The 1,153,433-nt window shown below is 41.5% G+C and overlaps 4 protein-coding genes, 1 long non-coding RNA gene, 2 other non-coding genes and 2 pseudogenes across 20 annotated transcripts; 6 read left to right on the top strand and 3 right to left on the bottom strand.

The window, feature by feature from the left end:
* The first annotated feature begins 130,060 nt into the window (after window positions 1-130,060).
* UBR5 (ubiquitin protein ligase E3 component n-recognin 5) lies at window positions 130,061-271,945 on the top strand. 6 transcript variants are annotated; one of them, XM_066379261.1, is made up of 59 exons: window positions 130,061-130,654; window positions 174,283-174,327; window positions 174,663-174,744; window positions 175,190-175,266; window positions 176,415-176,534; window positions 189,113-189,302; window positions 190,185-190,344; window positions 191,139-191,288; window positions 192,857-193,050; window positions 201,994-202,110; window positions 202,268-202,378; window positions 202,874-203,028; window positions 203,807-203,924; window positions 208,082-208,266; window positions 212,367-212,476; window positions 213,262-213,374; window positions 215,396-215,539; window positions 215,635-215,746; window positions 215,983-216,137; window positions 216,406-216,603; window positions 220,325-220,535; window positions 221,795-221,921; window positions 225,836-225,987; window positions 226,426-226,521; window positions 226,890-227,013; window positions 228,856-228,953; window positions 229,646-229,794; window positions 230,269-230,360; window positions 231,540-231,686; window positions 231,775-231,893; window positions 231,974-232,100; window positions 232,193-232,322; window positions 233,415-233,575; window positions 233,699-233,938; window positions 238,364-238,487; window positions 239,061-239,172; window positions 240,296-240,427; window positions 240,822-241,079; window positions 241,961-242,229; window positions 242,568-242,779; window positions 246,014-246,244; window positions 246,813-246,886; window positions 248,853-249,025; window positions 249,121-249,234; window positions 250,180-250,400; window positions 251,816-251,936; window positions 252,020-252,124; window positions 255,569-255,812; window positions 257,682-257,793; window positions 258,428-258,572; window positions 259,511-259,641; window positions 261,194-261,254; window positions 263,712-263,887; window positions 264,110-264,194; window positions 264,992-265,147; window positions 265,476-265,589; window positions 267,038-267,182; window positions 268,528-268,613; window positions 271,321-271,945. In XM_066379261.1, exons 1-59 carry the CDS (start codon window positions 130,593-130,595, stop codon window positions 271,531-271,533), a joined length of 8,385 nt encoding a protein of 2,794 aa, XP_066235358.1. In that variant the 5' UTR covers window positions 130,061-130,592; the 3' UTR covers window positions 271,534-271,945. The 6 variants fall into 6 exon arrangements, with proteins under 6 accessions (XP_066235358.1, XP_066235357.1, XP_066235354.1 ...); XM_066379260.1 differs by having other exon boundaries at window positions 192,839-193,050; window positions 261,194-261,248; XM_066379257.1 differs by having other exon boundaries at window positions 192,839-193,050.
* Window positions 271,946-284,927: 12,982 nt separating this feature from the next.
* Window positions 284,928-327,741, top strand: RRM2B (ribonucleotide reductase regulatory TP53 inducible subunit M2B). Of its 3 annotated transcripts, XM_066379255.1 has the most exons (10): window positions 284,928-285,074; window positions 291,210-291,365; window positions 296,723-296,839; window positions 297,619-297,752; window positions 298,193-298,287; window positions 312,710-312,843; window positions 318,264-318,368; window positions 319,550-319,663; window positions 323,237-323,418; window positions 327,246-327,741. In XM_066379255.1, the coding sequence occupies exons 1-9, from the start codon at window positions 285,027-285,029 to the stop codon at window positions 323,387-323,389; spliced, it is 1,056 nt and encodes a 351-aa protein (XP_066235352.1). In that variant the 5' UTR covers window positions 284,928-285,026; the 3' UTR covers window positions 323,390-323,418; window positions 327,246-327,741. The 3 variants fall into 3 exon arrangements, with proteins under 3 accessions (XP_066235352.1, XP_066235351.1, XP_066235353.1); XM_066379254.1 differs by lacking the exon at window positions 327,246-327,741 and having other exon boundaries at window positions 323,237-325,407; XM_066379256.1 differs by lacking the exons at window positions 284,928-285,074; window positions 327,246-327,741 and adding an exon at window positions 285,119-285,330 and having other exon boundaries at window positions 323,237-325,407.
* Window positions 327,742-398,867: 71,126 nt separating this feature from the next.
* TRNAP-GGG (transfer RNA proline (anticodon GGG)) lies at window positions 398,868-398,943 on the bottom strand. The gene has a single exon. It is a non-coding gene; the product is annotated as a tRNA-Pro (tRNA).
* Window positions 398,944-417,240: 18,297 nt separating this feature from the next.
* NCALD (neurocalcin delta) lies at window positions 417,241-870,714 on the top strand. Of its 5 annotated transcripts, none has more exons than XM_066379265.1 (6): window positions 417,241-417,270; window positions 549,937-549,988; window positions 679,843-679,920; window positions 848,918-849,314; window positions 865,117-865,222; window positions 868,087-870,714. In XM_066379265.1, the coding sequence occupies exons 4-6, from the start codon at window positions 848,937-848,939 to the stop codon at window positions 868,182-868,184; spliced, it is 582 nt and encodes a 193-aa protein (XP_066235362.1). In that variant the 5' UTR covers window positions 417,241-417,270; window positions 549,937-549,988; window positions 679,843-679,920; window positions 848,918-848,936; the 3' UTR covers window positions 868,185-870,714. The 5 variants fall into 5 exon arrangements, with proteins under 5 accessions (XP_066235362.1, XP_066235363.1, XP_066235364.1 ...); XM_066379266.1 differs by lacking the exon at window positions 417,241-417,270 and adding an exon at window positions 417,273-417,333; XM_066379267.1 differs by lacking the exon at window positions 417,241-417,270 and adding an exon at window positions 424,374-424,391.
* Window positions 443,702-444,447, top strand: LOC136398568 (claudin-6-like; annotated as a pseudogene).
* Window positions 825,870-826,002, top strand: LOC136401580 (small nucleolar RNA SNORA41). Its single transcript, XR_010750605.1, has one exon. It is a non-coding gene; the product is annotated as a small nucleolar RNA SNORA41 (small nucleolar RNA).
* Window positions 870,715-876,527: 5,813 nt separating the features above from the next.
* On the bottom strand, window positions 876,528-1,048,256 carry GRHL2 (grainyhead like transcription factor 2). Of its 3 annotated transcripts, none has more exons than XM_066379250.1 (16): window positions 1,047,852-1,048,256; window positions 999,266-999,461; window positions 989,143-989,210; window positions 983,231-983,624; window positions 977,549-977,604; window positions 974,005-974,161; window positions 970,484-970,595; window positions 946,385-946,479; window positions 925,908-926,066; window positions 917,186-917,273; window positions 916,245-916,384; window positions 910,706-910,737; window positions 896,930-897,021; window positions 891,177-891,262; window positions 881,724-881,788; window positions 876,528-877,899 (listed from the first exon to the last, which is right to left on the bottom strand). In XM_066379250.1, the coding sequence occupies exons 1-16, from the start codon at window positions 1,047,869-1,047,871 to the stop codon at window positions 877,785-877,787; spliced, it is 1,875 nt and encodes a 624-aa protein (XP_066235347.1). In that variant the 5' UTR covers window positions 1,047,872-1,048,256; the 3' UTR covers window positions 876,528-877,784. The 3 variants fall into 3 exon arrangements, with proteins under 3 accessions (XP_066235347.1, XP_066235348.1, XP_066235349.1); XM_066379251.1 differs by having other exon boundaries at window positions 1,048,055-1,048,256; XM_066379252.1 differs by having other exon boundaries at window positions 1,047,795-1,047,869.
* Window positions 975,117-979,233, top strand: LOC136401286 (uncharacterized). Its single transcript, XR_010750493.1, has 3 exons — window positions 975,117-975,192; window positions 976,263-976,476; window positions 978,751-979,233. It is a non-coding gene; the product is annotated as an uncharacterized lncRNA (long non-coding RNA).
* A 52,285-nt stretch (window positions 1,048,257-1,100,541) lies between the features above and the next one.
* On the bottom strand, window positions 1,100,542-1,101,356 carry LOC136398567 (N-alpha-acetyltransferase 10 pseudogene; annotated as a pseudogene).
* Between the last annotated feature and the right edge of the window lie 52,077 nt (window positions 1,101,357-1,153,433).

Here is a 1,153,433-nt window from a genome sequence, read left to right as displayed (position 1 = left end):
AGACAGAGAGGAAGGAGGGGGGGGTGTGGAGAAGCAAATGGGAGCTTCTCCTATGTGCCCTGGCCAGGAATCGAACCCGGGTCCCCCGCACGCCAGGCCGATGCTCTACCGCTGAGCCAACCGGCCAGGACCCCATAGAGCATTTTTAAAAAGTACTTGAAATTTCTAATTGAGCATCATGGTTCCTTAGACACAAATTCGGGTGATTTATTGTATATTTTTCATTCCCCTCCAATTCAGGTTGTGTAGAATGTGTTATACCAAGCTCCCCCCTCTTCCTTGGGCTGCAGCTCATGTTGAAGAAGCCATTTGTCCATACACCAGGGCTGTAGGCAATATCTCCATTGCCTTTTTTGGAACTCTTGGTCTTTATTGAGTATTTACTAGCAGAATTCAGAAGAACCCTCTCCCCCCACCTAAAGTTCTTAGTTCCTGCTTCCTCGGCAGGTCCCCACTCCCGTAGGAAACTGGGCTCGCCTGAGGCAGGCTTCTGGCTTGTGGTTCCGGCAGTGTGCACTGGGCCACTGCGCAAGTGGTCCTGGCGTGGCCCCAGCTGATCACCGCACAGTGTGCCCTCTGCCTGTCCCTTTCCCATGAGATTTCAGTATGGCCGTATTTTGGTGATGTGGCCGCAGATCCTGCTGTATTTTGTTCAGGAAGATGTCCTTTGAATTAGGGAGGTATCCCAAGGTGGGCTGGAGCAGGCGCATACCAGCACAAAGAGCCAATTGTGTGCCTCTTCCCAGCCTCACGCTTGGTGACATCACATTGGTGGCTTAAAACTGACCACGGAGGGAGAATTTACTAGAGCGAAATCATCAAACATTACAAATCAGGACCTTTTCCCCCTTTTTTTCAGCAAGCACTCCCTCACGGAACACCACTGGAAATATCCCTTTAAAAAAATAAAGAAAGGAAGAAAAGAAAAGAAAACCCCTCCCAGAGCCAGCAGCCTGTGACATCCCAATCTCCACCCCTCCCTCAAGCATTCCAGGAGCCCCTGGTGCTAAATGGGAGCAAAACAAGTGTGAACTACACAACCTCCTTTGCAGGGACGTCTTTCTTTTCAGCCTCATTGACTGCCGTCCCCTTTTAGGACCTGTGGCGGACTCCAGGGCTGCAGGATCACTCACAGAATCCCTGCCATCTGATGGCCCTTTCTGATCTTTCCATCCACTTCTCTGTGGGTTTATTTCTAATCACCTCCCGATCCAGCAAACAGTGGTTGGGGAGGGAGGACTGCTGTGAATACAGATTTCAGGGCCCAGCTTCCAGGACACTCCGTCAAGGACTCCGGGCTGAGGCCCAGGAATCCGTATTTGCAATAAACCAGCCAAATCCAGAGCCTGGGTTGGGCTGATTTTTGGAAACCACCACACAGACATCTGCAGATGTGTTGGGCTTCTTTCTCTTCAGCAGCGTCTGAGAGTTCAAACCCAGCCAGGGTGAGGGGGCAGACTCACTCAGCCTGTTGTGTTTTCCTGGTTGACAGGAAACATTTCTGAGGGCTGCAACTCAATCATCCTGCAGCCCACACATGGGGAGTGTAAAGCCAGTAGCCGTGGCCAGGGCCACTATCACAGCAGCCTTCTGGCCCATGCAGGTTCGCATTGGATTCGGACAGTTGGTAAAGAAACCATGGAGCCAAAAACTGATGGGCCATAGCCTTTAATCCTACCTTGCACCCGGCGGGCAAGTAAAAATACACACTGGGCTCCAAAACCCAGTCACACTCAGTGCTCACAAAGCCACTGACTTATCCGAGTTTTCTAGAATCAAAGGTTTCTAGCTCACCAGCCTTCTTCTCCTCAGTTCCCCATCTCCTTCCTTATCCCAGATACAAACTCTACACAAACTGGCGTCTCACTCAGCACTCCACCATCTTGGCTGCTTCTCCTGGCCTCCTCCACGTGGCCTCCTTTAGCTGCTGGCTCTACTCTCTCCGCTCTCTCATGCTAACCTCAGGAACCAAGAGCCAAACTCCCGCTCCGTTCCCATTTTATAGTGTAGAAATCCAAAACCTTAATCCAATATACATAATAGGGAAGTCTCTTAATACAAAGTCACTTCTCTGAGGCATGATAGGATTGTACCACCTTACACCAAAAAGGGTAGGAAAGGCTTAATCCCAAAACCAAGCCCCAGGCTACAAGGATTCTGCCTGCCTTTAGCCCACCCCAACACACATTAATACCACCTGGGCAACGGCCTCCACGTGGGCAGCGGCACCATCTTTAACAAAGTGAGCATAATACATTTTATCCGCCCAACAGGGAGTCTTGGTGACATTCTTGATTACCTAGGGACACAGACTGACTCTGAGGCACAAGAGGGGGTGAACTGATTAACTGCCTTGTGAAAGCCTTAATTGCACATCATTTTCTAATTTGTCATTTCCAAATAAAGCACAGGTGAGCTCAGCTGCATCCAAGCAAAGGTCAGGCACTCATTCCAGAGTGACTCACGATTACACCCTAACACCGCCACCCCATCCCCGCACGGATAATGAGTGGGCGTCCTCCTCTCAGTGACCCCAAACTTTAGGATGCAAATGAATCACTGGTGAGCAGGCCGGGGGGGGGGGACAGGGGAGGACAATCACGGGATGGATGGGGGACGGGGGACTGGAGACTGGGGGTGGAGCTTGTGAAGAAGCCCCGTTGCCAGGCCCCTGTGCAGGTTTCTGTAGGTCCAGGGTGGGTCTGGGCGTCCCCTTTGTTAAGAGGCTCCTCAGGTGAGTTTATTTGATATAGGCAGTTTCACCGAAGCCAAGTTTTTCATGAAATGTCTGGTCTTAAGGGTTATTATCTTCCCTTAAGAAATTCCTTGGAGTAACAATGAATCAGCTTTTTCCTTTACTCTTTTTTAAAAATAAATACAGTAGTACTGGGTTTTGGAAAACAAAGCATGCATTTCAGCAGAGGCACACATGTAATGCTGAGGCCATTGGGCCAGCCACACTTCCACTCACAGACTGGTATATGGTGACAAGGGAACGTCCCCAAACAGGTGGGCTGTTCCCTCAGAGGAAGGAGGGAGTGGATGGAATGTTCCCCCACCAGAGTTAATTCAAATGATTTCTTTTTGTGAGGGTAATCACCAAATTAAATGTTTTAATTACCGAAATTATATGTGCATTTCTTCTGAGAAAAGAGGGAAATCAGAAGACAGTTTCCACTCCCCAGAGGGCAAAGCTGCTTTGCTTGCAGGGTAGAGAGTGTCTGGAGGAGTCCATTTTAATTGCACGAGGAAACCAGCCTGAGAAATAAAGGCATGGATTGGCGAATATTCCCAGCCAGCTGTGGCTTAACAAATACAATTCAAAGCTTGGAACCTGCGAGTCACATCCATATTAATATGTCTGTGGAAAAAAAAATAACAACAGGGGAAACAGCCCGCTATTCCTAGTATTTGAGATGAATATTAAATTACTGTGAAAATGGCTAATCGCTGGTGAGCATCACTGTGAAGCAGCCATCAGCCTCCCTGCCTATCCAGATGCCCCTTGCAGCAGGGGCAGGAAGGCACTGTTTGCACACTGACCAGCAGACCCCGAGTCCTGGGGACAGGTCAGCAGGTTCAGCAGCAGAGGTCAGCTGCTAGGCTCCTGGTTCTGAGCTGTATCCATCCCCACCACCCCGAGTCACGAGCCACGAGCCACGCACCCCACTCCGCAAGGCTGTTATTTTGAATTGCTTGTTGCATAACCATCCAAGTCATCATGATCATAAGAGTCTTTGTGATTCTGATTTCCCCAGTTGAGAGCACATGAAAATAATAAAAATGTCTTGTTCCAACATTCTGAGGTCCTAAAAATAAAAAGTGCTGGGTAAGCCTGCAGTGTTCATCAGTACCAGGCAAGAGGGTGGGTGTGGGTGGGGGGGAGACAAGGAAATGCGGCATGAAGAGAAACCTCAGACTCTGTATTTTGACATTCAACTCGAAATAGCCACCTGGTCAGGCCAGGGGAGAGGCCCCCAGGCAGATGAGCCGGTTTCTGGACGTACCCAGTGGGTGGGGGCAGGGCCCCTTCTGGTTGTGGAGAGCAGGGTGTCAACACTCTCACGGTGAAGGTCTTTGCATTCCCCTGAACTTGAACTCTGCTGAGTGTTTGCTGGTGACGGTGGTGGGGGTGGGGGTGGTTGAGGTGTGGTGTATGTATGCCTGTGTGTGTGCGTGCGTGTGCATGTGTGTGTGCATGTGCACACGCATAGCGGGAGGGCCATCATAACTCAGAGCATGGACTTTCAAATCAAACTAAACCCCTGGGACTCCATTTCTTTCCTCTGGAAATTAAAATAAAAGACCCGTCTCATTGGGCATTATCTGATGGTTAAACGAGAAAATGTATGTATGCGCTTAGACTCAGGGCCTGGCACAGGTTGAAGCTTTTTGATACGATCTCTGACACGTGTCTCAGTGGCATGGAGTTGCAGGTTATTCTTCAATTAAAAACATCTTCCAACATGTTGGCCACTGAGAAGTCAGCATTTCAATTCAATGCCTACTCATAAAACTCTCACAGTTGTGACACCTTTGTGAAAAGGGGCAAAATATTTCACTTCTGCTTTCATATGATGCTTGTGGTTAAATCCAGGTGAAAGATGCAGCCCAAGTGAGTCATGTCTAAAACGAGGAGAGTGGCTTGACTGTCCAACTAGATTCTAAACCCACCAACAGCCCAGGGATGAAGTGGGAATGGAGGTGACATGGTCACCAGCATAAGCAGCAGACGCCACTTGCCCTAGGAGCCCACAGCTAGAATCCCAAACTGATCGTGTCCTCACCTATTGATCTGATCTGACCCAGCGTCACCTTCCTCATCTGTGAAATGGTCACCGTAACACCTGCATCGCAGGTGGATTTAACAGGTGGTGTCTGCACCGTGCACATGCCGGCACTCAGCACGCGCTGGTTCCCCTCTCCAGCGGGTGCGTCACTCACCCTCCCACAGCCCTGCAGCCTGTCCGGCTCCTTGGGCCACCTAGGTTGTTTAGCAGTCTTTTAAACCCTAGCAGACTAGACACTCTTCATTGCCATCTGTTATGGGTTGAATTTGTCTCCCTGAAAAGATAAGTAGAAGTCCCTCCCCTAGTACCTCAGAATATAACCTTATGTGGAAATAGGGTTTTTACAGAGGTAATCGAGGTGAAATGAGGTCATTAGGGTTGGCTCTAATCCGATCTTACTGGTATTCATATAAAAAGGGGACATTTGGACACACAAGATGATTTGAAGATAGACAGGAGAATTCCACGTCGAGACAGGTGCCCGTACAAGCCAAGGAATGACAGAGGTCGCAGGTGAATCACCAGAGCTAGGAAGAGGCAAGGAGAGAGTCCCCACAGGTTTCAGAGGGAGCCTGTCTGCAATGCTTGCTCTCAGACTCCTGGCCTCCAGAACTGTGAGAGAAGTGTCTCTTGTTACAAGTCACCCAGTTTGTACTGATTTGTTAGGGCAGACCTAGGAAACTATTACACCATACTTCTTCCAGCAAAAACTTGATTATGCAGAGAACAGAAATGAAGACTTTGGAATTAGGTCAAAGCAGGGGTGTGGACACCCACCAGAGGGTTCCTCTGGGATAAATTGAGCAACCAAACCAAAAGGAGGAGGTCATTTGGCTTTGGGATGAACAAACATACTCATTTACTCTTGAACCACTGTTTTTCAAGCTACCATTGACCTTTGAACAACCTGAGTTTAAACTGCATGGGTCCACTTATGCAGATTTTTTTCAGTAAAACACTATAAACATATATTCTCTTCCTTGTGATTTTTTTTTTTCAGAGAGAGTCAGAGAGAGGAATAGATAGGGACAGACAGACAGAAACAGAGAGAGATGAGAAGTATCAATCATCAGTTTTTCGTTGCGACACCTTAGTTGTTCATTGATTGCTTTCTCATATGTGCCTTGACCGAGGAGCTACAGCAGATGGAGTGACCCCTTGCTCGAGCCAGCGACCTTGAGTCCAAGCTGGTGAGCTTTGCTCAAACCAGATGAGCCTGCGCTCAAGCTGGCGACCTTGGAGTCTCAAACCTGGGTCCTCCACATCCCAGTCCGATGCTCTATCCACTGCGCCACCACCTGGCCAGGCCCCTATGATTTTTTTTTAATTTTTTATTTTTTTACAGGGACAGAGAGAGAGGGATAGATAGGAACAGACAGACAGGAACAGAGAGAGATGAGAAGCATCAATCATCAGTTTTTCATTGCGACACCTTAGTTGTTCATTGACTGCTTTCTCATATGTGCCTTGACCGCGGGCCTTCAGCAGATGGAGTAATCCCTTGCTGGGGCCAGCAACCTTGGGTCCAAGCTGGTGAGCTTTTTGCTCAAGCCAGATGAGCCCGCGCTCAAGCTGGTGACCTCGGGGTCTTGAACCTGGGTCCTTCCGCATCCCAGACCGACACTCTATCCACTGTGCCACCACCTGGTCAGGCCCCTATGATTTTTTAATAACATATTTTCCCTAGCTTACTTTATTGTAAAAATACAGTGTGTAATACATATATTAAACCAGACATGTGTTAATAACAATAGCATATTAGTAGTTGAGTTTGGGGGGAGTGAAAATTTATATGCTGGTTTTTGATCATGAGGGGCATTGGTGCCCATAAGCTCTGTGTTGGTGAAGGTTCAATTGTATAATCCCTGGAATCTTGGGGTTCCTTGGAGAATTCTGTAAACATTTGCTTTTGATTTATATTTCTTTAGTATATTCTAGTTATTTTACTGACTTTAAATTATAAACCTTTATCAAGTTCTTTACATGATTTTAATCTTCATGACTGCCCGCTGAAGTGGGTGCTGCTATTAACCTCATTTTATAGATGAGAAAACTAGGGCACAAAGAAGTTAAGCAGTTTTTCCAAGGCCATGTGGCAACTGAATGATGGAGTTGTAATTCAAACACAGGGACTCTAACTCCAGAGCCTTCATTTGCAATTATATATGACTCTGAACAATGTGGGTTTGAACTGTGAAGGTCTACTTATTCACAGATTGTTTTTTCTATTGACCTCTGTTCAGTTGACCTGAGCAGTTCAAACCTATGTTATTCGAGGGTCAACTGCATGGTTGGGAATCAGCATTGTAGTTAGCTCGGAGTTTTTGACTGTGAGGTAGGCCAGCACATCTAACCCCAGAGCTCTTCAAGGGTCCGCTGTAGAGTTGGCCATCTGTCCACGGTTCTGCATCCCAAGATTCAACCAACCACCGGCCATCAAACAGATGCTAAAAAGTTACATTGTTGCTGATGTGTACTATGTAGCTAGGTCTATGACAGTTGAGTGTGTAATGAAAATATACAGACATTTTTTCTTGTCATTATTCCCTAAAAAATTCAGTATAACAACTATTTACATAGTGTTTACATTGTATTAAATAATATAAGTATCTAGAGATGATTGAAAGTACAGGGTTGGGCAAAAGTAGGTTTATAGTTGTTCATATGGAAAATAATACAATAATAATTAATTCAAGAATAAACTCTGCTTTGGATACTCACACCTGTAAACCTATTTTGCCCTATCCTATATACAGGAGTGTGTGCATAGGTTACATGCCAATGCTATACAATTTTATATAAGGGACTTGAGCATCTGAGGATTTCAGTATCCATGAAAGATCCTAGAATCATTATATGGTCTTTAGAAACTATAATAAACACATATAAACACATACACTTAGATATTCTCTCTTTCCGTTTTTTTGTGGGGGTTTTTTTGAGAGGAGGGGAGATAGAGAGACAGACTCCTACATGCGCCCCCACTAGAATCCCCCCAGCAACCCCCATCTGAGGATGATGCTTGAATCAGTCGAGCTAACCTCAGTGCCTGAGGCCGACACTTGAACCAATAGAACCCACTGACTGCGAGTGGGGAAGAGAGAGAGAAGGGGGAAAGGGAGGAAAAGAGAAACAGATGGTTGCTTCTCATGTGTGCCCTGACCAGGGATTGAACCTCGGATGTCGGCATGCCAGACCGTTGCTCTATCCACTGAGCCAACTGGCTAAGGTTTCAGATGATCTATATCATATTTTAACATGGTGGAGACCACCACAGCACAAACTTGTGCTGCCAGACTAATTGTTTTGTAGAGAAAACCTCATTCATTAATTCAATTAATAAATGTTTATTGAAAATGTATTATAATATATCCTTCTATGATCGTCCTGTAACTATGTTGGTTAGAAAGATCATAGCTCTCCTCTCACTTCTTAAAAATAGTCAGATCTGTGCATACCCGTTCACTTCAACCAGACCCCACATGACAGTGAGCTGTGCAATAATTGGCACTTCAGGTGGTAAACATACCATATTAACTGTATATTTTAATGTTTACAATATTTTTGGATGATACTTGATTGACTTTTGCATTCATGGGAAGAAATATTGGCAGTTGGAAGAGAATGCAAGTGATTCCATCTTTGAAGCAAAAATTTTCTACTACTCTTTTTTTTAAACTTTTAGATCAGTTGAACTGACGGAGATCCCAGGCTTGCAAAACAAACAGTTAAACGCTACTATCTTTTGTAATCCCATGCATGCAAGAATCAGGATTTTATTGAGTCCATGCAACAGAAACATAATGTAGAAGGACAAACTTGACCTGAGGCCAATCTTAATCTAAGTTTTTAATTTTTATCTGAACAGCCTCATTTCCTTTGTTGTTTGGTTATTATAAACAGTAAATATTGCCATTTAAAACTATAAAACAAATGTATACAGATAAAAAAACAAATTTATATATATATATAGTAATTTAGTGTAAAATTTCTTTTGAAAACAGATACAAAGTTTGTGAACCATCACACCAGACCACCATGGCACAAACTGTTACTACTGAGCAAAATGGACTGAGATCAATTTTCATTCCCTTTCAGCTGCCCCAACCTCCTCTAACCTGTGGTCATGGGTCAGGCCTGAAATACTTTCTTGCAATTAAATGTGCAATCTGCGATAGAGCCCTATCAAGTGGCAGGATGTTAGTTAGATACTGTAACTGGAGGTCTCCTCCTAGGCCACCCATTCAGCCCGCTGAGCTGGGCTTCTGAAAAGTCTGATTCAACCTTGTGGCAGATGAAAATGTCCTCCTGGAAATTCTCTGTTCTGATGTAGTTCTGAGCAAAACTCATAGGAAGTCTTCAGTTTAAATGCGATGTTCCACTCCAGATGAGAAAGACAATGACTTTCATAGAAGTGAGCCTATTCAGCCACCAGGAATGGAACAGAGTATTTCTGCTAGTGACGCACTTATCAACTTGATTGAAGGAATAATTTCTCTTTGTAGAACTGACTATATAGGTAACTTATTTTCTTTGTTGCATAGTTAATGTATGTTCATTGCCAATAAGTACAAAAATACAAATAGCAAGAATAAAAAGTAAATTAAAATATTTATAATCTAAATACTTGAGAAAAACCACTGTTAACATTTTGATGTATATCTTCTATATCTAAGGTCAGCAAACTTTTCTGTTAAGGACTAGCTAGTAAATGTAAGCTCTGTAGACCAGAAGTAAAACTGAGATATTACGTAGGCATATATGCAACAAGAACATTACCATAAAAGTCTTTTTTTTTTCTTTAAAGATTTTATTTATTGATTTTACAGAGAGAGGAGAGATGGGGAGTGAGAAGTACCAACTCATAGTTGTTTCACTTTGGTTGTTCATTGATTGTTTGTTGCATGTGCCTTGACCGGGCAAACCCAGAGTTTTGAACCAGCAACCCCAGCATTCCAGGTTGATGCTTTATCTACTGCATCACCATAGGCCAGTAAAAATTCTTACTGACAGATTCAAAATATAATAACAAAAAACCCAATAATAATTGAATATATTTTTTGTTGTTGTTGTTATATGGGTCTATTAATTGTAAGAATGGAATTCTTTTCTGGGAGAAGATAACAGTTTCTTTAATTGGAGTTCAAAGTTAATGTTCCCAGTCTTCACCAAAATTTATTGCAAATGTTCATCTTTTTTAAATTTAAATTTCTTTTATAGAGAAAGAGGGAGAGAGACAGAGACAGAGAAACACCAACCTACTGCTCCACCCATTTATACTGTCATACTGTCATTGGTTGATTCTTGTATGTGCCCTGACTGGGGATCGAACCCTCAAACTTGACATGCTGGGACAATACTCTAACCAACTGCAAATGTTCATCTTTTAATACTAATCTGTAATGAAATCTTATATATTTCACTTTTGAAAATGTCTTTTCTCACAGCTAGGTACTACCAAGTACTGATAGCAATCCACAAGCATATAATTTTAATTGAGCATTTTCATTTTTTGGAAGGTATTATTAGAATTCTATTACACTGCTCCCAAAAATTAGGAGATATTTTATCGCTTCGTATTCACTTAAAAATATCCCCTAAAGCCTGACCCGGCAGTGGCACAGTGGATAGAGCATTGGACTGGGATGCATAGGACCCAGGTTCAAACCCCGAGGTTGCAGGCTTGAGCATGGGGTTAACCCGAATTGAGTGGTGGGTTGCTGGCTTGAGCATGGGATCATAGACATGACCCCATAGTTGCTGGCTTGAGCCCAAGGTTTCTGGCTTGAAGTCCAAGGTCGCTGGCTTGAGCCCAAGGTCGCTGGCTTGAGCAAGGGGTGACTTGCTCTGCTGGAGGCCCCCACCCCCCACCCCCATCAAGGCACATATGAGAAAGCAATCAATAAACAACTATGGAACTACAATGAAGAATTGATGCTTCTCATCTCTCTCCCTTCCTGCCTGTCTGTTCCTCTCTCTGTCTCTGACACACACACACACACACACACACACACACACACACTCCTCTAATTCTGCTCACAAAAATTAGGGAATATTTTATTATTTTATATTTATTTTGAAATATCTTCTAATTTTTGTGAGCAGTATAGGTGCTTCTTACTTTCCTTTTAGTATGCCATTACAATGCAGATTAATTACTTCCCCTTGAAGATTTTTGGAAGCTCCTCTATTGCAATTAAACAGATTTTGAAACATGGGAATCTTCTTTACAGTTGCATGGAGGTTCAAACAAATGCTGTTGGAACTATAGTTTGAGCTCTGAAAATAAGTCTACTAAAACTTTGCAAATGAGAACTCACTTATCATTTTAACTTTTGTTGTTTTTTTTTGGGGGGGCTTGTTTTTGTTTTTGTTTTCAGAGACGGAGATAGAGTCAGAGAGAGGGATAGACAGTGACAGACAGACAGGAACAAAGAGATAAGAAGCATCAATCATTAGTTTTTCGTTGCACGTTGCAACACCTTAATTGTTCATTGATTGCTTTCTCATATGTGCCTTGACCGTGGGCTTTCACAGACTGAGTAACCCCTTGCTCAAGCCAGTGACCTTGGGCTCAAGCTGGTGAGCTTTTGCTCAAACCAGATGAGCCCGTGCTCAAGCTGGCGACCTCGGAGTCTCAAACCTGGGTCTTCTGCATCCCAGTCAGACGCTCTATCCACTGCGCCACTGCCTGGTCAGGCTCATTTTAACTTTTGAAAGAATAGAAAATGTAATGAGTAGCTTGACATCACTTGTGATTCAAATAGAGTTAGTTGTCATCAAAATGACTTTATTGCAATATATAAGTTTGCATATAAACAACTGTTTTGTCTTTTAATTTTAGGTTGAATTCATTAAGAAGCATTATTCAGTCTGCAACAGAAGTTAGTTTTCAAAGCCATTCAGTGTTCAAGAATAATAATTGCGGCCCTGGCCGGTTGGCTCAGCGGTAGAGTGTCGGGGGTTCGATTCCCGGCCAGGGCACATAGGAGAAGCGCCCATTTGCTTCTCCACCCCCCCCTTCCTCTCTGTCTCTTCTCTTCTCCTCCCGCAGCCAAGGCTCCATTGGAGCAAAGATGGCCCGGGCGCTGGGGATGGCTCCTTGGCCTCTGCCCCAGGCGCTAGAGTGGTTCTGGTCCGGCAAAGCGACGCCCCGGAGGGGCAGAGCATCGCCCCCTGGTGGGCAGAGCGTCACCCCTGGTGGGCGTGCTGGGTGGATCCCAGTCGGGCGCATGCGGGAGTCTGTCTGACTGTCTCTCCCCGTTTCCAGCTTAAAGAAAAAAAAAAAAGAATAATGATTGCTTAATAAATAAATGAATGAATAAATAAAAATAATAAAGAGAAGTTCTTCTCATTAAGAAAAATTTCAGGGCCCTGGCCAGTTGGCTCAGTGGTAGAGCGTTGGCCTGGCATGTGGATGTCCCAAGTTCAATTCCCAGCCAGGGCACACAGGAGAAGCACCCATCTGCTTTTCCACCCTTCCCCTCCTTTATCTCTATTTCTCTCTTCCCCTCCAGCAGCCAGGGCTCCACTGGAGCAGAGTTGGCCGGGCGCTGAGGATGGTCCCATGGCTTCCACCTCAGGTGCTAGAATGGCTCTGGTTGCAGAGGAGCAACACCTCAGATAGGCAGAGCATTGTCCCCTAGTGGGCCTGCTGGGTGGATCCCGGTTGGGTGCATGCAAAAGTCTGTCTCTCTGCCTCCCACTTCTCACTTCAGAGAGACATAAAAAAAAGAATAAGAAAATTTTCAATCTCAGGCTCAAGTTAAAGAATTGCAATAAAACACTGCTAAGCCACAGAACTTTGTGTAGTAGTGAAAATCAGCATATTAGCTTTCATTTTTGTCAAAAATTCATGGAACTATGTTTAAGTCCACAGTAACAAATGACACCACTGGGTCAGTAACACATGATAGATTCAAGTATTTCCTCCATGCGCCAGCTGATGAACAATATAATGCATAATATAAGTTTTAATACCTTATATTTTCAGAAGATTTGTAAATTTTTCCAACCAATTATTTTTCTGCTCCACACATATATTTCCTCCCACCATCATTTGTACCACATCTTGGCAGATTCCTCTTCAGGTGGTATGAATTAATTTTCTCAGCTTCTTTGAAAATATTCTCACTTTTAGTTGTTCCATACAGACTATTCGTAGAGGCCAATTCTTTAGCCACTTCAAACTTGGCACTGACTTCTCAAATTAACAAGTTGAGCACTATCTATAACATCTTTCAACTGATCATAGGCCAAAGAAAACCACTTAAACTCATTTGCTTTGTTTTTTAATTGACTACCAATGTTGCTCCAAAAGTTCTCAAATCTTTAAGTAATTTTAAAAAATTTAATAGTTTTAAGTGTTCATTTTCTCTGGACATATTTCCTTGGCTGTTATAATCATATATGATTTAATTAACTCACCATTGATAAATGGCATTCCTTGCTTGGCTAACAATGGGCTCCTCAAAAATAAACCACTTTGGTTGCAGCCTACTTTTTATTTTTGTGAAGAAATTCTGTTGTCATGAGATATGCCATTTTTAATTCTCTAATTTTTCTAATTATTGCTTTTCAGTGAGTTGGGAATATTGTGATGAGTACTTAATCAAGTGATGTCGATGTGTCCTGTATTCTTTTAGCATAACTATAGGATCACTACATACTTTGCCATCAGATTTAATGGCAAAATAATCCACACGTGCCTGGCCTGTGGTTGCGCAGTGGATAGAGCACTGACGTGGAATGCTGAGTTTACTGGTTTGAAACTGTGAGCTTGCGAGGGCAAGGCACATACAACAATTGAGGAACACCTAAAATGAGGCAACTATGAGTTGATACTTCTTGTTTGCTTCCACCTTTCTCGCTCTCTTTGTAAAATCAGTAAATAAAATCGTTTAAAAAAATCCCCACTGTGCCTAAAAATGTGACATTCAAAGTTCATTTTTCTCTTTTTGTTTTGATATGACAGGTATACCCATATTATATATATATATAATATATATATTACATATAATGCCACTACATAGTGATAACGTTGACTCTCAAAATACTGTCCAGTTATAACTGCACCACTGCAATTTGTGGTGTACCATTGCAATGCAACTCTGATGCTACCGGGAGTTAGGTCAAATTTCACAGGTCAATTCTCCACAAGACTCCATTCACTTCAGACATCAGTTTCAATCGCTGGGGTTTTTAGGCCATCTATACTCTGACAAACTGGCTACAAATTTGGGGGTTCCCACTACCTCCTGAAGTTCAATAATTAACTGAAATGACACAGAATTCAGGGAAGTGCCATATTTCCAATTACAGTTTTATTATAAAGGATACAAATTCAGAGAGCCAAATGAAGAGAAGCATAGGGAGAAATTTGGGGGGTGAGAAACATGAAGCTTTCCACGTCCTCAGGATGTGTCACTCTCTCAGCACATTGATACATTTCAACAACCAGGAAGTGTACCCAAGGTTTCTGTTTAAAGCTTTCATTGGAGTTTCATTTCATAGACGTGATTCATTGACTCAGTGGCCAAGAGAATGAAGTCACTCTCCAGCCCCGCCCCTACTCCCCAGAGGTTATACAGATATTAGCCCCAAATGGTTCTAATCACATGGTTGGTCTTCCTGGTGTGGCCTGTCCCCATTCTGCATCACCTCATCAACATAAACTGTCCAACATAAACTCTCCATCAGTCACTTCATTAGCATAAATCATCAGGACCCATCCTGAATAGCAAAGACATTCCTATCACCTGGGAAAATCCAAGAACTTAGATGATACTTCCCAGGAACAAGGAACAAAGGCCAACCAAATTCTTTATTATAAAACAGGCACTGGGAAACATTGTAGATCAAAGAGGGTGCCACGTACAGTCTCTGTTACAACTATTCAACTCTGCCATTGCAGCATGCATGGGAGCAGCCACAGCCCATACATAAACAAACGAGTGCGTTCCAATAAAACTGTAACTTGGATTTTATATAATTTTCACATGTCATATATCTTTTTTGTTTCTCAACCATTTTTTAATGGAAAAATCATCTTTAGCTCACAAGCTACAAAAACAGGAAGCAAGCCAGATTTGGCCCATGGGCTATATTTGCTGACATTTCTGACGTCTAAATCAAGGACTGGCAAACTATAGCCTGTGAGTCAAATCCTGCACACCAACTGGTTTTGTAAATAAAGTTTTACTAACATAGCCATGCTTTTTCATTAATGTATTGCCTATGACTACTCTGGAGCTGCAACAACAAAGTCAAGTAGTTGCAAGAGAGACTGCATGCCTTACAGAGACTAAAATATTTACAACTTGGCCCTTTATAGAAATACCTGCTGACTCTTGCTAGATTAATGAAGAAGGATTTGGTTATATTGGCTTTATTATTTCATCTATGCCTGTTAATACAATTGGGTAGGCTATATTACCATTACTTTACAAAGCTTCTACAAAGCTTAGAGAGAAGAAGTAACTCGCCCAAGGTCACATAGCTTATAAATGTTGTAATTAGGATCAAACCCAGACTTCTGGTGGCTGTTGGTATTTCTTGGGTTGTGGCCATAGGACTCTAATCTATCTGCTTTGTGTCACATTGTTTTCTCTTCTTCTGGGTCATATCTCCCTCTGCCTCTCTCTTCTTAGAACACTTTGTGGTTGCACAAAGCCCGCTTGGATAATCTCCTCATTGCAAGATCCTTAACTTAATCACACCTGCAAAGACCCTTCTTTAATATAAGGTAATACTTAGAGGTTCCAGGGATTACAGACCTGATATTGTTGAGAGCCATTATTCAGCTTCCCCTAAGTGGTACTGCCCAGTATCTGTGTGGGTATTACAGAGAAATAGGTGCTCTTGTACACTGCTATTAAGTGTGAAAAAATTAACATATTTCTTCATGGTGCAATCAAGTCAGTTTACTTCTCCAGATCCACTGTCTATCTTCCCCATCCTTCTGTGCCCCTGGGGGCTGACTTGTGTAGACCGGCCACTGGTTTCTGGCTGGGCCCTGCTAATGAGAGTCATGGGAAGACACTGTTTCCCTGGCTTCCTCTGCTGCCTGGGTTCACTGAGTCTCCAAAGGCCACAGCTCCTATCAGGTGACCTTCCCCATATGCCACCACCACCTGCTGCCTCCCTGTCCCCTCCAGTCTAGAGGTGGTAGTATCCCTAGCACTGCACCATCTCTGGCTGGTTTCATACCTTTGTACACTGTCCTTTTATTAGATGTCTCTTAATTAGCCAGTTTTAGTGTGCCACCTGTTTCCTGTCAGGCTTTATGTGTCAAATCAGAGATCTATTTATAAGAAAGTGTATTAGCAGCATTTTTTATAATAACAAATATTCAAATCAGCCCAAATAACCACAATAGGAGAATGGTTAAGCAAATTATGATGTCTTCATATAGAATATAAAAATATATTAACAATAATATTGTAAAAGAATATTACTAAAACAATGAAACAGTCACAGTATATTCCGAAGTAAAAACTCCACAAAATTGTATATATAATAATGTCCTATTTTTGCAAAACAAAACTTAATGGTAAAGATTAAAACTATATGCAATATTATATCCAATATGTACTTGTATACCTTATATATAAAATGTGTATATTTTGTTGTGCATGTATGCCATATAATATATATTATATATGCTATATAATATAATCACATATGACACATTTATATAATATACACTGTATACTATTTACAAAGATTTATTATTATATGACAATGCCACCTTTTCTACAGAATTATTTACATATCTACTAGAACATGTTTATATCACACATGATAATATATAATGTATAGCACATCCAGGCTATAGAGAACATGTATATGCATATATGTATCTCTCTTCCAGGTATGTCATTCAGCCCTTTAGGCTTCAAATAAAATTGGTTCTATCCTCTATTCCATGTTTGTGGAAAATATAATGGTCAAGGTCCTGCCCAAGATTAGTCGAGATTCCCCGGGGCTCACTGCTGCCTCAAAACTCTCTCAGCCCACCCCCTCCCCGGGCTTCTCCTTTGCTGCTCAAGCTCAGATGGGGGATCTAGCCACTTCCTTGAATTTCTCCACAGTCACCTACACAGGGCCAATGTGTGTGTGGTACACTTTTCCTTAGGGGTCAGAGTACCACGTGACTACCTTTCCTGCAGTAAATATCTCAAGGATTCTCGGCTCTGACTACAGTGAGTGCAGGTGTGGTCTTAACCGTGGGTGGGCGTGGTCACGTTGGGGAGGCCATCAGATAGGCATGGGCGTGGCCTTTGCCAAGTACTTAAAGCTGGAGGCAGGGCAAGGCAGGTACACTCTATTGATTCTTCCCACTTCAGTCCCCCTCATGGCCTTTTTATCTCCTGCTCTCCATCTCAAGATTACAAACCATGACTCCCTGCTGACTCTGACAGAGGTCAGTGTGGGACAGAAGAGACCAACAAGGAGAAACTCTGAACCGTCCATCCCTCCCACCTCCACCAGTCTCTACCAGGGGTCCCCAAACTACGACCAGTGGGCCGCATGCGGCCCCCTGAGGCCATTTATCCGCCCCCTGCCGCACTTCCGGAAGGGGCACGTCTTTTATTGGTGGTCAGTGAGAGGAGCATAGTTCCCATTGAAATACTGGTCAGTTTGTTGATTTAAATTTACTTGTTCTTTATTTTAAATATTGTATTTGTTCCCGTTTTGTTTTTTTACTTTAAAATAAGATATGTGCAGTGTGCATAGGGATTTGTTCATAGTTTTTTTTATAGTCCGGCCCTCCAACGGTCTGAGGGACAGTGAACTAGCCCCCTGTATAAAAAGTTTGGGGACCCCTGCAAGCGGAAGTAGTGCAAACGCAGGCACAGCCCACCACGTGCTTCTTCCGTAAACTAATAAACCTCTGCTTCCCTGCTCGTTGGCTGTATGCTCTGAGGCCTAGCTCTTCACGTGACTCAGTTTCCTTATCTGTGAAATGGGGATGGCACTAACATTTAATAAGTTTTCTGAGAATTAAATGAATTAAATTCAGAAGAGTATCTTTGGACTTGGGGGTAGGAGAAAGTTCTTAAGAGTTAACATATGAAGTGTGTGGAATAATGTTTGGCACAAAGTAAATACTATTGAATATTAGCTATTTTATTTTTTTCTTCATAATATAAATTATGCACTCACCTCATCCCTCCCACGAACATCCACAAGTAGCTACGGTCAGTTTTTTTGTTGTTGTTTTTTTTTAAGTGAGAGGAGAGGAGATAGAGAGACAGACTACCGATGCTTGAATTAACTGAGCCGTCCTCAGCGCCTGGGGCTGATGCTCAAACTGATCGGCTGCGAGAGAGGGAGAAAGAGAGAAGGTGGAGAGGGAGGCGAAGAGAAGCAGATGGTCCCTTCTCCAGTGTGCCTTGACCAGGAACCGAACCCAGGGAGTCCCCATGCCGGGCCAGCGCTCTATGCACTGAGTTAACAGGCCAGGGCCATCAGTGTGACTAGTGTGATTTTGAATTATGTATTTCTACCTATAGTTGTATATAAAATACTGGGAAAAAAATTTTAATGTTTATTGTATTGATTTTAGAGAGAGAGGAAGGGAGAAAGGGAGAGAGAAATGGTAACATCAATTTGTTTCTGTATGTGCCCTGATCTGGGATTGAACAGGCAACTTCTGTGCTTCTCAATGATGCTCTAACCAGCTGAGCTAACCAGCCAGGGTGGGAGAAAATATTTTAATATGTTGGAGGTGAGATTATGGTGTTTATTTTTTCCTTTTATTTTAGTTGTATTTTTTCAAGTTTTCCAAGTTTTGTACATTGAGCATTTGTTATTTTTGCAACTATGGAAAAATTTAGATTTTTTTTTTCCAAAAGAAAGACACGAGAATCCTCATGGTATGATAATGGTATAGGTTAGGAGAAATCTTTCCCTTGCGTCTAAGTGGATTAAACCCTCAAGTCCAGGCACGGCTCCTTGGCTTCTTGGGAAATGGGTGGACCTTAAAAATTAATGATACACAACTGTTTGCATCGCAGAAGAAAAACGTGATTATTTATTGCTCTTCAGACTTGCCATTTCGGCATCTTAAAAAGAAACCAAAGGAAAATTGAAGTACAACAACACTCGATTTGTTCCTACAGACAGCATTGTTCTCCAGATTTCCCCTTTGATTCCTAGATTTTAAGAGGCTGCGCCTGCTTCCTGCCCCTAACCGCTCTATTAACCTAGTCTGCTCAAAGTCTCCCTGGAGTGTAAGTCATGGGTCTTCAGGGCTGATTCTAGCTGGTTAGGGATCTTCCATAGAGTTGCGCTGAGCTGTTTTACGTGTTACCCTGAGTTCAATTTTGCTAGCCTTTTCCTTCCACCAGGGTTTCTCTGACCTAATTAAAAGAGCTCTGATATTTGCACAAAGTTGCACATTCAGTGAAAGGACCAGGACTCAATCTTCTTTTCACCAGGAGAGACCTGGAGCTACACCTTTGTCCTAATTTTCCCATTTCAGTCCCCGATCATTTCTCTTAAGGACACTCAGCAGCTTTGTGTTTATCAAGCATAAATCAGTTCTTTGCATAAAAAGAGAACCCTCGCAAGTTAGTTCAATTTCATTTCCTTATCTGTAAAGTGGGGATAAAAACATAATATTAGTTTCCTTGGGCTGCTGTATGTAACAAATGGTCATACACTTGGCTTAAGACAATAGAAATTGATTCTCCCCATTAGTCTAGAGGCTGGAAGTCCAGAATTGAGGTGTCAGCAAGGCCATGCTTCTTCCATGGGCTCTGGGGGAGAATCCTTTCCGCCCTGGTCTTCCTTGGTTTATGGCAACATCACTCCATCCTGTCTCCATCTTCACATGGCCTTCTTTACTGTGTCTTTCTGCCATCCCCTTCTAAAGATACCGTTGAATTCAGGGTCTACTCTACATTCAGGGTGATGTTATCACCAGACCCTTAATTACATCTGAAAGATGCTATTTCCAGATAAGGTCACATTCACAGGTACCTGGGATTATGATTCAGACATATCTTTTAGGGGGACATTATACAACCACTACAATGTACCAACCTTGTTGAGTTGCTCTCTGAGTATTACAAATAATATGATAATGTATGCAATTCAGCTACCACAGAGCCTGATACTCGGGTAGGCACTCAACTAATAATAATCATAGTGATTATTACTGTAAGGTATTTTCCCCGCCGAAGAAGAAAGAAGGGCATAGCCATGAAGTGTGGAATAGCAAAAGCTTTATTTAGTAGAGCGCTTCCTGGACGAGGTTCTCTGGTCCGCAAAACGGGCCAGAGAAGTTGCAAGGATTCTTCCACTGGGGGGTAATGTATAGGTCAGGTGGTTGGGTTGATATGACCTGAAATTTCATTGGCTGACAGACAGTCGTTCTTTTTCAAAGGGCTCCTGGGAAGTTTCTTTTGGCGGGCATGGGTGTGGGCGGTTCCAGCCCAAGTTCCCGGGCCTGGTTCCTCAAGTGACCTTCCCCCATTGCCAGCTGACCTCACAATTATCATCAAGTGAGTGCTTGCCTTGGGCCAGCGGACACCAGACCTACCCATGCCTCGGCCCACTCACTGCTTACAGTGTCTCTGAGGGTGGTGAACACACAGTCACAGAAGCTCAGTGGGGCGGGAGAGGGACTATGCTGGGACTCCCACCCTGTGCCCTTCTCCACTGCACTCAGCTGCTTGGTGCTGCTTGTTCTCTGCCCTCTGCTGTGACCCAGCAGCTCCCGCTTCTCCCTTCCACACTTTGCACTCTGACCCAGAACCATGTTTGGTGGGAAAAATTATCAATGGAGAAAGAAGAGAGAATTATTCTGGGTTTCCTAACCTGCTTGAGTAGCCTCGTGACATCCTTTTTTGTGCTCACCTGGGAAGTCTCAAGTCACTTCTGCCAAGGGATGAATTTATTCCTTGAAACTGAGTTCAGCCCACACTAACGGGGCAGGGGCACTAGGTGCCACCCTTTGAAGGAAAGTATCAGAGAATCTGGGGGCATGTTTAAAAACAGCCACACTACATACTGTGTGGGAGGAAGATGGTCTTTGTCTAAGAACTTAATCTGAGTATTTTAACCAAATGCTTAGCTCTGCAAAGCAACGCCTAGTGCTGAGTATAGGGGCACGAGCTGAGGTGAACTAAATTGTTCCACATCAACAAATGGAAAGACTTTGGGCTTTATGTCAGCAAAAGGGGGGAAGGAAAGAAGGGAAGTGAGGAGAGAGGAGAGGGAGCATGAGCCTGGCAGGGTGCCTGAAAGACTTGTGAGAAGAACAGGTCACGGTGATATTATGTTTGATACTGGGTGCTGAGGTGCAAGACTGTTCTTTTACACACACACACACACACACACACACACACACACACACCCCTGTGGGAGAGGCTTTTAATGGTGATTATGGAAAGGAGCCAAGTCTGAGGTCTAGTTGATGGAGTCCAAGCAGGGGCCACACCTGAGGGCAGCAGCCGATCCACAAACTTACCGGATGTTACAGAAGCCGATGCGTTAGGTCACGAGGTCCCTGGGAAGTCTCAGAAACCTTGGGAAAGGCAGTGGCGTTTCAACGAGCTGGGAAAGGGAGGCGATGTGCAGAAGCAGCCCTGCGCAGTGAGAGGTCTCTGGAGTCACTCCCGAGCACAAGACAAAGGAGGGCGTTCCAGCGGGGAGGGGCAGAGACCGCCCTAATTGCCAAAGGCAGCCTCCAGGCAGGCGGAAACCCTCATCAGCTGCTCTGCCTCCAAAGAGGGATGGATATTATTAGCTCTTTGGGGTTAATTTTGCTACTAACTGCCATGTAGGATTCAATGTTTCTGACCAAATCCTAAACTGCCATTTTGCGATTTTTGTTATTTCAAGTCATTTGCTCTCCTCTTCTACAATACATGGCAGTTTGGGGATAAGGGATGCATGGGCTTCCTTATCCCCAGTCAATTTCATGTCACTCAACTTCAGGCACGCCGTCAGCAATGTGGTGCCCATCTCTCTGTCCCATGTGGTTACTGGATCGTACATCTCTCTCTCTTCTTTTGAGAAACATACTGCCTTACTGAAGGCTCTCTTAAGAGTAAGAACATCCCTAATATTTTTAATATTTAACAAAAACCCTTTTGACAAGGAAAGGCACCAAGAGGAAAAGACCTCTGATTGGCTAGCTCATTACATATTTAAAAGCCTTCTCTGGGTTCTTGTTAGTCACTGCGCCCATCAAGGGTGTGTCTGTGTCTCAGCTGTTCTTGGAACCCTCTTGTCTGACATGGTTCATGAGCTGGAAACATTTGTTGACTTGGGCATTCAGAAAAGACCGTTAACACTGAGAGATTAGGTAGGATCTAGTTCCAGAACATTCCTAAAGGTAAAAATATTTTGGAATAATAAAGCCCCTGATCAAAAGGTTCTGAATTTCCTTACTAATTTTGATCAAGATTCAAGGAGGCAGAAGGGGCAGTTCCCAGGGTGGGATTCGGGGGGAATGGAGGGGAAGATGGCTGACACCTGGTGTATTTGGTTTTTGTTTGTTTGTTTGTTTGTTTGTTTTTTGTATTTTTCTGAAGCTGGAAACGGGGAGAGACAGTCAGACAGACTCCCGCATGCGCCCGACCGGGATCCACCCGGCACGCCCACCAGGCGGTGACGCTCTGCCCACCAGGGGGTGATGCTCTGCCCCTCCGGGGCGTCGCTCTGTTGTGATCAGAACCACTCTAGCGCCTGGGGCAGAGGCCAAGGAGCCATCCCCAGCGCCTGGGCCATCTTTGCTCCAATGGAGCCTCGGCTGCGGGAGGGGAAGAGAGAGACAGAGAGGAAGGAGAGGGGGAGGGGTGGAGAAGCAGATGGGCGCCTCTCCTGTGTGCCCTGGCCGGGAATCGAACCTGGGACTTCTGCACGCCAGGCCGACGCTCTACCACTGAGCCAACCGGCCAGGGCCCAGCTGGTGTATTTGTTCATGCTACATCTGCACATTAAGCTAGTGTTTTGAAACATTCTTCTACCTATTTTCAAAAGATCCACTACCAGAGGTCATTGAAAGTAACCAAGTCTATATGGAGAGTAGACTTTGAAAGGGATTCACTGACCGCTGAATTAGATAGTCCATTACTCTCCCCCAAGTTTACCTGTATTTGTACAGTTTGAGTCCCCATAGAGATGTTGAATTCCATGCGAATGGGGGCTGTATCTTTCGCATCTCGACCTCCCACAGCAGCTCACTGTGCCCACTCTCCAGCCGCCCCTCACTACTGGCCTTGGCCAGCCACAGCTCACACCACTTGCCTCCAGCCTCACTTGCCCAGTTCCTTAAATAATGGAAGCGTCAGCTGGAGCCTTTTTGTCCTTTAAGGTCCGGACAGGATTGTGTCAAATGCCCCATTCCGTAGACTTTGGCAAACCTGGGGCAGGGGGAGCCTGAGTTCTGGGTTAGCTCTTGTCTGACCTGCTTCTGTGGATTAATTCAGTTTAGGGCTCATCTGGCCATTTTGTATAAACGTGAGACTCAGCCATTTCCTCATTTTCTATAAATTCACACTGACACAACTTTGTGTGTATGGCAGACTTTATTTTTATCAAAATTTCAGAACAGTGAAGGAATTTGCATCACAGAAAATCAGACAAGTGAAAAGTAAACATTAGCTATCCTTGACGACCTTGGTCACATTCTGGAAAGCATCTCGCTGCTGTTTCTGCAGCCTCCGCCAGGTGACGCTGCTCCTCTCCACCTCTCCTCTCTTCTTGTTTCTTTTCTTTTCTCTCAGGAGAAAACAAAAATGACACAAAACCACCCCACAACCCACATACACACACAGTCTTCCCATTTCCCAGGCCTCCCTTGTATATTCAAGTTTGATTTTAAAACACCAAAGTTTTTAAATGACCATTTCTAAAAGAAAAGGGGTTCTCCTTAAATTCTTAAATTCGAAGACAAACCCACCCCCAGGCCTAGTTTTCGCCTGGCTATTAATTACTAGGGGGAGTCAGAGTAAGATGGGACTCCCACTTACTCTGACTCCCAGCTTCCCCATCTATAAAATGAGGGTATTATAGTACTCGCTTCATAGAAGTGATGTGAGAATGAGTAAGTTAGTGTGTCAAGTTCTTGACACTACAGTACCCGGCACATAACTCCCGGATTATGTTGCTCCCTCTCTTCCTGCCCATTGGAGGTCCTGTTCAGTCATCTGGGCCTGAGTCAAGTGCCAGCACCCCCACAGACACTTCTGTGACCTCTCCCAGCCAGAGCGAACCCCTCCTTCCAACTGCTCCCTCCTGGCATTCTTGTGGCCCTGGGTTTGCCCTTCCCTCCAGGCAAGGAGGAATGAATGCAAAGATGCACAGGACAGGCCCCTGAGCGAGTTTTCCACCTGGAGGGAAGACAGACATGGGCATGTAGAAGGAACGATCCAGAGGAGCTAGGAATGAGATAAGGGAAGGACAAGCCAAGAGGTAAATTCATCAGCTCCAAGGTCTTCAATTCAAAATCAGTAACATGGCCACGTGGCCCATGTTGTCAGCCCAGAGCACCCCTCTGCAGTTCCTCAGTGAGTTTCATCTGCTGCACATGTTACTGCTGAGCTCCTTTAGGGCTTGTCACTGTTACATTGTGTTGATGATTTCAACATGGGAGGGTCAGTCAGGGCTCCACCAGGGAGGCAGAACCACACTATGAGTTACAGGATAAGGAATTCGTTATAGGAAATGGACCCTACATAATTTGGGAAAGAGCTGGGGAAGTAAAGGTCTGGAAAGAGTAGGTGAGGAATCGAAGTGAAGTTACTAGACAGCCCTGAGGGGCAGGAAAATCTGGGACTCAGGCCTGTTCACCTGCTGGGGTAGGATTGGGAGCAGCCGGGGCAGAAGTCTAGGAAGGATTACTGGCTCTTCATGATGATGACTGAGCTTTGCAGCACAGTATCTGCTAGCAGCCTGGGCTGCTGTTGCTGGCAGAGCAGGCAGACAGGAAGAAAGAGGGCAAACCAGAACCTGCTGGCATGTCTGTGTTTATCTCGCCACCTCTTTCCAACAACAACCTTGACTGTGGTGCCTGCTTCGTTTCTGCTTCCTAAATCTCACACAGCTTCGCTGTTGGCCAACTCAACCCAGAATCATGCAGAGAAAGGAATTCTAGGAAACAGAGTTCCCAGTCGAATCATTCAACACAGCGTTCATTGTGAATCTCAGCATTCACTGCGAACTGGATAAATGACTGATTACCAACATCTACTTCTTGGAAGAAAGAAAACAAAATATTAAGAGAAAAGTTATAGGATCTGGGTATATGGCAGAGTCAAAAATTTAGAACAGACGATTCATAATCAGACTCCCACAAATACAGATACATAATATCAGACAGATGGCTCTGCAGAAAGAACAGTAATTTTAAATGGTGCTTGGCCAATTGGATGTCCAAATGGAATACACATTAATCTTGACCCCCTACCTCACAACATATGTAAACATCAACTCCAAGATGTAGATCTAAAGGTGAAAGATAAAGCAATAAATCTGCTAGCACCTCCACGATTTTGAAGCCTGGTAAGATTTGATGCATGGAACACAAAAAGCACTACTACTGTTTCTTGGAGAAAATGCAGAACAATTGTAAAGTACAGTTGTTGGATGGAGTATAAATAAATTCAAACACTTTGAAAAACTGTTTGATGGTGAGGGAAAGCAGAGCTTGTAACCCTAAAGTATGCCTTTTGAGATATTGATTGGGGTTTTTTCTTTCTTTTATTTAGAAATTAAATTTAATGGGGTGACATTGATCAATAGGTTTTTGGCCCTGGCCGGTTGGCTCAGCGGTAGAGCGTCGGCCTGGCGTGCGGGGGACCCGGGTTTGATTCCCAGCCAGAGCACATAGGAGAAGCGCCCATTTGCTTCTCCACCACCTCCCCTTCCTCTCTGTCTCTCTCTTCCCCTCCCACAGCCAAGGCTCCATTGGAGCAAAGATGGCCCGGGCGCTGGGGATGGCTCCTTGACCTCTGCCCCAGGTGCTAGAGTGGCTCTGGTCCACACAGAGCGATGCCCTGGAGGGGCAGAGCATCGCTCCCTGGTGGGCAGAGCTTCGCCCCTGGTGGGCGTGCCGGGTGGATCCCGGTTGGGCGCATGCGGGAGTCTGTCTGACTGTCTCTCCCCGTTTCCAGCTTCAGAAAAATACAAAAAAAAAAAAAAGAGTACATAGGTTTTCGGTGAACATCTCTATGGCATTTAAACTGTGATTATGTTGTATACCCATCACCCAAAGTCACATCATTTTCTGTCACCATGTATTTGTCCATCTTTATTACCCTCCCACCCTATCACCCTTCCCCTGGTAAGCACTTCACTTTTATCTATGTGAGAGATTGTTTTAAGCCGGTTCTTTTTGAGAAACCAAAGACTCAAGGAAAAATCTTTGACCTTTCCTCCAACTGCCTGAAAGAATTCGGACGGAGGCCCTGCCGCAGGAAGGGAGATACCATCAGAGCTAACTATAGTTTAAAATGAACTAGCTGTGATAGGCAGGGAGGGGCCTGGCAAAGCCCATTTGATCCAAGTCCTCTCTCTCTGTATCCCATTGTTAAAAATGGCCCAGCAAACATTTATTTACCAAACATCTGCTTTTTCATCTCCTGTAAATTGCCTTCCTGCCCTTTAAAGTCCCAGACCACAACCCCCATTTTCTCCCTAACTTAAGGTGGCACCTGAGCCTCAATTGCCTGATTTGTCCTGTCTCATATTCTTATGGAACCCCATTTGTGCATGAGTAATAAATTTAGTCCTTTTCTCCAGCTAATCTGTCTCATGTTAATTTTATTATTAGGCCAGCCGAAAGAACTTAAAGTGGTAGGAAGAAATTTACTTTTTCCTTCCCCACAATGGTGTTTACTAAAATTTAATATAGTCATACCTTATATTCTAGCGATTTCATTTCTACTTATGTATGCAATATAAATGTATTATGTAGGCATACAAAAAAGATTTATGTAATAGTATGTATAGCTGTTTTGCTAATAGTCAAAATCAGGAAACAAGCTTAATGTCCATCAATAGGTGAGCATATAAATACATTTTGGTGGAGTCAGTCGCACTGTGAAAAACTACACAGCAATGATGTGAACAAACTGCTACATGCAACAACAAGGATGAATTTCCAAAAATAATTTTGAACAAGAGAAGCTGGACACAACTGAATATACAGCGCTTGACTCAAAAAGTTTCACTCAAACATGGGCAAAAATAATCTATGATGTTAGAAGACAGGATAGTGATTTCCTTTAGGTACTAGAGATTAATGTCTGAGGGATTATGAGGGAGGCTTTGCATATGCTGGGAATATTCTGGTGTTTGACCTGAAAGGTGGTTCCAATCTATGATAATTCATTAAGCTATGCATGTATGATATGTGCTTTCTGTTGATATGTTTTTTTTCTTTTTTTGTATTTTTCTGAAGTGAGAAGTGGGGAGGCAAACTCCCACATGTGCCCAACCAGAATCCACCCGGCATGCCCACTAGGCGGCGATGCTCTGCCTATCTGGGGTGTTGCTCCACTGTAATCAGAGCCATTCTAGCACCTGAGGTAGAGGCCTTGGAGCCATCCTCAGCACCTGGGCCAACTTTTGCTCCAATGGAGCCTTAGCTGCGGGAGAGGAACAGAGAGACAGAGAAAAAGGAGAGGGGGAGGAGTGGAGAAGCAGGTGGGTGTCTTTCCTGTGTGCCCTGGCCAGGAATTGAACCCGGGACTTCTACACGCCAGGCCAATGCTCTACCACTGACTGAGCCAAGCAGCCAGGGCTGTAGATATGTTTTACTTAATTTTTTTAAAGCACTTAAAAAAAAAAACAACATCCTGTTTTATCCATCCATGGATAAAAATATCTGTCAGTCTTTTTACTTCTCAACCTCTTTTATCCCTCCTCTGTTATTTCTTTTCTTCTTGCTCTAAAAATATATTCCTTTCATAATTCTTCTTGTACCTTGAGCCCCCCCCCTTTGTCAGTCACTGAATATTTTTTGGGTATCCACAATCTTCCCAGCACTGAGCCAGGCTCAGTTCATGATGGTGAATAAGCGAGCAAGGACCCTGACCTCAGGGGCTCGAGCTTCTAGTTGAAAGAGGCTTCCAAACAGGTAATTGCATCATAAGTGACTTCTTTCCACCTCCCAAAATTCGGGTCTTCCCCAAAGTTCTAGATTAAAGCCAGCTTCTCAAAGCCTACTATCTGTGTCTATCAATGACCCATCCCTCCCACGCATCACTGTGTAAGACCTCAGCTTGCACTGTGACAAGGTCCTCCATCTAACACCCTACGGTCTACCACATCCTGCTCATTTCTGCATCTACGGCGTGTGTGCCCACTCCTCCTTCCTTCCAGCTCTGTGGCTTTCGTTCCAAGGTGGACTCCTTACTCCTCATGTAGGGTTCCTTTGCAGAAAAAAAGCCAGTCAAGCTACTTTGAGCAGAACTCAGTGTAGATAGCTAACAAATTGTTGAAAAATCTGGAGAAGACATTTGAAACAGAGCTTCCAAGAACAACACCAACTCTTCGAATCCTGTTACCTCTGTCAAAAATGAGAAAGTGACTCCTGTCACTATTGGAGTACTTGATCTAGGAAGCGAGTGACCCTGGCACCATGTTGTCTCTGTGTCACTCATGTCAGCCAAGTGGATCCTTGTCCAGAAGTCTAGCTACAAAGAAGTGTGTGAGTTATAGTTTCCAGTTTTCCAATTTATTGGTATAGGTTAGAATGGATGTTGGGTCTGCCAGTGCCAATGTCTCCCTTACCTCCTAGCAGGTCTCCCTGCTTTCCTGCTCTGCCCCATAATTCCATTCTCTTTAATAGTTCCTGCTCTGATCATATCTCTCTGCAGCTCAAAAGCCTGCGATGACTCATCCTCTCCACTGAATTAGGTTAAAGTGCCCTCATCTGTCATTCAGGCCCAACTTGTTTTCCTGGTTTATGTCCGACTGCACTCCAACAATTTTCTACATATTCTGTTCTGTCCCACCTCGTGCCTTTGCACAGCCTCTAAATTTCCCATTATCATGTCCCATTAAAATATGTAACAGGCGTCTAATATGTAACCCATTCCTAATGTCACTTCCTTTCTACATTCTCCTCTGATTCCCTTAGTAAACCAAAGTGACCCCTCCATCCAGCTCTACAGGGAGCTCCCCTTACTTCATGGAGACATGGTATCTGGAGGTGATGCGGGCTGGAATCCTGCCTTTGCCTGGGCAAATGAGATCATCCTGGACTCAAAGCCAGAGTTTCCTGCCTTTTCAAAAGGAGATAATGATTGTACCTACTTCATAGGCACGTTGGAAGGACTAGTCAAGATAAGAACCTAGACTGCTAGTGTACGCCCGCTACAGAGGACAGTTACTACCCTGTCCGGTTTATCTTTGCACCCCTCACCCAGGTGCCTAATACACTCTCGTGTAATGAATGGACAGACCAAGCCAAGAGGCAATATTGACCTTAGGTTACCGGGTGATCAGTGTCAGGGCCCTGGGTAGATGAAGAGTTTCCATTAGGTCAGGAGGAACAAATGCTGAGTCTTAACAGCTGGACTCGGCACAACCCCATGGTGTGGACCACAGCAAGTTACTTGTGCCTCATGGATCGAAAACAGTTTGGGACAGATTTCCCCCCAAAAACCTATACTTGGAGGTCTCTCATCTCTGTGCTTGAGGATGTAGCTGTCTGAACAGAGAAAGGTGAGAGGTGGCAGGAGGCTTCGGTCAGGTGCCTCCGTGAAAAATGTTATTCATGACATCTCAGATGCTGCTGGAGGAGTGAAAACAGATATGCTACACTTTGGAGACCTCATTGGCAGTAGTTATTGAAGATGAAGATGCACATATTGTGTGGTCCAGCAGTTCCACTTCTAGGCATCCACCTAGGAAAACACTCACCCCAGGAGACTCACTCAAGGAGATGCATTGCTGCATTGTTTGTAAGATCAAGAAATAAAAAAACAACCTGAGTACCTATCTATGATCAGTAAATAAAACATGGTGCATTTAAATGTTAAAATGCAAAATAACAAGTGCAAAGGCATGAACTGGATTTTTGTATCAATATATCAATATGGATAGCTTTCAAAAGTATAGTTTTGAGTGAAGAAAACAAGTTGCAGAATGATACCATTAAAAGATATAAAACTGATACTAACTAGTGTTCAGGGCTACATATATGTACTAGCTTTAAAGAATGGGCTAAAAGGATACATGCTAAATTCATCATTGTAGTTACTTTTGGAGAGAGAAATTAGAATAGGAACTATGGGGTCTTAACTTTTTTCTGTAATGCTTTTTTCTCTTTTATTTTAAAAAAATCCTTAAAGCCTTCAAGGACAAATATTAACAACTGAACTTAGGATGACAGTTGGGGTATAAGAACACTATTCTATGTTGAAAAGATTTTTTTTTTCTCAGAAACAAAAATATGGCTATGAGTCTGATTTGGGGTACATGTGCTGAATTGTGTTACGTCGGGCAGGGATGCATTGGTGAATGACCTTGATCATGAACCTTCAGGAGTATCTATTTGTAGGCACCTGAAATTAATTATTGCCATGACATTTAAATTTGACCAACTTGCTGAGGTTTTTAAACACATTCAGACCTTTTTGACACTCGAATGCAAATTCTAACCTCTTGACCGACTCTAAAGGGGAAAATGTTCATACACACAATTTGGTATATATATAATTTGGGGGGATTTGTAGCCCTCAGGTTAACAGTCTGCAGTACTGCAGGGTATCCAGAGGTTGGCTTTTTTTTTTTTTTTTTTTTTACCTCCAGAACAGCTGTTTGAAATGCGTGGCAAAAAGATAAGGGAGACTTGTTAAACTGTAATATATATATATATATATAAACACAGTGCTCTCTTTGCAGAAGAACGGTTTGGAGTGTGTGTGCGCGCGCACGCGTTTCTGTGTAAAACTGCTGAAATCTTTTATAAGGTAAATAAGCACAGAATTTCAAGAGCTTTCAGTTTGCATCTTGAAGTAATGCCATTCAGTCAGACCATTCTGGAAAAACTTGAGACTTAGCAAGCCCAGTGTCTGCCAGTGTAAATGCCAGCGAACCAGTCCTCAGAATCAGTTGCTCTCAGCCCAGAGCAAGAAATTTAGAGAAACTCGTTTGGTCCTGGGAAAGACTGCAACGCCTGTTCTTGCTACAGGGACCACGTGGTGTCCGGCTTGCTGCACGGCCAGCCTCTGTCGCCCCTTGCTGGAAGGCCTCGGGGTTTCACCTAACAGCCCTGAGGGGGCAGAGCCTTTCCAGTCAGGGCCCATGCTGCCCTTTTATTTTTATTTTTTTTGCTCCAATCTTGGGCTGAGACTAAGATGGCTTTTTAAACTAAGTATCTTTTTAAACAATCATTTTGGTAATTGGAATTTTTGAATTTGACATCTAGCAAAAGAAGACTAATAGAGGGAATATAATTTTTAAAATAATTATGCAAATGTTAGTCTGCTGCGTCTTTTCCAGCCTGTGCACAGGTGTGTTGGGGGTGGTGGTGAGCTGTTGGCACCCCAGCTGCACAGTTTACCATCAGTAGCATTCCCATTGGCAGCGTGGTGGCCAAAACCCTAGAGGAGGCGTTAGACATTTACAGGAAACTTAATCTCTTCCAAATACCCAAAGTCAGATAGAGCCTTAAAATAATTTTGTAGGAAAATATTTACAAAAAATGTGAATTGGCAATAAGATGACATGCTGACAGAGACAGCTGATGTAATGATCCAGGCCCAGAATTATTTTGGAGCCATGAGAAATCTATCAAGATATCCATGTGTGTCTACAGGGTGGGGCCAAAGTAGATTTACAGTTGTTGGTATGGAAAATAATACCATAATTAATAAATAATGATACAAGAATAAACTCTGTGTTTTGCATACTCGCTTTGCGAAGGTGCACTGTTTTGGGGTCAGGTGAAAAGCAAAGCTCATGCAGAGCCCTCACTCGACTTATGCTGACACAGGAATTAGCCTCCGTCCTTGCTGCAAGGCAGCTGTCCTTAAACATCCCACCTGTGCAGATGGAGCAGATCTGTGAGAAGCCCTTGCCTGCAGACAAGCTGTGGTTCCCTGGAGCCTCCCCTAGAACCTCCCGCTGGTTCTGGTTTAGAGACCCAGCTGGGAAATGCACACAGCACTCTGGTGCCAGCTCTCTGGGGAAAACATTTATTCCCAACAAACACTCACTCGGCAGTTCTAGGGTCCAGGCGGCAGCTGTGCACCGTGATCCTCTACCACAGAGGGCATATCCTGAGCGCACCTCCTACCCTGGGGTGATGCTAAGGCAGATGTCAGTGGCTCCTATGGAGAGCAGTGATTCTCAAACCTTAACTTCAGAGTAACCTGGAGGGCTTGTTAGACAGAATCTGGTCCCGTCAGTGTTTCTGGTTCCGTAGGTCCAGGTGGTGGGGAGCCAGAATTTGCATTTCTTTTTTTTTTTTTTTTGTATTTTTCTGAAGCTGGAAACGGGGAGAGACAGTCAGACTCCCGCATGCACCCGACCGGGATCCACCGGCACGCCCACCAGGGGTGACGCTCTGCCCACCAGGGAGCGATGCTCTGCCCCTCCGGGGCGTCGCTCTGCTCCCGAGCCACTCTAGCGCCTGGGGCAGAGGTCAAGGAGCCATCCCCAGCGCCCGGGGCCATCTTTGCTCCAATGGAGCCTTGGCTGCGGGAGAGGAAGAGAGAGACAGGGAGGAAGGAGGGGGGGGGGGGTGGAGAATCAAATGGGCGTTTCTCCTATGTGCCCTGGCCGGGAATTTGCATTTCTAATGAGTTCTCAGGTCACTCTGAGGCTGCGGATCCTAGGACCATGTTTTCAGAATCACCGCTCCATGCTTTTCATCTAAGATGCCCCTAATTACTCAACTTGGGTCCTATCCCAGAATGAAGCCCTAAATACACAGCCCTCCTCTACACAAACATCTCAGAGGGGAGAGGGGTGGTACGGATATAGTTAGCCAGACACAGAGTCCAAAGTCATGTATAAAACCACCCTTTCATCTTAGTTCAGCAGAACATTCCAATCCCTTTTAGAGACCTCAAAGGGGCGGGGCGTCTGGGGTGGGTCCTCTGCCCCTCCCACCAGCTTGCCCTTCAAGGGGTTCTCTCATGTGTGAGCCTCATTGTGACCTGCAGGCACCCTGGTGGCAGCTCTGTTTTATCCTGGACATCCTGTCCTGTTCCCCTTCTCCATAAGGTTCTCTTTTGGTTTCTTGCTTCTGCTGGGCTGTGCATTGTTCATTTCCATTTTCATATGACACAGCTTCAGGACCCGGGGAGTGGAAGATGGAAAAGGGAAGAAGAGGTATTCCATTGTGTTGGTCCTCAGGATGTGTTATGTACAAGATAAGCAGAATTTATATGCTACCCGATTAACCATGCCAGGGCTGTGTCCTCTATTATGCTAAAAGAGTCTATGTTATCCTAGTATGAATTGTATACAATTCAACGGGTGTGTGTGTGGGGGGGGGGGGGGGTGAGGGGGTAGGGGCAGCCTTTCTCCTGCATAATAATGGGTCAGTGTGCTGCTGATCTCCCTGGTAACCGCTGTCTTACACCTCAAAGGGTAGGTTTAATTCTGGGAATCTCTACTCTCAGTAGCTGAAATGATTTCAGACCCATGATTTTCCCTCAGACCACACCTGGTAGGCAGCAGTTACCTTTGCCTATGAATACAGTGGCCCACACATGGAACATATTAAGCCTGATTAATATACAATTCCCCAGCAGTGGTTCTCCAACCTGGCTGTTATCAGAGTCACAGGGAACCTTTAAAAAATCATGTATTCTGAAAAAATATATACAACACAGAAAGCAAAGGTATACTTGTTTTCTTAATATACAAAGAGCTCTTACAAACCAATAAAAATACTGAAAATCCAGTAGAAAAAAAGGATAAAAGTCACGAATAGGGAGTTCATACACATACAAAATTTCAGATACTTATGAATATATGAAAATACAATGATGTCACTCAAAGTTGTGGATATTTTAACATGGAGGTACCATTTCTCACCTAACAGACTGGCAAAATAAAAAAGGTTGACAATACACTTCATTGTCAAGAATGTGGAGAAATTATATTCTCATACATTTTTGTGGGAGTATATGTTGCCTTAACCTTTTTGGGTGGCAATTTGTCAATAACTATAGAAATATTACAGGCATACACCCTTTGGCTCAATTATTTCACTGCTATTAGTTCAGCAAAGTGATATCTTAACACATCTATGAAAACGTATATACATGAAGTCCATAGCAACATTGCTTATAATGACAAAACCCAGAGACAATAAATGTTTATCAATAAATGGTGGGTTAAATAAAGTATGCCATGGCCATTCCCTGAAGTTCTCTGCCACTGTAGAAAAAAGATGTTTTCAATATACATGTAACAATCTACAAGACATATTAAATGAAAACATCAAGAGGCAACAGTGTTGTATTGACCTGTTATTTCTGTAAAAATATGGGTGATACAAGTGTACGTTGATGTATATTCAGAAATACTTGTAGATTATTTTGGAAAAGATTTATAAGAAACTGGCAAAAGGTTTCACATCTATGAAAACGTATATACATGAAGTCCATAGCAACATTGCTTATAATGACAAAACCCAGAGACAATAAATGTTTATCAATAAATGGTGGGTTAAATAAAGTATGCCATGGCCATTCCCTGAAGTTCTCTGCCACTGTAGAAAAAAGATGTTTTCAATATACATGTAACAATCTACAAGACATATTAAATGAAAACATCAAGAGGCAACAGTGTTGTATTGACCTGTTATTTCTGTAAAAATATGGGTGATACAAGTGTACGTTGATGTATATTCAGAAATACTTGTAGATTATTTTGGAAAAGATTTATAAGAAACTGGCAAAAGGTTGCCCTTAGGTAGAAAAACTGATAGGCTCTCTCATTTAATATATATATTCCCTTTGTATTGTTTGAATTGATTTTTACTATAAGTATTTTTTATTTTATTAAAAAATAAAACATATTCTTGGGCCTCCTCCCTAGATCAACTGGATTTTAGTCTCTGAGGTTGGGAGGGTGGGATTTAAGTTTTCAAAAAGGACTTTCTGGGAGAAATGGCTGATTGTAAGGCTGGGACAGGGGATACAAACGTGAGCTTGAAGCATCTTGCAGTGTCAAAGTCATGACGTGCTCAAAATACAAAAGAATGGGGCATGTCAAAAGGATACAGCAGTCAGTCTGAAAAAGCTTCCAATGGTAAAGCTGGAAAATCGGAAAAATAAGTTAAATAACATAGTATTGGATTATAACCCAGAGTATAAAATAAATACTTGGCCCTGTGCGATTGGCTCAGTGGATAAAGAATTGGCCTAGTATGCGGACGTTCCAGGTTTGATCCCCAGTCAGGGCACACAGAAGAAGTGATCATCTGCTTCTCTTCCTCTTCCTGTTCCTCTTCTTTCCCTCTTCCCCACCTGCAGCCAGTGGCTCCATTGGTTTCAGTGTTGGTCCTGGGTGCTGAGGGTGGCTCAGCTGGTCCAAGCATCAGCCTCACATGAGGGTTGCCAAGTTGATCCCAGTTGGGGCACTTGCAGGAGTCTGTCTCACTATCTCCCTTCCTTTCACTTAAAAATAAATAAATACAAGCTCTGGCCAGTTGGCTCAGTGGTACAGCGTCGTCCTGGTGTGCAGGTGTCCCGGGTTCGATTCCCGGCCAGGGCACACAGGAGAAGCGCTCATCTGCTTCTCCACCCCTCCCCCTCTCCTTCCTCTTTGTCTCTCTCTTCCCCTCCCGCAGCCAAGGCTCCATTGGAGCAAAGTTGGCCCGGGCACTGAGGATGGCTCTGTAAAAAGATTGACAATACACTTCATTGTCAAAAATGTGGAGAAATTATATTCTCATACATTTTTGTGGGAGTATATGTTGCCATAACCTTTTTGGGTGGCAATTTGTCAATACCTATCGAAATATTACAGGCATACTCCCTTTGGCTCAACTCTGTGGCCTCTGCCTCAGGCGCTAGAATGGCTCTGGTTGCAACAGAGCAACGCCCCAGATGGACAGAGCATCGCCCCCTGGTGGGCATGCCTGGTGGATCCCGGTTGGGCGCATGCGGAAGTCTGTCTGACTGCCTCCCCATTTCCAACTTCAGAAAAATACAAAAAAATAATAATAATAAATAAATAAATACATTTAAAAATATAATAAATAAACAAATACCTATGAGTATTTACCTGAAGAAACTCAAAACACTAATTCAGAAGAATATATGCACCCGTATATTCATTGCAGTGCTATTAACAACAGCCAAGATATGGAAGGAACCCAAGTGCCCATCAATAGATGAGTGGATAAAAAAGCTTGGTGTGTAAATACAATGGAATATTACTTGGACATAGAAAAGAATGAAATCTTACCTTTTGTGACATTGTGGATGGACCTAGAGGGCATTATGCTCAGTGAAATAAGTCATTCAAACAAGTACTAGATGCTTTCGCTTATATGTGGAATCTAAGGAACAAAATAAAGAAACAAACAAAACTGAAACAGACTCATAGACACAGAGAGTGGACTGGTTGTTGCCAGAGGGGCAAGGGTTTGGAAGACGGGGTGAAAGAGGTGAAGGGATTAAGAAATACAAGTTGGAAATTACAAAGTAGTCACGGGATGTAAGGTACAGCATAGGAAATAAAGTCAGTAATATTGTGATAACACTGCAATAACTATGTATGGTGCCAGGTTGGTAATGTAAGTATTAGAGGGATCACTTTGCAGAGTATATGATTGTCTACCCACTATGCTATACACCTGAAACTTATACAAAATAATATTGAAAGGAAACTGAAATGAAAAATAAAATAAATAAATACCCCTGAGTCCATATTGGTATCCATAAATAATTAAATAAAGAAGTAAACAAATAAATGGGAACAATGAGACACCTCTCCCTTACAAAAGAATGCCAAGAATTCCAAATAATTTATGTAGATACTCCCCACTCCAGGAAATGAAGCTTAATTCTCACCTCTGCCTTGAGAGTGGGCTGTACCTCCCGACTCCAAAGAGCACAGTGTTGGGCAGGAGAGTAATTTAAGAGTGCAGAAACCTGGCCAACACTACCTTAGCCAGGTGATCAACGTTAGCGTCAACAATAACTCTAGTTGAGAGTATGGACCTTTGATATGATGTGATAAGAATGATATATTCGGCCCTCTGTATCCATGGGATTTAAAACTGTGGATTCAACCAGTTGCGGATTGAAAATACTTTTTTAAGTGTTACGTTGTTGCTGATGTGTACTATGTAGTTGGGCCTATCATGGCTGCACCTGTACTGAACATGTAAAGACTTTTTTTCTTGTCATTATTTCCTAACAATACAGTAGAACAGGGGTCCCCAAACTTTTTACACAGGGGGCCAGTTCACTGTCCCTCAGACCATTGGAGGGCCGGACTATAAAAAAAAACTATGAACAAATCCCTATGCACACTGCACATATCTTATTTTAAAGTAAAAAAACAAAATGGGAACAAATATAACATTTAAAATAAAGAACAAGTAAATTTAAATCAACAAACTGACCAGTATTTCAATGGGAACTATGCTCCTCTCACTGACCACCAATGAAAGAGGTGCCCCTTCCGGAAGTGCGGTGGGGGCCAGATAAATGGCCTCAGGGGGCCGCATGTGGCCCGCAGGCCTAGTTTGGGGACCCCTGCAGTAGAACAACCACTTACATAGTGTTTACATTGTATTAGATATTTTAAGGAATCTAGAGGTGATTTAAAGTATACAGGAGGATGTGCATAGGTTATATGCAAATACTAAGTCATTTTATATCAGGAACTTGAGCATGCTTAGATGTTGGTATCCAAGGAGGTCCTGGCCGCAGTCCCCCTTGGATACTGAAGGATGACTGTATTCCATTTCTATAATATTCTTTCCCAAAACCCAGAACCTCAGTATAACCATAAGAAAAACATGAGACAAACCCAAACTGAAGGACATTTTACAAGATACATGGCCTTCAAAGCTATCAAGGTCATAAAAAAACGAGGAAACGCTAAGAAACTATCACAGAACAGAGGCGACTAAAACACGATGAATAAATATCATGTGGTGTCTTAGACGGGATCCGGGAGCAGGAAAAGGCTGCTGGTGGAAATCCAGATGAAGTATAGGGTGAGGTCCATAATCAGAAAGGGAGGCAAAACGCCAGGCAGGTCTCAGGCGCTTGGCTCCGGGCTGCACTAAGCACTTTAAAATCATGTCAACAGAGCGGAAGTTCTCAAACCTGGGTGTACAGCAGAGTCACCCAGGGAGGTGGTCAGCCCTGTCCATCCCACCATAAAACTTCTGACCCAGTAGATTCGTGGGATTTGGGCATATTTGTAGTTTATTAAAACAAGAGCCATGTTTTTCATTGGTTCATTTTTTTGAAGTATAGCTCATTTGAAGTATAGTCCAGTGACATCTTTGAGCTTCTTTGCTGTCTTTGTCTCTTAGTGCCACAAATCTGCAGCAACCACGCAGCAGGGCATCCCCTTTCTGTCAACTTTACAGCGGCCTGCCCATCACCCCAGTTCCTTATTGTCAAGAACTTTAATTAGGTTGATTTGTTGTTCAGCACAAAGGGCTCCCACCAACTTGACAAACACAGACTCATGACAATTGGGTGCAAGCACATAAAGATGAGTTTGGCGCCAAGACTGGCGGCTTTGCAAGTTCCACCTGCTTGGCCGAGTGAAAGAGGGAAGCCTTCAGCACCTCGTGTAAAGCAGTATTGATGCCCATTACTCCTCCAGCCGCAATGCATGGCAGTGGGTTATGCGTGGAGCCAAATCTGGGATGCACCCGAGACTCTGCCTCCTCCCTGCTCGTTGGTGTCAGGGAACAGGGGAATGTGCATTTAAAAAAATTTTTAATTGATTCTTATTAGAGAGAGAAGAAGGGGGGGGGGAGAGAGAGAAATATCAATTTGTTGCTCCACCCATTAATGCACTCATTGGCTGCTCCTTATGTGCCCTGATCAGAGATCGAACTCACAACCTTGCCATGTCAGGATGACACTCCCACCAACCGCCCACCAGGGGCGATGCTCTGCCCACCAGGGGGCGATGCTCTGCCCCTTCGGGGCGTCGCTCTGCCGCGACCAGAGCCACTCTAGTGCCTGGGGCAGAGGCCAAGGAGCCATCCCCAGCGCCCGGGCCATCTTTGCTCCAATGGAGCCTTGGCTGCGGGAGGGGAAGAGAGCAACAGAGAGGAAGGAAGGGGTGGGGGGTGGAGAAGCAAGTGGGCGCTTCTCCTATGTGCCCTGGCCGGGAATTGAACCTGGGTCCCCTGCACGCCAGGCCGACGCTCTACCGCTGAGCCAACCGGCCAGGGCTAAAAAAATGTTTATTTTTTAATTTTAACTAGAAAGGAAGGGAGAGAGAGGAGAGAAAGGGAGAGAGCGAGAGAAAGAGAAACATCAATCTGTTCCTGTATGGAGAAAGAGAAACATCAATCTGTTCCTGTATGTGCCCCAACCAGGGATTGAACAGGCAACCTTTACACTTCAAGATGGTGCTCTAACCACTCAAGTTACCTGGCGAGTCTGAAATAAGCACTTTAAAAAAAGCATTTCAAGAGCTTCTGAAATATATTTTGGAGACACCACACTGGAAACCAAATTCTGATATTCTACTCATTATTACTACGTCCATCAATATAATGTGAATTCAATTGGAACACAAATTTTCTGAAGATAAAAAGATTATGAACTTCCATTCATTTTATAACATCTCCAGTCTATTTGAGGCAGTCAATTAGTTTTTTAATAGAATTCTTACCACCATTTGACCTGTGATACATGTGAAGTGAACAAATACTGAAAAGACGGAATCAATAGGAACCCTCCTGACACATCGCCCCTTCTGATCATCCTCACCTGCTATAACCAGAAGAGTTTACTTCCTACAGCACTGAAGTCACACTTAGGTCATTTTCTTTTATTTTCAAGATGGGCACAATGTGAACTAGGAATCTGTTTGCAGACTCAGTGCCCGATAGGTATATTGTTCTTCTTTCAAAGACCTCCTGGACCCTCTCTCTTAGGGTCCTCCCTGTCCACCGTTCCCTCTCCCTGGAACCGTGTTTCCAAACCAATCTACAGCACCCCCCACACGTTCCTGGTTCATCCCTGCTCAGGTCTGAGTTTAAAGATCATTTCCTTGTCCGGCCTCCCACTCTGTGCTGGCCCCTTCCAACAAGTTCCCAGAGCAGGTCATTCCAGCAACACCACCATTACTTAATTAGCAAACAAAGCCAGAATTCCTCCCTTTGTGTTTCGTTATTGTTTTAATCCACTGCTTGTGTTTTTACAAGTTTCAGTGCTGTCCAACAGAATATTCCATAATAGTGGGAATGTTCTTTATCTGTGCTCCAGTTTCAGGCCAAGAAATCTGTTGCCTGAGCCTGTGCCATAAGCCTCCATGGAAAACTGCCTCCCGGGACCAAATCCTTCATAGCTCCAGTCGTGACTAACCTTTTCTGTTAGGTTGGGTATTTTTTTCCGAAATCATCCACTTGGCTGAGGAGTCAGGGAAGGTTAGCAGAAACTCTTACACGAAAGAGGTGATACTGGAGACCACGGAGAATAGCGAAGAGGTGTTTCCCTGCGGAAAAGCAGAGAAAGGCCCTGCAGGCGGACGGAACGTCAGGACAAAGGTTCAGGGTATGAAACAGCCAGACCAATACAGGAGGCTCACAGCCAAAGACAGTCATGCCTACGGAAGACATAAAGGGAATCAGACAAAACATTTTATATAAGATATGGGAAAATTGATTAGAATTTGATCTTGGAAAGTGTAATTTAAAATAATAACAATAATCTATATTATTATATATTTTAAACAAAAGTTAGGTGGTTATTGTCAGTCTGCCCTAATTTTTAGAATAAAAACTAGTGTTGATTTAAGGTTTCAGCGTATTGGAGGAGAGGGGAATTTTCCCCTTCCCTATTCTTATGGTCTTGTGGCTGGACTAATAATAAAATTGACACAAGACATTAACAGGAGGAAAAACAATTTAATTTCATGCGCATGTGAAATCATAAAATTGATGCTCAGAGAGTGATTTAAAAGCAGGCAGCTTTTCTATCTTTTTATGCAAAGAAAGAATAAATTTGTGAGGATTTGACTGGACAGAGACACTTAGGTTTAAGTGCTCATTAGTGAGGAATCTAAGCAAAGTGTGGGGTTGGGTAGTAAATTAGTGAAAAAGTACCAGGTTTATTTATACAGGCTCTGGCCTCGAGTTCTCTGACTCTGGTGATAAGGAGGTCTCTCTCAGTCCTCAGGTTCGGGGGGGGGGGGCACACAAATCTCCACAGCGGAGATTTATTTCCCACATTCAGAGACAAAGGAGGGTGAAGGCATCCTTCTTACAGCAACTGTTTGTTTGTTTTTTTTCCAGAGGAGGGGAGAGACTGAGAAGGAAAGAGACAGACAAGAAGGGAGAGAGACGAGAAGTACCAACTCGCAGATACATAGTCCAGATGCTCAACGATCACCCCCACAAGTGTTCCAACCGGGGGCTCAAGCCAAGCCGGTGATTCCCCTGCCCAACCAGCAACCTTTGCTTAAGCCAGCGACCATGGGATCATTTCGGTGATTGCAGGCTCAAGCCAGCGACCCCGCGCTCAAGCTGGCGAGCCTGTGCTGAATCCCACAACCTCAGGGTCCCGATCCTGGGATCTCAACATCCCAAGTCAATATGCTCTATCCACTGCACCACTACTGGTCAAGCACAACAGCTGCTTTTTAAGTAACTTTAATTCAAAGTACTCAATATGCTAAAGTGACATTTTGGGCAGCCTACTCTGGGCCCCTAAAGAAGTCTGCTATTTTAAAAATCGTGTCTAGTAGCACATTTGACAAATACGTTGAAGTTTGTTTTTTTTTTCCAGCTCCCTCCCTTAATCTATGACTTTCAAATGTTTCTCTTCTGAAGATCCTATTATATCCGTTTTTCCCTCATTAGTTGTTAACTGGTCTAACTGCAAGACTTTTACTGACCAGTGTTTGCCTGTGATTCTACCATATCTCCAACATTACTTCCATCAATTTCAAGAAACGGTACTAAGGGGGAGTTCATATTATGGTGATTTTTGTGTCCCAAACTAACCAGAGACATTTGGATAATGATTATCAGCTTAAGAAGAACTGCCTCGTAGGATAGCATTGTAAAAAAGAAGAAAACCCCACCTTTTGTAACAGCATGGATGAGGAGTATTAGGCTAAGTGAAATAATCAGAGAAAAACAAGTACCATATGATTTCATTCACATGTGGACTATAATGAACAAAAGAAATTAGCAAACAAACTAGGAACAAACACATAGCTACAGAGACCATGCTGACAGCTGTCAGAGGGGATAGGCGTTGGGGGCTGGGTGAAATGGGTGAGGGGATTCAGCAAAGCAAAATCTCATAGACACAGAGAAGAGTGTGGGAGCTGCAGGAGGGGGAGGGGAGGGAGAGGTGGAGGGAGGTACACGGAGGTGAATGGTGATGGAGGAACTTGACCTGGGTGGTGTGTGCACAGTGCAGGGTATGGATGATGTGATGATATATTCTGGAGTTGTACACCCAAAACCTATATCATTTTATTAGCAATGTCACCCCAATAAATTTTGAAAAATTGTAAAGAAGAAAAAAAAAAAGAAGAACTGCCCACTGTTTGTATGGCCAGAGTACTGGTTATGAGATCGGGAGCAGTGGGAACACTTCCCGACAAGCACCAGCTGGAGGCCTTCAGCAAGTAACTCTGGCTCTCTGACTCTGATTTTCAGATTTCTCATCTACCTCGCGGAATTTGTTGCAAGATTTCAATAAAAGTTACACAAATGAAAACACCTCCCATTGTGCCAGGAACATGACCATCCTCGCCAAACACTCCCCCTCTTCTCCACGATGCTCCGGGTGCCCTGGGCTGCGCCTGCTTGATTCACTGATTTGTGCACTGGTCAGATTTTTGTCTTGTCACCCTGTCAAATAAGCACAACACCTGACAGAAGAACTTTTGTGCTGCAGAGGGACAAAAAAGTAAACATTTTTCAATTTTTAAGACAGGGGTTCCCAAGAATCAAGTTTCCCGTTGAATAGAGCAGTGTTTTTCAACCAGTGTGCCGCGGCACACTAGTGTGCCATGAGACATGGTCAGGTGTGCCGTGGGGAAATTAAACATGGGTCCCCAAACTACAACCCGCGTGCCAGATACGGCCGGCGGAGGCTACTTATCTGGCCGCCGCCAACTGCCTCCATCCGAACATAAACATTCCCCTCACAATCCCTCCAGCTATCAGCGACAGGAAGAGTGGAGGCACAGGGAATGCTCACTGACCAATCACCTTCTAGAATTCATCCCGACCACTAGTGATGAACCAATAGTAGGCCGCCTCTCATCCACACCCAGGAAGGTCCCCGCTCGAGCTGCCCTGCACTTGTCATTGTGTGGCCACAGCGAGTAGTTGAAGCTGCTACTCCTCCCCATGGTCCCGATTTCTAATCCTGGTCAGGACTGGAGGTAAATGTTGCCACCACTAGAGGAAGCCTCAGCCTCAGCTGGTTATATCTATCCTGATGGTGTATATAGATATTTGACCTTTTTCTTTTTAAAAGAGGCCCCTGCAGAGGGTGATATACAATGCATCACAATGTTATCTATATTGTATATGGCCTCCTGAAGGGTCATCTTCTTAAAGAGCTCAAATCTTTATGTACACCATCAAAACAGACAGAACCAAGGTCCCTGCACCCAGCTGACCATGGGATTTGAACTCACAACCTCAGGGAGAACTCTAGTATTTATCAGAATCCTTACCTAGAAAGCAAACTTCTCAATCTGACAGTAGAGATGCTCTGAGGACTTATGATGTTACACAAGGACCCAATATTTTCTAAAATTGACTTTGTCCAGTCTCTATATAGAGAGAGTATTTGCCAAATTGATTTGAACCCACAACCTTGATGAGAGCTCCAGTATCTATTAGAGGGATTGTATATATGAGAAGATACATGGGACTGTATATATGAGGGGTTACATGGAACTGTATATATGAGGTTACATGGGACTGTATATATGAGGTTACATGGGACTGTATATGAGGGGATGTTACATGGGACTGTATTTATAAGGGGATGTTACATGGGACTGTATCTATAAGAGATGTTACGTGGGACTGTATATATGAGGGGATACATGGGACTCTATATATGAGGTTACGTGGGACTGTATTTATAAGGGGATGTTACGTGGGACTGTATATGAGGGGATGATACGTGGGACTGTATTTATAAGGGGATGTTACATGGGACTGTATATATGAGAGATGTTACGTGGGACTGTATATATGAGGGGTTATCCTTTTTTATTTAACTTTTTTTTTAATAAATGTAATTTATTTAAAGGACCTCTGCCAGGCATATTTCACTCTTGTGACAGTTTGGGATCTCAGCAAGACGAGCAAGTGACAGTGATGGAGAAGTTTTTGAGAAGGGAAAATGCAAATGCTGAACAGGGCCCTGGACAAAATTCTGACCCAGATGAAGGCCCTAGTATGAGTGGTCGACAAAAGAAAAAAGACAAGACGGTGAGCTCGAGGCAATACAGCGAAAGCTATCTTTCATTTGGATTTACTTTCACCGGGGATGAGACAGCACCGACTCCACTGTGCTTGGTGTGTGGTGAGAAGCTATCCAATAGCGCCATGGTGCCAAGCAAGCTTAAACACCATCTCCAAACAAAACACCCTTCCGTTCAAAACAAGCCGATGGACTATTTTGTACACTTACGTACAATGAGAAACGGGCAATTTTTTTGAGAAAAAACACAAAGGTAAACGAGAGAGCCCTCAAAGCTAGCTACCTTGTTGCTGAACTCGTAGCTAAATCAAAAAAGTCCCACACTGTGGCAGAAACATTAATACTGCCAGCTTGTAAAGCCATTGTAAATGAGATGCTTGGCCCTACCACGGCCAAAGAGATAGCTAAAGTGCCTCTCTCAGATAACACAATTGCCAGACGTATTAATGACATGTCTGCGGACATTGAAACTGTTGTTTTGGAAAAGGTGCGCATCAGTAAGAAATTTGCCTTGCAACTTGATAAGTCGACGGATATTAGTGGACATTGTCAGCTCTTGGCCAACGTGCGTTTTGTGGATGGAGAAGCCATTAGAGAAAACTTCCTATTTTGCAAGGCACTGCCAGAAAAATCAACAGGAGAGGAAATATTTTGGGTCACGTCGGAATATCTTGATAAAAGCAGGCTTACCTGGGAAAACTGCACAGGTGTCTTCACTGATGGAGCCACAGCTATGGTCGGGCGCATCAAAGGCTTCGTAAGTAGGGTCAAAGAAAGAAACCCAGATGTTATTGTTATGCACTGTTTTTTGCACCGTGAGGCCCTCCGTTGCAAAGACCTTACCAGCAGATCTAGCTCCTGTGTTGGATGATGTTGTGAGCATAGTGAACTTTGTGAAGACGGACCTTTGAGATGTCGCTTATTTGTGTCTTTGTGTAAAGAAATGAGAGTGGAACATAAAATCTTATTGCTCCACATGGAGGTCCAGTGGCTGTTGCATGGCAAAGTGCTGGCCCATGTGTATGAGTTGTGAGAGGAACTTAAAGCATTTCTGACAAACGAGAGGTCCGATTACTCAAAGCTGCTTGCAAGTGATGAGTGGTGTGCAAAGCTGGCATACCTGGCTGATATATTTCATTATCTTGAATGAACTGAACACACGGATGCAAGGCTGAAATGAAAACCTGCTTACAAGCACTGATAAAATGAATGGATTCCGTTTAAAGGTGCAGCTCTGGCAACAACATGTGCAGTGTGGCAACCTTGAGATGTTCCCGCTCACCGAGAAACAGCATGATGGCAACACTGCTGCAATGTGCGAGGTGATTGGCAGACATTTGAAAACTCTTGAGAAGATGTTGTCATTTTATTTCTCTTCAGCCTTCACAGAATGCCTTGACTGGGTTAGGGACCCATACAGCTCAGTATCCGTTGCTGGAAAGGACATAACTTTAAAGGAGCAAGAGGAACTCATTGAACTGAAACAAGATCATGGTTTAAAGCTAAAGTTTGCTGATCTTCCTTTGGACAGTTTTTGGTTATCTGTTGCCAAGGAGTTCCCCATTCTGGCCAACAAAGCTATTTTGACATTGCTCCCGTTTCAACCACATATCTATGTGAGCTGAGCTTCTCAAGCTTGACTGAGATAAAAACTAAAAACAGAGAGAGACTGAGAACTGTTGAGGAAGAGCTTCGTGTGTGTCTTTCTCCCATTCCTGCCAGGATATCCCTTTTGTGTTCATCGAAACAGGCCCAGGTTTCACACTAAGTGAGTATAAATACATTTAGAAACTATATTATTAACTATATGTATAATATGTACTGTGTTAGAGTGTCATTTTGTGTCATTTTGGTAGATGGTGTGCCCCAGGATTTTGTAAATGTAAAAAATGTGCTGCGGCTCAAAAAAGGTTGACAATCACTGGAATAGAGAGATGAGAGCAGAACAGGAATGAGGAACACAACATATGCTGAGATGATGTTGCTCAGACAAACCAGAGTTGGCATCTGTAAGACATGCAAAGATTTCTTATTCAGGAGGGCAAGGGATTCTGGGATCCAGCCTTCCTAGATATCATTCACTGTGGAGAAATTAATAAATAAGGCAGTAAAACAGAATCACCATGCCTCATTGCAGTCTTAAAATTGAATTTATAGACAAAAATAAGAAAATGGAGAAACCTCCTGGGTTCTTCTAAGGAATTACTGACAAGTGTGGGACTCTACTGACAGCCAATCCAAAATGCAATTTTTCTGTCTAGTGTTCTCTAAAGTTGTTTTTTGAATTCATATTTCAGGATATTTGTTTTTGGATTGTGTCCCCCCCCCCCCCCAAGAACAAAGGGATTCCTTGAAAAGAATTACGTGTGAAAATTAGCTGAGTAGTTTGCAGGCATTTACATTGGGAATTTATATGCAGTGGCAGTAGTCTAAAATGTCACATTTACCTTATCATACAATTCCCATTACTTCAGAGATAACTCAGAGTTGAAACTCACCAGGCAGTTAAGGAGTAAGGTCTTGATTTTATAATGAGGAACTGAAAATAATAATGAGATTTGCTATCAGATTAGAATAATAAAATCAGAGAAAGGAACACATTTGAGATTTTAATCTTTATGTTCTGTGTTCCAACCACATAGTAATAATATCACAAGAGAAATTTCTCATGATTTCTATGAGGTGAAATTTGCAGTTGTTTTCCTGATGTGGGTTAATTTCATAGAAATACTTCCCAAGAATGAATGATTATATCTAAAGGAGAAAAATGCGAATAGTCTGTCCTACTCTTACACACCCTCTGTTGGACATTTTAACTGAGAATCGAGCATGTAAGAGTTAAAGGAATATTTAAAGAAACTACTGATTTGGGCCCTGGCTGATTGGCTCAGTGGTAGAGCATCAGCCGGGCATGTGGATGTTCCAGGCTGGATTCCCAGTCACGGCACACAGGAAAAGTGACCATCTGTCTCTCCACACACACACACCCCGTCCCCCTTCTTTCTCTCTCTCTCTCTCTCTCTCTCTCTCTTCTCCTCTCGCAGCCAGTGGCTCGATTGGTTCAAACATGGCCCCAGGTGCTGAGGATAGTTTGATTGGTCTGAACCCCATCAGCCTCAGGTGTTAAAAATAGCTTGATACTTGAGCATGGCCCCAGATAGGGTTGCCAGGAGGATCCCAGCCAGGGCGCATGTGAAAGTCTGTCTCACTGTTTCCCCTCCTCTCACTTACACACACACAAAAAAATTAACAACCGGGCACAGATAAAATCTAAGCTTCCTAACACGAATGTCAGAAAAAAATCTGCATGTCCTGTGTTACTTTGCCACTCCAATTTCCAATTCCCCATTGAAGGGTGTTCTTTTAGGTTAATTTTCTTAATGTTTAGGTAAACTTTTATAAATTAGTAAGAGAAAACTCCACCCCACAGACGACGTCAAGGCAGTTCATCAAGAAAGGACACAAATGGCTTTTAAACATGGGAACGACTATATCTGGGCAGGTCTTAACTCAAAGATAAAATAGCAAGTTGTACAGGAAATGCAATCTTAGTTCACACCTCGGCTCAGCAACAAGTAATATAAACATGTACCTAGAAATCATAACCTGAATGCTGAACCGAATCTAACTGTAAGTAGCTTATTGAACAAGATGGATGTGGAAGGTTCCAGCTGCCAACCTCTCTGTGGTTTCTCTTTCTCAGCCCCATGGGTGAACTATCAGAAAGTTTCTATAACTTTTGTCAGTACTTTAGGTTATTAATGAATTGTCTCAATTCTTTTCAGGTTACCCAGAGTCCAGTGTAGTCAGATAGGCAAACACCAAGCTCTTACCCAATTTACACTCCTCCTGTCCCAGCGCTTGGGCCCGACCCAGGCTTGAAGTTGCAGTGGGCAAGAAGTACGGGTCGGGTTGCCAAATAAAATACTGGACGCCCAGCTAAATGTGAATTCCAGAAAGCAACAAATATAATACTTTTAGTAGAATTATGTCCCAGATATGGCATAGGATGTACTTATGCTTTAAAAAGCCCGGGATCACACTCAAACCAATCAAGCCACTGGCTACCTGAGGGGAAGAGGGAGAGAAGGGGGAGAGGGAGGGGGGAGAAGCAGATGGTCACTTCTCCTGTGTGCTTGTTCTGGGAATCAAACTTGGGACGTCCACATGCTGAGCCAACTCTATATCCACTGAGCCACCGGCCAGGACCTAATATTATTTTGGTGGTGGTGGTGGTTTAGTTTTTTGTTATTAGAACCCCACCTTATGCAATGGCATTGGCAGGTCAGGGATTACTCAGAACAAAAGAAGCCAAATTTTTTTGCAAGTCCACAAGATAGTGACAGTTGGAAAGAAAGACGTAACTACATTGATACACTAAATATCAGGAGGTAAAATGCTTCAGTGCGGTAACTTTCTACCAAGTAACTTTCTAGGAAAAATGTGATCTTTTAGATTAATGAACTTCAAAGAAGTGTATGAAGGTCATAATGAAACAAGCACTTCTTTATAAAATGCCTTTATAACATAGGCCACAGGCCATCTGCAACAACTCAGTCTGTTTCTTCAACACAGACTTTTAAAGTAAGAATCTGGGAGGAATAGAGGCAGAGTGGTTCATATTTATATTAATCTTGGGTTTTTATTTGCAGTAGGGATCTCTGCCTGGCTTGTGTATGTTGTGAAAGGCCCAGGGAGCTGAGAGTTTATAGATGTCCACCAGTACACGGCCCCACGTCTGCTCGTGGGTGACAGCATGCAGCCTAACCCTGAAATGCTTGCTCTGAATCTCCCCTTACTTCAATTTCTGGCACAGCTGCCTGTGGCTCCTGCATTCTGGTGATGAGGCACCTTGACTTGAATTCCTGGTCCGATCTTTCATCTGATGACCACTGACAGAGGATGTGGCAGCAAAGGTCTGTCATCATTCAAACTGATTTGAACTGGAGACCCAGGTTTAGAAACTAGTGTATGTCTTTTATCATCACCAGTGATCAACTCCTGAACAATGCCGCCTGCTAATTACGGATGTACAGCAACAAAGATCCATTATTATTTTACTTAGAGGAATTCTGTGCTTAAAATTCCACAGTAAATATAAGCACTTTTCACTGGCAATTTCATGGCTGACGAGAGGAATAATTGTCAGCAGCACAGATAATATTTATGAACCCAGCCCCAAGAAGGGCATTCGTACATATTTCTAAGCAGATGAATTGCTTTGTCACCTGATGTCACCCCATGACAAAAGTAAGACATCAGAGCCACTGGTAGGAAACAGACAAATGCAGATTCTTCAAAAGGGGGAATAAAAAACAGTTTTCATATACATATATCAGTGCTTATAAAATAAAGACTAAATATAAATATTTTGAAGTAACAACCAGCTTAGCGGCCTGCATGTGCAGGCTTAATGTTATGTTATTTTGTTTATTTACACCACACTGAGTGTAGAAGTGATTATCTAGAAAACAGTTTGGGACCTGGTCTAGTATAAATCACGGGGGAAAGCCCCAAGCTTCCAAACCCATAGAAACACAGAAATTATTTTGACTTTGAAGAGTTTTAGAACAGTTATACCAATGACCATTTGGGTCAATAAAAAAAAAAAAAATCTTTATTGATTTGAGCCACAGAGCTTCTTGAGGTGGTTTCTAAGATAAACAAGTTGCAAAATATTTTCATGTCAGTATTTGTAGGCTACTGAGCTGAATCTCAAGAGCTTGGAATAAGATGGTCTTTTGAGCTAAACTATAAAATCAAAACATAATGGATTGCAACAGAAATAGTCAAAATCTCTTTAAAGAAAGAGAATGTTGTCCAAGCACATCTTGGCTACCTTGAGAAAGCATGGACAGAAATATGGGCAGTGCCCAGCCAAAAGGCACTGCCTGGGGGAGCAGAAATCTTATATGATAGCTTTTTAATCTTTACTTTTTTTTTTGCCTGGAAAGGTCACTCCCCATCTGTGGGTAAAAGCAGGAGATTGTGACCAAGTGGCCATAAACGTTCAGATTCCTAGGCAAGAACCTCCCTAAAATGAGCTGGATGTATCACACTGTGTGTGTGATATCATTAAACATTCCGAGGATCCCACTTCTCTTGTTCTCATTCCATGCTTATAAGCAATCTTACCTAGCTTCTCATAGCAGTGTCCCCACGGAGAAATTCTGTCTGGAGGGTATGAACACCGTGTGTTCCTGTCGCGAACCAGCGCGACTAGTAATTCCAGGTCCTGAGTGGGAACAGGCGCGGAATTAAGAAAATACGCTTAAAGAATTAAAGAACGGGTTCGGAGGGCTCTGCAAAGCTGATAGCAGAAACAGAGCGCCCCCAAAAACCCCATCCTGCTTTATTTATAGGGCAAAGTGGGCTATTAGCCAATCAATGAGATCTCTGATCAAGTTTCCAAGGCAACTCAAGAATTTTTACCAAGTGCAGAAAACCCCCAACATACATAACATCTTAACTTTACACAAAACAGGATAGAAGAAACTTGCCTCCCGTCTTCCAGGGAACATGGGGGTAGGATGAGTGTCAGCTAACATGGAGGTGTGGCGAAGGGCTTAGCCTTTTGCAACTTAATCAGGCAATTGAGGTGGAGGGTTGGGCAGACTGTCAGCTTACAGCCAGTTCCCCACACCTCTGTCCCCCCAAAATCTAAACTGCAAAAGCCCTGTTGGCTTTTTGGTCCCCATCATGTTCCCATCATAACAATTCTCTTTGACACTGTAAGTGAATTTAATTGTATTTTAGTTTATGATTTTGCTTCCCATACAACTTGACAAGAGGGAGAAAAAGGGTTTTTTGTAGCTTAAATATCAGTGGGCACCCTTATTTGCTGGTTCTTAAAAGACTACCTTCTTTGTAGCCTCAAAGCATTCATTGAAGCTCGTAAGGAGCACACCTCTGAACAAATTAACGCCTGGTTTTATATCTAATCCCACATGCCTGGTTAAGGTGAGTGTAATAGACACAACTAGGTTTCTAAACCCAGAAGACCAAGGACTGCCCAGCACACCGTGGAAAATTGTCAAAGGTGACAGGTGTCCCCTGAGGCCTCCTGAGAAGCAGTCAGATCACCGTCCCTGGAAGAGCACACCCCCACGTCTCTCGGTGGGCAGAGCACACCCCTCCTCCTTTTCTACGTAAATCTTGGATCATAAATGAGCTTACTAGTTTTATGGGATTATTTGAGACAAACTAGTAAGAAATTGAGGGATATCTACCCAAAACAATGAATTTGGCTCCTGAATAATTGACCGAAAGCTCTTCTTTCTGGCAATAATTAGCCATTAGGACTAAATGTTAAGTCTACGCTTAGATCATGGTAACAAATCCACATGTGCAGTCTGCGTAGAAGAGAGTGTTTGTCTTTCTTTTCTCTGTAAGAAGAACTTATGCATCCAGCTGACCTAAAAGTAGTAAATATGCCTGACCTGTGGTGGTGCAGTGGATTAAGCGTCGACCTGGAAATGCTGAGGTCGCCGGTTCAAAACCCTGGGCTTGCCTGGTCAAGGCACATATGGGGGTTGATGCTTCCAGCTCCTCCCCCCCTTCTCTCTCTCTGTCTCTCCTCTCTCTCTCTCTCTCTCTCTCTCTCTCTGTCTCTCCCTCTCCTCTCTAAAATGAATAAATAAAAAATTTTTTAAAAAAATTAGTAAATATAATAATCTAAGTCTAAGTCTAAAGGAAGAAAAGCCAAAGAAATTCCAGTTTTATCTCATTAGAGATTAATAACTGATCTGTCAAGAGACCTTTCCTACTCTGACACTCAAGGTGTTTTATGATATAAGTTTTTATGAGCGCCCCTGGGCAGGCAGGGATCATGTAACTTAGCCTGAACCTAGTTGAGGTCCACAAAGTCACAACCAAGGAAAAGCCCAGAAGAACCCCATTTATGTTGTTATGGCCAGATTTCTTTTCCAGGTAGCAAAGAATCTAATAGTATACAATAGAATAGTTATACCTGAGAACCCTGGCTCTTCATGTTAAGTACTGGCCTGAAACTCCCAAATTTATATTTATAAAGCTAAAACTGGCCATCCTTTTTGTGAATAAGTAAATAATAAATTAATAGGTCTGTAATCATACAAAGAAAAGAGGTTTCTGTTTATTTTAAATCAAATGTTTTGTTCTGAGATAGCTGTAGATGAAGCTATACAATTGAAATAAAAAACATGGAAAGATCCTATGCCCTTTTCCTGGTTTCCTCCAATGGTAACATACTGTACAAGTATTACAAGATCACAGCCCTGCCTGACCAAGCGGTAGTGCACTGGGTAGAGTGTTGGACTGGGATGCGGAAGATCTAGGTTCAAAACCCCGAGGTCACTGGCTTGACCACGGGCTCACCAGCTTGAGTGTGGGGTCTCTGGCTTGAGCATGGGATCATAGACATGACTTCATGGTTACTGGCTTAAGCCCAAGGTCACTGGCTTGAGCAAGGGGTCACTCACTCTGCTGTAGTCCGCCCCCCCCCCCCAGTCAAGGCACATATGAGAAAGCAATCAATGAACAACTAAGAAGTTGCTATGAAGAATTGATGCTTCTCATTTCTCTTCCTTCCTGTCTGTCTGTCCCTCTCTCTGACTCTGTCTTTCTGTCTCTTTCAAAAAAAAAAAAAAAAAGATCATAGCCCAGATACAGTCAACATCCAAAACATCTCCATCACCACAAGGATTTCCATGAAGCCTTTTATAGCTGCATCTGCTTCCCTCCCACTTCCATCACTCCTTAGCCCCTGGCAACCACTAATCTATTCCCCATTTCTATATTTTTGTCATTTCAAGAATGTTATGTAACTAAATAGTATAGTACGTAACCTTTGGGGACTGGCTTTTTTCACTCAACATAATCCTGTGGAGATTCATCTAGGTTGCTATATCTGTCTAGTTGGTTCTTTTTTATTTCTGACTAGCATTCCGTGGTACAGATTAACCACAATTTGTTTTCCCATTTATCTGTTGAAGAATGAATGGGTTGTTTCCAGTTTTGGACTATAATGACTAGAGGGGCTACAAATATTTGTGTAAAGGTTTTTGTGTGAACATAAGTTTTCAATTCTCTGGGCTCAGGAATTTAGTTGCTGAGTCTAATGGTACTTGCATGTTTAGTTTTAAAATAAAAACCTGCCAAACTATTTTCTAGGATGGTTGTACCATTTTGCATTTTTACCAGCAATATATGAGTAACCCAGTTTCTCCACATCCTTGCCAGCATCTGGTATGGTCACTATTTCTTATTAGACATTTTGATAGGTATTAATTGTAGTTCATTGTGGTTTTAATTTTCATTTTCCTAATGGATAATGATGTTAAATATCCTTTTGGGTAATTATTTGCCCATTTCTATATCCTCTTTGGTGAACTGCCTCGTCATATCGTTAGCCCATTTGGTTGTTTGTTTGTTTGTTTTTTTGTAGAAATATGCTATGAAAATATGCAGAGTTAGGACAACAGTTAAAGACAGTGAGGCGCCCTAGGGCAAAAACTCTGAATGGACAAGAGGCCACGGGCCTCTCTGACCCATGCTGGAAACATGGAAACAGCAGGATAAGATTCAGCAAGAAGAAATGTTTAGGCTCTCAGAACAGAGATTAGGAGTCAGCATGCTTCTTGTCCTTTACTTCAACCCCTAAAAACTTCTACTGTCTGCTTCCTTGAGTTATTTGTACTGGCTAATAAATATCTGAGTAAGGCTGGGGACAGGGCTTCAGTCCTTCAGTCTGCTGACCAGGGCTGTTGCCTCCCCTCGGCGCCTAGGAGCATGTCATCTAGTCTCTGGCAGTTCATTGTCACTATGACATTTCTTAGTGTGGAGTTTTGAGAGCTCTTTATATATTCTGGATACTAGTCCTTTGTGAAATATGTGCCTTACAAATATTTTCTTTTAGTTTATAGTTTGTCTTTTCATTCTTGTCACAGGAAACAAAATGTTTAATTTTAATGAAATCCAATTTGTTAATTTTTTAATGGATCATACTTTTGGGGTCAAGGCTAAATATTTTTATTTAGTTACCTTCCTGTGTGCGCCCTGACCAGAAATTGAACCCACGGCCTTGGTATATTGAGGACAACACTCCAACTAACTGAGTGACCCACCCAGGGTAAGTGAGTAATTTTAAATGATACTGTATTTCCTTTTTTTCTCCGACTAATGTATACAATAGTATATATTAGTTTCAGGGGTACAACATAGTGATTCAGCATTTATATACCTTACAAAGTGATCATTGTAAGCCTAGCACCATCTGTCACCATACACAGTTGTATTATTGATCTTATTCTTTATGCTCTACATTACATCTTCATAAATTATTTTATAACTGGAAGTTTGTACTTCTTGATCCTATTCCAGATGGTTTTGTATTTTTAAATTTTGGTGTTCATAAGTTTATTGCTGATATATAGACCTACAATTGATTTTCATATGCTTCTTTTGCATCTGGCAAACTTCATGAACTCATTTTTTTATTTCTAGGAGTTTTAGGATTTGGGAGATTTTCTATATAGACAATCATATCATCTGAAACTAGGGACAATTTTATTTCTTTTTTAAAAATCTGTATGCTTTTAATTTGCTTTTCTTGCTTTATTGCACTGGCTAGAATTTTCAGCATTATGTTGAATAAGAGTGGTGAAATAGCCTTGCTCACTATCTTAGGGGGAAAGATTCAGTCCTTTACAATTAAGTAGAATGTTAGCTATAGGACAGGGGTCAGGAACCTTTTTGGCTGAGAGAGCCATGAACACCACATATTTTAAAATGTAATTCCGTGAGAGCCATACAATACGTTTAACACTAAATACAAGTAAATGTGTGCATTTTATGTAAGACCAACACTTTAAAGTACAATTAGTCTCTGAATTCTTTTTAATAACATTGTTATGCTGTTGATAACCAATGATGAATAAAGTATTTCTTACCATTAATGCAACTTCTGGTGCTGCATGGTTTTGCTGATGGCTTTGTAGTCTGGTTGATACATGGTGAGGTTAAACTTCATGCAGGCGTTGAGACTTCCATGCTTTAAATGTGATCGTAGGTTGGTCTTAACATTCTTTAGATGTGAGAAAGACTGCTCACATGCATATGTAGAGCCAAACATTGTCAGTACAGCAATACTCACACGCTGCAGTGTGTGGTATGTGACAGAAAGTGCTTTGCAAGTTTTGACAATCAGCTGGTCCGCGGGTTGAAGTTTTTTTCATTTCTCCCCACTTGTGTTTGCTCACCAACTCTGCTTGCTGACGTGCAAGTCTTTCCAAATCTTCATTCAGTGACTTGAACTTATTCACCCACATGTCTGAGGCCTTCAGGTCAGCAGCTTGTAGCTCCAAATCTCTGACAGAGACACCAGGGATGTAACTCAGGTCAGCACTGTCCACTGCACTCGTTTGGATGGGTGATGAACTTAAAAAGACAAGTGCGCTCATGAAATTCTCCAAAGTGTGCTTTGAATGACTGCAGGAGATTAGATGTGAAGCCCACTAGCTGCTGGAGATCAAGATGTTGAGCAGGGTCACTTGCTGTGCATGCATCTTTAAACTCTCTCAGTTTTTCAAAGTGTAGTAAATGACCTGTTTCAATGTCAGCAATGAAGAGTTTCATCTTGTTTTCAAATAAAAACACTGGGCCCTGGCCAGTTGGCTCAATGGTAGAGCGTTGGCCTGGCGTGAGGGGGACCGGGGTTCGATTCCCGGCCAGGGCACATAGGAGAAGCACCCATTTGTGTGCTCCACCCCACCCCCTCCTTCCTCTCTGTCTCTCTCTTCCCCTCCCGCAGCCGAGGCTCCATTGGAGCAAAGATGGCCCGGGCGCTGGGGATGGCTCCTTGGCCGCTGCCCCAGGCGCTAGAGTGGCTCTGGTCATGGCAGAGCGACGCCCCAGAGGGGAAAAGCATCGCCCTCTGGTGGGCAGAGCATCGCCCCTGGTGGGCGTGCCAGGTGGATCCCGGTCAGGCTCATGCGGGAGTCTGTCTGACTGTCTCTCCCCGTTTCCAGCCTCAGAAAAATACAAAAAACAAAAAACAAACAAACAAAAAAACACTGCTTGTCGAAAAGATAAGACTGTATTTCCAATGCCTTGCATTTTCACATTGAGCTGGTTCAGATGTTCAGTCATGTCCACGAGATAGTAGAACTTCAGGAGCCACTCAATGTTAGCTAACTCAGGATGCTTGACGTTTTTCATTTCAAGAAAAGTACGGATTTCACTCAGACAAGCCACGAAACAACTGAGCACCTTCCCTCTTGACAACCAATGCACATTGCTGTGCAGAAGCAGACCAGGATAATTATTCCCAGCTTCATCCAGCAGTGTTTTAAACTGTTGATCATTTAAAGCTCGGGCAACAATAAAGTTGACCACTGAAGGACCAGCAACATCACCTCACCAAGCTGCTCGCCACACATCTGAGCACAAAGTGCCTCCTGATGTAGGATGCAGTGAAAACTTAGGATGGGTCTCTTTTCATGTTCACGATAAAGCGCTACAAATCCTCTGTTTTTCCCCACCATGCACGGAGCACCATCAGTACACACTGAAATAAGTTTATCCATTGGTAGATTTTTTTCTTTAGCGAACTCAGTGAAAGACTTGAATAAATCCTCCCCTCTTGTTGTCTCTTTCATAGGCAAAACAGCAAGACGTTCCTCATGTAGTGTGTCACCAACAGCATACCTTGCAATCACGCTGAACTGGGATAAATGACTTATGTCTGTTGACTCATTCAAAGCGAGAGAAAAGAATGGTGCTGCATTTATGTCCTTCCCTTGTGTTGCCTCAATTTGATTTGCCATCATAATGGTAGGATCGTGAACAGTTCTTGCCTACAGAGGCATGTCTTTTATTCGTTTGATTATCTTGTCTTTATCCGAAAAGTCGTCAAAAAGTTCATTGGCAACATCAAGCATGAATGTTTTGGCATACTCCCCATCTGTGAATGGTTTTCTGTTTCTCACAATTGCTTAAGCACCAGCAAAGCTAGCCGAATTCGAGTCACCTTGTTGGGTCCAAACATGGAGTTGCTGCTAACTAGCTTGCACTCTGCACGGTAGCTCTTGACATACTTTCTTCCTGCTGTCCCCCACTGGATATTTTGATGCAAATGTAGTTGGCGTGTGTCGAAGTGCCACTTTATATCCGACCATTTCATCAATGCAATTTTATCATTGCATATTAGACACTGCAGAACCTTCTCTCTCCACAAAGGCAAATTCCTCTGTCCATTCCTGCTGAAAAGTATGATACTCCTCATCTTTTTTTCTTTTAGCCATCTTCTTCATCAAAAGGGTTTCTGCAATTAGCTAGCTGACTACTTGATTAAAAGGAGGGAAGTTTACTGCCTGACCTCACAACGATCCGTGTATGTTACGCATTATCCAATAAAAATTTGGTATTGTCCCGGAGGACAGCTGTGATTGGCTCCAGCCACCCGCAACCATGAACATGAGCAGTAGGAAATGAATGGATTGTAATACATGAGAATGTTTTATATTTTTAACGTTATTGTTGTCTTTATTGAAGATTTGTCTGTGAGCCAGATGCAGCCATCAAAAGAGCCACATTGTCTCATGAGCCATAGGTTCCTGACCCCTGCTGTAGAATTTTATTGATGTTCTTTATCAGTTTGAGAAAATTCCCCTCTATTCCTATTTTGTTCTGAGAACTTTTGCTATAAATGGGTCTTGAGATTTGTCAAATGCGTTTTCTGCATGCACTAATATATAATTTTTCTCTTTTAGACCATTAATATGGTGGGTCACACTGATTGACCTTTGAATATTGAATCACCCTTTCATTCCTGGCATAACCCCATATGATCATGACATATCTCTATCTAGATATACATATAGATATGTAGCTGGATTTTCTTTGCTAATATTTTGCTAAGAACTTTTGTGTCTATATTCATGAAGAATATTGTACTGTACTTCTTCTTGTACTATCTTTGTCTAGTTTTATACTGTTATATAAATGAGTCAAAGAAGTCCTCCCTATGTTGGCCCCTAGGTTGTTTATTTCTTCACTATAGGCTGAGACTCAAAAGCCCGCCAGTACCAAACTCAAACTCGAAATTCTTACACCTCCAACATCCAATTATTTTAAAAATAGCCTCAACAAGCAAATGTTTAATCACTTAAAGTCTACCTTCTCTGCATATCCCATGAGAGCTCCTCTGGCATGTGCTGGCCATTGATAAGATAGAGCCTTATGGTTATAAGACCCCCAGCTGCTGTTGCATTTATGAGTCCTCTGATCCAGAGACTCCACACCATGCTGCTGAGTAGCATCCCCTGGATGCATGATCCCCCTCTCTGATTCCCCTCTCCTCTGTGACTTCCCTTGTCCTCCACTTCTGGGTAGTGGCTCTCTGGCCATAAGCCTCTGGAAGTCTCCTCTGCACATGCACCCTGTCCAAGCACAGCCCTATACAGCTTGTGTGCTACTTCTCTGGTGGTTCTTATCTTTTCCTTTGATTATTCACCTCCAACCCTTTATTTATTTATTTATTTATTTATTTATTTTTATTTATTTATTTATTTATTTATTTATTTTTTGTATTTTTCTGAAGCTGGAAACGGGAGGCAGTCAGACAGACTCCTGCATGCGCCTCACCGGGATCCACCCAGCATGCCCACCAGGGGGTGACGCTCCACCCATCTGGGGCACAGCTCTGTTGCAACCAGAGCCACCCTAGCGCCTGAGGCAGAGGCCACAGGGCTATCCCCAGTGCCTGGGCCAACCCCACTCCAATGGAGCCTTGGCTGTGGGAGGGGAAGAGAGAGACAGAGAGGAAGGAGAGGGGGAAGGGTGGAGAAGCAGATGGGCGCCTCTCCTGTGTGCCCTGGCCGGGAATCGAACCCAGGACTCCTGCATGCCAGGCTGATGCTCTACCACTGAGCCAACCGGCCAGGGCCCACCTCCAACCCTTTAAAGGCCCTACAGGCATCAGGATAATACTAGCTTCATAATATGAATTGAGAAGTATTCTATATTCAGGAAGAGATAAAGTAGAATTGATGTTAATTTTTTCTTAAGTGTTTGGTAGAATTTTCCAGTGAAATTTTATCTGAGCCTGGAAATTTCTTTTTGGGACCATTTATTTAAAAATTCAATTTCCTTAATAGTTATAAAGCTATTCAAATGATCTATTTCATACTGGGTGTGCTGAAGTTGTTTTTCTTTTTCAAAAAATCCAATATCTTTTTATTGTTGTCTTCTTTCTCCTCTCCCAGGAATTTGATGATACAAATTCTAGATTATTGTTATAGTCCCACAGGTCCCTAAGGTTCTATTTATTGTCTTTCTTCATACTTTCTCTCTGTTGTTCAGATTGAGTAATTGCTATTGTTCTAACTTCAAGTTCACTGATTTGTTCCTCTATCCCCTTCATTTTGCTGTTAAACCCATCCATTGAGTTTTTAATTTCTGTTACTATATATTTTTGTATGTGTGTGACAGAAACAAGGAGAAGGACAGACACACAGGAAGCGGGAGGGATGAGAAGCATCAATTCTTCATTGTGGCACCTTAGTTATCCATTGATTGCTTTCTCATATGTGCCTTGACTGAGGGACTACAGCAGAGTGAGTGACCCCTTGCTCAAACCAGCAACTTAGGCTTAAGCCAATGACCTTGGACTGTAAGCCAGTGACCTTTGGGCTCAAGCCAGTGACCATGGAGTCATGTCTATGATCCCAGGCTCAAGCCAGCAACCCCATGCTCAAGCTGGTGAGCCTATGCTGAAGCCACTTAAGCCCTGCCAGTGACCTCGGGGTTTCGAACCTGGGTCCTCTACATCTCAGTTCAACACTCTATCCACTGTGCCACTGCCTGATCAGGTTGTTACTGTATTTTTTAATCCTAAAGCTTCTCTCTGATTCTTCCTTATGTCTTCTATTTCTTTGCTGACACTGTGTTTCTTTGCTCAGTCTATGTTTGTTTTGTTTCAAGCCTGTTCATAATTGCTCACTGAAGCATTTGTATGATAGCTGCTTTAAAGTCTGTGTCAGGTGATTCTAACATCTCTGTCATCTTGATACTGGCGCCTAGTGACTGTCTTTTTTCTTTCAGTTTGTGATCTTCATGAGTTTGGGTATGGCGAATGATTTTTTAACTTCAGTGTGGAATTTGGGGGCATTATGAGACTTTGGATGTATTTAAAACCTTTGTTTTAACTGGCTTTCCCTGACTTTGTTCTGGCAGGGCTGGGGAAGGTTCTGCCTCATCACGGCCAAGTGGGGGTGGAAGTCCAGATTTCCCACTCAGCTTGCTGACACTTGATGGGGGCAGGCAGTGCTCCTCATTACTGCTGGGCGGGGGCGGGATTTCCAGCTTCCTACTAAGCCTGCACCGATTCCTATCTTGCTGGGAGAGGCAGGAGTACCTCCATACTGCTCCTCAAGTGGCCTCCACTGACACCACAGAGTGGCAAGTGGCCTTGTTACTGCCGGGCATGGTGAAAGTCCTGACTGTCCGCTAGGTCTCCGCGGACATCACTCCAGAGGAAGGAAAGGGTGCTTCGTTACTGCGGCAGTGGGACATTTCTCTCTCTGTGCTCTCTCTGCACTGAGTCCGTGAAGGGGAGCTCGTTACCTCTTCTGGGGATAAAATTCTTGCCCCCCTATTCTGCCCTCCCTCACCCCACCCTGACAATGGGTTTTACATTTTACGTTTCTACATTTGCGATTTACATTATAGTCTCATGAAGAGCTGTCTAGGCTCTCTACTTGCATGGTGGGGGAGGGGCTACAGTTTTTTCTGTGGTATTTGGCTACAGGAAAGCGGTTTTCAGCTAAAAGTTTTCTGTTCCTGCCAGGCTGCCCCTTTTCTGGTTCTTTGGCTGGAGAGAGCAGGCTTTTGTTGGGGCTTTTTTGTTTTTCTTAGCTTGTTGGCAGCACTGGGTAGTTGGCTTCTTTAACTCCAAGTCTAAGACAGACAAGGTAAGCGGAGAGCCCAGAGAACTCACACTGCGTTCTTCCTTGGGCCTCAACGTCCCTAGCTGATCGGCCACCTTTTCTCCTCCTCCTCAGAGTCTCCTTAGGTTTGTTTTATATATTAACATTCTGGGTTTTTCATTGTACTTAGTGGGAAGAATATGGGAAAGTACCCCTATTCTATCTTCTGGAAGTCCTTAATTGGTCATTTTGAAAAATAGACAAAACCCCCATTCTGGGTCAGACCAGAGAGCAGCGTTTCCATGGGATTCATGAAAGTGATCAGATTGATAATCACACAAGCCGACTGTCCTGAGTGGTCCTCCGAGGAACTTGGGGACTGGGAGACTCCTCCAGGCATTTATTCAGCTTGAAGTTTTTGATCAACTATAGAAAACGAGGCATAATTACCAGTTCTTAGTCAGAGAAAGATCTGAGCAGTTGACCTTGTTTTGTGAATCAGTGGGAGTCAGCCATATCTCAAGCGGGAGCTTTGCCTCCAGGACCACAGTCATCGACTTTATGTCTTTGCTGTCTGTCCCCAGAATCCACCCTCACCATTGTCTCTGACAGCCAGACTCACACCCTCCACTAAGATTTATAATTCCTCCTAGAAACCTCAAGTCTGATTATACTTTAATCACATGTATGGCCAACGCAGATTGTTGGAGAGTGTCTCCCAGGTTTGCCAGGACACTCTGTAGGTAGAAATGATTTGGGGTTATTAAAAATTAACTGCTGAGTGGTAGGAGAAAAAATTTTACCCTAAAGAGAAGGTTTTAAATAGATCTCAGACAGACAGTAGTAGGTCACCAATTGCATTGAGAAGTCTTGGTCTAAACTCCCCATTTCTCTCATGTGCACCCAGACTCTGCATTAGAAAGAGCGAGAAAAGATCACTTCCTGCCTGATACAGAATATTCATTCTAAAGATGGGGACTTTATCAGGATTAGACTCAGTGACAAGTGACAGAAAAATCATGGTGACAGTGGCTTATAAGATAGTAGTTAAGCCTGACTGGTGGTGGCAGTGGATAGAGTGTTGACTTGGAATGCTGAGGTCCCAGGTTCAAAACCCCAAGGTCGCAGGCTTGAGCGCAGGCTCACCAGCTTGGGAGCAGGGTCACTGGCGTGAGCGTTGGATCATCAAAATGATTCCAAGGTCTCTGGCTTGAAATCCAAGATCCCTGGCTTGAGTAAACTATCACTGGCTTGGCTAGATCTCCCTGGTCAAGGCATATACGAGAAAGCAATCAATGAACAACTAAGGTATGACAATTATGAGTTGATGCTTCTCATCTCTCTCTTTTCCTGTCTGTCCATCCCTGTCTTTTCCTTTATGTCTGTCTGTCTCTCTCTCTCTCTCTCAAAAATAAATAAATAAATAAATAAAATCATGATCACCCCTTTAAGTCATAGAGTACAGTCAGTTGGCAGGAAGGCTGTATAAGGTAGTGAGTGCTTCTTCTGAGTGGCCAAGTGCCCATATGACCATTTGTCCTATTACTGATAAATGAAGGGAGAATAAATATTGGGGGCAAATAACAATTTCTGTCACTGGGACTAACAATGATCAAAATCTACAATGTGAACTTTGGGTGACTACCCCAACTCCTGAGGTACTTTCACATGTTGTCATTTCTAAGCATTTGAGGATTTTTTCATCTAGTGGCTGCATCTGTCTTTTGAGAGAACGGCTCATGAGGAAGCAGCCCTCCTCTTCTCCAGCAGCTTCAAATGAGTGGGTTCTGACTCACCAGCAGCTCAGTGTTCCAGTTCCAAGAATGATTAATTCTGCCATGGAGTCTGTGGAATAATACAGAATAAATATTATGGAAAAGTGATCACAAGACCAAGCAAATAGCATGCCCTTGGCAGGGAAAACATAAATGTTAAAAACAAATCACATCCAATTTGCCAGAGAGCCAGATCGAAACTGTAGGAAGCTTTAGTCTCTCTGCTGCTAGCAGAGATACACGTGAGCAATCCACCCTTCTCTTCATTTCCCATAATATAGAGAAAGAAATAACACAAAGTGAGGAGATTCATTTTAAAGTCTGGCTCGATTGTACGCATATAATGTGAAAACTCACCTGCAAAGCTAATGTTAAAGGTTTATAATCTTAGGGTACTCCCTTGCTGTGGCACCCTGGGAATCAGAACTAAGTAATTGTGTCTGAAATTTACCAAAAGCATGTGCTGACACTGCTCTACTTTAAAATAAAAACCTGTTTATAACCTCTCACTTCTCTAGAGCTCAGCAGTCTGCAGCCTCTTGGGAATACAGTTAAGAAACTCATGTCTATGAGAAAATAAAACAGATAATATAAGAACTCACATATTTTTTCCCCAGGGAAGTCAAGGCTATTCATTGGTTCCAGACTGATGGACCTGTAGTCCTGCATTACACACAACACACAGCTCTAATTAGCCTGTACCTGGCTCCCCGCTTACAAGCATATTGGAACTGTAGCAACAGGAAGAGGGTTGTGCAGACTGGCATGTGAACAGCAGCAGGAAGTGATGATTGTCTGCCTGCAAGAGAAGGGATAGATTCTACAAAAGATGGACAGGAACTCCCATAAATCTGGCTTCCACAGGCATTTAAGGGGTACACAAAGAGCCGTGTACCTTAGCAAGCACTGGTTAAAGTACCATGTCTTCACCCAACAAACACTGGTGGAATACCTACTCTGTTACCCTGGCATCAGGACACGGAAATGAATTCTAGCCAATGGAATTTGCCATGGCATTTAGGTATGGTCTTTCAAATTTCTTGTAAAATACTTCAAACCCTCTCTCTTTACTTTGTGTTCCAAAATGCAGAGGGTTCAGGGACAGACTCTGAGGCCCTAGAAGATATTGGAGCCCCAAATAAAAGAATTCTGGCTCCTGAATGACATGACGTGGCACCACACGCTTCTGCGGTCCCACATCCCACTATCTGGTCAGCTAGAAATATTTTGTTGGGTTAAGCCATTGAGTTTTGGGGAGTGGTTTGTTACCGTAACCAGAATTTCTCATGCCAGGTAATAGAGGAATTAGTACTAAATATTCTGTAAGAAACAAACAGAAAAACAAACAAACAAAAAATAAAATAACTTGTGGCATCATATAGTAAGCAGCAAGGAAACAGAGCAGGCTGTCCTCTAGAAATCCATGTAATACTGTGGTTGAACTTGGATAAAATCATCATCTGTGATATCTTGGAGGAAGACCATAGGCCTGTTGAACTTGTAGCTTTGTGGGAAAAAATTAGAAAGCCACATGTCAGTACTTATTGGCTGCATTTGGCAGACTATTAAACGAAAGATGAGCACAGGAAAAAAAGTGGCCAACTTGTAAGCAAGAGTGAAAAGAAACAGAGAAAATCCAAATATTCAGGGTCTCAAAAAAGTTGGAAAACCTGACTAGTTTAAGGACAGTTTCTCAGCTGAACACGTGGCTCAGCCTTGCATTTTTAAATCAGATTGAGGGTGTGGCCTTCCAATCCAGGTCTGATTGTTAGAAGGAAGACAACGGGCAGTTGAAAGAGACCTGGGGGAGAGGGCAGATTGAGAACAACAACAACAAAAATAAAGCAGCCTTGAAAATTATGTCTTATGTCTAGGAAGGAATTTTGGGTAAGGTTACTGGCACATAAGATACTTAACCAAGGTTTTGAATCCAGCAACCCAGACGAAAAACATTTTGACTATTTAAGCTTTGAGCCTCTAATCTTGCTTCCAAGGAGGGCATTCTCCCAAATGTACATTTCAGTTGTAGCCAAAGAAAATGATGCACAGTGCAGACCATGCCAAAGAGTAGGTGCAGAGCCACCGAAAACTGGCCAGTTCCTCCCAGAGCACAGAATTAGGGCTTAAGCAAGGTTATAAATGCCTAGAGGACTTCAAATTTCTCTGGATCAGCGACTGCCATGTGTTTTCTATTTTTTCTTCCAAACAGGAGTGATTAATGCAGTAATTCTGCGTGTTACCATTTTATTAAAATGTACAGAAAGCAGGGCCAGGATTGAGGTGAGGCAAGTGAGATGCCCATGGTGCAAAACTGAAGCAAGTGCTCAGTCTCGGTGGGGTGCACATGCTGACTTTGCACACAGGGAGCCATATTCAGACCTGATGGAGAGGCCTGCACATCAGTGCCTTATATGAAATTCCTGCCCTTTGAGCTGAATGTAGTCACTAATTGAGACTCGGCATTGTTCCTCTTTGCAAGGTGAAGGGCAGTGCTCTATGTGTGGAAGAAAGAAGGAAAGAGACATTTGGTTACCAGAAGCATGGATGTCAGCAGAGACTGACAAGGCATTCCGCAGTACCTGTGCACTCTCTTCCTTGGCACACTGGAAAGCCAGTTTCTTATGCCTTTGCATCCAGGTGGGCCGTACTGCCCAATACAATGGTATGCAACTTGAAGCCTAAAAATTTAGGTATTTAGCTTCCTAAAAACCTCTGGTGCAATTATCCCCTGCCATCACATGCAAACAACTGCAGTGGAAGGCTCCTAGGACCTAGAAGGTGGCAGAACCACGGATGGAAAGAACCTTACAATTTCCCTTGTCAGCAGAACACACATTTTTCTCAAGCTCACACGAAACACTTACCAAGATAGACCATATTCTGGGCCATAAAACACACCTTAACAAATTTCAAAAAATAGATATCATACAATGTCTGTTCTTAGACCTCAGTGGAATTAAATTAAAAATCAACAACAGAAAGATAACTGGAAAATTTCAAAATCCCTGAAGATTGAACAACACACACTTCTAAGTAACACATGAGCAAAGAAGAAATTTCAAGAGAAATTAAAAATGTTCCACTAAATGAAAATGAAAATACAACTTAAAAAAATCTGTGGTATACAGTAAAAGCAGTGATTAGAGGGAAATTTATAGCATTAAAGGCATATTTGTAGAAAAGAAGAAAGATCCAAAATCAATCATCTAAGTTTCCACCATAAGAAACTATAAAAACATGAGCAAATTAAATTCAAAGTAAACAAAAGAGAAGAAATAAGAATTAGAGCAGAAATCAATGAAATCTAAAACTTAAAATTTAGATAATCAATCAAGAAAATCAATTTCAAAAGCAGAATAGACAAATAGATCAATATAACAGATTAGAAAGCCCAGAAATAGACCCCCAGAAATACAGTCACTGATCTTTGACAAAGGAGCAAAGTCAACATACTGTAACAAAGACAATCTCCTCAGCAAATGGTGCTGGAACAGCTGGACACTCATGAGCAAAAGAGAAAAGAAAAAAAGAATCTAGACACACACCTTACTTACACCCTCTACAAAAAGTAATTTGAAATGTATCATGGACCGAAATGTAAAATGCAAAACTATAAAATTTTTAGAAGATAACATAGGAAAAATCTTAGATGACCTTGAATATTGCTGATGACTTTTTAGATACAACACTAAAGGCACCATTCACAAAAGAAATAATTGATAAGCTTGACTTATTAAAATTAAAATTTTCTGCTTTACAAAAGATACTATCAAGAGGGCCCTGGTTGGTTGTCTCAGTGGATAGAGAGTTGGCCTGGCATATGGACATCCGGGTTAGATCCCTGATCAAGGCACATGTGAGAAGCAACCATCTGTTTCTCCCCCCTGCCATCTCCTCCTCTCCCTCTTCTCCTCTTGCTGCCAGTAGCTCGACTGATTTGAGCATGGCCCCAGGCACTGAGGATAGCTTGGTGATTCAAACATTGTCAGGTGGTCCCCAGTGGAGATGCATGCGGGAGTCTGTCTCTCTATCTCCCTCCTCTCACTAAAAAAAAAAAAAAAAAAGATATCACGAGAATAAAAAGATGAGGTTGAGGAGAAGAGAGTAAAGAGGGACAAATATATGGTGATAAAAAATGATTTGACTTTAGGTGATGAGTACACAGCACAATCAACAGTTCAAATGCTATAGAGATGTTCACCTGAAACCTATGTACTCTTATGGATCAATGTCACCTCATTAAATTTAATTTTCTGAATAAATTTTTTTAAAAAGAGAATGAAAGGACAAGTCACAGACTTGGAAAAAAATATTTGCAAAAAACATATCTGATAAAGGAATATTATCCAAAATATACACAGAACTCCTAAAACTCAACAATAAGAAAAAAAACAGCCAAATGAAAAATGGGCCCAAGACCTTAACAGTCACTTCACCAAAGAAAATATATGGATGGCAAATAAGCATATGAAAAGATGTTCCACACCAAACATAAGGAGATACCACTAAATGTCTAGACAAATGACCAAAATCCAGAATGCTGACAACACCAAATGCTGACAAGGATGTGGAACAACATTTGCTGGTGAGAATGCAAATGGTACAGCCAGTCTGAAAAAGTTTTTTTTTTTCAAATTCTAAATATATTCTCTTTTTTTTATATATATATTTAAGTCTGAACAATGTTTTATTTTTTAAAAATGACCAGATTCCCTCTGTTATATCCATCTAACACTTTTTTTAAATAAATTTTTATTAATTTTAATGCAGTGACATCAATAAATCAGGGTACATATATTCAAAGAAAACATATCCAGGTTATCTTGTCATTCAATTCTGTTGCATACCCATCACCCAAAGAGAGATTGTCCTCCGTCACCCTCTATCTAGTTTTCTTTGTGCCCCTCCCCCTCCCCCTCTCCCTTCTTCCCTCCCCCCACCCCCGGTAACCACCACACTCTTGTCCATGTCTCTTAGTCTTGTTTTTATGTCCCACCAATGTATGGAATCCTGCAGTTCTTGTTTTTTTCTGATTTACTTATTTCACTCCATATAATGTTATCAAGATCCCACCATTTTGTTGTAAGTGATCCAATGTCATCATTTCTTATGGCTGAATAGTATACCATGGTGTATATATGCCACATCTTCTTTATCTAGTATATATATATATATACTAGATATATATATTTTATTATATATATTAATAAAATATATATATTTTATTTATTTTTATTTTTTTACAGTGATTAAAGCCTTTAAGCAAACTCTTGGCCAATACAGCAAGAATCCATAAAAGAGTAATGTCCTTAACATGTTCACCAAGTCCAAATCCAAGTTGGTCCCAACACCATGCCAAATCTCTGAAAACTGCAACCCAACCCCAGTTCAGTCTGTTAGGAGCTGTCACAAGGAGCAGGAGTCCAGGAAAAGTCCACATCCAAGAAAAGTCCACATGGCACTGGAATTGTCACAATTCTATACTTTGCAGCTCACGTCCAAGCCCAATGACCGCTGCTTCTAGCTGGTAATGATTCAGGTAGACTCGAAAAGCCATCTGCAGCATGTGTGGAGATGGAGCTTCTGTTCTCCTCTGCCTGGAGAGATGAGACCAGGGTGCTTTTCTGTGGAGCTCTGTGACTGTGGCTTGGTAAAGAGAACCTTGGGATACACTAAGCTGGGTGGCAAAGGTAGATTCATAATAGAAGTTGGTAAAGGGGGAAAGAGAGCTCTAAATTAGGAGTAGGTCCCAGCCTGAAATATGAATGGGGCATTGAGGTAGGAGGAATAAAGGAAACACTATATATTAAACAAAGCAACAGAAAATAGGACTATCAACACCCACAACAGAGATCTTCGAGGGAAGAATAAAAAAACCTGACTATTCAGGCAAGACATAGTTAAGTGGCCCTTGTGCAAATGAGATCAGTTTACCTGCTTCTTGGAAGAAATACCCTAGGCTCGTCCATAGTGTCATAGATGGGGCTGATGGCCCTGGGCACCTTCAGCCTTCAGTGGCAAACCCCAGCATTCTGGGCAAGGTTAGGTCATAGGTGGCTGGAGCAGGGCTGGAAGAGACTGAACCCTCCCTTAGAGGAGCAAGGGGGAAGCCTACCTTCCAGTGTCCCTGTTTCCTCACAGCAGAGGCATGTAAGTCTGGCAGGCTTTAGCTCAATGACCTTCCTTCCCACTATTGAAGCAGGACCCAGATGGCATCCTATGAGACCCCTTTGGGGCGTTGGAGCCTTTAAGGGCATATCCTGAAAGCTGATAGTTCCCCTGATCTCTATTGGGCTTTTTCTGCCTCTAGGTATCTTAAAAGCCATGCTCAGAAGATCTCGCTGAGGAGTTTGAGGATCCCCATCCGCCTATATAAATCTTTTCCATATATCAGGAGCTATTTGGAAAAACACAAAACAGTGTTATTAGCTGGATCAAATAAAGAAGGTAGTAGTTTGCAGGCAAAAAAGATTTGGCGTCTCCTGTTCATCAGCATTTAAAAGAAATTAAAAAAATTTTTTAAGTAAAAAGCATGATATGGTAGACCCATAGGAGTTCCAGGATATGACTACCCCCTTTTAAATTTTTTTTTAAATTGACCTTAAAATATTTGCTGGGTACACTTTAATAATACCTTAACTTTAAAGATTGTAAGAATGACAAAATACAGTAAATGCTTTTGCTCCATATGCAGGAGCATTGTCAGTTTAACCAGTTTAGGAAATCCAATAATAGAACAATGCATACAGACAATCAGACAATGAGCTATAACATGCTTAGCAGCCTCTCCTGTTCTGACAGAGGTTACTATAAATCCAGAATATGTATCCACTGTAACGTGGACATAGGACTGTTTGCCAAATGAAGGTATATGAGTAACATCCATTTGCCAAAGTTGTCCTGGTAGGGGTCCTTGAGGGTTAACTCCAAATGAAGGGGCAGATTGTAGTATAGGACCCCTTGGACAGGATTTCCCAATCTGCCATGCTGCTTCTCGAGAAAGTTGAAACTGTTTACACAGAGCTGCAGAATTCTGGTGATGAATAGTATGAGACTGAATTGCTCGATCTGTCACGGTTGCTCCAAATAATTTTCTTTTGGGTAGCTTGATCAACAAGGGCATTCCTAGGCCTTGGCCGGTTGGCTCAGTGGTAGAGCATCGGCCTGGTTTGCAGGATTTCCGGGTTCGATTCCTGGCCAGAGCACACCTAAGAAGCGCCCATCTGCCTCTCCATCCCTCCCCCTCTCCTTCCTCTCTGTCTCTCTTTTCCCCTCCCGCAGCCAAGGCTCCACCTGAGCAAAGCCATGGGCAGAGCATTCCCCCCTGGTAGGCGTGCTGGGTGGATCCTGGTCGGGTGCATGCGGGAGTCTGTCTGACTGCCTCCCCATTTCCAACTTCAGAAAAATACAAAAAATAAAAATAAAAATAAAAGAAAAGAAAGAAGAAAAAGAAAAGAAAAGAAAAGAAAAGAAAAGGGCATTGCCTTGTGCTAAAGCTCCAGGGAGCATGGAGTGAGCTCGAGTATGTCCTATGAAACATGGAGCTCTATGTTGACATAAAAGTCTTTGAAGAAGGAGAAACTGCTGAAATAGTTCATCAGCATTTGTCCCTAAGACAGCAGTCTTTATAGTGGAAACACCATAAGTAAATATTTGCTGTCTGTATATAGATTAAAGGGGGAATATGGCAAATGCTGAAAAGCCATGATAGTGGCATATAATTCTAGACTTTGAGCTGATTTTAAGTTGACAGTTTCAGTATAAAGTTGCCCATTGATTTGCAAGAGCAATTTGCCATTTAGTGGAAGTTTCCCAGAGCCATTGTTGTTGATCCTTTGAAAAAAGGAACAAAAATAATTTTGAGGCTCAAAACCTGTAAGCTGTAAGGGGCACCTATGCCCCTTGATAATCCAGGAGGCAACAAGATCAAAATATGGAAGTGTATTCCATGGGCTATTAGATGGTTCAATGTGCCCAAGCTGTAGCCGCTCTTGTACCAATTGAGCAGCTGCCCTAAGTTTCTCCTGAGAAAGGGGCCATTGGTCTACCCATACAGGACTATCTGATTTCCAAGTAATTGGGTCTGCACAATGCATTATTGAGGTAGCAGGAGCTACCAAGGCCCCTATGTTAAATTTTGATATCCTAATCCACACCTTCTGGTATTGGGTGCCACTTCTATGGGGGTGAGAATTCCTCGCTGTTCTTTCCCTAGACCCTTGGTGGGCAAAAATCCCCGATCAAGCATCTGAGTACTGACTAAACCATTAGGACTGACAAGCAACGCTCCCATATTTTTCAAAACATCTCTACCTCACAAATTAACTGGCTATCCAGGGAGCACATAAGGCTTAAAAAATCCAGAATGACTTTCTTAATCTTCCCAATGTAGAAAACTAGAACTTTGTTGAGGGGATTTACTCTGCCCTATACCTTGTAATTCTGTGGCTGCTGCATGAGTGGGCCAGGAAGGAGGCCAATGTAGCTTAGCAATAACAGATACATCAGCTCCAGTATCTAAAAGTCCTTTAAATTTATGCTCATGAATTGTTAGTTCCATTTCAGGGCATTCCTGACCTACTTTTTTTTTAAAAATCCAATTGGCAAAATTAGAGGATTTTGCTTGAGGCCCCTTTTGCAGGATGTGGCCTGAGAAGCAGAATTAACATCCTTATACTATTCTTCTAACTGTCTGAATTAGCCGTGAGATACATTCTTTTTATTATTATTATTAATTTTGATGGGGTGACATTGATAAAATTGTCTTCTGTCACCTTCTAACTGGTTTTCTTGTGCCCCTCCCCTCCCCCAACCCCCTCCCTCTCCTCCCCCCCACCCTGTAACCCCAACACTGTTTGTTGTCTGTGTCTCTGAGTCTCATCTTTATGTCCCATCTATGTATGGAATCATATAGTTCTTAGTTTTTTCTGATTTACTTCTTTCGCTCAGTATAATGTTATCAAGGCCCATCCATGTTGTTGTAAAAAATCCGATGTCATCATTTCTTATAGCTGAGTAGTATTCCATTGTATATATATACCAAAGCTTTTTAATCCACTCGTCCTCTGGTGGATACTTGGGCTGTTTCCAGATCTTTGCTATTGTGAACAATGCTGCCATAAGCATGGGGGTGCATTTCTTCTTTTCAAACAGTGCTATGGTGTTCTTGGGGTATATTCCTAACCGTGGTATAGCTGGGTCAAAAGGCAGTTCGATTTTTAATTTCTTGAGGAATCTCCATACTGTTTTCCACAGAGGCTGCACCAGTCTGCATTCCCACCAGCAGTGCAGGAGGGATCCCTTTTCTCCACATCCTCGCCAGCACTTATTCTGTGTTGTTTTATTGATGAGCACCATTCTGACTGGTGTGAGGTGATATCTCATTGTGGTTTTAATTTGCATTTCTCTAATCATTAGTGATGTTGAGCATTTTTTCATATGCTTATTGGCCATCTGTATGTCCTCTTTGGAGAAGTGTCTATTCATTTCTTTTGCCCATTTTTGGATTGGATTGTTTGTCTTCCTGGTATTAAGTTTTACAAGTTCTTTATAAATTTTGGTTATTAACCCCTATCAGACGCATTGTCAAATATATTCTCCCATTGTGTAGTTTGTCTTTTTATTCTGTTCTTATTGTCTTTAGCTGTGCAAAAGCTTTTTAGTTATATAAAGTCCCATTTGTTTATCCTGTCTTTTATTTCACTTGCCTGTGGAGACAAATCAGCAAATATATTGCTGTGAGAGATGACAGAGAGCTTATTGTCTATGTTTTCTTCTAAGATGCTTATGGTTTCACAGCTTACATTTAAGTCTTTTATCCATTTTGAGTTTATTTTTGTGAGTGGTGTAAGTTGGTGGTCTAGTTTCATTTTTTTGCAGGTAGCTGTCCAATTTTCCCAACACCATTTGTTGAAGAGGCTGTCTTTACTCCAATGTATGCTCTTATCTCCTTTGTCAAATATCAGTTGTTGATAAAAGTGTGGGTTTATTTCTGGGTTCTCAGTTCTGTTCCATTGATCTATATGCCTGTTCTTATGCCTGTACCAGGCTGTTTTGAGTACAATGGCCTTATAATATAACTTGATATCTGGAAGTGTGATACCTCCCGCTTTATTCTTCCTTTTCAAGATTGCTGAGGCTATTCATGTCCTCTTTTGGTTCCATATAAATTTTTGGAATATGTGTTCTATATCTTTGAAGTATGTCATTGGTATTTTAATCGGTATTGCATTGAATTTCTAAATTGCTTTGGGTAATATAGACATTTTAATGATGTTTATTATTCCTAACCATGAGCACAGTATATGCCTCCACTTGTTTGTATCTTCCCTGATTTCTTTTATCAATGTTTTATAATTTTCTGAGTTCAAGTCTTTAATCTCCCTGGTTAAATTTATTCCTAAGTACTTTATTTTTTTGGTTGCAATGGAAAAGGGGATTGATTCCTTGATTTCTCTTTCTGACAGTTCATTGTTAGTGTATAAAAATGCCTCTGATTTCTGAGTATTGATTTTATATCCTGCCACCTTGCCGAATTCATTTATCAGGTCTAGTAGTTTTTTGACTGAGACTTTAGGGTAAATATATTCTTATCATATAACCCAGCAGTCACACTGTTTGGTATTTACCCAAAGGAATTGAAAGCATATACACACAAAAACCTACACATCAATGTATATAGCAGTTCTATTTATACTTGCCAGAACTTTGAAGCAACCAAGATGTCCTTCAGTACGTGAATGCATAAACCGGTGTCCATCCAGACGATGGAATATTATTCAGCTCTACAAAGAAATGAGCTATAAGCCTAACCAGGCGGTGATGCCGTAGGTAGGGCATTGGCCTGGAATGCTGAAGACCCAGGTTCAAAACCCCCAAGGTGGCTGGCTTGAGCACGGGCTCATCTGACTTGAGTATGGGCTCACCAGCTTGAGCATGTGGTTGCTGGCTTGAGCGTGGGATCATAGATGTGACCCTATGGTCACAGGCTTGAGACCAAAGGTTGCTGGCTTGAAGCCCAAGTTGCTGGTTTGAGCCCAATATCACTGACTTGAGCAAGGGGTCACTGGCTCTGCTGGAGCCTCCTGGTCAAAGCATATATGAGAAAGCAATCAGTGAACAACTAAGGTGCCACAATTATGATTTGATGCATCTCTCTCCTTTCCTGTCTGTCTGTCCCTGTCTGTCTCTCTCTCTGTCTCTCTCCCTCTCACTCTTTTGCAACAAAAAAAAAAGAAAAAAAAGAAAAAGAAAAAAAAAGAACTATGAAGCCATGAAAAGACATGGAAGAACTATCTGTATATTACTAAGTGAAAAGACCATCTGAAAAGGCTACACATTTTATGATTCCAACTCTATGACATTCTGGGAAAAGAAAAACTATGAAGACAGTAAAAAGATCAGTGGTTGCCAGGGGTCTGGAGGGGGAAAGGATGAATGGGCAGAGCACAGAGGATTTTTAGGGCAGTGAAAATACTCTGTATGATAGTGTAAAGATGGACATGTGTGATTATATATTTTGTCCAAACCTATAGACTGTACAGCACCAAGAGAGAACTCTAATGTAACTCTTTACTTTGGGTGATTATGATGTATCGATATACGTTCATCCTTGGTAACTACTGTACCACTCTGGTGAGTGATATTCATAATGGAACAAGCTATGCATGTGTGTGGACAGAGGGTATATAGAAAAATTTCTATACCTTTCTCTCAGTTTTGTTTGGACCATAAAGTACTCTAAAATATGAAGTCCTTTAAAGCAACTACCTTGTTGGAAGTCATATGTTTGTGAAGGCTATGTCGTAAAAATGGTGACTCAGTTTGGCTGCTGGGGGTAGACAGCTAAGGAAATTGGAGAACTAAGAAAAATTAAATCTTATCATTGTCACAAATAGTAGTTTCTAATTTGTCCTTTCAATTGAGCAGGGCTATGTTAATGATGCTGTGATCATGAAAGAAATCTTGGAATGGTTGGTTACTTCATTCTGGGCCTGTGCACATCATAGACTGATAACTGTTGATAGATCAACACTGAATGGTCTCTCCCACTATTAAAATAATATCTCAGAGCATACATACTGTTGATGGGATGTGGGAAGTGGTGCTTTCATGTGTAAAAGACTGTTTTGTATAATAAAGTTTTTCTGAGTGAGCAATAGATGAATCAAAGAAGTTGACTTTTTATTGAACTTAGTTTAATAATATCTAAATGGGAAGTGTATGGTTGTTTGATTCCTAGTCAAGGCACATAGGAGAAGTGACCATTTGCTTCTCTCTCCCTCCCTCTTCCCGTTTTCTACCTCTTCCCCTCCTGTAGCCAGTGGCTTGGTTGTTCTGAGCATGGTTAGCCTCAGGTGTTAAAAATAGCTTGGTACTCAAGCATTGGTCCTAGACAGGGTTGCTTGGTGGATCCCGGTTGGAGCTCATTTGGGAGTCTGTCTCTCTATCTCTCCTCTTCTCACTTAAAAAAAAAAAAAATTATGCTTTCCTGATTTGGTTTTTCAAGCAAACACTAATGACTACTTCTTATTAAAATTACTATAAATAAGAGTGCATATAGAACAAGAAATGAATAATTTGGTTCCAAAGTAATTTTAATGAAAAAAATGCTGTTCCTTTGGTTTATTTCATTTCTTTTCCCCCACAAAACAACACCTATTTATTATTTAAGTTTTCTGTCATCAGAAGTCTGAGCACAGGAAACTGAGAACCCTGCAGTTGTCATGGAAAGCTTGGGGTACCCTTCATGGCCCATTCAGACTGTTGACAAGATTTCAATGTAGGATTGAGGTCCCCACTTTCTTGCTAACTGTATAGGCTGGCGACCACTCTCAGCTCCTGCATGCTGTCTTCAATTCCTTGCCACATGGACTCCACAGGCAGTTCCTAACATGGATATTTCCTCGCTTCCAGGAAGTAGATGGAGTGTGTCTCTTCCACTTCTTGAAGGGCTCAGGCCCTTTAAGAACTCACCAGATTAGGTCTGGCCCGCCTGGATCATCTACCTTTGGTTTAACAACTGATTCAAAACCTAATCAGAAGAGTACTATCCATCATGTTCACAGATTCTGCCTGCACTCAAGGAGCAGAGATTATACAAACAGGGTGCACAAGAGAGTGGGATCCTTGGGGATCATCTTAGAATTCTGCCCGCCACCACTACTTTCTCACACTCACAGGCTCCTTGGGTTTAATAAGAAGTTATGTGGGCCCTGGCCGGTTGGCTCAGCGGTAGAGCGTCGGCCTGGCGTGCGGGGGACCCGGGTTCGATTCCTGGCCAGGGCACATAGGAGAAGCGCCCATTTGCTTCTCCACCCCCCCCCCCCCTCCTTCCTCTCTGTCTCTCTCTTCCCCTCCCGCAGCCAAGGCTCCATTGGAGCAAAGATGGCCCGGGCGCTGAGGATGGCTCCTTGGCCTCTGCCCCGGGCGCTAGAGTGGCTCTGGTTGCGGCAGAGCGACGCCCCAGAGGGGCAGAGATCGCCCCCTGGTGGGCAGAGCGTTGCCCCTGGTGGGCATGCTGAGTGGATCCTGGTCGGGCGCACGCGGGAGTCTGTCTGACTGTCTCTCCCTGTTATCGGCTTCAGAGAAATACAAAAAAAAAAAAAAAAAAAGAAGTTATGTGGTTGCCTGACCTGTGGTGGCACAGTGGATAAAGCATCAACCTGGAATGCTGAGGTTGCTGGTTTGAAGCCCCGGGCTTGCCAGGTCAAGTTACATATGAGAGTTGATGCTTCCTGCTCCTCCCCCACTTCTTTCTCTCCCTCTCTCCTCTCTCTCTAAAAAATGAGTAAAATCTTAAAAATTTATTTTAAAAACACTAAAAAAAAAGAGCTATGTGGTTTCTGAAAAGATGAGACAAACATTATCATTCAACTGACTTGAACTCGCTTTGATGGAACTGTAGATTAAAACCCTGACACGCTAGAGTCTGTGGTAGTGACTGGAATCGTGGCCAGCTAAGGACGGGCGTGGATCAGGAACACCAGGATTCTGTATGGCTCTTCAAGTTGAAGTCCTGTTACTTCATTTCCTTTGTTCTCAACTCAATGAAGTCATCTTTGGCAAGGCTGGCTTCACTGCTACCATCTATGTCAACAAGGAAAGGATTACAGAAGCACTTTCCACTTGATCGTTTGAGCAGAAGTGCACTCCAAAGATTTCTGAGGGTCTCGGAGCCACTGCAGTTTTCTGGCTGCAGAGAACCAAGAAAGCTTCCTTGTCACTCTCGATTCTAGCTTGCGGAAGCCCTTCCTCAGTGATGGTAAGTTTGAAGCTGCCTTCTTCCAAGTGCATAGGGTTGGCCATAAGAGTTTATCGTTTTGTTTTGTTTTGTTTTGAGCAGATTGGAGACTAGATTGGAGACTCTAGTACCGTGGTCTGAAAGATTGACCTCATTTAGTATGACTGAAACCATCTGCCTAGTACACCGAGCTGTGAGCAAACCATCCCCAGTAGAATTCTTAAGAGAACTCACTTTTCTTTTTCTCAGAAGCACACACACAAACTACTGCTTCAGATCCAATAAGCGCTTCATGACCTGTCTGATTCTATCTGCTTGATAATACTCTGACAAAAATCTCATGAAAAGATGGCTATTTAAGGCCCTGGCTTGGGGAAAGATGAAGCTATCCCGGCTTAGGCAAGGCAGTGGCAGGGTCTTTGGCACTCATGCCTGTTGGCCGGCAGGCAGGGCAGCTTTCTTCTCAGAGGCAGTGAGACCAATGGGCAGCCGGGTTCTCAGGAGTGCCTCCTAGAACCTGAGCTGGAGTTTTCTATGCTTTAAAGTCTGTGTGGCTGTTGTAGACTGCAAGTGGCAAAAAGATTTTGTAAATTCCAGGCTTAGCAAAAGGCTAAGTTCTCCCCCCCTCCACCTCCATATTGGCTATGATGCTGAGTATTTGCACCCACTTCACTTGCTTCCTTAAGTTGCTGGAAGCAATTTACATGCCCTTCCTCTTACTCTTTGTTCAGATGTTGGTTGATTTCACTTATGCATGGTGAGGGGATTCCTGTTTATGCCTTGGGTGAGTTCCTGTTTTTGCCTCAGATGTGTAACTTTGTATCAAGGACTTCCTTGATTTGCATATGGCTGTATAATAAAGCAAACTGGGGCTATGGGGCGCTCGGATATTGCCATCAGCATTGAAGAGGCCTCCTGATCCCATCCTTTTTTCTTAACTCCACACCATTCTCACTCAAGACCCAGAATTATAAGCCATGCTGGTCTGTGGCATGTGGCAAAGACTTTTGACCATTTTAGAGAAGTTAGTGGCATATATATTTTGAAAATGGGCTCAGAAAACATGTTGATTTTATTGGTAGCACCAGTCAGTAATAATAAACAAAACCAGAGATCACAGAGAAATGTTTCTCTTTTCATTCTTTTTTTTTTTTTAATTTTTATTTTTATTTTTTTCTGAAGCTGGAAACGGGGAGAGACAGTCAGACAGACTCCCGCATGCGCCCGACCGGGATCCACTCGGCACGCCCACCAGGGGTGACGCTCTGCCCACCAGGGGGCGATGCTCTGCCCCTCCGGGGCGTCGCTTTGCCGCGACCAGAGCCACTCTAGCGCCTGGGGCAGAGGCCAAGGAGCCATCCCCAGCGCCCGGGCCATCTTTGCTCTAATGGAGCCTCGGCTGCGGGAGGGGAAGAGAGAGACAGAGAGGAAGGGGGGGGAGGGGTGGAGAAGCAGATGGGCGCTTCTCCTGTGTGCCCTGGCCGGGAATCGAACTTGGGTCCCCCGCACGCCAGGCCGACGCTCTACCGCTGAGCCAACCGGCCAGGGTCTCTCTTTTCATTCTTTTCCATGCTAAAAAGAAATGTTACCACTTCTTTTTTTATTATTATGATTTATTGATTGATTTTTATAGAGAGATGAAGGGAGAGAAGACAGAGAGAGATAAAAAGATTAATTCATTTTCTATTTATTTATACATTCATTGGTTGATTCTTGTATGTGCCCTGACCGGAGATTGAACCTGCAACCTTGGTGTATCAGGATGATGCTCTAACTCAGTGATTTTCAACCTTTTTGGAGCCGCAGCACATTTTTTACATTTACAAAATCCTGGGGCACACCACCTACCAAAATGACACTCTAACACAGTACATATTATACATATAGTTAATAATATAGTTTCTAAATGTATTTATACTCACTTAGGGTGAAACCTGGGCCTGTTTCGATGAACACAAAAGGGATATCCTGGCAGGAATGGTAGAAAGACACACACGAAGCTCTTCCTCAACAGTTCTCAGTCTCTCTCTGTTTTTAGTTTTTATCTCAGTCAAGCTTGAGAAGCTCAGCTCACATAGATATGTGGTTGAAACGGGAGCAATGTCAAAATAGCTTTGTTGGCCAGAATGGGGAACTCCTTGGCAACAGATAACCAAAAACTGTCCAAAGGAAGATCAGCAAACTTTAGCTTTAAAGTTAGATAACATTCTGATGCATTGTATATCACCCTCTGGGGGGGCTTCTTTTAAAAAGAAAAAGGTCAAATATCTATATACATCATCAGGATAGACATAACCAGCTGAGGCTGAGGCTTCCTCTAGTGGTGGCAACATTTACCTCCAGTCCTGACCAGGATTAGAAATCGGGACCATGGGGAGGAGTAGCAGCTCCAACTACTTGCCGCGGCCACACAATGACAAGTGCGCGGCAGCCCGAGCGGGGACCTTCCTGGGTGTGGATGAGAGGCAGCCTACTATTGGTTCATTGCTAGTGGTCAGGATGAATCCTAGAAGGTGATTGGTCAGTGGTGTTCCCTGTGCCTCCACTCTTCCTGTCGCTGATAGCTGGAAGGATTGTGAGGGGAATGTTTATGTTCAGATGGAGGCAGCTGGCGGCAGGCCAGATAAATAGCCTCCGTGGGCCGTATCTGGCATGCGGGCTGTAGTTTGGGGACCCATGTTTAATTTCCCCACGGCACACCTGACCATGTCTCACGGCACACTAGTGTGCTGTGGCACACTGGTTGAAAAACACTGCTCTAACTAACTGAGCTACCCAGCCAGGGCTGTTATCACTTTTAATTATTTGAAGATCTAATTCAAATTATGAGAAAGGACTGTTACACATATTGGCATGGATGACATCAACTGAAATATTCCTCCTCAATTTCAAGCCTCCAGTAGACCAATGCCGGGCATGTGGCTTTGCCAAGGTCTCTACCACCACTTGGGGATTCTTTTGCTTGGCCACCGGAGTGAGCAGTCTTGCAGGATGCATCAACATAAGGCTTTTAATTTGAGATAAATCCATTTGATAAGATTCTAGTATTTCCAAAACAGGGTCCTCCTCATGAGTCTACACTGTCTGAGTTAGTTGTGTTTTAGGATGTACAAGTGTTTTTGCAAGGCAGAACCAAGACTTGGTATGTGATTGCATTCGGCAATGAATGTAGACCACAAAGCACAAAAATTTGATCATACTGTACTTTTTTCTTTCAACATTTTCTAATTTAGGCTACACTTAACAGATGCAAAGGCAGATGTTTATATTCAAATGATAGAGTACATTTTATTTAATTCTTGCCAATGGTTAACTGTTTTGGAAATCTTAAAATGGCAAGATTGACAACTGTATATTACCCACCCACATATTATACTTAGTATGTGATAAAAACGATTTAATTAAGCAGAAGTCAAATTTGGGAAGTTATACCAGCAAACCGTTCCATTCACTGGTTTTCCATGTAATTAAAGAGGCAACTGCAAAAGCTTAGAGCTGATAATAAACTATGATGTCCAGTTCTGTAGGTTTAAAAAGAATCAAATAGCTTCCAGGGCATTACACTGCATTTATAAATGTTTTCATATTGTCAATATTTTCACAGACATATGCTAGTAGAAAACAAAGGATTGACAGCACCAAGAGAATTGTAGTCTCCATTTCCCCCGAGACCTCATATAACTAATCGAGCGGAATGGTCATGACATATGCGCATGGGGAAACGGTCTTGGTTTTTCTTACATTTCACTGCAACTCTGTTACTTCCATTCATGTAAGCAGCGGTATCATAAGCATAACCATGCATTTTGTTTATATGGACTGTGATTTGCTGCAAATAATTTTATACCATGATGGCGAGTCTTGGCCATGTCTTCATCATCAATGAATCACTCTTTTTGAAAATTATTTTATTTAGAAAATTAAAGTTAACAGGGTGACATTGATCAATAAGAGTACATAGGTTTCAGGTAAATGTTTCTATAGCATTTGAACTGTTGATTATGTTGTATACCCATCATCCAAAGTCAAATCATTTTCTGCCACCTTTAATTGCTCTTTTAAGTGTAGGCTTTGATGTTTTCTGTGATTATCTTGCATAAATCAATAGTTGTTTTTTCTTTGCACTATTGGTTTTCTTGTAAAGCAGTATTGTGTAAACTGAAATTTTTTTTTATCATATCCTGCAACTATCCAGTCTTCATCATATGAATTTATGTATTTATAAGAATCAATTCTTAAATGATAAGAAAAATTGCTTTATATAGCGATGAAATAAACTCTGAAAAGCAAATGCTATTTTTCAAGACAAAGAAAATATTTCCACCTAAGAATGTCAGGAATATTCTATTCTATTCTACTTGTCTTGAAAGAATGAAAGTAATCTATCATCAATGGCTTTATCACAAAAATCAATATTTACTCTTGGGTTGCAGTATTTTCAAATGTATTTCAACTTTTTCATGCTTTCTGAAAATTTTTAATGATTCTTAGAAATATCCAAAGCTACTTGCCATCAGAAAATTTTCATGATTTTTTTTAGTGGGGGACACCAGTAAGTATCAGTAACAGAATATCGGATTCTTTGTCAACACTATATGTCAAACATTGAAACAATTTCCTTAAAGCTTTAGATCTTACCTGGGATGTCTAGTAATTTTCAGTAAGTTTGTGTGGATACTGTCTATCATGTAGTTCTATGAACTTCAAACTATTGCAAGATACCAAGTGAAAGTTGAGTCCTCCTCTGGCCAGTAGATATCTCTGATTAATTATTGGTGATAATAAAGCCTTTATTACATGTTATCATCATTGACATCATTCTTCACCTTGCAATGGAATATTAGCACATTTTGTAAGAGATAATAACTGACTTCTGTTATGACAATGTTTTAAAAACAACCACAAATCCCAACAAACAAAACTCATGCAGCCATACACAACTGACCATGATTGAAATTTCATACTGATAAACAACAACTACAAAATGTGCATACCAAGCCTTGCAAACTCTACAATTGTTGGCAGCAAGAAATACGTCCACTTGAGGAGAAAGACAAAACCCCAACTTCAGAACAATGCCAGGACTCACCGTTGTTTTAGGTGAGATACTCAGTAATGTCCTGTCTTTGTCTTTTCAGACTGCGATAACAAACATAGCATAGACTAGATAGATGGCTTATAAAAAACAGAAATTTGCCCTGGCCGGTTGGCTCAGCGGTAGAGCGTCGGCCTAGTGTGCGGAGGACCCGGGTTCGATTCCCGGCCAGGGCACATAGGAGAAGCGCCCATTTGCTTCTCCACCCCTCCGCCGCGCTTTCCTCTCTGTCTCTCTCTTCCCCTCCCGCAGCCAAGGCTCCATTGGAGCAAAGATGGCCCAGGCGCTGGGGATGGCTCTGTGGCCTCTGCCTCAGGCGCTAGAGTGGCTCTGGTTGCAATATGACGGCGCCCAGGATGGGCAGAGCACCGCCCCTGGTGGGCGTGCCGGGTGGATCCCGGTCGGGCGCATGCGGGAGTCTGTCTGACTGTCTCTCCCTGTTTCCAGCTTCAGAAAAATGAAAAAAAAAAAACAAAAAAAAAACAGAAATTTACTTCTAAAGGCTGGGAAGTCCAAGATCAAGGCACTGGTAGCTTCAGTGTCTGGTGAGAACACCTTCCTGCCCCATAGACAGCCAACTGCTCCTTGTTTCTTCACATGGTAGAGAGCAGAGAGGGGAGCAAGGTCTCTCCTGAGTCTCTGAGTCTAATCCCATTCATGAGGTCACCCTGATGACCTCATCTAATTCTGATTACCTCCCAAAGGCCCCACCCCTAATACCATCACATTGAAAGGTAGAGTTTCAACATGTGAATTCAGAGTAGACACAAACATTTAGTTTGTACATGTTATCAGTTTTTCTTTGTTTTTACCCATATGAAAAAAAATGAAATTTATGTTTTCACCAGACAAACAGAACCATGACTTACATTTTATAATTTACATAGCTGGTTTGAGAGGTATAATTATTGTTCCCTGTAGAATGTTGAGTAGACCCACACCCACTGTAACCTTACTTTCACTATCACCCTAACCTCACTCTATCTTGACATTATATTTAAGCATTTCTTTCATAAACCAAATACAGTAAGTCCTCATTTAACATTGACTATAAGTAAGATGACACATAATGAAACTGATTTTACAATAGGCTAATTGATACAAACAAGAGTTAAGTTCCTATAGCATCTCATCTGTGTTATAACAAAATGACATTAAACAAAACGAAATTAATCGAGGACCTTCTGTAATAACCACTTGGGCATAAAATTGGTTTTTAGTATATTTAAGTTTTTTTCATTCTATAGTTAAGAAAGAGAGGCCGTGCCCTGGCCAGGTGGCTCAGTGGATGAAGCATCAACCCTGCACTCTGAGGTCACAGGTTCGATTTCTGGACAGGACATATACAAAAAGCAATCAACGAGTGCAAAACTAAGTGAAATGGCGAGTTGACACTTCTCTCCCCCTCCCCACTCTCTTTCCCCTTCCCCCCCCCCCCCCTCTCTATCAATGGGAAAAAAAATTTTTTTAAAGGGAGGTCGTGGTCTTCTCCTCTCAGGTGATTAATCAATAAGATTTTAAAGTGTGTTTTCTGGTGCATTTGACAATGATTTCAGAGAATAGATGACAGGATTACAAAAAGAACTAGAAAAGCTTAGTAGCAAAATAGCAAGTGTTTTTATTTGCCACAGATCTGCAACTAAGTAACAGGGATCTTAAGTGGGTCCAGAAAATGGTTTCACAAGCAACTAAAACAGTTGCTGTTAAGAACTTTCCAAGATGAGCTTGAGACAGCATGAATCATTTTCCATGCAATTCAAGGGCTCAAAGTTAATGAAATTGACAGTGTGTTGCAGCTTATAGAAAAACTGAGGAGATGACAATGTGGCCAGCTTAAATGACCACTGTTGTTTGCTGATGACACCTCTTTCTAAAACACCATACCAGTGACTAAAGACTGGAAATACAGTGACATCCACTAACACATACGTTTCCAGGTCCAGAGGAGAAGCTCCATGCCAAATGGTATTTCTTGCTTCATAAAGTCAAAACGGCCCTTTGGGTCTGGGCATCCATCCATTCCTTGCACAAAGGTTGTGCTATGAGTCTAACCAATAGCTAAGTTACATAGTAACTAAAATGAAAAGCAAAGATCTCAAATGCATGTAGACTGGGGATTCATGAGAAAAAGGAAGATAAATAAAACAAACTTTTTAAAACAATGAAAAAAATTAAAAAACTAAGTTGTGAAAGAACACTGTATCTGTATGGTGAAAATGTATAACATATACAGATACAGTATATATGTGTTATTGTACATCTCTTCCCAGCTCTGGATGCAGTGCTAGCATGTTGGTAGCTTGAAATGGGTCATGGTGGCCCATTTCATTTGCACCACAGAAACTGACAAAGGCTACAAATCAGGGCTTGAGTTTGTTGATTTTCTAGATTTGTAGATTTAGGAAACAATGGAGGAAATGTTAATAATGCATATTAAACTTAAAAGTATGTCGCATCTGTTGCTGTTATATTGTAAAAAGCACAGAAAACTGAGGAAATATTCTTCCAATATTTAAAAACTGTTATCCAATTCAACAAAGAAGTGGTTAGCATCCTTGACAAATGAGTGAAGTTCAGACATACCTCTTCATCATTTCACTTTTGTCTTAATACCGTAAAGAAAAATATTAATAAAAATTCATGTTAGAACTATACTTATTACTTGCAACCTTAGATTGTCTGCAGATAGAAGAATTCAGTGAAAATCGATTCTTTTCCATGGTTGCTTTATTTCTACCCCTTTGTTTCTATTCTTTTTCTGTAATTCTAATTAATGAGATATTGACCTTATTACTTTTATGTTTTCCTTTTCTCTGTTTATTTGTTCTACTTTCTTAGCGATTTTTTCAACTTTATTGTCCAAGGCTTCTAATCAGTTTTTAAAATTTGGCAATCATTTTAAATCTCCGAGATTTTGTTAAATAAGGGAAGGGTCTCAAGGTCTGGACAGTTCTAAATGTTATTACTAAATGTTATAATGTAGCCTAGAGTTTTGCAGATGCAGCTGTAAGCAGGATGAGCTGACAGGAACCCAAAGGATAAATGTAGCAAACTGCAAATCAGAGAAAGACAAATACGGTATGATTTCACTGCTATGTGGAATATAAACCACAAAAACAAATAAACAAACAAAATTGAAACAGACCCATAGACACATAAAGCAGACTGGTGGTTACCAAAGGAGGGGGGGGGGAAGGACTGGATGAATGTGGGGAAGGGATTGAGAGGTATTAATTGACAGTTACAAAATAGTCACGGGATGTAAAGTACAACATAGGGAATATAGTCAATAAGACTATAATAACTATGTATGGTGCCAGAGGGGTACTGAAAATACTAGGGGAAGCACTTTGTAAAGTATATGACTGTCTAACCACTACGCTGTATACCTGAAACCAATACAAAAGAATATTAAAAATAAATGGTAATTAAAAAATAAAAGAAATCAACATGTAATTGACTAAATACTGTATACTGTATAAGCAATAGGTGACAGAGCCTTAGATATGAATCCCATCTTCTTTACTTGCTGTGAGAAAAACTTCCTTGCGACAGCCACATCTTGTTCTTGAACAGAGCCAAAGAGAGCACCCCAAGTGGAGAACCCCTTGAGTTCAATAAGAATCTCTTTCTTGTTCTCCCACTGTATCATTTGTACAGGCCTCCCTTTCTTGTTTTCCCACTGTATCATTTGTACAGGCCTCCCTTTCTTGTTTTAAAGGTGCAATTTTTATTGCTCAATGATTTCTGAATATACAAAAGGATTTTTAAAAAGTTATCCACTGTTTTCTGAATTATTTGTCATAAGATTGATTTCCCTGTTTAATTTGGTCATTCTGTTTCTTGTTGCAGCCTTTTCTCTAATGTCTAGTGATCCATGGTCGCTCATATATACTTCAAAATGAAGCAATAGGAAAGCTCATTTATTAGGAGTTGGCTGTGTGGATGAGCTTGTTGAATTGCCCCTGTGAGTGAACTTGATCAAATTTGATGAAGGACCCCAATATAAAAAGGCTCATCTCCCAACAAGTGAGAGGCAATTTCCTCCTGCTTGACTGTTTTGAGTCAGGATGTTGTTTTTTTCTTGCCTTTGGGCTTGAACTGAAACAACAGTTCTTCCTGGGTCTCATAGCTACTGGCCTTTGGATTAGAACTGCATTATCAGCTCTCTTGAGTCCCCAGCTTGCTGACTGCAAATCTAGGGACTTGTCAGCCTCTAGAATCATATGAGCCAATTCCTTTCTCTAAATTATCTAATTATCTATCTACTCTATTGGTTCTGCTTCTCAGGAGAACTCCGACTAATATAGTAACTTTGCCATTTACATTTATTTTAATGAATACAATATTAGAATTTATTTTTTACTTGACATTTATTTTTTTTCTTCTTTCCTGCTTTCATTCTGGTAGAACACATTTTCTTCTCAAGAAGAAAGCATATCCTACAGAAAACCTTTCTCATCAATGTTTTATCAATCAATTGCTTCTTTATTTTTAATACCCAAATGTCATAGTGCATAAGTATACTACAACACGAGATTTTTTTTTTTTTTGGTTGATGTTTATACACTCCCCAAACTCAGTACAATATTTCTTAACAATACAATGAGAAGTATCAAGTGACATTCCCAATAAAATTGGTACAATGTCCAAATCATGTGTAGACAGTCTGAAAAGTGAACTAAGGGCAAAGTAAGGGAATGTATGTTTCAGAGGTTGTGGAAAAGGAGACAAAGCTATAAAGCATCCAGTTGTATGGTAAGACTTGGCAGAGAGGAGACAGCTGAAACCTACATAATTTCAGGCAGGAAACACAGCATGAACCAGTAGACCTCAAGAAACTGGCAGCATCAGGTCATTCTGAACACAAGGGTCAAGGATAAGCTGAAAACAATGACACCAAAAATGAAACATCTACATTCTAAACCGCTGGCCCCGTCCCCAAATTTGGCCCTCGTAACACTGGAGGTTGTGCTTATTCCTATCAGCACCTCCACTACACTGCCAGTTCTAGAGGATGGCTCTCCAGAGAAAATGACCAGCCACAGAGAAGAAATTTCAAATACTTTAATCTGGGAGGGTTGCCAAAGAGAGGCTGGGACCCCATCCAATTACACTTCAGAAAATGCCATCAGAACAATTCCCAACCACTCAGAGCTTCTAATTGGCATCTATCAAAATGATCATATGCCTTTAATCCTTTCATTTGTTGCAATAGAACTCTCTTAATCGACCTACCATCTCTAGGGAAAGCATACTGATAAATGTTTATGGTATAAGTGACCGTTGAACAATGTGGAGGTTGGGGTGCTAATCCCTGTATGGTAAAAAATCTACATATAACTTTTGACTCCTAAAAATTCAACTATTATCATCCCTCAGTATCCTTGTGGATTGTTTTCAAGACCCCTACAGATACAAAAATTTCAGAGGCTCAAGTGCTTTATGTAAATGGCATAGATCAATGCATACAGTTGCCCTTACCTATGCCCACATCCATGAGTTCCCACCTTAGATACAAAAGCTAAAGATACTGAGGTCCAACTGTATTTAGTAAAAAAAAAAAAAATCCATGTAAGGCCGCACTTCCTACCTTCTCTCATGTCTGACTGGTATCTTCCCCTCTTCTGACTCCCAGTAGCCCCACCTGCTGAGATAGAGCTCTTGGCAGACTTTGGGACAGATTGAATGGTGTGGCTCAAAGATAGAAGAAACTTTTCTCTCACACACACGACCAATGCAGAGCCTTCCCTTCACATGGCCAAATCTTGGTCTGTTAAGGCCTGATAAATTCTACTGGCCTCACTCTGATTGCTACCTGAGACCCTACTGTACAACAAAGATATGTGAGCATCCAATGGGTGGAAGCTAGACTTAGTATACCTTAGGGTATTTGCTGAATGGTCCCAGACCCAGTATCTGAAACCAAGTTTGAACCTGTATCAGTGTTGTAAACATCACTCATCCCTACCTTGTTACTCACTGAGAAGCTATCTCGTGCAACTCAAGTATTATCAGAGGCTCTTTCAGTCACTGAGCCTAATAGGCAGCCAGAGGCAGAGACAGGCAGAGGCAGATCTCAGGGTTCCTTGGGACTTTTGCTGACCTGCCCCCAGGCCTGGTGCTGGTAAAAGCCAACCTTGGTGCACCACTTTGTCCCTCCCACACACACCCAGGCCCAGAGGGAATTACAAATTGTGGATCTCTTTGTAGTTCCAACCAAGTTTCCCAGGGCCAGTCACAGGCAACATCTGACATTGGCCTGTACCAGTGTACCTCTCAAAAGGCCCCAGAACAGCCTGACCTGTGGTGGCGCAGTGGATAAAGTGTCAACCTGGAAATGCTGAGGTCGCCGGTTCGAAACTCTGGGCTTGCCTGGTCAAGGAACATGTGGGAGTTGATGCTTCCAGCTCCTCCCCCCCTTCTCTCTCTCTGTCTCTCCCTCTCCTCTCTAAAATGAATAAATTTTAAAAAAAAAATTAAAAAAAAAAAAGGCCCCAGAACCAACACATCCAGAGCCAAGATCCATACAACATCATAACAGGACCCAATTAGCTTCATAAGTGGCATATTCAAAGGGAAATCTCAGCAGGCAACAGACCCTGCTGAGGTAAATTCCATTCCATGTGGTCAGCACCTGCACAGCAGCTCATACACTGTGGCCATGTTTGATTTTCACTGTCAACCAGCCTGAGGGTTGACCCCACACATTAAAGGGCTGATAGCAATCAAGACTCAATTATAACAGGAAGACCAACATAACCCACACAAGGTCGTTCCTAGAGCATCCAGTACAGGTGGTCAAGAAGACTGTGCCATAAGGTTCCACAGGACACCTTCTACATAAGGCCTCCATACCAATACTGGCTGTCATAGCAGATCTGCTTAATAGTTAGAAAAGAAACACACAAATAGGCATCCAAAATGAGGAGACAAAAAAAACAAAGTCATGCCCCTAGTGAAACAATAGGAGAAATCTGTAGAAAAAGAGCTAAATTAAGTGGAGACAAGCAATTTACCATATATAGAGTTCAAAAAAATGATTATAAGGATGCTCGAGGACCATGCTGAGAACTACAAGGAACTTAGTGAGAACTACAACATAAGAAAGGAAATAGAAAGCACAAAACGAACCAGTCAGAAATGAAAAATATAATATCTGAAATGAAGAATACAATAGAAGAAATAAATGGTAGGTTGAATGAAGGAGAGGACTGAATCAGTAATTTAGAAGACAAGGTAGCAGAGCACACCCAATCAGAGCAACAACAAAAATGAAATTATAAAGAATGAGGACAGTTTAAGTGTTCTTCGGGACAACATGAAGCAAACCAACATACGCATCATAGGGATACCAGAAGGTAAAGAGAGCAAGCAAAGGATCAAGAAACTATTAGAAGAAATAATGACTGAAAACTTTTCTAACATGGTAAAGGAAAAAGACACACAAGTCCAGGAAGCACAGAAAGTCTCCAACAAAATAAGCTAAAAAGGCCCACAAAAAGACACATTATATTAAAATGGAAAAGTTTAAAGACAAAGAAAGAATCTTAAAAACAGCAAGAGAAAAGCAGTTAGTTGTGACTACAACGGAGCTCCTATAAGATTGTCAACTGATTTCTCAAGAGACACATTTTAGGCCAGAAGGGATTGGATGAAATATTCAAAGTGAGAAAAAGCAAGAACCTACAACCAAGACTACTTTATCCAACAAAGCTATCATTTATTTCTCTTCTTTTCCAAGTGAGAGGAGGAGAGGTAGAGAGACAGACTTCCACATGTGCCCCAGCTGGGATCCACCCAGAAACACAAATAGGCATCCAAAATGAGGAGACAAAAAGAAAAATCATGCCCCTAGTGAAACAACAGAAGAAATCTGTAGAAAAAGCTGGGGCCATGCTCACAACTCAGCTATTTTTAGTGCTTGAGATGGAGGCTCCAAGGAGCCATCCTCATACCTGGGGCCAATTGAGCCATGGCTGAGGGAGGGGGAGAGAGATAAAGAGAAGGGGAAGGGGGAGTGGGGAAGAAGCAAATGGTCACCTCTCCTATGTGTACAGACTGGGAATCAAACCCAGGACATGCACATGCTGGGTCAATGTTTTGTCACCAAGCCAACCAGCCAGGGTCTCATTTTTTTAATGTTTATTTTATTTTATTAATTTTAGAGAGAGAAGAAGGGAGAGAGAGAGAGAGAGAGACAGGAACATCAATCTGTTCCTGTATGTGCCCTAAGGATTGAACTGGTAACCTCCGCACTTTGATACAATCAATGCTCTAACCAATTGAGATCTCTGGTCAGAGCTGCTATCATTTAAAATTGAAGGAAAAATAACAAGCCTCCCCAACAAGAAAAAGCTAAACGAGTTTGTTGCCACCAAACCAGTATTATAAGAAATGTTAAAAGGCCTTCTTTAAGAAGAAGGAATTAAAAAAGAGAAACAAAAGAATAAAATGGTAATAATATGTACCTTTCAATAATCACTTTAAATATAAATGGCTTAAATACTACAATAAAAAAACACAGTAGCTGAATGAATAAGGAAAAAAGACCCATATATATGCTGTCTGAAAGAGACCCATCTCAAAATGAAAGATACACACAGACTAAAAGTAAAAGAATGAAAAAAGATATTTCGTGCAAATGGAAATTTTTAAAAAGCTGGAGTAGCAATGCTTAAAGCTGAAAAAAATAGACTTAAAACAAATACTAGGCTCTTCCCGATTGGCTCAGTGGTAGAGCATTGGCCAGGTGTGTGGATGTCTTGGGTTTAATTCTTGGTTAGACACACAGGAGAAGTAACCATCTGCTTCTCCATACCTCCCCCTTCTCTCTCTCTCTAACCTTCTTCCAGAGCCATGGCTCAGTTCAAGCAAGTTGGCCCTGGGCACTGAGAATGGCTTCATGGCCTTGCCTCAGGTGCTAAAATAGCTCAGTTGCTGAGCAATGGAGCAACAGTCCCAGATGGGTAGAGTATCGCCTGGTAAGGGGCTTTCCAGATGGATCCCAGTTGGAGTGCATACAGGAGTCTATTTCTCTGCCTCCCTACTTCTCACTTAAGAAAATAATAATAATAAAAAATAAAACAAATGCCATAGTAAGAGAAGAAGAAGGGCACTACATAATGATAAGAGGATATAACCCTTATAAACAAGCTGGCAAGAGGATATAACCTTTATAAACATTTATGCACCCAACATAGGATTATCTGAATAGATAAAGCAAATCTTGATGGCCATAAAGGAAGAGATTAAAAGTAATACATAGTAGGGGATTTAACACCCCATTAACATTAATGTATAGATTTTCCAGACAGAAAACCAACAAGAAAATGGTGGCCTTAAATGATACACTAAATTAGATGGATTTAATTGATATCATCAGAACATTTCACCCCAAAGGAGCTGTATATACATTCTTTTTAAGTATACTGGAATATTTTCTAGGATAAAACATATTAGGACACAAAACAAGTTTCAATAAATTTAAGAAGATTGAAATCATATAAAGCATCTCCTCTGACCATAATGGTGTAAAAATAGAAATGAATCACAGGAAAAAAAACTAAAAAATACACAAAAATGTGGAAGCTAAATAGCATGTTACTAAAAAATGTATGGGTTAACAATGAGATCAAGGAAGAAATAAAAATACCTTGAAACAAATGAAAACAAGAACACAATAACCCAAAATCTTTGGGACACAGCAAAAGCAGTCCTAAGAGGGAAATTCATAGCATTATAGGCCTGTCTCAAAAAACAAGAAAAATCACAAATAAAAAAATTATTTTTTTATTTAGAAATTAAATTTATTGGGGTGACATTGATCAATAAGAGTTAATAGATTCCAGGTGAATATCTCCATGGCATTTGAATTGTTGGTTGTGTTATGTGCCCATCACCCCAAATCAACTCATTTTCTGTCACCATATATCAAATAAACCATTTAACTTTACACTTTTATTTATTTATTTTTAGCAAGAGAGATAGACAGACAGACAGGGACAGACAGACAAGAAGGGAGAGAGATAATAAGAATCAACTCATAGTTGCGGAACCTTAGTTGTTCATTGATTGCTTTCTCATATGTTCCTTGATCTGGGAGCTCCTTGCTCAAGCCAGTGACCTTGGGCTCAAGCCAGCAACTATGGAGTCATGTTTATGATCCCATGCTCTAGCTGGCAACCTTGGGGTTTTGATCCTGGGTCCTCAGCATTCCAGGTCAATGTTCTATCCACTGTGCCACCACTTGGTCAGGCAATTTTACACTTGAAAGAGCTAGAAAAAGATCAACAAACAATCACAAAGTGAGTAGAAGAAAAAGAATAAAGATAAGAGCAGAAATAAACAAAATAGAGTCTGAAAAAAACAATACAAAAGATCAGGCAAACCAAGAGCTTGTTCTTTTTTTTTTCTTTTTCTTTTTCTTTTTTTTTTTTTTTTTTACAGAGACAGAGAGAGGGATAGATAGGGACAGAGAGATGAGAAGCATCAATCATTAGTTTTTTGTTGCGCATTGCAACACCTTAATTGTTCATTGATTGCTTTCTCATACGTGCCTTAACCGCGGGCCTTCAACAGACCAAGTAACCCCTTGCTCGAGCCAGCGACCCTGGGCTCAAGCTGGTGAGCTTTTGCTCAAACCAGATGAGCCCTCGCTCAAGCTGACGACCTAGGGGTCTCAAACCTGGGTCTTCTGCATCCCAGTCCGGTGCTCTATCCACTGTGCCACCGCCCAGTCAGGAAGAGCTTGTTCTTTGAAAAGATAAACAAGACTGACAAATCTTTAACTGAACTAACCAGAAAAGAGAGAGAGAGAGAGATAAGACCCAAATAAATAAAACCAGAAATAGAAGAAGTAAAAACTCCACAGAAATACAAGTATATGCCAACATATTGGAAAATCTGGATGAAATGGATAAGTTCCTGGAAACATACAGTCTTCTAAAACTGAATCTGAGAATCAGAGAATCTGAACAAAGAAATTACAACTAGTGAAACTGAAGCAGTTATCAAAAACTCTCAACAAGCAAAAGTCCTGGTCCAGATAGTTTCACAGGAAAATTTTACTAGACATTCAAAGAAGACCTAATAGCTATCCTTCTCAAACTTTTCCAAAACATTCAGGAGGAGGAAAGACTCCCAAGGTCACTTTATGAATGAAGCCAGCATTATCTTAATTCCAAAACCATACAAAGCTACTACAAAAAAAGAAAATTATAAGCCAATATCCCTGATGAACATAGATGCAAAAATTCTCAACAAAATATTAGGAAACTAGATTCAGCAATACATTAAGAAATCATATACCATGATCACATTGGCAGCACATATACAAAAGATCATACACCAAGTTGCAAGGTTGGTACAATATCCACAAGTCAATAAATGTGATACACCACATAGACAAAAGGAAGGCTAAAAATCACATGATCATATCAATAGATGTAGAAAAAGCATTTGATAAAAAACTAGCACCCATTTGTGATAAAAACTCTGGCCTGGCCTGTGGTGGCACAGGGGATGGGGTGTCAATCTGGAATGCTCTGGACTTGCCCAATCAAGGCACATATGAGAAGCATCTACTGCAAGTTGATGCTTCCTGCTCCTCTTCCCTTTCTCTCTCTCTCTCTCTCTTCTCTCTAAAATCAATAAATAAAATCTTCAAAAATTTCTCAGCAAAGTGGGAATAGAGGGAATATACCTCAATATAATAAAGCCATAAATGCCAAACCCATAGCCAATATCATACTCAATGGGCAAAAACTAAAAGTATGTTCCTTAAGATCAGGAACAAGATAGGATGTCTGCTTTCACCACTCTTATTCAACATAGTGCTGGAAGTCCTATCCACAGTAATCAGACAAGAAGAAGAAATAAAAAACATTCAAACTGGAAAAAAGAAGTAAAACTGTCATTATTTGCAAATGACATAAAACTATAGAGAACCCTAAAGATTCCACCAGAAAACTACTAGAACAGATAAATTCAGTAAAGTAGCAGGATACAAAACGAATATCTAGAAATCAGTTGCACTTTTATACACCAATAATGAAACTAAGAAAATAATCCAATTTACAACTGCATCAAAAACTATAAAATATCTAGGAATAAATTTAACCAAGAATATAAAAGACATGTACTCAGAAAATTATAAGACACTGAAGAAATAAATTGAAGAAGATCCATATAAGTGGAAGCATATACAGTGTTCATAAATAGGGAGAATTAACATAATTAAAATGTCCATACTACATAAAGCAACACAATTTCTATCAAGATACCAATGGTGTATTCCATAGAAACTAGAACAAATATTCCAAAAATGTATATAGAACCACAAAATATCCTGAATGGCCTCAGCAATCTTGAGAAATATGAACAAACTATACTACATGGCCACAGTAAACAAAACAGCATGGTATTGGCATAAAAACAGAGATATAGATTAATAGGACAGAATAGAGAGCCCAGAAATAAGCTAATGCCTTTATGGTCCATTAATATTTGACAAAGGAGGCAAGAACATAACAAAGGGGCAAAGATAGTCTAGTTAATAAATAGTGTTGGGAAAATTGGACAGAGAGATGCAAAAAAATGGAACTAGACCACTTTCTTACACAAGAATAAACTCCAAATGGATTAAAGAGTTAACAGACTCAAAACCATAAAAATCCTAGAAGGAAACATAGGCAGTAAAATCTCCAACAGTTTTCGTAGCAATATTTTTTCTGATATATCTCCTCAGGCAAGGGAAACAAAAAAGAAAAAATAAATGGGACTATATCAAACTAAAAAGTTTCTGCACAGCAAAGGAAACCATTAACAAAATGAAAAGATAACCCACTGAATAGAACATATTCCTCAATGATAAATCTGATAAGGGGTTAATATCCAAAATTTATAGAGAATATATACAACTTAACACCAAAAACATACACATACACACAAACAATCCAATTAAAAATGGGCAAAGGACCAGAATCAACACTTATTCAAAGATGCCATATAGATGGCCAATAGACATATGAAAAGATGCTCAATGTCACTAATCATCAGAACAATGCGAATTAAAATCATAATGAGATATTACCTTCCTTAAGAGTCTTATCTCCTGGCTACTCAAACACTAACCTAGGTACTGTTTTGTAAGGACTTTGCAGATGAAATTAAGATTATTACTCATCGGACCTTAAAATAAGGGAGATTATCCTGGATAGGTCCTTAGTACTCACACAAGCCCCGAAAAATAGGAGAGACAGATGAGATGAGGAATAATGGAAATCAGAAAGATTAGAAAACAGTGTAAGAACACATTTCACCATTGCTGGCTTTGAGAATTGAGAAAGAATGCCAAGAGCCAGGGAATGTGGGCAGCCTTTAGAAGGTGATAATGACCTTGGCCCACCGGGAAACAGGGATCTCAGTCCTACACCCTCACAGAACTAAATTCTGTCAACAACTCAAATGATCGTGGAAGTGATTCTTCCTTAAGAGCCTCTGGTAAGGAATGGAGCTCTTATGGCCTTGTGGGACCATAGCAGAGCTCACTGATGTTCTAACTTATAGACCAACGAGATAAGAAATGGGTATTGTTTTGACCAGTGAAGGTTGTGGTAATTTGTCACATGGGAAACTAATACACTCTTGGAGCCTAAATTTATGATGTGAACACAACAATTATAAAAGACTGGAAAGAAGATTGTGAAAATCTTGCAGGAAATACATTCCATTTCCTTCAAATATGCCCTTATATTATTTCTCTACTTAAATGGCACCTAAACTGGAGTTGAAGACAATACATAATGGGCATGGCTTATGCATGAAAGGAAAGACAATTTCGAATCCCATTGATCCATACTAAAAGAAGATAACTTAGTTCTACATTTGAAGGCTGGTGTTTATATGTTTTAAGTTAAAATAAAGTATATATGGTGGGAATGCAGACTGGTGCAGCCTCTGTGGAAAACAGTATGGAGATTCCTCAAAAAATTGAAAATAGAACTGCCTTTTGACCCAGCCATCCCACTTTTAGGAATATACCCCAAGAACACCATAGAACGGTTCCAGAAGGAAAAATGCACCCCCATGTTTATAGCAGCATTGTTCACAATAGCGAAGATCTGGAAACAGCCCAAGTGTCCATCAGAGGATGAGTGGATTAAAAAGCTTTGGTACATATATACTATGGAATACTTCTCAGCCATAAGAAATGATGACATCAGATCATTTACAATAACATGGATAGACCTTGATAACATTTTACGGAGTGAAATAAGTAAATCAGAAAAAACTAAGAACTATATGAACCCATGCATAGATGGGACATAAAAATGAGACTCAGAGACATGGACAAGAATGTGATGGTAACAGGGAGTGGGGTGGAGGGGTGGGGAGGGGGCGAGGAAGGAGAGGGAGGGGGTAGGGGTAGGGGAGGGGCACAAAGAAAACCAGATAGAAGGTGACAGAAGACAATTTGACTTTGGGTGAGGGGTATGCAGCATAATCAAAGGTCAAAATAATCTGGAGATGTTTTCTCAGAACATATGTACCCTGATTTATCAATGTCACTGCATTAAAATTAATAAAAATAAGATAAAAAATAAAATAAAAAATAAACTATATAAGGTATCTATGTCATTTTAAAAAGGATTCTGTGCTCCTAGCAAGTTTTTTGATTAGTAGACAAATTATTAGTCCTGGTTGCCGCTGATAAGAGAGCTTCTGCTGTAAAGTAGTAAATCATGAACTGCTTTCCTAAAGTCCTGCGCTGCTGTCTTTACTGGCTATCCTGGGTTTGTGCAGTGCTGTCTTTCTCTGCAAGCCCTCTGCAGAATGGTGCTTGGTATCTTGGGGGTGAGGTGAGGCTGGGAGTCTTGCTTTCTGGGCTGAACTGTCTGTGGTTCTCCCTCTGCAGCTATCTGGGTAGTAAATGTGAGACAGTTTCATTGGATACCATGAATTTTCATTTTCCAAGTCGGGTAGGACCTGCAGCCGTCTCCCTACTGCACAGAGGCTCCGGTACTGCTGAGATGACACATTCCTGGCTTCAGCAGTTCAAGTTTTTACTGCCTTGGGGGCTGCCAGCTGAATCTGAATGAGAAAGAGAGTACTGAAACCTGAAGGAAGTAACAGGGAGTGGGAAGTCCAGTGACAAACCAGAGAGCTTGCCAAAATAACAATAGAGTGCCCGCTACCAGCTGTGTTTTAGAGCTCTTCTATTTTCTTTTTTCAAAACTTCGTTTATTCATTTTTAGAGAGAGGAGAGAGAGAGAGAAAGAGGGAGTGAGAGAGAGAAGGGGGGAGGAGCAGGAAGCATCAACTCCCGTATGTGCCTTGACCAGGCAAGCCCAGGGTTTCGAACCGGTGACCTCAGCATTCCAAGTTGATGCTTTATTCACTGCGCCACCACAGGTCAGGCCTATTTTCATTTTTTAATGGCCATGTTACCTGACAAAATTATATGCAATTTTATGAATAGGTTAAAGGTATATCAATTGCAAGTAGTTACCTAGATTTGTATTTTAAAACACAGCAACACATTTCTCTCCACATTTCAGTGAATAACCAATGCAGTTTTGTATGGTACTGTCAAACAATAAGAAGGAACCAGAAGGTCTGAGAGGACCAGTCTGCTTTTCATGGGAAGAAAGTTGAGAAAAGAAAAGACAAGGGGAAGTTGAAGAAGGTAAAAATGAAAAATTATGAAAGCACAAAATAAGAATTTTGAGAGACAGTAGGAAAAGGTCTGAAATTTTTAATCACTCAGAAAACCCCGTTTTCTGGATTGTAGGTATACTGCCTCCTTAAAAGTAAGTTCAAATTACATCAACGGCTCTTTAAGTACTGTTTTATACCCTACAGAGGGTCACGGAAATTTTCCTTGTGCTTTTGAGGTTTTCTTCTTGAGATATTCTTCTCTAATCATTGGTGGGAAGTTGATTTTAATGATTTCTGAATCCCTTTTAGAGAAAGTCGTGTATATTCTTTCCCACAGCTCAGTTGCATGAGCACATGAGTGTGGAGAGTCCTGGCACAGCAAAGAACTTGTGGATTTTGACTATTTGTGTTAAAAGTTTTAGGGCGAGGTTTCATTTTGTTCTACAAAGTCTGCCAAACTTGGACTAAAACAAAGCAAAGAGGTCAGCAGTATAAAATTAGACACTAGTCACATGTCTTTTTTTTATCTCTTTTCATGAAACCTATTGTAAGTAGATAATTGTATGAAAAAAATTACAATTATAATGGTGATAGGACATTAAAAACTAACCACTAACTAGCTTTCTGAAATGCATCAGAACCCAAAAGCCTAGGAAGAACTCTGCTTCATGCTTCAAGCAAACGGTAACCAAAAGATAGAAAAGTTAGTTCCCTTAGCACATTATGTTTTAGGGTTATTGAAGTTACTGAAGATGAAGGATGTTGAGACAATGATAATTTTAGAGGCTGTCCTGTGATTTTATGCAGTTTGAAGCAGAATGTGATCAGGAGGGAATTTTTTACTAATAGGAAACAGAGGGAGGACTACCTAGAAAGAAAATGTAGGATAATTGCAAACAGTTGGCAACTAGTTGAAAAATTAAATGTGACCTGTAATAGGGGATTTTAGGGGTTTTTTTTGGTTTTTTGCTTTGTTTTTATTAGGGGATTTTAGTTTTTGATATTTCGTGACTTCTGTGCACTTAAATCAAAATGTTTTACCATAAATACTGAGTTGTTGAGTGTAAAGCCAGGAGGCACGGCCAGGGCCATCAGGGCTGCCATCACAGCCGCCCAGCCCGTGCAGGTTCGCACTGGATTCGGACAGTCGGTAAAGAAACAGCGGAGCCAAAAACTGGTGGGCCATAGCCTTTAATCCTACCTTGCACCCGGCGGGCAAGTAAAAACATACACTGGGCTCCAAAACCCAGTCACACTCAGTGCTCACAAAGCCACTGACTTATCCGAGTTTCCTAGAATCAAAGGTTTCTAGCTCACCAACCTTATTCTCCTCAGTTCCCCATCTCCTTCCTTATCCCAGATACAAACTCTACACAGACTGGCATCTCACTCAGTACTCCGCCATCTTGGCTGCTTCCCCTGGCCTACTCCACGTGGCCTCCTTCTGCTCTCCTCTGCTCTCTCTTGCTAATCTCAGGAACCAAGCGCACAAACTCCCGCTCCGTCCCTATTTTATAGTGTAGAAATCCAAACCCTTAATCCAATATACAAAATAGGGAAGTTTCTAATACAAAGTCACTTCTCTGAGGCATGATTGGATTGTACCGCCCTACATCAAAAAAGGGTAGGAAAGGCTTAATCCCAAAACCAAGCCCCAGGCTACAATGATTCTGCCTGCCTTTAGCCCACCCCCAACACACATTAATATCACCTGGGCTACGGCCTCCTCGTGTCATCTTTAACAAAGTGAGCATAATACATTTTATCTGCCCAACATTGAGGAATTCTTAAGAGGCCATAAGCCAGAACAGGAAATAAATGATGAGAGCAGTGTCAAAGTCAAACGCCTACAGGGACCAGGCGAAGGACATAGAAAATGAGGGTGGCCCTGTGTGAGTAGAGACAGGAACCAACTAGAAGAGGGCATCGCATCTGGAGGAGCAGCTGTTGACAAGTGAGAATGTGCGTGATGAGATCTTCAAAAAAAAAAAATCTTATTTGGATTTTATGTAACATCTCTTGATATTTAATTCAGAAAATCAATTTTTAAAAACCCTCTGAGTCAAATAAAACTCATACACTGTCTGGAAGCAGCTTCAGGCCATCTCTAGATTACCAAAAGAGGGTAATTAATATTAACTGAGCACCTATTAAGCGCTTGAAGCTTTGCAAATCACAGTAGAATAATACACTGAAGCCACAATATCACATGGGGGTAAGCCATGGGGAGAAATGATCAGCTCTGATTCTTTTACCCTCACCCAAGAGCTGGGCTGAAACAGACAGACTGCCTTGTGGTCTCCCCACACTGATGGGTGGATATTTTCTAGTTTTTACCTTCCCCAAGGACCTAACCCTTCAAGGGTTGTAGTTCCAGGCAGGGCTCTCAGTTCCAACTTTCTCCTCCTCTACTGTCCCCTGTTGGCCATGAAATCCCAAGTGCCCTGATTACCTAGCTGGAGCAGATACTCTCAGCAAGCTGCGGTAGCAGCAACCATGGCCCTACTCTCTATTTCACTACTCTCAGCAAGCTGCGGTAGCAGCAACCATGGCCCTACTCTCTATTTCACTTCCATCTTTCATTTGGGCCTTTGGATTTCTCTTGCTTTCTCAGTTCAGTTACACCTCTAAAAGGACATTTGTTGAGTTTGTGGAGGGACAGGTTTTATATTCTCTAACCCCCAGTAGTTTTGGAAATGGAAGCCCACGCAGTTCCTCAACGCTCCCTTCTGTTTTCTTTCTCCATTGAATCTTTTCAGACCAAAGACTCCTGCATTTAGAACAGGGGTCCCCAAACTTTTTACACAGGGAGCCAGTTCACTGTCCCTCAGACCGTTGGAGGGTCGGACTATAAAAAAAACTATGAACAAATCCCTGTGCACACTGCACATATCTTATTTTAAAGTAAAAAGAATAAAACGGAAACAAATACAATATTTAAAATAAAGAACAAGTAAATTTAAATCAACAAACTGATCAGTATTTCAATGGGAACTATAGGCCTGCTTTTGGCTAATGAGATGGTCAATGTGCTCCTTTCACTGACCACCAATGAAAGAGGTGCGCCTTCCAGAAGTGTGGCGGGGGCCAGATAAATGGCCTCAGGGGACCCCTGATCTAGAATATAGAAGGAGCTCCAAACTTGGTTTGTTATCCTTCTAACACACTAAATCCCACTCCCAATCTGGATGAAATCTTCCATTCCAACTACAGGTAATTGTAGAGCCAGCACAAGAAGTCTCCCCAGGGGATAGATTCCAGGGACAAGACCCCAAGTCTTCTCCCTTTATTCTAATTTTTGCAGGTTAATTTAGAATTAAAAAGAATTTAATTGAAATTACTCCTATTAAGGTTAAATCTCATTCACATTTTAGAGATTCCCAGGAGTTAGGAAGAAAACACCTTTTGTTGGGCATAATAAAATGCCTAGTCCACAAAGTTGCTTTGATTTGTTTTACATTTACTTTGAATCAAATTTACTGTAAAAGAGAGCTTCTAACCCCCAACCCCAGCTGCCAGGATCCATTCAGACATGAGCTCCCCCAACGATGATGAGGCGCTGACTTCACCCGACCCGCCACCCTCAGACTTGGAGCCCTCTGACCTGTCATCAGATGAGCTCCCTGGGACATAGCTCATGCGAGTGGGCATTTTCCTCAAAGAAGGAAGTTAAGTCAAGTCCAATGGCTTGAATGATACTGGAGACATGTCCAGACAGGGTGTCCTTGGTGAGCCGGATGCTTTCCTGTCCTCAGTTCCTGGCACATTAGCTGTAACCATGCAAAGGGAATTTTGCTGGAGAATTGGATATCTCTTGTCCCAGTAATCATCAGCTAAGAAAATGCCAAACATGGTCAGTGGGAAGAGAGTGGACAGGCCCAGTAACCTGCCTTGGGCCACACCTAAGAAGAAGGTGCCTCAGAAGGACAAATCTCTAGCTGGCAGTGTCTCCAAAGTTGTCCTGGGGAGAAAAGGCCAGGCCTGTATCTCAGGAGGTCTGACGGCACCAGCAACTTCCCCCCAGTCTCTTGCTCTCCAGTGCGTGGAATTGCTGAGTCATAGTCTGGTCCCTCCAAGGCCCAAAGAGTCCAAACACAACTCTAGGTGGAAACCAGTGGTGAATGAGGCAAGGGCGTCTGACCTGGTGGCCCAGAAGATACCAACCCAAATAAAGAGCCAACCCTAACGGGTCGACTTCAGCAAACAGGCCAGGCCCATCTCGCCTATCCATGCATTTTGGAGCATACAACAGTAGAGACCTCAAGGTCAAGCCCCTTTAAGTTTCCAGACATTTACAGCTTTTGGCCATGGCCCAGGAAGGTGTCGGCCCAGAGTGCCCTCACTCTCAAGTGACCAGGGGCCACTTCTCCATCCACCATCATAGAAAAAGCAGCACAGGACTGCCCTCCATGTCCGGTGCTGCAGAGAGAAATCAGCCACCTTAAAAATCAACTTGTGGCCATGCAGTGCCTCGTCAACAAATTCCAGGTCCTTTGAGGTTGAACTCAGCAACCCCCGCCCCCGACACACGCGCACACAGGCACAGCTGTACCTTGGCAGCCAGGGCCTGCAGCGGCACGGGGTCTCCTGCCCAACCTTGCCCATTTCTCACTGGAGTCCCCAATGTGCTGCCCTGCCAGGGCTTCCTTCTTTCCTGAACTTTAGCACAGCTTTTGTCCCTAAATTAAAGTACGTCTCAGAGAAAAACAAGAGAGGGAGAGAGACCGAGAGCACCAGTCTGACAAGCCTGTTGGTTAGTGGACTTTTTTTTTTACAGGGTGGGGGAGAGGACGGGAAATTTTTAAGGTCAAGAAGCAGTACCTTAGGGTGTGTTACTTTTACGTAGCTTAATTAAAATGAACCCAGATGAGCACTAAAGAAACTGGCAGAGAAAAAGATGAGAGGCTTTGAATTTATAGCGTGATGAACGGAGGGAAGAGGAGGGAAATGAGAGAGCGTCTCAGTGAAGGGCGGTGGGAAGTGGGCACAGACAGGTTGAAACTACTGTAGGAGGAGCGAGATTGAGATGGTTATAATCGTTAGGGGCCTGCCTGAAAGTCGATGGTGCTCTCAAAAGAGACAACTGAATAAAATTTAATGAAGGGGCTATTTGGAAAAATCAAGAGTGAGTAAAGCACAGTGGGGCGGTGGGGGGAAGGGTGAACAACCCCCAGTTTAATGCCCCTTGAAGAGGGAAAAGGAGAAGGAATGGTGACTGGAACCTGGGGAGAGCCACAGCCGTAGGAGACAGCTGTGGCCTTCAGTCAGCAAGCCCTGCAAAACCTTGGCCCAGGAGAAAGGGATCTGGAGGGTGTGGGCAGAAGGCAAGGGAGCCCCCTGGCGCAGTCAGCAGGGGCTGCCCACCTCTGGGAGCAGGAGCGAGCGGGAGCGTGCCTTGGGGGCGACCGGAGAGGCAGGCTGCCCAGCACAGAAGGCCGGCACATTGTTTGGAGGAGGGCACGTGGGATAATGTGGGTACGAAGCAAGCACAGAGCTGCCTTCTCTTCACTGTTCACAGTCTTGCTTTCATGCTGCTTCTGCTGCTTCTTCATGTCAAAATATAGTTACCTAAATGATTGTTGGAAAGGCACTAGTTTTTATTTTATTATTTTATAATTTATTTATTTTAGAGAGAGGGGATGGGAGAGAGAAAGAGAGAAACATAATTTTGTGTTCCACTTATTTACACACTCACTGGTTGATTCTTGTATGTGCCCTGACCAGGGATCGAACCCACAACCTTGGCATATCAGAACAGGATGATGCTCTAACCAGCTGAGCTACCTGGCAAGGGCCAAGGCACTGGTTTTGAAGCTTGTCTTTAGGGGTTGTAGATGCTTTCCTTATTCCCCATTTGCTCCTCGCAGCTGCACTTCTCATGGAAAGGTGACAAAAAAAATCAAGCCATATCACCTGGCAAATTGTTCAGCTCCTTGGTGGCAATCAGAGTGGCACTGAACAATCAGATCAGTGGTGAGTTGCCCTCATATGGATTAAAATATCACGGCAACTTGAGAACTCCATTAACCTTGTTGTTTCCTCAGTGGAATCCAATCTCCTCGGGCCACCGAGGTCTAATACACCCTTTCCAATTTAGTCTGCGTCTCTGTTTAATCACTGACCTTTCTTCATTGGGTAACTAGAGAGAAAAGAGAGAAAACGAGGAGAAGGAAGAAGTGAAGAAAAGACAGTGCACGGCTTTTCCTTTTCCTCTCAGTCGCTGAAATAATGCACTACTGATTTTCCTCTGCATGGGGCCTCGGGCACTTGAACAGGGACAAGGGAGGGCTCCAGAGCCAACCTTTAATCACTTGACAATTCAATAACCATGACCTGTAATATTATTCTCAGCATTTCACGAGGACATTACTCATAATGATTGGTATCTTTGTGTGTGGACAGAGCTCATACACCAAGGCTAGGCTAATGTTCCCTTTTAGGCTGCGCATATAAGATCTATTTTGTAGTCTGTGGAAATAGCCACTAATTGAAGCAACTGATAAAATTTGTAAGCCTGCTTTCTCTGCCCTGTGGTGGGTCACTTCCCTTCTGTAAAACTAGTCACCTCATTTCTTTTTCTTTTTTTTAAGTGAAAGGAGGGGAGATAGAGAGACAGACTCCTGCATGCACCCCAACCAGGGTCTACTTCGCAACCCCCATCTGGGGGCCGATGCTCTGCCCATCTGGGGCCAATGCTCGCAACTGAGCTATTTTTAGCACCTGCAACAGAGGCTTGATGGAGCCATCCTCAGTGCGTGGGCCAACATGCTTGAACCAATCAAGCCATGGCTGTGGGAAAGGAAGAGAGAGAGAAAAAGAGAGAGAGGGAAGGGTGGGAGTGGGGAAGATGGGAGAAGCAGATGGTTGCCTTTTCTGTGTGTCCTGACTAGGAATTGAACCCAGGACTTCCACACGTCGGGTTGACACTCTACCACTGAGTTAAGTGGCCAGGGAAGTCTCTCCATTTCTGATTGCAAAATACTAGGTTGGTCTACCTGCCTCTGTCATTTCTCAGCTAATCTCAAATACTATGTCCCAATTCTGGTAACAATGTACCAGGAGAGCAGGAGTGCAGAAAACATAGGGTCTGACCACAGCAACAAGTACAGCATCTTATGCATTGGTGCTCAACAATATCTTTTCAATGAATAAATAAATGTTTTTGAGAGTTGCACTTACTAATCCAAGGTGAAAGAGTACAATGATAATATGGCTAAAAATTTACAAGTACTATTGGGATCATTAATAACAGTATCAACCTGCAGGCATTGTTGAAGATTAAACGAACTATATGTGAAAATGCCTGGTAAAACTTTAAAGCACTATACACATGTTAATTATTATCATTACAGATAGATATTGTTCATAACCAGTCTTTCTGGAAAGAGCATAAGATTTGGAGTCAGAAAAGACTTTTCCCTTCTAAGCCTCCAATAGTGTGACCTCGCAAAGTTGCTCAGAGTTGCACTCGGAGCCTTATCCTTCTCATCTGTAAGGTGGAGGTCTTAATATTGTTACTTTCCTCCCACATGGAGCCCAGAGGGTTATGGAATACTCTGAAGGTTGTAAAGCACAAGTAGACATTGATTTTTGTTAGTTTCTTCAGGTGATTCAAACCTTGTGATTCAGTGGACAGAATTCAATGGGAGAGACACTATTACCCACAGAAGTGACAATAAATTTGAAAATATACACTTCTCAAAAAGTGTATCCTTTTGGGGCCAAGGCTATATGGTTGTCAAAGCTGTGGACCACTCAAGGGTGAATGCCACAGCCTTGCTACCACAATGGAGTGTTTGGGCCAATGAAGCCGACAGAATTAAATCCGTGGATTACTCCTAATCATAGTATCAGGAAACCCCTCTCCCATCCAACTCTTCCCATAGGATATTAGCATTCTCTGATGGGGTTAACAGTAACAACCCTGGACAGAGAATTGGAAGCTGGGTTCAAGACCCAATTATTGTACTTTCTGAATGTGTGATTTCAGACAAGTCATTTGTCATTGCTTAGCAGGAGAAAGAGAATCATGAAATCTACTCTGCAGGACTGTTAAGAAGCTAAGTTTGTATATGTAACGCTATTTTGTAGACTGCAAAGCACTAAATAAATATTAGTGTTAGTATTCTTCCTAGACACTGAGGGAGATGCTACTGAGCAATAAAATTTCCTCACACTTGAATAGCAGAAGCAAAGAAAAAAAAATAAGCAAGAGGCCTGAAAAATTCATAAACTAGAACAACCAGCTCCTAAATCCTATAGACATGGCAAAGGATATCCAATATGGAGCCCTGGTGGCAACTTCAGTGGCTGGAAATCTGAGCCTACAAGCAAAAGCTGAAGGACTATGTCCTCTACAGAGAAGACAGATGGGACGAAACCTAATGATGTCCAAGTAGACACAAGGCAACTGTGGGAAATGTGGCAAGCACCTGCAGCATTTCCACACAAAATGGAACCTGCGGGTGGCCAGGAGGAGGATCTGCTGGGGTCAGAGGGCGGGGAGACAGAGCAGTGGGGCAGGCCAGAGCTGCTGTGACCTGATTCTGCACTCAGTCCGACTCCCCTTCCAAGACAGCCTGGGGGACAGACACTGTTATGGAGTTTAGTCATGTTGAGCAAGCTTGGGCTGACCCCTAACATTGAAAGGTTTACCTTTGTGAGGTAGAGCTTAAAGGTGCTCATGGGACAGGGACCTTACTTTGGCAGGTAGCTCACCCCAGCACTAAACTGTACTTTAATCCCTAAATCAGTTACTTGCGAAAATTTATTAGAGCCTTACATAACCTCAAATACAAAACAAAATTTGGAGGTAGTCACCATTCATTCATTCATTTTTTTATCTATTGGTCTAGTGTGCTGACAGTTACCCACTAGCAGAAAACCAGGGTTGACACGACACAGTCCCTTCTGCAAGGAAGTGCCCTGAGGAAATCCCTGAAGTATGCTGTAGATGGAGGGTGAGTGGTGGAGGTTCGGGGGAGAAAGAATGTCACCTGACATGGAGATAACAGGTAACAGTATAGAGAAAGTGCCATTTGGATCAAGGACTCAGAAAGGGCAGCTTTTGAAAGGGTATTTGCAAAAATGTGTAAGATTCAATAGCATGAATCTTTGTGTGGAAGTGTGTATTTGAGTTTTTTATTATTTGCGGTTTGTATTGGCAGTATCTTTAATCAAAGTATAAATAACTTTGTTAATAATAGTGATTGTGGCCCTGGCTGGTTGGCTCAGTGGTAGAGCGTCGGCTTGGTGTGCAGGAGTCCCAGGTTCGATTCTCGGCCAGGACACACAGGAGAAGCGCCCATCTGCTTCTTCACCCCTCCCCCTCTCCTTCCTCTCTGTCTCTCTCTTCCCCTCCCGCAGCCAAGGCTCCATTGGAGCAGTTTCCCCGGGCACTGAGGATGGCCCTGTGGCCTCTGCCTCAGGCGCTAGAATGGCTCTGATTGCGGCAGAGCGAAGCCCCAAGATGGGCAGAGCATCGCCCCTTGGTGGGCATGCTGGGTGGATCCCGGTCGGGTGCATGCAGGAGTCTGTCTGACTGCCTCCCGGTTTCCAACTTTGGAAAAATACAAAAAAATAAATAAAAATAGTGATTGTGCATTTCACTTCTGTGGCTGCGAGGCTTTTACATGTTGTTCCATACATTTCTGCAGAGAATGGCCCTTCTGGCTAGCTTCCACAATTTCTCTGCAGAGACTCTGCTCTAACAAAACCCTTTCTCTAGGCTTTTTTCTGTCATTCTCCTGTTCAAATCATCCCCATCTTGTGAGGCCACTTTCCCTTTTTGTCTCGGGGAGAAAGGACTCAACTTCTCTCTAACTCCTATTTATAAAGTTGAACCACATCGAATTGTTGTTTCTGTAGATCAAAAATGGTCAAACAGCCTGACCAGGTGGTGGCTCAGTGGATAGAGCATTAGACTGGGATGTGGAAGACCCAGGTTTGAGACCTCGAGGTCGCCAGCTTGAGCACAGGCTTATCTGGTTTGAGCAAGGCTCACCAGCTTGAGCCCAAGATCGCTGGCTTGAGCAAGGGGTCACTCGGTCTGCTATAGCCCCCCCCCCCCCTCCGTCAAGGCACATATGAGAAACTAATCAATGAACAACTAAGGAATCGCAATGAAGAATTGATATTTCTCATCTCTCTCCCTTCCTGTCTGTCTGTCTGTCTCTATCTGTCCCTCTCTCTGTCTCTCCCGCAATAAATAAATAAATAAATAAATAAATACAATACAATACAATACAATACAATACAATACAATACACAACAGATTCTAAAAAAAAAAAAGGTCAAACATCGACAATTTTACATGGTTCAACCTAATGGATTCTCTTCCACTGATTTGGTGTGCACTAGCTCTTATTTTGTATTCTTCCCATTTGTGAGAGTTAAAAATATCTTGTTTCTTCCTTTCTTGGCTTTCTCCCTGTTCATACCCTTACATGCACCAAATATAAGCGCCATGAAAATAAGAAAGATACAGTCTTATCTTTACTGTATCCTTCACTCCTAGCAAGCTAGCATACTGCACACAGTAGGTGCCCAGTATTTGTTTAATGATTTTGAATAAATGCTTTGCCTTCCTGATTCTGTGTAGGGTTTCAGCACGTGTGCACGTGAGCACACACATGCACACGCACGCACACACTCACACACACACACACAGCTATTACTAGGTTTGGGCATTAAACCATTAAACAGATTTTATCTAATTGTGGGGTTGGGTGCGTCTTTCTGAATCTTGCTTATCTCAGCTCTAAAAGCCAAGTTGTGGGTACACTAGGTGAGTGGTTCCCAAACCTGGCTGCTTAGCAAAGTTGTCTTAGGGAAGCATTAAAAATACAGATTCCAAGGCTCACTCCAGACCAATGGAATCACAGCGGGGGGGGGGGGCAGTTATCTGTAAATACCTTCATCTCCCAAGATAACTCTTAGGTAGCCACTGAAGTAGTTGTCAACCTGCAGCTGGGAGCTGCCAGACTCCAGGAAGTCGTGGAGAAAGGACTGCATCTGTCGTGCTCACTGCCAGATTCCCAGTACATGATACAATGCCTAGCACGGGGCGAAAAGCAATGAATAGCTGTCAACTGTATGTTGGAGGACTTTTTCATTTCTTAGGGGCTTCTTAAGCTGAAAGAGATCTTACATGGATTGACCTTGAGAGTTTCTAGGTTTCCCTGGGGCTCCCATGCTCGAGATGCTAGTATATTTGTGAGAGTGTGTTACAAGCCATGCGTCACTGGGTAGTTTAACCTCTCTGAGCCTCAGATACTTCTGAGAAATGAGGACTTCGGGTTTAATGACCACTAGGGTCCTATCGAACTTGATCTTGCTTTCTGTAATGATTCCTCTAGGTAATAACTGTGTGATTTGGGGCACATGACTTACCTTTTGTTAACGTATCTGTAACTCCATTTTCTCATCCCTCTCCACTAGATGATAAGCCCCATGAGGACAGAAACCTTGCCTATCTCATTGCAACTATCTGCAATAAATACTTAGTGCTAGACATATAGTCGTCACTCAATAACTCATTCTTTGGATGAAGAGTATTGATGCAATTTTTAAAAAATGCAATGAGAAGATAGAAACTTGCTTAGTTAATAAAAAATTGTATATATCAACCTGAACTCACTGTACTGCTAGAGGAAGTATAATGTCATACAACCACTTATATTTCCTCTTTTGAATAACAAAGTTATTAAGATATAATTAGAAAAATCACAAAATTAAGCATTTTACAGTTATAATCTAGTGGTTTGTAGTGTATTCACAGAGCTGTGCAACCATCATCACTAATTCAGTAACATTTTCATCACTCAGCCCAAAAACACTTCATGCCCACTAGCAGTCACTGCCCATTTCCTCTTCCGCCCAGCCCCTGGCAACTACCTATCTGCTTTGTCTTAGTGGATTTGCTAATTCTGCGCAGACCATATAAATGAAAACACACAACATTTGGCCTTTTATGACTGGCTTCGTTCACATATCATAATGTTTTAAGGTTTATTTATGCTGTAGCATGAATTAGTACTTCATTCTTCTTTACAACCAAGAGTATTCCATTGATGGCTATACCACATTTAATTTGTCCATTTATTGGCTGATAGACATTTGGGTTAGTTGCACTATTTCTCTATTATTAATAATGCTACTATGAACATTTGTGTACAAGTTTTTGTGTGGATGAAAGTTTTCAATTTTCTTGGCGGTGTGCCTACGAATGGTCTTATTGTAACGCTATGTTTGACTTTTAATTTTTTTTAGATTTTATTTATTCATTTTAAAGATGGGAGAGAGAGAGAGAAAGAGAGAGAGAGAAAGGAGGGAGAGGGGGAGAAGTAGGAAGCATCAACTCCCATATGTGCCTTGACCAGGCATGCCTGGAGTTTTGAATCTGCAAGCACAGCTTTCCAGGCTGACGCTTTATCCATTGTGCCACCACAGGTCAGGGGCTATGTTTGACTTTTTGAAGAATTGTTAAAAACTATCAAACTGTTTTCAAAAATGGCTGCTCCATTTTACAATTCCATCAACAATGTATGAGGGTTTCAATCTCCACATCCTCTCCAACTTTTGTTATTGTCTTTTTTATTTTCACCATCCTAGTAAATAAGTAATATCTCATTGTAGGTATGATTTGCATTTCTCTAATTACGAATCATGTTGAGTATCTTTTCATGTGCTTATTTGGCCCTTTGTATATATTTTTTGGAGAAATGTCATTTAAATCCTTTGCCCATTTTTTCCCCCAAGATTTTTTTTTAGGTGAGAGGAGCAGAGATAGAGAGACAAATTCCTTTATGTGCCTCCACCAGGATCCACCCAGCAACATCATTTGGGGCTGATACTCAAGTACTGAGCTATTTTTAGTGCATGAGGCTGTTGTGCTCAGATCAACTGAGCTATCCTCAGCGACTGGGGCCATGTTTGAACCAACTGAGTCACTGGTTGTGAGAGGAGAAGAGGGAGAGAAGCAGATAGTTGCTTCTCCTGTGTGCCCTGACTGGGAATTGAACCTGGGACATGCATACTCAGGTCAACAATTCATCCACTGAGCCACCGACCAGGGCCTCCCCAAGATTTAAAAAATTTTATTTGGCAGTATTGCATCATCTGGGTCTGGAGACTTGACTTCAGTTAAGACATCTCAATGTTCTCTGATAGTCTTTCTTCTAATATGAGCTTTAATTGTTCAGCTTCAGATATTTTCTTGCATTTTCTAGGCTGCACTCTTTGATAGAGTAGTCAGGAGTAAAACATTCTGCCTTCTCTTTTAGCATTACTACTTCACAAACCAGTGCTTTAGCCATTCTTACTCATCTTCTTTCATAAACTTTAGCTCATCCTCAGCTTCCTCTTTCCCCTTTGCCCATTTCTAAATTGGAATATTTGTTTCTTTATTGTTGAGTTGTAAGGTTTTCAAATATATTCCAGATGCTAGTAGTCTCATATCAGATATATATCTTGTAAATATTATATTCCATTCCATGGGTTGCCTTTCTCCTTTCTTGATCTTGTCCTTTGAAACACATAAGTGTTAAATTTTCATTAACTCCAATTATGTTTTTTAGTTGTGTGCTTGTGTATCTAATAAACTATCATCTTCTCTGAGGTCACAAAGATTTGCTCTTATCTTCTAAGTTTTGAACCTTTAGCTTTTACATTTAAGCCTATGATTCATTTTGAAGGATCTAGTTGGTGTGAGGTAGAGCCACATTTCTTTAAAAAATCTTTTTCTATAGTGAAATTTAGCATACATATAGAAAAATACACAAAGTAAAAATGCATAGATAAATGGATTATTAAAGAATGAACATCCTATAACCAACACCCATACCAGGAAATAGGACACTGTCAGTATCCAGAAGATCTCTTTGTGCTACTTTTAAATTGATACCCCTTCCTGCCCTGGCCAGATAGCTCCATTGGTTGGAGCATCATCCTGACATACAAAGGTTGTGGGTTCAATCCCTGGTCAGGGCACATACAGGAACAGATTGATGTTTCTGTCTCTCTGTCTCTATCCCTTCTTCTGTTTCTCCAAAATGCATAAATATAAAAAATTTTAAAATACCCCCTTTTCCCCCCATGAAGTCCCTATTGGGGGACTTAAATACTATTAAACATGTATCCCCAACAATACATTTCACTTTGCCAGTTTTTGAAGCTCCTATCAATAGAATTGTACCATCTCTGGCTTCTTTCACTCAACATTATTATTATTATTATTATTATTATTATTATTATTATTGAGATTCACTTAGGTTTTTCAAGTAGCTGTAGCTCATTATTGCTGTATGGTATTACTTTGTATGAACATACCATGATATTCTATTTTTGATGGTCATTTGAATTGTTTACAGTTTGGAGCTTTTACAAATAGTGCTGCTATAAACTTACTTTTCCTTGTCCCTTGGTGTATTTATGCACATCTGTTTGGTATATACCTTGGAGTTGAATTTTTGGACATATGTATGTTTCACTTCAGTAGAAAGTGAAAAACTGTTTTCCAAGATTATTTTATCAGTTTAAGCTCTCACTGGCTGTAAAAAAAAAAAGTTATTGGCCCTGGCTGGTGGCTAAGTGGATAGAACATCGGCACAGCATATGGATATCCCAAGGCAGGGCACACAGAAGAAGCAACCATCTGCTTCTCCCCCCTTCTTCTCACCCTTTTCTCCCTTTTCCCCTTCCACAGCCAGTGGCTCGACTGGTTCGAGCATAGCCCCAGGCACCGAGGATAGCTCTGTTGGAGTGCATCAGCCTCAGGCATTAAAAATAGCTTGGTACTCATGCATTGGCCCCAGACAGGGTTGCCAGGTGGATCCTGGTTGGGGGAACATGTGGGAGTCTGCCTTACTATCTCTCCTCGTCTCACCTAAAAAAAATTAAATAAAAGGAAAAATAAAGAGTTCTTATTTCACACTATCACCAATACTTTTAATTGTCAGTCTGTTTGATTATAGCCATCCTGGAAGGTGTGTAGTAGCATCTCATTGGCACTTTAATTTGCTTTTCCTGATGAGAATGAGGTTGAGAACCTTTTCATATGTTTGTTAGTCACTTGTGTATTTCTTTGGTGGAATGGCTATTCTAGTCTTTTGTTCATTTTTTAAAATGTTGTTCTTTCTTTTCCCTTAATGTATAATTTCTAAGAATTTAAAAATACATTCTGGATATGAGCCCTTTGTCATTAATGTGTATTGCAAATATCTTCTTCCATTCAGTACCTCGTTTTTTCAAATGCTTATTGTAGTCTTTTTGATGAACAGAAATTCCTATTTATAATATACTCCAACATAATGATCCTTTTTATAATTAGAGCTTTTATACCCAGTTGAGGAAGTTCTCCCCTATTCTAATATATAAATATCTTTCAATAATATATTCTTAGAGATTTTATTATTTGCCTTTTACATTTAGGCCTATAGTCCACCAGGATCTTTGTGTATGATGTGGGTAGGGGTTAAGGTTAACTTTAAAAAAATAATTATGTACAATCATCCCAGCACAATTTATGGCACTTTCTTTTCCAAACTGCCCTGAAGTGCCTATGTTGTCTTAGTTTTTGTATTCATTAACCTTTGGTCTGTGTCTGAGATCATTATTCTATCTCATTGTCACTGGGGTGAAGGAGAAGTGTTGAAATTTTGATTAAGATTTCACTAAACCTATAGATCATTTTAGGGGACTAGACAACTTCACAGTATTGGGCATACTAGCCCATGAACATGGTACATTCCTCCACTTATTCAGACCATCTTTGATTTCTCTCAAGATGTTCTAAAGTCCTCTGTGTAGAAGTTTCCAACATATTTTATTAAATTTGTTCTTAGATATTAGACATCTTACAATTTTTACATTTACAATTTTTCTATTTTATTATATAAAAACAATTGATTTTGTTGGATATTATACTTATTTCTACTATTTTGATAAAGTTGCTTCTTTTTTTAAAATTAATTTTAATAGGGTGACATTGATCAATCAGGGTACATAGATTTAGAGAAAATATCTACAGGTTATTTTGACATTTGATTATGTTGCATACCCATCACCCAAAGTCATATAGTCTTCCGTCACCTTCTATCTGGTTTTCTTTGTGCCCCTCCCCTCCCTCCAGCCCCTCCCTCTCTTCTCCTCCCCACCCCATAACCACCACACTCTTGTCCATGTCCCTGAGTCTCATTTTTATGTCCCACCTATGTATGGAATCATATAGTTCTTCGTTTTTTCTGATTTACTTATTTCACTCAGTATAATGTTATCGAGGTCCATCCATGTTGTTGTAAATGATCCGATGTCATCATTTCTTATGGCTGAGTAGTATTCCATAGTATATATGTACCACATCTTCTTTATCCAATCATCTATTGAGGGCTTTTTGGTTGTTTCCATGTCTTGGCCACTGTGAACAATGCTGCAATGAACATGGGGTTGCATGTGTCTTTATGTACCAGTGTTTTCGAGTTTGGGAGGTATATACCCAGTAGAGGAATTGCTGGGTTATATGGTAGTTCTATTTTTAACTTTTTGAGGAGAAAAGTTATTCACCTGGGAGAAGTGTCTATTCATGTCCTCTTTCCCATTTTTTTTATTGAATTGTTTGCTTGTTTGTTGTTGAGTTTTATGAGTTCTTTGTATATTTTGGATATTAGGCCCTTATGTGTGCTGTTGTTTGAAAATATCAACTCCCATTTAGTTGGCTGTCTGTTTATTTTGTTGTCAGATTCTCTTGCTGTGCAAAAGCTCCTTAGTCTGATGTGGTCCCATTCATTTATCTTTGTCTTCACTTCCCTTGCCTTTGGAGTCAAATTCATAAAGTGCTCTTTATAACCAAGGTCCATGAGTCTAGTACCTATGTTTTCTTCTATGTAATTTATTGTTTCAGGTCTTATATTTAGGTCTTTGATCCATTTTGAATTAATTTTAGTACAAGGGGACAAACTGTAGTCGAGTTTCATTCTTTTGCATGTGGCTTTCCAGTTTTCCCAGCACCATTTGTTGAAGAGGCTTTCTTTACTCTATTGTGTGTTGTTGGCCCCTTTATCAAAGATGATTTGCCCATATACATGTGGTTTTATTTCTGGGCTTTCTATTCTGTTCCATTGGTCTGAGTGTCTATTTTTCTGCCAATATCATGCTGTTTTGATTATCGTGGCTCTATAATATAATTTGAAGTCAGGTATTGTAATACCCCCAGCTTCATTCTTTTTCCTTAGGATTGCTTTGGCTATTCGGGGTTTTTTATAGTTCCATGTAAACCTGATGATTTTTTGTTCCATTTCTTTAAAAAATGACATTGGAATTTTGATGGGAATTGCATTAAATTTGTATATCGCTTTGGGTAATATGGCCATTTTGATTATATTTATTCTTCCTATCCACAAACAAGAAATATTTTTCCATTTCATTATATTGTTTTCGATTTCCCTTAACGATGCTTTATAGTTTTCATTATATAGGTCCTTTACATTCTTTGTTATGTTTATTCCTAGTTATTTTTGTTGTTGTTGCTGCAACCATGAAGGGGATTATTTTTTTTGAGCTCATTTTCTGATGTTTCATTGTTGGCATATAGGAAGGCAATGGACTTTTGTATTATATATTAATTTTGTATCCTGCGATTTACTGTATTGGATTGTTGTTTCTAGTAGTCTTTTTGTGGAGTCTTTGGGGTTTTTGATGTATAGGATCATATCATCTGCAAAAAGTGAAATCTTTACTTCTTTCCCAATGTGAATGCCTTTTATTTCTTTCTCTTGTCTGATTGCTCTGGCTAGAACTTCCAGCACTTGTTGAATAAGAGTGGAAAGAGTGTACAACCTTGTCTTGTTTCTGATTTTAGGAGAAAAGTCCTCCGTTTTATGCCATTTAATATGATGTTAGCTGATGGTTTATCATAAATTGCCTTTATTATGTTGAGATATTTTCCTTCTATCCCCATTTTGTTGGGTGTTTTAAACATAAAATGATGTATTTTATTGAATGCCTTTTCTGCATCTATTGATAAGATCATATGGTTTTTGTTCTTTGTTTTGTTGATATGATATATTACGTTAACCATTTTACGTATGCTGAACCATCCTTGTGATTCTGGGATGAATCCCACTTGATCATGATGAATTATTTTTTTAATGTGTTGTTGTATTCGATTTGCTAGTATTTTGTTTAGTATTTTAGCATCTGTATTCATTAGAGATATTGGTCTGTAGTTTTCTTTTTTTGTGTTGTCCTTGCCAGGTTTTGGTATGAGGGTTATGTTGGCCTCATAAAATGTGTTTGGTAGTATTCCTTCTTTAATTTTTTGGAAAACTTTGAGTAGAAAAGAAACCAAGTCTTCTTTGAATGTTTGATAAAATTCACTAGTATAGCTGTCTGGCCCTGGACTTTTATTTCTGGGGAGGTTTTTGATAGTTGTTTCTATTTCCTCCCTGCTTATAGGTCTGTTTAAGCTTTCTGTTTCTTCATGACTCAGTCTAGGAAGATTGTATTGTTCTAGGAATTTACCTGTTTCTTCTAGATTGTTAAATTTGGTGGCATAGAGTTTCTCATAGTATTCTATAATAATTCTTTGTATATCTATGCTATCTGTGGTGATTTCTCCTCTTTCACTTTGGACTTTATTTATATGAATCCTTTCTCTTTTTTCCTTAGTGAGTTTTGCCAAAGGTTTTCCAATTTTGTTGATTTTATCAAAGAACCAGCTCCTTGTTTTGTCAATTTTTTTCTATATTTTTTCTGTTCTTTATTTTGTTTATTTCTGCTCTGATTTTTATTATTTCCTTTCTCCTGCTAGTTTTGGGTTGTCTTTGTTCTTCTTCTTCTAGTTCCTTAAGATGTAAAGTTAAGTGGTTTACTTGAGCTCTCTCTTGTTTGTTCATATAGGCCTGTAGAGATATGAACTTCCCTCTTATTACTGCTTTTGCTGCATCCAGAGATTCTGATATGTAGTTTTGTTATTTTTGTTTGTCTTTATGTATCTTTTGATCTCTGTTTTTATTTCTCCTTTGACCCACTCATTTTTTAGAAGAATGTTGTTTAGTTTCCACATTTTTGTGGGTTGTTTACCTCTTTTTTGCAGTTGAATACTAGTTTCAAGGCTTTATGGTCAGAAAATATGCTTGGTATCATTTCAATCTTTCTGAACTTGTTGATATTATTTTTGTGGCCCAACATATGGTCGATTTTTGAGAATGTTCCATGAACACTAGAGAAGAATGTATACTCTGGCACTTTGGGATGAAATGTCCTGTAAATGTCTATCATATCCAATTGTTCTAGTGTTTCATTAAAGGCTAATATTTCTTTATTAATTTTCTGTTTGGATGAACGATCTAAAGCCGTCAACGGTGTATTGAGGTCTCCAAGTATGATTGTATTTTTGTCGGTTTTTGTTTTTAGGTCAGTCAGTAGCTGTCTTACATATTTTGGTGCTCCTTGGTTTGGTGCATATATATTAAGAAGTGTTATGTCTTCTTGGTTCAATGTCTCCTTTATTATTATGAAATGACCGTTTTTGTCTGATTACCTTTGCCGTCTTATAGTCAGCATTGTTAGATATGAGTACTGCTACACCTGCTTTTTTTGGATGTTATTTGCTTGAAGTATTGTTTTCCAACCTTTCACTTTGAATTTGTTTTTATCCTTGTAGCTTAGATGTGTTTCTTGTAGGCAGCATACAGTTGGATTTTCTTTTTTAATTCATTCTGCTACTGTGTCTTTTTATTGGTCAGTTCAATCCATTTACACTTAGTGTAATTATTGACACTTGAAGGTTTCCTATTGCCATTTTATATATTGCTTTCTGATAGTTTTGTATCTTGTTTGGTTCTTCTCTTTTTTTCCCTATCATTTGGGGTTTTTTTTGTTTGTAATCCATACTTCTTTCCTCTGTTACTTCTTTTTTCAAGCCATATGCTTCTGTGGTGGTTTTTTCAGGGTGGTTATCATTAAGTAATGGGGAGGATACATATGATGTTTATTGTTGTACATTAGCTCATGAGTGCTTCTGCACACCATCCTCCTTTGCTACTGTTAATCTTTGTCTTCTCCTCTTTTTTTGTTTTTGTTGTCACAAATTAATCTTGTTTTTATTGTGATCTTTTTTTTTTTTTTTTCTGAAGCTGGAAATGGGGAGAGACAGTCAGACAGACTCCTGCATGCACCCAACCGGGATCCACCCGGCACGCCCACCAGGGGCGATGCTCTGCCCACCAGAAGGCGATGCTCTGCCCCTCTGGGGCGTCGCTCTGCGGTGACCAGAGCCACTCTAGCGCCTGGGGCAGAGGCCAAGGAGCCATCCCCAGCGCCCGGGCCATCCTTGCTCCAATGGAGCCTTGGCTGCAGGAGGGGAAGAGAGAGACAGAGAGGAAGGAAGGGTTGGGGGTGGAGAAGCAAATGGGCACTTCTCCTATGTGCCCTGGCTGGGAATCGAACCTGGGTCCCCCGCACGCCAGGCCGACGCTTTACCGCTGAGCCAACCGGCCAGGGCCTTTATTGTGATCTTGATGGAACTTTTACTTGTAGTTTTGTTTTGTTTTGTTCTCTGTATCTGGTTGGAAAACCCCCTTTAGTATTTCCTGAGTGGGGGTTTTCCAGTGATAAATTCCCTCATCTTTTCTGTATCTGTGAATGTTTTTATTTCTCCTTTGTATTTGAAGAATAGCTTTGATGGGTATAGTTTTCTTGGCTGGAAGTTCCTCTCTCTCAGAACTTTAAATATTGGGGTCCACTCTCTTCTAGCTTGTAGAGTTTCTGCTGAGAAATCTGTAAATAATCTAATGGGCCTTCCTTTATATGTTGTATTCTTCTTTTCCCTGGCTGCCTTGAGAATTTTTTCTTTGTCATTGGTTTGTGCCAATTTCATTATGATGTGTCTTGGAGTATGTTTGTTAGGGTTAAGATAACTTGGTGTTCTGTCTGCTTCTTGAATTGAAGGCTTTAGTTCTTTCCACAGGCTTGGAAAGTTCTCATCTACTATTTGTTTGAATATGTTCTCCATTTTCTCTCCCTTCTCCTTCTGATATACCCATTATTCTTATGTTGCTCTTTCTGATGGAGTCAGACAATTCCTGTAGGGCTTTCTCTTTTCTTTTTAATTTGTGAGTCTCTCTCCTCTTGTTTCTGTAGTGCTTCCAGTTACCTGTCTTCTATGTCACTAATTCTCTTCTCTATCTGGCCTATTCTATTGGCTAAGCTTGTTATCTCGTTTTTCAGTTCATGTATTGAGTTTTTCATCTCTGTTTGATTCATTTTCATAGTTTCAATTTCCTTGGTGATGTATTCTTTCTGTTCATTGAATTGTTTTTTGAGCTCCCCAAGTTGCCTTTCTGTGCTTTCGTGTATATCCCTGAGTATTTTTAGGACTTCAATTTTAAATTCTCTGTCATTTAACTCCAAGGTTTCCAAGCTATTGAAACTTTCTTCTGTAGATTTTTCCTCATCTATCTGAGCTACATTTCTGTCTTTTGAAACCATGATATTCTATTTCTTTTTCCTTAGTGGCATTTGAGAGTGGTATTGTTAATAACACTAATAAGAGTTGATAAAAAAAGAAAAATAATTTTGAGAAAATGCAGTGAAAACTGAAAATTCTAATGTGCTAAGTGAAACAAAAATACATAGAACGGTCCCTGGCTGGTTGGCTCAGCGGTAGAGCGTCGGCCTGGTGTGCAGGGGACCCGGGTTTGATTCCCGGCCAGGGCACATAGGAGAAGCGCCCATTTGCTTCTCCATCCCCCCCTTCCTCTCTGTCTCTCTCTTCTCCTCCCGCAGCCAAGGCTCCATTGGAGCAAAGATGGCCCGGGCGCTGGAGATGGCTCCTTGGCCTCTGCCCCAGGCACTAGAGTGGCTCTGGTCGTGGCAGAGCGATGCCCCAGAGGGGCAGAGCATCGCCCCCTGGTGGGCAGAGCATCACCCCTGGTGGGCGTGCTGGGTAGATCCCGGTCGGGCGCGTGCGAGAGTCTGTCTGACTGTCTCTCCCCATTTCCAGCTTCAGAAAAATACAAAAAAAAAATACATAGAACGAAGGGCCTGAGTTGGGGGGAAGTGACAAAGAGGCAAAAAAACAAGACAAGAATCCACAAAATGCCACAAGGAAAAAATTTGGATCAAGAATAATTTGTTTGTAAATGATGGTCGAATGAGAGAAATAGTGAAAGAGAAGAGAAGAAAAAAGAGAAAAAAGAAAAAATACAGTGAAAAATGAAAATTCTATTGTGTTAAGTGGAACAAAAAATACATAGAATGGCCTGACCTGTGGTGGCGCAGCGGGTAAAGCGTCAACCTGGAAACGCTGAGGTTGCCGGTTCAAAGCCCTGGGTTTGCCTGGTCAAGGCACATATGGGAGTTGATGCTTCCAGCTCCTCCCCCCTTCTCTCTCTCTGTCTCTCTCTCCTCTCTAAAAATGAATAAATAAAAAAAAATACATAGAACGGAGAGCTGGAGTTGGGGGAAATGCTAAAGAGATAAAAAGTGAAGCAAAAAGCACACAAAATACCACAAAGAAAAAATTTGAATCCAAAATAAAATAATTTGTTTGTGGGTGAGATTCAAATGAGAGAAAAAGTGAAAAAGAAAAAAAGAAACAAAAAGAAAGAGAGAGAGAGAGAGAGAGAGAATTGAGTTGTTTTTTGGAATGTAACACTTATAGAAAAAAAAAAGAATAGAAAATGTAACACCTATGGGTAATAAAGTTCAAATTGAAAAGAAAAGAATAAAACAAAAAGGATAAAATGACCAAGGTGGAAGAAAAAATAATACAAGAAAAAAATGGAAAAAGTTATAAAGACTGTAGATTTTTCCTGGTTTTGAGAGGTTATCTTCTTCCTTTTTCTTTCTTCTCTCTCTTTTTGGCCAGTGGTGCTGTACCCCAGGTTCTGCCCCTGTGGCACTTTTAAGTAGAGATTTACAGTTGATGTGTCACTATGGTGATGACATAAACTAGGCCTTGGTCCCGTTGGTAGGCGGGGCTTGTCAGCATTTGCAGGCTCCAACAATGGGAGAGTCTGTTTTCCCTGAGCCTCTTTCTAAATCTCTCCTTCCTGAACCAGCAGCCTGGGGATCCAGCTGTGAAGTTTCCCCAGCCACTGCCTGGACAGGAGGAGGCTCTAAGAGCTGCCAAATACCCCCTCTATCCCTGATCAAAGCAGGGTTCTGGGTAAGGCTTTGCCAGCCAGAGCCGCCAGGGTAATCAGGCAGGGCTGGGAGCCGACTGCTTTTCAGGTGTCTTTCTATGAGCCTCTGGGCATGTCTAGTATGCCCCAGCACTCTGCAGGTCTACTCTCCTCAGGCTTTTTGAACTTTGCAACCTGTATCAGCTGGCAGGAAGACGCAATGCCCCAGTCACTGCCTGCAGAGCAAGAGGTTCTAAAAGCTGCCAAGTCCCTCCTCCAAGTTCATTCAAAGCACAGCTCTGTGTATGAAAGCTTTGTCAACCAGAGACACCAGCTCAAGCAGGCAGGGGAGTGAGCTGATTTCTGGTTCTAGTTGAATTTGCCTCAGCGCTCCAAGGGTCTGCTCTCCACAGGCTTCTCCCTTGTTGGGAAGCCTACAGCCTACCCTGCCCGATTTCTGCAATGTTCTCTGAGGTCTGTCCCATGGGACTGTACTTTCTAACCTGTATTGGCTGACTGGAAGTTGTCCTAGCCACTAACTGCAGAGCAAGAGGCCCTGAGAACTATCAAGTCCCTCCTCTGGCTCCACTTAAATCACAGGCCTGGGAAAGAAGGCTTTGTCAGCCAGAGCCACCAGCATAAACCCGCCAGGCAGTGAGCAGCTGTGGATTAGGCTTTTAGTATTCCACAAGTCTGCTCTCCAGAGGCTGTCTGCACGCCCTTCCTCCCACCACTTCCACAGTTCTTTTCCCCAGGAATGTGATTTGTTCACCTGTATGGCTGGCGGAGGTGCTGTGCCCATAGGGAAGCTGGCTCTCCACACACTTTCTGCATGCTGCCGTTTGGGGCACTGGGATTATACAGAGACTCTGGTCACAGCCCATGCAGAGAGCCACTACTGACAGTTACCAACCCAGCCCCTCCATCCGGGAATGTGGGCGCCCATGCCCAAAGCGCCAGGTGGATCCACTCGCATACTGCCCATGCTTGTGGACTGGGAGACTGGGAGTGAACAAGACAACTGCTCACCCACCTCTGCCGGGTGTGCTGCTGGCATTAGCTCCATGTGGGCTGAGCTGCAGGCACACTCTCTCCTCGGCTTGAACGTCTCCGCCCTAGTCCAGCTTTTTCCATGCCCCTAGCCCTCCCTTCCTCTCAGTTCCAAGTGAAAGCAGCCCTTGCTCAGGTCAGTGAGGAAAGCAGAATACTCCGTTCTCTGTCTTATTTCCTTCAGAGTGGATTATATATTCAGCCACCTTTTCGCCCAATTGTACCTTTGTTTGATGTATGTGTATTTCAGATGTTCCTGTAATTGTTTTTCTGTCTCTAATTGTTGAATTTGTTGAAATTTCAGGGAGAGGTTTCAGGAGCACCCCTCATGGCGCCATTTCTCTGACATCACTCTAAAGTTGTTTCTTAATTATAATTTTTATATATTAAAATATGTCCTGGCCCTGGCTGGTTGGCTCAGCGGTAGAGCGTCGGCCTGGCGTGTGGGGGACCTGGGTTCGATTCCCAGACAGGGCACATAGGAGAAGCACCCATTTGCTTCTCTACCCCCCCTCCTTCCTCTCTGTCTCTCTCTTCCCCTCCCTCAGCCAAGGCTCCATTGGAGCAAAGATGGCCCAGGCACTGGGAATGGCTCCTTGGCCTCTGCCCCAGGCACTAGAGTGGCTCTGGTCGCGGCAGAGCGATGCCCCGGAGGGGCAGAGCATCGCCCCCTGGTGGGCAGAGCGTCGCCCCTGGTGGGCGTGCCGGGTGGATCCCGGTTGGGCGCATGTGGGAGTCTGTCTGACTGTCTCTCCCCATTTCCAGCTTCAGAAAGATAAAAAAAAAATATGTCCTGTTGAAATTATGTTTTATATCTTCCTTTATAAAACATATGTATGTGTGTGTGTGTGTGTGTGTGTGTGTGTGTGTGTGTACAGTGTGTCCATAAAGTCATGGTGCACTTCTGACTTGTCACAGGAAAGCAACAAAAGATGATAGAAATGTGAAATATGCACCAAATAAAAGGAAAACTATCCCAGTTTCATACCTATTCAGTGCAGTTCAATGTGGGCTCATGCATAGATTTTTTTAGGGCTCCTTAGGTAGCTATCCGTATAGCCTCTACAGCAGGGGTCCCCAAACTACAGCCCACATGCAGCCCCCTGAGGCCATTTATCTGGCCCCCACCGCACTTCCGGAAGGGGCACCTCTTTCATTGGTGGTCCTGGAATACTGAATGTGGCGGCACCACAAAGCGCAGCGTCATTTTCGTACAATACTACTTCTGGTGACACGGGATGCACATGTCACGGCTCTGGAAGCGCAGTCATATCACTTGTTACGGCTAGCAGTGACAAATATGGAACCGGACATTGACCATCTCATTAGCCAAAAGTAGACTCATAGTTCCCATTGAAATACTGGCCAGTTTGTTGATTTAAATTTACTTGTTCTTTATTTTAAATATTGTACTTGTTCCCGTTTTGTTTTTTTACTTTAAAATAAGATATGTGCAGTGTGCATAGGGATTTGCTCATAGTTTTTTTTTATAGTTTGGCCCTCCAACGGTCTGAGGGACAGTGAACTGGCCCCCTGTGTAAAAAGTTTGGGGACCCCTGCTCTACAGATTCGTCACTGACTGATGGCCTACCAGAACAGGGTTTCTCCACCAAACTGCCGGTTTCCTTCAACTGCTTATCCCACGGAGTAATGTTATTCCTATGTGGTGGCACTTCGTTATAAGCGCACTGATATTCACGTTGCACTTTGGTCATGGATTCAAATTTAGCGAGCCACAGAACACACTGAACTTTTCTCTGTACCGTCCACATCTCGACTGGCATGGCCGTGGGCTGTATACACGGTGTTACGTCATCATCTGCGCACGTGCACATGCTGCCACATCATCCTTCAGAAACTGGGAGGGTTTCCTTTTATTTGGTGCAGATTTCACATTTCTATCGTCTTTTGTTGCTTTCCTGTGACCGGTCAAAAGTGCACCATGACTTTACGGACACACTGTATATTGAGGTATAAATGGTTTTTATTGGGTTTAAATTTGGAGTCTAAGGGTCTTGAGCACCTCTGTTTATTTGTTGGTTTTCTTCCCTATGTTTTTCTTGGCTTGTTTGAACTATTTCTTCCTGTAGTGATTCTTGGCCTCATCCTACCTCTTCTTCTCCAGGATAGCTGTCACTACCTGGTACTTCCAGCCAACCTCATAAATCAGGTACTTCAGATAAACAGAGTTATGTGTGGGCTTCAGACACAGAAATCTGAGCAAAAATGATCATCTGCTTTTTCTGTCACACACCTAAGGTGCTCTAAAGTGAGCGAGCCATGGTCTTGTAGGGCAGCATACATTACATAGCCTGTCTGAGGATGTGCTTGAAGATCCAGAAGTGATAGGGACCATGGGAAGAGTTGATGTCTATGTACTTATGGAAGAAGACCAAGGCCTTGGACCTCCACTTAATATTGTAGAAGTTGCTGGAAATGTTAATGGCTTCATAGTGCATGACCACTATTTTTCAGTCCAGCATTAACTACCTAGCCACCCTGGCTTCCAGGTGGTCCTGGAAGTGGTTTCAACCATTGATTACCACAATTTGTCCCTCTGTTAACTTTGGCAACTGCCTTGGGAAAATTAACCCTTGTACTTGAAGTTTTTTCTTGTCTTATTGCACTAGCTGGGATCCTACTGCTATGTTGAATGGTAAGAGTAAAAACAGATATTTTTATTTCCAATCCTAGAGGTAAAGTTTTTAACAGTTTGTCTTTATAAAAGATGTTTCTCATAAGGTTTTTAGAAAAACCTTTTCAAATTAAAGGAGTTTCCTATTCATTGCTTGCTAAGATTTTCTTCATGAATGATTATAAAATTTTATAACATCCTTTTCTTACCCTACTGAAGTGATTTAATGATTTTCTTTTATTATGTTAATATGGTGAATTACATTTGCTGATTTCCAAATATCAAATCACTGAGCTTGTTTAAAAGCTACTATCTTTTTGAATGTTTTGCTATTACTTGGTTAAATTTTAAAAAGTAGACTTTATATTTTAGAGTAGTTTCAGATTCACAGCAAAATTGATAAGGTACAGCAATTTCCCATATATTCCTGTCTCCACACATGCATAGCCTTGCCCATTATCAACATCCCTCACCAAAGTGGTCCACTTGTTAAAACTGATGAACATACATTGAAACATCATCCCTGAGTCCATAGTTTACATTAGGGACAAATATATAATGACATATATTCATCATTACAGTGTCATACAAAGTAGTTTTACTGCCCTAAAAATCCTCTGTGCTCTGCTTATTCACCCTTCTCTCTTCATTAACCTCTGGAAAACACTGAACTTTTTACTGTCTCCATAGTTTTACCTTTTCCAGAATATCATATAGTTGAAATCAGATCATATAACCTTTCAGATTGGTTTACTTCATTTAGCAATATGCCTTTCAAGTTCCTCCATATCTTTTCACGCTTGATAACGTAAGGTTTTTAGTGCTGAATAATTTTCCACTGTCTGGATGTACCATTGTTTATTTATGCATTCACCTACTGAAGGACATATTGGTTGCTACCAAGTTTTGACAATCATGAATAAAACTGCTTATAAACATCTGTGTGCAGGTTTTTGCATAGACTTAAGTTTTTAAATTCTTTAGATAAATACCAAAGAGTGTAATTGCTGGGTCATGGGTTAAAAGTATGTTTAATTTTGTTAAGAAGCCATCAAACTATCCTCTAAAATGGCTGTACCACTTTGCATGCCCACCAACAATGGAAGGTGGGTTTTATTGCTGTGCATTTGGTGTTGTCATCAGTGTTTTGAATTTTTAGGTCCATTGTTTTATTCAGTCAGCAATTATATATCTACATATTTGCTATTTTCATTTTTCTTTATTCTTCTAGGCCTCTTTGGGTTACATTGGGTAATCATTTTCCTTTTGCTTGAAGAATACCTTCTACTGTGGGTTGACTGCTAAAAATTTCTCACATTTTTTTTTCTTTCTCTCTTTTTGGAATGTCTTTTTCTTTCATTATTGAGGCTATTCTTTGGTAGTGTGCTTTGCTCACAGTGCAGAAAGCTTGAAATGTCAGGGAGTTAACAACCCAGGATCACTCCTCAACTACTGAGGGATGGAGCAGGTGGATAAATACCCACAACTTCCTCTGTCCTCAATGGGATAATTCTGAGGTGTGTCCCACACAGTCCTTCAGATGGTCCCCAGTCGGACTGAATTCCAGTTGCCCACAATGGTAAAACATTCACCAGCTCATCTTTTACTATTATTATTTCTCCTTCCCTGTCTAATTTCTTCATTCCCATAGTGCTTCCTGCAATCACTTCCTAAATAAACTATTTTTAGCTAAATTCTTGTCGTAAAGTCTGCTTTTGGGGAAACCAAAAATAAGACATGACCTATTTCAGAGGCATAGCCCTCCAGGATTCAACACAAGTGTGAGGCGCTCATTAGCACTCACTACTGCACTGGGGGACCTTGGACATCAGTCCCTGTTGTTTTAGCCCTGAGTGCTTGTCAGAACTGCTCAGCCTCTTGGCTTCTACGCTGTCTTTCTGGAATTGGCATTCATCCCAGAGGAAAAAGTGGCTCCAAACACAAGACTTGCTTCCTTGGGTCTTATTCATCCCTTGGATCCTAGTTTGGTAATTCATCATTATTTTAACTTTTCCTTTAAGCAGATTTAAAGAAATATTTCGCCAACATTTCTAGTCTTCAAGGGAGGAAAAGTTCCAATTATTGGGAAAAAGTTCCCCCTCTCACTTTTCTAGGCTTGTATTACATTTTGATTCTTCAAAATGCTTCTGGTTGAACCCTACTTATCTCCATTCCCTACTTGTATTCCCTCCTCCCTTGTCCATGCAACAGGCTTGCACAACTCCATGCCTTTATTCTCATTTTTCTCTCTTCTAAGTGTGACCCATCAAAGTGTTAGGGCCCTGGGAGACTAAACTTCTCATCTACATTTGGAACAACAAAAAAGGTTGCTATGTTAAGCTGGTTGTCAGTCAAAGCCTAACTGGAGAGTTTGAACGGGCTGCCTAGAGTGAAGCAATGGGCCTCAGCCAGGCTAGAAAGTCTCAGTTCTAGGAAACTGGGAGTGGGTAAATCAAGTTGGAAGCAGGGCAGAAGCATGAGGATGAAGAAAGGTAGATTTGGAAGAGTCAGGAGGCAAAGTCTGGGTATGGGGTGGAGTTTGTTCAGGGGCAAATCTAATATGATTAAGGTTAAGCTAGATATTCTACTTGCCCAGAATATTCTTCAAAGCTCAGCTTAAATGACTTTCTTTAATTTTCTTTTTGTTTTGTTTTGTTACAGTGAGAGAGTCAGAGAGAGGGACAGACAAGAAGGGAGAAAGATGAGAAGCATCAATTTTTCGTTGCAGCTCCTTAGTTGTTCATTGATTGCTTTCTCATATGTACCTTGACTAGGGGGCTCCAGCAGAGTGACACCATACTCCAGCCAGCGACCATGGGGTCATGTCTATGATCCCATGCTCAAACCAACGACACAGCGCTCAAGACAGATGAGCCCATGTTCAAGCCAGTGACCTTGGGGTTTTGAACCTGGGTCCTCTGCGTCCACTGCACCACCGCCTGGTCAGGTTTCTTAATATTGACTGGAACCACATCCTTCTTTAACTTCCATAGAACTCTTACTGCATTTATCATATCACATTTTTTCCTATTGCCTTTGAATTTTCTGTTCCTTCTAAATTAACTAGATGGCAGCTGTAGAAAGAGCAATGGAATCAAAATTAGATGACCTGGGTTTCATTCTCAGCTTTAGTAGTTACCTAATGTGTTTGAAGCTCAGGGTCCTCATATATAATAGGGATTATATCGTATACTATATACCTCACAGTGTGGGTTAAATATTAAAAGACATAAGTGTATAAAGTGGGATATAGCAAGCACTAAAATAATAAAAGCTCCCATTTGCAGAGCTTCCTAAGTGTCAGAAGGTGCCCTTGGTGCTTGATATAAGTTATCTTACTCATACCTCACCACAACTCTATGTAGATCTATTATTACCGGAAATATTTTATAAATTAGAAAAAAAGACACTATAATAGGTTAAGTAATTTAAAAAAATATTGATTTTAGAGAGAGAAAGAAACATCAATTTATTGTTTCACTTATGCATGCATTGGTTGATTCTTATATGTGCGCTCTACCCGGGCAACCTTAACATATAGGGACAATGCTCTAAACCATTGGTCCCCAACCCCCGGGCCGCAGACCGGTACTGGTCCGTGGGCCATTTGGTACCGGTCCTCAGAGAAAGAATAAATAACTTACATTATTTCCGTTTTATTTATATTTAAGTCTGAACGATGTTTTATTTTTTAAAAATGACCAGATTCCCTCTGTTACATCCGTCTAAGACTCACTCTTGATGCTTGTCTCGTAAATTCGACAATTATATTTAAAAATACCAGTTTTTATGCCGGCCGCATAATTTTATTTTGTGCATTTATCCACCCCACTCTAAAGGCTGATCCGTGAAAATATTTTCTGACATTAAACCTGTCCGTGGCCCAAAAAGGTTGGGGACCACTGCTCTAAACAACTGAGCAACCTGGCCAGGACAGATAGGTTAATTTAATCAATGTCACATAGTTAAGTAACAGCAACAAAACATGAATCCAGGTCTGTCTGGGTCTAAACCTAGCAATATCCATTGGTTCACCCTACTTCCCCATGGCTCATATGGAATTCTAATAAATACTAGCCTTTAAATCACTTTTAGTCAATACTACTCTGGGCCAATTTTGTAGCGGGTGATCTATTATACAAAAGTGTGCTACTGTCTCAAGGGATACTACTCTATACTGACTTAAAAGTTTTTCATATATTTTGATAAAAAAAACGTTCTAAGCAAGTGTGTATGTAATGCATTAATATATGAAACGTATCATTTAACATTAGGAACTTTTCACATCCACAGAATGAAAAAGTGGCTTCATAGTTTTACTTCTGCCCTGAGAGAGGTACTTGGTTTTTTGATGGGGCCATAGAAGCCTCTAAAAGAAAGGTAGGAACTGGCTCCCTAGAAATAAGCAACTACTAAATTCATTCACCAGTTTGCCGTTATGATTCCGCTGATAAGTTGAAGAGCGCCTTTGTAGAATAGATAGACCATCTATCACTTAAAAATCGTAAAAAAAAAATCATGAACCACTTAAATCAGGATATTAGGGGAAATTTCCACATTTTTTCTTTGTGCGGGAGTACGATGGTGGCGGTGTTGCAGAAATTGAGGAGACTAGGGATAAAAGTAGTTGCTCCAAGTCAGCTCTATGATCCTACAGTAGGACCTTATGGAAAGGTTCTTACATAATTTCTCCAATTAAAGGCGGTGCAATTCTTAGCCCTTAACTGATTTTACATTCCCACTTTCAATGTAAATGCAGAGAAAGGACTAGAAACGAAAACAAAAAAAAATTCCTACGGCCCACAAATAACTAGGGCAGCGCCAGGGATGTCAAAAAGTGACAACGCAGGAGTTCCTCTATCTTACTACCTCCCGGGGGGACACACGCGCTCTCACCGGACGGCCTCCCCGCCCCGGCAGACTCACCCCACCGCCTCCTCATCCCCTAACACGTGCTCTCCGGGACACACACTCGCGAGCTATCCTACCCCCCACCGGGGGCTGGGCTCGAGGCCGAACGGACCAATCCGCGCGCGCCTTACAGCACCGTGGCCCGACAACGTTGAGCCGCCCAATCCAAAGGGCTTTATCGTCCGTTTCCCGGAGCTCCGCCCCTCGCAGCCGGATCCCCCCCCACTGCCGCCCGCCGGTCTCCTCCCTCCTTCTCCTCCTCCCTCCGTTCGCCCCTCCCCCGCCGCTCGGGAGCGGAGCCTGCGAGACCGAGAAACTGGGGCAGAAGTGAAGATGGCGGCGGCGGTGCTGGCGGCGGCTTCTCGCCAGTGACGCGCGGTGCGGGCTCATTCCCCTCCCCACCCTCCCAGTCCGGACCCTGTCCGCCGCCGGGACCACACCGTCTCCGCAAGCCCGCCCCACACCTCCCTTCCCAGGCGGCCCCTCTCCGGACGGCCAGCTGCCGCTGGCGGCGGGGGCGCGCCCCGAGCCCCGGCCGCCGGCCTCGCAGTCCTGCGCGCTGTCGCCCGGGGAGCGGGTGGCGTGTAGATTTGTCCTCCAGCCCGCTCCGGCGGACTGCCGGGCGGCGGACACACACCCGGCAGGGAGCGGCGGCCCCTGCGCATTCGCTTCCCTCTATTTGGGGACTGGGAGGCGGCGGCGGCGGCGGCAGTGGGATTTGGGGAGGGGAAGTGGGTTGGGGGGGGCGGGCGAGAGCGGGAGGGGGCCGTCCTCGGGAGGAGGACGAGAAGGAAGCACCATGACGTCCATCCATTTCGTGGTTCACCCGCTGCCGGGCACCGAGGACCAGCTCAATGACAGGTAATAGGGCTGGCGGACGGGGGGAGGGGCGTCTCCCCGCCCTGCCCTCCCCCACGGGGCCACGCCGGGGCGGGCGCCAGTGTTTACGCGCCGCGCCGGCTGGAGGGGAGGCGGCGGCGGGTGGGGGGGGGGGCGCGTTGGCGTTCTCATTGCCCCGGGCTAGGCCTTTCCGGGGCAAACTTCTGCTCCCGGGGGTCGGGGCAGCGGGGGCAGCGCAGTGTAGGTGGGAAGGCGCGCTGCATACCACCCCCACCCCTTCCCGAGGAGCCGCGTTGAACTCGGCGGAGATGGAGGGGGGGGGGTAATCTGGCTCCCGGGAGGGGGGACGGGTTGTAATTACCGCCGGGCCCAGGCCGAAGGAATCCATATTAGTCAAAGTTGAATTGAGACAGACAATGCGGATGGGGGATGGTGGAGGTAAAAAGAGAGGGAAGAAAAGCGGGGCGGAGGGGCCCCGGGGTAGGCTGGGTTCTCCCGGGTCTCTGGGAGTTGTGTCCCAGAGGTGATCTGGACCTGCTAAGCCAGGACTTCACGGGGGAGGGGACGGGGACAGGGACGGGACGCAGATTCCCGGCAGATCGCTGTGGGGGGCGGGGAGGAAGCGCCATTATTATTATTATTATTATTAAATTTGAGCCCCTGCAGTGGGCTTTGCCTGCTCGGGGTTGGGATGAATTCAGGCGGGGGTGAGGAAGTGGATTGGATTCCCTTTGCTCTCTTGGTGAAACAGTGTTGGCCGCTCCTGCTCTGTCCGCTGTGGTTGCGGGCTTTTTTGTTTCCTTTTTTATTCTAATGATAGTGTTTCCCTGAGTTGTAATTTGACAGCTGAAAACCGTGCGTAGAGTCAAAGAAAAACTCTTACGTTTGCAGTTCGCAATGCTGCTTTTCTTAACGCGCTGTAAATTTCTGGGATGGGTTTGCTATGGGCGGAGGAGGGATGATGATATATATATTTTTTGTCTTTCGTAAGAAAGGTGTCTTGGCTGTGGGTCCCTCTCATTCCTCTCCCTGCCAGTTTAGGATAATAAATTGCAGGGCCGCATGTTCTCAGGGAACTGAGATAAAGCAGGAAAAGTTCCTTCACTGTTGCAAAACAGAGACCGAGGAAGTTGAGGGAGGCCTCCATTAAACAAGGCTTAAAATCTAGGACTCGGATCTGATGATGGGCTAAATGTTTACGGGGTCACAAAGTGGGGCATTTTAAGCCACCTTCTCCCCAATGCTTTTGCTGCTCTTTCATTTGAGGGTAGGAGACCGTATGAATCCAAGTTTTGAAGTTAGATAGAATTTTTGCTAAGTGACCAGGTGACAAGTTGCATGACGCCCTGTTTGTCATGTGCTTCCCGGAGGGAGGAAGAGGCCTAACTTGCTTGTAAGGTACTGGCCTCCTCTCGGAGGAGCTAAACCGCCTCAGGTGGGACAGTTTTTCAATCCGAAGCAGGCGGCTTAGTTTCTGGTGTAGGATTCCGGTTCCTCTAATCTTTACTGTAGCTGTAGTTTAACGTGTTTTGAAACTTTTGGAATACTTTCTGAAAATATTGACCATTTGGAGTTATCAAATAGTTACTGTAAATACTGAGAAGTTTTAAATCATTTAAGGTTTTGTTAATGGAATCCTTAACTCTGATTTTATTTCATTAGCGATAAAGATTTTTTTAAAGACTTCCAACAGATTTATTTTGGTAAATTTTCAAATTAGGCTAATAGTGAGGATAGCTCTGCTGTCATTCATAGAACCCAAATTAGTAGTGTATGGAGCTTAACGTCTTGTAACTTAGAAAATTGCACCAGGGAGGAGAGAAGTAGGGCTGTTTTCAGTGTCTTACTTTAGATATTCCAAGAATCCTGACTAGTTTACTCAAGGACCTTGCATGCCAAAACCTATTTTGCAGTGGTGTTGGGCAATTTGCTTCAATTTTGAGCATTTCTTTTGCTTTACCGCTTAGTCTGAGAAATTGACAAATAATACAGCTTTTTAAAAGCTGCCTTTTCTTTTTTCATTTGTATTGTAAACAAGTAATCAGCTTTGTTACTGATTCCTGTAGTGTCATTATACAATATTAAGAATATTTAGATCACTTTAAATTTTCATTTCATGAAATTAAAGACAAGTGGATTTAATTCAGATCATATCTTCTACATCAAGCGTGCAGATTATTTTGAAAAAAATAGTAAAGTCCTGTAGGTAAAATTTTCGGGGCCTAAAGTTGTATCTAGTAGCAGTAAAAAATGTCTGGTTTGTTGTGATTTGTGAAGCTAGCATATGCGACAGTCCTGCACCCCAAGTTTTGAAGCTTAGTAGTTAACTTGTGGTGGAGCTGTTCTGTCTGTGTCTGCCCACTGAAAGGAAGGGGCTGATCAACCTACTGCTACAGTGCATGAGAAAAATCTGTTTTCAAAAGATACTGGTTTTCTGGAATCTTAACATCTAGAACAAGATGCCTGGAATATTTTCATCTTCAGACAAAAACCAAGGTTTAGTAAGTTTTGGTAATAGAAAAGAGTGAGCTACTATAGCTTGATTTTTATATGAGAAATATGCCTTTGATAGCCACAAATGAAGTGATAACTGATGGTTTGGGTGAAGGTGGGTATAAATAGGTAGACTTTATTCTTTACATAGAAAGTAAGATTAGACAGGCAATGTCGTGCTGCAAGTAAATTGCTCAGTTAAAGAAAACTTAGGGGACTCAAAATACCAGTATTTTCTTCAAATAGGTTTTTTAAATAGTCACATCCAGTTAAAAATTAAATATTTTGTTCAGTGTAATCGTGTGATGTCTCAAACATGTAAAACATACTCAGATTTAAAAAAAGGTATATTGTTTTTTTCTCTTGTGTCTTCAGCAATTTTTTTTCCTTGTGTCTTCCAAGTTGCTAATTCTAGGGTAGTCTTTGTATATTTTTGTATATTAGTCTTTAGTTATTGGTCCTGGAGACCAATAATGAATGCAGCTGATGACTATGATGAATATAGGTGGAAATGACTAGAGCAGAGAAGAGGAATTCAGAGGGCCTGAAATGCTGGTTGGTTGTGGTTTCCCTGATTGATTACAAGGACCCTGGTGCTGAGTGGCTGGCCTTTTGCAAATATTCATTGTATTGAACTGAAACCATTCCATGCCCCAGATACTTTTGTGACCTTTTGATTTTCTTCCTAGTGAATTTCTTGAGTTAGTTTTATGTTGCTGCTTAAAACATTGTCTTAGCGAAATAGAAAATACCAAGAACATGGTTCTGCCTGTTGAGGTTGAGGGAAGAGCTGGAAAGTGCCCAAGAAGCCAGGTACCAGTCTTTTCACTGTTGAGTTGAAAAAACAGGCCTAGAGATGTACAGAATTTACTCAGGCATGCAGTGAGCTACTGACAGATGAGGTACACATGATGGGTCTTCTAATTTTTCCCCCCACCATCCAGGGCTTTTGCCACTCCACATGGCCTGTATTCTGTGACCTTTTTGCTTTGAGCAGCCACCTACCTGTCTTAGAATTTTTTTATTTTTTTAAATTTTATTTATTTATTTATTTTACAGAGACAGAGTCAGAGAAAGGGATAGACAGGGACAGACAGACAGGAACAGAGAGAGATGAGAAGCATCAATCATCAGTTTTTCGTTGTGCGTTGCGACACCTTAGTTGTTCGTTTATTGCTTTCTCATATGTGCCTTGACCATGGGCCTTCAGCAGACCAAGTAACCCCTTGCTGGAGCCAGCGACCTTGGGTCCAAGCTGGTGAGTTTTTGCTCAAACCAGATGAGCCCGCGCTCAAGCTGGTGAGCTTGGGCCTGGGTCCTTCCGCATCCCAGTACGACGCTTTATCCACTGCGCCACCGCCTGGTCAGGCCTGTCTTAGAGTTTTGATTTCCTCTTCGTGTCAGCTCCCTCCAGGGCTTCAAGCTGACTTTCTGCGTTTTGTTAGGGTGCTGACCCTCTCAACCCTTTCCTAGAACTAGGTTAGGGGAGGAGAGGTCTTTTTAAGGTGGTGTGGGTATGGCTTGACTTGACACTGCCCTGAATTATGCCTTGGAATGCAGGTTGTTAACAATACCCTGGCTGGGTAACTCAGTTGATTGGAACTTTGTCCTGATTACCCTAAGGTTGCAGGTTTGAATGCCTGGTCAGGGCACATACAAGAATCAACCAATGAATGCATAAATGGTTGGAAGAACAAACGGATGTGTCTCTGTATCTCCCTTACCCTCTTCCTCTCTCTTTCTATAATCAATTTAAAAAATACAAATCAGTTCTCATTGTTTTTTCTATATGTGTAATTTTCCTGTGAGCTTTGCTTTTTGACATTATCACATGTGTAGTCATAAACAGCCTTGGCTGAGATTGTCATATCTAAAGGTTTTTTCTCTAAGGAGCTTCCCCTTTTAGATGCTGTAAGACTACAGGGTAAGATGATATAGGTAGGAGTTTGAAAATTGGAATTCCTAAATCTGGGTTTGTCTTAGTCCTGTTGTTAACTATCTTGTGGTAGGCGAGTCATTTAACAACTTAGAACCTCACTCCCTGTCTTCCTTCCAACCCCCACACCTCAGTCTCTTAAATCAGGCAGAATACCTATCTCAAGGTCAGTGAGGAAGAGTTGAGATGATGAGAAAACAAGAATATAATGTGGATTCTGCGGAAAATGTTATGAAGAGATGGTTACTTTTAATTGCTTTTAAGTGTAGTCTGGTTTCCAAATAGAAAAACAGGACTGCCCCCAAAATTGTCCTGAACTATATTCTTAGCACTTAGTGCAGAAACCAGACTTAATCTTAGATCACTGGTTTTCAGCTAAGGGTGGGATTTTGTCCTCCAGGGGATATTTGACAGTGTTTGAAGATTTTTTCCCCCCTCTCCTATTTAATTAATTAATTAATTAATTGAGAGATGAGAAGCATTGACTTATAGTTGCTGCACTTTAGTTGTTCATTGATTGCTTGCTTCTCATAAGTGCCTTGACGGGAGTGGGGGGTTGGGGGGTAGGGGGTGGTTTCATGCCAGCGACCTTTGCACTCAAACCAGCAACTTTGGGATCATGTTGATGATCTTGCGCTCCAGCAGGCAACCCTACTCTCAAACTGATGAGCCTGTTCTCAAGCTGGTGACCCAGGGGTTTTGAACCCAGAACCTCAGTGTTCTGGGTCAATCCACTGCGCCACCACTGGTCAGGCATGGAGACATTTTTTGATGGTCACAGCTGGGACATTACTACTGGCCTCTACCCATACATGCTGCTGAACATCCTACAGTGCTCAGACCAGCCCCCCCACCCCCCCCAATGAATAATATCCTGTCCAAATGTCAGTGTTGATTGAGAAACTGTCCCAGATTATTTTTAATGTATATAAATGTAAAACTAAATGGAAATGATCTTCATGAAGAAAAATTCAAGCGAGTATGTCAGTCTCAAAATGTGACTATTTAAATTGAAATTACTTAAAATGAAATAAAATTAAAAAGTCAGTTCTCTTGCCTGACCTGTGGTGGCCCAGTGGATAAAGCGTCGACCTGGAAATGCTGAGGTCGCCGGTTCAAAGCCCTGGGCTTGCCTGGTCAAGGCACATATGGGAGTTGATGCTTCCTGCTCCTCCACCCCTCACCTCGCCTCTCTAAAAAAAAAAAAAAAAAAAAAAAAAGTCAGTTCTTCAGTAACAGTAGCCGCAGGTCGAGTTTCCTGTAGCCAGGTGGAACTGGTGGCCACCACACGGGACAGTGCAGCTGTACAACAGCGCCCTCAACACTGAAAATTCTGAACTGCATTGGCAGAGAAAGTGGCTTTGTTGTTTGGTTTTTTGGGTTTTTTTTTTACACACAGGTCATGACATGTAAGTGTTCCTTATTTTTATTTGGAACTGTTGAGTTTTAAGACTCAAGCATATCCTTGCCCTCTCCATAGGAGCCAGAAAATGTACCAGGGATTTCATGGAGCTGAACAAAGGTTCTGGTGGGTAGTCGAAAACAGCCTAAAATTTCAGTGTGGTACACCAAAAAACACAAGTATTAGTCTGTGTGAGATAGAGCATCAATCACATCACCAAACCAGTGGGAAATCTCACTGTTTGATTATTGAGATTGTTACTAGCACTAATAATATGGAGCAGCTGTTGTGGGCAAGTATAGGTGAGCGTAACTAAAATGATTAAATGATGTTGATTAAGGAAGGTAAGATTAAAGACAAAGTATGAAATAGCCAAACAAAATATTGAAAATCAAAGCAAAGAAGGGGAGATCAATTTTTCAAATCAAGAAACGAGTGACTATGTTGTAGGCTTAGTGAGCAGGCACGTGTTAAGAAGCCACGGTACCTAGGGGTACAACTGGAAATAATGGGACGAACTCTAAGAAAGGTCAGGCTTGTTCCTTAACAGGTTACTTAGGAAATAGCCTCTAAAGGAAAGTGTAATTACTGGAGACTGACTGTCAAATCACGCTTTCGTAGATCTCATAGGGTATATTGAAGGGAGCAGTGTTATGCTGCAGCAGGATGGACTTAAGTCTTCCTTCTTTCCCCCATTTTTATCCTGCCTACTTCAGGGAAAACAAACTCTGTAGTTTGTTTTTGTCATTCTGACATCTTGGCATTTTGAACAATGAATCACTGTGATTATGAATTGTTATTTGTTTTTATAATTGATTTTTAAGTTTTTCTCTGAAAATTATTTTTAAACTTTTTATTATGGAAAATTTTAAGCAAATACAAAAGTAGAAGAGTATAATGAATACACACGTACATTACCCAGTCTCAACAGTTACCATCTTAGGGCCAGTCTGGTTTCAAGCCTTTTCCTTATTTATTGCCTTCCATTAGATAATTGAATCAGTATACTTTCAAGATGTTTCACAAAGATGAAGACTTAAAAAAAATGCAGTTTCTTTAGATTTCCCTACTGCAACATAAATACTTATAATTGATTGATAATTCTACCTGATAAACTAATTAGTTCCTAATGTGTTACAAAATTTGACATTCTTAAGAATAAGAGAAAGTTTGGATTGTAGACTTAGGAAGGGGCAGCATCACACTGGAAATCCTAAGGTTCCCTGCAGCTTGATATTGTTACTTCTTAACCTCCAATGTGATAACATTTTTATCAGCAATCACTTGTAATGAATATGTGCTGATAGTAAGGTGGAATTTTGAAATTAAGTCATTTTCTGTGGAACACATTGAGGAATAAGATTGCCATGTGAAAAGTTTGCAACATTCTTCTAAGTTAATATATAGAAGTAAGACTACTGGTAAATTGAACTTGGCTAGTAGAAATTATTCTCTAATGAGGTCATATTTTCTAATAATTTCTGGATAGAATTAGTGGTAATCAACTCTTTAAAATGAGAAATATGACAAATTCTTAGATAACTGTTTTGTGACATTCTCATTTTTGTTGGCTTATTAAATAAAGCTTTAGAAATCAGTGTTCTTTCATGTGTATTCATGTCTTTAAGACAGTTTATCTTACTTACATAGCAAAAGTAATGTTTAATTTCTGATAGAATCATTCACCTTAAAGTGTTTTCAACTTCTCTACTCTTGTTTTATTGAAGTATAATTTACATTCAATAAAATTCACTGATTTAAATGTACAGTTTGATGAATTTTGTCAAGTGTATACAGAATTTGTGTGCCCACCACCACAAGTAAGATACAGAACATTTTCACCACCCCAAAAGTATTTGTGTGACAGCCCGCTTGCTACCATGTGAGACGTGGAGAATGATGGGTTTTGTTAGCCTTAAGAAAAAGCCAATTTTGAGATTATGAAGTTTAATTAATTTGATGAGAAAGTCAAATCAGAGACAATATGGTAGGGTTATTTTAATGTGCAGTTCATCACCTGATTTCTTGTGTTGATGGGGTGGCTTTATTTCCTGTCCAGAGAACTAGTGCAATCATGGCTCTCTGTTATCATCCTCATATGGAAACCCTGCTTTGTCTTTAAAGGAAACATCAATCAAGTGATTTTTTTTAAATTGCATGCAAATCTAATTTAAACATTTGTACCTAGTATGCTTAGATTTCCAGTGGTGTTTAAACTGAACTCTTCCTCTCCTAGAAACTCCTTGATGTTTTCCCTAAGTGATTGCATTTTTCTGCTTACCAGATGTGATCTCTATAGAGAGAGTAATGAGGGAGTGGGACTACTTACATGCTCTGGACAGTGTGACCTTTTGTTTCTGTGGTGGTTCTTTGGGGAGGTATAGGAAGTACTTTTTCTTTGCCTCTTGCAGTTGCTAGCAAGGATGAGTACACATTACTGCCACCTGTTCCTTCTGCTTCCCTGTTAGGTTTCTGTCACTGCTGAGAGATGCAGAACCTGGGATGGGTGTCTTCTGGAGGGGAGGTTGGCAGCCTGTGGTCTGTAAGTCAGAGATGACACGTGGCCTGCTTCTGTTGGCAGCTGCTCATCTTTCTGCCACTTCTGAGAGCAGAAAGCTACTGAAAAATGCATACAATACCCACATCCAGAGGGCAGGAATCAGTATGCTGTTGGCAGCCAGCCCAGGACATCCCAGAATGTTTCTGGTTTCACAGGATTGAGTGGCTGGGACTTGAGGGCAGGTGGTCTTTTGCCTTTCTTCTCCAAAGCCTCTGGACCCCTCAGAAGACTGTTTGGAAATGTAAAAAGTCTCTTCAGTTGACACAAAGATTTAATCTTTCTTTGGTAGATTCTAGGACATTCTGGAGGGGTGATAGCATTTGTTTTTGGGTATGATATATTCAACCCCTCCCCCCCTTGAATGCAGAGTCTTTCTGGCAATAATGTGGAAGTTTAAGAGTAACATAAGCTAATCAAATTGTAAAAAACCATTTATTATGGTGGCTTTTCCTGGTTAAGAGTTTTTCGTAGTGTCTAAATGGACCGCCATTGCCAGGAGCTCAACAGCTGGAGGACTGCTGTATAAAAGGCTCTTACCTGTTTCCTTTTTAAAAACGAATTGATGACAGCAAATAGGGTCAGGCTGCCAGTTCCTCACTGCCCCCAGCCATCTATTTCCCCTCAGACTATGGGATCTCTAGCTGTCTGAGAACAGGACATTTTTCTGCACTTTGAGGCTAGAGTAATTTTTTTTTAGAGTAATCTTTTTTTTTTTTTTTTTGCTTTTTTGTTTCTACAAATGACATTTAAAATTTTTGAGTTAAGTTACATGAATATTAGGTCCTCCCCAGAGCTCTAGGACACTGGGAGGCTAGCTTGTTAGAAACCGATGGCAGTGCTCACATGCTACAGCCTGCTGGAGGAAGTGCAGCTGATGCACCGACCAGTAGCAAACAGAAAGCCTGGGGGGAGAGTTCGGCCTGTGTCAATATTTGCTCTGTGATGCCTGCACAGAGTTTGAGAACGGGGTTATATTAATTTTCCTTGGTCAGTAAATTTTCCTTGCGGGCTTCTCAGACATTGTGCTAGGCCAGGGTGCTGCACGGCTGGGGTGCCGCATGGCCAGGGGTGCTGGGCCGGGATGCTGCACGGCTGGGGTGCCTCATGGCCAGAGGTGCTGGGTCGGGATGCTGCACGGCTGGGGTGCCTCATGGCCAGGGGTGCTGGGTCGGGATGCTGCACGGCTGGGGTGCCTCATGGCCAGGGGTGCTGGGCCGGGATGCTGCACGGCTGGGGTGCCTCATGGCCAGGGGTGCTGGGTCGGGATGCTGCACGGCTGGGGTGCCTCATGGCCAGGGGTGCTGGGCCGGGATGCTGCACGGCTGGGGTGCCTCATGGCCAGGGGTGCTGGGCCGGGATGCTGCACGGCTGGGGTGCCTCATGGCCAGGGGTGCTGGGTCGGGATGCTGCATGGCTGGGGTGCCTCATGGCCAGGGGTGCTGGGTCGGGATGCTGCACGGCTGGGGTGCCGCATGGCCAGGGGTGCTGGGCCGGGATGCTGCACGGCTGGGGTGCCGCATGGCCAGGGGTGCTGGGTCGGGATGCTGCATGGCCGGGGGTGCCACGGCCAGGGGTGCTGGGCTGGGGGTGCCGGGCTGGGGGTGCCGCAGCAGGCGTACTACATACAAATTTCTGAGAAATATGTTAGAGTAATTAAGTCAAATATAAAAGAAAAAATTATAAAGTCCAAGTGTGCTTTTATTGTAATTAAGCAAAAAAAATACAATTAAATTCTGACATTAAAAAACATTTTTATGTTACATTTTTTGAGTTATGTTTTTTAAAATTCGTAAAAAAGGGGTTAAAAAATTTAAAAATGACAAAAAAGTTATCTTTTTATATATATAGATACATTCTTAGTAAGATTTAGTAAATTCAGCAGGTCCCGGTGTGAATATATTAAGTTTTTTCATTCTTGTGTTTATGAGAAACATGAACCTGATGTGTCCTAGTGATTTCTTCAATGTTTGGGCATGTAATTGAAAGACAAACTCTCATTTCCTCATCAATACATTGAAGAATTCCTCTTTTTACTCTTGTGTTGAGGGTATAAAATCCTAATTCACATAAATAGGATGTTGAAAATTGTAGTAAAATGTTCAAAGCTTTTTTCAATATGCCACATATTCTTCTTTTATAGAAATCCAAAAGGCTTCATTTGACAATTCCTTATGTTTAATCATCAATCCAAAACCCCCACCATACATATCATCTTAACTTTACACCAAACAAAAGATAGAAGAAACTTGCCTCTAGTCTTTCCAGGGAACATGGTGGGTAGTGTAAACAATTCAGCACCACAGCTTAACAGCCTTTTGTAACCTAATCAGGCAAGTGAGGTCAGGGTTGGGCAGACTGTCAGTTTACAGCCAGTTCCCCACACGTCTGTCCCCCAAAAATCTAAACTCCAAAAACTCTGTTGGATTTTGGTCCCCAACAGGCACATATTTCTCTGGAATACCATAGGGCACACCTGGAAATCTAGGGTGCACACTTTGAGAACAACTGGCCTAGGGAGTGGCAGTAGGCACGTGTGCCTTGCGGCATTTTATTATTTAAAAAGATTTTTTTTTTACTTTAAAACAATTCTAGATTGACAAGAAGTTGCAAAACTAATACAGAGAGGTTCCCTGTACCCATAACCCAGCTTCCCCCAATGGTAACATCTTGATTTGCCAAGTACTTTTTACATCCTTGTCAAAATACTGGAGATGAAGAGGAACATTTTCCTCATATGCATTTTTGAAAATTATTTCTCTGCTAAGATAACAGATGAGAAGACAGATTTATAGAAAACTTGGTATTCTTAGTTGATTTTAAATTGATTATATACTAGTCAGTCTGTCTTTGATATGATGATGAATAGAATATAAATGGGAGGAAAGCAGAGGTCAGAGATTTGTTCTTTTTATAGCTGACACTAATAACTGCCATGTGACCATGAGTAACCATGTGACTCTCATTTGTAAAATGAGAGCACTGGGCCAAATCCTTTAGGTTTTTCCTGCTCCGTTTTCTGTGTTTTAGGATTGTGGTTGAGGAAAGGGTTTTTGTATTGTCAGATGGCTCGGGGGAGAAAGAACTGAGTCTGTGGTTGTTCATGGCTTTTCTTTTGTTGATGAATGGAAAAAGTGAAATAGGGAAACTAAATTTTACTCTTTTGATCAATTCAATGAGTACTTTGCCAACTAAATTATATACATTGGGATACAAAGATGATGACCCCTGCTTCATGGAGCTTTTAGTTTAATAGGGAGACAGACATATACCGTAAATAAAGAATTAAGTGTGAATAGATAGTATAAGTCACAGGGAAGAAGGATCTGAGGATTAAACCTGGTGCTTATGAAGGGCTTTGAAGACAAGGTTTCATTGTGGGGACTGGTTCATTTTCTTCCATAATGAGAGTCCAGAAGTATTGAGCTGTGTGAGAACAGTTTATATGTAGTCTGTTTTTTTTGTTCTTTGTTTTTTATTTGCAAGAGATACTATCCAGGGATAAGAAGACAAGAAGATAATTGGCCTATCAGATGTGAAAACAGTTTGCTTCATCTTTATGCTTAGATTATACTGGGAGTTGGCCAGAAGGGGAGAGGGGATACTTGAAGAGTTTATGTGGGGAGTCTGCTCCTTTCTGTCACTTGTATACAGGTTGGGACTTGATCCTGTGGTCACCTTGAATACTCCCGGGAGAACGGTGTAATAGCACAGACACACTTAAAAATGAGACCAAGTGTCCTCTGACTCTTTCACTGTTATTATTTATGTTTAAAATACTTAAATTCATCTGGTGTACTGCCAATAAATTTGAAGATTATGATTATAGATAGTCATGTGATAGAACTGTTTTAATGGATTTAGAATTTTATACTAGCTTTAAGACCTCAAGCTGAGATGAAGTAATCAAAAATACATTTCTGAATTTAGATGTACTTGCTTAATCTTTTAACTTTCGTAATACATTTTTATCTTCAGGTTTGTTTTATGATACTGATATTTATTATCAAGTATTAAAATTCTTACAGAATTGGGGAGTGTTACTGTGTATCCAGAGGTTTTGTGTACTACAGACAGGTCCTGATGGGGAGCAAGCTCTGAGAAGCGGAAAGACACTGGATTTGGAGTTGAGGCTTGGTCTATGTATTAACCAGTTGTGGGACCTTGAACAAGTCATTACCTGCAGTGAATCTTAAGTTGACTCGTTTATAAGATGAGCGGGGTATATTTGATGTCTGAAAGTTCATTTCAGCATTGACTCAGTTGTTACTTGGGGGCCTTTAGATTACGGGTCGGGAACCTTTTTGGCTGAGAGAGGCATGAACGCCACATATTTTAAAATTAATTCCGTGAGAGCCATACAACGACCCATGTACCTTACACATTATCTAATAAAAATTTGGTGTTGTCCCGGAGGACAGCTGTGATTGGCTCCAGCCACCCGCAACCATGAACATGAGCGGTAGGAAATGAGTGGATTGTAATACATGAGAATGTTTTATATTTTTAACATTATTTTTTTTATTAAAGATTGTCTGCGAGCCAGATGGAGCCATCAAAAGAGCTGTAGGTTCCTGACCCCCGCTTTAGATACTTGTTTGATGAGTCACAGTTGATATATATTGGTCAGCTTTGCCATTTTAAGATTTGATTTTTGTTTCCTGCCTCAGACCTGCTTTTCTACTCTTTTGCATGTTTTCTAATGGGTATTTAGAATCATGGATATTCTAAACTTCACTTGTTTAATTGAAGGGGCTCTCTTAAAAACTACCCAGCTATTCTGTTTTTTTGTTTTTTTAAATTTTAAACTGCTAGGGCTGATGTATTTGACATGGATGAGTTTAGTACATTTGTATTATCTTTTAATTATACTTTCCATATAAATTTAATTGGGGAAGGCTGAATGTAACAAAAGCTCATTTGAAATTATGTGTGATAAAGCAAAGTCACATTGACTAGGTTTCACCTCCTGGGGGTGTGAGTGTTTGCTCACCTTTGATTTCTGGTGTGTGGAGACTGGAGACTGTTTTCTCTCAGAAGGCTGTTTAGGAGGTCTTGGTGCAGGCAAGTACTCAATGGGAATTGAACTATTATCATTCTTTATGTTGGGCTGTAATAATTGATTCTACCTTCTGACTTAAATAGACTTGAAGTCTGCTTGACCTTGATTGCTGAGTAGGAAATAATTGAGATATTCAGAATTTTAACAAAAAGTAGGATTTTTGTATTTTACAGCTGAGAAAATTGAGGCTGAAATGCCCAAAATGATTATTTCAGTGGCAAAGACTAAACTGTATTAACAGCTTTATTGCTTTTTCTTTTCTTTTTGTAATGGCTTTGGGAAATTACCTGTTTTTCGGATATACACATATACATAAATGCAATTAAATATTAGTATGGGTACACACTGTGCATGTGTGTGTATATATATATGCCAATAAAGTAATACCTCATTTAATGCAGTAAATTTTGAGGGGCTTCTGCTACAGGTCGGAGCTAGTCTTGGTGTATGGTGGCAGAGCTCAGGCTATGGGAAAGTATAGGGCACTATGATGAGAGCAGTGAAAGAGGAAGTTTCAGATTCGTTACTAGAGACAGAGGAGGAAAAAAAGCTTACTGGAAGAAGAAATGTTTAAAGGGAGGATCAGGATTCTGAAAAGCAGGGAGACTGAGGGGCTAGTTAGGTTTGTTGTGTGATGCAGGGCAGAGTGTTGAGGACTGGAAGAGCTTTCTACATGGAAGGAACAGCATGTGTGAAGACCCTAAATTGAGAGAGGACAGCACATTTGAAGACCTGAAGCCCAGAATGCTTAGAGTAATGAGTACATAGGGTTTCAAAACATTTGAACAGTTTTATTTATGTTTTAGAAAAAGATATCCTGTTAATAGTTTTTTGTAGTGAGCTTTGTATTACTGTGATAAAATAAATCTGATGTGTTAGGTCACATATTAGCTGTGACTGGTTAATTCAATGGCTTAGATGTAGAGTAACTGAACCAGTTCAGTAAAGGGTGTGAATTCCATTCCATTTAGTAAGGCCAGTTGCGTGATTTAATGACAACATATATGATATAATAGCATCCTTCACCTCTGTCCCGCCAGGTTGTGGGTGCTTGCTATTGTTAATGAGGACGACCAAGCTTGAATGGATGGTTTGGATCAAATGCCTCATTGCCATTGGGGAAAACACTGCAAATTCTGCAGATGAGGCAGTATCACCCAGATAAAAGTCTTAAGAGACAAAAGTTTCATGAAGCGCTGAAAGAAAATGACAACTTTATGAATGATTACTTTTGACGTCTTTTCATATGTGTTAGTATTTTATATATTTCTATATGAACACGTATTTTTTTTTTAAGATTTTGCTTACTGATTTTATAGAGTGAGAGAGGTGAGGAGAACGAGAAGTATCAACTTATAGTTGCTTCACTTAATTGTTAATGGATTGTTGCATGTACCTTGACCGGACAAGCTTAGGATTTTGAACCAGTGACCTCAGCATTCTAGTCAGTGCTCTATCCACTGTGCAACCACAGGCCAGGCTGTATTATTTTTAATAATTGAAAAAGAATGACTTCATAGGAAAGTGTTTTGGTTTAGTTAGATATCCACCTAAAATAATAACATGAAAAGCATCAAATGAAAGATACTGATTTAATTTCATTAAAATTATTTTTCTCTAGGAAAGTCTTAAGGGAAATATAATTCTTTGCATAAAACTAATTGAGGGATGATTCTACAAATAGATTTATTTTCTTATTTTAGATTTATCACTTAAAAATATATTTTGAGTTTTGATATTGAACAAAGCCCATTAGAATCAGATATGGACATAATTTCTGACTTGAACTTGCAGAATATTTGTTCACAGGCCTGCTGCAAAGGAATGGTATGTAATAAAAGTCTTTTGGATTTTGGACCAGAATTTTTCATTTCTATTTTACATTCAGAGTTCACCCAGGGAGAAGACAGCTTGTAAAAAACATGTGGTGGCCTGACCAGGTGGTGGCGCCCAGATAGAGCGTTGGACTGGGATGTGGAGGACCCAGGTTTGAGACCCTGAGCTCACCAACTTGAGCGCAGGTTCATCTGGTTTGAGCAAGGCTCACCAGCTTGAGCCCAAGGTCGTTGGCTTGAGCAAGGGGTCACTTGGTTTGCTGTAGCCCCATGCTCAAGGCACATATGAGAAAGCAATCAATGAACAACTAGTGCCACAACAAAAAATTAATGCTTCTCGTCTCTCTCCCTTCCTGTCTGTCCGTCCCTATCTAGTGTCCGTCACTAGAATTACACAAGGGCAGGACTCCCTCTCTGTCTCTGTAAAAAACAAAACAAAACAAAAACAAAAAAACAATGTAGTGCCCTGGCTGGTTGCCAGTGTATGGACGTCCTGTGTTTAATCCCTGTCGGCACACGTGAGAAGCAGCCATCTCCTTCTCTCTCTCCCTCTTTTTCCTCCTCCTCTCTTTTCCCTCTCACAGCCAATGATTCAGTTGGTTCGAGCATTGGCCCTGGGTGCTGAGGATATCTTGGTTGGACCAAGCTTTGGCCTCAGGGACTGAGAATAGCTCTGCTGATTTGGGCATTGGCCTCAGATGGGGTTGCTGGGTGGATCCCCATCGGGGCACATGCAGTAAGTAGTCTGTCTCTATCTCTTCTCCTCTCACTTAAAAAGACAAAAAACAAAAAAGCATTGTGGTAAAAAGCCCTAGTGAATTGACTAGAATTTTCTTTCTAACATTATATACTTGCTCTTAACCAAAAGGCTGAGAAGCAATCTAACGTATTATAAATAAACATTTTGAGAAAGCATTTTTTAAAAATTTGACTTAAGGTTCTTTTATTCATTCATTGTTAGTCAACACACTTGTCGAGGGCTTGGTTTGGGCTACTTAGGGGCAAAAATTCCTGCCCTTGTGTAATTCTAGTGATGTACTTTTTACGTGTTAATAATTATGAAACACTTCTTTTAAAATATGTGGTGTTTAACTTCCACAGGTTACTTCTATTTGAAATGTAATCTTGTTAAAATGTTATAAGTTAGAAATAATGGGAAAGCCCATTGAAGTAACTGTTCTTTACAATATCACTAAATAGTTTAGATATAGTCACTGTCCTGCAGGGCCATCTTTAAATCTACCCTTCCTTCCGTTTGAGCCTGTGAGTACCAGTATGACAGCTGAGAGGTGACCTCTTTGAAGACAGGCTCATGGTGGTCTTTGCATACCTAATGTATGTTAGTACATCATTTTTTTCAAAAAGAAAATTATTTTAGAGAGAGAGAAACATTAGCTTGTTGTTCCACTTATTCATGTATTCACTGGTTGGTTCTTGTATGTGCCCTGACTGGGGATCAAACCCACAACCTTGGTGTATCCAGACAATGCTCTAACCAACTGAGCTACCCACCCAGAGCTTAGTACATCTTTTTATTAAATTAATTTGAATTTCAAAAATAAGCAAAATAAAGTCACTTATTTTAATAAAAATTCTAACAACTATATTCCAGTCTTTAGAATAAGGAATAAAATAAGTGTATGGATTTTTTTGGGGGGTGGGGAGGTATGTACTAATCTTATCACATTGAAAGATATAACAGTGAAACTTCACTTGATTATTTTTTTTGGAGGGGTCTTATGTCTCTTCTATTTATTATTGATTTTTAGAGAGAGGAAAGGAGCGAAAGAAAGAAACATCAATTTGTTGTTCCACTTATTTATGTACTCATTGGTTGATTCTTGTATGTGCCCTGACAGATTGAACCTGCAACCTTGGTGTATCGGTATGGTGCTTTAACCAACTGATTTTCTTTTTCCCTCCAGCATTCTATTGTAAGCATATTCAGGTAGATGGCAAAATTGAGAAAAATGAACAATGAATATTTGGTTATCCAACTTCTAGATTCAGTAATTAAGATTTTTTCAAATTTTCAAAGTATACCTTTGTAAATAAATAATTTTGTTGAGCTGTTTGGAAGTAGTAGTCATCATATTGCTTTATCTTGAAATATTTAAATTAATTAAATTTAACATGTGGTTGCATCTCTAAGAATACGGACCTCCTATTCAACCAGCATTCTGTTATCACATCTTAGAAAATTAACAACAATTCCTTAATATTATCCAATAGCCAGTCATATACTCACTTTTCTCCACTTGTCCTCAAAATCTCTGTATATAATAGCTGGGTTTTTCAAACCAGAATTCAGTCATTTAGCTTAATTTGAATTTTGAAATGGAGTTATTTTCACCAAAATATTTGCAAGTTTTCTAAGGGCCACACTAAATTATTGGAATATTAAAATAATTTTTTCAAAGTACAGTGGTGTCATTGTTTTAAATTTTCATGAGTTTTTTCGCTGTTCTTAGTACAGTATAGAATTTTCATTTGTCAGTGGTGTGTGTGTGTTTTGACAAATTTTCCAATGTTTCTTTTTGTAGACCTCATGAAGTCTTGGGTCTTTTGCAAGATTTGCAGTTTCATTTTGCACTTATTTTGTGCTGGATTATATTTATTTTCAGATCACACCTATGATCAGCAACAGCTTGACGAGAGAAGATGTGCAAGCGATAGGCCAGCCTGTGCACTTGTTAACCTTAGTTACGTTTGAAGACCGTTTGAATAAGAGATCTGTGGCTTGCGAAGGTTTTGGCCTTGTCAGCTTTTGTTTCCTTATGCAGTCTCCTGACTGTGGGGATGAGTAAATCCAAGCGTTCTATCAGTATGTGTTACCTGGGTGACTGACAGGAGCGTGGGCCTGTCAGTGCTCTATTAGTTACTAGGGCATAGAGAAGTGTGGGGTGTTTTGTTTATGTTTACATAAAGATTGGCTTTTACTTTAAGCAAGATTTTTACTATTCGGGTGAATGAATCTAAGATTAAATAGATTTGTAAATAAGATACTTGAAATAAATGTTTATGGAAGTCCACAGGTTTAGGTAATAAAAAGTTTTGGTTTTTAAACTTGGCACAGTTCAAGGAAACGGGTAAGGAACATATGTATCAGTGTGAAGCATGAATGAGGCTTTATTCAAATACCACTAGAACTAGGACCAAAGAAAATGTTGAGGTTTTTCTTTGATCATTCTGTTTTTTTTAATTGCTGTGTAATAAGCCACTCTAAAATTAATGTGAAACAATCATTATTATTGTTAGACACTACTCAGCTAGTGCACTTCTTACTTTAGGTTGCTTCTGTAGTTGCAGTCAGATGGTAGCTTGAGTCATCTGACTCAGTCTGGTTCCTTGGGCATCTCTTCCTCTGTGTGTGTGTCCTCTGCAGAATGCAGGCTTCCAAGTAGCCAGACTTCCTATGTGTCAACTCAGAGTTTCAAAGACGTGTGTCCTAAGAAAGAGAGTCAGGCTATAATGCTTTTTTATGATGTAGCCTTAGAAGTCATACAGAGTCACTTTGTCTCATTCTTTTCTCAAGCAAGTCATAGGCCCATTCAAGGGGGAATAATTAGACTCCACCTCTTGATGGGAGGAGTGTCAAAGAATTTATAGATTTATTTTTCTAAAACCACCACAACCATTAAAAAATATGACAAACTAATAGTATTATTCAGAAGGAGATTTGGGAACCATGAAAGTATTAGACAAGATTGATATCATGTATTTGATTTTGTATTACCTTAATTATGCTTTCTTTAGGTAGTTGATATGTACCTTGGGTAGATGTAATTCTAAATGTAATTTGAAGAAGGTGAGATAATCAGGATTTTAATAAATGGCATGGCCTCACATTGTTTTTACAGTATATATGACCTAAGAAGTGCAGTTTTGAGACTAAGAGACATGGACAAGAGTGTGGTGGTTACCGGGAGTGGGGGGAGGGGAGGCGCGGGGGCACGGGAGGGAAGGAGGGAGAGGGGATGGGGGAGGGGGAGGGGCACAAAGAAAACTAGATAGAAGGTGACGGAGGACAATCTGACTTTGTGTGATGGGCATGCAACATAATTGAATGACAAGATAACCTGGACATGTTTTCTTTGAATATATGTACCCTGATTTATTGATGTCACCCCATTAACATTAATAAAAAGTCAAAAGTAAAAAAAAAATGCAGTTTTATCCATGAACTTCAATTCAGTTACATCTAATTGGTATTATGTGTTAGTTGTGAGTTTTATTTCAGATTTCTTTCAGATTTTTTTTCACTAGTTTTCATTTAGCAGTTGACTTGCTTTCATCCAGTCTGTAGTGGTAATGACTGTAGCAGCAGGAACAGCCAATATTTTGTATGAGGCTCTCTATTAAACATATTATATACTATAAAATTCTGTTGGTTCAAATGTGTAAGTAAACTTTGCTACAATAGGAGTGAATTTATATATTGCTCACAAAAATTTGGGGATATTTCAAGATGAATATGAAGTGATAAAAAAAAGCATTTGATTTTTTTAATTAAACAAGAACAGAAAAGCAAATGACAAAGAAAGTTGTTTGATTATGCAAATGAGATGCAAAACTAACTTATTTCATTGGTGAAAATGCACTATACAAAAGGCTGAAAGTACTGGAGTATCTGCACATTCCCTCATCCCCTAATTTTTGTGAGCAGTGTAGTTTAAATTATTTCTTGGAGGTGTTGAGGGGCTCAACAACCAACCCTTTCCTAGAGTATTTCAGATCAAAACTCTTGATTTAGTTTAATGATCAGGCTTTTAAGAAGTCTTGATAGTTGTGGTTAGAGTTTTTCTGGCTTGTTTACTTTGTGGATGGACTCTGGTCAAGGCAGTACTTTGAGGAACTGGTAAGAGAGTTTAAAGCTGTAGGGTCAAGGTGCTTTAGGCTTAGTGATTTCAGGAATAGCCTGCAAGGAGTTCCTTAAGATTTTTTTTTTTTTTTTTTTCATTTTTCTGAAGCTGGAAACGGGGAGAGACAGTCAGACAGACTCCCGCATGCGCCCGACCGGGATCCACCCGGCACGCCCACCAGGGGCTACGCTCTGCCCACCAGGGGGCTATGCTCTGCCCATCCTGGGCGTCGCCATATTGCGACCAGAGCCACTCTAGCGCCTGAGGCAGAGGCCACAGAGCCATCCCCAGCGCCCGGGCCATCTTTGCTCCAGTGGAGCCTTGGCTGCGGGAGGGGAAGAGAGAGACAGAGAGGAAAGCGCGGCGGAGGGGTGGAGAAGCAAATGGGCGCTTCTCCTGTGTGCCCTGGCCGGGAATCGAACCCGGGTCCTTCGCACGCTAGGCCGATGCTCTACCGCTGAGCCAACCGGCCAGGGCTCCTTAAGATTTTTAAAGAGTTTTTGTTCCCAGGGTGTCTTTGGTTTTGTTTGATTTTGGCCTGTATTCTGTTCTTGCTCTTCCCCCTTACCAAGCTCCTAGCTTTGTGGATGTATAGTATGTTCACAATATTTAAAGGTGTTTAAAGTTGCACGTACACATTTTAAACACAAATAGTACTTTTACTTTTCTATCACTTTTACATAAGACCACAGTCATTTCTCTGACATTGGTTGGACAAGTGAATCTATGTGTTTTATGGAGAGAGACAGGAGGGTGGTCCTCTTTTTTGTTTTTGTCAGTTAACTGTTTTAGTAACATTTTAAAGAATTTTAGATCTAGTTTTGATTGTTTTAAAACTTTGTTTCTACTTTGTTATTGGAGTACCATTTTGTTACTTTATTTAGATGAAAGCAAATTTATTTTTTTTTCTTATGCATTGTTAATGGTTTAGGATTGTAATTTCTGATTGGGAGTAATTTTTCCTCAAAATGATAGCTTCTAGTATTTCTTTTGAGGACTTAAGTGTCATTTTGACTCCTGATCCTTTCTGCTTGACCTCCCCCAACCCCAAAAGTCTTAGGGTCTTCCCTCAATCCCTGATGCTGATGAGAAATTTCCTGTTGTGCCTTTGCGGCAGGGCCTTTTCTCATTCTGTGTATACTGGGCCCCAGTCACTTGCTAGGTCCCTTTATTCTGGAAGCTTTCGTATCATTCCGTTCCAGGAAACTTTGTATATTATTTCTTCAATACTTTTTTTTCCTGTTCATTTTCTCTCTCTCCTTTTGGAACTCCTGGTATTTAGATGTTTGATACCTCCATTGCTACTCTGAATTAGTCATTTTTTTCCCTCTTATTTTCCATTGCTTTGACATTTTATGTTACATTGAACATTTCTTTCTCAACTGTTGGGCCCGTTTCCCCAGAGAGGGAGATCCTGGAAGGAAGCGTGGCTGCAGGCATTCTGGTTTGGGCTGGTAGACTTCTCATTTCAGTGAACGGCTTTCATACCTTACCGTGTGCCCATCCCTGCCCACTAGGTATCCCAGGCTTTTATTTGGGAGAAATTTCCATAAATAGGGAACAGTTCAGTCAGTCTGGGAGGGGCATCTCCTGCCTACGGGATGGGAATCTTAACTGCTCCTTTGCAAACTTCCAATGGTCTGGTCTTCCTTTTTGGCGTTACCCCAGACTTGAGAGCTACCTGGTGCCTTCAGACCGTGGGAATGGGTCTGTTTAGTTTTGGCTCCCCTCCTGCAGATTTTAGGCTTCAGTTTTCCCTTGTCTATTATTTGCCACTTCTCTGCTTTCCAGTTTCCAAAATTTTGGCATCACGTGCTCGAATGCTGTAGCCTTCTCTTCTTTGTCCTTATAACTTGAAAATTCAGTTGTCCTTTTAGTGGGGTTGCAGGAGGTAGTGAAGATAAACACGTTTAATGAGAAGTCCTGTGCTAGGAAATGATGATTGTTTACTCTAAATACACTAGTTCTCCATACCCAGTGTCTGCTCCAGCTGCTGTAACAAAATACCGTAAACGAGATAGCTTAAACGACAAGCCTGTTCCTCACAGCTCTGGAGGCTGAAAGTCTGAGATCAGAGTGCTCTAATGGCCAGGCTCTGGTGAAGACCTCCTTCTTGGCTTGCAGATGACTGGCTTCTCGTGGCCTCACCTGGCCACGAGCAGAGAAAGAGAAAGCAAGTCCTTTCCGGTCTCTTATTATATATAAAGGCTCCAGTGTCATTATAAACCTAATTACCTCCCTAAAGATCCGGTCCCTCTTCAGACAACATCACAATCTATGAATGGAGGAGGGGGCAATTCAGTCTGTAGCACCCAGAGTAATTTTGATGTGATTCTCTCTTTAGTCTGTCTACTTTTTCTTTAATCTCTGCTCTTGTATCTGTGGTTTTTGGTCAGGGCCCTTTTGGCTCATAGAAGAGGCTTGAAGCTTGTTATAAGGCTTCATAGTAACTCCATTTTCCTTCTGAAAATGAGCATTCCACAGAGTGCAGGTTTAATAACTTTTCAAAATGTATTCAAGGCTGACTGACATTTTAATTTTAGGTGGCCTTCATTGGTCTTCATGCATGAGACATTATTCATCAAAATTTACTATACTCCGGGTTTGTGCTTTATTACCTTTTGGAAAAGTTTTCCTCCTTATTTTCTTCTACATCTGGTGGGGGGCCAGAAGAAAGGTTTCCCTTTACTTTGTTTTTTCATTAAGGTTTTGTTCAGAGCATGGAAGTTCTTCTGTACAACCTTCATTTTGTATGATTTCTTGTCCACATCAGGTAGCGAAGTGGAAGGGTTGGGTCCGTGTCCCTTTTATCTGCTGTCTGTTTACACTACACTTCCCTTTTTTTGATAACAAAAAAAAAATAATTATTTGATCACTGGAAAGTGGTCTATAGTTTGTCTCTGTTTTTTGTGTATTTTGATTTAGACTGCTCTAGTATTATCCACTGTTTAGATGACTTGTAAGAAAAATAAAATAATTTAAATTTTAGAATTATCTTTTTGGCTTCCTCAAGTGTTTTGGAGAATTTTAACTTTTAGATAGAAAAGAGCTGAGTATTTTTTGGTTTAATAGATAAATCATCATAAATATTTTTACTCGAATACACCCCTTTTACTGAAACAGAATTCCAACACCTGTCAAGGCCCGTTTCTAAATCCTGACTCTGTGCAGCCCTGGTCCTTATTGAAGCTGCTAACCAGGAGGAGTTCTGCCTTTGCGTAGTAATTTTTGCTTGGTATCTGATTTACTATTTTATTTTTTATTTGTTTTTGTAGATATTTTGTTTTTACAAGTAGATTGTGAACTACCGTACTTAAGATGTGTGGATCGACTCAGTGTTTCTCAATTTTACTTTTTTCCTCAGGCTTCCCATGTGGTAGTGCACACTGTCCTGTCTTCGTAGCTACTGCTCGCTAGGGGCTGTAACCCTAAGTGTGTAGCGACCCCTAGGTGGTCTGTTAGTCTCCTCCTCTCCGCAGGGTATTGTACAGTGCAGTTTACTTCCTGTAATACTTAGTGCTTGCATTCGGGGAGTATATGCTGATTGACTGGACCTTTGGCAGGTGTGCTGTGGTGGCAGGACCTGGGAAGGTCTTGCCTTGCACTCTCTCTCCTGCTTCTTAATTGAGTAATTACTGGTCAGCCACTTAACCTCTATGGTCTTCTGTTTTCTCAAATGGAAAATAAGAATACTATTATATCAAGGACTCCATAGGAATAAAAAAAAAACTGTGTTTGTTTCCCTGAGATCAAAAAAGTTTGGAAATGCTGAATTAAGTACAATTCTGTGCTGGCGCCAGTTTCTTTTTCTTTTTTTCTTCTTTTCCAAGTAAGAGGATGGGAAATAGATTCCTGCATGCACCCTAACCGGGATCCACCCAGCAACCTCCATGTCTGGGGCCGATGCTCTGCCCATCTGGGGCCATGCTAAGCACCTGGGCAGAGGCTTCATGGAACCATCCTCAGTGTCCTTCTTAGTGCCCGGGGCCAATGCATTTGATTGAATCAGTTGAGCCATGGCTGCTGGAGGGGATGAGAGAGAGAAGGAGAAGAGGCAGGAGGTGAGAAGCAGATGGTTGCTTCTCCTGTGTGCCCTGACTGGGAATCAAACCCAGAACATCCAAATGCCAGGCTGATGCTCTTAACACTGAGCAAACCGACCAGGGCCTGCGCTGGTGCAGTTTTCACAGTTTGTAGTTAGTGAGAAATTTTTTATTTTAGATTGTCTTTTCTACTTTAAAAATTTTAAAGTTTATTTTTATGAAATATTGGTAATAATAGTGTTTGGTTATTCTTGGCAAAGTGAAAAATTGGCAACATTATGGTTGTCCTTAAAATTTGAAGAATATTTTGTTAATCTGTTAAATCCAGTAGTCAGAGATAACATGCTTTATAGCTTTCAAGAGGGGTGTTAGTGAACGCCCTGGTTTGGAGACAGGTCTCTGCATATTTGTTAGATCAAGCTTGTTAATATTCCTCTTCAAAGTTTTTATCTTTACTAACATTTTGTATGTTTGAACTTTCAGTTTCTGATAGAAGTGTATTAAATTTCTCATTGGAGTTGACATTTTTCTCAAGTGATCAGTTTTTATTAAGTATATTTTTGAGGTTATGGTATTAGCAGCGTTCAAATTCATGTGTGTTAAATGTTCTTCTGGTGTATTATTCTGTTCTGTAGTGTCTCTTTACTCCTGTTAGAACTTTCTTTCCCTTCACTCTGATAAATTTTTACTTTTAATATGAAATATGAACATTTGAATAAGCAGATTTATTTCTACTATCTAAATTTCATATTTTCTGATTTTTTTACTACTTTTTTTTTGTTAGAGCTCTGGTTTTCTGCATTCTTTTCTTTCTTTCTTTTGATTTGGAAACCATAGATTGTATTTCTGGTTTTTTTTGGTGGTTAGTCTTAAAATTCTCATCAGTTACAGTGTTTTCTAACAAAACTGGGAGCCTACCCTAGCTTCCAGGATGAACCTGGTTCTGGTACCCAGTCTATCACTTAGGAACATTTTTAGCTTCATTTCCCTTCTGTGGAGATGTTTATCTTATATTTGATCTTAGCTTTGTCTTTTTCTTTTCTCTTGTTTTACAGTTGTCTTTTATAACTGTGTGTTTAGGAGAGGTTTTCTTAGAGTGAACTCATTGCGCCATTTCTACTCAAACTAATCTATCCTGCTGGTTTGCATACCTGTATATAATATTAAATAAACACTTGTTAATTGATGTGTCTTATACATTTTAATCCTTCTCTTTGTTTTGAGTTTTATTCACTTTTTTCAACTTTAGACAGAAAGGAGAGAAAGTGGAAGAAATAGGACCACTCAAACCTATGGAAGGGCTTTTTCACTGACTCTTCACATCAGGCTTGGTGGGGTGCTCAGTGATGGGAGAAGGAAGGATAGAAAATTTAGTCTGCTTCAAGCAACTGTAGGATCCTAGTGGAAATTGACAAGAATTATCAATAGTGCTCTCTTGTAGGCTGGCTTCATTTTAGGTTTTTAAACTGTTTTGCTCTCTAAACAATAAAGCATTGTATAGATGCCACTTATTTTTTGTGGTAAACAGGAGGGCTACCCTGTATGTTGTAGCTATGATGATGATGACTGAGTTTTGCAAAGCATTGCTATATTAAGTGCGAGGAGGGGAGACAGATTCCCACATGCACCCCAACGGGGATCCACCTGGCAAGTTCCCTACTGGGTGCTAGGCTCTGCCTATCTGGGGCCAATGCTTGGGCAACAGAGCTATTTTTAGCACCTCAGGCTGCAGAGTCATCCTCAGCACCTGGGTCCAACTCGCTTGAACCAGTTGAGCCATAGCTACAGGAGGCAGAGGGAGAGAGAGAGAGAAAGAGAGAAGGGAGAGGAGAAGGGGTGGAGAAGCAGATGGTCATTTTTCCTGTATACCATGACTGAGAATCATACCCACGACTTCCACACAGAACTTTCGCATGCCTGGCTGATGCTCTACAACTTAGCCAATGGGCCAGGGCAAGCATTCCTATTTTAACCTAGTGATTATTACCAGGACAGGTCTGAGATGGTGGCAATTACTGAGAGCACCAGGCTAGATCAGTGTAGTGTTAGGGCCTACCTCACTACTCCACCATCTCCCTCTTTCAGGAAGTTGAAGTTAATTATGAAAAGAGGTTAAGCCAATAAACTTGTTAGTGTGTGGTGATGCAAGATTAAGAACATAGTATCTCTAATTAGTAAGTGATTTTCAGGCATTAAGAAAAAACATGGAGAAAACTAGTAGTTACTGCCAATAATTGGTGATTGGCAGACAGGCGTAGATAGGCAGATCTTCATAATGTCTCCTGGGGTTAGCTCTCTGTCATGTTCACACACTATTTAAAACATTAAGGTTTTTTGTTTGTTTTAAGTGGTTGGGAGACAGAGAGAGTGGGGGTAGACTGAGTTGGAATGAGAGCCTCTCAGTCAGAAATGTTACTCTGTAATGGAGCCTGCCTGTTGAGTCAATGTGTTGCAAGAGGAAGAGTTGAGAGGATTAGTGATGGAGCCTTGAGGCCGATGGCCAGGGCCAGGCCTTGGTACGGTAGCTGTGTTCCAGAGAGGAGAAGTTTTGTTCATTTGTGGTTCATAGTGATAAAACCAAAGAGATCTGGTAGAGGCCTAAATTTGACTGGTGCTTTATATAGAGTTTTGATGACATTTGTTTGACTTCTTTGGTTTAGTTGTCTGAATTACACCTGTAAGACTGCTGTCCGGAGTAGAGGTCAGAGTGTTAAGAGCCCTAGTATGGGCACGTTTCAGAGAAGCCACTGTGCAGCTTTCAGCGGTCCTCAGGGTTTACCCATGAGCGTGCTTTCAGGAGAAGACGAGGTTGTCAGCCGGTTTGATTGTAAAGCTCATTTGATCAATCTGGCTTTATGGTAATAGAGATGCCTGGTAAGGTCTGCTTATACTGGAGAAGAAAAACGATACTGAAATTTATTGCTCTCCCTAAAAGTAGGTGATTTTGAATCATAGTTAAAAGTCTTTTATTTTTCTACTTAAAGGCATAAAAATGCCCGTTGCCATTTTATTTGGATTTAAAAAATTATCTGCTGAAGGTAGTTAGTATTTTTTTTTTTTTTCCTGAAGGTGGAAACGGGGAGGCAGTCAGTCAGACTCCTGACTCCCGCATGCGCCCGACCGGAATCCACCCGGCATGCCTGCCAGGGGGTGATGCTCTGCCCATCTGGGGCATTGCTCTGTTGTGACCAGAGCCATTCTAGCGCCTGAGGCAGAGGCCACAGAGCCATCCTCAGCGCCTGGGCTATCTTTGTTCCAGTGGAGCCTTGGCTGTGGGAGGGGAAGAGAGAGAGAGAGAGGAAGGAGAGGGGAAGGGGTAGAGAAGCAGATGGGCGCTTCTCCTGTGTGTCCTGGCCGGGAATCGAACCCGGGACTCCTGCACGCCAGGCCGACGCTTTACCACTGAGCCAACTGGCCAGGGCCTAGTTAGTATTTTTTAACAATGTAATTTTAGGCAGAATGGGATTGTTTATGCTGTTTAACTTTTTATCCTTTAAGTTGATTAAACAGTAAGGAAATTGGGAAATACTTTTTATTTAGATAAGGAGGGAAGACAGGAAAAAGGTAGTTTGTCACTCTTGAGCTCTAGGTTTTGTAGAGACTTTCTCTGGGCCAGGCACTCTCCTGGGTTCTGGGGCAGAGGGATAAGTAGGACATGATCCTGCCTCGGTAGCCAGGATCTCAAACCACTGTCTTCCGGTTCCGAGATCTTCCCAGACAGAATTCTATGTCCAACTTAAATTTGGGGAACATAAGATTAAGTATAGTTAAAGAGCTTTCTTTACTGTAGGATTTATCAGAGTCTTTAATGGGGGATTATGAATTGTGAATTTCTAAGGGGGGGTACTATTCTGAGCATTAATAAAACTTGAAACAGTAGGGTTATTAATATGTCCCTAAATGAACTATTCATCTTATGATTATTTTTAGCAATCCTTATGTGTACCTGTGGTAATTTCAGAGAAGTGCTTTGCATACCTAGTTGATCATCAGAGTCACGTTGGGCGCTTAGAAATGATTTTTATTTTTATTTATTTATTTTTACTTTTTATTAAGTGAGAGGCAGGGAGGCAGATAAAGACTCCTGCATACGCCCCAGGATCCACCCAGCAAGCCCCTACCAGGCTATACTCTGCCTGGCTGGGTCTGAGCTCTGTTGCTTGGCAACTAAGCTACTTTAGTGCCTGAGGCCGAGGCCATGGAGCCATCTGAAGTGCCTAGGGCCAATTTTGCTCCACTCATTCAACCCATGGTTGCAGAAGGGGAACTGGGTGGGGTGGAGAGGAGATGATTGCTTCTCCTGTGTGCCCTGACTGGGAAATGAAGATAATTATTTTAAATTTTGAGCTGATAATACATTTACATGTTTTAAAATTTAAAAAGTATACATAGGCACACAGGAAACGTTTCCCTCACTAATTTTTTTGTTGTTGTTGTATTTTTCTGAAGTGAGAAGCAGGGAGGCAGAGGGACAGACTCACACATGCGCCGGACTGGGATCCACCTGGCATGCCCACCAGGGGGCGATGCTCTGCCTATCTGGGACATTGCTCTGTTGCTACCAGAGCCATTCTAGCGCCTGAGGCAGAGGCCATGGAGCCATCCTCAGCCCCGGGGCCAACTTTGCTTCAATGGAGCCTTGGCTGCGGGAGGGGAAGAGAGAGAGAGAAAGAGAGGAAGAAGTGTGGAGAAGCAGATGGGCACTTCTCCCGTGTGCCCTGGCTGGGAGTCGATCCTGAGACTTCCACACGCTGGCTGATGCTCTACCATTGAGCCAAACAGCCAGGACCCTTCCCTGTTTTGTTCCCTGCTTGCCTACTTTCTTTCCTCAGAGGGGACTAATGTCACTCTTTCCAGAGGTATTTTATGCATGTGTCATAATTTTTTTAACCAGAATACAAATTACTGAGCCTATATTTGGAGATTTATGATACAGTAGGTTTGGGTGGGGCCTGGAAATATGTTTTTTAGATTGTTTCCTAGAGATAGTCATGATTAGACAAATTTATGGCACTATTATTTTAAATGGTACATACTATTTTGTATGTGAAAATTTTTCCAGTTCTTAAAACAACTCTGAAGCAGATATGGTAACAACCGTTTTGGCCAGGAGGTGAAAACATGAGAGCAGGGAATGTTAAATGACCCGCTCAAGGTCATATTCCAGCTTTTAATGGTGGAACTGGGGCTCAGTGCCCCAGGCTGCTTTCGGTTTTCTAGTTCTGACCAGGTCAGCACTAATCCTGCCCTTTCATGGCTACAGCGCTGATGACTGGACAACAACAATAAACGAAACCCAAACAAATGAAAAATTAATATAGGTGTTTATATCCAGTTCTTCCTATTTTGGTACAGTGTTAAATGGTAGACTGTTTTACTGCATTATTTGTCAGTAGAAGATGTCCCATGATTAGACTTTCTCTAGTTTGCATTTGAAGTCATTTAACCAGATAGGTTTGTCATGTCAGTTTCGGGCCCTTAAAGAGGCAGGCTGCACATAGACTTGTAGCTGTAATTTTGCTTCCTGATGAGCTCTTCTTTCCTCTCTTTGCTTCCATCTTCCTTTGGTCCCTTTAGCACATTTCCTTAACACCAGCCCAGATTACATCACAGAGGAGAGAGGTGGGAGGGAGGGAGAAAGAATGGAGACCGTTCTCTGAGTGGCAGAGACTGGGGGTGTCTCCCAGGACTGTAAAGGACTGTGTGATTTTCTTGTCTGTCTGGTAAACTCTTGGAATAATTCTCAAATAAAGCATTTCAAAAATTTCTCACAGCATTGCAGACCATTTGAACTAGGGTATAGTCCCCAGGTGGGTTATTTTGTAGGACAATATTTCTTTGGTGTGTTTAAAAAAACTAGTCTTGTAATATTGGTCATACAGCAGAACATATAAAAAAAACTCTTAGGTTACTTTGGAAAGAATAAAAAAGTTGTAAATCCACCATTCTGAGGCAGTGTATGAATGCTCATTTATTTGTTTAGCTATCCCACTATTGGCAGACAGTTCCTAAGGATTTACTGGGTGTCAGGTATGAGGGATTAAGAAATTAGGAAAACATGGTTATTGCCTGCATAGAGATTCTCTGGTAGTGAAAGACAGATATTTCATCAAGCAAATAGTTATAGTATAAGAAGTACAGTGAATGAAATATGCCAAGGTATAATTGGGACTCAAATGCCTAGGCCTGGAGTGAAAGGTGAGTTAAGGTTTCTCACAGTTTTTTCAGCCCAGCCTTGAGGGACTAGCAGCTAGATATGTAGAAGGCAGTGAGGATATGTTTATTCCAGGCTGAGGGAATAGACATGTACAAAAAAAAAATAGAGTATTTTGGGTATATAATTTAAGTAAGGCTTTAATGAGAGTCTAGTGATGTTTGGAGTATAGAGCCCTCAGAAGAGTGAGAGATGAGATTAGAGAGGTAGGGGCCAGAAGAGAAGGAATCTTTCATTCTTTGTGAAATAAATAACCCATGCACAAGAAACAAAGAATTATAGTGTGTCTACAGATTTCTAGTTCCAAGAATTCCCAGACTTAGCTGTCATTCCCTGCATCCTCAAGTTCCTACCAGATCTCAAGATTCAAATTGGGCCCTATTTAGTTTGGCAACCAGTTTAAGCCAGACTTGGCAGATTTGAAGCAGCAATACATATACTTTCCAAGCTTTCCAAGGATGAAAAATACAGTTTAGTAATAATGATAATGGCTGCCATTTTTTGAGAATTTAAATGTTTGGCTCTTACCAAGGCACATTACAGAATTGCCTTTAATCCTTATAGCAGCACTACTAGACAAGTGCTTTTACTCTATTTAACAGACCAAGCAACCTTCCAGGCTCTGGGAAGTTCAAGTAAGCCTTGCTCAAGGTTACAGAGCCAGGGAATGGTAGGGATGCAGTCAAACCCAGGTTTGTTTGCCTGACACCACAGCTCATTCTTTCCCTTCCACTGCTGCCCTTAACAGGACTGCAGGTGTTCCTGGGGCCCACGGAAAGGGAGCTCAGGAATGCAAAACGACCATTTGTAAGGCAGTAAAACTGTTATTTCATCTTTATGTTGAAAGGGCAACAAGAAGGAATCCCAGTAGCTCCAGATTTTAAAGAAGCTCTGCTAAATCTGATGGCATCAAGGTCCTTGGTCAGTAATATAACCCTCTAATTGTCTTGTTTCTGTGGAAAAATCAGATTTCATTACAGGCATTTTATATCAGTTTGCAGTTCTATCTTAAGGACTGGAGAATTTGCCAAATGGCACTGTTATTCTATGAAGTGTATCAGTTACCTCATGAGGCATTTGATTTGTATGTAGAGTTATAAATTGGGTTTGTAATGATTTAAATACATTATTTGCATTTGGCAGATACTTTATTTTTTATTAAGTGGAAGGCGGGGAGGCAGAGAGACAGACGCTTACATGCACCCTGACTGGGATCCACTGGGCCAGCCCTCTATGGGGTGATGCTTTGTCTATCTGGGACTTGCTCTGTTGCTTAGCAACCTAGCTATTTTAGCCCCTAAAGCAAGGCTGTGGAGTCATCCTCAGCACCTGAGGCCAACTTGCTGAAACGGAGCCATGGTTGCTGGAGAGGGAGAGGGAGAGAGAAAGAGAAGTGGGAAGGGTAGAGAAGCAGATGGTTGCTTCTCATGTGTGCCCTGACTCAGAATTGAACCCGGGACTGCCACATGTAGGGCTGAAGCTCTACTGCTGAGCCAACCAGCCAGAGCCATGGCAGGTACTTTTAATGAGTGATGTTGCAGATACTCAGAATGTGGATGTGGCCTAAGGGTGAAGAAAACCAAGAATTTTCTCTTGAAATTTGGGCTGCTGCTGAACTTTTTGAATGGGAGCTCTAAAGAAGTCTTCTCATCCTATCTGTTAGCACAGTTTATTCTTGTATGCATTTATAGTCTCACGTTAAGAATATGAAACTGATAACACAGAAAGGCTTATGAAATTTTCAGAAGAATTAACTTTTCCTACCAAATTCCTTCTTGTCCATTTGGCTTGTGTATTTCCCTTACTCTGTTTGAGCTGAAAATAACATGGTTAGTTTCTTTGAGATGTGTTTATCTTTCAAATGGCACAGTAGTTTGGAATTTTGATATCTATTTTATTAAAATGTTATTAATGACACTATATAGGAATTCCTAACCAGAAAAATTTTCCAGGTAGAGGAAAATTATAAGAATAATGTAATTTCTTTTTCGATCATAGTAGTCTATAGCATGAATTTTGTTATCTTAGGTTTGTTTTTTGTTTTTTTTAAAGATTTTATTGATTTTAGAGAGAGGAGAGGGAGAGAGAAAAAGAAAGGCAGGGGGAGGGAGGAGTCTTGACCTGGCAAGCCCAGGTCTAACCGTAGACCTAGCATTCTAGGCTGAAGTCTTACCCTCTGCGCCATCATAGGTCTGGCTTATAGAATTCTTTTAACGGTTTCAACTGAAACCATTTCATGAGGAAAAGTTAAAAAAATTGCCCACTTACAAAAATTGTTATTTTATGAATGTATAGTGTTTATTTAGAAGCTTCTTTTCTTTTTGGTCTTGAATGCATCTTGAAGGCTAATGTCCTGTATCAGTTGTTTAGAGTAAAGTGAACACATTATATAAACTGTCATTTTCATGAGCATAAAGTATGTCTAAGTCCTACCTATAATTGTTATTCACAGAGCTGACAGATGATTTTTTCCTCCACAAAAGCTGTCATTTGTGTGAATTGGGATCTTTAAGAGTAAAGTCAGATGTTTGCTACTTGGCAGTTTTCTTTGGCTAGGCAAAAAGTAAGAAAAGTCAGGCAGCAGTTAGAAATTGTCAAGTCAAATTTAAAGAAATAAAATATAGTTAGGATATATAGCTGAGCAAAGGTAAATTAGGGAGTAATGTAGAGGCTGAGATTTGAATTATAAGACTGTGATCAGATTATTCTTCACCAAGAAAATGCTCTTTTTCGGGGACATGTGAGCAGTTACAATCCTTCTGTGTCCATGGGTATCAAACCTAGGTGTCTACAGGTGCTAGGTAGGTAAGGACACTTCTAGGCACCACAGGGGAATCTAAGCTCATTTTACAGGGAAAGCTAGAAATCTGAAATTCTGTGTGAAATATTTTGATTTGAAAAGTTAGCCAAGAATCTATAAAAAGCTTGTCAAAATAGCCTGACCAGGCGGTGGCACAGTGGATAGAGCGTCAGACTGGGATGCAGAGAACCCAGGTTCGAGACCCCGAGGCTGCCAGCTTGAGCGCGGGCTCATCTGGTTTGAGCAAAGCTCACCAGCTTGGACCCAAGGTCGCTGGCTCTAGCAAGGGCTTACTCGGTCTGCTGAAGGCCCACAGTCAAGGCACATATGAGAAAGCAATCAATGAACAACTAAGGTGTCTCAATGAAAAACATGATTGATGCTTCTCATCTTTCTCCGTTCCTGTCTTTCTGTCCCTGTCTATCCCTCTCTCTAACTCTCTGTTTCTGTAAAAACAAACGAACAAAAAAAACCTTGTCAATTTAAAATATATTTGATTTAATATTATGGATCCATGTGTAGGCTGGCAGTTTGTTAAATTTCTTTGTATGTTTCCATAGTGTCCCCACCTACTTTTAGTAATTGTTTTCAGTCTTTGCATTTAAATCTTAAAGAAAGAAGATCTTTTATATCCCTACCCTTACTGTCTCCTTCTCCCCTATTGAAAGTCACTGGCAGGTGAATGCTAGACACCTTACCTCATGCTAAGACACTTAGTACCTCATGGGAGTTTAGTATTATCAGGGGAGGCAGTATTAAAAAATGTTTTTTCCTTTCTTTTCCAAGTGAGAGGAGGCGAGATAGAGAGACAGACTCCCACATGCGCCCTGACTGGGATCCATCCACCTGGCAACCTGCATCTGGGGCCAGTGCTCTCTGCTCATCTTAGGCCACGATCCCAACCGAGCTATTTTTAGCACCTGAGGCAGAGGCTCCATGGAGCCATCAGGCGATGCACTCAAACCAATCGAGCAATGGCTGCAGGAGGGGAAGAGAGGGAGGGGGAGGGGGAGGGGGGGGAGAGGTAGAGAAGCAGATGGTTCCTTCTCCTGTGTGCCCTGACTTGGAATCAAACCTGTGATAGCCACATGCTGGGCTGACGCTCGACCATTGAGTCAACCGGCCAGGGCCAGAAATTTTAATATGCTTTGTAGTACTTTTCTGTGTCCTTTCATATATAAACAGATTCATGCATGGCTAAATGATATATTCACAGTGCAAGACAGACCAGTGGATTTTAGTATAACAGCATAAAAAGTTCATTGATTGGGTTCCAGATTCTACATTGCAACCAACTTTTAAGAAACTGTCACTTGTTTGGTTTTGGTGTAGTGTCAAAGAATATCCTTTATTTAGAAAGCATTTTAAAGGTACATAGCTAAGAGGTTATTTTAGTTGACCTTTGTGGCTGTTTTAGTAAGAAAACAATTATTTTTTTCAACATCTAGTAATGGTGACTTGAATGGCACTGGTATTTTAAATTGCAGCAGTCTCAGAGTGTGGTCTGTGGACCCTGGGGGACCCTTAAGACCCTTTCATGGGCTCTGAGGTCAAAACTGTCTTCACAATAATACTGAGATTTATTTGTCCTTTTCACTATTTTGACATTTGTGCTATTGTTCAAAAGCATTGGTGGAGAAAAGAACAGCTTCTTAGCACGATGTATTGGCACCAATCAATGTATACTGAAAATTACTGTATTCTTCATGTTTTTTGCACCTGCAAAGGGGAAAATGCCAGTTCCACTTATGGGGGTCTTTGTTGAAGCAGTAAAATGATTAATTTTATTAAATCTTAACCTTTGAGTGCATGTCATTTTAATATTCAGTGTTACAAAATGAGAAGACCATCGGTTTCGTTAAGGAAACACGCTTTCCGTTGTTTTAGTTGCAAGTTGAACTATCTGTTTTCTTCATGGAATATCATTTTTATTGGAAAGAGTGACTGACAAACTATGGTTGTTCATACTTGGGTATTTGACAGACATTTCCTTGAATGTGAAGAAAGTGAGCTTGTTCCAGGAAAACAGCTGAAGCTATTTGTTGCCAATGATAAAATTGAGCTTTCAAGCAAAAATTAGAATTTTGGGAAATTTGTATCCATCACTGTGAGTTTGACACTGTAAATTAATAGTGACTTGAGCAGATGTGGTTTCGAAGACCTGCATAAGTCAGTAAACCAGTATTTCCTAAATGACCAATTCATGCTGATATAGACTCATGCGTGGGCAAAAGATTTTTTAAAAGTTTATTGATAGGTTTTAGATTCCACAGTACTCCTAGTCTTTAAGAAACTCACTTGTTGAGTTTTGGTGTAATATCAGAGAAGAGTATCTACAATATTCTGTTTTCTGTAACAACTTATCTATAAAGGGCCAGCTTTTCTTCACATACTTCAACCAAAACTGTGCTATGTGGCATAACGAATGCAGAAGCAGATCTGACAATCTATGTTATATTAGGCCTGATAATAAAGAGGCCCTCAAAAATGTAAAAACAGTCCCCCGTCACAAATATTTTTCAGAAAGTGGTTATTTTTCATAAGGTAATTTATGTCAATATCTAATGTGTTTGTTACTAAAATAAGTACTCAAAAATTTTCTCAGCTTTTATTTTAATGTTATAAATATTAGTGGATATAACCCACACAAAAGCTTTTTGGGGTCTTCAATAATTTTTAAGAGTAAAGTGATCCTGAGATCAAAAAGTTTGAGAATCATTAAAGTATGATGTGAGCAGTTGGGAATGGAGACTGTTGAGAAGACTTAAAGAATATTTGGGGAGGTGAAAAATAGGCAGCCAGAGATTCTGATTTTTTTTTTTTTTTTTTTTTTTTTTACAGAGAGAGAGTCAGAGAGAGGGATAGACAGGGACAGACAGACAGGAATGGAGAGAGATGAGAAGCATCAATCATCAGTTTTTCGTTGCGACACCTTAGTTGTTCATTGATTACTTTCTCATATGTGCCTTGACCGTGGAACTACAGTAGACCCCCTTGTTCGAACCAGTGACCTTGGGTCCAAGCCAGTGAGCTTTTGCTCAAACCAGATGAGCTCACACTCAAGCTGGCGACCTCGGGGTCTTGAACCTGGGTCCTCTGCATCCCAGTCCTACGCTCTATCCACTGCGCCACCGCATGGTCAGGCCTGATTTACTTTTAAAGAATTCCCTCCAAGGCATGATACAAGAAATAAACTTACGGTCTTTGCTTTCTTGAAGCCTAAAATCTTTTGTTTATGGTAAGATATTTAGTTCCTGTTTTGGTCATTAATCTTACTCCTCACTTTATTATTGTTAAATTTGAAAGTTTTCTCTGGTCAGCTATGATATCAGAAAAATTAAGGAAAAAATAGGGAGTTTTTAATATAACTAAATTTGGTTAATTTATATTCTAAGATTATTGCCTTCTTACATTTTTGGTATGAAAATGGGGCATAGTAATTTTTTTTCTAGGTGTAAGTTGTCAGTATAGCTGTATTCTCTCATTATCACCCATCCCCACTGCCATTTACTGTATGATGAAGTCCCAAAGTTGGAGAACCTATAATAAGAATTAAATTCAGGTACATGCAGTATGTAGGGCCAGTGGCTGCCACTATCATGGCCAAATAGGTTCTCGTTGGATTCGGGCAGACAGTAAAGAAACAGTGGAGTCAAAAATGGTGGGCCATTCCGTTTATTAAAGTCTTGCACGGGGCGACAAGCAAACAGGCAGGGAAAACACTTCCATTTCCTTCAGGCTCCCAAAGCCCTGATGTATTCTCCTGTTCCACAACCAGGAGAATCTTCTCCGGTTCCTCCTAGAATCAAAGGCCCCCAACAAGCCTCAGTAGGACTTCCAAGGCCTCTCAGCACTTTGCATCTGCACTCTTTCTTCTCTTCTCTGCAAACAGCTGCAAAACAATGGCCCCTCCCAAGCAGGAATGCAATCTGCAATTTGCAGTCAACAGCCCTGTTCAGAGGGCAAGTACACATGTGGCTGCCCAGCACCATTTTTTATAAAAGTGAGCAAACTCAAAAAATACAACTTTTACAAACTCATTTGCCCAACACAGTACAAAATGGCTGTCAAAAAATATCTGAAATTGAATATCCTGAAGTCCAGTTTCAGACATATAGTGAGAGAGTCATAAAGAGATGAAGAGAATCATCCTTAATGTTCTGGTGCTTCTTGCTTGGGCCAAGGCAACCTCGATCCTTCCAGACTCTTCCCTGCCATCCTCAGCCCTGTGGATAAAGGTAGCTCCTAATACTAAAGTCACAACAGGAGTGGGTAGGTAGGATGGAGCCCTTCACACAAAAACAAATTCACAGTGCAGCCTGAGGAGAAGACTGAGTTGATCCCTCCACCTTAGATCCTAAGGCCACCTGAAGGAGCTCCCCTGTGAGCATGCCGTAGGTGGTTTGCCATTAGCTTCCTCAGGACTGTGTGAAAAGGAATTTCGGGTTGGATGCCTGTTGGACTGGATTGAAGAAGCTAGCCGATGCTGGCACACGTGATGACCGTCTCAGCTTTGCTGGAAGGAAGCACAGATTTTTCCTCCAGTTACTGTGGCTGGCAGGTGGGACCACTATGTCACAGCTTGAATTTATTGATATCGGTGATAATGTGAACAGTTGGCAGCAGAGAAGCATTTCAGAGGTAGCAGTGTGCATAATATGGTTCAATAGTTGTGTAGAATAAATGATGTGTGAAAGACAAGGACTTACTTTCTGCATATAGTTAGGAAGGTAGGTGATGAGGTAGTGGAAAAGAACATGATCTCTGGTTACATATGGATTTGACTCTTAGCCTTACCAACTGTCTAGTATATAGTAGTCCCCCTCCCCCCCCCCCCCAAAAAAAAGTGCGATTTTCTTGCTTCTTGAGTTTTAGGCTTTAAGATTTCAAGGGTTTGCTTTTAGAGAAATGTAATCAATATTCCTACAGTGTGTCTTTTTCTACAAGACAATATCTGGGCAGAGATTTTTAATGTACTGCATTTGATTTTGGCAATAAGTGCCGCCTTTAACATGGATGACACGAGCTTTAAGACATTTTCTGCAGAAGTCTATGATTTAGTGTATGTAATCTTTACTGACTGTTGGCTGTTGTTCTTTATATGAGTTACTAAGCCATCACTCCAAAATAAAATTATATGGAAAACCTGGGGAGTTAATTTTGTTGAGCTGATCAGAAACTAATTCTGCCTCTGAAATGGATTGTATACAAGTATTATTGCACCATTTCCCACTATTGGAACTATATCTATTGAAGGGGTAGAGTAGGAAAAGACTTGGTAAATTTTATCCTGTCTTTGGAGTCTGAAGCTAGTTCAGACAGAAACACAAATGACTAAAATGTGTGTTACATTTTAGTAGACCATGAAGGCCCTATTGGAGGAGAGAATGAGGGCCACCAGGAAAAGTCTAGGGAAGAGATCGGGTTTGAGTTGGGGCTGAAATAACTAGGGGATTGGAGGAAACGTACATGGCAGATTATGCCACTTTCCACGATGAGGGTGATTATTGCTGATAAACATGAAATAAGTACTTTGTTTTTACAATTGCAGGTAAATGAAAGCAATTTTCTTGTAGAAGGTGGGTTATCAGGAATATCTTTCTTTCTTAGAAGATTGAAGCCTTTTAAGGATCTAGAAATACCTTTTTTTAGTTTTAGAAATTCAGCTAGAAATACATCTTCAGTACTTAGGGGTATGTGTGTCTGAACATGCGAGTGCGTCATGTGGCAGGGAGGGACAGGCGGAGGAGTATAAACTGAAGAGCGCTGTTGCCAGTTGAGTAGTAGCAGTGAGGAGATGAATTAATTGTCTTTGAAATTGTAATATTAAATGTGGAAACATTGTAGGGGATTTCAAGGGTAGCAATGAAATGCTAGGTTATATTGATTTCCTGCTTCTCTATTAATATCAGTTTGCTGTTACTTTACCTTAGTGCTTTAGAAAAAAAAATCGAGTCTCTAGATCTGTAAAATGTCTAAATTTAAAGGAATAAAATAGGTTATTGAATTAGAATATTGAATACGTCATTTTTTTCAGCCTAAAGGGGTAGGGGTAGTTTTTAGTAGTTAAATCAAAGAGCAGGACACCCCTGCATTTTGATGGTGGCCTTCATCTAGGGCAGTTTTAAAATGTCTTTCTATTATGAATAGTGAGAGATTTTTTTCTTTGACAGTCTTTCGTGAAGATACAAACATTAGAACTATTCATTAAAAAGAAACACCCCAGGTTGTAATAATGCTCATTCTGGCCTGGGTGGTGTCTGGAGGTGACCCATGGCATTGTGTCCGAGTTGGCAGGAAGGCGAGTATTGCAGGCATCTCACAAAGGCTCTCCGGTGTTCCTGAATGAGATTAAATACTGAATTATGAGGTTATTTCATGATGTTATACGGTACTCTTAAAATTGTTTTCTGTCACAACCACCTGTAAATATTTATTCTGAAATGGAATTAGCTGAGCTGTAGGGTGGTTTTCCTTTTATTTTAAAAATGGGGAAAACTTTTGTCAATATTGCTGTGAGAGGAAATATAGTTAATAACTTTAAGCATTGTAGCTTTTGGAGGAAGGCCTTTCAAAGTAAACGAGGGCCTCGCCCTGGTTGGTAGCTCAGTAGAGCATTGTCCCGATATGCCAAGGTTGTGGGGTCCATCCTGTATAAATAAGTGGAACAAATCACTGTTTTTCTCTCTCCCTTTCTGTCTTTCTCTCTCTAAAAATCTAAATAAAAATTAAGAATAAAAAACAAAGTCAATGAGGGCCTCATAATTTTGTAGAGACAGTCAGGATTTAGTAAATTTAAGTGATAGAGGCTTGGCTTGCAGTGATTCTGTGATTTGCATGTCTGCTGAGGAAATGCAAAAGCGAACTAAATACACATTTATAGTTTATTTCTTTTTTTTGCTTGAAGGTTTCTTTGTCACTATTAGCTGGGATTCATGTGAATTAATATGTAGGTGGCCAATTTAGTCATAACTGTTTTGAGATTTGGAAGGATGATACATTTTATATGAATTTTGGGATTGAATATAAGAAAAGTAAAAAATTTAATATTTGAGGAAACATACTAAATAAGTGTTCATGTAAAATCAATTTATATATGGAAGTTTCAGATAGGTAAGATGAAATTCAGTATGACAATAATAAGTGCTATTTCCATAAAAACATTGCTTATATGTCCTCTCCTGAGACATTTGCTTTCACACATTCTAAAGAATTTTAGGACTGAAAAGAACCAGAGATGACAATCTTTCTTCACATAGGTGAGAATTTGAGACCTGCTGGGTTTAAACCAGCTGTTTAATAACAGATGAGGTGGGAGAAATCCCCAGATTACTTGCTATCCAGTGGGTATTAGTTCCAGTACAAGTGGGTGTACATCTCAGATGTGGTTAGGAGTCTGCCATGATTTTTAAGATTAGAAAATTTATTTGATGGCAGTAACCATTTCCTGTGTCCTCTTATAATTCTGAAATTTGCTGAGTTCTTTTGTTATTAAATATTTTCTAGCATTTTGATATCTTCAAAGCCTATTTTAGTTTTATAAATATTATCTACTTAGCATGATATTTGGAACCATGAAAGGAGCATTCATTCTTAATTTTAGTTATTTACTAGCTCAGAAAAGCTTTAGACAAATTTATCCCCCCCAATACTGTATACTTTGTGAAAACTCTAGAGATGGTGGTGAGCTAAGAAAAAATAAATGGAAATGAATGGGTTAAGTTGTAAGCCAGTGAATAAGTACCTTCTGAAAGTGTCACTACTATGGTTTCTGGGATGTAAAACCTTTCTTAGGCCTTTCTCATACTGTGGCCCTAGTTGGGTGAGAAGTTTTGTATTACTTCCAGTAAATGCGGGCGGAGGCCAGTGGATGCCCCTCCCTCTGCTCGGGGACTTCTGAAGGCTGTGACTGCTCAGAATGGAGCTGGGCAGTTTCACGCCTTCCAGTTTTTCTCCCCGATTTTTAGTCAGCCTTCTCTCAGAGCCCATGAGTTCCACAGAGCATGATGACTCTTAGGGTTTTGTCTCAGGTGTGTGCCTTGTAAAAATGAGGAAATGAGTTTGGTGAAAAAGGACCAGTGAAATTCCAGGACCAATGAAAAAAAACACATTTTTGTTAATGAAAATATACTCCTCACTAAAACTAGGGGATTTTTCAAAATGAATATGAAGTGATTAAAAAAAAGCATTTGATTTTTTTTATTATTAAATTACATCAAAAAAGCAAATGACAAGTCAAAGAAAATTGTTCTATTAAGCAAATGAGATGCAAAACCAACTTTTATTTCATCGGTGTATATGCACTATACAAAAGGCTGAGAGTACTGGAGTATCTGCACCTTCCCTGATCCCCTGATTTTTGTGAGCAGTGTAAATTTAACACCACACTGCAAAAAGGGAAAAAATGTGTTTTGGGGGGGGGCCAGTGTCACATGTGATCGTGCTATCCTTTGGGAGCGAGAATAGTCACTAGTGAGTACCTACTTTTTGGGAAAGGTTTAGGAGGATGATTCCGTTTTGGGCAGTGACTGTACATATTTTAGTGTTTGAAAGATGCTCCTCAGCATTGAACAGAGAAGTACAGGCTAAAGTGAAGTTGAGGGTCAACTGGCTGTTACTAGAATCTCTTACTGAAATAGAGTATTTGCCGGTATATTGTGTGATTCATGGCAGCTTTTCGGTCCTAAAACTGACTGTAAGGTGTGATTTTTGATCATGTATTCTACTTTTATCTGTTAGTACAAATGATTGAAATTTGATTTCAAGTATTTTTGCCACTTTTTAGAGAGCATAGTTTATGGATTTTCATGTTGATTTACTGTTCTAATTTTTCCCCATGGCTTTCTAAAATTGAAAGTTTCCTTTTAACAGATTTATTTTGGACAAAGTTTGGAAAGAGTAGGCAGTTGTTTTAGTGACTTCATAGAATTAAACTCTTAAAATCTTTATATTTGATTATATCTTTATAAAATTCCTTAGTTTGACAAATGTTTAAATGGGTGTTACATTATTTTATGTTCAAAACTTTCTTTGAGAGGAACAGCAAAATCATAATAGGTAATATGAGTTAATATTTTAAAATGCAGCTCTGAGATTTTTCTAGGAATATTTAGTACACTTAAAAATGGGAGGGGTTATCCTTGTTTTATACATATAGACAAGGAGGTTTTAATTTGTGCAGTTTTGTGTTATTATAAGGCCCTTTAAGAATTTGAGACTATGCCTTAAGGCTTCTGGGCTTTTTCTGCTTCATTGTATTAAATTCTTAATAGATTTGTGCTTCCCATGTATTTTTATTTCATGATATACATTTACATTCAAGAATCTCTTGACAGCCCTGGCCGGTTGGCTCAGTGGTAGAGCGTCGGCCTGGCGTGCAGAAGTCCCGGGTTCGATTCCCGGCCAGGGCACACAGGAGAAGTGCCCATCTGCTTCTCCACCCCTCCCCTTCTCCTTCCTCTCTGTCTCTCTCTTCCCCTCCCGCAGCCGAGGCTCCATTGGAGCAAAGATGGCCCGGGCACTGGGGATGGCTCCTTGGCCTCTGCCCCAGGCGCTAGAGTGGCTCTGGTCGCAACAGAGCGATGCCCCGGAGGGGCAGAGCATCGCCCCCTGGTGGGCAGAGCGTCGCCCCATGGTTGGCGTGCCGGGTGGATCCCGGTCGGGCGCATGCGGGAGTCGGTCTGACTGTCTCTCCCCATTTCCAGCTTCAGAAAAATACAAAAAAAAAAAAAAAAAGAATCTCTTGACATATATAGCATAGTATTTAAAAATTGGGTTTTCCATTGGGTGTTGATTCATATTCCAGCTCTACTATCACATTTTGTTATATAAAGTATAGACAGGGTTTGGGAACCTATGGCTCGCGAGCCAGATGTGGCTCTTTTGATGGCTGCATCTGGCTCACAGACAGATCTGTAATAAAAGAAATAATGTTAAAAATATAAAACATTCTAATGTATTACAATCCATTCATTTCCTACTGCTCATGTCATGGTTGCGGGTGGCTGGAGCCAATCACAGCTGTCCTCTGGGACACCACCAAATTTTTATTGGATAGTGCATAACGTATACGGGTCGTTGTATGGCTCTCATGGAATTACATTTTAAAATATGTGGCGTTCATGGCTCTCTCAGCCAAAAAGGCTCCCGACCTCTGGTATAGAAGCTTTAGTCTCCTTGTGTATAAAATGGGGTTAATATTATTATTATTGATGTTGTTAATGGGATGGTGATGGAAGGAAATTGCAGAGTCGACTTGTGATTTTATGTGTGTGTGTGGGGGGAACAAAAATCAAAGAAAATATAAAAACATTCTTACCATAGTAAATATTATGTATGCTACTGTTAGAAGTCACCGAAATAATGGTGTAAGTTCTTATCAAAATAGCATTGTTTTGTTTACAAAGGATCTGTACATTTGGTTTATTCATGTTTCATTTTTAAAGGTTACGGGAAGTTTCGGAGAAACTGAACAAATATAATTTAAACAGGTAAGAGTTGTAAGATATTGAAAACTTTCTGAAAAGGATGTTTATAAGGAAAAAGAACTCATTTAGGTAGCATCTGTTAGAAATATTTTAATCTAACTATGAACTTGTTACGGGTTGGGTTCTTTTAAAAATTTGGCATACCAAGGAGCTATAATGACTATGAGGATAAAATTATTCTTCAGTTATTACTTTAAAATATGTAAATATTAAATGTTTAAAACAGGTTTTGTCAGCTTTCTTCCCTTTTATTAATTGAATAAAATAAGAAAACAACTCTGCAATGTATTTACCATTGACAAAGTAATTTTACTTACTTTTTTTTTTTTTTTAACCAGCCATCCCCCTTTGAATGTATTGGAACAGGCTACTATTAAACAGTGTGTGGTGGGACCAAATCATGCTGCCTTTCTTCTTGAGGTACATTGTTGTTTGCTCTGAGATACACAGTTACAATACAACTGCATCATCAGGGTTCTTTCTTTTTAACCATGGAAAATAGCAGTTTCTTGCAAGAGTTATTTTAGAGATTACCCAGTTCCAGTTCCCTATTGTGTAAATTCTCTGGCTCAGAAGAAGCTTAAATGATTTACTAGAGCTTGAAACTAATTAGTAACCGAATGGAGAAGTTCCTGATACCCAGTCATTTCCTTACTCTGATTCTATTAAATTGAGATATTTAAAATTATTTTTACTGGTTTCTTGGTAATGTGTATAAAACATATTTCCCCAGCTTAGGAGTGAGCACTTTCTGGATGGGAGCTTTATTTGTTGTCTTTAAAAAATTCAAATTTTAACACACATTTTTACTTTGGAAATTTCATTCATTCATTCATTCATTCATCCATTCATTTATTGCTTTTAGGATGGTAGAGTTTGCAGGATCGGTTTCTCAGTACAGCCAGACAGATTGGAATTGGGTAAACCTGATAATAATGATGGGTAAGATATGTCCTTTCTATTTAATATTTAGTACATAAAGCAGGGGTTGGGAACCTATGGCTCGCAAGCCAGATGTGGCTCTTTTAATGGCTGCGTCTGGCTTTCAGACAAATCTTTAATAAAAAAAAATAATGTTAAAAATATAAAACATTCTCATGTATTACAATCCATTCATTTCCTACCGCTCATGTTCATGGTTGCTGGTGGCTGGAGCCAATCACAGCTGTCCTCTGGGACAACTCCAAATTTTTATTGGATAATAAGTAACATACACGGTTGTTGTATGGCTCTCATGGAATTACATTTTAAAATAAGTGGTGTACATGGCTCAGCCAAAATGGTTCCCAACCCCTGACATAAAAGGTATTATTTTAAACCTGTATTTTGATTTTGGTCACTCTCAAGTTAAAAAAAAAAAGCATTGTAGAAAATAAGACACTTAAAGTAGAGTAAAATGGTTACTTTGTAGTTTGATTTTAATTTATATGCAAGCAGTGATTTATAGCTAAAAATATTATCATTAAAAGTGACAGCAGAATCCTGATCACTTCACAGAAATAGGTTGCCAGGAGAATGATATGTATTTGGTAAGTCCCAAGTCAGATTTGCTTTTTGATTGAAATTAACTTGTTAGACCACGTTTCTTTCTTTGTTTTTTTCTTTTTAATGTTTCAAATCAAGTAACTGAGTTTGAAAATTTTGGTCTTTAAAAATGATGGCATATAAAACTAATTGCTAGACAATGTGTGATGAATTTCAATTTACTTCTAAGGAAAGCATGATTACTTTAAGAAATCTAAAGAATAATTCGTCTGTAGTTAAACCTTGAACATAGTTTCAACCAGTAGAGAACCCAATTTACTTCTAAGGAAAGCATGATTACTTTAAGAAATCTAAAGAAAATTCGTCTGTAGTTAAACCTTGAACATAGTTTCAACCAGTAGAGAACCCTAGATTGTTATGAGGTTACAAGTTGTTAGACTTGCCCTTTGATGTGAAGTATACATTTTAGTAGGATTAATCAGAGAATACTTGGGTTGGTATTTTACTACAGGAAGTCCCAGAGTAGCAAGACCTGGAAATCCAGGCTTGTTCCTAAGGCAGTTGGGGACTATTCTGTGATTGTTCTATGTTATGTTATTTCCCAGGTCAAAGTTGAACAGCAACTCAGGGGCAGGGAGGACCTCGAGGCCTGGTCGGACAAGTGACTCCCCATGGTTTCTCTCAGGTTCCGAGACTCTGGGCAGGCTGGCAGGCAACACCCTGGGGTAAGTTGTGGCCAGATGATGGCAGCCATTGGTCTGGGCCAGTGCTCTGAGTACTCTCACCCTGAGTGCTTGTCTTCAGTATTATCTAGTGAAGGAAGGAGGAAACTCTCCTGAACACTGGACAGGAGCTCATGTTGCTCATGAAGAGCCACCATAATTAACATGATCATACAGGCTAATTACAGTTAACCCAGGTTCTTGATCTTTTAAAAATTTAAAATGTTAACATGTATTTCTAATGTCATTTATGTCATTTAACAATTTCAGTGATACTGTCTTTGGTTTTGTGACTCATTCTTGGGTAAAAAAACAAGGTTCTTTTTCTTTCTGGTATCCAAATCTGATAGTTGTTTCTGAATTAATTTAGAGAGGTGTGAAATTCATGTAACTAAACCTTAAAGCCTTTTATAAAGTTATTTTTGCCTTTTTTTTAAAAAAAAAATTGAGGTATAAGTGACATATAACTTCATGTGTACAATATAATCATTTTATACACTGCTCACAAAAATTAGGGGATATTTCAAAATTAATGTGAAGCGATAAAATATGCCCTAATTTTTGTGAGCAGTATATTTGTATAGGTACTATAACTCAGAGTAAATTGTTGGTTTGGTTCCAGACCCTTGCTATAAAGCAAATATTGCAATAAAGCGAGTCACATAAATTTATTGGTTTCCCAATGGATGTAATAGTTCTGTTTACATTATTTTTAGTCTGTTAATTGCAATAACATTATGTCTGAAAGAACAATTAATTAAAAATACTTGCTAAAAAATGCTAACCATCATCTGAGCCTTCAGGAAGTCGTCATCTTTTTACTGGTGGAGGGTCTTGCCTTGTTGATGGCTGCTGACTGATTAGGGTGCTGGTTGCTGAAGGTTGGGGTGAATGTGTTAATTTCACTGAATTTTGCCACATTGATTGACTCCTTTCATGAATGATTTCTCTGCAGCATGTGATTCCTTCTTTTCCAAGTGAGAGTAGGGGAGATAGATAGACTCCTGAGTGCTCCCTGACCAGGATCTACCTGGCAACCCCTGTCTGGGGCCATGCTTGCAACTGAGCTATTTTTAGCACCAGAGGTGGAGGCCATCCTCAGCACCTGGGGCTGATCTGCTCAAACCAATCAAGCCATGGCTGTGGGGGGGGGGGGGCGGGCGGTGGAAGAGACGCGGGGGAAGTGAGAGGGGGAGAGGTGGAGAAGCAGATGGGTGCTTCTCCTGTGTGCCCTGACTGGAATCAAACGCAGGACATCCACATGCCAGGCTGGTGCTCTACCACTGAGCCAACCAGCCAGGACCATGCGATGCTCTTTGATAGCATTTTATCCACAGTAGAACTTCTTTCAGAATTGGAATCAATTTTCTCAAACCTTGATGCTTCTTTATCAACTAAGTTTATGTAAAAGTCTCAAGTTTTCTTATTTCAGTAATTTTCATGGCGTCTTCAGGCTCCACTTCTAATTCTAGTTCTCTTGCTGTTTCCACTACATCTGCAGTTAGTTCCTCCACTAAAGTCATGAACCCTTCAACCCTCAGTGAGAGTTGGAATCACATTCCAAATTCCCGTTAATGTTGATATGTTGACCTCTTCACATGAATCACAATTGTTCCTAATAGCATCTAGGATGGTGAATTCTTTCCCAGATCCACTAGGAGGAATCAGTATAACAACTATAGCCTTAAGGAGTAAGGCTTATATAACAAGGCCTTCTTAAATAACAAGACCTGAAGGTTGAAATTACCCCTTGATCCATAGGCTGCAGAATGGAAGTTGTGTTAGCAGGCACAAAAACAACATTAATCTTATACATCTCCATCAGAACGCTTGGGTGACCAGGTGCATTGGTAATGAACCAGTAATATTTTGAAAGGAATCTTATTTTCTGAGCATTAGGTTTCAACAGTAGGCTTAAAATATTCAGTAAAAAAGGCATGTTATAAACAGATGTTCTATCATCCATGCTTTGTCATTCCATTTTGAAGCACAGGCAGAATAGATTTAACATAATTCTTAATGGCTGTAGGCTTTTGGAATGGTAAATGAACATTTGCTTTAACTTAAAGTCACCAGCTGCATTAGCCTCTAATAAGAGAGTTAATAAGTGAGTCAGCCTGTCCTTTGAAGTCAAGCATTTACTTCTTTTAGCTGTGAAAGTCCTAGATGGCATCTTCCAATATAAGGAAGGCTGCTATGTCCGCATTGAAAATCTGTTGTTTAGGGTGGCGACCTTCATTAATTAGTTTAAATAATCTTTTGGACAACTGTGGCATCTACACCAGCACTTGCTCCTTCACTTGCACTTTTATGTTATAGAGTTGGCTTTTTTCCTTAAACTTCGTGAACCATCTCTGCAGGCTTCTTACGTTTCCTTTCGCAGCTTCCTCACTTCTCAGCCTTCATAGAATTGAAGGGAGTTATGGCCTTGCTCTGGATTAGCTTTTGCTTACGGGAATGTTGTGGCTACTTTGATGTTCTATTCAGACCACTAACACTCAGCTTCACGTTAGCATTAAGAGTTTTCCACTTTCTTATGATTCTACCCTGTTCATTGCAGTAGCACTTTTACTTTATTACCTTCAAGAACTTTTCTTTTGCATTCCCAATTTAGCTAATTGCTTGGTGGAAGAGACTTTCAGTTCATCTTGGCTTTCAACATACCTTCCTCACTAAAGCTTAATCACTTCTAGCTTTTGATTTAAAGTGAAAAACATGCAACTCTTCTTTACCCTTGAACATTTAGAGGCCATTTTAATAATTGGCCCAGTTTCAATATTGTTGTGTCTCAGGGAATAGGGAAGCCTGAGTAGAAGGGAGAGAGGTGGGGCTAGGTGGATCAGTGAAGAAATCAGAACATACATTTTTTTTTATTAAGTTCATTTATATATATAGTTGAGTGAATCCTTTAGCTCCTTCTGCGCTAGCAGTAGTAATAGGAAACATTCCTCTCTGGTCTTTATTAAAATATTATATATCTTCTTTTAATATTATGTACACAACTAACATAAGAACCAGGTATGATAAAGAATTCTGAAAATGATATGTAGTAACAAATGAAATTTTTATTTCATTTGAAAAACCTGAAAAATGTTGGATTATATTTATTTATGAAAGAATAGCTTTTATGTATCATTTTATGCCAAACTATACCTTCTTTAAAGTTAAAAATTCCCCCCCTTTTTTTTTTTCTGAAGCTGGAAACGGGGAGGCAGACAGACTCCCGCACGCACCCGACCGGGATCCACCCTGCACGCCCACCAGGGGGCGATGCTCTGCCCATCCGGGGACCAGAGCCACTCTAGCGCCTGGGGCAGAGGCCAAGGAGCCATCCCCAGCGCCCGGGCCATCCTTTGCTCCAGTGGAGCCTCGGCTGCGGGAGGGGAAGAGAGAGACAGAGAGGAAGGAGAGGGGGAGGGGTGGAGAAGCAGATGGGTGCCTCTCCTATGTGCCCTGGCCAGGAATCGAACCTGGGACTTCTGCACGCCAGGCCGACGCTCTACCACTGAGCCAACTGGCCAGGGCAAAATTCTCTTTTTTAGTTGAAGGGTTGGCATAAGCTAAATCTGGCCCCTCCTGCTTTTATTGAAACAGCCATGCTTGATATTTTATTTATTGTTTGTGACTGCTTTTGTGCTGGGATGGCAGAGATGAATAGTTGCAACAAAGACTATTAGCCCTCAAAGCCTAATAAACTATTTACTATTTTTTTCTGGTTTATAGTTAATCTGTTTATATGGTGGCATTTGTTTCTAATCCTGTACTCTATTTTTTTTATTTATTTATTTTTTAAGAAAGACAAGAATGCAGGAGCGGGGAGAGATGAGAAGCATAAACTTCTAGTTGCTTCACTTTAGGTGTTTACTTTTTTGTTTTGTTTTTGTGTTTGTTTTTTGATTGCTTCTCATGTGCCTTGACTAGGGGGCTCAAGTTGAGCCAATGACCCCTTGTTCAAGTAAGCAACCTTGGGCTTCAGGCCATCAGCAGCCTTGGGATCGTGTGGATGATCCTGTGCTCAAGCTGCTAAGCCCTTGCTCAAGCTGATGAGCCCGCGTTCTAGCCAACGACCTCAGGGTTTCAAACCTGGGTACTCTGCATCCCAGGTTGGTGCTCTATCCCCTGCAATACCACTGGCCAGGCTCCTGTACTCTTATTTTTAAATTTAACTTTTCATTTTGAAATAATTTGATGTTTAAAAAGTTGAGAAAACTAACCCAGTCTCTCCAAATGCTAACATTTTACATAACCATAGTACTATTATCAAAACCAGGAAATTAACACTTTTCAGTGCATTAATCTACATTATGCAAATTTCACCATTTGTCCCACTGATAACCCTGTCTTTGGTCTAGGATTCAATTCATGATCCCATGTTGCATTTAGTTGCTATGCTTCTGTAGTTTCCTCTAATCTAGAAGGGTTTCTCACTCTTTATCTTTCCAGACCCTGATGAGTTTGAAAAATGGCTGATTATTTTATGGAATGTTTAAGTATTTGTATGTTTTTATATGATTAAACCAAGGTGATGCATTTTTAAAAGTTTTTATTCTTTTTTAGAGCAGTTTTTATATTCACAGCATAAATAAGAGGGAAGATACAGAAATTTCCCATATATTCCTTGTTCCCTACTGATGTATAGACTCGTTCATTACCAGCACCGCCCCGCCCACCAGAGTGATCCATTTGGTATAATTGATGAACCTATATGGATATATCATCAGCCAGCGTCTAGCATTCTATGGGTTTGGACACATTTATAATATAGTATCTATTATATAGTATATAGAATAGTTTCTTTGCTGCCCTAAAATCCTTTGTGCTCTGCCTATTTATCATACCTTCCCATCATTAACCCCTATGCAACCACTGAACTTTTCACTGTTCCATAGTTTGTCTTTTCCAGAATGTAACATAGTTGGAATCATATACTATGTAACCTTTCCAGATTGGCTCTTTCATTTAGTAATATATGTTTCAAGTTCCTTCCCATGTCTTTTCATGTCTTGAGAGCTCATTTCTTTTTTGTCTTGATGACAGTTTATTTTCTGGATATAACACAGTTTATCCATTCATCTGCTGAAGGACATTTTGGTTGCTTCCAAGTTTTTGCAATTATGAAAAACTACTAATATGTGTGTGTGTTTTTGTGTGGGCCTAAGTTTTCAACTCCTTTGGATAAATACCAAGGACCAAAATTACTAGATTGTTTATGTTGAATATATTTACTTTTGTAAGAGCTCAGCAAACTTTTCCATAGTAGCTATATCATTTGTATTCCCACTAGCAATGGGTTGAGAGTCCCTGTTTTTCCACATCCTCATCAGCATTTGGTGTTGTCAGTGTTCTGGATTTGGGCCATTCTAATAGGTGTGTACTGGTATCTTGTTTTAATTTGCATTTCCTTGATGTTATATGATGTAGTAGAGCATCTTTTCATGTGATCATATGTACTTTGGGGAGGTGTCTGTTAAGGTCTTTGGTCCATTTTGTAACCAAATTGTTTTTTTTTACTGTTTAAGAGTTCTTTGTGTATTTTGGATAAAACTCCTTTATTAGATTTATCTTTTGCAAATATTTTCTCTCAGTATGTGGCTTGTCTTTTCATTCTCCTGACAGTGTTTTTTATGGAGCAGAAAATTTTAATGTTAATGTCCATTTATCAATTATTTCTTTGATTGTATCTGGTATCATATCTAATAAGTCATTGCCAAACCCATGGTCATCTAGATTTTCTTCTGTGTAATCTTCCAGGAATTTTATAGTTTTGTAATTTACTTTTAGGTCTATGATCTATTTTGAGTTAAAAGTTTGTAAAAGGTGTGAAGTGTGTTTACAGATTTATTTGTTTATTTATTTATTTGCATTTGAATGTCGAGTTGTTCTAGCACTATTTCTTTGTACTGTTTTTTGCTAAAGATCAGTTGACTATATTTATGGGATCTATTCTACTCTGTTGGGTTTTTGTTTTTTTTTTGTTTTTTGGTCTATTTTTTCACAAGTAGCGTACTGTCTTGATTACTGTACCTTCGTAATAAGTATTGAAGTTGGGTAGCATCGAGTCCTTCAACTTTGTTCTTTAATATTGTGTTGCCTGTTCTTTGTCTTTCTCTTCTTCCTATGAAGTTTAGAACTAGATTCCTGGTATCCACAAAATTAACTTGCTGGGAATTTGGCTTTTATGCTGGATTTTAGTTTATTGCTGATTTTTTGCCATAACTGTTTTTGTGATGTTGGACAAATACTGATTAAAAAGAAATTCACCCTTTTTTTTTACATTTATTAATTGGAATTCACTGTAAGGAAGAACTTTCCTTCCCCACACATTTCTCTTTTATTTTATTTTAGTCTGTTTTCATTTGGTTATTTCTATCATTATGGTCTCATGGATATTTGTTTTATTTTATAGTTCATAATCCATTCCTATTATTTATTGTGTTGCTCAAATTGTGCTAGATTTAAATCCTTTTGATAAATGAAACTTGGTGTATAACTAATTATAATAGACTGTGTGACAGAATGACTCAAACAGAGCAGTGGAATTTAATTACTTGGCTAATAAAATATGCAACAAATATAATATAGTACATTTGAGCTTGAATTAAACTGTTATAGACCTACTCAAAAGAAAATTAGGGCTAATTTTAAGTCTCTGAAGTGCAGAAACAGTCAATAATTTTTGAGTCCCTCTTACCCATGTTTGGCCTATACATATTTCTTTTTCCTCCTTGTCCCCCCCCCCCCCCCCCATATTCCAGAACAGACTCTGTAAACTTTTTTTTGCATCGGGTTCATAAATTACAATATGAAAAATGTCATAGTGTCCACTAACAAGTCAGTGCTGGTCATTGTTTACCTCATTTGGTGGTGTAGATGTCTACAAAGTATACACACTAACAAGTCAGTGCTGGTCATTGTTTACCTCATTTGGTGGTGTAGATGTCTACAAAGTATACACACTAGCAAGTCAGTGCTGGTCATTGTTTACCTCATTTGGTGGTGTAGATGTCTACAAAGTATACACACTTAAAGGCTGATTGTTTCTCTTGACATCTATGAAAATTCTTCTCAGTTTGATGATGGTGAAATTTTAATCAAGTTAGCTTATAAATCAACAAATTAATATAGATTAAAAATATTTTATTTCACAATAAATTTTTTCCTTGAGTTGTATAGTGGTTTTATATTTTCTTTCTGTGTTGATCACAATAAACTTTGAAGAAGTTTACAATTTATAATATGTACTAGAGAACCTAAGACAGCTATATCTTGAGTCTCCAAAGGGGATTTTGGCCCACCAATTTATAAAAAGCAGTCACATATGGCCGAGACTGTCCCCACAGACTGTGGTCCCCACCCTGCACCTGCAGAGTCCTGGTTTGTTCCCTTTGGATCAGAGAGGTGTTATGAGTCAAGGAGTGAGTGGTCTCTGTATTTGAGAGCTGCATATGTGGTAAGGTTTGGGGTAATTGGTACTGTTTTTCTTTTCATTAATGGTGGATAGTTGAGAATTGATCATTTATTTTGACTGATCATTTTTAAGAATGCATAGCAATCAAAATAGATGGGACTTTTAACATTTTTCCTTTCAATATTTTTACTAATTGGCAGGTTTGTGTGCTAAAGATTTCTCGCTGCTGCTGTTTTCTTTTCATAATTACTCATATTTATCCTGGGAGATACTTCAAAAATCTAGATATTTTTGTTAAACTCATTTCAAACCAGGTTAAAGGTAAGAATGTCAAGTGTACTTGGGAAAGAGAGTGTATTTGTATGCAGTAGTAAGTTTAAAATGGAGATATTAGTATTTAAAGTATCTTTTTTCTGTTATTTATTGGACATAATAAACAATAGGTATAAACTGCTTTCATTGGCTTGGGCTATTGCATTCCTTTTGAAATTTAATCTGAGCTAATCATTAGTACAGGATGTGTAATATAGAAGCCAAGCAGGTCATTGTAATTGTAACTAGTTGAAGCTGACTAGGTTGGTAAGATCTTAGGTAGTGGGGCTCTGACATACTCAAGTGGATGCCTGTTTAAGAGGAAGTAGCTGATCAGCAGATTATTACTTTAGGGGAATTGTTGCCAAATGCAAACCTCTGTGCCCCTCCCTTCCTTTTTGTCCTTAGAAAAGATGCAAATCTGAATTTTTCTTATGTTAAATATCTTTTTCTTTTTTTTTTTAATTTTAATGGGGTGACATTAATCAACTAGGGTACATAGGTTCAGAGAAAACATCTCCAGGTATTTTTACATTTGATTATGTTGCATACCCATCACCCAAAATCATATAGTCTTCTGTCACCTTCTATCTGGTTTTCTTTATGCCCCTCCCCTCCCCCCACCCCTTCCTCCTGCAAAACTGAAACTTTATACCTGTTACAGGTCCCCTGTACTGCCTCTGCCTGGCCCCTGGCACCCACCATTCTACTTTCTGTTTCTGTGAATTTGACTGTTCTAGATACTTCATATGACTGAAGTCATCCAATATTTGTTTTTTTGTGGCTGGCTTATTTAGTATAATGTCTTTGCAGTTCATCCATGTTGTAGCGTGTGACAGGATTTCCTTCTTTCTAAAGGCCGAATAATATTACAGTGTTTGTTTTCTACCATATTTTGTTTCTTCATGCATCTTTGATGGACATTTCGGTTGCATCCATCACTTGGCTATTGTGAACAGTGCTCCTATGAGCATGGGTGTGCAGATACCTCTTCAAGACTCTGCTTTTAATTCTTTTGGATGTATCTCCAGAATTGGAAAACTGGGTCATATGATAGTTGTTTTTTAATTTTTGAAGAACCGCCATACTATTTTCCATAGCATTGCACCATTTACAATGCTACCAACAGTGTGAAATAGAAATTTCATTGGCTATTTTGGGTCTTTTGTGTAAGGGTTCCAACTTTTCATGTATTTGTCAACACATGCAATTTTTTTTTTTTTTTTTTTAGTAATCATTCTAATGATATAAGGTGATTGGTTGCCTATGGTAGTTTTGATTTACATTTCTTTGATGATTAGTGATGAACATTAAAAAAATATTTTGTTGATTGATTTCATGGGGTGGGGTGAGAGAAGTTGCTTCACTTTAGTTGTACACTCATTGCTTGTTATGTGTGTCTTGACCAGGCAAGCCCAGGGTTTCCAACTGGCGACCTCAGCCTTCCAGGTTGATGCTCTATCCACTGCACCACCACAGGCAGTGATGAACATTTTTTCATATGAATGGTAATTTTTGTGTTATCTTTGGAGAAATGTCTGTTCACATCCTATGCCCATTTTTAAATCGGTGTGTTGGATTTTTTTTGTTGTCAGGTGTTAGGAACTTTTTAAATATTTTTGATATTAACCCCATAGCAGATACATAATTTGCAAATATTTTCTCCCAGTCTGTACATTATCTTTTCACTCTCTGGATTATGTCCTTTGAGGCAAAGAAGTTTTTAGGTTTGATGTTGTTTTATCTATTCTTACTTTTATTATTGCCTGTGGTTTTGGTGTTATAGCTAAGAGATCATTGCCAAGTTGACTGTCATGAAGGGTTTTAAAAATGTTTTCTTCTAGGCACTTTATAGTTTTTAGGTCTTATGCTTATGTCTTTAATCTATTTTGAACTAATTTTTGTATGTGGTATAAGACAAGGGTCCCATTTTATTCTTTTACATGTGGATGTCCAGTTTTCCCAGCATCATTTGTTGAAGGTACTGTCCTTTCCCCATTGAGTGGTTTTGGCATCCTAGTTGAAGATAATTTATTTGACCACATACATGAGAGTTTATTTCTGGGCTCTGTATTCCATTGAAGTCTTTGTATTTGTCATTATGCCAGTACCATACTGTTTTAATTATAGTAGTTTTGTAATAATATTTTCAACTCATGAAGTGTGAGTCATCTGATTCTGTTTTTTTATCTTATTTTTTGAAATTTCATTGGCTATTTTGGGTCTTTTGAGATCCTGTATGACTTTAATGATTAATATTTCTATTTTTGTATAAAATGTCATTGGGATTTTGATAAGGATTGTGGTGAATCTGGGGATTGTTTTGATATTATTGACATTTTAACAATATTAAGTTTTACAATCTGTGGACACAGAATGTGTTTCTATTTGTGTCTTTATTTTCTTTCCAACTGTGTTTGGTAGTTTTTACCTCTTGGGTGAAGTTTATTCCTAAATATTCTTATTGATGCTACTATAAATGGAATTAAAAAATTTATTTGTTAAATGTAATGTACTTTTAATGTCCCTTTGTTTTTCTTTTGGTCTAAGATTGGTTATTTCATCTATAAAATGTGTTACATAGCTAAAATTAAGTGCTGTTTCATACTGCAGTTCTGAGAATGCACACAATACTGGTTTTTGTTTTTAGAGGGGGAAGGGAGAGAGATGAGAAGCATCAACTTTTGTTGTTCATGGATTGTTTTACATACGTAACTTGACCTGGGGGTGGGGTGAGTGGGCTCGAGCGGAGCCAGTGACCCCTTGCTCAAGTCAGCGACTTTGGGCTTTAAGAGAGAAACCTTTTGGGCTTACATTACCGATCATGGGCTCATGTGGATGATCCCATGCTCAAGCTAGTTATCCTGTGAAGCTGGATGAGCCCTCACTCAATCCAGTGACCTTGGGGTTTCAAACCTGGGACCTCAGTGTCCTAGGTTGATGCTCTGTATACACTGGTTCAACACCAGTGAGGCACAATATTGTTTACTCTAAAATTATCTTGGGCAGTTCTTGGGCTGTAGCTACAGACATTGCATAAGCATAAATTGATAGACTGCATTGACAAGTATAGAAAGCCTTCAAAAAGGATGACATCAAGTTTTCAGGAATGTGCCTCCCCATTTTACTGGGGAAACTGTTAATTTAAAAGTTTTTTTTGTGTAGACAGAGATCGGATTTTCCAATTAACTGAGCAGAGAGACCAAGAAGTTGTATATTGATTTGAGAAATTGTTACTGGTTAATGTAGTCACACATTTTTAAGAGGAAAAATGAAAGCCTTGGAAAATCAAGTATAATTCAGCCTTGGGTAAATGTAATGCAGAGGAGATGGGAGTGAAGTCCTTCTCTCTAGAATGAATGATCTCTAAGTATTACATTCATTTTATTTATTTTATTTATTTTTTTATTTTTTTTATTTTTTTACAGAGACAGAGAGAGAGAGTCAGAGTGAAGGATAGACAGGGACAAACAGGAACAGAGAGATGAGAAGCATCAATCATTAGTTTTTTCGTTGCGCATTGCGACACCTTAGTTGTTCATTGATTGCTTTCTCATATGTGCCTTGACCGCGGGCCTTCAGCAGACCGAGTAACCCCTTGCTGGAGCCAGCGACCTTGGGTCCAAGCTGGTGAATTTTTGCTCAAACCAGATGAGCCCACGCTCAAGCTGGCGACCTCGGGGTCTCAAACCTGGGTCTTCCGCATCCCAGTCCGACGCTCTATCCACTGCGCCACCGCTTGGTCAGGCAGTATTACATTCATTTTAAAAAGGACTGGCACTGTTGTAATATAAAGGCTAATGTGAGTTTTGTGGCCATTTCCTAAGATCTGAGTGAATGCAGAAAAGTAATTATTTATGGTTATCTAGCTTATTTACTTTTGATTGAAGATTCTTAATTCTCCTGTTTGGGGCAATAAGTGAAGATATAGATGTCATATACCCTTTCTAAGTTGTTTCTTATACTTAATAAAAAAATTAATGAATGTTTTATAGAATAGTTTACCCCTGGTCAAGTTAGTTAATAGTGCTAAATGTTAATGAACAAGATGTTATCTTTGCAAATGAATATTTTATTCCATGCAAAGCACTTTGAGTCCTAAACTCTGAATTTTACTTTTTGTGTAACAGAGTGCTAGTAGTTATGTCTGCTGGGTCTTTCAAGCAGAGGTGAGATATATACTATAACTCAGTGGTCCCCAACCTTTTTTGGGCCACGGACCGGTTTAACGTCAGAAAATAATTTCATGGACTGGCTTTTAGGGTGGGACGGATAAATGTATCACGTGACCGAGACAAGCATCAAGAGTGAGTCTTGGACGGATGTAACAGAGGGAATCTGGTCATTTTTAAAAAATAAAGCATCGTTCAGACTTACATTATTTCCGTTTTATTTATATTTAAGTTATTTATTCTTTCTCTGCGAACCGGTACCAAATGGCCCACGGACCAGTACCGGTCTGCGGCCCAGGGGTTGGGAACCACCACTGCTATAACTCATTTTAGAGTTGTGACTAGAAATACTTGGTATGCGGATCTTTAAAAAAAAAAAATAGATACAAAGTTGTGATATTTATCTTTCTAAAAAGTGATTTTATACATAAACATTAAAAATGTTTAAAGCTCAGTTCTGTTACTGTGTTCTGTCAAAATACTACTATATACACTGCTCACAAAAATTAGGGGATATTTTAGCGCTTCATAATTCATTTTGAAATATCCCCTAATTTTTGTGAGCAATATATATATATCAATTGGATAAATACATTTATTTTGGCTTAAGAAAATGAAAGTGAGATCTGAAGTGATATTTTCAGAATGATTATATAAAATGATAATCCTATAAATTCTCCAATATTTAGAAGTCGCTGGAGTTCTGGAGTAGGTGGAAGTGGAGGAGGATCCTCTGGTAGATCGTCAGCTGGAGCTCGAGATTCCCGTCGACAGACTCGAGTGATTCGAACAGGACGGGATCGAGGGTCTGGGCTTTTGGGCAGTCAGCCACAGCCAGTTATTCCAGCATCTGTAATCCCAGAGGAGCTGATTTCACAGGTATGGACCTTGTGGAACACTTAGTGTAAGACAGCAGGACACAGTGAGGTTTAACTAAATATAGGGCTGTAGTAATGACTCATATCATGAATTGTGAAACATGCTTTTCTCTACTGATCCAAGGAAGATGTCCTTCCTTCCTTCCTTCCTTCCTTCCTTCCTTCCTTCCTTCCTTCCTTCCTTCCTTCCTTCCTTCCTTCCTCCCTCCCTCCCTCCCTCCCTCCCTCCCTCCCTCCCTCCCCTCCCTCCCCTCCCTCCCCTCTCCTCCCTCTCCTCTCCTCCCTCTCCTCCCTCTCCTCCCTCTCCTTCCTCCCTCTCCTCCCTTCTCTTTCTTTCCTTTTCTCCCCTCCCCTCCCCTCCCCCTTTCCTTCCTTCCTTCCTTTCTCTTTTTTTTTCTCTCATTTTTTTTCCTTCTCCTTTCCAAGTGAGAAGGAGAGATAGACTTCCACATGTGCCCTGACCAGGATCCATCTGGCAACCCCCGTCTTGGGCCGATACTCTGCCCATCTGGGGCCATGCTCTGAAATGAGCTATTTTTAGAGCCTGAGGTGGAGGCTTCATGGAGCCATCCTCAACACCTGGGGCCAATACACTCAAACCAATCAAACCATGTCTGCAGGAAGGGAAAAGAGAGTGTGTGTGTGAGAGAGAGAGAGAGAGAGAGAGAGAGAGAGAGAGAGAAAGCAGGAATGGGAGAAGGGGAGAAGCAGGTGGTTGCTTCTCCTTTGTGCTCTGACTGGGAATTGAACCTGGGACATCCACACGCTGGGCTGATGCTCTGCCACTGAGCAAAATTGCCAGGGCCAGGAAGGTGACTTCAATAGAGAATTTAATCAAAAGAGAGTTAGAATAGTACCGCCCCCCTTTTTTTTTTTATTTCAGGCTCAAGTCGTTTTACAAGGCAAATCCAGAAGTGTTATTATTCGGGAACTTCAGCGAACAAATCTTGATGTAAACCTTGCTGTAAATAATTTACTTAGCCGGGATGATGAAGATGGAGATGATGGGGATGATACAGCCAGTGAATCTTACTTGCCTGGAGGTTGGTGGATCACCATCATGGTTTACTAATCTCTGGAGGGAGAGATATTTTTTAAACTGGGGAATGGAATTTTAAAGTACAATGAATATTCTGACTAATTTCTAGATGGTAGGTATTTCTCACTGTAGTGTTTTATTTATTATTTGTTAAATTGATTTTAGAGAGAGAGAGAGGAAGGGAGAGAGAAGAAAATATTCATTTGTTGTTCTACTTAGTTGTATGTTCATTGGTTGCTTCTTATATATGTCCTGATTGGGGATCAAACCTGCCACCTTGGTGTTTGGGGACAACTCTAGCCAACTGAGCTAACCAGCCAAAGCTCACTGGAGTGTTTTTTTATTATAAAATTCTTTTTAAGGGAAGATGGGGAAATGCCTTTGCTCTGTGTATATGTGTTTGGTCCCCAATAAACAAATGGATATCTTTGCATGGTTTTCTCACTGGCTGACAGATGACTCTGGGATGTTGGTTTTTGATGCCCTTATTACTGAATGTGTCTTAACTGAACTGTATTTAAATTTTGACTATTATTTTCTTGGTGTCACAAGTATCTTACATAGAGATCTTATTTTCCTGTGATTATTTAATAGTTAGCAGAAGCAGTAGACATGCATTTGATGCTCCTTCAAATCTTTGTTAAGAATGTGCACTTTATTTCCTAGGTGGTTACTGCTTTTTTCCCCTTCAGGCAATGTCAGTCACTCCTGATTTTAATCTGTTTTAATTTGTAGAAGTCTTTCAGTAGTCTGCAGATGTTTTCTCTATTTATGCTTTATTTTTGTTTCTCTTTGTAGAGGATCTTATGTCTCTTCTTGACGCTGATATTCATTCTGCCCACCCAAGTGTCATTATTGATGCGGATGCCATGTTTTCTGAAGACATTAGCTATTTTGGGTACCCTTCATTTCGTCGTTCATCCCTTTCCAGGCTAGGCTCATCTCGAGGTAATTTTGCATTTATTTTTTTGTGGTCATTGGCTGGCTGTATGGAGAGAGAGTGGTAAAACTTACCATATTTGACCTTTTAATATTACAGTAGATGAAGTTAATTACTTATTAGTGCTTTTGGATGCTTTGACATTAAAACTAGTTATTTTGATTTCAAAGAGCCACAAAATCTTTAGATACGGTCTTTATTTACATTGTGGAATATCATTAAGGTTTGTGACTTACTTAACTATTTTTAAATAGGATTATAGATTTTAAACTAAAAGCAGAATTCTACTTTATAGTGACATGCAGCATTCAGAAAACAGTCTCTAGTTTATTTGATTAAAATAAAGTGATTATTCTATTAATTTTAATTCCTGGTTAAGTGGAAGAGTGAAAAAACCTTATTATAATGGGATTGGCTAATAATAAATATACAGAAATGTTTAGCTTATTAAAATGCTATTTTAGAAGATATAGTAGAGGTTAGAAAGATTTTGAAATCATATAAGTATAAGACTTTCTCTGTCTATGTTGGTATAGTTTGCATTTTAATTTTATCAAGTCAATGTTTTTACTTTTCAGAATGTAAAACTGCTTATTCAGTAACAACCAGCTATATTATTTGCTGATCTTCACTAAACTGAAAAAGATGCCATGTTATATTAAGATCTTGTTGCAGATACCTAGTACTTAAAAAAGCTTTAAAACAAACCTGTGATCTTATAATACACTGAACCTACTATGTAATAGCTTAAAAATTTAAATAAGTGTATATTTTACTGCCTTAAATGCATCAAGTATTGCAATTTCAAGTGTTTAGTATCTAACACAAATAACTCCTGGTAAATTTTTCCCTTTTGCTTTTCCTTAGCTCATTCTATGAAGTAGGCATTACTTTTAGTTTGAACCATATGAAATTGCTGGTACTTGCTGATACCTTCACTGATGGCAGTTTTATATAGCTTAACTTAATAGTGTTTTTAAAAATATTTTTAAATGGAAAAAAAGTCTGGCTTCTCAAAAATTTTAAAATATGACTTACACAAAAAAATATCCAGCTTATAAAATTACTCTAAACAAGGGCTTGGGTTATCAAAAGTTTTATGGTTAATGTTAGTAGTTTAACCACTTCAAGTTTTTTCCTGTAGGGTTTTTATTTATTTTAACTAATAGAAGACATTCTGAGAAACACTTCTGGTTTACATATGTATCTAATGTGTTGGAATTCTAATTTATGCACATTTTCTAAAAGATAAAAAAAATTATGATAAGCGTTTTTAATGAAAGCCAAAAAATTTAAACTCCATTTAAAAAATTCAGAGTTTAGTTTAAAATAAAGTAATTCTGCTTTAAACACATGTAGTTGGAATTTCATAGTTCTAAATACTAGTTTATTATATATTTACTTGAAAGAGTTAATGTTTTGAATGTTGCATGTCAGACTTATTAGAAATACATTAAATTTTTGTGAGTAGATAAACTGCTGTTAGTTGCATCCCGAAGGGTCTTTACTAGAGAGTGGCTTACTTTTATCCCACTGGTGTGACCCAATTGCATACCAGTTCTCCTTCTTCCCTTAGAGAGAGACTCTGAGCTGTTGCGTGAACGTGAATCCGTTTTACGTTTACGTGAACGAAGGTGGCTTGATGGAGCCTCATTTGATAATGAGAGGGGCTCTACCAGCAAGGAAGGAGAGCCAAACTTGGATAAGAAGAATACGCCTGTTCAGAGTCCAGTATCTCTAGGAGAAGACTTGCAGTGGTGGCCTGATAAGGTATGTGGAAAAAATCCCCACCCTTTTCATTTAAATAGATTACCTGCAACCCCCTACCCCTCAAAGAAGGGTTTCTGTTATATTTCAGAGTTTTGTACTACTGTAAATAAAAAAAACAAAACAGCGACACAAAGTGACATTTTTGTTTTGTTTAAAATATAAGCAGAACCAATTTATTTGGCACTACATGAGTCCTGTTAGATGTGTTTCAGTGGTGCTATTTTCTTCTACTTGGTGAAGTAACTCAGAGATTGGAATAGTAGTTCCAGATAATACATCAGCATTCTGTTTTAGGACTTCTTCTCTGGTGATGATCAGACCAGTAACTGATGGTGTATCTCTGATAGGGTTTGTTTTGTAATGTCCCATGGACCCCAGTTTCAAGGACCCCAGTGCAAGGTTGTAGTCATTTAGACACAAGCATGCATGTCAGGGCAGGATTAGGGATGTGTGTTTTCTTTGATTAGTTAACTGTCCCTTTGTATGGCAGTGAATTCTGACAGGCTCTTTGCTCTGAATGCTGTGGGAGACAAAACAGGCTGACCAGGAACGGGTTGCGGGCATTCTGCTCTGCATCCTGAGAAGTCCAATGACTGACTCCTGGAAAGCATCCAGTTCAGATGATTTTAATCTTTAAGAATTCATCACTGCCACAAATGAAACAGAGTTGATGCATCCTGTTGATGGTGTGTAGGTTTCAGTGTCTTAAGTGAAGGGTAATTGATCTTCAGAGGGCCTTTTAGGAAGCCATATGTTCCTTACCTCTTTTTGGGAGTGCTTCTTTCTTCTTATTTCTGGAATCAGTTGGGCAGGAAATTTTCCTAAGTAGAAGTAAGGTAAATAGATAAAAACTTTAAGGTTAATCTCTTAACAGATAAGATTATCATAGGATTTCTTTCCTTTCTTTGAATTTGGGACAGTAAAAGAAAATATCTAACTTTCTGAATTTGCTTATTTTTTTATAGCTATTGTGAATCTTGACGTAGTTTCATTATTTTCTTCTATATTCAGCTCATGCAGAGAACTTGAATGCAAGAAGGAACATGAATTTTAATCAGCTTCTTTGTAAGCAAAAGGTTATTCTGGTTTCTTTGGCAGCTGACAGATTTTCCCTGAATGGAATTCTTTTACTTATTTCCTTAAAACTAGAAATTTCCAAAGTTTACTTTCATTTTATATGGTAGAAGGTGACTTAAACAACTGGGCTTTTTTTTGTTTGTTTAGTACATTTCCTGTTTCTCTTGCCTGGATCATGTTAGGGCTGTGCCTGCCCTATTGGCAGGCAGTCACAGAAGACTCACAAATCTTATTTTAATAGTGATATCACATATATATTAGTCTAGGCTTCTTTATCTGTTAATTTTGATTATTGAAAGGGTTTTGATAAGTACAAGTTTAGCAAGCTTTTCCCTTGGCCAGTGTACCACCCACTGCTAGATTTAGCCAGTGTGTTTGCCTTTACTCTGATAGGCACATTTTTAGGTACAAATTGTTTTCAGAGATAGTTATTGAGTGCATCATGAAATCTTGACACTGCACAAGACCTTGGTTTATTTGGACATTGACTGAGGGAGGAATAGAAGTATGTGAAATAGTGTATCCATGCTATACCTTTTTTCCCTATTAAATACCCAATTTAAAATATTGTCATTGAAAAAGAACCCCTTTTTATTCATTAATGATTGAGGTTTAAACATCAAAAAAATTAATGTAGGGAAAGAAAATAGCTTAAGCCTAATTAAACTATTAAACATCGTCAGTTATCAGCAAATTTCCACGGCTGCTACATTCAGAAAGAGAGTGTACAGTCAGTAAAGGGTAAAAAGAACTTGCCTTCAAGTAACTTTAGGACAATATGCAAAAATGTCTTACAGGGACATAAGATAAATACCATGTAAAGGAACAGAATATGCAGGACCATATAGGTCCTTCAAAATAGGCGGGCCTCCAAAATAGGGCAGTGATTCCTGAGGAGCAGAAGATTTGGGGGAAGGCTCCACAGGGGATGGGGAGTTAGGTGAGGAGTTCAGGGAGATGTCAGCATGTTCTCCATCAGAGTAATCTCTCTGTCTCTCTAAAAATATGCTTCCCAGCTTCATTTTGAAAATGACCTAACCTAATATTTTTAGATTGTAAATCTGGTTAATACCCATAGTTTTTTCATTCTAGCTTTGGTTACCGTGCAATTCCATTGGTATATTATCTGGATTAGTACCGACTTTCTCACCTCATGCAGAGGAACAATCACTTCTTCAAAATTCTACTGTTATGTAGGCTAGTAAACCCCCTTTTAATGGTGAAATGTTCTCTTTTCTTTAAGGCTTTGCAATATAATCTTAAATGGAAAATATTTCAGATAAACAAACTTTTAAGTATTTCTGTGAATTATTCCTTGAAAATGTCAAAACTGGTATAAAAGCATAGGAAGTTGAAAGCTCCATGAAGACAGGTGTGTAGGTAATTAAATCAGTGTTAATTTAGTAGCTTTGATTAAATGTGTATTATGTGCTAGGCTTTTTACTTAGGTGTTACAGTGAGAATTTTGTAGGAAGGCAGAAAAATGTTAATATTTTCAAGTAGGTACAGTAATTAGAATTAGGTAGAAGAAGCTTTGGGGGAGTCGCAGGAGGCTACACAGTAATTGCTGAGGGTGGGCCCTGGAGCCAGACTGCTGTCGTTTTTATATTATGGTTCTGCCACTTACTGGCTATTGGTCAAATTCTGTAACCTCCCTGGTCCTTTGGTTTTCCATCTATAAGATGAGGATAATAATGGATTTTGCCTTGTGTGTTGTCATGAGCACTAAATGAATTAGTATGTGTAAAGTGCGAAGAGCAGGTTCTTGCAGGGCCCTGTTCCACAGAGAGAACAGGAAGCTGCTGTAGGTCATAGAAGGTGAGAGAACCCAGTGGGTTTCGATACTCCAAGTAGTCTATGTGGCCGTAGTTTTGTGTGCCAGGTCTCTACGAGTAGAGAATAGGGCCTAAACTGAAAGAGATACAGACCATGCCCCTTTTCTGACTAGACTAGATTCAAGTAATGGAAACATTTTATTACAATAATAATTTACCATAATAGGAAATTAAAAGGCAGTCTCTATGTACCAAAGTTAAGAAGTGGAGGGACTGTTTAAATCTGTGCCTTTAAGTTCAGGTTCGTGATGTATAAACTAGCCAAGTTTATACTGGTTTCTGAATAGTATTACCAAAAATATCAACTTTCTTATTGTGCTGTCTCCCCTTTACCCCATTTAGCTCTCCCTCTCAATTAGCCCTCTCTTCCCCCCTCCTCCATTTCTCTCTCACCCATTCCTGTCTTTCCCTCTCTTTGCTTATTGTACTCGACATTTCTGGAAGGAGCTTTGATTAATTCAGTTACTTTTATAAGAAGATGAAATCTTTCAGTTAGGTGATTATCTAATATGGCTTCATTTTCACTTCTAATTTTTTTCACAATTTACTTTTCTCAGACTAGAAATTTAGCTTTGTGTTGTTGAATGTGTTCATGTAACTATATATGTGAATATGTAAATTGTAATTATTTTCAACAAGAATCCAAAGTGACATTTCTAATGGGAAAAATGCAATCATAGTAGTAACAAAGACTGTTAAAAGTGGAATGTCCCTGACCAGGCAGTGGAGCACTGGATAGAGAGTCAGCTTGGGATACAGAGGACCCAAGTTCAAAACCTTGGAGTTGCCAGCTTGAATGCGGGCTCATCCAGCTTGACCGTGGGATCATAAACATGACCCCATGGTTGCAGGCTTGAGCCCAAAGGTTGTTGGTTTGAGCCCAAGGTTGCTGGCCTGAACCCAAGGTTGCTGACTTGAGCCAAGGTTGCTGGTTTGAGCCTAAGGTCGCTGGCTTGAGCCCAAGGTCGCTGGCTTGAGCAAAGGGATTACTGGCTTGACTGGAGCCCTTCCCTCTCCCTGGTCAAGGCACATATGAAAAAGCAACCAGTGAACAACTAAGGTGCCTCAATGAAGACTTGATGTTTCTATCTCTCTCCCTTCTTGTCTGTCTCTCTTGCAGAGTAAATAAATAAATAAATAAAAATAAAAAGTAGAATGCAAAGATAAGAGTTGAATATAAGTGTTGAAGGGAGAGGAAGGAGAAAAATAACACAGAAACCCATGTGAAGTAAATCTGCTAGAGCTGAACATAAAAATGTCACTTTGTGCCCTATCCCAAAACAATCCGTTTCCATTTAAAGAATGCATGCATTCTTTTCAGGAAGCTCTCGAAGAGCTTGGTGAGAGGTGTATGGTGGGTGATGAAGAAAAAGAACTGGTTCAGCAAGTCTGCACTGTTAATTTACAGCTATATCCCTTACTTTTCTGAGTATTTTCATATAGTCTGAGGGAAGTAAGATTTAATCCTGCTAGCCTTTTGAATGACAGAGTGCATGTTATTCTTCTCAGTTTCTCTGAATGCTTTTGAGAGGAAATAGTTCCATGACGTTTGGCCCCTTAGCTGTTTGGAACAGCCTCATTGTTGGAACCAGTTGATCAAACTTGTTGGTCATACTGCTTCCCCTGCAGGGTTCCAGATGTGGGGATTGGGTGGGAGAGGACTTTGTTGTTTTTAATTGACACTGGGAAGTTTCCGGGAAGATCTGTTCAGAGTCAGCTAGGTGTGTAATTTAATAATGAAATAAGAGATAAAGGAGAAATGGTCTTAAAAAGGAGAAGACAGCAGGCACAAGGATAATATGGAAAAGTAGGCAAGGAGAAATAGTGTATAAGTACAGCTGACCAAATTGCAGTGTAACTAGTAGTTGTAGTCCATTCACTTGAACCATAACATATAGTACATTGAGTACATTGTTGTTGGAGCTGGTACTTAATGGGAAAACTATTATTTGCTGATAGTAGGCAAATTTACAAAAGTAAATAAGATGGAAACCAAGTTTTGTGGGAAGAAATTTAGGAATAGAAAGACTAATCTTTTCAAAATAATAATTACTGAATGTAGATGATGTAAGTAGTAGGAGTTCATGTTGCTGGGCTGGGTGACTTATTTTTAACCTTTGGCCACAAGCTAATTTCCATTATATTTTTAAGTTTTTCTCTCCCTTTGGGGAAGAGTTTCTAATTTGATTGATGACCCATTTACTGTTATTCAGACAGTTGCAAATTTACTAATTAGATTTAACCTCTAATGATTTTATTTTTGTTAGAGATAAACTACTGATCTTTCAGGAAACAACTTTCAAGTTGGGTTGAAGCAGGCCTTGGACTTGTTCAGAAGCAGCTGGTAGTCTTTCATTAAAAACAATGAAAGCATTGTTTTCTATGACATTGTGAAATGAGCGAGCTAAAAATACTGTTTTTTTGTGTCTATTTGGTGGTTTTGTGTTTCTCTACATACAAATCTAAAGCAGACAAGAAGCAGTAGGTGATTTTTCTGTTGTTTGTCTTTGGCTGGTGGTTGTGCCGTCCATCCACATTTGCCATAGTGGGTTTCCAAGGCCTTTAGGGTTCATTTGACCCCTTCAGAATTTCACTACCCTGGGGAGTGTTGGCTCGCCCTTGAAGGGTATAGACAAGTCAGTTCTAAGAGGACCTTATGCATCATGTTTTTGTCATCGAGATGGTTTGTTCAGGATCGTACTGCTGGCAAGATATTCACCTGAAGAAGTTGAAATGTAGATTCATTTGTTCATTAGTTATCAGTGGGCTCTCGCCATGTGCCATGTGCCATGTGCCAGGCTGGCCTTTGGGAATGTAGAGGTAATATGGTAGGGGCCCTCCCATAGGAAATTCAGCAGGGAAGACAAGCACTCACATACCTTGTAATACATTTACAGTGTGATCAGTGATAGACTAACAGTGAGAAGACAATGCTTAGGAGCTCAGAGTGGGGAATGACTAATACAACCTCATAGATTTGGCAAAGACTCATAGAGAGGATGACATTCAAGCAGCATTTTTAAGTGGGAGTTCACCCAGATATAAAGGTATTCCAAACATGTCAAGCATGGGCCTAGAGTCATGAAAGGTCCCCATGTGTTTGGGGAGCAATGGGAATTTAGAACTGCTGCTGTGTGGTAGGGAGTAGAAGAGCAAGATGGACCAGGACTACACTCGGACCTGGACAGCTTGCCAAAGAGGTAAGAGGCTGTTCTGCACTCACCAGAAGTGAAGCTCTTAGCGGAATCACATGAGATTGGTGGGGTTTTGTTTGGTTTGGTTTCAAGAGGCCGAACATTATTGGAATTGAGGAAAGAGATTGGTAGATTTGTAATAGAAAGGAACCGTGAGGCTCTCAACCAAAGCAGTGACAGTGGGGTCAGAGGAAGGGAAGAATTGGAGAGGGATCTGAGACAGGTGCACCACTGGTTCACTAGTCTCTAGACTGTGGAGAGAAAAGGAGGAGTTGAGAGTACCCAGGTTCCCATGTGTCTCTCTTACACAGTGACTGGTGGGTGGGGACTACAGGTGACAGGCTGGTTTAGAGGAGATGATGAATTTGTTTTGACAATGTTATGGGAGTTTAAAAGACAAGGACAGAATCTGGGGCAGGGAGTGCATGGTGGTGCAAAGGCAGTGGAGGAAATAGTCACGAAGATCGGAGGAATACCAACAGAGGGTAGTAACCTATAAACAAGGGAGAAAAGAGGTTCCAGAACTGATTGATGGTTCCAGAGTCAAATGGTTTGAATTGAAGTTTAAAGAGAAGCTGGATTGATTGAATGCATAGCACATTGATATGACTGTTTTAAGTGCAATTACAGTTATTAAATAAAGCTGGTAAGTGATTCAGCCAAGTGATAGTTCACTTTACTGTGAGTAGGGTTGAAGGAGAGGTTAGCTTGGATGGTTGTTGGGATACTAGAGAGGGTTGTATCCAGTGTGTGTTAGTGTCAGGGGTTATCTTTAAGTAGGAGAGAAGGACACTTCTTTTTCTGAGGTAGGGTATTTTTTCATTTAAATAAATTTAGAAGTACGAATATGCTGGAAGATTGTGCTTTCTGGGTGAGTAGGAGATGAAGCGGGGGGCAGAGTGATGATGATTGAATTGATTTGATCACTTACTTGTGCTGGGCTCTGTGCTGTGCACTTTATGTTACTTTGTTTGGCTTTTACCCTTCCCATCTCCTTATATGTTGTTACTATACCAGTTTTAGAGGTAAAGAAATAGGTTCAGAGAAATTACCTAAGTTACTTCAAGTCATATACTAAGTCAACGTTGCATCTGAGTTTTGGACTCACTTGCTGTGATTCCATCCTTTGAACCAGGGGATTGAGAAGGAAGTGTGGGGAAGGTGGAGGCTGGTGCCGCAGCCAGAGGGAAGGGCAGGCAGGGCTCTTCAGATACCCATGGGGAGGGGAAGAGGGGAACTGCTAATAACATAGAGGCTGAGATTCAGGCTGACTGGTCTGGTAAAATAGACTAAAATTATTATTCTTTTTGTACAACTTTAAAGTATAACCTTTTATTACATTTAAAATCTTGCCAGACTTCACAGGCTTTAGCTGGGCACTGTGGCCCATGTGACCAAATAGGATTGCAATATGACAGAAAACCATAAAGACTCCCTTAGTTTAGCATACCGTGGAGCCAGAATTCCAAAGAGAGAAGTGCATGGACCAGTAGCAAAAAGTATGAGCTAAAATCTGTTTTTAGCACAATTACAGTCATGACTCTGATCATATTGGTCTTATATTTGAAAAATTATCATTGAATTGTTTATTTACATTTATTATCCAAGCTTTGTGTACTTTAATTGCATTCTAAATCATTGCATGTGCATTGCCTTAAAACTAAATGAATTTTTACCTTAAGAACCAACACAGACATTTGTTTTAGGAGCTTGGAAGAGCTTACAGGGAGGGAAACTTCTGTTTTGACACTTGACTTTCTCTGCTTCACCTACTGTGTTCACTGTTCTAAGAATTGGGGATACAGTGGTGAACAAGACAAAGCTTATATCCGGTGAGATAGGCTATAAACGAGTTAATATGTCAAGTGTGAAATGCTATGAATTAAAAAGAGTAAGGCGGGCCCTGGCCGGTTGGCTCAGTGGTAGAGCGTCGGCCTGGCGTGCAGAAGTCCCGGGTTCGATTCCCGGCCAGGGCACACAGGAGAGGCGCCCATTTGCATCTCCAACCCCCCCCCCCCTCCTTCCTCTCTGTCTCTCTCTTCCCCTCCCGCAGCCAAGGCTCCATTCGAGCAAAGATGGCCTGGGCGCTGGGGATGGCTCCTTGGCCTCTGCCCCAGGCGCTGGAGTGGCTCTGGTCGCTGGAGTGGCTCTGGTCGCAGCAGAGCAACGCCCCAGATGGGCAGAGCACCGCCCCCTGGTGGGCAGAGCATCTCCCCTGGTGGGCGTGCCGGGTGGATCCCTGTCGGGCACATGCGGGAGTCTGTCTGTCTCTCCCCGTTTCCAGCTTCAGAAAAATACAAACAAACAAACAAACAAACAAAAAAAAAAGAGTAAGGCGATAAAATATGCACGTGGTGGTTTTGTACATAATATGGTCAGAGAAGATCTCATGTGAACAGGCTTGACTGAGGAGAGGGAATAAGTCACATAAGAAACAAGGGAGCCTGACCTGTGGTGGCACAGTGGGTAAAGCGTCAACCTGGAAACGCTGAGGTTGCCGGTTCAAGGTCCTGGGCTTGCCTGGTCAAGGCATATATGGGAGTTGATGCTTCCAGCTCCTCCCCCCTTATCTCTCTCTGTCTCTCTCTCCTCTCTAAAAATGAATAAATAAAAAAAATTAAAAAAAAAAAAAAAAAAAGGGAACAAGGACATGGTGGGATCCTGGTGGACATAATCCAGGAGCAGGAAGAAGGCCAGTGTGACTGGAGGGAGGGAGCTGGGTCACGACAGAGGGCCTTGCAGACTGTGCTAAAATAAACCCTTTTCATAGCTGTGGTTTATGTGTTCACATAATCCAGATTGTGTGAAGTGAGGATACATTGTATTTTTATTTATAGGATGGGACAAAATTCATCTGTATTGGGGCTCTATATTCTGAGCTTTTGGCTGTTAGCAGTAAAGGAGAACTTTATCAGTGGAAGTGGAGTGAATCTGAGCCTTACAGAAATGCACAGGTATGTTATATTAATCTTGTAAAGGAGAACTTTATCAGTGGAAGTGGAGTGAATCTGAGCCTTACAGAAATGCACCGGTATGTTATATTAATCTTGCGTTGTCCGGGTCTGCATATCAACATACACAATGGTGATCATTTTTCTTACGCTTTCAAAGAATCCTTCATTACATCATCCACGAGCAACGTTTCTGGGGCTAACCAATGAAAAGATAGTCCTCCTGTCTGCAAATAGCATAAGAGCAACTGTGGCTACAGAAAATAACAAGGTATGAAACACTTTGCATTGATCGAATATTTTATGCTTAAATTTTTGGTTTTCTTTTCCCTTTTCCATTTTCTTTCTTTTAAGAGAAGGAAAAAATATTCAAGGTAAGTGCTGAAAGATAGGAAAAGCATTGTAACTTGAGATTCCATTATAGATTGCAAAAGTATGAATGTTATACTTCACATTGTCAGTTTGGCTTTAAAAGAGTCATTAAATTCTTTTAAAAATGGTCGGAGCAGATGTTTACTTTTGATTTACTTTTGATTAATGCCTTACATGGCATCAGACATTCATTTCAGTAACTGCTATTTTGATTTATGTGTGTGAGGAAAGTATTTTACTATCTAGTCTTATTAAAAACCTTTCCTGAATTACTCATTTTTTTGTAGCATTTAGCTCAAACATTTTAGAATTCTAGTTCATAGTGCATTTTGACCACAATTCTTTTGAAAAGATTACGTGTTTCCGTTTAAACTTTTAATATTTTGATCTCTAGGTTGCTACATGGGTGGATGAAACTTTAAGTTCTGTGGCTTCTAAATTAGAGCACACTGCACAGACTTACTCAGAACTTCAAGGTGAAAGGATAGTTTCTTTACATTGCTGTGCCCTTTATACCTGCGCCCAGCTAGAAAACAATTTATATTGGTGGTGAGTATCACAGGGAGGGGGACTCGGTAAATGCTTTATGTGCATAAGCAGGCACTTTGAGTAGAGGAATACCAACACGAGAAGGTCAGCAGAAGGATATGCTCTGTAGAGAGGGAAATTTCACTGAGCAAAGTAACATTAAAAATACCTTAAAAGGAAAGCTTATAAAAATACATAGTGACTATAATTATGAAATTTTATAAAATTATAAAGCAGAAACAGAAGTCATCTATAATCCTATACCCCTAACTACTATTAACATTTGGGGGCATTTTAATCTTTCTTTCTTGTGCATAAATGAGCATCTTGCTTTTACATACTGAAAGCATAGGTTATAGGGTGCTTTTTCATTCAACAGCAATACTTAAAATGTAATTTTAAGGGTTATTAAAGTATTTCATTTTATGAATATTCTGTGCCTTACTATTAGAAAGACACTGTAAATGTATTCTCTGTTGTGTTTTGAGACATCAGTAGATTTGCATTGGCAGAAATAATATAAATATATAGGGAAATCTGATGAAATACAATTATTGGAACAAAATATCAGGTGATAAATTTTCTTGTAAACTTTAATTCTAAAGGCTTAATGAAAATGGATCCAGTTAAACCTCTTATCAACTTAAAATTAAGGATAAGTTGAACATGTTAATATTCTGAAGCAAAAAATACTAGAGAAGGAATATACCAGAAATGCTTAAATAATGTGTAATTTCAGATTTCTTTAATTTTTTTTTTTTTTCTGCTTATTTGACCAATATATGCTTTTTCTTTTCAGGGGTGTAGTCCCTTTTAGTCAAAGAAAAAAAATGTTAGAGAAAGCTAGAGCAAAAAATAAAAAGCCCAAATCTAGTGCTGGTATTTCTTCGATGCCGAATATCACTGTTGGTACCCAGGTATGTGACTGGAATTAAGCCTGTCCTAAGGGACATTGTTTCTCTTCAAAATCATTTTCTTTCCCTGTAGGTAATTCTGCTATAGGTAACTTTACAAATGAATGTCATTTAAAGGACCAGGTTCCAGTAGCATGTATGGGGCACATCACTCTTTATTCAGTAGTTGAGTAACGTACAGCGTCTGCCTCGCTGTCAGGAGGTTTCCTCTGAGGCAGGGTTGCCAGATTTGTCTGGCTTTAGGAATCACGTGGTACTTACAAGCAGAGTCGGGAGCCTCCTACTCGGAATGTTCCTTCACTCTGTCTGGGGGTAGGGCCCATGCATCATTGTGTTTAATGCACATTCCAGGTGATTCTTAAGACCAAGCTGTTTAAAACATGCTACTCTCTGGGAACATTATCAGCATGGGGCGGAAGTCTTCGTCAAATTATCCATATTTCCACCAGTTTCTGTTTTTTGACTCAGATGGTTTAGGTTCCTTTAGGTGTCTAATGGAAGGTGATTTTTCTGATACTCCCGCTGGCTTCTCAGCCCTCTCCAGGAGTCTGCAGAGTCCGTCCTTCTCCAGTTAGGAACCTGTGGGAGGCTGACTTGTCTTCATTGTTGACTCAGTAACATCACAACACATTGAGTGCAGAGGCAGACGTGTGAATCTAGCTGTGTTCTATTAAATCAGATACTAAAAGAGCTGCAGAAATACAAATAATGCCACTTTTCTCGCTGATTTTTTAAAAATGTAGTTATTCACGAAAATTGTTTATATTAACATGGGATTTATTACTGTTAAATGAATATTTTTAAATTTCTCAGTTTTATTTACTAATATTAAAAACCAACTAGATATGAGCCACATGAACAAAGATTTTTAGGTTCTCAGTAGTTTAATAGAGAAAAAGTGTTCTGATACCAAGAGTTTGAGGGCTATTGTTACATGTCTAATTCAGTAGACTCTCATAGAAGTTTATCTTCAGGATAAACTTGATGTTTGTATTTGTAGTCATTATAGCAAGTGCTGCAATGAATGTTTAAGGACTTTTTAATCCCCAGCTCTTAGACAAATGGTGGTTTTTCTTACATAATGTGCTCATTTCCTCATCTTGCACTTTCATTTTATTTTTTTTTTCTTCACTACACAATGTTACTATATTTTCTGTTTTAAAAAATTATTTTACCTGTTCCTTTTCTCCAAAACCCAGTTTAAATGGAGCAGTTTTTTTATTTGTGGCTATTTTTTGTCTTAACTCATCATTGTCTTGTTCTGATTCCTTTGTTGGCCTTCCAACAAGGAAGTTTTCAGCAATTTTCCACTATTTTGAATATTATTGTTTAGCGTATTATTGTATGGCAGTTTCTTTGGACAGATCTCTCTTGGAACGCCCCTTTTCCTAGTTAGTTCAAGTACTGCTTTCTGATGTTCTCAGAGATCCTTGTTCACTGGACTCACGTAAGAGAGGATGTGCTAGCAAGTGCCTTATTACCATGTAGGATGACACTAGTATAGACAGGCAGGCAGAACAAATACTTTAAAGACATACTGAAGAAAAGCTAATTTAGCTTGGCACTAAATTGCTGAAATACTAAAATACTTGGTGTAGACCTAAGGTTTTGTTTTGAAGCTATACAATTCTGGAAGTTTAAGACAGTCACAACCACAGAATAAGGAGAACATCCATGTGTTAATATCAGAAAGAATTGGTGATCATTTGGAGTTTTCTGTTACATCTACAGTTGAAGATCATAATTGTTGAGAGAAATGTACAGGCATACCTTGTTTTCTTGTACTTTGCAGATACTGTTTTTACAGTTGAAGGTTTGTGGCAACTCTGCATCAAGCAAGTCTGTCAGCACCATTTTTCCTATGGGATCACATGATGGTTAGCATTTTAGCAGTAAAGGATTATTATATTATAAAATGTATATTTTATTTAATAATTATTAATTATTAAATAAAATATTACATATATTAATATATATACTTTTTTTTAGAAACAACGCTATTGCACCAGATTTGTGGTGGTGCAGTGGATAAAGCGTCAACCTGGAACGTTGAGGTTGCTGGTTCAAAACCCTCCACTTACCTGGTCAAGGCACATACGGGAGTTGATGCTTCTTGTTCCTCCTCCCTTTCTCTCTCTCTCTCTCTCTCTCTCTCTCTCTCTCTCTTTCTTTCTCTCTCTCTCTCTCCTCTCTAAAATGAATAAAGAGCCTGACCGGGTGGTGGCACAGTGGATAGAGCATTGGACTGGGATGCGGAAGACCCAGGTTCGAGACCCCGAGATTGCCAGCTTGAGCGAGGGCTCGTCTGGTTTGAGCAAAAGCTCACCAGCTTGAGCCCAAGGTCGCTGGCTCGAGCAAGGAGTTACTCGGTCTGCTGAAGGCTTGCGGTCAAGGCACATATGAGAAAGCAATCAATGAACAATTAAGGTGTTGCAATGCGCAATGAAAAACTAATGATTGATGCTTCTCATCTCTCCATTCCTGTCTGTCCCTGTCTATCCCCATCTCTGACTCTCTTTCTGTCTGTAGAAAAAAAAAATACAATACAATATAATAAAATAAAATGAATAAAGAAAAAAAAGCAAAGCTACTGCACACTTACTAGACTACAATATGTATTATTGTGTTAAACATAAACAACTTTTATATGTGCTGGGAAACCCCAAAGTTAGTGTGACTCACTTTATTGTGATACTAGCTTTATTGTGGTATAGAACAGAACCTACAATATCTCTGAGGTATGCCTGTATTTTCAATGTATATCTTGTTTTATGCTGGACCCTGGGTACACACACCTCCTTGTCCATAAGGTGCATTTATTTTTATTAGGCATTATTAACTAACTTCTGTTATGTGTTGCCATATTTCTCTTTCAGTTATAGTCTTCTTTCTTATTGGTCCTTTTTTAGGCTTTATGCTTTCCACCAGATTTTTCTGAAAATGTGTGGATTAAACTTTCCTTTATGTCACATCAAAGCAAGACATAACCTTATTCAAGAAGTTAGCTTTTAGGAAATATTTGTTAGAGGTTATAGAACTACATTTAGTTATATGCAACTATTCTTTGATATAACTGTTGCCAATATTTCCAGTTCTCATACTTCTCAAATGTATACCTTCTTCTGTGTTACTTTAATTCTAAATCACCAGAAAACATGCTTCATATATGCCACTGTCAACCACAACATAATCATTAATTATTGGATGACTGAACAGAGTTTCAGTAAGATTGGGCTATTAGAGAAATCAAAAGTGATTTCCAGAAATGTTCATATCTCTTGGAACTATTGTTAGTGTGCTTGACAGGGCTGCCTTGTAGGGTATTGGTTTCAGGGTATTCCGTGGCAGTGAGAATATATAGATTGTTCACTCCTGAATTTAGTTAACTGCTAATACTAATGTCTACATACTCTTTTAATTTAAGAGAAAACTTATATTATCCAAGGAAGCTTTTGGCCTGGAAAAAATAAGTCTGCTGGGGAAAATAAACATCATAGATATGTCTGACCTGTGGAGGCGCAGTGGATATAGTGTCGACCTGGAATGCTGAGGTCTCTGGCTTGAGCCCAAAGGTCGCTGGCTTGAGCAAGGGGTACTCTGCTTGAGTACTCCACCCCACCCCCCATCAAGGCACGAGAAGCAATCAGTGAATAACTTAAAGCAGCTACAAGTTGATGCTTCTCACTTCTCACTCTCCTCCCCTTCCTTATCCCTCTCTTTAGGGGAAAAAAATTAATAGATATGAATGAAGTGCTAGAGCTTATATAGTGTCATGAATTAAGGAAGAAAATATTTCAAATTGTAAAAAACAGACAAAATGTGTAATGGTTTTGTTCACATTTCAGTTTTCTAATGACCTTGTTTGTTTCTACTCTGCTATTTCTATTATGTCCTTACAGCAGAACGTCAGAGTATTTGCTGCTTGAAATTTTAAAGTTAATTTTTAGCAAATGTGCTGAAATTATTCCTGTTTCTTACTTTGGAGAATATTTTTTTTAATGGAGACCTTTAAGTCAGTGCTTTATTGCCTCTTGATTGTGTAAGATTATATTTGTAAAAGCAAGGAAGCAGTGTACTTTTTATATATTGTATTTTTATACATTTTTGAAATTACTCTTCTAGTTTGTCATCCTGATGGTGATTTTTCTTTTGTTTGCCAGGTATGCTTGAGAAATAACCCTCTTTATCATGCTGGAGCAGTTGCATTTTCAATTAGTGCTGGGATTCCTAAAGTGGGTGTCTTAATGGAGTCAGTTTGGAATATGAATGATAGCTGCAGATTTCAACTTAGATCTCCGGAGAGCTTGAAAAGCATGGACAAAGCTAGCAAAACTACTGAAGCTAAGTAAGTACTACACCCTAACTAATCCTGGTTTTATACCACTTTCTATAGTTTGTGCTCTCCATGAGAGTGGTGAGCAAGGGACACTCAGGTATGGTGACACAGAAAAGTGCTAAGAGGATGGGGTCTTGTTAAGGTTCTCCGGAGTTTGGGAAGGAATTGGTAAAATACACTGTTTGCTCTTTGATTAATATTTGTATGTTTTAATTGTTTTTGATGTTTAATGGCCAGAATAAAAGTGGGTGTTTCTCTTGTTGTCTGGTTGTTAGAGAGTGTTTTTTGCAGGTGTTGTATAGCAGTAATAATGTATTCAGCCTACTATGGTAGGTCAACTTCCTCCCCCTTTCCCTCTTTGATCACCTTGGTTTCTAACTAACATCTTGCTTGCATCTTGATATTTGGTTTTTCAGGTCACTGTGCTGGGGAGGAAAATTCTGCATAGGGATTTATAAACTTATAGGTTAGAAATATATGTGAACAGAAATAGGACCTGGTCGGTTGTAGTAGAGCATTGCCCAGTGTGTGGAAGTCTCAGGTTTGATTCCCAGTCAGGGCACACAGGAGAAGTGACCATCTACTTTTCCACCTCTTCCCCTTCTTTTTCTCTCTTTCTCTCTCTCCTCTCCCCTTCTCTTCCCCCTCCCACAGCCATGGCTCAAATGGTTGGAGCAAAGTTGTTCCTGGGCACTGAGGATGGGTCCATGGCCTTGCTTCAGGCACTAAAATATATAGCTCAGTTGCCAAGCAACAGAGCAGTAGCCCCAGATAGGCAGATCATTGCCTCGGTAGAGGGCTTGTGGGTGGATCTCGCTTGGGGCTCATGCGGGGGTCTCTCTGCCTCCCTGCCTCTTACTTAAAAATAAAAACAAAAAACAAACAAAAAAAGAATCAGAAATACTACTGAATTGTGTATAGCCCACATTCTGGGGCCTGCTTATGGTTTGGGAGCCAAGTACACAGAGCTTAACACTTGTATTGTTAGAAACATCTCATCTTTAAAAATATTCATATGAATTATAATTTGGTTACTTGGTATATGAACTTAAAAACTTTAATAAAAGTTTTAAAATAATTTCTTTTAATCCTATAAAAATATGTGAATAGAAACATGAAAGACTAATGTCGCGTTCCTGAAATAACATTTTAAAATATTTTCTTGTACTTTTTTCTGAATATATGTGTGTGTTTATACACACATACACACACACTAAAAAGAAATGATTGGGACTTTACTATACATAGAGGTTTTTAAAGTTCTAAAATTTTTTAGTTTGCTCAAATAAATATAATGATTGTGAATTTACTACCTCTATTGCTGCTATTCCTCTTAATGTTAAAAATGCAAATCGAAATTCTGAAACTCAGGGATTATCATTAAATAAGTTAAAGAATCTTGAATAAGTCAAAGCTATAATTTATGCTCAATTAAAGTTTTTGTGTGTGTTGTTTTAGTGCTTCGTCTTGTTTTGAAAAAACAGGTTTATTGACTTCTTAATTACATTGATTATTTTTTAACCCTAAAAATAAAAGTATTACATTTTAATATTTTACAAAACTTTGTAAAGAACATTTGAAATATTTTTGGTGTGTATTAATAGTTTAAATGAGATTACAATAGAATATGCTTTTTGAATCTTGTACATACGAAGTTTTTTCAAGATCTTTCTTGAAATTTGTCATCTATATTATTCAATTTATTGAAACAGCTAAGTGAAATTAAATGTTAAGAAGTTAATCAGGCCCTGACTGGTTGACTCAGAGATAGAGCATCAACCTGATAATGTGGAAGTCCTGGGTTTGATTCCCAGTCAGGGCACATAGGAAAAGTGACCATCTGCTTCTCCACCCTTTGCCCCTCCTCTTTCTCTGTCTCTGTCTCTATCTCTATCTCTGTCTCTGTCTCTATTTCTATCTCTATCTCTATTTCTATTTCTATCTCTTTCTTCCTTTCCTGCTGCTATGGCTTGATTGATTTGAGCACATCTGCCCTGGGCACTGAGGATGACCCCAACAAGCCTCTATCTCAGGCACTAAAAAGTACTTGGTTGCCTGTGGCCCCAGATGGGCAGAGCATTGGCCCCAGACTGGGGGGAGGTTGCTGGGTGGATCCTGGTCGGTGCTCATGCTGGAGTCTGTCTCTGTATCTCTCCTCCTCTTGCTTTAAAGAAAAAAAATAAAAAAAGAAGAAAATAATTTTGCCCTGGCTGGATAACTCAGTTGGTTTAGAGCAGGGATCCCCAAACTTTTTACACAGGGGGCCAGTTCACTGTCCCTCAGACCGTTGGAGGGCCGCCACATACAGTGCTCCTCTCACTGACCACCAATGAAAGAGGTGCCCCTTCTGGAAGTGCGGTGGGGGCCGGATAAATGGCCTCAGGGGGCTGCAGTTTGGGGACGCCTGGTTTAGAGGTTGCTGATTCAATCCCTGGTCAGGACACATACAGGAACAGATGTTTCTATCTCCTGCTCTCTCTCTCCCTTAGTCTCTCTAAAATCAATAAAATAAACATTTTTTAAAAAAAATAATCATTTTCAATTCAAATTGACTTCTTTGTAACTCATTGAAATACATTCACCTGCTAGTGGATTAGTGAGGATCAGCTTGCTTCCACTGTTACGAGGTTTGCATGAGCAGCTGTTCATGTGTTCTTACACAGAGCACTTTGCTAAGATGCTAGTGAAAATAATACTGGTTTTCTGAGGACTGTTTCTAAACTCAGATGAAGTTCCAGGCGTGGGGTAAGGAGATGAGGGCTAGGTTAAGATGATGGCCCTGATGATAATATATACCAGGATGATCTATATACAACAATTTCTGAGTAATCGTGATTTTTTAGGCCAAAAATTGACATCTGCCCATTAATAAATAAATTAAAATGTTTGTTTTTAGCAGCCGTCAAATATTGTATAGTTGGTATAGTTATCTTAATTATGATTAATGAAATAACTAAATGAAGAAGGGTAGTTCATTACTCCTATAATTTCTCATTTTAGTTACAGCATGTGATAGTTCACCACCAATTGGTTCAAGAATATATTTTGGTAAACCATTGTGAGTGGAGTTTCTTCTTTGAACTCCAAGAAATTAGTGAACTCTAGTGGACTTTTTAATTTGCCTTTATTACCTCTTTTTTTTTTTCAGTTAAATTGCTATGTCCAAGTAAGTGTTCTCTGAAATGTGAAACTTATTTGCTCAAGAGGCTTATGATAAAGCTATGTTGATAAATTGAGTGTAGCTTTCATTGTTATTCCTTGATAAGGCTTATCTGAATGAAGAGTTGTTCCAAGTTGTTGATAACTTTATATGGTATATTTTTCTTTCCTATTTTAAAACAAGACTAAAAATTTAAAGTATGCATTGTGTATCTTTTTTCAGTACCATAAGTCCTAAAATTACCCCATGTATAAGATACACCTCCCCCCCATCTGGGGCCTAAAAACTGGGTGTGTCTTATACAGTGGTTATAGATTTTTTTACTTGCATTTCGCACTTTTTCGTGCTTGTTTTTGCACTCATTGTTGAAGACCATGATTTGTCATCAGGCACAGATGAGGACAAGCTAATGGATGGGAGTTTTGATAGTGATGAGGAGTTGTATGAATTTTATGATGAATAAAACTTGAGTTCAATAACTTTCTGTAACACACTTATTTTTCAAATTTTGGGCCCTGCAATTAAGGTGCGTCTTATACATGGGAGCGTCTTATACATGTGGAAATACAGTATACCATTTTGTATAAGTTTTTAATATACTGCTCACAAAAATTAGGGGATATTTCAAAATGAATATGAAACTAAAAAAAGAAGCACTTGATTTTTTTAATTAAACAAGAACATCAGAAAAGCAAATGACAAATCAAAGAAAGTTATTTGATTATGCAAATAAGATGCAAAACCAACTTTTATTTTATTGGTGAAAATGCACCATACAAAAGGCTGAAAGTACTGGAGTATCTCATGTTCCCTGATCCCCTAATTTTTGTGATCAGTGTATTTTATTCCCTTATATAAGAATAAACTTTAAGTCTTAAAAATAAACCACTTGACAAGTTTCTAATAATCATTTTCCTAATTATAAAGAGAATTCTATTTCTACTCTCAGACCTGAAAGTAAGCAGGAACCCGTGAAAACGGAAATGGGCCCTCCACCATCTCCAGCGTCCACCTGCAGCGATGCCTCCTCGATTGCCAGCAGTGCATCCATGCCGTATAGTAAGTTTTATGTGTGGTGCACGCTGGCCAGTTGCTTTCTGATTTGAGGCAACTCCTACCATTTGTGATATTTTTTTTATATAAATTGTGTTTCTGCTGGTTTGATTTTTTTGGTGCATGTATGGCTTTATTTAAATGAAGAAATATTGTTTACAGTGCTATTTCTCTTGTTTTTGAGCATTATAATTTTTTACAATATGTGAAACTCATTGCAGTAATAGCATTAAATAACTCCACTACCATGATATCTTCCCAGCTTTTTGAGAATGTTACTGTAAACTGGCTATGGCTCAGTCACAACTTTTGCTTAGAATTTGTAGAATTTATAAACCTAGACTTACTGTTGCACTTTAGATTTTAAGAGTTGGTTTTTTTAAACACCTCACCATAAATGTATTTTACAGTATAGTTGCTTTGCACTTGAAATTGAAAGTTAAACTTTAATAGCTATGTGATAGTTTTAAGAACAGCCCAACACATCTTTCTTTTTAAAAACCTTGTGTAGGTAGCCCTAATTTTGAGGGTCCAAAATGCTTTGCAATTCTTCCTTGCACTTGGTTGTAGTAGTGTTAATATTGTTAGACATTTAACTAATAAGGCTGTTTTTCACTATGAATTCATTAGGAGTGGAAGTTGATCATAAGACCTCAATTTAGAAATTTTAATTTATATATTTTAATTATGTATCCCTTTACAAATGATCTTTTTTTCATATATTTAGATGAAATCTATAAAGTCTCTTTTACATTTTCTTTTTGGTACTTACCATTTTGTTGTTGTCTAAGAACGACGACGGTCCACCCCTGCCCCAAAAGAGGAGGAAAAAGTGAATGAAGAGCAATGGTCTCTTCGGGAAGTCGTTTTTGTGGAAGATGTTAAGAATGTTCCTGTTGGCAAGGTGGGTTCAGAATATCTGAGAATTAATTACTAATAGAATTTAAATGGTATCGGTTATCTAAGAATTTATGGTTGGTGAGTGTTCATCATTCTTTCTTCAAAGCTCCTTTATTTCTCACCTTCAGTGATCTCTTTAAGTCCCATCTCTTAAACTGATGCAGGTGTCTCCTCGTATGTGTGACAGATAAACAGATAGTTATTATGTTTTTCCTTTGTTATTTATTTATTTAAGTTGCCAGAAGGGAGACAGAAGGATAGACTCCCGCATGAACCCCTACCAGGATCCACCTAGCAAGCCTCCTACAGGCTGATGCTCTGCCCATCTTGGGCTGTTGCTTGGCAACTGAGCTATTTTTAGCACCTGAGTCAGGAGGTTCCAGGGAGCCCTCTTCAGCACTGGGGCCACTGCTTGAATCAATTGAGTCATGGCTGTGGGAGAAAAAGAAAGAGAGAGAAGGGAGAGACAGGGGGGTGGTGGTATGTGGAGAAGCTGATGGTCACTTCCCCTGTGTTCCCTGACCAGGAATTGAACTCAGAAATCCACATACTATGGTTTTCCTTTAGCGTTTATACTATGATGCTTTTTAAAACTATGTTATTTTGTAATAATTTTAGATTTGCAGAAAAGTTGCAAAAGAGGTATATTAGGAGGTATATTACTTTATTTTTATTTTTTTTATTTATTTTTCTTTTTTTCTTTTACAGAGACAGAGAGTTAGAGAGAGGGATAGACAGGGACAGCCAGACAGGAACGGAGAGATGAGAAGCATCAATCATTAGTTTTCGTTGCTCATTGTAACACCTTAGTTGTTCATTGATTGCTTTCTCATATGTGCCTTGACCACGGGCCTCCAGCAGACCGAGTAACTCCTTGCTTGAGCCAGCGACCTTGGGCTCAAGCTGGTGAGCTTTCGCTCAAACCAGATGAGCCTGCGCTCAAGCTAGCGACCTTGGGGTCTTGAACCTGGGTCTTCTGCATCCCAGTTCAATGCTTTACCCACTGTGTCACCGCCTGGTCAGGCCGGTATATTACTTTTTGATATGCTTTATTCTTTGAAACTATTAAACAGTTCTAATGGAGATCATCTTCCATAACATTTTAAAATCTTACTATTCTGAGTCATGTTTTACTTTGTCTTTTGTTCTTCCTGGAGAATGTCTTCTAGGAAACCAAGTTAGTAGAATCTACCAGCTGGAATGCCATTAATTTCACTTCTCTCCACATAGACTTAAAACCAAAGTGAATATCTGCAAAGTAAAGTTTTTCCTGATTACTCATTAACTTCTGAAATATTATGGTCTTTCATTTGTACTTAAAGGAAATAGTAGATACACCGTGCTCTGCAATTTACAAAGACCTTTTTCATACTCTATTCCATTTGTCTCAGAGTAGAACTGTAGTTTGTGGACAGCTTTCTTCTCCTAAGATCTCACTGGCTCAAAATCAAAAGCAGTATGTAGTAGAGATGGGACTCAGTATTCTGGTTTCAAATCCTATACTTGTCTTCCTGTGCATTACACTATACACCTGTTTTTCCGATATCGTAGCCTCTAGCTGTATATGTGGCTAATTAATTTCAGTAAAATTAAATAACATTAAAATGAGCTCCTCAGTCACAGAAGCTCCATTTCAAGTGCTTAGTAGCTGCTAATGGCTATCCTGTTGGATAATGCAGGTAAAGACATTAGCATCATTGCAGAAGTTCTTTTGCATTACGGGGCACTAAACTATTAAAGAAGGATTTTGTGGATTATACTTAACTTTTTTATTTGGTTGCTAAATATCCACAGACTAATTACTGGCTATGTGGGTTAATTTTTCTTCAGAAAAAAAGCCTTGAATAATAACAACAACAAAACTTTGTTGAGTCTGTTCAGGTTAATTTTATAGCGTGGTGATTATTGAAGAAACATACTCATAAGGAATTAGATGCCTCAATGTTATATTGATTTAATGAATATCATTTGCATATTGATTTCATATAAATTATTAATACTTAGCATATTTACCTGTATTTTTAGGTTTTAAAAGTGGATGGTGCCTATGTTGCTGTGAAGTTTCCAGGAACGTCCAGTAACACGAACTGTCAGAGCAGCTCGGGCTCCGATGCGGACCCTTCCTCTCTCCTGCAGGACTGTCGGTTACTTAGAATCGATGAACTGCAGGTAAGTGTGGAGGGCTCCCTGAGCAGGTGAATATGGGGACTGACTCCTTGAGGATGTTACAGAATTTTAGAATAAGTTCCTTTTGTTTCATTTAGGTTGTCAAAACTGGTGGAACACCAAAAGTTCCTGATTGTTTCCAAAGGAGTCCTAAAAAGCTTTGTATACCTGAAAAAACAGAAATATTAGCAGTGAATGTAGATTCCAAAGGTAAAGATTCTGTAGATTTTTCAAATGGCATCATCAATGTTCCCTTAACACGTGGGCAGTAAATGAACAGAATGAAGTGGTTTGGGGCATTTGACAGCTGTTTTTCCCTGTGTATATTGTAATGGAATAAAGTGTGTCTTGTTGGAATTGATTTACAAATGTAGCCAGAGAGGTCAAAATTTGGAAGAGATTAAAGACATGTAACAATTTTCTTTTATATTTATATGTTTCTGAAGGTGTGCATGCTGTTTTGAAGACTGGAAATTGGGTACGGTACTGTATCTTTGATCTTGCTACAGGAAAAGCAGAACAGGAAAATAATTTCCCTACAAGCAGCATTGCTTTCCTTGGTCAGAATGAGAGAAATGTAGCCATTTTCACTGCTGGACAGGTACAGAGGCTTATTTTTGCTTTTGAAAAGTGACATGATGACAACATTGTTATTTTTTGTGGAGCTTAGAGTCTGACTCTTAATTTGCTTGTTAAACGATTGAAAAATTTAGAATTTTCAGCTCATTTGAATACTAGATTTCTTATTAGATCATTATTACTAGCATATCTATTACTAGTATAATTTAAAAAACAGATGTACCTATTGTAAAAATCAGATAATACATTTTTATTGGTAACCAAATTTTAGTATTTTTTCTCTGTTATAGGAGTCGCCTATTATTCTTCGAGATGGAAATGGTACTATCTACCCAATGGCCAAAGATTGCATGGGAGGGATAAGGGATCCAGATTGGCTTGATCTTCCACCTATCAGTAGTCTTGGAATGGGTGTACATTCTTTAATAAATCTTCCTGCCAATTCAACAATCAAAAAGAAAGCTGCTATTATCATCATGGCTGTAGAGGTAATGTGACTTGAAACTACTTGGTATTTGAACTCATAAGACTCTGCTAGTGGCCAGGGAAACAGTCTTGAATAGATTGTTCATTTTCCCTTCCCTACAGGAGCTAGTCTATTAGGAGAAGAGAGATGAGTAAATCAGTGATTACATGTATTTTAAGTGTTTTGAGAAAGCATGCACAATGGGGGAAATATGAAAATCAGACTGACTGTGGAGAAAGTTTCTCTTAGAAGGTGATGCTTGCACGAGCTCTGAATAATCAGATAGTGGTCTCCTAGATGTGAGATGAAGGTGGGAGGTGTTATCAGGGATTGGGGGAACAAGTATGTTCTTTTGATAGAACCAGGAGGTGGGCTCATAAAGGTCAGTGAGTGGTACTGATAAGTCTGGAGGAAGGCACTAGGGTGTCTTGTGTGCTAACCTAAGGGGTGTGAGAGTTCCCCCGGAAGCTAGGAGAAGGAATGTAAGCTGGCCTTTCCCAAGGAAGAGAGCAGCGGATGGAGAACAGAAGTTGAGAGGCCAGATAAAAAGGCTAATATAATTATCTGGGTAAGAAATGAAGTAAGCTTGAACTCTTGGAAATGAGAAAGAGGGGGTAGATTTGAGAGATATTAAGGAAACAGAAGCTATAAAGTATAATGACTGGATGCCAACAGTAAATGAAAGGAAGGATTTGAGAAGCTTATGATTTGGGTGTGGTTGATGTGGAGAGGAAACAGAAGGAGGAACAAATGGAATAAGGGGAGAGGATGAGTTTAATTTTAAACATGCTGCCGTTGAGGTATTAGATGTGGAGGTAACACCATTGGAAGTTATTGGAGCAATCTGAGCAGAAATTGACCTGATTTGACTTGGGGGATGATCATTGCTTACATGCTAAGAGTACTAGGGGACAGGGTAGAAGCAGGGAGACCAGATAGGAGTCTATTAAAGTAATCTAGGTGGGAGGTGGAGTTGGTTTGGCCCAGGAGGTACAGTTCTGAGTAAGAAGTGATTGGATTCTGGATTTATGTTTTAAGGTAGAGCCAACAAGATGTGCTTATGGCTAAATACAGGATGTCAAATAGAGGTAGCAAGAGGGCAAAAGGTACTTGAAGAATTAAATTGCCATTTTTAGAGATGAAGACTGTAGGGAAGGTGTTTGTTTTTTGATGTGTTAGATTTAAGATGCCTGTCAGATATCGAAGAGGAGATGATGCATAGACTTAGATGTGTAAGTCTGAAGACCAGGAGAGAAAGGACAACCTGGAGAAATATACTTAGGAGTTGCCAGTGATAGTTAAAGGAATTATAATGAATAATATAGTATTATGAAGCTTATGGAGAAGAGTAAAGGTCTAAGGACTCAGCCAAGAGATAGTCCCAGCATTTATTTATTTTTAAAATATGTATTGATTGATTTTAGAGAGAGATGGAGAGGGAGGAACATTGATTTGTTGTTCCACCCATCCATGCACGTGTTGCTTGACTCTGGTATGTACCCTGACCAGGGATCGAACCTGCAACCTTGGCAAATTGGGACGATACTCTAACTAACTGAACTCAACCTGGACAGGGCCAGTCCCAGTATTTAAATGCTAAGACGATAACAAAGAACCTGCATAAAAGACTGAAAACTAGAATGAGTACTGTCTTGGTCTCTAATTCATGGCCATTCTTGCCACTTAAAATTTACTGCTCTGTGACGGAATGTTGTTGCCATTTATTTATTATACAGTTTGTACTATCTTTTTTGCATTCAGCCTCCTCCACTCATTCTTACTACTTAAAATGCTGTTGTAGGCATTTGATTCTATGACCTGTATACTTACTTTGTCAGCATCCCAAGGGGAAATATAAAATGTGTCCTTAATTCCATGGGTAGGGATAAAGTGTGTCATTTATCTTTGTACCTCAGTGAGTAGGACTTGGTTCATAGTAGACATGCGAGAATTATTTTTAGTGAACTCTCCCTAAATTTTACTATAAGAATAAGTGATGAATACAACATACAGTGATACAAAATAAATTTTTTTGCTTGTAACACATTGAGTGTGGTATTAATACTCTCAGTGTGAGAGCCCGTATGTGTACAGTATTGCAGGTTGGAGATGGAATTTCCCTGTAGAGTAGCTGCTTCCAACCAAATGATTGGCTAATTGCTTGAAACATTCTGTGTCACAGCTGTGTGCAGCAGAATATTTTGATTTTTGTTTCTTTTAAAAGTACTGTGCTTCTTAATCTTTGGATAGACTTTTACATGTTTTCTCAACATACTGATTAATGCATTTATGTTGCCAGTCTTTGGTAAGGTCAGTCTTATGTGGCTCACCTCATATTCTTGAACTGAATAGAGATAGTAATTTATGGGGTCACCTCAGGGTCTTAGTTTTAGTTCCACAATCAAAATGACCTATCTCACAAGTGGCAGATAATGAAAATAGTTCGTTGTATTTTCTTGTACTCCTCACCGTTCCACATTCTCCTCCTTCCTGTGAGCTGGGGGAAGGGACGGGCTATTGAAGCAGTTTGGGAGGAGCTGGAAGTTGTTCAAATGCATCTTTCTTCCCTCTTCCCTTTGTATTTCCACATATTCTTTTCTCACCTGCTTTCTTCCGGCAGTTTTTAATTCTAGTTAAAATGAACAATATTACTTGTTTTCCAGAACTAATGCTTTATATTCATTCCATGTAATATTCTATAACTATAGTCTTACATTCTGAAAGAAGTCCATTTAATTCTTTGTTATTTTCATGCTGTGGCTTAGTCTGTTCAGACTGAGTAGCTTATAGACAACAGAAATTTATTTCTCACATTTCTGGAGGTTGGAAGTCCAAGATCAAGGCTTGGGCAGATTTGGAGTCTGGTGAGTGCCTGCTTACCCTCACATGGTGGAAGGGGAGACTCTGTTTCTTCAGCCTTTTTAAAGTGCATTGATCTCATTCATGAGAGCTCTACTGGATAATCTAATCACTTCCCAAAGGTCCAGCCTCCAAACACCGTCGCATTGGGGATTAGGTTTCAGCATTTGAATTTTGAGGATACACAAGTATTCAGTCTGTAGCATGCTGTTTCTCAGCTTATTAATGGTATGTTTTAATACTTTATCGGTATTACCATGTCTTTGACAATGAAGGATATTTTTGTCACTTTTGGGAATTGCATGAGTCATGACTTCAGAAGAGTTGAAGGTTTGGTTTTCATGTACCACAGTGTGATATAACCTTTAAGAAAAGGGTGTAAGTAGGCTTGAATAAAATGTATACCCTTTGCTTACTCGGGTAAATGAATTCTCCCTGCATTTTACTGTAAGAATAAGTGACAAAATAAACTTTTTTGCTAGTAACACATTAGGTGCGGTATATGATACACTCACTAATAACTAGGGTTCTAATTCGATAGTTATATATACAAAATATGGCCTGTAGGCCAAATCCAGCTGCTACCATTCAGTTGTGCCTTGTATATGACTGCTTTCCCACTGTAGCCACAGAGTTGAGTTTGTTGCAAAAGTTGAAACTACTCATCGGTTCTTTATAGAAAATTTACCCACCTTTTCCCATTCCTGTCAATTGTGTACTCTATTTAAAGGGTGCCCTTAAACAACTCCTTTTGCCAGGTTACCTAAAACTGTCTTTACTTATTTGCATAGCTGATTATAATCTTTTGTTGGCCATGAGAAATTTTTGACGTGTAATATTATTTAGGTTTATTGAAGTTTTCCCCCTAATTTTCCTGAGTACAGAAACAAACCTTAATGCAGCACATTCTACGCTGTGACTATGAAGCCTGCCGACAATATCTTCTGAATCTTGAGCAAGCGGTTGTTTTAGAGCAGAATCTACAGATGCTACAGACATTCATCAGCCACAGATGTGATGGAAATCGAAATATTTTGCATGCTTGTGTATCAGTTTGCTTTCCAACCAGCAATAAGGAAACCAAAGAAGAGGAGGGTAAGATTAAAAACTATATCAAAGTGTTTAAAGGAATTTTAGGCAATTTTGAAAATATAACAACTATTAAAGAAAAAAATCACTGTAAAGAATTTATAGTACTTCTTCTCTGTTTTGTAAAATCTAGGATTTTTGACATTGTCAGAAGGTAAAAATTCCTGTCCTGTTATTAGGATGACTGTGTGATGTAAGCAAAACAAATTTTATCAATGTGTTTTTGTTGCCTAGGGTTCTATTTTCTGTGATATATATACAACCTGTATGTGTAATACAGAGCTTTATTGATTTTTCTAACTGCAGGTGACTTTTTACCATGAGAATTATTTAGCAAATGAAGGCAAGTTATATTAAGACAACCTTTATCTCAATTTTTAGAATACAGAGGGGGGAAATAACTGAATGAGTTGTTAATTTTTTTTGGAAGAGTAAATAAGTATTTTTGCCTTCAATTTTTAAATTACTGAATGAAGGGGGAAACTGAAAACCTAAAATGCAAATGTATAATTTATATTGTTTTTTCCTTATTTTGAATTCTGCCAGTGACTCTTTAGGAACCATATTTTGAATAGTGGTTTGAATGAGTATATAAACTAAGGTTGAGGTACTGACTTGTGGGTTTTTATCTTCCTTGGTAGTGAATTCTGTATTTCATTCTGCTTGTGAGTAACTATTGTGTGTGTGTGTGTGTGTGTGTGTGTGTGTGTGTGTGTGTGTCAGAGTCAGAGAGATGGACAGATAGGGATAGACAGACAGGAAGGGAGAGATGAGAAGCATCAATTCGTTGTTGAAGTTCCTTACTTGTTCAGTGATTGCTTTTTCATATGTGCCTTGACTGGGGGGCTACAGCAGAGCGAGTGACCCCTTGCTCAGGCCAGCGACCTTGGGGTCATGTTTATGATCCCATTCTTAAGCCTGATGAGCCCACACTCAAGCCGGTGACCTTGGAGTTTTGAACCTGGGTCCTCTGCGTCCCAGTCGGATGTTCTCTCCACTGTGCGCCACCCCCTGGTCAGGCTATTTTTCACCTTTAGGGATTGAAAAGTAAAGCAGAATAAAGAAATAATTCCTATATTAAAGGTCATAGTTCAATCTATCTTAAGTATTTATTACTCTAGGGAGAAAATTTTAAGGTATTATCTCTAGTATATGAATTAGAGCACTAAAATACAAGGCAGTTAGCATTTAATGACCTGTACATACTTAATCTCTTAGTTATTTTTGAAGTTTAAGTTGATCCTAATATTTCTCTTGTGTTTCAGAAGCAGAGCGCTCTGAAAGAAACACATTTGCTGAAAGGCTTTCTGCTGTTGAGGCCATTGCAAATGCAATATCAGTTGTTTCAAGTAATGGCCCGGGTAATCGGGCTGGATCATCAAGTAGCCGAAGGTAATGTGATTTTTACCAGGAATGTTTAATTGGCAGAAACATAATCCAAGTACAGAAATAAATATATCTCTTTACCTATCATCTGCATGAATTGGTGGGTCCATTCGTTTTGTTTTTATTCCCCCCAGTAGCACCCTGGGAAAAATATAATATCTACTTAGAATGGAAGTGTAGAATAGGATCTAGGATGCTTAACAATTTTGAGATAATTTAGACAAACAGTTCAAACTTGATTCTGTGAATGTGTTTTAAATTTATCATTTTTGTTTCCTAGGAAGTTATTTTCTTAAGTTGGAGAACAACTAATAACAGTAATTGAAAGAACCTCAATCTTTTATTTTCAGATTGCTTATTTAGGTCAATTTCTCTGGGAAATTAATCTGGGAAGAAACAAAAGGCAGGTGGTGTATATATATTATGAATGTCTGATAGAAATTTCAGGCTTTGTGAGTTTTGGGATGGACAAAGCATAAAGCACATTGTGAATAGGTGACAAAGCTAAAGAATTTAGGATATAGTTGTTTTTCTGAAGAAAAAGCACATTTATATTAGACATGACAGCCAAAATTATTGGGTGCTTGACAGATCATTAAAGGAAGCACTGCTCACTGTGCTAATGTGATATAGTTATAAAGTCTACTCAAAATGAAGTCTCTTTGCTTATTTTCTGTTCCATATTTAACTTTCCCTTTAAAAATGATTCTTTTAAAATTGATACCAACTTGATAGCTTCCCACGTTCAAAAACATCCTGAAATGAGATTTATCAGAAACTATTTTTTGGGTGACCAAATTATAATTTCAAATAGCATAAAAACATTATGTAGATGATACAAAATGAAAATGATGGTCAGTTTATTTGTTTAGGATTACATTAAGTAGACAAAGTATTTGGTCTAAAATGGAGAACAACTTAAATTCTTCATGAATAAATTAGTGTCTGAATTATTTCAGGTATTTCATTTCCTCAGGGAAAATACAGGTGCAAATCAAGTTGGACTCTTGATATGGTTGGTCCAATGCCAGTGCTGCCATCTTTTTTTCATTTAAGGATTATTTTGAAGGCAAAGACTAAAAGGAGCTTCAAGAGTGGGTGATGTGTTGCTCACAGAAATAATTTGCAGAGTAAGCTCCTTTGAGGCATTTGCCGAAGATTTCACTGCAGTGCTCTTAACCATTTCAAACTCAGGGCTGCCGATTGAACAGATGAAAGCACAGGAGTCTTATTATCCACGCCGGGCAGTAGGAAGTCCACAGACTCTGCTTCATTGAAGTGAAACCCTCCTCTAGCCTACAATGGATTTTCTAGGCGATGTCCCTTGATGAGTATGCAGGCTGGGATTCATGAGCTGTAAGCTCAAAACTGATGCAGTTTCAATGTTGACTGGAGTACTGTTAACCTTCAGATGATGATTTGACTCAGAAGTTTTGTTATGTGACTCAATAGTTCCCGAGTACAAAGGGCAGATTTAGTGGAAAGCTTGTTGATGCATCTGATTGCAGGTGTATGTACTCTAGAGATTGTTAATCTGGAAGACACATGACCTTCGCTTTTTTGTCACAGTGGTATGTTTGAACATGACTGGATTCTAAGGCTTCTGTAGCATGGATATAACGTGCTTACAAAGAGGAAATTACATCATCCTTGAATTCTTCCATATTGTCAGAAAATACGATGACTTCCAGGCAAGCCTATACGAAGAAATGTCAAAACTCTGAATCTTAGCAGCCAAGGTGGTATCTCCTCAGTATTGTCCTCAGCCACTGAGGATACAGGTGAATCTTCATGAATTGTGTACAACATCTTGAAGAATAATTTTCTTTTTTTTGTTTTTAGTTTTTGTTTTTAAAGCATCTATATGAGGAGCTGGGCACTGTACTTAAAAATGTTCCCAAGACCTAATGAAGAAAAGAGGTTAAGGACAACTTTTTTAATGACAAGGAATGGTCCCCTCACTTAGTATTGAATTGACTACATCACAACAACAAAGTTGGGAGTTTGCAAGTTCAAGATGAGACTGTGGTCTCTATTTATCTTCACTTATTCTTAATCTAAGATAGGACTTGGAGAATAGCCCACATATGTTTTGTTTGGCCTGTGCAATGTTAAATTTTTTTTCTTTAAAATTTGAATGCCTTTAGATGAGCATGTGTACCTCTAGTTTGCGATCACCCTTATTTCTTACCCCTGACTGCCCTGTCCTCAGCTGATTTTATCTTCTGGGCCCAGTAGGCATTGAGTTTGTGACCTTGGTATAGCCTTCTTGGAAAGCCCAAAACAAGCATTTATTAACAGGTTATTTGCAGTGCCTCCCAATTATTGCTGATTTTCTCTCTCTCTTTCTCTCTCTGTTTTGAGTAAGACACATTAGGATACTATGTCTATGTTGAGCTTAATTGAAATTGTGTAGGAGTTCACACACCGTGTGCACAGTCACCCTGGTGTGTGATGTTACTGCTAAGGAGCCTGCCTTCTCTGTGGGTGATGTCTTTGGACAGGAACGTGACTTCAACTGAAATAATCACTCTGACCTGCTCCCATCCATATTATAAAACTCTTAAACTCAGATTTCTAAATTGGGAGAGAAGAGACATTGAAACCATAAAAGAATCAACTAGAGGTATTTTAAAATAGTGACTATTACAATAACTAAGATACTATTTGAGACACTAAAACTTACTGTAAAGTCTTCCAAAGAATGTTTCTGTTCCCAAAGGTGCATCATCATGCAAAGCCTGTAAAATAGACATGTTCTTGAAAATAGCATCTAAAAGAAATTTTCATAAATGCTTTAACTAGAAATTTCCTTATAAAATCGAAAATGTATTCCTCTGGAAAAACACATTTACTCTAGGATTAATTACTTATAATTAGAGATTCAAACATTAATAAAAATCTTTCTAAATTACTTGTAGACATAGTAATAATGCTCATGGTAAGGTGTTAGGTCTTTCAAATCAGGAAGATCATGTCTTTGGGATTAAGTCTGCAAGGGAGAATGAAACCCTTGATGTGTTGCCTGGCCCTGAAAATTTATTTTTTATTTTTTATTCATTTAGAAGCTCTAAAATTATGTCTGAGTTGAAGGGATTTGCCTCATGTGCTGTCTCTTAATCGCTATTTTGTTTTAGTTTTGTAGCCTTGTAAGCTTTTATTCAGAAGTATAGATTTTTGTATAGGTAGGTAGTTACCAGTTCCCCTAATGAGGTTTGTGTTTATGATTATTTCTTTTTAGTGACGTGCACATCTGTGCAGTATTTTTTTTATTTTTATAGCAGGAGCAAAAAAGATCATGCCCAGACATTAATCTAACAACACATTTTTACAAGCTCCAGTTTCGTTCATTAATTTCCTTGGGATGCAAGTTGTATGTTGGAAAAAAATACATTTTTTTGGTATAAAAAATCTAAATTGGTCTTTGATTTAATCAAACTACATGCTCTGTCAATACTAGTTCAATTGCTTTTGAGATCAGAAAAGGGATTAGTGGACTAAATCAGTCTACGCTAGTTTTGTGCTAATCAGTCTGTGTGCTGATGTCTATTATTAAACTTAATTCTTACTGATTATAAACGGGACAGAAAAATTTTTTGTTTTAATATTTAGTTCATTCGTCTTTACTGTATGAAAGATTATTTTCTAAACTTACTTCACCTCAACTTTTGTTCCCTGTGCTTAAGTTTGTGTGGGGGCTTAATATAGTGGATTTAATGCTGAACTGGGTACTAGGAGCCCCCAGTTTTATTTCTGTCCCTCACTGACTTACTCTGTGATTCCAGAATTGGCATTTGTACTTCACTGCCCTTGCCTGCAGTATTTGCTTTTAGAACAGACTTTGATCTCAGATGAGAAGTTCTGTGCACCTTTTTATTTAGTCATGGTTGTAAGTTTTGATTTTGTCCATATTCTTCTAGTTTGAGATTACGGGAAATGATGAGACGTTCGTTGAGAGCCGCTGGTTTGGGTAGACATGAAGCTGGAGCTTCATCCAGTGACCATCAGGATCCAGTGTCACCCCCCATAGCACCCCCTAGTTGGGTTCCTGACCCTCCTGCAATGGATCCTGGTAAGATCAGTTATTTTATTTAGTTTTACACAAAAGATAAGGTTATGAAAGAAAAGAAATTGAGTATTTTAATGGGATATTGAGAAATCTGAAATATTTAAAAGTAGACATATATATATATATATATATATATATATATTATAAAGATTAGTTTAAGAGCTTTGTAATTTAAAATAAAAAATTCTAGAAACTCCTGTCAGGTATACCTCTTTTATTGAAATATTTCCATACTGGTAAGAAGTCACCTATAATACATCAAGATAAGTCAAGAAATTTCCCAATGGATTCCTCCTTTTATAGTTAGGAAAAGAAGTTTAAACTCAAACCTCTGTCAGGTATGTTTGGCTTGCACAGAAGAGCTTTAAGGCCAGTTAAGAGAACATGTTAGGGATATGTTGCCTATAATGATATACATCCTGCTGTTCTGTTTACTGAAAGATGGTGACATTGATTTTATCCTGGCCCCTGCTGTGGGATCTCTTACCACAGCAGCCACTGGCACCAGTCAAGGACCCAGCACCTCCACCATTCCAGGTGAGAATCTGTACTACTTTATTTGCTTAGGCATTTGGAAGATAAGAGAATATACTTTGGAAATAAGTTTTATAGATCCACATTTTATCTCAAGGAGACTTTTCTTAGCTTGAAAAGCATTCAATTCTCTTAATTATCTTCCATATGTCAGTGAAATTGTGGTTTGTATATACATACATTTCATTAGTTGAGATTTGTAAATAGTGTTAATGTGTTTAGATTTTTTAAAATTAGTAACTTATTACTAATACTAGAATATTTTTCTGGTGGTTTTATTTAATAGATACTTGGTATATTATTCCAGAATAGTCTTTCACTCTGTTTTGTTTACTCTTGTTTTGTTACCAAATGGATCTGCTTAATTTCAGGTCCTTCCACAGAGCCATCTGTAGTAGAATCGAAGGATAGAAAGGCCAATGCTCATTTTATATTAAAATTGTTATGTGACAGTGTTGTTCTGCAGCCCTATCTACGAGAACTCCTCTCTGCCAAGTAAGAAGTTTAATATTGATATTTAAATTTTTGATGTGTGGGAGAGAGAGAGAAAGAGAAAGAGAGGCATCAACTCATTGTTTTACTTAGTTGTTCATTTAGCTGTGTACTTATTGATTGCTGATTGCTTTTCATACGTGCCCTGACTGGGGGTCACACCTGTAATGTCTGGCGTCCCAGGTCACTGCTTTATCCACTGTGCCATCCGGCCAGGGCTTAATATGCTTTTTTATTTAGAAATTAAGTTTAATGGGGTCACATTGATCAATAAGAGTACATAGATTTTGGGTGAACATCTCAATAGCTTTGAACTGTTGATTGCATTGTGTACCCATCACCCAAAGTCAAATTAATATACTTTTGATAAGAAGATTCAGCTTCACTCCTTTTAAATTAGGTTGATCTTCTTGCAATGCATGACAAGTTATTTTATGTGAATTTAAAATAATTTATCAGAATCCAACATTGTATTCTCTCTTATGGTGCTCTCTTCAGTGAAAGATGCCTTCTCCATAAAGTATAATGTACATTAAATGACTATAAAGTGACTTTATGTTAGCTTATGTTAGCTCACAGTGTTTCATTATTCTTAAATGTAAATCCATAAATTAGTTCTATCACTGTCACCTGGAGAACTTTAAGAACTATATAGATTATTTCCCAAGCTCCACTCTAGAAGTATGACTCAGTAGGTCTAGGATGAGGCCTGGAATCAATTTTAAAACTGCATGGATGAGTCTCATGGCTTATTTGTAAATCTTTTTGGCTGCAGAATGCACCATCATGAGATTATACAGTGTTTTAATAAGTATTCTGTAGTAGTGCCTGACCTGTGGTGGCGCAGTGGATAAAGCGTCGACCTGGAAATGCTGAGGTCGCCGGTTTGAAACCCTGGGCTTGCCTAGTCAAGGCACATATGGGAGTTGATGCTTCCAGCTCCTCCCCCCTTCTCTTTCTCTCTCCTCTCTCTCTCCTCTCTAAAAATGAATAAATAAAAAAAAAAATATTCTGTGGTAAATGCTCATTAACCATTAGTAGATTATATTCCTGCTTTCAGCATGATTATTTTTTCTTATAAACTTATAACAATAAACATTTTTATAAAAATTAGCCATTATTCGTGCCAGACTCTACTTCTTGTAGTAACTTTTTTTTTTTAATTAAGTGAGAGGTGGGGAGGCAGAGAGTCAGACTCCCACATGTGCCTGACTGAGATCCACCCTCCTAGCCTTCTACCAGGCAGTGCTCTGCCAGACTGGGCCAGTGCACCTGAGGCAAGGCCATGGAGTCATCCTCAGGGCCTGGGGCCACCTTTGCTTGTACCATTGGAGCCATGGCTATGGGATGGGAAGAGAGAAAGAGAGATTGGGGGGACGACGACGACAGATGAGCACTTCTGTGTGCCTTGACCAGGAATTGAACCCAGGATTTCTACACACCAAGCCGACACGCTGCCACTGAGCCAACCTGCCAGGGATGCTAAAAGCTTTTTAAGTAATAATTTATTTAATTCTCGTGATAATCATATGAGATAGAGCATATTCCTGTCCCCACATTTAAAAAATATTAAGTTTCAGAGCTCTTGCTGGTCTACAGTGTCACTAAAGGCTAAGAAAGGAAAAAAAGTGGTTCAGAGAGACAAGGATTCCACAGAGGTTGCCTTCTTTCTTAAATGAGATAATATGAGACCAGAAAATACCACCAGTGATTTTCTTTGGTGGGATGTGATTTAACAAAATATAACTAGCTTGTTGTTTCATCATTAACATGTATTTCTTTTATAATCACTAAGGGAAAGTAACTGATAATTTATATTTTTATGTACAATTTTTCTCATTTTAGGGATGCAAGAGGGATGACTCCATTTATGTCAGCTGTAAGTGGCCGAGCTTATCCTGCTGCAATTACCATCTTAGAAACAGCCCAGAAGATTGCAAAAGGTAATTTATTTCAACTCCTAAATGAGTTGCTTATTTTTTTAATTTGAATAGATTCTGTTCTATACACATAACACCATAATTATTCAAACCTGAGGTCTGTATATAGAAATGGAACAGTTGATTAGAAACTATCAAGATAATTATTTTATGTTTGTATGTGTATAAAATTCATTTTTATACATTTTTCAAGTGTGTTATATTTTCTAACTTTCCATCAAAAAGCAGCTGGTATAAATTTCTTAAATTTTCAGAAATTATAGGCCATATATCTTATTGTTCTTCCTTCTGACTTGGAATTCCTGCTTAGTAGAAAGCATGAAGTAATATTAGTTCCTGTCTTCTATCCTTTGAAAGACTAAAGTAGTATCCTCTTTAAAATATTGGCTATAGATAGCTGATGTGATTGTCGATGCTTTATTAAATAAAGCTAGGACTGGAATCCTAACTGCATAACCCTGAGCTCAGGACTCAGGTGGCTGATGTGTGGTCCATTTGCATTGTCCTCCATGTGGTTATGATATAATTACACTTGCTTTACTTTGCACCAGAAATAACTGGATTTGCTTGCCTGTTGACTTTGTCAATTTTTTATTAGTATTTAGTATTTTCTGGTTTATATTGCATAAATGTTAGAGTTTTTCCATTTGAGGAAAGTTGTGGATGGGTCTGATTAAGTCCTTTAATCTTTTTAGCAGAAGTATCTTCAAGTGAAAAAGAGGAAGATGTATTTATGGGAATGGTTTGCCCATCAGGTACCAATCCTGATGACTCTCCATTATATGTCTTATGTTGTAATGACACCTGCAGTTTCACTTGGACTGGAGCAGAGCACATTAACCAGGTAAGTTATTTTACGTTTTCCTATTTCTGCTTTCTTCAAGTTTTCTGTTTTTCCCTTTGACCATCACTAGAATTACAAGCCTAATATTTCCTATTACTTTGAATTATAAAGTTCTCCAAAGAAAATTTTTATTTTACTCCTAAATAAATGAGGCAGAGGAGTTGATTCTTAACTTAGTTATGGGATATTATAAAAAGGAGAACTCCTCCCTGGGTAGTATAATCTGATCCACAACTCTTGATAAAGATTTTATAACTATTAATTCTTTTTTTGGGGGGGTGATATAAATTAATTTTGCCCTCCTAGTAATATTTGATTTGCACTTGTCTAATATAAAATGTATATTCACTGTACCCATCTATGACTCTTTCCAGAACACATTAATTTTGGATTGAATTGTTTTAGAAAATACTGGATATAATTATTATGATGAGCAATAGATAAATATTTTTAAGTATATCTTTTTAATTTTAGGACATTTTTGAGTGTCGAACTTGTGGCTTGCTGGAATCACTCTGTTGTTGTACAGAATGTGCAAGGGTTTGTCATAAAGGTCATGATTGCAAGTGAGTACAGTCTAGTTTACTTTAAATATTATACACTACTTAGATTCATATTGCTGCATTAAAATAATTTATATACAAAGTCATGTTTTGTTTTATAATTCAGAAAGCGTGAGGTTTTATCAACTTGCCCTCTTTAAAACCAATTTATACATTAAAATGTGGTTCTTGATTTAAAGTGTACTTTGAAATAAATGTTTGTTTGCTCTTTAAATAAAAGTAATGTGCAAAGGAATATGTGTGGTCATACACTGAGACTTTAAGCTTTTGAGATAAAGCTACAGGATGTTTTTGTATTCTCCAGCCAACGTCATAGGTCCCCTTAGCAGGGTTTAGTGGCAGGAAATCACATTAAAGGCATCATTGTGAGTGTTTGGCCTTGTGCCTCATTTACATCTTGAACTAAATGTAATAATCTTTAAATTCAGCAGTAGTTACCATGGCTAGTTTGTCAGTTTTCAGATCTAAGAAGCAGTGAAATAACCAGCACTAACATTTGCAGTGCCCCAGAATCTTGTAGGGACATCAGCTGTAACTGTTACAGATGTGTAGATGCTATAGAGAGAATTGGTTTGTGAAAACCATTTATTCTGCTTTAAAATGAGTAATTATGTAGAACAAGTGGAAAATTTTTACAGATACTGTATTGATGCGTAGGATTTTTAAAAAAGGTTTTGGCTGTTTGTTTTTCTTATTTTAAACATCTAAAAGTGGTAATCTGTACTCATTGATTGCTTACTAAGTGCACTGTTTGCCCTAGAAGCTAGGTGGATAGTCCCTGTCCTCACAGGGTTTGACAGTTCTGTCAGAGGACACAAGCAAGAAATATCTGCCCATAAGGGTATTGGGGTTCATTAGAAGCAAATAGGAAGATCACTTAAATTGAATTGGGGCTGTGGGCAAATAGGGAAGACATTCCAGAGCAAGTGGCTATACCTGAGTCATTTATAAGATTCCTTTTCTCATGAGAGGTTTGTGTTGCTTTATAGACTTTGTACCACTAAGTAATCCTTCTTGTTATGTATATTTTAACAATTGAGGTTTACATTTAAAAGTCAAATGGGTTTAAAAATCAATGGGTTCTATTTGGTTTTAATGAGTTATGCCTCCATAATTTCAGTATTGACCTTTTGTCTTTTTAAAATTTTTGAGTTTTTGTACTTGTGTATGAATTCTTTCTAGACTCAAACGGACGTCACCGACAGCCTATTGTGATTGTTGGGAGAAATGTAAATGTAAAACTCTAATTGCTGGACAGAAATCTGCTCGTCTTGATCTACTTTATCGCCTGCTCACTGCTACTAATCTAGTCACTCTGCCAAACAGCAGGCAAGTGGGGTTTTTAGGACATAAATTAGGTTGAAAAAGCACAGCACACCCCCCCCCCCCCCCCTCACAACAGTGTTCTGCTTTGCAGGGGAGAGCACCTCTTACTCTTTTTAGTGCAAACAGTTGCAAGGCAGACAGTGGAGCATTGCCAGTACAGACCTCCTCGAATCAGGGAGGATCGTAACCGGAAAACAGCCAATCCTGAAGGTGAGTAAATTTTACTATTATGACACATATGAAAAGCAAATGTTTATTTTTTTCTTACCTATTATTTCTTTTTCTTTTAGATTCAGATATGCCTGATCATGATTTGGAGCCCCCAAGATTTGCCCAGCTTGCACTGGAGCGTGTTCTGCAGGACTGGAATGCTTTGAAATCTATGATTATGTTTGGGTCACAGGAGAATAAAGACCCGTATGTAGTCATTAAGTTCTTTTTTTAGATTTATGTATTCCCATGTTAGTGTGGGTGATTACAGTGCGTTCTGTCTCTCCTTCCCCATCAAGCCTCAGTGCCAGCAGTAGGATAGGCCATCTGCTGCCCGAAGAGCAAGTGTACCTCAACCAGCAAAGTGGCACGATTCGGCTGGACTGTTTCACTCACTGCCTTATAGTCAAGTGCACAGCAGATATCTTGGTGAGTGAGGCCTTTGAATGTTTATTTACAAGCACATGAAAAGGGTGCTTTTCTTACTTAGCTTCCCATAATAGTCATTAGTCCAAATTCCTAAACACATCCTAAGCTCTAATTAAGCAGAACAAGGGGGATGGAATTTATAGAGTGATTTAAATGTATCAGTTAACAGCAGTAGCTCCTTTCATTCTAAATAAATTCCTAAATTATGTTAAAAGTACAACAGTATAAAAAATGTATGGAGCAGTGTTCAAAATTAACAGTAACTTGGTGCACTTTTTAAAGTACACCCTTTTTGGTGAAATTAGAAAAGAATATGAACCACAGAACCCAGTGCTGTTGAGATGATGGTAAAAAGAACATACCCGGCGGGGTGGCATTGCACTTGGTACTTCACTTAGCAGTGTCGAGAGCTGTACAAATACTACCCTCAGAACATGTCATAAGGAAATAATGTATGAGAAAAAAAGTCATCACAGAATAATGGAAAATTAAAAATGGAAATACTTTATGGATCCAATAATAGTGGACTAATGAATCAAATTAGTTATATCAGTTATAACTAATAAAATGTAGTAATTTAAAAGTAAGGCTTATCTTAAGTAACATTTTCAAAAACAGAAAATAACATGAAATTTGGTATTCTCTGTAATTAATATCTATATGATAGACCATGCAGAGAAAGAAGACCAGAAAGTGTTAATAATGGTTAAGTGATGGAGACAGGATTATGAAATTATTAATATAAACAGTTGAACCTACTTTGCTGCTTCAGTAAGTACCCTATAACAAGTGGACTATATTCTTCTTGTGACTTGACATATTTGGCCCAGTTCTTCTAAATATTAATTGATACACAGAGGACTGTGAGACTGAAAACAAGAAATCAGACATTTGATACCTATAGGTCAAGCACAGTGATAGGCATGTGGCATAAATTAATCACTTACTTTGTAAATATTTTGGTTAAATTTATTTGGAGACTTTTATTATGAAAAATTAACATTGAAAATGTGTTAGAACTTTTTACTTTATGAATATATAAACATCTTTTGAGATGTCTTAATGTTAAAGAGCGGTATAATATTTTTAAAGCTTCTAGATACTCTACTAGGTACACTAGTGAAAGAACTCCAAAACAAATACACACCTGGACGTCGGGAAGAAGCAATTGCTGTGACAATGAGGTTTTTGCGTTCAGTAGCAAGAGTTTTTGTCATTCTTAGTGTGGAAATGGCTTCATCCAAAAAGAAGAAGTAAGACATCCTTTTTGCTTTTGACTTTTATATTATTTTTCACTACGTTTTTATAAAAATAATAACATCATGTATATGGAAGGATTCATAAAAGATTCCTGTATTTTTCTTTTTGCTCTATAGCAACTTTATTCCACAGCCAATTGGAAAATGCAAGCGTGTATTCCAGGCACTGCTACCTTATGCTGTGGAAGAATTGTGCAATGTAGCAGAGTCGCTGATTGTTCCTGTCAGAATGGGAATTGCTCGCCCAACAGCACCTTTTACTCTGGCTAGTACCAGCATAGATGCCATGCAAGGCAGTGAAGAATTATTTTCAGTGGAACCACTACCACCACGACCGTCATCTGATCAGTCCAGCAGGTAAACTTCTATCTGGTAAAAGATTCTGATTTAATTTTCTCTGGAAATGTCATGTTTGGCTTAACTAAAACCTTTGCATAAGCATTCAGGTAGTGTACATGATTATTTATATGATAAATGGTAAAGATTTTACTTTTTAACCTGTGAATGCACTTTAAAAATTATATTTACATGTGTGTCCATGTCTAATAGACATATAGTTTTGGGTTTTGCTTGGGCTTGCAAAGGCACAGTTTTTATTATGCCAATAAAAGAACCTGATAAGAAAGCTTACTTAATTAAAAAAAAGAAAGCTCACTTAAGACTTCTGTAGACATTACTGTTCTTCTTACCTTTAATTATTAGCCTGCTGGAAGGCCAAGTTGGAGAATGAAAAGATATTAGTTATGTCCAAAGGCTTGGGCTAGGGGGAAGCTTATGTGTAACCTAAACAACAATCAGAATGATAGAATTTTAAAATATTCTCTACAACAGCCATATTAACTAGGAGAGGACTAAAACAACGCTGTAATAAGAAGTTTCTAGTGACAAGGTTCTTTATTCTTAAATCTCGTCATCTTTTCCATTTATTTGATAGTTATCCTAACTAGACTGTGAGCTTGTTGAGTCAGAATGTTTAGAACCTAAAGCTAAACATGAAACATTCTAGTGTCTTTTATTTAGCACAGTGGTTCTCTTTAATATGCATGCAAATCACTTATTAAAATGGCAGAGGCTGGTTCTGGAGATCTGGGTGGAGCCTGAGAGTCTGTATTTCTTAGAAACTGTCAGATAATGCCAAAGCTACTGGTTTAGGGGCCACACTTCTGAGTTAGTTGCAAGGCTCTAGAGATCTTTAGCAAACAATTATTTTATTTGGTTTTCTCGAGTCTGATTTTATTACTGTGTGTATGTATGATAACATTTTAATAAGGAGTTTTAAGACTTAAAGATCTTTATTCCCCCTCTTTTTTTTTTTTTTTTTTAAAGATTTTATTTATTGACTTTACAGGGCCAGGGGAGAGGAACAATAAGTATCACCTCATAGTTGCTTCACTTTAGTTTTTCATTGGTTCCTTGTTGTATATGCCTTGACCAGGCAAGCCCAGGGTTTCGAACCGGTGACCTCAGCATTCCAGGTTGTTCTTCCTTTTTTCTGAACATCACTGTTTTAATAAGGATGGCCTGCTTTAGTATTTGGACAGTTCCCAAATCTTAACCCCTGAGTTTCATCTAAGTTGATGTTGAATATCTGCTCTCACTATTCTTATTCCTTCATATACCAGGGTATGTTTTCCAACTTTTCCTCTGTTGTCAGGTTTCATTGGGTACCTTGGAATCTAAATCCAGGTTTGTCTGTTAAAGCTCTTACGTGGTAGCCTTGTCACTGATATACTTGCAGGATTTGCTGAAAATTATTATAAATCAAGCTATATATTTTCAGACTTTCCAGATATCCCCTATTATCCAGAGGTTCTGCTAGTGAAATCTTCTTGGACTCCTGTGAAGCTCCTGATTCTTATCCCCTGTGAGGAACACCCAGTTACTCAAGTGGTGTTACCTTATGAAGTCTTGGTACCTTTCCCTTGGTTTTGTTTTAGACATAAATTTTTTTGTGCGTTTAGCAGATTTTGAGAGTATCTCTTCTCTAAAGTGTGTCCATGAACCTGTTCCTACTAATTTTTAAGATTTTATCATCTTGCCCTGCTTCTGAGGTTTCTTTGTTAAAGTGTTGGGCACTCTTTAGCTCTCCTCTTTACTTCATTACCCTTGGTGTGTTCTTGGGCCGATCTCTCATGTCTTTCTAGAAGGAGATCTCATTTGATAATCAACAGATAACAGTGCTAATGTTGTCTACTATTGTTGCTATAATATAGAAGCCCTTCATTATAATACAGTACACTCACTCCTTTGCATAGAGTGTATTCTAACCAGTGTTATAGGCATGTCTTAAAGAAAACAAACACTTGACCAGATACTGGGATATCTCTTGTGTTGGGTGGTAGATGGTGTTTATCACTCCATTGAGTATAAATTCTTAAGTTTAGTAGTTTTGCTTTTTCTATTGCCCACCTCTTTAAAACTCTTGTGTTCTTATTAATCTGTGTCTAGTGTGTCTCTATGCCGCATACAATAACTGTTGTTGAAATTTTATTGTGAAGTAAGAATTTTGCTAAGCATTATAGATGCATTGCCTGTTTTAATTTCCCCAACAACTGATAGTACCACTATCAATCTAACTTTAAAAGTGGGGAAACTTAGGTTCATAGAAGTTAGGTAACAGGTTTCACAGCTATTGAAGTTTAGATATATTTAGAAATATAGACAGTTATTTTCCTTCTCCCTAGGCAGAGTATTGGATGGCAGAATAGAGAGAGAAATTGCTGCTGGGTACATACTGATAGTGGTGAGGCATTGTATTAACCAACCCCGAAGCACACCCTCCCTCGTAGTGCAGATTGCAGCTCCAAACTCATGAGCACAGCCTTGTAGTTAGCAAGTCTTTGAAAAGATTTTTTTTTTTCCTGTCTTCACCCAGCCATGGCTGATATAGGGCAAGTCTCGTGAAGTCTGTTGCCCTTTCATGATTTTATGTATTTGAAGGGGATAGAAGAGAGGATTTTTATGATGTAACTTCTACTTTTGCTTAGACCCCAGACTGTCTTCTGTGAACACTATGGCTCCTTTAAACCTTTATAGCCTAAGAGACATATTTATTTGAAGGCAAATTGTCTCAGTTGACAACTTTTCTTTCTTTCTTTTATTTTTATTACAGAAACAGAGTCAGAGAGAGGGATAGATAGGGATAGATAGACAGGAACAGAGAGAAATGAGAAGTATCAATCATCAGTTTTTCATTGTGATACCTTAGTTGTTCATTGATTTATTTCTCATATGTGCCTTTACCATGGGCCTTCAGCAGACCAAGTAACCCCTTGCTGGAGCCAGTGACCTTGGGTCCAAGCTGGTGAGTTTTGCTCAGTCCAGATGAGCCCGCGCTCAAGCTGGCGACCTTGGGGTCTCAAACCTGGGTCCTCCACATCCCAGTCCGAGGCTCTATCTACTGCGCTACCGCCTGGTCAGGCCTCATTTGACGACTTTTCATGTGTAACTGGTTTGATATTGTTTCTCAGAGCAGCTAAGGTAAGGAAAGAACACTAACAGTGTAAACACTTAAAAGGTCTTTTTTGTGTGTGTGAGAGGAGGGGAGATAGTGAGACAGACTCCCACATGTACTCTGACTGGGATCCACCTGGCAACCCCATTTGGGGCCAGTGCTTGAGTACCAAGGTATTTTTATAGCACTTGAGACTTGACACTTGGTGGACCAATTGAGCATCCTGAGGGCCCGGGGCCACCTTTGAACCAGTTGAACCACTGGCTGTGGGAGGGGAAGCGAGAGAGAAGGAGGAGAAGGAGCAGGGGAGAAGCAGATGGTCACTTCTCTGTGTGCTCTGGGAATTGAACCTGGCACATCCATACACTGGGTCAACGCTCTATCCACGGAGCCACTGGCCAGGGCCACTTAAGGGTCTTTTAACTTCTTTTAAAATCTGTAGATAAAGGGTAATAGTTAGGTCACAGTGTAGTTTAGCAACCACCTGCATTTTAAGCTGCACTCTCTGGTTCTCCATTTTATTTTATATTTTTTAATATAACGGAGACATATGTCTTTTCCTGGCTATTTCTCTGTCTGATTTTTAGAGAAGTAAGAGTATTTTGCTACCCCACTTTTCTTTATGATTCTGTTTTAACATCACACTTTTGAATTGATGTGTTTTTCCACATACACACCTGGCAAGTCAAAGGTAATAAGCTGATGCAAGGTAGGTAATGTCAGGTCTCGTAAAGAGTAGATTTTTTATAGTAAGCACATTTTCATTACTGGATGAATGCTGCTGTTGGAGCCTTTGGAAGTTGAGGACTGCTGGTGTTAAAAGCAATGGAAAAGGGAAAACGTTCCCTTTAGAATATTTCAGTGGAAAGACTCATGAAAAGTATGTGTATTAACACAGATTTGAAATGACTTACTAAAAATAAAAACAGCCTGACGTGTGGTGGTGCAGTGGATAAGGCGTTGACTTGGAATGCTGAGGTTGCTGGTTCCAGACCCTGGGCTTGCCTGGTCAAGGGACATGCAAGAAGCAATTACTATGAGTTGATGCTTCCTGCTCCTCCCTCCCACCTTTCTCTTTTTCTCTCCTCCCTCTAAAATCAATAAATAAAATATTTAAAATAAAATTCTGAGATTTATAAGTTAATTCTTTATGATAAAATAATTTCTTTGGGGTTTATGTTTTTTGAGAGACTAAATTAATTATTACTAGTTTCCAAGAATTTTTAGGTTAGATTTAAAAAAGAATGCTAGCAAGTAAATCACATTGAACTACATACTGTATAGTCAGGTGCGGCAGCAGTGCACTCCTGACCTCTGACTTCCCGCAGCTCCAGTCAGTCTCAGTCATCCTACATCATCCGGAACCCACAGCAGAGGCGCATCAGCCAGTCACAGCCTGTTCGAGGCAGAGACGAGGAACAGGATGACATTGTTTCAGCAGATGTGGAAGAGGTAGTTCTAACTGTGGTAGATGAGAGGCTTTTATTTGGGAGGGAAGGAGGGGAAAGTAATCATTAGATACTTTATTAAATGCAATTGTTGCCAGCTTCTGGATTTTGGTTATAGGTTCTCATTTGTGGTTATACATCCTAAAAGTATTTTAATAGTACCTGACTCACTGGGTAGTAGGAAATTGGAAACATAAACTTGTTTTTACTTAAGGATTAATAGAAAAGATATTCTCAATGTTAAAAACAGTTTTATTAGTTTTGTGCAATGTATTTGAATTAGAATACTGTGTATTTTTTAGGTAAATTTTATCATTGCAGAAGTTTTAAAAAAAACTTCTGCTCCACACAATTGTTATACTTCTAATTTTGAGGTTCTGTGTATGGACAGGAATTATAAACTTTGAGATAGGTCAGCATAATTTTTGATAGCAAATTGTCACTAGCAAAATGAAGAGTCCAGTTCCCTGTATTAAGGGATCCTTGTGTTTTGTTTACTAATTGCCATAGAGGGACATTGGTGAGAAGTGCGTTTATTATATACTTTAATTGTTTACAAATAAGATTCTGGATTTAGGTTGAGGTGGTGGAGGGTGTGGCTGGAGAAGAAGATCATCATGATGAACAGGAAGAACATGGGGAAGAAAACGCTGAGGCTGAGGGACAGCACGATGAGCACGATGAAGACGGTATGCAGGTTATTGGAGAAATTATTCAGTACGAGTAAATCATGTACCTTAAAGAGAGAGAAAAGCCCCATTGGATGTAAAGTGAAATGCCAAGGGATTCTGTAACATCTGTTTCAAATTTTAGGAGGTTCTACATATATATATATGAACAGTTATTTATATGGGAAATAATGCAGTAATTAATAATAATACTTAAATAAACTTTGTCTACTCACAATTGTAAACCTACTTTTGCCCATGCTGTACATACATACATGTATATCTGGATGTACACATACATTACATAAACAAGCATATATATATATATATATACATATACATATATATATGTATAAATATTATTTAAATGTACAAAGTGATTTATCCTGTTCTCCCTCTTGACCTTTCAGTTTAAGTCATTTTAATTTTTTAGAAACTAAAATAATCATAACCATGTTATGAAACATTTGGGAATGAGACAGAAGGAAACAGATGATGCATAACACCACCCATATGCTAACAGTTTGTGTTTTACTTCAGTCCTGCCCGGTGCTGCCCATTCTCATGCATATCTTTTACATATTGTATATGAAGTTTTTGTGACTTTCTTTTTTACTTAAAATAATAATTTTCCCTCTTTGCTACATAAGAATGTTTATCAGTAGCCATAGGATAGACTTTTTTGGAATCAGCTTTATTGTGGTATAACAGACATTTAAAATTTACCATTTTGTATGTTTTGATTTGTGTATATACCATGAACTATGAAGAACAGACATTTTTAACTTCCTTCCCCTTTTGGAAGCCCAGTATGTAAAACAGATGAGAATGAAGCCAGGACCTAGCCCAGAGCTCTCCTTGCTAGCTTAAGTCCTCCTGCTCAACACTTGACATAAAGCTCTGTGGGACAGATTTTGAATTGCTGTGTAATGATCCCCCGGGTACCATCATTTATGTAGGCATTCTTTTCCTGCTAAGCAGGCATTATGCTTACGCTAGTGTAGTTATCCTTTCTCTCTGTCCTTTCTTCCCCCTCTTACTTTCTTAAGTTCCCTCCCTTACGCTTTTCTGGCTTATGAGACCCAGTCTGGATCCACAGTGAGTTTGTACTTCTTTTTTCGTCTTATTTAAATCTATTTACTAGGGAGTGACATGGAGCTGGATTTGTTAGCAGCAGCTGAAACAGAAAGTGACAGTGAAAGTAATCATAGCAACCAAGATAATGCTAGTGGGCGCAGAAGTGTTGTCACTGCAGCGACTGCTGGTTCAGAAGCAGGTATGCTACCATTCCCTAGCAACTTTCTTATGAATATAAGGCTGTTTGTGTATTTAGCATGAATTGGTTAAACTGTATTTTGTATGCTATATACAAGGGTGACTAAACCTTTTTATAACTTCATCCTGTTTCCTAACTATAGATGTTAGTAAAAAGGGTATTGTTTTAATGACTTTTGCTTTTGTTATTTTAAATAATGGATTAATTTTAAAGTTCATTTAAAAGAGTTCTTTCCTAATTAAACGTTTTTAATGATGTGTTTTGTGGATTGTTGAATACAGCCTGACACTCTGTTTAATATATATACTTTCCTGAATGGGGGCGGGGGGATGTGCTGTAGTTTCAAATATCAACAAACTCAAAATGGTTTCGGTTTTAAAAATTAAAAATTTAGGTGCAAGCAGTGTTCCTGCCTTCTTTTCTGAAGATGATTCACAGTCAAATGACTCAAGCGATTCTGACAGCAGCAGCAGTCAGAGTGACGACATAGAACAAGAGACCTTTATGCTTGATGAGCCTTTAGAGAGAACCACGAATAGCTCCCATGCCAATGGTGCTGCCCAAGCTCCCCGCTCCATGCAGTGGGCTGTTCGTAACACCCAGCATCAGCGGGCAGCCAGCACAGCCCCTTCCAGCACATCCACACCAGCAGGCAAGTCTGAAAACTTGGTTTCCTGAGTGCTTTTATTAATAGGTATTTTTGTAAAGTTATGATGTTCATCTAGAGCAGGGGTCCCCAAACTATGGCCCGCGGGCCACATGCGGCCCCCTCAGGCCATCTCCGGCCCCCGCCGCACTTCCTGAAGGGGCACCTCTTTCACTGGTGGTCAGTGAGAGGAGCATAGTTCCTATTGAAATACTGGTCAGTTTGTTGATTTAAATTTACTTGGTCTTTATTTTAAATATTGTATTTGTTCCCGTTTTGTTTTTTTACTTTAAAATAAGATATGTGCAGTATGCATAGGGATTTATTCATAGTTTTTTTTTATAGTCTGGCCCTCCAACGGTCTGAGGGACAGTGAACTGGCCCCCTGTGTAAAAAGTTTGGGGACCCCTGATCTAGAGAACAAGTTTCATAATAATTTTCTATTATTTTGCTGAGGTCAAATATAAAAATTAGTTAAGCTTATATTAGAGCAGGGTTCCTCGATCTCTGTGACAGTGCTACTTTGGGCTAAATTGTTTAATTGCAGTTGTGCACTGTAGGATGTTTAGCATCATCTGTGATGTCTACCCACTCACTAGAGGTCATTCCTTAGTAACCCCTCACCCTGGTGTGACAACCAAAATGTTTGCATACATTGCAAATGTTCCCCTTTTGTGGGGGCAGTGGCAGAATTGCCTCTGTTTAACAACATTGTAGTAATTCTTATCTCCCTCATCATTCCCCTTCCTAAATTAGTGTGGCTTGAAAAATTGCATATTTGAAATGCAACTGATCTTTTAGCTTTCTTATATAAATAGATACAGTGCTTGAGAAACACAGTTAGCAACTGACATTAGCTTATTGTGCTTATCCATTTTCCATTACAGCGAGTTCAGCAGGTTTGATTTATATCGATCCTTCAAACTTACGCCGGAGTGGTACCATCAGCACGAGTGCTGCAGCTGCAGCAGCTGCGTTGGAAGCTAGCAATGCCAGCAGCTACTTAACATCTGCAAGCAGTTTAGCCAGGGCTTACAGCATTGTCATCAGACAGATTTCAGACTTGATGGGCCTTATTCCTAAGTATAATCACCTAGTATACTCGCAGATTCCAGCAGCTGTGAAATTGACTTACCAGGATGCAGTAAACTTACAGGTATGAAGCCACGGAAAAGTCACTCATTCAGATATATATTTTGGCTGTGAATTATGAGAATTCCAATATAAGGGGCATTAAATGTTACAAATATTTAAATGTATAAAAATGCTATAGTAAGTCCTCACTTCATCAATAGGTTCTATGTCTTTGAGCAAAATGAAACCAGTTTTACCATAGGCTGATAGTTATAAACAAGAGTTAAGTTTCTATGGCATCACATCAATGAAACATTATTCAAGGACCTGCTGTATATCAAATTTAACTTTTTGGGAGTAGTTTTAACTGTTTTAGTTTGGTTTTCACAGTTTTTAACTATTTTAGTTTGGTCTTCATAGAACTATGTAGAAGAAAAGCTTATTCCCACTTGGAACTGGATGGTCAGTATTATGGATTCTACTGAGGCTCAATTACGTTATGGTTCTGCATTAGCGTCTGCTGGGGACCCGGGACATCCAAACCATCCTCTTCACGCTTCTCAGAACTCAGCGCGAAGAGAGAGGATGACTGCTCGAGAAGAGGCTAGTTTACGAACCCTTGAAGGCAGACGGTATGAAAGTCTTCAATTATGCTTGTATGTTTAGACAGAACCCTTGTATTCTAGAAAGTTTTTTACATAAGACCTCTGTTGTAAAGGAGGAAGTAAGAGCCTTGCATTACTTCTTTTAAAATTGTGTAACTGAAGCAAAACAAATTAGTTATAATCCAGGCTATTTTTTAAAACTTCATTTGTATGATAGGAATCTGATAGTAATTGCAATCACCGTTTTTGAAGGGGAGTGATCAACATCCTTGTCTTACTAACCCCAGGCTCCCTGCCCCTCCTCCTTCCCTTTTGAAAGGCATATATTCATGAAAGGCTTATTTTGACCATGGCTGAATATGAATGTACTTTGTACTCAGGAGAAGTTTTGTGTAGTTGCCAAAGCTGCTCTTTGGTTTTCTAAACATATTTTTCTACCTTCTCCAGCTTGCTGAATCACCTTCTTCTTCTTCTTCTTCTTTCTTCTTTCTTCTTCTCTTTCATTCAATTATAAAATGACCTTTTTCAGGTCTAGGAATTGGATCAAACATCTATCACTAGAGCGGAGGCAGTGCCATACAGTGAAAGTACCTGTACCTAAGGTCACAGGATTTGGTTCTAGCTTTGGCTCAGGCTAAACGACCTTGCTTCTTTGGGTGGATCATAAAGGAGGGAAAGACAAGGGTCTAGGAGATTGCTTAGGAAACTGAACAAGACTGTAGTTGGGAGTCTGCAAGAGAGGTAATAGTTACTAAAGTGGGACAGTAAAGATCAGGAAGGAGGAGCGAGAAGCTTTGAAATCATATAAACAGAATTTAGGGCCTATTGAGGGATAAAGCAAAATGAGAAAGAACTTACTGTTATACATTTAGACTTTGATTCAGAATAACTAATCGGAAAATAAAGAGAAATATGTGGAAGAGTGGAATGGACATACATATTTGCTTTTGAACTTGAGAACTGGGAGGGAATTTGATGGAAATGTCTAATATGCAGAAGTGAATGGTTGGCTGAGAGATCTGGACCAGAGATAAGATTTTGGAGGCATCAGCTTTCCTGCCCTAGGAAGCCTGCTCCACAAACAGGCACAAGCCTTGTTTTCATTAGGCTGATCTGCCCTGAAGCACAGAGTTCTGATGATACTCATTGCTGACAGGGTTCTCCCTTTCTCTCTCACTCTCATGCAAATATAACAGCTTTATTGAAATATAATTTACATACCATATAATTCACCCGTTTAAAGTATATAGTTCCATAGTTTTGATTGTATTCAGAGCTGTGCGCAACTATCAACATTAATTTTGGAATACTTTATCTCCACAAGAAACCCCATTCTTATTAGCAAGCACTCCCCATTTCCCCTACCTTCCAGCCCTAAGCAACCACTGATCTACTGTTTCTATAGATTTCCCTGGTTTGGACATTCCACATAAATGGAATCATATATTATGTGGTCTTTTGTGTCTGGCTTCTTTTACTTAGCATAATGGTTTTAAGATTCATTCACGCTTAGCATGTATTAGTACATTATTTCCTAGTAGTATTTATTCCCTTGTGTGGATATGCCACATTTTGTTTACCCATCCATACATTTACAGACACTTGAGTATTGTTTGGCTATTACGGCCAAAATATGTTTTTAGCCACCTTTTGATCGTTATGAACAATGCCACAACAAACGCTTGTGTACAGGTTTTGCATAGACATGTATTTTCAATTAGTTTAGGTATATACCTGGTTGTGGAATTGCTGGATCACAGTAACTCTTGTTTAACTTTTGAGGAACTGCCAGAGTGATTTGTAAAGTGGCTGCACCATTTTATATTCCCAGTACGAGCACATGGAGGGTTCCAGTTTCTCCACATCTGTGCTAACACTTGTTATTTTTCTTTTTGATAATAGCCATCCTAGTGGGTAGGAAGTGGTATCTCATTGTGGTTTTAAAAAATTTTGATTTTTTTTTTTCCATTGATTGAGGGGCACACTAAGAGGTGGGGGAGAGAGAGAGAGAGAGAGAGAGAGAGGGAGAGAGAGAGAGAGAGAGAGAGAGAAGTTGTTTCATTTAATTGTACACTCATTGGTTGCTTCTCGTATGTTCCCTGACCAGGGATTGAACTGGCAACCTCTGCGCACCGGTACGACACTGTTACCAGTTGAGCCACCTGGGAAGGGGTCATTGTGGTTTTGATTTACATTTCCCTAATGGCTAATGCTGTTGAGCATCTTTTCATGTGTTATTGGCCATTTGTACATATGTCTTCTTTGGAGAAATGTCTATTTAGATCCTTTACCCTTTTTTAAATTTGCATGTCATTGAATTGTGTGAATTCTTTATATACTCGGGATACAAGTTCCTTATCAAGTAGTTAACTGTAGAAATTTTGTCCTATTCTGTGGGTTGTTTTCCTTTTCTTGTTGGTATCCTTTGAAGGCCCAGTGCTATCTCTGTTTTCTTTTGTTGTTTGTGCTTTCAGTGTCAAAAATGTCCCCAAGAAAACAGCATCACTAACACCTGAGAGCTTGTTAGAAATGCAAATTTGGGGGCCCTACCCCAGGTCTACTTACTGAAACTTGGGGTGGGACCAGCTATCTGTTGCAACAAACCCTCCAGGTGATTTTGATGTAAGCTAAAGTTTGAGAACCATTGTCTTTAGGGAAGGCATTCCTTCTGCCATTCCAAAGGATATTGGAATTCCTTTTCTTTACGAAATATACAGTGGTTATATTTCTAACGCCTGAGCCACAAGATTAATGTTTTTATTTGTGGATAGTCTCAGTTCCTAATTTTGTATATTTATTTTAGTGGCCTCTCATTTGTGTTTATTTTTATTATTATATCTTCTATAAGTGAGAGGAGGGGTGGTAATGAGACTCCCACATGTGCCCCTACCTGATTCACCTGGCAGTACCGTCTTGGGCCGATGCTCGAGTACTGAGCTAGTTTTAGTGCTTGAGGCTGACACACTTAGACCAACTGAGCTATCCTCAGTGCCCAGGTCCATGCTTGAGCCAGTCGAGCTACTGGCTGTGGGAGGCAGAGTAGGCAGGGGAGAGAAGCAGATGGTTGCTTCTCCTGTGTGCCCTGACTGGGAATTGAACCCAGATGTCTGTACACCAGGCTGATGCTCTATCCACTGAGCCACTGGTCAGGGCCACTCATTTGGGGTTTTTATTTACTTATTTACTTATTTACAATTTTTGGTTTTTATTTACTTGTTTACTTATTTTTGTAAACAATTTCATTTCTTTTTATTCCTTCAGACGTGCCACATTGCTTAGTGCCCGCCAAGGAATGATGTCGGCTCGAGGGGACTTCCTAAATTATGCTCTGTCTCTAATGCGGTCTCATAATGATGAGCATTCTGATGTCCTTCCAGTTTTGGATGTTTGCTCACTGAAGCATGTAGCATATGTTTTTCAAGCCCTTATATATTGGATTAAAGCAATGAACCAGCAGACAACATTGGATACACCTCAACTGGAACGCAAAAGGTATCCATACTTGCCATGAGGTTGGTTTAAGAAATTCTTACTTGCTCAGTGTGGTCTTCATTAGTACATTGTCCAATTTTTGGAGTAAGGAGAACAGCACTGTGAAAGAGAAATAGTGCAGGAACATTTCCTGTGGGAAAATGGGCTTCAGTTATCCAATCTTTCACTGTAGCTACTCCTCACTCAAAGCAGGAACCCGAAGAATCCAGTCAAGCTTTATGTTTGAGATAGTTTGGCCTGGTTGATCATGTTTTTTATTAGACTTCGTGTGACCTCTGAGTTGGTGTGCTGATTTCCTATCACTCTTTCTTGGTGTGATTAGCTTTTTACTTCTGTTTAATTCTGTTTTGTAGTTGTAGTACTTTGGCTGGCTAGTCTACCATTCCCAGAGTCTGAAACTTGATTACAGTGTTCAAAATTGGTTAGATACTTAACAGACTTTTTCAAGTGTTTTTTTTTGGGGGGGGGGGGGGGTGAAAGGTTTTTTGCTTATAGTTCCCATAATCTTTGCTTCTATTTATATTACACAAATATTTCAGGTAAAAACAACTCATTTGTCTCTTTAAAGGACACGAGAACTCTTGGAACTGGGTATTGATAATGAAGATTCAGAACATGAAAATGATGATGACACCAATCAAAGTTAGTGTACAGAAAATCTGCTCATCTACTTCAAGAAATGGCTGCCTCAGTAGTTCCCCTTCAAGCTTTTTAACTTCATTATTTTCTGTCTGGGTGGGAATTTCTCTTTTCTTCTCTATGTCCCATTTCTTGCCTTTTCTGTCCACTTTCCCTTACACATTCTTGCATTATTTGCTTCATAAGGATGATTTTTAAAATGTTACAAATTTTTCAAAAATTTTTGTGCATAATTTTTATATTTCTCCTAGTTTTATGTTTACCTTTTACTCTTAAGTAAAGTGTGTAGGCATTACATTAAAATCTTAGCAGAAGCCCTGGCCGGTTGGCTCAGTGGTAGAGCGTCGGCCTGGCGTTCAGGGGTCCCGGGTTCGATTCCCGGCCAGGGCACACAGGAGAAGCGCCCATCTGCTTCTCCACCCCTCCCCCTCTCCTTCCTCTCTGTCTCTCTCTTCCCCTCCCACTTAGCAAGGCTCCATTGGAGCAAAGATGGCCCGGGCGCTGGGGATGGCTCCTTGGCCTCTGCCCCAGGCGCTAGAGTGGCTCTGGTCGCGGCAGAGCGACGCCCCGGAGGGGCAGAGCATCGCCCCCTGGTGGGCAGAGCGTCACCCCCTGGTGGGTGTGCCGGGTGGATCCTGGTCGGGCGCATGCGGGAGTCTGTCTGACTATCTCTCCCCGTTTCCAGCTTCAGAAAAATGCAAAAAAAAAAAAAATCTTAGCAGAACCTTTGTTAATACTGATGCAAAGTAGATTTAGTGAATAAAATGAGAAATACCAGTTTTAACTTCCAAATATCAAAATCTGTAACAGTTAACACAATAAAAAGAGAGACCATATTCCAAACTCAAGAGAATTTGGGATCTTCTGCAGTTTATTTGTAGTTATCAGCTATTATTTCAAATAGAAATAAAATTTTTTTAAATTGAGGTCAGATAGTGAGAGGAGGGGAGAGAGATTCCCACATGCATACAACCATATCCATCCAGCAACCCCTCTCTGGGGCCAGTGTTCTAATACTGAGCTATTTTTGGTGCCTGAGGCCAACACTTGGATCAACCAAGCATTCCTCGGACCCTGGGGCCAGTGCTTGGACCAGTCAAGCCACTGGCTGCAAGCAAGGAAGAGAGAGTAGGGGGAGGTGGAGGGGAAGAGAAGCAGATGGTTGCTTCCCATGTATGCCCTGACCAGGGATCAAACCTAGGACCTCTACACGTTAGGCCAATGCTCTATCTACTGAGCCAACTGGCTAGGGCCATTGACTCTTGATAATAATTATAAGATTTTGATACTAATTATCAGCTAGCACCTTTATTCAGCACAGAGAAAGACAGCTGACCTAACTACTAATTTTTGAGAAACCAGCCATCTCTTAACAACTGTTTTCACAACACATTTTAAACATTGCTCGAAGTTTAATTCCATTAAGGGGAGTTGGTGTGCTGACTTCCTATCATGATTCATGAGTACCCACAGATTTCTCTGTTTATCTTCTTGTACAGGAACAGAACTTATAAGTAAGCAAATGCTTAAATTTCAGCTCCTGACCATCACTTCTTTTTTGAAGCCATATGTGAGCCAGGTTCTTAGTGTGCTCAGGAATCTACCTTGTATTCAGGTCTGAATCCCCAGAGAGAGAGAAGAGGGTATGGGAAACTTCCATCTAAAACAAAATGGAGCAATATTTGTTACTGCTAATATTTAATGGCAACTTTATATTGTTATTTAAAATATATACAACATAAAATTTACTCTCATAACCCTTTTAAATTGCTAATATTTTTAATTATCACTTAAATTATTATCAAAAATATTATCAAAATTTTGGACTATTGACTTGTTTTTTGAGTGGCATGAAAATTCACAAAGAGGTAATGGGAATTTTGGATTGAGCAGATTAAGATTCTTTTACCCTTCCCCAATAATTAAAGAATTTTTCTAAAAACCAAACATTTTATCTCTTTATGTTTAGGTGCTGCATTGAATGATAAGGATGATGACTCTCTTCCTGCAGAAACTGGCCAAAACCATCCATTTTTTCGACGTTCAGATTCCATGACGTTCCTTGGGTGTATACCCCCCAATCCGTTTGAAGTGCCTCTTGCTGAAGCCATCCCCTTGGCTGATCAGCCACATCTGTTGCAGGTGATTTAAATGAACTGGTCTTAAGGTTTATTTTTAATTGATTTTATTTTTTTCAAGTGTTCAATGTAACTAAAATATTTCTGTTAAAATTCCAGCCAAATGCTAGAAAGGAGGATCTTTTTGGCCGTCCAAGTCAGGGTCTTTATTCTTCATCTGCCAGTAGTGGGAAATGCTTAATGGAGGTTACAATGGATAGAAATTGCCTTGAGGTAAGATGGTAAAAATCTTTGTGATATAATATTTGTGAGTGAGCACTTGTCCCAGCATCCAGATTATTGGAAATGTGTTACTTCAGAATATTGTATTTCCCCAAATAATAGAAGTATCAGAAATTCCTGTTTTATGACAGTAAAAGGATTTCCAACTGTTTCATTAGCCTGCTTTGAGACTAACTTGGCAGGTTACTTACTTCTGTAAAGTAGTAGTTTTGTTATGTGTTCTCCCTGTTTCACAGAGTTGATTGTTGTAATGCTTTTGGAAATTGATATGTACATGTAAATATACTTTTTATGCATTGAACGTGTATAATATTAGCTTGAAACTTTTCTTTTTGAGTCTAGAATGTGAATAAGGTAATAATAATTTGTTGAGTAATTCTGTTTCCTGGGCACTGTCTCAGTCTTTATAACCATGTTGGGTAGAAAACATTGTTATCTTGCTTTTATGGGTAATAAATTGGGGCTTGGAGAGTTTACATAAATTCCATGTGGGAATACCTATTGTTAAACAGCTAGTTAAGTGAAAGCTCTAGATCTTAGATAAAAGTCTGATTTGAGAGCTTAAAATAATACCATATTGTTTCTCCAATAAAAAGGTAATAACATGTTTAAGAGCAGGCATAGAAAAAATTTAGTTAAATAGAATTTTTTATTGTCTAAACGAGAAAGGAAAAGATTGAAAATACATAAGAGACTCAAGAACCCACAGATAATACAAAGATTCCTTTAGAAATCTTGGAAACTGCTCTGGTAAATGCACTGGAATTTGTGGTTACTGAGGGGAGTCAGATGGGAGAAACAGGCTGCATCTTTGTAGCTGAAGTGCCAAACTGGAATTACATCACTTTAGTATGATTTCTATGGAGTATTAGTAAGTTGAAAACGAAATCTAGTTAGTTCTTTCAATGTGTAACTTTTAAATGTAAAAATTCATAGGTTCTTCCAACTAAAATGTCTTATGCTGCCAATTTGAAAAATGTAATGAACATGCAAAATCGGCAAAAAAAGGAGGGGGAAGAACAGAATGTGGTGCCAGAAGAAGCCGAGAGTTCAAAACCTGGGCCATCTGCTCACGATCTTGCTGCACAGCTGAAAAGTAGTCTGCTGGCAGAAATAGGACTGACTGAGAGCGAGGGGCCACCACTTACGTCGTTCAGGTATTTGCTAAGTGAAGACAGTTTTTCTATTGTATTACTTTTTGGGCTATTAAATAATTGCTATAGGAATTTCAATTTAGAAATTTTATTTCATTTGTATGTAAATAATAGAGTTAAATGTGTTATTTTGTATTTTCATAGGTTATAAGCAGATATTTAAATATTAAGTTTCAGTTTTCTGGATTTTAGGGGTTTTGGTGATATATTGTCATTGATTAGCATTATGCTTTTCTCCTCACTTTATTGAAAAAATTCTGAGACTTTTTAATGTTTAGTACTGAATTAAAGTATATATATATCAATGTCAAATAGCCAATTATAGACTTATTACCAGCAGCTCAGCTAAGGGCGAAGATGTGAATAACTAGAAAGAAGTTTCTAGATTTGTGACTCTCACACTTGCATGGGCTCCTTTGCCAGGTCCACAGGTGGTCATTTCTTGCAAGAGGTAGGTTCTTTGCTTTCCCGATAAAAATTTGCCAGCATACACTGGCTCAGTATGGCTAATCGAATGATTTGTAGAGTAATTCTATGGTTTTTGCTTACATAATGTCAGGTAATATTTTTGCTTAGAAGGAATTTAGCTAGTTTATGAAACTATATATATACACTTCATGTACACAGATAGTCATAACAACTGTAAAAGGCAAGGAAGAATTGTGGACTGAGTGGCCCAAGCTTTCTAGAAACAGTACGGATTAAGCTGAATTGGTTAGGATATATAGAAGCAGTTAGTTTGATAAAGAGAAAAATTAGAGGCAGAGAGACAAGTTAGAAAGCTGTTATTCTGGCTAGTGGTAAAATAAAAAGGGGGCTGAAATAGGACATTGCCTTCTGGTATGGAAAGGAAGAGAAACTCATAAAGGACTTGATTAGTCTGAAGGAATAGGGCACAGAAGAATTACAATGTTTCACATCAGTGCAGTAGAGAAGTAGATGATACTACTGAAAGAAGTCAGGAGCCAATGTCATTATCCTGAAGGAGGTTCTCAGTTTCACCATTTTGAGTTTGAGTTGAGTATCACTGGAGTGAGTATATTTAACACAGTGGTAATTCAGGTCCATTGTTCAAGTTTGACCTGGAGAGGGGTCTGGGAACCGTCCTAGGCAGAGGAGATGGACATTGTACTTGAAGGAGAGGAGGAAAGGAGGTAAAGTGAAAGATGGAGATAGGAGGCAGCCTGGGTAAGTATCCTACATAAAGGACAGAGGGGAAAATGGAGTAAAAATGAGATGGTTCTGTGAGGAATGAGAAGCTTATAGAAAGAAAATTCCCCAATAGAGAAGATGTGGTTTGAAGGACTTAAAACCTCAGACTATTAAAAGACCAAGTAAATTACTGTCATTGGCCAAAAGTCAGGCAGTTTTTAGAATTGGCTAAATTATGTCCCCTTCTCCCCTTAAACTTCTTACAGGCCACAGTGTAGCTTCATGGGAATGGTTATTTCCCACGATATGCTGCTGGGACGTTGGCGCCTTTCACTAGAACTGTTCGGCAGGGTATTCATGGAAGATGTTGGAGCAGAACCTGGATCGGTATGTATTTTGAGCACTTGAAATTCTATTTTGTCTGTAAGAATGTATTTCAGAAAATAATTCTGTCGTGCATTTTTTTTAAGATCCTAACCGAATTGGGTGGTTTTGAGGTAAAAGAATCAAAGTTCCGTAGAGAAATGGAAAAACTGAGAAATCAGCAGTCAAGAGATTTATCACTAGAGGTAAAGGTATTTAGATTTTCTTATACTATATATAGATAGTATGTCATATAAAGTTTAAAAACAAAAATTAACAATCATGCTTAGGGCTATGTGCTGTATAAAGTCAAAGTTTAAAGAAAATAGATGATAATTACCACATTTAGAATAGTGGCCATCTCTGGCAGTAAGATTTCCTAGCATCCTCTAGTGATGATCAATGAGTTGCTTTTTTCTTTTTTAAGTATCATGAACACATGAATTTAAATGTTTTTGGTGTGTTTTCATTGAGGGTATTATTCCAACTGATGTTTAAATTGTCTTTCTCTGGCTAATGGGAGTGTGGTTCCTTTTTGGCTCCTGAGTTTTTGTTTTTTGGGTTTTTTTTGTATTTTTCCGAAGCTGGAAACAGGGAGGCAGTCAGACAGACTCCCGCATGCGCCCGACCGGATCCACCCGGCATGCCCACCAGGGGGCGATGCTCTGCCCATCCGGGGCATCGCTCTGTTGTGACCAGAGCCACTCTAGCGCCTGGGGCAGAGGCCAAAGAGCCATCCCCAGCGCCCGGGCCATCTTTTGCTCCAGTGGAGCCTCGGCTGCAGGAGGGGAAGAGAGAGACAGAGAGGAAGGAGAGGGGGAGGGGTGGAGAAGCAAATGGGCGCTTCTCCTATGTGCCCTGGCCGGGAATCGAACCCGGGACTCCTGCACGCCAGGCCGACGCTCTACCACTGAGCCAACCGGCCAGGGCGGCTCCTGAGTTTTTTTGACATGACTCCATTGTCTTTGATAACTTCCTTACTTTTAGTATTTCTCTCATTGTATATTTCCTGTCATAGACCTTACTTAAGTCAGCCATTTCATTAAGCCCTTGTTCGTTTTAGTAGGAAATTGTATTTTGAGATTATAATTTGGGCTCTAGGGTTGCTCATTGCCTCCTGGATTGGTCATTGTTTTTAGGTCTTTTTTTTTTTTTTTTTTTAAGTAATTCAGAAACTTTTATTGTCCTAAATGTCTTTTAAATTTTTACTTTAAATTTATTGTGTTTACATGGTTTCAAGTGTCCCACTCAATATAATATCTATACCCCCCCCACTGTACCCCCCCAATGTCCCATGCAAAGTCTCTTTCCATTCTCATTTTACCCTCTTCCCCCCCCCAACTCCATCCCCCTTCCCCTCTGGGAATTAATGCCCTGTTATCTGTATCTATGAATTATGTATATATAATTAGGCTAATCCCTTCGTTTTCTTTGATCCCTTTCCCTCTCCCCCTTCCCTCTGACAGCTGTCCTTCTGTTCCCTGTGACCCTGCCTGTGTTTGTTATGTTCCTAAGTTTATTGTGCTGTTAGATTCCATATGAGATCTAGGCCTTTTTAGTGGAGATAGCTAGGAAATGTTCCTTAACAAACAAAAAGAGAAGAAAGTTACATCATGAGTTCATCCCTTTCAAACTCAAGATTAAGGAGCACAAGCTTGTTTTATTTTCACCTTTTAGTCTTTTTCTTTTTTTGTGACAGAAATAGAGGGACAGATAGGGACAGAGAGGAAGGGAGAGAGATGAGAAGCATCAGTTCTTCATTATGACTCCTTAGTCTCCTTAGTTGTTCATTGATTGATTTCTCATGTGTCTCTTGAATGGGGGCTACAGTAGAGCAAGTGACCCCTTGCTCAAGCCAGTGACTTTAGGCTCAAGCCAGTGACCCTGCACTCAAGCCGGAGACCTCAGGGTTTTGAACCTGGGTCCTCTGCATCCCAGTCTGATGCTGTATCTACTGTGCCATCACCTGCTCAGGCTTCACCTTTTAGTTTTTATCTCCTTTTTTTCAAACTAAATATCCGAATTCCCAAACACTAATAAAATTACTCATTTGCTTTTATCCTATAGCGTACACACAGCAGTCTTAGAATCACAATGTCAACACTACCACAAAATGATATTGAAAATAGCTTAAGAATTTTTTGCATTTTTTTTTTTTTTTTTTTTGTCCTTAGAGCACAACTAGTTGGAGATTTATGGTCAAATTACTTTGTTTTAAAATTACTTGAATTAATTTATCTTTACATGGTTTTGCTACCATTTCTATAAATAGGGCCTTTTGTTTCATTTTGCTTTCAGGTTTTAGGGATTGCTTTTTCTTTTTAAAAAAATATTTTTCCTAAGTAATATAAAATATCTAGTGTTGCATGGTAAACTCTACAAAGAACATGTATTTGTTCAGAGATCTAGTTTCCATTCCAATTTCTGTCTCTTTTCGATGTCCCCCACCCTTCAAGTTTTTTATCAGTTTATTTCTCTCCCCCCTTTAAAACAATATAATTGTCTGTGTGTATTCATTACCTCTCTCTCCTCCACTCCCTACCCTGAGTGTGCTATACATTTTACTCCATCTTTCTGTTCCCAATAAAGAGAGAAAGTCTTAACTGTATATAGAGATATTCTGCTTCCTTTTGCAGCAGCTTTGTCTTAGTGTACTGCATTTTATGGTTGTATCAGTTTTTTCCGCTGTTCTCCTATTGGTAGACATTTGGGTTTGTTTCCAGTCTTTTGCTGTTATATTAGTGGTGATGAATAGCCTCATGTGTGCTTCTATTTTGGGTTAGTGTGTCTTTGAGATAGATTCCTAGACACGGAACCTGTGTCAAAGGACATGTGCATACATAATTTTGCCAAATATTGGCAAATACCTCTGCATAATGATTGTATATTTTTACACTTTCAATATTAATATGAGAGTACCTGATTCTCCATAGTCTTGCCAGCAGTTTTCAAATTTTTGCCAATCTGATAGATTAAAAAATGGTATCATAGTATAGTTTAAATGTGCATTTCTCTTATGAGCAAAGTTAAACATTGTTCTATATATTTAAGGATATTAAGGATATTTCTTTTTCTATAAGCTTTGTTGAAATACCTTGTTCCCTGCCAAAAAGAAAGCTCTTGTCTGTTTTTTTCTACTTAAGTTCTTTTCTTAGTTCTTTTGGTTTTTTTTTGTTTGTTTATTTTGAGAAGCACTTTATCTTTAGGTGATATGCATACTACTCATGAATGTGTATCTTTGTACTAGAAAGTACAAAAATGTCTCCCAGTTCGCCATTTTTCTGTTACTTTCCGTATGGTGTTCTGTCACCAAAGGAATATTCCATGTTCTAGTATTTGCTATTAAAATTAATTTACATTTCTGTCCACTTGTAGTTTATTCTAGTGCATTCCAAAATGGAATGAATTGCTATTTCTAGTAAATCTTTTAAGAAAGTTTTAGTATTGAATTAAATTCCATTATCCTGATTTAACACAAAACATTCTTACATACTTTAGAATGTTGTTTATTTGGAATGCATAAATTTCTGAGAACCCAGGTTACTTTGTAGTTACATATTTAAATTGTCAAGAAAAAGCTAAAAATAGATCTTACATAGAAAATTTCCGTTGGTTTCCGACACTGAATTTCTTTCTTTCTGATATGTTTTTAACAGGTCGATCGGGATCGGGATCTTCTTATTCAGCAGACCATGAGGCAGCTTAATAATCACTTTGGTCGAAGATGTGCTACTACACCAATGGCTGTACACAGAGTAAAAGTCACATTTAAGGATGAGCCAGGAGAGGGCAGTGGTGTAGCACGAAGTTTTTATACAGCCATTGCACAAGCATTTTTGTCAAATGAAAAATTGCCAAATCTAGATTGTATCCAAAATGCCAACAAAGGCACTCATACAAGTAAGTACTTGACAGATAACAAGCATCATAAAAATCTTTCCTTGTTTGATTGAAACAATGATAATCATGTGCATATGTATTTATTGTGGGAGAACTTCAATGTACATTTACATTTTTATATACTTTTATTCTAAATTAATGATTTAATCTTGCTTAAACTACTCTGATCGACAGTTCAGCAGTTTGCTCTTCTGCCACATTTGTCTTCCTTAATGTTATGTTTGAGTTTCTCCTCTCAGTTGTTATAGGTTGGGGGGTGGGAGGTGGTAAGATACATGGTGATATAAAAGTTCAGTGAGCAGACTGCAGTATTTCCCCCACCCTCTATTTAGGTGGTACAGATACCTGAGAAGAAAACACTATTCTCTACAGCAGTGCTAGAGAGAGTATGATTTGTAGAGTTGCTGCTGGTTCCCAATGAGATAATGAAGCCTGCAACCAAATATAAATTGGCTGACTGTGTCACTACTCTCATTGTTTTTTTTTTTTTTTTTTTTTTTTTTTTTTTTTTTTTTTTTTCGTTTTTCTGAAGCTGGAAACGGGGAGAGACAGTCAGACAGACTCCCGCATGCGCCCGACCGGGATCCACCCGGCACGCCCACCATGGGGCGACGCTCTGCCCACCAGGGGGCGATGCTCTGCCCATCCTGGGCGTCGCCATGTTGCGACCAGAGCCACTCTAGCGCCTGAGGCAGAGGCCACAGAGCCATCCCCAGCGCCCGGGCCATCTTTGCTCCAATGGAGCCTTGGCTGCGGGAGGGGAAGAGAGAGACAGAGAGGAAAGCGCGGCGGAGGGGTGGAGAAGCAAATGGGCGCTTCTCCTGTGTGCCCTGGCCGGGAATCAAACCCGGGTCCTCCGCACGCTAGGCCGATGCTCTACCGCTGAGCCAACCGGCCAGGGCTACTCTCATTGTTTAGTATAGTGTTTTATATGTTTTTTGGTAGTAAGATTTCTATTAATTTGCTGCTTTAGTGCAAGCTCTTTACCTCCTCGGGGGACCAGCATTTTGTGATTAGAACTCTTTCCTAATTTTTAAGATTACAGTTAGAAAATTAAGAAGTCTGCAAGTTATAAGAGCCTTAAGGTAGGTGATAATTGGAGATTCAGGTAAAGTAGGGGCACAACAATGTGTCAATATTATAGGTGGATGGATATAGTAATTGAGGGAGAGGGAGTTACTAAGAAAATCTTGTCTTTTACCTAGGCTATAGATATATTTTATTGGGGTTCTGTAAACTGCCACCATAGAGGCTGAAGGAGCTCTGGAAAGGATTGAGGCTGAAAAGATGGGAGCATACCCCAGGCTTTCATCATTAGTTTCACCATTTGACTCTGTAGTCTTTAGTAATAAGAAATTAGTAACTATAAATTAGGAAACCTGAAGAATCATAACAATTCAGAAATAACTTTTTGCATATTCTTAGGGACCCATACTCTAACTTATTTATGTTTATAGTTTTAATAATAATAGCTAATGTTCTGGGTGGCCTGCAATGCTTAAAAACAAATATTAATATTAGAGAAGATATTCAAATATGGTTCTAATCCTGTAAGAAATCTCAGCATGATTTATCGTGAAACTTAAAATAGCCCCAGTTGCTACATATTATTTCACAGCTTTGACATGACAAGGGGAAAATTCATTAAACAAATACTAAGTGAACATCTGTTACATGCTAGATACATTCAGCACAATCACCCCAACCCTCAAAACCCTAGGGGGAATGAGAAAGGCACTAACACAGATGGTAAGAAAGATGACCTAAAGCTGTAATGTCTTAACTATGTTTGGTCATGCCCTCACGTTGATTTTAAAGAGGCTGAATTGACGTTCATCTAAACAAAGTGTATTTTATATTTTCTTTCAGGTTTAATGCAGAGATTAAGGAACAGAGGAGAGCGGGATCGGGAGAGGGAAAGAGAAAGGGAAATGAGGAGAAGTAGCGGCTTACGAGCAGGTTCTCGGAGAGATCGGGATAGGTGAGATCCTTTTGTATCTTTTATTGAATTTGGGTGAATTGAAGGTAGGCCTGTAAATAAAAGAATCTATTATAAACTTTTTTTAGAAAATTAAAGTTAATATTTGTATATATACATAATTCAAATAGTCTAACCAACTGATATTAAAATGTTCTGGTTTAAAAACTCAAGGGCAGTTGAAATATTTGCTTCTTATTTATTCTCAAGTTATTTTTAAAACTTTTTTATAGATAAATTTTTATTTAATTTTTAAAACTTTTATTCATTGCATTCTTAAGTTTGTTTTAAAATTATAATTGTGGCAATTATTTCATTTAAACCTTTTAATTCTCCTTTTAGGGTGAATGGCATTTTACTTTCAGAAATTATGGGTGGGTTCTTGATTCTGGTGTTTTAGCGTCCTACTCCTTAGAATCAAATTTTACTATGCATTGTGAATTTATAGATTTTCAAGTGACAAAATCAAGATCATCTTTATTGCCCAGCCACCCTTTCTTTAGGCATTCCACTACCTTCCTGTCCCAGAACTTCAGCAATCTTTATGCTTTGGTTTTCAACTTCATCACCAGTTGTGCCGATATTTTCATTTTGCAGACAAAGGAAATGAAGTCATAATACCTTGTTCTTCTTTCAGAGACTTTAGAAGACAGCTTTCCATTGACACTAGACCCTTCAGACCAGCCTCTGAAGGGAATCCTAGTGATGATCCTGATCCTCTGCCAGCACATCGTCAGGCACTTGGAGAAAGGCTCTATCCACGTGTACAAGCAATGCAACCAGTATGTACACTGCACTTAGTTGTCACCCAACTGGCTGTGTGCCATTTTTATTTTTGAATTAAAGCTGGTATTTTAAAAATTGTCAGCTCCTGAAAAACCATGTGGTTTGAGGACTGTAGTAAGAAGGAAGCTTGGGAGGGAAAATGGTTGCTGGAGGGTGTAACTATATATTATATAGCTTGAAATTTGTTATTTCCTAATTATGCTACCTTGGCATTCTATCTAATAAGTTCCTGTGTGCTAAAGAATTCTCTGTGCGTTGTATGTTGTATTTATTTGTACCCTCATTTGCACAAGTTATCATTACATTTTAAAGCAAACTTTTTATCTGTTACCAACCTGTAGCTAGAACACATTATAAATATTGTACTTTAGTGCCAATAAGAATGGCAAGGATTTTATTTTGAATGTTCTGTCAGATGTCTCTTTCATAATATGAAACAAACTAGTTGTGTTTTTTGTCTTTATACATAACTATATGTACATGTTATAGCAATAGAAAAATAAAACAGAGAAACCCAATTTCTTTTAGTAAAGCCTGAGCCTTAAATATAAGCATCTTGATCTCTTTTCCTCCCTCTTCATTTCTTCCCTCCCTCTTTCTTTTTTCTACCCTAAGTGAAAGAATGTTTCTGGCTCTCTGATAGTAAATAGAGTATTTGCATGTTTACTCATGAATATCAAAAGCGTTACAGAAAGGCTAGCCATCCAGATATTAAACTAGCTTTAACAAGACTGTGCTAGTCCATGGACTATCCCTTCCTTACCAGAGTTCTCTATAATTAAGCTTCTAGTTTAATAAAATACCATGCTGGTTCAGAAATTTTGAATTGTTTTCTAAGTTTCTTGTATTCTCATATTTTTGGGGGGTAAGATTGCTGATTTAGACAAGAGGTTTCAGAGAATAGGGGCAATTAACATTTATTCATCATTTACAGGCTTTTGCAAGTAAAATCACTGGCATGTTGTTGGAATTATCTCCAGCTCAGCTGCTGCTTCTTCTGGCAAGTGAAGATTCTTTGAGAGCAAGAGTGGATGAGGCCATGGAACTTATTATTGCACATGGACGGTAATGTGTACAATTGGGAAAGCATTTCAGTTTAAACATCAGCTACTTTATTATTAGGATATAGTTGCCACCATATCTTAGAATTTATTCTACAAAGCACAGGACTTGAAATGGCTTTTTAAATGGGTTAAAATCCATGATTGAGACAGCTGAGTTTCAAATGTATTAGAAAGGTAGAGTTTTAGCAGTCTCTTAGCATACCTGATATTTAGAAACTATAAGACGTATATCTCAAATACTCCATAGAGGACCCCTCATGGCAGAAACCAAATACCTCAAGGAACTGGGGTATAATCCCTGAGTTCTTGCCATAAGCATGAAGTTTCTTTTAGGCCTCCTGATTTATCTTAATTCATGCAAGTTTTTGCTTTCCATTGTGTAATATATTTGTTTTAATATAAAAAATTTAAATATCTAACAGTTAACTTACCCTTTTCCATTGAGACGTTAGGAAGATATGTCATACCTATTCTATGCGTTCTATCCTGATGCTACTCTAATATCCAGTTTTAGGCTCTTTGAGGTGTTATTTTAGATGGAAATCTCTTTTTTTCCTAGTCATGATTTTGAATGAGGAACTTAGATATAGTTCTAGAGGTAGAAAGGTAGGGGTAGGTTAAGCACTGAAACTAAATAGCTACTTTCCCGGTTTCAGAGACGAATAGTGTAAGCCAAAGACTATTGCTAGAAATTTGTTTTCTTTGCTATTATTACTTTTCATCCCTAGACTTTGTGTGCTATATCTTTATTCCTTTTCTGTGTCTCTAGAGGTATCAGCATATGATACAGCTTAGCCTATGATAGAAAAAGTTGAGTTTTATAAATATATGTAAGGTTTGCTAATTTAGTTACTGGATTGCCAGTAACATAAAATATTGATTGATTTCTTTACCTGGTTTAACAGTGAAGGTATTAGTATCCTAGAATAATACCCTAAAGAATTAGATTCCACCTGACCAAGTGGTGGCACAGTGGATAGTGTTGACCTGGGATGCTGAGGACCCAGAGGTTGCGGGCTTGAGCATGTGCTCATCCAGCTTGAGCTTGGGATCATAGACATGACCCCATGGTCACTGGCTTGAGCAAGGGGTCACTGGCTCAGCTGGAGCCCCCCAGTCAAGGTACATATGAGAAAGCAATCAATGAACAACTAGTGACGCAATGATGAGTTGATGCTTCTCATCTCTCTCCTTTCCTGTCTGTCCCTCTCTTGCTTTAAAAAAAAAATTGATTCCTGCTGTGATTGTTTTCTGAACATTTTTCTGTTTACAGTGCTCCCTGGAGCTTAAGTTTCAGAATCCCTTTGAAGACCACATTTATTTTGTCTTAGCCTTTAGTTCATTATCATCAGTTATACACGAGCATCTATTGCTTTTTGTGTGTATGATTAGAGACTTCTCTGCAGTAAGACTGTAACTGTTCTGGATATTTGTTTACTTCAAAACTTAAATTTATAAATTCTTATAAGTTTAACTTCACATGTTTTCTCTACACTAAATTCTAGAAGTTTCAGTTATCTAGAATGTGAAAGACGTTTTTTGTTTGATTTTAGGGAAAACGGAGCTGATAGTATCCTGGATCTTGGATTATTAGACTCCTCAGAAAAGGTACAGGTAAGGGATATTTTGTACATGTGCTAATAATAAGCACTTGGAATTTGAATTACAGAAGGGAAGAAAAGACATTTATGAAGAAACTATGTTTCTAAATAAAACGCTTGATAACAGTAGGGAAAGAAACAAAGGTGTCATGTATGGAATCGAGTAATAAGATTGTCTTAATTTGCCTGACTTGTGGTGGCGCAGTGGATAAAGCGTTGACCTGGAACGTTGAGGTTGCCGGTTGAGGCCCAGTCAAGGCACATGGGAGTTGATGCTTCCTGCTCCTCCCTCTCCTCTCTCTCCCCCCTTCTTTAAAAAAAAAAAAAAAAAGATTGTCTTAATTAGGGTTCAGTGTAACCCCACTCACTGGAGCATAGCCTGAGTTAAGCTTTAAATTAGAGATACCATGAATTAATAGCAGAGGAAAGGCAATATGTAATTCTAGAGCACATTCCTCAAAGAAGCAGTGAGTGCCAAAGATGGAGACAAAATGTGACATGGTACAGCAGTAAGGAAGGCTTTTTAGTGCATGGTGCATTTCATTTTAAACTACCTGAGAACCTCATTGTCAGCCAAGGTGGAGCAAATCCAATCTAATTTTATCTCTTTCACTGCTTACAACTGAAAACTCTGGACATAATACAAAATGGAACTAACTGCCTGAGGATCATGAAAAGTAAACAGAAGCATACAGATTGTATTATTCTCTGCATTAAGCCTAGAGAGAGATATCAAAACTTGAAAAATGTTGGAATGGCAGTGTTTTAAGGAGGGGACAGTAAAGTTGATCACTGTCACTTCATCTTAGCTGGAAAGTAGAGCAAAGGCTTTGAGAACTAACCTACAGTAAACCACCATCCAAGTCCCACACTACAAATAGTGAATATGCAGGGCAGGCCCTGAACAGTGTAATAAAGGGCTTTGGAAACTGAATTGATATTGGAACCACTGCACACAGAAGGTGACACCTTCTGTGTCTGAAGCCTTCTGGGTTGATTGCCTACTAGAGCCAAAATGTCAACATTCTTCATACCATTTTAACAAGACCCTGACTTTCACAACTTAACATTCAAAGTCCAGGATACACTGACCAGTCTCCCAGGGAAAAAACCAATAGATGCTAACTAAAATTACCCACTTGTTGGAATTATCAAAGCCTTTATATTTCATGTTCTATGAGATAAAGGTAAACACTAAGGAATGACAAGATAGAGGTTCTAAGCAGAGAAATAGAAACCTAAGAAAATGAAAGGAAAAACTTAGAATTATAAATATAATGTCTGAAAGAAAAAATTCACTGGGTAGGTCAATAGCAGAATGAAGATGACAAAGGAAAGTGTCACTCAGTTTTAAAAGAGCTAGAAGTGATCCATTCTGAAAAACAGATTTCAAACAAATATTTCAAGGACCATTTACTATCAGACAGTCATGTCATTGGAATATTCAGAAAAGAAAAGAGCTTGCTACAGAAAAAATATTTGAGGAAATAATAGCTAAAGCTTCCCAAATATGACATAAAACACATTTATAGATTCAAGAAGGTCAGTGAACTTAACAGGATAAATGAAAAAAAACTATGTCCAGACACATTATAATCAAATGCTTTTGTAAAATGAAGCAGCCAAAGAACAGTGCCCTACAAAGAGGTAAACAACACTTGACTCATCAAAAATTGTGAAGATCAGAAGATAATGGAACATTATTCTTAAAGTGCTTTAAAAATCATCAATCCAGAATTCTATATCCAATGAAAATATCTTTAAGGAATTAAAGTGAAAGAAGCTACCAGAGTTTTATTAAGTGATTTTACTTAGATGAACAAGAAGTTAAAAGACTTAACATACATAAGCTTTGTATATCACAGTTCTGAAAGGATGAATTAAAAAGTTTACCATTCCCATTTTACCCCCTTTGCCCTCCCTTATCCTCTGGGACTTGCTACGGATAAGATAGATACTTTATCTGTATCTTTGTGTTATGTATATATAAATTGGTTAATCCCTTCAGTTTCTTTGATCCTATCCCCTTCTCCTGGGGCTTACTACAGATAAGATAGATACTTTATCTGTATCTTTGTGTTATGTATATAATTTGGATAATCCCTTCAGTTTCTTTGATCTGGTCCCCTCCTCCCCCGTCCCTCTGACAGCTGTCCATCTGTTCCCTGTGACCCTGCCTCTGTTTCTATTTTGTTAGTACTCAGTATACTGTGTTCATTAGATTCCACATATGGCACGATGTGGGGGGGGGGGGGTGTTGAGGTTGTTATGTTGAATTTGGACACTTGAAACCATGTCAACACACTAAAATAAAAATAAAAATAAAAGTTTACTTTCAGTATGTCACACACATACATTTAAATATGAATGTTGCCCTACCTACCTGACTTCACTTTGAGTGACTTTAGTTCATAGGTTTTGTTTTTAAAATTAATCTTGGGACTTAAAATTTGATAACTTTTGTTATTAGGAAAACCGAAAACGTCATGGTTCTAGTAGAAGTGTAGTAGATATGGATCTAGATGATACAGATGATGGTGATGACAATGCCCCTTTGTTTTACCAACCTGGAAAGAGAGGATTTTATACCCCAAGACCTGGCAAAAACACAGAAGCAAGGTTGAATTGTTTCAGAAACATTGGCAGGTAAAACACCTCACATCTTATATTTGAATTTTAAAAAAATTTCAGTTAATAAGACTTTGTAAAATACATTATTTTAAAATGTGTATATACTCTGATTCATACTGATTAGAAATGAAGCTATAGAAAATTTCTCAAAGTACTGTATATTTTTATGTATATGAGGGATTATACATGTTCTAGAATTATTTTTTAATTTAAATATTTCCCTGTTTGTATTTTTAGAATTCTTGGACTATGTCTGTTACAGAATGAACTATGTCCTATCACATTGAATAGACATGTGATTAAAGTGTTGCTTGGTAGAAAAGTAAGTGATTTTAATGAACCGAACTGCTCTTAAAATTGCAAAAATTTTCTTTTACGAAATAATTATACTACCATACTGTTCATGGCATCTAATATTAAATTTTAAAGCATTATATCTATTGTAAATAATTTTCAAGCATTTTCTTTAATCACACCCACTGTTGTTTCCTATCAATACAGCAACATCCCATTATGATTATATATATATATATATTTTTTTTTTTTTTTTTTAAACTCTGACCCTGTTTAATTCTTAAAAGCATTTTAGCTAAAATGTTCTTGTGCAAAGAAGAACTGGAGTTAAAGTTTAGCCTTTAACAAAGTTTATGGAAAAAATCATTGAATCAAATAGACTCAAGTTTAATCCAGTGACATGATCTTCAGCAAGTTACTGCATTCCTTTGAGCATCAGATTTATCTTCTGGAATTAATATACCATATTTTATAATTATTGTCAAGAGTAAATAGAATTCATATTTAGTTTAAGACCAGTTGTTCAGCATAATCATTGTTTAATAGTGCTGGTGTTTGCAAATCCATTATTTTGGAACTTAAAAGTACACTGTGGCTTCACAACATTTTTTCAGAATGCTATACTTTTCATACCTTAAAAATTAAATGTTTCATCTGAACCAAAGATTTATTAAATTTTACCTCCTTATATTAGTTGTTACATATTTAGTGGAAGATTATTCTTCATCAGTATATTTTCAAATTATTCTTTATCATAGATTTTAATTTACTAATGAATCCATTAAAGACGTTTCTTTCATAATTTTCATATAATTACTTTCTTAGGTCAATTGGCATGATTTTGCTTTTTTTGACCCTGTGATGTATGAGAGTTTGCGGCAACTTATCCTTGCTTCTCAAAGTTCAGATGCTGATGCTGTTTTCTCAGCAATGGATTTGGCATTTGCAATTGACCTGTGTAAAGAAGAAGGTGGAGGACAGGTAAAGCAATTATGTAGTTTTTTGGTTCTGGCAAGAGAATTTGGTGTGTTTTGCTTGTTTTATACAGAAACAATTTAGATAGGAGCCAAGAAAGAGACATACATACACAGAAAAGATGCAGGAGATTAACAGAGATAGGGAGAGACTGAGAGAGATTGAGAGGCAGAAGTTTTTTGTACTTATTGACCCCTAAAATGTTTGTATCTCTTAGATACTTGTCAGACACAGAACTGTTTTTAGATTAAAAATTTGGGATATTGTTTTAGAAGCTGTTAACTTTTTGCTTTGAAAAAACTTCTTTTAAATGGCACTGCTAACTTTTTCACAGGTTGAACTTATTCCTAATGGTGTAAATATACCAGTGACTCCCCAGAATGTGTATGAGTATGTGCGGAAATACGCAGAGCACAGAATGTTGGTAGTAGCAGAACAGCCATTACACGTAAGTGTTTCTAAAAAGTATTACTGTACTTGATCTAAGGAGGTTGTATGTGTCTTCCTGTGTGGTAAACTAGCTCAGTGTATATTCAGCTTGCCTATAAAAGGTCAACATTTTTAAACCAAAGTGAATTTATTCACAATGTAAATTACACCTGAATCCAGGCCTATTATTCACATTCTTGTAGATGGAACTACTTGGGAAAACCATGTAATTATCAGAAAGTTAATTTGATGGGTAAAGGTTGGAAAGGATGTTTGTGGGATTGAAATGACTACTATTTTGGGCTCCGATGACCACCCATTCTTTTGCTGACCCACGAGATGGACTCCTAGGACTCAGAAGCAGTTGTGCTCATAGTTATAGTTTATTATAGCAAAAGGCCTCTCAGCAAGGGGAAAAATTACATTTGGCAGTGTATGGAGGCATCCAGGTGCAGGCTTCCAAAGTTCTCAATGATCACACTTCTTCCTCCAGCAGGGAATTATAGCAACACATGTACAGTGTTTCTGCTTAGGGAAGCCTGCTTAAGAGTCAGCCTAGGGTTTTTTAAGTGGAGGCCAGTCCCGTAAGCATATTCCTGCCTGCACAACCTGTCATGATTACTGAAAAATCAGACTCCCAGAGGGGAAAGCACGTGTTTGTTGTAAATCACATTGTTTGCACAGTCTAGGCAAGCTGTATAGCAATTGTTCATTGCTCCAGACATTCAAAACAGCCACATCGGTTAGTAATATAGGGAATATTGCAGAAACCACATTCCCAGATGCCAGCCAGGGGCCAGTCAGGCCCTTCTAGGATATGTTTGTTTATGTAAATTTAGGATTGGTAGTATCAAGTGTTTCTGATCCTTAGGCTGGGAATAACTGTGCAGGATCTGGAATCGTACTGTCAAGGTTCAAATCAGGGCTGCAGCACCCTCAACCTGTGTGACATTAGCAAACGACTAAAGTCCTTTGTGCCTTGGTTCCCTCCTGCAAAATGAGGATAGGATTAAATAAATTTAATACAGTTGGCACATGATGATTTCTCAGTAAGCTTCTAGATTTGGGGTTTTGTTGGGGAAGTTTGTTTTGTCATTACCGAATCTATCCTAGTATGTTGACAGAATAGCACATTTGACAGATTGAAGCTATTCTTAATTATTTAATGACTATCCTGGATGTTACTAACAAGGTTTAAAAAACTATTACAGTTAATGGCTGGTATGTAATACTACTTCACGGTTGAAATGAAGCCTATTCATAATGCCTCTTCCCCCTCTTTGCCTCTGTTTTGAATCTAATATTAAGAAATTAAAAAGAGAACTTAAAGTTTTTCTCTATGTTTTAAGATGAGAAATAGTATTTTTAGAGAAATTGGCTGCTAAAATTAGATATTGGGCTTTAACAATAAATGCTACATGAAAAAGTACTGATAGTAATAAAAGGATAACTTTTGAAATTCTTTAGGCAATGAGGAAAGGTCTACTGGATGTGCTTCCGAAAAACTCGTTAGAAGATTTAACAGCAGAAGATTTTAGGCTTTTGGTAAATGGCTGTGGTGAAGTTAATGTGCAAATGCTGATCAGTTTTACCTCTTTCAATGATGAATCAGGTATGAAATTTTTGAAATGTTTATTTAAGGAATAAGCTACATAGATTGGTCAGTCAGCATTTTCTGAATTTCTAGTTTTTAGACATGTTTACCGGGCTTTGGAAATACTTTATTACTTAAATGCTTAAAAGGTGTTTTTACATTATTTTTTAAAATATGTGATTATGGCTTAGCATTAGGTTTTTTATTGCTTAATTTTCTAGATTTTTAAAGACTATATGGTTTGTAAAAAAGTAAAAATTCCTTGTGGTGAGCAACTGGATGAAAAGGATTTTGTATATTAAGAAAAAACAATCCATGTAACTATTTCATTGAACTTCCCTGATTCATGTCTCTTAAACTCTCTAATTAAAGAATTTGACTACGTGATGTTTGCTTTGTAGAACTAGACCCAAAGACATAGCAGCACACAAACACATGAAGAATCTAGTAAGGATAAAGAGAAGTGGTGATAATCCTCCTAGAATAACATTTACCTTCAGTGCTTGATATTCTGCAACTCATTCTTTTCAAAGTCCTGTAGTCTAGGAATAGACTTTTTAGCTGTGACTACACAATAAAACACTGGAAACTATGAACTTCATTATGTGAGGATTATACCTATAGTCCAGGATTATTGCATGCATTGAAGGTACCATTTTTCCCCCTTTATTTTTCATACTTTACAAATAGTTTCAGCAAATTATAGTAAGTTAAAGTTGGATTAATTTTGTTTCTCCTTCATGCTTGACAGTATAGGTCATTGTATAACAATTTTTATGCTACTTTTAAATATAGTTTTCAATACTTCTTAGATAAGAATGTGTCTCATTTACAAGTTAGAAACCTAGAAGGGGAAAGAATGTATCCAAAGATATTCTATGTATGATCCTCAGATCAGCAGCATCATTGAAGCTTTCTAGCAATGCAGAATTTCTGGTCCCTTTTCCTCTCTCTTCCCCCCAGACCTAGTGATAAGAATCTGCATTTTAGATCCCCAAGTGATTTGTAAACTTATTAAAATTGGAGAAGCACTGGCTTCAGATCATGAGCAGAATTGTGACTTCAGATCATGAGCAGAATTGTGACTTACAGATGGGATTAAAGTCATGTGATTATCAATTTTGAGACTGGTGGTTCCTTTTTCTTATCTTGGTCATCTTGAGTCATGGTTGACTAATAAAAAACTATAGAGGTTTTATATGATGCAAATTGTCCTGACTTCCTGTATTAGGAATTAGACATAAATAACATTTTAATTATATTTATATTTATATATAAGTATATATATTAAATATATATTTAGAGTAAAAATGCATTAAAATATAACTTGATATAATATTGAATTTATATTCTTCATTCTTAGGAGAAAATGCTGAGAAGCTCTTGCAGTTCAAGCGTTGGTTCTGGTCAATAGTAGAGAAGATGAGCATGACAGAACGACAAGATCTTGTAAGTTAAGCTCACAGAATTTGTAGAAGAAAATATAAAACTTTAAAATACTGTGTATGATAGCCTTTCATTTTAAGTTTGTAATGGTTAATTTTAGCTAAAGAAATTACAGAAGGTTAAAAATAACAGGTAATTTTGTTTTTCTGCTCACAACAGAACACTTTAAGTATTAATAAAGCTGTAAGTAAACTGAAATAAATACATCTTAGCTTTTTTTTTTTTTTTTTTTTAAGTAAGACAGGAAGGGAGAGAGATGAGAAGCATTGACTCATAGTTGCTTCATTTTAGTTGTTCATCGATTGCTTCTCATTTGTGCCTTGACTGGGGGGCTCTAACTGACCCAGTCAATGATCCCATGCTCAAGCCAGCAACCTCAGGGTTTCAAACCTGGGACCTCGGTGTCCCAGGTCAATGTTCTATCCACTGCACCACCACCAGTCAGGCTATCTTAGCTATTCATATGACATTGTTAGTTCCAGAAGATCATACTAGCTTGTTGTTGGGTAATGGCTTTTTTCCAGATAGTGCTTACATATGTTGGCTGCTCCTTTTATACATCCTTCATCCTTGTGGCCAGTAGCAAGCCTTCGCAAAACTTCTGAAAAGTATAGCATCTTGATTGCTATCTGTACACTAGAGTGTGATATATGGATGTTAAACCTATCCTTTTCACCCTCTTATTGCTTATTAATTTAGAAGCATAAATTAAATAATATTAACTTTGATCATAGTAAAGTCTATCCTAAAGCCAGTGGAATCTATGTCCAAGAATAACGATAGCCAAATCAACTTGTCCGTTACTCTGGAATAAAGGGAGGTCTCCACTAGACTTTCTTGTAGAAATTCGAGGGACATTTCCCCTGCTGAACCAACCTTAGTTCCCAGTAGTGTAGACTAGACTGCTCATGGATATACATATAAAAGTGATTCCATTTCTAGATATATACCCTAATTTTATTTGAGAGAGGGAAATGGTTACTTGGGCAGGGAATAACTTACTTGGGGAGAGGGTCCTGCTTTTAGATTGCTTAATCTTTATATGTACATACCCTCTGCCCAATCCTTCCATTATTTCTTCACCAATATTTCAGTTCAGCAGTCATAGCTGTCATCAGCTTCTGTTCTTGACTTAGCCATCCTAGTGATTTCCACTTAGATTGTTCCCTAGGTAAATTCTATATAATTGATTCCATATAATTTGACTTTTACTTGTGGACCCTAACATCTCTACCAGTGCTAATACCATAACTGTCTTTGTTGCTTTCAGGAGTGCCTCCATAGCTTGTTAGAGATATACCACTTGTAGTCAATCTTTAGATTTGGGGACTTTGTTTCTCTGTAACAGGCAACATATTAGTTCCGTAAGATTTACCAGAAACAGAAATAGAAATGATTGGCTATCTGGTATATTCTAGGGTATATATTATCTATTTCCTAGTTTTGATTTTCTGCTGTTTTTAAACCAATACACCCTCTGTCCAGTTAGTCAAATTAAATCTCATTGCAATTTCTTCTTTTCCTGGAAGACAAATATGCTAACTCTTCAGTCTTGAGAGAGAGAGAGACACATACAATTTCTATACATATAAGGACCGCAGTATTTCCTATCAACAGCTTTTACTTGCAAGCCTCACTATTTAAACGCCTATATAAAAATTCTTAGGGCTTATGCAGTACATCAAGGTGTCTTTTCCTTCTCCTCTAGCTTTATCCTGATGTGTCAGAGGGGAAGTGCTGACGGATATAAGAATATAACAGGGTCTCCCCAACTGTTCTGCCTTGAATTATTCCTGCAAATTATAGGCTTTGTAGAGTTACTGGACTTCTCATAAAACTATGCTTCAGGAAATGACAAATTAGTTCATTTAGGTTTCCTAGTCACTCTGGGATATTGGATATATTTGTCTGTTTAGCTGGTGCACTGTAAATGCATTAGATTTGAAAAGGTTTACCTTAAGAAATAGGCACTGTTTTATTATCACTGAAGGTATGGTGTGTGTGTGTGTGTGTGTGTGTGTGTGTGTGTGTGTCACACATACGAGTCAGTGAAGAATGGTGTGTATTAATAAAAATAAGTATTATAGGAAAACATATCCTTTGTTATCATATTTAAGTAAAGTAGAAGTTAACATTTATCTTATGTCACACAAAGTATTATAGATGTGTAGTAAAACTCAATGTTAATATGGTTTGTTGCATGGATTTTGATGTATGGTAGATGTTCCTGTTAATTACTGTTATAAAGTAATTCTGTATCACAATATAGCACTGAAAATACTGGGTTGTTTTGCTAGTAGATAAAATGCAAAATATCTTTTTTTTTATTACCTTTGAATTTTGAACCTTTTTTGGAGGGGAGGCTTTGTGCATTTTTCCATTAAGAGATATTCCATGAAAAAAAAAAAAAGATATTCCATACAATTTAGCCACTGGAAAGGCCCTTCGAGAACATTTAGTCCAACATCCTTTTGTAACAGATGAGAAACTGAGTGCCTGAAATATAGCCACTTTTCTATATATCTGACACTTTTTTCCTTTGACCCTGAACTTTTCCTTTCAGTTCAAGAAATAAATTTAAAACCTAGTCAGAAGAATAACTTTTTGTAAGTTTTAATACTGGAACGGGGCTCTATGTATAGTGCCAGAATTAAGGATTGAATGCTAATCTGTTAAAAGCCCAAATTACAATTATTATATTCCTGTTTAGGTTTACTTTTGGACATCGAGCCCATCATTACCAGCCAGTGAAGAAGGATTTCAGCCTATGCCCTCAATCACAATAAGACCACCAGATGACCAACATCTTCCTACTGCAAACACTTGCATTTCCCGGCTTTACGTCCCACTGTATTCCTCTAAACAGATTCTCAAACAGAAATTGCTACTTGCCATTAAGACCAAGAATTTTGGTTTTGTGTAGACTATAAAAAGTGTGTACTGCTGTGTAATATTCTAGCTAATTTTGTAGATTTTTTTCCATTTGTCTATAAAAGTTTATGGAAGTCAATGCTGTCACACCCCCTGGAGGTACCTTAAAGAGATTAAATGCAAACATTCCTTGCTGAGTTTGTAGTATAAAGACCTGAGGAGCACTAGCAACATTGACTGTAATGTTTGCTAGTCAACAACTTCTGGGTCTAACCCCAGCCAAAGATGACAGCAGAACAACATAATTTACACTGTGATTTATCTTTTTGCTGAGGGGAAAAATGTAAAATGTTCTGAAAATTCACTGCTGCCTTTGTGGAAAGTGTTTCAGCAAAGGTTCTTGTATAGAGGGAATAGGGAATTTCAAAATAAAAAATTAAGTATGTTCTGTGTTTTCATTTTAACTTTTTTATGGTGTTTAATTTGTGGTTGGCTGCAATTGTGTATCATGTATATGGAACTTGTAAAAAAGTTCTGGACATTCAGATCTTAGAGATAAAATCACTTTTACCTATAAAAAACCACTTATTGCGGTTTATTTTGGCTGCATTGAGCTCTAGGATATTAAATGATATCACTAATATTTTGCATGTAATTGTTCTTTTGAATGAGGGCACTTTTTGTACATATGATGGGGCCAATGCACAATACTTGATCACAATCAACTTTTTTCTTTGTATCCCTATTTCAATGAGCAGTCAGTCAGAAGGTTACTGCACTTCAGTTCTAACTAGACATTTGTACTAAGGTATTTTCAGTTATGTAAACTCAGCCTGGGCACTTTCTGATAACTGTAAAATGTTTTATAAGATCATGATTATTGAAGATACATTTTGGAAAATTTTAAATGTTCGTGAGCAGCTTAACTACTTTTGTATCTAGCCTTTTTTAAGTATCTTGTTACATTTACTTTTTTAAATAAAGAAATTACAGAAGAAATGTCAAGTAATATTGAAGAAACAATAGTTTTTATTTATATAGTTGTACATTTTTAAACTAAGGGCAATACACTGACACGGTTATGTGCATAAAAATTTTTTGATTTAGAGAACTGAAAGTTTATATACATATGGACTATATATAAGAAACAAGAAAATCAGTCCACATTTTACAGTTAGCAGAGAATCCTGAATGGCACTGGCCAGGCCACCTTTTCTTTTTACACATGGGGGAAGCAAACGGGACCCTTACTTAGCATAGGAAGTTACCTCGTTTACACTTAATAACCAAGAGACAGGTTCTTTTTTGATGACCCATTAATTATGTAGCCTAGAACCAATATCTCTAAATTCCTGTGGTTTTAGTAGATGTATTCAATGGCATAATAAGGAACATTGTTTTCTTTATGAAGTCTTCAATAAAGTGAATTAAACTAGCCACTTTACATACTGAAAATGAGGAGAGAAATTCTAGGGAATCTCCCACCTTTCAGTTCCTTCATAGGACTCCTGGCCTTCAGGATATTCTTTGTGTTCAAAGGCACTACACTTTTATTAGATTAAAACTTCCTTCAGAAGACTGAACCACATAATATTCTCAGCCCTGCTGATGTAATAAATATTAAAACCTAAAATGATAGTGAAACTCATTGTATTACACAAAACTTAAACAACATGCTATGTTAGAGTGCGTAAATTAACCAAAGGTTATTTCACAAAGTAAGACATTGGTTTTTATGTCTTAATGCTATTTCTGAGTAAATGAAATAGTTAGATAAAGAGGTCATGATCATTGATATGTCTGAAATAGATAAAATTTATATATCACCTTCTGTATGCACATTCTGGGATTGATAAAATATAAAATGAGAACAAACTAGATAATGATTAGGACATTTGAAACCCTAATTGTGAACTTATTTTTAATAATTACTGAGAGAATGATAATACTTAAAATAATGCTAAATGTCTTAAGTCTTCCTAAATCAAGATTTTGCTTAAAATGCTTTTAGGAATATTAAAAACAGAGTGAGTTTTTCTTTTTTTAAGTAAAGCATAAAATGGTTCTAAATGTAAAATAAAGTCATGTAAAATAAAGTTCTCTTTTGGTCTTGTTTAGTGATTAAATCTAATAGAATTTAAAATAAATTCAGGAAGGGAAGACCAAGAATGAACTTTACTGAGGGTTTTCAAAGGCTGTTACTTTTCTTTTTTCCCTAAATCGTCTGAATATCCAGACTCCAGCATAATGGCTTTCTGTGGCAGACTTGAGAGGGCTTTTTTTTTTTAAGATTTCACTTAGTATTTGTTCCTAAACGTTTCTCTCTTAAAGATACTAGTTTCATGTCTTTAAAAGTAATCCGCAATTTCTAGGTCTAAATTCAAACTGAGCTTTCCTCCCTTGAGGCAGTTGTTCACATATGACTGTAGGTATAAGATTCTAAAGTGAGGGACAGAAATCTTTATTCTTAAACAGCATTCCAGGTGGTTCTGCAACACTACCCAGAGTGTTTGTTACTTTTTATTTATAAATAAAAATTCCCCTGTTTGTAAGCTCCCAAGAGCCAAATCTTTCCTACTTATAATCTATGGAAAAGTGTTTCTAGTAATCACCTCGTCCTGAATTACGTTCTTCCTCCTGATAAAGGGCTGGTTAGAAGTGCCTTCAATAGGCCCTGGCTGGTTGGTTCAGTAGAAGAGCGTCGGCCTGGCATGTGGAAGTCCTGGGTTCGATTACCAGCCAGGGCACACAGGAGAAACGACCATCTGCTTCTCCACCCCTCCCCCTCTGCTTTCTCTCTCTCTCTCTTCCCTTCCTGCAGTCAAGGCTCCATTGGCCCGGGCACTGAGGATGGCTCCATGGCCTCCACCTCAGGCCCTAAAATAGCTCCGGCAGCAATGGAGCAACGCCCCAGATGGCCAGAGCATCGCCCCCTGGTGGGCATGCTGGGTGGTTTCTGGTCAGGCATGTAAGGGAGTCTGACTGCCTTCTGGCTTCTAACTTTGGAAAAAAAAAAAAGTGCCTTCAATAAACTGCCTGAACAGTGAACAGTGATTGAAAATAGTGTCAGTGTTTACATTAACCCAAGTAGGTAGGCACAAACATAAAGATTAATTCTTCTCTAAATTTATTTTTACTTTATTCATGTCAATCAAGGTACCTTAGATTAAATTTAAGGAAAGTATCTTACATTATCTCTTAAAATATATTACTGGATTGTTACTATTGTCACATGAAGTTTTTCTTAATTACTAACTTTTGTTAGTACTTATTATGTGCCAGGCACTTTGTTAGTGTTTTACATATATTTCATTTTATCCTAGGAGATTAAAGCCTATCGCCATCCTCAGACACAGCTTAAATAAATTGTTCAAGGTTACACAATAGATACAGGTTAAATAACTTGCTTTGGGTTATGCAGCTAATAAGTGTGAAGTGAGGTACATCTCCAGGAATTCTGGACCTTGCATTCCTAAATTGGGCTATTCTATTTTGTGGAAAGTATGACTTGTAAGCAAGTGAGTTGGTCACTCACTGGAAGTTCTGATCACCCAGTTCCAATATCTGGTGTGGGGAAGTGTTCTTCCACACCATCAATCAATGCTGTGATACCAGCTGGGTGTCCTACAATTCAACTTAATTCATGGAAACAGTATCAGTTTCAACAGATAAAGTTCTTAGCCCCACAAGACTATCCTCCAGATGCCAACTGCAAGCCCAGGTTGTTACCTGTACATCTGACTGACTATACGCCAATGGTTTCTATGACTTCTCCCTTGGGGTTGATTAGTTTGCTAGAGCAGCTCACAGGATTCAGAGAAACATTTTACTTATTAGGTCACTAGTTTATTATAAAAGGATATAACTCAAGAACAGCTAGATGAGAGATATGCATAGGGAAAGAAGGAGGAGTTTCCATGTTTTCTTCAAGTATGCCATTCCACCTGAATCTCCATGTGTTCACCAACCTGGAAGCTCTCCAAACTGTTTTTGGGTTTTTATGGAGGCGTCATTACATAAGCATTATTGATGAAGTAATTGGCCACTGGTCATTGATTCAACCTGTAGCCCCTCTTCCCTCCCTGGTATGGGAACCTTAAAGTTCCAACCCTCTTGTCACTTTGTGTCCTTGGCAACCAGCCACCATCCTTGGGTGCACACCAAAAGTCACCTCATTAACAACAAAAGATATCTTTATTGTTTTTATTACTCAGGAAAATCCAAGGCTTTTAGAAGCTCTGTGCCAGAAACAAAGACAAAGACCAAATATGTATCTATTATAAATAACAATATCACAGTCTAACCCCTGGTCTGAACATGAATACCTTACAGCAAAACAATCATAAAAGTCAAAAGATAATGGCACATTACTAGAATCCCATTCAATAACTGTCCAGTCCATCATCGTATCATGAAAATGTCTCCTAGGGCAAGGCCACTCAGGTTTACAGGCTTCCACTGGATTGTGTCAGGTTTTTTTGTTTTGTTTTGTTTTTTGTTTTTATTCAGTGAAGGGAGGGGAGGCAGAGAGAGACTCCCACATGCACCCCGGCCAGGATCCACCTGGCAAGCCCACTAGGGGATGATGTTTTGTCCATCTGGGGTGTTGCTCCATTGCTCAGCAACTGAGCTCTTAGCGCCTGAGGTGGAGGCCATGGAGCCATCCTCAGTGTTCGGGGCCAACTCACTCCAGTTGACCACAGCTGCAGAAGAAGAGAGAGAGAAAAGCGAGAGGTGGTGAAGCAGATGGTTCTTTCTCCTGTGTGCCCAGACCGAGAATTGGACCTGGGACATCCACATGCTGGGCCAATGCTCTACCACTGAGCCAATCGACCAGGGCCGGATTGTGTCAGGTTTCAAAAGCAGGAGAGGTATCAGCAATATATGGCTTTACCCTGCATCTGGTATAATCGAGCAAAGGAACTATATCATCTCTTGCTCTGAGCCTCTTGATTTAAGAAAAAATTTTAAGTTTATTATTTAAAGTTTATTTATTGATTAGAGATAAACTGATTTGTTATTCCATTTAGTTGTGCATTCACTGGTTGCTTCTTGTGTGTGCCCTGACCACAGATCGAACCCGCAACCGTGGTGTATTGGGATGATGCTCTAACCAACTCTGAGCTATTTGGCCAGGGCCTCTGAGCCACTTTCAATGTGTTAATGAAATATGGGATGTCCCTAATTATATAACCCATTTATTCATTCCTTTACCCATAGTTACTATATATTTTTCCTTCTCCCCATTTATACCCAAACCTTTCCACCTTTGGAAGGGATATTAGGTTCTACCACTGTGCTTGTCTACACTGCAGACAGAAATACTGGTCTAGCAAGTCCCTCCTACTTCCTCAGATAAGGTAAGGTTACACAGGTGCAGAACTAGTGGGCAATTTTTGCCACCAGGCAATATAGCTGAATTCACTGTTAGCCTCAACTTAGCAGACGGGGTGAAGGGACATCCTATCCCATCAGACCTTTTGGAACACAAAGTTTAAAAGCACAATTTCTGGCTTAGGAATCATCCCTGCCTCTAGCTCTTATAGTTGCAGCAGCAACTGTCCTATGACCACTGCATCAAGTAGAAGAATAAAAAGTTGAATTGATGTGGAGAAGAAAGAATAACAGCATCTTCCCCATCTTCTCTTCAGCGGATCCAACATAAAAACCTACCCAGTAGGGAGACTCCTTTAGCCTCATTCATACTCATGTGGAGTGAGCACATTAACAAACCAGTTCTGATTGCCCATTCTAGTTCTCTATCAAATTAACCACGGAGGAGAGACTCTCTGGCCATTGTTGGGCCTTACGGGCTATAAAGTATGTTTGCTCCTTGGTCTGAAGAAACGACCCATTAATTTCATTCAAATTGGTGCAATATCTTCTATTCTGGTTGTTTTTTGGATTTTTTTCATAATACAGTACTCAAGGATTTGCATCTACCTCTTGGCAAGCAAATTCACATCCAGAGTCAGTGTCTATTCCTGTTAACCCCATTTGTATTGTAGTACCCCTGGGTTACCAGCATCAGTCTGACTTGCCAGCTATGATCAGGGCCTTTCTACCACGGAATCTGTCACATGGCCATCTGCAATATGTCTCCCTTGCTGGCAGACAGAACAGCTCTTATTGGCATTTTTGTGCCTTAGAGGTTACAAGAGGGATATGTTTAGATTTAGCCCATATCTGTGTTGCCACAGTGCCCTCATATCATTCATTTCATGGACCCAGGTCACCATCTAAAGGGATAGTACGGCCCTGGCCGGTTGGCTCAGCGGTAGAGCGTCGGCTTGGCCTGCGGGGGACCTGGGTTCGATTCCCGGCCAGGGCACATAGGAGAAGCGCCCATTTGCTTCTCCACCCCCCCCTTCCTCTCTGTCTCTCTCTTCCCCTCCCGCAGCCAAGGCTCCATTGGAGCAAAGATGGCCCGGGCGCTGGGGATGGCTCCTTGGCCTCTGCGACGCCCCGGAGGGGCAGAGCATCGCCCCCTGGTGGGCAGAGCGTGGCCCCTGGCGGGCGTGCCGGGTGGATCCCGTCGGGCGCATGCGGGAGTCTGTCTGACTGTCTCTCCCCGTTTCCAGCTTCAGAAAAATACAAAAAAATAAAAAATAAAAAAAATAAAGGGAGAGCACATGGGGATATCAGCTTGTTGATTGCAGTCGCTTTCCAAACCTTCAAGGGAGTTCTGATGGGCACTGACATGTCTTTTAAGGTATCCCCTCAAATTTCCATAGGGCTGTGCCCCAAGACATCCCATTGGCCACTGCCCATGCATGAGTCAGTACAAATCAAAACACAAAGGCTTTTACCATAGTCCAATTCTTCCATCACTGCTGGGAAAACAGCTGCATTTCAAATCCAGCACTCCAGGCTGATTTGTTTTTACCATCTTGGATCAGAGTGGTAAACCTCCTCAAATAGGAGGTTGTTTATTCACCTTGGAACTGCTGTCCACAAACCTAGTAGCTCTTCATCGATCAGCTCAGCACTGTTTATAGGACACTGTACAAGTGACTACAGAATCCGGTAGCTTCTCATAATTTCAGAGTCAGCCCTAGAGGAAAAGAGGCTCCCTGCTTGTATCTTCTCTTTGCATTCGCCAGGCAGCATGGTCCTGTATGAACCATTTCCATTTTATTATGGAATGTTTTGGGACACTGCCATCCCCATCAGAATGTTTCTTAGATATCAGCCAAGATACGTATTTCAGGTTTCAAAATCATGTTACATCCTTCAGTCATAGGAGTAGCTTCAATAAATAATGTCAAGGTATTAACTGCCCCTCAAATGGAAGTTCTCTTGTCCAAAGTCCCAGTAGTTCTGTCTCCTTGCCATAACCCTAGCCTATGCTCTCCGTAGGGCTACCACACAGAATTTATCCTTACCAGCACTCCACTTGCTTCTATACTGTTGGGGACTCTGCAATCTTACCGATCTCCATTTAGTATGTCCAATTAACACTGCTTGAAGTGTATATTTACATACTCTATTTCCCTATGTATAAGATGCTCCCGTGTATAAGACGCACCTTAATTTCAGGGCCCAAAATTTGAAAAAAAAATGCATTACATAAAGTTATTGAACTCCAAGTTTTATTTATCATAAAATTCCTACAACTCATTACTGTCAAAACTCTCATCCATTAGCTTGTCTGATGATGAATCACGGTCAACAACGAGTGCAAAAACAACTGCAAAAAAGCAGGAAATGCAAGTAAAAAAATTTTACAATCACTGTATAAGATGCGCCCAGTTTTTAGACTCCAAACTTTTCAGAAAATGGTGCCTCTTTTACATGGGGAAATACAGTACTTTCTGTTTTACAGTACTAGGTAGGACAATGTCCATGCCCCAAATACAATCAGATAAAAAGAGACACAAGTACTTCACATAAAGCCATTCAACCATATCAGTTCTCATACCAACTTACTGTAATTCCATCAACTCTTATGTTCCTAACTGTAGCCTTCATTAGGACTTCATCAACAGGTTTTGATTTTACAATACTAGGTAGGAGAAGTATGGAGGAGAGACTGTTCCATGATGTGACTGATGCCAGACCCGCAAGCTGGACCTGGGTCAGAAGGTGGAGATTGCTTAATGTACCCCATCTCTATAGATGTCTGATTGTAACTGGTGTTCATTCTGACATAAATCAGCACCCCTATCCTGCCTCCCACTATGTGCTGGTTACTGGAACAAGCTGTTGTCCTGACCTGGTAAAACATATAAAGTAAATCCCTATACCTGGTAGCATTCGTGTATGAGTAGCTGTGACTAGTCTCTCTTCCTCCACTATTTGACCTCTATAATTCTCTGTCACCTGCCAAGCAGGTGTGGGGATCCATTTTGTCTTGCAGACATCCAAGACATGCCTGGTATAACTTCCCTTAATAAATGTATAAATCACCAGACTGGAGTGGCCAACCTGTTTCTTTTCCTTCCACTTATAGAGGTAGATTTTAAGTCTTGGGGTTTTTCTCTGGGTCTGCATGTACACACAGGAAATGTTCCCCAGCAAAACATGATATTTATTCCCCTAACATCCAGGTAAAGAAGACACTACTTCTTTACATATTATTGACCTTTTGTCAATCTTTAACTTGATTAACATGCCTAATCACTATCTCAAGTGATTGCTGGTAAGGTTTCTCATAATCATTGCTGCCTTCCAACTTTTAAAATTTCTTGAAACAGGAGTAGACAAAGTATATTTTTGGGGGACCCTTATTGTTGGGGACCCAAAAGGAGTCTCTTTGACCTGCTCAACTTGAGGTAGTTCTGTATTAAAAACCTTTGTTTTAACCCCATCAATGTCCATTTTATTAATCCTATTTCTATTTTGACAGAGAGAGGAAAAATGTTAGAGAGAAGGACAGATAGGGACAGATAGACAGGAAGTGAGAGAGATGAGAAGCATCAATTTTTCATTGTGGCACCTTAGTTGTTCATTGATTGCTCTCTCGTATATGTCCTGACTGGGGGGTTACAGCAGACGGAATGACCCCTTGCTCAAACCAGCGACCTTGGGTCCAAGCTGGTGAGCTTTGCTCAAACCAGATGAACCCACACTCAAGCTGGCAACCTCGGGGTCTCAAACCTGGGTCCTCCGCATCCCAGTCCGACGCTCTATCCACTGCGTCACCGCCTAGTCAGGCTCATCCTATTTCTTAAAACCATTTACAGATTTCAAAGCAATCTCTCAGCAAAATGGAAAGGCAACCTAGTGAATGGCAAATCATATACTTGATAAGGGGTCAATTTCCAAAACGTGTAAAGAACTCACCCAGCTCTGGTCAGATACTCAGTTAGAGCATCGTCTTGAAGTGCAAAGATTGCCAGTTTGATCTCTGGCCAGGGCACGTATAGGAACAGCTTGATGTTCCTGTCTCTCTCTCCCTTCCTCTCTCACTAAAATCAATTAAAAAAAAAAAAAAAAAAGAACTCACCCAATTCAATAGCAAATAAACAGTCCAATGTAAGGGCATTAAACCGATTCATGAATACTCCACTCTTCATGACCTAATCACCTCCCAAAGGCCACACCTCCTAATATCACCTTGGGCGTTACTTTTTCAACGTAGGAATTTTGTGGGACATAAACATACAGACCACAGCAGAAGGGAAGCTAGATTCTACCTTTTGATGGGAGGAGTATCAAAGTTTTGAAACAGTATGTGGGACCAGAAATACAGGGGTGGGCAAAAGTAGGTCAATAATAATAACAAATAATATAATAGTTAATAAATAATAATACAAGAATAAACTGTGTTTCACATACTCATTACTGTAAACCTACCCCTGTATTGTTGTGGTTACTTTTAGAAAATATAACATGCCACAAAAACTATATGAAGGTATAAAATCGTCTTACTCCCAAAGACCTTCCAATTACACATTTAATTTTTTACATTTGTTCTTCATATTAATTTTAAACACTTCGAGGAAACTAATACATACTGCCTACTATGTACCAAGCACTGTTTTAAGCAATGTAATGTGTTTTTGCTATATAAGATTACTCAATTCTGTCATAAAAGTGAGAATAAAAGTGGGAATAAAATAAATATGGGAGCAAATAGCTTGTAAGACAAAAGGAAATTCCTAAGATGGTGTGTTACATATAAGATGATATGATAAGTATAAATAGTAAATAAGTTATTATTTTGTGAGGCATGTTAAAGATAAAATAAATGGAACAAATCAGTGTTGAACTGAGATAAAAATAATAGAACAAACAGAATATCACAGATAGAAAGGGCTGGAAAGCCTGACCTGTGGTGGCACAGTGGATAAAGCATTGACCTGGGAATGCTGAGGTCACCTGTTCAAAACCCTGCACTTGTCCAGTCAAGGCACATGTGGGAGTTGATGCTTCCTGCTCCTCCCCCCTTTCTCTCTCTCTCTCTCCTCTCTAAAATGAATAAATTAAAAAAAAAAAGTTAAAATAGAAAAAATTAAAAAGAAATGTCTGGAAGGACCAAGTAAATCTTAAATATTCATAGGTGAGAATTAAGTCACTTCCAGATTGACAAATCGGTGACATCCAGTCTGGTCCCACATGTCCTCTTCCCAAGAAACGCAGGTAACACTCACAGCTCCTCAGCAGGTATATTCATGGTGAGTTACAGCTGTGACCAGGCCTACCTTCTCCGGCATCTCTCCAAAAGAACAATTGCGTGTTGTTCTACCTTCTGTCTGCCGAGACCACTTGCTCGTCCTCAGCTGTGGTCTTCACAACTACACCAGCCAGGAAGGCTGATGCAGTAAAGACAGGATATATGAACGCTGGGTAACATTAAGATTTGGCTAATATGGTCTTTCCACTCCTTCCCCTCCCCACACACATCTTAAGTGTGTTAGCTACCCCAATTGCTTTTCCCTTGATGTGTATTTTAGATTACTTAATAACCCATGAGATTCAAGCAACTCAATTTGATCTGAGCCTTTCTGTTCCATAGCCTCTATGATGGCCTGATTAATAGTGTACTTGGAAGCTTTCATACTAATTTCCTATCCCAATAAGTGCTTTACAAGTAATATATTATTAAATCTATACAACAATCTTATGAGGAAAGAGTTATTCTTGTTCTTATCCTACAAATAGGAAAGTCTCAGAGAGGCTAAGTAACTTGTCCAAGGTAATAATAAGGGAGCTAGAATTCGTGTTCATGATATGGGTATCCTAGGATCCACGTTCTTTTTCACTAAGCTCATTCATTTTTGTACCTTCAATACTGTATGTGCTATCTGACATGGTAGACATATTGTTTGATGATTTCCATTAAATGATAGAATTTTTGCTCTTATTTGCCATGTGGCCTATGGTAAACGAACTAATTTCTTTAAAACTCAAGTTTTCTCATAGAATTTATTATTTAGTGTTAATACATGTAAAAAAGTTTTACTCTGGCCTGACCAGGCGGTGGCACAGTGGATAGAGCGTCGGACTGGGATGCCGAACACCCAGGTTTGAGACCCCGAGGTCGCCAGCTTGAGTGCGGGCTCATCTGGTTTGAGCAAAAAGCTCACCAGCTTGGACCCAAGGTCCCTGGCTCAAGCGAGGGGTTACTCCGTCTGCTGAAGGCCCGCGGTCAGGCGCATATGAGAAAGCAATCAATAAACAACTAAGGTGTCGCAATGAAAAACTGATGATTGATGCTTCTCGTTTCTCCGTTCCTGTCTGTCTATCCCTCTCTCTAACTCTCTATCTCTGTTAAAAAAAAAAAAAAAAAAGTTTTACTCGGCACTTGACCCCTAGTAAGGGCCTCAAAATGGATAACTCTCTGGATAACTCTCACCCCCACCCCCACCCTGGGGCAGGGGCAGGTTTTAGAAAGAGTTTTCAGTCATTTTCTTTTTTTTTTTCTTTCTGAAGCTGGAAACGGGGAGAGACAGTCAGACAGACTCCCGCATGCGCCCAACCATCCGGGATCCACCCGGCACGCCCACCTGGGGCGTCGCTCTGTTGTGACCAGAGCCACTCTAGCGCCTGGGGCAGAGGCCAAGGAGCCATCCCCAGCGCCCGGGCCATCTTTGCTCCAATGGAGCCTTGGCTGCGGGAGGGGAAGAGAGAGACAGAGAGGAAGGAGGGGGTGGGGGATGGAGAAGCAAATGGGCGCTTCTCCTATGTGCCCTGGCCGGGAATCGAACCCGGGTCCCCCGCACGCCAAGCCGACGCTCTACCGCTGAGCCAACCGGCCAGGGCCTTTCAGTCATTTTCAAAGCTGAATACCCCACTTCACACAGCTATCCGCAAAACAGGTGCATGCTCTTCAAAGCTTAAGATTTCAGCTTCAAGCTACCTAAACAAATCTTTCACCTCATTTTTATTTCTGTAGATCAAACTATTTTTTTCTTTCTCTCGTAGTTTTCTTTAGCTAGTTCCCCTGAGAGACAGGTATTAGTAATTTAACCATATTGTTGTGACCATCAGTAGCCACCTGCCTACTGCTCTTTACAGGGGAGGATCTCCTGTCTCCACGACTTTAACTCTCGGCCTTGGAAAGAGCCAACTTGGCAGGGAGACCGCGCGGTCGACTACTTTCTAATCTAGGTGGATAATCTTATTTAACCTAAGATTGAGTTGCTTCGTCTGCAACACGCGGGACAGTTCTGTGGCTACCTCAACGGAGATGTCCTGAGAGGTAAGTGACTTAATTCACATACGGTCTGTAGCATGGCGCTTGCCACTTGGTAAGAGTTCCATCAACACGACTAAAATCTCAGCTTGTGAAACAGTTTCGGAGCTCTCAAAGCACCCCCCCATCTCAAGCCCTCCCCACCCCCCAAGCACGCGCACACCCCTCCCCGGACCGCTTCTTTTGGGGCGCTTAAATGCAAAACAAGGCAGCTTTTCCTCTTTGTTTATTTGTTAACGGTGCGGGTTTCCCCCCACCAAGAGTGTGGCTCCCCTCCGTCCCCCACCACCACTCAGACAACGGACAGCGCTTCCTCCTTATTACCTCCTCCCGCGTGTGGTCCCACCGGCACCTGGCAGTCTGGGGACTGGCCGAGTTCGCGCGACAGACCGTGTTCCTGAGGCACGGCGAGGGCTGCTGGGGAATCGCAACCTGGAGAGGTGACCCTGCACCGCGGGCACCGCCGGTACCAGGATAGTAGAGCCCGAAGTCGCCAAGGAAGGCGGGGTCGAGAGCCACAGGCGGAGCAGCTCAGGCCACAGGCAGGGAGCGAGAGGCGGGGCGGGCCCTGGACAGGCTCCTCGGCCAGGCCGGGGAGGCGGGGCCGGAGCAGGAGCGCGGGGCGGGGCCAGATGGGGAAGGCGGGTCCCTGAGGCCGGGAAGGAAGGACCAGGCCTGCGCAGGCAGAGTCCCTCTATGGGCAGGCGGGAGGCGGGGCCGCGGCAGCGGGGGGAGGCGGGGCCGCGGCGGCGGGGGAGGCGGGGCCTCCCGGTGTGGGCGGGGTCTCTGCAGCCGGGGGCGGGCGGACTCAGTAGCATAACGGGCAACCTGGGGCCAGTGCTTGTTGGAAGTGGCCTGGAGTGCCCGGTCGCCTCAGCTCCAGTAACTCTGGCGGAGTCTGCGCGATGGGCGACCCCGACGGGCCGGAAGCGGCCAGGCCCGAGCTGGAGGAGGTGAGTGTGGCTGCGGCTTTTCTCCCGTCCCACAGTCACCCTGGCCTCCAGACTGCAAGGTGCAGGACCGCTGTGGGAAATTGGACGCGCTGCTGTCGGAAACCCTGTGCAGCCTGGGCCTGGCGCCCTCGCGCAGCCTGGTTTCGTCTTCTCAAACGCCCAGGAGGCCGTCCTCGGGGAGCGGTGAGAGGGGAGCCGGGTTTCTGCTCCGCTGCTCTGCACCGGGCCAGTCAAGGGCAGCGCTCCGACGCTTCAGGTCGGGCGACGTGCACCCCCTTCTTCACTCTCCTCCCGTCTTTCCCTTTTCTGGACCCTGGCCGGGGAAACCGGAGCAAGGAGCTAGGGCGAGTGGGTCTCCTGGAGAAAGGCATGCCATCTCTGGGATGGTTAAAGGGAATTGGAGGACGCCTGTGGAAATGGACACGAGTCGATGGGCTGGAGATGACAGGTAGAAGGGCCATCCGAGGTGTCCATAACATCAAAATAATCAGTTCAGGAGGCCAGTTTTGCTCAGACCTGATACTTAACTAATTGTGAACTTTTGGAATGTGACTTTATTTATACAGAATTGATACTCCTCTCACAAAGCATTAAGTAAAAATGCTTTATGCAAAGTACTTCAGAAGATGTAGATACTATATACATACACCTAAATTAACATGTTCATCCTCTCTACGACTATATTAACTAAAGTACATAATAACAGTAAGGAAACCGAGATTTATTAGACTGTAGTGTCGTATGGTAGTTCAAATTGTTACTCTATAATTTTCATACTTGTTATTTTGCAAATACCTGTACTTCTAAACCATTTGTTTTGCTCGAAACTGTTACTGTGTGTGGTTTCTTTGATTTAATAGAGTTTCAGCTCCCAGGCAGAGAATTATGCTTAGCCTTACATTTCTTCAGAAAGTTGTAGATTCCAGATTTGGGATTTTATTTTATTTTGATTTTATAAATATTTAGTAACTAGTTAACAAATTGTAAATATTCTTTAAACTTTTTCTTCCCGTTTTGAAACAAATACATTTTGTACCAACTTCCCCACGTGAATGAGTCAACTCAGGTTTTTCCTTTGGTGCTAATGGCACCAGCAGTCATTCAGGCTAAAGACCTGGAAGTTAATTTTTATTTGTTATCCTCATTTAGTGACACACCCGCAAAGACAGAAGTCGAGTTCTAGGTCTAGAATGAATTTTAGTGAGCATCTGTTCTGTAGGTTTTACATTTGAGATGTAAGGATGCCTTAAGTACTTTGTTTCTCTAGATTTGATGGCGCATCAGGGGCCACTTGCATCAGAATCACCTGGAGTACTCTGTAAAAAATGTAAATTACTGGTCCTACACCCAGTGTTCAATTTTGATAGTGCATCAAAATCTTTTGGGCTGGGTCTGGGACTGCACCTTTAACAAGCATTTCAGGCCATCCTGGTGCACGTATTTTAAGAAAAATGCCTTAGCGGGTTTATAGATGAGCTTTGAAGGGGGTTGATGAGTCTCCCGAAGTTTGAAGATTTTGTATGTGTACACATGAATCTCCTAAGAAAGGGGTTCATAGCTTTCATTAATTTCTGAAAGTTAAATATCATTAATTTAATTGATAGTCTCTGTTTTCAAAGTAAGAAAGTTCAGGCCAGAAAAGATTAAGTGACATGGCCAGGACCACACCTCTCAGTAGTAGAGCTAGATTTAAAACCAAGTTCTTGCTCCTGGCCAGTATTGCATCTATTTTGTCAGATTTGGTGGTAACAGAAGAATGAAAGTGAAAGTGAAAACTACAAATAGTGTATGACTGTGACAGCATCCAAATATTCTACTCCACCTGAGGAGTAGAAGAGAAATGAAGGCAAATAAAAGAGGTGGAATTCGGGTAGATGGAAGGGAGGGGCCTTGTAGAATGCCATCTTAGGTCAGGGCTTGGTGAGTAATCTTGACTTAGATGGGTGCCCTAGCATGTCCAGGCACGTCTGAGGATCTGCTGACCAGAAATTGAGGCGGGTAGAAACTGGAGGCAGTGTTCTGGAAGAGACGGTGGACCAGAAATTGAGGCGGGTAGAAACTGGAGGCACTGTTCTGGAAGAGACGGTGGACCAGACATTGAGGCGGGTAGAAACTGGAGGCACTGTTCTGGAAGAGACAGTGGACCAGAAATTGAGGCGGGTAGAAACTGGAGGCACTGTTCTGGAAGAGACGGTGGACCAGAAATTGAGGCAGATAGAAACTGGAGGCACTGTTCTGGAAGAGACGGTGGACCAGAAATTGAGGCGGGTAGAAACTGGAGGCACTGTTCTGGAAGAGACGGTGGACCAGACATTGAGGCGGGTAGAAACTGGAGGCACTGTTCTGGAAGAGACGGTGGACCAGAAATTGAGGCGGGTAGAAACTGGAGGCACTGTTCTGGAAGAGACGGTGGACCAGAAATTGAGGCAGATAGAAACTGGAGGCACTGTTCTGGAAGAGACGGTGGACCAGAAATTGAGGCGGGTAGAAACTGGAGGCACTGTTCTGGAAGAGACGGTGGACCAGAAATTGAGGCGGGTAGAAACTGGAGGCACTGTTCTGGAAGAGACGGTGGACCAGACATTGAGGCAGATAGAAACTGGAGGCACTGTTCTGGAAGAGACGGTGGACCAGACATTGAGGCGGGTAGAAACTGGAGGCAGTGTTCTGGAAGAGACAGTGGACCAGACATTGAGGCGGGTAGAAACTGGAGGCACTGTTCTGGAAGAGACAGAGGAATGTTGCTAAGGAATGCCGCTGCAAAACTTTATTTCAGATTCTCATCACTTCGCACCTGTGCAGCTACAACAGCTTGTCTCTCTAGGACCAGTCTTACCTGCTCTCCGATCCAGTTCACCACTGCCAAGTTAATTCAGCATTAAACCAGTGCCTCTGTGTCACCCCCTCCAAATAAGAACTCCCAAAGGGGGTCTCAATTCCCACCAAAAAATGCCCAACTTCTCAGACTGGCAAAGTCCTGTTCAAGCAGGTTTTCCATGCTGAGTGCTGTGTCTTACCGCAGGTTGTCATTTCTGCCTCTGAACTTGACACCATAGTCACTAACAAAATCTATGGGTTTTTTTTTTTCTATTTCATGGATATCCAATTAATCCTCCTGATGCCGTCCCTATTCATGTTAATTGCTACTCAGGAACTTTTCATGGTTATCCATTGGAATGATTTTCAAATTTGCAGCACTTGGAGGTTGGGAACAAGTGAAGAAAATTAGAATATGAGTCCCCCCAGACCCCCCAGATATTTGAAAATGTTTGGCCCACAAGTTTTTTAGCCTCTTAAATTTTTAAAATTTATTTTAGAGAGAGAAAAAAGGAAAGAATGGATTTTGGTGCCCGTGTGTTGATTTTTACTCGTTGGCCAGTATGAGTCTAGAATAAAGGAAAATGGCCCACCAGTTCTTGGCTCTGTTGTTTCATTACTGTCTCTGTCTGGATCAAATGCGAACCTGCACAGGCCAGGCAGCTGTGATGGTGGCCGCAACTACTGGCCCTACACCTTCCTCCCTCCCTCCTTCCCTCCCTCCCTTCCTCCCTCCTTCCATCCCTCCCTCCTTCTCTCCTTCCCTCCATCCCTTTCTTTCTTTCTTTTTTTTTTTTCATTTTTCCAAAGTGAGAATTGGGGAGAGACAAATTCCCACATGTGCCTGACTGGGATCCACCCGGCATGCCCACCAGGGGGTGATGCTCTGCCCATCTGGGGCATTGCTCCACTGCAACCAGAACCATTGCAGTGCCTGAGGTGGAGGCCATGGAGCCATCCTCAGTGCCCAGGCCAACTTTGCTCCAGTGGAGCTTTGGCTACGGGAGGGGAAGAGAGATATAGAGAGAAAGGAGAGAGGGAGGGTGGAAAAGCAGGTGGGCGCTTCTCCTGTGTGCCCTGGCCAGGAGTCAAACCTGGGACTTCCACATGCTGGGCTGATTATCGCTGAGCCAACCGGCCAGGGCCCCCTTTTTTTTTTAACAAGCTTCAAATCACATTGGTTCTTTCAACTTTATTTACAAAGAAATTATTTTTCTTTACTAGATTCAAACTTGGTGGTTTTGTCCTTCATTGGTCACATCGCTACCATTTGTTGAAGGAGTTTTGCTTAGCAGAAGATAGTTATGTATACCCTCTTAGGCTTAGTTCATTCCACCACTTTGAATTCTGAATTTTAGATGTGAGCTGGCCCTACTCTAGCTGATATCTGTGCATACAGAGGTATACTTTAAGGCAAGGCTTTGATTCAGACATATCTCAGTTCTAATCTTATCTCTGCCATTTACTAGTTGTAGGATCCTAGGTATGCTATTTATATCCTTCAAGATTTAGTTTTCCCATCTGTAAAGTGGAAATAGTATTCTGCGTGTCAGAATTATTCTACAGATTAACTAGAATAATGTATATTAAAGCATCCATGTGGTGTTGGCTCATGAGCCTCAGTGCCAGACCCAGAAGACCCACTCTCATGCATACCTCCTGTTCTGGAACCTGGAACTGCAGTCTGTCAGTATCTTATGGTTCTTTCGAGATTGTATGTCCTCCATGGCAATACACATACACACAAAATCTTGACCACTTCCCTCTTAAAAATTTGCTCAAATGTTTCTGGAATGAACATCAACTAAGTGTCAGGTACTACTGTGCTAGGCTCTGGGGGATTCCACAAAAGTAAAGTTGGTTTTTATTCTCAAAAAGCATAGTCTAGAGGAGCCTATAGACAAATAACAGGGAATTAAATTGCAGTGAATGATGTGCTATGTTAGGGACCTAATCCAGTCCTTTAGGGTAACGGGGGGGGGGCACTCAGAGAAGGCTTGATTTAAGTGATCATTAGATTATTTCACTGATTTCTTCTGGCCTTGTGTTAAATTAGAAAGTTCTACCAATATCCAGTAATCTAAGCCTAGGATAAGGAGAAATTAGCCCATTCACTTGCTTAGCTAATGCTTATGTTTGACAATACTCCAGGAACATCACAATAAATGAAAACTAGTTTCTATACTCTGGGGCTTAAATGCTCTAGCTGGGGAGGCTTATACCTTCAAAATAAGTAGTGACCAAATAAGACAGTCTGTGCTACAATGGTGGCGTGTATGAAATGTGTAAATCCCACCAGTGTTTGTGTGGCCTCAGGCTTTGATTGTGGGCCGTTCTGTTGTCTGGCCTTGCCTCTTAGCCTGATCTGCTTTAGCACACTTGATTCGGAGAGGCATGAGGATTGGTGGAGGCTGTGGTAGGGATGCAGGAACACGATGGACAGGCCTGGCACAGAAGAGGGACAGTTTGAGTTAGGAGATCAAAATTGAAATGTATCCCTATAATCTTGATTTATAAATTTTGGTCTATTTGTATATGCTTTGTATATACTCATTCTCATGCACACACAACTCTTCTGATTTTCTTGCTGACTATTTAAAAAAAATATGGCACTGTCCCCTGTAAGAGTGCCATGATATTTCCAACCAGTATGTTACGTGTAGGTATCTGTTTCTTGATTCCACAAGCTTTGAGACAGCTCACAATGACACACACCATGCGCAATAATGTTAACATGTAAATAGCGATAACAAATTGGTGTATGGTCAGTTCAGACAAACAATCTGTTGGTACAAAGTGTTCAGATAAGTATTATTATATTTTGGTTAGGATTAGAAAAGAAACATTAAACTAAAAAAAAAAAAGCCTTAACAGTAGCTTATTTGTGCCAGCGTTCTATCTCTGAGAGAGGAACAAAAGGGACTTCTTGTTCACAAATTTCTAAATTTTCCCATTGTGACATTTATTGGTCTAGTTTTGTGCTTATTCTCAATTAGCATTGATGACAGTAACTTTGTTCAGTGTTTATTATGTGCCAGGTTCTGTATAAAGTGCTTTTAATAATCAAAATTATTTCATGGTCACTTATGAGGTAGGTATTATTTTACTGATGTGGAAACCAAGGCTCAGATAAGTCAAGCAACCACACAACTAACCAACCAAACACTATTAACCAGCTACCAGATGGCAGTAAGCCTTCAACCCAAACCTCGACTCCCAAACCTATGCTATTTCCCTAACTCTCCAAGATGTGTGTTTAGATATGAACGAGGAGGAAATGTCTATACAAAATGGATGTTTGCATTTTAATTTTCAAAGAGGTTATCTTCAGATACCAGCGAAAATGAAGCCAAGTCAGGTGAAGAACCACTCCTAAGAAAGAGTTCTCGCCGATTTGTCATCTTTCCAATCCAGTACCCCGATATCTGGAAAATGTATAAAAAGGCACAGGCGTCCTTCTGGACAGCGGAAGAGGTAAGTAGCATCCCTTTCATCAGCAATCATGTTCTGTGGTGCAGGGTACACATCTTCTGTTAAAGGACATTGAGAAATTTATATTGTAAAATACATTGACTAAGATCACTTATATAAGATAATGTTTGAAATTACTGAGATTAAATACGGTGTTTGCCAATGTTTGGTATTTAGATTAATGTCTATAAGCATGTTACCTACTGCAAATATGCCATCCCGGTCGGCCAGATTTTTACTTCCAATATGTTTTAGGACATATTCTTTTTTTTTTTTTTTTGTATTTTTCCGAAGTTGGAAATGGAGAGGCAGTCAGACAGACTCCCGCATGCGCCCGACCCGGATCCACCTGGCATGCCCACCAGGGGGCGATGCTCTGCCCATCTTGGGGCATCGCTCTGCCACAATCAGAACCATTCCAGCGCCTGAGGCAGAGGCCACAGAGCCATCCTCAGCGCCCGGGCAAACTTTGCTCCAGTGGAGCCTTGGCTGCGGGAGGGGAAGAGAGAGACAGAGGAAGGAGAGGGGGAGGGGTGGAGAAGCAGATGGGCGCTTCTCCTGTGTGCCCTGGCCGGGAATCGAACCCGGGACTTCTGCACGCCAGGCCGACGCTCTACCACTGAGCCAACCGGCCAAGGCTGACATTTTCTTTTCTTTCTTTTTTTTTTTTTTGTATTTTTCTGATGCTGGAAACGGGGAGACAGTCAGACAGACTCCCGCATGTGCCCGACCGGGATCCACCCGGCACGCCCACCAGGGGGCGATGCTCTGCCCATCCGGGTCATCGCTCTGTTGCGACCAGAGCCACTCTAGCGCCTGAGGCAGAGGCCATAGAGCCATCCCCAGCACCCGGGCCATCTTTGCTCCAATGGAGCCTCTGCTACGGGAGGGGAAGAGAGAGACAGAGAGGAAGGAGAGGGGGAGGGGTGGAGAAGCAGATGGGCGCTTCTCCTGTGTGCCCTGGCCGGGAATTGAACCCGGGTCCCCCGCACGCCAGGCCGACGCTCTACCACTGAGCCAACTGACCAGGGCCACATTTTCTATTTTTTAAACAGACTTGGGTTGCTGTGACCAAATGAAACTAGTCTTTGCTTATGGTCACAATGAGTAAAATTGCAGCTATAGCCATAAGTTGAAAATGAAAGTCGTGGGGACACTGCTCTCAATTGAGGACTTACCTGATCCTCCAGAAGCTGTCATATGAAGAATCTTACCGCCGGGCAGTGCACAGCGCTCTTCCCAGTCTGGCCCTTGCCTTCAGCCACATCAAACCCGGCACAGCTGTTCCAGCAGACAGGACAGCTGTAGAATGCTTTCTGTTACTGTGGCATTTTTCACCTAGGAAGTGAGTTGAACACAACAAATTAGAAAATACTTGCTGGTTTGGTAAGGACATTTGGTCATGCAAGAGATTGCTCTGTAGTCTAATTGAACACACAAATAGCCATCGTCTTCATCTTCGAATATGATGGATGATACCTGCATAGCACTCTTGCTCTCTGTGTATATGTGTGTATATTTATATGTGCATGTAAATGCATGCTGTTCAGAATGCAGGCTCTGGAGCCAGATTGCCTAGGCACAAGTCCTGGTCCTGCCACTTACTAGCTGTGGAACTGGAAAAGTTGCTTAACCTCTCTGTGAATCCTCACTGGTATATTGAGCTAGTAGTACCTGATTCATTGGGTTGTTATGAGGATTAATGAGCTAAATCTTAGTAATGAGATTGATGCCTTATTTAGAATGTTTCTTGGCACTTAGCACCAAATAAATGTAAGCTATTATTTTATACAGAATGGGGGAAATTTACACTAGAAATCAGAAGCACCAATTTTTGAAGCCAGATCTGTTATGAATTTTACCCACTCACTTAACTTTGTTATTGTTAACATCTTTGTTCTATTCAACATATAGAGCAAAAACAAAACAAAACCCCAGCATTTTCAAATTGGGTCATAGTGCTTGGCACACCTGACTGTCACTAACTGTATGTGGTTTGTAGAAAAATTTTGTTAGATATAATTGAGAGAACAAAGAGAGTATACAGGTGGCTTTTTCATTCATCCTGTGTCTTGAAATTCATTTGAAAATTATATGTATCTTTTAACAAATGTAACATATTGTTACTAAGAAATACTAATTTGAAAAATTGTACATGATTAGAGGTTGGTATGTATTTTGTAGGCATCTTATGGGAAGATTCAAATACATATTTTGAAGGGAAGTCAAACACATTTAGTTCCACATGATTTTCATTTTAAAAATTATGTAAGTTATGATTTAATCAACTTTAAGCTTTATTGTTTTATCAGTGGTTTAGCTTATCAGAAACCTTGATTCAAAAGACAAAGTTCTGGGATTTGCTTTTGTGTTTTTAAAAGCTACCCAGGGAGCCTGACCTGTGGTGGCGCAGTGGATAAAGCGTCAACCTGGAAATGCTGAGGTCGCCAGTTCAAGACCTTGGGCTTTCCTGGTCAAGGCACATATGGGAGTTGATGCTTCCTGCTCCTCCCTTCTCTCTCATCTGTCTAAAATGAATAAATAAAGTCTTTAAAAGCTACCCAGGGAGTTATGATAACTAGAAGTTTGGAATCAATATTTAGCTGGTAAATTGGAGAATTTACTCAAATAGGATAAAGCTGGACAGGAAGGTTTACGGTGAGGGTGAACAATGACCAATGTAGTATAAATAAAATTTATAGGACCTTTTGAAAGCTGAGTGTTTGAAGAGATAAGTTTATTATGTAAGAGAAGCATATTGTAATATTAAAATTTAATATCAGGAATATAATATGTAAAAACCAGGACAATGTCCTTTAGTTAAACCTCAGTTGAACTCTACGTAATATAGGAACTGATTTTGAGCTTGCATATTTTAAAACATCTGTAAAAATATTTTCCCCCTTCTTGTCCAGTTGTGTCTCCAGGTGCTTATTTAGCACACTGGCATGTAGGAGTTTTAGATAGGACAAGGGTCTCAAGTCTGGGCAGTTTTTACTAAATGCTATTCTTGCTAAATGTAAGGTGTAGCACAGTATTTTGCAGATGCAGCTGTAGAAGAGGATAAACTTGACAGGAACCAACAGGACAAGTGTAGCCAACTGCAAAGAAGAAATCATGTGTAACCAACCAAATAGTGTATGTAAGCAATAGCTAAGCCTCCCTTTTTGGAGTCAGAGCTTTGAATGTGAACCCCCTGCCTCCTTTACTTGCTGCAAGTAAATAGAAATACCTAACAAGAGCCACTTCTCATTCCTGAATAGAATACCCCAAGGGGTGAACCCCTTGAATTCAGGAATAGTAGCTGCTCAGTAAATATTGAAAGAATACAGTAATGAGGAAAAGGATTTTAGAAAAGAACACAAATGTTTAAAAGGATGAATGAGTCCTTTTTGGAATGGCCAAAGAGATTTTGTAGCATAAATAAAAGAGGAACAAAGGAAAATTACATATTTCAAATGTTTATGAGATTACTGTGAAATGTACTTAAAATATCTTCCTGAGCCTAACCATGCAGTGGCGCAGTGGATGGAGCGTCGGACTGGGATGCCAAAGACCCAGGTTTGAGATCCTGAGGTCGCCAACTTGAGTGCGGGCTCATCTGGTTTGAGCAAAGGCTCACCAGCTTGGACCCAAGGTTGCTGGCTCCAGCAAGGGGTTTCTCAGTCTGCTGAAGGCCGGCGGTCAAGGCACTTATGAGAAAGCAATCAGTGAACAACTAAGGTGTTGCAGTGTGCAACAAAAGAAAAACTAATGATTGATGCTTCTCATCTCTCTGTTCCTGTCTGTCTGTCCCTGTCTATCTCTCTCTCTGTCTCTGAAAAAAAAAAAAAATCTTCCTGAGATGAAATGGTATCCATAGGGTACATTTAAAGACTATTTTTGAATTTTAGATTCTACCAAACTCTAGAGTGCATCTCTCTATTAATTTTAAGAAGTAGTTCTAATAAACATTTTCAAAAACATTCTTATTCTCAGGGGAAGTCATGCCTATAAATGCTTTAAAACTCAGATTTGTTACCTGATTGGGATTATTTCTGCATATGGAAGTAGATTAGCCTGCAGTAAAGCAGCAGCATAACTGCTTAATAGGTGCCTAATTATCCATCTATACTATATAGTGTTATGTAATTTGTTATACATTATGTGAAATGTCAAAGCAATGGCTGCCGTAAGTTAGTTTATTTGCCTCAGTTTCTTCCTGACTCATTTCTAGACTCTCTCCTGCCTCTGCCCCTTTCTTCATTTGTTCCAGTTCCACTAGATTATGATTTTCTTCCCCAGCTTTACTGATAATTATAATTGACATGTAACATTGTTGTAAGTTTAAAGTATACAATTTATTGATTTTATAGTTTTATAAATATAGTGCAAAAAATGATTATCATCATATCCTTGGCTAACACCTGCATCTCAACACAAATTCTTTTTTTGTGGTGAAACTAGATTATATTAGTTTTAATATTTTGAAAATACATCCTGCCAGCTTCTCAATTAACCACAAGATAAATTTCTTTATAATGTTTTTATTTGATTGTGTTCCTTTGTAATTGTCTTGGTTCAGGCTGCTATAATATTACCATGGACTAGATGGCTTGTCAACAACAGGAATTTATTTCTCATAGTTCTGGAGACCGGGAATTTTAAGATCAAGGTGCCAGCAGATTTGATATTTGGTGACAGCTTGCTGCTGGTTTATAGACAGCTATCTTTGTGCTGTGTCCTCACCCAACAGAAAGGGCAGTGGGGCTCTCTGGGCCTGTTTTATAAGGGCACTAATCCCATTCCTGAGGGCTGTACACTAATGATCTAATCACCCCAAAGGCTCCGCCTCCAAACACCAGCACCTCGGAAATTAGTTTTCAACAGGAATTGGAAGGGAGTGGATAATACATTCAGTCTATAGCAGTGTTGTTAACTGTTTTTCCTTTTTAAACATTTTACTCTGATGAGATGTCTCTCTTTAACTTTAAGGTGGAAGTTAGTTTTCCAAACATTTTTTAAATTGATTTTAATTTATTGTGTTTACATAGATTCTAGTGTTGCCCTGAATGCATCCCCTCTCCCCCGTATTCCCCTCAACTTCTCCCTTGCCCCTCCAAACATTTTTTAAAAATTTAATTTATTGATTTTTTTAAAGAGAGGAGAGAAAGAGAGAGAAAGGGGTTAGGGGAGGAGCAAGAAGCATCAACTTGTAGTTGCTTCTCATGCGTGCCTTGACCAAGCAAGCCCAGGTTTCAAATCAGTGACCTCAACCTTCCAGGCAGAAGTTCATCCACTGTGCCACCACAGGTCAGGCACCAAATGTTTTAAGAAGAACTGAGCTTCAAGTTAAAATTTTGAAAATGTTTTTATTTTAGGTTGACTTATCAAAGGATCTTCCTCACTGGAACAAGCTTAAATCAGATGAGAAGTATTTTATCTCTCACATCTTAGCCTTCTTTGCAGCCAGTGATGGGATTGTAAATGAAAATTTGGTAAGATTTTTGTTTTATTTTACTTTTGTTTCCATTCAGCAGTTAAATGATGATAATGGCAATAAAGTAATTAGACTGAACCTTAAAAATTATGTCTAGAAAATGAACTAGCTGAAGCTTCTTTCTTAATGTTTTTCTGATGAAGTATCAGAGGAAAGGATAGATTTGTTATTTGACCAGCAAAATATCATTAAATCAAGCATACTGTACCAATCAAAACTACTTAAAATGCATAAACATGAGTTCGATGTTTACCTTTAGATATGAATGCTAATAAAGAACCTGCACCTTAATACCCTTTCTGGAGCTCTGTAATAGAGCTCTAAGTTCTGGCTCCCCATTTTTAAACTTGTATTATGGTTTGCCAGCAAGTATGCTTTCTTGTTAAAGAGAATAGGAAGATATGGACTTTCATCATGAACTGGAAGGAGCTTCAGTAGATAGATCTATTTATTGTAGGAAAAACAAAATGACTCAAGGTCAATTCTACCAAGGGAAATGATTATTTTTGGTAGGTGTGCTACAATTTATTTGGTCCTATAGTCAGTATCTCCATCTAATAGGTCAATTCATTTAATTGCTTAAGAATACATTTTGCAACTAGTTTATTGTGGAGGGTTGCTGAATAAACAGTAGTGTTTATAATCCATTAGGTCTTTCTGACCTGTTGTGGCATGACAGGCAGTTTTTAAGTGGTAATTTTGATGTCCAGATTCTAATTTACATTGTTTAATGAGAGCCCACAGAATTGGATATATTTGTTTCCCTTATTTTCATAGGTGGAGCGATTTAGTCAGGAGGTACAGGTTCCAGAAGCTCGCTGTTTCTATGGCTTTCAAATTCTCATCGAGAATGTTCACTCAGAGATGTACAGTTTGCTAATAGACACTTACATCAGAGATCCCAAGAAAAGGTATCGCTGCTGGGATTTTATTTACAAAGGCTTATCCTACTGCTTAGTTATGTTAAGAGCAGAATTTACTCCAAAACTAAATGTTAGGGTAATATTAGTCAAATATAGTAGTTTAGGAGTATAATGTTTTCTATTGCACAAAAATGTGTTCAGTTTAAAAAATAAAAAGAGCTTGTATAGAACTGTTCATCTGTGGAGCACATTCTGTTTAGCAATTAAATATTTGAATTTGGTCAATTTGTTTTAGACCAGATCCAAACCACTAATTTGAGATTTACTTCAATGTCTATATTTTATGAACAGGCAAAAATACAGAAAAATTATAGATTTGATAATAGACCATAGAGTTGCAAGTATTATCTCTGATTAGCCAGTGAAAATTTATTCTGTTTAAGAAAAATAAGTGAATAACTTTGTCATTAATTCTTTTGTTTTTACAGAGAATTTTTATTTAATGCAATAGAAACAATGCCATATGTGAAGAAGAAAGCAGATTGGGCCTTACGATGGATAGCAGATAGAAAATCTACTTTTGGTATGTAGCTTTAATTTATATATATCAAATTTGCCTTGGTAAGTAATACCATTTACTTGATAAAAAATAACACTATTTTACCTGGTGTGACTATCTCAAAGTCTCAACAATCATTCTTTCTAATAATAAACTAGAAACCAGGATTAAAACAATCTAAAATTATATTCTGTTTAATAAATTGCAAGCTGAAAGGTTAAGATGTCTTAACCTTAAGATGTATATAATACAGGTAAATAAGTAAGTCACATAGAATCTGACAAGAGTCTTAAAGCAATCCTCAATTTATAACTGCTTTCCAGAATGTGTCTTTTAGAAATTTAAAGTGAGTCAGTTTACATTTTTTCAGGGAACAAAGAGGTAGTTTTAGAAAAACTAAAGATTAGTGCACTCAAGTAGAGTAAGGAACAGTTTTCAAAAACAGGCTTATTTTTCACCCTCTGGATGAATTGAGATCCAATAAAGTTTTTAAGGAAGTGATTAATATTGTATCTTATACATAGTAGTTGTTCAGTAAATCTTTTTAAAACTTTTAATTAAAATATTCAGGTAATTTATTTAAATAGCTCTAAGTACTGTCTCCTTCTTATCTATTTCATAATTGGTGGTTGTATTCAAAATGTGGGGAAGCAGGTCACAGTAGTTTTGGTTTCAGGACTCCTTTGTACTCTTAAAAATGGTTGAGGACTCAGCCCTGGCAGGTTAGCTCTGTCCTGGCCTGACCAGGCGGTGGCACAGTGGATAGAGAGTCAGCCTGGGATGCAGAGAACCCAGGTTTGAAACCCCAAGGTCACCGGCTTAAGTGTGGGCTCATCTGGCTTGAGCACAGGCTCACAGCTTGAGCATGGGTCGCTAGGTTGAGCGTGGGATAATAGAAGCGACCCATGGTCAATAGCTTGAGCCGAAAGGTCACTGGCTTGAAGCCCAAGATCACTGGCTTAAGCCCAAGGTCTCTGGCTTGAGCAAGGGGTCACTGGCTGTGCGTTACCCCCGTGGTCAAGGCACATATGAGAAAGCAATCAGTGAACAACTAAGGTGCCGCAATGAAGAATTGATGCTTCTCGTCTCTCTCCCTTCCTGTCTGTCTGTTCCTATCTGTCCCTCTCTCTGATTCTCTCTCTCTCTCTCTCTCTCTCTCTCACACACACACACACAAAAAGAGCGTTGTTTCAAAATAACAAGGTTGCGGGTTTAATCCCTGGTCAGAGCACACACAAGAAGCAACCAGGGAATGTATGACTGAGTGGAACAACAAATACTTCCCTTCTCCCTTCCCTCTCTCTTCTTTCCTCTTTCTGTCTCTCAATAAAAATTAAGCCCTGACCAGATGGCTTGGTTGCTTGGAGCTTGTCCCAGAGTGTGGAGGTTGCTGGGTTTAATTCCCTGGTCAGGGCACATACAGGAGCAGCTTAGTGTTCCTGTCTGCCTCTCTTTCTCTCAAAAAAAAAAAAAATTTTTATATATATATTGAGTACTCTGACATGGGCTATTGATATTTCCATATTAGAAATTAAAACCAAGAAACTTTAAACATATCTAATAATGCATTTTTACATGAGAGCGACCTGTTAGATTTTAACATATATTTATGAAAAAAAATCCATATATTTTCTGAAAATAATTTAGTGAGAAGAATAGTATAGTTTTTAATTTTTGCAAATCTTTTTAATGTCTGAGCTGAATTATATCTACTTATGTATTCAATTTGTTGCAGAATGTTGTTTTAGTTGAATTATACAAAGAAAATCTACTCTCATTAGGATATGTATTTAGAAAAGGGAGGAGTATTGTACCAGGCTTTTCAGATTATTATGGAAATGCCGTATAGTGTCCGATAACACACTATACACTCATGAGAGAATGGTAGTAAGAAAATCAATAGTGCCTTAATACTATTATGAAAATAGTTCCGACCCCACAGACCTCATCGATCTGTGAATTTCCAGGGACCCTGGGACCACACATTGAGAACCAGTGATGAGTTGTAAGGTATGGCAAGTTTATAGTATATCAGGGAAGAAACAGGTATGTTTATGTTGCTATCAGTTCATTTTGAGACTGAGAAAAGGAGTGATTCTCAATGTGCATAAACATCACCCAAGAATTTGTAGAAAAACCCTGCAGAAGAATCCTGGTCCTCACAAGAGTGATGTAGGAGGCCCAGGTGAGACCGAGGAGTCTGCATTTCATACCTAGTTGATTTTCTCACAAGTGGTTTGAGAGGCACATTTTGAGAAATACTGGCTTTAGAGGAAAAAGAAGAGATATTCCAACATGTTCAGTATGCACTGAAAATATTAGGATGGATAGGTACTGATGGAAAGTGAAGAACAGGGTCATAGAAGGCATGTGTTTCATGACACCACCAAAGAGGACAACCTAGAAGTAGAGAAGATAGAGAGGGTGGCAGTCACCATGTGACATCGGGGGCTCCTTTTAAATGTTCCATATTGCTACTCTCAAGGCAAGCTCTGTTTAGGGTTCTGAGTCGGGGTCTCTAAGGAAAGAACATGGTCTAACCTGGTGCAGGGGAGTGGAATAGGAGGTGGGAAAAGGAAAGAGTGAAGAACACATTGGTGGCTCCCTGTTTGGGAGAGGAGCTAAAAGACAACAACATGAAAATGATGTCGCGCTTCACCAAACACCTGTACTTTCCGTTAACCAGCTGGGGAAGTGCAGTTTTGTGAGCTACTTGAGCCACCTGCACCGTTAGTGCCTTTAGGTTGATGAAGGCAGCTTTTTCATCTGGCTTGGGGCTTTGCTAGTACTTTAGGTGACCTTGATGACTTCTGCACCTAGTAGGACCCAGTAGAGCAACTGTTCTTTCCTCAAATTCAGACACTTCTAATCCTTTTCTAATGTAAAAACGTTAGCTTGTTTGAAAGTTACATTATAAGGAAATTCAATTCCTGTAAACCTAAAAATCCTTAATTTATCTGCTTATTTTTAAAAAAATTATGATATACTGCTTAATTAAAAAATTTAAATATCTTTAAAGAACTTAAAAACAGCCTGACCAGGCGGTGGTACAGTGGATAGAGTGTCATACTGGGACTCTCAGAACCCAAGTTTGAACCCAGAGGTCGCCAGCTTGAGCACGGGCTCACCAGCTTGAGTGTGGGATCATAGACATGACCCATGGTCATTGGCTTGAAGCCCAAGGTTGCTGGCTTGAGCAAGGGGTCACTGGCCAGTCCAGACACATAGGGGAAAGCAATCAATGAACAACTAAGGTGCTACAACTATGAGTTGATACTTCTTATGTTTTTCCCTTCCTGTCTGTCTATCCCTGTCTGCCCCCCACCCCGCCTTTCTCCTTTGCTTAAAAAAAAAAGACCTTTAAAACATTAAATATGTAGATTCAACCTTAATATATGTAATGAAATTTTATTTCAAACATCAAAAAAACATGTAGTTATACAGTCTTAATGCATTGCATCATAGAAGTCAGCTCCATCTTTACAATACAGTGTGTCCGTAAAGTCATGGTGCACTTTTGATCAGTTACAGGAAAGCAACAAAAGACGATAGAAATGTGAAATCTGCACCAAATAAAAGGAAAACTCTCCCAGTTTCATACCTATTCAGTGCAGTTCGATGTGGGCTCACACACAGATTTTTTAGGGGTCCTTAGGTAGCTATCCCGTATAGCCTCTACAGACTCATCACTGACTGATGGCCTACCAGAACGGGGTTTCTCCACCAAACTGCCAGTTTCCTTCAACTGCTTATCCCACCGAGTAATGTTATTCCTATGTGGTGGCGCTTCCTTATAAACGCGCCAATATTCACGTTGCACTTTGATCACGGATTCGAATTTAAAGATTTTTTTTTTTTTTTTTTTTTTTACGGAGACAGAGAGAGTCAGAGAGAGGGGCAGACAGAGACAGACAGACAGGAACAGTGAGGGAGATGAGAAGCATCAATCATCAGCCTATCGTTGCCACACCTTAGTTGTTCATTGATTGCTTTCTCATATGTGCCTTGACCGTGGGGCTGCAGAAGGCCGAGTAACCCCTTGCTCAAACCAGATGAGCCTATGCTCAAGCTGGCGACCTGAGGGTCTCGAACCTGGGTCCTTGGCATCCCAGTCCAACACTCTATCCACTGCGCCACCACCTGGTCAGGCCACGGATTCGAATTTAGCGAGCCACAGAACACACTGAACTTTCCTCTGTACCGTCCACATCTCGACTGGCATGGCCGTGGGCTGCTCCGTTGTATACACGGTGTTATGTCATCATCTGCGCATGCGCACATGCTGCCACATCATCCTACAGAAACTGGGAGGGTTTTCCTTTTATTTGGTGCAGATTTCACATTTCTATTGTCTTTTGTTGCTTTCCTGTGACCGGACAAAAGTGTACCATGACTTTACAGACACACTGTATATTCTCCTTTCCCATCTCTAAAACAAATCATGAGGCCTCCACATTCATTGTAGTTTTTACAAGAAATGTTTTGGAAATCTCTTTTTTTTTTTTAAGTGAGAGGAGGGAGAGATAGAGAGACAGACTCCTGCATACATCCTAACTAGGATCCATCCAGCAACCCCCATCTGGGCAGATGCTGAATCAACTGAGCTATCCTCAGTGCCTGAGGCTGACACTCAGACCAATCAAGCCCACTGACTGTGAGAGGGGAAGAGAGAGAGAAGGGGGAGAGGCAGGGGAGGGAAGAGAAACAGATGGTCGCTTCTCCTGTGTGCCCTGATCAGGGATTGAACCTGGGACGTCTACTTGCTGGGCTGATGCTCTGTCCACTGAGCCAACCAGCCAGGGGTGGAAATCTCTTTTTAGTATACATCTGTTCATGAAAATTTGTAAAATTTACCCCTTATAATCCTTTAATATTCTCCAAAAAATAAGAGCTTTCTATAACTATATCTGTTCTGATTTTCATTTTTTAGCATTCACATGAATGCACAGAATAGTTAAAATAACACTCTTCCTCTTATTCACAATGTTTGCATTAGATTACAATCTTTCAGCCCTGGCTGGTTGGCTCAGCGGTAGAGCATCGATCTGGCATGTGGAAATCCTAGGTTTAATTCCTGGTCAGGGCACACAGGAGAGGCAAACATCTGCTTCTTCCCCCCATCCCTTTCTTTCTCTCTCTCTCTCTCTCTTCTCCCGCAGCCATGGCTTGATTGGTTTGAGCACATTGGCCCCAGTCACTGAGGATGGCTCTGTTGAGCCTCTGCCTCAGGTGCTAAAAATAGCTTGGTTGCCAGTGCCCCAGGCAGAGCATTCTCCCAGACAGAAGTTGCTGGGTGAATCCCAGTTGGGATGTATTTGGAGTCTGTCTCTGTATCTCCCCTACTCTCACTTAAAAAAATATATATTACAGTCTTGTTTCCTTATAGATAAATGTCCATATGACATCATCTTTATGTCAATGAAAAAGTATCAACTATAACTATTCATTATCTTAATAGTAAAATGAAAGTACAGTAATCTATATCAGTGGTTTTCAACCTTTTTACACTTGGAGAGAGGTGAAAATAGGGTAATTATTTTAGGGACTGCTAAGATAGAAATCACCCTGAGCATGAGTGAATTCAACTAAGATCATTGGGTCTATATCTTCTATTTTTTTAATATAGAAATTAAATGTAATGGGGTGACATTGATCAATAAGAGTGCATAGGTTTCAGATAAACATCTCTATAGCAGTTGAACTGTTAATTTTGTTGAGTGCCCATCACCCAAAGTCAAATCATTTTCTGTCACTGTATATTTGTCCCTCTTTATTCCCCATTCCCCCCCACTCCCCTCCACCTAGAAACTGCTTCACTTTTATCTATGTCTATGAGTCTCAGTTTTATATTCCACCTATCTGTGAAATATAGTTCTTACCTTTTTCTGATTTACTTATTTCACTCAGTATAATATTCTCAAGGTCTATCCATGTTGTCGTAAATGGCAATATGTCATCATTTCTTATGGCCGAGTAACATTCCATTGTATATATGTACCACATCTTCTTTATCAAATACTCTATCGAGGGACACTGGTTTTTCCATGTCTTGGCCACTGTGAAAAATGCTGCGATGAACATGGGAATGAATGCGTCTTTGTGTACAGATGTTTTCAGGTTTTTTGGTAGGTACCCAGTAGAGGGATTGCTGGGTCATATGGTAATTTATAATTTTTTGAGGAACCACCATATTGTCTTCCATAATGGCTGTACCAGATTACATCCCCACCAACAGTGAATGAGGATTCCTTTTTCTCCACAGCCTCTCCAACACTTGTTATTACCTGTCTTGTTGATAACAGCCAATCTAACAGGTGTGAGGATATCTCATTGTAATTTTGATTTGCATTTCTCAAAAAGCTAGTGAAGATGAACATCTTTTCATATATCTATTTGTTGTTTGTATGTCTTAATGGGAGAAATGTCTATTCAGGTCCTCATTTTTTATTTTATTTATTTATTTTTTAAAGATTTTGTTTATCTATTTTAGAGAGGGAAGAGAGAGAGAAAGGGAGAGAAGGGAAGGAGGAGCAGGAAGCATCAACTCCCACATGTACCCTGACCAGGCAAGTCCAGGGTTTTGATGTTGCCACCTCAGCATTCCAGGTCAAGGCTCCACCTACCGCGCCACCACAGGCCAGGCCTCCATCTTTTTTTATTTGGATTGCTTGCTTGTTTGTTGCTGAGCTTTTTGAGTTCTTTATATATTATGGATATTAACCCCTTATGAGAGCTGTTGTTTGTGAATATCATCTCCCATTTGGTTGGATGCCTTTTTGTTTTGTTGTTGGTTTCTTTTGCTGTGCAGAAAGAAGCTTTTTAGTTTGATATATTCCCATTCATTTATGATTGCCTTTACTTCCCTTGCCTTTGTGGTCAAATTCATAAAATTTTCTCTGTGGCCAAGGTCTATAAGTTTAGTACCTATGTTTTCTTCTAGGTAATTTATTGTTTCAGTTCTTATATTTAGGTCTTTGATCCATTTTCAATTAATTTTTGTGCATGGGGACAAGGTATAGTCAAGTTTTATTCTTTTGCATGTGGCTTTCCAATTCCAATTTCCGCAGAACCTTTTTTTTTTTTTTTTGGTGGCAGAGACAGAGAGAGAGTCAGAGAGAGGGACAGACAGACAGGAAGGGAGAGAGACGAGAAACATCAATTCTTCATTGCAGTTCCTTTGTTGTTCATTGATTGATTTTTCATATGTGCTTTGATCAGGGGCTACAGCAGACTGAGTAGCCCCTTGCTTGAGCCAGCGACCTTGGGCTCAAGCTGGTGAGCCTTGCTCAAACCTGATGAGCCCGCGTTCAAGCTGGCGACCTCGGGGTCTTAAACCTGGGTTCTCCGTGTCCCAGTTTGACAGTCTATCCACTGCGCCCCAGCATCATTTTTTGAAGAGCCTTTCTTTTTTCCAGTGTATGGTTTTGGCTCCTTTGTCAAAGATAATTTGTCCATCTATATGTAGTTTTATCTCTGGGCTCTTGGTTTTGTTCCATTGGTCTGTATGTCTGTTTTTCTACCAATACCTTGTTGTTTTGATTATTGTGGCTCTGTAGTATAATTTGAAGTCAGGTAGTGTGATACCTCTGGCTCCATTCTTTTTTTTCTCAGAAGTGTTTTGGCTATTTCGGGTCTTATGGTTCCATACAAATCTGATGATTCTTTGTTCTATTTCTTTTAAAAATGACTTTGGGATTTTAATGGGGATTGTATTGAATTTGTATATTGCTTTGGGTTATATGGACATTTTAATTGTGTTGATTTTTCCAATCCATGAACATGGAATATTTTTTCATTTCATTTTGTCTTTTTCAATTTCTTTCAGTAATGCTTTGTAGTTTTCAATATATAGCTCCTTCACATCCTTAAGTTTATTCATAGGTGTTTTTCATTGTTGCAATTGTAAAAGGAATTTTTTAAAATTTAGTTTCTGAAGTTTTGTTGTTGGCATATGGGAAAGCAGGAGATTCTTGTATATTGATTTTGTATCCTGCAGCTTTATTGTATTTGTTTATTGTTTCTAATAGATTTTCGGTGGAGTCTTTGAGGTATTCTATATACAGGATCATGTCATCTGCAAAAAGTGATACCTTGACTTCTTCTTTCCCAGTATGAATGCCTTTTATTTTCTTCTTTTGACTAATTACTCTGGCTAAAACTTCCAGAACTATGTTGAATAAGAGTAGAGAGAGTGGACAGTCTTGTCCTGTTCCTGATTTTAGAGGAAAAGCTTTCATTTTTTCACCATTTAGTATATTAGCTGATGGTTTGTCATATATGGCCTTAGATTATGTTGAAGTATTTTCCTTCTATACTCATTTTATTGAGTGTTTTAAACATAAATGGATGTTGTATCTTATTGAATACCTTTTCTGCATCTATTTTTTTAAAAGATTTTATTTATTCATTATAGAGAGGGAAGAGAGAGAGAGATAGAAGGGATGAGGAGCAGGCACAACTCCCATATGTGCCTTGACCAGGCAAGCCCAGGGTTTTGAACTGGCAACTTCAGCATTTCCAGGTTGACTCTTTATCCACTGCGCCACCACAGGTCAGGCTCTGCATCTATTGATAGGATCATATGAATTTTGTCCTTTGTTTTGTTGTTGTGGTATATTATATTAATTGATTTGCATATGTTGAACCATTCTTGCTCCTGGAATGAATCCTACTTGCTCATGATATATTTGATTCGGTAGTATTTAGTTTCAGATTTTTGCTTCTGTATTCATTAGAGATAATTAGTAATTTTTCTTTTTTGAATTATCCTTGCCAGGTTTTGGTATCAGGGTGAGCCTCATAAAATGAGTTAGGGAGTATTGCTTCTTCTTTTGTTTTTGGAAGACTTTGAGAAGGATAGGTACCAAATCTTTTTTGAATGTATGGTGAATTCACCGGTGTAGCCATCTGGTCCTGGACTTATATTTTTGGGGAGGTTTTTGATAGTTGTTTCTATTTCATCCCTGCTTCGAGGTCTATTTATTTTTCACTTCTTTGTGAATCAGGCTAGGAAGATTGTATAGTTCTAGGACAGTGGTTGGCAAACTGCAGCTCGCGAGCCACATGTTGGCTCTTTGGCCCCTTGAGTGTGGCTCTTCCACAAAATACCACGTGAGGGCACAAAGCCCAGTTTAGGAGTACCCTAATTAAGTTAATAACAATGTACCTACCTATATAGTTTAAGTTTAAAAAATTTGGCTCTCAAAAGAAATTTCAATAGTTGTACTGTTGATATTTGGCTCTGTTGACTAATGAGTTTGACAACCACTGTTCTAGGAACTTATCCATTTCTAGATTGTTGAATTTAGTGGCATATAATCGTTCATAGTATGTATTCTAATATGATCCTTTGTATATCTATGATGTCTATGGTAATTTATCCTCTTTCATTTTGGATTTTGTTCATATGAGTCATTTTGTTATTGTTGTTGTTCCTTAGTGAGTCTCGTCAGGGGTTTGTCAATTTTATTGATCTTTTCAAAGAACCAGCTCTTTGTTGCATTATTTTAATTTTTGTAGGTATTTTGTCCTCTGTTTCATTTAATTCTGCTCTAATTTTTACTATTTTTTTCTGATTTTGGGTTGCCTTTGCTCTTCTTTTTCTAGTTTTTTAGATGTGATGTTAGGTTCTTTACTTGGTATCTCGCTTGTTTCTTGATGTAAGCCTGTAATGATAAAAGTTACCTCTTTTTACTGCTTCAGTGCATCCCAGAAGTTTTGATATGTTGTGTTGTCATTCTCATTTGTCTGTATATATCTTTTTATCTTTGCTTTTATTTCTTCTTTGACCCAGTCATGTTTTAGAATTATGTCATTTCATTTCTACATTTTTCTTTACTTCCTTTTTGCAGTTGAATGCTAATTTTTGAGCCTTATGGTTAGAGAATGTGCTTGGTATAATTTCAATCTTTTTGAATTTGTTGAGGTTAGTTTTCTGGCCCAACATATTCTATGCTTGAGAATGTTCCCATGCACACTGGAAAAGAATGTATAATCTGATATACTGGGATGAAATGTTCTGTAAATGTATATTATGTCCATTTGGTCAAGTGTGTCATTTAAGGCCAACCTTTTTTTCTCCCTCCCTCCCTCCCTCCGTCCCTCCCTTCCTTCTTTCCTTTTTCTTTCTTTCTTTTTTTTGAGATTTTTTTGTGTGTGTGTGACAGAGACAGAGAGAGGGACAGAAGATAGGGACAGACAGGCAGGATGGAAGAGAGATGAGAAGCATCAATTCTTTGTTGCAGCACCTTAGTTGTACATTGATTGCTTTCTCATATGTGCCTTGATTAGGGGGCTATACTAGAGCAGATTGACCCCTTGCTCAAACCAGTGACTTTGGACTTCAAGCCAGTGACCAGAGGGTAATGTCTATGATCCCACACTCAAGTTAGCTACCTTGCGCTCAAGCTGGTGAGCTCGCACTCAAGCCAGATGAGCCTGTGCTTAAGCCGGTTACCTTGGGGTTTCAAACCTGGGTCCTCTGCATACCAGTTCAACACTCTATCCACTGCGCCACCACCTGGTCAGGTGAGATTTTATTTATTGATTTTACAGAAAAGAGAGGGGGTGGGAAATGAGAAGTATCAATTGATAGTTGCTTTGCTTTAGGTGTTCATTAATTGCTTGTTTTATGTGCCTTGACCAGGCAAGCCCAGGGTTTTGAACTGGCAACCTCAGCATTCCAGGTTGATATAGGTGGTGCATCTACTGCACCACCACAGGCCAGGCCAATATTTCTTTATTGATTTTCTGTTTGGATAATCTATCTAAAGCTGTCAATGGTGTGTTAGGATCTCTAAGTATGATTATTTTGTCTGTTTCTCTTTTTTGTTCTGTTAGTAGGTATCATATATTGTGGTGCTCCCTGGTTTGGTGCATATATATTAAGTGTGATGTCTTCTTAATATTGTCTCTCCTTTGTAATTATGAAATCCATCTCTGTCTCTGGTTACCTTTGTTGTCTTGAAGTCAGCATTATCAGGTATTATTATGGCTATACCTGCTTTTCTTTGGATATTATTTGCTTGGAGAATTGTTTTTCAACCTTTCACTTTGAGTCTACTTTTGTCCTTCTAGCTTAGGTGTGTTCCCTGAAGGCAGCATATGGTTGTGTTTTGCTTTTTGATCCAATCTGCTACTCTGGGCCTCTTTATTGGTGAGTTCAGTCCATTTACATTTAGGGTAATTATTGATGCTTGAGAATTTCCTATAGTTATTTTATGTTTTGTTTTCTGGTAACTCTGAGTCTCTTTGGGTTATTTTCCATTGTGTTTCTATCAGTTTTTATTTGGTGGTATTCCATATTTCTTTCCTCAATTTCCTCTTTTGTTAAACTTTATGTTTCAGTATTGGTTTTTTTGTGGTGGTTACCATTAGGCTATTAAGAAAAAAATTTTCAGCCCTGGCCAGTTTGTTCAGTGGTAGAGCGTCGGCCTGTCATGTAGATGTCCTGGGTTCAATTCCCAGTCAGCACACAGGAGAAGTGCCCATCTGCTTTTCCACCACTCCCCCCTCACTTTTCTCTCTCTCTTCTCCTCTCTCTGGCAACCAAGGCTTGATTAGAGTGAGTTGGCCCTGGACGCTGAGGATGGCTCCATGGCCTCCACCTCAGGTGCTAAAAAATGGCTCTGGATACAACAAAGCAAGGGCCCCAGATGGGCAGATTATCGTCCCCTAGTGGACTTGCTGGGTGGATCTCAGTTGGGGTGCATGCGCGAGTCAGTCTCTGCCTCCTCTCCTCTCACTAAAAAAAAGAAAAAAGAAAACAATTTTTTCATATATATAAGAGTCCTTTGTCTTATGAGTGCTTGTGCACTTCATCCTCTTTTGCTACTTCAGATCTTTATTCTCTCCTCTTTTATGTTTTTGTTGTCACAGATTGTCCTTGTTTATATTGTAATCTTGTTGGAGCTTTTACTTATAGTTTTGTGTTGTTTTGTTCTTTGTTTCTGGTAGAATAACCCCCTTGAGTATTTCCTACAGTCGGGATTTTCTGGGGATAAATTCCCTCAGCTCTGTAAGTCTGGAAAAGTTTTTATTTATTCTTCATATTTAAAGGATAACTTTGATAGATATAGTGTTCTTGGCTCGTAATTCCTCTCTTTCAGTACTTTGAATATTTGGCTCCACTCTCTTCTGGCTTGTAAAGTCTCTCTTCTGGCTGAGAAGTCTGATGATAACCTGATAGGCTTTCCTTGATATGTCATGTTCTTCTCCTCCCTAGCTTCCTTGAAGATGCTTTCTTTGTCATTGATTTTTGACAATTTTATTACAGTGTGCCTTGGAGAAGGCCTGTTTGGGTTGAGGTAACTAGACATTCTGTTTGCTTCTTGGATTCGAGGATCTACCTCTTTCCATAGACTTGGGAAGTTCTCATTAGTTATTTGTTTGAATAGGCTCTCCATTCCCTTCTGTGTCTCCTCTTCTTCTGATATACCCATTATTCTTATATTGTTCTTTCTGATGAAGTTAGACAATTCTCTTGGAACTCCCTCATTTTTTAAAATTCTTTTTTTTTTAAGTTTTATTTTATTTTAGTGAGAGGAGAGGAGGCAGAGACAGACTCCCACATGTGCCCCAACTGGGATCCACTTGGCAAGCCTCCTCGGGGGCGATGCTCTGCCCATGTAGGGCCCGTGCTTCATTGCAACTGGAGTCATCTTTTAGCAACTGAGGCGGAAGCCATGGAGCCATTCTCAGTATCCAGGGCCAACTTGCTCTAATCGAGCTTGGCTGCAGGAGGAGAGGAGAAGAGGGAGAGAAAGAGAGAAAGAGAGAGAGAGAGAGAAAGAGAGAAAGAAAGAGAAAAGCAAGAGGGGGAGGGGTAGAGAAGCAGATCGGCACTTCTCCTGTGTGCCCTAACAGGGAGTCAAACCTGGGACTTCCACACACCAGGCCAACGCTCTATCACTGAGCCAACCAGCCAGGGCCTTAGTTATCTTTCTTTATGAAATTAAATATAATTACCTTTGTTTTGGAAGTTATAAGTATTGATTCAATTTCTGCATCAAGTTTTAGTAGATTCTATAATGTCTTTTATCATTTAGTGTTTATATACTTTGTTGATTCAGGTCAGGACACATTTATTAAGTGCCTGCTATTGTGTTTTTGGTTACAAAACAAGTACTGGGATACAAGCTATGATATCATCTATGAAACAGTGGTTCAAGTACTTAGCTGTGCTTATTTCACAGTCTTGTAGGTCAAACTTTTCTCCCTAGATAGACATATACATAAATATTCCTCCCGAGCATGCAGTGCAGTGGCATAAGGGGCTTGAGAATGATGTTATTTTGGGTTAGATCTATAACCCCTAGATACAGTGCTTGCCGATATAGTGCCACTATAGACATTTTAGGAGACAGGCTTCTGCAAAGTCCTTACTTCACAGTGAGTAAGTAACCTTTGAAATCGGGCTTCATATGTTTAGCAGAAGACAGTATTTTTCCTATGTGATGGGACATTTTATCTGATAGATATATTTATAATTTCCAGCTGGATTTATCTGTTTTTTTTTTAATTGCAGATGTAGGGCAGTGACTTTTGAAATGTTTACAACTGATCTTGAAGATACCTTAGGTTTCTAAAAATATAAACCTTAGTGATATCTCTTTCCCCAACCACAAAGGGAGACATTTGTCATACAAGCTACCTTCTACTCTCCACTCTGACACACACACTTACTTACTGTACTCACAGGCGTGTGTGGTATATAGATACATTTCTCTCTCTCGCTCTCTCTCTCTCTGTTTTATAGTATGAAAGGCTTTTCTTTGTCTACATACTAAGACCTGTAGGAGTTTAGTGTGTGAAATAGGATTTGAAGTAGACATAGCTTTCTTCTCTAATAGGTAGTGGTAGAGGTAGCAGATTTTCTCCTCTGAAGACCCTTGGCAATTGCATTAATTTGTTGATTTTGTTTCTTGGCAAAATAGTTGTGGAATTGTTATAAAAATATATAAAGGTATGTGTGTGTGTGTGTGTGTGTGTGTGTGTGTGTGTGTGTGTGTGAATAGCTTAAAAATGTCTGCAGTATAGCCTGACCAGGTGGTGGTGCAGTGGATAGAGTGTCAACCTGGAACTCAGAGGACCCATGTTCAAAACCCCAAGGTTGCTGGCTTGAGCGTGGGCTCATTCAGCTTCAGTGCAAGTTGCCAGCTTGAGCATGGGATCATAGACATAACTCTATGCTTGCTGGGTTGAAGCCCACCAGTGAGCACAAGGTCACTGGATTGAGCAAGGGTTTGCTGGCTTGGCTGAATCCCCTTGGTCAAGGCACATATGAGAAAGCAATCAATGAACAACTAAGGTGCCACAACTATGAGTTGATACTTCTCATCTCTTTACCATCCTGTCTCTCTGTCTCTGTCTCTCTCTCTCTCTCAAAAAAAGGTCTGCAATATATATATGCTATTTCAGAAAATGAAACTCTTCTTTTGTCTCCTAGGGGAAAGGGTGGTGGCCTTTGCTGCTGTAGAAGGAATTTTTTTCTCGGGATCTTTTGCTGCTATATTCTGGTTAAAGAAAAGAGGTCTTATGCCTGGACTCACCTTTTCCAATGAACTCATCAGTAGAGATGAAGTAAGTAATAAAGTATTTTTCTAGTTATATTTGTATTCATTCATATTTGGTGTTCATTTATTTTTCTTTCCCCTGGGAAATGCTTGTGGTGACACAAGGATACTGGTAATTAGAAATAAATAAATAATTTCCTTTTTTATTTTTTACAGAGACAGAGAGTGAGTAAGAGAGAGGGATAGACAGGGACAGACAGACAGGAACGGAGAGAGATGAGAAGCATCAATCATTAGTTTTTCATTGCGCGTTGCAACACCTTAGTTATTTCATTGATTGCTTTTTCATATGTGCCTTGACCGCGGGCCTTCAGCAGACTGAGTGACCCCTTGCTGGAGCCAGCGACCTTGGGTTCAAGCTGGTGGGATTTTGCTCAAACCAGATGAGTCTGCACTCAAGATGGTGACCTTGGGGTCTCGAACCTGGGTCCTCTGCATCCCAGTCCCACGCTCTATCCACTGCGCCACTGCCTGGTCAGGCAAGAAGTAATTTCTTCATTGGCTTTTAAAACACTGTGCTTTCCTCTTGCCTCTTACTGTTTCTCCTCAGTCTCCTCTGCTCATCCTTAAATATTTATTGCACTTTTCGTTCCCATCATGGCCTTTCTCACTGTACAGGACCACCTGGTCTTACTTTTCCCCATGGAATCAGCTACCATCCAGATACTCACACAACTAAAACTTTATCTACAGCCCATATATTCTTTCCTGTGTATTCGAGTGCACATTAGATGGTTTTTCCTGGAAGCCAAAGTCAAACTCGTCCTCCTTCTCCCAAGATTTATTCTTCCTTCTGTTTTCCCTATCTCATAGAGGTTTGCTAACTTCCATCCAATCATTTAATTTGAAGCCTAAGAGTCGTTTTAGATTTTTTCTTTTTCACACACACCCAAACAGTAACTAAATCTTGTCTCTTTCCTACCAATTACTTTTGTTTGTTGATTACCTTCCTACAAGTTGCAACTCAAAACTTTCCTGACCCAATTAGGTAAAATTGACCACTTTTTCTCTATGTATCTCTTTGAAACCAGAACTTGTATCTTATAGTTCATGACATATGTTGCATTTCTTTTCTTTCTCCTCTGCTGACTCTAAACTCCTTGAATGTAGAAACCTTGTCTTTGATCTTTCTGTTCTCACTATTAAGCCCATTGTAGCAATTCAGTTCACATCTATTGACTACACTAATCCTGGCTCCTCAGCTTATTTCTAAGTGACTGTGATAAATTACATAACTTCTTTGAGCCTCATGATCTTCAACTATAAACTGTAACAGGGTTTTGTTAAAATACAGTTAAACAGTATGTGAGAAAGTACTTTTTAGGTGCCATAAACTGCTTTAGATAATTATTTTTTATTTTATGTCTTTGAATTTCTAATAATTTTTTATCATAAATGTCAGATGTAATTATTATATAGAATTAAGAGAATAAAATCACTCAATCTTGGCACACAGAGCTAACTACTTTTGGTATTTCATTGTATTTCTTTCTAGATAGTTTTCTGTGTTTAAATCTATGTAGATATATACAGACATCATATTTTACAACTTGAGATGTTTTTTTAGTAGTTTTGTAAAGCTATTATTTTTTCACTTAGAATATTATGAGCATTTTTTGACATTAAAACATTTTTCATAAATAGTTTTGTTAGATATATAATATTCTAAAGAATAGTGTCATTGTTGGACTATTGTATAATTAGAAATTTAGGTTTTTTCCAGGTGTTTTTGTTTATATTTACTTTGCTATAATGCAAAATTCATATCTTTGGCCCTGGCTGGATAGCTGAGTTGGTTAGAGCATCGTCCTGATATGCCAAGTTTGCAGGTTCGATCTCTGGTCAGGGCACATATAGGAATAGATGTTTCTGTCTCTCCCTCTCTTCCTAATCAATAAATAAAAATTAAAAAAAATCATATCTTTATACATAAACTTTGTCCCAAATTCATATTATTTTCCAAAACAGATTCTCTAGAAATAGAATTACTAATTATAAAGTATGAACATTTTAAAAGGCCATTCATACTTGTTTGTAGATTTCTTCCCAGAAATTTTATAGCAATTTTCACTCCTACTTAACAATATATGAACATGCCTTTTCTTGCAGACTCTTACCAGAATTTGGATTTATGTGTTAAATATTTGACAGGTTTGATAGGGGTAATGGTATTTCATTATTGGCTTTATTTGCATTTGTTTGATTACTACTTAGATTGAACATTTTTAAAATAATGATATTAGCCACTTTTATTTTATTTATTTTATTTTTGTATTTTTATGAAGTGAAAAGCAGGGAGGCAGAGAGACAGACTCCCATGTACTCCTTACTGGGATCCACCCAGCAAGCCCACTAAGGGGCAATGCTCTGCCCATCTGAGGCATTGCTCCACTGCAACCAGAGCCATTCTAGAGCCTGAGGCGGAGGCCATGGAGCCATCCTCAGTGTCCGGGCCAACTTTACAACAATGGAGCCTTGGCTCTGGGAGGAGAAGAGAGAGATAGAGAGAAATGAGAGGGGGAAGGGTGGAGAAGTAGATGATTGCTTCTGCTGTGTGCCTTGGCCGAGAATTGAACCTGGAACATCTGCACACCGGGCCGACGCTCTACCACTGAGCCAGCTGGCCAGGGCTATGTCTTTTTTTCTGTATTTACTTATTCTTGTCTTTATTTCTGTTGGTATATATTCTCAATGCATAGTGACTGGGCTCTTTCAATAAATAATTTTTCATTTTAAAAAATATTTATTGCATGAGTATAATATAAAATATGGATTTTATTATTATTGTTTTTTTATTAAATGAGAAGCAGGGAGGCAGAGAGACAGACTCTCACATGCGCTCGACTGGAATCCACTTGGCAATCCCACTAGGGGACGATGCTCTGCCCCTCTAGGGCCATTGCTCCATTGCAACCAGAGCCATTTTAGTGCCTGAGGCCAGGCCATGGTGTCATCCTCAGTGCCCAGGCTAACTTACTCCATTGGAGCCTTGGCTGCGGGAGGGGAAGAGAGAGACAGAAGGGAGAGGAGGAAGGGTGGACAAGCAGATGGTCACTTCTCATGTGTACCCTGGCCGGAAATTGAATCTGAGACATCCACATGCTGGGCTGATGCTCTACCACTGAGCCAACAGGCTAGGGCAAGATTTCATTATATATATTTATTACAAATATTTTCCCAGTCCCTTGTTTTTTTATTTTGTTTGTTCTTTTATTATAAAAGCCTGAAATTTATTGATTTACTTCCAGAGATGTGTTAATCACAAATTTTTTTCTGGGCTTTTTAAAATTTAACTTTTTAATGTGATTGGAACTTATTTAGTATAAGTATTAAGCTTAGCATAGATATAGTATAGTATAGGATAAGTTAGAATTTAATTTTATTTTATTCTGTACACTCTTGGGAAGTTTTTAAATTTTCTTTGCTAAGTAATCCATCCTTCTGTAATGTCATTATATGTTAAAGTTTTAAGTATTCTAAAATTTGTTTCAGGGCACTTTTTTCTTTTTCATTAACCTATCTGTCAAATTTTATGCTATAATAAACTATTTTAATCATAGTATTTTGTTTTGCTAATTAATAGGATAAATCTTATAATTTTTCTATTAAAAGTTTTCTGATAAGATTCTGCTGATTTTTCCAAATTAAGTTTGTAAAATTGAAATATATTTGATATATAATATTGTGTAAATTTAAAATGTGTGTTGATATATTTGTATATTGTGATATGATTGTCATTGTAGCCATAATTAACATCTGTATCACCTTATATTCTTTAGTAGTTGGAATAATAAGTTCTAGTCTTAGATCTTTGTTTTTTTTATTTTTGACAGAGACAGAGAGAGATAGAGGGACACATAAAGACAGACAGGAAGGAGAGAGATGAGAAGTATCAATTCTTTGTTGCGGCGCCTTAGTTGTTCAGTGATTGCTTTCTCATATGTGCCTTGACCGGGGCCTGCAGCAGACTGAGTGACCCCTTGCTCAAGCCAGTCACCTTGGGCTCAAGTTGGTGAGCCTTGCTCAAACCAGATGAGCCTATACTCAAGCTGGCCACCTCGGGGTTTTGAACCTGGGTCCTCCGTGTCCCAGTTCAACGCTCTATCCACTGTGCCACCACCTGGTCATGCAGATTAGTTTTTTAATTAAAAAACAGTCTCATTAGGATTTGGGGTGGAATTTCTTTAAACCTCAAAATTAACTTGATTCATTTCTTGATTTAGCAATACTAGTGCCAACGTTTGATTTACTCATCTCTGTAATAGGTAGCTAGTTTCCAGTTCTAATCAACACTTCCTTTAACACCATTTAAATTTATTTGAAATTTAGTCTGGTAATTTGAAGTATCCTCTGGAATCAAGTCTGGGGAAAATGTTTCACTAGCAAATTTTCTAAGATAAGCTGTTCAAAGAGGTTTTTTCTGATGGTGGTTTCTTCTAGGAATGACAATTTACCTAGGTAAATAATCTTTGGAATGCAACCTTTGATATTAGTTTTTAGTACTTGTTGATTTATTTAGAAAAACCTAAGCTAACTCTGATTTGTAATCCTTTAAAGTTCATGTGTCTTCCTCTTCCTCATTCCTTGATGGTTTACAAAATTGTTTCGTTTTCTTTGTAGTTTAGAAATGTTAATTAACTCTGCCTTAGTGTCAGTCTCTGCTAATTTTACTTGGAAAGGCAACTTTCTATATCTGGCCTGTTTCTCTTTTTTGTTTTGAATTTTTTGAAATTTCTTCTGTTGTTTTCAGCTTTATACCATCTGTTCTGTGTTTATTGTGGGTTAAATTATTGTAGTTTGAATCTTTTTACTCTGTTCTTCAACTATATATTTAAGATTCTATACCATTTCTTATATTTGCATAAACATTTTGTTCTCAAGGCATTTTACAAGTTTTCTTTTTCTTCTTTGGTTGCACTATTTGCAGTGTCATTTCTGCTTCATACAGCTTCAAATAGAGTGCTTAATTCTTCAGTTTCCATTTTCATTGCACTGAATTCCTTTCTATCTTGAGCCATTCTTATTTAATATAAATGTCTTTTTGAAATCTCTGAGTTTCATCTGTTCTTTAAATACTTATTATTCAATCATTTCTTAACTTTTTTAGACATTAAAAATGAATAAACTTTTACTTGGGCTCTTCTTGTTTCATTTTCCTTTCCAAAATGCTTTTGGTTGTAGATTTCTGTCGTTCATTCTTTCTTGTTGATGAACTAAGATTTGCTGGCACTGAAAAATTTTCGTTATAGGTTATGGTATTTTAATGAGATTTGAAGAGATGAAGTTTGCAGCCCTCTCAGTCCTTCTTCTCTCTTCCAGGGCTTACGTGTTGCATTCCTAGAATCTACTCTATAGGATGCCTGAAACTCACTGTGTGAAAATAGCTGATTAAACATTTTTGTCATTGGTATTTTTATTCTGTTTTAGGGGCTTCACTGTGACTTTGCTTGCCTGATATTTCAATACTTAATAAATAAGCCTTCAGAAAAAAGGGTCAGGGAGATCATTGTTGATGCTGTTGAAATTGAGCAGGTAAGCCCGGAAGCTTGTGTGATTGTACATCTCTCTCTGAAGTTTTTACCATTATATTCCTGGTTGATTCATATGAAACGGCCATTTTGTAGGTCAAAATAAGTATCAGCAATTTTATATGGTCAATCTGGCAGAACCAATAGATAATGTATTACAATTATTACATCAGTTTATAATTTGGTTTATAAGTAAGTATTATATATTAAAGTTTTATGTATATAAAGTCTGTTTTTTCTGTCTCACTGATCTGTCAAATTTTATGCCCTAACAAACTATTTTAATTATTTTAGTTTTATATTTTTAGGTTGTTAGCTACTGGAGGGCAGTGATAGTTTCTTGTTTGTTTTGTATTCTCAAAAACCTAGGGAGGTATATCTAGCTTGAAGCATGCTTTTAAAATGAATAAATAAATGAATTAGTGAATAGTAAAACTTTATTTATAGCATGTAATGATCTATGACTAGAAAGATCTGGATGCTCCACTTAGGATGCAGTTTTATAATTTGAAAGAACTAGTTTAAAAGTAAAACAAATAAAGAAATTTAATATTGTATAGTTTAACAACTGTACTTTTTATATTGGGAGGAGGGAAAAGGCATAAAATACATTTTGGTATCTTTAATCATTTTAAGAACTAAATCCAGATGGTTGATGTTTTTATTTTTCCTCTATTAACGCTTGACCACTGTCTTTCAATATAGTTGGAGTTAAGTTGATCTCCCAACCTTCAGATCCAATCCTATTTCTTTCTCATTTTCTCTGTTCATTGTTTTCTCTCTTTTGTAACATTCTTCCATAATCATATTCCCCACAATGATCGTCTCTGATGACTCTTTTTCTAGATATTTCATAACAAAGTATCTCCTTTTTTCTATTGAGAAGGCATATGAATTCAGGTTCTACATGTGCTACTTTAAAAAATACCAGTAATTTAATAATTTATTCCCATTTATGTTGCCTATTTGAGAATGTGAGATAATATGAACGGAAAATACCCCAAACGTTTTAAAACAAATGGTCATTGTTTGCCATGGTGAAAGAATTTAACCTAGTGTACTTGCCTTGGATAAGATTAATGACTTAAAGGATTAATAAATCTAAAACCCTCTTTTTATGTGGAAGACACATACTTATTTCTTATTCTGTCTTTGTACTGTATTCTGTTTTTGTTTTTATCTCAGGAGTTTTTAACAGAAGCCTTGCCAGTTGGCCTCATTGGAATGAATTGTGTTTTGATGAAGCAGTATATTGAATTTGTGGCTGACAGATTATTTGTGGAACTTGGATTCTCAAAAGTAAGCTGTTTTAAAATGTATTACTACTAAGCTAAAATGTTCTTGTTAAGTAAGGCCACTAAAATATTATATTTCTAATTAGGGCATTTGTAACATACTAGCTTACTTTTAAAATGTCCATGACAGAGCCTTTTTTTGCATGAACAAATTGGCTTTGCAAAATCCTTGAAAACTTAAAAAAAAATTATTTAGAAAATTAAATTTAATAGGGTGACAATGATCAATAAGAGTACATAAGTTTCAAGTGAACGTTTCTATAGTATTTGAACTGTTGGTTATGATGTATGTCCATCACCCAAAGTCAGATCATTTTCCATCACCATATATTTGTCCCTTTTTATCCCCTTCCTTCCTGCCACCCCCAACCCCCGCCTTGAAACTTAAAATGGAATTCACCACAGAAGCAGGAAGCTAATAAGGAACCAATAACTCAATAAATTATTTTGTACTGCTATCTTTAAAAAGAGGATTACTTTTAAAGTAATTGTATTTAATATATATACATGTGTTTTACCCTCATATAAATCTCCATGTGTCTTTGTTATAATTTTTGGGTTGATGCTTTTAAATAAGAAAGTTATTATGAAGACGTTAACTGTCGTAACTTGACTGAACTCAGTTATCTCTAGCTTATTTCTGTCATAAATAAATAAATAAAATGAAAACCACATAAAACAAAGTTACTTCTGTCATTTTGTTTATCAGAGATAATGTGCCTGAGTTTCATAAAGAGGTGTGCTTTTCGTTTGACAGCAGAGGGAAGCTGCAGCCCGACTATCTGGGTTTGAATCCTAGTTCCACCACTTTCTAGCTATGTGACCGTAGGCGAGTTTCTTAACCTCTATCTCAGTTTCCTATCAGTTAAATGGAGATAATAATAATAATAATAATAATAATACTCACTAGAAAAGATTGTTGATGAGTTCCATACTTAAAGCACTTAAAATAGTGCCAGACATACAGTGAATGCATACTAAATGGTCATATTGTATTCAACATCAATGGAACGAACATTCACAGAACTTTACTATGTACTACACTATGGTAATTAAAAATTACAGGTTTTGATTTTTAGCATGGAAATCTAAGTTTAAATTGTATTTATTTAAAAGCCTGATGAAATGTATAATTCTAGGGTGTTACCTTTCTTGGTAATGCATTTATTTTCTGGTAACCACAGAAATACCGTAAAGAGTCAGATGAGAGAAAAGTTGTTTTTTTTTTTTTACAGAGACAGAGAGTCAGAGAGAGAGGGATAGATAGGGACAGACAGGAACGGAGAGAGATGAGAAGCATCAATCATTAGTTTTTTGTTGCAACACCTTAGTTGTTCATTGATTGCTTTCTCATATGTGCCTTGACTATGGTCCTTCAGCAGACCAAGTAACCCCTTGCTCAAGCCAGCAACCTTGGGTCCAAGTTGGTGAGCTTTGCTCAAACCAGATGAGCCTGCGCTCAAACTGGTGACCTCAGGTTCTTGAACCTGGGTTCTACGCATCCTAGTTTGATGCTCTATCCATTGTGCCACCGCCTGGTCAGGCGAGAGAAAGGATTTTTATAAGATTTTTTTATTTTAGTTGCAAGAGACTATATTTATCAATAATTAATGAGAGAAATCAAGATTATAATTATACTAATATGATCTCTTAAATTTATAAACTGTGTATTAAGATGTATATTTTGTTCCTAAGTTATACCAGTATGTTTGCTATAGGAAAATTAATTTGCTTAACTTAAACCTTAAAGCGAACTTGCTATCCTTTATCCCACCACCATATCCTCACACCCATCCATGTTTTCCTGCTTATTGGAAAACTGTGGACCCCTGGATCTAGTTTACCTTTGAGAACTTGCTAACTGTAGGTATACAGGGTGGGGCAAAAGTAGGTTTACAGTTGTTCATATAGAAAATAATACAATAATTAATAAACAATAATACAAGAGTAAAATGTTTTTGGCATACTCACATCTGTAAGCCTACTTTTGCCCTACCCTGTATAAAACATGCCTCCTACAGAAGAAAATCTAAACACAGTATGAAACATCATTTTTTTATGGCCTCCAACATATCTCAATGAATTCCCCCAATAAAAATGATAAAAACCTCTCTGATTTTAATGCATTAAAATTAGAAATTTACAATAAAAGATTGCCAAAAAGTTCCATCTACTTAGAAATTGAAAAGATATTCTTTAAAATGAGATTAAAAATGAAAGAATAAATTAACAAAGATATCAATTAAATGACAATAAGATTACATCAAAACTTGTAGAATCCAACCAAACAGAGCTTCATAGGAAAATTTATCACCCTGAATGTGTATATTAAGAAAACAAGATGATTTAAAATACATAAATTAAACTTTGAACTCAAGGAGCTATAAGAAAAACTATTTTTATATTGATAGTTTATGGTGAAATAAGAGATTATTTAAATGAGCAAGTAGTTATCATTTATACAGAATTCTAATTAGGAGCCACATTGATAATGTTTTCAACTTCTCTTTTAGTGTAGGATTAGTCAATATTTGAGTGCTTCAGTGTGTCAAAAACAAGCCACTTAATTTAGCTTGGTCTTAGTTACTACTTTGTTTATGCCACAAATGATTTGGATCAGATTTTTTGGATTGTTGCCCATTTTAAAATCCAGTGAATCTAGGACTATATAGTCCAGTGCTCTTTCCACTTACCCTGCTGTGTGATAGCTCAAATAGCCCCTCCCTCCTAATAGGATTTCTGACAGGAAAATTTCACAGAATTCTACCATGCAACCATATCAGGAAAGGAGATTTTTTTTGAATTAAACAAATAAAGAAACACAAACATGTAGATATATAAATATATAAATGCAATTCACCTATTAATAAATGCACAATTCAATGGTTTTTAGTATATTCACAGTTATTAAATTTCTCAAACTGTGAAAACATTTTAGTTGGTTGCTGTTAAATCTTTATTTCTTGAAATAATTTTTTTTCTCCTCTTTTCTACTTCTTAGAATACCAGAAATGCTAGTAAGGATGTTTACAGGTTATCTTAGTCATCTGAACACACATCAGCCTTGAGCGCCTCCACCACCTTAGGGAAGAGTGAGATCCTGTAGGTCAGTGGTCCCCAGCCCCCGAGCCGCAGACCGGTACTGGTCCGTGGGCCATTTGGTACCGGTCTGCAGAGAAAGAATAAATAACTTACATTATTTCCATTTTATTTATATTTAGGTCTGAACGATGTTTTATTTTTTAAAAATGACCAGATTCCCTCTGTTACATCCGTCTAAGACTCACCCTTGACACTTATCTCATAAGTTTGACAATTATATTTAAAAATACCACAGTTTTTACACCGGTCGCATAATTTTATATATTTTGTGCATTTATCCATCGCACCCTAAAGGCTGGTCCGTGAAAATATTTTCTGACATTAAACTGGTCTGTGGCCCAAAAAAGGTTGGGTGACTGCTGTAGGTGACTAGACAGCTGTTGGGAGACCTGAGCTCTGTGTTACCTATTGCTTTTCTTGTGGGATATAAGTTGGCTTCTTCAGAATGTAACATTTCTTTATTTTTTTCCCCCAGGTTTTTCAGGCAGAAAATCCCTTTGATTTTATGGAAAACATTTCTTTAGAAGGGAAAACAAATTTCTTTGAGAAACGAGTTTCAGAGTATCAGCGTTTTGCTGTGATGGCGGAAACCACAGATAATGTCTTCACCTTGGATGCAGATTTTTAAGACCCTCCCCGCATCTAAACCTGTCATTGGTAAATGCCGGTCTATTTTTCTCTGCTTAAAAACAGAACAAAAACCCCAACAACTTAAAGTATCTCCTTTAGGGAATAGGAGTTTGGTCAAAAGGAAATCCAAAATCAAATACCAGTCAATTTGGACTTATATGAATACACTCTGACTTTCCAGTTTAACAGCCAAAGTCTGACCTAAATGCTTTTGGTTTCGTACTAAAACAGAAGATGGCATTATGTAGTGATTAAGAGCTTGAGCTGAAGTATCAGATCAGTTTGAGATTCTGTCCTTACTATTTTGTGTGACAAGTCAGTTAATCTCGCTCAACCTCTGTGTACTTATCTTTAAAATGAGTGTATTGGTAGGCCCTAAATTCATAGAGGGGACATGAGGATTAAGGTACAAAATAGGTGCTCAGGCAGTACCACCACCACCACTGCTATTAGCACTGCTTAGTGGAGTTAACTGCAGTGATATTGTGATAAAATGCTCCCATCTTAATGTGATTCTAGATCCTAAAAACTACAGAGATTTCTATCTTTGTATTTTTAACATTTGAAGAAGGATATAAAGATTTCCTAAACATTATAATTCTCATTAATTTGAAAGTAACTTTTTAAAATTTCTCAGTATGTAGTAAAGGAAGTGCAGTTTTGTTATTTTGGGCAGAATACTTATGGAATAGAATCAGGAGGTTATCATGATTCTGCTCCTTCAAATTTTAAGAAGGGTAGCTTTTGCCAGATGTAACCCTGGATGTTTAAAGCCAGGCGAATTAGCTAGAACAGCATTCCCCAAAGAGTATTCTAAGAGCTATCAGCCCCTCTAGATGTTTTGTGGGGAAAAGGGATTCTGTGGTCAAATGAATTTGGGAAATGCTGTCTAGTCGATTCCTCTTTATGACTGTCAGTGCATTGAAGACGGAGAAATTCACAGTATGTGATCTTATTGCCCCCTGCATATCCCAAACTTAACGCAGATCTGTTCTTTATGTGTTAACATCTAACTTGACTGTGGTCCTCAGAACATGGGTTAGGAAAAGCTGGCCTAGAACCATTTTATACATAGAAGAAGGACTTGTGGACTAAGCCAGGGAGAACCTGGTGGGGGTAATGAAACCATTTCGGATTTGTGCCAAGCTGAGTAATGTACTGTGATTGGGCTCAGCTGTGTTTCTTTGATACTCTTCTAATTCTTTTATGCTGTTGAGCTGTAGTTTCTTTTAATGGAACACTTCCATACCACATGATAGCAGATGGTGAGGGACAGAGATCTCTGCAGAGGAGACTGAGGAAAGGCCAGGAGCCAGGGTCTCTGGGAAGTCTCCCTTCTTGTTGTAAGGAAGTGTCAAGCAGTAGCGTACCCCGCTCAAAGCATACTACTTTATAAAATTCTGGAAGCTCAAATTTAGAGATTTTTCTCTTTGTATAATTTTTGCTTCATTTGTGCCACAGCTTTCTAATTGATTAAAACGGAATTTTCAAGTGGCTACAGAAAGAAATGGCTTATAAGGAAATAACCTTATTTGCTAGAGACAATATCAGAAACTTGAGCTATTTGGCTCAGTAAGAGCATTTATCTGTTCGGGGCTTCATAGTTTGTGTGTCTTTGCACTGCCTCATCTGATTTTGCAACAGCCTGTGGACTTGACAGAGCAGCTAGTTTGAAATTTACCAATAAAGAGAGTGAGGCTCAGAGAAATTAAATTACTTGGCCAAGATCTGTTTGCAGTCACTATCCCTACAATATAACTTTTTTTAAAGGTTATTATTATATTCCTTGTATTTAGTCCTTGGTCAACCATCTTGATTTGATTTTGCCTGTTTCCCCATTAAGTGTCATATATGTTAATTAAGGTATCATGTACATTAATCTATCTAAAGTATCAAATATTTAATCTATATTCAGGTGATATGTTCAAAGATATTTATCTACTACCATATAAATACTTAACATTTAAAGTTGATAATATCTGTAATGACATTGAAATTAAATAGTTCATACTTACAGTTCGTATTTCCTTGTTTTGATTCCAAAATTTTCTCATAGGTAATGACAGGTACCTTATTATGAAGCTTATTTATAGCAATAAACCTAACTGTATTGAGATGAAGAAATTTTAATTCCAAAATACTGGATTTTTAATACACTGGTGTATTATAGTTATTACTCGATCCTTTTCCGTGCCTCCAGGTTACATATTTATTTATTATGTTGAGTATTTTGGTTGTTAGTTTTTACTTTCTTTCTCTCTCTCTTTCTTTTTCTCTCTCTCTCTTTCTTCTTTTTTTCTTTCCTTCCTCCCTCCCTCCCTCCCTCCCTCCCTCCCTCCCTCCCTCCCTCCCTCCCTCCCTCCCTCCCTCCCTCCCTCCCTCCTTCCTTCCTTCCTTCCTTCCTTCCTTCCTTCCTTCCTTCCTTCCTTCCTTCCTTCCTTCCTTCTTTTCTTCTTTTCCAATTGAGAGAGACAGACTCCTGCATGTACCCCAATGGGGATCCACCTGGCAACCCCTGTCTAAGACTGATGCTCTGCCCGTCTGCATCCATACTTGCAACTGAGCTATTTTTAGCATGTGAGGTGGAGGCTCCACAGAGCCATTCTCAGAGTCCGTGGTTGATGCACTTGAAGAGCTGTGGCTGCGAGAGAGGAAGAGAGAGAGAGAGAGAGAAGAGGGAAGAGGAGAGGTGGAGAAGCAGATGAGTGCTTCTCCTGTGTGCCCTGATGGGGAATGGAACCCGGGGCATCCACATGCCAGGCTGATGCTCTACCACTGAGCCAACTGGACTGGGCTGGTTCTTAGTTTTTAAGGAATCAAGAAATTGTGGAACTTTTTAGTATTATCTCACAAGTAAAGAAAAATATTCAGAGTGTGTTTACAATTTTTTAACAGTACGTGGATTTAAATCATTGCTCTAGTAGTTAAAGTTAAGTTTATTTAGGAATATCAAAACTGGTAGTTCTGTGCTAGATTGCATTTATTGAAAATGTTTTAATGTGGTATGTAGAATCATGCCTTGGAAGGATTTGGGAAGACAGGATTTGATCCAGTGCTTCAGACAGGGCTGTTATATATAATAATAAACAGTTATAATTACAGCATAAATTTACCTCAGTCATGTCTTTATATATGAAATTTTTGCAGTTGTCTCACTTTGGAACATTCAAAATTTTCTGCTTTTATTATTTTGTTTTTCATTTGTTCATTAAAAAAGATTATTGAGAAAGATCGCAGCTTGCATATTTAAAAATAAATTATCATAATCTTGTATTTCACATTTAAATATGCTAACATCACTGTCATAGAATTCCCAAATTACATTTGCGCAGATTGAGCTGAGGGCTAAATGTCACCGACTGATTTTCAGTATAAAGCTGCTGATGGGCTTTATGAGAGCCAGTTTAGCTCTCTAATCAGGTCTGATGTTTTTCCACTAAGTTGAGTGAATTGGTCGCCAACTTAAAAGCTCATCCCCAGTGGGATCTACATTATTGGTACAGAAGTGAAATCTGTTTTAAGTGGTCTGCTCCTTTTTAGACAGCTACAGGTTTGAAGGAGAATCTCATATTCCTGAGGCTTTAGCAAGAAAGAATTTAAACTTTCACATTTTAGGCTTAATTTTGTTAAAGAAAAATAAGGCTGGAAATGGAAGGCTGGAGAATGATTCTTTTTATTCAGATAAAAATATATCAACTTGGCCCTGGCCAGTTGACTCAGTGATAGAGCGTGGGCCTGGCGTGTGGATGTCCTGGGTTCGATATTCAGTCAGGGTACACAGGAGAAGCAACCATCTGCTTCTTGACCCTTCCCTCATTCTCTCTCTCTCTCTCTCTCTCTTCCCCTCCTTGTAGCCATGGCTTGATTGGTTAGAGCGTACTGGCCCAGGTGCTGAGGATTGCTCCGTGGAGCCTACACCTCAAGTGCTATAAGTAGCTCTGTTGCAAGCATGGCCCCAGATGGGCAGAGTGCTGGCCCCAGAAACGGGTTGCCAGGTGGATCCTGGTCAGCGCGCATGCGGGAGTCTGTCTCTTTATCTCACCTCCTCTCAACCTGGAAAAAGAAGAAGAAAAAAATATAACAACTCAGTCTTTTTCTAAGTTCACAAGATTCTTAACTATGCATTTGACTCTGTTTTACAACTGTGTTTTGATTTTTTATGAATGTCTGGTCATTGAGCACAGTTATTTGGTATCTACTGTGTGCAGAGAGCTTTATGAGGTGTGGTGTAACTAAATTTTTTTTGCTAAATATGTTATGGTCAATGAAAACAACCCTGCATATATAGAATTTTTCTCAAAGAAATAAGTTTTTAAAAAATTTGGTTTAGTATGTTGAAATAAACTGTATTATTGCTAAATCATTTGTGTATGTCCTTTTTGAGAAAGAGTGTTTCTTTTATAAAATGCAGGGGCTACCCTAATCAAGACACATATATATTTTCTATTTGCATCCCAGCAGCCAAATATTGCTGAAGAAAAAGTCACACAAGGCATACAAGACAAATTGAATCTACTGTAAATTCATGATTACCTGCTGTCTTAGTCCATTCAGGCTGTTATAACAAAAACTAGGTGGCTTAAACAAGACTGATTTTTTACAGTTCTATAGACTTGGAAGTCCAAGGTTAAGGTGCTGACAGATTTCACTGGTCAGCACCACTTCCTGGTTTGTGGACTTGCTGTGTCCTCACATGGAAGAAGGGGCAAGAGAGCTCCCTGAGGTCTTATTCATAAGAGTGCTATCCCCGTTCATGAGGGCTCTGCCTCTATGACCCAGTTACCTCTCAAAGGCTCCACCTCTAAATCCATCACATTAGGGATTAGGTTGTTTTCTTTTTCTTTTCTCTTTCTTTCTTTCTTTTCTTAATTATTATTATTAAGTGGGGGGGGGGGGGGAGGAAGAGAGACAGACTTCTGCAAGTGCAGTGACCAGGATCCACTCAGCAAGCCCCCTAGGGAGCAATGCTCTGCCCATCTGGGCCATTGTTCCATTGCTCAGCAACTGAGGTATTTTAGCCCCCAAGGCGAGGCCATGAAGCCATCCTCAGTGCTCAAGGCCAACTTGCTTGAATGAGCCATGGCTGCGGGATGGGGGGGGGGGGGAGAGAAGGGAAAGGGGGAGTAGTGGAGAAGCAGATGGTTGCTTCTCCTGTGTGCACTGACCAGAATCAAACCTGGGACTCCCACACATTGGGCTGATGCTCTACCACTGAGCCAACTGGCCAGGGCCTTTTTTTTTTTTTTAATGTTTCTTTTATTGATTTTAGAGAGGAAGGGAGAGAGAGAGAGAGACAAGAATCTGTTCCTGTATGTAATCTGACTGGAGATTGAGCTGGCAACCTTGGCTCTTTGGGACAATGCTCTAGCCAGCTGAGCTTTCCAGCCAGGGCGAGGATTAGGGTGTAACGTGAATTTTGGTGGACACAATCAGTTTATAGCACCTCCCTCAGCAATTACTTGCAGTCCTACCACAGTTCCCTGGTACACTCTATCTCTGTTCTCCACAATTGCTTTTTCGCACTGTCTCTACTCTGCTTCTACACTCACTCCTCAAAGAGGTGCCTTTCTCATTTGCTTTTTCTTTGTGGACTGTGGACAGCCAAGATATTGACAATACAGGAGAGTCAAATCTAGAGCCTTAGAATTCAAGATACAAATGTCTATGCATGGTTTCTGTTCTGTAGAGACATGAATCAGAGAGTGACTAAGGAGAATGTCTATTTTCCCCTCCCTTCTGGGAAGAATAGCCACTTAATTCTGGGAGCTGCTCCTCCCACTCCAGTCATGTGGTTCTTGCAGGGCTGCCAACACAGTACAAACGCCATCTTGTCTTGGCTTAGGTTTAGGCATGCGATCCAGGCAGGGCCAGGACCTGGGGTTTCTAGTTGAAATTAGAGAAGAGGATTGCTTTCATTCTAACGGCAAAGGGAGAGAGAGAGTCCTAGTCTGCCTCCCCCGAGGCCTGACTGTATTTCATTCTTTGCAACCTTTCACGGGATCAAGGCAATAAATGCCTACTTTGTGCCTAGATAGTTTAAGTTAGGTTTCTCGATTCACAACTTAAAGAACCCTACTTAAAACAGAGACTGGTTCTTGGAAACAAACAAAAACAAAAAAATAAGAAATAAGGATAGAACTAGGGTGTTTATGCGTGCATCAGTGAAAGAGCTGAGAGCCCAGAGTTTGCACCCACGGGGGCCCTGCGAGACAGGAGGTTTCAGGAAGAGGACTGTCTGGAGGCCCAGGTGAAGAGTGGAAGTGGGAGACAGCGCGGACGTGTGGGGCTCAGAAGAGCAGGACTGTTACAAATAAACGAAGGTGGTGCCCACGGCCTATGTCAGGGGTCCCCAAACTTTTTACATAGGGGGCCAGTTCACTGTCCCTCAGACCATTAGAGGGCCAGACTATAAAAAAAACTATGAACAAATCCCTATGCACACTGCACATATTTTATTTTAAAGTAAAAAGACAAAACGGGAACAAATACAATATTTAAAATAAAGAACAAGTAAATTTAAATCAACAACCACCAATGAAAGAGGTGCCCCTTCCAGAAGTGTGGCGGGGGCCAGATAAATGGCCTCAGGGGGCTGCATGCGGCCCGCAGGCCATAGTTTGGGGACCCCTGGCCTACGTGGTCCTCCTGCAGTGTAAAAGGAGCTGTCCTTGTTTTATGTAACGTTTCTGGGTGACTTACGCACCTGGGCTTTCTGCACCCTGTGCCAACTCCCACGTCCACATCTGCTCTGTGTTCATTTCTCCAGGGCAGCGTGTTTGCACCTCGCCGGCAACGAGGACGGTTGTGTAATAGTCAAGGAGAATGTGCTTGTTATTCCCTCATCATTGACGATGGTGTTCAAGTTCTGAGAGTAAGAGTGTGGGCTTCACTGCATCTTGAAAATTTAATTCCCAGTAAAATACCATATTTTTTGCTCCATAAGACGCACCTGACCATAAGACACATCAAGGGTTTTAAGGGGAAAATAAGAAAAAAATATTCTGAACCAAATGGTTTGTTAAAATATTTAATAAAATATCATATTTTTTACTCTGTAAGACGCACGAGCATTTCCCCCTCTACTTCTGGGGGGAAAAGGTGCATCTTATGGAGCGAAAAAAATACACTAATAGACATTTGTACATACTTCACAGTTTATAAGGTGATTTTGCAATCATGTCATTTCAATTATCCCATTAGTTCACTAATTTTAGGAGAAATTGCTATGTCACACTATTGATAAAAAGACCCAAAGCTCAGACAAGTTCCTTGCCGAAGGCCATACAACTAAAAAAAGCTAGAGGCAGGACTCCGACTCAGGTATCATGTCTTTAAACACCACATGTTTTCACTGAGTACACCCCCATTTTTATTCCTGCTGCTGGTGCTATTAAAAAAGACTTTTGTTGGGCCTGACCTGTGGTGGCGCATTGGATAAAGCGTCGACCTGGAAATGCTGAGGTCACCGGTTCGAAACCCTGGGCTTGCCTGGTCAAGGCACATATGGGAGTTGATGCTTCCAGCTCCTCCCCCCGTCTCTCTCTCCTCTCTCTCCTCTCTAAAATGAATAAATAAAATTAAAAAATTAAAAAAAAAAAAAGACTTTTGGTGGGATATGATTGCCTTGACTCTCACTCCCTTTCCAATTTAGAGCTTCATTTGTCCATCTTGGTTGAGGTTCTGCCCCAGAGCTTGCTGGGAATTGTGACTGAGCACATCATGAAAGGGGTTGAGAGGGCTTGTCTGCAGGGGCCTGTCTGGCGTAGCTATAACGTTTGAAGACATCAGAACTGCAAGGGCAATTGATACTTATTTGCTAACCATATATGGAAAATAAATCTTCAAAAATATTTCTTTAAGAAGTAATTTATTTTAAAGTATTAGGTAAAGTGGTAGTATAGGTGGAACTTAGAATGACATATCCTGACAGTGGTTGCATATAACAAACTTGGGAGACCTTAAACCATATCTCTACCTTCTGAAGCAGTGGGAGTCAACCCGGTCCCTACCGCCCCCTAGTGGGCGTTCCAGCTTTCATGGTGGGCGGTAGCGGAGCAACCAAAGTATAAATAAAAAGATAGGTTTCTTGACTCAGTGGTAGAACGTCAGCCTGGCGTGCAGGAGTCCTGGGTTCGATTCCCGGCCAGGGCACACAGAAGAAGTGCCCATCTGCTTCTCCACCCTTCCCTCTCTCCTTCCTCTCTGTCTCTCTCTTCCCCTCTGTCTCTCTCTTCCCCTCCTGCAGCCGAGGCTCCATTGGAGCAAAGATGGCCCGGGCGCTGAGGATGGCTCAGTGGCTTCTGCCTCAGGCGCTAGGATGGCTCTGGATGCAACAGAGCGACGCCCCAGAGGGGCAGAGCATTGCCCCCTGGTGGGCATGCCGGGTGGATCCTGGTCGGGTGCATGCGGGATTCTGTCTGACTGCCTCCCCGTATCCAGCTTTAGAAAAAAAAAAAAAAGATTTAACTATAGTAGTTGTTTTATAAAGATTTATTCTGCCAAACTTAGCAAAAATCCGACATAAAGTACTTGGTAAGTCATTATTATTATATGCTTTAACTTGCTGTAACTCTGCTTTATAAATTTTATAAAGTAAAGTTACTTCCCTACTTTATAAATCACCATTACTGTGGAACCGGTGGGCGGTTAGAAAATGTTACTACTAACAGAGATACAAAAGTGGGCGGAAGTATAAAAAGGTTACCCCTGCTCTAAAATGTCAAAAGCTGCCCAGGTTGGAACTTCCCAAGCCCTTCCCAGAACTCAGGGTAATACAGCGGGCCTCGACGTGTTTCGATTCCCTACCACAAGGCAGCACTTGCTTCCAGTTACTGCCATCTGGACGTCTGGGTCTCTAAGTTTGGAGCCTAAAATCTCAGAGGACTTGCACTGTCTTCACACAGTTCTCAGAGGCGGTCTAATTTGCTGAAGGCAACATCTGGGTACAGTCAGCTTTTACATTTCTTGAGAAAATAGGCAGGTAAACACCTGTTCTAAACATATCTCCTGTGTGTGACACAAGTTGTCACCTGCCCGTCTCCAGGGACTCAGCTTCATCAATGGACCATAGGATTTGACAGAGAAAGTTTCTTTCCCTTCCAGACTCCCCCCGCCCCCTCCCCCCTGCTCCTGCCTTCTTTACTGGCTAATCCCTAACCGTCCTTTGGGAAGGCCCATTCCTCTGTGTGCTCACAGATCTCTATGCTGTATACAGGGCCCACAAGGTAGTAAAATGATAACTGAGCCACTTTCATGTGAGCCCAGTGCTCTGCACATTTGTATTGTCCCGAGACACATGGTAGTTGCTCAGTAAGTATTTCCTCAGTGAACGAATGAATCAGTCATAATTAGTCGTATCAGGAGTCTTGTGTCATGTAATCAGAATAAGCTGATAGCCAGAAACTCATTTACAGAGCACATGAGACCCATGTGCGTTACATATGTCATTTCATTTAAGGCTCTTCACAATCCTGTCGGGAAGGAATTTTCCCCTTCCTTCCACAATTATTTGTTGAGTGTATCCTAAGTGCCAGGCACTGCGTTGGGTGCTGGAGACCAAATGATGAAAAGACATCATGTCTGCTTCAGGGAGCATAGCGGGATAGACACATAATAAACCAAGAAAATGTTTCCTCCACTTTTGAGGTGATGCTACAGAGGGGTCTACTACTTGTTTACTCCTTGCTTAAAGGGGGACAGATAGAGCCAGAATTTTGGCCCTTTTCTGCTTGATAGCCAAGCTCATGCTTTCCCCAGAGTCCCAAGGTAAAGGCGCTGCTGCATCTCTGATGGGCACCGAGTCCCGGGCCCCATCTCACTTGGGAGAGTTGCAGGGCCTGGGGCTGTGCTGAGAGCTGTCTGAGCAGCGCGGGCTCCAGAGGAGAAGGCGGTGGAGCTGAAGGCGGATCTCCGCTCTGTCCTGGCCGCAGTGGGGGATTTGGTGGGCGGGGCTAACGGACGAATTCAGCAAAGCTAATTTCATCTAATTCTCCGAAAGGGAAGAATAGTTTTAGCATCTTGCCAGCTGATCCCAGTGGAGAGCTCAGAGTTGCCGGCCCCCGTGGGTCCCTGCTGGAGCTGGAGAAAGTCAAAGGAGGCTGCTGTGGCCACGGCCTTCCCTGGGGCTTGGTGAAGCAGAAGTGGCTGGGGCGGGGTGGCGACACTGTGCCACACGGTGCTCCACAGCCCAGAACCATGGCCTGGCTGCTCCACTGGGCCCCTGTTCCCAACCTTGGGCTTCTTGTGGTTGGTACCTGCTCAGGGCGCTCTTCTAGGAAAGGTTTTGCTGGAGGGTTCTTCTCCTGAAGTCCACATGGTGGTGCCCTTGAGCCGCTGATGTGTCAGCTCAGGCTGCTCCTTCATTGCAGGAACTGAGGAGGTAGGTTGTACAAGAAGGAAGATTCTGTTTTCAGGTGAGTTTGGGCCGCTTAGCCTGAGCAAGGCCTCCGGGAACACTGAAGAAATTCGTGCTCAGCACTGACCCTTTAGAAAGGGCTAGCTCCCTGCAGGAGCCCTTGGGGAATCCAGGGCAGGCTGACTGCGTGGAGATGAAAGTCTCGGGCACAGTGCCACAGGGGAAGCCCTGAGTTTCAGTACCAACCCCGAGAGGAACAGCTTCTTTTCCTAAATGGATGTTGGGCAGTTAGGAAACACCATGCATCTCTGTGGGGCATCGGAAGGCCTGGACTAGTCGCAGAGTCACATGTGATGTTAGTATTTGCTTAGTGGGGAGGGGATGGTGCAGAGGGCACAGTCAGAAATGACAGACAGATGAAGATGGAGGGGAACAGACTAGCTCTTTTCTGTTGTTCCAGAATGGGTCACGTGAGTTCCTTTGACTCTAGACACCTGAAGCTCCCATCTACCTCTGTCTAGGAGGGTGATATCTATGGTAGGGGCAGGATGGGTGTAGTTTCAGAATTCAGGTCTAGGGCAAAGGTTTCCTGGGAGCTGGGGGTCATTTAGTGATGTTCTGTCCTATGAATCTACCCTGACCTAGTTAACTTGCTTGCAACCCATAGAAACCACCTCAGGGTGAGGGACGCTACTATTGTGTGGAGGAGCAGAGGGTTTAGAGCCAATCTACTTGCATTCAAATCTTGATTCTACCACTTACTGGCTGGATGACTTTAGTAAGTTATTATCTGTGACACTGGGAGGAATGACAGTATGGCCTTCCTGTGTTGTGTTATGTAAAACACTTAAAAATAGCACCCGGTGCTCAATAATTGAAGCTATTATCTCAAAGCTTATCCAGCTCTAAAATTCCAACTCTCCTCCTGGAATCTGCCTATTAGTTTAGAGGGACCTTATAGTCCAGGGGTCCCCAAACTTTTTACACAGGGGGCCAGTTCACTGTCCCTCAGACTGTTGGAGGGCCGGACTATAAAAAAAACTATGAACAAATTCCTATGCATACTGCACATATCTTATTTTAAAGTAAAAAAACAAAACGGGAACAAATACAATATTTAAAATAAAGAACAAGTAAATTTAAATCAACAAACTGACCAATATTTCAATGGGAACTATGCTCCTCTCACTGACCACGAATGAAAGAGGTACCCTTCCAGAAGTGCGGCGCGGATAAATGGCCTAAGGGGGCCGCATGTGGGGGACCCCTGTTATAGTCAATAGTCCTCTGAGGTTGAGCTATGAATTTCTTGCTATGTCCCCGTTAACAATTTCATTGTATACATTTCATTTCCACCTTACAGACTGGTTGTTCACATTTTTTGCATAAATTTCTAAATCGTCTTAGTATACTCAGCATATTAGTTGGCTGGGAAATATATTCTTGTGTTTCCTTAACAAATAGGATAGTTTACTCTGCCTACAGTATTAAGAGCAAGTGAAATTCAGTTCACCTTCGTTATATGCACAAGTTTAACATCCTTTGTTGCCGTTATCATGAACGTTCCCTTTTAAAGCTAATAAACAAATCACAGGTCTTGATACTGACTAATTGCTCTACAATTAGCAAAGATAGGTCTCAGGGGATCTCATCCTGCTGTTCCCTCGCCTGGATTGAGAGCTTGAAGGTGCAGACTTGCTGCTCCTCTGCCTGTCAAGCCCCTCCTTGCACCAGGGGATGCAGACGGGTTATCATTTGCAGTAGGGATCTGGGTTTGAGCATAGACCCGTGATGGCGAACCTGTGACACACGTGTCAGCACTGACATGTGTAGCCATTTTCGATGACATGTGGCCGCATACCAGAGAAGTATGGGACCTCATGCTGAAAAGGACATTTCATCCTCGGTTCCTGTATGGCCAGGTGCAGTAGCCAAGGATAAAACATTTGCTGTAGTGTAGACACTCTGTACCAGAGGTCTGTAGGCCAAAACAACAGAACTCCGGCACAGAGCGTCTAGTTCTGGGTCTTCTGGTTAGGCTGTTAGTGGATCTTTGACCTCACTTCGGGCCAGCGGAGCAGGGAGCAGCGGAATGCCACGGGGGATGCATCTCTGGGGGTCCTGTGATCACCACCATTACCAGCAACCACATAACCACAGCAACCATCATCCAATCTACTGTTCTGGGGTGTCGAGGATTTCTAATTGACCATCATTACTGAGATAAGTGAGGGGGAGGCTGGGAGAAGCAAGGGCCTGTGCTATGGGTGCTGTTTCCCGCCATTAGAAATAGCGGCAGCCATCTTAATTTACATAAGATGCAACTTGCAGAATTTCAAGACAGCATTTGGGCTCAGGTGTTTGTCGACTTGAGGTCAAAGCTTGAGAATCTGGAAAGGTGCCGCTTGGAGAATCAAGAGGAGTGCCACTACGAACAGGAAATTTGGAGTGCCTGGAACCGATTACCAGACACTTTTAGCACCCTGAAAAATATAGCAATGGCTTTACTCACAATTTTTCCCTCTATGTACTTTTGTGAGACCTTATTCTGTGTACAAAATACCAACCTTCAATTGAAGATTTAGCCAATAAAATTCAGCAACAAAAAAGTCACTAATAGGTAGGTTAGTTAAAGAATTCCCCTCCCCCTCACTTATCTTAGTTCACGGCACCCCACAGAAGTTAAATAATATCAAGACCAACAAAAGAAACCGACTGACAGATGAACAAAGAAGTCACTTAGTAGGTAAGTTAAATAATTAGTTTTTGGTTTATTAAATACAGTTATATATTATATTACAATTATACATTTTTGTTATTTAAACTATAAATATTGCAGAATTATGGTTTTTTTCTCAAAGTGACACACCACCCGAGTTATGCTCGGTTTTTTGGCGAATTTTGACACACCACACTCAAGATTGCCCATCGCTGGCCTAGACCCTAACACTGAGATCCAGGCATGGCTGGGTGTATTGGGAAAACTATGTCATAGCTCATCTGAAGTTTCTTTGCAAGGGGTCTCCTGGGAGAGAATTGACCCTGGGGCAAGGAGAAGGTAGATTTGTTGGGTTTGAGCCAAGTGATAAAATGGGGCAGAGATTCTGAACGTAGCAGGTAGATCATTACACAAACCTTCGCAGATGGAACAAAGGTGGAAACAGACCTGGAAGAAGTGGGCTCCCAGAGCCCCGCCCACGTTGGAACACAGACCACACCAAGGGTGACACTCCTTCCCAGGCCAACTTGTAATTGACTTTGGTACCTTGCAGAGCAGCACCAAGTGAGTGTGCTTGGTAATTACAACTTCCTTCCGTTATAAACACCAGGGATAACACCCGCATACACACTTATATATACATATACAATTTTATGCACATTCATGGTTTTCCTCTGGGATAAATTGGGTCAGAAGAAGTCAGAATTCTGAAGTTTTCCTACTATTTATTTTTAACTCTATGTGGAAGTAAAATATGCAGCCAAGCCTGGTTTTTATTTTTCTTTTATATAAGAGATGTTTGTGCAAAACTTTCTTTTTACTAAAACTGTAGATAGTTTCTAAAACCTTTTCTTTGGACTTAGGGGATACTTTTTAAAATTTAATTCTTACTTTTGGCCACACTTCTGTTTTTCTCTGTGGCAGATACTCTTAGCTGTCTACTCCAAAGACATTCCCAAGCCTTGCCCACTTCTAATGAGAGATGTGGGAGGAAGCCACTCACTGGCTTCCTCAGAGTCCCTGTGGCTAGAAGTGCTAAGTGGCTCTGTGTAGCTAATGAGACATAAAGAAAAGCCTGTTGGAGCCTCGTGGAAAAATACTTTTCCCTTTCTGCTAAGAGTAAGCCTAGTGAAAAGAAAATCTCTTCCAGGAATACTCCTCTGTGCTCTGCTTTCAAACAATTGTGTGAGGATGTAATCTTGGAACAGTGGCAGCCATCTTGTGATCTTGAGGCAACAGGCATGAGAAAGAATAAAACAAGACACTGATGATGAAAGAGGTAAAATGAAAAAAAATGCCCGGGTCTCAAAGCTACTATTACATGGCTGGATCAGCGTTGGAACGTCCTACCTCCCATTTTCTGTTCTGTGAGATGATAAATACGAAGATTACCTTAGCCATTCTTACTCAAGGCTTCTATTACTTACAACAAGTGCCTCTTAATTGAAACAGCCTCTTCTTCTTAAATTGTTGTTTTTCAACAATTCAAAATGAGATGAATACCCCTTCCCCCCTCATCCTGCATTCCTTAATCACAGGGTGGTTTTGATACTCCGCTCTGATTATGTTATTTCTAAACCACTTAAAATTGTTGGACACCCAGGTCCCTTTCTCAGCAATCCTGGCATCCTTGACAAACGTTCCTTCCCACTCAGTCCTGACTCAGCCTGGCTTTTCCAGGGTTTGGCAGAGGACACACTGTAGCCCTGAGCAGTCAGCTACCTTCCTCATGGTTTCACCCTGCTGCTCCCTGAGTGCCACCCCCCCTCCGCCACCATGGAGCAAGCTCCCAGGAGAAGGCATTCCTGAGTGCTGCTATTGGGCCGCCCTGCCTGTGTCTCATATCAAGACTGACCCAGCACCCTTCCTTCCTGAGTCAGGGTCAGAGTGGGTGGAGTCTCTTTCCTACTGCCTTTTAGTTGAGACCAAGTTAGAAATACTTAATGTTAAAACCAGAACTTTTGTCCTGAAAATAGTACATGAAGTGCTCATGCCTGGAGTACAAAAAACTCAGTGATTCCTTCAGATGCAAAGACAGCTGGAACTATTTTTTCTTCAGCAGGTATGTTTGGACTGAGTGACATGTTTGATTGCATTACTCCCAAATGGCTGGCTTCCTGTTGTGATTTAGTTAACATTCAACTTTCCTGTGACAGGAATAAATTACAGGGCTTATTACACCCTGTAGCCCAGGCCTTTCACAAACAGCCCAGTGAGAGACTGTGGGAGTGTGTGATCACACCGAGTGGCCAGGGTGGGAAGGGGCAGGCAAGTGAAGAATGCCCCCTTCCTGGTTTAGAGTTCGACAACTAAGGGGAGGGTGGAAGGAGGGGGAGAAACTCAGTGGACGTGTTGCAGGGGCACTGGCATGGACCAAGGTTCCCAGTGTGTGAAGTAGAGAAAATCTGAGTATTGGTGGGGAGTCCCAGAAAGCTGTAAAGTAGAAAGATGAAATACAAGACAGACAAGAAATACAAGGCAAGAAAAATCTTGGCTATGTGTTAGCCATGTGACTTGGGTGAGTGGCTTAAACCCTTCTGAACCTCAGTTTTCCTATCTATAAAATGGGAATGTAAAGAAGTTGTAGTATAATAGTTCACTGCAGTAATATATGAGGAACCTGAGCTATGTGTAGAAAGGGAAGACTGCTGGGAGAGAGAAGAGGGGGTCAAGGCCAAGTTGTGGCTGAGCTGGACCTGGTGGGTTTTAACTGTTAAATAGTTTAAAGTGATAGTTGATTCTCCTGTGGTTAGGCCAGGCCCCCTTAAAGCTGTGCTACTCTCAGAATAACTGAGAACCATTGGCAGGCTTAGTTTATTTTTATTTTATTTTTTCAGTTATTTTTAAAATTTTATTTAGAAAATTAACTTTAACAGGGTGACATTGATCAATAAGAGTACATAGGTTTCAGGTGAACATCTCTATAGCATTTGAACTGTTGATTATGTTGTGTACCCATCACTCAAAGTCAAATCATTTTCCGTCACCTTTTATTTGTCCCTCTTTACACCCTCCCCCCCATTCACTCAAGTTCCCCTCCCCCCCACATTCCCTTTCTCCCTGGTAACCACTTTACTTTTATCTAGGTTTGTAAGTCTCAGTTTTATATCCCACCTATATGTGAAATCATACAGTTCTTCGCTCTTTCTGATTTACTTGTTTCACTCAGTATAATGTTCTCAAGGTCCATCCATGTTGTCATAAAGGTCACTATGTCATCGCTTCTGATGGCTGAGCAGTAATCCATTGTATATATATGTACCACATCTTCTTTATCCAATCCTCTATCAAGGGACACTTTGGTTGTTTCCATGTCTTGGCCACTGTAAATAATTCTGCGACGAACATGGAGGTGCATGTGTCTTTATGTACCAATGTTTTTGAGTTTTTGGGGTAGATACCCAGTAGAGGGATTTCTGGGTCATATGGTAGTTCTATTCTTAATTTTTTGAGGAACCACCATATTTTCTTCCATAATGGCTGTACCAGTTTACATTCCCACCGGCAGTGAATGAGGGTTTCCTCCACAGCCTCTCCAACATTTGCTATTACCTGTCTTATTGATAATAGCTAATCTGACAGCTGTGAGGTGATATCTCAGTGCAGTTTTGATTTGCATTTCTCAAATAGCTAGTAAAGATAAATATCTTTTCATATACCTGTTGGATATTTGTATGTCCTCTTGGGAGAAGTGGCTGTACAGGTCCTCTCCCCATTTTTAATTGGATTGTTTGCTTGTTTGTTGCTGAGCTTTGTGAGTTCTTATATATTTTGGATGTTAACCCCTTATTAGAGCTGTTGTGAATATCATCTCCCATTTAGTTAGCTGCCTATTTGTTCTGTTTTCAGTTTTGGGGTGTTTTTTTTTTGCTCTGCAGAATTTTTTTTAGCTTGATATATTCCCATTCATTTTTTTTTCCCTTTACTTCCCTTGCCTTCGGGGTCAAATTCATAAATTGTCCTCTATAGCCAAGGTCCATGAGCTTAGTATCTATGTTTTCTTCTATGTAATTTATTGTTTCAGGTCTTATATTTAGGTCTTTGATCCATTTTGAATTAATTTTTGAGAAGGGGGAGAAATTGTAGTCAAGTTTTATTCTTTTACATGAGGTTTTCCAATTTCCCAGCACCATTTAATGAAGAGACTTTCTTTTCTCCGTTGTATGTTTTTGGCTCTTTGTCAAAGATGATTTGTCCATATATATGTGGTTTGATTTCTGGGCTCTAGATTCTGTTCCATTGGTCTGTATGTCTGTTTTTCTGCCAATATCATACTGTTTTGACTATCGTGGCTCTATGGTATAATTTGAAGTCAAGTAATATGATACCTCCAGTCTCATCTTTTTCCTCTTTTGGCTATTTGGGGTTTCTTTATAGTTTCATTCAAACCTGGTAATTTTTCATTTTACTTCTTTAAAAAATGACATTGGTATTTTGATGGGGATTGCATTAAATTTGTATATTGCTTTGGGTAAAATGGCCATTTTAACTATGTTGATTATTCCAATCCATGAACATGGAATATTTTTTCATTTCATTGTATCTATTTCAATTTCTTTCAGTAATGTTTTGTAGTTTTCAGTATATAAGTTCTTCAGATCCTTTGTTAAGTTTATTCCTAGGTACTTTATTTTTTTGCTGCAATTGTAAAAGGAATTTTTTTTGAGTTCATTTTCTAAAGTTTCATTGTTGGCATGTAGAAAAGCAGTAGACTTGTATATTGATTTTGTATCCTATGACTTTACTGTATTGGTTTATTGTTTCTAATAGTTTTTTTGTGGAGTCTTTGGGGTTTTCTATATACAGGATCATGTCATCTGCAAAAAGTGATACCTTTACTTCTTTTCCGATATGAATGCCTTTTATTTTTTTCCCTTGCCTGATTGCTCTGGCTAAAACTTACAGAACTATGTTGAATAAGAGTGGAGAGAATGGGCAGCCTTGTCTCATTCCTAATTTTAGAAGAAAAGCCTTTATTTTTTCATCATTTAGTATGATATTAGCTAATGGTTTGTCATATATGGCCTTTATGTTGAGGTACTTTCCTTCTATTCCTATTTTATTGAGTGTTTTAAACATAAAGGGATATTGTATCTTATCGAATGCATTTTCTGCATCTATTGATAAGATCATATGATTTTTTTTTTACAGAGACAGAGAGAGAGTCAGAGAGAGGGATAGACAGGGACAGACAGACAGGAACGGAGAGATGAGAAGCATCAATCATTAGTTTTTCGTTGCGTGTTGCGACTCCTTAGTTGTTCATTGATTGCTTTCTCATATGTGCCTTGACCGCGGGCCTTCAGCAGACCCAGTAAACCCTTGCTGGAGCCAGCGACTTTGGGCTGGTGAGCTTTGCTCAAACCAGATGAGCCTGCGTTCAAGCTGGCGACCTTGGGGTCTCAAACTTGGGTCCTTCCACATCCCAGTCAGAGGCTCTATCCACTGCGCCACCGCCTGGTCAGGCAAGATCATATGATTTTTGTTCTTTGTTTTGTTGATGTGGTGTATACATTGATCGATTTCTGTATTTCTGTATGTTGAACCATCCTTGTGCTCCTGGATTGTGATGTATTATTTTTTTTAATGTGTTGTTGTATTTAATTTGCTAGTATTCTGTTTAGGATTTTTGCATATGTATTCATTAGATATTGGTCTGTAGTTTTCTTTTTTTTGTGTTGTCTTTCCCAGGTTTTGGTATGAGGGTTATGTTGGCCTCATAAAATGTGTTGGGGAGTATTGCTTCTTCTTCCATTTTTTGGAAGACTTTAAGAAAGATAGGTACCAAATCTACTTTTAATGTTTGGTAGAACTCAATAGTGTAACCATCTGGTCCTGGACTTTTGTTTTTGGGGAGGGCTTTTTTTTTATGTAACTTTAGAATGCTTGACTATTTAAGTCTGTTTTTTTGTTTTGTTTTATAAATTTAATTTATTGTGTTTACATAGATTCTAGTGTCACCCTGATTACATCCCCCCTTTGGGGAGGTTTTTGATAGTTGTTTCTATTTCTTCCTTGCTTATAGGTCTATTTAGGTTTTCTGCTTCTTCATGGCTCAGTCTAGGAAGATTGTATAGTTCTAGGAATTTATCCATTTCCTCTAGGTTGTGGAATTTGGTGGCATATAATCTTTCATAATATTCTACTATGATCTTTTGTATGTCTAAGATGTCTGTGGTAATTTTCCCTCTTTCATTTAGGATTTTGTTTATATGAGTCCTTCCTCTTTTTTTCCTTAGTGAGTCTAGTCAGTGGTTTGTCAATTTTATCGATCTTTTCACAGAACCAGTTCTTTGTTATATTAATTTTTTATAGTTTTTTTTGTTCTCTATTTTATTTAGTTCTGCTCTAATTTTTACTATTTCCTTTTTTTCTACTGACTTTGGTTTGCCTTTGTTCTTCTTTTTCTAGTTCGTTAAGGTGTGATGTTAGGTTGTTTACTAGGGATCGCTCTTGTTTCTTGATATAAACCTATAATGATATAAACTTCCCTTTTATTACTGCTTTTTCTGCATCCCAGAAATTTTGATATGTTGTGTTGACGTTTTCATTTGTCTGTATATGCCCTTTGATCTCTGCTTTTATTTATTCTTTGACTCAGTCATTTTTTAGAAGTATGTTGTTTAATTTCCACATTTTTGTGTGTTTCTTTACTTCCTTTTTACAGTTAAATTTTAATTTCAAAGCCTTATGGTCAGAAAATATGCTTGGTATAATTTCAATCTTCTGGAATTTGTTGATGTTAGTTTTGTGGCCCAACATATGGTCTATCCTTAAGAATGTTCCATGCACACTGGAGAAGAATGTATAACTGACATTTTGGGATGAAATGTTCTATAATGTCCATTTGGTTCAGTGTCGTTTAAGGCTGATATTTCTTTTTTGATTTTTGTTTGGATGATCTATCTAAAGCCACCAATGGTATGTTGAAATCTCCAAGTATGATTGTGTATTTTTCTGCTTCTATTTTTAGATCAGTTAGTAGATGTCATATATTTTGGTGCTCCCTGGTTCTGTGCGTATATATTAAGAAGTGTTATGTCTTCTTGATACAATGTCCTTTATCATTATGAAATGCCCATGTTTGTTTCTATTTACCTTTGTTGTCTTGAAGTCAGCATTGTCAGATATGAGTATGGCTACCCCTACTTTTCTTTGGATATTATTGGCTTGGAGAATCATTTTCCAACCTTTCATTTTGCACCTACTTTTGTCCTTGAAGCTTAGATGTGTCTCTTGAAAGCAGCATATGGTTGGATTTTGCTTTTTGATCAGCTACTTTTGGCCTCTTTATTAGTGAGTTTAGTCCATTTACATTTAGGGTAATTATTGAAAATTGAGGATGTCCTACAGCCATTTTATGTTTTGTTTTCTGGTAGCTTTGTGTTTTGTTTGGTTCTTCTCTTTTTTTATTCTCTGTCATTTGTTTTTGTTTGGTGGTATCCCATACTTCTTTCCTCTGTTTCCTTTTTTTTTAAGCTGTGTGTTTCAGTAGTGGCTTTTTCATGAGTAGTTACCATTAGGGTAAGAAAAGAATGTTCATATGTACAAGCATCCTTTGTCATATGAATGCTTCTGCACTCCATCCTCCTTTCTTACAGCAGATATTTTATGTCATTGTTATCACAGATTATCTTTGTTTATTGTGACCTTGTTGGAGCTTTTACCTGTAGTTTTGATTGTTTTAATTTGTTTTGTTTTTTGTGTCTGGTCGAATAACCCCCTTGAGTATTTCTTGCAGTGGATGTTTTCTGATGATAAATTCCCTCAGTTTTTGTATGTCTGTAAAAGTTTTTATTTTTCCTTCATATTTGAAGGATAACTTTGATGGATATAGTATTCTTGGCTGTTAATTCCTCTCCTTCAGTGCTTTCACTGTTTGGGTCCACTCTCTTCTGTCTTGTAGAATTTTTGCTGAGAAGTCTGCAAAGTCTGATTATAAGTTAATGGGTTTTCCTTTATATGTTATGGTTTTATTTTCCCTAGCTGCCTTGAGGATTCTTTCTTTGTCATTGATTTTTGACAATTTTATTACAATGTACCTTGAAGTAGGTCTGTTTGGGGTGTGGTAACTTGGCATTCTGTTTGCTTCTTGCATTTGAGGCTCTAACTCTTTCCATAGGTTTGGGAAATTCTTATCAATTATTTGTTTGAATAGGCTCTCCATTCCCTTCTCCTTCTTTTCTTCTTCTGATATACCCATTATTCTTATATTGCTTTTTCTGATGGAGTCAAACAATTCTTGTAGAGCTCTGTCAGTTTTTTTAATTAGTAAGTCTCTCTCCTTTTCTCTCTGTAGCATCTCTAGTTGCCTGTCTTCAATGTCACTGATTCTTTCCTCTATCAGGCTTGGTCTGTTAGCTAAACTTGCTACCTCAGACTTCAATTTATGTATTGAGTTGTTCATCTCTGTTTTTAAAGTTTCAATCTCCTTGGTGAGGTATTCGTTTTGTTCATTAATTTGTTTTCTGAGCTCATTAAGTTGCCTATTGGTGTATTGTTGCATTTTGTTAAATATTTTCAGAACTTCAATTTTTTGATTTTCTATCATTTAACTCTGAGGCTTTCGTGTGATTGAGATTTTTTCCTGGAGATTTTTTATTTTCTTTGTAAAATATATCTGTGTCTTCTGTAGCCACAGTATTCAATTTCTTCTTCCTTGATGGCATTTGAGAGTGGTATTGTTAAGAACCCTAACAAAAAAAAACTAAAAAATTTAAAAAATTTTTAAAAATACTATAAATATTTAAAAAATTATAACAAGTAAAAAAAAAAAAACCTGCAGGAAAAAATATCAAAAGCAAAGAAAAAAGATATAAAACAAAACACCCACAAAAATTAAGAATAAAAATATAAAAATTAAAAATAAATGAAATTCAAAAATGAAAACAAGAAAAAGGAATAAGAAGAAAAAAGGAAAAAGGGAGAAGAAGAGGAAAAATAAATTTTGGTTTCGAGAGGCTTCTTCCAGTAGGTGTTGCTGTATTACAACTTTTAGCTCCGTGAAGTTCCTGGGTGGTCTGCTGAGATGTTGCTGTTGCAATGATGTAGGCAGGGCCACAGTCGCATTGGTGGGTGGAGTATGTTGTGAGGGCTTTATGACTTTGGCTTTCCTGCTTTACGGCTCTAACAGTGGTGTTCTCAGGCTTCCAGGCACTCCTTTCCATGTCTCAACAGACCTGGGGACTGGACATGGAGCACCTCTGTTCTTTAGGGGAGAGAGTAGCTCTGGAGAGCTAACTCTGGGGGTTGTCTTTGCCACTCTCTGTACTGCGAGGTAAAGGAGGTAAGATCTGGGAGGCTGGGGACTGCATTTTAGCTCTCTCTGTCTCTGCTGAGTACAGGCAGACTGCAGGAACACTGGCTGTGACCCCACACTCTGGCCACTTTGGTTTCTCTCTCCTTCTGCCCCTCTATCTTACCAATCCTCCCAGTAGAAGGAGACCTAGTCACTCCAAGTTTCCCTCTCCATACCCCTCAGACAAAATCCAGAGAGTCCAAGCTTTCTTCCTCCAGGTAGTCCAGCAGAGAGAAAAAAACAAAAAACAAAACCCAGTCACTCCAGGTTTGTCTCTTCTTCTCTCCAAACCCCACAGCAAATGCATTTTATCTTCAATCCCCCTTTTTACCCTGTCCTGCCTTTAGTCCATTTGGTGCATGGATCTTTCAGGCATGTCTGAGAGCCCAGCTGGGGTTCCTTCGCTGTGCTATAGTTCTTCAATTTGTTGACATTTTAAGGAGAGAGATCGGGAGTATCTCTCACACTTCCATTTACTCCAACATTATTTTGGCAGGCTTATTTTATAGTGAAGAAGACTAAAGTCCAGAAAAGTCAATAACCTTATCTAACATCCCACAGCTGTTGCAAGGTAGAGCAGTTATCAGAACTAGACCTAGGTCATTAGTCTTAACTCTGAGTTTTGTTTGGTAACTAGAATTTTAAAAATTTCAGCCTCAGGCTGGCCATGAGCAACATGAAGGTAAATGAATAAATTGCAAGCCATCTCACCGGTCATGTCCTTCTGCCTCTCCTCACCTACCGAACTTTCTCAGATATGAATTTCCCCACTGCTAACCTCAAACTCAGTAAAAAGTTTTCTCCAAGCTCAGAAACAAGACCAGGGTGCCCACTCTTGTCATTGCTATTCAACTTAGAGCTGCAAGTCCTAGCCAGAGCAGTAAGACAAGAGAAAGTAAAGTCTTCCAAATTGGAAAGGAAGAAATAAAACTATCTTTTTTTCAGATGACAATTTCCATATTGATATGCATTTAAAAACTTGTTCAGAGTAAAGTGTTAATGACTGATGTGGAGAAAACAGCTGTGTTAGGCTTGCTTGCTGATTTACTGGCTGCAAGCACATTGCTTATTAGTGCATCAGCACGTGGCAGTGCCACGTGTGTATAGATTATGCAAGGTTATGGGTGCTTGCACTCAGGGAGGATTGCAGATGGCAGATTGTGGATTGCCTGCCCACCACTGTGAAGGGCCATTTTTGTTGTTTGTTTGCTTGCTGCTGTGAGAAGAGGTTTCCCCCTGCCTATTTGCTCACCTGCCGTTTCAAGACTTCATTAAACTGTAATGATCCTATGCTTTCCACCTCCACATTTTTTCTACCATCTGTCGGAATCCAGTATGAACCTGCCTGGCCTCAGCCACCAGCACTACAACTGATAACCTCGAGGAGAATTATTTTTCTCTCAGAGATGTTTGCTTTCAAATCAGTGCAGTAAGTTCTGTGAAATTTATTGCATTGAGCAGTGGATACAAACTTAAAAAAAAAATCTTAAGTTTTCCATGGCTACTAAAATCACAGTATTATCAGTTTCCTGCCTACCTACACTGTCACTCATGGCCTCTTTAGGGCCCCTCTCCTCTTTCTTTCTCCAGCTTCCTCCCATCTTCTTTTTTACCTATTTGAGGGTAGGATGGACTATATCAGCAGTGCTTGAAGTGTGGTACCCAGACTAGCAGCATCATCACTTGGGAAATTGTGAGAAGGCAAATTCTCTGGCTGAGTCAAAAACCCTAGGTTGGGGCTCATTCATTTATGCTTTAATAAACCCTCTAGGTGATGCTGATGCATGTGAAAGCTTGGGAACTACTGGACTATGGAAAAGGAATAAAACCAGTAATACAATATATTCCTGTCAGAGGATGTTGGAATATTAGCTAAAATAGCAAGAAATGTTAACAGCAGAGCAATCAGACATAGAATGCCAACCCCCGCTTAGCGAGGTATATTGGCAAGGGCTGCCTGCTGGGCTCCTGCCTTATGTCGCCTACCCAGTCCTCTGGGTATTCCTTGGGCTCCACACGGCTCACTCTGCAGCCCTGCTTTCTCCTTCCTCTTCCCACCCCTCCGTGCGTTCTTTTTTTTTTTTTCCTCCGTGCATTCTGGCTCTTGCCCCAGCTGAGGCAGATACTTGTCCCTTCAGTTTGGTAACAGATTTCTGGATGGCTTCCTTTTTTGTCTATCACCTCCCATAACACCCCAGTTTTGGTTCTGAGCCCTGAAATCTTGGAGATGCAGCTTCTTGAACATTTAATCTTGTCTTACAAGCTCATGGGAACATTGCACTGAAGTTCCCACCACTGGTAATGATTCGTTGTTGCGCAACTTTAACACATTTTCTTCCTCCAACCCTCAGAGCAAAGCAATGGCACCTGCTTCTCTGCCTAATCCATGTGATTAAGGATCCTTTCCTGACTGAGCTCATTCTAATCAAAATGCAACTCTATGGGGAGTTGCAGGTGCCCTTGGATGAGACGTTTCTGCTTAAAAAGGACAGCTCTTCACCTGGCAGCCATGTGAAACTTCTGCCACTTTTGAGACTGGCAGCAGCAAATAAGCCCCCTCGTAAGTTCTCAGACCATAAATTCTTCAAGGAGCCAGATTCCAACTTTCAATCTAGCCTGAGCTGGGGCATCTGTGCTGGGACACCAAGTTTACTAGAGCCCTTCAAGGCAAGAACACGAAGACTTTGCCTTTAGGTTTGCCAGCCCATTGTCCCGTGGTGTGGTCAGGACTCCAGTAGCCATAGAAACTGCCCTCCTCCCTGTACATACTCCTGGCGATTAAGAATAGCTGGTAATTTTGCTCTGTGAATTCAGTTTCCCCTAAGTAGGTTGGCCATGGGGTTGTGAGCACAGAGGGCATCTTCAGAGGCCTTGCCTGCTGAAGTTCAGACCCCTAGAAGAGAGACACTTTTGGGGCATGGTTCTGTCGCTAGCAGGGAGTCTGAATGATATGTCTTAAAATGTTAAATAAAATATTTAAAAATGTAATTTTAAGAATTCACTATCATCTCCTAGCCAGATGCCTTTAGGGTATGCGTCTCTCATTCACAGGGTATTTTTTAACTTGTTGTATTTAACATTTGGTTTAAAGCTATGGTACAACTACCGAATTGATAGAACAAATCATGTAATCATAGACTGGACCAGAAGGTGCCTGCCCCTCGTGGCGCTGGTGTCTCGGAGAATCCCATGCTGAATCTCCGAAAGGGAAGGTCTGAAAGGAGAACTTAACTGCACAGTTATGTTTCTGGCAGCCACACAGTGAGATCACTGTGAGTTCTGGGTGTCTGACTAACCTAACTTAGGGGATTCCTTACATAAAACATCAAGCTAAAGACCAGGTAGTTGGTTGGGTTTGCCCAGGGCTCACGACCCAGGACTGGTTTACAATATCTGAAGACATTTTTTTAAAAAAGATTTTATTTGTTTATTTCAGAGCAAGTGGAGAGACAGAGAGAGAAAGAGAGTGAGAGAAAGGCAAAGGGGGAAGGAATGGGAAGCATCAATTCGTAGTTGCTTCTCCTATGTGTCTTGACGTGGCAAGCCTGGGGCTTTGAACCGGCAACCTCAGCATTCCAGGTTGATACCTTATGCACTGGGCCACCACAGGTCAGGCTGAAGACATTTTTTAATGCTTCCATTTTTGAAAACAACAAAAGTAGTTAGCTGAGAACACAAACATAACTATGGGTGAATGATACACAGTCTTCTAAAAATAAGGCATTCACATGCATGTCAATTCTGAATATAACATACCCTGCAGGAGTGTTCTTGCTTAAATTCCAATTCCTTTTCAAAATGTTGGGAAACTCTTCGAGCCATGAGTGGCTAACCTCAAATCTCAAATCTGGCCCCGTTTTTGGAATCCTGTGCTCTGCTCCTGGCCTGTGTCACTGCTAGAATTTCACATGGATCTTTACCTCTCAGACTCCTGAGTATCCTCAGTCCCATGTGACAGTGCGTTTGGCCTGCCTTTTGCGACCTTTGGGCTCTCCCATGCCGGGCTTGTTTCTGCTTGCATTTTCTTCCATGTTTTGCCCTCTGTGTGGCCTCTGGAGAATGTATCTTAGGCACTTACTTACCAAAGCCAAATCTTTAGCCTCTAGTCCTCTAAAGCACTATTCCCCAACCCTTTCACCATCCTGGCACACCAAGAAAATGATATTTTTATTTCCCACCGTGAAAAACTGGCTTGATTTGGAGCCTCAGTGGAGGCTGCAGGGGCTGGGGGCCCCAACCACTTGAAGATGAAGGGGTCAGCATCTGCAGGTACACTCGTAGTGATGCTGTGCTCTAGCAGAGCTGGCCTTGGCCACAACGCTGTGGGGTTAGTGTCTGCACTGGCTTCCTAATTCTTTCTGGTCCCTCTTACTTTCTTGACTATGCGGGTTCTGCTGTCCTACTCAGTTAAACCTAGTCTCCTAACCAGCTTTGGCCTCTCTCTGCTTCCATCCTTGTTATTCTGAGTGTGGTCCTCAGACCAGCACTGTAGACACCACCTGGGAGCTTGCTACTCATGCAGAATCTTAGATCACACGCAGACCTACTGACTAGGAATCTGCATTCTTGTTCCTACCCTTCTGGTCATATTCCCAAGTTTATTCTGAGTGCCTTTCTCCATCATCGGTCTGTTGGTATGTTTATCTCCTCTGAAAACAGAACAATACAAGTTTTCTTTTTTTTTTTTAAGTAATTTTTCATTTTTCAATTACAGTTGACATACAATATTATATTAGTTTCAGGAATACAGTTCAGTAATTACACATTTATATAACTTATGGCAGGATCACCCCAGTAAATCTAGCACTCATTTGACACCTTACATAGTTATTACAGTATTATTGACTATATTCCCTATGCTGTACTTTACATCCTGTGACTATTTTGTAACAAACACTGTGTACTTCTTAATTGCTTCCCCTTTTTCACCCAGACCCCCAACCTCCTTCCTCTCTGGCAACTGTCGCAATTTTCTCTCTATCTATGAGTCTGTTCTGTTCTGCTTGTTCATTTATTTTGTTTTTTAGATTCCACATATAAGGGAAATCATCTGGCATTTATCTTTCTCTGTCTGGCTTATTTCACTCAGCGCAATACCATTAAGGTCCGTCCATGTTGTTGCAGATGGCAAGATTTCATTCTTTGTTATAGCTGAGTCAGTTCCCATTGTATATATACACCATTTCTTCTTTATCCATTCATCTATCGGCAATAACTAAAATTGCTTCCATATCTTGACTATTTTAAATAATGCTGCAATGAACATATTGATGTGTATGTCTTTTGATTTTATGTTTTGGGTTTCCTTGGCAAAATACCTATAAGTAGAATTGCTGGGCCCTCCCTTGTCCATTGATTTACCTTTTGTTTTAAAGTCTATGTTGTCTGGTATAAGTATTGCTAAATTGCTCCCCCTGCTCCCCCTTCCCCCCATTTTTATGAAATATCTCTTTTCATATCTTTGCTTTCAGTTTGTGTGTCTTTCAATCTGAAGTGAGTCTCTTGTAGATAGCATATGTATGGGTATTGTTTTGTTATTCATTCAGCCACAATATGCTTTTTTTTTTTTCTTTTTCTTTTATTTTTCTGAAGCTGGAAACGGGGAGAGACAGACAGACTCCCGCATGCGCCCGACCGGGATCCACCCGGCACGCCCACCAGGGGGCGACACTCTGCCCACCAGGGGGCAATGCTCTGCCCCTCCGGGGTGTTGCTCTGCCACGACCAGAGCCACTCTAGCGCCTGGGGCAGAGGCCAAGGAGCCATCCCCAGCGCCCGGGCCATCTTTGCTCCAATGAAACCTCGGCTGCGGGAGGGGAAGAGAGAGACAGAGAGGAAGGAGAGAGGGAGGGGTGGAGAAGCAGATGGACGCTTCTCCTGTGTGCCCTGGCTGGGAATCGAACCGGGGACTTCTGCACGCCAGGCCGATGCTCTACCACTGAGCCAACCGGCCAGGGCCACAATATGCTTTTTATTGAAGCATTTAATTTATTTGCATTCAAAGTAATTGTTGATAGATAAATTTATTGTCGTTTTATTATTAATATTTTTAAATCTTTTTTTTCCTTCTACTTAAAAAAGACCTGTTAACAGTTCTTTTAATAATGGTTTGGTGGTAATGAACTCCTTTAGCTTTTTCCTTGGTCCAGAAAGCTCTTTATTTGTCTTTCCATTCTAAATGATAGCTTTGCTGGATAGAGTAATCTTGGTTGTAGGTCCTCACTTTTTCTCACTTTGAATATTGCTTGCCACTCTCTTCTGGCCTGCACAGTTTCTGTTGAGAAATCAGTTGACAGTCTAATGGGAGCTCCCTGATAGGGAACTAATTGCTTTTCTCTTGCTGCTTTTAAGGTTCTCTTTTTGTTTTTAAGCGTTTGCATTTTAATTGTGATGTGTCTTGGTGTGGCTTTGGGTTCATCTTGTTTAGGACTCTCTGCACTTCCTGAGCTTGTGTCTTCACTGGGTTAGAAAAGTTCTGTCATTATTTTTTCACATCGATTTTTAATTCCTTGCTCATTCCTCCTTTTGCCACCCCCATGATGAAGATGTTGGTATGCTTGAACTTGTCCCAGAGTCTCCTTAAACTATCCTCCGTTTTTTGGATTCTTTTTTCTTTTTGTTGTTTTGACTGGGTGTTTTCTGCTTTTTTATATTCAAATTGCTGATTTGATCCTCTGCTACATCTGCTTTATTGTTAATTTCCTATAATGTTTTCTTCATTTCAGTTACCATACTCCTCATTTCTGACTGGTTCTTTTATGTGTTTTCTATCTCCATATTTGTGTTTCCTATCTCTTTGTGAAATTCTCACAGAGATCATTGAGCATCTTTATAACCCATGTTTAGAACTTGGCAGCTGGTAGATGCCTTGTCTCTATTTGCTCAGTTACTTTTTTGGAGCTTTGTTCTGTTCTTTGATTTGGGAAATGTTTCTTCGTCTCCCTAGTTTGGCTGCCTCTCTGTGTTTGTATCTATGTATTAGGTAGGGCTGCCTTGTCTCCTGGTCTTGGTGAGGTGGCCTTAGGTAGTAAGTGTTTTGTAGAGCCCAGTGGCATAGCCTCCCCAGTCACCTTATTTGGGTGACCCCCCCCCCCTTGCCCTGGTGTGCACTCTGTACACTTTCTATTATGGTTGAGCCTTGATTGCTGTTGGTCCATCAATGGCAAGGCTTTATCCCTCCACAGTATCAGTTTCGAAGACTGGCAACAACTACTATGGAGGATTTGCTGGGCAGGGACCAACCCCACAAAGCACGATTTGCTTCAGCGGGCTCTGGAGGCCACTGAGCCTGCCCTTTGACTGTGTTGCTTGTGGAACTGGTTGAGTCATTTAAAAAAAATTTTTTTTTTTATTTTTGTATTTTTCTGAAGTTGGAAACGGGGAGGCAGTCAGACAGTCTCCCACATGCGCCCAACCGGGATCCACCCGGCATGCCCACCAGGGGGTGATGCTCTGCCCATCAGGGCATTGCTCTGTTGCAACCAGAGCCAATCTAGCGCCTGAGGCAGAGGCCATGGAGCCATCCTCAGCGCCCGGGCCGACTTTGCTCCAATGGAGCCTTAGCTGCGGGAGGGGAAGAGAGAGACAGAGAGGAAGGAGAGGGGGAGGGGTGGATAAGTAGATGGGTGCTTCTCCTGTGTGCCCTGGCCGGGAATTGAACCCGAGACTCCTGCATGCCAGGCCAACGCTCTACCACTGAGCCAACCGGCCAGGGCCTGATTGAGTCATGTTTTAACATGGTCAGAAATTGTCTATTGAGTGTGCTGGCTCTGGGGCCTCTTGAGAGGTGCAGACCAAGGTTAGCTGCTGCCTGAGTTTTGTTCAGGGCCTCCAGGCATGGACTAAAAAGTGATCTGTGGATGACCGTTACTTGTGCTGGGCTTGGTGGTGCCCAGGAGAGGCCAACCTGTGAACCAAGGCCAGCTGCCACAAGTACCAGGCCTGGGGCCACTTAGCAAGAGGTACAGGGCACACCACAGCCAGATGCTGCTTGTTTGAGAGATTTTAGGAAAGTCTGCAGCATAAGCCAAGACATGCTGTTAGTATGAAAAGCTACTGAAAATGGCTTGGGTGTACCAGGCAAGTTAGGTGGGGTGAGGTCTCAGGAAACCAGTAGGATGGTACTAACCATGTAAGCCAGGTTGATGGAGACTGAGATATGGTTCCCGCCTGCTGGTTCTGGGAGGAGGGGGCTACAGCAAAGGAAACGTGACCTTCGCCAACACTTCTGTCCGGGAGAAAGCTGTTCTTGCTGGACAATTCAGTTCCTCCCCTCATGTCCCTGGCACCTTTTGAGCTGCCGTAAGTCTGGGTAAGTCTGTATGTGGGCCTTAAGAACATTGCTTCGGGCTCCAGCAGCCTCCACCTCAGCCCCAATCCTGTCTGGTTTTTACAGCTAGAAGTCGTGGGGACTTCACTTCCTGGCATGGGAACTCTGGGCTGGGGGCATGGAATAGGGCTGGGACCCCTGGCTACTCAAGGGGGACCTCCAAAGCAGAAATGTTATCCCAATTTTTAACTGCCACGTGTGGGTGTGGGGCCAGCCATTCTGCATCTCTGCTCCACCGACCGGTCTCCATGTGGCTTCTTCTTTATATGCTTAGTTACAGGATTTCTGTTCAGATGGATTTTTAGGTGGTTCTGTAGTTTAGTTATAATTTTGATATGGTTGTGGGAGTTTTTAAGCACAGGGTTTACTGACACTGCTCTACTGAGCAAAAGCCTCAAGTTCTCTTTTTGAAGAAGAAAAATAGGAAATAAAAATACAAGTCTTCCTTAAAGCAGAAAATAACTTTTAATTGGGAATCTCTGGAGGAAACACTTGAACCATTTATTACAACACCACTTGTAATTATTTTTTTTCTATTTGCTGAATAAAAGCCAAGGGATTTAATATATTTTTGACCTTCAAGAACTAAATATTTACTCTTTAATCAGATGGAGAAAGGGTCTCAAATAAACTTGGCCGGTTTTAGATGGTAACGCTTTTTACTGTTCAGTGTGAAGGGGCATATTAAAAACTCTCTGGATGTCGAATCATTTTATCACAAGAATCTATTTTCTCCTGTCTGGTATGTAAACTTACCATGTGTTTGTTTTCCTCAACAACCATGAAGTATGTTTTAGATAATTATGAGAAGTCACAAAACATGGCCAGTACAAGAAGTAATAATGGTTCATAAACTATATTTGTTAGTCAATTCAAATATAACTGAACTTGAAATAAATCTTTTTGAGTTTTAATCTCTGTTCCTGACAAAAGCTAAGTTCGCTGTTCTAATGCTCTAAGAACCACGTTCTAGTGTCTGGTGTGTGAAACGCCAGTTCTCTCTCTTCCCTTCTATAATGGTTAAAACAAGGCCAAACCCCAAGACAGAGTGCTGTTTATTCTTTAGTCCTACGCTCTCAGCACACTGATGCTGTCATCTGCGGCAGGAAAAAATACTGCTAGGACGGAGCATTGTTAAGAAGACCGTCCCTCCTTTCACCAACCAGACCCTTAATTTATTATATTTTACTGTTTCCCTTTATAAACTTTCTTTTCTGGATGTCCAGAACCAGTGTTTTAGAGTCAAATTCTGCTTTCTATGACCGATAGAAATTATGTGTATGATTAAACAAATACTTTATACTATTTTTAAAAATTCTATGAATAAGCCTATCCTCCTAGGGTCAGATTACTTGTACTTCCTGTAGATATGTACCAGGTTACATTGAATGAGAAAGTTTGACCTTAAGACCAGCGTGGCCATTTAGAAGGAGACCAAATGTAGAGGCAGGGTCTGGATGGGACACACTCATGCTGAGTGCCTGCCCCTCATGGGGAGTCGCTGCCAGAAATCCTCCATCAAGTAGCTCTACCAGTATTTTTTTAAAAAATCCGGGATATCTGTTGCCCCTTTAGGTTTTAGATTCCACTGTGATTGGAGGCTGTGTGGTTATGGATACAGTGGTGCTTCTCTCCTACTTTCTTTGGAAGTAGCCCTGGATAGTGGGGAGAAGAGATAGTTTGAACTGCACATCTGGCTTGGGATCCCAGCTCTACCACCAACTATGTGACACTGAGGTTATTATTTAACCTCTGGGCCTCCTTTCCTCATTTGTCATGTAGGTAAAAGCAGGTGCCTGGCAGGGTTGCTGGGAGGATGACTCGAGATAATGTAGGTAAAGTGCTGAGAACAACGCCTGGCCTTACTGAGAGGCAGCCAAGACTTGTTCTTCCCTTCCCTTTCATCTGCTTCTCCCCTTCTACTTCTTGGCTCATGGACCTTTTAAGAAAGCAGGTGAAAATAAAGCCCAGCACAACTTTCCTTCTTGTATTTTCTAGCATTTGTGTTCTCCCATTCTGTCTCTTCCGTCACTACATGCTTTTGAAGAGTGATTTTTTTTCTTTAAAAACATTTTTAATGTATTGATTTTAGAGAGGAAGAGAAAGAGAGAGAGAGAGAGAGAGAGAGAGAGAGAAACACTAATTTGCTATTTCACTTATTCATGCATTCATTGATTGATTCTTGTATGTGCCCTGACCTGGGATCGAACCAGCAACCTTGGTATATTGGGACAATGTTCTAACCAACTGAATGACCTGACCAGGGCCTGCGAAGTGATTTCATGTGTTTCTATGATGTTAACTGCTCATCACATGTCAGTGACTCTCAGATCTTCTTTATGTTGTCCAAACTCCAGATGCATATTTCTATCTGCTCACTAGATACCCTACAGACCCACAGGTCATTCAAATCAAACTCGTTATCTTTCCTACCACGTACACCATTATTGTAAAGTTCTTATTATCAGTATATCTTTCTGATTAGGCTCCCTGATATTTTTGAGGGCAAGTATTGTTTTTTATTTATTTAATATTTATTTATTTGAGAGAGGCAGGGAGAGCTGCTCGTGTGTGTGCCCTGAGTGCCCTGACTGAGGAAAAGAACTGGCAACCTCTGCTCTCCGGGACCACGCTCCAGCCAACTGGGCATCTGGCCAGGGATTAATTTTTATTTTTTGAGAGACAGAGAGAAGAAGTGAGAGAGAGCATAAGGACAAAGAAGCATTTGTTGTTCTACTCAGTTGTGCTTTCTTTGGTTGCTTCCCGTGTGTGCCCTGACTGGGGATCGGACCCACAGCTTTGTTGTTTCTGGATGAGGCTCTTAACAGACTGGGCTTATACCAGCCAGGGCCTTTTTTATGTCTTTTTGAATCTCTAGTATTCAGACAGGTTTTACCTGAAAAAATGTTGTTACTTTATATCTATGGTTGAAAGATATTTTTGCTGGGTATAAAATTCTGGGTTGAGAGGCTCCCCCTCCCAGTATAGTTTCCTCCCCTTGCCCATGGAGTATACATTCCCAGACCCCCACTGGATGCCTGAAATCACAGCTAGTACAGAACATTATATACAGTTGACCCTTAAACAACATGGGTTTGAACTGCATGGCTCCACTTATATGCAGATGGCTTTTTCATTTGTTTGTGTTTTTTTAGTGAGAGGAGGGGAGATAGTGAGACAAACTCCTGCATGTGCCCAGACTGTGATCCACCTGGCAACCCTGTCTAGGGCCCAATGGTTGAATTAGCCCAGCTACTTTTAGCACCTGAGGCTGATGCGCTTGGATCAGCTGAGCTATCCTCAGCCCCTGGGGCCGATGCTGGAATCAACTGAGCCAGTGGCTGTGAGAGGGGAAGAGAGAGAGAAGGGAGAGAGGGAGGGGAAGAGAAGCAGATGATTGCTTCTCTTGTGTGTGCTGACCACGGATCAAACCCAAGATGTTCGTACTCCAGGCCAAGGCTGTATCTACTGAGCCAATTGGCCAGGGCCACAGATATTTTTCAACTGACTCATGAAGTTTAAACTCACATTGTTCAAGAATCAACTCCATGGTTGGGAATCTATATATGCAAGGGGCCTGCTGTAATTATACCTGAATTTTTTATTGCTCAGGGATTTGGTATCCCTAACCCAGCATTGTTTGAGGGTCAAGTGAATATTATGTTTTTTCCTTCTTTTTCAGTTAAAGGAAGCACTTTCTGGCTTCCCTTTGGCATATACAAATTGCCAGCATCACTACTCATGCACTTCGGGGTCATTATGCAAATAACATAGCTTGTTAGCAATTAACTTTAGAAGCCAACAATTTCTGATGGATTTAAATTTGTCTTTTCCCTTGAGGAAACCCTACCAAGTTATAAAGTTTTGAAAATTTATCCAAGTAAGAATTACAAAATGACTGATTTCGGTGGTAATTTTTCTACAACATTACTATTAGAGAGCAGATGCTTTTCTTTCTGAATAAGAACAAAGACATCATTTCAGTTCATGAAATCACAAATTTCAGAGACTTCTTAATGAGAAGGAAGTAGTTCAGTTATGGAGACACTCATTTTTGTGGTGCTGGGGTTGATGCTAAATTTAATGAGAAAAACAATTAGGATTGTAATATCCAAATTTTTCTAAACCTTTTAAAATAAAACATTCAGTCATTACTCTGTTAATTAATGCAATTTATCACAATGTTTTTAAAATCAGAAATCTAGCATGAGTAATTACAACATGAATATATTTGTGAAAACAAAACCTTACCTCCCCCGCCTGTGGAATGGTTCATGATTGAGCTGCATTTGTACGTCCCTGATTTTTTCTATAGATTGGCTCAACATGGTGAAGAAGAAGATGAGGCTGAGTATGATGCCGATTGATGGTAATAGCTGTGCCTTATTAAGGGCTTACCATGTTCCAGGAATATGATCTCACTTAATCTTCACCGAAACCATACGAGTAAGTGCTAACATTACCGCCATTTACAGATGAGGAATCCAAGGCTCTGAGAGCTTAGGTGGTTCAAGGTCACATGGCTGGTGAATGGCACAGATAGGATTCAGACTCAGGTATGCTTGACTCCAAAGACCACTAACTTTGTTAGAACAAGACATGCAATTCCACAAGCTTGGATTAGTTTTTGAGCTGCTTACAGGGTTGAATTTCACATCTTCGTTCCAGGGACACAGCCAAGATGGGATCACCGACAAAGACCTTTTTATTTTCCTTTGCCTGGTCAGTATCACCTTCCAGGCATGTCTCTGACAACTCAAGATACAGAGCTGTTTGTAACTCTGCCAAGATGCTTATGACTTGGAGATACTCTGTTTTTTTAAAAAAATTCATTTTTCAATTACAGTTTACATTCAGTATTATTTTGTATTACTTTCGGGTGTATAGCATAAGGTTAGACAAAATAGAAAGATACCCTGTTTTTTTCCCAAGTATTTTTGGATTATTAGATCCTGTGGGTAATTCACCATGACTCAAATGGTCTTCTTACTTAGAAAAATAATAAAACCTATTGTTTATTACAGAACTCCATACCTCTCAACAATTAGAAATATATGGCCACTTTCTGTGCAGCAGAGGCCCTCCGTGGGAACTGTCCATGGTGTTTCCTTATAGGACTAGCAAGTCATATTACAATAGGACCTTCTGGTGTTAGACATGGTGCTAAATTTCTAACTAGGTCTCTGTTTCCTTCTCCATCTCTCTGTATTTATGTCTCTCCCTCCTTTTTCCTTCTTCTCTTTTCCTCCCTCCTTTCATGTATTTATGAATTATAGAGATGTTATAAGAATATAGGAAAAGTATGTATACCTAACATCCCCTTACATTTTAGATTTCAAGATTCTAATATTCTGATGATTAGAAATAGAAATATGTTTATCGCATGCTAAAACAATAAAAGAATGTCCTTTAATGAGAAAGATCATAATATGTCTTCCACACATCCAAAATATTTGGATTGTTTTGTTAATCTTCAAGTACCATGGATATAAAATGCAAAGAATATTACAGTTACAGACCCACTTTGGTTAAATTTCTGAGTCTATGAACCACTTTTTAAGAGTGAAAGAAATCACCTCATTGTGGTAGGCTGTTTCCCATACTTTTAGTTCTTCTTTCTGTGGTGTCTCTGTTTATGGGAATATTATCCATCCCTGCCCAGGTGAACTCAGAAGTGGCCAGGTGACTTGCTTTGGCCAACACAATGTGGGTCACTTCTGAGCAGGTGCTATAAGAGCCAGCATATGTTGTTCAGTGTCACACTGTGACTTCTCCACTAGCCTGAGTCCCCAACTGAAATTAAATGGACCAGAGCAACAGCTGACCCTCACTGAACAGGTAGAATAAAGAAGGAACACATCTCTGTTGTATGTCAGGTGCTTAGAGCCATTTCTTACCACAATGTATATAACTTAGCCTAACATGAGTGATACTCATATCCACTCTCATTTACCCCTGCAAAGGCCTTTAGGAAAGAGGCAGCCACACAATAAATTTCTAGTGGTGATAAACAGTAGACTGTGAATTTATATAAATAAAATCCATGTGGATTATAAAATACCCAACCTTCTTTCTTCTCCTTTTGGCTAGAACTAAGCCCTGTTTTCCATGTGAGGAATTCCTGATAGCCCTTCAGACTAGTTCCTTGGGTCTCTATGTTAGTTTACATAGGCTGGTAAGTTGGGTGGCTTGAACAACACGTGTGGGTGCCTAACACACCGTGGTGGAACTGGTGGAGGTGGTAGCTGTGAGAATTCCAGTCGCTGTGTGTGTTTGCCTTTAAAAAACAATTAAGTTGTTTAAATTCAAAATGAAAGTGTAATTGCACCCAGTACTAACCTAACATTAAAGTAATTCCTTGCTTTCTTTTCCATTGTGTTTACTTTCTAGAATGAATGGAAGTTTTAGATTTTATATTGTGCTCCCTTGGAAACATTCTGAGATAGAGAGTTGTATGCAAAAGGATGTTTTGTGGGAGAGGTACTGGCTCATTTACTTGTAAAGACATGAGGAAGGCAGGATTGGTTAAAGTGAGAAGCTATCAAACAATGTGGTAGCAACTGAGGCTTCAGCTCTTTCTTTGAGGAACCCTAGAGGTAGGAGAGCCCTTTATAGTGACAACACACATGGAAGCAAAGAAGTCTGGCCTTTGTGACCCCGCATCAACCAGTGGTGGCTGTGGACTGCCCTCTGGGAAAGGACATAGCCTTGGGCAAGGCAAAGTTCTGTGGCCGAATGGGAGTTGTCGGCAGCTGATATTAACAGCCAGGGGAATGAGTGCATTAGCTCCAAAGAGGAGATCTGGGTGGACCCATTGCAGCCCACCTTTGCACCATTCAGATCGACTAGCTTCTTCTAGCGTGCTTGCCCTACCTTGGACCAGCTTTCACAAGATTCTTGTTGACCTTGTATTTTGATGAGTGAAAATCCCTTGTTCTCCTGAACCTATGTGTTCTACCAATTGGGACATAGGTCCGTGCAATGGTCGTTTGATTTAGATGGCACCCAGTCTTTTCAGTTTATCATCTCTGAACTGGTACCTCGGACATCTTGAAGAGACCACTGTGCTGCTATCAGGCTGATGGCTTCTAGGGGTGTGCAGTGTGACAGGGCCGATGACTGCCAGGGCCCTGTTCTCATCGCTCCACCTTCTTGCCTGGAGTGTGAGGCCCTCCTTCTGCGGCAGTGTTTGTGGTGTTCCGTGTAGGAGATCAGACACTCTGGAAGGCCCTGGCACGTGATTCTGGAACTGGGCCCTGAGGAAAGGAAAGGTAAACTTCTATCCAAAATATGCGTTGATCTCAGTTGAAATAAATTGCTGACTTTTTTGGGGTTAAAGATAGTGAGTTTCTATGAGAGATGGTGTCACATCCAGGAGTTTAGCGGTGCTGCTGGCTTGTGGGCCACTGGGCAGTGGCAGCAGCGAGGTCAGCTTTGGTGAGCAGAAGCCCACGCACTGGGCGGAACCTGCAGCCTGGCCCCTGTGGCTGCCATTCACGAGCCCAGTGAGCCGCAGTGAAACGGGCGAGGGAGAGGCCGCTGATGGCGACCTATCATTCTGTCTCCCTGGTTGTCTAGCCCCTCTTTCACTGTGGATGATCTCTGTCAGGTGTTAGCAGGGGATTCATTGATATTTTTTCCCACTACCATTAATTAATCAATCCATGTCTTTTTCTGAGATCTTTTTGACCCTGACATTCCAACCTTCCTCTTCCCAGTTTCCTGATCAACCAGCCAAGCTGTTGCTACTCCTATGAGTCCCTGTGTATTCTACCTCATGTCATCTTTTCCACATCCAGGGGGTGACTTGGGGCACTGCCTGGTGCTCTGCCCACCAGGAGGATTTCCTGTCTTTCAGAGCCATGGCTAAGTGATGTCGCAGTCAGCTGTGGGTTCACATCAACAGGCCACGCTGCACTAGTCTGCTTGGGCTGCCATAACAAATACCATAAACTGGTGGCTTGAGCAACGGGAATTTATTGTGGTTTTGGAGGCTTGAAGTTTGAGGCCAGTTTGCCAGTATGGTCAGGTTCTGATGAATGCTGTCTCCCAGGCTTGCAGAGAGCTACTTCTCACGGTGTCCTCTCACGTGGTGGAGAGACAGAGAGCAGAGAGGAAGCAAGCTGTCTTGTGTCTCTTCTTATAAAGGCACTGATTCCATGACGGGGACCCTACCCTCATGATCTCATCTAAATCAAATTATGCTCCAAAGATCTCATTTCTAAATATCATCACACTGGGAGTTAGGGCTTCAGCAAATGCTTTTGAGGGGAGCAAAATTCAGTCCATGCCACAAGCCAACTCATCCCTGAACAAAGATCAGCCTATTTTCTCCCTCTTTCAGCTGGTAATCAGCCCTGCCTCTCCCCTGTGGTGCCATAGTATGAATGGAAATAGAGGATTCTGGGCTTTCTGCTTCTTCTTCTGCTTACTCTCACCCTCTGGCCCTGCTGGAACCTGACCCTGGTTATAGCGCTTCCACCTTATGATGGGTCACTCATCTTTGCCAGAACCTATGTCATGATGGACAGCTTTAACTGCATGGTCATTTACTGTTCCATGCTCCATCTCTACTAAATGAGACACTTCATTTCTACGAAGGCCTAGTAGCATGCAAGTAGAGCTTTTGAATTATGCATACTGCATATATTATTCATAATGATGACAAATGACTTTTTAAAAATATAACCTAATGATTTAGGAAATGGCTTCCCATTAGCTTCAAGATAAAAATCTACACTCGCTCCTTACAGAGAATCCAAGTCCCCCAAGGACTCGGTTCCTGCCAGCTTTCTGTCCTCGTCCCTTCACCACACGCAGACATAACTGCCTAGCTCCAGCCCTGCAGTTCTCGCCTAATCTGCACTGAACACTAGAGGGGTCACTGAAGAGTTTAGCAGACTGTTTTACAGAGGGGTGGGCAGAGTTAAGGGAAACAAGAATGGAAGGTCATTACCACCTCTAGACCTGAAGGGGCAAGGTAAGTAAGAGGGCTGTTCCCAGGACCTCGAGAGAGAAGGGTCATCCTTGGGAGCTGGGGCTGTGGGCTCCCCGCTGACCATCAGGGAGGGAGCTGAGGGGATAATTAGCTAAACTTTGTCTTAAACTTCCCTCCATTCTCCACCTGAGGTGGCCCCTTGGCTGAAGCCAGTTCGAAGCTGGAAGGCAAGGGAGTCTCAGAAACACTGTGAAGAGGCCAGCTCAGACACGGAGAAGCCGGGCAGGTGTGGAGAGGCAAGCAGAACTTGGGACATGTGCACTGTGCTTCAACATCCTCGGCACGGGCTCTTCCCTCTGCCTGAAGCGCTCCCCTATCCCAGACCCCTGTCCCTTCTGCCTTGTGCAGCCATCAACACTCATGCGCAGCCTTTCAATTCAAATAGCGGCCCGTGTGTATCTCAGGTATAAAGTGGAGTGCAGTGCACTGTAATTGTTGATCTCTTTACCCACCTGTCTGCCTAACAGGGGAGCTCATCCAGAACAGGAGCGCGGCCCTTTGTGTCTTCTATTCCCAGAGCCCAGCACTGGGACTGTACCCGGTGGGGGCACAATAGCTCTTCATTGATGACTACCTTTATTTTCCTGAAGGCAGAAGCTCCTCTTTTTTGGGAGGGTGGGGTGGAGATCAGCTTTTTAAATGTAAACTGGAAAAGGCTAGTTACTTAAGAGGATTGATAGTCCCTTGATTTCCAAGTTGTTGTAAAGTTTAAAAAGTCCTTTCCTATTTAGGGAACAAAACTGCTTACCTGGCGTCCCATCACTAGAAATGATTGAGAAGTGGGTGGAAGTCAGGGCTCCGGCCTCCTAACCTGTTGCTTGTTCCACTTGTCACTAGACACCTCCTAATGCATCTAACTGCAGCATCTGGGTCTGTGGGGCTGGCTCACGCAATTTTAACACAGTGGCAATCTCAGAAGGAAAATTCCAATACATGATTTTAAATACTAGTTGAATAAAATGAACCACTTAAAAAAAAAAGGAAAAGAATTCTTACTTTAAGAACTTCACTGGGTCAGTAAGAGTTGAATTCCAAGAGAGAGACTATCCAGTTAGATGGACCAGCTTCTTTTCTTTCTTTCTTTTCCTAAAGTGAAAACATAAGTTTGTTGACTAAATTGTAGGCTGCTTGAGGTCAGGGACAAGTTTCCTGGACTCCTGGACATTTGTTTTCTGTGTGCTTTAGAGTGATGTGTTTGAGGAATGGCATGTTATGCAAAAGGACCAGATGAGGTCAACCCAGCAACGCTCAGAGTGACTCCTCAGATGCTTGCTTTGGTTACCTGCCCACAAAAAGTAGAGTGGCCACCAGTGGGTTAATGCCCACATCCATCTGTCCTGCTGATAAAAAGTTCCAAATTTCCTTTGGGGGAAATTACCTTTTCCATTCCCAGCTCTGTAGTGTGAATGGGATCGACATCAAAACCCAGGTCCAGAGGTGGCCTTCATTGGCTAATCAGCGTATCACATTTTCTTGGCCACAGTAATTCTTTCAGGAATGAAGCCAATGACACAATCACCAGAAATCCTGAGAAAGTGACTCTTCCTCTCTTCTCGTTGGACGTGAAAGACAGAGGAGGCAGTTGGAACTGCTGCAGCCACCTGTGACCGCATGGGGTCAGAGGCTGGGGCTAAACCAAAGGCAGTGGAGACAGAGAAATGGAGAGAATGGGAATCATGTCCGGGCGACATACTTTGAGTCCTAGATCAAGTTGCACCTGAAGACACACTTAAGGGAGCCACTACATTCCCTCGTTCTAAGTAGGTCTGAGTTGTGCTTACTGTCGTAAGCGGCTCATCCAGGAAAGTGGCATCTGGGGTGGGAAGGGAAGGAGAGCTTCCTGTGACTTTTCATGCTGAGCCAGAGAAATGGCTGGGTTGTGGATAAGGGCAGATAGCTCACCCAGGGAGCTTTTTAAACCTCTTTCTCTCCTTCTGGGAAGCCTGTGGAGCATCTATGATTCTCCAAGAAATCTGACAGCTTTTGTGGGCGGGAGGGGGCGGTGTACATCCACTGTCCCACTAGGGGGTCACTTTAGAGATTATTCTGAAGTCTTTCTTTCCAAAGAAGCTAAGAAAGGATTACCTGTAATCACTTCTCTCTGCTCTCTCTCTCAGTGCCCTCCTCTTACTTTCTTCAGCCAGCTAGTGACCCTGACCCCATGTGGTCACAGGTGGCTGCAGCAGTTCCAACTGTCTCCTCTGTCTTTCACGTCCAGCAAGACCCATTCTAAAACTACTTGGTGTGTTTAAAAGCCCTGCCCAGGTGCTTCTGAAGCAAACCAGCCCTATCCCAGGACTGATTCTGCCGCCCCTACCTTGACCCTGAACATATGTCTCATTAATTCCAAGGGACCAATGTGCACTTGAGACCCCAACAAAGGACCCCACCTGCTAACTTAATTCAGGACATTGAGCACTCAACCCTCGTTTGGGCCTTTCGTGGTGCTAAGTTGTCAGCTTCCCCTTTCTCGGGGAGAACTGCCCCATGGACTCCTACTTCCCATCCTCCCCCATCTCTGCTCTTAGACCGTATGCAGGCTGATCTTTTAGGTTCTGTGAGCTCACCTCGTCACAGAACTAAGGAATTTAATGTGTGAATTCACAATGCAATTCCTACTGACAGGAACTGATTACAAGGATGCAGAAACACAAAAGAATAGATATTTAAAGCGATGAGTGGGAAGTGAACAGTAGGAAATAGGGCCATTTAAACCTGAAGGTTTGGTCCCTTCCTATCCCTTCCCACAGCGTTGCCACACTTATTCTCTCTCCTTTTCTTTTTTCTACCAAATAATACTTAGTTGAGATTCTGTAATGTAGTTTCTCATGATGCATAACCAGTTAATTCTTGTATTTAGCTGACCCATCAGAACCAAAATACTGTTTAAAGGGACAGGGGAAGGGATCTGCTATTGTATGTTAAAAGTGAAAGCTGGGCCCTGGCCGGTTGGCTCAGCGGTAGAGCGTCGGCCTGGTGTGTGGGGGACCCGGGTTCGATTCCCGGCCAGGGCACATAGGAGAAGCGCCCATTTGCTTCTCCACCCCCCCCTCCTTCCTCTCTGTCTCTCTCTTCCCCTCCCGCAGCCAAGGCTCCACTGGAGCAAAGATGGCCCGGGCGCTGGGGATGGCTCCTTGGCCTCTGCCCCAGGCGCTAGAGTGGCTCTGGTCGCGGCAGAGTGACGCCCCGGAGGGGCAGAGCATCGCCCCCTGGTGGGCAGAGCTTCACCCCTGGTGGGCGTGCCGGGTGGATCCTGGTCGGGCGCATGCGGGAGTCTGTCTGACTGTCTCTCCCTGTTTCCAGCTTCAGAAAAATACAAAAAAAAAAAAAAGTGAAAGCTGGATGGATCAAAAAACCCCCAAAATTGTGAGCATAGCATCCCCAACTGAAAATGCACAATTGATGACCTGACCTGTGGTGGGGCAGTGGATAAAATATTGATCTAGAACACTGAGGTCGCTGGTTCGAAACCCTGGGCTTGCCTGGTCAAGGTACATATGGGAGCTGATGCTTCCTGCTCCTCCCTATTTCTTTCTCTCTCTCTCCTCTCTAAAATGAATAAATAAAATCTTAAAAAAAAAAAAGAAAAAGAAAATGCACAAGAAGTGATGATATAGGCTGTCTCCATTTGGCTTCCAGGCTGCCTCCCTCAGGTAGGCCTCCTGGTCGCTGCGGAGACAGCCGGTCACTAGCTGCTGAAGAGAGTCAGAGGAGGGCGCCGAGAGAGAGCAGAGAGGGGTGATCACAGGGAATCCTTTCTTAGCTTCCTTGGAAAGACAGACTTCAGAATAATTTCTTTTCTTTTTTTTTTTTTTTTTTTTTTTTTTTTTTGCGTTTTTCTGAAGCTGGAAACAGGGAGAGACAGTCAGACAGACTCCCGCATGCGCCCGACCGGGATCCACCCGGCACGCCCACCAGGGGGCGACGCTCTGCCCACCAGGGGGCGATGCTCTGCCCACCAGGGGGCGATGCTCTGTCCATCCTGGGCGTCGCCATGCTGCGACCAGAGCCACTCCAGCGCCTGAGGCAGAGGCCACAGAGCCATCCCCAGCGCCTGGGCCATCTTTGCTCCAATGGAGCCTTGGCTGCAGGAGGGAAAGAGAGAGACAGAGAGGAAGGAGAGGGGGGGGGTGGAGAAGCAAATGGGCGCCTCTCCTATGTGCCCTGGCCGGAATCGAACCTGGGTCCTCCGCACGCCAGGCCGACGCTCTACCGCTGAGCCAACCGGCCAGGGCCCAGAATAATTTCTAAAGTGACCCCCTAGCGGGACATTGGATGTGCCCCCCCCCCCCCATGAAAGCTGTCAGATTTCTTGGAGAATCATAGATGCTCCACAGGCTTCCCTAAAGCACCTTCAACCAGAAGGGCTGCTGGGTGGGGCACGATGGGCTGTGAACCTGGGAAGGGGGAGGGGCTCTGTCAAGCTGCACCCTCTGTTTTTCGGCCTTCTCCCAGAGGCTAAAGAGCGTGGAGAAGAGCCACAAGCATGAGTAATGAGGATTGCTGAGGACCATATGGTAAACTAACAAAAATGACAAAAGGTAAAGAGTTCTTAGCAAAGTCCTCTGACTAGAGCAGGGGTCCCCAAACTACTGCCCGCGGGCCGCATGCGGCCCCCTGAGGCCATTTATCCAGCCCCCGCCGCACTTCTGGAAGGGGCATCTCTTTCATTGGTGGTCAGTGAGAGGAGCACATTGACTATCTCATTAGCCAAAAGCAGGCCCATAGTTCCCATTGAAATACTGGTCAGTTTGTTGATTTAAATTTACTTGTTCTTTATTTTAAATATTGTATTTGTTCCCATTTTGTTTTTTTACTTTAAAATAAGATATGTGCAGTGTGCATAGGGATTTGTTCATAGTTTTTTTTATAGTCCAGCCCTCCAATGGTCTGAGGGACAGTGAACTGGCCCCCTGTGTAAAAAGTTTGGGGACCCCTGGACTAGAGTTAGCTTCATTGCTATTTCTTGCCTTAATCTTTTGCCTGATCACCTATAATTCAGCAATGACCTCAAGAACCAGCCTAAAGCATAGGCCTTTGCCAGAAAGGGAAGGGTGGAGCTGCTTGTTTTCCTGAGACAGTACCACTGTTGGAATCTTCTCTATTGATTATAATGGATGGCTGTGGGGTGGGGTGGCTGGCAGGCAGTTTATTCCCTCTGTGCACATCTTGGGAAAGACCATCCAGAAATATCTAATCCTTGAAGTATGCAGGTCATAGTTTGTTTGTTTTATTTAAATTAGAGGAGGGAAGATAGAGAGATAGACTCCCACATGCATGTGCCCTGACCCAAATCCACCTGGCAACCCCAGTCTGAGGCCAATGCTCTGCCCATCTGAGGCCATGCTCGACAACTGAGCTATTTTTAGCACCTGAGGCAGGGGCTCCACAGAGCCATCCTTAGCACCCAGGGCCAACATGCTTGAATCAATCAAGCTATGGCTGTGGGAGGAGAAAAGAGAGAAATAAAGAGAAGGGGAGGAGGAGGGGAGGAGAAGCAGATGGTCGCTTCTCCTGTGTGCCCTGACTGGGAATTGAAAACTGGGGCTTCCTCATGTCTGGCTAATGCTCTACCACTAGGCCAATCAGCCAGGGCTGCAGGTCATAGTTTTAATAGCACTTTTCATATCATGTTGCTTTTAGCTTGTATATTAAAATGTTAAATACTAAAATATAAGTTCCTTGAAAGTGAAATTGTGTCCCATTCTTCATCATTGTTTTTTTCAAGTGATTTCATTTTCTTTTTTGTGTTATTTGTACTTTCTAATTTTCTACAATGAGCCTATATTAAATACATCTTTTAATTCTAAAGGTAAAGACATTGTAAATTATTTATTTGTTTAATTACCTATAATTTCGTGCCATGCAGTTCATCCTATTAAAGTGCACAGTTTAGGAATGCTTAGTAGGTTGTTTTGCAATCACTTCCACTGTTTAATTAGACGAGATCAGGCGCGTTCAGGGTGGTATGGCCGTAGACCACTGTTTAATTAGAGAAACATTTTTGTTGATCCCTCAGAAGAGACCCTGAACTCATTAGTGGTCACGCTCCAGACCTCTCAACCTCTAACAACTACTAATCTGCTAAATGAGACCGCATGATCAACTAGTCTCTGTGAGTCAGACTATTCTGAAAAGTTCTTTGTCCATCATGGTAAGTGTGTCTACCTTGCCTTCGGTGACTGTTACCATTTTCTGCCAATACCCATTATCCTCAATAGTGAAAGGCCCTCAGAAGACTCGATTGCAGCACAAGCTGGATAGCAACATCTTTCAGGGCTGGGGAATGTCCTCCAGGTTTCTGTAGATGCTCTTTATCAGTGTCCAATATATGGGGCTATTTCTCCTAGAGCCAGGATTCGTGAGTCTAGGAATCAAAGGGTAGAAATGGGGGTGACTGGTGATCCACTAGCAAAATTTTTGCTTCTCATCCCTATGTCCTTAGGCTTTGCTTGTTTACAGATCTAAGTTCCAAAGCAAGGACAACATCTACCAAGAGACACCACAATGATTCCATTGACCTGGAAGTTGAGACTGTCACCTTTTCACTTTGGAGTCCTTATGCCTCCAAATCATCAGGAAAAGAGAGTAACTGTACCTGATAGGGTAATTAATCCTGATCACCAAGGAGAAATTGGGTATCCATCACACAACGGAGGTGAGGAAGAATATGTCTGGAATATAGGAGATCCTTTAAGGATGTCTCTTTTTATTACCGTGCTCTGTGATTAAGGTCAATGGAAAACTACAACAACCCAATTTAGGCTAGACTGCTAGTGCCCCAGGCTCTTTATGAATGAAAACTTGGTTAAAAACGATGACCAGCTGAGATGCTTGTTGGGGTCAAAGAGAATATGGAATGGGAAATAGAGGAATGCAGTTTTAAATCCTATTACCAAGTTACCAATTGCAGAAATAAAGACCAATTGTTATGAGTATTATTTCCTCCTTATTTTTAATGAATATATACGTATATATAGCAAGTAAACATTTTTGTTTTCTCCTTCCTCTTATCTCCTTATCATTAAGGTAAGATGTATTAGTAAAAGTTAACTTTATATTATAGGAATTAATTTACAGAACATCAAAGGAGAAGAGTGAACAATACCTAAGGAATTTTCTTCCTCTTCTGGAAAAGAGTTAGCAAGATTTCCGTTGTACACAAGATAGTTGTATCATGTTAAGTGGAAGTATGAGTTGTTATCGCCTTTATTTGGAGATTAAACATGATTTAGGGGGATGTGTATGGTTGCCAAGTTGACAAGTGGTAGACTGTGATGGTCTTTTTTTATTTTTATTTATTTTTTATTTTTTTATATTTTTAGAAGCTGGAAACGGGGAGAGACAGTCAGACAGATTCCTGCATGCGCCCGACCAGGATCCACCTGGCACGCCTACCAGGGGGCGATGCTCTGCCCCTCCTGGGCGTCGCTCTGCCGCGACCAGAGCCACTCTAGCGCCTGGGGCAGAGGCCAAGGAGCCATCCCCAGCGCCCGGGCCATCTTTGCTCCAATGGAGCCTTGGCTGCGGGAGGGGAAGAGAGAGATAGAGAGGAAGGAGGGGGGGGTGGAGAAGCAAAGGGCACTTCTCCTATGTGCCCTGGCCGGGAATCGAACCCGGGTCCCCCGCACGCCAGGCCACGCTCTACCGCTGAGCCAACCGGCCAGGGCTGTGATGGTCTTTTTGACGTGTCAAGTTAAGTAGGCTAAACTTTTCAATTATTTAATCAAACGCTAACCTAGGTATTGTTGTGATGGTAATTTTTAGGTTATAATTAAAATCAAGATCAGTTGGCTTTACGAAAGGGAGATTTTCTTTTCTTTCTTTTTTAAGTGAGAAGAGGGGAGATGGAGAGACAGACTCCTGCATGCTTCCTGACTGGGATCTGCAACCTCTGTCTGGGGCCAATGCTCGAATTAACCAAGCTATTCTCAGGGCCCAGCATTGACACTAGAACCAATTGAGCCGCTGGCTGTGGGAGGAGAAGAGAGAGAGAAGGGGGAGGAGCAGGAAGAGGGGAATTGCTTCTCCTTGTGCTCTGACCAGGGATCAATCCCTGGATGTTCACACTCCAGGCCAGTGTTCTATCCACTGAGAAAACTGGCCAGGGCTGAGATTTTCTTAGATAAGTTGGGTGGGCCTGATTCTATTGAATGGCAGAGCTGAGATTTCCCTGAGGAAAAAGGAATTCCATCTGCGTGCAGCTGCTTTGCTCATGTCCCAGGGTTCCATCCCGTAAGTCAGCCCTACAGCTGTGTGCTCTGGTTCCTTTAACTAAACCTATGAAAATGCATCTCCTACTGGTTATGCTTCTCTGGTTGAATCCTGACTAAATGAACTGGGCTAAAATGCTGTTTACACATGTTAACAATGATTATTTCTCAGGAATAAGATTGATGTGTTTTTTAACTTTCTTCATTCTTTCCCCCAGTGTTCAAGCGTTTTAAAAGAACATTTTAAAACAAAAACAATTATAGTTCAAAATCAACAGTTTCACAAAATGATCTAAAGCCTGATTCTATTTGCCAAATGCTCACAACTCTAGCAAGAGTTTGTAAAACTTAGAATATTGAAAAACAATTAAAAAAAACCTCGTTAGTCTGTTCTAAAGACTTAAACAAAAAAATTTTTATCTTAGTTATAATCTGTTGTGTCCTTTCTGTTTCTTGAATGTTTACTGAGCCCAGGAACCATATATTACTTGGCCTTTGTTCTATTTGCTGTGTCTAACTCAGGGCTGAGTACCAAGGAAGTCCCTGTGAATGTTTCTTAATTAATAATCGTGTCTCATACACATAAGTATATATGTTCTAATTTCTTTTTACTTTTTTATTTCTAGTAATTCCCAAAGTAGCCACTTCACTCTTTCAAACTAGGGTATTAAGCACTATAATTTAAAAACATACTCAATAATAAATTGTTACATGTACATTTTCTTTATTTTATTAAAAATAGATATAGACAGTATTTATATCTATGAAGTTGAAATAGCTTTGCACTTACCAAAAGTACTTTGCTCTCTTATTAATAATATTTCAAGTCAACATAACCTTGAGTCCACACAACCCATAAACTTGTCTCTTCAGTGCTTACAGAGCAGCTCGTCATGTACGTGTGATACAATCTGCTCATCCGTACCTCTATATTTAGACATTTGAGTCATTTCCAGTTTCTTATTATAAATAATGTGACTGTGAAGGATTGTTTAGACCAATAGCTTTTAAAATTATCTTTTTTGGGGGCCATTACCTTAGGTCAATAGCTCTAAAGATAGATTGCTTGAAAAAAAGACATGAACCTTTTGTTACCTATTCCTAGACTGCTTTCTAGAGAGACTGAAACAATTTTATAGCATTCTCAACAATAGGCTTCCCTGAGACCAAATTCACACTGGACAGTTAACCTTCTTGTTTATTTTATGCTAGTTTACTAGGTATGCAATGGCATCAAAGCTGCTTTAAGGTGCTGTGGGATAACATCGTTAATAGCCTTAGAAACTCTATTGTTGGGGGTGCTACTGTCATGCCTTTAAGAGTTTTAGAAGTATTTTTGTCTGGCTTAAGTGTCTCGAAGGCACCAACTTAAATCTTTTTTTTTTTTTTACAGAGACAGAGAGAGAGTCAGAGAGAGGGATAGACAGGGACAGACAGACAAGAATGGAGAGATGAGAAGCATCAATCATTAGTTTTTTGTTGCGCATTGCAACACCTTAGTTGTTCATTGATTGCCTTCTCATACATGCCTTGACCGTGGGCCTTCAGCAGACCGAGTAACCCCTTGCTCAAGCCAGCGACCTTGGGCTCAAGCTGGTGAGCTTTTGCTCAAACCAGATGGGCCCTCGCTCAAGCTGGTGACCTCGGGGCCTTGAACCTGGGTTCTCTGCATCCCAGTCCGATGCTCTATCCACTACGCCACCGCCTGGTCAGGCCCAACTTAAATCTTTTGAAGGTTTTTACAAAAAATAATAATTTGCACCTTTGATCTGAATTTGATATTGAAGCTATGTTTTCCCAGGAGTACCCTAGATTTGATCCTCGTCTTCAGGCCACTTCTGATGTTGAGAACATTTTGCTGCCTTGAAGACTTGCCTGACCCTTTGTATTTCCTCTAAATTCTCCTCAAACAGTTCTTTATTAAGTTCATTCTCTTCTTATATTTTATGATAGCGTACAATGCTAAAAGAAGTTTGTCAGTTTTATTTACCTGAAATCTTCTTACCGGATCCATAAATTCATGGACACCCTTTCTGTTTGTGATGTCAAGACAGGCAACAGTATTAGTACAATGTCTCCTGGTTCATAGATTGTGTCCCCTTTGCCTCACCGCACCGCCGGCCTTCTCACGCTTCTTTCTGAGGGTCCTCAGGCCCCCATCCACCTTCCGCTCTCACATCCAGTCCTTACAGGTTTTCCTTATAGCAGCATCGCCGGACTGGCTGCGTTTCTGCTTCAGTTATCTATCGCCGTGGATAAATCACCCCCAAATTTAGTGGCTTATGACAACCACCATTGTGCTATTTTTTTGTGATTTTGTTGGTTTGTCTTAGGTCGGAGGTTTTTTTGTTCCATGTGGTGTTTATCTGGGCTATAGGGGTGAGGCTGGGCTAGAATGTCCACGATGGCTCATTCAGATGACTGGCAGTTGGTGCCAGCTCTCAGCTGGGAGCTCAGCTGGCGCTGTCAGGTCCTGCTGTCCTTCACCAAGTGGCTTGTTTCTGTGGCATAGCAACTGAGTTCTAAAAGGAAGGAAATAGAAGCTTCTAGTCTTTTACTTATTTATTTACTTTTTAAGTGAGAGGAGGGGAGATAGAGAGACAGACTCTCACAATGTCCCCTGACTGGGATCCACCTGGCAGCCCCCATCTGAGGTGGATGCTCAAATCAACTGAGCTATCCTCAGTGCCTGGGGCTGACTCTTGGGCCAACTGAGATACTGACTGCAGGAGGGGAAGAGATAGAGAAGGAATAGAGGGAGGGGCAGAGAAGCGGTTGGTCACTTTTCCTGTGTGCCCTGACCAGGGATCGAACCCAAGATGTCCGCATGCCAGGCCAACACTCTATCCACTGTACCAACCGGCCAGGGCCGAAGCTCTGGGCTGAAAAGTCCCAGAATGTATTTCTGGTGCATCTTATTGATCAGCACAGTCCTAGGGTGTGCCTGTATTCAAAGGTAGGGAAAATAAACTCCACTTCTCACTGGAAGGAAGGCACAGGCATACAGGAGGGAAGAAAGTACAGGTACCAACTTTGGAGGCTATGTATCATGCCAAGGTCACGAGGTCATTTATTAGCTTTTCTCAGGAATACTGTGAAAGTAGAAAACACCCATTGCTCATGCATGCATTAATCCGTTCATTCATTTTCAGCTTTGTAGAGAGCATCTACTCTGTGTTGGCTTCTGTTCTAGCCATTGTTGATATAATGGTGGAAAAGACAAAGTTCCTGTTTTCATGGAGCTTATAGACTAGTTGGGGGAAAATAAAAATCAATAATTAAGAAAAATAGTAAATAGTTGTTGGAGGTTGAATAATTTTGTCTCCCAAATACCTGTTTACATATCCTATTCCCAATAAATGCGGAATTCCTCCAGAAACCTTTCATCTTCAATCTTGTAAAGATCTCCAACTCATTGACCCTCCACTATCACCCCATCATGACCACACTTCCTATCCAGCCGAGACATCAAGCCCCAGCATTTAAAACGTTCCTTCCATGGCTCTCTTCCTCCATCACCTGTCCTGGTGTATCCTAGATCTAATTAAATTCAACTAGATGCTGATTCCACACCTGAACCCAAGCATATAACTTGCTTTGGCCAATGAAAGTGATTGGAATTGATAAGTGTTATTCTAAATAGAAGCTTTAAAAATCAATGCAAAATTCATCATCCCTTCCTTTCTTCCTCCCTTCTTCCCCCCATCTCCCTCCTTCCCTCCCTCCCTCCCATTCTCCTTCCTCTGTCTTTCTCTTTCTTTCTTTTCTGCCCCAGTGCCCTACAACACTCCAAATGGGAACTGCTCTATACCCCTGGGTTCCGGAGTAAGGAAGAATCAGAGTAAGACCCCAAGCTGACTCATGACGGGCGTGTAGAGTAAGAGAAAAATAAGCTTTTAGTTTTATGTCAATGAGAGTTTATTGTTTATTTCTTAGCAGAACCTAACCTATCCTTACTTGTTCAGGTGAGTACAAGTCTACCAGATGGAAAAGACAGGTCAGAGTATCTCATGCAGCGGGAATATTATATAAAGAAACTCAGCAAAGTTTAGGGACACCATGGGAGTCTATAACGTAGGTTGAGTGGAGTAAAGCTACAAGAATGAGCCTGGAGGTTAGGATTTGTTCGTGAAGGGCACGTAATGTGATGGTATGGAGTTTAATTTTTGTAATGGAAGTAATTTGAAATTAGTGGAGGTTTTTTTTTAAAATTTTTATTTATTCATTTTTATTAGAGAGAGAGAGAGGGAGAGATAGAGAGAGAACAGGGGGAGGAGCAGGAAGCATCAACTCCCATATGTGCCTTGACCAGGCAAGCCAGGGTTTTGAACTGGTGACCTCAGCATTCCAGGTCAACTCTTTATCCACTGTGCCACCACAGGTCAGGCAAATTAGTGGAGGTTTTTAAAATAGGTTTAGGCTAATAGTAAAGTTAAGGAAGAGGTAGAGCAAGTTTCCATATAGCCCTGACCCTATACAATTACAGCCCCTTCCTCCCAATGCCACACCCCTCACAGAGTGGCACAGTTATTGCAATTGACAAATCTACACTGACACATCATAGTCACTTAAATTAGGGTTCACTCTTGGTGATGTACATTCTGTGGGTTACATATATCCAGCTTTATAGAGTCGTACAGAATAGTTTCACTGCCCTAAAGACCCTGTGTGCTCTGCCCATTCATCTGTCCCCCCACCTCCACCCCCAGCTCTTGGCAACACTGATCTTGTTACTCTTTCCATATTTTTGCTTTTTTCCAGAATGTTATATTATTGCAATCATATAGTATGTAGCTTATTACATTGAATTTTTTCACTTAGTAGTATGCATTTAAGGTTCTTTCATGTTTTGTTTTGTTTTTCATGGCTTGATAGCTTATTTCCTTTTGTTGCTGAGTAGTATTCCATTGGCTGTACTGCTGAGTCTGTATCCATTTACCTACCGAAAGACAGCTTTGTTTTTCCAAGTTTTGGCAATTATGAATAAAACTGTTATTATCATTCGAATGCAGGATTTTGTGTGGAGATAAGTTTTGAACACCTCTGGATAAATATCGAGGAGTATATTTGCTGTATCGCATGTAACTATTTTCCAAAGTGGCAGCATTAATTTGTATTTCCACTAGCGGTGAATGAGAGTTCCTATTGCTCCATATCTTAGCCAATGTTTGATGTCAGCCTTCTGGATTTTGATCATTTTAATAGGTGTGTAGTGATATCTCATTGTTGTTTTAATTTACATTTTTTTGATGACATACGATGGGAGCATCTTTTCATGTGCTTATTTGCCATCTGAGTATCTCCTTTGGAAAAGTGCTTATTAAGAAGTGCTTATTTTTTTTAAATAAGAAAGAACCAACTTTCATGAGCCCCAATTTCCTTACTACAAAATAGGGGCTTTGATGCTGGCACTGTCTTTATCACAGGGTGTTGAGAGGTTCAAGGTGGGATAAGGGATGTGGAAGCCTTTTGTCAAAGATAAGGCTCTACTTACATAGAAAGTATTATTTATCTAGTTTTCCCTTTGTTTCAACAGCATGTTCTATTCTCTTTTTTTCTTTTTTTCTTTTTTTTTTTTTTGAGAGAGGAGAGAAAGAGGAGAGGAGAAGCAGGAGGAAGCATTGACTCATAGTAGTTGCTTCTCGCATGTGCCTTGACCAGGCAAGCCCCGGGTTTTTTTTTTGTTTTGTATTGTTGTTTTTACGAGACAGAGCGTCAGAGAGAGGGATAGATAGGGACAGACAGACAGGAACGGAGAGAGATGAGAAACATCAATCATCAGTTTTTCGTTGTAACACCTTAGTTGTTCATTGATTGCTTTCTCATATGTGCCTTTAGCGCGGGCCTTCAGCAGGCTGAGTAACCCCTTGCTCGAGCCAGTGACCTTGGGTCCAAGCTGGTGAGCTTTGCTCAAATCAGATGAGCCTGCGCTCAAGCTGGCAACTTTGGGGTCTCGAACCTGGGTCCTCTGCATCCCAGTTCGACACTCTATCCACTGCGCCACCACCTGGCGCAGTGGATAGAGAAGGAAAAAACAAACAAACATCCTCCTGTCAGGCAACATGTTCTATTCTTGGTTATGTTGCTGCTGGTATGTCATTTAAGTTCTAAGACTACCAAATTAAAAAATTAAAAACAAATATAAAAAAAAATTACGACCAAAGAGAATAGTATTTAGCAAGCTCTGAATTCCTTAGCTCAACTAAGGTGTCACAACAAAAAACTGATGATTGATGCTTCTCCGTTCCTGTCTGTCTGGCACACCTCCCTTCACAGGGGCTGCGGGAAGCGGTCTCATCCCCGTCCAGATGAGGCCAGGGGACGTTGCTGCCTTGGAGAACCCAACAGGAAAGAGGATGAACAGAGGTTCTGCTGCCTGATGTGCCCGCAGCTGGTGTGCTACCCCAAGCTAACGGGAAGCATAGCTTTCAAAGAATAGACTTGTGTAATATCTGTTCCCTATATGTCGATTAAACTGAGGCTAGTTGAGAAAAACATTGTGCCAAATCCTCATTGTAATATTTGAGAATTTACTTCATATTAGCTACACCAGTAGTTGCTCACCAGGCTGGCTGCATAAGACTCACTTGGGGGAACTCATACACAATTTTGTTCACTTAAAAATATTTATTATGTCTCTAACATGTACTACTACTAACCAGAACTCTAGATATAAGGATATAGCAATGAACAAACAAAGTGTTGGCTCATGTGAGGGTTACATGGAGTGTGGGGAGATAAGTGATAAACACACAAACATATAATATAATATGTCAGATGGTCGCAAGTGCTATGAAGAAGAATAAAGCAGAGTAGGGTCACAGAGGTGAGGGGGCTGGGGATGTGTTATTACAGACGGGGTCAGAGAAGACCTCTCTGATAAGGGGGCATGTGAGCAGAGGCCGTAGGAGTGAGAGAGGAAGGCAAATGGACATCTGGACAAGTGCCTTCCTGCAGAAGGAATAGCAGGTGCAAAGGCTCTGAGGTAGGGGCATGGTGTTTTGTTTGTTTGTTTGTTTGTTTTTTTCTTCTTTAAGAAACAGCAATAAGGCCATTGATTGAGGATGAAAGTTGGGGTGGAAGGAGACTTAGGAGATCAGGACAGGAATGGGAGGCTGGACACAGATTATCAGGGACCTATAGGCCATTGAAAGGCTTTAAGATCCTACACTGGATAAGATAGGAAGCATTGGAGTTTTGAGTGGATGAGTGACAAGATCTGACTTTGGTTTTTAAAGGATCAGTCTGGCTGTCCTATAGAAGAGCACAGATTATGAGAGAAGGGACAAGAATGACGGTGAGAAACCGGAACGTCCCTGCGTATTTCAGGTAGGAGATGATGGTAGTCTGAACGCGGGGACTAGTGGTGGCAATGCTGTAAAGTCTATATTTCTACTGCCTCTCCCACCCCTCCACTTGTAATAGGAAGATTTAGCATGGGAACCAGAAATCCATATTTTTTGAAAAGTTTTTAGGTGTATCTGAGGCATGGCCAGGTGACTTGGATGAGATATCATACCCTCCTTCCCCGTGGAGTGTGGACCGTGGACCATGGACCGACCGCTCTGCCTGCCTCTGTTCTCCCACCCTCCCCTAGCTCCGGGCTCCCGCCTCAGGTCTCATTGGCATGGCTGTGCTGTCCTTGTTGTTTCCTGTTATCTGTCCTCCCTGGTTATTTTCTGCTATTCTTGACCTGCCAAGTCTCAGGCAGCTGCCCACTCATACCCTGGAGGTTAAACCCACACTGCAGCTTGATTTATCTTCCCCCAAAGCCCTTTCCTTTTATCTTGTCATTTCCCTGCCAAAATCTTTCCCATGGTTCTGCTCTGCCTCCTGGCTAAAGACCAATCCACCAGCTTCCCGCGGTCTGGTCCCAATCAATTGTCCTACCTGTGGGAACATCCCATTGTGCCTGCCCAAAGTCAGCCTCAGGGGGCCTATATGATCTATTTGCCTTGTTCCAGAAACAACGTGGGCGTTCCAGTTTCTGTCTTTTCATATAATTTATTTCATCAGCAGCTGGGATGATATCTTTCTTTTCTGCCTTACCAAATCCTGTGCACCCTGCAAAGGCAGTGCACAAATTCTTATTAAAAACAGAGTTTTAAAATGTTTGAATGGTTAGCACACACACATGGTTCAAATTACAAAGGATATGTATATTTGTGACAGACAGAGAGAGGGACAGAGAGAGGGACAGATAGAGACAGATAGGCAGGAAAGGAGAGAGATGAGAAGCATCAGTTCTTCCTTGCAGCTCCTTAGTTGTTCACTGATTGCTTTCTCATATGTGCCTTGACCAGAGGGGCTACAGCAGACCTAGTGACCCCTTGCTCAAGTCAGTGACCTTGGGCTCAAGCCAGCAACCTTGGGCTCAAGTCAGAGACTTTTGGGGCTCAAGCCAGCGACTTTTTGGGCTCCAGCCAGCGACCATGGGGTCATGTCTATGATCCCATTCTCAAGCCAGTGACCCCACGCTCAAGCTGGTGAGCCTGCTCTAAAGCCAGATGAGCCCACACTCAAGCTGGCAACCTCAGGGTTTTGAACCTGGGTCCTCTGCGTCCCAGTCTGATGCTCTATCCACTGTGCCACTGCCTGGTCAGGCGAAAGGATGTGTGTTTAAAAGTGACTTTCCTGAAACCCCAACTGCCAGCCGCAGTTCCGCACCGCAGAGACTTGGCTCTTTCAGCTGCCTGTAAGTCCTTTCACAAGGTCTCCGTCTCTGCAGTTGTGTGTGTGTTTACATCCTGTACTTATAAATAGCTTATATTTATGACACATGCACATGCAACAATATTCTTTTCTTTTTATTAATAGTTGTCATATTCCACATTGTTCTGCCCTCATTTATTTTTCATTTAAAATATTCACCACTGTTCCATACCAGTAATACAGAAATGACTTTTATTTTCTGTTTCTGAAACTAAGCTTTTATTTATTTTTGTTGCATCATCAAATGATTTTAATTTGTGGTAGTATTTTTTTGTGTGTGTGACAAAATATACATAACAAACTTTACCATTTAAACCATTTATAAGTGTACATTTCAGTGGCATTAAGTACATTCATGTTGTTGTGCAACTGTCACCATTATCCATCGCCAGACTTTCTCATCTTCCCAAACTAAACCTCCATACCCATTAAACACTGACTCCCCTTTCCCCTCCTAGCAACCCCTGGATGTCACCATTCTGCTTTCTGTCTCTGAGAATTTGACTACTCTATGTATCTCATGTAAGTGGAATTATATACAGTGTGTCCGTAAAGTCATGATGCACTTTTGACCAGTCACAGGAAAGCAACAAAAGATGATAGAAATGTGAAATTCTGCATCAAATAAAAGGAAAACCCTCCCAGTTTCTGTAGGATGATGTGGCAGCATGTGCGCATGCGCAGATGATGACGTAACACCGTGTATACAGCGGAGCAGCCCACGGCCATGCCAGTCGAGATGTGGAATAACATTACTCAGTGGAATAAGCAGTTGAAGGAAACCGGCAGTTTGGTGGAGAAACCCCATTCTGGTAGGTCATCATCAGTCAGTGATGAGTCTGAAGAGGCTATACGGGATAGCTACCTAAGAAGCCCTAAAAAATCTGTGTGTGAGCCCACATTGAACTGCACTGAATAGGTATGAAACTGGGAGAGTTTTCCTTTTATTTGGTGCAGATTTCACATTTCTATCGTTTTTTGTTGCTTTCCTGTGACCAGTCAAAAGTGCACCATGACTTTATGGACACACTGTAGTATTTGTCCTTTGGTGGCTGACTTATTTCACTTAGCATATTTCAAGGTTCATCTGTATTATAGCATGTATGATTATTTCCATCCTTTTAAATGCCGAATACTGTATCCTCCACTGTAGTACGTACATATCACATTTTGATTATTCATTCTTCTGGCCATGGACAATGGTTGCTTTCATTTTTTTGGCTACTGTGAATAATACTCCCATGAATATGAGTATACAAGTATTGATTTGAGTTCCTGCTTCAAATCTTCTGGGTATATACCCAGAAATGGAATTGCTGAACCACAAAATTCTATGTTTAATTTTTGAGGAGCTGCCATACTGTTTTCCATTATGCCTTATTCTTTTAAATGACTGCTTTATATTCTATTGTATGGAAATACCATAAATTACTTAACCAGACTTATATTGATGACTATTAAGAATGTTTCTAGGCTCTTGCTAGAAAAATACTATAATAAAATTCCTTGAAAATTTTCATTTGTCTACATGGAGAGATATATCTATGAGATAAAATTTTAATACAATTGTTATATCAAAATATATGTGAGGTTTTTAAAAATAGATCTTGTTTTTTAGAATAGTGTTAGGTTCACAGCAAAACTGAATGAACATACGAAGATTTCTCATGTACATGTGCACAGCCTCTCCCATTATCAGTATTCCCCACCAGAGTGGTACATTTGTTACAATGGTGAACCTGTATCAACACATCCTAGTACCCAAGGTCCATAGTTTGCCTTTGGTTTCTCTCTTGGTGTTGTACATTCTAGGGGTTTGGATAAATGTATAATGGCATGTATGTATTGTACAGAGCATTGTCATTGTCCCAAATCCCCTGTGTTCTGCCTATTCATCCTTCCTCCTGTTAACCCCTGGCAACACCAATCTTTTCACTGTTTCCATAGTTTGTCGTTCCAGAATGTCATGTGATCGGAATCATAGAGCATGTAGCCTTTTCAGATTGTTCTCTTTCACTTAGTAATATGCATTTAAGTTTCTTTCATGTGTTTTCATGGCTTGATAGCTCACTTCTTTTTAGTGCTGATTTAATATTCCATTGTTTGGACATACCAAAGTTTATCCATTCAGTTACTGAAGAACATCTAGGTTGATTCCAACTTTGGGAAATTATGAATGAAGCTGCTACAAACATCGATATACAAGTTTTTATATGGATATGTTTTCAGCTCTTTTGGTTAAATACCAAGTAAGATAAAGGTATGCTTAGTTATGTAAAACAAAACAATAACAACAACAACAACAACAAAAACCCCCAAACACACGTCAAGCTGTCTTCCAACATGGCTGTACCATTCTGCAGTCCCTGCAGCAATGTATGAGAGTTTTTATATATTAGAAAAGATGGCCTGACCTGTGGTGGTGCAGTGGATAAAGTGTCGACCTGGAAATGCTGAGGTCGCCGGTTCGAAACCCTGGGCTTGCCTGGTCAAGGCACATATGGGAGTTGATGCTTCCAGCTCCTCCCCCCTGTTTCTCTCTCCTTTCTCTCTCTCTCTCTCTCTCTCTCTCTCTCTCTTTCTCTCCTCTCTAAAATGAATAAATAAAAAAAATTAAAAAAAAAAGAAAAGATGAAAAATCTAGTTTCCTAAGGAGGAAACTATTTGTATCGATATTAAGTATTTTCTCTCTGTGTAGGGTTTACTTAATAAGCAAGATGCTGTAGCTGAGATCATATTTTCTGAGTCTGGCAATTCCCTGGGTGGTCAGTGAGAATCCTCTACCCTAGCTGGTCAGAGCTCTTGTGTTTCCACCATGTGAACTCTTGGACATTTTATTTACAACTTTCTGATTTTTTTTTTTGCCCCATCTTGTGAAATTTCACTCTAGACCTGTCTAACCTAACACTCATTGTAGAGTCAAGCAGACTCATGAATATTTGGATCTTGTCTGCATAACTCCCTCCAGTTCAGATCTTTGGCCCACAATTTTCAGCTGCCTTGATCTCCCCAAACTCTTACCTTTATATCTTCATTTCAGTGAGGTCCCCAGGCTCTGTTTGACCCCCCTTGTCTGTACCTGTGACCACAAAATTGCTTCCAGGCTAAAAGCTGGGGTAATTAGAGAGCTCCGTGGTACTACCTGTTGTCCAATGTCTGAAAACAGTTGTTTCATTTTTTTGATCAAGGAAGGTTAAGGTCTGTCCTTATTCCATCCTAATTGGAAGCAGAGCCTTTTGCTTTGGCTTTTGAACTATAGCTCCTTTTACTTATTATTATTATTATTATTATTATTATTAATTTTTGGTTGCTGCACAGATTACACTATGCATCTTAATTTATCACTATATTTTCAGACTTTGAAAAGTTGTAGAAACTTTGTACTAGTATAGTTGCATTTCTTTCATTCTCTTTGCTATTTTTATCATATATATTATATCTATACACATTTTTTTTTTTACAGGGACAGAGAGAGAGTTAGATAGAGGGATAGATAGGGACAGACAGACAGGAACGGAGAGAGATGAGAAGCATCAATCATCAGTTTTTCGTTGCGACACTGTAGTTGTTCATTGATTGCTTTCTCATATGTGCTATGACCGCGGGCCTTCAGCAGACTGAGTAACCCCTTGCTCGAGCCAGTAACCTTGGGACCATGCTAACAAGCTTTTTGCTCAAGCCAGATGAGCCCACGCTCAAGCTGGCAACCCCTGGGTCTCGAACCTGGGTCCTTCCGCATCCCAGTCCGACGCTCTATCCACTGCGCCACCGCCTGGTCAGGCTATACACATTTTTGAGATACAATTCACATACTGTAATATTCACCCTTTTAAATTATGCAATTCAGTGGTTTTTAAAAATTATATTTTAAAAGTTATACCCCCACCACTCTCTAATTCCAGAGCATTTTCATCACTTTAAAAGGAAACCCTGCACCCATTAGGAGACGCTCTCTGTTCCCCTCTCCCCAGCCCCTGACAGCCACGTAGCTACTTTTTGTCTTTATGAGTTTGATTATTCTATACATTTCTTATAAATGGAATCATATGATAGCTACGTACATTACAAACCTAGCATTACTGTGTTATAATTTTTGCTTTAAATAGTCCAATGACTTACACATAAATTAAGAGAAAAGAAGAGAATATATATTATTTTCATAGTTGCAGCCATTTCTGGTGTTCTCATTCTTTCCTGTAGATGAGTTACCATATGACTTCATTTCCTTATATTTGGAAGAGCTTCCTTTAGCATTTCTTGTGACTTTCCCGTCCCTGTTTACTATCTTGTGTCAAACAGGCATCAAGGAGGCTTCTGTCATGTACCAATCCCGCGACTTGATAGACTGAGTTTTTCAAGGAATTTTCCCATTTTATGTGTTTTTGATATTGGCATTAAGTTATTGATATTATTTCCTAGTGTGTTTTTAACGTCATGTTTTCTGTGTGTATGTGTGTGTGTGTGTGTGTGTGTGTGTTTGTGTGTGACAGAGACAGAGAGAGGGACAGATAGGGACAGACAGACAGGCAGTCAGGAGGGGAAAGAAATGAGAAGCATCAATTCTTTGTTGTGGCACCTCAGTTGTTCATTGACTACTTTCTCATATGTGCCTTGGCCAGGGGGCTACAGCAGACCAAGTGACCCCTTGCTCAAGCCAGTGACCTTGGGCTCAAGCAGGCAGCCTTGGGGTTTTGAACCTGGGTCCTCCGCGTCTCAGTCCGATGCTTTATCCACTGCACCACCCCTGGTTAGGCTTAATGTTATGTTTTCTGTAGTGATATCTCCTCTTTCAATTCTGATACCGTTAATTCACATTTTTTCTATTTTCTATTAGATTGCTAGTGGTTTATTGGTTATGATCTCGTCAAAGAATCAATGTTTGGCTTTATTAATTTTCTGTAGTCTGTTTTTCTATTTCATTGATTTCTGTTGTACCTTTATTATGTTCATCTTCCTACTTATGCTAAATTTAATTTGCCTACCTTTTTCTATCCTTTAGGTTTCAAGTTATGCCATTGATTTTAAACCTTTTTAATTCTTTCATATAAACATTTGAGGTTATAACTTTCCTTTTCATTATGGGAAAATACAATATGTTGTATTTTCATTATTATTCTATTTAAAATATTTTCTAATTGTGTGTGTGTGTGTATGTGTGTGTGTGTGTTTCCCATGGACTATTTACAACTATATTGTTTAATTTCTAAATTTTGGGGCTTTACTCGCTATCAGAGAGAGGTCTCTCCATTAGAGTGTTCCTGGCTGTCAGTCCCATAATATTCAATCTCTAAAGGGCCTTGTAGATCTTGTCTTGCACGTGTGCAGTCCAACTAATGCAGTCCATTAGTTGGACTGCAGGCCAACTTCTGAGATGGCCCTCAATGGTCCCCCATGGTCTACTTTTCATACCCTTATATAAACCTCTCCCCTGGATTGAGAGCTGGATCTTGTGACTTGCTTCTACCCAATAGAATATAGCAAAAGTAATGGCATATCCTTTTGTGATTAGGTTACAACATGTCATGATTTCTGTCTTGCTAACAGACTTGCTGACTTTGTTGAGCAAGTTGCCATATTGGAGAGGCCCATGTGACAAGGAACTGAGGGTAACCTCAGGCCAACCTCATATCATTCAGCCAACTGAATAAGACCTTGGTCCAACAACACTCAAAGGACTGAATCTTTTTTTTGTTTTTAGTTTTTATTTTATTATTTTAATCTTTCTTTTATAATTATTTTTAATGGGGTGACATTGATCAATCAGGGTACATAGGTTCAGAGAAAACATCTCCAGGTTATTTTGACATTTGATTATGCTGCACACCCATCACCCAAAGTCAAATTGTCTTCCATCACTTTAAATCTGGTTTTCTTTGTGCCCCTTCCCTCTCCCCAACCCTTCCCTCTCCACCCCCCATAACCACTACACTCTTGTCCATGTCCCTGAGTCTCATTTTTATGTCCCACCTATGTATGGAATCATATAGTTCTTAGTTTTTTCTGATTTACTTATTTCGCTTAGTATAATGTTATCAAGGTCCATCCATGTTGTTGTAAATGATCCGATGTCATAATTTCTTATGGCTGAGTAGTATTCCATAGTAAATATGTACCACATCTTCTTTATCCAGTCATCTATTGAAGGGCTTTTTGATTGTTTCCATGTCTTGGCCACTGTGAACAATACTGCAATGAACATGGGGCTGCATGTGTCTTTACGTACCAGTGTTTTTGAGTTTTGGGGGTATATACCCAATAGAGGGATTGCTGGGTCATATGGTACTTCTATTTTTAATTTTTTGAGGAACCACCATACTTTCTTCTATAATGGTCGTACTAGTTTACATTCCCACCAACAGTGGATGAGGGTTCCTTTTTCTCCACAGCCTCTCCAACACTTGTTATTACCTATCTTGTTGATAATAGCTAATCTAACAGGTGTGAGGTGGTATCTCATTGTAGTTTTGATTTGCATTTCTCTAATAACTAATGAAGATGAGCATCTTTTCATATATCTATTGGCCATTTGTATTTCTTCCTGGGAGAAGTGTCTGTTCATGTCCTCTTCCCATTTTTTTATTGGATTGTTTGTTTGTTGTTGAGTTTTTTAAGTTCTTTGTATATTTTATATATTAGGCCCTTATCTGAGCTGTTGTTTAAAAATATCATCTCCCATTTAGTTGGCTGTCTGTTTGTTTTGTTGTCAGTTTCTCTTGCTGAGCAAACACTTCTTAGTCTGATGTGGTTCCATTCATTTATCTTTGCCTTCACTTCCCTTGCCTTTGGGGTCAAATTCATAAAGTGCTCTCAAAGGACTGAATCTTACCAACAACCAGGTAAGTAAATTTGGAAAAGGATCCTCCCCAGTTGAGACCGCCACCCCTGGTTGATGCAGCCTTGTGAAAGTCCTAAAGGCACAGTAATGGTTTTCTGAGCCACAGAAACTGCAAGATGACAAATGTGTATTGATTTAAGTGGCTAAATTTTGGAGTTTAGCAGCAATAGATAACAGACACATTAACCCTAGGCCACGGAGGTGCAGTGACTCTGTCTGCACGCTTTGAGGCCTCTCCTCTGTGCAACTCCCTTTTCTTAGGTACTCTGCCCTGGAAATTCTAAGGTCCAGGACTGAGTTATAAACTTGTGTGCTGCTTCCACAAAGCCTAACTGAATGCTAAATTTCTAATGTGTTTTTCTATATTATTTATTTATTTGATATTTCTTTAGCATGCTTTCCAACTTGTACTGCCCCTTGTGCAGCCTTGACAAGGGCACATCTCAATGAGAATTAGTAAACCTGACTTGTGGTGTCCCAGTGGATAGAGTATCAACCTGGAATGTTGAGGTGGCCAGTTTGAAACCCCAGCTTAGCTGGTCAAAGCACATATGAGAAGCAATAAATGAACAACTAAAGTGAAGTAACTGTGATCTCACTCCCTCTCTCCTTCCTGCTTTCTCTCAAGTTAATAAATAAAAATTTTTAAAAAAATTAAAGAAAAAGAGAAGTAGTGAGAGTCTTTGCAGGGATCCCCAAGTTGAAGTCCCAGGCCTTCAAGGATGCCCTCCCTCCCACAGAACTCATCTGTACCCAGTCACTTTTAAAATTTATTCTATTTTATTTTATTTTTATTTTATTTATTTTTTCTTCTTTTTCAAGTGAGAAGAGGGTAGAGAAAGAGACAGACTCCTGCATGTGCCCTGACCTGGATCTACCCAGCAAACCCCATCTGGGGTCAATGCTCTGCCCATCTGGGGCCATGCTTGTAACCAAGCTATTTTTAGCACCTGAGGCAGGGCCTACATGGAGCCATCCTCAGTGCCTGGGACCAATGTGCTCAAATTGATCAAGCCATGGCTGTGGGAGAGGGAGAGAGAGAGAGAGAGAGAGAGAGAGAGAGAGAGAAGGGGGAGAATGAGGGATGGAGAAGCAGGTGGTTGCTTCTCTTCTGTGCCCTGACCAGAATCAAACCCAGGACATACATACACTGGGCTGATGCTTTACTACTGAGCCAACTGGCCAGGGCCAGCAGCTAGTCACTCTTTTCATTTCCAGACCTGGATGGAATGCCATCTTGCAGGTGTGGAATCCGGTTTTCCCAGTGCCACCAGGGGCTGGGAGACAGCCTGGCAGTGTAGGAAAATAAGCTCTCCATGGGGTAGACTTTAAGTAACAAGAAACGGGAGGTGGGAGTGAGCTGGGCAGATACATTCCATTTCCTCTCTTCCTTCCATGGACCTTGCTGAGGTACAGTTCCTCTGTGCAGCGTTTCTAAAAAAGTCCCATAGCCCCAAATGAACCTGCTGAATGATTGGCTACGTCTTTTTGTGACTCACTGTAAAGGGCTAGCCAGCACAATAATGACTCACCTAGCATTGCTTTCTATCTTTCCTTGTCTCACTTCTGTTTGTTCCTCACTCTCATCTTCTCCTGGCTTGCACCTCTCAAAGATACATTGGTACCTTGATTCTCGCCTCAGGCTGATCTCTCTAGAGACCTGGGCTGAGGGAGATGGCACTCAGAGTTTATCTTGGCTTTGAGTGTCCATCTCAATGAACCATTTCTGCATCTACTTTAGCATAAAAAATAGAACTATGACTCAGTTTTGATAATTCACAGTCAGTTCCACATATTTTCACATTTCCCCCACCCCCCACCTCCTGCTTCTCAAACTTTATGCTAATGGCAGTAAATGTTAATATTGGCAGATTGAGGAAAGACTCAATTTGAAAGAAACTTGACTGATTGGGGATTTGGTGGTTTGCTCCTAGGTTTCATTCTGACCTGCTGGAGGGAGCTAAAAAAATATATATTTTAAATGGACAACATAAAAGCTCACTTTTAAGGTCCAGGGAAAGATTTTGCTGGTGTTCCATCTTCTTGTCCTGCCATGACGTCTTGCATTTTGGGCCATAATTCTTTAGTCCAGTGACAATGTCTGTGTATTTGTTCAAAGAGCAGCCCATAGACAAAGAAACGCACACGCCCCTCCCCTCTCTGGTCAGTTCTGATTTTCAGCAGCATGCCAAGAAAAAGTAGGAACTCAGAAATGTTATCAGTTTTTTTCCCCCCTTAATTAAATGGGAGCTTAGAAGTAAAATAATTGCACGTACGTGCCTGTTTCTCTCCTTCTACAATACTGCGGGCAGTCAGATGACAGCGTGTCTTCCTAAGCCTCTAACTTCATGTATATTAAGTGCAATTTATTTTTCCTGTAGCCTCAAAGCTGCATAAGTGTAGCCAGACATAAAAAGCTGTTAATAAAAGCAGGCCCTAGACATTAAGAAAAAGTGATTCTTTTCTGATGCTTTTCATTATTTCAGAACAGAAAATGACAGACTCTTTCCTCAGCACAGGTGGAGCTGAAGACCGGGTTTCTGAGGGGGCAGCAGTTACCTCGTTTCTTCCCAGTTCCTACTTGCTGCATTTACTGTGCCTCCCTCATCGTTTAACGGGGCTCAGCTGAGTTGGGAGGTGCCCGCCTGGTGGTTCTGGCCATCAAAGACTACGTGATGGTTGTTAAAGGGGCTGTGAGTCCCATATGCAGGAGATGCTACTGGACATCAAAGAGAGGCCCCCTAATTTAGTTTGGGGTTGGTGAGGGTTGAAGAGAAAATTAAAGGGGGTGCCCTCCTAGAGTTTGACAGCAAGGAGCTAATGCTCGAAGGCTAAGGGAGCTAGCCACATGGGTAATGGGATGCGAGGTTTCTAGGAATCAAAAAGATGTTCAGGAAGGAGTTTTGCCTTCAGGAGTGACACATGATGCATAATCGTTCTTGGGATTATTGGGTTCTCACTTTGGGTTAGAAACAATCTCTTTGGATGGTAATAGGGATGTACATATAACAAGAATAAAATATAAGACAATATGTATTACTTCAGCTAAAAAAATATGTAAGATAAAGCTGTCTGTATTTACTCGCTTTTCTTAGGTTATTATCTTCTAGAAATTTTCTATTCATTTAGTCCCCTCTCAATTTCAAACTTGTTCGGGTCATCCCTATCCAGAGAGAGAGACCGTCTTATATCAGGTAGAAGTGGAGGTCGATCAGGAAACTCAACCCTAACTGACTGAACTGGAGAATTAATGAGGCTTGTTGAAGGGCTAGGGTTAATCTAGCCACAGGAGCAGCAGATTCAGTGGCTCAGACAATGTCCCCAAGACCTGGTTTCGTCCCATCTCATAGCTCTGACTCTACTGTGTTGGTTTCATTCTCTGTGAGGCTCTCTCCTTATAGGGGCAAGATGACTGCAGAGCCCAGAGCTGCTTCTAAGCCCTAGTCCCCCTCCCCTCCAAAAGAGAGAGCCTGCTTTCCCGAGAGTTCAGAGGAAAATCCCGGGATTGAGTCAACATGCCTTAGATTTTAAAGGACTTGGGTAATTTCCCCATTCATGCCAATTCCTGCATTCCTTACCCAAAAATGATAAGAAAGGACAATGCCAGAGATATGCGCTGTGTTGATTGAAGCCTGGGGCCATGTGGAGGAGATGGGATGAATGCATAGACAGTGCAATTTCCCCATAGCAATGTGAAAACTGTTACCAGAAGAAGGGTGGAGGTGTATTCTAAGTGCCCAGAATAAGTTGTCTCCTGTAGTGCCTATGTTGCTTTCTCATCAGGTTAGTGCCTTAGTGTACTAGTTGTGTGACTTTTAGCAAGTTTCTTACTCTTTCTAAGCCTCATTTTCTCTATCTATAAAGTGGGGACAATAATGCTCGACAAGGATGCTATGAGGAAGCAATAAAATAATGTGCATACAGAACCTAGCAAAGCTCTTAGCCTGTAGGAGACTCTGGGCAAAGGTTAGTGCCTTAGGTTTTCAACTTCTGTATCCTCTTCACGTTGCTGCTAACATCCTCCAAAGGTTAGTCCACACCCACTCTTCTTATTTTCTCATCTCTCATTTAATTCTTGATTTAATACAATCCAACTTCTTCCCTAACTGCTCCACTGGGAAGTCCCTGAACAAATGAGCTCTTCTTGGACCTCACCTCGTTTGATGTCTCTTTAGCATGTGAAGCTCCTGACTGTCTCTTTCTTTTCAAATCTCTCTCTTCCTCAGCATCTGTTGAACTCTTCTCTGCTGATTGTAAGCCTACCTCCATGGTGGGGCTGTTTCAGTATCACCCTTTCAGGATTCGTGTCCCCCAGATTCCAGTCTGGCTCACATATTTTCACTTGACATGTTCCCTCAAAAGTTTCTCATCTACGACCATGGTCATATCCATTGATTTATGCCATCCCCTAAATGCCACCTCACTTTTTCTCTAGAGCTGCTGATACAAGTATTCATTTGATGAATATTTGTTACCTGCTCACCATATGTCAGGCACTGTGCTAGGTTCTGAGGATACATTGGTCTGTAGGGTAAATTCAGCTCTTGTGTAGTCCCTACAGTGTGTGAGGGTTGGCTTGTGGACTCTCTGTGTTCTATAATAGATTTATGTTTAACATTTTAAGAAACCATATCAAACTGTTTTCCAAAGAGGTTGTGTCATTTATAGTACTGCCAGCAATGAATGAGAGTTCCAGTTCCTCTATATCCTTGTCAACATTTGGTATGTTCAACCCTTTCAATTTGAGCAATTTAAATGTTGTATCTTATGTGTGGTTTTGGTTTGTTTTTCTCTAATAACTAATGATATTGAGTATCTTATCATGTACTCATTTACCATATATTTTCTTTGGTGAAGTGCCCATCTAATTCTTTTGTCTAAATTTTTTATTGGATTTTCTTCTTATTGAAATGTAATACCGCCCTGGCCGGTTGGCTCAGTGGTAGAGCGTCGGCCTGGCGTGTGGGGGACCCGGGTTCGATTCCCGGCCAGGGCACATAGGGGAAGCACCCATTTGCTTCTCCACCCCGCCCCCTCCTTCCTCTCTGTCTCTCTCTTCCCCTCCCGCAGCCAAGGCTCCATTGGAGCAGGGATGGCCCGGGCGCTGGGGATGGCTCCTTGGCCTCTGCCCCAGGCGCTAGAGTGGCTCTGGTTGCAACATAGCGACGCCCAGGATGGGCAGAGCATCGCCCCCTGGTGGGCAGAGCGTCGCCCCTGGTGGGCGTGCCGGGTGGATCCCGGTTGGGCGCATGCAGGAGTCTGTCTGACTGTCTCTCCCCGTTTCCAGCTTCAGAAAAATACAAAAAAAAAAAAAAAAAAAAAAAAAAAAAAAAGAAATGTAATACTTTATTTGTTCTAGATACAAGCCCTTAAATATACATTTTACAAATATTTGCCCCATGGTACATACTTTATATGTATGTGTGTGTGTGGTATTGATATTATATATATATAAAAAATTCAGTTTTCCTTTACTTAAAAAATTTGTTTAAATTTATTGATTTTAGAAAGAGAAGAAGAAGAGAGAGAAACATTGATTTGTTGTTCCACTTACTTATGCATTCATTGGTTGATTCTTGTATGTGTCCTGACTGGGGATCAAACCCTCAACCTTGGTGTATTGAGACTATGTTCTAACCAATGTAGATAACCGGCCAGGACAAGACTTTACTTTTTTTAAAGAAGCTTTAGGCTTACAACAAAAATAAGAGAGAGATATAGAATTTGGCCATATACTCTTTGCCCCATACATACAAAGCCTCTCCCATTACCAACATCACTTACCAGAATGGTATGTTTTTAACCAGGGATGAACCTACGTGGATACATCATAATCACTCAAAGTCCATATTTTACCTTAAAGTTCACTCTTTGGTGAACTTTATTGTACATTCTATGGGTTTGGACAAAAGTATAATGATGCATAGTTGTCATATATGTAGTAAGAAAACTTAGTTAAGTTTCAAACTTTTTTATCATATATATAACCTTACTTAAATCATTAAAATTTTTTTTCAGATTTTATTTATTCATTTTTTGAGAGAGAGGAGAGAGAGAGAGAGAGAGAGAGAGAGAGAGAGAGAGAAGGGGGAGGAACAGGAAACATCAACTCCCATATGTGCCTTGAGTAGGCAAGCCCAAGGTTTCGAACTGGTGACCTCAGTGTTCCAGGCTGATGCTTTATCCAATGTGACACCACAGGTCAGGCCACTGTACTTAAATTATACAACCTAAAATTATTTTCTGTCTTTATTTGTTTCCTTCCTTCTTTCTTAGCTTTGTAAAATCACTGAGTTCATTCTGTCATTACTCAGAACTTCAACATTCCTGCTTCCTATTTCCTGCAACATTGAAACTAAACACTTCTTTCTTGAATGGCACTATTGTCAGGCATATAAATGGTATATTTTGAGTGCAATTTATGTCTTTCTCATTTAAAAATGCATAATCCCTTGAGCTAGCAATTCTAATTCTATAATTTATTCCACAAGTATTGTCATATATGTGCCCAAAGATCATGTGCAAAAATATTCATTATAACATTTATTTATTTTTTATTTTTTATTTTTTTTCTTCTTTTCCAAGTGAAAAAGGGGGAGATAGAGAGACAGACACCTGCACGTGCCCCAACAGGGCTCTACTCGGCAACCCCCATCTGGGGCCAATGCCCTGCCCATCTGGGGCCATTCTTACAACCAAGCTATTTTTCGTGCCTGAGGCAGAGGTTCCACAGAGTCATCCTCAGTGCCCAGAGCCAATGCACTCAAACCAAATGAGCTATGGATGCAGAAGGGGAAGAAACACAGAGAGAGAGAAAGAGGAGGGGAGTGAGGAAGGGGGAGAAGCAGATGGTTGCATCTCTTGTGTTCCCTGACCAGGAATTGAACCCCGGATATCCACACAACGAACTGACACTCTACCACTGAGCCAATTGGCTAAGGCCTATAACATTTCTTATAATAACAGAGGGCTGACAATTCACCTAAATACCCACTAATCAAGAAGAATTGATTAAATAAGCCCCCATGTTACATTCATATAATGAAAGATTCTGCAGCTATGAAAAAATAAGGAAGTAGAACTCTATATGTTAATGTAGAATGATCATTTAGATATGCTAGTAAACATAACAAGGCAGGGACTACAGAATCCTTTGCAAAGTACTCTCTCACACATATGCTAACAGATGGATAGGATATTTCTGAAACATTTATAAGAAAGTGATGTCACTGAATCTGAAAAAGGGGGTTGGTAATTTGAGACCACTAGTAGTATGTGGTATAGAGAAGACTTATTTTTCAACATATACTCTTTTGTATACTATGAATTTTTTTTACCACATGCAATTTTTTTTCAGTTTATAGTGGTAATCCAGACTGCCACTTCTGGCCATAGTTGAAAAAGAGAGACTGGAGTTATTCTCTTGCCTTAATCATCTAAAAAACAGGCAAAAATATATAAAACAACAGTTTTAAAGTGAAAAATGAAAGTGAAATAAAAACTTTTTAATACATACAAAATTTGAAAGAATTTATTAACAGCAGATTGTCACTACCAGAAATATTAACAGAAATCCTTCAGATAGAAAGCAAATAATACCAAATAGAAATAGAGATCTAAATGAATAGAGCATTAAAAATTAAAAACATTTGGATATAAATATAAAATACATTTTTCTTAATTTTTAAGTATATGAAACTATAATTGACTGTTTAAAACAAAAATAATAGAATTGGATTGTGAGGTATTAACACATGTAGAAATAGAATATATAAAAATAGGAGCACAAAATGGAAAATAGTCATATATTGTTGTAATCTTCTGTACTGTATGTAAAGTATAATTATAATATATGAGTGGTATATTATTACTTGAGCATATATTATTGTTATTACTTGAAGATATATTATTACTGTGATAAACATCACTAAAAATCAATCAATAAAATAATCACTTAAGCCACTATTAAAGCATTCAGTAAAATTACTAAAGCAATCATAAAAATAAATGATACACAAAAGGAGGTATAGCGAATGAGCCAACAAAGGAGACAAAATTAATCATGAAAAATACTCAAACAAAAATACAGAAAAAAAGAATAGTGGTCACAAGCAATAAAAAGATAACAAAATGGTAAATTTAAACCCAAGCATATAGGTAATGACATTAAATGTAAATGGTCTAAACACTCTAATCGAAAGGTAGAAGATAAAAAGGCAAAATTCAACTGTATCTCTGTATAACTTTAAATATAAAGAGTCAAATAGGTTAAAAGTAAAAAGATGAGAAAAATATATACCGTGATAATACTAATTAAAGAAAACTGGAGAGGCTACATTAATATTAGACAAAGTAGATACAGTAATGAGAATTATTTTATCATGATAAACTGATCAGTTAAGATGACATAAACATTCTAAATGTTTATGCACCTAATAACAGAGCTTCCAGATAAATGCAGCAAAAAAAATGAGAGAACTGTAAGGACAAATAGACAAATCCATAATTATAATCAGAGATACTAACATCCCTCTTTCAAAATAGTTTTAAATTTCCTTGATTTTCTTCTTTAACCAACAGATAATTCAGAAATATGTTATTTAATTTCCAAATATTTGGGGACTTAATTTACAAATACCCAGGGATTTTTCATGTATTTTCCCAGATATATTTATGCATTGATTTCTAGTTTAATTCTCTTATGGTCAGAGAACATACTTTGTATAATTTCAATTATTTTAAAGTTGCTAAAGTTTGTTTTATGCCCAAGAATATGGACTACCGGAACAGAACTGAGAACCCAGAAATAAACCTACACTTTTATGGACAACTGATATTTGACAAAGGAGGTAAGAGCATACATTGGAGTAAAGACAGCCTCTTCAACAAATGATGTTGGGAAAATTGGACAGCTACCTGCAAAAAATGAAACTAGACCACCAACTTACACCATTCACAAAAATAAACTCAAAATGGATAAAAGACTTAAATGTAAGTTGTAAAACCATAAGCATCTTAGAAGAAAACATAGGCAGTAAGCTCTCTGACATCTCTCGCAGCAATATATTTGCCGATTTGTCTCCACAGGCAAGTGAAATAAAAGACAGAATAAACAAATGGGACTTTATCAAACTAAAAAGCTTCTGCACAGCTAAAGACAATAAGAACAGAATAAAAAGACAAACTACACAATGGGAGAACATATTTGACAATGCGTCTGATAAGGGCTTAATAACCAAAATTTATAAAGAACTTGTAAAATTTAATACCAGGAAGACAAACAATCCAATTCAAAAATGGGCAAAAGAAATGAATAGACACTTCTCCAAAGAGGACACACAGATGGCCAATAGGCATATGAAAAAATGCTCAACATCATTAATCATTAGAGAAATGCAAATTAAAACCACAATGAGATATTACCTCACACCAGTCAGAATGGCGCTAATCAATAAAACAACACAGAATAAGTGCTGGCAAGGATGTGGAGAAAAGGGAACCCTCCTGCACTGCTGGTGGGAATGCAGACTGGTGCAGCCACTGTGGAAAACAGTATGGAGATTCCTCAAGAAATTAAAAATCGAACTGCCTTTTGACCCAGCTATACCACTGTTAGGAATATATCCCAAGAACACCATAGCACTGTTTGAAAAAAAGAAATGCACCCCCATGTTTATGGCAGCATTGTTCACAATAGCAAAGATCTGGAAACAGCCCAAGTGTCCATCAGAGGACGAGTGGATTAAAAAGCTTTGGTATATATATACTATGGAATACTACTCAGCCATAAGAAATGATGACATCGGATCTTTTACAACAACATGGATGGACCTTGATAACATTATACTGAGCGAAATAAGTAAATCAGAAAAAACTAAGAACTATATGATTCCATACATAGGTAGGACATAAAAATGAGACTCAGAGACATGGACAACAGTGTTGGGTTACAGGGTGAGGGGGAATGAGAGGGAAGGGATTGGGGGAGGGGAGGGGCACAAAGAAAACCAGTTAGAAGGTGACGGAAGACAATTTTATCAATGTCACCCCATCAAAATTAATCAAAAAAAAAAAAAAAAAAAAAAAGAAGAATGTGTCTCACAGCTAATTCAGGCAGTTAGAAGAATAGTATAAGGATGCTAATTCTGCTTCTCAGGCCACATCCTGCAAAAGGGGGCCCAAGAAAATTGGTGATTTGGCTCCTCTGATTTTGCCAATTGGATTTAAAAAAAAATAGGTCAGGAACTCCCTGAAATGGAACTAACAATACATGAGCATAAATTTAAAGGACTTTTAGATACTGGAGCTGATGTATCTGTTATTGCTAAGCTACATTGGCCTCCTTCCTGGCCCACTCATGCAGCAGCCACAGAATTACAAGGTATAGGGCAGAGTAAATCCCCTCAACAAAGTTCTAGTTTTCTACATTGGGAAGATTAAGAAAGTCATTCTGGATTGTTTAAGCCTTATGTGCTCCCTGGATGGCCAGTTAATTTGTGGGGTAGAGATGTTTTGAAAAATATGGGAGCGTTGCTTGTCAGTCCTAATGGTGATGCTTGATCGGGGATTTTTGCCCACCAAGGGACTAGGGAAAGAACAGCAAGGAATTCTCACCCCCATAGAAGTGGCACCCAATACCAGAAGGTGTGGATTAGGATATCAAAATTGAGCATAGGGGCCTTGGTAGCTCCTGCTACCTCAATAATGCATTGTGCAGACCCAATTACTTGGAAATCAGATAATCCTGTATGGGTAGACCAATGGCCCCTTTCTCAGGAGAAACTTAGGGCAGCTGCTCAATTGGTACAAGAGCAGCTACAGCCTGGGCACATTGAACCATCTAATAGCTCATGAAATACACTTCCATATTTTGATCTTGTTGCCTCCTGGATTATCAAGGGGCATAGGCAACCCTTACAGCTTATAGGTTTTGAGCCTCAAAATTGTTGTTGTTCCTTTTTTCAAAGGATCAACAACAATGGCTCTGGGAAACTTCCACTAAATGGCAAATCGCTCTTGCAAATCAATGGACAACTTTATACTGAAACTGTCAACTTAAAATCAGCTCAAAGTCTAGAATTATATGCCATTATCATGGCTTTTTAGCATTTGCCATATTCCCCCTTTAATCTATATACCGACACCATATTTACTTATGGTGTTTCCACTATAAAGACTGCTGTCTTAGGGACAAATGCTGATGAACTATTTCAGCAGTTCCTCCTTCTTCAAAGACTTGTATGTCAACATAGAGCTCCATGTTTTATAAGACATACTCGAACTCACTCCATGCTCCCTGGAGCTTTAGCACAAGGGAATGCCCTTTCTTTTTTTTTTTTTTTTGTATTTTTCTGAAGCTGGAAATGGGGAGAGATAGTCAGACAGACTCCCGCATGCGCCCGACCGGGATCCACCCGGCACACCCACCAGGGGCGACGCTCTGCCCACCAGGGGGCGATGCTCTGCCCCTCCGGGGTGTCGCTCTGCCGCGACCAGAGCCACTCCAGCGCCTGGGGCAGAGGCCAAGGAGCCATCCCCAGCGCCCGGGCCATCTTTGCTCCAATGGAGCCTTGGCTGCGGGAGGGGAAGAGAGAGACAGAGAGGAAGGAGGGGGTGGGGGTGGAGAAGCAAATGGGCGCTTCTCCTATGTGCCCTTGCCGGGAATCGAACCCGGGTCCCCCGCACGCCAGGCCAATGCTCTACCGCTGAGCCAACCGGCCAGGGCCTTTTTTTTTGTATTTTTCTGAAGTTGGAAATGGGGAGGCAGTCAGACAGACTCCTGCATGCGCCTGGCCGGGATCCACCCGGCACGCCTACTGGGGGGAATGCTCTGCCCATCTGGGGTGTTGCTCTGTTGCAACCAGAGCCATTCTAGCACCCGAGGCAGAGACCACAGAGCCATCCTCAGTGCCTGGGCCAACTTTGCTCCAATGGAGCCTTGGCTGCGGGAGGGGAAGAGAGAGACAGAGAGGAAGGAGAGGGAGAGGGGTAGAGAAGCAGATGGGCGCTTCTCCTGTGTGCCCTGGCTGAGAATCGAACCCAGGACTCCTGCACCCCAGGCTGACGCTCTACCACTGAGCCAACCAGCCAGGGCCTAAGAATGCCCTTGTTGATCAAGCTACCCAAAAGAAAATTATTTGGAGCAACCATGACAGATCGAGCAATTCAGTCTCATACTATTCATCACCAGGACGCTGCAGCCCTGTATAAACAGTTTCAACTTTCTCGAGAGGCAGCACGGCAGATTGGGAAATCCTGTCCAAGGAATTTTATACTACAATCTGCCCCTTCATTTGGAGTTAACCCTCAAGGACCCTACCAGGACAACTTTGGCAAATAGATGTTACTCATATACCTTCATTTGGCAAACAGTCCTATGTCCACTTTACAGTGGATACATATTCTGGATTTGTAGTAACCTCTGTCAGAACAGGAGAGGCTGCTAAGCATGTTATAGCTCATTGTCTGTATGCACTGTTCTATTATTGGATTTCCTAAACTAGTTAAACTGACAATGCTCCTGCATATGGAGCAAAAGCATTTACTGTATTTTATCATTCTTACAATCTTTAAAGTCAAGGTATTATTAAAGTGTACCCAGCAAATATTTTAAGGTCTATTTAAAAAATTTTAAAAGGGGGAGTCATATCCTGGAACTCCTATGGGTCTACCATATCATGCTTTTTACTTAAAAATTTTTTAAATATCTTTTGAATGCTGATGAACAGGAGACACCAAATCTTTTTCTCCTGCAAACTACTACCTTCTTTTATTTGATCCAGCTAATAACACTGTTTTGTCTTTTTCCAAATAGCTCCAGATATATGGAAAAGATTTATATAGGTGGATGGGGATCCTCAAACCCCTCAGCAAGATCTTCTGAGCATGGCTTTTAAGATACCAAGAGGCCGAAAAGCCCAATAGAGATCAGGGGAACTATCAGCTTTCAGGATATGCCCTTAAAGGCTCCAACGCCCCAAAGGGGTCTCATAGGATGCCATCTGGGTCCTGCTTCAATAGTGGAAAGGAAGGTCATTGAGCTAAAGCCTGCCAGACTTACATGCCTCTGCTGTGAGGAAACAGGGACACTGGAAGGTAGGCTTCTCCCTCGCTCCTCTAAGGGAGGGTTCAGTCTCTTCCAGCCCTGCTCCAGCCACCTATGACCTAACCTTGCCCAGAATGCTGGGGTTTGCCACTGAAGGCTGAAGGTGTCCAGGGCTGTCAGCCCCATCTACGACACTGTGGATGAGCCTAGGGTATTTCTTCCAAGAAACAGATAAACTGATCTCATTTGCACAAGGGCCACTTAACTATGTCTTGCCTGAATAGTCAGGTTTTTTATTCTTCCCTCGAAGATCTCTGTTGTGGGTGTTGATAGTCCTATTTTCTGCTGCTCTGTTTAATATATAGTGTTTCCTCTATTCCTCCTACCTCAATGCCCCACTCATATTTCAGGCTGGGACCTATTCCTAATTTAGAGCTCTCTTTCCCCCTTTTGCCAACTTCTATTATGAATCTACCTTTGCTACCCAGCTTAGTATATTCCAAGGTTCTCTTCACCAAGCCACAGTCGCAGAGCTCCAGGGAAAAGCAACCTGGTCTCATCTCTCCAGGCAGAGGATAACAGAAGCTCCATCTCCACACATGCTGCAGATGGCTTTTCCAGTCTACCTGAATCATTACCAGCTAGAAGCAGTGGTCATTGGGACTTGGACATGAGCTGCAAAGTATAGAATTGTGACAACAATTCCAGTGTCATGCAGACTTTTCCTGGATGTGAACTTTTCCTGGACTCCTGCTCCTTGTGACAGCTCCTAACCGACTGAACTGAGTTGTATTTTTCCGGGATTTGGCATGGTGTTGGGGCCAACTTGGACTTGGTGAACATGTTAAGGACATTACTCTTTTATGGATTCTTGCTGTATTGGCCAAGAGTTTTCTTAAAGGCTTTAATCACTGTAAAAAAAAAATAGAAGACCAGATAAAGAAGATGTGGCACATATACACCATGGTATACTATTCAGCCATAAGAAATGATGACATCGAATCACTTACAACAAAATGGTGGGATCTTGATAACATTATACAGAGTGAAATAAGTAAATCAGAAAAAAACAAGAACTGCAGGATTCCATACATTGGTGGGACATAAAAATGAGACTAAGAGACATGTGGTGGTTATGGGGGGCAGGGGGAGGGAGGGAGGGAGAGGGGAGGGGGAGGGGGAGGGGCACAAAGAAAACTAGATAGAAAGTGACAAAGGACAATCTGAGTTTGGGTGATGGATATGCAACAGAATTGAATGACAAGATAACCTGGACATGTTTTCTTTGAATATATGTACCCTGATTTATTGATGTCACCCCATTAAAATAAAAATATTTATTTATATAAAAAAAGAATATGGACTACCATGGTTAATATTTCATATATACTTAAAAAGAATGTGTGTTCTGCTGTTGTTGGGTGGAGTGTTCTAGAAGTGTCAATTAGGTCAAGTCAGTAGTATTATTTAAGATCTCTAAATCTTTGATGAACTTCTGCCTTCTTGTTTGTTCTATTAATTACAGGAGTGTTGAAGTCTCCAGCAGTAGAGTATAAAGAATAGGTTGAAATTTGGAGACAGTAGTTTACTAACTGACCCAGTTCATCCCTTTGGCTTCTCAGCATTCATAACTACCTTTCTACACGTTTACAATGACATACAATGACAAAAACTTCTTTGTGCTTCTGCCTAACAAAATGAAACTAATTTTTGTACAACTCAAAACAGTCCTTCACCCCGTCCCCTAAATTGAGAAATCAAAAGTTTCAAAAGTCATTGAAGATAATTTTATGAGACAATTATGGTAGATAGTTTTGTAGTATGTTAATTACTTCTCATATTTAGCCACAGTGCCATCTAAGTTTATAAACCTAAAGGTGAATTGTGAAGATAATCACCATCATCAATTCTTGTATACAATATTAAGGGAAAGAAGAACAGAGGGAATTATAAATATATATACAGTAAAGATCATAGAAGATATTGTATTAGTATTATCTATACACACATACATATACACATATATACTATATATCTATATCTATACATATACACAACACACACAATACACATACAAGCACGGAAGGAAATATGCCTCATTGTTAGAGCCCTCATACTTATAAATGGTCGCAAGAAGACTATTTCCATTACTGTTCTACATTTTCTTTGTCCTCAGCCATAGTTTTAGCTGGTCAGAGTTGTTTTTGTTTGTTTGTTGTTGTTTTTTACCTGATAGGGTGACTCAAACCATCACTTTGGAAGGGTCTGCATCTTTAGTAGCCCTGATTTTACTTTTTGGTAAATTTTCATTAACTTTTACTCTTAGCTATGGGAGTATTAAGAAGCACCTCAAAGCACTCCTTGGGTACCAGATGTAATTCTCCTGGCCCCCACTATGTCGCAGCAACCCGTTTACCTGTGGTAGTTGGAATAAATCATGCCAGCCAGAAGTGTAATCCTATTCTCTGCCTATTATTTCAGAAGCACAAGGCACCCAGAATGGCCAGGTAACATCTCTACTTCTAATTCAATGGAACTTTAATGTCTTCTGGTGGAAACATTTTCTCTCTTAAGAGCCAAAACCTCAAAACCAGCAGAGTTCAAAGATACAGGGAAGGGAGGCAAAAATTTTGTAAATGGATTCTTAGGTGATAGAAGCTATTCCCAGACCCTGGCCGGTTGGCTCAGTGGTAGAGCATCAACCTGGCATGTGGAAGTCCCAGGTTTAATTTCCGGCCAGGGCACACAGGAGAAGCGCCCATCTGCTTCTCCACCCTTCCCCCTCTCCTTCCTCTCTATTTCTCTCTTCCCTCCCACAGCCAAGGCTCCATTGGAGCAAGTTGGCCCTGGGCGCTGAGGATGGCTCCATGGTCTCTGCCTCAGGCACTAAAATGGCTCCAATTGCAGCGGAGCAATGCCCCAAATAGGCAGAGCATCGCCCCCTGGTGAGCATGCCAGGTGGATTCTGGTTGGGTACATGCGAGAGTCTGTCTGACTTCCTCCCCACTTCTAACTTTGGAAAAATACACACACACACACACACACACACACACACACACACACACACACACACACACACACACGAAGCTACTCCAATTTCCACTTCTTGTTTCCTGGACCTGTATTCTGCTCATTGAAGTAACATTGCTTTATCATGGTCATTGACTTGAAACACAATTGCATCTTGCCTTATTCATTGAGTGTCATCTCCCAGCTGGGGCTGTCATTGAGTCTTCAGCAGGCCACTCCGCCAATCTGTTAAGCCAGCTGCTCTGGGTGGTGTGTATAAATTTGATGGGCTGGAATCCACTGTGGCATGTCTTAGCATACTAGAACCAAAAACGAAGGCATTCTGATATGAATGGCAGCACCAGCAGTAGAGATGTGTAGATTGATGGGACAAGAGAATCCTGGAAATAGCATGATCTTTAATCCTAAATTTGTATCTCTATGTCAGATTACCAGTTTTCCTTCCATAACTTTTCACCAAGATATGAAAAATATTGACCAAGTCCCATTGTAAATGAACTCCAAATTATTTTATTTATCAGAAGTTCTTGAAATAAATGGGCTCCTAGATGGATAAGACTTATTGTCATACAATTTTAGTATCCTGAATTTGCAGTAGCTGGATGCAATATCTAATACCAGGTGACGATTAATCAATAGCAGTATTCCTGAATCTTTTTGGATGTAAAAGTTCTTAATACCAGTCAAGATAAATGAAATGTTTCTTGATCTATGTCAGATAGGGTTTGTGTAAGGATGTTTTTTAAATGGAAATATAAGATGTGATCTATGAAGACATTGGTATTTGAATCACAGGATGAGAATTATTGATTCCCATTTTGACTTGGAAAAAATAACTAACAGGACATCAGAGGCAGAATGTAATATAAAAATGTCAGAGTTGAAGAGTGCACTTTGAATTTTAATAATTCTCTTTTGAATGCAGTTCGGAATATTTTGGTTACTCCATTTATTTCAATTCACTCTGAAAGTTTAGCACACTGTCCTAGTACCCAGAAGGCCATTTTTTTCTACCTAGATATTTGCATACATTTTTCTCTATTTCTATTCCTTTAAGCATGTCTACGATATAGTCTTGTCTTTCAACATAATCATAAACATACTTTGTAAATATATCTATGTATGGCTCATAGAATCTATAGGAAAGAAAAGGAATTAATATTTCAAAGTATTATCTTCTTAAAAAAATGAGTCTTTACAGTGAAAAATCTACATATGGTATAGGTATCCAAATCCCTGAAAGTAAATTTTACTTAAGAAGGAGAAAAAGAGAATTGCATATTTTTTAAACACAAAAACTGAAGATACATAAAGAAATCTTTTCTCATAAAGAAAAGACCAAAAAAAAAAACCAACCAAACAAACAAAAAAACCCCCAAAAGACAGACGGGATCTTTCCCCCAAATCAAATCTTACTTAAAAGCACAAACAGGTAAAATAGATGAACGTAGAGTTGCTCTGGAGAGCTGGGGGTGAAAGAGGTAGAGGAGGTAAGTCCAAATAAGCACTCCCCCCTCCACGCCACCGCTAAGCTGTATGGGAAGCTGTATGGGAAGAGGATTGCATAGCTCGATATGGAAATCACTGCCTTCAGAAAAGAAAAATTACAAACTTTTCTCTTTTCAAAAATCACAGGTTCTGAGAGGATGGTTGAACTGATGGCAGTGGCTACCTGTCCCATCTTTTGGGGGCAATCTTGTTATGGCTTCCTCTGCTGCTTCCTGCTTCTGCCCTCACTCCTGCCTGCTGCTACTCACTCTGCATCTCCCGCCTCCCAAATCCTGCCCGTCCTTTAAGGGTCAGCTCAAAACCCACTTCTTTTATAAAAATTTTCCTACCCTTTCTGGTTGGATGTAACCACTTCTTCCTCTGAGGTCCAAGAGTTGCGCTTAGTTTATACTTTTATTACTTAATTAAACATTTATTGCTGAATGCACAGGCATAGCGGTAGGTATCAGTATTAGAGTGGTGAATGAGACAACCAAGGTCCCTCCCTTCCTGAGAGCTTTCTTACTGGCAGGTGGTAGCGGCAGAACAGACAGTGAGAAAGTGAATGAATAAATGGCCTGAGTGCATATTATGATAACTGCCATGGAAGGAATAAGTTGGATGATGTGATAAGGGTCCCTGGCCCTCTGTGTGCATATGTGTGTGGGGCTCCATTAGGGCACAGTGAAGAAGGCCTGTGCCAGGGGCTGGAGCCGTCGGAAGAGAAGGAGCATGGGAGGGCCGCGGGAGAGCACACTTGGACTTGGGATGAACAGTCCAGAGTCTGTGGAACAGAGAAGAGAAGCCAAGGAACGTGTCCCATTGGGGTGCCAAGAAACAGTAAAACTAAAGGTGGCAGATAGCAGCAGGGACCAAGGAAAATAAGCCTGGCACAACTGACAGCTCAGATGCCCAGGGTCCCCTTGAAGTTGCCAGCTCTTATAGAAGAGGGTCCACATTCAGATTCATCTTTGTGTCCCCACAGAACCTGGCCCAGGTTCTGCACGTAGGAGGTACTCAGTGATTATTAGTAAAATAAGAGATAGAGGCCCAACTAATTCCTTCATGAAAACTTTTCTGATTTTAACCAAATATCCTCTCTTTTCTCCAAACCCAGTGAGAGTTTCTGCACTACAACGTAACCCGGTAGATTTTTATGTCTATCATGTTATCGGTATTTAGTAACGGAACTCTTGCCGTCTTGAGGAGTTAAGGAATTACCAAGAGTTGGTACTTGAGCTCGGAAGTTATATTTTTCTTGGTGGTTGACTGTCCTTTCTTTTCTGTTCTCGTGACCAGCACACTGAATGGCAGGCTCATCTGGGGTGCTGGCTTTCAACAGCAAGGAAATTGACGTAAAGTCTTAAATGCCATTTACGTCTCAAATGACGTAAAGCCAGAGTGGCCCAGTGGTGGCCCAAGAAGCCAGCTGCAGAGCAGGAAGCGGAGGGTGAGAGATTTTGATTTGTAGCATTTATCCACTTCTGGTGTGTAAATACTTTCAGTGGATCACAAAACACCCGAGCATGTAACAATTAGCTCTCAAAGCTCCAGCATATCACTATGACCCCAAGGTTGGTGCTGGTCACCTTTGGCTGCCCGTTAGAGCAGTGGTTCCCACTGCCAGGCCGCAGACCGGTACTGGTCCATGGGCCATTTGATACCGGTCCACAGAGAAAGAATAAATAACTTACATTATTTCCATTTTTTTTTATATTTAAGTCTGAACGATGTTTTATTTTTAAAAAATGACCAGATTCCCTCTGTTATATCCACCTAAGACTCACTCTTGACGCTTGTCTTGGTCACATGATACATTTATTCATCCCACCCTAAAGGCCGGTCTGTGAAAATATTTTCTGACATTAAACCGGTCCGTGGCCCAAAAAAGGTTGGGGACCACTGCGTTAGAGGGATCTTCCTCGTTAATCGCACTTCACTGTGGGTGCTCCATGACAAGAGACCTAGAGGATGTGTCGAGATAAACTGTGAGGATGATGAATGAGCAGCCGCCGGGACCTGCGAAGTGGGCAGGAGAGAGCCTCCTTTTCCACTTGCTCTCCGTGTCTGTGCAGCTCTGCAGCTGACAGTGTGTAACCTAACAAGTGGGTTCAGTTGCCTGCTGCAACCAAAGCCAAATTTTTTTTTTAAATAATTTTACTTTTTTAATGGGGCAACATCAATAAATCAAGATACATATATTTAAAGATAACATGTCCAGGTTATCTTGTCATTCAATTATGTTGCATACCCATCACCCAAAGTCAGATTGTCCTCTGTCACCTTCTATCTAGTTTTCTTTGTGCCCCGCCCCCTCCCCCTTTCCTTCTCCCCCTCCCCCCTCCCCCCGTAACCACCACACTCTTATCAATGTCTCTTAGTCTCACCAAAGCCAAATTTTTGAGACGAGAGCTGGTATAAAAGGAAAAAAGTTTATTCAGGTGCTGTGACCTGGGAAAATGGTGAACTCCCATCTCAAAGACCATCTCCTCTTCCTGCTCAAGCCCATAGTTCTTACAGCAAAGGGATCGCTCCCACCCATCCAGTTATCTTGCTAGCTTTTGGTGTGGTGGAGTCCTATCCATTCATCTTTCTAGCTTTTGGCGCATTCAGGGTAAGATCCCTTCACCCACACGTCATCTTGGCCGATGGGAGAGACTCCCCGGCGCTCCTTGGCTCCATGGTAACAAGTGGACCAGCAGACATGGTCTCCTGTATCCTCATCACTAATTTTTGGGGAGTTCCAGGCCAGGCAGAGACACCTGAATAGGCAGGGAGACAGGCTATTTTCTTCCTCCCTTAAAGGAGACACAGGAAAGTTGGAGAGCTGGCGCTGCCTTCTACAGCAGATAAGCTAAGGGAGCCAAGGCCATGTGTTCCAAGTTATACATGCAAAAAATGCTGGCCTATAATTTCTATGTTAAAACTCAGGAAGAGGGTTCTGGGGTCAAGGCCCTGGGCTCTGCATTGCGAAAGACCTGGGCCTTTGTGTGAGTTTCCTGTGGCTGCTGTGACCAGTTGCCACAGACTTGGTGGCTTAAACCACACAGACTTATTGTCTTCCATTCTGGAGTGTAGAAGCCTGACGTGGGTCTCGCTGGGCTGACATCGGGTGCCTTCCCAGAGGAAAAGTGGCTTTCCTTTCTTTTCCAGCTCCTAGAGGCCACCCACATTCCTTACTTTTGGGACCCCTTCCTCCATCTTCAAGCCCCCTGTGCTGCCCGTCTCCACATTCTGTGGTTAACATCGCCTTCTGTCTCTTCTTCAGCCTCCGTCTTTTGCTTTTAAGAATCCCTGTGGTTACATTGGCCCACCTGGATAATCTAAAATAATCTCCTTATTTGAAGCCAGTAGATCAGCAATCTTAATTCTATCTGCCAGTTTAATTCTTCTTTGCCAGGTAGGGTAACCTATTCACAGGTTTTGGGACTAGAATGAGACATCTCCAAGGGGCCATCTTTCTGTGTAATGACCTTATTCTGGATTCCTGCTCAGCATCTTCAGGGCTGTGTGGCCTTGGGCAAGTCATTAGTCTTTTTAAAAAAACCTCACTGACAATGGGGTCATAGTTGTACTTTTTTCAGGGACTTTTGGTGAAATTAAATGTGCTAAATTTGTGCCATGTGCTTAAAGGAGTGCTCAGCATAGGGCAAGCGCTCAATGAATGTCAGCTACTTTTATTTTAGATTTTGAATATGCTTGCTGACATTGGTCTGGATTAGAGACCCCTCCTCTGAACTTCCACAAAAGACTGTTCTCTGACCATGGCACACCCTGCATTGCAATGTCACCATCTGTTTATGTGTCTCTTTCCTCTATTAAACAGCTTCCTGAGTAGGCGAACTAGTTTATATATCTTTGTAACTGCCACAGAAGAGGCTTCCCAATAAATGAGTGGGTTGAACTGTGTGACTATTAATAGTGAAAAATAAGTCTTTTCCTAACCATGAGAAAAACAAAAGTTAATGGACAGAGCTTTCTCAATTGCATCATTTTTTTCTTGTACTGTTGTCTTCAAACTTTGGGATGATCTACCATTTGTCTTCTATGAAACCTTTTCAGATTAAACAAAATTATTATTGTTAAATGTATTAGTTGATAAAAGTGATTAATTTTAGAAAATTATTATTAATAAAAAACATTTAGAAAATAACTGATCATTCAGCTACCACTTAAAAGTTACTGGTCTACTTCTCCATGTATGTACTTCGGCAATGAAGTGTTGGCAGCAGCAGTGAAAAACCCATTTTAGCACAAGTTTCCCTCACCCCAGTGATGTTGTTATTTTCGTGGGGTATGTCAATTTATCCTTAGCTAGTGGGCATGAGCTATAATTAAATGAACATATATTATTAGCTTACATGTAGGAGGAGAAAACATGATTTAGATGTAGGGTGTGAAGCTAAGATCATCGCTAATTGGAGATGAAAAAAGAGACATTTAAAAGAAATAAGACCCTTTTAGAGAGCTTGTAAGGTGAAGAGGAACAAAAGAGATCTGAGGAGAAATGAAAGAGTCCTAATTAAGATGATGGGCTCAAATTATCTCAAAGGGGGTCCACAAGTTCTGAGGCTCCATAAGCAAGAAAAAGACTCCGCGGTTGTGCAAAATCCAGACAAGGTTGGCTTTAGGTGGCTGTGAGGCTCTAAGGCACAGTGGCTTCAGTTAGAACTCAGTAGGCAAATGCTCATTCCTTCTTCAAGCATCTAGGAAATTAAGAGCAAGTAAAGCAAGTACCTGCTTCCATTAGGCATTTACACTGCATCATAACATAGGCTTATGTGTGATTCTCCCCTGTAAGACTTTAAGCTTAGTGAGGGCACATACCAAACTTTAATTTCTGTATAGAGGGCCTAAAACTGTGCCTGGCATAGAGAAAACATGAGTAAATATTTATTGAGTAGAGGCGCTTGTCTCACAGAATTTAAGCACCATAAGGGAGCAAAGAAATCCTATAGACTGGTGGTCTCTAAATCTATCCGGACATTGGAATCATCTGTGGAATGTTTGTTGCGGTACTTTTAAAAAATACTGATTTTAAAATACAGAGGGTACACCCCTTACTCCCTCCAAGAGAGACAACCCCAAATATCCTTCTGATCAGACTACATACTTTTCTCCTAAGGTTGGTAATTAGACAAGGATGTCTGCTCCTGCTACTTCCATTCAACATAGAACTGGAAGTTCTATTAAAAGCAATAAGACAAGGAAAAGAAAGAAAAGGCAAAAGAAGAAATACAATATAACTCTCCCTATTCACCAATGCTATGACTGTCTTCATAGAAAAGTCCAAAGAATCTACAAAAAAGTTTCTAGAATTGAGTTTATTAAGGCTACAGGATACATGATTAATATACAAAAGTCAATCATTTCTATGTATAAGTCATAAACAATTGGAAATGGAAATTTACATATTTAAGGTACACAGGAAAAGAAATACAAAGTTATAAAACTAACAAAAATATGTAAAATCTTCATGTTCAAAACTACAAAACATTGATAAAAGAAATCAAAAAAGACTTACATGGACACATTTATCATGTTTCATGAATTATAAAACTGAGTATTGTTAAGCTGCTAATTATCCTCAAATTGGTCTATAGAGTCAATGCAATTATAATATCAACAGGAATCTTGTAGATAATTGACAAAATATTTTAAAGTGTATGTGGAAAGGCAAAGGAATTAGAGTAGCCAAGACAATTTTGAAAAAAAAATTGGAGAACTTGTACCACTTGATTTCAGGGCTCATTTAAAATCTATAGGAAGTAAGACAGAGTGGAAATGACAGATGCATAGATCATTGGAGCAGAATGGTGAGTCTAGAAACAAATTCACATAAATAGGGTTAACTAATTACAAGATGATTAAATAGAGAAAAAATAGTTTTTAATAAATGGTGTTGGAATAACTGGATATCCATAAGCAAAAAGATGAACCTTGACCTAAGCCTTGTACCTTATGCAAAACTTAACTGAAAATAGAGTGTAGACCTAACTATAAATATAAAATTGTAAAACTTTTAAGAGAAAACCTTTTTGACATGGGTTTAGATAAAGAAATATAACACCAGAAAGATGACACATAAAATATTTATAAATTAGATTTCATCAAAAGTAAAACATTTACTTTGTGAAGGGCCATGGTAATAGAATGAAAAGACACAGCACATATTGGGATAAAAATAGTTGCAAGTCACATAACTGACAACGGGTTTGTATCCAGCATACACATAAGACACTTAAACTCATTAATAAGCATGCAAATGAACCAATTAAGAAATACAAAATATTTTATTTTTTAAATTTTTTTAAAGATTTATTCATTTTAGAGAGGAGAGAGAGAAGGAAGGGAGGAGCAGGAAGCATCAACTTCCATATGTATCTTGACCGAGCAAGTCCAGGGTTTTGAATAGGTGACCTCAGCATTCCAGGTCAATACTTTATCCACTGTGTCACCACAGGTCAGACCATAGAAAATGTTTTAGAAAGACATTTCCATGAAATTAAATAAGTGCCAAATAAAAACATGAAAAGATGGTTATTATTAATTATTACAGAAATGCAAATTAAAACCATTATCCACTATTTAAAGTGACTAAAAACAAAACAAAACAAAACAACAAAAACATAGCAATATCAAGTCCTGTAATGGATACAGAACAATTGGAATGTTCACATGGTACTCTTAGGAATGCAAATTCAAAGCAGTTTGGCAGTCTATTTTTTTATTATTTATTTTTATTTTTTATTGAAGTATAATTGACATAAAACATTATATTAGTTTCAGGTGTACAACATAATGGCAGTTTCTTATATTGGTAAATACACATTCACTGTGGAACCCAGTCTTATGTATTTACCCAAATGAAATGGTAACAGTATTCACACAAAATCCAGTAGGCCAATATTTACAGTAGCTCTATTCATAATTGCCCCAAACCGGAAATAACTTAAATTTCCTTCAACTAGTGAATGGATAAACAACCTGCAGTACATTCATACAATAAAAAGGAATAAACCAGTGATGCACTCAATAACACAGATGAAAGTGAAAGAAGCCAGACTTGAAAGGCTGCATACTATATGATTCCACTGATAGGACATTCTTGAAAAGATAAAATAAAACTATACAGGCAAAGAATATGTCCGTGGTTGCCAGGGTTAGGGCTTAAGGAGAAGGCATGGCTACAAGGGATAGCAACATTTTTGGAGTGATGGCAGTGTTTCACATCTTGATGGTGGTGATGGTTACACAACTATGCATTTATCAAAATATGCAGAGCTGTTCCTTTAAAAAGTGAATTTTATTGTACATAAATTTATAAAGAACCTTTCATGACCTTGTGTTGTTCTTAGAATAAATTCTAAACTAGAATAGATTTCATGTTCTTTATCCTGACTTGCAAAGCAGCTCATGGTCTGGCCCTGCCATTCTCTGGCCACATTTCACTCTCCCACTTGTCCACTGTACTGATGACAAAGCACCAATTTACTAGAAAAATCTAGCAATGTTTGTACTGTTACTGTGGTCATGGAGTCAGGTTGCTGCCACTTGTGTCACTGAGGCGCTCGCTGTGACTGCTGCTCCCAGTCTTTCATGTTGCTTTTGGGTACAGCCCAATGGTGCCTCATCTCCCACCATATGCCTTTTGTCTTTCACCTTGGGACTTCCCTAGCACTTCCCAGATACTTACTTGGAGACCACTCATATCCTGATGAGTGAACATTGACCGATGGGAGTAAGGAGCTTGCAAAGAGACTTTTCTCTTCCCACCTCACCAGAACTCTTTCCTCTCACCTCCACAGATGTTTGGAGCTTTGGGAGCACTACACTGCTTACCTGAAGACCAGAAATCAGCTCCTTTCTCTTGGATCCTTCTTCAACTGAGGCCTCCATTCTGCCTCATATAAACCCCCGATGCTTCCTGCAGATTCTGGTGACAAGAAGCAGCTGGTATCACACTTCCTTGGAGTTGCGCTACCTCTTTTCCTGACTAACCCCTCTCTTCTTTCAGTTTTTCTTGCCTGGGGTTTCACTTCCCCTATAAAGTCTTAGCACCTAACCTTTGGCTTGGACACTACTTTTTAGGGAGTTTAGCCACCGACACCCACTACACGCCAACCACATTAGATTTCTTTGTGTCTCCAGAATAAACTACATGATTCCCCTCCTAATTAGAGCCTTTGCACATGTCTCCTCTGCCCGGATCCTTCCCCAGTTGTCCCCGCGTGCTGCTCTAGGTGAATTTTTGATACAGAGCTCATTTGCCATGTATCTTGCTCTCGCCTCCTGCACCTCCACTGAGCTGGAAGTCTCATCAGAGCATGGATCTTGTCTGTCTTGTTTAGTGCTGTATCCTGAGAACCCAGAACAGTTTCAAGCACATAGGAAGCCCTCAGGAAATATTTGTGGAGTGGATGAATAAATAAACACTCTTGTTGGTCTTGTTAGTCCTAAATGTATACTCAATTGTTTTCTTGACTAAAACGTGAAATTCAGGGCCCAAAGTTGACCAAATGCTGTGGTGAGAGAGCTGTCCCAGAAAAACAGACCTGTGCGACTGGAGACTCCGACCACAAGCCTAAGGGCAGTGTGTCAGTGTTCATGTTTCTGCCATCACACAGCGAAGGGGCATGAAGAGTAGGGCCCAATATTCAGGCATAAATCTTTGTGACCTTGAATCAGGCAAAGTTTTTTAGGTAGAACACTAAAATTACAGACAACAAGAGAACACACAGATAATTGATGCTTCATTAAAATGGAAACTTTTGGGCCCTGGCCGGTTGGCTCAGCGGTAGAGCGTCGGCCTGGCATGCGGGGGACCCGGGTTCGATTCCCGGCCAGGGCACATAGGAGAAGCGCCCATTTGCTTCTCCACCCCCCCCCTCCTTCCTCTCTGTCTCTCTCTTCCCCCTCCCACAGCTAAGGCTCCATTGGAGCAAAGATGGCCCGGGCGCTGGGGATGGCTCCTTGGCCTCTGCCCCAGGCGCTAGAGTGGCTCTGGTCGTGGCAGAGCGATGCCCCGGAGGGGCAGAGCATTGCCCCCTGGTGGGCAGAGCATCTCCCCTGGTGGGTGTGCCGGGTGGATCCCGGTCGGGCGCATGCGGGAGTCTGTCTGACTGTCTTTCCCCGTTTCCAGCTTCAGAGAAGAAAGAAAAAGAAAAAAAAAAAAAGGAAACTTTTGTTTTTCAAGAGATACCACCAAGAAAATGAAAAGACAATCCACAGAATGGGTGGACATATTTGCAAATTATGTATCTGATAAGGAACTATATTCAGACTATTTAAAGAACTCTTTCACCTGAGTAATAAAAAGTCTAATGAAAAGACAAATAACCCAGTTAAAAAATGGACCAAGGATATAAAGACATTTTCTTAAGAAGATACTGTATTTCCCCATGTATAAGAGATACCCTTTAAAAAAAATTTGGGGTCTAAAAACTGGGTGCATCTTACACAGTGGTTGTAGATTTTTTTTACTTGCATTTCCCGCTTTCTTGTGCTTGTTTTTGCACTCATTGTTGAAGACTGTGATTTGTCATCAGACACAGAAAAGGACAAGCTAATGGATGAGAGTTTTGACAGTGATGAAGAGTTGTATGAATTTTATGATGAATAAAACTTGAGTTCAATAACTTTATGTAATACTTTTTTTTTTTCAAATTTTGGGCCCCCAAATTAAGGTGCATTTTATACATGGGAATGTCTTACACATGGGGAAATACAGTAAACACATGAAAAATGATCAACATACTTAGCCACCCAGAATATGCCAATCAAAACCACAATGAGATACTGCTTCACATTAGAATGGTATAACTGAAAAAAAAAAAAATAAAAGGCAAAAAACAGTGTTGGTGAGAATGTAGAGAAACTGGAACCCTTACATACTGCTGGTGAGAATGTAAAACAGTACAGTGCCTTTGGAAAACCGCCCTCAAAATGATAAACATAGAGTTGCCATGTGACCCAGCAATTCCACTCCTAGATATAATTCCACACCCAAGAAGAACGAAAAAATACGTCCACATAGACACCTACACACGAAGGTTTGTACAACATTATTCATCACAGCCAAAAAATGAAAACAATCCGAATGTCTATCAATTGATAAATGGATAAATGATATATCCCTGTCATGAGATAGTATTTGTTTATAAAAAGAAATAAAGAACTGATGACATGAATGAACATTGAAAGTGTTATGCTAAGTTAAAGAAACCAGTCACAAGTGACTTCCTGTGGTATGAAGACTTCATTTTATGAAATGTCCAGAACAGGCAAATCTACAGACATAGAAAGCAGGTCAGTGGACGCGAAAGGCCGGGGGTTGGGAGAAAGGAGGGAACGAGTGCGAACAGGGATAGCATTTCTTTTAGGAGTAATCAACATCAGTTCTAAAATTAATGGTGGTTATAGTCGCACAACTCTGTGAAGATGCTAAAAACATTAAGTTGTATACTCGGAATGAATTTTACACTATATAAATTATGTCTTAATAAAGTTTTATTTTAAATAGCAGAGATCATTAAAGCAAAATTTAAAAATAAAGTGGACTTTTAAATCACTCAGAGACACGACTGCCCCCAACCACTGCCCCCTTCCCGCCCTGCCTCTGAGCCACAGGGTTCTTCCCGCAGTGTCTGTAGGGCACACGGAGAGTCTACACTGCCCAGGGCACCGCTGACCACCTAATGACCCGGGGACCTATTGTGGCCCACGATTCTTCTTCCTTGGCCTATGGAACATTTAAGAGATTTTTAAAATTAATTACCAACATTTTAAAATGAAAATAGTTCACATTAAATGGGGACTTCTGGCTTCTCTGAAAAAAAAAAAAAAGGAAAATGAAAAACTAAAACCAAAAAATAAACAAAACTGCCCAGCTTGATGGCCACACCGGGCCCACATTTGCCATGTAGAAAAATGAGGCTGCCCTCTGTATGGCACAAGGCCTTTACCAGCTTGCCCCTGTGCGCCCAGCTTAAATCACTTCTTTGTTACTGCTTCTTAATCCCTTAGGGACATTTGAGTTAGCAATATCTGCTCAGACTTTTACCGCACAGAACTTCCTCCTTCTGCATCCATTGCCTTAGGTTCCATTTGATGATTGGCTAGTCCCAGCTTTCCTGGGTAGTCCCAACCCTGGCTGTACATCACAGTCTTCTGGGGCTCAAGGAAAACCCCCAGGTAAGGTGGCACCCCTGATCAGTTAAATTTGAACCTCTGGGGTTGAGGCCCAGGCCTAGCATTAAAAAACAAAACAAAAAACCAGGTCCCTGGTAATTCCAGTGTGTAGGTATGGAATCCATACAATATTTTAGTATCCAATAATGGTTTCTTGGCCTCTCAGACAACTTTGTTTTTCTTTTTTTTTGTATTGTTCTGAAGTGAGAAGCAAGAAGGCAGACAGATTCCCGCATGTTCCCGATCAGGCTCCGCCTGGCATGCCCACCAGGGGGCGATGCTCTGCCCTTCTGGGCTGTTGTTCTGTTGCAACTGAAGCCATTCTAGTGCCTGAGGTGGAGGCCATGGAGCCATTCTCAGCGCCCAGGGCCAACTTTGCTCCAATGGAGCCTTGGCCGGAGGAGGGGAAGAGAGAGATAGGGAGAAAGGAGAGGGGGAAGGGTAGAGAAGCAAATGGGTGCTTCTCCTGTGTGCCCTGAACAGGAATCGAACCAGGGACTTCCATTCTCTTGGTGGACGCTCTATGGCTAAGCCAACCGCCCAGGGCCAGCTTTATTTTTCAAGTCCTGCCAGAAGGAGTAAATGATATGGAAACTGAAAAGAACTGAGAGGATGGCTTTGGTCAGGTCAACCCTTTACTTGATTTTCAAATGAGAGTTGGCAGCTGTTTGGACCTAAATGTAACTGTCATTTCTAGTAAGAGTCATATTAAATGATTTTGTAATCATTATAACAAACATGGACAGGTCATGGTGACTCTACGGAGCTTTACACGGAGCCTGCTATATTTAACCAGCAATTTTTAAATCAGTGAATCTAAGTTGCTGTTGAGACCTGCTACAGGCTCTGGAAATGTCGCTGGAGTTGACAAATACAGAAATGTGTTACAGTGGCTTTTTGACAGGTCATGGGTGGCAACACAGCAAGACAAAAGCATGTGCTGGCAGCCACTCAATAACTATTGGTTGACTGAATCAATAAGACATTTACTTCGCCTTCGGGTGACATTCTGGTGTGGACCACGAACGAGGTGGTGATGGGGGTTAACGGGGGTCCCCTTAGATGTCCTCCTCTCAAGTTTTTGTTAAGCTATCCCTAGACAATTCACAGAAGGCTTTGAATAGAGAAAAACACTTGTTAGGCAAGAGCAGCACCCTCGCACCTTGTGAGCATGTCCTTCCTCTCAAATTTCACTGCAACCAGCAGGGACTCCAGCCGCCTCTACCAACCCCCGCCCCCCCCCCCCCCCCCCCCGTCTCCCACCCCCAAAATCAAAGCCTAGAAGAAGGTACTGTGGGTTGAATCTGACCTCCCACGACCCGAACGGGCAAATACATGGCACCCCTTGGAAAGTGCCAGCGCTGCCTGGCCGGAAACCTGGGTAGTGGGCCTGGACTAGGCGCGGGCAAGGGGGGGGGCATCCACCGCACCTGCAAACCCCGCGATTCAACTTGACCCCCCTGCCCCCCAGCAGAGGCTGACTGTGGGGCCGCGGTCGGGGGTTGGAGCGGGTGGGCGGCCGCGAGGAGGGAGGCGGTGAGCGAGGCTGGGGAGGGGGCGCGGCAGGCAGCGGAGCTGTCCAGGGGGGGCGGGCGGAGGGCAGGCACTGCCGCCGCCGCCGCCGCCGCCTCGCCCGCGGCGACAGAGACGCCGGGAGCAGCCGAGGCGGTGAGTCGCAGCGCCTGCCCTCCGCTTCTCCGGAGCCGGAGAGGAATCGGAGTTGCAGCCGGGGTGGGTGTGCGGAGGGCGTTGGCGCCGGGAGCGGCTGCAGTGAGGACGCGTGCACTTGGGGCGCAGCGAGCGCATTGGGTGGGCACGAGGAGCGCGCAGTCCTGGGGACCTGTCCCCACAGTCCTTCCCTGATCCAGTTCGCCTTGTCAAAGCCTCTGAGGGGAAAGAAAACAAAACCAAAGCCCCTGAGGGTGGACAGCAGAACAGGAGAGACAGCAACTTTGTCGAGGGACGCGCAGAGGCGCGAGGGGCGGCCGGATGGGGGCGCGCTGGGTCGGAAGGGGGCGTTCGTGCGCCTGGTGGCCCGGGGACCTCTGGAGCATCCCTCCAGGGCGGAGGTTGAGGTCGAGGTCGGGGACGCTCGCTGGTTCCCGGCCCTGCAGAGTCGGCCCTGAGAGGCCACAGAAAGCATGTGCGCGGGGCGGAGGCCTGGGAAGGGCGCTAGTTGAACACAGAGGAGGAAGAGGTCTGTATTTTGGACTCAGGACCTGAAAGATTTGTGTCTCTTGGCCTCGGGGACTCGGGAAGGGGTGTGCTGGGGAGATGTGTTTGAGTATTTTTCAGTGCATACCGGTTTATTTTTAGCTTCAGAGAAGCAGGATGTGCAGAGTGGGTTGTATCAGCCCGGGAGGGGCAAGAGGTCTCCCTGTCCGCAGGAAATACACAAGTTTCTTGCTGCAGATGCTCGCTTTGACTTTCATGCCCTGAGAAAGAAAGCCACTTGGCTGTCTAAATATCTCCCCTCCCGGGCCACTTTCTTCCTGCGGGTCTGTGTGAGGCTGCATGCCAGGCTGGCCAAGTGTGTTAAACGCTGGCCTCGAATGGTGATACACGTTCTGTTCGAGGAAAAACTAGTGTCAAAAACACAAGTCGGGTTGCCAAGGTCTCCCTCGCAGAGAAGGAAACCACACAAGCTTGCTCAAAGTTTTCCCAGCTCTGTCTGATTTGAAAATACCAGACTTAAATAGCTATCTTACCGAGAACAGGTTTCTTTGCTGTGCTTCCTCAGATTTAATGGGCAATGCTTGTGAGGGTTTTCTTTTTTGTGTGAAGTTGGAAACGGGCAGGCAGTCAGACTCCCGCATGCGCCCGACCGGGATCCACCTGGCATGCCCACCAGGGGGCGATGCTCTGCCCATCTGGGGAGTCGCTCTGTTGCAACCAGAGCCATTCTAGCACCTGAGGCAGAGGCCATGGAGCCATCCTCAGCACCCAGGCCAACTTTGCTCCAATGGAGCCTTGGCCGGGGGAGGGGAAGAGAGAGACAGAGAGGAAGCAGGGGGGGGGGGAGAGGGTGGAGAAGCAGATGGGCATTTCTCCTGTGTGCCCTGGCCGGGAATCGAACCCAGGACTCCTGCACGCCAGGCCGACGCTCTACCACTGAGCCAACCCGCCAGGGCTAGGCTTTTCACTTCAAATGAAAGATGCCTGTGTTTTAAGGTTAAATGCAGGATGAAAGAATTGCAAAGGAAAGGGGTGGTGGTAGGAAGGTGGGAGTATGGGTGGATAGGGGACACCATTGAAGGCTAAGTGCAGACTGGGAGAGGGGCTTTCTTCAGAGGGAGAGGCTCAAGAAGCTAAAACCCAAATGTTCAGGTCCCCACTACAGACCACTGGAAGTTGCCCTGGAGTCTGCCTCATTTCAACCACTCAGTGACCAGTCGTGAATACTGCTCTCAGGAACGGGCTGTGCAGCCTGACTGCTGGATCTGAGCTAAGAGTGGAGCTTGAATGGCTTCCCGGCCTTGGGCTCCTTACTGTACCTCTCTGTTTCCTGACCTATGGCATGAGGTTGATAACAGAACCAAACCTATCTCAGGCTTGTTGTAAAGCTAAAATGAGTTAGTGCACAGAAAGTACTTCAGTGCTTTGTCATTAGCAAGTGCTGCACAAATGTGAGCTCTTAGTATTTCTGTTGTTGGTGTCACCAGTGGATGTTCATGACCTCCTAACTTCTTGCCTAAATTGCTCCAATTCCTTCACATCGGGCTCCTGGCTCCAAATCAGGACACTCTTGTTCCAGTCTATTCTCTAAACTGCAACTAGAACACTCGTAAAAATCTAAGCCTGTCATTCTGCTTAAATTAACTTCCTTCAGAGGTTTTCTGTGGCTTTCAGGACAGAGTTTGGACTCCAGGGAATTTCATGACCCTACCCTGTTTGGTCACAAGCCTCATCTCCCATGCCTCCCCACGGTAGCCTCAGGCCAAGCCACTGAGCCTCAGCGCCTGCTGTCCTCCTGCCTGTCCTTGCTTGGTCGCTGCTATGTACTCTTCCTTACGCAGCGGCAGTGGCACTATTGTATAGCAGAGCTCTTGGCACCCCCTCCCCACGCTGACTGAGCTGCCCTTGCCTTATGCTGGCACGTTATCCTCCGCACACCTCTCACATCCCTCTCCATCATCATCTGCATGGGAATCTGGGTCCACTGCAGTGAAAGGAATACCATCAGATGTATAAAATGCTAGTTTATGCATAAAATAGAATCATTTTCAGATGTTGTATTTCCGTATGTCGAGGTTACAAGGACCCTACCTGCAAGTGCCTTGAGGATGGATTGTGAGTGTTGGCAAATGTTTGTTGAATGAATAAATGAACTTTAGTCAGGCAAAGTACAGTGCTTTTCCCTAAAGTCAGGAACAAACACGGAGAATGGCAGAGTGGAGGATCATACCCATCTTTGCATATACTACTCCACAATAAAAAACTTCGGGCAATATTAAGAAATCAAAGGTTGGTCAAAAGAAATGTGACATACTATCTTAGATCATTTCAGAGGGTTTTTTTGTTTGTTTGTTTTTAAGTGTAAGGAGTCAGACTGACAATGGGGAAATGTAGTGATCTGAACTCTTCCCTTAGTTCCCTCATAAAAAGGTTGGACATGTCCGATTTGGTTGTGGAGGATGGAGCTCCAGCTCCATGAGGTGAGTTGGCTCAGTGGATTTGGTTTTGGAGGCAGAGCTGAAGGTCACCATACACATGGGCTTTGTGCTCTTCCTTGGGTTGTGGCTTCCCCAGAGTGTGGATTTCAGCTTGCCCTGGGATTGCCCTGGGTATAATGAGAACAGGAACTCTCCCATCATCAAAGTTCCTCTGTTACTTTTCTGGGCAATCCAGTGTGTTCAGTGGGTACACCTCTGGCTGAGGCAGCATTTCCAAGTGCCCCATGACTTGGCTCCCAGGAGCCCTGCAGAGGGAGATAGGATGGTGCCTGGTGCTCTGGGAAAGCCTCTGAGTCTGGTTCAAGGCTCCAGAGCAGGGGTTGTATAGCCGAGAGAGCAAAAACGCCTTTTCCATTTTTAAAGGGCCGTAAACAAATCAAAACATGAATATGGGATAGAGACCATGCCTAAAATCTTACCTAGCTCTTTATAGGAAGACTTTGCCAACTGCTGTTCCGGAGCTGAGACAACTGGTTTCATTTTGCATGCAACCTCTGATTCAGTGCAGTGCTGTCTGGAGAGCTGCGTGGACGTGGCTGGGCCCGGGCTCAGCAGGGATGAGTGCTGTGGTCAATTAGTGATGTCTGTCAGGGTGTGGGATTAGGAGGTGGTGGCAGATAAGCTTTGTCCTCACTGTCCCTCTGTCTCTATCACCATGACAGAGCGTATCAGAGAGGCAGAATTTCAGGACAGAGCACATGCATTGCAACTGATGCCTAGAGAGGCCGGGAAATTTCTACCACAACAATAAACTATCCCCATAATATAATCAACATTAGTAACTTGCATTTATTGAGTGTGCAATCGGTATGTACATGAGAATCTCATCTAATCTTTGTAATATTTTTTTTCAGGAGATAATTTATTTTAATTAGGACTCAGTTCTGTTGTAATTGTCAAACTATTTTAAGTGGTAAAAGAAACATTATTTTGGCTCTGATAACTCCCTCGTCCAGAGGAAGACACTTGATGGCTCAAGTATCATTACCAGAACTTGATTGCTCACTCTCTATTTCTTGGTTTGCTTTCTGGAGTGGTCACCATTTATAGGACTCATTTTATTACAGGATGGCTGTAAGAGCTCCAGACTTTATGTAATCTGGGTTTTAAATCCAGCCAGAAAGTGGAAGTCTCTCTAGCCAGTATTGCTCACCATGCCTGGTCAATAGCTAGTAAGCTGTGGAGCTGGGATTTGAACCCAGGAACATTTTATTTTTCTGCAAATTTAGTTGGATCTGAAATGTTATGTTTCTCCCAAAACTATGTTTTGATTCTTTGGGAATAATCTGATTAGTATAAACTTAGTTTGGTTGTCAAAATGTATAAGTGACTCTCAGAATTTTCTTTTTTTTCTAAATACCAGGTATTTCAGAGGTATGTTTTCATACCTGTTTGATTACATTTAGATAAAAACTATTTTCTATATAATTGATGGGGGTGACAATATGTCCTTGATAAACATGTGAAAAAGAGAGAGGTTTGTTTTGTTTTACTTTCAGTTGAATGTTCCAAAGGAGTTGCCAGTGTACCGTGGCTGCTTAAACACTAATGAGACCTCGGGCTGTGGTGGAAGAAAAATGTTTAGAACAAGAGAGATAGTAGTTCCAATGGTGGGACTCAGCCGGTTCACACCGGTTCAGTAGAACCGGTACCTAATTTTTTGTTGAGTTTGGCAAACTGGTTGTTAAAATGGCACTTGTAATCAGGGTTCTCTCTAAGGTGGGCGCCTGGGCAGCTGCCCAATGTGGAAATCACAAATTGACATTCTGACTCTTTTTTAACCTTCATCTGCACAACAGCAAATTCTGAGCGCCCGTAGTAATGTTCATTCCGTCCATAGGTAAAAAAACTGCAAGTGATGATGCCAATGAAGAAGCAATATGGAAATATCTTCAATAACAGTTTTATTGCTTTTTGTCAGGTATTATTTAATATTTTTTCATTAATATTTTAAAACTATTTGTTTTAACTTAATCTAGTTTTGTGTACTTCTTTTATTCCTATTTAAGTATTAAATGCATGAAAAAATAAACTAACTTTTGGTATACGTGTCTTTTTTTTTATACTTAAAACAGTCATTCAGGCAGAGAACCGGTTGTTAAATTATTTGAATCCCACCACTGGGTAGTTCCCTCTCCTGTCCTGGGTGGAGGGCACGCAGAGGCTGTGTCCAGGGCCGAGGAGGGTGGTCCAGGGCCGGGGAGGGTGCCCGCCTCCCTTGCGGCATGGCTGAGGGGCTCTCTAGCTAGAAAGAGCTCAGTGGGAACTCGGTTATTATGGTGTCCAAATGCATGGAGGACAGCATTGGGTAAAAGCCCTCCTCTGGGGTCAGAACGAGGCCCACTGTGCAAACAGATTGTGCTGCTTCCACGGGCCTCATACTTTCCATTCTAGGAGGCTGTGAAATTGAGGCCTTGGGTGAGAGATGTGGCTGAGCACTTGTTTTTGTTTCCTGTGACCGCTGGAACAGATGACAACAAATTGGTGGCTTAAAAGAACAGAAATTAATTTTCTCACTGATCTGGAGGCTGAATGTCTGCAGTCAAGGTATCGGCAGGGCAAAGCTTCCTGCACAGGCTCTGGGGAGAGTTCTTCGCTTGCCTCTTCCAGCTCCTGGTGGCTTTGGCATTTTTCAGTTCGAGGCTACATCCCTCCTCTCTGCCTTTGTGGTCACATGGCCCCCTTTGCTCTGTATGTCTAGTCATTGGCTGTAGGGCCCATCTGGATAGTCCAGGTTGATCTTATTTCACAATCCTAATTATATCTGCAAAGGCCCCTTTTCCAAATAAGGTCATATTCACTTGTTCTGGGGTTTAGGATGTACAGTAGACATATCTTTTTTTTTTTTTTTTTTTTTTTTTTTTTGTATTTTTCTGAAGCTGGAAACGGGGAGAGACAGACTCCCGCATGTGCCCGACCGGGATCCACCCAGCACGCCCACCAGGGGGCGACGCTCTGCCCACCAGAGGGCGATGCTCTGCCCCTTTGGGGCATCGCTCTGCCGTGACCAGAGCCACTTTAGCGCCTGGGGCAGAGGCCAAGGAGCCATCCCCAGCGCCGGGGCCATCTCTGCTCCAATGGAGTCTCGCTGCGGGAGGGGAAGAGAGAGACAGAGAGGAAGGAGAGGGGGAGGGGTAGAGAAGCAGATGGGCGCTTCTCCTGTGTGCCCTGGCCGGAAATCGAACCCGAGACTTCTGCACACCAGGCCAACGCTCTACCACTGAGCCAACCGGCCAGGGCCGACATATCTTTTTTGGAGGGGAGTTACCATTCACCCTACTACAGGGCTCATAATTGTACACTGCTGTCCCGATCCTCTGATTCTGGCCTGATGCCCCTAGACTTGATTCCCCACCCGGATTCTAGGTTTCTTGACACAGTAGAAGTTTTGTAAATGCTTTTGATTTGCACTATTGAAATTTTATTCTAACTTTAAACTACAAAGCAAACAAAACACTTATAATCTACCATCCTTTGTTTCTGAAATGAAGGGGCGAGTGACAAAGGCTGTCAAAAACCAGTGTGATCCCTGCCTAGGCTGGAAGCTCTTTGTGCTTTGCTTTGCCCAGTGGCTTTTGGAGGAAATGGATGTGAGAAAGGGCAGCCGCTGGCCTGGTTTGGGCTCCTCTCCTGGGGCATTCCCAGCTTCTATTAAGACTGGAATTACTCAAATAAAGGCTAGATGTTGGAAACTTTCAGGGAAGCAAAGCTTAGGTTTCTGGGCTTTCAGAAGGCATTGGCTTAGAAATACAGTTCCTAAATGTTACTGGCCCATCAGAAGCCTTTTATATGTGTGCTTTCAATACTGAGTCCCAGTCGGGGGCTATGTATATGGGGCACATGAGCCAAGGCCAACGCTAACTGTCAATTACCTGGCTAATTTGATGGCTATAGCCCATCAAATGGGTACATCAAGTAAATCCACCCTACGGTATAAATTACTCTCTTTGGTTGTCCGCGTTGATCACATTAATTGGGTGAGAGCCCAAATCCATTCTCTGTACAGGGGAAAGGCAGTTGTAATTAAGGTGTTTTTCTCTCCAGGGGACAGCTAATTTTGGTTTCTCAGCCACTTTGCAATTTGACTTCAAAGGAGAAAGAGGAAGGAAAAAAAAGGTAAAATGTCCCTCGCCTTTATTATGTTATATATTCTGCTGCATCGTTGTCACTCTGGTTAATATTAACTCTGATCTGTCGGCTTTGAGTGATATACCTGGAATGCTGTGACGCTTACAGAATCAGTCTCACCAGCTGAAGAAAATGGTTTGCCTACAAGACCAGCTGCATAATTTTTGTGAGCCCCAGTGCAAAAAGGAAATGTGAAGTTCTTGTTAAAAAAAACGATTACGGTAATTTCTAGATGGTGTCAGCAGAGCATTAGACTGAGTGTGGTGCCCTTCAGGGCACGGGGCCTTGTGTAACCGCACAGGTCACTTGCCCATGAGCTGGCCCTGGCCTTGCATTTGTGCTGAGTATGGCATCTTCTTTCTTACCTTCCTGACCTCCAAGGAGTAACCAGGACAGCTTACTCTGCCTCAGCTGGAGCACACTCTTCTGTAGGGGCAAGGACACAGCAAGCAGCCGGGCATCTCTGGTCGGCTCCCCCATGTCCTTTTTCTTCCTTTATCTACCTGGCTCTGTGCTCTGAGGGACTGGTCTCTCCCGGCGGCATCAGTGGCCACCTTTGTCTTCTGATCTCTGGTATAATTGGACCACAGGTGGGGAGAGTGGGCGGGGAGGGAGGGAGGGTGTTTATTTTCTCCTTCCCTCCTGCTGGGTTGCATGTGGCAGGCTGGCTTCATCTCTGTGCAAAGGTCACAGTTCCTGCCAGACATCCTCTCCTTACAGCTGCCCTCCTTGGGCTCCGTTAGCCACTCCCTCCCCCGGTGCACTCAGGCCTGGGGATGTAATGACTTCCTGCTGCCTTAGTCCTGTATGATATTTCATTGCTTTCCTCAACTCTTTGTCACTGGCTTCTCAATAGCCTCTTCAATAAGACTCCTCAGTAGGACTAAATGTGGTGGAGGACATGTGCTTGGAAGTCAGGCGTTTGGATTCTCTGGTATAACTTTGGGAGAGTCATCTCATCTGTAAGATGAGGGTAATGATAGTACTCTGCTTCTAGGGCTGTTTTGAGCACGAAGTGAGATCACGTGGGCATCGCACTTAGCACAGTGTCTGGTATACAGCAGGCGCTCAAAGAGCATAGTTGCTTTTACCATCAGTTCTGTGGAGCATCCCAGTTGCGGGGAGACATGGTCTACATTGTCTCTGGTCTGAACTCAGGCCTTTGCAGCCTAGGCTACACCAATGATTATCAGTTTTTCACTATTTCGCTGTGGTTGGGATGTTATTTCTATCTTCTCAACTACACCGTACTGTTCTGGAGATTAAGGATTCTATCTTATAAGTTTTGGGGGTACTAATCTGAGTTTGCAACCTAGTAGCTAGCACTTTTTTTTTAAATAACTTTATTTTTAATGGAGCGACATAAATAAATCAGGATACATATATTCAAAGATAACAACTCCAGGTTATCTTGTCATTCACTTATGTTGCATACCCATCACCCAAAGTCAGATTGTCCTCTGTCACCTTCTATCTAGTTTTCTTTGTGCCCCTCCCCCTCCCCCTTTCCCTCTCCCTCTCCCCCCTCCCCCCGTAACCACCACACTCTTATCAATGTCTCTTAGTTTCACTTTTATGTCCCACCTATGTATGGAATAATGCAGTTCCTAGTTTTTTCTGATTTACTTATTTCACTTCGTATAATGTTATCAAGATCCCACCATTTTGCTGTAAATGATCCGATGTCATCATTTCTTATGGCTGAGTAGTATTCCATAGTGTATATGTGCCACATCTTCTTTATCCAGTCATCTATTGATGGGCTTTTTGGTTGTTTCCATGTCCTGGCCACTGTGAACAATGCTGCAATAAACATGGGGCTTCATGTGTCTTTACATATCAATGTTTCTGAGTTTTGGGGGTATTTACCCAGTAGAGGGATTGCTGGGTCATAAGGTAATTCTATTTTCAGTTTTTTGAGGAACCACCATACTTTCTTCCATAATGGTTGTACTACTTTACATTCCCACCAACAGTGTATGAGGGTTCCTTTTTCTCCACAGCCTCTCCAACATTTGTTATTACCTGTCTTGTTAATAATAGTAGCTAGCACTTTTAAGGAGTAAAGAAATATGCCTTGGCTAAATATAAGATGACTGTATAATTTATTGTTCACATGGGTACACTTGCGTAGTGAAAGAGGAGTGTTTTTTAAATAATTACACCTGAACAAGAGGCACAGATAGGGACTGTCCTAGGTTAACAGGGACATGTGTTCCCCCTAATTATGTGGGACTTAAGACAAATATATTTGTCCAAATATATTTAAAAATTTGCCAGGCTAACCTCTTTTGTATTAGTTTGCCTTTGGTGTATAAAATAAAAACATGAGATTTGAAGAACATATAAAAATATGTTTAACTTTCTTAATAGGATAGGGGCTTGATTTTGAGGCAATGAGTCAGGGCTTCTTACACAGAGAAAGACCTGCTTTTATACCTTCTCACCCCACTTTACTCCGGGTACCTAACTTACATAACTTTCTTCTCTACCTACCTTCCCCCCTCCTCTGTAGTATCCTGGTTACTGTCTTTGCAGTAGTGGTCATTTACGTTCAAAAAGTGGCAAAAATAGATTTATATACGTATATTTTTCTGAACATCTTTGTACGTATTTCTGGTTGCCTAGGTGACATATTCAAGAGAATGCATCCTAATCTGCTATTACTAAAGCAAAGATAAGATGGAAACTATTTTTAGACCCTTCTATACCTTTCTTCTTCCTCACCAGACCATTTAATTGGTTTATTTTTCTCGGTTTCTATTGTTGAAAGGCCATGTATAACTTCCTTCCTCTAGTTCTAATTTGGGGACTTGGTTAACTTTTTTAAAATTCACATAGTAATTCAGTTCCTACTTCATTCAGAATGACTACATCTATAGTGATAGTCTGTTTGGTTAGTTAATAATAGTTGTTTTACTTACAGGTTGTCCAAGTGAAATGTAGGCAAAGGTTATTTTGTTATAAGAAAAAAAGAATGCTACTTATTAGCTGTGCAACCTCCGGGAGCTTGTATCTTAAGGTGACAATTGGGCAATAAATCATACCTGCTTCGTGGGGTTGTTGTGAAGGTTGAGAAGGTTAAGTGGGCAAACGCGTGTCAGAATGAGGTACAACGTCTTGCCTATAGAAGGCATGTTGCTGCTGTGGCTGTTCTTTAATATCAAAGGTACAAGTGCATCATGTTTCAGACTATAATTCCATACAAGATATGAAAACAACTGTACTTGAATTTACTAAAGAGATAAATTAGGGGATCATTATTTTATTTTGTTTTTAAAAGTTTTTAATTTTTTATTCAGTGAGAGGAGGGGAGGCAAATTGACAGACTCCCGCATGCAACCCAGCCGGGATCCACCTGGCAAGCCCACTAGGGCTATGCTCTGCCCTTCTAGGGCTTTGCTCTGTTGCTCAGCAACCAAGCTCCTCAGTGCCTGGGGCCAACTTGCTCAAATGAAGCCATGGCTGCAGGAGGGGGGGGGAGAGAGAGAGAGAGAGAGAGAAACGAGAGGGGGAGGGGTAGAGAAGCAGATGGGTGCTTGTCCTGTGTGCCCTGACCGGAATTGAACCCAGTACATCCACATGCCTGACCGATGCTCTACCACTGAGCCCACCGGCTGGGGCCGAGGACCATTATTTTCTTAAAAACATTTCTTTAAAAAATTTATAAACATTTCAGGGAATGTTTTTCAATAGTGAATACCCTTGGGTGTATGCATAGTAGTATTAAACTTAAAAATCTCTATTGACCCCCACACTTTTAGGAACATAATTATAGTGTTATCACCCATAATTCAAAGGCAGTCAGGGTTAATATATGGGATATTTTCTTTCACTATTTTTTTTTCTTGTATTTTTCTGAAGCTGGAAATGGGGAGGCAGTCAGACAGACTCCCGCATGCGCCCGACCTGGGATCCACCCAGCACGCCCACCAGGGGGCGATGCTCTGCCCATCTGGGGCATCGCTCTGTTGCGACCAAAGCCAGTCTAGTGCCTGAGGCAGAGGCCATGGAGCCATCCCCAGCGCCTGGGCCATCTTTGCTCCAATGGAGCCTTGGCTGCGGGAGGGGAAGAGAGAGACAGAGAGGAAGGAGAGGGGGAGGGGTGAAGAAGCAGATGGGCGCTTCTCCTGTGTGCCCTGGCCGGGAATCGAACCCAGGACTTCCGCACGCCAGGCCGACACTCTACCACTGAGCCAATCGGCCAGGGCCTCTTTCACTATTTTTATGAGAGGATTTTTGTAAAGTTTAATGTAAAGATATGTGTGGCACATATCTCTGTAGTGTTATGTAAGGGTAAGGGATTTTGTGCATTTATCCGACCATTGTATGCACTTGAAGGAGAAATATGTAACCTAATTTAGTATTAAGGTAGGGCCCAGAAAACTGCAGGTAAGAATCTGAGATGATAAACTTAGATTATATGGCAAGTTTGAGAGAGGAGATGGTCTTTTCTCTGCTGTTATTTAAAATTGTTTAATATCGGGTTGTCATGCTTCCAGCATTCCTTCAATTCTCACTCTTTTGCATTGTTGCCATATTTTGATAAATAGATTAATCATTTATAATTTCGATTTATCAGTTGATAAATAAGGCAGATTGCTGCATCATTGTCCTGGAACTTGTCTCGCTGCCCTTAAAGATAGAGGAAGGCGGAGGAAGCAGACGGACAGTTAGACGTTGGCGCGCCTGCACGTACATATAAGTTTCTTTAGACACGTGATCTAAAATTTCTACTAGGACATTTAAAGTAAGAGCTCTTTGATGGATTTTGCTCTGTGACTTGTTGGAAGGGAAGATTGAGAAATGGGAAGTCTGTGATGCTGAGTTCTCACCAACTAACTCTTTGGAAAAAATGATGGCCGTTTCCATGTGACACTGAGGAAAGCAGTGAGAATCACAAGTCATTTCTGGCCTCTGAAGTTTGCTGGGAAAGCAGCAGGAAGACCATGCCGTGTGTTTTTCTAATCCAGTTATTTAAAGAATATGTTCCCCAGATCTTGGGCATTGTTTCCTCCGTATATTCACCCCACCATTATCATGAAATAAAAACTGTACAATATAGAAAATTATAAAAAGTCACTTATAATTCAAATATTTAGAGGCAACCAGAGTCAATATTTGAGACATTTCATTATTTTTATAGAGATTTTTTTCTTACCTTCACAATCATGTTTATATATAATTTTTTTTTAATTTTTTTACAGAGACAGAGAGAGAGAGTCAGAGAGAGAGATAGATAGGGACAGACAAACAGGAACGCAGAGAGATGAGAAGCATCAATCATCAGTTTTTCGTTATGACACCTTAGTTGTTCATTGATTGCTTTCTCATATGTGCCTTGACCGCGGGCCTGCAGCAGACCGAGTAACCCCTTGCTCAAGCCAGCGACCTTGGGTCCAAGCTGGTGAGCTTTTTGCTCAAGCCAGATGAGCCCACACTCAAGCTGGCGACCTCGGTGTCTCAAACCTGGTTCCTTCTGCATCCCAGTCGGACGCTCTATCTACTGCGCTACCGCCTGGTCACGCTGTTTATATATAATTTTAAAATTATTTTTTCATATAACCATGTGCCCCAAACAGTGATATTTTGATACAAGAAGAAATATATTATATATTTAATCTTGTCTCCAGTCACTAGCATAGAGCTCCTAAAACCCTTGACATTTCTGAGTGATAGGGATAAGAAGAACATCTTTTGTTACTTGTAATAAACCCCTTTTAACTGTATCTGTATTTACGCTAATGAGGTGACATTTGGTGGAATTTGGTTGCCGGAGGAACCAGCTGTGTGATTTGAGGGTTGGAATGTTTAGGTACCCTCCCTGCCTCTTCCCTGCCCCAGACCTCCAAAGAGGGAGAGGAGCTGGAGATTGGAATCAATCACCAGCCGCCAGTGAGTCAATCAGTCACGTCTACATAGTGAAACCTCCATAAAAAATTTAAACAATGGTGTTTGGAGAGCTTCCAGGTGGCTGAATATATCAAGGTGCTGGGAGGTTGATGAATATGCTCAGAAAGACCATGGATGCTCCATGCCCTTTCCCTCATACCTTGCCCTATGTATCTCTTCCACTTGGCTGTTTCTGAGTTTTATCCTTTTAGACTAGAGTAGTACCCCTTATCCACTATTTTACTTTCCACTGTTTTCAGTTACCCATGGTTAACAGTGGTCCTAAAATATTAAATAGAAAATTCCAAAAATAAACAATTCATATACTTTAAATTGTGCCCCATTCTGAGTAGCATGATGAAATCTCCCGATTCCCACTCAGTCCCGCTGAGGACGCGGAGTCATCCATTTGTCCAGTGTCTGCATGCCGTATATGCGCCTTGCCCATCACTTAGTAACCGTTTCAATTATTAGACTGTCGTGGAATCCCAGTGCTCCTGTTCAAGCAATCTTTATTTTACTTAACTATGGCCCCAAGCCCAAGAGTCGTGATGCTGGCAATTTGGATATACCAAAGAGAAGCCATGGAGTACTTCCTTTAAGTGAATGGTGAAAGTTCCCCACTTAGTAAGGAATGGAAAAAAAAATTGTATGCTGAGGTTGCTAAGATCTATGGTAAGCACGAATCTTATTATATATCTGTGAAATTGTGAAGGAGGGGGAAAATAATTTTGTGTTAGCTTTGCTGTCACACCTCAAACTGCAAACGCCTCTCATCGTGTAGGCAGTGTGTAGGCAATCTCACATCGCACAGGAAGGGTGAGTACAGCACAGTAAGATGTTTTGAGGGACAGACCACGTTCGCAAAACTTTTATTATAGTATGTTATTATGATTGTTCTGTTTTACTATTAGTTATTGTTAATTTCTTACTTTGCCTTGTTTTTAAACTTTATAGTAGGTATGTATGTATAGAAAAAATATAGTATATATAGAGTTTGGTACTATCAGCCATGGATAATGAGTGGAAGGCCACTATAAACTGGTAATCTAGCAAGTAAACTGTTTTCCTGGGTTCTGTGAGCCGTTTTAATAAATTACTGAACCTGAAACTGGTGTTTGAAGTGGGAAGCAGTCTTGTGGGACTGAGCACTTAAACTGGGGTCTGCATTAGTCAAAATTGAGTTATAAGACATACCCACTTGGTGTCCAGAGAATTGTAGAATTGGACAGTGTGGACAAAAAGCTTTACATTAGTGTCAAAAGTGAAATACTGAAAGTAAAAGAAGTTTTCACTTTTATAAGAATTTTACTGTGTATTATATATTCTTTGTAGACAATGTTTATTGGGCATATGATAGCCCATTGATTGGAGTTTCTTCCTTTTACTTAGCTCTTCCATTATTGGTCATTTTGTCAAAATTTTAAATAACTTTTTGGCTATTATAATTTTTGTACAATAACTTTTACTCTAGATAAGATTATATCCCAGATATATTTCACGTTGTGCAATTGTGTTGTTTTCATCTTCTCTTCCCTTGTCTTGGATATCATCACCTTATGAGACTTTTACTAATTTGGTGTATGTGCTGCTAAAGCGAGCACCACTTTTACTAATTTGGTAACCGAAAATACTTCATTTTCATTTATATTTCTTTGTTTGCTAGTGAGGCTGAACATTTCTTTTTCATAGTGTATACTAGTTGCTTTTCTTCTTTTCCTAACTTTCTGTTATAGATTCTTTGCCCTTAGCCGTTTTTCTCATCAGTTGAAATAAAAAATTTTCATTTTGTTTTTCTGAATTACACTTCAGGCTAAATGTACAGAAAGGAAAACCTTTTCTGGTCCGCCTCTACTGCCGTGTCTGCCAGGTAGCCAGTATGAAAGGCCCAGATGAGTCTCCTCATCCTCCTTCTTGTTTGTGCATACAAATATACATCTTTTTAAAGATACAAAGGAGGTTCATTTTAAATTTCAAGCTTGCTTTGTTTTTTTTTAAAATTTTTTATTTATTCATTTTAGAGAGGAGAGGGAGAGACAGAGAGAGAAGGGGGGAGGAGCTGGAAGCATCAACTCCCATATGTGCCTTGAGCAGGCAAGCCCAGGGTTTCGAACCAGCAACCTCAGCATTTCCAGGTTGACGCTTTATCCATTGCGCCACCACAGGTCTTGCTTTGTTTTTCACTTAAAATATAAATCATGGAGTCCTGGCTGATTGGCTCAGAGGCTGAGTGTCGACCCAGTGTGTAGAAGTCCCCAGGTTTGATTCCTGGTCAGGGCACACAGGAGAAGTAGCCATCTGCTTCTCTTCCCCTCCCCTTTCTCTCTCTCTCTTCTCCTCCTGCAGCCATGGCTTGATTAACTTGAGCATGTTGACCCTGGGTGCTGAGGATGGCTCTGTGGAGCCTCTGCCTCAGGTGCTAAATATAGCTCAATTGTGCACAGAGCCCCAGATGGGCAGAACATCAGCCCCAGACGAGGATTGCTAGGTGGATCCCAGTTGGGGAGCATGTAGGAGTCTGTCTTGCTATCTCCCCTTCTCTCACTTACATTTAAATATATATATATATTTATTTATTTATTTATTTATAAATTTATATATATAATATAAATTACATATATAGAGAGAAAAAGAGAAAGAGAGAGAGAGAGATCATGGGCATAAGGTCTTTAATAACAAAATATCTTTGGTCACATTTGTTATAGTTATTTCCCCATTGACATAAGTTTAGATTGTTAAGTGGGCAAATGTTCCACTATAATTTCTTCCACTGACAGGACAGTCTGCTCTCTTCTTTCACAGGATTTGATAAATACTGAGCTCTGTTTTCTACTGGCTTTGAAAAAAATTCTGAACTTAAAAAACCATATTATTATTTAATCCAACTATATTTTGGTGTGGAGTAAAGAGGAAATGAGTATCTAAACTGATTTTTTTTTCTTCTCTAACTAATCAATTGTCTCATCACCCTTTATTGAATGGTACTTAAAAAATATATATTCCATAGGCAAGTAACTTATCTGATTTATGCATTTCTCCCCAACTATAAAAAAGTGGTGTTACGATAAGAAAGGTTTTTTTTCTAAGAAAGAAAGATTGCATATTTACCTGCAATTAAGTTACAGCAAGAAATCTCCTACTGATTCCCTTTTATAGTGATAAATTTATCTTGAAATGTCAGATTTGGCTGGCTAGTTTGCTCACCATGTTGGGAATCTCAGAAAGGTCATAATGATAAGTAAGCTTTTTGATGATGATGAGAGCTTTTTCATTATTATTATTATTTTTATTTTTATTATTATTTATTATTATTTTTTCAACAAACATTTATTATGTCTGCTCTGTCTGAGGCACCATGCCAGATGCCGTGGGCAAGATAAGGTGAATAAAACATTTTTTTCTTTCTTTGATTGCCTTATGCTTATTCCCTTAACTTTGTTTTAGTGGCTTTTATTAAGTTGAGCCCTTCAGTAAAGGTTATCAACATTTTGTGTTGCACTCACGCCACTGTTTTGAAGCTTGAGGAGAGGGGATAATGTTTTCCATTGAGCAAGTCCTATGAGTAGAGTGCATTGGATGCTGCATCCTATTCAAAGCACTCCTGTGAGGTGCTGAAAATACCTGAAGACTCGACTGATGTATATTTTATAAGCCAACATGAGCTTGGAGATCTATAGTATCAATGTCTCCTGTTTCTAAATACACTTTTTGGCTTCGGCTTCTTTTCCTTGGGGCATTTAAGTTACTCATTTGGTCAACCAGGATCTAAAAATAAACTTAGAAACTTGGAGGGTTGTTTTTTCTTGGCTGATTAGTGTGTGTTTTGTTTTGCTGTGTAACTATTTACTTTTGCATTATGTATAGCTCTTAGCAACCAGCAGTGGAAATGAAAGCTAAGAGCACAGGCAATCTCCAGCTGAGCTGGGGGAACCGGCCAGCTGAAGCCTCAGAGAATTCTTCCCTCCCCCGTCCTGTACTCCGTGACCCTGGGGTCCGCCCTGCTGGCCTCAAGTTCCTGATTTTTGCCTTCTGCTGGTGGCCACGTCAGGACTAGAAGGAAGGACAGGAAGAACCCTTCCTACTCCTATCCTTACCCCTCTTGGTTCCCTTAATTGGACAGCATGGGTGGGGTGAGGGGAAGGAGGGCAGGCTTTGGCCACCACTGATGTTTTGGCACTGGTGACAGTCCTGTCGGGTCAGAAGCACCAAGATGCTATGTCTTATTTGGAACTCTGAATTCATTTCCATAAAGGAAGGTCACAAGTTGTATCTGGATTGTGCCGGACCCACAGGACAAACTTCGTGATTTCTCAAGAACTGGGTTTAGAATGGCTCTTTTAGGGTGACACAGTCAGTGCTTAGAACACTGTTCAGGGAGAATACGTTCTAGATTCTTAATATTCCAGGTTAGGAAGAACTTAAAATGTGATTAGCATGTACGTCAAGGGACTGACTAGAGTGAAAAAGTGGCTGAATCCACTTATGGTTATCTGGTCTTGCTTGAAACACTGGAGTGCATGCGTCCGATTGTCCAGCTTCGTTCCCCCAGCCCCTGCTCTAGATGTCAGAATACATCAGTTCCCGGGTTTTTAGAGTAGCAGCTGTACTAAAAAAACCTCACGTCCTGATTCTCCCAAAAAAAAAAAAAAAAAAAGGGAGAGAGAAAGACCTTCGGAATATAGATTTAATTCTTTAATTACGGCCTTTTAGTAAAAATGCAAAAGCAGATTCACTAGGATCTTTGTGAAAGGCCCTTATTTCTTTCCTTCAGAAACCAAACTTCTGTTCCTTTCTCAGGACTCCTGTATGCTTCTTCTCACTACATTTTGCAGAACACATATGAAGTATAGATCTGTGAATATTTTTTAATGTGGAAATAGAATATTTTTAAATAAAAAAGATCTTTGAAAGGTGGTTTATATCATCTTTAGCCAAAACAGGTTTTTTTTTTTCTTTTAAAGGCTGGAAAGCATAGATTAGTAGTTCAGAATAAATTATACTTATTAGAAAATGGACAAAGTCTGTACAGTTGAGTGTGTAATTTTCACAGAAGGGACAAATAATTAAAGGATAAAACCGCCAACCTCTAGGTGAATTTTTTTCCCAACCTCAGAAGGGATAGACCTGTTCAGAATGGGAAGTACTGTAATTACAGGACTGTGGTTTAAGTAATGAGAGAAGCCTTCTGGATTTGGCTTAGCCGTTTCCTTCATGCTGAAAGCCAGGACAGTCTACAGACACTCTCCCGCTTTATAGCAGCAGTATCTTCTGCAGGGCACATGCCCTGCACACACACTGCACCTGCTGTATGAGAACAAGAAACTGCAGAAATACAAGAGCTGTAGAAGCCACTGAAGAGCGGCTAAGCTACAAGTGGTTGGAGACAAAGAGAGAAGCCTTGGAATTCGGCATATCAGCCCCACTATATGGAATTAACTAGTCTTGATGGGTCAGTGAGAGACCCAAGAAAAACAGGGCCAAGACCCAAGAAATACAGAATGAGGACGGGAACAGCATGTCTCTTTCCTGTGCCACCAGATCAGCACTTCTGTGTACCACTCATGGCTTGAGTTTTCCCATTAAAAAGGATTTTACATTGTACTGATATCTACACATTGAGAATTTCATATATACCTTGTATATATGTATATATCCACACATTGAGAATTTCATATATATATATATATATATATGTTAGTAATTTAATAAATTGTTACTTTTTTACTTTTTTAGTTTGGGCTGTCTCAGTGGTCAAGTACTAGGACATCACTCAAACTAATCCTAGTACATGAGCTCGTTGTAACAATGATCTATTATCATTGAACTGTTCTGAGTATATTATCTCATGGGCTCTTCTCCTCTGTCCTGGGAGGGAGACTTATTCTCCCCATTCTACAGAGGAGAAGTGGCTTAGAGAATGTTGTCTATGGTGTGTGGGTAGTCAGCAGGAGTCAGGACTCGCCTGCAGGTAGGCCCGGGAACCATGCCCTTTATCCACTGTACTGCTTTGTTTCTTGAGAGGATTTAGCAAAATCAGTTTTTCCCCCTTTAAAGGCTGGAAATAAAGCACAGCTAGGTCTAGTGGTGGCCAAAACAAAGATTTCAAAAATTGGGAATGGAATCACTATCTTTCTCAGAGGTCATGTGGTCTCTGCTCCATTGGCCTCTCTCTTTTTCTCTCCGATCTTATTCTGTTACTTCACTTTACACATGGTCAACCCATATGGCTGTTGTCTGAGACCTCAGTATTTCCTGGTTCAAACTCCCATTAATCCAGCCCATCGAGCCAGGCACGCAGCCTTTGAGTTGGCTGCTCAACCCAGGTCTATTGGTGTCTCTTTGTGCACAGACCTCTCCAACACCATTTTCCCAAGCAGGGGGTTGTGAATAAGGCAGAGCATGCTGGAACGGTAAGTTCTTCACAGCAGCAATTTAACATCTTTTGTCCAAGTTCATTTTATACTTTAATACTTTTAAACTTAAAAACTAACACTTTTTCTATCATTATGAAATCTCAGAAGAATCTGTAAGACTCTTGAGGTTGCAAATGATAGAAACCTAATTCAAATGGGCTTAGAAAAAAATCTAACCAGTTAGTTCCTGTAACTATAAAGTCTTGATTGGATCCAGGTCTCAAACAGTATCATTAAAATCTGTCCCTTGCCATCTCTTGGCTCTGCATTCTTCCGGTTGGTTTCATCCTCAGGCAGGCCCTCCCTTCATGATATCAAACCCCACTGGAAGCTCCAGGCTTCTTTGCTAGGTGAGCTACCTTAATGGAGAACTTCTCTTTCCCTGTAGCTCCATCAAAATTTCCATGTTGGAATCTCATTACCCTGGTTTGGTTACACACCAATCTCTCAACCAAATGTGCTGACCATCCAGGCTAATTGATCAGGTTGGGGTCACTGCCAACCCCCTCATTTAAAACACATGTACTGGGTAGGGAGGAGTATGGTCTCCATTGACAACTGGGATGCTAGTATCCAAAGAAATGGGAACAGATGCTGTCCTGGCAAAAATAGCCCATGTGTACCATGGAACATTTTCAGAACATATGGGCATATTATAAATAAATGGACATCTATAATCAAGGTTTTAAAGCTCAGGGCAATTAGTCTGGGTCCCTGACTTTATCTTATATGTATATGACAAATTCAAAGATCTAAGTCACAGGGATCCCCAAACTTTTTACACAGAAGGCCAGTTCACTGTCCCTCGGACTGTTGGAGGGCTGCCACATACAGTGCTCCTCTCACTGACCACCAATGAAAGAGGTGCCCCTTCCGGAAATGCAGGGGGGGGGCCGGATAAATGGCCTCAGGGGGCTGCAAAACCAAACAAAGTTGTTATTAAAAATTGCATCTTTTTAAGAAAGCCAATTACAGGATGGTTTTGTCTTCAATTTTTTTTTTTTTTTTTTTTTTGTATTTTTCTGAAGCTGGAAACGAGGAGAGACAGTCAGACAGACTCCCCTGCATGCGCCCAAACGGGACCCACCTGGCACGCCCACCAGGGGCGATGCTCTGCCCACCAGGGGGCGATGCTCTGCCCCTCCAGGGCGTCGCTCTGCCGTGACCAGAGCCACTCTAGCGCCTGGGGCAGAGGCCAAGGAGCCATCCCCAGCGCCCGGGCCACCTTTGCTCCAATGGAGCCTTGGCTGAGGGAGGGGAAGAGAGAGACAGAGAGGAAGGAGGGGGGGGTGGAGAAGCAAATGGGCGCTTCTCCTATGTGCCCTGGCCGGGAATTGATCCCGGGTCCCCTGCACGCCAGGCCAATGCTCTACCACTGAGCCAACCGGCCAGGGCCTTGTCTTCAATTTTTGATCAAGTGTGAGGATAAGACTCGAAGGGCTCTCATTAGGTGCTCTCTATTTAAAGTCTAAAATGTTTTGGCATTGAAATGACTTTGGTAAATTATATAAAGGTTTTGTGTAAGCTTTTAGCAGTGCCTAGGATTTAATACCTAGTTTATCTAGGTAATGATTAAATTATCCTATTTATATATCAATGATCTTAATACACTAGAAAGTAATTGTTTGATTTTTAACTATCTCATAAATCAGCAATTTCAAGGCCAGGGGAGGTTAAACAAGCTTTCAGGTATAGGCTGAATCGATGCAACCTCAAACCGTGTGTATGTGTGTGTGTGTGTGTGTGTGTGTGTGTGTGTGTGTGCCTTTGTGCTAATGGATGCCACATTTCTTTGCTGACTGCCCCTATTGCAATGGTACCAGATATCTTTTGCAACAACTTATTTTTCTATCAGAGTTTTGAAGACACTTTGCCTCAATTTCTTTCACTTATTTACAATTTTGTATCTATGGGATTAAAAAAGCCCCCCCTCATAGGCCAAAATATGTTTCTGCTCTCTTGTTTTTCACTTAATGTGCAGCTGTTATTTGGTTTCATGCTGGTTTGAGGTTCTCAATCGCAAGCAACAGTGAACAAATACTCTGGCTAGTTCAACTACAAAGGGAGGTTTTAAAAGGATATTAAGGGGTTTACAGAATTTCTGGGAGGATCAGAGTCAGACTTGGGGGCCATGCAGCCGAGAACACTACACAAATTACAGCGCTGGTGGCTCTGGTGGGACAGGTCCCTCTGCTCACACCAGTGAGGGGGTCCTTTCTGGCGGGATCCCCTCACTGTTGCCTCCACAAACCGAGGGTCTCTGCTGTGCCCCTCCCACCCCCACCACAGTGAGTTCTACACGGTCCCTCTTTCTTGACCTTATTCTCTAAAATTTTTTTTCCATGGATGCTGCTGATTGGTAGAGCCCACGTCACATGCCTACACTCGAGCTGTAAGGTAGGCAGGCTGGGGAGGCAAATTCCTGACCTCCATCATGGGAAGGAGCAACGCATTGGTAGGGAGTTTCTGAAACAAAAGAGGAATATTAAAAAGAAATACCGTTTGACCACAAGATAGGACAAATGACTACACATGTCCAAGAAAGAGATCTTGTCTTACCTCTGGGTACCTTGTTATTTTAAAACAGTGGCTACCTTAGCAATAGGGCTGTTCCTTACTGAGAGTAATCTGAATGACCCCATGAAGGACCCCATGCCTGATGCCATGGGGGAGATTTATTTCTTTTCACTAACAGATATATAGTTACTTCTCACCACCCACCTCTTAACTGCTCTTGGTTGCTTCCTCAGTCTCAGCTTCCTCCTTTCCCAGCATCGAAGCAAGGGACTCATCTAGAAAGGAAAAGTTGGGCGTCTTATGTTCAGAGATAGTAACCCACTCGCCTAAACTTACACAGCCTTGTCAGTAACTAAAACCGAAGTCTGTCCCCAGAGCCAACTCCCCTAACTGCTTCACAGCACTGCCTTGGGAGCCAGGCATCTGATGTGAGGATTTTCCTCGTCAGGGTTGTGTGATAGGAGCCAGCTGGACCTCTGCCAAACCCTGACCCTGTCCCTCTGTCCCCTTCAAGGATGGATGAGCCCCTGATACAACTGGGAAATGAGTATTATTAGTTTTCAATGAAATCCTTAAAGACATTCACTGGGACTTTCAGTACCATGGCTTGCTTTATAGGATAATTCATTACTAGATGATGCCATGGACTGGATTGTGTCCCTATGCCCCAATTCATACAGTGAAGCCCTAACCCCCAATGTGCCTGTATTTGGAAATGGGGACTTTAAGAAGGTAATCAAGGTTAACTGAGGTCATAAATAAGGATGGCTTCCTAATCTGATAGGACTGTTGTCATTTTAAGAAAAGGAAGAGACACCAGAGAGATCTCGGTGCATGCACAGAGAATACGCCATCTGAGGGCACAGCAAAAGGTGACTTCTTGCAAGCCAGAATCAGTGCCTCATCAGAAACCTACTCTGTTGGATTCCGATCCTGGACTTCCAAACTCCAGAACTGTGAGGAACTACATACAGCACCTGTTGTTTAAGCTATCCACCCTGTGGTATTGTTATGGCCATCTGAGCAGACTCACAGGGATAGATTATAGATTTGCCTTAAATCCTGAATAGGGAGGTAGCGATGGTAGTTATACATGCAGCAACAGCTAGAATAGCAATGAGGCCTGAAAGAAGACATGAACACATGTGGTCATGGGGTCATTAAATGCTTCATCAGAGGTGGTATCACGTGAAATGGGCATCTGGGGAGTTGGAGTGCTTTGTAGGCAGGGTAGCTTAATGGTTAAGAGCCTGGGTTTTTGAGGTCTGACTTTCTTAATTTGAACCCCAGTGGTGGCTTGCTAGTTGTGTGACTATGAACAAGTTTACTCTTTTGAGCTTATGTATATATATTTTTTGTATTTTTCTGAAGCTGGAAACGGGGAGAGACAGTCAGACAGACTCTCGCATGCGCCCGACTGGGATCCACCCAGCACGCCCACCAGGGGCGACGCTGAGCTTATATTTTTTAAAGGAAGAATAATGACAGTATCTATCTCACAATATTGTGGAGATTAAATGAAATAATGCATGTGCAACTATTAGAGTTAAGCTTAGCCCATAGAAAGCATTCCATAAATTACTAATATTACTTAGTTATTATTATTTTAACTGGCAGAGAATGGGGTAGGGCGGATTTGAGGAGAAGAGAAGTGGTCTTCTTGTAGGCTGAAGACACATGTGAACAACAGAGGAAAGACTGGTCTGCATTTTGTGGGCAGTTGTGTTGTTGTCCAGAGCCCAGTTCACCAAGGCTCCATTTCTCTGAGTTTGCATTTTTTAAGGGGTCTCCTCTTGCAGGAGGTTTCCCAAAATAGGTTTCACAGCAAACTAGAAGCATATCCTGGCCCACCTACAAATATGTTTTTCATTGTACACGAGTACATTGGCCTTCTGGTTTATCAGTCAGTGTCTTGAGCATTTGGTTGGCGTGAGTCAGTCCCCCAGAGTCTCATCACCCCTGCTGGAACTGATCAAATCCAGTTCCTGAAGGTGCAGAGCTGAAGCCCAGGCCTTGGACCTGTGGCGAGCCCTCGGAGGTGTAGGCATTGTGAAGCCCAGCTGGAAATGGAGACCACGCCCACTTCTTTCTCTCTTCTCCCTTACTCTTGCCTTTAAACTTTCATAATGTGACCAACTGAGCTGCAAACATCTGGTGGGTTTGGGCAGAATTGCACACTGAAGGATGATGACCCTTAAATACTTCTTAAATGAATGAAGAGTGCTCGCTGCTGGTGATGCAATGGGCAGTAAACTGGGTCAGGAGGAATCATACCCCAGAAATAGGGGTCTGGTCCCTTCTCCCACTTATTATGTGCCTTTGGACAAGTCCCTTCACTTGGCCTCAGATGCCTTATCTGTGCAATGAAGATAAAATCTTTACTTACCGGAGTCAGACGATGGCTGAATGCCCTCTTGGCATTGTCTCTCTGACCCTAACATGCACGCTCCAATGAGATGACTCCCAACAAAGGTTGAGGATGTTATGGCAAAAAAATGTTTCTATCAAGTGGACTCCAAGGGGAGCTACGAGGTGGATTTTGCCCTCTCTTGCCCTCCAATTGTTTCATGTTTGTTTTCCTTGTTGCCCCATTTGAACATAAGCTAAGCTGTTTGGGTGGAGTATAATGGTGGGGAAAGTGGATGGGCACAATTCTTATGTATTACCCACTGTGCCTGTCACAATACCAAACATATAAAAGGTGCTTAATAAACACTTGTTAAGTTGGATTGACTATTTGCCTAGAAATCAATTAATTCAAATTGTATTCTTATACTAAAGACATAGTTTGCTCCATCTATATAATGATAATAATAATAGCACAAACAAATTAAAATTGGTTATTTTGAAGATCAGAGGAGGTGTTTTAAGGGCTATTAGTGTGTTCTAGGGTTGCACTTATCTAAGAAGGACTCATGTTAGTTTATTCTGTGATGTTTTGTTATTTTGAAATTATATATTATTAAAAATTATATGTATAATAAATTACATATTTAGAAAATTAAAACATTGATTTTATTTTAATATTCAGGCTCTCTTAGCCCCATTTTTAGGAGTTGGGGATGTTAATGCTGTTAAGTTGTCCTTCATGTGATTTGGATAAATGTTGCTCACATCTTTAGTTCACCCTTTCTTCAATGGAGCATTCATTTCTTGTCCGAGTCTAATGTGGGAATCTGTTAAACTGGCCAATGAATGGATAGCTTATTCTTAGATGTGCATGAATTCTAAAAGTTCTCATTTTAGATACACAGAGCCAAACTGAACACATATACAAACCACCCCATTTCCACTTGCTTGTTGCTTCCTAGCATGAGGTTATGTTTTTGATATACTCAATGTGTATACGTTCTTCGTGAATGTGTAGCCTGGCCACACAGGCCAGAAATAATTCCCCTGCACAAGCTGATGTGCTCAGTCCCTGGCTTGGTCCCAGATCCTGCAGCCTTTGCACAGAGAGAAGGCAGTTATTTTATAGTCTAAATGAAAAGGTGTAGGCTAAAGGCCTCAGACATGCTCTATTTGACCTATAGTGTTTTTCAAACTTTAAATATTTGATGTCAACTTGAAAATAGACGACATCTCACAAAACTGTGGATTTCAGGTTTCTCCTGAAAAAACATAAATCATAGTATCGAGGAGCTGTGTCCAGCTGCCACACAGCAGCAATGTCTGTCCTTTTCAGGGTGGACACATGCACACACCCGCATTGGAGTCTCTGTCCTTCCTCCTGTCACACCACCTGCTTCACTCACCCACACACTCGCTGCCCTTATAAGCATTCACATTTATCTTTTCTCTTCTTTTTTTGGCGGTAAAATATACAAAACATACACTTTACCATTTTAGCCATTTTAGCCAATTGAAACTGTACTCATTAAACAACTTCTCCTTCCCACTTCCCCCCGACCCTGGCAATCTCCATTATACTTTCTGTCTCTGTGAACTGGACTATCGTTGGTACCTTGAAGACTATACTTTCAGGGATCATTTCTATAGTTCGTTGGTACCTTGTGTAAATGGAGTCATACAATATTTGTCCTTTTATGACTGGCTTATTTCACTTAGCATAATATCTTCAAGGGTCATCCATACTGTAGCATGTGTCTTAATTTTTTTTTTTCTTTTAAGACTGAATCATAGCCCACTGTATTTTGTTTATGCACTCATTTGTCAGTAGACAAGGGGGTTGCTTCTATCTTTTGGCTCTTGCAAACAATGCTGCTGTGAACCCGGGTGTACAAATATATGTCTGAGTGCCTTGAGAAGCACTTTGTTTTCTGCAAGTTTCTTTACAGTTTCCTAGCTATGCTCTTGTGAGGAGGCTTTGCTTTCTTCCCCTGGTCTCCCAAAGGCAAAGCACTCCAGGACTGGCCTTCAGCTTAATGAACTTCTTTGGGAAGCATCGAAAAACCTTCTTCAAGACAGCTCATGAAAATGACTTAGAGTCTTTAAAATTGTAAAAACTAAGTTACCATGGGATTTTCAGAACTCAATATAACATTAATAAAAAATCCGGACTCACAGCTCTTACAACTCTCTGCGGATGCCTTCTCTCTCAGTGCAGTGCCTTTCCGCCTCGTCCTCGTCGTGGCCCCTGCTAGTCTGCAAATCCTGGGGGCTGTCCTGACGCTGCTTGGCTGGGGGAATGCCCTGGTGTCCTGTGCCCTGCCCCTGTGGAAGGTGACCATCTTTATTGGCAACAGCTCTGTGGTGGCCCAGGTGATATGGGAGGGGCTGTGGATGTCCTGCACGGCACGGAGCACGGGCCAGATGCACTGCAGGGTGTATGACTCAGTGCTGGAGCTGCCCCAGAACCAGCAGGTGCCCGGGCCCTCTGTGTCATCACCCTCCTCATCGCTCGGGTGGGTCTGGTGCTCTACCGTGGTGGGGGCAAGGGCACCACCCATGTGGAGGACAAGGACTCACCTCTGGGATCATCCTTGTCATCTCAGGAGTCCTGACTCTGGTCCCCATCTGTTGGAGGGCCCACACCATCATCGGGACTTCTACAACCCCCTGGTGGCAAAGGCCCAAGAGTGAGAGCTGGTTGGCTTCTAGCCTTTGTTGCTGGGTGGAGTCCACTGTGCTGCACCTGCCCCTCTGGTGTGTGTGTGGGGGGGTCCCTGGCTCCACCCATTACCTGGCCTGATACTCAGCATCCACCCTATGTGCCAACTCTCAGGGGGCCCTTTGAACTCTTCCCCAAGAATTACATCTGATGTAGGTAAGAGAATGGGGCTCTCTTGACAATGGAGCCTACCCTCTGAGCTGGAATCATCAAGATGCATGACAGCTCTGGGCTGCTTTTATCTTGTTTTTGCTTTTTATTGGAGGGAGGGTTAAACCATTTCATAAACACCAAACCAAGAAGAAACTCCATCTTTCACCTGGCCTTTGCTGCTGGTGTTTCTTACCTTAGATGATGAAACCAAGGGAGTGAGACTTCAGAGTTTCTGGATCTTTCTCCACCTTGGATGTTCCCATCTTGGAGGCCAGCCTGGAGCTGTGGCCCCTGGATGAAGGCTGCTTGCTGGCCAGGTGCTTTGTGATACCAAGATGCTTTGATGGTCTGTCCCCAAGAGTGCTTGCTGCTGTTGGGGCAGGGCCTCCCTGGGCTTGCAGGGACAAGCCCCTCCTTGCTAGTCAGGCCTCCAGAATCACAGGACTCTTGAGCCTCAAGTAGCCTTGAGAGGAGCAGATTGTAAGTTACCAAAAACCTCCTACTTCTAAAGATTAGGACCTCTGGCTGTCTGTTTTCAGCCCAGATCTGCTTCGGAGCCATGCTGTGGGCCCCGGCTCCTCCCCTCCAAGCCCGTCCCCTCCCCTCCCCTCCAAACCCTAAACCCCTCCTCTCCCTCCAAGCCCCGCCCTCCCCCAAGCCCCAAATACTTCTGCCATGCCCCACCCACACTCACCAGTTTTCAGTAAATAAACTGTGTTATGTGTTTTTAAACAAACAAGCAAAAATATCTGGAAGTAACAATTTGTGATTAATTCGATCTTGAATTTAGTTATAAAAAGCTCTTATTTGAGAAAGAAATCTTCAATGTATTTGGTTTTGTTGATCTGAATAGAGCTTGTTGGTCTTGCTTTGGTTTGCTGTGTATGCTAATGAGATCTTTTTCTGGTAGGTGTTGATAATGGGGAATATTAGAATAATTTAGGCTTTTATTTCTGAATTTTTAGGTTGCATTAAATTAGGAAAAATGTGATTTAAAAAAAATACTGAGTGATAAGTGAAAAAGTCAAAATAAGTTCTTGCTCTTCTATTTTACTGGTTGTTCTTTCTGATTTTTTGTTATTGTTGTTGCTGTTAATAACAATATCAAGCTAAATGGCCTTAACTGACATAGCCATATGGTTATTCCATTTTATTATCATGTGAACAAAATTTTGATGTCTACTTGAAATTTTGATTACTTGTGTAGACACAGCAATAAATAAATGCATTGCTGGTATTTATTTAGCATTTTAGACTAATACAATATGGACATAACTTTTTGAAATCAAGAGTTCAACTAACTGCAGAGAACATGAAACTCTAAGAAAACAATTTGTTTTCAAGTACTTACAGAAATTGCTCCAGTTTTAGTGTTTTCTTAAAAGCTTTATGATTGCATTTCTTTCAAGGTGTTTTCAATGTAGACTTTTAAACAAATGCAGCAAAGCCTTCATCTGAATTACTGAATTCCTGCTGTCGTTATTTTTTTTATTATTTTCAATATGCTTACAGTTTTAAGAGAACATGGCAATACTAATGTGTATGGACACATTTTTTTTATTTAAAAGAATGGCTTAATCATCAGCTCATATTTCTGTATTTGAATATAGACCTGCTGTCAAGGGGAAAGAAGAGAGAATGAGATGGGATGAAACTTTATTATGCCATAATTTCAAAATTGGAAATAATAATTTATGTACTGGTCAGAGCTGCAGACTCTGTTTTTTCCCGTTATTAGACAGATGCTTTTGGGCCAGGGAGCAGGCGGACTAATTTTCAATTGTAAAAATGATAGGATAAGTTGATGGGCATCCAGAATAAGGAGGTACGTTACAAAGAGGTTATTTATTATTGCCAGGGAGTGGGTGCTAACTAATATACTACATCCAGCCTCATGCAGGCATCCAGAGCTACTGAACTTGACTTTCATGACCCACTTGACTTCCAATAAGATAACATCTGAGGCCCTGGCTGGTTGGCTCAGTGGTAGAGCGTCGGCCTGGCGTGCAGAAGTCCCGGGTTTGATTCCCAGCCAGAGCACACAGGAGAGGCGCCCATCTGCTTCTCCACCCCTCCCTCTCTCTTTCCTCTCTGTTTCTCTCTTCCCCTCCGGCAGCTGAGGTTCCATTGGAGCAAAAGATGACCCGGGCGCTGGGGATGGCTCCTTGGCCTCTGCCCCAGGCGCTGGAATGGCTCTGGTTGCCACAGAGCAACGCCCGGATGGGCAGAGCATCGCCCCCTGGTGGGCATGCCGGGTGGATCCCGGTCAGGCGCATGCGGGAGTCTGTCTGACTGCCTCCCCATTTCCAGCTTCAGAAAAATACAAAAAAAAGAAAAAAAAAAAAAAGATAACATCTGTGTGTCAATCTTATCATGAATAAAGGATCAAGAATAAACATCTTGTGATGAGAGCCACAGAGAGCACAAACACAGCAGTAAGAAGTAATAAAATTATCTTGCACTTAAGCACCCTTGAGGTTGGAACTTTGTGTCTAAGCCCCTGGTTGTGACTAAGACTACTGGATCACAAGCTTATTGTGCAGATGAATGAATGAAAAAATAGATGGAAACTACTCAGACAATCAAGTGTGGTGTGACTGTTAGATGCATTGGATGAACCTTTTTTTTTTTTTTTAACCATTCTCCATTTTCTTACTCCTGCTCTACTTCCTTTTTGGTCCCTAACTCTCAGTCTTACCATTTGTAATATTTCAGACTATGAGGCTTAGGTAAGCTATGACTTTGGTAATCTAAAGCTATAGCTTAGTGATCTGAGAATTGTCAGTCGTTTTAGATCCCTGCACATCCGTGACTTCCTTCAGTGCCCATGTTTCCAGGGCTGTAATTGTATTTCTCAGAAGTCACTACAGAAGTAATCTTTATGTGTGGTCTGCCTTTTCCCTAAAATCACCCTGGAGAAAGGGTAGCCTTGGATGTGTAAATAATTTATTTCCATAGAAATAGCAAATATTTGCCAAGTACCCACTCTTTTAGGCTCTAGATATTTGGGGGTGCAATAAATAGGCATGTTTTCTACTCTCAAGAAAATAGAATTAAAGAATTAAATTAGAGCCAGTTGCTATTCAGTAGGTTTTAGCTGGTCCAAACTTAATAGATGCTCAAAATCTAAACAGATTTGGTTTATCTTTCATGACCCCCTTGGGTAAGTGGAAAAAATAAGGTTCTTCGGGTCTTCCGCTCTGGTCATGAGGGCTCCTCCTGCATTGCCGTCATGAGTATGGCATTTGTTCACTTCTCACTGGCCCGGCTTGGTTCCAAAACCCAAGCCACCCACCACACCCAGTTCTGCTTTCCTTGCTCCATCTGCCACACTCCATCACTCTCATTCTTTCCAGGGCCTTCCTGGACTGGACAGGAGGAAGAATTGGACGTATTTTCATCTCCATCTGACCAGCACACCACCCTCACAACACATGGCAGGAGCATAACTTTACACTCAAGCAAACATATGTTCTTGCTAAGGTTGAAAGAGTCCTAAGTCAAGGTTAACTTCTGTATTCGTTTTCTAGAACTACCATAACAAATCACCATGAACTAGACGAACCACCTAAAACAACAGAATTTTATTCTTTTATCATTCTGGAGTTAAAAAGTCTAAAATCCAGCTGTCAGCAGGATTGTGCTTCCTCTGGAGGCTCCAAGAAAGAATCTTTCCTTGTCTCTTCCCAGGTTCTAAAGGTTGCTGGCAGTCCTTCTCATTCTTGGCTTTTGGGCACATCATTCCAATCTCATTTTCCATCTGTATCTGATGTTCTCTACTCTGTCTCAGTGTCCAGTTTTCCTTCTCCTAAGGATATCAGTCATTAAGTGAAGGCTCTTCCTAGTCCAGTATGACCTGATCTTAACTTGATTATATCTACAAAAGTCCTATTTCCAAATAAAGTCACATGCACAGGTACTGGGGGCTAGGACTTCATATCTTCAAGTCTTTTGGGGGCATACAATTCAATCCAAAAGAACTTCTTACAGATAAATCCTGTGAAGAAAAGTATTTGCTCATTAAGAGGATTTTGGTAAAGTTAACCATATACTCAAGATAACAATAATAAACAATAATAATAAAAATAAATAAAATAATTAATAAATTAAATAAACTTAGACTTCAGTCCTGACACAAACTCCAATGTGTCTATTTTCTGACATCACCAAGTAATTACCAGAGATAGATTCTAATCCTATAGGTTAAGTACTCCATCCTAAAAGGTTGGCCTCTCCTTACTTTAGATGACAATCACTAGTAGATTGTCGTCTGTGCTTTTGACTGATGGGCTATCGATCAGAGATTTTCAACACCTCGTCCTTGAGTTTCATCAATTTGCTAGAGATGCTCACAGAACCCAGAGAAATATTTTACTGGCTAGATTACCTGTTTATTATAAAAGGATATAATTCACTAACAACCAAGGTATGTGAGAAGGGGCTCCAAACTTCCATGCCTTCTCCAGGCATACTACTATCCTCAAATTTTCACATGCTCACCAACCTGAAGCTTTCTGTGAACCCCATCATTTTGGGTTTCTTTTGAAGCTTCTTTCGTTTATAAGTGTGCTTGAATGAATCATTGACCATTAGCTACTGAACTCAACTTCCAGCCCCTCTCTCACCTTCCCAGAGGTCTGCAGTAGAACCGAAAGTTCTAACCCTCTAAATCACACGGTTGGTTCTCTGAACTAGCCCCCCTTTATAGGTGACATATGGGTTTTCCAAAAGTCACATCATTAACATAACAAAAGACACTTTATTGCTTTTATCACTTAAGAACTTAGAAGGGTTTTAGGAGTTCTGTGCTAGGAACTAGTACAAAGAACAAACATGTTATTTCTTCTTATAAAATCATAGTATCACAAGGCAGAATGAGGTAGTGGAAATAGTACAGGAGGGCGAGGCCGATGTGTTTAAATCACAACCTCACTACTTATTTGAAGCCCTGGGTAAGTCACTTACCTTTTCTGATCTTCTGTTTTATAAAATGAGTGCACTCTCTAACATACTGAGCTGCTGTGAGGGTCACAGATGATTTACATAGAGCATCTGGCATGGTGCCTGGCACAGACAAAGCATTCAACTAATGTTTTCTCTCACTTCCCTTTTAAATAGAGCTGTCTTCATGTAAATGGATTTGCAAATTTTTTTGTCACCTTTATAGTATTTAAAAGTAATAACTATATGACTAATGTTGAGATTATTAGCCAATCTGAGCATTACCCTAGTTTTGTATTTTAAGAGTGACTCTTTATGGGTGTGATTGATAATTTTGGAACTGCTTCAGAAAATGCATTTTTTTTTAAATCATAAAGGGTAGTGGAATGTCCATCGTTGGAAATTTTATGATCAAATATCCTGGCTCACTTAGAAACAACTGCCTTGGAGTTTTGTTGGAGTTAGTTAATCCTGATGATCCCCTGTAACAGTGGGCTCATCTATTTTATCCTTGGGAATTTGTAAGGTACTTACAGGCAGGATTTGTTTTTTTGCATTAACTGTCACATCAGTTAGGAGTTGTGTTTGGCTACTGGGAACAGAGCTGACTTCCGTGACTAAATAGCATAAAACATTAATTTTTTTTCTTACAAAAAATATCTAGAGGTAGTCAGTCCAAGGGAGGTGTGGCTGTGTTTTGGTTCTTGAGACACAGAACTCTTTTAGTTTTCTGTTTTATCCTTACTGCACAGTTCTGTTCTCAATATAGCCTTACATGTGAGAAAAAATATCCAAAATATATAAGGAACTCATACAACTCAATAGCAAAAAAATCTCAAATAATCTGATTAAAAAATGGGCAAAGAACCTAAATAGATATTTTTCCAAAGAAGACGTACAGATAGCCAACAGGCACATGAAGAGATGTTCAAAATCACTGATCATCAGGGAGATGCACATTAAGAACATAATAAATTAGCACCTCAGACCTGCTAACATGATTATCATAAAAAAGACAAGACACAATAAGTATTGGTGAAGATTTAGAGAAAAGGGAACCCTTGTGCACTATGGTAGGAATGTAAATTGGTATAGTCATTACGGAAAACAGTATAGAGGTTTCTCAAAAAATTAAAAATACAACTATCATATGATCCAGTGAGCCCATATATCTGAAGGAGATAAAGAGATATCTGTAGTTCTTTGTTCATTGATGTATTATTTACAATAGTCATGACGTGGAAACAACTATCTTGTCAACAGATGAACAAGTAAGGAATATGTTATATACGTATAATGGAGTTATTCAGCCATAAAAAAAAGAAGAGCGAGGCAAAGTCTATAACTTTTTTTCTCAGCTGAGTCAACCCTCTTAAGGATCTTGTTCAAAGCCCAGCCTTCTGTTTGCTTTTGTTTTGTTTTTTAAATCTCACAAGATACATGATCTGTAAAGAGGGCTGGGGAGATTAATTAAACACTTTGCTACCTGGTAATATAAATAGGAGAAAAAGGATATGTTAGCAGCTAGAAATCTCTGTCTCAGCTTCTTGAACTCATTTAATCACCCCCTTCATAATGAAAATGTATTTCCTATAATCCAACCCAAATTGTCAATGACATCGAAAAGAGTCACTCTTAAAGAACTAAAGAGTGGATCTTTCTAGAACACCTAGGATAGTTCTCTAATTCATGGGAATTTAAGGAAGTTACTCATTTATACAAATAGTAAGTTGTATCTTCTAAATGTGTGGCAAGATGTGAAGCTCTGAACATAGAGCCATGAATAATACAAGCCCAGTTCCTTCTCTCTTAATTACTGCCCAGTGGTGGATATAAAGAATTCCTGCTGTGATGACAAGGAATGTCTTAGGTACAATAAAGAGAGTCTGTTAGTCATAGAGTTAAGAAAAGCTCCTGACTGCGCTGCATAGATGAGTCAAAATTTGATGAATGAATGGGAAATACTTAGTTGAAGAGGATGTGTAGATAAATAGCATTCTAGAAATTCCAGGCATTCCAGAAAGAAGGAATGGTACAGATGAAGGCCAGTGGTGGGAGGAGCATGGGAGAAAGGCTAGTGTAGACTCCTTGCTTCACAAGGAGCAAGATAAAGCAAATTTAGAAAGGAGACAATAGAGGTGGGCAGGGACTAGCCATGTGGGGATGTGTTAATTGTGTTAAGGATCCCAATCTTCTTCCCAAAAGCAATGGAAGCCACTGAGTTTTAAGGTAAGGGTGGGGTTCAAGGGCATGTGAAATGATCATTTTTGCTCTTTGAAAGGATTTCTCTGATAAAGGATGGACTGGACTGAATTCAATAGTGGCAGACAGACCAGATAGGATTCCAGGCAAGAGATGATTGGTCCAGGATGATGGTAATTGTGGGTGTGGGGAGAAGTATATGGATTCAGGAGGACAGATGTAGTTCTTAGAGCCACTTGACTTTTGAGGGCTGATGATGATCCAAATGTGTCTTTCTGAGATACAGAATTTCATTTTTATATAGAAGAGAAAGTTACATTAGATTTATTGGTAGTAACAGGGTTCAGTTCTTGAGGTTTGTTTAATCTTAAAAAACCCCAGGCCTCACCAGATCTGGGCTGGGGTGAGATTTTGATGCTGGTAGGTCTTAGTATAGTATTTGTAATTTCATGCATTTTTCTAACCCTAAACTCTGAGGTTTTAAATAAAATATGCACCAAAGAACTGTATGCTCTTGTATACTCAATGAGATATGGTTTGGTGATGTTGTCCTTGCCTCTATGAATTTTATTAGCTTTCTTTTTTTTTTTTTTTTTCTTTTTTTTTTTAGCTTTCTTGATTTACCACAGTTTGAGAATTAAAGAATTGAGGTTAAACATGAGGCCCAAATGCAATATTTATTCTTGACTCTCCCTCATCCTTAACACCATGAAAGTGTCAGAAAACTGATTAAATAACATTAACCCACAAGAATAAAGAGAATAAGGAAAAGGAATGATTGTGTGTAAGACATGCCAAAAAAGTTTTGAGATATGGAAAGCAGACGGATAAGTGGAAACCAAGCTGGTTTGTGCCACAAAACCCCAGAAAGGCTCAGATATTGGTGGTACTAGATACCTCTCAACATGGGACTGATGGGAAGATTAGTTTAAAAGAATCCTCTCCTTCCACTCATGACTGTAGGCAAGAACTTTCCTCTCTTTTGCATAGTTTACTGTCTATACAGAGTAAACTGGGGATTTCCCAGACTGTAAGCCAAGTCAACAGATATTTGGCAATGATTAGAGACATTTTTTGTTGTCACAACTTGGCAGCAGTTTGCTACTGGCATCTAGTGAGTAGATGCCAGAGATTCTGCTAAATATTCCACAATATACGAGACAGACCCCACAAAAGAGAATTATCTGGCTCAACCTGTCAGTAGTGCTGAGGTTTAGAAGCTGAGTTGGGTAAAATCTGGCATTAGACTCCCTGCCTCCTCAACCAATACAGATATGTACATGCACAGCCACTGCTGGAAATGGAAGTTGACTAGGAAAGATAAAGATACTTATACTTTTAAATCCCCCAACCACACAACAGGTCCCTGCTGATCACCCACAGTGAGTTCCACCCACTCTCACAGAACTCCCATTTTTTTTAGATTCTTAAACAGAAACAGAGAACCAAGTCTTACCAGATAATTGAGGAGAGTCTCTTCATGAAAAATAGTGATTAAAAAGAAGGAAAAAGAGAAATTTAGAAGAAAAATAAAGAATACAAGCAGCAGAAGAAAACATTAAAATAACGATTATAATATCTCTAGAGAGATAAGAGGTGTTATTGCACTCCTTACACTAGAACAGTATGCTATTAACAACAAAGAGATATTGGGAAAACAAAGGAATTTATTGGAAATTAAAAATATGAGAGTATAAGCCTGGCCTGTAGTGGCGCAGCGGATAGAGCATTGACCTGGAATGCTGAGGTTGCTTGACCTGGGCTTGCCTGGTCAAGGCATATATGGGAGTTGATGCTTTCTGTTTCTCTCCTCTTCTCTCTCTCTCTCTCTCTCTCTCTCTTTCTCCTCTCTAAAATGAATAAATAAAATATTCTTTAAAAATATGAGAATACAAATAAAAATGAAGGGTGGAAAGTGAAGCTGAAGAACTCTTAGAAAGTAGAACAGAAAGACCAAAAGATAGGAAAATAGGAGAGAAAAAACAACAGTAAAGGAAAGTTTAATAGGTTGACATTCAACTAATAGGGATTCTAAAAAGCATGGAAGGAAGGAAATCAGAAGAGAAAATTTACAAGAAAATGTTCTCAAAGGGTTTCCAGATTAAAGGCTTGCTGAGTTCCCAGTACAAGAGATGCATATCATCATAAAATTTTAGACCAGGAATGAAGAAAATTCTTATGAGCTACCAGAGGGAAAAATAATCTGTTATCAGAGGGACACTAGACTTTTCAATAGAAACACTAGATGCTAGAAGATGATGGAGTGTTGCCCTAAACATTTTTGGGGAATATTATTCCCACTTAAAAATCTTTCTTTCTTTCTTTCTTTCTTTCTTTCTTTCTTTCTTTCTTTCTTTCTTTCTTTCTTTCTTTCTTTCTTTCTTTCTTTCTCTCTCTTTTATGTACCTATTTTTTGTCACACATTTAAATAACTGAGATATATAAAATTCATTTACCATAAATTCATTCAATTTCTTTATTTAAAAAGTTGTGCAATAATCACCACTAATTCCATATCTTTTCCATCATTTCAAACAGAAACCTCCTTTATAATCTATATTCTGCCTAACTTCAGGCAAATATTAAGGTAGAATAAAGGCATTTTCAAGTTACATGACTGAAGGAATTTACCTTCTATGGGCCTTGTCTTAGGAATATTCTAGGAGATGGGCTTTACCACAATGGCGGAGGGAGGAAGATACCGGGTACAGGATCAGGTCAAGAACCCAACAATAAAGAAAAGGAAATACTTCATTACAGTGTACATCCGGCCCACAGAGTTTGGGCAGATCTAACAGGAGGATGGAGCACTCCAAGAAGGCTGTCTTTAAGGAAAGCAGACAAATATGGTATAATGTAATATCTGCGATGAGAGAAATTTTAGTTTTGTGGAAATTTTCTGGAGACACTACTGAAAGTTATGTAGGAAATTCAGTAAATAAAAAATGAGGCAAAAAACAAAGGGAAGAAGATGAAGAAGAAAGGAAATCTATTCTGACTGTGCATTTAGAGAGCACTTTGTGCCTGGACTCTTGTGTTTGCATATATTTATTAATTTCACCCTCACTGCAACCTCACGAAGTAGGTGTGAATACTACTGACATTTAAAAAATATGAAAAGTGATGCATGAAGTCACATAGATGGTACCTATTGAGGCCAGATTTGAACCAAGGCAGTTTGGGTTCATAGTAATTTGTAAATAATATATTGCTTTATTCAAAATAGTGATATTACTATATAGAGGTGACAGTGGGGTAGGGAAATGGGAGGGAGTAATATAAATAGCTAAAGTCTAATATTTGATAGTAAGAAGTAGTAGATAATGTCAAAATGGAAAAAGGAAATAAGACAGAGGTTATGATGATAAGAAATAGCTAGAAAAGTTGTGGGGAATAAGAATGGAAGGTGGGGAGGGGAGCAGGTAACAGGCTGCTCTTTTTTCTTATTAGCTTTACAGTGTAATTTGACTTTTTAAAACAATACACAGCTGTTAGTTTTGTAGTTTGATTTAACAAACAAGGTAGGCCCTGGCTGGCTGGCTCAGTGAATAGAGTGTTGGCTCGATGTATGGACATCCCAGGTTCAATACCCAGTCATGGCACACAGGAGAAGTGACCACCTGCTTCTCTTCCCCTCTCTCTCCCTCTTCTCTCCCTCATCCTATGTTGCAGCCAATGGCTTGACTGGTTTGAATGTTGGCCCGGGCACTGAGGATAGCTTGGTTGATTTGAGAATTGGTCCCAGACGAAGGTTGCCAAGTGAATCCCAGTGGGGGCACATGTGGGAGTCTGTCTCATCTGTCTCACTATCGCCTCTCCTCTCACTTAAAAAACCCAAATAAAACAAAAAACAAAATAAAAAAAAACAAGGTAAAAAAAAGGGAACCCTTTAGCCTTACCACTGATCACTCAGTTGGAATCTCAGCTGGTACACAGGGAAGGGTGGCTGTCCCCATCCACAGAGGCACTGCACCTTGTGTATTCATGACTTCAGCCACCATGCTGTGACTCTTTATGGGAAGGCTTATAAGAGCTTCCAGAATGGTTTATTACCAAAGATAAGCCCAAATCATGCTGAGCATGTTTGAAATACAGGTCTGCTGTTCATGGATCATCTCAATCGAACAAAAGTATGTTCTTAGCTTGGGTTTACGGATTTAATTAGATAATATCAGAGTCAAAGTTTTGGGACCAGTTGCCATTTAAGGGCAGAATTATGAACGCTTTGGTGGGGAGAAACTCAGATTGTATATCTCTTTTCTAAGTGTTTTGTCCCACAGTAATTTTTGATAAATACAAGGAGTGCAATATGTTCACTTTTCTTTTGCCCTTTTACAAGTAGGAGGAGAAGATGTTCACATCTCAGTAGTGATTCTTGTTTATGTTCTGAGTTTTCTATTGCATTGTTCACCCAGGGACTGGAGAGTGAATTGAATCAGAACCATGGTAGGACCAGCCTCAGCCAGCCTTTGAAGGCATGCTGAATGCTAACATGAATTTGTACCACCATTATTACAAATGCTCCCTGCTGGGAGGGAGCACTCAGTTTCTATTGCCTGGAAGAATCTTTAGAACTAAATAGGCTTCTATTCAAACACTTGCTACCTTGAAGACCCCTCCCATTTTTTTTAAAGTTGGTGATTTCTTTACCTATGCTCCCAACATAAAGAAATATAAAAACCCTAGAAGAGAATGAGGAAGTGTTAAATAATGAACAATCAAATATTGAATAACCCATAGGGATAAATTTTTTTTGTGGGGCTTTACAAAGTTTGCATATTTAGACTATTTGGAATGGGAGTTGCAGGAGATATATATCCTATTTCTACTATTTCAGTTAGAGAGGAATTTGGGGAGAAGCTGCCATTTGAAGAGGCCTTTTAATTCATATCAGTTCTGGTAGGGACAGGGAGATCAGGTATTAATCATATCTCCAAAGAGAGCTGTATTTCTCAAGTAACTGTCCATCTAAAGTATTATTATTTGAAAATAATAAGCACCAAGAGAAGGTGTCTTAGGTCAAAAGCTGATACCTTTTAATTCCTTTTTGCACTCTTATGCGTAGAAAACAAGCAGCTAACTTGGCTATGGCAGCATTAGGGGAGAGTGGGGAGTGTTGGGTTATAAAGCCAAATTTAGGAAGGCAGTTTAAATACAGCACTCAACTCTGCTCCCTTCATCATGTGATTGTTATAAGGCAAAGGAATGTAACAAAATGCCATAGACTGGGTTACTAAAACAGCAGACGTTTATTTTTCACAGCCTGGAGGTTGGAAGTCCAATCAAGGTGCCAACAGATTTGGTTCCTAATGAGAACCCACTTCCTGGTTTGAGAGGGCCACCATTTTGCTGTGCACTTATGTCCTTTTGTCCTTGCATGCATGGTGCATGCCTGTGGAGGGAGATTTCTCTGTTTTCCTTTTCTTGTAAGGGGACTAATCCCATCATAGGGTCTCCACCCTCATGACCTTGTCTAAGCTTAATTACCACCCAAAGGCCCCACATCGAAATACCGTCACATTGTGTTTAGGGCTTCAATCTATGAATTTTGATGGAGACATAAACATTCAGTTTATAAGAATCTTTACTTCTTTTTTTATATTTTTATTTCTTTATTATTTTTATTTAGAAAATTAAGAGTGACATTGATTAAGACGAATACATAGGTTTCAGGTGAACATTTCTATAGCATTTGAACTGTTGATTATGTTGTATACCCATCTCCCAAAGTCAAATCATTTTCCGTCACCTTGTATTTGTCCCTCTTTATAGCCTTCCCCCCACATTCACTCAAGTCCCTTTCTCCCTCCCCCACAATAACCTGGTAACCATTTCACTTTTATCTGTGTCCATAAGTCTTAGTTTTATATCCCACCTATGTGTGAAATCATACAGTTCTTAGCTTTTTCTGATTTACTTGTTTCATCCAGTATAATGTTCTCAAGGTCCATCCATGTTGTTGTAAATGTCACTATGTCATCATTTCTTATGGCTGAGTAGTATTCCATTGTGTATATGTAACATATCTTCTTTATCCAATCTTGTATTGAGGGACACTTTGATTATTTCCATGTCTTGGCCACTGTGAATAATTCTATGATAAACATGGAGGTGCATGTGTCTTTACATACCAATGTTTTTCAAGTTTTTTGAGTAGTGACCCAGTAGAGGGATTGCTAGGTCATAAGGTAGTTCTATTCTTAATTTTTTGAGGAACTACCATACTTTCTTCCATAATGGTTGTACTAATTTGCATTCCCACCAGCAGTGAATGAGGGTTCCTTTATATCTGCAGCCTCTCCAACAATTGTTATCTGTCTTGTTGATAATAGCCAATCTAACTGTGTATGAGGTGATATCTCATTGTAGTTTTGATTTGCATTTCTTGAATACCTAGTGAATAAAAGTACCTTTTCATATACCTGTTGGTCATTTGTATGTCCTCTTGGGAGAATTGTCTGTTCAGGTCCTCTCCAAATTTTTAAATTAAATTGTTTGCTTGTGAGTTCTTTATATATTTTGGATGTGAACCCCTTATCAGAGCTGTTGTTTGTGAACAACATTTGTTTTGTTGTCAGTTTCTTTTGCTGTTCTTTAGTTTAATATAGTCCCATTCATTTATTTTTGCCTTTACTTCCCTTGCCTTTGGGGTCAAATCCATACATTATTCTCTATGGCCAAATTTATGAGCTTAGTACCTATGTTTTCCTCTATGCAATTTATAGTTTCAGGTCTTATATTTAGGTCTTTGATCCATTTTGAATTAATTTTTGTGCAGGGGGACAAACTGTAGTCAAGTTTCATTCTTTTGCTTGTGGTTTTCCAATTTTCCCAGCAACATGTATTGAAGAGGCTTTCTTTTCTTCATTGTGTGTTTTTGGCTCTTTTGTTGAAGATGATTTGTCCATATATATGTGGTTTTATTTCTGGGCTCTCAATTCTGTTCCATTGGTCTGTATGTCTGTTTTCTTGCCAATATGATGCTGTCTTGGTTATTGTGGTTCTGTAGTATAATTTGAAGTCAGGTAGTGTAATAGCTCTGGCTTCATTCTTTTTCCTCAAGATTGCTTTGGCTATTTGGGGTTTTTTATGGTCCATACAAACCTGGTAATTTTTTTTTCTATTTCTTTAAAAAATGACATTAGGATTTTGATGAGGATTGTATTAAATTTGTATATTTGTATATTGCTTTGGGTAAAATGGCCATTTTAAACTATGTTGATTCTTCCAATTTATTTCATTGTGTCTTTTTCAGTTTCTTTTCAATAATGTTTTATAGTTTTCAGTATATAGGTCATTCACATTCTTTGTTAAGTTTATTCCTAGGTACTTTACTTTTTTGTTGCAATTGTAAAAGGAATTGTTTTTTTGAGTTCATTTTTCAAAGTTTCATTATTGGCATATAGAAAAGCAGTAAACTTTTGTATATTGATTTTGTATCCTGCGACTTTACTGTATTGGCTTATTGTTTTTAATAGTTTTTAAAAGAAACACCTTTAAATATTAGAATGATATTTGGCTTAAAGTATGTGCACAGTACTTTAGCAGGCTGGATGAGTGAACCAATGGGAGAATTAATTGAAAAGGAGTGCTGATTTGGAAGAGGAGAGTGAGTGTGCATGTGTGGAAAATTTTCCATTATTTGAAGCTACTGAATGTTAAGTTAATAATAGGCATAAGTGGTCTAAAATATTTTGAAGTCCTAGGACTATTTGTGCCATAGAATAGACCTGTTTTTTTAATCAGTGTGACAGCAACAATGATAAGAACAATTTTCTATATAAAAGTGGCTTTTTTGAGACAATGGAAACCAAATGTCTCTTTAGAGATTTTTGATCTCAATAATAATGTGCTAATGAATTTGAATTCTAAGCAGACCTAGTTGTAGGCTGGTCATACTGTATTTGTGTGATTTATTGATATTGTGGTAACAGGTATCTCTTTTTTCTTGACAATATAGAACAAGGGAATGTGTTGTAAAAGAACCTCTTTATTGCTTTTTTTTTAGGTGAGTGGAGGGTAGATAGCAAGGCAGACTCCTGTATGTGCCCTGACCAGGATCTACCTAGCAACCCCATCTAGGGCTGATGCTTGAGTATCAAGCTATTTTTAGCATCTGAGGCTGTCAAGCTCCAATGGAGCTATCAGGAGCACCCAGGGCCACACTTGAACTAATGCAACCACTGGCTGTGGAATGGGAAGAGGGGGAGAAAGGGGAGAAGGAATGTGGAGAGAAGCAGATGGTGGCTTCTTCTGTGTGCCTTGACCAGGAATCTAATTCAGGATATCCATATGCTGGGCCAACTCTATCACTTCTGTTTTTTTTTTGTTGTTGTTGTTGTTTTTTTCATTTTTCTGAAGCTGGAAACAGGGAGAGACAGTCAGACAGACTCCCGCATGCACCCGACCCGGATCCACTCGGCATGCCCACCAGGGGCGACGCTCTGCCCACCAGGGGGTGATGCTCTGCCCATCCTGGGCGTCGCCATGTTGCGACCAGAGCCACTCTAGCGCCTGAGGCAGAGGCCACAGAGCCATCCCCAGCGCCCGGGCCATCTTTGCTCCAATGGAGCCTTGGCTGCCGGAGGGGAAGAGAGAGACAGAGAGGAAAGTGCGGCAGAGGGGTAGAGAAGCAAATGGGTGCTTCTCCTGTGTGCCCTGGCCGGGAATGGAACACGGGTCCTCCGCACGCTAGGCCGACGCTCTACCGCAGAGCCAACTGCCCCCCCCCCCAATATTTGGATTCAGAAGATAAGAAGAGATGCCTTTGAATATAAATATTTAACAAAGGCCACAGGTGATTGTGATGCAGGTGGTATAAGATTCAAACTTCAGAGGGAAAAATCAAGAAATACAGAAAAATACAGAAAAAGTTTTGTCCAAATCTTTTTTAGCATTAAACTTGTTCCTGCTTCAAACCGTTAGGCCCTTGCATGCTCTTTGAAGGTTTGCCTTCATGCCCAATGAGTAGGCTGGAAACTGAGACCAGCTGGAGCCCTTCGGAGCCCGCTGGTGGTATATTACTTGAGAACCACTGATCAGGTATGACACATGCCAGTTCTGATGTCTCCTTGCATTGCAGTTTCTGTGGGAGCCCCAAGCCCTTTACGCCCACCATGTGGAGTGGTCACAGAATATTGTGACCCTAGAGGTTCCCTAGAGCACAAGCTTTCCCTTTGATTAATGAGAGCGCCTGCTAAATTCTCCCTCCCTACCCAGCCTCTGACGAGAACACCTTAATCCAGCTGGGTTGGGGTTCCCTGGAGTTCCATGACCAGCTCTGACAGGAGCAGAATAATAATATAATCCGGAGCCAAACCTTAAAATCCTCAGTGAAACATTTCGCTCACCTCCCCCTATATTTGTGCTATTTGAAAGAACATGGTGTGACAGAGTATATTGTTTCTGGATAATTCTGCAGGCCAATCTTGAAATGAAAGCTTAGTATGTCAAGATGAGCTTCGTATTAGGTGATAAAGGTCAATTGAGGGTCTTTTAAATAAATGTTTTTGCTTGGGATTGTTCTGAATAATGGAACTCTTAAGTGAAAAGTCAACATAGCAAACACCTCTGCCTGCTGACAGCACGCGATGCCATTGACCTTTCATGTGAAGTCCTTGGGAGAGAGATGAATTATATCTACTGGCTGAATTTTTTAAAAGAAGGTGGGTGACAGCAGGGGGGTCTATTTGTATTAAAAAGACCTGGGAAGTCTAATGAAATGGCTGTGTTTTCTATCTGGTCTCTCCTTGCACGTGACTAGGCACGAATAACCGGAGGCAGAAGACCCGGGGGCTCTGCTTCCCTGCTGTGGCACTTTGCTGGATGTGGATGTGCTTTGCAATATTTAGGCAAGTTTGCCGTAATCTTGTGTCTGAATTTCCTTAAATATGATTTAACACCTTGTGGCATGATGGAATTTTCTTAAATGCTGGCAGATTGCCTTTATGTTCAGATGTTCAAAGGGAAAGTAATCCAATTTATTAATTATGCATTACAGTTAATACTCATTTAAAGCTGTCAAGTGATCAGCTGTGGGAGGTGTGTGAGAACAAGACTATTAAAACAGCAGCAGCTGTTGCTATAGATAGGGCTCATTGCCGTTACGCCCATAACCTTTTCAAGACATGCACAGTTGAAACGCCAAAGCCATATTTAATAAAAATCGGGTTCTAGGAGGCAGAGTTGTTTATATTCTCCCTTTTTTTTTTTTTTTAGAAAGTAAGGTTATCATGCCATGCTTCCAAAAAATTGGGTTCCATGTACTATGTACAGAGATCATGCTTTATATAAGGAAGAATTATCCTTCTATCTTCAAATTCTAAGTTTCCTTGGGATTGGCTGTTATGAGAAAGACACACACACCTCTGTGTCTCAGTTTCTCTCCCTGTAAAATGGAGAAATACTGTGGTTGTGCAGAGCCCTCTTCATCCTGCTCAAGTCCTCAGGATGGCTTAGATTTGTTAGGGTTGGAGAAGGAACACATAATAGGCAGCTGGTAGTTTTTCAGCCACTGCTCGAAGCTCCTGTTGAGTGCCATTTGCATGCATGAAACAAGCTTACTGAAGCTAGTTCAGGGGAAGGAGGGAGGGATACACAGGTACTGGTGTGCAGCCGGGCTCCATGGGAGTTGTGGCAAAAATGACTAGAAACTAAAGCCATGGTCTCTAGTCCTCAGGAACAGTCTGGCTTCTTTTACCTTTGCTTCTGTCTTCTCAGCTTCCTCCACTAGCTATGGCCTCCAGCTTTGAATGTTTATAACCTGTGCAGTTTAGAATTCACCAGTGACTGTTTATAGATTATAATGAATGCATAATTCATATGCATTCATTTAACAAGTAGTAATATGTGCCTACTGTGTGAATAAATGAGCAATATACTTTCAGATATTGATGAACAAGTAAAATAAAGTAATATGATGGATAGAGTGTGATAAAAATGGGAGGTATTGTGCCACTATTTTGGGGTTGGTTTTTTTTTTGAGAGAGAGAAGAGTGATCAGAAGCATCAACTGATAGTTGCTTCACTTTAGTTGTTCATTGATTGCTTATACAAGCTTTGACCAGTGGGCTCCAGCCAACCAAGTGACCTTGGGCTCATGCCAGCGACCTTGGGATCATGTTGATGATCCTGTACTCAAGCCAGCAACCCCATGTTCTAGCTGGTGATCTAGGAGTTTCGAACCGGGGACCTCAGTGTCCTGGGTTGACGCTCTATCCACTGCTTCACCACTGGTCAGGCAGTGTCACTTTTTAAAAAGTGGCCAAAGAAACATTTGAATGGACCTAAATGATGAGCTAGCAAAGTAGAGATCTAGAAACAGCAATGCCAGGAAAAGTGATGGGTTGAAGGAACAGCAAGAAGCCATTGTGGCTGAAGCATAATGAATGAGGGCGAGTGGTGGGAGATAAGGTCTGACACGTGAGGAGTGGGGCTACTCATTGAGGGACTTGGGCTTTTTCTAAGTGAAATGGAAAGCCATTGGAAGAATCTTAAGTTAGAAAGTTAGAAAATCGATTCACATTTTTAAAAGATCATTCTCATGACTATGTTAAAAATAGAAACAAAGGGGCAAGAATGGAGGCAAGGAGACCAGGAGGAGACTCCTGCAATAATCCCTATGAAAAAGGATGGTGGTTTGGATTCGGGCAGTGGCAGCGGAGCTGGTGAGAAGTGGCCATGTAGGGCTATGGCAGGGTTTATAGGCGAGTTGGATATGAGGTATTGAGGAAGAGATAAATCAAGGTTGATGACTAGGCTTTTTTTCTAGAGGATCTAGTTGTATGGAGTTGACATTTGTTGACATGGTAAGCCTGAGGAAGGGAGAGTTTTGGAAATATTACATTCTGAGATGCCTCCTAGATACCCCAAATGGGGATTGCAAGGGACTTCTTGGATATTTGAATCTGGAACATGAGACAGGTCAGGACTGGCAATTAGAATTTGGTAGCTAATTATTTTTCTTTTCTTTTCTTTTTTTTTAAGTGAAAGGAAAGGAGATAGTGAGACAGACTCCTGCATGAGTCCTGACTGGCATCCCCCAAGTAACCCCTGTCTGGGGACAATGCTCAAATTAACTGAGCTATTTTTAGTGCCCAGGGCTGATGCTTGAACCAGTTGAGCCACTGGCTGCAGGAGGGAAAGAGAGAGAGAAGGAGAGAGGGAGGGAAAGAGAAGCAAATGGTCACTTCTCTTGTGTGCCCTGATTGGTAATCAAACCCAGGACATCTATATGCCATGCTGACTCTATCCACTGAGCCAACCGGCCAAGGCCTGGGAACTAATTCTAATCAGGCTTTAGCTAAGATCACCTAGAGAGATTGTGTTTCTAGGGCAGAGGAGGCCCAGGATTGATCCCCAGACACTCTGATATCTAGCGGAGGGAAACCAGCAAAGAAGACTGAGGAAAAAGTCAAATTTCAGAGACATTGAATTCAACTGAAATCTGGGTCCACCAAGGTGTAGGTCTCCATCAAGTTTCCTAGGTACCCCTGGCCCAATCGGTGAGTGGGGTATGAGGCTTTCTGTCCATTGAGTTTTGTGAGCAGAATTTCATCAGATTTCAGAAGAGAAAAGGACAGGTTAGGAAGTCTAATACCTGCCTAAATATACCTGAAATTTTGTTGACAGACTCTTAAGGATATAACTTTTCACTCTCTCTCTTTTATCATAGGTTTCTTCTTATTTGTTTCATTTTTATGAACTTTTTACTGGTTCTATCTGATTTTTTATTTCCTAAAAGATCTTCAAGGTCCTTGGTTCCACCCGTATCTGGATTTCTTCATGCCTTTCTGTCTTCTTTCTTTACTTGGCCCTGCCTCATAAAAATTCCTTCCTATGTCCTCATTCATGGACACAATCCAATAACCACAACTCTGAATATTTTGTACCCTGTCAAGGGACTGTAGGATGAGGCCGCCATCATATTTAACTCTTCTTCAGTCAGTGGTGGGACGATCCTCTCAATCTCATACATGTTCTGTCAGAATAAATCTTTTACTGAAGCAGTCTAGATGAAAAGTTCCCCTCAGGGAGAGATGGGGAAGGAATAGAGAGCATTACTTAAGTTTGCAAACATTGTGAGCAGATGTTGATTAAGAGACTCCATGTGATTTCAAATTGGGTCTCTAAGGGAAGTGGGTCTTTGGGGAAGCTGGTTTAATATTGCTTCACTCCATTCCCTGTCCTCAGACTGAATTCTCCCTCCTGGCCAGCTGGTTGCTGTGCAGATGTGAGCTGTGGCTGGGCCAGAGGCACAGCAGGGTGAAGAGTGCAGGTGACCCTACAAATCCACCATCATTACCATTAGAAGAACAGCTCATAGTGCATATCCTTGAAAAAGAAGGCAAGGAATTCATTGTGTGTTAACTGGTTTACCAGTGTTAGAGATACAGAGACTATTCACTCAATCCAGAAGCCTCTTAGATGAACACAAGGTTATTCTGTGTTCATTCTCTCGATTCTTCTTGCTGTGAGAGGATGTATTCTCCCTGGCAAAGTGATAATAATAAGAATGAGGGAGAGGAAGAGATCTTGAAAATTAAATATTTCATGTGAAAAAAATAGAAAGGTTAGAAGATAAAGGTGAGAAGATAGCACAAGTAATTTTGAGCTTCTATTTCTCACATATCAACTGTGGATAATAGAGTTGACCTTTCTCGCTCAGACTATTGAGTTTAATGCCCTTGAAATGTGGCAAAAGTTACATGACTGCTAAAATCTTATTTCATTTCTCTGCTCCCAACGTCTTGGTCTCATTTTTAGGGAGGTATTTTGTTAGGTTCAGCAAAGTGATGATCTTGAAGGCACAGGTGGTTCAGTACCTTCTTGGGGATGACACTAATTTTTCATCTGCAAACCTCTATGGACACTCAGCTGAACTTGGTGACTAATGATAGCTCACCAGTATTCTCTTAGCAGAATATTACACAAAGACTATTAAGATATTTCAAAAGTTGAGGAGAGAGACCCTCTCAAATCTTTCCTAATTAAAACTATTTTCTTTTCTATTCCTTTTTTTTAGATTTTTATTTTTTAGCAAGAGAGAGAGAGAGACAGACAGACAAGGGTGGGGGGAGAGATGAGAAGCATCAATTCTTTGTTGCAGCTCCTTAGTTGTTTATTGATCGCTTCCTCATACGTGCCCTGACGAGGATGTGGGGGTGGGGTAGGGAGGCTCCTACTGAACCAGTGACTGTGGGCTTAAGCCAGTGACCTTGGGCTTCAAGCCAGCGACCATGGGGTCATGTCTATGATCCCACACTAAGCCGGCAACCCTGCTCTCAAGCTAGTAAGCCCACACTCAAGCTGATGACCTCAGGTTTTTAAATTTAAGGTCTTCAGCATCCCAGCATCTACTGCACCACCGCCTACTTAGACCTCTTATGAGTTTTCAAAAAAATTTACTTATGACTATTTTTAGAGTTTTAATTATATACAAAACTTGCATATTCTTCTATAATTTTTGTAGTGTAATAGTTTTATTTTTCTGTAGACTATTCCATGAATTGGAATGATCATTGTTTACTTACTGTTCTCTTCCTTGAGGGCTCTTTTCATTTCTTTTGTGTTATTTCTTTAGGATAAAGCCCCAGGGCAGTAATATGGATAGGGCTGCCGTATAAAATGTAGCACACCCTGTTAAATTTGAATTTCAGATAAACCATAAGTATTTTTTAGTGTAAGTACATCCCATGTATTATTTGGTACAAATTATACTAAAAAATGTTCATTTTTATTTGAAATTCAAATTTCACCGGGTCTTTTGTTTGCTAAATCTGGCAGTCCTAATTATGAGTCAAAATGTAAGAACATTTCATGAGCCAAAGATTCTATTATTGACATTTTCAGAAGGGAGAAACATAAAGGAGAAAAGGAGAACCCTGCGATGTTCTGTAAGTGATTATCTAGGTTCTTACACTTAATTTTTTAGCAGGTCACATAATCATATAGTGTTATATAAACATATATAAATATTTATAGGCAGACAATGAAACAGTTTTGGACCATTCAGACATCTACATGGTTGACTTTCCTCGATTTGGCTCTCACTGTTAGTTTCCTACTTGCTGTGTGCCGCCTTCTTTCTTACTAACAGAATCCCGATTTTGTTCAGGGCAGCAAGGGGCCCACTTACAAACTCAATTGCTCAGGCTACTTTACAGCAAAAGGTGGCCATGGGACTCAGTTCTGACAAAAAAGAGGTAAGGAGTCTTGGTGCAGTGTCTCCCCTTCGCCTGGAATGTAACTGCAGCGTAGGCAGCTGCAGTGACCGCATTGTTACCTGGAAAGAAAGCTGTAATACGAATGATGGACTAGTGAGAGGATGACAACAGAATGTAACCATAACTGATACATCCATCACTGATTTTAGAAAATCAAAATATTCAAGTTAATTGCATATATTTTTAGAAGTGTCTTCAAGTCCTTTGTAGAAAGAGGTAGGTATAAATCTATATACACTTAAATAATAAGTATGTCTGTGGAAGTCAGTGTACCCACAGGAAGGGGTTGAGGATTTCCTGAGGAACCCGTGTGACAGTTGCTGATACAAGTTCAGTCAGGGTTGAAGGCTGCGAAGCCCAGTTCCTGAGGCACAGAGACCAGTGAGGGTGGTTATAGATGTCCAGGCTGGCTTTGGGTACAAAGATTAAGATCTCAGAGGAAGAAAATGTGACACATAGGAAGTGAGGTCAGACTATTAGGAGTTCAGAGTCAGTTGTTACACCAAGGTCAGGAACTTCTGAAGTAAAAGTTAAAGACAGATTCTCAGATTAGAACAGAAATTTGTCCAGATATGTGGATTGACACTAGAGAAGCAGCCACTGATAGGTGTCCTCCTGGTACTGTTTCCTCCACTGTGTTGTGCTTAACTTATCCCCTGCCTCAGTTCCTCTGTGGTTCGTGATCCTGAGACACAAGGGCAGATGTCAGTGTGGACTGAACCTTCGCTACACCGTCACACCACTGGTGATTTGGAAGATATTTCCCATAGATTAATTTCTCGCTCCGTACACTTCAAAACTTATTTCTCCTCCAGTGCCCACACACTTCCAGTGCTGGGCACTTACCACCTGTTCACAGCCTCTGGCCTTGTCCCTTCATTAAATCACAGTGTGTGAGTCAACAACAGTGGGCGGCAGGAACGTTCCTGGAAGCCTTTTCTACTCCGGGACAGGCAGCAGCAACTTAACTGTTTGGGAAAGGGTCACAAACCTCAGTAACATGTCCTGTGACGCCTCAGACCAAATGAATTCCTGCTCAACTTCCTCTTATCTGGATCCCGAATATGTCGAGGGCAACTCGGATGCCACCTAATGTGATAAAGAGGGCAGTTTTAACCAACTGCTGTTGTATTTCAACAATTGCTTATTTATGCAAAATTACACAAACAAATGACCCTGTAGGTACACTATTAGGGAACTCCTCCTAGAGTTTGAAAAAGGTCCCTGGACCCTCATTAAGGGTCCTGAGGTTTTATCTTCTTCAGAGGTATGGTCACCCCAACTCTGTGTATTTCTTTAAAGAGATGTGCACAGGGCGCACACCCACCCTTTGCTGCCTGACAATTTGAGAACAACAATAATGAAGCAAAATAATGTTTATTTGAGTAATACAAGCTGTTGCTAAAAACAAAGATAAAAACATAAAGATTTGAAAAAATTTACTATTATCCTACTATGTCAGGGATTTGGGTGTATTTCTTCAGATGTTCTTTGCATTCACACACACACACACACACACACACACACACACACATAAAACTTCCATTTCCTCTACAGTAAAAAGGGCATAACTTCAAAATGTTATTTTAAAGATTAAATATATGGCAAATTTTCTTCTATATAATTAAATATTCTTGTACAAGGGTGATTTTTAAAAATACCTGTATAATATTTAAAAATTTCCTATTATTGGACATTTCGGTTTTTAATATATTTTATATTATAAATAAAGTGGTGGTGAACATCTTTCCACATATATCTCTGTGAATTCTTTATGACCATGCACGTAATAACTTTCTAGAAATGAAATTATTGAGTCACAAGATATGAAAAATTTAAAGAATTTTATACATACTAATAAATTGCTTTTTAGAAAGTCTATATGAATTTATATTTTTGAAAGAAATCTGTAAAAATGTTTTTGTAAGCCCTTGTCAGAAAATCTTTGAAATAATATTCCCTGGTTTTAATGATTATTTCTCTGGTGGTTGTGATGCTGAATATTTCTTACATGCATTTGGCTTTGTATATCTTCTGTAAATTGTCAGCTCATGTCCTTAGGTAAGAGTTTTTAATTAGATAATTTTTTTTAAATAAATTTTTATTAATGTTAACGGGGTGACATCAATAAATCAGGGTACATATATTCAAGGAAAACATGTCCAGGTTATCTTGTCATTCAATTATGTTGCATACCCATCACCCAAAGTCAGATTGTCCTCCGTCACCCTCTATCTAGTTTTCTTTGTGCCCCTCCCTCTCCCCCTTCCCCTCTCCCTCCTTCCCTCCCACACCCCTGGTAACCACCACACTCTTGTCCATGTCTCTTAGTCTCATTTTTATGTCCCACCAATGTATGGAATCATGTAGTTCTTGTTTTTTTCTGATTTACTTATTTCACTCCGTATAATGTTATCAAGATCCCACCATTTTGTTGAATTAGATAATTTTTAATTAAAGCAATACATTTTCCAAAATGCACAGAGCCCGTTATTATTATTATTATTATTATTATTATTATTATTATTGTTTTGCTCTTTCCCATCTGCTCTTTCTTTGGCTTTTCCTCTTCCTCTCCTTAAATAAAGGACTGCTCCAAGAGCTGCCCTTGACCCTTATTTTATTTTTACATATTAGAGCAAACTATAAGATACTGCAATTCTTAGAAGGTTGAAAATGATCAAGTACCAGCAATTTTATGTGATTACACCTGATATATTTCTTTTGACAATATGACTCAACCTACCTACCTTTATCTGTCTGTCCTTCATCTGTCCATCCATCCATCCAACAAATATTTATTAACCAATTGCACGTTACTCTCTGAGAATGACTCAGAGAGGTCTTCAGCTCTGACCTCTCTCCTGAGCTCTGGTGTCTGTATTTTATGGATTGGCTAATCAGGTATACTATGGCTCTATAATATTCTTCATATCTTCTGTTCCTATTTTATCTACCTCAGTGTAGATTCTCATTATTTAACGTGTGTCTTAATATCATATGTTTGGGCTGCTATAATAAAAATACTGTAAACTGGATGGCTTGGAAACAGCAAACATTTTGTGGTAAACACAATTCTGGAAGCTGGAAGTACAAGATTATGGCTCCACATAGAGCGTGGTCTCTGTTCACCAAAGTTGCGGGTTTGATCTGGCACCAATGAGTGTACAACTAAATGGAACAACTAAGTAGAATGAGTTGATGCTTTCTCTCCCCCACCCCCCTTAACACCCTGCTCTCTCTTTCTCTCTCCCTTCCTCTCTCTCTCTTCCAGATAAATGAAAAAAAAAAATATTATGGCACCAGTAGATTCAGTGTCTGATGAGGGCCTACTTCTTCATAGATGGCGTCTTCTCATCGTGCCTTCACATGATGGAGGGGGCAATCTAGCTCTCTAGTGTATTTTATAAGGGCACTAATCTTGTTCATAGGCTTCACTCTCATACCCAAGAACCTTCTGAAGGCCTCTCTTCCCAGTACTCACTTTGGGGTTAGGATTTCAGCGTATAAATTTTGGGGGAACATAAACACTCAGACCATAGCAGTGTGTAATGTTTTCTCTCCTGCAACATTTTCATCCGTCTCTCACCTTCACCCTACACCTCCTTAGATTCGAACTTTTTTCTCTTGTAAGGGTCATTTAACACATAACACTTTTACTGATCCCAGCCCCCTCCCTGTCCCTCACTACCACAGATAGACATTTCACCATCCGGTAGCTCTTTATATGCACATTTCTTTTCTGGAACTTTTCTCCTCCTACCATCTGGTTATTTCTGTACAGTACTTTATTTTATGTTGAGATATCATTTGCATATAATAAATGCAAACGTTTCAATTGTACAACTTGATGAATTTTTACATATGCATATTCCTGTACAACGACCACTCAGAGCAAGACACAGAACATTTCCATCACTCCAGAAGTTTCCCTTATGCTTTTTCCCAGCAAACAACCACTGCCAGCTACCAAAGATAATGACTGTTCTGATTTTTATCACCATAGATTAGTTTAGTTTTCATGTCCTTGAACTTCAAATAAATAGCATCAAAGATACTATTTTGTATCTGGCTACTTTTGTTAAACATTAATGCTTTTGAGTTTCATTTATGCTATTGTGTCTATCAATAGTTCTTTTTAAAAAATGGCTGTACAGAATTCTATTGTATAAATACATAACATTTGTTTATACATTTTCCTGTTGGTGGATACTTGGGTTGTTTTCAGTATTTCACAATTTTGAATAAAGATGCTAAAACATTCTTGAACAAATCCTTCTTTCTCTTGCACGTATATAATCGAACAGTGCAAATGCAGGTTCGGCTGCTCATCCTCACAACAAAAGCAAAACTGTGAAAGATAATAGTGCAAAAGGAAAGAGGTTTATTCAGGTGTTATGACCTGGGACAGTGGTGGACTCCTGTTTCAATGACCTCTTGTGTTTCTACTCAAGCCTATGGTTCTTTTAGGGATAGTGAATAGTGAGGAAGGCTTTTTTACCCTATCCAATTATCTTGCTAGCTTTTGGAGTACTGGGGCCCTGCCCATTCATATTTCTAGCTTTTGGCACACTCAGTGTAAGAACCTCCCCCTGTGCCATCTGGGTCAGTGGTGGAGACTCTTGGGTGCTTCCTGACTGCCTACGGTAACACATATATCTAGAAATGGGTTTCTGGGACATAGAGTAGGCATAGGTTGAACATTAATAGAAACCACAAGTTTTCCAAAGGGTTATTCCATTTTATATTCTCACCAGAAATATGTTAGAGTTTATTTATATCCTTGCCATCATCTGAGGGTATACATCTTTTTCATTCTATTTTACGCATAGTACTATCTCATTGTGATTTTAATGAGACATGTGGTCTCAGTTCCATGATGAATAATGATGCTGAGCACACTGTCATAGTCTTACTGTCTATCTCAATGATTTTCAACCTTTTTCATCTCATGGCACACATAAACTAATTAAAATTCTATAGCACACCAAAAAAGGTTATTATTATTATTTTTTTTTACCAAACTGACAAAAACATAGGTATAATTTTGATTGATTAATACTGATGGCTATTGTTGTGTTGGCTGTTGCCATTTTTTAACTTGACAATATTATCTGACAAAGGGAAAAGAGGTCAGTGCCCCTGACTACATAGTCAGCTTTTGCATGCTTTAAAAATTCTTGCGGCACATCAGTGTGCCGGCCGTAGCCCACCAGTTGAAAATTGTTGGTTTATTTGGATATCTTATCTCATAAAGTGCCTATTTAAGTGTTTTACCCATTGTCTTAATTACTGGAAGTTTTTTTTTTTTTTTTCTTTTTTTTTTCTGAAGCTGGAAATGGGGAGAGACAGTCAGACAGACTCCCGCATGCGCCTGACCAGGATCCACCCGGCACGCCCACCAGGGGGCGATGCTCTGCCCCTCTGGGGCGTCGCTCTCCCGCGACCAGAGCCACTCTAGCGCCTGGGGCAGAGGCCAAGGAGCCATCCCCAGCGCCCGGGCCATCTTTGCTCCAATGGAGCCTTGGCTGCGGGAGGGGAAGAGAGAGACAGAGAGGAAGGGGGTGGGTGGAGAAGCAAATGGGCGCTTCTCCTATGTGCCCTGGCCGGGAATCGAATTACTGGAAGTTTAAGTCCTCTAACTTTGTTTTTCTTTTTTAAAATTGCCTTGGCAATTTTAGGCCCTTTGAATTTCCATATAATTCTCAGAGTAAGCTTATTAAGTTCTATTTAATAAATGCCTGCTGGGATTTTGACCAGGACTTTGTTTAATCTATAGGTCAGTTTGGGTGAACTGATGTCTTAACAATCGTGTGTCTTTCTGTTTATTTAGGCCTTCTTTTATTGGATCAGCAATGTCTTCAGTGTAGGGGTTCTTGCACATCTTTCATTGAATTTATTCCTAAGCATCTGATTTTTTATGACATTGTAAATGGTATTTTTAAAATGTGTATTTCTGATTGTTGATTTTTAGTCTATAGAAATACAGCTGATTTTTGTACATTTTGTATCTTGTGTTTCTTCTTAATTCATGTGTTTGTTTTAATTGCTTATAGATGAATTCCTCTGGATTTTGTAGATACATAATGATGTCATTGGCTAATAAAATTTTACTACTTCCTTTCTAATATTTATCCCTTTTCTCTCCTATTCTTGTCTTATTACACAATTTCTGTACATTTCTTTCCTCCCCACCAGACTGAGGCGAAGCTCTTTCATGGTGCTTTTTTTTTTTTTTAAATAAATTTTTATTAATGGTAATGGGATGACATTAATAAATCAGGGTATATATATTCAAAGAAAACATGTCTAGGTTATTTTGTCATTAAATTATGTTGCATACCCCTCGCCCAAAGTCAGATTGTCCTTCGCCACCCTCTATCTAGTTCTCTGTGCCCCTCCCCCTCCCCCTAACTCTCCCCCTGTCCTCCCTCCCCCCACCCCTGGTAACCACCACACTCTTGTCCATGTCTCTTAGTCTCATTTTTATGTTCCACCAATGTATGGAATCATGTAGTTCTTGTTTTTTTCTGATTTACTTATTTCACTCCTTATAATGTTATCAAGATCCCACCATTTTGCTGTAAATGATCTGATGTCATCGTTTCTTATGGCTGAGTAGTATTCCATAGTGTATATGTGCCACATCTTCTTTATCCAGTCTTCTATTGAAGGGCTTTTTGGTTGTTTCCATGTCTTGGCCACTGTGAACAGTGCTGCAATGAACATGGGGCTACATGTGTCTTCACGTATCAATGTTTCTGAGGTTTTGGGGTATATACCCAGTAGAGGGATTGCTGGGTCATAAGGTAGTTCTATTTGCAGTTTTTTGAGGAACCACCATACTTTCCTCCATAATGGTTGTACTACTTTACAGTCCCACCAACAGTGAATGAGGGTTCCTTTTTCTCCACAGCCTCTCCAACATTTGCTATTACCCGTCTTGTTGATCATAGCTAATCTAACAGGGGTGAGGTGGTATCTCATTGTAGTTTTGATTTGCATTTCCCTAATAACTAATGAAGCTGAGCATTTTTTCATATATCTGTTGGCCATTTGTATCTCTTCCTGGGAGAAGTGTCTATTCATGTCTTCTTCCCATTTTTTTATTGGATTGTTTGTTTGTTTGTTGTTGAGTTTTATGAGTTCTTTGTAAATTTTGGAAATTAGGCCCTTATCTGAGCTGTTGTTTGAAAATATCATTTCCCATTTAGTTGGCTGTCTGTTTATTTTTATATCAGTTTCTCTTGCTGAGCAAAAACTTTTTATTCTGATGTAGTCCCATTCATTTATCTTTGCCTTCACTTCTCTTGCCATTGGAGTCAAGTTCATAAAATATTCTTTAAAACCCAGGTCCATGAGTTTAGTACCTATGTCTTCTTCTATGTACTTTATTGTTTCAGGTCTTATATTTAGGTCTTTGATCCATTTTGAATTAATTTTAGTACACGGGGACAGGCTGTAGTCGAGTTTCATTCTTTTGCATGTGGCTTTCCAGTTTTCCCAACACCATTTGTTGAAGAGGCTTTCTTTTCTCCATTGTGTGTTGTTGGCCCCTTTATCAAAGATTATTTGACCATATATATGTGGTTTTATTTCTGGGCTTTCTATTCTGTTCTATTGGTCTGAGTGTCTATTTTTCTGCCAATACCATGCTGTTTTGATTATTGTGGCCCTATAATATAGTTTAAAGTCAGGTATTGTAATGCCCCCAGCTTCATTCTTTTTCCTTAGGATTGTTTTGGCTATTCGGGGTTTTTTATAGTTCCATATAAATCTGATGATTTTTTGTTCCATTTCTTTAAAAAATCTCATAGGGATTTTGATGGGAATTGCATTAAATTTGTATATTGCTTTGGGTAATATGGCCATTTTGATTATATTTATTCTTCCTATCCAAGAACAAGGAATATTTTTCCATCTCATTGTATCTTTTTCGATTTCCCTTAACAATGCTTTGTAATTTTCATTATATAGGTCCTTTACATTCTTTGTTATGTTTATTCCTAGGTATTTTATTTTTTTTGTTGCAATCGTGAAGGGGATTATTTTTTTGAGTTCGTTTTCTAATATTTCATTGTTGGCATAGAGAAAGGCTATGGACTTCTGTATGTTAATTTTGTATCCTGCGACCTTACTGTATTGGTTTATTGTTTCTAATAATCTTTTTGTGGAGTCCTTCGGGTTTTCGATGTATAGGATCATATCATCAGCAAAAAGTGATACCTTTACTTCTTCTTTTCCAATATGGATGCCTTTTATTTCTTTGTCTTGTCTGATTGCTCTGGCCAGAACTTCTAGCACCACGTTAAATAAGAGTGGAGAGAGTGGACAACCCTGTCTTGTTCCTGATTTAAGGTAGAAAGTCCTCAGTTTTTTGCCGTTTAAAATGATGTTGGCTAATGGTTTATCATATATGGCCTTTATCATGTTGAGATATTTTCCTTCTATACCCATTTTGTTAAGAGTCTTAAACATAAAATTGTGTTGTATTTTATCAAAAGCCTTTTCTGCATCTATTGATAAGATCATGTGGTTTTTGTTCTTTGTTTTGTTGATATGGTGTATTACGTTAACCGTTTTGCATATGTTGAACCATCCTTGAGATTCTGGGATGAATCCCACTTGATCATGATGTATTATTTTTTTAATATGTTGTTGTATTCGGTTTGCCAGTATTTTGTTTAGAATTTTAGCATCTGTATTCATTAGAGATATTGGTCTGTAGTTTTCTTTCTTTGTGCCATCCTTGCCAGGTTTTGGTATGAGGGTTATGTTGGCCTCATAAAATGTGTTTGGAAGTATTGCTTCTTCTTCAATTTTTTGGAAGACTTTGAGTAGAATAGGAACCAAGTCTTCTTTGAATGTTTGATAGAATTCACTAGTATAACCGTCTGGGCCTGGACTTTTATTTTTGGGGAGGTTTTTAATAGTTTTTTCTATTTCCTCCCTGCTGATTGGTCTGTTTAGGCTTTCTGCTTCTTCATGACTCAGTCTAGGAAGGTTGTATTGTTCTAGGAATTTATCCATTTCTTCTAGATTGTTGTATTTGGTGGCATATAATTTTTCATAGTATTCTACAATAATTCTTTGTATATCTATGATGTCTGTGGTGATCTCTCCTCTTTCATTTTGGATTTTATTTATTTGAGTCCTGTGCCTTTTTTCCTTGGTGAGTCTTGCTAAGGGTTTGTCAATTTTGTTGATCTTTTCAAAGAACCAGCTCCTTGTTTTATTGATTTTTTTCTATAGTTTTTCTGTTCTCTATTTCATTTATTTCTGCTCTGATTTTTATTATCTCCTTTCTTCGGCTGGTTTTGGGTTGTCTTTGTTCTTCTTTTTCTAGTTCCTTAAGGTGTGAAGTTAAGTGGTTTATTTCGGCTCTCTCTTGTTTGTTCATATAGGCCTGAAGTGATATGAACTTTCCTCTTATTACTGCTTTTGCTGCATCCCAGAGATTCTGATATGTCGTATTTTCATTTTCATTTGTCTGTATGTATCTTTTGATCTCTGCGCTTATTTCTTCTTTGACCCATTCATTTTTTAGAAGTATGTTGTTTAGTTTCCACATTTTTGTGGGTTTTTCCCCCTCTTTTTTACAGTTGAATTCTAGTTTCAAGGCTTTATGATCAGAAAATATGCTTGGTACAATTTCAATTTTTCTAAATTTGCTGATATTGTCTTTGTGGCCCAACATATGGTCAATTCTTGAGAATGTTCCATGTACACTAGAGAAAAATGTATACTCTGTCGCTTTGGGATGAAGTGTCCTGTAGATGTCTATCATATCCAGGTGTTCTAGTATTTCATTCAAGGCCACTATATCTTTATTGATTCTCTGTTTGGATGACCGATCTAGAGCCGTCAGCGGAGTATTGAGGTCTCCAAGTATGATTGTATTTTTGTTAGTTTTTGTTTTAAGGTCAATAAGTAGCTGTCTTATATATTTTGGTGCTCCTTGGTTTGGTGCATATATATTAAGGATTGTTATGTCTTCTTGATTCAGTGTCCCCTTAATCATTATGAAGTGACCATTTTTGTCTTTGAGTACTTTTTCTGTCTTGTAGTCAGCATTATCAGATATGAGTATTGCTACACCTGCTTTTTTTTGGGTGTTGTTTGCTTGGAGTATTGTTTTCCAGCCTTTCACTTTGAATTTGTTTTTATCCTTGTTGCTTAGATGTGTTTCTTGTAGGCAGCATATAGTTGGATTTTCTTTTTTAATCCATTCTGCTACTCTGTGTCTTTTTATTGGTAAGTTTAATCCATTTACATTTAGTGTAATTATTGACACTTGTGGGTTCCCTACTGCCATTTTATAAATTGCTTTCTGTTAGTTTTGTATCTAGTTTGATTCTTCTCTTTTGTTTTTCTATCATTTGTTTCTGTTTGTTTGTGTTCCATACTTCTTTCCTCTGTTGCTACCTTTTTTAAGTCATGTGTTTTTGTGGTGGTTTTTTCTAGGGTGGTTACCATTAAGTAATGAAAAGGGTACCTACCATATTCATTGTAGTACCCTATCTTATAAGTATTTCTGCACTTCATCGTCCTTTGCTACTGTTAATCTCCATTCTCTCCCCCCCTTTTTTTTTTCTTTGTTGTCACAGTTTAAGTTTGGTTTTATTGTGTTCTTGGTGGAGCTGTTACTTGTGGTGTTGTTTTCTTTTGTTCTTTGAATCTGGTTGGAAAACCCCCTTTAGTATTTCCTGGAGTGGGGGCTTTCTCGTGATAAATTCTCTCATCTTTTCTGTATTTGTGAATGTTTTTATATCTCCTTCATACTTGAAGGATAGCTTTGATGGGTATAGTATTCTTGGCTGAAAGTTCCTCTCTTTCAGGGCTTTAAATATTGGGGTCCACTCTCTTCTAGCTTGTAGAGTTTCTGCTGAGAAATCTGATGATAATCTAATAGGCCTTCCTTTATATGTTGTACTCTTCTTTTCCCTGGCTGCCTTGAGAATTTTTTCTTTGTCATTGGTTTGTGTCATCTTTATTATGATGTGCCTTGGAGTGGGTTTGTTGGGGTTAAGAAAACTCGGTGTTCTGTTTGCTTCTTGAATTTGAGGCTTTAGTTCTTTCCACAGGCTTGGGAAGTTCTCGTCTATTATTTGTTTGAGTATATTCTCCATTCCATTTTCTTTCTCTTCTCCCTCTGATATACCTATTATTCTTATGTTATTCTTTCTGATGGAGTCAGATAATTCCTGTAGGGCTTTCTCGTTTTTTATTATTTTTGAGTCTCTTTCTTCTTCTCTCTGTTGTGCCTCAAGTTGTTTGTCTTCTATTTCACTAATCCTATCTTCAATCTGGGTTGTTCTGCTAGCTAAACTTGTTACCTCGTTTTTCAGCTCGTGAATTGAGTTTTTCATTTCTGTTTGATTTGTTTTTATAGTTTCAATTTCCTTAGTAATATATTCTTTGTGTTCATTGAGTTGTTTTCTGATCTCCCTATATTGCCTTTCCGTGTTTTCTTGTATATCTCTGAGTATTTTTAAGATTTCTATTTTAAATTCTCTGTCATTTAGCTCCAAGGCTTCCAATATGTTAAGTCTTTTCTCCATAGATTTTTCCACATCTATTTGTGTTACCTCTCTTTCTTTTGTATCCATAATATTCGATTTCCTCTTTCTTATTGGCATCTGAGGGTGGTCTTGTTGATAGCACTAATTAGAATTAATAAAGAGTAAAAAGTAAAAAACAAAAAAACAAAAAAACAAAAAAAAAACAAAAAAAAACCCCCCCCCCAAAAAACCAAAAAACAAAGTGTAAAACACCCCACAAAAAAAAGCAGTAATAATTTATTATTTCCCCCTTTTTTTTTTTCTTTTGTTCTCCTTCCCTCCTCTCCCCTCCTCAGGGAAATATCGTGTCTATAATGGAGGGCCTGGTTTGCGGTGTAGAGTTCAAGGGGGCAAAAAATAAAAAAATAAATAAAAAAAAAAAAAAAAAAAAAAAAAAGGAAGAAAATCTTAGACAAGCATAAGTTGATCTGCCTGCGGGTGACGGTCAACCAAGAGATATAATGAGAGGGACAAGAGGGAACCAGAAAAAAGGACAAAAAAAGGAATAATCAAGAAGAAAAAATAAAAAATAATAAGTAAAAATACGTTGTATTAAGTGGAGCAAAGACCAAATACAATGGAGACCTTGGGTTGGGAGGACCCAAAATGCCACAAAAACAAACCAACCAGAAAAAAACAAAAACAAAACTGAAAAAGAAAAACAAAGCCAAAAAAAACCTTGAGTCCCAAATTAACTAATTTGTTCGTGATTGAGGATTAAATGGGAGGAAAGTAAAACGAGAAAAGAAAAAACGAATAGAAAGGAAAAAATAAGAAAAAGAGAAAAACAAAGGAAGAAATAAAAAAGGAAGAGAAAAAAACAAAATAAGGCAAAAAAAAAACAAAAGAGGAGAGAGTGAGAATTAAGTGTCCTGGAGTATAACCCCAAAGGAGGGTGAGGATGAAGAAGAGAAATAAAATGTAACACTTATGGGTAGTGTAGTTCAAGAAAAGGGAAGCATAAGATGGGCAGAGAATAGAAGGACTGAGGTGGAGGAAATAAAGGCAATAAGATAGAAGGAACAAACAACAACAACAACAACAAAAAAAACAACAAAAAAAAAAAAAAAAAAAAAAAAAACAAACAGTGGAACAAGCTGCAAAGTCTGTGGATTTTTCCTGATTTTGAGATGTCAACCTCTTCCTCCTTCTCCTCTCTCCCTCTTCCCGGTCAGCGACTCTGCACCCCAGGCCCTGCCCCTGCGCCACACCCAGGCAGGGACTTGCAATTGATGGGGTTCTACGGCAATGTCACACAATTGGCTTTAGTCTTGCTGGTAGTCAAGGCCTGCCGGCGTCTGCAGGGTCTACCGACGAGAGAGTTCGCCTTCGTGGATTCTCTCTCCCAGTCCCCCCTTCCCGAACCAGCAGCCTGGCGATCCAGCCACAAGGCTGCCACTGCTTCTGCCTGGGGAGTAAGAGGCTCAAAGAGCTGGGAAATCCCCACTCTATCCCCACTCAGTGCAAGGCTCTGGGAAGGGCTCTGACAGTCAGGGCCTCCAGTGTAATCAGGCGGGGGTGGGAGTCAATTGTTGTTAAGGTGATTGTTCAGCGCCTAGCATTCCGTTGGACCTCTCAACCCAGGCTTTCCACACTTTGTAGCCTGTTTTGGCCGGTAAGAAGAGGCACTAGTCTCTGCTTGCGACTAGTGTGGTATAGATCTTATTATCTGCCAAGTCCTTCTTGTTAGCGTTTATCCCTGAATATGGAGGCTCTATCAATCAGAAGTTGCCCCCACCCCTTTAGCGAGAGGCACCAAAAAATATCACGCCTCTTGTCTTGGGTCGGTGAACTGAGAGAGATCTTATCAATTAGAACCGAGGGTGCGCAGATTTCACGGGTTAAGTTAATTTTAGTAATTGGGTCGCAGCTGTGCTCCCAAAGGTATTTCAGGCTGCCTGCGCGCGCCCCTCCCCCAACGCTTGATTGTTAGCTTGAATGGCTGGGTGAGGTGCCCCGCCCGCGGAGAGAATCTCCCAAGTAGGGAATACCGCCCTGGGGCCTCTCCCGCTCCCCGTGCGCGGGCCGCTGGGAACGTTAGCGGTGCTCGGTCTGCAATGCTCGGTCTGCAACCAGACCGGGAGCGCGCCAGCAGCTGCTCGCCGCTCGCCCTGCAACCGACCCGGGCTGGCGGCGGCAGCTGGCGGCTGGCGGCGGCGGCCGGCGGCGGCTTCCGAGTGCGGGATGACTTACCACAGGCGCACTTTCTCGCGGCTTGAATGAACGTCCCTGGGGTAGCTTCCTCCACACCCTCGTCTCTCAGATTCGAGTGATAACAGTCCTATTGCTTTCAGTTTGCTCCGAAGATAAATTTTCCTGTTTCTAGTTGATAAATTTGTTGTGATTTTGGGGAGATCTGTCGGACGCGCTGCTCACGGCGCCATTTCCGTGACGTCACTCCCATGGTGCTTTAAACATGGGAGATATTAAGAGAATTCTGGCTGACTGTGTCAGTGCTGATCGGGAAAGGGATGAAATTGAAGCTGTCATGTACTCTTCTGTATGATCAGTGAGCCACTGCCAGGATAAAGGCTGCTGGTTAAAACTCATTTTTGTGAGTTGATATGTATTGATTGGCAAAGGTTGCTACAGGTGCCTTGTAGACTTTCTGGGTCATTCTGCCTGGTTTGTTGTTCCCAGTTCATGGATGCTTCTCCGATCTTATGTTAGTGTTAATTGTGTTCTTTCATAAGACTCTTGCTGAGCGTTTTGAGACTTCCAAAATAGCATTGACTGCTTCTCCTTACAATAGCATGGACCAGATGGATCCCTGGACCTCACTGCCTTTAGTTTCAATTCCCTAAGCTTCTCTGGGTATAGAAAAAAAAATCTGCATTTTCAATATCACTAGAGTGAAGCCTGGGAAATGTTCAGTTTTGAGCCTTTAAATTCCAATGGGCACTGTTATTTTTAGATTTCTAGTATGCACTAGGATCCTGTGAGTGAGATTGTATTAAGGAATGAGGATGAGGGCTCATGTGAGTGGTCTTTTCCCAGAAAGCAGCTGCTCTTGCCTGTTCTGAAGATTCATGGGACTGAGAGCTGCAGATGGTACCCAGGGCAGGAGGGAAGTGCCGACTGGAATTTGATACCCATTTTTGCATTTTGGTTACAGTACTCATTTCTCTTTCAATAATTCCATTGTCCATGCGGTTGGAAGAGGATGCTTCTTCCACTGCATGATGAGTTTGTTTCTAAGGAGGTAATTCCATTGTTTCCTTGTTTCTTTGCAAATTTGGGTTGTCTAAACAGTAGATCGGTAAAGTATTTAAGGTAGTTTTGACTGAAGGCCACAGGGACTGCTCTCTGGTCCTCTCCTACTTTTTAGTTGACAGTTTCTACTACTTTAGGCTCACACATTGATGAAGAGCTAGCATATCAATGAGCTAATTATGCTTTTGCTATTGAATAAATATGATCACCCTGAAAAAAAAAAGTGACAGAAATACTAGAAAAGATAAAACCAAAATGCATGTTCTTGTAAATTTGGATTAAATAATATAAATGCAGGATGATTACTTTCTTTCAAATGCCCGGTTTTTTAAACTATTTTATACATTTGGTTCTCTTAAACATTAACAAAATGACATCAGAACAGGGTTCTATAAATATTTTTTTAAATGAGAGGAGGGGAGATAGTGAATTTGACTCCTGCATGTGCCCCAATCAGGATCCACCTTGCAACCCTCATATGGGGCTGATGTTCCTCCAATCAATGGAACTATTTTAAGCATCTGAGGCTGACACACTGGAACCAACTGAGCCATTCTCAGTGCCAGGGGCCAATGATCTAACCAATTGAACCACTGGCTACAGGAGGGGAAGAAGAAAAGAAGGGGGAGAGGGAGGGGAAGGGAAGCAGATGATTGCCTATCCTGTGTGCCCTGACTGGAGATCAAACCCAGGATGTCCATACACAGAGCCAATGCTCTATCCACTGACCAACTGTCCAAGACCCTATAAATATTTTTGTAGCCATTATTAATAGAACACTTCTCTTTGTACTAAGCAACTGGTACTTTGCCCAATAATCTGAATTCCTACAACTCAGAAATAATTACTCTCTGTAATGATTTGCTATAAAATAATTTTGTTTCCCAAACATTTTTTTCATGCTATAGCTGCTGTTTGTAAATCTGCTTTTGTCTTTTAACAACCTGTGATATGGGTATATTTCTGTGTCAAGAAGATATAGCTACATTATTTTAATAGCTATTTGCAATGGACATCCTTGTACATAAGTCTTGAGTATTATTTGATTAGTTCCTTAGGGTACATTTCTGGGAGTGGGATTTTATGACTCAAACTGTACATATTTTATCTTTTGACTCATTTTGCCAAACTGTCCTGCAGAAAATCTGAATTATATCTATATTCTTATCAACATCAAATTGAGGGTGTTTACTTACCTGCACCCATTGCCAACACTATTTGTTGTGAATCTTGACTTGCTTATATTTTTGAATTTTTATATATTTGTCTCTTCCTGGACATTGTAAACTAAATCATTTAGGATCCAGTTAGAAAACCCAAAACCATGGTAGGGATTGCAAACAGGAGATTTCATACAGGGAATTGGTTCCACTTGTGTTGGAAATCTGAACAAGCAAAACTGAAACGCGGAAGTCACCACAAGGTAGAAGCTGCAGAAAGCAGCAGGGAAGAGGGAGAGTAGGAGAAACCAGGAGCCCTGGGGAGGGGCCTGGCACGATGGGCCGGCCTGAGGGGAGCGCGTGCAGCCAGGCTGGGGAGGGGGGGGTGCAGCAGCTGGCAGGTGGCCGCCAGGCAGGTGTGGTGCAGCTGGCAGCGTATCAAAGGAGGAACGGGTGGATGGTGTCGCGGTGTACAGTGAAGCTGGGACCGAAGCCAGGCTGGTGCTGCTCTTGGTGTGATGCTGACAGAAACTGGAAACTGGAAGTCCCACTCTGTCCTCTCACCTTCCAGGCTTTCTCCAGTGCTTTGTGTTGGCAGAACCTTCCAGGCAGCCAGCTGACAAGGGAGTAAGTGATATCCGTTTTGCAGTTCCAACGTCACAGAGCAGAAAAGAGAAAGAGGAGGCGATGGGTAGCAACCAGTTGTTTAAGCTGAAAAAAACAAAGTTCCGTGAACTGGGTGGCTTCAAACAACAGAAATTTACTGCCTTGCAGTTCTGGAGCCTGGAAATCAGAGATTAAATGTTAATATGCAAAGCAGCTGGCCTGGTTTAGTTCAACAGCTAATTTTTGTGGCCTTGTGGGCTTCCTGCTGTAATTCATATCACCTGGATGCATATTATGCTAGTAACTCATTCCTAATGTATGGGTTAGAATTTCATTAAATTATGCAAAGTACATGGAACGTGGTGCTGTCTGAGCAAACGAGATAAACTTAGTTCCAGCAATCAGATCAGATCCAGCTCCTTTCCTCAGAAAACCTACCAGGGAGTGGGGAGCTGGGACAACCTGTTTGAAAATCCCTGTGCACATAGTCACACCTACCGTGGAGAAAGCTAGCGGTCAGTGTCCCGAGCCCTTTGGTTGGATGTGAAGCTATACAATTTGCTTTTTGACTGTTTCCTCTCCTCCTCCACTTCTTTCCTTTTGTGATGCCCCCTCTAACTTGGAATGGGAAGGAGGCATTTTGGGGGGCAGAGATGAAGAAGTCCCTACCCTTGAAGCCCGCTCAGGTAAGTGAGGTAGAGAAACAGGTATTCATTCTCAGTACGATTTGTGCAGGAGCAGCATTAGCTCAGCACTAGGGGACCCCGGGGCTGTGAGAGGGCCAGGTGTCTTACTGTCTCTGTTTCCTCAGGGCCAGGTGCAGTGCCCAGGCAATGTCTGTTTGCGGAAGGAGGCAGCACAGTTAGCCTTGGGAGCCTTCAGAGGATTAATTACCAGTACATTTGAACTTGGTGTTGGAGGACAGGGAGAAGTGGATGGCAGCGTGGGAAAAAAATTTTTTTTTACTGTGTTTTCTCTCCCTAAGGTCCCTTCTCTACCTGCCTCTAAAATTTGAGTTGTGGCAATGCGTGTGACCACGGTCCTCCACTCTGTCGGGTGTTTCTAGGTACTTCTGTCCCTTGGGCCTCAGCACAGTGCTGACTCACCCAGATGGAGGGTGCCCTGCCTGGGAAGAGAGTCTAGGAAACTGGGCTCCAGGCCCAGCTCCATCACTAACTCTAAGATCTTGAACAAGCCACTTGTCCCTTTTGTTTAGTATCTTTATAGATAATAAGCTAAACGATGTGGGTAATGCATTAAAAGTATTCAACGCCATCTGGTTACCAGGTGATATTGTGAGTTAGGACTTTGTGCACATGGATTACTTGCTTTTCAGTAGGTAGGCATCTCAGTGAGGGAGCAGACTCATGATCTGGGAGTATGTGGGTGGTGAGTGGTTCTGGATTAGTTTAGTAAAGATTTCCGAAGGGTCTGTTCACATTTATTCCTAATAGAGTGCTGAGGGTGGACTGCTGCCGTCATAAAGCATCAGGCTGGGCCAGGACCCGAGGGTAAGCCAGGAGAGGATCCTACAGAGTGTGAGCGATAAAGAAATTGTATATTCATTCATTCTTCAATTATCTGTCAAGTTCCAACAGACACAATCTCTTTCCCTTTGAAAGTTACTATCTGGTAGGGAAAACAAACAATAAACAAATAATTATACAGCTAATTATATTTGTTATAACAAGTGCTAGGAAAGATGAATGCAGTCGCAATGGCAGTGCGGCATGAGGACCTTGCCTGATGTGTGTGGAGAGAAGGCAGGGAGCTGAGACCTAGAAACAGGGAGGGGTGACCAGTCGGGAGAACGGCCAGACAGAGAGATCAGTGCAGCAGGAGCCTCATGTGTGAAGCCTGAGATGGAAAGAAAAATGGGCGCATTCTAGGACCCGAAGGAAGCCTGGGGCAGAGGATGGCGAAGCTAGCGGAGGATGGGGCAGTATAAACTTAGGGAAATGGTTTTGGACTTTGACCTTGGAGCCCTGGGAACCTGAGGTGCAGCTAGTGTTGAATAATTTTGGCCTCCATCGAATAAGTGTTGGCAGTGGAGATGAAGAGAAATGGACTGATGTTAAAGCAATTTCAGAAGAAGAATGATGTAAATTGGGGATTGATTTTGCATAAGTAGGAGTAGAAGAGAGAAGCGTCCAGGTTGACTCCAGGTTTCTGGGTAGTCAGTGAGGCCATTAACAAACAACTGAAGGAGGCACAGGCTTTGTGAGGGAAGGGGACGCCTCAGTCTTGGATGTTATAAAGACAGGGAGGGGCAAAGTAGGTTTACAGTTGTTTGTATGGAAAAGAATACAATGGATAAATAATAATACAAGAATAAACTGTTTGTCTTATACTCACAACCATAAACCTATTTTTGCTACACTCTATGTGTTGTTGTGAGATATCCAAATGGAGATATCAAGTAGACATTTGGAGGTATGGATTGAGCTCTTGGAATGGGGGTCTGGTCGGATTGTAGAGTTAGGAGTCTTTAACAGATGACAGATTGTAACTGTAAGCACCTGAGTGAATGAGAGTGAGGATAAAAGAGAGAAGAAAGAATAGGGGTCTATCTGATGGCAGTAGAAACAAGGGGCCTGGGTACAGTGGGCAGCCAGGCAGGGTTGAAACTGGGCGTGAGAGCTGTCTGGTCCCTCTCGGTCAGGCACCTGTCTGCCAGGGTCCAGCCTCTCGGTGAACCTGCTACACTTTTATGGGGTGCACCTGGCATATAAAAGCATGAAATGTTGTCTTTCCCTCCTTTAAACAGTTTGGACTTTGGATCATGGAAGAACACAAAATCGGTTTTCATGTGGGTTTGTGGGGGAAGCACCAGAAGATAAAGCCAATTGTGTAGAACAAGACTGATAAAGACAGAGGACTGGGAATGCAAATGCAGCTCAGCAGAAGGGAGCAAATGTAGAGCATGTGATGGAAGCGGTTCTGGCATTGTGAAGCCAGATGGAAATAGTCTGGTTAGGCTAGGGGGAGAGACAGGGCCCCGTGTAGTGTGAAAGGGGAAGTCTGGGTGCTAACTGGGATTCAGTTCGGGTCTATATTCTGTAATTCTGCTCCTTCTCTGGGCTGCTGCTTCCTGCTACAGGTTTGGGAGGTGTGTTAATGAAAACCAACTTTTTTTTTTTAAAGTGGGTTTTTGTTTGTTTTCTAGAGAGAGAGAGTGAGAAATGAGAGGAAGCATCAACTGAGTTGCAGCACCTTAGTTGTTTATTGATTGCTTTCTCATATGTGCCTTGATGAGAAAAGGGGGTGCTGCAGCTGCTGCAAACAGTGTATGTTTGACTTTTGAATCTGGTTTCCAGTGTTTCACCATTCAAAAATACCAGTGTTTCATGGTATCAGGAGGCAGTTGCCATTTAGAAAGATAACTCTTAGTGGTAGTTTACCAGATTATCTTCCTGGACAGTCTTTGTTTAAAGGAAATTATGGGCCCTGGCCGGTTGGCTCAGTGGTAGAGCGTCGGCCTGGCGTGCAGAAGTCCCGGGTTCGATTCCTGGCCAGGGCACACAGGAGAAGCGCCCATCTGCTTCTCCACCCCTCCCCCTCTCCTTCCTCTCTGTCTCTCTCTGCCCCTCCTGCAGCGAGGCTCCATTGGAGCAAAGATGGCCCGGGCGCTGGTGATGGCTCCTTGGCCTCTGCCCCAGGCGCTGGAGTGGCTCTGTTTGCAACAGAGCGACGCCCCGGAGGGGCAGAGCATCACCCCCTGGTGGGCAGAGCGCCGCCCCCTGGTGGGCATGCCGGGTAGATCCTGGTTGGGCGCATGCGGGAGTCTGTCTGACTGTCTCTCCCCGTTTCCAGCTTCAGAAAAATACAAAAAAAAAAAAAAAAAAAAAAAAAGGAAATTATGTCAAGGTCATATAAGAACAGGAGTGTGTGAGTGTGTGTGTGTGTGTGTGTGTGTGTGTGTGTGTGTGTGTGTAGGACAAGACTGATCCTTTATCACTTAAAAGTACATAGTCGAAGGATGAGAAAAAAGCAATAGCGGAGTTAAATGTTTGAGTAACATTTTTTTTTCAATGATGTCTGATCTGCGTTTTCTACCCTGACATGGGCTCCGGATTTAGAATCAGTCTTTGTTTTAAAAAGGCCTTCATATATTTGCCTGTGACATTAGGTGCTCCAGAGGCCAGTGTGCTTGAACTAACCACCAATAGAAATAAGGGGACTAGTCAGGGTTTGCACATATGAGATGGAGAAGTCATGGGGTGGACCCATTTCTCTTCATGAGCAACAGGTTGGGGGGGCTCTCTATCTAAGACAGCCTTTGATGGGTCAAGCAAACAACTTTTTTTTCATTTTGATTTCTAGAGTCTGAAAGATTTCTTTCAGTAGTATGAAATTCTTCTTTAAAATGCAAGTCATTCAAAGAACCAGGCCTTTATAACCCAACAACTATGTTGTTAGTTATTGTTTCTGCTGGGATTAGTAGAAATGAGCTTGGGCATAGGTATCTAGTGATAGATGGGGAGGGGTAGAGCTTGGAGGATGTCAGGGGGGTGGTGACACTAGGTGCTGACCCGCGTTATGGAAGGACACCATCCAAGACAAGCATCGGGCTAATGCCTCCTTCATAATTTGGGCTGTGCCCAGAAAGATTCTGTGAAATGTGTTTTGGTTGAAGACTTTTCCCCACTGTTTTAATTTAATATGAACTTGTGCATCTTGCACAGATGACTCTGGGTGCAGAGTTCATGTTGCTTTTTCAGAGCGCGAGGGTTAGGTGGAAGTTTCCTTTTCAGACATACCCCATGGCCAGGCATTCACTTGAGGGCACAAACCTGCCTCACTGCTGATTTTCCCTCTCCTCCCTGACCCACGCCGTGTTCTTTTAAAATTATGTCACAATGGTAACTAAATAGTTATTTGTGTAATTGATGGCTACCTCCCAGGCTGTGCCCCAAACCTCATTTAGGCAGAATCTGCTTTGTCTGGGGTGTGGCAGGCCAGCACCATCCACTCACAGAGTACGGCTCCATAAAGATTCTAGAACTACTAACAAAGCCCTACTTAACTGCAAGGTGGTGTTAGAGATGCAAACCTTCTCTCTCACCTTAGGCAAAGAGCGTAAACTCATCTTCATAACAAACAAATAAGGTCCTAGGAAACCAGAACCCAACGCATAAAATACATTTTAGGAAGATTGAGTGAGAAGGGAGTTAGTTAGTCTTCTTGGGACAAGAATTCTTTCTGGTTTAATGTCCTTGTGATAATTCTGGGACATGTGACTTGTGATGTTTCTTTTTCGACTTTCCTGGGCTGCCTGAATTTTGATCATTTCAGTATTTATTGGCCTCCTCATCAGGGGAAAGGGAGTGTGAAGAAAAGACTCATTTTACTACTTGGTAGCAACCGTGTGTTGGGTCCAGGAAGGTGAAACTAATAGTTTAAAAGAATCCTGGTGAGTTTTCTAAAGACATACTTGTCTTCCTGTGAATAATTGAGAGTCATGTGTAGTTATAAAATTGTATGTAGCTATAAAATTATTAAAAACTGAGTAATGTGGTGGGTGGAAATGTCCTGGATTTTTATTTTTGAGGGATAGCAGTGGTGATATTTATAATATTGGTGCTCCCTAATTAACTTCTATGGCCCCGGGGGATTTTAAAATTACAGACAAGGTCTGGGAGGGGGGAGACACGTGATGGGGCAAAAAGCTGCGTCCCAAAGGCTCAAGGCCCTTGCCCTCGTTGTTCCCCATTTGATGACACGAGAGCCTCAATTTTACATTTATGCATTTGAAAATGGAGGAATAACCTCCCAAAGGTCTGAAGCTGCCACTCCTTAGGGATCTGCCAGTGGCTGGGGCAGGGGCGTGAGTGATCCTTGGAGCTTTTCACAACCTCACCCCGCCCACTGTCACTCCGTCCCTGCCCCCTCATGTCCAGAGGTAACAGGCATCCGCAGATGGGATTCGTCAGGAGGTGGGGCCCGTGTGGGGGGCAGTGGAAGTAAATGCACGGAGATGAAGAAAGTGTCTCACTGGTTCCCATCAGGACAAAGCAATGTGACTTTTCAGATTAGCAGATTGAGATCTGCTGCAGATGCTCAGTGTTTCTATTTTGGGTCCGGAGAGCATCTCTCCAACTGTTTCTTTCTTTTCTTCCCCCTCCCTTCAGACCTCAGAGTCCCACCTGCTTTTTAGCTTTTGCATTTTGCCAGAGCTGTGGGGGTTTCTTGACTGTGTGCTGGGGTAATAAGGAGTTGTTGAGTCTATGCTTTTTTCATAGGCTGGATCCACAGATGACATCTTAAATGCAAGCAGGCCTGGGCCCCCATAAATCATAGCTAAATGAGCGAATACATGAGCAGATGAGAGCCCACACAGGAACAAAGATAACACGTGGACTTCTGTTAAGGGGCCACTTAGGAGGGGCACTTTGTAGGGACACTTCCTGCTGGGAGCACTGAACTTCGCACACTGGCTCAGACTTCCATAATGGAGAGTTTGTGTTTTTGTGAGCTGTGTAAAATTTGTGCATTTCATACCATCAGTATAGCAGACGTTCAGTGTAGTTGCTATAGACCAGTGACTTTCAATCAATGTGCTGCAAGAATTTTTAAAACATGCAATTCCTGACTAAACTAATACAGTCAGGGTTACTGTATTAGTTTATGTGTGCCCTGAGATGAAAAAGGTTGAAAATCACTGATATAGGCATGATTTGTTGGCTGAGGCATTTACATATGTACGTGTGTATCCCCTGCCTCCCAATCCACACACTGTACCTGGCTTTGAGCAGCTGTGCAGGTGTTTGGCCCTTTACTGGGAGGTGCAACTGAGAGATAAAACTCATAAGTTGGCCTGGCTGGTTGGCTCAGTGGTAAAACATTGGCCTAGTGTGTGGACATCCCGGGTTTGATTCCCATTCAGGGCACACAGGAGAAGTATCCATCTGCTTCTCTACCCTTCTCCCTCTTGCTTTTCTCTCTCTCTCTCTTCTTTTCTTGCAGCCATGACTCAATTGGAGCAAGTTGGCCCTGGGTGCTGAGGATGGCTCTATGGCCTCCACCTCAGGCGCTAAGAAGAGCTCAGTTGCTGAGCAATGGAGCACCACCCCAGATGGGCAGAATATCAATCCCTAGTGGGCTTGCTGGGTGGATCCCAATAGGGGCGCGTATGGGAGTCTGTTTCTCTGCCTCTCCTCCTCTCATTGAATAAAAAAACTCAAAAGTTGTTGAACTGAATTTCATGAACAGTAAAGTAAGGCTCCTTCTGGTGTTTCAAGCAGGGGATAAAGAAATAAGATCTTTAGAATTGTTTTAAATTTTGATATTTTATTTCTAGGAAACACTAATATTTCAAAAACTCTATCTTTACCTTTTATTTTGCTCTTAAGGGCCAACTTTGCTAAGTTGAAATAACCTAGGATTAATGTCTTAAATGTATCTAGCTATTATGTATACCGAGTACTTTTGATTTAGCTTTTCCTTTAATTGTTTAGCTCCCCTCTTCAGGATAGTAAGTGATGTTGCTATTTCTGTTTCAATTCCCATCTTTATCTATAATTTGTGAAAAGCCTTTTCTCAGAATCATCATCATCATCATCACCTCACAGGAGAGTGTATTTCTTCTTCCTTTTGTCTGTTTCTGGACGTAAAATCGAAATAATAAACATTTTCATGTCACCCAAAAATTAGTTGTTCCAAGAGCAACTTCAGCTTTGGCTTAATGTGTGTTACACTTCATTAAGTGTCTCCCAGTGGATGTGGCTAAGAGCTGCGGTAATTAATGGGTAGATACAGGGTAGGCACCTGAGGAATTCAGGATACAATATGTTTGAAATATACACATATCGCTGTTTCTTTCCTCCACTGTTTCTCAAGTCCCTTTGGGGCAGGTGCTGGAGGAACCAGAGCGAATCATGCGTGTCCTTCTTAAGCCAGTCTCGGCACCTGCTAGGTCAGGTGTCGTGGGGGATTAAGGCAGGATCTCTACCCCCCAGGCGTGGCGGTGGACTTGGTCTGGCATATTCTTGTCCTGTGAGAGGCAATACAGTGCAGTGGCTTTGAGCAGGGACTCTGGGTCCAGACTGCCCGGGTTTGCATCCCTACCCGGCCACTTACTACCTGGATGACCTTGGGCCAGTTACTTGACATCTGTCTACTGTTTCCTCGTTTGTAAAATTAGGATGATGGCAGTCACCACCTTCAGGGCTGTTATGAGGATTGAATGTTAATACTTGCAGAGTCTTAGAACAGTGCCTGGCACAGAGTAGGCGCCACATCAGTGTTTGCTGTTATTATAACGACAATGATGATGTCCCAGAAGTGCCTGTGTGTATTCTCGGATTGACCGACTCACTGACTCAGTCATCCAGCACGATGAACAGGTTCATTGAGCAGACACTGCATACAAGTACTGGGCTTGACCCCAAGGTTTTAGAGACTGATAAGATTTAGTCCCTATCCTCGAGGTACTCTCTGTCTTGTGAAATGCTCTTTGTTTCTCATCTGCATCAGTTGTAGAAGTAGAAAGGGCTGGGCAAATGTGCCAGGTAGGGGAGGAACAACGTTTACACAAAGACAGAAAGAATCTAAAGTCATTCAGCAGGTATTATCGGTACTTGGAAGACTTGACCCTGGTTGTGCCCTGGAGGGGTCAGGAGCCCTCTGTTGGTCCTCCCTCAGCCCTCCTTGCCCCAGTCTCACCCGATGGAAGGGCCTGGGCATGGCTGGAGGAGTACAAACCTGTCTTGCATGGGCATCCAGTGACCCTTGCCCCAGCCCCTGGCAGTGTGGCAGAGTGACTTTTGTCAGTGCTCTGCGTCTTCGGTGGGGGATTCCCAGAGCTCTGGAGCCGGAGGATGGAAGAGGAAGGGTTAACTCTGGGCTGCAGCAGCTGAGTACACAGCATAAACAGCATTTGAGGATGAGATCACTTCTGTTTTGGGAATCTAAAGGCAAACACAGTTGCATTTGTTCATGTAATCATTGCCTTGTTTGAGATTGTTTATGTTTAGAAATTCACGTTGGAATATTTATCAGTGGGGGTACAGAAACCAACCCTGGCTATTTAAACCGAAAAGATATCCACTGATGGCCGTGGGGTAGCTCTCAGAGGTGAAGGAAGGGCATGAATTGTATGTAACCTGGGCCCCGGAAGGAAACCGGGCAGTTCTGGGATTCTGAATCCTGGGGACTAAGGGATGTCTTTTCAGGGCTAACCTCAGGATGAATTGTAACAGCCATTTTCCATCCTGACACGTTTCCCCTGGAGATTTAAATTCCTGGAAGAACAAGTCGGCGGGGCCATTCTCTGGAGCAGCTGAGATGGGGAGTCCCAGTGGGTGCTGGCAGGGGGCCACCGGCAGGTGTCCACCCCCGACAGCGACATGTTGTATTTCTCAGGCCTCTTGCTTCCTACTCTTTCTGGCCTCTGAAAAAAAGCTTTTTGTCTGATGCTGAGGCCAGATAGTTTTAGATAGTCTATCAAGAGTACTTTTGATCTTTTCAGGCATGGCTTGGGGTTGTAGTGGGCGTGTTAGGAACCGTGAGTGAGCAACACGGAGGCAGCAGGAGGAGCTGCCGATCCCAGAAGGCGGGGCTGCTCTCAGAGTCTTTGTAAGGGACGACGGTCCAGAAGCCACACTCTGGAGAGGGTGGGCTAGCCCAGTGCTTCTCAAACTTTGAAGTTTCGTTTAAATAATGATCTTAAAAATACGTCCCTCTGGGCCCTGGCCGGTTGGCTCAGTGGTAGAGCGTCGGCCTGGCGTGCAGAAGTCCCAGGTTCAATTCCCGGCCAGGGCACACAAGAGAAGCGCCCATCTGCTTCTCCACCCCTCCCCCTCTCCTTCCTCTCTGTCTCTCTCTTCCCCTCCCGCAGCCGAGGCTCCATTGGAGCAAAGATGGCCCCGGCGCTGGGGATGGCTCCTTAGCCTCTGCCCCAGGCGCTGGAGTGGCTCTGGTCGCAACAGAGCGACGCCCCGGAGGGGCAGAGCATCGCCCCCTGGTGGGCAGAGCGTCGCCCCTGGTGGGCGTGCCAGGTGGATCCCTGTCGGGCGCATGCGGGAGTCTGTCTGACTGTCTCTCCCCGTTTCCAGCTTCAGAAAAAATACAAACAAACAAACAAACAAACAAAAAAACACGTCCCTCTGAGTTCCTATTGTGGGTCATCTGAAAACACGCGATAGCACAGCATTGATGTCTCTTCATTCATTTGGGTTTTCTGAAGCAATGGTACTGAGTGGAAATTCATTGTCACTGTCTACTGAGAAAAATGTCAAAGCAGACTTGATATAAAAACAATGCCTTTGCATCAGATGCAGACTAAATGATACCAGAGTGCTGTTTTTTGGAGACAGGAAAAATGTTTGAGAAATGGGGTCTTCGCGTAGCAGGTGGAGGCGAAGGCAGGATAAACGGAGGGGAAACTGGGCCGCAGCGGTCAGCGCCGCGGTCACACCGAGAGCAACAATCCGGGTCAGCGAACGGAGGGGAAACGAGGCTGCAGCAGTCAGCGCCACGGTCACACCGAGAGCAACAATTCCGGGTTAGCGAAAAGACGTAATCCTTTACGTGGCCCTAGTGATACTTTGTTTCATTGGCTTTGCAGTTTTGTCGGAGTTTAATTTGTACTTCTGTTTTTATAGTGTAGGACACTACCAGTACAAGATGCCTATAAGTCGCTTTGTATTTCTATAGCTAAGTGAATTATAATAAAAGATAACTTTGGTCAACCCCAGAAGTCCTTCAGGAATTTCTTTTTCTTTAAAAGGAAACTACTTTTATGTAAGTTTTAGAAATGCTGGTGTGTGGGCTCCCTCCTCACCGGCTTCCACAGGAGTGTGTTCCCCTGTCCCCAGGGGTGCTGGGTGTGGCCATGTGTTTTGCCAGTGAGATATTCACTGACACCAGAGCAGAGCCTTGAAAAGAGATCGTGGTTTGGCTTGGCCACTTGCATTCCTCCCTTTCCTAAGAGAAGACCAGGCTCAGGTGAGGTTGTCCAGAGAGAGCCCAACCTAGATATCCTGAACTCTAGCCAACCAACAGACTGTATGGGCGAGAAAAAAAGCTTTTTGTCTGATGCTGAGATCCTGTGGTTGTTTGCCACATGGCATCATTGTGGCAATAGCTCACTGATAGAAGTTAACACATTGATTCATTAACCATACAATTGAATGTGTAAACCTGTATTTTAGTGAGCAATTGCTATGTGCCTGTTATTACTTTAGCTGCTGCAGCTGCAGCAATCAACAGGACAGACCAAGGCTTAGCCCTTAAGGAGCATATCATTTTTTGCTTGACACTTTATGTATCTGACGAATACTTTTCCCCCTTTTTCCAAAAAACAAATAGCCTGCTCTGACATGTTTGGAGAGTGCTAGTTATCTGGATAGATGTGACCTTATCTACAAATGGATTTTATGTTGAACAGAAATGTTGGGAAGTAACTTGACTACTGATGTTGCTATCATTATCATTAAAACTGCCTTCGTGAAGGCATTTACTTCTCTTGACTCATGTCTAGAAATGTCTAGAAAAGAATATAAAAATAGAGAAAAAAACTAAGAACATCATCACTTTGTCTACCAATTCTGCTCTTGCTCGATTTTGCTTTATGTGAAGTTTTGACTGGGTTCCATAACTAAAAATAGTCTCCCTGCGTACGTGAAACTTCACCAGAGCGAGCGGCTGCGCGCGCCTGTATTTCTGCCTGTCTGAACACTGCCGGCTGCGGGCTCTGCGGCGGCCGGTCTGGAATGAAAACAGCACCCTGGGAAAGGAATTTGAATGTAATGTTGAATACATTTAAAAATATTATTCAAATGCCTAAAAAGTTCAGTTTTATGAATTTAGGACTATGGGGAATTAGTGGCAAAAATTCACATTTCTTGTTTCATGGAGAGCAGGACTGAAACACAGCTGTAAATAGTCAGTTCTCCAAGGCCTTAAAGCTGCAAGGCCCGTTTCTGTTCAACTCAGAGGAAGTCTGGCTTGCTTGTCCGGATTAGTGCTGGATCAGCCATAGCCAGTAGTGGGATGTTTGAAAAGTAATTCATTGTACTTTGGAATACAGTGAAGTTTGGAATTTTTTGCTTTGATGTCCAGTTCCCTTTTATTCTAGGCTTCAAAAATCTCAGGGATCTGGGATGGGAGGAGTGAGGTAACCCTACTGACACAGTCATCAAGTACTTGGATGTCCATCAAGAGCCATGAAAGGCCCTGGCCGGTTGGCTCAGTGGTGGAAGTCCCAGGTTCTATTCCCAATCAGGGCACATAGGAGAAGCGCCTATCTACTTCTCCACCCTTCCCCTTCTCCTTCCTCTCTGTCTCTCTCTTCCCCTCCCACAGCCAAGGCTCCATTGGAGCAAAGTTGGCCCTGGGGCACTGAAGATGGCTCTATGGCCTCCGCCTCAGGTGCTAGAATGGTTCTGGTTACAATGGAGCAACGCCCCAGATGGGTAGAGCATCACTCCCTAGTGGGCACGCCAGGTGGATCCCGGTCGGGTGCACGCAGCAGTCTGTCTCTCTGCCTCCCCGCTTCTCACAAAACACACACACACACACAAAAAGAAAGCCATAAAAGATTTTTACCCATTCACCATGGGGTCCCATTGGTAAGTGGAGGTCTGTAGTTCTCAGAGAGAGAGTCTGGCTTCCACCTCTGTCCATTATGAAGATGGTTATACTATGGCTAAATTTGACCCACCATAATTTTTGGGATGGTGTTCCTTGTTCATTCTGAGAGGCTCTGCTTTATCTCACAGAGTGTTCTTCTGGGGGAAAGTGAGGAGGGAATGGATGGAAGGCATGTGTTGTAAGGGGAGGAGTCTCGCCATCCTCGTTCTGCAGGAGCAAAGTCAAGCTAAATGGTTTGGAATGTGCGAAGACGGGCAATACTGCTTTGATTCCAGATGTACAGAGTACTTCCAGGCCATGCAGAATTGAGAGGGAAGTTTTAGGTATAATTCTGGAAAAGTTTCACCTATGTAGAGACAGTGTTTTATTTCCATGTTAAGAAGTCAATGGTTTTCTTGCTGGTTGAGTTAAGCCCAAAGTCCACAGGACTCAGGTGCCCAATTGTAATGTGATCTTGTTGGATCTGCTTTCGAAGCTGCTGGATTTCCCAGCTCTGGCAGCGCGCCGCTTCCTAGGGTCTGGATGCGGTGGCTGGTTTGTTTTACCCATCAGGCTCTGGGTTTCAGTCGAGGGAGAGGATTAGGTGCTGAGGAAAGTGAAGCTGAATTGAGGGTCTGGTTTCATAAGAAAGACCTCTGTGTGCTTGGGGCAAGGGAGGAGGGAAATCATTGTTTTCCCGGGGCCTGGGCCAATGGGTGCTGGCCAGTTCCTGGTCTCCCAAGTGAGGTCTCCTTAGACTGACTGTGCATTAGCCAGAAGTGCTGAGAACCACAGTCTGGGTGTGTTCTCTGACTAGCATCTTCCATATTCCTGGGAACGTGCTGGAAATGCAACCTCAAGGCCCTACTCCAGACCTACTCAATCAGATACTTTGCAAGTATCTGAAAAGTTGTTCTAACAAGCCCTCCAGGGACCTAGGTTGAAGAATCAGAGTCCTAAAGAGATCTAGAAGGCACCAGGGACCCCAAATATGTCACCCAGAACTGGAATGGATTACTACGGGAGAGTCCGAAGCTCATTGTGAAAATGAGAATGTTTTCTTCCCACCCAATAGTTAACAAGTTTAGCAGGATGGTAATTTTAAAGAGATCACTAAACACTCATTTATTCCCTCCCCCAAGTATCACACTAACAAAGCAGTGATTCATGGCATATTGTAAACTTAGAAAAATGGGTGTTTAGGTCACATTCAAATATTTTACTAATAGTTTTACATTTTTTATAGCTTGAGTTCTTTTATGTTTTCCCTGACTTATTTTAGAACTCAAGCCTGTGACTTCAGTTTTTAAATCTGTCTTTCTGCCACTCTGTCTCTCATCCTATGGAGTACGAATGTGTGTTATGCACCGGCCCCTGTGCCTTGATGAGAAGGTCTGGTTTCTGATGTCAAGGATGGTAGTGTGTGGGAAGACGATGATTTTTGTATCTAACAGTAATCACAATATGTTAAATTGCCATAAATATAAAGAGATTTGGGAGCAAAGAGGATGGGCTGACCCACAGAAACTGACAGGAGGGTGGCCCTTGGGAAGTCTTCATGGAGAAGGTGAAATTTGAGCAGAGTCCTAAAGGAATAAAACATTTACTAAGGAGTCAAGATAGAGAAGAAAGTTCTAGGTATAGGAAATGCATATCTGACTGTATTTACTGTAACAAATTACTACAAACTTGGTAGTTTAAACTACAAATTTACTTATTATTCAGTAGATTGGAAGATCGACTTGGGTCCCACTGGGCTGAATTCAAGGTGTCGGCAGGGTGCATTTCTCTCTGGAGGCTCTAGGGAGCAATGTGTTTCTGTATCTTTTTCAGCTGAAAGAGGCCGCCAGCATTCCTTGGGTAGTGCTTCCTTCCTCCATCTTCAAAGCCAGCAATGGTGGATGGTACCGTTTTTGCGTGGTGCCTATATGGTTGTCTGGACTCATGTGATCAGGCTGGATGTGCCTGAGAAATCTAGGATAATCTACCCATCTCAAGGTCATTAACCTTATTATATCTGCAAAGTCCCTTTGCCAAGGGAAGTAACAGTTGTATGTCCTGAGGGTTAGGGAATCTTCAGGGGTCATTCCCCTGCCTAGCACGGGGAGAGCATGGGTGCCTGAGAGCACGGAGACCGTTTCAGAAATCATAAGGAAGTCCAGTGTAGTTGCGCCATGGCCAGGAGTGAGGCAGAAAACACTGTTGAGAAACGGAGACGTATGCACGGCACAACAGAACAGTCCTACTTCAGCGGAGGCCCACGTTCTAAAAATTGTAGTGGCCCGAGTTAATTCAGTTGATTACTTTAGAAATGTAGTTCCTCTCTTTTGTAGGAGATAAAATGAATGTTGGCCACAGGGACAGGTGTAAGTGGGTAGAGAATTCCATTTCATCTTTTTCTAGTTTTTCTTAACTTCTCTTGCTCACTCACTGATGCAAAGATTTATTGGGTATGCCACTGTGAGTCACAGGAGTTTTGGTACCACAGATATGCTCTTCAGTAAAAACTAGCATTGCATTGCTGTAATAAAACACTTTATATTCACAGTGCCCTAGCCTCACAACCGGGGGAGACCCAGTATTCTCTGACACCGGAATAGCAGTAAAGCCCGCTCACCTTCCTTTTCAACAACATTGTTTGAGCCAAGTCCTCGTTCTTTTAGCCACTTTCCCAGTTAAAGATGGCATATCATTAAAGGTCACCTTGCTGGCTATCTTAAAGTCCCTAACATTTAAACCCCTTAGCTGGGGAATCATCTTCCTTAGTCTATTTTAGAACGCATTTTCAAATGGTCAGTAGATAATATATATTTATTGACTGCTTATCACAAACAATAATGTATTTTAAAATGGCCATAAACTGCATACTCTTTTCTGATCCAATCCTCACCAAATGTTCCATGCTGCAAACTCCCCTGACTGTAATTAGATTATCATCATTAAAAAATATTTTCTCCTTAATATTTCGTTGCTGGGAAGTGGTAAGAGAGAAGACAGACAGTGACTATTAGATGGATCTGATAAATAAGTTAGAGGGTGTAGAGTCAAAGGAAGTAATTTTACCCTCAACTGGGAAGTATACTAGATCAGGGTATGGAGAAGCTTATGGGTCATAGTAAGAGCCTGGGGTGGGAAGCATCCTCACTTGAATTTAAATTGCCTTATTAACACAAGGGACAATGTACAATGAAACAGTTACTTTTTATAACAAGTTTGAAAACTTTAGCGATACATGTTTTTAACAGGAAAACCATATAATATAGTCAGTTACACAGAGATAATGTCTATTAAATATCTAATTGTATATTCTTGTAAACCTTCTTCAGTATACTCACAGATGTTGAGGTCAGAAGTTGAGGGATTCTATTAATAATACTTCTTTCCTGCTTGAGTTTAGAACTAATTAAGAAAGAGCCATTGGAGCCAGAGAGATGAAAAAATTCCCGCCCCCACCAAAAAAGAAAATATATTTGCAGTTAACCTCACATCTAGAGCCACATTCTTTAATCTAGCTTTTATCGGGCCCGAATGGTGAGGTTAAGTGGGTGCAGATTCTTTCCCCTGTGTCAGCCTTAGGCAGTGCTAGAATGGGATGGGGCCACCCCACAGGCAGGGGAGGGGAGAAGATTGGAGCACCATACTGTCTGTGGAGAGGAGGAGGCAGAGCATGCTGGGCCACCAGCTAGCAATCAGATAATTCGCTGCTTCTTTCTGCCAAGAATAATCCACACCGCTGCTGTTCTCGGCATCGGCAGCCTGTCTGGCCTCATGCCACCCAGGAAGCTAGATTTAGCATTTCTTTGCATTCCCTCCACAGAATCCACTGAGATTTTATTAAAGATTTCCTAACGCACTTGGGGGATAGGGTCAAAAGTTATATTACATACCCTACAGGTTTTCATTTCCCACCCAAAAGAAATTCCCATTAGATATTTCACCTAAGTCTCCGATTTTAGCTTAACAGTGACGGGATCTCTTCCCATCCCTTCCACCATCCCTTCCTCCCCTTCCAGATCTTTCCATTTCTCACTCTTTCCTTTTTTTCTATGCAAACTGGGGTTGCTTAATCCAACCTCCTTGATGCTTCCAAACTCATGCCCTTTATCCTGTAATTAGATTATCAGCAGACAAGGGACCTTTTAGAAGTAAAGACTCACTGAAGATCATTTAAATGTAGTAGAAATTTATAAATGATTTTTTTTCAGATGTATAATTGTGTGATGTACATTTGAAAAGGAAAAACATAAAATTAAAGCTTCATAAGCTTATTCTTATTTTCTCATTTTGCTGTGGTTTAAATAAACCTTGTAAGTTAGTCACAAAGTTCTATAAACTCTAGAGTTACCTAGCTCCAGTTTCATGTTTTGTTTCATCTTCAACAAAAAAGGGTCTCTCCCAGGTCTTGACTTAGTGGCAGACATTACATCCCGGAGTGGCTTATGTATTGCCCAGGCTATGCCTCATGTCAGATGGTCCTTACTCACTTCTCATTTTAAGTGAAACAAGGAGGGCTAACCTACATATAATAAGTTTTGGAAGGGGAAATGGATATACCAGGGCTGACATGCTGTACCAGGAAGCCTAATGAGGCCTTTCCATTCACCAATGTTTTTTATTTTTATTTTTTAAATAATATTGACATATGACATTGTATTTTGAACCATGTTGTTCCTTCCTTTTGGAGGCTGGGAGATTCCTCCGACCCTCTGAGAGAGTGAAGGTCTCAGAGCTCTTTTTTTTTTTTTTTTTTTTCATTTTTCTGAAGCTGGAAACGGGGAGAGACAGTCCGACAGACTCCCGCATGCGCCCGACCGGGATCCACCCGGCACGCCCACCATGGGGCGACGCTCTGCCCACCAGGGGGCGATGCTCTGCCCATCCTGGGTGTCACCATATTGTGACCAGAGCCACTCTAGCGCCTGGGGCAGAGGCCACAGAGCCATCCCCAGTGCCCGGGCCATCTTTGCTCCAATGGAGCCTTGGCTGCGGGAGGGGAAGAGAGAGACAGAGAGGAAAGTGCGGCGGAGGGGTGGAGAAGCAAATGGGCGCTTCTCCTGTGTGCCCTGGCCGGGAATCGAACCCGGGTCCTCCGCACGCTAGGCCGACGCTCTACCGCTGAGCCAACCGGCCAGGGCTTTTTTTTTTTTTTTTTTTTTTTTTTTTTTTTAATTAAGTGAGAGCAGGGGAGGCAGAGAGACAGACTTCTGTATGTGCCCCCACTGGGATCCACCGTAGTGGCTGGCCCCCTAAGGGGCGATGTTCTGCCCATCTGGGGCATTGCTCCATTGAGCAACTGAGCTATTTTTAGCACCTGAAGTAAAGGAAAGGGAGCCATCCTCAGTGCTTGGGGCCAACTCACTCCAATCAATCAAGTCATGGCTATGGAGGAGAATAGAGAGAGGGGTGGGGGAGAGAGATAAGGAGAGGTGGAGAAGCAGATGGTCATTTCTCCTGTGTGCTCTGACTGAGAATCGAACCCAGGATATCTACACACTGGGCCCACACTCTACCACTGAGTCAACTGGCTAGGGCCTCGGAATTCTTACGTGCTATTCTTTCTCTCTCTCTCTCTCTTTTATTTTTATTTTTTGTGTTTTTCCGAAGTGAGAAGCAGGAGGGAGTCAGACAGACAGACTCCTGCATGTGCCTGACCGGGATCCACCCGGCATGCCCACCAGGGGGCGATGCTCAGCCCATCTGGGGCGTTGCTCTGCTGCAATTGGAGCCATTCTAGCACCTGAGGTGGAGGCCATGGAGCCATCCTCATCGCTCATGCCAACTTTGCTCGGATGGAGCCTTGGCTGCGGGAGGGGAATAGAGAGACAGAAAGGGTAGGGGGAAGGGTAGAGAAGCAGATGGGCAATTCTCCTGTGTGCCCTGATTGGGAATCAAACCTGGGCTTACACACACCGGGCAGACGCTCTACTGCTGAGCCAACCAGCCAGGGCTGTGTTGTTCTTTCTGTTGACCTATCCTAGCAGGTACCATTTATTCATTTCAGCAAGTATTTCACTTCAGTTAACTCTTACAGAGGGTTGACTCTATGCATGCATGATGCAAGCCTTTGGGGGGCCCACTGGAACAGGCTTTCATCACTTCTCAACTGGCTATTGCAACTGCCTCCTAATGATCTCCCCATCTTCACTTCAGCTTTCCTCCAAGCTATCCCCCACATTGCAGCTGGGGTGACTTCTTCAAACTACAAGTGTGACCTGGTCACCCTTGCAGCTGCACCCCTTGCCACTGCTCCATTGCGTCTAGGCGCTAGTTAAGCTCCTGAACACGGTCTGCATGGGGACAATGTGTGGTTGACCCCTTCTACTTCTGCCAGTCTCTTCTCCCCCCGGGCTCTTCTCCCTGGGCTTCTGTGATCTCTCCATTGGCCTCCTCTCAGCTGGCAAGCACGACTCTCTTCCTTCCTCTCAAGAACTTGGGATGTGCACCTTCCTCTGCTGGAGGGTTTCTGTTCCCCCTGCCCTGGATGACTGCTGCAGTGACCACTCCAGCTCATCCTAAGTGACTACCTCTCAGGATGTCTTCTTTGCCTTTCCTGGCTAAGTCAGGTGCTTCCCAGCCTCCCTGTGTGTGCAGTGCTTTGCAGTTGCAATTTGATATTTATTTGATGGATGCCTGTCTTCTCTACTAATCTGTAGGCTGTCCAAGGATAGAGTCTCATCTATTTATGTTTGCCATTGTATTCCCAGTGCCCGATACAGTGGAGGTTCCCAATAAACATTTGTCAAATGGATGAATGAACATAGACAGGTTCTTGCCCTGCAGGAATTTAGAGTCTAGTGTGAGGAAGAATGACTCTTAAGCAGAAAATTAAAATATGGCATGAGTACTCTCTATCATAGTATCTGGCACATAAACAATGCTCCAATCCTAGAGACTTGGATATGGTAAGGAGGAAGTGAAAACTGTATATACTGTGGTGGTTAAAAGTCAGTGGCTCTGGACTCAGGCACAGTTATGTTTAAATTCTGGTTTTACCCCTTCTTAGTTGAATAGCCCCTAGGAAAGACACTTAACCTCAGTATCATTATCTGTAAAATGGGTCCAGTAATAATGTACACTGAGGTATGAAGTCTTATTCTGCATAGGATGATATCTTTCATTATTTATGGCTGTATAGCCAATTACAACACGAGTTAGATGCTTAATACAGTGTACCTTTTCTATCTCACACAGTTTCCGAGGGCAGTGAATCCTAGAATGGCTTGGCTGAGTGGCTCTGACTCAGGCTCTTTCATGAGGTTGCAGGTGGGCTCTTGGCTGGGGCTGGAGGGTCCACTTTCAAGTTCACTCACTCACTAGTGACAGAAGCCCTGAGTTCCCTACCCAAGGAGCCCCTCTGGAGGGCTGCTCATGATAGGGCTTCCTCCAGAATGAGGGGTCTCAGAGGAGACAGCTTTAGAGAGAAGCTATAGTCCTTTGTAACCTAATCTCTGGAGGGACATATATCTCCCCTGTCACATCTTATTGGTCACAGGAACAAATGGCAAACAACCCTGGACTAACATGAGAAAAAATGACACAAAATTATGAATACTAGGAGAGAGGGGTCAGCAGGGGCCATCATGAATGCTGGTTCCCTAGATGGTCAAATCTCAAGGACACCTGAGATTGGCCTTTGACTCGATATGCGAGGTTGCTCTGAAATGTACTTGTCAGGCTCAGCTCCCACTGGTAAATATTTTCAAGACAGAATGTATGTACTCTGATGGTGTTGATTTAGTTTGCACTAGATCAGGGAATAGTGAGAACTGTTACAAAAGTACAAGGACCTCTTTTAAGAAAGCCCCAGGTAGAGAAACTGAAGGGACCAGATGGGCTCATTATTCTAGTCTGGTGGTATCCAGTGCAGGAGGGTGGCTTCATGGCCCTTGGTGGTCATGTGACACATTGCTGAGACCCCTGCTTTGCAAACCAAACCAACTCATACAGTTAAGTGATATGTTCTTTCCCTCACCAGTGGTGACTTGTATCTTCTGCCTGTGAATGATGTAGCTCTCTGTGAGTTTGATCTCTGCCAACCCCATGATAGCCATGTGCCACCTCCTAAGCTTGTTGCGAGGAGTTAATGGGTTAATGGGTAAAAAGAACTTGGCATACTGCCTACCACAGAGTAGTCCCCAGCAATCTCAATATTGATAACTGGAATAAGAAACTTAAGAACCAGGAGTAGTTAGGGCATGAAAGTAGAAACTAGCCAAATAGGAGGGAGAACATTCAGGAGAAGCATGTGCAAAGGCCCAGTGACAAGAGGGAGCAAGGAGGGATAGAAGAATCACTTTCTGGTGTGTCTGTACCATGAGTGAGGCCAAAGGAATAAACAAGGTAGATTACAAGAAGCTTTGTAGGTCATGCCAAGAGTTCACTTCATTCTAAGTGTGGTAGGGAGTCTTTGAAGGACAATTGTCAGAGTCCTTGGTGAAGATTAATATCACACTATTTTCTTCTCCACAAATTCAGAATTTGTGTGTGAAAAATAAAACAAGCCCTTGAAATGATGGCTCCATAATAGCCCTTGATGTTGTTTCTAAGCATGAATAGTTAATGACATGAGTCCATCTTCACCTAATGCTTAGGAAATAAAGTATTATTCCATGAGAGTCACATCAGTCTCATTGACTGAGGTTTACCTAACCCTTTGCCAAGTGCCTGGCACACAGTAGGTGTATAATATTAGTCTTCTTTCTTTAAAGAGTCTTTAAGTCGCACCAGCAGGGTGGGACAAGGAAACAGCTCTTCAGTATGATAAGGAGGGAAGGCAATGGAGCCATAGCTCCTTGGTGTTTTCCTTCGGACCAGGAATCTGTGGTCAAATGGAAGCTTCTAGTCCTTAGAAAAGCCTGATCTCACAACAACCAACCAGTCCCACATAGAGGCTCTGGGATCGTTTAATTATTCACTCATCCTTTCCTTTTTTCAAAAATATATTTAGTGCACTTATTGATAGTGAGATGTAGGTGTGCAAACTCTATAATGAATTCTGTCTCTTTGGACTGGTACAAAATCTTTTTTGAGGGATCTTTATATTATCCCCATTTCACAGATCTCAAAGCTGGCACTCAAAGAAGCCAGGTGACTTCCTCAAGGTCTTGCAGCTAGTAAGGGGGCAGACTTAGAGTTCTGACTCAGGATTGCTAGGTTGGTCATATGGTAGCTCTATTCTTAAAATTTTTAAGAATCTCCATACTGTTTTCCATAGTGGCTATATCAATTTCATTCCCACCAGCCATGTACAAGGCTTTCCTCTTCCTCCACATTCTCTTCAACACTTATTTCTTTTTTATTGATAATAGCCATCTAATGGGTATAAGGTGATATCTCATTGTGGCTACTAATGTTGAGTGTTTTTTCATATATCTTGTTGGCTATCTATCTGTATGTCTTTTTTGGAAAAGAGTCTGTTCAGGTGTTCTTTCCATTTTTGAAAAATTGGATTGTGTTGTTGAGTTGTATGAGTTCTTTATATATTCTGGATATTAACCCCTAATTAGAGGTAATGTTTGCAAATATGTATCCTCTCCCCTTTGATTAATTGGATTTTTGTTTTGATGATGGTTTCTTTTGCAGTATAGAAACCTTTTAATTTGTTGTAGTTTCACTTATTTATTCTTGCTTTTACTTCTCTTGTCTTTGGGGTCAAGTTCACAAAGACTCCTGTGAGACCAAGGTCCATAAGTTTAGTGCCTATGTTTTCTTCTATATATATCTCATTGTTTCAGGTCTTATATTCAAGTCTTTTATCCGCTGTGAGTTATTTTTTTGGATTTGGTGTCAGTAGTCTAGTTTCATTCCTTTGCATGTGGCTTTTCAGTTTTCCCTACATCATTTATTAAAGAGGCATTCTCTTCTCCATTGTATGTTTTTGGCTCCTTTGTAGAAAGTTAACTGCCCATATATGGGTGGGCTTATCTCTGGAATCTCAATTCTATTCCATTGATCTATTTTTCTGCCAATATCATACTATTTTGGTTACAGTGGCTTTGTGGTATAGTTTGAAATCAGGGAGTATGGTATCTCCAGCTTTGTTCTTTTCTTCTCAGGATTACTTTGTCTATTCAGGGTCATTTGTGGTTCCATAAAATTTGAAGATATTTTTGTCCTATCTTTCTGAAAAAATGCCATTGGGATTTTGATAAGGATTGTATTAAATCTATACATTGCTTTAAGTTATATGGTCATTTTAATAATGTTAATTCTTCCAATCCATAAGCATACAATATCTTTCAATTATTTATGTTGTCTTTAATTTCTTTCAACAATGTCTTAGAGTTTTCAGTATATAGGTCCTTCATCTCTTTTAAGGTTATTCCTATGAATTTTATTCTTTTTGTTGTGATTGTAAATGGAATTGTTTTCTTCATTTCTCATTCTAATATTTTGTTGTTAGCATTTAGAAATGCAACAGGCTTTAATATGTTGATTTTTGTATCCTGCGATTTATTGAATTTTTAAAATTAGTTTTAACAGTATTTTTGTGGAGTCCTTAGGGTTTCCTATATATGGAATCTAACATCTGAAAGTAGTGACAGTTTTACTGGGCCAGGGCTTTTAATTTCTTTTTCTAGCTTGATTGATCTGGTCAGAACTTTAAGTCCTATTAGCATGACTCTTTTACTAGCTGTGAAGAATAGAGATAATATTTTTAAATATCTCAGTGTTTAGTATTTAAAATGTTATATTCATATTTAATATTAGCATTTAAATATTTAATATTGTAACATTTCCCAGCTTTTGAGAGGATGTATATATTATGTTAAATTTTAAAGAAATCAAAATTCTTTCATTGTTTTTGCATTTCATAGCATGTACAAAATGAGTTTATAACACATATGATAACTTTTAAAAGATATATACCAAAAATTTCCTAGGCATATAATTCTTTATGTTTGTGAGTTAGAAACCTGTCTCCTTATATACTTCCACAGATCATTCTAATAGAAGGGTCGGACTCCTGTTTATATTATGTCTAAATATGGCCTCATGCTTGTTTTTTGTATAATCCTCAAGCTAAGAATGGATTTTATATACTTTTAAATGGCTGGAATATCAAAAAGGTAGTATTTCATACATGTGAACATTGTCTGAACTTCAAGTTTCAGTGCTCCTAGATCAGGTTTGGTTGGAACGCAGCCACGCTGATTCCTTTGTGTCTTGTCTGCGGAGGCGTTCACCCTGCCGCTGCAGAGCCGAGTGGTTGTTGCAGAGACTCATGACTCCCAAAGCCTGAAGTGTTAACCACCTGTCCCACTGCAGGAAGAGTTTGCCCACACCTGTTCAGTTTCAAATGCGATAATCCATTTGGTGAGAGACCCGGCTTTGTCCATTTGGGAACCAGTTAGCAGGCGAGGGCAGAGACAGCAGCCTTTAAATAAAATGAAGTTCCTGGATTACGTGTGGATTTAACCACTTCCAGTCTTCCTTCCCTTCCAAAGCGATGCCAGCGGAAACTCTTGCGGACAGTGGACAGCCAAGTGTGTGAGTGAAGGGTGATGCTTTCAAAGTTGCTACCAAAAGGTGTCGTGGCAGGTGGGCCCGCCACTTTAGGTCCAATTGCCTTAGATAAAAAAGGGCATAGCCCAGTGGGAGTGTTTTCTTTTTCCTTTCTGATATCCTTAGGGTGTAATCTTCTCAATCGCCTCACCAGGATTTATCTGCTGTAATTACTGAGGCCTGTGGTACATGTTATCAAGTCAGAAGAACTCAGAAACCTCTTTCTAAATAAATAAATAAATAATCTTAAGCTGCCAACCATGAAATGCTTAAAAATGATTCTTTATATAACTTCATAAAGTGCTTCTGAGAGCTTCTTCTGTTTATCCTGCCACTGATAAAAACCCGGAGCCTCATATGCAATTTCTTTCTAGCTGGAAAAGTTCTAGTGGATATAATTACCTGGCAAGTTGCAGTTTTGAAAATGTTCATTTTCTACCCATTTGAAGACCTACTTTATTGAAATTTTTGTGGATTTTTTTTTTTTTAACAAAAGTCTTCATTGTTTGGAGTGAAAGCCCTAGAGAAATGGTACCTTCCAGCATTCTCAGGTTTAAAAATATTGAAATGACCTGTGGTGGCGCAGTGGGTAAAGTGTCAACCTGGAAACACTGAGGTCGCCGGTTCAAAACCCTGGGCTTGCCTGGTCAAAGCACATATGGGAGTTGATGCTTCCTGCTCCTCCTTTCTGTCTGTCTGTCTCTGTCTCTCTCTCTCCTCTCTAAAATGAATAAATAAAAAATATTAAAAATATATTGAAATAATGGAATACTGTGTTCGCCTGACACACTGTAGTTTTTCTTCCTAATGGCACACATGGTATTGGATTTTTGCATTTTGGTGTCTTGGTTGTGAGCCGAGACTGTTCGGGGCTTTGTTGAGATGGATCCATATTTCTCCCAGTGGTCCTTTGCCTATTCCCCTTGGGACGGCAGTGCTGTTGAATGGAAGTGTTAGCCCAGATGTCAATGTAGAGCTCAACAGCACTGGAAAAGCAGCAGCAGTTGACTTAAGGTACCCTGTTAACAAAAGGAAGAAGAGAATTATAGACTAGAGAAGGCTTGGTGTTTTTAAAACAACAACAAAAATACTAGCATATGTGCTTAAAACTCTCAGCAATAAGGAAACAAACAATTTAAAAATGGGCAACAGATCTAACAGACACTTTGCCATACAGATGGCAAATGAGCATATGAAAATATGCTCACATGTCATTATGGATTGCAAGTGAAAACAACTAGGTACCATTACACTATTAAAATCCAAAACACTGATACCACCAAATGCTGGCAAGAATGTGGAGCAACAGGAACTCTTGTTCCTTGCTGGTGGGAACGCAAAATGGTACAGCCACTTCGGAAGACAGTTTGGCAGTTCCTTACAAAACTAAATATATTCTTATCATATAATCCAGCAATCACATTTCTTGATATTTACCAAAATAAATGGAAAACATGTGTTCACCCACAAACTTGCAAATGAATATTTATAGCAGCTTTATTTATAATTACCTAAACATAGAAGCGACCAAGATGTCCTTAAATAGGTGAATGGACTGACGGTGTACATGTACACACCTGGATATTATTCTGTGATAAAAAGAAATGAGCTATCAAGCTACAAAAATACAGAGGAGCCCTAAATGCATGTTGCTAAATGGAAAGAAGCCAATCTGAAAAAGGCTACTATATTCCAACTATATGACGTTCTGGAAAGGGCCAAACTATAGAGACAGGTGTTAGAGGAGAGGGAGGGACGGATAGGCGGAGCACAGGGGATTTTCAGGGCAGTGAGACTGTTCTGCATGGTACTGAAATGGTAGATCCATGTCGTTATGCATTTGTTTAAATCCTTAGAATGTACAACACAGAGAGAAAACCCTAATGGAAACTATGAGCTTTAAAATTAATTACTCAGTATTGGCTTATCAATGGTAGCAAATGTACCACACTATTAGTTGGTAATAGTAGGGGAGACTGTGTGTGGGGGGGGCATTGGGACATTGTACTTTCTGCTCAATTTTTCAGTGAACCAAAAACTGCTCTAGGAAATTATTAAATTATTAACCAAAAATGGGGTAATGGCAACAATTAGGTCTTCATCTATTTCCCTTCTTGTTAAGATTCACTCATTTTTGAAACTCCCAACCCCACTTATGAAAGAACAGTAACTCACCTACTCTTACATAACAATGAGACAGAGTTTTTAGAATGCCTGTTTCCACTGTTGCTCATGATGTGCTGTACATTTGTTGTGCTGAATGGATAAGAATGGGATGGAAGAATGACTGGAGCAGATCGATGAATCCCCTTCTGCTTAGAACAGAAGATGACTGTTGAGGTTTTGTAAGTGTTCTGAGGAAGGGAGTGATATTTTGGAAAAATTGGAAAGATTTTTTGATTTCTATTCCTTTCAAGTTTTCCAATTTAGAGCACAGTTGTAGTGTAACCAAAGAGGGCTGTGGGTAAAGAACACTCAGCCAGTCAGCTAATATTTGTTGAATGCTACTTTGTTCTAGGCCAGGTGCACAGCTACTCAATACAGGCATGGGTACTCCTGTGGAGGACTCACAGCCTCGTGACTTGATCATGAGATTTGGGGTAGGTAATCTTGATCTTGATTCTAGCTTTGACATAGGTGGACTGTGGAATCTTGGGCTATTTACTACAATGTTTTCCATCTTTAAAATGGAGATAAGGATCATACCTTCCATTGATCTGTGAAGATTAAATTAAGGTATATAAAGCACCTTGACGTGTTATAAGTATACAAATTAAGGATAAAATTTTCCTTTTATCTGCCTATAGAATTGGAGGCACATTAAGACAGTCAAGGGTGTTTTACTCCTTTATTCTCTCTCTCCACCACCAGAAAGAGTGGATCTGAGGCACTGTGTGCTGAAGGCTAACAAGCAACCAAGTCCTTTAACTCTCTGACTTGATAAGGACAGAGCATCGCTTCCTCGCAGGTCCCCATGAAAGTTGCTGTCTAAAAGTAGTAAAAGTCTGTGTGCGCATTTTTGTGATTATTTTTCTTCTCCAGAGAGGGAGGAGAAAGTACAAAAAAAGACAAAACCCACAAACAAGTTTTAAAAAAACGTAATGAAACCCCTGATACACACACACACACACACACACGAATGCACACGTGCCCATACACATGCACGTGCGCACACACAAATTCAGCTCAGTTGCAAGTAAATGGCCACACATGGTTCTCCATATATGAAGATTTCCCACATTGGAATGAGAGAGCATGCTCATAGAGTGAAGTGGTCACTTTTCGTATCTGCTCTTCTCTTCTGGTCGTGGAGGGACCACTAACCACCTCAGTGTCTGTTCTGGTCATGGAGGGGCCACTAACCCCCTCAGTCCCTGTTCTGGTCATGGAGTGGCCACTAACCCCCTCAGTCCCTGTTCTGGTCATGGAGTGGCCACTAACCGCCTCAGTCCCTGTTCTGGTCGTGGAGGGGCCACTAACCGCCTTGGTCCCTGTTCTGGTCGTGGAGGGGCCACTAACCGCCTTGGTCCCTGTTCTGGTCGTGGAGGGGCCACTAACCGCCTTGGTCCCTGTTCTGGTCGTGGAGGGGCCACTAACCGCCTTGGTCCCTGTTCTGGTCGTGGAGGGGCCACTAACTGTCTCCAGTGTCTGTTCTGGTCGTGGAGTGGCCACTAACCCCCTCAGTCCCTGTTCTGGTCACGGAGTGGCCACTAACCGCCTCAGTCCCTGTTCTGGTCGTGGAGGGGCCACTAACCGCCTTGGTTCCTGTTCTGGTTGTGGAGTGGCCACTAACCACCTTGGTCCCTGTTCTGGTCATGGAGGGACCACTAACCGCCTCAGTCCCTGTTCTGGTCATGGAGGGACCACTAACTGCCTTAGTGTCTGTTCTGGTCGTGGAGTGGCCACTAGCCGCCTCAGTCCCTGTTCTGGTTGTGGAGTGGCCACTAACCACCTTGGTCCCTGTTCTGGTCATGGAGGGACCACTAACCGCCTTGGTCCCTGTTCTGGTCGTGGAGGGGCCACTAACCACCTCAGTCCCTGTTCTGGTTGTGGAGTGGCCACTAACCACCTTGGTCCCTGTTCTGGTCATGGAGGGACCACTAACCATCTTGGTCCCTGTTCTGGTCATGGAGGGACCACTAACCACCTTGGTCCCTGTTCTGGTCGTGGAGTGGCCACTAACCGCCTTAGTCCCTGTTCTGGTCACGGAGGGGCCACTAGCCACCTCAGTCCCTGTTCTGGTCACGGAGTGGCCACTAGCCGCCTCAGTCCCTGTTCTGGTCATGGAGTGGCCACTAACCGCCTTGGTTCCTGTTCTGGTCGTGGAGTGGCCACTAACCCCCTTGGTCCCTGTTCTGGTCACGGAGGGGCCACTAACTGCCTCAGTCCAGCCTCTGAATGTTGAGCAGCAACGATGGAAAGAGGCAGCCATGAGGAGGGGCCAGGCGGGGAAACCACATCTGTTAGTGCTGGATGGCAGGACACTTCTCCCCTTAGAGAATTGCCTTCACTGAGTTATTTTTTGCTGCAATATTGTCTGCTTTTACGGGGGAGGAGAGCTGGAAATTTCTTGAGCAACCCGTATTTTTAGTGAAACCTGCACACCAACTTGATTGATTTCTTTGTCGAGGAAAACAAACAGAGAACAACAGTATGGCCTAATGCCCCCACATTTTTATTAATTAGTTTTATTATCATTATTATTTTGCCTTCGCTTAAAAGATTTAATCAATTCTCTATCTCAGAAATTGGGTGCTTAAAAGTTTTTTATTAATTAAAATCCTATTAAGTTTTGCCAAGTGATTTTTGCTCTTTATGACCCGTGAATGTCTTAATCTCTAAACCCCCTCAAGCCCCTCAGTAGCAGGTGGGAATAAATCTTAAGTAAATGTAGAAACAGCATCATATCTTCAAATGGGCAGAGATTCTCCCAACCATAAATACAATTTGAATTCCAGTTTACCTCTTGACCTCAAACCTTTTCTTTAAATCACAGAGACATTTATTTTTAGAATTTGAAGAATCCTCAGTCATAGATTTTTCTTTCCTTCAGAGGCCAGTCTTGGGCACTAAGTGAGGAGATTTTTTAAAGGGATAAATAAGAAGTCATTTATTCTCCTTTTCCTGTTCATTGAAATGAGAAACGGACACACATGCAGCTGCGGGTTCGTGTTGTTGTGGGGGGTGGGGGTGGGGGGAGTCCTGCCCTGTGCTTTAGGGACAGCGCTGGATTTGAACCTCAGTTCCAGGGCTTTTTGGCTGTGTGACCTCAGTTTCTTCAACTGAAAAATGGGAAGAATAATGATAGTACTTACCAAGAAAAGTAAATTACACAATGTGTGTAAAAGGGTTTAGGCTAATGCCTGGCCCTGTAAAATGTTCAATAAATGGCACCTTTTATTATCATTTTTTTAATCATCAGGATCATTCAGGATTATCAGCATGTTGTATGATAAATGCTCTAGATTTGCATCTATACAGTAGCTGCTAGCCATATGTGACTCTAAGTTTAAGTTAATTAAAATAAAAGTAAAAATTCAGGTCTTCAGTTGCATTAGCCACACGTCAAGGACTCAATACCACAGGTGGCTAGTGGCTACCACATGGGACAGCGCAGATATAAAACTGAAGAAAGTTCTATTGGACGGTGTTTCTGTGGAGGGTACTCACTGGCATATAAACTCATAAACCAGGAGTCATCTTTTAAATCTTAGCTAATTAATGATTTAATACTGCATCAGATAGGAGCTCTATCACATTAAAAAATATTCATTGTGAAATAAATTAGAATAAAGCTATAAAATAATAATAATGATGATAATATCTGGCCAAAAGATTGGATGTTTATTTACTTGGTAAAACTGATGGGGCAGCAGAACGCATTACAGTGGCTCATCTAGTTTGTAGACGTTGCCTGAGAACAGGTAAGAGAAGGCCATGATTCCGACAGAGAAGTTTAAGCTGCTGTGGAGAGGCCAGATACAGCAAAACAGAGACTGATACCATCTCGGTTACAGGCTGAGTTTATGTGTTTTAGAAGGTCCTTGAGGTTTTAAGAGGATTTATCTTACATTGTTCTTAGTTGGTAAAGTGGAATTTATGGATACTTGGTGCAGCATTAGGAAACAGCCCAATGCTGGATTATTTTAAAGTATTTAGTGGACAAAGTCTAAAGTAAACTATCACCTGTAAAGGCAAAATTAATAACAGCAGTGCTTATTTACAAGGTATCAGGAATAATTTTATCATACATGCTAAATTATTTGGAAGAATGCACTATAGAATTTGATAGTTATGTAAACACTCAGTTTCTAGCACAAAGCTTAGCATGTTATAGGCTCAGTGAACATTGGTGAATTGAACCAAATATCTGTGAGCTCCTAGAAATGGTTGTGGCAGAAACAGTGCAATTCAGCATTGTTTAAAACATGGGTGTGTAAACAACTGTTTAAACTGATTCATGATTATAGAATCAGTTTAGTGGTCATGACCAACATTTAAAAATTGAAATGGAATGAAATAGAATGGAAAATACCAGAGCATGTTGCTTGTATTAAGGGAAAATATTGAGTTATAAAATGTTTGCTTCCAATACACAAGTATGGGCATCTGGAGTCAAAATGAATTCTTTTCCCTTTAAGGGTTATGGTCAGAAGTGTTTAAAAGTCAGTGGTGTAGAGAAGATTCAAATATCAATTGGAGAGTTGAACCCTGTTGTTGGTGATGATGATGACAAGAACGGCTAAAATGCAGTAGTCCCTTCTTATCCTCTGTTTCACTTTCCACTCTCTGTGACCTACTGCAGTCCTAAAAATATTAAATGAAAAATTCCAGAAGTAAACAATTTCCGAGTTCTAAGTTGTGCACTGTTCTGAGTATCGTGATAAAATCTTACGTCATCCTGATGTGTCCCACGGAAACATGGCATCCTTTTGTTCAGTGTCTACATGCTGCCCAAGCTACCTACCTGTTCATTAGTCACTCTGCTGCAGTCTCAGTGGTCAGACTGTCGTGGTATCACAGTGCCTGGGTTCAGGTCGCCGTTATTTTACTCAATAATGGGCCCAAAGCACAAGAGCAGTGATGCTGGCAGTTTGGATATGCCCAAGTGAAAAGGCAAGTATAGTACAATAAGGTATGTTGAGAGAGAGAGAGAGAGACCACTTCACATAATTTTCATTACAGTATATTGCTATTATTGTTCTATTTTATTATTTATTATTGCTAATCTTTTACTGTGCTTTAAATTATAAATTAAATTTTATCATAAGTATGCGTGTATAAGAAAAAGCATAGTACATATAGGGTTTGGTACTTTCCGTGGTTTCAGGCAGCCCCTTGGAATTTTGGAAAGTATTTCACATGGATAAGGGGGGACTACTGTAGTTCAGTAACGTAATAAAGAATAGCATGTAAGAAGAGAATGTAAGGATTTTCTAATTTTATTGATAAAAGTGCCATTCTCAAGGTCACAGGGCTGTTGACGAAGTCGAGCTGAGAGTTGAACCAAGACTCTGCCTCCGGGGTCAGTGGACTAGAATCACCAGGTAACACTTTAAGACCCCTTTGAACAAGGCAGTTCTCAACACTTTGAGAGTTACTCAGTGACCCTGCCATCAGTGCAGTCCCAAGAAGGAGAAGGAGGTCAAACTAACCTTGATCCGTCTGAGTTATGGGCGCCTTGGTTTTCGGGCTGCAGTGTGGTAGGGTAGAGAGCCCTGAGTTTAGAAATAGAGCACTAGAGCCGAGTGTGATGTTGAACAGTTGATAACCTCTGAGCTTAAAATTTCTCCTCTGTTTCCTTCATTCTTTTTTGTAGAGCTGTTTTCTACTGAGGGGCCTGTGAACTTAAATTCATCTACTCTGCGCCAAGAGTCTTTCTAAGCACGCAGCATGTACTCGTACATTAAACCCACATCTCACAGAACCCTACCTAGCAGGTCCTGTTAGCCTTCTGGTGTCAAAACTAAAGCCCAGAGAGGAACTTGCTCAGGCTCACACAGCTACTAATTGGCACTGCTGGGATGCAGCCCGTGCACACCTGCTCCAGAACAATGCTATTAACCACGACGCTGAAGATCCTTCATCAGTGTCGAAGGAATCCTTAAATTCGATCCATTCAAGTGTTGGGACACCTTTCGAAGTCCCTTCTGATTGGCCAGGTATGTGCTTTCTAATTGATAGGAACATCCACTCAATAGGGTCACACCACCCATCAATCACTCTTCCCCCTGCTGAGTCCATCTGTAGGATGAAGTATGGCCCCTTCCTGCCCCGGGCCGGGCCGTGGAAGTCATGCTGCCTCTTCCTCAGCCAGAGGGGCAGTTTCCCAAATATTACTCCCTTCCTGGACCCATTTCTGTGCATCCTCAGATTCCCTAGCATGGATTAGCTATTTTTAATTGGTTTATTCATTAGTTGAAGTTGTAAATAACTTTATAGCTTCTCCAACTATTTTCTCAAACTCCTCTGTCTCTTCTAGTGTTTTATCAGACTTAACTGAACACACTTAAATTCTAGGAAAAGAATTATTTTTAAATAACTTATGTAGCAATTTTCTATATGTTGGTTAATGTGTTCTGCTTAAAAGAAAGGTCACAACTGGCTGCAAGTAGGTGAAAATATGTTGAAATTCCAAGTGTTGGGGTGCTCAGAGAGTCTGGTGACATTTTAATTTCAGTCGCATGAAGCAAACCAGAGTCTTGGAACAAATGTTTGGATTATTTTTCTTCCCAATAGCGAGGTGACGAGTTCTAGAGCTTAGGCGTAGCTACCAGATGTCTTCTCTCTGGCTTGGCCTTTACTTTAGGCAGGCAGAGGGAAGCAAAGAAAATGAATAGTTACGAAATGTTCTCCGCCAACCTTCTTCCTGACTCCAGGCTGACTTAGTACAACCCATACAGCTTATACTTTTCCTTTTTCCCCATTTTCTGTCTGTAATAGAGATGGGAAACAGCTGCTTGCTGACCTCTACCCGCCCCCACGCCCCCACTTGCCACCCTAATCAGGAGACCCTTTTACCTGAAGTTCTTGTAATGCTGGTGACATACTCTCTCTCCTCGGACTCTTCATTTATTCCTTCTTTGTCCCCAAGAGTCTGTTAGTCACTTTCAGCTTTCAATGACTGAGGTCTCATAAAGTATCTAGAAGACCCTAGAAGACAGGATCTAGAATGACCTCACACCAGCTCTCTTGTGAGGGGCTCTATTTCATCATGGGAAACATGCAATCGTCCTTTGTGCTGATGAGCCCTGGGAGTGGCAGCCCAGCCCGAGTCCCACGCAGCCAGCCACCTGGCCTTCAGCTCCTGTGCCCACTCAGGTCTGCCTCCCGCCCAGTGGGATTTCAGTCCGCTGAGACCTCCGTGATGCAGGAGTCACACGGTGGGCTCTCCGGCGTCCTCCTCACACAGTCTTTTCTCAGTTGCTCTTCTCTCATCTCTGACTTTGCTATTCTTACTAGACGTGTGCCACCTGAGTCTCCTAACTAATTCTGAAATTAACTTTGGACACTAACTTTGAAATTCTGCTTTGGGGTCTGTTATTTGTAAACTGAGAGAAATTTTCCATTTTGACATCCTGTTATACATGTAATAAATAGACGAACTCTTTGAGGACTGCGTGTACCCTTAGGTCTGGAGCAAGCTTGGCTGGAGCAAGCTTGGCTGGAGCAAAATGTGCTCTTGAGGGATTAGAGCAGGGAATTCCTCCCAGGGAGAAGCCACCCTACAAAGCTTCCACCCAATAATAATGCCCTGGTTAGTGGAGCTTGCTGCCAACGGGTGGAAAACCACCTATAGTAGGTGATTGGTTTTTTTTATTAGAAAGAGGAAACATTTTTTCTTTAATCAAAATATCAAGGGGAATGGGGTGCCAGCGACTGAAGCATTTCCTCTCGATTGCAGCCTTTTGTGTTTAGACCGGTAGGTTATTTCAGCCCTCCTTTGGAGAATTCTGAGCTTGCAAATCAGCTAGGCAGGCAATTTTCAGAAAGTTCAAGTGGCTTTGACTTTCTCTTTGAGCTCCTTTTGCCCCGGCCTGGGCACAGGGTGGTGGGTGGTGTGGGGGGTGGTGGGTGGTGTGGGGGGTGGTGGGTGGTGGGGGGTGTGGGGGGTGGGGGGTGGTGGTGATTCTGCATGCTCTCCATTAAATTGGCTTTTGAAAGAGCCTTGGAATCAAGGGTCATTTTTAGTGGTTCCAGGACATACAGGGCCCGTGGTTAGGATTCATTTTGCTGTTTTTGTAGGTCTGCATGACATTTTACAAAACATGTCATCTGTGCTTGTGTATTTTTTTTTGTTTTGTTTTGTTTTGAGAGAGATAGAGATAGACAGGGACAAATAGATAGGGACAGGAAGGGAGAGAGATGAGAAACATCAATTCTTTGTTGTGGCACCTTAGTTGTTCATTGATTGCTTTCTTATATGTGCCTTAACTGGGGACCTATACCAGAGCCAGTGACCCTTTGCTTAAGCTAGCAACCTTGGGCTCGAGTCAGCGACCTTTGGGCTCAAGCCAGTGACCACGGGGTCATGTCTATGATTCCACACTCAAGCCAGTGACCCTGAACTCAAGCTGGTGAGACTGCGCTCAAGCTGGTGACCCCGGGGCTTTGAACCTGGGTCCTCAGTGTCCCGGGCCGATGCTATATTCACTGCACCAGTGCTTGGTCAGGCTATTGTTTGTTTTAACTTAGATGACAGTCCTGAATGCTGACTGCACATACCCTGCTGGCATTGGAGCTATACTTCCTTCTCTTGGGTCTCATAGGACATCTTCTGGTGTGAATTAAGGCAAACTCTCCTAAACAAACCAATATGCCTTTGGGTAAATGGAAGACATAGTAATGTAGTTTTAATTATAGTTTTTCATTTTTTTTTTCCAATGATTGATTTGTTGTCGGGAAGGAGTGATGGAAAAATACCTAAAAGAAAGGGGACAGTGGGCATGTGTCTCTGTGTGGCACAAAGGCCGCACATGTGCGGGCTGGAGACAAAAAAGAGGCATTATTACACCAAAATAAACAAACAAAACAGATAAATAGAGGCACATATCTTTTTCCCCTACCAATAGCAGCTCTTTAAAACTTAAACTGAAAAATTAGTGAAACAGGGAAAGGATGACTAAGTAGGCCAATGTTATTTTAATGGGACAAATCACTACACTCGGAAACTACCTCTACCTACCTCTTGTACTTCTACTGGGCATAACCCCAGCCGTGCCCAAGAACCAAAACACCACCATCGGACCACAGCAGCCCTGACACACAAAACATTCCATCTGGCTTGGTGGGGTGCTCTTTTTATGAGTCTGTCTCTGTTATGAAGGTACACCAGGCAGCTCACCTTGAGCAGTCCCAGTGACAAGACCACTATTCTTGTTGTTACGTATGGATCTGGGAGCACCTCAGGGGACATTTCCAACCCTCCCTTGCTCACTGCAACCGATCAGAAGGATTTAGGAGAGATGCTTTTAATGGCTTTACATTGCCAAGGGTACCTGGAAGGAACACCTGTTGGAGCTGATCAACATGGTGTCAAACCATGGGTAGCCCATCTGCACTCCGGACTGTGGATTACTCAGGCATGTGAGTGCAATTATAGTGGCAGGAACCCATCCGTGCTGTGTTCTGATCTCCAGTCAGAATTCTATTGGAACCAGGGTTCTATTTACAAGGCCACTGAAGGAAGCCATCATAGTCCTGCTCACCCCTGGATCTGTGGTCCTTCCTGGGGTGTGCAGAAAGCTCATTCAGTCTTGCCTGTATCTCTCTCATTCTTCTCAAGACAACGGCTAGAGGGTGGAGCCACTTCCTTCCCCATTGCAGGTTTCCTTTCTTTAGGATAATGCACAAGCTCCCTGTTGCAGGGCCTGTTAAGACCTTAAGCTGCAATTCTTGCAGCATGATACAGTGGGAAGGGAGAAAAGCTAACTGCTTTCTTAGTGTGTTTAGATACTCCCAATGATAACAATAAAAACCTATCCAGTGCTCACTAGGAACTAGACTTTATGTAAAGTCATTTAATCCTCACAAATCCCTAGGAGGTAGGGATTATCACATCCCTGTTTTATTGGTGAGGAGACTGAGACACAAATAGGTCAAGGAACTGGCCTGAGCTCATCTAGTGAGTACTTGGCAGGAGAAGGAATCAAATCAGGCAGCCTGGCTCCTGGATCTTTTCCTAATCACCTGCCTGGACTTGCTGAGATGAATGATGTAAAATTCAAATGAGATTGTATTAATATTTGAAAGTTAAACTTTAAATATTATACAAAGATCAGTTATTGATCTCCGTTAGGTCCCTTAAGGATGAACATTATGGACAGGAGTTCCTTCTGAAGATCATGGAAGTGCAAGAAGGAGCAAGTCATGTGTTCTGATAATGCCACCAGCGTGGTCATTTTATTAGTTTTCTATTGTTTCTTTTAATCTTATTTTTATTAATTTTAATGTAGTGACATTGATAAATCAGGGTACATATGTTCAGAGAAAACATCTCCAGATTATTTTGACATTTGATTATGTTGCATACCCCTCACCCAAAGTCAAATTGTCTTCTGTCACCTTCTATTTGGTTTTCTTTGTGCCCCTCCCCTCCCCCACCCCCTCTCTCTCCTTCCTCACCCCCTCCCCAACCCACCCCCCTGTTACCATCACATTCTTGTTCATGTCTCTGAGTCTCATTTTTATGTCCCATCTATATATGGATTCATATAGTTCTTAGTTTTTTCTGATTTACTTATTTCACTCCGTATAATGTTATCAAGGTCCATCCATGTTATTGTAAATGATCCGATGTCATCATTTCTTATGGCTGAGTAGTATTCCATAGTATATATGTACCAAAGCTTTTTAATCCACTCATCCACTGATGGACACTTGGGCTGTTTCCATAGTTTTCTATTGTTGTGTAACAAATTACCACAGGGGCTTGTGCTTCAAACAACACTCATTTATTATCCTGGGGTCAGGAGTCCAGCAGTGTTTGGCTGGGTACTCTGGTCAGGGTCTCCCCAGGCCAAAGTCAAAGTGGTGGCAGGGGATGTGATCTAATCTGGGGTTCTGAGTCTTCTTCTCAGCTCACCAGTTGTTGGCAGGATTCATTTCCTTGAGGTTGTAGGACCGAAGTCTATTTTCTCACTAACATCGGCCCAGATCACTCTTAGCTCCTAGGGGTCACCTCTAGTTCCCTGCCAAGTGGCTCCTAAAGGCAGTTTGAAATTCCTTCAGGTTTTTCCTGCTTCCAGGACAGATGTTTGCTTTCTTCTGGGCCAATGGGAGTGTGTGTGTCCATCTGATTGTCCATCTCTCTAAAACTTGGCCAGGATGGAGTGACTATCTCACTATAACCTAATGGAGTGAGTGACATCCCATCATATTCACAGGTTCCACCCACACTCAAAGGGGAGGGTATTGTACAAGGCTGGTATACTTGAGGGTGGGAATTTTGGGCATCATCTTAGATTTTGCCCACTACAGTCACTGTGATTTTTGAGCCCATGGGAGTCTCAGCAACACTGCTAACATGAATTGTGAGAAAGTTGTGGAATGGGTTACTAATGAATATATGCTGCTCCCAAAAATTAGGGGATCAGGGAACGTGCAGATACTCTAGTACTTTCAGCCTTTTGTATAGTGCATTTTCACCAATGAAATAAAAGTTGGTTCAGCATCTCATTTGCATAATCAAACAACTTTCTTTGATTTACCGTTTGCTTTTCCGATATTCTTGTTTAATAAAATAAAATCAAAAGCTTCTTTTTTTTTTTTTTTTTTTTTTTTTTTAAATAAATTTTTATTAATGGTAATGGGATGACATTAATAAATCAGGGTACATATATTCAAAGAAAACATGTCTAGGTTATTTTGTCATTAAATTATGTTGCATACCCCTCGCCCAAAGTCAGATTGTCCTTCGCCACCCTCTATCTAGTTCTCTGTGCCCCTCCCCCTCCCCCTAACTCTCCCCCTGTCCTCCCTCCCCCCACCCCTGGTAACCACCACACTCTTGTCCATGTCTCTTAGTCTCATTTTTATGTTCCACCAATGTATGGAATCATGTAGTTCTTGTTTTTTTCTGATTTACTTATTTCACTCCTTATAATGTTATCAAGATCCCACCATTTTGCTGTAAATGATCTGATGTCATCGTTTCTTATGGCTGAGTAGTATTCCATAGTGTATATGTGCCACATCTTCTTTATCCAGTCTTCTATTGAAGGGCTTTTTGGTTGTTTCCATGTCTTGGCCACTGTGAACAGTGCTGCAATGAACATGGGGCTACATGTGTCTTCACGTATCAATGTTTCTGAGGTTTTGGGGTATATACCCAGTAGAGGGATTGCTGGGTCATAAGGTAGTTCTATTTGCAGTTTTTTGAGGAACCACCATACTTTCCTCCATAATGGTTGTACTACTTTACAGTCCCACCAACAGTGAATGAGGGTTCCTTTTTCTCCACAGCCTCTCCAACATTTGCTATTACCCGTCTTGTTGATCATAGCTAATCTAACAGGGGTGAGGTGGTATCTCATTGTAGTTTTGATTTGCATTTCCCTAATAACTAATGAAGCTGAGCATTTTTTCATATATCTGTTGGCCATTTGTATCTCTTCCTGGGAGAAGTGTCTATTCATGTCTTCTTCCCATTTTTTTATTGGATTGTTTGTTTGTTTGTTGTTGAGTTTTATGAGTTCTTTGTAAATTTTGGAAATTAGGCCCTTATCTGAGCTGTTGTTTGAAAATATCATTTCCCATTTAGTTGGCTGTCTGTTTATTTTTATATCAGTTTCTCTTGCTGAGCAAAAACTTTTTATTCTGATGTAGTCCCATTCATTTATCTTTGCCTTCACTTCTCTTGCCATTGGAGTCAAGTTCATAAAATGTTCTTTAAAACCCAGGTCCATGAGTTTAGTACCTATGTCTTCTTCTATGTACTTTATTGTTTCAGGTCTTATATTTAGGTCTTTGATCCATTTTGAATTAATTTTAGTACACGGGGACAGGCTGTAGTCAAGTTTCATTCTTTTGCATGTGGCTTTCCAGTTTTCCCAACACCATTTGTTGAAGAGGCTTTCTTTTCTCCATTGTGTGTTGTTGGCCCCTTTATCAAAGATTATTTGACCATATATATGTGGTTTTATTTCTGGGCTTTCTATTCTGTTCCATTGGTCTGAGTGTCTATTTTTCTGCCAATACCATGCTGTTTTGATTATTGTGGCCCTATAATATAGTTTAAAGTCAGGTATTGTAATGCCCCCAGCTTCATTCTTTTTCTTTAGGATTGTTTTGGCTATTCGGGGTTTTTTATAGTTCCATATAAATCTGATGATTTTTTGTTCCATTTCTTTAAAAAATCTCATAGGAATTTTGATGGGAATTGCATTAAATTTGTATATTGCTTTGGGTAATATGGCCATTTTGATTATATTTATTCTTCCTATCCAAGAACAAGGAATATTTTTCCATCTCATTGTATCTTTTTCGATTTCCCTTAATAATGCTTTGTAATTTTCATTATATAGGTCCTTTACATTCTTTGTTATGTTTATTCCTAGGTATTTTATTTTTTTTGTTGCAATCGTGAAGGGGATTATTTTTTTGAGTTCGTTTTCTAATATTTCATTGTTGGCATAGAGAAAGGCTATGGACTTCTGTATGTTAATTTTGTATCCTGCGACCTTACTGTATTGGTTTATTGTTTCTAATAATCTTTTTGTGGAGTCCTTCGGGTTTTCGATGTATAGGATCATATCATCAGCAAAAAGTGATACCTTTACTTCTTCTTTTCCAATATGGATGCCTTTTATTTCTTTGTCTTGTCTGATTGCTCTGGCCAGAACTTCTAGCACCACGTTAAATAAGAGTGGAGAGAGTGGACAACCCTGTCTTGTTCCTGATTTAAGGGGGAAAGCCTTCAGTTTAGTGCCATTTAATATGATGTTAGCTGATGGTTTATCATATATGGCCTTTATCATGTTGAGATATTTTCCTTCTATACCCATTTTGTTGAGAGTCTTAAACATAAAATTGTGTTGTATTTTATCAAAAGCCTTTTCTGCATCTATTGATAAGATCATGTGGTTTTTGTTCTTTGTTTTGTTGATATGGTGTATTACGTTAACCGTTTTGCGTATGTTGAACCATCCTTGAGATTCTGGGATGAATCCCACTTGATCATGATGTATTATTTTTTTAATATGTTGTTGTATTCGGTTTGCTAGTATTTTGTTTAGAATTTTAGCATCTGTATTCATTAGAGATATTGGTCTGTAGTTTTCTTTCTTTGTGCCATCCTTGCCAGGTTTTGGTATGAGGGTTATGTTGGCCTCATAAAATGTGTTTGGAAGTATTGCTTCTTCTTCAATTTTTTGGAAGACTTTGAGTAGAATAGGAACCAAGTCTTCTTTGAATGTTTGATAGAATTCACTAGTATAACCGTCTGGGCCTGGACTTTTATTTTTGGGGAGGTTTTTAATAGTTTTTTCTATTTCCTCCCTGCTGATTGGTCTGTTTAGGCTTTCTGCTTCTTCATGACTCAGTCTAGGAAGGTTGTATTGTTCTAGGAATTTATCCATTTCTTCTAGATTGTTGTATTTGGTGGCATATAATTTTTCATAGTATTCTACAATAATTCTTTGTATATCTATGATGTCTGTGGTGATCTCTCCTCTTTCATTTTGGATTTTATTTATTTGAGTCCTGTGCCTTTTTTCCTTGGTGAGTCTTGCCAAGGGTTTGTCAATTTTGTTGACCTTTTCAAAGAACCAGCTCCTTGTTTTATTGATTTTTTCTATAGTTTTTCTGTTCTCTATTTCATTTATTTCTGCTCTGATTTTTATTATCTCCTTTCTTCGGCTGGTTTTGGGTTGTCTTTGTTCTTCTTTTTCTAGTTCCTTAAGGTGTGAAGTTAAGTGGTTTACTTCGGCTCTCTCTTGTTTGTTCATATAGGCCTGAAGTGATATGAACTTTCCTCTTATTACTGCTTTTGCTGCATCCCAGAGATTCTGATATGTCGTATTTTCATTTTCATTTGTCTGTATGTATTTTTTGATCTCTGCGCTTATTTCTTCTTTGACCCATTCATTTTTTAGAAGTATGTTGTTTAGTTTCCACATTTTTGTGGGTTTTTCCCCCTCTTTTTTGCAGTTGAATTCTAGTTTCAAGGCTTTATGATCAGAAAATATGCTTGGTACAATTTAAATTTTTCTAAATTTGCTGATATTGTCTTTGTGGCCCAACATATGGTCAATTCTTGAGAATGTTCCATGTACACTAGAGAAAAATGTATACTCTGTCGCTTTGGGATGAAGTGTCCTGTAGATGTCTATCATATCCAGGTGTTCTAGTATTTCGTTCAAGTCCACTATATCTTTATTGATTCTCTGTTTGGATGACCGATCTAGAGCCGTCAGCGGAGTATTGAGGTCTCCAAGTATGATTGTATTTTTGTTAGTTTTTGTTTTAAGGTCAATAAGTAGCTGTCTTATATATTTTGGTGCTCCTTGGTTTGGTGCATATATATTAAGGATTGTTATGTCTTCTTGATTCAGTGCCCCCTTAATCATTATGAAGTGACCATTTTTGTCTCTGAGTACTTTTTCTGTCTTGTAGTCAGCATTATCAGATATGAGTATTGCTACACCTGCTTTTTTTTGGGTGTTGTTTGCTTGGAGTATTGTTTTCCAGCCTTTCACTTTGAATTTGTTTTTATCCTTGTTGCTTAGATGTGTTTCTTGTAGGCAGCATATAGTTGGATTTTCTTTTTTAATCCATTCTGCTACTCTGTGTCTTTTTATTGGTAAGTTTAATCCATTTACATTTAGTGTAATTATTGACACTTGTGGGTTCCCTACTGCCATTTTATAAATTGCTTTCTGTTAGTTTTGTATCTAGTTTGATTCTTCTCTTTTGTTTTTCTATCATTTGTTTCTGTTTGTTTGTGTTCCATACTTCTTTCGTCTGTTGCTACCTTTTTTAAGTCATGTGTTTTTGTGGTGGTTTTTTCTAGGGTGGTTACCATTAAGTAATGAAAAGGGTACCTACCTACAATATTCATTGTAGTACCCTATCTTATAAGTATTTCTGCACTTCATCGTCCTTTGCTACTGTTAATCTCCATTCTCTCCCCCCCTTTTTTTTTCCTTTGTTGTCACAGTTTAAGTTTGGTTTTATTGTGTTCTTGGTGGAGCTGTTACTTGTGGTGTTGTTTTCTTTTGTTCTTTGAATCTGGTTGGAAAACCCCCTTTAGTATTTCCTGGAGTGGGGGCTTTCTGGTGATAAATTCTCTCATCTTTTCTGTATTTGTGAATGTTTTTATATCTCCTTCATACTTGAAGGATAGCTTTGATGGGTATAGTATTCTTGGCTGAAAGTTCCTCTCTTTCAGGGCTTTAAATATTGGGGTCCACTCTCTTCTAGCTTGTAGAGTTTCTGCTGAGAAATCTGATGATAATCTAATAGGCCTTCCTTTATATGTTGTACTCTTCTTTTCCCTGGCTGCCTTGAGAATTTTTTCTTTGTCATTGGTTTGTGTCATCTTTATTATGATGTGCCTTGGAGTGGGTTTGTTGGGGTTAAGAAAACTCGGTGTTCTGTTTGCTTCTTGAATTTGAGGCTTTAGTTCTTTCCACAGGCTTGGGAAGTTCTCGTCTATTATTTGTTTGAGTATATTCTCCATTCCATTTTCTTTCTCTTCTCCCTCTGATATACCTATTATTCTTATGTTATTCTTTCTGATGGAGTCAGATAATTCCTGTAGGGCTTTCTCGTTTTTTATTATTTTTGAGTCTCTTTCTTCTTCTCTCTGTTGTGCCTCAAGTTGTTTGTCTTCTATTTCACTAATCCTATCTTCAATCTGGGTTGTTCTGCTAGCTAAGCTTGTTACCTCGTTTTTCAGTTCGTGAATTGAGTTTTTCATTTCTGTTTGATTTGTTTTTATAGTTTCAATTTCCTTGGTAATATATTCTTTGTGTTCATTGAGTTGTTTTCTGATCTCCCTATATTGCCTTTCCGTGTTTTCTTGTATATCTCTGAGTATTTTTAAGATTTCTATTTTAAATTCTCTGTCATTTAGCTCCAAGGCTTCCAATATGTTAAGTCTTTTCTCCATAGATTTTTCCACATCTATTTGTGTTACCTCTCTTTCTTTTGTATCCATAATATTCAATTTCCTCTTTCTTATTGGCATCTGAGGGTGGTCTTGTTGATAGCACTAATTAGAATTAATAAAGAGTAAAAAGTAAAAAACAAAAAAAACAACAAAACAAAAACAAAACAAAAAAAACCCAAAACAACAACAACAACAAAAAAAAAACAAAGGGTAAAACACCCCACAAAAAAAAGCAGTAATAATTTATTATTTCCCCCTTTTTTTTTCTTTGTTCTCCTTCCCTCCTCAGGGAAATATCGTGCCTATAATGGAGGGCCTGGTTTGCGGTGAAGAGTTCAAGGGGGCAAAAAATAAAAAAATAAATAAAAAAAAAAAATAAAAAAAAAAATTAAAAAAAAAAAAAAGGAAGAAAATCTTAGACAAGCATAAGTTGATCTGCCTGCGGGTGACGGTCAACCAAGAGATATAATGAGAGGGACAAGAGGGAACCAGAAAAAAGGACAAAAAAAGGAATAATCAAGAAGAAAAAATAAAAATAATAAGTAAAAATACGTTGTATTAAGTGGAGCAAAGACCAAATACAATGGAGACCTTGGGTTGGGAGGACCCAAAATGCCACAAAAACAAACCAACCAGAAAAAAACAAAAACAAAACCGAAAAAGAAAAACAAAGCCAAAAAAAATCTTGAGTCCCAAATTAACTAATTTGTTCGTGATTGAGGATTAAATGGGAGGAAAGTAAAACGAGAAAAGAAAAAACGAATAGAAAGGAAAAAATAAGAAAAAGAGAAAAACGAAGGAAGAAATAAAAAAGGAAGAGAAAAAGACAAAATAAGGCAAAAAAAAAACAAAAGAGGAGAGAGTGAGAATTAAGTATCCTGGAGTATAACCCCAAAGGAGGGTGAGGATGAAGAAGAGAAATAAAATGTAACACTTATGGGTAGTGTAGTTCAAGAAAAGGGAAGCATAAGATGGGCAGAGAATAGAAGGACTGAGGTGGAGGAAATAAAGGCAATAAGATAGAAGGAACAAACAACAACAACAACAACAACAACAAAAAAAAAACAAACCAACAAACAGTGGAACAAGCTGCAAAGTCTGTGGATTTTTCCTGATTTTGAGATGTCAACCTCTTCCTCCTTCTCCTCTCTCCCTCTTCCCGGTCGGCGACTCTGCACCCCAGGCCCTGCCCCTGCGCCACACCCAGGCAGGGACTTGCAGTTGATGGGGTTCTATGGCAATGTCACACAATTGGCTTTAGTCTTGTTGGTAGTCAAGGCCTGCCGGCGTCTGCAGGGTCTAACGACGAGAGAGTTCGCCTTCGTGGATTCTCTCTCCCAGTGCCCCCCTCCCGAACCAGCAGCCTGGCGATCCAGCCACAAGGCTGCCACTGCTTCTGCCTGGGGAGTAAGAGACTCAAAGAGCTGGGAAATCCCCACTCTATCCCCACTCAGTGCAAGGCTCTGGGAAGGGCTCTGACAGTCAGGGCCTCCAGTGTAATCAGGCGGGGGTGGGAGTCAATTGTTGTCAAGGTGATTGTTCAGCGCCTAGCATTCCGTTGGACCTCTCAACCCAGGCTTTCCACTCTTTGTAGCCTGTTTTGGCCGGTAAGAAGAGGCACTAGTCTCTGCTTGCGACTAGTGTGGTATAGATCTTATTATCTGCCAAGTCCTTCTTGTTAGCGTTTATCCCTGAATATGGAGGCTCTATCAATCAGAAGTTGCCCCCGCCCCTTTAGCAAGAGGCACCAAAAAAATATCACGCCTCTTGTCTTGGGTCGGTGAACTGAGAGAGATCTTATCAATTAGAACCGAGGGTGCGCAGATTTCACGGGTTAAGTTAATTTTAGTAATTGGGTCGCAGCTGTGCTCCCGAAGGTATTTCAGGCTGCCTGCGCGCGCCCCTCCCCCAACGCTTGATTGTTAGCTTGAATGGCTGGGTGAGGTGCCCCGCCCGCGGAGAGAATCTCCCAAGTAGGGAATACCGCCCTGGGGCCTCTCCCGCTCCCCATGCGCGGGCCGCTGGGAACGTTAGCGGTGCTCGGTCTGCAATGCTCGGTCTGCAACCAGACCGGGAGCGCGCCAGCGGCTGCTTGCCGCTCGCCCTGCAACCGACCCGGGCGCTGCTCACGGCGGCTGGCGGTGGCGGCCGGCGGCGGCGGCGGCCGGCGGCGGCTTCCGAGTGCGGGATGACTTACCACAGGCGCACTTTCTCGCGGCTTGAATGAACGTCCCTGCGGTAGCTTCCTCCACACCCTCGTCTCTCAGATTCGAGTGATAACAGTCCTTTTGCTTTCAGTTTGCTCCGAAGATAAATTTTCCTGTTTCTAGTTGATAAATTTGTTGTGATTTTGGGGAGATCTGTCGGACGCGCTGCTCACGGCGCCATTTCCGTGACGTCACCCCCAAAAGCTTCTTTTTTTTTATCGCTTCATATTCATTTTGAAATATCCCCTAATCTTCGTGAGCAGTGTAGATAGGCCACCAGACGTAGTTATGTGCTATTCTGGCTGATGCTGCAGAATCTGGAGCCCCTCTCCTCAGAGCTTCTCGGGCTTTGCTGATGGGGAACGATAATCAAGGCCACTGGATGGCCGGGGGTGAAAATTGCCCAGGCAGCTCCCTGGACTTGATCCTGATGACAGTTGATGCAGCCCCCTCTGGAGGCTCCTAGGCTCTCCCTGCTTCCTACAGACTGCAAGTCCCACACATGAGTACCGTTTCTTATCTGAGCAGGGATGGTTCTCTGAGAGAACAGTTATCGCCTCTGTCCGGCTGAGCCCGAGGCAATTGCGTTCTTTCTGTATGGTGTGGGCAGTCTGTGTGGGTAGGTGCTCCTTTTCATTTCTGTCACATCTCATTTTTCTTTTTCCTGGGGGCAATTGAAATCTCAGGATTGATTCAGTCGGGAATTACAGAGGAGGAGCCCCAGGGCAGAATGGCAAAGGCCGGCATGGGGCATAAGGTCTCACAAGAGGCAGCGCTATCCACACCAGCCTGTGGATTTTGTTTGTGAACTTAAATATCTGCACACTCAGATGACCTGAGGATAAAGGCATGGAATAAAGACACTATTTGGACACAGGTTGAGTTCTTTGAAACTTCAGATGTTGAAATGATAACCTTTTATTGAAGTTTTTATTTACAAAGTGCTATCCATTCAGGTCAGGATCCTTTGCTCTTTTGTTTTCATGAAGATTTAAAAACAACAACAGCTGTAGCTTATGGTCCACAGGGAGGAAACTGAGGTGAAGCACATTCAGTTGGTCCCATATGTTAAAAATTGGGTCCTCTCAAGTTCAAGGCTAAGGGCAGTGGCCTATCAGGAAGCTTACAGGACGCAGCAGAGCATTCTTGTATGCATATATTTTAATTATAAATGTAATACATGCTAATTGCAGAAGATAAAGTTGGAAAAATAGAAAAAAGAAGGTTAAAAAAGAAAGCAAAAAAAGTATTTCTTGAGCAAATTACTTCTATGACTTAGTTTTCTCTATTAAAAAATGGGTACATGGGCCTGACCTGTGGTGGCGCAGTGGATGGAGCGTCAACCTGGAAACACTGAGGTTGCTGGTTCAAAACCCTGGCTTGCCTGGTCAAGGCACATATGGGAGTTGAAGCTTCCTGCTTCTCCCCTTTCTTTCTCTCTCCCTCTCTCTTTCTCTCTCTCTCCCCCCCTAAAATGAATAAATAAATAAATAATAATAAAAAAGAAAGCAATCAATGAACAACTAAAGTGCCACAACAAAAAACTGATGATTGATGCTTCTCATCTCTCTTCGTTCCTGTGTGTCTGTCCCTATCTGTCCCTCTCTCTGACTCTCTCTCTGTCTCTGTAAAAAAAAAAAAAAAAAAATTAAAAAAAAAAATGGGTACATGTATAAATTGCTTAGAATAGAGCTTGCCACTGGGTAAGTAGTATATAATGTGTTTTTTTTGTTTGTTTTAATTTTTTATTTTTTTATGGTTGCATAGAATTCTATCTTCTGGTTGAGCCATAATTTATTTATTTTATCACTTGCTTGCTATTTGGATGTTTTCAGTCTTTTGTTACTACAAATTACGTATACACTTTTTAAAAAAAAATTTATTTAGAAAATGGAATTTAACAGGGTGACATTGATCAATAAGAGTACATAGGTTTCTGGTAAACATTTCTATAGCATTTGAACTGTTGATTGCATTGTGTGCCCATCACTCAAAGTCAAATCATTTTCTGTCACCATATATTTGTTCCTCTTTACACCTCCCCCCACCTCTTCTCCTATGTCCCCCTCCCCCCCCCAGTAACCACTTCACTTTTATCTATGTCTGTGGCTCTCAGTTTTATATCCCACCGATGGTCCACACTTTTTTTGTGTGCTCATTTTTGTCATCATTTCTTTAGGCTATATTCCAGGAAATAATGTTTCTGGACCAAATATATAAATATCTTTGAGGTTTCTGTTATTTATTGGCAAACTCACCTTCTGGAAGGTTGTACTAATGTACATGTCTGCCTACAGTGCTGAGAGTATGTTTCCTTGTATCCTCACTTGTTGAGACAGAAGTACTATGCTGTTTGGATTTGCGTTTCTTTGATTACAAGACAGACAGATATTTTCCCATATGTTTACTTGCAAATGACAATTATTGTTTATAAATTATTGCTTCTAGGCTTTTACTTATTTTTACATTTCTCTTTTAAAATGACATTGCTTCTTTTATATCAAAAACACATTGAGCACATTTAACAACGATAAAGAAGATGATAAAGACAGTTGCTCAAGGCAACGTCACATGCAACAGGGGCAGCAGCCTCATAGAGCTGAGTTCTCCTGCATGGCTCCTCCAGCCTCTGATCTTCCATTAAAGAGGTTTTGTCAGAGTCTCTGTGTTCTTCAAATGCTTTATTATTATTTTTGGCTATGTTTCTATAGCAACAGTATAAGTAACTTCATGCAATAATTTGGAGAAAGGGTTGCCGTGAATGCTGCTAGAAACACTGTAAGAAAAAGATGATCTCCTCCTGCCTCTGTAACTTCAGGAATCATTGCAAATCAACAGGCTTTTGCAAAATGAAATTTCATTAGCGGCAGTCTCTGTGGTAAATATTGTGACTACGTTGGAGAGAATCTTTTGGTTTATTAAAGAGCTAAATAGTCACCTAGTGTGGAACTGTCAGTAAGCTTGTGAACATGTGGTGGAATATTTATTTTTAAAGGCCTGCAACAGGCCTCCAGAGCAAGCGAAGCGGCACTGTTTTAATGAGTTCTCGAGTTCTGCTGGCTTTCCCTCGGTTATGGGGACTTCTGGCTACTTGCTATGCTGTTGCTGAGTGTTGAAGATCAAGAGCAGTTGATGTTCTTAATTTGTGTTCCTGATTTTCTTCATGCAAATCTTGCTGTCTCGTGGCAGGCTAAACCACATGTGATAAAAACTTGTTTTTAAAATAGCACAACACATGAAAATGTTGGAAGATGAAGGAATGTGTTCTATTCTGGAAATAGACCAGGATCAATGGGTAGAAGTTTAACATTTTAGATTAATGTGAGGAAGAGTGAAATTTAAAAAAAATTTTTTTTTTAAAAACACAAGATGTGTCTACCTGTTGCATGCCTCACCTTGTGAAGAAGTCATTGGGATTCTTCCAGCAGAGATCAGGTGATCAAAAACTGAACATAACATGAAAAAGGTGGAACTCATGCAGTGGACAAGAGCCTGGGCTAGATGATTCCTCAGACTTTTTTTCAACTCTGACCTTCTATTCTACCATTATGTAAAATTTTTTTTAAAAATCATGTGCTTACTTATCTGAAGTTGTCAAATTCTAGAAACAAAGTAGAATGATAGTTACTAGGAGCAGGGAAGTGGAAGAAATGGGAGTTGTTATTTAAAGGTATAGCATTTCAGGCTTGCAAGAAGAGAAAGTTCTGGAAATCTGTTTAACAATAATGTGAATATATTTAACACTACTGAACTATATACTTTATAAATAGATAAGACGGTAAATTTTATTTTGCAGCCATGTGTGTACCCTGAGTTCCCCCCTAGGCCGGGCACGTTAATATAAGACAACCCCCGCTTTTAGTTGGCTCACAGTCCACGTCTGCTATTAGAACCAAGGTGCCTGAGCATGAGCCACAGCCCACATCAGCCAGTCATGATGTCACTGCCGCTGCCACTACGGTCACTACCAGAGATAAAAAAAACAAACTTCTCCATTCTTTTTGTTTTCCAATCTTCTGCTAGTGCCCTAATTGATAGAATCCAATAGGGAGGCAGTGGGAGAGTTAGTCTGAGAAATGGGGTGTGTGGTCAGAGGAAGCTACTTAGAAGAGTGAATGTGGAATTGAGTGAGAATGGGCACTATTAGGGCCCACCCTTTTGTCTCTTCAGCATCCATACACAGCTTTCTACCCACAGAGCAACTTGATAAAACAACAAAAACATTATAATCAACTATCCCCTCATGAATGAAGGTGTTCTCACCATTTTCCCAATAAAGGAGATATAAACTTTCATCAGTCTAAGGCATTAATATCCAAAATTTATAAAGAACCTATAAAACTCAGCACCAAAAAAAGCAAATAATCCAATTAAAAAGTTAGCAAAGGACCCGAGTAGACACTTCTCAAAAGAGGATGTACAGATAGCCAATAGACATATGAAAAGATGCTTAATGTCACTAATCATCAGGGAAATACAAATTAAAACCATAACGAGATGTCACCTCACACCTGTCAGAATGGCAATCATCAATAAATCAACAAACAAGAAGTGTCGGCAAAGACGCGAACCATCGTGCACTGGTGGTGGGAATGTTGACTGGTGCAGCCATTGTGGAAAGCAGTATGTAGTTCCCTCAAAAAATTAAAAAATGGAACTGCTTTATGACTCAGTGATTCCACTTCTGGAAATATTTATATAACCGAAGAAACCCGAAACACCAATTGTAAAGAGTATATGCACTGCTGTGTTCATTGCAGTGTTATTTACAATACTCAAGATCTGGAAACAGCCCAAGTGCCCAACAGTAGATGAATGGATAAAAAAGCTGTGGTACATTTACACAATGAAATACTACTCATCTGTAAAAAAGAAGGAAATCGTACCTTTTGCAACAGCATGGATGGACCTGGAGAGTATTGTGCTAAGTGGAATAACCCAATCAGAGAAAGATAAGTAACATATGATCTTACTTATATGTGGAATCAAATGAACAAAAGAAACCAATAAGCAAAATAGAAACAGACTCAGATATGGAGAACAGATTGACAGCTGTATGTCAGTGGGGAGATGTTTAGGGGACTGGGTGAAAAAGTGAAAGGATTAAACAAACAAAACAAAAAACCCAAAACACATAGACATAGGAGAAAAAAGTTCCATCAGTCAATGCATCTATATTTGGATGATATTAATTCTGTTTATAGGTTAGTCATAATCCTATTTATTTTATAACCCAGAAGACTAAATTGTAAAGTTAACTATCAAGAAACACTCTTTACATGACGTATAAGGGAAAGGAAAAGGGGGGAAATAATTTCTATATTCAAATATGTACATAAAAAACAAGGAAGAAAATCACACATAGTTGTTACAGTCCTCATTTCTGTAACTGATCACAAGGCCATAACTGATCTCTGTCTATATCTATCTCCTCAATATCTATCTCTATTTCTATACTTAGCTATAGCTGTAGCTATAGATATAAATATAAATATACATATAGTATCTATATATAGATCTTCTGTTAAAGATTTTCTTCCCTTATCCACTTCCATGTTTCTTTCCCTTAACTAGCCCTTTGCTTTGTAAAGATACTTTTCTTGTGTTTGACACAAATCTTCATTCCTGAAGAGTCTGTCCTAGCTCATACCCCTTTATTGGTCTGGTAAAATCCTCTGTTAACTTTACCACTGAACATGGAAGTAATGGAAGCTCAGAGAAGCCTCTGGCTGACAAACATCCTCCTTCTTACCTCCACTGTTCAGCAGTGATCTTATTTCATGTTAATAACTAGTGTCTGTCACTTTAATATGTACAGTAAAACTTTTCTTTGCGCATATCGGTTCAAGGAGTCTGAAATAACCAAAGGTTAGTCTCAGATTTTGGTCCAGGGAAACCCTTTATGTGCCTACAATGAAAGTATTTTTCCTTGGGAACTAATAACTCTAAACAATCCGAAACTCAAATCTCAGGGACAGGATACAAAATTTTTGTGATTAGATTGTTAGGTGTAATAGTAATAGCGGACCCTTCAACTTTAACCCTTGGTTCCCAGTCCCATGTAGTCTAGTTATGGGAAAAATAGCGCTCTGTGTGGATTGTTCATTCAAAGCATATACTACATCCTGTACCATAGTGCTAGAAACTTTTAAGGTCTTATCTCCCAGTCAGTGACTTTCACCAGTAGGTGATGCCACTATCTGTCACCAGCCGCTTCTGGATGACAAAGTATGTGGCTGGACCAGAGAATTTCATGATCATAAGCCATGAAATGCACTGTTTTTGTTGTTGTTGTTGTTGAGAAATTAATGCCTTGGTCAGAAAAAATGTTGTGAGGGGTACTATGATGATAAATAAGGCATTGCCTAAGTTTGTGAATGGTGGCAAACCCATAACCAGAATGTATTTCAGTGAGGATAGATCTTTGCCCCTCCATGATGAAAGGAAACCAATGTAATAAACCCATCAACCCCCTCAGATAGCTAGCTTGTCCACTGGGGCTCATTATTGGCTCCTGCTATTGGAGGGTGAGCACTTAGTAATGGGGGTAGCCAGGCTTGCCTTGGTGAGTCTATATCCGGTGGTGAAGTTAAAGAAGATTTTGCCAGACCAATAAAAGAAGAACATTCAGTCATACATAAACTCCATGGGTTTTGCTAGTTACGTACTTATGATACATTTCACTGTATTCCTCTGTTTTCTGTACTCCCTGCATGTGGTAGCTGGATTTAGAGGTGTGATCAGACTCAGATACAACTCCACTGGTAATACTAGAAGAGTGTTCTTCTATCAGGAAGCACAAATTTGTCTGTACCTCTTTTTGTAATGTTAATTGTTGGTGCTCAGTGCTTAGATTTATTTATTTATTAGGGTTGATAAAATGGTGATATTTTAATTTAGACTTATTTTTTAAAATTTATCAGGTAGAATACTTTTATAAAAACCTGCTTCCCCTCATTCACTTTTTGGTCATCCAATGATACAGTTCATATAGGAGAGACAGATAAATATTTGATTTTTCTCCTTTATTTACCAGGTTTCAAAATAATGAATTGGTTCCCTTTCATTTTTCAAAGGTGTGAATACATGCATGACCTGTGGACTTAAACATATTCGATGGGTTCCATTTAATTGCAATGATCTTTTTTGAAAGCTCAAACTTCTTAAAGTTAGCTCTTGTTTATTTTTCCTGGATGTCCTTTGTAGATATAAAAATCCATGGACCAAAAACTCAAGAACGACTTTTCTAGATCAGCCTTTTCTCCCATTCATTTATGGCCTTAACTGACCAGGGACGATGTTTTGAAAAGCAGGACACACCCTCTGCACAAAGGGAATATGTGCTTTCTGTTTACAAATATTCCTGGCTTTGTATTTAGAGACCAGAGCACTGGCTTCCTGCTTCACCATCTTCCTCTGTCAGCGAGACTGCTTTGCCAGTGTTATCCACCTTTTCCGGGAAGAACTGATATTAATAGTTTTTTCTAGAATGACATTCTGACATTGTTCTGTCAGGCTTGTGCTCTTATCTAGTCAAGTATATGGGATAAAATTGAAGAGTTGAAATGTTTTCTTTTCAATTTCCCGCCTAAAATCCTCTGTGTAATCCATTAAAAGTCTGTAAATTAAGCTTTGTGAAAAATATCATTAACTTTATTAAATGTGAGAGTGCCTCGAGCTTTTGTGTGTGTGTGTGGGGGGGGGTAGAAAGACTTGAATTAACATGAGCTGAGCCCTCAAAATGTAATTTCCTATCTTCAAAGGAAATTTATCTCATCCCTTCCCTTTTGCTAACTTGCTTTTCCTTGACCTTCAAAGGCTGGTTTTTCCGTTTTTATCTTCTTGAGCTTGGACAGTTCTGAACATTTAATTCTATCATTTCTGTTTTGTGACAGCCACTTTCTAGCAATAGAACTCCAGTGAAAATGTTTATGGTGAAAAATGGACAGAAGTAGTAACACTTGACCCAGCACTTAAAACAGAACCACCCACTGGAGAGAATAAAGATAGGTTTGAGAAGCTTGCGACATCAATGTTCATCATGGTTTTCTCTTGGTTTTTATCATTCCCGTCTGCAGGCTGGCTGATGTGGTTTATATTTATGGGTGTTCTTGTTGTAGAAGACTTCTGTAAAAGTTATTTTGGATTTGTGGCCTACGTCTTTAGCCTGATTGCTATTCCACAGTCTTATCACTGTCCTTCCCCGAATCCTCAGTGATTCTGTTGCTTGTTAGGCTGAGTCTGCACTTCTCACTGTCGTTCCAATGAGCCCTCCAGGTTTGTCTCTGTGTTTTCCTGAAGGGCAGCCCTTCAGATCACTGTAATAGATCTGTTGCTTCCATTTCCCTGAAGTATCCCATGCTTTCCTACTTCGGCTTTTGCTCTCACAATTCCTTCTATTTGGAGCAACCTCCCCTCCCATATCTCCCTGCAGAAATCCCATTATTATTTTAAGACCAATTTGAAATTGCCCCTCCTCTGTGAATTTCTTCATGATTCCTCCACAGGAATCGCTTTATCCCTCCTTGGAGCTCCCAAACAATTGGCTTATGGCAGTTGCTTTGTATTGTTTTGTTGTATGGTTAATGATTATTGTTGCTATAATTTCAGCATTTGTCTAATACACCCACTCATGGGGGATAAATAGGGTGACCATATATCCAGATGTTCCTGAGACAATCCTAGTTTACATGTTTGTCCTAGCACCCTGTCTACTTAGCACCCCCTTTTATTCAAAAGTATCCTATTTTGAATAATGAATTAAGTGATCACCCTTGGAATATGGACTGGAAGATTAAGGCTGTGTCATACTCATATGGTGGGCAAAGACATTCACAATAAGGCCTGGGGTCAGGGACCACTTTGCTGAGGCCATAAGGAAATGCTAAAGAGATTAGTTAGTCCTCCTAATGGCTCTGCTTGAAGCTATTACTTTCCTATTAGAAAGTTGATTCCCTGAGGGTTTAATAAACAATCCCTCCCAGCGTGAACGGCTGTTGGCATTGTTTCCACACCCTCAGGTCAGCCAGTTAAAGCTTCAAAGGAAAATGTGAGGGCATTGTGTGGAATATTTAGTACACATATGAAGGAGACTCTATTTATTTATTGTTTATTGTTCATTCCTCTTTATTTTTAAAATTAACCCACAAAAAAAGTGGACAGAATAATTCATAGTCCCTTCATTTTGCTACATGTGCTTCCTCGTGTTCACTGCATATACATATATACACATTGGATTAAGTTTGTATTTAAGTAAGATTTATGGATAAATGTTCACATTTATTTTTCTGAACCACTTGAATATAGGTTGAGGACATGATGATACTTTACCACTAAATACTTCTAAGAATAGGGGCAGTCTTCTACATAAACACAATGTTATCATTACATCCAATACAATTAACAGTAATTCTACAAACTCATGTAATATATAGTTCATATTCAAATATCCTCAGTTTTTAGATCCAGAATCTGTTTGGTCCAGTATGCCTATTCCATCTCTTGTAATCTTGCACAGTCTCTCTGCCTGTTTTGGGTATGTGTGAGTGTATCTGTGTATCTGTGTGTATGTGTGTGTCTGTGTGTGCAACACATTATTGGCACACAATGTTTGACATTCTTCCCCATTACCCCATCAAAGAATTTTGCCTTTTTCCATTCAGCTTCCTCTTCTTCCCCTCTTCTCTAAAGAAAGTTCCATCTTTGCCAAATGTGCTCCCTGCTTTTTATAATTTGATGAGAAAGAATCTGGAGATAGGTTAACAAGCTGGTTTAATGGAGAGTTGTGTGCTTGGGAAGTTGGTGGTGGAGCTGTAGACAGGCCAGGGTCCCTCCCTCTGGCCCAGCCCACTGAGGAGCTCTGTGAGGTAGCCGTGCGGAGGAGTGGAAGGTGCTTTGAAGAATGTATGGCCAGTAGGCAGGGCCACTATCACAGCCGCCTTGCCCATGCAGGTTCGCATTGGATTCGGACAGACGGTGAAGAAACAGGAGCCAATAATTGATGGGCCATTATATTTATATAATTCTAGCTTGCACCTGGCAGGCAAGTAAAAACACACACTGGGCTCCAAAACCCACTCACATTCAGTGCTCACAAAGCTACTGACTTATCCGAGTTTCCTAGAATCAAAGGTTTCTAGCTCACCAGCCTTATTCACCTCTGTTCCCCATCTCCTTCCTTCTCCCTGCATAAACTCTGCACTAACTGGCTTCTCACTCGACACTCCGCCATCTTGGCTGCCTCTCCTGGCCACATGGCCTCTTTCTGCTCTCCTCTCTGCTCTCTCCTCTAATGATAATCTCAGGAACCAAGAGAGTAAGCTCCCATTCTGCCCCTATTTTATAGTGTAGAAATCCAAACCTTTAATCCAATATACAAAGTAGGGAAGTCTCTAATACAAAGTCACTTATCTGAGGCATGATGGGATTGTACCACCCCACATCAAAAAGGGTAGGAAAGGCTTAATCCCAAAACCAAGCCCCAGGCTACAAGGATTCTGCCTGCCCACAGCCTGCCCCCAACACACATTAATATCACCTGGGCGACAGCTTTCACGTGGGCAGCGCCGTCTTTAACAAAGTGAGCATAATATATTTTATCTGCCCAACAAAGAAGTATTGCTGTGAGTTATGTATTGGATTCTCTTTAGTATTCTTTAAGAACCAGTAGATATTATGCTTCTTTATTAGTTATTTTTGGACTTTGTTTCTCTAAATGTGACATTCCTCCAAGATGAGACCCCTTGGGAAGCCAATATTTATTATGATCATACATATCCTTTGCCTTCAAAGGAGAAAATATTAATGTTCATAGAGAAAACTTTCTTATAGCTATAATCTCAAGCCTGAGAATATATTAGAGGATTTTAGCATATCACAGAGTTTTATGATCCAATTTTAGGACATTTATGATAATGAACTATTTATAGCAAATAGGGATATAGTAGTAAAATAATTTCTAGAGCAATAGGCTTAACTCAAAATGGTGTTAGACAAACCAAAACATACACACACACCTATTGTTTGTACCAGAACTTATCTTATACAAATGGATAAAAATAATAAATTAGCACAATGAAAAGATGTATGTGCATACACTACTGCACACGAATATTAGATTAAACCATATGAAATTGTCCCCCCAAAGCAGTGATTTCATTTTGTGCAGCCTAATATGAGTTGCCTATAATAATTTCAAAGTTTTGATGTGTCTGCTATTTACTTATTTATTTACTTAAAATTTTTTTTTTTTAATTTATTGATTTTAGTGAGAGGAGAAGGGAGATAGCTAGGGAGAGAGAGAAAGAGAAAGAGAGAGAGAGACAGGAACATCAATCCGTTCCTGTGTGTGCCCTGACTGAGGATCAAACCGGTAACCTCTGCACTTTGGGATGATGCTTTACCCAACTGAGCTATCCTGCTAGGGCTTGCTGTTTATTTAGTAAATTCTTTGAAAATAAGAATCATTTATTTTGTTATTTATTTTTGTTCCTTTATTTAAACATTTATTGTACACCTACAATGATTAGGTGCTATGCTAGATGCTGGGGATAGGTCCGTGCACAGTGAGAGGACCTGGTACTTGTGAGCAGTGTATTTGTGCACTTGACCCCACTCTAACTAGAACTTGCCCATAAATAAATAAGCATAGCCAGGTTCACATTTGTCATTTGATGTTGACATGACTGCGCTGAGGAGGGAAGCGGACCGAGTGTGCAGAGAGCTGGCACAGCCAGAGCTGAGCAATGGGGAGGATGGAGCTGACATGTGAAGGGAGAGACAGGGACAAACCATCCAGGTCCCGGAGAACGAGTTTTCATCCTGAAGAGAACCCAAACCAGAATTGTTACATGGACTCTTTTGGAGGGGCGTGTGGAAGGTTTGGTTGGTGAAGACATGGAGACCTGAATATCATCACAATTGATGGAAAACTGGAAGTGATTAGACAAGGCGGGCACATGAGGTGTGAGGGAGGACGCCATGTTGAATTTTGAGTTCTTTCTATAAGTAACAGGGAGCCATTTAGGACTGGGTATGAGCAGGGAAATGGCATATCAGATGTGTATTTGAGAAAGATACATCTCAAGGATGGATGAATGAATTCAAAATGGCAAGGTCGTTTTAAAATGGCGAGGCTGGAAGACTTTGCCAGTAGGTAGAGGATGAGGCTTGGTCTAAGGCAGTGGTGGTAGGATGAAGAATTGGAGACAAGTGTGCTTGTTCGGCACATTCTCTAGGATTCGGTTATTGGTGGGAGGAGAAGAGGACGGCTATTCAGTGATGTTCAGGTTCCTGGCTTGTATGATAAGTGGGAGGGGCTAGCAAGAGGAGGGCACAGTTTTAGGAACAGGATCGTACCTGATCAGTGCTAACTACTTGTGAGAGATCTAGCCTGCTGTTACCTAAGCGATTAGTTAATGAAATTCCCTCTGAATATTTTTGATATGTTAACATGGTATTTATTGAGAGAGTTGGAAGCATTCAAACTACTCATAAAGGAGTACTTGCCTTTTACAACTGACAGATTGCTTTATTCTGGATTATTCATAACAGGCTTATTTTTTTGTGTGTGTTTGAGAGATATTTGACTTTGTCACAGTTCTGAAAATATGTTTTTTCTGATATGTTTAGATGGTGGGTTTTCAAAAACAGTTAAATATTACAACGAGGCTTGCTGCATTTTGTTCTTCCCATTCAGTTTCCCATTAAATATACAAGCATAACATCTGGCATTCTTCTCTTTAAGGACTCTGGAAAAAGAGCAACCAGGATTAGACTTAGCACTTGACAAATCATCCAGTTGTAATATTTTCATCTAGAGCTGAGTTTGTAGCGGACTGAACTGGCCGTGTCAGGAGCAGCCCTGTGTCATGTCACAGAGGGGCCATTAGAATTCCTAATATGGTGGATATTCTGAGATGCATGGCGCAGCCCGTATGTGTGGTGTCACTCCAGGTGGGGCCGCAGCTGTACCGCATCAAGGCACCAGGACGACAGGATCCACAGAGCACGTCTCTTCTGTTGTCAGACCACAGGCCCTGTTGGCTGATAACGGCAGCTCTTCCTTCTTTGCTTCATTTTTTAAATGGCACATCCTTTCCTGGCTTGACAGTCATATTTTTAGAGTCAGAAGGGACCTTGATGATTATCTTAATCCAAACCCCTGACATTTTTTTGATTTGGTCAAGGTCATCCAGCTAATCACCGAACCTTCCGGCCCAGTTAGACCCCTCCTTCAGAATGGGCTGAAGGGGAGCCTCCTTTCTCTTTCTAGCTTATTATTTGTCAGAAGTTAAAGGATCTTCCTTCACTTTCTAAAGCCTTTTGGAAATAACGGATTCCCCTTTGCAAGAAGAAATGACATGTTTTACTCAGAAAACTTATTTTTGTTTTTCTTCCAGACTGGTTTTTGTTCTAAGGCAGTGTGACTCCCCTCTGTTCTCAGAGAGCTTTCACAGCACAGTGTGACAACTCTCTAATGGCCAGTGCTACCCAGCTGGACGTCTGTGTAACAGTTGCAGCCAAACCCCATGTGCTTTGGAACACGGCACCACCTCTAAATTCTGGGAAGAACGGATGCTAGAAACTGGTCAGCCCGTTGCCTGGGTCTTTAGAGTGGGTGATCCTAGGAATTTCCTTAGACGCAACCATTTATCACAGTGAAACTTTCAAAAGAATCCTTGACTCTGGAGATTAAAAATCTCACACCTCTGTCCCCGGACTGAGCTCCCCTGTGACTCCTGAGCCCCTGTAGGGCCACACTGTCCCTGGAGGCTGGTGTGCAGTGGATGAGGTGGTCCTTGGAGCATGGCCCAGTCCAGGGAAATATGGGAGATTTGAAAATGACCTGTGAGTGAGGAGAAGAAAATAATTTCTGTGGTCCTTATCACTTACTGTGTCAGCTTGCTGGGGAAGGATTTGGGAGTCCTTTCTCAGGAACCACATGTCTATTCAGTTCTCGCTTCCTCTCCGTACTTTGCCCCAACACTAAGTCGTCTTGCGGGTCTGGTGTGGGGCAGCAGGGAGGACAAAGCATTGCTCTGCCTTGTCGGCTTGTCTGTGCTCTGAGGCTCTGAGAAGTGCTTGGGTTTAAAAGCCAATAAGCCTTTTCTCTGATCCTTCTGGAACACTTTATCCGTGAGGCTGTGGACACTGCAGGGTCCTCCTTCCAGAGAAGGAGGGGGTCTCGGGGGGGTAAGACGAGAAAGGAGAAACATCAATTTCAGGCTCAAAACTGAATCACACTACATTTGTGCGAGCTCGGTGAAAGGAAAACAGGAACTGTGTAGTGTGATATTCTCAGTCTGAGCTGTCTCCATGAGCAGCAAATGCATTTCACTATCTGAGCTAAGCTCACAGAATGATGAGAAACTTGTCCCGGTGGATTTTCCTCAAATCTTTGGAATAAATAGCTCTTTTTCTTGCTGTAGCGAAGCTTAATTTTGTACCAGAATGGTCATGGAATCTTAGAGCTCCGTGGTACTCAGAGAAGATCTGTGTGTGTATTCTTTGTCTTTCAAGATCCTTTCTGCCTCCTTCTCTGCACTGCCCCGGGTCCTGGGAGCTAGTCTCCACAGGCCACAGAAACAGGCTGATCTGCCCTCTGCCTTCAGTTTGAATTTGACCAATGAGAGGCACCCACTACCCCATCGTTCTGGTGGTTCCCTTAAAGCTGGTCCATGCTTTGTAATAATCCCCTTCACAAAAGCTCTCATTTAAGTACATACTCTCTTTCCTGCAGGGACCTTGAACTGATACATTGTCTAATCCAAAATGACCATTTCGTAGATGAGGAAACTGAGGCACAGAACAGCTCACTGGTTTTTCCAGTGGTGCCACTTTCCTCCTTTTCCCAGCCAGGGTTGAGTAGCCACAGACCGAGCCCTGTGGCCCTGGAATGCTTGCCTGGGGATGAGGACGCCTCAGGGACCAGGTCTGCTCTGCTCTGAGGTGATGACATGTTTCTAAAACACTTGCATTTATTTGAAAAATGGGTCCTTAAAACTGGTTTTATGTGGTATGTACATAGCATGGAATATTTTTCAGTCTTAAAAAAGGAAGATGATAACCCGGCCTGACCAGGCGGTGGCGCAGTGGATAGAGTCCACCTGGGGCGCTGAGGACCCAGGTTTGAAACCCCGAGGTTGCTGGTTTGAGCGCGGGCTCACCAGCTTGAGTGTAGGGTCAGAGACATGACCCCATGGCTGCTTGCTTTAAGCCCAAGGTCGCTGGCTTGAGCAAGGGGTCACTGGCTTGGTTGGAGCCTCTCAGTCAAGACACGTATGAGAAGCAATCAATGAACAACTAAGGTGCTACAATTATGAGTTGATGCTTCTCATCTCTCTCCTTTCCTGTTGTCTGTCCCTGTTTGTCTCTTTCTCTCTCTTTTTCTCTCTCTCTCTTTCTCAAAAAAAAGGTAATCCTGTTATATGTAACAGTGTGGATGAACCTTGAGGATATTATGCTCAGTGACATAAGCCCATATGCATGATTCCGCTTACATGAGGCATCTAAAGTAGTCAAACTCAGAGAAGCAGAGAAGGGTCACCAGGGCTGGGAGGAGGGGACAGACGGGAGTTGCTATTGACTGGGTATGAAGTTTCAGTTCTGCAGGGTGGACTAAGTCCTAGAGATCTGCTGTACCACCTGGACCGGTAGTTAACACCACTGTTTATACACTTAGAAGTTTGTTAGGAAGGCAGATTTTGTGTTACTTTTTAAACACACACACACACACACACACACACACACACACACAAAACATGTATTTTAATAGGTCACAGGAGTACTTGGGATTCTTCTCGGGGAGAACTGTGTACACAGGGGCATGGGCTACGGGAACGTCAGGAAATGCCTTCCTTCAGCGTGGAAGCACTTGGAGCCAGGGTTGGGCCAGAGGAGTGAGAGCTGAATTTACCCCCCACCCTTTCCCAGCAGGTGCCTGTGCACACATCTGCTTCTGACTACGTGTAAATGCATGAGTGTGTGCACCTGAGAGAGGCAGAGAATGAATTTACCTTCTTCCTTTTATTAACTTTCCTAAGTTTACGGAATAGTCTTTATTTCATTGCTATAAAATGTGCTTTGTTTTTTTCACATTCTATTTTATTATTATTTATTTATTTTTGTTTTAACTTCTTTTTAATAGCAGTACCTATTGTTCCTTACAAGTAACATTCAAGCACATACAATATTGGAACTATTATATATCAAATCTTTTAGTTGACATGAGATTAGAAACTGGGTTAATTATGGTAGTACAATTATTGATATATGATTGATAATAATTATTATAATTAAAGTAATTATTTATCTTTATAAAATACTATAGTCTCATTTTTCAAAGGTTTGCCAGATTCATTACCTCATTTTTTTGTCAATGACTCTTTGAGGCAATGTTAGACTATCATCACCTTCATTTTAGACATGAGGATTCTGCAGATCAGAGAGGTGGAGTGAATTTTTTAAGGTCATCTGGCCGGTGAGTAGCAGACCTGAGAATAGGGTTGGAAATTCTTTTAGAGCTCTGCTTAATACCAATAAACACCCAATGCATTTCTTAAGTGTCACAGAAATTAAAATACAAAAACAAAAAATAATCCCCCCCAAAAAAACCCGTCTGACCAGGGAGTGGCACAGTGGATAGAGTATTGGCCTGGGATGCAGAGCACCCAGATTTCATCAGCTTGAGTGTGGGTTCACCAGTTTGAGTGCAGGGTTGCTGGCTTGAGTGTGGGATCATAGACATGACCCCATGGTCGCTGGCTTAAGCCTAAGGTTGATGGCTTGAGCAAGGTTCACTCACTCAGCTGCAGCCCCCTGCCCCTGGCAAGGCACATACAAGAAAGCAATCAATGAACAACTGAGGTGCCACAACAAAGAATTGATGCTTCTCATCTCTCTCCCTTCCTGTCTGTCTTTTCCTATCTGTCCTTCTCTCTGTTTCTGTCTTTGTCTCTCTCACTAAAACAAACAAACAAAGCCCACCCCCCAAAAAACCTTTGAAGAGCAATAGAGAATGTTATTTAGACTTTCATATTCCAGTTGATGATTTAGTAGTCCTTCTGAAACACTAGAGGCAAAAGTGGAGAGAGCACAGAGTTCATGGTTTGCCCTTGGTCTAAGTTTCAACTGTGTTATTTAATGAGATTTGTGATCTTTGCCAAGTTACTTATTCTCTAATACTTAGTCTCAGCATTAAAAAAAGTGGAAACCAAATGTGTTTTAGGATTATAAGGAAACGAATAAATGAACATTTGTTGAGCAAGATTTATAGGTAAGTATTATTCTAGATTTATATCTAATATTTATTAAATAAGTTATTTTATGAAGGTTCTTTAGAAATTGTAAAGTACTATAAAAATGCTATCTATCTATCTATCTATCAACTATCTATTTATCTATCTATCTATCTATCTATCTATCTATCTATCTATCTATCTATCTATCATCATCATCTACCTGTTCATTCATTCAGTTACAAATGAAAAATTTCTTGCTCTGTGACCATTTCCTCAGGGCTTTACTAGGGCAAGGACTATATGATAAATTAAATCAGTAAAATATCAATAGAATATAATGATATAATATGGTATTCTTCATTGGGATAGTTTCATTTTCAAAGAATAGCTCTACAGATACATAGCTTTATTTCCAGAAGAATGACTCTGTAATGGAAGCACTTCAAATACTGTAACAAGCCGCTTGAAGAAACATTTTTGGACAATGGTTCCTCAGTGATGTCTTTCATATGATGCTTTTACAGAAACTGCCTGTTACATACAAATAGGTTCTGCTTAGCCTGGTAGAGGGAAGTATATATTAATACTGTCTCAACTGGGTTATTTCCTGGGGCAATGGTCAGGAACACAACTGAGAGCAGAAAAGAAAACAGAAAAGAATCTTAAAGTATAGAATAGACATCATAAAGCCCATGCACTTTTCTCATGTGTGAAGTCCTCAGGTGCATTATTGACTTATTTTAGACATAGCTCTTACAACTCTAATTGACTAGTTTCTCACTCCCTGTAATAGTTATTTATTGTTTCAAAATAATATTATTACTAAGTTAGTCCTTAAACGACACGCATTTTTTTTGTGTGTGTATTTTTTCCAAGTTTGAAGCGGGGAGGCAGTCAGACAAACTCCCGCATGCTCCTGACCGGGATCCACCCGGCATGCCCATCAGGGGGTGATGCTCTGCCCCTCTGAGGCATTGCTCTGCTGCAATCGGAGCCATTCTAGCACCTGAGGCAGAGGCCATGGAGCCATCCTCAGTGCCTGTGCCAACTTTGTTCCAATGGAGCCTTGGCTGTGGGAGGGGAAGAGAGAGATAGAGAAGAAGGAGAGGGGGAAGGATGGAGAAGCAGATGGGCGCTTTTCCTGTGTGCCTTGATGGGGAATTGAACCTGGCATGTTCACATGCCAGGCTGATGCTCACCACTGAGACAACTGGCCAGTGCCACATTTGTTTTTTTTTTTTTAAGTGAGAGATGGGGAGGCAGAGAGACAGACTCCTGCATGTGCCCAGAAGCCAGCAAGCCCCCTACTGGTGATGCTCTGCCCACCTGGGGCCATTGTTCCATTGCTTGGCAACTGAGCTATTTTTAGAGCCTGAGGCAAGGCCATGGAGCCATCCTCAGGGCCCAGGGCCAACTTTTTTGAGCCAATTGAGCCATGGCTGGAGGAGGGGAAGAGAGAGAGGCAAAGAAAGAGAGAGAGAAGAGGGAGGAAGAAGTGTGGAGAAGCAGATAATCATTTCTCCTCTATGCCCTGACTGGGAATCAAACCCATGACTTCCACATGCTGGGCTGATGCTCTACCACTGAGCCAACTGGCCAAGGCTTGACACAGATATTTTTTTTTTTACAGGGATAGAGAGAGAGTCAGAGAGAGGGATAGATAGGGACAAGACAGACAGGAATGGAGAGAGATGAGGAGCATCAATCATCAGTTTTTCATTGTGATACCATAGTTGTTCATTAATTGCTTTCTCATATATGCCCTGACCGTGGGGCTACAGCAGACCGAGTAATCCCTTGCTCCAGCCAGCGACCTTGGGTCCAAGCTGGTGAGTTTTTTGCTCAAGCCAGATGAACCCGCGCTCAAGCTGGTGACCTCAGGGTCTTGAACCTGAGTCCTCCGCATCCCAGTCCAACACTCTATCCACTGCACCACCGCCTGGTCAGGCACCAACACACATTTTTTATTATACAGTTTTTGTGGATTAAGTATCTGGGCATGATTTAGCTAAGTCTTCTGCTCAAAGTCTTATGAAGTTGCAATGAAGGTGTGGGCCGGGGCTGCAGTGTTATAGGAGGCCTTGACTGGGGAAAGTTCAACTTCCAAGTTCATTCATGTTATTGCATCATTCAATCCCTTGTGGTTAGAGCAATGAGGGCTTCAGTTTCATTTTGCTGTGGAGGAGAATCTATCCTCAGCTCCCATAGGTTGTGCACAAGTTCCTTGTCATGTGTAGCTCCCTGCCATGACTGATTTCCTGGCTCTGCTGAAGAGAGAGTGGAGTGAATGAGAGTCATGTGAGGAGACACTGGGCCCTGTGGCTCTGGGTCGAGAGCTGGAGGGACAGCGTCCAGGGTCCCCGCCCTGAGCTCCTCTTCTACACCAGAGATGCTGCCTCTTCTGGGTCGAGCACTCTTCTGTTTGCACATTTTAGTACTCTGATACCAGAGATAGGGTACAAGCAAAAGCATCTTTTACTGTAACTGGTCTGGTGTAGTTGTGCTGTAGTTGTATTGCCTATGCATGTATGAGCTTGATAGTTTATATAGGGAGGTCGGCAGCAAGACAACTGAGATCCCTTATTGTTTCAGTCAGAGATCCATTTGATGACCCTCTGAGGAGGGAATGTGAGTCCTAAGCTTTGACTGAAATCTCCTTTTAACACCTATTAGTAAGATTTTCTTGCCAACACCAAGACTAATGGAAAGGTATCAGAAGCTTAGAAGCGTGCTCAAGTGTTTTACTCGAGATTCTCTTCTAAGAGACTTGAGATCTAAGTCATGTTGCATCACTAAAATTTTTGGTGGCATAGTGGACAATATTGTATAGAAAAACATAGTAATTGAACCCTGTGTCAAAAGTGATTCAGAAGAGTGGGTCTGAATGTGATACATAAACCAAAGATAGAAATACCTAGCCATTTTCCCCCTATTTTTCTTTTTAACGAATGTAATAAAAACCCATGACTAGATAAGTCTACTAACATTATTTCAATTAATGTAAAATAAAAATTCTAAATCTTAGTGGTGTATGACAGTTTAATTTGCAGCCATTATTTTGTTTCTTCTTGTTATATAAAACAGCATTGTCTCTTACAATAAGTGAATCTGACAGTCATTGACATATGGCAGTCAAGTAGGAAGCCTATTAAATTATTAGTATAAATCAAAAGATGAGTTGAAGAGTGAAGGACTGGAGAATTACTTTACTAATTATTTTACTCTGTAAATATTTATTAGGCATCCACTGTGAGACCAGTGCTGGGCTAGGTATGAGGATACAGTTGTGAACAAAACCGACACGATGCCTGGGCTCATAGGGAGGACAAGGTCTATTCGTGTATGATGTGACAGAAGTTGTGCAGACTTCTGTTAACAGGGGGTCTTAAGGTGGACAAGGGAGCAGACAGCCTCAGTGAGGAAGTGATACTCAGAGGAAAATGGAAGGACAAATAGGAGTTGGTCAGGTGGAGGTGAGTGGGGAAGGGGGATGGTTGTTCATTCCCGGCAGAAGGAGCAGTGTGCATGAAAGCTGGGAGGGGGCGTGGAGTGATGAGCTGAGGTCCTGGGTAGCGGGACACAGATGTGGTGCAGAGAAGTTGGTGTATATCAGGTGATGAAGGCTTAGAAGTCGTAGCAAGGTTTGGTCTTTCTCCCAAGGAAAAGAGGACGTTGTAGAAAGGGTTTCAAGAGGCATATGGTGAGTCATGTTCATGCTCATATTTTAGAATTACCACTCCGGCCACTGTGCCGTAGAGCAAGCGCAGGCGAAGGGAGCATGGCAGTCATTATTCCCACTGGATTGGAGGGATGGAAGCTGGGACAGGCAGAAGATATCCAATGGTGCAAGGGAATTAATAGTCCCCATCTCTGATCGCATTCTTCCGATATGATGTCCTTAGTTTCTGATTACCTAAGATAATAACTTTCTTTATTTTTGACAGAGTGACTTCTTCTAACTTGAGCCTTCAAGTGTTCTGAGAGATCTACTATCAGGTAAATACAGAAAAATTTTTCCTCAGATTTATAAACACTGCTTTACTCCCAAACCTTGCTAAAACCTAAACTCAACATCTTATTTAATCCTTGCAATAGCCCTAGGAGGTACGTACCATTTTATTTCCATCTTATACATGAGAAAATTGAGACATAGAAAGGTTAGGCACCTTGATCAACGTGTGCAAAAATGTTAATCACAGCTAAAATTATAATAGCCAAACAAAACAAAGAAGAGAATCTAAATATTTAATGGTGGGCAAATTATATCATTGTTTGATGAGGGTACAGTTCACCTGATGTTAATTTTATTGAATGTTTTCTAATATCTTGATAAGATCAAATGATTTTTATCCTTTATCTGTCTATGGTAATTTACATTCCTTGATTTTCTAATGTTAAACTGCCTTTCATTTGCTGAAATAAAAATCTATTTGGTCACGATGCATCTTTTCAACACTTAGCTAGACTTAGTTTGCTAAATTTTAGTCCTGAAATTGTATAAAATTTTTCTTTCTGGTATTTTCATTGTCAAGGATGGTTTTCAAAATACTGGGATTACTTGCTGCTTAAATGTAGAGTGGATGAAAGTAAAACAGTTTGAGCCTGGTGTTTTTTTGAAGAAAGATTTTTTTTTTTTTACTGACTAATTTAATTTCTGATTTATTTAGGTTTTCTACACTGCTCACAAAAATTGGGGGATATTTTATAGTTTCATATTCTTTTGGAAATATCCCCTAATTTTGGTGAGCAGTGTATCTCTCCTTGAGTCAGTTTGGCAGATTTTACATTTTAGTTGTATAGACATATTTCTGCTGGGTATGTATGTTGGAGGGGAATTTCTGGGCAGTGTGATAGGTATATATGTCCAGCTTTAGCAGATACTTTCAAACAGTTTTCCAAAATGGTTGTTTTAATTTAAAAATTTCCATGCCAACCAGGAATGTATGAGGGTTCTGATTTCTCCATATCTTTCCCAATACAAGGCTTTTCTGTTTTTGTTTGTTTGATTTTTCATGTTAGCTCTAACGGTAGGTGTGCAGCAGTATCATATTGTAGTTTTAATTCGTATTTCCTGTAGACTAATAAAGTCAGGTAATTTTTCATATGATGTTAATTGACAATTTGCGTATCTTATTTTGTGAAAAGCCCTTTTAAGCCTTAAAAAAATATAAAATGTATGTTTAAGACTTTTGGAAAAATATTAGGCTGTCTTATTGAATTGTCTTTCTCAATGAGTTATACGCATTTTCAAATAATATGTATTTTGAATCTGAGGCCTTGTAGGATATATATATATATACATCTTCTTTCTATCCTGTGGTTTACTCTTTCACTCTGTTTTTATGAACGTAAATTCCTTTAAAATAGTGTAAATTATCTAGTTTTTCTTTTTTGGTTTAGCACTATGGTATCCTATTTAAGAAAACTTGGCCTTATTTCAAGATCACAAAGAAGTTTTATGTTTTCTCCTGAAAGCTTTATTATTTTACTGTTACATTTTGATCTACAATACACCTGGAATTGGTTTTATTGTGTATGATGTGAGGTAGAGGGTTAAGATTGATTTTTTCCCATGTGGATATACACTTGACCAATCACTCTCTTGTTGCCATAGCACTATTTGTCCATTTGTTTTATTTTGGTTAGGCTTACTGAGGTGTAACTAAGACTCAGTAAATTTTACTTTCTTGAAATTTGTAGTTTTGCCAAATGTATGCAGTCATGTAACTGCCACTCCATCAAGATGCAGACCATGTCTAACACCTGGGGGAGTACCCCTTTGTAGCAAATCTACTCCAGCCTCTAAACCTTGACAACCACTGATTAGACTTCTGTCTCTAAATTTTTTCATGTTCCAGAATATACAAATGGAGTCATGTAGTCTGTAGCCTTTTGTTTCAGACTTTTTTCATGTGAAGTTTTTGAGTAGTTCCTTCTTTTTTTTATTACTGAGTAGAATTCCATTGTGAGGATATAACATTCACTTTTCCTTTCGCCAATTGATGAGCATTTGGGTTATTTACAGTTTTGGGCTATTCAAAAATAAAGTTAATAGGTATTTGTATGAATGTATGTTTCATTTTCTTGGGTAAATTACTAAGAGCAGAATTATTGAGTCATATAGTAAGTGTAGCAAGTACGTATATTTTTAAGATTATTTTTAAAAAGTGCCCCGAATGTCCCCAAAGTGACTGTGCCATTTTGCATCCTAATTAGCAGTATATGGAATTTGAGTTGCTCCACAGCCTCACTAGCCCTTGGCATGATCAGTCTCTGTAATTTTAGCAATTTGAGTTGGTCTGTAGTATTATGTCATTTCAGCTTTAATTGCCATTTTTGTAATGATTAATGATGTTAAACAATTTTTGCTTCTTTGCCATCTGTATGTCTTTTTTTGGTATAATGTCTATTCAAATCATCCATCCATTTAAAAAATTATCGTCTTTCTATTGAGCTATCACAGAATATATTCTGGATAAAAACTCTTTCTCAAATGTATGCTTTGCAAATAGCTTTTCCCTGTGCAGCTTGTGTTTCTCATACTCTAAAAAGTATCATTCAAAGAGCAGAATTTTTAAATTTTCATGAAGTTCAATTTATCATTTTGTTTTTTTTTTCTTTTATGGATAGAAGTTTTGTGTCCTCAGAAATCTTTGCTAAAACCAAGAATGCAAAGATGTTCTTAATTTTTTTCTAAATATGTATGGCTTTAAGATTTACATTTAGTTATATATTTTGAGGTAATTTTTGTATCTGATGTGAGGTCAGGGTCAAGGTTCCATTTTTTATATGGGTGTCCAAATTTTCCAGCAGCATATGTTGAACAAACTAGCCTTTCTGCCATTTAATTACTTTGGCACCTTTCTCTCCCTCTCCTCCTTCTCATACTATAATTACATGCATGTTAGACTGTTTGATATCATTCTACAGCTCTTGGATACTTGATAATTTATCTTTGGATAATTTCTATAGGCCTATCTTTAAGTTTGCTGATATAGATTGTCTCTTCATCAGCCTATGAAAGAAATTATTTGTTTCTGATATTGCATTTTTATATCTAGAATTTCTGTTAATTCTTTCTTATAGTTTCCATGTCTTTACTGAAATTCTTCATTTTTTACTAAATTTAATTCTTTCTTTCCATGTGAGCCTTTTACATTTTAATCATAGCTATTTTAAAGTCTCTGATTGTTTCAATATCTGGGTCATCTCTCTGTCTAGTTCTGTTGGTTTCTTTATCTTAACAACGGGTTGTTCCTTGTTTATATTTTTTACATCTAATAATTTTGATTGAATGTTGGATATTGCTAGTAGAAGAGCCATAGATATATAATAAAATAAATAACATTGCTACCTAGAAACGGGCACACTTTTGCAAAGCTGTTGATATGAGAGGGGTTGAGTCTGTCTTGTTGGCAGGTAACAAATGAACAGTAGCGAGTTTGGGTGGAGTTGGGTCCCTCCTTACTGCAGTTGCCTCCAGCCCCTACACTCCGTGGTGACCTGTAGTTACCATATGCATAGTGTGGCCTGGTTGGCCATAAAGTTTTTCTCATTGTCCAAACTCCATCCACAGCTCTCAGCTGACCTTTCATGCCTATTCTATGAGAGGATCTCTCTCCATATCTGTGTTCCATTCCTAGCAGTAAGCCACTCCTCTTCACTGCTCAGTGCAAAGCTGTGGCAGTGGTGGTGGTGTGCTCAGTTCTCCGGGTCCGGCCTGAGTCTTGGGCAGGTCTTGTGGGTCTTGGCCTTGGAATTGGGCTTTGTCCATGTTTCTGCTCCTCTTCACAGCAGCTGATCTCTGCCTTGTATCTGTGAGTGTCTTGGGTGGAGAAGTGTTTCCCTCAGAGGTAATAGAGCTCTTCTTTGTGTCAGTGCAGGATTCTGGGCCTAAGAACTTCTTGTCCTTCCAACAGGGCAGACAGCTATTGTTTCTACCCTTCCCAAGAATCAGCAGGTCTTTGCTTGGACCTTGGGAGTGGCAAGGTTTACTGCTCCTGTCCCTGTGGTTTAAAGCTTTTGCTTAATATGAAACAATATTCTGGGAGTGGATTATTTCTTACCAGTCCCCACTAGAAGGAATACTCTTCAGTCCCTGACCCTGCTTGTTGTTCTTCTCACAGCACCTCTTGGACACACATGGAAGAAAAGCTTGGAAGCTTCCATGCTTGCCCATACTGGCCCTTTAAGAATTCATTAAAATTTCAACTATTTCCTTCTTACCTGCTTTTATGGTGGCCACCTCTTCTTACTGTGCTCAGTAAAGGTGACAGTTTGTCACCTGGTTCTCCTTGGAGGACCATGTCATCCTGTAAATTAGTTTACCGTTGTCTTGTAACTGTAGCTTTCTGAGGGGCTCAATACAAGTTATGATTTTGTTGATTATGCAGTCTTTCTCAGTATTAGGATGAAGGTGATATTCTCTGTGGGTTTTTATAGTTTACGTGGATGGCGCTCACCTAAAAATCGAGGAGGCAATAATTGAACAGAAAATATTTATTTGCATTCAAAGGAATTACAAATCGGGAAGTACAAATTCAGGAAGAAACTAGAATAAACCCCCCCCCCCCCATACTGCTGCAGGAGAAGGACTTGGGAGTTTTGGGGAGAAAAGAAAAGAGGAAGATGAGGTGAACTGTATTTAAAAGAGTTCATTGGTGCTAGGTGAGATAAGGTTAGATTCATACTCATAGACTGACTTGAGATTTGATCAAGCAAAAGGTTAGCTTTATACTTCATTGATTGGCTAGCAATTCGGTCATCAGCAATAGCTACAGTTGCCTTACAGTTGATACTGACAAATAGGATATTCTCATTCTTACAGATTTATTGGAATGTTGGTGCTTTGGTCCAGTTCAGAAGATAAAGAAAACAAGACGGTTAGGGCTTTCCTCTGAAATGGCTACTCTGCCCCATTTTAAAATGGCTCCGCTCATGTCATCTTTCACAATACAGAACTGTGTTGCAGCTTCTTAGGAGAAAATTTTAGTTGCAAATAAAAACGCTAGTCAGAAATAGATGAAAAGCTGAACCAAACAAAGGTAAAACCACAACCTAAAACTTAGTGGGTGAACTGAGAGGGTTTAAATTTTCTTCTCTTGCATTGGCTATACTTGGCATTTCTGGTTTTTTTTCTTCTCAGGAAATGCCTGCCTGCAGTGGCCAAAATAACAAATAGAATAGCTTGAATCTGGGGTCTAGGGTAAAGGAAAGAGGAAGACCACCTCTCCCTGCCTTAATTGCCAGGAGGAGGAGCTGAGAAAGGGACACCAATGAAAGAAGACAAGAAAGATATAGCATAGCAGGCACTCCAGAGGGTTGCAGCTTCTCAGAAAAGGGGTGTAAAATAAAACATCCTAAAGAACTCCAGATGACCACAGGGCGAGAAGCACATCATCACGGTTCCAGACATATCATTTTGGGGGAGGGGGTTGTTATCGTTATTTATTTATTTATTTATTTTTATTCAGTGAGAGGAAGGAAGGCAGAGACAGACTCCCATCTGTGCCCCAACTGGGATCCACCTGGCAAGCCCAATAGGGGGTGATGCTCTGTCCATCTGGAGCATTGCTTCATTGCTCAGTGTTGGGCATATGAGTTTATAAAATTTGTGTTTTTTTTTTGCTCACTTTCATTGTTAAAAAAGGCGCTGGGCAGCACCAGGTATGTGTCTGTGAAATTGCTAATTACCTTCCTGCTTAGGAAGGGCTATTGTTTTGCTAATGTTTGCTGGAAGGGGTTTTAATGACAAAAAGTTTTGAAAAGAGAAAGAGAACGGGAAAGAGAAAGAAGCCAGTTTTTGCAGAGTGAGTGTAGAGAGAAGGCAGACTGCTGAGGAGAAGCAGAAAAAAAGCCAAGATGGCAGGGAAAGTGAGAGAAGCCAGTTTTGCAGACTAAGAAGCCATGTTGGCAGATAGGGGACCAGAGGTGAGGGGCGAGGGGCTTTTGTGAGCTCTGCTGAGACTGGTGGGGCCTTTGATTCTAGGAAAAACTGGAGGAGATTCCCTGGTTGTGGAACCGGAGAATGTGTCAGCGGCTTTGGGAGCCCTGTGTGTTTGCTTGTCAGCCTGTACAAGTCTTAAAGAAAGGAATGGCCCACTAGTTTTTGGCCCCACTGTTTCTTTACCATCTGCTTGAATCTAATGGGAACCTGCACCTGCATGGCCACGATGGTGGCGGCCCCTGGCTTTACTCTCAGCAACTGAGCTCTTCTTAGCACCTAAGCGAAAGAGGAAAGGGTGGAGAAGCAGATGGGCACTTCTCCTATGTGCCCTGACTGGGAATAACCCTGGACATCACATGCCAGGCCAACGCTCTTTAGCTTTCAGCTTGTGTATATTTAACCTCTCCATTTTTGCCACTGCAAAAGTGATCAGGGGACCCGTGGCCACAGCTTCACCTGAGAGCTTGTTAGAAATGCAAAATCTCAGGTCCCACGGTCAGACCCAATGAATCAGCATCTGCATTGTAACAAGGTCCCAAAGGCAGTCTTCTGCACTTGCGTCTTTGAGAAGTGGTGTTTCACATCATCACTCTGTCTTTATTCTTTTTAGCCAACTGTGCTTTTAATAATGAGATAAAAATCCTTTAAAGTCAAAAGATGGTAAAGGTAACCAACCTTACTTTAAGAATGAACCAGAATATAGTGCACAAAATTAAAGCATTTACATGCATTTTGTTGGGCAGATAAAATGTGTTATGCTCACTTTGTTAAAGAGGCCGTTGCCCAGGTGATATTAATGTGTGTTGGGGTGGGCTAAAGGCAGGCAGAATCCTTGTAGCCTGAGGCTTGGTTTTGGGATTAAGCCTTTCCTACCCTTTTTGGTGTGAGGTGGTACAATCCTATCATGCCTCAGAGAAGTGACTTTGTATTAAGAGACTTCCCTATTATGTATATTGGATTAAGGGTTTGGATTTCTATACTATAAAATGGGAACGGAGCGGGAGTTTGCTGCTTGGTTCCTGAGGTTAGCATGAGAGAGAGGAGAGAGTAGAGCCAGCAGCGGAAGGAGGCCACGTGGAGGAGGCCAGGAGAAGCAGCCAAGATGGCGGAGTGCTGAGTGAGATGCCAGTTTGTGTAGAGTTTGTATCTGGGATAAGGATGCAGATGGGGAACTGAGGAGAAGAAGGCTGGTGAGCTAGAAACCTTTGATTCTAGGAAACTCGGATAAGTCAGTGGCTTTGTGAGCACTGAGTGTGACTGGGTTTTGGAGCCCAGTGTGTATTTTTACTTGCCCGCCGGGTGCAAGGTAGGATTAAAGGCTATGGCCCATCGGTTTTTGGCTCCGCTGTTTCTTTACCGACTGTCCGAATCCAATGCGAACCTGCATGGGCCGGGCTGCTGTGATAGTGGCCCTGGCCACGGCTGCTGGCTTTACACATTTTTAGTTACATTATTGAATGTAATTGAACAATTTTTACTGATGTGCATATTTAAAGCTTCTTATTTTTAAATTCTTCTTTGATTTCTGTGTTCTCAGTACTCAGAAACCTTAAGCTGTATTCTTTCCATTGCTTCCTCTTATAAAGGAATTTCTTAGACCTTGAAGTGGCTGGCTAGGGGCAGTTTTGTCTTCCTTTTCACTTGTTTTCAGTTCAAGCAGGAGGTTCCTGCAAGAAACTTTTATTGATGCTTCAAAACCTAGCTCAAAGGGTACCCATTCCTCTGTCAAGGTTCATGCCAAGAGCTCCTTCGCTTTGGAATCTTACCAACTTTAAGTATCTTGTGAGGCAATGATGAGACTGTCCTGCCAGAATTCTAGTTTTCTGTTTTTCTCAACTTTCTATTAAGGCTAATTTTACATTTCTCCCAATTCTTTTTATTATTATTATTTTATTTTAATGGTTTTTAAAAATTGATTTTAGGGAGAAGAAGGGAGAGAGGGAGAGAGAGACAGGAACATCGATCTGTTCCTCTGTGTGCCCTGACCGGGGATCAAACTGGCAACCTCTGTGATTTCAGACGATGCTCTAACCGACAGAGCTACCCAGCCAGGGCAGATTTCTCCCAATTCTTAACTTTTCCTCTTTCTTTTGATACCATAAAAAGTGCTGGCCATGACTGCTGGATTACAGAGCCTGCCTGCTTTCTTTTTGTCTTTCCTTTTGCTTTTGTGTCCAAGTATTTGATTCTCACTCAACCCACCCCCCTTAGTGAAAGCCATAAAACCGAGTTCTGGCAATATCATTACATTGTTTTAACATATCTTGTTCAACCTGGGAACTTCATGCTTGTGTTCCAAGCAGGTAGACAGAGAAGGGCACAAAGTCATGTCTCTCACCTGAGTCAGTCCAGGTAAAGAGTTGTCCTGGTTGTCTGCGGCCAGGGAATTCTGCCCCAATCTTAATGGCCACCATTAGCCATTAAGAGGCTGGGAAATGTATTTCTGAGTTGAACATATTGCTGCTGCAGAAGAAATCAGGGCTGGGCTTGCACTGGATGGAGAACTGAGTGCAGACACCAGACAGGCAGCCAAGCATCAGCTTTATTCCCAGTGATCCCGAAGTAGAGAATGAGCTCAGACTATGGACAGGATCAGCTGTAATCAGGCCTTCTATTATATTTATTGCTGAAACCTTCATTCATGGAAAAGAAAAATATATACTGCCAAAGCCAGAAATAGAGAGTACAGAGGGTTCCCAGACCTACCTTTGTGCACAGTCCCTTACGTGGTCTAAATAATTCGTGAAGTTACCCCCCCCCCCTGCCGTGAAGAATGAGGAGGAGTGAAGGGCTGTTGGGGAGGGTAGAAATCACCTTCCAATAGTTTTAAGAAGAGAAACAAGTTTTGTTTCATGTGCTCAGGAAGGAATGTTGTGAAGGAGGGAATTATGCTCCTCCCAATAATTGTTATACACACGTGTGTCACATGCACACATACAACAATCTTATTTTATATTATTATATATTGTGACAATTGTGTTATGTTTGTTTCTTAGTGTATTTTTCACAACTCTTGCTGTTAATGACCTTGTAGTATAGACGGTCATCTGTTCTGGGAGTTGAGGCAAGGGAGAATTCACGTGTGCTGAAGCTCTGAAGCCCTCAAAGAGGAAACGGAAGCAAACTGCTTCTAGATTTTATATTATTTATTTAATTTTTTAATTTTTTAAAATAAATAAATTTTTATTAATTTTAATGGGGTGACATCAATAAATCAGGGTACATATATTCAAAGAAAACATGTCCAGGTTATCTTGTCATTCAATTCTGTTGCATACCCATCACCCAAAGTCAGATTGTCCTCCGTCACCTTCTATCTAGTTTTCTTTGTGCCCCTCCCCCTCCCCCTCCCCCTCTCCCTTCTTCCCTCCCCCCACCCCTCATAACCACCACACTCTTGTCCATGTCTCTTAGTCTCGTTTTTATGTCCCACCAATGTATGGAATCCTGCAGTTCTTGTTTTTTTTTTTCTGATTTACTTATTTCACTCCATATAATGTTATCAAGATCCCACCATTTTGTTGTAAGTGATCCGATGTCATCATTTCTTATGGCTGAATAGTATACCATGTTGTATATGTGCCACATCTTCTTTATCCAGTCTTTTTTTTTTTTTTTTTACAGTGATTAAAACCTTTAAGCAAACTCTTGGCCAATACAGCAAGAATCCATAAAAGAGTAGTGTCCTTAACAAGTTCACCAAGTCCAAGTTGGCCCCAACACCATGCCATTTTTAATTTTTTAATTCAATGAGAGGAGGGGAGGCAGATAGACTCTTGCAGGATCCACCCAGCAAGCCCACTAGGGGGCAATGCTCTACCCATTTGGGGTATTGCTGTGTTGCTCAGCCACTGAGTTCTTCTTAACAGCTGAGGCAGAGCCCAAGGAGCCATCCTCAGTGCCTGGGGCCAACTCGTTCCAAAGAAGCCATGGCTGCAGGAGGGGAAGAGAGAGAAAGAGGGAGAGAGAGAGAGAGAGAAGCAAGAGTGGGAAGGGTGGAGAAGCAGGTGGGCACTTTTCTTGTGTGTCCTTACCAGGAATCAAACCCAGGACATCCACATGCCAGGCTGACTCTCTACCACTGAACCAACTGGCCAGGGCTGTAGATTTTAAACAGTGGGCAGTGCTATGTTCCAGGTGGGAAAGAAGGGTGACTAGGGAGAGTAAATAGCATGGGCTGCTGTCAGTAGACTTCCAGCTGCTTTGGAAGCTGTTGCAGGATTCTTCACAGGGTCCCCCTACATTTCTACACAGAAACAAACAAACAAACAAACGGGCTGCAGCTCTCTTCACCGTAGGGGGTTTGGTGCTATTGGGATGCAGTGGGCTCGGGCTTCCCTTCTCAGCTGGGCATCCTTGACTCCCGCTGTCACAGTGATTTGGAAACTGGTAACAACCAGCCCTGCTCCCTCCAAGGCTCATCTCAGGATTGAGTTGACAGCTAATTGTCACTGCTGATTGCTTTGCTGAAAGTGATTTGTGGCTATTTTGGTTTTCTCAGTGTTCCTCAATTAGAGGAAATGACATCATGTGCTGTCCAATCAGCCTTTTGTCAGATATTATTACATTTGTAGGAGACTCAGGTGGCATTTGAGTTTGTTCTGCCGTGTTGGTATGAGGATCGCAGCCTGAGCTGTAGCTCCCACTCAGCTCTGAGTCTGGTCTGGACTGGCATGAGCAAGAGCATTCTACATTTCCAGTGTGGGCTCCAGCTCCCCAAGGCCCTGTCAGGGTCCCTGGTCAGGCAACAATGTCCCAGTGAAACTTGACACCTCACAGTGGCCATTGCCCTTACAGGATGTTTTCTTCTCTCTGGAATTAGATGTTTCAGGATTCCTTTGCTATTTGCCTTTCTTGCTACATGGAGAGACCCTTTCATTTTCCCTTGGGAGAAAAACAGCTATGACCTGAAGCTGACTCCTGTTTCATGATGTTTTAGAGGTGGTTTGCCATATATTCACAGTATAGTAAGTGAGATCTTACAACGCTGCTTGAATGAACAGGAAGAATGATGTTAAATTATAACATATTCCGAATTATTAAATAAGTTTGAAGAGCTTTACAGCTCTGAAGTCCACAGAATAACTTTTGCTAGCTATTTTTTAAGGGGCACTTCTTTATAAGATTACTTTATTAAATGGTTTATTTAGAAGAGCTGTGATGATTTGCATATAAATAATATGTGAAAGTTTCATTTGTTCAATGACTATGGATCTTTCTTTTCTAACTTCTTGTTTCTGGTACTAATTAATTGCTAAAAGGATTTGTTGAGCCTGCTGGGGTGCCCTTTAGGCTTAACAAAGCAAAATTCCAGTCCTCAAGGGACTTACATTGGAATTAGGAAATCAACATTCTCCAGTGGTCCTTTTTTTATGGTCCTGCGCAGGCATCCACGTCTTTATGTGGTTTTTCTCCAGGAGTGTTCAGTGTTGGAGCAGAGAACGCAGAATGCAGGATTATCTAGGGTTCAAAAGACAAGAGAACAAAGATATTGAGAGTTATATGGAGAGGCTATAAATGTCTCGGATTGAGCACAGAAGGGAGACCAAGGCGTGTGCGTACGCGTGCGTGCCTGCATGCGTGCGTGCTTGGGAATCCTGAAGACGGAGAGAGTTCTTACTGGACATGGTGGGTAGGTGGGGGCCAAAGTTGGGAGATCTCCATGAGGTCAATTAAGAATTGGAGAGTGGGTAAGAGGCGACAGATCTAGAACGATGTTCTATATAGACGTTTCCTGCAGGTCTGTCTTCTCTCTTCCACCAAAGGGTAAAAAAGGAGCTGGGCATGACATTTCCTCCTTTGGCTTAGCACAGGCTTCCTAAATATTTTTTGAAGAAATTCAGCTCATGGTGGGCTTTGTGAAGATCATTCGGGGGTCAATGATCAGATATCACTCATGTAGAGACAAATAATTGAGGTGTTCATTGGTATATGATGAGCTCCAAAGTGATTCCTGGTACAATCTGGTGATGTCAACACACATGCGTGTGCATGCATGTATGCACACATGTGCACATGCATGCACACACACATATACGTACACATACACACACACTATGGTGGAAAGGAAGTCTCCACCATTTGATATTTGTTCATTACTTTCAGGTGAAGGGAGATTATTATCTCTAGGGAGAGAGCCTAGGGAGACAGTCTGGGGAGACTGAGAGTCCACATTCTATGTGGTTTAGGTTTACCAGTAAAACCGAAGTACTGTTCCTTCCCCGACCAACTGTTTCCCTTTCACTCTTCGCGATTTTTCAGGCTAAGTGCATTTGAAGGCCCAAATGAGCAAGTTAAACTTCTTTCTGATCCTACTACTTTTGTTCTGCTCAACATTCAGCGTTTCCTTATGTTTATATAGACCTAAAAAAAAAAATCTTCATAAAAGGCTTCCACAGTTGAAGTCACAGCAAAACTAGTTAATAAAATCTTAATTTTGGAATAAAAGCTAAAACTTTACAATATCATTTCTATATATTTTGTAATTAACTTGCCGCTGCTTGGGCACCACACCCACTGTGAGTTCTTTGCAATGGTGTCTTCAATTCTCTTGGTTATTCAAGTTCTGACCCACTGCTCGGACACAATAGAGGCTTATAAGCTTTTGTGCACCTGAAGTGAATGTGTTGTGTACGCTCAGTTCAAACACATCAGCAGTGTCACTAATGTGTATTTTCGTAGGTAACATCTCAAAGTTCCTTAAGCTGAGCCCCAGACACAACAGCTTGACCAAAATCATGCGGTTGCCATGGTATCCAAAGAGAGCCCTTAGAAGCTCATCGACATCTCCAGACAGAAATAGGGTAAACTGCTCTGATAGAACATTTTCTACCTTAGAAGCTGAGAATAGACACTACATTTATCTGAAAGAGTAAATGTGATTTTCAACACTTCTCTCAAGCAGTATCTTTTATAAGATACTCACTGAAAACTGCTCACAGGTTCACAGGCTCAAGCGCTGATTTGTAGCAGCTTTCCTTTCATCTCTGATCTGGGAGCTTCTTTTGGAGTAAAACAGAAATGGGAATGGCTCTAGCCAAGAAATTGGCTTTGCTTTTCATGGAAGAGTTGAAGTAACTGAGCTCTTCTGTATTCAGAGAGAGAGAGAGAGAGAGAGAGAGAGAAGCAAAAATGGGTCTGCCATGAATAAAATGGCAGGCCTGCTTTCTTCTCATGTGCAACGTCTCCCCAGTTCTTTGATGTTAATCTAATTCTCATCAATTGTTAACTCCAAAGCAACAGAGCTTAGATCTTTAAAGGATTGCTTTTTATAAAGCCTTATTGTCTGAAATTTCTGCTTAATGGCAAAGCCACTGAACCACTAACTTTTAGCTTTAGAGTTAGTAGGCAGGGACTATTTAAGTCATCAATTTCTAGTGCTTGACATGCGTACAGGGTGTGGCAAAAGTAGGTTTACAGTTGTGAGTATGCAAAACAGTTTATTCTTGGATTATTATTTATTATATTATCTTCCATACAAACAACTGTAAACCTACTTTTGCCCCAACCTGTATAACACTTTGTAATGTTCAAAGCACTTCTCATCTACTGTTGTAACAATTGCCTTAACGCCAAAAGACAAGTTTTATTTTTTTAATGAGGGGATTGAGGGTCAGAAAGATTATGCCTCCTTTATAACAGTTCTTATCAGGAGGCAGGCCTGGAATTAGAAGCTACTCTTCCTGTTTCTAACTAAGACTCGAGTTGCCTGTCATAATAGGCAAAGTGTGAGGATGGTAAGGGAGGAGAATCTATAGATTGCTTGGTACTTAGCTACTTAATTGTCTGTTTCTTCTGATTTGACTTAAAGCTTCTTGAAGGTGGAGATTATTTTATTTATTACTATAGCCCCAGGGCCTAGAATACTACCTGGCACATAATAGGTGCTCAATTAACATTTTTGTTAATAAACAAGTAACACTAATGCCAACACATTTACATACCCTCTTCTTCTGCATTCCATTGGCATAGAAAATGTCATAAGGATTATATCTAAAATAAAATAAATAGGCAAAAATATGCACATAGTGTGGAGTGAAGGTTGTTATCTACCCAAGTAATGGGTGAAGAACACCAAACTGAGCTGTAGAAAAATGCAGAAGAGATGGAATATAGAGCTCCTCCCTCTGGGAACTTAAATTCGACTGACAGAGACAGAATACCCCACCATGGAAAAGAGGAGGAAAATCACTATCCAGTCTGTTTGGTTGGCCCTGCCCTCTTGGAAACTCACCTTGGTTTCAGAAGGAGGAGGAAGTGGAAGAACTCTACTGTCTTGGTTTGGTTCTATAGCTACCTGTACCTCTTCAGGTGTTTTTATGCAAGAAACTAAATATAGTGACTGGTCTGGTCAGTGGATGGTCATTCTAATTAACTGGAATAGAAAGTAAACTTTGACAAAGCTTCAATTGGCTTATTTCTTTAAATAGTCAAGTAAATATGCTATAATTTAGCATCAATGAACAATTGTTTTCATCCTCATCTCAACCAGAACTAATACATAGTTTCCAAGTCCTTCAGGGATTTTCAAGGTTCAGTTCTCAAACCATCTGCCTAAGTATCCACTTAATGATGACATTCTGATTCAGAGAGGTCTTATGCAGGGTCTAAGACTCTGCTTCTTTTTAATAAACATTTTATTTTAGAATAATTTTATACTTACAAAAAAGTTGCCAAGATAGTATAGGAAGTTCCAATATTTCTTTCTCTAATCTTAGCTTTTTACATAACCAGAATGCTTTTCAAAGTTAGTAAATTAATATCAGTGCATAATACTAAGCTACATACTTTATTTGAATTTCGGTTTTTGCCTTAATGTTCTTTTCCTGCTTAATCCAGGATATCATATTACATTTTGTCATCATGATTCCTTAGTCTCCTTGGATCTATGACTTTCTTAGTCTTTCCTTGAATATCCCCAGGTGGTTCTCAGACAGTAGAATGCTATACTCATTCCTCTTCCAAAGGTAGGGACAGAGCCCTGGGCACATAGGCTAAGAAACATGTTCTGGAGGACCTTCTCTTGCCTGAACGGCACCTTGTGCATTCATCCCATGTCATGTTTCTATCAGTCAAGGACCCAGCAAGAAACAGAAGACACACTCTAGAGGAGTCTAGAGAGAATTTAGAAAAGAACAAATAAGGAATCTAAGGCAACCAGGAGCTTTCAGCAGTGAAAAGCTCACACTGTCTTTGGGGCAAGGCTGGAAGAGCAGGAGTCAGCCAGGTGGAGCAGCAGTCAGGGCTGTGTAGTCGGAGGTACAGCCACTGCTAGAATGACAGGACTCCCAAAGTGCTGAGGACATGGGGGAAGGCAGACTCGGGTCTTTATCTCTTCTTCCCTGAGTCTCCTGCTGGTGCCTCCCATTGGTGCAACTCCACAAGAAGGCAGAGGGCAGGAAATGGATGACAGTTTCTGAGCACAGAGAAGGGAGCAAAGAGTGGACAGTGGATCTAGAGAATAAGTTTAGAGAGGGATTGAGGTGAAAATAACCAGCATCATATCAAAGCAAAATGCAGCAGAGACAGCCCGGTTAGTTCATTGTACCTGGGTTAAAATGTGTGCTCTGCTTATTAATTCATAGCTACTATGTTATTAGGGGCCCATAGATTAATAAAAAAAGAAATGGGTGAATCCAATATAAACGTTACATTTAGCCTTGGAAACTGTTCAGTTTGTCAACTTGTTGCAAATTCAACAAATGCCTTTTGATGGGTTAATGGTATAAAAAGAACTGTAGTTTCCAGCTAAATAAATATTTATATCCAGATTGAAGAAAAAAAAGAGTACCATCTGAGATATAGTCTTAGAATGATAACGGATTTTAAGAGTGTCATATATCACTTTGTAGGATTTGGATAAAGCAGTGCTTTTATTTTTTCAAAGTAAGAGGACAGGAGATAGAGACTCCCATGTGCACCCTGACTAAGATTTACCCAGCAACCCCTGTCTGGGGCCGATGCTCGAATCAATGGAGCTATCCAAAGCACCCGGGGCTGATGCTCAAACCAATTGAGCCACTGGCTATGAGAGGGGAAGAGGGAGAGAAGGGGGAGAGGGAGGGGAAGAGAAGCAGATGGCCCCTTCTCACGTGTACCCTGACCTGAGATGGAACCCTCATCCGCACGCTGTGCCAACTCTCTATCCACTGAGCCAATCAGCCAGGTGCAGTGCTTTTTAAATTTGTTTTGTTACCTGACTCTAGTTTTTGAAAGATAATAGATATCTTTATACTTTTCTGCAGTATAGTGAATTAAATTCTTGGTGTCAAAGAAAAAAATTTAGAAAATGTTTCTTTTCGTAATTGCAAAAGAATAAGAGTGGTAAAAAGCTCATCTTTCTCAAGCATCCATGTGACTTATGGAGAATCGCTAATCTTTAGGACTGGGCTTTTCACATCAAAATTACAACTCACCTAAGAACAACCACCATGCAGAAACACCTGATATCTACCCGAACAGAAGTCTTGCAACTAGGGATTTACAGAAACCACGTGGAGAGTGGTAGGAGGGGCAGAGTTGTGGGAGGGGCTGGTCCTACACCCATGTGTGACGGATAAAAATTGGGAGGAATGTCTCCGCTGTGTATGTCCCCCCTGAGGAGTGAGCAGTCAGTCCCACGCCTGGCTCACAGCCCTGAGTTCCAGAGCCAGGAAATTACCAAGATTTCTGACTGTCAAAACCAGAGGGGATGTGGCTGAGGGAGACAGGGGGCTGCTGGAGTCCCAGTCAGTTCCTCTTAAAGGGTTTTCACACAGTTATTTGGACTCACTCCCTCTGAGCTCCAGTGTGGAGGCAGTAGCTTGAAACATACCAGAGACCTACGGGAAAAAACTGAGTTGCCCAGTGTAATGCTGGTGGCCGAGACCAGGCAGGTCCACATTGGATTCAGGCAGACGGTAGAGAAACTGCGGAGCTGGACAGCATTGGGACATTACCATTTAATAAAGTCTCACAATGGCAGATGAGAAAACAGGCAGGGGAAAACCTCTTTTCACAATAGCAAGTAAACAAACAGCAAAAATAACCCCTCAGAGTGGTAGGCAGGCAATCTGCCATCTGCCCAGAGTGCAAGCACCCGTAGCCTTACATAAACTGGACATACATGGCGCTGTCACGTGCTCACACGCTAACCAGGCAAAGTGCTTGCAGCCGGTAAACGAGCGAGCAAGCCTAGCACAGCTGTTTTCCCCACACCCAGCATCAGGACGAGAACAAGGGCACAGCTTTCTCCCAGAAAAAAGTACTAGTAGAGGCCATTGCTCCTTTGATGAGCCCTCCCCACACAAAGCCAGCAGGAGGGTGCCGTACCTGAGAGTCCATCACTAGGCTCACACAGTTTGCCCCACCTGGAGATTTTCCAAGACCCCATCCCAAGCTGTTTCCAGTGGCTTTTTCATAGGAATGGCCTGCTTGGCTCATGCTTTTCCTAAAATCTCTCAAATAACCAGCGTCTGCCTCAGTGTATCCTGTACCTCTTGCTAAGAAGCCTCAGGCCTGGCACTAGCGGCAGCTGATGTTCACAGATTGGCTTCTCCTGGGTATCTCCAAGCCCAGCATAAGTAGAAACCATCTACAAATTGCTTAGTAGCTCGTGCTGGGTGGCCCTGGGCAGAACACAAGTGGTGGCTAACTTTGGCCTGCATCTCCAGGGAGGCCAGTGCACTTGGTAGACAGCTTCAGACCTTGTCAAAGCACCATCAACCAACCAAGTCTACAAGTGATACACTCAAGGGGCAGATTCAGTGGGCACCAGAGCACTGCTGAGATAAATCGTGCTCTGTGAGGTGGGCCCCTGCACAGCTGATCCTATCTGGTGGTTAAAGTCAGTGGTCAGTGGTCATAGCCAGTCCTTGCAGCTGACTGGCCTGGGGATAAATCCCTTTCATTGTCATGCCAACAACAATCAAAGCTCAACTACAAGAGGAGGGTGTACACAGAGCACATGGGTGAGGGGATGCACCTTGAGTCCCCAGCTTAGGTGATTGGGGAAGCAGTACATTTGACCCTCCTGGACACCTACTACATTAGGCCACTCCAGCAGGTCTTGGAGATGTAGCACAGCAGCTCTATCTAATACATAGAAATGGGAAGGAAAGCAAACATGTTCAAAATGAAAGAACAACAAAAACACCAGAAAAAGAGCTAAACAAAGTGGAGACAAGCAAGCTACCAGATGCAGAGTTCAAAACACTGGTTGTAAAAGATGCTCAATGAACTTAATGAGAACTCCAATAACATAAAAAAGGACTAGTCAGAAATGAAGGCTACACTAACTGAAATGAAGAATAATTTATAGGGAATCAACAGTAGAGTGGATGAAACCAAGAATCAGACCAGTGGTTTGGAATATAAGGAGGCAAAAAATACTCAAACACTCAATCAGAATAGCAAAAAGAGGAAAAGAATCTAAAAAAATGAGGACAGTGTAAGGGGCCCCTGGGACAGCTTTGAGTACCAACATTTGCATCCTGGGAGTGTTGGAAGGAGAAGAGAGAGCAAGAAATTGAACACCTATTTGAAAAAATGACAGATAACATCCCTAACGTGGTGAAGGAAATAGAGATTCGAGGTCAGGAAGCATAGAGTCCCAAATAAGATGAACTCAAAGAGGCCCACACCAAGACACCCCATAATTAAAATGCAAGAAATCAAAGACAAAGGGAGGATCTTAAAAGCAGATAGAGAAAAGCAGTTACAAGGGAGCTCCCATAAGAGGTCAGCTGATTTCTCTACAGGAACTTTGCAGGCCAGAGGGGATTAGCAAGAAATATTCAAAGTGATGAAAAGCAAGGACCTACAACCAAGTTTACTCCATCCAGCAAAGCTATCATTTAGAGTTGAAAGACAAAGAAAGAGCTTCCCAGACAATAAAAACTAAATGAATTAATCACCGCTAAACCCGTATTATATGAAATGTTAAAAGTCTTCTTTAAGAAGAAAAAAAATGATTTAAAATATGAAAAAGCAGCAATAAATACATATCTATCAATAATTGAATCTAAAAAAACAAAATAAATGAAAAAACAGAACAGAAACAGAGTAATAGATTCAGAGAACATTTTGTCAGGTGCTATATAGGAGGGGCGTTCGGGCGGCAGGATTAAGAAGTACAAGTTGGCAGTTACAGAACAGTTAAGGGGATGTAAAGTACAGCATAGGGAATATAGTCAGTAATATTCTAACAGTTATATTTGGTGCCAGATGGGTGGGAGATTCATCAGGATGATCACTTAGTAAGTTATGTAATGTCTAATTACTGGGGTGTATACCTGAAACATAATAATGTGTGTCAACTATAATTAAAAAATACAAAATAATTTAAAAATAGAAGAAAAAACTGGGGCTTTCCTGGGCTTTATCCAAGGAGATATATATATATTTATATCTGATGGTGAGGGAGAAATGAGAGCGTTATTTTCTCCTTTCAAAAAAGAAGTAGATGTTAGAAAGGAGGAATATGAACCGCATTTTGCTGTTTTTGATATTAAGTTTGACATTAAATATGTTGTTTGCCAAAACAGAAAGCTTGCTGGAAGCATGTTTTTCATACTGGTCTTTTATGCTTGCTCACCACCCTGAGCCAGGAACAAGCACTCTATATTTATTTTGCAAAGTGGTTGCTTTGGGATCTCGGCAGGAAAAAGCATTGATCCCTGAAGGTTTGAATGAAGAGAATTTAACGAGGAGACTATTGCTGCACCTGTGAGCAGGGTTACAGGGACAAACAAGGGGTGGTCCAGTATGCAGGTCTAGCAGCAGGTGGAAGCCATTGCCATCCCCAGGCTAACGGGACAGAATAGCACATGGTGGAGTCCAGTGAGGGTTGTGATCGTGGAGGAAGGGCCACCTGACAGAAGCCAGAGCTGTGAAGAGACAACTATTTTCAACTCTGGGGCAAAACAGAGAGACAGTAGGGAAAACAACACCCCATTGCTCTCTCCCACCCCCCAATATTAGGTTGGGGGCCCTCATTAGTCAAAATCAGAGGGACAGAGTGTATGGATGACATGGGGACAGAGTGTATGGATGACATGGGGTCGGGAGAGGTGGAATATTTTCAACGGGGAATAATCAGTAAATGGTTCATTGCTGTTAAGCTCCCCAAATGATTACTTGTGACATTAGGTTTGGAGGAAATGCAAAATAGATGCATTAAATTAATAAGAAAATCCATTTTCTATAGGGCTGGTTTTATTGTTTTAAAAACTTACTACTGCCTTAGCCTGTTCTGAAGTTTTAGTGCATAAAGACCTCATCATCTTGAGTTTTTTTTTTTCTCTCACTGTATCATGAGAAAGGTATTCACCTTCAACATAATGCAAAGCCTGGGTCTGACCTCAGGGGTCCCCGTGGGAAGGGGACTAGCACAGCTTGTGTTATTGGCTGCCCCAGTTGCCATTTGCAGAGTTAAAAGTGGCCATCCCAATGTTCATGCTCTTCTTTTCTTAATGGGTTGTTTCTGTTGAAGCTGAATGTAATTACTACGTAATCATTTCCAGTTGTTCATTGATTAGTTGTGCATGAATTATTTAATGAAAATAGACCCAGATAACCTAGTGGTAGAAGGGAAACATTCACTCTAGTTCATATCCCCAGTTGCAAATTATTTGAAAAGCAAAACAACAAAAACAATCTTAAATGCTTCTGTCAGTTTTAGCCAAACCTGAGTCCAGGATCATTTAAAATTTTTGCTGGGAGGCTCAGAGATGGGAAGCTGAAAATAGACTGGCAATAGCAATTTCAGCCGAGGAATCTGCAAACGTTTTCTTTAGCCAGGAGTTTTTAGCAGGCGACAAAATGACTGCATTCTTTGGAAGAGAAATTCATATTCAATTTTCTTTTTCCTGGTGGACCCTTTCTCTCTGAAATACTTAACATCCAATCTTTAAGTATGATGCAGTTGAAGCTTGTCAGTCTCCTTTTCGCTGTGATGTTTTTGCCCTATTTAAGCCCACTCTCTATGACAGATCGATGGGCAAAAGCTTCTTTTATCTAAAGCACTCCAGAAAAAATGAAATAAAATCATGCTCTTTAAAAATATGACCTGTTTATTTATTTACATCTGTTAGTTAATTTACACCGTTATTAATCTTGACTGTGTTTCTTTTTTCCCCTGCTTAGAAAAATGTCTGTCCTGATTTGGTCTTCAGCCATATTGGCTGATCTTTTTATATAATGAAAAATGTTAAGTAAAAAGGTCAAAAATTGGTCGTAAACTGTTCATTCTAGTGCAGGGGTCCCCAAACTTTTTACACAGGGGGCCAGTTCACTGTCCCTCAGACTGTTGGAGGGACGGACTATAAAAAAAACTATGAACAAATCCCTATGCACACAGCACATATCTTATTTTAAAGTAAAAAAACAAAATGAGAACAAATACAATATTTAAAATAAAGAACAAGTAAATTTAAATCAACAAACTGACTAGTATTTCAATGGGAACTATGCTCCTCTCACTGACCACCAGTGAAAGAGGTGCCCCTTCTGGAAGTGCGGTGGGGGCCGGATAAATGGCCTCAGGGGGCCACATGCGGCCCGTGGGCCGTAGTTTGGGGACCCCTGTTCTAGTGGTTGACTGGTTTTGAGTTCAAGGTTCTTTGACTCTTGTAGCATAAATGAGTTTAATTGGAATTTTGAGCAAAGCTAAAGCAAAACAATCTGTCACTCATGTCTTTATGAAGAGAAAGTCATCTCTTTGGGTAGCTAGAATCAATAAGTTGCTGATAGTTACTCTAAGTAGATACAACCAGCCAGGGATGCCCCTAATATTTTTGAAACTCCTTTTTTAAAATTCTCTTTAGAACCCATATGTTACCAAAGCAAGAGTCTCTCTAATCCATTCTTTTGTTCAGACACAATTTAAAGAATGCCTACTTTGTATCAGGTGCTGTACCAGTTCCTTGAATTACTAAGATGTGTTTAAGCCCATTAAAGACTACCAGGGACCTTGGCCAGTTGGCTTAGTGGAAGAGCATTGGCCTGGTCTATGGATGTCCCGGGTTCGATTCCTGGTCAAGGGACATAGGAGAAGCACCCATCTGCTTCTCCACCCCTCCCCCTTTAACTTCTATCTCTCACTTCTCTTTCTTTTTTGTCCTCTCCTCCTGTAGCCATGGCTTGATTAGAGCAAGACGGCCCGAGCACTGAGGATGGCTCCATGGCCTTCGCCTCAGGTGCTAAAATATGGCTCCGGTTACAACAGAGCAATGCCCTAGATGAGTAGAACATCGTCCTCTGGTCAGCTTGCTGGGTGGATCCCGGTCGGGGTGCATGCTGGAGTCTGTCTCTGCCTCCCTTCCTCTCACTGAAAAAAAAAAAAAAGATACCAGGGATGTGCCATAGTCAAACAAACTTAGGTTTATTAACTTTCTGTACTAAGGGAGAGCACTACCAAGAAAAGTTGTAGGGCATTCAAAAGGTGGGAGTAAGTAAAGAATATCTATAAAGTTTCCAAGACTGGAGTTAGTCATTGGATGGTCTTGGCTAGAGATTGGTCATAATTTATCAAGAAGGAAGATGATGAAACCATCAGTGGTCTTATCATTAGGATACCACGTGACTTGGTGTTGGATCATTGTTAGATTAATTGGTTTGTGATCTTATTTTAAACATTATAAGTCTGAATGAGCTTGTGTAAAAAATCTGAACTTAGTTTGTCTTATATGTCATGATTTGGTACAATTTTTCTATTTTTGTGGGTCATGATACAGTTTTGTAAGTTGTGGTTTCTGTTTCAATTTTCAGTCCCCTGACCCCATCCTAGCTGCCATCTGAACTGTTTTTTCTTTTATCAGAAGAATAATGTCAAAGTTCCTGACCTCAAGGAGTTCCCAATCTAGACTATTATAATGTAATTTGATAAGTGCCGTAGTAGAAATATGCGTTATAGAGATTAGAAGAAACAACTTTTCAAACTACCATTTTGTTGAAATCCTACCATATACAAAGCTCTATGTACATTAGTGAAAGGCAGAAACCGCAGGCCGAACCAAAAACACAAGGCTAATGAGTTCCAAAGGGAACGTTTATTTTAAAAGTTCCTGCATGCAAGCAGGCTGAGACCACCACAGAGTGTCAGCCCTGAGCTGCGGGAGAGAGCAGTAGATACAGGGGTTACTGCAAGCGTTTGCTGGCACCGGGTTGCCTGCAACTAGACATGCCCAGGTGAGCATATCCTGGTTTGTGGCCTTGGTTATAGGCTGTCTCCCTTTCTCAACCTTCAGGTCCCTCATGATGGCCTCGTCCTAAGGACATTTCTCAGAACCTTCCCAGGGTGGGAAAGTTGCTTAAGGAGAGAGGAAGGTTGGGTGAGGGAGATGCTTACTGAAGAAGTTGCCCCAGTGGGAAGTTGGGTGAGGGGCATTTGAGTTTTAGAGGGACTCTGAGTTTAAAGGAGCCCTAAACCTAAACCTAACAATTATGTACTAGGCAAGTTACATTATTTTATTTAACCCCAACAATCATATAAAGTTGGTGCTATGTTTCATAACCTCACTTTAGAGTCAAGAAATTGAAATGCACAGAGGTTAAAAACACTACTCAAGGTTACCCAGCTAAGCGATGTAGACCTATGACTTTATTAAACACACATTTGCTAGGTACTGTTCTAGGTGCTTTATGTAATCTCCAAACTAGACCTTTGAAGTAGCTACTTCTCTTTATCCTATTTCATCACTGAGGAAACTGAGCCATGGGGACGTGAAGTAACTCATCTAAGATCACAGATTGTGTGACCATGTTGTAGAGGCAGCCTGGTTTCCCAGCCTGGCCTCCCATCACCACCTGTCTGCTGCTCTTAAACTCTTTCTTGTTGTGGGGTCCTCATGTGTCTGTTCTAACCATTGTGCCGTGGTGCCTCATTAGCAGAGGAGAAGCTCACAGGAGGGTGGTTCAGTCGGATTAGGGAGAAGAGGCTGTGCCACTGCATTCAGGAGTAGCCCTCGCAGAGCCCTGGGAGCAGGAACGGCTCTGCTCATCGGGGATGGTGAGGTTTGAGGAACTCTGAGTGTGCAGGATGGAATGTGGCGGAAGGTGATGGAGCTGGACATGTGCTGGGACCAGGTCGGGACTTCACAGTTGCCCCTCACTTTTGACCAAAAGGATGCTCCTCTCCTTAGTGCTGCACTGGGCTCGGCATGGCCATCCGGGCTATAATGCATCCCTAAAGGAAAGAGATTGGTCATCACTCATGCTGGAGACCATTCCAAAGGAGAAGTTCTAGAAATGTGTTAAACAAAGGAAGCTTTAGGGGGAAAAACTGCTGCCTAGAAATATTCTTAAGGTGATTGCTTTGAAAAGCATAATGCTTGTTTGTAAGTTAAAGATGAAATAAAATCACCACTTTCAAAAAATCTGGAATCCTGAATAAAAGCTTCTATTTATGGAGTTCTGGGAACAGGCATGTATTTAATCTTTATATCCACCCTATGAGGTAGGGACTACAGTTTTGCTTTCTTTGGTTGCAGTTACCTGCAGTCAATTATGGCCCAAAAATATTAAATGGAAAATTTCAGAAATAAACAATTCTCTGTAAGTTTAAAGTTGCATGCTGTCCTGAGTAGTGTGATGAAATCCTGCACTGTCCTATCTGGGATGTAAACCCTCCCTCCGCCCAGCATCTCCAGGCTGTGCACGCCCCCACCCATTAGTCACTTGGTAGCCATCTGGGTTATTAGATCGACTGTCCTGGTATTAGAGTGCTTGTGTTCAGGTCACCCTTCTTTTACTTAATGGTGGCTCCACAGCACAAGGGCAGTAATGCTGGCAATTCCAGTATGCCAGAGAGAAGCCGTAAAGTGCTTCCTTTAAGTGAAAAGGTGAAAGTTCTCAACTTAATAAGGAAAAAAAAAATTGTATGCTGACATTGCTAAGATCTATGGGAGGAATGACTTATTTATCTGTGAAATTGTGAAGAAAGAAAAAGAAATTTATATTAGTTTTAATGTTGCATTTTAAGCTGCAAAAGTTATGACCACAGTTCTAAGTGCTTAGTAATGATGGAAGGGGCCCTGGCCAGGTAGCTCAGTTGGTTAGAATGTCATCCTGATAACACCAAGGTTGCTGGTTGAGTCCCTGATCAGGGAACATAGAATAATCAACCAATAAATGCACAAATAAGTGGAACAACAAATAGATGTTTCTCTCTCTCTCTTTCCCTCTTCCTTTTTCTCTAAAATTAATAATAAAAAAAATAATAAAATGATGGAAATGGCAACTGATTCCTGGGTGGAAGACAGGGACAGAGAATGTGGTTCCAATGACAGCAATGTGTTTCACCAGAAAGTGCTGAGCCTATAAAAGAGTTAAGCAAGGGATCCCCTGAAATCTGTAATTGCATTACAATATATTGTTATAATTGTTCTATTTTATTATTAGTTATTGTTCTTAACCTCTTTTAAACTTTATCAAAGATATGTATGTGTAGTAAGATTTGGTAATATCTGTGGTTTCAGACATCCACTGGGGGGTCTTGGAACATATCCCCATTGGATAAGGGGACAGTATTGTATTTATATTCCAACTATCCTATATATACAGTGTGTCCGTAAAGTCATGGTGCACTTTAGACTGGTCACAGGAAAGCAATAAAAGACGATAGAAATGTGAAATCTGCACCAAATAAAAGGAAAACTCTCCCAGTTTCATACCTATTCAGTGCAGTTCGATGTGGGCTCACGCACAGATTTTTTAGGGCTCCTTAGGTAGCTATACTGTATAGCCTCTACAGACTCGTCACTGACTGATGGCCTACCAGAATGGGGTTTCTCCACCAAACTGCCGGTTTCCTTCAACTGCTTATCCCACCGAGTAATGCTATTCCTATGTGGTGGCGCTTCGTTATATATAAACACGCCAATATTCACGTTGCACTTTGGTCATGGATTCGAATTTAATGAGCCACAGAACACAATGAACTTTTCTCTGTACCGTCCACATCTCGACTGGCATGGCCGTGGGCTGCTCCGCTGTATACACAGTGTTACGTCATCATCTGCGCATGCGCACATGCTGCCACATCATCCTACAGAAATTGGGAGGGTTTTCCTTTTATTTGGCGCAGATTTCACATTTCTATCATCTTTTGTTGCTTTCCTGTGACTGATCAAAAGTGCACCATGACTTTACGGACACTGTATATAGAGATGAGGAAGGTGGGGTGTGGAGGACTCATAGGATTTTTACAAGCCACAAAGGGAGGTTGTGGAGCTATGATTTCAACCCAGTTTATTGGCTTCCAGAGCGGTTCTGCCCTACAGCCTCAAGTATTCTATAAAAGAGCAGAGCATCCAAACACAGCAGGGAGTCTAAGGCCAGAAGAGCTAGTAGCTGTGAGAGGCAAGGGCAGTGGTGGGTCCAAGACTGGTCAGAGCTTCAGCCACCCCCATTCTGTTCAGATGCACCCCTTTATGCAGACATCATTAGGATTTACTAGCTTTAAGTAGTATCCTTACCCAGGTTTACTCCTTGGACAGTAAGAGATAGTTCCAAAAACTGAGTCCCCAAATTCTGATCCCCTTGGGCAATGAAGCTACGAGGTTTGCTAGAATAAGTGTTCGTCAGCCAATTAACAGAGATATTTGTGTTGATCTTTCTATTACCAGCCTAGTGGTTTGCTTATCTACCTAATGACGGGTGCCCTTGTTAGGGCAAGCGATGACCTTTGTTAATTGGGGTGTGGCATTCTGGTTCTTCAGAGTAGAGGGGAGAAAGCAGTGGCAGCAGCTAAGTTGCCCTGGACTGCTCACTCTGAAAATGAATGGAGTGACTTCTTATCTTTTTCCCTTGTAGGTCGTGTTTGTGGTTTAATTGTATTAACAAGTTAACCTAAGAATGACCTGTTCCCTTCAGCCTGAGAGTGTCCTCGCCAGGAGCAGTGGTGGGTAGTGTGGCCAGTGGGAGCAGTAGTTAGGTCAGGAGAGTCTGAATCCTGATTCTTCAGCCTTAGGCTAGTTAGTTAAACTTTCTGCACTTCAATTTCTTCTTTTGTAAAATGGGAATAATAACAATATCTAGCTCACAGGGTTATTCTGACGATTAAGCAAGAAATTCTTGAGAAATGATTTGGCACATTACTCAGTGCAGAGTAAGGACTCAATAAATGATGAGAATAGCAAATACTGAGTGAGCATTTGCTCTGTGCCAGGCCTGGGCATGGGCTGTGACCGTACAGTTCCCGGGGGAACCTTCCACCTAGACAACCATGGGAACATCATCACAGAGTCATTGCAATGGTCCTGGGCCAGGAACTGCTGTGAGCACTCTTTAACTCTCAAAACAAGCCATTATCAACCCCACTTTATGAATTACATGCAGATGTTAACTACCTTGCCCGAGTTTAGCCAGCTGCTTAGTGGCGAGGCTAGGCTGTCAGACATTGTTATTATCATGGTATGGAGCAGCATGGTCACCCTCTTTCCTATCAGTCCCCAAATGGAGGGAAAACTTGATAGTTTGATGTTCTTTTTTAAAGAGAGAGAGAGAGAGAGAGAGAGAGAGAGAGAGATCAATTCATTGTTCCACTTAGTTGTGCACTCATTGATTGCTTCTCGTACGTGCCCTGACTGGGGATCGAACCCACAACTTAGTGGCACACCAGGATGACACCTTATCCACTGAGCACCTGGCAGTTTGATGTTCTTTATCAACCTGTAATACATTGGTTGTCTTTATGTATTTAATATTTTTAAAACAGTTTATATTTTCAGTCTTTATAAATAATACATATAATTTTAGCTTAGAAAAATTCATTAATTCACCTGACCTTGGGAAAACCCACACACCTTTCCTTAGCATATTCAACTACATGTGATCAGGGTTGAGGGAGGGAAGGAGGAAGTGACGGGGGGAGGGAGAGTGGAGTGGAGAGAGAGACTGAAAGAGAAAGAGAGCAAGCTCATTGGACATTTGAATAATACTAGCATTTCCATCTGCCCCTCCATCAAGACAGGCCACCAGCCTGTGCCCTTTGCTCAAATGGCTTCAGTTCCCACAGGACTTCCATAGTGTGAGAGTCTTACTACATGGTGTATCAGTTGTTTACTTTTCACCCAACATGGTTCGTACGTGCAGCCAGCCGGGTCAGGCGCTCAACCTAAGGAGCAGGGCTTCAGTGCCAGAACTAACCGTGCTGGGGTTGTTGACAAGTGGCACAGCAAGGCCACTGAGACACTTTCCGGAGGATTTTCAAGGGGGCTGCCTCTTCAAGAGACCCCTTCCGGCCTGGGTGGCGGGCAGTGAGTGGTCAGGAGGAACATCGCAAGGGCTTTGATTGTCTTGGCCATGCCTCCCACGGCTCCCGCCTTGTCCACGGACACCCTATAAAATTTTCCAGATTTATTCTGTTAGTCTCTGTTTTTTTTTCCTACTCTCTACCTGCATCTCCCTCTTTCTCTATCCTCTTTGTATTTGTTGGTTTGTTGAACTCTTTTTTTCCCTTATATCCTTGACCCTGTCTTGCACTGTTGTTATCAAAACCTCTGCCCTTTAAAATTTTTTTAATTGCATTTATTGGTGTGGCATTGGTTAATAAAATCACATAGGTTTCAGGTATATAATTCTATAATACAACATCTTATATTGTATTGTGTGTTTACCACCCCAAGTCAAGTCTATACAACTCATCTGTACTGTACTGTGTGTGTATGCCCCAAGTCAAATTTCCTTCCATCACCATTTACCATCCCACCTTGACCCTCTCCAAATCTCTGCCCTTCTGGGCCCTCTCTGAATTTCCTTGGCTCCCACTTGCCTGCAGGGAAAACTCAGGTACGTGAGTTAGTCCTGTTTATTTCAAGTAGATAATTGATGGCAAATCTCTGCATGTTTCAAAATTATTTTCTCACAAAATTTTATTGGAGAGACTAAAAGGAGATGGGAAGGTTAGTGGGACTACAATGGAAATAGATCAGCGTTGACTTTTCTTTCTTCTTAAATCCCCAGCTTGTATAAAGCTGTAAGGGCGTCAGCTTCCTGGGAGCAGTAGCACTGGTTTTCCCGTGAGAGGTGAGGGGCACCTGGCAGTGCGTAGCAGGCGCAACAAGCCTGTGTCAAGGTGTGCTTTATCCGACTTGTCACAAGGAGGCCACTCAAGACGCCATCAGAATTGGAGAAGATGAATCTTTCTATAAAAATAGCGTGTTGTCTATACAATGCCAAGGAAAAGAAGATGATTCAGTGTGCCCTCTGCCACCCTTAAAAAAAAATAACAAAATATGTCTTCCTTTCTACTGAAAACCAAAATAAATCACTTCCTACTACCGTCATTCGCAGAGCTAAATTAAAACCAAACTAAGATGCAGAAAGAGAATATTTTCATCTAGGACAGAGCAAATCAAAATGGTCAGATGAGCAGTCGATGGTATGAGGGCCTGGCCCACAAGTGGTCATTTAGAGAATGCTAGTTCATTCTCTAGTTGCTGAGGGGAGTTTGCTCCACAAATTACTTTTATGGTGTCTCTTATTAAAAAGTAGTTGGAAGCTTTGTTTAGGAAAATGTCACTCACCCAATACCATGACAGTATGAAATACTATGGCTTATAAAAAAGAATATAGAGTGTGAATCAGGCCTATTTCTTTGTTTCTTTCTACATGATTGATTTGCATTCATTAAGATTGAATTGAAGGAGAATGTTTTGTCTTGTTCTCTGACTTCCTCAAAGCTGGGTTAGCTGTGCCTCAGTCTCCCCACACTTTCTCTGGCAAGGCACTCATCATATTTTATGAGAATTACCTGTTTTGTTTATCTTTTGCAAGTTGGGGTTATTGTAATCTGAACCCAAAATGGTGTCTGGCACATAGTTGGTACTCACTGTGGAATGAATGAGTGAGTGAATGCATGAATGGTGTTAGGCTTCTATCCTCTTCAGCAAGTTCCTTATATAAAAAGCCAGATCTAATTTTACAGACGATCACACAGGCTCTCAACAAAAGCACTGTTCCCGGTATTTTCCCTATTGTTCCAGACATGCTGGGACTGGTATTTAAAGAAATGTGTTGTGAAAGGCTTTATTAACCCTCGGAATCCAATTGTCAGAGAATGGGGAATTTATCAAGCTTAGAATCCAGAAGAGTAAGTGCAAATGCTTTTCTTGGTATTTCTGTACTAGAGTTAAGGAGAAGGAGAGAGAGGCCAGGCCCAGCTCTCTTTAAACCGGGTGGGCAGCTAGCTGCAGATACCAGTTCAGTTGGTTGAGGGTTAATCACCTAAAGTCACTTCATCTGAGGACAATGAAGGGGCTGGCAGAAGAGCATCAGCAAGCAGGACCAGAGCCCACTGTTCGAGGGCAGTGATGTTTTCTGTGTCATTTAAGCTGGATGTGGATGGTTTTAGAATCAGTGTCAATATTCTGGGCATTTATGACTTAATATTCTATCCTAGAATTGTCCTCAGATTTCAACATTATCATTTTTTAAATTGAACTTCTTGGGGTGACACTGGTTAACATTCTTATACAGGTTTCAGGTGCCCAATTTTACACCACATCTCTGCACATCATATTGTGTGTTCACCGTGCTACTTCCAAGTCTTCGACTGTCACCATCAACATCATTGTTTTAAACAAAGTCATTTCATTCTATTAAATCAACGTGCTCTATTTGGTGGTTGTTTCTATTATCTTTACAATTATAGATGATGTTTCATGCACATCTTGTTTTTTTTCCCCTTTAGTATAAATTAATACCATAACAACGGGAATGAACTTTTTCATGTCTCTGGATGTAATGCCGGTGGCCAAGGCCAGGCAGGTCCACGTTGGATTTGGACAGACGGTAGAGGAACTGTGGAGCTGGAAAGCGTGAGGCCATTCCCATCTCCATTTGATAGATTCTTTCAAGGGCGGATGAGCAAACTGGCAGGGGAAACCGCTTCTCGTGGCAGCAGGTGAATGAACAGCAAAATGGCCCCTTGCAGTGGCGGGTGAGCAATCCACCAAACACCATCCTGAGGGCAGGCACCGGTAGCCTTACACAGGCTACACACACGCGGCTCTGCCACGTGCTCATGCACTCATCATGCTAAGTGCAAGTGAGCAAGCCTAACACAACTGCTTTCCCTACACTGGATATCTATTGTGAGAATATTTTTTAAAAGGCTGTAGTGCGTATATCTAGGGAATATATTTTAGTTTCTTTTTTTTTTTTTTTTTTTACAGAGGCAGAGATAGACAGGGACAGACAGACAGGAACGGAGAGAGATGAGAAGCATCAATCATCAGTTTCTCGTTGCGCATTGCGACTTCTTAGTTGTTCATTGATTGCTTTCTCACATGTGCCTTGACCATGGGCCTTCAGCAGACCAAGTAACCCCCTACTGGAGCCAAGGACCTTGGGTCCAAGCTGGTGAGCTCTTTGCTCAAGCCAGATGAGCCCACGCTCAAGCTGGCGACCTCGGGGTCTCGAACTTGGGTCCTTCCGCATGCCAGTCCAACGCTCTATCCACTGCGCCACCACCTGGTCAGGCTATTTTAGTTTCTTTTGAAAGCTGTGTGCCCTTGCTCAATGACATTTGCCACTCTGTGATAATTTCTTCTTGTTATAAATCTGAAAACATGTACTCCAAGTCATTCTCTCTATGTAACTTGCTATGAAATTCATGTAAAATCTAGGTTCCCATGAGGTTCAGTCTCAGTACAACATCACATTCAAGGAAACTATGTCCAACAATCAAAAGCAATTATGAAATGTTAATTCTGGTCTTTATTGTATCTTTCAAAGAACATTAAATGGAAGTTTTTAAAACTACCGTTTCCTGCTTTTCTATTGTTACACATTGCAGTTTCTTGAAGCCTGTCCTCTCTTCATGTTGCTATCTCATTTCTAAATAGCTTCTCTGTTCACTTGCAGCTGACACATTATGTCTAGCTCATACATTCAGCCATGTTCCCCAAAGCCCACACACCCTACATATGACTCTTGTTGTGTAGACCTTCCCCTGAGAAATATCGTCTGAATGTTTCCTGTTGGATGTTCTCACCCTCAGAAGGCTCAAATCCCACACAAGAGAAAACCCTGGAGCTAACCTGACAAGCAAGAACATCCCCTCTTTAGAAGCAGGTGGAGATAGGGAAAGACCATGCAGTCACATAGTTGTAATTTTGTGCTCGTCACAGATAATAATAACAGCTAACATTTATAAGAGTTTACTACAGGCCAGGCACTGCTCTATGTACCTTACATGTATTGTCACTGAATCCTCATAACAACCTTAATAATGAACTAATATTGTCAATTCCATGTTTGAGATGAAGACATTGAGCTAGAATATATATACGGGGAGGCAGTCAGACAGACTCCCGCATGCGCCCAACCAGGATCCACCCATCACGCCCACCATGGGGCGATGCTCTGCCCATCCGGGGCTTCGCTCTATTGCGACCAGAGCCACTCTAGCGCCTGAGGCAGAGGCCATGGAGCCATCTCCAGCACCCGGACCATCTTTGCTCCAATGGAGCCTCAGCTGCGGGAGGGGGAGAGAGAGACAGAGAGGAAGGAGAGGGGGAGGGTTTGAGAAGCAGATGGGCACTTCTCCTGTGTGCCCTGGCCGGGAATCAAACCCAGGACTTCTGCACGCCAGGCCAACGCTCTACCACTGAGCCAACCGGCCAGGGCCTAGAAAATATTTTATCTAACTTTCTCAGTGTCACAGCATAAGTGGCAGAGCTGGGATTTGAACTAGATGGTCTGGGGTTCTTAACTGCCATACTATACTCATTAAACTTCCATTTTAACATATTTGATATTTATTATTTATACATCTGTATCTTAGCTGCATAGATATAGAGATGTATGCTTTTTCCTAATTTTATCAAAATATAGAGCAGGAACTTGAAACAAAGTATTCATTTCTTATGAGTTAATTTTTAAAAATCTCTTGGGAACTTTGTGCTACTATCTGTGTCAGTCTACCTGCCATGGAGTTGCTTTTATTACTTCTTGTTATGAGATAGGCCTGTTTTGACAAGGTCAGTGGAAAAATATAATCCATTTTAGAATCTGGAACATAACTCAAGTAAAAAAAGGTTTGCTAGTATACTGACAGGGAGCAGCTGCTGAGTTCCTTAAAGAAAAGGGTTGGTAATTTAAATTACTTTGTATCAATTTCTCAAGTAGATGCATACATCTTCCCTATGTTCTGGGTCTGTTTTTACTGCATTGGCTTTCATCTTTGAACATTTTCTTTCAGATATGCCAATTATCTGGTCTGGTGCATTGTTTTCAGCCCAGAGACAGTGTATGATGCAGTGCTCAGATAAGAATCCCCTTCGCCTTTGGAAAATTGCTTGCAAGTTAGATGCATGAGCACATCTTTCTCAGTCTGAGGAAAACAAAGGATTGTTGTTTGTTTGTTTTGCCTGAGAAGAAAACGTCTAGCAATTAGGTCACTCTTCACAGTATAAATTTACTTTAAAAACATTATTCACATGTTCAGTTTGAAACATTGCCTATAGTCCACTCATCAAAGAGGAGTGCTTATTGAGAAATGGCGACAGTCTTCCAGTTGTTTTGTTGTGAAAAGAATGCTGGAAAAGGACTCGGGTCATTTCTACTGATAATCAGCTGTTTTGGGCTCATTAATTATCCTCCCTGATCTTACTATCTTCATCTACAAAACGAAGGTTTACACTAAACAACTTCTATACCTTTCTTCATATATTTATGTAATAAACACTCAGTAAATTCCTGTACTAGATAATCTTTAAGATCCTGTCCATTCTGTGATGGTAGGATTCAAGGGGTCCCTGGGAATGTCTAATAAGGCATAGGCAGCCACCCCCCTGTTTGGAGTGTCCCCCACTCCGCCCAGTACTTACTAATTCCAGCTGGTTGGCTCGGGCTCAGAATTGTCCAATTAAAGATTCATTGCTCAAGATTAGGCAGTACTTAAAATGAAAATACTACTAGAATAAACTTTGTAAGCTATTTGCTATATTATTTTGTTTATTTAACTAATCCAATAAGTAGTAATTTAGCCTATAAAATATTCAAGACACTGAGTTGGGCTCCGGGTGTGTTTGGAGAGCTGAGGCAGGAATGTCAGGATGTAGCAGATGGGGGCCTGCACTTGAAGGACCTGAAGTGAGGGGTGGAGAATGGGCAGATCTGCGTCAACGTCAGCTGCACACTGCAGACTGTGAGCGCTGTGCGTTCAAAAGGAGAGCAGGCTTGCTGTCAGCCGCAGTGCTCAGGGAAGTTTGTTTATTTATTTATTTATTCATTCATTCAATAGAGATCAGGCTTGAATATGGCTTTGAAAGACAGTGGACAGATAAAAAAGACAAAGGACTATGGGTTGGCATGAATCAAAGCTTAGAAGTGGGAATTTCTAGGGCAGGTTGGGAAATATACTTCAATATACAAGACCAAACCATGGTACTGTGAAAGGGAACAAAGAAAATAAAATTTAATACAGTAAGTAGAAGGGCGTGACCATTCCATTTTGAACAAGAGCGTGAGATGCCGATGGGTGAATATCGGGAACTTGGTGCGGCAGGGAGCGCAGGAGAGAGTGCAGCTCTAAGTCTTCAGAGCCTCCACCCTCACCCCTTGAATGTTGTTGAATGTTTTTAGGATTTGATCTGATGGCCTTCTAGGAAGAAGGGTTGACTGTACATAACCTTGCCAGCAAATATAAGCAACTGGGGAAAAAAGAAATATTGAAGGGATTTAAAAGGGAAGGGCTGGGAACTGGCATGTTGGGCTCTCTAATCCCAGCATCAACATTCACCTTTCCTTTTCCAATTTTTCTATCTGCCTCATTCCTCTTTCTCTGTGCTCTCACTGGACAAACACATGCTTAATACCGTACTGGAAGTATGGTAAAAGTTTTTGTGCCTGGTTACCTATTGCTGCATAACAAATCACCCCCAAACCCAGGGGCTCAACACAACAATCATTTATTTGCCTCATGACTCTTCAGTCTGAGCTGGGCTGGGTGGGAAGTCTCATCTCTGCTGCAGGTGACATCAGCTGGGGCAGGTCAGCTGGGCGCCGGAGGAGGATCCACTTCCAAGAGGGCGCACACCTGTGGCTAGCAAGTCGGTTCCTGCTGTTAGCGGGGAGCTCCGGGTGGGGGAGTCACTAAAATGTTGGGTGACGGACCCTGGTTCCTCTTCACGTGGTTCTTTCTTTGGCTGCTTGGCTTCCATGTTGCATGATGGCTGAGTCCCCAAATCGAACATCTTGAATGAGAAAAAGAAAGAGGGAGAGAGAAGGAACAAGCCAACAAGCCAGCCAGAAGCTGTATCTCTCTTTTGACCTAAATTTGCAAGTCACCAGCTTCCACCGCATGTGGATGTCCCTTAAGTCCTCCCAACATTCGAGAGGAGGGGAATTCAACTCTGTCTCTAGATGGGGGAAATGTCACAGAATTTGCCAATGTGTTTTAAAACCACCGTAGCATCCAAAGGATTCTCCCTTCCCCTTCCAGTTCATCTTTCCCTCTCTTTAATTATATCTTTAAATGTTCACAGGAGTGAACCGAGGACATCATCTAGGACAGGGGCACGTGTAGATGAGTGAAGCAGGGTGTGGAGGACAATGACAAAAGGGAGAGAACTTGCCCCACCTAAAGCGGATGAACCCAACCTCCCAAGCTGCCAGTCCAGAACTTCTGTCTGGATGGAGAAGCAAGAGTTAATATCATCACTGCCACACCAGACTGTTTTTTTGCTGTTGTCCAATTAGTCTCCTTGATTATTTTTTTAAGGGCAGGATAGCTGATGATAGAATCCATCTAGGTCAGAAATGGAAACATGTTTTTAGATAATGCCCTTTATCTTTGAAGCTAGTGTTAAAATGACAGTTCTCAGCAAAGGACAGACCTTCTTTAGAGCAGTGGTTTTCAAACTTTTTACTCTTGGGAACCAGTGAAAATGGGAGAATTATTTTGGATACTATTAAGATAGAAATTACCCTGAGCATAAGTGAATTAAACTAAGGTCCTTGGGTCTGTATCTTCATACAACATCAGATTGGTTCATTCTTTCACAGACTGACATGAAATTTCTGGTGGATTGGTCTGAGGATTGGTGGTTGAAAACCACTGCTTTAGAGGTATTTTATTCTCTAATAAAGGTAGATAATTTCTGGATAGGCCCTTCAGCTGCATAGTTTCATAAAGCCCATGTCTCTGACTCTGGTGTCTGCTGTCACAGATTACCCAGAGAGCTGGGATCTCTACAAGGTGTTCTGGCCCCAAATTGTGTGGGCTGCCTGGGCTCCCAGCAGAGTTGAGAAGCTGAGTTGCAAAGGCATGATCTGAGATGATGGCAGAAACTCCTCAGGTAGATGTGTCTTAGAGTCATGGAGTTGATCATACACTACCTTCTCTGTGATTTGAAAGTCCACTGTTGGTTTCTCAGCACTCCTTTAACCTTCCTCTTACGGAAACTTAATCAAGAAAATATTACTGCACTCTGTTTTCTTCAGACAGGTTCTGCATGGCTGAATTTACACTTGATAGCTTTTGGCTTGTCTTTAATTTCAAATACAAGGGAGAGAGGATACTGTTTGGAGAGTCCTCTAAGCCCTTTCCACTGATGGAAAGAACATGCTTCAGTGCTTGCTGATCCCCCAGGTTTCTGAGAGGTTTTTCTGAGTCATTAAGAAATAGCTGAATGATGCCTGAGGTAAATTCCAAACTCCTTTCACTTAAGAGCTTCAACATTTATCAGCTGTTCTATAGAGAAGGTTTTTGCTCTTATTCTTAAAGGCTTAGGCCACTTTTTCTATAAATAATACTGCCTGATGTCATAATGATATATATTGTTATATTGATATTTATTAAAATTCTGTCATGAAACCACATCCCAGAAGAAGCCTACGCCTATACCATTGGTTTTGGAAGCAGGAGCTGGTTCTCTTGGATGCAGAACCTGGGATTGTGGTCTATAATGTTTAAATTAAGCACAGATTTTTCACATTAAAATCTTTAGAAAGGTTAAAGAATTAGACACAGAGGAAAACCGTCCAAGGAATTAGGAATGAGTCATTCTTATAAACGTTGCATAACTAGTTGGGTTCTTTCCCCTCATCTGGTTCCGTAGGTGCTCCTAGTTGGTAGAAGCCTCAGTTGGAGGCATTTCTGGAGGATGCTAGATTAGAATAATGTTGCCAAGTCCAGGCAGGAAATAGAAGGCACACTCAGGAGAGTTTATGGAGTGACCTGTTTACAAAAATTTGGGCATGGTTAAGGGAAAACAATAAAGGACAATGAAAACACTGTGGAGGACCCTTCACATCCCTGGACCTGAAGGGGCACGGGAACCAGACTTGCCTGTAGGCGAGGCTAGTGGATGGATTCTGTGCTTTAAGGCTGGAAGAGTAAACCCTCCATGCTCTCTTCTCTTTCCTTCTCATCACCTCGCCACACCTTCCATTGGCAGACCCTAACCAAAACCCAGACAGAGGGCAAGAAACCCATTGCTACATACAGTTTAGTGTTTTGGAGTACAGAGCAGGGTGGATTGGAAGGGGCCAATGGAAAATAACTGTCACAGCAGAGAAACACAACCCTACAGTTTTGATTTTAGTTTGTTAGTTTTGATTTTAGTTTGTGAGTTATGTTTTCACAAAGACAAGCTCATTGGGTGGGTCTAGTTGCATGTTGAATTTAACAAATTTCTCTCTAATAGGATAAGAGCAGAAGCCCAGATTGCATAAACCACTCCCACCCTAATTTTGTTAGCTCTGAACAGAGGGAATTTGAAACTTCATGTCTCTGAATTTCTCCAAGCCATAGTGTGGGGATAGATTTCTGAGGTCAGATAGCAGAGGCAGTTGGAACTGATCTTTTTCTTAAAGAAAAGGTAATTCTGTACCAGGAAATAACACTCGATCAGAGCTCCTGAGACAGCCAGGGATGAGGATGAGGAGGAGACCTGCCCACCAGCCAGACAGCAGAGCCCCTCCATTCCTGGGGGCAGACGGAGAACCTCAGAGGCAGGTGCACGTCTGTGACAGACGTGCTCAGAAGGGACAACAGTCTGAGAAGTGTTCAACCTCCATTTCAGAAGGATACATACCTGGTACAGTCTGCATATTTATGGGTTTAGAACTGTTTACATCATGGTTTATTTCTCCTTTACAAATGAAATCGCCTATACCCCGCAGAGCCAGTGGGGTCATGGAGGCTGCGTTTCAGTGAGGAAGCAGCCCAGCCCAAGATAGACAGGGAGAACCTGTGTCTCTCGAGCCCTTCACAGTTTCAGCTGTAAGCTAATTTATGTGATGCCATGAGAAATATGTTTCATGGAAACAGTATGCGGAACTTCTTTCATCTATAAGAAACCATAGGGATTTTCTTTTTCTTTTTTTTTCTTGTATCTTTCCATAGTGAGAAGTGGGGGGGGGGGAGGCAGAGAGACAGACTCCCACATGCACCTGACCAGGATCCACCTGGTATGCCCACCAGGAGACGATGCTCTGCCTCTGCCCATCTGGGGCATTGCTCCCCTGCAATCAGAGCCATTCTAGCGCCTGAGGCAGAGGCCATGGAGCCATCCTCAGCGCCTGGGTCAACTTTGCCCTAATGGAACCTTGGCTGCGGGAGGGGAAGAGAGAGATAGAGAGAAAGGATAGGGGGAAGGGTGGAGAAGCAGATGGGTGCTTCTCCTGTGTGCCCTGGCTGGGAATCAAACCCAGAACTTCCACATGCCGGGCTGATGCTCTACTACTGAGCCAACTGGCCAGGGCTGAAATCGTATGGATTTTCAAGGCTACAGCCTTTTGTAAGAAGCATAACCACATGCACAGTAGCTTTCAGCCTAGAAAGTGGGTCTGTCATTTCCCATTCAATCTGCCTCAATGTCAAAGTGCCAAAAGAACTTGGTATATGGCGAGCTCATGATGCCTATTCAAAAGCAGTGCCTTTGGGCAATTCCAGGTTCCTGGGCTTTAAAATGAAGTCAGCTTCCTCTCCAAAAAATAAGGATGTATACTAGGAATACGTATACATCAAAAGCTGTGTTTAGAAAAATATATGTCTGCATAAATAGGTTTTGATCCCTGAAGGAACTGTGTTCTGCAAGTGTAACCATGTGAGAACCTAAAGGGGCTGAGAAGTTCTTATGGTCACTCCGTTTGCAAAGCACCTTGTCATTGCTCTTGAATTAAAATATTCGCAAAGGCAACCACTGTGTGAGAGAATAAATCAGTACTGTTAATTACACTTGTTTAATTCAACCATGGGAAATATTAATCCTTTCATAAATGGTTGGTTTTCTGGATGACATTTTCTGATGCTGAACCATTCCTTTTATTTTGTGATGGAAAGAAAGATTAAAAATGTTTTGGCCTGACCTGTGGTGGCGCAGTAGATAAAGCATCAACCTGGAATGCTAAGGTCGCTGGTTCGAAACCCTAGGCTTGCCTGGTCGAGGCACATATGGGAGCCCTGACCAGGTGGTAGCACAGTGGATAGAGCATTGAACTAGGATGCAGAGGACCCAGGTTCAAGACTCCGAGGTCACCAGCTTGAGCATGGGCTCATCTGGTTTGAGCAAAGCTCACCAACTTGGGTCCAAGGTCGCTGGCTTGAGTAAGGGGTTACTCGGTCTGCTGTAGCCCCACAGTCAAGGCACATATGAGAAAGCAATCAATGAACAACTAAAGTGCCACAACAAAAAATTGATGCTTCTCATCTCTCTCCCTTCCTGTCTGTCTGTCCCTATCTATCCCTCTCTCTAACTCTCTCTTTGTCTCTGTCAAAAAAAAAAGGAACATAAGGGAGTTGATGCTTCCTGCTCCTTCCTCCCTTCTCTCTCTTTCTTTAAAAATGAATAAAATCTAAAGAGAAACATTAAAAATACTAATAATGTTTTAAATAAATGTTTCATTTTTCCCCCTCTTCTAAAAATAAAATACTATTTTAATTGGAAGAAATATTTAGCTCAATAAGACTAAAATATAACTGAGTATAATCAGGGAATAAAATAATCACAATTAGACATCTGAAAGAACCCACAAGGTTTCTTGTATGAATGTACACAAGAAATATATACTGTGATTGACAGTTTTACAGAGTAGGCACTTGGGAGTCTTGGTAATAGACCAACAGGCTAGGTATTTGTTATGTGCAATGCGCAGGGCTAGTTTTAAGAGATATAAGAAGTGATTGACTTTAAGAAGCTATTGTCTGATTGCAGAGATTAATATCTTTGAAAAGTAATTGATATACAAGAAATAAATGTTCAAAATAATGCCACAGAACTTTGCATGGTTGTCTCTCAGAGAGATGCTGTAGGTAATGAAGTGCTTCCTTCAGAAAAGGGAGAGGTGGTTATGGAAAGGCCTGGAGTGACTTGGGAGATGGAACTTGAGTTGGGTTTTTCAGAAGCATGAGGACTTGGCTAGACTGAGCAGGGCCTTGGGCACTACAGGAGGAAATCAGGAAATAACAGCTTAAAATGGACAGGCTTCTTCATGGTCACGAAACCTGGACTGTACTTGAATACCACGGGTGAGTCACAGCCTTCACAAGGGATCTGCTCTATTTTCGCTCAGCATTAGTCATTAGAAAGTTCTTTTGTTTGGTCTTCAGGTGAAATCTATATACTTTCCCCATGGCACCCCTTTAGTTCCCATTCGCATTCTTTCCTTGCAGAGAAATCTGAACTGTTCTTCCCTATGTGAGCCCTGGAAGTATCTGAAGAGGACTATTTTATTTATTCCCCCAGGTCTTTTTTCCCCCACTTCTTTCAGCAGTTTCTTATGTTTCATCATTTCCAGATTCATTTTTTTCCCCCTTCTTTGCCAAGTGAGAAGAGGGGAGATAGAAAAAGAGACTCCTGCATGTGCCCCTACCAGAATTTATCTGGCAGCCCTGCCAATGCTTTGCCCATCTGGGGCCATGCTTGAAACCAAACTATTTTTAGCACCTGAGGTGAAGGCTCCACGAAGCCATCCTCAGGACCTGGGGTGGATGTGCTCAAACCCATCGAGCCATGGTTGTGGGAGGGGGAGAGAGAGAGAAAGAGAGACAGAATGGGGAGGGAGAGGGGTAGAGAATCAGATGGTCCCTTCTCCTGTGTGCCCTGACTGGGAATCAAACTTGGGACATCTACACATCAGGCTGACACTCTACCACTGAGCCAACTGGCCAAGGCCAGATGCATTTTTCATCATTTCCGTTCTGGTTATTTTTCTTTACACATCTCACAGCCCTTCCTCCACCAATACATCTTTCTCTTGTAAAACATGGCTTTGATCACTTTACTGTTTAAAACCTTCAGCAGCCTTGAATGTCCACAGAACAAATGCAGGCTCCTGGTTTACCCAGCAGCTGTGACATACACATGTCCCCCTCTGTAAAATGCCCCCTTCATCAGAAGACACCTGGGAAGTCTGATGCAGCATCTAATGGTCTCTACCTTCCCTATCCCTGGGAGTGGATTTGGCTAAGCCAGGCCGAGGTTCTCGGCGGGAGGTGCAGGGAGCGGAGGGGGTTGGGTTGTGCTGTCTTTGCTTTGGTGGGACAGCAAGGCCACTGCCTGAGTGCACGTGGAACTGCCAGGCTCCCCCTGCTCTGGCCTCAGCCTCGTGCTGTGTCTCGCTCCTCACAGCTGCCAAACTTTTGATCAAATCAGTGCCACCCTGTCCTGAGTGTGAGGGCCCTTAGGCCCTGATGTAACCCACAGGCTATATGCTGGCTGAATTGCCAATTTTTACTACTTCTTGAAGTTAACAGAGTCTTCTGTGGCATTTAGACTGTCTGGGGAAAATAGGTTAGTTCCCAGAAAGATAGATGACCAAGGCCTGCAGAATCCATCTTTGGCACTAGATAGATTGAGTTTCATTCATTTCTTTCTATAGCCGAGCTCGCTCTGTCTCATAATGATTTGAGCTGTAATAACCCAGCCCAGCACACTTATCACAGCATTCTGAAAGAGACGCTCTATCATGCCAGAGAAGAAGTATAGATTATAGCTTTTGGCTTAGCCGAGAACTCAGAATGACTTGTTTTCATTCTGTGTCATTTTCAAGTTGGTAGCATGGCTTCTCTGCAGAGCCCTCGCCCATTCTGATGTTTCTCATATTCAGTTGCTGATTTGCTGAAAGGGCCATGAGAGCCTCCAGCGCCCTGTGCTAACTCTCTGCCTTGCACTTCTCACTTCCTGATATTTCTCATGCTGACTTGCTGATTTACTGTAAGCTGCATGAGAGTAGAAACATTGTCTTTGTTCATTACTCTGTCCCTAGCATCCAGCACATGGTAGACACGCAGTGAACATTTATGGAATGACACAGTGGTGGGATTCAAATAATTTAACAACCAATTCTCTGTCCTAATGACTATTTTAAGTATAAAAAAAGATAAACTAAAAGGTAGTTTATTATTTCATTCATTAAATACTTATATAAGAACAATAAAAGAGGTACACAAAACTAGATTATGTTATAAGAGGTTTTTAAAAAAATTTTTAAGACTTTATTTATTCATTTTAGAGAAAAGAGAGAGAAGGGGGGAGGAGCAGAAAGCATCAACTCTCATATATGTGCCTTGACCAGACAAGCCCAGGGTTTTGAACTGGCAACCTCAGTATTCCAGGTCAATGCTTTATCCACTGTGCCACCACAGGTCAGGCCTGTTATAAGAGTTTTAAAATATTAATGATTAAAAATAAAATTATTAAAAAAATATTAATGAAAAAATATGGAATAATACCTGACAAAAACAATAAAAATTGTTATTTGGGATATTTCCATATTGCTTCTTTTTTTTCTTGTTGCTATATTTTTTATTAATTGTGTTTACATAGATTCTAGGGTCACCCCAAATGTATCCCCCCTCCCCCTCTTCCCCTCAACATCTCCCTTGCCCCCCTCCCTATAGTGCTCTCCCCACTTCCTTTCAGGTTTATCCCATCCTATCATCCCCTTTCCCTCTGTCCTCTTTTCCGCTGGTCCCTTTGATCCCTCCTCTGTCTCAATTCCCTTCCTCAGTTCTCACTGTTCCTTGGATTCCTCAAATGAGTGAGGTCATATGATATTTTTCTTTCTCTGCCTGGCTTATTTCACTCAACATAATAGTTTCCGGGTCCATCCATATTGTTGCAAAAGGTAATATTTCCTTCTTTTTCATAGCCCCATAGTATTCCATTGTATATATGTACCACAGTTTTTTAATCCACTCGTCCTCTGACGGACACTTGGGCTGTTTCCAGATCTTCGCTATTGTGAACAATGCTGCCATAAACATGGGGGTGCATTTCTTTTTTTCAGTCAGTGATATGATGTCCTTGGGATATATTCCTATAAGTGGGATGGCTGGGTCAAAGGGCAGTTCCATTTCTAATTTTTTGAGGAATCTCCATACTGTTTTCCACAGTGGCTGCACCAGTCTGCATTCCCACCAGCAGTGCAGGAGAGTTCCCCTTTCTCCACATCCTTGCCAGCACCTATGGTGTGTTGTTTTGTTAATGAGCACCATTCTGACTGGTGTGAGGTGGTATCTCGTGGTTTTAATTTGCATTTCTCTAATGACTAGTGATGTTGAACATTTTTTCATTTGTCTATTGGCCATCTGTATGTCCTCTTTGGAGAAGTGTCTATTCATTTCTTGTGCCCATTTTTTGATTGGATTGTTTGTCTTCCTGGTGTTGAGTTTTACAAGTTCTTTATAAATTTTGGTTATTAATCCCTTATCAGATGTATTGTCGAATATGTTCTCCCATTGTGTGGTCTGTCTTTTTATTCTGTTCTTATTGTCTTTAGCTGTGCAAAAGCTTTTTAGTTTGATATAGTTCCATTTGTTTATCCTGTCTTTTATTTCACTTGCTTGTGGAGATAAATTGGCAAATATATTGCTCTGAGAGATATCAGTGAGCTTACAGCCTATGTTTTCTTCTAGGATGCTTATGGTTTCACGATTTATATTTAAGTCCTTTATCCATTTTGAGTTTATTTTTGTGAATGGTGTAAGTTGGTGGTCTAATTTCATTTTTTTGCAGGTAGCTGTCCTATTTTCCCAACACCATTTTTTGAAGAGGCTGTCTTTACTCCATTGTATGCTCTTACCTCCTTTGTCAAATATCAGTTGTCCATAAAGGTGTGGGTTTATTTCTGGGCTCTCTGTTCTGTTCCATTGACCTATATGCCTGTTCTTATGCCAGTACCAAGCTGTTTTGAGTACAACGGCCTTGTAGTATAACTTGATATCAGGAAGTGTGATACCCCCACTTTATTCTTCTTTTTCAGGATTCCTGAGGCTATTCATGTCCTTTTTCCATATTGCTTCTTGATTGGCATCCTCACTTGCAATTTTTTCACCTATGGACAGAGTGAACATTACTATGGGCGCTTAGAATAAAAATACTGTTGCGCAGATGAACGTTAAAAAAGAGTAAGGAATGTAAATTTGTGATTTCCACATTGGGCAGCTGCTCAGACGCCAACCTTAGAGAGAACCCTGATTACAAGTGCCATTTTAACAACTGGTTCACTGAACTCAACAGAAAATTAGGTATTAGTTCTGCTGAACCGAAGCAAACTGGCTGAATCCAGTGATGTTACACCATTCCTGGTGTAAAATATAGTCTTCTCTATACTTGGGCTTTGTTGGGTTTTAGCAAAAAGAGAAAAAATTTCAGAATGAGTGCAATCTGAAAGATGCCCTCTTTGTCACTCAACAGTCCCTATGGTTACCTCCATTGGTCATCTGCCCACCCCCCACTGCTGGAACCTTCTGGAATGAAAAACTTCCCACTGCATTAGTCTGCCCTGGGGTTTTGCTTTTTGAGTGTTTTGTTCATGTACATGTATCCTGAACAGATTGATCTGAGTACCCTTTCTTACCATATAACAAATGTTTGCTCCCAGTCTTTTTCATTACTCCTTTATCTCCCTGAACAACCGAACAACTGCCTCCTTATTTCTTAAGGGGCCACAGAGTTCATATCCGTAGTTGAGCTTCAAACAGCTACACATTTCTATCTGCTGCTTTAACACGCTGTTTTCTTTTGAAAGCCTTACTCCTTCTTTCTTCCCTCCCTCCCTCTCTCCCCCTCCCTCCTTCCCCCTTCTCTTTCTCCCTCTCTCCCTCTCTCTCTCTCTCTCTCTCCTTCTTTACTAAGAAAATTTTTTTTCTTAGTAAATCAAGCTGTGGCCATGGACTGAGTCTGACAGGCCTGGGAGGGCCTGCACAGTGGCTTGCAAACTCAGGTAACTAAGGTAAAAACAGGATGGTCTAAATCAAACCTTTCTAACTGAATGCAGTTTAGGGTGGGTAGTCATGTCCTAAGGAAGAACTTTCTCTAAACCAAGGTCAATGTTTGCTTTTACTCAAGCCTGACTGCTGTCTTTTGTATCTATGATAATGTACCTGATAACATGGCTTTGGAATGTGAGGGCATCTTCCTTCTCCATCAGGCCAGACATCCCACCAGAGCAGAAGCCAGTAGACCCCTCATTATTAGGTGAACCATTAACTGCCCTGTTCCTGCCTATGTAAATGTTTCAACAACATATACGTTTCCCTTTTATCCAATCCCAGAGATTTCCCCACTTTGCCTTCTCCCACCTCCCTAATTGATCACCAGTCAATTTCCTGTGACCCCCTACATCTTCCCCTTTGATTCTGATGTATAAAATAAGTGGTAAACTGCCATTTTCTGGAGCACTTTCTCAATTCGTTGAGACTTTGCTTCCCAGCAAGGCAGTTTGGCTTAAATAAACTCAAAAATATTCTTACAGGTTTGGAGGCTTTTTTTTTTTTCTTTTTGCATTTTTCCAAAGCTGGAAATGGGGAGGCAGTCAGATAGACTCCTGCATGCGCCCGACCGGGATCCACCCGGCATGCCCACCAGGGGGTGATGCTCTGCCCATCTGGGGCGTCGCTCTGCTGCATCCAGAGCCATTCCAGCACCTGAGGCAGTGGCCACAGAGCCATCCTCAGCGCCCAGGCCATCTTTGCTCCAATGGAGCCTTGGCTGCAGAAGGGGAAGAGAGAGACAGAGAGGAAGGAGAGGGGGAGGGGTGGAGAAGCAGATGGGCACTTCTCCTGTGTGCCCTGGCCGGGAATCGAACCCGGGACTCCTGCACACCAGGCCGACGCTCTACCACTGAGCCAACTGGCCAGGGCTGGAGGCTTTTTTTAAGTTGACACTTCCTTCCTCCCTTCCTCCCTTCCTCCCTCCTTTCCTTCCTTCCTTCCTTCCTTCCTTCCTTCCTTCCTTCCTTCCTTCCTTCCTTCCTTCCTTCCTTCCTTCCTTCCTTCCTTCCTTCCCTCCTTCTTCCCTCCCTCACTTCCTCCCTCCCTACCTCCCTCCATCCCTCTCTCTGTTCCTCCCTTCTTCAACAGGCATTCGTTGAACACCTATTATGTACCAAGTCTTATGCTAACTTCTGGGGTACCATGGTAAATAATACAAGCAGTATGCCAGCCCTCTCGGAACTCACGATAATGAATGTTTATTAGAGACTACTATAAAATACTATAAAACCAATGCTTCAGCTCCCCCCACCCCCACTCCATATATGCTTCAGTTGAAGGGTTAAGTTCTGTTTTAACAGATATCATTGTCATATAGAGACTGAGTTGTGGATCGGGCAGGCTGGGGCTGACATCCCGGGTCTTCCATTTATTACCTGGGTGACCGGACCCAGGTAACTTAATATTCTAAGGCTTTGGTTTCCTCAGTGGCAAATGGGGAGAAACTAGTATTCCCCTTACAGAATGCATGAGAAGACTAAATGAAACACAACTGGCACAAAGCACTTAGGACAGACCTGACTTTTTAAAATTGAATTTATTGGGGTGACATTGGTTAATAAAATTATGTAGGTTTCACATGTACAATCTATAGCACATCATCTGTATATTATACTGTGTGTTCACCACCCAAGTCCAGTTTCCTCCCATCACCATTTACCTCCCTTTACCTTCTGCTTCCCCCCAGTCCCCTTTCCCTCTGGTAATCACCATGCTGTTGTCTGTGTGTATGAGTTCTTTTTTTTAAATTAATTTCTTTACCTTTTTCAGACAGTCCCCCAACCCCCTCCCCTCTGACAGCTGTCAGTCTATTCCCTGTATCTGTGAGTCTGTTTCTGTTTTGTTAGTTTATTTTGTTCATTAGGTTCCATATGTAAGTGAGTTGTCTTTCTCTGACTGGCTTATCTCACTTAGCATGTTCCTCCAGGTCCATCCATGCTGTCGCAAAGAAGAAGATTTCCTCTTTTTTTAAGGCTGAGTAGTATTCCATTGTGTAAATGTATCACAGCTATTTTAATATGTTATTATGATTTTTAATTTTTAAAAAAATATTTATCTATTTTTTTAAAGATTTTATTTATTCATTTTAGAGAGAGGAGACAGAGAGAGAAGGGAGGGAGGAGCAGAAAGCATCAACTCCCATATGTGCCTTGACCAGGGAAGCCAGGGGTTTCAAACCAGCGACCTCAGTGTTCCAGGTCGACACTTTTACCCACTGGGCCACCGCAGGTCAGGCATATCACAGCTATTTTATTCACTCATCTACTGATGGGAACTGGGGCTGCTTCCATATCTTGGCTATTGTAAATAACCCTGCAATAAACACAGGGGTGCAGATATTCTTTTGAGTTAGTGTTTCGGATTTTTTCCAGATATTTTCCCAGAAATGGAATTGCTGGGTCATAAGACAGTTCCATTTTTAATTTTTTGAGATAACTCCATACTGCTTTCCACCGTGGCTGCATCAACCTGCATTCCCACCAACAATGCACGAGGGTTCTCTTTTCTCCACATCCTTGAAGACCTGACTCTTAATAAACGTTGGTGATGAGATGAGGATGGTGATAATAGTTGGGAGCATGGATGGAGCCTTTAGAAATTGTTTGATCTTGGTTAATACATGTGTTCTTTATCTCCACTTGCTTGACCAAAGAATAGTAGGATCTGTTTAAATTAAAAAAAGGGGGAAAAAAGAGAAAAACATATTGGGATATATATGAGTAGAGTAGTCATATTTTCTGAAGCCAAAAAATCAGCCCATGGGGGTCTGACAGGCATGTGTATGCACTTACCTGGGCCACTGGTGACTGTGTGTGTGTGCCGCACAGCTCCTATAACAAACAGCTACAGAGAGAAGATGCGGGGCTTGGCGGGGAGGGGGATAGAGTGGAGACAGGAGGAAGAGGAAAGAGGAAGCCCCTGTGCTCTCATTTCCTGCTCTATTTACCATGGCTTGCTTAGAGCTTTCATAGCCTGTATTTAAATAATTGAAAACATCTTAAGTACTAGGACTTTCCATAAATAGCGTGGAAGTCAGTAATATGCCCTAATGTCCTATGCTGACCTAGGATGGAAATCCTGTGTGTCGCACTGAGAGGGCTGCTGTGTGAAAGGCAGAGGGGCTTCCTCTGTGGCGGGAGTCAGGGCTGCCTGGGAGAGGAGCCCCTTCAGGCAGGGTGACTGCTGGGGGGCTCAGGGGGTTGGCCCGGGAGCTCACCTGCCGCTGCCGTTAGTGGGTATCTGTTTGCAGTAGTTAACAAAGCTAAATGTCTAAGGGGTTACCCAGAAATTCCCTAAGTAGCACCAAGCTTGTTGCTCAAAAAATTCAGTTTATTTGAAAATTAGTTCAATTTTTAATGCCTTTTAAGCAATTTGAGTGCTTAGAATGACTCTTTGGGAAACTTAACAACAATTTCAACAAAAATATCCTAAAGGGAAGGAAAAAATCTCCTAATTCTCTTAAAATACCTTTTATTTTTCAGCAGAAGTATCCAAACATAGTAGAGTGTGAATATTGAATAACAGTAGTTTAGGACAAAAATAGAAAATGGAGACTTGCTTTCCTGGTTTGAAAACGAGTGTAACAATCACAATATTTTTCTTTTTTTCCACATTAACCATTTCTGAGTAATGTCTCAGGCTTGGCAAATAGTTGTTTCTCTTCAACATGATCTAATTCCCTCCCTCAACTTTTCCAAAGAACTTATATTTCTGTGTGTCTCTGTTTTTTCCTTAAATTTAAATTTCCATTAGGAAGAGATTCAGAAAAGACTACAGTGAGGTGAAGAATGTCCATGTAAACTCACTACTATCTCTTCAAGGTCAGGTTGCCCTCCCCCAACTTCTCAGCACTGCCCGCTTGACCTCCACTGCTCCACCCCCAATCCCACTGCCCCACCCCCAGTCCCACTGCCCCACCCCCAATCCCACTGCCCCACCCCCAATCCCACTGCCCCACCCCCAGTCCCACTGCCCCACCCCCAGTCCCACTGCCCCACCTCCAATCCCACTGCCACACCCCCAGTCCCACTGCCCACCCCCAATCCCACTGTCACACCCCCAATCCCACTGCCCCAACCCCAATCCCACTGCCCCACCCCTAATCCCACTGCCCCAACCCCAATCCTACTGCCCCACCCCAATCCCACTGCCCCACCCCCAATCCCATTGCCCACCCCCAATCCTACTGCCCCAGCCCCAATCCCACTGCCCCAACCCCAGTCCCACTGCCACACCCCAATCCCACTGCCCCACCCCCAGTCCCACTGCCACACCCCAATCCCACTGTCCCACCTCCAATCCCACTGCCTCACCCCCAATCCCACTGCCACACCCCAATCTCACTGCCCCACCCCCAATCCCACTGCCACACCCCAATCCCACTGCCCCAACCCCAATCCCAGTGCCCCCCCAATCCCACTGCCCCACCCCCAATTCCACTGCCACACCCCAATCCCACTGCCCCACCTCCAATCCCACTGCCCCACCCCCAATCCTACTGCCTCACCCCCAATCCCACTGCCCCACCCCCAATCCCACTGCCACACCCCAATCCCACTGCCACACCCCCAATCCCACTGCCCCACCCCCAATCCCACTGCCCCAACCCCAATCCCACTGCCCCACCCCTAATCCCACTGCCCCAACCCCAATCCTACTGCCCCACCCCAATCCCACTGCCCCACCCCCAATCCCACTGCCCACCCCCAATCCTACTGCCCCACCCCCAATCCCACTGCCCCACCCCCAATCCCACTGCCACACCCCCAATCCCACTACCCCACCCCCAATCCCACTGCCCACCCCCAATCCTACTGCCCCACCCCCAATCCCACTACCCCACCCCCAATCCCACTGCCTCACCCCCAGTCCCACTGCCCCACCCCCAATCCCACTGCCACACCCCCAGTCCCACTGCCACACCCCAATCCCACTGCCCCACCTCCAATCCCACTGCTACACCCCAATCCCACTGCCCCACCCCCAATCCCACTGCCCCACCCCCAATCCCACTGCCTCACCCCCAGTCCCACTGCCCCACCTCCAATCCCACTGTCACACCCCAATCCCACTGCCTCACCCCCAGTCCCACTGCCCCACCTCCAATCCCACTGCCCCACCCCCAGTCCCACTGCCCCACCCCCAATCCCACTGTCACACCCCAATCCCACTGCCCCAACCCCAATCCCACTGCCACACCCCAATCCCACTGCCCCAACCCCAATCCCAGTGCCACACCCTGTCCCACTGCCCCACCCCCAATTCCACTGCCACACCCCAATCCCACTGCCCCACCTCCAATCCCACTGCCCCACCCCCAATCCTACTGCCTCACCCCCAATCCCACTGCCCCACCCCCAATCCCACTGCCACACCCCAATCCCACTGCCGCACCCCCAATCCCACTGCCCCACCCCCAATCCCACTGCCCCAACCCCAATCCCACTGCCCCACCCCCAATCCCACTGCCCCAACCCCAGTCCCACTGCCCCACCCCCAATCCCAGTGCCACACCCCAATCCCACTGCCCCACCCCCAATCCCACTGCCCCACCCCCAATCCTACTGCCACACCCCCAATCCCACTGCCACACCCCAATCCCACTGCCACACCCCAATCCCACTGCCCCACCCCCAATCCCACTGTCACACCCCAATCCCACTGCCTCACCCCAATCCCACTGCCACACCCCCAATCCCACTGCCCCTTCATCCTGCCCCTTTGTCTTGTGTACTCTTATTAGCATTGGTGTTTGACCTGCATAGCACTTATCACAGTAGAAATTTATGAATAAATTTTTAAATTAGTTTTTTAATATCTTCCTCCTTCGTGTACTCTGGGCCTGGTCCAGAGCCTAGCACATTATTGGAGCTCAGTTTATGTTGTCCAGTAATTTATTGAATGACAAACACCCTGCTAATGAAAAAACCAGCCTCCTCAATACTTTCAAACAATCAAATAAACTGCAAATAAAGTATAAAAAAATACATGTGAGAGATTTATCTTGTAGACAGTTTTGAATTTTCAAGCCATGGCATATATCAGATGCTACACCAGAGCTGGATATGAACATTTCTGGAAGTATGACCTGATTCCTAATAGGTTATTTATCTTTTCATTCTTGTGCGAGACAGAGAAGGGGTAGATAGTTTTATTAAACTGGAAGTGGCATAGGGAGAGTAAGTCATTGGTGGGGTGGGTTTCCAAGCCCTGGTCTCTCATGAGAACAGTCAACGAGACATGCCTGTGTACTTGTCAGGGTCCCAGCAGGAAGTGGAAGCCACCTTGAATTGCTAGGCAATTTGAGGAGACTAACAAAAAGATGACTTAGGAAAGTGAGGGTATGGCTTATAGAAAGTATTAAGGGAGAGGAGAGTACCCCAGGGCCAGCCATAGCTGGGAGCCTTTTTTCCCTCTCGTCGTGATAGGTCAGAGGCTGGAGAGTCACCGGAACCACAGAGGGGGGCTGTAAGGAGCTGTGCCCTTTGGTAGGAGCCCAGCCAGCCAATAGCATCTTGGGCATGCGGAAGGTGGGGGAGTGCAAACAGTACCCTCACTCTCTGCCACCTCCTAACCTCCTGCCAGGGCCTCCTGTGGGTATGACCCAACCAGAAGTCAGGGAAAAGGGAGCCTTTAGTCCATAAAGGTCAGCATGGCTCAGAGCAAGGTGAGGCAGGTTGAAGGTAAGGGACAAAGAGAAGGTGGAAGGTAAAAGAAGATAGACGACACAGCTTGCATCTTCAGTGAACCCAGCAGAAGACACAGAAATCCTGGGAAGTGTGAAAATTCCATAATAAAATGAGGGTATGTATGTGGGGGGCTTGGAAGGTCAACCTGGGCAGTGTGCCAATGAAGAGAAGTGCTGGCTCCAAAGTCGTGGAGCTGCTCAGTGGCAGAGTGAACCTCAGATCCTAGTGCTCTCACTGACCGATCATTTGTTCAGCGAGTATTTGTAAGCACCTAGATGCATTGGGCATGAGAGCCTTGTCAGAGAGATGTTTGGTGCCCTCACTTTCTGTCAGTGCAAGGCTCTATCTGGTAGTGCAGATGCTCAAGGGGAGGTCCACCACCACCACCACCACCACCACCGGCGGTGGCAGCAGCAGCCGCCGCGCCTGGGAGCTGGTTAGAAATGGAAATGAATGACCACACCCTGACTTTCTGAATCAGCATCTCTGGGGTGAGGTTCAGAATTCTGTGTTTTAATAGGTGATTCCTGTGCAGGCTCAAGCTTCAGAAGCTTTAGCAGATATTACAAACTTTTAGAACATAAAGAAATATGCTCAGGGCTGTAACACATGAGTCCGTGCGCGCGCATGCACTTGCGCTAGCGCGCGCGCGCGCACACACACACACACACACACTATTCAGTTCACACAATTTCATCTAAATGTGTGTATTTTTAAATAGTTTTCTAAAGTAAGGAAATTGGATCAAAGAAGTGGTTTTCAAACACTGTTTATCTGATCCTCTTCAGAGCTAAGGAGGTCACTGGGCAAATCCACTCAACTACAATAATAAATGTATCTTTATAATATTTCATTTGAACATAGAGCTCTTTTTAACATGCATTTGAAAACCCTTGTTTGAGATGACCTGATCCCCTCTTGTTCAAGAGTTCTGTGGTGCTGTGTGTGTGTCAACTGCATTGATCCAGCATGTGTGGAATCTGTACTGGTAGCTTACAAAGATGCATATTTTGTTTTATTTTAAAATATTAACACTGACTTATGGCCAGAGGTGCGATTTTTCCATTTCCTGTCCTTTGTGCTGCAGCTAATGGGGTGTGCCCAAGAACCTGTCTGCCCTGAGTGCATGTGTGATTTCCAGAATGGCAGATACACTTTGGCAGCATGTCCTTAGTTGTTTTATCTCCCACTACTGTTTTCAACACAAAGAATTTGCAGTAAACGCCATTGCATTTCTGCTCACATCGGCTTGTATGTCCAGAGCTGCCCGTGCATGCATTAGCCTATTAAATATTTAAAAATGGAGAGTGGTATGATTCAGCAGGCAGACTCAGGGTTGTTCCAATCATTCATCATTTCTGTTTTTTGTATTTTCTTATTTGTCAAAAAGCCATAATAATATATTGCCTACCATGTCACATGTGGTGGCTGCAGAATTTCTATGCAGAAGAAGATTGGGGGCAGTACTGTCATTGCTGGAGGTGAGGCATGGATTAGGGACTTACTCACCTTGAAGGTAAATTTGTAAAGCAAGCACACACTGTTTTTCATAGTTTGTATATCAAAATTCATAAAAGCAGAAAGGTCTTCCCAAACACATTTATTTACACCGTATGGAAAATTGATAAAATGATGATTGATTATATTAAAGAATACACTTAAAATTGTTTGGATTGGGTTGTGGGAAAAATTATTAGGCCCAGAAGGACTCAAGTTCTTGCTTCTGGCCACTGCTTGGCATAGCTCCTGGGTGACCCTGGGGTACTATGAAGATAATAAACTAAGGAAAGAACTGAGCAAGTGCAAGAATAGAAGGATTATCCAGCTGGTGGCATTAAATTTCCCTGAGGTTCTTCAGAGAAGAGGAAGAACTTCCTTCTTGTCCAGTCTTTCCCCAGCTCCTTGCACCTAAGCTGTGCCTGTCTCTTAGTAGCTGTTAAATAAATACTTGAAGTGTGGGTAAATTTGTAACTTGGTTTTGACCTGTGTCACCTTATTCTTTGAAATGCACATAAAGTGGTCTTGAACTCTGTCCCAGGTACTCCTAAATCCCAAAGGCTATGGTCTCATGGCCCATTCTTGCTCTGACTTCCAGTTGTACCTGAGCTCTTGGGCTCATATGTGGGCCCACTGTGCCTCTTCTCCTTTCTCTGCCCTGTGTGGACCCATGTGCCCCTACCAGCCCCTTCTTCTTGGTTTCCCCCAACTAATTCTCAAACCTGGTATTTGTGTGCAGCAGACTTTTCTTAACTGTTCAGAGATACCAGTCGGGGAATAGTAGCACATAGACAATGTAGGATTAAATATTAGTTTTGTTGTTGCAAATTCTCCTGTGGAGCATAACTGCCCATTCCACTCTGTGGGCTACACATAGCGACTTCCTTCCAGGGAGGACAGAATACTTTTCCAGTGGAGAAACCGACAAACACTGCTTCAGCCAGGTGGTCAAGGTCAACATCAACGGTCATAAAACACTGATAGTATGTATACATAAGAAAAACATGAGATAATTCCTAACAGAGGGCTACTCTGTAGTATACCTGTCCAGTACTCCTCAAAAACTCTCAGGATCATCAAATACAAGGAAAGTCTGAGAAATGCTCTCAGCTAAGAGGAGCCAAAAAAAGATGTAACAACTAAATGTAATGTGGTGCCTGGGACAGAAAAAGGACATTAGGTAAAAACAAAGAAGATGTGAATAAACTATGGGCTTTAGTTAATAACAATGCATCAATACTAGTTCACGAATGAAAACAAACTACCATACAAATGTAAGATATCAGTAACAGAGGAAACTCTATGGGGAGGGGGTGCAATGCATGCAACTCTCTTTTCTATCTGCTTGATTTTTTCCATAAATCTAAAATTGTTCTAAAGAAAATAAAGTCTATTAAAAAAAAAAGTCCTCTGGTCAGATACCTGAAATGGAAATTTTCTGTCTGCCAGTTTTGCTTCCTGCATTCCTGGTCAAGGTGCTGGCCCAGCTTTCTGCCTGTACACATCACTGTGCTTCTCCTCTTCACGCCTCTCCTGCTATGGGGCATCTCTAAGTACACCTCTCCCATTGATCCCCATTAATTTCTTTCACAGAGCACTGTAGGGGTCTTTAAAAAAATTTTTTTTTAATTGACTTTTAGAGAGAGAGGAAAGGGGGAAAGAAGAGAGAGAGAGAGAGAGAGAGAGAGATTTGTTGTTCTGCCCATTCATGCCATCACTGGTTGATTCTTGTATGTGCCCTGACCAGAAATCAAACCCACACCCCTGCATACTGGGATGATGCTCTAACCAACTGAACTACCCAGCCAGGGCCTTAGGCTCTCTGATTTGCTCTAGCTCACCCAGTTGCTCTTGAGGTTATAATTACTGTTTCTTCCCTCTGCAAAGGAACTAACTTTGTTAGTTAGACAACTGCTTGCTGTCAGTTGATCGTCAGCCCAGATCCAGTGTGTTCTACACAGTTCTTGGGGATTTGAGGGTCATAATCTTTCAGTGTGACCTAATTCAGGGCAGCTGAATTGTGCTGAGGAAGCAATGATCATTGTGGAGTGAAGACTTGCTCTTCTTTTAAGTCTTTTCTTAATACTAATTACCTGGGTTCCCTCAAAGTGGGTTCTGTTCCTTGTTATTCTCATGAAGACATCCTAAGAATAAAAAAGGGGAGAAAAGGGAAAAGATATTTACTCAGACTTTACTGAGTCTGTACATAGATGATCTCATTTAACCCCTGCAACATTTCGAAGTAGAGATTTGTGTCCCAAATTTAGAGAAGGAACCTGAGGTGAATGGACTTGTGTGTGGTGGTGCAGCTGTGAGTGACCAGGCTGCACATGACCCAGGGCTTCCTCCTCACCCGCCCCCAGCAGGCCTGCTGATGTGTCACTGGAAGCACTAGATTTTCTAGGTCCCTGGCATTTTCTTTTATGTGTTGCCAGTGCCTTCCAGAGGCAGATGTTTTCATCTGCACATTGGTTTTCATCCTTCTCAGCATTAGTCTCCTCCTCACATGCTGCTAGTGGTTCCACTGATTCCTGAGGGAGATTTTATGAAAACGCACAAAAAGCCCATGTGAGACTGGTTCTCTTCTCACCAAGACCAGTCTGAGAGCCTCTCCCCCAGCTGCCGAAGATCCATGGCTGTCTTCTGATCCATTACACATTTTCTCGTGACTTTTTCAGTGTTCTCATACATGGGAGTTATAAGATGAGGGAAGAGGGAGCATAATTGGGGTCCAGTGGGCAGGCAAGTGGAGAAAGTAGAGTAAGGAGTCCAGGGCAGTCCTTTTGTGGTCTCCATCTTTAATAAGACATTTCTTACTAAGGCACAAACAATGATGACAAGACTTTTATTGGTGCCCACTGTGAACCCAGTTCCACTTTGGACCGTCACTTAACCTTCGTATTCTGAAGGAAGGGGTGATGTTGCAAAGACAGTAGAGGTTAAGTTGAAGACAGTTAAGTTGATAGATACTAATTATGCTTTATATCTTCAGAAACTTTCAGAGAAATGACCTCAGTGGAAGAGAGGCACAGTTGACCCAACTGAGTGAGTGTGTGGTTTTTTTCTGAATTAAAAGAATCAATTTTAGTATAACAGCAGTAGGAGTAGAATTCTGCAATATGCCTCCTTAACCACAGCCTAGTTTTTGTTACACCATATGTTAAGTTTGAGCTCTGAAACTTAAACCAATAAATAGAGTAACATAATGATAGGGTTATCCCGTAAACCTTGTAAACTATTGTATTTGGGGGCAAATAGAGCTTTATTGATTGGGGCTACAAAAGCTAAACAAACTGCTTAGTCTCTTTGAATGATAGACATCTACCCTTTAGGAGGGAGTAGGCAGTAGCGTGGTGGGAAATTTGCATGAAAAGATTTTGTTAGTGCAGCACTGTCACAGTGCAATGCATAATGCAAATAAAGGATCTGCATGGCTGAAAGAATTTAGAAGGAAAAGTAGAAATCAGCAGAAGTTCAAGTAAATGAACAAACCTCTGTAATTTCCTTGTTAAGAATAAGAAATAAAAGGCATACAGGAGGTTGCTACTATTTGCATTCTAAGTATCTGCAGTGTAGGCTGAAATAAACAGAGACCTGGGTTTGGAACTGGCTTGTGTTAGCTAAATTACCTTCAGAGGTCAACCATTGATCGGAAAAATGAAACTAATGAGAGTCAAGCTAGAGGCAAGTTACTTGATGTTTAGAATTTCTTTTTATTTATTTATTTATTTATTTATTTATTTATTTATTTATTTATTTATTTATTTATTTATTTATTGTTATTATTCTGAGAGCACTGTGGGAATTTTACCTAAGTGGCTAAGCCAAATGGTTTATGCTTTATTACTTATAAACACACACATGTAATTAGGTGTTTTTTTTTCTGCTTTTTACATTTCCCAGACCTGAAATAAATCTGAGAGTTTGGACCTCTTTATTCTAGTGAAGGTTGCGAGTTTTAAGGTATTATATTTGGATGAATCATATGAAATTGTTATTTTTATAAGTCAAAACCAACCAAATAGTAGCAATTTAATGTGATTCAGTCGAATATGTGAAAGGGTTTGGTGAATTCTAGATGTATCACAAAAGGTATGAATTGTCATCAGCTGCCTGGTGGCAATTAGCAAGGGAAAGCTTTATATTGGAGGAAGTTCAAAAGTCCTGAGGTTTGCCCGTTTCACTAAGCGGAAGCCACCGGTGGTCTCACGGCCCGTGGGCCCACCTAGGAGGCAGGAGAACCGGCTTCTACTTATGTCATGTTAGAAGAGATGATAATTAATGTAATTTATTCTTCCCCCAACCTATGTCTTGTAGTCTGATGAAATAAATGTTGAAGGGCTTTGAAAAGTTAAAGTTATGTTGGGTAACATAGTGTCATTATCCTTATGACTAAGTGTGGGGGAGTTTGAGACTGCTTAGAGACAGGAGAATGCCATCTTGAATGAGATGCCACCCAGACTTCTCCATCCATTCTGGGCAGTACATCCACCAGGCAAATTTCTCCTCATAATGTGAGAACGGGCCTACAGCACTTGGTTTAGATGAAAATGGAGACACCTTTTCATTTGGATGGCACCTCATTATTTCTTTATAATTAAAAATATCTTTAGCTTTGAGCTGAGAACAAGGAACAAACAAATGGTTCTGTGTGTCACCAGAAAGAAGGGAGACAGGTGGTATCTTCAGCTTCGCCCGGCATGTTTTTTTCACATGCAGAGGAAGCCCACGTTGCCAAACTTCAAGAAGGTTTAAACGACTGAACCAATGGAAGCTCCAACCCGCTTTTCGTCCTGTGCACACAGTAGAAACCAATCGCAGCTCTCCCAGGACTGTATTCCAAAGCCTCCTGGGGTCCTCAGAGAGGCTTAGATTACATTTTGCTAACAGGCAGTGCAGCTTCAAGCAAGCTGCTTCAGGAACATACTCATCACTTCTTTCTGTTTAGATTTTGGGATTTTGCTGAGGTTTTATTTGGAGGGGGGGAAACACTGGTAGAGTTTGAAGAGCACAATGTTGAAAGCACATAAGCACATGCCACTTGGACTAGATTTTGTTTTTTATTTTTGTTTATTGTCTGTTTTACATATAAAGGGTGTGGAGAGTTTGAGCGTAGGAGGATGGGGAAGGAAACTGAATACTGTCCTTGTGTGAGATTAATGTGAATGTATATACTAACTATACCATGTGTCTAATGCACAGTGCATATATTATGCCATGCGGTCTTCACACCATTCTGCTCGGCCGTTAGCATGATGATCTACAGATAAAAAGACTGAGCTACAACAGCAAAGCATTCTAGACAGTGCCTTTATCTCAACCACTGAAGAAATGACTTCTGTTTACCATGATTTAATCCTAGATGGAAAAAGCTATTTGTCACAACAATTAGGTATCGATCATGTTGGATACAGCAAAGTTGCTCTAAGCTACAAGGAAGCCTGGTGAATTGGAACTTTAATCAACTATTCTTTTTCTTTTAAGCAAGACAAACTATCCTTTAAAATTATTGGTCATTTCTGCTTCCATTATGTGATTTCCCCACCTGGAAAGAAAACATCTTTATTCTGGGAAGATCCACTTGAGTAGTTCCCTTTTGTTGTATAGATATAAAACAAACACCTACCCACTATCCTGAGAATATAACCTGAGAGTTTGAGGCTTGGAGTAAACGGGAGCTCCTGGGTGGATAGAGGTGTGTCTTAAGCTCTCCAAAAGTCATTCTCAGCCAGAGCTGACCGGTTCCTGGGCAGAGTGAGGGGCAGACTTGCACACACCTCTGGAAGGGCAGTTCTCCCTATTCTCTTCTCTTTTCAGGCTCGAACTTGTCCTCCTGGCTAGTGATCTGGATCCTGTCCTGCTCCAGAAGTGTCGCAAGGGAGGTTCTGATGCTAGAACTCCTCTGGTTAAACTGGCCTGGCAGAGGGGTCTGGCTTGTGTGTGTGTGTGTGTGTGTGTAAGTTACAAGAGTTCTATCAATAAACGACTCTAATGTTGGGGATGGGAATACATGTCTGCTTTGGAGTGGAGCGTCCAGGACAGTGAGGCTGGAAAGAATCCTCGTCCTCGGCTGTCTCACTGGCTGCCTGTGAGCTGAGCCTCAGTTCCCATGACTCTGATGGGCATTGATTAACCCTTAGGCCCTTGGATTCTGGGTCACCTACTCGTTGGCAGGCACTGGTGCTGGAGTGCTAGATTCTGCTCTTAGCAGTGTCACTATGGATTGTCTACAGTGGCAGTAACTGGGTCACTTCAACCGACTGATCCAGCTTTCTGCCTCCTTTTGCAAAGGGAGAGTAACCACATTTGACTGCTTGGATTGAACAGGAGACCCTAGGATTCTTATTTCATCCAGACAAGGGGTTCCCCAGGAAGAAATAGTAAGTGATCCTGGAGTCTTATTGTTTTCGCACCAAAATGTGGTGAAGAAGCACTTAGGTGTTCCCTAGTAAACTTCGTTGAATTCCTCAATTGTAGTGGCTCCTCTCCTCTTATAGAAATGGGGATTCAACACACTTCCTCAGCAGCCTCTGTTGTGGTTTATTACATGGTCCATTGGCCAATTGCAAAGTTTTAAGATTTTAAATTCATATCATAGTAACTAATATGTGATCACCAACAGATAGATACAAAGTAGAAATAGTAAGAGTTTAGTTCATTCCAGAAATTTCCAGCAGCTGTTTTGAAACCTCTGGTTCACTTCTCTTCATCAGGCATTCTAACTACTTGTTAGCCGAGATGTGTTGTCATGTACCAGTCAACACACATATAATCCATAAACAAGACCAAGTGGTATATATTATTTTGTTTTCTATTGTGTATTCCCACATAACATTATTTTATGTTATTATTTTTTAAAAGTGTGACTTTTATGACTATATTGTATTCTCTTATATAAATGCACCATAATTTACTTAACTTTTAGACACATTAGATGTTTTCATTTTTACCCTTAAAATTAATGCTGTGATGAACATCTTTGCATAGGAATTCCTATGACCTTCTCTGATTAGGACTTTAAGGTAGACTCCCAAATATGAAACTTCTGGATCAGAAAGCAATTTTAAGCTTCTTCATAACTATTTCAAACAGTTCTAGATGAGAATGCTTGGCTTGGCACAGTCTTGTCAATGAGGATACTAACTTTTAAAAACAGGTTTACCAACTTGGTCAGTAAACAATGGGTAACTCTTTTTCCTTTGTTTGCTGTTGAGTCACACTACCATAGTGTACTGATAATGTATACTTTGTGAATTGTCTAATGAAACCACTTGCTTTCTCCCATCAGAGTATTTATCTTTTCATTATTTCATCATTTGCAAAGGTTCTTTATAGTTTAGGGATATTAGCTCTTTGCTGGGATCACTGTAAACATTTTTCTAATTTTTATACTGTTACTGTATTAAAGCTTTAATTTCTTCATAGTCAAGTCTATCAATTTGTCATTTATAATCTATTTTACTTTATTAAATAATGAATAAATATTAATAATGATATGAGAACAACAGCACAGCATGGCTATTCTTTACAGATAATTTAAGCAACAGAAAATCTTTTCTAAAAATGTGTTTTTATTTCTTACCCACTATGGCTTTTCTTTATACTTTAGAGGAGATGAGTTTTCCTATTACACTGTTCAAGAAGCCTTCTGGAAGCACTCTTTTACAAGCATTTCCCATTTCATGCCAAAATGCTTTCTATTTTTATGAACTATAAAGAGTGTGTTGCCATACCTATATTCCTGTGGGACTCCACTTTTCCCCTTTCACAGTTGGGTAAGTCCTTGACTATTCTTATGACTAATTTGCATTTCTGTAAATGTTTAGACATTTAGGCACATGTTCTGATGTATTCAAATGGAATTTGGGGCAGAAGTTGACTGACTGCTCACCAAGCTTGTGTCCTGGTCTCATAGTTGGTCACACAGCTAAATATGTTTCTCAGGCCTGTGCTTTTAGTCGGGTGTGACATCTCACTGGGTCATGGCCGGTGACATGCAAGCAGAAGTGATATGCAGCACTTCTAGACCTGACTCATGACCACACTTTCTCCGGATCCTTTACAATCTCTTCCATGGTAGCTTGGGAAGCCCGGCATTGAGGCTGGTGGAGCCACAAAATGGAGAGATCCTGAAACCCTGAATCATCACTGACAACTTTGCTTTTGGATCTTTGGGAGAAGGAAATCAGCTTCGGTTGGATTAAGTTACTGAAACTGGTTACAGCAACTGATCTTACCTTAACTAATACTATATTTTTAGTGGTCAAGTTAGAGTCAGGTGAGATTTGTAACAGATTGAAACATCATGATCAATTTTTTAGTTGATCTAAATACCTTTACAAATATTTCTCCCTTCCTAGGATATAGGGATAGTAGGAACCGTTATCCTGTTGGGTTTCACAGTGATGTGGCTTGTTGTTCTGTCGAAAAACTTTCCTTCTAGACTGCTGTTGGGTTTGCTTTCAGTTGCAGGTATTAGATCTGAATATTGATTAGCTCATAAAATGAAAAGTCCATAAGAAGAATGAGTTCAGGGAAGGTTAATCCAGCAACTCAAAGATGTTATCTACACTCACATTCTGTTCATCATTCCATCTGCAGTTTGCACCGTCAGTTTTATCCTGTGGCAGTCTCGTCGCTCGTTGTTGGAAGTTAGATGCCAACGACAACTGGAGTAACATTATTCCTCAATAGGGCCTCACGAACTGATGGGTTGTGGAAACAGAAGTGGGGAATATGGTGCACATAAAAAAGATCTAGACAATGAAGTGAGATAAATTGGGTATGAGGAAGGAGAGGGAGTTTTTTTAAAAAAGGAAAAGAAGTTTAGATCCATTGCTCAGTAATTAATAGGGAATCTTCTTAAGTTTTGGAACAGAGCCTAATGAAAAATATGTTTACAAAGTCTACTCATGTTACTTCACTTTTTACTCATTTGAGTGAGGTGTGGATGTGACTTGGGAAGAGGTTTCATTTCTGAGGGGCTTTCAGTGACGTGTTGAAGTAGTCTATAACAACTTGTAACAGCTAACTGTTAAAGTTTCTGGAATTTTGTATGACATTTTAAAAATCATCGGTAGCTTGAAATTGATCATGAAGAAGTATTTCCACCATGGAAATTGACAAACTGTATAAATCAGGGCTTTTTCCCTTCAGAAAGCCAATTACTAGCACACTACTGGTTATTGCTGAATACATCTGGCTTTATTAACTATCTCCAGGATTATAAGAAATTTTATTAAATAAAAAAATAAATAAAATTTTAGACCAAAATAATATCACAAAAAGACTCCATCGGGTTAATGATCAGTTATTGCTCTGTGATAAACAAGCCTAATAATCCATTCTCCTCAAATGAATAAGAACTTATTGGGAGTAAGTTTATTTCATGTAAAACAAATATCTCAAAGGCATTGTTCTAACTTAATGCTTCTCAGACCTCAGTGTGCCTGTCAGTTACCTGGGGATCCTGTAAATGCACTCTGATTCAGTAGATTTGGGAAAGTATCTGAGATTTCGTGTTTCTAGCAGGCTTGAAAGTGATGCCATTGCTGATGATCTGGGGACCTTGATTAGCAAGACTTCAACCCGTGATTTTTATGGCCTGTTTCAGGAGAAAAGGGTGAGGATGAGAATGTTATTATACAATAGAAGTGTTATATCAGAGAGGTCCTTTCTCTGGGTGACATTTTGCAACGATGACAAAGAGCTATTTTTTTCATGTCTGGACTGCTGGGGAAACTGAATAAGTTAATTAAATGGAAGGAGATTTTCCAGGTACTAACCAGGGAAGCAGACTGTGGGAAGCACTAAAAGCGACTTGATTGAAGCAAGTTACCAAACAGACCAGCAGCCAAATTGGCTTCACTGGAGCAATCAAACCAGTGGAAAGAGATGTTTATCCTTCTTCTTTTGTGTTTATTTATTTTGTAGGTAGGTCATATGTTCTCTTGGACTATCAAGGTAAAAAGATGAATACAGGCTGCCAACTTGAGTTTGGCAGGCTCTGCTGTGACACAGCTTTGACTATGAGACACAGTGCTTTGTTTTTAAGCTGTTGCCCAGGAATTATTTTTCAAGAGTGGATGACTGCTAAGCCACTGAGTTCAGTGTCACTGAGGAAAGAGAGTGTCGTGGGCTTTTGTATGGATAATGGAGGCTTCTGAATTTTTGCTTGGAAATAAAATAGATGAGCCCATTTGGTTCTCAATTTTAATCTTGTTTCTAGGACCTCTCTCTTTGGAGATGAACTGATAGATCCAGGATAGTAGAGTAGATTTTTTATCCAGGGTCCAGAAATTCTACTAAGAATGTCTCAGTGAAACACCAACCTATTCTGCTCCTTCTAAAATTTTTCTAGGTTTGTTTTGATAAATATTTTACTATGGCCCAGGCCAGATGACTGTTAAGCTAAAGCCAGCCTGTTTTGTGTCTGGATAATAAGGAAAGGGGAAGAGTTGAGGCGCAATGGAAAATGCAAGAACTCTGCAAAGTTGCCTGGAAACCCCTTTGTAAACTTGACCACAAAGTATAGTTAGCAAATGGAAACTGGAATAGTTAAGCAATACCACAGTTACCCTTTTTGAGATGCTGTTAAGGCAACAGTATTCAGTTTTTACCAACTAAAAATTACCATTACTGGAAACTTTGACCGTGAGATATGCAAAACCATTGAACTTAAATCCTAGAAGAAACCCCAAGGATGCTTTAACCCACCCTGTGGGATTTATAGACACGAAACTAAGTCTCAGGTCTCTCCTCAGAACATATGACTTGCCCCAAATTACCCTGCTAGCTGGAGAAAGAGCCTAGACTAGAACTCAGATGTCTTGATATTTTTATCACATGTGACACTTTTTTATTATACCACAGATTGGCGATTTACAATGTACCAGGTACTGCAATAAACATTTTACTTTTATTTTCCCATTTAATACTCATAAAATCATATGAAAACTACTATTCATTCACTTTTGCCATGCATACTTATCACTCCCCTACTATGTACCAGTTATTCTCCTAGGTGCTAGGAATACAACCAGAACAACTGTACTCATATTTTTATGTTCTAGCGAGAACAATAGGCAGTGACTAAACTAACCAACAAATGTGATTTATTTCAGATAGTGATGACTTCAGATAGTGATGAGTAGTACTGTGATCAAAATAAAAAAGGCCAGTACAATGGAGGGTGACTGAGGCAGAAATAGGTGGCTTTAAATTGAGGAGGTGGCATTTGGACTGCAACCTGAGTGACAAGAAGAGTGTTTAAGATAGAGAGAATAGACCCTGGCTGGTTTGCTCAGCAGTAGAATGTTGGCCCAGCATGCGGATGTCCCGGGTTCGGTTCCCAGTCAGGGCACACAGGAGAAAGGACCATCTGCTTCTCCACTCCCCCTTTCCTTCCTCTCTTTCTCTTACTCTCCCTCAGTCCTGGCTTGATTGGAGCAACTTGGCCCCGGGCACTGAAGATGGCTTCACGGCCTTGCTTCAGGTTCTAAAATAGCTCAGTTGCTGAGCAAAGGAGCGACAGCTCCAGATGGGCAGAGCATAGTTCCGTAGGGGACTTGCTGGGTGGATCCTGGTTGGGGCACTTATGGGAGTCTGTCTTTCTGCCTCCCTACTTCTCACTTAAGAAAAATAAAATAATAATAATAATAATAATAATAATAATAATAATAATAATAAAAGATAGAATAGCAAGTGCAAAGCCTCCAAACGGGAAGAAGCTTGTAATATTCTAAAACTAGAAATCAAATCAGGGTACTCAGACTATACTGGTGAGGGTAAAAATGAACAAAATAAGATAAGAGCCATCAAGGATTTTCAAGGTCAAGGTAAAAAGTTTGGAAATGTGGAAAGTCTTTGGAGGGTTTTAAAAGCAGGGAAGTGAAATGATCCAGTTTACGATTATTACTGTTCCTTGTGTATCACTTTCTCATTTTACAAATAAGAAGCCTAGGTACGCAGAGGTCCTGTGACTTTCCCAAGGTCACTCAGCTACTGAATGGCATAAGTGGCCTCAGCTCTGAATCAAACATTCCAGGTCTGAAGCTGTGCTCTTTTCTTCCCCACCCCCTCCATTCACACACTATAAAACAGTTATACTAGCAAAAAATATATACTTTTTTTTTTTACTTTAAATATTTGAGCTAATATTCCCCCACCCTACCCCCCGCCCCAGAAAATGAGTCGGGGGCAGTGTGCATTGTTGTGTTCTGCTCTCAAAATAGTAAAGGTACGCTGATTCTGATTTTTAAAAGTCTTTTGTCAGCTACTTCAATGAGTTTTGTTGTCTGGCCATTATCTTTTGGACCCGTGCCAGGCTAATGCAGCAGAACGGTATGGTGGGCAATGGTGCATCTAAAGGAAAATGTACAGAAAATGGAAATTAATACTGTGCGAGCTCTTTAGTGCTCCTTTCTGTGTACCTGAAAGAATTAGCAAACAAGGTGATCTAAAGGCAGCCTAGAGTCATCTTTCTCTGTCCTTCCTGACCAATCCAGTCCAAAAGCCGTTAGACAGGGCTGAACAAGTGTGCTTGGGTGTGGGCACTGTGGGAATGGAGGAGGGATGCTTAGGTAGCTCAGGCAGGATGCTGGAATCCAAGTGAGGTAAGGAGGATGTCTGCACAGTCATGAGGTATTGAAGCCAGCCAGGGGTGAAGAGGATGTCTGTGCTGGGGATGGGAGGGCAACAGTAGCAGTGAGCAATAGCTATGAGTACAGCTAGTGTCCAGATATTGGTTTCTAAATACCGTTTTCCACTGAAAGAAACCAGGGATCCTTGGAGAACTGCTGGGAAAGCAAGAGAAAGGAAAGTATAAGATGAATATGGACCATCATGTTGCGCCAAAAAGTAAGAAGTAAAAAAGTGAGAAGATACTTGAAGAATCATGATGAACACAGAAGCCAGTTTGAAGGGTCCCCCCCCCCCCGCCCCGGCTAGATCGGGGATATCGTACTTTGAGCGTTGAAAAACGATGACACTGTAACCTAATGAATAAAACGGGAATCTATGAGACTTCATTAATATAAATAAATAAATAACTTGAAAGTTCTTTGAGGAGTGGGAAATTTACAGTCTCACAGTACCTACTTATGCAATACTTATAAATGATGTAGGGAAAATACGCGGGTGGTAAGTACACCTGGTCTGCCAGGTTTCTCCAGTGAACAGCACCAGTAATAGAACAAATCAAAATTCTGTGTCACCTGCTGAGTGCAGTGAGAAGAACCCTTCTGTGATATTCCTGCCGAAGACGCCAAACCCAAATCTAATCACGGGGATACATCAGATGAACCTCAAATCAAGAGCAATTCTTTAAAATAACTAGCTTGCAATCTTCAAAAAACGCCAAGGTCATGAAAGTCAAGGGATGATCTAGAAGCTGTTGCAGACAAGTGAATTTAGCACATGATTCTGAATTGGCTCCTTTTGCTGGAAAAGACGTTAGTGGGACGAGTGGGTGATCCGAGACGGGGTCTGAGGAAGAGATGATAGTAACGCTTTGATGTTACTGTCCTGATCTTGGTGGCTGTGTTGTGGTCACAGCAGGAATACGCTGAAGTCTTTGTGGAGGCGGTTACACAGAATGCCAGAAACTTTCAAACTGTTTGCCTGTACTGTTTTTTTTTTTACATTGCTCTATGTTTGAAACTGCTCCCAGATAAAAAGTGAAAAGAATTAAATAAAAACAGGCTAGAAGGTCAAGGGCCTGGTGTCCCTCATGTGCTATCCCACTGTATTTATTAAAATGAAACCTGTTTGAAGTGTGCTGGCTCTGAAGTCAGCTTGCCGTGGCTGGAATTCTAGCTCTGATCACCCTTGGGTGAATTATTTGTTCTCTCTCTGCCAGTTTTCCTCATCTGTTTGAGCAATAGGGGATAATAATTCATTTTATAGGCTCGAGATGAGATTTAGTGAGATAGTCAAGAAAAGATTCGAGAATAGGTCCTGGCATATGGTAAACTGTCAGAAACATTAGCTAATATTCTTATTATTCCTTAAACTGATAAAACATCTGTATAATTTATCCTCCTCAGTGTTTAGTTACACCGCTTCCTTAAATGAGCTCCAAGAAGGTCCCAGTGTGTGCTGGGCTGGGCTGCTCCCTATGTGTGGTGGTGTCATAACTAAGCTCCAGTTTGTATGACCAGTTATCTCTAAAAGCAAATCCTCACAAGCATTTAGCGATTACGGTGACGGGTTTATAGACTTCCCAAGAGCTGTTGGGGAGGCTGTCGGTCTATCTTTGGCTAACTAGACATAATTATTAGATTTGGCCAGATAAAAACATCTGGATTGCCAGCACCGAGAGCCAAGACTTTGGGAGGCCAAACACTAATTTCTCTGGTTTGGAATCCAGAATTTGCTCAAAAATTGTAGTTCCATTTTCAGAACTAGAAAGGACCTTGGTGATCCCGGGGTCCAACTCTCTCATGTTATAGATGAGGGGACCGAGGCGCAGCGATGGAAAAGATGCTCCAGGTAGGATCATAAACTGCTGGAGTTTAGAAATAACCTGACACAGAGTTAAGATGGTTTGGGCAATGCTGATGTTCCATGACAAGGAGAAAAGAGTTTTTGGTGCAGAAATGCACATCTTTGGGGTGATGGTAAAGGAATTTACCAGCTTCCAAGTGGGGGGGTGCTCTGCTGTGGGGTGCCCTGACCGGCTACATTTCAACCTGGGGTCTCCATTTCAACAGCAGGGTAAAATCTCAGCTGTAGAGTTCTCCCCACCCCACCCCTAGTTTTTCAGTTTTTCTCAGGAGATCTGTAGAATGTATCTCACATGCCATAGACAAAGTGCTGCCTAATCTTTTGATTTCCATCACTGTGTTTGAGCAGGTCTTTGTATATAGCCAGACAAGGAGTCAGGGTCCTACTTTTGAGCTCCTGACTGTTCTTTCTGACTCTGTCTTTGAGTAGAAATTCCACAAGCTTTATGTCCATTCCACAATGTAGGAGACTCCAACTATTTTTGGTAAGAAAACAAATATCCGCCAGGCTGCCAGTGTGTTTGCCAAGATACATCCTGATGCATTATGCAACCACCAAGATACAAAGCCCTATAAATAGGGAACTTGCTTTAATATTTCATTTGGCATCAGGATGCTAAACTAAGTTCATATTAACTACAGATTTCATTTGATTTCCTGGGTATTATGCTCCTTGGCCATGAAGGGCAAGTTCTTATTTATCTTCATCTCTGTTTGGCTTGAGATGAAGGCTTTGTGCTTTAAAAAAAACCCACTTTTTTTTGACCACCCATCTATTTAATAATTATTTTCACTTTTCTTTTTTTAACTCTCTTATTATGCTAACATTACTGTGTCTAAATAAAGTGTCTATATTCAATTGCGTTGCTCATTTTTAAACTTTTTTCTTTTTTTGGCTAGAATTTAAAATATACCAAAACTAGATACCTCTCTCTCTCTCTCTCTCTCTCTCTCTCTTTTTATTCAGTGAGAAGAGAGGAGGCAGAGACAGACTCCTGCATGTGCCCTGACCAGGACCCACTGGGCAAGCCCACTAGTGGGTGATGCTCTGCTTATCTTGGGTGTTGTTCTGTTGCTCAGCAACTGAACTCCTTAGCACCTGAGGCTGAGGCCATGGAGCCATCTTCAGCGCCTGAGGCCAATTGGCTCCAACTGAGCCATGGCAGCAGGAGGGGAAGAGAGAGAGAGAGAAAGAGAGAGAGAGAGAGAGAGAAGTGAGAGGGAGAGGGGTGGAGAAGCAGATGGGCATTCCTCCTGTGTGCCCTGACTGGGAATCGAACCCAGGATATCCACAAGCCAGGCTGACACTCAACCACCCAGCCAACTGGCCAGGGCCAGATCTCTTTCAATAATACAAGAATCCAAATTACTTTCATAAATCCCAGTGAATTAACCATTATAATGTCTGTGGTTTATCTCTGAGATCCATTAAAGAAGAAACCTTTCCTGTTTTCATTTGTGTCTTTGGGGTGGGGTGGGGCAACACATACATTTTCATTAAATATGGCTTGTTCTGAATTTAACTTTTCTCTAGTTGGTATTTCTATACTTTATTAAGCTCTACAACAAATTTTGGGTAACATATATTCTGAGAATGAAAGTGAAGTGTATTTGTTACATGATTATATCCTTCCTGCTGGGCAGGAAGATATAAGTTAGGTAAAAAGATTTTCAGCCTTATAAAGTATGTTCTTTCCATCATTTTTCTTGCTCAGTCCTGTGAGATCAAGTAGGGGACTAGAATGTAGCTAATCAGAAACAATCTGTATTGTTTCTTGACTGTCATCCTTGTAAGCACTGTCTTATAATCTGTAGGTGTTCTTCTCTCTCTCTCTCTCTTCATATATATATATTTCCCTCCCCACAACATATGTATAGAGTGTATACATACATGTACTTGTATTGTGATACGATTTCAAAATAATTGCCTTTGCTGCAGCAGTTGAAGCTTAAGGACAATTGGGAGTTAATAATTTTTGTGCCTTGGACAGTTTCACTCTGATTAAAGCATCTCCTTCTACCAGCTGTGTTTAGATAAACTCTTTGAAAAGTGGTTTGAGTTGGTTCATTTAAACATAGTCATTTGACTCACATTCTAAAACATGTTACCTTTCCATGCTTGGCATGCAAACAGCCTGAGATTTTCCTGTGTTTTGGTTGCAGAAGATAGGAAAACCATGATTCAGACACAGCACCACCGAAAAGGGCCTCTTTGAGGGTAGGTGATGCTCCATCAACAGTTATGATTTATTCATGATATCAATGGTGGGGATTTGGAGGCATTTTTAAATTTAATATAATTTTTAAGTTACTGAAAATTTCAGGTATAATACAAATAATTCTAATTCCTTTACTTAGATTCTGCATGTTTACATTTTGGCTTATGACATTTTCTTTATCATTTTCTCTATCATTTTCTCTCTCTCTCTCTCTTTCTCTCTCTCTCTCTCTCTGTGAGGAGGGTGTTTGTGTATATTTTTCTCTGAAGTACTGTATTTGACAGTAAGTTGGAGACATCACATCCCATTAACCTTAAATACTCGAGTGTGTATTTTCTAAGATCAAGCACTTTCTCTTCATAACTACATTACAATGCTCAGAACTAGGAAATTTAACATTTATACAGGACTCTTATCTAATCCACATTCTAAATAAAAATTTTGTTAATTGTCTCAATATCTCCTAGAACTATTTTAAAAATCAATTATGTTTTAAAGCATGGAGTTTTGATTTTGCTACTTCTGTATTTGCTTGGCCACTTGCCCCTCCCACCCCCATTATCATATTTCATTGAGCTGAAACTATATTAAAAATTATTTAGTTTCTAAAGTACTGCTTTATGTTTTACTGAAAGTTTTTATAACTATGTGATGTGACCTACTTGGGCAGATGGAGAGAGAGTCCCTCACCTAGGAATTTTCAAGGGAGAAAATGTTCTAGCCTAAACAGAGTGTTGTTTTATTCCATTGACTTTAATCAGAAGTAATTTATTGAGCACCTGTAACATCCAGCTGATCATCCTAATTGCTACAAAATATGACTGAGTAAGAAACAGACCTATTCCTGATGTCCTGAGGTACCAGAGTCACCTTCTGTCATGACCCTGTAACACTCTCTCATTCACTTCAAACAAAGTTTGTCCACATGAACCGCTTAGCCAGTGTCTACCATCTTGGTTGGACTTTGAGCCCCGTGAAGGCCAGAATCTGTATTTGTCTTTCTCACCCTGTGTGTACAGAGCCCATTGGGAGTTGCAATGTCATTCTGACAGTAGCTACCAGGTTAAGGGCTCAGTTCTCTACAAGACTCCCCTCACTTCAGACAATAGCCACAAGTCCTGGGGTTCCCAAGCCACCTGCACTTTTGATCAACTGGCTACAAATTCAGGGCTTTCCGCTACCCCTTAGGTTCCATAATTCACTAGAATCACTCATAAGGCTCACAAAAGTGCTATGCTTATGATCACAGTTTTATTAGAAAGGACACAAGGCAGGGCCAGCTAAGTGAGGGAATATGTAGGGTAAGGTCTGAGGGGGTCCCCAAAACAAAGCTTCTTTGTCCTATCACCTTCTCAGCATATAAATGTGTATCACCAACCAGAAACCTCAATCAAGCTTTGGTGTTCAGAGTTTTTATTGGGGTTTCATTCTGTGGGCACAAGTGATTGAATTATTGGCCATGCAATTGAATTCTACATTCAGCCTCCCTCCCTTCTCTAGAAGTCAGGTTAATATCGCATGGGTCAAAGTCCCAACACTCTAACTACACTGTTGGTTTCTCCCGAATGGCCCATCCTAAAACCATCTGCCCTCCCCCACACTAGCCACCTCTTTAGTATAAACTCTTGTTGACTGAGGAGCCATCAAGAGTAACAAAGACACTTCTGTCACTTAGGACATTCTAAGCTTTGAGAGGCTCCCTCTTAAGAACCAGCCACAGAGCCAAATTCTTTATTACCCAGTAGGAGAAAGCTCTGTTTATTCTAAAGAAAAGAACAAGGTGAGTTTATAAACACTTATAAAATGAGGCCTGGTCGAAATAGTACATGCCTGGAGGTGGCCATTCTGTGTCCACAGTGGCATCTGAGTGAGCTGGGAGAATGAGAGGGTTTTGACAGGCGGATGTGGAGAAGGACAGGAAAGGGCAGGGTGGGAAAGGAGGAAAGGAAGGCCCAGGGTGGGGAAATGTAGTTTGTGTTTTCAGGGAATGGTTAGAAGCACCATTAGCAGCACCCCAAAAACATATGGCTGCTCTGGGCAGGCCCATTAAAAAAAAAAACCCAAAAATTTTATATACTTAAAATCTACAACATGACTATTTGATATACTTAGTGTAATGACTATAATAGCCAAGTTGATTGACATATCATCTCTTCATATACTTACCACTTATTGTGTGTGTGATGAATGTACCTGAAATCTACTCCATTAGCAAATTTCCAGTATTCAGTAGAGTGTTATTAATTATAGGTATGCTGTACATTAGATCTCTAGATTTATTCATCTTATATAACTGCAGCTTTGTTTCCTTGGACCAATATCTTTTCATTTCCCTCAACTCCTGACCCTGGAGACCACTACTGTCCTTTTTCTTTCAATATATTTGACTTTAAGATTCTCCACGTACAAATGAAATCAGGCAGGTTTTTTTTCTTTCTGTGACTGGCTTATTTCACTTGGCATAATGTCCTCCAGGTTCAATTATGATGTTGCAAATAAGTTTTTTAAGGCTGAATAATACTCCATTTTAAAATCTGTTCCTCTGTTGATGGACATTTAGGTTATTTCCATCTCTCAGCTGTTAGGAATAATGTTGCCGTGAATACAGGAGCACGGATATTTCTTCCAGGTACTGACTTCATTTCCTTTGAGTATATACCCAGAAGAGGGATTGCTGGATCAGATGGTAGTTCTATTTTTAGGTTTCCTTTCAAAAATATTGTGTAGATAACTTTTCTTTCTCTTCTTTTTAGCTCCAAAAGTGGCTAATCTCTTTATGTATGGTTATCATAAAATTTGACATGAGAATTTCAGAGAACTGTACACAATATCAAATGGGAAACAATTATAGAAAAATACAAAAAGAGTCTACTAAGATTTTTTCAAAAAATATATCTTACTTTAAGAAAGTTGCTTTGTATTACTGACTATGTGAAACTAAGTTTCAAACAAAAAATATGAAATTCTCTTATCTAGGTCAATAAATTCAAATATCTGAAAAGCAGATAGACATGATGCTCATTGGTTGTGATGTATGATGTATGACACTGAACTGAAAGTCACAGTTTTCTCAATCTGGTCAGTGCAGGTAGCCCATTCTTGCTTCATTCTTTGGGGTGTGTGTGTGTGTGTGTTTTAACCATTTTATTGTGGTATGATAAAAATACAAAAGGCTGTACATATTTCATGTATTCAAGTTGATGAGATTAGAGAAGATATTTTTCCAGTATATATATATATATTTAGTGAGTGAAGGCGTGAATTGATTTCTTATTAATAACAATATTTTATCCCTTTCTTTGTGTGTTAGTCCATATGCCAGCTGACTCATTCTCTTGTTTTCTGATCTTCTCTAAAACAAATTCCCATATCCATAATCTGTAGCAATGTGTAGGCAATGTAGGGTGAACAGAAAGGGCAGATCAGGTTGGTGATCAACATGAAGTCTAGAGCGGGACCTAGCCTCATCACTTACTCGTTGTTTGACCCTGAACAAGCTACTCAACCCACCTGTACCTATGTCTTCCTAAGTAAAATGGCAGTAATAATAGTATCTACCTCTTAGGTTTATGTGCAAGTTGAACAAATTTATATAGATAAATCACTTATAACTCTGCCTGGTACATAATTATGTGCTATAGTATCACCTGGTATCATTGTTACTTACCATTTCAAAGAGGAGAAGGAAGATAAGTTTAATCCTATTGTTTGACATGATTGGGCTGTTCTCTCGAGCCTTGCTCTTTCACCTTGCAGCTGCTGGGTTACCTCTCCCTGTTTTTCCCTTCCTACATTCAGTTTTTCCCTTCCCTGCCTTCCAAGATCTTCCCTCTGGGCCTCTGAGCCCTTTCCTGCAAGCTCTGAGAGTTCCAGCCTCTCTGTATCCCGTCTTGGTGAATGTCACGGGCTTTATACTGAGAATGGAGATTTTGCTTGCATTTGTTTGCATTATTTTTGTTATATATCTTTTATGGACTGGATGTTTGGCTGACCTGCCCCTTGATGTGACTCTGAGCATGAGGGAGAAGGGGTCTAGAAGGAGATAGGCATCCAAGCAACAGTGGAGTTAGATTATGGACATCCTTGAATAGCTACTACCTAAATCCATTGGTAGTTGGGAGCCATGGAAGGTCTTTGACCAGCAATGCAGACACAAGGCAAGTACTTAACAAATGATCCTCCAAGTGTGATTATTCCAAGGCCCTCTGCATCCAAACAAAAGGCAATCTGGTCAGAATGCCACAGGACAAAATGGCTGTGCCCTTGAAAATCCGGTCATTTCACAAACAGCACCACAACTCGAGTGACGCCTGTTTCCTCCCATGAACACAGCATGCACTTATCTAGTGCCTGTCATGAGCAAGGCTCTGGGCCACGCCCTATTTCTCTACATGGCGGTTCTTTTATGCTGTTTTTCTTGCAGAATCTCTATGAGGTCTCTGATTTTTCATTTCAAAACAGCAAGATTTCCTGTTGAGGAGGGCGGAATGATCACTGCACTGACACCTTCATTTTACAAACCATTTATTGCAAGGTAGATTTTTGCTGACTCTGAGTGTCTTTCCAGATTGGAGACAAAGAGATGCTGACAGAGATGGCTGGATTGGGCAGGGTCCTAATAGCCATTGGCTGACCCTTCATTTCTGTCATAAAACTTCAGAGGGTCGTGGCAACCTTGTGCTTTCTATGATAGCTTTTAAGTTGAGAAAAGAGCCAGCAGTCAGATACTCCCAGATCAAGAACTATGTCACTGTCAGCAATGGCTGTTCTTCATCTGGTGACAGATGAAGCGGGTTACAGAGGAGCAGCTATTACTCCACATCTTCCCCAGATTAGAAAAACCTCTGTGTTCTTCCCTTCGCTAGTGAGAGATCGGTGTCCTGGGCTAGCACCGAAGGGTTCCTGAATGAAATCAGGCTGGCTAGAGAGATGCAGGATGTGCAGCCATCCAAACGCCTCCAAATCAGTGGAGGTGAAGGAGAGGAGGAAGTCGGAGGGCAGTTGGGAAAGAGAAGGTGTGATCTCTAAAAGGAAGCCCTTTGCCGCTGCCTCCTGACAGCCAGTTCTGTCTGACACGATGCCCGGCTGGCAAGTAGAGAGCCCATGTGGAGAGTTAGTCTCTTGATTTGACAAGGTGGCAATCTCTTTGCTCCCTAAGCACTCTGGACAAAATTAGCCCCAGGAAAATCTCTCAGTGTCGGCCCTGCCTTCTCATGCTTTTGGAACTGATGAAAAGATCCCGTCGAGAGCCCACTGATGACAAGTGTGCTCTGACATTGTGATCAGAGATGGGCAGGGGCAGGGGGGCTCTGATGCTGGAGTTAGAAAGAGACGCCGCAGCTTGCAAAACAGAGACCATGTGTAAGCCTGGTTGATTGTCAGCTGCTCTGGTGTGAGGCGAGCATGTGCAGCACGAGAGATGAGCATAGGAAGGTGTGAGCCGTTCGGTGCAACTTACATTTGTGTCTTTGCCTGGATACACCCAGAGCTCTTGGAGCTTTCTCCCAGATGGACGCAGTGGCCCGTTCCGCCTGCCTCCTGCCCGGCATCTTTCAAGGGTGCTAAGAAGTACTCAGATCTAACACTGCCCTTTGAACAGTTTACTCATTTTTTGCTGAAATGATATTTAAAAAAATTTTTTTTTCTTGTAGCTTAAATAGAGTAAAGGTCTTTTAACAAGATATAAACTGAATTATCCTCTTCTCTCTTATGTGGTCAAGTGTGGCTGCGGTGCCCTGACTTCAGGACAACCGGGAGCTCAGTGTGGAGGGGACTGACTGCTGCTTCTTCCCGATGCCTGAGGGATGGTCTAAAGCTGAGCAAACAGACCCCAGAAGTCCCCAGGCCTTCCAATAACCTGAGAATTAGAACAAACATCCATCGTGGAAACTCACCGTTAGGAAAAACCAAGGAAACTGAAGTCAGGGGGTTAAGCGACTTGTCTAAGATCATTTATTTGTTTGTTCAAGAAGCACTTGCTGTGTCCCAGACACTAGGAGGACTGTTAAGATATGGCACAAATAAAGTGTTCTGGAGGCTCCAGTTCTAGTGGCTTTGGTCACGCCCACTGGCAGGCACCGGAGCCTTTCTAAAATCAGATGCCTCCCAGTGGAAAACATCATTGAAGTCCCAGCCCAAGGGGCGGGAGTTCGGGGTCTGTGCTCGGTCTCTCGCCCTCTTCTATTGAATTGAATGTATTGGGATGACACTGATTAACAAAAGCACACAGGCTTCAGGTGCACAATTGTGCAACACATCATTTATGCACTGTGTTGTATGTTCACCGCCCCAAGTCTCCATCCATCACCATTCACCCCCACATCCTCCTCCACCTTGCCCATGGCCCACGCGTTCACAGAGCACATGTGCCACCTCTCACACGTCCACAGAGCACAGACTCCCCTCTGAATTCTTGCCTATCTGCCCCGGTGTGCTTTGGCCTAGGATTGCTGGGGACACTTCTATTGCCTCTGTGAACATACTGCCCAAAGCCTGCCTTGCTCAAGGTGTGTTTTCTATCTTCCAAGTAGGTAACAATTATTCCAAACGATTTGCCATTACAGAACATGGGGCATCCAACATCTATTCAATTCCTCTAATATTTCCCTCATCATTTTAGCCTCTCAAAATACATATATTGCAATATATAAAGAATGTATGGACTACCACCTGTGACCTGTTTCCAAAGCCAATGCTCCATACCTTAATTTCACTACAGCAGATCCCATTAGTACAAGCCGATCGACATCTCAGCCAGCTATGCTGTGGAACAGATAACAACAGAATGATGGTGCTGTACTATACACAGCAGCAAGCACTTGTGTCTGGCTCCTGTGACTGCAGGTCATCTGGGCTTGGCTGGCTTGGATTCACGCCGTGGTCTAAGGTCAGGTTTGTTCCTTGTGTCTCATTCTTCTTGGACCAGCAGGCTCAGGGGCCTTGTCAGAACTGTAGCAGTGACAAGTGGATACACCCAATGTCTTTCAAGGCCCAGGCTCAGAACTCGTTCACTGCTGCTTCGCCCACATTCCGTCAGCCTAACCCAATACCAGGGAGGTGGGGATACATATTCTGTGCCTAGTGGTAGCAACTACTAACCCAAAGGGAGAGGGAAGAACTGAGAAGGCAGCGCAACCCACCATCGCTACCCTGCGCCACAGCAAGGACATCTGGGGTGGGGGCTGGGGATCTGGAAATCTTAAGAAGGTTTTCAGTTAGTCCTCTTGCTTTTAGCCCCAACATCAACTTGTACTTCTAGAGACACCTGGTCCTGCCAGTCCTGCAGCCGTTTGGGAGTTATGCAATGTAAATCTAGTTGCTTCTTGCCTTTCCTCCTCACGCCTTAGGATTCACGTTTTCAGGCTTGTTGAGTCAGTTACCACTTGCCCATCTGCTTCCCGCCTTCCAAAATTTCATTGCTGTTTTCTCTTTTCACATTTTCTTTGTTCTTGTATATTTATTTATGTCTGTAATAAAATCCTTTTACTGTCATTTCCGTGGGATTTGGGGAGAGAGTTAAGGCTAAATGCGTGTTTTCAATCCATCAGCATTCCCACCTGGCTCTCTCTTGACACCTTAATGATTAGCCTTCTTTCCCTCTTCAGCTCTGGCTTTAATTACGTGCTGCTCAGAGCCCCTTGTTGCCCGGAGACAACTAAGTGCAGAAACTCTGATGAAGTGCCTGACAGGGTGGTGTGACTCATGTCTCAGTCTGGCTGGTTGTTGGAACACAGTGTCAGCTGCAGAATAACCCTCTCTGACTTGAAGTGGTGTCCAAAAATACAAATGCATTTTAAGATCTTATCTACCTCTTCATTGTCCTGAATATAGTTTTGATTTGAGTCATTTTTTTTTTCTATTAGTTCATTAGAAATAATGGGGAGGGGAGGGATCATTTATAACTCATAGTTTGATTAAGTCTTTTGTGTTTTCCGAATGTTGGTTGACCATTACTTTTACCCTCTGACGGATGTGAAGACTGAGGAAGAGTTCTGCAGCACAGTAACATTTACTTCCGGACCATTTGACCTCTGGCTGCACTGGGTACATAAAGCTACAGTAGCAGGAGGGTTATCTCAAGTGAACACCATCTCAAAACTGAATGGAAACATCTTGGAGGGCTATCTGGACAGGGACCTACAAATGTACATATTTCTAAGCAGGGAAGAAAGGAGACTGACCTGTGATAACTAGTGAACCTTGAACCTTGAACTGAGGTTCAAATCCTGATTCTTCTTCTTACATTCTGTATCCCCTGAGTGATTTTCTTGCTCTCTTGGATAAGAAATGAAAGTCTCCTTTCTCACAGAATTGTTAGGGAAATGAAAGAAAACTTTGCTTAATAAAAGTTCTATTCAAACTGAAGTGTTATTTGGGGACAGTTATGAATATAAGTAGTTTATAGAAGGTGGGTAGATAGTAAGAAATCCGTTTCTATAAACCTTCCATTGGAGCACATTAGTTCTGGCAAGCTGAACGAACTTGGCAAGATGTTCACGGTAAAGTACAATTAATGATCATTAACACCCAATGGGCACTGGAAAGTGACAGGCTTTGTTCCAAGCACTTTGTGTGTGTTAAATCCTCTAATCCTTAGAACAACTCTAAAAAGCAGGTTCTATAGATATTCTTATCACTCTCTTGAAATGAGAGAAACTAAGGTGAGAAAACTTAAGTTGCTTATGGTTATGGCATTTAGTGGTGGGGCCAGGACACCCCCTGCCCACCCCCACTCCCAACTCCAGAGTCGCAGGGTCAGGGCTGTCCTGCCCCGGGGTGTGGGACGGCCTCCAGTGCACCTCCATTCTCTCTAGCCATCTTGCTGGGTTGTCCTTCATCTGGTGGTCATGGATGTTCTTCAGGCTTTATTCTCATCTCACTTCCTGCCCTTTCTCTGAGAACCACGATGTCTTCATGGCTTTAGTTACCCTCCATATGCTAAAGACTTCAGTCCCTGTGTCCCACCAGACCTCTCTCTTGGTGCCCAGTGGGGTTTACTTAACTGCTGACAAAGTGTCTTCACATGGATACCTTGAAATTACCTCCAGCTCTTTATACCTAAATTTTTTCTCATGATTTTTCCTTCTCAACCACTAAAACGGCTCCTTTTCAGTCTGGCAGCACCCCTCACCTGGGTGGCATCTGAGAGGTATGGCATTATTCTTGAATCTCCTTATTCCCTCTTCATGAACATCAAGTCTGTCACTGAGTCCTGCCAGCCCAGCCACCTAGATAATTCAATGATATCTATGCCTTTGTATAATATGTTGGGTGAGTACCCTATTCAGGCCAGCATAATCTCTCATCTAGATTACTGCAACACCTTCCCTAAACAGTCTCCCTGCCTCCAGCCTTGCAATCTTCCCAATATGACCTTTCCAAAACATAAACCAAATTATGTATTTTCTTGCCTAGAACTCTTCAAGGGACTCTTAATGACCTTAAAAAGAACAATATCCTTAACTTGGCTTCCAAGGCTGATAGTGGCCTGGCCAAATCCTATAGCTTCAGCCTCAACTCCCACCTCTCTTTTTCTTACATCCATTCCCACAGCCATCTACATACCTCTCACTCACCTCAGTGCCTTTGCACACGAAGCTATTGCTTTTGCCTAGAACTATCTCAGTCCCTCTCTTACTATACCTATCTCTCAGTTCCTATTCATCCTCTAGGTATTAACTTAAACTAAGAACTCTCTCCAGGCAGCCTTCCTCGACTTTTCTAGTCTTTATTAAATGCCTTTTAAATGTCCTATGTGACACTTAACTATGATTAACTGCAATTGTTTGTTTGTTTTTCTTGGTATGCTAAAAATCCCTAAGATCAAGGACCATGTAAGTCTAGCTCATTACTAGAGACTAGCAAATGTCTGGCACATAATAGGAACTCAACAATTATTCATTGAATATTAAATAAATATTCTATAAAAACATCAAAGGTTGTAAACTATCCCATTCCCAAAATAAGACCTCCCAAAATTCAATGCTCTTTGTCTCTAATGTATTATCATGTAAGAAGGCACACTAGAGATATATTTTCTTCTATCAGTTATGCAAAGTACTGGGAAATAAAAGAAAGTAAGAGGAAGACTTTTCACCTATTTTTGTATTTCCAGAATTCTGATGTGCCATTTGAACCCTTAGAAAAGTCATGAGATGATGAGGAGACAATAATGGATGAACTGGGAGGGGTTCGAAGGGTGTTTCTGGCTTTGTGCCCTCAGAATAAGGGTAATGAGTTTCACACCTCTTAAAACACGAAAATCCTTGCCTCCTCAGAGAGAGATTCTTTAGAGACAAGGAACTTTGGAAGCAGGGATTAAGGACAGTGTCTGGCCTATACTTGGCCATCATAAACCATTTTCTCCACATAATATACTTATCAAAACTTGTCTGTTTTCAATAGCAGAAGATGCATTGTTGTGGGTTACATGGCTTCATGGTATTAGCCCAAGCATTTCTACCTAAACACGCTTATCTCATATTCTTCTCCATGTTCCCTGTGGTCTAATTTCCTTTTTATCCATCTCTTCATTCATAAAATAGATGGTTTGGCCGATAGCAGCATAAGTTGTTAAACAGAGTTGATGTTCTAAATGAGACTACCTACTATTTTATATATTTTTTAGCTCCTTCCAATTTTCATTTGTCATGCTTTGTAATTACAAGCTTATTTGTGTGATTGTTTACAGTCTGCTATTCCCTACTTTAACTTCTCTCTCCTCTTGCCTCCAACCATTGTAAGGTCCATGAGAAAAGACTGTGTTTATTCTGTTTCTCACTTGGTCCCCAGAGCCTAGCATGATGTCTGGCACATAGTAGGGGCTCGATAAATGCTGTGTAAAAAACCACTGGTTGAGTGAACACAATGAGGAAAGCATGTAGGTAACTCCATGACCTCTCCCACAAATTTCTTCAGAGAGTCCTGCTCAGGTTAGCTCAGGTAGAAAGAGTTATTGTAACAGAGGAGTGAGGAAGAGCAGCAGACTCATGAGGAACATGGCCATTGTTGGGTCGTCCAGCAGTCGTTCCACTCATTTGTGTGTCGGTTGCTCTCCATTTTGTGTTCTTCCACACAAAATAGAGCCCCGACTGAAAGAAAGGCTCCAAGGTGGGGTCTGAAAGATAATGTAATGAAAGGATTGTTTATAGAGATGTGGGCAAAAGCAGGGGCACCAAAGGGGTTCTGCAACATTTGTGGGCCAGCAAGAGTGAGAAATTGTTAACACTTTTGGGGCTGCAGGTGAAAAAGCTGGAGCCTAGTGACGAGTGGAGGTGTGGAAAGGGCCATCGCAGGAGTGTGTGTGGAAAGGGACACTGTCACTATTGGAAGCAGGATGCACAGCAGGCTGGGAAAAGGGGAGAAATACCCCCCACTCTTTCTCCTCCCACTCTTTGAACTCCTGCTGAATCTCTGGTTGGCACAGCCAAATGGGAAGCCAGAGCAGAAGGTCTCTCAGGTGCTATGCTCTGTAGAGTCAGCCTCCTGGGGCACAGAAGGTGGGGTTGGACCTGGGGGTGGTGAAAGCTGTCATGTGCCATTATTGTTAGTAAGTGACTCTCTCTTTAAATAGAGAGAGACTGCTTGTGCAGCTTCGTTGTGCCCAACTCCAGCCCATCGATCATGGCGCCTGCTGTCCTTGACTTTAGTTGACTAGATTTCTCTTTCTGCTTCTTTGCAACTCTACTCTTTGTTTTCCCTTATATGTCCTGCATTTCAACTCTTACAGAGACAATCTGATGATGTCACCCTCTAGTATTGGATACCCACTGTGCATGTCCAGTACATTATTATCCCCACTTCTACCCCCAGGAGGATGATATCAATGTTGAGGTGCTAGGAGAGACTAGCTAATGTCCACTGTGAGAGTCTACTAACATAGGACAAGTTGCGTCTGTCAACTGAATTCTTCAGATATGCCTAGCATTGGTGTCTCCTCTTGTGTGATGCATCTGCAGCTTCCTCCCTTGCCCTGTGATTAGCTGGGACAGCTGTCATGCTCTAGATGTTGTGTTCAGAGTCTGGTTCACGAGCTGGTGATGTTCTGCTTCTAATCAGAATAACCATATTTATTTGTCTTCATAAAAAGTAAATGACTCTGTCAGTGAGGCTCCTGATAAAAGGAACAGGGCATGGTGCTGTTTAGTCATAATCAGCTCTGCAGAACCTCCTGCAAATAGGAAATGAGTGTTTTTTTTGGCATTTGGATTATGTTGAAAGTTGAATTTACAAAGAAATGACAGCAACCTGTTGTTGGTCAAGTTCCAAGGTGGCAGCCTTGATCGGTGGCTAGGACACTGTGGTCTTTGAGTGCTCCTTTCTCCCTGCTGTGCAGTCTCTCTGGGGCCCTTCAAGAAGGGAAGCAGCGGGCAACCCTTCCAGACCATTTCTCAGCATCAGACTCTATGATACTCGGTTCTCTGCATACACTCTTCTGTATCCCCCGAGAACACCCTTTCCTTTCACCTCCATCTTGTGAAATTCTCATCTTTCCAGTGTCTGCTCACGTGCCCCTGCCCATGAGCCAGTGGCGAGGAGAGCAGCTCTGCGGTCAGATCACTCACACTATATCTAGTCCAGCCTCTCACCAGCTGGGCCTTAATTTCTTTCTTTGTGACTATGAGATGGTAAATGGGTAGGGCTACATGTTACAGTGGTTTGACATGTAGGTCGCAGAGCCAGATTGCCTGGTCTTGCATGCTGGCTCGACCATTACTAGCTTTGTAGCCTTGAGAAAATTAATAAACCTTTCAGTGCCTTGGTTCTCCATCTGCAAAATGGAGGCAATGGTATCTGTACTGCTTTGTTGTGAAGATTAAATGAATTCACTAACTAAAAAGCCCCTGGAACAATGCCTCTCACACACAGTAGCCTTTAATGAGTGTTGTGGTTTATTATTTTTTCTCAATGAGTTGTAAGGATTAAGATAGGTAAAACACGTAAGGTGTTGGAATCATGCCTGACCAGGAGTCAGTTCTCAGTAAATGATGGCAGGAGTCATATTGCATTTTTCTTATTATTCTTTAATATGCCAGGGAGAGGTCGTCTGTCCTTTGTGTTCTTGTAGTATGTAGATCACACCTCTAATAGCATTTTTCAGACTGTCATTATTTGAACTATGTCTTTCATATTGGAGTGTGAAGTTCTTACAGGCAACAGTGGGTATTACATGAATGTTTGAGATTGATTAAAATGAAAAATTGCCATAGCTTGGGAAGATCTTTTTTTTTCTTTTCTTTCTTTTTTTTTTTTTTTTTTTTTTTTTGCCTCAAGATTGATGTTGATAACTTGTCTGTGAAATTTTTTGCCCAGCACAAGGCCAGCAGCTGACGGGTTAAGACTTCTGCTTTGGGTGCATCTGCCTCTCCTTTTCAGCTCATGTGGGTTACCAAGTGAAAGTGAGAACCTGCATTCTGGGGCTGAAAGTGGGGCTTTTCTTATTCTTTCGGTAAGCCACATAGTGTTTGAAATGAATGATGTTAAATGAGACTTGAGCCCTCTCCTTTTCACTCTCTTGTTTGTAAAAAATTTGCTTGGTGTCAAATGTAGGCTTCATACTCTTGACTCAAATCGGGATTCTACCACCATGAAGTGTATGTTGTGAAGGCAGGCATATCCCAAAGGTGACTCATTCAGGTGATGGCTAACTAAATTCCCTCTTCAATATGAATTGAGATGTTTGGGAGATCAAAGAAAAAGAAAATAACAATGTATCACTTTCTGTTTTTCTTTTCCTTATACTAAAAGAAATATATCTTTTTCTAACTTGAAATTGTTTGGCCTGGGCTGGTGATATAATAATGAATGTAACAGAATGACATCATATGGTGGTTTACTTCAGGAATTGCTGTAGTTGAGGCTGAGATGGTACTTTCAGTGAACATCCCATGTCAACCTGTCATCCCAACCCCCTCGTAAACATCTCTGTAGGTGCATACACATGACAAGTGTCTGATGTGAACTCTTGTTTGTCAGATTAGTTGGAAAGATGCATGGCTATTTGCCATCTGGTTCATAAGTTCATGTTATATATCGGAATCATCATCATCATCATCTTAGTTTATGTAGATGGTAAATGAATGCACAATATGTTAGATTTCTGATAACAAAGAACATAAATCACTTTTGAGGTTTAAAATGTGTTATAGCAGACTACAGAGGGAAATTTATCAAATGGAATTTCTTTATATTTATTTCAGACAAGATTAAAATCTGAAATATGTTGGCTTTGTTTGTTGATAAAAAATAGGTATTTTCCCTCTTCTTAAAAAATGTCCTTAATTTTATCCTAAAATAGTTTAAAATTTTGGTGGTGGATTCTGTTCAGAAACCTCTGACGTATTCCAATGTGTTCTCCATAGCAATGGCGGATTTGGCTGCTGTGTGTGATGTGCCTTTAACCTAAAGAAGGTTCAGCTTTGTCCAGGGTCTTCTATTCCGCTGCTGGCCCATTCGTTTCTGTGCAGCTAAACCAATATGTTGTGATGCTTTATAATATCTTTTGTCCAAACCTAGCGCTTGTCTCATTTGGGTTTTGGATCGTCTGTTGGCTTAAGAGCTGTGTTCATTATACTTACCGTGTTTGCCTTCTGAGATCCCCAGACCAGCTGTGCCGGCCGCTGTTTGCACAGGCTCAGTGCGAGCAAAAGGCCGTCCTATTGAAGTTTAAACAGATGCTGGGGCTCATCCAGATTTAAATATCTAGTGCTTTTTAGTATATTTGTGCATGGTTTATATTTTTTATTTTCTATATGTTATGATGTCTTGACATCTTAAAAACCTTTCTGTCTGGGGAGAGACTGTTGCTCCCTGGGCCAGTCAATTCTTAGACATAGTAGAGGGCTCAGGGAAGCATGCCCTCAACAAGGAAACTCACCAATTCAGAGCCACACCTCCTCCATCTGGCATATTCACGTCAAGCCAACACTGCACCCCCACCCCATCCTAAATCATTCCAGGGCCCACACCAGGCAACTGGAGACCACCCCTATAACCCAAAGCCCAGACTGAAGGAATTATCTCAACTAGCCAGTCTTAAAACTGTTTACTCTGTCTGGCCTTGCCTTTGTAACAAAGACCTCAGTAAAAGCCCTGGCCTAGACCTTTGCCTCGCTCTTACTTGCTGCCTCCTGACCTTACATAGACTTAGGCTTTCCCGTGTGGGTCTGCACCACCAGATGTGACATGTCTCCTATTTCAAGGACCCGTGAGTCTAAGAAACTTGTTTTCCTGAAGTTCTCCTATGTCTTCTCTTGTGGCTGCACCTGACAGACCTCACATAAAGGAATACAGAACAGGCCCTGGCTGAGTGGCTCAGTGTATAAAGCATCAACAAGGCATGCCAGATGTTGCAGGTTTGACCTCTGTTCAGGGCACATACAAGAAGCAAGCAATGATCACACAACTAAAGGGAACAAATACATAAATAAATGAAACAACAAGTTGATGCTTCTCTTTCTCACTCCCTTCCTCCCCCCCCCCCTTCACCTCTTTCTCTCTCTCTCTCAAATCAATGGAAAAAATGAAAAGAATACAGAACAATTCTGGATGGGGACATGTTGGGGCCATTTAAAATGGGCCATCCTTTTTCTTCCACATGCATGTCCTCTGACAGATGACAGGTTACTGATTGTTATATATCTTCATGAAGCATGCCACTGAATTTCCTTGGTTAATTTTAGTGTTTATCTTGTCTTGTTGGAAAGTTCTCCTTGATATCTAACCCAATTCCTTCCCATTGCTACCCAAGGCAACTATTTTCCCCTGGATATCTGCCTTAGTAATTAATTTTCTAAAAGTATTTGAAATTCATTTCAACACGCCAAGTCCAAACATTCTTCTGTACGCCTTCTCTCAAAATTTTAAATGGAACAAAATCTACTGGGCTCAAGCTGTGGGTAAGTGTTCAAAGAGCACAAGTACACTCTTAAAAGGAATATTTAATGACAAAAAAATAAAGGCAATAAAGACATACTGACCGCCACTCTCCCAAAAGTTCCTCTTAAGCACTGAGTCACATCCCATAGAATCAGGTCTTTTTTTTTCTTTCTTCCTTACAATATGAGGAAAGCACCCATGGGTTTTAAAGTAAGACTGACCTATGATCATATTGGCCGCTGCCACTAACTAGCTGTCTGATCATAACGCCATTGTTTTACTTCTCTGAATCTGTTTGAGTATCAGTAAAATGGGTATAATAACAGCTGTCACATTGTGAGGATGAAATGACTTTATCAAATAGAAAGTACCTCACAAATGATAGGTAGTCCACAATGTCAGTTTCTCCCTGGCAGGTTTACTAATGTTATATATTGATAAGTACACTAAATTCAATGATTATAAACCTCACTAATTCAATCAGAATTTGTAGCTGTTTCTATGGGGTTGAGCTGAAGTTTATTTATTTATTTTTTTCTGTCAACCAGGATGATGATAAGGAGAAGTTAATCTACTTAGAGCTTTTAGAAGTCCTATTTGCAAATAAAGAGAAGGAATTAATTAACAACAATCATTATCTAAATCATTGAAGGGTTGAGGAGACAATCTGTTTAGTAATGCTTGCCGCTGGTTCGTGTGCAATTAGTTTCTGTGTGATTTGCAAAGGCGTGTCTCATTAAAACGAGTCTGTCTTTCAGACATCTCATTAATTAGAATGTGCTGTCCTTTCAATTAATCTAGACCCCTGAGTCTCTAATGGAAAAATGGGACATTCGATCCAGGTAAAGTGCTGTCCATCACCACCAAACTGCACTCCTGTTTTCTATCTCTTTGCTAATTCATTGAACATTTATTGACAACCCGTCGATGACCTGGCACTCAGTTACAAGAGAAGAATTGTCTTCTGGTGTCAAGGTACAGAGATAAAGCTTACCTTCTTTAATGGTGAAAATATGCTTCTGTCTCTACCTGGGAATCCTGATCAGACCCAAGCAACTGAGAGAAACCAGTTTGATAAGGTTTTTAATAATGGCATCAATAGGGACAAGGCAAGAGTTAATTATTTACCTTTCAGTACTGACTACTAGGGGGTGACTCATCCCTATGGCAAAGCCAAACAGAAACTGGTGATCACAGTAATTATCAGGAATCTGTGGGGCCATATGCCAGAACTCAGCTTCAGGCTCGAGGAGACACCATAGGCCACTGGCCATTATTAAGACATTTCCAGGGATACAATTATTAGTATGCTTTTATTGCCACTTGCAAATTTTTACCATTATTTCTTTGCTTGTTCAGCATTACTAAGATTTGTTTAGAAATCACAACACTGAGTTGGATCATGCTATTTGTCTGCCTATCCCGATGCTCCAATTTTGATTTTTTCTTCACAACATTATCTTAAATATGTATAAGCTGGAAGTTATGGCAGGACTGTTACTGGGTGCTGTGGAACATAATTGTTAAGACCTCTGGCTCTGAGTCATCTGTCTGGGTTCCAATCTCATGACTTGACTGAAGCACTATGTAAGCCATGGAGGAGTGAACCCCTCTGAGCTATGGCTGTCCCAGTTCTCAGGGCAGATAAGCACATATACCTCAGAAGTATATTATAAAGGTTAAATGTGGTATCAAAGTATTTACTATGGGCCTTCAAATACATATATATTCATACATTGTAATATTTGGATTATTTATATATGCACATTATGCAAAATAACATTATTTTGTATTTATATACAAAAATATATATGATAGAATATATGACTATAAATAATACAAAATAAATAGTACAAATTTATCATTACTGTGCGAAGTCTGATGGGCTAATTTTTCTGATATTCAAACAGGAAAATGATGGATTCTTGAAACAACTGCTCATTGAGTTCAATAAATTCTGGGATGGATTATTAAGCAGAATGTTTATGAGCATTTTAGAAAGAATTACAGAGAAGCAGTAGGGATTTGTAAATAACAAGTCGTGCCATATCGTGGTTAGAGCAGGCAGAGGCATTAGACTTGGGTCTATGGATTTCAGAAACTTTTCTTTGAAGTCTTTCCTAATGTCCTTCTGGAAAACTGAAAATCTGGGGCTACTGCATGGTTTGGAAAACCGTATCTCCAGTTTTCTTTCCCAACATTTGTTATCATAACACTTGCTTGTTTTCCTTTATCACACTTACCACATATCTACTTATTTTTCTGATTTATTTGTTTACTTATTATTTGTCCCCTCACAAGAAAGTAAGTTCCGCCCTGGCCGTTTGGTTCAGCAGTACAGCATCGGCCCTGGCGTGTGGAAGTTGTGGGTTAGATTCCTGGCCAGGGCACACAAGAGAAGTGCCCATCTGCTTCTCTGCCTTTCCCCCTCTCCTTTCTGCCTCTCTCTTCCCCTCCCACAGCCAAGGCTTCATTAGAGCAAAGTTGGCCCAGGCGCTGAGGATGGCTCTATGACCACCACCTCAGGTGCCAGAATGGCTCCAGTTGCAACGGAGCAACAGCCCAGATGGGCAGAGCATCGCCCCCTAGTGGAAATGCCAGGTGGATCCCGGTCGGGCATATGAAGGAGTCTGTCTTTCTGCTTTCCCACTTCTCACTTCAGAAAAATATACACACATGCACGTGCGCGCGCACACACACACACACACACAAAAAAAAAAAGAAAGTAAGAGAATCTTACTTTCCATAGTTCCATAGTTCCATAGTTCCATGAGGGCAGGAACTATGCCTATCTCGATAACATCTGCAACCCCATGAACTGATACAGGACCTAGCCCATAGTTGGCAAACATTAAATATTTGTGGGATGAATAAAAACAAAAAAATTCTTGGCCAGTTACAAAGGTGACTCAGAGAGTACTGGATCCTTGGATAGAAGTCTCTATTAGAATGTCACAGAATTCACTTTGGTTACATTCATTTAATAGTTCAATAATTTACAGAAAGACATTGAAGGCTTGTTAAGATGTTAGAAGATGTAGCCAATATGTTAAAACAAAATTTATATCAATAAGCTAAAATCTGAGTTAATTAGATTAAAAGATGATGAGGGAACTATTAATATACCTAACTTTAGATTCATAAATTCTGTTTCCCAGGCAGGATACAAGGACCACGTAAATAGAGACAAGGTTCAGCAGCAGGGTATATGGAAAAGACATGGAGTTTTAGCTAACCATATGCTAATCTGATTCATAAACCCTATATCATAGAAGATCTCTTTTTTTTTTTTAAGTGAAGAGAGATAGACTCCCGCATGTGCCCTGACCAGGATCCACCCAGCATCACCTTTTAGGGCTGATGCTTGAATCAACTGAGCTATTTTTGTACCTGAGGCTGATGTGCTCAGATCGACTGAACTATCCACAGACCCAAGGGAGAAACTTGAACCAATTGAACCACTGACTGTGGGAAGGGAAGAGGGAGAGAAAGGAGAGAGGGGTGGGGAGAGAAGCAGATTGCAGCTTCTTTTGTGTGTCCTAACCAGGGATGTAACCTGGGATGTCCATATGCGGGACCAATGCTCTAACCACTGAGCACACTGGCCAGGGCCTATGGAAGATTTTTTTAAGGTAAATATACCCTAGACCAGTGGTCATCAACCTTGGCTGCATAATAGAATCTCCTGGGAAACCAGTTAACAAAGAAACAGACAATGTCCAGGCCTCACCTAAGAGATTTTGATTCAATTTGCTTTGAGGAAAATCTAAGTATTGTTTTGTTTCATTTGCTTTTTTGTTTTTGTTTTTGGTCTCCAAGCAATTCTAAAATTTAGGCAAGATTAAGAACCTGTACTTGTGACTTTGTCCTTACTAAGAACAATGTAGCTGCTATAATTCTGTTTCTAGCACTCTACTTTCTGGCTGTTACTTCCTATATTTCTAAATTAAGCCCCTTAGAACCCCATTGCCACATTTTTGCCAACTAGGACTTCTGATCCATTGACTTCAACTTTCAGCTTGAGGAAATGCCCACTATTTCCTCACCTCCATCCATTGTCTATTCTAGTAATCCTTTCTTTTCGTTTAATTTATTCATTTTAGAGAGGAGAGAGTGAGAAAGAGAAGGTGGGGGAGGAGCAGCAGGAAGCATCAACTCCCATATGTACCTTGACCAGGTAAGCCCGATGTCTCGAACCAGTGACCTCAGTGTTCCAGGTCAACACTTTATCCACTGCGCCACCACAGGTCAGGCTCTAGTAATCCTTACTTTGCATATTTCTTCATGTATTTCACCCAACAAACTCCAACCCTGATTAAACTGAAGATAGACTGAGTCTGGCTGGAAGAAACTGAAGATCCTGCTTCCCTCACTGAGATGGAGCAAACAATCAGAAGAATATACCTACAGGTTCCTATTACAAAATCTGGTCACCTACCTGCCTCTGGACCTGTACGTGCTTCCTTCCTTCTTGTTAGCTGAGTGATTTACTGAATGAAGATCATGACCGCAAACCTTAAATAGGAGATGCCATCTGGGAATCCTACTGATTGCCCTAGTCATTTCACTCTCTTACTCTCCTGAATTTTTTTTTACCCCTTTTCCTCTTTCTTTCTCAAACCTCAAAACATCCCTCTCTGCACTCTCAACTGAAGATCCTGCTTCCCTCACTGAGATAGAGCAAACAATCAGAAGAATATACCTACAGGTTCCTATTACAAAATCTGGTCACCTACCTGCCTCTGGACCTGTACGTGCTTCCTTCCTTCTTGTTAGCTGAGATGAACTGTCCCTGCTCCTAATTAAAGCCTGCATTCCCACAGGCCCTGCATCCCGTATTCTTTCCTGCTCAAGATTGGGCTTCTGTAACTGACTTTCTAATTACTCCTGCTTCATCAATTTCCTGCTCTTCCTTGGATCATGAGAGAGTCGTGATTCTACAAGCTATAGCCCAATTTCTCTGTTCCTCTTTTTGGAAAAAGAGGTGCCTCCCTCGTGTTTCTCTTTGAACTACTCAACCCAGAATTCCATTCTCACTACTCCACCAAAACCAAGGTCACCAGTGACATTCGTGCTGCTAACTCCGATGATCAGTTCTCAGTTCTCATCCTCCCGGGTATTTTAATAACATTAGGTGCCACACTCACCACAATCGTTCCCTTCCGGTTTTTTATATTCCTTTAACATTTTAATCACGTGTTTTCTACTGTGGACTTGAAACTCTTTACTTTTATACTAGATTCATCATACTCTTATTTGGCTGCTTGGTTTCATGAGAAGAGCATCTAACTGTCATACTTCAACTTAAATTTTTGTTTCTTGAAATTAAGTTATGCTATTAAATCAATGGAATCCTGTCCCCCTAGGTCAGTGCTCAGGGAATGCTGGCTAAATTTGGGGATGACCAAATTATTTTGAGAATATTGCGCTTTCTCCTGTGTCATCATTATATCTTATTTGTCTGAAATTCTTTACCTATTTCTATTTTTTTACCTTGTAGCTTTCACAACACTTTGTCTACTTCTTATTACCGTTGTCTCTTTGAGGTAGTAGTCGCTCCTTTGTCTTAAGCTTCTTTATTCCCACTAGTTCTTTAACTATTCTCACTAGTTCATCTGCTTCCAGATCGCCTTTATTCTTCTTGGGATCTTTAATCTGAGACTTCTTCCCAGCCAGCTTGCCCCACTGTTCTTGTGGTGAATTTCCCCTTGCTTTAGCTCTGCCTCAGTCTGAGGAGGACGGTCCAAGTTGATTCTTATCTTCTCACAGCGTGTTTAATTCTTCTCTCTTTTCTTTCGCGGCAGCTTGTAAAGCCTATTTTTGTCTCCGGAGTTTAAAAAACCTGACACGAAGGCATGGTTCTCGTTCCCTTCTCGGTGCGGCCTCAACATGCTGCCTGCACTTCTTTACTTCCATTTACTTCTCAGCCCTTTGCAATCTGGGTTTTACTTTTATAATCTAATAAAACCACTCGGAGAAAATCCACTCATGACTTGCTCTCGTCCCTTTCGGTGCTTATCTTTTTCAACTCCCTCCTTCCCGAAGCGCTCTGCCCTCGTCGATACCCCAGTGCCATTTTTTTTTTCAGGCTTCCCTTCAGCTCCTCTCTTCTTTTCAGAATGATTTGTGGGGCTGCTCTTGGACTCTTCTCCAGGCGTCCGCGCTTGCGTTTTTCTTCTTCTCACCCGGCACAAGCTTCCGCGGGAACTCGTCCATCATATTATTTCAGCACTCCCATGACTGTGCTATTTCCCCTACCTTGAATACCCCCTTTCTCTCCCTCTGCTCCTCATCTTTCAAAACCCATTCTAGTTATTTCTTCCTCCAGCAAGGTTGTCTTCAGTCTTTAGGTTCCATCAACTGTCCCCCCCAACATGCCTCAAGGGTACACTTGTTGTTATTGTACCATGCATTACATTATGATGAAATAATCTGTGACCTCCTTAAGAGTAGGAACTATGACTATTTTTTTATCCTTGTGCCTAATACAGGACTGAAGAGCTTTCTTTAAGACTTGCCTTTCTCTGAAGGAGACATAATCCTCTTCATCATCTAGCTGAGATTGTATTTCAATTCAAGAAAAAAAAAATTAAATTATACTCTAGAGAATCACAACTTGTTTTGCTAACCATTTATGGATCTCTGCTAGTTCTATCATTTGCTGGTTCTATCAAAGTCACTAGCATACATTTAGGTAATGTCGCTGTGGTTTGAGTTCAGCTATCACCTATGTGCTGATTGATGACTCCTAAATCCTTCTCTGTAGCCCCTCCTACTGTTCCAACCTGGTTGTTTCTGCACACCCTACCCCTGGCATGCAAGCATTTCTTGTCCGCATTGGTACAGAGTGTCTGTTGCCTCAATGTCTCCGACAGAGAGGAGATGACACTCATGATTGATGAGGAGGGAGCTAATCGCACATCCTGCATTTAGAGGTAGTGTATCATTTGGAGGAGGGGAGCAAGGTGGGTGCTGGCGAGGTCAGGGTAGAGAAGAAGTGGCAGGATGAGAAGGTGGTTGTGTCAGTTCCCTACAGCTGTTATAACAAAAAAACCCATAAACTTAGAGACTTACAACAACACAGATTTATTCTCGTATAGTTTTGGGGATCAGGCATCTAAAACCAGTTCCAGTGGGCCAAAGTCAGAGTGTCCACAGGGCTGGTTCCTTCTGGAGGCTGTGAGGGTAGAATCCATTTCCTTGCTATTTTCAGCTTCGAGAGGTCGCCTGCATTCCCGGACCTCTAGCTCATCACTCCAATCTCTGCTTCCACCGCCTTCTCCCTTAACTCTGACCCTGCTGCCTCTCTCTCATAAGGACCTTTATGATTACATTGGGCCCACATGGTAATCTGGGTTCATCTCTCCATCTCAAAATCTTTCATTTAATCATATTGACAATGTCTCTTTTGCCATATTAGGTAACACTGAGAGGTTCTGGGCATTAGGGCTTGGCCTTATTAGAGGGGCCATTAGTCAGCCTATAATAGTAGTCCTGAATTAGTATAGAGATACAAGACTTGTAGTGGAAAGAAATCCAGAATCTTTGATTTTTAACAGGTGTGAAGATCAAGGTGTGTGTGTGTGTGTGTGTGTGTGTGTGTGTGTGTGTGTGGTGGAAGAAAATTGTTGCTATTAATGCTATTTCTAGGTAATAGGAAACTAATAATGCCAAGGGAAAAATTCTAGATTGTTTTTTGTGTAAAAGTAATAAACCGTAGAATCACTTATATGAACTGCCTGAGACATGCCTAAATATCTGACAGCAAATTACTATTCCTTAACTACTTAACTGGTGGAGTATCATCATTCAAGTTTCAGTTTATTGCAGTATGTTCAGTGTCTGCTCCTCGCCTTAACAAAGCAAGGGGTGTCAGTGTCAGTAGCTCTGATGAGCTCTGTTAATGGGGGCTTTGAGACTGGACTGCGGGGCTCTGAACAAAGGAAGGGAGAGTTATTTATAGCTTTCTTTTTTCTCATGTATCCATTTCTCTAGAGGGAGCAGGGTTAAGGGAAATAACTGGTTAATTTAAAAATGGGAAGAAAGTCCTCCATTTGAGAAACATGACAGCCACATAAAACACGTACACTGAGACAGAATGTCTGCTAACGAGCAAAGGGAAGGAAAAGAAAAGGATCACTGGGAGATATCTTTGTTTGGCTTGTCCCCAGCAGCATATTTTGAGGCAGGGATTTGAGTAAGCAACTGGGGACATGTTTACTGTAGAATGTCTCCCAGCGCAGTGCCTGGAGGGTGACAGGGCATTTTATTGTCAGCTCCCACTCTGCTCTGGCTAAGCACCATCCTGGAGCTTTCTCCTCTACTTCCCGGCTGTGCCTGCAGGCCACAGGGCCCTGCCACAGTGGGGGGACCTGGGGGCAGAAAGTGGGAGACGGCAGGGGCACCCTGGCAGGGCACTGTCAGGCCTAGAGGAGTCTGTACTCCTCTTCTCCTCCCCTGCACTCCCCTTTTAGTATAAGAAGTCAAAGTAATGAGCAAGGCATCTGATGTCCTGGCTGCACAGGGACCTGTGCACCTGCCCCGCCCTCCCCAGCACGGTGCTGGTGGAGCATGGTGGAGACTGGGCCTTCTCGACTGTTCCCTCAGGCAGATTACATGGAGCCAGGGCAGGCAGGATGTGATGCCGGGTGACAGAGGCAAGAGTTCTGGAAAAATCTCTTCTCAAGCGACACAGTGTGCAGTGAGGACCCTGTGGTGGCCATCTCTATATTAAGAGAAACATGGCAAGTGCTACTGATGGGACAGACCTGAGCTTTGCATTAAACAGGTGTGGGGTTACACCCCATTAATACAGCTGTCACTTCCCCAAGCCTCTGTTTCCCCTTTTGTGAAAGAAGAACAATGATTTCTAATTTTTAGGACCGTAAGGTGAAGTGGCAGAGATGCTGTACGTCAAGTGCTTTCACGGTGACTGAGACGTCCCTGGTCCCCATGAAGGAGAGCACTGTAGTGCTTGCACTAAAAGGAAAATGAAAAAGACACCCCTCCCCAAAGAAGAAGAAAGAAAGCAAAAAAGAGGAAGAGAAGGTTATTATTTGTCACTTAAGGCATCTGTTACTAGATTAAGTCACAGATATGCGTATTTCTTGCTAAATAATGTCTGTGACTGTTTCACAGATCATGACATGAAGACAAGCGTGGGTTTGCCTTGTGTCCCTTGTTCAGATTTCTTCCTGGGCCCCCTCACTTCTTTAGTAATTGTCTGGCAGAGTTCTGACTTCAGATGCACACTTCTCAGTTCAGGGTGGTCGGTGGGCTGCTGATGTGGCTGCCAGCCTTGGAAGAGATGCCTGGCCTCATCCTCTGAAAGGGTCTCAATGTCTTATCCAGACCAAGGAGAAGTGAGCTGCTCCAGGTCACCAACCTGGGAACTCTTGTGTAAAGTCCAAACGACTGTTTGGCAGCAAACAGCCTTTTCACCTTGGAGCCAACATTTGCTTGTCCACTGATCTTTGAAATAGCGATAATTGATATTTAATCTGCCATGGGCCGGCTGACCCCAAAGCCCATAAAGTTGGTGGAATGGTTCAGGCTGGCCTCAGGCTCAGCCACCAGAAACAGCAGTGCTGGGGACACAGCCTTTTCCTCCCGATTACGTGACACTGATAAAGAACTTCTAGTTCAGAAGTCAAAGAAAGTCACTGGTAATCCCCCACCATCCGAAGGAGATATACAAGCTTTGCAATAAGAAACAAATATGGGCTACCAGATCTGCAATGTCAGCGTTTCTCTGGAATGGTAAAAGCTGAGTCATGGCCAAGGTACTTACTGTGCTGGCTGCAGAGGGAACACCCCCCCCCCCCCCCCCACACACACACACTGGTGCTGATGAAGGACTGAAGGATGGTTTGCACTTGGCTATTTTGATCGCTGTCTGGAGGAGATATTGTGAGGCCAAGGCTCCATGGGACTCCAGTGGGGGAAATGTTGCTACTCGCCCCCTGCACAGCTTTCCCGCGTTCCCCGTTCCCCGTGAGAGGCAGCACATTTTGGTGGGTCCGAGTCAGAGACCCAAGTTCTCTGACTTATTAAACTAGGAGCATGGAACCTCTTCTGCTTCCTATGTGGGGGTGATGTTGGAGGAAGAGGACTCTGATCATGGGGACAGGACAGACTTGGAGGCAGGGACACACAGGGCCAGGCCCACTGTGAGCTCGGAAGCTTAAGGCAACCATAGCACATGGCCATCCATTTTTGTAAGATTTTCAAAAGAAAGAGCTTTTGACCATAATTGGTTAAGAGCACTGTTTCTTTCCCCTGCGCTGAGTTTACCCTCATATGGTGAGGCGGTAGAGCAGTTGGAGGGATCTGGGAATCAGTGTAAAGGGGAGATGGGTTGGGGATACATTTTTGTGTGGGTTTCATAAGGTAGATTTATGTTATTTAAGGTCATTTCCACATAAACATACATGTTTCTGCTAGTCAGTAAAATGCTATTATGCTAAACAATTAAAATTTTTGAATGTCTATAATTAATTTTCTCATTCTAAAAATATTCACATGCATATTTAATTCTGTATTATATTTTATACTTTTTGGAAATGAGCCTATAATTGTTATAAGCTCAAACACCACAAACCTAGATCTGCTGTCCCATCCCCAAAGAAATACCTTTCCTCCCTCCCTCCCTCCCTCCCTCCCTCCCTCCCTCCCTCTCTCCCTTCCTCCCTCCCTCCCTCCCTTCCTTCCTCCTTTCTTCTTTCTTTCTTTTTCTTCCTCTTTCTCCCTCCTCTTTCTCCTCCTCTTCTTCCTTTAGGGGTGAGGGCTTTACAATATTTACATGAATTTATGAATCCTTCTCCCTACTTCACTTTCTAATATAATCAGGGAGAAAACATTTCATGTCTATAATGGATTACATAAAATTTTATAGAATGGTTGACAACCCAACCGCCATGTTAAAGGCTATTCCCATACAATAGTGTGTTCTGAGTTCTGATCTGCCAACTTGGAAGTACCTTCTGGATCATGACTGTCTCCTACTTCCACTCACCATTCCAAATCATCCCCTATCCTTCTGTAAGGACAGCCTGTACTCCTGCCTTTTCAAGCCAGTCCCCCAGGACGCATTTCCCACAGCTCTGTCTTTGCATTTAATATTTCTTGCTTAGCTTCTCTTTATTCTTCTTATACTAAGAATACTAACACTAAACTGTCGGGTTTTTTCATCCCAAGTCAATAATAACTAACATGCTAATGTTTAGGGGAGAGTTTCAAGAGGCAACCACACTGAAAATTGTAAGAAATAAAGTCTTGGAATTAAATAAAGAGATAGAAAACTAAAAAAAAAAAATTACCCAGTGTGCTGAACCAGGGCCCATTTCATAGAGGAGCAGACAGGTGTTTGCATGCTCAGTGCCTGAGGGCAGCCTCATGGAGTCACTGGTGTGCAGAATGGTTAACGCTACATTGGTAAACAAAGGGCAGGAAATTTGAAAAATTCTCATCCAAAGGGGTATGTATGATAAGTTTTAATTTTTCAAAGGTCTCTGTGGTCTAGGACAGTGGTCCCCAACCTCTGGGCCACGGACCGGTACCGGTCAGCAGAGAAAGAATAAATAACTTACATTATTTCCGTTTTATTTATATTTAAGTCTGAACGATGTTTTGTTTTTAAAAAATGACCAGATTCCCTCTGTTACATCGTCTAAGACTCACTCTTGACACTTGTCTCGTAAGTTTGACAATTATATTTAAAAATACCACAGTTTTTACGCCGGTTGCATAATTTTATTTTGTGCATTTATCCATCCCACCCTAAAGGCCGGTCCATGAAAATATTTTCTGACATTAAACCAGTCCGTGGCCCAAAAAAGGTTGTGGACCACTGGTCTAGGAGGCCGACTTCTTATGGCATACATCATTCCTCAGTATTGTTGATCAAACAAGATGGTATTTTATTAAATTGATGGCTTCGGGGAGAGTGTACCTAAAGGTCAGGACAAAATTTTGGAGTCAGAATAGCCGGGTCATAAATCCTAGTTCTTCCCCTGCTTAGCTACTGGATCTCTGAGCTTCATTTCCCTCAGGCATATAATGAGGGTCATAATCTCCACCTCATAAGATCTTGGAGAGATTGTTCATTTTAAAATTGGTCTTTGTTAAGAATTCACTAAAACAGTTGCTATGTGAGGCTTTTTGAAAGGTCATTTTTTTTTTTTAGTCTGTTACTGGCTTGTCATTCAAATTGCATCCCTGACAGATTTCCAACCTTGTGAGTGCTTCAGCATGAAACAGACATGAAAATATGCCTTAAAATATTTTCCTTCTTGTTTTTATAAAGTTCACTTTCTTTAACATTTTCTTACGGGAGTAACAGGAGAATAGTGCACTCAGAATAAAATAGACTCCCACCGGGTCCCGCCCCCGCAGTCGGCTCGGTACTGCTCCGCTCTGCAGACATCTCCCTGCCTTTTCGCTCTGCTGTTCCCTCTGCTTACACTCTTCACCTCAGATGGTTGGCCAGATTGGCTCCTTCTCACTTTTCACTTCTCAGCTTAGAAGCTGCTTTCTCAGAGTCCTTCCCCTCGTGGAGACCCTTCTCTGCCCTCACACAACAGTGTGACTTGTTACATCCACACCTGTGTTCACCGGTGTTCCACCCGCTTCCCCCTCCAGATGGGCCGCTCCCCGAGGGCAGGGGCGTGGCTGGTCTGGTCTGCCCGGCACTCCTTGTGTCTGGCACGGAGACTGGCACATTCAGGTCCTCACACATTTTCTGAATGCCTGATGATAAATAAATTGGGGAAAAGGTAAAATGAGGTGGGAGAGAGCGTTTGGATGAGTGGCAGAGGAGGGCAGGGTGAAGACCAATGACTGGGACCTCCTACCTGGTGGGTGACGATGGAAAACCAGCAATCATGAGAAGGAGAGAGGAAGCCGGGGGGCAGAGCAGGGCCAGTGTCTGCTATGTGAAGAGAGGGTTTGGAACCACCTGGCTGGGGTTGGTTTTAGCAGTTGACAGATCTAATTTCCTTGTGTGGTATAGAAAAGACAAAAAACTCATAAGACAATTTGGAAGGGGGGAGGAGCAGCCCTGGATTGTGACCATGGAAACTAGTGCTGCTACCCTTAATTCTCCCGTTTCCTAGAGACCCCACCCCCACCTAACCCCTCACCCCAACCTCCCTGACCCTGTCACAACGCCAGTTATTTCCGGTTACCACACACTTTTGTTTCCAGGAGGACAGTGGGGAGAAGTTGTTAAGACTTTGGTCTCTGGAGCCAAATGATGGCCCTGCCACTGGTAGAGCGGGGCGTTGGACGTGTTGTTCGCCTTTTGTAAGCCTTGATGTGAATAGGTACTCACAGAGATGGTTCTAATGATTAAATTAGATAACTCTCATGTAGAACTTAGCTCAGTACCTGCATATGGTTGGTTAGTGTTCAATAACATTTCTTTATTGTGGGTCCTTCCACACCACATTCATCTTTTAATCAGCCCCTGTGGTCACAGAGAGCTTTGGATGTAATTAACAGAAATAAACTGAGCCAACTGGAGACAGAAAAAGTGTTTATTGGAAGGATATTAGTAGTTTAAAGAACTGAGTGGAGACAGGACTTGGGGAAGATGGGGACCAGGACAGTGGGGTGTCAGAAGCAAGAGCATGGGACCCATCCTCTGAGGGTCACCACTACTGACAGCACAGTGACTTGGGGTTCAAGGTCCAGGAGGAGGTCAGCTGGCCCAGCTTGTGTTTGGGCCCTCCCCTGTGGTCAGGCGAGCAGGTGTTTGGGATGGGCTGCCCCACCCAAGCCACATGGCGCATAGGGACACTTCCACAAGGGCAAGATGCCAAGCAGACAAAACTAACCTGTACTCTACAGACCTTACACGACTCCTGAAGACCTGCCAAGAAATTATTCTTGACCAAATTTCAACTTCTTCTTTGTCAAAATTTAATTGCCTTTTGTAACAACCCAATATCGTTTCCTCCCATATTTCCAGATAATCTTTCTGTGTTTTGAATGACTTCTATAATATTTATTGACTCATACATTCAGTTAGTAAACAAATATTTGTTGAGTAGCTACTAGTTGTAATGTTCTGTTCTGAGGGCTGGTTTACCTCAGTGAACCGAAGAAACCCCTTGTCTTTAAGCACTTACTTCCAATTGGAGGAGACAGGCAGTCAAACATAAGCAAATCAATATATGATATCAAGTGGCAATTGTTCTAACGACCAAGTACTAATAAAGAAAACCGTAACACAGGGAAAAGCCAAAACAGGAATGTGTGAGCATATTGCTCAGATTGGGTGTTCATGTTTACATGAGTCTATTATTCTGTTGACATTCTTTAAAAAATTCTTTTTTACTACAATTGAAACAATATAATATTAGCTTCAGATGTATAATATAATGTTTCAACATTTATATACCTTACAAAGTGATTACCACAATAAGTCTAGTAACTATTTGTCACCATACATAGTTAGTAAGATATTACTGACTTTATTCCCTATGCTGTATATTATATCCCTTGAGTCAACTGTTTACATTTGATTACTTTTTTTGTTTATTTGTCTGTCATAAATGACTAGTTGACTTCCTTCCCCCCTCCAGGAGTGGGCGCCTTAAAGGTTAATGATGTTGTTTATTTCTAGTTCTCCCCCCTGCATCATGGATGCTGAATAAATGTTTGTTGAATAAATGGATAAACACATCCCTTATAGTATGGCTATTGGATAACTGTGTTTGTCTGCTTCTGAGCCAGTCAGTCATTCTCCCAAGTGGGACATTGCAAGTGGCCTGGGCAGAGGGGAGGATTCCACGTGGGCTCTGCCCTTGTCGATTCTCTGTTAATGTTGTTAACTGACCAGTTGGCTAAATAAGACATTTTTAAAAATTCCTATTAGTCAGTTCCTCTTCTCTGCAATCAAGCTGGTTTCTTGTATTACTGTTTTTATTTTGTCATAACACGCTTTCTGCATTTAAGATCAGCTCTGGGAAAGAGATGAGAAAAATATCAATTCCTCACAGCCTGAGTCACAGAATCATGGCAACAGAATGAATCATAGCTTCTGAAGGAAGCTCAGGACAACACCGAGCCCAAGTGAGTGTGTGCTGAGTAACAGGGGCAATAGCAATGGTTCCTTAAGCGAAGCTGGAATCCTATTAAATCTGCTCCCTCCATACTTACTGTCCATATTTACTAACATGGAAAGAACTAGGTAAATCCTCATTGAAGTAGAGTCTAAAAGTTGAAAACAAGACAATGGAATGCTTTTAATTATTTTTGTTAATTAGTTGTGTGAATCAGAGCAGCGTTGATTGAACGATGTTCAGACGTGGCCTCCACCCTAGCTTCATTCATGACTTTTCACTTCACTGCAATGAACGGCTGCCCTCAACACAGCGCTCTGGCTGCGGGGGTAGCTGTGTTTATAAACGGTCAGCTGTGTTGTGAATATATTTAGCTTATGCTAAATGCCCCTGAGAGGATGAATATCATCTGTTTCTAGTTTGTGTTTTGGAGCATGGTATATATATTTTTTTCAGATGATCTGTTTCCACTTCCTGAGAAAAGTTAGGGTTGCATTCTAAAATTCACATTGTTAGACTTATTAATTTAAATCTAATTAAAATGAAATGTAAAGAACTATAGAGCTCTAGTTACAAGTACTAGTAAGAATATACAGCTCAGTGAAAGTGACATGTTTAGGGTAAAATAATAGATACCAACATGAGACCAGAAACCATTTCATTAATTATTAACATGACTATACAGTATTTTCATATAACATTTAAAACTTTTCAAAGCAAGTTTTATCCAATCTTTTTCAGATTTTCATTTTATAAACCTTAAAATGCGTCTATGCAAACCAAAATAATTTATAGTAACTATTTGAAGCACTGTCCCTATTAAAAGAGGATTTACTTTAGGCTTCTGAAAAGGCAAATTTGGCCAGATGTATTTATTTGTCGAAATATTGTAAACTTCCTGATAGAGGTTGTCATGGAAAAGTTAAGATCAGCTTGAAATCGAGGTCAGAAGGGGATTTTGGTGACCCCCGCCCTTCCTGTGTGTAGAGACTGCATGAGGGCAAGTGTCTGCTCCGGCGTCAGCCACTGTTACCTAATGGCGGTGCTCAGGTTAGACCCACCATCCTCACTTTCACTCCTGTGTTCTTTCTACTTTCTCTCATCTGAAAATGGTTATTTAAATTGTCAAGATACATACAGAACCTACAAAATTTCTCTTATGTACATAAGTTTCGATGTAAGCAGCTATTATATGGGGTGGGCAAAAGTAGATTTACAATTGTACAACTAAATAATACAATATTTATGAATAAATAACAACGCAAGAATAAACTCTGTGTTTCATGTACTCAAACTGTAAACCTACTTTTTCCCATCCTTGTATAAACAACAAAATATACCTGTTGATTATTTATACTTGCATTCCTACATGTCTGTGCCCCTCCCACCCCACCTCCATCATTTTAGTATCAATCTCTGAGAAAAAATAGGTAAGATAGGTTGTGTTTCAATGCACTTCTGTGAGCAGATCAATGACACTTGTCCAGTGGCATAGAGGACAGACAGAGCTTTAATGCCCACGTGTGATGTCCTCTTTTCCCCATCTCACCCAGCTGACTTAGATGCCATCTCACAAGCCTGGTCTTCAATGGCCTGTCCACTCAGATCCAAGAGAAAGCCTTTGGGATCCTGTATCAGACCAGCTCTAAGAATTGCCCATTTATTCAACTTGCCATTTTAACCAAGCACCTGTTTGCTTGTTTTTCCTTTTCAATTAAATCTGAAAGTCTGAAACAAAGTTCACTACATACAGTATACTATAAAATGTAAAACAATTTGAATTCGCATTGGCTTTACTCCATATACTAATAATGAAAACTCCTAAAATATCACTTTTCAATTTGTAATATGTTTGTCAACAAAGTAACTATAAGATAAAGGAAGATATATACAAATCATTTCACAGATTTTTTTCAGCTAAAAACATTATGCTTGGAAAGATTACATTTTACTATGCTAAAATCTCTTCTAAATATCTATATTATTATGAGTAAGAAAAAATAGGAACATGTCTCAGATTAGAATTCTTATATTGCTGTAACCAAAAATAACATAATAACTATGATTTGTGAAACATCCAAAAGTTAGCTAACTTGCCTGAGGTTCTTATCACTGAAATAAATTGCCTCTAAGTCTATGTTCAAAGGGACAAATTTGTTAAGTTTTGGTAGAGCTCCTAGTTCTGCTTTACCTATATTTAATCCTCTGTTAAATGCTGAGCAGAATATGAATCCTTGGTGTATTGACTGAGATGCATTTTGCAATGATTGGTACATCATCAAATACACAGGAATTGGTAGAACATTACGTTTTTCTTCTAACATGTCAGTTGGAACACCTTTTCTTTGAATTATTACAATTGATTTTTGTTAATAAAAAAAGGATATTTAGAAACTCAGACAATTACATTCTTTTTTGGTATTTTATTTCTAATAAGAGGGACACTCTACTATTTAAGAATTCAATGATATGAGTTGAGACTGTATTTTTTTTAACAGGTTTTCCAAAAGGGCTTTGACCCTGCTGATAGTCTAATTAGATTGTCTAGACTGGTGCTCCCAGAGGTACCAAAGTGCACTTTTCTCTAAGAGAGGTTATAAATGTCAGAAACAAACTCTGAAGAGACCATCCCCCCTCGTGTCCATTGATGATGCAATTGAAAGGATCACAGCCTTTCCTGGAAGCCTCAGTCAGACATGCTGAGCGAGGCTCCTCACAGGCCAGCCCCTCTGATCGGCTCTTTCTTCTGACCTTTGCATCAAACCAGCACACTATTTCCATTCATTGACCTATGTTGTTGCGATTTCCTACTGTTGCATTAAGGCACTGTCTGCCAATTCCTTTTGGAATGTCCCTACGCTTTGGGACATCCTGAAGGCGGCTCTTTTGGTGCTTGCTTTGAACTGATGAGTGAAGGCCCACGTTCTTGACTGCTCCTTCCCTTGGATCTGTAGCCTATTCCAAGGGGTTTAGAAATACCAACAAGAAGTCAATAAGTATGATAAATGAGTTTTATAAATACATAAAAAAAAGTCTTCCTTATTTTTCTAGGGGAGCCCTTTCTGCAGAGCCCCTTCTGCACCCCACCTGCACTCCCTTTCCTGAAGGGGTTATTGACAACTAAAGCCAAGTCATAAGAAGTGGCGCCCTGTCACTGCAGTAGGTGGGGACAACGACCTTACAAACTGTCTGTTAAGCCGTCTATTGTGCATTCAGCAGGGTTGTTTTGCCTGTTTTCTTTTAGATCCATCTCAACTTTGGTCTCTCAGAACGACCCACTCATGACAGTCAAAAATAAGTGTACATTTTAATTTTTGTTTCAATCAGCTGTAAATGGAGATTGCAGGTGTGTTTTTTTTTTTCAGTGACTTTCACACGAGAAAATGTCATTCAACTATTTTGTCAGTGAACAGTAGCATAAGGAATGGAAGTTTTATAGATAGGAAAAGATATTAAAAACCCCTCTTTAAAATCTGTGGAAGGGATAATGGATAGAAATGCAATAAATAAGGCACTGCCTATCACCCTTAAATATTACCTGCAGCATAATAAAGTATATTGGCAGCCAGTGAGTAGAACGGTTTTTATTTTTAATTTTGTTAATTTATTTTTTATTTAAGTATAATTGGCTTACAATCTTATACTGCTTATATATATTAGTTTCAGGAGTGCAGTATAGTGATTCGACAGTTTTCTGTTTTATACGATGTGATCACCCCACTAACTCTAGTAATCATCTGTCGCTGTGTGTCCACCAGCTTCGCAGCCTCCAGAGGCCTCGCAACAGGCACACCACAACTGCTCTTTCGTTATTTTCGATTGGGCCACAGCCCAAGATGTGTCTTAGATAGCATTAAGCACCAATTAACATCTAGCAAAGAGTTTGGCGGCACCTACTGAGCACGTAATAGACATTGGTTAGAGAATAAATAGGTGGGGTAATTAATTCATCAATTTTATGCTCTGTGAGGTCCTCACCACTGCGAGGCAATGTGGTTCAATGGTTACTGCCACGAATCTGGAAATGCTTGGAATCGATTTCTGGCTCTTCTACTTAGTAGCTGCATGATTTTGGGAAGATGTCCAAACCTCTGTTTTTCTGTCCATAAAATTGGGCTAATAATACCACCTATCTTCTTGTAATGAGGCTATTACATGGATTAAATGAATCAAAAATAGTCTCAAAATGCTCTAATTAATGCCTGGCACATAATAATGTCTATAAAAATAATTGTTGAATAAATTAAAATAAATTAAGCAAACAGGGACATTCCAAGGTCCCATCGTAAAAGATTGAAAAACTGGTTCAGCCTGGAAGCAATGACATCCAGTAGCAATAAACACACCTACCACCCCTCTTGGCTTCTAATTACTATTTCTTAATAAAAGGAACCAGAGCTCTTTGGAGAAATTGCTGGTTTAAGACTGTGGCAAGAAAGAAGCAAATAAGCCTGAAACTTTCTATAGTGCCTGAAAGTAAGGGAGTGCTAGAAGAAAAAACAAAAAGCAAACCTCACAGTGGAGAGTGGGACCAATGTGAGTAAAAGGCTATAGAAGCCAACTGCGAGTGCTCCCAGTGCCCGAGGCTGGAATGGCTTAGCCAGAAGTAAATAAATTAGTGCTGGGATATAACCCAAAGTCTAAAATAAATATCTGCACTGATATAAGTAAATAATTAAATACATATTTGAGGAGACTACAGAAGTCTCCCATGCAGAATTCCAAATAATGTATGTGGAATACTCTGCTTTTTAGGCATCTCTAAAGGGGGCCTGCACATAGTGACTTTCATCCCAAGAGTACAGGATTGAAAGAGAGGGTTTCCTTACAATAGGAAATCTGACAAATACAGTGTGTCCGTAAAGTCATGGTGCACTTTTGACCGGTCACAGGAAAGCAACAAAAGACAATAGAAATGTGAAATCTGCACCACGACAATCAAAACAGCATGGTATTGGCAGAAAAATAGACACTCAGACCAATGGAACAGAATAGAAAACCCAGAAATAAAACCATATATATATAGTCAAATAATTTTTGATAAAGGGGCCAACAACACACAATAAAGAAAAGAAATCCTCTTCAATAAATGGTGCTGGGAAAACTGGAAAGCCACATACAAAAGAATGATGAAACTGGCCCTAGCCGGTTGGCTCACTGGTAGAGCGTCGGCCTGGCGTGCAGAAGTCCCAGGTTTGATTCCCGGCCAGGGCACACAGAAGAGGCGCCCATCTGCTTCTCCACCCCTCCCCCTCTCCTTCCTCTCTGTCTCTCTCTTCCCCTCCCGCAGCTAAGGCTCCATTGGAGCAAAGATGGCCCGGGCGCTGGGGATGGCTCTGTGGCCTCTGCCTCAGGCGCTAGAGTGGCTCTGGTCGCAACATAGCGACGCCCAGAATGGGCAGAGCATCGCTCCCTGGTGGGCAGAGCGTCGCCCCTGGTGGGCGTGCCGGGTGGATCCCGGTCGGGCGCATGCGGGAGTCTGTCTGACTGTCTCTCCCCGTTTCCAGCTTCAGAAAAAAAAAAAAAAGAATGAAACTGGACTACAGTTTGTCTCCCTGTACTAAAATTAACTCAAAATGAATCAAAGATCTAAACATAAGACCTGAAACAATTAAGTGCATAGAAGAAGACATAGGTACTAAACTCATGGACCTGGGTTTTAAAGAGCATTTTATGAATTTGACTCCAAAGGCAAGAGAAGTGAAGGCAAAAATTAATGAATGGGACTACATCAGACTAAGAAGTTTTTGCTCAGCTAGAGAAACTGATAACAAAATAAACAGACAGCCAACTAAATGGGAAATGATATTTTCAAACAACTGCTCAGATAAGGGCCTAATATCCAAAATATACAAAGAACTCATAAAACTCAACAACAAACAAACAAACAATCCAATAAAAAAATGGGAAGAAGACATGAACAGACACCTCTCCCAGGAAGAAATACAAATGGCCAACAGATATCTGAAAAGATGCTCATCTTCTTAGTTATTAGAGAAATGCAAATCAAAACTGCAATGAGATACCACCTCACACCTGTTAGATTAGCTATTATTATTAACAAGACAGGTAATAGCAAATGTTGGAGAGGCTGTGGAGAAAAAGGAACCCTCATCCACTGTGGTGGGAATGTAAAGTAGTACAACCATTATGGAAGAAAGTATGGTGGTTCCTCAAAAAACTGAAAATAGAACTACCTTATGACCCAGCAATTCCTCTACTGGGTATATACCCCCAAAACTCAGAAACATTGATACGTAAAGACACATGCAGCCCCATGTTCATTGCAGCATTGTTCGCAGTGGCCAGGACATGGAAACAACTAAAAAGCCCGTCAATAGATGACTGGATAAAGAAGATGTGGCACATATACACTATGGAATACTACTCAGCCATAAGAAATGATGACATCGGATCATTTACAGCAAAATGGTGGGATCTTGATAACATGATACGAAGTGAAATAAGTAAATCAGAAAAAAACAGGAACTGCATTATTCCATACATAGGTGGGACATAAAAGTGAGACTAAGAGACATTGATAAGAGTGTGGTGGTTACGGGGGGAGGGGGGAGAGGGAGAGGGAAGGGGAGGGACACAAAGAAAACTAGATAGAAGGTGACAGAGGACAATCTGACTTTGGGTGATGGGTATGCAACATAATTGAACAACAAGATAACCCGGACATGTTATGTTTGAATATATGTATCCTGATTTATTGATGTCGCCCCATTAAAAAAATAAAATTATTAAAAAAAAAGAATAATTGTTATTGGAGTTCAAAGTGGGTGATGATATGTGCATTACTTATTATATAATGCAGGATAACAAATGACCACAAATTGAGTGGCTTGAAACAACATGTCATTATTATCCCACGGTTTCTATGGATAAGGAATCTGGGTGCATCTTAGCTGGACCCTCTACTTAGGGTCTCACAAAAGTGTAATTAGATTTGGGCTGGGACATGCTCTTTTTTAAAGCTTGGGGTTTTTTTCTTCCAAGCGCATGTGGTTGTTGGTGAAATTAAGGTTTGTGGCCTGAAGTTGTAGAACTAAGGTCCCTTGTTTTCTTGCTGGCTGTCACCTGGGGTGCTCTTATCTCCTAGGTACTGTTCACATTTCTTGCCATGTGGCCACTTGCTTCTCATAGACCCTGTCACAATGTGGCAGCTTCAGGCCAGCAGGAGAATCGTTTACTCCAGCCTGCCAAGGTGGAGTCTTACATACTGTAACCTAATCTTTTGGTGGTGCTGTGTTCTAATGGCTAGAAAGAGTCAGGGTTGTGCCTGCTCTCAAGGGGAGGGGATTAGACAAGGGTGTGACTGACTGGGGATCACCTTAGAGTGTGTCTACTGTAACAGGAGAGTTTTGAGACAGATAAAGGCAACTAGGCATTGGGCTCTCTACAGTATATGAGCAAACTAAAGAGGAGGACGAATGGACACGCTTACTTTCAAACAAATGAAGGCTCCAGGTAAATAGATTTCATCCCTAACCCTCTCTCTTGCCCTTCTCCCAACACAAAATTATACTTAAAATACTCCTCAAAGTAATCAAATGAGAGTTTTGATTATTTGAAGGTAAAGTCAGAGAAAAATACATCACCACTTTCTTGACTAGGCCTTTTTTTTTTAGCAGTGAGAAAGTTTGCACAAAACAAGAACAAAAACAAAACTGTGTTCTCAACACAATGGCACCAATGTTTATGCACTTTAAGAAACTTCTTTATAAAAATTCAGATAAAATGTTCTCATTTTCAACTTTTCCTGACTTATTTTTTTTTTCATTTTGAGATTGTTTAGTTTTTTAATATTTACTTGTTTTAAAATTCTGTTTACTAATAATTATTAATAGAACGATAATACTTAGGTTGTCTTTCTTGCACTTTACATGATGCTGATAAATTTGTATGTTTTAAATGTATAAAGTATTCATTTTTACCAATTTCTTTTTATGGATTCTGAATCCTTGTCTTTTAAAATATTAAATACAGATATACTGGTATTGTCATTTTGCTCCAGTATTGTAATCACTCCCCAGATTTTAATGAATTCAAAAAAATTTATTTTGATTGTTTCTTAGAACACCGGAAGTCCCAGAAATCCTAACACTGAGGTGGAACTGCATTAACCAAGCTGCTGTGTGCAGCGGGAAAGAAATCCCAAGCGCCCTTTGGTAGAAGGGGTCTGTGCCTAGTCGTGGGTTTAGAGGATGTGATCACTGTGTCTGTGTGTCTCCGTGGAGGTCACTACAAACCTATTAGCAGGCTGAACCACAGAGTTTTGCCATTTATGTCTCAGATATGCAGTCACCTTGAAGGAAACAGGTGACTTATGGAGCTGTAGCTCATTAGCAGCCCAGCTGATATGAAAAGGAAATATACTACTCACAAAAACTAGGGGATACTTCAATAATGAATATGAAGTGATAAAATATCCCCTAATTTTTTTGTGAGCAGTGGATATGCTGCAGTAATTCAATTAAGAGTTATTCAGCCTGACCAAGTGGTGGCACAGTGGATAGAGCATCGGATTGGGATGCGGAGGACCTGGGTTCGCAACCCCGAGGTCACCGGTTTGAGCGCGGTGTCCCTGGCTTGAGCATGGGATCATAGACATGACCCCATGGTCACTGGCTTGAGCCCAAGGTTGTTGGCTTGAGCAAGGAGTCACTCGCTCTGCTCTAGCCCCCTGGTCAAGGCACATATGAGAAAGCAATCAATGAACAACTAAGGTGTCGCAACAAAAAATTGACGATTGATGCTTCTCATCTCTCTCCGTTCCTGTCTGTCTGTCCGTAACTGTCCCTCTCTCTGTTTCTGTCACACACACACACACACAAAAAAAAAATTATTCAGAGGAAGGATTTCTTGTGGATCCTCTTTCCTCACTCTTCACCTCTTTTTCAGGTCTCCTCCTGCATGTATATTTTTTTCTTTCTTCTGCTTACTCACGACTCAGCTTAGGCCGTAGTCACTGGTTCCCCGTATGCCAACAGGTACAAAGGGTGCCTATTCAGAATGGTGAGAACATAATCACCTGCTGGTAAAATAACTTCATTTAGCAAATAAAGGTCAAAGCTTGCTTCCTTCCTTCCTTTTTTTCCTTGCAGTTGTTTTCTTTGTAAGAATTAAATAAAGGGATCTTTTTAAGAAATACAAAATAAGTTAGAGTAAATAGAAGTAACCTTTCCTGCTTGTGAAGGGAGCATTAAGTGAAAGCCCAGACGAACAGATTTGTCTTTGGTTGGAAGGTCACAGGATAAAGCAATTCTTTATCAGAGCTGAACCCAGTGGAAAGTCTTAGAATTTTCTAAGGTTGTTGGCTCATGGTAGTCATCAGATCTCTTTCCCACAGAAATAATTGGGAGCTTTAGATTTGTCTAATGGTTTGATCAGATTTATTTGTCACACGTCTTAGTATATAAATCTGGTACTGTTAGCAGTTACTGAAATCTTGGATTTGTTTATTATATGAATTTGTTTCTAGACCATGCTGGCATTATTCTGCATCATGGTGATGAAATCCAGGTTGGATTTCCTTGTGAGGGAGATGTCCTTGTGGGGAGTGCTGCAGTAGCTGTCTTTATGTGGTCCTGGTCTTGGGGCCCTGCGTCCCCAGTGAAGCTGACACGCCCTCCCTTCTCCCACACTGAGCTCTCCTTTTTTGAGTTTTTCACTGCACACGTTTCATGCTTGGTCATTCAGGTGTTATCTTATTCACTCATTGTTTGCTATTGGTATCTTTTTCTCTAAAGGCACTGTAAGCTCTTTGAGTGCAAAGATTCTGTCTTTTTGTCTTTTAGGCTTCACAATACTCACGATCCTCCATGCTTCCAACTCTTACAGCTGATCGAAACAGTGTTTTCTCAAACCAAGAGAATTGTGTATCTCCCATTTGTCTCGTCCAGAGCTGGGGGCCACAGAGGGGAGGTCAGCCAAACAGAAACATCCACTCCTGTTTTCAGAACCTCCCGTCATCCTTTCAGGAACACCTGCCTATTCCCAGAGCTCCCAGGCTCCTTTTCAGACCTCTGTCCCGGGACTCATTCCCTAAGGCCTTGACCCTCGCTGAGGTCTCAGCTGAGTATGCCCCCTCCTAGGGCAATGGTGTTGTAGTGGAGCAATCCTGAAGGCCAGAGAGTCTTGAATGCCCAAAGGAATGCACCTCCAGTGGTGAAATTCCAGGCATGTGAAAAGCAAGAGTGGAGGTATTTTTAATCCTCATCCAGCCTCCCTGAAATCACACCACACAGGTAGATGCCTCCTCTGCCGCTCACGGGTAAGCCCTGCCTGCGATTATTTTTAAAAAGGCAAATGTTGATCTCTGCTCTTATAGTGTGAATAACCTAACAGGGGTGTTGGACTACCTGTGTCTGCAGAAGCAGACTAATGTAGCGTTTAAGAACCTTTTATTGGCCTTGGCCGATTGGCTCAGTGGTGGAGCTTCGGCCTGGTGTGCAGAAGTCCCGGGTTCGATTCCCAGCCAGGGCACACAGGAGAGGCGCCCATCTGCTTCTCCACCCCTCCCCCTCTCCTTCCTCTCTGTCTCTCTCTTCCTCTCCCGCAGCCGAGGCTCCATTGGAGCAAAAATGGCCCGGGCGCTGGGGATGGCTCCTTGGCATCTGCCCCAGGCACTAGAGTGGCTCTGGTCGCAACAGAGTGATGCCCCGGAGGGGCAGAGCATCGCCCCCTGGTGGGCAGAACGTCGCCCCCTGGTGGGCGTGCTGGGTGGGTCCCGGTCGGGCGCATGCGGGAGTCTCTGACTGTCTCTTCCCGTTTCCAGCTTCAGAAAAATACAAAAAAAAAAAAAAAGAACTTTTTATTTATTTATTTTTTTGAGAAGCTCAACTGATCACTTTATTTTGCCACATTGACCTTTCTGTCTATTATTCCTCCAGGAGCAAAGTACTTACCTTACTGAATTTTTACACTATCTTAATTTTTAAGGTACATGAAATCTTCATAACTCTTATTGTTTTTTTTCTTGGCTATTCATTCCTGATATTCATCTTTTTTTAAGTTTTATTTAGAAAATTAACTTTAACAGGGTGACATTGATCAAGAAAAGTACATAGATTTCAGGTGAACATTTCTATAGCATTTGAACTGCTGATTATGTTGTATACCCATCACCCAAAGTCAAATCATTTTTCATCACCTTGTATTGGTCCCTCTTTATACCCTTCCCCTTCCCTCCCTCCCTCCTCCCCATTCACTTAAGTCCCTCCCCCCACCCACATTCCCTTCCCACTTCCCCAAGTTCCCTTCCCCCTGGTAACCACTTCATTTTTTTTTCATCCATGTCCATAAGTCTCAGTTTTATATCCCAGCTGTAAATCATACAGTTCTTAGCTTTTTCTGATTTACTTATTTCACTCAGTATAATGTTCTCAAGGTCCATCCATGTTGTCATAAATGTCACTATGTCCTTGTTTAAGAACCTTTCTTATCACCCTTTCAGAGCGCCAATCCTGAGTTTTCCTACTTATCAGCTGTGTGGCACTGCACAAATTTCTAAAATGATCTGAGGCTCCTTTTCTTCATCTATACTACCTGGATAACAGAGCCCATCCTAAGGATGTTATAAAAACTCAGTGAGCTAATGTATGGGCCACTCTTGGCACACAGTAAATAGAGATGACATGGGTGCCATTAATAACAGGTAAAGCTAGGAAAGATTATAAGTCCAAACAAGGCAGTTTGGAGGCCTGAGGCTGAGAACAGGTACACAGGGCAGGGCAATGATGGAGATGGGGAAGGATGCAGGAGATCTTGCTAGAAAAGGACCTCCTCACTTCACAGGAGAACGTGAGTGTTGTCCAGCATCTGTGCTGGCTGAGTCCCAGGTCCCCACCCCCCACATCAGTTGGCCCGCAGAGGCATCTTTGGTGTGGAAGCAGCCTGCTGGGGTGCACATGCTCACACCTCACCCCTTCTCATAACCATTTCCAGGTCTCTCTCTCCCACTTGGACTGTGCGGATTTGGAGCCAGGCTCTGACAGCGCATTCCTGTTATCCCCAGGCCACTGTGGAGGGTACATGCTCAGAGCTTCATTATTGGTAGAACAATTGCAAGGATAGAAGCACTACATCTTCTAACAGCACATGTGATCATATAAAGGCTTTATGAACACTCGGTACAAGTATGTGAACATGTTTTCTCTGTATGCAAGAATATGATTCAGCCCAATGAGAGATGGAAATATTGTGGTTTGTGGTTCCCTGGAGCAGTTTTGTTTGTGGCATCACAGAAGAAAGATGTGACTTAGGAATGCTACAACAGCCTTGAAAATATTGGTTATGGTATATGAAAGGAAAAATAAACAAGCAAACAATACATTTTTAAGAACAATAAACAACCATATAACACTGGAAGAGAAGTCTGTAAAATCAAGCCTGTTGCCAGAAAGGGTGAGCTGGCAGATTGGAACAGATCATTGCAAATCTCCGCCACCACCTGGCTCGTGATTCCACACTTCTCTGAGCTTCTGTTGTTCAAGGTATTCAGGGAACGAACGTGTTCCCACCTTATGGACCTTCTCCAAAGCAGTGATTTTAAAAAGGCTGCATGTTTTCTTTCCATTCTTGTTTACACCTTGCTGCCTGCTGTTTACAAGGCTGTACTCTCACACTCTGCCTGGGGTGTTCTCTATTCTTGTGTGGCTAAGGTAGCCAGGGGAGCCTTTGGGCCGCTCGGTTTGGAAGGAGGGGGCACCCATGCTGCCCTATGGAATCCCTGCATGGCAGGGCATCTCCCCAGTGAAAGAGGCATGTTGTGATTATGAACTTGTGGCCAGCCATGAAACTTTGCACATCCAAGTATGTTAAATACTTGAAAGTGCCTGCTGTCATCTCATTACAGAGATATAATTCCAGACCTGACTTCTCAAGTGATTTTTTTTTAGTCTAAGTATGTGCTAAATATTGCATGGCACATTCTTATCAAACAGTTTTTTGTTGAATTCCTGCAGTAAGCTAAAAAAAATAATTAAAAGTAGAACTTGCATATCAAAAAAAAAAAAGAAGGAAGGGAGGGAAGGAGGGAGGGAGGGACAGAGAAAGAGAGAGAAAGAAAGAAGAAAGGAAAGAAAGAAGGAAGGGAGGGAGGCAGGGAGGGAGGGAGGAAGGAAGGAAGGAAGGAAAGAAGGAAGGGAGGGAGGGAGGAAGGAAGAAAAGAGAGAGAAAGAAAGAAAAGAAAGAAAGAAAGGAAGGAAGAAAGAAAAAAGAAAGGAAAAGAAAGCGACTCTAGACAGTCTGGGGCAAGAGTTTCTACATGCTTCAAATCTACCCGTGTCTGAGGCAGATCGAATAACTGAGATGGTATCACAGCAGCCAAGAGCAATGGCCTGTGCAAAGGCACCACTAAATAGATGTACGCCCTCCCTGAAATGAGGATGGATGCTGTAATGCGAAGGGGAACAGGGGCTGGTTCTAAGGGTGGGGAGAGAGGAGAGCAAGGTACTCTCTTTGGCACAAAGTCATAGGGGGTACATTGCAATTCCATAATTGAAATAAATAACATTTAATTCAATATTTTTTAAACATCAAAATTAACGCAAAAAGTCCATGATGAACAAAATATCAACATTTTCAATAAATGTAGGATCAGTAACAGTGCTGAGCAGAGCCACACTGGAGCCTGAGGAAAAAGAACAAATCAACCGGCCCTGGCTGGTTGGCTCAGTGGTAGAGCATCAGCTCAGTGTGTGGACATCCAGGGTTCAATTCTTGCCTGGCCAGGGTATACAGGAGAAGCATCTGCTTCTCCACCCCTTCCCTCTTGCTTTTCTCTCTCTCTCTCTCGCTCTCTCTTCTCCTCCTCTCCTGCAGCCAAGGATTAATTAGGGTGAGTTGGCCCAGGTGCTAAGGATTGCTCCATGGCCTCTGCCTCAAGTGCTAAAAAATGGCTCTGGTTGCAATGGAGCAAGGGCCCCAGATGGGCAGAGCATCACCCCCTAGTGGGCTTGCTAGGTGGATCTCTGTCAGGGCACATGCAGGAGTCTGTCTCTGCCTCCCTTCCTCTCACTAAAATTAAAAAAAAAAAAAAAGACAAACCAGCCATCCTGTCCCCACCCTGGAGTGATGTCCACTGGGCTGGGAGGAAAGGAAAGTGGGGAGGGCTTCAGTCCCCATTGCTCATTTCTCCTCATTCACTCTGGGGTCCTGAGTTTGGCATAAGTATAATTTATGAAAAAGGAAAGTGTATCAAATGAAATTCAGATGTTCTTTCCAGTGAAGTGACTATAATAGTTTGGAAAGAAAACACTAGTAAATGGTTCATCAGACCCTTGATTTAGATTGGGAGTTGGCAAACTGCAAACCCCAGGCCAGCTGCCTATGTATGTAGGTAACGTTTTCTTGGCATGCAGCCCCACTTGTTTGTTTTTATGTCATCTTTTGTGACACAGTGCCAGAACTGAGTATTTGCAGCAGAGAGCCGACGTTCTGAAAATCCAAAACTATTTGCTCTCTGGCCTGATGCAGACCCTTGATTTAGATTACCACAGCACTCAGATGTTTTTGGATCAGCACGTGGGGTTGGCAGCAGTTTGGAATATACAGCTATTTGCAGACTTATGTAACAGAGCATTTAAGGGCATTTACGGAGACTATTATAACCTTCCATGTGTAAGAAGTGGGAGAAATGGGGAAGCAGTCAGAGTTCAGAAAGTAAATCATGAGAGGCAGCCGAGTGTGGTTGGACTCTATGTCTGTCTGTGTCCCTGGGAGTCCTATCAGGGTTCAGTTGTGACTTGATGTCACAGAATATGACCTGCTTCTGAGAGCTTGGACGTGGACCATAATTGACAGAAAGCAAACAATGGGTTTGCGGGAAAATACAGTCATTTGTATTATCACATAAATAGTTTGTGGATTTAATTATTTTATCTTGTTATTGTGGATAATTTAGAACTGACTTCACTAACTCAGAAAGCATTTGAGGAGTATTTGTGTAGACTCCATAAGAGTTGCCCTCAGAGTAGTCTACTTGTGAATCTTGAGTGTGAGCAGACAGACATGGGGAAGCCCAGGACATGGCGCTCTGATGCGCCTTGAGTTTCGGGTGCGTAGAGGAGACCACAGAGAGATAAGAGTAAAGGTCAACTCATGGGAAGCCTTGAATGTTGGCTAGGGAGCTTGAACTTTTACCAGGAGCCAGTAGGAAACTTCGTGATCAAGGAAGTGGCATATTCATACTTGTGCTTCAATTAGGATGTAAATTAAGAGTGCGTGTGTGTGTGTGTGTGGGGGGGGGATGAGAGTAGAGGTAGGAAGACTAATGTGAAGGCAATTTCAATAGCCTGGTGTGGTTTGTAGTCCTACAAGGATGACATGGGCCTCAATTTAGCAGATTCCATGGAAATGGGGAGAGAGACATCTGAAAGGGACAGTGAGGGTAAAATCAATCAAGATTCAGCCACTTGATTAATAAGGGCTCCTGGATTTGGAGTTGAGGTGATTGAGAGGCTGGAGAAGATATTAACAGAAATAGAGAAGCCAGGTAGAGAAGTAGGCTTGAGGGTCAGAAATAGTAAGATCAGTTTTATATGAAATGAATTGAAGATTCTATAAAATACCCAAGAGAAAATAGAGAAATAGGAGAGAGAGAGAGAAAGAGAAATTGGTGCTAGAAATAAAAATTTAGGAATTACCTGAGAAAATGTAATTATTGAAGCTGTGGGCATATAAAACATCAAAAAGGGAGAATGCTGAGACCAGCTCAGCAATGGGTACCCACGAAAGGAGGGTGCTGCAGAACACAACATAGAGAAAAGATGGGTACAGGGGACCCCCAGCTTCTAAGACTGAAAGCCCAGATCTCCGCAGCCTCGTTGTATTTATTCGTTTCTGTAATCATCAGGCAAATTAGCAGAGCATGAGTTAAATTGCAAAGCATAGATTCAGGTACAGAGAAGGATGATTAACTAATACCTTTCAGATATGCAGAAAATGGCTGTAGAGATCAGCTGCTCCTTTAAACAATCTTATCAGTGCTTGCCAGGGCAGCGTGCTGCCCCCACAAGACTTGGCATTCCCAAGTCCACGCCAAAGACTTGTTTCAGGGAAGCATCTAATCTCCGGCCATTTTCCTACAGGAGAAAGTTAGAGGAGATGCGTGTTGAAGAAACAAGTGTATTAGCCTTGCCAGAGAAAAGACAGATTGCTCAGTTAGAAATGATTTTAGATCCACAAAGAATTGTGTTGAGGCTAAGAATGTGCCATGCAATATTTAGGACATAATTACACTAAAAAAAAAAATTCATTGTTGATCTGAAATTCAAATTTAACTGGGAATTCTGTATTTTTATTTGCTAGATGTGGGCAACCCTAGGTGGTAGAGATTGCCCATCATTATGGGATGGTCGGAAGAAGAGGAGATGCTGGAAGAGCCTGGAAAAGCGAGCTAGGTCGCGGCAAAGCTAGAATATTACAGCATCGTGGAATCAGAGGGCTGAGCAGAAGGGTCAAGGTCACGGCATTTGGCAACCTGGGAACCGTTAGGGACCTCGGAGAAAGCAGATAGAAGTCAGGGTGCAATGGGTTAAGGAGTAAATAAAGTAGAGGAGATGGAAATAATCAGTGCAGACCCTTCTTTTAGAAAGCATGATGGAGATGAGGAGGAGAGAGGTGGGAAGGTAAAGGGAAACAAGAAAGGCAGGTTTGTGGGATTAGAGAGACCGAGCCTGTTTTTCAGCTTCAGGGAAGAGCCTAAGGAAGTGGCATCCTGCAGGTGTGAGAGGAGCGGCGAGGACAGGCATGGAGTGAGCCCTGGGTGATGTGGAAGGGAGCATCGGGACATAAATAGAAGCATTAACCTTTACCTGAGGTTGCTTTCTCTTCCTCCAAGTAATGAAGGGAAGAGGGGGAGATGACAAAGATGTGGAGGTTTTCAGAGTAGGGAAGAGCAAAGCAGGCTTTTTATTCCTTTTCCCTGTCTGGCCAGGATATTGAGAGTGCATTTATGGAGGAGGTATTAGGAGAGCAGCAGGAGGAGACTCGGCCTCAAAGTATTCCCTTTGCTGGCTGCACAGGACAGGACCGTGCGTATCGTTCATCCACGTGGGAACTGGTTAGCTCCCCCGTGTTGCATCTTCCTTCAGCTCTAGTGATCTGTATCGATTCATAACATAATTACATTTGCTCACTAGAGAAGAGAAAAAGACAGAAACAGAATTGAACAGAATTGCATTGCTCCATTTTGTTAAACCGAGAGACTCCGGTCATGAAGAAATCAGGGTCATGTATCCACGACGCGAATCCTAGAAGCGGGACAGCAGGAGGGCCCAGCAGATGACACCTTGGGAGACATGTGGAATGCCTCGTTTGTGAGTTCCTGTCTGTGCCATGCAGACTGTGTCGTGCGGTATTGATGGCTATGCCCTGTCACATACAGCACACCAGGAACGCACAGATGTACAGGTGACACGCACTGATCCCAGCCACCCTCGGCTTTCTGGGAGCTTACGTCACAAGAAGGCCAGGCTGTTCTGCAGAGGGAAAGGATGAGGTTGAGAAGCAAAGCTGCCTGCAGTCTCTTAGCTGCTTCCTCTCATCTGCAGCACAGGGAGGGAGCCATTTGCCAACTTGCTGAAGGCAGAGAAAGCTGAGAAAGAGAGTGATGTCTGGAGCAGTGGACGGTGCCGGGGCCTGGGGAAGCTCTTGTGCCTCTACCTCCAGAGAGCATCACCATCATCTCCAGCCCCTCTCCACAGGACCCCCCTCCCTGCTCTTCACCCCCCCCACAAACTCAAATGAAATTCCTAACAGTGGGCTACTTCTGCTTAGATATTTTTAGTATTTGCTATTAGTGTTTATCAAGCTTTTCTGTGTTAATTTGTCCCCCCCACCCACCCATTTCCCTTCATGTCTCTGTGTGCTGGGCTTGGGATGCAAGAAACATGTAGAACAAGCAGCTGGGGCCTCATACAAACATCTAGAGAGAGGAGACTATGGGCCCTTAAAATCAGTTTCCTCCTAACCCCAGCTGGAAGAGGAGGAAGATCTCTATCCCATTAACTTGGGAGGGCAACAGAAGTGTTGGTGGAAGTAAACCCTTTAAAATGTCTAAGTGGTGGTTAGTTAGGTCAAGGGTCCTGGTCAAGGTGCTGGGTTTGAGAATCCACACATGCACCGATGTCATAATACAGGGAAAATGGTTTGGAGCCAGGCAAATAGAAAGCCAGAGGAAGCAGGAACCAGAGGAGAGAAAGAATAAAAATCTACGCAAGGTTCGGGATCTGAGTGAGCCGAAGGGCTAAAGTAGCATGAGGTGGGCGGGGTTGAGAAGCCCCGAGGAGGAAAGCTCTATAGCACTGTAGTAAATTATGGCTTTCTGTTGAAACAATGCATGTTCTTGCCTCAACTGCCGGTCCTCTCCTGGGGACAGTCATGCCCAGAATAGTCACACTGCTCTGCAGAGAAACTCTCAGGACATGTTCAAACAAAGGGCTGCTGAATGACAGCAAGGCCAGTTCAAGTGTGAGTCACAGTGATCTGCATGGCCATTGGACCCCTCGCATGTGTCTTAATGTATATATATATATTAGGAAGCAAAACAGTTTCCTTTTGCAGCTGAAAAAGAAAAGTTTTGGCTTGATCTTTGTGGGTTTTTTTTTTCAATTTTATTACCTTTTCAGTTTCTTAGATACTGAAAAATATAATAAATGATGTACTATATTTCCCCATGTATAAGATGCTCCCATGTATGAGATACACCTTAATTTTGGGGCCTGAAATTTGAAAAAAAAAAAGTATTACATAAAGTTATTGAACTCAAGTTTTATTCAGCATAAAATTCGTACAAGTGCAAAAATGCAGGAAATGCAAGTAAAAAAAATCTACAACCACTGTATAAGACACATCCAGTTTTTAGACCCCAAATTTTTCAAAGAAAGGTGTGTCTTATACATGGGGAAATATCAATACATTAAAATTTTCAATGAATGGGCTCAACAGTAGAATGGAAAGAACAGAGAAAGGAATCAGTGAACTTGTAGAGAAAATAATGGAAATGACCCCATCCAAACAATAGAGAAAACACTGAAAATGGGAAAAAATAAAAAGGACAGGGCCTCAAGGACCTGTGGGGATGTAAAACGTGTCTAGCATGTGTATCATCAACTTCTTGGAAGGCAAGGGAGAGGACAAGGCTAAAAAAATATTTGAAGAAACAATGACTGGAAATTTTTCAAATTTGACAGAAGACACAGACATATAATGTCAAGAAGTTGAGTGAAAACCCAAACAGGATTGACCCAAAGAAATCCACACTAAGACACATAACAGACACACTTCCGAAAAATAAAGTCAAAGAAAAGATCTTAAAAGCAGCAAGAGAGGAATGAGGCCTTATCTATCGGGGAAAACAATTAGAATAAAAGTAGATTTTTCATCAGAAACCATGGAGGTCAGAGGAAGTGGCAGAATATTTTTTTTAAATATGAAAAAAAAAAGAACTATCAACCTAGAAGTGTAAATCCTGTGAAAATATCCTTCAAGAAAAAAAGGAAGGAAGGAAGGAAGGAAGGAAGGAAGGAAGGAAGGAAGGAAGGAAGGAAGGAAGGAAGGAAGGAAGGAAGAAAGGAAGGAAGGAAGGAAGGAAGGAAGGAAGGGAGGGAGGGAAGAAGGAAGGAAGGAAGGAAGGAAGGAAGGAAGGAAGGAAGGAAGGAAGGAAGGGAGGGAGGGAGGGAGGAAGGAAGGAAGGAAGGAAGGAAGGAAGGAAGGAAGGAAGGAAGGAAGGAAGGACATTCTGAGCTGAAAGTAAACCTAGAAATTTGTCACCAGCAGACTTATGTTAAAGAAATATCTAAAGAAAGTTCTCTAAAGTAGTGATAAAAGATGGAAACTTAGAATATCAGGATGAAGAAAGAATACTACAAAGAGTAAAAATGGGAATACATGTAATAAAATTTCCTTTTCCTACGTTTTCTAAATTATGTGTGATGACTGAAACAAAAAGTATAACACTGATGTCACTGTCAATCGATGTAGAGAAAATATTTAAGAAAATTATTTTATAAATGAGGTAAAGTAAAGAGATATAAAGTAAAGGAAGTATTTTACTTTAACTGGTATAATATCAACAATAATACACTCTTGTAAGTTATGTATATTTAATGTAATATGGAAAGCAAGCATATAAAAGAACTATACAAAGAGGCATAGTAAAAAACACTGGATAAATAAAAGTGGAAATCTAAAAACTGGTCAAGTATTCACAATAAGGTTAGAAAATGAAAATAAAGAGAAAATAGAGAACAAACAGGAAACAAAAAGGGAAACATCAGGTTTTAGCCCAGATATATCAATAATTTTATTAAGTGTAAATGGTCTAAATACACAAAATGTAAGACAGAGATTGACATAATGGATTAAAAAAATGATCCAACCACATGCTATCTACAAAAAAAAAACTACCTTAAAATATAAAAATATAGGAGGGTAAAGAGATGAAAAAAGATATACTTGGTAAACATTAATTAAAAGTAAGCAGGACTGGCTATATTAAAGTCAGATAAAGAAGACTTTAGAGCAAAAAAAAAAAAAAAAAATGACCAGGGCCATAGAGAAACATTACATAATGATAAAAAGAGTCAAGCTGCTAAAATAATATAGCAAATATACATATTTTGCATGCAAATCCTAAATATGTACCAAGCAACAGAGGAATATGTGTGGAACAAAAACTGAAGGAATAGACAAATACACAATTAGAATTAGAAACTTCAATATACTCTCTCAACAACTAATAGAACAACTACACGGAAAACCAACAAGTACAGGGAAGAACACAATAACACTATTAATCAACCAGATTTCATTTACATTTATAAAATCCACCCAACAACAGCAGAGAAGAAATTCTTTTCAAGCACCACAAAATATATGCCAAGATAAACTAAACCTCAACAAAGTTAAAAGAATCAAAACTGAGAGAAAAATTTATAGCACTAAATACTTGGAAAAGAGGTAAAGTCTCATATCAATAATCTAAGCTCTCTTCTCCAGAAACTAGTGTTTCAAGAAACTAGAGAAAAAGAGCAAAATAAACCCAAAGCAAGTAGAAGGAAGGACATAATAAAGAGCAGAGATCAATAAAATTGAAAAGAGAAAAGCAATAGAGAAAATGGATCAAACAAAAGATCTATTCTTTGAAAAGATTAATAATTAATAAACCTGCAGCAAACTGACTAAATAGAGAGAGAGAGAGAGAGAGAGAGAGAGAAATTACCAATATCTGGAATTAAAAATATAGCCCTGGCCAGTTGCTCAGTGGAGAGTGTCGCCAGTGTGTGGCTGTCTTAGGTCTGATCCCTGGTCAGTGCACACATGAGAAGCAACCAACTGCTTCTCTTCTCCTCCCTCTCCCCCTTCTCTCTTTATTCCCTCCTCGAAGCCAGTGGCTCGACTGGTTCAAGCATTCTGCGGACACTGAGGATAGCTCTGAATGATGGCCTCAGGTGCTAAAAATAGCTCAGTTGGCCCTAGCCAGTTGGTTCTGCGGTAGAACATGGGCTAGTGTGTGGAAGTCCTGGGTTCGATTCCCAGTCAGGGCACACAGGAGAAGAAACCATCTGCTTCTCCACCACTTCCCCTCCACCTCTCTCTCTAACTCTCGCTCTCTCTTCCCCTCCTGCAGCCATGTCTCAAATGGTTCTAGAAAATTGGCCCCGGCGCTGAAGATGGCTCCATGGCCTTGCCTCAGGTGCTGAGTAGCTCGGTTGCTGAGCAACAGAGCAGCGGCCTCAAATGGACAGAACATTGCTCTGTAGGGGGCTTGCCTGGTGGATCCCGCTGGGGTGCATGCAGGAGTCTGTCTCTCTGCCTCCCTGCCTCCCCACCTCTTACTTAAAAAAAAAAATAATAATAAAATTAAATGAAAATAGCTTGTTTGATTCAGCCCCAGATGGGGTTGCAAATGGATCCCTGTCAGGGCACATGCAAGAGTCTGTCTGTCATCTCCCCTCCTCTCACGAAAAGAAAAGAAAAGAAAAGAAAAGAAAAGAGACATCACTACAGGCTGATTGACATCAAAAGAATAATGAAAGAATACTTATAAACAACTTTACAAAACAAAGTTTATAACTTATATGAACAATTTTTCAAAAGCACAAACTACCACAGCTCATACAATATAGAGAATTTGAATAGCCTTATAACTAAGGAAATTGAATTAGTAATTTAGAAAATCTCCAAACAGAAAACTGCAGACCCAGAGAATTTCACTGGGAAATTCTACCAAATATTTAAAGAATTAACTTAATCCTATACATTTCTCAGTGCTAGAGCATCTGCCCAGCATGTGGATATCCTGGGTTCAATTCCTGGTCAGGGAACACAGAAGTGCCCATCTGCTTTTTCACCCCTCCCCCTCCTGCTCTCTCTCTCTCTCTCTCTCTCTCTCTCTCTCTCTCTCTCCCTTCCCTTCCTGCAGTCATGGCTCAATTGGAATGAGTTAGCCTGGGCACTGAGGATGGCTTCATGGCCTCTGCCTCAGGTACTAAGAAGAGCTTGGTTGCTGAGCAAAAGAGCAAGGCCCCAGATGGACTTGCTGGGTGGATCCCAGTCAGGCGACATGCAGGGAATTTGTCTCTCTGCCTCCCCTCCTCTCACTGAATAATAATAATAATAAAATCCTATAAATCTCTTCCAGAAAATAGAAGAGGCAGGAACACTTCCCAGTTCATTTCATAAAATTAGTCTGACACCAAAACTAGAAAAAAAACAGTATAATGTTAGAAAAATAGAGACTAATGACCCTTATGAAGAAAGATGCAAAATTCCTTAACAAAATATTATCAAACAGCAGTTAGAAATATATAAAAATAATTATATACCAAAACAAGATGGGTTTTATTCTAGGGATGCACGGCTCATTCAGTACACCAAGCGATTAGTATAATCCATGATATAAACAGTCCAAAAAAATTGCAGTTGCACTAACTGAAGCAGAAAAATCATTTGACAAAACTCAATACCCATACATGATAAAAAATTTTAAAAAACTGGAAAAATAGGAATAGAGAGGAATTTTCTAAAAGTGATAAGGAATATCTACAGCCTAACTTATGGTGGTACAGTGGATTGAATGTCAACCTGGGACACTGAAAACCCAAGTCTGAAACCCTGAGGTAGCTGGCTTCAATACTGGCTCATCTGGCTTGAGCACCAGATCACCAGCTTGAGCATGGGATTACCAGCTTGAGCATGGAATCATTGACATGATCCCAGGGTTGCTAGATTGAGCCCAAAGGTTGCTGGCTTGAAGTCCAAGGTTCCTGGTTTTAGTACAAGGTTACTGGCTTGAGCAAGGGGTCACTGGCTCAGCTTCAAGTCCCTTAGTCAAGGCATGTATGAGATGCAATCAATGAACAACTAAAAAAGTGACGCAACTACAAGATGATGCTTCTCATTTCTTTCTCTTCCTATCTCTCTATCTCTCAAAAAAAAATCTACCAAACACCTACATCTATCAGCAACTTAATAGTGAAAGACTGAATCCTTTTCCTATAAGATCAGGGGCAAGGCAAAGATGTCCTCTCTCACCGCTTGTGTTCAGCATAGTACTGGAAATTCTACATAGTGCAGTTAAGTAAGAAAAGAATATAGAAGCCACCCAGATCAGAAAGGAAGAGATAAAACTGTTCTTTGCAGATGTCATAATGGTCTACTAAAAAAATTGAATGGAATTTATTTTTAAAATTTCCTATTTCTTTCTATATACTAGCAATGTATACCTGAGTTATGAAATTAAATATACAATATCACTGTAATTGCTCAAAAAGATGAAATACTTCTGTGTAAATTTAACAAAACATGTATAAGATTTGTATGTTGAAAATTATAAAACACCTATGAAAGGCATCAAAAAAGATCTAAATAAATGGAGAGAAATACTATGCTGCTCAAAAAAATTAGGGGATCAGGCCATGCAGATACTCCAGTACTTTCAGCCTTTTGTATAGTGCACTTTCACCAATGAAATCAAAGTTGGTTTTGCATCTCATTTGCATAATCAAACAACCTTTGTTGACTTGTCGTTTGCTTTTCTGATGTTCCTGTTTAATAAAAAAAAATCAAATGCTTCTATTTTTTTTATCACTTCATATTCATTTTGAAATATTCCCTAATATTTTTGAGCAGTATATGTTCATAAATTGAAAGATTCAACATAGTAAAGAAGACATCAATCTCCCCAAATTTATATTCAGATTTAGTGTAGTTATTATACAAATTTTAGGAAAAAGTTTTGTAGATATAAACAAAATTATTCTAAAAAGTTATATGAAAAGGGAAAGAAACTACAATACCTAACACAATTTTGAAAAAGAACAGCAAAGTGGGAGGAATTACTCTACCTGATTTCAAGGCTGTTAGACAGCTATAGTAATCTATAGTAATCAAGGCTGTGTGGAATTAGCAGACGGATAGACACACAGATCAATGGAACAAAATAGAGAACCCGGAAATAGTCACATGTAATATAGCCAACTGATTTTTGACAATTATATAAAAGCATTTCAATGGAGGAAAGACTTTTTTTTTCCCCAACAAATGGTGCTGGAGTAATTGTATATCCATATGCAAAACAAACAAACAAAAAACACCTTATACAACTCAAAATGGTTGTAGATTTAAATATAGGTCATAAAACTATAAAACTTTTAGTAGAAAATATAAGAGAAAATGTTCAGGATCTATGGCTGCATGAAAAGTTCTTAAAGCATGACACCAAAAGCATGAGCTCTAAAAAACTAAATAAATGGGACTTTATCCAAATTAAAAATGTTTGCTCTGTGAAGGACTCTGTGAACAGGATGAAAAGAGAAGCTATAGACTGATAGAGAATATTTGCAAAACACATACTCAACAGAGGACTCATATCTACACTGTGTAAAGAACTCAAAACTCTACAGTTAAAAAAGAAGCAGTTCTATTAGAGAGTAAACAAATAAAAATACAAAAAGACGCTGTTCTACTGAAAAGGATATATAGATGGCAAATAAGCACATGAAAGAATATTTAACACCACTAGCTGTTAGGGAAATGCAAATGAGGACCATGATGAGCTATGTCTCCACACCCATTAGAACAGCTAAAATAAAAAATTGCTATAATACCATATGCTGACAATGATGCTGAAAAACTGAACCTCTTACACATTGATGGTTAAAATGGCATAGCCATTCTGGAAAAGAGTTGGGCAGTTTCTTAAAAACTAAACATAAATTTATCATCTGATCCAGCAATCCCTCTCCTGTGATTTATCCCAGAGGGAAAATAAAACTTAAAACCACATTAAAACCTGTATGCAATTTCTCCTAGAAACTTTATTTGTTATAGCCCTAAACAACTAAACTGTCCTATAATGAGTGGTCAAACAAATTGTAGTACATTCAAACCATGAAATACTATTTAGCAATAAAAGGAAACAGCTATTGATGGACACAACAACTTCAATGGATCTCAAGGGCATTATGCTGAGTAAAAAAAAAAAAAAAAAAAAAAAAGCACACCAGTATCAAAAGGTCACTTACTGTATGGCTCAATTGATTAACATTCTAGAAATGACAAAATTATATAGATGGAGAACAGTTTAGTAATTTCCAGGGATGGCTGTGACTATAAGATGGCAGTAGGAAGGAGTTTCGTGTGGTGAGGAACAGTTCTGTTTCTTGATTACCATGGTGGCTACATGAATCTTCATATGTGATAAAACGATTATAGAACTGTAAAAAAAAATGTATTATGTGTGGGTTTACTGAAACAATAAAAAAATTCTTAGGTTTTGCTGTTCTTGAGCTTTGTTTATTTAAAAAAATATCATTTGTATGTAATTACCTGATACTTGCTTTTCTTTTTTCTTTTTAATTTATTTAGAAAATAAAATTTAACAGGGTGACATTGGTCCACAAGAGTACATAGGTTTCAGGTAAACATTTCTATAGTATTTGAAGAGTTCATTATACTGTATACCCATCACCCAAAGTCAGATCATTTTCTGTCACCTTATAATATGTCCCTCTTTACACCCTTCCCCCCCCCCCTCACCCTTTTCTTTTCCCCACATCCCCCCCCCCCCCCCCCCCCCCCCCCGTAACCACGGCACTCTTATCTATGTCCATGAGTCTCGGTTTTGTAATTCACCTATGTTGTTATGTTTTTAAGTCTCACCTAAGTTGTTGCATGCAACTATGATTTCTTTTTTTTTTTTTTTAATTTTATTTATTCATTTTAGAGAGGAGAGAGAAAGGGAGAGAGATAGACAGAGAGGGAGAGAGAGAGGAGAGAGAGACAGAGGGGAGGAGCTGGAAGTATTAACTCCCATATGTGCCTTGACCAGGCAAGCCCAGGGTTTCGAACCGGCGACCTCAGCATTTCCAAGTTGACTATCCACTGCACCACCACAGGTCAGGCAACTATGATTTCTTGATTTCTCCTGTTGCCTAGTATTTTATTGTATGAATATAACTTAATTTATTTGCGGTCCTGTTGATGGGCATTTGTGTTGAACATACCTTTTTGCTGTATAAAGCTGCTATAAACACTTTGTGCATATCTCCCAGTGCAAATATACAGGAGTTTCTCTAGTAGATTAGCTCAATTGCAGGATATATGAAAATTTAACTTGGCAAGATTCATAAGATAAGGTTAAATTGTTTCCAAGTGTTTATATCAATTTATACTCCCACCATCAGTTTAATTTGCACTTCCTTGATTACAAATGAGGTTATCTTTTCAAATGTTCATTCATCATTTGTATTTTTCTCCTCTGTGACAATGTGTCAGATCTGTGGCTCATTTTTCTATTGTGTTTGTCTTTTTCTTACTGATTTGTAATATTTCTTTATATACTCTGAATATTGGTCTTTTGTTGATTTTACATGTTGCAAACTTGTCTCAGATATTGGCTTATTTTTTTGTTTTTTTTATTGTTCATTTGATAAACATTCTCAATCCTTTCTTCTTATTATTATTAACACTTCTGGGTGTTTCAAGACTTCCTTTCCCATTTGGAGGTCAGAAGGATGTTTTGTATTTTCTTCAAGTCTTAACATTTTGCTTTTCACAACTAAATTCTTAATCCCTCTTGAATTGATTGTTGGCTCTGACTCCTCCTTGGCTTTTTGGCTCAGTAAATTAGTCCAGCCTTCATGAGAGTCCTGTTGTCTTTTCATTCCAACTTCCCTGCTATGTATGGTTCTGATGCTTACTCTGTCTCTTTAAATTACAGGGTTGGTTTTTTTTTTGCCTTTTGATATGCCTGGTAATTTTTTCTTGATAGCCAGACTGCTGTACTGGGTAAAAGGAACTGTTGTAAATAGATCTTCAGTGATGTAGTAGATAACAAAATGTTTCATAAACAACGTGGAAATATTCTAAACTACTTCCTCTGACAGCAAATCTAATGTTAATGGGAAGTCTGACTAATGTAAAGCCCTGGGTAATCAATATCTCTTGAACATCAGCTCATTCTCTTTCAGACATCTTCAAATAACCTCCGAGCGGGTGTGTTCATGGGTCTGGACCCTCAAACACCAATCTTCAGATTCAGGTTACTGCTGAACATGGTTGTTGACATTTGTTGATTTTCTCCCCAGTATTCTTTTCCCCTTTTTCCTTCCTTACAGTCTCTTGAATGTCTTTCCATGTGATTTTTCTTTGAAATCATCCCACCCTCACCTCCTGTACATATAAATCCGTTTAGCAAAGCATGGTGACTGGTTCAGCAATGGGCAATTTGACTGACCTTGATCAGAATAGGGACAGCCAGCATGCTCACACTGTCCTCTTGGAAGATGGGTGTGTGGTCTTCAACTGCTGCAGCTATTATTTTTGTACCATGAGAGGATGCAGCTGGAAGTTCAGGTCAACTTGCAGAGAACACTTGTGCCAAGAGACTTGCAAAGAATCAAATACTGTGGTGGACCTCTGGTTTCCCAAAACCAGCTCTACATCTGAGTTCTTTCCTGCCACAGTTTAATGAACTAAAATATTTTCTTGTTTTTTTATCTATTTGTATAAGTGCATTTGAGCTATTTATAGTTAAAAGATTCCTGAATGATAGTTTCTGTAATTATTTCAGGAAAATTTATATATATATTAATTATTATTTTTAATAATATATATACTTTAAGTAATATATTACTTAGTATATAAGAAGTACCTGAATTATGAATGAGATAGATTCTATAGGTTTGTTCTGAAGTTGTATTTGTATATAAGTTGGAACAGGTACATTTACAGACTACATGCAATTAGACAGATGTTTCTCTTAACATAGTATTTATTTTTTACCTTCTGTACATACAAATACTTAAACAAGTTCAAACCTACAGAGCCTATCTCATTTGTAACCTGGAACTGCCTGTATTATAGAGCTATGTGTATATATCATACATATGTATATATATGACATATATATACATATGTATACATATATATTCATAAATTTATCCTAAAGTTTATAGTCCTTCCAGGATTAAGTCCATAAGGTCTGAATGTTACTAAAAATGCCTGTTTCTTTCCATAATAAATTGTCTACATAGCATCTCTCTAAAGGATTTTAGATGATGAAATGCCAAGACGTGAGTGCTGATCTTTCGGGGACTGCACCTATCACGTCCTCTGATATGAGACTCACCCCTGAGTACTTTGAGCCACAAAGACCAATTAGGCTGAAATATGAAATATGTCAGTGTTCTTGTAGGTGTGCTTCCTGTTTCCTGTTTGCAAAGGCAACTACAGAAGAATTAAAAGTAACAGCCTTACATAAACTGCTTTACTGAGCTGTCAAATCTTCAAGTAAAATATTCATTAATCATGACGATCTCGGTTGCAGGGCCATAGGAGAGCTGGTGGTGACAACTGCGTGGTCCTGTGGAAGACTCGGGCCGGAGGCACTGCGTGACTGCAGATTGTGAGTTACTTTCTAACTCCTCTGAATGCCTGAGTTTTAAACTGTGTAAACTATGATGCAGAATGCAAAATTATTGCATCCTAGTTAGATTTTCAGTGTTTATATGTTTTGGTCTTTGTAAATAGATGATGCTAGCTTATATCTGTCATTAAAGCTTGGTCATGAGGTGCTGGGTCCATTTCCATTTTTAACTCTTGATCTATGTATGTTCCCGAATAGAAAACTTTGTACCCATTCTGATTTTTTAAAATCATTCTGTTCTCTTCTATGGTGACTCTGATTAAATAGAAACCTTATTCAAGTGTAAGAAATTAACTTTAAAAACAAAACAGGATTGTTGATAATGAAGTAAAAACCTGCCTGGCTTCCTGGAAAAAGAGGCAGTATGTGTGCGTCCCTCCTTACTTTCCAAGTCTACTCATCTGGAATGGAAAATCTAAAAGGGTATCGTGCAGCACGTAGATGGGATGTTTTCTAATTCGGAAAAGCTTCTTCTGTAATTCTACTATAGTATAATTAGGACAGCAGCAACCACAATAGTGGATTTCCTGTTAAGACAGGACCATTATTACTTTCTTAATGTGATGATGTTGGTCTTAAAAGCCTTCTCATTGAATCTGTAGGAAACTGGCTTTTCAGAAAGGGAAATCTGGTATATGAATTCTGTGGATAGTTTTCAAAATAGGCCCATGGCCCCAGATGAGAGCCAGCCAAGGTTTGCAAGCGAGGTAATGTGGCTTAGGTCCCGGCAATACTTTTTTGTGGCTATGAATCTGATATTTACTGTGCTAAATAGTTTTATATGAGAAACAAAGGACAAAGAGAAGATACACGCAGGCAAGCACCAAACCTTATTTTGTATTTTACTGATAGTGCGAGAAGGGAGATCAGTTGACATAAAATGAAAGGTAAATGTACTGAACTCATCCCACTTCCTTTATCCCCATCGAGTCTCTCTGGTTTATTAAGTATTCAATGAGCAGCCTGGCTCATCTGAATGTCATAAGAAAGCGAAAGTGAAAAGTCTTTATTTCAAATTTGATCAGCCAGTCCTCTTAATAAGATCTATAAAACAGTAAATAAATATTTGAAGGTATGCTAAGCAAAATCTAAAACATTTTTCTCCTTATGACATTGAGAATTAAATCTCACCCCCAAAGGCATTTCTCCTGGAGGCCAAGATAGAATTGTGCATTAAAGTTGGTAGGGGTCGGGCAGCCCAAGGGGCTGGTCTTCCTGGAATACTCTGGTTGAACTATTTACAGGTGTCACAACCCTAAATATGATAGCAGCCCTTGCATTAGTTCCATGGGTCTTTATAACAACAAAGGAAGGAATAATAAGAAAATGCCCAAAGGCAGTAAAGCATGAGTAGAATTCAACATAAGAACCTTTTCGTCTGACATGTAGGTGTAGGGAATCGGTGTGTCTGCTATCGGCTTCTGCTCCTCCGCAAGCATCCAGGTCTTTCTTCTGTGTCTGTGATCTCAGACACAGGGCGTTCCTCACTGGAGATTCCCTTCTCAGGTGAGCCTCAGATCAGCTCTACTTTGTCTCTGGCTTAGGTGGAACAAGGAGGAGCTGCAGGACTTCAGGCTGCAGATTTGCAGCATAGGCCAGGCCCAAAGGAGGACAATGTGGAGGAGTAATTGACAGAAAGCTGAGAGTCAGTGAATGAGCCACTCCCTGTTAGACTACTATTGGCTTGTGAAAGGAGGGATGAGAGTAATCCGGTTTTCTTTTGGTAATTTTTGCCCCCATTGATTTGAGAAAGAGAGATAAAGGAGAGAAAGAGAGAGAGAGAGAAGCATCAACTCGTTGTTCCACTCAGTTGTTCCATTTTGTTGTGCACTCATTGGTTGCCCTGACCAGGGATGGAGGAAGCTGAGACGTCGGCACATGGGGACGACCTCTGTTCACTGAGCCACCCAGTCGGGGCCAAGTGTGACCTCTTTAATAAAGGCTAAACTTCCTACCTGGGGATTTCCAATATGATGGGCTAAGTTATCAACGACTGCTCCAATTTCCTGGGGTTTCTGGAATTTTATTTAGGAGTTCCACACACTCAAATAAAAATTGCCTAGCAACAGAGACCCTGATAATAATAGATATGGAAGATCTATGTAAAGAAACTATTTTAAAGTGAAGTATATAAACAAATTTCAGGCTTACAGTTATTTCTGATTTCCAGTTGTCTAGGTGTCTCTCTTTAACTCCCTTAGGCTAGAATCATCTTGCTTAGGTCCACAAGAATTCCACACTCTTCCCCAAGGCTTCCCACGTGACTAGCTTCTTAGTTGCATTATACTCTTTAGTTATATTTTTCTACAGTTCTCTGCATTAAAAACATTTTTCTTTCTCCTCCTCGTTAAAAAAAAAAAAAAAAGCTATTTTAATCCTCTTAGTCTCGAACTTCGCTACTGTTTATTTGCAATGTCCCGTAAATTTCCCTCTATGAAAAACGCCTGTTTTGTCAACAGAGTATCTTTCATTCAGGGACAGTAATGGCGAGAGATTATCTCAGAGGCTGAGAGCACAAGACACCAAATATCTAGAGGATAATTAAAACATGCTTCCAGATGTTTTCAAATACAGATGTAGAAACAAATGCTCATCATCCAAATAAGTGATTTTCTGACCACTATTTTCTACTCGATTACGTTCTTAATGCCAAAACAGCTCATAAATTAAGTAGGGGAAAAAAAGAAACAGCTTTTTTTTTTTAAATTACTATATAGAAAAAAGAATAGAAAGCAGTTGATTTCTCAGCAATTTTGCAACAAGTTCTTTTAGTATTAATGTAGATTTCAGAGAATGTTGTCTGCAACAGATAAATGAGGGTGTCAATTAATAAAAAATATATTGATTAAGCCCCTAACTTGAGCCCAAGGAAGAATGATACAGTATAACATGGCCTCATATATTTGGTAACAGATTGTGCCCCTAGAAACACAGTTCATTTATTCCTTCAATAAATATCGGTTGGGTGCTTGCTATCTGACAGGCACTGTGCCACGTGATGGGGTATTAATGGGAAACAAGGCAGGCATGACTACCGCCTACAGTTGAGTGGTAAGGAGTGGGGAGAGACATTAGTCAAATAATTGCACAAATATATTTTAAAAATGATCTAAGTACTATGATGAAAACCAAATCAAACCAAGCACAAGACACTATGAAACTACACTGCTCACAAAAATTAGAGGATGTTTTATAGCTTCATATTCATTTTGAAATATCCCCTAATTTTTGTGAGCAGTATATTAAACACAAGCACTGCACCTCGTGTAAGTGATGATCAGGGAAGCCTTCCTGGAGAAATCTGAAGGCCTGGGAGGCGGCAAGAGAGCCCTGGTCAGAGGCTCTGAGATAGAAGAGAGCATGGGACTTGCTGGGAACTGAACGAGCCGAGGCGAGGGTTGCTGGAGAGCAATGGGCATGATGTGAGGGAAAGCCGGAAAGGTGGCAGGGGCTGATCGTGAGAGACTCAGTGGAGAATCAATGAATGAACATGTACAGTTACTAACATGAAGTGAGTCCTATTGCCTCCTGTCGTCAGTGTGAAAATAAAAGGCACCTGCAATTGTATTAATATATATAATGCCTCTGCTGTTTGGGAGATCATTTTATTCATTCATTTGTTCATCCACTCACTCATTTAAACAGAAGACAAACTCCCTGTTGACATGGACCTTAACTTCCAGTGGAACAGGCATATAAATGCCAAAAAGCAAATAGGTTTTATAGTAAGTTTTTGTTTATGAATAAGTGGTTTTTAGATAAAATTTTAAAAATGATTTTAATTATCGCATTGCACCTACATGCGTTTGTTTCCTTGTTACATGCTCCAGCATATAAATAGTTCTATTCTCTAGCAGTGCTAGGACCATGCTCAGCACAGGTCTCCTTCACGTGCTCCACTCACAGAGACTTTGGAGAGATTCCAAGAGAGGAAAATAGAGGGAACCTGTGAGATTTGTAGTCGTTGTTTCCCTTTCTGAGGACCTAGTGGTGGCACTGCCACCCACCCTGCATCTTGCAATGTCTACCTGGGGTGCTGGCAGTAGGTGGAGGGGACAGTGTAAAAACAAGTGAAAATAACCGAGATTAACATTGATTGAGAAGCTCTAAGGGACAGTATTTCAGTCTTTCTATTTCTTTTTATGAAAAGAGTTTAAGATATTCTCTTATACACTTAATGTACTTTATAGCTTTTGCCTGTTCACTATCTCTAAAAAGGTTCACATTTTACAATCAATGTACACATTAAAGTGGACATATTTCTTTGCCACATTCCCGGAAGCTGTTATTGAATTGATGGTGCATCTTAAAATCGTCAGTGACTTACAATTCAGAAAATGATGCATCTCTGGAACCTTGTTTGAGTTTTCAGTCATGCTTGTCTTTTCTGAAGATCTGCTTGAAGATGTCCTGGTGGCAATGTTCACGTATCTGTATATAAAGCATTACCATTGATAGAATTAAACCAGGGCTTCTGTGAAGGTCATCTTCAGGCCTTGTTTGCAAAAATCAGGGGGTATTTCATTGTATCAAGAGGAGGCATAATAATTAGCTATTTTAATCTTCAGAAACTTCCCTTGTTTCTGATTTTCAGATTGCGTGAATCGAAGTAATTTTCATCCATGCCGAGGGGAATGATGGGAGTGTGGCTCGTGTGATTCTTTGGCACAGTCTCTCGGCTGTAACACTGATGGCACATTGCGCCAGATCACTGTGTTGTGAGGGGTTGTCCTATGCAGTGGAGAATGTTTAGTGACAGTCTGCAGCCAGCGGTATCCCCACAACCATCTGTAAACTTGCCAAATGTCCCCGGGAGTGGCGGAGGCACTGGAAGTTGAGAATCACTGCTTTACTGTGTTGTGGGCAGTGAGTGACTCACAATCCTGTGTTAGCTTTGTACTGTATTGTAGTTGTAGTATGGCAAACATGGCCAATTTCAAATGCTTAGCTTTCAGTTTAACAGGATAGTGTCTTTATAATTCTATAGTTCTTACATCACAATTTAAAAATTATAAAACCAGAATTAGAAGACTAAATCTTTAGGTTTTTACTCAGCCAAATGTGTGAAATCCTAACATGGTAACTCATTTATTTATTCCTCCCTGTGGATGAGAGGGCTTATTCTTTGAGAGCCTTTGTTTATTTGTTAAAACCTTATAAAACTTTACCCTCAAAATTTAAAACTTACTTAGTGGCTTAACTATTTATTTTAAAGGTACATTTATGGGAATCTTAATGCTACGAAACACTCTGAGTCTGACTGAATTAATAGTCTCTAGTGACACACAGGAACTTACAGTGAGGTACGTTCAGTTGAGTTCCAGTCTGGTTTTTATAGAAAGCTGACAACAACAGAGAGAATCAAGTGCCTCTTGTGTCCTTCGGTGATGGTACTTGACATTTCAGTGTTAGTTTTTATGATAGTATATTAGTTTCATGTTCTTTAATATCTGTGGTTTAATCAGAGTTTCTTTTTCAGAAAGGAAGAATGTGTGTTCTCCCTGCCATTGTTAAACTAAGAAATGACATTTCCAAATCGCTTTAATCACACAGGATTAGCTCTTCTAGAGTGCTATTTTTCTATGCTTTGGTGCCTGCGGCAATTTAAGATGGCTAAGCTTACATAGACATATGACTAATCTATGACACCATTAAAATGACCATTTTTAAAAATGCCTTTTTACTATTATTATTTACTCCACCTAAAGGGCCTCCTGCCTCAAAGTGTTGCATATAGAGACCGATATGCTAGTGAGACCAATATTTTGTAAAATAGAGCTTTCTTTCATGTCACTATCACATTCAGAAATATTTTAAAACTGCCTGACCAGGCAGTGGCACAGTGGATAGAGCGTCAGACTGGGATGCGGAAGGACCCAGGTTCGAGACCTCGAGGTCGCCAGCTTGAGCGCGGGCTCATCTGGTTTGAGCAAAACTCACCAGCTTGGACTTAAGGTCGCTGGCTCCAGCAAGGGGTTGCTCGGTCTGCTGAAGGCCCGCGTTCAAGGCACATATGAGAAAGCAATCAATGAACAACTAAGGTGTCGCAATGCGCAATGAGAAACTAATGATTGATGCTTCTCATCTCTCTGTTCCTGTCTGTCTGTCCCTGTCTATCCCTCTCTCTGACTCTCTCTGTAGAAAAAAAAATATTTTAAAACTTCCAGTTGTCTCAAAAATAAAGTTCTAGTTCTTTTCCATGGCGTTAGAAGCCCTCTACTAACTGGCTGTTGTTGATCTTCTCGAATTTATCTCCTTTACTTCCATTTGCCCTGTCCCTCCATCACAGTCCAGCTTCAGCGACCTAGGGGCCCAGGGCATCCCTGCTTGTTTCTGCCTTTGCACCTTTTCTCAAGCTGTTGTCTCTACCCCTTAAATAATAATCCTTACTTAAGAATCATTTCTTCCATGTGTCGTTCCACTTTTAGTGTGTATTCAGAATATATGCACTCCTCTGTTCGTTGCAGCATTACTCACAAGAGCCAAGATTTGGAAGTGGCCCAGGTGCCCATCGGTAGATGAATGGATAAAAAAAAGCTGTGGCACATTTACACAGTGAAATACTACTCAGTCATAAAAAAGAAGGAGATCTTACTTTTTGTGACAGCATGGATGGGCCTGAGAGTATTATGAGAAATGAAGAAATCCAGTCAGAGAAAGACATGTACCATATGATTTCACTTACTAGTGGAATCTAACAAAAATAAAGTAAACTAACACAACATAGAAACAGACTCATAGATACAGAGAACAGGCTGATAGCTGTCAGAGGGGAGGGATGTTGGGGAGCTGGGTGAGAAGGTGAGGAAAGAAGCAAAGAAAACACCTCAGTGACACAGACAATAGTATGGTGATTGGTAGGAGAGGAAAAAGAGGGGGATAAACAGTGATGAAGGAGACCTGACTTTGGCTGACGAACACACAATGCGATCTACAGATGATGTGTTATAGAATAATACACTTGAAACCTGAATAATGGTGTTAACCAATGTCACCTCAATAAATTTAACTTAAAAAAGAAGAAAGAATATGGCCCATGCTCACTAAGCCAGGGGTTGAGCTGAAATTTGAATTATCTTCACCTTTGGTTTTCCCTCTTAATCTTGGTCTTTGTTTTTTCTCTCTTCTTTTGATTACTCATTCAATTCTTGGGAAACAGAAGAAATAAAGGAAAATCAAGTCCCTTCCAATTCTATTGATCAATTGGTTAAGCTTTTCTTTTGTTGGACTTTCTTCAAAGCAGTTGCTAATGTATATTAAAATTCTAAGAATCCTAACATTAAGAGAAAAATGATCGTTTCATCATGAAACTTCCTCAGATTTTCTCAGTTGAAATTGCATTCTCTTTCTCTCTCTTCTGCCCTCACTTCCTTTCCTATAATACATTTGACTAGTGCTTCTCAAGCTATCTATTGGAAGGAGAAGACTTTTTTAAAATTTCCAACCTGTCACAGGCCAGTCTGTGTCCTCCTGTTCATGACCGGTACTTAGAGCCTACCATGTGAACTTCATTATGCAAATTTGGTGATCATTCAGTGAGGTGAGATAAATCCACTTGATCACACATTCCACTCAATCACACACTGCATGTTGCTGCAATGCCCAACTACTGTAAAAGTGTCTAAACATTTACAGTACTTGAAATATCTATGCTTGTCCTGTGGCAGTCTGATAAACAGTTTTTGAAGTATTACTGGTCCACAGACCACACTTTAATCAGCACTAGTCTAGATTATAAACTCCATCAGGACAGGACCTAGGTCTGCTTGCTTGTCTCATCATTATCATTCTTGCACCTGGCTTTGCCTGTCGCATTGTAAGCACACTTATTACACGTAGTTGTATCACACTACAGGTAACAGCACCTGTCTCCAAGTGGCTTGGATCAGATCTTGATCACTTTTAAGCACCTATGGGATTATCATGCTTTATCTGCATCAGAAGATAGGAATAAAGAAGAATATCTGACTAATTTTTAAAATACATGATCTTTAGTTTAGAATGTGCTGAAATAAAACATATCTTCAGGCTCCTAGTGCTTGTGTGGCCTTTAAAAATGAAGATCATTTGATCAGTAATTTAATTTTCTTTCACTAGATAGTTGCAAAAAATCCACTTAAATCATATTTAAGTAAAATAAAGAGAGATTTAAAAAAATCTAAAACACATAGCCTGTTCAATAGCAATATTAAGGAATTGTCTCAGAGAAATGTGATCCTAGTAGGAAAAAAAGCAACCCACACAAAAAAAGCTATTTTTAAAACCAAAATGGCTTTTTTAAATGCAACCCAAGGGGATACATTGACACGAGCCATCTAAAATTGTGTTTCTCAAAATGTGAATCACATGGAGTTAGTTTAACATCCACCACTGTAATTTCACAGGGAAAAACACCTGAGACCTGAGGAACAATTCTCAAAATTTAAAATTTCAAAAGAAAGTACGTGACAATGCTATTTGAACATAGAATTCTAACTTGCAGTGGTTCAAGAGTCTTTCTGAAATGTGGAAGTAGCTGCAGCTGAATGTTCATATTTTTTTTCACTGAATATTTTATTATATTAAAGTTAACAGCCAAGAAAAACAAGACGTTGACTATATATGTTTTTCCCACCCTTATTAGCCACTTACTTTTCCATGGAACATTTGTTATTTCTGGGAAACATATGGCATATGACCAGAACCATACTTAGTAACAGTTTGATGTTATAGGAATTTGAAATTTGGCTATTTCTAGCTTCATTAGATCAGTGGCTTCCTCTGAAATATAAAAACAGTGAATACAGAGCCTATGGATGCAATCTGGTGTCAGCGTTTTTACCTTTACAAACTGTGGTCTATGCTTATTTTAACTGGGGGTAAGGGGTGTGGCTGAAGCCCCTTGTGCCTACTTATGTAGCTCGCCCCTGAGCCAGAAGGTGCCAGACGGAGGCACTGTTCTAAGCACTTCACATAATCAATCAACTTATTTAACCATTGTGCTAGGAGGTGAGATGCAGAGGCACGAAAACATCAGTTTGCCCAACGTCACTTTAGTGGGAAATTGTGTTGTTGAGATTCAGCCTAAAGAGTCTGAGGCCATGCAGACCCTATGCTCCTACTTTTATGTAGTAATGTCTTTTAAGCAGTATTGCTTGTCTTAAGAGATGAAAAGTTCCAGAATTCCATCGGTAGAATCCTGCAGACAAGGTTGTATGGTTTGCAGATTATTTCTGCCTAATACTTAGTAGCTGGGAGATGCTGAATAACTGGGGGACACTGGCTACTGGGAATTCTGGGTAACTGAGAATTTTGGGGAACCAGGTAAAGCTGAGAAAAAGAGGCAAGAAGCCATTAGCTGACAGCTACATCTGAGCAATTTTCTGTATCTATAAACTGAAGTGTTGTTGTCATCAGTACAGGATCTGGGACAGGCCTGCAGGGTCAGTCACCCTGACACAGTTTCCCCAAAACCAGTATTATCTTTGAATTAGAAGGATAAACATTTGTAGAATCATTTTTCTCCAAATTTTGAAGTGTATTTAAAATTTACAATTTTATGTAGCCCTTGCTACATAAACAATGACAGGAGTGAAGAGGAGACCTTTCATGGAAAGAACGTGTGCTTATTTATTAATTCATTTATTTTTTAAGTCTTGAGGGCAGCAGGAGGCACGGGTTAACAGAGAGCCCCCCGACTTCCCACCGACACTGACCACTGAGTTCTCACATGCGTCCCAGCCAGGAGACAAAGGATAATCACTTCTGCTTTGTGTTGGTTGCTGAGGCTGATTATTCACAGAAGTAGGGCAAAGCATCTCATCATTCTCAAAATGTGGTCTGTTCCATCCTGTGTTACTAATGGAGTTATTAAGGACTGCAAATGCAACATTGCTTAGCAACATGCATCATAGAATTTGCTTTCTTGAGCAGCCGCAGCAACTAGTATGTCTTATAAATGTCTTGGGAGGTATCTTCATTTTCCTTTCTTTTTTATCTGACATTACTTATACCTGTCACCATGGTAATAAGCAGGGCTTAGACTGGGGTGGGGTGGGGTGGTTTAGATATACTCCCTTAAGTACAGAGATCAGCCCTGAAAGCTGCCATTAGTCCAACCTAGAACCGAAAGGAAATGAGGCTGTAGGTAAGGAAAAGTAGTAAAAAATTCCTTCAATTTTAATCTTCTATATAAGGGTTCTAATTGTCAACTACTGGCAAGTATGTGATGGTGGTTATGTCACCCCTGTGAGATGTGGGAACTTGCTGTAATATTTTTCAGACTTCTTGTTTTGCTGGCTCTGGTATTTTAGGCAGTGACTAGAGTCCATAATAACCACAAGTGAATGCAATTTCCATTTCTTCATAATGCAAAGGTAACACTTTCAGTAAGAACAGTGACAGCGCTCTCCTGTCATCTACACTTCACCATGTGTCATGGAGAACAAGTTGATGTTGGGGGTGAATTTGATCTGGATAGACTTCTACTCAAGCCCTCCTGTCTTCTCCAAACTGGAATAGTAACTGACTGTACATCTTAGAATCCTGGCATTCTTCTATCTTCCCTCTTTCTGTCTCCACAGTCATCCAGAGTGGTCTCTTAAATCCTGCTGTTCTAACTTGACTTCTGCTTTAATGAAAATCAAGAAACCCCAGGGGTTGGGGCCATCTTGCAGGAAAGACTGTCTCTAAAGAGGTTTGAACAATTGTGGAAGGAAAGAGAGGCCAACCTTCCTCACATGAAAACAACGGGGAAAGAACCAGTTCACTACGAGAACAAAGGCAGCCATTCATCCCACAGGGGGAGATGTTCCGCTTGGGATCATCACCCAGTGATTGACGTCCCTTCAATCCCAAGGCATGTGGAGGAGCTTTGGGGGTTTGGATTTGTGAGTGGATTGTTGGATTCTTTGTCTCTCCTGAGGAAGATGTGTGCATTTTCCTCCTGCATGGTCAGCTTTCAGTACTTTTTACATCCTTGGCTTTGCTTTTGCTTTGTTGTGACCTAGGTCACTAATTAATTATGGACCCAGTCTCTTCTGTGCACTTGCTAATTGGATGTTTTGGAAAGTTGCTCCATGCTGGCTTAAATAATGAGGAGAGAATTAAAGGGCCGAGAGGTGCTGGGAATGATAGAGTCTGTGACCATTGGAAATCCAGTAAATGTCACTCAAATATGTTACCCTAGTAACCAGGGATACAGAGCACTGGGGTGGGGGATAGAGAAGAAGTACTCACAATGAAGTGATAAAAGGGACACGGTCAGCAAGAAGGTCTATTGTTGTGGAAGGAAATCCTGTCTGAAGGTTCTAATGGGCTGGGTAGCACCAGCCAGCTAGTGCCTCCTCTTGGTGAGAGAGATTCCCTGAAAACAAGGGGAAGGGCCAGGACTTTGTGGTCTAAACCATGAACATCTGTGTCTGACTCTGCTATTTACTAATTGTGGGACTTGGAGCAAATTACTTTACCTCTGTGAGCATCCAGCTTCTCACCTGTGAAATGAAAAACAACCGTACTTGTCTCATAGAATTGTGGTGAGGAGAAAATGGGATCAAGGTGGTGAGTGTCTAGACCACTTCCTGGCATATAACACTCTCATTTCTGGCTAGCCATTGTTGTTATGCAGTGATGTTGTCTACTTAATGATGTAATAGTCATAAAAACTATTAACATAGGCAAGGTGGTTACCCTGGCATAGCTCAGGAAGACTTGGGTTTTAAATATGCTGTAGGAGAGTCATTATTCCCATTCCTTCCTCTCTACTTTCTCTCTCTTGCTCATTTGTTTTCTCCCTTTACTCCCCTCCTCCCTTCATCCTTCCTCTTAGAAAGGGGAGAGGAATTTAAATATTGGATAAGAGAAGTACAGCTGGGGCCTCTGGCTGTTGAGAAGGAAGCCACAAAGCCGTAACTGGCCAAATAACCCGTGGGAACCATTCCCAAAGTGCACTCTATCATCCTAGACCACCACTTACTTGTCATTTAGACACGGGTGATATGCAATTTCAGATTCTAGATTTTTCTTCCCCATTAGGATGTAAGCCTCCAAAATATCAAGGATTTATTGTGTCTTTTATTCACTGCTAATTCTCTAGCGTCTAGAACTATGCTATGCACAGGATATGTGTCCCGTGAGTATTGATTGGAGGGAGAGTGGGGTTTGAGAGGGAGGAGGAAAGACAGGGAAAAAGGGAGGGGAGGGAGGGGGAGGGGACTTCACCCAGCAGAGCTAGAAGCAAAAAAAAAAAAAAAAATTGCCTCAGAAAGGAGATTCTCTTGTCTAGTCTCATCAATCGACAGAGGAAGCTTGTGGGTATTCAAGCCAGTAAACACTTAGTGAGCCTGGCACTGTACCTGGTGGGAGGGATGCACTAGGGGCCCTCGGGTTACCACACAGTTCCGTTCCTAGGACAGTGATGTAACCGGAATTCAGGTGGAAATCGAAACACATCCTAGCCTAAGTCACTTACCTATTTTAACACAGTTGTAAAATCATAATCTAGAACATAAAAACACAACTAAGCCGCAGAAAAAAGAAAAGGACATAAATATACTGTAGTGTACACTGTACTGTAGTAACAGAAAAAAATGACAAAAAAGCAGTGTAAAAAAAAAGTACAATGCTAAAGCCGAAAGAGTATCAATGGCATAAGCCGGAACACTCATGCTTCAATTTTTTAAAGTTTTAATGGGAGTGAGTGTCATAAACTCAAAACGTCACATGTCAAGACTGTTGTAGCCCGAGGACCTCTGGATAGGAAATACGTGATCATCTTTGCTACCAAGGACAGAAGTCTAGGTGTGATATAACTGAGGTAGCCTTTGATAAAAAGAGGATTATTTGTGTATTACCAGATATAGACAGAGTAGAAAATGGTTTTGAATATACAAGTGCTGCATGCATTTCCTAGGGCTACTGTAACAAAGCATCACAAACTGGGTGCCTTAAAACAACAGAACACTATTCTTTCACAGTCCTGGAGGCCAGAATTACGCAGTCAAGGTGTTGATGGGTCATGGTCCCTCTGAAGCCTGTAGCCCCCCCCCCCCCCCGTGTTCTTTGATTTGTGGCAGCATAACTCCAATCTCTACTTCTGCCTCCCAGGGCCGTCCTACTTTTCTGTCTTCCTCTTTGAAGGACAGCAGTCACACTGGGTTAAGGCTCCACCCCACTCCAGTGTGACTTTGTCTCAACTATTACATCTTTAAATACTGTATTTTCCAATAAGACAATTCAGAGATACTGGGTGTTGGGACTTCAACATATCTTTTTGTACATCAATACATAACTTACTGATCTAGGATTTTTAAATGCAAGGTGGAGCCTTTAAGATAATATTGGCTGTCAATTTTAGGCCAGTAGATTAAAAGCAGGTCCGAGGATATTGGTATAATTTTATGTTTATACTTGCACACATAGATATACATATATGTATATGTACACATATATACACAGATACATATATTATGTGTTTGTATATATATCACACACATATACACATTCATTTACACACGTATATGTACATATACCATAGTTTCCCATATAAGATGCATCTTAATTTTGGGAACCAAAATTTGAAAAAAAAGTGTTACATAAAGTTATTAAACTCAAGTTTTATTCATCATAAAATTCATACAACTCCTCATCACTGTCAAAACTCCCATCCATTAGCTTGTCCTCATCTGTGTCTGATGATGAATCACTGTCTTCAACAACGAGCACAAAAACAAGCGCGAAAAAGCAGGAAATGCAAGTAAAAATATCTACCACCACTGTATACAATGCACCCAGTTTTTAGACCCCAAATTTTTTGCAGAAGGGTGTGTCTTATACACGGGGAAATATGAACATACTTTTATATACATACAGATAAATAGATACTGAAATTAATATATGTATGTGCTTGCATGCATTTATATACATACATTTACACACACATATATATACATACATCTATACATTCAGAGTACCTAGAAGCAATGACACCAGGCATTAATGAACACACCCAGCTTCAGCATCTTTGTTTCTAAATGCCATTCTTCTATCAAAGAAACAAGGGCCCCATGGAGGAATGACTGATTTTAGAGCTGGGGTATGAACATTACAAGAAGAATTTGGAGCATCTTGCAGTGCTAGAAAGTTTAAAAGCACTAAAAAATAGTTTTAACATGAAAGAAGGAGCAAATCTTTCTTATACAAGATTGCAAACTATAAATGTTAAAGAAATAGGACAACAGAATACCATCATTAGAGCATCCTAGTGATAATCGCCGCCTATGAGAGATGTGCTGGGGAATCCTAAGATTAGTGGACAACCTTTAAGGAGAAAAAAGATATTTGCATAGTTGCAAAGTATCTCTCACCAAATAATTACTAATTACTGCCCAAATATGTAGTTTTAACATATGTCATCATTCTTTGATAATTCTTCATCCAGGAGATAAAGCTCAGTTTTCTTTGGGTATAAGTTGGCTCACATAAGTGTAACAAATACAGTATGGGAAAAAAGAGAGGATATTTTTAGTTGATCAGCATCATAGATACTACCCTAAACAAGGAATCAATGTTAATGTCACTACTGATAAGTCATATTGATAGCATCTATTCCTTAACACAAGGTAATGAGAAGGGCTATTCACATGGGTGGTTTTCTTTCCCAAATTCCTAATCCCGGTCTAATCATGAGAAAACATGACGAACCCAAATTAGGTGCTTTATACCCCGTAAACTGGGTTATACCAGAGTGCTTCTAATTGTGGATTCAATGGTAATGTTGTTATCTTTGGTTAAAGCAGGAGATGAAATTGATTTACCCATTCAGAAAGATTTCTACGTATTTTGGTCCCCGGTGTGAAATTGTGAATCCCAGCCTGGGTAACAGCTGCATTCCCACCCTCAGTCCTAAACGCAAGGCTTTGCAAGGAAGGAAGAAGTATGGCCAGAAGCTGACATCATGTCCCATTTTTCCTAGTTCTAAGTCATTTTCATCAAATGGTGTTTCCCAAGCTTTAGTCTAACTGCCAAATCTTCATAATTTTTACCATATCCACATTCTATCTATACTATTTTTTACTCAATATCTTTCTCTAAACCACTCTTTCTTTATATTTTCACTTAAAGCAGTAATAACTGTAAAATTACAGATTTGATATGCCTGCTATATTTTATCTAATGCACATTACAATAAATACACAAGCCAAATCCAACATAACTATGCACTACCTAAAACTGTCTCCATAACACCTGTGTGCCCTCCATGCTTTGAGAAACACATCTGTGCCAATGATGGGCAGAGCCCTGCGAATGTCACTGCCATCTGTGTCCTCCACCCAAGGATCTTTGAGTTTGGGGAGAAAAAAAAGCCATTCCTCTCAATGGAAATATTGAAATATTGGATATTCCATCCTAAGACATTGGGGATTGTTCACTTTATTTTGGTTTGGAAAGAAATACAGATGAGTCTAAGCCTTCCTTTGTGGGGAAGCCCAAAGGGAGAGGAAAGGAACTGGCTTAAAAATTAAGAGTCGTCTGACCAGGCCGTGGCACAGTGGATAGAGCATTGGACTGGGATGCGGAAGGACCCAGGTTCGAGACTCCAAGGTCGCCAGCTTGAGTGCGGGCTCGTCTGGTTTGAGCAAAGCTCACCAGCTTGGACCCAAGGTCGCTGGCTTAAGCAAGGGGTTACTCGGTCTGCTGAAGGCCTGCGGTCAAGGCACATATGAGAAAGCAATCAATGAACAACTAAGGTGTCACAACAAAAAAACTAATGACTGATGCTTCTCATCTCTCCGTTCCTGTCTGTCTGTCCCTACCTATCCCTCTCTCTGACTCTCTTTCTGTCTCTGTTAAATAAATAAACTAAAAATAAAAAATTAAGAGTCAACAGCAGAGGAAAGGGCTGGAAAGAAAAAGCAGTTAACTGAAGTAAGAAAAATTAGCAGGAAAACAAGGGAGTGTTAGGGGGAAATATTGGAGGGAGATACAGTTGCTCAAAGAAACAGAGCACTAAATGAAAGGTAAGGAACATCACAGAGGTATTCATTCTCTCCTTTTTGACTTTTGAACTTTCATTCACGGTGGGTATACCTGAGGGTCAGCTTGAAGAGTTAAAAGGATAGTATTCGCCAATAAATTTCCTGCTAATAAGTCATGCTTTAAACAGGTTAGCCTTGTTTAAAGGCTATGACATATGGCCTTGGCATGGAAGATGGATTTTATACTACCAGACAGAGATAGAAAAGAGTTCAGATTTTCTCTAGCATCCTTTCACACTTCATAAAGAAAACGAGGGGCTTTAGCCTTTATCATAACACAGATCTGACTGAGTCAAACCCACACATGTGCAAGGGTCAGTCATATTTAAAGAATACATTTAAAAAATAACTGAATTCCAGAGGATTAAAATATCTCTATTCAGGAACACGTCCCCTGGCACAGAGCTGAAGTAAGTGCCTGCAGATGGGTCCAGCATATATTGTGCTGACATTCTGTAGAAGCTGATGAGTCCTAATACCATCGCATTGTGCTTGGGATAGGGGGAGATTAGGAGCCAAGTCAGCTGCACAAAGGCCCATCGGGGACATTTTCCATGTTGTTCTGTATTTTTCCAGATTTTTCTGTTTAAATATAGTGCTCTCTAAGAGGGAGTGCTGATATGATTTCCATTCTTTCCGAAAGAGGACAGGAACTGGGAGGTTCTGAGAAGACTGGGTGTGGTCCATACATCCAAGAGAACAAATTCAGCCCAAAGAGAAGAATCTGTTGGTCAAGGTGCATCAAGAATGCTATTGATTATCCTTTCCTGAGACGAGTTCAGGAAAAACCCAAGAATTAAATTGCACTCACAGCACATGAAATGCAGCCTCATCTACTGTTCTTCCAAAACCTCAACTAGGATATTTATAATAAGGTTTTGGTTTCTTTCCAGATTTAAGAGAACACTCGTTTGAAATTACATTTTCAGATCAATTTCTGCCAGATGTTCTTTAGATAGATAACTTGAAAACATTTTCTTTCTTTTTTTATTTTTTTATCCGAGATTATTTCTTGAAGATCCCCTTACCTCTTTCCCTACTTATTTTCTCTTCTCCATTTTATCCTGGCTCTCTTTAGAGGCAGATCTGTGGGCAAAAATCTTATTTCTCCAGGTCTTTCCTCTCCAAAGAGAAAGAGAGAGCGAGACAAACAGACAGACCACTTTTCATACATCTTGACTTTTCAGAATTTTCAAGACTATGTCAAGGCTTTGACCAAGTCAAACCTCTGTGTAGAGTCCTGATTCTCAGCAGCAGCCATGGTGAGACGGCCTCTTCCAGAAGAGCATTCACCGCTTGGTGCAGATCGCTGAGTCCGTGTGCCTCTGACTGCTCTGCTCGCTGCCCTTAGCTGCTTCCGGCAATGATTCAAAGTAAAGCTACAACTTAGATCATTGAACCAGAAAAAAAAAAAAAAAAAGAAAGAGAGAAAAAGAAAACACAGATTCTTTCATGTCATTTGATTCTAGTTTGTTTCATATGAACTTTATGTGAACAAAGTACCATATTTCCCCATGTATAAGAAGCTCCCATGTATAAGACGCACCTTAATTTTAGGGCCCAAAACTTAAAAAAAAAATGTATTACATAAAGTTATTGAACTCAAGTTTTATTCATCATAAAATTCATACAACTCCTCATCACTGTCAAAACTCCCACCCGTTAGCTTGTCCTCATCTGTATCTGATGACAAATCACTGTCTTCAACAATGAGTTCAAAAACAAGCGCGAAAAAACAGGAAATGCAAGTAGAAAATCTACAACCACTGTATAAGACGCACCCAGTTTTTAGATCTCAAATATTTTGGAAAAAGGTGCGTTTTATAAATGAGGAAATGCAGTACTTGTGGTAAGTATTTATACAACCAAGTCAAAATTTAAGGAAATCCCCTTAGATAAAATAGAAAATGTGAGAAAATATTTTCTTATTAGGTATTTCTTCTGCCTATCCTCCAACATGCTCAGTTTTAGCACTGTTTTCTAGTTGGAAAGATCTCATTGTTCTATAGATCTAAACCACTGAACCAATCAGGTTTCTGATGGAGAATTTGTTTTTCTAAGTATACGAATTGAAAGGGGTCAGTAGAGGCTGAGTTGAAAATACCAAAATGTCTGATTGGTTCTCCCTTATCCTGGTGGATTAGCAGTGTGCTTCTACCTACAGCCTGGTGTATTTTCTGTTTTTAATTTCCTCAATTTCTGGATTATAGAATAATGTATTTTGATGTCTGTTTCCTGGGAACATAAGACACAAGTACATATTTAAGAAATTTGATACAGGAAAATTTGGGTTGAAGTTTGTCAAAGGGATGCATGAAATCAGGTCCCAGTAAAATGTTGTTCTTCCTTACATCTGGTTTACCATGATCTGATGAAATCATCTCTGTGGACCACTCCTGAATCATTCTGTAACTAATACTTAAGAGGGTGGATTTCTTAAATATTGGTGTAGTAACGATATCTGGCCTTTTGATCTACACATATATATGTGTAGACTTTGGTTTAAATCTTTCATTAAAACAGTATCTTTTAAACGTATATTGTTATGAATTAATATTTGAGGCTGCTCAAAACAAGTATTTAGGTGGAAGCCCTACCCTGAAGCCCCTCACCTTCTCTTACCTTTCCATCCCTGGCTCCTCCTGACAGGCCTCCAGTGCAAGCAAGTTGTATTAGTTTCCTGTAGCTGCTGTAACAGATCGTCTCAAATTTAGTGCCTTAAAATATGCCCATTCATTCCCTTGCCTTTTTTTAGCTTCTAGAGGCTGCTGGTATTCCTTGGCTCATGGCCCCATTCTCTCATTATGGCAAACTCTTACTTCCATCACCACACTTCCTACTACTGACTCTGATCTTCCTGCATGCCTGTTATAAAGCTCTTGTGATTACATTGGGCTCATCCAAATAATCTAGGATAATCTTTCCATCCTAAAATCCTCAACTTCATCATATCTGCAAAGACTCCTTTACAATGTAAGGTGACATGGTACTGGGGTCTAGGATGTGGACATCTTTGGAGGCCAACAATATATGTGAACTCTCTAGTTCAAGCTCCATTCTCTACCCTTCCACCCTCTCCCCTCCTCCTCCCACCCTACGCCCATGCACGCACTCACACACACACACACACACACACACACACACACACACCCTCAGGAATAGCAGCAACACTGCATGTCTTCCCTTGGGTGGTTCAACCCAGATAAGGGCTCACACAGGTCCTGAAAGTGACTAGAATTATGTAATCGGACAGGAAATTTCACAATCTTGGAACATAGTTGAGGTTTAGGAAAATGTCAGTGCAAGCTCAATATGGGGCTTGTGCCTTTGGCTCTTGGACTCCTTGATCCATGAGGAGGAGAGCAGCCAAAAGAAGGACAGAAGCTAGAGACTCAGAGCAGAAGCCAGTAGCTCATGTCTACAAGAAATATTGCCTCCAACAGCCGGACATAATCGAATCCTTCGAGGGTGCACTGTGGGAAAATTCACGTCGCCTGCTCCTTCTAAAGGAGGCAGTAGATATAGTCCCAGGGGAAGGGGCGCAGTATTGATACTTCTTATTTTTTAAGTAAAACTAAAAATCTGCTTTTATATTATTTTAAACATTATGCAAGTAAAAAGAAAAAAGACATGGAAATCATTCAGTCCTCCAAATTGCAGCTGGTCTAAAGGGGTAAACACAGAATCCCTAAGAATAGATGACAGTATATTGAATGAGTGAATGTGGAGCAGCTGTGTTAGGCTTGCTCACAGGGTTACCAGCCGCAGGCACTTTACTTGATTAGTGCATGACCACGTGGCAGAGGCATGTGTGCATAGCCTATATAAGGCCATGGCTGCTTCCCCTGGGCAGCAGTTCTTCCAGATCGCTCTCCCACCACAGTGAAGCCTGGTTTTCCTTGCCCTTACTGCAGATAGTGGATTTTCCTTTTTTTATTAGCTCTTTCACTTTTGTTGTTTATTTGCTTGCCTGCCATTGTGAGACGCTATTAAATGGTAGTGGCCCCATGCTTTCAGGCTCCGCAATTTCTCTACCATCTGCCCTAATCCAATGTGGACCTGCTTGGCCTCAGCCACCAGCATTACGTGAACAATGAATGTCAATGCTAAGTTCAGAGATAGTACTAACTAAATTGATGAAAGCTAAAAGTTCATTCCTAATCATGCTACATTTCTAATAGGCTCATCAGAAATTTAGCAGGGAGATTAAATGACAATATTAAGATAAATATTAATGAAATGCCAACAATAGGGAGATGCCTTCAATTTGGTGTCATCTTTTTCTCATTATAAATTTCACACAGAGAAAGTAAAGTCTTATCAATTAAAACCCCAAGTTAAAGTCTAATAGAATTCAGGACCAAAATCAAAAGCTCTTGACCTTATATGTTAAATCCAAAGAAATTAAGGACAAAGTTCAAAATTACTTCAGCTATTTCTAAGAAATTACATCCTTTAGTCACTCAACAAATAATTATTAAGCTTCTCTATGTTCCAGACACAAGAATATTCCCCAAACCAAGTCTTTAGTATTGCCAAATACCATAGCAGAAACTCAATGACACCAAGCCATTGAGGGTAGCCGGGGAAAATCTTGATTTTTGTGTCACTGGAATTCAGTACGTCTACCATCCTGGAGATGATGACCAGCGAAATCACACTTAATGCGAGAAATATCACACACACCCATTTACCACCATCAGAAAGAGCGGAAGGAGACAGAGAGAGAGTGTGGGGAAAACAGCTGTGTTAGGCTTGCTTGCGGGTTTACCAGCTGCAAGCACTTTGCCTGATGAGTGCATGGGCACATGGAAGCGCCATGTCTGTGTGGTCTCTGTAAGGTTGCCGGTGCTTTCCCTCCACCGCGATTCTCCCAGATTGCTCTCCCGCCACGGTGGGGTGTGGTTTTCCCTGCTCCCTTGCCCTTCACTGCCAAAAGCAGATTTTCCTTTGTTTATTCGCTCTCCTATTTTTGCGAGCCTCCAATAAACGGGCATGGCCCTACACTTTCCTGCTCTCCAGTTCCTCTACCATCTTCCTGAATTCAGTGAGAACCTGCCTAGCCTCAACCACCAGCATTATGGAGAGAGACCCCCTAGTCTACATGGACAGAGTCTACTTTTCTAAGCATATGCTGAGAGCACACCAGAGTCCATGCTTCCTGCAGGCAGTTCATAACCCCAAGAGAAAAACTAAAGAGGAGGAAGGGATGAGGCTGCACATGCCTGGTTCCCATCCCCAAAGCACCGATTCAAGAAAACACTGCTTCTCTGCGATTTCAGTGAAGAAGGGAGGAGAGAAGCTAGTAATGTACCCCTCAGCCCCCAGGAGTGCTCACATAAACACACAGGTCAGAGGAAAAGGACTGGACTTCCACATCACGAGCCCAAACAAGGGCAATAGGAGTATGTAATGCCCATGGCCCAGGCCAGGCAGGTTCCCATCGGATTCGGGCAGACGGTAGAGGAACTGCGGAGCGGGAAAGCATTGGGCCATTCCCGTTTACTTATTTACTTATATATTTTTTTAAGATTTTATTTATTGATTTTTTTTAAGAGAGAAGAGAGAGAGAAGGGGAGAGGAGCAAGAATCATCAACTCCCATATGTGTCTTGACCAGGCAAGCCCAGGGTTTCTAACCAGCGACCTCAGCATTCCAGGTCAAGGCTTTATCCACTGTGCCACCACAGGTCAGGCCAGGCCATTCCTGTTTAATAGATTCTTGCCCGTGAACAAGCAAACAGGCAGGGAAAACTGCTTCTCACGACAGCAAGTGAACAAACAGCAAAATGGCCCCTTGCAGTGGCTGGCGGGCAATCCATAATCCACCATGAGGGCAAGCACCTGTAGCCTTATACCATATAGGTCAGTGGTCTCCAACCTTTTTTGGGCCACGGACCGGTTTAATGTCAGAAAATATTTTCACGGACTGGCCTTTCGAGTAGGACAGATAAATGTATCATGTGACCAAGACAAGTGTCAAGAGTGAGTCTTAGACGGATATAACAGAGGGAATCTGGTCATTTTTTAAAAATAAAACATCGTTCAGACTTAAATATAAATAAAACAGAAATAATATAAGTTATTTATTCTTTCTCTGCAGACCGGTACCAAATGGCCCACGGACCGGTATTGGTCTGCGGCCCGGGGGTTGGGGACCACTGGTATAGGCTATACACACATGATCCTGCCATGTGCTCATGCACTAATCAGGCAAAGTACAAGCGAGCAAGCCTAACACAGCTGTTTTCCCAACAGAAAGGAAATCAAAACTATTTTCTTTAGTTGACTCTTGGGTATACATTTGATTGGCAACAATGACAAAATTTTATTAGTTAAAATGAAATAATTAACAAGTGAGTTTTTATTATTTGCAATCTCTCTTATTCTGGAAAATCAAGAACAATCTTAGATGTGCATGTATGCAGGCCTGTCAATGATCAGGGAGAAACTAGAAACCTCTGTTTTCTCATTTTTAAGTTCTTGAGTCCCACCTGCTGATGGGAGGGGTTGAATTACATAGCTCTTAGCAATCTCGGTGATTAACCCATTAATAATTCTACTTTGAGTCTTACATTCAAGGTAGATAAAGATTGCAAGTATTCTTTATCCTTCTAGGAAATTAGAACAATCCTATCAAGTCACACACAGTATAGCTTTTCTTGTCAAATCTTTACATAGGTGCTGTTTCTTGTTACCTTCAAATGCCTAACTCACTCCTCTCACCTAGCTACCCCCCTTTTCTCCATCAGCATTTGAGTCCACTTTTTCCTGCGGGTATTCACAATCGATCCCCCTGACCCTAGTCAGTCCTGTCATCCCAGTACCCTCACAGGCACAGCAGTTCCTCTGGGTTGTAGTCTTCATTTCTTTTTGGCTGTTGATATTCATAAACAGTGAGGAGATGCCTTTTCACTCACTGAAAATGTTGGCTCCTTAGGAAGAGACTGAAGCTTAGAGTTGCCTTCACAGGTGACTTGAAGCAGAACGGTTTTGAAACTCTTTCCAGAACCACCATATGGCAGTAAATAGACTCGATTCATGTATTGTATAAGCTTGATTGAGATTATTTTAGATTGCATGACATGTGAAGACGCTTTCAACAGTATGTGATCTGATTATAAGGCAGTGTTCTGATTGCTGATCGATGTAGTTCAGTTCTCTGTCTTGGTGCACCTTAGTGTCACCTCTTTTGTGCTTTTTAAAGCACCTACTGGCTACCTGACATATTAATATATGTGGAATGATAAGGAATTGAATTTTCCCTGGAGGAGAGGGAACCTGTCTTCTCGAGACATCATCCCTACATTTGCAGTCCCCTGTTATTTTCAGAACAGCAGCAGATAGGAGTGCTAACCTAAATCCTCCTGGCTGGTGAGAAAAAGCAGATGATAGAGAAAGCCTGGTTGTTGTTTGTTGTTATTGTTGTTTTTTGTTTGTTTTTTAAGTGAGAAACATGATTTTAAAGACATTCCAAAAAGAGAGAAAGAGACCCAGTCTTTTTAAAAATTGAAAGCAAGTCTTTGGCAGAAGCCAAGCTGACGCACAGAAAGGAACCTCAGGCCTGCAGTTACAGAATCACTATCCAGGTTGAGTGAATAGACCTGGTTAGTCAAAGAAAACCTCAGAAGTGAGAGGAAGGCGTCATGAGCAATGTATATACTCCATTCTCCCATGCCACAGCTCAGAGCCTAAGGGAAGGCTGAGAAGGCTGTGGAGCACGTGGAGTACGGGGAGCGTGGGGTAGTTCTGAGGAGGCAAGCATGGGTAGATGGAGAAGCAGCCCCCAGGGCCAGCCAGCTTGGATTTGACCTCAGCACAAGCGCTGAGCAGCTGTGAGGACTGGGGGACTTTTCTTCCCTGGCCTTCACTCTCTCAACCACGTGTGAGAACAGGAGCTCCTGCCTCCTCAGGTTGTTGTAAAGATTGAATGAACTATCATGGGAAAGTTTGTAGCAGAGGACTTGGGAAATAGCGAATGCTTAATAAACATCTATTGTTCTTAATTCCTTTTTAAAAAGTATAAACTGCCAGAGAAAGCTAGAAAAATTTTCTTTTAGTCAGTCACATGACATTAGTTCAGGGAGCCAGGAGCAAGATGTGTGACCAGATGTTAACGCTTCTCAAAATACTTTGAGTTTTCTATTTGTTCCTGTTAGAAAAAAAAACAAAACTAGTGTTCGATTAAATACCAAGTGACAGCAATCAAATTAATAAGAAATATGCAAAGCTGTACTCGGGTATTTGTCATTTTAAAAAATCTTAATCAAAATGTGTTCCTTTTTTATTTTGCTATTAGAAATGAGCCGCTAGTTAATGTTTGCTTAGAATTTGAATAATTACTTTTAGAGAAAGCATAGTAAGGTAAAGCACATGCTAAACATTTTCAAACTTTTGTCCAAGACTTAGAAAGATCAAACCTAAGAAAGACTTCATGGGTCATAATTAAGAAAATGTTATTGACTTGAAACCAGCTTCCAAATTCTAGGCTTTTGGCCTACCTCAAAGGGGTCATTTGGTTAGAGGAATCCACCAAGTCCCAGAGAATGTCATAATTAATTACTGTGTAGATACATTTTAATTTATAATTAATGTATATATATACTTTATAGATACACTACACTTTATAATTACTTATAGATATGCTTTATTTATTTATTTAACAAGAGAGAGACAGAGAGAGAAACAGGTAGGGACAGACAGACAGGAAGGGAGAGATGAGAAGCATCAATTCTTCCTTGTGGCTCCTTAGTTGTTCATTGATTGCTTTCTCATATGTGCCTTGACTGGGGGGCTACTGCAGAGCAAGTGACCCCTTGCTCAAGCTCGCAACCTTGGGCTTCAAGCCAGTGACCTTTGGGCTCAAGCCAGCGACCATCGGATCATGTCTATAATCCCACACGCAAGCCAGCGACCCCACACTCAAGTTGGTGAGCCCATGCTCAGGCCGGTGACTTCAGGGTTTTGAACGTGGGTCCTCTGCATCCTAGGCCAATGCTCTATTTGCTGCACCACAACCTGGTCAGGCAAGATAGATATGTTTAATTTGTAGAGTGAATGTGTTTCTGAACAGCTGTGCCCCCAAAACATTTTTATAATTCTATTCATTAACTTACATTATACTTTCATTATAATATAGTTTAACTTACATGCTAACATCTAGAAAACATCATCTTTGTTTCTGTTTGACTTTATAGTAACTTCTATTTTTTGTCCAAAGTGGTAGTTAGAAACTTATAAATGATTACTAGGTGTTATTAGGAAGTGTAATAGTCTGTTTACTTTTTCAGAGCAGCCTGGTGATGAATCTTTTGCAAACTTGAGGATTTCTTTTTTGTAATGTCAGTTATACAATTATGAGATAATAGTTGATTATAAAGTCTTTAAAGACAAAGATTATATCTTCTATCTACCACAGCATCCTATAGTAAAAAAATAAATAATGCCTGGACATAAAGCCAAGACCTGGGTGCACATGCAGCCGTGACAACTAACCTGCTGTGGAAGAAGCACCCACATTAGGTGAACACTAATTTTGTCATCTCCTGTCCTATCTCATGAAGCTAGACAGTCTCAAATAGAATCATATATGTGGGAAACACAATTAAATATATGAGAACACAGTGAGAATCTAAGGTGGGTTTATGGCAGGCATTCAACACACAATTGTTTTATGATTCATTACCATTTCGTGTATTTGTTCATTTAGATTGAAATTTTCATATGTTTACTTTTTGTGAAGTAGGGCACATATATTGTACCTTGGTTAGTTTTTTTTTCTTTTTTTTTAATATCACATGTGTGTTCTTAAAATCCTTATTTTGGTTTGTTCAGGCTGTCTTTGAGTTTATGAATTTTTTGTTAGCTTTGCGCCTTCTATACATTTGTTCAACCCTGCTTTTAGCATCTGTATATTTGTGCTCTGACAGCGAGAATTACTACAGTAAAACTATCCCAGTGGGGCCTGAAAACCCAGTGACCCAGAGGCCAGCAAGAGTTTATAGAGCTTCATTCACTTCCCAGTGAACTTCTCCTGGGGGCAGGGATATCCCAGTATTGGCCCCTTAACCCAACTATCTAACTCCAGCCAAGAGGAGCAAAGCCTTCTTCTGTATTAGTTTTCTTTTGCTGCTGTTAACAAATTACTACAAACTTAATGACTTATATTTATATAATTTTATTACCTTATAGTTCTGGAGGTCAGAAGTCTAAAGTGGGTCTCACTGGACTAAAATCAAGGTGTAGAAAGGGTTGATTCCCTTGGGAGGCTCTAGGGGAGAGCCCATTTCCTTGCTTTTCCACTTCTAGAGGTTGCTCACATTCTGTGCCTCATGGATCCTTTCCACCACCTTCAAAGCCAACAGTAATGATTCTTTCTTATATCACCCACTCTCTGACCTTGCTCCTATCATCACATCTCCTTTCCCAATTTTTACTCTGACTCCCTCTTCTGCTTTTAAGGACTTTGGTGATTACATTGGACCCACTCATATAACTCAAAATAATCTCCTGTTTTAAGGTCAGCTAATTAGCAACTTTAATTCCCTATGTTACTGTAATGCTTCTTTGCCATGTAACCAACATATTCATTGATTCTGGGAATTAAGATGTGATCATACCCAAATTTATGGGATATCGCAAAAGGAGTTCTAAGAGGGAAGTTTATAATAATATTGTAAATGGTTGCATTAATAAACAGGAAAGGCCTGACCAGGTGGTGGCACAGTGGATAGAGCATCGAACTGGGACACGGAGGACCCAGGTTCAAAACCCTGAGGTTGCCAGCTTGAGTGTGGGTTCATCTGGTTTGAGCAAGGCTCACCAGCTTGAGCCCAAGGTCACTGGCTTGAGCAAGGGGTCACTCGGTCTGCTGTAGCCCCCCACCCTGGTCAAGGCACATATGAGAAAGCAATCAATGAGCAACTAAGGTGCTGCAACAAAGAATTGATGCTTCTCATCTCTCTCCCTTCCTGTCTGTCCCTATCTGTCCTGCTCTCTGTCTCTGTCAAAAAAAATAAAATAAAATAAGAAAGAAAGAAAGAAAGAAAGAAAGAAAGAAAGAAAGAAAGAAGAAAGATCTCAAACAACTTTACCCCTCAAGGAAATAAAAAAGAAACAGTGTTGAAAGCTAGTAGAAGAAATAAAATGAGAGTAGAAATAAATTAGAGACTAAAAAGATAATAGAAAAGATCAATGAAACTCAGAGTACGATTTTTTGAAAAGATAAGAATTGACAAACCTTTAGCTAGACTAAGAAAAAAGTGAAAATGCTCAAATAAAATCAAAGATAAGAGACATTACAACTGAAAATACAGAAATACTAAAGATCATAAGAAAGTACCATGAACCAGCAAATGAAATAACCCAGCAGAAATAGATAAACTTCTAAAAATATACAACCTACTATGACTGAATCTGGAAGAAAATATGAACAGACTAGTTACTAGCATTGATTTAATCAGGACCAGATAGCTTCACTGGAAATTTCACCAAATATTTGAAGAATAACAATACCAATTCTTTTCAAAGTCTTCTAGAAAATAGAAGAGGAGAAAACACTTCCAAACTCATTTTATAAGGCCAGCATTACCCTGATACCAAAGCCAGATAAGGACACTATTAGAAAAAAAAAATTGTAGGTAAATGTCTCTGATAAATATAGATATAAAAATCCTCAATAAAATATTAGCACACTAAATTCAACAGTACAGTAAAAGGATCATACACCACAATCACATGGAATTTATTCCTGGAATGCAAGGATGGTTCAACATATGCAAATCAATAATAAAACATTAACAAAATGATGAATAAAAATGAGATGACCATCACAATAAATGCAGAAAAAGCATTTGACAAAATTCAACATCCTGTTATGATAACAACTCTCAATAAAGTGGGTATAGGGGGAATGTACTCAACATAATAAAGGCCGTGTATAACAAGCCCATGTCCAACATCATACTCAGTGGTGAAACACTGAAAGCTTTATCGCTATAATCAGGAACAAGACAATGATGCCTACTCTTACCACTTCTATTCAATACAATACCAAAAGTTCTAGCCAGAGTAATCAACCAGGAAAAGAAATAAAACTCATCCAAATTGGGAAGAAAAAAATAAACTTGTCTCTGTTTGCAGATGACATGATATTATATATAAAAACCCTAATAATAAATTATAATAATAAATTATATAAAATAAATGACAAATTCAGTAAATTTGCTGATATAAAATTAATATTCAAAAATTAGTTTCTATACACTAACAACCAACTATTGAAAAGAGAAATTAAGAAAACAAGCCCATTTGCAATAGCTTCAAAAAGAATAAAATACTTAGGAATAAACTTAACCCAGGAAGTAAAATTTTTGTACATTGAAAACTATAATACATGGATCAGTGAAACTATAGATGGGATGATATTCTATATTCATGAATTAGGAGAATCAATATAGTTAAAATATCTATATTAGCTAATGCAATCCCTATCATAATTCCAATGGTTTTCACAGAAATAGAAAAGAAATCCTAACATGGAATAAAAAAAGCCAGATAGAGAAAGGTAAATACTACACAGTATCACTTATATGTGGCATCTAAAAAAAAGAAAAGAAAAGAAAAAGAAACAAACAATAAATGTACAGACTTTTAGCTATAAAATGAATAAGGTCATAGGAGCTAATCATGTATAACATGGTGACTATGATTGCTAATCCTGCACAGTAGTAGTAAAATTTGCCAGGAAAGTAGAACTCAAATGTTTACATACACACACACACACACACACACACACACACACACACTCACATAAATATGAGGTGATGGATGTGTTAATTAACTTGATGATGAGAATCCTTTCACAATATATATAAAATCATCATATTGCATACTTTAAAAATATTATAATTTTATTTGTCATTATACCTCAATAAAGCTGATAAAAAAAAAAAAGATACACCTAACAGTGTGTTAAAATTATGCTTTATGGAAGCAAGCCCCATTATTGTATAAATTCCTCTTCTGGTGAAATAGACAAATCGGAAAGATAAAGAATATTAGCACTTTGAAAGTTACTTGATCTTTCCCTTTTCCTCACATAGACAAGAAAGGCTCCCTGGGAGAGAGCTTTGAGATAAAGAACAAAACTTAAGGATAAAAGTGTGAGGGTATTGAAGTGGATGGTCCATTTGTGACGTAACCAGATGGAGCCAGGAGTGGCTGAGATTTTCTGCAGTGAGAACAGGAATGAGCTGAACTTATCTATAAATTCATAAGAGGATGTTGTCTTATGAGCAGTACATACAAGTGAAAACTTGAAACCAATATGATCTAAGAAGTGAAATACCAGGAAATAAACATTTTGTACTAAAAAATAAAAAGAAAATAAGAGAATCCATCGCTTGAGTGTATCTATTTATCTAATTACAGCTGACCATATCTGTCAGGATAGACTATATTTTGCTGCTATTAAAAAAACAACAGCAAAGAACCCAAATCTCAGTGACTTAACATAGTGAAAATGTATTTCTTGCCCATATGAAATCCATTATGGGTATAATTGATTCTCCAGGGTAGCTCATTCATGTGTTGGCTCAGCTTCCCAGAGACCTTCTTATCAGCATGTGCTTCCAAGGAAAGATAGAGCTGGAAGCTCTCACATTAGCAATCAAATGATCTAGTTCAAAAATGACACATCATTTCTGCTCATGGTCCATTGGCTAGACCTAGTCACGTGGTTCTACCCAAGCCTAAAGGGATGAAATATTATCCTCCTATGTGCCTAGGGTTTGAGAACAATAGAAGTTTCTGCCACCTTACCAAGCCAGGTAGCTAAGATCATCTACTGGTAAATTTCTCTTTCACTTGCTACATACGTATCATCAGTCACTTAGCCCAGTGTCACTGTTACTCATTCCCTCTGAATATCTCCTCCAGCCATCTCTTTATTTCACTGCCATTACTGCTGCCTTCATTCTGATCCTTATCATGTTTCACTTACATCATAACAAAATTCCTTAACAGCTGTATCAGCCTGCTTTCGGGGTCTCGGCTCATCCACCCTCTCACTGACTCCAGCGAGAGGCAGTGCTGGTGTGGCTCCCATCTCCTTTACAACAACTCGGTTCTCTTGCCGTGACCGTGCCTGTGCTGACGCTGATGCAGGAAGGCTTCCTTGTCCAGCTTCATTGTTCCTCACTTTCCCACACACTCCAGCCGGACCCAGTAACCAGACGATCTTGCAACAAGCCGTGTGCATATCTTCTCCATCTCTTTGCAACTGCCCTTCTCTCTATTAGGGAGCCAGTCCCTCTGACTTTGTCTGACACTTACTTGTCCTTCATGCTTAGCTAGAGCACCGTCTCTAAGTGTCATATCTGACCACTCCCCGTCACCCCCAGCAACCTCATTCAGAGGCTCTGACACCTGCTTCCAAGGCATTGTGGCCACCAGTGCTTAACCCAGTCCTGCTCTCCCTGTTTGGCTTGTGAGGCCCATGTCAATCTTCTACTTGTACCACTCAGTGGTTGCAATATTGATCTCAGTATCCCCAGTACTAATAGTGCTTGCTGCGGGTAGGTACTCATTAAGGTTTGCTGTATAAGGTGAATGAATGAATGTTCTAAATTCCTGGAAGAGTGATTCAGGTACCCAGTCTTCACTTGTATCTTATAAAATTAAAATAAAAGTCATAGGTATTTTATCAAAACATGCTATACTCCAGGATAATAGCTATGCTAGCCCTGCATTCAAGCACAGGTAAACTGTTGATCAATTGCTAGTTTTATGCTAAAAGAAACGAAGCCTCAAGAATGTTGAGTTGTGTGCTTGAAACCCATGTGGTTTTGCAAACCAGTGTCATCCCAATAAATTCAATAAAATAATTTTTTAAAAGAATAAGAAAAGACTTACTAAAGAGAGCAGGGACATCAGAAAATAGCATACTGAAATGCAGGACATGGGGGGTGGCAGTGAGTGGCATGGGAAGAGTGACAGTAGGAGCTTCCTGTCTCGCACCCTTCAGAATTTCAACTCTCCCCCAAAACACTGTTCTGTATCCTAGGTCGCGAGTAACCAAATTATTTGAAACCATATTGGAAGTAGGGAGTCTACAGTCTTGCCATCACAAGAATCGTTTGATCTGTTTAAAAGAGGCTGCTTGTCCTCAGGCACCAGCGTTCATCACCAGCGTCTGGTGCACACTCCACATCCAGACCTGTGGAGGGGCCCCCAGCAGCGCCTGCTACCTGGCTGCAAACCACTCGCACAGACCGTGGGCACAGGGAATGCTTTCATCTCTCTGACTAAACAGCATGTAGAATTACAGAATTTGGGGGTGGGGGTTGATGTACTTTATATCCTTCATCCTGTGGGCTCAAGCTGGCTCTTCAGCCAACGGCCAAGGCCGATGTTAAGCCTCTGACTTAGAATCCTAGAAACAACAGTTGTTCCTAAAAGTCGGTTGTTGCTTCTTTGTGTCTCCTGTGCTGACCTGTAGGTCACCCAAGCCTCTCCTGTGACTTTTGATGTGTAAGGGCTTGTGTTTCCAGTGGGTTTGGTTTTCATAACATCACACTGGGTTGGTGGAAAAGAGGTTAAGTGGGATGTCAGGGTCCCCTGGGAAGGTTTAAACAGATGGAAGTTAATTGTCTCTGAGAAGAGAGGACTCTGTTCAGCTTCCCTCCCACAACCGGAGGCTCCTGTTCTGCCTGTTAGCAAAGAGCAAGCACAAATGTCTAGATTTGCTTCAAACATTTTGCTGTGCTCCCATCAAAAACCTGCAGACCAGCTTAGTTCAGTCCAAATCGAAATATTAAACATTTCTTTTCTTGTGTATAGAAACAACCATTTTCTTTCTTTCTTTCTTTCTTTTTGCAAAACTACCCAGGTCTTTAGAGCAGAAAGAAATATTTTCTAAGCATCTCAGATCTCCTTTCCATGTAAAACGATCTGATTTTAGTGCTGGGATATTGACGTCCCTCTGTCTTTTAAAAGCTTTGTCAACAAAAACGGCATTCCAAAGTTTGCTCATGTTTACCAACCTATTTTTTGTGAAATCTTTTATTAAAAATACCTTTCCATCCTGATAAGCTAAAGTCCAAGTGACAATTTTTAATATATCTGCATCCAGGAAATTTAGAAGTGTAAGGCTGGCCTGGGCAGGTTTTCTTGGGCTATGTATTTTAGGATTTCTAAAGTAAACACTATTTAACACTTAACTACATACCTGGTACTATTGAAAGGACTTTACGAATGCTAATTGCTTAATGGTCACACACCCTATCAGTGGGTACTAATGTTATCTTCATTTTACAGATGAGAAAACTGAGGCCCAGAAAGTTTGCAGGACAGCGAGGGAGTGGCGGGTCCAGGATCTGGACACAGACAACATGGCTCTGAGGGTCGTGTTCTTCACTGCTGTGCTGTACGGCCTCGAGCAGCTGACTGACTTTCCTAATTCATAGTTTAGATCAGAGGATGGAAAGTGACCCACAAATATATTTCACATGGCCCATTCACAAACCAAAATTTCATAAAATTTACATAGAAACCTGGATTTTTCTGACTTTTTGAAAATGGAGGTACCAGGCATTGTTGGCTTTGCATTCCTAACTGAGCAGCAAACGCTGAGAGCAGTCCGCTGTTTGGACAAGGTGCGCACGCTCTGGTTTGCCCCAGCTCTCTCAAGCCAGACCACAGTGTCCAGTTAAACTTCCTGTTTGACCCCTCCAAGCTGTGAGCCTGTGCCCTCCATTCCAGCTGCTGCATGTATGGGCACTGCTCCAATCAGCAAGGGCGAGCTCCGAAATGTGTTCTTTGATCTCCTAAACACCTCATTTCTTCAGTTTTCCCTGTAACTGGGTTTCTGATAAGTTATGTCTAATGGTTTATCTGTCCCAGTGACGAAGACTGAATGGGAGGAAGGGAGTCACTCCCTCTACGTGGCATCCCAAATGCCCATTGTTCTGAAGAAGGTTCTAGCCAGGTGACTGATGTTAAGGGTTGGTTCAACAGAGTGAGCTGGATCATAAGACAAGCCACGCTTGCATCCGGTAGTGAAAGGAAAGGTCCCAAGGTCAATACAAGCCCACCTGGAAGATGAAGGGCATCATAGAGGACAGAAGTTTAGAGCTGGGCACAGAAGGACTTAGGAGAGTAAGGAAATGGAAGGAATATAATATGATGTAGTGTTAGAGGAAGAACTCGAGGGCTACTTAATGTCTGCTGAATCTACACGTCCTTACTCATATCATGAAACCACTGCTGCAGCCCCACAGAGAGGCTGTCAAGTTCCATGAGACAAGGGACTGAATACTTAGCATAGTGCTCAAAGCACCCAGGAGATCCTGAGTGACTCCTGGAGTCAGATGTGCTACTGCTGGTCCATGAGGTCCCTTATTTCTGGGATTACTAATGGTGGTTTGCAGTTTGCCCATGTGAAGGGGTGTGGGTGGGTCCAGTCAATTCTCAAGGGTAAATCTAAGACAGAGCTTGATTATTCAAAACCTTATTTTTAGTGTATTATTTTTATTTTCAAAAGCACCATATTTCCCCATGTATAAGACATACCCTTTTTTGAAAAATTTAGGGTCTAAAAACTGGGTGTGTCTTATACAGTGGCTATAGACTTTTTTACTTCATTTCCCGCCTTTTATGTACTTGTTTTTGCGCTCATTGTTGAAGGCAGTGATTCATCATCAGACACAGATGTGGACAACTAATGGATGGGAGTTTTGACAGTGATGAGGAGTTGTATCACTGTTAAACTTGAGTTCAATAACTTTATGTAATCCTTTTTTTCAAATTTTGGGTCCCAAAATTAAGGTGTGTCTTATACATGGGAAAATATGGTAAATGGGACAGAAGAGAAAGCTAGAGTAGACCTGTGGGTGTTTTCAATCACACCTACAATTTTTTTAAAAAAGATAAATTAGAATGACAAACCCTTTTCTCTCTCTTTATGCCTTGGCTTGGATAATGATTCCATAACATGCCTGCAACTTCAAAGCACCTATTTTTTGCATTTTGTCATTTCTTTGCTCTCTTTCTTCTTCATTCCTTTTCTTTATAGCAGTTCACAGATTTTTTTTTTATCTAGTTCAGCATTTCCCTAAATGTGAGCCAAGAAACACTAATCCCACCAGATTTTCTAGGAACAAAAGGGTTTTGTGATCAAATAAATTTGGGAAATGCTTATCTCTCACTCTGAGATTCGCTATGCATGTTCAAGCATATATCAAGCTTTGAATTGACTTGAAGTTAAAAAAAAACATTTTAATGTAATATTTCTCAAGTGCAATTTACTGTGGAACTTTTCCTCTCTCAGGTAAATCTTATTAACACCCTTCTGGGCACACTTGAAGAACTGTTGGTCTAGCCCTTCTCATTAAATGACTTCTAACCTTGTAACTGGACTGATTACTGGTGCTACTACTTTCACTGAAGGTATCATAATACTGTATTATAGATTTATCTAACTTTCAAATGCCTAACTTTAAAAAGAAAATCAGAAGAGCATGTGTTCTTATTCCTGACCTTAAAGGAAATGCTTTCAGTTTTTCACCATTGAGTATGATCTTAGCTGAGGGTTTGTCATATTGATCATATTAGGCAGATATACTTTCCTTTTTACACATTTTGTTAAATATTTTAATCATGAATGTATGTTGTATCTTATCAAATATCTTTTCTGTGTCTGTTAATAAGATACAATTTTTATTCTTTGTTAATGTGGTGTATTACATGGATCAATTTACATATGTTGTACCTCTGGAATGAGCCCCACTTGATGGGGATGTATTTTTTTAATAGATATATTGTTATATGTGATTTACTAGTATTTTGTTTAAGATTTTTGCGTCTATATTCATCAGAGGTACTGGTTTATAGTTTTCATTGTTATTGTGTTATCCTTGCCAGGTTTTGATATTAGGGTTATGTTGGCCTCATAAAATGTGTTAGGAAGTATTGCGTCTTCTCCTATCACTCTTATTCAACATAGTACTGAAAGTCCTAGCCAGAGCAATCAGGCAAGAAAAAGAAAAGAAAGGCATCCAAATTGGGAATGAAGAATTAAAACTGTCACTTTTTCCAGATGACATGATTCTTTATATAGCCTATAAAAACCCCTAAAAACTCCATCAAGAAACTATTAGAAACAATAAACAAATATAGTAAAGTTGCAGGTTACAAAAACAATATATAACAAATTAACTGCATTCCTATATATTAACAATGAAATTTCAGAAAAAGAAATGAAAAAAAATCTTTTTGCAATCACAACAAGAAGAATACAATACCTAGGAATAAACTTAACAAAGGATGTGAAGGGCCTATATACCGAAAACTACAAAACATTATTAAAAGAGATCAAAAAGACAAAATAAAGTGGAAAAATAATCCATGTTTATGAATTGTAAAAATCAACATAGTTAATGTCCATATTACCCAAAATAATATACAAAGTTTATGCAATCCCCATCAAAATCCCAATGACATTTTTTTAAAGAAATAAAACATTATCACAGTTGTATAGAACCACAAAAGACCCTGAATAGTCAAAGCAATCTTGAGGAAAAAAAGAACAAAGCAAGAGCTATCATACTACCTGACTTTAAATTATCCTACAGAGCAACAATAATCAAAACAGCATGATATCGACAGAAAAAAAAGACACACAGACCAATGGAACAGAATTGAAAGCCCAGAAATAAAACCACATGTGTATGGTCAAATAATTTTTGACAAAGGATCCAAAATCATACAATGGAGGAAAAAAATCCTGTTCAATAAATGGTGCTGGGAAAATTGGAAAACCACATACAAAGTAATGAAATGACTCTAGTTTGTCCCTATGTACAAAATTTATTCAAAAGGAATCAAAGACCTAAATATAATATCTGAAACAATAAATTACAGAAAAGAAAACATGGATGTTTGTCCTAGAGAAGATTTTAGGAATTTGACCCCAAAGGCAAGAGAAGTAAAGGCAAAAATAAATGAATGGGACTATATCAAACTAAAAAGCACCTGCACAGCAAAATAAACCAACAACAAAGCAAAAGACAACCTACCAAATAGGAGAAGACATTTGCAAATAATAGCTCTGACAAGGGGTTAATATCCAAAATATATAAAGAACTCATACAACTCAACACCAAATAAAATTGGGCAGAGGACCTGAACAGACACTTCTCCCAGAAAACATACAAATGGCCAATAGATATATAAAAAGATGCTTAAATTCACTAGCTATTAGGGAAATGTAAATGTAAATTAACTACTGCCTCATAACTGTTAGATTGGCTGTTACCAACAAACAAGTAATACATGTGGGAGAGGATGGAGATAAAGGACTCCTCATTCACTGCTGGTGGGAATGTAAACTGGTGCAGACACTATAGAAAGCAGTATGGAAGTTACTAAAAAAAAATTAAGAATAGAGTTACCATATAACCCAGGAACTGCTCTTCTGGGTATCTACCTGGAAAATTTGAAAACATTTATTTGCAAAGATATATGCACCCTTATGCTCATTGCAGCATTATTCATGATGGTCAAGACATAGAAACAGCCGAAGTGTCCTTCAATAGATGATTGAATAAACAAGACGTGGTACATATACTACTCAGCCATAAGAAAGGATGAAATATTGCCATTTTAACAACATAGATAGACCCTGAAAATATCGTGCTAAATGAAGTAAGTCAGTCAGAAAAGCTAAGAACCATATGATGGCACTCATAGGTGGGATATAAAACTAAAACTCATTGACACAGACAACAGTATGGTGGTTACTAAACCGGTACCAATAAGGTCAAATATATGAAGCAATAAAATATCCCCTAATTTTTGTGAGCAGTATATATGGTGACAGAAATGATTTGACTTTGGGTGGTGGGCACACAATGCAATATACAGATCATGTGTCATAGAAATGTACATTTGAAACCTATATAATTTTATTACCCAATGTCACCCCAATAAATTTCACAAAAGAAAGAAAAAGAAGAGCATGTCTTCTGCCCTCCGCTTCATACATAGTTGAAGGTATAAGGCTACATAATGAGAGTGTGTTAAAGTTGTTCTCAGCATTCTGACATTTTATCTTGTATCTTATAATGGCTCAATATACTGGTTATTTTGTTGTTGTTTGTTTTTTTTTTTTCAAAACATCCAAAAGCCCTCTAATAACCCATAGATTTGCTTATTCCTTTTCTTCTGCAAGTAGCCTTGTGTTTAGGGAACACATTAACCCAACACAAGTCCTTTGGAACAAGGCTGTAGCTCTCATTTTTCCGCACAGGCACTGCACATATTTGTACTACTTCTTCCTCATCGTTTACTCACAGAAGGCAATATCTATTGGAAAACAATCTGCTCTATGGTAGGTTCATTTACACAGCTGCTGTGTCCTAGCTGTGCGTGTGGACACCGGACAGGACTCCACATAGAGCGAGAGTCTTCCTTTGTGTGGCAGAGAGCTGATGCAGGGTCTGTGATGCTCCTTCGGCTCTGTTGAAGCCTACGGCCGCTTCAGGGACATGAAGTCCAAAGGCTATTACTGGGTCTCTCTGGGTAACACCCTCCAGAGCTGGACTGTGGATGTGCTCAGTCCGGAGGCCTTTAGGTGTGGCTAGAGTATGGCTAATCAGACATAGAAGGTATTTCGAATTAATATCATCTGAAAAACTTAAATTTTGTATTAGTTTCATTAAATGTGGCAATACCTCCTGAATGATGTGAGCAGTTGGAAGCCACATGACAGGGTCTCTGTCTTTCAAGTGAATGTGCCAGGTTGCCTTGCTCAGAGCCTGTCCTTTTGTTGTCCCTCTTCTTTTCAAGTTCCATGTCAGTCAGCGTGGCGAAGATAAAAGCTGGCACTGGCTTGTCTCTGCTCGACTAGAATTCTGTCCTTGCCAAGTTTATGAGATGAATGACTCTTTTCCATCCTAGTGGCTGCGTTGGCTGAGTTTAGAATGCAGGAGGCTGCCGTTCTTATGCTAATGCAGCAGTCAAATTGCTACCATCACCAAGCTCTTTGTGAATTTTACCTTGATGTCTCTTTTGGTTCTCTATCTGGAAATGGGGAGGGAAATAAAGACCTTTTACAGAGTGACATTATGGATAATTGACAAAAATATTTTGAGCCTCTTCCCATCCCTTTGACAGACCTGAACATTTCCCAACACTCCTTTTTCATGTAGAATCACTGTTTTTCAGGAGCTCAAATGCCTGAGTTAAGCTCTCTTATCTCAAGATCCCTAAAGTTTTTTGTTTTTTTTTTTTAGTGAAATAAGTAAATAAGAAAAAACTAAGAACTATATGAATCCATACATAGATGGGACATAAAAATGAGACTCAGAGACATGGACAAGAATGTGATGGTAACGGGGGGGGGGGGGGGAGGAGGGGTTGGGGAGGATGGGGCGAGGAAGGGGGAGTGGGGGGAGGGGCGGGGCACAAAGAAAACCAGATAGAAGGTGGCGGAAGACAATTTGACTTTGGGTGAGGGGTATGCAGCATAATCAAATGTCAAAATAATCTGGAGATGTTTTCTCTCAACATATGTACCCTGATTTATCAATGTCACAGCATTAAATTTAATAATAAAAAAAATGTCTTAAAACCAAAAAAATACCTCACCGCACGCTCTCCTCCCTGATTTAAATCTTTGTAAAGCAGTTTCCCAGAAAGCCTGCAAGGTGTTCTGGTGTCTGTTAACCTTCACGCCTTTGGGTTCCACATTTCCCAGTAGCAGTGCCTATTTCCTGCTTTAATAGCTCTACCAGAAGCTCCCTGAAAGCAGGAAACATGTCTTATGTTTTCATTTCCACATGTAGCACTGGTTTTTAATATGGTAGGTGTGTTAGTTAAGAATTTCACTGGCTCGTCCCGGGCCTAATGGCTTAGTGGTAGAGCATCGGCCTGGTGTGTGGAAGTCCCGGGTTTGATTCCTGGTCAGGGCACACAGAGGCACCCATTTGCTTCTCCATCATTCCTCCTCTCCTTTCTCTGTGTCTCTCTCTTCCCCTCCCCCAGCTAGGGCTCCATTGGAGCAAAGTTGGCCTGGGTGCTGAGGATGGCTCCATGGCCTCCACCTCAGGCACTAGAATGGTTCTGGTTGCAACAGAGCGACACCCCAGATGGGCAGAGCATTGCCCACTAGTGGGCTGACCAGGTGGATCCTGGTCGAGCAAATGTAAGAGTCTGTCTCTCTGCCTCCCCAATTCTCACTTCAGAAAAATACAAAAAAAAAGGGGGAGAGGGGCATTTCATTGGCTCCAAATAACACAAATCCCAAAACAATGGTTTAAATAAATTAGCAGTTTGCCCTTGCTCACATAATTAGAGATCTAGAGATGGGTAGTCCTGAGCTGTAAGGAATGTCCTGTTATCAGAGACCCAGGCACCTTTGTCCATTTAAACATTGCTAGCCTTTACTTCACCTGTGGTCCCCAGATGGCTGAACCTTTTTAGCATCATGCCCATATCCTAAGAAAGAAGAAAGGGAAGAAGACTGGGTGATTTGTAGTAGACACACTTGTTGATGGAAGACACCAACAAAACAATGGTCAGCCGGCCAACTCCCTTTCAAGGGCTTTCCCAGATGTGCCACCCAATGATTCCACTTACATGGGTAAAACTGTGTCATATGGACACACCTGTAGTAGAAAGGAGTCTAAACAATGCAATGTTCTTAAAGCTGGATATGTTGTTGCTCTTCAGCTGGGGAAGAAAAAAGAGATAGTGGATATTTGGTAAGCAGCCTAAGGTCTCTATCATGGTAAATATGCAAAACTACTGCCTATGGATGGAATGGGAGGTGTCCCTGCCCCGAACAGGGACTGTGTTGAGTACCCTTAAGAGTGGTCTGCAAAGTGTGGTCCCCAGACCATCTGCATCAGTGTCACCTGGGAACTTGTTAGAAATGCAAACTCTCAGGCCTTACACCAGATCTACTGAATCATAGTAGGTGGAGTTAGAAATCAGTGTTTTAAGTACCCTACCCGGGATTCTGATACATGCTAACGTTTGAGGACCACTGGCCTATAATGACCACACAGAGAGCCCTAGCCTCTCAGGCTCCTCTTGTCCTGACATCACCAGAGTAGACAGGGATGGGTTAGTGGCCAAGCTACACACTAGAAAATCTGTGTAACACAAATGAAGTTTACCCCAATAGTGCCAGAACAACCCAGGCAATGATGTTGCTGGGCACAGAGGAACTTGAAGGAAAACCTGTGTGAGAGAACCAGCCAGCCAGCCTCAGCACGCCAACACATGCCAAAGGCTCCTTCCCTTCCCACTCCTTGAAGGTCTTCTGTCTTGTGTAGTAACAAAACAGCAAGTATTACTACTGTAGGGTATTATAATTAAAGATTACTTGAAATGGACAATTTTTTTTTTTAATTTTAATTTTTTATTTTTTACAGGGACAGAGAGAGAGTCAGATAGAGGGATAGATAGGGACAGACAGACAGGAACGGAGAGAGATGAGAAGCATCAATCGTCAGTTTTTCGCTGTGACACTGTAGTTGTTCATTGATTGCTTTCTCATATGTGCCATGACCGCGGGCCTTCAGCAGACTGAGTAACCCCTGCTCAAGCCAGTGACCTTGGGTCCATGCTAATGAGCTTTATGCTCAAGCCAGATGAGCCTGCACTCAAGCTGGCAACCCCAGGGTCTCAAACCTGGGTCTTTTCGCATCCCAGTCTGACGCTCTATCCACTGCGCTACCGCCTGGTCAGGTGAAATGGACAATTCTTAACCTTCAGTGGGGCCACTGAAAGGTAGCTTTTAAGGAAGAGGTTTTAGCAATCCCATAATATCCATCCACATCTCCTCCAGATAATCCAAAATTAAGTAATACAATTGCTCAGAGAGCACACCCAGCTCTGAGTTAGGTGCTATGGGCCAGGTCCCCCCAGTGTGTGTCCACAGGTGGAGCCAGTCTTAGAGCTCTTTGCTTCTGGTCAGAAACGAGATAAAGAACTTGAACTAGAATGTAAATCAAATTTTTTACTAAGCTCATTATTTAGTTCAGCAGACTCTTATTTCGTACTAAGACTTTATTTATTTAATTAATCAATGGATTGGTTGATTGATTGATTTTTAAAAAGAGAAGAAGGGAGAGAGATTCAAGGACAGAGAAACATTGATCCATTGCTCCACACATTCATGCTGTCACTAGTTGATTCTTGCATGTGCCCTGACCGGGGATTGAACCCACAGCCACAGTATGTCAGGATGATGCTCTAACAAATTGGGCTATCCAGCCAGGGCCACTAAAACTTTCTTAAAGAAGAAATTAGTGTAAGAAAGACACAACTAGTTTGCAAGCCAGCTCCTTCGAGAAGCACTGCTCTAATGGCTCCCTTCCAATGAAACAGCCACCCCAGCCCTGGCTTCCTGGAAACTCTGGACCTGCCACCTTAGGCATCCTTCTGTCCTTCATTACATTTCTTTTCTTTCTTCTTTCATTTTTTTTAGAAAGAGAGAGAGAGAAAGGAAGGGGGAGAAAGAGAGAGGAAAGAGAGTGAGAATGAGAGAAAAGCATCAACTCATCATTCCACTTAGTTGTACATTGATTTCTTGTCATATGAGCCTTGACTGGGGATGACCTTGGGCTCATCAGCTCAAGCTGGAAACCTTGGGGCTAACCTGATGACCCCATGCTCAAGCTGGATCAAGCTGGTGACCCCATGCTTGAGCCAGCAAACTCGGGTTTCAAACAAGTGACCTCAGCGTTCCAGATCGATGCTCTATCCACTGTTCCACCACAGGTCAGGCTGCCCTCCAGTTCTTTAACAAACTTTTAGTTGGGGCCTCTGATATACCAAGTACTGTTCTAGGTGCTAGGGACACAGTGGGCAATAGGACAGTCGATAAGGATGTCATCAAATAGTCGTATCTAATACTACTATACTTTGGAAATACTATACAGTGGAAATACTTTAAAAAACCTGATTCTAATTAAGAATCAGGTAGTATTCGATTTCCTCTGTTATATGGAATAAAAGATGCAAAAAGAAAAGCACACCGCATGATGTTGTCAGAATTAGAATCCCTACTCTCCAGCATCCTTGCCGTTAGCTGGATTGGCTGCATTGTTTTTTCTGTCTGCGGTGGGTTTTATGTGAAAGAACATTGTTTTTGAACTTGAGAAGAGGAAAAGAATTTAAAGTTACATTCTGGATGAGAAGCACGTGATATTGACAATTCAGTTCACTCTCAATCTCCCTCGTGGGTGTCTGAACATAGAGCAATTTTAGCTCAGATCATCATAATCTAAGCGAAGGGGTAATAACCTTCAGATGATGAAAATTGCTATTAACTAGGACCCAGGAGGAACACCACTGAGAATATGCACTTCCATCACATGCTTGCGGTCTCTTAGCCTGGAGATTTAGGAAGCCCAGGAAAAGGTCAGGATGCTGAGAAACAGAGACGAGCTGTCAGAGAGAGTTGGAAGGATGGGAGAGAATGGTGCTGGGCCTGGCAACTTTAAAAATATGTACAAGCTACCGTGGCAAATGTTAAATTAACATTTGGTAAATCCTAAGAGTGTGTACATGGATGTTTTGTATTTTTCTCTATACTTTTCTTTACATTTTAATGTTTTACTTTTATTTAATACTTTTCTTTACATTTCTAATATTTTGTGATTTAACATTTAAGGAATTAAATAAAAACCTTAGAATATTGTCTTCAGATGATCAATGTAACACAGAAGAAAAATTGCAGGAAATAAAATAATCATGGCCATAAAATTATGAAGGACAGAGATTGTTTGGTGTGTGTGTGTGTGTGTGTGTATGTGTATGAGTGTGTGTGTTCAGAAACTTTAGCATACATTGACACCCATGTAGGGTGTTTGAAACACAGATTATCTACTCTACCTAGTTCTGACTCTGTATGTCTGGGATGAGGACTGAGAATTTTCATTTCTATTAAGTTCTTGCAACAAAGAAATTCTAATGATGTCTTGTTGAGTACACATTAATGTACTTCCCAAAATGATCTGAACTGGTTTGATTCATTCAATAAATATTTAGTAAGAAATTATGTGTCAAGTACTACGTTACATGCTGGAGATATGCAGTTGTTGGGTACTTATAATTCCTTATCAAAAAGCTATCGTTAAATACATTCTATATGTTTATGCCAAATGATGAGAAGTTGTTTAAACACTAAAGTAAACTTCGGATAATACAATAACTAATCAGGAGGCTAGGGGAGCGCCCGGGGGAGGATTTTATATGAAAACCTTGTGGGGTTTTTGCATATAATAATTAATAAAAATTACAGATAATTTTCCTTTTTATGCTAGGGGCCTTCTAGGACTGATTTTGCTTCTATATAAAAGGGACAGAAGTAAGAGAAAGATCATTGGGACAGCCTATTTCTCTATCTTCTTGTCCTGAAAGCAGATGTAATGCCAGGTCTGCAACAGCCATCTTGTTTCCATGAGGCAGCTGGCATTAGGGTGAAATTTCAAAGGTGACAGAGTAGAAATAGTGAAAGAGCTTGGTTTCTGATGACTTTTTTCCCAGCTGAACCAATGTTAGCAAACTGCCTGTACTCAGACTTAGTGTTAGTGATAAAAATAAAGTCCTATTTTAATAATTGTTAGTGAAGGAAATTACTCCCAAATGACACATGGTCTTCACTTTTTTTTTCTTTTTATCTGCCTCCCTTTTTCCTTCTTCTTTTTTCCTTGTTATAGGCTGAATTCTGCCCTTCCCCCATCCATATGTTGAAGTTCTAACCTCTACTAATATGTCAGAATGTGACAGGTCTTTAAGGAAGAAATTAAAATGAAGTCATTAAGGTGGGTCCTAGTCCAATATGACTGTTGTCCTTAAATGAAGAGGAAATTTGGACACAGAGATGTACAGAGGAAAGACCCCGTGGAGACAGGGAGATAACCAATCTACAAGCTAAAGAAAGACCTGAAGAAATCAGCCCTGATGACAACCTTATCTTGAACTCCTAGCCTCCAGAGCTCTGAGAAAATAATTTCTGTTGTTCAAGTCACTTAGTCTGTGCTGCTTTGTTATGGCAGCCCTAGCAAACTACGCTTCTCTCTTCTTGCCCCCATTATTTATATTCCTTTATTTGTGATATATATTACATATATTTCACCCAAAGTGCGTGTGTCTGTTGCCCCTGTGTACAGCAGTAGCTGAGAAGGGGAATGGGACCACCACAACTGGTCTAGACCAGTCAAGATGGATCCTCTTTGTCTGAGACTGGCAGCTGCCTCCCTCGCAGCTCCCAGGTGCTCCGGGGTGATGGGGCAAGACCATAGCAGAGTTTCTGTAAGAAACATGCTTAGCATCCAGGGTTGATTTTGCCCCCTGCTCTCAATTCAAGGAGTATTGGGTAATGTGTTGTGAACCAGCATGGCAAATAATTTGGAGGTCTCGGGTGGGAACGGTGGAGGATTAGAAAATAAACACATAAAGAAAAAGGATGGCCTGACCAGGCGGTGGTGCAGTGGGTAAAGCGTCGGACTGGGATGTGGAAGATCCAGGTTCGAGACCCCGAGGTCGCCAGTGTGAGCACGGGCTCATCTGGCTTGAGCAAAAAAAAGCTCACCAGCTTGAGTCCAAGGTCGCTGGCTCAAACAAGGGGTTACTCGGTCTGCTGAAGGCCCGCAGTCAAGGCACTTATGAGAAAGCAATCAATGAACAACTAAGGTATTGCAATGCGCAACAAAAAACTAATGATTGATGCTTCTCATCTCTCCGTTCCTGTCTGTCTGTCCCTGTCTATCCCTCTTTCTGACTCTCTCTCTCTCTCTGTCTCTGTAAAAAAGAAAAAAAAAAGGAAAAAAAAGAAAAAGGATGGAATCAGGAGGTCTTATGATGGCTGATGACCTACCAAAAGCACCTGTACTCCCAAAAGCTTTATTTTTATAGTGTAAAGCAAAGTCATTTGCAAATCAAAGAGAGCTCAGATACAAAGTCACATTTCCAAGACAAAATAAGAATTCTCTGCAGAGCCCAAAAAACCCTCCACCATACATAACATCTTAACTTCACAAAACAAAGGGGAAAAGAAAACTGCCTCCAGCTTCTCCGAGGGACACGGGAGATGGGACTAGCAGGAACAACCCAGCATCATAGCTAACATGGAAGCGTCGGGAAGGTAAATTGCCTTTACCAACTTAAAGAAACTGTCAGAGGTTGTGGGAAAGAGCTTAGCCTTTAGCAACTTAGGCAAGTGAGGTGGGGGGATGGGCAGCAAGGACCCTATCAGCTTACTGCCAGTCCGACACACCTCTGTTCCCCAAAAATCTAAATCACAAGGACCCCATCAGCCTGCAGTATCCAAAAGTAATGTCCAAAGATATTTTGGTTGTCACACCTGGAGGAAGGGAGTTGCTAGTGGTATTTAATGGCAGAGGCCAAAGATGCTGCTCAACACCCTACAATGCACAGGACAGCCCCCAGGAAAGAAATACACAGCCCAAATAGTGGTAGTGTCGAGTCTGATGAACCTTGAGTTAGAAGGACAGAAGGCGCGTGGTTGTTGGGTGGTCAGCAAGCAGTACCTGTTGTAGACGAACCTGCATGTGTACCTCCTCCCTGTAAGTCCAGCAGAGCGGGCTACTGTATCCCTGAGCGACGGAAGCTGGTCCGGGGACTTAGCCAGCCCGCCCTCAGTCCACAGCTGTATGTCAGAGACCCAAGTGAGTCAGGAAGATTGGTGCTGACTAAAATTAGAAAAGAAAAATATGTTTAAATGTGCCTATTTAGATCCTATGAGATGGCAATCTGATGCATAAATAGCAATAATATATAAAAATATGGTGCCCTGCCACTCTAGCCACTAGATTTACTCTGGGTATAGAACGCTTTAGTCACCATGTAGAAGTAAGGCCTTCGAATATTTAAAGATATTAATACACTTGACCCTTGAATGACACAGGTTTGAAGTGCACTGGTTTACTTATATGTGGATTTAAAAATAAATTTACAGTCAATATTTCATATCCCTGGGTTTCATATCTGGGATTCAACCGACCATGGGTGGAAAACAGTATTTTTGATCAGCAGTTGAGAATTCACGATGCAGAAGCTGACTATATGTATTGTTCTGTCATTTTATATAAGGGATTGGAGCATTTACAGATTTGGGCATCTGTGAGGCTCCAGTCATGGACAGATAGCATGGGATGACTATAGTTAAGTTTCGAGGGGTCAAAAGATATACTGAATTTTTGACTGTGCTGTGTTGGTGCCGCTAACCCCCACATTATTCAACGGGCAACTGTAATCTTGTCTGGATGTATTATTGGTATATATTTAAATTATAATTTTAAGATAGCTCTTTAAACATTATAATCTGTGATTATGTTTTTAATTATCCACTCATCTTCACATTTTGCCTTAAGTAATAAATGGCATAATGAAATGTATTTATGGTTTGAATAATACCTCGTTTTCAAACTTTGCAAATGTCACTTAAATATAAGCTTATATGTGTGAATGATAATCACATTTGTTTCTACAATGGTAGCTAGATTAGAAAAAACAAAAAAAAGGAAACAACACCATGACCTGCAATTTCCTTTGTCCTGTTTGCTTTATGGCTGCTGTTTGCAAGATCACAGTCTCCTCTCAAATAAAAATAAAATAGGTAACATAGAAGACTTCGACCGAATTGTCTAAGAGTTTCATCGTGTCTAGTTTTGTTAAAAGTGATTATGTGCCTACTTTTATATATATCATGATGTATCAGCTTTGGATATAACAGAAAGTATGTAGTTAGGTTAAATTGTAAAATATATCGGTATCATTCACTATAATTTGCAGTTCTACCAGGCAGCACTTTTGCTTAAACATTTCTTTTTTTTTTTTTTTTTTTGTATTTTTCTGAAGCTGGAAACGGGGAGAGACAGTCAGACAGACTCTCGCATGCGCCCGACTGGGATCCACCCGGCGTGCCCACCAGGGGCTACGCTCTGCCCACCAGGGGGTGATGCTCTGCTCCTCCGGGGCTTCGCTCTGTTGCGACCAGAGCCACTCTAGTGCCTGGGGCAGAGGCCAAGGAGCCATCCCCAGCGCCCGGGCCATCTTTGCTCCAATGGAGCCTTGGCTGTGGGAGGAGAAGAGAGAGAGACAGAGAGGAAGGAGAGGGGGAGGTGTGGAGAAACAGATGGGCGCTTCTCCTGTGTGCCCTGGCCGGGAATCGAACCCGGGACCTCTGCACGCCAGGCCGACGCTCTACCACTGAGCCAGCCGGCCAGGGCGCTTAAACATTTCTTAATCAACTCACAAGGGGTTTGCCACAGACTTCATTTTTTTAAAAAAAAAATCATCACTGTTGTATTCACTTAAATTTGCTTCTGTGCATTCACATACATTGTTTTCCATTCACTTCTTTAACCAGTGTCTAGAAACCAGGGCCATCATCTTTCATTCAGTCTCCAATTTATTACTGGCATAGCATCTTCATAGGAATAGCCATTCAATTTGAAGATGTGCTTAAGCTGTGTTTTTCTATTGAGTTGCCTGTGGATGATGAATAATGTTTTACACCTTTAAGAGCACTTCATTCCCTTATTGGACGGACATATTTCTATTTGGCTCCAGGGTCCTTACTATTTGTAGCTGTGGAAGATGTCCTGTTCGTATAATTTAGTGCTGCCTGGGTGACACAAATGTTTCCCAGTTATTTTACTGCCAGAGTGTACAGCTTGTGCCACAGGGAGCCTGGAGCTAATTGATGAGATCGCTGTCCTCTGAGACGGAATCCAAGACAGACTGCTCAGACAGCTTTCGTCCAGTGACCTCAGCGTCCCTCACTACCCCCAGCTACCTTTGGTTTGGTGCCACGACTGAAGTAAGGAAGGCAAGCTATCTCCTAGGTGTGACTTTTCTAGACACATTTTCTCCCCATCTTGCTGAAATACGGAAGCCCTCGGGGGCTGCTCCAGAATTTCTGCATACATGAGGGCAGCACTAATACAACAAGGCTAGGGACTTGTTTGGAATTTATGTTGCGGGGCAAACATGTTTTATTGTATTTTAAGTCTTTTTGAGGCAGCTGTGGGATGCTGATGGCTGTTTGGTTGGGGAGGGGAGAATAAAGCCCCGAGTCACCTTTTGCCAGAGCCATCAGCCATTTTTCTCATGGATAGCCCCTCTGGTGTTATCACTAAAGGCTGATCTTTCTGGCTTTTTAGAATATACTATAACCTCTTCCTTGGACCAATTGTGCCAACCTCCTGCCCAGCACAACCTCATGCTCAGCCCACCAGCTGCTCCATAGGGCTTGTGACGGTTCCAATGGGACACATGGCTTTTTCTTTTCTTCTGTTTTTTTAGTTTTTGATGTTCCAAAGGTCTAGAGTCTTTCTCCTCCCTTACCACTTGGGACCTCTACCAGAACCCAGTTTAAACCCTCTCTTTTTTCGCAGTTTTATTGAGACAATTGATATACATCACTTAAAAGTTTGTGTACAACACAATTTTTGACTTACATATATTGTGAAATAATTACCACAATAAGTTTAGTTGGCAAACATTATCTCATATAGATACAATAAGAAATAAAGCAAAAAAAAAAAGAAATTTTTCTTTGTAGTGAGAACTCTTAGGATTTATTCTCTTAACAACGTTCATCAGTGTTACTTATAGTTCTCATAGTGTACATGACATCCCAGTACTTACTTATAACTGCAAGTATGAACTTTTTATTATTTTTTTGTATTTTTCTGAAGTGAGAAGCAGGGAGGCAGAGAGACAGACTCCCGCATGTGCCCAACCGGGATCTACCCGGCATGCCCACCAGGGGATGATGCTCTGCCCATCTGGGCTGTTGCTCCATTGCAACTGGAGCCATTCTAGCACCTGAAGTGCGGGCCATGGAGCCAGCCTCAGTGCACAGGCCAACTTTGCTCCAATGGAGCCTTGGCTGCGGGAGGGGAAGAGAGAGAAAGGAGAGGAGGAAGGGTGGAGAAGCAGATGGGCGCTTCTCCTGTGTGCCTTGGCCAGGAATCAAACCCAGGACTTCCACATGTCGGGGCCAATACTCTACCGCTGAGCCAACCGGCCAGAGCCAGTGTGAACCTTTTGACCATCTTCCTTCATTTTCCCTAGCCCTGACTCCAGCAACCATAAATCTGATATTTTACTCTATGAGTTGGGTTTTGGTTTTTTAGATTCTATATATTAAGTGAGATCTTACAGTACTTGTATTTGTCTGACTTATTTAACTTAACACAGTGCCCTCAAGTTTACCCATGTTGTCACAAATGGCAGCATTGCCTCATTCTCTACGGCCAAATAATAGTCCATTGTATATTTACACCACACCTTTTTCATCCAATCATTGTCGATGGACGCTTAGGTACCCCCTCCCCCATGTTCTGGCCATTATAAATAATGCTGCTATGAACACAGAGGTCCATATATATTTTTTCGAGCTAGAGTTGTCATTTCTTTTGGATATTATCCCAGAAGTGGAATGGCTGTATCATATGGTAGTGCTATTTTTAGCTTTTTAAGCCTCCTCCATACCATTTCCACAGTAGCTGTACCAGTTCCAGCAGTGCACAGGGTCTCCTTTCCTCCACATCCTCACCAGTATTTGTTACCTCTTGTCTTTTTTGATGATGGCCATTCTGACAGGTGTAAGGTGATATGTCAGTGTATAAACCCTACTTATTCTGAGAAGCCCCCTCCAGCCCTCCCCAGACAGAGTTAATCGCACCCTCTCACCTGCATGCTGACAGCACCTCCTCCACACTAGTCACCGCAGGTCTGGCAGGAATTCTAGTTGTTCAACATACAGTGTTCCTCAGTGTTTAATGTGAGCTCTTGAAAGGCAGGGACCACATCTTACTCACGTCAACATCACTAGTGCCCAGATGGTTTCTGACACCTGGCTGGGGCTCAGTAAAGGCACGCTGCATCAGGCTGGTGTTATTACTGTGGTGCTCCGTCTCTACCAGCATGGATGAAAGAGTTGTTCCCCAATAGCACGCTGAACTGGTAGCTAAAACATCACCCTAGACATGCTGAACTGTTTCTTTAGGTTAAAAGTGTTTTAAGTATATTTCTGCTTTGCTTCATGACTAAGGGATCTCATTGGGAACATTGGTTATTACATTGACCTCTGATATTAACAGTGTCGCACAACCTGTGAAAGTTCTATGAAATAATGGTGTCAATCAACACTCTTTAGGTAAAGCACAGATATTGGCAGAACAAAGCATTTGTGCATTTGTTGACTTTCGAATGAAGCCCCAAATGTTAGTCTGTTAGATTTTGGTTTCAATACATGAATGTAGGTTGGCTGGGTTTACCAGACTTCTAAAACACACTGATCTTTCCCTAAGTGTGAAATTCTCTGGCAATTTTCCTATTTCTGAAAAGTATAAATTTTCAGGGAGGAAAGTTTAAATACTCAATGACTGTATAGGGCTACATGAGCTTGATCTATATTGTTATATTTACCTCCTTTGAGAATCAAGTATTGTCACAACAAAAATGGCTACATACTATATTAATAATGGCCCACCAAATGACTTTGTTTTCCTTTTATTCATCCACTCATTCAACAAATGCCATGTACTAGGCAGTGTGCAAAGGACCTGGGCACCTAAGAGTGAACAAGAGATGTGATTCTCACTTTGCAGTCTCATGTTTAGGGAAGAGAGACAGAGCAACAAACAGAATTGTAATAGAGCAATGTGTTTCAATGTTAAGACCTCCACAGCCATTAAACATCCCCTCTGCCTGGTCATATGACACTCCTGTGACCTTGCTATCCTGGTTGGAGAGACACTGTAACCCAGACAAGGGCCAGCTATACTGCTCTGGTGATGGGGGTCAGGGTTTTAATGAGGTTCCACAGGGATCTCTCTGGACTTAGCTATTCTAAGTGTAATAAGATTTACATTTGTAATCTCAGTGGTTTGTCTGTGGAGAATGGACATGCCTGCTGATAAAGGGAGGGGGCAGTCATTAAGGCATCCCCAGTGACAATGATTGAGTTGAAGTGAAAAAAAGTGGAAAGCAGAAGCTGTCACTGGAAGGTAGAGCAAAATCTCCTACTTGGAGAGTTTCTAGAAACACATTTTTTTATACAGCAAAATATGAATGAACTACGTAAATATCCAAATGTTAGTAAGTAATAGAATTAAATTGTTGATTTACACTTACTGGTCTTTGTCATGTGTCTTACACTAATGTTTAGTTATGTATTGGGTATTTATGGTCTGTAAAGAAAGAACCATGCTAGATACTGAGGGGCTCTGATTTGATACCAGTGAGTTTACAGCTCAGAAATGGCATCGCCCAAGGACCCAGGGCATGCAGACTCAAGGTCACAGGGGTACACCAACTGTGAATGGAAGTAGATCTGGGTTCCTAATAGGAAACAAGAGTATTGTTGTGTTGGGGTGTTCTGAAAGCTTTTCCCAGAAGAGTGATTGGCAATGGAGAGTTTCCCAGGTCTTGGTACAGGAAGGAGCCCTTAACCCTCCCGAAGCATTGTGGTTGATAACAGCGGGTGCTGGGCTTGAGAACAACCGTTCAGCAGTCACACCGAAATCAAATGTATTATAGATTTTTGAGATCAGAGTTACCTACATTTGTTACATAAAAATTCAATTCAACTAATAATTATTTAGAATCTACTGAAATTCTCTTCAGGCTATGAGGGGTTTCTTTGTCTATTCCTCGACATGAATGAGACTAACTTGAAGTGTTAAAGGCTTACTGACAAACACATGCAGAGAATTAAAGGATCAGACCAACCTCATTTTGTCTTTTTAATGGTAATTTAACATTTAGCGGTGAAAACTGTCTGATTGTGGGGTGAACAGAGGTTTTTATTGAGACTGTTCTAGTCATGTGGACTAATCACAGAATGTTAGGTTGGCAATGAGTGAGATCTATCAGAGTTTTTTCAGCATTGTTTAGCCATAAATCCTTTGTTTAGACGATTTTTTACCAATATGTATTGTCACATGGATGGAAATCATTAGATATGGGGAATAGTTTCTATTGACAAGCTCCATTTAAGTCTTATTTTTTTTAAATTTTTATTTATTTATTTTAGTGAGAGAGGAATAGGGAAGAGAGAGAGAGAGAGAGAGAGAGAGAGAGAGAGAGAGAGAGAAGGGAACATAGATGTGTTCCTGTATGTGCCCTGATCTGATATTGAACCAGCAACCTCTGCACTTTGGGATGATGCTCTAACCCAGTGGTCAGCAAACTCATTAGTCAACAGAGCCAAATATCAACAGTACAACGATTGAAATTTCTTTGAGAGCCAAATTTTTAAAACTTAAACTATATAGGTAGGTACGTTCCTTATCGAGGTAGCACCCGCAGGTGGTCTTTTGTGGAAGAGCCACACTCAAGAGGCCAAAGACCGTATGTGGCTCATGAGCTGCAATTTGCCAACCAGGGCTCTAACCAACTGAGCTATCCAGCCAGGGCCTGTTTGAGTTTTTAAGGGGTTCCCTGGTCACAGTTCGCAAGCTGCTGCTCCTAGACAATTTCTACATTTTGCCAATGATGTGACAAGGCCGAGGAAGGGTCAGTAATCTGCTTACCAGGGAAGAATTAGGTCTAGGTTTGGATATTTTGGCTTATTTTATTGAGCTTTCTTCTGAAAACCTATCACAATTTGTACATCTTTTCATTTGTGTTTCTAAATACCCATGTCCTTGAAACCGGGCCACTATCTGATCAATGATAGTAACTGAGGAGAATGATGGCTGTGTGTTGGGCCAGAAGGAAAATAGTTTAAATCAGGTGTGTCTTTCTTCATCCCTCGTTGTATGTGACTGGGTCCCCTACAGTAGCATTCATTGCTGCTCTTCAAATCGAAAAGAGAGCCCTCCGTGGCCCGGCCGCCCTCACTTCTGTGGGAATGTGGCCGCACGGAAGACGATGCCTTCCCACCAGCCCCTCTGAGCGTCAGTGTGACCCTGGCCCCCAAAAGTAGAGCGGACTGGTTGTCACCATGCTTTTTCTGAGTGATGGGGGTGGGGGTCCTTTGTAGACTCCCAGGTGCTGCCACACTTTAGGAAGCAAGGCCCTACACAATTCTGCCTCGGCACTACTTAGGCACTCTAGATACGTAATTTCTCATTTTGTGGCTGGATTGTTCAGCTGAGGAGAACCTGGAGACAGATGGCTGTCCACCAGCTCCTTGTGCCCACCTTATGTAGCATAGATTTGTTTCTGGGAAGTAGCTACTCAGACAGAGACCATATCCTTCACTCTCCCTCCCCTCACGCCCACTGCCACACACATGCACACATGCACACACACACATGCACACACACACGCACACACACACACACATGCACACACACACAACGTAGAATTGGGCACCCCATACAGCCAAGTTCCGGCTCAGGAGGCACGAGTAGCTCTGGTGTGCACTTGTTTCAGCCCTGGCCGGTCACAGCCTCCTGGCCCTGCTCCTCAATGCTCTTGCTCTCTTTCTTGGCTGCAGATACACAATTTAAGGACGTGGACTATGGTTTCCTGAGCTCAGAACTATTAGCATTTGGGGCTGAGTCAGTCTTGCTTGTGAGGGCCAGCCCTGTGCATTGTGGGATGTTCGGCAGCATCCCTGGCTCTACTCACTCGGTGCCGGTAGCACCTCCCCCACCCCCGGCTGTGGCGACCGAACACGTCTCCAGACAGCGCCACATGTCCCTGGTTTGGGTAAGAGGGTGGACAAAATGACGCCTGGTGGAGAACTGCTGCCTGGGGAATCTCAGCGCCACAGGCACAGGAGCGTGGGATAGAAAACCGGGCAGTAGTTACTGTGTTGGATGATTCAGCTATAAAAATTTGAGGTGTGTTTGCTACCATACCTGGTGGTACCTAACTAACGAAACATACTACTTTGATCTGTTTTGCAAACTGGCTTTTGCATAAAATTTCTGTTCAAGAAAGGGTTTCCTTCAAAAAGAAGGACATGAACAAAATCTTTAGAAACTTTTGACTCAGTTCAGCCTCTCCCTTTACAGATGAGGACCAGGTAGAAAGAAGTGAGGTGACTTGTTCCAACCACACAGCTGGGGAGTTGCAGAGGCGGTCCCGGGACTCGGGCCGCCAGAGGCTTCATCCGGAGCCTTAACCGGAAGTCAGCACCTCTAGTCCTCCCCAGTCAGCTGTGATAAACCCGGTCACATCGGAAAGTAGCCGTCTCAGAAGCCTTGGTACAATTTAAACTTGGCCTAAGCTTGGGCTCCTGCCCGCCTAATCTTGCAGGTAAGACAGGTGGATAAAGTACCTTTAGCTCATTCTCCCATCATGTTTCTAATACTTGTTCATTGTGTTGTATCACCTGAGTCACTATTTGGGGGTAAGGCATTGCCTCAATATTCAAATGTTAAGATGTTACTCCTAGGAGTAATAATACTGTTACATATGCTGCCCTTCGGTTTGGATCCCTTTTTAGATTCGTCCGTTAGCACAGAGGAGCAGGGAGTCCGTTAAAATGGCTAGGCCATTGGACTGAGCAGGGCAGTCCCCGGGCAGAGCGCTAGCATGGAGTGCTAACTGGGATGAAGAAAGGCCTGAGGACTCAGGGAAACAGAAGGCCTGGCAGGTGGCCTCGCCACACCTGGTGTGTGCACCGAGGGAGGGACAAGGCCAGTCTCTAGGGGAAGAGATGTTTCCAGCAGAACTTGAAGCCTGGCTGTCTCTGGCTCGGGCCCTGGGTGTGCTGAGCTTACAGCCATTCCTGGGGTGTCTGGGTGGGGACAGGGAAGCCCTGGCACCTCTTTACACATCAGGCTGGGAGCTGGGGAGCAAACTGTGAATTAAGCGCACCAAATAGTGCACCTTGAACATACTTTTTTACTCCCTTTACCCCCCCACCCCCAGCCAGTTCTGAACATGGGCCCTGGTCCCACTCCTCGATTTCCGTAATCCCCATAAGACACCCACAATTAGGTCCCTTTCTTGCCAGCTGTGGAGAGAAGAATGAACTTAACTTACTTCCTGGAGGTTATTACACAACAGTGATCACCTGTCCCAGGTGGTTGCATCTCTAAAAATTCTCACAAGTAGCAGAAGGCAGGCTCTCGCCCACCAGGGAAGACGAGGCACCTGCCTTACCAGGGCCAGATTCACCCAGACCGCTGTTTTCCTCTTTTGCTAACTCTCTGAGAATTATAGGTTTTTATTTTAAATGAGAATAATCACCAATCTTAAACACTTTATTTTTCCCCCAGTTTGGATAGCAGTTCTTGGAATTAAACTTTGGCCTTAAGATATCTGAACTGAGATTAATTGTTAAATCGTCCAGAGCCAATAGCATTTAAAAAGAAATTTCATCTTTATTGTTCATGGGAAAGACAGTAAAGACACGTGTCGACACGTGCGGTCCTGTGTGCTTTGTTACACTGAACTATTAACAGTCCTGGCCAAAGCGGTGTGGCCCGCGTGATGGCCTGGGTTAGGAATCTTCAATCTTTAGATATTCAGCTTTTCTGTTTTATGTTGCGACGTCTGTTGCATAACCTTTTTTGCATCATTTTGAACAGGAAAAAAACTGCAACACTAAACGTTTCTTTAGAAGTTGTCACTCTCCTTGCTACTCGAAGTGGGTCCGTGGGTGGACCCGCAGCCCTGGGGTCACCCGAGAGCTTCTAGAAACACAGAGCGTTAGGTCTCACCCCAGCCTCCCGCGTCAGCACCTGCAGCTTCACAGGGTCTCCCTGTGATTCGTGTGCACATTAAAATTTGAGATTCACTTGACTAGTCCGACTCCTCCATCTGACATCGGAGGAAACTGAGGCCCAGGCAGATTCGCAGAGGGAAGCCACGGCTCAGGAAGAAGGACTGCATCTTATCGGCAAGCTGCCTTGACCTCATGGACTCTCCAGCTGCAAGCTCATGAGGTGGCTGGACACTCTGTGATACCCATTTCTGACCATACTTGACCATGACCGCAAAGTAAGAAGTTGTTCAAGGGCCGCTTCCATGGCGGGCACTTTTCTAAAAATAACTGAGAGACTAACCCTGGGGGGTCAGACACCGGCTGACATGGCCGTTTCGGACCTGACTGATAAAGGATGAATCACCATTTATTCAGACCTCTGGCTGCGAGCCATTTCTCAGGGGTGGCAGGGGCAGGGCTGTTTACTCTACCAGGAAGCTGGAGGTCAGAACCCACACTATTTATGTTGGAGTTTTCACTGTTTATATGAGGAAACATCCTCATTAACCCCAAACATGTCTATTAATGAGTAGATGAAACCAGGTGTTTGTTTAAAGCAATAAACATAACCTATTTCTCATATTTTGGGTTTGATGCAATTACTGCCTGAGGCAGGGTAGTTCTCTGGGGCTCTGTTGGACTTTATTTGCACCTTAAATAGAACTATAAATTCAGTAGAATTGGTCGCCCATGTATAGATTCTGACATTTTACTGTTTATAAAGAAGAAATCATTTCTGACTGTCAAACCTTGCTATGTGCCAGGAAGCGATGAAAACGTTTATTTTAGAAGCCGAGATGGAAAGAGTAAAATACCATGTATTTCTGTCAGTAGAGGAAAAAGTTAAAGTGCCCTGTCGCGTGCATAGGGTCTGAAGTCTCTGCCTCAGGCACAAGGTCCGGCTGTCAGAGCCTGAAACAGGAGGTCCCAGGGGGTTTCCGGGCCTGGAGAGAGGGAGAGAAGGCGAAAGGGAGAGGAGTGTCTATTCCTCCGGAGGAGGCGGAGAAAGGGGGATTTGCTCCTTTGTTGCTGAGGGCTCAGCAATGCGTGATGAGAAGTCATGTACCCTACAGTGCAGACCGGCCCGCAGAAGTCACATGCGTAGGAGCCGTCCAGTGTGGGCTCTTTTCTCACTCTCCTCTCTTCCTATGGAAAGACACACTCAGGACACAGTCCAGACAAAACCAGAGGTAGATGGGGTTTGCCCAGGATGACTTGTCTGCACTGGCAAAACATAAAGGGGGATGTTTCCTTTGTGACTAAGAGAAGAACAGCTGTGCGAATCACAGCTGCTTCGTGAGAACGTGAGCAGCAGATGCAGTCTCCATGCCTCTAGGGTCACAAGGAATGTGTGCTTCCTGACAGGGACTCCGGTTCTTGTTGGTTCAGCTTGAAATGATGAGAGCAGAGCGCACCAGGATCTATGACTGGCCATCTAGACCTAGAAGATTCTAGAAGAGGTCGGAGAAGGTACATGGCAGCTGTGCTGAGACTTTCAGGGCAGAAGATGCTGGAGGCATAGGCAGAGCACCCTCAGGAGGTGACTGGCTGTCAAGGTTCATGGGAAAGGCAGTGTGAGCCCACAAAACAAGCAACCTTTAAGGGGTAAATAATTTTGTCCAATGTATCCCAGTTTCTCTCAAAGGAAAATATATGTGTGTGAAAATCGGAGACAGAGGCAACGATCTTCTTAGCATTTCAAATATTCTTTGATAGGTTTCATCCGTCAGGTCACGACACTTCTGATTTGCCACAGACCTGCAGATGAATTTGTGAGTGGATATATGCACGGACTTAGGTTAAGATAAGTAATAATTACGTCTTAGTTGATGGGGCTTTTCAGAGTATACACTATTCTCATTTGGTTCTATGGCAATCCTATGAGGAACTTTCCTCTGAGGCTAGTATGCCTTCCATTGGGTCAGTGGCCCCTAAAATGTACAGCCCAGTATGCCCTGGAGGGTGCACAAGAAAATCCATCGCTTCCAAAAAGAAACTAGGTATTCAATTTTTTTTCCTAAAAATAAGAAAGAAATTAAGTTTTAGCAATATTGGAAATGTTGACTAAGCCAGACACATTGAGTGTGTGCATCAGACGGCTGCATCACAATGCCCAGGTAACTCTCCTGAGAGTAGAGGGACTTCCCCCATCAGAGGGTCACAGTGACCCCCTTCCCCCCCCCCCACCGCCCACAGCTTGCTTGTTCACTCTCAGCACATATTTTCATGCTGTCCTTTCCGCAGTGTAGTGAAGTGACTTTATAGAGTCCATTGTCTTCTTTCTCCTGACAGAGTGGACAAGCAACTTAAAATGATTGTTGCAAAGAAACCATGAATGGGGGTCATACTAATGGTGCAAGCATAGGGCAAACCCAGAAAACAGCAGAGGCAGCATTTCTGTTATTCCTGGTATGTGCTCATTGTCAGACAATGAGATAATAGGATACTGAAAACACGAGCCCATCCAAGTGATCAAGTTGCCGAAATCTTTCCAAGAAGATGATTTGAAATGTGAATTATTTTCACTACCTTGATGGTGAACGTAACCCAAGTATCCATTATACCTTGTAAGATAAGCTCAAGGACATTAGGAAGTGATCATGGTTAGCAATTTATTTGAAAACTAAATACTTTATTGAGTACATAAACGGGAATCTCTGAAGCTCCCCCACCCCCAGTATTGGTGGTTAAAGGCATGCAATTCTCAATGGTACTTTAAAATTTTGCTGATTTACTGATAGATGTTTAAAAGCTTCTTTTCAGATTTCTAAGGAAAAAAACCCCCACTTATGACTAGGTCAATATTTATTCTTCCTGAAGCTGTTAAAAAGGGTTGAAATAATACCTAAAAATAGGCAGTGACAAACCAAATGCCTTTCTTTGTTAGCTAATACTGTTGGAAGAGTAATGCAAAATAGAAATAGAAAATATTGCTGAATGTCTGAAGAATCAAGGATTAGAACAGATGTGGAAGTGTAGAATGTTTGCTGTTTAGTTCTATGTTGTCCATATGTTTCAGGTTCGAGTTTTTGCTAAAGTCTGTTTCAATAATTCAGAACATAAAGAGCTACTTTAAATTTGTGTGTGTGCACATGCATGCACCACATCTCAGAAAATGTACAGAAAATAATATATCTTCAACCATTAAATTACTTCTTTAATTAAAAAAAAAAAAGTCTTCTGGATCACCTAGATAAATATGACCACTGAGGCAGAGATGGGGCCAGAGGAAAGTCATTCCCCAAATCAGACACAGGAGAGCTTTTATAACAAAGGAGCTAGTGCCAGAGGACCACAAAAATATTACAGATGTCATTCCTCTGGGTTAACTTTAAAAAACAAGACCTTTAAAATATAATAGAGTCTTTATAACACTGTATAACAAGATGGGTAGACTGAAAACCTTTTTTAATACATAGAAGTTCCTTGTAAGTTTTTCCTGTCAAAATATTAAAGGAATTTTGAGCATAAGATGAATTACTCATTTTTCTTTTGTGAAAAGATGAGACCCAAATATGCTAATCTTTTCTGCGATGGCAATTATGCTACCTAGAAAAGAGTTTTTTGGAGAAAAAAATTTAACATTGTAAAACTGTCATAAAGAATGATGGTGGGGAGGAAATATATTCATTGTGCAAATGACTCATAAGGGATGTGAGCAGATGAATAGAGCTGTTTGCCTTCCCAAAGCCCATCATGTCAGGCTAAGTCCAGAGCCCTCGTCCTCTCTGCACTCCTATACTACCCTGTGTGAACATCCATCCATCCACCCCTCTCACTCATCCACCTGTCCATCCATCCATCCATCCATCCATCCATCCATCCATCCACCCATCCACCTATCCATCCATCCATCCATCCATCCATCCATCCATCCATCCATCCATCCATCCACCCACCCATCCATCCAACAAATGAGTATTGCTCACTTGCTACATGTCAGTGTTCTAGATGGTGGGTATAAAATACAGACAGTGAACAAAGCCATCAGTAATCCCAGTTCTTGTTAAACTTAATTCTAAGGAAGGGAAACAGATCATTTAAAAAAATGAATACTATCTATAATAAGTTAGATGGTGATAAATGTGGTGGGGAAAAATAAAGGAGAAAAGAAAATTAGATTCTGCCAAGGAATACATTGCCATTTTAAATTAAATATTCAGAGTAAGCATCGTCGAGAATATGGTATTTAAGTAAAGCAAGAGTTTTCTGAGCAGAGGAGACAGTAGGGACAAAGGCTCTGAGGAAGGATTATGCTTGGGTTTTAGTTGGAGCTGAATGGGTGGTGGGAAGAGGAAGCGGTGGAGGTGGGGAGCAGGCGGGGTGGGGCACTGGGAGACAGCAGAGCCCGAGGGCCTTGCGAAGGTGCTGGCGGGACGGGGCACTGGGAGACCGCAGAGCCCGAGGGCCTTGCGAAGGTGCTGGCTTTTAGCCCAAGTGAGATGAGAAGTCCCTGGAGGTTTCTGAGCAGAGGGCATGACTTAGTCTGACTTCTGTTTTTACAGGGTTGTTTGGCTATGTTAGAATTGGACTGATTGTGGTGTCTTGCTCTGTTCAGGCCACTATAACAAGGTGCCGTAAGCTGGGTGACTTACAAACAACAATTTATTTCTCACAGTTCTGGAGGCTGGAAATCTGAGTTCGGGTTGCCAGCATGGTCGAAGTCTGGTGAGTACCCTTTTCCACGTCACAGACTGCCTACTGCACGTTGTGTCCTAGCATGGCAGAGAGCAGAGAGAACCAAGCTCTCCCTAGACTCCTAGAGGGGCACTGCTCCCATTATGGGGGCCCCACCCTCATGACCACATCTAATCCTACTTACCTCCCAAAGCCTCCACCTCTAATACCATCACGTTAGAGGATAGGTTTCCACAAATCGACTTGGTGGACGGGGGGCACAGATACGCAGTCCATATCATGGGGCAAGTGCGGAAGGGAAGACCTGTTAGGAGACGTTGGAGTCATCAAGGTGAGAGTTATCCAAGGTGGCTTGGACCACAGTGGGTGTGGTGAGAAGTGGTTCAGTTATCAATCACTATGTTATATTGAAATTATCTACTTTTTTTTTTAAGTCTCCCCACCTGCAGAGTGTATTCCCAAACACCTACCATAATGCCTCACTCACAAAATCATGAAATATCTCCTTTTTGGAAAATGAACTACACTTATTTCAAGGGATATATAGAGCTTATTGTCTCAAGTTGTGGATAAGAAGCAATTAAAAGTAAAAAAAAGTAATATTTAGAAATTTAAGGAAAATAAGTGTTTGAAGTGGGTTGTTATGAGGAAGAGGGTGGTTGGGGAAGTATATTCTTCTTGGTTACAGAGGCTGATTTTAAGGAAATCTTTCCTTTCCCAGTATGGCCCTGGGTGTTTGGATGACACAAAACTGTTTCAATCTGATGTAATACTTGGAACCACTGCGTTGCACAATTCCAGGACATGCCTTTCCCACACAGAATGCAACATGGATCCTTGAAGTGGCTCAGTGTGGTGATGATTTATGGATATGTGTCTATCTATATCTTAGAGAAGTCTCTAGCCTTCGGGAATGTGTGTGTCAGTTTTACATAATTACAGAAACAAGGCAGAAACCATCATCTTGAATACTATTTGTTCAGGAACTTAGTTTGAATAATTACAGTAAATTGAATAATGGCTTCTAAAAATGTCAAGTGCTCATCTGTGGAACTTATAAATATCACTGTATATGGAAAAGGGTCTTTGCAGATGTTATTAACTTAAGTATCTCAAGATGGGGATATTATCCTGGACCATCTGATAGATTCTAAATGCAATCACAAGTGTCCTTATAAGAAAAAGTCAGAAGAAAATTTGACACAGATAGAAGAGGAGAGGGCATTGTGACACAGGCAGGGATTTTAGTAATGGAGCTATTAAGTCTTAGAATGCTGACAGCCACCAGGAGCTGGACGAGGCAAGTAGAATCTCCCCTGGAGCTTTAGAACATAGCCCCACCAACACCTTACTTTTGGCCTAATAATACTTATTTCAGCCTTCTAGCCTCTAGAACTGTAAGAGAATTAATTTTTGTTGTCTTCAACCACCATGTCTGTGGTAATATTATTAAAACAGCCACAGGAAATTAATACACTAATGTTGAACTAAATTTCTCTCTGAATATTTCAGCAATGACTCAATGCGCAAATGCAATTTTAAAGCTGAGGCAGGGTGATTGATTATAGCACCCTTTGGTACTGAGTATACTGATATCTGCTCAATTATTAAACCAAGACACTCTTCAGTTAGGATGTGAATAAGTTCATTTGCTCATTGGCATTTTTTAAATAGTTGCCAGTTGCTGAAACATAAGTACACTGAATGTCTGACCTGTGGTGGCACAGTAGATAAAATGTCAATGGAAAGCTTAGGTTGCTGGTTCAAAACCCTGGGCTTACCCGGTCAAGGCACATATGGGAGTTGATGCTTCCTGCTCCTCCCCCCTTGTTTCTCCCTTCTCTCTTTCTCGCTCTCTCTCCTTTCTCTCAAATGAATAAATAAAATCTTTTAAAAATGTATACTATATTACTGAGTCATCTTGCTTTATGATTTTATTTACCTTAGGGTTAAAATTTGATCTATCCAAAGATTTCAAAACACCTATACACATAGGCACTTTTTTATTTTCCTGAAAGAATTAAAAGCATTTACACAATGGAATGCTACTTGGCTGAAGAAAGAAAGAAAGAAAGAAAGAAAGAAAGAAAGAAAGAAAGAAAGAAAGAAAGAAAGAAAGAAAGAAAGAAAGAAAGAAAGAAAGAAGAAAGAAAGAAAAAAGAAAGAGAGAAAGAGAGGAGAGAAGGAAGGAAGGGAGGGAGGGAGGAAGAGTGGGAGGAAGAGTGGGAGGGAGAGTGGGAGATAGGCTGTAAACTGACAAAGCTCTTACAGTCTAAGGCTTAGCGTAAGACTAAGCTCTTCTCCACACCCTTGGCTGTTGCATGGTAGGTGGTGGTGCACTCTTAAGAGGATTCCCATTTATACCTTAGATATGTGACTTTGTATCAGAAACTTCCTTGTTTTACAAATGGTTTTGTTCTCTGCACTATATAATAAAGCTGGCCGGGGTTTATTCCTCAGTTCTTATATGCCGTCAGCCTACAGGAGGCCTCCCAATCCCATCCTTTTTCTCTCTGTGTTTATTTCCTAATCTCACAATGTTCCCCCTTGAGATCTGCAAATTATGAGTTGGCTGGTTTGTGGCAAGTAAGAAAGAAAGAGGGGAGGGGAAGGCAGGGGAGGGAGAAAGAAAAGACAATCTTACCTTTCACAACAGCATGGATGAACCTGGAGATTATTGTGCTAAGATTGATATAAACTAGTCAGAGAAAGACAAATGCCATATGATTTCATTGTATGTGGAATCTAATGAACAAAATAAACAAAATTAGAAACAGACTCATAGATACAGAGGACGGACTGACAGCCGTCAGAGGGGAGAGTGCTGAAGACCTGGGTGAAATAGGTGAACAGAATAAGAAAAAAAAAACAACTTATAGACACAGACAACAAACAGTATGGTAATTAGCAGAGGGAAAGGAAGGTAGAGGCAGGCTGAAGAGGGTCAACGGGAGCTAAATTGTGATTAAAGGAGACTGGATTTCAGATGGTGGACACATAATACAATATACAGATGATATATTTTAGAATTGTGCACTTGAAACCTATATAATTTTATTAACCAATATAACCCTAGTAAATTCAATAAAAATAAAAAGCCAAGCTTCTACCTGAAGTAATTTGCTCTACTATGTATATAGCAGATGATTTTATACTACATTTGATGAAAAAAATCTAATTAAATATGACTTCAATATTAGTTATACTTGAGCTTTCTTCATCCTGATAACTCATAACCCTCCAACCCGGGAATTAAGGGATCCTAGAAGACTTTTGCAGAGCAAAACATGGGCTGGTGAAGTGGTCTTAGCTGAGATGCTCATTACTGAAGGCCCTACAGTCTCCTAAAGTTGTTCTTAGCCCTTGTGCCTCATTTAGACATAAAACTTATTACCAAAGATGAACACCCTACTTCCCAGGGTCCAGCTTTGTTAGGTGGACCATGAAGGCATTTCTCTCTGGGATCCTGACATCTCTCCGTTTATTTTGGGTGCTGGGGGACTGGTCCTAGCTACTTATGGAAACCCCTGAATCTTGGGAATATTTTATTGCTGTAACTCAGTGCTTTTCTCTGCCTTCTAAAGGCCCTCAACTTTCTTTCCTTCTCTGAGCATCTTCAATGGACTTTAATTTCTAGAAACAAAAACCACAAAGAAGACAATTTTCAGTTAACATCCTCTAACTTTGACATCTAAATCTTTTAAGTCAGGAATCAGAAAACTATGACTGGTTACCAAATTCAGCCTGCCTCCTGTTTTATTGTTGTTGATGTTTTAAATAAGGTTTATTGTAACAGAGCTATGCCCATTTATTTATTTATTGTCTAAGGCTGGGCTGTTTTTGTTTGTCTTGCCATAACAGTTGAGTGAAATACTTGTAACAGAGATAGTGTGACCTGCAAAGTCTTAAATAATTACTGTCTGGCCCTGTACAGAAAAAGTTTTCAGATCCATGCTCTAAGTCAAGAGAATCCAGCAAGAGTCAAGGAAACTCAGAGTCCATCTTTTAACAGAGGTCGAAAAGTGCAGAGGGCAGAACAAAAATAAATGACGTGGCACGTTATCCTATTGCAGGATATCCTATCACTTAGTCCCAGAGGTTCCTGGGAATCTGAATTAGCTCGGAGGCTGTAGCATGATTTGGGTCTCGTTCACATTGACACTTAGCCTCTTTCTTGAGCTGTTGCAGGCGTGGTAGAAACATATATCCTAAGGAATGTATTAGTCTCCATTTATCCACGTTCTAAAGTGGCCCAGATCCGACCAGACTGCCCTTCATTTGAGGCTGCCAACCTCTGTCCTTATAAGTTTTCTCACACTTCCTGAAGCCCTCAGTGTGGATGAGCTACACTGATAGATCCTCAAGGACAAGCCCTCTAAGCAGTGGTCCCTGCCACACTGTGCTGTGCACCCTGGAGGTGGAGGGACACCTTTACGACGTGCTGGTTTAATAGAGAGATCTAGCCTTCTGCTCAAAGGATGGCAACAGATGCATGCAGGTCTTAAGCTTGCCATTGGGAAGGCAGTGGGGACCTTGAGGCCCGGAGGAAGCCCTGCAGGAGAGGACATGACTATCAAGTTCCACAGACCGGGTCAGTCGTGGGCGTATCCACACTAGGATGCTTCGTAAAGAAAGGAGAAGGGAAGAAATGATGCCTATGTTGCCTCATGGAAGAAATTCCCTGTCATGTCTCTGAAACAAAGTCCACTGTGTAATGACTGTAGTAGATCAGAACATCCAGATTCCTCTTCGTTATCCTGTGATTTATTATTTGTTTGTGATGATGGTCACAGTGATGTGGCACACTCAGAAAACGTGCAGATGTTCAAGTCAAACAGATGTGGGTTCCGATCTCAGGCTCATCTCATTCTACTTTTCCCACCTGGGCCAGTTTGATTCCCTTCAGCTTTACCACCTAGAGGATGAGATAATACTTTGACTCACAGCACTTATGTCAGGATTCAGTGAGATTTAATATAAAAAAATTCCACACTGCTGGGCAAATAGTAGTCACTCTGTTCTCTGCCCTTTTCATCTGGTCTTATTGTTGAGTTAACAAAATTCACAAGGAGAGAACCGCATTTAATGAGGTGGTAGGAGCAATGGTTCAGCCAAAAAAAGTAAATTGTAAGACTTGACCTAAAGTAAGAAGGTAGATCTATAGCGGATTATTCAGGGAAAGTGGCGTCTGTGCATATTTGCATGCCACAGTGGTGGCTTATTTGTGATGTGGAAGCTGTTGTCACCGTGTAAGGACAGCATTAATAATGTTCTGTTTATGGAGACAGCTTTGGGCCCCATCAGGACCATGGTACAAAAGGCCAGTGGAAACCGAGAAGACTCAATACAGAAAGAGGGAGGTTGGCACTAAGCGGTAACAAATACTGCCAGCGATAATAACATAGTCCAGCTTCTACATAGAGGCTGGGAATGGGCCAAGATGACAGTTAGAATACAGCATAGGTTCCATGCTCTACTTACAGAAAGGTTTTTTTTTTTTCTTTTCCCTTATCCTTTGAGATCAGAACAAAGAAACAATCGACTGGATATAGAAATGTCCTGACAATTAAATGACATTTTGTTCAAGATAATTGTAGGATTTACATTTGTTTCATTTTGACAGTCAATCAAAGGAAATGAAAATTTACAGGGCAAACTGCCCCCATGCAGATCAATAATAAGCAGCTACATTTAATTTTCTTCCTAGGACTTTGGAAAGCAAATTGAAGGATCTTTCCAGAATGTCCTTTTTTGCTGCATAATTCCTTCCCCGGAACAGCCGGTGGGTTGTCATCTTACACAATACTCAGAGAATTTTATAGCTTCTCTCTGGGGCTTTTCTGCATTGTGATATTAAACCCCGGGTGAAGAACAGCACATTCTGAGAACAATCTTGAATTTTCTAGTACTTCAAGAACCCGTCAGACCTCTAAACTTCCAATTGGCTCCTTCCCTCTTTCTAGAAAAGCTTGTCCCCCTTCCTATTGACTTTAAGAAGTCTGGATAAGGATGGTCTTTTCATTTTTATTTGCTCAAAGTCTTGCCAGAATTGGCCAAAATTATTGTTTTAATACCTTTGTCCTAAAGAGCGCTGTGACATTCTAAGGCAGGCCAAAATCAGGATATTGGTTGGAGTGATGTTCCCCAGTGGGGAGACCTTATAGATGAAACAGATTAGAAGGAAAAACATTGAATGATCCTTGTCATTCATGTGTGTGCCTCTTAGAACTGTAGCCTTTTAAACAGGGGTTCCAGATCTTTCTTTGCTTCCTCTTTTGATTAAGTGGAAAATTTCATGGCTTTGCTAACGGCAGGAGAGAAAATTCACATTCTACATGATGACTGTATTTTTACTTTCCTAAAACTGTAACTACTTGCCAAAAAACGATTCTGGCACTCTGTGAGGAGACTCCATTTGTCATCAGAAAACTTTTGAACTCTACATAAGTGCAAAATAGCAAAGGACAGTTTTATATCCTCAAAAGGCTTGTAAAAGCAATCAGTCTGCATTTTATGGGCTTTGTTTTGGTTGAATATGATTCTGGTCATCAGAAAGGGACTTCTCATTAATTTTATTTTTTATATATCAGTGAATGTTTAATTAGAAAACAGAAAACATGTTAAGTATGTGAAACAAAGGAGGTTTAAAACAGGGGACTAAATCTAAAAGTAGGGGCTGGAGAAACAGAAAGGGAGTGTGGGATAAGTGGGAGACCAAACTCAGAAGCTTCTGCTCCTGGGAGAACCGCAGTGCGGGAGGGATGCCCCGTGAGTGGTGTGTGTGTGCTCACTGGCACTGTTGGGGTCTGCATCTGCTCTGCACCTCCTGATGCCACTGCTGGAACTGCAGAGGCCACTGGAGCCCAGAGCCACCTTGCTGCCGCCACTGCCAGAAGTGACTGTCATTGCTGGACGGCAGATGAAGCAGAGAGAGGAAGAACAAAGGCTTCTCTCCTCCATTCACCATCCAAATGCACACCAAGGTCTCCCTGGGCTGGGACCTAATCGGAAGTCAGTTGGCAGGTTCTGGAGAAGGCAGCTTGCAGGGTCCAGACCCTGCACAACGGAGCCGAGCATGAAAGTGAAGGAAGGGGATTGAGAGCAAACAGGCAAATGACCACCCACTTCTCTCCACGCAGAGGTGAAACGGGTTCCGGATGACCCTGCCCCGGAACAAAGCCACGTATCACACGCCCCCTCTCCGGCCTCACGAGCGAGTCCGTGTTCACGTGGCTTTCTCTTCATTTTCCAAAATGTTTTAAATTTTAAGTAGCTTTCATTTATTTGACATTTAAGGATGAACTATGAAAAAAAAATCAAATAACACATTCTCTAGTTTATCTTTTGTAATTTGTTACTTTAGAAAGTTTTGGAGGAAGTCAACTGACATGGATTTATGCTTTTACAAAAGATGCCAGGTGCTATATGGGTATTTTTCATTTACTACAGCAACTTTATGAGGCAGGGGACACTTTCATTTCCCCAGAAAGCGGTGTCTCAGGAAAGGCCCCACGGCTCCTCATTTCCGGAGCAGGAACAGGAGCTCTGCATACCATTTCCAGCCAACACGCCGCGGCTTTATTTCCTGAAAAAAAATTGCACTTTTTTTACTGGCAGCCCAGGAGATAACTGGATATGGAAAGAATAAGATTCCTGGATAGGTTGCCAGGGTATTTTTCCCACGGTGATGCTACTCTGAGCTCAAAGAAACAACAGGTACTCGAGCATATAGAGGCGCTGTCTTAAACTTCCGGAGTGCTTTGCTTGAATCTTCTTAGAGTACAGGTTTCAGTAAGTCTTTTATAGTATTCATTTGCTTCTGTCATCTTCTTCCAGTAGCTTGTGAGCACCTGGAGGACTGCAGTGGGGGTCCTGTTCCTATCTGGACCCCACATAGGGCGTGGCAGAGGGCTAGCTCTTAGGAAAGGCTCAAGAAATGCGTGGCTATTGAATTGCCATTGTTGGTAGGCCCTGCATCCTTCATGGGTCACACAGGACTGGAGCATAGGAACCATGGTCTTCAGGGACAACTTAGCTCCAAGTCTGTTTTCACTCCTTACTGGCTGTGTGGCCCTGGGAAAGTTATTAATTTTTCTGTAATCTAATCCATAAAATGAAGATAATACCTGTTCCTCAATGTAAGAATACATTGGTTAATGTATATAAAGTACTTGGCACTGTAGCTAGAATATGCTAAGTGCTTAATAAATATTCATTTACAGTGTATCACTTTTACTAGTTAACAAGGAAAAATCAGTTTGATCAGGACTTAATAAACAGTGCATCAAGTAGTTTAAAAAGATCTTTTTGTGAGAAATCATATACTTACAAACAAGATTTACCTCTTTTATGTGTTGGGTATCTAGAAGCTTTCTGAGGGGAAAAGCAACTGGTTGAATTTGAAATGATCTGAGTTTTCAAATGCAAATGAAGGTGTCTTAATTTGTGTGGGCTGCCACAACATAATATCCTACAGGGAGTGTATAAACAACAGAAGTTTACTTCTCATTGTCTGGAGCTTGGCAAGTCCAAGGTCAAGTGCTGGCATATTCAGAGACTGGTGAGGGCCCTCTTCCTACTTCATAGATGGCCCTACTCTTTCTGTGCCCTCACATGGTGGAAGGGGTGAGGGAGGTCTCTAGGGCTTCTTTTGTGAGGGTTCTAATCTCATTCATGAAGGTTCTGTCCTCATGACCAATTTATTCCCAAAGGCCCCACCTCCTATTCCCAACACAATGGGGGTTAGAATTTCAACATATGAATTTTGAGGGAACACAAGCATTCTGTCTATGCTAGTAGATAAATCCAGTCCTGTGTTTGTGTGTGTGCACGTACCTGCGCACATGGTATTCAGAATAGTCGCTTCCTCTGCAGAGCTATTCTTTGAAATTCCATGTGCAGATTTACTTACCATGAGCTGCTTATGCACTTGATGATAAAACTGTCCTCATTTGGTCTTGCTCCCTGTTGCTTTCCCAACTGCTGGCAATTTTCCATTTCCTGCTATAAAAGCCCTAGAAGGCTGGTGCCAAGGCAGATAATTCAAATATTGGCTGCATATTTTCAAGTGTATTGTTTTGGAGAAATTGAGGGTCAAGGGTCAAAGGTGAGCATATCTTGACATTTATAGCTTTGGTTTAACTTGGAAAAGTTAACTTAGAAAAGCTAATTTGGTGTTAGCCTTTTCATGTGTCATGACATAGCCAGACTGCCTTCAGAGCCCATCTCATTTTTTAGCAGGGATCTCTTCTTTACCAGGGAACATATTACCTTGGTAAAAACTGTAGAAACTGGATATCAGTTTTCAGAAATATTCTAAATTGATAATCACTGGTTTTCCTTTGTTTTTCACATTCTCACACTCTAGACCAAGTTGAAGAAACCATAGTTGAGTTAGTTGTCTAAATTCATCTCATACATCTATCTCTCTCCCTTTAGGGGAGTTTTACCCTAAAAATAAATTCATTAATTCACTCACCCGTTCATTCATTCATTGAACAAGTCCATCTTGAGCACTTACGATGTGCCAGGTACTGTTCAATGCTGTGAATACAGAGTGACCAAAATAGGCATCATTGGTGGTTTAAAAGGTTAAAGCTAAATAATCCCTAAATTCTTAGTATCTCAGAAACACCTTTTATTTTCATTAAAGCAAGATTACAGTGATCTGTGTTGAGTTCCTGAGGCCAGCAGGTGGAGGGTGGAAGGTGATTGTTGTCTTCCTGACAACCTACTCAGCTTCGTACTTAAGTCCCACTTAATAATAATAAAAAAAAAATCAAAATATTTATCCTTATAGTTATAAAGTAGATTATTCTATGTCAGTTAGTTAAGAGGAGGGGTGACTTGTGACACTGTTTCATCCAGGTTTATGTGGTGATAGGGTCTCAGCCCCATTTTCCTGAAATTCTCATAGGACGTCATCCGAGTCATTCAGCCTCTCCCCTCACTGTGGTGTGTTTCCAGTTGGGATGTGGGTTCTCCTCTCTTCATCACTTGATGAAAAGGTTGCTGTGTCTCTCATCTCACTAGGCGTGACTCGTAGGAAGCATTAGAACAGTTGTAACTGCCAATGACGTCATTTCTTCTTTAAGATCCAACACCCTGTAAAGAATATATGCATATGTGCATGAGTAACAAGTGTCAAAAATGGCTTGGCACAACCACAAACTTTCCTGGCAAATCCATGGGATGGGAAGAGGATTTAGATGGAGATTAATATAGAGTTGATATCATCGTCATCTCACTGTGTAGAATGGGAAATGGGGAGAGAAAGATACCAGTTTGGGACTCATGCAAAGCTGTATCTGGGGAGTGTTGGGCAGATAAAATGTATTATGCTCACTTTGTTAAAGTGGCACTGCCCACGTGGAGGCCGTTGCCCAGGTGATATTAATGTGTGTCTCTGTGGGCAGGCCGAATCCCTGTAGCCTGAGGCTTGGTTTTGGGATTAAGCCTTTCCCACCCATTTTTGATGTGGGGTGGTACAATCCAATCATGCCTCGGAGAAGTGACTTTGTATTAGAGACTTCCCTGTTTTGTATATTGGATTAAGGGTTTGGATTTCTACACTATAAAATGGGGACAGAACGAGAGTTTGCTCTTTGGTTCCTGAGATTATCATTAGAAGAGAAAGCAGAGCAGAGAGCAGAAAGAGGCCATGTGGCCAGAAGAAGCAGCCAAGATGGCGGAGTGCTGAGTGAGATGCCAGTTTGTTTAGAGTTTGTATCTGGGATAAGGAAGGAGATGGGGAACAGAGGTGAATAAGTCTGGTGAGCTAGAAACCTTTGATTCTAGGAAACTCTGATAAGTCAGTGGCTTTGTGAGCCCTGAATGTGAGTGGGTTTTGGATCCCAGTGTGTGTTTTTACTTACCTGCCGGGTGCAAGCTAGAATTAAAGAAAATGGCCCACCAGTTTGTGGCTCCGTTGTTTCTTTGCCGACTGTCCGAATCCAATGCGAACCTGCATGGGCCGGGCTGCTCTGATGGTGGCCGTGGCTTCTGGCTTTACAGGATTGAAATCTAGATCTTAATGAATAAAGGAGCAGAGATCCTAAATATAATTTACCAGCAAGTAAATGCAAGTGGTAGACAAATACATGAATAAACATTCAACCTCTCCAGTAGGTCAAGAAATAAAAATCCAAATGATGACAGGTTGTTATTTGGCACTTAATTAAACTAAGAACAATAAATAAATAATACATATGGTTGCTATTATTATAAATATGTATATACACATATATATCTGATGCAGTGCTGACATGCCCATGGAAAAATAGTACATTCAATTCTTGCTAGTGGCAATAAAAAGAAGTTACCATTCATTTAAAAGTCTAAAGAGAAGTAATATCAACAAGCACAACAGTGTTCCTACTTATGATTTACCAATCACTCCCATTAGCCTTTTCCCCAAGGAAACAACTTAAAGAAAAATAAAAGGTAACTGTGTGAAGATATTTTTCTGTTGCTAGTTCCTGAAGCCTATAGCAATCAGAGCATGGTTGAAGAGATCAGGCATAGCTGTTCATTGAAATTTATGTAACAACTGAAGAGGACAAATATGGAGGCTTTAAAGGCTTATTGAAGGTATTTATTAGCCCACATTGAGTGGGAAAAGAAAAGAAAAACCTTTTATTTTAAAAATCTTTGGCTTCTGATTTGATGGCAGCTCTCGCATGAAGTATCTAACTTTACAAATTAAGTCAGACGTCTCAGACAACTGATGGTCCCTCTTCTAAAACCCTAGCTTTCTCATGTCTGCAGCAATGGTATTTACCTCATGGGGTACTGTGAAGACCAAATGAGAAAATTCACGCAAAGCAGTCAGCCCAGTGTCAAGTGCAAAATAAGCCCAAAAAGAATAAGCCTGACCAGGTGGTGGCACAGTGGATAGAGTGTCGGACTGGGATATGGAGGACCCAGGTTCAAGACTCCGAGGTCACTGGCTTGAGTGTGGGCTCATCTGGTTTGAGTAAGGCTCACCGCAATGAGCCCAAGGTCACTGGCTTGAACAAGGGGTCACTCGGTTTGCTGTAGCCCCCTAGTCAAGACACATATAAGAAAGCAATCAATGAACAACTTAAGGTGCTGCAACAAAGAATTGATGCTTTTCATCTCTCTCCCTTTCTGTCTGTCTGTCCCTATCCATCCCTCTCTCTGTCTCTGTCACACAAAAAAAGAATCATACAAATATTATTGGAACTATGTTTTTTTCTTTCAAATGAAAATTTGGAAAAGGGCATGAGAAAAAAAATAAGAGAAAGTTCTTAAGCAGGATAAGAGAATGGGTGCTTATTTTATTTTTGGGCCTGTTTATAATGTTTCATATGTTGACATTTTAAGAATATATTCTTAAATTTTTAATTCAGCAGGCTCCCAGGGCAAAGTCCTCATAGCAGAACCCATCCCCTTTCTAGCAGCTGCAAAGCCGGATTCTGCAACCCTGCCACAACTCTCAGAATGCCAGCGTTAAACAGGGGAGTCCACCGCACAGATTTTCAATGGACCAATTGTAGTTTTATCTTTTCTGCAGCTGTTTTCGGAGAAGCTGCTCTGCTTAGATGCCTCATTATCTCACACCTGTGAGGCTATAGTATTGCTCCCTGAGAACCAAATCATGTTTGAAATTTCTGGTGTCAGGGGGTGTTTGAAAAAATGGTAGGCTTAGCAGTTCCTCAGAATGCTGCATTCATGGGAAGGGTCTTCCACCTGACCTGTCCAGAACAATGCGCCTTTCAGGCTGCCTGTGCTGTGAATGGGATGCTCTGAACCTCCTCTCTTTAGGCTTATTATTCTGAAATCCTCATTGTCGGCAATGCTCTCTTGGCAGCTGGACAGTAAAATGCATCTTTCTATCACTTCAGAGTCTCTCTCTCTCTCTCTCTCTCTCTCTCTCTCGGTAGCAGATTGGCTAAAGAAGCAAAAACCAGTGTAGCTACATTTTATTTCTGTGCACCTGCATTATTGATGCTGTCAGAAACTCAAGGAAAGAGGCTGAAACCGTGATTATTATTAGGCTTGGGAACCGCAAGGACAGTCAAAAGAGACTTTCTTTTCATGTGGGTGGCAGGAAAATGACAATCCGGAAACAACAAATTCTAAGGCATAAACTCTGAAAAACTATCTGCCAATTAACTATGAAGAGGATGGCATTTTGATCAGCACTTTATCTGCTCCCAGGAGTCCGAGGGCTTGTCTGCTTGCCACAGACTAACTAGAAGGGAAACGTTGGTCCCGTTAGCCTTGCAGAGAACCTTCCCAGGAAAAACAGGGGCTTCTCCTCTGGCACATGTGTCCTTATCAGACGTGCTCAGGTTAGGTTTGACCAAGGGGTTTAATCTGCCAACAGTGTGGAGAGAGGCAGGGACATCCTAAATGTCTTCTGTGGTTGATGGATAAAAACACCATCTTCTGATTTTAAAGTGGTTAGAAACTTCCTGAAGACCAAGCCATAAAGAAACCAGGGGATGGACAGCTCTAATTTTTCAGAGATACTTCTCTGAGTATAATCACTAGATGGTTTTCAAGTGTACAATTTTATGTGGTTAAAACGGGCAAGCAGCTGACATGTGGGGAAGGAAGGGTGTGGGGTACTTTGTGTAATGGACAGATTTTCCATGAGCCCTAATCCTCAGAGTTTTCTATTCTATGGCTCCATCTGGACAAATCCTATAATTAAAAGCATTCTAAGGATGTCTAATGTCTGGGGAAATGGATTTGCTGAGGGTGATCCCGTGATGCTACACACCATGCAAGGTGCATACTGCACACCTGGGGTCATTTGCATAGTGGTCTTTGTGCCAAAGAAGATAGGTTCACTCTATAATCAGCACGCTTTACCTTTAGAATAAAAAAGGAACATCATTTTAAAAATGTTAATTGGTCTTTATATTAGAGCTCAGATGAGCTAAGGTCCAACCTGCCACCTACTAGCCGTATGTTCTTGAGCAAGTGGCTCAGTTACCTCACTACACTGGTTTACGAAACCCTCCTAAAGCTGCCCCACAGTTGCTTTCTGCATCATGTGCCGCTTCTTAGGGTTCTGCCATTCTGGCCTCTTTTTCAGTTCCTCTCACACGCCATGCTGCTACTCCTCTCCGCTCAACACATCTCCTACCTTCCCGGCCAGCTCACTCCTCTTTCTTCTTCTCTTAAGGATCATGTCTCCAGGGAACTTTTCTATGAAATCCCAGACTGAGTTAGGTCCTCCTGGGCTGGCACCAGCTAGTGCTCCTTCTATGTCATCCGTTATTTACTAAATGGTATAATTCTTCAATAACTGTGAACTCCACAAGGCCAAGGTCTAAGTGTTTCTTTTCCACTGCTGTGCCTCCCAACCTAGCACACAGCCCGGCACACATAGAAAGTACTCGTTGAAGATTTTTTTAGTGACTAAATGAATGAATGGGTGAATGGATGGTTGATAATCTCCAAGGTCTTTTTTCAGTTCTGAGGAATCAATGACACTAATTTAGTGAAGCACAAAGGTGTGCTGATTGAGTTTGTTTTAGACCTCATTTTTGCTTTTAAATGATGGAAAACCCACTCAACCTGGCTAGGCAAAAAGAGAAGTTATTGGTATGAGGAGTGGTCACACTGCCTCTTCAGAGAGAAATTACATTTTAGCTCTTTGGTTGATCCCAATGTAAAAGATGTTGTGAATTTCCACAGATAAGATTACAGGAAATTAAAAGAGCCTCCAGGCAGGTTTGACTGGACAGACCCCTAGCGTACTTCTGGATATGAACCATCTCATTCCAACCAGTCTGAGAGCACACCCTTTCCCGCAGTGCTGGCTCAGATCTTAATTGTAGATGTTAGCAAGAGAGCAGTATGGCCCCCTGGCTTCTTGCTTGCTTGCTGTTTAGCATATTCTCTGACCTGAGCCATAATCATGCCAATTCTTGAAAATATTTTTATTGCAATTGAAGTCTTTTTGTAGAGAGAAATTCTAGAATTAGAAGACTTGACAGAACTTCCAAAGATCAATTAGGGCAGTGCTTTGCCTTCTGGGAGGCCTGCTGGGAAGGCAGGTTTACCAGTGGTGGGTTTGCTTCCAGCTGGGAGGGCTACTTCTCCCCTGAGACTCTGTCACACTTTGCTGTAGGATATTTGCTTTCTCCCCTACTCTTCCCTGCTAGCTCCTTGAGGCTGAATTCATCTGTATTTCCTTTAAAATTTTGCTAAGAAGACAAATACAACACACATTTGTTGCCTGTATTAGTTCCCTAAGGCTGCTGTAACAAATTATCTCAATCTCAGTGGCTTAAAACATCACACACTCATCATCTAAGAGTTCTGGAGGTCAGAAACCTGAATGGGTCACTAAGCTATACTCCAGGAATAGCTAGAGCTGTTTTTCCTTCTGTAGGCTCTAGGAAAGGACCCACTTCCATATTAGTCCATTCAGGCTGCTATAATAAAAATACCACAAACTATGTGACTTATAAACAGCAGAAATTTATTTCTCACAATTCTGGAGGCTGGATTCCAAGATCAGAGTGCCAGCACAGGGGAATGAGTGTCCTCTCCCAGTTTGAAGACTTCTCATTGTATCCTCACGTGGTAGAAGGGGCAAGTAAGCTCTCTTGGGCCTCTTTTATAAGGGCACTAATCCCATTCATGAGGGCTCCACCCACTGACCTCTCAGAGGCCCCACCTTCTAATACCATCAAATTAGGGGTTAGGTTCCCAATATATACATTTTAAGGGGACACAAACATTCTAACCACAGCAATATCCTTGCCCTTTTTGACTTCTCAAAGCTGCCTACATCCTTGACTCATGGCCCCTTTCTCCATTTTCAAAGTCAGAAACATTGAGCTAAAACCTTTATATGCTGCCATCTTTTTAAAAAATATTTAAGTCATTTTTCTGTTTCAATTACAGTTGACATAAAATATTATGTTAATTTCAGGTATATCCCCCACTGATTAGACATTACATAACTAAATGATCATCCCAATAAATCTTGTACCTAGCTGACATCATACATAGTTATTAGAGTATTATTGACTGTATTCTCTATGCTGTACTTCACATCCCCATGACTGTTCTGTAATAATCAGTCTGTACTTCTTCATCCCTCCACCTTTCATCCATCCCCCCAAACCCCTCCCATCTGGCACCTGTCAAAATGTTCTCCCTATCTATAAATCTGTTATTGTTCTGCTAATTTGTTTATTATGTTTCTTAGATTCCATTTTAGATAGATTGTATTTATTGTCATTTTATTGTTATTTTTAATCTTTTATTCTTCTTAAAGAAGACCCTTTATCATTTCAAGTAATACTGGTTTGATGGTGATGAACTTCTTTAGCTTTTTCTTTTGGGGAAGCTCTTTATATGAACTTTGATTTGATATGATAGCTTTGCTAAGTAGAATAATCTTGGTTGTAGGTCCTTCCTTTCCATCACTTTGAATATTTCTTGCCACTCCCCTTCTGGCCTGCAAAATTTCTGTTGACAAATCAACTGACAGTTTTATGGGAGCTCCCCAATGGGTAACTAACTGCTTTTCTCTTGCCGTTTTTAATATTCTCATTGTCTTGAACCGTTTGATTTTAATTGGGATGTGTCTTGGTGTGGGCCTCTTTGGGTTCATCTTGTTTGGGACTCTCTGTGCTTCCTGGATGTCTATGTCTATTCCCTTTGCCAGGTTAGGGAAGTTTTCTGTCATTTTTTCAAATAGGTTTTCAATTTCTTGCTCTTTCTCTTCTTCTATCAACTCCATGATGCAAATGTTGGTATGCATAAAGTTCTCCCAAGAGGCTCATTTACACTATTCTCACTTTGGGAGGTTCTTTTTTCTTTTTGCTGTTCTTATATTCTTATATGTTTGTTTGTTTACTTTGCTTCCTTATATTCCAAATTGTTGGTTTGATTTTTAGTGTCTTCTATTATACTGTTGATTCTCCGTAAATTATTCTGATTTCAGTTAGTATATCCTTCATTTCTGTTTTTTTTTAATGGTTTTCATGTCCATTTTATGCTGTTGAAGTTCTAAGTTCATTAAGCATCCTTATGACCAGTGTTTTTGAATTCTGCCTCATCTATTAGATTGCTTGTCTCCATTTCATTTAGTTCTTTTTCTAGAGATTTGTTCTGTTCTTTCATTTGGAATATGTTTCTTTGTCTCCTCATTTTGGCTGCCTCTCTCTGTTTGTTTCTATATATTAGGTAGAGTTGCTATGTCTCCTGCTCTTGGTAAACTGGCTTTATATAGTAGTTATTCTGTAGGGTCCAATGATACAGCCTCCCTGATAACCCAAGCTGGGCACTCCAAGTGTGCCAACCTCCACCTCCATATGGGCTTTGTACACTCTTTTGTTGGAGTCAATCCTTGATTGCTGTTGTCATGTCAACAAGGGGGATTTACTCCCAGGCTGATCAGCTGCAAGGACTGGCTGCAACCACTGACCACTGTGGAGGATGAGTTGTGCAGGAGCCAACACCACAGAGCAGGGCTTTCTTTAGTGAGGCTCTGGTGCCCACTGAGTACACCCCCTGAGTGTGTCATTTATGGAGGTGGTTGGGTGGTGCTTTGATGTGGTCTAAAGCTACCCACTGGGTGCACTGCCTCTGGGGCCTAGTGAGAGGTACAGAGCAAGGTAAAACTGCTACCTGTGTTCTATCTGGGATAACCTCGCATGAGCTACAAAGCAATCTGCAGATGGCTGCTACTTGTGCTGGGCTTAAAGGTGCCAAGATGAGGCCAAGCTGTGAATCCAGGTTGACTTCTGCTAGTGTTGGGCCTGGGGCCACTTAGAGAGTGGTACAGGGCATGCTGAGGCCAGATGCTGCTTGTTTGAGAGATTTTAGGAAAGTCTGGAGCAAGATCCAAGACAGGCCATCTGTATAGAATATGTGCTGCCGAAGCGAGCCGGCCATCTGTATAGAAAAGCCACTGAAAACAGCTTGCGTGAGCCCACAGTTTGGGTGGGATGAGATCTCAGGTGGGGTAGGGGTTTCAGAAAATCACCAGGGCAGGGGTATATGGGTAGCCAGGTTGATAAAGGCTGAGATATGGTGCTTGCCTGCTGGCTCTTTGCAGGCATGGTGTCTCAAGAAAGGAACAGTGGCTTCTGCCAGCACTTTGACAAGTAGCTGCCCCCACCCAACTCTCATCCTGATGATGGACCATTCAGTTTGTCCCTCCTATGTCTCTGGTTCCTTCAAACTGCTGCTCCAGTCCTGGAGCTCAGGGTGTGTGAGTATGAGTAAGTCTGTGCACAGGCCCATTAAAAGGAACTGTCTGGGACCCTAGCAAGCCTTTGTCTCACTCAGCCACAATCCCTGCTGATTTTTACAGCCAGGAGTAGTGGGGACATTTCCTCCTGGCACTGGAACCCTGGGCTGAGGGATGGGTGGGATTCCTTGTTCTTCAGGGGAGATATCCACAGCCAAGATACCGTTCCTAATTTTTATCCACCACGTGGGTATGGGACCAATCTGTTCTGCATCCTTACCCTTCCTACCAGTCTCATTGTGGCTTCTTCTTTAAATCCCTAGATGTAGGACTTCCATTCAGCTAGATTTCAGGCAGTTCTGAATAATAGTTATTCTGTAGTTTTGTTGTAATTTTGATGTGGTTGTGGGAGGATACAAATACCATTTACCTATGCCACTATCTTGGCGTGAAGCCTACACTCTTCCACTTTTAAGAACTCTTGTGATTACATTGGGCTCAACAGATAATCCAGAATAAACTCCCTACTTTAAGATCAACGGATTGGTGACCTTAATTCACCTTTGACATACAAAATAACACATTCACAGTTTCCTGAGATTAGAACAGAAGCATTTCAGGGGCAGGGGGTTGTGGGAAGGAAAGCATTATTCTGTCTATCACATTACCCGAACACAATAACTGAAATCAGTAGTCTATTAGAACAACAGTCAGGGGTATGGCTGTCTCCTTTAGTCAAATGTCTTTCTGAAAAGCTGTAATAAATCATTATTTTCATAATTAAATTGCATTTTAAATTCACCACAGGAAGTAATTGTGCTTTAAATGTCCTAATTAATTTTTTTGCTACAGTAAGATTTATAGACAGTTGATTTTTATTAAAGCAAGATGCACATTTTTGACAGTGTTAGAACTTATGTTTTATATAAATCTGTAGAAAAGTTATTGTGGCAAAGGGTGTGCCTTAAAAATTATTGGGCATTTGTAGTTCTTAGAGTATATGGTGTGTGTACTTTTTTAGGGATGGATTTTTTTTTTTTTTTTTTGTATTTTTCTGAAGCTGGAAACGGGGAGGCAATCAGACAGACTCCCGCATACACCCGACTGGGATCCACCCAGCACGCCCACCAGGGGGTGATGCTCTGCCCATCTGGGGCGTCGCTCTGTTGCGACCAGAGCCATCCTCAGCGCCCAGGCCAACCTTGCTCCAGTGGAGCCCCAGCTGTGGGAGGGAAAGAGAGAGACAGAGAGGAGGGAGAGGGGGAGGGGTGGAGAAGCAGATGGGCGCTTCTCCTGTGTGCCCTGGCTGGGAATCGAACCCGGGACTCCTGCACGCCAGGCCAACGCTCTACCACTGAGCCAACTGGCCAGGGATGAATTTTTTAGAAGAGAAACTAATACCAACATATTAGTAAACTAATGTTCTATTCTCTTCTTTTCAAAAGAATAAATTATTTAACAGGCTAAATATAATCGTAAGCTGTGGTTCTAACTACTATTAAATGGCAAGATAGGCAATGAAAATATAAATTTATAGCTCTGATAGTAAGAATAATTATAATGTGCTTGCTAAGGAATTCAATGAAATAGAAAATCATATTCAAATAAATTTATTTTTTAAAAAACATAAACTTAGGGTAAACTGGACTCTAGTTAGCAAATTTCTGAATTATTTTTCCTAATTATGAGCTTAGTTCTCTTTAACTGTACCATTTGTACTGCTAAATGGAACATCTCTCTTTAAATCACCCTGCAATGTAGTTATTAGCAGTTCGTTTCACAGGTAATAAAATCAAGGCTCAGAAAGGTGAAATAAATGGCCCAAAGTCACAGAGATGAACATATTTGGGAAGCCCACATATAAATTGTAGTGTACCTAAATCCGAAGTTTATATTCTTTACATTATAACAAAGCAAGAGTCCTTGATGTCAACATTTCATACAAAAACTCAACAAAGAGTATGACTTCATGCTGGAGATGAACTTCGGGATTGACCTTCTGTGCTTGTTTGTATGAGTTGTACTTTTGATACAGGCACAGGGAAAGCATCCAGACTCTTCAAGCTTTTCAGGCCTATTTTGTTATCCCTTGGCAGTAGGAAGGGGTAGAATCCTTGATGATTGGTAAAATTAGGTTTATATGGTAAAATTAGGTTTATACATATGTAACAGTAGCAGTCTCACAGCAGAAAGAGTTATGGTTCTAAAACAATCTTTTACAAAAAGGCAAAGACAAAGATTCTATTACAGTATTTACTCTAATTATACTGGATGTTGCTGATTAAAAAAAAGTGACATTTTGCAGCTTTCCTTTTGTATGGGAGATTAAATATAAAGGGGTGATTCACGGACCATTTTCCTACAAAACAATATCCTTAGTTTCATGTGAGAACTTCTCTTTAAGAAAAGGATTCATTCCTCTCATTCAATCTATGAAAAGGCTGGTGGGGTGAAAAGAGAGGCCATTTTAATTCCTTGAGTGACTTTGTTGTCCCTTTTCTCCTTTTTTCTTTATCTTCAGTGCATGTGACTCCTTGGTGCCCAGAAAGACTTTAAAGAGCCTTTGAATGAATATTAGGCAATATTAAAGGCTACTAATTTAATTACTCAGAGATGTGAGGAGCTGCCCTACTGTTTCTTCTGCAATGCTTTTGAATTCAGTGCATTGTATTATCTACGATAGGGGTTCTTGAGAATTTCATGAAATTCTATAACGCTTACTTAATAATAGGTGGTAGCTCACTTGTACAACAGTCCTGATTTTTTGATGGTGGAAATTTTAACAGAGAAATAGATTTGATGTATAGTTATTGTGCCTTACATAAAATAGAACTTTCTTTCTTTTTCCTGGGGGCTGTTCTCACGAGGAATTTAACAGCAGAGCTGGAGAGAGGCTGATGGCTTGCCTTTCCCAGTGAGATTCTGTAACCCTTGACTGAGGACTGAAGGGAGAAGGAGCCCACTGTTACAGGTCAAACCTTTCCGGAATGAAGTGTCTGTGAACTGAGCTGGGGAGTTGGGGAGGGAGTGGATCAAGATTCAGGTGCCACATACTTTCAGTGTTCTTATCAAGTTTTAGTATTTTCTTTTTGAGTAAATGTTTCTTTGTTAGCTATATTTCTTAAGAATGATTTCCTGAGACTTTAAGCCATATCTTACAATATTTTTCATCAGTTATGCTTGTTTCACTGGGGACCAGGTCCAGGGGCTCCTCAAAGCGCCATGCCAGAAGTAGAACCTCACTGTTTGCTTGCTGTTTGTATTTTTTTTTTAACATATATGTGCATTCTCATTAAACAGTGCTTTAGGAGCATGTAAATTTTGATACATTGTTTTTTTGTTGTTCAGTTCAAATATTTCTAAATTGCAATGTAAATCTTTTAAATCCATACATTATTTAGAAGTGTATTGCTTAGTTTCCATTTAGGGATTTTTCTATTTGTCTTAATGTATGTGTGTTTGTGACAGAGAGAGAGAAAGAGAGACAGACAGACAGACAGACAGATGGACAGACAAGAAGGGAGAAAGATGAGAAGCAGCAATTCTTCATTGCGGCACCTTAGTTGTTCATTGATTGCTTTCTCATATGTGCCTTGACTGGGAGGCTACAGCTGAGTGAGTGACCCCTTGCTCAAATCAGCGACCTTGGGCTCAAGCCAGCCACCATGGGGTCATGTCTATGATTCTACACTCAAGCCAGCGACCACAGGATTTTGAACCTGGGACCTCTGCATTCCAGTCCAATGCTCTATTCACTGCGCCACCGCCTGGTTAAGCTCTATTTGTCTTTTAAATACTGATTTCTAGCTTTGTTCTACACTGTACAAAGAGAATACTTGTGACTTCAATTATTTCTAATGTGTTGAGACATTCCTATGGCCCACCACATAGTTTGTCTTGTTAAATACATTTTAAAAAACAATGTGTATTTTGTAATTATTTACATCATCATTCTTCATATGGTGATTAAATCAGGTTGGTTAACTTTGTCATTAAAATACTCTGTATCTCTACTTTCTTTTGTTCTTTGTTCTTTAAGTTGCTGAGAAAGATATATTAAATCAATACTATGATGTGATTTTTTTCTATTCGTCATGATGATATTTTATTAGGTACATGCATATTTAGAAAACTGAATTCAGAAGTCTTCTGTATCTCTAGTAGTTTTTGTTGGTTTGTTTTTTGTTTTGTTTTGTTTTTGCTTATCTTACTATCAAATACTATTTCTTGACAGTAATATCATTACACCAGCTATCGGTAGTTTGTACATGACTTCCCATCTTTTTACTTTTAGCCTTTCCATGCCCCTATTTTCAAGTGTTTCTTGAATGCAGTAAAGAATTGTAGTTTGCAGGCCCTACCTTTTACAAGCTTCCTGCTGTCCATCAGACAAGTCCAGCTTATCTTATATTGACCAATTCTAGATCCTCCATTGACCCACCTTAGAAATTGTAAGTTTTTGTTTTCCCATTCAGTTTCTTCTTTAAAAAAAAAATTGCCCTGGCCGGTTGGTTCAGCAGTAGAGCATCGGCCTGGTGTGTAGAAGTTCCAGGTTTTGATTCCCGGCCAGGACACACAGGAGAAGCGCCCATCTGCTTCTTCACCCTTCCCCTTTCTCTCTCTCTCTCTCTTCCTCTCCCGCAGCCATGGCTCAATCGGTTTGAGCGCATCTGTCCTGGGCTCTGAGGATGGCTCCATGGAGCCTCTGCCTCAGGTGCTAAAAATATCTCAGTTGCGAGCATGGCCCCAGATGGGCAGAGCATCGGTCCCAGATAGGTGGATCCTGGTCAGAAAGCATGCAATCTGTCTCTCTATCTCCCCTCCTCTCAACTTGAAAAAAAAAAATTGTACAAGTTTTTAAAAAATTGTCAAACTTTGTTTCATAGTGGCTGTACCATTTTACATTCCCTCTAGTAATGAGTGGTTGTTTCTCTGCATCCTTGCCAGCATTTGGAATTGTCACTATATTTTATTTAAGTCATTTTGATAAGTATGTAGTAATATCTCATTATGATTTTAATTTGTATTTTGCTGATGATTTTGGAAAATCTTTTTGTGTGCTGTTTATCATTTGTATATATTTTGAGAAGAATTATCTCTTCCTGTATTTTGCTGATTTTCTAATTGAATTTTTTATTGTTAAAAAGTTATTGCTCTTTTATTTTTATTTTTTTATTTTTTTTAGATTTTTTTTATTTTTTTATTCATTTCTGAGAGGAGAGAGAAAGGGAGGGAGAGAGAGACAGAGAGGGAGAGAGAGAGGAGAGAGAGACAGAGAGAGAAGGTGAGGAGGAGCTGGAAGCATCAACTCCCATATGTGCCTTGACCAGGCAAGCAGGGTTTCGAACCGGCGACCTCAGCATTTCCAGGTCGACGCTTTATCCACTGCACCACCACAGGTCAGGCCTCATTGCTCTTTTAAAGTTAATATGACCTTTTGCCTTGCTACTTTAAGATTTTGTCTTTGTCTTCAGTTTTCAACAGGTTGGTCATAATGTGTCTGTGAGTGATCTTCTTTGTAGTTCCCCTATTTGGGGTCGGTAGGGCTTCTTATTTATTTTTTCTTTGTTTTTTGTATCTTTTGTAAGTTTTGAAAATTTCTTAGCCAGTTCTCTGCAAATATGGCTTTTGTCTTATCTCTTTATTCCCTCCTTCTTTCCCAAATGCATGTTAGCTTTTTCATCATGTCCCAAATGTCTTACATTCTTTTCTGTATTTTTCCCTGTTTCCTTCCACTTCAGTCTAGGTATTGTCTGCTGGTCTATCCTTAGTTTCACTGATTTTCTCTTTTGCTATTTCTTCTCTGCTCTTCAACCCATCTATTGTGCTTTTAATTTCAGTTGTATTTTTCAGTTCTTTAATTTTAGTGTTTCTTTTCATAGATTTTATTTTTTACATGTGGAATGGTCCATCTTGCCATCTCTTCCCTTGAACATATTGATTATAGTTATTCCCTGTCTGATAATTATAGGAAATGAATCACCTATTGACTATTTTTTCCTCTTAGATTTTGTGCAGTCAGACTGGGCATGATTAATCTTCTGCAATGATTAATGATTTGGGGTTGAATTGAAAGTGGTGTACAAAAAATTATAAGGGCTCAGGATGTCATCACATTCTTTTAGAGAGGGTTAATTTTCTCTTGAGTATAGTTAGAATAAGGACAAATTACCTCAATCCATGTAGGTATCATAATAACTCTAGGATGGAAACTAGTTTTTGAGGGTGCATCTATTTCTTCTTTTGCATTACTTTCAAGGCATTGCCTTTTAGTAATGAGAAGCTTGGGTGTTTACCAGCTCAAACTCCTTGGAGAACCCTATACTCCGATTTTTGTCTCCTGAGGACTATAAGACTGCTAAACCTTCCCTTTATGTTTTTATCCTCTTTGATGTATCTTTATGTTTTACTTCTCTCTCTTGTATGACACTGTAAGGAACCGGCAAATACTCCAAGGGAAAACTGTTCAGAATTTTAAGGCTACTTTCTCTCTGTGATTCCTTTTTTTAAAAAAATCAGAATTTTTATCCCTAAAAAAATTCCTGGATGCTTTTGCATCTTTGTACTCCAATTTTTGTCTCTCTAGTCTCTGAAAATGCCAAAAGCCCCACACCACTTAAGAATCATCCAATAATTTGAAGAGACAGCAGAGATAATGTGAAGAATATTGGGCTAACATCAATATATTTTTGTTTCATCTGAGATCTTGACACATAAAGATGTTTCTGCCTTTGCTGCTCTTTAATGCTTGCCAGCCACTTTTTAAAACTCCAGCTATTACTGTGATCTCAGTGAGAGTGTTGGTTTGAACCATGCAACTATATCATAATGAGAAACTAGAGTTACCCAAGCCTGTGCAATCCAAATATTTGCTTCAGTTAAGAAATAATCATTTGAGCATGGCTTTAGTCAGGATATTTTCACTATTTACTTTTGCTCATTTCCCTTGATTCGAATCATCCTGATTAGATTTTTCTTGCCATATTACTCCTTAAACCTAAGCTAGATTAAGATCATTACAGTTCCCAGGTGCAGAAAAAATAAAGTGACTTTTTCTTCTTCATAAGAAATTAAAAATAAAAACAACCCCAAGTATAAAATAGACATAAGAAATAATTTAATTCTTTCTAAAAATATTTCCAATGTAAATTATTTCCAAAAATGTATGAAGTCATGTTTCCTGGGTATAAATTTTGGCTTTGTAGGTACAAGGTGAGCAAATTACTTAATCTTTCTATGCTTACGTTTATTCAGTTGTGAAATGTAAAAAGATTAGTACCTGCCTCGGAGGGTTATTACAGTAAATGATTTAATATATCTACAGTAGTTAGAACAATGCTCCATTAATGTGAAAGATTATCCAACATCAACAGCAATCGCCATAAAATATATCAGCACATAATTTACTACACTCAAGTATTTATGATTTAGTAGCGATTAGTTTCATTTACTTGGTAAACTGATTTGGACCCATTCATTGATGGAAAATAAAAAAACCATTTTTTTTCTTCCTTTGCACTTTGGTGTGAGGGGAGGGTGTTGAGGCATTCTATTCTCTGTTAGTGGGAAGACAAAAGAACCATTTCTTTCCATTGCTCAGCATTTACTTCCCAGTAGTTGAGTCATTCAACATTTATTGAGCACTTATTATGCTCCTGGATGTGTACTAAGTGTAGAGTTGTAGAGATGAATAGGACCCCATCCTTTCCCTAAAGGTATTTTAAGACTTATCAGAGTCAGTCAGAGAAGCAAGAAATGACGTGCATGTTGAGCCATCTTGCCCCGTGGAAAGGTGTGAGAATTTTAGAATACATTGACTAGATAATCCTCACAAGAACCTTAGGATGTAGACACTGAAGCTCAGAAGACTCAAGTTGCTTGCCCAGATGAGATTTGAACCAAGTGCCTTCCCACTCATGTTAGGGCGGGGAGACAGAAACATTTCTATCTAGGAACATCAAATAAAAGGCTGATTATAGTCATCTGCTCACGACCTTAACCACATCAGGTGTGTGAACTCAAGTCAGACTGGTTTAGTGGCAAGTTATTTCTGGCAAGGTGGTCAGACTAATAAAATGCAGCCTTGACATTCATGCAGCAAGTTAAAACTATAGTGCAGAAGTATTTTTGAATGAGTATTTTTAAATTCAGTGAATCACTGTCACCTAAAAAAAAAAAGTGAGTTGTCATTTAAAAAAATGAAATGACACATTTTCCTTGAATGTTGTGGGCTGTAATTGGAAAGGCCCTCGTGTGTATTTCCTGTGATATTTTCAAACTACGTTTGGATTAATGAGCCAACTTGATAGAAATTTGAGCTCTAGAGACATCATCATCACGACTGCAACCATGCAGGCGACTGGCAGCTTCCTTGGCTGTAGGAGGAGTCTCTAATCCTAGGCAGTCTGCAAAGGAAAATAAGTGAGGATAGGTTGGAGCCTTACTATAGAAAAAACAGATTACATGCATCCACTTTACATATGGAAAGTCAGTCCATTGAGTATTGAACTTATAATGAGTTTTACAGTAAGATATACTTAGTCTTAAAAATAATAGAAAATGCAATAAAAAGTGCTCATTTTTGCTGAATTTCAAACTAATTAAAGCCATGAATTTCAGGAATTTTTAGAACTGAGAGCTTCTGGTTTCAGAGAACATCGCCTATTGGCAAAGAGTGGTACTGCAGATTTACTCTCTCAAATGCTGGGTCTGCAGGAAGAGGAATAGGCAGCCACAGATGCAGAGCCAGAGAGATAACAAAGCAGGTGCTCAGAGAATGGGGCCCTGAAAGGCTAGGAGGAGATGCATTCTATCTCCTCCTGCCATTCCCCTCATTAGTAGAATGTGCATTTTGGAACAGAAAACCAGAGCTCTACTGGAACAAATTGCAAATTTGTGAATTGCAACTGTTACTAAAATCTGCCCCTGGTTAGACATCCTGACCCATTTAGATAGATGTTGGATTCAATGAGCCAGTTGTCTCTATGCAGGTAAATTTCTTGCTATCATTAATCTGAAATGAAAGGGGGTACATTACAATTTGGTTTTATTTTAGCAGTGCTACAGCTAGTAACATCGGGAAAATAACTTTTCAAATAAAATATAGCTTTTCTCCCTGGGAGCTGGGACAGAAGTAAAGCAAGAAGATGAATAGGAAGATTCCATGACCAAACAGTCTGGACATTAGTCTTATTGTTCAAGAAGCCATTTCTGATGCTGAAGAAATTGTATTTTTTTAGAGTGACAAAAATATAATTTGCCCAGCTGACTTAGTTTCCATTTATATTTTGTAACACCCCAGAGCTACTCTTTAAAAAAAGAGAGAAGAAGCCAGAACGTAATCCTAATAACACTAGCATGGAAAGGTACTTCTAAGTACCTTTAAAAGCCATCTCTTCTCCCTGCCTTTTCTTCCCTCTGCCCTTTGAAGGAGGATACGTTTTTTAAATGTATTTTTCAGAGCACCCTCCTGTGGATTTTATTTCATTTAGTTTAATTGGCTTGCTATGACACAGAGGGAACACGAACCAGGAAATGAGACCACGTGTGATGGTAGCAGTAAACTAGGTGGTCCTGCTGACGCTGAATTGCAAAGTGCACGGCACGGTTGTTTTATTCTGCTGCTCAAGGCTTCACTGAACTTGGCATTGGCGGGACACTTACCCATTCACACCACACTGAGCCCCAAAGAGGTACAGACAAGAGCGTTGAAGACAGCATTTGGCACCTGTATGGTAACCCCAGAGCAAAGGTCCAAAAGAGTTATAAATGTATTCTCAGGGGTGTTTTAAAGTAGCGCTGGTTTGAAACTCTCTTGGCCATCACTCTTGCATAGACATTTTACGATGCAGGCATTCTGAATTTGTCTCACTTGACTTCCCCATCCTGTATGGTGTCAGGATTGTTAGATTTCCTCATCTGACTCTGGGCCACCACCCCTATGTTTTTTGTTTTTCTTTGCATCACTACCATGGCTCAGTACATTGATTGGATTCTTATATAGTTTTTAAAATATCTTTTCTTCCAACTCCCCTTGAGCTTCTGTTTTTATCCATTTGCTTACAAATAGATTTAATTAGCTCCGAAAACTACTCCCAGAATTTTCCAGTTTCTTTCCTTCTGTTTGCTACAGACACATGCTTCATGCTGGTGAGAGCGAGACCAATGGGAACTTCAGAGTGGCATGCATTTTCTTGCAAATAACGGTAGAGAACAGACACCAAAGTTTTAAAGAGGAAAGTTGTCTTGTGTCACCACTTCAGAGATTGAGGGAGCTGTCCGTGATGGTTACAGTGTGTGTGTGTGTGTGTGTGTGAGTGTGTACACACACTCACACACACACTCACACATACATACACACCACAGTGACAGATGACCTATTGAAATAATTTCAGAGCTGTTCTCTGGTTGCTACGACAACCAATGCTCTCTTGGCTTTCATCTGGCCATGTGACAGGGACTTTGACGTCAGCTGGAGGCAGAGTCTGTGGCTGAGTCCACACAGTCACAGGCCTGTGAGAATCTGGTGGATGCTGCCGCCGCCTCCGCTGCTGCTGCTGCTGCTGCTGCTGCTCCGGACGCTGCCGCCACAGCCGCCGCTGCTGCCGCCCAGGGGCTGCGGAGCATGGACTGTTAGATCTTGCCCTTCTTCCGTGTGAGGTAATTAGTTGCCTTTATACACAGATCGCTAGATATTTTATAGATCGTTGTGGTTTTCCCCTCTCTCTTGCCTCCCACAAGTTTGTCTTCCTGAGCAATTATTGTTGTACCAGGGGGGAAATGTGAAGCAGCTTCTAGTTGCTAATTTTGTGCAGAGTCTCTGGGATTTGGTTGAATTCAGATTAATGTTCTGTGAAGTAAGTTAAAATGTAATCGCTTTTCTTGCTCAATACTTGCTAGCAAGGCATTATTTGGAGATACGGATTTTGCAGCTTGAGCCAAATATTCCCCATTGAATTCTAGGAATCCTCCTGTTAGCATTGCTTTGGGTTTAAAGACTCCAGCATAGCCTTGCAATAGGTTGCTAACTTGGCTTTTTTTTTTTTTTACTATTGCTCCCCTATTCTGAATCATCCTAGAATAGTTTGGATTTGGTTTCTATCATGTTTGCAGCCTTCACTATTAGCAACACTAGGCACCGCGGGAAGAACATTATACTTTAAAACAAAAGTTGGGGTTTTCATGTAAATAGGGCATCCTGAAAATACCGGGCAGAGCTGTCAACAGCTTCCTGTTTAGGAAAATAATCTGGACTATGCCAAGGAAGCTGGGGTGGAGCGTCTTACAGTCTTACATGTGTGCGTGCGGTTGCTTTTTGGTTGTTAGTGCAAAGTGTACATTTTCAGTATCTTCCTCTGAAAAACCATCTGTGAAGAGAATAACATTAGATTGTCTTCACTAACAAGTCATATAAGCTATTTTTAGATTTAAAAATTGATAGCATTCCTTTAGAAGGAAACAGTACCCTAAAACTAAATTATCATTGGGGGATCTAGTGTTTTAATTCAACCACAGATATAAATAGTCACTCAAAATTTGCTCCAGATCCTGATTGAATAATTTGATGACTGATTGATAAGGCCTTTCATTTCTTTATTTCTATAACACTATAAAATGCAAATTGGTTTTATTTGTCTTATTGTAGTTAATTTTTTTCCCCAAGTTTAGAATTTTGACTTTTCTATCATTATATATAAGTTGGATCATTTTGTCACCTATAATTCATAGAAAATCTCTGGTATTCAAGTTAATCAAACCTAGATGTATAACCAGCTTTCTAAATCTTACAAATTTGGCAGGGGAAAAAAAAATCAAATTGAAGAGCAGCACATGTAATATACCTACTAGTTAGATGATTGGAAAATAATGGTTTAACCATGTAGATGAAAAAATATATTTTACAGGAAGTGAATTATACCTCAATTGACAGCAAGAACATATTGTTCTTATTTTTGATGTTCTTTATTAATTTCTGAATTCTGATCTCATTTATTTTACTCTGGAGATGAGCATTTTGAACAGTGTTTAGCTTCCGAGATAAGTGAATAATTGTGAGTGCATCAATAATTTCTCAATGGCTTTCAATGACGGAATATTCATCTAACCTGCTGGCATTAGATTTGTCTATTTTTGGTCAGAATCGCCATAGAGGATTTTCCAAAAAGTCTAATATGCTTATACTCAAGGTGTATCTACTGAGACTTCATCTCGTCATTTATTTTATAATTATAACTCAGAGGTCATATTCTTAATACCCATACAAATATGTTAATTGATTTGCAACATTTCAAATGAGCATGAATAGAACCAGTGGCACTATTATTTAAAAGCACTGTCTTTGATGGAGTACTTGGATGTTATTTTTTTTTACTCAAAATAAGGTATTATCATTATATTTTCCAACTAGCTTTCTTAATGCTTTTTCTGTGATGTTTTAAATTAAGGTTATAAAATGAATGTATTCAATGCCCTTATAAAATAAGCTGGATTTCAGCAGTATAAAACAGAAGAGAACAATTTAGTGTTGATGGCAAAATGGCAATGATAAACTTTATCGTTAGAAGAAAACATCCTGTGCCTTGATAGCAGAGATGGTTTAGAATCTACAGGTCTTTTCTTATGGCAAATGGAGGGGGAAATGACTCTCGTCAGAATCACCTATTTACAACAATGAGACTGTGTTGGTTTGAAGGTCAAGTTCGTTTCAGCTTCAAAAGATATTAGCAAGGAATGATTTACTCTAGAAACCTGGCTGTTGCAGTATTAAATGTTTTGTGTATAGTTGCATGAATTTTTAACCTTTTTGGTGCCATAGACCTCTTTGGCGGCCTGGTAAAGCCTATAGACTCTTCTCAGAATGTTGTTTTTTAAATGCATAAGATAAAGTATGCAAGATTACAAAGAAAACCGTTTTTATTGAAATACATTAACCAATTTTTCAAAAATTGTGGTAAGTGCTTTGTTAATAATTCCTTATTAAATGATACAAACTAGCAGCAGGTATATACCTACCATAATTTGGTACAGTGATGAAGGTAAAAGATATTTCAAGATATCTAAAATGACTATAATGTGATATGAGAATATCAACCATTTTTCTTGGCAACAAAATCACAGGTACTGTGGTTTGTGGACTACATTTTAATAAAAAGAAATACTCAGTTTCAGTGTGAGGTTAGTGAAACTAAAGACACAGATTTTTTTCAATCCAAGTTCCTGCTCCCCCTGAATTCTATCTACCCTTGAGTTTAACGGTATGTGAACCAGGGATACCAAAATGTTACAGGCCAACATTAATCAGAATGCACACCACTGTTCTCAATTCAGTTCCACCACATCTGATTTTATTCTTGGATCGTGTGAATTCCCCAGAATTTTCTAATGGAAAGGGATGAGATATTCATATAGCTACCAACCTGTCATTTTCTTTTATTTCCCTCCTTGAAATCCATAAGGAGTCTTCTGTGACTTGGGCTGAGCAACCCTCACCTGGTTAGATAGGGGTTAAGAGAAGAAATTCATAGTGTTAATGCAAGTTATGCAAGTTAAAACCATGGACCATAGAAGCAAGACGATAGCTATTTACAAAGGGACCTTTATCCACTCAGAGAAAATAAGCAAGTAGTACTTAGATGAAGAATGCACGATGTTATATGAGATCATAGTTGAGGGAATACTCTAGAAGGCACTTTGTATACAGCATTTAAAAGTGCATTAAAGAACTTATGTAACTTCCAAGTTGAGTGTAAAACACATGTGAGAACTGATAAATAAAAATGTTAATGCCAGTAAGTCAGGATAGAGCCTGCAGGTTTATCTGCCAGAAGTCCCCAGGACAAAACACATTTAAACTGAAGTGGGGAATGGAGACACTTTTCAAGGAATTTGAATTCAGAATCTTACTCTGGACTTAATTGGATATTTAAGAACAATACAGGAGGTATTAATATTATTGTTTAGTGGGATGCATGTAAGTAATCGTCTCATTCTCCATGCCACACTGAATTTGCAGAAGAGAAGGCCGAATTTTTCTCTTCAACTAAACAGGTAACTTTGCAGCTGGTTGACTGACATCTCATAGCATTGTCTTTCTAGCCTGCGTTCAGAGTGTCCAAAGCCATCCTTTCTCAGCGTGAGAGAATTGGAGCTGTGACGTTTTGTACAAGCTGTTATTTAGAGTCAATCCAAATCCCTAACATTTGAAATGGAAGCTTAGAGATTTTTCTTCATGTGTTCTCTGGGAAATTACGTAAAAGGATTTTCTCAAACCTTTCTTATTCTTCGGACTAGGAAAGAACACCTGCTTTGGGGACTTTGATGAGGAAACTTGGAAAAAGTCTAAAATCTCTGACCCTAGGCTGTACTGTTTGCCTCTTTGATGGCAGGTGTTTGAAAGTTTAAGTTCAGAAAAGAATGTGCCATTATTTTTCATCAAATCAACTGTTATTTAAGTGGTATCCTGTGGTGGAAATCCAACTAGAATTAGCATTCCAAAATATGGCATTTTTTTTTACGGTTTCCAGAAGCGATGCCATAAAACTTAGTGCTCATTAAGACTCTGATATACAAATTATATGGTAAATATTTAAATTCAGTGGAGCCACATTCTCCAAACTAAAGACAGTGTGTTCTTTTTTCTCTCTGCAGTGAACTTTAGTTATTTGGACATCTATCTATAAATGCCTTTAATTAGAGACACAGTATCCTTTTAAAATTTAGTTTACACTAATGTAAAACACAGTATACTCAGCTAACATTAAACTTCTATATTTGACTTGCGAGAAAAAAATCTCTAATCTGAAAACTATTCCAGCTGCTGCTTGCCCTAATGGAAGGGTTGTCCGTATTTTCTGAATTCTGTCCCAATGACTGCAGGAAAACCAGAAGCAGCATATTGCTTTTATGAAAGATGAGTTTTTTAAAGGATGATTCTATATTTTCTTTAATGAATCTAAACCTTATCCATTAGAGGTAAATGTCAAGAAGAGTGTTAGAATACTTGGCTGTCTGCTCAGCTGACTCCCACAGACTTTTGTGTGATTCATACATCTAAAAGCACGACCAATTTTGTGACGACCATATTTACAACATCTTGGGAGATAAAAATAATAGCATCGTACAAGTTATCCCATCCTACGCCTTCCACATCTTACCATGGATCAGGTGCAGCGTGAGGTAACATCACTCAATCTGCAAGCATTTAATTGGTACTGCACTCAAAGTCTTAGAATAGACATTTTGGGTTCTTCCCTCATGGGATCCTTGAGTGGCCTATGCCAGTGTTTTTAATTGCTTGCCTGTGGACTGGTGCCAGACCTCCAGAAATTTTGGGCCGGTTTGTGTGTGAGTTAACCACACTGATGTTGTATGAAGATTACAGACCCAATTATCTTAGTAGAATTCACTTCTGCTCAGGGTGATTGCCACTTATCAGCCTGTTTTATTGATGAAAATACTATTGAGGCTGTCTTAGATATCTTTGGAACTTGTAGGCTCCTTTGAATAACATTTTGCACCATGCAAAGCATTTACAAACCATGTGCAATAGATAAAAAGCATTCGGACAAACTTATGTAGCAGTCAATGCATCGTACATATGGGGTTTGGAAATCAAACACCAGCTTGTGCTGCGTTGTACTGCCTAGTACGGTAAGATAAAACTTTATCCATTGCATGTATCCATTTCCAGCCAGAGAGTCACTGGTTCTCAAATATAAAAAGGTTAAAAACCACTGGCCTATGCCACTGGCATAAAAAGCCCAAGATACTCTCTCGACTTCTGACTTTCGTTTGCCTGGACTTCAATTTGAGCATTTAAGTCTTGCCCCAGCTAGGTAGATCAGTTGGTTAGAGCATCATCCTTATATGCCAAGGTTGCAGGTTCAATTCCTGGTTAGAGCACATACAAGAATCAATCAACAAATGTATAAAAAAAGTGGGACAACAAATTGATGTTTTTCCCTCTCTCTCTCTCTTTCTCTCTTTCCCCCTCTCCCTCTCTCTAAAATCAATCAATAAAAATAAAGTATTAGCACCTATTGCTTAAAAAAAAGCCAGTCAGTCTTCCATATGTTCAACAAGTTTTGAGTACCTACTGTGTGCCAGGCCTTGGAGTAGACACCAGGAGTACTTTGGTGAACAAGACAGACACAGTCCCCACCATCATGGAACTTACAGGCAAGCTGTGTCGGGAACCTGCCCAGAGACCTATGTGTATCAACAGCCAAGGCCAGGCTTTCCCTTTCGGCTGTGCTGGCCAGTGTGATCAAAAGAAGTATGAAGTACGACTGCCCAAGCTGGAAGAGGTATACCCCTGGTGTTATGATAACAACTAACACGTAGTCTTACAAGCTCTTCTCAAAATAACATTTTTCCCTCACAACATCTATTTTTGTAAATGAGGAAACTGAAGCACAGAGAGCTTAAACAAATTACCCAGAGTCACATGGTATATAACGGGGCTCTAAGTGTTTGGTCCTCGACTGCTGATAATATAATTCATTTGTTATATTGCCTTTTAAGATGGACTAGATTGTATTTTTCCTAGAAGTAATGTTATATCTTGTGACAGATTGTATGCTACAAAAATGGCCATATAATTATATCTACTTCCACATGCTCTTCTAGAATCTTGACACTCTCTCCATCAAAAGGTGGAGTCTATTGTCCTCCCCCCGAACCCTCATGAGCTGTGATTGGTCCAACAGATAGACATAGTGGAAACAATGCTAGGTGACTTCCAAGGCTGGATCATAGAAAGAAGACAATTTCTTTTTTCTTTCAGCTATTTTTTGTTTCTCTTACACATGACACTTGCTCTTGGAAATCAGCTGCCATATTGTGAGGAAGCTCAGACCATGTAGAGCGGCCGTCTGTTGGTGTTGAATCCAACACTTCTAGTTAAAGTCTTAGCCAACAGCCAGCATCAACTGCCAGGCATGTGAGTGGGCATTGCTTCAGAGGAGGCCCAGCCATTAGATCCCCTTACTCCCCCCCCCCCATGCTGAATAGACCAGAGATAAGCCATCTCTGCCCAGCCTGCCCTAAATTGCAAATTCATGACAAAATAAAAATTGTTTGTTGTTGTCCATAAGTTTTGGAGTTATTTCTTAAGCAACCAAAACAACTAGAACATATAACTAGAGGTAATTAGAGATGACTGAAATACTTGTATAGAGGAATAAACTTCAGGTATATATAGATCAAAGAAGTTTTTATGATTTGACATAAATAACTTCTAAAGGAAAATATATTTCAGCTACCAATCAAATTATAAACAACCTATAGGTACACATCTGTTTATAAATTTGGAATAGTGTCTTACATACCAATGCTGTTGCTGGTTCCAGGAGATTGCGCTACATTGAAACTGGCCTGTAGATTTTAGTAAAATCTCCCTTGTTGCCTCCTGCTGGCCGGAACCCTCTCTGCAGGACAGTCCAGTGTGGATGGCAGTACTGTGCCATTTCCCTTGGTCACTGCTTAGTCTTCCTTATGTTCCTTTGTTTTCCTTTCTCACATCTACTCTGTCTAACTGCTGCCTCGTTTTCTATTGTTAGATTCTGCAGTCTCCTTGATGTTTTCTTTTGTCCCATTTTCAATGTTTCTAACCCTTTTCTGTCTGTCTCTCTCTAATTATTTATAGTAAATCTAGGGAATTCCTCTTGGTCAGGTAAGATTTAGCTCATTCAGCAAAGTCTTTTTCCTATTGACAAAGCTGCCAAAATGGCAGCTGTCCAACTGGCTTGTGGTTCCAAATATTGGTCAAACTTGGCACTTGGAAGACTCCGAAATGTTGTCCTTGGGCCCTCACTCAAAGAGGTCTCTCTTCTGCTGCAGAGAATTCAATACCCCTGACTTTCTTCTCACTTACTTAAATGTCACCCCCTCCTCATGTCACCCCTTTCCACCTTCCCTTAGAAGGTTAATTGGTTTGTTTGCTCATTCATATATTCTTTCAATGTTTATTAACTCCATATAGTGAGCCCTGGAATTAAGCATCTATGAAAAGATTTCTTTCACATCCAAGGACTGGTAAGGTTCCTCCAGTTGCCTCTTATTGGCTTACCCTGGACACCAGACAGATGTGTTCCAATCATCCAAACCTTTTAATGGCCAGCACATGACCCTCCTCCTCCAAGATGTTCCAGCTAAGTAGGATGCTACAAGGCTAATATAAGTCCAGCCAGTCTGGAAAAGGTTACGGTCTAGCTGGGGAGGCTGGACAACATATGCAGCTGGGGTCCACAGCTATGTCTTCTCTGTTGGTTGCAATCTCTCCTGGTGCCTAGTGCTATACTGGACATAGAGGACCTACTGATTCAATCTCTGGTAAGTGATTTATAAATAGATTAACTACAGAAAGATATGTGGCCTTGAGACTACTGTAGAGAAGTGAGTGATGAAGAACATTTGACATGACTTACAGAAAGAAATAAAAGAATTGTCCACGAGTAAGAAACAAGTATATCCTGGCAACAGAAATAAGGCACCCTATCTGGGCTCAAGAAACTGGATGGGGCCTGGCCTGTAGTGAAATAGCAGAGCACTAACCTGGAATGCTGAGGTTGCTGGTTTGAAACTCTGGGCTTGCCAGGTCAAGGCACATGCAACAAGCAACCAATGAACAACTAAAGTGAAGCAACTACTTCTCATTTCCCAACCATCCTCTCTCTGTATCAATAAATATATATATACATATTTTGTATTTTTCTGAAGTGAGAAGTGGGGAGGCAGAGAGACAGACTCCCACATATGCCCAACTGAGATCCACTCGGCATGCCCACCAGGCCATCTGTTCCATTGCAACTGGAGCCCCATTCTAGCACCTGAGGTGTAGGCCATAGAGCTGTCCTCAGCTCCCGGGCCAACTTTGCTCCAATGGAGCCTTGGCTGCGGGAGGGGAAGAAAGAGACAGAGAGGAAGGAGAGGGGGAAGGGTTGTGAAGCAGATGGGTGCTTCTCCTGTGTGTCCTGGCCAGGAATCAAACCTGGAACTTCCACAAGCCGGGCCAATGCTCTACTGCTGAGCAAACTGGCCAGGGCAATAATTTTTTTTTTTTTAAAGAAGAAATTGAATGGGAAAACAAAAACTTACAGTTCCCAAGGTGGGTCAATGGAGAATCTAGAATTGGTCAATATAAGATAAACTGGACTTGTCTGATGGACAACAGGAAGCTTGTAAAAGGTAGGGAGCAAGTGAGCAATGCATATATCAAACAATGGTATAATACTTTAATTACTCTGTTTCCTTTTGCTTTAAACAACTTATTTTTAAAATCCAAATATTTGTTAAGTGTTTCCTTTTCCTCCAGTTTTCTCATAGAAAGTTCTAACTTTAAATTAAAAAAATATAAATTCTTTTATGCCCCAAATTCTTTGTGATGGGCCCTTTTCATTGTAGCTGAGTGATATCTACAGGCAGAACTGTATAATTTCATAGTTTTAAACATATAATATAATGTGTTATTCAGTAAAAATGTCATTCATCTAAAACCCAAACCAATCAGAAAAAATCAAGCCTTTATAACATTTTTTTCTTTTAATTTTTTGTAAATTATAAATTCTATTTTTAATCTATTAATTTTTTTTGGAGAGAGAGGAAGGAAGAGAGAGAGAAAGAAAGATCAATTTGTTGTTCCACTTATTTATGCATTCATTGGTCGATTCTTGGATGTGCCCTTACTGGGGAACAGACCCTCAACCTTGGCGTAGTGGGACAATGTTCTAACCAATAAGCAACCCAGCCAGAGCTTCATTACATTTTCTATAGAACTATCCTATAATGATTATATAATAGTAACTGATATTCATACTGAAACCACTGGGATATTTGTACCATTATTCTAACAAACCTTTTGTTTAAGTCATCAGTGGAAGATTATGTTCAGTGAAGTTTTAATTGTAAGTATATTTCATTATACCTGAGGTCTTTGAAAACTGATGATCACTATACTTGTTTGACAACTATCAGAGTGTTTTAATCAGCACCCCATTCTTAAGAAAAATATTGTGAATTGTACATGCAAACAGTGTCTTAATATATATGTGCAGTATAAAGAATAATAGAAAATCTATGCCTATGTATCTAACAAAAATACAGTTTGTTAATCATTCTAGTAGAGGTCTAAGGTCACACATTAACATCAGTGATAACTTCAACACAGCAGCATACAGGTTAGTACTGTCCCTGGGCTCCAACACCTCACAGGAATTGAATGTGTGCTATATTGTTTTTAAGTTTTCAATCGCGTGAAAACTGTAAACCAGTTGAGTAGAGAGTCAGTTATGTCAGTCTCTGGTGGAGGGTAAAAGGTGTGCTTTACGCTTCTAGAACATCACTCAGCACTACTGATGACAACTGTGTATGTTTGGAAACGAATTTCTGTTTCTGGAGCCATCACCCATCTTGATGCTCTTGTTGCCTCCCAGCCATTTAGGGCTGAGTGGATCCCCCGGTGAGTTCTGAGATCTGCTACAAGGCCAACTGCAGGGGCTGTTAGAGGAAACCATTCACTCTCTTGGCGGTTTTCTTAATAGCTTGAACAGAGACTTAAAAAAATGTTACTTATAGTTTTCATGAGATTATTTTTCTGGTATATCTAGAAGATATTTTCACAAAATAGAAGCCATTTAAGAAAGATATAACCTCTGGTCCAAATTCCACTTTGTAAAAACACCTGGCACTAAAATCTGCTATGCTCACCTCCAAAAATATTGGCGCATTCCAACTTTAAATCTGAATTCATTGCTCTTCTAAAAAAAAAACTCTTCCTCTACTAGCCCTCAAAATGGCTGAGGGATTAGTGCTGTGAACTGGCTGATGGGCCCGAAACTGTTCCATCAGCACCCTCACTAGGAGAGTTACTTTACTAAAGTCACATAGTGTCTTGTAAAAGGCACAAAACTCTATAATTTTATAGGTTGACAAAATCTACTGATTTTGCGATACTGTATAAAAGGAAAACGTCTTCCTGAAATCATGCTCAATCATGTTTAGATTTAAGAAACAGGGACTTTTTTTATTGTGGTAAAATATGCATAACATCAAATTAACTCTTTTAAGCATTTTGAAGCATACAATTTAGTGGCATTAGGTACATTGACATCGTTGTGCAGCCATGGCTACTGTGAAGCCAGTAGGGCCAGTAGCCAGGGCCACCATCACAATCACCTGGCCCATGCAGGTTCACATTGGATTCGGACAGTAGGTAAAGAAACAATGGAGCCAAAAACTGATGGGCCATCATCTTTAATCCTAGCTTGCACCTGGCGGGCAAGTAAAAACACACACTGGGCTCCAAAACCCACTCTTTCAGTGTTCACAAAGCTACTGACTTATCCGAGTTTCCTAGAATCGAAGGTTTCTAGCTCAACAGATTTATTGACCTCTGTTCCCCATCTCCTTCCTTCTCCCTGCACAAACTCTACACAAACTGGCTTCTCACTCAACACTCCGCCATCTTGGCTGCTTCTCCTGGTCTCCTCCATGTGGCCTCTCTCTGCTCTCCTCTCTGCTCTCTCCGCTAATGTTAATCTCAGGAACCAAGAGAGCAAGCTTCCGTCTGCCCCCATTTTATAGTGTAGAAATCAAAACCTTTAATCCAATATACAAAATAGGGAAGTCTCTAACACAAAGTCACTTATCTGAGGCATGATGGGATTTCACCACTCCACATCAAAAAGGGTGGAAAAGGCTTAGTGCTAAAACCAAGCTCCAGGCTACAAGCATCCTGCCTGCCCACAGCCCACCCCCAACACACATTAATATCACCTGGGCGACAGGCTTCCATGTGGGCAGCGCCATCTTTAACAAAGTGAGCATAATATATTTTATCTGCTACCATACATACATCTACAAAACTTCTTCACCTTTACAAACTGGACTCCTGTATCCATTTAACACTAACTCCCCACTCTCCCCCCAACCTCAGGTTCTGGTAAGCATCATTATACTTTCTTAAAACAGGGCCATTTCAAGGAAATTTAAAATAAAGCTACCTTTCCTCTTTCTCTTGTATAAGCTCTTTAATTAATAATGCCCCTGTTAAAAAGTCCCAAGATAACTGGAAGTTTTTAGGTTTACACGAGTGGGCAGAGTTTATGAAAAGTTTCATGATAGAGAGATTTCAGACATACAACCGAGATGATGGGTTGAAACCTGCTTAAACCATATTCAATATAGTTTTTAGATAATCACTCAGCTCATCACCTAGCTTTTCAAAAAAAAAAAAAAAAATTCCACCGCACCTGAGAAATTCTGGCCCTAGTAATGTAGTCAAATAATCTTATGTTAGTCTTCTATTAATACTAACTTTAAGTAACTTAAATATTACAATCAATATATGTTTATGATAGAACATTTGGGAAATACAAAAGAATATAAAGAAGAAAATAAACATTATTCTTAATGTTCTACTGGCTAAAATAACCACTATTAATATTTTTAAATTAAGCAGCATTACATTTTATTTTACTTTACTTCAACAAAAGAAAAGGAACTCTGAAATTAAACTGAGAATTTGAACTTCAAATAAATTTCTTTAAAGCAGGAATTACTGGTTTCTAACAAAATTGAATTACCAATTAAAAATTGAAAATAAATCAGACATTAAGAAATTGGGGATCAACATTTTTTAAAAAGAACTAAATGTTTCTTAATGGTGTATATTTTCAGTTAGTAAAGTTAAGTTAATTATCTCCTAAAGATCAGAAAAAAAGCATAGATAATAAAACGAAAAATACCTTTGGGACAATGCTCTTAACCAACTGAGCTAACTGGCCAAGGCCACAGGTGCTTTCTGCAGAGGCCTAGTGCTCACAGAGAGTTTAGAGGACTCGCCATATTTACTTATTTATTTTTATATAATTTTTGCAGAGAGAGAGAGAAGGAGGGAGAGATAGGACGGGAGAGAGATGAGAAGCATCAACTCATAGTTGCAGCACTTTATTTGTTCAATGATTGCTTGTCATTCATGTCTTGACTCAAGCCAGTGACCTTGGGCTCAAGCCAGCAACCTTTGGCTTCAAGCCAGCAACCTTTGGCCTCAGGCCAGCAATCCTGGGGTCATATCTATGATCTCACACTCAAGCCAGCGACCCCATCCCCGCATTCAAGCTAGTGAGCCTGTGCTCAAGTTGGATGAGCTTGTGCTCAATCCAATGACCTAGGGATTCCCAAACTGGGTCCTCAGCATCCCAAGTCATTGCTCTATCCACTGTGCCACCACTAGTCAGGCCTTCACCATGTTTATTGACCTTGATCATAGATATTTACCTTTACTTGCTTCAGACACCAGTGTTTTTTTTATATTCCGTTGTGTTGAAATATACTATATTTTAGTTTGCTTCATATTTATGCCATGATTGCCCTTTATGTATATAGTTAACTTTCTAGGGTTTCTAATAATCTTTCTCTCCTCTAATTTACTTGTAGAAACTTAAAACTTCAGTGCATATTTGGCATGTCACTGTTTACTTCTCGATTCTTTAGACTTGTTTGGAGGTTCTAGCAGGGGAGCACAGCTACTCATATACCCTTGACCAAAGAATGGTCCTCTCCTCTATTGGGGAAGGTCGTCCTCTTCGACTGAGCACACAGCTTTGGGAGGGAGCACATGGAGAGGTGAGGGTGGAAGGGGACACCCGCCTAGCCAGCCAGATCAGTCAAATCAACCTTGGCGATCAATGGGGTGACAGATGTCGCAGCCAGATCACCCTCACATCCAAATCTCGATTCTTAAGTATCCAGTTTGCTTATGATAACACTTTGCTTGTTGAAGATGTTCTAATTCAGACTAAATATAGGCTGTTCCTCAAGGATTTCTTTCCTCACAACTAGATTATTTCTATTGTTTCCAGATCTACCTGTTTCTTGGATTCATTTTCAGTTTTTCTAGGGTATATTTTTTTACTTGTTTTTCAAAATGACAGAAGAAAGGCTAAATCTTGGTAGATCATCATTTTGTTCTCATAATTGAAAAATAGATTCAATATCACTTTCTATCATGATTTTACAGGCTTTATTCCATTGTCTTTGAACAATCTGAAAAACAGATATGAAGTCTGCTGCCATTTTGATTTTGATTCCCTTATAAGTAGCTTTTTCCCACCGCTGTAAGCTTTTAAAATTTTCTCTTTGTACTTGAAGAGCCTAAATTTCACAAGGGAGTAACCAGACATATCTTTATTTTTTTGTTTTTATTTTATTTTTTTATGACTTCAGGCATTTTAATCTAAAGACTCAAGATTTATTCAACTCAGGAAACTGTCCTATTATTTCTTTAAGATGTTCTTTTCTATCTTCTTTGTTTCTCTTCCAATAACGGTTACAAGTGAAGGAATATTGCATGTCTTTTAGGTCTAAGGAATATTAGATCTCTTGGATCTCTTTTCTATGTTCTTAACTTTCCCTCATATTTTCCCTTTTTCCTTTTATATACATTCAGAGAGTTTCTTCAAATTTGTATTCCAGATCTCAAATTTATTTATTTATTTCATGTCATTTCAATGTCTTTCTACTGAAGATCTTTTAATTTTTTTCTTTAATTTTTATAAAATACTTTGCTTGTTTTCTTATAGCCCCTTTTTCATAACAGCATGCTATTGTTTGAATGCAATATTTTCTCAAATCTCCCTAAAAACAATAATAGTACTTTTAAAAAATGGTTATATTCTAAGTCCTGTTCAATTCTATTTCCTTTGACATCTGTTCTGTTCTTCTAGATCCTTCTTTTTTATGTTCTCAGTTTTTCTTAAATAACTGGTGACTTTGTCCCAGTCATATTTGTAAATGAGGGGCTGGGTTGATTTGACTAGTGGAGGTTGTTGGTGGGATTTCATTGGCTGTGTATTTGGGAATGTTTTCTGGCATGCTCCTCGTGAATGACAGGGCTGGACATTGGGCTCATGAGAGGCACATTTGAAAGTAAGAAGCAGACAAGCAAGCCTATGACTGCCCAAACTGCCAAAGTCAGGAAGACTTTATTTTGGGGGGTGAGTTACACCAGTGTTCAGCCCTTTGTGCAGAGCTTGGAGTGGGTGGAAAGAGTTGGGAAGAAAGCATTTTTCAGGACCCTCTTGTTAATTACCCTGACTGCTCTTTCTCCTTGTGACTTCGGATGTAAATTCTTCGAGGTTCTGTTGGCGAGAATGGCTCTCACCTCTTCATCAGCTCTCTTTGAAATATGTTTTATGTGATGGTTTTTATTGGCTCAATCCAACTGTATCTGTTAGCCATTTTCTAGAAATTTTTGTCTACTGATGATAACTTTTTCCAATTTCCCTATTTTAGATTATTCCTTTTCACACATATTTTCTGCTACTTAGGTAGAATTTTTAGAGGTAATCTGAATAAACTTGGATTCTTAGTCTTCCTTCTTCAAGTGGAGTTGTATTAATATTTGGAAAGGTTGTCCCCATGTGTCACTGCATGATTGGCATGAGGCCATGGCACCTGTCTTATTCCCCATGTGAGGCCATCTCTTTTTTCTGCATGGCCCAGACAGCACTCCCAACCTTGTATAGCAATATGATTAATGTGGGTCATTTATACAAAGAGAGCAAAGTGAAAGAAGATGGGTCACATGAGCCAATTCCATCATCAGAAACAAAATATCTGCCTCCGACAGGTACTGCCTCATCCTCACGCACCACCTCCTCTAGAAAGCCTTCCTAACTTCTCTAGTACAATACAATTTCTCTAGTACTTCTCCTGTACAATACAAACTCCAATGATAATGCTATCCACAGAGTTCTGTAATTTCCTGTATGTCCTCTCTACTAAACTTGAAGCTCTCCAAAGGTAAACGAAGTACCTTGTTCAATGTCTGCATTCTTGGTGCACTCCACAGGGACTGGCATGTACTAAGCGCCTAATTCAGGCTGAATAAGTGAGTAACTGAATGAATGAATGAACAAGGGGATGAACAAGTTAGATGTTGACCTTGGAAACAAGTGTGTTGTCCTTCCTTGCTGAAAATGAGACCACCAATTTCCTTGTTAGTCAGGAGAAGCTTTTGGGGAAGGGTGTTTCAGACAGAAGGAATAATATCAGCAAAAGTTCAAAAACAAACAGAGGCATAGCTTTTGGGGGGGATTGGTGGAAGTTGTTTCTAGAGGGCTGTAGAGTATTGGTTCATTCAGATACAATCTTCAATTTGTACTGTGTGCAAAGTGCCAGTCTGATTATGGGTTCTTTGGTCTTTGCCATGGAACATCTTTGTTCAGTGAGTGCAGATCTAATAAGAGCTGTTGTATTTTTTTTTAATTTTTTCTTTATTTTTTATTTATTCATTTTAGACAGGAGAGGGAGAGACAGAGAGAGAGGAGAGACAGAGAGAGAGAAGGGGGGAGGAGCTGGAATCATCAACTCTCATATGTGCCTTGACCAGGCAAGCCCAGGGTTTCGAACCGGCAACCTCAGCATTTCCAGGTCGACGCTTTATCCACTGCGCCACCACAGGTCAGGCCAGAGCTGTTGTATTTTAACAGAAATGATGGCGCCTCCATTCTATAGGTGTCACTGAAGGCTCCTTCATGGTTTATATAATCATAACTTAAAACTGACACCAGTATTCTTTGCAAGTTATATTAAAGGGTCTGCTTGCACTTGTATTAAGTATCATTGCTTATATTGAGCTCTTGCTTCACAGGTACAGTACAAAACCATGTACAGCTTAGACTGGAGCCTTCTAGTCCTCCTCGGGCTCCTGTAGCCTGCTGGAAATTGGATAGGCACCAGCCCCTCTGTGGCAGCCTGCCGCTCAGCTCACATGACTGCCGGCAAAACCTCCTTGCCAAATGCCTCTGACTCCAGTTACCACCTGAAAGTCTTCCCCAGAGGTCTGAATGCCTTGCCTCCTATTTTTTTGGTAACTTAATAAAAAATACAAAAAACCCCCACTATTATCAGAAGAAAGTAAGACTTTGATTTCTGGTTAATTAAAATGAGTCTTTAATTTCAAGATGTGGCAGGTGCTTAATAAGTATTTGTCAGACGGGTGAAAAAATGAAACATTCAAGGAGCGATCGGTTTTGCCTTTCCGGGAACTGCAGTTCAGGAGCCCAGTTGCTAGAGTTCAGGGGCCCGCTGAGGGCAGGGATCCGCTTTTCATCACGGGCCGTTTACCCTGGCTGTTCCAGCCATCCGCAGTCCCATCGCGGACTCCACACATTATCTCTTGCCTTTGGAGATTATTCGTGTCAGGGTTTAGTATGTCACTAAAGACATCTCAGTAGGGTTTTTTTTATCTGTCTGTAAGACAGGACTGTCTGGGGTATATGCCATTCCCTGTGGGTTTGCTCGTCACCTGCCGCTGCAGAGTCTCTGAACTCAAAGGCACGTCCGTCACACCCCCAACTTCTCAGCATCGAACTGAGGTTGCTTTGAGAGTGAGATTGTGTGGCCCCTCAGCATGCACGCCAGATGTGGGACAGTACAGAGCAAGGCATTCCCCGGTGTATGAATCAGGAGCTGACCTGACAACCATCAGTGAAATGCCAGGTCATACCAGTCATAAAACAAGGTCTGGAACGCTAGCAGTATTAAGTGACTAGCAAAAGGGACACATTTTTGGCAGCCCGTATTGTAGTCAGGGCTGGGGACATGAGAGAAATGACTTCACAAAGGTGACACAGGAAGAGAAGCTACAGTCCTCTTATTATTCAAAGTCCAGCTAAATCTGAGCTGCTGGGTCAGGGGAGAGGAGAACCCACCCAAAAAGGCCCCTAAGGCCCTTGGTTAGAATCTTCCCCAGAGCCAGAGAGGAGAGGTGCCAGGCCTACATGCCGAACCCCATCCACGGAGGTCAGAGCAGAGCAGCGCGGTTCAAAGTACAGGCTCCTGAGATGAATTCAGAACTTTGGAAGCCGAATCAAATTCGGATATCAGTGCTGGGGCTGGGACCTGCCTCATCATAAAACTTCCAAGGTGATTCTTAATTCACACCAACTAATCCTCAAGAGCCATCTGTACCTCTTAACCTTCTTACTCTGCACGGATCTCCTGCGATGGGCAGATTTCCCAGCACCAGGGATTCCAGCCAAGCCCGTGGCTGGTCAGCAAGCACAGAACAGGAGGAGGCGAGTTCTGCGCCTCACCTTTCACAGAGGACTCTCCTGTACAGGCTTTAAGCCTCGAAGGCAAGTCCCGCTTTTAGGGGTCAGTAAGTTACAAAGTTATGATAGGCCTCCTCGAGCCAACATGACCACCTAGCACCTCTAAAAACTCCGGGTGTGGATATATGCCATTGGTCATAAAGAGATCAAATGCAAATAGGAAGTCATCAGCCAGGTCATTCCAACAACTGAAAAACCACTCCAGGCTTCCTGTTTGTGAGGAACGACCTAAGACTGGGGCTAATTCACAAAGCACACTAGAACCTACAGTTCCCCTTAATGGGTTGTCAAATTTTGCAAACAGAAAAACAAGATATGCAGTTAAATTTGAATTTCAGAGAAACATGGATTTTTTTTTAATTTTTATTTTTTTTATTTTTAGTGTGTGTCTTGGGAAGTATTTGGGACATATGCTAAAACATTGTTGATAGTTTATATGAAATTCAAATTTAACTGGGCTTCCTCTATTTCATCTGGCTGTCCTACCCCTAGTCCTATTTATGGACAGTTTCCAATAGATCCAGGCTGTCAAATTTGGATATCTGGTCACCATAAATTGACAAGAGTAGAGGGCACAAGGCATGCCTTATTATTGTCATCTTTTTTAGAAAGTTTAGTGCCACACTCAGCTTATAATAGATACGTTGGGAGTGAGTGTGAAATGGTTCTAATTAAAGGAGGCTAACCCTGGTGCTGTCCACATGGGATTCGAAGAAGAGAGAACTGGCTAGCAGAACTGACACACCACGGAGAGACCTCCTCATGTCCATAGCAGTGAGTCCTCCACCCTGACTCGGTGCCCAGGGTCTCTGTCACATGTGACAGGAGGGGGTGACAGCAGGGGCTGAAAATTGTACCTTGCAACCTAAGTATGTCTCTTTCTCTTAGAGTTCTTTTTAGCTTCATGGTGGCAACCCTCACTTCAAATATCGAGTTACTGCCCTGGCCGGTTGGCTCAGCGGTAGAGCGTCGGCCTGGCGTGCGGGGGACCCGGGTTCGATTCCCGGCCAGGGCACATAGGAGAAGCGCCCATTTGCTTCTCCACCCCCCCCCTCCTTCCTCTCTGTCTCTCTCTTCCCCTCCCGCAGCTAAGGCTCCATTGGAGCAAGGATGGCCCGGGCGCTGGGGATGGCTTCTTGGCCTCTGCCCCAGGCGCTGGAGTGGCTCTGGTTGCGGCAGAGCGACGCCCCAGAGGGGCAGAGCATCGCCCCCTGGTGGGCAGAGCGTCGCCCCTGGTGGGCGTGCCGGGTGGATCCCGGTCGGGCGCATGCGGGAGTCTGACTGTCTCTCCCCGTTTCCGGCTTCAGAAAAATTTAAAAAAAAAAAAAAAATCGAGTTACTGTAAGGACTTTGTAAATCAAATCGCATTTTCCCACTGGTTAATGTGATCATTTCAGACTTAAATCTCTATTTTGGATTGATTGTTTTCTTCTCAAGGGTAGTAAGTTAATGAACTATGCACAAGGGAAGTGTCTATCTCAAGGAGGCTTGTAAAATGAAAGAACACTTTGGTTATTTTTTTCATTGCGCGTCCCCCCCCCTTTCTTTTAAGTCAGGGCGCACCTGTTTCCAGGAAATAGTTTGTTAATAAGATGACATTAGCTCTGTGGGAGTGTGCCAAAGAATCTTCAAGATGCTGTTTTTTTATTCTTTTGATTTATTTTCCCAAATTACTATCCAGAGGAAAGATATTAATGGGAAGAAAGAATAGCAGCTATTTATTGGCAGTTAGTGAACCTATGCTGTCTGCTTTATCACATTCTACTCTGTTCATTATTGATAATGATTGGGGCTTTCATGACAATATTTCAGAGTCAAACCACTCCAATCCCCTTGCCTGTTGTGGAAGCATTTTAACTTTGCTAAGTAGTACCCCGTGACCATCTGGATTAGTCATTTCCCTTTACACACCTTTGAGGTCAGTTATATTAATCCCACATTACTGGCTGAGAAAACCAAGCCCCAAAGAAGCTGACTGTGGCCCAGGAGTGTGTGGTAATCAGAGTCAGGTCCAGGACTATTAAACCTCTTTCCTCCTCTGAGTACTTCACGTTGGGCACAATTTACGAGTCTCCTTGGAATGTACAAAGACCAAAATTTAGAAAAGGTGGTTTCATTTGGACAGCTAGCCTTATGTGTAGGAAATGAGATTCATCTCTAGTCTCATGTAAAAATTGCCTACAGCACTTTAATAGCATACCAATGGTGGGGTCCCTTTCCCAGGCATTCTGAGTCATTGAGTTTGGGGTACAGTAGGGCCATGGGTTTTTGTTTAATAATAATAATAATAATAATAATACTTCCATGATACTCACATGCAGGAAGGGTTGAAAATGCAGGCCCAGACAAAATAGTCCAGGGTTCATGGGTTGCCGAAGCTCCAAATAGTCTCCCTGACAGGTCTTCACCATCCTACCATTAGAACCTCTGCATATGGAGTCAGTGAGACATACTCATTTAGCCTGGTTAAAGCATTTTGTGACCAGAAAGGAAACATTAGCACAGAGTGGTTTACCAGATGACCCCAGCAGAAATGCATCAGAAATGCATCACTCTGATGAAAGGACAGGGAGAGAAGAACAAATCGAACAAACCAGATGTGTTAACCAGATGGGTGAAGGGGAGGGTGGTGGGAACCGGGGCTGCCCCAGGATCATGACCATGTAGAAGTGCCAGGCTCCTGGGCAGGGGTTTCAGAAAGTGAAGAGGTAAGGGAGGGGGGACTCATGGGAGGCTTATTGGTTCAGAGCAGCTTTTACTCTGAGGTCAGACAGGCGTTATCATTTAAGCTTTGTGACCTCGGGCAAGTTACTACTTATATGATCAGTTTTCTAATTTGGAAAACAGGTAAAAATGGCAACAGCCTCCCCTTTTGTTGGGACCTGAAACAAGATAACTTGTGATATAATATATCAGTGTACTCTGGCCTTTCTAGAGTCACTGGATCACTGGTAAGTTCTCTTGATTAAAATGGGAATGAACCCTTAGTTACCTCCACGGTAACTAATTCTCATAAGGTAATAGACATTGGATAGAAGGTGGTCAGCCATATGTTGACGTGGAAGCAAGAGTGGGTGAAACCTTACAAGGGAGTCCCTTGACCTCAGAGTTGTAAGATAAAGCTATGGGACCCAGGGTCAGGTTATGTGACTTTGGACCAAGAGATGAGAACAGGCACCAGGAAGCCAAATGAGATTGTGACAAGACTTGGATCAAAAAGCACAGAGAGCTACCAAAGTCAGAGGTTATAAAACCACGTCCCAAGAAAATCCAGGGCCCAGAAACCAGAGATTGTAGATTACAGGGAAAATGTATAAAAAATAATAATTACAATACCATTGGCTCATGGTTATAATGCCAGCTCCAGATGTGATTTTTTTAAGGTAGTTTTAGTCTCGAATGCCTGGCATGTTCAACTGTTTGGAGCTCCTGATTGGAGAAATGAATAATACAAGAGAACCAACTGATGTTCCTTGGCTATTCCAAAGCAGTCTAGCAGAAACCAGGAAAGGTGCTCAAGGCTGAAGGAAGTGGTTTCAGGAACAGCCTTTCGGAGCTCACTGTTTGGAACAAGCAGGGCTGCTTTCTTCTCTGCCTCCTTTGAGAATGGCTTACGCCTAGGAGGTCCCAGACGTCAGTATATTAGTAGACATTCTGACAAGTGTGCATGCTGCTAGGAAAATACACTTTCTAAATCAGAGCCCTCTGACTCTGCCCTAACTAAGACTTTGTGGGACCCACGGAAGGCTGGTTCTATGGGATGTTCCATGGCAGACATATTTGTTTGCTGGATGAGTGCAGTTTAATGTGTTTCTCTGTTGGAGGACTTTTTAGTGCTTTTAATTTTCTTGTGAATGTCTAAAAGGAGGATATGGTGATACGTGCTTTCCAAACTAATTCGTCCATGGAACCCTTTCATTCTTGGAAAGAATCCCCAACTCCTATAGCTCATTTGTCATCTTAAGCTCTGAAGCTTTTGCCTCAAGGCCCCTTTCTTATTTCTCAGGGGTGTGTAGAACCCTATGAGTGCCATGACCTCATTCTTAGGTCCCTACTGCTGAGGTACAGTCATGGATGAGGCTGTAAACTATATGAAGATAGGACCATGCCTATCTTGTTCTCTTTCTCAGTGGCTCATAGTTGGGATTCAAATAGTACCTGTTTGTAGAATGATTATTCATTCAATGAATGAATGAATGAAATAATCTAGTTCATGTCAAACACCAGTTGCTGCCATAGATAGTGCCTTGGGTATGAACTACCCAACTGACCCACCCTTTTTGGAGAAAGTGTTTCCTGGATTTATTTTGTATAGGATTAAGAATTGGAAATGTCTATTATGGTCCTAATTTAGTGTCTTTCTTTTGCACCTATCTGAAGTGACCTCATGATAATCCTCCCCATCTTACTTCACAACAGCCGTGGAAGTAGTTTGCACAAATTAAACTCCCCAATAATATTATATATAATCTTAATGATTCCCTTAAAATATTAGACCCATCTATTGACGTTCTGCTAGACCTGTTAGTATCTAGTCTGAGCCTTTCTGAAAATCTCCAGGGGTCTCAAACTCAACTCAGCATGTGGGCCGCAGAGCAAGATCACAGCCGTTCGGCGGGCTGCACTAGGTCTACAAAAGGCAACTGTTACGCAACACTTTTCTCACTGCAGTTGAAAACAAAAAAACAAACAAAAAAGCGAGTTTGAGACCCCTGATAGGCATATGGCAGTAAAGGCTGCCCCCATGTGTGTTTTATAACCACAGACTGTGCAGGTTTCAATGGAGGAGGGAGATGGAAAAAGAAATGGACAATTTTCTTTTTTTTTTTTTTTTTTTTTTTCTTTTAAATATAATTTTATTTTTTTAATGGGGTGACATCAATAAATCAGGATACATATATTCAAAGATAACAAGTCCAGGTTATCTTGTCGTTCAATTATGTTGCATACCCACCACCCAAAGTCAGATTGTCTTCTGTCACCTTCTATCTTGTTTTCTTTGTGCCCCTCCCCACCCCCTATCCCTCTCCCATTCCCCCCTCCCCCCCGTAACCACCACACTCTTATAAATGTCTCTTAGTTTCACTATTATGTCCCACCTACGTATGGAATAATACAGTTCCTGGTTTTTTCTGATTTACTTATTTCGCTTCGTATCATGTTATCAAGATCCCACCATTTTGCTGTAAATGTTCCGATGTCATCATTTCTTATGGCTGAGTAGTATTCCATAGTGTATATGTGCCACATCTTCTTTATCCAGTCGTCTATTGATGGGCTTTTTGGTTGTTTCCATGTCCTGGCCACTGTGAACAATGCTGCAATAAACATGGGCCTGCATGTGTCTTTACGTATCAATGTTTCTGAGTTTTTGGGATATATACCCAGTAGAGGGATTGCTGGGTCATAAGGTAGTTCTATTTTCAGTTTTTTGAGGAACCACCATACTTTCTTCCATAATGGTTGTACTACTTTACATTCCCACCAACAGTGTATGAGGGTTCCTTTTTCTCCACAGCCTCTCCAACATTTGTTGTTACCTGACTTGCTAATAACAGCTAATCGAACAGGTGTGAGGTGGTATCTCATTGCCGTTTTGATTTGCATTTCTCTAATAGCTAAAGAAGATGAGCATCTTCTCATATATCTGTTGGCCATTTGTATTTCTTCCTGGGAGAAGTGTCTATTCATATCCTCTTCCCATTTTTTTATTGGATTGTTTGTTTGTTTGTTGTTGAGTTTTATGAGTTCTTTGTATATTTTGGATATTAGGCCCTTATCTGAGCTGTCGTTTGAAAAAATCATTTCCCATTTAGTTGGCTTTCTGTTTATTTTGTTATCAGTTTCTCTTGCTGAGCAAAAACTTCTTAGTCTGATGTAGTCCCATTCATTAATTTTTGCCTTCACTTCTCTTGCCATTGGAGTCAAATTCATAAAATGCTCTTTAAAACCCAGGTCCCTGAGTTGAGTACCTATGTCTTCTTCTATGTACTTAATTGTTTCAGGTCTTATGTTTAGATCTTTGATCCATTTTGAGTTAATTTTTGTACAGGGGGAGAGACTGTAGTCCAGTTTCATTCTTTTGCATGTGGCTTTCCAGTTTTCCCAGCACCATTTATTGAAGAGGCTTTCTTTTCTCCATTGTGTGTTGTTGGCCCCTTTATCAAAAATTATTTGACTATATATATGTGGTTTTATTTCTGGACTTTCTATTCTGTTCCATTGGTCTGAGTGTCTATTTTTCTGCCAATACCATGCTGTTTTGATTGTCGTGGCCCTATAATAGAGTTTGAAGTCAGGTATTGAAATGCCCCCAGCTTCATTCTTTTTCTTTAGGATTGCTTTGGCTATTCGGGGTTTTTTATAGTTCCATATAAATCTGATGATTTTTTGCTCTATTTCTTTAAAAAATGTCATTGGAAGTTTGATGGGAATTGCATTAAATTTGTATATTGCTTTGGGTAATATAGCCATCTTGATTATATTTATTCTTCCTAGCCAAGAACAAGGTATATTCTTCCATCTCATTATATCTTTTTCGATTTCCCTTAACAATGGTTTATAGTTTTCATTATATAAGTCCTTTACATTCTTTGTTATGTTTATTCCTAAGTATTTTATTTTTTTTGTTGCAATCGTGAAGGGGATTATTCTTTTGAGTTCCTTCTCAGTTGTTTCATTGTTGGCATATAGAAAGGCTATTGACTTCTGTATGTTAATTTTGTATCCTGCGACCTTACTGTATTGGCTTATTGTTTCCAGTAGTCTTTTTGTGGATTCTTTGGGGTTTTCGATGTATAGGATCATATCATCTGCAAAAAGTGATACCTTTACTTCTTCTTTTCCGATATGGATGCCTTTTATTTCTTTGTCTTGTCTGATTGCTCTGGCTAGAACCTCTAGTACCACATTAAATAAGAGTGGAGAGAGTGGACAACCCTGTCTTGTTCCTGATTTAAGGGGGAAAGCCTTCAGTTTAGTGCCATTTAATATGATGTTAGCTGATGGTTTATCATATATGGCCTTTATCATGTTGAGATATTTTCCTTCTATACCCATTTTGTTGAGAGTCTTAAACATAAAATTGTGTTGTATTTTATCGAAAGCCTTTTCTGCGTCTATTGATAAGATCATGTGGTTTTTGTTCTTTGTTTTGTTGATATGGTGTATTACATTAACCGTTTTACGTATGTTGAACCATCCTTGAGATTCTGGGATGAATCCCACTTGATCATGATGTATTATTTTTTTAATATGTTGTTGTATTCGATTTGCTAGTATTTTGTTTAGTATTTTAGCATCTGTATTCATTAGAGATATCGGTCTGTAGTTTTCTTTTTTTGTGCCATCCTTGCCTGGTTTTGGTATGAGGGTTATGTTGGCTTCATAAAATGTGTTTGGAAGTATTGCTTCTTCTTCAATTTTTTGGAAGACTTTGAGTAGAATAGGAACCAAGTCTTCTTTGAATGTTTGATAAAATTCGCTGGTATAGCCGTCAGGGCCTGGACTTTTATTTTTGGGGAGGTTTTTAATGGTTTTTTCTATTTCTTCTCTACTGATAGGTCTGTTTAGGCTTTCTGCTTCTTCTTGACTCAGTCTAGGAAGGTTGTATTTTTCTAGGAATTTATCCATTTCTTCTAGGTTGTTGAATTTAGTAGCATAAAGTTTTTCATAGTATTCTACAATAATTCTTTGTATATCTACGGTGTCCGTGGTGATTTCTCCTCTTTCATTTTGGATTTTGTTTATATGAGTTCTTTCTCTTTTTTCCTTGGTAAGTCTTGCCAAGGGTTTGTCAATTTTGTTGATCTTTTCAAAGAACCAGCTCCTTGTTCTATTAATTTTTTCTATAGTTTTTCTGTTCTCTAATTCATTTATTTCTGCTCTGATTTTTATTATCTCCTTTCTTCGGCTGGTTTTGGGTTGTCTTTGTTCTTCTTTTTCTAGTTCCTTAAGGTGGGAAGTTAAGTGGTTCACTTGGGCTCTCTCTTGTTTGTTCATATATGCCTGAAGTGATATGAAATGAACTTCCCTCTTATCACTGCTTTTGCTGCATCCCATAGATTCTGATATGTCGTATTGTCATTTTCATTAGTCTGTATATATCTTTTGATCTCTGCACTTATTTCTTCTTTGACCCATTCATTTTTTAAAAGTATGTTGTTTAGTTTCCACATTTTTGTGGGATTTTTTTCCTCTTTTTTGCAGTTGAATTCTAGTTTCAAGGCTTTATGATCAGAAAATATGCTTGGTACAACTTCAATTTTTCTGAATTTGCTGATGTTGTTTTTGTGGCCCAACATATGGTCAATTCTTGAGAATGATCCATGTACACTGGAGAAAAATGTATACTCAGTCACTTTGGGATGAAATGTCCTGTAGATGTCTATCATATCCAGGTGCTCTAGTGTTTTGTTTAAGGCCACTATGTCTTTGTTGATTCTCTGTTTGGATGACCGATCTAGAGCCGTCAGCGGTGTATTGAGGTCTCCAAGTATGATTGTATTTTTGTCAGTTTTTGTTTTAAGATCAATAAGTAGCTGTCTTATATATTTTGGTGCTCCTTGGTTTGGTGCATATATATTAAGAATTGTTATGTCTTCTTGATTCAGTGTCCCCTTAGCCATTATGAAATGGCCATTTTTGTCTCTGAGTACTTTTCCTGTCTTGTAGTCAGCATTATCCGATATGAGTATTGCTACACCTGCTTTTTTTTGGATGTTATTTGCTTGGAGTATTGTTTTCCAGCCTTTCACTTTGAATTTGTTTTTATCCTTGTTACTTAGATGAGTTTCCTGTAGGCAGCATACAGTTGGATTTTCTTTTTTAATCCATTCTGCTACTCTGTGCCTTTTTATTGGTGAGTTTAATCCGTTTACATTTAGTGTAATTATTGATACTTGTGAGTTCCCTATTGCCATTTTATATCTTGCTTTCTGTTAGTTTTGTGTCTTGTTTGATCCTTCTCTTTTGTTTTTCTATCTTCTGTTTTTATTTGGTTGTATTCCATACATCTTTCCACTGTTGCTATCTTTTTTATCTCATGTGCTTCTGTGGTGGTTTTTTCAATGGTGGTTACCTTTGAATAATGAAAAGGGTCCCTACCCTGTTCATTGTAGCGAACTATTTTGTGAGTACTTTTGCACTCCATCGTCCTTTGCTACTGTTAATCTCCATCTTCTCCCCCTCTTTCTTTTTGTTGTTGTCACAGTTTAAATTTGGTTTTATTGTGTTCTTCTTGGAGCTTTTACTTGTGGCTCTGTTTTTTTTTGTTCTTTGTATCTGATTGGAGAACCCCCTTTAGTAATTCCTGGAGTGGGGGTTTTCTGATGATAAATTCCCTCATCTTTTCTGTATCTGTGAATGTTTTTATTTCTCCTTCATATTTGAAGGATAGCTTTGATGGGTATAGTATTCGTGGCTGAAAGTTCCTCTCTTTCAGGACTTTAAATATTGGGGTCCACTCTCTTCTAGCTTGTAGAGTTTCTGCTGAGAAATCTGATGATAATCTAATGGGCCTTCCTTTATATGTTGTATTCTTCTTTTCCCTGGCTGCCTTGAGAATTTTTTCTTTGCTGTTGGTTTGTGTCAATTTCATTATGATATGCCTTGGAGTAGGTTTGTTGGGGTTAAGAAAACTTGGAGTTCTGTTTGCTTCTTGAACTTGAGGCTTTAGTTCTTTCCACAGGCTTGGGAAGTTCTCATCTATTATTTGTTTGAGTATGTTCTCCATTCCATTTTCTCTCTCTTCTCCCTCTGATATACCTATTATTCTTATGTTATTCTTTTTGATGGAGTCAGATAATTCTTGTAGGGCTATCTCATTTTTTTTAATTTTTGAGTCTCTTTCTTCTTCTCTCTGTTGTGCCTCAAGTTGCTTGTCTTCTATTTCACTAATCCTCTCTTCTATCTGACCTGTTCTATTAGCTAAGCTTGTTACTTCGTTTTTCAGCTCGTGAATTGAGTTTTTCATCTCTGTTTGATTTGTTTTTATAGTTTCAATTTCCTTGGACATATATTCTTTGTGTTCATTGAGTTGTTTTCTGAGCTCCCTAAATTGCCTTTCTGTGTTTTCTTGTATATCTCGGAGGATTTTTAGGATTTCTATCTTGAATTCTCTGTCATTTAGCTCCAAGGTTTCCAATATATTAAATTTTTTCTCCATAGATTTTTTCTCATCTAGCTGTGTTACCTCTCTTTCTTTTGTATCCATGATATTCGATTTTCTCTTCCTTAATGGCATCTGAGGGTGGTTTTGTTGATAGTATTAATGAGATTTAATAAAGAATAAAAAGTTTAAAAAAATAATAAAAAAAAATTGAAAAGAGTTGTTTTTTTTAAAAAAAAATTAATAATGAAATAAAGAAAAATAAAATAAAATAAAAATTTAAAAAAAAAAAAAAAAAAAAAAAAAAAAAGGAAATTATTCCCCCCCTCCTTTTTTCCTCTCCTCTCCTCTCCCCTCTTTCTTGATAAAATCTTGTGGTGGACTGTGAGTTATAACAAACAATGCCTGTGATGGAGGGCCTGAATTGGGGAAAAGTAATAAAGGGGCAAAAAAAAAAAAAAAAAAAAAAAAAAAAAAAAAAAAAAAAAAAGAAAGAAAAAAGAAAAAAAAGAGCGTATGGACCCACAAAAAGCAAATAAGGAAAAAATTTGGGTCAAGAATAAAATGATTTGCTTTTAGGTGTTGGTTGTCTAAGAGTTATGATGAGAGGATTATGAGGAAAACGGAAAAATGGGGGGACAAATTAAAAAATTACTATTGTATTTAATGGAACAAGAACTAGATAATATGGAGAGCCAGGGATGGGAGCACTGCTAGTGAGTTAAAAAGGTGAAGTAAAAACCCCCCAAAATGCCACAAACATAAGTTTGAGTCCCAGATAAAATAATTTGTTTGTTATTGAGGTTTGAATGAGAGGAGATGTAAAGGAGAAAGGAAGAAACTAATATAGAGGGAGAAAAGAAAGAGAGAGAGAGAGAGAAAAAAAGAGGGAACCACTAAAAGAAGAAAAAAGAAAGGAGAGAGAGAGAGAGAGAGAGAGAGTTAAGGGTTTTGGAGTGCAACCCTCATAGAGAGAAAGGAAGAGAAGAGAAAAGATAATGGGAGATGTAACACTTATGGGTAGTGTAGTTCAAGGAGAGGAGAGAGTAAGACCGGTAGAGAGTTAATCGGCCAAATTGGAGGAGGAAAAAAAAAGTATCAAGAATGAAGATAAGAGAAACAAACGAACAAATATAATAAAATGGGATAGGTTATAAAGTCTGCAGATTATTCTTGATTTTGAGAGGTTATCTTCTTGCTTTTTCTTTTCTCTCCCTCTTCCTGGTCGGTGACTCTGTACCCCGGGTTTTGCCCCTTTGCCACGCTCAGGTGGAGGTTTGCAGTTGATAAGTCTCTATGGCAATGTCATGTGTTGTGCTTTAGTCTCGTTGGCAGTCGAGGCTATTAGCATTTATAGGCTCCGACAGTGAGAGAGTCCGTGTTCCTGGAGCCTTTCTCCTAGTCTTTCCTTCCTCAATTAGTAGCCTGATAATCCAGCTATGGGGTTGCTGCTGCCTCTGCCTGGATAGTAAGAGGCTCAAAGAGCTGGCAACTCCGCACTCTATTTCCACTCAGCACAGGGCTCTGGGTAAGGCTCAGTCAGTCAGAGCTGCTAGCATAATCAGGCGGGCTTTCCGGCCATTCAAAGACCTCTGGCTCTGCCACTCTGTCCGGTAACACAAGCGGGCGCCCACTTCTGGGGCGCTTGGAGGAAACTCTCACTCACTGGCTGCGCGCGCAGACCAGGATATCCGGCCAGCAGTCTCACGCTCTGAGTGAAACCCCCAACCGCAGGGAAAAGTTGCAGCGTTGGAATTGAGTCTCGCTCCGTCCCTGTGCACGGCTTTTGCAAGGCGCTGGGGCGGCCCGAGATTCCACTTTGGCCCACACAAAGGCCCCTGACTCTGCCCCTCTGTGCGATAACACGGGCGCGCACTGCCGAGGCACTCGGAGGAATCGCTCACTCCTTATCTGCGCGCGCAAACCAGGATATGAGGCCGGCCGCTTTCCCTCTGAGTGAAACACCCTCCAGTACGGAAAATCTCCACCGTTGGAATTAGTTCTCACTCCCTCCCGTGCGTGGCTTTCCCAGGGCGCTGGGGCTGCCCAGAGACTCTGCCCTCGGCCCACAGAAAGGCCTCTGACCCTGCCTCTCCGTGGGGCAACACGAGCACCCACTTCCGGGGCTTAGGAAGAAATTCTCGCCCACTAACTGCGCACCGACCAGGAGACCAGGTAAAATGGCCGCGCCGCTTGTCTTTCTTTGTTTGGGTTTGGCACGAGTGTTAGCTTGAATTGCCCGGGTTGCCACAGGATCAGATTTTCCTTGGCTTGGATCTCCGTGCCACAGCCTGGTTCGGCCGTTTGTGTCACGGCCTGGATGTATTCACCCCCTTTGCCCGCCTCAGTTTCTATATTCACAGTTACCAGAGAAAGCCGCCCTGTTTAGGTTAGTGAGGAAGGCGGAGCATTTCTTACTCCCTATTTCCTTCGGGGTTTGGTTATATATTTAGCCAATTTTTCACTCAATCATACCTTTGGGTGTATTGCGAAGCATCTGGAAGCTCCAAGTATAGGTTTTTCTGTTTCTGGTTGAAGATCTTGTTGAGTTTTGGGGGAGATTTATCGGTATCGCTTCCTACCCCGCCATTACTCTGACGTCATCTCAGAAATGGACAATTTTCTTTGACATTTTTATTGTGAGTAGTGTTGATTTTAAGCAGTTTCTCAAATAAGTAACACCTTTCCTCTATGCTTCAGTGGTATTTTATTCATGGAATGATGCCTTTTAGTGAGAGTTTTCGCCCACCTCACCATCTCCCTACCCTGAACTTGCTGCTTTGGAGGAACTGCGATGCTAGCCTGGTCCCTGCTGAGGCTCTGCAGCGGGACACCCAGACACAGCTTAACCAAAGCACTGCCTGGCATGGCAGCCCAGGCTTGGTATTGCCTATGGGGTCCATCCATCTGTACCCACCCTGCTGCAGTTCACTTTATATTTTTATTTTATAGATGGGGAAAGTAGAAAGAGGAGCAGCAATTCTGGTGAGGAGGAATTGGAAATTAGCTCAGATCCACAGCTGCAGTGACTAAGTAAGAGAGCTCATTTGTCTGAACTCTGCATCATAAAGTACATTTGATTTGGGGGATTAAACCTAAACCTTATTAGTTACACTTGATAATGCATAAATGTTCGGTGACCATATTTTCTTAACCCTGAATTATAACATACTCTAAAGATTTTATCTATTTTTAAAGCATATAAAGAGCCTTCAACCAGTATAAGGATTAAGTCACATTTAGCATTAGATTAAACAAATCACTGTGTTGAAAATAAAATTATTTGAAATCATGACTTTAGGGAAATCTGGGCTGTGACTGACTCTAGGGGAGAAAAAGAAACTTGGAAGTTCATGCCATTTGCCAAGTGGGTCAAGAGTCCCTGTTGTCCAGGGGACAGCTGGCCCACAAAGACAAATCACTCACTCGAACTTTATTCTCTCCTGGTAAAGAAATAGCAACTATTTGCCAGCCTACTTCTTTGTGGGAAAGCAAAACTGCATTTGCATAAAAAAATCTGACATTTTAAATCATTTTTTTCTATGTAAATTGTTACTATCAGAAAGCAAGAAGCAGCCTGTTTATTAAAGAGATTGTAGGTTACAGGGAAAATGTATAAAAAATAATAATTACAATACCATTGGCTCATGATTATAATGCCAGCTCCAGATGAGATTTTTTTAAGGTAGTTTTAGTCTCGAATGCCTGGCATGTTCAACTGTTTGGAGCTCCTGATTGGAGAAATGAATAATACAAGAGAACCAACTGATGTTCCTTGGCTATTCTAAAGCAGTCTAGCATCTGCCCAGGAAGATGGGTGACTGCAGCATCCCATCGGAGAGCTGAACACAAGGACACAGCAGATTTTCCAAAGCTTTTTCTCTGAAATGTATGGCCACAAAGCATGCATTTCTGGAATCCAATGTTTCTGGTTTATTCAAGTAACAATGATAAAGTTAGGAACCTTCCAACTGTAAGACCCTTCCTCATTCTCGATAACAAGAACAACAAAAGCCTTGTCAATCGGCTAAGGATCTTTTCTCCTGCTGTTTGAATTCTAGTCCTGGGCTGCTGGGTCTTCCATCAGCGCCTGTCTGCTCCCCTTCAATTCGCTGCCAGCATTAACCAGAGTCCTGTGAATGGAAGCGGCTCGGTTTCGGTTGATTAGGTTATCTGATTTTGTTTTCCCCCGGTGGCTAATTTTGTTTGAGATTTTACAGTGCTTCTAAATTTATATACGTAAATAGAGGCACGCTTTTCTCCAAATCATTTATTAGAATAAAAATTAGGAAGAGTTTTGAACTTTCCTACAATTGAGCTGATGAAAGTTGCTATTGGGGGGTATTCAGTGGGTGTTTGAAATGTTCACAAGTGTCTCAGGAAAAAAAAAAAGAATTTGCATTCACCTCCTATCATGCCTGTTTCAGATTTGTAAAACTCTGGGCCCATGCGAAATGTGTGTCAAGTAGATGGTAGCATGCCTACATTAGTTCCCAAAAGAAAGGAAAATGACCATTCTGTCTTAAGTTTTGGAAATAGAGTACTCCTCGGTGCAATGTTCACTTAAAAGTTCACAGGTAAATTGAAATCATTTTCTGGGAGAACCAGGTCAATGAGAACATCACTAATGGACTGTTTGAAATACCAAGAAACATTAATCTTAGGAATTTAAATAAATTGGCTATAGGACTTAAAGTTTAATATGAATAATGCTGTTATAAGATTCTTGGGACATAGACATTATTTTTGTTTCCGATGGCTGCTATGACATATTGCCACAGATTTAGTGCCTGAAACAACACATTTATGCTCTACAGTTTTGGAGGTCAGACCTTAACATGGGCCAGTGGGGCGGAGTTCCTTCTGGAGATGCTGGGGCGGGGTGTATCTCCTTACCCCAAAGGGCCCTGCATTACCCCGACCTCTTCTTCTGTTGTCACATCTTCCCCTCTGACTCCAGTGCTCTGCCTCGCTCTTATAAGCACCCTTGTGATAGCATTGGACCCACCTGGATAGTTCAAGAGAACATTCTGTCTCAAGATTCTCAGTTCTATCTGCAAAGTTTCATTTGTCATATAAGGTGACATGTCCACCTTATATGTTTCAGGGATATGGATGTGAATGTCTTTGTGTCCTATTATTCTGATGACCACAGATAACTTCATTTACTGTTTCTGATCAGTTTTCTCACTGGTCTTACGGCCAAGTTGAAGGAGTTAATTATAATTATTGCTCTGATCTGCAGATGTGGACTCTAAATTTGAAAGTGCCACGCTACAGAAAGACCCCCTATAGGAAGAAGGCCTGCTCTGTCCAATGGAAACTTCCAATGGGCACTAAATTGCTGTTTTCTGCTTTTCCACCAAAGGCTTGCAAGTGTAACACATAGCTCACTACACAGAAGCAAAAGCTGTAGAAGCAGCATTCATAAGCTCCAAGGACTCAAATACCCAATCTGTCCCTTACTAAGTGTGTAATGTTGCACAGCTTCCTTATTTTAATTAAACCTCAAGTTCTGTATCTGCAAAACAGAGATGATATCTTCCGGAATTGCTGTGAGATTAGAAAAATAAAACATGCAAAGGGCTTAGCACATGCCTGGAATTTAGTTGTCACCCAGTGAGTGGTGGCCATGGCAGGGCCTTGCACCAGGCCTGCCCTGGCTCTGGGCTGCCCAGTATGCCAGAGGTAAAGCATGGACACAGCAAAGCAGAGGGTATGGAAGTGGACAGAGCTGCATGTTTAGCTAAAAACCAAAGCCATCTCTGTGTGTTAATAAATGAGGCAGACCACCAGCATCATGCAAAAGAAATGGAATTCTGCACTTACACTGAACTGGCAGCAATTGCACATGCAAAGTCTGAAAGCTGAGTAACAAGCCCCAGAAAAGGAAGGCCAGCCCCAGCCATGGAATGGTATCGTTTGTGATCATTCCAATCTCACTGCCGCGCAGAGTAATGCTGACCAGTTCGGTCCATGGCCATTCCCTTAGCCATGCTTGTTAGAGCTGACACCTGATTCTTTGTAACATTTAAAGCTATACAAATTACCATTTGCTTGCTGACTTACTCTTAAATAATAGATAATACTATTTTATCCCAGAGTGTGGCTTTGGCTTTATTCTCAATAATCCACTTTATTGTAATTCTAAATCCTGATTTTTAAAACCTTCTCCAGATGTTATATATATGATTTTGGACCAAGTACATTCTACCTACAAAAGCACTAATGTTTATTAAATATTCACCTTCTGCCTATTGTTGAATGTATCCCTAAATATATTTTATTATTTATTCCTTGCAATAATTTTATTATAATTCTCATTGCTTTTACAATGACAAAGTAGACTTGTAAAGATTGAGTAACTTGCCAAATGCACAGAACTTTTAAATCCAGTCCAGGCCATTCTGTCCCCAGGCCCCAGATTCTGGCACTTCAAGGGACAAAGAGCAAATGATGATAAAATAAAATTAGGGACAATAATTACTTCTAAAATGGAAAAATTGTCCATAAATGGAAAAAAAAAGTGAATTTTAGAATTGTATGTAGATTATGATTATATTTTTGTAAACTAAATAAGAATGTATATATAGTTATATATTTTCTATTTTATATGTTGTTACATAGAAAGTAGTATATATTTTCAAACTTTTTTGAAAACTGATGAATGTTAGGGTCCCTTTTGCTTTAAAATGCATACACAGGCATGCGCACAAACTTTCACACACAACTTCAAGAAGTTCATGTTAGGGATCTCTAATATATATGTATTACATGTAAAGAAAAATCTGGAAGGATAGTCAGAAAATTGTTAATTAAACTCTTTGAGGAATGGGATTATAAGATATTTTTCATGTTATCTTTTATGTTATTCTGTATTGGTTGAATTTATTTTCAACAAGTATGTATTATTTCTATAATTTAAAAAAATGTTAAGATTATAAATGAAGTCCAATTATTTCCAATTTAAAATGGAATTTACTGTTGATTTTTTTTTTCATGGTGACTAGGCTTCTAGTGTTTTCCTAAGTCATAGCCCGGAGATGATGGACGGACGTCTGAAAATATTTAAAGTACGCCTTTGTGCATGCACCAAACATGGGTTATTTTGTCCCAAAAGAAGCTTTCCCTAAAAGTTAAGAACAACTGAAAAAAGTGTGTTTGGAATGGGGGCTGGAGGGCACTTAAGTAGCATTTTCTGAAAGCATTATCTGTGTTCACCACTGTGAAGGAGATGTGTGCATGGGACCTTCAGTAGAATTCTTTGTGTGCGAATTGAAAGGACTTTCGTGACTAGTGCGTGCTCTGTAAGGACTGAACAGTAAATGAGGTTAATGTTCCATTGCAGAGGGGAAGAGCGAGTACATTGTAGTAGAGGTCTGTATGCTAAGCAAATTATCTTTGGGCTATCGTTTAAAATGACCTCAGTCTGGCACTCACTGAAATGGTTGTTTCCAGCACACCCTGTTATTAACTAAGGGAGTTTCCTTAAATTCCTCACCTGCTCTCTTTACTGTACCCCCTACTGAGGTGACAGGGTCATCATCTGACATAGTAATGCTGGGTTTGGAAGACACCTTCTCCCTTCTTCCCCACCCCTCCCTCACATATACATCCCTATTTCTTCACTGCAGAGAATTTCCATTCAGCTTTATAATCAAATGTATTCTGAATAAACAAAGATTCCAGGAGCAAATTACTTTTCACTAGGGGGGGGGGGGGAGTATTTTTAAAAAGGAATCTGTAATATTGCTGCCTGATTTAATCTTGGTGTATTGGATTTTTGTGCCCGTTGGGGTTTGACAATAGCCAGAGACACAAGAAGCTCCCATGGCCAAGGATAGCAGGGAGCCTCTTCCCACCGCAGCACACTCTCAGAACAGCACCTCCGTCGGTCTCACGTAGCAACTGCAGGAACGGCAAATGATGAAACTTCTTGAATCCACACCAGTGTAATAGGTAAGAAAGGGCAGGACTTCTCTCCACTAACCTGCCAAAGCTGAAAACAGTATTTTGCACACTACTGTTTGTTTTTCTCCCTGGATGTGATGTAAGTGCTGTTTGCATGGAATGCTGTGTACAGAAGTACAGAAGTATGTGTACCATGTCGTATTATACTACAGAAGGATACAAATTCCTTTGCTCACTGCTCTGCATGGTGAGGAGCTTCCTGCATGCTGTGGTGAGAACCCTGACAGTTCACATTCCCCAGTGCCTTCATGGGTCTGCCCTCCCTGCGAGCGGCATGTTCTCTGAGTAGCTGGCTCTGTTATAGAGGCAAGGAACATACTGTGGTAGTTAAGAGTCCCTGCTATCAACTTATAACTACCTGAGTTTCAGTCCTGGCACAGCCACTTACTGATAGTGGTTTTGCAAAGCTTCTCAATTTCTCTTAACATCTGCTCCCTTGCATGAAAAACAGAGGTATTAATATCTACATTGCAAAACCATTTGGAGGATTAAGTGGGTTGTCACATGCAAAGCACTTAGCACCGCAGTGAGGCGCTCCATAAATGGCAGATGATGATGTGATTAACATGCTGTTAGCTCTCCTATTTAAAAAGAAATCCTTCTTTTGCCTGACCTGTGGTGGCACAGCAGATAAAGCACTGACCTGGTATGCTGAGGTCACCATTTCAAAACCCCGGCTTGCCCGTGCATACCAGACTAAGAGTTGATGCTTCCCCCTCCTTGACCCTTCTTTCTTTCTATCTTCCTCTTTCTTCTCTCTAAAATCAATAAATAAAATCTTTAAGAAGAAAAGAAAATTTAGTTCTTTCTTTGACCCCTCCCCTTCCGTGCCAACTGCTGTTCTTTGTTCTTGCACCCCTCTTAAGTGAAGCTCTTCCAAAGAGAGTTCATACTCACTGTCTCCACCTGCCCTCCTCACCTTACTTCTAAGCCCTCTCCAGTGAGCTTTGGCCTCACCTCTCCAATGCTACATTTTTTTTGTCAAGTTTACCAGTGGCTACTGCATTGCTGAATATAATGACATTTACCAATGGCAGTAACTAACTGCAACTGATCAGCAGCGTTTGATGGAATAGATTACTGCCTTTTCCTTGATGTGATTTCCCCTTGGTGTCAGGACAACACACTTCCTTGATGTCCTCCTATCTCTGTGGCTGCTCCTGCTCAGTCTCTGTGGCTTAAGTCCCTGATCTATAGATATTTCAAGGACCCAGGACTTGGTGACAGTTCCTCTTTATTATCAATATTTATTCCCACAATGATCTTACCCAGTCTTCTGGCTTAAATATCATTTCTGCCGGTGATTCCCAAATATATGTTACCAGCCCTAAACTAAGTCCCAAATTCCAGACTCACATCCAAGAGCCTGTGGACTCTCCACCTGAGTATCTAATAGGCATCTCAAGCACCATAAGTTAGCCAGGGTTTGCCAGACAGAACCAATAGGATATATGCATGTATGTACAGATGTTTGTATAAATTTCTTATAAAGATGACGGATACAGACAAGTCCCAAGATCCACAGGGTCAATCAGCAAACTGGAGACCCAGGGAAGCTGATGTTTTGTTCCAGTCAAAATCCAAAGGCCTGCGAACCAGGAGAACTGATGGTCTAGTTCTTGTCAAAAGACTGAGAGGCCCCAGACCCAAGAAGAGTTGATGTTTCAGTTTGAATCTAAAGGCAGTTTGAATCTAAAGGCCAGTGCTCCAGTTTGAAGATGGTCAAACAGGAAGAATTCTCTTTTATTTGGGGAAAAGTCAGCCTTTTTGTTGTATTCAGGCCTTCAACTGATTGTATGAGGCCCACGTACATCAGATTGGACAACCTGCTTTACCTGCTCTACCAATTCAGATGTTAATTTCATCCAAAAACCCAGAGTTCTTAGAATAATCTTTGTGCAAGTAGCTGGGCACCCTGTGACTCAGTCAAACTGACATAGAAAACTATCAATCTCACAAATCATGTCTAAAAATTGGACTCCTGATCTTTTGGACAAGTTACTCTACCTATCCCTTCCCCTGTGAGTGGTTGAAAACTGATTCTTCCAGTTTGGCTGAAGCCAAAGACCTTGAAGTCATCTTTAACTCATTTCTTCCTCTTACATGTCATGTACAACCTGTCAGACAATCCTGCCTGACCTGTGGTGGTGCAGTGGATAAAGTTGACCAGGAATGCTGAGGTCACCGGTTCAAGACCCTGAGCTTGCCCGGTCAAGGCACATATAAGAAGCAAGTTGATGCTTCCCGTTCCTCTCCCCCCATCTTTCCCCTCTCTCTCTTCTCTCTAAAATTAATAAAATCTTTTAAAAAAGAAAAAGATAATCCTGATTACTTTCAAAACATATCCAGAATTCACCCATAGCTGGCCACTTTCATTGCCATTGCCCTAATGTGAGCCATATCTTTGCTCATGAAGACCTATTGTGCACAACTTAAATTTAAACTGATTGCTGCCATTAGTACTCCTGCCTCCCTTTGCTTTCATTTTATTCATAAGTACTTCTCACCTTTTATATACCAGATGATTCCCTTATTTATTCTGATTGTCATTTTTCGGTCTGCCATGGGTAGAATGCTTAGGACAGTGCCTGATATGTAGTATACAAGCAATAAATGTTTGTTGGATAAATTGCCATTATAGAGATGAGAAAACTGAGGCTTACAGCCATCAAGCAATTTGACAAGGTGACACAGTAAGAGCAAAATTATTCTAAAGCAATACTTAACAGTCACAGGCAAGAAGTGTGGATGTTAGGTACGTTTCTGCAGTGCTCTTGTTGGGCGTCAATTTTCCTTCCTTTTCTTTTTTTTCTAAATTAAAAATAGACCATATCCACATAGCAGTATATGTAGACCAGTGTTAATTTACATAGTTGTGCTTGATCATAGGAAAAAGTTTATTCTCTTGCTCTTATCTTTTAGTCATTTGATAAAATCCCCTTATTTTGAAATATTTTCGCTTTTCAGAAACTGATGGATCAATGTTATGTTCCCCTTCCTTCTTTAAAGCTCTTTAGAAGCCAAGCCAAGTCTCACTGTGCTGCTTTCCTTATAAGTCGATGCTTTTATCTTCTTATAACACTTATAGTGGTATGAAATTATTTTGTAAGAGTAGAAGGGATTTTTATTAACTATATCTTTGTATAATCAGCCACAAATATGAGGTGATCACAATATGGGTGGGTTTGGTGATGGGTTGGAAGTAATAAAGAAGCTTCCAGAAACTCCTTGTCTAATAGGAAAACGTGTATGTATTAGTCACATATTAATTCAGCTGCTTTAACAGAAACTAAACAACAGTGGCTTAAGTAAAGTAAAAGAGATCTCTCTCTTTCTCTCTGGCTCTCCCTCTCCCCAGCTAATAGACAATCAAGGGAAAGGGGGCGATCCCCTAACGTCTTCTGGGGCCCAAGTCTTTCCACAGTGTTGCTCCTCCATCCTCCACTGTGCCGTTCTCATGATGGTAGAAGTTGGCTCACACTCCCACGTGTACATTCTGGGCCCTGGGGAGAGGAAGGAGGAAATGTGAACAAGTGATTTCCTTTTAAGGATATGTCCTAGAAGTTGCATATCTCACTTGGACTCATATCCCATTGGATAGAACTTAGTCACATGACCATACTTAAGACAAGAAACCTAGTGTGTAGGGTAGCCACGTGCCCAGCTTGGGGAATTTTGTTCCTGAAAGGAAGGAGTGTTTGACTGTAGAAGACAAATAAAAGTCCGTGTTCGGCCACATCTATAAATATTTATGTTGCTCCAACTAAATAGGTCTTAAAGGGCAAGGCTGCATCTCACCTTCTCAACACCTTGCACAGGGTGAGTGGTCAATAAATACTTGTTGGTTGGTGATTCAATTAATGTACTTTTATCCTAGAGATTTTGTGGACAGTTTTTATTATAATGCCCCAAACAAACTCTATTCAATCCCAGGGTAAATACTTCAGGAAAATAAATGTCAAAGGACAACATGGTCATGGACGGGTTCTCCGTATACATACCCACCCCTCTGTGCTAACCTCAGAGGTTGCCTATAGTAAAAACAGATGCAACAGATAGACTCAGACTAAATGATTCGTGTGCCAGCTGATCAGCGTCTTCATTAAGGCACCCAGAGATTAAGCCGCTTCAGCAAATTTGCAGACCTAATTTTGGGAACTAAAAGCCAGAGGTTAAAAAAATAAAATAAAATAAAAACGAAAGCCAGAGATTAGTGTGGTTCCATGGCATACATACCACATTCCTTTCTTAATTCATCTTGCTTCTCGAGAACCAGGATCCTAGACTTCCCTTCCCCCAGGTAGCAGTTAGACTGCTAGAATTCTCTCTGGTCCATAAGGAAATGAAAATGGGTCCTGCTGGAGGAAGTAAATAGAGCAGCAGTAAAGCTTTCCTCCCCTGGATCGGAACATCTGTTCAAACTTTTCACAGCTCCCATGAGAACGGGACAGAACACAAGGCTTCCCTCCATAAAGGAAAAACCTCGTCCGCTCGCACTCTGCTAACTGGCAGTTTATGACCATTTGGCCTCAAGCGGCCCTGGGTTTATCTCTATGATGACTTTGAAGGAAGGCCAAGCTGGGTCAATAAATATGGTAAACAAGAGGATAAGGGATGTTTGTCATATTCATGAGAGCAAACCTTTGCAGAACTTAACGTCATGAACTGTTGAATTTAAATGATGGCTGCTTATGCCAAATTAGATACGGATTCAATAGCCGGAGGGCACAACAGCTCCTCAGTTTGAAACTTCAGGGGAAACCAAGTTGAGTTGCTCTATAAACCTGAAAGCAACAGCCTATGCGGGGCGGTTTTGGAATTTCACTAACGCACACTGGCCTTGGTTCGTTCATCTGAATTAGCAAGGAATTTGCCCAATCTGATGAAGACAGCCAGGCGCCCTCCTGGAAGCTCAGCTACCCCCAATCCAGTTGTCCATTTGCATTTGCTTTAGGGTGAACGGAGTTCCCTTCCCCCTCACATTGTCATCTGTCCTTCCCAGACTATTTAGCCGGACGGCCTTGGGCCAGTCCTGTGCGCCCAGTGTGGGAGGCTCAGAGAAGCTGGCTGCTCAGCTAGGCCCCCGCTGGCTCCTGTTTCCAGCTGCTCCAGAGCCCACTGGGCTGGAGGTAAAGGCGCAGTGATAAGCATTGTAAAAATCAAGTCTGTTGCTGGCCAGGCCAGCCAAGCCCAGGTGCTGTGTTCTTGACATGACAGATTGTCGGCATATGAGGTGTTCTGCCGGGAGGAACGGATGAGATGTTCTCTAACCAGGCCTGACCTGTCCGCTATCACTCGGTAGCTCTTGGAGAGTCATGTCGGAACTAGGCTAATGGGATGAGGTCAGCTTGTTTATTGACCACCATCTTGACCAACCCTTAAGATCTGGGTCGGCCTTCGAAACACCATGTCAGAATGCAGGACTGGTTGGTTGCTTTTTATTGAATCACTAAGGAGAGTAAGAATCGGGCACTGTTTGATCAGGGACCAGGCCAGCACCTCGCCCAGTGTGCCTGACTGAGGATACATCCTGAGCATCAGATATTTCTCCCAAGCAAGATTTGGGGACAGCTGAGCATTTTCCCATTCTTCTTATAGTGACTCGAGCTCTTAAACATTGGTCTGATAACCTGAAACTTTGATGAGATTTTTTTCATCTGATTTGGGGATTAATGTCTAGCTTTGCTCTTTATTCTCCAGAACTCTGTTCTGTGGCTGAATTGAAATAAGAGGACAGGAAACATTGATCTCCTGGCCTGAGAGTAGGCAGGTCCCTTAGGACATCCTCAGGACCTACCTGGAATTCAGATTAGAGTCCCTTCCAGAAAACAAAAACAAAACCAAAAACATGTCTTTTTTTAATTTTACTCTTGCAATTTTCCCCATGTACCAGGGAATTAAAGGGAATTCACTCTTCCCCTTCCCCTTGCCTCCCCTTTTCTCCCCTCCCCATCTCCCCTCCCCTTTTCTCCTCTCCCCCTCTCTCTCCCTCAGTTTCCTTGTCTTAAAGACTCTGACAGCCTTTCTGGCATGTTGCCTAAGCTTAGGAGAGAGAAACTTTGTAAAAAAAAAACTCTTCCAGCCATTGGCATGGAAGCACTGTATAAATCAGCAAGACACTTTGTTGTAAAACTTCCTCATTATCAACATTCACTACTGTTTCATTTTATGAATGCTTCTTTGTCTTCCAAAAGCATTTCAGATTAAGCAATGCTGTTATTGAAAATGTGGGAGGCATCTGCTTGTGTGCTTGGCTGGCTGAATTGCAGATGGTTGCCACGAATAGCACAATGCCCGGTTCCTACAGGTGAGTTATAAATAGTAATTGATGAAGTAAGTTGGACATGGAATCGGAGATCCAGCTTCCTCATTATCCACTTGAGTCCCTGGATTTGTTCTTCTAGTTAAAAGGGCTCTGAGATCTACATGTGGCCCAAATGTCCGATTCATTTGGATCGAGTGTTTTCTAACCCTTTGAGTAGTACAAATGTTCATGTATGTCCTCATGCCTCCTGGCCATCCAGAGTACACATTTTAAAAATGTGTAAGGTAAAAAAAAAAAAAAAAAATCATTAAACTGTATACTTAAAATACAAAAAAAAAATTTTTATAGAAATAAAAATGAATAAAAATAATAAATAAATAATAAATAAATAAAATAAAAATGTGTAAGGTAACATTAAAAAAAAGCAAATGTATGTTCTTCTTGTTTCCATAAACTGGTTATCAAACAAACATGATTTTAAGGTAATAAAACAGTAACTGAAACTAATTTCATTTTTTGAAAAAAAAACAAAACAACTCACTCCTGGGGGTCAGTGAACATGAAAAAAACTCACTACTCAAATGATTAAAATTCAATTACCAAAAAAAGCATATTCTGTGTGCCAGTGCTATGCTGAGTACTAGAGATACTCAGATTTATAAGAACAAGCCTTACTATTAAGTTGTCGATAATCCCTCCAAGGAATTTTTATCTGTCAACAGCAGCTTTCTTGTAATGCAGTGAGCACTACAGTAAAGATACATGCTAGAGACATGTGGTGGGTGTGGGCTAGGATGTGGATTACATGGTAGGTTAGAGCACCTGATCTTCCCTGGCAGATGTATGGGTTAAATCTGGGTCTGCCATTCTGCTGGGTAAACAGTGAGGTGAATAAATTAATACCTAAGTTTCATTGTTATTATTGGGAAGAAAAGAGTTACTGGAATGGTATATGAAGCGCTGAAGGCAGGGTTTGATGCCTAGAATGTGCTCAGTGGATGATCATTTGTTGCTGATGAGTAAGCAGTCGATCCAGGCATTATTTGGTAAAAGTCTGGGCAGTGTGTGGAGGAGGAGTAAGGGCTGAAGCCTCAGCGGGCGACACCTATAAAGAGACAAGAGTTCATGGCTGTTTAAGAAGAGCCTGCCCCTCATTGTGGTCGGGGCAGGCGTAAGTGGAAAGAGGGTCATGAGCTTTAGAAAAGACAGACAGGGCCAGATTGAGAGGCAGTTTGTAATGTCAGACAGAGATTAGACTTGATATTGAAGACAGTGGGGTGTTAGTGGCGTTTATCAGCAAGAATGTGGCATAGAGAGATGTGAGGTTTTAAAAAATAACCATTCACATAGCTGTGTGTGGTGCTGTCTGGAGAGGAGACTGGTCGGAACACGGGGACACCAGAGTGAGCGAGGAGCTAGGTTCACTTTCACTCCGTCAGTATTTGTTGAAGGCCTGTTGTCTGAGCATTTTTGCTACGGACACATGATGACAGGGTGTGGGCAAGGGCTGGAGAGAGGGAAAAACGGTGTATTTGTCTGAGATAAAATTGATCAGAACTGGTGACTCTCTGGAAGCAGGGTTGATGAAGAAGGACAAGTGAAAAATATACTGCTCACAAAAATTAGGGGATATTTTATCGCTTCATATTCACTTTTGAAATATCCCCTAATTTTTGTGAGCAGTGTAGTTTTGTGGGAACATGTGATCCTTTGCACCACTGGAATCCAAGGTACTTCCCCGGAGCCAGAAAAGAGAGAAGGGCAGCCGCTTCCCTTGTTCCGTCTCCACTGACTCTGGGGGAGAAATCCCAGGGGCTCGCTGGTCCACAGCCCTCTGGGGCCGGTCGCGCTCTGCATTAGCTTCCAGAGAGATAATGAAAATTGAGTGAACAGGGAGAAATTAACAAACGGCTTTGGCCAACCTTCTCATGGTTCACCATGGCACCGTGAGGGTTCAACGAATTTTCTTTTTAAAAGAGAAATATCAGTTGACTTTGGAAAGCTGATTTCCTGTCAAAATGGAAATGTTAGGAGAGACGATATTAAATAATGGAAAATGTGAGGTTATTTGATGAGACGTCGAGGACGAGATCTGAAGGCCGTTGTAGGTAAACAGTGGGAGTGAGTGGTGATGTGTAAATATTGACATGGAGCACAGGAGGAAACAAGGAGAGGAAAAAGGATTACAGCGTGGGATGGTTTGTGCTTATTGGAAAGATGTTCATGAAGGAATAATAAAATCTTTTCTTTTTTTGAGAGGATACATTTATTAAAGCCTGGGACAGTGAAACAAGGAAGGGCTTAGAATAGAAGAAGCATCAGGAAAGCCTAGGCGGGGCTGCTTAGCTCTCTAGAAGTGTTATAAGAAATGAGCCTGGGCGGGGCTGCTGTCAACTTCCTGGTGAGTCAGGGGAACGGAGGCCTTGGGAAAACAGTCAGGGGGTTAGCCTGGGACAAGCTGCCGCTGCCCACTGTGCCCCTGGCTGCAAGTCTTGTGAGGACCCTTAGAGTTTAGGAGATGCATGCCTGTGGGGAAGAAGAGCAGAAGAGAAAGGTGAGGGCAGGCTCAGGTGAGGGCGAGAGCCAATAAAACCTTTTTAAAAGACAGAGATATATGAGACTGGGAAGGCAGCCATTATGTCTTTGATGGTGTTATCCTCTGGAAGTTATCAACCACACCCTTATTGGAAAGATGGCCATGGGTACTGTGATATCATTTATTGCCTGGGATTAATAACAAGTCAATAGCTTACCTATTGCATAGTAGACTCTAATAGAATAAATTTAATAATCATGAAAGAAAACACACTATGTTATAGTGTGTGTTTGAGCGAGAGTCTTACCATGATAATCTCATTTACCCAGATTCTTATATCAGATGCGCTTTAACTAGTAAGAACTATTCCACAAACTGGGATAGAAGTAACGTTGCTTTCCTTCTATATTTTAGTTAAATCGTCAGAACTCCCATACATCTCCCTCAATCTGATCCTCCTCTTTAATTGTTTAGCAATCTTCAGGGCTTATTCAGTTTTAAAATGGCCCTTGACTTCCACATGCCTCGCCTAGATTGCTAAGGTGTCATTGGTCTACCTGTACTTGCTTCTGTCACCCAGTGATGACATTGCACACTGACCTTCTACAGTTTGACAGTCATTGCTTGTCCATTGCTGCAAGGAATCCTAGCTGGTCCTGCTGAGCACGTAGGCCAAGGGGATGTCCCAACCAAGAGGATTCACCTATATAGTCACTTCTCGGGACATAAGGCAGACCCAGTTGTGCTGAGTCAAGGCCTCTTAAGCATCTGCCTTGTCATGGAATCTTTTCCCCAAGGTCCTTCACCCAAACTATGGACCAACTTCTCTGTTAGAACCTCAGAATAAAGGATTTTAAAATATGTTCCCCTATACACAATAGAGCCACTATCCCTACATTTATACTCATAAATCTGGATACTTCTGATTGGATTTTTGCCATTTGTCTTAATCTAAAAAGGGAGTAAATAAAAATGTAATCTCTGGTAGGTTTCCTATGCTAAGACACCTCCATATGTAAATATGTCTAGACATTATCTTTCTTATTCTTGAGAGAGAGCTCTTCACATCAATCTTAATTCCAGTACCCAAAGTAATTCAAGCTGAGCTCGCATTGGTATCACCTTGTTGGGAATCTCGTGTTGCCAACACTTTATGTTTTTGCTGGTGAAAGAATACTCTGGTTTACATTGTGGCCCGTGTTCCCAAGACATACACATATCTGCATATAACGCAGAGGCCACAAGGTAAATGGTTAGCCACAAAGGTTTGCTTTGTCCTATTTTGCTGTTTACAAAGGGTGTTGATCTTTAGTCTAAAACGATTTTAGCCAAGAGCAACAGCTAAATAGTTACAGCAATATTACAAAGTATTTCTCTGGCTTTTCAAAACCTTAGGATGTGAGACAGGTAAGCCTTAGGATGTGAGACAGGCTGGGAAGAGGCTGCTGGAAGGGAAACCCGTGCTACAGAGAAGATTGAGACCAAGGAGAATATGGGCTGAATGGTGACCAGAAATGGTGAGGTGCGGTAGGCCCTGTGCATGAAAGCTCTCTATGTCCCGGTGTTGGGTATGAACCCTGGTGGCTGTTGGAACTGTCTTTATCCAAAGCAGCCATGCTGGGCGTGGGTGAGAGGGCATAGTTGAACAGCCAAACTGACCTCTTCCTTGCTTACCATATCAGGAGGTGACCATATCATTTATTATTCAAACAGAAATACTTTAAAGAGTATTAATATTATTTCACTGATAATAAAACCAGGGCAACAGCTGTAAACCAGGACCATTTGTAGGCACACCAGGAGTAATGGTCATGCTAACCATGAGGGAGCCATATTTTGAAAATACTGTATTTAAAAATCAAGCTCTTAACTCTGAAAAAATACATTATTCTGATTGTACAACCTACAAAGAAGCTGTGCCACCTCAAGGAATGGACAATCTGGTTGTACAGAAAAGACTCATAAACAAAGAAATTGCCAGGAACCGTTCAAGGTGGTGTCTAACCAAGTGCCAAATAAATGTCAGCTAAGGGTTGTCAATTAGACCTCAGCAAATCGGGACAATTTTTATTGATTTTAATTTATTGTGTTTACATAGATTCTAGTGTTGCCCCAAATGCATCGCCCTGCCCCCGTATTCCTCTCAACATCTCCCTTGCCCCACTCCCTACAGCGCCCTCCCCCCTTCCCTTCAGGTTTATCCCATCCTATCATCCCCTTTCCCTCTGTCCTCTTTTCCTCTGGTCCCTTTGATCCCTCCTCTGTCTCAATTCCATTCCTCAGTTCTCATTATTCCTTGGATTCCTCAAATGAGTGAGGTTTTATGATATTTTTCTTTTCCTGCCTGGCTTATTTCACTTAACAATAGTTTCCAGGTCCATCCATGTTGTCGCAAATGGTAAGATTTCCTTCTTTTTCGTGGCCCCATAGTATTCCATTGTGTATATGTACCACCGCTTTTTAATCCACTCGTCCACTGACGGACACTTGGGCTGTTTCCAGATCTTCACTATTGTAAATAATGCTGCCATAAGCATGGGGGTGAATGTCTCCTTTTGAAACAGTGCTATGCTGTTCTTGGGGTATATTCCTAAAAGTGGGATAGCTGGGTCAAAAGGCAGTTCAATTTTTAATTTCTTGAGGAATCTCCATACTGTTTTCCACAGTGGCTGCACCAGTCTGCATTCCCACCAGCAGTGCAGGAGGGTTCCCTTTTCTCCACATCCTCGCCAGCACTTATTCTGTGTTGTTTTGTTGATGAGCGCCATTCTGACTGGTGTGAGGTGATATCTCATTGTGGTTTTAATTTGCATTTCTCTAATGATTAGTGATGTTGAGCATTTTTTCATATGCCTATTGGCCATCTGTAGAAGTGTCTATTCATTTCTTTTGCCCATTTTTTGATTGGATTGTTTATCTTCCTGGTGTTGAGTTTTATAAGTTCTTTATAAATTTTGGTTATTAACCCCTTATCAGATGTATTGTTGAATATGTTCTCCCATTGTGTAGTTTGTCTTTTTATTCTGTTTCTATTGTCTTTGCTGTGCAAAAGCTTTTTAGTTTGATATAGTCTCATTTGTTTATCCTGTCTTCTATTTCACTTGCCCGTGGAGATAAATCAGCAAATATATTGCTGCGAGAGATGTCAGAGAGCTTACTGCCTATGTTTTCTTCTAAGATGTTTATGGTTTCACGGCTTACATTTAAGTCTTTTATCCATTTTGAGTTTATTTTTGTGAATGGTGTAAGTTGGTGGTCTAGTTTCATTTTTTTGTAGGTAGATGTCCAATTTTCCCAACACCATTTGTTAAAGAGGCTGTCTTTACTCCAATGTATGCTCTTACCTCCTTTGTCAAATATCAGTTGTCCATAAAGGTGTGGGTTTATTTCTGGGTTCTCTGTTCTGTTCTATTGATCTATATGCCTGTTCTTATGCCATTACCAGGCTGTTTTGAGTACAATAGCCTTGTAGTATAACTTGATATCCAGAAGTGTGATGCCTCCCACTTTATTCTTTCTTTTCAAGATTGCTGAGGCTATTCATGCTTTTTTTTGGTTCTATATAAATTTTTGGAATATGTGATCTATATCTTTGAAGTATGTCATTGGTATTTTAATTGGTATTGCATTGAATTTATAAATTGCTTTGGGTAATATAGACATTTTAATGATGTTTATTCTTCCTAACCATGAGCACGGTATATGCTTCCACTTGTTTGTATCTTCCTTGATTTCTTTTATCAATGTTTTATAATTTTCTGAGTACAAGTCTTTAGTCTCCTTGGTTAAATTTATTCCTAGGTACTTTATTTTTTTGGTTGAAATAGTGAAGGGGATTGTTTCCTTAATTTCTCTTCCTGACAGTTCATTGTTGGTGTATAAAAATGCCTCTGATTTCTGAGTATTAATTTTATATCCTGCCACCTCACTGAATTTATTTATCAGGTCCAGTAGTTTTTTGACTGAGACTTTAGGATTTTCTATATATAATATCATATCATCTGCAAATAATGATAGTTTTACTTTTTTTCCAATTTGGATGCCTTTTATTTCTTCTTCCTGTCTGATTGCTGTGGCAAATTTGAACATATTATAGGATGTGGTAAGAAGGGCAGTAGTCTTGGGGTTAGAAGACCTGTATCCAGTCATGAGTCTGTCTTTAGTTGGATGGCCTTAGGCAAAGTACTTCATCTCTTAGAACATTCATTTATTTATTGAATTGATTCATACATTCATTCAGTAAACATATGGACTTGCTCTGTGCCATTCTACCACGGTGGTAAAGAACATAACCTTTACAGACATATTTGGCTCAAGTTGTCACTAACTTTGACCTTGAACTTACTTAACCCCTTTGAGCTTCAGTTTTCTCATTTGTTAAATGGTGATAATAAAACCCAAATCATAGAGCTGTTTTAAGCTATTGTAAATGAGGAAATAAAGTGAGATTTTGTATATAAAACATTGAGCAGTTTCTTACATATAGAAAATGCTTCAGAAATTATAGCAATCATTACGCTAGGCACTGTACTAGTTGCTGGGAATACAAAGGAGAATGGGAGAGAGGGACACTGCAGGCAAAAGCAGACAATGGTGTCTGTGTGAACACCTACCTGGCCTGCTAGGAGTCCGTGAGGACATTGGGTAAAAGCTTCCCATGGGCCCTGGCCGGTTGGCTCAGCGGTAGAGCGTCGGCCTGGCGTGCGGGGGACCCGGGTTCGATTCCCGGCCAGGGCACATAGGAGAAGCACCCATTTGCTTCTCCACCCCCCTCCTTCCTCTCTGTTTCTCTCTTCCCCTCCCGCAGCCGAGGCTCCATTGGAGCAAGGATGGCCCGGGCACTGGGGATGGCTCCTTGGCCTCTGCCCCACGTGCTAGAGTAACTCTGGTCGTGGCAGAGTGACGCCCCGGAGGGGCAGAGCATCGCCCCCTGGTGGGCAGAGCGTTGCCCCTGGTGGGCGTGCCGGGTGGATCCCGGTCGGGCGCATGCGGGAGTCTGTCTGACTGTCTCTCCCCGTTTCCAGCTTCAGAAAAATACAAAAAAATAAATAAATAAATAAAAATTAAAATTAAAAAAAAATTAAAAAAAGCTTCACATAATCTCTAACATGCTGGACAAAGGAGAGATGTTGTGGCTATTACCAATGGTTGGAGCATTGTCTAGATTCTTCCCTTTTCCTGTTAGGATGGAAATAAGAGATAGCCTGCGTATAAGAGATAACCACAGGTATCTTAAATAATCCACACATGCATTCCCTCACAAAAGAAAAAGTCCAGAGGTGAAATGTTTCCAGGGTTGGTTATTTCTGTGGTTTAATGATGCCAAGAGTTCATACTTCCACTGCCATCCTCAGATGTTAGTTGACTTACCTCAGGATGACATTGGCTGTGGTAATTCTAGACATTACATACTCACCACACCACTCCAAGGCAGAGACTATCTTTTTCTTTCTTTCTTTTTTTTTTTTTTTACCTTTTCTTAAGATCTAAGAAGCCCTTCTCAGAATCCACCCCCCCCACACATACACACCCTTGTACATTAACCAGTAAATCTAATTGGCCAAAGTTGAATTGCACATTTCTACCTAAGCCAGTCAATGACAAAAGAAAGCTACTGTAATTGGTTGATGTTAATTAAGATCCACCTTCCTGAGGTAGAAATCCTTTCTTCTTCCCAACACCGAGGCATTGCAGAGAACACAGAACAACTGAACAAAATCAGGTTTCTGTTAATAGGGAAGCAAAGAGGAAGGTTGCTGGGTTCCCACCTAAGATGCCTTCTACAGTCTCTATCTCTAGCCAGTCACTAAGTCTCCTGATTCTACCACTGAAATATCTCTTCAATTCACCCTGAACTTTGCTCAGGTTCCCAACATCTCAGGACTCCTAAGTCCTTTTATCTCTGTCCCAACCATCTGATCTTCTCTTCAGCCTCCAATTAGCACTTTACATAAGTCTGAGTCTGAGTATACCATGTCCTAACTTAAAGACTCTCAAGGCTCAATTCAGATGCAACCACCTCTTTGAAGATGCCCCAGATATTTTATTGTGCCCTTTTTTTTTTTTTTTTTTTGTATTTTTTCTGAAGCTGGAAACGGGGAAAGACAGTCAGACAGACTCCCGCATGCGCCCGACCGGGATCCACCCAGCACGCCCACCAGGGGCGATGCTCTGCCCACCAGGGGGCGATGCTCTGCCCCTCCGGGGCGTCGCTCTGCCGCGACCAGAGCCACTCTAGCACCTGGGGCAGAGGCCAAGGAGCCATCCCCAGCACCCGGGCCATCTTTGCTCCAATGGAGCCTCGCTGCGGGAGGGGAAGAGAGAGACAGAGAGGAAGGAGGGGGGGGTGTGGAGAAGCAAATGGGCGCTTCTCCTATGTGCCCTGGCCGGGAATCGAACCCGGGTGCCCCGCACACCAGGCCGACGCTCTACCGCTGAGCCAACTGGCCAGGGCCTATTGTGCCTCTTTTATAACCTGATAAGGGACAGTCTTACTTTTGAGCTATTTGAATACTTTCTATGCCCCATATGGTTTTCTTGGTCCGATACAGTAGCATTGGCTACATGTGGCTATTGAACACCTGAAATGTGGCTGGCCCAAACTGAGGTGTGCTGTAAGTAAAAAAAAAGACACCTTGACTGTCAAAGATTGAGAACAAAAAGAAAGAAAGAAAGAAAGAAAGAAAGAAAGAAAGAAAGAAAGAAAGAAAGAAAGAAAGAAAGAAAGAGAAAGACAGAAAGTAAAATTTAAAATATTTTAGTAATAATTTTAAAATTGATTATATGTTGAAATGACAATGTTTTAGATGCATTTTGGTTATTCATTCTGCTTGTTTCTTTTTATTTATTTATTTATTTATTTTTATTATTTTTTTTTCCCGAAGTTAGAAGCAGGGAGGCAGTCAGACTCCCTCATGCGCCCAACTGGATCCAACCAGCATGCCCACCAGGGGGCGATGCTCTGCCCATCTGAGCGTTGCTCCCTTTCCAACGGAGCCATTCTAGCACCAGAGATTGAGACCATGGAGCCATCCTCAGTGCCTGGGCCTACTTTGCTCCAATGGAGCCTTGGCTGCAGGAGGGGAAGAGAGAGCTAGAGAGAAAGGAGAGGGAGAAGGGTGGAGAAGCGGATGGGCACTTCTCCTGTGTGCTCTGGCCAGGAATCAAACCTGGGACTTCCAACACTCTACCACTGAGCTAACCGGCCAGGGCCCTGCCTGTTTCTTTTTAATTTTTAACGTTATGACTAGACTATTTAAAATTCCCCACTAAGTTCACATTCGTAGCTCACCTCTTCTAATCACGAGACTGCTTACTCTCGCAGAGGAGGCGCCACATCTTTTTTATTCATTATTTATTATGTAGCTCCCTTTTCCTGCCTCGGGATCCATCTAAGTTGGAATGTAGTCAAAACACTGTAGTTGGTTAAAAAGAAGTGGGTCTTTTCCCCATGTTTTATTTAGGCTGAAGCTTCTATTTAAGTTTGCCACATTTGCAAACCACTTTTTGTTGTGGTTGCTTCCAGGCACTAAGTTGTTATGAAATAATCCATATTAAAAGAGGAAAAACTAGAATTTAAAGATTTTGATTGTTTGCTTGTCTTTGTTAGTTTCCATTCTGTCTTATCAGCCATTCTTCAACAAATTATATTTTACACTTTAGACGTAGTGGTGTCTCCATGACTACAATCCCCAGAATTTTTAGTTATTTTTACAGTCCTTATTAGGAATAAAGAACTAGGTGTAAATCATGCTGTTCCTATTAAACTCCATTGAATTACAGCCTGCAGTTACTTTTTTATTCATGGATAAAAGAATTATATATACATTAAAAAAACATTTATTGTATTCTTAGCCAGGATTATTTAGAAGACCCTGGAAAATAACATATTCTAGCAAACATTTAGGAGGAAATTTGTTTATAATGGCACAATAAGATCAAAGTTTTTTCTATTTTATGAGCAGAATGGAAGGAATTAAATTTTATACAGTAGCTAAAAAATGTCATTGTTTGGGGGAAATTATTTTTTTTTCAAAAAATGTCTGAAGTATTCAGAGTTTGAATTTGGAAATAAATATTATCTATGATCATAAATCATGTGCCGGAGACCACAACAGGCTTGTGTGGTTGCCATCTGGCCCCAGGGCTGAGCAGCCTTTAACAACAGTGCTGCCTGCCCCTCCCGGGCTTGCTGTTCCCCTGAATGAGCAGAAACAATCATGCAGTCCATTATTTTGTCAGTGGGACTGCTTTAGTAAGTGCTCTTCGCTGGTCTTGGGAAGAGCCTTGTTTCCTTTGGCTTTGATCTTTTCTCAGTCACTCGGAACAGCTCTGCCCCAGTGATGCCCCAGGAAGCAGGGAAGCCCAGTGGAATTCAGAAACCCTCCCCTTTCATGGGGAAGTTATCCCAGGACTGCTGGGTGGGCCTTTCTCTCTCTCTCTCTCTCTCTCTCTCTCTCTCTCCCTCTCTCTCTTAATTATAACAACAAATACACCATTAACCATTTTTACATGCTCAATTCAGTAGCATTAAGTACATTCAGAATGTTACGTAACTATTGTCATTACTCATCACCCCAAACAGAAACTCTACACCAAGTAAGCACACACCCCTCATTCACCTCCTTTTCCCAGCCCTGGTAACCTCTGTCCTACTATCTGTCTGTGAATTTGCCTATTCTAGGTACCTGATGAAAGCAAAATCATGCTATATTTGTCCTTTTATGTCTGGCTTATTTCATTTAACATAATGTCTTCAAGGTTCATCCATGCTGTAGCATGTGCCAGAATTTCATTCTTTTTAAAGATTGAGGCCCTGGCCGGTTGGCTCAGCGGTAGAGCATCTGCCTGGCATGCAGGAGTCCTGGGTTCGATTCCTGGCCAGGGCACACAGGAGAGGCACCCATTTGCTTCTCCACCCCTCCCCCTCTCCTTCCTCTCTGTCTCTCTCTTCCCCTCCCTCAGCGAGGCTCCATTGGAGCAAAGATGGCCTGAGCGCTGGGGATGGCTCTGTGGCCTCTGCCTCAGGCGCTAGAATGGCTCTGGAAGCAACAGAGCAATGCCCCAGAGGGGCAGAGCATCGCCCCCTGGTGGGCGTGCCGGGTGGATCCCAGTCGGGCGCATGTGGGAGTCTGTCTGACTGCCTCCCTGTTTCCAGCTTCAGAAAAATGAAAAAAAAAAAAAAAAAAAAAAAAAGATTGAATAGCATCCCCACACCCATTAAACTGTTGGAGGACATTTGCACTGTTTTGGCTCTGTATGGCTTTCAATAGAGCATGAAAACATATGACACTGGTCATTATTGCATTTGGATCTATTTCTGATGAAAAAAAGAAACCCAGATGTTATCACCCTAAAAATGTCTGACTTCCCTGATGAAAAAGAGAGCTTGCTGTGTGGAAGGATGTCATCAAGTGGAGCCCTCATTACAATTCATAATTCCCAGGGCCAACTGCAAACACCTCCCCAGAGAGGCAGCCCGCGGCAGCGTAGCCTGGCGAAGCTGAGGTTGGGGTGGCTTACAAGCCCCATCCCCTCCTGGGTGGGCAGGGCTCTGAGGACCTGACAGAAAGCACCACCTAGTGCTGTCAGGTTGCTCGGGCAGGAAGGGAATTTTAAACTGGAGAGTGGAAGTGTCCCTGTCATTAGCACTGAAGCTACTCAGAGGAGGACTGACTATAGCCTTTGTTTAGAAGAGGGAGGCTTCTGTGGTGTCTACTGGCTACCGTTTTATTACATGAGGTAGTGCTAGTGGATATTGTAACAGAAGACCCAGAAATATCCAAATCCTGTTCCTCCAATCCCTGGGCTCCTGTCCCAGGTGAGGCCACCTTTACCCTCTTAACTCGAATCTCCGTGTTCCCAGCATTTAGCTGCTAGGCCAGGCAGGGCAGAGTCACTAATATATGTGTAAGCAGAAGGGATGAGGGAGAAAGTGCCAAGATGTCTGCCTATCTCTGGAGCCAGGTAAAAGCAGGAAGCAGAGGGGAAGTAGCAGACTTTAACAAAGTATAATCTTTGCTTTTGGCATGTGAGTCAAGAAAGTCACCCAGTGACATCGCAGCTTCTTGGGGAGTGATCTGAGTAGAGGCAGAGGGAAGAGCCAGTCTCCTCCTTCCTCGGCATGTAAACAGGCAGGCGTTTTACGTACATTTCTTTGTAACAACCATCTATGCCACATACTACCCACCCTGTCTGGCAGGCGGCAGTGCTGAGGCTCTGAGAGTGTGCATGCATTCCCTGCCACACACCAGGGTGAGGGAGCAGGATTTAGACCCAGGCCACATTGGACAGCACAGTCTGTGAGCTAACAGTTACTCCGTGATATTCTCTTTGTCCGACTTGGTCCCAGAGAACGTTCCACAAGGCCTCAGAACATTTGCCCTCGTCTGTCCTCTTTGTAATTCTGTTCAGCGGGTAGAATGGGAATTCCGTGACAGGTCAGTTTCAATCATTGTGTTTTGCTTCTTTTGTGAACCACTCCTGGGCACGAAGACGGTCCTTTCTGCAGAGCCTTTTATGAGGCTGAATGTAGAAACAACTAAAGTGAGTATAATAGGAAAATTGTTTTGAAAGAAAAAGAAAAGTGACCTTAATTTCAGAATATTGTAATTACTTTAAGGGCTTCTTTCTAATCAACAGTCCACGCCTGGTTAGAAATAAATGTGAGAGAACGAAGCCGTGGCTTTGGAAAGTTTTTCTAAAGGGATTATAAAAGCGCACAGAGGCTAACCCAACCGCATAGCTGAGCGAGTGTGGCTGCACCAGAGCCTGGACACCTCGCATGCAGAAAACATGCAGGCCCTCGCTGTGGGTGAGTGGAGTCGGAGAGACACACCCGGTTACACAGCGATTGGACTGTGGCACCTACAAATTCCACACACTCTCTGGCCTTGAGAGGCCCTCACCCGGTCCTGTCCTCCAGGTTCACTTGGTTCTATGGTTGTATCAGCACAGAGACTATGTAACATGCTGGTGAAGAACGTGAGTTCTGGAAGTCTGGCCCTGCATTTTAATCCTGGCTCTACCACTGCTTAGCCGTGTGACCTTGAATCATTCATTTAACTTCTGTATGCTTTAGTTTCTTCACCTGTAAAGTGAAGATGGTGGTAGGGCCTCCTCAGAGGATTGTTATGAGGATTAGATGAGTTAGTGTGTGTAAAGCACTGGTGCGTAGGGAATGCTCTCTAGGAATGTGGTAAGTAACCAAAAATCACAGCAACCAACCAGAGCCCACCATGGGCTGGAGAGGAGGCAGATGAGGGAAGGTTTTTGTTTTTATGACCTGGGCCTCATGTACCCAAAGGACCATACATCAGACATTTGTTATTATTTCCTCTTAGGTTTAAACATCCACTCACAGAGTTACACTAATGAAACAGATGGATGGGATGTTCATCACGCCACTTTAATTAGGCCCCTGGACCACAGCTTGTGTGGTGCACTATGACTTAGTGTTCTTTATGAATCCTGTAGTTCTCTTGCAGATATTATAATTGTAGTGTATTAAATTTTTACATGTATTATAAAAGCTTAAATTTGCTAAACATAAATACTTAGAGTAAATCACAATTTTTGTGAGTCTGTTTTGACATTTCTTCATTTCTTTTTAAGCCATAGGATACAGAAAAGGGAAGTTGGCCAGACCTCCTTTACACTCTGGGCCGAAACCCAAGCCCTTGGGGTAATTTCTGAAATGGATGTGTCTCAGGTCATTGGATGAGGAGGGTCTGAACTGATGGTGGCAGTTCGTTCAAATCAGTTTTTCTCACACAGTTATTAGTGTGTAATCATTCCCCCCATACTCGGCCTGCAAAGGGATGTGGGAAAATAGACGTAAGGAGGAAGTGATCTGCAGGGAGGTTAATGGAGGTGGACTCCACGTGTCCCAACTGAGATGCTTCCAGATGCGAGTCCCCAGACCTCCTGCTCCAGCTTCCCCGGGGGAGATTTATTACCTCACATAACTGAAAGTACAGGGAGCAGCCCAGCTGGTGGCTCAGTAATGTCACCAAGGGTTTTTCTATCTGTCGTTTCTCACACCCTTGGTGTCACTTTATCCTAATGTTTTTGTGGTCACAAGATGACCACGGCAGCTTTGGCCATCGCAGCGAACTGCGGAAGGGGCCGCTTCTTTTCCTGTGTTCCATTCGCAAGGAAAACCTTTCCCCAAAGGCCTCTGGCAACCTTTCTCTCCGGCTTCTTTGCCTTCCCCAAATCAATTTCGTGCACGGGGAATACACCCACCACTGTTTGCTGAGAGTCAGAATGTGCCCGAGTTACGATGGGGTGGAGGAGAAGACATCAGATGCACGTGGCAGCACCTACTCACTAACTGCATTGTGATACCACTTTCTAATTACATCGTTCCCCCACTTCCACTGCGACTGGTCTGCAGCTGTCCCTATGGTGGCAGGTGTGGCATTCCTCTGTGGGAAAGAAACTGTTACACGATTAAACCCCTCGTTCGTAGCAAAACAGAAAGGGGGCACGTGTACGACAAACACAAGAAAAAAATCTTTCCCCTCCAAAGAACTGTCTTCACTGAGTGCCGTCGAGAGAAGATTCTAATTAACGCTAGCCGGGCCACAGGGTTAGACTGCTGTCTGTGTCCCCCGGTTTCGGTATATCTGATTTCCTATGCTGAGAGAAAATTTGAGACGACATCAGTAAGGCTGTGAGATGAAAAGAAAACATTCTGCTTCCAGATGCGAGTCCCCAGATGTCCTGCCCCAGCTTCCCCGAGGGAGACTCATCACCTCACATGAGTGAAAGTACGGGGAGCAGCTCAGCTGGTGGCTCCGTAATGTCACCAAGGGTTTTTCTCTGTCCTTTCTCACACCCTCGGTGTCACCTCATCCGAATGTTTTTGTGGTCACAAGGTGACCACGGCAGGTTCGGTTGACTGATTTTCTTACTCTGAATGAAATGACTTGCTCTAAATGACTGATTTCCTATCCTACTCTAAATTCTGGCGACTACACCTCGAAGCTTATCTGCATAATTGAAACCACTGTTCGCTCCAGCGTGGTGAGTGAGCATCACGGGTGGGGGTTGATGTGCACTTCACACCTCGAGAGACACGCAGCTAAAATGGTCAAGTGGGTATAATCAGAAGCAAAGCAGTTAATTATTCTGAATCAGTGGTGGGGCATTCATCACAAAGTGGTAAGATTTTCTCTTTTCTACAATTACTAAATTTTATTTCGGTCGTTGAATTCAGGCTTTCTCAGTCCAGGTGTAGGGCCCATGAGTAAGTTATGAATGACATGGTATCGATCCTTGGGCTCACGGATGACAGGACCAGGCAGGCCTCCTAGGACCCTCGGCACCCTCATCCACCTACCCCAGGGTGCTGCATAGATAGTGTCACCTTCTGCACGTGCCAAGAGGTATATGAGGCCAGGGTACACTGCCGCGTCCTGATACTGCAGTGGGAACACGTGGCCAGGAGAAATTCTCACAGGTTATTTCCTGACTAGGCTTACCCTTGACAGTGAAGACAGGATCCCTACCCAGCCTGAACCTTCAATCATAAGATTTTAAAATTTTGATAGCAGGCAGCTTTAAAAAAAAAAAAAAAAAAAAAAGTTCTGCAAGCTATATCTGCCTTGCTAGGAATGGAGACCTCTCTACTACTGTGGGACTAGTTCTTTGACTATGAAAACCACCCACTGGAAAGTCATGATTCTCTTTGGAAATAGAAATATCTAAAATGTTTTAAGAAGTTACATTTTTTCAGTTGTTGTTGCTTTGGGAAGAGGTGTTGTTGAGGGCTCTTCAGCTGGCAAGGCTGAGGTGGGCTTCCGATCTAGGCCCATCCACAAAGACTGAGCTCCCAGTCACTGGGCTCCCCTACCTCCCACAGGTGAGCACGGGCGGAATGAAGACTTGAGAGAGAAGATTGGATGGAGGCGTGGGGGCTAGGCTGGAGTCCTTGGGGAGAATCTGAGGACCCCGAATGCCAAGGGTGGTGCGAGCTGTGGAAGAGAGAAAGGGGAGAAGGAAGTGGAGGGATGGCCCAGGGACCGAGCCTTGATTGGCCTCTGATTCCAACACCCACAGATTGTATTCTCTTTGAAAGCCACATGAGATACTACTTCCAAGTCAATGTGCTTTTTACGTTTCAGTGTTTTTCCACCTTCTCTCAGGGGTTCAGTGAGGACATGCACTCCCAGCCACCTCTGCGATTTCCCATTCAGCACCTTGGTCTGAGGCATGCTTTTCCACGTACTGTTGTTACTCCAAGTAGCAGGGGGATCTTTAGCTCATTTTCAGTTCCCACCCAAGGAGAGAGGAGCAGATTCCCCCACAACGTGGTTGTGAGATGATATATCCATAGCTTTATTGCAAGCTTCATCCTCAGGGAGTTTTTATCATTCGAATCTCATATGATGTTCTTATAAATCCACAGAGATTGGCTTATTGTCATCCTATTTCTTCCGGCGTCCATGATTAATGAAAACAGCCTCTGAATTAAAGCACCACTCACAGCTCAGTGTTATTTGAGGTGTTTGAGGAATGAGGGGTAGGGAAGGTTCAAGAGAAAAGCATCCCTATCTCTTCGGACTCCCCTGTGTGCACTGCCTTGTTCCCCTGTGGCCAGAAAGCTGCCTTCACCTTTTTAAATAGGTTGGATTATAGGCAAAACCCATTCATTCTAACCACTCCTTCACCAAATCTCATAGTGGAAGGAACTCCTACCTTTATTGTTTCACGTGCAATGTCGTTTCCTTACCTAGATTATGCTCCTTGAGTAGAGGGGCCATGCTTTTCGTGTGAAACAATCATCTTTCTGCGTCACCTGCTGACCAGTGCCTTTAGTGTGAAACAATAATCTTTCTGCATCACCTGCTGACCAGTGCCTTTAGTGTGAAACAATCTTTCTGCATCACCTGCTGACCAGTGCCTTTCATGTGAAACAATAATCTTTCTGCGTCACCTGCTGACCAGGAATTCTCCCCTGGAGAATTCATATATAATTCCATGAATCCATTGGGATTATCTTGCACAGTCCTAGGCACAAAACCCACCCTCAGGAAATTCTTGTGAAATAATTCAAAAGGACATGGGATCTCCTTGAATAAAGATATTACTCCAAGCTTCTCCTGTGTATTACAGTGCCTCGTTCACAATTTCACTCTAGGTATAATGTTTATTCTAACTTTCAATCATTATTTGATCTACTAGGGATAAATTAAAGCAATTAAAAATAATTTTTTGGCCCTGGCCGGTTAGCTCAGCGGTAGAGCGTCGGCCTGGCAAGTGGGGGACCCAGGTTCGATTCCCGGCCAGGGCACACAGGAGAAGCGCCCATTTGCTTCTCCACACCCCCCCCCCCTCCTTCCTCTCTGTCTCTCTCTTCCCCTCCCGCAGCCAAGGCTCCATTGGAGCAAAGATGGCCCGGGCGCTGGGGATGGCTCCTTGGCCTCTGCCCCAGGCGCTAGAGTGGCTCTGGTCACAGCAGAGCGACGCCCCGGAGGGGCAGAGCATCGACCCCTGGTGGGCAGAGCACAGCCCCTGGTGGGCGCGCCGGGTGGATCCCGGTCAGGCGCATGCGGGAGTCTGTCTGACTGTCTCTCCCCGTTTCCAGCTTCAGAAAAAAAAATAATAATAAAATAAAATAAAAAAATTTTTTTTAATGTACGGGTGAAGTCTTTATAATCTAAACAGGAGAAATGATTTAAACTATCAGTATATATGCATGCCAGTATTATAATTCAGATTTCAAATTTTTAATTTTGACTTCTATGGATCCTACTCAGTTTTGATTATCAAAGTGTTTTGATTAAAGTGCTTTACTATGCTTCTGTGTTCCTGTGTTATCACTTTCTGTGTGAATATAATCAAATTCTAATTTTGCATAATTTTCTAATAATGGAAAAGGCTGCTCTTAAGAAAACATGTGATTGACTCAGAGGCCTGGAATAGTGTTCTGAATTACTTCACATATTGTTGCAGATCATAATTCATTAATGAAGGGAAACAAAAGTACTGGCAAATTTGTCTTCACCATCATTCAAATAGAATAGTTACATCTAAAACAATACCCCTTTTTTGTTTTCTTTCTCAATGAAATTATTTGGATACGTTTTAGATTTTCATTATTTTTTTTTTTTTTTACTGAAATCATTTGTGTTCCAACTCCAGCCATAAAGTCCAAGTTTTAACGTAGGAGTACATATATTTGAATCTTTGAGACTGTCATCAGTGAGAAAGATTTCTGCTGTCAGCTCCAGCCATTTGTAGGATGGCTGGATTGATTCTTCCGAGTACACACTATATGCCTGTTTCAGAGACTGAAGGTGTTTACTAGAGTCACAGCACAAATGCATAGCCTGAAATGTCCTCTCCTCAGTTCGTCTTTGCAGCTCCACCCCGTGACTGTCTTTGCTGACCCCATACCTGCTAAGGCAGTGGTCCCCAACCTTTTTTGGGGCCACGGACTGGTTTAATGTCAGAAAATATTTTCACAGACCGGCCTTTAGGGTGGGACTGATAAATGTATCACGTGACCGAGACAAACGTCAGGAGTGAGTCTTAGATGGATGTAACAGAGGGAATCTGGTCATTTTTTAAAAATAAAACATCATTCAGACTTAAATATAAATAAAACGGAAATAATGTAAGTTATTTGTTCTTTCTCTGCGGACCAGTACCAAATGGCCCACGGACCAGTACTGGTCCACGGCCTGGGGGTTGGGGACCACTGTGCTAAGGTATGCGTATTAATGAGCCCTTGGTATTGCAAGGTTAAATAACAAGGGCCAGGCCCTGGCTGGTTGGCTCAGTGGTAGAGCGTCGGCCTGGCGTGCAGAAGTCCTGGGTTCGATTCCCGGCCAGGACACACAGGAGAAGCGCCCATCTGCTTCTCCCCCCCTCCCCCCCTCCTTCCTCTCTGTCTCTCTCTTCCCCTCCCGCAGCAGAGGCTCCATTGGAGCAAAGATGGCCCGGGCACTGGGGATGGCTCCTTGGCCTCTGCCCCAGGCGCTAGAGTGGCTCTGGTCGCAACAGAGCCATGCCCCGGAGAGGCAGAGCATCGCCCCCTGGTGGGCAGAGCGTCGCCCCTGGTGGGCGTGCCGGTGGATCCCGGTCGGGCGCATGCGGGAGTCTGTCTGACTGTCTTTTCCCATTTCCAGCTTCGGAAAAATACAAAAAGAAAAAAAAAATAACAAGGGCCAGAAGTCACATTATTCAGGAAAAGGCAGAATCTAATTTTCTTTTCATTTTATCTAATGAAGTTGGTGCATTTTGTGGTTCAGCTGCGTGGGTACCCTGAAGCGGGTTCCTGTGTGTGCGCGCAGGGACACGGAATATAGGACGTCCCCTCTGCTTGTCCTTGCCACATCACCAGGGCACAGGTTCTACCTGATATTGGCCCAGCTAACCCCAACCAGGTAGTGACATGCCAGGAAAATGCTACAAGCATTTTCAAACAACTTTAGAATATTTGGGAATATTGACATTTTTACACTGATTCTACAGTATTTTTATTTTTTTACAGTGTTTGTTGTAATGTAAGAACTGGAGAAAATAAGGTAGCTCAATAGACATGAACCACTCCTGTTAGAATTTGAGAGGAGTAGGAAAAACGTTAGCTGGTTGCCACTGGGAAGGGGTTGGGACATGTGCAGGATGACAGGTGGGTAAACCCACCCAGGCACACACAGTCTAGACCAGGGGTAGTCAACCTTTTTATACCTACCGCCCACTTTTATATCTCTGTTAATAGTAAAATTTTCTAACCACCCACTGGTTCCACAGTAATGGTGATTTATAAAGTAGGGAAGTAACTTTACTTTATAAAATGTATAAAGCAGAGATACAGCAAGTTAAAGCATATAATAATAATTACTTACCAAGTACTTTATGTCGGATTTTCACTAAGTTTGGCAGAATAAGTCTTTATAAAACAACTTACTATAGTTAAATCTATCTTTTTATTTATACTTTGGTTGCTCCGCTACCGCCCACCAGGAAAGCTGGAACGCCCACTAGTGGGCGGTAGGGACCAGGTTGACTACCTTTGGTCTAGAAGAAGAGGTGGCTAGCCTAGCTGAAGATAAGACCGGTCCACAGAGCTGTGCCCCATCATTTTCAGAGATGGTGGGGTCCTTCATTTGGACTTACTGCATTCTGTGGGTCTATTTTTACCTCCCCTCTCTTCAGATTAAACTCCATTTTCTTTTCTGTTTTCTGTCTCTCTCCTTTTTTTTTTTTTTTTTTTTTTTGAAAGAGAGAGAGAAGTATCACTCATTTAACTTAGTTTTGCCATTGATTGCCCTGACCAGGATATGAACAGGCAACCTCAGGGGCTGAACCATCACCCTTGGGATCCAGCCGGTGCCCTTGGGGGGCTGGCGACCCTGAGCTCGACTCAGCAACCTCAGAGCTTCGGGGCGGCACTCTATCCACTGTGCCACTGGCCAGGGCCATTTTCTTTCCTCTTGACAAGAAGTAGAAGTAGTATAGTAACCACAGTGTAATAGCTAGACAGGAAATCTTTTCCGCAAGCTCGCGCACACACACTTGTTCAGACACTTGGCGACACCCTCTCTGAGCTTGCTCTGTGTTCTACTCTAAGGTGTCGTGCTGAGTGGACCGACTGTGATGGTCTCTGTTTTACTTCCACCTTTAAAACTTGTCAGCCATGTAATCTTCCATAAAACCCTTTAAAGCTTGTCAGCCATAAAACCCTTTAATCTTCACCCGCGATTTCTTTAATAGAGGAGTAATTAATCTTGCTCCTTTTTGTGCCCACCATATGTTAAGGATCTGCTGAAATTACACGTGGAAGCCCTGTAAACTCAGGCAAGAGCCTGTGCTTTCTTTCAATGCGTGGCATTGGGCGGCCGGTACGGTGCCTGGTGTCTACTTGGAGTTCTGTAAACGTTAGTGCTAAGGATGAGTGGGTTTAAAGAAAAGCTGCACATGATTCCAAATGTAATGCCTTCTGTTTTATTTTAAACTTTTATAATCTGCATGATAAGATTAGGAGCAAAGGGAAAACAGGTTAAATGAGAACTGGGACCGAACTAAATAATTCATTCAATAACAATAATTAATCCAATCAACAGATTTTTATTAAGCTGTTATGTGTAAGGCCTTATTCTAGGCACTGAGGTTAGAACAATGAGCAAAATGGGTCACAATCTGTGACCTCAAGGAACCTCTATTTTCGTGGGAAAAGATGGACAATAAACAAAGTTGGTAGTATATTAGAAGTTGTAAGTGTTAACACACTAAATAAAGTAAAGAAGGAAGATTGGAAGCTACAGTTTTTACTGGGGATAAAGAGGGGAGCCATGGAGAAGGTAACGTTGGAGTAGAATTGAAGGAGGTGAGGAGTGAGCCCTGAGGATACGGGGTGTGGGGTGGGGAGGATCTGAGCTGTGAGGGTAGGGGGTGCAGGGGGGAGGTTCTGAGCTGTGAGGATATGGGGGTGCAGGGGGGAGGATCTGAGCTGTGAAGATATGGGGGTGCAGGAGGAGGATCTGAGCTGTGAGGATATGGGGATACAGGGGGAGGATCTGAGCCGTGAGGATATGGGGGTGCAGGGGGAAGGATCTGAGCTGTGAGGATATGGGGGTACAGGGGGAGGATCTGATCCATGAGGATATGGGGGTGCAGGGGGAGGATCTGAGCCGTGAGGATATGGGGTGCAGGGGGGAGGATCTGAGCCATGAGGATAGGGGGTGCAGGGGGAGGATCTGAACTGTGAGGATATGGGGGTGCAGGGGGAGGATCTGAGCTGTGAGGATATGAGGGTGCAGGGGGGAGGATCTGAGCTGTGAGGATATGGGGGTACAGGGGGGAGGATCTGAGCTGTGAGGATATGGGGTGCAGTGGGGAGGATCTGAGCCCTGAGAATACTGGGGTATAGGGGGAGGATCTGAGCTGTGAGGATAGGGGGTGCAGGGGGAGGATCTGATCTGTGAGGATATGGGGGTGCAGGGGGAGGATCTGAGCTGTGAGGATACGGGGTGCAGGGGGGAGATCTGATCTGTGAGGATACGGGGTGCAGGGGGGAGGATCTGAGCTGTGAGGATAGGGGGTGGGGTGGGGAGGATCTGAGCTGTGAGGATATGGGGGTATAGGGGAAGAGGATCTGAGCTGTGAGGATACAGGGTGCAGGGGGGAGGATCTGAGCTGTGAGGATATGGGGGTATAGGGGAAGAGGATCTGAGCTGTGAGGATACAGGGTGCAGGGGGGAGAATCTGAGCTGTGAGGATAGGGGGTGCAGGGGGGAGGATCTGAGCCATGAGGATATGGGGGTATAGGGGAAGAGGATCTGAGCTGTGAGGATACGGGGTGCAGAGGGGAGAATCTGAGCTGTGAGGATAGGGGGTGCAGGGGGAGGATCTGAGCTGTGAGGATATGGGGTGCAGGGGGGAGGATCTGAGCTGTGAGGATAGGGGGTGCAGGGGGAGGATCTGAGCTGTGAGGATAGGGGGTGCAGGGGGAGGATCTGAGCTGTGAGGATATGGGGTGCAGGGGGGAGGATCTGAGCTGTGAGGATAGGGGGTGCAGGGGGGAGGATCTGAGCTGTGAGGATAGGGGGTGCAGGGGGAGGATCTGAGCTGTGAGGATATGGGGGTGCAGGGGGAGGATCTGAGCTGTGAGGATATGGGGTGCAGGGGGAGGATCTGAGCTGTGAGGATATGGGGTGCAGGGGGAGGATCTGAGCTGTGAGGATATGGGGGTGCAGGGGGGAGGATCTGAACCATGAGGACACGAGTACACAGAGACATGGGAGGCAGAGGGAACAGCACGTGCAAGGCCCTAAGGAAAGAGTTTGAGAAAGGAGACCCGGGAAGCTGAGCAGAAGGAAAGAACTGAAGAGAACAGGATATATGGTCAGAGGGACAGTTGATGATGATGCCACAGATGTTGCTGAGCGCTCACTCTGTCAGCCTCTGCTGCGTTATCTCACATAATCCTCACAGAAACCTCACTTTTATCAGGTGAGGAAACTGATGCATGGAGAAGCGTAAATTTTTAGGGGTCATACAACTAAAAGACAATCCTGTCTTGGAGCGAGGATTGGATCCCAGGGCCCCCTGATTCCAACACCCATGACCTTAACCAATGTGCTCTATCACCTCTCCTGTGGAAATAGATCAGCCCCAAATCGTGGTTGTTTCTATACTCTGGGGGAGTTTTTCTTTTCCTTAACCAGCTAATTGTGACTGTACCACCATCAAAAAATTTCCAAGGGAAAACAATGTAAAAAGAAAACCAATTCTAATACCATTTCTGATAAATTTTTACTCTTGGCCAAAAAACAATAAAATAAATAAAAGGAGTAGAAAAATCTCAATTCCCCAGGTATCTTAGTAGAAAGAAAACTCACCGAGCAGAAGTCCGTAGACAGTAACTCTGGTTACTACCAACGGAACAGTTGCCAACTAACACTAACGCATTTAATTGTTCTAGCTGTCATCTGATTCATGGAATTCTTAAAATTGACACAAGCAATGTATCACCCTCTGTGGCCAATAGGAAACAGGCTCAATAGAAGGGAGCCATTATTTCTTGAACACGTACCACGTGGCAGCATCTTTCTCAGAGCTGTAGAGAAAAGCAGCAACAGAACTGCAGAGGTATGCTTACCGGTCACTTGGAAAGGGGACAGCTGAGTGCAGGAAGTAACAGCCTCCACCTGAACAGCAAGTGAGATTTCAGCAGATAGAGAAGGAGAAAGCCAGAATTATAATACTGACTGTTGGAAAACACTTCAATGTTTACAAAGGGTTCTATGTTTCTTGCATGAGTGCCATTCACTGGACCATTGAGAGGAGTAGGGTAACAGTGAAAGTGCTTGTGCAAGTTCACGTGAGATCCAGTGATTTCTATGAGGTTGGGCAGTAACCTTGAAGGGCCTTGACTACCAGGCAATGAAGTTTAGCTTTTAATCTGCTATCAGCAGGGAACATGAAATATCTCTGAGCAATAACATGATATGATCAGATACGGAGTCTTAAACATGGAGACCCAGTAATATTTCTGGGTTCCGCTAGGAGATAATGAAGGCCTTGACTAAGGAATGGTGGCAGTAATTGGAAATAAACTTGAGAGACAAGGATTTTCCTATGGTTGTATTTGTTGTTGTTTTTTTTCCCTACTGATAAATGGAGTTTTGTTTTTCTTTTTCAAAAAGTTTATTCCTTTTACACCTCTGACCTTTTCGTGAAAAGCTGATTTAAAAACAAAACAATCAAACAACTAAGAATCATTTCTTCCCCAGGCTAGGAAAAATTGATTCAGTCAATTGTTGATATCCTTTGTTGGTGGTATCCAGTTTGTTCTGAATATACCATTCTTGTCCTGCCAGCCCCTGGGAATGGGTTACAATTCCTCCTTCCCAAGGCTGGATGGCTGACTGGCCAAGGGGCGTTTGTGAGCCTGTTTCGATTCTGCCCAACACCCAGGTAGTCCCCTGTCCACCAGCCCATCCTCAGGGAGAAAACTGGAGAAGATACACTGTCCTGCTTTCCACCAGCTGCGTCTGTAATGAAACTGATTTGCTCAATTTCAGGTCAGAATAATGACTTCTATGCAGGGGAAACACTCAGCCAGGAGTCTGGCAGGAGACCTCTCTGGGTGCAGACACATATGCGTTCACATCTGGCAAGTCATCCCAGGGGGGCAGGGAGGCTGGGAGCTGACGGTGGCTCTTTGGCTTGCTTTCCTCTTTCTTTCTTTCTTTCTTTCTTTCTTTCTTTCTTTCTTTCTTTCTTTCTTTCTTTCTTTCTTTCTTTCTTTCTTTCTTTCTTTCTTTCTTTTTTCTTCCTTCCTTCCTTCTTTCCTTCCTTCCTTTCTTTTTTCTTCCTTCCTTCCTTCTTTCCTTCCTTCCTTTCTTTCTTTTTTCTACATTCCTTTCTTCCTTCTTCCCTTCCCTTCCCTTCACTTCCCTCTTTCCTTCCTTCCTTCTTTCCTCCCTCCCTTCCCTTCACTTCCCTTCCCTTCCCTCTTTCCTTTCTTCCTCCTTCCCTCCCTCCCTCCTGCCCTCCCTCCCTCCCTCCTTCCCTCCCTCCCTTCCTTCTTCCTTTCCTTTCTTCCTTCCTTCCTTCCCTTTCCTTCTTTTTGTACTCTCTTGCTCTGTTCTTTCGAATTCTCCATTAAAGCAAGAGGTAAAGTGCTCCCAGATCTAGAGGGCATATCTGATAAACAGCCCACTAAACTGACCCCTTATCTTATTCAGATGAATAGTCATGTTATTGAGCACCTGCCAGAGGCCAGACACAACATTGAACTTTCCCCATTCATTGGGATTCCTTTTTCTCATTTAATCCTTCAAATAGCCCTATGAGAGAGGTGTTGTTATGCCTATTTTACTGTAGGAGCACGAGACTAAGTATGAGGTCAAATGGCATTCCTAAGGTCACATAACACGGTGCTATAATTAGAACTTCTATTTAGTTCCTCGCTACCAAGTACAATTCGCTTTCCACACAATTTCCTGGAGGACATAGAAGGTGCAAGAAGTTAAAAGAAATTCCTTTATAGTCTCTTCTTGTTAACCAATTAATGGATCCTTACATGTACACATGGTTGATAGACAAACATTAATATTTCAGCCGTGTTAGCCAGGATAGGGAGTGATCAAGCAGTACATTCCCACAGAAGCAGTCATTCAAACACCAAAAGTGACTGAGCCAAAGGCACGGCTGGCGTGACAGTGCAGGAGGGTGGTGCTGATCCTGCTCTGCTGTGACCACAGTGATATGAATCTGTCTGACTGTCAGCTTTTCTAAGTGCCCCATCCTTGGGATAAAACCAGGATATAATATCCCGCTCCCATCTCTACAGTGAAATTAAGAAAATAAAACATTAGTGGGAATGCTCTGAGCTGCAACTAGAATCCCAGATTTCTTTTCTTTCCCTAGCCCGTGTAGGATACTATTTTTATAAAAATATTCGTTCTAAGCCTGGAAACAGTAGATGTTAAACACATGTTTGACGAATAAAATTTTAAAAAATTATGAACTATTCTTAGACTCTATGGAGGGGCTTGTATTAATTCACTAAATGCATTTATGACCCCCAGATGGTGTCTGAAAATGGGAATTTGAGCTGCTCGTGTACCTCTGGCTGCTAGTTAAGTAGTGAGGCCTAGGTCCCCACAGTGGATCTCTTTACCCTTCTCAGTCTGTGACAGCTCACTGCTTTGCTTTACGGTTTTATAAATTGTTATAAAGTAAAATTTCTGCCTTTTAAATAAGAGAATATTTAGTAGCTTTAGCTAAGCAGACATGTACTGTGATTGGATTTCCATAGGAGTCAGCCAACTTAGGCAGGGTCTTAGTCTGTGGCAGCCCTGGGGGACTGTTGAGGGCCCCTGGGCTCTGCACCCGGTTCCTCCCTGCAGCTGGCACTCACCGGGCATCTGTCCCCAAGCCCCTGACAAGCAGATAGAGGCTCTGATGCAGTGGTCTGAGGGCCCGGGGTCTGACAGTGAGGGGACACGTGCACTTCATCTGAAACCCTTGACTTGAGGCGCTCCAGGGATATCTCTCTTTGGGGCAGCTTTGTAGTCTCTGCAGGTCTGCAAGGTGGGCATTTGGTATGGCCATGTGTGTTTGCTTGAGGACTCTAAGCACGAAATCTAAACTCGCCTCCAGTTGCGGCACTGTCGGAGGAGGTGGTAGAGAGTTAGACCTGAAGTAGCAGGGAAAGGGGTGAGCATGAAAAGTCAAAAGCGGGTGATCAAATAATTAAGGATTTAGGGTGTTCTTTGGGTAAGATATCTCTTCAGGCTGAGAAGAGAGAAGGGCATTTACATGGTGACACTAGTGCACTTTTTAAAGGACAAGGTGGATGTGCCTTCCTGGGCGGGAAGTAGCAAATGACAAAATTGCACCCATAACACAGGCAGGCCAGAGGGGATGGAGTGGAATTCCAAATCCAATTTTCATTCCAATTCAATTGGAATCTTCACTGGTATGCAAACTTGAAAACCCACGGTTATGATGTAAAGGCTCGAGAGGAAAACGGCTTGTAGGGAGCAGCTGGAGACGATATCAGGAATCTCTTTGCAATAAAAACTCCCCAGAGAATCTGGGAACTAAAGTAAATGCCAAGGGAATAAAAGAAGATTGGAGTCAACCTAAATGTCCATCAAGAGAGATTAATTAAATAAATGTCATGCAATGGAATACCAAGGGGCTGTAAGCTTCACATTACCAGCTCTCCACCTAATGCAGTGCCTGGCACAAGGTCAGTGTGCAATACTGTCTGTTGAATCAATGAAAATTTTGTAAGTTAGAATGGCTGTCATCAATAAATCAACAAATAACAAGTGTGGGTGAGGGTGTGGAGAAAAGGGAACCCTTGTGCTCTGTTGGTGGGAATGCAGACAGGTTGTAGCCACTGTGGGAAACAGTGCAGAGTGTCCTCAAAACGTTAGAAATGGAACTATCTTATGACCCAGCAATACCACTTCTAGGAATTTATCCAAAAAACCCCAAAACACTAATTAAAAAAAAATACACACACACACACACACACACCACACACACACACACACACACACACACACACACCGCTATGTTTATTGCAGCCTCATTTACAATAGCCAAGATTTGGAAGCAGCCCAAGTGCCCATCAGTGGATGAATGGATAAAAAAGCTGTGGTACATTTACACAATGGAGTACTATTCGACCATAAAAAAATAAGGAAATCTTACTCTTTGTGACAGCATGGATGGACCTGGAGAGCTTTATGCTAAGTGACATAAGCCAGGCAGAGAAAGAGAAATACCATATGATTTCACTCATATGTGGAATCTAATGAACAAAATGAACTAACAAGCAAAATAAATGTAGACTCGTACATATGGAGAGGAGGCTGACAACTGTCATGGAGATGGGTTGGGTAAGGGGGTAGAAGGATTGAGCAAAAAAGAACAAAAAAGTAAAAAGAAAAAATTTATGGACAGGGACCAACCACAGTGTGGTGACTGCCGGGGGGTGTGTGTGGAGGAGGGTATAGGAATGATAAGTGATGATGGACAGAGACTTGACTTGGGGGGATTGAACACAAAATTTGGTGTACAGATGTATTGTAGAATTGGGCACCGGACACATGTAAAACTATGTTTACCAGTGTCACCCCAATAAATTCAATTTTTAAAAATTAAAGAATAATATATAATAAAAGGATGAGATACACCTATATGTATAACTTGAAAGAATATCTACAATATATTTTTAAGTGAAATGAAGATTGCAGAATAGTACATATGATCCCATTTATGGTTAGAATGAACAGATTATATATATATATATATATATATATATATATTTAAATGTCTGAGAGGACATATACAGAGAAAACTATTAATAGCGGTTATCTTCGGTGGAGAGCTATTGGATCAGAGCAAGGGTGTTTATGTTCTAATTTCCACGTTCCTTTATTATATATTTTTTAATATTGATGTTGTATTGCTTTGGTAATCAACAAATCCAAATATAATATTACCATTTCAAGGCCAGGAGCAAAGGATTATTGCTAGATAATGATCTTTTCAAATTCTTAACAGAAGTATATGTTTTATTAGCAGTTATGTGGTTGCACTCTATTTTTATGAAAAATGAGACTTGGAAAAGAGCCCAAGACCAGGCCCCCTGCAGTCTGCAATGCAGGCTCTGCAGCTGGCTGGGCCCAGGCAGTTCAGGTGAGAGCAGCTGGATCTCCTGGGCCTTCTCTCTGCGTTGGGGAGGCAGGGGGAGGGGCAGACTTGTTTCTCCTGAGCCTCCTGCTCATCATGTATTTTGTACCAGTTCTCATCTCAAACTCTGTCACCTCTTGGCAGGTGCACGAGAGCCAGGTATGTGGCCCAGAGGCACAGGTGTGTCCCCTCAATCAGGAGATGCAGGTCTCCATGCCTGCCCATCCTCATAGGGAAGAAGGCATCCACACTCAGTGACTTTGTGACAAACTTGCTACAATTCCAGCAAAGCCATTTTTTTTAAAGCTTATTCTTTTTTTTATTTAATTTTTTATTTATTCATTTTAGAGAGGAGAGGGAGAGACAGAGAGAGAGAGGAGAGACAGAGAGAGAGAAGGGGGGGAGGAGCTGGAAGCATCAACTCCCATATGTGCCTTGACCAGACAAGCCCAGGGTTTCGAACCGGCGACCTCAGCATTTCCAGGTCGACGCTTTATCCACTGTGCCACCACAGGTCTTTTTTTTTTTTTTTAATTTTTAATTTTCAAAGCCATTCTGTGAGCCACTTGAGGTCTGGTTTTCTTACAACAACTGATCTGACCAGAGGCTTTGGTCAAGATTAAGCTAAGTTAAGGATTGTTATACAACTTCATTTGTCCCTCTTTAATATTTTACTTTTTCCCCTTATACTGCACTGCATTTTATTTCCTAATTTTCTTATTTTATTTTGTTATTTCCTAATTAATAATATATAAAGATGTCAGTTTATATCTATGGTCTCCTTTCAATCCCCCACTAAGTGGCAAGTTTCACTGAAGAGGAATTTCTGGAGCAATGTGCTCTTCAGGCTTTTATTTTGTCTCTTTTTTTTTTTTTTCAGTGAGAATCAAAAACAACTGACCTAGAAATGAAGTTGCTGGATTTTAACCACCTATAAAATTCAGATGGCTAAATTACCTGTTGGCCAAGTCACTATAAATGAGTACTTGCTCTCATTCATTCATAACGTTTATCATTTCCTTCCTTACAGTTTAGGAACCTTTTTCTAGTTATGTTTTCATAGACATTCCATTGGTGAAGAAAATTAAAGGACAAAGTTACATGTCCCAAGCAGGCGACCGTTTCTGACTGCCCCGATTTCTCTCTGAAACCGCTGTGGGTTCTGTGCTCTTTGTTGTGGCTGAGCTTGATTTTAGCTGCTGGCATCTTGGAAATTCCATTTCAGGAGACCTCAGTGCAGTTTGCATTGAGAATTTCTCTCTAAGGCTAACCAGCATATCACAGTGATATGTTGACTTTTCCCCGGGAAATCTAACTCTGGGCTCTGAGGAGTTAACTCCCGGAGTTTTAGAACCTTATGAGGATTTGCAGAAATGAGATACTGCAGAGCTTTCTCTCCACAGGGACAAATGCACAGGCGCACGTGCATTCTGGAAGACTGTCGCCATCGCCTTTCCCTGGGGCATCATTTTTAGGAGCTATGCCTTTTTTTGTTCTTTTTAAATAAAAAGTTACTTTCATATTTTAGATTCCCTGGTCATGGTTCTTTGTTGGTGGTTTCATGTCTTCTCCGCTTGTATATTTTCCTTTTTCATCTGTGGTCAATATTAACCCCAGATTTATTTTTAGAGGGACTGGATGTGACCCAGAATAAGCTGGAAAAGTCCACATTACCCCTGTCAGAGTAAACTACTGAATAATGGAACGCTGAAGTTAACAGAATAGATGTGCATTGGGCTTAAGGAAAGGCAGTACAGATTCAGCAAAATTAATATACAGGATATGTTACATATAATATACATTATATATAGATACTAAAAGGGGAAGTTATTTGCTGTTTAAAAGTACTCTTCAAGGCTCTGAAGCAAAGGCCTTTAGTAGATAAAAGATTGACTACGCAGGAGGCCAGGCTTGCTGGGTGCAGGGGACCAGGAGAGAAGTCAGAGATGGCGGGGGGCCTGCTCAAACCAAGCCTGTGGGCTGAAGGCGGGCGTCTGAGTTTTATTTGAAGCATGCTAAGGAGTCAGCATAGAGCTTTAAGCAGAGTGACATGGTCTGTTTGGTGTTTTTCAGAGGTCACTCTTGGGGGCTGAGGGGGAGATGGGTGGGCCACGGTGGGAGAGGAGGACAGAAGAGGACGAGGGTGAAGAGCGTGAGTCCGGTGGGGAGGGCGTGGGGGTGTCCAGGAAAGGGATGCCCGTAGCTGGGTCTGAGGTGGTGACCACGGACACAGTCCGAAGTAGATGCATTTGAGACCCATTTTGGAGACAGAATCAGCAGCACACGCTGATGGAACCAAAGTGGAAGGACTGCCTGATGAGCCCTGGGTTTTCAGTGAGCAGCTGGGGCGAAGTCGGTGCCCGTTCCCGAGTCGGACAGGCTGGGACGGGGAGAGCAAGCGTCAGAGCGAAAGCCCAGAGCTGCGCTCACCGCTTCGCTGCGCCCCCTGAGCGGGCAGAGGACGCAGGACAGGCACAGGGTGAAGGGGCACCTGAGTGCCGGCCTCTGTGCTGCGCTCCCCTCGCAGGCCAGTCCTCATTCTCCTTCCCCGGTTCCCTCTCCTCTCTCAGAGTGTGAGTGTCAGAGTGCGGAGGCTCAGTCCCTTATCCCCTTTTCTTTCTCTACCTTCACTTTCTTGGTGCCCTCATCCAGTCTCTGGCTATAAATACTATCTGTAAACTGATGACCACCCCAGTTCATATTGTCCCCCGGACGTCCTCCAACCAGCCACCTGCTTGACCTCGCCAACGGGATGTACAATGGGCATCTCAGAATCGACACGTGCACAGCTCGGCGCTGATATCCATGGCCCCGCCTCACCCGCCAGCCCTGCTTCTCCTGCCTTTTCCCATTTCAGCCAATTTCCGCTTCATCCGGACAGTTGCTAAGGCCAATGCCTTGGAGTTATGCGGGGCCGCTATCTTTCCACATCCTGCATCCGAGCCGTCATCCAGTCCTGCTGACTCCTGAAAGCTCTGTCCAGGATCCGACCGGTCGTCAGCTCCTCTGCCACCACCACCAGCTCCAGCGACCCTCATCTCTTGCCTGGATCACTGCAGTGGCCGCCTGACTGGTCTCCACACTTCTGCCCTCACCCTACTTCAGCTCCCTCTCAGCACCGCAGCCGGTGATCCTGGTGGAGTATAAATCACTGCTATCACCTCTCTGCTAAAGTCGTGCAAGAACTTTCATCTCAGAGTGAAAGCCAAAGTCCTCCGGGTCATGTCCAGGCCCCACATCATCTGGCTGTCATCACTACTCCGATCTCACCCTCCCTCTCCCCTGCCCCCACCCCGGACATCCCCGTGAGCATGCTAAGCATGTCCTCCTCTAGACCCTGCTCGTTGGCAATTTTCCCTGCCTGGAAGTCTTTTCCCAGATATCTCCATGGCTACCACCTTCACTTTGGTCTTTTTCAAATGTTACTTTCTTAGTGGGGCCTTCCTTGGCTTCTTATTTAAAGTTTCGGCCCCTAATATCCCACCGTGGTATTCACCTAACCCCTTCCTTCTTAACTTTTCCCCATGGCACACCTCCGTCTAACAGCTGCCTATGGTGTGACTCCTGCACGAGACTGTCAGTTCCGTGGGAACAGGGATTATTTGCCTGTTGGTTTTCTGCTGAACCCTCAGTGCCTAGAGCTGTCTCACTCCTAGTGGACACGTAGCACATATGTGTGGAGTAGCGTTCCAGTAGGGAGCTGTCTCCTTTCTTCTCATCACTGCTTTCTGACTTTTTATGGGACTGTTGTCTTCATTTTTATATGTCCTTTGTCCGTGGAGCTAGTCAGGCGTAGTGGTGAAACCAGTGAACAGCCAAATACAACCCAACCTTACTATCCTTCGATAGCTGTGTGACTTGGTAAAAGTAGCTTAACCCCTCTGAGTTTCCATTTCTTTGCTTATAAAATAGAGAAGGTCTTCCTGCCTCTCCCTCAGGGTTGCTGGAAAGGTTCGCTAGAATAACATATGAGGGGCTGTCAAGGATAAGATGTGGTTTTCACTTTACATTGGTTTTCACTTTCCATGGTGTCCAACCCTGACTCAGTGCCGGAGTGTCACATATATGACTGTCTCATACAATTCTCACATCAGATCGATGAGATGTGGACTCATACTGCCACACTCATTTTAAAGATGAGAAAACTGAGGCAAACCTAGAAGTTAGGTGAATTACCCAAGAGCTAGGTAACAACAGAGCCAGGCTTTGGAGCTAAGCATTTTTATTCAATGACCTGAGATTTTCCCCATGATGTTCTGCTGGCACATAATAAGTGTTTTAATGACTGAATGGAGTAATGAAAAGATTTTACCTGAGGTGCAACTTTTGTCTCTAGACTACTTTTTCTTGACTGCTAATTAATGTGGCATTTCTCTGGTGTTATTTTTCACCATCTTCAACTCAGGCAGAAATTTCTGTCTTTCAAAAAGCAAAAGGTATGGATTGTCAGGCATGCCTTTCTTCTCCTCCTCCAAGGAATGAAACTCTATCACATGTCCTCTGAGATTTCTGTCATACAGTCTAACCAAGTCCAGATGGTTTTCCAAGTTCAGACATCCTATGTAGTCAAGTATTTGTAGTTATCTACCGAAACAAATTCTGGGCTAAATTGCAAACACCTGCTTCTCAGATAACTTATTGCATGCTCTTGTGCCTTGTTTGTGTCATGGCCTTTCTATGCTAATGAGTTTGTAAATGTGTTTTCATTATTGTTTACCAAAAACCAGCAGCACACAGATCAGTCTAATAGGAGACTTAGCCAAAATGTTGAGGCCATTTGTTTCAAATGCAAAAACAACTGATAAATGTGAAGTACTTTTTAAACATTGGGAAAGGAGCTTAAGTTTAGTTTTGAAGAAACAATGTTTTATATATTTAGGAAAATAAATCGTTCTTTAAAAGAATGGATTTAAATATTGAAATGGCATTCCGCCCCACCCCCCAGGCCAAGTACACAGTGATTTTGCACAGAACCAAAGTGTAATAAAAAGTATAATAATGTCGATTTGATTGAGCACCACACCAAAGAGCTGTATTCCAAAGAACTCCCCAAAAGGAAAACTCAAAATTACTTGTAAATTCCAGTTAATGTTTCAGAGCTCTGGAAACCCATGTATTATATTACCTCATGTTTCTGAATTCTTGCCCCAGGCAAATTGCCAACTTAGCGAGTAAATGACGGTTTCAAAATTCTAATAAATCCAGCTCCTTTAACTTTGCTTTTGTTCCTTTAGAAAAAAAAAAAAAAAGAGCAAGGAGGGGAGTGAAAGCTATTGGAAAGTTCAATTTATAAATTCTATTTGTGCTGTATCTGGCGTCGTAGTTGAATTTGGCTCCGGCATAATAGGATGTTTTCCTGCTTCCACATTAAGAGGGACCTCCGAAAAGAAGCTCCTTCCTGCAGCTGTCGGTCCTGCTAATAGAAAGGGGGTTCTCATCCCCTGCCCCTCAGAGAAGCCGGCCTGGGAGTGGGAACAGGGCCAGGTTCACCTCCTGTGCAGAACTCCAGAAACAAAATCCGTCACCTTGACAATCAGTGAGGACTGCTATCATTTCCTTGGATTGTGGAGATTATGGAAGAAGTTTGAGCAGTGTGAGTTGCAAATACTGTCTTGTAGGAATTTATTTTTAATGGGAACAACAGACAAGTGTACAGGCAATTTGATATAAAAGACCCTAAGGGTAGGAGGTTGGGGAAATGGATGAAGATGGTCAAAAGGTACAATTTTCAGTTATAAGATGAATAAGTTCTGGAGATATGATGTACTGCATGGTGACTATAGTTAACAATACTGTATCATATATTTGAAAGTTGATAAGAGAGTAGAGCTTAAAAGTTCTCATCACAAGAAAAAAATATTTGTAGCTATGTGTGGTGATAGATATTAACTAAACCTATTGTGATGATCATTTCACAGTAGATACACATATATTGAGTCATTATGTTATGTGCCTGAAACTTACACAATTATGTCTCAATATACCTGAGCAGGAAGAAGGGATCCCAAGACCAAGTCTTAACTACCAAATAGCTTTTGTTTGTTTGTTTAATTTTTATTTTTCAGTTACAGTTTACTTTCAGGATTATTCTGTATTGCTTTCAGATGTACAGCATAGTGATTAGACAGTCATATACTTTACAAAGTGTTCCCTCTCTGATATTTTCAGTACCCACCTGGCACCATACATAGTTATCGCAATATTACTGACTGCATTCCCAATGTTGTACTTTTCATCCTTGAGACATTTTTGTAACTACCAATCTATACTTCTTAGACCTTTCACCCTTTTCACTCAGTCCCCCACCCCTGCCCCTCTGGCACTCATCCATCTATTCTGTATGTTTGTGAATGTTTAAATTATTTTGTTCATTTGTTTTGTTCTTTAGATTCCATACATCAGTGAAATCTTATGGTAATTGTCTTTCTCTGACAATTTCACTTAACATAATGCTCTCTAGGTCCTCCATGCTGTCACAAATGGTAAGATTTCATTCTTTTTTACTGCTGACTAATATTCCATTGTGTACATGTACCTCCATTTTTTTTTTTTTTTTTTTGTATTTTTCTGAAGCTGGAAACGGGGAGAGACAGTCAGACAGACTCCCGCATGCGCCCGACCGGGATCCACCCGGCACGCCCACCAGGGGGCGACACTCTGCCCACCAGGGGGCGATGCTCTGCCCCTCCGGGGCGTCGCTCTGCCGCGACCAGAGCCACTCTAGCGCCTGGGGCTGAGGCCAAGGAGCCATCCCCAACGCCCGGGCCATCTTTGCTCCAATGGAGCCTCAGCTGTGGGAGGGGAAGAGAGAGACAGAGAGGAAGGAGAGGGGGAGGGGTGGAGAAGCAGATGGGCGCTTCTCCTGTGTGCCCCGGCCGGGAAAGAACCCGGGACTTCTGCACACCAGGCCAACGCTCTACCACTGAGCCAACCAGCCAGGGCTGTACCTCCATTTTTTTATACATTTGCTATTGATGGGCACTTGGGTTGCTTCCATGTCTTAGCTTGTAAATAGCACTGTAATGAACATGGGGGAATATATTCTTTTGAAGTAGAGTTTTGGAGTTTTTCAGATGGACCCAGAAGTGGAATTGCTGAGTCACAAGGCATTTCCATTTTTAATTTTTTGAGGAACCTCCATACTATTTTACACAGTAGCAAATATCTTCTCCCATTCAATAGGTTGTCTTCTTGTTTCATTGATGGTTTCCTTTGCTATGCAAACCTTTTTAGTTTGATGTAGTCCTAATTGTTTATTTTTCTTTTTTTTCCCCTTGCTTGAGGATATATCAGAAAATATATTGTTATGAGATATGCCTGTGATTTTACTGCCTATCTTTTATTCCATGAGTTCTGTAGCTTTGAGTCTTATATTTTTCTTTAATCCATTTTGAGTTTATTCTTGTATATGATTTAAGAAGTTTTACTTTTAAATATATCTGTTTTACTTTTAAATATATAGTTTTACTTTTTCCATATATCTGTTCAATTTTCCCAGAACCATTTATTGAATAGACTGTCTTTACTCCATTTTATATTCTTATCTCTTTTGTCAAATATTAGTTGACCATATAGGCATGGTTTTATTGCTGGGCTCTCTATTCTGTTTTATTTATGTATATATTTTATTTTATACCAGTAGCATGCTGTTTTGATTACAATGGCTTTGTAGTATAGTTTGATATCAGGTAGCATGACTCCTCCAACTTTGCATCCACAGTGCCAGAAACATGTCTGTTATATGTTGTTTGATGGATGTTGAGTGGCTATTCATAGTATTTACTGGTGTTTTCCCATCAATAATTCATGGTAAATACTGCTATTTTCCCAAATACTGCTATTTTCCCATCTAATAAAAGTTGCCTTATTCTTCATATTATGGTACGTTTAAAATATGTATGTAAAAGATATAAGATATATATATTCTTGTTTTTTAAAAATGTAAATGCATTCAAAAAGTCTGGAAGGACACATACCCAAACACCAGGACTGGTGATCTCTAAGTACAAAGATGTGAAATGATGTGGACCTTTTTCTTTATGCATCGCTGTGTGGTTTTGCCATCTTACTATGAATGTGTGCTACTGTTAGGATAAGAAAATATAAAGTAATTCGTATTTTAAAAAGGGTAATGTGGTTCATTCTATAAGCAACAATCATAAGATGTAAACAACTTATGAAGAAGTGTCATCTTTTTCATCTAAACCTTATGTTGACAGTGACTTGACTTTGTGAATTTAAATAACTGACCTAGTTTGGTAGCTTGAATGGCATTAAGTTTCTATTTTCTTACTCATGTCTGTGTTTATAATATTTAGAAGGTACCCAAGCAACCCTTTCCTTGTAATTATTCTAGCAATGAAATATGTTAAATGATTTCTTTTGCTTTCTCTCTTCCTCTCCTTTAATTCTCTCTTCTCATACTTCAACTGAGTGTTAGAACCTATCTTCTTAAAGCCAGGCATACCCTCTTGCAAATAGATAAGGCAGAACTAAGTAGCCAATCACTCTGTCTGTCTCTCCTTTCTCTTTCATTGTGCACCTCTCGCTTCAGGTTGGCGCTGTATAAAAGAAATAGCAGTTTCTGCTCAGTGGTATTTGTTTGGCTAACTACAGTGTTGGAGAACGTAGACAATGTTATTAGACTAAAATAGAGTTTATTTCTTTTTTCCCAAAGGAACAATCACAGATTATTAAATGTGCCTCTAGAGAACAAGTCTAAAACTGTGTATACGCTTTTCTCTCTGCAGCTGAATTCCTGCTGCCAGGATGGGAAAACAGAACAGCAAGCTGCGCCCGGAGGTCATGCAGGACTTGCTGGAAAGCACGGACTTCACCGAGCATGAGATCCAGGAATGGTATAAAGGCTTCCTGAGAGACTGCCCCAGTGGACATTTGTCAATGGAAGAGTTTAAGAAAATTTATGGGAACTTTTTCCCTTACGGGGATGCTTCCAAATTCGCAGAGCACGTCTTCCGCACCTTCGATGCCAATGGAGATGGGACAATAGATTTTAGAGAATTCATCATAGCCCTGAGTGTGACATCGAGGGGCAAGCTGGAGCAGAAGCTGAAATGGGCCTTCAGTATGTATGACCTTGATGGAAACGGTTACATCAGCAAGGCAGAAATGCTAGAGATTGTGCAGGTACGTAGCCCTAGCCCTTCCCAAAGAGAAGAGCATGAGTCACAAGTAAGAACTGGAAGGTACACAGTATCGTTTAGTGCAAAGTTTGCAAACTGGTGGCCCTCCTGGACAGTGGCCCTCCTGGACACTGATTTGGCCCACCCAGTATTTTGGAGAATGTTGAACCCACATTACCAAACAGGGAGACTGCACATAAAAATTGCAGATCTCTTGAAAACTCAGGAGGTCTAGCAACTCTGGGCCCCCATTCTTGCCTGGAATAAGTCACGTGGGGCTTTGTGGTAACCCCCACCCTATAGACACACACATACAGTCTTCCACTGGTCATGCTCACTGTGGCGTCTCCATCCACTCACTGAAATGACCTGCTTTTTGAGGTTGTTATCTCCTGCAATGGTATTTAATGATCAACTGTGACCTGAGTTCATTTCTTGTCACTACCTTTGTGACTTGGACCTCATTCACCTAAGTAAGCTTCAGTGTCCTCATCTATAAAATGAAACTGCCAACAGTGTCCACCCATATTGTGGGGTTATTTTAAGATTGGATGTGACTCTCCATGTTCAATGCCTACAACAGTACCAACCATCAGCCAAGCTCATCATCATTGCCATCGTTCATTTACGACTTTATTAGATTCTTGAGTAAAGGGAGGGATATTTAGTCTAGGTTCTATCTCGCCTGAGATACAGAGAATTGAGGCCTCTAATCATTTCAATAGGGAACACTTCATTTTATTATTTCAAGTCATTCACCCAGAGTAAATTTCCTGAACAGAACAGGAGATGGGACCCTGGTCCGGGTCGCATTTTCCTTGTGGGACCCCAAAGGAAAAGTGAGAAAGGAATGTAAGAAGCTATGGTCATGGCAGCGACAACTTGACCAGCAGTGGGTGGGACCCAGACACAAACCTAAGGAGATCGAGGCCCGGAGGGGGTCAGGAGAGCCTCAGCCGCAGGCAGGCAGAGGACCAGCTGGGCCGGCGGCACCGGGGAGGGCTGGCCGTTGCTCACCGTCTTGGCAGGCGAACGGGCCCAGTAAGGAAGCAGCTGGCAGCAGACAGCAGGTCCAAGAGAGTGGGCATTAAGCTTCCTGGAGGGCGCCTCACAGGGCCAGCACTCATGCCAGGACATCTGGATTCAGAGGTAGAACTGCAGCCCCTGGGATAACGGGGGCGAGGTGGTGGAGGCGGGAGAAAGGTCTGGGAGGGAAGGAGGCAGATGTTACACGAGGAGACAAAGGCTTCAGCGGCTGAGGAGGAGGAGGGTGAGGGTGGAGGGGTGGCACTTGCTTTCAAGAAGCCAAGGAGACCTGCTCACAGAATCTAATGCTAGAGCCTGAAAGTGAGCCACAGGACTGACTTGTTATGAGCCTTGTGAGTGCGGCCCGGGGTCTGCTCCTGAGCCAGTGGGACTGAACCCACACAGGCAGTTAGAGGGACAGCCGCACATACTACAGGGACGCGGAAGCAGGCATCCACCTGACCTGTCTGTGTTAGGAAACTCTCCAAGGCCTGCAGCTGGTCCCCTCCTTTCTGCCTGGGCCACCAGGGGCTTTCCTGCACCCCAAGCAGTAGCTGTCTGAATCAATTGTGTTCAATTAACCACTCAGAGACAGGCATCTTAGACAAAAATAAGCGATGTCTCCCTTCTTCCAGGGATAAATGTATGATAATAATATAATGTCTACTGTAAAAGTATGGGCAGTACAGAAAAATATAAAAGAAAAAGAGAAAAATTCTCTAATTTCACTCTACCCCCAAAGAGAATCACTGCTAATAGTTTTCTAGTATACACTCCTAGTCTTATTTCTATGCATTTTAAAAAGTCAATGTCATAATGCATATGAAATTTTGTATCTTGCCCTTTTCACTTGCACTAATAATACAAGCATTTATCATGTTATTAAAATGTTTAATCAAGATATTTTAAAGGCTACAGAATAGTCATGCACTATAATTGACTTAATTTCCCTTATTATAAAACCTTTTAATCAAGATATTTTAAAGGCTACAGAATAGTTATGCCTATAATTGACTTAAATTTCTCTTATTGTTGGGTATTTAGGTTGTTTCCAGTTTTCATTATTACACATAATATTGTAACTTAAAAATAAAGTAACAAATAATTCTTGTGCATGAAATCTTTTCTATATTTAGGATTATTCCCTTAGAATAAATTCCCAGAAGTGCAATTACTGGGCCAAAGGGAATGAGCATTTATTTCTACAGCCCTTGATACCTTCTGCCAAATTGTTTTTCCAAATGTTGTCCTGAAGTGAGGGAAAGTGCCCCAAATTGTTGCGCTCTTCCAATTTTTCTTAATCTTTGCTAATTAAACAAAAATTGAAGTTTAAAGGGTGAGTCATTTCAATAGCTTTATATTGTCTTTCCTTTTGATCGGGAGAGCTGTGTCCCACCCCATGTGCCCCCGCCCCCTCTGCCTCATCGCAGTGAGAGAGCCTAGGACACTCTCCTTACAGAGAGAACTGCTTCCTGACTGGGAACCTAAGAAAAAGACACAGACACCGTGTCACCTTTTGTTTAGCATTTTTGTACAGTTCTGCATGTCCCTCGTCAGTGGTTTGGTGGCCAGGATTGATGAAGATGTTGACCCCACCCCCCACCCCCGCCCCGAGCCAGGAGGACCCGCCAGACCATGTGGGCTGGTAGAATTCAATGCACACACACATTTGCTCCACAGTGGAGGGCAGCACCTGCACTGCAGATGGCGCTGGGAACCAGCAGTGCAGGGAGGGAGATAGACTCGCCCTGTGCTGTCCAGCTTGCCAGGGAGACTGGGAATATTGCAGAGAATGGGCAGGAGGTGCTGGGAAGCATTTGCTAAACCCTTGCTGACTTCCTCCATGTCCAATACGGAATGTAAAGAGTGATCATAAAATTGAAGGAGCGTTCAGCCTATCAAGGCATTTTCTTTTCTGTAGTAGCTCAGTCCACTCATAGGCCCACAGTAAGTTTCCAGGCCATAACTGGAAGAACACATATTCTTTAATAAACACTGATGTACTCAGAGTTTTTAAGAAGCCTGCAAATGGAAAGCTCAACTTTTCTAACATGTTTTCTACAGTACTCCACCCTGATGATTAATATTCATGATGGTAGAGAGAAAATATTGCATCATCCTGAGGTGACTTGCAAATCGCCAATAAGATTTAATTAAATTTACGCCTGACCTGGGGTGGCGCAGTGGGTAAAGCATCAGCCTGGAACACTGAGGTTGCTAGTTCGAAGCCCTGGGCTTGCCTGGTCAGGGCACATACAAGAAACAACTACGAATTGATGCTTCCCGCCTTCCCCTTTCTCTCTCTTTCCTCTCTCTAAAATGAATAAATAAAATAATTTTTTTAAAAAAATTTAGAATCATTTTCCTGGCCCTGGCTAGTTGGCTTAGTGGATAGAGCATCAACCTGGCGTGCAGACATCCTGGGCTTGGTTCCCAGTCAGGGCACATAGGAGAAGCAACCATCTGCTTCTCTTCCTCTCCTTCTCTCTCTCTTCCCGGTTTGCAGCCAGTGGCTTGATTGGTCCAAGTGTCATTCAGGTGCTAAGAATAGCTCAGTTGACTTGAGCATCAGCCCCAGACAGGGGTTGCCAGGTGGATCCCAGTCAGGGTGCATGCAGAAGTCTGTCTCTCTATCTCCCCTCCTCTCACTTAAAAAAAGAAGAAGAAAGAAAAAAAAAAAGAATCGTTTTTCCATTAAGGGCTATTCTATTCTATTCTGCAACTTTGCAAACTGACAATTCAAGTATTCTGTCTCACCTTATGCTAACTAACCCTTGGTTTTCAGTGATTCTGGATGAATTAGAATTTGCTGTAGGGTAGTTTAGAACTTCAGAACTTCTTACTCTATTCCCACCCTGCCAACCCGCCCCTACCCTTCAAAAGCCCACAGTCCAGACCTTGTTGCTGTCTCAGGAAGCTGTGAGTCTTTGTGGGGATTCTCTCTCTCTCTCTCTTCCTTTCTCTTTTTCTGGTTTTAGCTAGTTTGCACCATTTAGGAGAACCTACATTTGCAGATGCTAAATTTACTTTGGAGGAGTCACTGCCCCTAAGGTTCTGCTACGCAGCTGCCTAACTGTCTATTAGAAGTGATAAGACGGAGGCAAGCTGTGGGCCAACTGAATCACTCACAAATTAAGGTTTGATTTGTTAAAGTGATTGAAACCTAGAGCTTGATTACAAGTGTCAACATATAAATTCTTGGCTGAGCTTCTGTCACTCCAAGGCTCATAAATTCAAATGATTTATTAAATGCTAATTCATAATGTTCATCTACAAACACTAATAACAGGTTAAGGTGAAGATTGGGGTCCAAACAAGTCTGTAATTAGTCTTGACAAGGGATGGAATGTAGGACTCCACCCGTTTTCTAGTTTTTCTTTTTTGTAGTTGCTTCCTGTAGTTCAGCTTTGGCATCTACAAAATGTTGTTCATGGCAATCAGTTGGAATCCCTTGTACTTCCAAGCATTGGTAGGGAGGACCCTGATGTGGAGTCTGTAATGCTGAAACACACTATAGTCCTTTCCACTTAACACTGTAACAAATTACCATAAACTTAGTCACTTAAAACAATAGGAAGTTAGCCTGACTAGGCGGTGGTGCAGTGTATAGAGCATCAGACTGGGACGCAGAGGACACAGGTTCAAAACCTCAATATTGCCAGCTTGAGTGTGGGGTCACTGGCTTGAGTGTGGAATCATAGACATGACCTCATGGTCGCTGGCTTGAAGCCCAAGGTCGCTGGCTTGAGTGTGGAATCATAGACATGACCTCATCACGGTTGCTGGCTTGAAGCCCAAGGTCGCTGGCTTGAGCAAGGGGTCACTCGCTCTGCTGTAGTTCCCTGGTCAAGGCACATATGAGAAAGTAATCAATGAACAACTAAGGAGCTGCAATGAAGGATTGATGCTTCTCATCTCTCTCCTTTTCTGTCTGTTCCTATCTATCCCTCTCTCTCTCTTTCTCTGTCTGTCACAGAAAAATAAAACAACAGGAAGTTATTATCTTTCAGTTCTCAAGGTCAGAGGTCTGAAATCAATTTCAGTGGGCTAAAATCAAGGTGTCTACAGGGTGTTCCTTCTGGAGGGTTTAGGAAAAGGCCCGTCTCTTTGCTGTTTCTGGTTTCAGAAATATTCCTTGGCTTGTGGACCTTTTCATCCATCTTTAAAGCCAGCAACAGTGTACTGACTGAGTCCTCATGCTGCCATTCCTAGAGGTAAATCATTCCACTTCTTCCACTCATAAAGACCCTTGTATTGGCCCTGGCCGGTTGGCTCAGTGGTAGAGCGTCGGCCTGGAGTACAGAAATCCCGGGTTCGATTCCCAGCCAGGGCACACAGGAGAAGCACCCATCTGCTTCTCCACCCCTCCCCCCTCCTTCCTCTCTGTCTCTCTCTTCCCCTCCCGCAGCTGAGGCTCCACTGGAGCAAAGATGGCCCTGGGCGCTGGGGATGGCTCCTTGGCCTCTGCCCCAGGTGCTAGAGTGGCTCTGGTCGCAACAGAGCGACGCCCTGGAGGGGCAGAGCATTGCCCCCTGGTGGGCAGAGCATCGCCCCCTGGTGGGCGTGCCAGGTGGATCCCGGTCAGGCGCATGCGGGAGTCTGTCTGATTGTCTATCCCCGTTTCCGGCTTCAGAAAAATACAGGAGAAAAAAAAAAAAAAAAAAGACCCTTGTGTTATACTGAGACAACCATGATAATGCAAAATAATCTCCACATCTCAAGATCCTTAATCATATCAGCAAAGCAGTCCCTTTTACTGTGTAAGTATATTCATAGGGATTAGGGATTAGGATGTACACATTTTGGGAGGACTACTATTCAGTCGACCACATCTGCCAAAATGCAGTTATGTTTCTTTTTTAAAAAATGATTTTGTGCTCTTTGAGCATCTGGATGAACAAGCAGAACCATATGCACATTTATTTTTAGAGTCTGAAACAAACATTTTACGTTCATGTGTTTGTTTGTTTATTTGTTAGATGACAAATTTAAGAACATGATTTAGGCCCAATATTTATTATTGCATCAAAACCACCTCTCAGGAGTCTTCAGCCAGATAACAGCTCTGACCTTTCCCCATGTTACAGCAGATCCTCTCCTCTGGGTGGGAGCTGGGGTCAGCCCACCGCTGCAAGAGGGAGGAGACTCCTTTCTGCCCTACACAGGTCCCTGTCCTTCAGCCCAGTGAGGGGCAGGTCTGCATCCCCACACCCATCACAGAGCAGGGTGTCTGAGGAAGGGCCCAGGAGCACATGAAAGGCATTGCCAGTTGGGCCAGGGATGCTTGGATGCTCTCTGGGATCTTGGATGTGAGGGAACATGGAACTTAGGGATCCATCAACGGGACTGCAGCATTCCCAGGGAGAGAATGGAGGAAGAATGGAGAGTTAAACTACTCCCTCCTTCTGTTCTCAGAAAGTAATGGAGACCCTTGAAAGAAATTTTTAATGACAGAACTGCCATTGAATAGGAATAATCACCTATAGAATTGGAAGTGACATTTGGTGTCTTGATCAATATCACCTCACATCCCTCCTTTTTCAGTCTCCCTTTCTTTCTCTTCCGTGGACAAGTTACTTGACCTTCCTGCACATTGTTTTTGTGATTTGTGAGCTGAAATTAATTAGAGCACCTGCCTCACGGGTCACTGTAAGAGTTGAAAAGTTATTACAAGGACTTAGAACAGTTTGTCATGAGGTATCACTCAATAAATGTTGGCTGCTGTTATTCTAGAAGTTTCCAGAGCTGAGACAGGATGTTTTCTGCAAAATAAAAAGAAGTTATTTCTCATTGAAAAATCAAGGCAATAGAGAGAATCTTCCATTAAGTTTTTTTGTTGTTGTTGTTATTTTTTACAGAGACAGAAAGAGTGTCAGAGAGAAGGATAGATAGGGACAGACAGACAGAAATGGAGAGAGATGAGAAGCATCAATCATCAGTTTTTGTTGCAATACCTTAGTTGTTCATTGATTGCTTTCTCATATGTGCCTTGACCGCGGGCCTTCAGCAGACTGAGTAACCCCTTGCTCAAGCCAGCGACCTTTGGTCCAAGCTGGTGAACTTTTGCTCAAATCAGATGAGCCCGCGCTCAAGCTGGCGACCTCGGAGTCTCGAACCTGGGTCTTCTGCATCCCAGAATGATGCTCTATCCACTGCGCCACCGCCTGGTCAGGCCCATTAAGTTTTAAGTTAAATTTACTTTCTTGTGGAGTGTATGTTCACAAAAAAAAGGCAAAATGGCCCGACTAAATCTTCTATTGGTAGAACTCAGAGAAAGTTCTTGTATGGATGACTTTAGGGGCTCCCGGCCTTCTTTACCTGTTGTCTTTGCTGCTAAACCCCAGCCTGTCTGGGAATAAGTTAAAGCTTACGGGCTGCCCTGATGTTCACAGGACTCGTAAAAGAAAGCTCACCCTTCTGAGAAAGAATGTGGTTAGCACCAGGAGCTCCCCAGATCTGAACTGTGGACTTGAGCCCACAGGTGCACTTCATGAATTGGGACTGTTTAAGGGTGGCCTGTTTGGATTTGTTCACAAGTTCAAGTCAGAGGCTTTCTGAAAGCAATATGTTGTCTGACATAGTATATAGTCGGACCCATAGCCAGAGGTAGATTTAATGGCGGGCGTACCGGGCATGCGCCCTGGGCCCCGACTTCTGAAGGACCCTGCAAAACCCCAACTTTATTTACACTTCTTCCTAAAGACAACAAGTTCAAGGGGCCCAATATTTTCTTCTGTGCCCAGGGCCTCAACTGACCTTAATCTGCCTCTGCCCATAGCAGTTCTCAGGGAATTTACTTGAAAGAGCAGATTGGAGTAATTTTAATTAGCATATTTATTACATAGATGATAATGATTGCTTTGACAAAACTCGGTGTTCAAATAACTGTTTCCTTGGAGTCAGACTCCCTCCCAGTTGTAATCAGATTAATGGCAGTTTTGATGAACACAGTGAAGTTCAGAACACCTTTTGTTTACCTTTTCACGCCTTTTGTATGAATGAACCCTGAAGGAAAGATTTCATTTTTGTTTCTTTTAGCAGCATGGGGGAAAACATTTTTTTTTTTATTTACTCATGTAATGAATGAGGCATACACAGCAACCGGATGAGAGGAAGGAAGGCCACGGTGGTGGCCACGCGAAGGTTTGCCCTCCGGGAGTACCACATACACTCACGGATTAATCCTACCTGGTCACAAGAGCACCAACTGTGACCATCGCAGGCAACCAGACTTGTGAATATTTGTGCCACAGAGAACCGAAGTAAGGACCAGAGGGACTTCTGTACGTCTTTTTTGGAACCACTTTCTGAGTGGCACTTGAATTTTTCCCCCAAATAATCTTTCTAAATTGGCGTCATAGAAACTATAAGGGGTCCTTGGGTTATGAGAGTCTTGACATACGACGTTTCGAGTTTACGACGCGAATGCCCATAAAAAACTTTTAAAAAATTGAGACAGGGGTGTTTCGGCTTACACCATTAGCATCGTATTTACTGACGATGTGGGCGGGCTAGTTTGGTTTGTTGGTTGTTTGGTTGTGCACGGCGGGAGAGTACGCAGTAACACGGCATATGAGTGAGGGAGTACACTTACCTACGCCATTTTGGACTGTTAAAAATGCAAGTGTTCCCTTTGTGTTAGGCTACGGTATGTTGTGACTTACACCAAAATTCAGGTTACGTCACTGTCGTAGGAACAGAATTATATTGTAACCCAAGGACCCCCTGTATGTCACTTTTAATGTAATCTTTGGGTGCATAAAACACTGTGCTCTTCTGATTCTAAACAAAAATGGAGGTAGGGGGAGCTTTGAAGGAGTCCATCTTGTTATGGACCCTGAGAATTCAACTCCAAACCCTTGCCTAATTCTCGGTCCTGAATGTGGACCATAGATGTTACTCTGGAATGCAACTCAGATTCCCTTCCTGGAGGAAACTGTGAAAAGCCATTGCTCACACTCGTGGCTTTCCCTTAGAACTAACCTTAGTTCTTGCTTGTTAGTGTTTGGTTTTCCCTTTTCTTCATTGGGGATTGCTCTTATCATAACAAGCCACATTGTAGTTTAAGAGTTTAACTCTTAGCACTGTGTCTGCGATCTGGCAACAGGAGTGATTTCTATGACCCAAATGACACCCCTGGCTGTTCCCTCCCTTCTCCTCTCTGGACTCCTGTTCTTTTTCCTGCTCCCTAAACATGGATTTTCCCAAACAGAGCTCCGCCAAACACTTTCTCTTTCCATTCCCTCTGGAAGTCTCATCTTCTCACCATGGGTTAGGCTTAGGTGTAAGTCCTTTCCACCCTGTATTAGTTTCCTAAGGTTGTCATAACAAATTACTATCTATAAACTAGGTGGCCTAGAACAACAGAAATCTATTCTGTCACAGTTCTGGAGGCCCGAAATCAAGTGCGGGAAAGGTTGGTTCCTTCTGGAGACCCCTGAGGGATATCTGTTAAGTGACTCTTTTTTCACTGCTGGTGGTATCTGGCAATCCTTGGCAGTTTTTTGCTGTAGGTACATTCTGCGCTCTCTGCCTTCATCATCGTGTGACATTTTCTCTGTGTGCATGTCCGCATTTTCTTGTTTGAGAACACCATTGGATTGACTGGGGACTGTCTTAATCTAGTGTGACCTCATTGTAACTTGGTTACATCTTCAAAGACCCAGTTTCCAAGTAATTTCACATCTGCAGGCTCTGGGTGGACATGAATTTTTGCAAGATGCTAGTCAACCTAGACACATGTGTGATCTCATTTAATCCTCACAACAGCCTTATCGGCCCTGTTTTATATTAATGAAGAAATAGATTACTTCTAAATCTTCACCTCTACGATGTACAGTTGTTAATGGACATCATAAGATGTTGCGCTGGCCCCTCAAGGTCAATGTTCCAAAAACAAACTTATTCTTGCCCCTCCCTCCCCCAAAATGTGAAGGTCTATAACAACAACTCCAGAATGTCTGCTCAAGACAGTAAAAGGGTTCTTTGGGAAGGGCTGTTTAAAGCTGCTTTTGCCTAACACTTTACATAAGCTTAAAAAAATGTGAATGGCCCATTTCTAAAACTGATGGGTACCATCACTGACTTGAAATAAGACAGCGGCAGGGGGAATAATAGATTTAAGAAAATACTTAGGAAGCAGATTTAATAGGTCTGGTGACCACTTGTTTATGGAGGTAGACGGTGGACAGGTGCCAAAACTGTCTTTACTGGATTACAGGCTGGATAATAGGACTGTTTACAAAATAATCAAGTGTTTTGTTTTGTTTTCTACAAGGGCATGGAGCTGCTCTGGTTGAAAGGGGTGGGGCCTGTATTTTCTCCTTATCTTCTCTCCACAGGTGAATGTGCCTAATGCACTTTGGTAGAATATTAGGAAAGTTACTTATTTAGCACATTCTTCTAGCTCTAAATAAGAAAGTACTTACACTATTCCAGATACATAGGTATCTACCCGATTTTAAAAGCTTTTACAAGAAGAAGGATCCTCATGACCTCCTCCATCTTCCTTTCCTGGAATGGAACAGCTTTCTCAGCAGTGTGCTAAGCTTTACCTGTAATCTGAAAACAACCCTGAACTGCTTGACTCCTTTTGCCTCTGGTTGGTTGTCATGGGGTCTTGGATGTCCTTCCTGTTAGAAGACCCTACATCTTATGAGAAGAGCCGGTCTGGTTTCCTTCAGAGAGAGATTTGAGCTTTAACTCTTAGAGTGGTGCCTGCTCCCCAATAAATTTTATGGGTTAGGATGTGAGTCCTTCCTTTTCAACATTCCAAGAGGGAAAAAGAAAAATATATAAGCCATGAGGGAGCTGGCAAGACCCGTGGCCACGGGGCCTGCAAAGGGCAGAGCCCAGACTGGGTTCTTGGAGCTGGGCTCCTGGTGTCCCACAGCTCAGCATTTACCCAGAGACAGAATAAGGTTCTTCAAGTTTAATTAAAAACAGGATGTCCCTGCTGGGCCTCTCATTGAGGTTGCTAAAAATAAAGTAGGGAAGTAGCCAGGCCTCTGGGTGGTTTAATCCCATTAAATTGGGGTGGGGGTGGAATTGGAGCTAATAAAAGACATGATTTGTTTCAGATTGCTGTCTGGAGTGGTGTCTTTTCCCTCCCTGTGCCCCGTGGAGTCCTAGATTTTGGCGTTCTAATGCAATCGGCTCAGGGTTGTTGATGCCGTGGGAAGGGAGCAAAGGGACAGACAATTCCCTAAGTGTGATTCCCCCAGGCTGTCATCCACTTACTCACTCTTGGGACCACTGGGACTCCTCACCTCAGCTCTTTGCTCACTGCTCTAGTCACCCACGTCATTGACCTGGTTTTGTGTCATTTCTATCTGTGAGTTGATGCACATTTTAAAAACAGAACAAGACATCTAGTTTGAGTGCTCTGAGAGCTATTTGTAAACGTGAGCCTCCAGAGGAGCGCTCACTTCCTCCTTGGCCCACGATGCACGTGGACAATAGCCTCTTGCTCCCTTCCGGAAGTCCCATTTGGAAATACACTCATATATAATATAAAGGCATCCTAGCTGGCTTTGTGTTTTTGTTTTTTCTTGTATCAATCTCTCCTTATTTCTCTGTCTGAACCCCACTCTTTTCACCTAATAGCTAAAGATTTAAACTCTTTGAGACTCGGTCGACTGTGAGAGCCTCATTTTCTAATACAAACTCATTTGTTTCCTTGGTCTTTCATTTGTTCAACCAAGAGTTTGAGAAAATAATCTCTGAATCATTACTCAATTGACTTCCCATCAGAATCCCATAATGATAATTTTATGAGGACTTTCATAACAGCAATCAGGGCATTACTAGAATCTCTATACCTGTCTAAATGGTGCTCATAAGAAATGAGAGCTTTTGGTCTTCAATAGGGTGCCTCCTAAGCCCTGAGCCAGAGGATTGGCACAATATAAAATAAGAAAGAGTATATCAGTCTTGTTGATAACTTAATCCCCATCACCTAGCACATAGAAGGCACCCAATAAATAATTGTTAAATCATAAATAATCATTTTTTTTTAATTCTCTCAACAGCATTGCCTGCAAATAAGAGAATAGAGGTGAACTTGGGAATTAGGTGTACATATAAAATTCAAATTTATTAATAGTTCCATCCTTTTGTTATTCGTTGGAGAAATACAGCTACCTTACTGTTGTCTGTGAGGCCCCAGTGGTCTGTCTCTACCTGCTCTGAAGCCACAACTCATGCCCCTGTGTGCACTTTCGGCCTTCTTACCCCTCCTCCTCCTCCTCAGGTGTCTATATGCATGTCTCCTCCGTCCACCCCTCACTGAGCTTTGTGTTCTCTTCACATCTGCTTGGCCACCACTCCCCAGGATGCCTGCCCAAACTCCCCACAAGGCCCAGGTTCCCTACAAATGATCTCATAAAACCACACACCATCCCTTGTAGCACTGCTCTCAACAGAGGTCTTACATTCATTTCTGTAATTATTTTAATAATGTTGGTCTGCTTTATTTAACAGTAAACACATTACAGCAAAGACAGGGTAGATAAGAAGGCCAAGTTATGCCTGACCAGGCAGTGGTGCACTGGATAGAGCGTCAGACTGGGATGCTGAGACCCAGGTTCAAGACCCCGAGGTCACCAGCTTGAGCGCGGGCTCATCTGGTTTGAGCATAAAAGCTCACCAGCTTGAGCCCAAGGTTCGCTGGCTCAAGCAAGGGGTTACTCAGTCAGCTATAGCCCCATGGTCAAGGCACATATGAGAAAGGAACCAATGAACAACTAAGGTGTCGCAACAAAATCTAATAGTTGATGCTTCTCATCTCTTTCCATTCCTGTCTGTCCCTATCTATCCCTCTCTCTGACTCTCTCTTTGTCTCTGTAAAAAAAAAAAAAAAAAAAAAAGGCCAGGTTATATATAATAGGTGATCAATAAACATTTGGTGAATGATGGAGTGAGTGGATGAATGACTGAGAATGGGGGGATGGAGTAAATGAAGATCCAACTGCCACCCTCACATCTAAAAGAAGCATGACCTGGTTAACTACACTTCAGGATAGGTGGAATGAAACAGTCCAGGAGAGGTTTAGATGGAGCCATTTGAGAGGAAGGAAGATGACACATAGCAGTAAAAAGAAAGAGGACCATGGAAGGCTTCCTGGAGGAGGGTAACAGTTTAATCAGCCCGTAGTACATGGATAGGATTTCAAGGAGAGGGGAGAAGGGCAGGGGAACACTCAGATGACAGAAGAGTGTAAACAAAACTGTGGACAGGTTGTCAAGCTCTCAACAACCTTTGCAAAGCATCTGATTTGGGAGAGGCCTCCTTTGGCCAGTTATAGGCACAAAGCAAGTGGCACCTAGAAGTACCATGTGAGATGACCTTACTGAGGCCAGAACAGACTCAGGGATGGAACAATGCAACCCCAAAAGTTGGGGACGCGTAACACAGTATCTTTAGGACTTTTGGCAAAATGTGAAGTTACGGTTTGCCCATTGGTGTTCCTCTCATATCAGCTCTGCAACTGGCTCTACAGCTTACACAATCTGGTGCGATGCTGATATCTAGACACTATTTTTATTGTTTTCTTAAGATTCTTGGGCTTGTGAATTCACAAAACATTTAGATTATATAAGTTTGAAATTCCTGTGAGATGTGTGTGTGTGTGTGTGTGTGTGTGTGTGTGTGTGTGTGTGTTCATCAGTTGGTGCCATTGAGTCCCTATAAACTGACTCAATAGTTAGAGAAAAACTTCCATGTAGGAGAAAAGAAAGGGAAGGGAAAAGTGTTGGACCTCAACACATTGCTGGTGTGGAAAGACTTCTGCTTTCTACTCCTGTTACTAAATATATACCTGGCCTGTGTAATCTCAGCATCTTTTTTCCCATTTGTAAAAATAGCTCTAGATTTATAGTCTTTTTTACTTTCCCCGAAGGAACCAGGTGTCCCCAGTGGTGTGGCATGTGGCACTCTAACCGCAGCATAGGCGCTGCATAGACCTGGGCTGGAGAGGACAGCAAGTAGGGGTCCAGAAAGAGGACAGGGCTCAGCTCGCTTCTTGCCTCCAGAGCCCGCTTCAGTGAGCGTTTCTTGGGAAAGCTGACTGTGGCCAAGTTTATTCAAATAGCACCCATAATCCCAGAGGAGGCCACAGCTGTGAGCTTGACCTTCCCCCCAGATAAAACGACTGTGGAGGCTGCTCTGGAGTGCAGTGAGGGCTTTGGGTGGGTTCAAGACAGACTCAGGAAGTCTCAGGTCAACACACTGGGTAAGTCCTTTTTTATTCTTATTTTACCCCTGGACTAGAATATTTATCCCCCTTTCTCCAGAACATTTAGGGACTTGAGGCAGATTGATTCTAAAGACTGTAAAGTAGATTACTTCAGCCTTTATCATGAATTTTGCTTCCACATTTCCCATCTGGAGGCTACCTGACCTCAGCTGCCTCCTTTTCTTTCCTCCTTCCCGCTTATTTCACTGCACCTAGAATTTCAGAACTTTCCAGATCTTTGTGGCCATCCTCTGGCAAAAATCTACTTTTCATTTTTTTTAGGTGAGAGGAGGGGAGATAGTGAGGCAGACTGCCACATGCACCCCCATCAGGACCCACCTGGAAACCCCACCTGGGGCTGGTGGTCAAGTACTGAGACATTTTTAATGCCTGAGGCTGATGCACTCCAACCAAGCTGTCCTCAGCACCCAGGGCCACGCTTGAACCAATCAAGCCACTGGCTGTGGGAGGGGAAGAGAGAGAGAAGGGGAAGAGTGAAGGAGAAGCAGATGGTCACTTCTCCTGTGTGTCCTGACCGGGAATCAAATCCAGGACGTGCATATGCCAGGCCAACACTACATCCACTGTGCCACCAGCCAGAGCAAATCTACTTTTTCTAAACCTCCTTTCTGAAGCTAAATTTCCCAAGGTGACTCTGACTAGCAAAGTCATGATCTGGGGATAAAAACAACTTTTTATTCTTCTCATATAAAAACTGCATCTGACAATGGAGGCCCTTACCGAGTACCCTGGGTGGGGGGAAGTCACAAAACATGGAGACATAGTTTCAGCACTGTTTACAAAACTTTCAGTAAGACTCTCTCTTGCTCATCAGATTTTAGAGGCTCCCAGTTTATCTCAAGCCTAAGACTGTGTAATTATTTAATCCAAAGCTTGCATAGCAGATTGTTTGCATTTTGGGGTCTATTTGGGAGCTAATTGAGAAGGAATGTGAGACGATTGCCACATAAAGGGGAAGAGCATGGGACAGCTGGTGATGTCTGCCTGGGACAAGACAGGGCTCACACTTGCAGACTGTCAGGTGTTTGTCATTCTGAGGGACCTAACTAAAGACCACAACAGACACCAACCTATCCCTCTGGCATGAGGAATGTCATCAGCAGCCTTCTCCTGGCAGTGGGGTCCTCAGAATAGTGGCCTCGATATCACCCAGGAGGAGCTGGTGAGAAATGCAGAATCTCAGGCTCCACCCCCCCTCAACCAACATGATTCTGCATTTTTACCAGATTCCCAGGGAAATTCATATGCACATTAAAATTGGACACACAGGGGTCCAGCGGGTCTTCCTGCCAGTTGGCACTCCTGAAGGTTCCCAGCGCTGGAGTGAGCTCTGCAGGCCTGCCTTCTCCATCGGCGACTGTGCATCCATTTTCCATAGCACACCAGCAGGGACAGGCCTGCTCCCTGGGTGGAGGGGGGACAATCCCTTCTCTTCACTCGTGTGTTGGGAGGTTTAATGATGGGGCTATGGTGTGCCAGTCCAGACTACGTTTCTATCTTCCCACGGTGTTGTTCTATTCCCAGGCAATCTATAAGATGGTTTCCTCTGTAATGAAAATGCCTGAAGATGAGTCAACCCCAGAGAAAAGGACAGAAAAGATCTTCCGCCAGATGGACACCAACAGAGATGGTAGGAAGCTGAGGCTGCTTTGCTTTGTTCAGAGTGGGGGCTGCTGGAGGGGTTGGGGTGTTCAGACAGGGAAATGCCACTTGAGGACAAGATAATGGCCACAAGGACCTGGCTCATGGCCCTTTCTTTGTAAAAGTGGCTCATCCTGCCTGCTCCTTGGTGGTGTAGGACAATGAGGACCAGGGTGGAGACAGGCCCAGGTCACAGCAGGCTGGATCCCGTAGGTCAGCTAATCAGAAAGTGTGGAGGGGCTTGGCATCATGCCACCCAGACCCCCATAGCATTCAATTCAGCTGGCCAGGTGGTTAGTAAGCTCTCCAGCGCATGCTCTGTGTTGGGTTTCCTGAAGCAAAGTGGTGTCCCACGGTTGTTGAGTGGGTGAGGGTGGGAGGGGAGAGGTGGCCAGCAGGTTCCACCCTGAGGGAGTCCCTCTCAATTGAAACCCAACAAGCAGATGCAAAGCAAACCAAAGTGAAAAGGAAGATTGGATTTCAAACTCCAGAATAGATTTTAGATGTTGGGTTGCTGTGTAAAATACAGGAGGCCCCACCAACTTTGAATTTTAGATAAACAAACAATGATTGATTTTTTTCCACAAGTATGCCCTAAGCAATATTTGAAACATATTTATATTTTTAAAAAAACCCTGCTTGTCATTTATTTTAAATTCCAAGTAACTGGGCATCTTGTGTTTTCTTTGCCAAATCTGAACCCTATCTAGAGGTGGTACCTGGGTTTACAGTGCTGAGCCCAGAGCCTGGGTCTTAGTGAGCCCAGTCCACTGTAGCCCTTGCTGTTCTGCTCACTGTTCTGCAGGGCGTCCCTGCAACTCTTGTCTGTGCTGAGCCGATGGACAGACTGACAGAAGGCTGTGCAGTAGAGCGAGCCTCTCTCTGGCCCACATCGTCTGGGAACTGGGTTTTGCGAGGTGCAGACAATCTGCGTAGTTTCCTCCACGAAGCTGCCTTTGCATCCTAGAACATCTCATTTCCCTAAGGCACTGGATTCACAGCAAATAGCTTCATTGTTTAGCAGAAACTAAAAAACCACGGGATAATTTTGATAGTGAACTTGCTGTTAAACTGAACATTTTGCCCATGCTCCAAGAGGGACAGGTATATGTGTATCCTGACCTGGGCCCAGCCACCTCTTTAGAATAGGGCTCAAGGAGGGAGGAGACCCAGACAGGATAAAATCCTCACTGCGTGTTGCCTGCAGATGGGAAGTTAAGGTCCCCACTGGAGGGGGAGGCTCACTGTGGGATCACAGAGCACCAGGAGACTTGGTACTACAGCTCAGAGCTTTGCTTCTGGACCCCAAGGCCGAATCTGACTCCTGCCGGGAACAGAGACCTCATCTGTAGTCTCCTGACATTAGATTCTTCTTGGTAGAAGCTCTTTGCACCTAACACCTGGCCACGGACTTAATGAGAAAAGCCTGGGCCTGCAGGCAGATTAGCTGGATGACGCCTCTGAAGCAACAGGTAGATGACCAGAAAACGACGTGTACCTTGAATGCAGGCTTGGTTCTATCATTTCCTACTTGTGGCCCCAGAGCTGCCCTTTGGTCTGCCCTTTGGTGGTCAGACCACCCTAAAGTGGTCAGCGGACCACTCCCATCTCTTCTCCCTCGCGCCAGCCTTCTACCCTGAGGAAGTTGTCGCTGTTTCTGCCACTGCTCGAGCCTGGCATAGCTCACAAAACATGGCCAGGACCCAAGGCTCAGAGGGGAAATAGATAAATTCTCATCTTTTTCCTCCATGTAGGTAAGGTGAATTTGGTTAACCAAGAACTAGGATCTAGGGGAGGGGGCAGTGGCTATAGGGAAGACATATTCTGTTGGGGTGGAAGGTGAGGGCTGCAATAGATGGCACCCCTCCTGTTTGGAATTGGAATTAGTTGAGAAATAAAGTGCAATAATAGAGGCCAGAGGACTGTGCTTCAGCGACTGATGCAGCTCCGTGGGGCGGGGCAGTTCCGGGGGCGGGGCAGCTCCGGGGGGCGGGGCCCAGGCCCAGAGCAGCGGAGGGGGGGTGGGGGGGGCCGAGGGGGGCGGGCGGCCTGACACCAGTGCTGGGAGGGCAGAGAGAAGAGGGCAAAGCTGAGCAGGAGGGGCCCCTCTGGAAGCACCAGGAATGGGGGAGAAGCTTTGCTTCCCTTCAACAAGCTGACAGAGAGACCTTCTGCCAGGGACACAGGGTAGGAGTGAGATCCCAGGCGGCTGAGTCTTCCTCCTCCAGCCTGTCAGGGTGGAGCAAAGTGCCCTGATTGATGGAAGGGAACAGGGCAGTCCTCTGCCTTGTGCGTGTGCCCCTTCATTTTCCTCACCTCGAATGGCAGTGCAGCTGTCCTCATGTGCTGTCCAAAAGGGGCCCTCCCTCAGAGGTCAGTGCAGCCTGCCTGCCCATTTGCAGAGGGGTGACTCTTGCAGCTAGAGCCCAGGGGCTCCTAGCGACATTGTGGGAACAGCCTCGGAACCCAGAGAGTCCAGCTTGGTCTCATAAAGGCTTGTGGGCCATTCCTTCCACAAATACTGAGTGAGCCCCTCCGGGAGCCTGAAGCTGGAAAAACCAGGAGGACAGGGGTCACGGCAGGGCCACCCAGTATCCGGCCAGGGCAGGCACACGGTGAGCTCTCAGGAAGAAGCGTGCCCTGCAAGGTGCTGGCCTTGCGATAGTGAATAAGAGTGTGCCTCGTGCGTGCGTCTCCCATCTGGAAGACCAGACTGAGTGTGGGCCTCACAGCAGGTGTGGGACCGCAGGGACAAGGGGGCCCATCACTAACTCCAAGATGCAGGGCGGAGGGTGTAAGTTTACCAGCTGCCACCTGTGCCATTCACCCGTGCTCTTTCCTCTTGCTTTGTAGGGAAACTTTCCCTGGAAGAGTTCATCCGAGGGGCGAAGAGCGACCCGTCCATAGTGCGCCTCCTGCAGTGCGACCCCAGCAGCGCCGGGCAGTTCTGAGCCTGCAGCCCATGTAGAGTTGCTTGTGTCCCCTTTTGATTTTTCTTTTTAATTTTTTTTTTTTTTTGCCAAACAATATTGACGGTGATGCTGTTCCCCGTGCGGTCAGATGCACCTTCCTCAGTGACGCCTTCAGCTTCTTTTGTCGTGAACGCTTCGTGGGGATGCCCGAGCCCCAGTGCGCTTGTGAGAGCATGGGCAGTGCCGTCGTGCACAGACTTTGTGGTGTTCGTTGTTCTGACGATTTTTAATCGTTATTATTATTATTATTATTATTTTCTCTTGATCCTAATGTCTGTGTTCTAAAACTGAAGACCCGGGTCTGTTGTCACACATGCCGGAGGGCTGACTGCACCAGATGAGGGATTCCCAACTTGAGAATGAAGGACCTTCTGGGGCCGGGCTATTGAAGGGCCCTGGGGAACTCCCCCAGGAGGCTGATCCCACCCCTCCCCCGCAGGCTGTAGTTTCTAAGCTGTGAACATTTCAAGATAAATTAATAGTGGAGAGAAAAAGATGGCTCAGCTATTTTTTCACAGGTTTACACTAGTTGAGCTGAGATGAGTGTCCTTGGAAATTAATCACAAATGGTAACTTATATCCCGAGACCAGACCCATCTTGTTGCCTCTTGTGATTAAAAAAAAAAAAATGCTGTATATATAAAATATTGGGTATTGCAGACCAAATTAAGTGTTTTGCCTTGTTTAAATGAAATGCATGTTTAGTGAGCACTAATCCAATCTTATTACAGAAAACTGTTTCTGGTAGCTTATTGTGAAGTAAGCCAACTATAATGAATGTCTATGTCTTGTTTTAAAGTCATATCTGTCTTTGCACAAATGCACCAATCAACAGGTATATTTTATATATTCCAGAAAAGTACAAAGTAATCATGGCTAGGGCCCCAAACTTCATTTTGAGGTGTTTTGGGTTTTTTTTTTCAGAGAAGCAGTGCTTGGATTTTAGAAGCAGGGCAGGTCTAAGTGAGATAAGTCAGTTGGAGCACCAGAAGGTTAATACCTCTGAGAGATGTGACGCAGTGGTCCGCCCACCAGCCCAGGGGCTCATTGTAGTGTTACATTGGGGCTGTGGTGCTTTTCTGAGCAGATCAGTATTCTGTAGATTGGGGGAAATAAAGAGTATAAATTCTTAGGATTTTCCAATAGTTTAATCCATATGAATGGTTAGGGAGCCACATCTAGAAGGATGACTTTCCATGCCCCGGCTGGCCCTACGGAGAGTCAGAGGTGGACAGTCATCTGACATCGTGAAGAAGGTGTGGGCAAGTATGTCTGTGACTCCAAGGCCCAGTGGTTGTGGTGGTGGTGGTGGCAGGGGGACTCCAAAGGTGTTTTTCATCACTGTGTTTTTTGAATGCAAATTTCTATTTCCAGAAGTGACCGCAAAAATTTGGGTTGCTGTTTGATCTGGTGACCTCATACATACTAACTGGAATTGAAAACTGAGAATAAGTGTTGCTGGTCATAGGGGAGTCATATTTCAGTAAGCGGTAGGTATGAGGAAACCTGAACACCCAGGGTGTCGATGGAGAGAACCTGCCCCCCAAAAAAGGCAGAGAGGTCCCCAGGGGGTCTGTCTGCTGCCATGCTACTTCCTGCAGACAGAAAGACAGACATCATAGCCATCTGGAAGATGATGCTGAGCCCGGTCTCACCTCCGGATTCTTGTGTTTGACTTGAATCCATTTTAACGGGTAGCAAAAACCCAAATTTGCGTGGTTGACCAAAAAGAACCAGTTTTGCAGAATGAAATTTTCAGACCTAAATTTGATAAAATAATTTTAATCCCCCTCTGAGCATCCATTTCTCATAATGGTTTTATACTGAGACTTGCCAAATTTCTCCATGGCCCAGAGGTAAAATCTAGTTTTGAAAAATAAGGAGTTAACCTAAGACATGAAGGACAGAGCGGGCAAGGGGACCCAGCACCTCTATTGATAATATTCAGGAGGCACACCTCACTCCTCCCCCCCATCTTGATTGAAGACCTCGTTTCTCCTTTTAGTTGTCCTTAGATGGTAGGGTGAGTTCATGTTTGGGAAAACCCACCTGGGCTCCGCCCTTGCTCATGATATCTTGTTGAGCCAGACTCACTTCGTTTCCTAGAACCTAGAGCTGGAGTAAAGAGCAGGGAAGAGGGTCTCCCGCTGTTTAGGAAAGAAAACAGGAGCCAAACGCATGGCCAATGAACGCTGAAGCCCCTGGCGCGTACGGAAATAGCTCGCACCCTGGCCTGCCATTGACCCTGTCTGTACTTTCTCGAGGGTTGTTTTTCTTCTTCTCCTTCCCGGGAAGGCCTTTGTATGTCTAATCCAGTGCACTCATTTTTGGCCAAGGGACTCTGCAGCACCCAGAAGGCTGGATGCCTAAAGTTTTATGTCACTCCCGTGCTGGGCTGTTCATTGTCATTGTGGCATTGAAGGACCTCTGAACGTGACCTCTGCTCTGTTTGAAATCAAGCCAGACTGTAATGTTCAAGGGACTGGAATAAAGTGGCTTATAAATTGAAGGATGGTGTAGACTGGTTGACTGTTTAGGGTGGGGAAGGGGAGCCGAGGGTGCTGTCCCACTTGTTTATGTGCCACTTAGGTGGCACTTGCCACAAGTGGATTTAATAATATACATACTTACAAATCCTGTCATATGGAGCGGACCCTGTATTGGTTGACTTTGTGTCTTGGCGGTCAAGCATGTGGAGTGTGTTATGATTGTCTGGGACATGAAGTTTCCATGCCTGAACTGCTGCTCCAGCCAAGGCTGTCTGTGCGATGGTCCAAGTGCCAATTCTGGCCCCTCCTGGGTGTGGTCTCTGCCCTCGAAAGACACAAGGAGCCAAGGTTTGTGAAAGAGGGGCCAGACCCATCCAAAAGCATCCTGAGCTATACTTGGGCTTCCTTGCTTCCCTACCTCATGGTCTCCATTTCCTTCTTACCCCTCTCCTTCCTATAGCTGGAGCTGCAAACTCTAGCTCTAACCTCGGGTGCACTGGAAGGAGGAGCCAAGGCAACCTCCACTTCATGGGAAATTAATATTCTCCTTTCCCCTCTCTTTGCCTCTCAATCTGGAGAAGAGTCAGTAGAAAAGATGACACAATGCAGAGCCCACACCCTCAAAGCCAGTCAGATGAACTGTGTTTTTTGTTGCTGTCATTGGCCCTGAGTGGCAGCAATAGTAGATGCCTCATGGCCCAGTTAGACCTCATGTAGGAGTTGAGTTGGCCTGGAGTGGAGTCTTTTCCCACTTTATACAGTTTCTCTTTATAGACAGCAATGGCCTTGATACCCGCCAGTACTGAGCATGAATAACAGCACATGATTCATGGTAGTGATGCTGAGAAGGTGGTTAGGAGCCAACCCGATTAAGAATCTGTAGTCCCACACTTATTGGAGGCATACCTGGCAATTTCCCACAGATTTCCAAGCCTGAAGCTCCTATTTTCAAGGCCCCACCCAACTGGATCCCTGTACAGCCTCGTTCAGGCATGGAGAGTACATATCGGTTGAGGAGGAGACAGAGTATTCTCTTAGTCAAGATGGAGGAGAGCACAAGAACGCTCTTTGGAAGAAATCGAGATGCTTCCCGCTGCCACTCCTGTCTCTGTCAGGAGAGGCTCAGCACTCTCTTGAAATTCTCCTGAAATTGTTTTTTAAGGTGGCTGAAAAAACAAGAGAAGAATACTGAGCCCTGTATTTCCCAAAGCAGCAGAGCATCAGTCAAACGCACCTAAAATACAAAGATTGTCACAGAGTGAAAAGATGTCCAGGCCAAGGGTATAATCAATGGTGCATTCATTTCAGACCAGTTTCTCTATACTTGAATGTTGGCCATGTGTCAGGACTCAGGTAGGTTCCTGGGCACTTGGTGCACTGGGTATTACTGTGCCAGGCCTGGTCCCCCACATCCTGGGGTTGCCAACAACGGTCACAGTGAGAACATTCCAAGGTGTGGAGTTAACTCCTAGAACAGGTCAGAGAGAAGCCAGGGCCTCAAGGAGGTTTATTTCATGACTTCTTTTCTCCATACTATTCCAGGAAATGGATGGCATTTCTCTAGAAAGGATAGTGAAGCTACTTCAAAATTCTGGACAGCACAGCTTGCCAACCCCATGAAATACTCATAGCTGTGCCATCAGTATGTCACATGCATATAGACAGACAGAGAAATGCTCTTACAATGCCCCTTTCCAATACTGCCAATGAATTACTTTACTGGGCTCACATTGAGTGGTCAATGCTGTCCCAACACAGTACCAAGCACTGCAGTCTTGGAGTGTGTGTGTGTGTGTGTGTGTGTATGTGTGTGTGTGTGTGTGTAGGGGGTGGGAGAGGGGATGGGAATTATTAGCAAAGGAAAAGGAGACCAAGCTGACAGCTGACCTGGTAAGTTCTGTACAGCTTCAGAATGATTAAGTAGCTTACACTCATGTCCAATGGCAGAGCAGAAATCAAGGTCTTTCTTGAGTGCTGCATGAAAGGGCTGTTTGCTACCCAAGGAACAAGTGGGTGACATTTGCCTTTAGTGACTTTTCAATATCCCCTTCCTCTCTTTTGCTGCTTCTGGATGATCAGAGGCCCCTCACTGTGTTTCCAAAACACCCATGCACCCATTTAGCAGAGCTCAGGGCAGTGCGAGGCTGGAGGACCCCACAGGAAAAGGGTGTATCACACCAAGGGGGCAGATCAGAGAGTCCACTCAGGGAATGTTCACATGTGAAGTAGAGCCCCAGTGCATCTCTTAGAGACTTTTTCAGGAGTTGGCTGTGATGACTACAGGGATGCCCATTCAAATCTTCTGTTACAAGAACCTGCTTCTGGAAGCACAGCTGATTGACAGGTTCCAGCTGCAACTTTCAGACGAGATCGGGCGCGTTCAGGGTGGTACGGCCGTAGACCAGCTGCAACTTTCAGAGCCACCTGTGTTCACTCTGAGGTTGCATTCTTCCCAGACTGCTCCCAGTCAATGACGGCACATGTGGAGGTATTGGAACTTGGCCATTCTTCCAGAGGGAACTCATCCCACCTGTGACCTTTGCTCAGGGCCCCCCGCTGGCCTGGCGGAGGTGGTCTGAGGCTCCGGCCCCAGCTTCCTGTCTTTCCCTGCTCATTTCCTCTCTATCCTTCATATAAATCCCCCTAGTAAGTCATCTGAATCTGTAATCCCATCTTGGCTTCTGCTTTTTGGAGGACCTGGACCAATGACAAGTGACCACCCCCTTCCCCACTGCTACTGACCCTCAGAAACATTGGGCTCAAAGAGTGGAGTTGGCAACCTTCCCAGAGTGAGGCTCGCATTTGGTGATCTCTCATCACATTGTGGCAGGCTAGGGTTAGAGGGGTCTCATACCTTTGTCTGAGGGGGTGACTGCGCCCTAATTCCCCCACGGTAAACCCCAATTCATGTGTCATGATGCCAGGCAGTTAGCACTTTGTACTTCTGCCCCTCTGTCCCCAGCAGAGGGCACAGCACCTGGTCCATAGTAACTGAACTGAATTGGTACAGTGGAAGGTAAGAGGCAGAGCTGGTGGCCTTGATAAGTGGTCATCTTTGCCTATCCAACCACAGTCCCAGCAGAGGGGGATGGGAAAGGTGGTAGCATACATGGGGATCAAGTCACCGAACAGCAGGACAAGGACTGCCATGGGCCAGGGAGGGACCGCCTCAGGGAGGTGCGGAGACCAGCTGCATCCACAGCAGGAGGGACGATGGCCAGTGCGAAATGGATTCAGACCCCCTTCTTAGACCATGAAACATGGATCATGGCAAAAAGTCCTCGGGGCCCATTTCTAGTCCCATGACCTCTCTAGAAACCTCAATACACACTTTGCTGAACCACCTCTTCCCTGCTCACGGGTCCAGACACAGAGACTGCTGAGGATGCCATGGGCTTGAAGTCAGAGAAGGCTTTCTAAAGGCAACTTTTTAGCACAGATTTGAAAGCTGTGGACATGGCTGGAGAAGGTGAGATGTGGAGGAACGCAGACTTGCCACCAGCTTGGCACAGAGAGGCTCGCAGATCATCATGAATGACAGCTGAAGGAGCATGGGTGGCTCAGCGTGGGTGTTCACAGAGGAAACACCAATACACACCAGGATAGTGAACTGAGGCATTCACATTTGAGCTGGCAGGTACTAGCAAGCCTGTGGGTTTCCAGGCAAGAGAGTGTCGTGATGAATTTGAAGTTTCAGCCACGTGGTTTTGGGCTCTCTACAGAGGTTGGTGCAGATGAACTAAGGATCCAGAAAGTTCTGTGCTGATTCCTGCGGGGTGAGTGAGCAGGGAGCAAGGCAGGTCAGGTGGACACAGAACCTACCCGCTGCGCTGAGAACTAGGCAGCAGTAACCACCCTGGCGGCCGGGCGTGCTCACACTGAAGGCCTCTGGCTTTCTTCAGCCCTCTGCTAGCTTAACCTCAGGGCGGGACACAAGGAGACCAGAGGAGGTGCCTGCTCTGCTGACGGCCAGGACCCACAGGAGCCCAAGGGGAGCCTAGAATCCGCCCAGCTCACACAGAAGTTTCTCTCCAGTCAGGCAAAGTACCCCAATGCTCACCTCACGAAAAGTACCAGACACTGTCACTTACTCTTACTTTATGAATATTTATTTTTTCTTCTTAAAAATGTACAAAAAATAAAATAACTGTATTTATAGTTTATAGATTCCCCCTTTCCCATCATTTACAAAACTATTAAGTTACATTTGCCTTTTTTGTTTTTTAACACAAGAGCAAGTTGTCCATCTACCAATCTCCCTTGCTTGTCTTTAAGAAAGGGCTGTTCATAGAATTTGGCACAAACCCTCTGTTTTTGTTGCATTTCATGATTTTAAATAAGAAGGAAAATAAATGTTTGATTCATTTCATGCTTCCTAAGTTTATGTCATGCATGGGACGTGCCTTTGTCTTTTAGGATCCAGTACCAAGGTGACATTTTATTGTATTTTTTTCTGTTGGTCCCAATTTCCGGACACCCGTAAAGTCTAAGCAATTTGGGTATATATTTAAACAAAACAAAACATGAAAACATTTGTTTCATATGTCCCTCATTTTACATGGATTTTTTAAAGAAAGCTTATTTATTTGAGTGTGATTAAGTTAAGGGACAAAAAAAAGAAGAGGAGGCAAATTTTCCTATCTCTCTGGAGTGTTTTTTCTCAGGAAATTTTCCTCATCAGAACTCTGCTAACTTCCATTGTGAAGAACACATCGTAGCTAAGCCGTGGGCACGGCAAGAATGCAGAGCGGACACGGTCAACACGGGGAACAGATCAGATGGGAGGCGGCACTCTGTGCCACGCCCTTTGGTGGCACTGACCTCATGTTCTTTGTTCTGGCAGTGGTCACCACAATGACCGCTCAGGGACCTGGGACAAATGCAACAGCGTTTCTGCTTTATCCTCTGCCTGGGGCAGGACCAGCAGACATTTTTTACAGAGTCTAGAGAGAAGGGTAGGTAACCTGGGTCAGATTGCCAATTTTTTTTCATCTTTTTCCTAACCTGAAGTCCTATGCCTCAGTCCAATTAATCTGCCTGCCGATCATGTTTGAAACCACCCCTAAGGCACGGAGCCTGGGAAGTGCATAGTACGTCAGGTATTTCCAACACTGAATGTGTCCATCTTAGAACAGAGCCCCATCAGTACCCAGGAGGTCCCCCAGCTGCTAGTCCAGGGCTTGGCCATCGCAGAGTGGAGGAGGAGGAGGGGGCAGATAGGAGCAGAGCTGAATCTAGGATGCAAACCTTTGGCACCACAGGGAGGGGCAAGCCGTCCAGAAGACACACGAAAAGGTGCCCCCTACCACCACCCAGAGGCCTTCCTAGGCATGGCACCTGCCCTCCATTCCATTCAAATCCTGTGGCCTCAAAGAGAGACAGCTGGGCTGGAAGCAGCTCTTCCAACCTGCCATGGGCCCAGGGGAAGACGGTGTGGGAGAGCAGGGGGCCCTTGGAGAGGGCCCCCAGGTAAGACATCAAAGTGCTTTACAAACAAATCTGGGCCCCTACCTAAAACCTGTCCCAGATCCAGGACCGAGGGTGGGGGATGTGTCTGCTACCAACAAGTTAGTGCTTCCACCCACCAGGTGAATGCAGACCCCCTGGACCACCTACCTGTCCCCTCAAAGAGAACAGCAGCCCAGACGGTTCATGAGTTTGACTGTTCAGGGCAGTGTGTTTTCTCCTCTTCCTCTCTCAGGGCCTGTGGCGGGAGATGGACTTCTGCTCTGGAGGCTGGTTTCAGAAGAGCCGGGCTCTTGGGGCCTATTCCCTGCCTCCCTCCCTCCCCCCTCCTTCCCCCCCTCCCTCCCTTCCTCCCAATCCAGCAGCCAGGAGCAGAGGCAGCTGGTCCCTTCCTCTCCGGCACCGAGGCCCAAGAGGTCATGCCGGCCTGCCCATTCAGACCTGAGCTGTTGGCACCGCTCTCAGAGCTGCAGTCAGGCTTTTAAGGGGCCGCCTGAGATGAAGGATGTGCTTGTAAATTGCGAGTCACTGCTCAGTGGCCAGAATCTTCCTGATGGCCAAGGAGTTCTGCAATGGGCCCCAGCAACAGGGCCCTGGTGGCAAGCCCCCGGCAGTCTCTCCAGAAAGCTCAGGCAGTGTCAAGAGCAAAGCTAGAGGAGCTGGGGCCTCGGACAGTCTGACCTTCCCCACTAGACAGTCCAGAGGGAGACAGGCACATCCCAATAAAATAAAGGCGGTGGCTCCTGGGCAGGCCATGCGCATGGAGAGAGGACAGGGCTCCCTCTGTGGACAGGATCGAGTTCCTGGCTGTGTCCACTGGAGCATCGTTCGTGGCACCCACCATAGTCACTTATGCCTGAAGGCTGCTTCCCTAGCCCAGCACGTCTCCTGAACAGCAGAGGCAGAAACCCCTTATAGAAAGCAGAGTCTCCAGGTATGCGCCTCCCCAGGCCAGCGGCAGTAAACATGCCCACATACCACAGGTAAAATATATTATTGCAATATTATAAACACTATGTACATGATAGTCAGGCATGCCTTCCGTGTCACTTACTAATTACACGATAGCTGAAGTCTTCCTGTACAAAGGCCTGCTGGCCGCTTGCTGGGGACCCCTGGAGGTATCTAGCAAGTTGGCCAGTAAGGGGATGTCCACCTTTCTCTCCACCTCTGACTCCTACTCCCAGAAGTGGTTCGTTCTGTCCAGCCGCTTGGAAGAAGCAGAGTCGTAAGACGGACGGGACAAGACCTTCTCAGGCTCTTCGAGATGAATGGATTGGCGGTGCCCTTTGTGGGCTCTGGATGGCGTCCTCTGGAGCCAGAGTGACCTGCAGAGTCCTGGCAGGCCTGACCCTGGGCTCCAGAAAAGGGTGGACAATAAATAAAGGTCTGACAGATGCAAGGCCCCTGGCCGCGGGGCTGGGCCTCAGCTCCACAGCAGGAGCTGGCGGACAAGCCCGATGCCCGACAAGCAGTGGGGCTGTGTGCCCGGCCCCCACCCAGCAGTCCTGTAACAGCAGTTGTGAGATGGGGAGGTGGGCCTGCGGGTTCTGGGGCCGGGCCTCCTCCTCTCCCGGGGAGGAACGCACAAGGGCTCCTGCCAAGGGCGAGCTGAGACCGGGGCTCAGATTTCCATGAGTGTGATCTTGAAGCCTTCCACCATGCTCTCCATGTTGAGGATGAAGGTGTCCTCGTTTGAGTAGTGCTCAATGATGTTGTCGTCCATGTTCACCAAGATGCTGCCAGGAAAGGGGTGGGGGGGTGAGAAACAGAGACGCCATGAACAATGTGCTCAGGGCAAGGGCAGACCCCAGGCCGGGAATTCCTTCTGTGGTTCTTTTGCAGGGAGGCCCGGACGGGTCGAGGAGCAAGGACACAAGGCGGTGAAAGAAGACTCTCATTATATTGTCTTTCCCCAGAAACCAGTTTGAGGAAAGAAGAGCCTACATTTCTCAGAACTAACCTCATGATTCATGATTCCTTATTAAACAGGACTTCAGAGATTATCCAACCCAACCATCTTGCTATGTAGGTGGGTAAACTGAGGCCCAGAGGAGTTAACAGAGCCTGAACTCATAGACTTGGTTGTTGACATATTGACAGAGCCAGGACCTAAACAGTTAGGTACCCTAACTATTTTTATTAAACCATATCGTCTCTTGAAAATGCATTTTAAAAATGTATTTCGGCCTGACCAGTGGTGATGCAGTGGACAGCGCATCAACCTGGAACACTGAGGATCCAGGTTAGAAACCCGAGGTCACCGGCTTACGTGTGGGCTCATTGGGCTGGAGCACAGGGTCGCTGGCTTGAGCATGGGATCACTGACATGACCCCAAGGTCACTGGCTTGAGTAAGACCACTGGTTCGCCTTGAGCCTCCTGGTCTAGGCACTTATGAGAAGCAATCAATGAACAACTAAGGTGATGCAACTATGAGTTGATGCTCCTCTCTCTCTCCCTTCCTATCTCTGTCTGTCTCTGTCACGAAAAAAAGAAAAAGAAATAAAAAGTATTCCATCCTTAGGAGGAATAGTAAAATAAACCAGAACTGTAGCTACCCTCCATTGAACACATCATCCGTTCCAATGTTTTAGAGACCTTGAACTGCACCCCCACTGCAGCCTTGCAGGTGGGTGTGGTCAGTGCCATTTCACAAACGAGAAAACTGAGCTCATGTGGTGAAACCATTCCCCAGGTTCATTCAGCTAGTTCATGGGTGAGTTGGGTTTTGAAAGTAGCTTTGTCTCACTCTGAAACTCTCATTCTTTATTACATGTAACCTACTCCTTGAGTAACTATCACCCGTGGATTTACTTTTAGGAAAGTCAACAGCTGTCAGGATCTGTCCAGGATTTAGCAGTCCATGAGCCAATTCCATCCATCAAAGTTAAACAGATCTTACTTTGAGAATAAAAAACTATCATTTTACAGCTATGTGTCATCAGGCAAGTTGTTTAGACTTTCAGAGCTTCAGTTTATTCTTCTGCAAAAATAAGAATAATAACCCTGCTTTAAAGGCTTGTTGCTAGGATTAAAGCATGAGCCCAGCGCCTGAGGCAGTGTTCAATGAAAGTGCAATGTTGCCTGACCATGCAGTGGCACAGTAAATACAGCATCGGACTGGGACGCGGAAGACCCAGGTGCAAGACCCCAAGGTCGCCAGCTTGAGTGCAGGCTCATCTGGTTTGAGCAAGGCTCACCAGCTTGGGCCCGGGGTCGCTGGCTCGAGCAATGGGTCACTCGGTCTGCTATGGCCCCCGGTCAAGGCACATATGAGAAAGCAATCAATGGGCAGCTGGGGTGCCACAGCAAGGAGTTGATGCTTCTCATCTCTCTCCCTTCCTGTCTGTCTGTCCCTATCTGTCCCTCTGTCTGAAAAAAAAAGGTCAAAAAAAAAAAAAGAAAGTGCAATGTTATCATCACCAGCATGGACACTGGCACTGGGGTTTTCTGCTCAGCAGCCAGACCTCAGGACACTGTTCATTTCACAATCAGAGAACAAACCCCAACTATGGCCCTGACCTTGGAAAGAACTGCAAACTGCATTTTAGTGAGCTTTCCAACAGGGACTCAAGGGTTTCTTGCTTAACTCCTTATCAACCAAGATACCCCATCACTGAGAAAGCCTGAGCTACCCAGAATATCTATTTTCTTTATGAAAGAGGCTCAGGGAAAAATTTAAAGACCCATTTTCTGCTTTTTATAGGAAAACACCCCTAGAAGCTGACCTAATGGAGACCCCCCGGCACCAGGCTCAGCTCCTGCAGCCTCTACTCCGACAGCCTCAGAGGAGCCGGGGTGGGGCTGAGGTGGTAGAGGGCAGGCTGAGGAGCTAAGGGTGGAGCTGGAGGTGGTAGAGGGCAGGCTGAGGAGCTAAGGGTGGAGCTGGAGGTGATGGAGGGCAGGCTGAGGAGCTAAGGGTGGAGCTGGAGGTGGTGGAGGGCAGGCTGAGGAGCTAAGGGTGGAACTGGAGGTGGTGGAGGGCAGGCTGAGGAGCTAAGGGTGGAGCTGGAGGTGGTAGAGAGCAGGCTGAGGAGCTAAGGGTGGAGCTGGAGGTGGTGGAGGGCAGGCTGAGGAGCTAAGGGTGGAACTGGAGGTGGTGGAGGGCAGGCTGAGGAGCTAAGGGTGGAGCTGGAGGTGGTGGAGAGCAGGCTGAGGAGCTAAGGGTGGAGCTGGAGGTGGTAGAGAGCAGGCTGAGGAGCTAAGGGTGGAGCTGGAGGTGGTGGAGGGCAGGCTGAGGAGCTAAGGGTGGAGCTGGAGGTGGTGGAGGGCAGGCTGAGGAGCTAAGGGTGGAGCTGGAGGTGGTGGAGAGCAGACTGAGGAGCTAAGGGTGGAGCTGGAGGTGGTGGAGGGCAGACTGAGGAGCTAAGGGTGGAGCTGGAGGTGGTAGAGGGCAGGCTGAGGAGCTAAGGGTGGGGCTGGAGGTGGTGGAGAGCAGACTGAGGAGCTAAGGGTGGAGCTGGAGGTGGTAGAGGGCAGGCTGAGGAGCTAAGGGTGGGGCTGGAGGTGGTGGAGAGCAGACTGAGGAGCTAAGGGTGGAGCTGGAGGTGGTGGAGAGCAGACTGAGGAGCTAAGGGTGGAGCTGGAGGTGGTGGAGAGCAGGCTGAGGAGCTAAGGGTGGAGCTGGAGGTGGTGGAGAGCAGGCTGAGGAGCTAAGGGTGGAGCTGGAGGTGGTGGAGGGCAGGCTGAGGAGCTAAGGGTGGGGCTGGAGGTGGTGGAGAGCAGACTGAGGAGCTAAGGGTGGGGCTGGAGGTGGTGGAGAGCAGACTGAGGAGCTAAGGGTGGAGCTGGAGGTGGTAGAGAGCAGGCTGAGGAGCTAAGGGTGGAGCTGGAGGTGGTGGAGGGCAGGCTGAGGAGCTAAGGGTGGGGCTGGAGGTGGTGGAGGGCAGGCTGAGGAGCTAAGGGTAGGGCCACAGATGGGCTAGAATTTGTATTCCACCTGCAGAATGTGAGGCCTTGGGGAAGATGTTTAATCTCCATCTGGCGCACTTTCCTCATCGGTAAATTGGGGATAAGAATCTACCTCATAGAGTGGTGAGGAATAACAGAGCAATGCACAGAGAGCTCATAGCAGGGCACCCAGAACCTTCTGAACGCCCAATCAGTGAGAGCTGATAACACTGAGAACAAGCAGGCCCAATGATCATTTAGATCATTTTGTTAATATTACCTTGGAAGAATGCATCTTTTGTTCCAACTGGGCAGCCCTGAAGCCAACTCCAAGAGCAGCACGGAATTCCCTATAAACTCCACGCCCTACAGAATGGTGACTTCGCCTCTCTCCCCACTGCTAGACCCCTCTCTTCTACCCACTGATGCTGTCAGTGGAATAGGGCGGCTCAGCTGACATTGCGACAGTGCGCGACCACCCTCCCTCCCTCTCTCATGGAAGGTCCCGGAAATGCACTGCACTTGCAAGGTGCTCACTTGAAAGGAGGCCACACAATTTTATAAGAGGCGGACAACAGAACTAACCAAAGAAAAGCACCATCTTTTTTCCTTAAGGCACTTGGTTGATTTATCTGATTGCAAAGTTCATTTAAGTTCAATTTCTTTCTTACCCTTTTTTGCTTTTCTTGTAAAGCTTTGCTATCTTCTCCACAGGCAGCCCGTATTTCTCAGATATCTGTAACACCAACAACAGAAAGGCAGATGAGCACAGAAGGGGAGTCCAAGCAGACGCAGGCGAGAAAGTTCCAACTGCATTCCCTGGGAGACCGTTCTGGGAGCCAGTGACCTTCACTCATGCGTCAGTCTCTCCAAATGCCTCATTTGCAAGGCTCTCCCTTTGGACAAACTTTAGGTCATTCAGCAACAGATTGACATGGGAACTTAATCTATGATGAAGGTGTTATTTCAGGTCAGAAAAAGATGGCCCCTTATCATGTTGTGGATTCATAGGTAGCCATATAGAAGAATGTCAACAAGTTAAGCTGGATCCCTTCTCCTCTCCTACATCAAAATAAATCAGGTCAAAGATTTACATGTTAAAGATGAAACCATACAAGAAGAAATCCATGCATCAAGTTTTGTATAGATAGCATCTTCAAGTAAGGAAGGTCTTTCCGAGCAAGTTAGGAAACCTGAAGAAAAAAGATCAAAGGTTGATAAAAACAACATAGAATTCAAAGTACCAGTATAGCAAAAACCACTGTACAAAGCTGAGGTCAAATAACACACTAGGAAACATTTCTGCAGCACAGACATGGAATTAACTGCCTTAAGTTAGACAGAACGTCTGCAAATCAAAACAAAAACAGAAACAAAAAACACCTAACAATTCAAGAGGGAACGGAGAAAAACAATATGAGGTAATTTGCATAAAAAAGACAATAGGACAATAGGCATATGAAAAAATGCACCACCTCACACATAATTTACAAGTTAAAATTAAAGTAACAAGATACTACTTTTAATTTATCAGACTAACAGAAACTAAAAAACTGATAATACAGTATCAGAGTATGAGAAACAGCAGCCCTCACGTTCCACCGATGGGAGAGCAACAAGTTCCACCTTCCTGGAGGGAAATTTGGCATAAGTTGTTGATATTAAAAATGCATATATCCTTTGACCCACATATTCCGCAACGAGTTGTCTGGGCTACAGAAATACACTCACTCACAAGTACGCAAAGCTCTTCAAAGAATCACTGTTCATAATACAGAAACTGTGTGCACAAACATCTGCGAGGCACGTCTTGATATTTTCAGTTGATAAACATGCAGTTGTTAGGTTGTTAAAAGAAATGTGAGATGACTATATGAAAAAAAATGACATTAACATACCAAAGGGAAAACAAGTTGTAAAACATTCAATACATAGTGTGATCTAATTTGTATTTAAAAATACATATATGTAAATATATAGAAAATATTTCAAGGACCCATCAATTCGAGCGGCTACCCTGGAAAAATGCACAGAAATAGATTCTTTTACTTTGTGCAATTCCTTACTACTTATTTTATTTTCAGAATGATTATGATTCATTTTTATAAATGTAAAGTAATACTAGTTTAGAGATGGATTCTGGAGAGATCTACCTTAGATGCCTTTCCTGTCGTTTCCCTCCCAAACTCAATCCGCTTGCCTTGTCTGAGCCCAGTGGATGGTGGGGCTTACACAGCAAGGGCAGTGATGTTTGGACTGGGACCACCAGGTAGTCCAGCAGGGGCTTGGGGAGGAGGCTGAAGAGGCCTGACCCGTGGTGGCGCAGTGCTCAAGCCTCGACCTGAAACGCTGAGGTTGCCACTGGAACCTTGCCAGGTCAAGGCACATATGGGAGTTGATGCTTCCTGCTCCTTCCCCCTTCTCTCTCTCTCTCTCCCCCCACATGAATAAAAATAAAACCGGAAGGAAGGAAGGAAGGAAGGAAGGAAGGAAGGAAGGAAGGAAGGAAGGAAGGAAGGAGAGAGGGAGGGAGGAAAGGGAGGGAGGGAGGGAGGGAGGGAGGGAGGGAGGGAGGGAGGGAGGAAGGAAGGAAGGAAGGAAGGAAGGAAGGAAGGAAGGAAGGAAGGAAGGAAGGAAGGAAGGAAGGAAGGAAGGAAGGAAGGGGGAGGGAGGGAGGGGGGAAGGAAGGAAGGAAGGAAGGAAGGAAGGAAGGAAGGAAGGAAGGAAGGAAGGAAGGAAGGAAGGAAGGAAGGAAGAGAAAGAAAGGCTGAAGAGGTTCAGGGCCAAGGAAGGATAACTCTGGATCCTGGGAAGAGCTCCACCACTCTGTGCAGCTCCTCTCTGGGCCTCAGTCTCCACAGCTGTAAATGGTTATATTTACCATGCCAAAATCACAGGGATATTGCGAGAATTGAATGAACAGTGCATGTGAAATCATGCCACCCACAACACTCAGCATGGTGGCACCGAGATGCTCAGTTCAGTGCATTTATGCTCAAGGACCTGAGAATACACAAAAATCAAGAGAGCAAAGTCCCTTTGTTCATGAACTTGACATTTGGGGGGAGCAATGAGAAACAAACACTTATCAAATGCTAACTATGGCAGGTGTTGACAGATGCTGCTAAGTAAAACAGAGCAGGATAAGGGAATAACAAAAATTCTATCCATGTAGGTCGTGTGGGAAGGCCCATCTGAAAAATGGACGTACAGGCAGAGGCCTGACAGAAGGGAGAGAGTGAGCTTGTAGATGTAGGGAAGAGCACTCCTGAAAGAAGGAACAACAAATGCAAAGACTCTGAGGTACGGTGGCCTGGTGGGCACAAGGTCTAGCACAGAGCCAACAGTACCCGTTTATCCCTCTCACAGCACAGGAAGAAACCCTCACCCCATAATACACCCAGAAGGAGCAGAACAGGTGGGCCAAGGGCTGAGAAAGCAAAAGAGAATTGAGAAACAAGCAGCCCGCCTGCCCTCACTACTGCTCCACCACTATTGGATGGCCCACAGCCACACCTGAGCTGACAGGAGCCCAGGCTATAAAACAGCACATCCAAGGCAGGCCTGTGAATAGACTCATGTTGGAGGCACCCATCACAGCAGAACATAAAAGAGCGCTTATGGAGATCGTAAAAAAAATACCCGTGAAGACTGCTGTACAGCACACATGCAGAGTTCTGATCTAAAAATGTAACTAAAAAAATGGTAAAGTTCAGTAAATGAACTAAAAAAATTGGTGGTCTATACAGCAAACCAATAATGTTTGAAAAGATCAATTAGACAATTTTGGCCCTGGCTGGTTGCTCAGTGGATAGAGCATTGGTCTGGTACATGGATGTCCCAGGTTTGAATCCCCATCAGGGCACAGAAAAGAAGCAACTATCTACTTTTCCCTCTTTCCTTCTCCTCCTTCTCGTTCTCTTCCCCTCCCACAGCCAGTGGCTCAATTGGTTTGAGCTCAGCCCTGGGAGCTGAGGACAGCTCTGCTGGAGCGTATCAGTCTCAGTCACTAAAAATAGCTCGGTACTCAAGCATGACCCCAGATGGGTTTGTCAGGTAGATCCCAGTTGGGGTGCATGTGGGAGTTTGTCTCTATTTCCCCTCCTCTCACAGGAAGACAGACAGAAAGAAAGAGAGAGAGAGAGAGAGAGGGAAAGAAAGAGAAAGAGAAAGAAAGAAAGAAAGAAAGAAAGAAAGAAAGAAAGAAAGAAAGAAAGAAAGAAAGAAAGAAAGAAAGAAAGAAAAAGAAATAATAATTTCAGCCTAACCAGAAGGTGGTACAGTGACTAGAACATTGACTGGGGATGCTGAGGACCCAGGTTCAAAACCCCAAGGTCGCCAGCTTGAGTGTGGGCTCACCAACTTGAGCATGGGGTCACTAGCTTGAGTGTGGGACCATAAATATGACCCCATGGTTGCTGGCTTGAGCCCAAAAGTCGCTGGCTTGAAGCCCAAGGTTGCTGACTTGGGCCCAAGGTCACTGGCTCAGTTGGAGCCCCTACCCCGGGTCAAGGCACGTATGAGAAGCAATCAATGAACAACTAAAATACTGCAACTATGAGTTGATGCTTCTCATCTCTCTTTCTTCTTGTCTGTCTTTCTCTTTCTCTCAAATAAATAAATAAATAAATTCAAAGTGCAAACCAAAACACATTTGTAGAATTACTAGATAAACACACTTAGAAATGTACCCCCTAAAAAAGAAAATAAACTTAAAAACTCATGTCACTTCCACTGCCACCATCATCATCACCAAATCCTTAAGCATAATCAAATTTAGAACTTAATTATAAGAATAAAGAAGTCAAAGTGAATCATTACAATTACATGGATGGCTTGACTGATAAAACCAAAATGCTGGTTAAAAGAAAAACATTCTAGTTAATCCAAATGACACCAAATTTGGGAGTGTTCAGTAACATCTGGCTGACAGAACTATTTTCTTTTTCTATCCAATGTCTAGATCTGATGGAAAATGACTTTCTGGCTTGTGAAATGGCAGCCTGGTAAATAAGAACTATGTAGCCTGTCCTATAGAAAAATGACCGAGTTTGGCATAAACAATAATTCCACTCTTCTTTGTTGTGGTCAAGAGTTCTAAGACAATGAGAAGTCAAGTGTATTATAAATAAAATCATTTATTCTTCAAGGTAAGCACATCCCTCATTTTGCAAGGAAGGATTCTGAGATTGACTTGGTCAAGACTACAGAGTCATGATTGGAGCCTAAGTCAATCAAGTTTCCCATCTTTTTTCTTTTACATGCTGCTACAATGTATGCTTCCGGTGGGACCTCTGACCTTGGTCTTACAGGAGACTTCTCTAATTAAGGCTAACTCAGTAATATTATCTTAAAGGAGAATATAATGTCTGCAGAGTACAAAACAACTCCATTTTTAGATAACAAAGCTACTCCATCTTATTAACTGACCTGACTTGCAGACAAAAGGAAATCTGCGTAGGCTGCAGGAACACTGTCACCATCTACAAACTGCGCAACCAATCTGCCTGATGTGGCCCTTTCTGACTCAGACCTCTGTCTGCATCTGAAGGAAGGCAATACCATTCTATTCTGTCTCCATGGCAAATCAACATTTCATCACCAATTGCCAATAATGATTTTTTTTTAAAAGAGAAAAAAATGCAAAGCTTTTTTTTTTTTTTTTGGCTTTTTATCTTCTAGTACAGATTTTCTTTTCCATCTAAATAATCCCAAACTTAGAACAGGGAATTTGGAGTTTTGCAGGAGAAATAAGAGATGATTCTCCACTGGGAAGCAATCCAAAATGTACTGGCATTGGCTGGATGTTCAATTGGTTAGAGCATCAACCCAACAGGACAAGGTTGTGGGTTTGATCCCTGGTCAGGGCACTGACAAAAATCAACCAATGAATGTATAAATAACTGTAACAACAAATCGATATTTCTCTTTCTCTCTCTCTCTTCCTTCTTCTCCATCTCTTTAAAACTTTTTTAAAGATCATCAGTTCTCTCAAAGATTCCATTTTACAGATGAAGAAGTCAAGGCACAGCCAACCTCTCAATAACTAGTTCAAGAAAGGGAAAAGGATAGTGTGAATATTGATATGAAGCAGGTGTTCCTATTTTTCAAAAACCCTGAAAGACACACACACATACTTTACACAGGCACACCTTTATGCTAGAGTTGTGAGATCTGCTAGCCCTGGAAGACTACAAGTACCTTCCTCAGCAGAGAACATATTTGGTCTTCCCATATCATTGACGAAAGATGAAGGACGTAGCCTAGACCCAGGCCAATCCCCAACCTATAGGAGCAGGGCACATGAAGCGGCTGATAGGACGACTTATCTGCTCAAAACTTTTGCAGCAGCTTTGGCCCCAAAAGAGCATAATGAGGGCAATTATTCCCATTCTGAGTGACTGCACATAGGGCCTTAGGGCAGAATCAGACCCAGCCAGGGCACACACACAGGTAGTGGCACCCAAACTTTAGTGTGCTTCAGGATCAACCAGGTAGCTTGTCACCAGTGCTGATTCCTGGGCCTGCCCCGGGGAGAACAGGATTCTGAAGGTCAGGAGTAGGACCTGGGGTAGCACCGCTGAGACGTATCCCAGGAGACACCAGGGCAATCTCCCACTTAGAGAAGCAATACCCTAGGCCCACAGTGCATGCGGGGTCCACAATGAGGTGGGGGGTTGTGTTTTTACGGGAAGTCCTTCTTAACCAGTGATGGGTTCAACACGATAGCTTGAGGTCAAGTATAATATCCCTTGATTAAATAGATTTCCTTAAAAGTTAAAGATTTTTTAAAACGTAGCTTTTAGTTGTTAAAAAATATAAAACCCCACATGCGATGGTTTCATCTTAAAATTAAGAGCGAGGCTTTGTTTTAATGTAGGGCCTTGACTGTGGAGCACGAAGAACACTTCCCGGGAGCAGTTTTCTTTTCTGGGCTCGGGAGAAACTCGCCACCCAATCCCAGAGCGGCAGACCCCGTTACCCGCGCCGTTTCCATGGCTCCGCACCGCCTCGGCAGGGCCGGATTAGTGGCAAATGACGTAAGGCAGTCATGAGCGAAAATAACCTTCCATCCTTTGGACAATGTCTGCTGATTGTCTGAGCAATCCAAAATCTGAGGGGAAAAGGAAATGCTGCCTCTGTGACCTTTCTAGCTCTGATTTCTCCTCAAAACAGTGGTTTAGCCACAGAAGCTGACCTTTCTCAGGCTTCAAGGATTCAGGCGGAGAGTCCTACATCTCTGTAAGTGTCTCAGTTCAACCCCGCAACAACACTGTGAGGCAGGGGCTATTCCCCTTCCCATTTTCAGGATGCAGAAGCTTAAGAAACTTGCTCACCTCGTAAGAAGCACAGCCAGGAAGTGAACACATGTTTTTTGAGCCCTAATTCCATACACTGACCACTAGGCGACACTGTCTCTCTACCTGTGTGTTATATCAGGATGGTAAAATGTCACAGGCTAGTGAGGTGCTTGTCCTCAGGGAACCCAGACTTTAGAGAGAATCCTTTCTTATTCCACCAGGGCCCCCAAATAAACTTAGGGTACAAGTACAGTGAGCAGGGTCGGTCCAGTTTTCTTCAATCGTCTGCCTTCTTGGTGCACAGAGTGCCAAGTCTTCCCTTAAATGGAGCCTGCTGTCCTTCAAGGCTGCCTCCAAACTGCAGGGGCTGATGGCGGTGTTCTTAGGAGTCCACCGCCAGATCACACCGCCCGAGGGTCCCAAAGGAGCTTTCCCGTTTGCACAACTTAGGAAGCAAGGAGACAGCTTGTGCTGGTGCTTGAATAACACTTTTTCTTTCCAGGTTTAGTAAAAGAGAAATGAAGTCAGAATTGCCCTAATAAATCTGACCAGAACCAGCCTGGGCATCCGAATCTGTCCATGGCTGACCAGTCAACGGACACTATGAGTTTCTCCCACCTCACCCCAGCTACACAGAGCAAGGGGGATGTGATGAGCCCTGCTAAGAGAGATCAAAAGACCAACTCTGCTGTGCGGGGAGCATTGGCAGAGGTTACTTGCGGCAGGCTGGGTGTGGTCCAGCAACACCGTGGCTACAGAACATTTGTAGGACTGGCCAGATGTTGAGGAATGGAAGGGAAGACATCGGGGAAAAGGGGTAATAAATCATAGCTTACTGAATCAGTTCAGAATTGGTTGAGATCAGTGGTTTTCATAGCTGACTGATCTCAGAACACCTGAGGAGTTTGTTAAAAATATAGATTCTTGATCCACCACCACCATTCTATCTCTGAATTTAGTAGAATCAGATATGGAGTTGAAGTCTGGGAATATGCTGTTAATACAACTGCTCAGTTAATTTTCATATTTTTATCACTATCCTAGGTAAGTCACTCTCAGTAGTATGATCTTAAAGACCAGGTTGGGGATATGTAATTTGTCCAAGGGACCCCAGACACATCTGAATATTTTAGAGGCTTCTCTAGCTCATGAATTTACCTCTAGCAATTTTAGGGTCATTTTTAAAATTCCGATTCATTTGGAGAGTTACAGATGATATTTTTGTTGTGTTTGTTTCTATTTACTTTTCCCTTTGGGCAAAGCAGATTCAGTAGCAGTTAATTTCATTCCATTGCAGAATCCTGTAGAATAGAAAAGATTACCAAGGCCTCCGGCCGTGTTTCTGAGAGGCCGCCCTGCTCAGAAATGCCTGAGGACCTGCTAACAATGCCAACCACAGGGGCTGGTGTGAAATCTGCATTGGTGACATCCTCCTGCATTTGAAAAGAGATTTCAGATGAACAGTAAATAATTTTTTTTTACATATTATATGTACAATTTGCCTTTTTTAAATTTACCATTTTAAAGTGTACAGTTCAGTGGCACTTAGTACATTCATAACTTCGTGCAACCATCAGGACTCCCTAGTTCCAGAACATAGCATCACCCCGAAAGGAAACTCACTAAGCAGTCGCTTCTTATTACCCCTTCACTCAGCTCCTGGCAACCACTAATCTCTCTATTTTGATGGATTTGCCTATTCTTGATATTTTCTATAAATTGAATCATTTAATATGTGACCTTTTTGGTCTGGCTAGCAATCCCACTCTTTGGTATATACCCCAAAAGAACTGAAAACAAGTGTTCAAACCCTCGTACATGAATATTTACAGCAGTACTATTCACAATAGCCAGACGGTGGGAAAAAAATCCAATGCCTATCAAGGATGACTGGAAAACCAAACTGTAGTCTATTCATACACGGAATATGATTCAACCATAAAAAAGAATGAAGTGCTGTTTATACTACAACATGGATGAACCTCAAAGCCACGCTGAAACGTGGCTGAAATAAAGCAGCCACAAACCACCCCACTCATTGTATGATTCCATGTCAAGGCACTTATACATTTTAACATTTTGCTCCATAACCCAAAATGCCGTTTCCAATGTATCTATTTTCCTGACCAACAAATGATTTTGGGCTGTTCCTTGGCAGTTCTGGTGTCTTGATCACTGTAAAATACCCGAATCGTCTATAACACAGTTGTACAAGAAAAAAAAAAAAGGTGAGAGGGAGTTAGAAGTCATATTCAAAGGAGAGTCATTTTAAAGTCATATTTAGATAAATAATAAGTGGCTAAAATATAAATTGACTTCTCCTGAGCCAAGTAGGGTAACGCTAGACTAAATTGTGGATGAGAAGGAAGGAACTTAAAATCTTACTTCAAAATTCTGTAATGTTTTTTTTCTTAACCAAAAGAGGTCATATTATTATTTTGGCTTACACTATTACAGCTAGTAAGATACTAATTGTTTTTGTTCCGTGCATATTTGGAAGTTAAACATATCTACTTTGGTTATGAGAGACAAATGGAAACTCAGAGTTAAAAAAGAGAGAGAGAGAAACTCAGTTTCACCCTCCACTACGGCATCTTCCTGATTAGCCTTAAACTGCCAGCCAGTGGGCAGTCTTCCAAAGTTTCCTTCTCCTTCAGATGCTAATAAGCCCAGACAGTGTGGAAATCAGCGTCTCAGTAAATCTCCTCTCTTTCTTTTGTGTAAAGCTCACTCCCAAACCATCTCAAAGGCTGTAGTATTTTAATAAATGGATTCCGCTGGGGAGAACACAGGCCAGTTTCCTGAAAAGGGGTCCCTGCTTACCGCTTCCATCAGACCCTTCACTGTGGGGGACTTCAACATCAGAGCGTCAAACACGTCGTCGGTCTCCTTCCGCACGTAGAGCAGCACTGCAAGACAAGGCGGGGAGAGCGGTGACCCAGGGCCCGCGACCCCTGCTCTACTAATGTGCTCGGACCACTGACCCCAACGACACCCTGCAAGGCTGTTGAGGCACTTCCACAGACGCCTGTGGCTAGGGACTGCTAAGGGCGATGCGATGACACGGACTGATACCTGGGTGAGGACACCTACCAGGCCGTAAGGTGCTTTCACATACTGTGCACATTTGAATTTCTCAAGTGGCTACACGATCTCTTTCTGTGATCTCTGTCTTTTATTTATCTATTTGATCATTCAACAAACTACTGAACTCCCACCCGGGCCCCTCAGCCCCAGGCTGCGTGCTAGGAGCGGAGGCTGCAGCAAGGAGTGAAGACTGAGCCTGTGCGTAGGGTCGCAGTCCACTTAGAAAGGCAGACATTGCTCCAGTAAGCAGACAACTGGACAGAGTCACAAGAGCGATGAAGGAAAAAGGAGAAAGTGCTTACAATGGCCTGAGCTTTTCAAGGGGAAAGGAGGGCGCTCCCAGAGGTGACCTTGAAGAAGAGGTCTAAGTTATGAAGGGTGTAGGAGCACCAACACAGGCACGGGAGGGCAGGAGAGAAGGAGGGCAGGAGAGGAGGGCAGGGAGCTCCAACTCCAGCAGACAGAGCGACATGTACAAAGGCCCGGGAAGGAGGCATGCATTTCAAAAGCAAGCTGATACGAGTACAGTGGGTCTGGCTTTGACCCGTTCATCCTGCTGTGGGGCCCTGGTCACTTAACTTCTCCAAGCTTTGGTTTTCTCTGTAAAACAGAGATAATGATCATCTCTACCTCATAAGGTTGCTGGGAGGGTGAAATGAAATAAGCTCCACGTGGGATGCTTAGCGCAGCGCTGGGCGCACAGCAAACACCCATTCCTCAAACACTACAGGCTGTTATGGAGCAACAGTCGCGGTCCTAGTGTCTCAGTGACATGGGTGCAGCTTTCTGGTTGCTTCTCTGTCACAAACACTGAATCTGACAAAGCACAGAAAGTGAGATGATGGGGCCTCAGGTATCGATACTGAGCTGACGACACTCCACCACTGCATACCGGTTCTTACAGCAACGGCACGGGGGCTTAGCCCCCCAAAAGAACTGGGAACCGCCATTCAGATGCGACCCTGCCTCCCAGCGAGCTGACTGTCCTTCCTCACTCCCAGTGACATGGCTTCTGGTTTTTCCTCCAGCAAGAAGGAAGAGGGCCCAGGCTAAGCCGCTTGCACCTGGCTAGTGCAGAAACACGCACAGGTCCAACAGGCCTGCTGGGCCTGGGCCCGGACAACAGTCAGATAGGGCTGAGCCGCAGCCCCCAGCCACCCAGCCACCCAGCCACCCAGCCACCCGAAGGAACGAAGCTGGAGCCAGGAAACGGAACCAGCTCTAACCCAAACTCCCACATCTCCCCCCCACCTTGGACCCCCAAGGACTTCTCTAAAGCTGCTGCTTCATCAAGGCCACGGAGACATGGGTGCACGGGTTCTGCCCGAGCTTCCTTTCTGCGGCCAGCAGACACCCGGCTTGTGTCCGAGCATCCTCTCTGCGGCCAGCAGACACCCGGCTTGTGTCCGAGCATCCTCTCTGCGGCCAGCAGACACTCGGCTTGTGTCCGAGCCTCCTCTCTGCGGCCAGCAGACACTCGGCTTGTGTCCGAGCATCCTCTCTGCGGCCAGCAGACACTCGGCTCGTGCCCGAGCCTCCTCTCTGCGGCCAGCAGACACTCGGCTCGTGCCCGAGCCTCCTCTCTGCGGCCAGCAGACACTCGGCTCGTGCCCGAGCCTCCTCTCTGCGGCCAGCAGACACTCGGCTCGTGCCCGAGCCTCCTCTCTGCGGCCAGCAGACACTCGGCTCGTGCCCGAGCCTCCTCTCTGCGGCCAGCAGACACTCGGCTTGTGTACGATCAAAACAAAACAAAACAAAATGCCCTGAGTGCTGCAGTCTCTTTTCTTTACACGGTTTTAGAAACAAAATACCAATTAAATAAATAGACTGATGTGTCACCAAAGATTTCCAAATTTAGTCCTTTGGAAGGAATATTTTATAGCCTCCACTTCAGATAAAATCATCTAGCGACCTAATGGCATTATAAGAGGACTTAATGTTAGCAGTACAAGGAGAAACAGACCACACAACCTCAATTGCTACTAGAGGAGAAAAAATAAAGTAAAAATAAATAAATAAAACAAAACAGACAGACAGAAAAACAGTAAAATCTCTCACCAGCGACAGATGAACATTCTGCTCCCAGCAGAAGAATGTATGTACTTTCCAGAAGTCTGATCCTGAGGAAACCCCAAACCATGTTCTATTAAAGTCAGTACCACTTCTACTGGAATTACAATCTTCTTTTAAAATTGTTTTTGAAATAATATGGCTTCAGAAAGGGTTGAAAGTGGCATGGTTGTAAGCTGACAGACTGTGGGGACCCCCCTTGAAGGGCAGGGCCACTGATTCTCCCACTGGCTGTGGCAGCCACACGCAGGCAGGCTTGCTGGACTCACAGCACGCCCCCACAGGGCACCCAGGGAGGCCCAGGAAGGCGGCTGTTGTCACTGTGCATCTTTGCCGTCACTCACCCCAGACCTTATGCAAAGATAGCCCCAAGTGACTTCAAAAAAAGCCACCCTGGAGAAGAGGCTAGAAAGTCTCAAATAATGGCATCAGTGATAATTATGCTCATTTTCTCTCCTGGGGAACTTCTAACAACCCAACAAAAGGACCGTCACTGACGCTGATTCCTGCTGCTTATCAAGGTCCAGCGCAGACGGGAGCCCCAGCAAGGGCTCAGGAACACACCGTCCTCTTCCGAAGGAGAGCTCCTCGGCTCCCCCTGGGGGAACATCCCCTCCAATGCGGCTGGTTGCAGCGCCCTCATGTGTCCCTATGATTTACATGTTGCAAAGGCCAGATAATGGCTTTTGTAGCCCAATACGATTCCTCTTGGCAGTTTCTGCCCTGACTTCACAAACCCAAAATAATCAAGAAACACAACCTTTGGACTAGCCAGCATGTACTAAATATAGGTGCCAGCTACAATTAATTTTGCCTGTGTGATTCTTTGATTTCCATATCGCTCTGCCCTCATTCCAAAGCATGATATACAAGAGGCAGGCAGGCAAGAAGGGAGCTCAAAATGCACTCAAAGTATATATTTGACATTGAGCTTGTGAAGTCAGAAAATCTTCTAAAGGTTTAAATGATGTAATGTAACTAACACTATCCATGTGTGATCTTTCCCTTCTGCAATATTAATCACTTATTCACAATTATCGTGATATATCTTAAGTAGAGCAAGGCCTGATCATTAAGCTGATAGCTATACTAGTGAACACAAGTGCTCACTATGTATCAGGCACTTGAGTTTAGAGTTCCATATACATTCACTCATTAGTCCTCACAGAGACTCTTTGAAGTGGGAACTCTTTTCACCCTCAGTTTACAGATGAGGACTCTTAAGGAGCAGACGGCTTTTCCAAGGTCATACAACTCTGCAGAGGACACACTCTCGATCATTATATCAATCTCATTTCAACAAATAGGAGAATATAATTAAAATTTCTCAATAACAAAAAACTCAAGTCTGTGTGTATGGTGAATACATTTATCAGAGTAATATGATATGGCTCATTAAAAGTCCAGTACTGATGACATTTGCAAAGAACAGGTCCAATAAGGGGTGAATATCCAAAATATATAAAGAACTCACAAAGCTTAGCAACAAACAAGCAAACGATCCAATTTAAAAATGGGGAGAGGCCCTGAACAGACACTTCTCCCAAGAGGACATAAAAATGGCCAGCAGGTATATGAAAAGATGCTCATCTTCACTAGCTCTTAGAGAAATGCAAATAAAAACTATAATGAGATACCACCTCACACATGTTAGATTAGCTATTAACAACAAGACAGGAATAACAAGTGTTGAAGAGGCTGTGGAGAAAAAGGAACCCTCATTTACTGCTGGTGGAAAGCAAATTAGTACAACCATTATGGAAGGAAGTATATGGTGGTTCCTCAAAAAACTAAGAATAAAAATTACTATATGACCCAGCAATCCCTCTACTGGTATATATGCCCAAAACTCCAAAACATTGGTACTTAAAGACACATGCATCCCCATGTTTGTCACAGCATTATTCACAGTGACAAAGACATGGGAACAAAGTGTCCTTCAATAGAGGATTGGATAGAGAAGATGTGGTACATATATACAATGGAATACTACTCAGCCATAAGAAATGATGGCATAGTGCCATTTACAATTACATGGATGGACCTTGAGAACATTATACTGAGTGAAATAAATAAATCAGAAAAAGCTAAGAACTATATAATTTCACACATAAGTGGGATATAAAACCGAGACTCATGGACATAGATAAAAGTGAAGTGGTTAGCAGGGCGAAGGGGGTTGTGAGGGAGGGGGTGGGAGAGGGGAGTAAAGAGGAACAAGTATGCAGTGACGGAGAGTGATGGGCAGACAGCACAATCAACAGCTCAAATGCTATAGAAATGTTTATCTGAAACCTAGGTACTCTTATTGATCAATGTCACCCCGTTAAATTTAGTTTTCTAAATAACAAAAAAAAAATAGTAAAAGTTCTATACTGCATAAGTTGAATGTTTCTGGAAACCTTTGGTGTTAGCTATAGCAAGATATGGGGGAAACTGCTACCCCCACACTTTCCTTATTCTGAGGAAGGACAGAGTCGTGAACAGCATCAACTGCTGAGCAAGAAAGACATGGACATGCTCATGCTTTGTTTCTTACTTTTTTGGCAAAGTAGAATGAGACTCTTGGCTGAGAAAAAAATGAGTAAATTGTGGCCCTGGCCGGCTGGCTCAGTGGTAGAGTGTCGGCCTGGTGTGCGGGGGACCCGGGTTCGATTCCCGGGCCAGGGCACATAGGAGAAGCACCCATTTGCTTCTCCATCCCCCCCCCCCCTTCCTCTCTGTCTCTCTCTTCCCCTCCCGCAGCCAGGGCTCCATTGGAGAAAAGATGGCCTGGGCACTGGGGATGGCTCCTTGGCCTCTGCCCCAGGCGCTAGAATGGCTCTGGTCGGGGCAGAGCGACGCCCCGGAGGGGCAGAGCATCGCCCCCTGGTGGGCAGAGCGTCGCCCCTGGTGGGCATGCCGGGTGGATCCCAGTCGGGCGCATGCGGGAGTCTGTCTGACTGTCTCTCCCCATTTCCAGCTTCAGAAAAATACAAAAAAAAAAAAAAATGAGTAAATTGTGATATCTCAGAAAACAGGTTCCTTTATTTGTCTGAGATTAATCGTGAGCATCTATTGAAGAATTTCTCATTGCTGGTGCTTAGGTTTTATTGTCACATACACGGCAAGGGTTTCATGCTAACCTTGTATATCACTGCTGGATGAGTCAGTATGTTCACTACATTTCTCCCAAAGTGAAGGAAAGAACCAGTGCCCAGAAAGAATCAACATTTGCTTACAGTGTTTTAAAAGACAAGGTTTAAAGCAAAGGAGAAGACTGTGAACTTCCTGGGTCAATAAAACTCCCCTAGCCAGCCCTGAACCACAGGGGTGAGGGCTGGGCTGGTTATTCTTCTGGTCAAACGCCCCCTCGCACTCATGATAGGAGGACGGGTTATGTCAGCAATGCCAGTGGAGGGCCCCAACAGGAGAGATACCTCGCTTCATCCCTTCTTCTTTCATCTGCTTGGAAGGTGTTGGACCAAACTCCTCTTCCATGGGCCTGAACATCCGTTTAACGAGGACACTGCTGTAGAAAAGATGAGCAGAAAGCATTAAGCAAAGCAGGCCTGGCACTAGAACAAAGGCTCGTGCCTGCGTCAGTCCCCATCTCTTCCCTTTGTTTATGCCATCCCTAGTTCTCCATCGCGGATCCACTCCCCAATCTCCTTCTTTCCCCTTGCAGGTCCCAAGTCATCCTTTTTACGGCAGGACACACAAAACACTACCTTTAGGGCATGGACCAAAGACATACTTCCCATTGTTGAAGATGGAGCTGCAAAGGTGAGACCTCTGGGTTTCTCTCACTCTGTCCTGCACCAAACCCCCTTCCTGCTCAGAAGAGCAGGAGTTGGCCCTGGCGTCTGTGTGGTCTCCAAGTTATACAAGCCCCCTCCAAACTGGCTAGGGCCTGGGTCCTGCACTGCCTTGCCAGCCCCCTAGAGCTCAGAGGGTAGCTGGAAAGGCGCAGGCCTGCCTCGCTGGTTCTCAGTTGTGAGGCTGGCCTGACTCCCTGCTGTTCTACGGCTCCATCTGGTTGGAGCAGATGAGACTGCAGTGGTGGAAGTTCCCTAGAGACCCAGACCTCGGCTGCCCGCTCTTCCTCCCCGGGAGAGGGTTTCAGTCCCTCTTCCTGGGAGCCCACGATGTGGTGGCCCTGCCTGTTCCTAACTGGGCTCGTTCTGAGGGTTGTGCATTTCCTACCAAAGTTCCTGTTCTTTCTAGGCACTCTAAGGAAGGGGAAGACTGTTCAGGAGAACTGCAAACTGGAAAAATAAACTATCTTTGAAGAGAAGTCGCTGCTGCTGAGTGTGGTGGACTCTGTGAGCCAGCCGGGGCAAGCGCCAACCTTACCCCATTTCAGTGATGGTCAAACTGAGGCTTAGTGTGTTAACTGTCTCACTCAGGGTAATGCAGCTAATAAGTGAAAAAGGCTGTTCAGAGAACCCAGCTTTGAAGGACAACTTCATGTTAAAGGTACTCAAGATCTGAGATGATGAGTCAGGGTATAAGAAATGATATTAAGAGTCAGCATTCCCTTATTTTATTCCCTAGTAAGTAAACTATGAAAATAGCTAGAAGAAAAACTCAAATCCAAGTCCCAGGTGAAGGTAGTAATAAGTTTTTAGGGCACTGTTCCCTCCGTGTTCCCCTCACTGCCTTATTATAAAAGTAGGTCGTGTTATTCTGTCATGTCTTGGAACTGGATGACCATGACCTCAGGAGAAGATGAAGACTCATTTACACAGCTGTCAGTGGGCAGTGGGGTAATAATGGGTAAACAGCCTGGAATACCACCAGCCCGTGAAATACCACTCTAACATGCTGTGTGAGGGTTTCTAAACCAGTGATTTTCCTTTTCTTGCCAAGCAAGATTTATTTGTATTTTTCCAAAAGTCTGTTGACTTTTGATAGCACCCCGTTCTGAGCTGTGACAAACTTTGCCATTAAAATAACATCTTGGATAAACCACTTTTCTCTTGGGAGTGCAAAAATGCTTTTTCACACTTTCAAATCTATAAACCCAGTAGGGAGTCAATAAATTTGTCTAGTCTGAATTCAACTGTTACATTTATTTTCAAAACAAGGCAAGAAGGGAGGGGCAGATATGATTGCTCCATTTGATAGATGAAAAAAGCATGAATTTCAGGTCTCCTGATGCCTGTCAATTACACTTGATTGTACTACAAAAGGACCAGAGAATAAGGAAAAGGTGCTTTCTCTGATATCAGTCTCCATCCCACGAGCCCATGTGTGATGAGATGTGAGGACTCCAGGTCTAGCAGCACATGGAGCCATTACCTTGAGGTACAATCTCAGGGGAAGCAAATGCTTGTAGTAGAAATAAAGGACTGCTAAGTTTCCCCAGAAAAAAAATGGGAAGATGTTCAGGTTTGAAACCTGGGTCTCTGGCCATATCTGGGAAAGGCAATGCTGCACCCTACCTAGTAGGCTGAACTGTACCCGGCATTGGTGCCCAGTGAGGAGTTGCCAAAATAAAGTGCAGAAAGACGCTGCAAACACCATGGAGACATAGATTACCTCTCACAACTCTGTTTATGGCCTACATAGGCTAATTACCATGTGTTCCCTAAATAAAGTGGTCTCAATTAATTTATTTACAACAAAAATTACTCTCTTGGGAAGAACCCATCATCCCAAAATGATCTTAATCAATGTAGGATGCAAGTTAGTGGCAGAGCAGCTGGAAGTTACACTCACCTCCTCTCAGATCCAAACTGGAATTATAACTAACTTTTAGAACAATCAACCTGAATAACCAACTCTAGGCTAGCTGAACAGAAGTCGTATAACAAAGGGTTTATTACAGAAGAAGCCAGGCAAGGAGGAGATGCGAAAAGGGCTGCACCCACACCTACCTGCTGCAGCTGAGCAGATAGAGGGATATCTCTGCTGAAAATGTCCCTCTAAGGAGAGTGGGATCTCAGCTCCATGCCGGGCTCCCTAGCCAAGAGCACTAGAACTGGGAAGAGGAGCTCACATAACATCTGGCTGTGAAAAACAGTGGGGATTCTATCCTCCAGGGAGAGGCAGGAATCTGCTAGAAACCCAGGTACCCTCTTAAAAGGCTAGTGCACAAAATATCATTCGGAGCCACTTACCCGAGACCAGGGGTCCCCAAACTACGGCCCCCTGAGGCCATTTATCCAGCCCCCACCGCACTTCCGGAAGGGGCACCTCTTTCATTGGTGGTCAGTGAGAGGAGCATAGTTCCCATTGAAATACTGGTCAGTTTGTTGATTTAAATTTACTTGTTCTTTATTTTAAATATTGTATTTGTTCCCATTTTGTTTTTTACTTTAAAATAAGATATGTGCAGTGTGCATAGGGATTTGTTCATAGTTTTTTTTTTATAGTCTGGCCCTCCAATGGTCTGAGGGACAGTGAACTGGCCCCCTGTGTAAAAAGTTTGGGGACCCCTGCCCGAGACTCTAGCAGAGGGTGGGTGCGACAGACTAGAGTCACGTAAAGACAAAGTGGGTTGTATGGCTCTGGGGAGAAAGCTGAAGGGACAGCCACTCAGGTCCCTGTGCCGAGCCCCTCTCCCACACTGCCCACAGATGCCATCTTTATTAGGTGCAGTACTCCCCTCCATATGGCATCAGCCTAGAGGAATGAACCAGCCCCACCCTTCTGATGCCCAGGCACCCTGCCCTGCTGAGCTCACATCCAGCTGGAGGGCAAATTCAGGGGATGTCAGAGACTTAGTGGTGTGGCTCTGGGGCAGGGCCCCTCCTTCCACTCCCCAGTGTCCCCCATGGGAGACTCACTAGCCCTACTCTCCCAACTCCTGGTGGCCCCAACCTGTTGAGCTCACCCTGAAAAGTCAGCTGGCTGTGGCCACCTTGAGCCCTCAGTGCAGATTCTCTTGGAAGACTCTCAAGGGGGGAGAGACTGGGTTGTGTGGCTCTAGGTCCGCAGCCATTTTCCCCTCACATGCCCAACTGGCACTACTGTTCCTGTGCAGAGCTCTCCCTTCACACGGCCAAATCTTGGTCTGGTTAGTCCTAATGAATTCTGCTGGCCTCCCCCTGATGACTCACTGAGACCTACCACATAGGTCTGAGGGCACCTGTCTGGGGGCAGGTACCCTGAGGTTTTGCTAAATGGCCTCAGTCCCAGCACTGGTACCAAATTTGAATCTGTATCAACTTGGTGAAAACTACTCACTCCTACCTGGTGACTCACTAAGAACCTGCCTCATACAAGTCACATACTGTCAGAGGCTCTTTCAGTTACTGAATATAACAGGCAGCCAGCAAGCAGAGGCAGTTACCGGGGTGCTTTGGGCCTTTTGCTGACTAGCCCCCAGGCTTGGTGCTCGTGGAAATCAGCCTTGGTGCACAACTCAGCCCCACCAATGCATACCCAGGGCCAGCAGAGACAACTACAAACTGTGAATTGCTTTGTACCTATAAAAAGGTAGCCCAGGACTGGTCACAGGCAATGCCTGATATTACACTGCACCAAAGTTCGTCCCAAGAGGACCCAGAACCCACACAACCTGGTGGTGGGATTCAGACCATATTAAAGCATGATCCAATTAGCTCCACAAGTGGAACACTCAAAGGGAGATCTCGGCAGGCGCCAGATCCTGGTGAAGGAGAAATAAAGAGCTTCCTGGGCAAGAGAAAGCTAAAGGAATTTATTACCACCAAACCAGTATTACAAGAAATGTTAAAAAAAAAAAAAAAACTTCTTTGAGAAGAAGAAAGAAAAAAAGAGAAAGTTATAAAAAGTATAAAATGGCAATAAAAACATACCTATGAATAATCTCTTTAAATATGAATGGATTACATGCTTCCAAACAAAAGACATTAAATTGCTAAATGGATAAGAAAACAAGACCCATATATATGCTGTCTGTAAGAGACGCACCTCAGAATGAAAGATACACAAAGACTGAAAGCAAAGGAAGGAAAAAAGATATTTCATGCAAATGGAAACTATAAAAAGCTGTGGTAGCAATACTTATACAGACAGAATAGATTTTTAAAACAATGTCTATAAAAAAGACAAAGAAGGAGATTACATACTGATAAAGGGATCATTCCAATAAGAGAATATAACCTTTGTAAACATTTATGCACCCAACATAGGAGCATCTAAATATATAAAGCAAATCGTGGTGGACATAAAGGGAAAGATAGACAGTAATGCAGTCATAATAGGGAATTTTAACACCCCATTGACATCAATGGATAGATCTTTCAGGCAAAAAAATCAATAAGACAACATCAGCCTTAAATGACACACTAGATGGATGGATTTAATTGATATTTTCAGAGCATTATACTCCAAAGAAATATACATTCTTTTCGAGTGCATATGGAACATTTGCTAGGATAGACCACATGTTAGAACACAAAACAAGTTTCAATAAATTTAAGAATATTGAAATCATATCAAGATCTTCTCTGACCGCAATGATACGAAACTAGGAATCAATTACAAAAAAATATGAAAGATACACAGACTCACAGAGGCTAAATAATATGTTACTAAACAATGTCTGGGTTAACAATGAGATCAAGGAAGAAATCAAAATAACTTGAGACAAATGAAAATAAAAATACAACCCAAAATCTATGGAACACAGCAAAAGCAGTCCTGAGAGGAAAATTCATAGCATTATAGGTCTACCTCAAGAAACAAGAAAAGTCTCAAATAAATGATCAAACTTTATTCCTAGAGGAAACAGGGGTCCCCAAACTACAGCTGCAGGCCGCATGCGGCCTCCTGAGGCCATTTATCCGGCCCCGCCACACTTCCGGAAGGGGCACCTCTTTCACTGGTGGGCAGTGAGAGAGGATGCATCCTGTGCTCTTGAAGCACTGTATGTGGCGGCTCTCCAATGGTCTGAGGGACAGTAAACTGTCCCCCTGTGTAAAAAGTCTGGGGACCCCTGAACTAGAAGAAGAGCAACAAAGCTTAAAGTGAGTAGAAGAAAGGAAATAATAAAGATGAGAGTGGAAATAAATAAACTCTAAAAAATTTTTTTTTAAATCAATGAAATTAAGCACTAGTTCTTTAAAAAGATAAACAAGATTGACAAACCTTTAACCTGACTTATCAAGACAAAAAGAGAGAGGACCCAAATAAATAAAACCAGAAATAAAAGAGAAGTAACTGACACAATAGACATTCAAAGGAATGTAAGAAAATATTATGAAACAACTATATGCCAACAAATTGGACAATCTGGAAGAAATGGATATCTTCCTAGAAACACACAATTTTCCAAAACTGAATCAAGAAGAAACAAAATCTGAACAGGCTGAATACAACTAATGATATTAAAGAAGTAATCAAAAAACTCCCAGCAAACAAAAGTCCTAGACTGGATGGTTTCACAGGTGAATTTTACCAAACATTCAAAGAAGAACATCTATCCTTCTCAAACTAGTCCAAAAAATTCAAGAGGAGGGAAGACTTCCAAGCTCATTTTACAAGGCCAGCATTATTACCCTAATTCCAAAACCAGAGATAAAATCACTACAAAGAAAGAAAATTATAGGCCAGTACCTCTGATGAACATAGATGCAAAAATATTCAACAAAATTTTACCAAACCTAATTCAGCAATGCATTATAAAGAGTATATACCATGATCAAACTGGATATATTCTTAGGATGCAAAGTTGGTACAATATTCACAAATCAATTCACGTGATACACCACATAAACAAAATGAGACAAAAATCAGATCATATCAATAGATATAGAAAAAGCATTTGACAAAATCAAGTACTCATTTATGATAAAAACTCTCAGCAAAGTGGGAACAAAGGAACCATACCTCAACATAATAAAAGTCATATATGACAAATCCACAGTTAACATCATATTCAATGGAGAAAAACTAAAAGCGTTTCCCTTAAGTACAGGAACAAGACAGAGATATATGCTATCATCACTCATATTCAATATAGTACTGGAAATCCTAGCCACAGCAATCAGACAAGAAGAAGAAATAAAAGGCACCCAAATTGAAAAGGAAGAATGAAAACTTTCGTTATTTGCAGATGACATGATACTGTTCATGGAGAACCCTAAAGATTCCAACAAACAACTGTTAGAACTAATAACAGAATTCAGTCAAGTAGCAAAAACAACTTTAACTGATTAAGGAATTCAGTAAAATAAAAGTACACAAAATAAAATTCAGAAATCAGCTGCATTTTTATACATAGTAATAAACTATCAGAAAGGGAAACTAAGAAAACAATCCCATTTCTTATTGCCTAAAAAACAAAACAAAAAACCCTAGAATAAGGTTAATTAAGGAGGTAAACAACCTGTACTCAGAAAATTATGACATTCAAGAAAAAAACTGCAGAAGACACAAATAAATGGAAGCATATACTGTGCTCGTGGATAGGAAGAATTAACATCATTAAAATGTCTTCAGCTTCTATTTTCCAATTTGCCAAATGGCAAACTAAAATGCAAACAAGAATAACTGGTATTAATGTAATAAATAAGGAAAATCTGCCTGACCAGGCGGTGGCGCAGTGGATAGAGCGTCGGACTGGGATGCGGAAGGACCCAGGTTCGAGACCCCGAGGTCGCCAGCTTGAGCGCGGGCTCATCTGGCTTGAGCAAAGAGCTCACCAGCTTAGACCCAAGGTCGCTGGCTCCAGCAGGGGGTTACTCGGTCTGCTGAAGGCCCGCGGTCAAGGCACATGTGAGAAAGCAATCAATGAACAACTAAGAAGTCGCAACGCGCAACGAGAAACTGATGATTGATGCTTTTCATCTCTCTCCGTTCCTGTCTGTCTGTCCCTGTCTATCTCTGCCTCTGTAAAAAAAATAAAAATAAATAAATAAATAAATAAATAAATAAATAAATAAATAAGGAAAATCTGACTATAAGAGATGGTAAAAGTGATTTACATTTTTTTTCCCTGAAGTTAGAAGCAGGGAAGCAGTCAGACTCCTGCATGTGACTGACCGGGATCCACCCAGCATGCCCACCAGGGGGCGATGCTCTGCCCATCTGGGGCATTGCTCTGTTTCGGCCAGAGCCATTCTAGCGCCTGAGGTGGAGGCCATGGAGCTGTCTTCAGCACCTGAGCCAACTTTGCTCCAATGGAGCCTTGGCTGCGGGAGGGGAAGAGAGAGAGAGAGAGAGAGAGAGAGAGAGAGAAAGGAGAGGGGCAATGGTGGAGAAGCAGATGGGTGCTTCTCCTGTGTGCCTTGACCAGTAATTGAACCTGGGACTTCCACATGCTGGGCTGATGCTCCACTGGTGAGTCAACCTGACAGGGCCATTTTCTTAAATTTTTAAAAACTTTCCTTGCATTTCTGGAACAGACTTGGGCATTAATGGGTGGTTTTTTTAATGCAATATTGAATAGTAAGTGATAAACATATGCCAATCCAAAAGAGGGTGGGCTTTTTACATGTGAATCTACAATTACCTCAAAATAAAAAGTTTAATTAAAAACACAATTTTAAAACGGGAGGCAACCTCATGGTCATCACTTATGTAACTATTTCTAATGTTATGAGAATCAATATTTGTGGGTTGGGGTAAAATTTCAGAGGACAGTTTCATATACAGTATATGGATTTAAAAAGTGCTGTATCTCAACTTTGATGGTAATGAAGAGTTGTCCTAATAAACCGTGTGAGATAACAAAAAGTAACTCGAGTGACAAGAAAGACACTGATGTCAAAGATGAATTGTGAAGAATCTAAATAAATAAAAGTGTTTCATAAAATGGCAAACATTATTAAATCATAAGATGTTATTCTTTAAATGTATGTGGAATTAAATTAACAAAGCAAGTATCAGTAGATCATTGATATTTTTGGCTATATCCATAAATATTTACCTATTTTAGTTGGTTCAAGAGCTTTCTTTTTTGTTTTCATCTTCTCCTTGGAAAACTGGAGGAGTTTATTTATAGTCATGATATTCATGTATAAATGGTGAAACATGGTTTACCATACCCTACAACCTCACATTTCATGATTCGCTTAGCATCCCTGAATGAGGGGTGGGGGGTGGGGGCTTGGTTCTTGGTTCTCTGGAAAATTTTTCCTTTAATAAGAGAGAAAGTGCAGAATTCTAAAAGGATTTTGTTGCCTGACCTGTGGTGGCACAGTGGGATAAAGCGTCGACCTGGAACACTGAGGTCGCCGGTTCGAAACTTTGGGCTTGCCTGGTCAAGGCACATATGGGAGTTGATGCTTCCAGCTCCTCCCCCTTCTCTCTCTCTCACAAAAAAATCAATAAATAAAATATTAAAAAAATAAAATAAAATAAAATAAAAGGATTTTGTTTTGTGCTATGAACACAGGGTGATGACTTTAGGCTTAATATCAGGTTGATTCAGTGAACTCACTGGTGATGGGTTAATAATCTCTAACTTCCCCAAAGGGTTACTGAATTCTAGCCGAAGTGTTGGCTTCCCCAAAACACAAACATCCAGGACTGTTTTGCTCAGCAACACGGAAACCAAGTGCGTGGTTTGGTCTGGCAGCATCTATAGGACCCTCCCTGTTGCAAGAGGAAAGGCAGGGACTTCTGGTGGAGTCACCCAGAGCCTGGTGAGTGCAGTCACTTTGTGGCGCTGACTCTGAGCTGGGATGGAACCCATCTACAGGGTTGTCCTTCCCAACCTTGCCTCCTTCTGGCTTTTGTTTCCCTACAGCCTCAGCCTCTGAGGAAGTCATACAAGGTGGCCTCAGGGGAGATAGATGGTGGTGTGCCTTTGGGAAGAAGCAAGGGGGTAAGAAAAATTCTTGGAGAGGACCAGAGTCTGAGTGTTCTAAGCAACATCCCACGGCAACGGCAGGATTTTGGAGGGAATCAACTGTCCTCCAGACACAGGGAGTCCCAAGCTCACCAAGGATCCCCATGCCCCAGACGCAGTACAGACACCACAGGGCCGCTCTGCTTAAAGGGACCACACCACGGGTTGGAACAGGGGCATCCTGTGGACAGGGGATCAAGGCAGGAAGGGTTTCCAGGAACTAGAGGTCAGATGTAGATGGAGAGCAGGGCCCCAGAAATAACGGAAATAGAATTTCTCAGTGTATGACATTTGCATATCAATTTACATTGTTTTTTCAGGCAGTTTAGAGCCCTTCTCTCTTCCTTCTAGGAACCATTTCTGTGTCCCTGGTTAAGGGCTCACACTCTGCGGAAGATTCTTTCTGTCTGGCTTGTTCTTTTCATTCTCCTTCATCTTCCTCTCCTCCAGTTCCCAAGTATCATTTATTTGGGGCTTGAAAAGGAATCTTAATAAAAAATGGCTATGATTTTTAATAAAGTACCTTCCATGTATCAGACAGAACATTTTACATATTAATGCTTATAATAACTCTTGCAGGTAGTGCTATTATTTGCTACTTTTAGATGAGGAAATTGAGGGTCCATAAGGTTATTATATTAAGTCACAGAGCTTGTAAGATCAAGGCCAGATTCAAACAATGGCTGACTAGCTCCAGAGCAAGGGTTCTCAAACACCGCTAAGCATTAGACTCACACAGGGACTGTTTAAAGTCCCCATGCCTGAGCTGTACTTCACACCGATTAAATAAAATTCTGAGGTGTGGCGCCTGTACATGAGTATCTTTTAACTGCCCAGGTGATTCCAAAGCACAGCAAGCAGCCTGCTGCTGACAACTGGTGCCCAAAACCCTCTGTATCTAACTGTTGTCTCCCATACCTACAAAACAAACTTTCACAGGTCCACTGATCCCCAAATTCAGCACCAGATGTCACCCCAAATACTTTGTCATTAGACAAGAACGGCCAGGCGTTTCTCTTTCTGTTTTCCTCTTTTTGTTCAGTCTAGGCAGTTGGCTGATGATGCTCCCATCCCACCTCCCGTCAGTTTTCTCCGGTGACTCTCTAACTGCATTCAGGTTTGCAGGCACGTCAGGTGAGCTCTCCTACTTGTGAACAAGTGTTTGTCTGCCCACCACGTAGCTTTGGCATTGCAGGGAGAGGGACTCTGGTGTGCCACAGCAGGCTATCTCCTGCAGCTAGTGGTTGTGTGAATGATGCTCTCAAAATCTCATTTAGATGCTTTAATACTGCCTGGCCTGTGGTGGTGCTGGTGGCTCAGTGGATAAAGTGTTGACCTGGAACTCTGAGGTTGCCGGTTCGAAACCCTGAGCTTGCCTGGTCAAGGCACATATGGGAGTTGATGCTTCCTGCTCCTCCTCTCCTCTCTCTCTCTCTCTCTCTCTCTCTCTCTCTCTCCTCTCTAAAATGAATAAAGTCTTTAAAAAAATAAACAACTATAGATGCTTTAATACTAATGTGATTTTTTTGTCAGGGAGAGAAAGAACTGGTCAGAGACAGTCCTGATGGAGGATGTGCAAATGCCAGTGAAGGTGGCACTCCTCGGGGCTGGACACACTCATCTGGGCTGTCACAGTTTGGGTCTTATACTCCAACGGATGAGTCAAGGGTGTGCCTTTGTCATGGCCAGGAAGTTGTCACAATGAAGGCCTGTCTTTTGATACCTCTTTGGCAGCCACAAATCAAGAATGAAGAGGATTAGGTAATAGAGCAGAACAATGGCTAAAAGCAGGTAATGGGGAATGCAGCTAGACCCAGGTTCAAATCCTGCCTCTATCACTTGCCAGCTGCGTGACTTAGACCAAGTTTCTTAATCTTCTGAAGTTTCAATTTCATCATTGTAAAAATAGAGATAATTATAGCATCTTTCCCATGGGAATTGTGGGAGAATTCAATGTGATTATGCATATAAAGCACTCAGTGCAGTGGCTAGCCATGGTATGCAGCGAATGCTATTCCTTTTACATATAACAAGAGCCAAGTGCCTACTATACATTAACACTGAGGCTCTAAGGCCATCCATATTGCTCAACTGACCTCTAAATAGAATATGTATAAAAGTAAAGAGACTTGGGCCTTGGGCCTTAAGATTATAACAGAGGGTAATTCTTAAGTCACCTAAACGTTGCCACTTTGCACGGAAGGACTGAGGCTGAGGTACATTAAGTGAGGTCTGCACCTGAAGCAGCATTTCGGTCTCGGGCACTTCTCACACATAATACAAGCTTTCAAGCAGGAGGGTAATGGAATGTTAGAGCCGATGGGATCTCAGAGATCATCGTCTATACCAGGGGTCCCCAAACTTTTTACACAGGGGGCCAGTTCACTGTCCCTCAGACTGTTGGAGGGCCGGACTATAAAAAAAATATGAACAAATCCCTGTGCACATTGCACATATCTTATTTTAAAGTAAAAAAACAAAACGGGAACAAATACAATATTTAAAATAAAGAACGAGTAAATTTAAATCAACAAACTGACCAGTATTTCAATGGGAACTATTCTCCTCTCACTGACCACCAATGAAAGAGGTGCCCCTTCTGGAAGTGCGGTGGGAGCCGGATAAATGGCCTCAGGGGGCCGCATGCAGCCCGCGGGCCGTAGTTTGGGGACCCCTGGTCTATACACAGTCCTCAGTGGGCAAGTGAGGAAACCAACGCTCAGCGGTCAGGGAGCCGGCCCAGGAGCTGCAGCCTGGCAACAGAACATGGGCTTCCTAAGCTCAGAGTCAAGTTCTTTCCTTGGCACCACACTGTCCCTTGTAAAATATGTGAATAACCGATGAGGACTGATAGTGCTAATCATTGCTGTTCATCCCAGCCTCTGGAAATGTATTATCCATGTGCTCAGATAAAAAAGAACAATCTCATGAAGTACTTAGAACATGTAGAACTCAGAGGTTAGAGGTCAGATGCCATACGAGGTTCTGCTTCTAACCAGCTGGGGAAGTATCTGACTCCTTTGGGATTCTGTCCTTTAGAACAGAAGGCGGCAGATTTTTCTGTAACAGGCAGGGTAGTAAGCGTCCAGGATTCCTGGGCTATGTGGTCTCTGCTGCGACCATGGAACTCGGCTGTGGTCGCCCCGATGCAGCCACTGACAAGACATAAAGGAATTCATGTGGCTGTGCTCCGATTACATTTTATGCATAAACACTTGGATGTCACATAAGTTTCACATGTCATACAATATTATTCAGGGTGTATTCAACCATTTAAAAATGTTTGTGAACAACAGAAAAACAAGTGTTGTGCCTAATTTGGTCCTCGGGCTGCAATTTGCCCCCTTCTGCTTTGGCGATGAGCTCAGCAAATCGGCTATACTTACATCACCTAGGAATGTCTGAGAAGTATATTAATTATATAAGAATAGGGAAGCCCTGGTTTGACCACAAGTTGACAAAAAGTGATCTAGAAGTTTTTAGTTATATATATTAATATATAACGCAAACCAAGATCTTGGGTACATATAAGTAATGTAATGCAGATATTGAAAAATGAACATAGTTGTAAATTGTTTTAAGAGAAAAAGAGCATTTGGGGCACATGAAGAACTAGAGTCAATGAGTAGAAGTCAAAAGAAGGTCGACATCAATTCAACAGACTAACTTCCTGAGGACTGGAATCACCCAACAGTAATGATCTTCCTCACATACAGTGAGAATACTCACACTGTTTCCATCACTGGGAATATTCAAGTGGAAGCTGGCTTCTCAAGGGCGAGGGATAAGATGTTACATTGCCTACAAGGGAGGGTCAGCTAAATGGCCTTGAAGCTTCTCTGTTGGCTCTAAAATTCTAGGAGTCTATAAAATGAGTTGTGGGTGGAAAGCTGTAGGCAGAATCATGACGTGCAACACGCTGGGCACTTTCAGTGACCCTAACCTACAGTCCTAAGGATTCCCAGCCTTCCCAGCTCCCACTCAAAGCAGCCTCACCACTAGCCCCACCCCCACCCCGGCTCGCTTCCCAGAGTGCGGGCTTCAGGAAGTAGTGCAGGTGGCCCAGGTAATACTGAAAACAGGTAGGCTGTCTCCTTGGCACAAGCTCAGCTTGACCTCGTGTTGGGGCCAAAAAAATTTATTTCAGTAACTGGATTACTGGTAAGAAGATGGAACTGAAGACATGTGCCATTTAGAAAAATAGCTAGTTATTCAGACAGATCGGAGGAAGAAGGGGAAAGTGAGATTTGGAAGGAAATAGTATTCCCCCAGCCTTCCTCTCAGTACTCAGAATCACACACCTCTCAGCTCTGAGTCTGTTGACGAAAGGACGGTCCCATCCCTCCCGCAGTTACCCACTGTGTGAAGAGTCATTTCTACGGACATGGACTGACTTTGGGTGTTTGAAGGAAAGAATTGAGTGTCTTACCCTTCTCGTTCATCATCCGTGTTGTAATACACCTGTGGAATAAAACAATAGGCTTATTGTAGGTCAGAGACAGAGATGGAAATATGTTATGTGATGCACAGACTTTCCTAAGGCACACCACTGTCTCGTAAAAAAGACAAATTTGATTAATGATGCTGTGTATGTGTGTGTCTAAGGAAATACAATTTAACTTCGTATTCTCCACAGGGTTAATTCTTATACTTTAATGAAATAAAATTGGAAATCTGATTATTTCCGGCTCAAGTTAGTCTGATCAGATTACCTATTTCCTTAAACCAAATCTTGCTTTTGATAATAAGGAAGTATTTTAGCAGGATCTAAAAAGCGTTGTTTGGCAGGGCTCTGGGGCAGGGCCCGTGAGGAAGCAATCCCCTGTGGTCTGCAGGTGAGCTGACTCTGGACACTGTGGTTGGGTGATGGAAGAGGAGCAAGAGGGTCCCGTGGCAGAGTGGCAGTGTGACAGTGACAGACCTCAGGCCTCTGTGTATTCCTCAGAGGGGCCTGAGTTCCCCGGCATCCCTAACCACAGAGATGTAGGAGTCAACAGTTCCCCGGCATCCCTAACCACAGAGATGTAGGAGTCAACTATCTTCCAGCTGGGAAGGGTCATTTAGTTCTTGAAGGTATTTCTGGCCAGAGAAAGATCCTCAAAAAAAGACTCCTTTAGGTGTCAGCATGGCAGTTAAGTAGAATCAAAATTAAAGCTATTATGAAGCATCCTTATTATTTTGTGAAGCAACAGGGAAACTCCAGAAGGGATTTGCTCTATATGTAGGTTCTCTTGACTCAATTATTTATAAAAATTAGCAGTAGACCTTTCCGGAGCTGTATCTGCATGCATTTTTGTTTGGGTGAAGAACAATACCCAAGTTAGTATCGGACACTCACATATTAAGTTCAAAAGTTGCCCCTCGTCCTAGTACACTTCGTCGCTGTCCTTGCTCCAGTTGCCAGGGAGAGCAACAGTTGTCCCTGGACGGGCACACTCCCTTCAAACTTTCTCAAGGGCTCTTGGCAGTTCCTGGGACCTTGCCAAGCCCGGCCTTAGTTATGTAACAGAGCTGGATACCTGGAGCTCTTCAGATGAGTCATCTACTCATTAGCTCAGATTTCCATGAGGAACTTCTCCCTCTTAAAAATCTTTTTTATGTCTACTGGTGTATTTATTGTATGTGTTTTTTCTTCTAAAACAAAAGAATGAAGCTGTTTCCTCCCCCATCCCAAGTTTCAGTGTGGCACTGGAGAATCTGTCCTTGTGATGTACTGGAAATGCTACTGTCCATCTAGATCCATATGGAGTGACCCTCTTAGGTGAGGGAGCCTGGGCCACAGCACTGGCCACACAACTGGGTTTTCGGTAAAAACTTCCTGATGTGGCCTGTGTTATGCTGGATTCTTTAAATGTGGCATAATGCACCCGCCCTGCAGCTACATGGCAGGGTGACGGCCAGCTCTTTGCAAAGTTAGCTGGTGACTCGAAGACGGCAGAGTCTCCCGTCTCCTGACTGTTTTCTGGCCCTCCCGCATGGCCTCCACCACACTGTGTTCATCCCTATCCTGGCATTGCCTTTCTCCTCTCTCATAACGACCCACTGTTTCCTTTATTCATTGTAGGACGTACTGCACTAATTTAATGTTTAGAGTGTTTCTCAAACTTTAGAGTACATAAAAAATATCTGGAGATCTTGTTATAAATACAAATATCTGGAACCTCCTTTTGAGAGTTTAATTCAAACCACCTGGAATGGAACTTTGGAAACTGAATTCTAACCAAGAACTTCTGTGATTTAGAGGAAGAGTGCTCACAAACCACAGCTGGGAGACCACTGCTGAGGGTGTGAGGGAGGAACGGTATCCTCCTTGGGCTCTGGTACTTTAAGGAGGCTGCGACCTGCAGAGTATACATTATCCAGAGAGGTGATGCCTTGCATCCTACAGCTGAGACCTGCAGAGTATACATTATATCCAGCGAGGTGATGCCTTGCATCCCACAGCTGAGACCTGCAGAGTATACATTATATCCAGAGAGGTGATGCCTTGCATCCCACAGCTGAGACTGCAGAGTATACATTATATCCAGAGAGGTGATGCCTTGCATCCCACAGCTGAGACTGCAGAGTATACATTATATCCAGAGAGGTGATGCCTTGCATCCCACAACTTCTCCCAAGCTCCCTTCTCACTTGATGCAGTGAATATCAGCACCTTCATGTAAGGAGAGGGAGACTGGAGATCGCCATAGTGCTTACACAGTGGGTTCACTCTCTCACATTAGTTTCTGATAATCATCTGGTAAATATTCCAGTCTACATGTTTATAAGTCAGTGAGGTCACAGGGGACCAGGGTCCATGTGGGCTGACAGTGAAAATCTTCACTCTCCAGGGCATGTACTTGGGTGACTAGAATTGCTGTACCATGGCTGATGTGTCTTTAAGTGTCACTCAGGCTACTCACCCTGCAGCTGGGCAGAGCTGCGATGCAGCTGGTTCTAACAAGGCTCACGCCTGCAGTGCTTACTGAGCTGCACAATATCGCCCCCCCGACCCCCCCCCCCCCCGCCGTAAAACTGGCCCATCCTTTCACCTGCCACTGCTGGCTCTTGTTGTGCTTGTCAACATCTGCCAACTCCTGCCCCACGTGTACTTCGAACCCTGTGGCACTGCTGTCTTCCCTGCTGTTTCTGGACCCATCTCAAGCTCTTCTAAGAAAAGGCAGCCTGCCCTTCAAGTCCCAACCAGCCACAGTAGGCACCCTTTCCTTGGCCAAGCAAGGTGACCAGCCACAGAATATTCATGCACTGTACGAGGGCACCATGAGGTTGCCCAGAGCTCAGGCAGGCTCCCTCTATGGCCCCTTAACTCTGACTCCAAGGGCACAGGGAAAGCCTGAAGGCTCTGCAGGGTGGACCCCAAAGAGCAGGATTTAACTGCACCTGCGGCATGGGGGACACTGTTTGCAATTGTTGAAACCAACAAACTGTAAAAAGCTCCACTTTCGTTTGGATTCAGCCGTAGGTTAGGAGCCGGGCTCAGGACACAGAGGTGGCCCGTGAGGCCAGAGAACTGTCATGGGGAGCATGACACTTCTTCTCTTAAGAATTCTTTATAGCTTTTTATATTTCAGAGAAATGTTGCCTAGAAAATAGGTTAGGTTGTCAGCTTTGACATGGAGCTGAAACCAGCATCATGACAATAAATAACAACAATTTAACTCAATTATCTCCTCTTCTGGAAGGTGTCCAAATCTAGCTCCATAAAATCCCAAGCAGCAAAGACTGTAAATATGTAAATCACCACACTGTTCTTGGGAATTAAAAAGTAAAATAAAATTTGGTGCCGGCCCTCATATCTCGCTAAAGCATAACATTCCTACTTTCCCTTTTGTGTCTTTGTTCCTATCAAACAAATAAGATAAGGTGGAAATTTTAAATTATTGCTTAGTGGCATATGATCTAAGAAAAGGCTATGGGTGTTCTGTTACCATGTAGTGGATAGCTGCTTTGTCTCAGGCATATCAAAAACAACACTAAGGGACCAAATATTTTCAAAAAGAGAAAGTGACACCAATAATGACTTCTCCTCCGAGACTAAGGTCAATGTCAACGAGTCTCTAAGACCTAGAGTGGAGGAAACACGGGAGCGTATCAGTGTGTCCCCATTTCTCAAAACAGAACTTTCCTCAAAGTTGGTTTAATGAAAAACAATTCTGGTAAATACTAGGGAGGTAATTATTATTTTCTCTTTTTTTCACACATATTCAATTTATCACATAAAATAAAGAATTCTAAAGAATTTTAGGAAGAAGAAACAATCCATATATCGTAACCCTCTCTTCAAGAGTTGCAATTGCCCTATTCCTTTTAAGTTCAGGTCTACATTTGGAATCACTGTATAGAACAGATTTCACTAAACATTATTGTAACTAGTTCTCACTTTGCTACATAGTTTCCATCACTATAAGTTTAGTGGTCACATAACATTTCATCAACTTGAGCTACCATAATGAGTTAATCATTAGACATTTATGTTATTTTGATATTAGCTCTTTTGTTTCATGTATAGATATACCTAGAAGACAGGAATTGTTTTTTAAAAAGTTTGTCTACAATGTCACTTTTCTTCTGATGTAAAATTATTTAGCTAGTTCATTGGAAGTGTTAATTTGCTGAGGAAAAAAATTGTTGATAGAGTTTCCAGAATTTTTCTTCTTGTGCAACTTGATGAAATTACAGGCACAGTTCAATTTCCCACCATTAGGTGGAGCTCTATTGCATCAGGCTAATAATACAGGAGGACACTAACACTTCTTACAGGTCATCATCAGTCTTCTACCTTTCTTCCTTTTCCATTACCTTGTCAACACTTCACTACCAGCAGCTAATTCTCTTCTTCCTCTTAGCAAGTTGGTTTACTCTATTGAGACACTTCTTTGAATAAAAATCCATTTTTAGGAGGGAATGACTGACTTAAATAGTATCAGTTTTATTTTATTTTTTTTAATTTTTTTTTTTCTTCATTTTTCTCAAGCTGGAAACGGGGAGAGACAGTCAGACAGACTCCCGCATGCGCCCGACCGGGATTCACCCGGCACGCCCACCAGGGGCGACGCTCTGCCCACCAGGGGGCGATGCTCTGCCCATCCTGGGGGTCGCCATATTGCGACCAGAGCCACTCTAGCGCCTGAGGCAGAGGCCACAGAGCCATCCCCAGCGCCCGGGCCATCTTTGCTCCAATGGAGCCTTGGCTGCGGGAGGGGAAGAGAGAGACAGAGAGGAAAGCGCGGCGGAGGGGTGGAGAAGCAAACGGGCGCTTCTCCTGTGTGCCCTGGCCGGGAATCGAACCCGGGTCCTCCGCACGCTAGGCCGACGCTCTACCGCTGAGCCAACCGGCCAGGGCCCAGTTTTATTTTTAAGGTCAACACTGTTTGAGTGATTCTGTCTTAAGGCTCTACCAATCCAGTGTTGGATTCAGCCAGTTGGCACCAATTCGGCAAAACCAATACCTAATTTTTTGTTGAGTTTGGCGAACCGCTTGTTAAAAAGGCACTTGTAATCAGGGTTTTGAGGTAGGAGGAGCCTGGGCAGCCGCCCAATATAGAAATCACAAATTGACATTCTTTACTTTTTTAAGGTTCATCTGCACAACAGCATATTCTAAGTGTCCATAGTAATGTTCAGTCTGTCTATAAGTGAAAAAAATTGCAAGTGAGGATGCCAATCAATAAGCAATATGGAAAATATCTTCAAGAACAGTTTTATTGTTTTTTTATCAGGTATTATTTAATATTTTTTCATTAATATTTTTAAAGTCTTGCAACATAATCTAGTTTTGTGTATCTCTTTTATTGTTATTATTTAAGTATTAAATGCATGAAATAATAAACTACATTTTTTATATATCTTTTTTTATACTTAAAATGGTCATTAGGGCAGAGAACCGGTTGTTAAATTATTTGAATCCCACCACTGTACCAGCCCCATGGATGGATGGCAGGTAGATGTGTGCAGGTAGCTCATACCTGTCCTGTCCTCTGCAGGTTTGCAAAGTGGACATCGGGTATGAAGAGGACCGGCTGGGAGTGCAGATCAGGCATCGTTTTGAAGTAGGTGATGTCACTCTTCTTTTGTAAAGGAATCGCTGCCAACTTTCCATCAGAGGCTGGACATAATCAAAACCCCCAAAACAAATGGGTTATGCATAACCAAGAACTCTCAAATGTAAGCTCTAGTCTTAGCTAGACTAACCATGCTAGTCTTAGCATGATTCTCTCCTATGAAGCCTTCCAAATGCCATACCTGTGAACACACTTTAGGACCCCCCCCCCTTCCCACTGTCAAACCAACAGAAAGAGCTGGGACTTCACGGAGCACTCCTGAGGCAGAGCGCAGTCCCCTTACACCCTCCTGCCCCTCTCTGTGTCCCAAATTTTATTTTAAAATTTTATTGAATTTATAAGGGTGACTTTGGTTAATAAAATTATATCAGTTTCCAGTGTACAATTCTATAATATATAACACATCATCTGTATAATGTATTGTGTGTTCACCACCAAAGTCAAGGCTCCTTCCATCACCATTTATCATCCCTTCACCCTCTTCAACCTCCCCCAACCCCCTTCTCTTTGGTAAACTATATACTATTGTTTGTGTCTATGAGGTGTTTTTGTTTGTTTAATCCCTTCACCTTTTCACCCAGTCCCTCAACCCCACTCTGTGTCCTAGATTTCTGGTCTGTAGAAGGAAAGTGCTGGTCTCTATGATATGACAGAGTCCCTCCTAGCGTTAAACACTCTATGATCATTGATTCTGTTTGCTTTTCACAGGGACAATTTACTCTGTTCCCACTGCTTGGGAGAAGCAAGCAATCCGTTGCATGTCTGTAGTTTTACCCGTAATCCACTTCTTTCCACCAGCTCCCTAGTGGACCCAGTGGAGCCCATCCCTTCTCAGTGGCACTCACAGTTGTTGCACTGGGTTTGGGAGGCCTGGCCTTTCCCCTTCTTCCTATTCTGCTTCCTCTCTTCATCTCGGATTTTTCTTTCTGCTCCCTGACAGGGAAAAACAAATGCAGACAATGCCAGGCACACTATCAGAGCCCACAACAATACTGCTGCTCACAAATCACAGAGTAAGAGACAAAACAAGAGGAGAGGAGAGCGGGCAGTCCCATTTCCCTCCCTCCAATTACCATATTTCCCCATGTCTAAGATGCTCTCATGTATAAGACATGCCTTAATTTTGGGGCCCGAAATTTGGGAAAAAAATATTTTACATAAAGTTATTGAACTCAAGTTTTATTCATCATAAAATTCATACAACTCCTCATCACTGTCAAAACTCCCATCCACTAGCTTGTTCTCATTTGTGTCTGATGGCTAATCACTGTCTTCATATACTGCCTCGTCCTCAATTCCATCTATGGCAGTAGTTTTCAACCCCCGGGCCACGGACCAGTACTGGTCCGTGGGCCATTTGGTACTGGTCTGCAGAGAAAGAATAAATAACTTACATTATTTCTGTCTTATTTATATTTAAGCCTGAATAATGTTTTATTTTTTTTAAATGACCAGATTTCCTCTGTTACATTCGTCTAAGACTCACTCTTGACGCTTGTCTCGGTCACGTGATACATTTATCCATCCCACCCTAAAGGCTGGTCCGTGAAAATATTTTCTGACATTAAACCGGTCCGTGGCCCAAAAAAGGTTGGGGACCACTGATCTATGGCATTTAAAATGCCGCAACCACTGTAAAATACGCACCCAGTGTTTAGACCCCAAATTTTTCAGAAAAGGGCACGTTCTTATACAAGGGGAAATATGGTAGGTTGGGCTCAGTTCTGAAGGCTGAGTGATCCCGCTTTTCCCAGATTTCTCCCTTTTTTGGTATCTTGACTTTTACACAACTTCAATTTTGAATCCATACGGAAGGACCAGACCCAGTTTCCTATCCCAGTGAAGCCAATTAAATAACTTTAGTGATTATAATAAATGTCCTAAGATGAAGCCTTGGCCTGTTACCATCATTCCTAGGCATGGAGAGGGCACTCAATTTGAGTGTGAATTCCCTTTATAAAACTTTTCCTTTGTTCATTGTGATTAAACTTCTTTTTATAATCATTACAGTAATGGAAATGATGGAGGGCATAAGAAAACTAGACAGGATGTAAGGTCAATCTGTACACAGTATGGTTTTGCATTTTGTTTTCATATGTTCATACGGTCTTGGGGATGGTGCTTGTTCAACGAAATAAAAAAAAAAAAAGTTTGTTCTATTCACCTCCCTTTCTGCTCCTCTGTGCCTTGTAATCTGATTTTTTTTCCCCATTGACTTCTCTTCCAAATCCCATCCTACTTAACCAGCTATCACCTTCTATCTCTTTCCTCCTCGACCTTCGAGGGTTTTGATTTTCCTCTCCTCTCTTTGCTCACTCTTCTACTTCAGCTTTGCTAACTCAGTTTCCTCTCCTCACCCCCCACATACAGATGTTTCAATATAGTGTTCTTTTCTCTTTCTCCATTCATGATGCAGACAAACACATCTGCACCCATGTTTTCATGATGCTCTAGACAGGTGAAAACGAGATAGACATTTCCTGACCAAACCACCTTGCAGATTCGCATTCACAGCCCCTGCCCTTTGTGGCAGCACATTTAAGGAACACGGAAGCACAAAGGCCAGCAACCTCTGACCTTTTAGAAACTGCTCCTCAAAATCATCACACACAAAAGATAGATTTGATAATATTAAAATGTAATCCTTTTGTTACACAAAAATAAATTATTTAAAAGGCAAAGGACCACTTGGTAGAAATACTTGTAATAAAATATCACATAAAGTGTTAAGCTTTTAATCTACAATAATTCAAATTTTAAAAAAAAAACTAACAATAGAAAAATAGACAAAGATCATGAAATAGGCAATTCACAGAAAGAGACACAAATGATTTCAAAACAAAAAGATATACTTTTGCTTATCACATTGGCTTTTCAAAAAGCAAATTCCCAATTCTGGCCAAAGTAAGGCCATGACTCAATTGAAATTTGCAGTCACTGAAGGCGTCATAAAGAAGACAGCTTTAGAGTTAATTCTCACATGGCAGTTCCTCTGTATTGGCTGAGTTCTAAGATTTAAAATTTAAGTCATAATATTTTAATCAGATATTTTAAATGTGTATTTTTATGTCAAAAAAACTTCTTACTATTCACTCTTATCAAAAATATAATTTTGCCTGACCTGTGGTGGTGCAGTAAATAAGGCATCGACCTGGAATGCTGAGGTCACTGGTTCAACACCTTGGGCTTGCCCAATCAAGACACATACACTATGAGCTGATGCTTCCTGCTCTTCCCCCCTTCCCACACCTTTTTCTCTCTCTCGTCTCTCTAAAATTAATAAACAAAATTTTTAAAATACACAATTATTTTACAGTGCTCTACTTTTAAGTTTTGAGTTGTCACTGATGTGCATAAACCATGGAAATTTATAGCAAGAGGAGATAAAATATAGAAATATTTGCTTTGGAAATTTTTTCAAGATTTAACAAGGTTTTGTAGAGTTTTAATGTTTAGATAACATATAATATTTTCAAAATATTACAAAGTGTTAAGAAAGTGTTAAATACACAGAAAACACTTTGTTCAATGGGTGTGAAATGTAAGACAAGGCTCCATTATTCATTTTTTGTAGTGTCCATATATGGCATTTTCTTATGCATTTGGAGCTCTGTATGGTTAATATAAATTGAAATGTGAAATTTTACCTGTATACATTTCCACTCACTCAAGACACACTCCAAAGTTTAAGCAGTTTATTTCTAAATTAGTGATTTATTTTGTACTATTTCTATGAGGAAAAGGTCTTGAACTAACCTGTTTCAAGATTTATACATGTTCAATGTAAATTTTTAGGAAATAAAGTCACCCACTAATTATTTAAAAGACATTAACATAAAGGATTAACATAAAACAGAGCAGATCTTCATAGAGCCTACTCTTGGCACCTGGTCTATACAAAAAATTTTCTGCCCAGAATGACCAGCTACCAGCATGACAAAACAATTCTGATAGTGTCCAAACACTCTCGGGAGAGCCACAGCTCGTCTCTAAAATAAATCTTTGACTCCACAATGACCCGAGGAAGCTTTGATACATTCAGTTTAGATTTGAAGAAAGCTTCCTTGAATATGTCCTTCCAAGAATTCTTTTCCTTCCTTTGATTAGTTGGAACCTAAAATTTCTAGAAAACATTCTTTTTCCACTCTTATTAAAGTATAAAAAGTCTAGTTTTTCCAGAACAGCATAATTTGGTACACATACCAAATTTATCATTTGAAAATCATTTCTCTCACCTAAGTGTTCACCATAGAGTATTAAATTTAAAAAGTATGCCTAAAACATCTCCTGATTACATTGTGATCACTTTTGCCACCTCTTGGGAGGTAATGGCTATCATTGGCTTTTATTTGACACTTATATTGTTTCTTTTAAATTTATTTTTTAAATGTGCATTAATCTATTTAAAGGAACCAAGAAGGTGGTTTAAAGAGTATATTTAGATTTTCATAATCTTTAACAGTCAATGCCTCCAAGTTTATTCCAAACAAGAATTAAAAATGAGGGGAAATTTTTTTCTTTCTGAACAAGAACTAAAAAAGAGAGAAAAAAATCTATCAGAAAAAAAAAAGAATGTGGCTTTATTTACCAAGTTTTGCAAAATATATAGTTACTGCTTGCATTAATATAATTCTTGTGTTTCTTTATTTCCACCCTCCTACCTCCCCCCCCCTTAGGAACCATCAGCTCGCTCTCTATGTATCTGTTTCTAGCTTATTTTGTTCGTTTATTTATTTATTAATTTATGTATCCATTGGTTTGAGAAGACAGCAAGAGAATGGGAAAGGGAAAGATCTCTCTGCTCCACTTAGTTGTTCTATTTAGTAGCACACTCATTGATTGCTTCTCATAGGTGCCCCCACTGGGGATTGAACCTGTGACCTTTGTGCACTGGGACAACACTCTATCCACAGAGCCACCTAGTCACGGCCTGTTTTATTTCTTTTTAGATTCCTCATATGAGATCATACAGTATTTGTCTTTCTCTAACTTATTACATGTAGCATAATATTCTTTAGGTCTGTCCACATTGTCACAAATATTAAGATTTTATTCTTTTTTATAGCCAAGTAATAGTCCATTGTATATAGGATGGGGGAAAAGTAGGTTTACAATTGTGAGTACATGAAAGAGTTTATTCTTGTATTATTATTTATTATTATATTTTCCATACGAACAACTGTAAACCTACTTTTGCACCTCCCCCAATACGTACCACATCTTCTTTATCAATTCCTCTACTGTTGGACATCTAGGTTTCTTCCATATCTTGGCTATTGCTCGTATTGATGCAATTAACATAGGGATGCACATATCTTTTCAAATTAGTGTTTTTGTTTTCTTTGTATAAATACCCAGAAGTGGAATTTCTGGATTGTATGGCATCTCTACTTTTAATATTTTGAGGAGACTCCATACTGTTTTCCGTAGTGGCTATCTCAATTTACAACCCCACTAACAGTGCACAGGGGTTCCCTTTTCTTCACACCTTTGCCAGCTTATTTGTTGATAATAGCTATTCTGACAGTCTATTTTAAGCTGAAAGGCATTTAAATTCAAATATATCCTATAAGGACTTCATTTTTATTCTCTGCTCCATTCTTTAAGTTATTGATACCATATTTTAGATCTTTTTATATAGTGAATCTTCTACTTATTGTAGTTTGAATTGAATGTGACACATTTCTTTCAACCTTTGTAGTACTTTTTAATCGTCTCACTGGCTGTATTTCTTCAATTCTTGTTTTTTATAAAAAATAATGGAAGTAATTAAATACAGATATAAATATTTAGATATAGGTATTAATTATAGGTATATATGTATATATATACACACAGAGATCCTTAATTTTTAATGCATAAATATATGTATTTCAATAGAAGGATCATATGGAAAAAAGTTAGAGAAGGCTTTATTGTCATCTGCAATCTCACAGGTATATTAATTAGAAATCAAAGCAGAGAACTTCAAATAAGTATAGAATTTCATCTAAGACTCTAGACTATGACTTGGAAACTCACAATTTTAAAATAAAATCTCTCTTAATTCTTTTTAACCTTCTAGGAATGAGTTTTGCCTGGTTTTTAAAATTAGAGTTGTAAATATGATGACAAATTACAGCAAAAGATTTTGTATCTAGCTTATTAGAAAAATTAATAGTGGTTAAGGATAATACACCTGGCTAGCCCATGAGGTTTCACCCTTTCTTCCAAAATTTTTTGACCCTCAGTATCAGGATATGTAAACTAAAAACTACCCACTAGGAGCTCTACTTCACTAGCAACTTGGAAACAATGCCAACATTTCCCAACATCCTCCAATCGTTTTCTTCTAGTTAGCACTGATACATATCAGACTGATATTTAAAATAAGGGCTATATGCCTGACCAGGTGGTGGCGCAGTGGATAGAGCATCAGACTGGGATGCAGAGGACCCAGGTTCGAGACCCCAAGGTCGCCAGCTTGAGCGTGGCCTCATCTGGTTTGAACAAAAGCTCACCAGCTTGGACCCAAGGTCGCTGGCTCGAGCAAGGGGCTACTCGGTTTGCTGAAGGCCTGTGGTCAAGGCACATATGAGAAAGCAATCAATGAACAACTAAGGTGTTGCAATGTGCAACGAAAAACTAATGGTTGATGCTTCTCATCTCTCTGTTCCTATCTGTCTGCCCCTGTCTATCCCCCTCTCTGGCTCTCTCTCTGTCTCTATAAAAAAATAAAATAAAAATAAGAGCTATAGTAAATGTCACCTATTTTCTGATTGGTAAAGTGTTTGTTAATATGATTCTGATATAATTCTGTTTAGTTTTTATACACATGCACACATAAATAAGTTGTTCTTTAAGACATTTCTTCCCTTGCTACAGATTAACATTTTAAAAAATTGTACTGAATTTATTGGGGTGACATTGGTTAATAAAATTATACAGGTTCAACTGCCCATCAGTAGATGGATGGATAAAAGAAGCTGTGGTACACTGAAACAATAGAATAATACTCAGCCAACAAAAAGAAGGAAATCTTATCTTTTGTGACAGCATTGATGGACCTGGAGATTATTATGCTATCAGGGGTAGTCAACCTTTTTATACCTACCGCCCACTTTTGTATCTCTGTTAGTAGTAACATTTTCTAACCACCCACCGGTTCCACAGTAATGGTGATTTATAAAGTAGAGAAGTTATTTTACTTTATAAAATTTATAAAGCAGAGTTACAGCAAGTTAAAGCATATAATAATAATTACTTACCAAGTACTTTATGTCAGATTTTTGCTAAGTATGGCAGAATAAATCTTTATAAAACAACTTACTATAGTTAAATCTAACTTTTTATTTATATTTATACTTTGTTTGCTCCGCTACTGCCCACCATGAAAGCTGGAACGCCCACTAGTGGGCGGTAGGGACCAGGTCGACTACCACTGTGCTAAATGAAATAACCCAGGCAGAGAAAGACAAGTATCATATGATTTCACTTATATGTGGAACCTAATGAACAAAATAAAACAACAAACAAATTATAACAGAATCATAGATATGGAAAACAGATTGACAGCTGTCAGAGGAGATTGGCGTTTGGAATCTGGGTGAAAAAGGTGAAGGAATTAAGCAAAAATCACCCTTTTTTGACTTTTGGAAGTAAATGCTTTGAATGAACCTACACAATCCTCTTTTTCACTCTCTTCCTTTAACAGGATATATGTTTTTAAATATAAATATTTTCAAACAAAGGTATGATCAATCATTTTATTCATCCTGTTTCTGATAGTCCTTATCCCATGGCATTCATGAACAATCATACAACACTCCCTATTCATTCTACAGTTTTGCTTTGGTTTTGTGTTTATTACCTCAATACCGCAGAAAAAATAATGATACAAGTATTCTTTAAGCACTCCTTTTCCCACTTTTAATTCTAACTATGGAAATGCAGGTAAGTGGATTGCCTAGTGCTTTTGTCCCACCTTTCTCTTCTTTCTCTCTGCCTCTAATTGTACTCCTCACTTCCAAAATGGAGATTCATGGAGGAGGACTCTACAATCTCCCTTAAAGTAATATATGGAATAAAGTAAGAGAATTCACATTATATAAATACTCTCCCAGTTGTACTTTTAAAAGTCCATGCTGGACATATTTAAAATGTTATCTTAACGTTTAATGTGCTGAATTAAAGATATAAATGGACTCTTTTGATTTGTTTTAAAAGTCTACCTTGGCTGTTTGTTGAGATTTTGAATCATCAGTTGTCATTTTGATATTTTATGTATAAAGTTATTTATTAATTCACAGCAGTTTAGCATCAGACCTGTATTTGCATCCAGCTCCCCTGGTTCTTCATTGTGTGACTCTGGGCAAATTACTATGCTTGCTGACCCACCATTCTCTCATTTACACAGCTGCATCTACTGACTTAACAGTCCCCTGTACCATGGAGGCTACCTAACTGACTCTGAGAGTGTTTTGCGGCTCCGATGGCTGGATGATTGGCAATAACTGGAACCATCATGACCTGAAAGACTATTAGACACTTTAGATATTTGCCATTAGGTTGTAGATATTTGCCTCTATGCTGCATGTTCATAAACCCAGTGCAGTTCTAGTCATGTGTTTTCTTCTCTCTTCTTATGACTATCTCTGCCTCCTGTTCACAGAAGCCCACTTCTCTCTATACTCAATCAGTATAAAAGCAGAACTTTCAGACATTTTAATGGCATAGTAGACCTCAAGTGGCCCACTTCATTCTCCAGTGAGTACCTTCGATAAATTCTGTAGGTGTCCTATTCTTTGATAATTAAGTGACCCCTTTACTTTCCCTAAAGATGCTGATAACACACAAGTCTTAAAATGTTGATGCTAAGCCCCACTCATATTTGGGGTACACAATCAGCACATAATCATGGGATTTTAATATTAGTTATTCTAATTGCTTTGTATATTATGGTGGGATTCAGGGAGATTTAAAAATTGTACCTCCTCCTTTGTGCATGTTTACTAATGCACTTATTTTCTATGGGCCATTTCCATTCCCAAAACCTCTAAATGAGACCCCATTTAACCCACAGAATAACAAGGGTTACACTGATATATTCTGGAGTAGGACCTCTGCCCAGTAAAAACTATCAATCTGTTACTTCAGTTATCTAAGTGAATTAGACTCAACACAGTACAATATCAATTAGTCATTAAGTTAGTGGTAAAAATGATTGACTAGCCCTGGCCGGATAGCTCAGCTGGTTAGAGCATTGTCCTGAAGCAGAGGTTGCAGGTTTGACCCCCAGTCAGGGCAGATTGGTATTCCTGTCTCTCCCTCTCTCTCCTTTCCTCTCTCTAAAATCAACTTAAAAAAATAAACATTTAAAAAGTGATTGACTGAAAAAGAAATAACAGTTGACTGATGACTTCCCAGATTTAATAGGAATCGAGAATGAAAGATTATCACTCCCACTGTGATTGATAAGGTGATTATTTTGACACCACTAGACAGAGAAAGTGACAAGAAGGAAATGTCATTAAAAGTAATATCTAATAACAAAAGATACCTTTATGACAAACTGTCATCTTTACTCACTTTGTCACAGAAGACCTTGATCTGGCAATAAGCTCTATGAATGGGTTTATTACTACGATTATTATAACTGTATGTATCAATCTGAATCATCAAAGGAAGTCCTTTCACCCCTTTTTGGGAGGAGAAATCTGTACTCAGGCAATTCACAGTGATGAAAATCTAAGGGAGGGAGAAAGAAAAAGAATTTGTAAGTCACCATAAAAATGTATAAGCCTTACACTGAAAATCAAAATACTAAACTATCAGGATAGCTGAAGACTATTTGGAAACTCTGACATAAGAACATGTTGAGCATATAAAACATGATAAATTACATAATTTACAAATATATAAAATTTTTTGCTTTCATATTTAATCTAGAACAGACCATTAAAAGCACTTTCCTTAGAGTATATTGGCAAAATCTTATTTTTCAAACTTGCCTAGGTTAGCTGGGTAAAATACTATTTCCTTAACATGTTAAAGCTGTGATTTCTAATGGTTACATTAATTTTTCTAATCTTTGACCTGTGAGATAAAAAATAAACCCCCAAACTTAAACTAGACAACACCATCCTTGAGCATACTGAAACATAGTATTATATTTGTTTACATATGTGTCTTTCCTACTTGACTATTAAGTATAAGATTTGAGACCATTTCTTATTACTTTTGTATTACTGGTACCCAATGTAGTGCATGGCAGAGAACAGGCAGTTAATAAATATTTGATGAGTGAATTGATGAGTTTATCTGTAGAAAACCCACCAGATTGAGAGATAAAGCCCTAACTTTTAGCATCAGTTCTAACATTAACCAGCTAAGAGGCCTCAGGCATGTCCCTTATTGTCTCCAGTTTTCAATTTTCCTTTTAAATCAGAATGTAAATACTGTCATAGAAGAAGTGAAGTAAAAGTGGAGCTAGAGAAGGTAAGACAGTAAACAGAAGGAGAGAGTAAGACAGTAAACAGAAGGAGAGAGATGTAGTTAAGACACCAACATCCTCAACTTACAACATGGGGCATTCAGGAGACACAACAGAAATTACATGAATCCAAAAAAAAAGGAAACTCAAGTAAATTATTAAAGCATATAGCACTGAGCAACAGAACTAAAAATAATAATTTTATTATAAAATATTGGGAACAATAGAAGGAGGAGTATAAATGACTAAATTTAGCCTCATTTTACATAGTGGGTAGATGTTAATATAAACCATTTAAAGTTGATTTACATAGAATCGAGGTATGAGTACAGCACCTAGGTATGTGTAACTATATAAATATTAAGAGTTGCCTCTGGGTAACCAGGTGTACTATATTATATTTTCATTTAATACTGTATGTATGATTTTTACTTAACATAAAACTTTAAATCACTCATTGTTTTAAAATTATAAATTTATGCATTGTATACATTTATGTATTCTGAAAGTCATTTTATCGATTGTTATTACCTGACACATGTTTTATCTGGTCGCCTTACAACTGTCAAGCCCTTCAAATCTGTGCCCTGAATGACAACTCACATCACAGCAGCATCCCTGAGAGAGTCACTACCAGAAGCTGCATTTTAAAAGCCATTCAAAATTTTTTACCAGGCCTGATCTAATTAATTTCAAGCTCAATGCCTACAGACTTGATAATTTATACAACCAGATATCTAATTTTTAGTGCTATGTCTACATAAAGATCATTTTTCATTTTGTTTCTGAGTTCCTTAGTTAATAAAAAAGCACATTAGCAAGGCACCACAATTCAATAGCAGTCAAGGGCAGATGACGGTCTTAATGACATGCTAATTACAACAACCTTGTGTCTTGTGCCAGGGCTCCCACTTTTACAGCCAATGTCTGAAAACAAGTGCCTAACAACGACCTAACCACAGATACATTCATTTCATTCATTCATTCATTCCTGATATTGGTTCACTTATCCATTCATCCTACAAACGACAACACACACCCACAGTGGGTCAAACACAACATTAGACACTGTGGATAGAGAAGAAATCCAGGCCCTGGCCGGTTGGCTCAGCGGTAGAGCGTTGGCCTGGCGTGCGGGGAACCCGGGTTCGATTCCCGGCCAGGGCACATAGGAGAAGCCCCATTTGCTTCTCCACCCCCCCCTCCTTCCTCTCTGTCTCTCTCTTCCCCTCCCGCAGCCAAGGCTCCATTGGAGCAAAGATGGCCCGAGCGCTGGGGATGGCTCCTTGGCCTCTGCCCCAGGCGCTAGAGTGGCTCTGGTCGTGGCAGAGTGACGCCCCAGAGGGGCAGAGCATCGCCCCCTGGAGGGCAGAGCGTCGCCCCTGGTGGGCGTTCCAGGTGGATCCCGGTAGGGCGCATGTGGGAGTCTGTCTGACTGTCTCTCCCTGTTTCCGGCTTCAGAAAAATACAAAAAAAAAAAAAAAAAAAAGAGAAGAAATCCAGCACCCTGCCTCACGGAGCTAACAGCCCAAGAGGAAGACAGGTGAGTAATCCAGCAATGACTGACACAGGGCGGTCGCAGCACACCAAAGAGAGATGCGTACGGAGGCAATGAGAACGCAGAACAGAACACTGAACTTGGAGGATACGAGTGAAACACAAAACCCATACAGACACTGGAATAAGACCAGGGATTCCACAAATGCTTGTATATTATTTAGAAATGCTAGAGAAAAACAGTGGTTAAAAATGCAAGGGTCAAGTGATTCAGGGGACCTGAGCTAAAAAAGACTGCTGAGACAGTCTGCATGCTATACCTGATTCCCCTGCTGAATAATCCAGGTAAAAGTAGATGGAAATGTCTGTCTACAGCTTTTACCTGATTCTCCTACTGAATAATCCAGGTGAAAGTAGATGGAAATGTCTGTCTACAGCAGGGGTCCCCAAACTTTTTACACAGGGGGCCAGTTCACTGTCCCTCAGACCATTGGAGGGCCAGACTATTAAAAAAACTATGAACAAATCCCTATACACACTGCACATATCTTATTTTAAAGTAAAATACAAAACAGGAACAAATACAATATTTAAAGTAAAGAACAAGTAAATTTAAATCAATAAACTGACCAGTATTTTAATGGGAACTACGGGCCTGCTTTTGGCTAATGAGATGGTCAATGTCCGGTTCCATATTTGTCACTGCCAGATGTAACAAGTGATGTGACGTGCTTCCGGAGCCGTGAGGCGTGCATCCCACGTCACTGGAAGTAGTACTGTATTGTGAGCGATGCCATGCTTTGCGTCTCTCACTGACCACCAATGAAAGAGGTACCCCTTCCGGAAGTGCGGCGGAGGCCGGATAAATGGCCTCAGGGGGCCGCATGTGGCCCGCGGGCCGTAGTTTGGGGACCCCTGGTCTACAGCTTTTAGAGATTCCCTAATGGCAGAGAACATCATTCGTGGCACAAAATTATTTTTAAATACCTACGATGTCCCTGAGACTGTGCAAAGTACTAGCACAAATGCACTAATAATGACCCAGGCAATCAGATAAGTCCCGAGGCCAGATGGAGAGAGAGAGACATCATGACGGTGTGCTAAATAAAGATTAGCATAGTTTCATCAAACGCTGATCTTTAGCTCAAAAAATAAAAGGATACTTTCCTAGGAACACTTGACTTCTTTTATTGTTACTGCTGATAATGGGGTCATCTTGGCCACAATGTGTAAACATAACTTTATGTCAGCAAATCAAATGATTATTCTGGTGAGCAATGCAGTTGTCCAAATTTTTGGCCACGTATTTCAATTAGCCATAATCTGTCTACGGCCATACCACCCTGAACACACCCAATCTGGTCAATTAGCCATAATCGTGCCTTGGATAAATCTCATTGGCTACCATACTGCCTCTGTGTAGAACTTGGCCACAAATTTTATACACAAACCTTCCAGTTGGTGCTGTAATTGACAGGGGCCTCAACCCACACTGGTTATTTCCCCACTCCCTCATAAAGCATGCCTTGCGCTGCAGAAACCAGAGGAGAAAAATGTTCTGATGAATATTTCCTAAGCTATTAAGATTCACGCTTGGCTCACCGATTTATCCATACATCACTCACAGCGGGCATACACTCAACAGGCAGGAAACAGTATTAATTGTGGCCTTGTCAGTTCCAACTCTCAACTAAGACAGCTGGGCTGATGAAATGTGTATATTTACAATGGCCACTACAGTAGGAAAGATCCACTGAAATAACAGATGCTTACTGGCAATATATTACAATAAATAGACTAAATCCTCCTTGGAGGAGTGTAACAATCAGCCACCCAATAGAGAAGGTCTTTAAAGGTCAAATGAGCTAAAATTCTAGACTTTACCAGGAGACACTTAGATTAGCTCCTCTTAATAGAGAAAGGTGCTTAGTAGAAGGCCCCGTGGTCTTTGATTCATGGCATCCTGATTTTATAACAAGTCAACAACACACGAATTGGCTTTCTTTGCTATGTGGCGTGGGCCTCCCAGAGTTATCCTGAGAGGCAGGGACAGATAGTAACATTGGCACTGCTTTCCTCTTGCCTGGCTGCCTGACCCAATAGCCAAGCCCAGTTGCAGTACCCGATGGTATCATAGTCTCGCTGTGGTGCACTCAAAACCCAAATGGTTGAACTTTAACTGCTGTTGGGGAAGGGGGTGGGGGAGGAAAGGCACAGAAGCACATTAACTAAAACCCCGGCTTGGGAACTGATAAGGATGAATTTGTTTCATCTTGCAAACCCAACCATGTCCCAGAGCTCCAGGCACAGCCAGCAAATGTGAGATCAAATTTCTTAGAAGTTTATCTACAAAGCACTGTTGGTAAATGTGTATTACAGAAACGTAGGGAAAGGTATGCTTTCTCCCACCAAATGTTCACCCAAATGTCAAGCACAGAAAGTTCTTTTTAACTTCCGTAGGAGCACTGATTATGTAAAGAGCATATAAATGCCATAAAAAATTGGTCTGTTACCCACGAGTTGTGAATGTCATATATGTTCATACAATATTTTTAAAACTTCAGTTGTTTTCCTATAATTCTGACAGTATATAACTTATTTTTTTAGAAAAATATTTATTAAAATAGGTGTACTAGGCAAATAATAGATATGATTTTAATGTTTTCATTGGTTTAAAGATTGAGTCAGATAGATTGTTTGAAAATGTATCAAGATCTTTCCAGAAATAGAGGCAGTTTTATGACAATTGACATTTTAAAATGAAATTATTTCCAACATAATTGATCGACAAGATAACCTGGACATGTTTTCTTTGAACATATGTACCCTGATTTATTGATGTCACCCTAGTAAAATTAATTAAAAATTAAAATAAATAAATAAATTAAATTAAATTGTTTTTACGTATGAATTACAGTTTCTATTTTGTAGTTCCTACACAAGGCAAGTGACTTTACCCGGGTTACAATACCTCTCAGTTATGCACTATGATTTTATTAAAATAAACAAAGATCAATAATGGGCTTTAATAATTGCTAGACTAGATTGATTATAAATTCCCAAGATTTTTCTGAGCACTTGTCATTAAAACAAATAGGGTCATCTTTGATTTACAAAGCAATTTGAAATTTAAAAAATCATAATGTCCATAATTTGATGGAAAGTATTTTTCCTCTTTAAACAATTATATTTTGCATTTTCAAGCAAATCCTTTTGATTAAAGACTATGAAAACTGATTATTTTTTGAGGTTGAGACTCTTCCAAGAAATGGCTTGTGCGTTAGCCTCCAAATTACAGGGTCATAAAATTAGCATTTTTTACTCTAAAACACAGACAATATATAAATACATGTATGCTTTTCCCAATTTCCCTACTCTGTTTTCTTCTGGGTTCTTAGAATTATCAAAGACCTTAAAGATAGCTTTCTTACATTTCAACTTTTTCTTTCATTTTATAGGATTGTATTTGGGTGCAGATGCAATGTCAAATAGGGCAGAAAGATAGACTAAAAGTGGACAATATTCACATGTGGAATCGGTCTTGGGCAATCACTCATCTCTTCATGAATTCATTTCTCAAATATTTAGCATGGGTCTGACGTTACGCTAGGAGATGGGGAACAAGAATGACAGGAGGGATTAGATTCTGTGCCTTCAGAGCTTACTATTTTGTTGAGGATCTAAGAAGCTCCTAGATTTCATAGCACCCTATGTATAGCACTTTGAGGGAATAACTTAAAACCTGATAGTGTATTTCTTTATTGTCTCCACAGACCCTTTCGGTACATCTGCATACACACACAGACAGGTTTGGTTTACAAACATATTCTACCACAGTTTTCTATATGGTTTTTAGTGCTCGTTTTTTTCCATTTCCAGGACATATGAAGTGTGTTCCCAGTTGAGAGCCTTTGCTATTTGCTCTGCCCTCCACCTCCAGGGCTGTCCCCACAGATCGTCACACTGCCAGCTCCTCCTTCTCACTCAGGGTTCAGTCCCGTGTCAGCTCTGCCCTGACCGCCCCATCGAGAGCTGTCTACTGCTCCTCCTTCCGCCTCAGCCATGACCAGTGGCTCTCTGTCACACTGCCCTGACCGCCCCGTCGAGAGCTGTCTACTGCTCCTCCTTCCACCTCAGCCATGACCAGTGGCTCTCTGTCACACTGCCCTGACCGCCCCGTCGAGAGCTGTCGTCTGCTCCTCCTTCCGCCTCAGCCATGACCAGTGGCTCTCTGTCACACTGCCCTGACCGCCCCATCGAGAGCTGTCGTCTGCTCCTCCTTCCACCTCAGCCACGACCAGTGGCTCTCTGTCACACTGCCCTGACCGCGCCATCGAGAGCTGTCGTCTGCTCCTCCTTCTGCCTCAGCCATGACCAGTGGCTCTCTGTCACACTGCCCTGACCGCGCCATCGAGAGCTGTCGTCTGCTCCTCCTTCTGCCTCAGCCACGACCAGTGGCTCTCTGTCACACTGCCCTGACCGCCCCATCGAGAGCTGTCTACTCGTCTGCTCCTCCTTCCGCCTCAGCCACGACCAGTGGCTCTCTGTCACACTGCCCTGACCGCCCCATCGAGAGCTGTCGTCTGCTCCTCCTTCCGCCTCAGCCATGACCAGTGGCTCTCTGTCACACTGCCCTGACCGCCCCGTCGAGAGCTGTCGTCTGCTCCTCCTTCCGCCTCAGCCACGACCAGTGGCTCTCTGTCACGCTGCTCCTTTCCCTTTTCTTCATAGTATGTAACATCTGCATTCATTCTGTTGTTTATCTGTTTAGTGCTTAATTATCTGTCTGCTCTGTGAAGCTGTAAACCCGGCAGAAGAGGGCCCTTGTCTGCCTGACCCCACTCTAGTCCCGGTGCCAGGGCCATGGTTGATACTCGACAAATATTTGTCCAATGAGTTAAGATAAAATTACTTTTCTAAATACACATTTCCCTCTTTATCTATGCTCTTGCTTTCACAGGCAAAACCTCTTAAGAGTTAAGATTGCTCTGATTAGCTGAACTTGTCAAGATAATATAGACCAGATTTATATTGAAAAATGTTACCTGTCTGTATATTAATAAACATTAATTGAACACCAACTCTGTGTGTGTGTGTGTGTGTGTGTGTGTGTGTGTGTGTCCATGGTATGGAAGATGCTGTATACAGAGAGACACTCTGGGAGATGTAGCAGTCTATGGTAGGGCCCTGCCCTTAAAAAGGGGGAGGGGGGAGATAACAGTTTTCACTGTTGTATAATGTATATAATTAGATACTGAGTTGAATATCCCAGACTATACGTGCTGTAAGAACGTGATGAAAGGGAGAAAGCTCAACAATCAGCCAGGGAAGACTGCCTGCAGGAGTCCTGCGGTGCAAGAGAGAAACAGCCCAACAGAAGCACGGGTCTGTGTGCGCAGGTTAAGGAACCTGAAGAGGAGGCTGGTGAGGGAGGAGGCCAACCAAGATGCTTGTATCATCGTTGTCAAATACCGAACATTTGACGAGGTCAAGTGTGTATCACTGGCCCTGGCCAGTTGGCTCAGCGGTAGAGCATCGGCCTGGTGTGCAGGGGACCCGGGTTCGATTCCCGGCCAGGGCACATAGGAGAAGCGCCCATTTGCTTCTCCACCCCCCCCCCTCTCCTTCCTCTCTGTCTCTCTCTTCCCCTCCCGCAGCCAAGGCTCCATTGGAGCAAAGATGGCCTGGGCGCTGGGGATGGCTCCTTGGCCTCTGCCCCAGGCGCTGGAGTGGCTCTGGTCGCGGCAGAGCGACGCCCCGGAGGGGCAGAGCATCGCCCCCTGGTGGGCAGAGCGTCCCCCTGGTGGGCGTGCCGGGTGGATCCTGGTCGGGCGCATGCGGGAGTCTGTCTGTCTCTCCCCATTTCCAGCTTTAGAAAAATACAAAAAAAAAAAAAGTAAAAAAACAAACAAACAAACAAACAAAAAAAGTGTGTATCACTGAGGCCCAGGGCAGGCAGAAAACTCTGGCCACAGTATCTGATATCCAAGTTCCAGAAAGGACAAGGAGAGTGAGGACTGAGAAGAGGCCACCCAGTCCAGAAGTCAGAAGGGTCTGTGCCCACTTCCCGAGGCCAGACCCATGGAGGGGAAATGGAAACTAGATTTCTGGGACGAGGGAGACCGGACGTGAAGACCGAGAGGAAGCATCTCAGCTGGGCAGTGGGGGAGAGGAGGGAGCGATGGACAGGGACATGGGCGGAGGCAGCAGGCCCAGTAGAGGTGGCGTTCACCCAACAGGAGAGGCTGCAACGAACCTAAGAGGCTGAGAAGAGGAGGAGTTGTGGGAGCTGAGAGCCTCAGAGGCAGGGGTTAAACGAGGTCAACTCACCAGTGAAGTTTTGTAAAAGGAAAGGCAGTTTGCTCTGAAGCTGGAGGGGAAATGAGAGGAAAGCACAGCACGAAAACATCGTACAAGAGGAACAGAAAAGATGTGTGTGGACTGGTGCAAACCCTGGCACTGTGGCCTTGGACTAGCTACTTGGCCGTTCAGGCCTTCATTTGCCTCATCTTTTATGTAGCTATAACAATCCTCACCTTGGGACTGTGACACTTTAAAATGAGATGATGTTTTAAACTGTAAAGTGCCATGAAAATCAAAGGGCATTTACTACCATGCATAGTCTATATCTTCTCAAATACCTAGTCATGCAGCTGGTCCTAATCTCAGACCCCAAGGTCTTCTGTACCTCCATGGTACAGTCAACAAAGCCCCATGCCTCTTACCTCCTCAACTGCTCCTGCAAAGCTGGCATTCTGTGTCCCCTAGTTCCCCAGTTCAAGCCATCCTGGCTATGGGCCCACTACAATAGCTTCCCTCCTGGATTCTCTCCTGAGGCATTTTGTGATGCTGTCTCCAAAAGAATTCAAACACAGATTACTTATGATTCACATTAATTTGTGCAAACAAATATTTAAAGTGCAAACATAAAATGTATCTCTGCCCAACACTTTCAGAGGAGGAGAGTTCAGGCAAGGGAGAAATGTCTCAGGCAGGACGTTAGTTGCTCCTCAGATTGTGGGATTCGGCCACTCCGCTGTCACCTGAACAGATCGTAGGAAAGAGCATCTCCAAAGAAAGAATTTGGACACTGTGTAACAATGGGTGGGGCTGTCTCACACATAATGAGCTCCCAGAGGGGAATAATTTAAGCATGGACTGCAAGAGTCTCTCACTCAACTTTCTGATCATTCGTTATTTAAAACCTTTTCTGTTCTTGTTTAATACCTAAAACTTGTTTTGAGTTTGTAATGCCTGAATATGTTGCAAAATTCAAAAGGAACAAAAGGGTAAACTGAAAACACACCCCGCCCTGTACTGTTCCCCAATCCACCTAAGTTTCTTGAGTATCTTTCAGCTTCTTCTGTATTCTTCTAGAAGTAGGCTATGAAATACAAATCCTTTTCTCTTTTTTTTCTCTTCTTTTCTTTTCTTTTTTTTCCTTTTTTTTTCTTTTCTCTTTTATAGGAGAGCGAACATACAATTCTGCATCTTGCTTAGAATATAAATTTTGAAGCTAGCGCTTTCTTTTTTCTTTTTTAAAGAGTCATGAAATATGGAGTAACAATTTAACATTAGGTTTTTCCAGTTTTTTCATATATATTGTATATATCTATATATTTCATATACTATTTCATCTTATAAACAACAATGCAATTCATGTCTTTTTACACAGCCTTTGCACACACATGCACATACAAACTATGGGCCAGTGCACAGGCCATGTGACAATTTTGGATTTGACTTTTGTCTTCACTATTCCTCTGAAATTGCTTTCTTCAAGGTCAGCCTTCTCACTAACATCTTTATAAGTAGGGGCTCTCAAATTCAATATGCATCTAGAAGGTATTGTTAAAATATGGATTTCAGGGCCCCACCCCCAGAGTTTCCAATTCAGTAGATTTAAGGACAGAGGCCCAAGTCTTTGCACGTCTAACAATTCCAGGTGGAGGCCGATGCTACACGTGGAGGCCAGGCTGTAACTTCGTTCCTCCTCTTTCTCTCCCTCCTGCATTCTTTTATACTCTCCTTTCCTGACGACCTCTTTATTCTCTGGTTCCTCTTCCTCCATATTCCCTACGTGGAGTGGGTCTAAAGTCCCATTCTTGACCCTCTTTTGCCCACTTTCCAGCTCTCTCTCTCCACAGCATCTCATCCATCCTCGTGACCTCTATCAGCCCCTCTTTACAAACAGCTCTAACTCTTCTTCTGCTCTCATGATCCCCTGGCTCTCGTGTTTTCCACTCTCTGTACCTCTGAGCACCTGTTCTTCCACCAGGCAGGCTCCTCTTCCCCAACTTCCACACGCCTCAGTTCCCCTGACACTCAGACATGCCTGTGTGCCCCATCCTCCCTGGCCCCGCAGAGAGATGACCTTCCTACATGCTGAAGCATTTAGAAGTATGAGTGTGTGTGCATGTGCGTGTGCATGTGAGTGTGCGTGTGTGTGTGTGTGTGTGTGTGTGTGCAAGAGAGAGAGAAAGAGAGAGAGAGGGGATCAAACAAATCATTTGGGAAAATATTAATGAGTCAACCTAAGAGACGGGTATGAGCCTGACCAGGTGGTGGCGCAGTGGATAGAGCGTCGGACTGGGATGCGGAAGGACCCAGGTTCGAGACCCCGAGGTCGCCAGCTTGAGCACCGGCTCATCTGGCTTGAGCAAAAAGCTCACCAGCTTAGACTCAAGGTCGCTGGCTGCAGCAGGGGGTTACTCGGTCTGCTGAAGGCCCGCGGTAAAAAAAAAAAAAGAGACGGGTATGTGGTGTTTAACTAGCCTTTCAATCTTCATTTGAAAATTGTTTTTAAAGTTGAGGAAATTTTTTAAATAGAGTTTCTCTCTCCAGAACTCTCCCAGCACTTTAAGTCTATGTTCGTTAGAGTCACTGTCACTTTCTACGTCATATTGCAGTTATTTAGAGCGATGTGTCATTTCCCCGCCTCGCCAAAATGTTCTGACAGTAGCTGCTCTGCTTGGCCAATCTGTCCATGAATTCCCACTGCCCAGCCTAGAGCATAATATGCCGCAGGCACAAAGCTCCAAAGGAATGACTGCCCTTTCGCCAGTGATAATGTAGGAGAAGTTTCTAATAGATGCTCCCAATACAACAGGCAGCGTGGAAAGGGCACACGCTTCAGACAGCCCCGGTGGGAATCCCACCTCTATTAGGCATTAGCTGCCAACCCGAGGCCAGCTTTCTAACCTCTCTGAGCTTTACATTCTTTAGTAGTTCCATGAAAAATTATATTCACTTAAAAATATGAATAGTGCATAACGTATAAAAAAGTACCTGGCAGGCTGCCTGGTGTTTTTCTATTCATTTAGTAATCACTAAACAAATATTAACCATGGTGCACACTAATATACACACACACACCAACAGTCTCTGAAATCCAAGTCTGTAATCTAATTCTCTGCACACACACAACAGTTCATGCATGTAAGCTACAGAGCCCTAAGCAGGACTCAGGTCAGAAACCATGGATACTCTACATTCTAACAAAAGATTGAGCTATTGATATGTTCAGTAAGATGCCTTGCAAAGATTATTCCTTCCATATATGAATTAACGCCGGCTTGATAGCTTCTCCCGCCACCCATTACCTTATAAAACTGGAACAAAGGCACGGCTTTGTTTAAGTTCAATACCACAGACTCCAGCAAATGTTTACTTTTCCCTTTTAAAGCTTCCATCACCCACACCACGCCCAGCAAACACATAAAAATGCCATTTGTCCTGCTTCACAGTGTGTATCTTGACCTTTTAAGACCCCTCCCAGGAGCCTCCCCCAACCTCTTCTTTACTTTTGAGACCATAGAGGATGCCCAGTAACATTTTCTAACCTTCCTAAAATGACCTGTTTAAAAACTGGCTCTACTTCAGCAAAAACAGTGGGACGTACCTCTTTTTAAATCAGTAATATCTACCAACCCCCTTTCATCCTAGATTGTCCTGTAAGCAAAAGTAGAACTCCCGGGGGGTGGGGCGGGAATTGGGCATCAGGAGTACAGTTTCCTTTGGCTAGCTCTTTGGCTTCTCTTTTCACCCCGAAAATCAGTATTTACATATCCTCTCTTCTCCCTGGTTTTCAGCACTGGAGTTTGGCAGAAAGACAACACAGCCCCTTTAGAAACAGCCCCTTGGAAGGCATGATTGTCAAGGCTACAGAACTATAATTTTTTAAGGCCTTGTGCTTGACACACAGTGGGGGAGCCCAGTAAAAACTGATTAAATATTTTAGGCCAAAAGGTATTATTGAAAGAGAGAGAAAGGGAAGGAGAGCGCGAAATAATAAATTTTGGACCATTTAATGGATTTGCCATGATTTGGTCTTGAATATCAATCAAGTCAGCCTTTTGATTAGCATAACCTTATTTTCCACTCAAAGAGACTGAATAATTTGCAATGTAAAAGGAAGTTAGAACACCTATATTCTCTCCAATTTACTACCTTTCATAGGATATAATCAAAACCCTGAGGCCTGACCTGTGGAGGCAGAGTGGATAAAGTGTCGACCTGGAACACTGAAGTGGCTGGTTCGAAATCCTGGGCTTGCCTGGTCAAGGCATATATGGGAGTTGATAGTTCCTGCCCACCCCCTTCTCTCTCTCTTTCCCCTCTCTAAAACGAATAAATAAAAATCTAAAAAAAAAATCCCAAAAAACCCAATGTTACTGGCTTGAATGAGGGGTCATCAGCATGATCTCAAAATAGCTGGCTTGAGCCCAAGGTCACTGGCATGAGAAAGGGGTCTATGGCTCTGCTGGAGCCCCCCAGTCAAGGCACATATGACAAGCAATCAGTGGACAACTAAAGTGACGCAACGACAAGTTGATGCTTCTCATCTTTTTCCCTTCCCTCCCTTCTCTCTAAAAACTAAATAAATAATTAAAAAGCACTGCCATTTGCCCCATCCTGTCTTCTGAGTAACAAAAATGGAAGTAATGAGGACTGAGAAGCTATTTTTTCTATTCACTAGCAGCTGATGGAGCAAAAAGCTCATCTGACTTGCTGGACACTGGTTGTCCCTTGAAAAGACAGCACTGAAAAGAGAAAGGGTTGACCCATAAGTGAGAAAAGAAAGAAATCTGGACTTCATATGGAATAAGTAAGCAATCCTATACGATAGCCTCGGTTATGTCTCACAATGCGGAGCCAGTCATGGCACGAGCCACATCAAATGCCCTGTATACGGGGCAGTGCTGCCTCATGACAACAGCTTCATGCTCTTCCTTTCAATGAATTTAAAAATACAGAAGAGAGAATTATTTTTACTCCCAGCTTCCACTTTTCTATCCCTGCTCAGCAGCTGACTCATCTTGGCACTTCCACGTTCCCATCCCTCATGCTGGGGCTCAGATGTTACATATCTGCAAACAGACTCAGTTGAAGATGGGAAGGAATCCTAATAGTCCTCACTCCCAAATCCACTTTGGTCGATAACATGTACGATATCAACAGGTAGTGTAGTGGGACAATCAAAGACGTGGCTCGGGAGAGACCGGTGTGCTGGAAGAGCTGGGCCGGCAAGGCCATCTTGGTGGAGCCGGGGGAAGACTGAGGGTGGCACAACCAGGGTGACTTGACTGAACCACTTTGCTCAAGAAAATGGAGCTACTTATTTGTTTTCTTTCTTTCTGGAACTACATATGTTGTGCCCTATAGATTTCTTTGAGAAATAAAATCATAGCATGCTTTGGCCTAAAAAAATAAATTTGCAGATTTCCCTCTATTGGGATGGTTTAGAGCAGCGGTTCTCAACCTGTGGGTTACGACCCCAGCGGGGTCGCCTAAAGCCATCGGAAAATACATAATGCGTATCAGGTATTTACATTCCGAATCATAACTGTAGCAAAATTACAGATATGAAGTAGCCACCAAAATTATTTTTTGGTTTGGGGTCACCGCAACATGAGGAACTGTATTGCGGGGTCACGGCATTAGAAAGGTTGAGAACCACTGGTTTAGAGTATGGACTCTGGACTCAGACAGACATGGGTTCAAAACCCACCTTTGCACTTGCCGAATTCTTCAGTGCCTGGTATGTAGAAAGTTGATTCTTAGTGGAATCAGAATGTAAGATGCACAAGAAAACGATTGATAAAGTCTCTTAGGCCCTGTGCTCTCCACCCCACCCCAACCAGGTCTCAGTCTTACCCACCCCCAGTCTCACCACAAAAATGTGTTAACAGGGATGGGGGAAAAAAAAAAAAAAAAAAAAAAAAAAAAAAAAATATATATATATATATATATATATATATATATATATATATGCCTCATCTGTGTCCTTGGCACTTTCTAAAATTGCAACAACTTCCTATCTGAAAGTTCCTCCCAAGTCCCCGGATGCAGGAAGAGCATTCACCACTGATCTTGTAAAGCGGAGGGCTGGACTAGCCAATTCCCAAAGCCCCTCTAGCCACTCAACACAGATGTTAGTAGGGGCAGTAAGCCTCGCCCCGGAGGGGAATGACTCTACTTCTGCAGGTAGAGGTGCTAGGCTAGAAGACAGGAAAGATAACCCAGGGGGGAAAACATTTCACATTACTGAATTATACTAGATACTTTAAAGAATCTTAGAGACAGAAATGGGCTCGCAGTAGATTTCTTTGCTTGCTGGATGGTTTAGGTAGTAAGGGAGGAGGCACATTTTCACTGCCTCCAAAGCCATCGCAAAAGGCTTGGCTGCACAAGGATTAAGAAAGGATTCATAGAAAGAAGTCTCCTTCATCTTGGGTAGTTTGTAAACCATGAGATGAGTGAACCATAGAAATGGGGAAATTGGTATAGTGTTCCCGTGAAAAAGCACACACAAAAAATCTTGTTCCTCAAAGCACTGAGGACCATCATAATGTGCAAGTAATTTTCTGTGGTCATACAAGAGGGGCCTGCATAGCACACTGAGGTTGGTTTAATCTTGAAATCATTGTGGGCCCTGGCTGGTTGGCTCCGCAGTAGAGCATTGGCCCAATGTGTGGAAGTCCTGGGTTCGGTTCCCAGTCAGGGCACCCAGGAAAAGCGACCATCTCCACCTCTCCCCCTTCCACAGCCATGGCCCATTCGAGCAAGTTGGCCCCGGGTGCTGAAGATGGCACCATGGCCTCGCCTCAGGCACCAAAACAGCTCAGTTGCCGAGCAACAGAGCAGTGCCACAGATGGGCAGAGCATCACCACCTACTGGGCTTGCTAGGTAGATCCAGGCCTGTCTCTCTGCCTCCCTGCCTCTCAGTTAATAATAATAATAATAATAATAATAATAACAACAACAACAATAATAAAAGAAAAATCATTGTGAACTGGAAAGGGCCGAGTTTCAAGATCTCCTTAGAAATATGGGAGAAAGGGGAGCCTCTAGTCAGGGTTTGCTGTGCTCCTGCTCCGGGGGGTGATGTCATTTGTGAGAGAAAGACAGCACTCTGTGCCAGGAATCTGAGCTCACTACTCTTCAATAACTCAGTAGGGTCTTATGTGGGAATACCTTATTTTGGGATTAGCAACCAATAAATCTACTTTGTAGGCACCAATCTTTGGCTAAAGGAAGAAAGAAAAATTGAAATAACCTTGTAAATGGGAGTCATGTGAAAAAATATAGCACAGCAGGCCTCCTGTTAGAATCATATGGATGGGACCTTAATAATCTGTTGACTTTAATAATTCATTTTAATAATCCCTGCTCCCCTTACAGCTGAGGAAAGTAAAGCTCAGAAGGGGAAGACACAAAGCCAGCTATTCCAGTGCCAAGACTCGTGCCTGGGTGACTGAACCCCATTTCAAAGCTGTTTCCTCTGTATCACCAGCCGCCTCAGCCCCCATCAATTTCCAAGCTGTGACAGGATGGACAAGGACTCACAATCTTACCCACCTAGATGTCACTGGAGCCATTCCCAGGGACCTAGGAATACCTGTCCACATTAATGAGCATCCAGACTGCACCGACCCGGAGGGGGGGGGGGGCGGATGTCCTGCGGAGACTTTTTCTGCTGCCCGTGTTATTGTGCAGAAAGACACTGTGCACAACCAGCAAAACCGGTTCTGGGTGGAGGAACTCAGGAACAGTTCTGCCACAATCATGCTGCAACTGATACTAGAAATCAGGAGTTAATTCCCAGACCTCATTTTAATTAATACTTTCAGCGCCTTCCCAAGTCAAGCTTTTTCCTACAACTAAACTAAATGATTAGAATTTCACATTTTTTCTGTTCTTCTGTTCATGCTAAACGAGGGGTAGAAGGAAGAGGTAGGTCAGCAACAACAACAAAAAATAGGGATGTGCTCTGAAAAGAGCTAGCACCCTATCATTAGCTCCTGATTATACATACGTAGTGAGAAGACCAGATACTGAACTGTTGCTTGTTTCTGTAATAAATTTGCCAAAACTTAAATATCCAAATAAAAACTGCTCATTAACACAATCATCTTGGGAAGGCATGCGGTTTCTCAAATGCAGCTGCCTGGCTCAGGTTTTATTTGTGGGGTCTCTTCCGACACCGCCTTTTTCAAAGCTGGTCTGGTAGAAAAGAAATCTCATTTTTAACCCTAAAGTGGTATTGGCCAACTTGTTGATCCACATTTACATCTGGACCCAAGTGATTTCTGGTGTTTTTTTAAACATCTTCAAAGATCAAGATTTACTACCATTATGGGCAATCAAGAGTATGTCACAGCCTCTCTCTCTCTCTCTCTTTCTCTCTCTCTCTCTCTTTAAATGTTTATTTACTGATTTTTTAGTAAGAGAGGAAGGGACAGAGAGAGAGACAGGAACATCAATCTGTTTCTGTACGTGCCCTGACTGGGGATCAAACCGGCAACCTCTGCGCTTCAGGGCGATGCTCTAACCAGCTGAGCTATCCGACCAGAGCACAGCTACTCTCTTTAACAGTGCCAACCCAAGTCAGAGTCTGGCCTGCAGCCAAAGACCTGGCCACAGGAACCAGAGAATGCTGGCGGGGATCCTGGCCCCATGTCTCTCAGTGATACAACGCCAGCCTCCATTGTTTCAGTACATTCCCCAACACTGAAGGGCGGTGAAGATGTGAACTGCACAGTCAGCTGTCTGAGGGGGTATGGTTGGGGCATGGAAACTCAAATGTCCACCAGGGCCAGGCAGAGAAAGTTCCAGAATGGAAGAGGGTAGAGAAAGCACTAAAGAGAATATAGTCAATACCGCACAAGGACCACTCATGGCCTTACAAACACTTGGTTGTCAGATTCTTTAACTAGCTAAAAAAAAATCTAGAAATCTAGGTTAAAATAATAATAATCTCTTGATTATTAAATGTGGGTGAAAAAATAAAAAATCTGAAATAAAAGTGCATAAATACACGATACATAGACATTTACATTCTGTGGACCATATGAAGGCTGTAGATCACAAATTTGTGTCCTCTCATCACATAAATCCAAGCATCACATGAACTGAATGGGGCCCCAGCCCTGAGGCCTACAAAAAATTTCTGTGTGGATATTCCCAAAAGGAACTTGAAAGCGAATTCAGCTGCTCCTGAGAATCCAAAATATGAAAATCACAAGCAATTCCACTGTGAGAAACACCTTTTGTTTCTTGCTTTGTTAAAAATGTTCCTCTCAACCACATGATTTTGTTTCTTTGCAGTCTGCTTATTATAAAATCAATAATATTTTAAAGATATACCTTAGGCTTGTTGAGTTGAAAAAAAATCTTGGCCTCACTCACTAAATGCAATGGATTTAACTTTTATGATTTTCTTTAAAAGCCCTTCCAGGAGTTTGGGGAAAATTATTTGTAACTACTTTTTATCACTTATTAGTTAACTCATACAATTGCAACAATCAAGCAATAGTAACTAAAAATATATATTAAAGAAACACACAAATTTTGCTACAGGAAGCAAACATTGCCATTTGTCAAAGCATAGGTGAGCTTAAATTTGTCATCTTGGCACAACACACATGCACAAACACATTTAAACAAGAAAATTGAAATTCCACCTCTGGTAAAGAATGGAATTATCTTGAACCAGACTGAAAGAAAGGTCAACGTAACCCAAATTCACTACCTCGCTGTGCATTGCAGCGCCTCTATCTTTCACGTTATCTCTTCTGATTTGGGCATTTTCTTTTTTTAATTTTAATTTTCTTTTCTTCTTCTTCCTTTATTTTTTGTTTCTTTCTTTAGCGGGTGGGGGGAGGCAGGAGAGAGAGACAGGAACAGCGAGCTGCTGCCGTATGTGCCCTGACCCCGAATCAAACTGGCAACCTCTGTGCTCCATGCTCCTGGACAATGCTCCAACCAAATGAGCTATCTGGCCAGGACTTGAATTTTCTTTTTTTTTTTTTTTTTTAAGAGACAGAGAGAGGAAGAGAGAGAGAGGAAGGGGGAAGGGAAGTATTCATTTGTTGTTCCACTCAGTCCTATATTCATTGGTTGCTTCCTGTGTGTGCCCTACCTAGGAATCAAACTCACAACCTTGTTGTTTCGGGACAAGGCTCTTCACCAACACAGCTAACCTTTACCAACTGAGCCACCTGCCAGGGCCTTGACATTTTCTTTAGAGGTTCCTCTTGACACAGAACCGTTAAGGCATTCAGCCACAGGCACTCATTATCACAGATTGCGTGACAATGACACCTAGGGCTACCATTACAGCTTACAGGTACAGCTTGTTTACGTTTACAAGGCACTTCCAATGACAGGATCCTGCTAACTGGGTGGTGGTCTGCCTCTCACTCCTCACACCTGCTCTACGGCTATTGGTCTCCTCCACCCAGCACTGGATCTTCACCCATCACACCCCCAGCACCATACTTGCCATAGCAATTATTTGGAAGGGTCTGCCTTGTTTTATTCTGTTTTGGGTAAGGGAACTAGTGAGGCCTGGAGCGGTAAGATGACCCGCTAGGGACTCCAAGCCCAGCAGCCTCAGACACACTCTCCTACAGTTCTGTATGGGACCTCCCACCTGCTGCGGGCTCCTCCCTCCCCTCAGAGGGCTGAGCCCGAGCATTCTCCAGGTTGCTCTGGCATTCACTCTATTGCTGCTTGCCCATGTAAGTCACCTTTCTGGGGCCTAAAGCCAATTTCATTTACATTGTTTTCTACATGAATGAAATGAGACACCTAGCAATTCATCTTCTTCTCTAAGTCCTGGCCACAAACGAGCACCCAATCTCCCTTCTCACCCAGCCTTCCCCCAGCTTGTAGGCAATAAAGCATTGAAGGGTGTTGTTTCCATTGACCTTTTCATTAGTTTGGAGACAAAGTTTGGTAACGCCCACCTCGATGAAGTACAAAACAAACTTGGGTTTCATCTGGAACTAAAGAGAGTCTTTAGTACAAAATAAGGATCGAGAATCAGAAACCACGCAGCACAGAAGAAGAGAGTGCAGAGCAGGAAAGTCTGGAATTTTCATAAACTCAGAGACTCATGGCTAGAAAGCAAATTCGAGTATCAGCGAGCCTCACTTTTTCACCCATGATATCTATCAGCTTGCCGGAGATTTTACTGCTGCCCTTTTTAACCGTACTGGCTCTAGAGAGACAGAGGGGAAAAACGCTGTCAACAAGAAAAAAATCTGGCTCGCGGTCCCAGAGGTGGGCATACCAAGAGAGTGAAGTTTGGACCAGCCCTGCTTCCTGCCCCCTCCCTCAACCAGGTTACACTGGGAAGGAGTCCTGGGGTCGGGAGACATTCCCAGTCACTTACCTATGGAAACATTAGCTCTGAGCACCGCCCTCCCTCTGAAGGAGGCTGCAGTGAGAGAGGTTTGGGGAAGTCGGCACTGGTATAAAAGGTTACTGGCCCGGTCTTTGCCTTTGCCAGCGCCGAGGGCTAAAACGGAGCCTGGAGGCTTGGGAGGCCACAGAGGAACAGGCCCAAGTGGGTTTCTACTCTACCCCCCCAAAAGGCAATTTAGCTGCACAGAACTGAATGTGTGTGACTTTTAGAGAAAGATAATAGGTTCATTTCCTTTTGTTCTGGCTCAAGTTAACAAATCTTTTCCTACCTATAAAGGCTTTTATAAGATAAAAATCACCTGCAAGAAAGGACACATTACTGAATAGGTCTGCACAATGAATCAGTGCTGCTTTTCCACTCACTTTGGCCTCCTCGTTCACGTCCCAGGTGAAGGAAACAGCATTATATGCGATCTCTTCAATGTTTCCAATTGTATTAAAGCTCTCCTTGTAATCCGCTGGAATGTTAAAAAAGAAAATGGTTTTAAGAATAAGCTGCTCGGTGACAAGTAAACATGTTACTCGATTAAAAGACTAAATCTCAGTGACTCAGTGTTCCTAATTGACTCGTTTGTTAGTTTCATTTTTTTTTACTAGGTTTATAAAATTATTCTTTTCTTCCTGAGTCCCTTGTCAACTAGCCATTCCCTGTCCTACCCACTTTCCTGCCCCTTCTGTTTGCTAGAAGTGCCAGAGTTTTCCACGGGGGTTGCTCTATAGAACAGAACAATCTGTTTATCAGCCGGGACAGTGTCATCAGGACTTGGGTGAAGAGGTTCCAGGAGAGCCCTGGGAAACTTTCTATTTGTTTGTTTACTTTTACTTCTTTTGGGGCTTGAACACAGAAAGTTAAGATAATCATACTCATCTCATGATCACCATCTGTCTATTATTTTATTTATGTAGTATATATTCATTGCTTTTTATCCCCATTTCCCACCCCCACAAATACAATCGCTAGTAATGTGTCTGCTATGTGTTCTTATTAGTTGTACGGATTTGCCTGCATACATAGCTTTCATTTTCACAAGCTGAATTGTGCTATGGGTAGGGTTGTCAGATTTAGCAAGTATTTGGGAGATACTAATCCTGAAAAAGTATTTGTTCTTTATCAAAAAATTTCACTGGGTGCCCTGTATATCTGGCAAACCTAGCTCTGTACCTTCTCAGACCTAACTACACACCTATTTCTCACTGCAGCTACATAGAATTTCCTGGGGACCCAACCACAATCTATTCCCTCTCCTTGGAGATGGGCCCTTGGCTGGTTTCCAGCTCTCTGGTACCATAAACAGACCTGTGATAAAAAATCTCGTTCCTCACCGTGTCCACTGTCACTGCCTCAGCTGGTCTGCAGCTGGACATGACATCCTAGTCTTAGTGCTCACTACTTCCCGAGGAGTCTAGCTTATGCTTACCACCTGTGTTTCCCTCCCTACTCTTGGTCTCCTTAGACATGATGTCTCACTGTCATTCTGTTCCTTGGGCACTAAATTAACATTGGTCATGTCCTTCTTGGCTGGCATCATGATAAAACCCATCTGCTTATCATTGAGGCCTGGGTTAGTCACATATTGATCACCTAATCACAGATGTTCTTTCTCTCTAAGCCTTCATAATTACTTTTCTAAAATAAAGCTATGATCATGTGCTTTTCATAACTTTTTATAAGGCTCAATCTTTCCCCATGACCTACCACATCCTTTACCATTAGGCCCCATACACTACTCTGTGAGTTATACCCCACACCCCACAGTGGGGTCAGAGGAAGGAGCAATTACAGTCGTCCCTCGCCACATCACAGTTCACTTTCCGTGGTCTCACTGTACTGAGAATTTTTAAATTGTCTATATCTAATTTTTTATCACAGATTTTTCACTATATTGTGGGATTTTGTGGTATATGGGTATTTCTATATAGTTATTATTTTAATTATTTTTGCAGTACAATAGGCATTTTCTAGCCTAAAAAATTAAAAACATTAAAAATATTAATTAAAACATATTAAGAAAATATTAAATCATCATCATCTTCATCATTCAAGTTATACATTGACTGATGAGTACTCACATAGAATTTTATGTGTTGTTAAAATTACATAGCTTTAAGAGTGTAGAAAGTGTTTTAAGAGCACAGGGAGTGTTTATAAGTGTGGGAAAGGTTAATAACAGTGTGAAAAAGGTTTAAAAGAGTGTGGGGAGGGTTTATAAAGCCTTAAAATATATATAAATAATGAAATAAATATAAGGTCGCTACTTTGCAGATTTTCACCTATTGCGGGGGGTGGGGGGGAGTCTGGAATCTAACCCCTGTGACAGACGAGGGATCACGGTATAATAATATTGGAGAGGTCTGTTTGTTCATAAAAATCTCTTTACATTTCCCCTTCTGAGTTAGGATAGGAGTTAGTTACTACAACTGACTTCCAGGATGTGTAAAGTGTTCTTTGTCTACAAAATCTGTTATGTGTCTGGTCAAATGGTTGTTTCCTCATCCTGTGTTCTGTAAAGTTGTCATACCACTCCAGGGCTGGTGGCTTCTTGAAGCTCTAACAAGTTCTCTATGTTAATGCTTTAAAATTTTGCAGTCTGATTCCTTAAAATTCACATATGTAATCATTTGTCACAAAATCTAAGTTTATGTCATCCTTTACCAAAACGTTAATTACTTTCTCTTATTAGTACAACTCAATCTGTTTTGTGAGTTAGGTTGAGAGTAGTACCCTGTTTGCTTTTTCTATCCATAATACAAATAATAATAATAAAGTCCATAAAAATAACCAGCTAAAAATAATCTGTAACAGAACAAAGCCAGTTTGATTTTGTTTTTTAATAAAACTCCTCATTACTGGGCCCTGATTGATGGTTAATCACAAGGAAACCTACTTAGATTTGCCCTCTGACTCACTCTCTAGAATGGCTCGCCTCAGTCCAGACTCTGATGAAGTCCGGAAATAGAATAGAATAGAATTCTATTTCCCCTCTTTCTCACCAAATTCTGGGGGCAATCCTATGAGTACAAAGTGGTGCCCTAATGATGTTATATTTGCATTTCTTCTATCAGGTATGAGTGCAAGCATCTCTTCACTGTCAGGATAACCCACCAGTGTCTCCTTATATAAACTGCCTGTTCATGTCCTTTGTCCATGTTTCTATTGGTTTTCCAAGGCGCAACCTTGAAACAAAACTTATGTATCTTTACTTTTTTTTTTTTTAAGTGAGGGGAAAAGAGATAGTGAAACAGACTCTGCCCCGATTGGAATCCACCCCAGCAACCCCTGCCTGGGGCCAATGCTCGAATCAACGGAGCTATCCTCAGTGCCCAGGCCAAAGCTCAAACCAACAGAGCCACTGCCGGAGAGGAAGAGAGAGAGAGAAAGGGGGAAGGGAGGGAGAGAGAAGCAGATGATCACTTCTCATGTGTACCCTGACCGGGGATCGAACCCAGGATGTCCACACGCCGGGTCAATGCTCTATCCACTGAGTCAACTGGCCAGGGCGGATCTTTACATTTTAAATAAAGCAAACACACTTTACTATAAAATCTTGTAAGTTCATCACAAGAAAGGCCGTGAACAAAAATGAAAAATATTTAAAAGCACCCACACTCTACTGAGCCACAATCATTAAAAACACATCTGTATGTAACTCATTTTTTCTATCTCAGTCTCTCTCCCTTTCTCAAAATGTGTAAATATTTTTACACAATATTGTAATAATGTTTTTAATTTGCCTTTTTCCCCCATAATACATCTTCAGCATCTTTTCTTGTCAATAAATAAACTTGGGTAAAATACTTTTGATGGCCAAATATATTATATTCAATTAAAATAAAGTTCATTAATTTTATTTTGCTCTTGCTGGTCACTTAAATGATGCCCAATACTTACCTACCTTAAATACCACTTCGTTATTGTTATGGCTAAATATTTACATTTACTTCATTTTTTCATTAAAATATAATTTTAGAAGTAAAATTTATAGATTATAAGCAAATATATTTTCAAGTTGTCAAACTGTTCCTAGAAAGGTTGAAACCAAACAGCTTATATTCATAATAACAGTATATGAGTTCCTGCTTCTTCCCAAATCAGTATGCAAAACATGCTAACTTATTATTATATTTTTAATTAAAAATTTTTTCAATTACAGCTTACACTTAATATTAGTTTGCATTAATTTCAGGTGTACAGCATAGTGGTTAGACAATCATACTTTACCTAATGTATTTTAATTTGCTATTCCTTGATTGCTAAGGAGGTAAAACTCTGATTTTCTGGCTCTTTGTGTTTCCTTATATTCTTATTCTTTTGTTTACAATATTTTTTCTTTTAGTAAGAGGAGGGGAGGCAGAGACAGACTCCCGCATGCGCCCCAACCAGGATCCATCCAGCAAGCCCACTAGGGTGCAATGCTCTGCTCATCTGGGGCCCTTACTCTGTTGTAACCAAAGCTACTTTTTTTTTTTAGCCCTGAAGTGGAGATCATGGAGCCATCCTCAGCGTCCAGGGCCAACTCTCTTAATGGAGTCCTGGATGCAGGAGGAAAGGAGAAGAGATGGGGGGATAGAAGCGAGAGGGGGAGAGGTGAAGAAGAAGATGGGTGCTTCTCCTGTGTGCCCTGACCAGGAATTGAACCTGGAACATCCACACAGGACATCCACACGCTGGGCCAACACTCTACTGCTGAGCCAACTGGGCAGGGCTTTCTTTTGTTTTTATATTTATTCATTTATCTAATAGCTTCCTGTTCCGCCTTTGGATCATTTTTCTCTTAAGTTATTCAAATTTTCTTATTGATTTTAAACTAAATAAATAAAGCTAAGAGATAAGCAAAAGGAAAACTATATTCTACAAATCTAAGCAAGGCTATATGACTGTATTGGGGGTGATTTTAAATACAAATTTGTGCATTCAGCAGTCAGCTAATCTACTAAAAGTTTAGAGATAAGTAAACCACTAAATTTAAAGAAATTAAGTTCCCTAATTCTTCATAGCTATTTGTTTTAAAAGATAGTCATGCAAATTTGTTTTCAAGTTTTTAATAAGCATTTTTAAGAAAAAGCTCAATCATAAATTTAAAAAGCAAATGTTATCTCTAGAAATAAAGACAAACCAAAATAGTTTGGTTAAATGCTTATCCTATATCTCATATGTTCCGCTTATCCTATATCTCATATGTTGCTATATTATAAGGTTTTTTTCTTTTCATAGCTTCTGCACCTGAAAATTTACTCACCTTAATAAATATATTTGTTGGGCATACAGATGGTCAATAGACAATGAAAAGATGCTCAACGTTTCTAATCATCAGAGAAATATAAATTAAAATCACAATGAGATTAAGAAATTAACAAACAAGTGCTGGTGAGGATGTGGAGAAAAGAATGTTTTCTTTACTGTTGGTGGGAATTTAGATGGATGCAGCCACTGTGGAAAGCAGTATGGAGTTACATCAAAAATTAAAAATGGAACTGCCTTTTGACCCAACAATTCCATGTCTGGGAATATATCAAAAGAAACCCAAACAATAATTCAAAGGAATATATGCACCCCTATGTTTATTGCAATGTTATTTACAATAGCCAAGATTTGGAAGCAACTAAGTACCCATCAGTAGATAAGTGGATAAAAAAGTGCTGGTACATTTACACATGGAATATTACTCTGCTATAAAAAAGAAGGAAATCTTACCTTTTGCAACAGCATAGATGGACCATGAAAGTACTATGCTAAGTGAAATAAGCCAGTTAGAGAAAGATAAATACCATATAATCTCACTAATATGTAGAATCTAATGAACAAAATAGAAACAGACTCATAGATATGAAGAATAGATTGACAGCTATTCAGGGGAAAGGGTGGGAGGCTAGGTACAAAAGAGGAAATGATTAAGTAAATAAAGAAAACTCCTAGACAGACAACAGTATGGTGCTCACCAGAGAGAAAGAGGGTGGGGGAAGGTAGAAAAGGACAGATGGGGATAAATGGTGATGAAAGATTTGACTTGAGGTGATAAACACACAATGCAATAAACATAATATAATATAGAATAGATGATGTAATATAGAATTGCACCCATGAAATCTATTTAATTTTATTAACCAATGTCACCCAAATAAATTCAATAAAATTTTTAAAAAGTATATTAGTTCAGAAAAGAAAAGGTTTTTTAAAAACACATGCAATACAAATACAAATAAAATGCTTTCTGGGCCTCCTAATCTTGCAGTCTCATCAGTTTCTGTCATATTCACTTAATCAAAAATATATTAAACAAGTATTTACTGTGTGCTCGCTTTGTGTCAAGCAACTGTCTCAAGACATGTTTTATGCTCAAGAAACAGCATAAAATAAGACTGGGTCCCTGATCTCCTGGATCTTTTGTTCAGAAGGAGACAGAATGTAAATAAGTAGATAAATAAATGAACAACAAACACATTATTTGCCTGCTTATTTAAATAAACAACAGACTGTTCAATCTGCTCTTTCATGCCAAACACATAACACAAAAAGACAGATAAAGCTACTTCACACTGGGTAGTTACGTTAGCTCATTGATTTCCTTCATTGCATGTAGCAATAGTTTACTTATTTGTTTACTTCTCACCAGCATTTCCCATTAACTATATATGCTATTTGAGGGCAAGAATCTTATCTTAAATATTGCTGCTCTCTCAAAGTTCACCATCATACTGATAAACCCTGTAAGTTAGTAGAATGAGTGAGTAAATGCCTGAATGAATGGATTACTAGGCCCTCTAAACAAAAAAATATAATGAAGAGACTGATGCCACACACTCCTGTAATTACACAATTACAAGAAATGCCCGTTCATCTCTATCCTGTCGTGAGTCTCTAAGACATTCATCTACAAATGGTCAAGTAGCTCACTACCACTTGGTGACCGCCAAAATTTTCTCGAAGACTGAACACCTTAAGTATACTGATGGTGCTTTGTCCACATGTGTATTTGTTCAGTCAATAAAACGCTAATAGATGTATCTTCTGTTCTGAAAACCGTCCTTTGATAAGTATTTGCTTAAGGATTTATGACCTGTGATATAAAAATAGAAATTCAGCTACATGATGTTAAGCCTTCCTTAACTTAGTTCCTCAGAAAAGTTTCTCAAACCCAAATTTTGTAAATGCTGACAGCTGCAACCAGTAAAAGGTATTGTAATGAGCTGGTACAATTAGCTTAGTTACCCAGAGTTGCCAATAACAAATCACCACACATTCGGAGGCTTAAAGTAACGGAATTATATATATTCTCTTGCAATTCTGGAGGCCAGAAGTTCCGAATCATGTGTTGGCAGGGTTAGCTCCTTCCGGAAGCTCTGAAAAGTAATTGTTCCACGCTTCCCTCCTGGCTTCAGGAGGCTGCTGGCAGCCCATGGTGTCTCCTGGCTTGAAGATGCATCACTAATGCTGCCCCTGTGTTCACATGCCGTCTCCCCTGTGTCTCTGCATCTATTTCTCCCTTCTCTTCTCAGGACTTGTCATGGAATTTAGAATCTACCTTAGTCTGGATAATCTCAGTTTAAGATCCTTAAACTACACCTGTAAAGACCTTCTTTCCCAAATAAGGTCGTGTGTCCAGGTTCTGGAAGTTAGAACACGAGCATAGATAGCATTTTTGAGGGTCACCACTCAATCCCCTCCATCAGGGATGTCCTCCTATGATCGGTCGTGAAGTGATTTTAGTGAGTGGCTTTTTCTTGCATGATAGCCACGATAGCTGAAAAATAACCATCCCACTTTAAATGAATTACAAAGCACAAAACTGTAAACACATTACATTTTAAATGGACTTGTTTTCCCTAAAAAAAAGGATGAGACAACATTGAAGCTACATGATTTGTACTCTGGTTTGTAAATATCTATATAATATTAATATCTACTTGGGGAGGGCGGGGATATAAATAGGAAGATAGCTAGGATGTTTCTAAAAACCAGCATGATGGAACAAAATTATAACTGGCTGAAATGGATCTCTAAAAAAAAAAAAGTACACTAATTAAATTTGAATTAAAAGGCCATTCTTATTAATTTTAGTAATTTGCATACAAAGGAAAATCCTAGAGTGCGTGACTAGCATGAAGCATCAAGAAGAATAAAACCATGAGAAGAAGAAATGGGAGTCTAATTAAATAAAAATAAAGTGGATTTCGTTGTTAAGTCATGTTGCCAGTGACAGAGCTAAACTTTGCAGGGTCCTCTCTCTGGTTGTGTGTGTCCTTGGAATGCCAGAGTGTGGAGTGGGGAATGCACAGCCACGGACATTCTCAGAGCCTGTTAGGATGCCCCCAAAGAGACAGAATGAGTCTTGGTTCCTGTACCTTATGTTCTATAACAGTGCTTCTCAAACGTTGGGGTGCATCAGAATCACCTGTAGGGCTTTAGTAAAATGCCGTTGTTTGGGCCCATCCCCAAAGATTCACTTCGTTTGGGATGTGGCAAAGACTTTGCCTTTCTAACAAGTTCCCAGGTGGGAATGATGTTGCCAGTCTATCACCCAGACCACACTTTGGGTAGCACTGTTCTACAGCAAATTAAAATGACTGAATCCTTTGGGTTCATTTGCTTCACTCCACATATGGTCTTAGAAAGCACTATGTCTGTCATTGAGATCCTACACAAACCACCAGTGAAGTCTGTATGACAGCTTGCCCTTCTCCTTAAAGATTTTCCCTCTTGGGTAGACACAAACATCATATATATATAGAAAGATCAGGCATTTACCTATATGGTGAGACTTGCGTACCACCTGCTACAGAAGTCTGCTTGCTCTCAAGGCTGTGATCCCATTCTAAAATACTCATTCCTCTGGTTCTGGGCATTGTCACAACCATTCTGTGAGGTAGGTATTAGCATCCTCCTCACAAAGAAGTTGCTGCTTGTAGAAAATCATGTCACTGGTGACAGGCCAATGTGTGATTTGAATCCAGGTCTGTTTGGTCCAAAGGCCAAACTTTTAACCGCTGCCTATATTTATTTTGCAAATAAAACATGAAGTTGTCACCAGATACTAACATCTTGTAGGGAATAATCACAGCACATCCTACTTGGCAACTAGCTGGTAGGGAAGTGCTGAGCAGAGTTCGATGAGGCAGAGATTAGATATTGTTGGGTGATTACAAATCCCGTGACAAAGAAAGCTGAGTTTGGGTGCCGCACGGGAGACAAGCAGAGAAAGCATCTCCATATCCTGCAGACACCACCAAGACTGAAAGAGTTAGGTCTTCGGAAAAACCAAGGGAGGTAGGGGTGAGGATACAGTGTACAGTGTTTCACAGGCAGCTGCTGAGCGTGGGTGTATATGCAACGCTCTCGTGTATTTTTACGGCAAGTTACATTCTACCCAGAAATGATGGGATTGGATTCTATTTTAACTGTTATGGGCAGCATGATGGTAAATCATTTTGTTATCTTTTTTATTTTTTATTTTTTGCATATGATCAGTGGTATATGTGTGTGATTCTGGAATGTTGTCAAAGGAATTTTTAATTCTTTCCCCTTAATTAAGTTTCACATGCTTGGTAAATTATAGCTGCCTCTTTTAATTATTTTTGTATATATTGTTGGAGATTAAAAGGAGTGGTATAATTAATATAAAAATTGCTTCTCTTCTGAAAGGCGTGGATGCTGTCTGGACTAGTGAAGTAATGAACCTGGAATGCTGCAAACAGCTCAGGGCACCATTGCCAATTCAGTGTGCACACTCTGCAGCCTACAAAGCTTCTTCGTCCGAGCCAAGAACTCAGGGTAGTTTACATGTTTGAGAACAGGATATACAAGGATTCTGTTTCTAGGCCAGTGCCCAAGGAACAGGAAGAAAGGACACTGGTGATGGGGACACACAGACCTAAATTTAATTTCTGTTCTCCTCCCAGCAAGCCCTCTGACCTTCAGTGAGTTACAGAACCTCTCTGAACCTGTATTTCCTCATCTACAAAAAAGAGACGGTATCTAAGATAAGAGAGCCTGTTAGTATCATGGGGGTGACCGGAACACTGGTCCTTACTTCGCCCATCCCACCTGACCTCAAACATCTGCTCCCCTCTGTCTGTGAAGGTCACATAGGATCAGCTCAAACTCAGGAAATAGCTGAGGGTCCTTTTAGAAGGATTCGCTCTGACTTGAAATAGCTAGAATAAATAAACCTTAGTCCAAGTAGGTTCTGAGACTTTTTTTTGTTTTTCAAAATCAAAAAAAAAGCAACTCCTTAAAACCTGAATGACTACTCACAAGAACTCTAATGAGTTATTTCTTTTATCATGCTTTTCTCCCAAGTCAGAGGTAAAGTGAGTTTCCTTAGTGTGTTGACACTTGAGCTGAGTTTTAGAGGTATGTATTAAATGTATTTCTGTCATCTGGTCCTGGCCCCTGAGCAACAGCACCAGTTTTTTAGGAGCTGAGTGTATGCTAAATGTATACACTTCACAAACATTGCCTTGGACAATTCTGATCGGTAGCTTTTTAAATTATTCCTACTTTGTGGAAGAGGAAACAGGGAAGCACCTTCCCTCCCTAACAGTCACTTAGTTTTAAGGGGCCAACTTAAGAAGCCAGAGCCCTTTGATTTCTGTGATATACCACCTTACAAATGAGCACTTTTCCACACATAATTCGGAACAATGATATCTGAAATGATGAAGGCATCATTTGTGACTCATAGAATGTGGCTGGAAAAGAAGAGGGACTCTTTGATATTAAAGCAGGAATTAATAATATTACTATTTACTCTCCATGGTTTCTTATGATATCCTCACAGATACTTAAGATGGAACCTTTCTTGGAATTTTCCCTTTAGGCTAAAACTAGTATTTTATTTGGGTTTGACTCACCTTCTTGTTTCTAGAGAAGAAATTGTATGAGACAGTGTTACAGCTTTCAATTGCTTTACCCATAATTTTAGAGTAAAGCAGGCATTTTACATTGTCACCCAGTACTGTGTTCCATGTATGTTAGTATTTTTATTCTATTTGGTTTCATTTTAAAAATGCTGATCCTGACCTGTAAACTTGATTCTTAATTGCCAGAGGTCATATCCTATATGCAGACATATCAGCACAGATGCTTATGCACCTATAAATGTACCATGGCTTCTAGCTCTGAATTCAATCAATTTAGATGGGCTTAAAATGAACCTCTTTTCATTCCTCTGTTACTCACTAAGATTTAACTTCATTCTCACTATTTTGTTTCTTTAAAACTCATCCCTGGTACTGTCTCCTTTCTTTTTAATAATTTTTAAAAGGTATTTATTTATTTATTTAGTGATTTTAGATAAGGAAACATCAATTTGTTGTTCAGCTTATCTGTGCATTCATTGGTTGACTCTAATGTGTCCTGACCAGGGATTGAACCTGCAATTGTATTGGGCCAATGCTCTAACCAACTGAGCTACCCAGCCAGGGCAAGCCTGTTTACTGAATGAATGCAGACATAGTTAGTGCTTTGGTAAATAATTTGTTCTTGTACACTGCTTGACCTAGTCATGTTTTATTTGTTTTCCATTCTGTGCCTTATTACTTAATATACTAAAATTTTAGGGGTAGGTGTGGGAACAAGCAGTTAGAGGCACACAGGAATAGAAGTTACTGCCCAAAGTGGCTAATCAGCTGTCCTCACCCCAGGCCAACTAACAGGTCTCCCTCCCTCTAGCACAACAGTCTCCAACGTCCTTCCACTCCAAGTGACATTTCCAGAAACTGTCATATTCCCCAGTTTAACCAACACTAATTTATAAAAGAAAATTGAATTCTTTCTCAAGTGATGGTACTTTATTAAGTAGTAAGAGTCATGACAATTACCATTCTGTGATAAGACACTCAATAGTCTCTCAAAGACCAATTCTAGTGCCTAAGAGCCATTAGTGTCAGAAATAACTTTAAAACACATATAACTGCACTTCTGAGTTTCAGACTGAACAGCTTCAGACAAAAGAAATGGCTTTTAGGTTGCTGGTGGTGAGGATACAGACACATGACAAGAACTGTAAATGCCCGCATGGATTACCTTTCACTAAATTTGAACCACAGACCCCATCCCTTCAGCTGCTCAAGTTCCATTCAGAGGAACCTCCATTTCCAACCTCCCTAGTTATCTTGGCCAACCCATCGCACATTTCAAGCTGGTTAACAGACATAGGAGTCGTCTGCTATGTGCATGATGGGACCAGGACACTGCATTGGCTATTCTAGTTCGTCCTATGAGTGACTTTTGCAATAACTGCTATTTGAGTTACTCATGTGCTTATTCCTGTTTATTTTCCATCCATTATCAGAGGATGTTGATATTATTTCAAAATTGAAATTCTATTTCTCTTAGATATATTTCTTCAAGAAGATAACTTTGTCCTTGTTGCTGCTGTCACTATTTTCCTTTGTGATCTGGGGACTGTGGCTGTGCGTCCCCTGACTCAGCAGCCACCTCCGGGAAGCCACAGAACCCCTCTAAGCTGCTTTCCTTCCTGATCTGCGAAAGGGAGGCCATGCCAGCCCCATCCTCACAGGGTCACTGGACGGTGATGAGACGCCCGTCCATTTTGCACTCAGTTCTTTCACTACTTGGCTTTTCAAGAGCAGAAATACTAGTGGCGACTCCACATTCCTGGAGCCTGTTCAAAGAACTTTTTTTCCAGATTAGCTTCATCTTATTTTGGCTTCTACACCTCAAAGAGCTTAATTTAATTTTGGAAAAAAACTTTCTCTTGGCAAGTTTGAGGTTGTGTAAACAAAAAAGAAAAACTTCAGATTTGCCTATTTTAACACATGGGGGTATTGCGAAGACATGAATTTGTTTCTGCTGAAAGGCACGATGAGCGGGAGGCTCCCAGTGAAGGCCGGGGGACGCCGAGAAACCCGGGGGACGCCGAGAACCCCGGGAGATGCCGAGAACCCCGGGGACGCCGAGAACCCCGGGGGACGCCGAGAACCCGGGGACGCCGAGAACCCCGGGGACGCCGAGAACCCCGGGAGACGCCGAGAACCCCGGTGCTGGAGCTTTGTTCAGGCAATAGAGGAGTCTCCCCAAACTATCAGACTGTACTTCCAGGGGCTTTTTGTAATGTTTAAGCTAACCAAAAGTTAAGACTAAAAAATGTGAGACCATCAGGCTATCTGTTGTTTCATTAAATGCATCTCTGAAGAAAGAAAATAACTAGGCCCCAAGCAAAACACATAACATCAAATAAAAGCACAGATTCTATGTTTGAGGTAGAAATATGATCTTATATAGATAAGATAGAGGAGAGTCCCACTGTCAGGGGGAAAGCAATGTGGTGCCCAGTAAATGTGAAGACAAGAATAAAATATTTTTCAGTACTAAATGTGGTGGATCTATGAAGTCGCTTTAGGGTAGGGATCGGGAACCTTTTTGGCTGAGAGAGCCATGAATGCCCCATATTTTAAAATGTAACTCCATGAGAGCCATACAACGACCCATGTACATTATGCATTATCCAATAAAAATTTGTTGTTGTCCCGGAGGACAGCTGTGATTGGCTCCAGCCACCCACAACCATGAACATGAGCAGTAGGAAATGAATGGATTGTAATACATGAGAATGTTTTATATTTTTAATGTTATTATTATTTTTTATTAAAATTTGTCTGTGCCTGGCCTGTGGTGGCGCAGCGGATAAAGCGTCGACCTGGAAATGCTGAGGTCGCCGGTTCAAAACCCTGGACTTGCCTGGTCAAGGCACATATGGGAGTTGATGCTTCCAGCTCCTCCCCACCTTCTCTCTCTGTCTTTCTTTCCTCTCTCTCCCTCTCTGTATCTCTCTCTCCCTTTCTCTCTCTCCTCTCTAAAATGAATAAATAAAATTAAAAAAAAAAAAAAGATTTGTCTGCAAGCCAGATGCAGCCATCAAAAGAGCCACATCTGGCTTGCGAGCCATAGGTTCCCGACCCCTGCTTTAGGGTGTGTGTGTGTGTGTGTGTGTGTGTGTGTGTGTGTGTGTGTGTGTGTGTGAAAATTTTGAAAGCTCATAATCTAAACCAGTATCTCTTTATGGGACCATTTCACTCTCTCATTAAAACATTCTCACAGGGGTCTTCCACCATTCTCGCTATAACATTCCTTTTGTTGAACTATCCAGCCCTTCAAAATCGTCCCCTGAAAGGAAACCCTTTACTGGAAACATTTATTAAACAATAATGTCCTAAAACCAGATAAAAACACTTCCCAGGCCCTGGCCGGTTGGCTCACCGGTACAGCGTCGGCCTGGCCTGGCGTGCGGGGGACCCGGATTCGATTCCTGGCCAGGGCACATAGGAGAAGCGCCCATTTGCTTCTCCACCCCCACCCCCTCCTTCCTCTCTGTCTCTCTCTTCCCCTCCCGCAGCCAAGGCTCCATTGGAGCAAAGATGGCCAGGGCGCTGGGGATGGCTCCTTGGCCTCTGCCCCAGGCGCTAGAGTGGCTCTGGTCGTGGCAGAGCGACGCCCCGGAGGGGCAGAGCATAGCCCCCTGGTGGGCAGAGCATCGCCCCTGGTGGGCGTGCCAGGTGGATCCGGGTCGGGCGCATGCGGGAGTCTGTCTGACTGTCTCTCCCCATTTCCAGCTTCAGAAAAATACAAAAAAAAAAAAAAAAAAAACACTTCCCAGGAGCAGTGGAGAAACAGGGCAAAGGACCACATTCACTGTAATATTTAATTCCCAAATCTAGCTACTTTCTTTTCTTTTTTTTTTAATAATTTGCTTTTAAATATAAATAATTTCCTACTATTTGCTTCAGAGAAACAATAATAATTTCTAGTTATGATAAAAAGGAGTAATTTCCCCTAGTTTATTAGTGTGTATATAATATTTCTATGTTAGCAATTAGGTCTTAAGAGTTGTTAAGCGAGTTTCATCAAAAAGGCTATAGGATAATAAAATAATATTTTAAAATATAAGAAATTAATGTACCAAGTACACATTTAGCACCCTGGCATCTAGAAAACTATGACCAAAATTTATTCTTTCAGAATGGAAAAGGAGAAAGCATGATCCCAGCGTGCTTTCCCAGTTGGCTAGACACGTGCCTGCTTAGCATGGTGTTACGCCCATCCACAAAACTACACACGGTGATGCCCATCAACCGGGCGCCTCTTGTTGAGCATCTATTCTGCGCCAGGCTCTGATCCAGGTGCTGAGAATACAGAGGTTAAAAACGTCCTCTCTCTACTCAGGAAGCTCAGCAGCTGGTGTGATAGAAAGTAAACTGATAAGCCACACAGAACATGGAGAAGTGCTATTGTCTAGCTATGAACCAGAACCTGTGGAGGGAGCAGCTGCCTCTGCCCGGAAAGATCAGGAAGAACTCACCCAAGTGGGGACAGGGGAACGAGTTATGAAGGGGTCAACTGTCTACCAGGTAAAGGAGGAAGACGGGCAGCTATTCTAGGCAAGGAGAGCCTCAGAGAAGGAACGAAGGAGAGGTTGGAAATAATTAGACAATCTGGTGAGGGGCAAAGATAGACCTATAGCTTTGACATTCAGAAACTGTAATAAAAAATAGGCTACCTGGATTAAGACATGAGTGATAGTTTAAAGTGTGGTGTAGGAAGTGGGCTGTTCTCTTAAGAAAGATAGAGTGGAAGGAAAGAGGAAGACCCAGCAAGAACTTGAAAGGGAGTCGGCAAAGATCAGGACCCAGCAGTGTGGGCAGTCTGTGGACTGTGGCGCTGTCTGGACCCTTCTTCTAGGACTCCCAGATCGTCCTAGTCACATGTGCTGAGGAGGAAGTGATTCTCCCCTAAGCTGTTGTCCCCAATAAAATGAGCTGCTAAGACTCACACAGAAACTTGCAGGTAATTCCTGAAAACCAAGGACGGCTTAAACATTATTGAAAATTAATATATTTTGCCTGATCTAAGAATAAACTTGAAAGAATACTTGCATTTTATTTTTTTAAATATATAACTTTAATAGCCTACTATACTTTTATCACATAAATGTTTTCAACCAAAGTTGAAGAGGAAAAGGAATTTTCAGGAACTGTGGCTACAAGCACTTGTCTGTGAAACAGAGGGTGCCACACGCTGTGCGAGCTGGCACGGACAGAGCCACAGACAGACAGCAGGACCCGGCCGCACAGGGCCCGCTGTACGCCCCACCCCGTCCTCCTGCGGAGGAAGCAGGGCTCCGGTCTCTGGTGTGACTGAGACCTCCCGCTCCCTGGACTCTCACCAGCCCCGAGGGCTTTGTTGTTGCTGTTATTTATTTTTAACTAGGGGGGCTCTCAAGGGGTTTTGTTTTGTTTTGTTTTTACAGAGATAGAGAGTGAGTCAGAGAGAGGGATAGACAGGGACAGACAGACAGGACGAAGAGAGATGAGAAGCATCGATCATTAGTTTTTCATTGCACGTTGCAACACCCTAGTTGTTCATTGATTGCTTTCTCATATGTGCCTTGACTGCGGGCCTTCAGCAGACCGAGTAACCCCTTGCTGGAGCCAGCGACCTTGGGTTCAAGCTGGTGGGCTTTTGCTCAAACCAGATGAGCCACACTCAAGCTGGCGACCTCGGGGTCTCAAACCCAGGTCCTCTGCATCCCAGTCTGACGCTCTACCCACTGCGCCACCGCCTGGTCAGGCGTTTTGTTTTGTTTTGATTCAAATTTATTTTTCATTTCTATTTGAAAGTGTGAAAACCCTCTAGGAAAACATCAAAAATCAAAATCCCATTTCTTGAGTTATTTGTAAAATAAGGTAGACGACCCTTACTTACCCCACTGCAGGGAGAAAGCAGGTTTGTCAAATCCTGGGGGAAGAGTGCCCTCAGAGAACAGAACTGAGAGCAGGGTAGGAGACCCTGGTGAAGGGATAGGTAAATTGCAGGGGCCCCTCATCTCCTAGGCCCTTTGGGGGCCTAGAATTCATGCGAATTACTTGGCTGCCTGACCTTCCGGAGCGTGGCAGCTGCTTCCCCGAGCCCCCTCCCCAGTCTCCACCTGCCCACCTTTCTGCACAGCTCTAAGCAGCCAGCCCAGGTTTGGAAATACGCTGCAGGACGTATGCTGGGAGGGGACAGCCAAAGCCAGTCGTCTTGGGAAAACCCAAAGGTGGAAAGAATATAAACTAATTTAATTACAATTTGTATTCAAAAGTGAAGTAGGACTCCAGACGAAGAGAACTTTTACCCCTAGACAGATCAGCCAAGCTGAATCATTCACAGTGGTCAGCGACGTTCTGTGTTTGAGTCTTCTGACAGGGTTCTCTTTGAATCCTCCAAGAAAACTAGAACTAAACTTGAAGAAATGTTTTGATATAGTTGGAATTTAAGTTTTCATGGAAGGCTTTACCTGAATATAAAACTGCTATCAACAGAGCACAATTTAAAAACTGACACTTAAGAAATAGATCTGTCAGAGGGCATAAATGAAAATCCTGTAATCACATGTTAATAGCCAAAGGTGTACTATAATTGCCTGCTAATTACTGTGGAGAACTACAGGATTAATATTAACAATGTAACTAATACATTCTGATGTATTATAATCCCTTACAGGGAAAGATTACTGTGAACCCAAAGTAAAGACAGAGATGGAATAAAGAGCAAATGGTTGATTTCACAATTAGCTACGAAATTATATCAATAATGGCCACAGTGAATGTGACTGTCAAGTAATGGTGCTTCTTTGTATGCACTTGTGGCATTCTGATTACATTACAATCCAGACCACCCATAATGTAGCCCCTAAAATGTTCCCTCTTTTAGAACATCTGCACTGTAAAGGAGTAAAGTAATTCTTAATTGTGTTCAGGAGAGAGAAAGTCTATGCAAATGTACCTCTGTTTATCTGTCATAGCTTCTGGCTGTCTGGCTCTCCTAATAAAGTTGACATTACTTGTTGAACTTTTAATTTTCCTTCCCTGCTAGGAAAGGAACAAATAGAAAATGTGCCTTCCCCAGAAAGTGGTTTTGGAATTGTCCACTGTCTGAATAGACTTGATTTGTGACCTGCTTCATTTCAGATATTTTTTAAGCCCTGGCCAGTGGCTCAGCGGATAGAGTGTCAGCCCGGCATATGGACATCCCAGGCTTGATTCCTGGTCAGGGCACACAGGAGCAGCAACTGTCTGCTTCTCTTCCCTTCCCTCTCCCCCTTCTCTCCTTCTTCCCCTCCTACTGCCAGTAGCTCGAATGGTTCCAGTGTGACCCTGGGCTCTGAGGATAGGTCAGTTGGTATGAGCACATCAGCCTTAGGCACGCAAAATAGCTAGGTACTTGAGCATCAGACCAAGATGGGGTTGCTGGGGGTATCCCAGTCAAAGTGCATGTAGGAGTCTCCTGCACTATCTCCCCTAAAATATATATATATATATATATATATATTTTTTTTAAATATATATATAAGTATATATATATTTTTAAATATATATATATATTTTTTTTTTAAATGGCTCACACTGTGCTAAGCTGGATCACATCACTATGCAAATGAGTCCCAGGGAAATGCTGCCCTGCTTTATGTGTAGACAGAAATCACTGTGGCCCCAGCTGAGCTCAGCACCTGGCCAGCCTCCACTGCCTGCCTACACCACCCTTCCTGACCCCCTTGCCTCAGGGCAAGGTACCCACCCAGTTACAAAACCATGATTTTCCTCTGTGATCCCTTTCTTTTCCTTTATTCCCATAACTAGGCATCATGGAAGGTCTATCACTTCTACAATTTATCTCTGTTGCTGGGTGGCCTTTGTATTTCCCTTTATAATTTACTCCTCTGGGCATTAGCTTTTCTTCTGCTATAACTGGTCTCCCCATTGCCTGATTCATCCCACCCTCCCATGCTGGCCCAGAACTGCCTCTGAAATACAAATATCATCTCATTAGTGTCCTGCTAAAAATCTTCAATGATTAGCAAAGTTCCTGAAATCGAGTACTGCAACTCATTAAAGAGGAATGTCCATTCATCAAAATATTCTACTTTGCCTATTATAACTGCATGTTCCCCTCCACCTGTTCTTACCAGAGTTCTGGGAGGACTGATGTTCAAATGGAACACACCTTCTTGGATGAATGACAACATGTGGATACAACTTTTATTATCTTTCTCATATGTATTCCTGGGTCCCTAAAATCTACTCCGTTCAACAATAGAAAACCATGAGTTCACTAAGAGCAAAGTATGCATGTTACATTTCGACATAAAAAAGTAGAAACACACACACAGACTTCAACATCTCGCCATCAAAACTGCAAAACAGGATTTTTATGGAGCCAAGAGAGTATCAAAGCCACAGAGGGCAAGAAACTCAGAGCTTAATTACATTCCACATCTGTTGTGGTGACGTAAAAACCCACTTTGGGTGTTTGCAGAGAAGTGAAATAGCGTCTCCTCCAGATTCTACCTGCAGCTCTGAGGTTTGCCACCAGGGCACAGGTGGTAAGAACCAAAGGCTTTCTACACCTGAAGCCCCTAGATACCCTGGCGGACTCAGTCTCCTCTGGAGACCTGAAAGCCTCCTTCTGGAGCTTGAGACCAGCAAACTGCATTCATGCTTCATACCCCTGCTGCCCGAAGACTCCCCTTTAAAAAGCAAGCCTTTCCGCAACTACCAAGCCCTTCTCTCTCATTGTCTCAACCCCAGTTACGCAGACTTCCTTCCTTCACCCCACTCTCTGTATTGGTTGAATCACTAGCACGTATAAGAGTTTCCACCTTTTCCATCAGTGCTGTGTCTCAGACCTTATAAAATAACTTGCCGGCCTCATTTGGGTTTTTCTGTTTTGGTTCCTGCACATATGCATGTGCTTTTTTCTTGGCTTTTTTGAACTCATGCAATCTTATCCTTTCAGAGACATCTCATAAACATCTCCTCTGGAACACTCTTCCAAACTGCCCCTCACCCTAGAACATCTTAGCCATTCATCTTCTTACAGGAGCAGTTTAAGGACAGGGGCTCTACATCTCCTCTGGAACACTCTTCCAAACTGCCACTCACCCTAGAACATCTTAGCCATTCATCTTCCTACAGGAGCAGTTTAAGGACAGGGGCTCTGCCTTAATTGTCTCTGAGTCACCAGTCCTTAACAAAGGGTTTGGCATGTTTGCCGAATGCATGTGGAATTTCTGCAAGCTGTCACTCCCTAATATGGGACCAACACTAACTCCAGGTCCCATGAGAGAGGTGCTTTCAGACTCAGAGACAAGCAAAGGACTGGAGAGTCTAAGAAGTTATCCATTCCAGAGGGATCACTGGCGCAGGAATGCAAACTTATTTATGACCTGGAATAACTGTTGTTATTCAACAAGCTCACAAGAAAGAACTTGTTAAGACCTGGAGAACTCTGCTTGTATGCTTTGAAAAGCAGCAGAATCCAATGGGACCAGGATTTGTTTATTATATCAAGTGAGAGCTAGTTGCTAAGGTTTCTTCCCAACCCCCACTCCCAAAAAACAGTAGTGCATGGCCAAATATATATACAAGAATCACATATCTGAAATGGCTTTCAGAAATGTCGGAACCCAGACTGCAAGACGTTCTCCATGTCCGGAGAGGAAGATACAGAGGGGAGAAGCGGATGCCAGGGCGAGCTCAACAAATGAACGTCTTCAGTCACTCCACATGTAATCAGTGGCTGGTGGGGGCAAAGAACTATCTAGGGGTTGAAAGGCAAAGACAATATACAGTGGAGTAAGGACGTAGGATAATAAAATAATAAGGGATGCACAGTTCAGCATTCTCGCGTTTCTATTTCACCTACACCATTTGCCAAGTGCGTGACCTTGGGTAAAATTCTTAACCCCTCGCCATCTCAGTTCTCACAACAAAATGAGCTGTTTGGAGGATGAAGGACAAAATGTTTATGCATGAGGCCCTGGCCGGTTGGCTCAGTGGTAGAGCGTCGGCCTGGCGTGCAGAAGTCCCGGGTTCGATTCCCAGCCAGGGCACACAGGAGAAGCGCCCATCTGCTTCTCCACCCCTCCCCCTCTCCTTCCTCTCTGTCTCTCTCTTCCCCTCCCGCAGCGAGGCTCCATTGGAGCAAAGATGGCCCGGGCGCTGGGGATGGCTCCTTGGCCTCTGCCCCAGGCGCTAGAGTGGCTCTGGTCGCGGCAGAGCGTCGCCCCCTGGTGGGCGTGCCGGGTGGATCCCGGTCGGGCGCATGCGGGAGTCTGTATGACTGTCTCTCCCCGTTTCCAGCTTCAGAAAAATACAAAAAAAAAAATGTTTATGCATGATATATGGAAAGAGTCTGGAACCTAGAAGGAAATGAGCACCTGGGAGCTGTCGTTGAGAAACAGTTTACTCCTCAGAGGCCTGCCTTCCGTCCATGTAGCCAGCCACACGTTTCTTCACTCATTTACTCATTCACTCACTCAACCATTCAGGAAATACTCATCAAACGCTCACGATGTCTTAGGCCCTGTGCTAAGCTCTGGGGCGACAGCAGGGAATAAAACAGACAGGTGTCCGCCCTCAGGCTGACCCTCCAGTAGGATGGGGAAACGATAATAAATAGAAACATATATACATAAATAACATGTCTGGCAGAAAGCACGCTGCAGAAAAATAAAGGTAAGGGGACACAGTAGTGATGAGGGTGTGACAGTTAGGTAAGGTGAGAGGGAAAGTCTCTCCGATAAGGTGACGACAAGCAAAGGCCTATAGGAAGTGAGGGAACCAGACGTGTAAGGTGCAGGTAGCTCTCTAAGAAGGGATGTACTTGGTGTGATGCAGAAACAACCTTCTGGGAACCTTGCTCAGGACACAGGGTACCTGGGAGTCAAAGCTCCCCGTGCTCTGAGGAGAGACGTCCTTCTCTGGGCCCTGGGCCTCCCTCGCACAGGCAGCTCTGCTGACCACAGTGGCTGGTGGAGATCCGGGAACTCTGGCTTTGGAGACCCGACTTGAACCTCCAGTTTCATGGAGGTTAAGTAAAAGGAATACATTAAATAATTTTGGATTCTTCCTTTTTTTGGGGGGGGGTTACTAGAAGGGACTAAACCCAAACTGGCAAATGTATAACACACGTGCTCTTTGGCCTCTCATCACCCTCAGCGGGCTCTGCTGACGGCTCGGCGGAGCCCGGGTACAGCCTCACCAAGTTCTCAGCACCGCACTCCCGAGTCCCCGCCCCCCCCCCCCCCATGGCGCGCGCACAGGTGTGTCCGCCACTGCAGCATCAACCCCTGTATCTTAGAAATGGTGTTTCTCCACCCACTGGCAGAGGGACACATTGTTTAATTTTTTTTTAAGTTAGTAGATAATGAATTATATGATATTTTTGCATATTTTCTCATCCTGTCTGAGTAAATGTTAGGTTGAGGATAGGGGAAAAGATTGTGGTCAAGAAATCAATGTTCCATTTGAAACTGAAGGGCTGATTTAATGCCTTGGTTTCAGGTTCCAAGCAAGGAGCCCCAGTGGCTACGAAGCTATTTGGTAAAAGTCACAGATGTAGATGCGCATGTGCGTGTGTACAGGATTACATGAGAGCAAAGGCTGAGGGCAGGCGGCAGGTGGTAAAGAAGAGGGAGAAGATTTCAAGTCCTATCAGAGGTGAGAAATCATGCTGGTCTACGGAAAGTAAACCTCATAATATCAAAGTTGATCCAACAGGTATGCCAGTAAAATACTTTTATTATTTGCCTTATTTGGACCTAGTTCACATTTCTATTTAATTGCTCCTCTCATTCTTGGGTAATAATTATAAGACTAACTTTTCAAATAAAATAAAATTGTTTCTCTGCTCTATGCAGATTGGCTACAAAGCAGGTTAAGGCAAGAATCTCCAAACCCTTGTCCTAGTCAGTCCGTCCTGGAGGTTCAGAGTACGTCCTGTTCTTGGCTCTTGCACTAATTAATGGGGACAAGTCACTTGGGATGGTGGGTCAGTGAGACTCTGTAGGCTCAGTTTCTTTGTTTATTTAGATAATGATGTTGGACTATTAATATAAAGTATATGTTTGTGGGTGTATGCACTTGAGCATATGTGGAGTGTGTGGAGTGAGGTAATGAGTGGTATAAACATTCTGCAGGATAAACCAGTAATTAGTTTCAATATGTTCTACAGGGAGTCTCTAATCCTAACCTAGTTACTAACCTCTCTGCCATTGGTCAAGGGGTTCTAGCAAGTGTAAATAGAAGTTCTGAAAAATCTATTATTGCAGTGTGTCAGAAATCAAAGTAAACATCCTTCTAATGGCTCCGTAATACTTTCTGATATTCAACACAATGGAAACCTTCACTTGCACTCTCTGGAACTGCAGCCTCTTGGTCCAGAAAATGGGGTAATAACGTCTATAAATAGGGAGTTACTTATTACTTATGGAAATAGCATGTAACATATTAAAAATCACTTAGAAACACATATACTACTGTCTGTGATTCGAAGTAATTTCTAGAAACTTTAAGATCCAATGCCCGACTTCGCCTGCTTTGCTCTGTGTCTCAGAGGTTGATTCCTGCAAACTGCATTTGTTAGGGTCATGTGCCCAATGGCTTCTGGGTAAATTTGGCCAATGGGAAGCACTTGTGGGAGATTAGGAGGCAGGGAGAAGCCAGGGCAGTCTTTCTCCCTGCTCTTGGCACTGAGAGGAGTCTCTGGAAGCAGTTCCTCTGTGGTCCCACCTCCATTTGGAATATTGGTCCCTCTGTGGTCACAGCTCCTGCTGAAGCAGCCCCCACCATGGTCACAGCTCTTTCTGGGGGCTCCCCCAACACCGCCACCACCACCTCCCTTTGATTTTCCAGCCCTACAGGTAATAGAAGCAGATCCCCACAGTTGCTCATCTCTGTATTATCTCATGATACTTTGTCTCTTCCAACCTCTGCAACAAATTCCTTCCACGGCACCACTTGGCCTGGCTCTGCTTTCCTGAGTGGGTCCTGCATCCTGTTGAACGAACTGCAGGTCTCTAGAGAACAGATGTTATATTAAGGAGTCTACAGACTCCAGGAAATATTCTTGGCAGATTCACTACTTCTTTACTGCCAGAGAAGGACTCTCAAAGGTTTCCTTCCCCTAAGCTCATAGGACTGTTTGCACTGGACGTGTGTTGAAATGAAGGAACACTGGATGGAGAATCAGAGAACTAGCACTCACTCTCCAGTCACATGACCTTCACAAGTGCCTTAGAGCCAAACAAGTCTGGTCATTCATATCACAGAGGGATCAGAGTTCCTCTGGCCTGCTTGACTGGCTGCCCGTTAGGCTCAAACACAGAAAGGCATGGAAACACATTTTTAGAAACTGACATCACCCTTGCAAAATCTAAATATGTTACTATTATTGATGGGACACAGTTGACTTTCATAGAACAAAAAGTGCTTTGTACTCAGCCCAATTTTGATTTCTCAGCCTGATTTGCACTCGGTGTACTAACGTAGGAACTACTCTAGTGCCTGGCACAACACAAGAGCTAAGTGGGTCCTAGCTATGACTTCTGTGCTGAGCCCTCCTTTGCATTACGACAAACTTGTCAGTTTAGCAAAGTCCATTCTGGGAAGTCCAGGTCAACTTACCGATGTCGAGGACCCTCTGCTTGGCCGTGTGCTGCCGAGAGTGCCAGTACTTCCAGTACTTCAGCTGCTCATCCCGGTTTTTGTCTTCACTGAAGACCACCATCACCACGCTCTGCGGAGAGGAGAGGAGAAGAGGGGAGCTGTTCAGTGCTCAGTGCTGGGCACGGTCTCCAATTCTGGGAGTTCTACCAGAGCTATCTTTCTGTCGTGTTGCTTTTCCGGCTTTACAAAAACCCAGACAAGCTTGGTTATATGGTTTGTTTTGTTTTAAAATGAGCTTACTTAAGTGATGATCAGAAATGAGAACAGCACTTAGAAAACAAGAATCGTACATAATTTTTACTGTGAGTCACCAACAACCAGATTAACCAATTACCAGCAAACTGAATATTTTGTGAGGTGAGTAGGAATACCAAACGTTTTTTTTTTTCTTGTACTGAGAAAGAGCACATTTTTGAAATTTTGTTTCCTTAAACACAGAATCTGACATCAATTGTAAAGGAGCAAATATCTATGTCTGGCCTAATTAAGTGCCTCAGTCTGGAATACTAGATTAATGAGAAAAATACTAAAGTCATGGGAGGACTCAAAGATGAGTTCATGTTGATAAAGATAGTGTAAGCCACGGATATTTCATGAACCAAAAGATACAAGGTCAACAATGTTATTTATTTCAATATAATGTGACATACTTTAAAATGAGCTTAAGAAACTAATAAGAATTAAAAAAATCATTTTGGTTCTACATTATAAACAAAAAATACGTTAATTCACTGTCATTTAGACAATGAAGAAGGTATCAACAACAAACAAACAAATCCAAAGAACACTTTAATTCCGTTGTCAGGGATGTATGTGGCTCTTCCCTTCTCACTTCATATCCAAAATATTTCTTAGACATTTTCCTACTTTTCCAGAAGAATATTTCATTGACTTACATTCCTTTATAATTTCTCCTTTGTAGCATTTTACACATTTGCAGTTATTTACTTAATTATTTACAATTATTCAGTCAATGGCAATGCCTCCCTATTGACTTCAAACTCAACGAGGACAGGAACAGTGTGTCACTCGCCACAGGGGCCCTCGTGCCTGACAAATGGTAGATACTAAACACATGCTTGTGCCTGTGCAGTCAATTCAAAATCTGGCTTATTCCCAATGTACGTGCGAACACTTGTTACACAAGAAAACAGATGTTTATTTAAAAAAAACTAGTTTAGAAATATTTATCTGTTTATTTGAAATCACAAACAGTGTGCTCTTCAAAGGCATGGAGGTAAGAAGAAAGGCACCACTGTGCTGGTAGACCTATGAGCTTAGCCAGCTCTCCGTTTTTCTCCCTCCCACTTCTTCAAACTTCTCCATGTACATGTAAAAGTTTGCTGTTGTTTACTTCTGTCCGTTCTAAAATACAAAACACCTAAGACATTTTTTTTCCTAGCAAACAAATTAGCATAAGTAATGGCATATTCTTGGTATGGAAATCTATTTATTCAGTGATACAGAAAAAGGAAGTTTGTAACTGCTATTACGAAGTCTGTGGGCTTCAACTTAGAATGGGACACTGTGCTCGGAAATCAGCGACGTAGCTTCCAAGTGCCTCTTCTATCCTCAAGACTGCCTGCTCTCCCCGAGCCAAGAGTAAGGGGCGTCCGCTCGGAGGGCTGCAATCCTCCTCTCCCAGGGAGTTTGAGCCAAGAGCTTAAGAGAAGGAGTGCTCTTAATTTTAGCCAAAATGGAACAGAAGGAAATAAAACTTCCATATCGAATTATTCTCATGATTAAAATAAAGTAGAATTCTTAGAAAAGCACCTATATTCCAAACGATTGTCATGGCCTTAGGCTACTAACCTTCATCCTTCCTGGGTAATAATAATGATGTTAAGAAGGTGTATGTGAGTTACACATTTAGATGAAATCAGTCCTCTGCGCCACTCAACACAGTGCACCTTAGTGGTTAAGAGAATAGGTTCTGGAGTCTGACTGTCTGAGCTGTATCCTGGTTTCCTCACATTTTAGCTATGTAACCTTGGCTAATTACTCACTTCTACAAGGCCAAGTTTCTTCATTGCAATTTAAAAATAATAGTGAGTGCCTATTTCACAGAGTTGTTGTTAGTTTCAGATTAATTACTGTATGTACTTAACATTGTGCTGGGCACATAGAAGATATACTCAATAAATGTCGGTTGTTATTCTGCAGTTCTTGTTGTTGTTGTTATCCTCCACGATAGCCTTGACCACGGGTGGGAACGTACCAACTCCCTTGGCGGGCGCACAGCACAACAAAGACCTTTCTACTGGCGACGTGCTCAGCCTCGGGTGAGGCATTGGCTCCACACCTTCCCCTCACTCTCAACTGCTCTGCCTCCTGAACTCTGATCTGGTACTGGGACAGCCTTGAAGGAAGGCCTGCGGGATGGAGAAGTGAGCAACAACCCTTCCTTGTCTTTCCCACTAACACAAAGCCAGAAAACCCAGGTGATCAGAGACCACCACTGCAGTGATTCTACAGAAACCACCACTGCAGTGATTCTGCGGAAACCACCACTGCAGTGGTTCTACGGAAACCACCACTGCAGTGGTTCTACGGAAACCACCACTGCAGTGGTTCTACGGAAAGCTAGAGACAGGCCAGCCAGCCAGCCAGCAGGTGCCTGGAGACTGTTCTTTCTCTTCTACCTCATTTGTTACCTTGGATGGGAATCTGGGGTGGGGGCAAACCAGGGCTGTCCTGTGCAGTAGGCACACACCACAGCATTCCTCCTAGGGTGCTGGAGAGCATAGGAGGAAGTAGCTATGGATGAAATAAGGTGCGGTGGGCACCACGCACACACCACCATAGATCATTTTATAACAGGGCAAGGAAGTTCTTCAACCTCTTTTCAGAGCTCTGCTTTCCTTTTCAATAGAGGGGGATTATCAATTCCCTCCCTTCTTGGCAGTAGTGAGAATGCCAGAAGTTGGCAGGCTTCCAGGGCATTTTCATTTCCCACAAGTAGGACTAACGCTAATGAATGTGAAAATGCCTCCAAGTCACTCCTAGTAGGATCATATCATGCCTCATCCCTTGGCTCCTGAGTAAGCAAGTGGCTGCAGGTAGCTTTTAGACAAAGTTGCAAGGGGTCCAGGGACACAGGCAAATAGTCTCCTCCTTTACAGAAGAAAGCAGCAGCAAATATGTAGGAATATGTTCTGTCTCTCTGCCATCTACTTGAAAAAAACCGACTGACTGAAAACAACAACAGCTAGGTAGCACCCAGGCAATGAATGAAGCCAGAAAAATCCCTTGGATACAGTCAGAAAGCATGTTCCAACCACGTCCCTTCCCTGGGGTTTATTGGTTACTGATTAAAATGATAAACTGCAAGCCAATAAGTTCTCTTGCCCCAACTCTCTGACATTTGTTCTAGAATTATTTATTTTGGAATTGTTCTCATGCCCTTCCCATAAGGCTGTGAGGTAGCAATTGTATTCATCTGATCCCTCTGTGATTCACTGAAGAAATGCGGCCCATACCCTGACTTTGCTGATTGGGTGTCGGAAGCATTTGTTGTCTCCAGTTTCACTGAGCGTTATGGCATAAAACTGTCCCTTGTTGAGGTAGGTCATGGGGCCCTCCCCCTGCTTCTGACGGAGAGATTTGGTGGCTTCCAAGGTGTACTGAAACGTGCTACTGTGAACAGAAAACAAACAGTGGTCAGGTTCACCCACTTGGACATTACCGCCTTCCTGATCAATTTCATATTGATATCATTCTGTATGAATATTAACCAATATTTACTCTATTTCAGAGACAAAACACAGCATATGGAAAAAGAGATGAGACCAGACCAAAGGTCACTGCTATTCCAATGTATACAACATTCCTGATAGTGGCTCATAAACCAGATGGTTTAGAAGGGAAGAAAGTCCGTGATGCACCAAGACAATTGTGCAAGGCTGTGCTGGAGAATGTCTGCTAGGTCTTAGTGGGCAATAAGCAAGGCCTGAAGCTTAATAATTATAGAGTTTGCCACTTTGATACTAGCAACAAACCAATGTGTGAATGCTTTTGTTTAGTTCATGTATAAATATTTCACCTTTTTTTGTCTAACCTAGATATTGCAAATATATTCCACTTTTAAAAACTTCAAAATGTGAAAACCCCAAACTGAAGACATTTATTACCAAAAATCTAGTTCCAGAACAGAGTATTTTTGATTTTTTGTGTTTTGTTTGTTAAGCCTGCAAAAGATCTCATGACAATGTTGCTGCTCTAAATCAGGGGTGTGCAAACAGTGGTCCATGGGCCAAATCCAGCTCACATTCCATTGTTGTAAAGAAAATTTTATTGGAACACAGCCATGTTCATTCATTTATTGAATGTCTATGGCTGCTTTCTCACTGCATAGCAGAATTGCATAGCTGTGACAGCATAACATGCCAAATCTAAAATATTTACTATATCATCCATTACAGAAAAAAGTTTGCAAATTCTTGCTCTAAGAGATTTCTCAAATATTTTTAAAAATATTCTTTAACTTAAAAAAAAACAAAAACACGTTCCTGACTTTGAAAAAAAAATTAGTTGTTTAAAACAAGCAGCAGGTATGACTCATAATCTTTTTCTCTTTTTTTTTTTTTTCCTAAGTGAGAAGAGGGGAGGCAGAGAGACAGACTCCTGCACGCCCCCAGTCAGGATCCACCCCACAAGCCCAACAGGAGGTGATGCTCTGCCCATCTGGGGCGTTGCTCTGCTGCAATCGGAGCCATTCTAGCACATGAGGTGGAGGCCATGAAGCCATCCTCAGCGCCAGGCCAACTTTGCTCCAATGGAGCCTTGGCTGTGGGAGGGGAAGAGAGAGACAGAGAGAAAGGAGAGGAGGAAGGGTGGAGAAGCAGATGGGCGCTTCTTCAGTGTGCCCTGGCTGGAAATCGAACCTGGGACTTCCACATGCTGGGCCAATGCTCTACCACTGAGTCAACTGGCCAGAGCAAATCATAATCTTTTAACATGCCCATTCAGAAATATTTATCTCTGCTACATAGCAAGATAGCACACAGTGATGAACTAATAACAGACACTTTGTGTATTTTCTGGGTAAACAGAAGCTCCTCGTTGAGTCTACCTGTTTCTAAGCTCATAGAAATGGCCTACTTACAAGATTATGGGGGATTCTTGCTTTCTATGTTTACTTTTGCAATGTTTAATGTTTTTAAACTTTTATAATGTGAAAAAAATCTGAAGGACAAACTATATTCCTTTTACATAATAAACTAAACAAATTCCAGAATATTGAACCTTAGAACAAGGTGGGAAATAAATCATTCAAGACAGAATCAATTACCCTGTCATTTTGCCTGGAAAAAACAATTTCAATATAGTCATTGAATCATAAAATTTGAGCCCTGGACAGGATATTAAGAATCACCTAGACCAGTAGCTTGCAACTTGTCTAGGGCACAGATTGCTGGGGGGAAAAATGAAGAAAGCTGGTGTAACCTGTTCCCAGAAAAAAGCAAATATGAACATAAATGGTTTTGAACATAATTTAAAGAGATTTGTGTCCCCCAAGCCTATTCATAACAGAGGAGAAGAGCCACCTTCCAGATTCCACAGCTGAGAGTCTGAGAAACACTCACTCCACCAAACAATGGCAGCAACAGAAAGAGAAATCAGGTCAAGGACTAGTAGGTCATTGCTTCAGTGTTCTTCTCACTGACCTGACAGCTGATTATACAGTGAATTGGATTTATAGCATTTAAATTACATATGTGTTTCTATATACTAACAGGTGATGTGGAACTCTAGCATTCCTTCCTCTCCCCTCCCCACTCCACCAAATTCTGACGAGGATCATCTGGAAAAGATGACTGGGAGCCTGAGATTGGAGCAAGACCCTGAAGGACCAGGAGGATTTAAGTAGAAACGGAAACTAGAAGAGGACAATATATATAAAAGCAAAGAAGCAAGAAATAACTGGCTCATAGAGTGTCCTGACCACCTTCGTAAGGAATTTGTGTCTAACTCTTACCTGAAATGGTAAAATCACTAGTATTTTATAAATGTAAGAGATAAATTTATTTCTTGCCATTCTCTCCTGTCTTTAGACATGATCATAATCAAGGTCTCTGAACATCTATCTGGTCCTTCACCCTAAAATGTTCTAAATTCTCCTTTTTTTCCTGGAAAACTCCTGCTGGTAATCCTTCAAGATCCTGCTCTAATTCCACTTTCTATGAAGCTTTGCCTCCCACCTACACACTTCCCCACATACTGTGTAGGTCCTCTCAGTTTCCTGTTTATGCATCTCTGTAGCAAGACTCATCACTTAGTGCATGTATTGCAAATCTGACTATCACCAATTTTGTCTCCTCCAAAAGTCGATGGACCTTTTGTAAGGAGAGGTTATGTCTTATTCCTAATCCCCATCACATTGGCACATGGAAAGCACTGGAATGTGACCTGGCTGGTAGATCAGTGCAGAGTGGAATGGAAGGGGAAAGAAAATGTGGAGAGGGAGATCAGTTCTATTGCAATAGGTCAGGAGAAAATGAACAAGAGTCGGTTGGAAGGGACAGGACAGGTAGAACACAACATTCAGCTCTTGGCAGGTGCTGTGAAAGTGCAGCAGGAAGGCGGGCAGCCCCCTAAATTTCTAGAGTGGCGGTGGGGAAGATGGTGACATCATTAGCCACAACAGGAAATAAAAGCAGAAGGCCAGATGTAAAAGAAGTGGATAAGGGAGGAGAGGAGAGAAAAAGAAAGAGTATGAGCTCTATTATGCACACGTTGGCTTGGAGGCACATGAGTTCAGAGGAACACCCAAGAAAGGATGTCTAGTCAACAAGGACAAAGGTAGGATAGAGGCCTCAGAAAATTGGTCAAGGTTTGAATAGTAATTTAGAAGTCATTTGTATACAGAAAAGAATTGAACACAAAGAAAATCAGATTGTTCAATAAAAGTATACAAAGAAAAATGTTTAAAAGTATAACTTGGGGGTACATTTAAAGGTTTAAAAGTATAACTTGGGGGTACATCAATTCATCAGTTTCCAGGGGCATCTCCTGGTAACCTACCTTGATGTCTGGTCATACATGTATTCCTCAGCCCCAACAGAAGCACTCCGAAACTTCTACAAAATTTCAAAGTTATAGAAATTAAAACAAAGAAGTGAGTCATTATTATAAATAAATAAATAAAAATAAATGTATCCAAACTGTTTTATCCTCACTTTAGAAAAGAAAATTACATCTTTTTTGGTATTTTATTTTCAACTACAGTGAAAATAGTTACCATTTGTGCATAGAATTCACATTTCACTTGCACAATGAGAACTACACTCAACAAAATGAATTTTGTACTCTGTATTATTCACGAGTGTACTTCAAGTGTTCGCAGGTATCGGGAACTGTTTCCTCAAACATATAAAACATCTCTTCCATTGTCTATTATCTCTAATTCTTATCCAAAAGTCACAGATTCTGAGTTAGGGGAATACTACTTACAGAGAGGACACATATTACAGTGCAAGCATTATAGTAGCGTGGTTTGAAGCATAGTTTCTAGAACAAGACTCTCTAGGGTGAAGTTTTAGCTCTTTTGCCTATCTGTGTAAACTAAGGCAAGTGTCATATTTTCTCCAACTGTAAAATGCCTACTTATAGTGATTATAAGGATTAAATGTATGAATAAAGTACAATAAGAACAGTGCTTAGTACATAATAAGCATTATATATGTGTATTAGATTCTACCACACAGTACCAGCCTGACCATATTCAGTGCCTTTCTCTAAGATATTCATTATCACAATATTGTAAAAGGAAGTTTTAGGGAAAACTCTAAGTCATAATATTACATGTAAAGAAGCTTGGGTTCAGAAACATTCATTTGTTGTATATTTAGTGCAAGTACTATGCCATTTGCTACATTTTAGAAATTTTTCAAAAACAGATTCATAAATGCCCTCTCAATACTAAAATAAATAGAATATTGATATAAAAGCACTTTGTTGACCTCGCAATGCCTGGTCCTTCCACTATGACCTTTTTTCAAATGTTTCTTTTTAAGAAATAACTTTTCTATTTCTCATTTCTCTGCTATAAACTTCCATTCTTTGACCAGTTGTTTAAGGGTTTCCTTCTCAGGAAAGGGATACTCACAGCCATTTTTTCAAACTTTGTTCACAATCCCTAATCACCATCTCTAGAATTTAGTGTACCCTTATATCTTAATTTATATGTATATACTTATGATCTTTATTTTAACTCAATCTTATAGATTCCTTGGATCAAAGAAGATTGTTTGCCCTTCAAAGTTTACCCAGATGCATCCCAGGAACATTGCACAAATGCCTTTGACTTGTTCAATAATCAAGACATAGAACCAAGGATTTAGACTTAAGTTTCTTTTATAATTAATCAATCAGCAAAGCATTCAATGGGAATTTTCTGGGGCTTCACCATCTTCTTGGTGCCAGGAGAAATATAGAAAAACTAAAAGACATTGTCCTGTTCTCTAAGAGATAAATATTGGTAGAGCTGTGTAAATTAACATGAAAAACAATAACAAAAGAAACAAAAATATAGCAAATAACTATATATGAAAGTCTATGTTGAATTTTTCATTCATTCATGGAGGTGGAAAAGCACAGAATGGAAATTGCCAGTAAGAAAAGATCACCAATGACAGAAAGATTTCATGGAGATTGTCAAGTTTGCTCTGACCCTTGAATAGCAAAGAGAATCTGGATTAACTGAAGACACTGAAAGAAAGTAATCCAGGTGAGAGAGAACTGCCATGATTCAAGACTAATCCCATGATGGGTACAGATGTGGTACGGACATGGGGTCAAGTACACAGATCTTCCCTGATTGCGAAGGGAGGACTTGAAAATCTGGGTTTGCACGGCCCAATAGAGTAGCCACTACTCAAATGTGCTCAAGTTGATTAGAATTGAATAAAATTAAACCATTTACTTCCTCAGTCAACCAGCCACATTTTAAATACTAAATTGATACATGCAGCTAGTGACTACCATATGGGATAGCATAAAAGAAAATTCCCATTGTCACAGAAAGCTCTATTAGACAGGGCTGATTTATGAAAAGGTTTTATACTTAGTATAGTTAAGAATTAGGAAATTTTGGAGTAGAAGGGCAGCATGATGAAAAAGGCATTAGGAAGTATTTTAGCGATAAAGAAGATACATTTCCAAAGTCTGCTTTGAAGAAATATGCAGTAACCTGAAAACAACACACGGTGACCCAGTATTAATAAACATGGCCTTGAATCAGTATTAATAAACATGGCCTTGAATAAATTTATTGTCCATGCCATAGAACTTTGCAGCCTGAGGAGCCCACTAAAATGTATTGGACTTATAAACTCTGTGATTCTATTCCCACAGGTGATGTGAGAAGGTGCAACTCAGAGAGACTGTCTTATGTGCTGACTGAAATAAAGAATCTTACTCAAGCCCTGGTCGGTTTGCTCAGTGGTAGAGCGTCGGCCTGGCGTGCAAGGGGTCCCAGGTTCGATTCCCGGCCAGGGCACACAGGAGAAGCGCCCATCTGCTTCTCCACCCCTCCCCCTCTCCTTCCTCTCTGTCTCTCTCTTCCCCTCCCACAGCGAGGCTCCATTGGAGCAAAAATGGCCCGGGCGCTGGGGATGGCTCCTTGGCCTCTGCCCCAGGCACTAGAGTGGCTCTGGTCGCAACAGAGCGACGCCCTGGAGGGGCAGAGCTTCGCCCCTGGTGGGCGTGCCGGGTGGATCCCGGTCGGGCGCATGCGGGAGTCTGTCTGACTGTCTCTCCCCGTTTCCAGCTTCGGGGAAAAAAAAAAAAAGAATCTTACTCCAGTAACTATGAGTGCGTGTGAATAAGAACCAGAAAAAATAGTTGCTATGTGTTAGACACAGAGTTACTGTTTTCAAGTTTAAAATGTTTTTCTTAATTCTGTTACATTATCTTTATAATATTAAAAAATTAAATGTAAAGTCCACACTTGAAAAATTCCACAATCCTTTTTGAGCTCTGATCACATTGATAGGTCACATGGCCCTAAATGATTCCTTACGAAGAATTAGACCAAAATGCTTGGACTATTCTGATTACAGTTACCAAGTTTTTACAATTGTTTGGAAACATTTTGATATAATTTTTAGGATGCCCAAGGCAGGCAGACAGCCAACATCACCATACCTTACTGTGATTTGATGTAGTTCATCTATATGTTTCTTAATCATTTGGACCAAACTACCCCTTTCCTGATACCACCACACTCACAGGCACCCCCTTCTCCCACACACACACAAAAATGAATCTATCTCTAATACCAAATAAAACCTGCTAATTCAACAAGTGCCCTAAACATTTTAATAACATTCCAAAAGAGAAGTACTAGACTTTAGACAAATTTTCCTTAGTAAAATTTACTTGGTGAAGTTACTGAGCTTACCTAATAATAACCTGTTGGCAATGCCACGGCTAAAGATCATAATGGAGCATTCCATTTAATTAACATCAGATTGAAATATGCAATGGAAACACTGATTTCCAAGACTAGGAGAGCAGCTGAAATATTCCAAATATCCCAAATTCAGTGGGAATAATCTTCATATTTAGTTTCTGGTTACTTTTTAATGCACCTCAAAATAAAACCCCAAATACAATAGCTTCCTTTCACAAGCCTCCTTATCTACAGCACAAACAGAACTGATAACACATCCCCCAAATAGCATGATGGTTTCGTTGACATTGGACCACGTCCACGGACTCTTTTGTGACTAATGGAATATTTCTACACCATGTAAGAAAAACATCAGTGGCAAAACTTTAGTGAAAAGGCATGTACTTCATATTCCCATGTAGAGTGATTTGCTTTTTCTAAGGAAACACCCCTGATGGCCTGAGGGAAAATCAAATATCAATACTACCAAAGACCCTACGAGATTCCTTGCTCAGTTAAAAAATAAATTAAATTTAAAAAAAGAAATAAAAAGTCTGCTGATTATTTTAAGCAATCCAGCATAGGAAGCTAAGGATACTAACTTTAAAACAATGTTTTTTATTGTAAAAATACTAAAAGTTTGATTGTAAAGCTACGAGAACCCAAGAAATAAGATGGCCTCTTTAGAACAGGGAATTTATCAAGTCTCACTCTCGCATTCGGATTTCCTGGCATACACAGCAGGTGCTCAGGAAAGGCTTGAGCGGGGAATGAGAGCTGCTAGTGCGCCTGTCCACCCTGACTTCCTACCAACACAGCCGGGAGCTAGTCCCTTCGTTCCTCTTCTCTTCATATGAAGGATAAAAAATAACTACAAAGATAAAAATAAAGCACTTAGATTTAAAAAATAAAATGCATGGTTGAGTCATTTTCTTAAGCAATGGAACTGCTGAGATGAGAAGGTTCCATACACTTTCTCTGGGAGTATAAAGGCCAGGTTAAGGCCATATGTTCAGGAGGAGATAGCCTGTGAGGAGTCCTCTCTCTCCCACCTACCGCAGAATGACCATGGGCACACTGACACTCTCCGTGCCTTGGTTTCCTCATCTGACAAATAGAGATGACAATAATAGTACCAACCTCATAGGGTTTTTGTGAGATTAAATGGGTATATACCACTTAGAAAGATTCCCAGTACAGAGCGCTACTTAAATGTTTATTATTTTTAAATATTATTATGTAGGGGTACAATCTCAACCACAGGTTAATGGCATTTTGTCCCTATGGCAACTACGTGGGCGGCAAGATTCATGTGTTTGGCATGCTGCCACCACACTCGCTCTCGTTAGGAAGTTAAGAAACCACATATCTGCCCCCTTTGCCATTGTCTTTTATTGGCCCAGGTGGGTCGAAAAAAATGGGAAGACAAACGACCATCATCTCAAATGCAGAGGCATTGCATCTAAATATTGAAGAAGCTGATCTGAACCAATAAAAAATAAACACATTGTATATTCTGGGTCAAAAACTAAAGAGATGATCCACAATTATATCAGCGACTGATGATATATATCATAAATTATGATGTATACTTATCATGAAATACTACTTAGCAGTTTTAAAAAACTGTTAACACAAGCAATAACATAGGTGAATCTCAAAAAGATTATGCTAAGTGAAATAAGACAACATAGAAGACTATATACTCTATTATCCATCTGTATAAAATTTTAGAACAAGCAAAACTATAGTGACAGAAGGCAGATTCATGCTTGTCGAGAGCAGGGGAGACGAGAGGGCTTCCCGTGCAAGGGAAACCAAGAAAACTTCTAGGATGAAGGGGCTGTTTTATTGAGTCTGAGGCTGGTTACACATCTGAATACAAGACCAACCATTTCAAACTGTGCCCTTAAACTATGAGACTTTAAAACACACAAGCAAGCAAAGAGCATTGTTTCTGTGAACTCGATGGCACATGGGAAGAATATGTCGTCTCTCTAAGGTACAAAGTACACATACACGCACTTGATTATCAAAAATACAAACTCTTTCTTGCGTATTCAATATGCGATTTTAAGGTTAAAACTAAAACAAAGGAATCTGTATCTAACAGTCAAAAAAAATATTCCTCCACACACCTGGACCAACGGTTTATTAAAGCCTGCTTACAATGAACAATACAAACTCATTTTAAAAAGTAACTGTAAACTCACAGTTTAATTCATTTATCTCACTTAAAAAGTAAATAGAGGGGGAAAAAAATGTAAGCTGGGGGTTCTGGATTTAAGTTCTTGCTAAGAGCAGGGACTCACCTCAGTGGTTCCGTCTTTGAAGCTCTCGCTGTAAGTGCTGTCCGGGGTGCTGCGCTGGTCATCCTTGAGGTAGGTGCCGTGGCTGGCCATGGCGGGCACGCCATACTGAGTCTGTTCAAAGATAACCACACGCTGCTCCTCGCCATCTCCCCGGGGATAGTGCACGGGCGGGGCCATGAAGACCGGTGTGAAATCTTCGGCTTTCACCACCGTGATTCCTGACACGGGCACGACCGCAGGGCTCTCGGGGACGTTGGCGCCGTACTGTTCCCGTTTGGAATTCTCCAGGTGGTCTTGATTTAGGGAAAGGTTCACTGGGACAGTCTTTAGGACCTGCACTCGGTTTTCTCCTCCACTCAAATTACTCTGGGCTTCACTGGTGCCAAGACAGTTTCTGTGTGTTTAAACCCACCCCGCAATATGATAGAATTAGAAAAATCACCCGTTTGCAACTCTAAAAAAAAAAATAATAATAACTGATGCAGACAATAATAAGTAGACGTGAATGTGTAATAATCAGAGGAAAGGCTGGTGGTGAAGTTTACAGTGGGGTGCAGTGGGTCTTTGCATCACTAGAAGTAGAACAACTACATGTGTACCTCATGATATCATGCAATCAGCCCCATCCTGAAAGTGCTATTACAAAAAGAAATCAAATAAAATTGACTTTAAATCTAAGCAAGGCTTTATATCTAACTTCCAGCTCTCAAGAAACAGAGGAGCAGGTAGAAAGACTTAGCATCAAAAGAAGCAATCAGACAAGCCAGAGCGCTGCACACCTGACTGACGTGGTTTTTCCAGTAAGTCAGAGGCATGGGAAAGGGACGGCAGTGCAGGCTTGTTCTAGACTGACAGAGATTTAAAAGGCATACAGTCAAATATGATGAGCAGATCTTGTTTGGATCTGGATCTGAACAAACCAAAATGGCATTTATGAACCAATGGGATTTTTGAGGCAATGGAATAGGGACTGGGATTTCGGCGATATTAAGGAAATGTGTTGATTTAGTTAGGTGTGCTAAAGATTTTGAGATTATGTAATAAAATGTCCTGGAGTTTTGGGGGTTTTTTTTTGTTTTTTGTTTTTTTTAGAGATATAAACCAGAAGTAGTTAAAGGTAAAATGATATGATGTCAGGGATTTATTTTAAATCCTATTGCAATTAAATAAAAAAGAAAAGGAAGGAAAAAGAAAAGGTAGAGATGAAGCAGGAATAACAAAATGTTGTCACTGCTGAACCTGGAGCGTGGGATGGTCAGGGAGGGTCACCCTGCTGTCCCCTCTACTTCTTTCTATGTTTGGAAACTTTCAAAGGGACATATTTTTTAAAAGCTATTTTTTAAAAAAAATTTTGTTTTTAGGAAATTAAATTTAAAGGGGTGATATTGATCAATAAGAGTAGAGAGGTTTCAGGTAAACATTTCTATAGAATTTGAACTATTGCTGATGTTGTATTTCACACATAAAAAGCTTTTTTAAAAAAGGCAGGAGGAGAACCAGCATGGTAATTAGAGGGGGGTAGGAAAGATAGTTTTCACTTTATTGTGGGCTAAGCTAAAATTTAGAAATTGTGGGAAGAGTAAGAAGGGATAACAGAGGGAAGGGGAAACAAGAGGGGAAGGCATTAAAGAAGGTGAAGGGATTAGTCAAATTATATATATATACATGACACATAGAATCAGACAACGGGGTTGGCCAGCCACAGGGAGGAGGGGCAGAAGTAGGAGGGGGACGGGACAGAGGGGGTGAGTCAAGGGTGGAAAGAGACTGTGACATGGTGTGAGGTGTAGAGGGTGTTATATTGAGTGGGACACTTGAAACCATGTCAACACAATAAATTAAACTTTCATTTTAAAAAATAAAATATTTCCACTACATTAAGAAATAACCAGAGCTCACCGATAGCCTTCGCACTGAATTACTTTTGGGGCTTAAGGAAGTGGTATAACTGGGCTTATGTAAAACAAGATCTCTCAGATCCCAGACCTCCCGGCTGGTACAAAGAGAAAGGAAAGGATTTAGAAAATTAATTCTTGCCAGGCTAGGATGAAATATCTCCATTTACACTAAAGAATTCTGGGAGACAGAGAAGCAAAGAGAGCTTTGTTCATTTAAGATTATTGTTGACAGCAAATGATTTTACTATCAAAGACCCTGTGGTCAATAAAATTTGGGGCCATCTCTTACTACAGATAGCTTGATATAGAACAGGGGTCCCCAAACTACGGCCCGCGGGCCGCATGCGGCCCCCTGAGGCCATTTATCCGGCCCCCGTCGCACTTCCAGAAGAGGCACCTCTTTCATTGGTGGTTAGTGAGAGGAGCATAGTTCCCATTGAAATACTGGTCAGTTTCTTGATTTAAATTTACTTGTTCTTTATTTTAAATATTGTATTTGATCCCATTTTGTTTTTTTACTTTAAAATAAGATATGTGCAGTGTGCATAGGGATTTGTTCATAGTTTTTTTTATAGTCCGGCCCTCCAACGGTCTGAGACAGTGAACTGGCCCCCTGTGTAAAAAGTTTGGGGACCCCTGATATAGAGAGATATAGCTTGACAGAGAGAGAAGGTACATGTCTTGCCTGGAGCCCTGTCTCCAACGTCTCCTTCTCTCAACTGGCATGTTCTTTCTAGGGCTAACTGGCATCTCTCATGCAGAGAAATACTCTAATAAAATTGGTTCTTCCAAAAACTGAGCTCTCCTGGCTTCTCTGAAGGAAGTCTATTAGCTTCTGAGCTTGCCTAACTCTCAGGAAGGACTTGGTAGGTAATTCAGCTTTGATTTTTCAGATAAAACTTCAAAGTGAAGCTTGGGGAAAGCACGGCTCTCACATGAACAAAGCCCACAGAAAAGCACCTACACTTCTCTGAGTCTGTCACAGATCTGCAGGAATCATTCTAGAAAATAATCCTCTAAAGAATAAAATCGCAAGTCTACAGACTTGCTGGCTTTAAGTAATAACCTGCTTTCATGGCCAAATCAATCAGTGAGTCTGTGTATAGGACACAGTGAAAATTTAGAAATGATGTTTAATCTGAATCCAGTTTAGCGGGAGGATGCCAAAACCCAGACCACCCATTTATATCAGCATTTCCTAAACCCCATTATTTAGAACGTTTGCATGGAATGTTAATAGATGTTCCTCAAAGAAAAAGAGTCCATGATAAAATCAGTATTAAAAAAAAAAAAGAAAAGAAAAACACATTGCCATAACAAGACCACCCTGGTGGGTCACAAACATCATGAACATAGTAAAGGCCCTCAGATGTTCCTTCACCTGTAACTAACTGTAACCCAGAATTTCTGCAACTCATTTTACTCCAGACCCTTTTGTGAAAAGTTAACCATTAGTACTTGTGAATAATGTTCTGCAAGTTGGGTATAGAAAGAAGTGTTGGTCTACATTTATTAGCTACCAAAGCAATTACCCAGTTTCCACTCCTCTGGGCTTTGAACTAACAGTTTTAATGGCTTTGCCAGTATTCCAAGTTAACTAACTCCTTTACAGTTAAGCATCTACTTTAGTCCAAATTCCTTAATTCTCTAATTCATGTATGCCTGAATTCTAAACTAGAAACCTAAGTTGAAAGATTTTTGGTGTTCTTAAAAACAAACTATATAGTTGTAAAAACCTAATTGAATTGTTATTATATGACGAGGAAATAATAGACTCAGTGCTGTCCTGTAATGTGTAACTAGGCCCCTGTAGAGAGCAGTACTGGCCTTAGAGCTGATGCTGGGCAACTGCAGAGAGACATCCAAAGATATGGATGATTAGAACAAAGTAAGAATTATTGTGAGATACTGACTTACCTGCAATATAATTCAAAATTGAACCAAATACTATACTATGAGAAAAAAAATACAATGCAAAGAATTGTACGTTGAATATATTTTTAAAAACATTTTTGGATTATGTCATTGAAATTCTATTTTTCAAAGAAGCAACTTCTGTATAAAAGCAGTTGTAATGATATCATGTTAGCACATGGCACCTTAATTAATAAATATACCGCAGATCAAATGATATCCTTTCAAATTACATTCAACCAGAGTCTACTAAGTCATAATTAGTCTATACAAGGTGGTTTTGTCTATACCTCCCTGCCAGCTTTTTTTAAAGGCACTCCATTGAAATCACAAAAAATAACCATTAAAATACAATGAGCGACTGTCACTCCTTAATGGTGTTTTAAGAGATGCTTTAATAAAACGTGGTTTCTTTTGTCTGTTAGGATGCAGAGAGAGTACACATCTTGGACTAATTTTCTCCCTAATCCCTGTATGACTGTAGACACAGGACTTAGCAGACAGCATAGACTTAGTTTAACAACTAGTGATTCGATGGAGGAAAAATCACAGGACCTAAAGTGTGTCAGTCTCTTTCTCTCTGTCACCATTACTACCAACTACGGCCAGGGCCCAGGGCAATGTGGCGCATCAGAAAATCCCTGTGGAACTGCAAATCAGATGCAGCTAGCCTCAATCTTCAGCTGGGGTGTACCTAGGAGGTGATGCACAGCCTAGGGCTGCTGGTGGATCGGTGGCCACCACTGCCAGTCACATAATAAGATCATAATGTCACAAGCAGTTCCTATCAAGGCCAGGTAAGCTTCTAACATATGAGATAGCAGAAGATTTCATTTCTCCTGGCTTCATAGTTCCATTGCAACAAAAAACTTCAATAGAAAAAAGGTGTGGCATCTCCATCCTTCTGCAGGGGAAGAATGTACCTGTCAAGTTTGGAAGAAGTAGCTGAGCACGGTGGCTCAGTCCCTTCCCGTTTCTTCTGTATGTCCGGATCATCGTGGCCAAATAGGAGGGCCACCCAGTCACCCCTGACACACCACAAGTGGTCTGTCCCTCCAGGGAGGCCTGAAGTACTGCCAGGGACTAGATGAGTATGCATTATCTAAGGCAAGACTGAAATGTTGTTACAAATTGTGGATTCAAAATCACATTTCTAATTGCCTTTATCTGAAATAAAACTGGTTTTTTTTTTCCTTTTTAATTTCAATCTGTCAGTGTCATGCTTTTCAATTGGTTCTAATTTCAAGGTTGCAGGACGGGAGTGTTACATAATGATCTCCTAACATTTTTCCTTCCCCTGCACCCTGACAGTGTCCACTGCTACCTAGCGCTGCCTCTCTGGCTGAGACAGCCCTGCTTCTTGCTTATCCTTAGCAAAAGCAAGCTCAAAATGTCCTATCCTCTCTGGCCCTGGCCAGTTGGCTCAGCGGTGGAGCGTTGGCCCTGCGTGTGGAAGTCTGGGGTTCCATTCCTGGTCAGGGCACACAAGAGAAGCACCCATCTGCTTCTCCACCCTTCCTCTCTAATCTCTCTCTTCCCCTCCCGCAGCCAACACTCCATTGGAGCAAAGTTGGCCCCAGCACTGAGAATGGCCGTAATGGAGCAACGCCCCAGATGGGCAAAGCGTTGCCCCCAGGTGGGCATGCCGAGTGAATCCAGGTCAGGCGCATGCGGGAGCCTGACTGCCTGCCCACTTCTAACTTCAGAAAAATACCCCCCCGCCAAAAAAAAAGCCCTATCCCCTTAAGAGCCTGATTTCAGTTATATAGCTGTGAGATGGACAGAAAAATTCACCCAGCACCAAGCTGTCTTGCCAGCATACCACCATTAACTGTGAGGATTATCAGCCTGCTGGTGTAGGGATATTAAGAGCCTTCTGGTGACCCTTTGGATGCATACCCAAAAAAATACAACTTTCTCTCCCTACTGAAAGATCCTGTTTTGGTCCCGACTCCACAAGACAGATTGAGGAGGCTATGCTTCTTAACCCCACCTCCTCTCAAGGATAAAAATTATAGTTTAATACTGTTGTTTAAAAATACATAGAGAGAACAGGAGTTATTTTGGAAACCAGGTATATTCCTTTACATAACACCATACCTTTTGTCCTGATCTTCTTGGCTGTCACTTGTTTTGCTTACAGACAGCAGCCTCTTGTCTCGAGGAACCTGGAAACATCAGCAACCATCAGTGAGACTTACACAGATGCCACTGTGACCATGTGCAGAGCTAGACACCAGCATAAGCAAAAAAAAACCTGAAACGGGACGTTCTCCAGAAGAAGGTGGCAGATTTGCTATAGCCAGGAGATGGTTAAAGGTTAAGTAGGTGCAGTGTCCACGGACCAAATACAAAGGGTGATGCCACATGGACGGCTACCACAATCATGACTCTGCTGTGCACTGCTGACACGGGCACCTGCCCCGGCCGGAGCAGCTCCCGAGCCCTCCCCGCCTTGGGAGGAGATGAGAGAAAGGGACACGATAAATGAAGGCTGGACCCGGACATCTGTGCCCTAGAGCAGATAGAAAACACCTTGGAGTTACAACAAGCATCCTGTTAAGCAGCAGGGACTGGCCCTCGACTGTGATGAGGGCCGGCAGTTGCAGACATAAAGAGAAGCAAACCTGGCCCGGGGCTGTCCTGTCCAGTGAGGGAGCAGCGTCCGGTATACCTGGACCACCCTTCACCCACCCTCTCTGCGTAGTTCAGAGATTTACTGCCACAGTTTTTCTGTTAATACACTTCACAGGCACAATGCCAACACACAGCCTGAAAGACTGGCCCCTCCCCCAGCACTGTTTCTGACCATCATCTGATCATCCCGCTGCCGCTCGGACTATTTGCACAGCTCTGCCACGGTTTTCAAACTGGTAAACAGCAAGTTTGAATTTCTTTGGTTGGTTGGATAATTTGGGGGTTTTTGTTTTGTTTTGCTCTCGCTAGATATTTAGATCTTCCTTCTAGCCAAACTCCCCTGCTTCAAAAATGCAGTCTTCACTGTGTTGACATAAAAGAGCCTGTAGAAGAAGCATTTCTCTTCTGAATTCCCTAGCAATTCTTACGGTTTCCACTTACCTGAATATATGTGCAGGCCCGGCCCGCTGAGCTACAGACACAGCACAGCAGGATAGCAAAGTCAAGACCTAGACTGGATTGTCTGGGTTCGAATCTCCAGCTCCACCACTAATTAACTCTGCCTCACTTTCCTTTTCTAAGAACAGGCTTAACAGTAGTTTTATACAGGGTTTTTAGTAAAGTTAAATGAGTTCATTTTTAAAACTCATTTAGATTTTATGGTACTTTCTATGTGTTTGTTAAATAAAATAAAATAAACCAATTTAAGTCCTTCACTCACATGTCAACATTGAGGGTCTACAATGTTCTGGGCATCACCAAGTGCTAGATAGAAATGAAATGAATAAAACATTGCCCCTCTCACCTACTGAAGATGACATATAAGCATAACATCTCAATACCCAGCACACCCATGTTCACAACAGCACTATTCTCAATAGCTAAAAGGTGAAAACAACCAAAATGTCCATCTACAGATGAATGGATAAACAGAATAGGATAGACACACACAATGGAATATTATTCAGCCTTGAATGTGAAATTCTGATACACGCTATAATAAGAATGAGCCTAAAGACATCACATTAAGTCTCTTGTGATCAAACCCATACACTTCTTTCTGAATGCCTGCCTCCTGGTCCAGCCTCCAACATCTCTGCCTGGACTGCTGCCTTTTCACTGGTCCCTTCATCTAGTCCCTGCAAATCCATTCCAGATCCACTAAGAAGATCCAGAGTGACCTTAAAACGGCAAGGCTGGTCCTATTACACTCGCACATTACACTCTTCCATGCTTCCTACCCATTACTCTCAGGAACGTGGCATCCAGGAAGTTTCCCCCCTCACCCTGGGATGCCCCCATCCCTGCCGCGTGCACGGCCACACTGCACCTGCCCCCATCCCTGCCGCGTGCACGTCCACACTGCACCTGCCCCCATCCCCGCCGCGTGCACGGCCACGCTGCACCTGCCCCCATCCCCGCCGCGTGCACGGCCACGCTGCACCTGCCCCCATCCCCGCCGCGTGCACGGCCACGCTGCACCTGCCCCCATCCCCGCCGCGTGCACGGCCACACTACACCTGCCCCCATCCCTGCCGCGTGCACGGCCACACTACACCTGCCCCCATCCCTGCCGCGTGCACGGCCACGCTGCACCTGCCCCCATCCCCGCCGCGTGCACGGCCACGCTGCACCTGCCCCCATCCCCGCCGCGTGCACGGCCACGCTGCACCTGCCCCCATCCCCGCCGCGTGCACGGCCACACTGCACCTCTGACCGTGCAACGCTTCTCTCACAGCAGGGTCTGCAAGACTCTGCTGAGCACCCCCCCATCCCTGCCCACCCTGCCCATGCCTTCTCCAGGCTAATTTGTGGACTTCAAGTCCAATCTAAATATCCGTATCTGAGATTAGACTACAATCTCCATGAGCATTCAGGTTCTGCATGGTTTTGTCCCAAGTGCCGAGAATGTAGCAGGCCCTCACAAAATACTTGTTGATAGAATGAATGAGTCAATCAGAATAGCCTAGAAAAGGCAGGCCCCAAGTAGTAGAAGAAATAGGGATTTTAAACTCTAAAACATATTAGCAACTCCCAAAGACTTGTGGAAGTGAATGTTGCTATTGACAAAATGCATTGATGAGAGTTCTTTTTTTTTTTTTTAAGTGAGAGGAGGGGAGATAGAGAGACATACTTCCACATGCGCCCAGACTGCGATTTACTAGGCAACCCCTGTCTGGGGCCGATGCTCGCATCAACTGAGTTATCCTCAGCACCTGAGGCCAAGGCTAGGACCAAATGAGCCATTGGCTGCCTGACCTGTGGTGGCGCAGTGGATCAGGTGTCAACCTGGAATGCTGAGGTCGCAGGTTCAAAGCCCTGGGCTTGCCCGGTCAAGGCACATATGGGAGTTGATGCTTCTTGCTCCTCCCCCTTCCCCTTCTCTCTCTCCCTCTGTCTCCTCTAAAATGAATAAATGAATAAAAATAATTTTAAAAATAAAAACAAATGAGCCATTGGCTGTAGGAGAGGAAGAGAGAAAGAGTGGGAGAGGGAGGGGAGAGAAGCAGATGGTCACTTCTCATATATGCCTTGACAAGAGATCAAACCTGGAACACCCGTCTGCTGGGTCGATGCTCTATTCACTGAGTGAACCAGCCAGCACAAGAGTTCTGAGCAGACTGTCTGTCTACAGTGTAGGAAACAACACAACAGAGACCATTATTAACTTTGTGTCTGCTCTCATCTGGGCCACTTTAAACCATGTATATACCTTTAGCCTCCCAAAGACTGTCCTCCACAGGGAATCCGGGACCTCTGAACTCAGGCCTCTCTCTTGAATCAGGACCCACATTACCATTTTTATCAAACACCCTCATCCCTATCTGGACATTTTACAAACACATCAAACTCAACTTACAAGTATCTTTCTCCCCAAAGCTTTCTTCTGTACTCCCCACCTTGGTTAATTCAGGAATCATCGTACACACGTCGCTCCCAGTTATGGGGTTCCCCCACCACCTCTCTCTCACACACACATTTATATACACACATCGTTGCTGGCTTTTAGTCAAACAAATACTTAATGATTCCCTGAACATAATGCTTTGTCTCTATTTAGTGTTTATTTTGGTGGCTGACTTAGGGAGAACTTCACAAGTGCTGACCTAGGAAACCCCAGGGCATCACCAAGTTTACTTCAAGCCTCCTTGCTTTTATCTGGACTCCTGCAGTGGACTGCTCCCTGGATTGTTTGCCCTGGATTGTTAACCCAACTTCCTGCTGCTGCATCTATAATGTGTGCAAACCATTTTTTTAATCTACCAGGCCTACATTCAAAATTCTTCAGTATTGGAGGAAAAGATACTGAATAGTATGATTAAAAAAAAATTACATTTCACTTTCTTCTTTTAGCTTTCCTTAATTTTTGTATAAACTTAAATGAAAGGCTATATTTTTAAAAAAAAACCTCAATAGCTTATGAATATTTATTAGGTCATTTATTTATTCATTTATCTAGCAAAAAGCAAGGCCATATGCACCTAGTCCTGGACACCTTTTTGAGAGAATAAAGCCTGGTCCACCAGACTAGTTCTTCCAGAGGGATCTACTTGTCTTTCAGATCAGTTTTTACTGTCCATCCCCTTCAGACCCCCCACCGCCACCACCACCACCACTGTTCAACAAGGATGACTACTTGGATTGCATTGAGTGCATCCTGGGGTTTTTATACCTCATGTTTTCTCATCTCCTGTTCCCTTAGCCTAAAATGCTTTCTCTTCATCTGTCCACTGACAGACCCTCCTCCAAGTCCCACAGAGGAGGCATTGCTTCCTCCGGAAAACCTAAACTCTCTGGGAAGGTGTCGCCCTGTCCTCAGAGCCCCTGGAGCAGCACATCCCTATGCAGCACGTACTACCACACACTGTGGTATGGGTGTATAGGACAGTGTCAGTCCTAGACTACAATCTCTCAGAGATATCGACCTGGGTACCATTTGCCTTTGGATATCTATCCAGTCCACCCCCAAAATGTCTATTACCATCGCTGAGAGGTCACAACTAATTGGTAAATATGGGATGGATACATCAATGAATGGATGGGTGGGTGGGTGGATGGATGGATGGATGGATGGATGGATAAATTGAAGACCATAGGAACAAACAAAAAAACCAAACCAACAAACTGGTTTCCAGTAGTCCCAGGTCAACAGAATAAATAGAAGCTAATTGGCCAGAGAAACATATTTTCATAGGGCTGGAATCAGATAACTATGAAATACCAGCTTCATTGGGAGAAAATAAAGTAAAATAAAGTAAAATATTTTAATATTTTAATAATTTAAATAAAGTAAAATATTTTACAAATATATAGTAGTACTTTTTAAAATAACTAACTAATGGAATCTGCTTCTCTGTCATGCCCAAAATTCATCAAAAGGTCACATTTGACTTTAGAGCTCCTCTTGGCAAGTAGCTTGAACTGGATAGAAAACTAATATTTAAGCCCCTAAATCAGGGGTCAGGAACCTTTTTGGCTGAGAGAGCCATGAACGTCACATATTTTAAAATGTAATTCTGTAAGAGCCATACAATGACCCATGTACCGTTACGCATTATCCAATAAAAATTTGGTGTTGTTTTGAAAGATAGCTGTGATTGGCTCCAGCCACCCACAACCATGAATATGAGTGGTAGGAAATGAATGGATTGTAATACATGAGAACGTTTTATATTTTTAACATTATTTTTTTTATTAAAGATTTGTCTGCGAGCCAGAGGCAGCCATCAAAAGAGCCACATCTGGTTCGCGAGCCATAGGTTCCCAACCCCTACCCTAAATTATGAAAGATTCTAACAATTTAGTTATTTTTATAACAGATACCAGCTAACTACTTTCAAGTGTATATTTTTAAAATTTGAACCCATTATCAAACAGGTTCAAAAAAAGGAATTTTTTACTGGTGAACAAATATTATAAACTGAATTGTGTGCCCCTAAAGTTCATAAGTTAAAGCCCTAACTCCAATGTGACTATATTTGGAAACAGGGACCTTTAAGGAGATAATTAACGTTAAATATAGTCATAAGGATAGGGCCCTAATCCAGTAGGACTGATGTCCTTATAAGAAAAGGAAAAGCCATCAGGAGTACACAGAGAGAAAGGCCGTGTCAGAACACAGCAAGCAGAAGGCTATCTGCAAGCAAGGAAGAAAGAGAGATTTCACCAGAAACCAACCTTACCAGCACCAGATCTCAAACTTCCAGACTTCCTTAAACCACAGAGTTGAGGCAATCTGTAATGAGCAGACTAATACAGTTCAATGCACCAGACATTAGGAAATACATAGAATTGACTTGTGACCTTGAGTAAATCCCACTTAGTTGCCTGAACTATAAAATATAAAATACATTGGGATTAGCCTGACCTGTGGAGGCACACTGGATAAAGCATCGACCTGGAATGCTGAGGTTGCTGGTTCAAACCCCTGGGCTTGCTCACCCATTCATTGTCCCTGTGCGGCGAGGTTATTGGGGGAACAAGATCAGCCAGCCCACACTGTTTCTTGCAAGGTGACTGTCCACTCTGGTGCTGTGCTGGTATACTCATCCCTGCCCCAGGGGCACTGGCCTGTCTCAGCCCCTGTGCCCCAAGTAGCTGCTGCTGATGGCGTGTACTTTTTTTTTTTTTTTTTTTACTGTGCCTTGACCGTGGGCCTTCAGCAGACCAAGTAACCCCTTGCTTGAGCCAGCGATGTTGGGCTCAAGCTGGTGAGCTTTTTGCTCAAACCAGATGAGCCCTCGCTCAAGCTGGCGACCTCGGGATCTCGAACCTGGGTCTTCCCCATCCCAGTCCGACGCTCTATCCACTGCGCCACCGCCTGGTCAGGCAATGGCGTGTACTGATGACTGTTACACCTCAACCAGGGGCTGCACTGCCACCTGAGGAAACTTTACCAAAGCCACCTCTAAGACCTACAGCTATTGTGCCCCCAAGCTCTAGAAAGAGACTGTGTTCACCAGGTCTGACCATCCTGCAAAGACCCTCACCAGTGTTTCTGTGTAGAGGATCCAGGCACCAGTTGTGACCACTACATAATTTTATATCAAAGGGGGGGGGGTGAATTAAGTATGTTTTAAAAAAAGACTTTGAAATGTATAAAGTATTAAACTATTATATGCCTTTGCCAGCTTCTAAGGACAGAGGCCAGCATTTCTTGAGAGCCTGTTGTGTGTCACACACATTCCTCTCTGACAAAGCCCCTTACTGTCCCCTAATGGATAACGTACTCCAACCTGAGGAGTAAGAAAAAGTGGTGTGTATATTACAGCAAGAATCAGATAGCATTCCAAAGAGGTATTAACGTGGCAAGAATTGTTACAATGACTTCCCAAAGTTTATCCTCAAAAAATAGACTCTTTTTTCATTGACATTTTATTTTACTACAAAAAGAAGGTCTATCTTCAGTGTAGATTTAACTTTGTTGTAACTTTGACTCCAGCATATATACTAAGCTTTGAACATCCACAGGGCTAAGACCTAAAAATGATCATTTAGACACAGTTTTTGAAAACAAGAGTAATTCTTTAATATTTAAAATGTTTCAAGTAAAAATATAGTAATGTTTATATGAAATAAAAGAAACCATGTAACTATACTAAACTACAAAGTCTCAGAAAATGTTTTATTTAAATATTTTGTATCCTAAATTAATAAATGAATCCTGGAAAATAGTAATTCACCAGATAGTTATAGATGTGGCTACAAATTGAGTTGTATATTATGTAAAGACCCTACTCTGCATCTCAAAGTATTTACAAAAGGTAATATTTTAACTCCTTTAAACATTAAAAATGTACAAGAAGAGAGATAAGCCAGGTGCCATATTTACTAATACTTTATTATCTGGGAACTAAAATACACTGCTTTCATAAACTACTAATGATTTTTGTTTTGGTATATGTTTGTCTTTTTCATTAATTCAAAACAAATATCATCTAATAAAATATATGAAATTATAAGCATTTCACATTGATGAAATAAAATATATTTGAAAAATGAACAATATATTTCTTCAAAACATATCTTAATATATTTCCTCCAAGCCTTATTAAACTATTAACTAACATTTTATTTTAATATAGTTAAACTTCTAAAAAGAATTTGTAATGACCCAAGTGATTAAATCAGGGTCACTTTAATGATGTGTTTCTAGATTTTAAAAATCGATAAATCTATCCAGTTTTAACTATTTTTTATCATAAAGGAAAACTGCTTGTGAATTCTGTTTAAGAATGAGGCCATTTCTGAACATTATGCATTAACACACACATCCAATAAAGCTGAACCTTCAAGAAATGGCCTTCCTAGTACACAAGGCGGTCTAACTGATAAGTTCTATGGTTGTTGTTTTTACCATCCTCAATAAATTTTGAAATTTTCACTCCAAAACATGTAAAATTCATCCTTATATTTTTCAAATGAGCTCCTCAGTCAAAAAAGAGTTAAACGTCTAAAACAACTGAAGACAAAGAAAAGGAGAAAGACAAACCTACCATGAAACCATCTTTATTTTTCAGGCTCATTGTTTTTTCAGGTGCTGCCTGTTCACAGGAGAAAACTGCCCTACCTCCATGAGATGGAGTTAGGCCCTAGCATGCCCTTTCATCTAGAGCCTATGTTCCCCAGAGGAAAAGTCCCTTCTTGCTGTCAGGAGCCATGTTGGGAGTTTTACACCTTCACAAGAGGGCTGTCAAAATCTGCCAACTCCACTTTCCTGGTAGGGGAAATATCAGCGTAGACTGGCGAGAATACCAGCAGAATAGCCTTCTTATATTTCTCCAGCACCTTCTGATAATAAAAGATGCATTTATTTGATTTAATAATATTTTCATTTAACATACCCTGGATGGTCTGACCTGTGAGTTACTCAGACCTTGTTTTTCATCTTAGATAATGCCAGTTGGGCTTGGCTTTCATTTGTCTCCCCACAGAGGGAGCCTTCCTGGGTATTTTAATGGGAGAATGGGAAGAAGCTGGAAGAGGAATGAGTAATTGCAGGAAACTTTGGCAGAACAGCAGGCCTGCGGGCCATCCCAGAGTCGGTGGTGGTGGGAGATCTTTGGAAAGCATGAAAACTCTGTCTGGTTTGAGAGAGAAACAGGGAATGACACAACTTGCAACACTGGAGACAACTGAAAGGATCCAGGAAGTAGTAAGCAGGAAAGAGATAGGAAGCCAAGACCGAAAATTACTCAAAGGAAAGTTCCTCTTAGATTATTTTCCATGGCTGATGGAGAGGGGGATGTGGGGACTCAGCTCTTATTCTAAAACAAAAAGTTCACTGTACCCAACCAGCAAAATAAATACCACCTGTCTCACCTTTGAGTGAATTCCCAGCATTAGCCAATGGTGTTGATGATGAAAGGCAATAAATTTTCTTACTCAGTAAATATTTGTTGATTTTTTTATACTTCATCAGTTCTAAGGGAGCAGGTCATACCAGATATATATATAGTCCTTTATAATTGAGACAGACCATTGTTTGCTGTGTGATTTCTTAAAGTATTTCTAACTTTGAAGGTACTATAGGACAGCTATTTTTTTTTAGGACAGCTATTTTTATAATATAAGAGTATTGTTACTTTTTTTTTTTTAATTCGGTGAGAGGAGGGGAGACAGAGACAGACTCCTGCTGAGTTCCAACCAGGATCCACCCAGCAAGGCCACTAGGGGGCGATGCTCTGCCCATCAGAGGTCATTGTTCCATTGCAACCAGAGCCATTTTTTTAGCACCTGAGATGGAGGCTATGGAGTCATCCTTAGCACCTGGGGGCAACTCACTCTAATTGAGCCATGGCTGCAGGAGGGGAGGAGAAGAGAGAGAGAGAGAAAGAGAGAGAGAGAGAGGTGAGAGGGGGAAGGGTAGAGAAGCAGATGGGCGCTTCTCCTGTGTGCCCTGACCCGGAATCGAACCCAGGACATTTATACGCTGGGTTGACACTGTACCACTGAGCCAAATGGCCAGGGAGGGCTACATTTATTTTATTTTAAGCGTTTTTCAAAATATTTAGTACTCATCAAAACAAATGGAGACAGTTGGGGTTGTAACAAAATTAGGTGTTGGAATTGCTACAAAAGTCTACCCCAAAAGCATTAACTGAAATATTCCTTATAAAACTGCAAAGTCTAAAAACCCTGAATATTTTTTTTATAAAATGAAAATCTAAAAGCAGCTTAAATGCCCAACAACTGAGCAATCACTAAATTATGGTTCAACTATACAATGCAATATTCTTTAGTCACTAAAAATAAAAATCATGAAGTGAAAGTATTTGCAATATGACACGAGGTAGGAATTATATGTAAATAATATGTATGCATGTGAACAGATAACACAGAAGTAATTATCCCAAATGAAAGCTTGCTCTGGTGGGTAGGAGGTTGTGTTTCCCCAGTGGAAAATCAGAGAAGCAATGAGAATAAGAAGAAGCTGAATTCCATAGGAGTAGGGAAGTACTATTCGTTTCCTGTCCTGGTATAGAGATTCTGTCCCTTCTTCCCACACTGAGGGGAGGCCCAGGGGCAGGGAGAGGAGGGGGGCGGGGCTGCAGGGAGAGGAAGGAGGCGGGGTTGCAGGGTGTACCTTGTAGTAGTCATACAGCAGGCCCAGGGCAGCAGCGCTATCCTCATCACCATTAATGCTCATCATCGCCTTGGTGGCCGCCGTGAGGGGATTCTCCAAGTATGACTTCCAGGCTTCATCCTCACTAGTGTAGGCTCTTCGGGTATTAAACGGAGGGTCACTGGGCATGGGCACTAAGGCCACCAGTCGTTTATTACTGTAAAAGCAAGAGAAATGTGAAATTCATTATCAGAGAAATATTTCTTTTCCTACTAATAATATACAAATTATATGCGTAATTTGTACTTCCCCAAGAATGGAGGGGAAAGGAAGGAAGATTAAAGCTGAAGTGACTGTCACATTGCATTGATAAAGCCTGGATTTATTTTTTCACTGTCTACGAGAAGTAATAATGGTCTTTAAAAGATTGTATAAGTAGTGTAAGTTGGTCCCCTTCACACTTGGTTTTCTTTTTCATAGCCAATTATTCTAGGACACAAATCATTTTATTTTATTAATGAAAATTAGAATGAAACCCTGTGAAGAAGCAGGTTTCATTTAACTCTCTGATTTAGAAATATTTGCAATACATAAATATAGTAATATGTTAGTGATCATTAAAATTGTCTTATCTAATTTAATCTACATTTGAAATTGCAAGAAAATTAGAGGCTAATCCAAATCTCCTAATTTAAAGAAAGCATTATAAGCGACTTTGCAGACAAGAATTGCAGATATGCTGCATAGTAAGAATAAGAAACAAAGTAATGAAATGGTGTTGCCACAGGGTCCTTACCAAATCAGACAGAAGCTACAGTTCACAATAATCATCATGGAGAGGGAGGAGTGTATCTAGAGAATTTTCAGTAGAGATTTCAGGAGAGAATTCATAGAAACTGGCAGCAATAATCATTTATGGACCCTAATCAAGTCAGAATTGGGTAAAGCAGCAGCTGAGAAGCAAGGCAATTCCTTAAAGAGGATGTGATAATGACTCAAATATCCCCAGACCATGACAGTCCTCAGCAGCGCCCTGGTCAGGACCCCAGTTGTCAAGTAAAGGAGCCGAGAGAGGCGTTGGCACTCAATTCCTGGCCCTCTTTCATTTGTTCATTGAAATGGAAACAAAATGAAACAATTGAGACATTGTATTTCAGTAACATCTACGTCCCACCACAGTACTATCACAGGTAAAGTGACAGGGCTGGTAAAGGCAACACCTATACCAGGGTTTGGGAACCTATGGCTCGTGAGCCAGATGTGGCTCTTTTGATGGCTGCATCTGGCTTGCAGACAAATCTTTAATAAAAACAATAACAACATTTAAAAATATAAAACATTCTCATGTATTACAATCCATTCATTTCCTACTGCTCATGTTCATGGTTGCGGGTGGCTGGAGCCAATCACAGCTGTCCTCCGGGACAACACCAAATTTTTATTGGATAATGTGAAACATACATGGGTCACTTTATGGCTCTCACAGAATTACATTTTAAAATATGTGGCGTTCATGGCTCTCTCAGCCAAAAAGGTTCCCGACCCCTGACCTATACTAATCAATGGAAATGCAACCACCAAGGGCCTTTGATGGTCATTCAGTTCTAAAAGAGGTCCCTTTTTGTTGACATTCCTACAGGACCTCCAAAGGTAAATGTTCTCTCAGCTCACTTTGTGATAGAGAACTGGTGTGAACCCACAACAGTGTGTTGGGGGTCCTACACATGCTGGCATGGTGCCATGCACTGGTGTAAGGTCAGAAAACAATACTGGCACACTGGCATTGCTAAGATATATTTGGGGGTTGTGGGACTAAGAAATTCACAATTAGCAGGTTGGAATTCTAGGTTGAATGGTCTCTAGGCCCCTGACTTGAACAATTTATGCCAGTGGTGGTAGAAATTCTTTGGGATAAATGAGAGGATATTAAGCCAATTGCAAAAGAATTGGATTAAAAGATATCAAGTTTCTGGAAGTAAATGAGAAAAATCCTGGTGGAAGGGGTCACTAACCAGTAGGCAGTACGGTGACACGGGAGTAGCACAGACCCTTGAAATGAGTCCTTGCTCGCTACTTGCAGTGTGAAAACCTGAAAACTGAGCTTCAGTCGCTAAGCGTCTCAAGTAAGAATAGCAATGCCCCCCCTACTTACCTCACATGTGATTGTGAGAATCAAATAAAATAATGGGTGAAATAGAGTTTTGTAAACTGCATGTGCTGTGCAAATAACAGGTATTATTATCACTGCACAATTTTATGTTCCTGTAAAGTCTGTGGGTATACCAAGTTCTGACAAAATTGATTATAATTTAAAGTGCTAATGATAATCATTAATTAAAGGGAAAATGAGGTCATCATTTATCAATATTCCACAAGTATTCATTAAAAACCCAATAGATACCAGACATCACACTCATTATAAACCCAGTGGGAAATGAGACAGGTACTGCCTGGAGCTTGCGGTCCAGTGGGGCAGAGATAGTATCACAGGAGGGGTGAATGTGAAAAACGGAAAGAGACAGTGTTACGAGAGCATATGACAGAGGTGACTAACCTAATCAGAGGATCAAGGAGGAACTGAAGTTTCTACAAAGATCTGAAGGATAAGTGGCAATGTGCTGGTCAGCGCTGAAATGGGCAGATGTGGGAAATATTTCTTAAGGTGAAGAATATTTTGGCAATGCAGAATAATAGAATTTTCTTACAAAGGGGGCAAGGTTGTATTTATTTTGGAAACTCAGCTAGAGAAATTTACATGCTTTGATCTAATGGTAAAATAATAGCATTTTCATGTTGCAAAAACTATTAATAGTATAGGCTAAGGTTGGATTTAGAGACAGAACTGTTGGTGGACTCCTACAAGTCTACAGGTGAGAGAAGTAAGGCCGCTGAGACTCACAAAGGCGGAGGTGGCTGGCCCACACTGTGGCAGCGCCACCAGCTTCCCTGCCGCAGGTGTTTAGATGGGGCCACTCTGAACGCCTGGTCCACCATCCTTACTTAAATGGGGAAATAGATGGTTCTTAACCCAAATCACTACCCGTAAAGGCCCAGGCTTCCTGTATACTTGCCAAAAACGCTCAGTCCTACAGGAAGCAATGAAGAGCTTCATGTTATTTGCAATTACCTCACTGTTGAAAAAGATGAGGACTTTTTTTCTGTTTCTTGACTAAGAAAGCACATATTGCTGGGGGTGGGGAATGTTAGTTACAACACTGGCTAATTTCCAAAAGCTTAGCAGGAAGTGCCAGGCTGAAGGATAAGAGCCAACTCTTGATCTACACTAAATAGTGTCCTGATTTACTGGAGAGATTTTTCCTTGAGTCTTCCTTCTTAAGTCCCTACTCCCTCCCTCCTGCTAAGCTTCCCGGACTGCTGATTTCATCAGTTCCCAGTACAAATGTTCCCTCATAAACCTAGATTCATCAGCCTTTCCCCTGTGATGAAATGGTTGATTAATCCTTACATGATCAATGGAAAGAAATATTCTGGGAAAGCTCGACTTTAGTCATCATGTCTAATATTTTATGATGGGCAAAATCACGCTCTTCCCTCGAACTGCATGGCTTTGGTATTTTTTCTTCACCGATTATAATCTCTCTGGTACAAAGAACTATTGAATAAAGCTTGGTTTTATAACAACAGAGTAATCTCTCTAGAACAGTGAGCAAAAATGTAGACCTGTTAAAAAAAAGGACTTTCATACCGCCGCTTTTACCACAGATTGGAACAATTTATGTAGCTGACTTCATCACTGGTCTAACTCTGCTATGAACAACTTTTTAAATATCTTTTGTGTAGCTTTCTGGGTAGGCTCAAATACAGAAATGTAAAGAGCAACCACAAATTTTCTAAATTAACACCTTAGCATTCACAGCAGGGCTAGGGCTGTGTTAGATAACACATATAACTTTTATTTTTCTCATTTGTTTTCTTTAATCCGCCACTTGGTTTTGTGGAGGTTGGGAGAACAGTTGAGAGGTGAGTCATCTGCAGTAGTTGTGAAAGAGGTGGGGCAGTCGTGTGACTGAGATCACAACCAACCAGCCAGGAAGAGCTCCCAGATCACTGTCAGAGACAACCTACTGTCCCCCACTCCCTGAGCATGAAGGAGAGTGGAGTGCAGGATTGCTTTGCTGGAGAGAAGCATACGAAACTTAATACATAACGTCTTTACCTCCTAAAAATATAGTGTGTGTAGCAATAGTCAACAAACCCAGACATAAACCCGTTTCACTTGGAACCTCAAGACAAAAACGAGGAGAGTGAATGATTCACACAAATTATCACTTTCCATTCATTTCTCTCTCATCATCCATTTCTTTCATAACTCTCGGGAGGGCACTGGTTTTTAGTTTTTGTTTTCTTTATTTGTTTGGAGGGTCTTAAACTAGGGGAAAAGTGGTTTTGGAGTTGAATATATTTCAGTTCTGTCCTTGGAGACCCTCAATAATACTTACCTCCTAAAGTTTTCCCTCTCATATCATTCCAGAATTACTTTATATGACCAATAGTATATGGCCCTGGTCAGCAAACCACGCTCGTGAGCCACATGCAGCTCTTTGGCCTCTTGAGTGTGGCTCTTCCAGAAAATACCACGTGCTGTCAAAGGCTAGCTTAGGAGTACCCTAATTAAGTTAATAACAGTGTACCTACCTATATAGTTTAAGTTTAAAAAATTTGGCTCTCAAAAGAAATTTCAGTCGTTGAACTGTTGGTATTTGGCTCTTGACTAATGAGTTTGCCGACCATTGGCATATGGCAAAAGTGACAGTATGCACCTCCAGAATTAGATAATAAAATCTGCAGCTTCCACGTTGGTCAACCTCAATTTTTCTCTCTATCTAGTTCTCTCCAGGGAAAGCAAACTAACATATTATGGGGAGAAACTGAAGCCCTGACCAACAGCTGATGAGCACCTGTGGTCTGAATACGGAGGACTGCCAACAACCACACGAGTTAGCTCAATAGACTCTCCAGAGCCTTAATCAGTCAGAGCCCCATATGATAAGAACTTCACTACAATCTTATGAGAGACCCTGAGCCAGAACCAATCAGCTAACCTGCTCTCGGGTTCCTGACTATCAGAAACTGTGACATAATATATATTTGCTGTTTTTGCTGCTGAGTCTTGAGGTGTTACAAAGCAGTAGTCTCCTAATAAGTTTTTCTGCTTTTACCATTACCCCCCTTCCCTCCAGTCTATTTTCAACAATGCAGCATCTAGAGAAATCCCATTAAAACATAAGTCAAGGTCCTTCCAAAGGTCTAACAGGCCCTAGAGCAGTGTTTTTCAACCAGTGTGCCATGAGACATGGTCAGGTGTGCGGTGGGGAAATTAAACATGGGTCCCCAAACTACGGCCCGCGGAGGCTATTTATCCGGCCCGCCACCAGCCGCCTCCATCTGAACATAAACATTCCCCTCACAATCCCTCCAGCTATCAGCGACAGGAAGAGTGGAGGCACAGGGAACGCTCACTGACCAATCACCTTCTAGGATTCATCCTGACCACTAGCAATGAACCAATAGTAGGCCGCCTCTCATCCACACCCAGGAAGGTCCCCACTCGGGCTGCCGGGCACTTGTCAGTGTGTGGCCCCGGCGAGTAGTTGAAGCTGCTACTCCTCCCCATGGTCCCGATTTCTAATCCTGGTCAGGACTGGAGGTAAATGTTGCCACCACTAGATGAAGCCTCAGCCTCAGCTGGTTATGTCTATCCTGATGGTGTATATAGATATTTGACCTTTTTCTTTTTAAAAGAGGCCCCCACAGAGGGTGATATACAATGCATCACAATGCATCACAGTGTTATCTAACTTTAAAGCTAAAGTTTGCTGATCTTCCTTTGGACAGTTTTTGGTTATCTGTTGCCAAGGAGTTCCCCATTCTGGCCAACAAAGCTATTTTGACATTGCTCCCGTTTTCAACCACATATCTATGTGAGCTGAGCTTCTCAAGCTTGACTGCGATAAAAACTAAAAACAGAGAGACTGAGAACTGTTGAGGAAGAGCTTCATGTGTGTCTTTCTACCATTCCTGCCAGAATATCCCTTTTGTGTTCATCGAAACAGGCCCAGGTTTCACACCGAGTATAAATACATTTAGAAACTATATTATTAACTATATGTATAATATGTACTGTGTTAGAGTGTCATTCTGTGTCATTTTGGTAGGTGGTGTGCCCCAGGATTTGGTAAATGTAAAAAATGTGCTGCGGCTCAAAAAAGGTTGAAAATTGCTGCCCTAGGAGGATCTCATCGCCCTTACTTCTCTAACTTCCTCTCCCAATATTTTCCTCATTACTCATTCTGATACTGTGACACTGATTACCACATCACTATCTTAGGGTCTTGTCTCCAGCTGTTTCATCTTCTTGGAATGTTGTCCCCACAAATACCATGGTAGACTCCTATTTCCTCCAAGTCAAATCTTACCACATTGAGATTTAGCCTGACCACACTATTTAATGTAGTGACCTGCCTCCACCCACCCTAAAATTTACAGTACCTCTAGAACTTTCCATCTCCATTATCCAGCTCTTTAATCTTTCTTTCTTTCCTAGCAGTCACTATCTTCTAACATTCAGTGTAGCTTTCTTATTTACTATGTTTGGAGTTCACTGTTTGTCTACCCTCGTGAGAATGCACTCTCCACAAGAACTGAGATTCTCTGTTTTGTTCATGGCCACATCCCACTTTGAACTGTGCCTGCCACATGGGTGGTACTCAGTTAGCATTGTTGAATGAGTGAACAGATTTTCACGGAATAACTGAAGCATAAATTGGGGTTTCAAGTACTATGAAGGGAACGGGGGAGCTATATTTTTCATGTTTCGATAAAATCAATTCATAGCATATTTGTCAAGTTGGTTGTGAGCTATAAAGTGCTGTTCAAATGCAAGTTGCCTTAATTTTAGAAAGCATAATTATGAATTTAATAATCATTGATTCTATTTAAACTTTCCTTCATGTCCTAATTATTGCCTTCAAATTAAACAAATGATATTTCATTTTTCTGTTCTCCTTAAATGTGAGCTACAGTACTTGGAAACCAACCCAATTTACATGCAGAACAGAGGAAAGCAAGGCGGAGACCGAAATCGAGCCGACAAAGGTCTAATATTCACAACTCTTTTTCTCACCTGTTGTCCTTATTCCCAACAGTGACGTGAGTTAGGGGTAAAAGTGTTGTTGTTTTTTCTACCCAGGACAAGCCAATTTCCTCTCTTTGAGAAGTGAAGCTTTTATATAATTCTCAAAGAGATTTCATGATATGCCCTCTACCTCAATTTCTCCCTTTCTCCCCCACATCCTGTTCTCTCTCTTACACACACACACACACACACACACACACACACACCCCTTATCTTGATATGGTACAAATTCTGTTCTCTAAATAGAATATCTTTTTTTTTTTTTTTGTATTTTTCTGAAGCTGGAAACAGGGAGAGACAGTCAGACAGACTCCTGCATGCGCCCGACCGGGATCCACCCGGCACGCCCACCAGGGGCGAAGCTCTGCCCACCAGGGGGCGATGCTCTGCCCCTCCGGGGCGTCGCTCTGCCGTGACCAGAGCCACTCTAGCGCCTGGGACAGAGGCCAAGGAGCCATCCCCAGCGCCCGGGCCATCTTTGCTCCAATGGAGCCTTAGCTGCAGGAGGGGAAGAGAGAGACAGAGAGGAAGGAGGGGGGGGGTGGAGAAGCAAATGGGCGCTTCTCCTATGTGCCCTGGCCGGGAATCGAACCCGGGTCCCCTGCACGCCAGGCCAACGCTCTACTGCTGAGCCAACCGGCCAGGGCCGAATATCTTTTTTTTAACAAGGAAAAATAAGTCTAATTTATTTCACAACTAATATCTCAGATCAATAGAATAGCTTATCTTATGCTCTGAATGTTCAGCACTTGGTGTTTAGTCTTCATCCACTTCAAATGCTTGAGGCTCATCTACTGTAGCTGATTGCTGACATATAATCACTTCAGCTCCCCAGCAGAAACCACTGTGTTCAGAAATTAAATTTAAGAGCAAAGTTTTAAGAAGTGACAATTATTCTTTCTTTTGGAATCTTGGCATTTTCTCCATTAAACGGAATAAGACTTTCAAATGGAAACTAAGGAACCAATCATCCTAGCCAGTTAATGTCACAATTTAAATGCCAATGATGACAGTCATTTCCCTGCTGGCTATCTTTAGTAATAGCCCCCCTTTTGGTGCTTGCTCGAGGCAAATCACAAGAGATAATAACAGATACTTTCCATGTTAGAACAAGGGTTGAAATTTATTAGCAACTTTCTACACTGAGCAATTGCCTTTAATGACTAACTTTTGCCACTGAAATAATCCATGGGATTTAATAATTCAAGGGAAATAAAGTGAATCCACAAACATGAGATGATACTGATAATCTTCATGTTGAAGATTGTTATATTTGAGAGAGTATTCAATTAATTCAGTGGAAACGTTATGATACCCTGCACCACATAAAAGTCGTTTTTAAAAATTATCAACTGTAACCCAAAACTTACTCATATAGAAATTAAGATAGTTCCATTTTTAGATACACTAATAACAAAATATGCTGAACCACTGACTGAACATATCTATGGCACATGTTCTTTCCCTCCCTCCCTCTCTCTCTTTCTCACTGTTGCCCCAGCTTTGCTAGTACCCTAAGCATGATCTTAGCCAATTGATTAAGTAACCCAGAAAGGAGATAGAGAGGATGAGAAATATAATTAAGAAGCAGCAGAAAAGACACATTATCAAGTAGTAGAAACAACCATAAGGAGAAAGATACCACAGTGGAAAGTAAAAGAGGACAAGAAAATAATTTTTAAAATGTAGAGAATTTATAAAGTTCACAATCTATGGAATAACTAAAATGGGGGAAAGTGTGTTATAAATCTAAATTTTAAATATTTACAGTTATTATGGGTGAATTTTTATTGGCTTCTTTCTACTTTTCAAATAGTCTTCAATAAAAGTCAAACACTCTTATTGAGCACCTACCATGTGCCAGGTAATGTTCTAAGCCCCCAACATGGTTATAAATAGCCTTAAAGTCAGGTATGGCAAACATGCCCTTTACACAGATGAGGCCATTGAGCGGCAAGTGCTAAATTACTTGCCCAGGGTCACGTAGCACTCAGCTTAGACCAGGACTGCATACCAGAGCTCTTAAGCATCCCTCTCTGTTGCCAATTCTTAACTGTGCTCCATTTTCATAATCAGAAAAAAGTTACTTGAAAAGAAAAGAGGGAACTAAAAACAGACTGGATACAAAAGACCAATGTAACAAGGAATTTCTTACATACAGGTAAATGAGAGGATTTCCAAATTCAGAGCTCTAGGGGAAATGTGCAAATGGGAATTCTATCAACTCCTTGAAGACAAAGACAATATGTTTAGATTATTTGTAGAATTCCAAGATATTGAAACATTCTGCAGGTATCTGATATATCTCAGGCAACACAAATAAGTCATGAGGGGTGAAGGATAGATAGCAACTCCTCATTATTCATCTTTAGTTTGACAAAGCTAGAGGCCATCTTTTCCAGATGTCCTTTGGGAAAATGTTCTATAATTGACATAATGAAAATGTAAATTAAATAACTATAAAATATTGGAAACATTATATTTAGATACTGACCAAAAATACAATTTTTAAAGGAAAGAATCATTTTTAAAGCTAATCAGTTTTAAAAATTAAAAAGAGAATCTGTCCTTTAGAGGAACTTATTGTCTTCAAATCTCTAGCAGGAAAAGAGAAAACACAAAGTCTCTTAAAAGGCTGCGGGACAAACTTCCATTTCAAAACCATCTCAGATCTGAAAGATTTCCCCAAATTGGGAGAAGTAATAATGTGTATAGCCAATGTGGAAAGAGAAATTGTTCCAATTTTAAAAGATAAAGTGAAGAGATTGGAATAGAGGAGAAACCAAAGCCAGGAGAGGTTAATGCCTAAGTGAGCACCAGGATTCCCACTGAGCCTGGAAAACTCTTAACTCAAGAGCCTTCAGGGTCTCTGACCATGGCAGCCATACACTATTCCTTTGGTAGAATACACCCAAAGGAACTAGCTAGAGCCATCACTTCTGAAATACAGAATGAGTCGGCCTTCGGGAGCCCTAGGACTAGAGAGAGAAATAACTTGGTAAAATGCCTAGAGTAACTTTAAACTATCAAATGGAAGTCAAGAAAGAAATTCAGCTTAAAACAACAGGGAAACCCTCCATTGTGTCCAAACCCTTTGGACCTGACTTGTACATACACAAAGGAATCTTCCAGGAACCCTCAGCTCCTGTGGCCACTCCTTCACTTAAGAGAACAGCTCACTCTGAAAAGAGTGAGCTCCACTCTGCTAACAAACCCTGCCAGCTCTGAAAGGAGCTCAAACTTTTCACTTTTAAATATTTTTTTTTTAAATATTTATTTATTTATTTATTTATTTATTTCAGAGACAGAGAGTGAGTCAGAGAGAGGGATAGACAGGGACAGACAGATAGAAACGGAGAAAGATGAGAAGCATCAATCATTAGTTTTTCATTGCGCGTTGCAACACCTTAGTTGTCCATTGATTGCTTTCTCATATGTGCCTTGACCGCGGGCCTTCAGCAGACTGAGTAACCCCTTGCTAGAGCCAGCGACCTTGGGTTCAAGCTGGTGGGCTTTTCCTCAAACCAGATGAGCCCACACTCAAGCTGGCGACCTCGGGGTCTCAAACCCGGGTCCTCAGCATCCCAGTCCGATGCTCTATCCTTGGGTTCAAGCTGGTGGGCTTTTCCTCAAACCAGATGAGCCCACACTCAAGCTGGCGACCTTGGGTCTCAAACCCGGGTCCTCAGCATCCCAGTCCGATGCTCTATCCACTGCGCCACCGCCTGGTCAGGCAAACTTTTCACTTTTAATAGAAGAACTAAAAATCACCAGATACTTAATGAAACCTGACAAGAATGAAAGAGAAACTGAGAATATCAAAACCACTTATTGATGAAGAAAATAATGTTAAAAAGAAGATACGGACTGCATCTACCAAGCAAGTTCATGTTACTATGAAAATGAAATCACAATAGAAGATACATAATTTCTGAAATAAACATAATTTTGTTTGAGGTCTGAATTAAAAAGATAAAAAAAGTGTAATGCTCAGGGAGATCTAAACAAGGAATTTTCCCAGTTTTCAGAGAAAAATTAAGAGAAAAAGTTAAAAAGCATGCAAGAATAGATTCAGAAGAATAATGTTCAACAAGAGTTATAGAAGAAAATCATAAAATAAATGAAAGAAAAATAATAATCAAAGAAATGATAGAAGAAAATGTCCTCTGCTGAAGAGAAACTTGTCCTGAGACAAAAGGTACCAAAATTCTGAAAAGAATAATAAAAAGAAATACATTGAGTCATATTCTGCAAAATTACTGTTAAAGATTAAATAGAAAATGCTTCCCCCTCAAAAAAAAAACTTGAAAAAGAACTAAGTAACTTTCAACAAAACAAGTCAGTCAGTAAACTTCTCATCTGTGTCATTAAATGCTGTAGGATGAGAAAAGACATTTGGACATGGAATTCTGAACACAGCAAAAGATCAACTAGTGTGATGGCAAAATAAAGACATGTTTGATCATGAAAGGATTCAAAAACTATTCCACTATTCTTTGGAAAGAATTATTCTTCAATTCAAAGTGAGAAAAGACATTCGTGAGTAAAAAAGAAAAGTGATACAGCAATCAGAGTATCAAATAAACCAGTAAAATATTAAATTGACTGTAACTAATTTCTGATAATGAAAATAAAATTTATACCACTAAGAAACAATTCTTAAAGATAACACCAAACTAGAATGAAATATCTTAAAGCTTGTAAGAGAGTAGTTATTTAAAATATGTACTGAAGATTTTGCTTTGCATGAAAAAAGAGTAATAATGATTAATTCCTGATATTGACTGAAATTATGTTTAAATCGCAGTACCTTTAAAGCACATCCAGTACAGACTGATATACAGTGATTGCCTGAAGGAAAAGCTCTTGTGCAATTGTTTGGGTTAAAACTGAACTCTCTGCTTTTTTCACAGAATTCCATTATTGCATGAAAGGAAGACAAACCAACAAGCTGTTTTCAGACCAGCATTGTTGGTCAACACTTTCTCAAATACTGTATAAACCAAGTGTGAGTTTTTCACTTCAAGGAAAACAACTGGCTGTGTTTGTTGCCAATAATAATAGGTTTTCAAGAAAAAATTAGAATATTTTAAAACTTGCATTGACAACTTCCTAATATAGCTTTTCTGATGAGATTAACAGAGACATTAATGGGTATAATTTTTTGCCAATATATCATAAAACATGTTAACATTTGGAAGACTTGAATAACTCAGTCAATCAATATTTCCAAAATGGACAGGCAGAAGTACCATTCAAAGTCTAAGACAGGCCTGACCTGTGGTGGCGCAATGGATAAAGCGTCGACCTGGAAATGCTGAGGTCGCCGGTTCAAAACCCTGGGCTTGCCTGGTCAAGGCACATATGGGAGTTGATGCTTCCAGCTCCTCCCCCCTTCTCTCTCTCTGTCTCTCTCTCTTCTCTCTCCCTCCTCTCTAAAAATGAATAAATAAAGTAAAAGAAAAACAAAAAAAAAAAAACAAAACAAAGTCTAAGACAGACCTACGGATTTAATGTAACAGGGTACAGAAAATTCACTGTATGATTTGCTTCCACATTAAAACTAACTTTTAAGGAACTATCACTTGTTGGATTTACATGCAGTATCCAAGACTATAATTATCTGAAGAGACTGAAAATGTTTGTCTTTTGCAACAGACTGAATGAAGCTCATGTGAACATCCAGCAGTCATCTATTAAGTCAGACATTAAAAGGAGCTGCAAAAATGTAAAGCAATACCAACCCTTCTCTCTAAGTTTTTTTGGTTTTATATTTTTAATTATTTTTCATTTTTGAATGTGATGTGAATATGCAATAGGTTTATAATTATTATTTTAATTGAATTATAAATATTTTTAATTACTGATCTTTATTTTCTAATTTGGTAAAAATATAAATATATATCCTACACAGATATAATATTTTTAGGGTCTTTAAAAAGAAAGTCCCTAAAAGGAATTTTAAGAATGACCAGTTTGACAACCACAATTCCAGAAAATCACTAGAGAAAAATAATGAAAAAAGAAATATTACCAATAAAACAAAAATAAACAAAAATAAAAATGATGATATAACATGATAAAAATAAGACCTTACATATCAGCAATTACAACAAGTAAAAATGAGTTCTCCTAATAAAATTCTGCATGCTTAATCCCATTTTGGAGTCTTTATCTCTGAGAACCCAGCTTAATACAGATCTACTTTAGATTGAGGAAGTGGATTACTGGGGAAGTGATACTTAAGCTTAGACTTGAGGAGGAAGATTTAGTCAGATGGGAAAGAAAGAAAACAGGAGGTGAAAGAGAACATGGCATGAACAGCATGTGCGAGCTCCCTGAGGCTAGATGCACCTTCTCCAAATCAAGGAACTAAATGAAGGACAGTGTAGTCAGACCATAATGTTGGAAGAAGATAAGAGAACACAACACGGTCTGATGACACTTAAGAGACAGGCAGAGGCATGAGGTAGGTATGCAGGGTCCTTAGCAACAGAAAAACTTGATCAATATGTATTTTAAAAGATCACTCTGGCTGCAGTGAATAGATTTTAAAAGGAAAGATACTGGAAGACTAAGAAAGAGGCTACTGAAATGGTCCAGGGAAAAAAGGATTATTTTCTACCTTCTACCTAATGAAAAAAAAAATCATTTTCATAAGGTCTCCCTTAAGAGTATATATGCTTTTTTAAAAAAAAAATCTCAAGGCATTCAATATTTTATACCTTATTCTTTGTTGAAGTACAAGTCTTAACTTTTACTATTCAAAGTCTTAATTTTTACTGCAAGTAGGTATTATGTCTTAGTCAATTTGTAATTTCATATAAGCATGTGAATTAGTCTATATTCTCCAAAACTAACAGAAATATTCAATGGTAAAAATATTAGAACCTATTTCCATCTTTAATCAGTAGATTAGAGACTCAAAAAAGGTTACAGAAGGAAGTAATAGGAAAACCTATACAAAATCCACATTAAACACGTTGAATAAACAAGATGTCTCTCTATAAAGCAAAATAGGGCAAATAAATGGCCTTTACTATACAATAAACTTAACCTAAAACAAATAATGCTGGAAATAATAAAAACCAGTTAACTCTAGTTTGCCTTAGTAGAATTTGATGGGCTTCTGAGAATACTATGAAGAAAATTAAAACCAATTACTTATTTTTCCTCCTCTAGATAGTAATCAAAAACACTCAAAGTCATATACTTCTGGCCTTAGATCTGTGCTTGAAGTTAAATTAATTTTAAAATTGTATGTGTTGTGTCAATATATATGAATATACACATGTATTTATATATATACATATATCTGTCCAGATAATACTTAGGGTTGGGTATGTGTATGTGATGCAGATGAAGGAAAGTAGTGTAGAGAGAAGAAGCAAGAAAAAAAAGGAAAGGGAGAAAGGCACAAAAAACACACTGTGTATAATATGGTCATATTTATGCATTTATATACCATATTTTTAACTCCATAAGACATAACCCCCCCCCCCAAAAAAAAGTGGAGGGGAAAATGCCTGTGCGTCTTATGGAGTGAAAAATACATAGTATTTCATTAAATATTTTAACACACTATTTGGTTCAGAATATTTTTTTTCTTATTTTCCTCCTTAAAACCTTAGGTGTGTCTTATGGTCAGATGCATCTTATGGAGCCAAAAATACAGTAAATTATGTGTGGGTATAAGTTTGTACGCATGTAAAAAAAATTTTTAAAGAGGAAAGGAGGATGGAGGAAAGAAGGAAGGAAGGGGATTAAAAGAACTTCTCTTCCAAACAGATTGATGGTTGCCAGAGAGGGGAAGGGTTGGAGACTAGGTGAGAAGTAGGGATTGGTAGTTACAGAATAATCATGGGGGTGTCAAGTACAGTATTGGGAATATAGTCCATAATATTGTAATGACTATGTATGGTACAAGTTGGGTACTGAAAATATCAGGGGGAACACTCTGTGAAGTATATGATTGTCCAGCCACTATGGTGTACACCTGAAACTAATGCAAAATAATAATGAACATAAACTATAATTTTAAAAAAATTCATAATATACCTAACGCATTAAAAAAAGAAGAAATTCTCTTCCAATAAATGCTGGGGCAAACAGTTAAGGAGTTTTATTTCATTTGTGTGCTTATTTATTTAAATTAGACCCTCACTTGAAACCATTACAATAAATTCCAGACAATGTTTTAGTTAAGTTTATTATTCAATCACACACACACACTAGAAGAATATGTACATGAATCTTTAATCTGCTCTTGAATTTGGAAAGACTTTGTTAAGCATAAAAACAATGGAAGAATCTATGAAAAACAGATAACTTTGTAATTTTAAACATTAAAAATGTATAGGAATTTCAGGTTAAATACATCAGAATGTGGCTGTATTGCAAACTCTCTCTCCCACAAGACCTAACAAAAATAAATGAAAAGTGGCATGTGTGTATCTCAAAAAGTTATCAACTACACAGTGAAGGGTGCATTACACATGTCAAACAGTCCAACATACGGTGCCAAAGGACAGAAACAGGAGGTTCTGGTACCAAAGTGCTTTACCCAAAGAAGTACAGGAAACAGAAGTTAAATCAGCAAATTATGGAAGATTCTCAGTAAAATCCCCCAATATAGAAAAAAAAAAGACAGGTGAATAACAGCTTGGGAAAACCCTTGGAGATAAATCATTCCACCATCAAACGTTAGCAAAGATAACATGAATTTGGAGTCTTTCTAGTCTGAGAAAGAAGAGAAGAAATGCAGAATGACTTCAACCATGTAGAGATCGTTCTTATTGGGTAAGAGTGACTCGTTCTGTACTGAAGGGACATTGATTAGCACATGGAAAGACAACATGATGTATCAGTGACTAGCAGGAAGGCACTGGCAGAAATAATCTAAGATAAGGACCACGAGCCTGCAGAATGGTCAGGCTTTAAGACCAAACCCAAAAGGAGAGACCAAAACTCCGGTGGAGCTCCACCAAGTGAAAGGAGATTTCAGGTAGGCACCACTCTAGAGTGCCCTAGCAGTTGGTCCCTTTGCCCATATTAATGATTTTATAATGGGAAAGTCACACACAGGTAAAAGTAATGAAATCAGGAGCAGTGTGCCGTGTCTCCACCTTGGGGGAACACATGCAGGAGAGATAAGAAAGGGCCTGCTATACTGTGGACCAGTAGTAGTCAACCTGGTCCCTACCACCCACTAGTGGGTGTTCCAGCTTTCATGGTGGGTGGTAGCAGAGCAAAGTATAAAAAAAGATAGGCCCTGGCCGGTTGGCTCAGCGGTAGAGCGTCGGCCTGGCATGCGGGGGACCAGGGTTCGATTCCCGGCCAGGGAACACAGGAGAAGTGCCCATTTGCTTCTCCACCCCCACCCCCCCTCCTTCCTCTCTGTCTCTCTCTTCCCCTCCCACAGCCAAGGCTCCATTGGAGCAAAGATGGCCCGGGCGCTGGGGAGGGCTCCTTGGCCTCTGCCCCAGGCGCTAGAGTGGCTCTGGTCGCAGCAGAGCGACGCCCCGGAGGGGCAGAGCATCGCCCCCTGGTGGGCAGAGCGTCGCCCCTGGTGGGCGTGCCGGGTGGATCCCGGTTGGGCGCATGCGGGAGTTTGTCTGACTGTCTCTCCCCATTTCCAGCTTCAGAAAAATACAAAAAAAAAAAAAAAAAAATTAAAAAAGATAGATTTAACTATAGTAAGTTGTTTTATAAAGAATTATTCTGCCAAACTTAGTGAAAATCCGACATAAAGTACTCGGTAAGTAATTATTATTATATGCTCTAACTTGCTGTAACTCTGCTTTATAAATTTTATAAAGTAAAACTACTTCCCTACTTTATAAATCACCATTACTGTGTGGACCGGTGGGTGGTTAGAAAATTTTACTACTAACAGAGATACAAAAGTGGGCGGTAGGTATAAAAAGGTTGACTACCCCTGCTGTGGACAAAGCATAGAATCACAGGGGATGAGTCTGTGTTATGAATACAGAGGACCATTTGGAGCCTGGAAGATCTAGAATGTCTAAGACTCCGCAGACACATCAACTCTCCTGCTGACCCTATGACAGGGTCAGGGTGAATAAGCAAGTTGTTGGTGAAGAGGAGTTGCCTTGCTTCTTCTCCCCGGTACCACCACTGCATGAGAGTGTGCTGTGCTATTTCCCAGCCTCAGTCACATCAAGCGGATGCTAGCCAAACTTGCGCTAAACGTGTTCAAAAGACAGGGAGGGTTACAGGAGACATAAAGCTTTCCAGGAATTGCAGCTGCTTAATTACAATGTTCGTGATGCTTGTATCAGACCACTTCAAACATACTTGGAAGTCTAAAGAAAAGACATATGTCAGTGTTGTACTTTATATTATTTGACTCTCTGGGTACACCTCATCTGGTCTGCTTTGTCTCTGAGCAAAGCCAGCATTTTTAAAAATTCAACTTCCCAACATAGGTTAGAATATGTTCCAATAAAAGTGTCCTGTAGAATTCAATCAAATTCAGTGAGCAGACTGATTTCTTTAACAAAAAAAAAAAGTCCAATGGAGTGACACTCAGCATAGGCCTTTGTCCCAGCGGCTTTTGTAACATAGGGTTATCGGGGAGGCTGTCTGGACACTTTCCTTGCTCTCTTTGTCATCCTGGGGGGGCTCTGGTCCAGCCAGAGGGGTAAGGCTGAGTGGAAGAAGGAGCTAGTACTAAATAACCTCAGCAGTGAAGCAGAACTTCGCAGGACTGAGAACAAAGGTGTAGATAAATGCAGAAAGACCCTGCAAAGGAGGGGAAAGTGGGGAAGGCACAGAAAGAAGACAACTGACAGCCTCAGATGAAGTTCCATGCCAACGTCCCACTGCAGACTGTTCCAGCGGCACCGTCTCTCTCAGGTACCCTTTCCTTTCCCCCTAGTGACTAACAGGCGTAAGGATGGAAATGAGAGATGTGACCAACCAACACAACTGTCTCCAGCAGGAACAGAGGCCCCAGGACTTGACAGTCAAGTAGGAGACAGGCCCAAAACCCAAAGGCACTCCCCCACACACACAGGGAGAGGATGCCTTCCTGCAGCTGTGGAGTGAACTCAACACACGACATTTAGCTAAGTCACTCACAGGCTTCACAAGGCCACGCTGAGCCTTCCTACCCTGTCACGTCTTCAAATGCCCCAGCTCTAAGCTGGCCTAGAAAAGCCATGCAAACACGTCTCAGATGTCAGAAAGACAGTAAAGAAATAATTCATTTTGACTATATCAGAACAAAAGAAGGTTTGAAAATAACATGTCAAGCACGAACAAGTAAAAAAAAAATGGCATAGCAATAGGGAAAAAAAATACTACAGAAAATCAGAAAAATAATGAAAGAACAGAGCACGCATAAGAAAACAGACTTCACTCCTCCCTGAAAAAATAATTCCCAGATATTGCTTTATACTATAAAAGATAATAAGAATATGAATTCAATAAAACAAAAGTGCAAAGTTGATGGCAAACAGGATTAGGCAAAAAGGGAAAATGCAGAGCTAAGAAAAGAGGAAACCAAAAGAATAGCACATAGAGCAAATAATTCCAAGGGAACTGAGAACAGAATGAATGACGGAGGAAAGGCTTGAGATGGTCACAGTGAATGCAGAAGGGAGACAGAAACTAGAGTCATCAGATAATAAATAATCAGGGACACAAAGAGAAGAACAAATATGGAGATAATATAAATGTTTCCGATGTAGAACACCAACAAAAAGAGAACACTATTCAAAGTTCTAGAACCATGAGACTTCTGATTAAAGATGGCAGGCTTACCACATTATCAAAAACCCCATTAAATTGATAAAGAGGTCAAAGGATTGAGAAAAGAGGAAAGAGTCTATATCAGACGTATCAATTAAATAGGGGAGATAGAAATTTGAAGAGTGGCAACTTCCTCAGCAGAGTGGAGCAGGATAAAGTGGGTATATCTAAGAAGAAAGTCAAACAGTATACAGAATATTAAAGTCTGAGGAATTGGAAGCATTAGAAATCTTGGGATGTGTGGAATGGCTGAAAACAGGATGGGTTAAAAGTACATCAAGTATAAATATCCCCTCCTCCAGATCCTTAGGCCTCTACCTCTCCCACATCCTAGCATGGAGGGAAGGTTAAACCTCTGCTAATATTGAACCCCAAAGGCCAGTGGTTCGGGAACATCAAGCATAGTAGAAGAAGAAGGTAGAGCCCTTGACTGAAAATACAACGACTGAGCCCTGGCCAGTTATCTCGGTGGTTAGAGCATCCTCCCGAAGTGCAGGGGTTGCCGGTTCAATCCCTGGTCAGGGCACATATGGAAACAGATTGATGTTCCTCCCTATCTTTCTCTCTCTCTCTCCCCCTCTTTCACTAAAATCAATAAGCAAAAATTAAATAAAATAAAAAAAATAAAGAAAAAGAAAATTATTATTATTTTTAAAAAAAGAAAATAGAAGGATTGTGGGAAAGGACAACGTAAAAACCATGAGTGCCCCCTTCCCCACAAATTTCTAAAATGCCATCGTGGTACTTATAACCAGAGGGTCTTTCTCAGGAGGCAGTCATTGGCCCCAGAGAAAAGGCTCACAGCTTGATAACAATTCAGAGCTGTGAGCGCATCCACAGCCCACCCCTGGCTGCCCTCCCTGTCCCCCCACACAGAGCTCCCAGTCAGCTACTAAGTGAATAGCTGTTACGTTTGGCTATTGAATATATTGAGCTACTGAACAGCCCAATGGAGAGGCAAGGCTCATGACGATCAAGACAAACTACACTGAAATCACAAACATGGTAACAGAGACAATACCGAGAACAGAGAAAAAAAGTAATATTTGCAAAAAGAAAGTTACTGCATCTGCATAGTAAAAAGAGAAGGCTGGAGAGGGAGAGAGAGTGTGTGCTAGAGCTAGAATATTGTAAATTATAAAAAGTATGATCAACATGATAAAAATTCTATGGAAAGATTGGCTGATAGAGGTGAGGATAGTTCCAGAAAAAAGGAATAAAAGACCAGAAGACAGACAATAGGAGGGAAAACAGGAAAATTAGAGAATCGATCAAAGTGGTTCAACATGAGAATATGAATTCTGTAATGAGAGAAGAAATAAGTTAATGGGAAGTGATTACTACAGAAATAATGTTAGAAAATTCCCCAGAACAGGATGGCCTGAGTGAACAGCCCATGTAGAACTTAGTACAAAGGGGGGAGGGGGGAGGAAGGGATGACTAAGCAATATTATTATAAAATTGCAGAAAACCAAGGAGAGATGGAGATAACTTTGAAAGCTTCCAGAGAGGAGGGGGAAAGTCACATACAAAGGATCAGCCTGTGTGGAATCTAGAAGCAACAGAAGCAGGGCCTTTGAAATTCTGAAGAAAGGTTATATTCAAGTTAGAATTCTGTATCTAACCAAACCATCAATGAAGTGTGATGGAAGAAAAAAATACATTTTAAGATAAGCAAGGACTCAAAACCCTTAGCTCCTGTGCATTTTGCTTTCTCCGGAAGCTACTTGGAGGCAGCACTGGACAACGCCTGGACAAGACCAGGATCATGGTGCTCAAAGGCACCACCTCAGCTGGGCGGTGAAGGCAGGGGGGTCCCGTGTGCACGGCCTGCGGGAAGCCTCCCCACGGCTGTGTGAGGCGGCCCTGCAGCCTGAGCACCATCTCGCCCAGCCTCACCAGGCCTGTGGTGATGGCTGCACTAGCGGCAGGACCCTGGACCACTGAGACGGTGCAGCGGCGGTGACTAGCAGGCCACCCAAACTTGGCCCACCCAGGCCTGAGAACTCAGTGGAGGTGGCAACCAGTCCCTCCCACCAGGCCCTGGCTAGGGCCCGCCGGCTGCCCAAAGCAGCTCTGGTGACAGGTACCCCTTTCTCTGTTGCAGTGACCACACTTTTTCGGCTCTCCAGAGGGCTGCCCGCACTTCACTGCCCCCACCAAGGATCCTGGGCCCTCAAGGTCCCCTGGCTCTGGTTGCCTCAGTTCTGAGGGTTCCAGTGAGAGGTGGAGCCAGAAGGAGCTAGGGGAATGGGTCAGAAGGGGCTGGGAGAATGGGTCAGAAGGGGCTGGGAGAACCCTGGAGGAGCCAGCCTCAGGGAGCCCCAAAGGAGGCATCCCCAAATCTCAGGCAGCCCTAGACCTCAGACTGAGGCTAGATACCAACACCAACACCTGGCTCCCACAGCAGCTCAGGACATTCCTTACTTCGACAGCAATGGTACTGATAGTGGGACGCCCACTGGGACTCCGGGGGAGTGGCCCGCCCCTACTGAAGGGCGGAACACCTGGCTGCCCTGACGCAGCAAACATACTGAGCAGCCCTGTGCCCTCTGGAGCCTAGAGTTCCATTAACTCAAACCCCCGCCTCTGGCCCTCTCTGCTAGACCACAGAAATGAGTGGCTTTGGCTTCCACATCTGAACCTTGACCTCTGGCTGCCTTAGCCAGAGCTCCAAAACTGAATGATCTAGACCTCTGACTTTGACTCCTGATCTCTCATCTCATCATCAAACTGAAGTAGGCAGCCTCCTTGCCAGGCTCTAAGAGCTGAACCCATGGGCTGGTCCCATTCAAGCCTATGGCCAGGATTGGCTTGGCCCCTGGACCTGAACCTGCTTGATATGGTTTTGTGTGTGTGTACTTCAGAGACACCAGAACTAATAACACTATTTTTTTTTTTTTTTTTTTGCAAAGAGGGGGAGAGAGAGAGAGTGAGAGGGAGGGAGAGAGACAAACAGGAAGGAAAAGAGATGAAAAGCATCAACTCATAGCTGCAGCACCCTAGTTATTCAGTGATTGCTTTATCACCAGCCAAGCCGGTGACCCTTGATCAAGCTGTCAACCTTGGGCTCAAGTCAGTGACCTTGGGCTTCAAGCCAGACCTTTGTGCTCAAGCCAGTGACCATGGGATCATGTCTATGATCCCATATTTAATCTGGTGAGCCCACACTCAAACCAGATGAGCCCATGCTCAAGCCAGTAACCTCAGGGTTTCAAACCTGAGTCCTCAGCATCCCAGGCTAATGATCCACTGTGCCACCACCTGGTCAGGCCATTATTTATTATTTGGTTTGCAAAAAAAGAAAAACTTTATCTTCCTGTTTGGAAGTCAATAGATAATGCCTAGAATGGATAGATCAAGAAATGGCAGTATTTAGCCTGACCAGTGGCAGTGCATTGGATAGAGCTGTGACCGGGATGCTGAGGTCTCAGATTTGAAATCCCCAGGTAGCTAACTTGAACACAGGCTCACCAGCTTGAGCATGAGGTCATCATCTTGAACCCCAAGGTCACTGGTTTGAGCAAGGAGTCATTGCCTGGGCTTGAGCGCCCACCACCAAGGTATATATGAGAAGCAATCAATGAACAACTAAAGTGATGAAACTATGAGTTGATGCTTCTCATCTCTCTCCCTTCCTGTCTCTCTCTCATTAAGAAAAAAAAAGAAAAGGGAAGGGGAGGTAAGGGAAGGGAAGGGAGGAAGGGAGGAAGGGAGGAAGGGAGGAAGGAAGGAAGGAAGGAAGGAAGGAAGGAAGGAAGGAAGGAAGAGAGGGAGGGAGGGAGGGAGGGAGGGAGGAAGAAAAAATGAAGGAAAGGAAGGAGAAAGAAAGAAAGAAAGAAAGAAAGAAAGAAAGAAAGAAAGAAAGAAAGAAAGAAAGAAAGAAAGAAAATAGCAGTGTTAATTATTGAGATGTATGGAGGTAAGTAATAATGGAAAGAGGCCAAAAAGTCAAGGAGAGAATTCAGTTAAAATCCAGGGATTAAAGCCAGTCTCAGGAAACTGCTATTTTCTATGATACTTTTTAGTATTCTTTGATATTTTAACTAATACATTTCTGTGATAAAAATAAAAAACCTATGTTAAAATGTTCTGTGGGTCATATGCAATATGTCTACAGCCCACGGGCAGCAGCCCATGACTGCCAGTTTTAATAAACTACTGAGTTTATGGTGAGAGAAAGTAGGCAAGTGGGCGCAGGACTCTCCTGAGATTGGGGCCCTACTGTTCCCTTTCCGCGGGCAAGGCAGCATGATTACCAAATCCAGACGGAGGGGCAGGCCACAAGAGCTCCAACTCCAGCTCTGCTGCCTGTTCACTCTGGGACACTGGGCGAATTAATTAAACTTTCTCTGCTCCCATTTTCTAATCAACCGTCAGAGGCTTGATTTGAGAAATAATTGAGTTAATACATGTAAAATGCTTAAACTATATAGTACCTGCGGCACGATAAGCACTATATCCATATTAGCTGTTAACATTCACATTATTTTGAAGTTCAATATGACTAAGCCATCTCTAGCAAACAAAAGTGGTCTCAATGCCAGTCAGCTGGCAAGAGCAGTGCCTTTGGTTGCTCCGCTACCGCCCACCATGAAACATGGAACGCCCACTGGTGGGCGGGAGGGACCAGGTTGACCAGCACTGCAAAAGTGGGCGGTTTTTATATTACAAAAAGGTTCGCTATCACGGCTCTAGCCTATAGACATGCCTGGGGTGAGTTAGGTAGGTGACCCAGAACACTTGCCTGGCTCTCTTAAAACCTGAAAATTTAGTAAGGAACAAACAAAATGCCTTGTGTTCAACAGTGACTCCAAAGGACTGCAAAAGCAGAAAAGGTAGAAGAGATCGAGGCTTCATGACCTCCTTTCAGCGGTATTTTCCTAACTCTATTGTAACCAGAACTAAAACCTTGACCTAAGTAAGCCAGGAGATTCATGAACTTAATGAAGAGTCGGGGCACTGGGAGAGGAGAGAGAAGAATGGTGGTCTCAGGGGAGAGGGAGTACTGAATTGTTTAATTTCAATAAAGAGATTTTTACTTGTAAACAAAGTTCATAAAGTAGGAAAAATGATTAACACACCCCAACCATAATGTGTGCATGGGTGTGTGTGGAGAGGCAGAAAGAGAGAGACAAAGAGAAAGAGAGAGACAGGGAAAGACAGAGAGAAGGAGAGAAGAAAGGAAAAGAAAGGAAGGATTGGGGATGAGGGAGAAGAGGACAGAAATGGTGCTCGAAGGGTGAGACTCTCCTCAAAGGTAACCCACAGCCCTGACCCTGCACCCAACACCCTTCTACCTAAATGTCTCTAGTCTGGAAAAGTCACTACCTTACAAAGCTATTCTTTCCACTGGTAGGAAGCTCTGTTGTAAGAAAGCTGTTACTTTGTGGCCCTCCCTGGAGTGTGCCCTGCCCTGTCCAGCAGCAGGGAGAGAGCTGACAAGGGCCCAGCTGCCACTGAGGCCACGCCTCCCAGACCGCCCCAGCCAATGACTGAACTCAGCCGCGATGCCCAGGCCCGGCTAGCATGCCTCTGGATGTACAAGCCGACGCCTCCCAAGGCTCTGAGGAATCTTCCTTGGACTGCTGGGCCTGCAAGAGGGTTCACCCATTTCCCCTTCCTCCCTCCTGCACTCGGGGTCAGACTGGCCCCGGGGCCTGGCAGCCGCACCCAACCCAGCACCCAGCACCCTCCCTTCACCCGCTCACCCAGGAATTCCCTTAATAAAATCTTTGCTTGTTTGTTCTCATCTTGGTGACTGCTATTTGGAGGGTTCAAATATGTATTTTATATAAACTGAGACAAAATCTCATTTTTAAATATTGGTCCCAGCTGTATCCACAGGAATCGCTGCAAAAGTCTACTCTACTGTGACCCCAGTTTTGTAAGTCAAATATCCATAAAAGCAGGGTGAGGTGTGTGTGTGTGTGTGTGTGTGTGTGTAAGGGTGGAGCTTAAGGGAATGAAAGTGGTGGTAGGAAAAATAAAATCTTATGAAGAAATGGTGAGATGCCAGATCCACTGATACAAAGGAGATCTGAAAGTGATGATTTCCTAGAAAATAAAATGCTAAAACTTGGCCTCGCCTGACCAGGCGGTGACGCAGTGGATAGAGCGTTAGACTGGGATGCCGAGGACCCAGGTTCAAGACCCTGAGGTCACCAGCTAGAGCGAGGGCTTATCTGGTTTGAGCAAAAGCTCACCAGCTTGGACCCAAGGTCGCTGGCTCGAGCAAGGGGTTACTCGGTCTGCCGAAGGTCCACGGTCAAGGCACATATGAGAAAACAATCAATGAACAACTAAGGTGTCGCAATGCGCAACGAAAAACTAATGATTGATGCTTCTCATCTCTCCTTTCCTGTCTGTCTGTCCCTGTCTATTCCTCTGTCTGTCTCTGTAAAAACAAACAAACAAACAAACAAACTTGGCCTCAACTAGAAACCCTGAAAAGACGAAGGATGAAAGAAATTAAAAGGTTAATCAAGGACCTTCACTAGGCCCTAGCAACCGTCAAGAAATAGATCATTTCAACATTGTTTGAATTATTTCAGAACATAATAAAACATGAAAAGTTTCCCAACTCATTCTAATCACCTAGCATAACATAGATATCAAAATATAACAAAGATAGCATTCACCCATGTACACTTACAGACACACACACAACCCAGGAAACAAGAGACCAGTAATAATACTATTTACAATAAAAGTATAGCTATGATGACAATAATAATGATAGCTAACATTTATTGAAAATTACCATGTACCACGGATTATTGTAAAGGTTACATACCTCACCCCATTGTTGGGAGGCAATAGCTCTTACTGTTCATCTGTTTATAGAGAAGACACAAAGGCACAGAGAGACTAAATAACTTACCCAAGGTAACATCAATAGTGGGACTGAGATAAGTATAGATATAAAATCCTCAAAATAAGTTTTACATCATGACACATAAGATTTATCCCAGGAATACAAGACTGCTAAAAAAAATAGGAAATTTATTTGTGGCTAACATTACATTAAGAGAATCACAAGGAAAAGAAATATGAAAATTATTCTTGATAGCCAAGACCCTACAGTACCATCATGCTTAACAGTGAGAAATTAAAACTACTTTGTTGACAGAGCCTCCTCTGTCATCCCCACTGTTCATTGTACTTGACATTTTGAGCAATGTAATAAAAGAGAAAAATTTAAGAAATCTAAATACTGGAAAGGAGAAAAATTATTATTTATAGATAACATAATTACTTAGTGGATAACTTAAAATTCAGTAAAAAAAAAAAGAGAGGAAGGAGAGATGGATTCATAGGTAGATAGTAGAATAGAGGAATCTAGTTGGTGGTCAGATAGAAGGTTATATATAATCAAGAGCCTTCAAAATCCAGAGCACATTTAATGCTGAAACCCTTAGGACATTTCCACTCTCACACCTATTAGCATTAGCTCACACTGTTCTTTTTTTTTTTTTTTTTTTTTTCATTTTTCTGAAGCTGGAAACAGGGAGAGACAGTCAGACAGACTCCCGCATGCGCCCGACCGGGATCCACCCGGCACGCCCACCATGGGGCGACGCTCTGCCCACCAGGGGGCGATGCTCTGCCCATCCTGGGCGTCGCCATGTTGCGACCAGAGCCACTCTAGCGCCTGGGGCAGCGGGAGGGGAAGAGAGAGACAGAGAGGAAAGCGCGGCGGAGGGGTGGAGAAGCAAATGGACGCTTCTCCTGTGTGCCCTGGCCGGGAATCGAACCCGGGTCCTCCATCGAACCCGGGTCCTCCGCACGCTAGGCCGACGCTCTACCGCTGAGCCAACCGGCCAGGGCGCTCACACTGTTCTTATAGTGATAAGGTGATACATTTAGAGATGAGAATGAAAAAAAGCTATAAAATTGGAAGAGATGAATAAACATCATTTGCATACAACATGATAGCATGACTGATACCGAAGATAATTGAATGAAATACTACAAATAAAAGACAATAAGGTAAGGTGGCTGGATACAAAATAACATTAAAAATCAATAGCTTTCCTATATAAAACAACCAGCTGAAACATATATACATTAAAAAAAAGAAAAGACCCTATTTAAAACAGTACCAAAAAGATAACATACTTTTGAGTAAACAAACTTTTTTTAAAAAACTTTGAAAGTTCACGATCTATATAAATAAGAAGTTTTAATGATACTGAGGAACATCAGAAAAAATTTAAATAAATGGAGCAAAACATATTGTTCTTAAATAGAAAAATACAATATTACTAAGATATGCTATACCAAAGTTACCCATAAATTTGACGTATTCACCCCCTTTCCTCCCCACCTTTAAATCAGAATTTCCTCCCTGCTCCTAAATAAAGATGTTCTTTTTCAGAAGCTGATTCTAAAGTTTACATTTTAAAAATGCAAAAATAACCAGAAAGGTTTTTTAAAAGAAGAGTAATGAGATGGCAAGCACTTTCAGATATTAAAACATTTTATAAAGTGAACTAAATAGGTAAATGGACAGTTGCTTTTGAAGCATAAATAGGTAAATGAATAGAACAGAATAAAGAGTAAAGAAAAGCAAGAATCCTATCTCATGTCTTTAAGTAAATTCCAGGTAGATCAAAGCTCTCAATGGAAAAGTGAAATCATAAGTCATAAAATGATGGAATAAAATTTGGAAGAAGTTAGTGTTGGGGGAAGGGGAGATTGTTTGTTTGTAACTTCAGAACAGAGAAACAGTTCCTAAGCAAGCCATAAAACCTAGAAGCCATTTACGAAAACATAAATCTGGCTACTTAAAAATTTTAATCTCCACAGAGCAAAACACAACCTAGTCAAGACAAATGACAAACTGGTAGAAAATGGGTTAATCTCTCAGTACAAGCATAGCTCTTAAAATTCATCAAGAAAAAACCATGAACACTACATGATCCAGCAATTACACTGCTGGATCTATATCCAGAAGAATTGCAACCAGGATCTTAAAAAGATCTGCACTGCCAGGTTCTTTGCAGCACTATTCACAATAGCCAAGATATGGAAATAGCCCCAGTATCAACTGACAGATGAAAAGATTTTAAAATGTGATATATGCATACAATAGAATATTAAACAACCTTTAAAAAGAAGGAAATTCTGCTATTTTGACAATATGGATGAACCTAGAAGATACTGTGCTAAGTGAAATAAGCCAGACACAGAAAGACAAATACTACAAGATTCCACTTATACAAACTAACTAAAGTAAAGCAGACAAACTCAGAGAGGAAAAAATTTAATAATGGCTACCAGTAGCTGGAGAGAGGGGGTATGGGGAGTTGTTATGCAATGCGTTTTAAATTTCAGTTATCCTAGATGAATAAAATCTAGAGATCTGCTGTACAACATAGTGCCTTTAGTTAACAATAAGCTATTATGTACTTCAAAATTTGTTGAGAAAGTAAATCTCATATTATGTGTTCTTAACACACACACAAAGACACACATGCAGGGACACAAGGAAACTCTGGAGGTGTCGGATGACATCACAAGTGTTTGCATATATCTAAACTCATTGAATTGTACACATTGAATATGTGCAATTCTTTGTATATCAATTATACCTCAATAAGGCTGTTTTAAAAAATTAAAAGATCAACAACAAAATAGAAAAATAGGCAAAGAACATTAACAAACAGTTCACAGGAGTAAAAATACAAATGGCTTTTAAATTAATTAAAAGAATTAAACAAATATAAATTAAGAAAATAATAAGATACCGTTCTTTATGTTAGCAAAAATATTCAAGATTGATGAGATCCACTACTTGAGGGTAGGCAGAAATGAACATATTCAATGAAATATAAATTAAAGGAGCACTTTAGAGAATGATCTAAGATTTCAATATACATAGCCTTTGCCCCAAAAGTTCTACTTCTACAAATTTATCCTTTAGCCATTCATATCATGGAATATTGCACAAACACACACACACACAGAGAAAGGCAATTCTGTATTATTGACATGAACCAATCAAATCATTAAACAATGTGTATAAAATCACTCCTTTATATAAAATAGTAAAAAAATTTTAAATTCTCGAATATATAAAAATTTATATATGATATAATGCCTAGAAACACATCTAGAAGGTTATCCAACAGTGTCAGAATTGTGGGGCCAGTGGTAGGACAGAATTATAAAAGGGGCATTTATCTTTTTTTTCCCCCTAAATTTACAATTATTGTGTAATATTTTTTTTAATATTTGTGAATTTTAATCCAGTAAACTCCATTTGTAGAAATTCATTCTAGGAAATAATCTAAAAATCTTGAAAGGTTCTATGTCTAAGGCTTTTTATGAAAGTATGATTCTATGACAGTGAAAACTATGGCAACAACCAACATGTAACCTATATGTAAGTCAGTGATAGTAAATCCATAGCACGTAATGCTCTGCAGCCATTAAAATATTTAGGGGGAAAAAACATATAGAGTTAGGTTGAAAGAAAGAGAAAAATATGCAATATGACCACTTAAAGACTACTCTTCATTGGCATAGTGCTTCACAGGTTTCATGGGGGAAGGCCATTATTTGTACTTTCCAAATGGTAGACTTCCAAATGGTACATGCCTCACATGAAATCCTAGATAATTAAAGAATGTATTTAAAATAACGAGTTCAACCTTCTGCTGGAATTAAATTCTTTTTTTCCCCTTAATCAGTAGCCAAACTAATTAAGCTGAACTTTTTTTCATGCCCTCTCTGTTAGATCTGTAGGGAGAAAAAAATACATATATCCCAAAGGTTAACCGTAAAAGGAAAACTGAAGAAAACAGTTTTGATCATTCATAGACCAGATAATGAGTTCCTGATTAATGCATCTGGCTCTAATGCCATCAACACTTTAAAAATAAATTCTTAATTGTCCTAGATGTTTTCATGTTGTATCTCAGTTTAGAAAAGTACCAAATTACTTCCATAAATTGTTGGTTTCCACAGATGTTACCATTAATGCTATAAGCGACATGCATATGACAGAACACAAATGTGTTTTAACTCACAGCTCCAGAAAAGTTTTGTAATAAGTTTAATTACACTTCTGCTGCGGCAGCCATTGAGGGGCAGCAGCCATGGCTCTGTGCTACCCCGTGTCCTGGACCTCAACAAGGACCACAAGGTGACCATGAATGTGAGCACGTTAGGCACAGCCGCCACCGCAGGCACCTCCCCAAGCAGACACCAAGTTCCTGGGGAACATGATCAGAGAGCTGTGTGGCTTTGCCTGCCGCCTATGAGCTGTGTGCCATGGAGCTGCTCAAGGTCCCTAAGAACAAGAGGGTCCTGAAATTCATCAAGAAAAGGGTGTGAACACACATCAGTGCCAAGAGGAAGAGAGAGGAACTGAGCAATGTCCTTGCAGCCATGAGGAAGGCAGCAGCCCAGAAGGACTGAGCCCTCTCCCCTCTGTGTGTAGTAAAACTCGTCCAGGTGGTGGTGCAGCAGATAGAGTGCTGGATTGGGATGCAGAGGACCCAGGTTCCAAACCCCAAGGTCACAAGCGTGAGTGCGGGCGGGCTCATCTGGTTTGAGCAAGGCTCACCAGCTTGCACCCAAGGTCTCTGGCTTGAACAAGGGGTCACTCAGTCTGCTGTAGCCCTCGGGTCAAGGCACATATGAGAAAGCAATCAATGAACAACTAAGATGCTGCAACGAAGAATTGATGCTTCTCATCTCTCTCCCTTTCTGTCTGTCTCTATCTGCCCCTCTCTCTGTCTCTATCTCTCTCTCTCTGTCACAAACACACACACACACACACACACAAAACCCACAAAAAACTTATTCAGAAAACTTACTCTTTGAGGGAGAAGGGAGTTTAATTTCAGTCCTAGAGATTTATCTTTGAAAAGTGGCTCCATTTAAAATTGCCCTACTACCGAGATAAACAGCCAAAGTGTTTCCTAACTGCTAACAGACCAAAATGAACGCATGAATGAAGTGAATGGGGGAAAGCCCGACCAAACCTGAGGAATAGAAAGTAGTAGCCGGTCTTTTCAAATCAAAATGAAGCAGGAAATGTGAAGACTTGCACTAGTTTGTCTTCTTTTAGACCTGCCTGCCTCCAATTTTCTCACAACTAATTACCTCAAGAATGAAAAGTAAATGTGCATTTTTTCCTAAATTATGTGTGTTTTTTTCTAATTATATTGTTTAAGGTTCTCAGACCTTAAAGTAGTAGTCTGTTTCATCTTTGTGGTCTCGGTGCCGGGCATGGTGCCCAGTCCTCTGCCTGGAAGCACGCACTAAATCAAGTGGAATATTTGTGTGGTGACTGCTCATGTGTTGTTGTTTGAAGGTATTCATCCTGAACTCAATATCATTGAGATATGGGTTTTCTATCCCTTGAATAAGTTCCCTGAACTTATGGTCTTTGATTAGGGAACTTGAGTGCATACCTGGGTCATTGCTTTCACGGGCAAAGGGTGGGGGCTACAAATTAAGGAGAGTTCCCAAACCCAATGACTTTTACTGAGAGAAAGACCATGGCTAGAACTTCTGCTAATAAACTCTTTTTACTGATGCTGAACTTTCTACCAAATCCCCAGAAGAGCTTTTAAGATATTGAAATACTCGGTATATTAAAAACAAAACAAAACATAAATATATATAATTTGAGTTCATGGAAAGAAATGCAAGTCAAAATAAGTTAGCGGTTTTTTTGTTTGTTTTTTGTTTTGTTTGTTTGTTTGTTTTGTTTTGTTTGTATTTTTCCGAAGCCAGAAATGGGGAGGCAGTCAGACAGACTCCCGCATGTGCCTGACCGGGATCCACTCAGCACGCCCACCAGAGGGTGATGCTCTGCCCATCTGGGCGTGCTCTGCCCCAATCAGAGCCATTCTAGCACCTGAGGCAGAGGCCACAGAGCCATCCTCAGCACCCGGGCAAACTTTGCTCCAATGGAGCCTTGGCTGCGGGAGGGGAAGAGAGAGACAGAGAGGAAGGAGAGGGGAGGGGTGGAGAAGCAGATGGGTGCTTCTCCTGTGTGCCCTGGCTGGGAATCGAACCTGGGACTCCTGCACGCCAGGCCAACGCTCTACCACTGAGCCAACCGGCCAGGGCCTAAGTTAGCGTTTTTACCCTATCAAATTGGCAGACTAAAAATAGGATAATATACATTGTTGGGGAAGGAACATGGAATGCTTCCCCAACAGACACATTGCTGGTGGGAATGTGTCTGGATGGCAACTTGGAAATATGGACCCAATGTTTTTCAAAAGAACACACATTTAGATCAGGAGTATGTATTCAATGAAACCAACTCAAATAACTAAAAAATGTGTGAAGATTGAGTCATGAGAATAATCATTCAAATATTAATTCTTTTGTGTGTGTGTGTGTGTGTGTGTGTGTGTGTGTGTGTGTGTGGCAGAGACAGACAGAGTCAGAGAGAGGGACAGATAGGGACAGACAGACAGGAAGGGAGAGAGATGAGAAACATCAATTCTTCGTTACGGCTTCTTAGTTGTTCATTGATTTCTCATAAGTGCCATGACGGGAGGGGGGTGGCTACAGCAGACAGAGTGACCCCTTCCTCAAGCCAGCGACCTTGGGCTCAAGCTGGTGAGCCTTGCTCAAACCAGATAAGCCCGTGCTCAAGCTGGTGACCTTGGGGTCTCAAACCTGAGTCCTCCACATCCCAGTCTGACACTCTATCCATTGCGCCACTGCCTGGTCAGGCCAAATATTAATTCTAAAAATAAAAAACTGAGGCCTGACTTGCAGTGGCACAGTGGATAAAGCCTCGACCTGGAATTCTAAGTTTGCCGGTTCGAAGCCCTGGGCTTGCCCAGTCAAGGCACATAGGGGAGTTGATGCTTCCTGCTCCTCCCCTTCCTCTCTCTCCCCCCTTCTCTAAAAAAATGAATAAATAAAATCTTTGAAAAAATGAAAAAAAAAATAAAAATAAAAAACTGAGAAAAAAAATCCAAATATACAATAACAGGGACTGGTTAAATTAATTTGAATATTTTTATTCAATGTAAAACTATAGGGCCATTAAAAATATGTATCACCATGAAAAACTATAATCAATAACTTAAAAGTTACTAAACAGTATATAAATTACTATCTCATTTCTACATACATAGTATATTTGTACATAATTGCATAGAAAAGAGTAAAAACATAGATGTCAAAGTGTTACCATCGTTAGCAGTGTTAACACCTCTGAGTGGTAGCTTTAGGATAATTATATTTCCTAATGTTTTTACAATTAGGTATGAAATAATTACCTTTCAAGGGGTCTTTTAAAATGACCTTAAAACAAGGCTAAAATAAAGGAAAAGGTATAATGAGTTAAGTTCTTAAAGGTCGATCTCAAACTTTCCACATTTGAAAACAAGGAAAATATTTACACATGTAAGAGTATTTTTTTAATCATGAAATCAAATGATAAGAAGTTGGGGAAATGATAGCCAGAATTTTGACAAAAGGATTAATAATTGTAGGTGTGTAAAGAGCTCTCACAAATCAATCATAAAAATATCAGCATTCCAATTTTTATATTTGAGTGAAAAATAAAAAGAAGCCATTGTTCTCCCATATGGTGCATTTGTACAGATGTTGGAAGGTGCCCTTTTCTCTGGGCAGAGGCCAGAGGGAAGTATAGCTGAGCTCAGACCCAAGGTCCCTTCGTCCAGGACACAATAATACAACCATATGTATGTAGTAGCTGTGGCAAGAGAGAGATTTTCAGTAAAAAAAAAAAAAAAAGTAAATGACCAATAAACATCAGAGAAAATGTTTAACCTCATTAATTATCAAACTGAAAAATAAAACAAAAATACAGACGTTTGCTTTTCAAATTGACAAAAAATAATTATAACTCCTTCCTGGTGACATGGTAGACGAAAGACACTTTCAAACACTGTTGGGAGAAAACAAATTTTTACAATCTTTCTGGAAGTCATTTTCAAATTTTGATGCAAGAACCTAAAGATATTTGCTTTTGTTCTTGTACCTCCAGAAATCTATTCTGAAGTAATATCAGAGATATAAAGACTTATGCATAAGCATGATTTATAATAAATAAAAGAAGCAAATATAAAATATAGGAGATGGCAGATTTTATCATTATGCTATGTAGAATAATATTTAAGAGACTAGTAAAATGCTAACAATATTAAGTGGAAATGCAGAAAGGCCTGAATAATGTAAACATGGGGGAATCATAATTTGTATACTCTTTTATAACCACATTGACATGTATGCACAATTAGAAACTACACGAAAATATACAAATATTAGAGTAATAGAATTATAAGTGATTTTTCTTCTACATACTTTTCTCTAGTTTCCATTTTTTCCTCATGTATTATCGTCATGATCAGGTATAAAAAATACCCTCCCAAGAAATGGGTGCTTAAAAACAAAAACATCCAAATGTAAAACTGTATGACAAAACAGTTACAATAAACTCAGCCTGCACATAGCACTGAGAGCAGTATGAATTCCTTAAAACTTCAAAACAGTGATTTATAAAATAATCCATCAAACACTCAATACAATAAAAAACTAAAAACATTTTTAATTTCTTCCATATCCCAGAAATATTTGGTACAACAAAATACGGTTAGTCCCGAAAGCTCTGAGTAGCATATTCAGTTTGGTTCACCTGGCCAAGTGTGGTGTGCTGCAGGAGAAAACTTAGCAACTCTTAATTAAATATTACCCCAGTATCAACCACATAGGTCTCAGGTCCCCAAACTACGGCCTGTGCATGCAGCCCCCTGAGGCCATTTATCTGGCCCCTGCTGCACTTCCAGAAGGGGCACCTCTTTCATTGGTGGTCAGTGAGAGGAGCATAGTTCCCATTGAAATACTGGTCAGTTTGTTGATTTAAATTTACTTGTTCTTTATTTTAAATATTGTATTTGTTCCCATTTGGTTTTTTTACTTCAAAATAAGATATGTGCAGTGTGCATAGGGATTTGTTCATAGTTTTTTTATAGTCCGGCCCTCCAACGGTCTGAGGGACAGTGAACTGGCCCCCTGTGTATAAAGTTTGGGGACCCCTGACATAGGTATTTCATTGTTTAGGAAGAATCGGGAAGACAAAAAGCATGTGGATCTTTTAAACGAGGAAAGAGAAGCGAAATGCTAGAACAGCTACCCCAGTTAATTGCAGCTTCAGGATACCAGAAGAGTCAATGAATTGTGTCCCAAAACTTGAGAGCAAACTCCAAAAGCAAATGTGTTGTTTTGTGTGGCTGAACAGAACACAAACCATATCTTTTGGGTTGTTTACTAACTGAAGGTACATGCAGGATAAAAAGACAAAATGTAACCCCTTTCTTCACATCCCTTCGCCAGCCCTATAAGGATGTGTGCCTTTATTGATACTTTCAACATCCAAAGAAGATAACCATTTTTGAAAACATAAGATACAGTATTTGAGATCTGGTGAATTCCTGCACAATGAGAAGTAAAGTACAGGGGAGGGGCTGCCAGCTGGGTGTTGGGGAGAAGGCAACAGGCAATCAGACAACCGCAGATTTCACTTTTGAGTCCACAACATAGAGGCAGACCTGAGTTCCCGATTCACAAACTGTTGATTCCCACAGCCACACATTGCTTTAGTTTGCTCACATTTACGAAGTTCATTTCATTTTTTTTTTTTTTTTGAAACCTCCCTTTTAATTTTTTTTCCCCGACATAATTTGGCAACTTTCAGGATCCTGTGAGGCCATTTTCTCCCTCAAAGTCACATCATGTACTTTTAGTTCCTTGTTGTGGATGCTCCTTGGATGTGCTGATAAGCAAATGATTTCACATTTGCGACAAAGCCTCCATTAAAGACTGCCTGCAGGAAATCCAGTGATGCAATCTCACACAGCTTAACTAACTGACTCCAGCCTGAGTCTGGCATGCTCTGTGTACCAGCTTGTAGAAGCAGGCAGGTGACTCACACGCTTGGCCCTCTGGGGAAAAGCAAGTCTATGTTATGGAAAAAAAATTAATTGTTGTTAAAAAAATAATAAAAACTCAACTTTGCTTACAACTACGCTTTGTTTATATAGTAAGTTATATTTCAGGCTCTCCTTATACTTCCAAAAGATTAAATGCAACTTGGACCCACCACCGAGTCTCTCCCAGAAGATTCAGGTGGTGTCTGAGATGGTATGCAAGGCAGCCTCGCCTACAAAGAATCTTCTCCAAGGGAAACTAGGCAGCCACATGCAGCCTACCCAGTAGAAGAAACAGTTTCTCTCCTTAGTCATTCCCCAGCTTCAAGTTATACAAAGGTTGGAAACTACTATACCTATTTTGTGCTACTTTGAAAAACAGTTGGACTGGATAATTGGGCAAATCCCAAAAGATGGGGTTGTTGAGATACAAACCCAACTAATGTACAGGTGGGTGAGGCAGAGTGAAGAAGGCTCTGCAGCAGGGGAGTGCAGGGTGCCCGGATCAGAGGGCAGCAGGCACCGCTGCGGGCATCAGATAAATCCCCCCTGAAGCAAGCAAGCAAGCAAGCAAGCAAGCGGGCTTCTGCATTTTATTTAGGGTATGAGTGTGTTATTCTTACATGTATCCAGGACCCAATGACTACTTTAAAAAATAAGCTTTAAAGTTTTCTCCTTAATCACAAAAGCAGTATAAGTTCACTTCAGCAAACTAGGAAATATAGAAGACAAATAACAGACAAAAGCACTGATAATTTCTCTACATAGAGCAAACTACTTTCAACCTTTTGTGGTTTTATTATTCTTATTCTTTACTTCTTGTGCCTATAAACATTCTAATGCAAAACACTGTAAACCTCTGTCACTTTTTCCATAACGCTTTATAATAAGCTGGGCACTGATCGTTTGATTGATTTTTCCTTTTAAAAAAATTAATGCTACAATTAATATCCTTAACTATTTCCTTAAAATGTCTCTAAAACTGAAATTCAGGTGTCGACAAGTTGGCCCATTTCAACTGGTTTTGCTAAACTGCTTTCCACAAAGTTTATAATAATTTATAATCCTTCTAGAAATGTATTTTCTCCCAGTTTTGTTAATTCTGACCAATTGGGCAGGGAAATTTGGGACTTCCCTGCTCTATAATCTATATGTCTTGGATTATTAATAAAGCTAAATATTATTTCATATGTTCATGAAATAGCTTTTCTGAAATGTCTACTTGTGATATTTAATCATATTTCTACTGAGGCCTTTTTCCTTTTTAATGTTTTTCAAAAATATGTAAGATGTATGTATTTCTCAAAGTAGAAACCAAGACTACAAAGTAGCTAAAAAACCGTGCTTTGCAGAGGAAGCACAAACGAACTTACGGGGTTTTATAACCTATCGAAGGTCCTCCAGCATGAGACCCTCCCAGCGGCTCCAGTCTTTTTTTTTTTTTCTTTCCTGATACTGCAGAGAAAATCAAATTCAGAGAATTTTATTCCTGACCTAAATAAATGATTGTTGTGTGCTCTGATGTGAACTAACATATCACCTTATAACTGAAGTGAAACTGCAGATGCAATTATCCTAATATTAACACCTTTTCTGAACTTACTAAACTACTGCCTTGGCACTATTGTCTGATAGTGGGTGTCCCTAAATTATGTTTTATTAAGAGGAGGAGAAGAGGGAGAAGAAAAGGGGAAAGGGAGATGGACAGGAGGAGGGTGGGGCAAGGAGGAGGAAGAGGGGAGGGCAACAGGAGGAGGAGGGGGATGAAGGCAGCAGAAGTCACGATGTCCCATTCGCCTAAGGTTTCTGACTTAAATTTCATTCCGTGTTGCATCCGTTCTAGTACTGCCTCCCTCTCATTCCGCGAGACTGCCTGGAGTGGGCCACTTCCTGGGCTCGCTCTCTCTGAAAGAGTTCTCAGAGTACCTGCCAGGCTTTTTTATCTGACTTTCATTACCTTTTTTTTAATATTTTATTTATTGATTTTTAGAGAGAGAGGAGTGAGGAAAAGAGAGAAGGAGAGAGAAAGAGAGAGAAGGGGGAGGAGCAGGAAGCATCAACTCCCATATGTGCCTTGACCGGGCAAGCCCAAGGTTTCGAACTGGCAACCTCGGTGTTCCAGGTCGACGCTTTATCCCACTGCTCCACCACAGGTCAGGCTTTCATTACCTTTTATCTACCAACCCACTGAGGCCATGCAGGGATCCTCTAGGTCAGGGGTCCCCAAACTTTTTACACAGGGGGCCAGTTCACTGTCCCTCAGACCGTTGGAGGGCCGGACTATAAAAAAAACTATGAACAAATCCCTATGCACACTGCACATATCTTATTTTAAAGTAAAAAAACAAAACGGGAACAAATACAATATTTAAAATAAAAAACAAGTAAATTTAAATCAAGAAACTGACCAGTATTTCAATGGGAACCATGGGCCTACTTTTGGCTAATGAGATGGTCAATGTGCTCCTTTCATTGACCACCAATGAAAGAGGTGCCCCTTCTGGAAGTGCAGCGGGGGCCGGATAAATGGCCTCAGGGGGCCGCATGTGGCCCGCGGGCCGTAGTTTGGGGACCCCTGCTCTAGGTAAACCCTTGATTTTACCACCTAGCTGCCCTTCTGAATCCTATGTGGCCCTCTGAAACCTTCCCACCTACCAGAAGTCTGTTTCTTGTCATCTTAGACCACCTTTTACTTTGGTAAAGGGGTGGGGGCGCAGAGGGGCAGAAACAGGTCCCACTGTCCCCTGTGCCCCCTACCTTGTTAACATCCAACACTCCATGTGAGCCCCCACTCACGCGGCACCCACCCCTCTGGAGGGAGAACATCAGGCCCACAGAATGTTGGAGCAGGTGATTCTCCTCAGAGATCATGTAGTTCAACTTCATTTTACAGATGAAAAACAATGAAGAATATTCTCATCTTATGTTAATTATCTTATTGGCAATACAGGAAAAAGCTACCTTTGTTTCTTGCTTCTTTGAAAAGGGAGATCCAAGAAGTGCAGAAAGCAGTTATTTTATGGGGCTCACTGAACTGAGAAACAAAAACAGTGATTTGGGGCAAGTGTGAGAAGGAGACTCCACACTAACCATAATGTGATCAGAATCTTAAATGGGGTTTTCATATGCTTGTGTTCATATTTTAAGAAGGAAACAGGCAATGCCTCCCTGTTTTCAATCACCTCACAAAAAAAGACAGCATATTTTATTTTCATATTAATCAAAACTTCAGATTTTTAACTCATTCTTACAACTCCAACATGCAACACAGAAGAAAGAGTCTAAGGTACTTTTCTCAAGCCAGACCTCTAGCTTCAAATCCTACACTTGTTTACTTACATGCTCTCTGATTTCTAAGGCTTGTGTCCTAGATCTAGGGTTCTAGGCTTCCAGCATGAGCAGTGATTCACTCTCCTACTGAGGAAATGCTGGTCACTCAACAGCAGCTACAGCAGTTTCTTCCTGCTGCCTCTCTTCCTCTCCCTTCTCCATTCTTCACTTCAACCTTCCCCTTTTCTAAACTCCCAATCTAAACTCAGGGGCCTTAAAAAACAAGACTCTGGCCCTGGTGCGTTAGCTATACGTGTTCATTTAGCATTCAGATGAAAGGCGGGAGCCAAAATAAAGAGAAGCAGTAGGAGAATCTGCTTTCCTTTTCTGCTTTGGAAGGTGTCTCATTCACACTTGTAAAGGAAGCATTCCCTTAGAAGTGAAATGAAGCCAGCGCTCTTTAAAAGGGTTCCCCACAAAGTTTATTACAAAGTAAAACAAGCCACTGCTTTCCCCTGGAAGCCTACTCAAACGTGCATCTCCATAGCCCAACTTTTTGTCAAAATGTACAATGAAATCCTCTGAAATGTACCAGCTTTTCTAGTATTTCTCATACAACTCTAAAAATGTGTACTTGGTTCGTATTGTATGACTAATCAAAATGTACTGCTTTCAGAGATAATATCACTTGAATTCTGTCAGTCACCAAAACATGTAAACTAAACCACTTCTTAACCCTCTTACCAATAAAATGGAGGGGAAGAGTACAGGTAGATTCCCAAAGCGGTACTTTCTTGCTTCTATCCCATTTAACCCATTTATAGTGCAGTCCTTCCTATCATTTACCATTAAAAGACGTACATCATAAAATGCAATCTCCTGGTGATGGATGGACGGATGGACAGAAGGATGGATGGATGGATGGATGGATGGAAGGACAGATGGAAGGATGGAAGGATGAATGGAAGGATGGATGGAAAGTTCGATGGAAGGATGAATGGAAGGATGGATAGAAGGATGGATGGACGGATGAATCAATCAAGCAATCTATCTGAACCACGGAGCTGGGCTATCTCTAGAGCAGCAATTTTCAACATTTTTCATCTCATCGCACATCTAAACTAATTACTAAAATTCTGGAGCACACCAAAAAAAAAATTTATTTTGTCTATCTGACCCCCCCCAAAAAATAGGTATAATTTTGATTCATTCACACCAGATGACTATGGTTGTGTTGGCTACTGTCAGTTTTTGTATTAGATAATCATAAAGGGAAAAGGTCAGTGCCCCTGACTAATAGTCAGGTATTGCATGCTTTAAGAATTCCTGCAGCACACTAATGTACCTTTTGCAGTAAGTACATGGGTTGGAAATTGCTACTCTACAGATAGAGGGGAGAGTAGTATCTGAATTTGGGGTACCTAAATTTGAAGACCTGTGAGGCTGTCTGAGGGACTCTTAGGTACATGCTATTGTTACTAAGCAACCCACTCGTCCTGAGCCAAAGCAAAAATTCCTATTCAGCCTGTTGCTGCTCGCTAAGGAATTTTTCCTGGACAAGTCTGCCAAACCAGTCACTACTCTATTTCAGCTTAGACCTACTTTTGAATAATTGAACAGGAATCCTTAAATACCTTTTGAAAAGCAAGAGAGTGTCCACACCCCAAAGTGAGTGCCAAGTATCATGAGTGAGAACTGTAATTAATTTAGGATGAGGCTTTCCTTATATTAAAAAGAACTTAAAAATAAACGCTTCCCAAGGTGAAACTTCATTGACTTGAACTAGATGGTGCGACATCACCTGATGCCATCATCTTCATTCTTGGCTCAGGTAATAAGGATGGGTTGTGATACTGTGAACGCTAAGAGAACACAGCAATGTTCACTGACTACAATAACACCTAAAATCAGACTCACACATCTTGATGCACAGAAGTTGTGCACGTGTCAATCCCCACTAAGTACATAATATGAGAGCAGAAAAAATCAGGAAAGTGGCGTCAGGAGACAGACCAAGGAATGGAAGGAAGAAAGAAAGAGAGGGAAGAAAAAAATTTTGGTTAGACTAGGGAATAATTTAGACATTGAAAATACTATTTAACCAAATTGTTCATTTTTTAACCAGATGTATGTCTAGTTATAAGAGAGTCACAAATAGGAACTGAAGCATTTGTTTGAATTATCTAAGACTTTTAAAAACGATTTAATTACCCGGCCCTGGCCGGTTGGCTCAGCGGTAGAGCGTCGGCCTGGCGTGCGGGGGACCCGGGTTCGATTCCCGGCCAGGGCACATAGGAGAAGCGCCCATTTGCTTCTCCACCCCCCCTCCTTCCTCTCTGTCTCTCTCTTCCCCTCCCGCAGCCAAGGCTCCATTGGAGCAAAGATGGCCTGGGCGCTGGGGATGGCTCCTTGGCCTTTGCCCCAGGCACTAGAGTGGCTCTGGTCGTGGCAGAGCGACCCCCCGGAGGGGCAGAGCATCGCCCCTGGTGGGCGTGCCAGGTGGATCCCGGTCGGGCGCATGCGGGAGTCTGTCTGACTGTCTCTCCCTGTTTCCAGCTTCAGAAAAATACAAAAAAAAAAAAAAAAAAACGATTTAATTACCCAACATCAAAATAAATTTTTTGTTTAAATTATCTCTAAGATTCAAGCAAGTATTTCTTGGGGTTATCAGCTATTGTTATTGTTTAACTGGTTCTTTGTGTGTCTGGTTTAGCTGGCTACTTGTTTAGGTTCTCCTTTTGACTTTGCAGAGTCTAGTAGAAATTGCTAGATATGTCTGCCCCAGCTGCTCCAGCACTTCCTTTTAATCCTCCTCAAATCAGATGGCACAGGGCCCACTCGAGTGGCTTGATCTCCACAGGCAGTTTAAAAGAGGACCTAATTACAGGCCAACAGAAGGCAAGTACCATCTTATCGGGGTAATACTTAAAGCTACCATTAGCCCTAGAAATGAAACTGCAACCATCATCTCATTAAATCATTTCAACAGGGACCAACATCAGATCGACCCTTGTTATCTTTGTGCTACAAAGCAGAATTTTAATTCAATGATATGACTGCCCCAGAAAAATGAACACTAGTTTTGGGTTCTACTGGAAAACTACAGAAAGACAACACTGGCCTACTGGCCTTTTAACTCCAACCCAGCTCTCTGGTGAGTGGGAACAAGCCTAAAATCTGAGCTTGACCCTTAGCTATATGCCTGGCAGAGGACAACATGGGTGACATCACCCAAAACAAGTCTTAGCGGCTCTGGAAATACTGACCTGTCAAAATGACCCCATTCTTCCAGAAGGGACAGTTCAGCAAGCAATGAAGGCAAATGACATTGAGAAAAGGCCTAAGATTCATAAACCCAAGTTATTATATCAGAAGCCACTCATCCAGAAGCATCATAATACACATCAAAGCCACAGGTTTCATTTCACTTACACACTGATATGCACCTGATACATGTTACACACTGATATGCACCTGAGAAGATGCATATAAATTAAATTTATCATGTAAAGTAATGTTAAGGACTCATGGCATTATTTGGCTAACTAAACCAATCATGAAATCATTTCCCAGGATATTGTTTAAATGTAGATGCCCTGGCTCCTCCGTGGAGAACCTGACCCCACAGTTCTGGCATGGCGCCTCAGTATCTGTAGTTTTACCAGCTGTCTTGGGTGATATTGTTGTAATCAGATGAATTTGGGAAGCAGTCATAAATGATTCCTATGGGGGGGGCGGGTTCCACTACTAAGCACATACATAATTATCTTCAACTTTAAAAAATCAATCCAGATTTTCATGGAGTTCTCTAGCATTTTCTTATTTTTCAGGTAGATTAACTGCCTGTATATTAGTTTACTTCACTGATGATGTGAAACTAACCAAAGCATGCTGTTTACAATATCTCACTTTCAAACAATGAACAAGTCTGTGTTTTCTGATAGATAGAAGTTTGCGGAAATTGAATGAGGTCAAGAGGAACGAAAGAAAGCAAGCCTTATTTTGCAGGAGGCTAATGTAAAGGAATGAGATAGTCCTCGAAGAGTGACAGGTTAAATCGAGTTTTAGGGAATCGGGATTGTCAGAGCAAACATCATCTGTACTTGGTCCCGCTTCTTTGGTTCTGATTCCAGGGCTCTTCTAGAATGTGTTCGTATATTCATCCTTAAATTAAGGAGCATGCAGAATTTAATCCATTGTAGGGGAGAGAACACTAGACCCTAATCATTAAACTAGTGATACTCCAAGAAAGACAAGACTGACATATTAGCTAATTATTTACTTACCTCTTGATGACCAGGAACATTTATAAGTCTAATTTTGTCTGTATTTCTAGTATACTAATAAGTACAGAATTGATTGTTAGTTTACTTAACTGGGACCATTATCTCTCTACATCTCTGCTTCACCCATACTGGGCTCCTTTCTGATCCTAGACTATGCCAAGCACTCTCCCAGTCCAGAGCCTCTGCATTAGCTCTTCCATCAATCTGTAAGAAATACTCTTATCCCAGGAATCTTCAGTGCTTTATCCCTCCCGTCTTCAGGTTGCTGCTCAAAGGTCTTCGCATCAGGAAGGCCATCCCATACCACTTTACATAAAATTGCTCCCCATTATTCTCAACCTGCTCTGCTTTCCTTCATAGTACTTATCACTATCTAATTTATTATTATTTACTTCTTGATTAATTTTTCCAACTAGAATGTTTCCCCTAGTTGATTTCCCCCAATAAGAATGTAAGCAGCATGAGGGTGGGGACTTTTGTTCTATTCACTAGTGAATCTCAATGCCAGGACCAATGCATGGGCTATAGTGCCACTCAGACCTATCTGTTGAATAAATGAGTATGTATTTTTAGTAACTTTAAAATGATATGATTAATTGTAAATATTTGAGAACTTAAAAGTTATTTTTTATAGCCAAATGGGAACATATGCATTTATAAAACTAAAGAGTAAAAGTTTAATTAAAATGTCTCATCCCATTACTTAAAAGGTTATTCACATGAGATACCTACAACTTTGGGCATTCTCTGCTTCCTTTCTAGAATAATGGCCACACTCCTTAAGATAAAGCACACAGAATGACTAAAAATAAAGTGGGGTGGGTAAGGAGAAGGGGAATTGATATACCATGACCTTATAAATACAATATTGTATTTTCTTTTAGTAACTTACTATGTATTGCCTTAATTAATACTATGTCTATTCAGGTCAACATCACTAATCATCAGAAAAATGAAAATTAAAACCATAATGAGATATCACCTCATACCAGTCAGAATGGCTACCATCAATAAATTAATGAACAGCCTGACCAGGTGTTAGTGGCACAGTGGATAGAGCGTCGGACTGGGATGCAGAGGACCCAGGTTTGAGACCCCGAGGTCGCCAGCTTGAGCATTGGCTCATCTGGTTTGAGCAAGAGCCCACCAGCTTGAACCCAATGTCGCTGGCTCCAGCAAGGGGTTGCTCGGTCTGCTGGAGGCCCACGGTCAAGGCACATATGAGAGAGCAATCAATGAACAGCTAAGGTGTTGCAATGCTCAATGAAAAACTAATGATTGATGCTTCTCATCTTTCTCCGTTCCTGTCTGTCCCTGTCTATCCCTCTCTCTGACTCACTGTCTCTGTAAAAAATAAATAAAATTTTAAAAGAAAATTAATTAATTAATTAATTAATGAACAATATGACCCAGCAATTTCATTTCTGGTCATTTATCCAAAGAAATCCAAACCACTAATTTGAAAAGACATATGTACCCCTAAGTTTACTGCAGCATTATTTACAATAGCCAAGATATGGAAGCAACTTAAGTGTCCATTGATAGAGGAATGGATAAAGAAGATGTGGTACATATTTACAATGGAATATTACTCAGCCATAAAGAGAGAATGAAATCCTGCCATTTGCAACAACATGGATGAACCTAGAGGGTATTATGCTAAGTAAGTGAAATAAGTCAGAGAAAGACAAATATCATATGATTTCACTTACATGTGGAAGCTAAAAAGCCAATATAAATAAACAAAACAGACAGACTCATAGATACAGAGTCTGATGGTTGCTAGGTGGGAGAGTGTTGGGGGAATGGGCAAAAAGCATAAAGGATTAAGATGTACAAATTGCCACAAAAATAGTCATGGGGATATAAAGTACAGCATAGGGAATATAGTCAATAATACTGTAATAACTATGTATGGTGCCAGGTGGGTACTAGACTTACTGGGTTAATCACACTGTAAGTTACATAAATATCTAATGTTGTACACCTGAAACTTATATAATATGTCAACTATAATTTAAAACTTAAAAAATTTTTTAATTATGCTTGTTCATGTCTCACCTTCCACTAGAGTGGAATACAGCCCATCTTACACATCTTTTTATTCTCCTATAATGCCTATATGAATGTGTTGCAAATAGGTAATGAGGAAACACATTTATGTAATGAAAAATACCTGTGGATATCAGGTAAAACACACACACACACACACACACACACACACACTCTTTCTTTCTCTCTCTCTCTCTCTCTCTAAACATATATTATATATATATGGTAGTTAAATAATAGATTCTAAATCAAGCATTGCCTTGCTTAAATACACTTGCTTTTTGACAAAGGTCATAAATCTTTATAACATTTAAAAGGGGGGAACAGAAATTTTTTAAATATCTACAAACTGCCCTAAAAAATACTTTGCTTTAATTAGCGATAGCATCAACACTGCCAAACATTTCAATCTGAAAATCCCGGTAAAAAACAACAACAACATGATGCTACTACTTCAGTCTAGACTTGCTAACTGAAATAACCTTCGTATGCTCTCCAAAAGATGACCTATACTTTGAAAGTTTTCTGGAAAAATATCCTGTGTGTATTCCTTCAGGTTAGTTTCAGAAAGTCCTAGGCGATTTACCAGGAAACTGAAAGGCTCAAACTTCCGGACCACCTCGCTTGAGGGGCAGAAAGCCCCACCAACTGCTCACGTATTTTTTTTTTTTTCTTAAAAGCCCACACCTCCACCCCATCTAACATACACAATTGCATAAGCTTCGGGTACATAAAACTTGGACCCATGCCTGCCAGTCCTCCATTAGAATATTAAGAAAATTAGGCTAGAACTTGCAAAATAATGACCCAAAACTCATTAATTTCCAGCGTTTCTCAAGAGTCTGAGCAGTGAGACAAGTGGGGACCCACGGGGCTGCTCTCCGCAGCCTACTGTTCCGACTGCTTTTCCAAGGATACCAAAGTATTGGAAACCATGAACAGATAAAACGCTACTTTCATTAAATGTGTGTATATGCAATTCTAGATAGTTATTACCCATAAAAATTAGGTCATGCATTGTAGTGAAGCCAGATTGCTAGTATCATATTTAGAACTTGATTCAATACTAAATAAACTGTCCTTCTTCCTTCTTGTGCTAAGTATAACAGGTGAAAATAAAACCCACCCACTTTCAATCTTAATGCGTTCGAGTCGTGTTGTATCACAAAACTAAGCGGTGCAACCAAATGTTAACTGCATGATTTAATTAAGGAATTATAGTAAGTCTTTATTTGATATTCCCTAGATTAGTAACCATTTTTTGACACCCAGATCAAAACAAACCAAAAAAACCCTGCTGTCATTTCGGCTTTGGGCTACTGAAGTTTGCAAAATCCGAGTGGAGATTTCTTAAAAGCCACAGAGAGAATTTGGGGTGAGCATGGCGGGGGGGGGGGGGGGGGGGTGTATCCAGACAATCATACACACCTTCCCATCCCTACCCTACTCCTACCCCCTTCCTGTTTGCAACCTTAGTTCTTCCCCTCCGGTGTGTAGTACTCTGTTAACTTTTCGTTGGTAGATGAAGAGGTACGAATATCTGGTCGATTTTTTTAAAATATGAAAGAATGCGTTGTTAGGCTTTTGCCCACCCCACCAATGGCTTTACTCTGAGGTCGGTCCCTCCCCTCCGCTCCTGGGCAGGGCCTCAGGGCATTGCCTCTGCCCCTTCAGAATCCCTCAATTTGGGAATGGTTCCGGGCCACTTCAAGGGTTGGCGCGCCCTGCCCTTTCCCCGAAGGAGGCACCCTTAGTAAGGTCTCCTTGGGGTGGCCGCACCACGAAGGTAAAGTCACCGGGGAAAGCAAAAAGGTGGCCACTACGCACTTCCACTAGGACTCGCGGCCAGTTCCCAGCCCAGGACGCGCCTCAAAAGAGGGGGAAGGGAGTGTCGCCATCGAATCCCAAGCAAGGCCGCGGGACCCACCTCCGGCTGCCTCCTGCTCCCGCCCTCGGCCCCACCTCCCCCTGCTAGCACAAAGCCGGCCCGAAGGCAGGGGCCGGGCCTGCTGGGAGGCCGTCTGGACGCGAGTGGACCCGGCGACCCGCGGCGCAGGCCGCGCAGGCCGCCGACCGCTGGCGAGTCTGGAAGTCCCGTCCCGACGGAAAGGACGCGATTCCCGGCTCGCCCTTCCAGGCGCGGGAAGTCGGCCCCGCCGCCGGGGCCCCCGGTCTCCATCGGAGAAGCGGGGAGAAGGCCTGGCGCGACACGCGCAGCCCCGCTAGCCACGCCCGAGGTGGCGGCCTGCAGCCTCGCGCACCGGGGCCCGCGGGGTCGCCGCAGGGTCGCGGCAGGGTCGCAGGGGCAGGGAGGGGTGCACACAAAGCGTCCGGACGTGGGGGGGGGGGGGCGACAAGTTACAGGCGACCCTTTAGGTCCCGCCGAGGTTGCAAACTTGGTTTCTCAAATCAGTTCCCCTCTTTTTCCGAAGGGCCTTTCCTCGCGCACCTTCGTGAAATCGCCAAACAATGCAGGGGGCAGCAGGGGGGACGGAGAGGGAGCGGGCAGGGGGTGGGGGCGGCGCCCGACTGCCCGACACCCTGGGCGCCTCCGCGCCGGGGCTCCCGTCGGGGGCGCGCACACGCACACCCTCCTGCCCAAGTGCGGGAAGATGGCCGTTTCTGCTTCAGTATAAAGGCTCTTTGTTGCGCTCACACAAAAGCCGCCAAGACCCGCTTTTCCAGCAGGCCCTTTGGGCAAATCGAAGGAACTCAGCTGAATTTCCAAGTGGCCCTAGAACCCTGACGCGGTGGGACAGACGAAAAGAGAGGGGAACAACAGGCCTCCCGCCCTCATCTACCCAAACCACTGTCCACATCCAAGTAGTCGTCCTGGGAGACGGGAGCTGAGCTCCTCCGTAAGGGAGGAAAGAAGGAGGAAAACCTACTTTTCCTATCAAGGCCCAACGGGGGTATTAAACATTCACGTATTGTCGAGTTTCTCCCTTAACCAGGGTAGAAACATAATCTGAAAAAAAGTCTGGATACACCAAAAAGAAAAAGAAAAAAAAAGGAAGAAAAAAATACCAACAATAGCAACTTAAAAAAAAAAAAAAAGCAAAAACATAACAAACCAGTTGCCATCAGCCCAAAGTGGTAGTAGCAGCAGCCGGCGCGTGTGATCCACTTACTTGTCCGACTCTTGTGACATGTTTGATCCAATGAACTCGCTCCCCTTTTCCTGGAGCCTCAGCCTCTGGTGAAACTGGACTTTCAAGTCTGTGCAGGTGAAGGTGTGTGAGAGCGCCCGAGATGGCAGAACAAGAGCTACAGGTAATTCTGCTTTTCCGTCCCCCCTCACCACTCTCGCTCGCTCGCCCGCTCGCGCCCTCACCTAGCCGGAAAGGTGGGATAAGGAGGGGCCCCTCACATGGGGCCCGAGCTCGGAGGCGGCCGGGCGGCGCGGAGTCCTCCTGGGTCGTGGCAATGGGCAGTCACAGAGCAGAAAGTGGCGGACTTGGTCGGCCACAGGTAACTTTCTCGCAAGGAGCTGAATTCTTTCACTAAAGGATACAAGCCCGAGGGACGAGCTGCGCGGTGATTGGCTGTGGGGCTCCCTCAGGTGAGCTGCCATTGGCAGAGGCGCGCTCAGGTAAGGCCCTTCTCCAAGTGCAGGTAACTCACTCCGAAGTTTACCTGCGTGGAGCGGCGGCACGTTTGCAGCGCTGTGGCAACCCGTGGGAGCTGAGGGTCAGTGCTTGCAGTCGACTTCACGCTGTTTTCCTTCTTCCCGTTCGTTGGCCGGCCGGGATTGGGATTGGGGCGGAGGGATGGGGGGCTTGGAGCAGAGAAGGAACCAGGAAAAAAAAACCACCCAACACCTGTAACCACTAGGGATTGTGGGTCGAACGGAAGGACTAAGGAGAGCTGAACTCAGGTATCCCAGGCCAACCGGAATCAAATGCGCAGCACAATCACAGGGATTTTAATACCCACATTAAGAGGCCTGTTTGACACTGTCAGTACGGGACTGAAGTTTACTTTGTGCTCCAAGGAGGGAAAAACACAGCGATTGCCGGGTTTGTTGTGTAATTTCATTTTTAACATTCTTACCCACAACAAACACTTTTCGTGCCCTGATGTGTAAGAGATACCAAGTAGATACAGACTTTCAAAGAGGTGAGCACCCTTTTATGAGTTGGGCGGATAGGTAGTGGCGTGGTTTTAGTGGGTGAGATTTGGTTGAATAGACACTCAAGTGGCCCAGGCTCACCTTTTCCATCTCAACTCTGCAGCCTGGCATTCCAGAGCTGCAAACAACCACTAAGTCCGTTCCGTAAACCTGTTGTCGTTTGACGTTTCCAGGCAGACATCAACATTTACATTGTAATTCAATAGAAGGAGCGACTACAAAGGTGCTTTATCCTTCCAGCTTAATATGGTTGCTACGGAAACAATTCAGGATGAAACTGATTTGTGTGTGTGTGTGTGTGTGTGTGTGTGTGTGTGTGTGTGTGTGTGTGTGGTTCTGTTTCATCTGGTTGGAAACAACCCGAATTGGGAAAGGTGTAATTATATACATTACCCACCTCTCCTCTATCTTCTTAATCTTTATAGAGGCAACCACATTCCACTTCTAGATGTCTCTTTTGTCATTTACTCCCCCCCCATTTCTAAATAATTAATGCTGCTATCTCTTGCTTTATCCGTTTAGATGTTATACTTTGACATCTGTTGCCTAAGATAAGGATTTAGCTCTTTCACACTGCACCGTTTCCCCTTCTGCCATTCTTCCAACATCGCTCTTTCACATGTAGGTGTAGTAAGTAGTCGGTGACTGCGGATCAGTCAGCAGAGCCAACTTGTGTACTTTGGTTGTTTTCTTTCTTATAAAATATTTTATGTATTTACTTTGTTATGCACCCACCCTAGGTTTGTTTGTTTGTATTTTTCCCATGACATATTTATCAAATAGCTATCAATTTTTTTTCCAAATTATCAAATAATCAATTCCATTTCCCGCCTGGCAACATCCCTCCTAGTCTTCTGTTCTCCTGTCCCAAAGGAGATGAGAATTTAGGTTGAAATTTTCCATTCATAAGTTTATAAAAATTGCTCTCTTATCTTCTAGCATCCAATGTTGCTGTTGAGAATTTCAGTGCCACCCTTATTTCATCTTTTTGTGACCTGTAATTTTTCTTCCTGGAAACTTTTAAGAATAACTTTACCTAATAATATTCTGAAATCTCATAATTATGTGCTAGGTACTCAATGGCAAAGATTTACCTAAGTTCAAATATGCCGTGCTACATGACCTTGAGCAGGTCATTTATTCTTGCTGTGCTTCAGTTTCCTCATCTATAATATAATATTTATTTATTTATATATTATAATAGGAATAATAATAGTAATTTTTTCACTGACATATTGCAGCCACTTAGAATAGTGCCCAGACATAGTAAATCCTTGGTTATTGTCCACTCATTTTTGTGTGTATGTGAAACTCTTAGTTGAATATTGAAACCTCTAGAATGATTTTTTTTCTCCTTTCCTTTGGACATCTCTTCACCTTTCATTCTATTTGGGGAAATAGTTCTTTATTTTTTACTGAAGTTTTTATCTCAGCTATTCTAACAGCTCTTTTCATGTTTTATGTTATTTTTAAATATAGAATTCTATGATTATGTGATGGTTGCAATAATTTTTTCTGTCTTTTGAGGACAGTTACTATAGGGTTTTCTTCTCCCTTTTTTTCTCATTTATTTGTTTTAGTCCTATCATATTGGAGGCTTTCCTCAAATGCCTGCAAACCTCTGACTATTCATACTTAAGAAAAAAGTCATAAAACCCACCAGAGACTCTACTTATAGGGGGTGAGAGGGACACCTATATGCAGCTGTTCATATGTGAGCTGCTTGTTCACAGGTAGGTTTGATGTACAGTGATCTGGTGAAAGCTGGTTCTTCCATAGGAAAAGCACCCAAATTTCAGAAATGAGAGGTTTGGGGGCGGGGGGGGGGGGGCTCTTCAGTTTCTCAGAAGAAATATTTGCATTCTCTTGCCTGAGGGGACATTCACCTGGCTGCCAATATTCTGGAAGCAGTTGAGAGAAAGGGGTCTGGGTGAATCACTACTTAGTATGCAGTCTTTCACAATGTTCTTTTTTTTTTTTTTCTTGTAGGTACATTACTCCTGCTCTTATTTCTGCCTGGTGAACAAGCCTCTCTCCTGTTTCTCCTGCTGGAATTGTAATCACCTGGCTGCGAGGAGTGGGATAGGGGACCCGAGGATCTTAATAGCTCCAAATGGCCACATTCACTTAGTCCCCTGCGTCTCATCTCTCCTTCACTTTTGGGATGGGGGGCCTCTCATCAGCATCTCCCTCTGATGATCTATGGCAGTGGTCGGCAAACTCATTAGTCAACAGAACCAAATATCAACAGTACAAGATTCAAATTTCTTTTGAGAGCCAATTTTTTTAACTTAAACTATATATTAAATAGGTATGTACATTCCTTATCGAGGTAGCTCCCGCACGCACGTGGTATTTTGTAGAAGAGCCACACTCAAGGGGCCAAAGAGCCGCATGTGGCTCACGAGCCGCAGTTTGCTGACCAAGGATCTATGGCATCTCTAAGACCCAGGCGACTCTGGGAGTTTATAGGATAATTGAACTGTACTGACCACTACATTAGAGTGTAGCTTCACTCTTCCATTAAATCAGTTTCCACTCTTCCATCAGCCCCCTCTCTCAGAATTATGTTGAAATACATTTTTTGTAGATGACTCTTTCTCTATCCTCTTTGTCCCCGTGGACTTATCCTTCTGTCTTTCTTGAGTATTCTTTTTAGGAGACAATGAAGATAAACAAGTGTGGATCAGTCTGCCACTTTTTCAAATTTTATTTATTGATCTCAAAGAGAGAAAGAAAGGAAAAGGAAGAAACAGAAACATCAATTTTGTTGTTCCACTCATTTTATGCATTCATTGGTTGCTTCTTGTATGTGCCCTGACCAGAGATTGAACCCACAACCTTGGTGTATCTGGACAATGCTCTACCCAACTGAGCTACCCAGCCAGGGCTCTATCTACCATCTTTAATACTAAGCCGTTACAAAGCTATCTAGAAGCTTTGATGAAATTGCCCCAACTTTGATTAGATAGTTTAGTACCCTCTGACTGGCTATCTATTGCTATATTAATTAGATTAGTTAATGAAGAAGTTTCTCATGGACGATTTTAAATTGTCAGACATAAAATTACCTTTGTTGCCCAAATGTTCTGATTCTTTTGGTAAAAGAATAGTAAATGAATGTGAATATTTCTGCCACAACCATTATGATAGAGTACTTCTCTCTTCAAACATCTTTATCCATAAATACTTAAGTACAGCAGTGCACCATCAACATCAAATCATCTGGGAGCTTGTTAGAAATGCATATTCATCAACCCAGACCTACTGAAGGAGAAACTCCAGAAAGTGGGCAGGAGTCTGTATTTCTAACAAGCTCTCTAGGTGGTTCTGATACAGATTAAAGTTTGAAACACTCAAGCACATTATCCTGACAGGAGGAAATATAACATCCTTAGCCACTGAAAGCCGAAAGCCACTCTGCTGGATTCAGAGTTTTCCAACAACTTTTAATAACCATGAGGTAAGAGTAGATTTTACCTCTCAATTATTTTATTTCTAATCTAATGATTGTTTATATAATTGTTGACCATTATCCTTAAATGAAGCAGTTAGTACATTAAAAAAAAAAAAGCCTGACCAGGCAGTGGTGCAGTGGATAGAGCTTCAGACTGGGATGTGGAGGACCCAGGTTCGAGACCCCAAGGTCTCGAGCATAGGCTCATCTGGTTTGAGCAAGGCTCACCAGCTTGGACCCAAGGTCGCTGGCTTGAGCAAGGGCTTACTCAGTCTGCTGTAGCCCCACGGTCAAGGCGCATATGAGAAAGCAATCAATGAACTAAGGTGTTGCAATGAAAAACTGATGATTGATGCTTCTCATCTCTCTCTGTTCCTGTCTGTCTGTTCTTATCTTTCCCTCTCTCTGACTCTCTCTCTGTCTCTGTAAAAAACAACAACCTGGAACCTGCTTCAGTACTCATGATAGACTGAGGCATTTCAGCACAGCTTAGTTTGTCATTTAGGTGGCAGCAACAAAGCAAATTTTCACATAAAAAACTAGTGATTAGAGTAGTTTTTGCACTAAATTATTTCATTTATGAAATTAAAGTTTTAGTTAAATTTCCAGGGGGAAAATAATATTGTTTAATTCTATTTTTATTTTAGTGATAGTCTTAAGCATCTATTATGATGGCTACTCCCATTTTCCTAAAGTAAAACGTAGAGTATTGATGCTAAATTGTCATAATGGCAAGTCTCTAGAGTGAGGCTTGGGGGAGAAAGGTGTCACTTCTGTGGCACCTTGACAGAAATACTGAGTTTTAAAGGGTTTTAAAGATCTAGTCAAATGAATCCGCCTGCCGTCTGTTCGCCCACTACGTGTTACCATACACGGGGCCATGATGACACCGGTCTGTAACTGAATTTACTGTGGAGCCAATGATAGGTGGTATTTCCTGGGTTGTTTTGCACTGTAGAAACACTAAGTTTCTTGGTCAGTTATTGTCCATAAGAAGAAACTTTGGCAAGAATGAAATGTACCTGAATGCCTGCATTTGAAATCAAATAGAGATTTATAACTCACCAACTAAGCATTAAATAGCAGTTCCCTTGCAGTTTGAAGCCACTTCTGTTTTCGTGGTGGCATGGATATGAGTATTTGCATGAACACTTACAGGTTTCATTAATGCTCTTGAACTAACATTGTGAAATTTAGCCAGCAGCTAGCTGATGTTTGCATACTTCCTTTAGGATAACACGTTTTTGTTGTTTGGGCTGGCCATTGGTAACTCTTCAGTACAAAGCATGGTCCTGTAAAAACATGGTGTATTGAATACATGTCTTTATTTCTACTTCCTTTTTTTTTTTTTTTTTTTTTTTCGGAGGTGCATATTTTTCTCATTGAATTTATTGGAGTGACATTGATTAATAAAATTATATAGGTTTCAGGTGTATAATTCTATAATACAGCATCTGTATATTGTACTGTGTGTCCACCACCCCGAGTCCAGTCTCCTACCATTGCCATTTAGTCTCCTGTATCCTCTTCCCCCTTCCCCCTAATCCCCATTCTCCTCTGCTGATCACCATGCTGCTGTCTGTATCTATGAGTTCTTTTTTTTTCCCCCTTAATCCTTTCCCATGACAGAAAAATAAAAGAGGGGATGAGAAGGTTGCAAATGACAACATTGGCCCTGGCCGGTTGGCTCAGTGGTAGAGCGTCGGCCTGGTGTGCAGGAGTTTCAGGTTCGATTCCCGGCCAGGGCACACAGGCGAAGTGCCCATCTGCTTCTCCACCCCTCCCCCTCCCCTTCCTCTCTGTCTCTCTCTTTCCATCCCACAGCCAAGGCTCCATTGGAGCAAAGTTGGCCTGGGCGCTGAGAATGGCTCCATGACCTCTGCCTCAGGCGCTAGAATGGCTCTGGTTGCAGCAGAGCATCACCCCCTGGTGGGCATGCCAGGTGGATCCTGGTCGGGCGCATGCGAGAGTCTGACTACCTCCCTGTTTCCCAACTTCAGAAAAATACAAAAAAAAAGAAAAGAAAATGACAACAATATTTGAATAGCGCGAAGTGACTAAAAGAGTAAGAACCTATTTAGCCCAGTTGAGAAAGATGATTGTGAACATCAATAGACTCAGAGGATCAAGACTATTTAGCCTGGAAAACCTCATAAAGCTATAGAAAATTAAATTTCCAGTTGTGAGGAAAGCTGGGAGTGAGTAGTAGGGCTGAAACTGGAGGGATTGATCCAAAGTCTTGATTCAAAGCTATTAGACCCCTAGGTTACCACCTTCACCCAGCATATCACACTTCCATCTGTCTTGAGTTTGCTAGGGCTGCCATAATGGAACACCACAGACTATGTGGTTCAAACAACCAAAATTTTATTTTCTCACAGTTCTGGTAGAAATCCAAGATCAAGGTTTTGGCAGAGTTTATTTTTTTGAAGCCTCTCCCCTGGCTTGTAGGTGGCTTATCTTCTTACTGTGCTCTCACAAGGTAATTTTACTGTGTGCATGGGCATCTGTGTCTGTGTCCTAATTTTCTCTTTTAATAAGGACACTAGTCCTGTGGGTTTATAGACCACCCATAGGACCTCATTTTATATTAATTGCCTCTTTAAAATCCTATTTCCAAATACAGTAACTTTCTGAGATTCTGGATGTTAGGACTTCAACATATGAATTTAGGGGAAACGCAGTTCATTTCATAATACCATTTCTCCTCCATGCTGGCAGGAAACAAGTGTATTCTAGACAAGTTGAACCAGGGAGAATTCAGACGGAGGTACATCAAGGGACCATCAGAAGTGAGGTAGTGGACCTACAGCAAGGAGAGTAAGTGAAAGGCCATATGCTAACCTTTGAGTGCCGTCTCCCACCTTCCTCCACCCAGTTTGATGAGCCAAGAGCCAAGCTTACACCACCATCACTCAGCATCTCCCCCAAAATGGGAGATCAGAGGATCTTTCTTTGAACAAATTATAAGCTCCTAGAGAAAAGATCTAGACATACCAATATGTGAGTGTTCCCCAATCAAAGAGAGAGAGAGAGTGAGAGAAAGGAGAAAGAGGAGGAAAGAGGGAAAGAAAGAAAGAGAAAAGGGGAAAGGAAAAAGAGGGAGAGAGAGGTCCTATTTTCTGCCACATTTCCTTTCAATACAGTGCAGTAGATGACAAGTCCCACCCTCACACAAACAGCTTCTAATAAGCTTTTTATGCCACACTCTTAAATATAAATGCAAGGTCAAAGATCACCAAACATTTGAGAAAGTATACAAAGTGAAATACAAGGACCAGAACAAAAGTGTAACAAAGAGTGATTTTGAGGAAAATAATGCAGAGATAGAACAAAGGCTATATAATTAGTATATGAGGAGAAACTGCATCTATTAAATAAGAACATCATACTATTTAAAAGCAATAAAACAACCATGAGAGAATCAAAAAGAACTTGGAGACATTAAAATACAAAAACTGAAATAGAGTGTGACCAGGCAGTGGTGTGGTAGATAGGCCATCAGCTCAGTTGGTTAGAGTGTCATCCCAAAACACCAAGGTTGTAGATTCAATCACCAGTCAGGGCACATATGGGAAGCAACCAATGAATGCACAACTAAGGACCCACTTTGCTGGTTTGAAGCCCAAGGTCACTGGCTTGAGCAAGGGGTCACTGGTTTGACTGGAATCCTTCCCCAGTCAAGGCACATATGAGAAAGCAATCAATGAACAACTAAGGTGCTGCAATGAATAATTGATGTTTCTCATCTCCCTTCCTGTCTGTTTCTCTCTCTAGCAAAAAAAAAATAAATAAAGTAAAGAAAAAAAACCTGAAATAGAACCTTGCATGGCATATTTGAAGGTAGAAATCTCCCAGAAAGTAAAATAAAAGAAACAGCAAAATAGACAATAAGAGAGAAAAGATAAGGTAATTGTAGGATAAGTTAAGAAAGTCTAATATATAACTAGTAAGTGTTTCAGAAAGGATGAAAAAAATGGTGGAGATAGAATTATTAGAGAATAGATGAAATACAATTTTTAAGAACTGAAGTGTTACACCCTGGCCAGTTAGCTCCCTTAGTTAGAGTGTCACTCCAAAACACCAAGGTTGTGGGTTGGATCCCCAATCAGGGCACTTATGGGAAGGAACCAATGAATGCACAACTAAGTAGAACAACAAATGAATGCTTCTCTCTCTCTCTCTCTCTCTCTCTCTCTCCTTCCCTATCCTCTCTTCCCCTTCCTCTCTCTATCTCTCTAAACACATAAATTTAAAAAAGAGAGAGAAAGAAAGTATTACAAGTCTTCTAATTGGTAGACCCACCGGTGCTCAGCACAGATAGGTCATTATAAAATGACATAAATTGAAGCAATTGTCATTAAATTTATGGGCTGACCTTTCCTGAGAGTAAAAATAAAATCAAATGAGCAAATTGAAATAGTTCAGACCAAAAAGATCAAGAATTAGAATGTATTAGCTTTCTCAACAACACGGCAAGCAGAAGATGTAAGAAAACAATGTCTTTCAATACAGAATTCTGTGCCTAGACAGGGTATCAGTGAAGTGCTATATAGTAAAATAAAATTCAATTTCAGCCTGACCAGGCAGTGGCGCAGTGAATAGAGCATCGGACTGGGACATGGAGGACCCAGGATCAAAAACTTGAGGTCGCCAGCTTGGGCGTGGGCTCATCTGGTTTAAGCAAGGCTCACCAGCTTGAGCTCAAGGCTGATGGCTTGAGCAAGCGGTCACTCGGTCTGCTGTAGCCCCCTAGTCAAGACACATATGAAAAAGCAATCAATGAACAACTAAGGTGCCGCAACAAAGAACTGATGCTTCTCCATCTCTCTCCCTTCCTGTCCGTCTGTCTCTATCTGCCCCTCTCTCTGTCTCTGTCACCAAAGGAAAAAAAAAGAATAAAATTAAATTTTAGAAATGCAAATTTTCAAAAATTGCCTATACCCTGTCTCTGAAAGATACTGGAAAATGTACTCCATTAAGACATAGAAGAACAAAATAACCCAAAAAGGGATGGTCTTAAGACTCAGAAAACAAGCTAGTCAACAAATGAGAAAGTTCAAGGGAAGTCAGAACGATGGCTTTGCGGCAGGCTTAGAGAACAACTAAACTTCCTTTCAGTAGAGATCTCTGGTTGGGGACTGGGCAGTAGAATCCAACTATTTAACATTGTGAAAAATTATATTGAGAAATCATTTGAGAGTATGGTAAGTATTAGCAACAGATACAGAAAAAACAACAAATATGTAGTATTCAGTAGCTCTAGAGGGGAAATATTGTACAAGAATGGCAATATAAGCATATTAACTTTAGTATATACATGGCTCAATAGTGAATAATAGTCATATGATAATAATAATAATAATGGAATTACTGAATGTTAATTTACTAAAATTGGTGATAAAACTCAGTTGGGAAGGTAGAAGGAGGAAGATGGTATTGTGTGGATATGGAGGCAGTAAAAGGTTGTGAAAGAGTTCAATTATCAACAAAAAGTCAATAGTTATAGATCAAGAATTAACAACATAAACATGAGCTAGGAATGCTTTGGGCTTCTAGTAACCTCAAGAGAGATTAACAGTAATTTAGAAAAATAGAATTTTGTTTTTCTAATTTAAAAAAAATGGTTTGGAAAGTTAGCAGCTTGAGTTGTAGCATCTCTAAGATTCTCTTGGCCTTTTTCATGTGGGCACATGATGATCCCTCCAACTTTAGCCACCACATCTATATTTAAGGCTGCATGAAGGGGGAAAGAATGGTGCTAGTCTCAACTATACCATTTATTAGAAAAGCAACACCAGCCTGACATTATAAGCCTTCAACTCATTGACTAGAACTCAGTCACAGAGGTACCCCTATCTGTAGGGGTGGGGTGGCTGGGAAAATTGGATATCTAGCTTTTCTAAAACGTAACGTAGAGACAGGCAAAAAAGAAAAAATTGGATATGTGTTCTGGCTTAAGCAATCAGAATACTATTTACAATAGATATTTGAAAAAGTAAATGCTAGAATTTTTTTTTTTATTGTCCAGTAATTAAACAAAAAAGTGTTGCCTCTTAATTGTAGGGTTGGAAGAGGGAGAGGATGAAACATGGATTATTGTTTTTCAATAATATTAATATATTTTTAATATTATTAGGGTAATTATTTGACTTTTAAAACTGTGTATAGATCATATCAGTAGATACAAAAAAAGCATTTGATAAAATCCAGTGCCAACTTATGATAAAAACTCTCAGCAAAGTGTGAAGAGAATATAACTAACACAAGAAAGGCCACATAAGACAAACCCACAGCCAACATTATACTCAACAGGCAAAAACTAAAAGCATATCCCTTAAGATCAGGAACAAGATAGGGATGTCTACTTTCTCCACTCTTATTCTACATAGTACTACAAGTCCTAGTCATAGCAATCAGACAAGAAGAAGAAATATAAAGCATTCAAATAGGAAAGGAAGAAGTAAAACTGTCATTATTTGCAGATAATATGATACTGTATATAGAGAATTCTAAAGATTCTACCAAAATACTGCTAGAACTGATAAATGAACTTAATAAAGTAGGAAATACAAAATAAATATTCAGAAATCAGTTGCATTTCTATACACCAATAATGAATTTTCAGAAAGAAAACCTGAGAAAACAATCCCATTTACAATTGTATAAAAAATAAAAATAAAATACCTAGGAATAAGTTTAACCAAGAATGTAAAAGACCTGTACTTAGAAAATTATATATATAAACTATAGAAAGAAATTGAAGAAGATACAAATAAGTGGAAATGTATACAATGTTCATAAATAGGAAGAATTAACATCATTAAAATGTCTATATTGTGCAAAGCAACCTATAGATCCAATACAATTTCTATCAAGATACCAATGGCATCTATTCACAGAACTAGAACAAATATTCCAAAAAGTTAACTGGACCCACAAAAGACCCCAAATACCACAACAATTTTGAGAAAAAAGAACAAGTTGGAGGAATCATACTACCTGATATCAAACTATACTACAAGGCAATAGTAATCAAAACAGCATGGTACTGGCATAAAAAACAGAGATGTAGTTCAATGGAACAGAACAGAGAGCCCAGACATAAATTCACACCTTTTTTTGTCAATAATTGACAAAGGAGGCAAGAACATACAATAAATGATGTTGAGAAAATTGAATAAATACATGTAAAAAATAAAAGAAAGAAACTAGACCACCAGCTTATACCATACACAAGAATAAACTCAAAATGAATAAAAAACTTAAAGACTTAAATGTAAGTCACAAAACATAAAAATCTTAGAACAGAACAGTCAGTAAAATCTCAGATACTAGTTCTCATAGCAATATTTTTTATACATATATCTTCAGGCAAGGGAAACAAAAGAAAAAATAAACAAAACTACGTCAAACTAAAATGTTTTTACACAGCAAAGGAAACCAATAACAAAATGAAAAAACAACCTACTGGATGAGAGAACATATTTGCCAATGATATATCTAATAAGGGATTAATATCCAAAATTTATATTTTAAAAAACTTATAAAACTTAACACTTCCCCGTCCAAAAAAAATCCAATAAAAAAATGGGCAAAAGACCTGAATAGACACTTCTCCACAGAGGACATATATATGGCCAACAGACATACGAAAGGATGCTCAATGCCACTAATCATCAGGGAAATACAAATTAAAATCACAATGAGATATCACCTCACACTTGTCAAAAAGGCTATCATCAATAAATCAACAAGTGTTAGTGAGGATGTGAAGAAAAGGAAAACCTTGGGCACTGTTGGTGTGAATGCATTTTGGTACAGCCACTATGGAAAGCTGTATGGAGTTACCTCAAAAAAATTAAAAATGGAACTGCATTATGGCCCAATATATTCCAATTCTGGGAATATATCCAAAAAAAGCTAAGACACTGATTCAGAAGAATATTTGCACCCCTCTATTTATTACAGCATTATTAACAGTAGCCAAGATTGGAAGCAGCTCAAGTGCCATCAGTGGATGAGTGGGTAGAAAAGCTGTGGTACATATACACAATGGAATACTACTTGGCCATCAAAAAGAAGGAAATCTTACCTTTTGCAGCAGCATGGATGGACCTGGAGAGTATTATGCTAAGTAAAATAAGCCTGTCGGAGAAAAACAAATATCATACGATCTCACTTATATGTGGAATCTAGTGAACAAAATAAACTTACAGATGAAATAGAAACAGACATGGCCTGACCTGTGATGGTACAGTGGATAGAGCTTCAACCTGGAATGCTGAGGTCACTGGTTCGAAACCCTAGACTTGCCCAGTCAAGGCACATATAGGAAGTAACTACTATGAGTTGATGCTTCCCACTTCTCCTCCCCCCTTTCTTTCTCTCTCTCTCTCTCTCTCTCTCTCTAAAAAAAAAAAAAAAAGGCAATAAAACATTTAAAAAGAAAGAAAGAAAAGAAACAGAGAAACAGACACAAATACATGGAACAGACTGACATCTCTCAGAGAGGAGGAGGGCTGGATGAAAAAGATGATTTCCAGAGGGAAAGGAGGGTGAAGAGAGGTAGAAAAGGATAAACGAGGGATAAATGGTGATGAAAGTAAACTTGACTTGGGCTGCTGAACACTAAATACGATATACAGATCTATTATAGAATTGTACCCCCGAAACATATAATTTTATTAACCAATACTACCCCAATGCATTCAATTAAAGAAAACCTTGGAATGTTAGAAACAGGGCAAGATAGCCTAAACAATCTTGTTTTCCAAAGAACTGTTTGCAAAGATAACAATAAATCAGATACTATGACTACCGAATGCATGGCTACTGGACTAAAAATTAAAAACATTGCTGAGAATTAACATTACTATGCTTTGTTATATGCTCCAATAAAAATGCCGTTCTCCTATTGATGTCACTGTTCCCCTTCCCCTTATCATAAATATCCATTGCCTTTGTCTTCTAACAGAAACATTATTTGGGCTTTTGCCTGAATTAATGATTCCTCAAGCTATTCTTATTTATCTCAATGAATGCTTGTTGCCTCTCAAAAAAATAAATAAATAGCCCTGGCCGGTTGGCTCAGCGGTAGAGCGTCGGCCTAGCGTGCAGAGGACCCGGGTTCGATTCCCGGCCAGGGCACACAGGAGAAGCGCCCATTTGCTTCTCCACCCCTCCGCCGCGCTTTCCTCTCTGTCTCTCTCTTCCCCTCCCGCAGCCAAGGCTCCATTGGAGCAAAGATGGCCCGGGCGCTGGGGATGGCTCTGTGGCCTCTGCCTCAGGCGCTAGAGCGGCTCTGGTCGCAACATGGCGACGCCCAGGATGGGCAGAGCATCGCCCCCTGGTGGGCAGAGCGTCGCCCCTGGTGGGCGTGCCGGGTGGATCCCGGTCGGGCGCATGCGGGAGTCTGTCTGACTGTCTCTCCCTGTTTCCAGCTTCAGAAAAATGAAAAAAAAAAAAAAATTAAAAAAATAAATAAATAAATAAATAAAACAATTTATGTATATAGTTTTATACACAGATGCAGTTTATATATACACACACATAATTTTAATCAAAATAAAATTAATTCATAAATTAAAAGTACAAATTACAAACATTATTATGTTCCCTCCTGTCTAGAGTCTTTGCATTTACTCTTCTGTCTTCCTAAAACTCTTGTTATTGTTTTTTATTTTTATTTATTGATTTTAGAGAGAGAAGAAGGGAGAGAGACACACAATCTGTTTATGTATGTGCCCTGACCAGGGATTGAACCAGCAGCCTCTGTGTATCAGTACCATGCTCTAACCAACTGAGTTATCCGGCCAGGGAAAACTCTTGCTCTTTTTCATCCTTCTCTAACTAGCTCCTAATATGCCCTCGGATCAATCTGCTCAATCATCTTTGGGGAAGCCTCTTGGGCTCTCCCAGGTCAGGGATGGGTATATTGGTAAGATACATTTCTCCATTATTTATTTACATAGTACCATTCTCTTCTTCTTAAAAATATGTATCACACTTGTAATTTTACATTTTTTTTATGTGGTGTTTAATCATTGACCATCCCCTTCCACTAGACTCTAAGCTCTAGAAAGGTGGAGATGATGCCTATTATTGACTAAGTATCCCTAGCACTTAACACTGTACTCAGCATTTGGTAAATACTTTTTAAATAAACAACAAATACTCTGGATTGTGAGCACCCTTCCCATTCTATAAGTTGAGGAACTTCGCGGCATCATCAAATTGAGCACCTTCATCAACAATGTTGAGTAAATAAATTCTATAAGCATTAAAGGAGCACCTCCAGATTCCATGTGTCCAATTGGGTCCCTCATTTAAGTTTTAATAATACTATATGAAACAGGTAATTATAGCAGTTAAGAATGCTTTCAGCCCTGGCCAGATAGCTTGGTTGGTTGGAGTGTCGCCCTATTGTGCAGAGGTTTACTGGTTTAATCCTCGATCAAGGCACATACAAAAACAGATCAATGTTCTTGTCTCTCACTTTCTTTCTCCCTTCCTCTCTCTATAAATTAATAAACAAAATTTTTAATAAAGAAAAAAAGAATACCTTCAGCAGCAAGCCAAAGAGCAGCTAGCCAGTAGGGACTTGACCCAAGGCTGGTTAATTTCTCTAGGAAGTGTGGGGACTGGAACAGGGGTAGGAAGTTATTAGAAGCTCCATTCTAGGTCATTGTCTTTGCACTTGTCTGTCTCTCACAATAAAAAGTATCATATCCTTACACAACCAAGTTTAAAAGTAAAAATAAGGTAGACAAAGAACTCACCTCAGAAATGAAAAACTTTCCCAGAAGCCCCCATCAGACTTCTTAATATCATATTGGCCAGAACTGTGTCACATGACCAGTATGGGTCAGGAGTTGGATCCACTTTTTATAAAACTAAGGAATCTCCACTTGATATGTGAATAAATCAGGGTTATTATAACAAGAAAGTAGTGGTAGCCTGGCCTGTGGTGGCTCAATGGATAAAAGCATCAACCTGGAATGCTGAGGTTGCTGGTTTGAAACCCTGGGCTTGCCTGGTCACAGTACATATGGGAGTTGATGCTTTCTGCTCCTCCTTCCCTTCTCTCTCTCTCTCTCTCTCTCTCTCTCTCTCTCTCTCTCTCTGTTTCTCTCTAAAATGAATAAATAAAATCTAAAAAAGCCTGACCTCTGATGGCACAGTGGATAAAGCATCGACCTGGGAACACTGAGGTTGCCGGTTCAAAACCCTGCACTTGTCTGGTCAAGGCACATATGGGAGTTGATGCTTTCTGCTCCTCCCCCCTTTCTCTCTCTCTCTCTCTCTCTCTCTCTCTCTCTCTCTCTCCTCTCTCTCTCTCTCCCTCCCTCCTCTCTAAAATGAATAAATAAAAATAAATAAATTAAAAAAAAAGAAAATCTAAAAAAAAAAAGTAGTGGGAGACTGATATTTGGATAAAAAAATCAACAGGTGATAAATTCAACCTCTTTTTGGAGATAATATAAATAGCAGATCTGAGATTCAAATCTTGATTTGTCTTATTTCAAAGTCTGTACAGTGTCATCTCCTAGCCTTGAATGTGAAGAAGTTTTTCCATCAAAATGTTGTAGATTTAGTCAGGAATGGCTCTGCGGAAGAAAAAAACTTTGGGCAAGGACTTGAAGAAAAAAAACCACATTGAGTAAATGGATAGAATGAGGTGATTATGGGACATTATATTAATACCAGCCTCTTCATTTTTATTCTCATAAAAATGCTTTTCATGTACCCCATTGATCATCAGAGCATCTCTCCCTATTTGGGGAGTTTATTGTTGCTTTGATGATCTAAAGGAACTATAAATAGTTACCCAAGGGAAAATGCCAGAATGAGAACCCAGAGACCATGGCCGAGGCTATAGCAGAACAGAGTGTTCTCTCTGAGGCTTTTAATGAAGCAGGCTCATTGTTAATGCCTCAGTATACTCTTAAAAGTGTCTCAACCTGGAAAAACATATTCAAATAACATAATATCATGTAACTGTTCTTACCCTGTTTGAAAACCTTCAGCAATTTCTCAGTACATATAAGGTAACCTAATCTACTAATTGATATGTTTTTCAATCTAACTCCAGTGGCCTGAAATCATTCCCACTGGTCTTCTGCATAATGAGACCTGAGTTGCATGTGGCCTGATGTAGGGTATGCAGGGCTACCAACTGGAGTGAACTGTCCTTGTTCAAGGTAGGAGACCTTCCAAATCACAAATATAAGCAGAGCCATAAACTATGTATGAAGATTGGGAGGTGGATCAAAAATGCCAGAAAAGGTACTTGGAGGTACCTTAAGGTTAAGTGGGCCAAAAGCAGATATTAAAACTGGGCCATGAATCTGGGTTATCAAGCCAAGAGATATGAATAAGTATGAGCCAGTTGGGACATTGAGATTCAGACACAAACTATCTACGATAATTATCTGTGGCATTCACTGATGGAGATTATTTTATTGTATTTTCTACCCTGGTCTTGGTATAGTGCTCTGCCTCCCCTGCACCATATGGTCTCAATAATTCCTATTGGTTCTGGCAGACAGCACTGACCTTTCCTACAGTACTCCAAAGATACTAGGCAGGTCTCTGTGGCAGATATTGGTCCATGCCCTTATCAGGATACTAGTTTTTGGAAACAACAAGAATCTAGTACATTTTTCACTGTACTTCTTCCATCTCCAGTTGCAGAGCTTCAAGCAGAAATGTGCATGAGGGGAGGATGAGGGTGCAGCATTCCAGCCAATCTCGAAGGGGATTGTCATGGGCTTGGGCAATGGAGGCAGAAGCCATATGAAGGAGGGCTTCTGAGGCTATGACTGGTCCCCAAGTAGTTGTTTTCCAGTTTAGAAGAGGGAAAATTTTCAGGGAAGAGAACCCTATAATGTTACCCAATTCAGATATCTTCCTCCTTGATTCTTAGGGCCAAGTGGCATAAGTCATTAGAAACTTTCTTGAAGAATTTCTTAGTAGCCTAAAGGTCCTTCTGGTTCCTGTGGAATGTTAGATGTTAAAGATACACTGGGGCCTTGCTACATGAAGTATAGACAAACACAGTAATAATGAAATAACCTGGGAGCATATTAGAAATAAAAATTCTCACCCTGGCTGTTTGGCTCAGTGGATAGAGCATTGGCCCCATATATGGACATCTCGGGTTCAATCCCCAGTCAGGGCACACATGAGAAATGACCATCTGCTTTTCTCTCCCTCCTTCCCCCTTCTCTCCCTCTTCCCCTTCCATAGCCAGTGGCTTGATTGGTTTGAATGTTAGCCCCAGGCACTGAGAATAGCTCAGTTCCTCCAAGTGTCAGCTTTAGGCACTAAAAATATCTTGGTTGATTCAAGTATTGGTCCTAGATGAGGGTTGCTGGGTGGATTCCAGTTGGTGTACATGCTGAAGTCTGTCTCACTAGGCTCCCTTCCTCTCACTTAAAAGAAAAAAAAATACAAAATCTCAGTCCTTCTGGATTGACTCTAAATATTAACAAGATTTATATGCACTTCAAGGTTTCAGAAGCACTTGTCTTGGTGTTGGAAATACGGCTATGAATGGAAGCATATCTCCCGGGGGTTCAGGCAAAGAAATAAAATAAATTATTGCTGGTAAATTGTTGCTAGAGATTCCTCTTCAGAACTCACTGGGGATCATCAACGGATAAAACTAATATGATGAACAGTTAACAGGAAGCTTTAGAATTACTATCAGGTGTTCACCACCTAAACCCATTGATCAGTTGTAGCATCACTAAAAGTAGAACAGCCATTGGCCCTGGCCAGTTGGCTCAGTGGTTGAGAATCGGCCCTCCGTGTGGATGTCCCAGGTTCGATTCCTGATTAGGGCACACAGGAGAAGCACCCATCTGCTTCTCCACCCTTCCCCCTCTCCTTTCTCTTTATCTCTCTCTTCCCCTCCCACAGCCAAGGCTCCATTGGAGCAAAGTTGGCCCAGGCACTGAGGATGGCTCCATCGCTTCCACCTCAGGTGCTAGAATGGCTCCAGTTGCAACGGAACAATACCCCAGATGGGCAGAGTATCATCCCCTAGTGGGCTTGCCGGGTGGATCCCAGTTGGGCGCATGTGGCAGTCTGTCTCTCTGCTTCCCTGCTTCTCACTTCAGAAAAATACAAAATAAATACATAAATAAATGCCCCCACCCCCAAAAAAAGTAGAACAGCCAGATGCTGTGGCCCTTCTGAGGCAAAACAAAGTCTATGGCATCACCTGTGAGGTGTTATTGCCTACAAAATAAAGCTGAATCTAATCAAGACTCCAGAAATAAAGAAGACAGGGAAACTAATTGAGTGACACTCCAAGAAGCCAAACAAACCAATCTAGATTGTTGAGATGCGTCTAGGAAACAGATTTATTTACTGCAGAAAGTCAATCACATGAAAAAATAAAAGTGCTATGAGGGAGAGAAGAAAGCTACACTGAAATAGAGTTAAAAGACAAACAACTGACTGATCTGTGGTGGCGCAGTGGATAAAGCATTGACCTGGAATGCTGAGGTCACCAGTTGAAAACCCTGGGCTTGCCTGGTCAAGGCACATATGAGAGGCAACTATTACAAGTTGATGCTTCCCATTCCTCCCCTACCTTTCTATCTTCTCTCTAAAAATCAACAAATAAAATCTTTTTTAAAAAAAGACAAACAACCAAATATAATTTGTGGACTTGTTTAAGATCTTGATTTAGACAACTAACTGTGAAAAGAAATTTCTGAGACAATTGAGGAAAATTAGTTATGGGCTGGATATTAAGTGGTGCCAAAAATCTACTCGTGATTTTGTTGGATGTGATAACAGCATGGTAGTTAATATATATGAAAATGTCCACAGTTTTAACAAATGTACCTGGAAATAGGTAGAGGTGCAATGATATGACATCTAAAATTTGCTTTAAAATAATTCAACAAAAGGGGGAAAAGGTATAGATGAAGCAAATATAGCAAAATCTTTCATAATTACCAAATTTGTACAAATAGTGTATGAGGATTCATTGCAACTGTTTTCTCTACTTCCTGTGTTTAATTTTTTATACTCAAAGGTTTCTTTAAAAGCAACAAAATCCAGAACTTAACTTCTATATTTGTGTAGCCTTTAGGCTGAAGGGAAGGGAGTAGATAGGTGCAGGTAGGTATGGAGGCCTTTATAAATGCTTTAAGAAGCAGAATGAGGAACACAGGGTATCCATCCCTCATTGGCCCTCAAATAGGTGAGAGCTTTGGGAGAGTGTGTGCATGCATGTGCGTGTGTGCGTGTGTGCGTGCGTGCGTGCGTGTGTGCGTGCGTGTGTGTGGTGGGGAAATCAAATGAAAATATGATATTTAAGCAAAATTATACAACTCTTTCTTAGAAGTTACTGAGGACTAAGCTCAGGATGAAATTCCTGAGGTCCAGGTTTGCAATAAAGAATTCCTTTTCCGAAAGATCAGGTGATGCCCAAACCAAGAAAGCTAAAGAGCAGAAACTGAAAACTGGATAAGAAAACAGATGCCCCAATGCCTTGTTCCCAGAAACAAAAGATTTATCAGGGGAGGTTTGTGCTTAGGCCCGGAGACAGACATGGAATGAGTACACAAAATTGGGGATAATGAGGCCGGTCCAGGAAGAATCATGTACTGCTAATCCCAGCTCTATGGGCAAAGAGTGAAAGAATATTAACTTGCTTTTCTCAGTCCTACTTCTTAACACTACCCTTCATCAATTCTGTGTACCTGGTAAGCTGCTCTGGACATTGTATCTTAGATATTCAATGCATTTCTGGCTAGTATTTAAAGCCGCTTAACTTAAATACCTTAGGACTGATGGTAGGAATGAAGAAAGAAGAAAGGAGATTGCTTTTTATTCTTAGGATTTGGAAGAACACTAGGATTCTAGACTTCCACCAGAATCATAAATTGTCCAGACGGAAGGACTCACAGAAATAATCCTGGAATCTCAGATTTAATCTTTTTTCTCATCTCTCTGTTGCTGCCACATATTTTCTAAGATGATGGTATGCTCAAAGTTAGAGCTGCCTGCAATTTTATGACATGTAAAGCAATGATTGTTAGGAAATCCTATATTTTAAAAGTGCTTTTGACATCTCAATAGAAGTGACTTATAAAAAGTAAGAATTTTAGTTCTGTTTGTATTTTTGAATACATAAGCATTTTAAAATAAAACAATGGTATATTAGTTATTTATTGCTGTGTAACAAATGATCCCAAAATTTAGCAGCTTAAAACAACAAACATTTATTATCTCGCATGATTTCTGAAAGTCAGGAATCTAGGAATAGCTCTGCTGGATGGTTCTGGCTCAGGGTCTTTCATGAGGTTATGGTCAAGCCATCAGCTGGGGCGTGGTCATCTGTGGCTAAAGGATCTCTTTCCAGTTCATGCATGTGGTAGTTCCATACACTGTTGGATGGAGGGCTCAATTACTTGTCACATAAGTCTCTCCATAGGCTTGTCTGAATAGCCTCAAGAAATGATACCTGGCATCCCCTAGAACTTAGTGACAAAGAGAAGAAGAAGAGGAGAGGGAGAGAGAGAATGCAAAACAGAAGCCTCAGCATCTCCTTCCCCTCCCCCCGTGAGAGAGATAAAAAGAGAGAAGGGCAGGAAGGGAGAGAAATGAGAAGCCTCAACTCATAGTTGGGTCACTTTAGTTGTTCATTAATTGCTTCTCATACATGCCTTGGTGAGAGCTCAAGCTGAGCCAGTGACCCCTTGCTCAAGCCAGTGATCTTGGGCTCAAGCCAGAGACCTTGGGCTTCAAGCCAGCAACCTTTGGGTTCAAGCTAATGACCTTGGGCTTCAAGCCAGCAACCTTCGTGCTCAAGCCAGTGACCTTGGGCTTCAAGCCAATGACCCCTGGGCTCAAGCCAATGACCCTGGGATCATGTGGATGATCCTGTGCTCAAACCAGCGACCTCAGGATTTCGAACCTGGGTCCTCAGCATCCCAGATCAATGCTCTATTCACTGTGCCACCACTGGTCAGGCATCTCAGCATCTTTTATAACCTAATTTTGAAAGTGACATACCATCCCTTCTGCTGTATTCTATTGGTCATGCAAACCAATCTTGGTGTAATGGGGGAGGGAACTTTACCAGTGTACAAATATCAGGAAGCAATCACTGAGCCATCATGGAGGCTACCAATTATATATGGGTATTTTTCAACACTTAAAAGCAAAAACTTGGAAAACTGATGGGCCTGACCTGTGGTGGCGCAGTGGATGGAGCGAAGATCTGGAACACTCAGGTTGCCAGTTCGTGACCCCAGACCTGCCTGGTCAAGGAATATATGGAAGTTGATGCTTCCTGCTCCTCACCTCTTCTCTCTCTCTCTCTTTATCTCCCCTCTCTAAAATGAATAAAGATATTTTTTTTAAAAACTGATGGACAAAATATGCCCACACATGTTTATTTATGACAAAGCTATATGCAATGTTGTAGGGACAGGACAATCTTTTTAATAAATGACTTTGGGCCAATAAGCTATCCTTAAGGAAGGAAGAAAGGAAGAAACTTGACCCCTACCTCACACAAAACAAGTTAATTCCAGGTAGATTGTAATAATAAATGTTAAAAGTAAAGCAATAAACCTTCCAGAAGATAATGTAGAAAAATACCTTCCTGACCTTGAAATAGACAAACTTTTCTTAAACAGAACAAAAAAGCACTATCCATAAATTGGTCTACATTAAAACTTCTACATGGTTAAAAGAATAAAAAGAGCCTGTCCAGTGGTGGTGCAGCAGCTAGAGCATCAACTCAGAATGCCAAGGTCTCTGGTTTGAGGCCCTGGGCTTGCCCTATCAAGACACATATGAGAAGCAACTACTACGAGTTGATGACTTGATGCTTCCTGCTCCTCCCTCCTTTCTCTGTCTCTCCCTCCTCTCTAAAATCAACAAATAAAATCTTGGGGAAAAAAAAGTAAAAAGAAATCTACACACTGGAGAAAACATTTTTCAACATGTATAAATGGTAAAGGGTTTATATCCAGAGTATATTTTTAAAACAAAAATAAACAAGAAAGGAAAGACTGAGAGATAAGGAAAGAAAGAAAGAGGGAGAGAGAAAGAGAGACAGAGACAGAAATTGTACAAATGCCTATGAAAGAGACAATCCAAAGGAAAATGGATCAATATATTTGAATAAGCATTTCCAAAAAGTGGGCATCCAAATAATCAATGAAGATAAAAATGTACCCAAAAGCAAACAAAAATGTGTTTTTTAATGCATCGTAAGACAAAAGGCTTGTGAAAGTAATACTGATGTGTGAGGATATGGTGTAACATATATGTCTTCTCTCAGAATGTCAAATCGGTTATACAGGAGAGCTTCAAGTGTTCAGTATGTCTCTTGTAAAAAAGCAGTTTTCATTTTGGACTCTTTAATGATTCTATTTTCTCCACAATAAATGAAATCCTCTTTTGTTTTTCCTGGTGGCTCTAGTTTATTGCCGACATTTTGCCTTTCTACTTTAATTAATTGGGACTCTGTTTTATCTGTTCAGTTATGTCTCCCAGTAGATAGAAATTTACCAAATATCCATCAATCTACAGAACCCAAAGCTAAATGTCTGTGGTTTAAAAAAAAAAAAAAGGCATTACAAATGGGTAGGTTAGGATGAGGAAAAATGTCAAAGGGGAAGAAAGAAAAAGTCTGAGAGTGGAATTCGCCTGCTTGGAATCTGGGAGAAAGCTCCAGTGAGTCACAAGCTGTCTGGGTTGCCCCAGGCGAAACGCAAAATAGATCCTTAGCCAGGATCAGTCCACTGTCCCCACCCCCTCTGTTCCCTGCTTCAGACTTCTCAGCCCTTTGAAAGGAAGACAGTCTGTCCCTAAGTGGAGCCCTAACCCTCCCCCAACAGAATTTATAATATAGGTAGCCATCTATGCCCAACCACCTTCCAAGCTCTGCTGTTGTCTCTAATAACAAGTGAACTGGCAGTCCTTAGGAAGGATTCTGCCAAAGAATGTATTTTGTTGATATGCTCAGTGATTATTTTTTAAGTGAAAAAAATTTTTTAAGTGAAATTGTACATAAAAATCTGATTGCAGCTTATTTTTAAATAAGATCAGATGACTGGTAACCTCAGGCTAACATGGCAATAGGGCCCTCAGTGAAGATAGATACTTCCTGTCTGCTCAGTTTCTGCCACACCCTGCAATCTTTTGGCCTTGTGTCAGCTGCCATTTTAATAACTCTTCTGTTTTTCTAACATTGTTCTGCTTTTAGGCATTTATCATAAATGGAGAAAAAAAACATTTAGACTGAGGACCACCTATTTTAAGAAAATCTTAAGAGTCTACTCTCTATCTCTCTCTCTCTCTCTCTCTCTTTTTAAGTGGGATGAGGGGAGATAGACTCCCTCATGTGTCCTGATGGGGATCCACCTGGCAACCCTCATCTGGGGCCCATGCTCAGACCAACTGACCTATCCTCAGTGCCTACTGCCAGCACTAGAACCAATTGAGCCACTGGCTATGGGAAAGGAAGAGGGAGAGAAGGGGAAGAGGGAGGGAAAGAGAAGCAGGTGGTTGCTTCCCCTGACTGGGGATTGAACCCAGATGTCCACATGCCAGGCCAATGCTCTATCCACTTCTATTAAACTAAAGAATACATATTGCTATGTTTATTATGTAAAGAATGACTATATCTAAAGAACATAAATTAATAATTATTATAAAAAAACTGAAAAAGAATATAAACATCTCAAGATTTTGTTTACACATGTGAATCAAGTCAATGAAGTTGCTGCAAAATGCAGTTATGAATTTGATATTAGGACATTTAAACCATTTATAGATGGTGGGTTTATAAAAGTATCTATTGAACGTCACACAATATATCTTCTCTAACCAACAGTTGAGAAACACTGGAACTCAGTATGCGCAAGACAAAACTGGAAAAATTAGAGGAACAGTTAAAGTTTCCAAAGTGGCCTCTGATAAATTGCACTCTGTGTTCCCACTTTGGTTCTAAACATGATGAGACACAAAATAAAAATTAAATATGGAGGCCATAATGTCATCTTTCCAACTAAGAGAGGCACACTTGAGGTCATGATGTAATGGGAGAACCAAACTGGACCTGCAGCCTGAACTCTAGAGCTCCATTCCCCACTAATGTTCTAGGCCTGCAAGCTGGCACAATGGAAGAGCAAAGGAAAACTCACACTTCTAGCCTTGACTGGGTAGCTCAGTTGGTTAGAGTGTTCTCTCAATACACCAAGGTTAGGAATTCGATCCCCAGTCAGGCACATATAAGACTCAACCAATAAATGCATAAATAAAGTGGAACAACAGATTGATGTTTCTCTCTCCCTCCCTATCTCTCAAGTCAATAAAGTAAAAAATTGAAAAAAAAATCAAAATTTAAAAAGAGAATGAGACAGAATGTCTTTAACATATGTTTTTGTTTTTTTGGGTTTTTTTTGTATTTTTCTGAAGCTGGAAACGGGGAGAGACAGTCAGACAAACTCCCGCATGCGCCCGACCAGGATCCACCCGGCAGGCCCACCAGGGGCGAAGCTCTGCCCACCAGGGGGCGATGCTCTGCCCCTCCAGGGCGTCGCTCTGCCGTGACCAGAGCCACTCTAGCGCCTGGGGCAGAGGCCAAGGAGCCATCCCCAGCGCCCGGGCCATCTTTGCTCCAATGGAGCCTTGGCTGCGGGAGGGGAAGAGAGAGACAGAGAGGAAGGAGGGGGGGGTGGAGAAGCAAATGGGCGCTTCTCCTATGTGCCCTGGCTGGGAATCGAACCGGGGTCCCCCGCACACCAGGCCGATGCTCTACCGCTGAGCCAACCGGCCAGGGCCAACATATGTTATTTTTTAAAAAAGAAAACTCATGCTTCCTACAAATGGGAGTTGTTCAAGACAGTGAAAGACGGCAAGAAGCCAAACAACATGTCCAGTTTAGCTTCCCAAATTTTCAAATCAGTTAAGTCACTCACTCTAAAATCATCATCGGTGTGTTCTATTGATGAGAACACAAGTGTGAACAATACCCGCTAGTTAGCTCTATTAATGAATAATGTTAATGAAAATTTAGATGGAACCAAAAAATTCTTAGACATGGGAACTGTGACAAGAAACAATTTGGTTTTATGTTCTGTGCAGTGTGAGCCTACGCTGGTAAATTTCATGAAGTGTGGTTCTGACAGTGTCCTTGTGAAGAAGAATGTAATGTCAGACTTGCTTCAAGTCTTAATCCATGGTGGTAATAGGTTCTATGTAGCAACCACAGTGCAATATACCAATATTGGAATACCTAATACTGTAAGTCTCTTGGGAGTAGTGATCTTAATACAAAAACTGGTATCCAAATTTGTAAACACAGTTGACCCTTGAACAATGCCAAGTTAGGGGCACTGATCCCCATGTAGTCAAAAATCCACATATAGTTTTTGACTCCCCTAAAACTTAATTTCTAATAGCCTACTATCAACTGGAAGCCTTACTGATAAGTCAGCTCTCACTAAGTAGACTCCTCCATGCAGATTACTAAGGGCCACAAAGAAAGACCAAGGTTGCTTATTTAGATGTTTTTTATTTCTTTATGCATGTGTGTTTTTAAGTCCCTGATATTTGTCCCTATATCTCATCTTTCTTTCAGAAATATTATAATGATTACCTTAAGTTTTTGTGTCAGAAGTTGATGTAATTCTGTGAAATATTTAATCTACCAATTGGTATCTTGTTTTTAATGGCCTGAATACCCATTTAGCTAAATTTTAACATGAATTCTTAGACTGTTTACATTTCTGTGGAAATACAAAGCAATTGGAAACAGGCCAAACATACCCTCTCCCCCATCTCTTTTATAATAAAGCCCTCTGGATTAAAAAAAAAACAACAGCAACAAAACATTTTCTGAAACTATGTATTATCATACCCCAAGACAATTATTTTCATTGGGCTAACGTTCCGGCACTTTTAGTTCAGAGAAACTGAAGGGTAGAATCCAAACAAAACCTTGTTTACTTTTTCCACACTTCAAGAACCAGAGTCAATTCAGTCCAAAGAACCCTAGGGGAGAGGGGGAAAAAGGGGGAAAGGCTTTTCATTGTATACAATGGAAATGAGCAAAGAAGGCTTTGTTTACGTTGGACATTGTCATCCTGACTAAAAGGGCAAGGCAGCACCTTGATAATGATAGATAACTGTCCTTGAGAGGAGCTATTGACAAGATAGAGCAATCAAATCGTTTGGAGGCCTTTAGCGGTTAGCAGAGTTGAATTCTTCGCGCTGCCCAATTTTTGCTGAAGGAGCCGTCCATTTGGGCTCCATTTCCAGGCATCGGCCTTGACAGTGCTTTGCCTGGGCTCAAAAATGATACTATTTTTTTTTTTCTCTTGGGTTCTTGCCTCTTAGTTGGACGGGCTTCAGGAAAAGGGAGAAGCTGGTGGCATCCCCCTGCCCCGGGCAGAGGCTGGTGGCATTAGTCCATCTTGTCCAGGCAGCAACCTGCCAGCCCGCCTTCTTCTGTTCTTACCCTGACGTTCCCTGCTCCCACCTGTTGGCCCCCCATGTGGGACAGTGCTGTTGGGCCCTGGTTTTCTACCTCAGTGAGCATTCAACAGTCTGTTTCGATGCCTTGATTTTAGAACCAGGTTTAACAGAGCAAAGGATGGAATTGGCTTCCTAGGAAGTCAAGAAAAATGGTCTGACCCAAGTTTCCACTGGGGTGTTGTTGCCATTAGCACTGCTTTAAATCAAGGCAGGCCTTCTCCCTCCTGTGTTACTCTGCACCCTATGCGGTTGCTGCTCTTCAACCATTTTCGGTAAAAAAAAAAAAAAAAAAAAGTGAAATTTATGAGATTCTGTCTGACTAGTTGAACTGTGTTGGAGCACAATGGGGTGAATTAGGGAAAGGGAGGAGGGAAGGGATATTTACTGAAGACACACTGTGTGCTAGCTAGGCCTGACAACCTGCCCCCACCTCAACCCCCCCCCCCCCACCACCAGATACAAACCACATGAAAGCAAGGAGCAGGCTTGCCTTGCTCACAATCATATCTCTATTCCCTGCACAGTAGACAGCTCAGAAGCTATTTACTAAACCAGTAGATATGAAGCAATGGCTTAAATAGATAAAAATAATCATAGCTTACAGAGTGTTTGTGATGGTAAGCTTTCTTATATAATACAAAATATATATGAAAAGTGACCAACAGGTGCCTGGCATATGGTAGCAACTCAGTCAACATTTGAACAGAGAGACTGAGACTCAGAGAAGATGAACAGCTCATAACCAAGAGAGGCACACTCGAGCATATTTGATTAAAATTCAAAGCCCATGTTATTAACTTTGTGTTCATATAGTTGTATTTCAGACAAGCTCCGATCTTGGCAACCCTCTCTGCTCTGTTCCCCCACAGTCTTCCAACTTCCACCCCCAATTCTTAGTCACGTGACCAGAGAAATTCAGAGCAAAGACAAGAGGACTTCCCCCAGATGTGTCACCACAGTCGCCGGCTCAGCTCCCCACCAGCCGCTGGGGACCTGCTGATGGCTGGGGCCTGGCAGGCAGGCTGTGCTGTCTGGGCAGAGACCTACAGGTGGGGCCAAGGGAGGCTTCAGTTGTACGTGCATGAAACCCAGAGTGTATTCTTCTATTCGTTTTTATTAATTATTGTACTATTTTCCATAGAAACAACTGAAAACCTCCCTCTGCCCCACCTTGTAGAATCCTACACACATGTTCTGTCCCCGTTTCCAGGGGACATAATAACGAAGAGGAGGAGTGCAGTGAGGATGAGGAGAAACATCTCCCGAGGCTTCTGTGTAACAGCCACCACACTAAGCTCTCACCTTGCGTTAGTCTGTGCACTGCTCACAACTGCCCCTGAGTACCTTCATTTTGCAAACCGAAGTCACTTACACAAGGCTATACAGTGCATTATAAATTGTCTCTTTTTTACTCCAGAGCCCAAGCTTTTAACCCTTACAATTCAGGATGAAACAGAAATGTCATCATATATCCAGAGGAACTTGAGAATGGCTATGGAAACACAAGATTGAAATATCAAAAGATAGTCTTTGTTTATCCTTCTGGTCATAAAATGTTTTCAGGTTGCAATTGTCCAGATATTCTCAAAGCCCTTCGTAAAAAACGCTGTCAGGGGGTAATCGCCCTGTCACTAGGAAAAGGCAACTGGCGGGGGTGGGTGGGGGGGGGGGGGGTGCTGTGCTTGGTAAAAACCACCCTTCAGGCCGGGAGGCAAGAAAACTGGAGGAAGATAATGATGAGCCACGAGGAAAAACTGCCAGGGAAGGAGACTGCCTCGTGCACGGAACACGAGAGGATCCTGGAGGCCCCCACGGTTTACTGTGTGAACTTGGGAAGGTCACCTCCCTTCTCTCAGCCTTAGTTTCCTTCATTATATAAAAAGGAACTAATACTGTTGACCACACTGTGTAGTTAGAGGATTTAAAATACGGATGTTTGTAAGGGACCTGGCACACAGTAAGAATTTAATAAATAGTGATTCTTCTCTCTCTTCCTAGGGATTATAGAAAGCAAATTCACTTTGCTTAAATGCATATAAAAAGGCTTCGGACTGCTTCCTAACAATGAGGATCTTTGTCAGTGAATATGCAAATCAAAAATAAAGAGAGGTTAAGCAACCTTGGCTAGCGCTATTCCTATCTCTCCTTATGATCAGGCTCATCACGAGGGCTTTGCACCGTAGAGAGCCGAGGCTCCTGTTCCAGACGCTCTGTCTGAGATGGGGGTTGAGCCCTCCTCCTTCCCTGACTCCAGCCCATGCTGGGCACCAAAGGATCTTGGAGTGGAAAGCCCTCCCTCCTGGTGCTTCCTTTGTCATTAGTTCATGGGCCAAAACTTAAAAGGAAGGACAAGAGGGGGGTGGGAGGGGGAGGCGGAGAATGGTTGTGTTGCAGCTCAACCTTCCTGCATGCTATGTAATGTTTAAAAAAAAAAAGAGGACGATTCATAGAAATTTACAGGTTTTAGAAGCCAAAGGCAAGATCAGTAGTGTGTTGCTGGGATCATTTTATTGACATCCTCTCTCAACAGGACCAAGCTGCTCACAAGAACAACTCGCAGAGACATTTAACATTCTTCGTACACACCTGGCTTTTCATTTAAAAACAGAAGAAACAATGTCAGTTATTTTTTCCATTTTCTTTGGCCCTGATGCTTTAGTCATTGTTCGTGCCTGCTCATTAAAGAGCTTTCATTAACTCACATCTTCAGGCTAACTCTGCCTTAGAGGATTCACAGGATTTCGACATGCTTCCATGAGTCTTTCAGGGACTGGTGCTAAGCGCTATGCTGCTCCTGACGGTCCGGTGCTGTGGAAAGCTGCAAGAGCCCTTCGCAGCGGCGGTGCACGGCCCACTTTCCCTCTCATCAAACCCAAGGTAAACATCTTAAATGGACGATTTAACCACACCCCCCACTTTCCTACACTTCTGTTTGATCTCAGGCTTTTTAAAAAATTTGACTCATTTAAATTGCCTTATTTCAACTGACAAAATGCAGTTTATAACTCGAGCCCTGAAAACACTATAGGAATGGTTTTTTATCATTCTGCAGCATAAAATAGGAGAAGCAAAGTGATTCAAATGGCTGTTTGTTTATTTAGTGCAATAGGGTGTGGGGGGCAGGAATGGGAGATGGCATTCTATTTCCTCCCCACTTCATTCCTCTGCTCTGAAGCATTAGCATTTGCCCTCTGGGTTAGTGGGCTGATTATATCTGTTGGGAGACTGCCTGCCATTCATTTGGCCAAAACTTTACCTCTTTTTTCAAATAACTAAATATCTTTAGGTTGTAGCCTGATTTTAGTTCTGAAGATGGCTGGTTGGCCTAGGACCTGCAGGCCTTTGCCTGCTGGGGGGAGGTAAAATCAAGGTAGAGATATGTGCAGACCTCAGGTTGGTCTACTGGTGCCTTTGCCTTTCTAAATTAAACCAACACAAGCCAACTCCAGCCCACTCATCTTCTTAAACTCAATGTCAGGCTTAAGGAATACCTGGAAGTGGTTGCATGCTATGAAGGTGGTTCTTGATTCACCAAAAGAATTCGAGACACCAACAGCCACACTGATTTTGCTTTTCTAATATGTCTAAACCTGGTTTGGAAGGTCCATCTATGGAATGACAAGTTGTTCCACCATCACCAGTTCAGTCTTTAATTAAATAAAGTGTTGGTTTGGCCAAGCAGCAGGGATATATCAAATATTAGCTAAACAAATGGCTTTTAACCTTTACTATGCATGGGATTCTCCTAAGGATGATTGAAAAACACACAGTTGTCCAAGTTATGCCAAAGATACTGATTCAATGGAGCTAGGCATTAAGTATTTTTTAAAATGACTTCAGGTGATTTGGATGAGCAGTCAGGGTCTCAAATGCTTGGTCAATGCTCTCTTTTTTCTCAGAAAGATCTAGAATTAATTAATTTAGAAGGATCTATAAAATAGATTTGTTATTTGGTGGTCTTTGACTACTGAGACTAGAGCTAAGTGATTTTGCCTTATGTAACGAATTCTCTCATTAATGCTATGAATACTATCGACCTGTTTCCTCAATTCTAAAATAAAGTCTTAGTTTATACGATTTCAAAGGTCCCTCCAAGTTCTGACTTTCTAATATAATGATTCTTAATTTGTTCAAATTATTCAAATTTTCCTGGCTGGTTGGCCCAGTGGTAGAGTGGCAGCCCAGAGTCTAGATGTCCCCAGTTCAATTCACAGAAGAAGTGACCATCTGCTTCTCCATCCCTCCCCCTTCTCTCTCTCTTCTCCTCCTGCAACCATGGCTCAATTCATTCAAGTGCATCAGCCTGGGCACTGAGGAAACTCTATGGAGCCTCCGCCTCAGGTGCTAAAAATAGCTTGGTTGCGAGCATGGCCCCAGATGGGTAGAGCATTGGTCCCAGATGGGCTGCTGGATAGATCCCTGTTGGAGCAGGTAGGAGTCTGTATCTCTATCTTCCCTCCTCTCACTTGGAAAAGAGGAAAAGAAAATACTCAAATTCCTAAAAAGTATTACAGTACAGTTAGAGAACGTAAATAGGAATTTGAAAAATGCTGAATAGATAAATAGATAGGTAGGTAGATAGATAGATAGATAGATAGATAGATAGATAGATAGATAGACAGATAGAGAAAGGAAGAAAAGAAGAGAGAGAGAGAGCAGGACCGGTAGAGTCTAATCTTAAAACTGAGTCCCTCAAGGGGCTGGTTATGTGGCATGCATGCTTAAGAACACAGATTTAATGGACCTGAGCTTCTTGTGACATTGGGTCAATTACTTAAGTTCTCTGTCTCAGTTTTCTTATCTGTAAAATGGAGTCAATATTATCACCTGCATCATAGAACTGCTGAGCAAATTAAATGAGTTAATTTGTATAAAGTGCTTTGAATACTACTTGGCTATAGCCAAGAACTCAACAAATGTTACCTTTGGTTATTATTATGACTCCAAGACTTCTTCCTCTGACCAAGCTTGTCAAACCAGAATTGAAAAATTCCTTCATGCCTTCAGATTCTGCTGTCACATTAGCTGAATAAAATTCATATCAAGGACAAAAAACTTTCTCTCTCTCTCTCTCTCTCTCTCTCTCTCTCTCTCTCTCTCTCCCCCCTCTCTATAATGAATAAATAAAATCTTAAAAAAAAATTTTTTTTAAATTAAAAAATAGGCCTGACCTGTGGTGGCGCAGTGATTAAAGCGTCAACCTGGAAACGCTGAGGTTGCCAGTTCAAAACCCTGGGCTTCCCTGGTCAAGGCACAGCTGAGAGTTGATGCTTCTTGCTCCTCCCCCTTCTCTCTCTCTCTCTCTCTCTCTCTCTCTCTCTCCCCTCTCTATAATGAATAAATAAAATCTTTAAAAAAAATTTTTTTTAAAAAGGACAAAAAAGCTCAACTAACATTGTGAAGGCATGTGCGTTGCTGGAACCCTATAAGAAAACATTACTGCCTGACCTGTGGTGGTGCAGTGGATAAAGCATTAACCTGGAAACACTGAGGTTGCCGGTTCAAAACCCTGGCTTGCCTGGTCAAGGCACATATGGGAGTTGATGCTTCCTGCTCCTCCCCCTTCTCTTTCTCTCTCTCTCTCTCTCTCCCCCCCTCTTCTCTAAAATGAAATAATAAAAAAATTAAAAAAAAAAAAAAAGAAAACATTACTTTTAAAAGGGAAAAATCAAGATGTTTGAGAGCGGTCATGCCCCCACATGAGATAAGAGGAGCTTTCATACCCTGCTTGCTCAGGAGAAAGAAGAACTTAAGGTCTCCCACTGTTCTTAGATTTTGATTGTGTCCTTAGAAGTAATACCAGAAGAGCAGCAAGTGTTCACAGTGGGGTCAGCCCAGCGCAGCCACACACCCAGTGCGTCTGTAGGACTATGAGAGGCGCAGTGAGTGGTCTGGCAATTCGGGTTCCCCATACTATGTCATACGCTTTAATACAGTGCATACCCTGGCGCTGCCACTGCCTAACTTATTTTTGTCCAGGATTATAATCCTAAAAGTTTCACCATGACCCTGAAAGAGAACAGCTGTTTATAGAAGCATGACTTAAATTCTCTCCTGCCACATGTATTATAGCCTTGGGTTGTTCTTGAGCAACCAGAAAAAATAGGTCCAATGCTTGAGGAAGTAATTCCTACTTCAAATGAGACAAAAGAGGACACTTTTTTTTTAATTGATTTGAGCCAGAGAGGAAGGGAAAGAAAGTGGAACAGGAACATCGGTCTATTCCTATATGTGCCCTGACCAGGGATTGAACCGGCAAACTATGCACTTCAGGCCAATGCTCTAACCAACTGAGCTATCTGGCCAAGGCAAAATAGGATACTTTTTGATCCATACAGAAGACGAAGTAGGAGGCAATGATCTGATGTACCCAAGGATTTATCAGTTTATATCACGGCAAAATTCTCTCCACTGGCTTTTCCTATTGCCTTTCAAATTTGAGTTGACATGCAAGTATTTGATTGGTGCTAGAAGCTAGATGAGGGGTTTGAGTCTCCAAAGTCCTAGGCAGGGGTCAGGACACTTTCTTTCTAGTCTTGCTTCTGCTTTGGCCACACCATCAGCTCTTAAACCTTTAGCCTCTTTGGCTGTTGCAAAGGATGAGTAGTGGTCTGAGGGCTCTATCCACAGTGAAATCTGTTTATGGGTGGCCTTTGATTAACCTAGCTAAACGTTTGTTTACTTTTCTTGATCTTTTCAAAGACCTAGCTGCTTTTTTCTTAATTTATTTATTATTTATTAATTTATTATTATTATTATTTTTTTGTATTTTTCTGAAGCTGGAAACGGGGAGAGACAGTCAGACAGACTCCCGCATGCGCCCAACCGGGATCCACCCGGCACACCCACCAGGGGCGACGCTCTGCCCACCAGGGGGCGATGCTCTGCCCCTCCGGGGCGTCGCTCTGCCACGACCAGAGCCACTCTAGCGCCTGGGGCAGAGGCCAAGGAGCCATTCCCAGCGCCCGGGCCATCTTTGCTCCAATGGAGCCTTGGCTGCGGGAGGGGAAGAGAGAGACAGAGAGGAAGGAGGGGGGGGTGGAGAAGCAAATGGGCGCTTCTCCTATGTGCCCTGGCCGGGAATCGAACCCGGGTCCCCCGCATGCCAGGCCGACGCTCTACCGCTGAGCCAACCGGCCAGGGCTAAATTTATTTATTGATTTTTAGCAAGAGAGGAAGGGAGAGGGGGAGAGACAGACAGACAGAGACAAGAACATCAATCTGTTCTCACATGTGTCCTCACCAGGCATCCAACCAGCAACCTCTGAGCTTGAGGATGAGGCTCCAACCAACCGAGCCATCTGTCCAGGGCTCAAAGAACTAGCTTTTTACTTCATTGATTTTCTCTATGGTGTTTCTAGTCTCTATTTCATTCACTCTGATCTTTACTATGTCCTTCCTCCAGCTTGCTTTAGGTTTGGTTTGTTCTTTTTCCAGTGTCTTAAGATGGAAGGTCAGATTGTTACCCTTCTAAGTGTAAGCATCCATAGCGATAAATTTCCCTATAAGCATTGCTTTAGCTGAATTTCATACATTTCGATATATTGTGCGTTCATTTTAATTCACCTCAAAGTAGATTTTTATTTCCTTTTTTTTACTTCTTCTGTAAGCCATTGGTTATCTAGAAGTGTGTTGTTTATTTCCAAGTATTTCTGAGTTTCCAAAATTTTTCCTGCTATCAATTTCTAATTTTATTCCATTGTTGTCAGAGAACATACTTTGTATTATTTTTATCCTTTTAAATTTGTTGAAGTTTGTTTTATGTCTATATTAGTTTTTTTTATTTGTTTGGTTTTGGTTGTCATAACAAAATATCACAGACTGGGTGGCTGAAACAACAGACATTTATTTTCTCCCAGATCCGGAGGTTGGGAAGTACAAGATCAAGGTGCTGGCCCATTCAGTTTTGGTGAGAGCCCCTGGTCCTGGCTTTCAGAAGGCTGCCGTCTCACTTTTTCTCACGTGACAGAGGGAGGGATAAAGCAAGCCCAGGCGCTTCTTTTATAAGGACACTAATCCTCTCAGGTCAGGGCCACCCCTTATGATCTCATTTAACCTTAATTATTTTTATTGTAAATACAGTCACACTGTGCATTAGGGATTCAACATATAAAAGGGAGCACAACTCAGTCCATAGTAGTGGCCTAGCATGTAGTTTATCTTGAAAAATGTTCTATGTGCATTGAAGATAATGTTTCTCTTCTTGTTAGATGGAGTATTTTGTTTTTTTTGTTGTTGTTTTTTTTGTTTTTGTTTTTTTTTATAGGGACAGACAGGAATGGAGAGAGACGAGAAGCATCAATCATTAGTCTTTTTTTTTTTAAAGATTTTATTTATTCATTATAGAGAGGAGAGAGAGAGAGAGAGAGAGAGAGAGAGAGAGAGAGAAGGGAGAGGAGCAGGAAGCATCAACTCCCATATTTTCCTTGACCAGGCAAGCCCAGGGTTTTGAACCGGCAACCTCAGTGTTTCCAGGTTGACGCTTTATCCACTGCGCCACCACAGGTCAGGCTAGATGGAGTGTTTTATAGATATAGATGTCCATTAGGTCTATTTGGTTTATGGTGTTGTTCAGGTATTCTATTTCCTTGTAATATTCTGTGGAGTATTGAAGTCTATAGTCAGCTTTTGAAGACTACTTGGACTATGTGAAGAATACAGTAGTTTCACTTCTAAAGATTATCTGGGCCCTGGCTGGTTGGCTCAGCGGTAGAGCGTCGGCCTGGCTGTGCGGGGGACCCGGGTTCAATTCCCGGCCAGGGCACATAGGAGAAGTGCCCATTTGCTTCTCCACTCCCCCCCTCCTTCCTCTCTGTCTCTCTCTTCCCCTCCCGCAGCCAAGGCTCCATTGGCGCATAGATGGCCCGGGCACTGGGGATGGCTCCTTGGCCTCTGCCCCAGGCACTAGAGTGGCTCTGGTCGTGGCAGAGCGACCCCCCGGAGGGGCAGAGCATCGCCCCCTGGTGGGCAGAGCGTCGCCCCTGGTGGGCGTGCCAGGTGGATCCCTGTCGGGCGCATGCGGGAGTCTGTCTGACTGTCTCTCCCTGTTTCCAGCTTCAGAAAAATACAATAAATAAATAAATAAATAAATAAATAAATAAATAATAAATATTATCTGTATCCATGAAGCATGATTGTAATGACAGCATTCCTGTGAAGTAGATAACTAACAGTATTAGTATCACACTTTTTTTAATGTACAAGTAGAAAGAAGCCTAGAGCACTTAACTGATGTACCCAGGGTCACAGTGAATGAATAGGACAATGGTCAAGTCTTTAGACTGTACCCCGTGTTACCTTTGCATCAGACTAAACTGCCTTTCTTATAGGCCAGTTACAAGGTAGCAGATGTGCACATTGTGTGTGTGCGCGCGTGCACGTGCGTGCATGTGTGTCTGTGTGTGGGTGTGTGTGTGTCAGACAGACAGAAAGTGCACTGGGGATTTGCACTGTTAAATTTCTGTGTATCCTGGAACCCCAGTCAGGTTTAATCATTCTTGGAATTCTCATACATGAACAGGCTGTAGTTTTGGACTCATTATTTACTCAAAATTCACTTTCCCTCCTGCCAAAGGGAGAAAGGTGTTTTCTCCTGAGCCAGTAGAGACTCCCCCTTCCTTATCTCTCCTAGCTGGAAGCCCACAGGCATGCCTGCCACCTTCTCAGGACAGTGTTATAAACGTGAACTGGGGCCCAGAATGACCATAAATTAGGCAGATGAGCTGCACACTTCTCTCTCCAATTCTTACTGCCTTCCCTCACTCTCACCTCACTGTCGACATAGTGGCACTCAAGCAGTATTAATAGATTTGGTTTCATTATGAAGCCAGGCTAAGTTGTACCCTAGTTAATAAACTAGTGACTTCAGTGAGATGAGGCTTACAGATACCCAGACAGACCCCTGGAGTCTGTCTCCGGGAAGAATAAGAGAGGCAGACTGAGAGCAGGAACGAGGAGCAGCACAAGGTCACAGCCAAAGTGGGACACCTGGACTCGAGTCCCGCTGCTGAGGCTCGCCACCTTGCAGGGCAGCCGTGGCCCCTCTCTCCCTGACGTTAGGTATGGGTGCTCAACCCAACAACTTTTAGGGCTTATTTCTACCTTAACATTTTCCTCTGTGAAATACCTCATTCCTTTGCTTACTTGCTTTTATACTCACGTGCTGACTCAACAAATATTTATAGAGCACCTACTAAGTGCCAGGCACCCAAGTCGACCTGGAGTAAGAGATGGGGCTGGGGATGCAGAGATAAATACTGAACCACACAGCCCTTGAACTCATCTTGCTGGCTGGAGGGAGAGAAGGGGAGACATGCACTTGGAAAACGTAGGCTGGGCAGGATTAGATTGCTGGCACTTGAAGTAACTCCCACACACATCCTGTCCAGATGGTGCTTGCCTCAGGAAGCTGGGAAACTGAGGCAATGCCAAGGGGAAGCTGAGAGGTGGGTGGGCTCAGCGGGAGTCTCTCCTGGGCATTCAGTTATATTAGAGCAGACCACAGATCCTCTCTCATTCACCCACTGAAGACATGAGCAAAGAATGGATGTGGTGACTGTGTGCCTAGGAGGTGTTTGTGCAATAGGCTCTGCCCATGAAACAGACTGCCAACATTCTCTGAAAAGGGTCACTCCAAAGCACAGCGGTTTCTCAGAGATCAGTAGGACGGAAGCCGACCTTGAAGAAGACCCACGGGTCTTCCAGCACTGGTCCCCTGGAATAGTCTCACTGCGGCCTGATTTGCAGCTGAGCACATGGTCTCACCGTGGCTCAGCTCAGCTCCACGCCTGGTGATCACAGAGCCCACAAACCAAACCAGTTCATGCAAGTGTCCAGCACACCTTACAACCAAAACCAAAACGAAAAAAGAAAGTTTAGAAAATCCCAATTCCTGCGGTCTCTCGTGCAGCCCGAACAGTCTCGCTGCCACGCACAGAGCAGGCCGTGGCGTCCAGGAATTCGTTTGCTTTGCCTCTCTTCACATTGGACAAAGATCAGGAAAAATCCCACCTAGGTCTGCGCACACAGCCAAAAAGAGATGCACTGCGGGTGTATCTGAAGTCCCACAGTGGCAGGGAAAATGACAAGACCACAACTGAGCCGATTGCTTCCTGAGTGCCAAGCTCTGTGTATACATCATCTTACTGCTCTGGATCCTGGGAGGTGGTTGCTATCGTTGTTCCCATTGTTTATTGATAGGGAAAGCGGGGTGTGGAGAATTTAAACAAAGAGCACAATAATTAAAATCCAGACAGGGTAATTCCTAAAGACACATTCTTAACCACTACCCAATATTGCGTTTCTAATGGCTGTGTTTTACCCTAAGAGAACACAAGGCACACACACACACTGCAGCATCTCTCTCTGCCTATGGCTAGGGTTTGGATCTGGGTTTTTGTGTTTTTTGAAGCACTTCCATTGGTTGTGTGTTTTTCATGTTGTAAGTCGCCACAAATCTTTGATGAAGTAGGCACATCATAAAGCACAATTAAATGAAAAGGCAACAGAACACACACAGAGATGCTGGAAACTGGCTCCGTCCTCTGTCTGCCTTTGGTGGGGGCCGAGGGGCTGTCTTCGTGGCTGCCAGACAGAAGGTTGTTTGAACTTGGCTGGTTAGAGAGCCAGAAGAGTGAACTTGAAGAGAAAGATAAACATACAACTGTTCAAAGCTTCAGGTGTTATGATTGCTAATTGAGAAAGGCTCTAAATGATACCTGCTGGTGTATAGGAATTTCACTCCGGGGGATTTGTGGCTAGGTAGCCCTGGGACTGTGTTCCTTCAGATCCCCCTAACCCCAAACGAGAAGCGATTGTGGTGTCCTAGCCCATTAGGAGCGCTGTGCCTCCGAGTAACCCAGGGCAGCTACGGCACCTTTCTCTCTGAGCATCACCAGGTGGACTCTTCACATGTGCACAGTCTCTCTCACATACAAACGTACATGCACACACAAACATCACATCACACGCACTCTCAGACACTACCCACGTTTCACACCCATAGTTACACACACGTTCAGACACACAGACGCTTTCTTACACACTTGTTCTCCTATGAATTGATACGCCAGCTCACACAACACTCAGCGTGTTCATATGCACGTGTACTTTCTCACACACACACACACACACACACACACACACACACACACACACACACGCTATCCTCAAAGTCCGCCCCCTCTCACCGGCACAGTACACTTCTGGCAAAGCTGCGGTAGCTGTACTAACCTGCCCTAGTTTCTTTCTGGGCCCAGGCCCAATCCGCGTTTTCCCAGGCCCAGGCTCATTGAGCTGTCCTGCTGTCTTCAGCTCCCCTTTGAGCCTGTTCACACTGCCCCTGCTTCCAACTCACACCTGTGTGCAGGAGACTAGAGGCTGCTGAAGGTGGGCGTGGATGTGCTGAGTGGGTGACAGTGGGCGAGAGGCAGGAGCCCCTCGCTGGAGTCACTATGTCACAGAGTTGTGGGGAGTATCAAATCTCATGCTTGGGACAAACGCGGCATCCCAGCGGGGGTTGCTATCCGTGATTTGTTTAACTGATAAGTTGTAAAGCCCTCTCCTACTCACTCCCAACTCACATTGGCAAACTTTGCTGCCAAATGAGTCAGCTTTGTGTCAATGTTGCTCCAAAATTTTTTTTGTTAAAAAGAGGCGCCAATATACTACACAGATACCATCGCAAGAAAACACCTTTGTGCTATTTCTTTCTTTAAATTGAATTTATTTGGGTGACTTTAGTTAACATAATTATACAGGTTTTGGGTGCCCAGTTCTGTACACTGTGTTGTGCATTCACCCCCTCCCCCAAGTCAAATGCTTGTCCATCACCATTTATCCATTTATCCCCCTACACCTTCCTTCCCCTCCCCCCTCCCGGCACTCACCGCACTGTCGTCTGTGTCCACAGGTGCTATTTCTTCTTTCTTTCTTTCTTTCTTTCTTTCTTTCTTTCTTTCTTTCTTTCTTTCTTTCTTTCTTTCTTTCTTTCTTTCTTTCTTTCCTCCCTCCCTCCCTCCCTCCCTCCCTCCCTCCCTCCTTTCTTTCTTTCTTTCTTTCTTTCTTTCTTTCTTTCTTTCTTTCTTTCTTTCTTTCTTTCTTTCTTTCTTTCCTTCCTCCCTCCCTCCCTCCCTCCCTCCCTCCCTCCCTCCCTCCCTCCCTCCCTCCCTCCTTTCTTTCTTTCTTTTTTTCTTTCTTTCTTTCTTTCTTTCTTTCTTTCTTTCTTTCTTTCTTTCTTTCTTTCTTTCTTTCTTTCTTTCTTTCTGCAAGAGGAGGGGAGATAGAGAGACAGACTCTCACATGCACCTTGACTGATCCACCTGGTGACCCCCATCTGGGGCCTATTCGAGCTATTCTCAGCACCCAGGGCCAACACTGGAACCAATTGAGCCACTTGCTGTGATAGGGGAAGAGAGAAGGAGGAGGGGGAGGGGAAGAGAAGCAGATGGTCGCTTCTCCTGTGTGCCCTGACCAGGGATCAAACCCAGGACTTCTGCATGCTGAATTGATGCTCTACTCACTGAGCCAACTGGCCAGGGCTCACATGTGCTATTTCTTATAAATGAACTTCATGAGGAGAGAAAATTTTTTAAAGTTTGTTTAATGTGTAAGAATTTCTAGGGTGAAGTATATGTTGTGAGTGACAGAGGCAGCCATCTCCATGAGGGATTTTGAAGACCCAGAATCCCTGGCCTCTATCCCCATGAGTCTGTTCACTGTTCTTGGAAGTGTTTCATGGTGCTGATTGAGTGTTAATTTTTTTTTATTAAGTGAGAGACGGGAAGGCAGAGAGACAGACTCCCACATGCACCCCGACTGGGATCCATCTGGCGAGCCCACTACAGGGTGATGTTCTGCCCATCTGGGGTTGCTGCTCCGTTGTTAGGCAATTGAGCTATTTCAGCACCTGAGGTGAGGCCATGGAGCCTGGGGCCAAATTGCTTGAGCCATTCATGGCTGTTGGAAGAGAGAAGAGAGAAGAGAGAGAGAGAGGGAGAGAGAGAGAGAGAGAGAGAGAAGGGGAGGGGGAGGTGTGAAGAAGCAGAGGTCACTTCTCCTGTGTGCCCTGACCAGGAATTGAACCTGGTACTTCCACACACCAGGCTGATGTTCTATCATTGAGCCAAGAAGCCAGAACCTGAGTGTTAATTTTGATAAGAAAAACACACACTACCACAGTTCCCCAGGAGCAGAAAACAGCAGGGGGAGGGGTTCTTTGGATACTGAGTATAGAATATCTCTTTTCACAATTTTGCTGAACATGGTCCTATTAAATAAATATCTTATTAAAACCCAATGCTGGGCATGGCTGTAAATACCATTTCTTTAGCCCCTACTATGTTCCAGGTACCATTTGGCATCTACCACACTTTGTCTCTCTGCTCCCTTTTAGCACTTACCACAATAGTAGCAATGTCATTATTGTCATAATCTATTTAATGGGTCTCTCTCTCACTGAAGGACAAGCTCTCACTGTGGGCCAAGTCTGTGCTGTTGTGGTATCATCGCCTGTATCTAGCATCATGTTTGGCATATGGCAGTGAATAGTAAATGCTCACTGAGTGAATAAATGAGCTACAGTCCTTGCAGCAAAGTTGCAAGTCAGGCAGTATTATCTCCATTTTCCAGATAAGGAAATAGATGCTTAGAAAAGTTAAATGGCTTTCCAAGGAGATGCAACTTTGTGGTGCTGGGAACCAAAGCCACACCGTTTAATTCCAAACACATTTGTTCTGTCAACTACTAAAGCGAGTGATTATTTAAGTGAGAGCCTCCATCGGTTGCCTTGCTTGAGTTGTATAAAGCACAATAGGTTGCTTCTTTTCCTTTTAGCTTCTCACTCATGTAGTTTCTCCTATCTTACTTTGTGTTGCCTTTGCTTGGTCAGTCCCTTTATTTCTGCTCTGAGCAGAGGGCCCATCCCAAAACAACCTCCAACCTGTCCTCCCTCTTCATTCTAGTCTCTCCCTCTGCCCCAGGAATCCCAGCCAAGAAGCCAGGATAAATATCATCAGGGCTGTGCCATGTAATTAACAGTCACTTTGACTCCCTCACTGGAGCCAACAATAACCTCCTTGTTGCCAATCCAGTGGGCACTCCAGCGTTCTCACCCTACTTGGACTCAATCTACATTCGCTCCTAGTGTGCACTCCCATTGGAAAGCACTTGTGTTCCCACTCCTACCCCCTCTGCTGTGCAGCCTCTTCTTCCAAAACAGAGGTGTGCCATGTTCTCAACTCCTTCTCTATGGTCTCCCTAGCGTACTGTATCTACGCCCCCTGGCTTCGATACCATCTTCATCCAGAATCTTCTCAGTCTTAGTGGGCAGGTGGATGACCCACGGGAGCGTGGGTACTGATTTGTCAGGTTAGGGAAGTGGGCTGCATTCACATGGTTCAGGGCGGGTCATTCTCTGTTCTCAGACCACAGGATGAAACATTCTATGCTACAGGCTAATCCCCATACTACGCCCTTCCAAACTCCTGACTGTTTTTGGCTTGATGTCTCCCTGGCGGCAGCAGTCACAGCAGTGTGCCACCAGCCCTCCCTCTAGGAAGGCCTTTCTGCCCCAGCTGCAGGGAGTTCTGTCCACATCTAGCCTTCGGCCTGTCACCAGCACTGCCTCTGCTGGAGAGAACCCCTCCTCCGAGGTCATGTCACTTCTCAGGGCCGTCCACGTCCAATCACTGACCGGCGTGGGAACATAGAGGCTTGGCCACCGCAGGCGGCTTGGAACAGTCTGAAAGGCCCTGCTAGCTCTAGAGCTCCCCAGGGGTGAGCTGATGTGCTAATTACCTGATGCTGCCTAACAAACTACCCCAAAATGCAATGGCTTAAAACAACAATAGCATTATTTTGCTCACGGATCTGCAGTCTGGGCTGGGCTCCAGGTGGAAGAAGGGGCAGGGGGACAGTTCATCTCTGCTCCAGTGTCTGCTGGGATTTCTTGGGAGTTTGGGGCTGGATGCATTTAAAAGCCTGTTCACTTGCTCCCGTGTCCGGCACCTGGACTGGGTACACTCATTGCTGGGGTTGGAACATGGTCTCTCCGTGTACTCTCTCCAGCCTGGAAGCTTCAGGATTGCTAGACTTCTTTTTTTATTATTATATATATATATTTTAGCGAGAAAAACAGAGAGAGGGACAGATATGGACAGACAGGAAGGAAGGGAGAGATATGAAAAGCATCAATTCTTTGTTGAGGCACCTTAGTTATTCATTGATTGCTTTCTCATATGTGCCTTGACTGGGGGGCTCCAACAGAGCAAGAGACCCGTTGCTCAAGCCAGCGACCTTGGGCTCAAGCCAGCAACCACGGGGTCATGTCTATAATCCTACACTCAAGCCAGTGACCCCATGCTCAAGCTGGATGAGCCCACACTCAAGCCAGCGACCTCGAGGTTTTGAACCTGGGTCCTCTGTATCCCAGTCCGATGCTCTATCCAGTGCGCCACCGCCTAGTCAGGCAGCCAGACTTCTTACTTGTTGACTGAGGGCTCCCGACATGTGTATGCCAAGAGAGAAAACCAAACAGAAACCACATTGCCTTTTATGACCTAGGCCCATCCCAAGTCATGCAGCATCACTCTGACCAAGCAGTTACAAAAGTGCACCCAAGTTCAAGAGTAGGGAGTATAGAGCCCGCCTCTCCATGAAAGAACATCAACGTCACACTGAAGAAAACATGTAGGATGGAATACAAGTTGGTGTGGCCATCTTTGGAAAGTCCAATCAGCCATAGCCAAGGTCGTCATTAGGCCTGTGAACAGCTCCCCCTCCCCCTCTGCCCACTTCTGAATCCTTTTCCTTCCTTTCTTCAAGTGTTACTTTTAAGAGCACACTTTAAGTAATATTCTGCTCACTAAACTGTGTTTCAGAGACTACTTCCTAGAAACTCAACCTGTAAGACTAACCCCCCCAAACCAACATGTTCAAAGAAAGTCATCATCGGCCCCTCCACCCGCCCGGCCCCCCCACCTTCTCCTCGTCTTCATGTCTTACCTCGCTGAGTGGAACCACCTCTGTGTAGCATCCACTCTCTCCTCCGGCACTCTCCCAGACACCCTTCACATGTGTCCATATCTCTTCTTCCTTCATCCATCTTGTCACCATCTACCACCCTGCTCTGCTCAACAGCCCACAACCCGTTTTCCGAGCACCCTCCTGGCTCCCTGCTGCCCCAGCTCCGCTTGTCGCCAGACGTCCTTTCTAAGTCTCAGGTTGGAGTTTTTCCTTCCCCATTGCCAAGGTGATAAAGTCCAGCCTTCTTACATGGCCCACAGACCCTTTGTAACCAGGCCTTGCACTCTCTGAGGTCCTCACATCTCCCCCCCCTACCCGTTACACTAATCCCCTCTGAGTTTCTCTTAGCGCCTTTGTTCTGGGCGCGGTAAAGTCTCTGTCCTCTCGGGGCTGTTCCCACTGGGTGGACCACACTATTTTTCTTTCACAAGAGAACTACTTATCTTTTGGTTTTGGTTCAAATTTCAATTGCTTCAGCAAGCTTGTCCCTGACCCCTAGAATGGGCAAAGGGCTCTGATCTGAACTCCTAGAGCACCCCTTCCACCACACTGCCTGGAAGTCACAGGGTGTCAGCTTTCCTGGTGGCTGGACATTCCACCAGGGCAGTGATCATGTCATTGTGTCACCAACGTAGCCAAGGCGCTTAGCCCAGTGGTTGGCACACAGGGGACACTCGAACAGACTGCTTTGTACAATTGGGCAGGAGGTGCACCGATTAATTAAACAGGTCCCAGGTGCATAGGCTGCACTGCACCGTGGATACATCCCCTAGAACAATTATTATTATTATTATTATTATTATTATTATTTATTTATTTTTTTTCTGAAGCTGGAAACGGGGAGAGATAGACAGACTCCCGCATGCGCCCGACCAGGATCCACCCGGCACGCCCACCAGGGGCGAAGCTCTGCCCACCAGGGGGCAATGCTCTGCCCCTCCGCGGCGTCGCAGGGCAGAGGCCAAGGAGCCATCCCCAGCACCCGGGCCATCTTTGCTCCAATGGAGCCTTGGCTGCGGGAGGGAAAGAGAGAGACAGAGAGGAAGGGGGGGGGTGGAGAAGCTAATGGGCGCTTCTCCTATGTGCCCTGGCCGGGAATCGAACCAGGGTCCCCCGCATGCCAGGCCGACACTCTACCGCTGAGCCAACCGGCCAGGGCCAGAACAATTATTTTTAAGTGGCATGTCACAAGAATTTTTAAAACATGCAATGCTTTACCATTTAGTCAGGGGCACTAAACTCTTTTCCCTTAGATTGTCAAATAAAAAAAATTACAACAGCCAACGCAACAATAGCCATCCGGTGTGAATGAGTCAAAATTATACCCATTTTTTTTGTCTGATTGGCAAGAATATATTGTTTGGCGTGTTACAGAATTTTAGTAATTAGTTTATGTGTACCATGAGATGAAAAAGGTTGAAAATCACTGCCCTAGAATTATGTGATGCCTACAATAAACACACAAAGTGGCCTGCCAGACGTTTTGATTGCATAATCAAATGAATAAATAAATTATGCTTATTGTTGGTGCTCTCTGTTAATAACAAAATTAATGTTTGGTGAAAGAAAACGCAATATTTGCAATTAGGAAAAAAAGAAAAGAAAAGCAAACACAAAGCAATGGTTCTCATCCGGGACGCACATTAGCATCGGCTTGGGAGCTCTGGAAAAATACTGATGCCTGGGCCTCGCCACGGGCTGCTTACACAGAATCTCCGGAGCCGAGCCGGGCCCAGCACTGGGACTGTTTACACCTCCCCAGCTGTCTCTAACGGGCAGCCAAGGTTGAGAGCCTCTGGCCTAACAAGCACCCAAGCACATCCAAGGCGCTTAAGAAACCCACCGGGCAATCATTAACCTCACTCTCAAACACCTCAGCTGGGAGCCATGGGGCTGAGCACCCAAGATTAAAACTATTTTCTGGCCAGTCTAATAGCATTCTGCTCTTGACTCCTTGTGTTCCAGGCAACTAAACCACACTAACCTCCTTCACCAACACATTGCTGACCCACTTAAGATGCATTTGTTTAGTCTGCCCAATTAGATTAAAATTGGAAAGAAGTGGTAGTGTCTTCTATTTCCTTTTTATTTCAGAAACTCTGAGCATGTTCAAGGACATAATAGACTGGCAGAATGTTTCTTTTTGTATGAATTTGCAAAGTCCCTTTGAAACTTTGCTAGCATAAGAATAGTACTTTCTTAATATAGTTTATAAATATTTTAAGAAAACCTGAGCAGAGTAACTTTTTCCTCCCCTCTTCTCCAGAGAAGTTAGGCTGGCATTTTTCTGTAGACAGCTTTGGCCAGTTATTCCTTGGTGTCATTCTTTTCTCTGCAAAGCTCCCGTCAGAGTCAGGGTTGATTTGCTTTGGACGCAGCGCAATCATTAGTCCCATTACTTTTTCCATGGAGAAACTTCTTGCTGAAGTAATTGAGTAGCACAAGTCCTTTTATGTGTGTGTGTGTGAATACGTGTATGTAGATATGTAAAACCAACAACAACAAAAAAACCCACTCTCCTTTGACACTAATTTTTCAGCCTCCCAGTGATCACATACCATTGCAGATTATCATCATACATTATTATGAAACATTATTACCTTTTATAGGTAGGAAGTTGGATGCATTTCAATGGCTTCACTCAGCCGCTAATTGATTCACGTAGTTTTCTGACATTCAAGTTTAAACGTATTGCTTCCCTAAACAGGAGAAATACTTCCCACTGGGGATTGGCCTGCACAGTCTTACACCTCCTGAAGCAGATGCTGCTCTCTGCAGTTTATCATTGCTATTTCTGGACAATGTTTTCCTTTCTGACATGATTGTTTTCTTTAGCTGACCCACTGCGTGCTCCTGATGACTCGGTGGATTTTAGTTCTATATTTCCATACTTAATTTTATTTCTTTTCATTATTTTGTCTTTAACTTGTCTTACGATGGCTAGTTTAAGGAAAGTGTTCCTTTCTTATATCATTTTAAAGCCAGTAGCCACGGCCACCATCACAGCCGCCTGGCCCATGCAGGTTTACATTAGATTCGGACAGACGGTAATGAAACAATGGAGCCAAAAACTGGTGGGCCATCAGCTTTAATCCTAGCTTGTACCAGGTGGGCAAGAAATACAAACACTGGGCTCCAAAACCCACTCATTCAGTGCTCACAAAGCTACTGACTTATCCAAGTTTCCTAGAATCAAAGGTTTCTAGCTCACCAGCCTTATTCACCTCTGTTCCCCATTTCCTTCTCTCTATACAAACTCGGCACAAACTGGCTACTCCTTCAGCACTCAGCCATCTTGGCTGCTTCTCCTGGCCTCCTCCACGTGGCCTTTCTCTGCTCTCTGCTCTCTAATGCTAATCTCAGGAACCGAGAGAGAGTAAACTCCAGGTCTGCCCCACTTTTATAGTGTAGAAACCAAAACCTTTAATCCAATATACAAAATAGGGAAGTCTCTAATACAAAGTCACTTATCTGAGGCATGATGGGATTGCACCACCCCACATCAAAAAGGGTGGGAAAGGCTTAGTCCTAAAACCAAGCCCCAGGCTACAAGCATCTTTCCTGCCCACAGCCCACCCCCAATACACATTAATATCACCTGGGCTATGGGCTTCCATGTGGGCAGTGCCATCTTTAACAAAGTGAGCATAATATATTTTATCTGCCCAACAGGTCAGATTTCTTTTCTTTTTTTTAGAAAGAGAGAGAGGGAGAGAGAGAGAGTGAATGAGAAGCATCGACTGGTAGTTGCTTCATTTTAGTTGTGCATTGTTCATTTATCATACATGCCTTGACGGGGGAGTGCGGGGCTCAAGTAAAGTAAACAACCACTTGCTCAAGCCAGCAACCTTGGGCTTCAAGCCAGTGACCTTTGGGCTCAAGCTTGCGAGCCCTTTGTTCAAGCCTTGCACAAGACTGTGCTCAAGCTGGCGACCTTAGAGTTTCAAACCAGGGACCTCTGCGTCTCAGGTCCATGCTCTTTCCACTGCACCACCACTGGTGAGGCCTTTCTCGTGTCATTTTAAAAAGTCAATCCCACCCACTACATTCTGTAAGTTTCTAATCAGTGATCTTAATCATTTTCTCAGATCTTAAATTCGTCCTCTCTTTAGCAGAAACCAGAGGTCTGTCAGGCAATGGCCATTGGGGCAAAGAGAAGGTGGGATGGCAAGGAACAAAAGCCACTGGATGTGAAGTCCCTTTTCTCTTCTTAGGGTCTTAATTGTCTGCTTCTGTTTATTCTTATTTCTAACTGTTGGGTAAATAAATGCTTTTTAAGTTTGCTAGCTTGTATTGCTTGTATTGGGGCAGCACCATGGTGTGTATAATCTATGAAAGGCTGCGGGTGTTTGCCCTCAGGGCAGCAGATTGCAAATTGGGGATTGCCTTCCTGCCTGGGAGGAGCTGTTGTTTGCTAGCTTTTGCTGGAGAAGGGGTTTTTCCCCTAGCGGTTTTGGCTGGAGAGTGCAGAGAAAGGGGGAGTGCTGTTTTGTAGGGGCCTATGAGTCCGGGAGAGTCTGGAGAATGAGTCGGGGCTTGGAAGCCCTGAGAGAAAGGGAAGCGGTCTTCCCTGCCTGTTTGCTCTTCCGCTATTAGGAGACTTTAATAAACAGAATGGCCCATCATTTTCTGGCTCCACAGTTCCTTTACTGTCTGCCAGAATCCAATGAGAACCTGCACCTGCATGGCCACGGCGGCGGCCACTGGTCTTACACTAACCTTGGTTAAATCTTGTTGACTCTTTCTCTTCAAGGGCAGGAGGCCAGATCAGCCGATGTCCTCATGTCCTTCTCAGCACTAACTCGACGTTTAATCCTGAAGTTTTCTCAGGACAGGAATAGCTGGGTGAGACTTTTGAAAGCCCTTGGCTCATACTCTTTCCTGTGTCCTTTCCCAGCTGGTTAAAACACCTCATATTCCAGCATACTCTTCTATGTGCAACCACTGCCGGTCCTAGGATAGTCTTGTTTCTTCTGCATCAAATGTAGTCACTCTCCTCTGAGATCGGGAGTGCCAGTGGTCCATGGGAGGGTAGGAGATTAGCATTCTCATGGTCCCTATACACCATCCAGAGCTCTCCCATTTGTCACCCTTCCTTGGGCTCCATCTCCTAGTTTCAGGGTAGCCTCTTCTCTAAGGCCACTCTGGCCACTCCATACATTTCTGCACTCAGAGAACCATCTCTCCAGACTTCATTCTCTCGTAAAGCTTTCCGACAGCTAACATCTAAACTAAAAGCAAACTGTGCACCTGCTTCCAAACTTCTTTTTAAATCATTATAAAAAGTTTCTCAGAAAGCAGCCTTAAAAATGTCTTTTAAATACTTATAGGCATAAAAATGGCCAAGCTAGTGTGACTCAAACAGAAACTGCTCCCAAGGGACCAGCATACCTTTTTCTGAAAGGTAACACGTTTGCTTGAGTTTGAACTTGAGGAGTGAATTAAGTATTCTTTTGGAAACATCTTGTAGCAGTTGAAAGCACAGGCTTCAATCCTGTAGGCCTGGATTAAACATCGACTTTGCCCCCTATCCTAATTGTGTGACCTTGGGCAAGTTATTTCATGCCTCTAAACTTTAGTTTCTTCACCTGTCATGTGGGCTTGGTCCCAACTGCGCTCGGAGGATGCTTATACAGATTTTTTTTTAAATTTTTATTTATTTATTCATTATAGAGAGGGGAGAGAGAGAGAGAGAAAGAGAAGGGGGAGGAGCAGGAAGCATCAACTCCCATATGTGCCTTGACCAGGCAAGCCCAGGGTTTTGAACCAGCAACCTCAGCATTTCCAGGTTGATGCTTTATCCACTGCTCCACCACAGGTCAGGGCAGATTAAATGAGAAAACATGTTGAATAGCTCTGATGGGTCAGGCACCGCATTAGGCCCAGTCTTGACTAAGATGGAAGCTGTTCCTGCCATCATGCTGCTGCAGGGGTCCCCAAACTTTTTACACAGGGGGCCAGTTTACTGTCCCTCAGACCATTGGAAGGCCGTCACATACAGTGCTTCTCTCACTGACCACCAATGAAAGAGGTGCCCTTCCGGAAGTGCGGCAGGGGGCTGGATAAATGGCCTCAGGTGGCTGCAAGTGGCCCACGGGCCGTAGTTTGGGGATGCCTGGAAGCCTTAGAGTCTAGGAGGGGGTTTCAATCCAGTTTTGGTATAGACTGTCCTGTGGACGGTTTTGTCTAAGCAGAACTGAAGGCTGAATAGGGGTTAGGCCAGAAGGGTGCTCTTGTAGAGGAAACAGCAAGTGCAGTGTGCCCTGGGGCAGAGGGGGGGTGTCCAAGAGTGAGGCCATCAAAAACCACATAAACCATTCTTAGAAGGACTGGTTAGGAAGCTGTTTTATTAATTCAAATGCAAAATCTTGGTGCTCTAAATGGGAGACAAAGCAGTGAGCAATCAATGGATGTGAACAGAATTGATGGGATTTTGCATTTCATTGGATGTAGTGGGTTCCTTCAGCATGGATTCAACAACCAGTTCCTTGCAGGACCTTGTCTGATTTACTTATCTACCGCTGAGTCAAATGTCCTTCAAACTTCCCTGGACCTATCCATCCTCATCCACCCCAGAGGCCAAGTTGTGTTTGGCCTGGGGCCGGGGGCAGTAGCGCTATCCCATGGAATGTGCTTGGGGTAGCCCTGGGCCATTCTTGTTTTAGAAAAGTCAGGAGTTTAAAAAGAGCTGTCAGCACTTGAGGATTTGTGAGGTGATTACCTGGTGAGTAGACTCTTCCCCTTTCTCTAAAAGCCTGCTTTGTAATCAGTGCAGTAGCCTAACAAAAAGGGTGGGAGAGGGAACTTCACCCAACATAGCTGCTGCCATGCTGTCATTTGAGCTGAGCCAATGGAGGAGAAGAGGAGAGCCATGGTAGGGAAGGGCCCAAGCCATAATCCAAAACCATCCTCTCCCTCAGAGTGCTTTTTCTAATCATGCTTTGGAGTCTTTGACAATGAAGTTTGTTTAAAAGCCCTGATCCTTTACCAACAAACGGCAAGTAATGGCAGTGAGAAGAGGGAGGGGCAGGAGAAGGGCCTAGAAGCTAAGACGGTGCGCGCACAGGGAACTGCTGTGGTGCGTGAGGAGACTGTGGTCCCCTTCACAGTGTCGAGAACAAGTAGAGAACGCCAGGTTATTCTCAAGTTACTTTTAGACCATCAGGAATACCATTCTGAAACAGGGACATCTGGGTCACTACTTTAATAAGTTTTATACCAACAACAGCAACAAAAATAGCTGACATGAAATGCATATTATGTGCAAGGTCCCATACCAGGCAGGGAAATTTATCTTTTATTCCACACAGTGAGACTATTAGGGAAGTAGGGCAATTGTTCCCATTGTGCAGATAAGGAAGTCGGGCTCAGAAGGCTGATGTCACCAGGGGGAAAACATGAAAAGTAGGACCTTAGGGGGTGGATAGAAACTGATAGTTAACAATGTAGTATTTGTGGGAAGTTTTGTGTTTGGTAATGGGAAAATAATGCTAATCAGGGATGTTGTGTAAATACCGTTTAATACTTATTTTAAAGCAACCACCCGGTGGTCTACATGTCCCCAGCGATCTTCAGAGAGGAAAAGGTGCTCATTCATCCAGTTTGACTGCCAAAGGCCCTGTCAGTACCTATTGTCCCTTTATGGGGGATCGTGGCAGCCCAGAGGACAGCCAGGCTGACTTCTGGGTGGCTCCGCTCCTTAAACCCATGCACTCCAGACTTTGCTCCCCCTACAGTGAGCCGCTGGTGAGAAGGTTGCCAGCAGGCCTGCAGACTGCCCAACTCCACCATCCCAGACCAGGGGAAAGTGTTTCTGGGGAGCCAGCCTGGCCTGTTTGGCACTGGTGGACAAGTCTGAGCGGGATGAACAAGCAGGAAGTGCCAGTTCCTGCACTGCACGCGGTGAAGAACCTGTCGGGCCAACGGAGACAGAGACGCCGCACCCCCCTCCACCCCGCCCGGAACAAACTGGCCTGGCAGCCCCGCCCCCCGCGGAAACCTGCTGGAGAGCTCCTGTTCTCTGCCTGGATTTTTGCAATTCTGGCATTTGAGCAGTCTTGAAGCACCGTCTGGTGACACTTGTCTGGCGATGATTTTGCTAGCCCACGATGTTCACCAACTCCCGCAGTCCCTTAACTGAGGAACCCGCGGCGTCGAGGGGCATCTGGCACCGCATGCCCTGTCTCTGGGCCTCAGGTCCTCTGCCTGTAAAATGAAATACTCAGATCCAGTGAGCCTAGAGTTTTGATTCTGAATTCATTATCAGTGGAATAAAAAGGACAGTCCGCACTACCAGAACAATTTAAATATTCACCACTCCCAGATAAGAAGTAAGAACTCACTACAGGACGTATGGAGGGAAGACGAAGGCCAACATGGATATCCTGTATGCTAACCAGGGGTCCCAACAGGGGCAGCCCAGGGCTTTCTGGACTTCAGGAAGTCCCTAGACCTGGGAACAGAATCACAGCAGGCCCTCGGCTGACCCGGGGTGCTCCCAGCAGCCCCAGATCACTAGGGTGAAGGAGCCCCAGCACTCCAGCGACAGGACCCCCACTTTGAAAGGCTTAGTGAAAGGAAAGAATATGGAGGGATGCTGGCAGAGGCCCTCACGACCAGTGCCACCCCCTTTCTTCTCGCTCTCTCTTTCTCTCTTTTTTCCCCACTGGGTGAAGTTTATAGTGAATCCTCAAGAGGCGAGGACGGGGCGGGCAGCCAGGCAGGGAGAGGAGCACGTGCAGGCTCCGGAGGCCGAGTCGGAAGGCGCAGAGCCGCCCTCGACGTCAGTGCTCCGTGGTTTCACTGACCTTGCTCAGGCCACCACCGCTGTCCTTGGCAGCCAGGCCCTCCTCCTCCCGACGGGGCGCTGGCTCTCCCCCGTGTTCCTGACCGAGCCCAGCACTGTGTGCCTGTCCTCCCTCAGCTCCTGGCGCCACCTCAACTCGCCTGTGATCCCATCCGGACGCGATCCTGCTTCACCGCACAGAGGGCCTCCCCCTCTGCATAGCGTTTGGGCTCCACTTCACTGATCTGAATGTTGAGGGTTTCGGCATAGAGGCACCGGGCGGCCCGGTCCCTCTCTGATATTCAGGGAGATGTGTTTGGCATTGAAGTTCTCAATCATGGCCCAGGAGGCCTGTTCAGCTTCCGAGCCAGGCCAAGGGGCTGGTGGGAACGCTTCACAACCATGGCGAGAGGTCCATGGGGATGGGGCAGTCATCTGGGTCCTCTTCCACTGCGGCCAAGACCCACCCCACCAGCCTCCCTTTCTCATCCTCAGTGAGGTAGGAGAGTGGGGCCCGGAGAGGCATGGTGGAAGTAGTATTTCATCTGCTGGTTCTCAGGCAGGCGCAGGAGGCTGCCGTGCTGCGTGTTCACCGGGGACTCGGGCTGCAGGGAGGAGCCTCCTTTCTGCTCTTGACCAAAGCGGGGAAGCGGAGGCCCGAACGGTTTACGTGACTTGCTCAAGGTCTTACCTCTAACAGGTTTGGGGCTGAGTTCCATAGACTACAGTCTCCACTGCCAGCTCATGCCTGCAAGGAGAGGGGGGAATTTTCACCTGTGAGTCACCTCTGTTTTATCCCTCCCGGGGAATTCATTCTCCAGTTGGTCAGGGCAGACAGCCCGTGATTTCCATGAGTGATTTATGCTCGTGGATTTCACTGCAGCAACTCTGGCTACCCCAATTTAGGCCTTCCGGTTATCTTGACTCACCGTGGTGTGCTAGCTCAGAAACCCCAAACAGGGCACGATCAGCTTTACTGTCCGTGATAAGAGAGAAAAAGAACCCGTGTGCCCATTAAAAAGTCATCATTCGGATTTAAATCAACCTTGGTTAAAATAATCAAGAGACCCCAGGAACTATGGAAAGGTCAAAGGTTGGCAGGTTTAGGGTTTCGTGGGAACATGCGCGTGTTTGGACCAGACCCAAGTGCCTGGTTGACCTGTTTGACAGGTAACAATTAGAGAGTAGGAGCTTGCCTGGCTGGAATGTGGCTGCAGAGGCCGGCACGAAGGATCTGGTTTACCTGCTCGGCAGGTGGGGCCTGCTGAGTCCGACAGGCATGTGCACGCACAGCATTCCAGAGAATCGGTTTTCTTTTAAAGACGCAGCGATGACTGCAGGGCACAAAAGGGTTGGGTTGAGCCCTGGCTGGAAGCCATTAGCTATTTGCAAGGTAAAGAAGAAAAATAAATAGTTCCCTCTAGACAGCTCAAGGAAGAAACTGAAAAGGTATTCAGAAATGTTTTTCCTTTTAATGTCTAAAATGAACATGTGCTGCGTGTCTCAAGACCTGAGAAACCCCAGACCGGTACAAAATGCCAAAGATAATAGAAGTGAAGAGTTGCTACCCCCTCCCCAACTTCTGTTTCTTTTTCTTTTTAAAGAGGTCATACTATTATTATTGAGAGCAAAAGATAGGCTCCTTGAAGGATGGGGTCTGGCTTGAGACAGTCTAGAGATGTTTGCTATTTTTCTGAGCATAACTGCAAGAGACACCCAGAAAAGCAAATCTCTGGGGTATTTTTTCCCCTCAATGAATTGTACATGATCTTTATATTTTTAAAGTTAAAAATGCTGTTTTAATAAAACAGAATTATAGAAAGCAATTTACATTTAAAATAATAGAAGGAGATGAAGATAATATTATATATAATGTACAATATAATGGAAAGTCTACATAGACCTGCATACATAGCATGATTTCCTTTTCGTCCAAAGGGGTTTTTGGTAAGAGCCTTTCAATTTCTGTGTGTCATATTCATCATTGATGAGTAGGGAGAGAATCAAGCCAGGGAGATTGGGACCTGAAAATTACAAAGTTCTAAGGAACATTTTGTTAAAACAAACTCAAAACTCTTTGAAATATTTCAAGTAGTTAATTTTTCAAAAATTTACAAGTTAGTTTTCTAAAGAATAAAATCTCTTTCGCAGTGTCTCTCTTCATTGCAGAAATTACGTAAGTCACTTCCAAATAAATGATAGGTGCTTCCCGTTCTTCTGTGTGTTCTCAAAACTCTGAGGCCCCAGGAGACAGTCCCAGGGTACAAGTCAGCGAGCTGTCGGTGGTGAAGTAGGAGAGGCAGGGGAGAACTGGCAGCTGGTGATTACACTGAGAGCAACTTACCAGTTCAAAGAGTTAATTATAGTGAAGGAGAGGATCTTAAAACTCAATTGGCAGAAGCAAACAAGCAAACAAAAACTTAGCTGTCTCATTGTGGACTATTGCTGGTGGTAAAACAGCTGCTAATGTGGCAATTTAACTCTTTAGGCATTTGTGCAATATGAAGATTATTTTGACTGGTTACTTACTAGAACTGATCAAAAATCAGTAATAATGAAAAGTCAGAATAACAATTTACAGTTACTGAGCCCTTACTATGAGCTATGTCCTGTGCCAAATGGTCAACATTTTCTCATTGAATCCCCACAACAATCTCAAGACAAGAATAATCGATCATGATCTCCATTTTAACCACAAGGGGATTGAGACACAGAGAAGTTCCAGAACTTACCTAAAATACTGGTGGTGGGATTCAGCTGGTTTGCACTGGTTTGACAGAACCAATATGTAAGGTTTGGTTGAGTTTGGTGAACCAGTTGTTAAAATGGCACTTGTAATCCAGGTTCTTTCTAAGGTGGGTCCCTGAGTAGCTGCCCAATACAGAAATCACAAATTTACATTCCTTACTCTTTTTAAATGTTCATCTGTGCAACAGCGTATTCTAAGTGCCCATAGTAGTGTTTATTCTGTCCATAGGTAAAGGAATGGGATCCTACTCCTACAGTGAAAACATGGATAAATCACACAGCCGATGATGATTGGATAAAAGCAAAGAAAATTGCAAGTGAGGACACCAATCAAGAAGCAATATGGAAATATCTTAACAGTTTTATTGTGTTTTTTTGTCAGGTATTATTTATTATTTTTTCATTAATATTTTAAAACTCTTTCTTATAATAAAATCTAGTTTTGTGTACTGTTCTTATTTAAGTATTAAATGCAAGAAACAATAAACTACCTTATTTACTGTTCTTATTTAAGTATTAAATGCAAGAAACAATAAACTACCTTTTGGAATTTTTTTTTTTTTTTTTTTTTTTTTACTTAAAACGTTCATTAGGGCAGAGAACCGGTTGTTAAATTATTTGAATCCCACCACTGGATCATACTGTTGTTAAGTGACAGAGCTAGGCTCCAAACCCAGGCGGTTCATTCATTCATTCAGTTTGGAACTTCTGTTCTGAGACAGGCATAGTTCCTGGGGTTCACAAGACCCTGATGAACTCTTAGAGTTGGTCTTTCATGGACAAATTAGACTTCACAGAGTCTAATCATTGTTTCTGATTCCTACACCTGCACTCTCAATTATCCCCCAGATCAGCAATTTTCAAGTGGTATGCTGCAAGACTTTTAAAACATGCAGTACCTGACTATTTAGTCAGGGCACTGACCTCTTTTTCTTTAGATTGTCAAACAAAAAAATGACAACAGCCAACTCAACAATAGCCATTTAGTGTGCATGAATCAAAATTACACCTATATTTTGGTCCCATTGGCAAAAAATATGGTATATTTTTTGTTGTCCTGCAGAATTTTAGTGATTTATTTATGTGAGCCATGGGATAAAAAAGGTAGAAAATCACTACTCTGGATGGCCTCTCAGTGGTGCACACACTTTAAAAGCTGCCAGGGTCTCTGACACCAGCGTTTCGCAGAGACCACAACCTTCACCTCTGCCATTTCCTTGCTGTGCTGAGAAACCCTCACTAGCAGTGTCTGAGTGTGGCAAAGGACAGTGGCCATTATCTAGGGTATATACTCATGTTTACTCCAGGCCTGCTTTGTTTTATGTGCCCAATAATTGTGGGACAGTAAACTCAAGTCTGTAAGTCCTGTGAGCAGAGATATGAAAGGTGTGAGAAGCTGCTTTGATTACTAGGTGTCTTATAAATAAGAAATATTTGTGTGTTGATTTTTATCTCTTCATAATTAAATCTTGACCTTTACATGTTCTGACATAATGACTGCTTTTTGAGAATACTGAAAAAAAACCCTCGCAAAATTAGTTTGCACTTTACCTACCCAAAAAGAAGCCCCTGAAAGCAGTTTCCTTCCTTGTAGCATTACACATATCCCTACAAGGTCATTTTTATTTCCCAACTGACTATATGTCTTTCTGTTAGTGATTGTAAATCCTGAACCTTGTGTTCTTTAACCAATCTGTGTCTTGTGTGCCTTTGTGCAAACTCTGAAGGACAGACATGGCTTCTCTGGCAATGACCCACATTTAGTAGCCATGGAAAGGCTGAACGGCCACTTACTTGGTGTAGAGTAATAATAATAAATGATAATAGTAGTAAATATACAGAGGACCTTTTATGTACAAGCTAGACACTATGCCAAACACTTTACATGCATTATCTCATTTAATAATTACTGTGTCCATTATGCATAATCAAAACATTGTAATCTTATAATTAAAAATACAACCCTGGCAGGTTAGCTCAGTGGTAGAGCGTTAGGCCAGCATGTGGATGTCCCAGGTTCGATTTCCAGTCAGGGCACACAAGAGAAGCGACCATCTGCTTCTCCACCCCTCCTCCTTTTTCCTCTCTCTATCTCTCTCTTCCCCTCCCACAGTCATGGCTTGATTAGAGCAAGTTGGCCCTGGGCACTAAGGATGGCTCTATGGCTTGCCTCAGGCACTAAAATAGCTTGGTTGCTAAACCAAGGAGCAACAGCCCCAGATGGACAGAGCATCAACCCATAGGAGGCTTGCCAGGTGGATCCTGGTCAGGGCGCCTAAGGGAGTCTGTCCTTCTGCCTTCCCTCTTCTCACTTAAGGAAAAATATAAATAAATAAATAACTTAAGAACAACAAAAAGAATTACTGTGGCTTTAAATGTGAGTTATGACTGTAGGTAACAGGAAAGAAAGCCTGCTCACAGAGAAGACACAATTTTGCTGAGGTCACACAGCTAACAAATGGCAAAGCTAAGAAGTAGAATTAGACCTATCGGGCACTAAGAGCCTGCATCAGATGGAGGTGGAAATGAATGACCATTTGGTCTTTAAGGTTTTGTGATTCTGAGATATTCTGCTCTCTGTGCTTTGAAAAAAGCATATCAGAAGTATTACCTTGGGTTCCTGTGGTCATCATGCTTTAAGTGGGAAAATAAATAATCAGAAGCAGGTTTTAAGGAGAATAACCAAAGTGGGGAGAAACTCAAACCATGTCACGTGAGGAAGAGTTTAAGGAGCCAGAAATATTTCTATACCTATTCAAAAAAAAATAGTCTTCTAGTTGGAAAACTAGGACCAGTAAGAGGAAGTTGAAAGGAAACAGATTTTAAAACATTTTTATTTATTGATTTTTTTTTTTTTAGAGAGACAGAAAGAGAAAGACAGGAAGGGAGAGAAATGAGAAGCATCAACTCATAGTTGTGGCACCTTAGTTGTTCATTGATTGCTTTTCATACATGCCTTGACCAGGGGGCTCAAATCGAGCCAGTGACCCTTTGCTTGGGGTTTTGAACCTCGGACCTTAGCACTCCAGGTTGGCACTCTATCTGCTGTACCACCACTGGTCAGGTTAGAATTTTTTTTTTTTCCCAGGGAGAGAGGAAGGAAGAGAGAGAGAGAAAGAGAGAAAGTTGTTCCACTTATCCATGCATTCTTGGGTTGATTCTTGTATATACCCTGACCAGGGATCAAACCTGTAACCTTGATGTACTGGGATGATGTTTTAGTTAACTTAACTACCCAGCTAGGACAGAGGGAAACAAATTTTTACTGTATATAAAGACAAGTTTGTTTCACTCAGACAGGAGAACAATGGAAAGGATTTTGGATGCCAGTTCCCATGTGAGAAACATTTTTTGTTTTTGCTTTCCAGAGTCCGTTCCTTTTTATTCTGAAAGCCACAGGCTGCTTTCCACTGAGGGAAATATCACTTTCCCATTGAGAGCCATCTCGGTGGGACAGTCAGTCAAGTTGTACTGACCCACTCCTGGCCAAGAGTTGAGTATGTGACCCAGTTGTTCCAGTCAGATTCTTTTTCTCAGGACACTCTATCTTGAGCTGAATAACATGAGGGTAGGAAAATGGCTGGAGTTGGTTGATTTGTCCCTGAGCAGAGTCCTGACCTACTTGAATATTGGCTTTTGTTCCTGGATCTTGAACTTCCTACAGTAGGAGTAATGTCAAAAAACATTAGAGAGCCTGACTAGGTGGTGGCACAGTGGAGAGTGGAGAGAGTATCGAATTGGGATGCAAAAGACCCAGGTTCAAAACCCCACGGTTGCCAGCTTCAGCGCGGGCTCATCCAGCTTGATCAGAGGCTCGCCAGCTTGAACGCAGGGTCACTGGCTTGAGTGTGGGATCATAGACATGACCCCAATGGTCGCTGGCTTGAGCCCAAAGGTTGCTGGATTGAAGCCCAAGGTCACCAGCTTGAGCAAGGGGTCACTCATTCTGCTGTAGCCCCTCGGTCAAGGCACATATGAGAAAGCAATCAATGAACAAGCAATCAACGAACAACTAAGGATGTCGCAACAAAGAATTGATGCTTCTTATCTCTCTCCCTTCCTGTCTGTCTGTCTCTATCTGTCCCTCTCTGTGACTCTCTTTGTCTCAGTCAAAAAACAAAAAACAAACAAACAAAAAAAATAGGAAAAAGCTTCTTACCTGTGAGTAGGCCAAAGTACAAGAAATGTTCTTATATATTAAACATGTCCTTCATGCTATATTTTTTCACCATTTGATTCCAATCTTTAAAGAGAATCATCAAAGAGTACATCTCCAACCTAAGTTTCTTACAATGTGTCTTTACCTTGAAGAACAGAATTATTGCTATCCTTTTTCTTATCTTCAACATTCTCTCAATTCTTTGAACTACTTATGTCTTCCCAATAAGCTCTATTTTTGTTTAAGTTAATAAGAATGTTTTTCTAAGGTGAGCAAAAAGTCTAACTGACACAACCATTAACTAGATGCATGACTGTGATCGTGGGAAACAATTTGACCTCTTTGAGCCCTGCTTTCTTCATTTAAAAATAATTCCAGTAAGTTTAGAATATAAGACAGTATCTGTAAAGAGAAAGACATATAGTAGGTGCTCAGTGAGTACTGATTCTCTTCTTTTTCTCCTCTAAAACAGTGATTTTCTGTTTTAAGAGAAATTAAGAAAGATAATGTATGCAAGGCAGCTAACATAATGCCTAGCACCATAGTAAGTGCTTAGTAAGTGGTAGCTATGATTTTATTATAATTTTTTGTTACTGAAAGTATTTAAGTCAGGATTGGGAAATCATTGGCCAGCAATATCTAGAAGTAATGCAATCATGAGCTGAGTGGTTAGATGTAATGCCTTGTTTCGTTCCTAGACTGAGAGTCTGAGATTCTGTGTTAGAGTGATTTAGCATTGTCTGTAAGGATGTGTAGCTCTTTTAAAGCAAAATGGCAGAGGCCAGAGTCTTGGTACAAGGACTGAACATGCTTGGGTGCATCCCCTGGGCTAAGGTCCAAGCCAACACTGAGGAGGGGTCACTAACCAAGCTGCCCTTAAGGAGAACTCTGGCGGTCACCCAGGTTAGTATTCATAAGGTCCAGCTCTCTCAGAGCTTCTACCACAGCTTTGCCTTAGTCAGAATGAGACTCACTCAAGTTGTTCTAGAGATAATGGGGGTTTTTGAAAGGACACTTATGAAAGAGGTCCCTGGAAGAGCCAAGGAATACAGCCTCTGAGAAGGCAGGAATCACAGCAGCTTTGGGATATGCTCTTCTCACATTCCCAACTCTCCTCCTCACAGCAGAGTCTGTCTCTGATTGTTGCCTCTTTTGTCTTCTTCTTTGCCAGATGGATATCTCTGCTGATTTGTCTACACCTGGGCCACAATGACCATGCTGTCCCCAAATCTGCATGATCTCTCAGGTCCAGCCACCAGAACTCATTTTTCTTTGGGCATCTTTTCCTAAAACTCCAGAGAACAATTGGACTGGCTTAGCTGTTGAACCAGGCTGTCACACACTAGGGATGAAAGGACCATCTTTGAGATTCACGTCCTCATGAGATGCAATTAGACAGGTTCACTGGGTCTGCTGCCCACTCAGCAGGAGATGTGAACTGTTCAGAAAATGTTAAAGATATCTGATAAAAAGCATCTAACTGTGATGATAAAAAATATAAGATGCATTCTTATACATTAAACATCCCTTTCAAGATATATTTCCTACCATGTTCTTCTAGTTTTAAAAGAGAATCTCTCCTGACCTGTGGTGGCTCAGTGGATAAAGCGTCGACCTGGAATGCTGAGGTTGTCGGTTAGAGGCACCGGGCTTACCTGGTCAAGATACGTATGAGAAACAACTATGAGTTGTTTCCCTCCTCCCCCCTTTCTCTCTGCTCTCTCTAGAAATCAATAAATAAAATCTTAAGAAAAAAAAGAACTTTAAAAAGAGGATCTCCAAGGATTGTATCTCAAACCCAGATTTCTGAAGCTGCGGTCTGCTCTTGAAGAAACGCTATGAGAACATGGAAATATCCCTTCTATGGTGGATGTTGACTTGAAGCAACTGAGTCTTCAAATAGGTTGTGTAGAATTCTCAAGCTAAGACCGAAGTGTTGCCCTGGCCGGTTTGCTCAGCAGTAGAGCGTCGGCCTGGCGTGCGGGGGACCCGGGTTCGATTCCCAGCCAGGGCACATAGGAGAAGCGCCCATTTGCTTCTCCACCCTCCCTCCTTCCTTTCTGTCTCTCTCTTCCCCTCCAGCAGCCAAGGCTCCATTGGAGCAAAGATGGCCCGGGCGCTGGGGATGGCTCCTTGGCCTCTGCCCCAGGCGCTAGAGTGGCTCTGGTCACAGCGGAGCGATGCCCCGGAGGGGCAGAGCATCGCCCCCTGGTGGGCAGAGCTTTGCCCCTGGTGGGCGTGCCGGGTGGATCCAGGTCGGGCGCATGCGGGAGTCTGTCTGACTGTCTCTCCCCGTTTCCAGCTTCAGAAAAATACAAAAAAAAAAAAAGACCGAAGTATTTCAATTGAAAGGCTCCGGTTCTCATTTGAATGAGAGGTAGAAGGAGAACCCCAGGCCATGGAGTAGGAAGAAGATGACAATACGAAATGAAGGGAGTTGAACAAGAAAGCTGGGTAGGGAAAAGAGAGGTCAGATGGGAGCTGTAGTGGGAGGAAAGACAGCTAAGACCAGAAACCAGACAAGAACTGCTGCTTCCACTTTGGGCCAGAACTTGTAGAATGAACCTAGAGGAACAATACAGAGAATCAGGTAGAATGAGAGTGCTGGGCTGGGTGAGGGCTCAGCCCCGGTGACTGTGTTGAGTGCCAGCTATGAACAAGGCACGCAAGTTCCCTCCGAGGCTTCTGTGTTGACCTTGTAAGACTCTAACTGTCAACATGTATTGAGTTTAAACACTTGTAAGTTCTTACCTACAGTGGTCTCATGGCCTCTGACTAAAGGGCAGTTCAGGAAATAAAAGGGAGAATATATTTCTATCACTACCTAAGTGTCCTAAACTATATTTAACACAAGGGAGAGTGGAAATTCTAGAAGAGCCCTTGGACATAATGTTTCCTGGGGCATTTTGAAAGCCAACCTAGGGATTGCCCTGTAATTTGTTGCAGGCTCATGTACCATTCACATGTCTGTGAGATCCAACCCCAGGGTTGGACTTTCATCTTTCCAATTTGCTTTGGGATGCTCCTTTGACAACACATCTCCAAGAAAATATTACCAAAGTCTCTCTGCAGGAGTGGGAGGTTTAATGGATTACCCATGGGCTCCAGGGACTGGGCTAAGAAGAGGATTCTGGGCCCAGAGTTTTGGGCCCATACGTGACTAATCTGAGGATTAATGCTTGATCCTCCTTTAAGGGCAAGAGGATGGTGGGGGTAGGGTTAAGCCTCTGCTTGTTGATTACAAATGTTTCAGATACAAATCTTTAAGGTGGGAACTTTGCGAACAGCAAAAATTACCACAGGAAAACTCTACAAAAAGCCTTACCTCAACTCATTACTCAGCTCTGCAAACTTGGAGGACTTAATGAGACATTTTAAAGAAAGGAGTTACTTAAAGGCTAAGGATACATGGGAGCAGCTGAGATTGGGCAATGAGAAACCCAAGTTGCCCTTTCAGGATGTTATTCACCCTATAAAAACAGAGTGTATTTGTTCACAGTAAACATGTCAGAACAGCAGCTGTATAGGACAAGTATAGACTGGTTGCTGTCCAATCTGCCAATTTTCAGATAAAAGACCAGGATCTGATAAGTGACTAATTACCATTGGAACATTTGCGGCAGGATCTTTTCTAGTTTATCATCTCAGTGTCAAACATGTGAGGGTATCAAAAATAGTTCAAAACAACTTCTGTTCTCATGATGTATTTATAATATTTATCTAAAAGGGGTGGGGTGGGGGGTCCTGCTTGTTGGCAACCCTGAACCATTAAAATCCCATGACCAGTTGAACATACAATAGTTGAGATCCCATAACTTGTCCTAATACTTGCTTGTAAGATAAGGTAAGGCCAGATGCCTGAACTATAAATAAAAACATTTTTGTCCTACTCATGAGCTGATTTCATCTTTATCCAGCACGCCAATCCTAATGCATCTATTAAAAGGAGAGAATTATTCTAGTTCAGCATGTCCCACACTTCAACAACTTGTGTACTGCGTCATGATTTTTGCCATAGTATCATAAGGTCTATAATATTATTTACTGATTTTTTTTTCCATTTAATCAAGTCACTTTTTTGTGGTAGTTGGTTTTACCCAAATAGAGTATTTCTGAGTAAAATTTGTCCTTTCCAAATCAGTTTTACCTGTGAACTTATAGTTTTTATGGGCTATAAGTTTTTCTCTAATATCAATTTAAATAAATATGTAAATATTAAAGGAAAAAAGAATTGGCTAAAAAAAAAATAGCTAAAAACATTTTGTGTAACCTTCAGTGGTGTCCAGACCACAGTTTCAGCCACGAAGAATTCTAGGTGTGACTAAAACTGCCCAATTCACCAATGGATGGGGACAATCAGTTCTAACACTCTCATTAATTGGCTTGACTCATCCTGGGTTCATTACTTCATTCCTCATTTAAGGAAGTTGGACTAAGTAGGCTCTGATTTCCTTTCTGTCTCTAAGGATCTGCAGTTTTTCAAGACTGTATGGTAGGGCCCAGCAGCTGGCACGTAAGAAAAAGGAAGTTGGAAGGTGGCTTTGAAGGATTGCTGACTTAACCCCTTCTGACACCTCAACTCCTCGGAAATGGTTTTTGGGAAAAGGAGAAACTTATTTGATTACTCTATACTTATGAGCTCAGTGATAATAAGTAATAAGAACAATAAGACATAATTAATAATGGGTTATCAGTCTAACTAAGTAATGGCAAGTCAGCAAACCTCACTGAGCCTTTGTTTGTAAAAGACGGAGTTTGAACTGGATGATTTCTGAAACTTCTCCAGCTCTGAAATTCTTTTTTTTTTTTCTGTATTTTTCTGAAGCTGGAAACGGGGAGGCAGTCAGACAGACTCCTGCATGCACCCAACCGGGATCCACCCGGTATGCCCATCAGGGGGCGATGCTCTGCCCATCTTTTAGGCCAATCAGCTATTACACTTTTACAAGTGTAATTTTTGTTAAATTTTGGAATTATGATATAATCCATGGTACAACTTAATCTAAATGTCACATGTCTATGTTATTCATTACTTCATTTATTTACTTGGTCACTTTTACTTCAAACATGCACTATACACCTATTATTATGTGCCAGGTAGTGAAACATGATGATTAAGAGTATAATTCAAGGCCCTGGCCGGATGGCTCAGTGGTAGAGCGTCGACCTGGCATGCAGGAGTCCCGGGTTTGATTCCCCGCCAGTGCACATAGGAGAAGCGCCCATCTGCTTCTCCTCCCCTCCCCCTCTCCTTCCTCTCTGTCTCTCTCTTCCCCTCCCACAGCCAAAGCTTCATTGGAGCAAAGTTGGCCCAGGCGCTGAGGATGGCTCTATGACCTCTGCCTCAGGCGCTAGAGTGACTCTGGTCGCGGCAGAGCGACGCATCGCCCCAGAGCGACGCATCGCCCCCTGGTGGGCAGAGCGTTGCCCCTGGTGGGCGTGCCGGGTGGATCCCGGTCGGGCGCATGCAGGAGTCTGTCTGACTGTCTCTCCCCGTTTCCAGCTTCAGAAAAATACAAAAAAAAAAAAAAGAGTATAATTCAAGAAGGCAAAATAACTTGGGATTGAATCTCATCTCCACTACACATTAGCTCTAAGTCTTGGTTCCTTTATCTATAAACCAGAAATGACAATATATTGATCATAATTATAGGCTTATTTTTTATTTTTTTTTTTTATTTTTGCATCTTTCCGAAGCTGGAAACGGGGAGGCAGTCAGACAGACTCCCACATGCGCCTGACCGGGATCCACTCGGCATGCCCACCAGGGGGCGATAATCTGCCCATCTGGGGTGTCGCTCTGCTGCATCCAGAGCCATTCCAGCGCCTGAGGCAGAGGCCACAGAGCCATCCTCAGCGCCCGAACCATCTTTGCTCCAATGGAGCCTCGGCTGCAGGAAGGGAAGAGAGAGACAGAGAGGAAGGAGAGGGGGAGGGGTGGAGGAGCAGATGGGCGCTTCTCCTGTGTGCCCTGGCCGGGAATCGAACCCAGGACTCCTGAAAGCCAGGCCGACTCTCTACCACTGAGCCAATCGGCCAGGGCCTATAGGGTTATTTAAGATTAAAAAAGATACTCGGTAGAAACTCAAGTGCCCAAACGTAGAAAGCACTCAGTAAAAGGTAGGTGTTATCATCTTCTTCGTCACCATTGTTATAGGCTGAATTGTGTCCTCCCCCCAAATGCATGTTGAAGTCCTAACCCCCAGTATTTCAGAACTAGACTGTATTTGAAGATAGAGCCTTTAAAGAGGTAATTAAGGTAAAATGAAGTTGTATAGGTGAGCCCAGGCCCAATATGACTGACGTCTTTATATATAGAAAGAGGAGATTGAAGCACAGAGGGAAAACCATGTGAAGATAGAAGGAAAAGCGGGCCATCTACAAGCCAAAGAGAAAGGCCTCAGAAGAAACCAACCCTGATGACACCTTGATCTTGGATTTTTACCTCCAGAACTGTGAGAAAATAAATTTCTGTTGCTTAAGCCACACAGTCTGTGGTATTTGTCACAGCAGCCCTCGCAGATTAACTGAGTCATTATTCCCCTATCAACATCACCATGTGCTGAGATTCAAGGGTGACTATGCCGTTAACTTTTTTTTTCAATGAATTCACGATCTAATAGAGGGAGACAAGCACATGGGCAAATATACTTTATGATACAGGCCGATAAGAACAAACACAGAGGTCTGTACCCATTATAGCACAGGAGACAGAATGCCTTACTATGTGGCGGGGGGAGGTATTGAAAGAGAAGTAAAGGAGAAAAAGGGAAAAGGTTATAAAGGATATCAATTCTAAAAAGCTCAAGGAAGGTCACTTGGTAAATAAGGTAGGACAGGGCATTTTAGGCAAGGGGACAGCACATACGGTAGAATTTTTGTGTAACAAGGATGTTCTTCAGGATTTGTTATTTAAGAAATATTTGTTCTGTAACATGGGATCTCGCTTGTTTGTGATGAAGAGAAAAGTCAGTCCTAACCAAAACCAGGTGAGAGAGATGTTATATAGGTCAGCTGGGTAATCTGGTGCCTGGAAATTCATTTCTACTGTCCAGATCACTTAAAGATAGCACATTTTGGCCCACCAGAAGTATTTAGCAGGCCTGTGTATTTTGTTTGGAAGCTAAGGTAACATGACACCTCAGCTTTAGCTCAGAATGGATACGACAGGGGTTGGGAACCTATGGCTCATGAGCCAGATATGGTTCTTTTGATGGCTGCATCTGGCTCGCAGACAAATCTTTAATAAAAAATAATAATAACGTTAAAAATATAAAACATTCTCATGTATTACAATCCATTCATTTACTACCGCTCATGTTCATGGTTGCAGGTGGCTGGAGCCAATCACAGCTGTCCTCTGGGACAATACCAAATTTTTATTGGATAATGCGTAACTTACATGGGTGGATATGGCTCTCACAGAATTACATTTTAAAATATGTGGTGTTCATGGCTCTCTCAGCCAAAAAGGTTCCCGACCCCTGGGATAAGAGGACAATAGCCATGGGGGAGAAATAACCTAATTCTGAGAAGGTGGTTAAAATGTAATCCGTTTATTCTGGTGTGTTCTATGTGGGGATTTGGAATATACAAAAATATGATGTTAATAGGCTTCACATCAAGCCCTTATTATAAATTCAAAAACATCATGTCTTTCAATGAACTGGAAGAAGCACGCTGAGGAAGGTAACATTATTCTCTGCTTATTTCATGGATTATTGAGTATTAATGAGCTAATTAATATCGGTGAAGCTCTCTAGCAATGCAGAGGAAAAGAGCTGGAAACTAGGAGGTATTATTATCTTCTACTCCACCCCCTGCAAAGCTCAAAGACCACACACAAGGCAGTCTGTCTCTGCTTTTTATCTTTTTTATAGAACAACAACAGCAAAAAAATGATTTAAGCATATTTTGTTAAAAGACAGAATGGAATTCCCCATTTTACTAATATGACTTCTGTTACTCTGTAGTTCCTTCATCTTTATTTTGACTCATCCTTGGTTGTAATTATTTGCGTACTTCGTATTTTAAATACTTATGTCTTTTGGATTAGCTTTTTGTTTGTTTGTTTTAACTTAACATGTCATATCATTTGTTCATGTTGCTTACGGAATCTTCATAACAATTTTTAAAGTATTCTGTTGTATAATTTACATGCCATAAAGTCTATCCATTTTAGTATATAATTCTAGAGTTTTTAGTAAATTTATAGAGTTGTGCAGCCATAGCTAACATCCGGTTTTAGAACCTCTCCTTCGCTCGTGAAATTCCCTTGTGTCCATTTGTAGTTTCCGGTTTCATCCCTGCCCCAGAAAACCACAGAGCTGCTCTCTGTTCTGGATTTGTATTTCCTAGAATTTTAATGTAAAGTCGTATCTGGTTTATTTCAATTACTAACTTGTTTTCGAGGCCTATCCACGTTGTAGGGTATATTAGTGTCTTGCTTCTTTGTATTGCTGAATGATATCCTATGGCATAGATATACCATATTTTGTTTATCCACTCACCAGGTGATGGACTTTTGTATTGCTTCCAATTTTTGGCTGTTTTGAATACTGCTGCTATGAACAAAAGTCTTTGTATAGACATGTTTTCACTTTTCTTGCAGATAACTAAGAGTGAAATTGCTTAGTCATATAGTAACTTGGTATTTTACTTTTTAAAGAAAACTACCAAACTGTTCCAAAGTGGCTGCCTCATTCTACATTCCTTTCCTACATACAGCAATGTATGTAGATTCCAGTATCTCCACATCTGGGCCAACACTTGTTATTGTCTTTCTTTTTTATTATAGTGTTTAAAGTGGGTGGGATGTGGTATTTTATTGGTTTTAATAGACATTTCTCTAATAACTAATGATGTGGAATGTGATTTTCATGTATATTACTAGCCTTTTATATATCTTCTTTGGTGAAATGACTATTCAAATCTTTTGCCTGTTTTTAAATCAGTTTGTTTGACTTGTTTCTGAGTTGTAAGAGATTTTTGTAAATTCTGGATTTATGTCCTTTGTTAGATTCATATTTTGAAAATATTTTCTCCCAGTCCATGACTTTTCATTGTCTTAATTTATTTTATTTTTTTACAGAGACAGAGAGAGAGTCAGAGACAGGGATAGATAGAGACAGACAGACAGGAACAGAGAGAGATGAGAAGCATCAATCATCAGTTTTTTGTTGTGACACCTTAGTTGTTCATTGACTGCTTTCTCATATGTGCCTTGACTGTGGGACTACAGCAGACTGAGTAACCCCTTGCTCAAGCCAGAGACCTTGGGTCCAAGCAGGTGACCCTTGCTCAAATCAGATGTGCCTGGCCTGACCAGGCGGTGGCACAGTGGATAGAGCATCGGACTGGGATGCAGAGGACCCAGGTTCGAGACCCCAAGGGTGCCAGCTTGAGCGTGGGCTCATCCAGTTTGAGCAAAGCTCACAAGCTTGGACCCAAGGTCGCTGGCTCGAGCAAAGGGTTACTCGGTCTGCTGTAGCCCCACGGTCAAGGCACATATGAGAAAGCAATCAATGAACAACTAAGGTGTCACAACAAAAAACTGATGATTGATGCTTCTCATCTCTCTCTGTTCCTGTCTGTCTGTCCCTATCTATCCCTCTCTCTGACTCTCTGTCTCTGTAAAAAAAATTAAAATTAAAATTAAAAAATTAAAAAAAAAATCAGATGAGCCTGTACTCAAGCTGGTGACCTCGGGGTCTCGAACCTGGTCCTCGGCATCTCAGTCCGACGCGCTATACACTGCGCCACCGCCTGGTCAGGTGTCTTAATATTTTTATTTTTAAGAAGAAAAGTTTTTCATTTAATGAAGTCTAACTTATCAACGTTTTTTCTTTTCACATCATGCTCTTGGTATCATACCTAAAAATCTGCATTATTGAAAGTCACAAAGATTTTCTCCTCACTGTATCCTAAATTTTTTTAGTTTTAGTTCTTATGTATAGGCCTGTGATCTATTTTGAGTTAATTTTTGTGTCTGGTATAATATAAGTTCTAAGTTGTTTTTACTTTTAAAAATACTTTTTAAAATTCATTTGGGGGGGGGGAGAGAAAGAGAAAGAAAGAAGAAGGGGAGGAGCAGGAAGCATCAAGTCCCATATGTGCCTTGACCAGACAAGCCCAGGGTTTCAATCTGGTGACCTCAGCATTCCAGGTCAATGCTTTATCCACTGTACCACCACAGGTCAGGCCTAAGTTGTTTTTGTTTTAACATAGATATCCATTGTCCTACCATCATTTCTTAAAAAGACTATCTTTTCCCCATTATATTGCCTTGAACCCTTTGTCAAAAATCAATTGATCATAACTGTAACAGTTTATTTGGAGGCTCTCAATTTTCATTCACTCATGTCTATCCTTATGCTAATACCATACTGTTTTGATTCTGTAGCCTAATCATAAGTCTTGAAATCAGGTGTAAAATTCTCCAACTTTGCCCTTTTAAAAAATTCTTCTGACAAGTCATTGTAACAATTAAAAAATATTTACAGATTTTAGAGAGGGTGGAAAGGAGACAGAGAGAAAAAGAGAGAGAGAAACATCAATCTGTTCTTATATGTGCCCTGATCAGGGATTGAACCTGGAACCTCTGTGCACTGGGACAATGCTGAGTTTAACCAACCAAGCCATCCATCTAGGGTGTAACAATTTTTAATGGTGCAGAAGAGTCATTAAAATGGATGTTTAATAATAAATGCACTTCAGCCTGACCTGTGGTGGCGCAGTGGATGAAGTGTCACCTGAAATGCTGAGGTCGCCGGTTCAAAACCCTGGGCTTGCCTGGTCAAGTCACATATGGGAGTTGATGCTTCCTGCTCTTCCCTCTGTCTTTCTCTCTCTCTCTCGCTCTCTCTCTCTTCCCCCACCTCTCTAAAATTAAAATAAATAATAAAAAAACTTTAAATTAAAAAAAATAATAATAAATGCACTTCATCACTTTTAACACCACAAAAGATTATTCCAGTCTTTTTCTTCCTTTTGTTACTCACTTTGCAAAGAACATCCTTATGCTTATATCTCTTGTTTCTCTTGGTTGTATAATTTCTTTTATTATTATTATTATTTTTAACTTATTGATTTGAGAGAGAGGAAGGGGGAGAATGAGAAAGACAGATAGACAGAAACATTGATATGTTTCTGTAAGTGCCCTGACCAGGGATCAAACCTACAACCTCTGTGTATTGATTGGGAAGATGCTCTAACCAACTGAGCTCTCTGGCCAGGGCACATTGTATAATTTCTTAAGGTGAATTCCTGGGAAGAGGATTACTGTAGCAAAGGCTATAAAGGTATGTGCCCACTGGTTTGATATAAAAGGGGATAACCTTGACAGGTAGGGCAGTGGTTTTCACACTGAAGGGCTAACATTTTTTAAAGCAGTCAACGAGGTGCCCGGCATTATGCTAAATGCTTTATACCCATTTCAATGAAGCCTTACAACTGCACTTAGACTAGATGTGATCATCTCTGTTTAACAGGAGAAGAGACAGGGTTCAGGCACACGTCCTGATCTGACCAGCAGGTAGATGATAGAGCCAAGACTGCAGCTCAGGAAGTCTCCCTGACTTATTATTTTGTTTTATGTTACATTTTGAACCTGACATCTTCTCAGAAGGCTCAGTGCTGGGTGTTGGCACTCTCCATTGACACTCTCAGCCTGTACTTCTTTTTCTGCACTCCCTCCCACCCAGGAGCTCTCCAGACCCAAACCAAGGACCCAGCATGTCCCACTCGGTTGGCCTGGAGTGTGGACTGAGAGGAAGACCTCCGGATGGGTGACAGAGTGTGCACAACAGTGGCCTGTCCTGCAGAACAAAGCGCGTGTCTTGGCCGGGAGGGGAGATACCAGCACCACTGTCCTCCTGGCTCAAAGGAGCACAGACAAAGCAGCGGGGCCCTGCCTGGGAGCCTGCAGCTCAGAGTAATGGAGACGCTGAGCTCTGCCGAGCAGGCCCCACGCAGGTGCCCAGGCCAGGAGGGTTTGGGCGTCTGCTTTGTCCAGGCGGGAATTTGGGCTGCCTGGCCCAGGCTCGGCCCACTCTCAGTCAAAAGCTGGCATTGATGAGGGCAGTGGGTCCTGTTTCATCCCAGGACTGTGCCCTGAAACAGCACGAAGCTGAATGTAGCTCTTCCTTCCCTGGGGAGATGCTGAGAGTGCACAAAGTAAAGCCTCACTGCCCCCACCCCTCACCAACCACGGCTGGCAGAGCCAACCCTACCCTCCAGTCCGTAGTTCAGACGTTTCCTCTGCCCCAAATGACCCACCTACCCACCTCCCTATCTGCCTTCCTTCTAAGACCAGCTTAAATCCTCTTTCAATCTTACCTAAGTCTAAATCTACAGCAATGGCCACCGCATGCTGGGCACATGTCCCAGTCTGGGAGATTGTCCTTGGTGTCGCTGTTTGAGTCAGCGCCCCTTCCTCAGTGTCCTCTTTTTTTTTTTTTTTTTTTTACAGAGACAGAGAGAGAGGGATAGACAGAGACAGACAGACAGACAGGAACGGAGAGATGAGAAGCATCAATCATTAGTTTTTCGTTGCTCATTGCGACACCTTAGATGCTCATTGATTTCTTTCTCATACGTGCCTTGACCGCGGGCCTTCAGCAGACCGAGTAACCCCTTGCTCGAGCCAGCGACCTTGGGTCCAAGCTGGTGAGCTTTTGTTCAAACCAGATGAGCCCACGCTCAAGCTGGCAACCTTGGGGTCTTGAACCTGGGTCTTCCGCATCCCAGTCCGACGCTCTATCCACTGCGCCACCGCCTGGTCAGGCCTCAGTGTCCTCTTAGGACTTCGGCTCTGTGTCTCTGTCCAGTTCTCACACCACTGGGCGTCACGCTGCTCCCCGCTCTGGTGCTGAACTCTGGATCTTCTCTTACTCTTGATTCTTCTGTCTTCCATTCTCTGCTGATTCTGGATCTCCTGGTTTTTATTTAACCACAGATTCTTTTGTTGTTTTTCTCACCATCTCCCTATAACTAGGGGATCTTGGCATGTGCTTTGGGAAACACTGCTATACTTGTACCTCAGCCTGGAGATCTGACTCCGATTATGATCGGCTCCCCTGACGCATGGCTTGACTTTGGCATTATTACCCATAGGCAAACCGAGGCTCTGACCTGCAGCCACACAACCTCTGCAGCAAGCACTGCCTTCTTTCCTTAAATACATATTTTAGTTGTAAGTGGCTGTTGCTACAGATGAAACTATCTCATGGTGGAGGAGGTACAGTTGTGATGGTTTGATGGGGCAGGGAACAGGGAATAGGTTCCTCTGAACTTTTTGGAAATGCACTTCTTTCAGAGGGTATTGAGAACAACGATCAGGGCTCAAATTCAGCGGCTGCCCTACAACTCAGCCTAGAGCAGCAGGGTCGCGACCCACAGGTGGAGAACCGCTGGCCTAGAGGCTGGCCAAAAGAGGGATGGGCTGAGCATACACACCTGCTGACCACTGAGCTTTGGACATTGCTACCATGGCTTCCTTCTGTAGCTCTCTCCCACCTCCGTTCCCTTCCCATCTCTTCACTCCTCGGTCTCCTTGGCTACATCCTCTTTTCCTGCCCACTTCTTATATATGGGTGTTCCCTAGAGTCCCCTCCATCATTCTTTCCCGCATTGGCCTACTCTGTGATCTCATTCTTCCCTCTAAATGTAACTCGCACACATATGTCGAGGATTCCCTAACCCACCTCCCAGCTCAGCCTTCACCTGGCGTTCCAGGTCTGTATGTAGGTCATCAGCTGTGTCCTATTTCTCCTCTCTCGTTCACCTGGGGAAACAAACGTGACCAAACAATCTAATTCTCACTGGTTAGAGACGGACTATGGGTAGTGAGAACAGAATGATACTGTGACTCATCCATCTACCCACCCACTCCATGAGTACCATGCTCCTGCTGGAGGCAGGCTAAGTACTAGATTAGACACCAGGACAGAAGAAAAGTAATACACGGTGCCCACTGTCAAGAGCCCAGATCTGTGCAAGACATAGAAAGATGACATATGATAGAATGTGGTAAGCACAACACCTGACATTTATAAATGAAGAATGAAGTAAAACGGGCACCAGATGTGGGGATGACTAACGCTGCCTGTGGAAGGCTCCATGGACAAAGTGCCTGGAGAAATTCCTGCAGGTCTCTGAGTTTTTATGTATGTGGGTATTGTTACACATATAGATAGGTGCTCAGTAAATATTTAGCACCTGTGAGGGTGGAAGCCAATAGCCGCACTAAGAATGGTGGAGCAGTAAGAGAGGAAGCCAGGATCATAGCTGATATTGTGGAACAACCATCCTGAGCCTGAACTCCAGACTTCTCTTACATGAGAGAAAAGTAGACCACTCACTCTCTCTTTAAAGTCCTTGTAAAAACTTTTCTTGCCACTTACTTAACAGAATTCTTAAATCATAAGGAAAGAATCATAGATTCTTTTCAGCTGAACTGTTGTTATAAACCTTGGGCTCTGTTGGTTGGAGGTGGACTTGGACCCCATCAGCCTTCCTACCCTGTGACTGTCCCCACTACGCTTCTACAGATCCCTAAGGCTCTAGGGAGAGAGTCTGCAGACTACTGTGTCCCATCTTTATTGTAGTTGAGGTAGAGAAGCCCTGAGAAATTCCAGTGCTTTGTCCACTCTTGCAGGAGGTGACAGCCCCTTTGGACTAAAAGCCTCCACAGGACTCCTCTTTCCTCTCCCTCCATGCCAAACGCCATCCTGGGGCTGCTGGATCCATGGCCCACGTGCTCACCCTTCTCTTTCCACAGAGCTCTCAGTTGAGAGACCTCAGGTGACACTGGGTAAGGACTTGCCTTGCCTTGGTTTACACTCGCACAGGGATTCAAACACATCATGGCACAGCGGAAACGAGAGCTTCTGCTCTTAACCCTCAAGGTCAGAGCCACCAGGAGGCCAAGACTAGCATGAGGAGAGTCACCTGTGCTATGGAGGATGGCCATACCGGGCAGTAATACCTGTCTTCAGAGGCAGAAGTTATTCTCAACAGTGGTGGCTCCAGCATTTCTATGGGAACAATCACTAAGGGGTGTTATTTGATGCCACATCTGCATAGTATACTGATTATTTTCACTTAGATTGTTTTCAGGTGGCTTGAACAGAAGGGGCTAATTCTCCCAACCACCTCGCAGCACTTTTACTGGTTGTATAAGTGAACAATTGTTACATGATGTTATGTAACAAATCACCCCAAAACTCATGGTTTACAACAGCAGGCTTTTTTCCTCATGCCCACGAGTCTGTCTACGGTGAGTCAGTGGAGACGGCCCTGAGCCCAGCCTCAGCTGGCCTGAGCTTCTCTTGCAGTTGTGTTTGGTCTTTGTGTTCCCTTTGGGCTCAGGTAGAAGGGTTGCAGCTGTTCAAGAGACAGCTCTTTTCATGACCGTGGCCAAGGGGCAGGCGGGCAATCCCAACTGTCTGGGCTTGCATTACAGCTGTTAGCAGCCCATCAACCAAAGGCACACCGCTGAGCCCAAAGTCAAGGCACGGGGAAATATGCTTTTACCATGGAGGTGGAGAAGGAGTGAATATCCTTTCGTTTTCCTTTTTTAATTTTTTTTTTAATTTTATTTATTTATTTTTTACAGAGACAGAGAGTGAGTCAGAGAGAGGGATAGACAGGGACAGACAGACAGGAACGGAGAGAGATGAGAAGCATCAATCATTAGTTTTTCATTGCACGTTGCAACACCTTAGTTGTTCATTGATTGCTTTCTCATATGTGCCTTGATCGTGGGCCTTCAGCAGACTGAGTAACCCCTTGCTGGAGCCAGCGACCTTGGGCTCAAGCTAGTGAGCTTTTTGCTCAAACCAGATGAGCCTGCGCTCAAGCTGGCAACCTCGGGGCCTCGAACCTGGGTCCTCTGCATCCCAGTTCGACACTCTATCCACTGCGCCACCACCTGGTCAGGCTTCCGTTTTTAATTTTTAATTTTTTAAAAATATTTTATTTACTGATTTTAGAGAGAGAGAGGGGAAAAAAAGAGAGAAAGGTGGGGGGAAGGGAGCAGGAAGCATCAACTTGTAGTTGATTCTCATATGTGCCTAAAGCCCCTGGTTTCAAACCAGAGACCTCAGCATTTTATGCTGATGCTTTATCCACTGTGCCACCACAGGTCAGGCAGGAGTAAATATTCTTGAACATCCAGCCAGCTACCACCTTAATATTCGTGAACATTCCTCCTTCCCCCACATCTGCCAACAGCAGCATGAGAAGAGAAGAGAACTTACCTTTAGCCAACTCCATCTATCCTAAGCTGCCTTTCTTGAGGTCCCAATACCGCCTTCTCATGCCACTTTCTGTTTCCTCCAGGGCGGTATCTCTTAGCACAGACTGTCACCTGTCATTGCTCAGGAAGTGCAAGTTGGTTCCGTGGAAGCTGTCTTTTCCAGCAAGCCTTGCAGGGTACCTCACCCCCCACCCCACGGCCTCTCAAAGATTGTGATTTCAATGGACAACTCCCAGAAATCCAACCATCCCACAGAGCAATGATTTTAGATTGTAGTTTTATTATTTGGGTTTGTCTATTACCTATGCCCCCTTCCCCAGATTATAAACTTTATGAAGGCAAAGCCTGTGTCTGTTTTATTTGCCACTAGTGGCCCCAGCACCAATCACAAAATAGACACTCAAAAAATATTTATTAAAGAGGAGAAGCAATCAATGAACAACTAAAGAGAAGCAACTACGAGTTGATGCTTCTTATCTCTCTCTCGTCCCTGTCTCCCTTCCTCTCAAATCTCTCTCAAATCAATATAACTTAAAACAAGAATATTATTTAAAAAATTAAAAACTATTTATTAAAGAAATGAGTGAATGAATAAAGCAATAGATTCTCTCATATTGAACTTCAGGTTTTCAATATTTTCCTAAATGCTGGCCACATGCTTTATTTCAACCCTTCTGGAAGCTCCTCCCCTCCCCCACTCTTTGCCACGTGAGTGACAGCAGCAGGATTACAAGGCTGAGATGTGGCAGAGCCTCCCCATTGCTGCCTGGGGTCCCTCCCAATTCTTGGAATGACCTCTGTTAGCAGGTCACCTGCGTGGACAGGTCACCTCTGCCCTGTCTTCTGGCCTGATGACAAAGTATCCTGACCGGCTAAGCATTGCCTTCTTTCCTCAGAGCTATCAGGGAGTAAAAGTGTTGGCTTTTGTTGATTTTCTTCTCGCTCTCCCTCTGCTCCTCTTTCCTCAAGTGCAGTAGAATACTCTGATGGGGAGAGGATTCCTGCCGGGTCACCTCTCAAATCCAGGCATGAGAGCCCAAAGCACAGTTTCCCTCTGGATTCAGGACTTGCCTAACGGGACCTGGGCAAAGGGCAGAGGGGAAATCAGAAATACGTGCTGGCCTTTCCAAGGGCTTTAGAACAAGATTTGGGTTCAAATCCCATCTCTCCTGCTTTACTGACCATGTGACAGAAGAGAAGCCGTGAAGTCTCTCTGCTCCTCGGGGCTGCCCTCCACACCTATGCAAGTTAAATGAGAACGTCTATTTCCAGTGCCCAGCACAGTGCCTGCCAAATAATACCAGTGCTCCAGAAGAGGGGTCCTTCCTCATCCCCACCCATGTGCTTATTTATTCATTTATAATCCCCCCCCTCTAATTTTTGCAATAAAGCCAGGTTAACTAGCACATCAACCTAGAAGATACCAGGTTAACATGTAGAGTCTGAATTTGGGAGGAAAGATAATCCCACTTAGACTTTTTAAAAAACACGTTCAGACTACATGTCTGATAAAGCCTGTGGTGTATAAATTTAATATTTGTTTTTTTAAGTGAGAGGATGAGAGATAGAAAGATAGACTTCTGTATGTGCCCAGAGTGGGATCCACCTGGCAACCCCCATCTGGGGCCAACGCTCAGATCAACTGAGCTATCCTCAGCGCCCAGGGCCAGTGTTCAAACCAATCAAGCCACTGGCTGTGGGAGGAGAAGAGAGAGAGAAGGGGGAGGAGGAGGGGAAGAGAAGCAGATGATCACTTATCTTGTGTACCCTGACTGGAGATCAAACCCTGGACGTCTACATGCTGGGCTGACACTCTAGCCACTGAGCCAACCAGCCAGGGACAAATTAAATTATTTAAAATACCTTCTTATTTTTTGGAAAGCTTTCATCCATGTTCAAATGTTGGGGACTGAAAGCCAACAGGGTTTTTGCAGTTTAGATTTTTTTTTTTTTTTTAACAGAGACAGAGAGAGAGTCAGAGAGAGGGATAGACAGGGACAGACAGACAGGAATGGAGAGATGAGAAGCATCAATCATTAGTTTTTCATTGCGCATTGTGACACATAGTTGTTCATTGATTGCTTTCTCATATGTGCCTTGACCATGGGTCTTCAGCAGACCGAGTAACCCCTTGCTCGAGCCAGCAACATTGGGTCCAAGTTAGTGAGCTTTTGCTCAAACCAGATGAGCCCACGTTCAAGCTGGCACCTCGGGGTCTTGAACCTGGGTCCTCGACATCCCAGTTCGATGCTCTATCCACTGCGACACCGCCTGGTCAGGCACAGCAGTTTAGATTTTTGGGGGACAGAGGTGTGGGGAACTGGCAGTAAGCTGACCGTCTGACTAACCTCTCACCTCACTTGTTCTGTGAAGTTGCTAAAGGCTATTTTGCTATGGTATCCTTCTCGGCCTCTTGGCTAAGATCCATTGTATTTTGCTATGGTGCTGGACTGTTTATACTTGTCCTACCCTCCATGTCCCTCAGAACGACTGGAGGCAGTTTCTTTTTATCCTTTGTTTTATGAAGTTAAGATGTTATGTATGGTGGGGTTTTTCTGCACTTGGTAGAATTCTTGGGTTGCCTTGGAAATGTGATCAGAGATCTCTTTGATTTGCTAATGGCCTTACTTTGCCCTATAAATAAAGAAGGAAGTGGGTGTTGAGCACCCTCTTATCTTGCCAGCAGCATTGCAGAGGCCTCCGGAGCCCATCCTTTTTCTCTAAGTCTGTTTTCTTAATTCTGCGCCCTTCCCACTCAGGACCTGGAATTACTAGTGGTGCTGGTTCGCTGCATTCAGGATTTGAATTTCATAACAGAAAGTTCATTGTAACTAAACAGTAAGAAAGAATATAATTTCAGGAAAAAAAAATGTTCTTACTATTAGACAGATATCCATATTTTTCTCATTTCAGCAGGCCCTATGAAAATGCCATCATGGCCCACTTCAGGAAGCATGGGCCTGTAGATGGATAAGCAAACCCCCAGGCAGGATGCACCCAATCTTCCTAGCAGGGCCTCCTCTGCCTGCTCCCCCCACCTCTCACCCGCCCACCCCTGTCTGGAATCAGCAGCACTGAGCTCCTTCTGGCTCCTCCCACAGATCTGGCTGTTTCTTGTTCAGGAGTTTTGTTCTCTTGCATTTTGCCCCCTTTGTTTTTTGGGCTGCTCTTATGCATCCTTCAAGGCCCATAGGCATGATCTCATCTAGGACCCTTGACTGTTGACGTCCCTTCCCATGCCAAACTCCCCTCCCCTTATATACTTTGTGCTCCAGAGCAGTGGTCCCCAACCTTTTTTTTGGGCCACAGACCGGTTTAATGTCAGAAAATACTTTCACAGACCAGCCTTTAGGGTGGGACAGATAAATGTATTACGTGACCAAGACAAGCGTCAAGAATGAGTCTCAGACAGATGTGACAGAGGGAATCTGGTCATTTTTAAAAAATAAAACATCGTTCAGACTTAAATATAAATAAAATGGAAATAATGTAAGTTATTTATTCTTTCTCTGCAGACCGATACCAAATGGCCCACGGATCGGTACCGGTCTGCGGCCCAGGGGTTGGGGCCCACTGCTCTAGAGCACCCTTGAAATCCTTTTCTCAGCTCTTACAGTATGGTAGTAATTAAGGTCCTTATTTTACAACTCATCTTGCATCCCCTGCCCCCAGGTGTCAGCCCGTAGGGCTGCCCTCACCCAGTAGACTTTCCAAGAGCCTCTGCTTTGGGGCTGAGTCGGCCCTGCCAGCTCTGGCCAGGTTCCTGACCCTCACTGCACCCCGTCTGTCTATGAGTTTCCTCCTCCAGGCTTCCAAGCCTACCTGGGGGCTGCAGGTCCTGCCATTGGTCTGCATCCAGGCTCCTTGCTGCCTCCCCGTCCTCACAGCACCTCTGCTCTCTTCCCCATGTAGCACCAGCGTATCAGCAGACTTCTGCTGTAGGTTTGAGGGGGAAAGGGTTAGATTGCAATCAAGTATAAGACAGGCAATTTAAAAGTGTGTGTTAAATAGCAATGTCCTCAAAGTCTCCCAACCATTCCCTGCCTTCAGCTATCGCCCTCAGAGAGTCCCTTATAGAAGGCTGCCCTGTCAGGGGTTTGGTCTCACCCCAAAGCCTATCCACACACACCCATCATCTTTCCACTCCCCTCCCTAATTTTTGTCGATTCCCTGTGCACAGCTGTTTCCATCTGCACGCCTTCCTCTAACCCAGATCTGGTTCACCTATGGATGCCCCAAACTGATGAGTAAATGAAAAGGACTGTCTCCCACAGACCTGCATATGCTGTCTCTCCAGCAAACACCAACAGCAGGAGCTCTGGAACCAGTTTCCTGCACACCCGGCAGAGGTGCGCTGGCTCTCCCACCTGGCTCTCCCACCTGGCTCTGTAGTAGGAAGGCAGCCATCCAGAAAGGAAGCCTCCGGGTTGGTGGGGTTTGCTTTGTTTGTTTGGGTTAGTGATTCTTTTGTTAGAGATTTGTCAACACAACTTTTCTGCTAGGCTGGAGCTTCTTGGGATAGGGACTGACTTATCTTTATCTGCCCAGGATGAAGCCCTCAGTAAATGTTTGCTGAACGCATTAAAGAGCCCAGGAGTGGAACTGGCTTAGTTTAACAAATAGTGAGCACGCAAGAAATAGTTGCTGGATAGTAGAATGAATCAATCAATGGATCAATGAATACATTCTAAACTGCTGCACTCCACTTTCTTCTTAGCAATATCATATCTTTCCATTTCTGACTCAGGCAGTTGACCTGACCCCAACTCCTCATGAGATTCAGTTTGGTTCGACCTTGGGCTGCATAGAGTTTAGCGGTTAAGGACTCAGGCTATGCAACTGAATAGATGAAGGTTCAAATGTTTGTCATTCAGGAGTCCTGCATGGCCTTGGGCAAGTCACATAGCTTAAGTTTTAGTTTCTTCCTCTTAAAATGCAGCCCAAGTGTCTGTCGGTGGACTAGTGAATTAAAAAGCTATGGTACATATACACAATGGAATACTATGGGGCCATAAAAAAGAAGGAAATCTTGCTTTTTTGTGAGAACATGGATGGACCTGGAAATTATTATGTTAAGTGAAATAAGCCAGACAGAAAGAAAAATACCATATGATCTCACTCATCTGAGGAATCCAAAGAACAATATGAACTGAGGAACAGAATAGATGAGATCAAAGTTTCCAGAGGGAAAGGGGATGATAGGATGGGATGAGAGCAGAAAAGCAAAACCAGGGGAGGGCATTGTAGGGAGGAGGGCATGGGGAATGTGGTGGGGAACACAGGGGAGGGGGAGGTATTCGAGGGGACACTAGAATCTAAGTAAACCCAGTAAATTAAAATAAAATAAAAATTTAAAAAAATTACCATAAAAAATGCAGAAAAACAACAGCACTGACTTGAAAATATTCAGGGAAGCCTGACCAGGTGGTGGCACAGTGGATAGAGCGTCGGACTGGGATGCAGAAGGACCCAGGTTCGAGACCCCGAGGTCGCCAGCTTGAACGCGGGCTCATCTGGTTTGAGCAAAAGCTCACCAGCTTGGACCCAAGGTCGCTGGCTCCAGCAAGGGGTTACTTGCCGGGGTCCAGCCCCAGGGGGGGGATCCAGGGGTCCCACAGGGAAGAGACGGCGTCGGCGAAATCGAGTGAGAGAGCCAAATTCTTTTCTTTCTCTTTATTCTCTGGTTAGCATTTACTGCCAGGCATCTCTGCCAATGGCTGGTCTAACATTACTTTTTATGCACACACACTAAGTTACACTCACATGGTATTTTGAATATATCATTGTTTTAGGTTCACTATGGTTACATATTTCTAGATAACAGTTAATTCATATCTATAAGCTACAAATCAGGTGGTAAGTCATTCAAAGTACAGTTATACAATAACTTGAATAGTAATAACAATATCGGTACAAACTTCTAAAAGATTAGTACTAATTAATAACTCTATTTTACTGTTGTTGTGAGTCAAGGGCGCAGAAAGAGATAGCAGACAAAATCATCAAGGACTAGCAGAGGACCACTGCTTGCTCAGGCAAATAGCCTTGAGTTCATGTAGTGTCCTAATTCTTTTCTCACAAGACTACAAAAGGCTTGCTATTAAGAAACTGACATAGTATAAAGAGTAATTTTTACTTAAAGATACATAGAGTGCACCTGCAAGATAGCTAGTAGCAACATAATATCAGAAGGCATTAGTTGCTATTGCTGCTATGAATCCCACCACATTCCTCTCCTTATTCTTGGAAAATACAAAAATCTCATGAGAATGTTTTACTGAGAAAAGCCCAGCAACTGTCTTCAGTGACAAAACAAGTCTTTTAACAAACCATTCTTTACTAGCCAGCTGCACTCCTATCCAAGGCCACGCAACGGGCCACTCCACTCCACCTTACCTAAGATTCTAATGTCTAGTTAAACTTTATTCATTTACTATATTCATACACTAGTTAAGTTCTAACTTTATTCTTTCTAACATGATTAATAAGAAGAAATTCTCCTACAAACTTAACCCTTTATGAGGGATATCATAGCCAGCCTCTTATATTTATGAGCCCAGTTCAAGGGGCTTACAGGCTTTTCTGTGGAACTTACACCTTCTGTCTCATTTCCAAAGAAATTACTACAAATCTACAGGGAAAGCACGGTACTATTATCCCTGTACCATAAATAATAGCACACACCCAGAAAAGGGGGGAATATAAGGCCAGATTAATTCAAAAGATTAAAGGGGGAAGTATCGTTGTGCCTTTCCTTTGTGGTGACTTTGTCAACCCGCAGCTGTTGGTCTTACTGCGGTGACTCTATCTTCTTTTGCTGTGACTTTGTCAACCAGCAGTTGTGGATCTTCTCCTGCTGTGACCTAGTTATCCAGCATTAGTGGATCGGCTCCCAACAGTTACTCGGTCTGCTGAAGGCCCGTGGTCAAGGTACATATGAGAAAGCAATCAATGAACAACTAAGAAGTCGCAACACGCAACGAAAAACTAATGATTGATGCTTCTCATCTCTCTCCGTTCCTGTCTGTCCATCCCTGTCTATCTCTGCCTCTGTAAAAAAATAAAAATAAAAATAAAAATATTCAGGGAAGAATCAGTTGGGATAATCCATGTAATATACCTAGCATAATGCCTAGCACATAGCAAGCACTCAATAAATGATGGGGGTTGTTATTAATTATTGCTATTGTCTCCCCCTTGTTATTATTATCCCAGCTGTCTGGACTTGGTGAGAAGGCTCTACACCCTTTCCCCAAGACAAAGGTGTAGCTCTCTGTGGAGATTACCATTTACTCCTCCATATAAAGTATAAAGGCGCTAGGTAAAGGTGTTCTGATTACTCTAAGTGGGTGGTCTTCAAACCTGGTGTGGAGGGAGGGGTTGTTTTTTTTTTGTTTGTTTTGTTTTTTTTAATAATAATTTTATTTTTTTAATGGGGTGACATCAATAAATCAGGATACATATATTCAAAGATAACAAGTCCAGGTTATCTTGTCGTTCAATTATGTTGCATACCCACCACCCAAAGTCAGATTGTCCTCTGTCACCTTCTATCTTGTTTTCTTTGTGCCCCTCCCCACCCCCTTTCCCTCTCCCATTCCCCCCTCCCCCCCCCATAACCACCACACTCTTATCAATGTCTCTTAGTTTCACTATTATGTCGAGGGGTTGTTTTAACAACCTCATTCTTTTTTTTTTCTTTTAAAAAATTTTATAAGAAATGCCACATGCAATGAGACCAGAGAAGAGTTCTTCATAATATAGTGTTTATGAATGCAGCTTCTAGAGCTACTGGCCTCAGTAGGAATCTTAATTCCTTCAGTTATTAGTATGTGAGATTGTCCATATTAGTCCACTCAGACTCAGTACTCACATCTGCAAGATGAGTATCAGAATGGTGCACACTTAGCAGGGTCATTGCATGAACAAATTACTACAATGAATGACACCAAGTATGCACTCAAAAGTTAACAATTATATTGTGAGTGTCCCATGGTGAAGGAAAGATAAACCAATTCTCAACCACGGCTCAGGCATCTCCACTAGAACCACATCTTTAAACTCAGATCTTATTGGTTATACTGTTCTGATTTTGTATCTGCCTAGATTGGCAACACCACACTCAGGAACATTCCAAAATGCCTGTACTTTGACTAAGCACTTGGTATTCTCCACAGATCCCAATGTTTGTTTCCAAATTTGCTTTGGAAAATCTCAGTTCTGCTCCAAGCTCAGAATGCCCTTTATCCTTGACTTGAAAAGCTGTATGGATGGATGGGAAGGGAATTGCATCTAAATCATGTAGGCCCATGCCACATTCAGTTTAATGGGACTCAGTTTAAAAATGATGATTCTGTTTTATATTAGTTAAGCAAGAAACATGAAAGCAAGTAGTATGGTCCAGCATGTGCTTTGAACTCTTTTCAAAGTGAGTAATTATGTGAATCAATTTGAATTCAACTGGATCTTTTTGATTGAAAATATATTGTAACTTTTACAAACATGTCACTTTTTTTTCAAACATGTCACTTTTGAAGACAGTTTTTTCTAGTATATAAAGACCATGGGTGAATAGGATGCCATTTGTAAATCCAAAAGGAACTAGATCATGAAATGAGATATACTAGAAATCAAAACAATATTTATGAAAACCATATCAAGATTTTTCTCTACACAAGGGAGAGGTGGCCCTGGCCAGGCAGCTCAGAGGATAAAGTAATGTCTTGACACACTGAAGTCGTGGGTACATACGAGAAGCAATCAATGAGTACACAACTAAGTGGAACAACGAGTTCCACTTTCAACCAATGGAAAAATTTTTAAAAAGAGAGAGAGAGAGAGAAAAGGTAATTTTTAAAATTAGGAAAAACAAATAATATTAGCGCTGTTTTCTAGATTTTCAATCTAGATAGTCAAAGTAGTAAGACACAGTTTTAATGGTTCAATGGATCCTTAATTAGCTGAGATTCTTTGGGAGTGACATGTTTTGTTTAACTGGATTTTCTCCACTTTGCAAGAAATTTTTCTAGAACAGTTTTATCCTTTCTTTCCTTCTTTTTTCCCTCTCTTTTCCTCCTATTTTCTCTCTTTTCTTTTTTAAAACTGAGTATAAGAGATATAATTTAATCTTCCAGCTCTTCTGAACATTCTGACATGAAATTTTACTGTTCAATCTTGAGATATGAAAATTAACTTGATTAATTTTCTGGACAAATAAATAGTGAATAAGTTTAGGCTATTTGATGACTCTCCAGTCATTCTCTATGACATAGATTTGATTTATTTTTTTTATAGCTTGTAATACCATCTAAAAATAAACAGTCTATTTACCTGTGAATGTGTTTTCTATCTGCCTGGCCCTTAAAATGTTAGGTCAGAGGACCATGGACTCTGTCTAGTTCTCAGCTGAGTCTCCAGTACCTAGAGGTGCCTCGCACAAGATAGCTACTTTATAGAAGTTTGTTGAAAGATAAATACATTGATTTCTTATTCTTTAGCTCTTACCAACCAGTCAAGTGTAAATATTTCTTCTAGTTCTAGTTCAATGATGCCTTAACCAAATACCATCACAAGGAGTCCCTGCTCCTCACCACATCGTGTTCCGGAAAACTGCATCATCAAGTTGATTGCAAAAAGGAAATTCTATTTTCTCACAATGAGGTTGGCTTTCTTTTGAGGTAAAGGTGCTTAGTTAGAGACCATCTTAAAAGGATCCATGTATGTACCCACAATTGTAGCCAAAGGACAAAACAACCTCTGAACCACTGCATACAGTGACGATATTAAAATTACCTCTAAATCACTGGTCTTCACGTTTTGCTTCTCAGACCCTTGCAGGTTCAGTCTTGGGACTTCCTGGAGGAGTGAAAGGAGAGACATCTGACCCTTGCATTTATTCTGCCATCCGTGGATCTGAAGATTGGGGAATAAGATGAAAATGGGAAGGGATTCAGAGAGTCCCACTCGATGCTGTGTTAACTAGCGGGTCTCTGTACGTGTCTAAGCCTTTCCCTTTCTCCAGGCCAGCCTGATGCTCATTTATGTCTGCGTCCACAAGATATCCACATGTGTGAATTTTCACGACATGCGACATTTTCTTTTTTGCCACCAGCAGCAGTCTGTATGTGGTAATTACCATATTTTTTGCTCCATAAGACACACCTGACCATAAGACACACCTAGGGTTTTAAGGAAAAAAATTAAGAAAAAAAATATTCTGAACCAAATGGTGTCTTAAAACATTTAATAAAATAGCATATTTTTCACTCCATAAGACTCACAGGCATTTTCCTCTCCACTTTGGTGGTGGTGGTGGGGGAAATGCATCTTATGGAGCAAAAAATACAGTAAGTGGGCTGGAAAGGCCTGGTCCTCATTTCTTGGTCCACATTTAATTCAAACAAATAAACACTTAGGCTCTATTAAATCTGCAGTAATAACCCATTCATCTGTTTCAAGCAATAGTACATGTTTGGGGTTCTCTGTCCAAATAGTGAAAATGAGTGTGCAGGTCCAGCTTTCTTCATGTTTCTAGGTAGGTTCTCCCATAGATTCATTTTATAGACGTGGGGCTTGATGTTCTAAAACCTTTCTCTGGGTTCACCCTTCTAACATGTGCTTACAGTTGTCCACTGCTTGGCTGAAGCAGAGTTCCCATCTGCCAGCATCAGTATTTACACTTGCCCCCAAGAGAGAGTGAAAAACAAGCCTATTTAGCCACCGATTCCAGACTTGTCACGATGGCACCTACTGATCAACAGGAGAGGGTGTTGACAAGAGACTCTCCGGGGAGCAAAGGTTTCAGCGGCTGTGCTCAGAGAGGAGGGGAGGTAAGGGTCATACTATGGAGGTGAACTTAATAGAAAAGGAGCCAATGAAAGGAGCTCGGGCGAGGAAGCCACTAACCTAAGGAAAGATGCATGTGGGAACTGACTAGGATAGACCTGACAGGGGGAGGGAAACAGTGGAAAACCTGTCCTCACCTCCAGAAAAAAGGGGATGAGCTGAATGTCAGCATTTCCAGAGGAGATAAGACTTATAATTTCATGGTTGTTTTTCAGGATGTTGTCCTCGTTTTTATAAGTAGTTCAAACCAGAATACCGGCTGTGGACAAAAACTTATGACTTATAATATCATCAGATGTTTAGATCTGAAAAGATGTTGTACTTCTGTGATCAGAAACGAGAACCTGGCAATTGAGAATTCGTTTTAGGTATGTTGGGATGTGACTGATCTCTGTTCTAAGTTCCAGAGGGAGGTCGGAAAGGTGGGGACATTAGAGTGGGCACTCAGGAAATGGAGAGCAAAGTGAAAGGTGGGAAGAGATGGTTCTTTCAAGAGAAATAGGCCCAACTTGAGCAGCTTTGTTTCCTAAATTGTCAACTTGTTCAAGGCCAGTCGGGGAATATGCTTGGCTACTGCATGCTCATTTATGTCTGCATCCATAAGATCTCTGCATGCATGAGTTCATGGTATCTGACATTTTCTTCTATGAATACCAATCCTTGTCTATTGAGCCATTTAGATTAGATATCTTTCCAAGGCATAGGGTATACATCTCTTGCCAGATCATTTGACATAGACATAAAACAAGAGACTGGGATTAGGTCCTTTGTGGCAAGGTGTAGAGGATGGCATGGGAGCACTAATAAGCCAGGGTTCCGCCTGGACCAGGGAAATGGGCTGGTCCTAAAAGCAAGAGCAGGCAAAAGATCGCCCCTCTTGGGAGTCAGGTTAATGCTTGTGGCTTTGAGGGATTCGAGGGATCATGTTAAGTGTGAGAGAACCCTCCACTGAAGGTTCTGAGGGAGCTTTGCTGATGAGATCCTATTTCAGACGATGGTCCCAAGTGACCACCTGAAGCCTTTGGCCCTGATGAATAAGGCTGGACCACATGGAGCAGAGAGGACTCTCTTCCACAGAATGGGCGAGCCAATTGGCCTTGGTTAAAGCCAGGCTAATGACTTCCTTGTCCCACGATTATAGCCCTTTGAATCTTATTATTCTTACGGTGAAAGATTAGTTCAGAAATGATTAACCCAAAGAAAAGTCTATCTACAGAAAGAGTGCTTCTCTTTAAGGCTGAACATAGAGCTGGCCTAAGCACCACCCACATCCTGGAGCCAAGGGCCATTGCAGTCCAGAGCCTCCTACTCTGCCAGCTCCATGAAACTTCAGGAAGAATAAATGCAGAGAAAGATGACAAAAGTCAAGCCAAGACCACAAAGAGGCCAGAGCTCCTAACCTCTGCTCTTCATTTCAGAAGCTTCACAGGGATCACTGGGTCTTAAGAAAGGTGTTGACTGACCCATATCAGTCCATCTTGTGCTCAGAGACAGAATGGAGAGGTGATCCGCGCAGCAGGAGTCTAAATCTCAGTCAGATGTGCCTACCTCCCGAACCCTTTGTACCCACTGAGTGACAAGCATTTGCTAAATGTTTTTTAAAGATTCTAATAAACAGTCTTTACTGCAACTTTTGCAGGATGCTTAAATTATTCTCATTTTAAAGATGAAGAAAATAAAACTAAAAAAGATGAAGGAATTTGCCCAAGGTGAGATGTCATAGGATGTTAGTCCCAAAGCCCAACCTCTTCCTTCTCCACATTTCCACCAGGGGAAAGAGGAGGGTAGGAAAGCAAAGATGAGTTGGAACTTCTAAGAAGTATTTGTTGTCTAAACCAAAAATGACTTCAACATTCCTTTTTCATCCAAGGACATCATGAATGCCCTTCGTTGAAATGCATTATATTTCAGTCACGCTCCATGAAGAATGTGGTCTGGTTGCCTCTACACCAAATGTCCCCAACCAGCTGTGCAGTGTTGGATTTTTCTTCTAGCACTGCTGGCTGCATGCTGTATCTCCGCAGCTTCCAGTCTTCAGTACCTTCGTGCATAGCGGTGATACTGAACATCGCTCCCTGCCGTGAGTGGCCCGGTGGTGACTCCGCCTTTCCTAGGCTTCGTGAGAGCGTCTCGCTGTCAAAGACCTTCTCCCTGATTTCAATATTCAAGGTGGCACTCTGAATGGCTGGAGTCACCAAACACCCAATTTCAGCGTCACAACAGTTCACTAATCAGATTGGCGTTACATATTACATTGTGTATTATTTAAACTTTTAATTGCAGATTTAGAGAAAAGTTGCAGAGCTAGCAAGAGAGTTTCCTATGTTCCTCACTCAGCTTCTGCTAATGTTAATGTTGTATATAACTGCGGTACATTTGTCAAAACTAAGAGGTCGACATCGGTGGTGTGTACTTTCACTGTGCTAAAGGATGTGAACACTACATCATGTGACAGATATTTTCTGATTTTCTCGATGATCTCATTGACCATAATGCCGTAGGGAACCACTCCTCTCGCTGCCTCAGCTTATGAAGCTCTTTGTGAAAAAGTGTTCTACTTCTCCACTGGAAAGTTAGCTAGCTCCTGCATATCCAAACTTTTGATTTTTTTCTTTTCTTTTACAGCTTAATTAAGAGAAAGAATGAAATGTACTCACAACAAAATAACAGATAAGCACATAAATTTCACCATCACTGGCTTGGTTCATGTGCCAGGCCTTCAGCTTTGTGCTCATGGGCAAATATTATTTGCTTAATCAATTATGGAACAGTAAATAATGCTGTGTTCATTTCAATTAGCCAGTGGATAAAATCACCTTGCAGTTTATCTCTCCCTTAGATTTCGGAATACTTGAATATAGCCATTGGGTATCATGATTATGTCTCTTCTTTTTTAAAAAAGATTTTAGTCTTTCTCCCTTCCTTTCCTTCCTTCCTTCCTTCCTTCCTTCCTTCCTTCCTTCCTTCCTTCCTTCCTTCCTTCCTTCCTTCTCTCTCTCTCTCTCTCTCTCTCTCTCTCTTTCTTTCTTTCTTTCTTTCTTTCTTTCTTTCTTTCTTTCTTTCTTTCCTTTAGAGAGGGAGAGAGAGGGGAACATCAAGCTGTTCCTGTTTGTGCCCTGACCAGAGAATCAAACTGACAGCCCCTGTGCTTGGGGCGATGCTCTAATCGAACAAGCTACCCAGCCAGGGCATTCTTTATAAGGAACACTGTTAGTGTATGGCCACTTGGATCAGATCGCTAATTAGCACCATTGTAACAACCAGATGATACAAACAGAGAAAAGAAGAAAGCTAAAGAGAGAGCAGAAAAAATGAGGAAAAGAGAGAAAAAGAGGTATTTTAAAGTTGTTGAGGGACGGGGAATTAAGAATGAATGAAGAAATACAGGAATAAACTTGTAAGAAACCCATATGGCAGAACATGAGGTAAGAAGAAAACCAGGAGACTTTGTTATTCTAGGTCAGGTGTCCCAGAAACAAATTCTGAGATGGAGATTTGGGGCATCTTGGGCACAGTTCCTTAAGGAAGTGAAGAAAGCAGGATTGAACAGAGGAGGAAATTCAAATATAATGCTGTTGCAATGGAAGCCTCAGCCTATTCAAGTCCATCTGGGAGCCCTGGAGCTGGGATGGTCTCTTTGGGTTGCTCTAGGTTGAGGCAGCAGGGACTGGATTTTACACCCTCACCTCAACCAGTCCTTGGATATGGGCTACTCAGGCACAAGTCTGGTCAAGGTTTGCACATCTGAGAGCAATTCTCTGAGACAGACTGAGCCTTGAGCCGTCAGCCACCCAACATGTCTGAAAACTGGAGGAGTGAGTTCTTTGGCCCGGCGGGGGGAGTCTGCTATTCTCAGTCCGAGGCAGGAGTGGTCAACTGAAGGGTATATTTCTGAAAGGCTGACTTGGATGAGGAGAGAGATATGCCATGACGGAGGTCTTGGTGACTTTAACCAGAGCAATTTTAGTGGAACTGAAAGGATTCAAATCCAAATTAAGGGACTTAGAAGAGAATGGAAGGTGAGGAAATGAAGATAGCAATAGAGTTAATTCCTTTGATAATGTTATCAGTTAATGAGGGCAGGGGCACTGGGAACTAAATGGAGAAAGACTAGGGCCAAGGGAGGTTGTTATTTGTTTTAAGTTGAAAGATACTAGAACATGTTTGTTTGCTGATGAGCAAAATGACATGAGTGATGGGGGAAATTAGATGGAGGGGATAGTCGCAGGAATCATGTCTTTGAGAGGCAGAAAGGAGTAGGACACAGGACACAATTGCCTTGGATAAGGACAGGGACACATCACCCATAATAGCAATAGAGTAGGGTCCTAGGTGACTTGACCGCTCTGTCCATACTTTACGGAAGAGGGAAAGGACATATCAGCCCTAGACGGGCTGATTCCCTCACTCTAGAATTTGGGGTAGGGAGGGATTAAGAGACGGAGGTCCAAGTCAGTCTGGGAATGTCTTTTGAATGGTGATTGGAACTCAGGAGCTAAGGAGTGACTACCTTCCACCTACCATGTGTTCAGTGGAGTGGAGAAAGCAGGAAGCAAATGTTTGTGAAGATGAGAAATGAGACAGGTGACTTTGCAAAGCCAGGGTCCAGGACAGAGTTTTACCTATTATTGAAGCACTGCCTGACTGATATGAAGTTACTCAGTCAAGATTCCCCAGGAGGTATCCCGGCCAGCCTCGGGCAGAAGGCTTCTCTGCTGTATGACTCGGGCTGCTCTCTAGGACTGAACTCTGGATCTTGTACAAAATCCTTCTTCCCAGTTCCATTCCACTAGTAGGAAAACTGGATGGAAGAGAATGTAAAGTCATAAGAAACAAGATAAATATGACTTATTTTTTCAATGAATAGTATCTAGCCAGTCAAATCGATCATAAAGACTAGACAGAAACATAAAGCAACATAAGACATTCATTTTAATGCACATTATTAGACCCTGCAAAAAAATGCATTTAAAAAGAGGGAAGAAAATACACCAAAGTGGTAACAGTAGTAATGTGCCCGGTTAATAGGATTATCTGTGTTTTCTTCTAATGTTCTCTATTTTATTTCTAAAACATGGCTATATTATTTAGACAATTTAAAACAATTCCTCTTCCTAAAACTCAAAACTGAGCAATGAAAGTAGTTTCTGCAAGCGCCTTGAGTCATCGCTGATCACATGCCTGAAGAGGAGTCAGTTCTGGAACTGGGCCCTGAGAAGGCTGTTGGAGGAAGTGGCTGTTCCCGTCAAAGGGGACGCCCACCTCTGTCTAGGGACACAAATTACAGTCCTTCAATAAAGCCTAAGAGGAGAACTGGGTGACCACTCGAGCACAGCCAGATCTTGCAGCCTGTTCCCATTGCAGAAATACTGTCCTAAAATAGCTGTGAAATGTCCGAGAAGGTGGGGTTATACCCTCCTGACAGCACAGGTCACTGCCCTCCCGCCCCCTCCCCGCCCCCTGGGCTGTTCTCTCCAGCACCCCGCCTTTCTTCAACAACTCTCCTGAAAGCTCCAAAAGTTTTATTAGGGACCGAATGGTGCACTGACCCTGAACTTCATCTTTGTTAAGTACCTTCAAATTACCTTAATGAAGACACCCCTCACCCCCTTGGAAGGTCAGCTCACATCTGTCCTGTGATTCATCTTCCCAGCGAGGTCACTCACTGGCTTGTTCAGAGACCCCCTGGGAGAAGACCTGGAAAAGGTGCTTTATGTTCCTGGGCTCAGAACATTTCTTAGCTCACAGCCCGGACAATGCTTCAGGCAAGTGAGAACTGAAAAGTAAAAAGTGGTGACGAGGGGATGAGCAGTGTGACTCAGGCCAGGGCCGAGTCAACAGCCGCGCTTCTGTGCCCCCGCTCACTCCTGAGCTTCCTGTGGTTAGAAATCCACCAGGCCATTCGGACTCCTCCAGCTTAATCTTCCAGTCTGTACAAACAGAGGGCAGGAAGGATGGGCTGCCACGGGTTTAAGTTCATGAAAGAAATGAGACACCCATCCCAGAGGTGAAAATATAAATTTGCTAATAACCTAGTGTGGATAGTAATTAGCTAAGGCAGATAGAAGCATGTTTAGCAACACATTCTGCCCAGAGAACAGAGGAATTCAAGAATAATGTGAGGGGAGACCCTTACCCACAGAGGACCAAAGTTAGTTATCAAAGGAACAGAAGTGACTTACTTTATACTAAACAGTAATGAGAGTGAGTGACTACCACGTGCAGGGCCTGTGGCAGGTGGGAAGCAAAGCCGAAGCAGTTGGGTGTTCCACGTGTCAGGGACTCACTGTCAGGGACTGGGCACTGGCCACACGGGCTGAACCCCTGGTGTAGTAGGCTGAGGTTTGGATTAGTCTGAGTGGTGCCCCAGCAAGTCCAGAGACAGGCAGGAGGCAGGTGCAGAAATCACATCACGGAGGGGTTCCCAGGGTCACAAGCTTGGCTGGGTACATGCAGAGAAGCCAACGTTAGTCACCCTGCAAGTTTCTGCTTCAATGCCATTCCTCCAAGAAGCCACTCTTGTCTCCCAGGACTCACCTGTTACATACTCAGACTGTAATTGTAGCATTCATGAGAGTGATAGCTTGATTAATGGTCTGTTTCCACAAAAATAGGTTGGAAGGGGTCTCTTTATGGTGACCATTGTGCCCTCAGCCTGACACTAGTAGGTTCTCTGTAAATATTTGGTGAGGCAATACCCTTCACAGCACTCACCACATCACAAGGAAGTGAGTACTTAGGTAATTAATTATCTCTTGGCTGTCTGGTTCATTGCTCAACTTGAAGTCTCAAGTGCACAGGGACCTCCTTAATCTTATTCTCTGCCAGCATTAGCACAGTCCCTGCACCTGATGTCACCCAGCATTGGTGGCAAGAATGAATAGTAAATAAATAAACAAACATGAATAAAGATTTAGAGAAATGGATAAGAAAAGGAAGACAACACTGAGAAATTAGGGCCAAGAATGGAGCCAGGTGAGCAGAATGTGAGAAAGTCCAGGACTTCTCTGAGTGGACGCGAGGCGCCCAGACTCTCCCTTCCTGGTGCTGACTGGGGGTTGTGTGTGTTAAGGGAACAGGGAAGGTTGATGATCATATTAGAAATGATAAGCCAAGGCCAAGGGCTTCTTTACCTTAAAGGAAAAGCTAAGCCATTTATTTTCTGTTCTGCAAAGTATAAAGTTGGGATCCTTTTCTTTTGTAACATGAAGCCTTGAGTTCCCCAAAGTTATGGGAAACAGGGAGAGATGGTTGAGCACCGGCAAGATCAGGTTCCCACGTCAGGGTGGACCCCAGCCTCTTGGCTAGGAGCATTAGTTCATCTTGCTGAATCCTTGAATCACTAAGTTCAGACTAGTTATGTCCGCTTCATGTCTGGGAGGCAGAGACTGGAGTATGGATCATTTGGGGCTGCTTCTGCTAGGACTTCCAGTTTCTTCCCAGGTGTGAGTGCAGACAGGCTCAAGGAAGGGGTTCAGAAAGGTGGGTGAGCCTGCAATTCACAAGGTAACTATGCTAAGATATGGACCATGTGAAAAGCTACTTGAGGTTTCTCTCATCTCTCTCTGCAATAATGTCTCTCCCTGGATCACTAGACAACACTTGCCAAAGTTGGCTGCTATGTCAGAGAATCTTCTGGAAGTTAAGAAACTGCAGAAATAGTGGGAAGATTCAGAAAGTATAAACCAAGTTCCAGATGGTGATTATTGGAACAGTCTTCTCTTTCTGAGCCACCTCTTCTCCCCTCCACTACCTTCCGAAAACTTGTTTTAATGGGCTGCTTTTTTAAAAAATAAAATTTCTTTTTATCTCAACTTCTGTTTCCCACCTTCCTAGTCACCAAAAATGAAAGAGAGAGCACTGATTTTTTTAAAAGCAGATACCCAGTTCTCAACCCAACATGCTCACGCACACACGTACACACACCTCTTTCCAAAACACCTCACCCATTTTTAGCAGATAAAAGGGAAAAACGCAGGCTTTTGCAATGATCTATCTTATTGCCTATTCAATCCATTTGGACAGCAACTGATAGGTTTTAAAATAATGCCTTATATTTTAAGTTGGCTGCACTGTGACTGGTTTAGTCTTGTTACAAAAACAAGTCTTTTGTCATTCATACTTTGTAGGGCTCCTTGGAGAGTAGAGAGGGCATGTTCCATATCTAGCTCATCTAGAGTAGTTTTATTTGTGCTAATTTTATCAGTCTGCGAGAGAAGGAAACAAAATTGTGTGTGTGTGTGTGTGTGTGTGTGTATGATTATTCTGCTATTTAGTACATTAATCTAATTCCCCTAAGAAACTTTGTTAGATAAATTTAATCTATTCATTTTTTGTAGCTCAAGTGTCACAAATTTTGGGTATCTATACATTGCTCTGAGTCGATATAAGCTGTTGTCTAATTTGCCCTAATCATAAAAACAACAAAAAACATATACATCACACAAATTCTTTAGTGTTTTATAGAAGTGAGTAGTTCATTCAAATAAAGTGTTTATGATTATGTTTTTATTTAAATATAGATATGTAAAATGCTATTCCAGACAAGAGTAAAGAAAGATCCCCAACCTGTAACTCTTTAAAATGATTTCATTCTGCTAATAAATAGAACTCAGTCTATGTGTTTATGAGCTGGAGGTGGGGCTCAGGGATCGGTGACTCAGACTGGTAGCCAACAAGCCACACTATGGTCCTGAACTGCCACTCACCCCAAATGTGTGAGTGGGGGTTGCCTTTATGGGCTACTTTCTCTTTCAGTGGCACACAGGGTGGCCAAACCTAATGACTTCTAAGAACCCCCTTAGTTCTGAAATATAATGATGCTTAGAATAAGAAAGAAATTTAGAATCATCTAGACCAGGGGCCAAATCTGGCCTACTGCCTGGCTTTATACACCCTGCAAGCTAGGAATGGATTTTTACAATTTTATATTTTGTAAAAAAAAATAAATAGTATTTCATGAAAGCCTAAGTTATATGAAATTAAAATTTTAGTGTCCATAAGGAAAGTTTTATTGGAACCTACTGCTTTTTGAATTACAATTCAAAAGAGTTGTGTAGTTGCCATGGAGAACGTATGGCTCGCAAGCCTAAAATACTTGCTATCTGGCCCTTTACATAAAAAGGTTACTGGCCCTGATCTAGTCCAACTTCTTGACAGATGAGCAAGTTAAAACTTAGCCAAGTTCTGGGTCAAAAGACAAAACATAGTTATAGAAAGATGCAAGTAGCCATTTTGAAACATTCAAGGTACAAAAACTATTAACAATAAACCACAGATTAAGGATACAAAAAGAATTTCTTCTTTAAGTGGCAAAGGATAATGTGTTATGCAAGAGATAAGGACAAAGAAATTACGAAAGCTTTGGAGTCCCCTGTATTCATTTGTAGGAAGTGATCCTTTCTTAAACAATGTTCCCATTGCAAGGGATTGATGAGGATTTGGGAAGTGGGCAGATTATATCAGAAATGGCTTGAGATTCTTCATACTGATAAGATTCCAGGAAACTTGTGTCCCAACTGCAAGAAATGGAGGTGGACATTAGAAACGCTTTAGTGGGCCTTTTCAAAGTGTAGGAGGTCTGGAAGGGATGAGGCAATGCTGGGACTAGGGGGAGGAACCCTGGAACAAATTAGAATTTTCAATCAAATGCAGATCTGATGTGAGAAAACCTTAAAGCTCATAGGACACAGAAGCTTGGCTCAGAATAGCCAACATTGCTCTGAGAGCTTGGCCCATAGTGGCAGGGCTCACATCCTGGCAGGATGGTAAATAGGAACAAAGTAAGTGTGGAGCTGGTCACATGTCCATTTCAGGAGAGTTTGGACAAAGTTCCGTGGAGCAAAGGGGGTAAACTCATCATCCTTCAGTTCACACAGGGAGGACTGTCTTTGCTGGGAAATACTAAGCTGAGTAATAAAGATTTCAAGCCCAGGCATGAGCAGGGGAGGCGAAGCTACCCAAAAGGCCAAACTGCTAACGATCAACCAGGTCCAAACATTACTCCTGTGGGAAGGGCCCTGGGCAATTAAAATATAAACTTGAACTTGACGAACAGCTAGGATTTACCCTGCAAATTCAGATTATTGACAACACGTAGTACGTATAGCTCTGGGTCCGTGAGTCAGACGGGTTTAACTCACGTTTCATTCAGTGGTTAATGGCATGAGTTTGACAGGCAGACTGCCCATGGTTGCTTCCCAAACCTACCTCTTGAATTTCTTGGGCAAGTTACTGAACTTCTCAAGCCTCACTGTCCTCTTCTATAATAATAACAATAATTTTTAAAAGGATGATAATATAGTGACTTCATGTGGGCTGCTGTATTTAGATGAAATTATCAAGGAGAAGTTCTTGGGAGATCTGAGCATCAGTGAGACTCCATTAAACGCCTCCTGCTTGCTGTTGGCTGTATTGTATAGCATATTAACTAAGAAATGGATTTGGGGGTAAACAATTCTGGATTGGAGTTCCAACTTCACAACGTAATAGCCATGCAAGCACGAGTAAATCTTGTCAATTCTTTGATCTTCAGTTTTCTTACCTATAAAATAGTAATACTGGCCCTGGCTGGATAGCGAGCTCAGTTGGTTAGAGCACCATCCCAAAGTGCAGAGGTTGCTGGTTTGATCTCTGGTCAGGGCACATACAGGAACAGATCAATGTTTCTATCTCCCCCCCCCTTGCTTAAATCAATAATTTTTAAAAAATATATAGTAATAATAATTTTTTTAAATTTTTTAAATTTTATTTATTTATTTATTCATTTTTTTCAGAGAGGAGAGAGAGTTAGAGTGAGAGAGAAAGAGAGAGAGGAAGGGGGGGAGGAGCAGGAAGCATCAACTCCCATATGTGCCTTGACCAGGCAAGCCCAGGGTTTTGAACCGGTGACCTCAGCATTCCAGGTCAACACTTTATCCACTGCGCCACCACAGGTCAGGCCATAGTAATAATAGTTGTACTATCTCAAGGGGCTGTTGTGTGGATTTACTGAGAAAATATGTCTAACGTGCTTGGGAGAGTTTGCGACACTTAAGTGCCATTATTTATTATTATTATTATTATTATTATTATTATTATTCAGTAGTTCCCTAATTGCCAAAAAATATTTGCAATACAGGTTGAAACACAAGAAACCTATTATAAGAGGCATACTTGGCACACACAGTATAAAGAACTTTTACATAAATGACTTGATCAAATGATGGTAATGAGTTTGGGTTGTCATGAAATTCCTCTCCTCAGTTATGAGGACAAGATGCAGACTCAAGGACAATGGTGGAGATGGTCCCAGTCAGTGTCCCCACTGACCCAGAACTGCCTCCTGCCCTGAAGACCTCGGAACTAAGACCAGATGGCAACATCTGTTCTGGCTCCTTTGATTCTCTCCTTCAGAATCACTGGGATTCTTGCTTCTTGTTTTCCCACCTTCTTTCTGCCAAATTTTGTTATTCTTGTTTCCTGTCAGGCTCCTCAACATTTGAAACATGCAGCTACAATACTGTTTCATGTTCAAGGTAAAATGTAAACGTCGTCTCATCCTCTCTATCAGCAAGAAGAGAGAAGTGATGGTCTCTGGAGAGGAACGGGCTATTTAATATCTGGCCCAATCTCTCTTCTTCGTTGGCAGAGCTGGACTCCATTTCCTACCATTAACAGATTTGTTTGCTTATCTGATATTCCCCAGATTAAATTACTGGGCGTCTACGGTGATGGGGCTTGACAAACCTGCTTTCCCTATTACTTGCTACTCACGCCCTTTCACTTCTGCTAACTTCTTCACAATGAACAGAAGGCAGTCTCTCTGCCGAGATTAGGAATGACAAGAACATGTGTTGTAGATATCAGTAGTGTATCGTTCAGCATAAATTGTGATAAGGCCAAGGCATTGCTTCCACTCAATTTCTAAGAACTGAGGGCTTCTTCTCTCAAATAAACCACATTGGAAGGCTTGGCTTTCCTTCTGCTTTTCCACCTGCCCATGTAGGTGAACCACTAAAGAATAAATAACACATGTAACTCAAGCCCTATGGTCATGGGTTCTTTCCTATGAATCTATGGGGTCCACAGGATCTCTTCATACAACCCTTTTTTTTGGAATGAGGGTATCAAGAAGTATGAATTCTGGCTGAGCCAAGACAGGAGCCCAGGCTTCCTGATTCTCAGGCCACTGTTCTTTCCTCCTTACATCCGTTATTGCTTTCCATGCCCATGGCTGGAGGGCATTCTCCTCGGTGCCTTCTCTGCATGTTCCTTGTAGCCAGGACTGATTGGGGGTGAACCCAATCTGTCTTCTTACCATTGGGTCCTGGCTAATTTTTGGGTCTTCTCTGTGCGTGCCATCTTCTGCAGACTTGAAGATTTTCCCCAGTAGTTTGTGGTCAGAACAGGTGCTCTTCTGGGGTGGGGGGGGGAAAGTGGGTTGCCTGGATCTCTGACTGGCAGGAGGTTTTACGGCATGGAGGGTAAAGTCATTGTATGTTCTTTCAGCTTAGGTAAGACCCACTACACAAATCCCAATAAGAAGATTGACTCTGAGCGAGGTCACAAACCAAGTGGGTCTTAGGGCTTGAGGCCCACCTCCTAGCCCCTTCTATAGCAGCCGGGATCCTGTTAGGCCAGTCTGAGGAATGCTCTGACACCTTTCGCCTTTGGTCATGGTAGCTTGAGTCAAGAGGTGAATATCAGGACATTTCCCAAGAAATGCTGATATGGGGCTGCAATGGTTTGTACAAAGTGAGTGGCCAAAGACAGGAGCCCTGAGGGAATGTTGGGAATCAAGTTGGAAAAGGTGTCAGAAAACCAGACACGAGCTCTCAGTTATGTTTGTGTGAGCGGAACTGTCCTGTCTTGGCCAACACCAATGAAGTGAGTATGTCACTTCATCTTCCCTGCAGTTCTTTGAGGGAGATGTTATTTCTCCATTGTAAAGGCCAGAAAAACCTAGACTTGGGGAGAAGTTATTTGCCAAAATGAAAGTTAGTAAGTGTGAAAGTAAGAACTAGAACCCAGGTCTCCTGAATCCAAAGCTATGTTCTGTCCAGGTGAGCCTGTTACCTTTGAGAAAAGTCCATCTACATTCATAAATAACTCTGATCACCACATGTGGTGTGGCATCCTGTAATCAGGTGTCACACATGCAATCCTAGGACTGAATAGATGTCACCAATCATCAACTCTACATACATTGATTTCCTTTGCCACAGCAGTACTCAATCAGTCCCTGAAGAGGGGTCTCAGGGACTTCAGTAGGGACAGAGAAAGAGGATGGGCACAGGTCACCTGCTGTCCACACTCAATTCTCAGTCCTCTCTCCATCATCCCTTCCATCAGAGCTGCTTCACTTCTGTAGATTGGGGTCATGTGTTTGAAAAAAGTTTCAACCACCTCTGTACTTCTAGATGATCCCGCTTCTGGTTCAACACCTTGTATGAGAGGGACCTGGCGAACGAGGTGGGCTCCAGACTCCTCAAGAGCTAGCAGATGAAGGTGCTGGGCGGTGCCCTTGAAGCTGTCTTCTGGGTGAGAGAGCCTGGCAATACCAACAGAAGTCTGACGATCTGAAGCTAGCACAACCACAGAAATAAACAGCTGCTTTAGAATTTCCTCACATATTTTCAATATTTAAATTAGAAACATTGTGCATATCGTCCGGCAGTCTGGCTTTTACAGAGGCCCCAGTAGATACCGTTGTGAGACAAACAGGACAATATCTCTGCTGTCACCCTCAAAAGACCAAAGAAGTTCACCCCCAATCATAGCTAGTGATCTGTCAGGCACCAAATTATCTCAACTTTTTAATAACGATGCTATTTAGGGAGCATTTCAGATCTTGCTTCCTGGCAATGTCATCAGTTTGGCCCGAATAAATTCTTACAAAAATTTAGAAGACAAGCAAGCTATTTATATTCTTGGCTGTCTAACAAGTTCAGTGAGTTGCCACCACTTATGCACTTCCTTTTCCCTGTCCTGCATTTACCTCTTGCACTTTCCAGGGGTAACTCCAAGGTGTGAGTTGATAAACAAGCTCAACCTGATGGGGCTGAAACACCAGTTGAACAAATTATTCTTGAACTGGCAGTTCTGACAAATGGCGTCATTGTGAATGCACATGGGCTTAGGTTTTCAGTTCCTTAAAGCGCTTCCCCTCAGCAATATTCTGGAATCTCAGGCATTGCAAAGCCATTTTTCTCATTCTTAGACAGCTGAGCAGCTGGAGTAGGGGTGCTGGTTGTTTCCCCTCTTTTGCCTGGGCTCCTTCACATGTCCTCTCTTTATCACCCTCGTCAACTCTATGTACATTTAGAGAAATGTGAGCAGTTGATTACCCCTCGATATTATGAGCCTAGAGAATCTCATTCTGACCTACTGACCATCTCTGCACAAGTTGCTGGTAATTCCAGCAACTCTATCCTGTTTTCAAAAATTATCTTCTATAGATGCTCCTTAGTTAACAGGCCTTATGAGGGAATAAGACACAGTTCTGGATAAAGTAGCTCAGACAACTAAGCATACAACTCTTTAAATTCCAAAGAGTTTTAAAATTCTAACCATTTGCAACCTAGGTTTCTTTATGTAGATAACACAGACCTGGGGTTAAAAAGATGGCCTCACAGAGTATAGCAAATGATATACTGCTCACAAAAATTAGGGGGTATTTCAAAATGAATATAAAGTGATAAAAAAGAAGCATTTGATTTTTTTATTAAACAAGAATATCAGAAATATTTTTATTAAACAAATGACAAGTCAAAGAAAGTTGTTTGATTATGTAAATGAATGCAAAACCAACTTATTTCATTGGTGAAAATGCACTATACAAAAGGTTGAAAGTACTGGAGTATCTGCACGTTCCCTGACCCCTAATTTTTGTGAGCTGTGTATTTTCTGTTCTGGCCTCATTGCTAGTAAGAGACATGGTGGCCACCAAGATGAGCTGCTTGGATCTCTTGGCATGGGAGAATGACTGTCTGATGCTCTGGTGGCTGCTCCTCTGGATCTGGTCATGTGTGTATCACTTCCGTATTTCCCATGCACTGCTCCCAGCCAATGACCGAGCATGACGGAGTTGCTGAGCACGGCAGGGTATGGGATTCCTCCACTAGAGGATGTTGGCTCAAGGACTCCCCATTAGCCTGTCTGAAACTGTCTGTGAACTAGGCTGAAGTCTGAGATGCTTCCTACTTACTTCTCCTTCACAAAGGTCAGACATCCCTTTCTTCTCTGATTCCTTCTTCTTTCCTTCACAGGCATTGCTCTTAATTTTCCTCTTGCACATCTAATCCTGATGTAATGTCTACTTCTTGGACCACCTAAACCAACACAGGACCCTCCTGCCTGCTCTCCTTTTAGTCTTCTCTACCATTCCCAGCTGTTTCTAGGAGGTGTCTCACTTTTGTTCATAGACACAGGCTATACAACACATATACCTTCTTCCTTCCTTCTTGCTCCAGCCCCGGCTTCCTGTAGAAGAAATTTATGTACCCCAGTCTCTAATATTCCCAAAGCCTCATGAAGTCTCCCATTGCTGCTGCCACCTCTTCTTCTATTCGTGGAGACCCTGACACCTACTTCTTACTGATGCCATGGAAGTCACAACACACCAGAACCTTGTTCTGATTTGAGGCCGTGCCTACTGCAGATAGGTGTGTTCAGGCCTATCTGCTCTGATATGTTCTTTACCTTTGCTCATTATAGGTGTCCCTGTGCAGCCTAACCAGGCAGTGGTGCAGTGAATAGAGCATTGACCTGGGATGCTGAGGACCCAGGTTCAAAACCCTGAAGCTTCCGCTTGAGTTACAGGCTCATCCAGCTTGAGTGCAAGGTCATTGGCTTGAGCGTGGGATCATAGACATGACCCCATAGTTTCTGGCTTGAACCCAAAGGTTGCTGGTTTAAAGCCCAAGGTTGCTGGCTTGGGCAAGGGGTTACTGGCTCAGCTGGAGCCTCCTGGTCAAGGCACATATGAGAAAGCAGTCAATGAACCACTAAGGTGCCACAACAATGAGTTGATGTTTCTCCTCTCTCTCCCTTCCTGCCTGCCTGTCCCTGCCTCTTTCTTGCTAAAAAAAATAATAATAAAAATTAAAAGGGTCCCTGTGAAGAGCTGCCAGGTGCTCCCATTGTCACATTTCACTTTTTTTTTTTTTTTTTTTTTTTTTTTTTTTCGAACCTGGAAATGGGGAGGCAATCAGACAGACTCCCTCATGCGCCCGACCGGGATCCACCCAGCATGCCCACCAGGGGGCGATGCTCTGCCCATCTTGGGGTGTCGCTCTGCTGCAATCAGAGCCATTCTAGCACCTGAGGCAGAGGCCATAGAGCCATCCTCAGCGCCCAGGCAAACTTTGCTCCAGTGGAGCCTTGGTTGTGGGAGGGGAAGAGAGAGACAGAGAGGAAGGAGAGGGGGAGGGGTGGAGAAGCAGATGGGCACTTCTCCTGTGTGCCCTGGCCAAGAATCGAACCCGGGACTCCTGCATGCCAGGCCGACGCTCTACCACTGAGCAAACCAGCCAGGGCCTGTCACATTTCACTTTTTGTGAGAAGAGGTCATTTCATTTTATCCACAGTCTTCTTCTCTTTGAACTTAGGTTGGATCCGTAGCTGAAGAACCAACTTTATGACAGATGTGCTGTATATAAAATTCCTTTCTGAACTGGAGGAGCCGCACTTTCTTATCTCTTCAGATGAATGCTTTCCAACAAGACTCCTTACTCCTTAGTCCTTTAATGAAAGAGTCTTCTTGTGGGTCCCCCAAACATGTCTAAATTTCAAGGTGATTACAGCATAGGCCCAAAGTGGCCCTATCACCCTCTGGGTTGCTTTCGCTGGGGTCTTGTGGATTTGTTTGTTTGTATGTTTATGTTTCTGTGTGTGATGTGTATTGCAGAACTTGTGTAACCCCTGCTTCTATCTCTCTTGCCTCATAATACCCCCTCACCTGTCAGCTTGATGACCAAGTGTCTGTCTCTCAGGGCTTCATTACTTTCTCTGTTACTTCAGCTATTGGCCTCCACCTCTGGATGGTCCCCTATTATTACCAATGTCAGTACTTGACTGTCTTTTGTCAAGTACTGAATATTTCAAAGATTGTGGGAACACTTCTAGCTTCAGGGTTGTACTAAACTATAGAGTTACAGATGAGTACAGTAGTGTAGGGTTTATAATACTTTGTAAATAACACCCAAACTAAGGAGTAGGAAATTGGATTGATCAAAAATAACCTAGGGTATACCCTGGGGAGAGTAATAGAAGCTACTCTGAGTAGGCTTGGCAGATTTCCAGAAGAAATAATGAGCACACTTGATAAAAAATTTTACTGACAAATGTATACACACCAAAAATAGACATACATATTGTAGCAGACCCTGTCAATTCTCCTCCAGACCCCTTTAAACCCCTTTACTGTTTTTTTCATGTTCTTTGCCTGGTTTTGGTGACTTTTTGCCACAATAAAAAGAGTTAACAGAAAAATACATTTAAAAAACATAAAATGGGCCTGACCTGTGGTGGCGCAGTGGATAAAGCGTCAACCTGGAAATGTTGAGGTCACCGGTTTGAAACCCTGGGCTTGCCTGGTCAAGGCACATATGGGAGTTGATGCTTCCAGCTCCTCCCCTCTTCTCTCTTTCTGTCTCTCTCTCCTCTCTCTCCCTCTCTGTCTCTCTCTCTCTTCCTCTCTCTCTCTCTCCTCTCTAAAAATGAATAAAAAAAAAATCTAAAAAACATAAAATGCAAGTCATATGCATGGATGCTGTAGCAGTATCAAATTGCTATAAGTTACTAAGTGCTGTCTGACCAGAAGTGGCACAGTGGATAGAGTGTCACACTGGGACACAAAGGACCCAGGTTCAAACCCTGAGGTCGCTGGCTTGAACACGGGCTCATCCAGCTTGAGCGCAGGATCACCGGCTTGAGTGTGGGATCATAGACATGACCCCATGGTCGCTGGCTTGAGCCTAAAGTCACTGGCTTGAGCAAGGGGTCTCTTGCTCTGCTGGAGCCCCTGGTCAAGGCACATATGAGAAAGCAATCAATGAACAACTAAGGTACTGCAATGATAATGCTTCTCATCTCTCCCTTCCTGTCTGTCTGTCCCTATCTGTTCCTCTCTCTGTCTCTCTGTCTCTGGCACACACAAAAAAAGTCACTAAGTGCTTATTTCAATTTTCTACATATGCATTATTGGACAGGTAGCACTTTGCAGCCTATCACTGGGCAGTAGCCACATTATGAGAAACACCAAAACAGAAGGAGTCACAATCATTATGGCAGAAAGATATTAACACATTTTTCTAGGTATCTGATAGAAGAAGGAGGAAAAAAACTTGAATAAGATGATTAATACATTTAATCTAACTGACATATATAGAACATTGCACCCAACCACTGCAGATAGGTGCTCTTTTTAAGCACACATGGAACAGAAACAATGTTATAGGATGGAAGTTGTAACAAATTTGTTCTTTGACTAAAGTAGAATTAGGCTAGAAATCATTTTTTAAAAGTTAATTAGAAACCCTCTATATGTCTGGAAATATTAAATATATATCTGAATAACTGTGGGTTAAAGAAGAAATCTCAATGGAAATTAGGAAATATTTTGAATGGTTAAAAAGGAATACATGCTAAAGTTTTTCTGGGATACAATTAACACCATGCTTAAAGAACAAAAGATAGCTTTAAACACACATATTAGAAAAAGGGTAGCCCTGGCTGGGAGTGGTAGAGTGTCAGTCTGGCATGTGGATGTCTTGGGTTTGATTCCTGGTCAGGGCACACAGGAAA

The sequence above is a fragment of the Saccopteryx leptura genome, chromosome 3 (genome assembly GCF_036850995.1).
Source record: "Saccopteryx leptura isolate mSacLep1 chromosome 3, mSacLep1_pri_phased_curated, whole genome shotgun sequence".
Lineage (NCBI taxonomy): Eukaryota > Metazoa > Chordata > Mammalia > Chiroptera > Emballonuridae > Saccopteryx > Saccopteryx leptura.
This window is presented reverse-complemented; position numbering and strand designations above follow the sequence as displayed.

Excerpts from the sequence above, each read along its gene's own strand:
- UBR5 (XM_066379257.1), top strand. The coding sequence starts at position 130,593 with ATGACGTCCATCCATTTCGTGGTTCACCCGCTGCCGGGCACCGAGGAC. Across the intron at positions 239,173-240,295 it reads CGATGAGCACGATGAAGACG|GGAGTGACATGGAGCTGGAT; the intron begins GTATGCAGGTTA and ends TCTATTTACTAG. Across the intron at positions 251,937-252,019 it reads TTGGAGCAGAACCTGGATCG|ATCCTAACCGAATTGGGTGG; the intron begins GTATGTATTTTG and ends ATTTTTTTTAAG.
- RRM2B (XM_066379255.1), top strand. The coding sequence starts at position 285,027 with ATGGGCGACCCCGACGGGCCGGAAGCGGCCAGGCCCGAGCTGGAGGAG. Across the intron at positions 285,075-291,209 it reads CCAGGCCCGAGCTGGAGGAG|AGGTTATCTTCAGATACCAG; the intron begins GTGAGTGTGGCT and ends TAATTTTCAAAG. Across the intron at positions 318,369-319,549 it reads ATGCTGTTGAAATTGAGCAG|GAGTTTTTAACAGAAGCCTT; the intron begins GTAAGCCCGGAA and ends TTTTTATCTCAG.
- NCALD (XM_066379265.1), top strand. The coding sequence starts at position 848,937 with ATGGGAAAACAGAACAGCAAGCTGCGCCCGGAGGTCATGCAGGACTTG. Across the intron at positions 849,315-865,116 it reads AAATGCTAGAGATTGTGCAG|GCAATCTATAAGATGGTTTC; the intron begins GTACGTAGCCCT and ends TTCTATTCCCAG. Across the intron at positions 865,223-868,086 it reads GATGGACACCAACAGAGATG|GGAAACTTTCCCTGGAAGAG; the intron begins GTAGGAAGCTGA and ends CTTGCTTTGTAG.
- GRHL2 (XM_066379250.1), bottom strand. The coding sequence starts at position 1,047,871 with ATGTCACAAGAGTCGGACAA. Across the intron at positions 977,605-983,230 it reads TCAAAGACGGAACCACTGAG|AAGTTTCGGAGTGCTTCTGT; the intron begins GTGAGTCCCTGC and ends GAAATTTTGTAG. Across the intron at positions 910,738-916,244 it reads ACCTGCAGAGGACAGGACAG|GTGTATTACAACACGGATGA; the intron begins GTATGAGCTACC and ends TTTATTCCACAG.